A 1,153,433-nucleotide genomic window follows, 5' to 3' on the forward strand; every position below is an offset into this window, starting at 1 on the left:
GCTGCAACAACCAGCTCTAAAGAGTAACATATTAGTAGGATACTTGTGGATGTGTATTCTAAGTATCTCTGTGTAAGAAGGGCCTTAAATTCAAAGGAAATTTGAGTTCATTGAACATGAATAATTTCGCTCACGAATAACGCACATCTCAGACAACGACGTCTGTTGACTACATAAATTAGTAATACCTAATATTATTGAATTCCATAACTAACGCATACAAAAATACAAGAACTATTCACAAGCCCTTTAACTTACTGTGTATAGGTACGAGAATTAAAACACTGCAATAAGGTACTGTTAAAAATGCCAGTTTCGAAAATGTCGCATTTAAAATGAATTACCTTAGAAGAATCTGTAGTAGTATAGTAGGAGGGAAAAGTAATAAACGTCAATTTTTAAAATCTGGGCTTGTGAATGGGTCCCCGGGCACCTACTTAAAAGCTAGGGTTGTCATAATTTTTTCAAGTCAAAACCTTAATGAAATTGAACAAAGACAGCATCGCTATTGGTTCCTTACTAACTGTTATGATTAACGATTTTGCTAAAACGCTACGAGCAAAAGTCCGGACAGTTGTAAAGTTCGAAGATTCAGTACTGAATCCAGTTGTATTTAAGACCAATTACTCTTTGAATAGAATCTTACTCATTGCATGAGTACATCCACGTATGTTCGATGGTAAAATTTCCTATTTTTTTCTACCCACGGCCAGCCCTGAGACAAAGGACGCCTGGTCAATTAACTCTTAGGCGCCCTTTGTGAAAACGAGTAGACGCCGGAGGATTTGTATTTTTGTGTAGCGCCGTTCTTAGTAAAATAATCTCAAAGTCGATGTGTTAAGACTATTGGGTTGTTGGAATTTCGCCCGCATAGGCAGGGCCGGCTCTGTATCTACTCCAAAAGCTCAGTATCTCTCCAACTGTGGAAAATACACCAAAGCAGCATTATAAGTGATCAATAACTTGATTCGTTTGATTTCCATTACAGAATTTCGCAACATGACACGGTTGTATCTGTATAACGGGCCGACTTTAAGATGACAATAATACCCGCCAAAGATACTATTTACTTGATCTCCCCAGATCCAAAACTACTGTGTTTTAAGGTAGTTACAGCTATTATATTCCTCATCAAAACTTTGGTATGAAATACCACTGTCTATTCAATTATTGACACAGTTGCAGTGCTTCAAGAAGCTCTGTAGCTAATGGTTGATAACTGCACTTTCAGCCGCAAAACAACACAATTGATAGAATTTCTTTATAAATATGTCTATTGAAAGGGAAACCTGCGTATTTGTGTTAGTGATTTTGTGATTATATTATTAATTTGAATTTTACGAACTCAAAAGCTCAGCCCCACTTAAAATACACAGTGTAAAATGACTCAATTGATCTCAATGATTTACAATTAAATTCCAAGTTTTACAAAAATGAAACCTATGAAGAGATTAAAATACATTTCTTGAATATCAAATAAATTGCCACATGTATCCTGCCGTCATAAACAAAAAGCTGCGTGGAATTTCCAAAAGTCCTTTTCATGTACTTTTTATTATAACAGGTTAATAAAAATGAAAGGACTCGTTTATCATGTTGTAACTTTTTGTAATTTCTAGCTGCTTTTTTGCTTATGACGACAGTATAGCCAAAAGTTCCAAATATTCTATATATTTAATTTGATTTACTGGGCACATCTGTATTTAAATGGGTTTACATATATTTTTTACTGCGCCTGTCTCACTAGAGATATACTGTGTAAAGTTAATTTCAACAGGTACCTACATTGTTTTGACAAGTTGGAATCAAATATATTTGAAAGAATTATGTAATTCAGGTTGGTATTTGGTAACAATAATGGGATTAGAGAATTTGAATTTAGATTTTTGAGTTCTATAATTATTGCACGACCTTTGTCGATAGCCCAATGTTTAGCCAAAATTTTAAATTTGTTCAGATTTTTTAATTTTCTTGTTTTATCAGGTAGATTATTTTATATTTTAGTCACAATCTACTAGAAATTTCTTTTTACAAATGTTGTATTTGTAAAAGTTTTTTGGTTTTAAACAGCGTGCTTCGTGTGTATTTAGGTAAAGTTTTCTTGTTTTAAAGAGATAAGTTTAAATGGTTTTTGTGTATTGGTATTTTGAGGACTTTGAATATAACTTGAATGATTCATTTTTTAGCCTTCGATAATAAATCTATGACTGATAGTGTTGCACCTCCCCATCCGATTATTCCTTATTCCATGATCGATTGGCAAAGAGAAAAGTATAGCAGTACAATTTTTATACATTTCAAGTAGAGTATCTTTCTAATATTTTTAAAGAAATACATATGTTTTCCAAGTTTTTTCTATGTAAGAATTGCTCCAAATGCTCCGAACTCCCGTTTTTACACCATTTAAATTCAAAAAGTAGTATTAATGTAGTGGTAGCAAACAATGTGCGCTATTCACGTGGGGTTATGTTTGCCATGGATGTTTACTGTGAGCCAATCGCGATTATTGATTATTTCGGGGCACGCCGCGAGGTGTCGGCCTCTGATCTTGATAAGGCCAGGCGCACGGCTTGTAGGCCGCTCTAAACATGACCTCCTATTACCCCGATAGCACACACTTCAAATAAACGGTCTGCAGGTCCGAAGACATGGCCACCGCTAAACCATTCAGAAGCTGAACAGCTTAATCAATCTATCTACTAATATATTCATCATGCAACGACTTGAGTTATCATCAATTGTTGTGTCTGAAACATTGCTTAAATCCATTCTAGATTTTAAAAACTTAAGATAGGTCGATTTGAGTGATTATTTCACCGTTTTTACTCGACCGTTTAGCATTTTATCTGTCTATAAATTTGTTTGTGTGTTCCGTTTCTGTTTTCGAAAATGCACATGCTGAAAAATTGGTACATCCATTTTATTATTTATGCAACCCTTACATTGACTACATGACTAACTTTGAGTAGATGGCTAACATTGATTGAGATTCAAAAAGATTATTTTCCCAAATGTGAAATCGTCGTGTTTATTTGGACTTTTATGATACCTTCCTGCCTGAAGAATGTTTGATAAAGGAATTGTCATTGAGTGCCATTTCTTTGGACAAATTGTGTAATTCCTCAAGCTTAAAGAAAAAATCTAACGTCATATGTATTATAGTGTATAATTGACAGATGCAGGTATGTAAGTACCTATTTACAATTCTTAGATTATAATTTCAGAGAAAATTTTGGTTTTGATTTATTAAATAAGAGAAAATTAGAAACGTATTTTTTTGGACGCGATATTTACTGTTCACAGAACACAGGACTACTAGTTGTAACGTGTTTTATTACTTTCTGCATCTTATTTAGTCAATTGAGTTACCATGCTCCGTTGGTTTGTCCACTGTAGTAATGTTGGTATGTACCTACCATTATTATTAGTAACTCTGAAATTATTTATTGGTTTTGAACCATTAACTTAAAAAGCCCTGAACTTAAACCGTTAAAATTGCATTAACAGCACAAAAAAATAAAATTATAATTGTTCATTATTTACCACTTCAAAAGTTTGTCATACAAGATGGCTGCCAGGCAATTTCCCCAAAGCGCACCAATGCTCTGTCCGGGCTTTTTAGGTTAACGTTTTTGAACAGTATCTTACACTTTCGTTGTTTTGGTAGACTGGCTTTAAATCTTTCGAGTTTTCATTTTGGGATAAGAATTTAAATAACCCTTTTGTATTTTTTGGGAATTCGATAAATTTTAAATTACTGTCCAATAATTATTATTTTCAGGCCGTTCGCGCGGTTTCATGCTAAATCAACCTAGTGAAAATTGAACACACTTTTAAAAAGTGATATAAAGTCATTAAAAACGATGACATTTTTTTAACCTAACCTACTTAACGCAGTAAATAAAGGTTTTGTTTCATCACTTTCCATGACTTTATATAACTTTTTAAAGATGCGATGAGTTATCATTTTGATGATTTATCCGGTCACCCGTTCGCACACATACATATGGGTATGTATCACATACACGAAGCTAAGTACATAATATGATAGGCACTGAATTGACTAATATTCTGAGACTGCATAATGCCTGCGTGGCTTTTAGTGCACTCCGTGGATAAATATATGTCTTGTAAATATGATATACATTTGCTAAGTGTGTCGTTGGAACCTACTTAATATTCGTAACGGTAATAAATATTTACTAGCGCGCTTTTCCTCTCAGCTTTCAGCTTCCCTTACCTGCAACTACTTACATACTTACTGTGTACGTACCCGTGTTACTTAGATTCCCCCTGTCTTATGTATTTTGTTCCCATTTTGGTACATTTTATATTGACTACAACATAAAGTCTACTTATCACAATGATTAGGTACATATTGATTTTATAGGGGCCTATGGTACAATTTGTCACTTTGGGAATGCATTACCAACAAAAGCTAAAGTGTACAACTTTCATTTAAGCCCCCGCATTCCGAATTTACAACATATTTCTATTGAACATTTTAAGTTTTTAAGTTCCTTAAAACATATGTGTTATTTTGAAGAACATGTATATACATTCGTAGAACCAAAAAGGTAATTATATGAAATTATTATTATGGAAAAAAATCACAAAGTAAACTCCGAAAATTATTAAAAACTTGTTTTGTTCTGTTATTTAATATGTTATAGGTTTGAAAAAATTCGCAGCGTATGTTTAAATGCAACTTAAGCAATTGTCGAGAGGTTTTTGTTCTATTTCAAACGTATTTTATTAAATATTTTCACCTTTTTCGCTTTAATATTTGCGCACTCTCTCTTTCTACATTCGTATTTATATATATATATATCCCGTTCAAACGATCTTTGAACGCTTACTACGGAGTTATATGTATATATATTTTTTCTTAAAATTGCATTATCAAACCAACATTTTAAAAAGTTTGTACTCAAAAATACACAAAGCATTTTTTTTTAAATCTTCTGCAAAGTCATAGAATTAGTTGAGAAGATTATCTTAAAATTTGAATTACTGCGGTGTTTGTTTGTTTCGTTTCGTTTACTTCCATATTTCATTTTTGTCGAGAATCCACCGTTTCAAAAGGAGCCTAGAGGCGTCCCAGGGCAGGCCCTGTCCTTTTTTTAGTTTTGTTAAATTCTTAAATTTTCATGATGCCGAAACTACACAGGCATTTTGACTTCTGTTGGTAATGATTTCACATAGCGATAATATAATATTAATTGATTCAAAATTATCATAATAATATATTATTTACATCTCAGTTATTTTGTCGCTGATGTTATCTTGCACCACTTCATTGTTAGTCACAATACAGAAAAAAATAATATTCCTACTTGATTAGTGAGTACACGAATATACCACTAAATTAAATAATTATAAAAGGAAACCTCAAGCTTTCTTTGTTTCACACGAATTAATAAATCACGAGCACCGACTGTACGTGCCAAGTAATTTCTTAGATAAATAATAAAAGGCTGTGCGTATCTTTTCAGTTGAATAAGTTGGATGGTTGGTTGGCTTAGAGCGAGTAAGAGCTTCGCAGCCAATTACCAGCAGGAGGAAGGAAGCACCGTTTCCTCTTCTTTTTAAATCTCTGCTTCAATACGTTACAAAGAAGAAAGTCATTTAAAGAGCTTACTTTTCAAAATTTTTAGGATGAAAGAAAACTCGCAACATTAAAAATGTGCGGAAATTGTTACAGATTCAGAAAAAAATTGTTCTCGAAATATACGAGTAAATCAAACGATTTTTTAGAGGCCCATTGAATTTGTAAAATAAGATTTTTTTGATTGTATCGATATAGATTGCGCCTCAATGGCTTGTTTATCATTTATCCGCGTGTTTGATTTATGACTGGTATTATCTTTTACTGTCTTTTACGTATTCTGATGTTATCTGAAAGTAGTCATAGGTACTACACAAATTAGTTTATTTTAATATTTAAACATATTAGTTTCTGCTTTAGTATTACAATTAAAATCATTTTCAAATCTTAATCCCCCATATAACAGTTTTTCACTGTAGGCAGCACCCTTTGTATCAGGTTCAAATGCTATTTTAGGCAAAATGCTCGTGTGCACGGTTCTTTATGAATAAATTGAACTATTAATTATTATTATAATTTTATTAATATTAATGATACTCCCTATTAATATGAAATATGTCCGCAAGGCAGATTGCCGCTGGCTCTCGTAAATGGAATAGAAGTACCTACCTATGTCGTCCCTATACACTATAGACGGGACAAGGCACGGGGAACAAGGCACAGGGTTGGTAGAAGGCACAAGGTACACGGGTGTCAAACAAGAAACAAAGCCTTTGTAAATAATGTGTTTAGTATGTAAATGAGGTATCCCATTCCTCGGCACTTTATTCTTGGCGACGATGTTTGTTGGCCCACGTCAACTAACTTTAATTGTGGTCCTTATTCTATTAGCTTCGGGCCTTTACCTTAACCTGATCATTGTGGGGACTCTAAAAGGCTCAGGAATAAAGAACGCTCTCGGCATCTCAATAGTTATTTATTAAATTCCTATCTTTTATCACGACATTTTGTCAGGCCTAAAATGGGTTTATTAAATTCTGAAAAACAATCCATTTATGTCCAATTGTTTTGCTTTGATACATACCCAAAAAGCAAACACGTATTCCTGTGACATACTTCTTACAGAACTCTCTTCCTGGCTTTATTATAAAAATCTAAATCCTTGTGCCACTGTCACAGGTAACACGACAGGTGGCACGCAGAACTGCGAATGTGCCAAATAATTGGGTCAACATCTCGCAATCCCGCGGGATTTCAGCGATATTAGATCCCACGGATTTGCAGCATTTCCATGTGCGGGATTAAAAAAATACTAAATTTAACTAAAAGCATACTGTTTTGTCTGTGACAGGACCATCCGTGGTCATATTTTGTTAATCAAAGTATTCTTAAAATTCTTATAATGTTACGTTTTAAAATGTTTATTTTTTTGTAATGTCACTAGTAATAAAAATGATTGATCTCAAATGACTGGAGAGTTCTATCTAAATGTTATTAAAAATATTTTATGACGATTTATTTTTTTTCATAGCCTTCTTAAAATACTTATTATGTCTTATAATATTTTAGAAGGTACAAAAGATGATTAGTCGATGCTTTTTTATAATATTCTAGTATCAAAGATAAGTGATACTAAATAATAAAAAAAATGTAAGCTTATTTAAATTTAACACCCCTTAATAAAAATCACGCCAATTCACGGAATTTTTAAAGTCTATCCTGTAATCCCGCGGGATAAAAAAAGGTGCGGGATTTGCAACACCCTAAATGTGAAGCTATATCCTAGATGTATGCATACTGCAAAACATTAAATGCTTCTACTGTGCTTCTTCGTAGTTGAATAAATCTCTTGTCGGGTTCGATAGGGAGACAGATGGACTCCAACCTCTGAAAGTGCATTATATAAGCTGTTCTTTATGTAGATTTATTCGATGACGCCACACTGCTGGAATTTGGCAGCAACGAACCCCAAGCAAAACCTTTAAGAAATTAACTTTTACTTTCATTAATTCATTTTGTAAATATTTTTTCTCATTTCGATAATTTAGTTCAATTCAAAAATATATACCTTACAAAATTACAAATTAATAGAGAATTAGTTGTATATATCACATTAATGTCAAAAAAGAAACTATCAGAGCTACATAACTAATAATGTCGTATCAAAAAATCGCAATCAGAAATATGATTTTCAAGAAATGTAATTTTGTTTTTATTTTATGGGTCGGATAACTTCCTAACTTAATTAACAATTGAACTAATCTTTATGAGGAAAATGTTACAAATTGATTTTCGATAAGATTTTTGATAAACGTAATCATCAATAACTATTTGTGATGAACGCATATTTTTTATCGATGTGTGATGAATATATTTTTTTAAATGTATCATTTTCTAATAAAAAGAATGTGTTGGTAACCCTAGATTTCTGTTAAAAGTCATATTTAGTACTACCCATTTGTCATAAAAATAAATGCTATGTTTAGTGTAACTATCGATTTGTAACTATTAATAATTCAACTGACCCGAGCTTTATTTACACCGTAAAGTGATTTGACATGGTATGCGTACTACAATCTACCTACGAACTGGGAGGATTTATATTTTGTACACGAGTTAATGTTTCGTTTTAGCTTTTCAATAGACTGAAGGTTTTTGGGTTAATCGAAAGAAAATAAATTAAGCATGTCCAAAATTATTATTGTGAAACACAAAAATCTTTTACTTTTTCAAACATATTATTTTAATTGGTTTTACGGATATCGATTCAATGTAGAATACACTTTAAGTATTCAAATTATCTACACGTACCTGCACGTAGAATTGAAGTAGAATGATGGCTGCAGAAATGAGAATCCTGAGGCGTATGTGTTGTAAAAAAATATATGATCGTGTGAGAAATGTGGAGATTCGCAAGAATTCGAGGCTGATGTAATCGTAATGGCTGATGTAATCGTAATGTAATCGTAATGGTAATGGGAATGTAGAGCGAATGAACGAAGAAATGAGTGTAAGGATAATATATATAATATAATAGGAAGACATGGCACGATCAAGTGAACCAAATACTTGAGTCGAGTCATGAGTCTGAATAAGAAAAGAGTACGTATGAGACGATGTATTAATTGAATGAGGCAAGGGGTGTGTGCCAAGAACGAACTGTTTTGCGGTATGTACTTCTGCCTACACCTGCGGAGAAACTAAGCGTGATGGTAAGTTAGTTAGTTAGACAAGTACCTAACAAAGAATATACTGCCTTCGAAGATATAGTTTTTTATTTTTTTTACATTTGTTGAAAAGAATGTGACCTTACTGGGGTATCCCGTTCTAAGGTCAAATTGTACCTCTTGTCAATGTAACCTCTTGCGGGTTGTCACAGAAAAACAACTACGTAGCGAGTTAGATATCTCCATGCCTTATAAAATTTTCAAACAAATTCTTAACAAAGTTTATCCTTTTCAAAGCCAACTCCTTCCTTCTCCTTTCCTTCAACCTCACAGGATATTCGAGATTGGGAAGACATAGTCCACTGTATCCGGGCAGTTGGTCATCTTGTGCGGTAATGGCATAAAACACGTCGATGAGTCGGTCTAACCTAAAAATTAGGATTTCGTAGAAAACAATCATAAGAAGAATATAAAAACAAAAGTTTTGTTAATGTTTATTAATGTATATACTTATTACATGTTTATAGAATATAATATTTTACTCCGATTTTAAATTAATCAAAGATGACCAATATAAGACCTTACGGATTATGTTATATAAAAAATATTTACAAATATTACAATCTTAACCGAGTCTTAAAATTATGATGGTGCTCTTTATCTGGAAACCTGTCTATTATACTTACGTAATCAAAATAATTGTTTTTGTGAAATAACAAAGTACACTTAAGAGAATGTGCGAACTCCAGGGAAGCAAAACCACGCTGGAAGCCGACCCTCGAACTGAAAAAGAAAAACAAACAGTTCACAGTGTATTCAAAGAAAATATTTTTCTCTGAAAACGAAATTGAAAATTAATGATTAAGAGGAAGCTACAAGCCAAATATGTATATATTCTTGGTATATCTTATATTGTAGGTAACAGGCATAAAATCGCTTGACAAACGGAGTCTAGAAATGTTCGATTTCAAGCACAAAACTAGTTTTTACTTATTTTATAAATAATTTTATAAGAAAGCAAAAAAGTTAATCAAGTGAAACTGTCACAGATAATCTTAGCTATAAAACTGTATTTTTTAAAGTTGTTTTCTTTACGCGTTCATACATTTCTACTGAAAAAATATATTTTTTAGTATTAACATTTATATTTTTTATTCAGTTATTTATTTTTTATTTGTATTCTATTCAAGCGAAACGATAGTAAAACCTTCAATTTATCTAAAACATATTTTTTTGATATTCATAATGTATATCAATTCGTTATAAAGATTAATCAAAATAGTGATTTGACATTAAGCTACGCCTTAACGATGACCACCCAGTGACTGAGTTGGCATCGCGTCGAATTCCCATTCCCTGGCGTCGTGAGTTCGATTACCTGGATAGCTAATAGTTATCCATCACGACACAAGCAACATTTTCAGCTTAGTGTGATGGTAGTTGGAAATTTTCACAAAAATTGTCAGGTTATTCATAACCTGGGAGTGTCTTTCTTTTAAAAAAATAAAATGTTTCGGACCATTTACATACATATTCACGAACTTCTCTAGCGATAGAGTAGATACATTAATCCTCACTAACTTCTCTAGCAATAGAGTAGATTCATTAATCTTCACTAACTTCTCTAACGATAGAGTAGATAGATTAATCTTCACTAACTTCTCTAGCGATAGAGTAGATACATTAATCTTAACTAACTTCTCTAGCGATAGAGAATGTAGATACATTAATATTTTAAATCTTTTCTTCTTATCTTTCTTTTATAAAAAATGACCTTTGATAGCTTTGCATATTTTTGTTAAATCAATATGATAATTCACGTCAATATATATGATTATTTTAGTATCACATATTATTATCGTGCTGTTATTGTTAATCTATAAATTCAAATTCAAAAAATATTTATTGCACAAAAAGAGTACAAAGGGTATAACTTATAGGTTACATCCTATTTCTTCCAGCTAACCCGACAAATACACATTATATCACATAACACAACAATTTCATGTTAACAAATAAATAAAAAATAAATAACAGTAAATAAAAAAATAAAAAAAACAGAGGTATATAATTCATGTAAGGTATTTATTCAAGGTGTAGTGACATTTGTTTAAAAGAAATGTATTTAGTGTTGATTTAAATTTAAGTGTGTCGGTTATTTGTATGATGCTACGTGAAAGGTTGTTATATACTTTAATGGCCATGTAGTGTGATCCTTTTTGAAAAATAGTTTTGTTTGCTTTTGGGATTAATAGGTTTTCTGTGAACCTTGTAGCGTGTTTATGTGTTGAGTTTTTTTGTGGAACTTTTCTGGAGATGATCGAACTAACAGGCATAACTCCATTATATATATGTCCGTCACTGTCAGAAGTTTAAGATTTTTAAAAATTGGTCTACATGAATCCCGGTGATCAGAGTTTGTTATTTTTCGTAGGCACCTCTTTTGGATGATAAAAACATCTTTGGCGTTTACTGAGTTTCCTCAAAAAACTATTCCGTATTTTATCATTGAGTATACGTATCCATAGTATGCGGTGATTACTGACTCGATGTTTAAGATATTTTTAAGGGTGCCTAGAACAAAAGAAAAGCTACTGATTTTTGCAACAACTTTAGATGCGTGTTCTTTCCAGTTTATATTTGCATCTAGTTGTATTCCCAGCAGTGAGATACGTTAGCTTGTTATAGTGAGAGTATTTATTTGGAGTAGGTATCGATTAGTTTTTATGAAGGTTTCATATTTTTTTATAAATTTTCTTATCTCTTTGAACAATTTCATGGCGTCAGAGCACAAAAAGTATGCTGCTTCACACCTATGTATTTTTTTGCCTTACAGTTGTTTGGAAAATGTAGGTATGTCAAAGTAAAATCACTAATCTCCCCTTTATAATAATCGTTAAAAAAACACTGAAAAACAAAGATTTTTCTCAAAACTAATTATCTACATTTCACATATGATTGTGAACCTCGACTTAATATTAGCAGTGTTCAACTTAAATTAGAATTTATTAAATGGCACAAAGGCCTGAACGGCAGATAAACGCAACATTCACGCAATATAATAAATTTTCATCCATATTATATGTGCCAAGTTCCAATTTGTTCGGCATTTAAATAATTTTTCTCCTTTGCATACAATTCAGGGGGCTCCCCCGGGATAGATTTCCTCACACGGTGTGCTGAAAATTTGTAGTACGAAGTTAAGTTACTACACGATAGAAGGCCAGTGAATAAAATTCCCGTACATAAATCCACGGGGAAGCTTTGAATAATTGAAACGTGTTCCCCCTCCCTCCACCCTATCGCTGGCCGACAAAGAAATGAATAAATAAATTAGAATGTATTGGATGCGGAAAATGTATTGTTAATCCGGATCGGATACAAGGAAAACATGAGACGTGGCTCATGTGTTCTTTTTGTGGCGTTCTTACCGCCTTATATGGTAGAGCTTCACACTAATACGGCTACACACACACACTTTATCTAGGTATCTCTCGGCTTTGCTAAAACATTAATTAACCCGTCGCGTCGCGTGCAACTACCGGCAGTCCACGAACAAAATGTTTTAGTAAAATTACTTGATTTGGGAAGTGAGGTGTTTTATAGATGAATGATACGCAGTTGCACACGACGCGACGGGTTAATTAATGTTTTAGCAAAGCCGAGAGATACCTGGATATAGTGTGTGTGTAGCCGTATTAGTGGGAAGCTCTATATATAGGGCGGTAAGAACGCCACAAAACATTAATTAACCCGTCGCGTCATGTGCAACTACCGGCAGTCCACGAACTAAATGTTTTAGTAAGATTACTTGATTTGGGAAATGAGGTGTTTTATAGATGAATGATACGCACTGAAAGTGAACCAAGTAGAATTAAATAAAATACGTTTCTCGTAGTTACTTACTTGAACTATACAGGGGCCGACAGATTGCGCTATACTCTCATGGCTTGGCCTATTTCAGCACCTCGCTCACTATAAAATCCCAATAGGAATGTATGGCGAGCGATATGCTGAAATAGGCCAAACCACTAGAATATAGCGCGCGTCTCAACAAACACCTTAATAATTTATTTTTATTAATTTTTATTATTTTTATTTCTTGCTAGAGCAATTCCGATGAATTACAACTCGTTGTACGACGAGAGGAACTTACAATACATAGATGGGAATTAATAGGTACAATTTTACATTGGTATTTTGATGTCAAAATTATAAGTTTCACGTATGAAACACTACAAAAATAATCAAAATTATAAGTTTCACATGCAGTTCACAGCAAAAAAAATCTACAGCTTAGTCTGCGAGAAAGGGTTTTAGGTGGGATATTTTCTGATTATATTTATATAATATTCAAAGGTAAAAATAAAAGATAAAAAATCGAATCTAAAAATTATTTCTTACTTATTAAGTGATCATTTTTTAATGATAAGAACGTTTCTATTGAGACACCAAGTGGGAATTTACCAAATAGGTATTTATGAGATAAGTATTATAACAACAATTAATAGGTTGATATGCTGGTGAGTGGGGTTGTACCTACTTTGTGAGGCTAATACCTAATTATAATTGTTATGTTTCTAAATATTTTCATAACAAGGTATTTATGATATAATTATTTTATCAACAATTAATAGGTATTTATGTAATAAGTATTGTATGAATAATTAATAGGTATTGTATGAACAATTAATAGTTAATGAAAAATTAACAATTAATTACGGTAAAATTATTTTATAATTGTATGAACAATTAACAATTAATTATGATACTAGTATTGTATGAATAATTTAAACGTATTTATGATGAAAGTATTGTATGAACAATTAATAGTTATTCATGATAAAATTATTTTAAGAACAATTAATAGGTATTCATGATAAAAGTATTATATGAACAATTAATAGGTATTTATGATAAAAGTATTGTAAGAATAATTAATAGGTATTTATGAACGAATTCTCAATTTACGAAAATCATCATGTTGTATTGTAGCAAATGCGTTGAAAAATTGGTTAGTAAATCAAGATTGCTTTCGGAATGAAATTCGTTACGCGGTCTTTGTTGGAATAAAAACCATCCAATACGCCTGAGTCCTTTTTCAATAGGTAAACAAGGGGACGATAGTTTCCTCCCGACTGATTTATCAGGGGACTAACAACTTGATAAGAGTTCTCGGAAAATAGTTATTTATAAATAATATCGGTATAGAATTGTTTCTAAATCAAATATTAGCTCATGAAAAGGGCAGACAAACTGGCACTGTACGGCCACGCCATTTTATTTGTAAAGAATTCTATTTCAAATTCACAAATAATCGAAAAAAAAATGGTGAGGAAGGGAGTTACTTTTATTTCTTTATTGATTTTTACTGTTAGACATTTAAGAACAATTTACTGACATTGGTTGATTTGATTGAAAGCTACTTAAATCTTCCAGAAAATTTGATAATTTATTGAAATCTTTAAGCTGCCGGTAATCTTCTATTTTATTGTTTTTATCTAGTTTTATTTAGTATTATCCCGTTAAACTACTCGTACAATTAAGCAGTTTGTAAACATGTTCAATTATGTTGTAAATAAGTATACATAATATTATTATAAATTGTAAATAAACACAATATTGTTACTACTTATAAGATATTCAGATTATTATTATTAGCACCAACTATCTAAACTGCCAATAAATAACAACTATTGATTCGTAGTAATGATTAGTATAAAGTATTTTTACTTATGAGCCATGTTTTCAGCATATATCTAAATCTATTTGGGAATTTACAAAGTTTTTTTCTTTTGACAACATGATTGACATTCATGGATGTCTTATGAAAACCACAGGTCTTCGATGTTCATAGAAATAGGGGTGAAAATCAATATAAATTCACTCTTCGCTACATAAGATATGATTTTTCATTTTTTTTATATATTATCACAATATCCACTTTGTTATGCACACCACGAAACTTAATGAAAGTCTATGATTTTTTCTTTCATTTTTCACATAAGCGCCCTAGATGCAACCTTTCACAAAAAGGGCACTACATTCAGTTTAATTTTCTAGCGCAGAACGAAATGAAAAATCACGAACACATGCTAATAAATATTTCCAGATATTATGCGAACACATGCTAATAATTAGTTCCAGATGTGTATGATTTGAAACGGGCGGTCTGTTTGATAGATTCCCCAATCTTAACAGACGGACTGCAATCTTTAGAGCACAGGCGTCAGGTAGGTATGCTGTCCTTGTTCTATCGGTATTAAAATGGAAGATGCTCTGAGGAACTAGCGTCATTGATCCCTTCGGCACCGGTGCGTAGTCGGGATACACGCCAAACGCGCGCCCAACATTTGTAAACAGTTGACATTTGTCACATGAGAACGGGTCGCTTCTACGATTCGTTCTTAAGTTCAACAGCTCGGCTGTGGAACGAACTGCCGGCCTCTGTGTTTCCTCCCTCCTACAACATGGGACTCTTCAAGACCCATGTTCACTCCTTCCTCTCCACAAAAAGACCCTCCACACAGCATCCCCAAAGATGACATAGGCCCTGAGGGAAATTATTTTCTTCAGGGCCTCCTGTGTGGAGTTAATATAAAAAAAAATTCGGAACACATGCTAGTATTTCCAGGTGTTATGCGAACACATGCTTATAATTAGTTTCAGATGTTATGCTAACACATGTTAATTAATATTTATAGATGTTATGCGAACACATGGTTATAATTAGTTCCAGATATTAGGCAAACACACGCTAATAAGTATTTCCAGATGTTGTGCGAACACATGCTCATTCAATTGACACAAATATTGTAATGATGAAATTTTTTTTCCTAAAAATAAGGGTAGTTTGAATTGCTTCTTTACTTCTATTATTTTTTTAAACATATATTTTTATGCATCATTTGGTTATCTGTTTAAAAAACGTTGTTAAAATTTTGTTCTTAATCTCTCATGTAATAGAATACTGACCTAAAATGAGCGCTTCTCTCATATCCCCCAGGGGCGGATTCCCCACCGTGCTGAGGCACCGCACCGCCAGCAGCCCCCGCGGGAAGTGATGTTGCGACAGGCGGAGCCGCAGCCCCGAAGACGCCCCCCGCTCACCGCCCCCCAGGGAGTCGAACCACGAGGGCACCTGTTGATTAAAAATGTTGCACTCAAAGTCATGAAAGTGGTGTTACACATTTTTTGTAGAAAGTAATTTAATATTTACACTACCATTTTCGCTTACACTAAAGATTAACCATTAATCAGTATATTGCGAAATAAGTAGGGATGTTATTGTAAGTGCTACTACAACTAATAGTTCTGGGAATAGTAGACCTAGATTTGTAGGTAAGTACTTAGATACCTAGAAACTTATTTATAAATCACATATTTTGTGTTACTTTATTATTTTAAAATTTCAAATAAGAAATTCCAATGAAATTACGCCATCTCAATGACAATTAGTTTTTATACTTTCTTCAGGCCGGTAAGTACCATTATAATACTGATTCCATTGTACTAGAAAATAGATGAAGGTAGGAACCTTGATCGTGCGAACTCTGACAGGATAAAAAGGTAATATTCAATAAGGCCACAATCTTGAACCGTAACCGGAACGTCACAAACAAATTTACTGACAGATGAAATGACAACGGTCCAGTTAAAACAGGACTTACTACGTTCAGTCAACGAAGTTCATGATGACACATCTTAAATTTGAATATAAGCTTCTCAATTCAATTCAGTTCAGTGTATTCATTTTAAAAACATTACAAAATTGTTAATTTTAATGCGTTTTTAAAATACATTTGGTAATAAAAATTCTTACATTAATATAAACAGTGTGTTTATGAACTATACCAGTAATAATAGAGCTTGCATTTTAAAGGAAGTTTCATTGATGCTAAAAATGTTGATATCCGAATTGATTCTGTTAAACAGTAAGATTGTTCTCCCCATAGGAGACCATTGGCAAATTAGTCCTGCAGGCTGAGAGATAGAATAGTCTATGTTGTCGGTGACGGAGATAACCATCGGGAAATGAATACTCTCCATGGTGACCGAATTTTCAAAACATCCACGAATCAGTCTAAAGAAATGTGTAGCGATGCGCACATCGCTCCTGACCAGTAGATAGTTCTTTCCGGGCATACCAAAAAGAAAGTCAGTAGGATAGAGCCACCGGTAGTATCATACTCCCTCATATAGAGAAATCTCAAGAATTTCTTCTGAACTCTCTCTAACATGAGAGCATACTTGGTATGGACTCCAAATCACCGACCCACCTTCAAGTCTACTCCTTACTAAGGAATCAAATAAAACTATAGGCACCCGGGTATCTCTAAAATTCCTCGTAGTACGTAGAACAAAGCCCAGAATTCTCAGTGAAGTGCTATATGCCCTCTCAATATGAGCATGAAATGTCAGCCTACTATCAAACATGATTCCGAGATCCTTCATTGTCGAGACACGTTTTAAACTTCGGACGTCCATTCTATACCGGTAACACCAGGTATGATTCGCCCAAGTGAATGACAAAATGAAACATTTAGAAATATTAAACTCAATCCGATTTATTTTACTCCAGTCAACAATTCTATCAATGTCTGACTGGAGTTGATTGCAGTCTTCTAATAGTATTTCTAAGAAAAGTTTTACGTCATCAGCAAAGAGAAGAAATAGGTTGAAATAGGGTACAGACATACTTCTGAAATATCGTTAAAGAATATGGACAAAAGGAATGGGCCTAAATTACTGCCTTGTGGTACCCCCGATCGTACAAAGAAATGTATAGATTGGAATAGTCCGTGAGACACAAACTGCTTCCTGTCTGCAAGACAGCTAGCAAAAAATATAGCTGTGTCGTAGAGCCTCTACTAAGCTTCATATTATATGTACCTGCAGGGTATGGGCATCAATATTATATTCGACACAATATACGACAGTAGGTACACGTGCAAAGGGTTTTTTCTGGTGGTTTCTTATCTATCGTCACATTGGTCTGTTACTGCAAGGATTTTCTTCGAGATGCTTTTAGCAGGCATTCTTTTATCTAAATTTAAAATCCTTGGAAAAACCAATCTACATGTGAAAAATGCACTGGGATTTTTGGCGTATTAGGTGAAAGTTGTATCGCTTAAATAGGCATGTAAATATCTTAATTTGTTTTATTATATGCTAGATACCATAAGAATTTTCGTTTCTTATATAATCACGCATTAATGTAACATGTGCTTCATACAAACTTTCTATTTTATGGGCGAATTATATTTTCGAGTTAAAATATCTATTGTAAATCTTTTATTTTGACGAAAAAAATATAATGGTAAAAAAAATAATTAATCTTAATCTTAATAATACATAAAAATTCAGCCTGCGTATTTTTGCTCGAAAAGTAGCCGACCGATATCGCTGAAAATTTCAAGTTTGTTCTTATTAGTGCTAGGAGTGTGGCTTATTTATTTATTTATTTTGTAAGAAACAAACAGCTTTATATAATATGCAGTGATAGATATAAATATACAAGTTAATTGAAGCGAAGCCACAGAAGTTTCTTATGTTAAAGTGCATTAGAAATGAAGTTTTAGTTTCTTAAAATTAATTTGGTGTTAAAGGAAGGGGAGAGGAAGAGGAAAATAGGAAGAGGATAGGAAGAGGAAAATAGGAAGAGGATAGGAGATGCTGCCGATGCATTCCATACTCTCATATCTAATCGATCGTACGCATTACTTCATATCGATATTTCTTTAGGTTATTACCAAAAATGTCAATACTGTAAATTTTTTTATTATATTGTGCACATATACGAGGAATCGGGGAATTTATTCGAATGTTTGTTTTACACGAGGGTAGATAAAATAAATCAGATTGTCGGGTTGATCTAGACGGAATATGAAAATTTATTAAATTGGTATGTTCTGGTGAGTCCAGACCATTATTTAGGATTTTAAATAATAGGATTTGATCAAAAATTAGACGTCGTGTTTGGATTTTGTTTATTGTTTATGTTGTAGAAGAAGTCAGGGATGCCCAAGTAATACTATAGGAATGAGATACAGAGTAGAAATAAAATCATTGTAATGTAGTTTCTTAACAGTAACATTGTGACATATACAGTAGTGCATAATGGAAGAAGTCGGAGATGCCCGAGAATGACATTAGCAAAAGCGAAGCATTGTGGGTCTAATAGTATTTATATAATGTTATATGAACAGTATTAAATTAACAAGATAAAAAAGTGACTATAACATATTTGAGTTGTGTGTTGACTATCTGCTTTCTGTGTAGCCATCTAAAATTTATCGTTTAAAATTAATTCACAAACAGTGTATTGTGAAGTTGCATGCAATTCCGTTTACTTATATGATGTGGCGTGATATTTATACTATGCTACACCCCAACAAAGATCGTAAATTCAGTCACACATGCGACTAATTAGTTAACTTTATCGTGATTTCGTTTGACCTCATGACTATACAATTTAAAACAAGGATTTTAAGGTAGATATTCTACCGTTATTCTTTTTGTTAATATATATAATATATGGGAAATAATTTCCCATATTTCATCGTTTGAGATGCTGTCTGGAGGGTCTTTTTTAAGAAAAGGAAGGTGAGTAAGTTCTGGGATGGTAAACGGTATGAGGGTGGGTGGGTGTCCAGGAGTAACGGACATATAAATATATCCCTCCCATTGCGGCGCAAAGCGATTGGTCGAGAGACAAGTTGGAGAAGTCAAACAGTCTCCCCAAACCAGCCTCTCTCGATCTGGCACGGCACGAACCTGGTGGGCAGGTGCATGCTGAACACACTTCACCCGATGAACCCGGGCACCCCAGCTAAATTATCAAATATAGCAAACCATTTGGGGTGACTTGCGGCAGAGGTGTTGGTTATTAAAAAAATGGTTGCCAGGGCAGCGGTACCCAAACTCGCCTCCCAAATTTAGTTGGGAGTTGAGCTTAATACAGAGCGCATTAATGATTAAATCTCTTCAACGTTAATGGGTACCGTAATCCGATTAAACAGATCTAATTATTTTTAAATAAAAGTTTTTCCAAGACACAACAGGACAATTTTTTTTAAAGTAGATACTATCTAATTGATCTAATTGGGAAGATTAACGAATGCTTTCTAAAGAAATACATTTTTAATGTGTTCCTTACGAAGATTTCCCATTTCCCAGGCCTACTCTGTTTGATAGTATTCACTGCCCGTGGCATTTTACAAACACAAAAAGGATCTTAAAATGTTCACTGAAATTTTCAATTGTTGAACAAAAATGGGATAATGGCATTTGCACTTCAGAGATATAACTTTCATATCAATATCTCTAATACCTAGGTACTGGTTTTTTTACTAAGAATTTTTGAATACACACAAGTTAAATCTTACACAAATGCTTATCACTTATCAAAACAAAAACTACTTTAACAAAAAATGTTTATAAATAATCTTTAGCTGCTTTTATTTCATTTAACGCGAGACTTTGCTAAATCAGTATTTTGATTAATCTTTATAACAAATCGGTGAACATTATGAATACCAAAAAATATGCATCAGACAAATTGAAGGTTTTCCTATCGTTTCTCTTGTGTAGAATAGAAATAATAAAAATAAATTACTTAATAAAAATATAAATTTAAACTACTATAAAAAATATTTTTCAATAGAAATGTATGAACGCGTAAAGGAAACAACTTAAAAAATAAGTTTTATAGCTAAGATTATCTTTCAGACAGTTTCACTTGATTAAATTTTTTGCTTTCTTATAAAATTATTTACAAAATAAATAAAAACCAGTTTTGTGCTTGAAATCGAACGTTTCTAGACTCCGTTTGTCAAGCGATTTTAATACCCATCACCTACAATATAAGGTATACAAAGAATATACACATTTGTCGCTTGTAGTTTCGTCTTAATTAATTTTGTAGGTTTGCTGTAAAAAATCAGAAACCCTTTAGAAAAATCTTTACACTTTGACACTTTAAAATGTTTTTTATATAATAGATAGTATTCACTCAAAAATATTTATAACTCTTAATAAAATGTAAGCCTACGTAAATTATTATTATTAGTATTTTAACTGGATGTTGATCAAAACCCCCATTTTGCTTGTATTGTAAGCCTTAGCGTGAATTGTGATATTTTCAGAAAAAACGCTAACAAGATCCCTTTTTTCCTTTGTTCAATTATGTCTCCACTTTTGTGTTTGAGCTTTACTAATATAATAAAATAAACAAAAAAATATCAAAACATTTTCAGGTCTCCACCATTTCACATATCACCATGATTAGATATTTTATTCCGAAGGGATAATCCTTTTAAGGATTTTAACTGTTCCATCTCATCAGAATCTAGAGGAATTCTAGGCAAACCAATAATGTGACAGTATATGATAATATAATGCTGATGAGACCGACTCTTGACAACATGATGATTGGATTCTGAATTATGATATAATATTACGGCTATTTATTTTTCTCGAGTCAGTCAAATATCGTGAGATTGTGAATCTTATCAAGATCTGAAACTCATTTGAATGAAAACAAATTCTCATAATATTTTACTGGTCTCTCTCGGGATCTACGTGGGCAAAATTCAGCTGTTAGTATATAAGGATACTGATAATATCTTTGGAATTAAATAATGGAAAATTTAAGCTAGGGTAGGGCGGGGCTAGTTGAACATGATTTTGCTAATTTGACCCCAGACTCGAAACTCTTATAGTTATTTTTGTTTTTTCAATTTATTAAGATAGCTTCATTATCTGGCTTTATAATGTTATTCGTGAAATCATATAATACGTTGACTTTATGCAAGATATTTTAATTTTCACGCAGAAGGAGAAATGGTTCAACTTGCCTCATAGGTGGGGTTAGTTGAACCACCCCACGGGGCTTGTTGAACAATACAGTGTCATAAATTTATTATCATTCACACTCATTGTTTAATAAAACAAATTAAGATATTAAAGTAAATTTATTGAAATAATGACAGAATACAGAATTAGGTAATAGAACGATTATTTTATCTAAAAAAAACAAGTACAATAAAACAGGTAAGTTTACTTAGAATTATTTAATCGATAAAATCGTCAAATGTACATTGGAATAGTTCCAGATGTGTACTTTTGGTGTGCCCACTTTAGACCGGCGTGACAACGAACCCACTCTTCTCCTGGAAAGCTCTCTGAATAAATCTCATCACAAATTAGGCAAGCATATTCTTCACAATTGTCGGATGATGAGTCTGACAATATGAAGAGTTTTTTCTTAGTTGCCTTCTTTTTTGCCTTATCTGTTCCTGTCTTTTGCTTCTTAGATTGCTCTTGGGCAAGAGAATCCTTTTCAGGAGTGTCTGTTAAAATAGCAGCTCTTCTTTTCTTCCTCGATGTTTGCTGCTGTTTTTAGGCCCTGCCTTTGGAAATGGTCTAAGGGTTTCAGGTGAAAAGTAAACGCCACTTCTAGATGTAGATGCTACAGTATTGTTGTTGATATTGGGAGAAACATTCTCTTTGCCTGTTGTCGGTATACCGTGTACGCATCTAGAAAGTTTAAAAAAATCGGTATTATTGATGTGTTGATGAGTGAAATAAATGCACTACGTATAAAATTACATTAAGGAATCTGAATGGGGCAAGTTGAACCATTTGGTTCAATTAGCCCCACCCATGTTTTGTTACAAATTTCATCGGATAACTCATATACCACTAAATGTATTACAATTTTACAATTGACAAGATATAGTTAAGTAAACACCAATTTCAAATTGACTTACCTTGACTTGGTATCTTTTTCCTTGGTATCTATTTTCAAAAAAGCAGTCGATCGTCTTTTTTTACTTTTAGAGCAAAAATCACATAAAATCCCCGTACACACGCTACGGATGCCATGTGCCCACTGAATGCTTGGTGGCGCGGTCGCCACACTTCTAGCTTGCTAGAACATGTTCAGCATTCTTCGTAAGTCTTTCGGCTCCGAAGATATTGGCGTGGCCCAACTAGCCCCTTGGTTCAACTAGCCCCGCCCAACCCTACCTATTGAATGATTTTTTAAATATACTTAATATCTTAATATTGAGTTTTAATATAATCAGTAGACGATTTAGTTTAACTAAATTTATTATATTAGTAGCTGAACCCCGCTACGCGTTGCTGTGGCTCTGTCTGTGAAGATAGCGCGTGTTGCTTTTACGTTCAACAGATGGCGAAAAAAAAACTACTTTATTCTGTATAATTATACAACCTGGGGCAAAACTAACGTCATAATGTAAATGTGCCATAATTTTTGCTAATTCATTCAACATGTTTGTTATAGACACATAAAGAATTAGTTGACAACAAGCAAGCGATACGCACTTGAAGAATGCGAAATTATTATTACTGCTTATTTGACCAATTTCCGGTCTTTTTTTAACGCAGGTAAAATATCATAATGTGATTTGGCTGCCATTTTGTTAGAAATGATAAAAATGTGCTCTGTTTACACGGAATGTTTATTTGAAGGTTTGCACGAGGCGTTCAGCCAAAGGCTTGATTGTTCGCGCACATGGTGCAGGACGATGAGGAAAACGGCGACGAAATTCACGCTGCGTTAAAACAACAGATCGGAAATTGGTCAAATAAGCAGTAACAATAGTTCTTCCGGCGTGTATCTCTCCATTCCATGTTGTCGACTAATTTTCTATTTGTAACTTAAACGTCAAAGCACAATGACATTTATCGCCATTTGCAAAAATTATGGCACATTCAAATTATGTTATTACTTTTGCCCTACCTTGTAGTATAAGTCGCTTAAATACGTGATGTGTGTGTTTAATATTTCTATTAGATATTTTAGATGGAATTGGATTAAACAAAAGTATGATCCACTCTTTACTTGTTTTGGTAGAAGTTGAGCCATTCTACCAAATACACTTTTCGATCGATTCTAAATAGTGGTCTCTATACAAGTACCTGACTTTCCACTCTGGATAGAAATGCAAATATAATTATTTATTATGAATATAAATTATCGGTTTTGATTTATTATATGAAGTAACAAATACGAAATTAAAAATGCAGTATTTCGAACCAGGAACCTATAAGTCTAGAGCCAAGGAGCTTACCGCTTCACTATGGAGGTCGTCAGTCGGCAGTTGCGAGCATTGCTACTAGGCCAAGAGGAGGCTGTAGCTTTTCAGGTGTTGATTATTAATATTCATCATACAATAGTATATGAAGGATTATGCGCCCTAGGCAGATTTCAACAACAAAAGTATAAATTTATCAAGCAGAAACATTTTTTTATGATAGAAAAATGATGAAAAAAAAATCAAAATTTTGTAAAGAAGTACTTATTTTTCAGAAAAAAAATGTAGGCACAGATTTTCCATCTTTATGTGATGCACGCCACTGTCAGTCGGCCATGGCTCACGTATTATAAAGTCTGCATTACGAGTACTTTTGTGAATTTCCTCATACAGGTCATGTTATAGCATCCAGGTGTTATCTATAAATAACATGTCGATGTGTCATTTCTAGGAATTTCATTCTACAGGTAGGTAATTTAAATAAACACATATGAACATTAGAGTCCCCTATCCATTGAACTAAATTCAGTTTTGCTGTAATCCGTAATTATTATTCAATGATCCTAATTGGTATCCTTAATGCGGGTCGGATCAGAGGTTTTTTCGCTTATCGTTCAGTCCATCTAAGGACTGCGTGTACTCGATCTAATTCCATTCAATCCATTTTTAGTCTATGTTAAACTAAAATCGAATAACATGTGAGCACCTAGTGACTGAATTTTCAAATGTTAGGTGTGTGTCGAAATATTAAATGCTGATCCTAAAAAAATTCTCGCACTTTTTAATTTATTATTATATTGTATCACTTCGAACTTAGATTATATTGCACTTTGAACTTAAATTGCAATTAGAACCTAATCAATCTAAAGAATCTATTCTATAAAAATACATTTATTCAAACGATCAGAGCACCCGTTCAAACCGCCATCTTCAATTATCTCACGTCTGCGTGTGCGCCAGCCTTTCACCCGTCCCTCGTCCATACACCATGAATTTTAATGTAACAAGGTAGAACTTCTTCATATCGTTTGGTGGTTGCATCTAAAGCTGACAGTACACGTTGGGCGACGCATTGGGCAAAGGTTGGCGCCAACGTGTGAACCCTATTGGTGGGTTGGCGCCAAGATCATTAGATGTGTACACGAAAAACCGACAGTAATCGGGTTGGCCTGCCAACGGTCCTGTACATGTTGGGCCAGTGCATTGCCCAACGCGAACTGGCAGCTTAAGAAACATTATAGTGGCCGGGAGGCTGTTAGAATATCAGTTTCCCCGAGGGGTGGCATTTTACTGAATGTAACATTAGCTAGTCATTTATCCCGTATTATGAAACAATTTTATATTAAACTACTCTAATTTTCCAATGCATGACGTAAACCTACCAATACATGTCAGGAAACTGTGTAAACTACACATGAGTTAGAGTGCGGTTAAAGCAGAGCTCTACGTCTAAGGAAGTAAGAAAGAGCTTCACCCCAAACACGTTCCCGGCAGTGTTGCATGGTGCTGTAATGACAATGTAGTAATTACTGCCATTATTGTCATGATTGTTAGTATTGTTCGCATTGCCATTAATGAGTATTTGGCAGAAGTAAAGTAAGGTAACAATAGATTTTGAGGAAATTCTGCATCTTGTGGTTCATATATTGTTCATTCTTCCAGTCATATGCCACATACTTTTCTTTCTTTACGAAAATGATTGATGAATTTTATAACAATTTTCCAATCCCGAGGCAATGATGACTTTGTACAACTGCATTATAGAGTCTAAAATTGAATACGCCTCTGCTGTATGCCCCATACCAACAAAAATACATTGGAAAATTAGAACAGATTCAAAAAAAGTATTTGAGAATGCACGGAGAGTACCCGCGATTCATGCATCACGAAGATTTGCTTGCCGAAACGCGCTACCAAATTCTCCACTCGAGTAGGAGTGGGGCCCTTGCAGTAACGGCGTACAAAATTCTTAATAATTTAATAGAGAGCCCATACCTTCTGGAATGGTTTAAGTTGTTCCAACCGTATAACTACAGCCCCGTCCCTGGCACCATGATCTGTTATGTATCCCACGTGGCAGAACGGACGTACTGGCGCGGCAAAGCATGACACGAGGTATGGCGCTGTTAAACAACGCCTCCAAGACGGCTATTTTTATGGTTTATTCTTGTAGATCATGTAAATATAAATCGCCCAGGTGTGACATATTCAGTACATTTAATGAACTATGTTTAGCGATCAGATTACCAGATAATTACCGTCCTTACATACCGCCTTGCCGTCTAACGCTTTCTATGGCCTCACTAAATTCCATAAATTGAGAAAGTCATCGTTTTGCTGACTCTTAGCAGTCGAAAAAAGTCAACCATACCTTTGACAACATTCTTCTTCTTTACTTTGATTTTGCTAGACCTCATTCACGGTCTGTCCCCACACTATAGTCGCTAGATCAAGAATCAAGTGAATTTGTGGGTGTGACGTGTTACTTCTATGAGAAAGCAAAATCATAATAGTAAATAATAATGATAATCACTATTTTGTCACGTGCCTATGATTATGTTGTTTGTTTCTGACCTGTCTGTCGTTGACCATCCACCGCAGTCGGGCTGGGGGATGCGAGGACCCCGCCGTGCAGTTCAGGGACAGCACATCCCCCTCCCGGTAATCGCGCGGGTACACGTCCCCAGTGATCTGCGGCGGGTCAGCGGGCAGGGCTGCGACAGAAAAAAGGGAATTAATGAGAAATAGAATTTATATAGAGACATCACTTTTATTACATTATGTGAAATAATATTGAATTTTACCTTGGATTGTGCAAAAAAATATAGTACAATTTTCTTTGGTGGTTTATTAATTGAAACTGGGTTTTGGCGTCATCAGACGACTATGTGGGTGTGTTTAAAAAAGGGAGTTCGTCATAAAGTGATGTGAAACTCCTGTTTCTGAATAACAATCAATTTTCCACCAGTCAATACTGCGGATGGATACGCCATGTATAATCTACTAGGACTAGAAATGCTTTTATTAAATTATAAATTTAATCATTTTTTAGTAATTTGAATTAACATGTATGGTTTTACTAGATGGGTACGTTAAGTATTAGGTATTTTCGAAAGTATACAGAATTTTTAATGCCAACTATGAATGTATCACTTTTTGTGGCTGGTTTTCAATCAGCTTTTCAAGTGAATTCAACAATTATATATCGTTTATTTTTTGGAATAACTTTATTAAGTAAAACCTCAAATTGTAATATTTAATTATTGAAGACAATATTAGCGATTTCCAAACAAAAATAAGAAAGAGAAAAATCAGAAAAGGATACGGTCATATCTAGGACTCGAACCCATGACCCTTGCCTTGCCGGGGCACCGCTCTACCACTGAGCTAACGGGACCGTAACTAGCTAATGAACCTAATGGGACCAGGGTCCAGGGTCCCGGCAAGGCAAGGGTTCTGGATTGGAGTCCTAGATGTGACCGTATCCTTTTCTGATTTTTCTGTTTGATTTTTCTGTTTCAAGTTTTCGTTTTGGAAATCGCTTATATTGTCTTCAACAATTAAAAATTACATATCGTTTGATTTTAACAGACCAAGAAAAGATATTTTCTACCTTGTATGGAAAGCCTACATGAAAACTTATTTATGAAGTAAATTATTTTTATGTGTTTTATTATAAATTATTATTTGTATGCCCAGAACTCCAACAGTCACTAATGTTGGTTATTGTCATAAAGTATTACAGTGTTTTATATTTTGCATTTATATTTTAGGGCGGACCGTATAAGCTAATTAAATAGGATGTTGTCTCGAGGCCGTATATCGACTGGCCGATCTGGCATGCATAATTACTATGTCATCATTTTACCCTATTTGAAATACACACCACAATTAATTGTAATTACGTTAATAGGCTTAATTTACCCACTGAGCAGCGGTGATTCATAATTAATGGTTTGACTACGGCCACGACCAACGTATTATTTATTTTTAGAATTCACATTGCGTTACAACCCTTGGGCCAAGACCAGTGGCGGCTCGTGACTTTTTTTATGCACAAGAGTGCCATTCTTACAAAAATGGCATTATTGATGTTGTGGTAATTGAAAACGATTTTAAATTTTTTTTCGAAAATTCAATTTGTTGTATGAAGATTTTCAGGAAATTTCAGATTGGCCGCACGGAATTCCTGAAATTCTTCATACAAAAAATCGAATTTTTCGAAAAAAAAAAAAATTGTTTTCAGCTACCACAACATCAATAATGCCATTTTTTGTAATATTAGCACTCTTGTACACCAGAAAGTCACGAGCCGCCACTGGCCAAGACATGTATTTACAAATTTGGCGACAACAAAAGCGTTTCATCACTAACTATGGCGGGACCTCAGTATGGGAGTCTTTTTAAAACGTTTTCGGGTTAATATAATATAATATTCTATACTTACAAACGACATCCATCCGGCCCTCTCCGTTGACGGAGGTAAAGGAAGGCGCTTCAGCCGACACCTCGCACCGGTAGACCCCGCTGGCAGCCGGATTGGCCCCGCGCAAGATTACCGTCTGGGCATCAGACCGCTGCTGCTGTAAATAATTACGCTGTCATCATCGCCCTTAAACTTTAAAACGTAAAGTAGGATAAAAACACACTCGTAACATAGACACAACAATGGGGTATTTTCACTAATTGGAGATACCGTCAAAAATTCCAGGAATATTTAAATTTTATTTTGATCAGATCATGATTGGAATTACTTATTATAATATCTTTTGAAGGTTACACTTATCAATGTAATACGTTATCGAAGAAGATGATAATTCTAATAGATCTAAACTTTGACAAGGCTGCCCAACCTTTTTAACAGTTGGGAGAAATTGACGATTTAAAAAATCACTGGCGGGCCACTGAATACTGAAGGTTTCTATTTTTGTTACCTAAGCTTTTTAAACTCTTGTTTTATACAAAAAAAACAAGTTAACATATTGCAATTTTATTGCCATTATCAAAATAATAAAATAAATAACATCTACTGCCAAATAACGAAACAACATTTTATGTAACAAAAATCTAAATCCAAGTAATTGGTACAAACGATGTGACTTCTGAAATTGTTTGTTTTTTTTTTTTTTTTTTTAATAATTCTCCCATGTTAAGAGTCAGTTCAGATGTTGTCAGTAGCAACAACTCAGACATAGGTATGTTGCTCAGTTAGAGATGTGCGATATTTATTTTTTACAAAATTAAGATTAGAAAAAAACTTTTCACAAACATACGTTGATCCAAAACTACTTAAGCAGTCCGATTCGAGCCGCGGTCAACAGTGGTTGTGTGTACCTTACTATTGTTAAGTGCCGTTCGCCCGTTCCTGCGCTGCGTACAGATAAGAGATTATTGTTACATTTTATTTAATATTGTTTATCGTTTACCTATTTGTTTGCATTCCTGCTTACGGCTAATCCGTTTTTGTTTGTACAGTCAATGAAATAGACTGCGTATTATTTTTTTAGTTTAATTTTTAAAAGTTAAGTTTTTTTATATAATGGAGGAAGATGAAGATAGACCTCCCGACCCAGGGTTGATATTGGATTTTTCTGATTCGGAATCTAATACGAGCCAGGTTTCTATTACGCTCCCATCTCGTAAACGACGACCATCGCATAGCCTTCACATTCCATCGAAAGTTAAATCTATACCGCCGATTCAACAAACCTCGACCCCTAACGACCTTAACACCAATAGTAACATCCAGCCAAGTACTTTAACTAGCGATAATGCAAAAAGTACTGAATTACTTTATCCTGCTTCACCTTCCGGTCCATTTACCGTTAATGTTCAGAGAACTGAACAAGGAAAACTTATTCATCCCTTAGATTTTGGAAAATTCGTATTTGATTCAAAAAATAATAACCTTGGTATTGTTAACGGTTCAATTAAACCGGAAGGGCGATATAAATTATCTATCGAGTTTAACACTGCCGCTTCCGCAAATGCATTTGTAAAAAAAATTGACTCGCTCTCAAATCATAAATATAAATCGTTCATCCCTACATTTAACCTTTCGAGAATGGGTCTTGTGCGAGGAATTCCCGCGGAGATCCCAGAGGCTGAAATTGTTGATGCTTTGAATAATTCTCACGGAACCCCGAAAGTATTAAAAGTACGTCGACTGAACTACAAGGATTCTACTGACGGAAACACGATCTGGAAACCTTCCCAGTCTGTTGTTGTTACATTTGAGGGACAATCCCTACCGTCTCGTGTGTTAATTTATTATACCTCGCTTCCCGTCGAAGTTTATAAATTTCCAACAATTCAATGTTTCAACTGCTGCCGGTTCGGACATTCGAAATCCGTATGCCGCTCCCCCCCACGTTGTTACTATTGCGGAGAAGGTCACCCATTTGATCAATGTCCGAAATCTTCCAATGATCCCATTTGCATTAACTGTTCGGGTGCACATACTGCGGTCAGTCTAGCCTGTCCGGAATTGACAAGACAGAAGAACATAAAACATAAAATGGCTACCGACAACATTTCGTACTTCCAGGCCTCAAAGTTAATCTCTCCTGCGAAAAAATCATTCGCAGAGATGACATCGTCCTCAGCTCCTTTCCAAACAACCACCTTTTTAAATTCAACGTCATCTTCTCACAGAGAAACCATTCTCAAGCCAGTCAAACCCAACCCAAAATATACACCTTACCTTGATAAAAAACAATTGAATAATATTTTGGCCAGCCCGAATGGGAATGCCAAATCCCAGACGCCCAATAGGTGTGCCATTAATGGTAATTCTTCCCCTCCTGCTCTCCCCGAAATAATGAATAATAATTCTTTTATACACACTTTAATTACGCTTTTAATTTCTATCATTACAAACAACAATACTGTACCGTCCAACGCTGCCGATTACATTAAATCTTTATTATCTTGCCTCCCCAATGGCTTCGAAACTGAACAAAATCCTTCAGTGGAACAGTAGAAGCCTCTTCGCTAACAAATCTGACCTAATTCAATTACTCGACGAACACGACGTTTCAGTAGCCGCCATTTCTGAAACGTGGTTAAAACCCTCCTTTCACTTAAGAATTCCAGGTTATTATTGTCTCAGACACGACAGACCAGATGGTAAAGGCGGCTCGGCTCTGATAATCCATAATTCTATCCCTTTTAAAGAAATTAATATTCATACTCCCTCCGACGATATCCAGATAATAGCAGCTGTCTTATCTGATATCACAATATTGTCAATATATATTCCTCCCTCTACGACTTTTATTGAAAATGAATGGGCACCAATCTTAACCCAGATTTGTTTCCCTTATATGATCCTTGGAGATTTTAATGCACATTCCCCTTCTTGGGGTAGCGAAATAACAAATTGTTCTGGCCGCAATCTTTTAGATTTTATTGATACCCATAATCTATGTTTTTTAAATGACGGATCTCCAACCAGATTCACCCCCCCTCATCAACGGAAAAGTGCTGTTGATATATCTCTTTGTTCGTATTCGTTAGCATCTAAATGCTCTTGGGACATCCTAAACGATCCCCTCTCTAGTGATCATTTCCCAATTATAATCCGCTTCCACCATCAATTTAACACTTATTCCCCCCCAGTTAAAAATAATCTCAAATTTAGAACGAAAGATGCGAATTGGAGCACTTTCTCTTCTGAACTAGATAACCTTATTAATTTAACAAAATCGTCCCCGGGAGACATCAGAATGCAATGTGAGACGTTTCCTTCTATGGTTATAAATGCAGCAGAAAAATCCATCCCGAAACGCAATGCGAACATTAAAATAAAACACTCTACTCCGTGGTGGGACGAGGAATGCACTCGCTCCGTCAACTCTCGAAAAATAGCAATTTCCTCTTTTCGTAAGTGTATGTCACTAGAAAATTTTTTATCAGTTAAAAAAGCCCAGGCAGAAACCAAACGAATTTTGAAAAATAAGAAGCGCGCTGGATGGCGGAAGTTCTGTGAGAACCTGTCTCCGGAAACTCCCCAGTCTTCAGTTTGGTCTAGCTTAAAAAAATTTGGATTATCGTATTCTCCGCCAAGAATCAAACATATATCAGAAGAAATTCTTATAGGATTTGCGGATAAAATAGCCCCCCCATCAGTTGCCGGATGTGAAGAAATGCCTTCTATCAAGCCGTATCCATCTCACTCTAACTGGCTAGATGCTCCTTTCTCCATTGATGAGATGAAACGAGTGATAAGAGCCCTTTCTGACTCTGCTCCGGGTCCCGATGGAATATTTTATAGTTTCATTAAATCATTTTCTGATATGGCGGTTGAATATTTCTTATCTCTTATTAATAATATGTTTGAAACAGGACTAATTCCGGATGTTTGGAAAACTCAAAAAATCATTCCCATTTTAAAACCTGGAAAAAATCCATCTGAAATTTCGTCTTATCGACCTATTGCCCTTTCATCATGTTTGATGAAAGTAGCGGAGCGTTTGATAAAAAACAGACTAGAGTGGTTTGTTGAAAGTCAGGATATTATCTCACCAAATCAGTATGGTTTTCGGAAAAAGAAATCTACAATGGATAATTTAAGTTTGTTCACAACTGATATCCGAGTTTCTCAATCCCTAAATTCTTAAACATTGGCCACATTCCTTGACCTTTCATCAGCTTACGATGATGTTTTACTGAATGTTTTGAAAGAAAAGCTAATTAAAAAACAAATCCCCCCGAAATTAGTCCAATTTATTATTAATTTGCTCACAGATAGGTCTATTATTATTGAGTCTTCCTCTAAATGCTTAAGGCGCAAACTATGGAGAGGTTTACCCCAGGGTTCTGTTATCAGTCCTCTGTTGTTTAATATTTATATAAGCGACCTAGACTCAGTAATTCATTTTTCTATCAAGCGACTTTACTTTGCGGATGATATCCTTATATATTTGTTACATAAAAATATCATTCTGGCAGCTAAGGAAATGAATTTGGCTTTACAATATTAAAAGCTGGTTGTCAATAAATGGGTTGAATCTGGCGGCATCTAAAACAAGGGTCGTGGCTTTCACGCGCAAAAGAAAAATTCCCCACTTCTCAATCTCTTTTGATAATGTGCCTCTACAAACCGCTACTCAAATCAAATTCCTTGGTCTTCTTTTGAACCATAAACTTTCTTGGCTTCCACACATTCAGATAATTTCTACAAAGTGTGAAAAGGGACTTAATATGATGCGAGCAGTTTCCAGAGTGTGGTGGGGATCTCATCCTACCACTCTTAAATTAATGTATAATTCCCTAGTTCGGAGCCACTTGGATTACGGCACATTCCTTTTTGACCCCCTCCCTAAATATTTAGATAAGAAAATGGAAAGAATTCAATCAAAAGCCCTCAGAATGATTATTGGAGCTATGAAGTCTTCTCCAATTAATGCGCTTCAGGTGGAATGTGGAGAGCCTCCATTATATTTCAGAAGGCAATTTCTTGCCAATAAATATATTTTCAAGGCTTTATCGTTATCACATCATCCTATTAAACAAAGTCTTAATCTGTTAATTGTTAATTTGAAGTCTAACAAAAGATTGAGTGAAAAAAAATGTTTTCCTCTCCTAATTAAAAGTTTTCATCTCTATAATTCTCTGTCATCTTCCCTCCAATATCTTCAAGAAGTTCCCAATCTCCCTATATACAATATTCCATTTAAGGCAATCACTTTTATGCCGAACACAATAACATCAGACTTTCGGAAGAATATTTTATCTTCCCCAAATAAATTTCATAATGTGGATGACTGTTTTAAAAGCATTGTGGCTTCAAAATTCCCTGGATTTTCCATCCTTTACACTGATGGTTCCAAATTTGAAAATAAAAGATGTGGAGCATCGATATATAGTCCAGAATTCAACATCAATCTCACTTATAAATTACCGAAAGAAGTTTCCATATTTACAGCTGAATGCTTTGCAATTGAACAAGCGCTAAATCAAATCCAGGTTCTCAACATTCATCGAGCCTTACTATGTACTGATTCGCTAAGTGCTCTAACTAAAATTATGTCAAATATTCTATGTTATCCGGAAGACAATATTATATGTAAAATAAAAAATCTTCTCAATTCTCTAAGTGAATCTGGGTTTGAGACGATATTGGCCTGGGTCCCTGCCCATTTGGGTATAGAGGGTAATGAGATGGCCGATTCTCTCACCAAATCTGGTTCAGATTCCGGAACTATCCCACTAAATTTTAGAATCTCTATCTCCGATGTCTTCCCGATTCTTAAATCCAACATGACTCGTGCCTGGGAAGAAAATTGGGCAGTCTCCAAAATAAGAACTGGATCTTTCTATGCTGGAATTCAAAACCATATCCCTGCTAAGCCATGGTTTCACGGTAAAAAACTGTCAAAACGATTCATTTCATGTATTTCGAGAATGAGAATTGGTCACTGTTCAATTGCATCCCACTTGGCTAGAATTAGAGTTTTGGATGATCCGGTCTGCCAGTGCGGCGTGGAAGAGGAAACCCTCGACCACGTTTTCTTTAACTGTAAAAATCATTCATCTTTCAAGAACATATACCGCCGTCTTATTAAAATCACACACCAGTCCCCCCTTAACATTTCATACCTTTTATCTCTTAACAATTCTCGTGTTCATACAGCTTTATGTAAGTTTATTAACCTGAATGAATTCAACATTTGATTTGTTTTAGCGATCTAAATGAGTCCAATGTTTAATTTGTTTTATTATTCTCCCAATAGATTAACCGATTTTTTTTATCCACTTTAACTGTTACCGGCACAAAGCACTCTTTTCAGGGTGAAATGCCTAAAACCAAAAAAAAAAAAAAAACTACTTAAAAATTGAAAGGCCAGGTCAGTTATAGCGGGAAAGTCTTCCTTTGGCACCAATTTCCAAGAAATCTCCCAATTCTTCTGAAGAACTTTTGTGACTTTGAAAATATTTTTTCTGCGAAAAGGTTTTTTAGTGCAGAATGATTTTGCAGTTCAGTGTGTTCCAACTGGATATTGGCAAGATAACTAATTATTTCAGTCAAACTAATTGTGAAAGAATTAACAAAAAAAATTAAATTTTGTTTTGTACTTTCAAAGTCCTGGAATCTGCTTTCAAACAACTGTAATAAGCATCTAATTTTAGTCTCTCTCTGTCTGTCATATAATATGTTCTGATTTCTGATATCCATGGTCTGTCACATTCCGAGCGGAAAAACTAAACAAGTACCGCGGACGCGACACTTTTTCACTTTCACTTATAATTGGTTTACGGGCCACATGTGGCCCGCGGGCCTGTGGTTGGGCAGCCTTGATCTAAACGAAACAGGAAACAGAACAACACATAGAAACATAAAAAAGTAACGGTCTCAACTAGGAATCGAACCCAAGACCTCTGTCTTACCGCGACAACGTCTCTAACCACTAATATTTGGGACCTAATTATTTGACGTCATTATCGATCTCATTTTTATTTTTTTTTAGATTTATCAGTATTATCTTCTTCTTATTGTATGTAATATCTGTTTTACTTTCTATATAAATATAATTTTTTTCATTATTGTATTTAACTTATAAACTATTTATTTAGCAAACTATGAAATACATCTTTAAAAACAAAAAGAAATTCGAAATAGATGAAAACAGAATCAACATTAGAAATAATAATGTATTTTATACTCCCCAAACGCAAAACACAAAACAAATGCTAACGCACTGCAGTTTCATTGGACCTCGTACTTTCGACCTCGTACCTCGATACAGCGGTTGAAACTTTTTTATTTAATTTATATCAATTTATGTTTCTCATAAAATATTCATCATATATTACACTAAACACTAATAACTTCACTATACACTATCGTAAACACTTTTTATAGAAACCGCTTAGACAAAATGTAATCTTGTTTTTGTTTTATATGCCCACAGTTTGTTTATTTCTAGGTACAATAATATAATAACTAAAATATATTACCCACGCACAGGCTGCGCCTTAGTGGGTTCCTACACACTTTTTGCCGGATGACGTCACTAACGCCCTCATCACGAAAAAATCGTTTTGGCAGAAAAAAAAACGAAATTTTAAATTCTTATAAAAAAATTAATTGAAAATTTTTTTCGAGGAAAACACAAATTATAAAAAAGTATAAAACAAATCACCTTCATAGATTGGAATAGATCTCATATAATCACTGATAGTGTGGTTGACCCTCACTGTTGTGCTGTAAAAAATGTTTTTGTCACGGATCGATGATAATTTCCACAAATTTTCATGTCTTCTGGTATGAAATGGCACAGTTGATATTTGTATGCATACCTATACATTATTTGTATGTAAGTATATTATTTGTATGTACACTATACACCGTTGTATCAGAATAGATTAACCTTTATGGAAATGCATTCAGGGATCAAATCCACAGCTGTAAATTTATGTCAATGTGTATTTTGTAATGCCAAACAATTTTATCGAATTCCTTATATGCATAAAGATGTCTGAAAGGTAGTTTTGTTTTTAACCTTGAGTCAATAAGTATCAGCTAGTCTCTAAAAAAATTAATATATCATTAGGAGTACCACAAGGGTCTGTTCTCAGACTTATTCTTTTACAAAATATATTCACGATGTAGTAAAAGAATTGTGGTATTTTAAGATATAACATAAGGAGAAGATTATTATTTCCCATAATAAATCAATTAAGTGATGAACTAAAAAATATATCAATCTGGTTGAAAAAAAAACTAAAGACGAACATCAATAACACGTACAAGATTATTGAAACGAAAACATAAATAGTGATGAAGCTTTCTTATAAGTTATATACAGGGTGTCCGGGGGTAAAGTACACAAACTACGGGAGGTGATTCTACATGATCGTACAAGTAAAACAGATAAATAATTTTTTTTCGAAATTACGTTGTTTTTTTTCCATATATAAGTATTTTTCCATGGAAGAATATTATTTTCTCCATAGAAACAATTCAACTTTTGTAACTTAAATGAAAACTTAAGACGTTGAAATTTTGAAAAAAGTAAGGATCCTTTTTTACTTGTACTATCATGTAGAATCACCTCCCGAAGTTTGTGCGCTTAACCCCAGAACACCCTGTAAAGCAATTTCAACTTATTCAATAAAATTATGGTGTGGGTACTTTGGTGCTCGTAAAACAATCCACTCTAGTCGGGAGTATAAAATAATAGATAACTTACGTCAACTTTAGCCCCGTCCAGCCTGTAGGTGTGTTGCCTCGGGTTGGCCTTGGGCACGTATCTATAGAACTCTTCATGGTCCTTATACCAGGACACGGAGTAGAGACTGTCGTGGTCCAGTCGGAACAGGCAGCGTAGCTCGGCCGGATCACCCTGCAGCACGAGGGGCGGGATCATGACACCTTCCATGGTGAGGCAGGTTACTCCTGAAAATTATGTGCTCCTGATTCTTTCGCTAGTTTTTTTTGTACAAAATATTTGAATTAAATTAAAACGCAGTTCTGCTCGGATTAAGTTTATCCAATCGATTACTCCTGCAAATTATAACTGTATAAATTTATATATATATTAAGCCGTAGCGGTTGTAATAATTATTGCACGGTGCGAAATCACAATTCTCTCCATGGTCAAGTAGGCTTCTTTTTTTTGGTGGAAAGTTTTTTTTTAGTTATTTTTTCAATGAATTCACTTTTTTCATGGAGGACTCAGAGGTGACGTGTAAAAAGGAGCGACTGTGTGACTTTTTTCATACGAAACATAAAGGTTTTAAATTATAAAACAAAGGCCATTACATCATTAAATTTTTCATGGTGTTGAAGGTAAGTTTGGCTTTGTTTTTGAGTTTATTTGTAGTAATTTCTAAAAAAGTAAGCTTGCACAACCTACTATTTCAATATAATGTTTTTTTTTGTTTCTTTCTTTTTAATTTACATACGACAAATTTGTGTTCCTAAGAAAATCGATAATTTGTAAGATAAATTTAAGCACATCAAAATAATTTTTTAAATTATTTATATTTTTAATTATATATTTCATTATATTTGTGAAGAATCTAGGGAAAAATTATTATCATTAACAATTATTATTATTATTATTATGAAACAAAAGTGAAAAAACTGGAACATATCCGTCTAAAATATTTTCTACACCTTTTGATTAAAAAAATATTGGTCAGTTTGGTTGAGTATGTAAATATTCTATAAGTATCCATATACGTCTGTCTCGACACAGGTGTACCCTAGTGAGACAGATGTCGATAAATACAAGTAAAAACCTTTATATTGATAGATAAATAAGTAAAAAAAATAAAAAAAGTATTTTGGCCTCAAATACAAATTTTAGTTTTTTATGAAAAATTTTTATACTTTCCGAATTTTAATTATTTATTCTTCAAAATAGGTATGCCATGTTTCCACTGCCTACTGGCAATTTAAATTCGTGTCGTAAGTATATATGTTAAGATTTTTTTTAAACCCTAATACAACGAATCTGTTTACTAAAAAAAATATTATTGATTCCGTCTGGAAACTTCAATGGTATCCAAAATAGATACGACTAACTGGCAACCGAATTATCTACCTAGTTAAATAATATATGGTTGGAATTTTTAAATTTTTTAATAACAATGAAATACTTCCGACACAAAATATTTGCTTTAAAATGCCCTTTTGAACCACCCTTTCATCCCCCTTATCAATTTTTATTTTTCAAAAACCTCAATTTTTGAGGTGTGTGTAATTGAATCATGTGGTTTAAAAGCCACCGACTTGAACATAAAAAATAAATTATGATGAGCCACAAAGTGAATGCTTTTTACAATTACGTAAAAAATAAAACTTTAATTATTTTTGATGACAAACCAATGTTTAGTAAACAAGGTTTATAACGTATAGCACAGAAGAGAACTAATTATTATAAAATACACCCCCCGCCTTGCACCACAGTGGGAGTGATGGATTAATTTGTCCATCACCTCTGGACACATTGACCCCCCAGGTTCCTACCCACCTCTCATACATTTTTAATTCCCAGAACTACCTCTCCTTCCTTTCCCTTAAAATACCCTTCATACAGCATCCCCAAAGACATAGGCCGTGAGGGTATTAAATAAGTTATTTCCTCGGGGTATCCTGTGTGGAGCTAATGTAAAAAAGCAATAATTTATCGCCTGAAATACCCATACAAATTGAAAAAAACCTCCCAGGTAAGAATAAATTTCGCCGACGGGAATTGAGCGCACAGCCATCCGATTGCCGAGCTGCTGGTTCAATTCCCGTCGCCGGCATTTATTTTTACTCTGGAGGTTTTTTCGATTTGTATGGGTATTAATTATAACCAATAATCCACAAAAAATAGATAAATTTTGCTAGAGTTAGTAATCTAATATACTTAACGTTACATGAGGTTTTTAAATTATCATGTGTCTCAGAAAACAAAACTTTCGATTCAATCATAGTTTAGCCTCAAGAAAACGCCAAAAGCCTTTTGTACGGAGTTTGTATTTACAAAAAAATCTATTTATTTACCCCAACATTCAATCCCCTCTCAATGAGATTTATTTCTGTAAATAATTTCACATATGTTCTTTAATCAACTTAAAACAGATTGTGAAACAATCCAGGAAAAGTTTATCACTTTCCATACTCGTTATTACACATTACAATGGTTAAATACCACTATTAGCGATTAGCCAGCACGCTGTGGAACAAAATTATTTCCGTGGAGATTGGATTAAAGCTCACAGTATGATAAACACGCGTATTCGAGTGTAATATAATATTTCAACATCACGACTTTCATGAAATAGCTCCTAGCATTCGTAAGTCTAGCTTTATATTTCACGGTTGTTTAATATCGCTTTATGAAAGCTGCAAAGCAGAACTAAGTTGTAATCGTGATCTTAAATATAAAGCAGCAAATCTGTTGGTGCATATTATATACATATATGTCTAATTTAGAAATAAATAAAAATGTTTCAAATTTATCATCAGTATTAAGTGTTAATTAAGTTGACAACGTGATTTACATCATGAGCTCTGGAGCTTTAAAATATGCTTTTAATTGTCAAAGGGCCAATTTGTTTATTGAATATTTTTCAAATGTTCATTGAAAATGAATTCCAAAAACTGATTATTTAAAAATGAGTCTATATTTATTTATTTATTCATTTTCGGGAAATCGACAGTTTACATTTAATCAGTTTGTACATGAGTATTTTATGGTAAAATAAAACCAATGATGGATTTCCTCCTTGTGACTTTACCTTTACTAAGACAGCATAATATGGAATAAGTAAATTAAATTTGTGAGAAAGGAATATGAATTAAAAAAAAATTATACAAAACAAAAGATTATATAAAACGAAAAATTTACAAAACAATACATTTATAGCCATGGAGAGAGGTTGTAGATATAAATCAAATCATAATAGAGATATAAACAATAGAGACATAAACATTATTCACAAACTATCAGAGAAATATTATTTTATGGACCTCTTGTATTTGGTAAGTTGGCAACTGAAAATATCAACCTCGGATAATACGCTATTGTAATTATTGCATAGTCTGTTCAGGCAAGAATTTTGCTTAGAATATTAAAATCATGTGATGACATGTTAAATCTATAACATATTATTATGTTTTGGTTTATGAACAAAGGAAAATAATTGTGCTGGTTGTTACGTAATTGCTAAACCAACTGATTAAGTTAATCGATGAACTGTATGTACATAAATTACTTGAAATAGAACATCGTTAAAGGTGATTTGCTCACCTCGGTAGAGAACCGATTAACGTGTGCTCAAAAAAATCAACACGGTTAGTTATGATTGCGTAGATTGACTGAACTAACTCACGGTAAGTAATATAATATTTCCAGAAATATTGTATTCTGCGAACGATGTGTGAAGTTCACAAATTGGTAAGGCCCCTAAGACCCGGTTCTGGCACATTTTAAAATATACTAAATCACACTAAACCAGTTTTATGATTAGATTTTATTTGAAAAAAAATAGGAATACATTGCTCATGTTTTCATTTAAACGTTTAACCACGGTTTAAAAATATATATATTTTATAATTTATTGTGCCATTTACATACATGAAAGTTACTGATTGCCATAATATGGAAAGAAAGTAAAAATATAAGATTATATTAATCTTATTAAATTATAAGTTAACAGGAAAAAAATAATACAGATTAGTACAAAGTTATTATAAGAAATAAAGAAGAAACAAAAATAGAATCCTGTTTTGCACATAGAGCTACAAATAGAGGCGCTACTGCGTTCTGATTTCTTGTCAAAACTTGTAAACCGGATCCGGTAGTGTTAGTTAGAGCTTTGGGAGAGTTGGAGGTCAGTTGGAGGTTGTTGTGTTCCCACAAACAGTTCTACAACTCGTCGTGGAAGGAGATTATGAAGAATAAGTTCTTTGTGTTAAATCAGGGATTTATTATATACTTCGCATATTACAATGGTGACTCGATAGTCGACCTAAATAGCAGCTGGCTAAATGAGATCTGAAAACACCATGTTTGTCTGGGAGCATTCTAACTGGCCCTGGCGACTACTGGCTACTAGATGCCATCTTGCGGACTTCCAAGCAAGCTCTTTGCACTTGTGAGTACCCTCTATGAGTGCATCTGTGAAGCTCTTAGCTAACTTACTTCCCGACAGAGGTAAAAAAGCAAAATTTAGTAAATACAGGATTATATTTCGATAGAGGCATGTTAAAAACATCCCCTAACATAGCATACAAGTCACGATTGTTATAATTTTTACCATAATACATACTATGGAACCTTAATGTAATGGTAGGAACATGAAACTGAATTAACATTGATATATCAGGGCTATCCAACTGATAATTTACAATTTTATATATAAAAATAAAGGGTCAAAGAGTTGTCTTAATTTCAGTAATTTCAATTTGAAAAACTCGTAATCTATTGATTCTAAAGGAATTGGAAGTATAAAATTTGACACACCTCAAAATTTTGCGTTAGACTTTTTCAATGCTATTTATTAATACGATTATTAAAGACAGGTGAATAATATTAAAAAAAAACTATTCTAGTCAGATTTGATTATTCATTTTAAAAGGAAATATGTTGATTACAAATTTAATCAAAAGCATTAAGCCCTTGGGCAATTTTGGGATATACTCTACACCAGGGGTGCTCAAACTTGAACTGCTGGCGATCTACCTCAATATTATTATATTCCGATCGATCGACTCTGAGAGGCTGCAAGTATGTGTGATGGAGGATTGTTGTCTATGTAGGTAGAGTGTATCGTGGCGCAGGTGTATATATAGGGAAGTTGCACAATTGCATGGCCACGAATCCACATAGAATTTGGAGGAACGACAGAAATTAGTTCGCAATATGCATTTTTTTTAGTCAAGGTAGGTGGAGGTCTGCACTAAAAAGTCAATAAAAAAACTTATATTTATTCAAAATTGCAAGTTTATTGGTTCTTACAAAAAACAAACGAGTTCTAGTTTCTAAACTTAACTAAATAATGACTTTGGATGTTGAAGCGTGGCACTGCATGTCCTCAGCATACTTTTCATACGATGGCACGTAATTACCAAGTGCTAATCGCAAGCACGATGACATTTGTTCGTCAGTTAGTCGATTGCGATATTTTGACATAATTATCTTCATTTCAGAAAATGCAGACTCGCACAAGTAAGTTGACCCAAACATTGTCGTCAACTGAAGGGCGATTTGCCTTAGATTCGGATATTTATCTTCAGATATAAAATACCAGAATTTTGTGTCAGATGCTGTGGCTATGAGATGTATATCTGATATTATCTGCAATGTTCCAGAACACTCCGTTCAGTAACTCAGTTCGCTACAAGCTACAAATAAATAATAAAAAAGAAGGCATGAAAAATGGGAAATTTTTCTCGAGATCGACTCAAAAAGCACTCGCGATCGACCGGTCGATCGCGATCGACCGTTTGAGCACCCCTGCTCTACACAGACAAGAAAAAACCGTATACTATTTTTGGGAGATATATCCCAGTCTGACGCGGTCTCATAAAAGTTATGCTATCTCATTTTATATTATGGTGAGATATATGATTTAAACAGTTTTAGAAAGAGAAAGGGTAAGGCTCTCGACCAGCAAGCCAAAGTTCGAAAGTTCAAATCCCAGCGTGCGCAAATAAACTTTATTTGATTAATTTGAATTTCATTTGCCCAGGTGTAAGACCAACATTGAGAATTGAAATGTTGCATGAAATGACTTTAGCCGTTTCTGGAAGATCTGAATATCCTGGTACTTCCTCATTTCCTCTTCTCATCTCCTTCCCCTCCCCACTACCTTCAGCCTCACAACATAGCCCAATAAGGAATGCCATAGTATCATTGGCTCCAGACAGTTGGGAGCAGTTGTGCGGAATTCACATAGAATAAAAAACATTGTTTAATTCACAATCTTACCAAAAGCCAGATTAGAGTATTTGACAACAAGATTATCAATATATCACTCAAACGAATCTTTCTCAATGAAAGTTGTCAATTAATATATTTATCAGGATGAGCAAGCTCATTTATCGTCAATTGCATGGTTAGAAAAATGTTCCCAACAACCATTTAGTCGATTTGACAGCTAGTGTACTTGAAGATATGAGAACAATAAATACTGATAGAAATTTATGACTTAATTAAGAATGTGAGTATTTTTGACGAAAATAACGCTCTTGGCTTTACTTAATATAACATCAAAGCAGTAATTAAAATGCCTTTTGATGATAATAAACGTTTAGTGTTTATTAAGTATCATATCTTACGCTTAGCCAATTAACCCAATTTCTTCACTAATATTAAGAGGAACGGCTTTGCGGCATTTTCCATACGAAACTTAAATTTCGTTTTGAAACCAAAATACTTGACAAAACTGAATAATTATTTTTTTAATCAAATATCTACTACAAATTATAAAATACAGGCCATTTTACAGGCAAATTAGACATTTTTGTGAAGTAATAATGAATAGTATAATTACTATTAAAAAATGTCTGAGCTAACCTGCTTTTAAAATATAATTAAAAATAAAGCATTGAAAACAAATTTGTGTTCCAACGTAAATTGATCATTTGCAATTTAAATTTCAGATAATCAAAATACTTTTTAGATTTTATTTTTTATATGTTATTATATATTTACAGTATTGTATTATAATTATCATTAACTCACAAATAATTACAAAAGTTACGTGAAAAATCGATTTTCTTGGTCGCCAAACCTTTTTTATTATTATACAATAATTATTCAATTTTGTTAAGCATTTTGGCCTGAAATTAATATTTAAGTTTTGTAAGAAAACGACCGTGTAGTTGTCTTCTTAAGACGAATAGTTGATCCCAAGTGTGAAGTAAAACGTTTCTTAATATGGTTGATAAAATTCTATGATTATTAATAAATAGATCAGTCCCAGTCCCAGGCGTAGCCCGGGAATTACGAAGAGTTTTTCGAAATTCAATGTTTTTAGTCATCTTTCTATTGTTTTGAAGGTCAAGTGTGCAAAATTTCATCATTCAAAAAAATTGCAGACTTGTATAAAATCGAAGACAATCATGCACGCCACAGACGCTCTTTTTTATATAGGTAAATAGATTGGAACAAATCAAACCATGAAGGAAGGAATTGTCAAAAACGAGAATGATTGGCGTTGGTAAGTAAGTAGTAGATATAAGAACGTGTGCCAGTACAGTATTAGCGAACGTCTCGTTTAGTCTAAATTTTCTCTTCATGCCTCTACGGGGACACGGCGTGGCATATGAGATTGAAAATATAGCCTTTTCTCCGGGGACTAAGCAGGAAACTCAAGATTTCCCTACACGCCCCTATTCCAAAACCTTCTTTCGAGTCCTTTTTTCCGAAACCTTTGTGCGCTTTATACCCATTATTTATACGACCACAACAAATATAGAATCATCCACCGGAATTTTATTTGTTCTTTAAACATTATCGAAATGTACATTTTTATAAAATGTAAGGTGGAAAGAAATGAAAAATAGTAGAGGAGGAAATGGAGGTTGGGAAGTTCTCGGTTGTTCTGATCTAGTTACCTTAACATTACTCATCAACTCACACCCGTTTATCTAGTAGGTGAACCCAGTAGCTTATACAACACTTCTACATAATTTACTTTGATTAAATCTAACCCCCTTTACCCATCACACCCTTACATGGTACATTCTAGGTTACTTTGGAATAAATACCTAAAAGGAAACCATTGTTTTGCTGTAAATTTATGGTTTCTTTCGTGCTTTTTAGTGTAAACCGGTCTTCAAATAAAATAACAATAAAAATAGAATAAAGACAAGTATTGTTCGCCGGGTTAAAGGATATTACCACCATCCCATGGGGCTCATTATGCCCCCGCATTCCGAAATTCTACCGATTTCTAACATAATTCTCTTTAACATATTTAAGTTTTTAGGTAAATGTTGTTATTGAAGATAATATCTGTGCATGAAATTGAATATATGTAACAACATCAGGACAATAGCTTCGACAAAGAAAAAACTAAATTTGAACAATTAAATGTTAAAAGTAATTTCAATTTGTGGTCTTAAGAAATTAACAAAAAAGTTTATTAAAAAATGAATTAAGTTAAAAAAATAAAAGCATCCTGTAAGTCACCTTTATTGATAATGTTTCCCTGTTTTGTTTACACATCCCACCTTTTTCGCCCCCTTCTCCCACCCCAAATCAACTCACCCACCTAATAAAATCTAATCTCTCTTTACTTGTATAATTTTTTTGTTAGTTTTAAGATTGCTAGTTAATGACACGGTTGTGTTGAAACCGGTAGCAAAATAAACAAGATTTAAGTAACAAATGTACATTGGAAAATAAAACAAAAATAATAATATTAAATCACACTCTTATAAATCCGATTAGAAATAAAAATCAAAAGGCTTAAATTACCTATAAAAAAATAAGGTTTAAATTTTACATTGATTTAACAAAATTGCTTCTATTTTTTTAAACTTAAGCCTGCTTTTAGCAGTTTTTAATGAGATAGCGTAAAGTTAAGGAAAAAGGTTAAGCGAAGGATTTGTCAATTTCCAGTATGGACATTTGAATGCCTAACCACTCGCTCAGTACTGATGTAGGTACGTCATTCGTTTGTTACAGCATAATAAATTTCACTACAAAAAGAAAAAAAAAACAATAAACAACTCATTTTCCAGCACACCTTGCGTAGAAAAAATCATGAACAAAATTTTTATACCATTTTTATTGCCGAAAATTTCTTGGAATGCTCCGTCCATCGAAGGCGCGGTCTGTCATTATTATAATTAGGGAGAAGCCTGTATACTGTATAGGCGAAGGTATATAGTTAGTGTGGAGTGTGTATACTAGGTGTTTGGTGTTCGGGGTGTAGGTACTCCAGTAAAGGAGTATTGTAATATATGGTGTCGGAAAACGCACGATTTAGATCTCAGATAACACAAATCTTTTGAACGACTTCATTGGAATGATGAAATAACCGTTACAATGGGTCATTGGATAATTGGTTATTATGAATCAACAGAAAACGTGTGTGGGTAATTTTGGAGAATGATTTCATAATATTTAAAAAAATCAGGTTACGAAAGAAATCATATATTTTTTGATTAACCTGTCGCAAGACTTCAAAATAAAAAGGTTACATTTCATTGTCAAAGAAGATTATGTTCCTTTTAAAAAAGTGTAGGTATCAGTTTTTCTTCCAAATTTACCTTCTAGAGTTAGACACGCTGTAAATTTTTTCTTTCAGCCTTTCTCATAAAATAAAGAAAATCCAGGAAGTGCCTTGTGGGCGTGTTTCGTGATCCAATTTGGGCCAATATTTCTATACAAACTGTGTTTCATCTTGATTACGAAATTCAAATGAGATGGCGATATACAATTTCAAGCAAGTGTAAGGGAGATAGACCGTGTGATAAATGGAACCAAATGAAACTAAAAGGTACTAAGTCAGTGGCACATTTATTTAAAAAAAAAATACAGTGTGTGGCAAGCCTACGCACGACGGAAGTGAAACTTTTATTATTCTTCTCTCTCTCTTTTCATTTCATTCTCTCTTTTTTTCTGTCTATTGACATATTTATAAGAAGCATATGATAAAAAAAATTAAAAGTTATAAAAATATGGGATTCGAACCCGGGTCCTGCATAACGAGTGTCGAACGCTCTGCCTCTAGACCGCGGTTATTACGTATTCGACCAAAATATCATATAGTCAAAATATCTAAAAGTCGCAGCACGAGAGCATTTTATCACTTTAAAAAAATTATTATTAAAAAAATCACAAAGGAAAAAAAAAATAGTTAAAGCGGGGATCGAACCTCGGTTCTTCACGACGACAATCGGGCGCTCTGCCTCTAGACCGCGAAGCTGAGTTTGGAGAGTGACCTAAAGTAGGTATATAATATTGGCTAGGCTCCTATAGCGAAATGATCACGGTTTTTCAAGACGGTCATGAGTTGGTTTTACTCCGGTTCTCGAAATTGCATAACGCGCGTAAAGAAGTTTCACTTCAAAAAATTGAAAGGAATGCATTTTTGTTTTCTTCTTTATTCCATGGCCCTATCACAACTACTTAATGATATTTTTAAATGGATGGAGAATTGTGTTTGGATAATTATTAATATTAATAAACTTTTCTCCAGAAATTGAAGAAAAACTATCTTAAATCAAGACTTCATTACTCCCATAAAATTATAATGAACGTATGTAACAAAAATATAGAAATAATATCGCCAAAACATTAAATCAGTGAACTATACTGTGAAAATGAACAAATAAATGTCCACCATCTTGGTTTCCCAAATAAGGGCCATAAAAAATTTGTGAAGAAATACAGATGCACTAAAAACCAACCTCTGGATTAATAGTCAACCGCTCGACCACATAAGATGAATGAACATATATCATGTATTCACGCGAATAAGGTCAGGTACAAAAATACAAATAACACGAACTAGGCATTAAATATTTTGTATCATATATTACAGTTGAAATAAGGTTTTGATAGTGAAAATGACAAAAATAAATGTCCGCCATCTTGGTTTCAAATTATTTTAACTCTCAATGTATAACGGTATCCTCTCTAGAGCTATAATCGTCGCTTTAAAGCCTTCGTTAAAGACGCAAATAATGCACCCCTGTTATCGTGGCCAGTGGCCATTATGAGCGTGTTTGGTCCGCCACTGTATTTAATAATACTAATGTAGGAATTTATTTATCTTCAGGTGGATTAATATGGGTCCTGACTCCTGATGATACTTTATTACTACATATAACCACAGCTTTATTTATATAGGTATATTTGATAACTTTATTTTTGATAAATAACTCAAATTAAGTGAAATTTGTTCAAAATTTAACGTATATAAATTTTTAATGATTTATTGTGTGGAATTAAAAGCTGAGTCATTATAACCAGTTATATGTAAATAGTTACGTGTAACAAAGATGTACCGTAAAATGCACGTCGAAAACTGGTATGAATTTTTTTTTTAAACAAAGACAAATATTCACGAGTTACGAGTAACTTGACAATATTTTAAAATCTCCTACTACCACCACGGTAAGCTGAAAATGTCGCTTGTGTTGTGATGGAGGACTTAGCCAGCCGAGTAATTGAACACACTACGCCAGAGTGGGACCTAAGCGCGATACAACTCGGCCACCGACCGGTCAATTATTAGTTAATGTATTAAAAATTTAGTCAAATTATTCGTTTTCATGTTAAAAACGGGACTGGAGGTGTATAATGCATGATTTGACAAATTTCACAACAAACTCATCAGTAAAGCACGAATATGTTATGAGGAAGTCGGAACACATGTTCTTCAAAATAATAATATTTTCACATCTCGTCCATTATATTTATTCGGACAAGGCCACCTGTGTGAGCACGTGTTCAGATATATTCTGAATTACTAATTTTTTATCAGGAAATGGTCATGAAGTCACATTTTCAACAGTTTATTGATAAAAAAAGTCGTACTCATTTTTCACCGTGTGCTGACGAATCGTGATATATTTTTACTATTTGTTTTTGGGGTGTTATGCCGTGTTGCGCAAACTCCTTCTACAGCCAACGTTTCGGACAACGTTACAGTGTCCATCATCAGGGCAGATGTGTAGTTGTAGATGATGGACACTGTAACGTTGTCCGAAACGTTGGCTAAAGAAGGAGTTAGCGCAACACGGCATAACATCCCATAAACAAATACTTTTGGCAATGAAAATCTTAAATCATATGTGATATTTTCTTATAAATAAATAAGAATTAAATTGTCAACATAATATATGTGGGTAATGGTTATGGTTTCCATCGTCAGTTATGGAGCTGTGAAATATCCATTTAATATTCAAGATTAGATCACTCAGCGTTTGTTCCATATTTTAAATTATAAGAACAAATATATTGCCGAAATATTTTTGCCAAAACTCGAACGAAGCCGGGAAGTACTTGAACGAGGTAAATTTAAAAACAAGCTATTATCGTAATGGTACAACCATTTAATTAGAATGAATAAAAAACTGACTGTAATAATTGAAACAAAAATGAAAGCATTTTGAATCACAGAATATATTCAGCGCTCTTAACTACAAAATATTCTTGTACATAAAATACCATCTTCTCGATTTCACAATGAACCGTTTTAGGGTTAACTCCGCTAAGCGTTTTCGCAACTTGGCAATGGAGACTGGGCGGTACTCTATTTAGTTAGAAAGTCTATCCATGTCCTATATATAGCCACATACATCTTGTGTATGTTTTGCCCTTATAGAATATCTGGATGGGGTACACAACAACGGTGTAACCCACATCAAGAAAATGTCAGTATATACCCAAGTATATTGTGTGTAGATAAAATATAATAATTTGATGGTGGTAATTCTAAAAAAATATTTAACATATGTTTGCAAAGTTAAAAAAAAAAAAAATGGAAATTAGATACACTAAAGGATCATGTTCATCATATGTATGATTAAACTTTGGATTATTTCACCACTTTTATAGATTTTCGGCAAATCAAAGAAACTTTAACAATATATAATTGAAAGAAATGAAGAACTTTAGTGATGTTACGAAAAAAATATTATAAAAGATAAACAAAAAAACGTCTTTTGTTCGTCTCTGGGCATAATTTATGCTTGATAACGTGAGCGCAGTAACAAGCAATGGACAGTGGTTTATTTTTAGAATTTACACGCCGCTTGGCTCCACAACCCTTGGGCCACGAAATATATTAAAATATTTGGCGACAATTCTTTCCAGGAACTTAATATCGGAGCCATCTTAAAAACTTTTCACATAAAAATATTATGACATAAGTGAATTGATTTTTTATAAAAGTGGAGTGCTTTATGAAAAGTATAATCACTAAATAAAAACTGTGCAAACATTGGTATCCGGACATCTCAGAACAGTGGCAATTCAACACACATTTGAAATGTGATATAAGGTCATGAAAAGTGCAGAAAAAAACTGGGTTCATCAGATTATGTTAATTGAGCTTCTAGGCCAGGTTTTTTCATCACTTTTAATGACTTTTTAAAAGATGTGTTTGAATTGCCAATGTCCTGAGTTGTCATGAAACCGAAAAAAAGTGTGTTATGGTGACTGTAATGATCTCAATACCTTTGAATTAACGAAATTATTACTCAAAAATATTAACTGAACGATTTCATTAATATTTATTTTTCGGAATAACTTTATTGAGTAAAACCTCAAATTGTAATATTTAAATATTGAAGACAATATTAGTGATTTCTAAACGAAAATCTGAAACAGAAAAATCAGAAAAGGAAAAGGTCCCAGATGTGACCGTTTCCTTTTCTGATTTTTCTGTTTCAGATTTTCGTTTAGAAATCACTAATATTGTCTTCAATATTTTTGATTTCATTAATGTTCGTAGCGAATTTATAGATTATTGTATTGCAAAGTGTGGAATAATAAATAGAAAGCGAAATAATTGAAAATTGTTGGTTGTTAAGTTTATCTATTATAGCATATATTCCCAATGAATAAATAGAATGAATGGATTAATGCCAATATTCTTATTTAAAAAAAAAAAACTAGCTGATATATACCCGGCATTGCTCGGAGACTTTTCTCTAATTTCTATAAATGTAATACGCATGTACGATATATATACAAGCCTTCAAGAAGAAATTCTCTAAATGCTAGTGAAAACTCTATCAGAATCCGTTAAATGGTTTAGAAGAACTAAGCGTATAAACAGACAGACATTTAGAGAAGATAAAATAAAGGATTATGTATAGGTTGGCTGACTTTTGCATACCGCTCTCAGCGTTTAGTTCAGGGAGAGGCACAACGCAACCCTTGCAGGACTCCATTACAGTATTGACGACATTGTATAGACCGCTCCATTGTACAGTCTCCCATACGCTCTGTACCCACCGGGGATCCGTTTATACTTAATCTTCTTAATGTAAGTATCCTGTATACTGTATTCGTATACCCACAACACAACACACTTAGGCTTTCGTATGCCATACGCTTCTCGGGGAAATCTAACGAAGAGCACATCTCAAAGATATTTCTAAGTTAAATATTTCACAGAATGAACAATTAATTTGAATTCTGTCCTGCTTACTTATTTTTTAAGTTTTTTGTGAAAACCATGACTAAGTCATAATAGCTCATCGCCTTGCTTGGACCTTGCTAGGAGGGTACATCAATTTTTCGAGAAAAGGATGAAAATATTTCATACAAGACATAAGACTCTTATTTACTATTTCCAGCAAAAAATATATTTTAACCGATACTTACGGATGTAAGTTATTTATATTTAAGATTAATAAAACAGTACCTTACCATTAAAATATTTTATGTAAAAAAAAATTGAAAATTTCATAAAACCCTTTTCAACTATAAAATTTGCGGTATGTACCAGATTTCATTTTACTAGATACCTTTCAAGGTAACATATGAGATTTTAGTAATACTTCATCAGAAATAATTAAAATAAACCCCATGGAATGATCAATTGTATTAGTATGTTAGGGAAAATTCGACCGTAGGTCTGTCCATTACGCCAGGCAGCACGCCAAATATTTTTTGACGCGACTTCATTAGTTATGTCATAACGGTTCCCACTTTATTTTAGAGAAAAGGAAAATTGGACCATATTTTTAGGCGTGGCTTCTTCACTTTCTTCGTTAAGATTCCGACTCTATTTTAGGGTATCGTCTCAAGTGAAAATGGCTATTCATATCTGGTCTGAGGGTGGACATATACACTAGATATCATACAATGTGGAGTATCACACAATTTTGTCGGAGCATATACTATTTGTTTTATTAACATTGATTGATAAATTGACTCCACTGTCTCCGGTTTTCCATTTTTTTATATGATTTGATCGAATTATTTAGGGAAATAATAGCTCATTGCCCCAATATTGGGGATTTTTTTCAGCGGAAAGGGATTTATTTATTATATTTTTTAATTAATTATACCCTGGTGGCCTTTTCATGATTTTTATAATTTAAATGATTTAGTGAATGACACAGAGAAAAAAGAAAGTTTTAAAAGTTTGGGTAACAATATAAAATATAAACTTAATACAACTAAATACACCTCTATACATATAAAGAGGTGTATTTAAGTGCACATAATATAATATGTATCTGAAAAGCGTGAGAAATACCTAGCTACCCATATGTTGTCTAAATACATACGTCACCAAACCCTCCAATTTTCAGTATCTTGAAATAACTATACCCTTTTGTCTCAATCACATCACATTAATGATAGTATAATATCTCATTGGTTCTAGTTCTTCCACCCATATCAAGCAACGCCACAATTTTGAAAATTTGTTACCAGGCTCATATTAAAATCTTGAAACCAAATAAAAATGCAAGTATAAGTTAGTTAATAAGTTAGTCTGGGGAAAATCTAAGAGAAAACTGTTTTAAGCAGCCCTTTTCCCAGCTCCGACTTCTATGGGTTCATGAAGTTAACACTTATATTAAGGTGAGCATATTGTAGTATCGTTTATCGAACTGCGTTTTTCTATATTTATAAATTGATAATTAAAGGTATTCCTAAATCTTTGGGTATTCCAATACAATTTACACTTTCCTTAAAAATTCTACGTAAACCAAAGTTAATGTTTATAATATTGTGCAAATTTTGGCAACCACTTTACGTCACCTGTCAATTAACAGGAAACTGTCTGACAGTTTAAAATAATTTTTTCAACATTTTGCAAAATACTGGTGCAAGTCAAAACAAAGTATGTGAATTTTATAAACGGAGAGGGGTTCAGCAGCAGCTTACCCGTAAAAATAAAATAGGCCAGGAAAATATTAGCTCGTCTTCCGGGAATGTTAAAAATATGTGAATAAATGACGAGGCTAACCGTCGAGTAAGGCTGAATCAAAATGGGAATTTCACTTGCTGTCAGTTTGAAACGTTAAGGATGCCTCCAAGATGTGCCACATTATAAGCAACATAGAAACACAACTTATGTGAGTGCATTTGCCAGTCTCTCTGATATTGTAGCGCACTCCCTACCGAAAATGAAAATTATTTAAGACAGTACTTCTCAACTGTTTCGCGAATCTTGCCTAGAAATAATACATTGTTTTTATATTCAACTACTAGCCGTACTACCGGCTCCATGCAAACATTTATAGAACAAGCAATACTCGTACTTTTGTGAACAATGGAACTCCCGTCAAAAACTTTCGTTTCTAATTGTCTCTTATTTAATGATTCAAAAACAAAATTTTATCTAAAATCATCAGATTTGTAAATAGGTTCTTGAATACCTACCTTCTTAATTATATTTTTGTAATTTCAAATAAAGTGAAACGATTTTTCCAAATAAATGTCTCCAGCTCAATGACAATTTAAAAAAAATCATTCTTGTGGCATAGCATTGAAAAGCTCATTCAAATGTATTTACCTAGTCAAAGTTGGCCATCTAGTAAAATTGAGGCTTGCTTAAATAATAAAGTGGATGCAACATATTTTAGAAAACGCAAATCAGTCAAATATCTAGTCAAAGTTAGCCACATAGTCAAAGATAACCACCTAGTCAAAGGCGAATTGGTAACTCATTGCTGACGCTAATGACCGGAATCGATTTCAGACACTGCATAAAATTACCAAATTATTAGCAACAAATATACTTTCCCCATTTAGGCAAACGACGTGATTTGCATCTCACTTTGACGAAAATGTTTATAGAATCAATAATTGCTCTTAGTCGAAACGAACAAATGTTGCTGTATTTTCTCACAAAGTAATGAAATGATGTGTAGGTGTAATTTGAAGGAAAGGTTTGTAGTATCAATAGTTGCTCTTAGTCGAAAGGTACAAATCTTGCTGTATTTTCTCACAGAGTAAAGAAATCACGTGTAATTATTGTACGAGTACCTTGAACACTTCCAAATTACTAGCAACAAATACATTTTCCCCATTTAGGCTAACGACATGATTTGCATCTCACCTTGACGAAAATGTTTATAGTATCAATAATAGTTGCTCTTAGTCAAAATGCACAGATGTTGCTGTATTTTCTCACAAAAAAATGATGTCGTATCTTGAACACTTCCATTATTGATATGTTTATTTTTAGTGGGAAGGTAAGACAATTCGTTTACGTCAGTCTGTACCCACGGGGAGAATGTACTTGTTGCAAATATGGGAATTTTATGCACTGTCTGAAAACGATTCGGGTCCACATGGTTTAGCAATTCGCCTTCCTGTTCCTGGCACTTATCGCAGGCACCATACTTTCCCCGCAGAGCGACCTTTTATTAGATTTATATAATTCCATTGGTTACCTTTTCCATGTAAGTAATGCAATTTGTCAGTAACTCGGGAGTGGTATCGCACGGCACAATGTGTTCATTCCAAACAGTTGAAGAAGAAGTGATGCATAGAACGGAAGCAAATGTGAACTCTCGCAGGCGCGAATTTCGAGGAACTCCGCATCCGTCGCTGTCAAAAGGAGACAGGAATCATAAACATCAAAGAAGCCCAACCCTGTCTTATCTGCCCTATCTACCCCGCAGCCCGCAGTTCTGATTCGTCTGCGTACACAACTCCAAACCGTTTTTCTGAACCTCGGAAACTTCAAACCGACCGCTGAATCTGGAGGGATTTTGCTTTTATGACTTTGTGTTTCGCGTCTCAGTTGCGATAAGCGGTGTGATTTTGTTTATCCCGTGCAGTTGATATATACAAATGTATACATAGAAAGTTGGACATGAAAAAATTTCAACCCTTTTTTCCTATTGAATAATTCAAAGATATGAAGCAAACAAAAAACTAGTTATTGACAGTACAGTGACAATATTTTTTAAAACTATTTATATCGTATGTATCATAGTTAATTTTTTTTTTCAGGAGGCAAAACAATTTATTTTTCAAAATTTTTATATATTTATTTATCACAAGAAAATACATTAAAAAGTGATAACAAATTAATAATGTATTATTCCCAGTGAGTTTACTAAACTCATTTCGGGAAAGACAACATTAGATTAAAGACAAGCCAACATTGGTACATATATTAAAATAAATAAACGCAAAAGTTATTTTGGAGTTCCAAAGTAAGAATGTGTCGGTCATTAATAAAACTGCTGAGGAAATAGCTTTTAAGAGCTTTTGCCAATGTTTTTTTGTTCGTTGCCGGAATTTTTAGATTACTAGGTAATGCGTTGTATTGCTTCTGTGCAATGTATTTTAAGGAGTTAATTCCAAATTTAGTCGTGTAAGTAGATGACAATAAGTACATTTGATTTTGTGATCGTGTGTTGTGCCGTGTGTGTGTCGGAATCAAAGACTGGTTTAGTTTTAGTGTGTGAGGGGTGTTGAATGATTTGTAGAATGGCAGTTGTGATGTTATACTTTGGCAGAATCGTAAAAGTATTTGTGTCTGTGAGTATATATATTTGACATGTGTATCCCATGGTAGATTATATATATTCTCTACGGCTCCATAATATAATACTTTCATTGTTCCTTCATTCTTCGGACATTCAAGCATTTCATCATATATTTTTAGTCCTTGTAGTTATGTGACTCTATTTTTCTGATATGTGGTGATCTAATTCTGTTGACGTTTCTGATTTCATAATTATGTTTTTAGAATCCACCTTAGCTCTTCTCTCATTTGATTAATTTCTGCATATTTGCCACTCCTCAGTGTTATAGCTCTGTTTTTATAAGTTTGTTCAAGTTTTCTTATTGGCTTATATCTAGGAGTAGTAATCTAAATGTGGAGCAAGTATAGTTTAAAACATTAACTCTGTTTTAATTTACTATTCTATTTTTTCATGATTGGTCGACAAAAAAATTTAACCGTATTTTGTGCGTTTTAATGCATATTTCCATAGATTTAGTTTTATTTACGTTCGGTTTCTACTTTTTTTAAAAGTAATTTTTCAATATCTTATAGGTTTTCATTATTTTATTTATTGCGTTTATGCACTCTTCACAAGACACATAGATTAACTCATCAAGTTCTACGGCTCACAATGAAGTTGAATTGCATACAGTGGCTCCGATCTTTCAGGGAGAAAATAACATTAATGTTCTCAGTTGAACACCATAATATTAACTAATAAATCAAAAAGCATGTTCATATTTTATTAAATGACTCTTATAATTAAATATTTATAAAATCATGTAAAACATAACTTAAGTAACGAATAATAGCTTTAAAATAAATAAATAGAAAATTATAAAAAAAAACTGTATAATAATTACGTTTCCATCAAGTATAACTAAAAAAATAGTATAAATTACATTCATTAGCTATGGCGTTTGAAACGTATAATAATTAAAGAGTAAATGGACACACTTTTTATTTAGTTCCCCCAAATATACGCACTGAACTTCGAGATTGTATTTTAATGATAATTACACAATTACAGTCGCGCTACACAGGTGGCGTGTGAGTCGGTCGGCTAAACTGATCGACACGCGATTTTATTCCACAAATTAATGGTCCGAATACTTGTGTAATAAGCCAATAGCTGCTAGCTGCCTACATTGATTTACTTAAAAAAATAGCTTTACAAAATTTAAAAAAAAAAATCTCAGGAACAGGAACTAATGGTTTTAGGTTCTAGATATAACATATAGCCCCCGAATTTTGATAATTATTAATAATTTTGATGTCTTAAGTCAGGAGACACGTGAAAACTGTGACCATATTTTTTACATGTTGATGTTTCCCGCAGGAAAATGGGTCGTTTTTATAACTTGTCACGTAATAAATCAACACTTTATTAATCATTTGTGTAACTGCAATGTATTTGTGCTTGTGAATATACTTTCCTATACTCCCATTTGCGTTTCATTTTGACGAATATGGAGTAGTCTACTTGGCATTGTTCCCCGTGTAAAAGCCTGATGGCTGACCCAAACCTGAAGGATTTGGATTCTCTATTCTCTACGTCTGAGCTATCGCCGAAATCTACGCAGGGCACAATTCATGGAACCTGACGATACACAACAAACTCTACAGTCCGTTTTTTATTTTTATTTTTTATTTATTTATGATTTTGTAAAACACTTTTCTATCTTTGCTTCATGAGTCTCTTCGAGTAAAATAAACTCCTTCCACTCCTTAAAATATCCCGCACAGTACACCGCAAGGCACAGGCCCAGAGAGAAACGTCAGGAAAAGATAGAGAGTATAAAGAAAGGTAGGAGAATTGAATGTCCTGGGTATTCAAATCTAGTCACGACACAACAATAGAAACCCATTATCCGGTGCTTGTATGATTATGGTACACTCACAGGTGTTTAATTGTTATATGTAGGAAGGAAACGATACTTTTAAATGCGTTTTTCTAGCAACATTACACCTCTGAATAGGGCAATACTAAAAGCATGATTATTTTTTTTAATGATTTTCTTCATAAAATTGAAAAAAGATACATAAATAATTAATCTGTTGTAAATGAATACATTATAACAAAAACTACTTTAATAACAACGTACAATTAATAATGGTGAAATAACAGAATACATAAGAATAGATTCATATTTGGGGAATAATTATATGGCAAAGTGATATATAGAGACGTAATAAAATGGATCTGTTATTGTCTGACAAAATAACATAGATATAAGGTTTCCATATAAATATATACCTTGTCCATTCCACTCCCTCAGTAATACTTACCATATAACAGGATGGGGAATATAAACATGTTCCACTTAAAATAGATTCCTAGTTTCACACACATTTTTATTATCACTTCAACACTTTAAAGATTAAAATTATTGATTTTTTTTCTGTCTGTGTAAATAGAAAAACCGAAATATCCATGCATTGTTATCATTGTTGGTTGTAATAAATGTTTTCGATCCCTGCAATAAAATGGCACTGATTTTTAAAACTGAATAAAAAATTCTGACTGCAGTTCTTTCGTAGATTTTATTTCATATTATTTTTGATGACTTCATTGTTATATTAATGTTATTTACGGGTTTTATGTAATATTTTTAAAGTCTGTAATGGCTTGATAATTTTGCATTATATTATAAGTATTTAAAAAAATGTTTTTTCTTGAAAATACCTGCAGGTATTATATATTTTCAAAATTGAATACATTTTACCACGGATACAGTTATATCTCCCAAGTATAAAAAAATAATCTTTCGTAGATATTATAAATAATCTAAGAAACTACCTAATGTACGACAAATTTCATGTGAAAAGGCATTTAGAATATTATATCAACTCCCGGGCTATTGCAGCGCTTCCAACACATTTCTCGAAGGCCGAATCCAAAGGTCAGCCTTCCTTCTTAAACCCCCGAATTCCGAATTTCTACCGATTTATAACATAAGTTTTTTTACTCTTTAAACTTTAAGTTCCTAAAAAAATATGTTATTTTTGAAGAAAATATCTATACCGAAAGCCAAAATTGTAATTACACGAAATTCCGTCGATAGAAAAAAATTGCAAAAATTATTTAAAACACACTGAATATTAAAATTCAACAAACGCATTTGTGGAGAGTTTTTTACTCTATTTCAAACGAGTCGTGTTTTATTAAAGATTTTCACAATTTTCGCTTTATTATTATCGTTTTTTAATAATAGCGCGCTCCCTCTAATATTCGTATATAAATATCTCCCGTTCAAACCATCTTTGAATGCTTACAACAGAGCTTTAAGAAAAGACTCAACAAGTGCATTAAATCAATGGTTCGAGTATTATTAACCATAAAACTATACATTTAACTCACCGTTTTGAGCATCATTTACTACGAACCTATACATTTAACTCAACGGTCGAGTATCATTTATTATTAACCTATATATTTAACTCAACGGTCGAGTATCATTTAGTATTAAACTATACATTTAACTCAACGGTTTGAGTATCATTTACTATGAACATATAGGTACATTTAACTCAAAGGTTCGAGTATCATTTACTATGGAACTATACATTTAACTCAACGGTTTGAGTATCATTTACTATGAACATATAGGTACATTTAACTCAAAGGTTCGAGTATCATTTACTATGAAACTATACATTTAACTCAACGGTTTGAGTATCATTTACTATGAACATATAGGTACATTTAACTCAAAGGTTCGAGTATCATTTACTATGAACCTATACATTTAACTCAACGGTTTGAGTATCATTTACTATCAACCTACACATTTTCGACGAAGGGCTGCGTTTGCATTAAAGATAACGTAAGTAGGTATGCAAAAAATAAAATACGAACCAATTCAATTAAGAATATTTTACTTATATCATAGTGGTAAGATTACGTATCGATTGTGTATAATTATACTCAATGTATTTATGACTGATTCTGGTTTGCGTACCTAACTGATTCGGGATATTTTCCCACACGAAAATGGGTCGTTTTTACAAATCAACAGCTCGGATTTTTGTAGTATTTAAAAAAATTCTCCCATTACTCCTTCAACTCCTTCCCCTCCTTAAAAAGCTCCATCAATGTCATAAAAAGTCAATGTAATACATTTTTTTAACATTGTAGAATACAGTAGTGAATGGTGGAAAAAGTCAGAGCTCATAAATGACGTACATACAAAAAAACTCTCTATGATTGTATGAAATAGCCAATGGATCATATTTTAAAAATAGTCTGTCTTTTCTGACGGTAGGTAAACCTATGTCTTAAGTTTTGATTTTATTATTGTTTTTTTCTAATCCCAATGACAATAACAAGCAGTTTATTTCAAACTATCCTATTTATATAGGATTGTTGTGAAAAAGGTTGTTGGTGGAATAATGAAATCATTATTGATCCAATCTTTTCGAATGACGTAGAAAATAAAAACACGCAAAATAAACGTACTTTTAGTACTACTGACAACAATGAACGGTTTACCGTAAGATTGATTGATTGGAACCATAAACGAGTGATACAGGGTGGTGCAAAATGCACAGTTGTTTCATAAAACGCGATAAAAATAATACTTAACAATTTTACTAATTAAAATTGATGGAAATACCAAGTCTCAAAGGTTAAAAACATGCGAAAAGAGAGACAAAAAACGGAATTGCGATTTTTGTTGAAAGATCGTGAAATTACGATAACGACAAAATATGATTCTGGCGCCAGAAATTCAACATAGACATATTTGAATATCATGCTTTTAAATCGGCAGGCAGGTACCATTTATTGGATAACCAACACCTCTGCCAGGTCACTCTAAGTGGTTCCGGATTCATGGGGTGAGGTTTGTCCGGGTCTTGGTGACAGATGCGTCTGCCCACCAGGTCCGATCGGGAGAGACTGGTTGAAAGAGACCTTATGAGCTCTCCAACAGGACTCTCAGAATATCACCCTGTACCGCAGTAGAAGGGATGGATTCATACTGGATCATCTGTCACTCCTGCACACACTGACCCCCAGATTCCTACCCAACCATCATACATCTTTCCTTCCCAGAATCCTCCCCTTCCTTTCCTTAAAATACCCCCACACAGCATCCCCAAATATGACATAGACTCTGAAGGGATTTTTTTCCTCAAGGCCTCCTGTGGGAAGCTAATGTAAAAAAAACTCTCGGTGAGCTTTGGCGTCAAGAAATTTGCAAATTTATGTTCAGATTTTTTATAAAATCGCCACTCTTCTCGCTCCGTCATTTCCATAACGAGTTATAGATACCTATTTAACCATTAATAAAATAGACAACGCCATTTATCTATTTTCTCCAATTAACAAAAAAAATCGATAATAGTGATTAAGATCTCGAGCTTAATTTTAAACTTTTTCGATTAATGTTTTTTTTAAATGTCTTGTTATGTCATATCTATTGAAAACGATATTTAACGTAGTTTCCTTTGTTCTGATATTTCAAGTGAGTTTCTGCAAGAGACAATAAAAGACTAGCTGCTACCTGAGAAATGTCAACTATGGCTGAGCCAGTCCTTTAAAATGTCAGATTAGCTACGAGCCTCTGCACGCTAACGGTAGGTACAACTAACTTCTTAACATTGGAGAATGCTTCATACAATGACTGTTTATGTACTAAACATTAGAATGGTAATGTTAAAAAAAAATGACTTCATCAAAGCTTTCACAGGGAAGTGCATTGCCTCTAAACTTAATTTAATTTTGTGTAATGGACAAATAAAGTTATTTATATACATACAAGCAATTATGTGTAACTACACAAGTACACACCTGAACGATCGTGTTTCACGAAACACGTGAAAAGTTTGTATTTATCAGTGGCGTGCAGGGACTTTTGACATGTTTCGTCATTTTGCTATTATTTTTTTAAACTTAATTTGTATAAATGGTTTTGCAATAATTTTTATCCTTGCACGTAAAAAGATACCAAGCTTATACTTTTGGTTTCTTTAAATTATTATATGTATAATAGTCAAATTATTATATGTATAGCAGTCAAATTATTATATGTATAACAATGTAAAATATCTTGCTAAACGAGGGGTTGAAAGATGAATTTTATAATATCTGCACATATATTGATTCCATAAAAATGCTTTGTTGAAAATGTGTTTTTTTAAATTTATTTATTTATTGGAAACTGTGTGGCTTTCATAAATCAACTTTCGACAATAAAAAAACTAATCTAAAAATGCTTTATTTCTTAATTAAGGTTGTTAAAACATGTGTTAAGCATCCCCGTAGTTAATATCTTATTTCTTTAACATTAAAAAAATGTTACGAATTTGAACTATTTCTTGCTTTTTGAATTATGAAGTGGAAAGTTATTCAGGTACAAATATTTAAAGCATTATATTGTAACGTAAAAAAAAGTGTGCTGTAAATGTTTGCCATTTTTATTACGGAATTAACGATTTATTAATTTATTATGATGATGGTTTTATTACAAATGTTTTTTAAGTTAATATATTTGGAATTCGCTATCGAAGACTATTATATATTATAAAAATATTTTTAACTGGAGATTCAAATAAATTAATTAAATTATCGAATTGAATTTTGAATTTACCACTAGTAATAAATTGAATACATTAACTTGCACGGTTAACCAGCACCGTAAGCAAGTGCACGAATCCGGCGGTCAGTTGCGATACACGAAACGATACGCTCGGCACAGAGCCGAACACGCGCACAACAGCAGTGAGCTAACAGACCTTGCGTGCTCGCGCCCCGCAATTCGGCGGATGACTGAAGGCAACTGAAACTTTACAACAAGACTGTTGCTTCTTAACTCGGTCCCCACTAAAACTAAATGCACGCAAAGCAAGAAAACTCCACGCAAAAATTAACTAACATTTTTGGATACTGTTTTTCACGCTGCCGTAGTAAAGTATCCCCTTTCACGTCAGCGCTTGTTTTAGTTCACTCGGAAAAGTCAAGGGAAATCTTTTGGGGGTGAAAATGATGATGGTTGAGAAGTAGGCATGGTGTAAAGGGGTTATGAGGTATTAGGTATATTAAAACTCTGCAAAATGAAAAAAAAGGACACGCGTTTGACGCCTTTGATAATAATCACACTTATTCGACAGTTCTTATTCAATAAAACTTAACCGTATTTTGGGGGTAAATTCTAATAGTGATAAATATGTGAATTATTATGGAAATTAGATTATTTTTTGATTTCTTTGTGTAAAATATACATTTTTTTTAACATATTCGTTACGATTTGACGGCCATTCTATTAATCTTGAGCGGCAGACGAAGGCATTTGTAGCTATAAAAGAAGGTACCATTAGAGAATTCTCCGATACCTAACTCAAATTACTAATATTTGAGGTTATGGTAACCTTCAGAATTATGTAGTAAATACTTCTAGAACATGTTATGTTCATTTTATGCAAATTGCGTATATTCCGTAGTTGATTCATTCTAACCTACTTTTAATTTGCAGTTTGTGAAAGATCTTTCCAGATCGAAGATCGAGTATAATAACAATAAACTAAATATCCTCCAGTTGTATAAAAATTCCATACGAAATTTCTCTTTGATTTATATTAATATTATGTAAATTTGTTTAAATTTATCTTGGATATGTAAATCAGTTATGTCAGCCTACCCTATACCAATATACATCTTTTCATTTTATAGTTTTTAAACGAGCTTCTAAAATAACAAACGGCCTCCCGGTGTTAATAAAGTCTCGTTTAAATAACATTTCAGAATCCAGCGCGACGGCGGAGGTGATTCGGGCGTTTGGCGTTACAGCGGGACTTAAAAACAATTTATTAAAAATTTAATCAAGTGCCCTTCCTCGGTAATGTCATTATTACGCCCGAGGAATCCGCCGCCAGGTGAAATAGGAAATTTTATGTCCCCTGGATGGGCTGAGTGTGAACGAATTATTAAGTCGAAAGCGAATGCCGGATCATTTGGCGGAATTTCATTAAAAATCGCATCGAATTTAACAACGCGAATAAGTGATCGGCTCTACTCGAGTGGCGGCGCGGCTGGCGTGGCTATTGGGAACATGATACCATTTAATAACGCGAATAAGCGATCGGCTCTCTCGAGTGGCGGCGCAGCTGGCGTGGCTATTGGGAACATGATACCATTTAATAACGCGAATAAGCGATCGGCTCTCTCGAGTGGCGGCGCAGCTGGCGTGGCTATTGGGAACATGATACCATTTAATAACGTGAATAAGCGATCGGCTCTCTCGAGTGGCGGCGCAGCTGGCGTGGCTATTGGGAACATGATACCATTTAATAACGCGAATAAGCGATCGGCTCTCTCGAGTGGCGGCGCAGCTGGCGTGGCTATTGGGAACATGATACCATTTAATAACGCGAATAAGCGATCGGCTCTCTCGAGTGGCGGCGCAGCTGGCGTGGCTATTGGGAACATGATACCATTTAATAACGCGAATAAGCGATCGGCTCTCTCGAGTGGCGGCGCAGCTGGCGTGGCTATTGGGAACATGATACCATTTAAGTGATCGGATCTACTCGAGACTCATTAATTTAATTTATGGTGTACCAGTAGTTCTAATAATTTATTTATTTATTTATTTATTTATTGTTTGAAACATTTACAGAGTGTTAACAATTATAACATTTATATTATTTCGGTGGGAATGTGCACATATATTAACACCCCAATTAAAAATGTTCACAGCATGCGTAAACAAGGTTTAGTTGATATTAGGCGGAGATGCTAGTGGTGAAAGAAAAAAAAAATACAAATATAATAATAATTAAAAAGAAATATAAAACATGAATATTAAGTATGAAATATAAAATATAGTAAATGTACAGAGAAAGGATAAGGAAGAAAAGTAAAGAAAATAATAAAGCAAATATATCTCTTAACTGTTCTCCATAACATATCATGGTAGAAGATGGTTAATTTGTTTTTTAAAATATGCGAGACTGTTTGCGAATATATCTATAAGGTCGCATTCAACTGTATTGTACAGACGACACATTCTAGATAGTGGATTGAAATATGCAATATTATTATTAAATATATCAATATGGAATATATTTTGGCTCCTTAAATTATGTCTATTAGGGACTTTAATATGAATATTGCTCAGACAATTAGTGGTAAGAAGTTTATCATGAATAATTTTATATAAACATATTAAGTCTGCAAATTGTCTTCTTTTTTCCAATGTCGTAAATTTGAAGTTTAGTAGACGTTCTTCATAAGATTTGAGTGAGGCATTTAATCCAAGTTTATATGATAACAGTCTTAGGAATTTTTTTTGCACAGATTCAATACTTTTAGAATATTTTATATAATGTGGGTTCCAGATAACACTCCCATATTCCAATTTGCTTCTGACCAACGAGTTGTATAATGTTATAATGGATTGGGGGTATTTAAATGGTTTCGATATTCTATGAATGAATCCAATCATTTTCATTGATTTACTTATAATATCATTTATGTGTACATCAAACATAAACTTTGAATCAAGAGTGATTCCTAGATCTCTTATAGTGGTGACTGCATTTAATCGTACATTATTAATGGAATATGCAAAATCCTTTCGTTTTCTGTTACGAGTAAAAGTAATAATGTAACATTTTTCAATATTTAAAAACATATCGTTTTGAATGCACCAGCTATTTAGTGTGCAAAGGTCTTCTTGAAGCTTAACATGATCACAATCAGTGGAAATTTTGCGGTAGATCTTGAGATCATCGGCAAATAGAACAAAATCACAGCGTAACATGGGGCCAAGGTCGTTAATAAAGATTAAGAAAAGCAGTGGGCCAAGATTGGACCCCTGGGGTACGCCTGATGTTACAATTATGGGAGGTGATTCGTACCCATTAATAAGTACTAATTGTGTTCTATTTTCTAAGTAAGACTTAAGCCATCTAAAAAGATCACCGTGAATACCTATTCGATCAAGCTTCTGTAGTAGAATAGAATGGTTAACTTTATCAAATGCCTTTTGAAAATCTGTGTAAATGGCATCTACTTGAGTTCTTTCATTGAAAGCATTACAAACATAATCACAAAAGTCAAGAAGATTTGAATTTATAGATCTGCTGGGAACAAACCCATGTTGATTGATGCATAATTGCGGTTTAAAGTGTGAAAATACAGAAATATATATTATAGATTCAAAGACTTTCGCAAAACAAGATAAAATGCTGATTGGTCGGTAATTTTTCACAAAAGATTTATCACCAGATTTATGTATTGGAACAATATGTGCATTTTTCCACAAGTCTGGGAAAGTTCCTGAAGATAATGATTCATTATATATTAAAAGAAGTGGGTTAATCAGCGAGCTGGAACAACATCTTACAAACAAGGGAGGTATTTTATCAGGTCCTGGGCCTTTGGATGTATCGATTTTTTCTAAACAAGATTTAATGGTTTCCTTGCTAACATTAATTTTTCCAAGATTAAATTGGTTGTTTTGTGAAACTTTTGGCATGGCAGTATATAACAAGGGATTAGATTGAGTATAAACGGATGCGAAATAATTAGAGAAAAGATTGGCAATGTGTTGTCCATTATCTGCAGATATAGAATCCAGGTGCATTAATTTAGGAATGCAATTGGTAGTACGCAACGATTTTGAGTATGCCCAGAAAGCTTTTACATTTACTTTTATGCCTTGTTCAACAGAATTTATATATGATAAATAGCATTCTTTTTGCATTTTTTTCGATCTTTTTCTTAGAATACCAAACTCAGCATAGTCTAGCGGGTTTTTATATTTATTGGCCCGCAGTCTTACTTTATTTTTCTCTTTGAGGAGCTTAATAAGAGACTGACTAAACCATTTGGGGTAGTGATTTCTTATTTGTGTTTTTTTTTTCGGGATATGTTTATCAATAATATCCCACAAAGTATCGTAGAATAATTGTACCTTATTGTTGACATTCGAGTTACTGAAAAGTGAGATCCAATTAACATTTGACAGATCTAGACGACAAGCTTCATAATTTCCTTTCTTAAAATTGTATTTAATAGGGCAATGATTATCTTTTAAGTATTTCAGTTTTTCAAATTTTAAAATCATTTCGAAAGGGGGATGATGATTGTCGACTTTTGATAACCCTGTTGTTCTAGACAGATTAATATTAGTTTCATCACAAAAAAGTAGGTCAAGAATATTAGAATTTCCATTAAGAATATAATTGAATTGGTGAAGGTTACACATTGAGGCCAAGTTGACAACACAGTGAGCTTTATGACTAGTGTAGTTGGACGGAGCTAGTGTTTTGTTGTTATATGCTATGTCTGGTGTCCATTTAATCTCAGGTAAATTAAAGTCGCCGATAATTATAAATTTAGATTTCGGATTACTATGTTGTAGATAAATATCCTGAATATTCTTAATTCTATTACAGTAATCATCAACAGATAAATTGGGAGGAATATATAATACACAAATGTAGATAAGTGAGTTAGAATATTCGTGCGGTTTTATTGATAACCATAAATCTTCTCCATCACTTTCCCAAGATGATTTGCGTGTTGTTATTAATTTTTTATCGACTGCTGCTAAAACTCCACCGCCTTCTCTGGATGCTGAACTAGTGGATTCGCGATCTCTTCGAAAAACTAGGTAACGCTCGTCAAACAATTCATTACTAAATATTGATGAATTTAACCATGTTTCAGTGAAGCAGATTATATCGTAATTGTTGATTGAAATTTCATTTTTTATATCATTTGTTTTAGTTTTGACTCCTCTAACGTTTTGATAAAAAAAATTCAGTTCCATTTTGTTTTGTTAAGATTTTGATAGATTATACATTCTACAGATAAATTAAATTGGGAAATTTAGGTGAGAGAATCCAAGGAGTCATGATCGCGGATCAACAGTACGTGAGCAGAGTTTTCATTTTTTCGTACAAAGATCCGTCCATTTCGGATCCATACGAATTTATGATGTGTTTCTTTGGCTTTCATCCTAGTAGCTGCATACAGGGCCTTATTTGCGGGAGAGAGATGTTCACTGACGTAAATTGGTGATTTCGTGCCATCGATGCCTATGTGTGTAGAATTTAGTTTGTTCGTCTTGTTTTTTTTATTGAAGTTGGCAACTGCAGCCAGCACTTCATTCTTTACCCTCACGCTTGGAAGCTTCACTATTATTGACTTGGGTCGGCTGGATTCAGGATGGACCTTGGGGACCCGATGTAAGTGAAGTATTTCAGATTCAGCAATGGGACGGGAAATTACGCTTCCAAGTTGTTTGATGATGGATACTAAGTTCTCAGATCTATTTTCAGGAACACACTGAATCTCTACATTGGTTTCTCTGGCCATCTGTTCAATTTGGGATACGCGCGTGTTAAGATTACGCATTTCTGTGTGAAGCCTCGTATTTTCGGTCTGTAAGCTTTTGATGGTGGCTAGTGATTCCGAGAACATTTTTTTTAGGTCCTCGTATTCAGCGGAGATGAAGTTTACGGACTTTTTTAACTCCGGTAGAATGTTGAGTTTGTCGTGAAAAGATTCGAACTCTGATGCAATACATCGTCGAACTATAAGCATTATCTGCTCGACATCCGGGTTCTGAGGCGACTTCATACCGCACGCAGGAGAAGCAGTAGACACTCTGTTCCCGCTCGAAGATTGGTTGACTTTCAGATCATCTTTGCAGTCAATACAGATCCAGGTATCACGCTTAACACCCATCTTCCTAAAGTTAGTTTCTTTCATGTTCACACAGAAGAAATGGTAGTTAAGCAGACATGTAGAGCATTTAATGCCATCACCGGAGAGTATTTCACTCTTACAGTGTTTACAAGACATATTTATATAAAATAATTTATTGATACGGGATGTTTAATTTTTAGCGCCTGTTGGTTGGCAAACTCCGCAGCTCCTTTGATAACTGATACCGACGCCTGTTGGCGGGCAAGCTGGTGGTAAGTTTATTTAAAAAAAAAAGATTCGCCGGTGTAAGGATCGAACCACGGGCGCTGGCAAGTACAGTATCGGATATGGTGCATTAACCCACGTTGCTATGGGCCTCTTATACGGAGTGGCGAATTTTGCTCTTATATTCTTCGGTGTTGGTTTTAGCGAACTTGTAATTATTACGCTATTTCAAATTAATTATTGTGGCATTTGTAAATATATATTTTTATAACACAATATTTCACTTAAATAATGTTATTTATACACCGTTAAACGGTAAGAGCGGATAGGATGGTTTAGTTCTTTTACACTGCACAAAATAGTGGTTTTTTTTAAAATATAATAGTGTACAAGATCGCGTTTGACGTTTGACGTGCGTGTTTCACTTGTGAGACTTGTTTTTTAAATTGTTTTTTTTTATATCTTGTCGGTAGAGAATCGGAAAAAAAATATTATAGGGCGGAAGCCCTCGCAAAACACTATCCGCGAACTTAACTTTTCGTACTTAACTTGTAATAAAAATGTATAAACAAACTGAAATATGCAGAGTGAGAAATAACGCAGCCTATGTATCAACTGACGAACAACACTGATGTGAATCAGTGTAATATTATGTTATATAATATTATGTTAAAACATATATACATATATATTTCCTTTTGACAGCCTATTGCTTTTCATTATTTGTAATACCACGATGTAATGTAGTTTTTATGATAAGCAATTGTCCTCGCTTAAGGCTTTGGTAAAGTTTTGGTTATTAAGGTGCAATGGCGTCGCCATATAATTTCCCTAGGGTGCTCGGGGTCAGCCTTTAATAGGAAACATATTATACTGAACCCTCAAAGCGTACTATGGGACGTCATTGTCAACTTAAACCAAATTTTCAAGAAAAAAAACATACTCACTTTACAAACGGGTCAAATTTTAAATTATTTTACATTCTTTCTTCTATGCTTACATTCTGAAGAAATATTTTGTCGTTTTCCAAGAAATCACCCCAAAGGCTTTTAACTCTATAAACTTAACACATGACTTAAAATAATGTTTCGCATAGGTTTTTTCATATTTATGCTCAGTTTGCAATGTTTTCGATGTATTTTAAATGTGTAAATTTATTTACAAAAAAATGTCTTTCAGGTGTTTGTATTTAAAATAATAATTGCTATTTCTACATAATAAAATTTTGATATCAAATATGAAAAATCTTATTGAAATGCTTCCACATTTTTACTTCATTTTTTACTCCAAAGTAGAAAATTTGTCAGAAAATTATTTTCACAATACATTCCTCTTGATTAGGGAATTTGTAAGCAAATTTTTCATTTCAGTTTTTGTGTTGTTCATACAATAAAACATGTTTTTAAAAGATAAACCGGATGTTATGATATTGGCTTGAATAAGGAACTCTTCGCTCTTGCTATTTTTAGGAGTAGATTATATTCATGGTACCCGGTGCATATTTGAGACAAACTAAGAACAATAACAGTCAATAATTTTATGAAGATAAGCTTGAACTAAAATATCGTTTTGTAATTTCGCATTATAGCCGTGAACTCGCTATTGCCGTGATGGTTATAACAAAGTTCGACTGTATTTATTTTTAAAACGCCAAAAATAAAACGTATTTCAGCAAAAAAAAAAATTTGTATGATCACTGGATTATATTTTTCCACAAGAGGCTCGGGGAGAATCATATTTATTTACTTACACCATTTATAGGATCTTTTACAAATGATTAGTAAAAATTAAAAACTTTTGTTAAACATAATTTTATATTTTGTATTTGTTAAGTGATACATTGAAGATGTATCTTACTAAGTATAATTATTTCCCTGCTTATGCTAATGTATTCTGGGCAATGAGGAATACACATGGCAGTGAGTCCCAGAATTTTTGCACTGAAATAAATCCCGACTTCTAGTATATATTAAATGCATTATGACATTGTAAAACACTATTTTATTAGCATTGTAAATAATCAAGCAGGTCGTGATTTTTAATGACAATGAACTTCTTGGGTCAGGGCATCCCGTTTTAATTTCTAAAAACGGCCTTGTTTCACGCATGAAGAAAGATATGACATGAACTAATTGGAGTTATGCCATATAAAGCCCCGTAAATTAAGATATCGAAAACTGACATATCTGATCTCATCAAACACTATATAATATTAAAAAATGTATTTCATCACTGTGTCGCGCGTTGGACCTGGGGTGCCCTGACTTTCCCTCGGCCAGCTCAGAGCGGGGCATGAGACGTCTCTCTCATAGTCAGGGTTCGGGGTCAGCGCGAGGCTCAAGAATCCATATCCCACCGTCTACACAAAACACTCCCATACGACTGCTATCCCCAAATGAAAGAGGTTAGGTTTTTTATGAATCAACATTGTATTTGAGCGGCAAAATGGACATTACATGGGTGAATAACAATAGAATACAGGTTGTTACATCCTAACTGGAATTATCATCAAAGGGTTCCCTAATCTCTCTCTGGGGAGTAATTAACAGCTCTCTCTCTAGACCGACAGGCAGCGTGGACGAATTTAGGTTATTAGCGGACACATTCAAGGGGTAATAGGAAGCGTAAGAAACTCACAGCGTGGCGTGGTCGGGGCATGGGAGTCCTCGGGGCATCCTGTTGATTGTAGGGCTGAGCGCCGTGTTCCAACCAAGCGGTGCCAGCCTGTCGATGTTCAAAGCGCGCCATTCTCGTACATTATGCTTTTCGACCGTGCGGTGCGAATTTGGGAACGCGGGGCCGGAACGCGCACACGTCCAGCTAGGTCAGAGGTCGGGGCGTAAGAAGGAACGAGGCGCTTGGTCGCCGGGGGTGGGGGGAACTCTAGCGGATCTTTTGTGCGTTTTCAACTCCGTTTGGTCCAGCAACCAACCTGATAGTTCCCGCTACTCAGGCTAGCAACTGTAGGATCTTCGCGCCTAAAATCTGTTATATGACAACTGAAAACAAATTAACCGAAAATACTCATGATATTGAGATTATGTGGCATTTAAAAAGATATTTATGTTATTTGATTGTAGTGAATTGTGCATATAAGATACGTGTTTATAGAAAAGTTTCGTATTTAAGGTTTTTGACAGCCTTCGTAGTCGAGAGGTTAGACTCTCCGACTAGCAATCAGAAGGTCGCGGGCTTAAATCCCGGAGTGCGAAAGTAAATTACAGTTCAATAATTTGTGTTATTTCACATTTACATCATTAATAATTATTCGTCGATATAGTATATTTGCAGATGGCTGAATTCTCTCAGCCTCGTCATGGTGGATCACAGTGGCGGCTCGTAACTTTTGAGTGGGATAAAGTGCTGAGTTTGAAAAATTCGACATCATTGAGGTTGTTTAGTCCAAAACGATTTTTCATTTGAAGATTTTAAGGATATTTCAGTTTGGCCGTGCGTCGTACGGATTTCCTGAAAATCTTCATACAATAAACGAATTTAAAAAAAGAAGTTTTCAGCTACAACAACATCAATAATGCTATTTTTGTAATATTAGAAATATAGTACACACAAAAGTCACGAGCCGCCACTGGTGGATCACCGTCCAGAATACGTCGTGTTAAAATATTATCGTATTTTAATATTATAATGTTATTTTGATCGTAAATTTTGCTGGTCCTGATTAAAAAAGTCCTTGCCTTGTCGATAAAAAAATTGTTTAAGTAGTTACAAAAAATTGTTTAAGTAGTTACGAAAAATTGTTTAAGTAGTTACAAAAAATTATATTGGCTTTTATTCATTTGCAATCGTCTGTAATTTAACTTGAATTATTTATTTAGAAATCTATCAGTGAGATAATCAATACACTTGTAAAGAATTATTTACCTGTGTTCGGAGCATTTTGATTTGAACACGGGGTGTTTATAAAGAAGTGCTTTCATCTAAGAAGTCGTTTGTTAGGCGAGACGGGGCTGTAAATAAGACGGTTCGCAGAGACATCAAGTCTGCATCACTGTCTATATCCAGGCTTTCCAAAATGTGTAATCTAAATTGAATTGAAGGATACTCGTTTATTTATTATCGAAAACATTTAGAGAAGAACTGGGAATTCTTTATATACTTACGGGATTATAGTTGTTCAAATGTGGGCTTTTTGTCTTATAACTGACCAAGCTTACAGTGGAAACTAAGTGCCTACCTACAAAGGTGGGCTTTGTGTCTTTTAATTAACCAAGCTTACAGTGGAAACTAAGTGCCTACCTACAAAGGTGGGCTTTGTGTCTTTTAATTAACCAAGCTTACAGTGGAAACTAAGTGCCTACCTACAAAGGTGGGCTTTGTGTCTTTTAATTAACCAAGCTTACAGTGGAAACTAAGTGCCTACCTACAAAGGTGGGCTTTGTGTCTTTTAATTAACCAAGCTTACAGTGGAAACTAAGTGCCTACCTACAAAGGTGGGCTTTGTGTCTTTTAATTAACCAAGCTTACAGTGGAAACTAAGTGCCTACCTACAAAGGTGGGCTTTGTGTCTTTTAATTAACCAAGCTTACAGTGGAAACTAAGTGCCTACCTACAAAGGTGGGCTTTGTGTCTTTTAATTAACCAAGCTTACAGTGGAAACTAAGTGCCTACCTACAAAGGTGGGCTTTGTGTCTTTTAATTAACCAAGCTTACAGTGGAAACTAAGTGCCTACCTACAAAGGTGGGCTTTGTGTCTTTTAATTAACCAAGCTTACAGTGGAAACTAAGTGCCTACATACAAAGGTGGGCTTTGTGTCTTTTAATTAAACAACCAAACTGCAGAAACTGTTGCACTCAAAATGAAAAATATAAAATGACATTTCCAGTTAATCATAGGGCAAATGACAAAAACAACTGTAAGGTATATAAAAAAATGCTCGCAATTGCTGAACAAAATATTGAATATTAATTTTTACTTACCAAAAAAAATGCAACAATATATTTTAAATAAGAATCTTTTGTTATATTGTAGTATTTTGATAATTAATGAAGATAATCAATTTTATTTACATGCGTATGTGATATGTAAGTTTTCTTCTTTTAAGATGCTTGTTAATATTAAATTAACACATCAAAAGTTACACACTTTTCTTTACCAGATCCAGAATATTAAAATACATTTTATAATCATTGTTTATAGGCCTACACTATTTAAATACGTTCTATACACCTACTCTACATATACTATTATGTCCATTGCCTTGCATCTAAATTATCTATTAATAAATACTGTATTTCAACTTTTTACTTTTATACGGAATGTTATAAGTGTAATATTTTATTATATTTTAAATAAAGAGTATAATAGTTTATATACACCGCAATACCAATATTCCCATTTAAATCTGCACTACTGTTTCAATACTTGTTTTAGCGGCGTAAACTCACGCACACTATCTTACTTACAAATCGTTACCAAATGGAGAATGAAACAAATAAATTATTGTTATCCATTAATTATCATGTTATCAATTAATTATCAATTATCAATTAGTTATCAATTAAAATACAATGAACGAAACAAATATATTTCATGTAGAAAATGTACAGTATGTATTTACTGGTGCAAATTATTAAACCTACCTTATACTGAACAATACTATAATCTAACCATGAATGTTTTGGAAATATTTTATTTAAATCATTATGTCTTTTAGTTTCATAGATGATGACAATGATATTAATTTTTGTAAAGTAAATAACCTGCGTGAATGGTTTCAAAAGCAAGATTCAAGGAAATGTGATACAAGTAAACTTAATTTTGTTCAACTAAACATTAGGTCAATATGTAAATATTTCGACCTATTTCATGTTTATTTTAAAGACTGTTTAAATCACGTTGACGTACTCATGCTTTGCGAAACGGCAATTCGTTCGGAACTTGTTAATCTTTATGATATTCCCGGATACAATTCGTATCACTATTGTAGAAAACAAAAATCCGGTGGAGGCATCTTGTTATATATAAAGAATAACCTTTCCTTTTCGCAAATATTTCTGGACACCAAATTTTTTGAGAACGTTTTTGGAATATTGACACTTCCAAATAAGAGCACTTTAAATGTCTTAGCAATATACCGACCTCCGAATCTAAATAAGCTATCATTTTTGTCAGAAATATCCTCTGTGTTTGAAAACAATATTAAATCAAATGAAAGTGTAATATTTTTCGGCGACATAAATTTAAATTTATTAAACAAAAATGATCCTATCATAATAAATTATGAAAATATTCTTACAAATAACTATTTGAAAAAATGTATAGATGGCGTCACTAGGGAAGTAATTGTTAAACAGAAAATAAATAGTTCATGTATCGATCATTTCTACGTGCGAATAAGCGGTAAACTGCCCGCTGGATTAACCAGTACAATCTTCGCATGTGTATGTGACTATAACATTGCCGATCACAACACAACAGCTATAAGTATACGCTATAACTCGGTAGATAATTTAAACTCAAATGATTATAATAAAGTTAAAATTCTTTCGCAAAAACTGGTTGATAAACATATTTGTAATTATGATTGGAAATCGCTTCTAAAGGAAACCGAATGTTCTGTTATTTATTTGAAAATTAAAAATTATTTTGATGACTTGTATAAAAAAAGCACAATTGAAATAAGCAAAAAATCAAAAAACCGACCGCATGCCATAAATGAATGGATATCTACTGATGCACTTTATAAAATTAAAAAAAGAGATTTTTTATACAAACGTTGGAGAAATGCTCCAACGAACAAATACTATGAAAAAGAATATAAGTGTTTTCGAAATATTTTAAATAAATTGTTAATAAAATTAAAAACCTCATACTATAATGATAAATTCAAAAATATATTTCAAGACTCAAAAAAAACATGGGACGAATGTAATCAAATTTTAGGAAAGAAATGTAAAAATGATTGTGACCAAGTTGCATCCAAATATTTGATGAAAGATCGGACCGAAGAAAGCGTAACAAATGACTTTGTTGATTATTTCTCTGACAATGTTTGCAATATGTTACATAAATGTAATCACAGGACAACTGGGTTTGAACCAGAGGAGATGCCTCAAAGCATGTACCTACCTAGGGCTAAAATTGCTGATATAGAAAACATTGTGAAGCAACTTAAAAGCTCTTCTCCTGGAATCGATAATATCAGAATGAGCGATATTAAAAAACATATATTAACATTAGGTCCAATTATAACCCATTTTGTAAACAGAATCTTATTTGAAGCAAAAATTCCAGATGATTTAAAATGTAGTATTATCAGACCCATTTATAAAGGAGGTGATCACACCATTTTGGGTAATTATAGACCAATCAGTATTTTGCCATCACTCGAAAAAATTCTTGAAAAATACATTCAAATTAAATTAATAAAATATTTGGAAGATTTTTCTATTATTGATACTAACCAATATGGATTCCAAAAAAAAAAGGGCACTGAAGTGCTACTTCAAAAGTTTGCCAGCTTGATAAATAATAATTTAAATAATAAACATCATGTATTAGTCTTATTTATAGATTATTCCAAGGCACTTGACACTATTAACCATAAAAAATTGTTGAAAATACTAGAAATCATAGGAATAAGAGGGAAACTTCTAAAACTATTTGAAAATTATTTGAACAACAGGTGCATGCAAATAAAGCTTTTGAACACATTAAGTAAAAAAAGAAAAATCTTAGCAGGTGTTCCTCAAGGTTCCATATTAGGTCCTATTTTATATATAATTTATGTATCTTTTATTAAATTTATTTTTAAACATGTAAAACACTTTGTGTACGCGGATGATACTGCATTGGTGTTTTCTTGCAGTGATTTGCAATTATGTATTGAACTTTTACAAAAAGATTACATTGAACTTTTAAAATGGTCTCACGACTCTGGCCTAATCATAAATGCAAAAAAAACTAAATTGATACACATTAGATCACCCAATGCCAAGGTAAATACTATTATACCCGAAATTAAAACACACAATTCAGATTGCCTACATGTTGGTATCCCTGCCTTGTGTACATGTGAAAATATTGAACTGGTTAAAAAATATGTTTATTTAGGTGTTATTATTGATTGTTTTTTCAAATGGGATTTACAGATAAATAAAGTCTGTGAACGACTGAGATCTATTGTTAGTAGATTATATAAATTAAAATTTTATGTTCCAATATGCACACTTCGAATAATTTATTTATCACTAGCTGAATCTATCATAAGGTATGGAATTACAGCTTGGGGATTTTCCTCTAAAACAAAGATAAATCATGTTCAAGCAGTTCAAAATTCTCTTGTTAAATTATTAGCTCATAAAAGTTTATATGAACAAAGGCATAATGTTCCACACCTTTATCAAAATCTGAAAATCCTCTCGGTAAGAGCAATTATGTGGTATAAAATAATTTTTCAGCACATAAATAGCCCTATGTACATAAATAGACTGGAACACACTTACAATACTCGATTTACATTAAATGAAGGACTAATCGTACCAAAGCATGTAAACAAATATGGAAAAAGAACGCTAGACTACATGATACCAAATTGTTTAAATATGTTACCTGCAGAAATCAAAAAATGTACAAATATAAAAAGAAATTTTTTGTTGAAAAATTGGCTAGCTGAAAGAAATAGTTTGTACTAGACTCTAATACAAACTATTTCTAACTGCATACGCTTTAATTGTTTTTTGTTTTTATTTTTATTGTATTACACCTCTCATGATATGAATGTATACATTTGATATAATCTGTTTAAGTTAAAAGCACCCAATGACAAACTACTTTAAAGTAGTTTATTGGGACTTTTTGATTTTTGTATATTATTTTGATATTAAATAAATAAAAAAAAAAAAAAAAAAAAAAATTAACCAAGCTTACAGTTGAAACTAAGTGGTTACCTATAATTTTTCAATGTTTTCCACAAGGTTGAATGTTTAAAAAAATATTAAATTAACGTTATTTGTCCAGTGAGGGGAGAAGTAAGTTAATTCAAATTGAGTGTAACTAACTAACTAACTAACTAACCATCACGCCGTTACCCGCAGGGGTAGGCAGAGAGGACGGACCGCCAAACAACTTGGTCTTGGCACACACTCCTTGCCTCATTCACATTCATACATCGTCTCATACATACTCTTCTATTGTTCTGACTCTTGACATGCCCCAACTCAAGTATCTGATTCACTTGGTTGTGCCATGTCTTCCTCGGGCGTCCCCGACTTCTGCTACCATTCACATTTGCATCGTATATTCTCCTTACACTCCTTTCTTCGCTCATTCGCTATTCGCTCTGAATTGAGTGTAAGTACATGAAAAATAATTATTTAACCAAATGGTCAACATGATTGACATATTTATTTTTATTTTTTTATATGTTCTTTATTCAGTAAAGTTTATACATTACAGTAAACGGGTAAATTTTTGGCCACCACACTAGGCACATGCCCGTGTTGTAGTGGTCAATTTTATGTTAAGTATAATAATACAAATTAAAAATAAGTTGAATGAAAACAAAATAATATAAAAATAAAATAAAATAATTTATACATCTAAAACAAGTATGAAGTATAAAGGAATTAAAAATAATGCAAAATATCTACATAAGTTTAAGATATATGAATATAAAAAATAGGTGTGGAAAACAGAAAAATTAAAAATAATATAAAAAGTATATCAAAGAAAATACGTATTATTGAATTAAAAATAATACAAGGAGCATGTATTAAAAAAAAAAGAAAAAATACAAGTACATTTGTGTAATTAAAATAGAATTAAAAGTGTATTAGATATACTATACATAAAAACACTACTAAACTACATTTTTGACCAAAAAATATATATGAAGTTATCATTAATAGACCCGTTAGACAAAAAAAACGTAAAAACTCGGACGGTAAACACAATCTTTGGACAGAAACATCACAAATATTAGGCAATAAAGCATTCAACAATCTTTCACGCTATAATAAAATGAGGAGAACAAAAAACATTTCAGATACAAAATTAAAAGATGGCAGGGGTGCCCGGGTTTACGAAGTGAGGTTTGAGGACCTACTACGTGGCGGGTCGGATCGGTAGAGACTGGTTGACAAAAAACAAGAAGAGACAAGAAGAGGTAAGAAAATACAAGAAGAGATAAGAAAAGGAAAGAAGAGACAAGAAGACACAAGAAGAGACAAGTGAAGACAAGAAGAGACAAAAAAAGACAAGAAGAGATAAAAAAGACAAGAAGAGACAAAAAGAGACAAGAAGGGACAAGGAGAGACAAGAAAATACAAGAAGAGATAAGAAAAGATAAGAAGAGACAAGAAAAGACAATAGAGACAATAAGAGTCAGGAGGAGACAAGAAGAGACAACAAAACAAGTGAAAAGAATCTTGAAGAGACAAAATGAACCAGGAAGATCCAAAATGAAACAAGGAAATGCAGGAAGAAGCAAAAAGACGAAAGTCATGAAAAAAACTCTCAATCAATTCCTTTATTCCTGACCATCCTAAATTTTAATAATAGATTATTAGGTTGCCATGTATAGTATACCTGTCGATTTAACTCCAACCTTTTCCAACCTTCCGAGTAAGTTTTTCAAGTCCTAATAAAAGAGTGCCTCCTGGTGTAGTCAAATCGGGATAGAATCAATCAATCAATGAGATCAAGACAGGAGAGCTATGTCGTTATCCGGTTTGGCAGTGTAAAGAGCAGTCATTTTAAAATAATAACGAATGCACTAACTAACGCGTAATTTTTCAACGCGCCCGCCAACTCACAGAATGTATAGTTCGTTGAATGTTTCTTCGGTGTTTACTTTATGTTGTATATTCAGATTTATGGGAAATATTATAAAACTTCAAGAATATTTTCGTATTTCTTTAAAATATTTTTAAAATACAAGAAAAAAAATCTCTCCGAATATAAGTAGGTACCTATCTATTCTGGGGAAACCACTTATGGTAGCCTAAATACTACTTTTAAAATTACATAAATACATTATCTGGTAAAACGGTACAAAAACGTCAATTTGCAAAACACTGCTATTGAATTCCTCGCAATTTGCTTTGTTCCCCTTTCCATGATTGGCTGGTCTATCAGTTATAATGTCCATCCATTATTATCGTGATTTATTTTTGGGGTTTTATGCTGAGTTATGCTACATCCTTCTATAGCCAAAGTTTCGGACAAAAATGCAGAGTCCATCATCGGGGCAGATGTTTCTTTTTTAAAATTTTGTTTTTACTTTTTTTCATTAGGTCCGCACAGGAGGCCTTGAACATAAAATTTCCTCTGGGCCTGTGTTATTTTTGGGGATGCTGTGGGAAGTTAATTTAGGGAAAGGAAAGAGACGAAGTACTGGGAAGGGAAAAATATGAGGAGTGGGTAAGAATCTGGGGGTCAAGGTGTCCAGGAGTGACGTCCGTCACAGCGGTGCAAGGTGATGGTGCGAGGGAGTCCGGATGGAGAGGTCAAAGGGTCTACCTAAACCAGTCTCTCTCGATCCGGCCCACCACGCAGTAGGTGACCGAACGCTTTAGACGCCAAGACCTAAACAAACCTCACAGCATGAAACCGGTTATATTTGCTCACCCTGGTCAACATAAATGATTCCTAAGACATCAAAAGTTGCAAATCACTTGGGGTGACCTATGGCAGGGGTGTTGGTTATGTTGTAAATGGTTCCAGGGTCGGAGGTACCCAAACAAAAATGAAAATAAATATGTTTTATCACGATAAACAACTGAAAAAAATGGTTGTAAGGTTGTAGAATTTGTGAAGCTGAAAGTATTTATAAAATATTTGCCACAGGATCATTGTCTTTCAAAAATAAAAATATTTTCATTTAATTTATAAAATAATTATATTTTTTTGTTGACAAATTAGAGAGATCTAATAAAAATGTAACATCTGTAGTAATGGAGGATAAAATAGCGTGATGTATTTTTTATATGTGTCTTTTGCATGCAAGGTGTTATCGTCTCCAAGCCTAAAATTTTTAAATTAAAATAATTATTAAATTATTAATTACTTTTTGAAAGTGTGAACGTCAAAAATTCGTTCCACGAAAATCATTTAAATTCAAAGTTCCTAATACTTTGGGGTCGGTGGTGAGACACGTAAATGAAAGATGAGGTGTTGTATCACAGCGTTTATCGAGTCAGTGTCGTTGATGTTGCGATGGACTCCAGGTTGACGTGCTCAACGCAGTTGGTGGACATTATCGGCGGTAATTTTTCAGGCCGGTGTTCAACGTAGTATTAGCGTAAATGGACGATGGTAGAGTGAACTGAATTTGTAGGGATAACTCCAGACCGATGCTTGACGCAGTTGGCGGACATTGTCGGTGGTGAATTTCTCAGGCCGATGGTCAACACAGTATTAGCGGCGATGGACAGTGGTGGAGTGAAGTGAAGTCGATGGCTCGACAGCGTGTTGATGGAGACCGGAGTTGTAGGTTATGTTCAGCACTGGTGGATACCATGGGTCTTCCTGGTTCTTCAGTATGAAGTAAGAGCCGAAGATGCTGTAAATCTAGACGGTGGATGATGCGGGGCAATGGCGGGAACGTACCCATGGCCCTATGGAGCGTCGGTGCAGCGCGGAGCGGAGGGCGGTCGCCCCTCCGTAGTTTGTACGGTGGTTTAGCTAGCGACTAATTCAGTAGTGATGCGGGCTCTCTTAAATATGATTCCCCATAGACATATGAATATTAGTAGACCTGCCCTAAGTGATTAAAAGCGTATTATTCCCCACTCCCCATACCGGTTCCATTGGAGCCGGCTGGGCTCGCGTATGGCCTCAAGTGAATTTAGAAAACGTGACGTCATCGTGCGAACTATGGTCGAGGCATCATCGGTTCATTTTACGAAATAACACGGCAAAATGGTGACTTGTGTTATGAAAACTTGTAAAAATAGATGTGAAAAAGAGAATAAACCCAACTGTCGTATTAAATTCCATATATAAGCATTATTTTACTTTATTTTAAGCATATTCACATCGTATAATATGGATCAGTTGTAGAAACATATACTATCACATCGAGATACATCTGAACACAAAGCTGGTTGGTTGCTGGGAAGTAAATTGTGAACATTTATAAAAGTATCTTAACTAAATACGTAAACGAAATATTCGACTCTGAAAATAGAAGAAATTTATTTTGCCGAATTTGGACTTCGCAAATTTGTTCATAACGTGGCGAGTAATTTGCGCTCCCATGTAAAAATGTCTATTCATTCAATAGCAGATTTTACTTTTAAGAACTAAATGGTGATATTATAATACGAGATGCCTATTTACTGTCAGATTGATTTGTTGACGAATCACAGTCAGCTCTCCTCTCTGCGTCCCGCAACTCTTGTTTTAACCCCTCGTCCTTAACTTCTCGTCTATTATATTCATATGTCTGTGGATTCCCCGTTAACGACAACCGGGAATATTCTGACGGCCTGCATAGTGCTTTTTCGAGCGGTTGAAGTAGCTCGATATATGTTCTCGAAAGGTCTCTAGCGTTCTATTAGCTCATGGATACGCCACAATACATAATAATCATTTAGAGAATTTCTTCCGGAAGGTTTATATTATTACAGAAAGCAAAGAAAATTCGATGTTTATCCATTATCCATGAATTCACAACCTTAAAACTTTATTCCATATCATGCACAACCCGGGTACATGTCAGCTAGTGGTAAATATAAACGTACATGTACCAAGAAAATTAATATTATAATTATTTCGCGGTACGTCACATACGGCTTTTGGTCCAGTGGTGAAAACGCCTGTCAAATCTGCGCTATGCATTGAGATTCGGAGAACCCCGGTTCAAATCCACTGATTGGAATTTATCAAAGATATTAGAAGAACGAGATGTGCTATGCGCAGTTCGTACTGAGTGGAATTGTTTTGCCGAGTGTCGCCGGTTTTGTTCACCAATACTACTGCACACCTTCGCTTGCGCTAAGGTATCCGCACTAATACATATAACAGATTTCTGTGCGTACACGTCCCGATACCGTTCAAAGTACCCTAATTAGGTAGTACTCCGGCTACGGTCCGGCGGCCAACATAGCATATCTCGTTCTTCTAATATCTTTGGAATTTATAAATAAATACGCAAAATGCAAGTGTTAAGACATTTTTATCATAATTATTTCACGGAAGGATAGAAGCTGCTTGTGGCCCAGTGGCGAGTTTCGGAGCCTCAGTTCAAATCCTAATGGTTATAAATACACATCTCTTTTTATTTTCATAAATATTATGATTCTAATAAGAAATGTAGAATTTTTCAAGATTAGCACTCCTCCATACTCAAAAGTGACGAGCCTCCACTGATGGGGATACTAGCATGAACAAACATCTTGCCCAGTATGACTGGAAATCTCTCTTTTTGAATATCAATATTAATGAAGCCGTATATAAATTTAATGGATGTTTATCCCATGCTACGTATGAATTTGTTCATTGCCAGGGGAATTTACTCCCAACCGAAGTTTCCTACATGGTTCAGCATTAAACTGAAACAGTTGATATTTGTAAAAAAAAGAAAATCCATTAGCTATTTAAAGTGACTGGCAACTCAATGTTTATAAAAAATTTTCTTAACTTAGAGAATTGTCTAAAATTGAATCTGCCAGTTGCTAAAAATCCTTTAGTCACAGAGACAAAGTTAAACATCAACCCTACACAATTTTGAAAAGTACATGCGGACTACCAATGTGTATTAAAGTTATTGTATGAATTCGAAATTGTCAATGTATTAGTATTTTTTACTGTCTGTCGTCAATTGATTTACCAGCTGCCAGTATTGCCAGCGTATATCGATTTGCATTAAGATATCGTTTGACGTACCAATAGTTCGACCATGCTAGCTTAATCGCTACAAATTCGTCGGTAGTTCCGTCTATCGATCCGATACTGTAAAGTTATATAATACAATAAGGCAATATTCATATAATAAGGCAAAACTAGATTAATTTGACATTCCGAATAGTCAAACGTCATATATTTTCGCAAAAATATTAATAAAATTGGAATTTTTAATTGAAATACTAACCTAAATATGCAAAGAAGGAGTATTTTTTATTTTAAGTTTTTATTAGACATAAAAGAAAAATAAATTTTCACTCATTAAACTAGAAAATACTAATACTTTACACATAAACACATTACATAACGATATTATTCACTTTCATTGTTTTGTTGATTGAGCATAAAAGTGAACAATTTTTTTTTAAATGTACCTACGCTTTTTCATTTTTAATTTTGTCTGGATTGTGGATTAATTAGTTAATGAGGTCTTAATTCAAGTTAGTCAATTGGTCAATGAGATTTTTAGCCATATTACATAATATATGAAACAAGTGTGTGAATCTCGTCTCTCCAAGTTCGAACGGATTTAATTGATCGCCTAAATGACGTATTTCAATCCAAGGAGCTTCGTTAATCTGTCTCCGTTCATTCATAAACCAGTGATTTTGCATAAAAACGAAATTATCAAAAGAAGTATATTGCGTATATCAACCGTCACCCAAATTTAACAGACAGCCAAGTAGATTTGGTGGGCTTTTTTTGTCGGAATTTCTTATCAATCGTTGACTGTGCTAGGGAATGTTGCTAACTAATCACGAATTTAGTCAACATCGTATTGACATAATACTGCTTTGTCGATCGTACGTGCTAGAGATCTAGTTAACAGAAAAAAGGCGGAAGACCGTTCTATAATAACTCAACACAATGACAATTCAACACACCTTTAAAAAGTGAAATAAAGTCATTAAAGTGATGAAAAAACTTATACTTTAAAATTAACCTCCGTAACCTATTTAACGTAGTTTTATTTCATCATTTTACATCGCTTTTTAAAGGTGTGTTGAATTGTCATTTTGACGAGTTATCCGGCCACCTAAAAGTTAACACCTGATTTCATGACGCATGTTCTCATGGTTCATATTTATTTTTTAATATAACTTCTAAATATTTAGCTTTATCGTTAATGTGTAGGTACCTACACAACCTCACTCAACAGAGCTTTCTTCAGGGCAGATATTAATATTTAAAAAATGTTAATGCATTTTATAATAAAAATGACATTTCATTTATCAAGCGTAATTTTGTGATATTTTATCCTGAGTAGATACATAATTCTCAAACCCCTAAACCTGTAAATTTAATACTGTACACTTTCTAGGATACTCTTTTCAGGGGTAAGTACTATTCTTACATTAAATCACTCCAACAGTGGTGTTAACATAGAGAAATAACCCCATTAGCAGCCACCTATGTATTATATTATTTTCATAAATACGACCGCTAATCAGAATATAAATTATAATATTATATTTAGGATTTAAATATAAATATTTATTAATCACACAACTGATGGTCGTCGACATTAGCTTAGTGGTAAACGCATCTGATTCGGTCGCGCAAGGTGAAAATGAATTAATAGGCATTGCTCATTAATTTAATACACGGCTGTGAAAATTATTGATAATAAATTGAATAGAAAAAGTAGGTACAAAGCAATTATAACTTCTACTTATGTCAACGTAATTTGAAGTAGTCGAATGGCGCCATGAAATTTGCGCGGAGATTTCTGCCTCGAATTGATAAGTTAGAGCAACTGTTGTTGTCTCACAAAGTCCTCGGTAGTGAGTTATGAGATTTTTGAAATAATTTTTATTTTATGAAGAAAAGACGCCATGTTTAATTTGTCAATAGGAATAACGACTTCGAAAATCGGGACTAAAATCTCAAGCGAAGTCAGATAATTACAAGAAGATGCATTAATTTTGGAAATTTTTCTTCTTTGTTTCTGTCAATTGTTTTCATTCCGGCATATTCTCCGCATCAAACTGTCGGAAGAATTGCTTCCCACATTATTAAACTGAATTTAGTTTTATTGAGATCTCTCTCCTTTCGTGGCGTTCCTTTATTTAGGGAAAGTAATGTGATTTTTATGCCCTCCGCCTGTATTCAGGCGGCGCTTATCTCTGTGCTGGAAGTGAAAATCACAAACAAACACTTCCCGGCCCCTTTCCCGGGCATCTTCCCCGCGTAATTTGGGCGCCCGCCATTTTTCTGATGAAAAATCTTTCTGTCTCGGCGGCAACCGACGGCGCTATCTACATCAAATGACACTTAAGCCTGTCTCTGGCTAACAGGTACTTAAATGGCAGACCATTTTCCTGGGGCGAGAGAAGAAGAAGACATTCTTCACCGCTGAAAGGAGCAAAAGTTATGTAGCGTGGTTAATCGGAACCAGATAGACGAGTGCGTGCTAATTAGCAGAATGCCATTAGACGCGAAAGCGGAAAGATATCTTTGACTGGCCAGGTATTTTCGCGATATTTAAAACAAGTACCAAAGCAAAAGGGGCTTTCAAAGAATAATTACATTATTTCGACAGTGGTTCACGTTTGCCATTTGGGAAAAGTTGGGCGGGTGTTTTGTCGTGTTTAAAACGAATGTGTTCACAGAGGGATTCTCTATGTAAAATTACATTATTTCGACAATGTTTGAAATTATAATTTAATTTATAATGCTAATGTTAACAACGACGGGTACCGAAATAATAAAAAATAACCGAAATTTGCCTAAAATCAGAGTAGCGTACACTTAAGCTCTTAAAAAAATATCGCTTTTGGTGGCAATATTTTTTATTCTTGACACGCCATCTCTGCAAATTGTCAAGTTCTTCCACCAAGTGCCTGGCTACCGGAGTCCGCTAGCTCCCCCTCGACGTGTGGATGAGTTGGATGGTGGGTGGTGGGGTGGTTGCTTGGGGTTTAAAAAGGTGAACATTTTGATGGCGGGTCCCGGTGCCTTTACGCGGACAATATGGCGAGTGGCAGACATCGCGGCTCTCCAACACCCACACTCGTGAATTATAAATCACATAATAGATTGCACACCGGTCTTCAGCGTTTTACATGCCTGCCTCTTCAACCCGTTGCTTCAGCGCTCACCAACCCGTTCACCCCAGTCGAGTCTTTCATCGTAAATCTACAATATTTCGGCGTTTCTCAGCGCCGCGCCGTACAATATACATTATACACTGCACAGCGGACGTGCTAGAGTTATATTACCCTGTCCCCGTCTCCCTTAAGTTAACAGGATCTTGGCCTAAGCTTTCACCCTTCACGCATGAATTGCGCGATAAGTTTATTATCATTTAACAATGGTTTGATGAAGGTATGATTTATGGATATTTAATGCCTTGTAATTTCAGGTAAGCGCTTGTTAACAAATGGCCGAGCAACGGGGAAGAGCAAAAAACGATTTATTGATGTCTGTAGGGATGTATAAATCTGCGATGCTTAAGCGAATTTCGTAGAATGATCTTAAGTTGGTTTTGCCTCGGTTAACTGGAATGCTAATATGATAATTTATGCTTGGAATGATTTATTTAAATTAACATGCAACAGATCAGAGACATGGGGCGTAATGAAGGCAACTAACATTTAGCTACGTAAATATTATCTCGTAGGTTTGGGGAAGGTTTAATAAAACATAGATTTTGTTGAATTTGCTCAAAAATGAATCATCGTTTTATTTCACATATAATTTTATAACAACCAAAATAAATACGCCATTACTAATCAACATAACGTTATAATAATGAAGGATGTTTAAATAAACGATTTACTAATCTAGTGATTAAATTATATCATCTCATTACCGTTTTACTTTGCCAGGTCTCATAACATATAAATAGTTTGGTCAAGTCGTAAAAATGTTTAGATTTGCTTTATCAATGCAAAAGAACTTGGTCCGCTTGAACAATAGTCTTGTAGAGGAGTACTACAACAAACTCGCTTCACGAAAAACGGTTACATAGAAGCAATGCAAGATGAAAGCCTTCTAGGAATTGTGGAAAGCAAATTATGTTTTTTTCGATTAAAATTACAAGATTCTTGTAAGCTTGATGTGTAACCTAAGTGTCGAAGAGACTCCACTGCAGGTGTAGAAGTTTGTTAGTTTTATGTGTCAGCCACGGGAGCTGGTCCAGTAGTTCCGGTGGTGGTGGAGACGGTGTCCATATCCGGTTCCCGGACACCCAGCCACGGCACTCGCTTCTCGAGCTCTTGGCTGGAAAAATTACAAACACTTTTTACTGAAAGCTTTATCACTTTGCTGCAACTTTCACAGAGGTGAAGCTTCACACGAATGAATTCGGAAGTCGTGAACTTTATTGCTTGGTTCATTAGCCAAAAAGACACAACTAGACACCACCCACTGAAATTTCTATTAAACTGCTAAAATATATAAGTTTTGATACACACTTAGATTACTATTTAATTAATATTATCGAGCAAAATTACTAACTTCGTTGTTGGAGTATTACGACAAGTGATACAGTAGGTTCCTAACGACAATCAGAAACTGATAAAATTTTAATTTATGACGAATTTCGTGATCTATCAAGTTTATTTACGGTGTTCATTCGAAAGGTTAATTTCTGATCATCTTTAATAATACTAATAATAATTGGATAACTAATAGAGCGCCGTTTTTGTGAAAAATCACCTCAAAGGTCCAGTACAAATATGACTTCCTAGACTCTATTTAATTATTTACAGATACATAAAAAATACCTTCGTGGCAGGTAACTTAAGACGAAATAATACTCTAAAATAAAGTAGGAATCTGTACGGCGTAAGTGAAGAAACCATATCACACAAATATATGATGCGTGGCCCTAGTCCTTTGGACAGACCTGCGGTTGAATTTGCCCTAACACATCTTTAAAATAAAGTGAGAATCTTTCACATAAGATGTTGTGTCGGCAAAAACATTCGGCGCGCGTCCAGGCGTAATGGATGTAGGTCCGTCCGAAATCCGGGTCGAATTTGCCCTATCAGGCATAGAAAATTGATCTTTCCGTGGGATTTATTTGAATTATTTCTGATGAACGTATTACTAAAATCTCAGATATTTCTAGAGGAATCCCCCGGGAAGATAAAACATTTTTTAATAAAATTTTCAAACCGTTTTACATAAAATATTTTAAGGTAAGTACTGTTTTTATTAATTTTAAATATGAATAACTTGCATCCGTAGGGATCGCTCTAAAAATATATATTATCGTTACGAATTCGTCAGAATTAATTAAAATGTGAACCCCGGTTGTTAGAAACCTTGAGAAAAACATACTGTTATTCAAAAGTTAGACACGTTTTTCCACTATTTAAATCTATTGTTACTTTGAGTTAGTCCACTACAGAGTTGTTTTAGTAATATTATAATTTATATAAAAACTTATTCATTAGGTATATTTTGAAGCTGAAGATAAATGTAATGCAATCCGATATTTCGGATTATTACAAGCATCATTAACATAGGATAATTACATAATTACCAATATATCTAGTTCTCAAACTGTTCATTTTGGGAGGAATATCTCTAGAACGATGTATAATTTTTTCAACATCTCGTTACAAGTGGAACAAGGTTATGAATGATTAATGTTTATAGTGATTTTAGTCATATTATTATTATTAACTAGCTGACGGGTACCCGGCGTTGGTCGACTTTTCTCTCTTTTCTTTCTTCTCTCTACTTTCAATAAATATAATGTGCATGTATTATATATATGAATCTTCCGGAAGAAATTCTCTAAATGATAGTGAAAAACCTCTGTTGTATATTTTAGAAGAGCTAAGTGCACAAACCGACTGACGCGGATGGTGACTTTATTTAATTATTTAGAAATTTGTCGAGAACACATGATATTTTTTTTCACTTATTTCATTTTTTGACCGTTATCAGTTTCAGGTTATTATAGACATCTTAAAACTGGCACCATTATTTCTTAAACTATGGTTTGTAGACAATTGGGTGAAGAGGGTGAACAAGGATGGTATACAATGATTTTACTACAATTTTATAGATTTTTACCATCTTCGTTGCTACGTGGTGTTTCACAGCTGAATTTCCAATTATTTGGTTACTACCAGCAGACATATTTATTGTTTTTACACATTAATTTACCATTTATTTTTTGAAGATACATTAAGGAAAAATTGTGCCAGATGGCCATAATAAGCTGAAACCGGTAACGGTGAAAAATAAATTGGGTGTAAAAAAGTTTAAAATTGTTTCAATATATCATTAATTTGTCTAGGTTTTGTCATTGTCTTGTTTTTATTTATTTACATGTGTTCTTCATAAAACGGTTATGCATCAATATACTGCAGAAAAGATTTGAGGTATATTTGAAGTATAAGAGGTAAGATTTGAATTATAAAATATTATGGGACAGTTTTACTATTTTGTGAAATAAGTCAAAAGATAGTTGCCGAACTGTCTGTAAGTCAATGGCCTAAGTAATGTCAACATAATTAATTATTTGTAAGTTAGATGCTATACTAACCGGTATCTTGGATGGTTGATGGCATAAATCCACGGGTCGACGCAGGAAACTATTTTGGCGCACAAGGCCGGAAGCATGGTAGTAACTGGTGTCAACATTGCTCTGGAATAATCATCTCAGGGTTGTAAATACAGACACGTTACTATTACAGAGTTTTCCAATAAGAGGTATTATTTTGAATAGCCCGCTATTTCGGTAGATGTTACTTTTGAAGCTGTCATTTTTGACATTTGACAATAAGAAACCACGCCATTAATACAAATGGAACAATACAAGCTTCAAAAACGCATTGAAGTTATTAAAATTCACTTGAGTGAATCAAATGCAAATCATCTTGAGTGATGAGGCCTATTTCCACCTCGGTGGCTTCGTCAACAAGCAAAATTGTCGCATCTGGGGCTCGGAAAATCCAAGAGTTATTGTTGAAAAGCCTCTTTATCTTCAACGTGTAACTGTTTGGTGCGGGTTATGGTCCAGCAAAGTCATTGGACCTTACTTTTTCGAAAATGAGGCTGGAGCAACAGTTACGGTGAATGGATTGCGCTATCGAGAGATGATTCATGATTTTTTATGGCCGAAATTGGATGGTATTGATCTGGACAACGTTTACTTTCAACAAGACGGCGCTATGTGCCACACAAGCAACAAAACCATTGATCTTTTACGATTAAATATCAAAAAAACACCTCTTATTGGAAAATCCTGTAGTTATTCTACCGCTGAGGGCTCCGTTGTAACCTCTCTTTCTGTTACAAGAGTGGTTTATTAGAAAGATGAAGAGGATGTCGTAACGGAGCCGCCAGCGTATATATTATTAATTCATAAATAGGTAATCCATAAAAGTCAGTCAACAGATCAAAGCTTTCTGGAGTTCGATCCTTAGATGTGTCGGATGTTTTTGTTATGAAATAAATAAGCGAAAGTTTTACTGCTTCCCGTATTACTGTTTTTGTATAGCGGCACTCACGTGTTGTTTATTCAGTTAAGTATTCATTTTGATGTATTTGAAATGACTGAACGTTTTTAGCACATTTGAATAAATATTACAAAAACACACTATCTCACTACCAAATTTAATATTGAAAATTAGATTTTAAATTATAGTCACGATTCTAAAACAATTTATTTTTCACTTTGGAAATTTCTTGGACAGTAATGCAGTGCGTTAAAAAGTTAATCCTAGCACACTGCATACTGTAGTGCACCTCAAGGTAGCCATAATTTCACTGTATTAAATGTTTTTGTGTTTAATTCGTAGAACTCCATTTAATTTTTTAATATTTTTATTTATTGTAAAATTACAATTTGGAAGGCGGGTATGGGTAACGCCGACCCGGAAACTATATATTGCATAACATATGTTTGGTGACTTAGCAGGCGTGCCCGGGAACATGGGGTGAGGTTTATCTAGGCCTTGGCGGCGGATGAGTTTTCCCACCTACTACGTGGGCCGGATCAGGAGATACTGGTTGTGATGAAAGGCTTTAAATCACAGTGAGAGAAAAACAGATAAACCATAGCTGCAAGAAAATATGCAAATTATTTATGAAAACGGACATGCTAACGACATCTGGCGGAGAAAGAATTGATCCAGCTTGCTTGCGGTAGGCTCCTGTAATAGTTGAAATTATATCGAGGTTCTAAGACGAAAGCAGAGAGGTCGTAAAATCGTCTAGGACTAGACAGGGCTTCCCCTTTTCTAGGCCTAAAAATAAACAATGAAGGTTGTCAACCAATAGATCTAAACAAAGAGCTATAAAAATTTTGAGTAACCAATCAGTGAACGAAGGGGGGTGTGTCTACGAAAGACAAAGGATTGAACCTTGGACCCGACATTAAAAAAGATAATTAATTGCATTTCCGTTCCCACAAAAATTAGAGGTGAACGCACTATGGCATAAACACTGACGTTCAAGGCGACAAACTCCTGGAAATGTTTACAATAACCGAGACATTTAGGTGATGGCGAACCGTTGAAATCGAGTGCTTTGAAGATTTTACAAATTGAAAAACACACGCACGAAAATGCAATGGAAAATTTATAAACGTGATAGTATAAAAAGGGACGGGAAAAGCGAAGGAAAGTTACTGGCGGAATTTCAACTGTAGTGCAATTATTTATGATAGAAGGAGGGTGTCATGTTCGATAAAATTCGTACTAAAGAGAGGAGTGAGTGTTGGAAACAATGGAAATTAATCGTTATCAATTTAAGATGAAACGGACATATTGGTAAATCAATTTTGAATGAAAAATCTCGCAAAAAAAATACACTTTTAGAAAAGTGCGGCGATCGAATGGAAGGATAGTACAGGGATTTTGGACTGCTACGAAGGTTCTAGGAAAATGAAAATTGAGTATTAGAAGAAGACAGTAAAATTAAACATATATCGATAGATTAGATTCAGGAAAAGTAGACATTTTCATGATTATTAGGTTAGATATATATTAGAGTTACCCAATATTACGGAGGGATCGAAACAAGACAAAAGGTTGGCGGTCTCATGTATATTTTGAAGGGTAAACAATCGAAATCCGAACATGATTTTTATTTACGTTAAGGTAATAAACGATTAGAAAAGCGATTAACTTTAACGTGGACCTTATGGAAGTATTTAGATTAGTCAAAAGAGATAAAAATTAATAGGTTTGAAATTAAACTAAATTTACGAGTCTGGTACCAAAATTTTAAACGTAAACAGGTGTCCAGACATATAATTTATGTGAAATCTTGTAAGTGAGGGATGGAGGATGGGGCGGAGATTGGATCAGGCAATAAAAGTGACAGATATCCCAGAGTCAAATTAGGTATATCTCCCATAGAAGTGTGGAAAACTATATATTAATTTATAATAAATGAAGTATGAAATTTCCCAGCAGACCACACACATCGGGAAAAATGGAGAAAAGATAAAAGGAAGGTAAAGAACGGAGATAAAGAATAATCCAAGTGGAGAAAAGCGATACAATTCGAATTTATCCGTGAAATTAATAAATACGACTTGGAAAATGAGTAATTATAAGAGTTATGAGAAATGACATAAGAATCAAGAAGAAATTGTGCAAGAAAACGTCGCGGATAAAAGAAAATCCAAGAAGATAAGGAAAAATTCAAATCTGCGGCATTAAGAGAGAAAGTACTGGTGAAAATGGAAAAGCCCATATAAGGAACAATAAAATTAAGTAGAATTTAAACAAATCGAAATTCAAAAATGCGTAGTAAAGATTTCGACATGGATTTAAACAATTTTCGCACGAGATGCATAAAATTGAGATCTGTATATATTTTATTGAGGACGGACCTATCGCGAATTGAGAAAAAAAAGGAACGCAAAATCATGAGATTCTAACTACATTTTTGTATGAACAGAGGACAAAGGGAGCTTGGGCGATTAACACAGACTTACCCGATTCGGACCCTATCGACTTAGATTTGTGAGATAAAAACTAACTACCGCCCAGAGCCGGAAAGCAGAACATCTTATGGGAGCACATTCGATATTGATGGAAGGGGTGTTTGGATTTACGAGTTGATAGGAGATAGAATTAAGCATCAAGAGACATTCAGATACGTCTTTTGGAACCTGAGAGGGGTATAAAAGATGGAACTCATCACTCAGGAGGACAGTCAGTCGAGATTTTGAAAACGGAGTTTACGTCGCAGTACTACGTCTTTGGTAGGATTAACAGTGAAAAATATTTAAGTGTTAAATTCTGAACAAGTCCCTGGACTTAGGAAAATTTTGTGGAAAGTGCAAGTGCTAGAGTCAGTGAAATTTAATAAATCAGTTTAATTTGGTTAAACAGTGAAAATAAATATAATTTAAACTCAGTGCTTAAAAGTGTTAAGTGAAGTGCAAAAAGTGAATTGTGAATTAATTAAAAATTTAAAAATAATTATTTCATTCAAAGTGAAAACATTCAAATTAAATTTAAGAGTTTGTTATCGTTAATCTAAAGTGAACGTGATCGCGTATTGATATTTAAAAATAGATTATAATTTAACGTCAATTTGGTTAAAAAATAATAATAATAGTAATAAATACTTCATCTTAGGTTAAAAGAAACACAAAAACAAAAAAAAAAGGATTCGATAATAATAAACGTTTAAACCTTTGTTCTAAAATTAACAGTTAGAAAAAATTTAATTTATTAATAGTCGAGTAAATTAAAAGTTTGCCCAATTTGGAATAAATTTTCTTATCAATTTAGATAAAAAGAAATTTAGAATTAATAAATTGTTCAATTAAAATCCATCGTGCGTATAGCGACAGAGTTAAAAGTGTTTGTCGTTTTAACCGGAATTTTAATCATCAGTCTATCATTTCGAAAAAGAATTTGAAACAGCTATCATTCAAAAGCCTAAACTAGAAAGGTGTTATTAAATCAACGGGTTTTCTGAATTAGAATTTCGTTCGGAAGAAAAATTAAATATCAGCTAATTTATACGATTCAAGCGAGAATAAAATATTAAATAGGAATAAATAGTCGAAAAGATTTATTTTGAAATTAGTTGAAAAATACAATTAATTAGGTAGGATTTCTTCATCAAGGTTGTTGTGTACTACCCGACCGGAAATACCTTGACGTGGGTGAGTTTTCCTTTTATAAATAATTTTCAGGTCCCAGGAGACACAGAAGGGCTGTGAAGTGGAAGTATATCAATTGAATATTAAATTAAAACAACAAAACAAAGAATTACACATTAATATATGTATATTGTATATTTGTATATATATTTATAAATATAAAATAAAATATTGTATATAAAGAATATATATATGAGTAATGTAATTATATATATGTATTTTATTTATTAATCGAAACATCGAAATGGTAGCGATTTTTAATACCTACCCGAGGACATATCTATATTATTGGAAAAGAAAATATGTATTTATTAATATTCCAGACTATGTAGAATCATATATTTTATATTTATTTATTAATATATGTACTCTTTTTTAACATATTTTGACAATAGAGATCTGTGTACTTAAATATATATTTATATTTATTCTTCAATTAAACCTAGTAAGTTTACTAAATTCGAAAAATGAAATAAATAGTTTAACTTCAATAAAAGATTTAAAAATATTTTAATAAATAGTGCGCAATAAAAGTAAAGAGGCACAAATGACTTCTAAGGAATTTTAAAATAAACAAATCTCACATTTAGGTTAGTGTGTCAGGAGATGTTTATATTATTTGTTTACAAAACAAAGGATCACTGGAGAATTGGGTCAACCGCATAGTTTGGAAACGACTTTGGCCATAATTAGTTAGTCACAAAGGATTTTATTAATTACCCGAAACAGCTGGAAGATGCGTGTTCTCAAATACTTATCAATCACAAACGACAATTGAAAAATCACGGGTTAGCCAGATTTACATCAAAAAATTACATAAAACATTTAAATATCATTGATTAGATAGTCGCATAGATTTTTATTAGTTATCTGAACCAGCTGGAAGCTGCGTGCGCTCAAATACCTATCAATCACAAACGACAATTGAAAAATCACGGGTTAGGAAGATTTATATCGAATAATTATACGAAACATTTGAATATTATTGATTGGGTGCTCATACAAAACCCCATCAGTTGCCTGAGATATTTGAGGGTCGAGTACTCTCTAATGTGGCAATCAACTACTTGAAACAATTGGAAAATCACGGGATAGGATGAACAAAAATTAATGTTGAACCCTGGAGGTAAAATTTAAAACAAATACAGTGCATCAATAGGAGGCAGTGGTCGCTCCTATAACAAGACCATTAACCAAATCCAATAGAGATGGCGATTCTCTTAAATAAAAACGTCAAAACCAAACAAACAAAAGCCTGGAGTTCGATAGCTCTCCAAAACAAACTATCAAATATGATCTTATTTTACTAGTATTTATTAGTATAACCTTATTCTTACGTATATATTCGGTTACCAGACCTAGAGCTTCGCAGAGTTCTTGGCGCGAGATCCGAGCTCGGGATGCGAGGTAGATAGCCTCGTATTGCGAGTTATAAACCTTTCCCAAACTGTATGTATACATATATTTATTCGTATGTACTGTCTATTGGAGGATGCGGACCTGCATACAGCTTGCATTTTAGGTCCTATGGACTACTCTCGCATCTTCTCTTAGACGTGGAATGAGGATTCACGACCCGTAAGTCCACACCAACCGTGAGTATATGATTGTATATAGGACGAAACCGGTTCGCCCTAAGTAAATTGTAGTCCAAGGAGGTGTCGGAATTTGGGGGTATCGGGACCCGGGGGGAAACTTGAATGCAGTACATGATGACGTGGAAGGCTTCTTGGGACACGATAACTTAGGTATCAATCAAGGAGCCGTGTCAAAGGATTGTGCAAATTTCTAGTCCACTCCCGATCATCTCGTTTACTTGATGGAGGATTGGAGCCAAATTATGCCAGCAAATGGGCTATTCCGAGTTCGTCAAATATGCAATTAACTAATTACATTAACCTACTAAATCAATCTTTACATGTACCTTATAGCAGCAGAATCATAAAGGAGTGGTGCCACACGGACACAAAAGTTCACCAAAATCAAATTTACTAACAATTAACCATTTGAGTTATATTTAATTACCTGTCCAAATAAACATGTATAATATCTTTTATCAGCGTTTAACTACGACTTTGTTAGGGTGCAGGGAATCAGAATAATTACATTAGGAAAGTTAGCTCATTCAGGGAATTCATTTAAGTCTAGGTTTGCAATGGAAAGACCAATTAAATTGTTTAACTCAACACCTCGATCAGAACCAAGGGGGTTACCACAAAAATGAAAGTAATTAAAATCCTATATCATAAATCAAAAAAATTACACAACGTTTGATGGAATTTAATTACAATATAAATACGGGTATATTTGCGTTCAAGATCGTAAATAACGTATTAATTAGTTAAGTACATATGTCTATAAAGATATATAGTACAAGAGAGCTTTAAGTAGCTTTCTGTAGATATCAAAGAAGAGGGTCCAATTTTCATGGAGGCTTATGTGTTGTAGGGGAGGAATTTTCCATCCCAGCGAACACATATGCAAAGCCTTAGAAAAAAAAAAAAAATTAAACATCGGTCATAGCCAAGAGAGAAGAAAATTCTATATTGTTTGAAACAAAAAGGAATTATATAAAATTACTCTCACACCCAAAAAGGTGAGACATTACAACTGAATAGCCGTGACCAGGAGGTCAGAGGTCATATAAGTCTTTGAGAGAAAAAAAACAAAGTTATTGGTCAACCTATTGCAAAAACGGAGAAAATAATAATAATAAATAGGACGAAATTAATTAAGGAGTTAACAAAACAAAAAAATTTATCAGAAAAGTGCGACATTACATAAATATACAGTAAAATTTAAAAATAATAATAGATTAACGTAAACAAACAATAATCCAAAAAGAAAGTGTTAACGAATAAATCTTATAATACAAAAAGTGTCCTTATAAATAAAAATGTGTTAATTCAAATGACCGTGAACTTTAGAGTCAATAAAAATACCTTTCATACGATAATATAAACAATAAGAAATGATATGTAGGTTAATGATGTCATTCACTCGAGAGGAATGCGTTCCGTAAACAAAAACATTGTTTATGTTTTGGGTTCACCGAACGAATTGGAATGTTGATATGAAGCAAGTTTAATAAACACACAAACCCGAAAAACATCGAACTTATTGGGACAACAAAGAACATCTAAAAATTGATAAGATAAACATCGAGATTTTAAAAGTCGGAAACATCGTTGAATAATACGTATCACTCCGAGGAACAAAAAATTAAATAACAAACGTCGAGATTAAATAAACAATGACACAAAACGAGATAGCTGGAACAAATATAACATGAACATTGCATTTGGATATCGTGAAGTATTAACGTAAACAATTATTGTTTATCTATATCCGAAAATACAGATCAGCGGCGGGCCGTGGTACTTAACAAATTATTCACAAAGTCAGGAAAAGAAATTATTATTTCATCGTTAGACATTCGACAGAATTATTAGAAGGATAGAAAGGTTTAGAGAAATTAAATTGATTAATGTTTTGCAACACCCAATGTACCTTACTAGATATCATTGGTTTTGCAAAAATAATAATTACGAAAAATATAAAATTGATTAATATCAATTGATTAAAAAAAAAAAAAAATTTTTTTTTTTTTGATTAACATCAATATCATTATAAAACAAAAGAAAAATAATTATTTTGAGATGTTGGGGTGTAATATATTAGGATCATGTTATAACATAATAAATGGCGGAAATATTACACCCATATCATGTGATAGATAGATCTATAATAACAATAATATCAAAATAGAAAAGTGTAATTGTATTACATCATAGTTAATCATTAGGACCACGTGTTAGATTCAAATGGTCGCGCTACGTGCCGCCAATGTAGATACTTGTTGTCAGGATCACAAATCTCGATAATCGGCAGAGACATTAATGAGGGTGAAACATTTGATGTTTTGTTTTGTGAGGTAAGATTAATCTTACATAATATAATTTACCATCTAAACGGGTAAGTTGAAATAACGTAAGATTTACTCATGATAATTTTGTTGACATTCGGATCAGGTTGTTGACTATTAAAACATATTTTAAGACACAGAGAACTCAGTCAATGGATTCGATAAAGAATTCAAGTATAGGCCAAACAAATAAACGTTGTTTTGAAAAGACAAAGTGTTAGTTGAGAATTCGACCTTCAATCTCAAAGAAAAAAATACAATTCAGAGTCGGCTCGAGATTTTAATGTCGTTGACGAATGCTTATGATGGGATATATATATGTGTATATATATACCTATTTAGAGGAAACATCGTGATAGTTATTGGAAAAAAAAAATCATGTTAGGTATTTCAAAATCATAATAGAATTTACAAATTTTGCAAATTGAATATAGATTTGAACTCAACGATAAATAAATATGGCAGAGAAAAGAAAACTCGATGACGAGAAGGTAAGACCCGAAACAGTTCCTTTAGGTGATGAACTCTTCAAACGATCGCGAAAAAGTTCGTTACAAGTCGAGAATTTGAAGGCACGTGAAAATATGGGTCAGTCAGAGGGGGAGGCTAGAACATATTCGGAGATCAAACAAGACGAGGGTATACAAGAGAGTGATGTGAAAGTCATAAACGAACTTGAAATTTTACAGGAACAGCCAGGTGACAAAACACAGAAAAAAATCTAGAAAAAAAAAAAAAACAAAAAAAAAATAGAAAAACGAGAAGAGAAATATTGTTACCAGAGAACGGAAAAATAGAGTAGTGATATTAAAAATATAATTGATCAATAAATAAAATATAAATAAAAGTGAAAAAGTGCTCGCATGCAACAGACTGCGTTACGTAAACAAACGAAAGCAATTAAACACGATTCATTATGACGGGACAGTGAACCCACAAAATAGGACTCATATTGTTTATAAAACTAACCCTCGCGCCTTTGAGAATATAAACAAAGTAAGAAATTTACGACTTGGATTCAACGCGAAGGAATTTTAAACGTAAACCAACTTGGTCCTTTATGAACGAACGGGTGACACATTAAGATAAACAAAGCGAAAAAGGATAAGATAAAAGTGATATTCAGATGAAACGAAGGATAACGTAAATAATCCTTATAGATAAGGATAAACATTGGATAAAGATAAAAGATAAATTATGATTTATCTAACGGGATAAAAGTGTTAGGATTTGCGGACACTTATTATGAAATACAAACATCGGAGCTTAAATCAAGTATAGATCAAACAAATAAGTGTTGTTTTGAAACAACAAGAGTGTTAGTTGTGATTTCAACTTTCAATTTCAAAGAAAAATTACAATTCAGACGGCACCGAGATAAGCCACTTGACAGTGAATGAAAATAAATAAAATGGTCTAGACAAATAATAAACGGAAGCGCGTAGAATTGGAATTTGCAGCAACTGATAACACGGAGCAGGGGTACTCAACAGTTTGGAATTTGAAAAAAAAAAAATTTTTCATTAAAGAAAAAAAAAAAGATTGAAGAATAAAACGTCAAGAAACGCTTGTTGTGAAGAGGGAGGTCTTAGTCCAACCAGGTTGAGGACCACCTAAACACGCGAGTCGAGGGGCGTGTTTTTCCCAGAAAAAAAAAGAGATTAATTTTGAGTTTATCAAAATCAGAGAAAATTCCATAAAATAATATCTACGCGAAAAGAAAATAGAAAATACAATGTGATTCAAAGTCAAGGTTGTTAACAATCCAAACAGAATGAGGGGGGGGGAGAAAGGGAATAACAGAATGGGAAGAGAGATAGGGAATAACAGAATGAGGGGGGGGGAGAAAGGAAATAACAGAATGGAAAGAGAGATAGGGAATAACAGAATGAGGGGGGGGGAGAAAGGAAATAACAGAATGGAGAGAGAGATAGGGAAGGATAGAGTGAGGTAGAGAAAGGAAATAACAGGAAGTGATGTAGGAAAAGGAATAACTGAACGAGGGGGGGAGAAAAGCTAGACTACATTTTGAACACAATTTCGATGTCTAAAGTAGTATACAACGTTAGCCACAGCAAATTGAGTTCAGAGGGGGGAACTGTGATGAAAGGCTTTAAATCACAGTGAGAGAAAAACAGATAAACCATAGCTGCAAGAAAATATGCAAATTATTTATGAAAACGGACATGCTAACGACATCTGGCGGAGAAAGAATTGATCCAGCTTGCTTGCGGTAGGCTCCTGTAATAGTTGAAATTATATCGAGGTTCTAAGACGAAAGCAGAGAGGTCGTAAAATCGTCTAGGACTAGACAGGGCTTCCCCTTTTCTAGGCCTAAAAATAAACAATGAAGGTTGTCAACCAATAGATCTAAACAAAGAGCTATAAAAATTTTGAGTAACCAATCAGTGAACGAAGGGGGGTGTGTCTACGAAAGACAAAGGATTGAACCTTGGACCCGACATTAAAAAAGATAATTAATTGCATTTCCGTTCCCACAAAAATTAGAGGTGAACGCACTATGGCATAAACACTGACGTTCAAGGCGACAAACTCCTGGAAATGTTTACAATAACCGAGACATTTAGGTGATGGCGAACCGTTGAAATCGAGTGCTTTGAAGATTTTACAAATTGAAAAACACACGCACGAAAATGCAATGGAAAATTTATAAACGTGATAGTATAAAAAGGGACGGGAAAAGCGAAGGAAAGTTACTGGCGGAATTTCAACTGTAGTGCAATTATTTATGATAGAAGGAGGGTGTCATGTTCGATAAAATTCGTACTAAAGAGAGGAGTGAGTGTTGGAAACAATGGAAATTAATCGTTATCAATTTAAGATGAAACGGACATATTGGTAAATCAATTTTGAATGAAAAATCTCGCAAAAAAAATACACTTTTAGAAAAGTGCGGCGATCGAATGGAAGGATAGTACAGGGATTTTGGACTGCTACGAAGGTTCTAGGAAAATGAAAATTGAGTATTAGAAGAAGACAGTAAAATTAAACATATATCGATAGATTAGATTCAGGAAAAGTAGACATTTTCATGATTATTAGGTTAGATATATATTAGAGTTACCCAATATTACGGAGGGATCGAAACAAGACAAAAGGTTGGCGGTCTCATGTATATTTTGAAGGGTAAACAATCGAAATCCGAACATGATTTTTATTTACGTTAAGGTAATAAACGATTAGAAAAGCGATTAACTTTAACGTGGACCTTATGGAAGTATTTAGATTAGTCAAAAGAGATAAAAATTAATAGGTTTGAAATTAAACTAAATTTACGAGTCTGGTACCAAAATTTTAAACGTAAACAGGTGTCCAGACATATAATTTATGTGAAATCTTGTAAGTGAGGGATGGAGGATGGGGCGGAGATTGGATCAGGCAATAAAAGTGACAGATATCCCAGAGTCAAATTAGGTATATCTCCCATAGAAGTGTGGAAAACTATATATTAATTTATAATAAATGAAGTATGAAATTTCCCAGCAGACCACACACATCGGGAAAAATGGAGAAAAGATAAAAGGAAGGTAAAGAACGGAGATAAAGAATAATCCAAGTGGAGAAAAGCGATACAATTCGAATTTATCCGTGAAATTAATAAATACGACTTGGAAAATGAGTAATTATAAGAGTTATGAGAAATGACATAAGAATCAAGAAGAAATTGTGCAAGAAAACGTCGCGGATAAAAGAAAATCCAAGAAGATAAGGAAAAATTCAAATCTGCGGCATTAAGAGAGAAAGTACTGGTGAAAATGGAAAAGCCCATATAAGGAACAATAAAATTAAGTAGAATTTAAACAAATCGAAATTCAAAAATGCGTAGTAAAGATTTCGACATGGATTTAAACAATTTTCGCACGAGATGCATAAAATTGAGATCTGTATATATTTTATTGAGGACGGACCTATCGCGAATTGAGAAAAAAAAGGAACGCAAAATCATGAGATTCTAACTACATTTTTGTATGAACAGAGGACAAAGGGAGCTTGGGCGATTAACACAGACTTACCCGATTCGGACCCTATCGACTTAGATTTGTGAGATAAAAACTAACTACCGCCCAGAGCCGGAAAGCAGAACATCTTATGGGAGCACATTCGATATTGATGGAAGGGGTGTTTGGATTTACGAGTTGATAGGAGATAGAATTAAGCATCAAGAGACATTCAGATACGTCTTTTGGAACCTGAGAGGGGTATAAAAGATGGAACTCATCACTCAGGAGGACAGTCAGTCGAGATTTTGAAAACGGAGTTTACGTCGCAGTACTACGTCTTTGGTAGGATTAACAGTGAAAAATATTTAAGTGTTAAATTCTGAACAAGTCCCTGGACTTAGGAAAATTTTGTGGAAAGTGCAAGTGCTAGAGTCAGTGAAATTTAATAAATCAGTTTAATTTGGTTAAACAGTGAAAATAAATATAATTTAAACTCAGTGCTTAAAAGTGTTAAGTGAAGTGCAAAAAGTGAATTGTGAATTAATTAAAAATTTAAAAATAATTATTTCATTCAAAGTGAAAACATTCAAATTAAATTTAAGAGTTTGTTATCGTTAATCTAAAGTGAACGTGATCGCGTATTGATATTTAAAAATAGATTATAATTTAACGTCAATTTGGTTAAAAAATAATAATAATAGTAATAAATACTTCATCTTAGGTTAAAAGAAACACAAAAACAAAAAAAAAAGGATTCGATAATAATAAACGTTTAAACCTTTGTTCTAAAATTAACAGTTAGAAAAAATTTAATTTATTAATAGTCGAGTAAATTAAAAGTTTGCCCAATTTGGAATAAATTTTCTTATCAATTTAGATAAAAAGAAATTTAGAATTAATAAATTGTTCAATTAAAATCCATCGTGCGTATAGCGACAGAGTTAAAAGTGTTTGTCGTTTTAACCGGAATTTTAATCATCAGTCTATCATTTCGAAAAAGAATTTGAAACAGCTATCATTCAAAAGCCTAAACTAGAAAGGTGTTATTAAATCAACGGGTTTTCTGAATTAGAATTTCGTTCGGAAGAAAAATTAAATATCAGCTAATTTATACGATTCAAGCGAGAATAAAATATTAAATAGGAATAAATAGTCGAAAAGATTTATTTTGAAATTAGTTGAAAAATACAATTAATTAGGTAGGATTTCTTCATCAAGGTTGTTGTGTACTACCCGACCGGAAATACCTTGACGTGGGTGAGTTTTCCTTTTATAAATAATTTTCAGGTCCCAGGAGACACAGAAGGGCTGTGAAGTGGAAGTATATCAATTGAATATTAAATTAAAACAACAAAACAAAGAATTACACATTAATATATGTATATTGTATATTTGTATATATATTTATAAATATAAAATAAAATATTGTATATAAAGAATATATATATGAGTAATGTAATTATATATATGTATTTTATTTATTAATCGAAACATCGAAATGGTAGCGATTTTTAATACCTACCCGAGGACATATCTATATTATTGGAAAAGAAAATATGTATTTATTAATATTCCAGACTATGTAGAATCATATATTTTATATTTATTTATTAATATATGTACTCTTTTTTAACATATTTTGACAATAGAGATCTGTGTACTTAAATATATATTTATATTTATTCTTCAATTAAACCTAGTAAGTTTACTAAATTCGAAAAATGAAATAAATAGTTTAACTTCAATAAAAGATTTAAAAATATTTTAATAAATAGTGCGCAATAAAAGTAAAGAGGCACAAATGACTTCTAAGGAATTTTAAAATAAACAAATCTCACATTTAGGTTAGTGTGTCAGGAGATGTTTATATTATTTGTTTACAAAACAAAGGATCACTGGAGAATTGGGTCAACCGCATAGTTTGGAAACGACTTTGGCCATAATTAGTTAGTCACAAAGGATTTTATTAATTACCCGAAACAGCTGGAAGATGCGTGTTCTCAAATACTTATCAATCACAAACGACAATTGAAAAATCACGGGTTAGCCAGATTTACATCAAAAAATTACATAAAACATTTAAATATCATTGATTAGATAGTCGCATAGATTTTTATTAGTTATCTGAACCAGCTGGAAGCTGCGTGCGCTCAAATACCTATCAATCACAAACGACAATTGAAAAATCACGGGTTAGGAAGATTTATATCGAATAATTATACGAAACATTTGAATATTATTGATTGGGTGCTCATACAAAACCCCATCAGTTGCCTGAGATATTTGAGGGTCGAGTACTCTCTAATGTGGCAATCAACTACTTGAAACAATTGGAAAATCACGGGATAGGATGAACAAAAATTAATGTTGAACCCTGGAGGTAAAATTTAAAACAAATACAGTGCATCAATAGGAGGCAGTGGTCGCTCCTATAACAAGACCATTAACCAAATCCAATAGAGATGGCGATTCTCTTAAATAAAAACGTCAAAACCAAACAAACAAAAGCCTGGAGTTCGATAGCTCTCCAAAACAAACTATCAAATATGATCTTATTTTACTAGTATTTATTAGTATAACCTTATTCTTACGTATATATTCGGTTACCAGACCTAGAGCTTCGCAGAGTTCTTGGCGCGAGATCCGAGCTCGGGATGCGAGGTAGATAGCCTCGTATTGCGAGTTATAAACCTTTCCCAAACTGTATGTATACATATATTTATTCGTATGTACTGTCTATTGGAGGATGCGGACCTGCATACAGCTTGCATTTTAGGTCCTATGGACTACTCTCGCATCTTCTCTTAGACGTGGAATGAGGATTCACGACCCGTAAGTCCACACCAACCGTGAGTATATGATTGTATATAGGACGAAACCGGTTCGCCCTAAGTAAATTGTAGTCCAAGGAGGTGTCGGAATTTGGGGGTATCGGGACCCGGGGGGAAACTTGAATGCAGTACATGATGACGTGGAAGGCTTCTTGGGACACGATAACTTAGGTATCAATCAAGGAGCCGTGTCAAAGGATTGTGCAAATTTCTAGTCCACTCCCGATCATCTCGTTTACTTGATGGAGGATTGGAGCCAAATTATGCCAGCAAATGGGCTATTCCGAGTTCGTCAAATATGCAATTAACTAATTACATTAACCTACTAAATCAATCTTTACATGTACCTTATAGCAGCAGAATCATAAAGGAGTGGTGCCACACGGACACAAAAGTTCACCAAAATCAAATTTACTAACAATTAACCATTTGAGTTATATTTAATTACCTGTCCAAATAAACATGTATAATATCTTTTATCAGCGTTTAACTACGACTTTGTTAGGGTGCAGGGAATCAGAATAATTACATTAGGAAAGTTAGCTCATTCAGGGAATTCATTTAAGTCTAGGTTTGCAATGGAAAGACCAATTAAATTGTTTAACTCAACACCTCGATCAGAACCAAGGGGGTTACCACAAAAATGAAAGTAATTAAAATCCTATATCATAAATCAAAAAAATTACACAACGTTTGATGGAATTTAATTACAATATAAATACGGGTATATTTGCGTTCAAGATCGTAAATAACGTATTAATTAGTTAAGTACATATGTCTATAAAGATATATAGTACAAGAGAGCTTTAAGTAGCTTTCTGTAGATATCAAAGAAGAGGGTCCAATTTTCATGGAGGCTTATGTGTTGTAGGGGAGGAATTTTCCATCCCAGCGAACACATATGCAAAGCCTTAGAAAAAAAAAAAAATTAAACATCGGTCATAGCCAAGAGAGAAGAAAATTCTATATTGTTTGAAACAAAAAGGAATTATATAAAATTACTCTCACACCCAAAAAGGTGAGACATTACATGGTTAAGGGAGATCTTTTGAACTCTCCCGCCCGAGAGGGATATTTTTATACTTCCATTACTTCTGGACACATTGACCCCAGATTCTTACCCACCCCTCATATCACTTCCTCTCCTTCCTTTCCTTAAAAAACCATCCAAAAAGACAATATGACATAGGCCTTGAGGGATATTTTTCCTCAGGGCCTTCTGTGTGGAGCTAATAATACTTTTCCCCGTGAAAATCTGAAATCATAATCAAATGGATAAGATATTTTTGTACCTATCTCCGAAAGCTCCAATCATAGCCACGATAGCGTAGGGTGTCCATGCGCAGATAAAGAGAAAAAATATAGTAAAGGCCACTTTAGCAATCCTTATCTCAACACTCTTCTGGTTGTCCTGGTTAGCCACCAAGGACTTCACGTTCATCTTCTTGGCTTGATCCTTGAGCATTTTTTCATGGGCACGAACCTTAAAACACAAGAAATATTTCACTTATTAACCTGATAAACATCGCTGCATCATGTGTGAAATTTTGGTAACCGGGCAACAAAGGACATTGGTAATTCAACACACCTCGATACACTCTTGAAAAGTGTTATGAAGTCATGAATATTGATGAAAAAACTAGGTTAAATAGGTTTCACAGGGTTAGGTTTACAGGAATTTTTTTCATAACTTTTATTGATTTGATATCACTTTTCAAAGGTGTGTTAAATTGCCACTGCCCCGAGTTGCAATGGAACCGAGATTTTGACAGCGTGTCACATACTCGATTGATTATGTCTTTTAAGTTTCCTATTCGAAAAAGTCGAAATGTTATCGTCAATAGTTAGTTATTTTGGCATTCTGTTTTTCATTATAATACCGACCTCTTCAAGATTGTATCAATAAAAATTTGTTTGTGTACGAAAATTATGCCTTTGAAGAAAAAAAACTTGGTATATCCATATTACGTAGATGAAATTCAATAAAATGGATTATTCAGCACTATTCACTGATTAAGTGGCATTACATTGTAACATGTACGTTAGAATGGTTTCAACCACATGACATAATACGTTTTGATTTTAATATTGTTACGGCTATGTCGCAAGAAGGGACAATGATCGATAGTACCAATTAACTCACCAGCGAAAAATAATGAAAAACCAGTCAAAGAAGGACTCAGATGGCAGACTTTCAAAAAGGGTTTTTGTGGGGTGCAAATATTATAATTCACATAACTCTTATCAATCAATAATATTCGATTATTTTACAAGCAATAATTATTCGCCTGAAACACTTATCCACATTGAAAAATCTCCTGATAAAAGATACATGACGCCAACGGGACTCGAACCCGTGTCCCTTAGATTTCTGGTCGACAGCTCTGACCACTGAGCTATGGCGGCTTATCTCTTATCCGCGAAATAATTCAATATATACTAGTGTTTCATTCAACAATTAAATGTAACAAGCAGTAATTGTTGAATGAAACACTAGTATATATTGAATTATTTCGCGGATAAGAGATAAGCCGCCATAGCTCAGTGGTCAGAGCTGTCGACCGGAAATCTAAGGGACACGGGTTCGAGTCCCGTTGGCGTCATGTATCTTTTATCAGGAGATTTTTCAATGTGAATGAGTGTTTCAGGCGAATAATTATTGCTTGTAAAATAATTGTTACCCTTTGTGCTATGCATAAAAAATCTTGTCTTAAACATTAGTTTACCAAAAAAATAATAATTAATAATATTCGAGCTTACGAGAATCATATAATATTAATCAAAATGTATGAATTGAATTATGGGTCCCATATTAGTAATATTAGAACAAACACACGTAGAAAAAAGTGATGAAATTAAAAATCTCTTAAAATTATTGGTTTCCTGATAAAATTTTAGTACGTTCGTAAAAGGTTCCATAATAACTCAACACAGTGACAATTCAAACACTTTTAAAAAGTGATATAAAATCATTAGAAATGATGAAAAATTTATTTTTTCAACCTAACCTAACCTAACCTACATAACCCAGTTAATAAAGTTTTTGTTTCATCACTGTCCATCACTTTATATAACTTTTTAAAGATGTGATGAATTATCATTGTGATGATTTATCCGGTTACATTCGTAAAAATATCGGAACACGTGTTCATTCACCTGCGGTTTATCTTGATAATGTATAATGACGAAATGCGAAATTTTTTGGATTTTTATGAACACATGTTACAGTGTTAACACGAAATCGTGATAATAAATCGGTATTTTACTAAAAGTTTTTCAGGAAACCTATCGATTCATTCGTTAAGGGCCTGCAATCCTGTTTTTAACTGGATTACGAATAATTTGAGAAATTATTAATAAATTAGAAATATTTTTCATCAGTAATTTTTCTCCGTCTACAGTGACCGTAAAATTTGAGACAGGTGTGATAATTACATCATGTCAGAAGGTCAGACCTCAACATTAGGCAGCTTTTACTTCTTCAGCAAACTGATTTCTGGCATAAGGTCAAAATTCATTTAGTAATGTTCAAACTGTATTCATATTATGAATACGTAGAGGGTAGGTACATATGTTGAAATTTGTGCTGCTCTAGTAGGTAACAGAAGGTTACATTTTGAATAATAATTGAAATAACATTAGATGTATAATAATACGAAAATTTACTTAATATTACATTATTATCGTCAAAAGACCAAGAATATCTTAAACTTTTTTGTAGGTTTGTGAATATTTGACTTATTATTAATATTACTCGGATATTCTATCTTGATTTTATCGGTTGAAAAAAACCTGTTTGTGGAAAAGTAATTGAAGCGTTCATACTCTCAATTAATGGCAATTATAACTTTCCTCTTGAGAGGAAGGCGGGCGGATTGCGAGAGAATTAACATGTGAGCAATTATCTGATAAAACGTGATCCCTGAAAAAATTTTTTACCTTGTATTCTTCGTTATTATCTAATGATTAAGAAGTTCTTGATTGTAAATTTCAACATATTATTTTATTATTAAGATCTTTAATTTAAAAAAATAATGAAAGTCAACGATACTTTTACACGGAATAGTCGCTGATATGGGGTTGATTATTTTATTTTGTCTGTTAACGTAATCACAAATATTAACACTTTAAATCAAATTAATTACATTTATTCAAAAAAGGTCTCTACAATAAAGGAGAATATTTACATGTTACTGAGGCACTAAAAAGCGCTGCCTAATGAAAACTTGTGTGCCAATTGTTAAAAAACAAATAAATAATGTAGCTAGCCACCTTTCTAATCCAAGAGTGTATTTTAAAACATTTTATAACTTCCTGATAATGAAAATGATGTTCAATATGTCACATAAAATTTCTTACTGTTATTTATTTGGAAAGAAAAATTATACTTACGAATGTCAAAAATTGCTTATTTGAATTTGCATTAAAATTGTGCCGTCTCAAAGTAACAAAAAATGGTCAGGAGTTCTGGTTTACCGACCTATTTTAATGTAGTATATACGAAAATACGGCTTAATCATTGACTTCCATATGTCGTTGGCGCTTTTGGTTGCTTTTGGTCTCTTTCACAAGTCAGTGCCATGAAACCTATTACACAAGCTCTTGTGGAAGTATTCCCCGTTTTAAGTTCGATACAAAGTTAATATTTTCTTTTTTTCTTGCAAATACTTTTAGTCATAAAGAGTTCAATCCCTATATTCGAAAATGATAAAACATGGAATCCTGTTAAACGTCGTGTTTCAATGAATTTCAAAGCATGACAGGTTGATTAATAATTTAAGTTGAAGACTAGTGCTAGTTAAGTTAAACGGTCTATGAAAAAGGGGGAGTAAAGGGTTCTTGTAAAATCCATATGAATAATGTAATAATGTATGTAAACTATAATTATACCTGATTGAAGAGTTGTGAGTAGAAGTAGCAGATGAGTGACATGGGCAGGGCGTAACTCCAAGTGAAAATACACGCCACAAACACTTTGGTATCTTGATCTTCGGATAAGAAATCAAAGGAACACGTTGTCAGAAAGCCCTCTGAAATATTTAAAAGCAATTAGTACACACATTAGAAACGACGTGAGTTTGAAAATGAAAAATAACTCGGAGTTTCAAAAGCTATTAGTATAATATTAGTATTTCGGGTATGTTTCAGTTTATTTGGAATGTAGCTCAGATCTTCCCTAGATTTTATTCAGCGGTTATTGTGCACGTTTTCGCATCGAAATTAGAAAAATAGATAGTATATTGCATGTTCGTAAGTTAGAAGGATATAAAATGGTTAGGTTTAAAAGCAAAAGTAAGGAGACCAAAAACTTCAGGGGTAATACTGCGATAGGAAATATCGGTATCGCATTGAAATAAGAAACATAATCTATATGATAACGTTAGAAATAACTCGGATTAAAAAAAACCACTATGAATTATGAAGATTCAGTGCATAATACGGTATATTTCTTAATTTACGCCGAAAAAAATAATAAAGAAATTTTAATCAGTGGTATTATTCTGAAAACATCAAATTATTATCTTGAAAATTTAGCTGGTCGATAGTCCGAGGATAGGACGATCAACTCACAATCGGGCGGACACAGATCCTTTCAGCGGGTACCGATTACCGACACGTTCTTCTTTCAGAATAGGTTATGCTTAAAAACAAGGTCTTCAGTACCTAAGTGTAAGGGTTTAAGGCTAAAGGGACTAACTATGTATTTGGAATATATGTATTTCCGTTTGAGTTTACCTGGTACGAATCTTCCCCAGACTTTAATCAGCGGTAATATGGTGAAAGGCATCGCCCACACCCACGTGAAGGCACATAGGATAATTGCCTGGGTTCTGCTTAGCCTTCCGTCGAGAGGACAAGAGATAGTCCTAATTAAAGTCAATTAGTATCATGAATTATCAAAAGTAGATGCTGAAAATATACTAATGACATTATTACGTGAATTATGTACATTTATTCATCACAAATTAAATTGACGTCAACTGATTGTCTTGAAGATAATGAAGATTTAAATAAAAAAAAATAATAATACAAATTTCGTTTGTAGGTCTGTCTGTCATTGTAACTCTGGTTCAGTGAACTCAGTTGAATTGTTTTGAATTTAAGTGTCATGATTAACTACAATATGCGCACTTGAAGTGAAATGGCACGAATATTATTATTATTATACAATATTTAAAATAAAATATTGTAATTGTCACTTTCAAAATTAGAACCGATTGTGTGAATAATTCAGACAAGCAATTAAAGTAACTACCTACATATATTATAATCTTAATATATAAAAATCATGTGTCACTGTGTTCGTACATGCTAATATCCGAAAAGCCCAACCGATATCAATGAAGTTTAGTAAATGTGTGTGGTTGGTTCCAGCTTAAAATATAGGATATATAGTTTCGGACCCGATAGGTGGCGCTGTTGTCGAGATCAAAATTTTTAAATTCCGAATTTTCATTCTAAAATACACACAACCACGAATTTTAACTTGCCTACACCCTCACCCCAATATTTTTGAATGCAATTATAAGGATTTTCAGTGCTGATTTTAACGCTTCCCTGAAGAAGCAACGATGTTTTAGTGGTATTTTCTCAATATGCGTAATACAGTAGCTAAAACATCCCTAGAAACTCTCTGACGTACTGCTTCTACACAAAATTATATATGCATCAGTTGATACACCAAACATTTTATCTCAATTTAACATCAATATACCATCAAGAAAATCAACAAGGAGGATGAAAGACATTTTCTATATTAAAGCCTACCTCACAAATACAGGATATTTTTCCCCTGTACCGCAAACATTAAAAAATTATAACATTATACATGGCTCTAAGAATGAAATAGAAATTGTTAATGACCAATTTGAACACTTAAAAAAAACGTATTACCTTTAATCATACTAAGCTGATATTGTGATGAAGCCCTTTATTTAAAGAGAAGCAACATTGTACCTACCTAATCAGTGTCTCACCAGTACAGGTGTGACAATAACAAATCGTTTATGAACATATTTGTTTTCCTTTTATCCATTCTTATTTGTTATTTACTTCTGCATATTTAGCTTATTCATTTTGTTACTATTTTGGTTATTATCATTTTGTTATTATTATGTATTTAAACATCCATGTATGTAAATTTTTGGGCACCATGCCTGTTTTATGCACTTAAATAAAAATAAATAAATAAATACTAAATAGAAGGCGGTCTGTGGAAGGACAACGTCTGCCCGGGCCCACTAGTATATACTATACTTTTAGCAAAATTCTCTACTTGAAATATGGTTTATTTTGTTTAAATTTATAAGTTTGCTCTTTTTTTTATCTAATATGCAATAACACTTCCAACCTAACAATTAGAAGAGGTACCCCGTAATTTTTAACGGGTCTGCGTTGGTAAACAAATGAAATCATAGTTGTAAATAAATGTAGGTACCTACTTTTGTAATTCAAAATTTGTAGTGAGTGTGCACTTTTAGGGTAATTGAGTAAGTCATTGCTTTATCTGATACATGATTACAAATCGGTATTTAGTTTTTTTTTTATAAAATACAATCTTATTTTACTAAAACGACTTCTAATTGGAAATAAGTCTCAAGAATGGAAACGATAAATAAATTATCGCCATTGAACCAAAATAAAAATACATATATTTTTGTTGCATTTTTTTTCACAATGGGCATAACGCGTGTTTGCTTTTTCAATGAACTAAAGGTTTTTTTAAAATTATTTAGTTTACTCGTATCTTTTTGTATAATTGTTTTGAATTCCACAAATATCTGCCAAACATGAATAAGTGCCATTAATAACTGCCAATAAAAATTCGATGAAATAGGTTTTTATAGATAATTTTTATGAGCAAGATTTTTTTCTAAGATATTTAAAATAATGCCTTGCAAATTAATATATGTATATATATATTTTTTTTAACAAAAGCAACGTCTTTAAATCACTTTTCTATGTGGGCAGTAAATTGATAGTTTAATGATAAAAATGCTTTTGTTCTGGTGCTGTATACATGGTGTATTTTAAGGTAGTTTTCAGGTACAAAAATTGAATTGTTTGCATGGAGAAAATAATATTCTTCTATGGAAAAGCATTATTGTATGGAAAAAAATATCGGAATTTCAAAAAAACATTTGGAATCACCTCCCAAAGTGTGTGCACTTTACCCTATGTAATAAAACTAGCTGAATTATGATCGTATAATAAATACGTAGGTTGTTCTGCTTCCATTGAAATATGACATGTATAAAGTGACGTAAGAAAATTACGATTTAAATTAATCACAAGGCAATATTAACCGCTCTCGGAAGAAAAAAATATGAAACAGAAAAGACAGAGGAAGATTTCAATTTATCTAAGACACTATATAGATTGTAATTTAATTCGGATAGAATCTTGCAACCACTCATAAAGATAGCAGCCAAAATATGCGTTAATGAAGATAATATTGGTAGCTAAAATGACCGAAGTATGGTCGAATTAGCTTAGTGGTCAGAGCACTACCTTGGTTCAATTCGAAGATGCGACCGAATCATTTCGGGTCTTTCGTTTTCTTTTGAGAGTGCTTAATATTGTTTTCAATTATTAAATATTAAATATTACAATTTTAGGTTTAACTCAATAAGTTAGTTCACTATAAAAGCATACTTGTATCTATCAAAAGCGATGACCGCATTCGTGATTGCGCCCCCAATGCCAGAAAGGGCACCCAACACGGCGTAGATATTGCATCCCGTTTCGTAGCCCACCAGGCGCTGCGAGAAGGAGTTGACAATGAACATGGGAATCTCCAGCATCATCAGCAGGTCGAACAGCGCCAGGTTGATGACGAACATGTTGCTGGCTGTCCGTAATGATTTGGACCTGAAAAGTCAATAATTCCTTGGTCGATTGTGAACCACCCGATCTTTCAAATTATTCGTTTTCCTGTGAAAAACGGGACTGGAGGCATATAACAAATATCATAACAAACAGTAAAACACGAATATGTTATGAGGAAGTCGGAACATCTGTTCTTAAAAATAATAATATGGTCGCATCTCGTCCATTATATTTATCCGGACAAACTCACCTGCGTGGAACACGGGTTCAGATATGTTCTGAATGACTAATATGTATTATTAGGAAATGGTCATACAGTCACATTTTTTACAGTATTTTGATAAAGAAGACGTACTCATTTTTCTCCGTAGGATCATTGTAACCCAAACACGAATCACCAATGAGCGATTGGGTTACTTTTCCAGAAAAAAATGATCGTTAGAACTGGTGTGACGAGCGGCCATAGGAGGTTCTGCGAAGGAAAGGGTATGAATGGCCGGAATGAATCTGAGGATCATTGTGTCCAGATGAATCCACGGAGAGAATGAAGAGGTAAAAGGGTTTCACTCAACCGGCCTCTTCCAATCCAGCCCGCCACGCAGTTGGTAAGCAGACATATCCGCCACCAAGACCTAGACACACCTCACCAAACGTAGTGAACCACATGATGACCTATGGTGGAGGTATTTTTTATCCAATGAATGGTTCTCGGGGTGGCGGTACCCATACCCGCCTCCCTAAATCATATGGAAATTTAGGCTATCAAAAGTAGATCGGGTGACGGGTACTCGTGTTTCGGGAACGACGGGTACTTTGGACTTCACATCAATCTCTCGTGTCTATTCTAATGCATGTTTTCCATGTGTAAAAATACCCGATCAAAGAGCAGGTACTCTCCAACCGATCACTTCGCCAGAGATTGTGTAAAATTATCGATCGACCCAGCTTTAATAAATAATGTATTTTATGCAGTGACAATATAAGATAGAGTCTAAAATGATAAATTTTAATGGAGGAAATTGAATTCTACAAACAAACCTTTCGGTAATTTATCCAAAGTTTCATACATTTAGGGTACTTTTCATATATTGTGTGTAATTTAAAATAAGAACTGCATTCCTATTTTCAATAATTTATGATGGTGCTCACACTGTTAATGAATGTATGCATAATAAATAGTGGTGGGTGCATCACTTGCTTGAAAGGAAAACCCGTATTCAAAGAGAGAGAGAGAGATAGTTGTGTTGGTAGATATTGGATTTCACTGCCCTTAACAGACGCAAGTCGCATGGATATATCACACTCAGTCACGTCAAATTTGACATTTCCGATAATTTTGATGGTGAGTATCTACGTAGTTTGAAGTAAGCTACACATTGCACATATGAAAAATAAATCAACTTAGCATTAAGCTTTGAACAGTTGTACTTCAATCGATTATTGCAAACTATATTTTTTTTTATAAATGCTGAAACTGTTTCAAACAAATTTTTATCAGTCTAAATTTAACGACCACCAATAACTGATACAAACGAGTAATAGGTACGTGGTGCAGTAATGATATTGATAATTCAATAGCGAGACAGGAACAATAAATAAATATATGTAAACTTACATGTATAGATGAACCGATTTTTTAAAATGTTTTATTATTTCGGTATTTTACTGCGCAAAGTACTCAACTGGTTTTCATTAACAATGTAAAAATTGCCAAACCAAAAAATTGCGAGAATCTGGTCTTTATACTTTCTAGATATTTTGTAGTTCTATGAACACAATACCTAGCGACCAAAACCATAAGATTTGTAAGCAATTATTTAAATACTTTCCTACTTAAATTACAAATCTACGTTTTATGTAACATTTTATTTTAACTAAGGAATTATACAATTTTTCCAAAGAAACGTGACTATATCCAAAAAACGTTTTTTTTTCAAAATATCTTCAGACAGATAGGTACCATAGTACAAAAAATATGCTAATAAGTAAGTACAAATAAACACGACGATATCACATTTAAAAAAAGAACATTTAATGAACTATTAAAACGGCTACCATCTTGAATCGGAGACGGATGGTACAACCGAATTTACAGACAGCCGAAATGAAAAACGGTTAAAACAGAACTTCCCTAAGCTCAGTCACTGAGATTTTTTTGGGTGATATATACATGTATTTTGTTCTCTAAAGCTTCAAGTAAATGTGTTTTACTGAATGATACGTGGTTTTCCGACTCAGCCCTTGCGAGTATATTGTACTAGTTGGTAGCATGATGTCGCTTTTTAGATTTCCACCACTAAATCAAAATGAATTATTAGCTTTGGGTAAAAGCATGAAACCGATGACTTGTTGCTGATTATGCACGGCTGCAAGCTGCTTTAACACGCGGTGCTTTTGTAAAAGTAATGTATTAAATTACAATGTAAGTAAGCAGTTATTTTTTCAAGATTTTTTTTGGGCGAAGAAAAATTAACTCTTTGGATCTGACACTAAGCTGCAGCCGATTTTAAAAATGTTCACGGAGAAAACTTTCTGATATAATATATAGGGTGCGGCAAAACAGACAGTGCAGTTTTGAAATTGTGCAACACAAATGGGGTTTTATTTTATTTAGCACATCTTGCCGTTTTATGCATCAAGTCCCGAAGATGATATCAGAAATATGATAGCCCCGACCAGCAATATATTGATGAAGGAGATTTCTGAAGTTTTCGTCCGCATATTTCGACGGATATAGCGAGGATTTCACCCGAATTCGATCCTTGAGTTCTCCAAAGGAGTGAAGCAATGTGCGCACGGCGCAGCCCCTGTGTTTGCCGAATCAAACCATGGTAACGACTGAAAACGGAACGACCCTGAGACAATGAGACCCCTCCCAGGTTCATACCTCCACCATACGGGATGTAACGGCCCTTCAAAACTGCACTGTTTGTTTGCATCCTGTATTATTAATTTATTCAAAATTGGTCAAATTATTCGTATTTCTGTTAAAAACGGGGATGCAGGCCTTTAAAAAATAAATTGGCAGATTTCCTAACAAATAATCAGTAAAACGCGAATGTGTTATGAGGACGGCGGAACACGTGTTCCTAAAAAATTCAATAATTTTGCAAATCATCATTATTTTTTTCAGGAAAAGCATAGCTGCATTAACACGTGTTCCGATAAATTCTAAATGGACTAATATTTTATCAGGAAATTAATTGTCAGTACGTTTTCAACAGGATTTCAATAAATCAGCCATACTCATTTTTATCCGAGTATTATTTGAAATATTATCATTTGATTATGAGCAACATGTACTAGGGCTAGAGAATGCTTGAACTTTTTGGAAATCTCCGATTAGTGCTAGGATTTAACAAATACCGTAATATTTTTTTATCTCTGATATACTCCATAATGGGGCTGACAGATCACGCTATATGCATCATAGCTTGGCCTATTTCAGTATATCGCTCGTCATTCAATCCCAATGGGAATGTATGGAGAGCGATAAGCTGAAATAGGCCAAGCCACAAGAATAAAGCGCGCTTATAGCGTGGTCTGTCACAGGCTTAAAGCAATTACACAGACAGTTGTAATTGCATATCCATACCCCATTATTCCGTTCCTCAACTGCGACACGGTAATAAATAACTAGAAGTTCTGTAAACGTAGACATCGCGTCCAAAATAGTAAGTTTCCAGTTTTCTCTAATTTAATAAAACAAAACCAAAATCTCTTTTCAATTTAGAAGATTTTTAAGTCCTACCTACTTAATTATAAACCATCAATATTTTATGTAAAATTCTTAAAAATTTCTAATAAGGAGTTGTATAATTTTTTCACAGGATTGTCACCATCTCAATGAAAATACTGTTTTGGAACATTTTTCAGGTCGGTAGGTATTATAATATATAATATAATAATATAATATTATTCAGATTTTACGGCCCGTATTAGAAAATACGATTATGCGAACTCTGGCGGCATAAAAAGCTAATATTTAATACGGTCACCATCTTGAACCGAAATCGGAACGGAATGGTCAAGTTATAACAGTTTTACATAGTTCATTATGTACCTGCTGTAGCTTTTTAGAAATTAATGTAATTTTGGAAATTACCTAAAAATACGTAGTGTTAGTAGATGAATGTCAGCCTGAGGTGCGTACATTTTAGTTCTTGACTTTATAACATCAACATTAAATTCATTAAATTTAAATATATTAAATTATATAACGGTTATACACCAAAATATTACAGAGCTTACGTTATTTGAAGATCATCACTAAGTTTCTTTCTGTAACAACAAATATGCTGCAGTAAATATTTCTGATTTCCGATCGATTCCAACTTAACACATTCATATCGGAAACACTGCAAAGATCCAGAGCTAGATTGAAGTTCCCAACTCTATCCAACACAATATTACAAAAAGAATCTGCCTTTATCCAACATAATATTAAAACACAATTCTGCCTTTATCCAACATAATATTACAAAACAATTCTGCCTTTATCCAACATAATATTACAAAAAAATTCTGCCTTTATCAAACATAATATTACAAAACAGTTCTGCCTTTATCCAACATAAATAATAACGATGATGGTTACTTACGTAGAGAATATCCACACGACAATCCCGTTCCCCAGCAGCGACATGGTCATGAGCATCATGTAGATGAGAGCCAGTCCGAGATGCCAGTACTTGGAGGGGGCTGCGAAGTTTCTCCAGTGGGGGTGCACGAGGTCCTGATACTCCGGAGGGTAGTTGTAACCAAGCACCAGCTCCGGGGGCATCTCCTGGGGGCTGGGAAATAAGGTAAATATTTAAATGTAATATATCTTGGTAGCTGGGAACTAAGGTACATATTTGTATGTAATATATCTTGGTAGCTGGGAACTAAGGTACATATTTGTATGTAATATATCTTGGTAGCTGGGAAGTAAGATACATATTTAAATGTAATATATCTTGGTAGCTGATAAATAAGGTAAATATTTGAATGTAATATATCTTGGTAGCTGAGAAATAAGGTACATATTCGTATGCAGTATATCTTAGTGGCTGGGAAATACGATACATATTTGTATGTAATATATCTTGGAAGCTCGGAAATAAGATTCAAACTACCTATTTATTATATCTGAATAGTAAAGAATAAAGTCGTTATCCGCCTAATTCTATTTGTACACTTAGTTCTTCTAAACTACTCAAGGGATTTTGATAGGGTTTCATTTAGAGAATTTCTTCCAAAAGGATTATATAAATAATCCATGCATATAAGTCGATGTTTTCAATCATGTCGTATTTCAATCATTTAAAAAAAATTAAAACGCCGGATAAACCTTATGAAATTCAACAAAATAATGTATTACGGAATTGTATATCTCAAAAAGGTCTTACGACCTCAAAACTTTACCCCAACCTAACCTTACCCAACCTAAGCTAAGTGACTGAGAAATAAGACACGTAATGAAATATTGTACTTATAGAATAGATCTTAAGGACTGGTAAATAAGATTTTTTGTGACTCTTTATTTAAATTCGACTTTTCATTTTTAATGAAGGCACCGTAGTTAAAAAGCCTTTAGAATGATAGGCACTTGAAGTGTTTTCGGTATTTAACAAGGGATTCTTTTTGCATAATTTATGTTCCTTTCAGCTTACTGGTGATCACAAGAAAATATAGAAAAAAAGTTTGTAAAAAAACAGGATTTAAATTAAAATGCTGGATGATTAGATAGAATAAATCATTACTTTAGAGTGTAAAAAATTACTTTAATCAGAATTAAATTGAATATTTGTCCGTTAATATAAATGTGTAGAGACATTTAGCCAGTTTTATAAAAAAACTTTGAAAGTTATTGTTTTCACTCGTATCTACCAACAAACAACTACTAGAGTCATATTTTGATTTAATAACGCACTTCAATATTCAAATAAAAAATAATTCTGTATCCATTAAAAACAGTGCTTTAAAAATTTAAAAAAGTTCTTTATGGTTTGTAATATAAATTTTAAGAAAACATTTTAATAAATTGTTTAAAATGTACTCACCCTCTGAAGGCTTGCGCCATCGGCCCATATTCAGTTAAATTCATAAACATAATTAAAAATTTATTTATCACAATAATGTGCAAATGGCTGAGAAAACAAATTAGATATAAACTGGATGAAAAAAGGTTTTTAAATATTATTTTTCCATTAATTTCTGCAGAAAATATTTATGCAACTAAACAGACTGAAGTGAGTTCAGTCCGACTTGAAAAGTCGCTTCTCACTTAATTACTGAAAGTTTTCAGGCGTCTTTTATAGGACTCGAGGCTTTGTAGCTTCATAGGTACTGGACATTCGTGCCTGATAAGTACTTAATGCAATAAATAGAGGAATCAGAGAATTTATTTACAGACACATGTACACTGCTAATAGTTGTTCGATAAGAGATTTATAGAAAGTGTGTTAGGAAGGTAGAGGGATTTTAATTACGAAGGTTTCTTACCAATTACATTCTTTCTACTGGTATTAATGAGATGTGAACGAACAATATTCAAAGTAACTGCTGATTTGCCAGTAATAATAATCATTACTGCAGTTAATGAAATAGACAACTGTTGCGTCTATAATGCAGTAATTTTGAATATGAGAAAAAATGTCTGTAATTTACATAATGCTGCGTATAGATGCGAGAAAATGCACAAACCGAAGCCATGAATTACGGGAAAGGAAAGAATCATTTTTTGCGATTGCTTCATTTCTTTCCCATAAGTTGAAGTTCAACTCTCAACTCGCGTGTTTATGCTCATCCTGTATATCACATCCATCATACGTCGTCTTTGATTAAAAAGTATTCGTTGGTTCTTACATTTTATAATTGCAAGTGTATTTTTATTATTGAGGGTACTTATGTACATCAAATGGAAATTTAATAAATTCAAATAAATTTACGGTGATAATAATAAAAAATATTTTAATTTTTTATTTTAGCCATTAGAGCATTAGCATGAGAAAGACGAGGAAATTTTATTATGAATGTGCTAGAAAATTACACGACTGCTTATACTATTAATCTATTGCGAAATCCTTCACACTTGTTGTGATCTGCCAATAAAAAGAAATGTTTTTCGTTAAGCCCGTTATAAATTAAGCAAAGAAACTCATACTTGTACTTGTGGAATGTAAAACAAGCCCGGAAAACAATGGAAAATGAAATCTACAAATAATAAGATTAACAAAACAAGAAATCCATTTAATGGGGTGATTTCTCGAACTATTATTCTTCCGTGATTATCTATTGTGTAGCTTCATTATTTCAAAGTCTGCGGCTCAAAGACACGAATTGTGAAAATTCCTGCAATTTATAAGCGATATAGTTTATGGTAGTGATTTGATAAGATTAAATCAAAAAGATTAAATATTCTCTTCCTATAACAAAGTAAATTGAGGTTTTCTATTAGTATTTTTTTTCAGAAGGCGCCGCGACGCCATTTGACTATCCCAAGTTTATATCCAGCAAAATTGAAAAACGATTTGTTTATGACAAGGAGCAACTAAATACACAATCTTCTAGAATATTTATAAATTGAACGGGGTTTAACACAGTGCTATATAATTTAAAAATTAATTAACTTAAACGTAAAATGTATCTACATATGAATGTATAAATACTGAAACAAATTATCTAACCTCATCATAAAAATGTTAACTAAACTTTCACAAAGAGTCACGAAGAGATATCTTGTTCAGTAAATTTTTTTTATAGCTATAAAGATGTCTGTAGGTACAATCTTTTGAAATTAATTTATATTAAAGCTAAGCTTGTGCATGATTATGACTTAAGTGATAATGACGAGGAGACGAATGATCGTGTTAAAAAAGTGATAGCATGGTAATTTTCTGACAAAATATTATTCACTGAGAATATATGGAGAACACGTGTTATTTTACTAATAAAAATCGTGATGGAATGCGACAATATCAGTATGTTAATTATATTATATTAATTATCTCACCCAGTGAGGCCAACATTACTGGAAAACTTTGAAATGTAAAAAAATATTGTAACAAATAAAAAAAAAAATAAATAATAATAATACCTCTCAGTATTTGTATGTTCCGCCATCCTCACAAAACACTGGCTTTTAACTGATACTTTGTTAGGAACTCTGTCAATTCATTCGTTCATATTAGCTCTTCATTTTTAAATAAACTTTTATTGACACTCAATTATAATTAGTGAGAACGTGTAAGTGCACGAAGAAAACTTACTGATAGAAAATACTGTTAACAAATTTAATAAAAATCTGGTATTTTTTTTCGGTACCTAATCTGGTAATTAATAAACGGGACTGCAGGCCTTAAACGAATAAATTGAAAGGTTTCCTAACAAACTTTTAATAAAACACGAATATGTTATTATGATGTCGGATTAAATCAGGTTAAAATTCTAATATTGTCGCTTTTCATCATTATATATAGTAATGCATGAACACGTGTTCCGATATTTTCTGAATGGACTAATATTTTATTAGGAAATGGTTTGCAATCACGTTTTTAATAAATGAGCCATATTCATTTGTCTTTGTGCTCCTTGAAAATAATAAAAATGAAAAATAATTGGTTTTATTTTATTACATATTATGCTTTGATAAATCAAGCTTAAAAATATTTATTTAAATGGTTATTAAAAAAATACTGTTTTTATTTTCCAAAACTCAGGTTTGGTTATGTTTCTAAATTGATATCAGAAAATATATTTTTAAGTTGTGTACCTACATATTTCTAAAGGTAGGGTTTTTTCCTACCTTAGGGTAGGAAAAAACCAGGGTACCTACCCGCCTAATCTGATCTAATCTAACCTCACCTAACCCAAACTAACCCAACCTAATAAAAGGCATGCTATTTAAAAGAGCAAATATACAAATCATCCAATAAATAAATAAATAAGCAATTCTCTTTTTAATATATTTATTTGTGTACCGTATACTCACATAACATATTTTTACTGGTTTAATTTGTACATATTTTTTATGAAGCACATATTGTCGACTATCGAAAAGCTTACCCAAACCTGTTAGTTATGTTTCCGGATTGTACATAAACAACAACATTTTTGAAACCGATATTTTTATAATTAGATTGAACTACATTTAGGGCGACCTTTAATGTCTTAATCGTTAAAGCGTGTATTTTGAATCCAACCTACGTAATAATCTACTAAGACATTGACTTAGTTCATGTGGATAAAAGGGCTTCTGGGCCTTACCAAAATTCTAAAGATGATGTACGAGAAGCTAAAGTAGCTTTCTAATCCCTTTTATAAAGCGTCTTAACAAATTATACAGCTTTGGATTATAGGCGTATCCACGTAACGTCCGTAATACGTTTCATAAAACAACTGTCGTATGTTAAATGGACGTATCTTGAAAATCCATCTTCCATTCAAATTAAAACAATTTTTTTCCATTTCTAAAATCAAACAGTTTTTTTTACAATTGCTACGTGTTACATGCGAAGTTTCAGTCGGAATAGGGGCTTCATCTCACTTTACGCGCTTAATGCGTCCCATCAAAAAGCTGTCTCATTTTGTATGGTTAATGGTAATGGTTGTATAATTAAAATCCGTTTCCCATTCATAACCAAATTTTTTTTTTCAATTCCAAAATCAAACAGTTTGTTTTTTTTTGTAAATGCCACATTATTATTTTTTTTTTAAGATGGTGAATTTGTAGTCGGAAAGCTGTCAATTTATAACTAAGCAAGTTGACCTTTTTCTATCGACTAAACCAAATAATCTCTCCAATACGTTTTACGCCTTTTAGTTTTTTAATAGTAGATGATTCGAGCAACAATAAATTTGCTGCTGAACATCAAGATGTTTTTGCGTTTCTATGACCAGCATCAATAATTTTTTCAAATTCAGTTTCAGTGCCGGCAACCCGGGCGTTTATTTTAATTTAGTTAATTTAAAAAAAAACTATTAAAACTAATAATTTGTGTTATTAAACTTTCTGTGAGACTTTTTTCTGCAAAATATGGGTGTTTTATTCGGCGGAGAACCGACAACTGGTTGGCGGGAAAGCTTGTCGTATCACGAACACGGGGAATGTACAGGTCGGTCGTATCTGCGGATTGTTTCACCATGTGGTGGTTGTAACTCCTGTTCATGACAATATCTAAAACTTGTTGAAGTTATTAGTTATTACAAACAGTATCACGGAAGCCGTTAGTAGTTTTACTGAAGGGAATATTTTTTCCTGGACCGGATAAAGATCAAAAATGTCAATTTTCAGCTTAAGATACCTAAAATATGCAAGCTTTGCTTGGCTTAGCAAAACTAGTAAACTGTCCGTGAAATATTAGGAATCCAATATTTCCAATACATACGAGGGCTGTTCGGAAAGTAATCACCGGTTGCTTAATTTTTCAACATAATCACATTTAAACAATTTGCGAATTCCTTCTGCATGACGGCCTGGGAATGCAGGCAACCTGTCACAAAATTCGGAAGATGTTCATTGCTATGGAAGCGGTGGGCCCTGAACCATTTTTTCGTATGAGTAAACATACGGAAATCATTGACCGTCCCCCGCGCTTGTCGGACTTGGCTCCATCTGATTTCCTGTTCACTCACAGGAAGGGCCCAGCACTTCGATAAAGGTTAATTCGTGCAAAGGCATTAAGTAAATCAATATTACTTAGAGAGGAGACGAATCCTGAAAATAGTAATTCAAAAAGGAGCCCTTATATGCTAAAATACACAGGCAAATATTCGAAGAAAAGGTTACTATCAGAATAATAGACAAAAGAAGGTGTCGGGGACACCTCTGAAAGATGACACGATAATTTGAATGAATTACTTGAGGCGGCTGATGATAAAAGTAGGATATTTTTTCCATCATCGCATTGTTAAAAAAAGCTTATGGAAGTACTAATGGTTTTACAAGAACTCTGAGATTTATTAGCCACTTCAAAGCGCTAGGATAATTGGAGATCTTTAACTCTTCAGGCTAATTTGTTTGCTTTTAGGAAGAACTCATATGGCTTCATAGAACTCATTGTATATCCCTTACTGTAATTCAATTTTTTTTTGATTTTTTTTTCAGGTACACATATAATTATACAAAATATAAGACAGTAACAAAAAAAAACCCACAAAGGTGAAGCCTGTAGGGAGGCATTGTAAATTATGTATAAAAAACAATGGTGATTAAATAAAGAAAAAAATAAAGTACCTATATATTTTATACGAGTTTAAGTTTTGGCACAGGTTGATGGAATTCGGCAAGGAATTAAACAATTTTGGGCCACTAAAGTTAATGTGTCTTTGGGCCAACCTGGTTTTGCAGTGGGGCACTGTGTACACGCATATATTGTGTCTCTGGCTAGAAAGATTTGGGTTTTTACAGAAATTATAAGGACAAGTGTATATAAATTTAAGACATTGGACACAGTAGATCCGCCTTAGTTCCATTGTGTCAGTTTTCGGAAACAATTTATCAGTGTGATATGTCTTGGTCTTCTGGTGCATTATCTTAATGATAGACATCTGAACAATTTGTAGAGGTTTCACATGGTTATTGAATGTTCCTCCCGAGGCAATTATTCCATAGGAAATGGATGAAAGTACCAATGCATTATAAACAAACCTCATGGTTTTTTTGTTAACAATATTGCTCATGCGTTTGAATATGTGTGCCTCAGTTTATTGACAGTTTTTTCTATGTGATAAGTCCATTTGAGTTGAAAGTTAATAGTTACACCTAGGTACATTTTCCTAATTTTACATCTTCGAAGTTTGAGCATGTCGCAAGGTTACAATTAACATTATGGAACTTAAGGTTAATATTATTTTTAGGAGATGACTTTTGGGTATTATAGAAGCGAATAAAAATAGTTTTATCATAATTTGGACTAAGAAAGTTTTCTATCTACCCAATCTTTGACTGTTGCAATGCATTTGTTGGCTTTACTAATTGTATCTTTCCATGTTTTACCTTGTACTGTTATTGAAGTATCATCGTCATGGTGAGAAATATGATCTTAACGGTGTTAGAAAGAGAAAACACCATGGTTTATATTCAAATACAGAAGTAAACCACGGAGAAATTAAAATGCGTACCTTTGTGAAACTAAAGGTTCCGACCGCAATTTGGAAAAAAATTATGAAAGTTCGTGAATTTTGTATTATTTATTTTTATATGAAACGACAATAGTGAGGTGACAGTAAAGTTTAATATAATATGTTATATTTTTCTTTTTAAATCAGTGTACGTTTATACGTTATCAGTAATGTTAGTTACAAAAAAGTGAGGTGAGCCATTTTTAATTTTAATTAAGTTTGCATTCAAAATTTTAAGGGATCAAAAATTATATTTATAATTGTATTAGTAAAATTTGAAAGCGTCTTTAATCACCTTTCAAAAGAAGTTTTTAGTTTTCGGGTACGTTCAGAAATATTCCATAATACAAGGCGGAAATAATCTGTCAAAATATGGCGAGACCTGGGGAATTAAAAAGTCTACTGTACTTTTCTTCAGAAAAATATTTGTAGTTTGCAGTTTCTTCATCCATAGTTTGAGATGCAGAAATCGGAATAGTAAACAATGGTTAATAAAAAATTGTAAATAAACAAGACATTTCTTGAACATGTATAAATAAAACTACAGCTTCCAATTCAGGGGCTTAGCATCACAGAGGCCTAACTTCAAAAAGTGGTGTTTTTAGTTTGGTAAGTTAAGGTTTAAGCTTGGTTTCGGTAATGCCATTATCATATTTATTAGTGACACGGAGCTCCAACTCGTACATACAGCCGTTTAACCCTTTAAAGGACAACTTTTTTTAACATTACGCCCTTAGTGGTTTTATTTATGTATTCTATATTCATTTTGATGAACAGAAAAAACTTTTTTTTTGTTTGGTCTTTTTGAAATTTTTGATTTTCCAGACTGGTGTCCATTTAGGTAAAAAAAATGATCTAAAATTTTTGTTTTCATTACAAAAAGACAGGTTGGTAAAGAAAAATGTACTTTTTATTTATTTGCGTTACAGGAGAATAACTACTTTGATAAATTTACAGAGAGACTGACCAGGACGCCATTTTCATAAATTTATTCAACATGTGCGAACTTCGGGGCGGTTGGTTCGATTTAAGACCTCTGTGGGTTACCTCAGAATGATTACAACCCATAAGGGTGATTATAACTTGTAAACATAAATAAATATAGACGTTAATGTTGCAGGTCTCAAAACTATCCGTTTTTAGCTTATGACCTATAAAGGGTTAAGAGATGCAGTTGGGCATATCATACAGGTGGGCATACGAGCATTTCCATCTTTATCTGCGTTTATCTTAAAACTATGTTTTTGTAGATAGGCCTCTGTGATCCTAAGCCACAGATTTTAGGTTCTCAAAACAGTGAGATTCTTGGTTTTGACTTCAGATATCGTGCGTAGTGCTGGTTAATTGCTTGCTTTTATTTTCAGTTCAATAATATGATTTACGCTTCGTTACGCATTAGAATATCGCTTACCGAAGTCCTGGTAAGAAACCATCATTTGGAATCCCAATATTTATACTTGAAATGGTTTAAAATAACAATTTTAAATAAGTATAACATTATACTGTGTTAAGTCACTTTATCTGATTAGACACCTCATTTTTTCTTCCTTATACATAATTATAAATTAACTAAAAAACTTTGTTATAGAACTGCTTCATGTAAAAAAGTATTTATATAGGTTTGAAAATATATGGTGTGATGAAAAGTGTAGGAGTAATGTGTGTATTTAAAAATAAATGTAAGTTGACCGTTAAAATTTAACATTTTATTTTAATTATTTTTTTATGAAACAAAGGCGCCCTTTATGCACAGTGAAAAGACAGGGAAACTATATCGCTACCCGGTTGAGCAGCGTCGTGAAGCGGGTTAAGATAGGGGTTTTATGAAGTGATTTATTAAAGCGGTCCTTAAAGAGACCCGGATTATATGAAGGAGGGAAAGCAGATTCTGGTAGCTCGTTCCACATGCGAGCTGACCAACACAAATACGAGACGAAGAACGACCTATTCACATGAAGCCAACATCAACTGTGAACGGGTGTTCCGCTCGAGATTCACGTATATTCACGGGTAACCGGTACACTTGAGATCAATGCTGAAATTCGATGAAAGGCCCTCTTTTCCGCATATGAAATAAAAATAAAATGAATCTTTCTTTATTATAGACTCAAAACTACAAGACTGATTTTGCTGAAAACTCCAAAGTTTGTTCTTATTAGTGCCAGGAGTATGTAGAGAGAGGTTAGTGGTTGGTAGAAGAAGATAAGGACGCCTAAAGAAAATTTAACAATAAAATTCAACATAATATAGTTTTAAATAGTGATAATGTGGTATACATTAATGCATGGTGGGTACACTCGAGGAAGAAATGGCACGATCAAATGAATCAAATACTCAAGCCTGGAACAATTTGGTGCATGTAATGAAAAAAGAAAGGGCTGTAAGGAAAATGTATAACGTGAAAGTGAATGTTAGAAGTAATCGATTACCTCCATGGCAGAAATGACACGATCAAGTGAAACAAATTATTTAAAAGTAAGCTTTTTCAAATGTTATGATAAAATTATTGCGACCTTAAAAAGGCACTCCGTTTACAGTACATTAGAGTAAATAACCTCAAAAATTTGCTCCAAAATACTCATAATATTATGAATATTGCAATATGAGAAAAGTCGAGTACACATGAGCTAGTTTAAAAAAAATAAAAAAAATTGAGGAACAATATTAAAATATTTTGAATTCGCTGCTGTGCACTCTTCAAAACTGATTCATTTTTCACCCAGAATCAACTTGAAGTAGGTACCTACAACCTATTATCTACTGTTGTCACCACGTGAAATAAATCCTTATAATTCGATTGAAAACATACTAATAGCTGACACTTCTTTATATTATTGCGAGGATTATTGAAATAAAATTCACGCGTGAAATATTTCGACATATCAGCAGTTAGACCCGCTTTAACGCGTCGGATTACAGTTTGATTGGCGTTTATTGGCATATTGTATCACTTTGGGACTTCTCCACAAACATGTAAGTGTACCTTTGCTATATAAAAACATACACCCTCATTTTAATACACGTTCTCCGTTCTGTAAGAAGTAATATCCGTAGTTTATTTTTCAAACCATTGCGAGGTAGGTATATATTTTTAATATTAGAAAAAAATTGGAACGCTTTCACAATTGGTTTCAATCTTCGAACATTATTTGATTTTTCTCCTTCTACCATCATAATAAGGGGAAAATGTTATTTGCGCAATGATGGGGTTCTTAGTTAGCAGAGGATTGAGCTTAAGACGCGCGGTGTTTTAATTCCATAGAACCGACGGGACGTCGTGAATTTTGACGATATAATGAAATGAATACTTTTATGAATGAAAATAATTTTTGAAGATTATCTTTCATGTGATTTGAATTTTATTTTTATTCAACCTGTGTGGACATAGTCAGGGGTCTAACTTGACTCTATTTGACGTATTTATATGTTTTTCAATGACCTCTTCGAAGACCCGTATTATTATTTTTTTTTTTTTTTTTGTATTAGGCAATTCACCCTAAAAAGAGTGCTATGTGCCGTTAAAGTTAGGGGAGATGGTTATAATTTTATGGGAAATCTATACGGGAATAGGAAATCTCAAATATTGAAGTCATTCAAGTCTATGAACTTGTATAGAACTGAGAAAATGCGAGAATTGTTAAGAGAAAGTAAATAAGGAATACTAAGGGGAGATTGGTGGGTGATTTTTATAAGTAAACGATAAATGCCTTTGAAAGATGAATGATTTTTACAATTAAAGAAAACATGATCAAGAGTCTCATTTTCCATGCCGCACTGGCAGAGTGGACTATCTAGGACCCGGATTTTAAACAAATGGGATGCAATGGAGCAATGACCAATTCTCATTCTCGAGATACAGGAAATAAATCTTTTGGTTTTTTTCTTGCCGTGGAACCAAGGTTTACTTGGTATATGATTTTGTATTCCAGCATAAAAAGCACCAGTTCGGGTTTTCGTATTAGACCAATTTTCTTCCCAGGAGCGAATCATATTGGATTTAAGAATTGGGATGACGTCAGAGATAGGAATTCTAAAATCTAAAGGTTTAGAGCCAGAAATTGTTCCAAGTTTAGCTAGAGAATCGGCTTTCTCGTTACCCTCAATTCCCAAATGGCCAGGGACCCAAACCAATATTGTCTCGAAATTTAATTCATTTAAAGATTTAAGGGTGTTTCTGATATTATAAATAATATAGTCTTCTGGTTTATGGATACTTGAGGAAATTTTCAACACTGCGCTTAGTGAGTCAGTGCACAGTAAGGCTCGTCGAATATTGAAAAGCTGGATTTGGCTCAAAGCTTGTTCAATTGCGAAGCATTCTGCAGTAAATATAGAAATTTCTTTAGGCAATTTATAAGACAAATCTAAATCGAATTCGGGAATGTGTACCGCAGCTCCACAATCTTTGTTATCAGACTTAGAACCATCTGTGTAAATGAGTGAAAATTCTGGAAACTTAGAAGATGTAATGTTTTTAAATTTTTCCTCAACATTTTGATTAGATGAGGTTAAAATATCAGTTCGGAAGTCTGAAGGTATAACATTGGGGATATAATTGATAGAATCAAATGGGATAGTGAAAATAGGAAGGATAGGATCTTTTTGTAGATTTTGGAGGGAAGAGGACAGAGATTTGAATGAAAGAAAACTTTTTAGAAGGAGAGGAAGTCGATTTTTATCTGTCGATCTTTTTTCGTTATTTAAGTTATTGAACAAATAATCAAGGCTTTGTTCTAAAGGGTGACGCGATACAGAAAAAGATTTAAAAATATATTTATCAGCCAGGAATTGTCTCCTCAAAATTAAGGGGGGATCAACACATTCTACCTGGAGAGAATTAATTGGAGAAGATTTCATCGCTCCAATAATTATTCTGAGCGCTTTCGACTGAATTCTTTCAAGTTTTTTGTCCAAATATTTAGGAAGAGGATCGAAAAGAAATGTTCCATAATCCAAATGGCTTCGCACTAGAGCACCATACATTAATTTAAGAGTAGTAGGATGAGATCCCCACCACACTCTGGAAACAGCTCGCATAATATTTAGCCCCTTTTCACACTTAGCCGAAATGTTCTGAATATGCGGGAGCCAGGAAAGTTTATGATCCAAAAGTAGTCCAAGAAATTTAATTTGCTTAACGATTTGAAGAGGGACATTATCAAAGCAGACAGAAAAGGGGGGTATTTTTCTTTTGCGCGTAAAAGCCACTACTTTGGTTTTAGACGTAGCTAAATTCATCCCATTTGTCAACAACCAAACTTTAATATTATGTAAAGCCAAATTCAATTCCTTCGCAGCGCGCGATAGATTTTTGTGTGATAAATATATAAGGAAATCATCAGCTAAATAAAGTCGCTTGATAGATGAAGGAATTACATTGTCTAAATCACTTATATATATATTAAATAATAATGGACTGATTACGGACCCCTGAGGTAACCCCTTCCATAGTTTGCGATTTATCGTTTTTGAGGAAAAGTGGATAATAATGGATCTGTCTGTTAGTAAATTAATAATAAATTGAACTAGTTTTAAGGGAATTTTTATTTTAATTAATTTTTCTTTCAAAATGTTAATTAATACATCGTCGTAAGCTGACGAAAGATCAAGAAATGTGGCCAGAGTGCAAGAATTAAGGGACTGAGATATACGGATGTCTGTTGTTAATACACTTAAATTATCCATGGTTGATTTCTTTTTCCGGAAGCCATATTGATTAGGAGAGATAATTCTGTTATTTTCAACAAACCATTCCAATCTGTTCTTTATCAAGTGTTCTGCTACTTTCATTAAACACGACGAAAGAGCAATAGGACGATAGGATGAGATTTCAGATGGATTTTTGCCAGGTTTTAAAATCGGAAGAATTTTTTGAACTTTCCAGACTTCGGGAATAAATCCCGTTTCGAACATGTAATTAATTAGGGATAAAAAATATTCAACCGACATGTCCGAGAATGCTTTAATGAAACTATATAAGATTCCATCAGGGCCAGGAGAAGAGTCTGGAAGGGAATTGATTACTCGATTTAATTCACTTACTGAGAAAGGAGAGTCCAGCAAGCTAGAGTGAGATGGATAAGAAATAAAGGAAGGCATTTCCTCACATCTGGCAACTGACGGAGGAGCTATCTTATCAGCAAAACCTATAATAATTTCTTCTGGAATATGTTTGGAACGCTGGGGAGTATATGACGAACCGAATTTTTTTAAATTGGACCATACGGATGACTGGGGAGATTCAGGAGACAAGCGTTCACAGAATTTACGTCATCCAGACCGCTTTTTGTTTTTCAAAACGCGTTTTGCTTCTGCCTGGGCGCGTTTCACAGAAAGGTAATTTTCGAAAGACATACATTTACGGAAAATGGAAATTGCTTCTCTTCTGGATTTAACGACACTAGTGCATTCTTCATCCCACCATGGGGTGGAATGTTTTATCTTAATGTTTACATTACGTTTTTTAAGTGTTTCTTCTGCAGCTTTTATTATCATGTTAGGAAATAATTCACATTGTAAACTAGTGTTGACAAGGGAAGACTTAGATGCTTGAACAATGGAGTCTAATTCTGAAGAAAAATTTCTCCAATTCGCGTCTTTCGTTTTAAATTTAAAACTATTGTTTATCGAAAAGGAATGCGTGGAAGATAGATGGTGGAAGGTAATTATTATAGGAAAATGGTCACTGGAAAGTGGATCTTTAAGAATGTTCCAAGAACATATGGGAATCACCGAAGATGAGCAAAGAGATAAATCGACTGCACTTTTCCGATGTTGAGGGGCAGTGAAACGAGTTGGAGATCCATCATTTAGAATACATAAATTATAGGTATCCATAAATTCTAATAGATTATGGCCAGAACGGTTTGTTAAGTCACTGCCCCAAGAAGGAGAATGAGCATTGAAGTCCCCAAGTATCATATACGGGGGACGAATCTGGGATATAAATGTTGACCATTCGTTTTCAACAAAAATTGTAGAGGGAGGGATATATATTGATAGTAATGTAATATCAGATACAACAGCTGCTACTATCTGAAAATTATTGGGGAGAGTGTTGAAAATAATTTGTTTAAAAGGGATAGAATTATGTATAATAAGAGCAGTGCCACCTTTGCCATCCAGTCTATCATGTCTTAGACAATGATATCCAGGAATCTTAAATTGGTATGAGGGTTTTAACCACGTTTCGGAGATGGCAGCAACTGAAATATTATGTTCATCAAGTAACTGTACAAGATCAATTTTGTTGGCGAATAGACTTCTACTATTCCATTGAAGTATTTTGCTCAGTTGCGGATACATCGGGAAGGCTAGAGAGTAAAGATTTCATATAATCGGCAGCGTTGGATGGTACTTTATTGTTATTTGAAAGGATCGTAATTAATAGGGTAATTAAAGTTTGAATAAAAGAAGAATTTTCAATCATGACTTTAGGTAAGATATCGGAAGTGGTACAGTTTTTTAAGGCAGTCCCATTGGGAGCCTGGGATTTATTATTCCCATTCGGGTTAAGTAAAAGATCATTATGTAGTTTTTTATCGAAAGAAGGAATAAATTTTGGATAAGATTTTATCGGTTTGAAAATTGTTTCTTTGTGGGAAGATGATAGAGGGGATTTAGGGGAAGAAAAATGAAAGATAAAAGCGTTAGACGTTATCTCTGCAAAAGATTTTTTCGTAGGAGAGAATAATTTAGAAGCCTGAAAGTAGGAAATGTTGTCTGCAGCCATTGACTGTTTGATATTTCTCTGTCTAGATAACTCTGGACAGGCCACACTAACAGCAGTATGGTTGCCCTTACAATTAATACAAATAGGGTTATTCGTTGTATTTTGACACTGTTCAAAGAGATGATCCTCTCCGCAATGGAAACAACGAGGAGGGGAACGACAAATAGGTTTTGAATGGCCAAAACGGCAACAGTTGAAACATTGGATCGTCGGGAATCTGTATACTTCAACGGGAAGAGCGTTATAATAAATAAATACACGGGATGGTAATGTTTGACCTTCAAAAGTGATAAAAACGGATTGGGAAGGTTTCCATATAGTGGTGCCGGTGGAAGTATCCTTGAAATTCAAACGACGTGCTTTTAAAACTTTTGGAGTTAATTGAGAGTCATTAAGAGCTTCTACTATTTCTGTTTCTGATAGATCGGTTGGGATACCTCTTACTCTGCCCATTCTGGTTAAATTGAAAGTAGGTATGAAAGATTTAAATTTATTATTTGAAAGAGAACCTATTTTTTTAACAAAATCATTAGCTAATGTGGCGGATTTAAATTCTATGGATAGTTTGTATCGACCTTCCGGTTTTATTGATCCATTTATAATACCGAGGTTATTGAGTTTTGAGCTAAAAATAAATTTACCGAAATCCAGGGGATGAATTATTTTCCCCTGTTCAGTCCTTTGGACATTAACAATAAATGGAGCTGAAGACGAAATAGAATACATAAGCTCAATGGCTTTTGCTTCTGTAGGAATGGTATCATTATAACTTCCATGAGAGATTGGGGATTCGTTTGTTTGTGAAAGAGATTTAATTTTAGGAGGTACATTAAGGCAAAACGGAGGTCGTCGTTTTCGGGAAGGAATGGTTACAGAAGCTTGGGAATCATCAGAATCGTAAACGTCTGCAATATTAGAAATGGACTCAGGGTCAGGAGGTCGATTTTCATCCTCCTCCATTTCAACAAATTAAAAAAAAATGACACAATAAATACTATTTAAGAAATAATAAATGATAGAAATAATACACGCAACTGCGTCGCAAACCAATAATAGAAACAAAAATAATGAATACGAAAATGTAACAATAAATAAATCTTATCTGTACGCCGCGCCGCCGTCAGTCAGCCGTAAAACACAGAGCACTGGAAGTAAACACGACTGCACACTACCGAGGTTCGGTGACTACTCATCACCCGTATTGTTAATATCGTTTATTTTATATTCAATACATTTTTGTATTTGATTATATATTTTCAACATTTTATATGTTTTCTATATTTCTATGTTTTTAAAATTTTTACATTTAAAAACGGATTGCTAAATTCGAACTGTGAACTACTCTATTTGGAGATATCATTTTTACTATTTATTAATTTAATTTTTGGGGACTTCAGATACCTGTGAGGTGAATGTAGATTATTATTATTCATGTCTACTAATTTTTATTATTTAAATATTTTCCTATATATAGTCTATTTCAAAAAAGAATTTTAGTAGGTATTAAAGATTTATTTTTTAGTATGAAAATGAAAATAAAAATGTCTGAAGAATTTTTTTTTTTTAATTTGAACGTAGCGCTTGGCTTTAGATGGTGCAGGAAATGAACATATTATACAAAAAATGTGTTATACAAAAAAGAAAGTAACAAAATAAGCCGACGTAGCGTAGTAGTTAACACAGCTGACCGACAATCAGAGTTCAATTCCCATCGACGGCATTTATTTTTCGATTTGTATGGGTGTTTCAGTCTAATAATTATTGCTTATAATAATAAATTATATTTCATTATACTGCACTTACACAAAATCCCAGTAAGGATATTTTTTTCGTACCGTTATAAAACCTTTCGAAGAATTAAATAAATATTGGAAACGAAACATTAAATAAGATTTCAACTGAACCAATTTTCAATTTCTCAAGTTTTGTTTTTATTATCTAGGTACCTACACACCTGAAGATTATTTTGACTCTTCAAATTTTTTCCATTGAGAGAGCATAACAAAAAAAACATTTCAATGGATAAAACATACCTATGGTAAAATAGTTTCAGTTTCAATTTATTAACTTATTTGTATGCACTTATCCTACTCAATCCAGAACATAATGTGAAAAAAAACTTAAAATTAAAAAAATTACCAATTTCAGTTGTCAGGATTTTATTCGGTATTCAAACCTTAACTTGAAAAACCTTTATTTTTTTGTGCCACAATAATTACAGACGTTCATAAAAATTATATAAAACCTATAAAATAAATAATGAACTTAATGGTACACCTACTGATTCAACTTCAGGAATTCAATTTCGTTTTTCTTAATGCTATATTTATATAGAAGGACTGTAAAAAAAATCATACAAAAATACAAAACAGTTTTCTCAAAAACAGGCCATGTCACTCGGTAAGTAACTGGTAGATTAAAACTTAAGATTTATAGTACAGATCTTCTCACTTAGCAGTAAGCATATATAACTTGTGAAGCTGACTCACACAACAGAGCCAACAATTCAAATACAAAATAAATTTTGGAAATTATATAAAATTATCCTTCAGATATTTGAATTAGAAATAATCATTTATATTTCAAAATAATAAATTTTAATATCAAAAGTGAAAATATTAACAAAAAAGCTTCTTGAAAAAATTTCGTCCATACTTTTTATTTAATTACGTTATTTAGAAAACACTTTCCTTTTGTGTGGGGAATTAGCAATAAAACTATTACATGAATAAAAATATCTCTCCCATTTGTAATCGCATACTTTGACAATTTTTTAGGTTTTTATCCATGCAATGAGGATGAGTATTTGAGACAAACTGGGAAGAATAATATTTTTTTTCCAACAATGCACAAATCAAATATCTCCGAATTATAGAAAAAAAATATAGCCAGCATTTTATATATATATATATATATATATAAAAATATCCCCGAAAGGATGCCTCGGTCAGATCTGTCCTTCAAAAGCTCTAATTTGGAAGGCGGGTTTGTGTACCGCCGCCACGGGATCTATTTATTATATAATCAACACCTCTGCCATAGGCTACGTTTGATCATTTAGCAGGGGTGCCCGGGTTTATCGGTCTTCAGGATACGCCTGACCACAAGCTGCGTTGCGTGCCAGATCGAGAGAGGCTGGTTTGGGGAGACCCTTTGACCTCTCTAACTGTTATCTCGCCCCATCGCAGCGGGAGGGATATATTTATACCTCACTCCTGAACACACTGATCCCTAGATTCCTTCCCACCCCTCATACCTTTTTCTTTCCAAGACATTAAAAAGACCATCCATGCAGCATCCGCAAAGATGACAAAGGAAAATAATTTTCCTCAGGGCCTCCCGTGTGGGGTTATTGAAAAAAAATGGAATTACATGTTTTAGTCTAGTAATGTCCCTCCGAGACTTGAAGACTTAAATATTTGTAAAAAATAACTATTTTACATCTACCATTTTTTACAACTTCAATTTAAATGAACCTTTGCCAAATAAAAAAACATTTTATTGACTCTCTATATCTTTTTTTAATAGTTAACTTTAAAATAAAATTTGTCTAGTAAAAAATAAAAAATAAACTATTTTATTTATCTATATTAATGTTCCATTTCTATTTTAAATAAACCTTTGTTATATAAATTTTAAAGAATTTATATATCCATTTATGATTACTATTCATATGTTCGATTAGTACACTTAATGCACAGTGGACCGTCTAGAACAAGCCAGTTTGACAAAATATTTTTTAAGTTTTTATTTTTTTTATTTTTTACTCCAGATCTCAGGGAGGGTGGCGCAATCCCACGAGCTCCATATTATACATAGAATATTAAGTAAATATAAAAAAATATTGAAGGATAATACAGTAAACGAAAACAAAATAGAATAAAAGAATAATAATACAAAAACATAATGGGACTAAAGTTTTTTAAAAAGAAAAGATATATATATATATATATACGTATAATTTTTTTTTTACTATGACTTCAGGATTTGGCTCCATCGCTTGTAAATAGGTCCCTGCCAAAAGTGCAGTGCTGCCATCACAAGACCGTTTTCGCTCGTGGGTCGCGTTCGGAAGCTGGTGATCCGTTTTTTCATTAGTGCTCTGAATCCGGGAGCACGCCCTTCTACAAACATCTCAGTGGCACTGCAGTACCAGGACAGCCCAAAAAGTATTCAGTAGGAATTGTTGTACTGTACTTCTATTCTTTTTAGAGATGCTTTGTTGAAGTTGGTCCACAGCTCCGAGGTATTTAGGTTCGTGCAGTATGTGTTAAAAGTTGCCTTTTTGCTTTTGGGCTACACTTATTAAATCGTCGAGAAATCTTTTATATGATATTATATAGTAATTTATAAAGTGTCATCATTAAAAATTTAAACGAAATTTTTTGATAAATTTTAGCATTATTTATGATTTTCGTAGACATTGAAATATCTGTTATTGTTAAATGCATTTTCTAGGTGCATTTTGAATTGGGATATCTTATTATTAAGTAATTGAAACGATTCCAAGCTGTGAATTTATCATCTATAACTTTAGGTGACCGGATAACTCATCAAAATGACAATTCAACACACGTATAAATAGTGTTAAACAGTTATAAAAAATGATGAAACAAAAAGTAGGTTAAATTTGTTACATGTGTTTACAATTCATTGACATTTTGAGAAGTTATCATGGAACCTAAAAGGCAGAGATTGATAATGAAAAAAAGTTGAAATAAATGCATAATGTTTTATTTTATTTTATCCCAACTTTAAACGTTTTCGCTAATAATTTATTAAATGAAATAAAGGTATATAGAAGTAACATTCATACGCACTATTCTTCATTTGTACTGATATTTAACTGAAATATTCAATATTAATTTATTTTATTTGCACTTATGTATACAAAGACCAATAATAGATTTCCAGATTTAATATTGAACATTATTTGAAAGTACTTAAAACATAAAAGCACGGGACAATTTTTTTCAAATAGTAATAACCTCATAAAAACTCTTCTCTAAAAAAAGGAAAAAAATTATACCGGGGTGCATATAATTATAGTGGTGACCGGATAGCTAAAGTCATAAATAAAGTCATGAAAATTGATGAAAAAATCTGGATTTAATAGGTTAGGTTTATACGTTACTTATTTTTCATCGCTTTTAATGACTTTGTATCACTTTTTGAAGGTGTGTTGAATTGTCATTGTGTTGAGTTGTCATGGAACCTAAATATCGGTCCTATCCGATCGACACTAGGCAAGGTTGTTAGTCTTTAGACTCCAGTCCTTGGGAAGAAAGGTACAATCCTCAGTAAAACCAAAAAGAGAAATTTTAATTTTTAAAATACATTTTAAAAATTCACAGCAGTTTATGAGCCAGTGACTGGGAAGGAAGGTTCAATCCGCAGTCACACCAATTGACCAAAAAAAAAATGGCTGCTAGCCGGCCTACTAGCCGGCCCACTAGCCGGCAACTAGGTCGAAAATTGAAAATAGATGTATTATAGTAAAAAAACTTTAAAATTAATGTTTCAGCTTATTTTTTAGCTAAATTTATTACTCCGAGAAAAAGTTGTTAAAAATGCTGCTCTAGCGGAAATTTTGAAAAGCTCATCGCAGTAAAATTATTTTTTTGCTCTTGATTTCCCACGGAAAACCGAAAGATGGCGGGAGACAACCCGAGCTTCGAACCACTTTCTTAACCCTTAAAATAGTGTTCATTCTAGACAAAAGATGTCACTCTATTTTGTCGCAAAAAGTTCATTATCATTAATATTTTCATCATGGTTAAAACATGTTTTATGCGAGTCAGAAAAGTTTTGTTTTCTAAAAAAATGAGAGTTTTTTTTAAAGCTTACAAACTTTTCGTTGAATTCCTTCGGGAAAGTCCACAGTATTTATTATATCGTGGGTATCAGGAGACGGTGGTAAAATATTGGGGGTGAGATAAAAGTAATCGGCGGTTTCCCACGTGTTCGGACAGAAAATAAAATAAAGCAATTATCCTCTTATCTTACTCTGATAGAGCATGCTAGGTCGTTTCAAACAAAACCGCAGTCTAGCAGTTTCACCGAAATTTCACTACAACTCGTTTAAACTGGAAGCTGGGGAAAAAGGGATGCTTCACACCCTAAATAAATAGATTCAGCCTAGAAAATGGTTTGATTTTTTTATTTCGCGATGTTAGTAAGTTGAATGTTCTAGATTGGGTCAGAGGCCCAGCTGGTGCTTGTAATGTAAAACGGAACAATCCAGCGAGTGAGGTTTTCAGATTTCACCCAAACCTCGGAATATCTGATGTAGCAATGTGCTTTGAGAATTAATTAGCCATTGCTCCTCTTGAGGAGTATATTAAACCGCAGTATATTGATCAATCAAAACCCAATATTTATTAATAAATAACTCTCGCAACTCGGCATCCTACGTGTTTATTTCCTATTGAGTCGTCGACTTGCAAAACCCTCTCTGGAAATTTCTGCTGCTTCTGAAACATTTACAAAAACTTCTCAAAGTAAATTGAAAATTAATAAATTATTAACGTTTTTCGCTAACTATCAGAATAATAATGTATAATAATATTGACGTTACGTCGTGTAATATATTAAATTGAGCCGCTTTCAATAACAACCCTTACGTAGATGGCGATAAGGTTTATATTCCCGCTTAACACCATCCGCCTGTTTTGATTTATGCAAGAAAAAACATGGCAAAAACGTGCCTTTTATTTTATTTTGTGGATGTTCAGGCATAAATATTTAATTTTTTCCGATCATTTTATAAATAACTTAATTTGCCAAATTATGCAGTAAAATCATAATGAAATGGGTTCGTAAGTAGGAGATTTCGAACTTTAAAGCAGTTTTCATAGAAACTATACATTTTTTTTTTCTGGGCTTATAAAAAGACTTACATAAAAAATACTCGACTATTTTAAAGGCCAAGATGTATTCTACTCGCAGTATTTAATTAAAGCATCTGAAACATTTCTAGGCGACCAAATTTTCAAACCAAAAACACATGATTTTGCATTACTAAGTATGGCATCGCCTTAAAGGTTTATTCTTTTTATATTGAAAGTGGAGAAAAATGAGTGTGGCTGATTTATTTAAATCCTGTTAAAAAAGTGATTGCAATCCACTTTCTAAAATAACATTAGTCTATATAATACATTGGAATACGTGTTCATGCAGGTGTCCTTTTCCTAATAAATATAACGACGAAATGTTACCATATTAGAATTTTTATGAACAAGTGTTCTGACATATCAATAACATCGTTTTTTTACCGAGAGTTTGTTAGGAAACCTGTCAATTCATTCGTTAAAGGCCTGCAGTCCCGTTTTTAATGGGAATACAAAAAATTAGACCAGATTTTTAATAAATTAGCAATAATATTAGTATGATAAGTAAGTATAAGAAAAAAGTTTTCTCGTTATAGCAGTTTTCGTGACATCTACAGATTACTGAAAAATTCAACAGCATTTCTTGAAAGTCGACGACTCAATTTATATTATAAAAATAATATTCATTTTTCACATATATCAAACACTTTGTGCATATACATACTATAATATAATAAAATAAAATTGTTTTTCACACTTGAGCAATTTTGAACACTGAGGTACATAAATAGTGTAGGTTTTTCAGAATTAGCAACATACCTAATAGATAAAGATAACTCTTGTTTTTAACATTCTAGAAAAATAAAAATAAACTATTGTACTTGTCAAATTTTAAATATATTCTCATCCCCTCCACCTAATTTTACCCCTACCTCCCCCTCGCCACCTCACCAAAGTTGATGTTATCACTCCCTCTTCTATCTTATCTTTAAATACACTGAAACCCTGTTATTGATTTAACTAACTAACTAACTAGCCATCACGCCGATTCCCCGCAGGGGTAGGCAGAGAGGACGGACCGCCAAACAACTCGGTCTTGGCACACACTCCTTGCCTCATTCACATTCATACATACTCTTCTAATATTCTGACTCTTGACATAGCCCGTCTCAAGTATCTGATTCACTTGGTCTTGCCATGTCTTCCTTGGGCGTCCCCGATTTCTGCTACCATTCACATTTGCATCGTATATTCTCCTTACACTCCTTTTTTCGCTCATTCGCTCTACATTCCCAAACAATCTAAACTTCCCTTTCTTGATCTTACTCATTACACTTACATTAGCCTTGCACTCTTTGCGGATCTCCACATTCCTCACACGACCATACATGGTTTTACCACATATACGCCTCAGGGATCTCTTTTCTACAGCATTCAGTCTACTTTCATCCTTTGTCTGCCGATTCCATGCCTCACTTCCGTACATCAGGGTAGGTACCAGTACTCCATTGTGAACTGCTAGTTTCGCTTCTTTGGACAATTTTTTGTTAGCGCCAACTGCGTTCAGTCCTCCATTAATGGAGTTACCTGCATTTACCCTTCGTTCAATATCTCTGTCTGCCTTTCCATCTCTCGTAAACATACTCCCTAAATACACAAACTCATCCACCTGCTCCAAGTATTCCTCATCCACAACTATATTGCACACTGTTTTCGTACTCTCTCTTTCAAACATCATGACTTTAGACTTACTTACATTCATCATTTACTCATTCTTCATATATATACTTCGCTCATCCAAGACACGAGAGACTGTAGATCTGCTTTTCTGTTAGCAATAATATGTTTATATAACCGAAGATTCAGGGTGAACTGCAACCAGTTGGTTTTATATATTAAAAATATAAATACAATAAAGTGAATAAGAACACTTAAAAGCTCTTGATTTTGGAGGCTACACTTTGTTGTAAAATTGCTTTATAAACTTGACCACGAGAACAACAGCCCCTTTAAAATTGAGCAACTGTTTTCATGGCTTATTCAATTGTCAGAAGATTGAAAATTTTCATTCTTTTAACTGCGATGTATATTTTTCACACCAACAAAACTGTAATTTGACATGTTGTCCTAATTTTAAAAATTAGATTTTAATGAAGAAAGCCAACTAATTCTGTTTTGTCGATAATTTAGAATAAACGTGTTTTTCTTACAGGTCAACGTCCATTATAATTCAACAAAATGACGATTTTAATTTCTCTTTAATGACTTTATATTACTTTTTAAAGGTGCGTTGAATTCTCATTGTATTGAGTTGTCCAGTAACCAGGACATAATATATTGAATCCTCCAGAACCATATCTATATCAAACTTTTCCATTATTTTTTTTGAAATAATTAAATTGTTTTTCTTTTTTATCTCACTTTTCAGAAATGTTTTTTATACCCAAAGCAAAATGAAATCTCAGTCATCGAGTTTGGGAAGGCATCCATGGCGTGGGTATATAGGCTCGAAATCGTAAAGCTCCGTTGAAAATCGGAAAGTTTTCGTTGTACAAAGCAGTTTATATTTAGTGGGCCCTCGTTGCGTGTAAAATATCCGGCCGTGTAAACCGGGTCTAATCGCGCGCTCGCCCATTCCCCCAGATAATGCACTGCTAGCCGCTGCATAGTGCACCGTGTGGTGTGGCTTTTAGTTTCAGTTGAGGGCCTCAAATTATGGGCATGTGGTGACGTCATATAGACCTAAAAACTGAAGATATCCGCTTATCATCTTTATTCTTTTCATTTTGATGTCAACACCACATGAGGACCTAACTTTATTGAGAGAGCGGCCCGATATATCATACCAACATCTGTTTTATAAGCCAGCGCTTTAGAGGGGAAAAGGGACAGGCTATTGTTTACGACTACACTAAATCATTAAACTAAGAAAGTAAATAGGTATAATACTTAGAATCCGTTTAAGGCGACGAACCACGTTGTGTAATACTTGGAATCGTGCCGCTAACAATAACACTCCTTATGTAGATGAACGCCTGTTTTGATTTCTGTAAAATGTTTTTTAAATTTTATTTTGCCAAGTTTAAATACAAATATTTAAATATACTACGATCATTTTCTAAAAAACTTAATTTCCCACATTATACAATAAAAACCAAAACCGAAAATGGGTTCTTAAGTAAAAGATTTGAACTTTAAAGCAGTTTTTATATGCCTAATTCTTTTTTTTTTCTCATAAAAATTTTCAAAGGCTAAATATGTGTTCTAATCGCAGTATTTAATTAAAGCATTTGAAATATTTCTAAGCGATCAAATTTCAAACCAGAAACACACGATTTTGCATTACTTCGTAGTGCTTCGCGTACAGTGCAAACATACTAGTCCCAAAGATACATCTCTAATATTCTTTTATTTAACGAAACATAATAAATCCTTTATGCAACATTTTTAAAATTAGATGTAGTAAATTTTTTACATATTTTCTTTTCATTTTACAATTTGTACAAACGAACGTCACTTTCTTTTGTCAAACTTTCTTCAGGCAGATGAAAAGATGCGAATAAGAAAGTCCAAATATAAACAACGATATCAATTTTGAAAAAGAATCTTTAATGAACCATTAAAACCACCGCCATCTTGTAGCGAACTAATTGAGATTTATTTTATTATTTTTCCGTCTCAAAGGGTTATTTCTAATTAGTAAGAAAAATACTATCGCACAAACAATTGAATAATTTGAAAAAATATTGTTTTACAGTAAATGTAAAGATAACATAAAAAAAATAATAATGGATCCCAGCCCAAGCAAAATAGTCAATCTGGGATTTTGTTTACAGTATTTGTCGCTGGAATAAAAGTTGCAATCAAGAACACAAAAATAGGCGCGATGAGGAATATACGAGTACCTCACAAGCGATATGCTAAATACGGGGCGATATGTTTGACAAAATCAAGAGTATTATTTTTTTGTTCATGTTCCTGAGGAGGAACTCTATTATTGGAAGGATTAAGACTAGCCTTTATCTTTATTTATTTATTTATTAATGATAAGACATAATTTTATTAAGGGTTTTTCCTTATAATTTAAGTAAAACATTTAATTAGTACATTTTTTTTTCAAAAAAGCCATTTAAACTAGTAGCTCTGTGAACTACTAGACCTAGCATCCGAAAAAGAGTGTCTATTTTTCTCAAAAAATTAAAAGAAAGACATTTCTGGATTACGAATAACATGACAATATTTGAAAAACTCCTACTACCACCACAGTAAGCGGAAAATGTTACTTGTATTGTGATGGAGGACATAACCAGCCGAAGAATTAAACACACTACGCCTAGGTGGGAACGCAATGCCAAATCAGCCACTGCTGTCAGTGGCTGACTATTAAGACTTGTGGCTAAACTAATTAATTCTTTTAATTCTTTTAGGACGGGCTGTTTTGGAGAATTTGAACAATTCATCAAATTTCAACGTACATTTTCAGGTTCTGTGAAAGTCCTATTCAAGTTCTGTTATTATGTCATTATAGGCTAGTTGCTTGACAGAACTGAAATAATAACATAACTTAAAAAATCTTTCATAGAACTTTAAAATTAACTTTAAAATTTGAAGAATTATTGAAATTCTCCGAAACAACCCGTCCTCATCTATACTTGGGTCGGGCCGTGAATACCAAAATTTCCTCTGAAATCGGGAGATTTATAAGCAGGAACTTAATACCTACCTACTTAATTATAAACAATTAATATTTTATGAACCCAAATTTTTTTTTTTTTTAAATATTAAGGTATTATATAATTGTCCAAGGAAATGTCAAAAACTCAATGATAATACTGTTTTTAAAAAAAGCCGATAATAATAGCAACCGCTACTGCTTGCCAACCGGAACAGTCGAGTTCCTCTACGATGTTTTTTTTAAAATATTGTTTAGCTTTCGTAAGCCATGTTTTTTTATATTTTATAGTTATCATCAACTTTATTATATTTATTTATTTATTCATTCACGCCATTAAGGCTTTTACATGAATACATTGTTAAAGATAAGTTATTTTAACATAATAATACGAGCATGAACAATATAAGCAGGTATAACACAAGTTAACAAAAGAGAGTTCCGTTTTACAAAGGAATTCAAGAGTTATTAACTTTGTTGATATTAGTAAAAATAACACGAAATGTTTGTTGTAAAGCATGTTTGTATTTAGCAAACCTTTATAACGCCAGATTGGGTATTTTACAGAACATAGCTAAATTTTAATAACTGTATTATATTAATATTAAGTTGGTAACATATTAATAAAAATAAACGTGATAGTTTGTTGTAACGTACGTTTGTAATTAACAAATATTTATTACGCACGATAGGGTGTTTTACAGAATAATACATATAAAGATAAAGTGTGCATGCAAATGTAAATCTGTTACAAATATTCTAATAGATTGCATTTTAGGTTGGACACTAAGTGGTGTCGGTAAACATCAATAAACTATACTTATTACCTAATCTGTGTAGCCGCTGAATTGGAAAATCTTCGAAATAATTATTGGCACATATTGGAACATTATACAGAGCAGTCAGTCGTGTCTTACGCTTAGGTACACGAAATGAATTAAACTAGTTAAATCCATGGCGTCCAATCTGCCATTCGCTATTTTGAAAAGACAGACTAAATCGGTCACTGTGCACCTTTGATGATAAGTCGGTCAAGTTTAGTACGTCCATTAAAAAAGGTTTAATTAAAATCTTCGATTGGAATTCCTAATTTATTTGTAATAAATCTCAGAAATGCTGCACTCTCTCGATTCTCAATTGGTGAATCTTATAAAATAGAGCCCAGATTGTCAAATTATATTCTAGATTGCTTCTCACCAACCCAATGAATAGTAATTTGAAGGAATTCATTAATTTAAAATCTTTCACCGTCCTCAAAATAAACCCCGAACATTTCTTGGCCTTGTTAGGTATTTCATTTGTATGAGCAAAAATAAATTTAGGAAAAAAAACTGCTATTGTTGAAAATATGTTGCACTGATTATATTATGTATTACTTGCGTCTCTTTCTTTTCTGTAATATTTGTGTTTCATAAATATTTTAAATTTGAATTTGAATTTTTTTATATTTTAATCTTCATTAAGGTATATGAAAATTAATGTGTTCTATGGCTGAGTAGATTTTCGTAATTGTTGTACCTATTTGTATATTAAGTAAGCCTTTTATGGCGTTTAGTAAATAAATAAACTGAGTTTTTATTACTGGATTGTTCTCACGTAAGTGAAATCGTCTGTAAAAACCAAGTATAAATAAATAAAAAATAATATCAAGGTACTTAATTTGATCAACTATTTAAAAAAAATGCTATATTGATGCATAATGTTATATTTTATTTGGGCAAAAGTTATCGTTTGATATTTTTGTTTACTTAATTGTAATACGTGTCAGTCATTGCAATTAGTAATAGTTTTTTTTAATTTTAAGATCATCCTCAAATAGGAGTATTACAACTCCACCAAAACCGTAGTTATGTCGTTGATAAACAATACTGGTCCTAAATGAGATCCCTGTAAAAAGTCGGTGAAGATTTTGAGCTGGTGCGATAAGTTTGAATTGACTTTAACTGATATTTTTCTTTTGTGCAGATAACTTTCAAACCATCTCAAAATATTCGCCGTTATTCCTAGAGCTCTTAATTTATGTGTTCTAATTTTAAGTTTGTCAAAAACGGTACTAATTTAACTTTAAGTTGGTAGTTTCCCATCATAAACAAAGGGTTAGGAATTTCATCAATTTCAGTATAAAACGGTAGATTTGTACAAATCAAAATCGGCGGACGCTTCAGACACTCTCACATTTATTTAAATATATTATGTTGCAATGTTGCAGGGTTAAAATTTGAAAATCACTATCGTTTTTTACCTTACCATATTTTTCCGACAAAATCGTACATATTTTATTAAGACTCGCGTGCAAACGGAAAACAAGAGTGACTTTCACACTCCCCGTCTGTCATTCAAACAGCATTAAAATGTGCAAATGTGATCACTTACGAGGGGAATTTAAATAATTCATTCCAGAGTTCTTCAGTACAAATTGAAAAACATTGATATTTCTTCAGGGCAATAGATTTTAAGAAGTTTTTTTTTATTGGAATTCTCTAAATTAACGTAACAGACAAAAAATACCCTTTTGAATAAACTACACTATCTATGTAAATAAAAGACAATGTCCGTATGCGTAAGACCTATGCGCCCGCGCGGTTAGTTCTGAAAGTGGCCGCCAGGACCCCGATAGCGTGTGGTAGGATTAATTATTATTCTTACTTACGATTCAAACGGCTACACAACAGTACTAAAAAACAACTAGACCGGTTTCGCTGAAAACAATGTTTTCCTTATAAGTGCCAGGAGTGTTGAGAGGGTAGTACGAATGGTAAAAGAGTTCAAGGACACCCAAAGAAGACTTAAAGCATTATCTCTGCACTGGATTGAGATACCTAGACGAATTAAAGTTGATATAATGTAGTTTTTAACGGTAAAAATATGGTATACAGTATTGATTGGTAGAAAAAATGAGCGGACGCCCGAGGAAGACGTGTCACAATCAAATTAAACAAATAATTATGTGATAAAATGTAGAGTGTATATGATGAACGAAGAAAGGGTGAAAGTAGAATATATGATGTTAATGTGAATGACAGAAGAAGTTGAGGACGCCGGAGGAAGACAAAGTAATTCACAAACCATTTTTTTACTCCATGAGCCCGAGCAAAGCCTGGTAAACGTCGGCTAGTAAGAATAATTAACGAGGATAAAACTATTTTTATACCAGGTTGGTAGGTAAGAACTCATTTTTTCTTTCAGATTATTGTAGTATTCAAATTATTTTTGAGAAAAGATTATGTCCAAAAAAAATTATGTCATGTTAAAAAAATTTGAGTATATTAATAGCGAACGAAACAAGGCTAAAGTTAGAAATTCCAAAAACATTAGTGATTTTCCGGGTTTATACACTCTTCAGAAAGATGGACAAATTAAAAGAATAGAGGTGGTGGTGCGGTAGTTATTATTTGTTTTCGTTATTTTTCAATTTGTTCGTCTTTGCTGAAGAGCGTCTAAACCGGGAAAATCACTAATGTTTTTGGAATTTCTACCTTTAGTCTTGTTTCGTTCGCTATTAATATACTAAAATATTTTTTTCCGTAAACTAGTGTGGCGATATAATCGCTTCTCAAGAATAATTTGCATACAAAAATTATTATAAAGAAACATTGAAATATATATGTCATCTCATAACTATTACCCACAAATTGACGCTTTATTAATTGACATGCAAATAGGCCATCTTATAACTATTACCCAAAAATTAACACTTAATTCATTGATATGCAAAAAGGTCATCTCATAACTATTACCCACAAATTGACGCTTTATTAATTGACATGCAAATAGGTCATCTCCTAACTATTACCCATACATCGACGCTTTATTCATTGACATGCAAAAAGGTCATCTCATAACTATTACCCACAAATTGACGCTTTATTAATTGACATGCAAATAGGCCATCTTATAACTATTACCCAAAAATTAACACTTAATTCATTGACATGCAAAAAGGTCATCTCATAACTATTACCCACAAATTGACGCTTTATTAATTGACATGCAAATAGGTCATCTCCTAACTATTACCCATACATCGACGCTTTATTCATTGACATGCAAAAAGGTCATCTCATAACTATTACCCACAAATTGACGCTTTATTAATTGACATGCAAATAGGCCATCTTATAACTATTACCCAAAAATTAACACTTAATTCATTGACATGCAAAAAGGTCATCTCATAACTATTACCCACAAATTGACGCTTTATTAATTGACATGCAAATAGGCCATCTTATAACTATTACCCAAAAATTAACACTTAATTCATTGACATGCAAAAAGGTCATCTCATAACTATTACCCACAAATTGACGCTTTATTAATTGACATGCAAATAGGCCATCTTATAACTATTACCCAAAAATTAACACTTAATTCATTGACATGCAAAAAGGTCATCTCATAACTATTACCCACAAATTGACGCTTTATTAATTGACATGCAAATAGGTCATCTCCTAACTATTACCCATACATCGCCGCTTTATTCATTGACATGCAAAAAGGTCATCTCATAACTATTACCCACAAATTGATGCTTTATTAATTGACATGCAAATAGGCCATCTTATAACTATTACCCAAAAATTAACACTTAATTCATTGACATGCAAAAAGGTCATCTCATAACTATTACCCACAAATTGACGCCTTATTAATTGACATGCAAATAGGCCATCTTATAACTATTACCCAAAAATTAACACTTAATTCATTGACATGCAAAAAGGTCATCTCATAACTATTACCCACAAATTGACGCTTTATTAATTGACATGCAAATAGGTCATCTCCTAACTATTACCCATACATCGACGCTTTATTCATTGACATGCAAAAAGGTCATCTCATAACTATTACCCACAAATTGACGCTTTATTAATTGACATGCAAATAGGTCATCTCCTAACTATTACCCATACATCGCCGCTTTATTCATTGACATGCAAAAAGGTCATCTCATAACTATTACCCACAAATTGATGCTTTATTAATTGACATGCAAATAGGCCATCTTATAACTATTACCCAAAAATTAACACTTAATTCATTGACATGCAAAAAGGTCATCTCATAACTATTACCCACAAATTGACGCTTTATTAATTGACATGCAAATAGGCCATCTTATAACTATTACCCAAAAATTAACACTTAATTCATTGACATGCAAAAAGGTCATCTCATAACTATTACCCACAAATTGACGCTTTATTAATTGACATGCAAATAGGCCATCTTATAACTATTACCCAAAAATTAACACTTAATTCATTGACATGCAAAAAGGTCATCTCATAACTATTACCCACAAATTGACGCTTTATTAATTGACATGCAAATAGGTCATCTCCTAACTATTACCCATACATCGCCGCTTTATTCATTGACATGCAAAAAGGTCATCTCATAACTATTACCCACAAATTGATGCTTTATTAATTGACATGCAAATAGGCCATCTTATAACTATTACCCAAAAATTAACACTTAATTCATTGACATGCAAAAAGGTCATCTCATAACTATTACCCACAAATTGACGCTTTATTAATTGACATGCAAATAGGTCATCTCCTAACTATTACCCATACATCGACGCTTTATTCATTGACATGCAAAAAGGTCATCTCATAACTATTACCCACAAATTGACGCTTTATTCATTGACATGCAAATAGGTCATCTCCTAACTATTACCCATACATCGACGCTTTATTCATTGACATGCAAATAGGCCATCTTATAACTATTACCCACAAATTAATGTTTTATTCATTGACATGCAAATGCGCCATCTCACCTGGTGTCTACTACCCACCAAATGTATCTTACGAAAACGATCAAAAACTTTTACCTCAAATAAAAATAGGAGCTCATTTGAAAAATGTAATAATCCTTCAACTCTTCAATTATTCCAAACTGGTACAGCCCTGAGGGTTTATTTGAAGATATGTACCTGAACAGTAACTATTGGCAACTGGTAGATAAACCTAAAAAATGTAGGAACAATAATATCCCATCTCTTTTGAATTTAGTTCTGAGCAACTATGAACATCTCATTACTTTTATATAGTACCTAGTATCTAACGTAATGTACTGTTTCCTTTCGGACTTGACTACACGGAAGGGTAGACACAAAGCTGGTTTTAATTTATGCAATACTGATATCATCTTCCTTCAGTTATTATTTCAAAACAACATTATGAAGACGTTTCACTCTATACTATTTATATATATATAATTCACTCCAACGAAATGAAATGTTTCCGTGAATAATATATCTATGGTTAACACTTCCGAGCCTATTTCACAACATTTATTTCGTAGTAATGCTGGTTTTAAACATAATTATATTTTTAAATTTAATAATAATTAGATCTGTCAAAGAATTTATACATGAAAATTAAAAAAATCAGCCATTTATATACATGTAGGATTACGAAAGATTTTTTAAATATTTATATTGAGGGATTAGTAGGATATATAGGTCCAATTAGAAGTTCTACCGAGCCGAACCCTTTGATATGAAAATATCTGGAATCGGTGAATTATTTTCCTATTTCATCTCTGGTGATTTGATGTGTTGTTCTTGTATTGCTTTGTATTTATTATGCTTGTATAATGCAGTTGCGTAATGTGGATTGACTAGATGCTCATTTGTAGAAAACAGTGTGGAAGGGTTAAGTTTTTCCTGTGGGGAAGATTTAACCCGGACCTAAAGTCGGAAAAAAATATATACGAGAGTATATTTAGAAATTTCCAAATTACTAGTATGAAAAGGGATGAGGTTTATAAATATTTAGGACACCCACAATCAAATAGATTAGACCAATTAAAAATGATTTTAGGATTAAATTTCAAACAATTATCAGGAAAATTTATCCATCTGCTAAAAATTAGGAAAAGCAATAAATACTTGGGCAATACCTCTATTAACGTACTCATTTGGCATAATTAAATGGTCCAATACAGATTTATATAACTTAGAACGATTAATTAGAACTACGCTAACTAAGTTTAATTGCCATCATCTAAATTCAGCTATAGAACGAATTAATTTACCTAGAAATTTAAGAGGTAGAGATATTTATAGAGGTAGAGGTCAAAATAACTTCTTTGAAACATAATCCGGTAGAAATGCTAAGAAGTGTTTTCCATAGGAAAGCTAATAGCTCAGAAATTCACAATATAATTTGCAAGGCAGATAGAAACATTACACCTTCAAATTTATACGACGAGAATGCCAACATTTTTATAAATCTCAACAAGAAATTATTAGATTCCTGGTCAAATAAAATTTTGAACCCTCTGATATGAAAATATCTGGAGTCTGGTGAATTATTTTCCCATTTGATCTCTGGTGATTTGACGTGTTGTTCTTGTATTGCTTTGTATTTCTAATGCTTATATAATGCACTGCATAATGTGGTTTGAATAAATGATCATTTGTGTAAAAGTGCGTGGAAGGGTTTAGTTTTTCCTGTGGGGAAGATTTAACCAGAACATAAAGTATAAAAAAAAAAGTGTTAATAAGTGGGGAAATTAGTGCGGTCCCACACATTCCATATAAAGATACAAAAAATATGATCAAATATACAAAACAAAAATAACAACAACAAAAAAACAGATGAATTTGTATAAAACAGAATAAAATGATAAAAATAATAGAAATATTTAAGATTAATAAAAACAGGACCTTACCATTAAAATATTTTATGTATGACGGTGTGAAAAATTTATAAATCGTTTTTCAACTATAAAATTAGCGGTAAGCACCCGATTTTTTTAGACGGTTAATTAGTAACTTCGCGAGGGATCCCTCTCGAAACATTTGAGATTTTAGTAATTCATTCATCAGAAATAATTAAAATAAACCACACGGAATGATAGATTTTTTAGGCGTGCTAGGGCAGAGTCGACCGTAGGTCCGTCCATTAGCCGGGCCGCGCGTCGAATATTGTTTTTAAACAACTACATCACTTATGTCATTAAGATTCCCACTTTTTTTAGAGATTTGATAGGGCAAATTCAACCACAGGTCTGTCTAATACACTTGGTTAAGATTTTGGCTTTATTTTTAGGGTTTTGTCTCGTCTTAAAATTAAAACGTTGCTTACTTATTATTAAAACATTATTCAGAATAAACACATTTTTACATGTTGTTTTTAAATCATGTTAAAATCATTGTTTCTATAATGATCTCATTAAAATAAACAGTATTAATCTTCCGCACAATAATACTTTGTTCACAAAAATCTATTTGCGTAACTCAGAGAGTTGGTTTATTAAAATAATGACCAAAGAAATTATACCGAGAACCATTTCTTTGACCAAAAAAAGCTTTGGCTTTCCACAAAAGTATTCTCTATGCGAGTATTCATAAATATATATATATATATTTATATGATAAATATATATATATCAAAAATTATTATTATATATATATATATATATATATATATAATAATAATAATAATTTTTGATATATATATATATATATCAAAACCTCACAGAATTTTTGATATATATATATATCAAAAATTCTGTGAGGTTACTACTAACTTCCTTGCCCTGGTCTGGAATTAATAGATAGATTTTGTAGTTGGAACCTACACAGGCAAACAAATTTTATGTCTGAAAAATATTCTTGATTCTGTTAAAAATTGTCAGCACCGTTAATATATTTTCCAGGGGACAGACAGATTACATACTTCAGAGCGTATTGATGTGTTTTTCAGGTGGTACTGTTGTGTTTGTTCTACTGGTATTTTCACAGAAGGTACCCATACATAATAATAAACGTCGTTGATACCCGCGGCATCGGTACAGGCTCATTGATACGCTATTTATTAGATAACCAACACGCCTGCCATAGGTTTATTGCGTACGTTTGGTGAATTAGCAGGGGTGCCAGGCTTCATAGGGTGAGGTTTGCCTAGGTTAGGCGGCGGATGCATTTACTCACCTACCGCGTTAGTGGGTTGGATCGGGAGAGACTTATTGAGGGACTGATTTTCTTCACTATACAACACACAACATGGGTCTCTTCAAGACTCTCTATGTTTAAAATGAACATATCATCTCTGAAGAAGTGATAGGTCCCGAGAGAAACATCAAGACATCTGTAAAAATACGAGTATATTACAATGTTTGTTTCAAGCAACGATAAATACCCCAGCGCTTATACAAACCCGGGCACGACACTGCTTTAGTCGTGAAACTGTTTATTTCTTTATTGTCTCGTTTTTATGAGAAACAGACTGAATGTTTTAAAATGAAAATTTTGGGTTAAATATTTTTCTAACTGAAAATTCTTTTTGAGGCTGTGGTTTTTCTAAGAATCATGTAAGACTGAATCTGTTTCTGATGAAAACCATACCAGATTTTGTAAGAAAATATCAAATCTAATTTCAATGTTAAATTATTTTCGTTCCGTCCTACACAAGTTGCTACGAATAATACTTAGTCACTTTAACTGTTATCATATTAAATGAGTTTATGTTTTCTTTAATTTTCTTGAATATTTAGAAAATTCTATTATTATGAGAAGCTTGAAAAACATTTCAAATGTGAACAATGCAAACTAAAATAAATAAAACAACCTTAGTTTGAACTTAGTTTTACTAAAAGCAAACGATATATCGGTTTCTCATTAAATAATCCAAAAAAAACATTTAATCCTTCAAACTACCGTCACGGGACTCTTACTGTACCGGCAATATCTTGGTCAAAATTTCTCGCATTCAATTATATATTTGGGCAAAATGGTTTACTGTACGCAACATGTTGTTTTTCTCATTTTATAATTGTTGATAGTGTTGTCAAAAACTATAGGTTTGTAGGTACAAAAATTTTTTTTTTTAAAGAATTTCAAAAAACTATATTCCGTTTAGTTGGTGAAAAAGTGCATTTTGAAACAGAAACTATTACTGCATTTCTTCAAATCTAACCTCCCCGAGTCTATGGCCTATTAAAATCTTCGGCCCCTTCGATAAGGGGTCAGGGAATCATGGTTAATGACCCAAAATGGGGTAACATTAAAAAAAACCTCCGGAATGAGGAAACATTACTCTCATATATGATTCTTTTCCAATGCTTTTGTGATTGTTTGACTGGATTTTACAAATAATTAGATTCAATACACTGTTTCGAATTTGAATGCTGTTCGTATTTTCCTAAGATTAGAAGAACAATTTTCAATAAACTACAAAATAGTAATTTTTTTCCCTACTTTCAAGTCTAGCAAAGTAATATCATGACTGTAAAAGTTCTCTGACGGATATATTAGTCAGGAGTTCACCGTATTATGTACAACAAAACATAACGTACATTAATATATTCAAGTAACCGTACTACTCTTGAAACACTTCAAAGGTAGCCTGAATTCCATATTATGCACTTGACTTTTATTCAATAACACAAGATTAAAATAAGAAATGATAGTAGAAGAATTGCACATTCATAAGAACAAAGCAGTGACTAAATTGGGCAGATAAAGATTATGTCGATTCATAGCCGGAGGAGGTTTTTAAGAATTCTATGGTGTAAGCATTGATGTATTATATTAAGATGAGACATGAAGTGAAAAAACAGGTTCCACTTTTTGACCTCCAACTCTCCAAACGCTCTAGCTAAAACTACCGATTCCGGTCTACGCGCTCCGCTTATAGCGTTCTAATAGTGGAACAAGTTTGGACGAGATACTAGAACGCAGTAGCATATCTGATTTATTCTGCGTTTAAATCACATCAATAAAAAATATTACAACAAAAAGTGTAAATTTTTTGCAGACGCTTAAACATTTAAACACTTAAGCGCTTAAAAATTTAAACATCTGATTTTAACCAAAGTATCCACGCCTAATATAGGTTCATCGCTCTAATATCACCCCGTCTTTTTAATGTAAGTGTCTAACATAAAAGTTTATAATATTATTCAGTTCGTGCCTGTATAATAAATTAGACATTAAAATATTTTCATTGAGAGATTGCACATCTCGCTTACATAAAATAACTGTCCAATCCTTGTACCGTTTTCTAGACCAGGGTATCTATCACGGATGATCGATAAAGAATTAATCGATAATATCGATAACTTGTCATCGTTCCCGTCCACACCTGCAAATCGCTAACATACAAACAATAGTTCATGTTGAATACATTAAGAACATGTATTCGTTGTGAACCATTGTTTGTTCATTGGCGATCTGCAGTCGTGCTTTGGAACGATGACAAGTTACCTACATTATAGATAAAACCTTTATCAATCGACCGAGCTAGATACCCTGATAGCGTGTGACAGCTGTCTGACAGCTGGGGCTAAAAATTACAAGAGCCATACTAATATAGCTCGGCAACACTGGCTTCAAAAATAAAGCAGTGAATAATTTGTACCCGCAAAAAAAAATAGATTCACTTTACATGTATAACTTCAAACCAGTTCCAGTGTTAAATTGTAATCACTTTCCTGCTCATTACCCCCCATCTTGTGATCTAGCAAGTAGTTTATCTACCTACCCCCCTTCCTCCCTCTATTCCTCCCCCTACCCAACCCAGTCACACTGTCTACTTGTCTACAGTCCCTGGTAGACTGTCTATGTGTATTAGACGGGGCGCTCCCAATTAACGTACTAGTAGAAATGAAATCAAGCCAGAGCACGTATGTACATGTAACATGTACATGTACGTACGTGCCTACGACTTGCTTGTCTGCTTATCGATAGAATTTTACAGACTAGACTTCTTTACTCTGCGACAGAAAAAGTTTTTGTCAACAACGATTGTTGTGGTTCTTGGAATTGAATTGATAATGTGAAAACAATATTTATTACTTTCTTAATCTATGGAAATCTGACAATTTTTCCATGCCGCAAAATTTAGGGGGACCTTTTTGTAAGCACATCCCAATATTTTTTTATTTATGAAAATATCAATAACAAAGTTTATTTGTTTTATTTCATACATTAAATTTATAGAACAAATTCTATTAATTACCTTATTCAGACTCATTTACCATTTACCTAAGGATCATAGATCTTCATATTGTACTATATTCTATTAGTGTGCATGTAATGTAAGAGAAGAGTAAGAAAACTGTTCATTGAATCAGTGAACCACTAACTGTAAGTTAAAGCTGTGGACGATTAACTCCATAATATGTTGTAACTGGCGTCGTTCTCCGAAAAAATAATTCTTCTAAAAGAATTATGTGGATTTGAATATCATGAACATTTAACAATAAAATTCTTGAAAAAGAATTGTGTGGATTTGAATATCATGAACATTTAACAATAGAATTCTTCCAAAAGAATTTTGTGGATTTGAATATCATGAACAGTTTAAGCGCGTTCCTTTGATTTTATTTTTAAAACCTTAGGGGAAGGAAGACGCAGCCTTCACGCAGTTTGTCCCCTTATTGGCACCCTCTTTTTACCTGATACCCAGATGTAGCACGCTCCCCCAAGCGCCCCAAATATGCAATCGAATGAATAGATGATAAATATGTTCTTGATTGTTCTCCTACAGTAAAATTTTAAAGTTTTATCAAGTACACTAATTCACCTCAACAGTCTTCTTTCATATTTGCACGTCTCGTCTTTCTCAACTTTTATTTATTAAATAATTTGAACTAAATTAAATAATTTGAACTCAGCCGGGTTTTGACCTCTCGACTTCTGTGCCCATTACCAATACTCTTACAGCTCAGCAATAAAGCTCGAGTGAAATTAATTCTACTATTTAATAATGGACCAAAATACTATCAACATAAAAAGGTAACGGTCGGACCTAGAAATCGAACCCAGCCAGTCCCGGTGGGACTAGAGGACCTGGGTTTGAGTTATACACGGAGAAAAATGAGTATTGCTCATTTATTAAAAATCTGTTAAAAACTGGATTACAGGCCGTTTTCTGATAAAATTTTAGTAAATACCTAATATACCGGAACACGCGTTCACGCACCTGTAGTGTTTTGCAAAAAAGTTTTGAGAGACCGCTCATTATAATGTGCCATATTTATAGAACCTAAAACTATGGGAAAACTACGAATTCTAAATGGATTCATTGGCTTTACGTCGCAGTAAGCAGTTTCATATTAATGTTTTGAGGAATAGTATTAATTAAATAATATGGTAAATGTATATATAAGAAGCCAATCACTCCAGTGGATAATTACAATGACGAAATGCAAAAAAAAATTCTGACCACGTTTTCAGACATCGTGATAATATATTCGTATTTATAAACCCATTTATTCATTATTTAAGGGTCTGCAATCCCGTTTTTAACCAGATTACCAATAAATTGGAAAGGTTCTGAATTACCAATTCATTTTTTATTTTCTGTTTCTGTCTGCTTCATATTTGAATAGATAATCCTTGATATTATCTTCGTGAAGAGAGTGACAGATTACGCTATAAGTTCAAAGCTTTTTATATGACTACATATTGCTCGCCATACAATCCCATACAGACCTGTCACACCTGAAAGATTATGTGTTGTAATATATGTGCCGTGATCTGCTAGCCAGGCCATATTTTAAAATTATGCAACCCGTCAGAACAATTTACGGATCACCGTAATTACGAGGCTGTCATCTGTGAAAGTGACAGATCCCATACAAAAAAAAACAAAATTCCGCGGCAGTTCCCCAATTGATCGGACCCCCTCTCCCGAGTCATGTATAGGTAGACTACCAGTCCCAATAAGACTGGAGGATCTAGGTTAATAATTTTCAATAAGTTATTCATAGTAAAATAGAATTATTTCTACGACCATTCGAAAATTTACTCCATACTAATTTTCAATCGAGAGCTGGATTTCTAGAAAATGATAATACGTAGGATTCATGAGGAGCTGCACCCGAAGCGAATAAACCCTCGGGCTTGGAGACCACATGCAATATTGCATTCATTAAGCACAGCTCCTACTCCTAGGGTCCGAGCATTCTATTTTATATAATATTATGCAGGTATCAAACTAATTAATTTATTCAACGTGAATTAAAAGTTGACCTGCCAAGTGTAAAAGCGTGTTGTAATATTAATATGGAATACAACATTTTTTCTTTACCTTTTTTCAAAGAAAGAAAATTCCCATGCTAGGAATAACCTGCTATAACAAGCTGAAAATATTGCTTGTGTTGTGATGGAGGAATTTAACGTTCGACGCCTGGGTGGGATCCAAACGCGAATCCAACTCAGCTACTGACAGGCCAAACACATTACATCAACTTTTATAGTTAATTTGTTGGGTTGAAAGTCATATGTTGTTAATGGTGACCGAATAACTCATCAAAATGATAATTCATCAAATCTTTAAAAAGTTATATAAAGTCATGGAAAGTGATGAAACAAAAACTTTATTAACTGCGTTAAGTAGGTTAGGTTAGGTTGGGTTAGGTTGGGTTTAATTTTTTTTTATCGTTTCTAATGACTTTGTATCACTTTTTAAAAGTGTGTTGAATTATCACTGTGTTGAGTTATCATGGAACCGTTGTTAATTACATTTTGTTTTTTAATTGGTTATAGATTTTAAATAAGCATAGGCAGGAATTGAACGGACAAAATAATTTTTATATTCATTTTATTTATGTGTATATATATTATCCATTTTATTTTTGGTAATTTTTGTAAAGCACACTTGAGGCAACTTTCCATTTGAGGTAAGGATCCAAGTTATACAACTATTGCAGTCTGAATCCTCATTTTTAAACCTTCTTTTCCTCTACTCTTTCCGATTTCTTTCAGTCTAATAGCATTCCATTAAATTTAATGGAATCCCTTAGTTCTAGTGGGTCCTAATAGTTGGAATTCTTGTGCGGTATCACATACAAAAATACTTCCACATGAAACTTCAAAATAAGCAAAACTTGGGGGTTAGCTAAAATTATAATTAATAGTGCTATTAACCCTTCCAGGCCAAATTTATATGTCTTTAAATCTTTCAACGTGCCTGTAAATAAACTGAACACAGAGTTCGTATTTTAGTTGATCTTCAGCAATACATTTGTGCATTAGAGAAGAATATGTAAGTATCTAACGCAACAGAAGTAAATGTTTTGTCTAAGAATCGGGAATTTAAAAAAAATATATTTGAATTTCTTGGTGCTTTGATTGCCTAGTGGTGAAATAATAGGTCAGAGGGGTACGGAGTTTTGTTCACTGGGCCACAACGTACGGTTGTAGGTAGTCTTACAGTAGTATCGTCATTATCAGGTAACATAAACTATTCATTTTAATCGAAATTAAAAATGGCAAAATTCAAACATCTATAATGTATTTATCATATATAAGATATATGTGTATTTGTATATTGCTTATACAGCCAAGTAGGATGGTGTATCTGTTGTATAAACCTAAAATAATTCTCATCGAATTTCGGATTATTTCCAATGTATTTTAAATGTTCTATATATTTTGAAGATCGTAAAAACAAATACCATTTTAGAAACGAGATGAAATTTCCATTGAGATTTTTGTATTTACTACTTTTCTAAATATACTTTAATGTTTAAAAATTGGAATAGTTTAATTTCAAACACGAAAAAAGTTTAAAAAAAGCTTACCAAAGTATAACTCAAACGGTCAAAGCTCCGAAAAATTTCACAGAATTCAAAATTCATAATACACTGCTCTTTTGTTTCAAGAATTCGGAAGAAAAATATCACTTCACTTTTTACCTCGTACATACAATAAAATAATGTTGAAATGGCTTTCCAGTAAACAACAACGAAAAACAGAAATGTTTAACGCATTGTTTGCACAATTTAAAATGCTTGTTTCTTCAATACATTTTTTTTTTTAAAATTTTTTATTAATATCAATAGCAAAATTTGTACATTATGTAGGTTTAAAGTATAATATAAGTATATTTTTTGTATTTTTTTTTCACAGTCCTCCTCACTAGGGTTTCCTGTTCTGAGGCGGCCTGTAGTTTTTCTTAAATTTTTGTATTTAGTTTTGAATTGTCTTTATATTGTCTTCATAATGTTTGTAAGTTGATTATTACTTTGATCTCTAAGCCATGTTTTGACTTTTGTTTTAAATATACTCATTTCGTTTATTTTTTTGGTTTCATTTGGTAGAGCATTGAACAATTTTATAGCATGGAATTTATTATTTCTCTGTCCAAAGGATGTGTTCAAACTGGGAGTAATCAGGATATTTTCGCTTTTTGCCCTGGTTGTGTATTTATGTTGGGCAGTGGAGTATTCGGATATGTTTTTTTTCAGTTTAAATAAAATATTTTTTGAATATAGTTTCTGTACATTGTAAACATTGAAGTTTTTGAATATTTCTTCTGTCGGAGTTCTAAGCGGAACTTTCAGTATAGTCTTTAATACTCCTTTTTGTGCTATATTGAGCCGCTCTGTGTGAGTGCTCAAGGCAGACCCCCATCCAGTTATTCCGTACTCTATTTGTGATTGACACAAAGCATAGTATACTTTTTTAATATCGTTTATATTGAGGATATTGCGAATGTTTCTAAAGAAGTATATGTACCTGGTTAGTTTTTTTGTAATTACATCTATATGTGAGTTCCAACGGAGATTATCATCAATTTCAATTCCAAGATATTTGATGCTTTTGGAGTGTGCTATAGTGGGACAGAGACATGGTTAACAACAAGTGCATTAGACATTAAGGTTATGAAAACAACACTTTTTGAGGTTCTTATCAAATCTGTATTATTACACTTGCGTCTGGACGATCTAGGCCCTCTGATTTGTCGAATTCAAATCGTGTGTTTCGGGAAAATTCCGAATGGGGGTCTGCAGGCAAAATTCGACCACTCTGCTCCTCTGGCGGTATAAAAACGAACCAAATGACTGGCGCGAATATTTAAATATGCAGCTAACAATACCCAAAATTACTTGACCATTAGCAAGCGTTTAGTAAGAAGATTTCTTCTGGAAGCTTATCACATTGTGATGGCATTATTTATTTTATTAAAACATAAATAACTTTGTTTACATCACTTAATTACATACAACCTCTACATGTTACATGAACGAAGTTCATCTCATCAAGAGTAAGTATACATTGAAGTCAAAAATTAAATATAGATTACAATTGGAAAGAAAAAGTGGAAGTAGGGGGGAGGGGTAAGAGTGGGCGGAGTTTATCAGAATTAGGAATTATAATATCGTTAGACGGGAAAGAACTGTTGAGTAGGAAAATAGTTAAATATATTACCAGTTGAGTGGGAAAATATTCAAATATCTGTCTTTCCCGTCTAACGATATTGTAATTCCTAATTCTGATAAACCCCGCCCACTCTAACCCCTCCTCCCTCCTTCTTTTTTGTGGAATGGTACCAACCTGTGCGGCTGAAGTGAATGTGTTGAACACCTTGCAAAAAGCTTTTGCAAGTGAAACATTGCGCTAACAATGCAACTGTTTATAAATGACAAAAAACCTCATGTGTCTTTGTTTTAACATTTAAACACTTCCCTTACTCTTGTTCCGGTGCTGTGTACTTAGTACACAGGGTATATACACATATAGCCCTACTAAAAAACATTCACATAATTTAAACGGTGTTTTTGTAACACATTGTATAAATACTGTAAAAGTTAGATTCGAGTTGGAACTAATAAAAATAATTTAGTTTTTTTTTTTAAATCTGGCAACATATATTTTTTGCATCTAACAATGACTCCACGCATGCGCGTTAAAAATTCTTTACAATTCTTTGTGAGAAGCCTCACGTGGTGACAGCTATTTCTCTCTTCTTGTAGTATCATATTGTTCATAAAATGGTCAATTCACTATTATATTCGTCTAATTCAATATATTTAAAACTTAATTGTGTTATTTTTGTCAGTTTTATTCACATTTGATAAGATAATTATACAACACTAGCACTTAAAAACCCGCCCCGCGGGTTTTTTTCTGCTAGGTCCTGCGGGAGGCACTTGGTTGGGCTTCGCCCAGTTTAAGTGATACTAACAACAGTTGCATTTAATATGTACATTGTCACGTAACGAATCGGACACGTTCAAAACTCCCGCGAATTCAAATTAGTCAGCGGTGAGTTGTTACCATTGTCGCTGTGCGCGCGCGCCTGCCTTGTGCACGGCCAAGTTGGTAAAACTGCTCTACGCTCGACACGCCGGCCATTCAAATCACCAACGGCCGCCCTCACTCACAATCTAGCCTTGGCCCTGTCAACATGTCTGTTTTGCTATCAACCAGGACGCCATGATTGCGCGCCTAAATTAACGGCCGCTTTGTACAAGTATTTTCGAAGCCTGTGCCTAATTGCTGTGCCTACTCACCATGGAGAAATGTACGCGTAATAGCGCGTACAGTACGGAAGATAACCCTCCTTTTGTGGTTCAACATGTACGCGAAACCTACTACAAATTCATGTAAGCGGATTAACTATCTTTACCTTTTATGTGCCTTTTGTGACTTGAATTATGCCTACACACACGCTTGCCAGCCAGAACCTAAATCATCAAGAGAGATTGTTCCTAACGAAACGCTAAGAATATTTAGGATGTAAATGACCCATCTCATTTGTGTATCTGTTTGTAATTGTTCTTTGTGAATATACTATCATACCCCATTAATGCGTTTCCTTTGACGAATTCGAAGTGGTTTGTTTGGCAATCAGTTCCCCGTGTAAAAGCCGTAGCTGACCTGACGCCTGATGATCATGATCTCAACCTCTACCACCTGAGCTAACGCCGATATGTACTAAGGCACCCTTTTTGCAATGGACCTCTCACAGGGAAATTGCGCCCTTTACACTGTCGCCTAACATGGGGCAAATTTTTTTTGTCATCCCTTCATAAGCCAACAATAGACAACCTCGTGTTCGTCAATTGAAATTCTATTCATGTACATTATTCTTGTAACAACATGTGATTTCCTTAGCAAATGTCCACAAACCGTTTTTTTGGCGCGCTCGCAAAAAACTGGGTTCACAAAATGGTGGCCACGCGTGCTCACACCTTGGCGCGTATCGTGAACACTCACGACAACTACAAACAAACACAACAGAGTTGTTTTTGTTTCTCAACAAGCAATAAACATCACGAATTCGTGTTTGTTTATTTTTTTTTTCAACGCCCATTTCAAAACCGTAATGTCTCCTTTCACATAGCGAACATTACCAACAAATCACCTTCCTTCAACTAGTGTAAATAAAAACACGGGTTTGTCTCAACACTAATTATTCATTTATTCCTAATAAATTATAGGTACAACTGTTTTTTCCTCTAGTGTGCAAATACGAGTGTTAACCTTCCAAGTGCCTTCGACGAGTGTTAACCTTCCAAGTGCCTTCGACAAGTTTTAACCTTACAACAAGTGACGTGAAAAGTGAAATTAAATTCATTCCTTTTCTTCAACATCCTCAATTTCAAATCAGTAAATCTGTGGTCAATTTTTTCTCAACAAGTGAAAGTGACTAGTGAAACTAAAAAACACAGTTTTACAAAGCAAAGTCCTGGCCAATTTTTCTTCTCAACAAGTGAAAGTGACTAGTGAAACTAAAAAACACAGTTTTACAAAGCAAAGTCCTGGCCAAATTTTCAAAAATTTCAAAACACTTCAAAAATTCCGGAACACAATCATCTTCCTTTTTCAAACATCAAGCAAACCTTCAAAATGGACTCACCCACTGTACCTACAGAAATTACATTTGGTGTAATCACCAACATTTTCCAATCAAAAAGAGAAATATTACTACAAGCTCTTCGTAAAAGGGACCTGTCGCCAACTGACAAATCAAGGAAGTCGCTTATAAATTACGCCTTGTACTTCAACAAGAAATACATCAGGAATTTACGTTTTAATTGCCCCGAACCAGAGGAAGCAAAAATAATTACACCAGTACCACCTGAGTCAAAAAACATACCAGCACCGGTCATTCCACAAAATAAAAGTTACGACCTATCATCCTGGAAAATTAAATTCAACGGTCGCACCGATGTGGAAAATTTTATTGACAGAATAGAAGAAACTGCCCAAGTCAGAGGAATTCCCATAGAGATCCTACATCGCAACTTTATCGATCTCATTGCACCCGAATTACTCTCGTGGCATAAATCACAGAAAAAAAGGGCAGATTCTTGGCCCAAACTAAAATCAGCCCTCATCAGCAGTTTTGGAAAAAAAGGAAGCCCAACACAAAATAAAACTATCGCTGTTTGCAATCAAGCAACTTTCAAATGAATCAGCTGCCAACTACATACAAAGAGCTGAATTCATAAACGCCAGGCTCTCTTCACCTGTTTCGGACAACGAACTGCTGCCGATTATAATTGATGGTCTCCTCCATAAATATGAGAACATCATTACTTCACAAAAAATCCTCAGCATAAACCAACTTAACGACGTTTGCCTTCTATTGGAAACATACCAAAACAGAAGAAAAGACTCTAACGATGCAAACGAAATCACCAAACCAAGCAGATCCTCTGGTATCAAACCAGAATATAATGAAAGAAAAATCTGCTCATTCTGCAAGAAAACCGGTCATTCTCAAACTACTTGTTTTAAGCAAGCTAACCTCCAAGAACCCCGAGACACCAGAGCACCTAAGAGGCATTCTTCCCAAAACCGCTCTCCACCTCGTGACAATCTACGAGAAATTTTCAAAAAATCAAGACACAATTACGAGAGATTACACGCTCCCAATAAAGTTGTCAAACCTCCACCGGACTTTTCGAAACCCTCTCCAAATTGGGTAAACAAGAAGCAAAAAAACTAATACCCAACCTCTCGGGAATCCATTTCACTCCAAGGCCTAAGGAATGGATAGAGTGGTTGAGACACGTAAAATACTTCAACCAGGCCTTACATCTTTCAACTGTTAGTTGCAAAGAAGCTCAAGACGGAAGACCCTATGCTCAATTCTCCGTCAATAATGTCACCTTTTCGGGACTTATGGATAGTGGCGCATCTATTAGTTGCCTCGGCAATAATGCACACATACCTTTCGTCAATTGCGGATTTAGAATCAAGATGCATTCTACACACGTCACAACCGCAGACAACACAGCACAAACTGTCACAGGTTCTCTAGCACTACCTGTCAGTTGCGGAAACAAAACAATCACGATCAACTTCTTAGTGATTCCTTCAATAACCCAGAACTTTATCCTCGGTGTAGACTTCTGGAAGGCCTTTAATGTCGCCCCCCAGGTATTAAACACTTGCAACAACACCTCTCACTCCACACAAGTCAGTGAAATTCGTACAGTAATACCTTACGAAAATCTAAGTTCTGCTCAGTCACAACAATTAAAAAGGATGATCAACAAATTCGAATCAATATCCTTCGAAAAATGCGGTTTAGGACTAACTAACCTAGTCGAACACCACATCAAAACCAACGGACCACCCATCAAACAAAGGTACTATAACCTAGCTCCCCAGAAACTTAAACAATTGGAAAAAGAGTTAGACGAAATGTTGAGTTTAGGCGTTGTAGTTCCTAGTAGAAGCGCCTGGACCAACCCAACTCTACTTGTATCAAAAAAGGACGGCTCGGCACGATTCTGCATCGACAGTAGAAGGCTTAATGCTTGCACTGAGGCTGACGCCTATCCACTTCCATTTGTTCACGCCATCCTCGACAAACTACGAAACGCCAAGTTTATATCCTCAGTTGATCTAAGCAAAGCTTTTTGGCAAATACCATTAGATGCTGCATCTTGTGAAAAAACTGCGTTTGTCATACCAGGTAGAGGTATGTTCCACTTCAAAAGGTTACCATTCGGCCTCAAAAACAGCCCTGCCGAACTACAAAGGTTAATGGACAAGTTATTCGGCCCAGAATCGGATAATAACTTATTCTGTTACCTAGACGATCTCATCATCATAACTGACACTTTCGAAAAACACATTGAAATGCTGGAAAAAGTCTTCCAACAACTCAAGCTCGCCGGTCTCACCATCAACTTGAAGAAATCAGAATTCTGCAAGTCCCACTTGCGTTATTTAGGCTTTATTATCGACGAAAAAGGTCTGAGAACGGACCCAGCTAAAGTCGAAGCCATGGCAAATTTCCCCAGACCCAAAAACGCAAAAGAAGTCAAAGGTTTTCTAGGACTGGCCGGTTATTATAGAAGGTTCATCAAAGACTTCTCCAACATTGCAGCACCCCTCAACAAAATCACTGGTACACGCAAAGGCATCAGTAATTTCTTATGGTCTCCTGAAACCGAAAAAGCCTTCATCACTTTGAAATCTGCTCTACAAACAGCACCTGTGCTGAACTGCCCTGATTTCACACTTCCTTTCACGCTCCATACTGACGCTTCTAATGTTGGAATCGGCGGAGTACTAACTCAGGAATTTCCCGATGGTGAACACCCTGTAGCTAACTTTTCCCGAAGCTTAAACAAACACGAAAAGAACTACGGAATAACGGAAAAAGAGTTACTGGCAGTAATGGATTCTATTCACCACTTTCGAGGATACATAGACGGTAGCAAATTCACTGTAATTACTGACCACAGCAGCCTAAAATGGCTAATCTCCTTGAACAATCCATCCGGTAGACTCGCTCGTTGGTCATCACGCTTGTCTCAATACACTTTCGATGTCATACACCGCAAAGGCACCGACAACATTGTACCTGATGCACTCTCAAGAATCGAGCTTGCTCTCCTAAACACCGAACCAACTGCTCCCATTTCTTCCACTAAGGACACCTGGTATCTAAAGATATTCAACGGTTGCATTAACTCTCCTCAACAGTTTCCCAATTTTATCATAAAAGAAGGACAATTGTACCGTAATTGCAAACCTCCTTTGTCTATTCTCGAAGACCATGCCTGGAAACTGGTTGTTCCTCCTGAAGAAAGAGAACAAATAATATTCAACAACCACAGTGCCCCGGAATCCATACACCCCGGAACCTTCAAGACATATAAGAAAATATCCTTGAAATATTATTGGCCCGGTCTTTTCAAACAAGTGCGAAATTATATTTCTAAATGCGACACTTGCAAAGCTTATAAACACAGCACTGCACCCCCTGCTGGTCTTATGGGTAAACCCAAACGCGCCGATAGACCACTGCAATCACTGTCAATGGATCTTATTGGACCTTTCCCCAGAAGTTATGCTGGACACATGCATATACTCAGTGTAGTGGACATTTTCACCAAATATTGTTGGATTTTCCCTTTAAAAAGAGCCACCGCATCTGCAGTCGTAAGCCTTTTGGAAAAACACATATTTATACCTTACGGAACCCCCCGTACAATTATTGTGGATAACGGAAAACAGTTCATCGCAACTGAATTTAAGGAGTTCCTGTCCAAATACGGCATAAAGGACATTTTTTATAATACTCTCTACACACCACAGAACAACACTGTAGAGCGTTATAACCAAAACATCAATACTGCCCTGGCTATCCTAGTTGATAAAGACCAACGCACTTGGTGTAAAAACTTGGAAAAAATTCAAGCAGCTATAAATAACACGGTAAATCTTACAACCGGTTACACCCCATTCTTCCTCAAACACGGCATGGAACAAATTGTTCACGGCTCTCTACATCGGAATATTGATTTCCCATCATCGGTCCCCTCATCTGAAGACCCTGTAGAAACATATGCTCACCGTTTAGAAGAACTCTCTGCTATCTACAGCGAAGTAACAGACGCTTTATTACTGGCCCACCAAAAAAGTGCGGACAGATACAACTTACGCAGGAAACATGTCACTTTTAATAAAGAGGATATTGTCTGGAGAAGAAATAACACATTGTCACAAGGTGCCATGTACTTCTCTGCCAAATTGGCACCCCGCTTTATCAAGGCTAAAGTACTGAGAAAAATCTCAGATTTGGTGTACACCCTGTCCGACATTTCTGGTAAACACATAGGCAACTACCACATAAAGGACATTGTCAAGGCTGGACATATGGAAACAATAGAAACCATCACTCCTGTCCCTACGTTTGTACCTCATTGGCAGAAACAACCACTGCCATACACTACAAACTTTGCTTAAACAACTATCTATGGCTTCTACTATTGATCTCACAAGCCGTCTACCATAGTGTTATTCGTTTTTTGTTGAAATCATTAGCCTTTTTTAACCATAATGTTCTTGATTTTCATAAGTTAATCATCCATTATGGTTTGTTGTAAGTAAATCTTACACGACAAGGTACAATAAGTGTCAATTGTAACCTTGACCTCGGTACACTATTTCTTTGTATATAAACTTTTGTTACTATTCTTTTTCTCACGTTTCACTTTTTCTCATGTACACACCTTTTTCGAAACTGATCATTTCAGAAAAGAGACACCTCCTCAATGTCGGTTTGTATTTTTGGGTACGCGCGATACTCGAAAATGTTCTTCATTCCCTGTTCCCAACACACCAAGTTTTCTTGACATATCATTTTATTTTTTGCTCTTGTTCTTCCTATTGTCCTTCATATTTGTTCTAATGGGTTCCATCGTATAAAACAATGACCCTTTTGCAACATACACCCAATTGAGGTGAATGTTCTACCCCTGTAATTTGTAATCAAAATGCGTGTGTAATTCCAGTTCGGTATCGTCATTTGATTCAAGTTACACAGGTGTAACAAATATAAGTTACAATTACCATGTTAAAGTTTTTTCAGTTTTCCCAAAATTGAATGGCGCTCAACTATCCCATTTGCTCTTGTCTTTTTTCAGAATTTGATATTGACACGTCATTTCTGAAAATAGTTGTTGTAAAGAAAAACAAATTGCAATTTGTCTTCCTAATCAATAACATTGTACCATGCATAACACCTTTCGGTCACATTGAGTATGTAAAATCATAGGATCTCAACTTCCTGACCCAAATCTGTTATTTTGTCACACCTTATTTTGTCTTGAATGACATTAATTTGCCTCGTTAAAATACACCAAGCCAGGTCACTCATATTTAGTTATCCTGTGTCTCAAGGTGCCCTCCCTTTTGCATATAAAAATGTATAACATGTAAAGTTCACAACATTCGTGTTTGTGGCAATTGGTAACACCAAGCGTGTTTCCTTACTCATTTTGTTTGGTCATTTTAAGTAGGTAAAACCCAATCAGGTCTTAAATAAACCACTACAAACCTTTATATTATAAGCAAAGAATATGTAAAGCCAAATAGGCCTCCTTTGCTATATATATATTATTTTTTTTTTGTCTTGTATAAAAAATTCTTGTTGACATATGTCTTGTATTATGTCATCACTTACCGTGTAAACTCAACTTTTGGTTGTGTCATCACAGTATATTGTAAGCAAAGAGTAAGTAAAACCAATAGGTCTCTTTCGCTATATTTGTGCGCTGTGTAAGTAATTACTACCATCACACCACATGTCTTGTACAATTGTATCTGCTTGTCATGTTACTTTTGTATTATGCTGGTACCAATAACTATCGACATCACCGAGTATGTTTATTGTGTATTTTGTTCATATGCCGTCTGTATTGAAATGGAAACTTATTTATCAACTTAAACATAAATTTGTCTTCCACCATGATACGAGAGATCGTTATAAAATCCACCATGATACGAGAGATCGTTATAAAATCCACCATGATACGAGAGATCGTTATAAAATCCACCATGATACGAGAGATCGTTATAAAATCCACCATGATACGTGCGAACGTTATAAAATCCAACGCCTTACGAGAAGCTCGTCATAATCACGTAATTTTTTCGCCAATGCAGCGAATAGGTAATTTGTCTCAATGTTTTGATATGAATACCTACTGTCTTACACCCTTGCAATACTAGGCTCGTCCTTTTTTTCAAAATCGTTCAAATTTTTACATGATACGTGAAGACGTCATAATACTCACCGTGATTCGTGTGAACGATATAATATCAATTGGCCTTTCTTAATTAAGATTGCCACCTGTTTATACTTGAACTACCTGACGTAGATCATTTTACCCGGATATGTCTTGTCATTTTAAAAACATTTGACACTTTTGTTAAACTTGCCAAACAGCAGGAAATTTCCCTCTTGGAGGAAATTTAAAAAAAAAAAAATAACATTGAAGCTGTGCATTCAGCAAATTTTGGTTGAACTGATGCCTGTAGACTTCTTGTAACTAAACCCAAGAACTATCTACTATCCATTGACCATGGACTAATCATCGGCTTCACTTTTGATTATGAGGTATCGTGTCGTAGGAGGTCAATCGGGACATGACACAAAAACACCTAACTCGTCGGCTGGGAAACGAATAAGAAAACTCCCAGGTTTGTGAAATTTGAACAAGGGTCTGTCATTTTCTCACAAATTTGTAGAAGATTCAATCGACCCCTAGTCTTTCATCCAATACACATGAAAGACTAGAATTGTATTATGTTGTATGTTATGTTTCATCACACCTTCTTGTAAATGTAATGAGGCGGGAAACCTGCTGTCAAATATATTTCGCTCTCTCCTGAAGATCGAATCCGGACTTTAGCCAGTTTTCAGCAGATTTCTGTACTCAAACATCTTCTTTCGTCATCACTTTCACCATGTACATATTGTTAAAAATTATTCACGGATTTGGAAATAGTACGATAAGCATTGGCTTATCGTCTGTCAAATAGGACAAACCTCATCCACGAATCTTTTTTTCTCACCCCTTCTTCCATCATCCCTTCACCCTTCAATGACATATATTCATTATGTTTTCTTCCTTGAAAGCCTTACGTTGTTACCGCTTTAGCGATGACATTGACCATGAAAGGTCAATTGCTTTCAAAGAAGTTATTTTTTGTCTCACTGCACAAACATGTTCTTGTATCAGTGGATTTGTATTCAGTACTATTGCACTGAATGGACTATACAGAGTCACCTCTTGATACGAAAACATTTTTTTTTTCACATTTGTAAAATATCAACTAGTTAGGAACATCTCTATCTTTCTCTTTCTCTGGTTTCTGGCAAGCAAATCTCTTTCTTCTACCCAAGGCACATTTGTTTCTCTCCAACCATTTTTGCATCATTGGTCTACCAGGCAGGTAAACTTCAAGAATTTTGTTCTAATAATAATTCACCCCTGGACTAAAAAGAAGCCCAGCAGCCTCCCTCATCACCAGCTGAGCCCTCTTCATAGCCGCCTTCACTACCGTCACGGAGGTCCCCTCTCTTCAGCCTCGTTATATAAAAAGCACCCGACCACACTCAACTCAATCAAGTGTGAGCCGTTTGTGCAGTTGCGAACAAGTTGTCTCACAATATAATGACACTTTCCAAACAACAACCTCCGAGCATGTCAGCTCCAGGTTAGTTGTCCGTTCCTGCCAAATCAACAGTTGTCTTTTGCTCCATCAAGCACTGACACAAGCACTGTCTTGCAAATACTAAAACACGCAGACCAACCAGTCGCCGTTCATGCAGACTCACCAAATGCCGTTTGTGCATACTCACCACCAACCTCCATTTGGCACCAACCCATGTTACTCGCAGCCCTGCACGCTTTAATAACCAGTACAACCTTGCTTACTACCAGCATGGATCCACTCTGGCATCTCTACAAACTTGAAGCACCTATTTTGACCTCTGTGATAGTAGAACCCCTCCGCAACAACAAAGTTCCACACCGTGTTCTTTTCCAAGACCCTAGTGTTCATTTGAGTGTAATCTCAAAGGGTCATGTGTTAGTGAAAATAACAAGTGCTACGCAAACTCCGACCCACTACGCAAACAAACTACGCTTCGCAAATCTTAGCTTCCCGGACCAATGATAAACTTAGAGTCATTTTTTTTTTCTCTCTTTCAAAATGTTACTATGTTCTGTCTTGTCTTGTCATGTCATATGTTTCTATGTTTTGTCTTGTCTTGTCATGTCATATGTCACTATGTTCTGTCTTGTCTTGTCATGTCATATGTCACTGTGTTTTGTCTTGTCTTGTCATGTCATATGTTACTGTGTTCTGTCTTGTCTTGTCATGTCACTGTATTTTGTCTTGTCTTGTCATGTCACTATGTGTTTTATGTTTGTCATCAATTAGCTAGCACACCCAACAATCTCTCTCTCTCTCTCTCTCGCAAGCCATCTCTCTGAGAAGCCAGTGGCATGTTTTAAGTAAAAGAGGATTCTTAAGCCTATTGCTTCATTGCCACGTCGCTTTTTCTCGGGCGGGCGGGGATGTGTCACGTAACGAATCGGACACGTTCAAAACTCCCGCGAATTCAAATTAGTCAGCGGTGAGTTGTTACCATTGTCGCTGTGCGCGCGCGCCTGCCTTGTGCACGGCCAAGTTGGTAAAACTGCTCTACGCTCGACACGCCGGCCATTCAAATCACCAACGGCCGCCCTCACTCACAATCTAGCCTTGGCCCTGTCAACATGTCTGTTTTGCTATCAACCAGGACGCCATGATTGCGCGCCTAAATTAACGGCCGCTTTGTACAAGTATTTTCGAAGCCTGTGCCTAATTGCTGTGCCTACTCACCATGGAGAAATGTACGCGTAATAGCGCGTACAGTACGGAAGATAACCCTCCTTTTGTGGTTCAACATGTACGCGAAACCTACTACAAATTCATGTAAGCGGATTAACTATCTTTACCTTTTATGTGCCTTTTGTGACTTGAATTATGCCTACACACACGCTTGCCAGCCAGAACCTAAATCATCAAGAGAGATTGTTCCTAACGAAACGCTAAAAATATTTAGGATGTAAATGACCCATCTCATTTGTGTATCTGTTTTTAATTGTGCTTTGTGAATATACTATCATACCCCATTAATGCGTTTCCTTTGACGAATTCGAAGTGGTTTGTTTGGCAATCAGTTCCCCGTGTAAAAGCCGTAGCTGACCTGACGCCTGATGATCATGATCTCAACCTCTACCACCTGAGCTAACGCCGATATGTACTAAGGCACCCTTTTTGCAATGGACCTCTCACAGGGAAATTGCGCCCTTTACAACATATTAGGTCATTCACAGAGAGAGGGTGAGTATATATGGTTAATAGATTATTACAATATAGCGCCCCTGAGATGATATCTCACAAAAGCGGCGCTATACAAATTGTCCAATAAATAAATAAATATAATGTCTACATTTTATTGCGTACATATGCATTGATATACAACGGAAATAGATAAAATAATGTAATCTTATTAAACTTTATTTCAAACACAAATAACTTTGTTTGCATCACTTTATTATATACAAACACTACATGCTTCGTGAACGAAGTTCACCTCATCAGGAGTAAGTATACTCCGAGGTCAAAAATTAAATATAGATTACAGTTGGATAGAAGAAGTGGAAGGAGGGAGGAGGGGTTAGAGTGGGCGGGGTTTATCAGAATTAGGAATTACAATATCGTTAGACGGGAAAATAGTAATAATCTATTAACCATATATACCAAGGCTGCCCAACCTTTTTAACAGTTGGGCCAAATTGACGATTTTGAATCACTGGCGGGCCACTGAATACCTGACGGTTCCTATTTCCATGGGGGGGGGTTGTTAGAGAATTTCTATAAATCATAATTCCTCACAAAAAAAATTCCGCGCACCCAAAAACATGGTTCACGCGGGCCACTTATAATTCGTTCGCGGGCCACGTTATGGCCCGCGGGCCTGGGGTTGGGCAGCCTTGATATATATCCACCCTCTCTCTGTGAATGACCTAATATGTACATATTAAATGCAACTGTTGTTAGTATCACTTAAACTGGGCGAAGCCCAACCAAGTGCCTCCCGCAGGACCTAGCAGAAAAAAACCCGCGGAGCGGGTTTTTAAGTGCTAGTGTTGTATAATTATCTTATCAAATGTGAATAAAACTGACAAAAATAACACAATTAAGTTTTAAATATATTGAATTAGACGAATATAATAGTGAATTGACCATTTTATGAACAATATGATACTACAAGAAGAGAGAAATAGCTGTCACCACGTGAGGCTACTCACAAAGAATTGTAAAGAATTTTTAACGCGCATGCGTGGAGTCATTGTTAGATGCAAAAAATATATGTTGCCAGATTTAAAAAAAAAACGAAATTATTTTTATTAGTTCCAACTCGAATCTAACTTTTACAGTCTTTATACAATGTGTTATAAAAACACCGTTTAAGTTATGTGAATGTTTTTTAGTAGGGCTATATGTGTATATACCAAAGATATTAGAATAACGAGATGTGCTATGAGCAGTTCGTACTGAGTGAAATTGTTTTGCCGAGTGTCGCCGGTTTTGTTCACCAATACTACTGCACACCTTCGCTTGCGCTAAGGTATCCGCACTAATACATAGAACAGATTTCTGTGCGTACACGTCCCGATACCGTTCAAAGTACCCTAATTAGGTAGTACTCCAGCTACGGTCCGGCGGCCAACATAGCATATCTCGTTCTTCTAATATCTTTGGTATATACCCTGTGTACTAAGTACACAGCACCGGAACAAGAGTAAGGGAAGTGTTTAAATGTTAAAACAAAGACACATGAGGTTTTTTGTCATTTATAAACAGTTGCATTGTTAGCGCAATGTTTCACTTGAAAAAGCTTTTTGCAAGGTGTTCAACACATTCACTTCAGCCGCACAGGTTGGTACCATTCCACAAAAAAGTTCATTACGCGATGCTTTCGCTGAAATATGAAAGTGCGGCCATAAAAATGTTTTTTCAAAGGCGAATTACGAAAAGCATAAAGTTGAGAATTTTGCATGTGAAAGGGATTTACGAGATAAAAGAAACGACTCATTAAAATAGGGAAAAACCATAGATATCCAATTTAATAGACAAGCCCACCAGGGAAAAGGAAACAAACAAAGTTTCGAGTTACCGTCTCCTTTTATGTAAATTGTCAAATGAATCTGACAGTATATAGGCAACTCGCAGTGTTAATACCACAAATTAACTAGATAAATTAAATCTGCTCACAAACTACCAGTCCTTTTCATAATAGCGCATAAATTGCTGGCTGGGTAAAAAACTTAACAACCAATCTCAAATCGGGTGATCAAATCGGGTTTGCCTCCAGTTCATTGAAATGATACCCGGATTTCATGTCAGGGAACGTCTATTAATTTGGATGTCTATGTGAAAAACTAGCTTAACGCGCGTTCTAGCATGAACTGTTAACACCACAAGGAGGGGGAGAAAGATTCGTATTTTCACAGTCTAATCCCAAGAGAAGTAAAAGATATTAATAAAAAGAGATTTTCCATTATTCTGACCGATAAATTATTTTCAAACGTGACGACACTTCCTTTTTGCATTTACGATGTTTTCATTCGTTTTGTATTTTGAAAACGTGGGCTTACCCATTAAACTCGATTAATTTTGTATTATTATCCTTTTTCTAGACCAAATAGACAGAAAAAACCCCATTAGGCTTACTATAACAATAAATAATTATGAAATTACTTTATTAAATTAAAATTATTTAAGATTTTGATAAATCACGGGAAAATGAAAAATTGAAGAAATAAGTAAATTGACTTAAAATAAAATGGATTCATTGTTGTGTGATTTTTAACAACAACATACTGCCACTGAGCAATAAAAAAAATAGTAAATACAAATGAAAATACTCAATCATATTATGTATTTAGTCCTGGTATTTCACTGCAGGTTCACGTTTTGGCGTTTGTTATTATTTTGTATATTTAATATAATTGTGACGTTAACGCCACTGCGGAAATTAACACAAAATACCACATGGAATTTCTGTGCTCCTGGTATTTTGTTCCTGCCGACAGGTTAACGATTTGACGTTCATTATTTTTTATACCTAACGCAGACCTGTGAAATATTATAGTCTGAATTCTCGACAAGTTAGTTCCAATTTTGTAATTTCGAGTAAAATAATTTTCCGTTAAACATATTATATTATAGGTAAATAGGTTATTTATTGTTTGTCTGAATTCTATAAACAAACACTTCGAATTTCGAAAATGATTATAGTAAAATTCAAAGCAAATCCGAGAACGTTCATGAATTTTCATGAACAGATAAACGAGTTACAGACAGATAGACAAAGCTACAACTGAAAGGAGTATTTTCAATATTTTTCAGAATGACTACAATTTTATTATTCTTATATTCAGTCTTCCAAATAGTGGATGTCCATGTTTATATATATAAATATTTAAACATACTATGTCAATAAATATATTTTAAAACTTTTTCTTATGTCATTGTGAAAACATTTGAAATCGATATCAAATAAAGCCATGAAGATGATTTTTATCTCGAAGGAAGCAAAAATTTTGGGGTGTGCCATTATGTATTACATAAAAAAACACAATTTTTAATACACAATTTTTAATACACAACTTTTAATGAATTAATAAATGACAGCCAACCAGGTTTCGCTTATCTAAGGCTTCATCAGGGCTTATCAATGAAGTAATCATAATTACATACATACACAATAATAATACGAGAGAAAGAAATAAAAATAGGAAGTAAGAAGACATCTTATTAATGACAGAGAGAGAGACACAATAAGAAAAGAGGGAGACTAATTATCGTAGGAAAGGTACGTGAGGGGAGGAGGAAACAGTTTCAGCGGAGTTAACGGAACAAATTAAATATAGGACTATCGGTAAAATTAATTTGATTATTAATTATGTTGGAGTTATTGAAGGCTTCCTTAATTTCATGGGCTTTTAAGTAAATGATAACGTCCAGATCTCCCATAATATTGTGGAGTTATGTTTATACTGCCATTGATTTATTGATACATTAAATATATAGGCATATCCACAATCTTTTTTACAGATTTCCTAAATTTTGCATTCAACACGGTATGGAAGTAACAAAAGTCAAATGATTCTTATCGATTTGAATAATGTGATGTATGGTAATAAGTTGAGTATTTAAGCGATATATGGCGCTAGTCATAAAGCTTACTCCAGAGTCTGACAGATGTCGCTAGAGTGTAACAATTACTTTTGAGATGAGATTGACAGGGAACAAGCTTCTCCAACCAGAGAATTACTAACTCTCGGGTAATGAACTGTGTAGCTAAATCCAGACCTATTATTTGTAACGTAAATAAACATTATTATAAGTAGAACCTTTTACTTTTTACAAAGAGTTCCCAACACTTAAATCTACAAAGTAAGGCAGATATAACAAATAATGAACAATATAAAAATAACTACGCCTACACAATCATAATGAAATGTATTAAGGTATTTATTGTCAGCAACAGTTTTTTTTCTTGATTTTCTTGTGCAGAGAAAAAATATTCTCTGCTATATGACCAAACCAGTCTACCCACATTTAATGTAATAATTTAATTCAATAAATTATTATTCAATACTGATTACACAAAAATAAAAAATATCTATATTTTCTTTGCCTCTTGTGTCAATAGCTTCGAAGTTGAAGGTCTGTAAAGTTTTTATGTAGTTTTAGTTTTTCTTTCCCCTTTCAACAATTTCTCTTCTGTTTTTTAGAAAGGGATCAAAATCCGCCAGAAAGAAAGATTAAATCTCTGCCACCGTTTTGGCAGGAGCTTGGTTATTTTATTAATGCCAATTTACACAGGAGGAACAAAGTGCCTACATCAAAGCACTCTTTTCAGGGTGAAATGCCTAAAACCAAAAAAAAAAAATATCATCTCTACTTTTTCTGATAAAAAATGTTCTTAAATGTATGAGTATCGTTTTATACATTATTTTGGATTATAGATTTCAAGAACTATATAGCTTGAAGCTTCGAGGGATAATCGTTGATAATGGAGATTGATAAACTAATCGGATTAGTATAATTTAATCTTTCTTCATAATCACGTACTATAAAAACTTCCTTCTTGAAAATAATAGCAATACTTGATAGTTGAACAGTGTGAAAATGATTATATCGAAAAGATAATTAAATGCATAAAATAAAATTTTAAAAAACAATTCACAATTTCATAGGATTTATGTACAAATAGACGACCACTCAGGGCGCAAATAGAAATTATTAAATTAATTAAAAAAAATTAATTCAATAACGTCTCTCCCGTTTGTTTCCTTCGATAACAATATTATTGATTCCAACCCCTAAAAATTTTATACAAGAGCCTTTTGGTCTCTAATGTTAAATTACACGATTTGAAATAAAATCTCGAATGACTACCGATTGCAGATAACCATTTTTCCTGAAAAATATTGATTTAAATAACATTTCGAGTTCTCATTTTATAAACAATCAATGGGAAAAATTTAATTCTTTCATCGACAATTTCGTTTTCTCAGTCAGAAAAAAACTAATTAAAATGCTTATTTTTAGCCCTATCGAGCTGTCGATATTTTCCATTAAATAAGGAATGACAAAAATGAAATAAAGCAATTCTTGTAATTAAATACTGTTTACGGGTGAGGAAAGACCAGCCACGTGGAATGAGTTTAGATTAAAAATGCCCCGGGCAATGCCTCCCCCGGCCCACGCGGCGTATCCTGCGAGGTATGGTGGCCCGCGTGGTATGGCCCGCATGGTGTGGCCCGCGTGGTGTGGCCCGAGCCGTGTGAAATGCACCGCACGCGGACAGAAATTACCGTGACGATAAGCATATAGCCCATAATATAATATTTTGTTTTGTTTTGTTTATTTTCCCCATTAGGGGTTGGATAACGGGCCTCGTCCCCGCATGCACGACTGGAGCTTCTTATTATTCTTTCTTACTGGGGACTCCGCCAATCACCTGCGCCACCCCTGATGAGCGTTGGTGGTCAGAGGGGTGACTGTGCGGGCTGGGGTAACCTCCACCCTGCCTCCGACCTCCTGACGCTTCTTTCCCCTAGGTTCTTTAGGGTTTTATCCCTCTTTTTCCAATACTTATCTTCAGGGCACCACCGGGTGGTCGGCTAAGGGGTGTGGAAGTCCTGACCTGCACCAGTCGCCCCAACCACCACCAATTTCTCAACAGGACAGCCAGTCGTGGTTCGGCGAAACTCCCCCGTCACTCTATTGTTTTCTTTACTTTTATGTGTTTACAGGTACTGGAGTGTGGGTCCCCTCCACTAACTATCTGCCTGACACTTGAACTTGATTGTTTTGTTGTTTATTTTTCTGTGTTGTCCTTAGTTTAGTACTTGTAAGCGCTTGCATACCGCTTCATAACACCGTATGCGGGGACATTGAAGGCCTAGCTTCATTTATATAAATTGTAGAGCCGTTTATTCAAAAAAATTAGATTCATGCGAGAGCTCCGAAGGGGTGACCATAAGTCACCTATACCGGGGTGGGACAGGGTGGGTGTACCTTCAAAGCCCATAATATAATAATTAACGGTGGCGCAAACTCACTACAGCAATTTTAATTATGACTTCTTTCCCTTTTTATTGTTTATTTGGCCATTCCAAAAATATATAACCCCTTTGAAACCTGAATTCATACTTTCCTCAGAGAATCATTGTCTTTTTTGGCGGTATAAGAAAATAAATTTTAAATATTTTAAGACAATTACAATTAGTTATATTTATTAGAAGTAGTTGAGCAATGTTACTTTTTATTAGGTCTGAAAGGATTAATAATTATAAAAAAGTCATAGTCTACGTCCAAGGTGACATGCGAGTGGTCCCTGTGTTGCTTCAACATCTAAATTCTACTAAATAACCTTTGAAAAAATTTGAAAAATAGGTCAATATTTTATCAAAGGGTGCTTTTACTGTAGACGAGTTTAATGAATTTTATTGAAATTTACATTAAACAGTGTCCGATTTCAGACCCAAGCGATTTTTTAGAATAAGGTTTGTGTTAACAATATTAACCAATACCTCTGCCATAGCTTAACAAATGTGGTTCATTATGTTTAGTGATTTAACAGGAGTGACCGTGTTCATCGGGTGAGGTGTATTCAGAATGCGCCTGGATCGAGAGAGGCTGGTTTGGGAAGATCCCTTGACCTCTCCAACTGGTCTCTTAACCCATCGCCTTGCGCCGCAGTGGGAAGATACGTTCATATATCCGTCACTCATGGACATACTGATCCCTAGATTCCTACCCAACCCTCATACCTTTTACCTTTCCAGAACATCCTCTCCTTTCTTTCCTTAAAAAAGACCATCCACACGGCATCCCAAAAGGAAAATAATTTCCCTCCGGGCCTCCCGTGTGGGGTTAGTGTAAATATAATTGTAAAAAGAATACTTCAATTAATGGACCAAGGAGGCAAGAAGATTATTAATATCCTTGGTTAAGAATCGGGACATCAGTCTATTTTTATAACTAATTATTATTTCCCCTTTGTTGTTCTATTCTTAAGTTTAATTATTTTATACAACACCAACCAAGACTACATTGGATTGTATAATGCAATGGGCTACATAATATCAAATTATTGCCTTGTTGTGCGTCGTTTCATCCATAGAAGGGATTTGTAAATGTGTCTTGAAGAGGTCCGAATTAAGTGAATTAGTTTAGACTTATAACGGCAGATCGGTCAACATAGCATCTTATAAGAGAACAATCGTTGTCATCAAAGATATTAGAAGAACGAGATATGCTATGTTGGCCGCCGGACCGTAGCCGGAGTACTACCTAATTAGGGTACTTTGAACGGTATCGGGACGTGTACGCACAGAAATCTGTTCTATGTATTAGTGCGGATACCTTAGCGCAAGCGAAGGTGTGCAGTAGTATTGGTGAACAAAACCGGCGACACTCGGCAAAACAATTCCACTCAGAACTGCGCATAGCACATCTCGTTCTTCTAATATCTTTGGTTGTCATGCTGCCGCCATCAGCTGTCTCATAGGAATATTCCATTCTAGTCCAACGACTTTTCCGCTTCTTGAAAATGTGAAATGTTAAAAAAACTTAGCATTCTCCGATCTGGGGCCAGCGGGACTATTGCATCCTCAATTGGGGTATGTTGTGAAGCAAAATGCAGTGGTGGGGATGGGAAGAAGAAGAGAAAGAAAAAGGTGGGGAAGTTCCTGATAAAGGTGGATTACTGAGGCCGTTATAACCGATTGTTTGACCAAAGAATCGCCCTCTTCTATATAAAATTACTACTTCTATATTCGGGGCTGTAGTTCAGAGGTAGGTAAATTTGTAATTTTCTAGTACCCCATTATAACGTAACTTTTTATGACTTGACATTATTGACCTAAAAAGCCCCTAACGGAGCAATTCGAGAATAATTAAAAGTTGTGGGGTGAGGAGGAAGATGTAGGAAAATGTCAAAACCTACATAATTTTTTTGGTGATGAATCCCATTCCTTGTCTCATCAAATACACCAAACTGCGTTAACAAAACAAAAATAAAATGATAATAGTTAATTTCGCAACACTTTGCATTCAAATTAGTTCAAAAGTAGTCACACAAGAATACTGCCAGGCAATTTTTTCCTCACCCTAGATATAGCTTAAAGTCACACTAATGCTCTGTCAAGGGTTTTTTAGATCCATGCTTGTTGAGCCCATCGACTTCTGATGATTCTACCAGCATCTCCTAGCTAATGTCTCCCCGTTAGTCAGCAAATTTTATATGGTTTTCTTAAAGCCTTCATTAAGGATGACTTGGCTTGTGAGATCGTGCTACTTTATCCTTTATTCTAACACCCTTCTGTTGGGTGCTAGTCGTTTGACTTCCATGCTGCTGCTTATAAAGGGTTAGTGAGTCAAAGATATTCTTGTATTCACGGTCCTATTACAAAAGCTTTTGACTGGCCTAGGGCCATCAAGGACGATTACTTATTATTATATAGATAAGATCGCAAGTTTTAGAGGAAATAATACTTCTTTTAACAATTTTTTATCAGTCACGATACAAAGGCAATATGTAATTTCATGTCTTAGAGCCTTTGGAAACTATCTCGGGAAAACTATTCCCAAGTAATGCTCGATATTATGCCGTGCGGTGGCCCGGAGATATATGTTTGGGCCACGCAAAACAAATATCGCATTTGTCAACAAACTTCTGAAATATCAGGATTTTTATAAGAACTTGGCAAACACAGGAAATACAATACGAATATCGTGAATATTACATACATAATAAAATTCAGTTTACGTTTCAGGTTTGTTTGTTCCTTTGAAATGTAGATGCTAAAATACCCGAATTCAGTTACGAATGCGAATAAAGGTATTCGCAATATTGTGATATAGGTAGCAACACTATACCTTTACATAGGTACCTACACCACTTTATTTCAGTTTCAAACTAAATGGTTTCGAAAACAGCCATCCCTTCTTCAAGTCAGTTTATCAACCAAATAATATAATTTGGTGATATTATTTGTTTTGTAAATTTCTGCAATACATAAATTTAATTAAATAACTTGAAAAATTCATAATTATTCCGAAGGTAGGGGAGGAACACTTGTGTTTACAAGGAACATGTTGCGCAGCGGGCTATTTACACTAGTCAATATTTGACCCCAAAAATAAATCACTTTAATATTTTTGAATATCTAATAGCATCATGTAAATAGTTGATTCGACAAAATAGTTGACCGAAAACGCAATCGCCAAAGTAGACTAGCTTCCGAATTTTACGGTTCGGCGACGGGTCGCACACGGCGAGTGACAAACATCGACAGTGAAAACCGTCAGTTACACGTCTGTTACGCTAAACATTATAAAATGGAACTATTTTACTGAGCCCATCACTATCCCGATCTGGCTCTTATAATAACTTTTTTTAAATGAAGCTACACATAATTTAACTAAACTAGACCCCCGTTGTCCCTGCACAGCGGGGATGGAACTAATCGCATGCCATATTAATCGACTATGAAAATCGAGTGGCAGTTCGGCGAGTCACTTCGACACGACACTACTAGTCATACAGAAAATTCCGCAGAAAGGGCTATCCCCTAGATTATCGAATATCGAAGATGTCCTAATTTAAAGTGCTTCGGAATTTTATTTTATCTACCCTCACTCAGTAACTCATTTTATACAAAATGTGTAAAGTTTGGTCTGGTATGTTTATTGAATTGACTATCTACTTATGTTATGATATATGTCGTTATAAGATGTAGAATTAAATCACGTTTAAAAACGTGAAAGTATTAAGCGCATTTATAAGCATGTGTTATAAGCAGGGAGTAAAGTGCACTAACTTCGGGAGGTGATTCTACATGATGGTAGGAGTAAAAGGGAAAAATAACTTTTTCCCATACATAAAAAAACATACCTACTAAAAATCTTTAGTGTGAGGATAGTAAAAATTGATAATTTAATGTATCTAGCAGTGTTTAACTTTAAAAACTTGATTGTTTTAATCAAAACTTGTTAATGTAGTATGTGTAATCTTAGTGTACATTTATCAAGACTTACTTGAAATAACATCTTTATTCTCCAAAGACTTACATTTAACATTATTTTTATTTGGAAGTAATTTTAATGACATAATTAGTAAGTGATTAATACATAAATAATTTTATCGTTGCTACATTTTGTTAATTTTAGTACACTTCTCATTTGAATTAGGTTTAAAACATACGAATTGTAAACTTCAAACACTTGGCCTAATGTTATTGTTCACTTGCGGTTTCAATGAATACGGGCCGATCACAACGCTGCCACCTTGTTCTAGGCAAGCTAACAGAGAATTTATCGGATTAGTTTGTCCACACACTAAGGATTTTTAGTAGGTATGTATTTTTGTATGGGAAAAAGGTAGAATTACGGAAAAAATATTTATCTTTTTTACTACTACCGTCATGTAGAATCACCTTCGGAAGTAAGTGAACTTTACTCCCGGATACCCTGTATGGCGTCAAAAGATAATAATATTTTTATAACAGAATAAGAAAAGAAAAATTGGATAATCATAATCATTCATTCATTACTTATAAGGGTGTAGCGCAATTATGTTACTTGGTATCGAAAACAGTTTAAATAGCTCGAACCCACATACATAGTCCCAAATTGGGTTTGGCAGATAACAAATAAATAATCGTTAGACAAGCTTTCTGTGTATTGTTTGCTAAGTGAAGGGCCGCGGGGCAGAAACTAGGAAATTATACAACTGTGACCTGAGGGCACAGAATCATGATCAAGGTTGTCACCAAATGAGCTTTTTAAAATTTTTTTAGTAAGTAATTTAAATCAGTAATATAGTTATAATAGACCCGATATAGTTCTACATGACAAAATTAAATAAAACTTATATCGTTGATGTCGCTATTCCAAATTCCTGTAATATTCAAAAATCTGTTTCTCAGAAAATAAGAAAATACACAGATTTAGGAAATGAGATTAAAAGAATTTGGCATTCTCAGACTATAAAAATATTACCATTTGTTATTTCGGCTACTGGCATTATACCTATAGCTATCTCATTCAAAATTTAGGCGTATTAGATCTGTCAAAGACTTTATGTATAAAAATGCAAAAATCAGTCATTTTAAATAATGTAGGTTTACGAAAGATTTTTTTAATATTTATATTGAGAGATCAGTAGGATTTATAGTTCCAGTTAGGAGTTCTACCGAGCCGAACCCTCTGATATGAAAATATCTGGAGTCGGTGAATTATTTTCCCATTTGATCTCTGATGAGTTGACGTGTTGTTCTTGTATTATTTTCTATTTATTATGCTTATATAATGTACTCGCATGATGTGGATCGACTAGATGATCATTTATGGAAAAGTGTGTGGAAGGGTTTAGTTTTTCCCGTGGGGAAGATTTAACCAGGACATAAAGTCGAAAAAAAATAATTTATTAGGTCTTACCGCTTTTACCGTGGTTCCATTTTTTCCCCTGTTTTACAGTTTTCAACTCACTTGCCTTTTTGTGTTTCTACTATCTCTTTTCCCTTATGCAACATTTATTTAAACATACACTAAATTTGTAGGAAGAGCAGGACAACCTTTACTTCCTAGAGGGAGGTTTAAGATGACCGCGTACGATGAACTAGTTATTTGAAATACACATATATGTATGTACAAAGTATTTATAGAGGTCTTGTTGGTTGGGTTTTTTTAAGGTCGTTGCAATGAACATTTGACCTCCCTAGATAATATATTTTTTTAACGAATTCAATCTTCCTTAACAACAAAATGAATTTATTAGAAAGTTATATTTTTTCTTTGATATTTCTCGTGAGTGTTTCACAATCTATGGTGATAGTAATGGCTACACACGCATTGTAAATTTTCTAGAGGTTGACATACAACTTCCTAACATGTAAGAATTTGGGGAGTAGAAGATAGGTATAATGCAAATACCTTTTTTTCCTGTCCAGATTTGTTTAAGTTTAATGTATTTCGCGTACAGCGTTACTGTGTGAAGCATATATATTTTGAAGAACTACCTCCTTAATGGAAAAAATGCACAAATGATAACGGCCTCACATGAAATTAAATGTTGAATTTCGCTACACATTAGCACTGAAACACAGCCTCTGTGATTACAACTGCTAACGTGAATCTCCTCTTACAAATATTCCGCAGAGCCCGAACATGCTGGGTTAAGTTCTGGGACACAAAAAACCTTCACTTAGCATGGGGCTTCGCGTAATCCTCTGGTTTTGGGTTATTGTCCCGCGCGGGCTTATGTGTGATGATAACTAATTCAGGGGATTACGGGATAACCCTGAATTGGGAGCAAATTGGTGCCAAAGTCAGGTGAGAGTGATTGATTAGCCAATTTCCATTTTATAATTGCCAGAGGGGTAGTTGTTTTCGATTTAAAAACACTGCTCTTACGTGATTACGTTTTAATTGGTTTTGACGAAGAAGCAATTTTTTGTATACACTGGGATAATTTTTAATCTATATTGATACTTTTTAAGTTTCCTAGAAAATTGTTAATGGGGTGCGACTTAATTTCTGCCCCCTTTACCCGAGTTTTTAAATACGCAAACAGTTTTTTTTTCGTAACAAGGAACATATTAAATACTTTTATAATTTTTTTTATGAAATCGATATTTAGACGGGTGTCTGTACAGTGTAAACGGTATATATTTGGTGATTTTTGGAAACTAAACGCGAATGGCATAAAATGGAAACTATTTATATTGCGGAATCTGATAAATGAAATGGTAGGAATTTTTTTTATGTTAATAGACTACGATATTTCAGTTCGAAATGTTGTATTGGACGACAAGGCATCTTATATTTGGCTATCACAAAACAAAAAATCGATTTTTAGGGAAGCAAGGACTTGAATATTACAGCACAATATTTTGATCAAGTACACGGAGAAAACTTACTGATATAAATTTTTCTAAATTATTAAATTTATTTGTATTCCTGTTTCCTTTAACCTCTGGAAAACTGTTTGTGCAACAGTGACAAGATTTTTTTCTAGCCTACCAACCGTTTGTGCGCTGCTGACATTTCGAATTTCACCCTAGCTGTAATTTTGTGATAGCCGATTTAAACCTGTATGCCATGAAAAAGTAAATTTTTTTAACAGAACCGCTTGCGCCTGAAAAAGCGTCTGGTGAAAAAAAGGTTAACGATGAATTGACAGATTTCTTAATAAATTGAAAACACGAATGTGTTATGGCGATGTCGAAACACGTGTTCATGAAAATTCTTAGAATTTTGTCAATGTATTATAACAAGATAAAAGCAGCTACATGTAAATGTAAATAATAGTTTATTAACAAATGGCCTGCTATCACCTTTTTAACAGGATTTAATAAAACTAGTAATTCTCATTTGTCATGGTGGCAACAGGAAAATATTTAATTATTTTAATATGATTCTTGGCGATCTGACATTACAATTTAAAGAAAAGTCAAATAAACCAAATAAAGTTATAAAGTTAAAGTTATCAAATAAAGTTATTGAAAACCATACGGTTATATCACAAAGTAGCTGCTTCATATGAAACATATTATCAGGAAGTACAGTTACTATAAAAACAAAAATGATGTATGGGATGTAAACAAAGTTGTTTTTATTATAAATATTTTTTTATTTTATTTTTATTTTTATTTATTATATTTATTATATAAGTACATTTTTGTTTATTTGTTACAATATATGATCAAATATTTCAAGACCCCTCTTCCATAGAAGCATTAGCTTGTGGCTGGAAGAGGAGTGTACATTGTTTTATTACAATAAGTAAGTAATTAAAAATAAAATGATTTTAAGCTTATTTGAAGTGAGTTATTCTTAAGATTAATTCAATTGGAAACATTTTTATTTTTTGTAAGTTTGTCTTTAAAATATTTTTTCACAGTGTTTATTATTTGGATGTTATCATTAATGTTTCTAATTTCTTCAGGTAGTCGATTGAAAAAAATTCTTGCCCGGTAAGTTTAATAATTTTGTGCAAAGGAAGTGTTTAATTTTGGGCATGGAAAAATATATTTAAGTCGAGTACGGTTTTCAGTTAGAAATTGATACTTGTCTTTTTCTTTTATGATTTGAATTAATGCATTTTTAGCATAAAGATCTTTAAATGAAGGCACTTTGTAAGAAAGGTTTTTGGTGGTACGCCTGCTTGTTGAATGCGTAAGAGCGAGATGACTGATAGGGGTATAAAAGATGACGGATGCATCTGCTCGCTCTCCTTTACCAAACCGACAGCTCAGAGATAAGACGTAGACAATCCGCACTTAATTGTTAATAAATCATTATATTGGAACACGCGTTATAATTATTGTGTTCCCACCAAGTCTGTAAATAACAGTATAACAGTTATTTAACAGTGGCGCAGCCTACGGAAATCATTAAAACAGTGATTAAAAGAATCAACGTGCGAGATTTCGCTCAAAAAAAAATACGCGATATTTTCAAAAAGTTCGGATTGCAACATATTGTTCGGGTCGGTAAAAAAAGGCCGGACCGAAAATATTGTTTTCTTCACTGAAAGGAGTGAAGAAGAAGAAGAAGCCACTGGAGCCAACCAGCTTCTCGAAAGGGGGAAGCACGGAAGGGTCCAGGGCGTCAAGCGGCAGCATCTCCAAGGGTCAAAGGATCGGAGGGGTCCGGGCCACAAGAGTGGTCTGGGGGCAGCCATCAGCAGCACCAGGGTCAAGGATCGGTGTTGTCAGGTCTCAGAGCGGTCTGGGAAGAGCCATCCAGCAACAAGGGTCAAGGAGCGGTTTCCTGAGAGGGTCCAAGGAGCAGATTGGAGAGCGGAGAAATCTTTGGGAAGTTTTTTTTCTGTTTTTCTTTTCTTGTCTTGTGGGTACCTTCTGGGTAGAGGAAGCATGGAGTCAGGATTGGGGTCCTTCAGTTTGCGTGACGGTAACTGGGAGAACTTCAAGGTCCGTCTCGAGCAGTACCTCCTTGTGAATGATGAAAAGTACGCATCGGATGTTAAAAAAAGAGCTATTTTCCTAAATGCTTTGCAAGATGATTGTTTTTCTTTACTGGTAAATTTGTGTATTCCAAAAAAAGTAACAGAGGTTGATTTAAAAGATTTAATAACTAAGCTCAATGAATATTGTTGTACGACAAAATGTTTCTTTGAAGAAAGGTCACAGTTCTATTCAGCTAAACAAAGGAATGACGAATCAGTTCGCGATTTTGCTGTTCGTTTAAAATCTCTTTCTAGCAATTGCAAATTCGGGAATAGTTTATCAGAGAAATTAAGAGATTTCTTTGTATTAGGTTGTAAACCCGGTAAGATTAGAGAAAAATTATTTCTCGATAGTGAATCATATACTTTCGAAAAATGTGTGCAAGTAGCAGAGTGTATTGAACTTGTAGCATCAACCCAATCTCAATCAGCTGATAACAGAGTTTTAGCTAATTTAACAGTCGGCGAAGGTCGTGTCTCACCTAATACGCATGTGAAAAAGAGAGATGAATATAGTTTCAAGCGAAGCAGTAGCTGTAATCGGGCTCGTTCGCCGATTCATCATGTTACAAAGCGTAATTGTACGGTTTGTGGTTATAATAATCACACGGCGGTAGAATGTAGATTCAAAAATTATGTATGTAAAATTTGTGGTACTAAAGGTCATTTAGCAAAACGGTGTAAACAGGTGACAACACGTAAAAACGTGAATATTTTGTTATCGGATGGAATGGTTGGTGATGTACTAAGTATTGAGCCATATTATATAGAAGTTTCACTCGACGGAATAAATAATAAATTCATGGTAGATTCTGGAGCATCTTGTAGCGTAATTCCGGAAGAATGTTATCTCAATAAATTCAGCAGTATTGAGTTATTGCACGAAAACGTGAGCTTACGGAGTTTTGACAATACGCTCATTGGTGTGGTAGGTACTTTCACACCGATACTAGAGTATAATGGTCTACAACACCGACTAAAAATTATTGTCGTGCGTAGTTCGTCACTTTCGATTTTAGGACGTGATTTCATGAATCTCTTTAACGTGGAAATAACTGGGATCGTTAATTGTGTAAAACAAAATACATTGAAAGAGCGATTAGTGAAAAAATTTCCAGAAGTTTTTACGGATAAAATAGGAAAGTTTAACAAGTACGAAGTGAATTTAACCTTAAAAGATTGTGCTGTACCGATATTTCGTAATCACAGAATAATGCCGTTTGCTTTGAAGGATAAAGTTGAAAAAGAATTAAGTAATTTACTTTCTAACGGTATTATAGAACAAGTTCAGTATAGTGATTTCGCGAGTCCAATCGTACCTGTGATTAAGAAAGATGGTAGCATTAGATTATGTGGTGATTATAAATCTACAGTGAATAATCAGTTATTGATTGACAAGTATCCGTTACCTAGAATTGAGGAATTATTAACCAAAGTGAATGGAGGCAAGGTTTTTGCTAAAATTGATTTAAAATCCGCATATAATCAGTTTGTTTTGAAAAAGGAGTGTAGACGTTTCACAACAATAAATACCCACTTGGGATTGTTTCAATATAAACGTTTAGTGTTTGGGTTAGCACCAGCGCCAGCAGTTTTTGCTAAAGCAATGGCAAATTGTTTATCAGGATTACGGAACATGACGTTCTACTTGGATGATATTATTGTTATAGGAAAAGATGAAGTCGACTTAGAAAAAAACGTGTGTCTCGTTTTAGATAGGTTAAAAAGTTGTAATTTAACGGTGAATAGTGAAAAGTGTGAATTCAATTTAAAAGTTATTGAATTTTTAGGTTATAAAATAAGTGAGCAAGGGATTCAACCGTGTCAGCGGAATAAAGAAGCCATGTTAAACGCGTCAGCGCCTAGTGATTTAAATAAATTAAGGAGTTCATTAGCAGTATGGCCTTATGAACCTGAAGTATGGTTCAGGGTGCATATTGATCATGGTAGCTTACATAATAAAAACTTTTTAATTGTGATAGACTCTTCTTCGAAGTGGATCGAGTGTCTGGAAGTGAACAGTCTGTCTTCAAAAGAAAATGTTGAAGTACTTCATAGATTATTTTCACAATTTGGTTTTCCAGCAACTTTAGTTAGTGATAATGGTACGTGTTTTTGTTCTGAGGATTTTGAAAATTTTTGTAAGAAAAATGGTATGAAACATATTACTAGTCCAGTTAACCACCCGAGTAGCAATGGGCAAGCTGAGAATGCTGTTAAAACCTGTAAAAATTTTCTTAAAAAAATTTGTAAAAATAATAGATTTCCTTCAGATTATAAAGAAAAGTTAGGTAACTTTTTAACTGACTATAGAAATACCGTTCATGCAACAACAGGGTGTGAACCATCTGTATTATTAATGGGAAGAAAAATTAGAACAGTATTTGACTCTCTGATTCCTAGGAAGGTTGAGGAAAGAACGAATACTTCAAGTTCTACTCGTCAACAAAAAGTAATAAGAAAGGTTATTCAGAGTCAAGTCAATCAGAAAAGACAATATAAGGGTAGAAATAAGTCAGATTTGAATATAGGTCAGAAAGTGATGACTAGAGATTTCAGAGCTCAGGGTAATAGGTTATGGGTCCCTGGGGTTATTGTTGAAAAAAAAGGTAGAAAAATATATATCATAAAAATTAACAAGTCTAATATGGTGTGGAAAAGACATTTAGACCAGATAAAGAAATTACATGTTTCATGGCAGGAGGGAGATAAGCCGGAAGTCGGTACGTCTGACACTAGGGAACTGTCGACGGATGAAGTTAATCTCTCAGGTATGTTACGTAATAGAAGTGACTCTAATACTGTTTCTCCATGTTTCAGGTCTAACCCATGGCAGGGAAGACTTCGGCCAAGATGAGGACCTCGCAGTCCAGGAGGAGGAGTGGACGGGCGACGAGACAAGAGAAGGGAAGCAGAAAGAAACGCGGCATATGATAGTTAATTTTATAAAAAAAAAAATGTTGTGTTAATTGTTTAGTAAATGAAATATATAAAATAAAATTGTAAATGAAATATGTAGTAATAGGGTATGATATATATAGATAGGGGCATTCAATTTTAGTAGGGGAGGATGTAAGAAAGGTTTTTGGTGGTACGCCTGCTTGTTGAATGCGTAAGAGCGAGATGACTGATAGGGGTATAAAAGATGACGGATGCATCTGCTCGCTCTCCTTTACCGACAGCTCAGAGATAAGACGTAGACAATCCGCACTTAATTGTTAATAAATCATTATATTGGAACACGCGTTATAATTATTGTGTTCCCACCAAGTCTGTAAATAACAGTATAACAGTTATTTAACACACTTGAAATTCTTCTAATAATCGATCCGTTGTGTAATCGGAAGGTTTTCGTAATATTATTTTAATTATTAACCTTTCCCCAATCTATCCCAATCCCGGATCCCCGGGAATTGGGCAATCGAATCGGATCCCCAACTAATGATACCATGTTGTAGAGTTGATTGGACCAAGGCATAATATATTAAATATAGGTTTTTTAAAGACAAAAAATTTCTGATTCTTAAAAATACATATATCAGGTATATATTTATGTACCTTTCAAAACGGCTCTATTTGGTGCTCGGTTAAATATATTTTTTTATACATTCTAAATCTTTACGAGATGGTTAAATCAAACACTCTCATACATAATTATCCTCGGGGCCTATGTCATCTTTTGTGATGCTGTGTGGAGGTATTTTTAAGGAAATTAAAGAAAGGAAGATCTGGGAAGGTGAAAGGTATGAGGGTTGGACAGGAATCTAGGGATAAATGTGTCCAGTAGTGACTAACATATGAACATATCCCTTCAATTTTAGTGCAAGGCGATGGGTCGAGAGACCAGTAGGAGAGGACAAAGGGTCTCCCCAAACCATCCTATCCCAATCTGGCACGCCACGCAGCTGGTAGGCAGGGACAACCTGAACACACCTCCCCGATGAACCCGGGCATCCCTGCTAAATCACCAAACGTAGTGATCCACTTGGGTCGAGGTGTTAGTTATCCCGTTAAATGGTTCCCGCCTTCCTAATTGTATTGAACTGCCTAACTCTCTCGATCTGGTACGCCACGCAGCTGATAGACAGACACGTCCTGAACACACCTAACCCGATGAATTTAGCAGGGGTAAATCACAAAACGAAGCGAACCACTTGGGGTGACCTATTGCAGAGGTGTTGGTTATCCAATAAATGGTTCCCGGGACGGCGGTACCCAGACCCGAAATTGGATGGACTGGATGTGCAATACAATACCTGCTAAAATGAAAACTTTTCCTCACTTGTAACATTAGACTAAGACAATTGCCCAATCCCACACAAGGTTCCGAGTACAAACCGTTTCAATTGTGAGGTGCTCGCTGAGATAGAGGAACGCAAGACCCGCTCGAAGAACATAATTTTACTCAACGTCCCCGAGTGTAATTCGAACTCAACTACAGTGAGCGTCTTGGAGGATGGAAAAAAGGTATTAGCAGCTATTAGTGAAATTAATAGCGAGTTCAATCTAGAAGATGTGAAAATTTACAGGCTCGGAAGTAAAATTCCAAACAAAACCAGGCCAATTAAATTAGAATTTGATGAAGTCAAACAGGCGAAACTAATACTCTTTAACAAAACTACTCTGTCCAATGGAATTATAATCAAACCTGACAGGACACTACAACAAAGAAATCACTTAACTGACCTCTGGAAGGAATTAGAAGAGAGGAAAGAAAAGGGCGAAGTCGATTTACGAATCAAACATTTCAACGGAATTCCCAAAATCATCAAAACCCAAGCAAAAAACTAAAAAACAAACAGAACAGATTTTCTAGACTTACAGGATATTATCAAAATGTACGGGGAATGCGTACAAAATTGCACCAACTTAAAACTAACTCCCCAATCTTCTCACACGATATTCTGTTTTTAACTGAAACATGGTTAAATGCTGATATCAGCTCGTCAGAATTAGGCCTACATCAATATACCACATATCGTTCTGATCGAAATTCTATTACGAGCAAAAAGTCTAACGGAGGAGGTGTGATGCTGTGCGTATCCAAGAATATATCATCTACTAAATTACCGGTAAAACACAAAAGTGTTGAACAAATTTTTGTATTGCTCAATATACCTAATGGAAAAATTATTATTGGCTGTGTCTATATCCCACCTGCATCGGATTTGCAAACGTATAAAAATCACAATGAGGACATAGAAGTACTCAAATTCAAATATCCTAAAGCAAAATTCATTATTGCTGGTGATTATAACCTTCCTAACTGGACCAGCCAAGATGACAACGGACCTGCTACAAACCAAGCCGATTTACAGTGTGCTAAATGTAGTGAAATTCGTGATATGTCTTTATTTTTGGGACTAACTCAATCAAACAAGATTTTCAACTTTAACAATCGAATGTTGGATTTAGTGTTTTCAAGTGATTCGAAAATAGTGGTTGAGCTATCCGACGAATTATTATTACCATTAGATCAACACCACCCACCGTTGGACATTATCATAACAAATAGGCCTTTAACATCTTCAAAAAAAACAAGTGTCCCATCGTATAACTTTTCCAAAGCTGAATACCATCATATTACGGAGTACCTTGCCCAAACAGATTGGTCCTTTTTAGATGAGGAAAATAATATAAATGATCAATTAGAATACTTTTACTCGATTTTAAATACCTCTATAGAACAATTTGTTCCCAAGGTTAGCTTTACATCATCTAATTATCCGAAATGGTTTACAAGGGAACTAACTAATTTAATTAATAAAAAAAATGTATCCACAGAAAATATAAACATACCAGAAATTCTAACGATTATATAGCATTTACTAAACTACGAAAACAATGTAAAGAATTATCAATAAAGTGCTATAGTGACTATGTTAACGTAATTGAAAATGAGGTACATCATCACAATGTGAAAAAATTCTGGAATTTTACTAAATCTCAACGAAAAGACAACTGTGGATATCCTAATAGCATGTTCTTTAAAGAAAAATGTGCCGACAGTATTGAGGGTATAGTTAATCTTTTTGCTGACTCATTTAAAAGTGTCTACGACAAAGATATTCCCATCAAAGCAGTCTCCAGTACGTCAGTGGAAGAGTCATTAAACCTAAGTCAATGTTTCATAAAATTAGATTCCATAGAAAGAAGCATAAAAGCACTAGATAGTAATAAATCTGCTGGACCGGATGGTATTCCTCCCATATTTTTAATAACTTGCATTGATAGTTTGATATATCCCTTACATAAACTTTTTAACAAATCCTTAGCGTCTGGCTGTTTTCCGGCTCTGTGGAAAAAGAGTTATTTAACGCCCATTCATAAAAAAGGCGATAAAAGCGATATATCTAACTACAGACCTATTTGTATTATGTCTGCTTTACCCAAACTTTTCGAGTCATTAGTATTAGATACCATTGTAAAACCTATCAACAATATTATTGTTCCTAACCAACATGGCTTTATCAGAGGTCGATCTACCTTAAGTAATTTAACTATCTACAATAATTACATATCTGAATCGCTCAGTCTGAAACAACAAGTGGATTCTATATACACCGATTTCAGTAAAGCATTTGATAAGGTTCGACATCATATTCTTATATCCAAACTCCGACTGTTAGGCATCAAAGGTAGTTTATTGACATGGATTATTAGTTACCTCAGTAATAGAGTTCTTTGTGTCAGGATTAATTTTATAGAATCCTATGTATTCGAGGCCACAAGTGGTGTCCCGCAAGGGTCCCACCTTGGCCCAATATTATTCTTAATATTCATTAATGACATTGTAAACACATTTAAAGATGTACAAGTCCTACTTTTTGCAGATGATCTAAAATTGTTTAAAAGAATACGAAATATATATGATTGCCTAATTTTACAAGCTAATTTAGATAAATTTTTTAAATGGTGCGAACAAAATATGTTATTTTTGAACATTGAGAAATGTCAAGTAATACGATTTTCCAGAACTCATTCTCATATCTTACATGAATATAATTTAAATAATGTTAAATTAACACCAGTATCACAAATTCGTGACTTGGGAGTTATATTCGAATCAAACTTAACATTCACAGCGCATATAGATGATATAACTAATAAGGCTTTAAAGATTCTTGGCTTCCTTTGTAGAACCCTAACTGATTTTAAGTCATTGGATTGCATGAAAACACTCTACATTTCACTAGTTAGAAGCCAAGTGGAATATAATTCACCTATTTGGTCTCCTTTCTATAAAGTACACTCTAACAAATTAGAACGGGTTCAACACAAATTTCTTAGGTACTTAAATTTCAAGCTTAAAATTCCAATAGAAAACATTAATTATGTAAATTTGATGAATGGACTTAATTTAATTACGCTGTCTGACAGAAGAACCATTTCAGACCTAATTTTATTATACAGAGTCATGAACAACCTTATTGACAGCCCTGCCATCGTTGCTGCTATTAAACTCTATGTACCGACAAGAAATACTAGACAAAATACAACATTCTTTTGCGACACATATAAAACCAACTATCAGTCAAACTCACTTACCAATAGGATGCATGATTTGGGCAACAAGTTTGGTGGTATTATAGATATATTCCATGATTCCCTTTATAATCTTAAATTCAAATTAAACCAACACTTTGTGGAATCATACAAATTATTGTAATAGATTTAACGATTAGATATGTTATTGTAATGTTTTATATTATATTTTGTTCTTTGTTATTGTTAAATATTATGTTGTTTAAAATGTTTCTTTACGCCATATTCTTCAAAAACTACTTGTATATTTTTTTAAAATTCTTCACTTTTATAACTCTTAGTATAAATTCTAACTCGATAACTTATGTAAAACTTATTTATAATCTATGTAAAAGCCCCTATGGGCGTATAACAACAACAATAAACAATAAACAATAAACAATCTGTGCCTGAAATAAATATTTGAACAGTGCACACTAAAATAGGCCACGACGGGAGCGGAATGCAAAACGTTTCCCTCTCCAATATTCCCGATTTCATTAGAAAATATGTCGGTCACACTGCCATGCTGTTCCGGGCTTTTATTGGAATGTACTCTTTTTCGCCTTGTTTTTGCGAGATTGCTTTTATTGAGCGAGAACTATATATGTGGAAAATATACATTATTGAGGAGATTTTCATCATGATGGAGTTATAAGTCCGTTCTGTTTTATCTTCGAGTAGTCATCAATTCTGCAAAGGTCAAATGAAGATATGGTGTTAGTTTTAATGCTGAATCTTTTGTTATAAATTATCCAAGTTCTATGTCTCATAAGTGTCTGTAAACTAAATATTATGTTATTATTGAAGACAATATTAGCGATTTCTAAACGAAAATCTGAAACAGAAAAATCAGAAAAGGATACGGTCACATCTAGGACTCGAACCCAGGACCCTTGTCTTTCCGGGACACCCCTCTACCACTGAGCTAATTTGACCCTATCCCCCTCGGTAACTTTTAACTGTATCATACGTCGAATAAGAACTACCAACATTGTCTTCATTTTTTCATCGCACATTTTTATTGGCAACTATCTTTATATATGATCGCGTCCCGGAAAGACAAGGGTCCTAGGTTCGAGTCCTAGATGTGACCGTATCCTTTTCTGATTTTTCTGTTTCAGATTTTCGTTTAGAAATCGCTAATATTGTCTTCAATAATTGAATATTACAATTTGAGGTTTTACTCAATAAAGTTATTCCGAAAAATAAATAAATATTATGTGTTATCAAAGAGATATTCATTACACTGTTTATATAAAAATAGACGATACATTCATGAAGAGGAGAAACGGTGCTTGAAATGACTTTAGCTGTGTTTGATGAGTAGATTAGATTAGCCAAGTTCAACCAACCTTACTATTTTTCATATCTTTCCTCGACTCACAACATTCCAGAAAATTAGGGTGTCAATAATTTCAGATGAAAATGTTTATTGTTTTTTCAGCAGTCATCAATTCTGTTTAGATTTACAATTTGGGAGCTGAGTATGGGTACCGCCTCCCCGGAAACCATTTATTGGATAAAAAAACCCCTGCCATAAGTCACTCCAATTGGTTCGCTATGTTTGGTGACTTAGTATATGGGGTGAGGTTTGTCTTGGTCTTGGCGGCGGAAACATTTGCCCAGCGGTTGCGTGGTTGGAGAGACCAGTTTAGAGAGACCTTTTGACCCCTTTAACAGGACTCTCTCGCATCGCCTTGCACCGCAGTGCGCCCTTGCTCGCATACGTGTGTCGCTCCTGGATACATTGACCCCCAGATTTGTACACACCCCTCATACATTTTTACTTCCCAGACCTTTCTCTCCTTCCTTTCCCTAAAAAACCTTCCACAAAGATGAGATAGGCCGTAGGGGATCTTTTTTACTAAGTACCTCCTGTGTGGAGCTAACGTAAAAAAAGTTCTCTTCTGAAAAAAGGCCAATGTCATAAAAGAGAATGGCCAATATCACCATTGACTATTTCAACAATGTAAAGGATTATTAAGTTCTATATTATAGACTCGTACATTCACATTCACATTAATAAGGTCTATATTATAGACTCGTACATTCACATTCACATTAATAAGGTCTATATTATAGACTCGTACATTCACATTCACATTAATAAGGTCTATATTATAGACACGTACATTCACATTCACATTAATAAGGTCTATATTATAGACTCATACATTCACATTCACATTATTAAGGTCTATATTATAGACTCGTACATTCACATTTAAATTACTTTATTGAAATCTGGGGAAATGCATATGAAACATATATAAATTAACTACAGGTAACATTAAAAAAGTAATCTAAAAGCTTTTTCACTTCAAACCTAGAACATCCACAAAAAAATTATACATCGAAACAAAACTATTAACATTAAGATGAATATAAAAATGAATATAAAAAATGTCTCCTTATATAAAAAAAAATAAATAATAAACTCATACAGAAAAATACAGAACTCATTAAAACGTCCCAAATACACACACACTTTACACGGCAACACGATAAAATACATTTAAAGACCATAAATACTCATGATGGCAAGCAATCCATTGGTTACGAGGGGGGAAACATATATAATTGCCTCCCAGACAAAATAAAAAAGTGTAGGTACATTTAAAAAATAATTGTTCACTTTTATGCTTAATCAACAAACCAATGAAAGTGAATAATATCATTAGGTACATTTAAAAAAAATTGTTCACTTTTATGCTTAATCAACAAAACAATGAAAGTGAATAATATCATGAGGTACATTTAAAAAAAAATTGTTCACTTTTATGCTCAATCAACAAAACAATGAAAGTGAATAATATCATTAGGTAAATTTAAAAAAAATTGTTTACTTTTATGCTCAATCAACAAAACAATAAAAGTGAATAATATCATTAGGTACATTTAAAAAAAATTGTTCACTTTTATGCTGAATCAACAAAACAATGAAAGTTAATAATATCATTAGGTACATTTAAAAAAAATTGTTCACTTTTATGCTCAATCAACAACAATGAAAGTGAATAATATCATTAGGTACATTTAAAAAAAAATTTGTTCACTTCTATGCTCAATCAACAAAACAATGAAAGTGAATAATATCGTTATGTAACAAATAATATATTTTACACCCCCCAAACCAATACTAAATTAATGCAGACACATAGCAGTTTCATTGGTCCTCGTACATTTAACCTTCTACCACTACAAACTCAAATGATAAATAAAAAGATAGAATATATTAAAGAGGTAAAATTATGGCTAAATGAGGCAGATATTGAAACGCTTTTACTATAAATTTATTGATCCTTTCTACAACTCACTTGCTGAAACTTTATAAACTATTGTACATAATGTTTTCTCTTTACTTTTTATAATAACTATAAACAAAAAAAAAACTTTTTCTACTAATGTATATTATACTTTAGGTACTTGAAATATAGTAATCGTTTTATATTACCCACACTCAGGCAGTGCCTTAGTGGGTTTTCATTTCTTGTGAATGCTATTTGGTATTATATATTGTGTTATTATATACTATCTATTAATATGTATAATATGTGTAAAGAAATGAAAATAAATAAAGTAATAAAAAATAAAAATAAAACGTATTTATGTGTAATGTATTAGTTATTTCTAGTTAAATAAGTGAAAATGTAATTTTCTTTTATCTAGAATATTTTTTTTAAATATTGAATATTCGTATTATCGTCTTGTATATCTTTCATTCCTGTTATTTTAGATGTTTGGTTCTTTTATTAATAGTTTAAGTTCATGTTTCAAACAAAGTTTGTATCCTGCGACAATATCTGCTGGAATAAACGTAGACTTTGGCGGTAGGCCATAGGATTGAATAACATAGATTCAATTGCGATGTGCAATATTTTCTGTCAATGTTCAATGTAGAATTTTCGTGACATGTAGTGTAGTTCTATCGGAAGCTCAACGATGTGTAGAACAATGAAAGAATAAAGATTCTCTCGATATCGCCCCATTGAGAGATCACTATTGAGAAAATAAAAGTTGTTGAAATGGCTTTAGCTATTTATTTCAATTCTCAGATTATTTGCATTAAGCCTCTTTCTCTTTTCATGAAAAGCGATGAAAAAATAAATAAACATTATGTACGTAAACTATTTATTGTTTCATCACTTATTAAAAGTTTTTATGACTTTTTGAAGGTTTTTTGAATTGTCATTTTGATGAGTTATACTGTCACTCAATACTAGCTGTAAAAATGTGCGTAATCAAACGAGCTAGATATTGCTTTTTTATTTAATATTTTTTCCGTTTACCATAAAATCGTAAGAAATTTAGGTATTTGTGTAGAGCTTTTCCTTCTGCACAATAACTTTTTATTTTAATAATTTAAATACAAATCAAAATTTCCATGAAAACCACTTTTACGATGGAAGCTGTTTACGACATTCTGATACAATTTGTAAAAAAAACCTTCTTCTAAATCTATATTTACCCTCGCAGTGTCGCCTACACTATAGATTTTTTATACTTTGTATTGGAAATTCTTAAAAAAAAACTTTTCTGCTTTAGAAATTTTATATACAATTAAATAAATTCAATACCCCCTCAAAAATATTATGCGTAGATAAGATATAATAAAGATAATAATATAATAAATATAATAAGATAAATAAAGATAATAATATTTCCAAGTGACCCGCATCTGATAAGGGCAACCCTTCTGTCACAGATAATATGATTATAATATCGTTAACTTTTGCCCACGAAAATTCGTACAAATAGAAAAGGATTGAATAATTTATGTAACCGTGAATAATTGAATGCTTCATTGTATCATGCTTTACTTTCTACTATCAAAGTCACCTCCAATCTGCTTTGCAAAACTACGCAATACAACTAAAAAGTGGTTAATTGAAGTCTAGACTGAGCGACGCAACCATTTATAAAACATGGCCTTAGGTACCTCTCACAAAACGTACTGAGTTGCTTTGGTGCTATAATGAACTCGATAAAGAACTTAGTTTCCAAATAAAGTTTATTTTTTCTATATTTATTTATTTATGTCTATTCTTGAATACACATTTTACAAATGATTACAGTGGTTTATATTGTAGTACAGAGAAAAAAGTACAGAAAAAAAGTATAAAAAATAAAGAACATAGGTTGATATAGGTAAAACCGTGTGTGGGTGATATTGTATGTTACGTGAACACCTCACTAGGAGAACCTGTGCTGAGGTGTTAACGCTGAAGTTTGTCTCATACTATTCATATGTCGAATACCAAAGTATAAATTTCTTGCAAGCTGTACGGTTATTTATAATATTTACGCCCAAAGTGCTTTTATATAGAAATTATATAACGTACATAATTTAGTAAAATTTTAAGGATTTTAGTCTATTTGGCTATAATAATATAAATGTATTTATTTTAATATCTATAAACGCCTAACTGGGCTTTTGCAATATTTAATATGTTATAAGATTTACTGCTTCATACAGAGACAACAAGAGTTTTTGATGTTTAAATATAAAAAACTTAAATGAAGATCTTTTTCAAAATGAACATAATACTAGTTGTAAAGAGAAGTTGTAGAAATTATTGTTGTATAATAATATAATTTGCCAAGTTGCTCGATTTGGTGTTATAATAAAGTTCATAACCCATTGCAAAATCAGATTAGCAATTCAATACTGACAACCTTTGAAGAGGCCATGTTGCGTCGAAATAACAAAAATATTCCATATCTTGGCTCACCGCAATAATAATAAATCAAATTAAAAATTCCTCTGAAATCGTTAGACTTGTGGGTAGCTATTTAAATACCTACTTAATTATAAATTTTTAACGATTTTTTTTTGATTCAAATAATGAAATATAATCCCGTATTTCATAAAATTTTGGATATATTTCATATAGGTAAATTAATTATATGCGTAATAGGGAATGTCGAAATTACTAACCATTATTTATTCCCATGTTTATAATTATTTACATAATATATCCTTATTACCTAGCAAACAACACACAAGATGATAAACAAATTTTCCAGAGCAAATTCTAAGCTCAATTTATGTATGTACATTGTACATACTTGCGGAATTAAAGACACAAATAATAATGCGGAGAAATTGTTTGAGACGCAATAATAATTTATCTTCAAGAGAATAATATTTGTTTTGAGTTAAATAATTAATATCGTGCTTCATGAGAAACCAAATGTTTGGTATATATTTTGCGTGGGTGTGGTACATTCCTTGGATATGAGGTGGATAATGATATCCACTCATATCCACTCATATCCAAGAGATGATCCTTGTATATGAGGTGGAGAATGATCTCCACTCATATCCAAGGAATGATCCTTGTATATGAGGTGGAGTTCATTCCCTTTATATAAGGTGGAGTTTATTCCTTGGATATGAGGTGGAGAATGATCTTCACTCATATCCGAGGAATGATCCTTGTATATGAGGTGGAGTTCATTCCTTGTATATAAGGTGGAGTTTATTCCTTGGATATGAGGTGTAAATCATTAACTGGATATGAGTTGGAGTTCATTCCTTGGATATGAGGTGTAGTTAATTCCATGGATTTGAGGTGGAGTTCATTCCTTGGATATGAGGTGGAGTTCATTCCTTGGATATGAGGTGGAGTTCATTCCTTGGATATGAGGTGGAGTTCATTCCTTGGATATCAGGCCGAGTGCATTCCTTGGATGTGAAGTGAATTTCATTCCTTGGATATATTGGTATTTGAATACTCTTTGTATACCCATCACATAATGGATTAAGATAAAGATTCAAGAATTTAACGATAGTGATAATCTGATAAAACAGGGGCGTGCGGACACAACATTTATTTCAACAATTATTTATAAGCAATAATTATTAGCCTGAAACACTCATCCACATTGAAAAATCTCCCGATAAAAGATACATGACGCCAACGGGACTTGAACCCGTGTCCTTTCGATCTCCGGTCGATAGCTCTGACCACTGAGCTATGGCGGCTTATCTCTTATCCGCGAAATAATTCAATATAACTAGTGTTTCATTCAACAATTACTGCTTGTTACATTTTTTCACCTGAAAACAACCAACTTTATTTTATATGAGAAAGGCATTGTAAGTGCTAACTCTCTCACTAGATAAAAAAATAATAATTAATATTTGACAAGTTCTAGTATTCTCACCAAAAAATGTAGACAATTTGTCTCGACGCCATCTAAGACGTCGACCTAAGCTTACCTCACCTATAATAATCCAACCTAACCTAACCTATATCCTAACCTAACCTATAATAATCCAATCTAGCCTAACCTAACCTAACCTAACCGAACCAATCCTAACCTAACCTATCCTAACCTAACCTATACAAATCCAACCTAACCTATAATAACCCAACCTAACCTAACCCATAATAACCCAAACTAGCGTTACCTAATCTAACATAACCTGACTTATCCTAACCTATAATAATCCAACTTAATCTAACCTTACCTATAAACTAACTTGAACTATACTAATCCAACCTAATCTAACCTAACCTAGCATAACCCAACCTAACCTATCCTAACCTATAATAACCTTTTTTTAAATATTTCCTTACTTGTAAAAGAAACCAAAATACCAAAATAATATTTGCATAGAGTAAATTATGGTAAAAATTCTAGACACTCCTATCAGGTATACCAAAAAAAGAAAATGTCATCAATAGAAATTATTCCGGCTGTCATCCAATAAAACGAAAGCAAATTTCAATTTTACGTAATTAAAAATTAAAATGCTAAAATTCAAAAATTCCCGAATGCATTCAGATTCCTTCTATATTAATTAAGGTAAATCCGAAGGTTTTACTTTAAAATATTTCGTATTATCCTTGTCCAGCGTTTCCGAATTTATATAAATATTTATACCTGGCAAAATGATTGTTTTATTACACATATAAGTACATGTCAGATTAGAGATTTGTTGGCTAATTTTACAATCAACGAAGCGTTTCTATCTTCCGATTGTCTTTCATGTTATTTTATTGGGTTGGCAGTGCCTATACTTTCGCGTATATCATATCGGTGTTCTGTCAAAATAATGCGAAATTATTATTTACGTAAATAATATTAAATATCAATATTTTTCAAAATCGTACATGCAAAGAGTTGTTGTTTATTGTCATTAAGTTGAATCAAATGTTTGTTTTATTTGTAAATGCGTATTAAAACGGTAGTTTCACGTAAATAATTACCGTTGTTTCAATAAATGAAGTTGTACGTATTTGTATATCGCTCTTATGCGCTCTGTCGGCCAATAGAGAAACTACCCCAGCGGCCGGTAAATGAGGGATTGACACTTTTAAGGAACCTTGGAATGTTTGATTCTTCAAATATATAAAATGTAAATGTGGATAATTTTTACTGTGACGTAATTAATCCAATGGATTGTGAACTTTCTAAAACATATTTTCTTCGATATTATCCAAAAATTATATGAGCAGAAACGATGTTTTTGAAGAAATCTGGTGATCCTATTTTAGTATGAAATTGGGTCTTAATTTTCAAGTTAGCGGAATTTAACCAAAACAAATTATTTGAATTCGACCAATCAGAGGGCTCAGACCGTCCAGACGATCGCATAATAATATTATAGATGCCATTGCAAAGTTTAAATAAACTTCCAGAAGAAATCTTTTTATTTTGCATATTTAAATATTCGCGCCAGCCCCTTGGTTCGTTCTTTCACCGCCAGAGGAGCGCTCTATCGGCTATCTATTGACGCGGTGCGTATCGGCCATGTTGAATGAACGCGTGCTTTTTTCGTCAAACGTCAAACGTAATCACGTAATTGTGGATAATTTTCACTGTAATGTAATTAATCCAATGGATCATGAACTTTCTAAAAAATATTTTCTTCGATATTATCCAAAAATTGTATGAGCAGAAACGATATTTTTGAAGAAATATCGTATTACATGTGGCGATTCTATTTCAGTATGAAATCGTGTCTTAATCTTTAAAGTCTTATTTAAACACAATTTGAAAATGACCAATCACAGGGCCTACATCGTCCAGACGCTGGAGTATTAATACTATCAGATCAGATGATTTTTTTCTCGTAAATATGTTCATATAGATGTCCGTAAGAAATTGCCTTAAACAATACTAAACAAATATCACCACTCGAGGTAGATGATGGCGCTGGTGTCAAAAACTTAACATTTAATCATTTAAATTATTGATTATTGTAGAATTTTATTTTATGATTAAGATACTGTGAAAATTTATTACATATTAAAAATGATAAACTCAAAGTGACATCAAATTTCAGAGCTGAAATATCGTGTATCTAATGAATAAATATGAATTGTATTACGTACAGTTTTTAACATTTTAGTATAAGGCACAATGGATGGCACACCACTGTAACAAACATAAAAGATTTGACGACCCGAAGTAATGTGAAATGGAGCATTTTCCAATCAGACATTAAAGGATGAAATCTCAGTAGTATCTTTCTATAGAATAAGATGGGCTATTCGATTAGGATGCTAATAAAGTAATTACGAGTATTTACTAAAAGGGAGACATGCAAACAAGGCCAAGGGTATCGCGTTACGTTATCTTAACCAATGGCGTATGTAATTATCCCTGGTAATGGAGGTAGATCTCGGCTTATTCGCTTAGTGAGGGAAACGGTAGGAGACCATAATCAACAAAGGTAACAAAATACCAATTATTTTGACGCAACTTTTGATAAATTATTTTCTGTCTATTTTAATAGTAAAATATTTTAGGATTTGATATTTTATTTTCTTGCCATCTGAATAAACTTGGAATAAACTCTGTTTAGTTATAATATAAGAAGTTAAATTTTACCTCGATTCTTTTTTATCGTATCGTATAATATGTGTAGCGTTATGAAATTTTGCGCCGATTTTTTGTCGGAAATTTCACGACCAATGCAGTTAAAGAGCTTTGGAGTACTATTTATTAATTTGACTCTAAGAAAGTAAGCCAAATCGCTTAATATACTCTTGTGATCCGACGATACCGGTTATTCCAAAAATATTTTTTTTTTTAATGATTTTTCAAGGTTATTTATAAAATCTTCTAGGAGAAAATATAAATTCCTACACGAAACCTGCTCGTAGAACTAAGAAAATGAATAGGAAATACAGAATTTACCTAGGTACGTTTTACAAAGACTTTAATAAACCACCAAGCGTTAATATTAGAAAATAAAATTAATGTTTATATAACTTTAAAAACAGGATAAGAATTTTCTGAAAAGAAGTAAAGAAGCCAACGTCGTGGGAAGTATAAATAATAAAAACTTCTTTTCAATACCTTTTCTTACCCCTTACTTTTGAGTGTATCCAGTATTTGAGATATTCCAGTGTGGGGGCACCGGGGGTACCCGCCCTTGACACGCCGAGGGCGGGGCCCACCCGGAATTACATTTCTTTATCAGATCCCCTCCTCCCCCGCCCCGCGAGGGGGCCCATTTGGAAAGACATTTTGTTTAGCCCTTCGGCAATCTGTTCACCTTTTCTTGCTTGTAAGTTAGTAATGCTTCAATGATATTTAGGGAACTGCGGCATACCTGCCATGTATTGTGAACGTGGAATCCGAAAAATGAGGAAACGGTTCTAAACCTTCTTGTCTACCTATTTTACAGCGAATGTTTAACACCTAATTTCACATTACTATGTTACATAATTTATTTATTCTATATGACATGAAACTTAAAAAGAAAGAGCTACCTGCCGGATTTATATTAATGTATATTTATTATTGCTAATTTCTTGCCGAAGTATCGTAACAAACTTTTAAGCGTATGCCAAGCTAATGACCATAACACGGTGTTTACATTACCTTTGCACTAATGCTGGATTCCTTGATAAATACTTCGTTACAAGGAATCATAAGCCATGACCATATCTAGCATTCCACTTTCCGGTAAACGATTTGGTGAAATAATATAATTCTCAATGGCAAAGATAAATTAATCATAATAACTCAACTTAAACCCTGTTTTTGCAGTTTGCTTATGTTTTTGCAAACACCAGACTAATTCTCTCATTTATCATTGCTGTCGGCCCAAACCTGGTTATTTGCGAAACATTTTCAATATAATAGTCATATAATTAGTCGGAATGTAAAGTACAAATAGATTATCACAGTTCAGAAGGGACTGTACCGCATTTTAATAAAAACCGGTGTCGTTGAACTAAAAAAGACGTTTTTTCTTCAATTTTACCCTGATCATAATATTTATATAACACTTGAAGTGAAATGACACTAAACTGTGCCATATAAATGTCACGTTGTTATAATTATTTTTTTAAATGTTGGTAGGTGTTACTTCTAATGTATAAATACTGATACACAAATAAACCTGTAAGCAGGAAAGTCAAATAAACCGAACGAGAATTGCTTTGATGCAAATTAATTAGTCGTAAGGAGTTTGCAGACATGTTACATTTGAAAGGTATCTTAGGTTTCAGTAATGAGAAAACCGTAAAGTTCCAATAATTGAAACGCAGGCCATGGAAAATTATTTCAAGTAAAGCCTTTTGTTGATTAAATACGTGCGAAACCATAATATTATTTCACACATATTATATATGAGGTTATTGATGATACTATTGAAGATTCGCACGGGCGCGGGCGTACTGAATATTGATTTTTATTTCGTTCATAATAATAACATAAATTATGGGTATAAAATGGGATCTCGTGAGGTCAAGTTATAAAAATGGCTTCCGGAAATGTCCTTCCATCAGGAATGTATTAAGTGCTTCGATTATTATATTGTAAAAGATACAGATTATTGGTGAAACTATGATCACGGCCTTAGTGGTGTACTTCATACTTATGATATGGAATGCTATTAATTTATTAAAAATCTGGTAAAATTTTTCGTTTTCCTGTTAAACCTGGGACTGCGGGCCCATAGAGAATGAATTGAAAGATTTTCTAAAAAAGTGTTAGTTAAAAGCAAATGTTTTGTAAAGACGGCGGAACACACGTGCACACAAATACTAATATTATTCTTTTTTCAGTTTCAATGATGAAGCTTGTACATTATGAAGATGTAAAATATAATTTAAAATTGATACTTACATACTTATACCGTAGCATCCTGTCGTGATATCTGTTAGGAAAAGATCACGTGCTCTCGATATATTCTGAATGACTAATATTTTATCAGGAATATCGTCATTTTAAAAATTGGTACTGATTGTGCGCCGAAATCAGAAAAGCCATAAAGTTCCTACCCATACTATTTTCAAAATTAAGTTGATTGACAAAATAGAATTGAGACAAGCAATAAAGTACCTACCGATAGATTAGTTTATTTTCCTGATTATTTTTTATTTTTAATTCTGCAGCAATAATAAGGTTTTCTATTGAAAAATATAATAGCTTTAAAATATACTCATAAATAATTGTAGATAAACAAATGCAGATTCTGAATGGACAAGTTTTATTACATATACTCACAAAATTTATATACGATTTGAAAAAAATATTTTTATTTATCAATAAGGAAAGTTTATACAATAACAATATACAAATAATATTTTAGTTCTTACTAATAAAAATTTACTTCACAACCGTTAAACGGTATTTTCGTTACACATTGTACAAAGACTGTATACTTTTTATTTACAATTATTACTTATTAAATATGTTTTGCAACTTGGCATTTTTCAGACTTATGCGCATGCGCTATTTTTACGCATGCGCGCCATGCACATCAGTTTTTCGCCGAATGACGGTGTCGATTTAGCATTTGTGATTAAAATCATTTGTTTAATAATTATTTCTATTCTAACTACCAATTCACTATCATATTATTATTATAGTTTAACATATTTACTATTATTTGTGTTTTTTTTGGTTAGTATAAATCCATTAAGTCATATTGTGGATAATATCGTTTGATTTTATCGAAAAAGCGAGGTTTATTCGGACTTTTCATTTTTTAATTGACTTTTACGCGTGAATTTAACAAAACTTTCCGTGAAAGTGATCTATTTAAATAACATAAATGCCTAACGCATGTGGAAATAAATACAAAGTAAAAAAATCTACATTTATATTGATGATGTGCTGGCGGTGGCTTTTTGCGAAACTGAAACAGGATTTGCCTTGAATATCGATGCAGTTTAAATAGAGTGTGTTATTTCTACATAGTACATGTAATTAGAGAAGTTTTAAACAAGTTCGTCAATCCTCCCATCGGCGTGATCTCCTGGGTTCGTTTTCTACCAAAATTATGAAAATGGCTGCCATGTTTGGTGTGGGCGTCTTCCTTGTTTAATGCGCGATCGGAGTTGAAAACCTGGAAGTCCTGGAAAATATGCCAAGAACCACGCTATCATCATCAAGTTCATATGTACGGAGATGGCTGAAAAAAGATTAGAAACAGATTGCCGTTTGATTCCAGGACAAGATTCGAGAGAAGCCCAAACGTGGAGGGTTGGACCTCGTTACCTTCAACCAGAAGAACAACCCTGGAAGAAAATGCTACCTTCAACCAGAAGAACACGCGTTTCTAAATTAATTTATGTTTTTCTCTCCCTGGTTTGATTTGCCAAATATATTGTGATAGACTCGCCCTGGGATAAATTTTTGTTATTGTTGATTTATTATGGTTAGAAAGAATTTTTCAGTTGATTTCACGAAGTAGGAGTTTACCAGATGTTGGCCTTAAAGCTGCTTTAGAAACAAGTGTTTAGATTTATTAGGGTAGAGAAAAAAAAAATAGGAACATGACTGTATCGTCAGAGACCTCCGTGATGGTGGTTAATAATAGTAAGCCGAGCTAAAATGCTGGTGGGCCAACACGCCACTGGACTGGGGGTAGTCAAGTTTCATCCTTTGAACAAAGAGTTAGACATTTCACTGGAGGAGTAACAATTTATTGGTTTTGAGACGATTTAAAATTAATGTGACAGGTTCTAGGGCCATAATTGATGTGTTCCTTTAGTGCATTTCTGTCTTTTGAAAACAAAAAGCATTCAGAATTCAAAAGAACATAAATTAGAAATCGCATATGGTGATTTGGGGGGTTGGTTTGAGAAGGGGGAGTCTGGATTTGAAAGCGCGGGGAGACGGTCGGGACAGTCAGCGTTGAAGGTCGGAAGAAGCAAGTCGATAGTCGTGGTTAAGGAGCGCGGGCGGGTAGTCTGTTTTTGGGAGTCTGGATTTGAAAGCGCGGGGAGACGGTCAAGACAGTTAGCGTTGAAGGTCGCAAGAAGCAAGTCGATAGTCGTGGTTAATGAGCCCGGGCGGGGAGACGGTCAGCGTTGAAGAACGGGGGAAGGAAGTCGATAGTCGGTGGTTAGAAAAAGCGGTTCAAGATAGTCAGTTTGAAAACGTTGGGAGGCGGGAAATAAAGTCAAGGGGGTCAGAGTTTCAAGGTCTGGAAGGCGGTCAGGAATAATCAGGATCGGTCAGCGTTTTAAGATAGTCGAGTTAGTAAAAAACTAGGAAGCGCGTCAACAAGAATTAATCGTCGGGACGCGAACACGGCTAAAATCATTTAGTGTAGAAGGTGCGGTTTTCTAACAGCATGAGTTTTCTGCATGTGACTGTGTTTGTTTTTTTATAATTATTTGGATTGTTGACACTAAGATGTATCGGTAAGTCTATTATAATCTAATTATTAACACTTATTTCCTTAATGTAAACCAAATAATCCAATTGTATTTTGAAGTAAGGGTATTCAACTTGAGCACTATAGGTACCCGTTAGCGAAGGAGGTCATAAATTACGAGGCCTGGCCATTAAAAAAAAGGGACGAAGAACGGTTACCCTGAAACCGCTTTAGATCATCCAACAATAGACATTGTTTATGAGTTTAAAATGATTTAATAATTCTCTAGTAGTTATATTTAGCGCCAAAATTTAAAGAACACAAACCATTGTATTTATGCAGTGTTTTTATAGTAACGGATAGAACGGTAAATTAAATGCTTCAATGCCTGTTATTTGAAAATGAGTTGTCGTATCCTCCTTGGGAATTCAACTTATTCTATACGGAATTCATAAAATATATTTAATTAAATATAATTTATTCAAACATCGCTCTTTTAATTCATTTTTGAATCGGAATAACGCAGCGGATCGAGGCTAGTCGCCGAGAGAGTGCATCTGTCTGGCATTCCTATTCTATCAAGCGAGATTTTAATTTTTCATGGGTTTGACGGGGACGAAGTATACGAATTTTCCGTAGGCTGTCCTATCTTACCAAAGCGACAAAAGCGAAGGGAACGAAATTTGTAATTTGGCTTGCCTAATAGGGACTCTTGTGTTAGCAAAGTCGATAACCCTGGATACCGATATAACGTCTATTTTAGTATAGCAGCGCCGGCTTTTTCCCCTGCTATTGGTGTGGTTGAGTTATTCCCGTAAAAGCACCGGTTTCTGTCGAAGGTGTTGGCGGACCAGCCTTAGATAGTCACCCGGAATAGACCTCTGTTTCGAGTATTTTCAGCTGGTGAGAGGACGCTTTCACTGAGTTCAGATCGAAGGGAACGAAAATTGCTAGTGGGCTTTCCTACTTGAGTTAGCTGGTAGACGAAGGAACAAAGCGGATAAGGGCTATGCTATTCTTGTCTGGCGTATGGTGAGGATTTTCTCGCTGACAGAACGAAGGGATCGTGACGAATATGAAGTTGTCTCGGCGATTTCTGACGTCCTTCCTGTCAAATTCAATAAGTACTTACCCCACTATAGGAGGAGAAGTCATCCAGAATTAGGTTGGAAATTGACTCCGACTGAAACCGTTTGAGCTGACGGAGATCGGATGATTTCAGATTCACGACCTGATGATTCCAGTATCCCTGATCCTTAGCGCCGGAAGTCGAGGATATCAATTTCTACCATTCTTTGATATTTGAAGCGAACGGAGGGTAACAAACGATAGAGCGAATGACCATGACTTTGAAGTGGGGTAAAATCTCCCGTCTAGGAAACATTCGTTATGTCGGATGGACGCCCCGTTCAAATTAAATATTGACATGACTATTTTGAGTGTGGACGAAAGACTTGAAGTATGTTCTGTATTGTACATATGATAAATATGTGTCATTACCTCTACTGGAACGAGAAGCTGTATAGACTGGAGCCAGGAGCTATTTGGAGTAGCGTGACTGCAGAGGCGAAGTCGAACAAACTGAAGCTGAATTCATCATTATCCTTACGAGCGTAAACCAGAGGGGTGTTCACGGGACTCCCGAACTCCTGACGTTGCTGATGCAAACCACTTCAGTATATGTTTATGTTTGAGGTTAGTAGAGTGGACTCCTAATTTTCGGCATGCTGGCGAAGCTCAACTCATCATCGATTTGGGGGAGGTTGACGCGACCTAAACCTCGCGCTACCCACGTGGCCCAAATGGTTCCTGACACCAGGCTATCATGCCACCGGACCAGAGCAGCTCCTTGTACCTAACGGTATAAGATGAATCTTCATCATTCATCATCAACATCAACATCAACAGCTACCACCAAGGACCCACATTCCACCTTCATCACCCTCCGGCAGGAGGCAAAACATGTCATTATCTCATCTGTCGCTGAGCGATATTCAATTCATTTCTGGAGGTGTTGGGATTGGACCATCAACTTGGCTGCTCTCGAGCTGGTCACGTTGATGGGTGGGATTTGGACGGAGACCAATCGAAAGCAACACATGTTTTGTCTCTAGCTATTCCCGAAAATACCTACTCATAGAAATAACTCACAAAACTAACAATCCATAGTCAAATCATTAACTTAGAATCTTGTGCATCTTGAATTGAATTGTCTATAGTGAATTTTATGTACTTAATTTGTAATTAATTGTCTCATTATATTAGCACATTATCAACTGCAGCAACCGGAAACGTTTGGGCGAGCAAACAAGGTAGGAAAAGGTAGTTAAAATCAGGGTAGTCGGTCATTGTCTTATTTTCAAACCATTCAGAATGTAACACGCCTCATCTAAAAAGAACCAAAGTTACCACAACCAATTAACAGGATCCTTCAATGAATTAATCCCTGTCGAAACAAAAAATTGACACAACGTGACATATTAATTCGTTAAGATTGAAGGGTTGATAAACCGCGGGAAGTTGTAAATAAAACCAAACGAACAAAATATTAATCCGTTAACGAGAACATAGGGGAGACGGGAGAACCATTACAGTGATGCCGTTGGACCAGGAGGTGAGGTATTAAAATGTTTTACATTCTGTTTGGTTCAAGACAATGAAAAAAAAATATAAAAAGCCAGGGCTAACAGTTCAGTGTTTTAAATACAAAACTGCGAAAAGTAGTGAATTTCTACAATAATAGTTGAGATATACGTGAATTTATCAGTAGGGTAAAAATTAATTTATTTAAATTCCAAATAAAAATATACGAACGAAATTTTATGATGTTATCCAACCTCCGATAGGACACAGTGAGTAAAGGTATTACATTGTGGAGGGAGAAAATAGTTCCTTCAGTAGTAGACCAAACACCAGCGCATTAGTTTATTTGCTTTAAATGCTAAATATCCGTAATAAAAATATCCGTGAATTTATCAGTAGGGAATAAATTAGATTATTTAAATTTTAAATAAAATTGTAAAACAAAATTTTGTATTGTCATCCAACCTCCGATAAGACATAGCTATTAAAGGTATTACATTGTGGAGGGAGAAAATAGTTTCTTCAAGTAGTAGACACAAACCCAGTTCATTCTAGAGGCTGATGTCCAACCTCCGATAAGGACTGAAATAACAGATAAAACTTTTTTTATGTTTCCTTATTCATTGAAATTATTTATTACATGCATTTAGGATTTTTTCGACCGCCATGCTAGGCACATGCCGTGTTACTTTGAAGGGAGACGAAAAGGGAAAGTGCAATTTAAACAAACATTTTAAAGTCAATAATAGACGTACGGTGAGAAAGACCCTAGGGCCAAGACGGTTGTAAAATCATAACAAAGATGTATTGTACTACTAGACCGGAGCCTCTCTCCGGGGACAAAAATAAATAATAGCTTATTACGACACTTATTACGAACTTGACCGTTATAAGTGGGTCAACGGACAGGATGCTGGTATTTGAATGTTAACAATGTTTTAAAATAAGTCAGTTTCAGAATCCCAATTACGGAAGTAGAATCGATTAAATAAAATAAAAAATATATAAAAATAAATTGAAAGTGAAAAAAAAAAATAATAATAATAAGAAAAAAATATAATATCCCAAAATAGAAATCTAACATAGTGTGTTCTTTGTGGATTTAAAGTGTCAACTAGTGTCAGTAACAGTTAAAGATGGAAGGGTCAGCACGTAAGACCAAAGGACGTGGGCGGCCTTCAGCGAGGGAGGAAGTCGCTGCCGCAGTGGAGACGGTTGGAGAGATGCCGATACCGGTGAATTTGAGCCAGGTGACGAGGATTATCCAGGACGCGCTAGGGCCGTTAGTAGAAAAGGTGCAAACTATTGAAAGACAACTAGAAATACGGGTGATAAGACGGGAAGAGAGCGAGGCGGAAGTGCTCCTAGGATCCGGGAACATGCGACAGGTTGTGGAATTACTTCCTGCGCAGGAGAAGCCATCCTTTAAAGGGGGGAGCCAGAACCCTATCTCTTTCCTGGAGGACCTGCGGGAATACATTCGGAAGACTAAGAGGACGGATAAAGTGATGGTGGCAAAGGAAAGCCTAAAGGGAGACGCTAAGAGCTGGATGAAGATTTATAGTGGCAGATGGAAGACGATCGAAGATTTTGAGAGAGATTTCCTCGCCAATTATTGGGGAGAAGTGTGCCAGAATAAACTCAAACGGAAGTTGTCAGATGCGGCTTGGGACCCAAACGGTGACAAGACGATGCTTACGCACTTTGCCGGATACTGGGAGCTGGCGAAGGCCTTAAAAATAACTGATTCCCCGGCCGGGGTAATCAATGAAATTATGAGGCATTACCCGAAGGAAACGCAAGCGTTGTGGTTCTCTCGAGAACAGGGAGATGAACTTGACGCTGCCGAGTTCCTGAGGAAGATGGACAATATGGTTAGTCCGCCCATCGCCTGCAACATCCAGAAGGGAGGACGGAGAGAGGAACCGAGGGAAAAGGAGCGAGTACACGAAAGGCGCCGATTCCAGAGGGGGAATATAAACACTTTCGTAAGGGAAAGTTCAAAACGCCGGGCGGCTGGAATGAACGCCAATAGCAGGACATCTGAGGGCCCCAACGCAGAGCAGGAGCCAATAGAAGCTGAGCACGCGGGAAACGCCGTCGAGTCGGATCCGATGCCCTGAGGACATCGACTCAACCAGCAGAGAGCGGGGCACCGGAGGCGAGAACAAACATAGCTTTAAGGATAATGTTACGACAAAATTGGAATTTAGGAAAAGGGTTAGGGAAGGGAGAGAATGGAAGGGTTGAGCCTGTAAAAGCGAGGAGAGTAAAAGAAGGCGAGACATTGAGAGGCAGAGGATGGAAAAGGGAGTATGTGGGTATGGACGTCGGCTCATGTGTGAAAAGACTACAACATGTGAGTGACATTTGGAACGAATGTGAGGTAGGAGAGCGTGAGAAAGGAAAGAGATACGCGGGTTTTAACACGATTTTTGAGGAAGGGGTGTACGATGAAGTAGAAAGGGGTAGTACCTTGTCCCAACTACCCGAAGTGGAAGCCGACGTTGACGGGATTAAGGTGTGGTGCCTAATAGATAGCGGTAGTCAGATAACGTGCGTGGCGGAAGAATTGTGGCAATGTAAACTGCGCGACCATAGACGATATCCCGTAATACCGGTGACGGCTATGCAGCTACGGGGTGCCGTAGGTCAGAAGAGTCAACGCATATCTAGCTTAGTACTAATTCCTTTACGTTTCGGTGACGCATTGTTTAATACCCCTTGTCTTATAGTTCCGAAGCTAATAAAATCTATAATTTTAGGAATTAATTGGCTTGACGATTATAGCGCAGAATTAAAGTGTGGACGGAAACGTAGTTTGGTACTGTCATCGGAATTAGGCACATTTGAAGTGGAATTAAGGTTATCAGGAATAATCCGTACTGAGCCGCAAGCAGATAATATCAATCAATATCCCGGCAGGGGCGAGCACAGGTGCCATGTGCACACCATCGATGTTGACAACGAAGCAGATATAATACAGGGAGTGTCGGCTAAGATCAACGACTTTGTAGGTGAACTGGAACTAGAGGTAGCTATTAAGGATAAACTTGCGGAAGTATTGTTAAAAAATCGGGAAGTGTTTGTTGAAAACCCGGGCCTTACGAATGCATACACCCATGTAATTAGAATGATAGATGAGACGCCGTTCGTGAAACGTTCTTATCCAGTGCCATTCGCGTATAGGGATAAGGTAGATGCTAAGATTGCTGAGTTGGAGAGCCTGAATATAATTAGCCGAGAAGCGACACAGTTTTCGAGCCCACTCACATTTACATTAAAAAAGGACGGTACCGTTAGAATTTTGCTAGATGCGAGGGAGCTTAATACGCGAATGCAGTCCGAAGTGGAGAAGCCGCCTTTAACTTCAGAGATCATACAGAGATTTCACGGCGTAAAGCATATAACAACGCTAGATTTAAATAATGCTTATTTTCAAATCCCCCTCAGTAAAGAAAGTCGCAAGTTCACAGGGTTTGTTTACAATGGTAAATCATTCGTGTACAGAGTACTGCCACAAGGGTTGAAAACATCTGTCGGTAGTTTTAGCCGAGCGATGGACCTTATTTTGGGCCCGGGCGTCCGCGAATTTTGCGCGAATTATTTAGACGACCTAGTAGTATTTACCTGCGGTGGACTTGACGAACATTTAGGGCACATAGACGCGGTTTTGAAGAGGCTGAAGGATGCTAACATGACATGTCGACTGATGAAATGCCAGTTTTTATACACGGAAATCCATATGTTAGGTCACATTATTACTCCCTTTGGTATCCAGATGGATCCGGAAAAGGTGGAGGCGATACAAAAATTTCCTGTGCCGAAAAAAGTTAAACAAGTTCGGGCATTTTTAGGCTTGTGCAACTACTATCGGCGATTCGTGAAAATGTACGGGGAGGCGACCAAGGGATTATGCAGTTTATTACAAAAAAATCAACCATGGCGTTGGACGGACAAGGAACAGCGGGTGTTCGACAATGTAAAAGAGTTATTTTTATCTTCGGTTATTTTACACCATCATAATCCGCAGAATACCTACTATTTGCAAACAGACAGCTCTGGATACGCAATTGGCGGAGAGCTCTACCAATTAGATGAAGATAGCAACCACCACGTTATAGGGTTCGTTAGTAAGGGGTTAACGGGGCCAGAACTGAGGTGGACCGTTTCCGAACAAGAATTATTTGCCATCATATACTGTTTACATAAGTTTGAAACGTACCTGCGCGGCGTCAGGTTGATCATTAGAACGGATCACCAGGCTTTGTCATTCCTGAAAAGTTGGAAAATGTATAGCGGTAGGATAACTAGGTGGATTCTGTACCTAAACCAGTTCGATTTCAAAGTAGAATACGTAAAAGGGAAGGATAACATAGGCCCGGACATATTATCTCGATATTCGCACGATGCTTTGGAAGTGCAAGAGGATAGAACGGAGTGCCCAGATATAGCGGCATTTATCGTCAGAGACAAAGGAAAGCTTAAAGAGGGGTTGCGTAACATAGGTGTGCTACAGGGAAGAGATGAATTTTTGATAAAGGTGCGAGAGTTTGTAGACAAGGGGCTACAGGGAACACCGAGTAGGAGCCTGAGTAAATACGGCAAGAATTATAATTTGAAGAACGGAGTATTGTACTATCTCAGCGGAGAACAGCGGAGTGTACTTGCAGTCCCACAAGAGATGGCGAGTGAGCTAATTAGATACGTACACCTGGAAATCGGCCACGGAGGCGGATATAAAACCATAGCTGCTTTAAAAGACAGGTACTTCTGGCCAGGAATGAGTAAGCAGGCGAAAATATTAGTGCGGGAGTGTGAACTCTGTCAGCTGTCGAAACAAGAGATAAGGCCGACAGTGGGACCGGGAAAGTCGATCATCACCCGAGAAGTAGGCGAGCTGATAATGGCAGACCTCTACGGGCCACTACCTCGAAGTTTACTTGGAGTTAAGTATATATTCGTCATTCAAGACTCTTTCAGCAGATATATAAATTTGTTTAGTTTAAGGGTTGCGAACACAACAACAGTTTTAAGGTGTCTGGAAAAGTTCCTGCAGGTTATTAAGGCAACGGCCATCTTGACGGATAACGGTACACAGTTTACTTCAAAAAAGTGGAACCTTTGTTTAAGTAGGTTAGGTATTAGAATACTGCATTCCTCGGTGCATAACCCGGGGCCCAACATAACCGAACGCGTCAACAAAGAATTAGGGCGTATATTTAGAATCTATTGTCACGACAAACACACCAGATGGACGACGCTGTTGCCCAATATTGAAGATACTTATAATAACAGCATACATTGTAGCACAGGGTTTTCTCCGAATGAGATAGTATTTGGAAATGGGCCTAGGTACAGTCTGGATAAGTATTTGGACAATAGTGTGGTACCTATCGTAGATTTAGCAAAAGTAAAAGCGAAGGCCTACGAGAATCTGCAAGCTAATGCTACGAAAAGGCAACATTACTTTAACATGAAGAAGAGACTAGCCGTTTATGAGATCGGTGCAATAGTAAAGCTGAGGCGTTTCACACAGTCGGACCTTTTGAAAAAGAAGACAAAAAAATTCTCATTGTTATTTGAGGGGCCTTACGTCATCGGGGCCACCCCCTATAGCAATACTTATACACTGGTAGACCCAAAAACTAGGAAGATTAGGGGTAATTACAGTGCCATACATCTAGCGAGGTATTACGTTAACAAAGGCGAGACACAGACTAGCGGGGACAAGTGCGACTAAGAGAAAGAAAGGGGAGAGCGTATGAATGGATCAGTTAGGAGTCAAAAGGGCAGAGTAATGGCTTTGATAGTTTATGACAGTAGGACGGTAGTAGTATTAATAATTGTGTTTCCTTTAAGAGAAAAATTGGATTTAACAAAGTAAGGGCAGTTTACACAAGGTTAAGATTTTATTGTGCAAGGTTATATAAGGCAGGATGTTCCGTTAGAACAAATAGGCGAGACTCTTTATTGAAAGCCTTTCATAAATGCACTTGAGAATAAATATTGTTGTAATTATGATTATCTTAAGAAATGCTGATAAGCAGTAATTATTTGGAAAAGATGCTAGAGAAAAATAAAATACTTTGTTTTGTAGGCACTAGTTTGTCATTAAAGAAAAAAAAAACATTAATTTTAAGTCTTTCTTAAGTCAACGATAAATGAATGTTAACAGTTTCAATGTGTTAGTTAAGCAACAGATATTTCAATTGTCTTATTTTTTTTTTTGCCAAGTTGTACACCGGTCGTTAGAGAACAGCGAATTCAAACTAATATTGACAGAGAAAAAAATATGAAAATAATAATAACGGAAAAAAAAACACACAAGGGTTACCAATAGCCATGAGGGCACGCGTGACTGGCGACCGCTGAACACTAAATTATACTCGCGAGATTGTGGCACGATCTTTGTTAAAACATTGTACGAGAGGCTTTGGTCAAAAGGTAGAAAGCCATCGGGTTAGCGCGGGCGGGTGCGCACCCAAAAAGAAAAAAAAAAATTTATATACATTCTTGCACATATTGTAATTACCCAGGTGTGGCCTTGTGTTCCATTGGGAGTATGTGCAAACATGCACTCCAGACGCGATAGTTATTGTGATTACAATGTTTTGCAAAGATCGAGCACGGTCAGCAAAAAAAAAAAAAAAAAACGAAAAGAATTAATAGAAAAAAAAAAATCTAAACAAAATACCCAACGCTTAAAAATGCGAAATAACTCTCAAGATTTCGGTTACTGTATGCTCAGTCATAAAACAATTAAGAACGTCAAGTGAGACAGGGGGGGATTGGGAAATCTTTCGTAGAAAAAAAAAATAAATATATATAAAAAAAAAATAACATAAAAGGTAAAAGGGATTAGGAGTTTTAACAATTTTAGCGACAAGAACAGGGCAGTGGGGAGCGAGTGAAACCTAGGAAGGGTTGAGAAAAAAAAAATATTATTGGCGAGTTCAAACGTGTTCTGCTGCTAAGGGTGATGGAACAATAATAGCTGACAATAGCTTATCTCTGTATCTACTCCCACTATTATTTTTCCAGAAGGGAGCTGTGATAGACTCGCCCTGGGATAAATTTTTGTTATTGTTGATTTATTATGGTTAGAAAGAATTTTTCAGTTGATTTCACGAAGTAGGAGTTTACCAGATGTTGGCCTTAAAGCTGCTTTAGAAACAAGTGTTTAGATTTATTAGGGTAGAGAAAAAAAAAATAGGAACATGACTGTATCGTCAGAGACCTCCGTGATGGTGGTTAATAATAGTAAGCCGAGCTAAAATGCTGGTGGGCCAACACGCCACTGGACTGGGGGTAGTCAAGTTTCATCCTTTGAACAAAGAGTTAGACATTTCACTGGAGGAGTAACAATTTATTGGTTTTGAGACGATTTAAAATTAATGTGACAGGTTCTAGGGCCATAATTGATGTGTTCCTTTAGTGCATTTCTGTCTTTTGAAAACAAAAAGCATTCAGAATTCAAAAGAACATAAATTAGAAATCGCATATGGTGATTTGGGGGGTTGGTTTGAGAAGGGGGAGTCTGGATTTGAAAGCGCGGGGAGACGGTCGGGACAGTCAGCGTTGAAGGTCGGAAGAAGCAAGTCGATAGTCGTGGTTAAGGAGCGCGGGCGGGTAGTCTGTTTTTGGGAGTCTGGATTTGAAAGCGCGGGGAGACGGTCAAGACAGTTAGCGTTGAAGGTCGCAAGAAGCAAGTCGATAGTCGTGGTTAATGAGCCCGGGCGGGGAGACGGTCAGCGTTGAAGAACGGGGGAAGGAAGTCGATAGTCGGTGGTTAGAAAAAGCGGTTCAAGATAGTCAGTTTGAAAACGTTGGGAGGCGGGAAATAAAGTCAAGGGGGTCAGAGTTTCAAGGTCTGGAAGGCGGTCAGGAATAATCAGGATCGGTCAGCGTTTTAAGATAGTCGAGTTAGTAAAAAACTAGGAAGCGCGTCAACAAGAATTAATCGTCGGGACGCGAACACGGCTAAAATCATTTAGTGTAGAAGGTGCGGTTTTCTAACAGCATGAGTTTTCTGCATGTGATTGTGTTTGTTTTTTTATAATTATTTGGATTGTTGACACTAAGATGTATCGGTAAGTCTATTATAATCTAATTATTAACACTTATTTCCTTAATGTAAACCAAATAATCCAATTGTATTTTGAAGTAAGGGTATTCAACTTGAGCACTATAGGTACCCGTTAGCGAAGGAGGTCATAAATTACGAGGCCTGGCCATTAAAAAAAAGGGACGAAGAACGGTTACCCTGAAACCGCTTTAGATCATCCAACAATAGACATTGTTTATGAGTTTAAAATGATTTAATAATTCTCTAGTAGTTATATTTAGCGCCAAAATTTAAAGAACACAAACCATTGTATTTATGCAGTGTTTTTATAGTAACGGATAGAACGGTAAATTAAATGCTTCAATGCCTGTTATTTGAAAATGAGTTGTCGTATCCTCCTTGGGAATTCAACTTATTCTATACGGAATTCATAAAATATATTTAATTAAATATAATTTATTCAAACATCGCTCTTTTAATTCATTTTTGAATCGGAATAACGCAGCGGATCGAGGCTAGTCGCCGAGAGAGTGCATCTGTCTGGCATTCCTATTCTATCAAGCGAGATTTTAATTTTTCATGGGTTTGACGGGGACGAAGTATACGAATTTTCCGTAGGCTGTCCTATCTTACCAAAGCGACAAAAGCGAAGGGAACGAAATTTGTAATTTGGCTTGCCTAATAGGGACTCTTGTGTTAGCAAAGTCGATAACCCTGGATACCGATATAACGTCTATTTTAGTATAGCAGCGCCGGCTTTTTCCCCTGCTATTGGTGTGGTTGAGTTATTCCCGTAAAAGCACCGGTTTCTGTCGAAGGTGTTGGCGGACCAGCCTTAGATAGTCACCCGGAATAGACCTCTGTTTCGAGTATTTTCAGCTGGTGAGAGGACGCTTTCACTGAGTTCAGATCGAAGGGAACGAAAATTGCTAGTGGGCTTTCCTACTTGAGTTAGCTGGTAGACGAAGGAACAAAGCGGATAAGGGCTATGCTATTCTTGTCTGGCGTATGGTGAGGATTTTCTCGCTGACAGAACGAAGGGATCGTGACGAATATGAAGTTGTCTCGGCGATTTCTGACGTCCTTCCTGTCAAATTCAATAAGTACTTACCCCACTATAGGAGGAGAAGTCATCCAGAATTAGGTTGGAAATTGACTCCGACTGAAACCGTTTGAGCTGACGGAGATCGGATGATTTCAGATTCACGACCTGATGATTCCAGTATCCCTGATCCTTAGCGCCGGAAGTCGAGGATATCAATTTCTACCATTCTTTGATATTTGAAGCGAACGGAGGGTAACAAACGATAGAGCGAATGACCATGACTTTGAAGTGGGGTAAAATCTCCCGTCTAGGAAACATTCGTTATGTCGGATGGACGCCCCGTTCAAATTAAATATTGACATGACTATTTTGAGTGTGGACGAAAGACTTGAAGTATGTTCTGTATTGTACATATGATAAATATGTGTCATTACCTCTACTGGAACGAGAAGCTGTATAGACTGGAGCCAGGAGCTATTTGGAGTAGCGTGACTGCAGAGGCGAAGTCGAACAAACTGAAGCTGAATTCATCATTATCCTTACGAGCGTAAACCAGAGGGGTGTTCACGGGACTCCCGAACTCCTGACGTTGCTGATGCAAACCACTTCAGTATATGTTTATGTTTGAGGTTAGTAGAGTGGACTCCTAATTTTCGGCATGCTGGCGAAGCTCAACTCATCATCGATTTGGGGGAGGTTGACGCGACCTAAACCTCGCGCTACCCACGTGGCCCAAATGGTTCCTGACACCAGGCTATCATGCCACCGGACCAGAGCAGCTCCTTGTACCTAACGGTATAAGATGAATCTTCATCATTCATCATCAACATCAACATCAACAGCTACCACCAAGGACCCACATTCCACCTTCATCACCCTCCGGCAGGAGGCAAAACATGTCATTATCTCATCTGTCGCTGAGCGATATTCAATTCATTTCTGGAGGTGTTGGGATTGGACCATCAACTTGGCTGCTCTCGAGCTGGTCACGTTGATGGGTGGGATTTGGACGGAGACCAATCGAAAGCAACACATGTTTTGTCTCTAGCTATTCCCGAAAATACCTACTCATAGAAATAACTCACAAAACTAACAATCCATAGTCAAATCATTAACTTAGAATCTTGTGCATCTTGAATTGAATTGTCTATAGTGAATTTTATGTACTTAATTTGTAATTAATTGTCTCATTATATTAGCACATTATCAACTGCAGCAACCGGAAACGTTTGGGCGAGCAAACAAGGTAGGAAAAGGTAGTTAAAATCAGGGTAGTCGGTCATTGTCTTATTTTCAAACCATTCAGAATGTAACACGCCTCATCTAAAAAGAACCAAAGTTACCACAACCAATTAACAGGATCCTTCAATGAATTAATCCCTGTCGAAACAAAAAATTGACACAACGTGACATATTAATTCGTTAAGATTGAAGGGTTGATAAACCGCGGGAAGTTGTAAATAAAACCAAACGAACAAAATATTAATCCGTTAACGAGAACATAGGGGAGACGGGAGAACCATTACAATATTGATAGTCGTTAGAATCATTGGTTCTTATTTTTATACTTTCATTAATCAAGAAGATGAAATCCTTGCTCCTTCGACTGAAAACAGAATCGGCTTAATGAACGAACGCTAAGTATAATCTGCTTCATTCCCTCGTTATATTTATCATGCATAAAAAGGTGAGTGACATTTTTCTACGTCACAAAAATATACGTGATACTATTTACAATATTGGTAATAGGAGTTTTCCACTTAAGGTTACTAAAGTTAAGATTAAGGTATCTATTACTACACCTAAAAATTTAATTTAATTTTTACTTGTTAAGCATAAACAGTTATTATTTTGGCATGTTAATATTTTTGTTTTATATTTTTTTCATGAATTTTAATAATTAAGGTAATGGGAGGTATTTTTTTTGTTAATACTAAAAGGTATAAGTATATTTCTATGTTACATGTTCGTAAATTTTTCTCAAATCATTTCACATTTTAACGTATTGATATCATGGTCAGCAGTTGTTTCGAGTTCATTCTATGAAGTTGTTTGAAATATAATAGCAGTGTTAAATGAGAAAAGTTTTCCTGTCATTGTTAATTTAAAAATATTATTAACGTAAGATAAATAGGAGAGGGCCCAATATGGTGCCATGAATTTAATTTTTATTTCATTCATGTCACGAATTAAATTTCATCCTGTTTTTGTATTTTGAATTTAGGTCCATTTATAAGATTTCATTGTTGTTTTTTCACAGTATTGACGGAATTGAAACGTATTTAGGCGCCTATAATAAATAATATTTTAGAAAATTAATTATTTTTAAAGGTGTATTTTTTTATAAAGTCAATTTAAAGGCTAGCGTCAAAACTAGTTGAGCGGCACTGTAACACAATAATTTTTATATAGCTATCTGCTTACACAATATGCAAATTATATTTTAATTGTTGATTATAATAATTGTAACATTAACTCTTATGGGTAATACAAAGGAAAAATTCTGTAACTATCAATACATTCTAAAAGAACATATTAAACAGTCGAATTACAAAGGTGTAATCAAACTTTGATGTACAATATAGGTTCAATTTGGAGCAAAAATTAGATCACCTAAATTAAACCTAGTTCTTGTATCAAAAATTAATTGACCTTGTCATATCCAACAGATTAGATTTGAATGTAAAAGTTCTAGATGAGCCAAAAATAACCGACCATAACCTTATCCACATTACAGATAACACAAAAAGAAATAATACGAAAACCAGCAAAGTAATAAAATACAGAAATTATAAAAAATATAACAGTGAAAGGTTAATTGAACTTCTGGGTGATATGAATGAACTTCATCAAATGGAATTTAATGAAAAGGCTAAATCATTAATAAATAACCTTCAAGAAGTAATCGACCAGTTAATACCAATCCAAACTACTAAAATAAGAGGAACAAATAAATGGTATAACATAGAACTACAATCAATACAATATGAAAGAGATAGACTGTACAAAATTGCAAAAATCTCAAGAAACTCACAAGACTGGAAAGCATTCAAAAATGCAAGAAATAAATACTCAAAACAACTGAAAGTTTGTAAGAACGATTACTTCAAAAATAAAATTATCTGTGAAAAAGGAGACACTAAAAAAATGTGGAAAACCATAAAAGGATTAATGCAAACTGAAGATAAAGGGATGAAACATGACATTGAATTTCCACATCAGATACAGGGTAGCATACAGAACTGCTTCAACAAATATTTTGTAAACAGCATAACGGAATTACATCAGAGTATACCAATACTGAAGGAAGACAACCGCGTGAGAAATGTTCCCCTAAACCGAGAAAAACTTGTGTTTAAAGAGATTGATGAAACATATCTTTTACAGATTCTAAACAGCACCAAATCAAAAGAGAGTCCAGATGGAATAAGCTTTACAGTTTTAAGGGATGCAATGCCAGTGATAGGACCTCATCTACTGAACATAATAAATGAATCGTTAAGAAGTGGAAAATTTCCAAACACATGGAAAACATCTATTGTGATCCCGATTCCGAAAGTTGTTAATACCAGAAAATGCGAAGAATTTAGACCTATAAATATGTTACCAAAATACGAACAGGTACTAGAAATTGTAATAAAGAAACAACTCGTTGAGTATTTGGAAAAACATCATATATTATGTGACGAACAATCAGGATTCCGTAATAATAATTCTTGTGAAGCTGCAATAAACATTGTGATTAATACATGGAAGAAAGAAACAGATAATAAAAAAATCACCATTGCAACATTTTTAGATTTTAAAAGAGCATTTGAAACGATAGAAAGGAAAAAACTTTTGGAAAAATTAGAAGATATAGGTCTTTCTGAAGTAGCTCTAAATCTTTTCAAAGAATATCTCCATGAAAGAAAACAGGTAACAAAAGTGGAAAGCTCAGAATCAGAACCGATAGAAAACAACCTCGGTGTTCCACAAGGGTCGGTATTAGGCCCAATTCTATTCATTATTTACATTAATGATATAATTAAAACCATAAAACATTGCAAAATTAGATTATTTGCAGACGATACATTAATCTATATTTCATGTGAAGAATACATAGATGCAATCAATAAATTAAATGAAGACCTACAAAATATAGCGAAATGGCTGAAATTAAACAAATTAAAACTGAATGTCAACAAAACAAAATATATGGAAATAGGCAACAAAACACATAACACAGAGTTAAAATTGACAATTAATGGCGAAAAAATTGAAAAAGTAAATGAAATTAAGTACCTGGGTGTGATACTAGATTCAAAACTAACTTTCGCAGCAAATTTTGAATATGTGCTAAAAAAGGTATCTAAAAAAGTCAATTTTCTTAGAAGATTAAGAAATAAACTAAATGGAAACACTACAGAGCTGATTTATAAAACTATAGTTGCTCCACATTTAGATTATTGCTCTACTGTGTTGTATTTGGCCAATGAAGGAAACTTGAACAAGCTAGATGTTATACAGAATAGAGCTATGAGATGTATACTAGGAAAAGGAAAATACGCAAGCATAGATCAAATGAGAGAACAGCTAAATTGGATTTCTATAAAAAAGAGACTATTATTTAATGTGTTAATTTTTGTACATAAAATCATGAACAACCAAATGCCAAAATATTTTAAGGATGAAATTGTTTTTAATAGAGATGTTCATAATTACGAAACCAGAAATGTAAATAGGATTAGATTGCCACATATGAAAAAAACAAAATCACAGAACTGCCTAATGTACAAAGGACTAAAAATGTATGATGAAATGCCTGAAAGTCTGAAGAATGAAGGAAGAATGAATGTATTTAAAAAGAAATGTTATATTTATTGTAAAAATATGTAAAATTACAAAATGAAATATGATCTTGTTTATATTAGTTTATATTCAAATGTATAAACTAACTCAATAAATAATAAAAAAAAAAAAAAAAAAAAATGATCTCCATAACAATATGCTGTTGATTTACGTGATACAGGGGCATTTTTCCAATTGGTTTGTTTTATTGCGTTACACAATTTTATTCGTAGTAATGCAGGTTTTTGAACACTGATACATGGCTACAGATGTATTTTGCACTTTAAAGAACACAATAACAGTAGTGAATATGCTGACATTTTACATACTGTTCTTCAATATTAAAGTGCCTGTTGAAACACACAGACGAACCACAGATTTAGCGAATTTTAAATATTATTTTTAATTAAGAATTAAAAACTTATTCTTGATTTAAATAAGAAGATCATTATTGTTAAAAAAATTAGTGGAGTTCCTTATTGTCCTTGTCAATTAATGTATTCTTTACTAAAATTTCAGCATCATAAATCCCCTGACTTTTGAAGGTTCTGCGCTAGTCTATTTAATAATTGTCAATATCTGTACTCATAAACGCTGAACTAAATTTTTTATTACCATAGAAATAGCTTTTGCTTGCCTTTTCGTCTCATATTTTATTAATACGATTTTTGTAAAAGGTAGCGATGTTAAACAACATCATAAAAAGTAGGGCAACAAAGGTGACGAAGTGATCTACTTCCAAAACTAATTCAAACCTGACGCTAATCTCGGAATAGTTATTTCATCGTGGATAGATTCGGGGGGGAGAGAATTTTCCTCCTGCCCTGTGTGCGTATAGCCTCTCCCATTAAATTACTATTCCTCAGGCGTTTCAAATGGTGCAAGATGTATTACGAGTGTTCATGGCGGGACATTATATACGAAGGAAATGAAAAAAAAACTAAAACTTTCCCCAAGGACGATCACACACAAATACATGTTATTTTCGTGTGATTGTATTGTTATCACAAGTACATAAAATAATATCAAGATAATAATGTTCAAAGATGATAAATGACAAGAACATGACAACGTGTTCTGAAACCGTTTGAAAGTGAATAGATTTTTTTAGCTGGGAATTGTAAGAAAAATAAAATTGTGTTTTTATTTTCAACAGAATTTCGATCTTTAATTTATAACTATTTTATCGAGTCTTTAGTAAAAATGTAATAAACGTTTAAAATAGATATTTTACAAAGAAAAAGGGAAATCAGTTTTTTCAGGTAAAAATCTTTTTATTGGTTATTCAGAAAAAACATTTTTTTAAAGTGAGGCAATGGTTCCTGGAATGAGCTGCCAGGAGATTGCCTTCGTGTTTTTTGAAATTTAAAAAAAAAAGTGTTTTCAATTGTAACAAAACGCAATGGGGTTCATGGATACCGTTAAAAATGTGAGAAGGTTTCAAGTTAATTTTTCTGATTCTGATGATCGTAGTAGAAATGTGAATAATTATTGATTTTAAAATTTGATCTAAAACTGAACTTTTCAACGGTTCCAACTGGCCACAGTATGACGTAGAGCAGTGTTCCGCAAACTTTTTATGTTCACGGTACACCTAACTAATCAAGAAATTTTAACGGTACACCAAAGAAAAAAAAACAAGGTAAATTTTGGATAGGATTGGCTAGGCTTATTACAAATAACGGCGAACTTTGAGGTTAAACTACGGAAGCTGCATGTCATCATAATTTAAAAAAACATCCCAGGTTTTGAATGGTTTGTTTGGCAAAGCAGGGTTTGTCTAGCCGGGTTTGTGTAATTATGATTGATATTTATCACATAACAGTGACAGAATGACCGCGAACTGTCACCGAATCGGTTCGAGAAGTGAATTTTAATTTTACGCAATTGATAATTAAAATGCACATTTTTCCGCCGCCACCAAGCCAAAAAGTTTCATTTTATAGTAATTACGGCATATCTAAAGTTTTTTTCTAAAAATTATTCGTAATAAGCGTGGCCACTCCGAACCAAAATTTACCAAAAACAATATTTATTATTAAAATCAATATAACATGAAAAGATGTTTTATGCGAAATGTGAGCCTGTTTAACTGAACACAGACGATCAAAATTTGGAACAATCGTTGATAACGCTGCTCGCATCTCTTCGTCGATCGTCCTCAGGCGTTCTCTTTTTTTTTACTTTATCGTTGTGAGAGTTGAAAACCCCAATTCGCATAAATAGGTCGTGGCAAATGGTAATAGAATTGCATTAGCTCGCTTTGACAGCAGTGGATACTCATTTTTTACGTGGAGCAAAAAATGTGCTAACTCTGTTTCAGAAAATTTTAATTTTAGTGTCCGATCAGTTTTAAGCTCCATGAATTCTTCCTGCTCGTTTATTGGTAAATGTCCAAGGAAAATGCTTTCCGAAAATGGATTTCTTACCCAGTCCATAGGTTGCAGGTCACACTTAGGAAAATATGAGTTAATTTTTGCTGCTAACAGCTCCAAGTGTTTCACTATCAAAGCCTGCACTTTTTTTTCTGAATCGGCAGCCATGACATTTGGAAACATTTCGTTACTACCATTGGTAGCGTGGCTGATCCATAGCACCAACTTAGCGCGAAAGCTTTCAATCTTGTCCGAAGACGTTAAAATGTTACAATTTCTTCCTTGCATTTTTTTGTTCAGCTCATTTAATTGAGCGAATATGTCCGCCAGATATGCAAGTTTTGCTACCCATTCTTTTTTAAATTTTATGTTGAAATCTTTTAAAATCTTTTTTAATGTTATGTTGTCACGCGCATGCACCCCGATAGCTCGTGCGCAATCACGTGATAATTTAGCAATAGCACCCCACTTATGTAGTGTAGCACACGTGATAATGTAGCGTAGCGGCGTAGCACACGGCCACTTCGCAGCGATCGAGTCCCACCCACGCCACCTCCGGCCGCCGCGCCGCATAGAAAAGTAAAGAGCGATTTACAGAGCACTTTGTGAGAAGTGACGCGGGACTCGCGGCACACTTACAAATGGCCACGGCACACCAGTGTGCCGCGGAGCACACTTTGCGGAACACTGACGTAGAGAACGCTATTGCCTGGTAAGAGTAGTGACTAGCTCAGGCACGGGGACTCCATTGAAGCCAGAGTCAAGTTAGTCTCTCAGAAGCGGGCGTACTGCACACTCCTGTACAAATTATAAGTATTTTTTTATTTTTTTTTTATTGTTGATACATTTTTTTTACAATATTTCATATTTCAATTTAGTAATGTTGGCCTCACTGGGTTGTTTACCCGTGCTGAGGCCCCCATTTTATAATTTAAGAATTTATACATTTAAAAAAAATAAAAGAAAAACAACATTAAAATAAAGATAAATTTAAAATAAAAAATAAAGATTAAAAATTAAAATATAATTATAACACTAAAAGAAAAATATCAAAAGAGAATGTAAATCGGCATTTATAATGATATATGTGTTTGTGCGTGTTGCGTGTTTTATATATTTTTTTTTGTGTTGCGTGTATAAATTATGTTTTATTCTTTTATGTTATAGTATTTTGGTAATATTGTCTTTTTGTTCTTTAATCCATTTTTTTATTTTGTGTTTGAATTTATTTTTATTTTCCTCAATTTTTGTTTCAAGTGGAAGACTGTTGAATGCTTTAATAGCGTGGTATTTATGGTGTCTTTGTCCAAAGGTAGTGTTTACCGTCGGAGTTTTTATGTTTTCTTTGTACGCTTGTCTGACCGGTCTATTAGTGATATTTTGTGTTTGTTGGGGTTTGTTTTTTTGGTCGAAAATGTAGTTTAGTAGTGTTTTAACATATAATTGGCGTATATCAAGTACGTCATAGCTTTTAAAGATTTGGTCTGTGTCGGTTAGTTTATGTTTTTTGAGTATTACTTTTAATATCGTTTTCTGTGCGATTTCTATTTGAGCGATAGCTGCGTTTGTTGCTCCTCCCCAAGCAATTATTCCATATTCTATTATTGATTGGCATAGTGCATAATATATTGTTTTCAATTGTTTTATTTTATATATGTTTCTTATGTTTAGGAAAATGTGTATTGTTCTGAGGAGTCTATTTGTGATTTGTTTGATGTGATGTGTCCATCTAAGATTATGGTCGATTAGGATTCCTAGATACTTTATTTGTTCTGTTTTTTCTAGAGGGGGGCTATCGCAGATGTTGGTGTTTATGCATTCGTGTATTTTTATGGTGTTTGTATTGTTTTTTGGCTGTCCTGTGTTAGTTATGCTGTACGTTGTGAATTTTGTTTTCGATATGTTTAGTGTGAGTGTATTTGAGTCCAACCATTTTTTCACTTGCGTGATTCCTAGATTCGCTATGTTATAAACCTTATTCCAATCCTCAGATTTAAATAATAAAACTGTGTCGTCTGCGTAACTAATTATTTCTCCATCTATTTCCATGCTGCAAAGTTCATTTATGTAAATTATGAAAAGAACGGGCCCTAGTATGCTTCCTTGTGGAACTCCGTGTGTAATCGGCAGTGGTTTGCTAGTATAGTTATTAATTTTGACTTGTTGTGTTCTGTCGCTCATGTAGCTTTTTAATAGGTGTAGTTCTTTGTCTTTGATACCCATATTTTATAATTTTTTAAAAAGTGTTTTGTGGCATATTGAATCAAAGGCTTTAGCCAAATCTAAATATATCGCTATGCATTTAAACCCTTGATCTAAGTTGCTATGTATATAATCTATTGTACTTGCTAAAGCTTCTTTTGTGCTTCTTTTTTCTTTAAATCCATATTGTTTGTCCGAGATTAATTTGTTTTCTTCCAGGTATTTTATTATTTGGTTTTTTAATAGTCTTTCGAAAATCTTTGATAGAGAGTTTAACAAAGTAATTGGTCTATAGTTAGTTATTTCCATTTTATCTCCGGATTTATACATAGGGATTACCAGTCCTTTTTTAAGAGTATTAGGAAAGCAGGCATGTGTTATGCTAAGGTTGATTAGGTGTGTTATAGGTTTTATTATTTTAATGCAATCCGTTGTTATCTCATCTAATCCAGGAGCAATCTGGTTTTTTAATGTATTTATTATTTTGTTAATTTCCATTTTCGAACTTGTTTTTAATATAAATCTGTGTTGTGTTGGTTGGGTATCGATGTTTGATCTGTTTGTTTGTGTTAGTGTGTTTGTGCTGTGTTTTTTACGATTCGCTAAAACTTTCCCTATAGTTGCAAAAAAGTTATTTGCGTGGTTTGCCATCATTTCTATATTTGTTTTGGCATCTATTTTTTTCGAGTTAATATTTAGATGTTCGATAGTATTTTTTTGTTTGTATTTTTGTGTGTATGTAACTTCCTTTAATATTTTCCATATTTCCTTTGGGTAATTGTTTGCTTTTTTAAGTTTTTCTTTGTAGTACATCTCCTTAGCTACTCTAATAATTTTCGTGCATATGTTTCTATATCTTTTATAGTAATTAAGTTGTTCCATGTCATACGGTGTTTGTTTAATTTGTTTGTGAATTTTGTCTCGTTTACGAATACAGTTTAATATTCCTTGTGTTATCCATAGTTTAATTTTTTTTGCTTTGTGTGTAAGTTTTATATGTTTTATTGTAGTGTAATTATTTATTTCTTGCGTTAGCGTATTTGTAAATGTATTCCAGGCTTCCTCGACATTATCTATTTGGTATAATGTATTCCAGTTTATTTTTTGGAGTTTTTCTTTTAAGTTTGAGTAGTCAATTATTTTTTTTGTAAATATTTTATGTTGTTTCGAAGTAGTGTTTTCGGTGTCTATTGCTATCATATTCATGTAGTGATCAGTGATTGTGCTTTCAAGTACTACTGTTTTGGTTTTTAGTTTTGTCTTGATCATTATATGGTCTATGCAGCTTTTAGTGTTTTGTGTGACCCGTGTTGGGACCTTTATTATTGGCTCCAGTCCGTGTTGTGCTAGTATTGCTAGGTATTCTATGTTTTGTGGGTGTCCGTTTTGTAGAATGTTTATATTAAGATCTCCTATGATGATGATATTTTTGTATTTGTTGAGATCATTTAATGTATTGTTAAGATCAGTTAAGAAATTTGTGATGTTGTTTTTGGATGGAGATCTGTACATAGCTAGGATACATGTTTCTTTTCTATATGTAATTTGTATGCAGTTGGAGTCGATTATGTTTATTTCTTGAATGGTTGTGTTATTTTTATCACTGACGTATATAACTATACCATCATTTTGGTTTTTGTGTATTTTTGTATGGTGTGTATTATAGTTTTTGATTGTTTTTGGTATGTAGTTGTTATTCAACCAGCATTCTGTCAGTACAATGATATCAAAATTATTTTCAAGCTGTTGGAGGTATATAAAAAATTCATCAAATTTTTTATTGATCGATCTAATGTTTTGGTGTAATATATTGATTCTATGTTTTTCTTTTGTGAATTTGGTCCAGAGGTTAATATCATTTGTACTTTCACAGTAGTGTTGATTGTCCGAATCTATATATTCCATGTAATCTGCCATGTTGGTGTGTATTTGTGTAAGTATGTGATGTGAGGTTGTGTTAGATGTACAGTCGTGTTTATGTCAGTTTATTAGATATATCGTTTAGGTGTTTTATTTCCATAACCTTTGAGTCTTTGGATTTTCTGACGAGAATTTTTCCTGATTTTACCCAAACATATTTGTAGTCTTTTTCTTGGGCTCTTTTTCTGGTGTTCCAGTGCAGATTTTTGTAATATTGGGTTAATGCCGCATTAAGATAAACATATTTGGCTCCTTCTCCGTTGAATTTTTTTATCGGGTCATTGTGTTTGGATGCTAACATGGTTTGTGCTTTTGTGGTATCCTTAAAATTAATTGTTATTTTTGTTTGATCATTTGTTTTGTTTGTTGTGACTTTGTATGTATCCTCTGGGGACATCGTAACGCCTGCGAGTTCAGCGATCCGTGTAACAGCGTGGACTGGGGATATGTTGTCCTGTAATTTTAGGCCGTTTATCTCTATGGAGTTCAGCAGGGCTGCTTGTTCTATATCCGCCAGGTGGATTTCTACCGTAGATAATCTGATTTCTTTATCCGCTAGTTCCTCCTTGATTTTGTTGACGGTGTTTGGAATGTCCATGATTTGTTGAAGTTTTTGTAAAATGTCATCATATTTGTCATTGATGAAGTTCGTGAAGTTTTTTATTTCTTGCAGCTCTGTTTCAATTTTATTGAGCATTACTGTCTTCATTTCCTCGAATTTCGTATTGATGAATTCAAATATTGATTCACTGTCTATATTAATCATAGATTGATGTGTCGCCGACGGTGAGTCCATAGTGCTAGTTTGTGGTGAAGATGTGGTTTTCTTCGCGCTGGAGAATTTACTGCGAGATTTAGACATGTTGTGTTGTCCTTTTTTTTTTTAGGATTGCTCCTGTTGGTGGGCAAAAACAATGGCACTCTCTAGCGCCTAAAGGCAGGCAAAATCAATTACACCGGTTATGTATTTTGAGGGTTGCGCCTGGTCGGTCGGGTCAGTATGCCTCCATTGTTGAATTTGGCAGCCACCTCTGATCTGGAGCCGGAAAAAAAACCTGAAAAAACCTTTGGCTTTGTGCACAAATGGGCGTGCGTTTGATAGATTCCCTTCTGTTAACAATCGGATTGCAATCTTTAGAGCAGAGGCATGAGGTAGATATGCTGTTCCTGTTCTACCGGTATAACAATGAAAGATGCTCCGAGGAGCTAGCGTCATTGATCCCTTGGCAGCGCTGCATAGTCGGGAAATATGCCAAACGCGCGCCCAACATACACGGTTGTTATATTTTTCACGTGAAAAGGGGCGCTTCTACGACTCATTGAGTTCATTGACTCATCTTGCGTTCAACAGCTCGGCTGTGGAAAGTTTTGCCGGCCTCTGTGTTTCCTCCCTCCTACAACATGGGTCTCTTCAAGGCCCATGTTTACTACTTCCTCTCCTCATAAAGACCCTCCGCACAGCATCCCCAAAGACGACATAGGCCCCGAGGGAAATTATTTTCCCCTTGTGGAGTTAATGTACAAAGAAAAAAAAAATAAAAAGGACATTTTAAATCGGTGTAGATATTTTTTTCCTCAACATAAATATAAAATACAAATGCTTTCATCATTGATTTTTTTGAGAGTAAAAAACATCAGTGAACTTCCCCTATTATTACGATTATTTTTAGGTATGTTTTTATCTAATTATAAAAAATTGTACTGTACTTGTAATTGTAAATCTATTTTTGGAATTGTTGGAAAAAAAAATGCCGGCCTGTTCTTTTCATTTCCACAACACACTAACACACTAGGCCTTAGGGTCTTACTCATAAACGTGTTTTAAATTTTACACAGTTGACAAACAACCGTTATTTTACGTTACATGTTTGAGTTTGTGCAAACTTTAAACTTTAAAACTGCCTTAATTTAAAAAAAATCATTTCATCCATTTTATACATTGGTGTATTTTGAACAGTTGAAACTATGAAAAATTAACTCCACGGTGGTGATCGTTTTACTTCTGTTTTTTTTTTTTTTTCTGTACCGCTATAAAATATAATACTTTCGTTATTTTTAAAAATAAGCTCAAGATTGCTGCTCGTTTTCATAGCGGCAAAATATAATATAATATCTGCGGCTAAGCTGCTAATGGTCGAATTTTCCACTAAAGTCTTCTTTTACAAATTGTTAAGGCACTCCGTAAAAAAGGATCGAGTTTTTCAAACATTAAAATTTACGAGCAGAACCAACTTGGCTCATTTTAATAAATGCCACAAATGGGTGTAGGATATACCACAAATAAGAATACACGTAGAACCTTACCACTTAGTCGAAAGGATAAAAACATTCAAGGTTAACTACTTCAGAGATGAGTTTATGATAATAATTTGTTACTCTAGACTTAGTGCTATTCAGAATTTGTGTAAAAGCTAAACGGGGTTCCTCGTTAGTGTGATGGTATTGTTGTATTTTGTAGAGCAGAATCGACAAAGCCGATCACCTTTAATGACTTATCTAAATCCTCAAGATGTTTGCAAAAACGACTTTTAGAAATCGAAATCCTTATTATTCAGGCTGTTTCTTTTTCTAAAGCTGGCCTGAACGCCTTTCGTTTAAAATCACAATACCGACGGTTTGAACACAATTATTGGTTTAAGAAATCTTTTGTACAATTTTTTATGAGATTAGAAAGATTAATTAACCATCACTTTGAATAAAGGTGTTTTTCGATATTCTTTAATCCGATTTATCCCATGTTAGGTTATTATACATTACTTATAGTTCTAACTCGTAGTAATAGAATTAATCATAAAATATCCAGATGTATACATATATACCTATATATGTATTTTACTGTAGGCATTTACTTACTACATATACTTTATTATTTTTATTTTTATTTTAGATTTAACGTTTTATATATAATATATATTAGATATAATATTATTTATTTTAAATTTTTTTTTATTAACTTCCGATTTAGTTGTCCGGGTTAAATCTTCCCCAAAGGAAAAACTTAACCCTTCCACTCACTTTTCCACAAATGATCATCTAGTCAATAAACATTATGTAAGTGCATTATATAAGCAAAATAAATACAAAACAATACAAGAACAACACGTCAACTCACCAGAGATCAAATGGGAAAATAATTCACCGACTCCAGGTATTTTCATATCAGAGGGTTCGGCTCGGTAGAACTTCTAACAGGGCCTATAAATCCTACTGATCCCTCAACATAAATATTTAAAAAATCTTTTGTTATCCTACATGTATTCAAAATGACCGACTTTTGCATCTTCATATATAATTTTTTTGATAGATCTAATACGCCTTAATTTTTAATTAGAGAGCTAGGTATAATACCAGTAGCCGAAATAACGAATGGTAATATTTTTATAGTCTGAGAATGCCAAAATCTTTTTATTTCATTTCCTAATTTTATCATTATTATTCTTTTTTTTATTTTTATTATAATTTCATAATATTTTTAATTTTTTTTTTATATTTTTTAAATATTTATTTATTTTTACAATAAGATACGGTTGACGTAAGGTGCCTGTGAGCACTTAGGCCAAAGGCCAATTACGCTATTTATCACTATACCTCATTCCTTTAACATTCTAAAACATTAGTAGGTACCATATATTTTTTATATATTTTTTTATCTTGGTTCTTTTTATCTTTTTTTTCTTGGTTTTTTTTTTGTTTAAATTTCACATATAGTATCATTTTTGAAAACTTTTTAAGCTTCATAAGAAATGTACACTATGTATTATGCTTTATATTTAAACCATCCAAATATTATAATCTACTATAATACCTACGCACCGGCTTTGCCTTTGCGGGGGGTTTCTGCTATGTACTGCAATATATTTTTATTCGTATAACTATTCCAATTCTGTGTCAAAAACTCTCAATAAAAAAAGTATTTTCATGTGCTTCGGGTGTCCTGGCCGAACATACAGATGTGTGCAGATTATCAGACCTAAACGATTTATTTGTAAATTTCAAACTTTAATGACATAATTACTTTGATTTCTGAGATTCCTCTACCTGAGGGAGTATGGATACTACCCGTAGCTATATCCTACTGACTTTATCTTGGGCATGCTCGGTATGAACCATGTACGGGTCATAAGAGATGTGCATATTGTATCACACTTCTTCAAACTGATCCGTGGATGGTTTGAAAATACGACTATCATGGAGAGTATTAGTCTCTATGTTCTTGATGGTTATCTCCGTCACCGACAGCATAGACTGTTTTATCTCCCGGCCTGCAAGACTAACTTGCCAATGGTCATGCCGTTGGAGAGAGCAGTCTTTCTGTTGAACAGAATCAATTCGGATATGGACATATTTAGCATCGGTGAAGCTGCCTTTAAAAGGCAAGCTCTTTTGATGCTGGTACAGTTGATACACCGCTTATTTATTATGTACCTAATACTATTTTACAAATGCACTTAAAAACTAATTAAAATGTAATTTTTTTAAAGTAATAAAGAAATTGAATTGAAAATTACATGAATAGCTTATATTTTGTATACGGTGAAAATACCAGTTTTTTAAACTGTCTTTGGGGATGCTGTGCGGATGATATTTTTAGGAGGAAAAGCAGAGGACGTTCTAGGAAGGAAAATGAACCTTCCTCCTGACACGATCCTGAACTTGTGTGCATACATATGGAAATTTTTACTGGATATTTCATAGAAAAAAAAAGCTTTAGGATATAATGGAAATATAAGTAGGAATCAGGGTATGTCCAGGGTGGCAGGAGTGGTATAAATTCACTCTCCATTGCCATACGAGGCTTTGGGTTCAGGAAGTCCGCCTGAAGAGGTCAATGGGTATTCTTCGGTGACAGGATAAATCATCAAAATTATAATTCATCACATCTTTAAAAAGTTATATAAAGTCATGGAAAGTGATGAAACAAAAACTTTATTAACTGGGTTAAGTAGGTTAGGTTAGGTTAGGATAGGTTAATTTTTTTTTCATCGTTTCTTATGACTTTATATCACTTTTTAAAGGTGTGTTGAATTGTCACTGTGTTGAGTTATCATGGAACCGTCTTCTTCATACTGCCTCATCGCATGATCGCTAGGATTAAATGCATTTGCAACTTGGGAGGCGGATACTGCCGCCCGGGAATTATTCATTCGATAACTGACAACTCTGCCCACCAACTGTAGCGGGCCGGATCGGAAGCACCAATTTTTGCAACTGTTTTAAAAAAAACAAAAAATTGTTGTGGTGCCTTACTTGAATGAGATTTTGGTTGGTGGTTTTAATTCTTTCTTCACAAATGACCATAGGTGTTCGACAGAGTTCATATCGAGGCTATGTCCAAACATTGCAATTTGCGTGGTTTAAGGATATTTCTGCCGTCGTAAATAAAAAAAAACACAGTGTCTTTGTTGAGACTCTCTAGGAATACACCTTTATTTACCGCGGCACATTTGTGGACAACTTTGGAATTGTGGTAGGAGCCTTATCTCGCATCCGTTCCATCACCAGATTAATAGTTTTTGTAATGTTCGTTATGTTAGTTTCATAATTTATTCACCAATTAGATGTAAAAATTACCTCTAAAGATGAAAAAATGTAAAATTTATTTTTGAGTCTAATAATCTGCGCATTTCTGTAGATGAGAAAAAATTACTTTGATCTTTATTCACATTGATAAACACAGGCAGAAACATCAACCGTAAGTAACCTACTTCTTCCATGACCATGATTTTTTAATGTATTTATAATGTATGGTTGCACAAATAGTTTTATTTATTAAAATTTTGGAAATCTACATTTCAGTTTTATCATTTTATACACTATACAAAAATTTAACCAATTATAGATTTCCTTCTTGTGGTAAGAAATGAACAGAATTAACAAAACATAATTATATAAGACAAAAATACATACCATAAGATTTTGATATAAGAGGGTAAGATGTTCAACATATTAAATTCATAACCGAATTACATAAACAGCAACTGAAAAGTAATTATGGACTTTGTATACTTATTTAGCTCGCAATTGAAGATGTCATCTTTTGATACCATATTATTCTAATATTAGATAGTCTGTTCAAGCAAGAATTTTATAAACAGCTTTTTTTTTTACATTGATCCACTTTCAGAGGAAGCTACAAGCCAAAAATGTGTATATTCTTAGAATATCTTATATTGTAGGTAACAGGCAGTAAAATCGCTTGACAAACGGAGTCTAGAAACGCTGGATTTCAAGCACAAAACTGGTTTTTATTTATTTTGTAAATAATTTTATAAGAAAGCAAAAAAGGTAATCAAGTGAAACTGTCACAGATAATCTTAGCTATAATACTGTATTTTTTCAAAGTTGTTTCCTTTACGCGTTCATAGATTTCTATTGAAAAAAAATATTTTTTAGTAGTTTACATTTATATTTTTTATTGAGTAATTTTTTTATTTATTTGTATTCTACTCAATACTTAATAATAATAATTTTGTGAATCTAACAATTATTATTGTTAAGGAAGATGAAGAGGATGGGAAAGATTGGGAATCACTTGTCTTTTCAGATGTGGTTACTGAACATTGATTGTATTTCGGCATTTTTGTCAAAAATTGTACATGTTTTTTTATTATTTTTATTCTTCCCATTTCGTTATTTTTATGTTTTATTTACACCAGTACTAGATTAATGGAAGTTGTTTTTTTCTTTTTGCAGTGTATAAACTCTGGGACTAACTGTTTGGTCCAAATTAATGTATAAGATGTATATTTAAAAAATATATACTATGCGAGTTACTTCAGACACCACAGAATTATTCTTATATACCTAATACTAAATACGAACTCAGAGTTTGTTTAATTGGGTTATGGTAAAAAAACACTTCCTTTTGATCTAAAATGGATTTAAAAAAATGTTGTGACTTAAATAATAAAGGTCCATATTAAAAACATTCTACACTTGGTAACTACGAAAAAAACAATCAAAATCGTTGAACATTGCAAAAACGCAATATGCAAACTTTGGCCAACATGCCCATTTGTAAAAAGCATTTAGTTTGTGGATTTCCATTATTACAATGCAAACGAATAACATTGGTTAGATTATATGCCAATCAATTTTGAACTTCGTTTCTATCCCGAATGGTAATTTGTTTATCAGGGCTTTTTTGAAAGAAAGTCTAGAACGAGGTATCTATGATAACATAAATAAATTACAAACAACTTGATTTGAGTACAGATGAGGTGAGGTGCGATGATTTAGTTATACACTTATACTCAACTACCTAAAGTTTACCCGCCGTTTTTTTTATATTTTATTTGGTCATCCCTAGCTTCTACCATTCGTTCCCACGTAGTACATTCTCCTCACACCTCATTCTTTGTTTGTCACGTATGTATTTCTCGGGCATCCCCAACTTTTCTACCATCCCTTTTTTATTTATTTAGAAAAAAAGCATTTCATATCAGACATCACTTTTTTTTTGTTTACCCAATTAGTAGAGAAATATTCTCGGGTCAAACTGGGGAGCTAGTCTATGTGCATATATATATATATATATAGATAATAATATGTATAGTTACAAAAATGGAAAAAGAATATTTTCAAAAATACTGTAAAATACTACAAAATATTGTACAATAAGAAAATAACATATAATTATAGAAACAGAATATCAACAAAAATCAACGAAAAATCAACAAAAATATAAGCAACAGAATGTATCTGAAAATCATCGATAAAAGTAAGTCAATCTTCTCTGTAAAAATAAAACGAAAGTTTTTTTTTAAATTTAAAATAATTTTTCTCACTTTTTATTGTATCCGGTAAATCGTTAAATATTTTTGGGCCTATATATTCATGATGGTGTTGTGCAGCTGTCGTGTTGCGTCTAGGTACATACATGTTCCCAGATGTTCTAGGTCTTATACTTCGCGTTGAGGACCTTTCAGAATCTTTAAAAACTTTTAAAATAGCATTTCTTTGAAATAGTTTTGAAATCGGTAGGACCTTAAATTTTTCAAAAAGTTCTTTGGTCGGAAAAATTCTTATTTATTGTTATTAAGTTTAATTTGTAGAACTCCATTTTATTTTTTTATTTTTTTATATATACAATAATATTATTATTGGGTTTATAAAAACAGTTTATTTTTAAACAAGTTCTGCTGTGTAATTATTCATTCAACAATACTCTATACCTGTGAATAGTTCATATTAACTTGCTCCGTAGTAAAGTGTATTTTAAAAACTATAACGCTCAAATTAAAAGTTACTCGGAGTGTTACGTGTTCGTACTACAAAGTTCTATAATTATTTTTTATAATATCCGAGTTATTTAAAGTTCCTTCCGAATTAAATCAGCAAAACTATAAACAATACAATTTGCTTTACGCGGGTAGTACGAAAAAAAACATTAATTCAAGATGCATTGCCGAGTGTGCTCAGAAACTCTACGTACTGACGAGTTAAAATTCACGTGTGCCGCATGCAAAGGCGCATTTCATTTGGCTTGCGGAGGTATTATTGAGAACACATATCGTCGACTTAATCAAGAACGGCGATCTCAACAAGTTTGCAAGCATTGCAATTCAGCCAAGCCCGGCGCTGCTAGCCCGTTGCAGACAATCAGTGATACTGAACCTTTGGAGCAGATTAAAAAAGTTACGGATATTAGTTCAGCGCTCGCCGCTCAGACACCGACAAATCTTAAAGATATTCAAGATCTAGTCATGAACAAGACGTCCAATCTGGAAAAAACACAAAATGATATTCTAGATCAGAATAACAAAATACTTGAAAGTATTCAATTTATGAGTTCTCAATATGAGGATTTCATGGCTAGAATCCGTGACATCGAACTAAAAAATGATGAACTCACTAAAAAGAACTCAACCCTGGAAGCTAGGATTTATGTCTTGGAAAAATGTGTGGACATGCAGGAAAGGGAACTCAAAGCGAACAACATAGAAATAAGAGGCATCCCAGAAATCAAAGGAGAAAATCTGCAAGACGTTTTTTTCAATATCTGCAAAACAACAAAGTCCTCCACTGATACAAAGGACATTGATGCCATTCATCGCGCAGCAAAAAAAAACAACAAGAGTCATCCGAGAGAAATCATTGTTAAATTCAAAACGAACATAGCAAGAGAAAACCTGTTAACAGACGTAAAAACTTTCAACAAAAACAAACAGAATCCAGAAGACAAATTGAACACCTCAAACATCGGTATAGCTGGTTCCTGCTCGCCGATCTTCATTTCAGAACAACTAACATTTCGCGGTAAACAGCTGTGGTACAAGACACGAACAGCGGCGAAGGAGAAACAATATCGCTTTTTTTGGATTAAACGGGGGCAAATTTATCTTCGTAAAAACGAGGGAACTAATGCCATTGTTATCTCAGACGAAAGCAAATTGGCTGCGCTTTGATAATTTTGAATTAATGCCTATTCTTTCGAGGTATGTCTTGACCCGTGCATTTATGTCTCGCTCTATATTTCTCCATATTTGTTTCATTTCCTACCCTTCTGGAATTCATTTGTTATGTATGTTATGCAGTTCCTGCTACCTTATTTTTATTATTATTATTTTTTTGTCTTCTTGCTATCTCTTTCATAGTACTATATCTAATTACATTATTTACACTATATTATTATATATTACTCATATTTGTATAATTTACTACCGTTTTCTAATTCATTTGATATCAAGCAATTCTTGCTACCATTTTGTTTTTACTTCTTGCTATCTCATTAATAGTACTACATCTAACTACAACATTTATACTATATTATTTATACTAAGCACATTTACCATTTTAACTACATTTGGAATCGCATTTAATTATATATTACTCGGGAACCAACTTCTATACAACACACAACCAACACATACTTATGATTCAATTAAATTATGATACCGGAAATGATTCCGGCATAGATCTTAACATGAATGTCATTGATGATATGAACAATCTAAATAACTATAAATGGTGTGCTTACGGCGTTAAAATTATACACCAAAATATAAGAAGCATTTCTAATATTGACGATTTTTTAATTTTTCTGGATCAATTCAATTACCAATTCGACGTTATTATTTTATCGGAATGCTGGCTTAGTAAAGATTACACCTCAAAAGTTATTCACAATTACTCTGAACACCACACAAACATATATCTTAATAAGTCTAGCGGGATCGTTGTATACATCAGAGACGGACTTCAATCTCAAGTTGATGAAATTTTCTTATCACAAGCCAACTGCCTGAAAATTGTATTGAATAATAATCTATGTATTTTTGCAATATACAGATCACCCTCTTTTCAAAATATTGACACTTTTCTGAATTCACTCCAATCAATTATCAACAGCTCAAAAAATATAGAACGGCAAATAATTATAGGCGACCTCAACATCAATACAATTACCGTATACCACCGCCAATCCAACGATTACCTATGTTTGCTAACTGAAAATGGGTTCATTCAGACAATTATTAGCCCTACTCGTGAGCAGGGCATGAGTAAATCTTGTCTTGACCACATCAACGTCAAAAAAATTAACCATGTTGACTCATTTGTCATTCACTCTACAATCTCAGATCACTATACAACAGCACTCTGCCTTAAAAACAAACCTCCTAATCCTGCTAAAATTAAACATGTTGCAAGAATAAACTATAATAACTTAATTGAAGACTTGAGCTCAGAAAACTGGCAAAATGTTCTAGACCAAACTGATGCCGACTCATCGATGAATGAATTTATCACTAAATTACATTCATATATTTCAAAACATACAAGCAATAAACTCATACCACATAAACAAATAAAACTTACGCCATGGATCACCCCTGGCCTTATCAAATCAATTAACATTAGGAACCAACTTCATAAAAAGGCAAATAGGTGCCCTGAAAATATTTTAGTACAAGCTCATTACAAAAATTATAGGAACTTTTGCAAAAAACTAATAAAATCGGCCAAAGAAAATTATTATAAAAAAATAATTTACGATAATAAATGTACTCCAAAACGTTTATGGGAAGCATTTCGCAATATAACTAAAACAAAAATAAATAAATCTTCCGATATTAAATCACTGAACATCAATAACGCGAACACCTCAGACCCAAAAACCATTGCGAATTTTGCCAATAATTATTTCACGTCAGTGGGAGTCACACTTGCGGAAAAAATTCTCAACAATCTTAATACAACAGAATCCGATCTCGCTAAGTTAAAAATCTCTAATTTCGGTCATAAATTAGACAAAATCCAAACAACTTCAAACGAAGTCATAAATATAATTGACGAACTCAAGTCATCGAATGCTTGTGGTCCTGACAACGTTTCATCAATTCTGCTAAAAATTACTAAATCCTTCATAGCAACTCCAATCGCGTATATTTCCAATCTAAGCTTCAATTCAGGAAAATTTCCAAATCATTTAAAACACTCTATTGTTATACTGCTTCGCAAAAATGGAGATAAATCGCAGATACACAATTACCGGCCAATTTCTTTGCTCAATTCAATCTCGAAAATTATTGAGAAAATTGTAAAGAATCGTCTAAGTCATTACCTTGAAAAAAAACAATATCCTTTCCAATAGACAGTATGGCTTCAGACCAGGATTGAGCACTGAAAATGCCATTACAAACCTGACGAAAATCATCTCCAACAATATAGATAGAGGAAGAAAATGCATTGCGCTCTTCTTGGATCTAGCCAAAGCGTTCGATACTATCTCACACAAAATTCTCTTGAAAAAACTACAGCGCATCGGCATTCAGGGTCAGCTACTTAAGTGGTTAGGTAGTTATATAGAAAATAGGAGCCAAAGAGTGAATATTAACGATACTCTAAGCGATCCGGCTGATATAAACTTTGGTGTACCTCAAGGAAGCACTCTAGGACCACTTTTATTCAATATCTATATAAATGAATTATGTAACAGTTCATTTGCCGATCATATTATCACCTTTGCCGATGACACAGTATTATTATTTGAAGGCAAAAATTGGAATGAAGTTCATAGTAATGCAGAAATTGGTATTAACAAGGTAAAACAATGGCTAGATAATAATCTTCTCACTCTCAATACTGACAAAACTAAATTCATTTGCTTCAGTGCAACTCAAGCGGGACAACCAAGAGAAACTCAAAGAATTATTATACACCATTGCAATGACCCAAACACTTGCAATTGCAATACCTTAGAGTATGTGGATAGCATAAAATATCTAGGAATTATTGTAGACAAGAATCTGAGATGGAATGAACATATCTATTCAATCTCCACAAAGGTCAGAAAACTCACGCATCTTTTCATGGCGATTAGAAATATTCTATGCGCAAAAGATCTAAAACTAATGTACTATGCCATGTGCAACTCTTTACTTGAATATGCATCTTTAGGATGGGGAGGATGTACCAAATCAATTCTGGACCCCTTAGCCAAAGCACAGAAATCACTACTAAGGGTCATACTTAAAAAACCATTTAGATACCCCAGTAATGATTTATTCAAAGAGATAGGAGTTCTGGATGTGAGGCAACTATTTATAAGAAAAGTTATATTATACACACAAAAATATCGTCACCTCTTCCCCTCCGTAGAACATTATCACAACACCCGACATGCAGGGAGGAATCCAATAGTTCCACTTGCTACTATGACATCCCTTGCTCAAAGACAATATTCTTACCTAGGTCCAAAAATGTTCAACCTTATACCCGGTTCTTGGAAATTGAAAAGTGGAAGCGTCCTGCGTAAATTAGTCAATGATTGGATTCTAAACTTAGGGAGAGTCGAAAGTGAACGTATGCTGTATAACTGTTAAACAAAATCACCAAATCAACTGTTAAACAAAATCACCAAACTTCTGATGTTTTTCAACCTAAGATTTATGGTTATGCGCCCCTGAAGCCTGTCTGCTCATTAGGTACATCACTACTGTAAAGCGTATCACATTTGTACGTCGCACACTAACTCTGTGTGAAACTTGGTACCTACTACGGTAATGATTTATAATAAATACATAACACAATATGGCGTACGAAGTAATGCACCAATTTCACCAAAGTAGCACTAAATCAGGTACTATGTATTTATATTCATAGTTTATGTTTCATAGTTTATATTTCTATCTATATAATATATAGTTATTGTTTTTACATTTTAGCAGTAGTTCAAGAAATGAGCGCGGTATATATTCGTATTGCTGTATAATATAATTTGTTCTGAATTCATGTTTTAATTCAGTGAAAACAATCATGCACATAATTTATTACACATTCTAGTTACAACGCTTACCTCATACTCTGTAAATTTTAATATTTTATGTTACCAGGTTAATTCGGTAAATCCGATTATAATATATGCTACCAGATTAATTTTATCTACTTCTCACAAAACAATGTATGTGTAATTATATTTATTATATACATTTTCTTTATTACACAACTTAGTTTCAGAGAAAAATGAAACTTTTTTTTTTTGGTTTTTGTTATGTAATTATGTACATTTCAGTAATAATATGAACTAAACATGTCAATTTGTCTGTCCTAGAACGGGAAACTTTCCTAGTTGGACAGGCAAAGCATCCAATATGTAATATGTACTTTCTTTTGATAAATAAATAAATAAATAAATAAAATTATTATTACGCGTGACAGCTGTTTCGCCCTCTAAAGGCATCAGTTTGATAATGCATTTAGAGGGCGAAACAGCTGTCACGCGTAATAATAATTACACAGCAGAACTTGTTTAAAAATAAACTGTTTTTATAAACCCAATAATAATATTATTGTATATATAAAAAAAAAAAAAAAAAAAAAAAAAAAAAAAAAAAAAAAAAAAAAAAAAAAAAAAAGGAAAAATTCTTGTTTTATTAATAATACCTTTGATTATCTTTGTGTTTTTTGTGTTGTTACTATCGAATACAGATTATTCTTATAGATACCTCCTCATGCGATTATTCCGTACTGCAACATTGACTGTAGAGGAGCAAAGTAAACCATTTTAATATTTGAAAGATTTAGGATATTTTTTAATTGTATAAAAATGTAAGTAAGTTTTCTAATTCTCTTTACACAGTTTTCGATATGTTTCTTAAATTTCATGTTACTTTCTATGGTGATCCCTAGATATTTGACATCTGGGGTTTTCTTCAGGATTTTACAATTATTATCGTTACATTCTCCTCCTTTACACGACTGCGCACTATCACGCTAATATTGGAATCTGTGACAGGATCATATAAGATAAAAGATTATTATATTAAGATAAAATATCATATTAAGATAAAAAGGTATGCATGATGTTTTTTCAACATTGAGACTAAGTAAGTTATCATCAATATACTAATAATAATAATAATAATAATAATTGGATAATTTGTATAGCGCCGTTTTTGTGAAAAATCACCTCAATACCCTTGTTTAATTGTAAGATACCCTTCGTGTGGTATCATGAAATCCAATACTTATGGACATTGCTTTTTATTTATATAGATTTGCTCTGTTAAAAAAAATTAACCGACTTTTTTGCAAGCCGAAGAGAAGTGCGAATGATTTTCACCATACTAATTTTCAAGTATTTTTAATGTTTCAAAATGCAAAGATAAATCAATCGAATAAAAATAACAAGAAATTTATGATAATAAGACAAATGCGAACATGTAAATAATAGTAAAGGTAAAAAGTACATGAATAATTAAAATTTATGAAATTATAACACTCAGCAAGATGTAAAAAATGAGGTCCCGAAGAAAACCTTCATTGTTCTTCAAACAATTATTCAATGAGTAAAAATAAATGGATAGAGGTTTGGCAGAGCGAGAGAGGGAGAGACAAACCGATGACTCGGCGGCATTGTCATAACAACAATGGACCTCGGAGGCAATTATTCTTTAACAAACTAGTCGAGTAGCCGGGCGCAGAAGTAGTCGCTTGGAAATATAGTCACGCGCGGAGTAATATCTCACTTTACGAATCAATAAAGCGGAGAGTTTTCCTCTACACAGGAAGCCTTCCCATTGCAATTCAGCGGTGTGTCCTTACAATCGTTAGATTTACTCGCCAAGTGGGAACGTGCCCTAGCTCGCATCCTCCTTCTCAGATCTCAGTTCTCATTCGCTCTGTGTTCTATGTCTGTGTTTCTCACACCCTATCGCTTCTGTGCTCTGTGCTCCTGGTAGCCGCGGCACAATATTCTCTCTGACAGCGCGGGGTGGGACTGTATTATGTGTTCTCTTGAACCGTATAGACTTCTGCTATTTCATGCTCCCCCGCGACTTTTCTTTTAAGTGATATATCGCCAATTAGATATTTTTTATGCTAATCAAGTAGCTACCCCAACTCTTGCTAGTTTTCGAAAATTTTAGAAATTTGACTATTTTATTGTATGCTGCCTACTCCGAGGATCAGAAAAAATTCCATTAGTAGTTCAATTCCAGAGTAAAAAAATATTTTTATTAATTTAAAATAGGAATTCCATTAAGACACTCATTTAAAAGTTTAAGTCACATCCGCTCACGGGGCGATTGAAAAACGTTGGCAATCGAGCTTCTCTCATGGCGCAACTCAAGTTTACGATTTCACAAATTATCAAAACATGTGATGATAAAGCCACCATTTTATTTCTTCTTTTCTTGCCTAAAATCGTAAAATACAAATTTAATGTTTTCCTGCTCGGACATATCGTAATTTGACAGTTTTGGTGGCACGGACAAATCAGAAATTTCTTGAAAACTAACTTATTTATGTGCAACTGCAGACGAAATTACGTCGTGTGCGGACAGTCATTGAAATACACAAGTTAGCAACTTGAGTTTCCAACTGTTTGTTTTTCAGTTGCCCCATGTGCGGATGGAAAATGTTAATAAAGTACCTACCCGAATTCAATCCAGTTTTGAAGAAGTAATAAATATAATTTATTTATTTTTCGTATGGTTAACAGGCGGTAGTAATAATCTTGAGATAGTGACGAATACCTGTTCTAATTACTTACTTAACTTTATCACATTCTAAGCTAACCTAATAACTAATTTTGCAGAGTAAAAAAAATCTACTGTTTAGTTAGCAGCGATATTAATATTTAGATGAACTTTAATTTGCAATTTAATTACACGTTTCTTTGAATAAAGTAAGATGTGGGAGATTGATGATTAATAATACATTAATATTTTGAGAGAATTAAGAACACACAAATTCCTGAAAAATATTTAAATTTACCAATCGAACAGCATTTTACTTTTATGAACTAAAACGGTCAAAAATGTGCCTGGAAAAAAAATCGGTAGCACAAAAAAGTAATCAATAATAGTCCCAAGGTCAAGACATCCCCTTTAAAAAACTTGTTTGGCTTCATTCCTGCAGAAAGGGAAAGCGTTCTTTAAACTTGTATCCTATTTGAAGGGACACTGCAAAAACAAGCATATCGACAGAACAGTTTATGTATTGATTTTTAATTTTTTCAAAAGTGGAAAAAATAGCAAAAACATGTCCAACTATTAAAAAAAATTTAACACCAAATACCTGTGATGAATGGCATTATCTAAAGATGTGGAACCCAAGATTCTGGCCTTACCGGGGCGCCGCGGTAGAACGGCGCCCTGGCAAGATAATTTGAGGTTTCACTCATTAAGTTATTCCAAAAAATAAATAAATAAGATTTCGGTTTACTCCAAGATTGATAATCGTTAGAATTCTGAGCAAGCAAAGACGACACATAAAATCACAAAGGAAATGGGTAACTGAGAGTTCAACTGTCGTATTGCAGATGTTTATTTACGTAAAAAATGTTTAAATCAAATAGTGATGAAATTGTAATCGGTTCCATTTTGTTTAGTTTATGATTGAGTCACAATGAGCTGATTTTTGCCTTTTTATTTATTTATTTAATACATGTTACATTATTTTGAAATTTACATAAAGTAGATATAATGAATCACTATATTAGGCGGCTGCCTGTTTCATGGTGACCAATTGAGTGTAATTACTTTGTATGAAATATGAAATCTAGTGTAAACATATGAAATTAGTCACTATAGATGAAGCTAAAATTTTGGAAAAATTGTTATAAAAAGTAGAAGATAGAAATTAGAAAGCAGATAGAAGTAAATTAGCATTAGATTGTAAAAATGTACACAATTATATATATAATTTTTAATATGTGTGCATGCAAGCACACGTGTGTATATAGCAGCAGACATACCTATATACATACATATAACAACACATGTATACATACACCCATATGACGCATCCTCACGCATATAAACAATATATACATCTCTATCTGAGTACTTGGAATAGGCTACTAACACTATAACAATCACACATCAAAAAATCCCCGAGCGCTTTCCTGAAACTGTCGTATTTGGCTATTGATTTTATTTCTAATGTTAAATTATTGAATATTTTTGGAGCAAGAAAGTTAAATTGTCTTTGTGCCATTGAGGTTTTTATTGGGGGAATAGTATAATTGGATTTGTTGGAATATCTTGTATTATGGTTCGATTCAAAAATATATTTTTTCGTATGTTTGAATTTATAGTAGGAGGATATGTTTTTGACGTATAAGGATTTTATGTTGAGTACTTTGAAGTCGTTAAATAAGTCCTTCGTGGGGTGAATATAGTGTACTTTGTAAATAGTCCGCATTATCAATTTTTGAGCTTTAATTAATGGATCTAATATCGTGTTAGAGCATCCTCCCCAGACTACTATACCGTAAGATATAATTGATTGGCATAAAGAAAAGTATACCGTTTTTAGTGTATTTTTATTTAGAATATTTCGTAATGACCTGAAGATATATGCCAGTTTCCGTATACGGTTTGTAACATTTATTACGTGATCTTCCCATCGTAGTTTATTGTCAATTATTACACCCGAATATTTAATGGAATCTACTCGTTCTAGTGGATTGCACAGACAACTAGAGTTATCTCTACAAGAATGTATTTTTAGTGTATGATTGATTGAAGGCTGACTCGGAATATTAAGACTAAACGTTATATATTTCGTTTTATTTATGTTTATTATGCCTTGAATAATGAATTGTTCTTCTCCCTTCATTTATATGGCAATTAAATTAATTTTGCTACTTTAATGAAACCATTCTTCAGCACGTTCTGTAAAACAAAGTGGCATATAAATAACAAAAATGAAAAAAAAAACGGTACGTGCCTGTTTTTGCCATGCACCTTTCAATTCTTTTCTCCCCTATTCGTTCCCGTATCCTTACTATATTTCTCCTCGTCCCAGCGCCCTTTCTATTACTTCGCTCGCGTGTAGTCACGATATGTGTAATGGAATAACAAAGTTTCGTAGCGGGATTATCCGAATTTGTTTTGATCGCATTCCACCTGTGATTTCTTATTGATGGCGTGCGTTAAGCTCAATCTACAGAACTTAAATTTTATCAAAAATACGACCACCACGCAAAAAAAAAATTCTATCAACTGTCGCAATAACTGATAAGATTTTTAATTTAATGGCAATACCGTACATGAGTCCCAACTGATTCCAACCATCTAGATACAGTGAGTCCATGACATCCCCAGTTGGGGTATGTTGTGAAGCTGAAGGTAGTAGGGGGTGAAAGGAGATAGGTAAGAGGAAGGTGGAGAAGATAAGATCTGGTCACGAAACACGGCTAAACACATTTCAAGCAACGTTTCGATTCAGAATGGTCGTATTACACCTGGGCAATATTAAAAGGTCTTCCACTCTGGAACGTGAAATAAAACAAATTAATAACATAAAATTTACTTGCGCATGCAGAGATTTCCCGCGAACTCCGAATTGCTAGTCGAGATCCTTTCCCCTCAATCACGAAGGCCGTCAGATCTAGCAAACTAGAAATGATTGCTTCCCTCTTACAAAACTTCGTATTGTTTAGAACGCAATTCGGAAAACCTTCGAGGCCAAGTTCCGTAAGGCGGTCGGAGAGTGAATATTTTTTTTGTCGCCGTATACATGTACGTAAAAAATATCCGATTCATATAAATCACGTGAGTTTGCGACCAAGTAAATTTTATTTACGTCATTTCATGTTTCGGCTTATTTACTTGCTGTATTAAAACCACACCTTATGACATATTACGATTTTTTTACAATCTGGGGCAATAACCGGCGTAAAATGGCCTTTTGAACAATTTATTGCCATATTTGGCGGAAGAAATTTTTAAGCCTGGGTAAATTAGAATTTTAAAATAATTTATGATAAATACTTAATTTTGTGAAGCCTGAGTTAAGATCGAACATAAATTTCCTTTCCTTGAATTAGATGCATTGTGTTTTTTTCTTTATGAAAAGAATATCAAAATAAACTTCTGCAGTATTTTATCATTATTAGAATGTACAAGACAAATGAGGAAACCTTCCAAAGGGAATTTATTTAAAATACATAAAAGCTCCGAGTGGCGATAAAATAAAATAAAACAATATGATATAAAGGAAAATAAACACTGACATAAATTCTCGTTGTTTGAAAATACCCCGATCTCTCTGAAAAAAAACAAAATCTCTCTTTCGCGGTTTTGTGGTAAATTTTTGGTCCACCTTTTATATTTAACTAAGCAGAAATTTACCTGGGTTTTGTATAACTTTCATTCCTTAATTTCAAAATAAGCTTTGTGTTCATTTGAGATCATTTTTAAAGTCATGTAAAATGTGTTTATTGTATTTAACCGACCCTTAAATTATTTACACTATAAATGTTTTATTTCTTTATGGTATTTAAACCTATATTTTTAATTTGTATTTAAATTAATGTCATTTGTTGAAAAACAACTTTGTTGTATACAGACACGTGAAGAGATAGAGATTTATTAATTAAATCGTACAGTAAAGCATTGTTCATATTAACTCCAGTATATTTATTAAAAAAAATTGTTTTAGAACAATGATTTTGCAAACCTAAAAACTATTATGTTTCTGAAAAAATGTAGGTTTAGTTGGGTTACAGTTTTAAAATACTTTCTTCTAATAATAACAAGTATTTTTTCATGAAATTATTATTTTTTTGCATTATATGACCGGTGGTGGTGTAATTTCCGGAATTTTTTTATATTTGGTTTGAGTTAGAATGTTTAAGTATTTTCGATTGTTATGAATTTACCTAAATCAATAATAATATTGCACAAGAAAAACTTTGGGCAGCGATTTGGTACGTTAGTCTCGAAAAACGGATATAGGTTGGTTAGGAGGTACATCCAGAGATTGCTAGAAAATACCGCCTCTTTCGCTGCAATTTAGCCTATGAGATGGTGTGAATATCTATTAAGATTACACAGTGCTCCCCAAAGTGTTCTACCCCCCGGTTTAAGTGTTCTATTTAAATATGGGTAGATACAATATCAATGAACTAATAAAACGAATGGGTTCCGAGACATTATTTTATTAAATAATAAACAAGTGTTATGAATAAAAAGAAGTTTAATGAGAAAAATTACACTTTTTGGTTTGGAATAAAGTTTGTGCAGGCTATTGTCATTAAATCTTGGAGATGTTCATTGGTAAGTCTGCTCCAGAATTTATTTTTAATGAACTTCATCTTGAAAAATGCTGCTTCACAAACATACGTTGAACCAAACAAAGTGAGAAATTTCAAGGCTATTTCTTTTAATTAATTAATTCTGGGTATTTATTACCACAAACAAATTTTATCCAAAACTCTTGACAAGAAACTTCCTCTTTTGGTGTATTAACTGCATTTTCTTGGAAATCCATCATTTCCATCTGGAGAGCAGCTTTTTTACTGTCGAAAATATTTGCAGCTTCATTGTTCCATTCATCACCGGGATGCAGTAGGTGAATGTTACTGAGGATTTCGACGACATTCTCAATTTTCTTAAAATCTGTAAATCTATTTTGTGCGGACCTATTAACACAAGGTCCGCACAAAATAGATCGGCGGTCCGTTATTAGGTAACCCCTGGTCTAGACATTCTAGACTAGGTGTGGAGGGTTTTCAGCAAGTTGTTTCCGGTCCGGCTCTTAAGAGGTAGATTGATGCAACTGTCGCCAGGACCCCCAACGATGAACCCCCCATGAACCCGGTAACCCCTGCTAAAACACCGAACTTGGCGGCGAGCCTCTTGGGATGACCTATGGCGGGGTGTTGATTGTCCAATAAATAGTTCTTAGTCCTTTCCCTTCCAAAACCAATTAACTAAACAACAAAACTTATTACTTGACAAGTATCATATCACTTCTAATATTTTGTCTGAAAATAATTTGATACAATTTTATTAAGAGACCAACAAAAACAACAAAGTTTTGTAGAATATATAAGTTCATTTTATATTTAGTCAATCTATTTAAATAAGTATAAGAGTTTAAATCATAGTTCTATTTGAAGAAGCTCTTTAAAGTTATCTAAAGACTTTTAAACAATAAGGTAAAAGCTGTTCACTTGACGTGAGTAATAATTAATGCCTTGTACCAATTAAACTTTTTTGTGAAACTTTTAACAACCTAAACTTATTCAATTTGTTATTTTCCAAACGGTTAAATTGTTACGAATAATGGCAGGAATAAATATATAAGTTTCAAGAGTTGCTGAAAAACATCCGTATCGAGTCCTCTGAATTATTTAATTTATTTGAACAATAATATTCAACGTAGTTGTGAGTTCGCTTTGTGGAAAAAAGGTTCGTGTTTGAAGTTTAAACTGTATTCGGCTGTTTGATTTTCGATGTTGTAAATTAGCGTTTGAATGAAAGAAAAACAATGCGAATAAAAAATAATAATATAAAATGACATCTTCCCAGAAGGGAGATTGGACAATAAGCATGTCTATTTGTGCTATTTTTGCCGAAAGGATTTTCATTTGTAAATAGATATTTATGTTTATCTCCCTTCTCCCCTCTCCTCTTTTCTGATAAGGTATACATGACCAATTATGAACCTTAATATTATATTTTGCATAATATGTATGTATTAATGTAACCCATATGATGTATATTAAAATAATTAAAAAAAAAAAAAAAAAAAAATGTTAGTGAAAATTAAAATGGTCCAACATCAGAATTGTGTAATATTGTGGTCGAGTGGATATGTTTTTTTTTAAATAACACTTTTATTCAAATTAATTACTGTAAAAATAAACTATTTACATACGAGAAATGGAAAATACTGCATTTAAAATTTAAAAAATGTGAAACGAAAATTTTGTTTTGTATAGTATATCAGGAATACCAAAATACTAAAATCCGGTCAGTGGGTGAGTTGGTAGCGCGTCCGGGTTCCACCTAGACGTCGTTAGTTCAATTACTCGGCTGGCTAAGTCTTCTATTACGATACAAGCAACATTTTCCGCTTACTGTGGTGGTAGCAGGAGATTTTTTAAATATTGTCAGGTTATTCGTAATCCGGGAATGTTTGAAAAAAGTCATAGCATGGACAGAAATTATTGTAAAAAATCAATATGGCGGTCGTCCCAGAAGAAATAAAATTTTCATTTAACGTAAATGTTATTTTAAAGGCAATATTTTCCATTCCCCGGGATATAAATGATTGGCTTTTATGGTAATTAAGTTGAATAAAAAGGCGTGGCCAACAATTCTAGAGGTTTTCTATCATTAGTTATTTTTTTAAATTGGATCTATGAGCTGCAATTTGCTTTGGTTAAAATTAAAAACTGTAAATTATTAATAGCAACTTTCGCAATTATACGTGGCTGATAATCATATTTCTAGTCATGAGTTCCACAATACTTGAACAGCAACTAGTTTTTGTGGAAAAGAGCCGCCAAATAACTACTCAAGTTTTCATTTATTTTTAGATTAAACTAACATTTTCAATAAAGTGAGTAAGTAAGGACGCGTTGTTTCGGAGAATTTGAACAATTCATCAAATTTCATCGTTAATTTTCGAGTTGTGTGAAAGTCCTATTCAAGTTCTGTTATTATGTCATTATAGGCTAGTTGCTTGAAAGAACTGAAATAATAACAGAAGTTGATTTTTTTTCACAAACTTGAAAATCCACAATCAAATTCTCCGAAACAACCCATCATAAGAGTCTATTTCTTTAACAAACCATTTGACTGTGTAGAGGAGGCAGTTTGTCTGATCAAAATCCATAAAGCACATTCGATATTTTAAATGTTTAGCTACCTTTTAAAACAAAGGATTTAGGCACTCTTGTGTTCAGTGGTATACATAAATTGCGGTGGATCCTGTCCAAAAAGGGGAAAATTGACCATAATATGTTTAGATTCTGGTTTTTGTTTTGTACTTTTTATGGAGTTGTAAAGGTCTTAATCAAAGATAATAAAATACAAGGTCTTAATACTTTAAATAATAACTGGAAATTATTTTTGCTTCATATTGTTCTAGCACTGCACGTTGAAAATGTTGTCCCACTTTCCTAGTGAAGGTGCTAGTAGAATTCTCACTTATCATTTGTCTTCCCAGCACTGCTGCCGAATTTGTCCGGCTGCCCTCGAGCCCCGAACCCGGCGAGGGACAGCGCGGATTTATTTGCGGTTTGTCAAACGCGGGATTTGCAGTAAGTTTCCCGGACCACTAAAAATAATTCCTTCACGGCGGATTGGCATCCTCGCTCGGTCCGAGAAAGGAACGTGGCTTCGTATCCCGCTCGCACATCACATCTCCCTTGGAAATCAATTACTGTCGCAAGAATCAATGCGGCTCTGTAGGCGATGTGCGATGTATTATCAACTTCACGATCCAGGGGACAAGTAACCCAATTCGCCCATTTTATATTATTTCAACTATTGCAAGGATTTCTTGGGCGAGAAGATTTATAAAGTTTATTATTAAGCATATAGCCCGCTATTTCGGTAGATGTTACTTTTGAAGCTGTCATTTTTAATTTATATACATAATAAAATAAAAGAAGTGATAAGTGATTTGAAGTGATGTGTAGTTTGTGGCAAGTGTGTGTTTATGTATATAAAATAAATAAAAATTTAATTTATGTATATAATAAAATAACAACTCTTATTGGAAAACCCTATATTTGCGCAGGAATACGTAAAATACTAACATGATATGTCAAGTTTTTAAGCTAATATAAGGAGGACAGTAATTTTGGGTACTACCTACTCCCCAACTTGGCTGCAGGATAGTTGAACTACATACCTACAAAAAAAAAAATTTTAGAATCTCAAATCGTTTTTAAGTGATGTTATATCCAACGATAACTTGTAGTTTATAATGACAGAAGAAGATATTTTTTTTTGTGAGAAGTTGTTAAGTAGGTACGTTATTTGTTTTATTGTTATCATTTTATCCAAGTCTGTGTTTTTTGTTTGTGTTTAAGAAACATTATTTACTATATTATCTAATACAAATAATTTCATAAAATCAAATCTAATAAAAACAGCATTTCATTTCATTTGAATGAATTATTCGAGCAGAATGATGCGGTTCTAGGAACTTTTCTTCGGGCAATAAGCTCCCGAAGGACAGACAAAAGCGTGACGGAAAAACGGAATAATAGAAGTAAATGGGTCAAATCTACTCGGGAACAGAACGAAACGGAGGTTGCAGTAATGGCCTTCCCAATATATACGTAATATCAATTTTCATTCTGCGAAGTGGGCGCTCTCGTATTTACTTCATTACATTTCAAAAGTTTGCATTCATTAAATTATATCAAATTTTAATGGTTTTCAATGAAATTGTAAATCGCTGTTTTCAGTATTTAATAGAATCGACGCGGACAAGTGGAACTTTGAATTGAAATCCGAACTTCAGCATGTATTTAATTTTTTTTACCAGATAACTAGTTAAATGTATCATTTGCAGGTTTACAATAATACAGAGACATGATTACGAATAACATGGTACATTTTATATTAGCATGACATAATAGTTTTGTAACTAACTAACCAGTCGCTGTTTCCCCGCAGGGGTAGGCAGAGAGGACGGACCGCCAAACGACTCTATCTTGGCACATTCTTGCTTCATTCACGTAAATATACTTATGTTATTGTGACTCTTGATATGAGCCGACCCAGTATTTATTTCAGTTGATCGTGCTTTGCTTAGTCGGGGGTCCCCAACTTTTTCCACTACATAAAATCGCTTCATATATTCATTGAACTAATGAAAAGACAGTTTTTCGTAATATTTCATTTAGGAATTAGAACCCACGTCCAGTGCTTCCAGAGCCAAGGAACTTACCGATTTTTTCATAAATTTTATATTATTATTTTTATATTTGATCTTTGACGAAAGTTATCAAAATAGTATCGGTGTGTTCTAAAATTAGATGTTTTACGTTGAGGCTTACCATTTTCTAAGGCGGCATTATTAGAAGTGACACCATTATCAAAGTGAAACACGTGGATAAATTTTTTCTACAATTCTTTTTTTTATTATGTCTAAATACTTATAATGAATTTCAATGATTGAAAGGGCGCGGCGTATCTAGTTAAACCAAACTTATTGCTCATTTAAATTACTCATTATTTTTAACTTGCGAAAATCAAACCTTTTAATTTATGAAGAGCAAACGTTTGTGATAGGTTTCACATATATGTTTCACAAAATGAAAACTATCATATTTTTCTTATCCATTGAGAGAACCTCGTTTTTTTATACGTGAAATCACACAAGAGTCTCAACTGCTCAACTGAGGGAGTGGCAAGGGAAGGAGATGGGGAAGTACCTGACTATTCAGATCTGGTCACCAAACACGATGAAAGCCATTTCAAGCAACGTTTCGATTTTGAATGGTGGTCTTACATCAGGGCAATTCAAAAGAGTATCTTAGACTATGATTATTTTAAAAGAGTAATTTGTGAAATAACATAATAAATTTACTTTCGCAAGCTTAGATTTGAACCCGTGACAAGCTTGCTAGTCGAGTGTTAATTAACCTTAGTTAGATTAAATAAGTATAATATCATAATGCTATTGCTATAATCCAGTTGGTTATTTAGGCAATGTTTTGATCGTGGTAGGCAAAAGAGAAAACGATGAATTCATTGAAAAAACTTACCACAGACGAATACAAGATTTTTCTAAGAATGGGTAAGCTGCAGGCTGTAGCCGATTTGAATGGGATTTCATAAGCCAAGTCATGCATAGGAGAATGAAGCTTATTACTGGATAGGTACATAAAGACAATCTTCTTCAAGAAAGCCAACATATAATATTATTTATTACTGACGTTGTACTAATTAATAGGGGCACCGACAGATGGCACTGATTGCTGTATTTGGTGGGTGTCACGATTTGTTCTGAAACAAATGAGTCATCTCCTTAATACGTAAACAGCACACATGTACACATTATTTGTAGTATAAAGTAAACATTGAATACCCTGACTTGAGCGATATTTGGCATACTTAGTATCTGCTTTTGACTCGTTAAGTATGCTGCGCGTGACGCTGCAATTCGTGGCCGGAACCTCGCGCGTACTTTTGAAAAAAATAGAAGGGTTTCTTACAATAAGTTTATGAATTTTAATATTCCTGTGCTAGCAAGGCAGAGTAGCATAGTAGTCTATCATTAAGAAGAAAGGCGAGTTTGGAATTAGTAAATGGTTATCTCTTCGAATCCATAAGGCATGTCATTAAATCAAGTTTCTACTCGTCTAAACTAGAATTATTAATCAATCATGATAATCTAAGCTGGAGTGGTTCTAAAAGATAAATACTTTTAATAACACTACTCCGGTGAGAGACAAACATTCAGAACTTTTTTTTAAGCTGTCGTACCCTTAAATTAAATATCCAATCCTAAGAGAAAGTCCAGTTATATTCAATTTTTCAATTAAGTCCTAAATCCTGTATCTAAATTTCGCCAATAAACAATTAGATAATGTTTATCAAGTGTTAATCTACCTACCAGGTAAGTATTGTACTGTATATTTTGTCCATAAATAGTTAAGTAATAACATAGATCACTGTAGACATGTATTATAAGTTTGTACAGCGCCCTTGAGGTGTTTTTGCACAAAAACGGCGCTATACAAGTCATCCAAGTATTATTATTATTATTAACAGAAACGTTGAATGAATCGCCTCATCTCTGTTCAATAACTCACTATGTACCTATCTGAACATCTAGATTATTTCCAACCTAAATCTTTACATTCGGATGCCCCATTCATGGCTGCCGTAGTCCAACTTGCTCTAGGCAGTTGCACTCTTAAGTGGAAATCTTTTTTTTAAATAATAAAGGTTCTTCTACTGATTATTGTTGAAGAAAAGATTTGTGAAGATTTAAAGGAGCAAACGGTGCCGTCATTGATCCGATCTTTAAAGCTCAGAAACTAATTATAAAGATTATTCTAAATCTACAGATCACGAGCAGTTCGGATGAAATCTTAAGGAGAATCTGTGTTCTGGACATTGGGTAACTTTAGGCCAAAAATATACTAGCATACCTGTTCAAACACGCAAATATTTTTGACAATGTGCAATTAGCGAGATAGTCAGTAGATAGTAGTAGTGTATTTCAAATGAGCAAAATATGTCTTATTTTTTTAATTTTCCGTAAGTAAAAACATTATTTTAGAAAAAAATATAAAATTATCTTTCCGGTGAGAATAAACATTACAATTTCTAAATAATAAAATTTTAAAATATAACGTGAAAAATGTTGTCAAAAACGCTAACCACACATACTTTTTACTCCAATCATAGAAAAGTTAGGGCGATGCCATATGTAGTAATGCAAAATCATGTGTTTTTTGTTTTAAAATTTGGTCGCCTAAAAATATTTCAGATGCTTTAATTAAATACTGCGAGTAGAATACATCTTGGCCTTTGAAATAATCGAGTATTTTTTAGATAAGTCTTTTTATAAGCCCAGAAAAAAATAATGTATAAGGCCTATGAAAACTGCTTTAAAGTTCAACATCTCCTACTGACGAACCCATTTTCGGTTATGATTTTATTGTATAATGTGGCAAATTAAGTTATTTATAAAATGATCGAAAAAAAAAATTTATGCCTGAACATCCACAAAATAAAATAAAAGGCACTTATTGGCCATGTTTTTTTCTTACATAAATCAAAACAGGTGGATGGTGTTAGGCGGGAATTTAAACCTTATCGCCATCTACGTAAGGGTTGTTACTGGTAGCGGCTCAATTGAAAATATTACACGACGTAGTGCTTCGCCTTAAGAGAAATCGATATTTCGAAAACACATTCGTATTGCTTAGGGAATTCGTAAGAAAACTGTACCTTCTTTTTTATCTCGTTCATATATAACAAAAAATAATAAATATATTTTTTAACTAAACCGATTAGCGGCGCGAAATATGTATTTTTCATTTTGGCTATTTTTAGGTTTTTATTAATGGATGCCAGTATAAATATTTGAAGTAAACTGGAATGAATTATTATTTCCTTGTATTTCCGCATGATAGAAAAAAAGATAAAAATAATTCTATAAAATATGGACGCCCGGTCATACATAACACTCAAACGCTAGAGGAGTTAACAAGGTGTTAATCAATCACCAATATCAATAACTGGATTACAGATGATAACCGATCTTTTTATAATTGGGTTGAGTTTCCATTTTATTGTTGAGTTGGTTGAGCTGCCAGTAAACTGTAATGGTAAACTTGAAAAATCATAGACATGACGGATGATTAATTAGGAATACTTTCCATTAAGACTTTACTTTATATTGTGTTTATTAACACAAATTAAAATGATAATTCTTTGACCGGTTGCTTGGGTCGTCGGCCCGGACGGCTACCCTGGACTAAGTGACTCAACGGAAATACTTTCAGTATTGTCAACTACACTTTGGGTGGTTCAAAAATACTATTTACCAACCAGATTAATTATACTTAAATATACGATTAATGGGACTAGTAGTAAAAAAATACTGAATTACAATATGATACAGTTCGTAATTAAAAATATTGTTAATTATTTTGATAACATGCGTTCAGAAACATGACATCAATAGTCACTAATTTACCTCAATTGAGTCCATTTCGCTAGGTGCTGTATATGAAAATAGGAAATTGTTTTTTTTTTTTAATTTTATTTTTATTTATTAAACTTAACTCTTCAGGCTAATTTGTTCGATTTTTTGAACAAACAGCTTTTATCTGTAAAGTGAATTGGTTCGCTTTTCGGAACAACTCATATGGTCTAATATAAATAGTCGAGTCTCCTTTACTGTCATAGTTAGAAATATTAACTAAATTAGAATAAAACAATACCAAGCTTTACATTAAAATGTAGATGTTAACCAAAAACAAATTAAAACGTACACCTCTACGAAATTTAAGACTCCGACCGTAATTTGATTTAAAAAATTATGAAACTTTATGAATTTTTATATGAAACAACAGTAAAGTCAGGTAGCAGTAATATTTATAATTTTTTTTTCTTCTAACACAGCAAACTTATTTTGCGGCACCATTTTAATTAAAATTAATAAAATACTTAGTTTTTACCACTTTTATTGTTTCGAGAAACTTTGAAATAAGGATTAAAGAACATATGAAATCTTTAAACAATAACAGTTTCTCGGAGTTTGCCAACCATTTGTTGGAAACTAGTCATACCTTTAACTTCAACAGTGGAATAGAATTAATACATTTTAATGTCAATGGCATTCAGTTGGATAAACTAGAAATTTTAGAGATTAGAAAGAGTATGAATGCAAAATTGAATATTATTAACAGTCAAAATTATTTTTAAATGACCCAATATTAAACCTATTCGCTTTGTAAATTGTTCCAGATTGCCTCTCTTTCCCCTATCCATTCTCATCTTTTCATTGTTGCCATTGTCTATGTTTATTATATTTTTTAATGACACAATTGTCTATGTCTATTATTTCTCTATTGACACCATTGCCTATGTCTATTATTTCTCTATTGACACCACTGTCTAAGTCTATTATTTATAATTAGTATTATTAAAACCCTGAAGAAGTGAGCGTTGCTCATGAAACATGTTGGTATTTATAAACAATAAAAGTGGTAAAAACTAAGTATTTTATTAATTTCAATTTATAATTTTCTAAAAAAAATTGTGTTTTTTTCTTTATCAGTAATTTCAGTTCCTTCGTTTAGACGAAAAAACGTAAAGTGAGCCGTTTTGAAAACTTTCATATGTTTGATTTCAAAATTATAACAATTGATTTTTTTTTATTTCTAATAATAAAATTCGAAGGCGTATTTCATCACCTTTCAAAACAGTTATTATTTTTCAGATACGTTCAGAAATAACCCATTTTTTGGATTTTATTGAGAAGCAGAAATGCACACAAATTCTCCAACTTTCTGACAGCACCTTTAAGAAATTTAACGGTCAATATGCCAGAGGCCTGAAGGATCAAAATAGATCCATTTCACGTCGTCTAATCAATACATTTTAACTTAAACTAGGCACATTCTTAATTTCACTAGGAACTTAAGTTGTACATTTAGATTCCCTTAGTTGTACATTTAGATTTCCAGAAAACAATTCTGTGTTTTTCTTTTATAATTTTATTTAAACATGTTTTATTTCTGTCTTGTATGTTGTGTGTGGAATTCTCAATTGTATTGTAGATTCTCTCTAAAGTAAGGTGGAAAGTAAATTGTAAAAAACTTTGTAGATTTAAAATAAAATGTCATAGAAAATGATTTGTTTAACATTCACTTTATAATTCCGTAAGCATTTTCTGTATTAGTTTATATTTATTACGCTACAAAATTTGTTTCATTGCTCTATTATACGTGTGTTTATATTTTACTTCCTCTAGTTAGTGAAAGTTTACCCCATTCCAACAAATATTGTACTTGTAAATAATGTTTCCTTATCGGAGAACAAATGGGTCACGGACAAAATACGAATCAAACTAATTCTGAGGGAACGACTTAACTTCTTTTATTTTGCATAATCGTTCAATGTTTTGAAGTTAATCTAAGTCACACGGTGGACCCTGACTAATGACGAGCAGATTTCTTGTTCGAAATGAGATAGGAAGGTTTTAAAATCCGTTCTAAATTGCTTTTCTGAAATTGATTTATGCTCGCGCTGATCTTATCTAACTTCCTTCGGGAGAGTACCTACCCTATTACATTAAAGCTCCTTTATTAGGGGGACTCCGCCACCGCCGCTTCCTTATATCAACCCTGCTAATTTCATTTCATTGAAAATTTCTTCATTTAAAGGAGAATTTTCCGCTGATGCCAACGTCCTAATTGTATAATTTCTGTTTTGTTACAAATATAATGCTTTTATGAAGAAAAATCTTTCAGAACGGATTCCCGAGCCTTTTCTTATTTTAAAGAAAAATATTTAAATAATGGAATCGTAATATTTTCATGCTTGTTTGACGACAAAGCGCTAATGAAAATTCAAAGGATTTCGGACAAAGCAAAAATTCAAAGACTTATCTTAGGTTATCTTGTCTCTTAAAGTTTTTTCTCCACTCAAAGCTCCACTCATTAGCAAAATGTTAATCTGATTAAAAATATTTTCTTAATCAATTCAAGGTGTTTCTTTAAAACTAGTCTGCGAAACGACACAAAATAAAAAGCTTTTGAGAGATGGAAAAAAGTACCATTTGATATTAATTTGAAATATCCAATGACATTACAATATGTAGACGAGCTGTAGAAATCTCGAAGTGGCATGCAAAAAGTGCGTTAATTGTAGTGCTTTCAATTTCGTAGTTTTAGTACTAAACTGTCACGCGTCGCATAAGGTCGTGTGCTATCTCTAAGTAAATTGCCTTAATAAAGTGCCAAAATGCCCTCGTGTGTGATGAGAAATATACTCGGCAAATACTGGTAAAAGCCAAGGAATTACATTTTATTTTTAAATACACGCAAATTACTTATTATTATCAATTATCATAAATAGTACAATTGTTTCTCGTCGCTTTGTTAGAGAAAATTCAAGCCTTACTAAAGTACAGGTCTGGACGCGCAACTGCCAAATTACGAAGTCAAAGTTGTAGCTAAGTAAACTTCACTGTTTAAAATAGTTTATACACTCAGTTTATGTATATATGCTTGCGGTAAATCAACATAAAAGTCAGCAGTAGCAATGAGTATCAACAATTGTCGCCATTTGTAAAATGTGGTTGCTCTATTATCACTTGACACCTCAAAATCCATTAGGCGCCAAGCTCTATAGGCTAGTCGGCCTCAATTTTTGAATACAAAATCGCCGCCCGTTCCTATCGTTTATTTCGTTCATACACATTTATTTTACGAATGTTTATCTATGTCATACACGAATATCGTTTGAAATAAGAATTTAATGGAAACATAAGAGAGTTTTTTACTTGGCACATTTTATATTAATTTTGTGAGACAATGACAAGTCTAGAGGAATTGTAACGTCATTGGAAATATCTAGAATACTTTTTTTTAATTTGTCGAATTATAAGTTCACAAGCAAGAAGAAACGATATATGACAAGGAATATGAAATTGTGGAAATGGGCACATCTATTTTCTAAATCAATTCGATGTTTGCTTAGTGGTAAATTAAAGAATTCATAGTCTGCTTTTTCATAGATGGCACTAATGTAATTATTTAACATAAATACACGTTTTGCAAGATATGCTTTAAAATATTAAGAACAATTATTTGTTTGCGCCCGTACGTACGCAATATGAAGAAGGATAAATAGTTTTGTCCGTATAAAAGCTCAATTCTTTCAAGAGAGGCATACACATATAATATTGGATTGAAAATTCATCAGCAAGTCGCCACAAAAGAATATGGTTTTGAGAGATTTTAAAAACTGTGCCTATGGACAGTGGCGGCTAGCGCTAAGGAGCGTTGGAGCAACGCACTCACGAAATTTCGGTCAATTAAATTATCAACTAATATAATACCATTAAAAATCAAACACATAACAGTAATAAATGTAGTACTCTAAAAAATATTAAGTTAAAATGAATAGGAAAATGTTTCATAAGTCACGTGGTGAGAACGGATGTTGACCATTGAAATTTTTCCGAAATATGAACGGCGCACACCAATGCCTCTCAAACTTTTCGGAGAGATGGCGCCACTTTAGTTTACAATTCTAATATCGATAATTCCAACAGATAATATCGATATAAGCTTCATAATTGCTAGTTGATAGATGGTTGATAGTATCCTCTACCCTTTACTTGATCAGACGCAGGAGTAGGAACTAGCGATATACAGGCAATATTTTTAGCATACATCTCATTTATGTGAGTATAACCATCACTGCCTTATATATGTGTATCTTATACATAAATTTTCGTAATTAATTTCTATGAATTTTGTCAGTAAGGTGATACAAAAGAACGTGATTATGAGAGATAGAAAAACGGTGCCTATAGCACACCTTAATGAAAAGAAAGTCTTAATTCAGCAGACGTGTGGTGGTTGCTGTAAACAGCATTATTACGGCTACATTAGGAGCTCATTCAAGTCCTTAAGACGTTATCTGACCAGTTGATCGAATATACTGGAGCGAGCTTTATGCCAACCAAGTGCTTTCATTCACTTTGGCCCTAGAATATGTTCATAACGTGTATTAATTAATCTTCCTAATTGTACACACTGTGCTGATGTGTGAATGTGTAAATTTCTCGGAAATGGTGTTTTCATTCGGCTGAATTTATGAGTCTTCATTTTATATTGAAATTCTGTAATAATTTTTATATTTCGCATGTTAAAAAATAGTATAAAATAACGTCACTCCTAAGCTATAGAGAAACTGTTCGGAACGAAAGCTCATCACTGCATTATCTAACTTATCCTTGAAAAGTATTTACGTCAACTTTTAACGCCCCCTTTGAAAAGCAGAAAGGTCCAGAGGCCACGAATTTGAAAATAAGCGTTGGTAAATAAATTTCTTTTCACTTTATGCGTGTTATTTATTTAAAATTAAAAAATATATGTTTTTCAGGGTAGAAGTTATGAGTAATTCCGTGTCGCTCTAATTAGAGACTACCACTTTACAGAATCTAAATGCTTCATGAAATGACTTGGCCAGGTCTGAATAATTAGGTATGGGCCAACACTCCACTTTCCCTACTCCTTCCTCACTTTCTTCAGTCTCACAAAGTTCGCCATAGTTTCGCTAGCTTCGGGCAGTGAAACTCTAGCGCGGTATTAAGTAGTATTTCTGTTATGTCACCCCCGATTGGGTTGGTTAAAAACTTTCCACGAAAACGCAATCAGAGTATCTTAGTACTGATTCCTTCAGGTGAACTAACGTCAAAGATAAGACCATCGCGATTAATTACTTAAGTAAATTAAATAATAAAATATACCAATTTTATTTGTGGGTTTATCTGAGATTATAGGTAACTCTGGTTCAAAAACTCGGAAGAGTAATTTTCAAATTTTTACAGAAAAAATATTTTAATTGTCATTTTCAAAATTAGAACTGATGTGTCAAGAATTTAGATAGGCGCCAAAGTACCTAAAATATCAATTTTTTCACTACATAACAATTTTAATTATGTATTTGAAATGTGTATTTCCATTGCTTAAATTTCTTATGGTTAATCTTGACAAATAAAGAGTCAGTTAGTGATTTTTCTGGGGTCTGCACTTTTTACCCAATATGTCAATTATCATTATCAATATTAAAATAATTATAATAAGTATCTCATGATTTTCCCGGGTATGCGCTAGACTTAAATAATTGTGGTAGGTACATCTGCTGAAGCTACTGGGACAGAGGATTGCCTGCAGCTGCCTAAAACTTGTGCCAAATGTGCCTTTGTGAACCACTTATTCTCACAACAACCTTTATTTTGATCATTTACAAAAACATTTACGGAATACAGATTATCGACCATTATCCTCATAATAACTCAAAGTGTCACCGTAGAACATTCGACTGTCGATGTGCTATCAAATCAATTTAATCTTTCATCGTCCCCTCTGATATACAAAGCTTAGCGGAGACGATTTCCGCTTTATCGTTATCTTAAAAACCATTCATCTTCACTAGGAGAGATGCGCCTTGGGAAGCTGTAACATTTTGCGATTTCCTAAATGACATTGGGCTTAGCGTAAGTTTTTTGTGTTTTAACGATATTTATGTTTTTCGTACATTGTCAAAATAAATTGCAAATAACGAAAATGAAAACCCATTGAGTGAACTAATGACTGAAGTGAACGAAGAAAATTATTATTACTTTTTCGAAAACATGGGTTTCTAAAATGAACACAGCCAGAGTTTTCTCGGTGTAAAACTACAACATTACACAATATAAAAAAATTATTCACATTTTAAATTTTCTTGAAAATATGCCTGTGCTAAAGAGACATAAAATATTTTTTAAAGAATTATCTATAACTAAAGCATACATTCGATTGTTGGATCCATTTTTTTTCTATCATGCATACTTGTATGCTAAAGTTCAGCTTTCTACGGTTACTACACATAATGAAATATATTTTTGTAGAATGACTACTCACTTGATCAAATAATGAGTTTCCAACCCGTTTAAACACCCGAAGAAAGATTAAAAATGATATGAAAGGGTAGAAATGCCGAAGTAAAATAAAGCGGGTAGGAAAACTTGCCTTGGGCAATTTCCGAAAGGTATAATTCAACCTTGTTTGAAACAATATTGAGTTCTTGTCGGGAAACACACACAAACATAGTTATGGGGTGGGAATAACGCAATATCAAAACCACTTCAAACACAATCCTCTTGGGGTTTTCTTATGTGGTAACAAAATAGCCTCGAGGGTGTTTCAGTTTATAGGAACAAAATGGTTTTATTTTAACAAATTCTTAACAACTTTGTATTGATGTGAATCTTTTGAAATAAATTGAAAACCGAACAAATTATTATACAGACCCGACCAGAGTCAAACAAAGCCACCTTTTACACAATTAACGAATATTTTATCTAATTTCACTTCAAGAACCATCGTTTTTGAAGCAAATTGACCAAAATTCGTAAATTCCACTCTTTACACAAAAGGCCAAAATGAAATAATATTTCCAACAAAATTATTTATTATGTAGTACTCAGCGTTTGCTGATATTTTAATTAATTTCGCTGGCAGACAATAATCGCCCACCCTCGAGCTCCCAATTTCAAAACACATTATTATATACCGAAGCCTTTGTTGAACATGAGCACACTCCACATTGTTCCCTCAGGTGTAGTAATGTGGGCACAATTGACAGTTTGACGGACGGAAAATCAGATTTGATGAAACAAGTAAACGCGCCCCACGCGGCGAATCACACCGCGGCCACCCGACACCCGATACCCATTCGCTTCATTCGCTGTGGCATTTTCTATAAATTTATTGAAATTTTACAAAGCCGCGTTCTTTTTCTAAATTTGGACAGAGAGATAAATAATAGCGATGAATAAAACATGGCACTATTTAAATATTTTATTCATAAAACAGATAGTATTAAAAAACACAAAATTTCGAAAAGTAAATTCGACATTGAAAGAATTGAGTGAATGCGATAAATTTTTAATGAATGGAGGGGTGAATAATGTTAGTAGTCACCAATTAGATTAATATTGTGATGGGGTTCCGACAACCTTGATGGCAGTGACGCAATACACATGGGAGGCCCTTAGCAAATGCTTTTTCTCACGGTCTGTGTCATATTTGGGGATGCTGTGTAGGTGGTCTTTTTAATTAAAGGAAGGAGATTAAGTTCTGGGAAAGAAAAAAAATATGAGGGGAGTGTAGGAATCTGCGGAGTCATTTTGTCTAGGAGTGACGGACGTAAAAATCTATCTCTCGCGCTGCGTGCAAGGCGATGGGTTGAGAGAGCCCGGCTGTAGAGGTCAAAGGGTCTCCTTCATCTTGCCTCTCCTGATCCGGCACATCTCTCACTGGTAGGCAGACGCACCCGTCACCAAGACCTGGACATATATCTCCCCTTGAAGCCGGGAACCAAACGAAGTGAACCTCTTGGTGTGACCTATGGCGGAGGTTTTGGTTATTTAATAAATACCCTGCTTTCAAAGTAAGGAGTACATATTGTAGAAATAAGATGCCTAAGGCGTCGTAAAAAAAGACGACGTATTAAAAATGAATATATTCGAAAAGGTTACCAGATATAAGCGTAATGTATCCAGTGAGGAAGGATAAAATTGGAGGAAGAACGATGCGTGGATTTCTCTGAAATAACTCTATGTCATAATCACGTGTATAAAATGCTTGTTTCTAGACTTACCAAGAGCTTTCAGAATGAAGTGTGAGCCAAAGGGGAATTTAAGGGGGTCTATTCTCTTTAACTACCCCTGCCGAGATATGACTTTGTTATTAGAGAGTACTCAAGTAAATTCGCTTCAAAGTTGTCAAACATTCTATTTTTACACAATATTTAGTTCGTACTGCTTCCACTTCGAACATATGAGTAGAAGACAAGTACCTAAACAAGAAGAACTAACCAACCAGCAAACAGTTTGTTTCTCCAACATCGATTGTGGATACGAGCACTCCACACAAACCATTATTGGCGACCAATTCTTCCATAACTTTCTTCCTAGATAGATTATCAACAGACGAAGGTAAATATTCGGGATCGCTGGCCACGGCTAATACGAAAAATATTTTAACAAAACTTTTGGATTCACCTTAATTACAATAAAAGAAAACTGACTTAGAATTAAACTTAAATTTAGCAACATAATTTTTTAATTACGTAAAATGAAAATTTGCTTACATTGTATGGGATGACAGCCTTTTCAAATATTTTTTGTCAATTGGTATTACTCAATTAACAATGGCTCGTAATTTTGTTTACAATATTAGCGACATGAAACAAAGATTTTTTTTACTTTAATAGACAGTATAAAGAACACAATTGAAACGAAAAATGTGAAATAATTAACAATATAATGTAAAGAAACCTAAACTAAAAAAAACAATAAACCAAAAGAACAACAATTACACGACATAATAATATTTTTTGCACGTCTCGCCAAGTCCCACCGATAAGTTAATTATTTTTGTTGATTTATTTGTAAACGGAATAATGAAAGACTAGAGACAATTGAATAACATAAAATTTAAAAAAAAATAATGTTAATTAATATTCCGGCAAAAGGGTGAATACTTAAAAATCGTAAATTATTTATTTTGGTATTATTATTTTATATAACCTAACCTAACTTATAATAACCTAACCTGACCTTTAGTAACCTAACCTAATCTAACCTAACCTAACCCAACCTAACCTAACCTATAATAACCTAACGTAACCTAATCTCACCTAACCTATAATAATCTAATCCACAATAACTCAACCTAAACTAACCATTCTTTTAAATATTTCTTTATTTATAAAACATGCCTAAATACCTTTATTTTATTTTTTGAGTTCGGCCAAAATAGTACCTACCTAGAATTCGTGTAGAGTAAATGGTAAAAATTCTAGCCACTCATATGGTATCAGAAAAACAAACATAAGAAAATGACATCAACAGAAATTATTCCGACTGTCATCCCACACAACGAAAGCGAATTTTCATTTTACGTAATTAAAAATTAAAATGCAAAAAATAAAAAATTTCCCAAATGTAGTCAGTTTCCTTTTATAGTAATTAAGGGAAATCAAAAGGTTTTATTAAAAAATATTTCGTATTATTCGTGGCCAGCGATCCCGAATAATTACCCAAACATATATCCTTTCTAAAATCAACTAAACCATGTGTTGCTTCCGAATCTGCTTCCGAATTACTGCTTCAGATAACATGAATCACAATTGAATGAACTGTAAATGAATTAAAACTACACGAAATTAAATGGTATTTGTTGTCATTGGGTGATAAAATGTGTAGGAATGAAACAGGGTGTGGAAGGAGGGAAAAAATCTAATCACTTACCACTACACCACTATATAGTGCGTTCATGCACAACACAATCTCAATATAAAGATTTCCACCGCGGTACCCCGAGGTAATTATCGCCAGAACACAAAGAACAAATACTTAAACGGTATTGAACACATTCAATGTAGTCAACTTTCTTCTTTTCAAAGATTTTGTACACAATAAAACACAAACCACTTGCTTCCAGTAGTTTAATCCTTTTTACGTTTTTTCTAAACAAATGCACTCGAATTTGCATTGTGTTCTTGCCATTTTTCCATATTTCAAACACTTTCCCAAAAAGGTGATGGTTAGGAAAAGGTAGGAACTGGATAAATAAAATTCCGGTAGGAACTATGCATATTATAATTTCAAAATCAAACACCATGGATGCCAATTATCTCAAATGAAAGAAAAGGGAGCAGACATCTTAAGCAGAAAAAATCAGGAATCGTGAACTGCGGCACAACTACATGCGTTTCCCTCTGAAATTTCGACATCGAAACAATTTTCAATTCGCTAATTCACTTCCTTTACGAGTCACAAAGCTTTAAACATTGAAAAAATAAGAAAGAACGCCACATTTTTGTTCCATATTCAATTATAATTGTTCAATGAGCGTTGAAACAAGGAACTGGGTATTAACTACAAGAATATTAAAAGTTCATTGTTAGACAGTTTCACGAATATATTTTTCCCACATTAATCAACCACATAATTCTAATTTACCTTACAAAGTTTTATATTGCGCGAATAGTTTCGTTTACATATTATTACGTACTTTTGAATAAATGACGATTCGCTATATCGACGAAAACAGCTAAATGTTAAAATACAATTTACATAATTTTATCTTACAAATTATTCCTTGTACTAAATTCTCTAACTGGCGATACTTTTAATACCTACTCCCTAAGGAAATATTCAATTAAGTTGGTAAAATTTTTAATCGATACAAACAGGAAATGATTCAAGTAAAAAGTTTGTTAAAAACACATATCTTTCTTTTGTGAATTGTTGATAGGTTTTTACTTTAACATTAGTTTATTTTTCAGTAGCATAATGCTAGAGGTATACTAAAAGTTATGATTTGATAGCACGTGTAATCGTTCTACGTTTTTGGGCTGGTTTATGCTTTTCGTAATTTAAGATTTAAGCCATAAAACCCTAATAAAAAATGAAGTAATCAGTTTAATGTCCGTGTACGTAAAAAGTGATGAAAAACGTTTTTCAAGGGTGTAAATCTAGGCGCCGCGCGCTGAAGCGTTTACATTTTGTTAATTTTGCACGTACAAAATTACGTAAGGAAATGAATTTTACTGCGAGAGGCATTACGTTATATTCACAACCAGTATTTCATTTCAGACCATTAAATTCTCAATGCAAAGTTTATTGTATTTTACCAGAATTATATTATTACATCCTTTATAATATGTATCTAATGCCCACATTATAAGAAAGCCAAGACTATTGTTTTTTTAGCAAAAAAAAAAATAAATGTTTTTACAGAAGTTGCTTCAATATTTATCCTAAATAATACAAACGAAAACAATAATTGAATTTGTTTTAACTCTTTTAGCACCGCACTTTTATTTCCACATACAGACCATATTTTAAGCATAATAAATTAAACCTTTAACAATTATTTGAAAATTTTTGGTGTAAAAATATTTTTTTGTTAGCTGTTTAGTTAAGATTTTTTTTCTGATTTGATTATTATTATTTTTGGGTAACAAAGGGTTTTTTTGTTTGTAAGGAAAAACAACATATCCAAAAAACAATAGTTTAATTAAAAAATAATTATTAACAATGTAGTAAACGATATTTCAGGGATTACATTTGGATTACAAAGATTTTCCTAGCAAGTGCCCATTTTTTCGTCAAAATCTATTTTAAGCCACTGCTGACCACGGCGTACATTTTTTCATAAGTCACAGCGCTTCTAGAATTGTGTGACCACTGCCTGGTGATGACATCTATATTAATCTGTAAAACTCCATAGAAGTTACATTTAGTATAACAGCGTGGCACTATCGACCGACGGATTGGTTGCATTTATGGGGGCACATTTTACGGAGCGTTTCCCGATGTTCACATCCTACTAATTTAATATTTTAAAAGATTCAGATGTTCCCAGGAAGCCGAAGTAGTCATCAGAGTCACAATATATGACCTTATTTAGTCAGCAATAATTTTTCCTAGATTTCTTCAGACACCGTTCAGTTGACAATATCCTAAAGCAGTTTAGTGGAAAATACATATTTATTGCAAAAAATATTCTGATAAACATCCAATAATAATGATCTGATAATTAATGAAGGGTTTTTTGTACTTACTTGGTATAGTTGTCATGGAAATACGGGAGTTGCTTGATCATTTTGTGTATATGAACTTTTATTCGCTTTGACAAGAGAAAATTGGTGGTACTAATAACTCAGTCGCATTTTCAGAAGCACCATTTGTGATCTTATATACTTTTTTAACGGTTAATAGAATACATTAGAACCCAAGTGATTTATTGAGTTGGGTAGGGTTGCAATCCTACTTTTTTATTTTTTTTTATTTAATAAATTTTTTAAATAATTAGGTACATTTTTGTATGGCACATGAAATAAAATATATATATAAAATTAAAACAGATCATTGAAGTCCTCCTCACTAGGAGATCCTGTGCTGAGGGGGACTATATATGTTAGTATACGTTTTCAGCGACTAAGATGATGTTTTAAATATATTAGCTAGTTCTTCTTCCGATATTTCCTTGAGCCAAGATTTGATGTCCTTAATGTAGTTATTTTTCGTTTTCCTTTGTTTGATGTTGAGAGGGAGTTTATTATATAATTTTATTGCTAAAAATTCAGAGTTTCTTTGTCCAAAGGTAGAATTACATTTAGGAATATTTAGCATGTCTGTTTGATTGGCTCTGGTTTTATGATCGTGAGAGGGGTTTGCCTCTGGTTTATTTTTTAAGTGATGAACTAGAATATTTTTAGCATAGATTTTTTGTAAACTTGGAACATCAAACAGATTAAAAATATCAGTAGTTGGCGTCCTTACGGGGAGCTTTAATATGGTCTTTATAATCCAATTTTGAGTTTTCTTTAGTTGTTTAAGATGGTTAGATGATGCTGAGCCCCATCCTATTATTCCATATTCCAGTAGAGAGTGGCATAGAGCATAATATACTCTCTTTAGATCTGTAGTTGACAAGATATTAGTAATTTTTTGAAGAAATAGATGAGTTTTGTTAGCTTTTTTGAGGTTCCTTCGATGTGTGCATCCCAATGAAGTTTGTCGTCAGTCACGATCCCAAGATATTTAATTGTTTTAGTTTGGACTATATGCGGGCAAGAACATTGCGGATATTTGTTTAGACATTCATGTAATTTGAGTGTATGCTCATTCGTTGGTTGACCTCTTTTGGTTTTTAGAGAAAGTTAGATATTTAGTTTTACTCACATTTAATGTAAGTGAGTTTGCTTTTAACCAGTTTTGGAGTACAGTCAGACCTTGCTCCGCTTTTTTATGTGTGATTGTCCAATTTTGTTCATAGAATATAATGAAAGTGTCATCTGAAAAGCTCATTATGTCTCCTTCAATGGAAAGACTCATAAGGTCATTAATATAAATGAAAAATAGTATTGGACCCAATACGCTTCCTGGAGGGACACCGTACTTGATTGATAGAGTTTTGCTACTTTTTTTACCAATTTGTACATACTGCTCTCTTCCAGTTAAGTAACTTTTAATTAGATTTAGAGTTGTTTGTGTTATTCCATTTTTTTTTTAATTTAAAAAATAGTATTTCATGGTCAATTGTATCAAAAGCTTTTTGAAGGTCAATAAAAACTGCCAAGCATTTTTTACCTTCATCCAGTTTTTTTATAATTGTATTTGTTACTTTAGCTATAGCATCACCAATACCCAGGTTTTCCCTAAAATCGTATTGCGTCGTTGATAATATTTTATTTTCATCCAAAAATTTAACCATTTGTTTTTTTATTACTTTTTCCAATATTTTCGATAGTGTAGGTAATAGACTAATTGGTCGATAGTTAGATATATCATTTTTGGGACCGCTTTTGTATATTGGAATAATCGTAGCAATTTTAAGACGTGTGGAAAAAATACCTTTTCTTATTGAAAGATTTACAAGGTACGTCAGTGGGTAGATTAGCTCATTTAGTAGATATTTAATTGCTCTGTTTGATATCAGTTCATTTCCCGATGAGGTATTTGTGTTTAGGGAGGCTATGGTATTTTTTATATCTTCAGTTGTTATCTTGACTATGTTAAGGGAGTTTTCTTGATTGACATTTTCATTCCACACTGTTTTTTCGGCAGTAAATGAAGATTGTTTGATTTTATTCGCTAAGTTCGAGCCTATATTGCAAAAATAGTTGTTTGCAAAGTCGAGAATTTTTTCTGGATGTTCTGCAAAAGATGTTGGTATCCTGTCAATGTTTAATTCTTTAATGTTTTTAACATTGTGCGAGGCTTTAGCGTTTGTAATTTCGTTCATAATCTGCCAGAATTTCCGGGAATCATTATAACATTCCTCGATTTTCTTTTTATAGAATGCTTCTTTAGCATAACGGATTACATTTTTACAAATGTTACGATATCTTTTGTAGAAGCGATGTAAATGGATATCATAGGGGTAGTTTCTTACTTTTCTGTGGAGTTCGTCTCTTTTCCTGATTGAGTTGATAATGTTCTGACTAATCCAGGGTTCAATGTGAATATTTTTATGAGATATATTTTTTCTGTCGTTATGGTGTTTGATAGAATAATGTTCTGAGTAAAGTCAATAAAATAATTCCAAGCAGCATCAGTATCATCATTGCCAAGAAGGTTTGACCAGTCAGCAATTTGTAGCTCGATTTTAACGTTTTCCCAATTTGTTTCAGACTTTGCTATGACAGATTTCTTTTTTTGAGTTATAGATGTATTTTTATTATTAATAGATAGAAGTTTTGTGTAGTGATCAGTCAGTGTAGAAGGGTAAATATTGGTTTGAGTTAATTTATCAGTTTTACTAAAAATATGATCAATGAATGATTTGCTTTCATTGCATACTCGTGCAGGTTCATCAACCAGGCTTTTAAAACCATGGTGAGCTAGTGTATGTATGTAATCATATTTTTTTGGATTTCCATTTTCCAGGATATCAATATTTATATCTTCAATAATAAAAACATTCTTAGTATTTTTGAGTAAGTTAAGCTCAAAATGTAAGGAGTTTAAGAATGGCTCCAGATTTTTTGTAGAAGGTGATCTATATATTGCGAGAACTGTTATATCCTTACCAATTGATATCCTTAGACAGTTTGCGTTATTAAAATTGATCTCTCTGACTTCAACTTCAGTGTCTTCTTGTAGAGGGTAGTGTTTATCAGTTAACCAACATTCAGTAAGGATAATTATGTCCCAGGTTAAATTTAAACTTTTAATTAATATTTGTAGCTCGTCAAAGTTTTTGTTTATGCTTCTAATATTTTGATGCAGTATGTTAAAATTTTTGTTCATTGTTGATAGGTTAGGTAAATTTGCTCTTTTTGCTCTAGGTTCCGTGGTTAATGTAGTGTCAGCCATTTTTTATTTTTGTAATAGTTGTTATTTTGAGCCATTTTATTTATATGATGTTTTTCAAATCGTCTATATGTTTAACGTAAATTATTTTTTCGTTTGCATTTCTTCTTGCCATTATTTTTCCCTCTTTGTGCCAGACGTATGCATAGTTTTTTTCTTTTGAGATTTGTTTGGTTTTCCAAAGAAGTTCCTTATGGTAAGGGCTCAGTTCTTCAGCTATGTATATTGTTTCAGTTGAAATATCTTTGATCGCAGCATAATTGATGTTTTTTCTATTTGCAATAAGCTTGTCTCTGGTCAATTTATCTGAAAATTGCACTAGTATTTTAGGTGGTGCATTGATCAGGTATCCTTTTTACTTCTATAATTTCGCCGTATTTTAGGTCCAATCCTGCCGCCGCTGCCACTTTTTTAACCACTTCAATTAGCTGTTCCCCATTTTTTTGTGGAATGCCTGCTCTTTCAATATAATTAGAGCGGGTTTTGTACTCCATATCTGAAATTTTTATTTCTAATTGTTTAATTATAGTATTTTTCTCCTGATGCTCTTTTTTCAGGTTTATAAATTCATTTTCATTTTTTCTGTTTTGTAGGATTGTTATCTCTAGTTTTTTAATCAATTCATCGTATTGAGTACTCATAAATTCCATGCTTTTTTGGGTGTCCTGTTGTTGCTTCTCAATTTTTGAAATAATTTCTTTTTTCATAGCATCTAATTTTTTTTCGAAAATCAGAGTAATTTTTTCTATGCTGAATTTTTCTTCATGTTCAATGTTGGCACCCTTTCTTCTAGTGTTAGCCATTATTTACTGTTAAATGTAACAACCTGCCCCGGTTTTAGATATTGAAGTAGAGGTACAGTGAATTAAATTGAATTAAATTGCTTTACAGTGCACTTATTCGAAGCCATCTCGACTATGTCTGCCCACTTTTTAGTACTGCATCAAACATGTACTCAGAAAATTGAACAATATTTAATCTATATCTTCGCTAATAAAAACTGGAGCGATGCAATCGTTTCTTTCAATTCACTTCGAGTAAAGTGTACTGATTCCCTTATTTATTTAAGGCGGCAACTATTTGCTGACAATTTTTTTCTTAAATGTTTAAATTCTATATTTTATTAAGTTATCCGCAGAGTCGCATTGTTCAACGACTTAGCATATTCACGTACTAATCAGAACTCGAACTAAACCTCTTCCTGTCATCTGCAAAAAAATTCAGTCCCTCGTAGATCTTCAAATTATCTATAATCTTATATGATCTCACCGTCACCCTATCATCAAATTTTTTTAGAAGTAATCGGCATCCTTAAAAGGCATTCCAATCTCTCGGCCCGTACTGTCAAAAATATGTTCAATGACATTATTTCATCTAGATGGCCCAACTCCTCTCTTTTATTTACTGATGGTACTAAATCTCTAGACTCCTATCTATGGTATATGTATTAACGTTTACCATAATAATTCTTATGACAGAATATTTCACTCATCTTCAAACCGTTTTTCAATATTTTCCGCCGACAGCATTGCAATACAAATTGAGATCCTTAATAATCTCTCAAATAAACAAAAATAATTTTGAACATTCCCGAGTTCTGTCTGATTCTCTCAGTTCCCTCCGAAAACTTAAATCCTTTTTCATCCCGATGATCATTTTGAATGCCTTATTCTAGTGCTGATAGCCTCCATTCAAAACTCTGGTAAAATCGTTACTCTGATTTGGATTCCTGGACATGTTGGCATGGTGGGCAATGATATTGCGTATTCCTTGACAAAACAAGGAGCATCTAACCCTATTGTTACCCCTGTAAACCACATTCCCCGATCTGACATTTTTTTCTTCCTAAAATATAGATTCCAGATGTGGTCAGAGTATTGGCACATTGTTAGTCGATCCAAGGGAGCTCGCTATGCCTCAATACAATGGACTATTCCATCAAAACCGTGGTTTCAACAATTCCCCATCATCTCAAAAAAATAATTTTCCTCACTTATTAGAATGAAGGTTGGACATTGTTTCGTCTTTTCTCACTTTTTTGCACCAAGTGCACGTGCTTATACATTCTGTATTCTAGAAGTGAACAACAGTGGTACTTTGTCATCTTACCTGAGATGATCCAGTGAGCAATACGCAACAACATTGCTCGCCTCTCTCTTGACTGCCATGATTGGGCTTGGACACATTCATTACATTTATTAAGCAGTTTGTCAACAGGATGTACACGTTCAATTATAATGTAAATATGTATACATAATATTATAAGTAATTATAAATAAACGTAATTTTGTCAATTGTTACTAATTATAAAATATTCAGATTATCACTAATCTAAATGCTAATTAATAACAACTATTGATTGTTAGTATAAAGTATCTCTACAAACGAACCATGTTTTCAGCATATATCTGAATCTATTTGGGAATTTGCGATGTTTTATATTACTTTGTTATATGTTGAACATTTTGGATACATTATATTGTAGGTTTTGCTGTCCGGTTTTATGACTATATTTTGAAACAAGCAAGCCTTTATTCTTTGTGAACCTAGTGTTCTGTTCATGTGCCAATTACCTCTTATATTCAGAGTCAGATATATGCTGAATTAATATTTTGTCCCATATCAAGGCCTGCACAGGCAAGATATTAAAGTTTCGATACTATAATGAAATGTCGTCTCTGTGAAAAAATATTTTTTGAAACTAGTAATTTAACCACAGAATTATGTACTAAAATGTTATTCCATATTGTAAAGTTGATTCTGCGATTGATAAACAAATATTTTTTTAAAATATTTACAGGAACGGAACAATTCAGTTTATACAGTCTACCCCACAGACATATTAATATTAATAGACTAGAACCTAAAGGTGAGGGGATAAACCATCAGTTGCGGGACGGAGAGGGGAAAGCTGACTGTGATTCGTCAATAAATCAATCTGACAGTGTATAGGCATCTCGCATTATAATATCACCATTTAGTTCTTAAAAGTAAAATCTGCTTTTGAATGAATAGACATTTTTACATGGGAGCGCAAATTACTCGCTACGTTATGAACAAATTTGCGAAGTCCAAATTTGCCAAAGTAAATTTCTTCTATTTTCAGAGTCGTAGTTAGTTTCAGAGTATTTAGTTAAGACACTTTTATAAATGTTTCATAATTTACTTCCCAGTAAAAACGATTAGCACACTTGAGAATCACTACATTCGACCAATGGAGGGTTGTCACAACCGCTCTGTTCCTATTAATAGTAAAATAATGAAATCTTTAAGAAAATATATAACATTTCACTTTTAAAAATATATTTTTTTTTTTATTTTTTTTTTATTGTGAGTACCTCACAAGAGTCCCAACTGCTCCCGTCTGGAGCCAGTGAGACTATGTCATCCCCAATTGGAGGATGTTGTGAGGCTGAAGGTAAGTGGGGAAGGGAAAGAGGAAGGTGGGGAAGTACCTGGCTATTCAGATCTAGTCACCAAACACGGCTAAAGCCATTTGGAGCAACGTTTCAATTCTGAATGGTGGTCTTACACCAGGGCGATACTGGTAGTATCTTCCACTCTGGAACGTGCCGCAAAATATACTATATATTATTTTAATTAATTAATTGTGAAATAACACAAATTAATCAAATAAAATTTATTTGCGCACGCCGGGTTCGAACCCGCGACCTTCGGAATGGCAGTCCAATGCGTTACCACTGGACTATGCCGGCCGTCAGAAATATAATAGAAATGTAAAACAACTAAAAAAACAAATGAAATTATATACACACAGCTTTTACCAGCGATTCTTAAGAGTATTTGGAGTAAAAAATTGGACATCATTTTGCCGTCCGATGACACTTTTTCAATTAAAAACAAAAACATGTTTTTCTATCACACATCGCCACTCGGTATAACCTAGCGCATTACGTGATATGCACTCCTTCTCGTTCCAGCAGTACCGTACATACGAAACAAGCGCGTACCTAACACGTGGTCCTTTGCGACGTGAGATAGTATAATCCAAAGATAATATATGATCGGTGGTGACGTGCGATAGAAAAATATAATATTTTAAATTTTAATAGATAAAAAAATATCATCGGACAGCAAAATGGCACAAACATTTTTCATTCCAAACGTGCTCACTATATCTACATTTTACTTCCAAAAATACCAATTTTTCACAATTGATAACCAACCATTTATCCTATATTAAGTGTTGTTTATGAGTTGTGTTAAATTCAAAACTCGTTTAGTAATAACGCCATTAAAGTGGAATAAATTTAAAAATGAATGGTTTATTATCCTTTATTAATACGACGGAGTTCCAAATGATACTATTGTGTATTTTATCAAAGCACAAAAGGCGAAGGCACATCCCTGATTCTTGTGCACGGCTTTGTGTTTCGCGTCCATCGCGTGAAAGTATATGTTTCTAAAGCTGATCCTTATTATACGATGTGAATAAGCTTAAAACAAAGTAAAATAATGCTTACCTATGGAATGTAATACGACAATTGGGTTTATTCTCTTTTTCACTTCTATTTTTACAAGTTTTCATAGCGCAAGCCACCATTTTGCCGTGTTATTTCGTAAAATGAACTCGACCATAGCTTAACGCTAGTTCGCACAAGAATGATGACGTCACATTCTCAAGATTCACGGGAAGCCATACGCGAGCCCAGCCGGCTCCAATGGAACCGGTATGGGGAGTGGGGAATAATACGCTTTTAATCACCTAGGGCAGGTCTACTAATATTCATATGTCTATGGTCTACCCACTATCACTCTCAGTATTTTACGAATTTTGTTTATTTGAAAGTCCCATTAAATGTTGCCATCAACAGTCACTCCCAAATTAACATATTCATTTACCATTTCAATTTTATTGCATATTGAACTTTAAACTAATTAAACTAAACTATTATCGCATGATATTGCTGCGTCAGATAGAGCCTTGTTACTAGAGGAAATCTACGACACGAAAATAATTATCTGACTCGGCAATGTTATGCAATATTGAACCCAATCGTCGTATTCTGTATAGTTTATTATCGTATGACACCGCTGTGTCACACGGAACCTTGTTCCAAATACAGCAATCCACCTGCTAACTTGTGAATGCTGCCAACTTTAGGCTAGTTTTTTATGTCATGCAAGTATTTTTTTGAAACCCCCTACTCACCATCCGATGTGCAGGACTGCTTTCAGGACTGCTTGCAGGACAGCATGTTGAACGACCAACCGAAATATTATTATTCCAGCTGCCAGACAAAGGTAATACTAACCCCAGCATGCTGTCCTGCAAATTGTCCTGCAAATTGGAACGTGAGTAGAGGCTATTATTAGGTTCAGCTTTAATTCATAATTCATATTATTTCTACCAATCTTCTAATTACGAGCTAAATCACGAAAATGCTATCTATTTGGCTTAAGTAATAACTGAATTTTTTAAATTTACCTTCTCCTAAAAGCCGACGTTAAGCTAAAAGTCACAATTTCAAATTATTCATTTATGAAATAAAAATATTCCAATACATAAATAATATTAAATTATAATTAAAATATAAAAATCTAAAAGATCATTTTATTTAATTTCTTACATGGTATTCTTGGTATAAGTTTTTACTATATTGTTAAATATAATGAATATGTAGTGGTACGCCACTACTTGACTCGAACGTTATTCTAGAAGTTTCCAAACAAGCTTCTTGAATTTGCTTTTATTTTTTCAATATTTTTTTAATGTTTTATTTTCCAACTAGATAAGCGACAACGTGAACGAAATGGTCAGTACAGTACCAGCAACCGCGACATCGAGATAGAATTATTTTGCCTACATGACGCGCTTTGAAACATTCTCGAACCTTCCTTTCGTAAATCATTTTGTTGTATTTTCTACGTTTATTTATTGTTTTCGGATGTATTATTAAAAACAGCTTCAGCCAAATTTCGTATTTATTTATTATAAAAAAGAATACCGAACATAAATACAAATATATAGTAAATATATAATCCGTTAGAGTATACAATGTTTCATGTTTATACGAATCTCTTAACTGGAGGTCAAGCATGGAGGATCGATAAAGCCATACGTATGTATGTATGTATACTTATAAGATATCGAAGAAATACGTCGTCAATGCTCAGTTAGCGGTATGTGCGAGTACGGTGAGAATATGATTCCGAGAGTCGTTTGACAAAAGCCGCTACTTTTAACGCGTGTCGGATAAGCTGTCAATATGCAAAAAAATAGGAATAGTGGCGTTCGTTATCCAAAATCTAGCTTATTAATGAATGGGGATGAACTAACTAAGCACTAAAAGACGTTGTATACATGATCCATAGACTTAATTAATTCACCCAAGACGCGATCAATTGATTCCGTTCCAGCTTCGAGAAAAAAAAGTTCTTAGTTCTAATTGCTTTTTATCTCATGAAAAAATTAACTCCTTTTTTAGTTTCAAAAAGTGCATGCGGATTGTCAATGTAAATTAAAGTTAATATTTCAATTCAGCATTGTCAATTTATAAGTATTTTTAACTTTTAAGTAGCCGTCTGATGTTCAAAGAATGTCAATTCACAGATAGATGTGCCAGTGCTGCCAGTGTATATCGATTCTGTTTATTGCGTTACGAACATCGGTCTAAATATCACTCATCGTAACTATGCTCTAGAAACTGGTATAAAATCATAATAATGATTATGATCAATCCTATTGATCTGATATTGTAAAGTTATAGATTTCACTGGGCTAGACCCCCTGAACCACTTATTTCACTTATTCTTAAAAATCACACTTAAGTCAGCTGTAGTTACACCAATACTAAAAATGCTACAACTAGACGCCGACAACTTAATTATTGACCGGTTTGAAACCTATCTTTCATACCGAAAATCCCGGACAAAATTGCTGCTACAAAAATAACCAGTCACTTAAATTCAAATAAATTATTCGTAAATCGTTAATTTGAGTACAGAGGGTCCAAACAACAGAATCCGAACTACTTTGTATGCTGTCAGACTATAACTCTTGCCATAGAGTCTGGTAAGTTAGCACTTATCTCACTCCTGGACACACCTTACATATCTAAACTATACGTCCCGGAAAACACTGGTCTGAGGCAGTCCACTTTTAGATCAGAAACATCATCAGCTATAGGCAGACTGATGGAACCAAAGTGAAAGTCCTAGGTTTGAAATCACGCATTCGGACTATCAGGGCCCAAGTATCAAAACTAAAAACTAAATACTAAACTAAAAACTTACATTTTTTAAGACCTCATAACCTTAAATTAAATATACCTGCCCGAGAGTAGCACTCTTGTATAGCCTAATCACACTTTTCTTATTGGATTTACATTATTCGAAGCCTCACTTCTCAATCTGTCTCATACCTAGGGACTACTCACCTTAAGATAAATTCTAATAAAATCCTTGCACCTTTGTCCGCCCAACAAACTTCTCTTTTCTCTCGTAAACACGCTCATTAAAGAAAAATAATTTTTTTCAAATATTTCCTCTGAGTGCGATCTGTAACTATTTTTTCCCAATAAATAATATACATTATTGATCTCAAGTGACCTCCCAGGTAAGTATGGTCCTTTATATCATCTGTATATAATAAAAATGAATAATAATATACGTACATTCTAACGCAGCATCAAGTTCATTGGTAAAAGCACTGTGTATATAATATTGTTTTGTATTAGCGATCGACGAACCGATGGATACAATCTGTTAGCCATAAGATGATAATATTTATTTATTTATATATATATACGCCTGAAAGGCTTTTACATAAAAAATAATACATGGTGCAGTGTACATAGGAGAATATCTGTATAATACAAGAGATACTGACAGTAAATAGATGTAATCCATTGTAAAGTAGGTACAAAATTCACAATTGTAAAATTGTGATTACAAGTATAATGAGAAAATATTAAGAAATAATTAAAAAAAACAACTTAATGTGAAGCAATAGAGTAACATAAAGTAAAAAAGGAATTACAACAACATGCGGGTTACTTTCATGTTTTTAATATTGATCATGTTATTACAATAAACGCCCGGGTTGCCGGCAATTAAAAAAAAAAAAAAACAACACTACATATAAGACAAAACATTAAACTAATTTACCAACGCTACTCTTTTGTAGGATTCGACAAAGTGTTGGTATAGATTATGCTTAGTTCTATAAATGGAGTCAATAAATAAATCAATAGCACCCCCATACTTGTTGCCCAGATCATGTTTCCTATTGGTCAGTGAGTGTGTCTGATAGTTCACATATGATAGGTCGTGTATGTATTGCAGAAGAATATTATATTTTGTATTCCTAGTCGGCACATGGAATTTAATAGAGGTAACGATGGCAGGACTATCAATTAAGTTGTTAATGACTCTGTGTAACATAACCAGGTCTGAAAGAATTCTCCTGTCAGAGAGTGTTATTAGATGCAATAGTTTGTCTAGTCAGGTAAGATGAAGCATTATATAAATATATAATATATTTATACAGCGCCCTTTAGAGCATTTTTCACAAAAAACGGCGCTATACAAATCATCCTTTAAGATTATTATTAATAAACACTCTTTGAGTGTTTAAACAATGTACGTGATATCTTTCGTGAACTATGTTATAGCCTTTATGTGTTGTGAGTTTATATTGGTAAGGTTTTAACATACACGGTTGTTTATCAAGTGTATAAATTTTATACTACGTTTATTAGTGAGACTACTAAAATGGAACGAAAATATTTTAATTTAGACTCTCAAAATGTTACTTTTGGGAGAAGAAGAAAGTCAAGAAAACTGTTCTGATTTTGGTAATGTAACGTATGTTAACTCTACATACTCAATAATAACAATGCTTGTATTATAATATTTATTTGTAAGAAGACTATCACGGTTCTGGACTGAGAGACTCATTCCCGCTCATACGATCTCTTATATACGTCTCGTACTCGCTGTCTCGCTCTCATGCTGTCCCCCTTACACACATACACCACACCCCCACACTTAAATCATAATTACATCTTTTTATTTTTACAAATTTATATAAGCCAAATATATTTAATTATTTCCATTATGTATTTAATTTCCAATTTATATGTAATTATGTATGTTCTTGACTCTTCATTCGGTGTAGCATGGGCGTTGTCCTCGAGGGCGTAACCTCCCCTCCCATGGTGTAGGTGACCTGCAAAAATCAGAGGAATTAGGAAACTTGGTCATGTCCACGTCCGAGAGTGGACCCAGGTCCAGCAAATCATCAGACCCGTCACTCTCCCCCCACCTAACCTTCCTCTCTGAAATTTGATCATGGTGGCGTTTCCACACTTGTCCTGTAGACATAATTTTTACTAAATAAACCCTATTCCCCAATCTTTTATAAATTTCTCCTAATATCCATTTGTTTTTATCACTTCTCAAATCCCTGGTTAAAACTTTAGATCCAACATCAAAGTGCTTTTTAATTTTTTTTCCTCTATAATACTTTTTTTGTTTTTGCTGACTCAATAACATCTTATCTTTAATCGTGTTATCAATCCCTTTAAAACCTTGACCTTCAACATTATCTAATATTGGAATGATTGTATTAAAAATTGATCTAATTTTCCTTCCCAAAATTAATTTACTAGGTTCAATCCCCGTAGACATAGAAGGCGTATTCCTAATATCAACCAAAAATGTTAAAAGTTTATCCTCAAAATCAGCAGGCAATTTATTATTTATCATAATTTTTTTTAAAAAATTCTTTACCGTTTTAACCCCATTTTCGGCAAGTCCGTTAGAAGCTGGATGGTTGACAGGAGATGTCAACGATTTAATATTAAAATTATGACAAAATTCCTTAAAAACTGTTGAAGTGAACGCTGTACCATTGTCACTTACTATCTGCTCCGGAATTCCGAAATTAGAAAATAATCTTTTCAAAACTTTTATTGTACAAAACGAATCTACTTTATTTACGATGTGACAGTCTATCCATTTTGTAGTTGCATCAACGATTATCAAAAAATTGTAACCACCAAAAGGTCCCATGAAATCAATATGCAATCTATTCCATATTAATCCACTGATTGGCCACGGCTGTAACTCAACTTTACATGGAGTGGGTAAACACTCCAAGCATCGAACGCACTGCTTCACAGTTGCTTCTACCTCTGAGTTCATCCCTAACCAAAAAAAATAATTTCGAGCAAGATTTTTAGATTTAACAATACCTAAATGCGATTGATGTATGAAATTCAATATGATTTCCCTTAATTCCCTCGGAACCACAAATTTATTATTATAAAATAAACACGAGTCATAAGTCGATAATTTATTTCTAAAATACCAGAATTTTAACAAGTCATCCTTTAAAAACTTTTTATCCGGCCAACCATTGATTACGAACCCAATAATGGTTGCTATGTTTACATCTTTAATCGAAAACTGCTTCATCGTTTCTTTTGAAATTGTCGTTTCCGCCTCAATTATATTTAAAAAATCCGATTCAATCTTATCAACGTTCAGACTACCAATATAATTTAAGAAATATTCGCTACCGTCGACCTCGTCGATACAATCACTTAAATTATTATTACTATTGACCGGCAACCTAGATAAGAAATCCGCTTTGTTCTCACCCGACTTGACATATTCTATATTATAGTCAAATGTTTGTAAAATCAGCGCATAGCGCTGTAGCCTATTTGCCGCTAGTATTGGCACTTGTTTTTCAGTGTTCAAAATATGTACCAAAGCTTTATTATCACAAGTTAGAACGAATTTATTACCATATAAATATTGAAAGAATTTTTTTAATCCAAATATTATTGCACACGCTTCCTTATCTAGAATGGAATACCTCAATTCCGTTTTTGACAATAAACGGCTAGCGAATGCAATCGGTCTTTCCATGCCATTCTCATATACGTGACATATAATAGCAGATATACCTATATCACTCGCGTCTGTAATTAGCTTGATAGGTAATTGTGGGTCAAAATGCACCAAAATATTGTCTGACGTCAGCAGTTTCTTAACTTGCTCAAACGCAATATTGCATTCCTGAGACCATACAAATTTTATCCCTTTTTTCAACAATTGGTATAAAGGAGACAAAATACCTGACACATTCTGTATAAAAGACCTATAGTAGGAAATAACTCCCAGCAAACTTCTAAGTTCCGAAACATTTTTCGGTACACTCATTTGGGTAATAGCATATATTTTATTTTCTAAAGGCATAACTCCTTTCTGCGAAATTCTATAACCTAAATATTCTATCTCTGTTTCTAGAAAAGAACACTTATTTTCATTAATAGTTAATCCGCAATCACTTAGCTTGCTAAGTACTGCTTCACAAATAGAAAATAATTCCTCTTTAGAATTCCCAAATAAAAGTAGATCATCTAAAAATACACGAACGTTCCTAAGTCCACCAACTATCGCCGTAATGACTTGCATAAAGATGGCCGGACTCGTGCTTAAGCCAAAAGGCAATACTTTATAAGCAAATAAACCTATATGCGTACTAATCACACATAATTTTCTAGACTTTTCGTTCAATGAAATTTGTCCAAATGCATTTCGTAAGTCTATCTTAGCAAAATATTTTGCACCATTCAGAGATGAAATTAAATCGTCAATACGAGGTAGTGGGTATTTCAACTTCGCTAACATAGGATTCAATGTTGTTTTGAAATCAGTACAAATCCTAATTGAAGCGTCTTTCTTTTTTACAACAACAATCGGGCTTGCAATATCGCTTATTTCTACCTTTTCAATAATGTCTTCATGCAACATTCTCTGTAACTCTATCTCTACTTTCTCACGTAAACTAAAAGGTAATGGCCTCGGATTTACAAACTTTGGCCTAAAGTCCGAATTAACTTCAATGTTTGCCTCATAATTTTTAAGCCTACCCGATTTTTCTGAAAAAACATGAGCATATTTCTTCTTTAAACTTTCACGAAAAACAAGATGATTATCACAATTAATCTCACTGAATTTTACAGAATTTATTCCACTTAATCCGATACCGAAAACTTGTAAAAAATCTCTACCAACTATTGTAGAATTACCATTTTTAATTATTACGAACTGTATTTTCGCACTTTTACCTAAAAATGACACCTCTAAATTCACTTTACCTAAAACATTTAACTGCGTTCCGTCATACCCTGACAAATGAACATTATACTTTTCTAAATCGTAAGAAACAAAATATCTTAAATACACTTCATATGGTATCGCGTTAATCGCAGCCCCCGTATCTACCAACGCCGGCAATATTATGTTACCAATTAACAAATCTATATATGTGGGTTCCGGCCCCACATTATTATTAACCACGAACACCGAATTCAACCGTTTATTTTTAGTACCTACATAATTTTTATTGTATTTACACAAATTACTAGGATGACCCGATTTGTTACAATGATTACACAAAATTTTTTTCCAGCAATCTCTTTGCAAATGATTTTTTTTTCCACACAAAAAACAAGTTTTTAACGTACCATTAACCGGTGATTTACTCCGCATTGAATTTTTATTCCTGGAAGGACTATCTTTCCTGGATTTATGGAAATACTCGCTTTCCTTATGAACAACATTTAAATTCGGATTTACTTTTTTAAAAGCCACAACATGTTCCCACGTCGCCGCTAGATTAATGCAATCCGTAAAAGAAGTATCGATTGCCTCTACGAATAGCTTGTGTTTCAATTTTTCATTAAAAATCCCAATAACGAATATGTCCTTTAAACATGGTTCCAATCTCAGCTCAAAATTACAAGATAAACTTAACCCTCTCAATCTAGCCGCGTAATCTTTAACGGATTCGCTAGGAAACTGTTTACATTTATAAAATAATTCACGAGACTCAAAAATATTTTTAACTGGTTTGCAATGTGAATCAAATAATTTACATAAATCTTCAAAAGAACAAACAGAAACCTTTTTTGGAAAACATAAATCACATAATAGAGAGAAAGTTTCTTCCGTGAGGCAACTCAGCAAAAATGCTCTTTTGCGTTCTGGTGACAACAACTTATCATCATTTAAAATGAGGGCCTGATCCAATCGTTCCCTGAACAATGACCAGTCTCCCGTTCTGTAACAGAACGTCCCCAAATTCTTACAAATCGCCTCCATTGGGAGAAGAACTGAAACAAGTTGAATAAAATATACGTATCTCAGCCCTTCCAGAGGTTATGCTCCGAGCCCCTGCCCTGAGCCTGTGAATCACCAACGTCTCAGCACCCTTTTCTGGCTCCGTCTCCCTTCAGCTGCGGACACGATCACCTTCCAAGGTCTTCCTTCCCGCTGTAGCGACAGAACCCCGGTCCCGGATTCCGGCCAATTCACCCTTGATGCCGATCTTGATCCTGGATCTTCTGCGTACCCCGTGTAACGGTGTACTCTCGACAAAATGTTGCAATGTCGGCTCCCACACACGTGTAAAATTGCGTTTTTACCGCGCAATTTGCCCGGCCCGATCTGCGTGCTCGCCTCGGCTGCGTGTGAATTCTCCAATTTGATAGCCTTTTATTATTCTTCTTCTTCCTTCAAAATTTAGCGATCCAACGCCCAAAAGCGCCAGACTATACTGTGATCACCAAAAATTCGAATAATCTTCTTGAATCATCTGATTCTCCGTAAACTTTTAATAATTTACGAACTACCGTGCTGCGCCACTGTAACGTATGTTAACTCTACATACTCAATAATAACAATGCTTGTATTATAATATTTATTTGTAAGAAGACTATCACGGTTCTGGACTGAGAGACTCATTCCCGCTCATACGATCTCTTATATACGTCTCGTACTCGCTGTCTCGCTCTCATGCTGTCCCCCTTACACACATACACCACAGGTAATTAGATTTTTTAATTATTTTTTTCGTTCACACAGGAGGCACTGAGACAAAATAATTTCCCTTAGGGCCAATGTCATCTCACGGGATACAGTGCGGAGGGTCTTTTTAAGGAAAAGATAATCACACTATGTTCTCAAAAGTTCTTGCAGGTAGTATTTAGATTTAAAAAAGTAATAAAAAAGCACAATACATTATCAGAAAATGAAATACACATATCGTCATTTACTCACACGACTAAATCTGCAATTAATTCCTTAAAATGAATCGCATATACCTAATACAATGCATTACCTTGTAAACTAAAATTTACATTAACGAACAAAAAACATCGGCAAAACACATCGCATCTTATCAACTCATATGGTCTCACAGAAATGGTTGTGTCTGCCTTACTATTGGGGTTAAAAATATGATCTAAACAGTATTATTTTTTTTAATTTTTAAAAGAAAGTCAAATATTTCGGGGTTAGGAATGACACGACAAAATATGAAAATCTCCTACTACCATCACAGAAAGCGAAAAATGTTGCTTGTTTTGACATGTAGGACTTAGCCAGCCGAGGAATTGAACACACTACGCCTGGTGGGACCTAAACGCCATGCCAACTCAGCCAGTGACCGGTTTCTGGAAAAAGAAAACACAACGCTTTATATAGATTTAAATGTAGAATTAGGAATAGAATAATTAAAATATGCACCTTTGCAAAGGTACCAACCGCGATTTAAAAAAAAAAACCTATGAGATCACGTGATTTTTTTCGTTAATTATTTTTAAATGAAATTAAAAATAGTGAGGTTACGGTAACGTTTGTAATACATTTGTTGAATAAAATAAGTGTGTTTTTATATATTTTTTCACTATCAGAAATTTAATTACAAAAAACTTAAAATGAGCCATTTAATTTTTTTAAATATACAGTTGGTTGCCATATTAATAGGGACACCTATGGAAAATGTGTTTTTTACACTTTGTGTTCATAAAACACAGATGTTTATGATTTTAGGTGCGGTTATTATTATTTATTTACAAGGAAATTTAATTTTGAAAAATTAAACACCGTATTTGTCCTTAATATACCATTATTTTATTTTTTTTATTATTTTTAAACAATATCGAACAAAAAATCAATATTTCGTAATTTCGCCTTTAGCCGCAATAACAGCTTGTACACGCCGTGGTATACTCTCAATGTACAATTTTGCAGTAATCTTTAGGTCAGGAGAATGATGCCACACCCGGATGAGGGTTTCGATGAGCTGCTGCTTCGTTGTGATCACCTCCTTGGCAATCTCCCTCTTGGTGAGCTCCTACAGGTTTTTAATAGGGTTCATGTTAGGGGAAGTCCCCGGCCAAGGTAAAACCTGCACATTTTTTCAGCCAGGAATGCAGTGACAGTCCTGCCTTTATGACAGGGTGCGGAGTTGTGCATAAAGACGTATTCCTGGCCACCAGGGAACCATTCTCAGACTTGAGGCAGAAATCGATTTTCCAGTATTTGTCTGTACTGATCCTGCCTCATAGTTCCTTGCACGATGTGGAGGCGCCCCATCCCTTTGGAAGAGATGACTGACCACATCATGATACTGGTAGGGTGTTTGATAATCTCTACAAGGCAGTCCGGATGAAATTTCTCTCCTGGGCGTCGTCGGACGAACGATGATTAATTCAACAAAATTTGGAATATGGACTCGTCAGAGAAGCACTCCTTAAAAAAGGGCCATAATCAAACTAATGGAATTTTTCGAAAGCTTGAAAACCACAAAAATGTTAATTACCATATTCCAGTTCTCTATAGTCATGTTTTGGTGCGCGTTGGCCCATTCCAGTAGTTTTTTTCCTCATATCTACTGTGAGGCGAGGTTTTTTAGCTGGCCGATGACCAATGAGGTTCTCCTCAGCCAATATCCTCTGGACTCTCCTTTGGGAGACTTCGATATCTTCTTCGTTGATCATCAAGGTCAGACGAGCCCCACTTTTTTTGTGGTTTTGGAGACAGACGTCTTTGATTTCGCGGCCAGTAAGAGGTGTAGTGATTCGTTTTCTTCCACATTTCCCAATGTAATCCAATTCAAGGGGCAGGTTTTGATTGATTTTCTAATTTATCCTGTTAACCACAGACTTTAAAATACATGTAATAGCTGCTATTTCCCTTTGGGAATGTTGAGTGTTTAACAATAGTGTCTTCACTTCCGGAAATTTTCTAGGGACGTGTCTGAAGACCTAGCCATACTGAAAAAACAAAACATTGGACTCAATATGGAAAAAAACTATTCACTGAAATAAGATATGAAAAAAAAAATTACAAAATTAAGAGATAATTAATAATTACTTACATTTTTGTACAGCTAAACGGTTAAAACTCGTAAATATAATTATTATGCATATTTATTTACCAGAACTTCAATCACGCATTTTCACAAAAATGCTGGCCACGTAGAAAAAACCTTAAATTTTCGAGGGATGTGGCACTTTGCAAGTGTTGCCACTTCTTTAAAATGTCAGTGGTGATACCAGCAACCAAAATAACGAAGGAATGGCCATCATATCCAAGTTATTTAGAAGTAGAGACAACGTAAACATAAAAATCAGGAAATATTGAAACTGTCCCTATTAATATGGCAACCCACTGTATATACTCAAAATTTTTATATTTGTAAAAATTAATGTTTATTTCTAATGGAATAAATGAGAGCCTATTTTATCACCTTTCGAAAAAAGTTTTTAGTTTTCTGAAATGTTCAGAAACATTCCATTTATTTTGATTTAATTGAAAAGCTGAACTACTCCCACCATCTGACAGAATATGGCAGAGGCCTGAATAGTTAAAGCGAATTTTCTTAGCAGCTTATTAGCCAATTAACTGTGTTAAGTCTGTTTTAAAATCTATGGACATTCTTAATTAATCTACTTTTTAAATTCGTATTCTAAAGTAAAAATAATTTCCTTCTAATTGCATAATGTTGTCATTCCCTCAATGAATTTTATTAAACTCACTGGGGATAATGTATTATTATGATTTTGTAATACATCAAAATATATTTATAAATAATATTTAAAAAATACTTCAATGATGAAAGTGCCACACGAAACCGTAAACGTAATATTTGTAAAAGGATTCACATATGTTGGTAAAAATCCTTTAAGTAACAAACATTTTTACTATTTAATTATCACCTTACTAATAAACGTGTTTTAAATTTCATACATATCTAATTATATGTAAGTCAATGGTGGTTTATCAGGGGGCCTAACTGTATCTTTCGGGTTAACAAATCAGTAAGTTTGTGGTTTAACCTTTTCTTGCCGGTCCTATCAACTGAGTGAACATCGTCTCTAATTAATAAAATATCTCTCTAAATATACTGAACACAGAGTTCAAATATTAAGTATTCCTCAGCAATACATTTACAATATTTAAATATTTACCAATTTTATAGCACGGGCGGACAAGAAATTTTTGAACACCGTAAGGAAAGGGTTAATACGGGTTTGTGACGTTTCTAAACCGGCGGCAGGAAAGTTTCGAAAGATACAGAGTAGGCCCCCACTTGTATAAAAATTTAAAAAAAATTATTAGTAGGACCCTTAGTGACGAAGCAATGGATTATAAATAATATTAACTATCAAATATACATCGTAAAAACGCTCCTAACTAAATTACAGGACCTCGAATGAAACTACCTCGGATCATGAATCTTGTGACTTAACTGACACATGGCTGAATGACAACATAAAAACTACAGATTTGGTTTTCTTTGAACATACGGTGTATAGAAATTAATGAAATCAAGCTGGAGGTGGCGGTTTATTAGTATCGATTAATAATAAATGAAATTCGAGAAAACTAAAATGCATCCACACACATCTTGAACCACTATTCATCATTGTGTCTTCAAAAAAGGAAAAAAAATATAGTCGGCTGCACCTACATTCCCCCATCTTCTGACACCCAAAAATATATAGACCACTACCGCGAAGAGGAAACTATGCGAAAAAAATGTCCTGGTGCCACCATGATTTTGTTGGACATAGATAACAACAAAACTAATTGCAAGGACAACTCCAAACACGGTTGTCACGAATAATTGCGATGTCAATTTTTTTCAAAATTTTAACAAAATTTCTCGCAGTTAAACTATGTATACAATGTTAATTATCGATCTAGTATTTACCAATTCTTCTACTGTAAAAGTATCTGCATATGCCGTTATTATTCTTCCAATCGATAAGTATCGTCCCCCATAAAAAATTGAATGTTACAGTTCAATAACAATAAAAAATCCATCAGCATCAACAAAATTAAATTTTTCAAAGTAGATTTTAATCAAAGTACTAATCTTTTATCTTCTGCTTATTTGAGCTTTTTGGATCTTGGGGAAAACATCAATGAAAGGGTAGATACATTTGATTTAATTCTTAACAATGATATTGAGATGTTTTTACCCGTTTCTAAAATCACAGAGCATAATTACCCAACAAGGTTTAGCAAAATAATAAGAAACGAAAAATTGCTCATAAAGAGTACAAATCATCACGATATCCTAAAGATTACGCAAAATTTCGTGAACTAAGAACGACTACTAAAAAAGATGTCCAAGTTATGTTACCTAAAGTTCATTGATAACTGCGAAGAAAAGGTGGCTGCCAATCCTCAGAACATTTATAAATTTTCAAAAACGCTTAATAATAATGAATCTGGCATTACCTTTAATATGTATTAAGATAATACAATGGCCGATAATCCCCAAGAAGTCTTTGACCTTTTTACCGAATTCTTCATTAAAGTCTATGAAACTGCAAACGATTTTCCATTGTTCTACACTCCGTCAACTAATAATGATAACAAGATCGACTTTAATCAATTCATATTCGAAAAAAGTGATATTAGAACTAAATCAAAATCTTTTGATCTTAACAAATCTGCTGGTCGTGATAACATTCCTCTAATCGTCTTATCAAAATGTTTATCAGTCTTGACTTATCCTCTTAAATAACTTTTTAACTCTAAAAATCTGCATATTTCCGAAAAAATGGTATGAAAACTTCTTGTCTCCAATCTTGTAAAAATATTATTGAAAGGTAATGAATTGGATATATCTAACTATAGACCTATATGTAAGCAGTCGTCAATCCCGAAATTATTTGAATCTGCTCTGCTCTCTAAATTTTCGCTTGAGATCGATCGAAATAATTTCGCACCATCAACATGGTTTCATGGCAAATAGATCTACTCTAGTAAACTTTATGATTTATCAGGAATATTAATTTAATAAAGGATTTTGACAAAGTCTCACAAAAATATTTTATTAAAAAAAAATAAAGATGGTTTATCAAATATCAGTTATGGCGATGCCATACGTAGTAATGCAAAATCATGTCAATCAAATCAAAACCTCCTACTTACGAACCCATTTTCGGTTATTATTTTATTGAATAATGTGGAAAATTAACTTATTTATAAAATGATCGAAAAAATTAAAAAAAAATTTCTTGAACATCCACAAAATAAAATAAAAGGCACTTTTTGGCCTTGTTTTTTTCTTGCATAAATCAAAACAGGCGGATGGTGTTAATTTTTAATTTTTTTTTTTTTTTTTTTAAAAGAAAGACAAACATTCCCAGGTTACGAATAACCCAACAATGTTTGAAAATCTCCTACTACCACCACAAAAAGCCGAAAATGTTGCTTGTGTTGTGATGGAGGACTTAGCCAGCCGAGGAATCGAACACGCGACGCTCGGGTGAGACCCAAGCGCTATGCCCACTCAACCACTGACCGTTGTTAAGCGAGAATTTAAACCTTATCGCCATCTACGTTATCATCATCATCACTTTTGGCTCTACAACCCCTGGTGGGTCTTGGCCTCCTCAAGAGTCTTCCTCCACTCATCTCGGTCCCGCGCCAGCTCTCTCCAGTTTCGAAGCTCCAAGGCAGACAAATCTTTGAGGACGTTGTCGCTCCATCTTAACCTTGGCCTTCCCAGGCTCCTTCTCCCTATCGGTCTTGAGCTCAGCAGGGACTTTGGTTCTTGATGCTCGGTCATTCTCTCCACATGACCTAGCCACCGAAGTCTTCCCAGTTTTATGAATTTTGTGACGTTTAGCTCCTTAAACAGAGTATAGACCTTTATACGCCATCTACGTAAGGGTTATTATTGATAGCGGCTCAATTTAAAATATTACACGACGTAGTGCACCGCCTTAAACTCAATTAACACTTTTCACGTCAGTTTGAAGTATTCGCCGGCGTTCCACAGCGGTCTAATTTGGGATCAATATTGTTTTCCTTGTTTATAAACGACGTAACTACCGTTTTTGATAAGATTATGATAGTCCTATTTGCTGATAATTTTAATATTTATAAAACTATTACTGATCTCAATTACTGTAATATGTTATAATTAAATTTTGCCAGGTCACAAGAGTGAAGCACAAGTAATAAAATATTCCAGAATATTGAATAATGTCAAACGTTAACTTTTGCCCGTATCAAAAATCTTATCATGCATCAATATACCGTCAATAGCATTATTCTAAAAAGAATCGAGAAAATTAAGGTCCTTGGTATTATTTTTAATAGTAAATTAACTTTTGCTCCTCATTTAAATGAAATAATAAACAAAACCACTAAATCCTTGGGGTTTATTTTGAGAACGGTAAAAAATCAAATTTAGATTTTTATTTAAATAACCAATCACTGGGTTGGTGAGTAGCAATCTAGAGTATAATTCGACAATCTGGGCTCCATTTTATAAGATTCACTAACTAAAAATCGAGAGAGGGCAGAAAAAATTTCTCAGATTTATTAATTATAAATTAGGAATTCCAGACGTACATTTTAACTAGACATTTTTAAAGGACTTATTAAGACATACGGAATTATCATCAAAACTCACAATAACTGATTTAGTTTGTCTTTTCTAATTAGCGAATGGCAGATTAAACGCCATGGATTTAACGAACCTTATTATACCTTATTATTGTATATACCCTCGTAGACAAGACAGACTGCTCTATATAATATTCCAAATTCGTCTAGTAATTATTTCGAAAATTCGCCAATTCAGAGGCTACGCAGACTAAGTAATAAGTATAGTAAAAGTGATGTTTACCGCCACCACACAGTGATCAAAATCAATATACTAGAATATTTGTAACAGTTCTACAATTATTTTTTCCAACTTTCACACTTTATCTTTAAATAAATTTTTCTATGTTTCATAAAACACCCAATTGGGCATAATAAATATTTTTTGATTACAGATTTGCTTTACAACATACCGTTCTTGTTTGTTTTCAGATATGAAACTGTTTACATCAGTAAACAGTTTCATATCTATTTTTCATATTAATATTTTAAGGAATTGTAATGGTTAAACATTCCACTGTAATGGTGAGATATTCAGGATCAAGTAGAGGGATTAATACGGCAGAGCAGAGATCTTAAACTCATGATTGTGGGATTAGTCTTCTGTCAAGTAGGTAGGAAATCAAAAATAAAAAGAGGATGAACTTTAACAAAACTATAATGTAACCATCAAAAGAACACAACATGGGAGTTCAAAGTATATCAATGTAACATAAAGAATATAAAGTATACACATACCAGATGGACTCCTGAACAAACTATGCTAACTTAACGTGGCCGAGAATCATAGGAAAAACAACGGATGGCGAACGATAACTTGATTCTGGTAGAGGGGAACAGACCCGTGACGGGACCTCGGATCTACCGGGGACGGCGTGGAATCCAGGAAAGCCAGGACATCCTTCACTTAAGGGAGACAGGGCGCAACACCTTCAAAGCGCTTCTGTAGAATCTTCATCCGAGAAGCACGTGGTCCAACCAGACTCCAAGTCTTACGGACTTCGGAAGAACCAACAGCAATCCGTGACTTCGCGACGCGGGGTTAAACAGGCATAATATTCTAGCCACAGCTAGGACCAATCTCTTTACAATTTCAAGTCCAAAACACAAAATCCACAAAACTGAGCACCGGCCATCACCGAAAAAAGCAGGGTTCCATAACCTCCACTAAAAATAAAAACCTACACGAACTATTCGTGTTAGGAAAAACACCCCGCGCCCTTTTTATAAGATAAAACAACTTCTAATCATATGATTAACTCAGATTAAAACACCTTAAATGGTGAGTGACTAATTCACGCGCATCTAGCCCAAGCTAACGGGGAGGAAGTGACCATAAACAAAAACTCATTTTCTTCTCCAAAAATAAATTGCCACTCTTCAAAAAAAATACCATAGACAAAATAACCCAAATAGGCAAGAACTGCACTTGTCACATAATATTTATGTGACAGAATGGTAAAATGTATAAATTACAAATGACACAAAACGCTCCAAATTAATTCTGTTTGATAGCGTATTTTGGCGTCAGCACTAGTCAGTTGCTACTAATCAAAGTGTAAATTGGCCTTAATTAACAATAACGTGAACGTGTTATAAAATGGGGAAAAAACGCCCTTTATCATATTCATAAAAATTTATCTTGATTTTTCTATTAAAATTTGTTCTACTTGAGGTGGAATCCCTTTACTCATCCATCACTCGACTCGAAGAGATAAAACACATTATCGGGGCGTCAAACACAATATTATTGTCGCACTGGGATGAGCGATCGTCCGTGTGATGATGGTCAGTATATATATTGTTATCATGAAATAATTAAATATGGCTGTGGAAATACACCTATCATGCAAATAAAATTACTTTATTTAACACGGTTTAGACGAAGGTAAAAAGAGGTGAATGATCAGACACAAAAGTGGACAAAACATTAAGACATTCAAAAAACTAACTAACTAATTATCCATTTCTTCTCTCCACAGGGGTAGGCGATAGGGTAGACCACCACACGACTCAGTTTTGGCACACACCTTGCTGCAATTACTTTTATACATCGTATCGTACATACTCTTCTGTTATTCTATCTTATTTTAATTTTTAACTTTTTTTCTCTTTAGATAGAAATTATTTCAAATTGTTTTTTTTTATTGAATGTAAATATGTATATGAATATATGCAGGGACACTTCACCAAAAAAACTTTCTTATAAAAAATATTGCTAATTTATTAAGAATCTCTTCAAATTATTCCTGTTAAAAATGGGATTGTAGGCCATTAAAGAATGAGTTGATAGTATCCTGATAAACTTTTAGTAAAATACCAATGTTTTGGCACGATGTCCGAACACGTGTTCATAAAAATCCTATTATTTTTACATTTCGTCTGTATGGTTTCAATTTCATTATAAATTTAATAACGCTTTATCAGGAAGCGGCTTGCAGTCCCGTTTACAACAGGATTATCAATAATTTAAACTGATTTTTTAAAAATTAGCATTACTAATTCTCTCTGTGTGGACTATCTAGAGTCGTTTATAATAATTAAATGTAACATAGTTTTATTTTAAAAAATAGAGTCTTGATGCGTACGACGAAGGAGGCAAAAAATCAGTTTCCTTATTGTTGGGAAAGTGGTGGAGCCCCTCCAATGTAATTCCGACTCTTGACGTAGTCGGACTCGAGCATTTGATTCACTTGATCGTGTCATGTCTTCCTCGGGCGTCTCTGACTTCTCCTGCCATTCACTTACACGTCATGTATTCTTCTTACACCTCCCTCTATATATTCAAACCATCATGCGCCCTTTTCTTGATATTATCCATTACGCTTATATCATTCCTGTGTTCATTCCGGATCTGTACCTTTTTTAACGCGGTCGACATGGTTTTAAACATTTCGTCTATTTTCACCCTCTCTGCCACTTCCAGACTCTCTGCCATACATCAGGTTGATATTAGAATTCCAGTTGACTAGGCATAGATTTTTATCTCTATTAGAAAAGCTATGAATCACGTCTACATGGGTAATGAGAATGGATGGTGGGATTAATGAAAAAAAAACACTTTTGAGTGATGAGAATGCTGAAATACTGAATCCAACTTACTGACTTCCGATTGCCATAAAGCGATTGTGTATTTTTGCTTCCGAGTACACTTCCGATGGTTCATTGCATTTAGCACCCAGCAATACTTCTTTCCCAATCTTTGCAACCCGTCAGCATATGGACCATAAAGCGACACGCCCTCCTGGTCTGGCCAGAGGATTATATTATAATTAGAGATGCAACGAATAGTGATTTGGTCGAATACCGAATATTCAGCAGCGCTCTCGGTCGAAGCACTGAATACGCAGCCACCGAATATTAATATAATTTGTCAGATATTGCAGAAATACCTGGTAAAGGAAGATACTGAAGTAAACAAAAGAGCAAGACAAAAAATATTTTAGAAGCTCTGAAAATTAGTTATGATAGTCCAGAAGTACTGAATCCACTTAGTAAGGAAAGAAATACCAATGGGAATGATGCAACATTTGAACAAAAACGCGAAAGTTTCTGGAACTGTTTCAATCAAGTTGCTACTGCCAATATGCAAACTAAGGGGATGGAGAAAAGTGCAATTGCAAATGAGATAGATTTTTGTTTGAAAAGTTTTAATATTGCTAGTGAATGACACGGATGTGTCGAAACCGCTAGCAAATTAATAAAAATCAAGTAACAAATGTACATGTGAAATAAAACTCTTTAACACGAAATGAAAAGTAATAGTCTCAATCGTAAGGCAAACCTTTACGACTTGTGGTCTGCAAACGCAAAACAATATTCTAATGAAGTTTGTTCAAATTTATCTTTCATCACCTTGCAATATACTATGGTGAAAACTATTTTCGGAAGCTTGTGTAGTCTACGAAAAAAAATGCAATCGTCTGCTACCAGAAAATGCAGAAAAACTGGTTTTTATTCACCACAATTTGCCTCTGGTTGATTTTAAATACTAAATAACATAATACTCTTTCATTAAATAGAAACTTTTTGATTAAAATACGTTTTCATATACCGAATAAGCCGAATATCGAATAGTGGCTGAATAGTCTTTGCTTCTCTCATATCAATAATTCCAGAGGACTTGACTTTGGACACCGCCTTGATGATTATAGCACCACCCCGCCTAGCATACCTGCATGATTAATCCATGCTAGTTGACTGGGTCGCCCTGTAACAGATTGAGGTTTTACTATCCCACTCCTCTCTGGTATTGGTTCACAATCTGGTTTATAAAAATTATCTCGTACATACGAGTAAGAATATCTCTATAAAATTTAAAAATATATTTTCTTTATCAGCCCCCGCCTTGAAATGGCAAGCATGTAGAAAAAATCCGTTACACCGCTATCGGAGATATGTTTTCAAAGTAAATTTTCATGCCGTACCGTTGGAAGAGGGGTTGGTTTCGTTTGACAAGTTCAAAACCGTGGGAAGGGGAATAAAGTGCGAGGAAGGGGTAGAGGGGGGGGGGGGATTGTGGGGATCTAGGGGCTCGGTGGAGCGGGGGGGATGCTGATACTTCAAAAGGAACCCACGTCACTGGCAAGCGCGGGCGCTTTGAGGGCCCCGGAGCACTCGCGTAATAATTATCGGCCAGGGGCGGAACACAGCTGTAATGGGGGGCTCATTTGTTTGGAAAATGTTCACATCGAATGGATACTGATAAAAAATGGCAGGGTTAAAAAACCGTACGTTAGAGGTTTTTGTGATATTCTATGCATCTTGACGTTCAAATTCATGATTACCCTGTTTTAACGTTAGAATATTTTTTATAGTTGATAAAAATTGCTTGCGAGTGATATTAAAATATGACAATTGAGTATATTTATTTCACTTATTTAGACCAGCCCAAAAAAGTATACACTTTTTTTAAAGTAGCTATATATTAAATAAAAGGAAATAAATATGTTTTATATTGATAGCCGGTGAGCTTGGATGAGAATTTCGATGAGATTTTCTCATCCAAGCTCATTATCTAAAGCTTTATTTTATTTCAATCGTTAACGATGCGTAAAGCCCTTCTAAAAACCAAAATAAAATTGTACATGCTTTTATTAAAATTCAACACGTATTTACACTGAAAACACAATACTGCGACCCGAGGGTTAGTACCTATAATGCCCCTCCTGTTAATAAATAAGTACGAATAAAAGAGTATTAACATTAGTTTTTACAACCATCAGGGCTTTCAACGAAGCTAAACATAGAGTTTAATTAAAACTACGTAAAGTAAATAAATTATGTGCATTTAACATATTTGAAAAGTTTTGCTGCAAATGTCCTTACGAGCCCCTACCGTTTTAATCGACACATTGTCAGAAATGTCAATTTTCATATGCTATTGAAGGTAAACAAGATATGTTTATTTAAAAAAAATTATAGCAGAAATCATATAGTTTTTCAGAAATTTAGACCCGAAATCTAATGTCTGCTGAAAAGGGAAGTAAACTTAAGTTTTAGGTAATAGAATTACGGTCCGAAAACAGAACATCGTAAACAAAAAAATGTGTAATGAAAATCAATTTTCACGATAGAACTATGTGGATGGGTTCTTACGTAGGTTCGGTTAAATATCGAATTTAAAATACAAATCGACAAATCATATGGAGAGACTGAATGGACATCATCTGGTTACATACCTACACTTATATGTTTTCAAATTTAATGTTGAAAAACGACCGAAAAAATTAAACCATATTATTGAAAAACATTCTAACAATCTAACAAGTTACAGGGAGAGCCTTCATGGAACAAGAGTAGGCCGGACAGTGAGTCGCTAGGACAGCCTTCATGGAACAGGAGTAGGCCAACAACGAGTTGCAAGGACAGCCTTCATGGAACAGGAGTATGCCAACAGTGAGTTGCTAGGACAGCCTACATGGAACAGGAATAGCCCAACAACGAGTCGCAAGGACAGCCTTCATGGAACATTAGTAGTCCAACGACGAGTCGCAAGGACAGGCTTCATGGAACAGGAGTAAGTTAACAATGAAGCCCAAGGACAGCCTTCATGGAACAGGAGTAGGCCAACAATGAATCGCAAGGACAGCCTTCATGGAACATTAGTAGTCCAACGACGAGTTGCAAGGACAAGCTTCATGGAACAGGAGTAGGTTAACAATGAAGCGCAAGGACAGCCTCCAACAATAATGATTTTACTGGCTTAAAAATTTCCATCTAATAGATTTTTTCATAAAAAGGTTACATCGAAAAAAAAGGGCTAGTTGTTTCACAGAATTTGAATAAATCCGAACTTGAATTAAATCATTGAAATTTTGACGAATATGTATTTCACGTTTTGTGAAACAACTGGCCCTACGCTTTGTAAATACAAAATAAAATACAACGTATTTAATATCTCATAACGTCACTACTTTTCTTCCTTTTCCAGAAAATTTTTGACTTGCATAAAATATTGTCATTATCACATCAGCCGATGCACATAGTTTTATTATTGTTTATAAAAAAAATATTTTTTGGTCATTTCCACATTTATACTTTTATTTTTTCTCTCTCTTCTTTCTTTCCTTATATATATATTTTATTTTGCGTGAAATTTTATTCGACTTTCCGGATTACGCAGAAAAAAAGAACATGACCATAAAAATCTATTAAATCGTTTAAAAGCTTTCAGATGCATTTATAACATCTTTTTAAGTAGGTCACATTCGACACATTCTTCAAATTTTAAAGTTTTTTACATGATTCCAAGCTTTTTAGTGGTCAATTTTATGTTACAATGTGAAGAACAAAGTGCCTTTCCATGGAAATAATTCATCATAAAATATTGTGTATGGTGAAGTGTTGACAGCTACAATATAACTTGGAACAAAACGCGGAGAAGTCGGAAACGACAGAGAGTAAAATATAAAAGAAGGCAGAACATTAAAAAATAAACGAATAACTTTATTTACATGTTTACAGATGCCGCGGAAGATCAATTGTGACACAGATTTGTGGCACAGAATGTCAGGAATGATATAATTAAATTGTAGGGGTGAAGGGTTTATAATAACTGCGTTCGTGGTCCTCTTATGTAGAAGTTTCTCAAAATTATTTGAATGACCGCCCTTTGCGCGGAAATTTTTATTCAGCGCCCTTCTGTCTTTTTGTCTTCTTTTGGTTATGGCGCCATCTCCTATCTGAAGTTGACTATTATTATGGCAATCTCTGCACATAATGATAACTATGAAGTATAATGCACTCACTTCACGTCGCTTCAACATCGCTTCCGAATATTTCAATAATTCTATATTTTTTAAAGTGAGGAAAACGACGAATTGTTATGTTAAATAAGACAAAAATTCGGGCGCATCTGGGAATTGAACCCAGGAGTTCAATTGCGGGTTTCGAAGAATAAATCGAATTTTACGTCCATCTTGTTCAGATAGCGGATCGCTCTTCTCGCAGGCAAATTCTGGTACAGATTTGTTCGACTCGCTCGACAATACAATACGTTGTGGCGTACCCAATTGTGAGATTCTGGCATCATGACATCTGACTCCTGTGTACTATGTAGTATAGTGTGAAATTGTTGTTTTAGCAGACAAAATTTATTTAGCACCTTCTTATTGCCCTCCAATGCCCCTGTGGCCCCTGAGGTCACCGAAAAACCCAGACTCTTTCAAACAACCCCGAGGCCGGTGATGTTGCCCCATTTTTGAAATAAATGTGTTCAATCTCAAATTTTGAGGCCATTTTAACGTCCAACAATTTTTTCCTCAATTTTGCAGAGAAAAATAATTTGATTTCGCATAGTGAAATTCAAAGGATGACGGTATGGAACACACTAGGCATGTACGATACTCAAGCATATTTACAAAACAGAGTTCTCAACTACTTTTCGGTTTTTGAGGCTTCATTAAACACAATAACTTTGGCGGTACGTACGAATCAGACTTCTTTCCTGTAATTTTTCAATCTACCCTACCGATGAACACTATTTTTTCAATGTCATATAATTCTTTAAGTTACACATTTGAAGAAAACATTTGATTGGCGGCTTGTTATAATTAGAACATAAAATATGACATCCCACTCCATTACATAAATATTTAATTTGCGGCTTGTTATAATTAGAACATAAACAATGACTTCCCACTCCATTACATAAATATTGAATTTGTGGCTTGTTATACTTACAGCATAAACAATGACTTCCCACTCCATTACATAAATATTGAATTTGTGGCTTGTTATACTCACAGCATAAACAATGATATCACACTCCATTACATACATATTTCATTTGTGGCTTGTTATTATTACAAAATAAACAATGATATCCCACTCCATTACATAAATATTTATGTATGTCCCTCAGTATTTTGTATTTTAAGATAGTTTTATTGCTCTCCCGATGAAAGAAAGTCTCTTTAGAAACCGGTATACCAATAGTTATCAAAATAAAGGTCAAACCAATATTAGTGCTTATATTTTACTTTTAGTTATTTCGTAAAAAAATGTAAATTAAAGTATTCGTTAGTTTTTACAAACTTACTTTTCACAGATTTAAGACTCTTAGGGAGGATTGTTTAGTAAAAATTTGAAATATTCTTGAAATTTCAAAGTTGAAATTCAAGTTCTGTGAAAGTCCTTTTTAAGTTCTGTTATTATCCAAATACTGTAAAACAACCGGCTGATAATGATATAGAAGGGTTTCAAACCGAATACAACACTATGCAAAGACGCTGATGGATCAATTATATCAGATAAGGAACGAATAAAAACAGTGTGGAAAAACTACTTCTATAAACTTCTCAACCCTAATAGCGACCTGAGAAGTCACCCTACCAACATCCCCACTGAATCAAGTAATGAAGAATCGGCGAATCCACCAACAATGCAAGAAATAAATGCTGCACTAAAGAAACTTAAAAACAACAAATCACCTGGGAAAGACAACCTCCCGGCAGAGTTGTTCAAATATGGAAATGAGCATCTGAGAAATCTGCTACTCAATTTAATAACTAAAATATGGACACTGGAAAAAATCCCAGAGGAATGGCAAATAAGCATAATATGCCCAATTCACAAGAAAGGTGACAAATTAAAATGCGAAAATCATAGAGGAATATCACTTCTATGCACAGCATATAAAATCTACACCATGATACTGAAACAAAGAATTGATAAATATGCAGAAAACCTACTGGGAGAGTATCAGGCAGGCTTCCGCACCGGTAGATCCACAACAGACCAACTGTTCACCGTCAGACAGATCTTGGCAAAGTGCTGGGAATTTGACATAGACATACACCAACTATTCATTGATTTCAAGCAAGCATATGATAGCATAGATCGGGAGTGTCTATATGACATACTACTACAATTCCAGATTCCACCTAAATTGGTTAGGCTCATAAAAGCCACAATGTCAGACTCAAGATGTCAGGTCAAAATAGACGGAGAATTGTCGGAAGAATTTACAGTATCACAGGGACTTAAACAGGGGGACAGTCTGGCTCCCACTCTCTTCAACATTGTGCTCGAACATGTAATACGAAAAACACTAATAGACACTGGCTCCAATATTTGTTTCAAGAGCAGTCAAGTTGTCGGATATGCGGATGACATCAACATTGTCGGAAGATCAATTTCAGCCATTAAGGAGGTCTTCGACCCTTTAGAAACAGCGGCGCGGGAAGTAGGACTGCGAGTTAATGGTGACAAAACAAAAATGATGGTACAGAGCAGGAACCCCTCACACAGAAGAAGAAGTAGTGCACTATTTAAAGACAACTACTCATATGAAGTGGTCGATCAATTCACCTACCTGGGCTCCAGCCTGACAGAGAACAATGAGGATCCAGCAGAAATCAGAAGGAGAATCACAGCAGCCAACAAAACATACTTCTCTTTGCTGCCAGTGTTTAAGTCACGTAGTGTCCACAGAAAAACCAAAATAACCATATATAAGACCATTGTAAGAACTGTATTGGCATATGGATGTGAGGCGCTGACACTGACGGTAAAGATGGCTGAAATGCTGGATACTTTTGAAAGAAAGGTGCTGAGAAGAATATGTGGACCCGTGAAAGAGGGCGTATCCGGCACAATATAGAATTGTACGATATATATAAGGCCCCTAGCATCTCTGCACACATGAGACTCCTCAGGCTGAGATGGGCTGGGCATGTACAGAGAATGCCGGATACACGCGTCCCAAAAAGAATTCTGACTGGTCACCCAGGTGGAAAGAGAAAAGTGGGAAGACCCAGACTGAGGTGGGAAGATGAGGTAAGAGGGGATGCAGCACAGTTTCTCCAGGTGACAAACTGGAAGTCAGCCGCTGAGGACAGGAGGAGTTGGAGGCGACTGTTGCAGGAGGCCAAAGCTCAATATGGGCTGTAGCGCCATCGAAGAAGAAGATAATGATATCATAACAACTTTCTTAGAATTTAAAATTTAATGAACTTTATCTTCCAAATTTGATGAATTGTTCAAATTCTTTGGAACAACCCATCCCAAGGCCACGTTGTTTCACAGAATTAAAAATTTGATGAATTGTTTAAACTCTGTGAAACAACTCGCACTTAAAATACCCGATGTATCATATCTAGTTCATTAATACGGTTAAAGCCATTACAGTAAAAGATAATTTTCGAATCGTGGACTCACACCGAGACGAGGATGAAGTATCTGAACAGAAATTAGATTCAATTATTTTATTATTATTCAATTGGGTTTCACAGAATGCCTAATTAAACGCATGACATCTGACCGAGAACCAGCGATCTTACCGTTTTGCAAATCAATTCGTTATCTTGAACTTCTTTCGATACTGAATATTTTTTTCTAATTTGTATTTTATTCTTCGTGCGCCATACCTTCGATAAAATAAACATTTTTACTCAATACACTAAAAACATGCAGAACGGACCATTTTCAATATGGGTGAGAATTAAATCCGCAATCAATAAATAAATTAATTCTATTATCAACAAAAGTAAGGTTTTCCGTGATATTCGTGCTGTTTGATAGTTTGATGTAAAAAAATAATCCTGTTAACACTTCTCCGTGAACTTAAGCCATTTACCATATTAAATAAAACAAATTGATTTTAGAATATCACATAAACGTGTTTTTATTGATATGTACCAGAAAATTAATAAGTGAACCAGATTGAAATTATAATTATTCCATCGAACGATCGCATAAATGACATTATGAACAAATTGGGCTTTGGGATGATGGCAAGTAGCCAAATTGTTACCTAAAGTAGATGAAAGCGGAACTGATTGTGTTGGAGAATATATTGATTTTATGATTCTTAATTATTCAAAAAGGTATAATTTCTAAGAGTATTAATGTTATTGCTCTGCCAAAGAATTCAAATTTTCTCGCGGGGCATTATTTCAGAGAAAAGGAAATTGTTTTATCAATAAACGATTTTTTTCTTGCGAAGCGGGGCTGATAGTAACAAAATTCAGAGGAAATTCAAAAAAATATATCTCAGTCACTTTGTGAAATGTTTTGTACGAACCACAACACAATTCTTTTGTTGGTAAAATAAATTTTGAATTCATTTTAAAGACCGCGTAAAATGATTGTTATTCGAGTACAAAATTACCAAAATTTGTATAAAATTAAAATGCTGCTTTCCAGGTGTAACTAATTTCGAATAAAATTCAAAAAATTATAACTCAATTATAAGTTCAGGCTGTACATTTTTATTCTTACAGCCTCCGTGGTCGAGGGATAAGGCTCAAGACCAGCAAACCGAAGGTCGCGGGTTCGAACACCGGTGCGCGCAAGTAATTTTTATGTGATGAATTTGTGTTTATTCACAATTTATTAACTTAAAAAAATATATAGTATACTTGCGGAATGTTTGTGAAGTGGAAGATACTCTCAGTACCGCCCTGGTTCAGAATTGAAATATTGCTTGAAATGGCTTTTGGTGACCAGATCTGAATATGAATGAATGCCAAGTACTCCCCATCTTTCCTCTTCCCCATCTCCTTCCCCTCATCACCAACTTCAGCCTCACTAAGTACCCCACTTGGGGATATCATAGTCTCACTGGCTCTAGACGGTTGGGAGCAGTTGCACATAAAAAATTAGGATATTTCATTTTATTTTATTTCCATACAAAGGCACCATTACATTTCACTAACTAGATTTATTAGATTTATTAAGTGTAATAGTGCCTTTTTATGGAAATAATAGAAAAAAAAAGTTTTTTATTACAACGAAATTCAGTAAACTGTTCTAACTAATGCAGTTTTTTGTACACATGCTCGCAGTTCTATTCCGCAGCAAATAATATGTGGGTAATACGAATATTATCAAAGGAATAACAAGCTGTACTGTGTGACAGCTTGTCAGCTGAAATATGAAATTATTATACCTTTCACCATATTATAAATTTCGAAATGCAACAGAAATATTCTAGTCTAACTTGCGCCGGTAGAACCAACGTAGATGAGCTCATTAAATGCCAATTTTGACAAGCGTGTCCCAGTTTCAGTTTGAGCGCAAACTCCGTCAGAACCCAGAACCCACTACTACAGTTGACTATCAACCGAGCACTAGTCGTTGAAGTGACTGCACGCTCAACGTGAAAATAATTTCACCACCCTATCCGTCGCCTCCACGGCTGCTGCAAATTGGTGAAGATTCGGTGGCAATCTCCATCGACTGTGAGACGAACGCCAAGCTTTATATCATTTTACAATTATGTATAACTCTTAAAATAGTGTGGTATATATCAATGGCGGTCGGTGACTTTGTAGAACGGATGCTGGACATAAAATGTTTATACTCGTACTTACTACGTACTTGATATCAAATATGCACATCTACGCTAGCCCACGAACAAGATATAATTAGGTACCGTTTAAAATTATCTCCATAAATCCATTAAGCTCCATAACTCAATAATTCCAGTATCAAGAATAAGTTTTTTTTCGAAAATGGCCGAGACGCAAAACTTTTTCACATTAATGATTCAATTATACAACCACACAGTTCACTATTATCATTTAGAACACGTTGGCGAAGTATCCATCTTATTTTGGGTATTCATTTTTATTTATTTAAGTTATGAATAATATTCAATAAGAATTCGACTTCAGTATTCGAGCTCAGAGCAAACTGTCAAAGCAGCGCGCGCATACAATCCAATGGATTAGTAATAGAGAATACGATTCTGTGCATTATACATATGAGCATTAAATACGGTTTTTGTACGTTGGATGCTGTCATTCATATCGTATAAAGTTGACGAAAATATTGGCTTGCGGGTCTCAGTGCGCATGCGTGGAAAGAACGTACGTTCTAGCATTCTTGGATACGGTAGACAGATCGCTTCCACACCACAGTGTGTTTTACGCGTTTCACAGTATTTGAGAATGTATGTCTATTTAAACTCGCCGTATCGTGTCGTTCGTTGTGCGTACTACACAGAAACGGAACGATAACATGCACATGTCTTATAATAATAATATTTGTTTGATTTTTTACAGCGCCGTTTTTGTAAAAAAAAAATCACATTAAGGTCGCTGTAGAAATATTAAAATATTTAAATTGCAGTATTGCTGTTTACGGCTAGAAGTCCAAACCTTTTTACTCCAAAATGCAAGGGATGCGTAGCATCAACAGCATGTATGGATCGCGCCTGGTATAAGTGGAGAATACGATTTTTCGCAAACTAATTTTTCATTTTAAACTTGGAGTGTTAAATAACATTAAATTTTACACAACGTTTCAAACGGGCTTCTAAGTTACTGTAGCGCTTAAGAAATGTTAATCATGGTACGAGTGTACCCTTTTACTGCGCTTTTCCACAACCGCGTTGAAAGCCTGCGTCGCATAATTAACCAATTTCATTACCACTGTCGACAATACCATGGCTGCCTCGACGGGATACCCTATGGACATGAGAAAAAATCAAATATTTATTTATTTTTTAACGCCCTACTGGTCTTTTACATAAAGATCACAAATAATAAATTATCAAACAGACCTTAAAAAAGTTTTGCGATTTATTTATTTACAAACGGACCATGTCCGATTACAGAACGTTTCATATTGTACGAAGTTAATTCAAGGAGAAATTTTACAATACAGGATAATTAAAGAAATACTACAGAAATAGGGCACATATACAATAAAGATAATGTCAAGTAAAGACAGGAACAAGGTTTTGATGGAGTTCACGACTTCTGCCACCTCAATATAAAATATTACTAGAGTGATGACTGACAAAAATAATTTAGGCTTGCACCAAAAAATTCAAGGTCCTGACTTGAGTTGACAAGTCTTGCCATTCTGGACAGTGGTTAATGGTATCCATGATTTGTGATTGAGTGATGATTGCGGAAAAGCAAATCATTATTTCTGAGTCTACGGGAAGGGATATTGAAAGGGATGAGTTGCAACAAAGTATGTGAGTCAATCATACTGTTAATAATTTTGAAAATGCAGATGAGATCAATGTCTTTCCTACTTTTTTTCTAAAAAAGAAAGTATTAATTTTACTTCGAGTTCATCATAATAGTAATTGCTTCTTTCAAGCCCTTATATACATTTAATAAAAAATATTCAAAAGATATTGTGAACAATTAAACATATTATGCCTTAATTATAATTACTCGTTATTTACATGAATTAAAAAGTGCTTAGCTAATTTGGCTTTTAATGTGACTAGATACAAAATGAAAATATCAGCGACATCTATAAAATCTTTGCCCAGCCTATGTACCATCATCATCATCAGTTATTGTTATAAAGTAATATATTCCATCTATATAACCAATATTTTTTTTGTGTATTATTATATAGATAATACGAAACAATGAAAGAAAAAAAGAATAGAAATAACAAGTTATAAATAGTGGTTTTTGGCATTGACATGCCTCTTGAATTCTTCAAGGCTACTATTAAAAATATCGATAGTCTTGGAGGCGTTGTTTAACAGCGCCATACCTCGTGTCATGCTATGCCGAGCCAGTACGTCCGTTCTGCCACGTGGGATACATAGCAGATCATGGTGCTGTCCCTGGCTGTAGTTGTTCGGTACGAACTATATTTATTAAGAATTTTGTACGCCGTTACTGCAAGGGCCCCACTCCTCCTCGAGTGGAGACTTTTGTAGCGCGTTTCGGCAAGCAAATCTTCGTGATGCATGAATCGCTGGTACTCTCCGTGCATTCTCAAATACATGTATCTCAAAAACTTTTTTTGAATTTTTTCTAATTTTTCAATGTATTTTTGTTGGTATGGGGCCCATACAGCAGAGGCGTATTCAATTTTAGACCTTATAATGCAGTTACAACTTACAAAGTCATCATTGCCTCGGGATTGGAAAATTGTTTGCAGTCTTATGACAAATCCGAGAAACTTGTAGCATGATGTCGTCAACTGTAATATATGGTCCGAAAACGTAAGTTTGGGATCAAAGACTACCCCAAGGTCCTTGAAGGATTTTACTTTTGACAATATATCATTTTTGATGCAATAATCGAATTTGATAGGGTTTCTCGAACGTGTATACGACATAGCGACACATTTTTTGTATAAAAAAATAATTTATTTTTATCAGCCCATGATGAAATTGAATCTAAATCAGTTTGCAATTTGACACAATCTTGACCATCACAAATTTTCTAAAATAGTTTTAGATCGTCAGCAAAAAGCAGGCAAGTGGAATGTGTGATGCATTCTTGAATGTCATCAATTAAGATTATAAATAGTAGAGGCATTAGGTTTGACCCCTGTGGTACTCCAGAGAATGCAGAGAATTCTCTAGACCTGTATCCGTCGATGCAAACATATTGTTTCATATTCCTTAAATACGTGACAAAAAAATTTAGGAGGGGTTTGTCGAAACCAATTCTATGTATTTTTCGTAGCAGTACGTCATGATCTACTCGGTCGAACGCCTTGGCGAAATCCGTGTAGATCACATCAGTTTGATGTTGAGCATCTAATCCTCTTGCTACTCTCTGTGAGAGTTCTAGAAGATTAGAGACGGTGGACTTATTTGATAGAAATCCGTGTTGGTTTCCCCAAAGAAACGGTTTAATTTGTTTGTTTAGCTTTTCGCAAATTATTTTCAAATTAGTTTCTGAGGGTTCCATGATAACTCAACACAGTGAAAATTCAACACACTTTTAAAAAGTGATATAAAATCATTAGAAACGATGAAAAAAAATTAACCTTACCTAACCTACTTAACCCAGTTAATAAAGTTTTTGTTTCATCACTTTCCATGACTTTATATAACTTTTTAAAGATGTGATGAATTATCATGGTGATGATTTATCCGGTGACCGTTTCTGAGGTACATGTAGTGACAGCAAACTTATGGCCATATGGCCAGGGCAGTAAAACCTTAAATTAATAATTTTATACAATGGAGATCAAATATTTTTCATGTAAAAATTTTTTTTATGTTTTTTTCTTCTTTGTGTCTCTTCCATTTTAGTATTGAACGTCAATTTAAATTTGAATTTGATTAATTTCAAGGACCTACTGTAATAATATTCTGGAAAGAAGCAGGTGAAATATATAATATCGATAAAAAATTATAAGCGCCAAGTCGCCAGATAAAATTTCATGAATTTTATCTTTTTACCTGCGGCAATAAATACTTTTAAAGTTTAGTGAACCATGTTATTGGGAGGAATTAACTCCTTTGTAATAATCGGTTTTCAAATCATTTCGTTACATTTCACAGGACCCTATTCTGAATATTTACAGCATTCAAAACCGACCTACTTTGCTCGGGACGTAAACACATAAAATCACTTCTGTAATAGCGACTCGTGGATGACGTGTCATAATGTTGTTTGTGCTTCACCCTGCGTATTAAAGCGATGACGGCAAATATTCGATAAGTCACGATCGGGTATTAAAAACGTCCCGCCGTATCATATCGTGGTTGATGACAATACGTATTGATTAGGGGCACAATTTATATACTTCAAGGGGTATGATACGGTTAGGTGTTGGAAAAACGTTGCACGTGGAACACGCATGCTTTTAATTAAAAATATTCTACTTTCCCAAGCCTACGAGCTATACAATAAATTTTCAATATGTATCTGGATCATGGAACGAGGTAGATTTTAAAGAATTGCGTTCGGTATGAAAATTAGTTAGTAAGTTAGTTATTTTGCTCTCCAGCTCTTTGGGTCTTTTAACTTATGTTTTTTTACAGTGCAGGAGAACGGGCAAAATCACATGATACAAAACTACCTCCAAGATGGTGTAGTTTATTGTCTACGGCGACGCCACGAGGTTTTACACACTTATGCTCAAAAGATTATAATTAGCTGGCAATTTCACCACACGAGAAAAAATGTACACATCTGCTTACAACATTATCTTGCGAAGAACGAGCCTTGTTATACGAAAGCGTAAAACTGTAAGTTTTTTGTTATTTTTATGGATTGCACGATCTATGCCGGGGTAGGTTGAACGCACTCACGAGTTTTTATGTTGGCACATTTACACTGAAGTGACTTTATAGTATGATTGGATCTTTTCTCTTCTTGCAATGTATTATCTTTTATATGAAGAAAGAGGATTTATGTTTTTTTAATTAAAAAAACACAGTTTTGAGCTTTATTTCAATGTTTTACATCAAACTTACCTTTCTATGCTTACATGACTTCAGAAATAGTTAAGCGGTATTTGTATCCAAGGTGACATTTACCCTTATTTTAAAAAATCTTAGAAACTTAATTAATTAAGAAACTTAATACTTTTTTCTCGTCCATTTTTTTTGTGATTACGTTATCAAGAATAATTTTGAACGAATATTTTTATGATTGATATTTTATGTGATATTTAATATTGTTTAGTGGAAAATAACTTTTGTTCAGTGGTTGTATAAACGCTTGAAAAATAGTTAATACTTATGTAATAACTAGGTAATTTAAACTCGGTTAGAAAACTTGATTAAAATTTAGGTAAATGTTGGAATAGAACTTTAGCTGTTTGTCTCCGTCAGTGTAAAGCGAGATAGAAATGTGGTATAGTACTAAATGAGTGTATTCGCTGCATCCCAGTCTCCCAGATCACTTATCCGTACACATTTTAAGGGTTTATTTAATAAACTAAACTTATCTCAAATCGGACTCTCATTATTTTAATTCATTACCAGATATTAATGTAACAGAAAACATCCACGAAAACCTTTTGGCACCCCGTACAAGGGTTTATTGCATGGACTGTTACTAATTACATGGGTATAAAAAATAATAAATTAATAATAATTATTGGAAACTATTGCTACAAAAATATGCTAAGAAAATTTGAAATTCACCAAAACACACACCCGTCAAACGTATTATATTTTTATGCCCCGGCTCAGCGTTAGTATAGTATAATCAGCCTCAAGCCCTGTTTAAGGTCGTTTTAACCATACTTATTTCGTTGTAATAAGTCAAGTTTTTCACTATTCTGATCCCACTATCTTTAATTTCACATATTATGATTACCTACATACTTACGAATATTGCAAGTGTGTGAGGTTTGATAATTTTGAAGATTGACAAATTAATTTGAATATAATAAACAATTATCAAGGATGCGAGTTTTGTGAATAGCACTTAACAAGAGCCGAAACAAGAGTCAGAATTACACAACCACGTCAGCGCAAATTAATTAACGAAATTTATGAATCGTTTCTAAATGACGCAAGATGTAAAGTATCTCGACATTATTTCGTGTACTCGACAGTTTGTAGGGACCACAACAATGGAGGCTCAGAAGAACAATTCCTGTACCTGAACGTCGAGGAGTGCTTTTCTGTTTCAAATAACATCAAAGTCAACTTCGGGTGAGATTTGCATTGCGATATCTGGAGATGTTGAAACTTAATTAACTATTTCATTATTCCTCTAAATGTCTTAACTAAACAATTTCACGCTTCACATCTCTTGTGGGACGCTCGGCTGAGGGTTTCAAATTATTTTTGCAGAAACCATTTTACATCGAATAATTAAAATTACTTAAAAAAACTGTTGAGAGAGGATTGCTAGAGATTGGCAATATGATAAAGATTGTTTATCTATGCCCTAGAAATGGTAGATTTAATCAATTTTCACGTTGGTTTTTTTCGTTTAAACCTGAACAGATCAATAGTGAAATTTATAAAACAATGGCAAAAAAGGATTGCCAAAGTTAAATATAAAAGCAAAATGATAAGTGAATAAATTAACCCGAATTGAATGTAAGCGACAACTCGATGTAAGTTAAATATGCGCGATATCAACAGCCCCAAGAAAAATTCGTCAACTTCCAACATTGAATATTAATAGACTTGTGTCTCTGGCAAATGGTTGACTTGCTTAATCTTCCGGATGCCCCCGCAGACGTGCGTCTGACTGCACTGCAATCGCATCACCCCACTACACTGCGTGCTGTGTAGTGTGCAGGGTACATGGTACACTGTGTGTACACACAGAAACTTTACTGTTCCTATAGCGGGAGGCTCACTACCACAAAACTTTTCCAGATTTGGCAACGCCGCGTGAATATCAACCCTCGCGTAGTATGAAGCTTTCCCCTTGCCGCGCCCCCTCCCCGCCCCCCGCCAATAGCCACGTAAGGGTAGTACGGAGCGACGCCAGCGCCCCTAGCGGGAAATCTACTGCTCGGCGTTTTCCTTCAAAACGGCATAACGTGTGCGAACACCGACGGAGAATCGGGCTACGCCGCATTTTCGCCGAACTTGCGTTTCGCTGACGTTTAAAACTATTACAACTAATAAAGTGTCAATTATTGCGAGTAATTTTACGCAATTAATTACTGTCGAAATACTCCAGAACGTTTAGAGAAGTGGAAGTTGTGTGTTTTCGTGGTTGTGACAGCAAGCAAAACGTGACCGCGGTGAATACTATATAACATGATCAGCTGGCCAAAGTTCACGCTTGTTGTGTAAGAACTATACAATTCCATAGGTATCTATAGCGTTTATTATCTAAGTTTGCTTTTTAAATATTAAGAGTACCTTTAACGTATGTATTTCACTTAGTGTGTATATTTAAATGTCGGTATTTAAGTGGTTGATAGAAACTTTGAACAAGAATTATAATCTTGTTGGTTAGAAAAGGCTGCCAAGACATTAATACAAGTGTGTAACAGGATACATACTCCCTACCCACCCGCCATCCAGCTGCAAGTCGCCTGCCTCTGCAAGAGCTGTACCATACAATGATAATTCTGCTGTCAAGGGGTGAGACTATTACTATTTACTAAGCCTTCAAGTAAAACTCTTTCTTTTAATTATCAAGAGTTGTTGTAGCTCTCAACTAAAACTTTAGAATATTATCTTTGTATTGTATTTATTAGATGATGTACGAGTATAACCAGATCTAAGAAATTATCGTATTTTAGAAACAGCTCTCAAACTACGGAATATGCTAATTTACTTGAACAATATAAACAAAGTTGTATTTTCAAGGTGCTAATTCAAACATCGTGGATTGAATATCAATTTCTGCGAAATACTTAATACTTATTTAAAAGTTGTATTTTTGGTAGTTATTAATTGATCTTTCCAGAGACTTTTACTGGTGTAAAATAAGCCACTTATCTGAAAAGCTTCAAGTCCTCTTTTTGTTTTAATATTTGTTGGTGTTTTTTTACGGAAACCCTCTGTCCAAATTACCAGATTACCGTAATAAAGGAGAATTTTATTACTGGCGGCACTTAAAACCTTGATTTTATGTCCCATTAATAACGATAAATTTGTTATTACATCACAGCTCTAAAGGTCTTCTATATTAAACTCAAAATTTATGTAAGAATTTTATAAGTGTTTTTAAATTAGGTTGAAATCTTAATTTCTTCTTATTATATTGTACGTGTACTTGGAAGTATAATATTAATATCTACCTTTAAAAAGGTCAGGATCAAGTATTAACACCGGGAATATATTTTTTCACTAGATTTTAAGTTTTTACCAGGTTTTACAAACGATATGAGAGTTTCACTTCACAATTTCCTATGAACCCAAACGGTCATTAATTTCACATGGTTACAAATGGTTCATAGTCAAAGCTCGTTTTTGAAGTTTTTGCATGCTAACATTGATTGATATATCGATGCTTTCAATAGCCCTGATGAAAATGAATGATTCGTAACTCGACCTCGAAATTTTGTGCTTTATATGAATGTAAGTAAATAAATTAATAATGAGGGGTCATGATCCCGACTGTCTTAAATCACTTAAACAGGTTGTAGTGAGTGATGACTTATCAAGTAAGTAGTAATTTGTAAGCGCACATCCTGGAAATGCTCGTTTTAGGTATTAGAGAAAACCTTAACCTCGCACACAAATTAAGGAAGCCGCTACGTTCATGTTCCATGCAAGCTTGGGTTCCCTAGTGCTCAACGAATATTAAATTATGTCACAAGTTCAAACACGGAGGAAAAATGTCGAAGCTCCCTCGAGCATTCTGGCTGAAAATGTCATATTATACGTTGTGATATAATCTGGATATTTTCCGCAAACAGTCTTGATTGAATAACAAGTCGGCGTACAGGCTAGATGAAAAGTTATCGGCTCATTAGAGCCATTTAAGTGAGAGTAAATATTTTACTAGCGAACGCAGAAAACGGACACAGTAATTGAGGTCTAATCAACTGTTTTTGAACCATACAACAAGCTGCAAAACCCAGAAAGAAAAGCTGACAAATTTGACTGAGCGTATCGACGTCCTGTTTTAACATTAGTTTTTTGCGTTTCGTCTGTCCATAAAATTTTTGTTCGTTCCGTTTCCGGTGACCGTTTTGATGGTTCAGTAAAGATTATTTTTTTCAAACGTAAAATGTCGTGCTTTTTCGAATTTTTTTACAGAGCTTAGCGATGTCCTGTTTTAACATTAGTTTTTTTTTACATTTCATCTGTCCGTAAATTTGTTTGTTCGTTCCGTTTCCGGTGACCGTCTTGATGGTTCAGTAAAGATTATTTTTTTCAAATGCAAAATCGTCGTGCTTATTTGAACTTTTTTATTCGCATTTTTTTTCAATATTATGGTACCTGTAGCAAGTTTGTAAAAATAAATGTCACTGATATAGTGAGGTTTTTTGGACAAATTATATAATTTATTTTTTGAAATAAAAAAAAAATTACACCATATTTGGTTTGTAATTAAGTAGGTATTTATTTAAGTTCCTACTTACAAATCTTATAAGTTCAAATGAAATTTCTTTTGATTTATTAAGTAAGAGAAAATTAGAATCATATTTTATGACGTGAGGTCTACTGTTCACAGAACTACTTGCCGAATTAACGAATGAATTTATAGGTATTCCGAAAAACTTTAAGTTAAATACGAATGTTTTGTCACGATGTACGAACACGTAATAAAAATCCTAACATTTTTGCATTTCGTTATGATATATTCTTAAGACAAACGCAGATGAATGAACACGTGTTAGGATTTCATTATGAATTAACTAACAATTTATCAGGAAGCGAATTTCAGTCCCGTTTTTAACAAGATTACCAATAACTCAAACAATGATAATATACGAAAAGAAGACATATTTGCCTTTACAGCACTTACAGCACAGCACTTACATTCTATCCGAAGGTCCGCATTAATAAACATAAATAAATTTTGTTTTTGATAATTTGTTTAAGTGATTGTGTTAAGGTTTATTTCTTGAGCAGTTTTCAGATGGCTGGATCACTTAATTAGGAGAGTAAGGCACTTACCTATTTTGATCCTCAAGTCAAGTAACGACTTTTGGCTTTATTTTTAATAATAGGATTTGTTTAGGCGTATTAAATTGTATACAGAGGCTTAGTTTAAACCTAAATTCTTAGAATAATATTCATAGTTTGATGAAAACCGTGCGTGGGATGGGGTTTTGAAGAGACGCTTGTTATTTTTTGACTGAGAATATACAACAAATAGAAGATTATTCCATAACCACCCTGTTAATTTAGAACAAAAAATTATTTAAAAACCACTAAAAACAAAAGTTTTAATGAATAGACTAACTGACGTGTACCCAGCGTTGCTGGGGGTTGTACATAGGAGATATAGACATATACCTCTGTAGATTTTTCTGTAGACCTTTTTAAGATAAACAATTCTGTAATACATTATTTTAAAGTATCTCATAAGGTTTAGCTAGCATTAGAAATGAAAGCGTTCGAAAATATATTTTTTATGAATTGATTACAAAGCATTGACTTTTCAATACTTTACATAAATATAATATTCATGGATTATATATATATGAAATAAAAAAATATATATAAAATGAAAAAATATATATATATAAAATATAACATGAAATATATAAAACCTTCCGGAAAAATTCTCTACTTAATGGAAAAACCCCCATCAAATTAGAAGAACTAAGCGCACAAACAGATAGACATGGATAGCTACTTTATTTTATGCTATTTGGTGATGTATTTAAAAATACATTTTTTGGTTTGATTGAGAAATTAACTTTCCTTCCCTGGGACTAACTCTTAAACAGCTTTTAAAATGTCTTTTTTTAAATTTATTTTTTATTTTGGTTTGAAATTTCTTCCACAGGAACTGTAGTCAACACCGCTAACACCTAAGCCAAATCCTAATTGGATAGTACCAACATTTATTTCGTGTATTGAATAGTGCATGCAGAAAAATGCGTTTTTGTGTATGAAAGGCACCTACAGTTCCAAATGCTTTTCATCGACATCGCGTCTATCTACCTAGTTACATCTCGATCATTCGAAGTCACTTCCAAGATTTAATTTCATTAAACTTTCTCGGCTTTCAACACCTGAAAATGATTTATTTTGCAGTCTGCCAATCTATTATTGAGTATGGTATCATAGCATGGGGAGGCGGCACTTCATCTGCACTAGATCCAATCATAAAGGCTCAGAAAACAATTTTAAAAATAATTCTAAAGCTATCTATAATTACAGACTCGAATCTAATTTTTAATATTATGAATGTGTTTGATGTTCGGCAGCTTTATGCAAAAACTATCCCAACTCATCTATACTCAAATATACATATATTACTATCAAAAAAGTTCAAATACACGATGTACTCGAAGCAACAACAATAACTTACTACAAATACCGATAACACATACTACGTTTGGTCAACGAAACTTTAAATACTTTGCGACAAGACTCTACAACATTCTTCCAGACAGCATAAAACAATGTGATTCACAAAAAAATTCAAAGATAATGTAAAAATTTGGATAAAAAATAAGAATAGGGCCTTTACCGGTGCATTCACCCAAATTCGCAGTTATTGAAGTCACCACATTATTGAGCGAATACATCTTAATACAAGTATAGGTATATTCAAAGGTATTAGGAACTAACACGAAAAATTCTGCCTCAACACAGGCTAGCCTAGTGAGGCGGTATTTGAGAAACCTCAACTATACTTTTATTTTCTTTTTACCTTCACAATATTATGTTTGTATTTTTCTGTTAATTTTATAACCTTAAATATAAAAGTTACAAATCAATGTACACCATAATATGTATGTATAGTTGTAATGTGTAAACTTTCCTAAATAAAGATATTATTATATTATTATTCGTTAATTCATTCATTTTTCAATATTTCATTCATGAAAACAAAGTCGAAATTCAAATACATAGATGTATTTAAAAAAACAAAAAATGATTAATTAATAGTAAGAATAAATAAATTCCACCTTCAATATTTCGTACAGGTGGTGAAAGAGTTAAACAAGGTTACTTAAATGGAACAATATTATCGAATTTTATTCCATTTGTTTCATATCAGATTGGAGAGTAAAATCATTTGAATTTTCGATTTTGAAGTCTAGTGAGTCATCAGTGACCTGTGCTCGAACAGGATCCTTCAGAAACCGGAGATGTCCCCTTGTCATTATTTGGTTCTCCTTATCTCAGGGGTATAGGTACATTACGCTTTATACTTTACCAATTTATTCAGACATTGAAATGAGAAATGATTCGCTTTCTCGAATACCTCAAACCAACCTCCGTGAAATCTTGAAGAAGGTTGTTTCCAATATCTCTTATCTATCGTTTCCAAAATAATGAGTCACTTCGAATAAAGATGAATCAACAAACAAGTAAAGGGATTGTGAAAGGATAAAAACTCATACAATAAAACATCCCCAGCCTCCATTAGTATTATCCCCGTTACATGACTCAGCTATAAAGGCGGCCGTAGGCGTGGAGTGTGAAAGTTTTCTAATATCTGAAAGCATTATGATATGCATCATATTTTAGTTTGTTCGGATATTCTTGTACATGAAAAGCTATTTGAGCAGTTTCCATACAAAGGCTGCATATTAATACGAGCCCCTTGAGCATTGCATCACCCAAGTAATGTTGCAACGTCGCGTCGCGTCGCATCGCCCGTCGAACCACCCCCGCCCGGCGTTGCCATTGGTACAAAAACCATAGAGACTTGGTTTGATTGTGACACCGAAGTTTTATTCATAGAGTTTCCATTAAGGAGCTTCTTTTCATTTTAATTCGTACTATTTTAAAGATCACCGTACATTTGACACATTTAACTGATTATTTGTGTACGAATAATTTGGGTCCGCAATGTCCATTTAATTGTGTACCGTGAGTTAATATTCTATCTTCATCTAACAAAAGTAATCCATGGAACTTTAATTGGAGTACTTCTCAGGGCAATTCATATATTTTTCATCGAGGCATCGACGTATTAAATTCCCCGATAGACGTCAAAAAATATGTCCCCACTGCGACGCTAACTGGATATATGTATACGAGTAGATAAATATTGAGCGTTAGTATAGAATGGCCACCGCAATAAAACTGAGAGGTGTCGGCATGCAATGTTTGACATAAAAAATTCTAAATAAATACAAAAATTTGACGGAGTCCAATGCTTCTATGTTAACCTACATACAAAAAAACTAACCACAAAAACCACGTTATACGTAAATGTTTTTGCGGGTAATTTGCAGAAATCCGTTAGATTTTTATAGTTCTTCATTTGTATAATGTATTTTGTCTATCATATATATTTACAAAGTATAATTTTGTTTGCTCTAGAGAGTTTAATATATTTTTCTATGGGCGGAACTGCTTTCAATCATAATAATAAGCCAAGTAGAAGAACTATGTTCGAAAATTGGTATACCTAATATAAAAATAATAAATATATGTTAAGTGCAATTTGAAAATTTAATTTTTAAGAATACTCCAGGTTAATTTGAGGAAAAGCAACAATACTTATGTGAATATCCGCTTTTTATCCATTCTAGATTAAATAAGCAATGTAAATTTCCTAAAAATGCTTTACAAAACATGTAATTGTTTTTACTCAAAACTGAATATAACACATGTTTGCGTTAGGCAATCGATTTGTGCGTTGGTGTTATGCGCGGGCTAAAGGGTTTCTGATCTCATTTGACCGTCATTTCTCCTTTATTTACTCCTTTGCTCTCTGCTGCCCCGGCTGCTGCTAAGTCAATTCCCCGCGGAGACGACGCGACACTCCCGAATTGAATACGTCATATAACTGCTTTCAATTAATAAGTGATTTTAATTAGTGAAATCAGGGGGAGAGGGTATGAATATTAAATGTGTTATTCGAGTTTATGGAGTCGAATTCACTCTCGGCTAGGGTTTATTGTTACACTAGCTAAGTACCGAGCACTAACACTGAGTTTTTAGAAATCAGAAATCAGTGCCATTGGTTAAAAGATATTTGCTGAACTGTCTGTAAGTGACGGTTGTGTAATTAGATGGATTCGTTAATATCTGAATTAGGTTTAATTTTAATACTTGTTTTCTCTAAAATTATTTTAATTCTAATTCTGTTTAGACGTCTGTAAAAAAGAGGTTTTTGCACACAATTTACAGAGACTGATAAAAAAAACAGCCTTGAGTATTGCCTGTAATTTTTTTCCTTTCTCTTATGTGATAATTTGGTGAATGCTTGAGAAATGACATATTAAAATAATGGATTTTTTAGAAACTACATGACTATTTTTCTTTATAAATGTTTTTTTTGAAAACGACATCTTACAGCTAAACCACTTTAGAAGGCTGACCTAAGGAGTTACAATGTATTTTAGGAGTAAGGCATTTAAACCGCAAAAAAGGTTCATTCTAAATGGACTGCGACCTACTTCCCTTAGCCAGGATTTGTATTTTACAGCAGCTATAAGACCATTTTAAAAAGTGAGAGTTTAATTTAATTGTGAGGTACATTAAGTTTTTAAGGCTTTTCTAACGTGTTTTAAACTTTACATAATTGTCAAACAATAATGACGTACTTTAAATGGTTGTTTATCAGCTATGCAAATTTTAAATCACTTTATAAGTAAGGGGTAGTGATAATGAAACTTGTGAGTGGACCAGTTTCACCCTCGCTGCATCTTCAGACAGGTAAATTTTTTATTGAAGGTTTAACATGCATACATTGTTATAGATAAGTTGTCCAGGAGTACGATAGTATGTGTATGGGACATAACATAATAAACCGAGCTCAGGGAGAAAAATCGGTATTGTTGATTTATTAAAATCCTTTTATGAACGGGAAAGCATGTCGTGTCCTAATAAACTTTCAGTACATGAATGATATATAGAAAAACGTGTTCATGCATCTGCGTTTGTCCTGATTGTAGACAATGACGAAATGCGAAAATATTAAAATTTTTATGAACACGTTTTCCGACATCAATGAGAGTTTATTAAGAAACCTGTCAATTCATTCGTTAAAGGCCTGCAGTCCCGTTTAAACCGGAATACGAATAATATTAATTCATTTTAAATAAATTAGCAATACTTTACTTCGGTAAGTTTTTTCTGTGTATGAACGATATATGCAGGCACAATACAAGTTATCATAGCTTCTGTTGTTCAAAGGAGTTCAATAATTGTATATAATAACAAGAGTACAAAATAGGTACTGAGTAAGTAGTTCAGGGTATCAAACACGGTCCATCGATAAAGGTTTTTATCGATAATATCGGTAACATGCCATCGTTCTCGAGTAGGACTGCAGATCGCCAACGAACAAACAACAGTTCACCCCGACTAAGTGTTTTTAATTTATTAGACCTAAACTGTTATTTGTACGTTAACAATCTGCAGTCGTGACAAGTTATCGACTTTATCGATCGACCGTGCTAGACATCAAGAGCAATGTGTAGTAATTTAGTTGATATTTATAAAAATAAACATTGGCAGCTTGTGTTTTACAGAACACCATTTTAAAGTAGTGTTAGTATAATAGTGATTTATTTTAGGGGTATTATGCCGTGTTGTGATACCTCCTTCTTTAGACAACGTTTTGAACAACATTACAGTGTCCATCATCGGGGCAAAGATCCATCACGATGGCCACTTTAATGCTATCCGATACTTTACCCAAAGAAGGAGGTAGCGCAACACGGCATAATACCCCAAAAATAAATAAAAATAATACTCTTGGCCGTGAAAATTTCAAATTATATCTATTGTTAGTATGTTTGCATTTTTATTAACGTAACATTCAAAGATGTCCTTTTCAGAGCGAAATCGATCGAAACTAAATTATTGAGTCGAACTCTAAGTACTGTAGATGATTTTAATCAACATGTTATTTTAATTCACCACGAATTATTATTTTAAAATGGGCATTTCTAGAGAAAACCTAAATTACGATAACGTACTTTGTTCATTAAATTTAATAAAATTATCTGATCGCAGAAGTATTTCCGATTTAACCTGTTTGTACAAAATTATTAATTCAATGTTTGATACCCCTGATTTATTATATGTAATCTCTTTTCATACTCCAAGCAGGTCGGTTACAAGACAGTACCTACCATATTATTGTAGCAATTCTATATCAACTTCCCAATATCACACTCCTATGCGACGGATTCAACAGCTAGGAAACAAATACTACGATGTTATTGATATATTTAATACATCAATTTAAATATATAAGCATACCCTATTGAAGTTTTTTTCATCAAGTAGTGGATTATTTTAATAAAGGTATTTAATTTGATTTGACTAACGCATAATAATTTTGTCAACTGAAACAGAAAAAAATATTTTGGGATTTTTATGTTTTGTGCCTGCTTGCTGTGTGACCAAGTTCAGTGATATTTTGACTTTACATTTATTTTTCTGCAATAGTTTTAAATAGTAGTTTCCTGCACTATTTTCGTGTATAATTTTGTAAATATTTTTTATATATATATGTATGTAAAAGCCTTAATAGGCGTGAAATAAAAAAAATAACTTTTGATTCGTATTAAGGTATTAAACTTCAAACCTCATTGAGATATTATCTAAACATGGAAAAACATTTCACAATACTCTCAATGAAATACGAAAAAAGAACAAGACACCAAAATGAAAAGATAACTGTAGCAACTGGAACTCTATTATTCTTCGTAATAGAAGTTTAAATTTGGTGAAACTTCAAGTGAATTTTCTAGAATACTAGATAGGAACTTCTTCCATTGGTTTCTGTCGCTAAGCGTTTTCCGGTCCAGTTTAGTGTAAAGGAGAATGCTCCGCTCGTGCTGAGTTCGCCAGTCGTGCTAAGCTCGCTGCTCGGTGTTCGGTGCTCGCTCAGCGGCCAGCCCGGGGCTGTGGTGGCTATGCGAGGAGACTGTTATCTGCGATGCCTTAGGGGAAACGAGATAAGCACGGATAATCCATTAAATGTTTGTGAAGAATGTTGCTCCATACATTTTATTTGTGTCACACGCAGGCCCATGTTTCTCATTTGTAAGTGACGCTATGAGGGCTCAAGCAAATTCCCTTTTAAGTGTACGAACTCGCATTTGCAGAGAATATTATTTGTCATTTTGTTTTGCTAACTTTCGTTTCTGCAAATTTAAGCAGATATTTTATGAAAAGTATTTTTACAAAAAGATTAAAGGATAATAAATGAGTACCTATGTTATGGGTAGGTAACTAGCCATTACTCATCCAATTGACCCTAACCTAGATCCTAACACACCCTAAAACGCTTTCATCTTTCTGCTTCAAGATGATGGTTTATTGGAGTATTTTATAAAATTCATGGAATTATTCTCGAAAACAAATTAAATGAAAAAATACACTTTCTAATACACCACGTTTTTTTTATTGAATTAATAACTGACGACCAACTAAGTTTCGTTTATATCAAGCTTCTTCAGGGCTAAATATATTTTAACAGAATCTTTTCGACAGCAGAACTTCGAAAACATTGTTTTCATTTCTGTAATTAATGTACCTTATTATTTTTGGTTTGAAATTTTAAATGAAACTTGATAAAAATAGGGCAGCATTAAATTTATTCCTTTATTTTGAAAGCATTTTTTACCTTAATAAACTACATTCCTCGGAAAATAGAGGTAGAAAATAGAAAATAAGACCTCGAGATAAAATTGGCCTCATAAGAGAGAGGCAGTAACAGGGATCACGCTGCGGCCAAGTTACAGAACACTTCAAGCTGCTTTTTCCCACATGTAAATTTATATGTTAAGACAACAAACTGGGGGTTGTAGGAAGGAAAACCCGAAAAACAGGCCTAACTGAAAAGGTTCATGAAATATCCCGTTTACCTGCGTGCCGGACTGAAATCGAACTTAAGGTTTTTTGAAGTCGTAAGTTTTCCTGTTTTAACGGATTACAAAAAAGTTTGTAATGAAAGAAGTTGGTAATCTGCGGGCCCGTACACTGGGAAAATAATGTGGAGCTGATTGCGAGAGTTATGGCTCGTCGGTTAGGATTGTTAGAAGTAACTCTCCCATGTTCAACAGCTGTTCCTCTGCACGCGATTTCCCAACCCTCGCCACTATATGCGTAGTAAGTAGAACGTTGCCACTCTTGCCACTTCAGAACTGGGAACCGGCTAAGAACTTGGCTACATCGATCTACGATGCTGTGAAGAAAAACTTCAGTAATTCCAATTCCTGGGATTTTGTAAATACTGGATTGTATAAAATGGGGTTATTTGAGTTACATACGTACTAATATTCATTTTTTTACATTTGTTTGTGTGGTCATTTTGTAGTAGGTTCGGCACTGTCTGTTTAAAAAATAAACTGTTATTGAAATCAAACACGGTATTTTTTATTTATGTTTTACCCGAACTTTGACTGTGACTCATAGATAATCCATATAAAACGACAAATCTTTGATAACATTTGAAAAATGATGCCCCCCAGCAGCGATACATTGATGTAGGCGATTTCTAAAGTTTTTGGCCTATTTTGTCACATTGGCGATTTCGTCCCGAATTCGATCCTTGAGTTTCAATTCCAAAGTGTGAGGCCGGCGTTTAAAAACATTTTCTTTCAGGTAGCCCCACAGGAAAAGTTGCAAATTGCAACCGGAATGCCTGCTGGCTGGCGACGAAAGAACGGCAATTTTCAAGAAACTTGCGGATGGCGAAACCCCGAACCAAACCTGTAATGACTGAAAACGGCACGACCCTTCCATTTCAATGAGACCAGGTTCCTACCCCCTCACCACGGGATGTACCGGCCCTTCAATTCACTGTCTGTTTTGGTGCACCGTGTACTTAAGTATCTACTAAGAAAGGAAGAGCTTCAAGTTTGTTTTCATTTTAAAAAATACCTAAAATCATATCATACACATTGTCAATCCACAATTGCTGACACGAGTTAACATAAAATTACCTGCCAGACTTGAATAGTGTTCAAAAGAATGTATTTTTTCATAAAAATAAAACCTTTGAGCGCAAAGCTTCGTAAGAACACGTTTTTATGCTTGTTATTCAAAAGGACTACCCAAAACAAGCATTATGAAAAATACAAATGTAATAATAATTAAAAAATAAAATTTTCTTTTACCAAAAAAACAAAACTGTTTTTATAAATAATTTCCTACAGTATGTTTCTTTTGCTTTTTTTCCAACCGGCTTTAATATATTCACATTTATTAACTTTCTTCTCATAAATTTTCTTTAAACAAGTTAATTTATTCGCTGCCTACTCTTGCATAAACGCTTTTACGATTTGCATGGTTCCTCGGCCCGCCACCCAAACACACCTTGTCTCGTTTTACTTGAAATGAATTATACCGAGAAATTTCTGATTGCTTTTTAAAATAATGATTTAAAAACCCTAATCAATTTGATTTTAAGTCCGTTTTTGTTTTCTGGTAAATAAATGGAAACTGTGATATATTTTAAAATTAAATGTAATTCAAATATTGTGAGTACGATGTACAGTTTATGATGTTTTAGCTTATCTGCTTGACCGTGCGGGTGAAATGGTGGAATACATAATTTATGATACCCTAGTGTAAACAAACTCGAATTTGGTGTAAAAAAGTTAGTGTTTGTTATTTGCTTTCACGGCTATCCTCCACGGCATCAGATATTTTAACAAAATGCGCGTAATCTCTAACTCGTTATAAAATTTATTTGTTATAATACCTAAATATATAAGTCTTTACTGCGGGTATCCAGTGGGACTATGGCATATCCTTTTTTTGGGTTTTTCTTAAGGAAATAGAGGAAAGAGGAAGGTTAGAAAATAGTTACAAAATGTTCAAGGTTGGTCATTGCTATGACTACAGATATTTTGAATGTATTAGTTTTTATTTCATATGCACATACATTTTTTTAACGTAAGTAGGTAGGTACACGTGTATGTACACTCTTTTAGATAGATAATATACTTAACCAAAGAGGTTTCATTTATATTTTTGTACATTATATAATAGGTGTATTTATTTACGTATTTTTATTTTAATTTGGTAAAAAAAATATATCATTTTTTCTACAAAATATGTTTTTTTTCATCTCACGCCACTATGTGTTCAATTATATTTTATCTTGATTTTACATATTTTGTTTCTAAATATTATGGGTATTGAAATACATAACTGATTTTCAACTGTCATGATACGGACGTGATCCTAGTACTCGTATGGTAGTCGAGAGAATTCAAATAAAATGTAACATGAAAAATTTCAATAAGTAGAAGTTTAAAAATTATATAGTGAAAAATAAATTATACAGCTCTACTTCGAGACTACTAGAGAGTTGGTCTGTCATCTGTATATATATCTTCGGATGGGTTGTTTCACAGAATTTGAACAATTCATCAACATTTCAACGTTAATTTGCGAGTTTTATGAATGTCCTATTCAATTTCTGTTATTATATAATTACATGCCAGTTACTTGACAGAAATGGAATAATAACAGAACTTGAAAAGAACTTTCACAGAACTTGAATATTAACTTTGGATTTTGAAGAATTATTCAATTTCTACGAAACAACCCGTCCTTTTTCAAATTCTTTTATTTTATCATTATAGGTTAGTTGCTTGACAGAACTGAAATACTCGTAATAGCAGATCTTGAAAAAATCTTTCACAGATTATAAAAATTAACTTTGAAATTTGAAGAATTTTTCAAATTCTCTGAAACAACCCGTCATTAGAAATAGTACAAATATAATATACCTATTGTGAAAACCCATATAAAAAAATAAATTAAGTTTTATATCTGTTCATTCCCAGATTTACCAGCGTCCTATGGGTCCTGAGTCCAAGGAGAAAACCAATTGGAATTAATCAAACGTTAAATTATAAATTACTTCCATTTTACTGTATCATATAAAGTAGACCTATTTAGGTAACTAATTATGAAATACCCTTTAGATTATCAATATACGGCCGACGGAATATCTAAATAGGATAAAGACCTCACACGGGTCTGGAACTTATTATTTCGATTCACTCTAATTTAAAAAGGTCAAGTGTCATGTTTTAAGCCTTTACTTCTTTGATTCTGGCGGATGAGACGACCTCCTATTTGTATCTTTCTTTGATCCTTGTAAATAACATCGCATTAAGCCTCCCACGGTGAGGCCACATATTTATAAAGACGATCAATATCTACATTATGCGATGATTAAATTCTTGGGAAAGGCTTGAATTGGAGTGGGTAGTGATATAACTTACAGATCCGTAGGTACGGACACCCCGGGCAGGTAACCTAATAAACACTAATTCAATAATAATTTTCTAATTTATAATTAGGTTGTTCACCTAAACCATAATCATAAATTTATTGTCATATTTTAAAGAGAATCTTTAGAAACTTACAGTACGAGTAGATTGGAGGAAATAATGCAAGGCTGATGTAAGCGTAATGGTCAAGACTTAGAAATGGATGTCGAGATGGTTTGGGCATTTAGAGCATGTTAACGAAGAAATGAGTGTAAGGAGTATACGTGATGATAAAGCGAATGGTAGAATAAGTCGGGGACACCCGAGGAAGACGTGGCACGATCAAGTTAATCAAATACTTGAGACGGGTAATATCAAGAATCAAAACAACAGAATAGTATGTATGAGACGATATGTATGAATGTGAATGAAGCAAGGAGTGTGTGTGCCAAAACAGAGTTTTGTAGTGGTTCTTCTCTGCCTATCAAGTGTTAGTTAATTTCATTTTAATTCCACCTTGATACTCGTACAACAGATGGAGAAAACTTACTAATACAAAATATTCTGATCTTTGGTACAGCCTCTCTTTTGTGTTAAAAGGCAATTTTCTCCCACAGTCTTATTTTCTATTTTCTTCCTCTATTTTCAGAGGAATGTAGTTTATATATTGCTAAATTATTGAAAATCTCTCCAAATTATTCGTATTCCTATTGAAAACGGAACTGCAGCCCTTAACGAATGAATTGATAGATTTATTAATAAAATATCAGTGAAACACGAATGTATTTTGGGGACGTCGAAACACGGGTTCGTAAAAAATACTAATAACAGGATAAGCGCAATGTGTGAATACGTGTTCCGATATATGAGTTGTTTGGTATCAAAACTGGTCAGATCCAAAATTAAAAAAAAATAAACTAAGTATTGAACTGTGTTCATTATTAACAAAAGAACAGTTCTTATTTTTCAAAAGCAGTCATATCCGCATATTTTGTAAGAGAAACCGGTTTAAAAAGCGGCTGTGGTATGAAAAATAGTCAAATCCAGCACTTGTTTTGGTGTTTCCTGAAAATTCACCTAAAGTGGAGTTGACCAGTTTTGATACCAATGGTCACATATTATTAAAGTACCGATAGTTTATTGAGAAATGACATGCTGTCACCTTTTTAACTGGATTTTAATAAATAAGCATAAGGTACTCATTTTTCCCCGTGGCATTGGCGACTAGTGGAAATGCTTCCAACCAACCTAGTTTTTCAGTAGGAATAAAAATTGGTTTATTGTTTACAGCTTAGTCTGAAAATGATACTAAAATTCAGACATATTGGGAGAGGGGAGCGAATGAGAATAAATGACGCGCAAATAACTGGAAGAAGTAGTTAGGGATCTGGCACGTCAAGAGTAGCTACAGCAGAAGAGTAATGTATGGATGCAAATGAAGCAAATAGTGTGTGACAAGACGGTTCTGTGACTTCTGACCCTGTGGAGAAATGGTTGGTTAATGAATTATTTCAATTAATAAACAATCGTATTTTGGCTGGTTAAAATAACCCCTTCAAATTCACTCAAGTTCTTCAAGTTACTTTAACTTACTTCTAATCACACATTCCCGAGTTCATGTATCGAACGAAAGATTTAGCTTTAGGGATATCAACTACTTTATATCGGAACAAAATTTGGCAATCTTTTCATGTCATTGACAAACATTATCCCTTCTGTGTATGTATCGTGCAGTATCAGGATATTCGAAGCTTGGAAAAATCTCAAGAATATATTGAGAACTCATATTATCTTGTTTGTTTTTCCGGACTTAGAAAATGCTGGACGTCAAGTGTGTTTTTAATACTCAATTCTCACTGTCCCCTGATAAGCATATTTTATTTCAGATACTTACTCGAGTCGTAAATCCATTGTTTTGTTTTTAAAGAACCAAATTAAAACAGGCACAATCTTCAGTTGTTCTCCTAAAAAAGTTGTTTAATGCGCTCCGAGGAAATAAAACGTTCCCATTATAAAGTCATCATTCAACCCTTGTGGAATTTGAGGAGTGCGAACTCGTTTCAAGAATATTTCCAACCCCACTTTGGACTGACAGAGTAATAAAAACAACGTTATATTTGTTAAAAAAAAAACTTTACAACCATATTTCTTTGAAATTGATGTTATATATTGACGATCTTGTAGAAGAGCAGTTATGTATATATATATACTTTCATATTAAATATATATTTAAGCTCATTTCAGAGTGAAAGACATTTGCAGTATCACCCTTGTTAGAGATTACTTTTCAAAATTGAAATATTACTTACAATGGCTTTGAGTCATAAATAGCCATGAAGTAATAGAAACCACCTTCTTTCCCTAGTACCCCCCTTCAAACCCACACAATTCTCAAAATGGGTAACCATAGTTCCTATCGCCTCGGGCAGTTGAGACTATTGTGCTGAACTAATGCAAATAAGGCTTGTTTACAATTTCTAGGAAGCAGATTTTAGCAGGTTTGTTTATCCCACTAAAGGCACGAGAACTATGAACTCTGTCGCCATAAAATTGGAACAGGTTTGGCTGTCTGGAATTTCTAGATAAACTTTTTTCAGCTTGAAAAATATTTTCTATCCTGAGTCATAGAGCACTGAAATATTCATTTAACAAAGTATTAATCGAAACATCGTTAAAAATGTACAGAGTAAATATGTTTTTAAAAATATGTATGTTCACGTAAAGATCTCTAAAGACCTCGTTTATTTCCTCATATGATACATTTTCCCAAGCTGAAACAATCGCTTTGTTATAACGAACAGAATGAGGTGGATGTTCACTATAAAGGTTAGCAACTAGAAGCTAGAATCAACCCCCGCTTAAGCAGATGATCCCTGACCGATTTGAGTATTGCTCTCGGTGATCTCCGGAAATGGGATTTATTTAGCTGTATATTTTGTCTGCGGTTCCATCGTTATCACTATTGATATAGCCTCCGCAGCGTCGGCCGATCTGGGTCAGCGTCAGGTCCGGACTGGCTATCGGAGAATTAACCCGATCGATTCATCGCTATCAAACTCAATATTGACACTAATGATTAATCATTAGGTTGTTGGTCGAACTGGATAATCCGTTGCTCGTGTTGACGCTCATAAGACGAAATCACAACAATCTCTCTTAACATACAAATTTATTATAATTTGATATTCGCTTATGAAATGTGAAAACCTTATTTTATGTATTAGACAGGTATACATTAAATAATATGCATGTACCACTAGATCCAATTTTAAATCTTAAAATAATAGGACCGTTCGATTCACATTGTCATTGGCGTTAAATGTAAGTAACTTAAAAAAAACTAAATTTTAAGGCGATGCACTACGTCGTGTAATATTTTAAATCGAGCCGCTATCAATAACAGCCCTTACGTAGGCCTGTTTTGATTTATGCAAGAAAAAAACATGGCCAAAAAGTGCCTTTTATTTTATTTTGTGGATGTTCAGGGATAAATATTTAAGTTTTTTCCAATCATTTTATAAATAACTTAATTTGCCACATTATACAATAAAATAGGAGATTTTAATTTTTAAAACAGTTTTTATAGGCCTTATACATTATTTTTTTCTGGGCTTATAAAAAGACTTATCTAAAAAATACTGGATTATTTCAAAGGCCAAGATGTATTCTCTTCGCAGTATTTAATTAAAGCATCTGAAACATTTCTAGGCAACCAAATTTTAAAACCAAAAACACATGATTTTGCATTACTACGTAGAACTCGCCTTAACTTTAAATTTTGATTTAAATTGAAATTGAGAAGCTCGACACTCTCAGAATGGACTAAACATACATGTTCAAATAAATAATCACAACGCCTACTTATTTAACTAAGTGTCAAGATTTTTGGCTCAAGTTCGATGTTCCTAGGTTCGTATGGACACAATTTATTTATTTTATATTATTTAATGCTTAAAAAACAAACTTAAAAAATTCAGAGAAAAACTTCAACGACTGTACCACATGGTCTGGACAGGCCATCGCATATATGTTATCAAGGTAGAGATCAAATTTCCAGATGCTGATCGTGCGAACGAATCGAGGTGCTGGAGTTGTGTTGGAGTGGTTGTTGTCGCGTTATATACACCTATACAACATATCTGTACCTCAGAAGTCAAAGGTCGGTTGTCACATTTTTTAAATTGTTCAGGAGAGAGGAAATAGTATTTTTTCCTTTAAACATTGTATGGATACCAGAACTTTTATGTTGACCTAACTTAGTTTAACATTGTCTTAGGACAACAGCCTTTATTCCTCTGTATAGAAACTGAAAAAACAAAAAAGTACAAACTAATATACAATATATTGCCACTTTCATACACACTATTTGTGCACCTGCCTTTATCTAAAACTAGTTTGCAGCGCACACGTCTTATGTGGCCTGACAAGGCCATATTGCCCATCCAAATGGGTAAAAATACATTGCCCATCGGAGGGTTAAAACCAAACCTAGGCGAGGAAGGTGAAATAACGTAAGGTACGCGTATCATTAGATGCAGTAATGCGCCTCAAGTTTCTGTAAACGTACTACTTAACGAGTAATTCGATACGTCGTTTGTGTATCATATGAACCGCATCTTAAATTGGTTCATTATTATTTGACGAGAGAATATACGTTTTAACAGTAACCCTTGTCCCAAATGATATTTTTATAATTAAAATTATAATACCATTTTCATCTTCATCTCTCTTTACTTAAACTTTTCCCCATTTCCCAATATACTTTGTACGCTTTAGCCGTTCATTGGAAGTGATATCATTTTGAACACCCATATGTGGCAAAAATTGTGAATTAAAATGTTTCACCGCTGAAGTGAAAATATGAATCCACAAAATAAAAATAAAAAAGTACACTCCCGATTGTCTTTCATCGACTTGGTATGTCATCTTTCTGGTGTTTTCTGCACTTAGAAATTTTCTTTCCGAAAATTATTTTAATACCTCACTTCGAATTTTCCTTTGAAGGTGTCCGAAAATACAGATTTACACCTGACGATCGAATTACCTCCCGTGTGCATTTGCCTAGTTCATTATCTAATTATTCACATATTAATTCTCGTTGATCACGTAGCGTTACCATTTTTTTGTGTTTACGTGCTCTTATTTATGAAGCAGAAAACTAGTCACTTACTACTTTTTTTCTGAAGTTGTTCAGCCATCGCAGCGATGTTTAACTCATAGCAAATACTAATGAACTTTGAGTGCTATACTAATTGACTCATTTTTTTGTTTTCACCGAGAAAAAAAAATACACATTGCGAAAATCTGGCAAAGCTGACAACTTAACTACTTACAGGCTAAAAGTTTGAATATTTTGGGAGCTAAAAATTTAGAGCTTTTCTAAAAATTTGGTTTAATAATTGACTGTTCTGGAAACTGTGCTTTATAATGCAGAACTTCGGGGCAAAATTTGTATAATGTCAATAATGACGAAGCCCGCCCCTGTCACACATTCTTCCGTGCGGTGCCCCCAGGCCGCTCGAGTTTATGAGATGTCGGCCCGCCATATTGGAATTCCTCTTATCGAACGCATTATTATTTCAAGACGTCTATATTTCCTCTGAATACTGCTGTTAGTACTTTCCTCCCGCTGTATATTCTCTCCGCCATCGACCCGGATTCTCCACAGCCAGTCGTGTCGGCGGCTTTGCAAGAAGACACTGCTGATTCGCTTTCATTGTGTTTTATTATGTTGAGCGATTGGATAAAAAGTTTAAAAACTTGGAAAATATTGTGGGATGTTACAGAAAAATTTCCCCTTGGAGACACGTCACTGACGTTTGTATTAGGGGGGGGAGGTAAAATGTTAAAATCAATTGTTTGCACAGATAAATGGTTTTCTGCCGCCTCACCTTTAACATCAGTGTCTTAAAGTAACGAACGGCTGACCTGTTTTTCAAATCAATAGATTTTTTGTATTTACACAAAACATTATTGACGCCAGCGACTTCAAAGTTAAGAATGTCAATCTGTAACAAAGGCATTTTTTACCCACCTATACCAGATATTTTTTATTTTTATTTATTTAGATTAATTCTGTTTTTTAATTTCCATCAATTATACAAAAAATGAGAAAGTCGTGATATTTTTTACGTGCATGTTTAATACACAGTTTAAATAGTATTGACGATCGTTATTATTGCTTTTACAGTGTTTTTCTATAATTAAACTGGAAATGTGAAATCATCCGTAAATAAACAATACGTACCTTAATTAAAAACTCTTTTATCAGAATTAGTTTATCAAAATATATTAAAAAAACCTGCCAAACTAAAGTCTTTTGTTGTGTTCATTTTATTATTCGTCACCATAGACATATGAATATTAGTAGACCTGCCCTAAGTGATTAAAAGCGTATTATCCCCACTCCCCATACCGGTTCCATTGGAGCCGGCTGGGCTCGCGTATGGCCTCAAGTGAAATTTGAAAACGTGACGTCATCACTCTTGTGCGAACTATGGTCGAGGCATCATCGGTTCATTTTACGAAATAACACGGCAAAATGTTGACTTGTGATATGAAAACTTGTAAAAATAGATGTGAAAAAGAGAATAAACCCAATTGTCGTATTACATTCCATAAGTAAGCATTATTTTACTTTATTTTAAGCTTATTCACACCGTATTATATGGATCAGTTTTAGAAACATATACTATCACATCACAATGTAGCGATTCTCAAGTGTGCTCATCGTTGTTTACTGGGGTAAGTAAATTATGAAACATTTGTAAAAGTGTCTTAACTAAATACTCTGAAACTAACTACGACTCTACAAACAGAAGAAATTTACTTTGCCGAATTTGGACTTCGCAAATTAGTTCATAACGTGGCGAGTAATTTGCGCTCCCATGTAAAAATGTCTATTCATTCAAAAGCAGATTTTACTTTTAAGAAGTAAATGGTGATATTATAATGCGAGATGCCTATTTCCTGTCAGATTGATTTATTGACGAATCACAGTCAGCTTAACCCCCTTCGTTCTTCAACAGTTGATTTTACCCCTCGCCATTATCTTCTCGTCTATTAATTCCTATGTCTGTGTTCGTCACAGTTTTTCACTAAATTTGAACCTATCCCAGCCCGCCATATCTGTAAATAGCATATTTAATTTTTTTCAGACATTTAAATAAATATTGATTGACTTGAAGTGATTCAGAAAAATACTGGCGCTGTAAAAATTAACTAAGGATGGGTTGTTTCGGAGAATTTGAACAATTATTCAAATTTCAACGTTAATTTGCGAGTTCTGTGAAAGATATTTTCTAGTTCTCTTATTATTTCAGTTCTGTCAAGCAACTAGCCTATAATGATATATAATCAGAACTTGAATAGGACTTTCACAGAACTCGCAAATTAACGTTGAAATTTGATGAATTGTTCAAATTTTCCGAAACAACCGGTCCTAAGTATATTTGTTATTATTATAATGCCCATCCTGTAGCTGAAGTATACTTATAAGTTATAAGTAACTATAAAATACGTCAAAACTTTATAATGAATATTCAATTTTATTAGAATAACTCTTTGAAGGATAAAGTCATGACAGTAATATTAACCACTGAAGAAGATAAACATACAAATCAAGAAGATAAACATACAAATCAAGAAGATAAACATACAACATACAAGACACTGAAAATAAAAAATAGACGGTTGCAACTGGAAACTGTTGATTTAGGTGTTGTCCAGGTAAGACAGATGTCTTGGGTTCGATTCCCAGTTGCCTTTAGCTTTTGTTATTTTCTTTGTCTTGTTCTGTTTCATGTCAATACTTCGATATCAATAATTTAATTGATTGTTTCTCAATTTATTTCTGCTAACACGACTTTTTCGAATGATAATCTTAAAATCCGCCAAAATTTGGTGACAAACTGGTGAATTAAGTATTATTACGTAACTGCAAATAAAAAGCCAGGGATTATCTATGGAATCATTGATCAGGGCGATTATACTTCGGCAGACAAAAGATACCGGGAAGAGAGAAAGAGAGAGAGAGAGTGGTTGAGAGGGCGTCATAAACCAATCATATTGACTCGTTTGTCGGCGTTTCTAAGGGGTTTTCGCATACTCGTAAGTCGCCGTCACAAACGAACCTTCTACTTTGGAGAGCCAAAAGAAGCAATTCTCACACTAAAATAATATGACTTGTGTACTCAATACTTACACGCCTAACATGATACCTTTTGTGGGTTTTTTTTTTTTAAATTGATAATAACTATTTCCATCTGAATTTGTACGTGCTAGTATTGATGTATACATTATACATTATTCTCTTATGTGGTAAAAAGAAGAAAAGAGACGAAAATTTTATCATCACTGAATATGTGCTCAATAGACACTAGGGCCTTAAAAATGTGTTTATAATTTTCCACAACTGATAAACAACCGTTTACCATACATCAGTTGTGTATAATTTAAAACAGTCTATTAGTACAGGGGCCAGGATTCGACAGAGCTTATACACTCTTCATTTCAACATCAGCGATATAAAATTTCGTCAAAATCTTAACGACGTAAGTGAAGAAACCATGCACAAAAATACGCAACTCGTGTCCATGGTATATTTGACAGACATGCTGTTGAATTTGCTCTGGCAAATCTCTAAAATAAAGTGAGAATATGATGTCGTGTAAAAAAAATATTCGGCGCGCGGCCCGGCGAAATGGACCGACCTACTTGGCCTAGCGGGCCTAGAAAATTATCTTTCCGTTGGGTATATTTTAATTATTTCTGAGGAATGCATTACTTAAATCTCAGATGTTTCTAGAGTAATCATTTGGGAAGTTGCTAATTAACCGTCTAGAAAAATAAAATTTGGTGCTTATTGCTAATTTTATAGTGAAATGCAATGAAAAACTTTTGGTCAAATTCAAACCGTTTAATCATAAAGTACTGCTTTTTTCAATCCTAAATATAAATAACTTACATACGTAGGGATCGCTCTGAAAAATACATACTATCGTTACGAATTCGACGAAATTAATTAAAATGTAAGCCTCGAGCAAACCCCCGTTGTTAGACTCTTGTGTCGCCTTAAGGTATTTTGACTTATTTGAATAATATAATCATATAACCTAATATAACACATATATATGGACTGAATGATACAGACCAAATATTCAACAGCTGTGACGTACTAGATATACGCCAATTATACGTTAAAACACTACTAAACTACATTTTTGACAAAAAAAAATAAATTTCAACATGCACTAGCACTAACAGACCAGTTAGACAAGCGTACAAAGAAAACATAAAAACTCCGACAGTAAATTCAAGCTTTGGACAAAGACACTACCAATACCATGCTATAAAAGCTTTCAACAGTCTAAAAATTGAAATTAAAATTGAGGAAAATAAAAATAAATTCAAACACAAAATTAAAAAATGGATTAAAGAACAAAAAAGACAATATTACCAAAATTTCATGGCATAAAATAAAAATATAACCAAAATAAACAAACATCACTCACAAACACACATGATTATAATTATATTAAATGTATTATTTTATCTTATATTGTAGATTGTATTTAGATTATATTTTCATATTATAAAATGAATGCCTCAGCACGGGCAAGCCACCCAGTGAGGCCAACATTACTGGAAAACTTTGAAATGTAAAAAAATATTGTACCAAATAAAAAAAATAAAAAAATAACCTCAACAATATAATAATAATATAACCTCCATCTCGTGACGAAAATTATATTGCGAACACAAAATAATTGCAATTTAAAAGATTTCACGCACTTATTCTCAAAAACCCATTTTTTGCATCTAACATAAGTTAGATAAGTCTGTGATATGCTTTAGTTAGTCCTGCCTGAAAACTGGTTCACAAATTTGCTTTAAATTTAAGTGTCATTTTCAAAATTGAAATCAGTTTCCTGAAGAATTCAGACAAGCAATAAATTACCTGTCTATAGTATAAAGTTTTATAATTTAAAAAATTGAAACATTATATTATGATTTTTTATCTGTCTGGAACCAGTGGAACAATGCCGTCCCCAATTGTGGTGTATTTTGAGGCTGTGATGGTATTGGGGAAGGGAAGACGAAGGTAGGGAAGTACCTGGCTATTCAGATCTGGTCACCAATTACGGCCAAAGCTATTTCAAGCAAAGTTTTAATTATGAATGGTGGTCAGAAACAAGGGTGATACTGAGAGTATGTTCAACTATGGAACTTGCCGGAAATACAATACATATTATTTTTGATTTATGAATTGTGAAATAATAAAATTAATCATATAAATGATTTGTTTTTTTCTTGTTTTTTTTTTCTTTATTGAGTGTTGTTATTGGTTTTTACAGTTTTAAGGTGTGTTTAGAATCAAAAACTCAGAATGTCTCATGATTTTCCACTGGTCCGCGATGGTATTATATATGTTCCATTTATTTTCCTCTAATATCGTTTCTGATATTCCAAACTGAGTTTAAAACTTTTTAATAATAACATAGAGAATTTGTTCAGTTAAAATCGCAGAATGCGGGCGATAGGTATCTACTTAAGAAAATAAAATGAAAGCGAAACATTGGAAATGGTTTTTTACATATTTTTTTAATATAATAAGATGCGCAAAACAACTAAACTCCCAAGCCCTGATTTATGTGGTCATAATTCATGGTTTTTCTCCCGCATTGATTCGTCCGTTTTTAGATAAATAACGATTATCGTGTTTGTTTCACATTCCCCACTTTTTAACGGCTTTGTTCTTTATGCCGTATTTTAAGCTTTCGGATATTAGAATGAGACGTTGGCAAACACGCACAGTAAAAAAAATCTTCCGTGATCAATTGCCGAGGTAAATAGTTGTTTAAATAACTGGTCAATAGAAAATGCGAAATTTTTATAAATTCAATTTTAACAAAACTTACTTGAGATAAATTAATGTACACGTAATCCATTTCAATTTGTTTTTATTTACTATAACCTATTTCTGATTGGCTGATATTTTCGACACATTAAAAAAACACGTGCCAAGCTATCACAAATCTGAGCAAGATTCTTGAAGAAGTAAGCGCTTGGATAAGCGATCGATTAAGTAAGAATATATGTTTAGATTAGTGTTATCAGATTTAGTTGCATACTTTTATTGAAAATATTGATGTACGTATTATCTTTTATGAAAAATACCATAGCGACGACGCCGCATAAAGTGAACACTTGAGTTTGGTAGCCACCTCTGTTTTAGATCTTACGTCTGATTGGAGTGCTGTGCTTTATTGAAATATTTGACACCATCGGTCAAGCGTAGCGATATTTGTATTTCCTTTCTGGCAATTAATTTATTATGCTCATGACACATATTTAACAAATCGCTCAGCATCCCTAAATGAAATGGTAATGAGACCAACGTGTGGTGTTTAAAACGCGACTATCATGAGTAATCGGTTATTTCAATTAGCTTCTACCCATTTTTCTTTACGTGTACAATTTTTTTCATCTCGTAACATTAGTTCTGAAAATTGGAACTATTTTGTAATCATTACGAAATAAAGAATGTGTTGAAATTAATGCTAGTTTTTATTATACTTTGACGACGAAAAATTTGGCTATAGTTGACCTTTGCGTTAGTATAAAATTACCAAAGCTTTTGTGAAAATGCCAAGAAAATGTCATGCTTCACTTCGAGATTCAAATAGTGTTATCAAAATGACGTAAAAATTCACATTGGAAAGTTCAAAATATCTTTGTGGAATAACAAAGGATTGATTATAAAATAACACTTTAAAGAAATATTACAATATTTATTTAATCTTCAGTTTTCACGCATTTTGTTGAAGATCAACGCTTTAACGATGCTAAAAAACATGTTGAGATGGAAAATTGAATTTAATAATTTTGATATTTTCGTTGCAAAATTATTTACAAGTCTTAATCTTTTAATAAAATCACTCACGCCGAAGTAAACGGAACCATATTTCACGGATCGCACCCACAAAAAGGAGCACAGACCGTTTCGTATGGCCGATCCCACTAGGTGTGCATTTTTTTGCGTGAACGTTCCCTTTTCCACTACATTGACTCATGATTTCCTGGTCGAAGTAATACGCTTAGTCCCTTTCCTTTTTTAATCTACTAGTAAACGTAACTCTTCAGTGCTCCGTAAAGGGCCTTTTATTTTACCAACCTAATCTTTTTTTAGATTACCCAGTACATCCATTAGTATTGTTAACGTTTTGTCAACATACTTTCCAATTTGTGTTCATAAAAATATACTTACATTTATGTGGCGTTATTTTGAGTATAATAAGTCTATCTAAGTGCACTTTACTCTTAACCTATTAATTTACTAAATAAACATTTTGATTTCGGTTGCTGGCGTATGCGTAAGTAACTAATGCAAAATATTCGTGCGTAATGCGAAGCATTATTCAAGTTCAACGAAGTTTTAAATTTACACATTGGAACTACTCATATCAGACAAGCGATAAAGTTGGTACCAAAATTATTTGACGATTGAATTATTTTTTTTATTTTTTTTTTGTTCAAATGCTTGACAGATACTTAGATAAACTAATATAGTGAAGATACGTTACTGAGACGACGAGCGTGGTTTCACTCAACTAGATCCAGTGGATGTAATCATTCTTTGAATTGCTATCCATTTCATAAGCTGTTCCACAATTATGTTCGATTATTATGAATTCTTGTATTTTTATTATATTGTCGGATAGACGTCAAATTTAATAACATTAAATTAGGTAAATTTCTTCCTTTAAAAGGCAATATATTTTTAGTAAATACTTTAATCTATAATATTCTGTTATTATTTTACAGGTCTGCGCTAGCCTTGTATAAAATCTATTCGTCTTTAAAATTGAAATATTTACTTTATTAACAACTCGTGTAACAGCTGTATTATAAATATTATTGTTAGTATAATATTCTCAATAGAGATATTTTATAATTAATTGCGTGTATGATATGTACAAGTAAAACAAATATTTAATAAGTTCTAAGCACTTTTAGGTTGTCAGGAAGTGTTTGTTTTTCGAGTACTCAAAAATCTTACAAAATAACAAGACGTGAACAACAATAATACCTCATTAAATGTTTTTGAGAAGGCGATAACTATGTTAATACATTTGGATGATTACATAAATTTTGGAAAATGAGGATATCTAATCGAAAAATCACCGACTCTTCAAAAATATTGATAATTATAAAATAACTTTTAAATTTATTTATTTAATATTATAGAAACAAACAGTACATTGGTTATAGTTATGACATAATTTAAAGATATTAAATATGTCAAGGTGGGTACATATGATACGTTTCCTTGTAATGTCTTATTTGTGGTAGGTATGTATATTTAGTGATTACTGGGTGACGTGTGTACTCTATAGGTGTGTGTTTGTATATGTGAGTTTATTTGTATATGTATGCGCATTGAACAGTTTATAATTATCATTGAAATGATGTGAAAAAATGCGATGCGATGTGAAAAACCATACTAACGTACTTATCCATATCTTATTTTCCTTTCAAAAGAAATTCGAGATTAAACTTGATTGCGTGCGTGTCCATTGTTAGACGATTAATAATTACCTATTATAAGTCAATCTGCACGGATAAAAATGAGAATTTCTAATTTGTAAAGAATCTCTTCGAATTCCTGATAATTCGGTTAAAAGTGGAATTTCAGGACTATAACCAATGAATTAAGAGGTTTCCTGATAAAAATTTATTAAATTTTGAATACATTGTCACGATGTTGAAACACGTGTTCGAACACTTCAGAACCTATTTTATAAACAGAATTTAATAAAAAATATACTCCAATTCATTCACATAAATTTTTCAGTTAAATTCAAGAGAAAAAATTGCTTCTGGATCGATAAACCATACCAGTGGTTGATACAAAAAGACACTAGTAAGTCTTTACGAGTCTGTGAGATGGAACAAGGTTCGGTTTATTTGGCATGTCTGTGGTACCCCTTGGACCAGAGGGTTAAAAATTATTACACTCTCTTAAGAAAGGAAGAAGTGCTTTCTTTCACCGGCAGACTTCGAAAGTGTTAACTTAAGCCATCTATTTTCATGAATTAGCCCTCCACGAAGCGTTGAACCGTAAAATTGACGATCGCGTGGTATTTGTGGGTCGGCCGCAATAATACCCTTTCGTTTTAAATTTCCGTTAAAAAAACGAGGTGACATTGGTTTTCGCATCCCAGGATTAACGGTTGATTAACTCATCATTGTTTTCCTTTCGAATGTCGTAGATATATTTTTTATATCGTTCGTTAAACTTAACAACTAATCATACTAATTATGGCTGTCTATGATAATGAACTATGTCAATGAACTCTTATTTAAGGACGGGTTGTTTCGGAGAATCTGAACAATTCATCAAATTTCAACGATCATTTTCAAGTTCTGTGAAAGATTTTTTCAAGTTCTGGTTTTTTATTAGAGAAACGATCAAGTAGGTATGATTTAATATTAAAAAAAACGGAACAGATTTATAAAGACTTCCGAGAATCCCGTGATGTTTAACGGGTCTGCGCTCTTTATAAAAGTGTTTGTGTGGCAGCTACTAGAATAATACCGTGTACTTCCACGAAAGATCTAAAATATCGATAGATGCAATCCTCATCGAATTGGAACTTACAGGGGGGCTAGGGTTTTAAAATTATTTATTTTTATTTATTTTTTAAAATAAATGTTTAATATGTTAAGAATATTGTGTTCAAATTTCAAGTTGATTGGAGCAAAATTAACGAAGTTACGAGTATTTTTATATCTGTCGGATTTTAACCCCTTCCCGACCATACGTATAAGCCGAGCAGAGCAGGAAACTGAGAGACAAACTAAAGAAGGCAGGATTCGTCGTAGACAGGAGCAAAAAGGTGCTTTAGACATCATGGATGATAGCAACATCCTTTATGGACCTGGCATTGATGATTCAGTGTGAAGTGTGAGGTAAGCCGATAAAATTTGCTTATAAACGTTTAATACCAGATTTTTTAGTGTTCAAAACTTTAAAGCGTTTTTCCCACAACTCACGTTTTCAAAGTCGGTGCCCGTCATAACTTCAAAACTACTGCACCGATCTTTTTGAAATTTTGAAAACTATTTCTGTACATAATTTACGAGGTAACGCTGGAGAGTTTTTTTCAAATTTGTTAATAATTATTATTTTACAATAACAAATTAGCCGATTTTTTTCACTAAAAATAGCGTTTTTCCCTTCAAAGTGTTCCAAAAAAGTGAAAAATTAAAATTTCGAAAAACCCTCCGAGCGTTACCTGAGAAAAACTATTATCTAACGAATGAACTTTAATTTTTTGATTTCAGATGACCCAGCACCGAGTTATGAGGGGCACCGCCATTCTCCTTTTTTTGAGACACGTCCGAATAATTGCTGCCATTGCTGTATTTTTTAATATTTCTCCGTGAAAATTTTATACAACATTCAAAATGTCATACTTTACTGTACTATTAGATTTAATAAAGAGATTTTAACTGTGTTGTCACAAAAATTCACAAAAAAATGCCCTTTTTCGTACGAATTAACCCTAGCCCCCCCTTAACAGACACTTGGCGCAAGCATATCGAGCGCCCGAGATCTTAGAGAGCTGCGTACGACCTATCTAAAATAATAGGGAAATCGTCAGCTTACCTACTTACGGCCTGAAAGGTTCTAGACTTTACTAGGCGCGTTTAATTACTATATAAATACCACATCGCGGGAACTAGAAGGCAGTCAGTGATAAGCAGCTACAGAGCAGTAAGTCCTTAGTAGTCAGTCGATCAGTCTCGTTTAAGTATCCAGCTGCATCTGACGACGGGCAGCCGCTCCGCCCCCGCCCCAAACCAGCGCACAGTGCACGCCAACCATGCCGCGCTCCCCGCTCCCGCAATGGTCCGCAGGTATCTACAAGTGTATCCGGCTTCACCCGCGGTTCGAACTTACAATCATCAGCCAACCAGGTATACCGTACCTTTGGCTTACTTCACATTGGAGTACCAGGAAGACGCATGGTCTTCACCAGTGATAAACACCACCTGCAAGTCCGGTCTCTACCGACGCGGTATCGAGATATCGCCGTGATCATGAAACACGGATTAACATCCAACCGTGATGTGAACTACATGCATCCCATCGTGATGCACGTCAACTACCATGACCACATCGTCAGCAACAACTACTCTGGCTACTATATCTGGGCTCTGTAAATCGTCTACCTCGATAAAGCCGCCGCTAGAATACCACACACATATTTCACACGTCTCCTTACCAAATCCCCAAAGAATTAAATATTACAGTATTGTAGTTTAGTTTAGGATAACATTTATACAAATTTTTAATAATTTATTTAATTAATTAATTTTGTCACTAGGCAATTGTTTTTTCAATCAATTTGTTTTGGTTATTTGGAAATGCGCAATGATTTGGAAAATCCTCCGTTAAGAACATACTTGCGGTATAAACAGTGTTCATTGGTAAAATTGGCAAGAGTAAAAATTACAAAAAGATGTCTAAATTATTAAGGTAGTAAAATATGACTTCTTTTGTATCAATTAAATTATTACACATTTAATATGAATAATATGTTAGTTATTTCAAGCGAATACGATTTTTTTCTAAATTCACCAAAATCATTAACAGTATACACGCATCTCATAACTTTTTGATAAAATTAAGCATTAATTTCCTACGAAATTCGATGAATTGCGGATGAAATTTATCCTGACATTGTTGTTTCCAAGAACATTGGCAAACAATGAACAGATTTCGGCTTTCAGCCATTTCTATGCTTGTCAGGCCTTCGGTGATCAGTCTTGCCTTATTTCAGTCTCAAAATCACGGATAAGCTTTCATTGAATAATTTTCTTTTCTTCAATTTGTTCAAATAAATAATATAGGTACGAAGACTACCTGAATGCGCACTAGGTGGAAGCATTTTCTTACTCATTTCAATTCTATAAAATATCTAGCGGCCGTAAAAAATTCCGGGAAACTTTTACTCACCGAAAGTTGAATACCCAATTATTTTATATTTGATAATATTTGGATACGTAGGTACATTTTCCCCTACAAAGTGTCAGTTTGAATTATTGTTTGTACCAATACAAAATTACGTTACCAACCCTTCCTTATCATTATAAAGGGAAAATATGTGTTATTAAAGTAACAAAAATTTCTAGGCTAACTCATAATTTTTATTGCATCACGTCAACATGAGTTATGGAGAAATGAAATATTTATTTCACTTGAAAAATTAAACCACTTTTTTGATTGCATATTTTTCTTTTCTTTCATCAGACACAAGTTTTTTTTAGTAAAATAATGCTAAAGCCGGACAGTAACTAGGTACCTGCTATTTTTTTAATTTTATAGACGCTGTCCGTTTTCTGTAGATACGTGTTTTTTTCTTGTTATATCAAACTCTCAGTCGCGAATTATAAATGAAACAACTTAGGTTGATATTCTTTGTATTTTTATTCAAGAGACGCTATAGAGATGATGACTCAGAACTAGTACGTACATAAGAGATATGTATGGTATTTTATTGATAGAGCACCGGAATAGGCGCAATTACCAAAGGGGAGACAGAGAGCACACGGTTTATGAAGTTTTTAATAACAAAGAGGCTTTTATGTTCGTAAAGATTCGTAATCGCGAGACAATTGTTATACCCCGTGAAATATGTAACCCGCCATTACCACTGTTCATACTTGTAGTCAGCCAATACCACTGTTCATAATTGTAGTCTGCTTGTAGTCAACCACTAACACTGTTCATACTTGTAGTCTGCCACTAACACTGTTCATGCTTGTATTCTATCCACTTAGTGCAGATAAATAATAATAATAATATTTGGATAATTTGCATGGCGCCATTTTGTGAAATATCACCTCAAGGGCACTCTACAATTTATTACGGCCTAATTTTATTATTTACAAACAGAAACATAAAAATATACTCACTCACATGGCAGGTCAATTCAAATAAACACACTTTATTTAAAAGTGTACGACTTTGCACGCAGAAGACACTGTAGTAAAAATACTGGACATTGATTTTAAATTTTCTATTTTACCATCCATTACTATTGACTTTTATTAGAAGATTAGTGGCAAAAATCGAGTTTTTATTAAATGACCTGAAAATGCTTACAAAATCTTAGATGCTTACATTTTTTACGCATTTACTTATTTATAATGTCGCAGACTATGAAGATGCAAGATTTCAGACTGTATGGATATGACTTAGGTCATACACTCATCTTGGCAGTATAAGAGAAGATCTGCAGAGTCCACCCAAAATAAAGTGGAGGAACATCCTTCTATGGGGAGAGGGAGGGAGAGGGGGAGATTTTTTGAAATATACATGTTTACAAACACGGTCGAGTGAAGTATCCTTTATTATATTTTTATTAAAATTGAATCGAATGTGACCACTCATAAGATAATAGTATCAATATTTGGTGAGATATTTAGTGAAGAAATATGAAAATAACAGGCGTTAACCACCCATGGGTGACGTTTCATCATTTTATTTTCTGCAGTTCTTCATTTCTACTGCCAAGATGTTATACCAAATTTTCATTGCACAAATTTTGTCATTTATAAAACCCTAGTAAATTTTACCGGCACTAACTGACTGGCCCTGTACCACTACCTACACAGTCTGCGTTCTACATACGTTCTGTCGAGGCGCGGAGGCAATCTCCGTACTTGATGAGTATATGCCGCAGGTTTGTGTTAATTCTTATAGGGTTTCAGACTGCTTCAAATAATCCTACGTTCAACTTGAGAAATAAACTTTCTACGGGAATATCCGCTTCAATTACAATTACTGTCAGCTTTGAACAATTGACTTCTTACTTAACACGAGCTAACAAAAATAGCTAAGCAGGATTACTATAACACAATGTATCTTCATTATAAGTTTCGCGAAATTTTATTGATGAAGAGGTTGTAGCAATTTAAATTTTTAAAACGAAGATTTACCGAATTCAAAGTAACAGGAAGGGAGATAAATTGTTTGAAAGTCAAGTTTGATAAATTGACTGTTCCAATATTAAATAAAAAGTTTCACAGAAATTAGTATTTGAGGACCATGCTGCAAATGGGCTTTTTTCTGTAAATGTCTGAAAAGGCACTAGCTTCAAAGTTTTGAAGTAATAAAAATACTTTCAAACCACGAAACAATTTAAGCATATAATTTGTTTTTGGTTATAACTATGAATATGATATAATTTTCTTATCTTTATTGTAATTTTGTGGTAAATCGAAGATTTTAAAATAAAATAACTTCTTTTCAGAATTTTTTTAAACATTAAATCTTGTAAAAAGTACTCTTAAAAGGACCAGATCCTAGACTAACCAAGAAACTACTCGATATGGAAAGAACTCGCTGAGGGAACTGGTAGGACTACTAACGGGAAACTGCCATCTCAGGAGACACATGCAGATATTGAGAGTGGAAAACACCAATAGATGCAGGAAATGTGAAGAGGATGAAGAGAATCCAATTCACATTTGGTGCCAATTTCCTGCTCTGGTGGGAACTAGGCTAAGATATCTGATAAGACATACAGTAGAATCAGAAGACATAAAACGTCTACACACGTAAATTATAAATCATAATGTTAAACGTGAACATTCTATTTGTAACATAAATACCTACCGGTATTTTTAGAAAAAACTTTGTTTCATAGATGAAAAAATTATCACTTTGAATTTTTTAAACCAAATAAACGATTGAAATTTGGCGATGTACGCTTGACATCACATGTATGTCAGTTTTGTCAGTTAACAGTTAGTCCATTCCTACACGGGTCGGTGGGAAAACAGCAAATCCTATCAAAATAAATCACAAAAAATATTTGTCGATTATTTAAATAGTTTTTATTGTGAATTTGATCACATGTAAAAGTAAGTCACCAGCAATCTGGACTACTTGCGACATTCATCGCTTCTGAAAAAATTCAAAACTTTTAAATGGTCCACTCCTCGATTTCATCTGTCCAATTTTTAAGTGTTCTCTTGGTAGTTTATTTTATACGTTGGCATTTTCCCACCAGGATCATTCCGGGTACAAAAACACAAAAACAAACACTACACAAAAACGAGTCGTAAAAACGGCCCGTTCTCATGAAGCCAACGTCAACCGTGAACGAGTGTTCAGTTCGTGTCCGTCGAGTTTCGCGCACGTGCACCGGTGCATCAGGGATCAATGCTGCTAGCTCCTTGGAGCAGGCTCCATTGAAATACCTGTAGAACAGACACAGCATGCCTATATTGCGTCTATGCATTAGAGAAGGCAATCGGTCTGTTAACAACGTATTGTCAATCAGACGGATCGCTCTCCTTTGCACAGACTCAAGCAGGTTTATCAAGTATTTTGGGGCACCAGCCCAAAGGTGGCTCCCAAATTCAATAGTTGGGCGGACTTGAGACTTGTACAGGGTCAGCAGCTGGTCACTGTTGAAGAATCTCCTAGCCCTGTACAAGACGCCCAACTTTTTGGAGGCCTGATTTACTCGGGCTTCTATGGATCCCCGATACTTGAGCTGGTCTGATATAGTTACTCCAAGCATTTCAATGGAGTCTTTATTGGGGAGAGTGCTCCCATCAAATTGCACCAGACAGTCATTGATCTCCCTCTTTGCCGAAATCAGACACGCTTGGGTTTTTGAGACGTTAAAACTGACCAAGCCTTACCCCAGGCACGAACCATCTCTAGGTGGTGGTCAATTTTTCGCTTCAAAACTTCCCGAGCTGTTCGGACATCATAGGTGGAAGGGGGCCTGTCAAAAAGATAACCCTCGTGAACGGTGCTGTCATCAGCGTAGCAGTGAATTGGTGCACATTTGACGAGATCGTTGATGTGCAATAAAAACAGCGTCGGAGACAGCACAGATCCTTGTGGCACCCCCGCATTGATTTGGTGCGGTGAGGAAGAAGAGCCGTCAACCACGGTTTGAATTGTTCTTCCCCTCAGAAAGTTCGCAATCCAACTATGCAGGGTTGGGTGGATCCCATACGATGGTAACTTCCCGATAAGCGCCCGGTGCCAGACTCTGTCAAAGGCTTTGGAGATATCCAACCCTACGGTTTGGGTTTCACCAAAACGTTCCATGTACCGCCCCCAAATATGCGTTACATATCCGAGTAGATCGCCACACGATCGATTTCGACGAAATCTATATTGCCGATCGCTTAGGATATTGTTATTCTCGAGATATGTGAGCAATTTGTTGTTAACCACCCTTTCTAATACCTTCGAGAGTATGGAAGTGATGGCTATGGGGCGGTAGTTAGAAGGGTCGGAGCGGTCCCCCTTTTTTAGGATTGGGTGAACGATTGCCTTTTTCCAAAGATCTGGCACCTTTCTACCTTTGAGAGAGAGCCTAAATAATTTCGCGAGCACTGGAGTCATTTCTGCAGAACACCTCTTGAGGACCAAGGCAGGTATTCCGTCCGGCCCACAGGCTTTGTCGACTTTCAGCTCGTTCAAGACTCGGAGAACCTCTCTGTTCCGGATCTTCGGTTCCTCCATTTGAAAACCGCAGTGCGGAATGGAAGGGGGAGTCTATAATACACGCATCATTATATACAACCGTACCTCATAGAAGATACTAAAATGAACTTATTTTTTTTCATTACTGCCTTTATTGTATTTTATTTCAACATTTATATTGTATTTTTATGTAATGTTATTTAAATGTAAACTGGTAAAGCACCGAGTGAGCTCCACATTATGAAATTATGTTAAAAAAAGTTCTTACATCAAATACAAAAATGTATTGGAGTTATTGTCTCCGTTTATATGACAAAGAAAAGATATTTCTATTGACTTTTAAGACTAAGAAACTGTTAATCTTTCTTGGCTTATATTTTATTTTTATTAACCTGCGTTTTTTTCAATAAAATATTGTAATTCAGAAAACCTGAACCCTCGTCATCACCAACGCTTAATGTTGACATGTTTGAATAATATATTTCTGTATTTCTAACAATGAGTATGTCAAATCATATGTAATCAATCGATTTAACCATGTGACATGTCATAACCTTTTTCAAAACGGACGGATTTATTGATTCGTACATCTTGCAGAAAATGTAGCTCGTCCGGAAAAATAAATACCGATGGGATCCTTAAACATTTCACAAGTTCTTGATTTTTACAATTATAAAAAAGGAAAGGAAATATTGATACCTGGAAAAGGGAGCTATTTGACATTCTTGGCTCTTTCGTTTGATAAAGTTTCCCGTTCATTATCATGAGCATTATTGACATAAATTAAATATTTACAATAGTTGTGTAATGGAAAAGGACTGTCTTAAACAAAATAATCTGTCTGTTTTCCAAATGGTAGCTAAAAATGATTTTAAATTTTTTATAAATGATTTAAAAGGTGGATCTTCAACTGCAAAATGACATTAACCTACCGTCATTGATTACACAGATAGTGAATACGCTCCACATTAAAACTTCCAAAACATTAGAAAATTGCAAGTAAACACAACATAAAGTGTCGAAGTAGTTAAATCACTTCATCTTCGAAATATTCAATCAGTTAGATTTTTAAATTATCGTGTGTGCTGTGCAGTGCTGTGTTTTAAAAATATTAAAATAACAATTTTCAACTGGTAAACATACCAAACGCGCAGGCGCATTATCAGTCCGTCATTACTATCGCCATTGGTCGAAAGTGTCGTCACTTTTGAATAGTGCTAAACAGTTTGCGGGAAACAGGCGTTTGTGTATAAACTAATTACGAATAAAGTTAACATATTTTTAACTCTTTTTAAATAAATTTTAATATGGATTTAAACGAGAACTCTCTTAACTATATGACCAAGGCCAAGGATCTACTCTGTTCGCTGATAAAAATTATTAATAACCCCGGCAACAAATTTACGAAGGAGCAAATGGGTAAAATTACCCCGATAACAACGGATCTGTTAGGAACCACAGGATTGATGGCTGTTCGTATGGGAATGTTGGAAGGAGAATTGTCAACATTAAAAAGTGTAACGGATACTCAGTCTATTGTTACTAACCCGACAAATACTTCATCTTCAATAAATGATTTGCTCGCAGAGGCCGAGGAAAGAAAAACCCGGTCAAAGAACATTATTTTATTTAATGTTCCCGAAAGTATTTCAGAATCAACAACAACAATTATTAAAATGGACAGCGATAAAGTAGTTTCAGCGATTAGTGATATAAATAATGATTTAATACCGAGTGTGGTTAAGTCGTACAGACTTGGTGTAAAAAAGTCCAACAAAATTAGACCGATTAAGGTCGAATTCAATGACTCTGTCTCGGCTCGCGAGGTTTTGACCAGGAACGCAAAACTGAAAAACGGTATAAAGGCCAGTAACGACCAAACACCATTGCAGAGGATTCAACTTCTAGATTTACGCCAACAACTCGAGACGAGGAAGAACAACGGTGAAACCAATATAACTATCAAATATGTGAACTCTGTACCTAAAATTATTGAATGTGCGCCAAAAAACTGAAACAACAAAAAATAAAATGCTACTACCAAAATGTGAGAGGGATCCGCACTAAACTTCCCATGTTGCTGACTTCGGCGGCAACTATCAGCAGTGATATCTTCATTTTAACCGAAACATGGCTCGACTCAGGAATCAATTCTGCCGAATTAGGCTTCCCAAATTTCAACATCTACCGTATGGATAGGAATTCTAAAACAAGTGCCAAAACGAGAGGAGGTGGTGTAGCCATTGCTATCTCTAAAAATCTCAGTTCTTCAAAAATATCCACAAAAAACACATCCATCGAGCAACTATTTGTCAATGTGAACACTTCTAGAGGTAAAATAATAGTGGGATGTGCATATTTACCTCCGAATTCTGATGTCCAAAGCTACAGCAATCACTGCGACGAGGTTGAATCAATTTGTGCTAAATATCCTAATACTAAACTACTTCTAGTTGGTGATTACAATCTGCCACATTATGATTGGTGTAATATGAATTCTGTCAATTCTTGTTCTAATGTTAATATTCGTGTTATTAGAGATATGGCACTGTTCTTAGGTCTAACACAGTGTAATAATGTTCATAATATAGGAGGTCGTACGTTGGATTTGGCACTGTCAAATGTGTCTGACATCTGTGTTGTGAGAAGTACCGAAATTCTATTACCTGTCGATGTTTACCATCCACCACTAGAAATATGCATGTCTAATCTTAAACCAATTCCTATCGTAAAAAAGGTAGTAGAAACTCGAAATTTCAAAAAAGCTGACTATGTTAAAATTTCAAATTTCCTTAAACAGACTGACTGGTCATTCTTTGATAGCGACGATGATATTAATGTACACCTTAAAAAATTTTACTTCATCGTTAATTCTGCAATTGAACAATTTGTTCCTTTAACGACTTACAGAGAAACTCTATACCCAAAATGGTTCTCAAAAGACCTGATAGACTTAATTTACCTTAAAAAATTATCTCATAAGAGATTCAAACAAAGTCGCCTGGCCATCGATTATACTGCGTTTCAAAAATTGAGGGCAGAGTGCAATAAGCTCTCCGCAAAATGTTACAAAAATTACATTAGTGATGTCGAAGGCTCTATCATGGACGACTCAAATTTCTTTTGGAAATATGTTAAATCCCAAAAAGAAAATGGTACTTACATACCTAGTAGTGTGTCATTCGATTCTAAATTATCCCAAAATCTTCAGGAAACTGTTAATCTTTTTGCTGATTTTTTTAGCGGCGTTTACATTAATGCAAGTGAAGACAGCAATATTTCGTGCTTTGATTTGGTTGAAACTCTTGATATATCTGTCTGTAATGTAACCATAGACGATATTATATCTAAGCTGAAGAGTCTTGATTCCCGAAAATCCGCAGGACCTGATAATGTTCCGCCCAGGTTTTTAGTAAATTGTATGCATACATTGTCATATCCTATTCATAAGTTATTTACAAAGTCACTCTCATCAGGTGTATTCCCGGACCTTTGGAAGTTTAGTCTTTTAACGCCCATTTTCAAAAAAGGTAATAAGAGCGAAGTAACAAATTATAGGCCAATATGTATAATGTCTACTTTACCCAAACTTTTTGAAAGCCTAGTACTAGATAAGTTGATATCCCGAATCAATCGAACCATCTCTCCCCTTCAACATGGATTCATTAAAGGTAGATCTACTCTTACCAATTTGATATTGTACACGAATGATATTGTTAATGCCCTTAATGCATCACATCAAACTGATTCCATATATACTGACTTCAGTAAGGCATTTGATAAAGTAAACCACAAAATATTATTACGTAAACTAAAATTGTTGGGAATAAGAGGGAGTATGTTGGAATGGTTTAAGAGTTATCTATTAGGAAGGTACTTAGCAGTCAAGATAGATTCGTTTACTTCTTATACATTTGCTGCCTCGAGCGGAGTACCACAGGGATCTCACTTGGGCCCAATATTATTTTGTTTGTTTATCAATGATATTGTTAATATTTTTACTAATGTTAAAGTCCTGTTATTTGCCGACGATCTGAAGATATACAGAATAATCAAAGACGATGACGATCGCGCAATTTTGCAGTTGAACCTTAATAAACTATGTGCGTGGTGTTCTGTCAATGATTTGCAACTAAATTTAGGTAAATGCCAGATTATCAGTTTTTACAAAGGCAAAAATCCACTTAATTTTTCCTACTTTATGAATGGTGCTAATCTTCTTCGTGTATCACAGATTCGTGATCTTGGTGTTATATTCCACGAGAGTCTACAGTTTAACGAACACATCGATGAAATAACAAGCGATGCGATGAGAATACTAGGTTTTATTTTGAGAATGGGAGCAAATTTTAAAAGTATGTCAACATTAAAACATCTGTATTGCTCGTTAGTACGAAGCAAATTAGAATACAATTCCACCGTATGGTCACCGTACTACAAGGTCCATTCTCAATCATTAGAAAAGGTACAAAATAAATTCCTTCGGTACATTAATTTTAAAATGAAAATTCCAATCGAATTTATAAATTACAATAACTTGCTTGCTGAAACTAAACTTCTTAAATTATCTGATAGAAGAGTGTTAATTGATTTGCTATTTTTATTCAAAATTATTAAATCTTTAATTGACAGCCCTAATTTGTTGGAACTTATTTGCATTAATGTTCCTGCTAGGCAAACTCGCAGTAAAGATACTTTTAAATTTAACAAGAACCTCAACACTAATTATTCTATTTTTTCACCAATTCCTAGAATTCACAACCTTGCGAATAAATACTGTGAACTTATAGATATATTTGGTTTTGACAATTTTGTGAGCTTTAAAAGGCAACTTTTTTCGATTCTATCGGCTAATAATTAACTTTTATAGCTTTAATAATTTTATTACATCTTCTCCCATTCGAAACCTTTCAAGTAAATTATATCCATATTTGTTTGTTTTTTATTTGCTCTACTATACACTTATAATTGTATGCATATACCTACTAACTACTTTTTATACATAACACTATGTTCCATCTCAGATCTTATTATTTCTTATTCATGTCGATATTGCTAAATTCTATTAGTTTTTGCTTTTTACAGGTGCAACTCTTATTTTGTTATTTTTTTTTTTTTTAAATCTCTGTTATAATGTTCTTTACCTCACGAGTAAGTTACACTCTAATTTATATTGGTTTATCGATTTGTTAAACACACAATTAATACTGGGTTTAAACACACCCACTTACTTACTTTTTATGTTGATCTTTCTTTTACTTACTATTTCATGCTTGGGTATATTTTATATTGAATCCATCTTATTAGTGTTTTGCTAATTTGCACAAAATTTTATTATATGTGTTGCTTTCTTACAATTAACTCCATTTATCTTCTTATGTTCAATTATTGTAATCAATGTAAATGTATATTTTCATGTAAAAGCCCATTAGGGCGTAAATAAAATAATAAATAAATAAATAAATAAAAACTAACTTCTACCATATACCATGCATTGGTAACAAAAAAAATTGTCCTGGATTTTTCATACATTTATGTTACATATTTTATAGTATCGCACTTACAAAACGCATTATTAAATTAAATTATATTATTGGCAAGGTTAGTTATTGGTTACAAAGCTATCGAACTCGGAGATGTCAAATGGTAAAATTAAATAACACACTACAACAAGTTAAGATGAAATTTTGGAATTTAGAATTCCTCAGGGGACTGTTATTGGGCCAATTTTGTTTATAATTTATGTTAATCAAATTTTTAGTCAATTTGGATTTAGAGAAAAATTAGGTACTCGTGATGCCATTGCAAAACTAACTTCTACCATATACCATGCATTGGTAACAAAAAAAATTGTCCTGGATTTTTCATACATTTATGTTACATATTTTATAGTATCGCACATACAAAACGCATTATTAAATTAAATTATATTATTGGCAAGGTTAGTTATTGGTTACAAAGCTATCGAACTCAGAGATGTCAAATGGTAAAATTAAATAACGCACTACAACAAGTTAAGATGAAATTTTGGAATTTAGAATACCTCAGGGGACTGTCATTGGGCCAATTTTGTTTATAATTTATGTTAATCAAATTTTAAACTATCACTTCATGGTAAACTCATATCTTTTGCTGATGACACTGCAATAATGATGCAGTCAATCAAGACATGAAGGTTATCAAAAAATGTTCGATCTATTATCACTCAACACAGATAAAACTTATTAAATTCTCGGGAAACCAAAAACTTTGTGGCTTGACATTATATAAATGATTTTTTTTAAACCGCTTTATTTGAGTTATAAAGGTTTCGGTTGCACTCAACCTTCCTCAGGATAATTGAAGTATAATCCATTGTCCTGAAAAAGGTTGAGTGCAACCGAAACCGGTCGACCTATATAACTAAGTAAAGTGGATTAAAACAAAATTTAAAAAATACATTTATTAAATTCTCTTTTCTCTTCAAGAAGATTTGCTCAAAATTTTAATTGACTTAACCATTCATTTAAAAAGCTTAACCAAGTTCAGATAAGACCAACTTCCTTCCAAAACCTTACGAAATAAGATTGAGTAAATATTTTTTTTTTTTCTACCCATACCTAATCGAATCTGATTCCAACGTTTGACCAATTTATAAGTTCTACCAAAATATAAACCCTAAGAAGCAATGTGGCTTTATAATCTCCGATAATCCCAACAAGGACACGTAACTTTTGATAGCGCTGTATATTTTAGTGTTATCAAACGACATTCTCTTTTCCACTTTATTTATTCTCCAGTCCGAAAGCCTGAACCACGCTATATACAATTTATAAAATGCTAAACGCCTCGTAGAATCCTATCGATACACGACTTCCTGTATTTCTTTGGCCGTAAATAACGGACGAATCGCGGAGTAATCTAAGATAGGAATGCCATTGACCTCCTGTAGGGTTACCGTTCCAATCAGCCCCCTGCTCCAGCGATGGGGCGGTTGTGGAACCCGCCACCCCCACCTAACACCCATCACCCCCGGTGGCTGGTGGCGCGGGTGATGCTAACCGACCCTGCATTTCCTCTAGCTCTAGAACAGCTACTCACACCATGAAATTGATGGTCGCACCCACTCGATCTATCGACAATTTTTTAAACTGTGTTGAAGAGAATCTAATAATTTGGTGGATTTACCAACAATATCATACTTTCGTTTTTTAATCTTTGATGTAGGTATTTAAATCGATGTTATTATCATTTTAATAATGGTAACATTTTAAAGGATTTAAATAGTAATTTTAATGATACAAATGGAGTTTTATAAAATAAACACAGAACTGGAAGTTATTGGAATTTATTCAAAGGATTTCTTCTCGGGGTAAAACAAAACAAAAATAATTTATGCTCGTTTACCGAAAAAATGTTGTATCACAATAGATATATAAAACCCATAGGTTTCTACTTGTTATTTGAAAATAATAAAAAATCATTTATTATTACTTCTTAGTTTAAATACGGCAAAATATTTGGAATGGTTCCATGTTCCAAAATATAGGGTGCGCCTGTTCTCACATTGCTGGAGGATTGGGGGCGGAGCTACGAAGTTTGCCGAGTGAACACGAAGGCTCAAAGCGGCTCGGAACTACGAAGTTTGCCGAGTGTACACGAAGGCTGGCAACAATCAACTTGATTTTGAATAATTTGTTTGAAGTCTTGAAGTTTGACTGTGGTTTGACGTTCTAAAATCTCTCAAGTATGAGGGAGATTTTGAGTTGAAAGAAACGAAACATGGAGGTCGTTATTAGTAAACATTTACAAGACATAATCAACCCTACGGACATTTTTTTTTTAACCTAACCTAACCTAACTTAACCTAACCTAACCTAACCTAACCTAACCTAACATAACCTAACCTAACCTAACCTAACCTAACCTAACCTAACCTAACCTAACCTAACCTAACCTAACCTAACCTAACCTAACCTAACCTAACCTAACCTAACCTAACCTAACCTAACCTTCTACTTCCTGGTTACGAAACCATTACTAGGATAGGTTATTGTACTTTTTATTACTAACCTCCAACTTACCTAGCTCTGGTAGTTTGTATTGATATTTGAAGCTTATGTTTGTATTATTTAAGCTTTCTGCCAGAAGCCTGACCTCACAATTGTTATTTAATTTTATATATTCTAGGTTTTCCGAATAAAATCACAAAGTAGAAGAAATTTGTGTTTAATCCGTGACCCATCCTGATATTCCTTTACGATAGGCCTACTTCACTAGTAACTCTTAAGATCATTTAAACTTGAATGCACTACTTGTATTTTTATGACAAAGTGCCTTCTTCGATGTAATTGTTATGCAGTCTTATGGAGAAATAACAACCAACCAAGAAAGCCAAGTTCTCATTGTCACAGGTTTAAATTTGCCGGGCAGATATGAAGTGAAGTTCGGATTTCGTAGCTCCGCCCCCAATCCTCCAGCAATGTGAGAACAGGCGCACCCCAAAATATAACTCAAGAATTTTGTTTTGAATTAACTCTCTGGCTTTAGTGCTTGACAGAAAGAATTCCTAGACGTAAATCAATATCGCTAAAAGTAAAGTGTACTAAAGAAGGCAAATAAAGGTTCAATTCTCTATGGATTTTATCAGTGGGTAGCAGTCGGGTAGGATGCTCTGATTGGTATTCAAAAAGGCTTGTGGATGTGATGAAGCATTGTAGTACATTCAGATCAAAGTCTAGCCATGTTTTCAAATCAATTGAGCGCAGACTGGCCTATAGCCTGTAGCATGTAGCCTGTAGCTAGTAGCGAGTAGATCAAACAGCGAGCATCAGTCAAGCAACTCTTCGAATCACCGCCCCGTGCTTTAATTGACTACTCCAAGTTCATGAAACCTTTGTAAGGTTGTAAGACTTTTTTTATTAGATACATTCATCAGTTCTATTGAAATAAAGTGCCTTAAAATGTTTTCTCTACTGAAAGTAAATACTTTCAATGACAGCAGAAATGTTAATGCATGATGGTTCGTAGAAAAGGGGTTTTCGTGGGTCCATAATAATCTTCCAAGTAATGATTATTTGAATAATGATGTAATTATAGTACGGGTTATCGCATACACGGAGGAAAACGAGTATTGCTAATGTATTAAAAATCTCTTCAAATTATTGGTAATCCCGTTATAATCCCGTTAAAACGGGATTGCAGGTCTTTAACAAATGAATTCACAGGTTTCCTGATAAACTTTTACTAAAATTCGATAACATTATCACGATATCTGAACACATGTTAATTCATTCGGTAAAGGCTTGCATTTTGAATATATTCTTAATATTATGTTTTATATTTTATAAACATTTATATATTTTTTAAATAAACTTATGTTTACAAGGCAAGGTATATGCAAAACACTAAAATAAAAATAATAATTTGAGATTCTTAATAAATTAGCAATATCCATTCTTCTCCGTGTAGATAAAGAGAAAATTTAAGAAAAAAACATGGTTTCTTTTTTTAACCAAAGGCAAATCCTTTAAATTATTTACTTCACAACATTTACATGGAGAAATAATGAAAAATGACCGTAAACATGATACGATCTAAATTAAACATGTGTATTGTCACACACTTATAAAAATTTTATGTGGTTTTTACGCAGTTTACTTTGTCACCGAGTGGCTGCAATCTGCAAGTTCATTAAAATAGCTAGACAAGGGGCCTGATTTAAATGGGCAACAAGATGGCATAAGAATATTGCAAAATGCACCATAATTTCTGGAGCGAACATTTCAAAATAATAAAAAATCGATTTTTAAAGGTAGCTTTCAAAGGAAACGATTTTTCAAAAACAGGTGGAATATTTAAGTTAAATATTAATACAATATAAGTAACACACATGGCTAAAAAGTTAAAAGAAGAAAGGATTTGAAATCTGTTATCGTAAAACGATTCGCTGAATCAGGATTCTTATTGACTGGGCGCTACTTCAACGATCCTTCCGTTAGCAGAGAGTTCGAGTCAAGATCCTTCAGCAGGATTCATAGATCGCGGCGCAAAGTTCATACACTTCAATGACAGCCTTTTCCATTCTAGAGAAATATCCTAAAGGATCTCGGACATATCCGGCAGACATCATTGTGAAGCACAATATAGAAAGAATTTTAGAAAAGGAATAATCTTTACCCTTCTAGCTTGTAAGAAGGAATTCGACTGCATCCTTATTTCTTCCCCCCTGAGGAGTGATTTCGATATAATTATGAGTACTTATAATGACGAGTGCAATGTCAATTATAATTACAAGTATAATTTCGAGTATGTAATGTGAAGTATAATTACGAGTATACTGTGAAGTATAATAATTATTATAATTACGAGTATACTATGACGATTATAATTTGAAGTATAATTATACTATGAAGTATGACGAGTATGGTTTGGAGTAAGATTACGAGTATAATGGTAAAATTACGAATATAATGTGAAGTATAATGACGAGTGTAATGTGAAGTATGAAAACAAGAATACCTAATGTCAAATATAATGTGAAGTAGAATTACGAGTATACTGTGGAGTATAATGAGTATAATTTGAAGTATAATATAAAGTATAATGTATAGTATTATGCGAAGTGTAAGAGTTGACGTACTTAAAATATATTTTTAGCATTGTAATTAATTTTTAAAGGGAATAAGAAATATCTACGTTCCATTTCAGCTATCGAATACGAAATACCATGAACTCCAAAAAACTTTCAACAATAGATCAAATTAACGCATTAGTTCAATCAATCTCTCTCAGGAGCAGAATGGAGATTCCTCGTGAAATATCACCTTTCAGAACAGACAGTCATCTATCTAATAATGGCTCGGTCGAAATCAATGACATTCGAAACGTCTCATTTTTTTTATCTGCAGCGAAAAAATATCAAGTGATTTTATATCCCATAATACTATGTAAATGTGTTTATATTGAAAAGAAAAATCAATCTTGCGTATGAATATGAGATAAAATATTCATGTATTATCAATTTTCACGTGTGTGGATTTAAAGTGGGCCACGACGTGTATCATGAAGAATCAAGGTTTCACGTGAGCTGGTTTCACGCGTATTGTCTTTATTTTTACAAGAATTTCCTTGTAGGAATTGGGTGAGGCTTTTTTCCAATTTCATCAGCGCCGCTACGTCAATTTCCGTTCAAATAATACGACACATATACTAGTATATGCTCGTGTGAAGAAATATTTGCGCATATTTTATATCAAAAGTTTAGATTTCTAATGAAGAATCATTTTTTCAGCCGCTATTCGGAAAATGATATTCAAATAAGTTGGAGATTCGAAATATGTATTTTTATTTGAATACCGTAAGGTTTTTGAATTCCACGCAAATTAAGATTATTTTTATAATTCGTTTTTGAATGTCTCACTGACGAGATTATTTACTCAATTCACCGGAATTAAATTAAAAATCGGAATGAAACTGAAACCTTTTTTCGTTTCACGATACGAAAACAATCATTCTAATAAATTAATTTAAAAAATCAAGGTTTTTAAAACATTTATAAATTATCCTGAATGAGAATTTCATTATTATATGTAATGTAACATTTAACAACAGTATTATAACCAATCAGCATGTACAAAATGTAATATTCAGTAAATAAAGACAAAGAGAAAACAAACCTGTTCGTAATCAAAATAATTTAGTATGAGAATGTTTTTGAAAAAGTTGAACACTCTCAAAGGCTTCTGCGTTTATGACGCAGCTTTGAGTGGTAAGTGGAGATTTTAATACAATATTCATATAATTCATTTCAAAGGTAGAATTGCGGTTCTCATTTATTTCCCACGTTGTTTACTGGTGAAGAGGAATAAATTCTATCACCAAAGAGATGCTTTCACGTTACAGATATTATCACAAAGGCTCCGAAGAGTTGTTTAGCTTTGTGGAGTTAATCCAATACTACTTCCATGTCTTTAAGTCGGGGTTTATTACTATAAAGGTCTTCGCTAAGTTTTCACTTTTAATAATATAAGCTTTTGGCTACAGGCTAACGAGAAAATAATACTACTTTACCCTCATTTACGAATTCATTCAATTATCGTGTCACCTTGCCCGTTTAAATAAAACTTGCGATCAAATTTGGTATCGTACTTCTAAAAACTGTTTTTTGCCATAAATTAATTTTATTATTCATTGATCAAACAGGAGGTAATTCACGTTTATAAAATAATAATCATTGAACACGTTGAGTTTGTTTATTTATTTTAAATGTAGTTGTATACCTATTCTTCCGTCTTAATCGCCTCATTAAAGCCCGCATTAATAACATCTTTCCTACAGCCCCTATCTTAACCCGCCTCACAACGCTGCCCAATAGGGTGGCGACATAATTCCCCTGCCTCCTGGGGCGCTACTGTGAGGCATTACATAAAAAATACATGCTGGCATAAAATATTCACGTTAATATTTTTTTAAATGTTATTTTTGAATAAATTCAATTTGGTCCTATTTGTAGGTTGACATAATGGGAAGGTAATAACTTCTCATAAGAAATATTAAAAGTTATTTGCTAGATATTTAAGTAGGAACATATTCTAAATAAACCGCAATGGCTAATAAACCCCAAATATATGCGTGTTTTGCGTCGAATAATCAAATGGGTATTTACATTGATAACAATGGATATCCATCTATTTTACGAATGTAATCGACACTGTTTTCCAAAGCACATTACCCTTCCAAAAATCACATTGTGAAATATTAAGCAACGTAATGAACGGCACCGACAGATTGGTATTGGGAGCAGGTATGACAAAATAAATTTAAAAAAAAAAAACAAATCAATATTTGATTACGGGTAGCAATCTTTTTGCGATGGAACGGGTATACGTCCACAAACCCGGATAGCAAAGGCTCGATTAGTTAATAAAACATTCGAGGGTGGAAAGACAAAAAAACACTGCTCATAAAAAGTTCTTTGTGAGCTAATAAAGATTTTTTGCTAACCAGGCTTCAACAACTCCCACAATACTGATTTCGGCTAAAAAGTAATGATGAAAGAACTGCCGAGGACATGGTGTTGTGGAATTGATACAATATATAATATTCATGAAACTTCATTTAATAAAACCCATTACTCATTTGAAAAACTTTTTTTTTGTATTAGGCAATTCACCCTAAAGAGATTTGAAAAACTTCCTAAAGAAGTTCCTAAAGGGAATATTTAAAACAAACTAAAAAAAACACAAAAATGTTATCAATTTACCAATCTGGAGATCCACAACAAGTAATTAAATATCGCCAATCTGTCCTATTTCAAAAATACGAGAGATTTTTTTAAATAATTGTGAAAAAAACAATAGGTCAATTTCCCAGAAAGTAATAAAACTCTACACAAAAACCAGTTCATAAAATCACTCAACACACAAGATTCAATTGCTAAAGTATTCATAAATTTACGAATCATTAGATAAGGGTAAAAAATGTTCAGGTATATTTATTGACCTAAGAAAGGCTTTTGAAAGCATATCCCATGAGATTCTACTGAGAAATTGAATAATATTGTTATAAAAGACAACGATATTAAATGGATTTCGAAATACTCAAAAAATTGCTCACAAGTAATAAAAATCAGTCAGGTTAATAAATAAATATCAGATTTTGGAATTCCACAAGATACAGTGCTTGGACCACTTCTTTTCACCATATACGTTAACGATATTTTCTTTCAATGATTACATGGACAAATTACTTCATAGGCCGACGAAACAGAATTAATAATAATTGAAAAAACTTGTAAACTGTAACTTTAAAAGCCACTAAAGATATAAACACACCAAAGACTTTCTTTGGCATTAACTTACTGTCTCTAAACAATGAAAAAACATTTGTAGTTCCATTTATAATACACACAAACGATACACCTAAAAACTTTGGCATTATCATAACATAAAAATTCCAAAGCTAACAATAAAAATGATTGCATATCAAACTGCACAATATTAAAAACATAATCGAATATCTAGGAGTAATTAGAAAAGCATGTAAAAAACTGTACACAAATATATTTAACAAATAAAGGAAAGAATAAAATATATAAAAATTATTGATTAAATCTGAAATGGAAGAACCAAATATGCCAAGTTGTAAAAAAATTGAAAATTTTATACACATTTCAAAGAATCAGAAATTTTTTGTTGGTAAAAAAACCTATATTTAATATACAACAACAAAGTTTAATTAACTTTACACTACGCTATCATTAGTAGGGGTATAAAAAAATAACCTTCTCCCAATAGAAGTCGTACAGAGGATAACAATTAAAATCATATTAAAAAACCCATCGACTACCCAACAAAAAGCATAATTGAAAAATTTCAAGTACCTTCACTAAAGATCTGTACATTAAAAATTTAACAATTCAAATCACATAAGAAAAAGACAAGTATCGGTTTTAACTGAAAATCGAACTCGACTTAAATATATTTTCTATGCCCAAAAGGCTGCTATGAAAGAGTAGTATTCAAATCTCTTAATATGTAAAAACACAATGTTAATAGGATTTTATATATAATTATTTTATTTATTTATAAAATATTTCGTAGGCTTGCGGTCGAAAGTTCTTAACATCTAACTGTATGAAAATTATTGATAAACCGAGGTATTTTACAAAAAAAAAATTTTTTTTGGTTTCGAAATAACAAGAACCAGAAAAAAATATTTTTATTGACAATGTAGGTACTTGTTTTACTCTCAGGTTTTTCGGCTGACTAAAGATTTTTCTTGTAGAAAGAATTTTATGGTGTTAATTAATTAATTTTACAATGTTAAGCCGAAAAAATTTGATATTTTTTTGTTGAAAACGACTGTATTGACAGATAAATTATAACCAGAAAAATCTGTGCAAATTTCATGACTCCAGATCTCACTGTTATATTTTTTACTTCCATTAAATTTTTTTTAAATGTGCATACCGCACAAGAGTCCTAACTGCTCCCAACCGTCTGGAGCCAGTGAGACTATGGCATCCTCAATTGGGGTATATTGTGAGGCTGAAAGTAGTGGGGAGATTGGGGATGGGAAGGAGATAGGGAGAGGAAGGTGAGGGAGTACCTGATTATAAGGATCTGGTCACCAAACATGGCTAAAGTCATTTCAAGCAATGTTTCAATTCTGAATGGTGGTCTTACACCAGGGCGATACTGAGAGTATTTTCGATTCTGCTTCAGAGAAACAGATTTTCAGCTCTTTAATTAAAATTATAAAATGGCAATTTGGACCTCAGCATAAAAATGCCGATAGTGAGACTTTTTAATGTTGCAACTCAAAACTCTCAAATACTAGCACATATTTAAGCAAGGTGTTTACATGAATATTATCCCTTTTACATTTTTTTTTCATCGCCGGTCCTAATGCTTTTTCCGCGGCTATACAATCTAGGGAATGAAAATGAAATTTTGCCCGCCCACGTAATCAACAGTAAAATATCTTTCCGATTCTCCTGGGGATATGTTTTGTTGGCCTAGCTCCGTCAAATAATACAGTTAAAACATTTGCATTTTATCATTCCATCAATTTTGCGTTCGCATTAAAAGTGAAACTCCTTAACTGAAAAAAATCATTAAAATGACAGTATGAAACTAAATAATATTTTTCTTGATTAGTAAGTAAGGGAACTACGAATTCTCCTTAAGATTTACGAAAAATTCGCACTCGAAACAAACATGATATACAAGGCGAAAAAAACAGCACTGTTGGTCATTAAACACGGAGAAGTACCAAAAAATATTCCCCCAGCCTTTTTGAACAGTGAGCCGTTCAAAAAATGTTATTGTTCAAAACCTTTTTGAACAATAGTGGAAGCTACAAAATATTTAGGGCACATCATCACCAATAATTTGACGGATGATGACGACGTCGACAGGCATAGGCGAGCACTGAGCATAAAAGGTAATATGCTTAGCAGAAGATTTTGACTATGCAGTCCGCAGGTGAAAACAACGCTCCTTTCAGCTTTTTGTACTACATTGTAAACTTGCGAGTTGTGTGCCAACTTCAAAAAGATAACCATGGAAAGGCTTCTGGTGCAATACGATAATGCATACCGTATGATATTCGGACTTCCTAGGCAGTGCAGTGCCTCTTCAATGTTCACGGAAGGGCAAGTTCCCGGATTCGCAGCTCTATTAAGAACCAAGGTGGTAGGACTAAGGGGAAGGATCAACAACTCCTGAAATGTCCTTATCATTGAATCCCGTATGACTCCAGGATCGAGCATCGAGGAGCGCTGGAGAAAGATGTTGCCCCCCCATAATTGAAACCCCCTTGAACCGCTCTAATAAAAAGCAAGGTTTAAGAGAGAGGACGAACAACCCTTAAAATGCCCTTATCTTGGAATCTCGACTCTAGCATCGCAGGGCACTGGAGAATGTTGTTGGCCCCGTCAATCTAATGCTTAAAGTCTTTTCCTGGTGTTGTTCTTATTATTGTATATCATTGAAATATTATTGTATATATTTTATGGGATGTGTGGGATTGCACAAACCTCCCCACATTCCGGAATAAACTCGTTATTATTATTATTATTAAATCCAAAACAGCTATTTATCACTTACCTACCAAGAAGGTTAACAATTTGGGTAACCGGGCAATTCAGGACAGTTTCAATTCAATACACTTCATCACACTTTTGAAAGTCATGATAAAAAAAACTAGATTAAATAGATTAGTCTAGGTTAGCTGTACTTGCTTGTAGCGGAAAGCTACTAGAATAATTCTCTATGACTACATTGCCGTGACCACACTCCACCACCGTTTGTCTCCACCTCTACGATGTTGAGCATCGGCCTGGTGAATTCGCCATGCATTATCTCAACCGCCACGGTATCGAATAGTCGGCCTGGAGGATTTGCCACCGATCATCTCCACTACAACGTCGTACATCGGTCTGGAGCAATTCATCACCAGCAATTAACAACAACTACACTGTCTACTTAATAAAGACTCTGTGATACAACCACATCTTTCAATCGTCTCCACCGACTTTCAACCACAGGCCCCTTTCTCATCACTTTCAATAGCCACCGCCCTGAATTGCTAAGGAATCACTATTTGGTACCTAACTTTTACCTTATAATTTTTACCTTTGCAAATTTAGAAAAGTGGACCTATGCACGTCATGTTAAATCACTAGACTTTTACGGATAACATTGTGTTAATAAAATTGTTACTCACCTATATGTTTGTTTTTCATTTACTCATTTTTTCACCCCTCATTGGTCGTTAAATAGTTTGTTTGCATTTGGATTTTCGGGCCGATATTTATTTGGTGTAATTTACTGGAATAAAATCTTTTGAATCGTTTGCTTTACGTAATTAATTTGTGGATTGAATGATTTTAAATACCATTGGGTTTTATCATACACACCAATCAACTGTTGAAAAGTGTATCTGTTAATGACCAATATCTGTAAAAAAGGCAAATCAAGCAACAAAGAAAATCAATGTCATGAAACAGAGGATTTAGTCAAAATCGATATTGGTATTGTACAGTAACATTAAATTTAAATACTTTTTAACTATTCATGTTTTATTATTTTTTTTGATAAATTAATGTTTTTAAGACAAGATTTTATTTATGCATAGCACAAAGGATAACAATTATTTTTATAAGCAATAATTGTTCGCCTGAAACACTCATCATCTTTGTGCTATGCATAAATAAAATCTTGTCTTAAAAACATTAATTTATCAAAAAAAAATAATAATTAATATTTGACAAGTCCAAGTATTTCACCTAAAAATGTAGACAATTTGTCTCAATGCCATCTAGTGAGAGAGTTAGCACTTACAATGCCTTTCTCATATAAAATAAAGTTGGTTGTTCTCAGGTGAAAAAAATGTAACAAGCAGTAATTGTTGAATGAAACACTAGCATATATTGAATAATTTCGCGGGTAAGAGATAAGCCTCCATAGCTCAGTGGTCAGAGCTTTCGACCGGAAATCGAATGGACACGGGTTCGAGTCCCGTTGGCGTCATGTATTTTTTATCAGGAGATTTTTTCAATGTGGATGAGTGTTTCAGGCGAACAATTATTGCTTATAAAAATAATTATTCATGTTTTGTTAAAATGACACAAATAAACAAACTTACTCACCTTTTTTCATCCAGAAATATTATGAACCAATTTTTTAAAGTTAAGTCTTTCAATGTACCCCTGTAACTCCAAAAAATTAAAATAATGTTTAGTTGTTCTTCTATGCATTTTACTGTTTGACTTTTTAGCATTTGTGATTTTGCATCGAATTTCCTTATATCAACTTGTTAGTTTATAATAAAAACGATATTTTGCAAATATTCCTTCTTTATGAGGTAATTAAATATAAATAAGTAGAAGCTTCAAAGTGCTTTATCCCACATAATTCTTTAGGTGTACAACAGAGGTAGAAAGACTCTTGCTAAAATTATCATGTAAAATGTTCTTTAATAAGCTAGCAGGGTTGATCAAATGACATCACCTTTCACAGGCAGCCGCGATTGTATTAAAACCCATTTCCCGTCAGCTTATTCGAGCATCGCCGAGGCATTACAACGCCATTTTACACATAGTCATATAGCGAACTCTTAATACATTTTGATGGGAAACTTTGTTCATCCGCATGTACGGCTACATTCCACATGTTAGGTGCGGTCTAACGTGTCATATGGGAAGGAAAATTACGTATTTAGAAATAAGCAATCCTTTATGAGGATTGTTTGAAGTTGTCAAAGGAAGTGAGGCTAAACAGTTCACAACGGAGTTCTGATGTTTTTTCTAATGTTTTGAAGTGAGGCATGGCATTCGAAAAGGAATGACAAAATTAGATTGAAGCAGTATTATTAAGATTTTGGAGGTATGTGCTTGTGAAATTGATGTACATATTACCGAATCACTATTAAGGCACGGAATGAAAATCCGAAGGATGGATGAAGCTATGTGTTGCTGGAGAGTATATTATACGAATTATAACACACGTAGAGGGATGAAGAAGCAAGGCACTTGCCCAAGAATCCATGGCACATATAAGTGCATAAATAAAATACGTAATTTGCGCTATGTATGACGATGATCCAAAGCACGTGTACTTGACCACAGCTGTACGCGCTGCGGGGTGTTCAATCGTTTTTTCTGCTTGCCTCGGTGTTATGACGTAAGATAATGATAAGATAGTTCGAATTCGTTAAATGAACCTTATAATTTTAATGAGCTTACACTGCTAAATGTAAATATATTTATTTTTTGTTTCATATATGATTCATCATTAACTAAGTGTGTTCGGAAGCTTTCATAGCGGTAAGTGGTATTATACAAGGCTCTCACCTTGGACCATTATTGTTTACTCTCTACATTAATAATGAAATACATTTTGAGGGGGTTTCAATTTAACCCGTTGAAATTATCTAAATTTATCAACGAATTATTGAATGAAATGTACCTACTTCGAATAATCTGACTGAGAAAAATATGACATAAATTTCATTGGAGTGTTTTTAAATATCAAACAAATAGATTCTTAGTTCCTACCAATTTTGGTATGGATGCTTTTTAAGATATTTTATATCTCATTAATATAATCAAAAAAATCCAGCACAACCCACATATCAGAAATTTATTATATATTTTCACCAGAAAGATGTCCTCTTTTCTGAACCGTTTTTTTTCGTATGTAGTCAACAAGCTTGTTAAAGCTTATTTTTTATCAATTGTTTAAATAATTTGTCGCGTCTTTTTTTATTCGATTAAAGCTTATTTATTTTCAGCAATATTCATTTTTTCAAATCAACTGTCTATTACAATTTATTAATCTTAGGAACAATTTAATACCTACATTTATATTAGAAACGAGCCCTAGACATGTGCCTATTTATGATGGTCAATTCACCGTCAATACGTACATTCGATTAGTAAATAACTATAAAATTCTACTTCAGTTTAGAAAGACAAGATTTTTCCGTTTAATTCATACAGGCTTATTGTTTTGTACAAACTCTAGGAAAACATTTTCGAAATATTCCCCAAAGATAAAACTGTACCGTAAATACACAGCTATTTGAATAATTGATTATTAATGTAAAGTGTTCGATGCATCATTTAGTATCTCAGTGGTTTTCATAAAGTCTTTATGTCTACCACCGGCGATTTATTGAATTATTATTGGAAAGCTCTCCAGAAAATTATTTTGTAGTGTTTTCATTTTGCTGTTATCTTTCTTGTTCAGATTCAGGTCACGCTATAGTTCGTGGAAGTTTATTATCTAGGGCTATTATTCTAACTAATATAGAGCACTAGAATTTTTACAAAGCGTACAAGAAAACTTGTGGCTAATTTCAAATAAAATAAAAATCAATACGGAATATTGAACGTTAGTCTGCGAGTAACTCAAACATTCATTACACAGAAAACCAATAGCAATTTAACTAATGATACCTTGTTTTAAAATGTGAACGGCGATATAAGAATATATTTGCTTGTGAGTGAATTATTATGATATGAAAAATAAAAATACGCTTTTTTAAATAGCATTATTGAATTTTCAAAGGCGTAGGATTAATGATACCTTATAATTACATTAAAAAATCACTAGACCAACATGAAAAAAAAAACTTAATTACAGCTCAACGTGAACTTCGATACAATGGGGTAGAGTACTTGACAAAGTATTGATACTTAATTATTCCAAATGAGGAAGTTTATATTTGGTTCGAACGACAGGTATATATTATTATATATTAAATGCGTATTTAATAACGAAGCGAGGTAGAGTCATTATTTAAGAAGTGATAGGTAACATTTTTAATAATGATACTGTAAATAATACTACAGAGATTGATTTATGTACTGGTTGTTGGGTAATAAGTTAATGTGTAAAAACTTGAACAGTAATTCCCTATAGTTTCAAACACAATAACTTATTCCTTTCATACACAAATTACCTTCAAAACGAGTTTTCGCGTGACGAGTACCTATCTACCCACGAAAATAGCTTTTAGCGTGGCAAGGAATTCTTCAATTGTATTATAATGTGTAAGTTTATCGAATTAACTCAGTGGTCGGAACACTTCCCCGGAAAAGAAGAGACCCTGGGTTCAATTCCAAGATACGACTGAATCTTTTCTGTTTCTCAGCATAAAATATTACAATTTGAGGTTTTACTCGTTAAATTATTCCACCAAAAAAGGTTATTTTAATGTTAAACTTTAAAGAAACTTTGAACCGAAAATAGTTAAGTTTATTTAACATGACCTATCTTACCGTTCGAGGGTATTTGCTTCTTCAGTGAACATATTTATATTCAAGGTAATTACATACATAAACATGTATGTAGATAAAATCATAATAAAAATTATATTTGGCTGATTTATATAGCGCTGTTTTCGTGGAAAAAAAACCTCGAGGGCGCTGTCCAAATGTGTAAATCGCAGAATAAATATTACTGGCATAAAAAATATATTTACATTGTAATATTTTGAAGTATATCTTTATTTACGCAACAATAATAAGGAAATATTTACGCAACAATAATATGGAAATATTTACGCAACAATAATAAGGAAATATTTACGCCACAAGAATAAGAAAATATTTACGCAACAAGATAAGGAAATATTCGATTACTTTAAATCAAGTCCTGTATAAAACGCTAAATTTCACTTTTCCAAGAGCGCTGTAAAAGTATGTCTTTGAAATGATTTACTCTGCATGTTATTTTACCCAATCCCGTATCAGAAAAAGGGAAGAGCAGCAAAAAGGTCCCAGGAAAAGGTCCGGGAAAAATGAATTTGCTTTGCCTCATTTTTTGACATGTGCTTTGCACTTGATCTTCTTTACAATGATATAAATGTTTACCAGAAAACATCGCGCGTTGTGAAACACGAAACTGAATATTTTTCCAAACGCGTTTCACCTCGTTCAATATCGTCGATCGTCAACCCATCAATTCACAACTTGTACACGGAGTAAACGTACTGATAAAAAATGTGTTAATTTATTAAAAAAATATTTTTAATTTATTCGTTTTCTTGTTAAAAACGACAATACAGGTCTTTAACGAATTGATTGACAGTTTTCATAACAAACTATCAGTAAAGCACGAATATGTTAAGTAGGAACACATGTTCTTACAAATTATAATGTTTTCCATGTTTTTTATTATATTTATTAGAACAAGGCCACCCACGTGAACACCTGTTCAGATATATTCTGAATGCTAATATTTTGTAAGGAAATGGTCATGCAGTCACTTCTTTAACAATATTTTTTTAAATCATCCGTGCTCGTTTTTCTCCGTGTGGTAGGTAAGTATTTTTTGATAATTACAAACAATGAGAGTGGAATAAAGAAGAACGAGAATTCGGTGAGTTCCATCAATTTAATGTATGACGATTGTCTACTTCTGTGGATTTGCTAACATTAACATTCTGTGGGTTGGGCCAGGTTAACATAGAAAGTAGATGAGATTTTATAGCTACGTGACTTCACTATATCTGATTTACGTAATAAATTAAAGCTGCCGTGTAACTTTAAAGCTGTGATCAGGTTTTTATGTTTTGAATTAGCATAGTCTACAAAGATATGAATTAATGCGAATAAAGTAGAATTTATGCATGTTTGTTGAAAAATTGCTAGGTTTTTTAATATAATACATTAATACATATATCCTACTAAAAAGTACGTGGCATATGTCTGCAAACTAGTGCAAACAGACTGATCAAAATTAGTGTAATTTGTTGATTATAAATTAAAGTATTACTTTGGATTTGTAACATTGATATGTATGTTTATATTAATTGCATTGTTGAGGCGGGCAGGTTTCGTGACTTAGCAGGAGTACCCCGGTTCATGGGGTGAGGTTTATCTAGGTCTGGCTAAACAAAAATCTAGAGTGAGAACTTTTGACATCTACAGCAGAACTATCTCGACCCATAGCCTTACACTGCAGTGAGAGGGATGGATTCATACGGCCTTCACTCCTGAACACATTTACCCCCAGATTCCTACACACCCCTCTAACATTTTTCCTTCCCAGAACTTCATCTTCTTTATTTCGAGGAAAAAGCTCTACACACAGAATCCCCAAAGATGACATGGGCCCTGACGGATTTTTTCCTTAGGGCCTCTTGTATGGAGTAAACGTAAAAAAAACTAGGTCTTCAGTACACGTCAACTATTTTTTTCGTGGCTATTTATTTAATTTATTACGGTTATTATATAAATTTGAAAAATATTTTGTCTGTCCAACTAAGAGAAAATCTCTTAAATATTTATATATAAATCGAAAGCATTTTCATATTATCTTCGTAACGCAATTCACAATTAAACTACTGCATACAGAAATCGTATAATGCAGCTATATGTATAGAACGGTTCCATGCTAACTCAACACAGTTAGTATTCAACACAACTTTAAAAAGTGATATAAAGTCATTAAAAACGATGAAAAAAAATATTAACCTAACCTAACCTAACTTACTTAACCCAGTAATAAAGTTTTTGTTTCATCACTTTCCATGACTTTATATAAATTTTTAAAGATGCGATGAATTATCGTTTTGATGATTTATCCGGTCACCGTATAGAACATAATATGTTCTATATAATATATTATTTCAACATTATATCCTTCAATGTTTTTTCATGCGTAATAAATGCTGGTAGGTAGGTACCACAAGGTTTTGCTACCTTTGAATACTTTCATATACGTGTTACTTATCACATGAAAAAACAAGGGGAGTTTTTTTATTGTTGGCTATCCTAAAACTTCAAATTTGATATTTTGTTAGACTAAAAATGTTCCTAAGTTACAAAAATAACAAAAGATTTGATCTCACGTTATACAAAATAATCTCTGGTAAAATCTAGTTCTAAACAAGTTAATTTCAAACATGTTCATCTGTCATAAAAATGTTACTCGACTACAATAATGGTATATCGTTTGCGCCCTTGAGGTGATTTTCTCACGAAAACGGCGTTATACAAATTTTAGAGGATTGTGATTATCGCCAATTTAAATGATTTATGGCTAAACCGGCGGCTAGACCGCTGGAGAGAGAATGAATTATTATCTCGCGCAGGTTCACAGTGATACCAGCCTCACATGAATGTGGGTAAAAGTAATGTTGTCATTATTTTCGGGAGATGTAAACTCCCTATAATTTACCCTACAAAATAATCCAATCATTGTTATTATTGCATACATTTTTTGCGGCTAAAATCACCAAAATACTTAACCAGGGTAGTAATCCAAAATATATTGGTTATTCCCAGTTTGAATAAGTACATCTTTCGGGCAGATAAACATTACATTTCTGGCTACGAAACTATGTAATGCCCTACCAAATTAAACAAAATAAATAAAAAAATTCATACGTCTAAAATCAAAGTAAAAACATGGCCGAGAAAACAGAGTGATAATCAACATATAAACGTTATGAAGACAATGTAACGATAACTATAAACTAAATACAAACATATAAAGAATTTAGACCGCCTCAGAACAGGAATGCCAAGTGAGGCGAACTGTGAACACTTTGAAATCATTCTTATGCTTCTAGTCAATGATGGTGCCAACTCCCCAACGTGTGAACGCCGTCACCAACGTTGGCCCATGCTCTTGGCTAATTCACGAATAAAATCGATCATTTCGTTTAGGCAGCGAATTGAAAATCGCACATTTAAAATCGTTGTAGAAAATTTATTCTTCATCATAAAAATAAAATAACTATACTTTCACCATCGTATTTTTTCCGAGAATACAAAAAAACCCTTTGCTGCGTTGGCCATTTGATATTTTTTTTATGTGAATAGCGCGCAAGAGTCCTAACTGCTCCCAACCGTCTGGAGCCAGTAATATTATGGCATCCCCAATTAGGGTATGTTGTGAGGCTGAAGGTAGTGGGGAGGGGAAGGAGATGGGGGAGAGAAAGGTGGGGGATTACAAGGCTAGATCTTCAGATCTAGTCACCAAACACGGCTAAAGCCATTTCAAGCAACTTTTAAATTTTGAATGATGGTCTTACACCAGGGCGATACTGAGAGTATTTTAATCTCCGGAACGTATCGCAAGTTTACTATATATTATTTTTAAACGAACGAATTGTGAAATAACATATATACATAAAATAAAATTTACTTTCTCACGCCGGGATTTGATCCCGCGACCTTTTGATTGCTAGTCGAGAGCCATACCCTTCGGCTACAGAAGCCGTCAAATCTAATTAATTTCCACGGCAATTTATTTCTACAGAATGTTTAATTATTAACAATCGTAATTTGTTAACGTTAATAATCACTCTCGCAATAATCAACACTACCGTTTCCGTTGAACTCATATTAAGAACTGAAGACCGGACCAACGTGTGAACGCCGTTGACGAGTTAGCGCCAAGATCCTTAGATGGGTGTACGAAAACCCACAATAATCCGGCCAACGTTGGCCACCGCATACAACTGCCAAGTGCTGGACTAGTTGGGCCAGCGATTTGGCCCAATGCATTGGGTGAACGTGTACTAGGCCCATTACATTATGTTTTATGCTTACATGGTGTACTAACTTTACCATTGAAACTACTAAATACATATACGTATATTTATGTATGATATAGTAAGTCTTCAATAATTTGGATAATTATATTGAATAACAATTTTATCACTGTATTATTTGATCATCATTCAAATTTCAAAACTTTTAAAATATAAACGTAGACTTATCTTTGATTCTGTTAGGAGGTACACAAATGTACGCTTACCAACCTTAATCTTCCCTGTCTCCTTTCCTACTTCAGCCACACAGCATAACCCATTTAGGGAATTCCATAGTCCCATGGTTCCTGAGGGTTGGGATTTTTATACGGAATGCACACTTTCTTAAATGTTGGTACTTTACTAAACTTAAATACAATACCGTGCATTATTAAAGAAATGTGTAATATTTTCTTCCAACTTGTATGCTAGTTTCACGAAGTAAATTTATTTATTCGAGTTATTACTCACTCGAATGTAAGAAAGAACAAAACTGTTTCTCTAAGACATATTTTTCCTTTGTTAATGAAAGAAAATATTCTTATCCCTCGCACCTTCCCTTTATTGATTACTTGATTTAATCTTCGACGCCTTGACGCAACTGCAGCCTCTCCTTAACCTGTCGGGAGGCCGCCAGCAGTGGCACTCAGTAGAATTGGACATCGAGTATTAAATTATTCTCACAAACGTTCATAAAAGGCCCCATTCTTCCTGATAAAGTGGCCTTAAATTGCCCGCGGGCCGTTGTATGGCGCGTAGGTGATTTAGGGCCGGCAAGACGAGCGGGACAAAGTTTCTTGGATAATTACAGCGTTACGTGAAACTGGAGTAATTGGGAAATCTATGGCTGGAGTGAAGCAGGATGACTAGTGATGCGCAGAATCGTAACATCCGTTTAAGATACATTTTTGCATTCGAATAATGTTTCGAGTTAATCGTCTGGACTAATATGATAACAGCTATTTTGACATTCCCCTAAAAACTGACTAAAACACTAACGACGTTGTCTATTTGGATTTGAAATAATACAGAAAATTTTCGCCCACATTTATTTATAGTAATTTAAACCTTCTGCCTATTTCATTCATTTTTTGAAATGTGTCTATTTTTCCATCTTACAAATTAAGTGTTGTTTTATCCAGTGGCGACATGCGGCAGATTTTTTTGTGTTTGTTTTATTATTGAAAAAAAGTCCCAAGACAGCAAAACTACATTTTTTACTACAAATAAGCTTAGGAATCGCTGGTTAAAGTCTGTCGGGTAATAACGTTTTTATGCTGATTTGAAGTGTTTTCAGTACTTTTTGCGTAAGCATGGCGTTGGTAAAATGATGGAATCTAATTAGAAAATAGTTTTCCCTTTGAAAATGTTGCTGGATTTCAGTTGAAATCAAACATTCTTATAAGAAAATGTCTAGACTCTTTTTGCAAAATAAAACTTTCGTAAAATGTTTTTACAGGGAACGCGACAGATAGCTTTTTAAGTGATGAAGAATTATTCTGAAATCTAGGGTCTTTCATAAATTTAAGAATTACATTATTTTTTGATCAAAAATAGTAATTGATCTGAATATGAATTTGATAGAATTTATTAGTGCAACGGTGCTTTTTTTTCTTTATGGATTCAGTGATGTATATATTAATGAAGACCAATAATTTAAGGCAAAAAAAATATGAATAAATTTATTCGACACATAAATTTGAATTAATACATTTCAGACGGATTTATGAATTTGATTACATATATACCTAAATATAAAACGTTTTGAATGTCGTAAAAACATTCGGCAGAACTATACTTATTTTCAATAATTAATAATATTGCGTTATACGTACCTTCAATTTTTTTTCGTTCTTTTTTCGATTATGAGTTTGAAAATTTAGATTGGAACTATCAATCATTTCGAAATATTTCCATAATTATTCTATATTATTTCGATAATTCCCTTCGCCAAGTGAAACTCCGCCGTCAGCTACCTGCTAACTAATGGCGGCCCAAGTACACGATCCTAATATTATGCCTCAGCGGTAATCACATGAAATGCTGATGCCAATTTTGAATGCTAATAGCTGCGTTAATCGGGATTTGCTACAAGTAGTATTAATTATTTCACAGATCCTGAGTGATTATTCGAGAAAGATCTTCCAGCTTCATGAGTTATTCGTATTGTGGTGCAAATTTTGATGATACATATTATTTGTCAAAATACACTTTCAACAAGAATAACCTCATGTCTCTCTAGTAATGTTGCATTTTTTCTCGTTTTGAACCAATATTTCAGACAATCTTGGATCTTCTTAATTTATATGGGTTTAAAAATATATATTTTAAATACATTTGGTAGATAGTAAATATGATAATAACAACTAGGTGTCCTGTGAAATGTGGAAATAATAATGCCAATTCTTCATTACCTAATAAAATTTTATAAAAAAAATACTTATGCAGGTATCATTTAAAAAAAAAGAGTTTTATTTTTCATTTAGGTCTGTTCCAAAACAGATTAAAAAAATTGTAACCTTAACTAAATTATATGTTCACACAAATAGAATACACATGTTGTCTTTGAAAAACTACTTCGGTTGTTCTATAAACTTAAAAATAACACTCCTTTTAAGATTGCTATAAGACTATTTCCCAGATCTTTTTGATTCACCTACAGTTTTGTTGGTTCGGAAATTATAATATTTTATTTGAATTTTGTCTCGCTCCCTGAAAAGTGAACAAAGCTCCAGGGTGTATATTTCTTTAATTATTATGATTTAGCGTTTTTTAAATACAGGTTTATATCAAATTTGATTTCGTTCACATGAATAAAATAGCTGCCAGTTGTAGTTCATTCGTGATAAACTACATAATGTCGAAAGAAACATTAATTCCTTTATAGAATTATATTCCTATTACCAATACCTTCCTAATACCCTTTCTTCATTAAAAATGGTCATTATCCTCGTTACGAAGTTCGTGTCTTAAGAGGATTCCTTTCTCATTAAGATTAACCGATGGATCTTTTCGGTTGGTTATTTTATTTTAGCGTGACGTGCGTCTTGACTAATGCTGGTGAGAATTCAAACTTTAGAATTGCCGCGGCAAGTAGAAGAACGAAGAACGGTTTAGTTTTGTTCTGAAGAATTCCTCTCGTCCAGTAACGCCGCCAGATGTGGAGTTCCCCATACTGATAATGCGCAATGCAAGTAGAGGAACAAATCTATAGCAGACCGCATACAGCGGAGCGGGGAGCGAGTCCGCACAGTTTCCCCTACATTCCTACGCCTTTATTCTGCTTTTCTGCTCTTATTTCTCCGCCGTGGAAAATATATCCGAGTCCTTATTCCGGCTGTTTTTGTCCGCTATCCATTCTTATTTGTGCACTTCCCGTTCTTTTTAAAACCTTCGGAGAATCGATCGCCACACGGTCGGCTAACGGAAACGGCCGAATCAACCGAGACGCGCAATTACTTTACGGAGATTTATTTAAAGGTAAACAACACGCCAATTTATGGGGAAACTTATACCACATTTTACTACGCGCTTTTTTAAATGAAATTATTATTTATTTTTTAAATGCCCACAGATGATAAATGGAGGTAGTTTGTGTTTGGTAGTTTTTGAAGGAACACGTTTTGTTTATTTTATTTGTTTAATCAGTTGGTAGGCAGGCATTTAATAGGGATCACTGGAATTGGCTATAGATGCTTTTAAAACTGTTAAATTAGATGATTATAAAAACATTTGAAAATCATAAGAAATTACAAAATTTCGACCAAGAAAATATTTAGCTAATAAGAAGCCACTGAGTTATCGAGTTATTATCAGTCGTGAATCATTGCTAATATAAGTGTAATTTATTTATTTTTATCATTAATATTGTTTCAAGTTTTTACCTCCAGGGAACGCCATCTTTATTTATCGTAAACGAACATGTTATTAATCTAAATCGTAACTTGATGGTGGTTGGAGGGTTAAAGAGAAATTTATTCCCTGAGGAAATCAAATCCCGGTCGCGGCAATAACCCTTTCCCGTATGATTCTCGTATACGTTTAATTGGATACATTCATATTATTTAAATACCACCGCGGTACGCTTTTATTTGAAAATCTTTCCCACAAACATTCAAAACGGTTTTAAGAAAAACAATTTATTTTCATTACTATGAAACGAAACTCTCTGTTTTTATAGATGGTGGATTACGTTTTTTTATTAGATTTTGTGGAAGATTTTGCGAAGAAGTTTATGTTTGTGTGCTACTCCATAAGACTAATTTATATCCCATATAACAATGCTTCTCGAACTTTTACGAATTTATGTATTAATAAATAAATTTTGACAGTGGTCAAATATTTAGGATCATTGCCTTTCAAAAAAACAAAAATTTTTAATTTAGAGATGATCAGAATTATACTTTTTGAATGCACACCATTAGTAAGCTTGAAAAAATACAACATCTGACAAAATTTATAACTAAAGAAGTACTAGTTACAATATAGAACTAATTAATCAAAATAAAATTATTTTCCCGCTTTATTGTTGGTATGAAATGTTTTATTGTATTTTTCTTTATTTGGGTGACAAGTTTAATATACGTATTTTATTAATATGTACATATTTGCTGTGTTGCATAAACCATTGAAATTTCCGCATAAGATACTTAATATACACAAAAAAACATAAATAATTAAAGAAAAATATAATTAGTCACAATGGAATTCAGAGAAAAAAAAACAAATCAAAAATATGTAAAGATATGTAGCGGTAGCTACTAGAATAATTCATGCTAACGCTCGAGATTATTACCAGCGGCGCTCAGTACATATCAAAGATATTAGAAGAACGAGATGTGCTATGAGCAGTTCCTACTGTGCGGAATTGTTTTGCCCAGTGTCGCCGGTTTTGTTCATCAATACTACTGCACACCTTCGCTTACGCTAAGGTATCAGCACTAATACATAGAACAGATTTCTGTGCGTACACGTCCCGATAGTATTCAAAGTACCCTAATTAGGTAGTACTCCGCCTATGGTCCGGCGGCCAACATAGCATATCTCGTTCTTCTAATATCTTTGGTACATATTGTACCTTCTCCCGTCTGCCGGTTTGTTCTCGAACGCATGTAGCCTATATAAAACGGCTACGTCTAGGTACCCAAGTCAGTCAGTCTTATAAATCAGTACCATACGAACAGCAAGCGACAACTGAGACGGGCGGTCGCCCTGCACCGCGTCCCGCTCTTACCTCACCGAGCCGCCATGGGCCTCGGACCTACTACTCCCGGCGTTGCACGACCTTAAAAGGAGAGGCTTCAAATTATCAACAGCGCTTTGTTGTGTTTTTACCTTGTGACATATTTCCTGGCCTGCCCCTCCACACGTCTAGGCCCTGTGATATCTTCGCTGGGGGGCGTCTTAGCCCGGCGACATCTTCGCCGAAATGCATCTCCCACGTAGCGAGCCCATCTGCCGACCAGGTCAATCACACCTTCGGCTCATTTACTTCACATTGGAGTACAAGGAAGACTCGAGGTCCTCCTCAGTGCTGAACACCATCTACAAGTAAGGTCTCCACCAACGCGGTGTCCAGCCACCGACTTCATCGCCTTGACCATTGCACTACAGTTCATCTCCACTTACATCTGGTGGCAACCATCGACCAGGGGAATTCGTCGCTGACTTCATCCACCGACGTGGTGTCGACCAAATGCGTGAGGATCGGTCCGGAGTTATCTCGCTACTACACTGACTCAATAAACGCTGTGACGTCACAACCTCTTTTTTGTCTTCTTACCACATCCCCATAGATATATTGCTTCCACAATAAGCTCTAATATACAAAAATGATACCTAACTTCTGAGCAAATCGAAGTGTTAGAGTTTAATAAACCGGAGTTACAGACATAATCACAACATAAATTTACTCACACTACCATCACTATGCACATTTCATGAAATACAACCGTATCTCAATTTTTTTATTCAGTCCGCCTTTATTGTTGTATTTTGTTTTGTTTCATATCAATTTTATTTAAATTTATTAGTTTTTAATTGAATTTTATTAAATTAAAATGGGGACCTCAGCACGGGGACAAAGTACAGAGAGATGTCAATATTATCTTATAATGTTTGAAAATTCATAATACTATTGTATCAATAAAAAATGTTGTTTTAGCGATATGTAGATATTCTTGCCGACGAATTTAAAATTTTTTTTGACACATTTTCTTTCCCAGGGGATTATCTGTAATTAATTTGAAACGAAGAAAGTTGAAAGAAATGGGGGTGGTAGGGTTGAGAGGCAGACTGGACGTGGACATTCACCTCGTAGAACGCCCTTATCGGGGGATTCAAACATAGAAGAATACTTCAGTCAGATCACCTAATTAATATTTTACTGACTTCATAATGACATCTATTACCTATTTAAATTTGATGTTTTGGTTCACAATAGATTTCATCAATTTACAGTGTACTACGCGGTTTAGATGCCGTTACTACGCGGTTCGGCAGGGTTTCTACTAATTTTTTTTACTCAAAAGAAAATAACAGTGCAGAAAAAATGTCGGATAACCTAGAAAATGTCGAGCAAAGACAGAAAATTTTGTGAAAATTTCACGATGTCATAGTTTGCTTTTAAGATTTTTGCTGATTCAGCACTGATAATTTCTGTGTGCTGTTATTTAAAAAAAAGTATTATTAATATTGACTGAATTATTTAGCGTCATCATGGTAGAAGCTACAGGACCCTGGAGGTTCGTGAATCCTACTTTGAGAAGCACTGCTTTACGTAATAGACAGCCTACAGAGGGGAAATTAATCATAGGGAATAGTTTTTCAGGATATCCCGCAAGAGGGAGCGCGTTTTTGTTTAGAAAAAAACACTTTGTCACCGAGACGGCCACAAACCTTCCGGGAAAGAAAAGAATAAGCTTAATGGAATTAGTCTTTTGTTTAAGGCTTTGAAGGAAAAGGTGGAATAAAATAATGGCTTCTTCTGTGTGAAACTGGAGGGAGATGGAATTTGGGATTCAAAGAAGAGGGCACTTTTAAATCATCGAAAAACCATGAATGATCTTTAAAAATATTTTAAATGCTCGCGTACCATGTCTTATTAAATTACAGAGTGATCGTAATTTTTTTCATAGTATCTTGTAAATTTTATTTATATTTACAGTAGAATTTGGTTTAGGTTAGGTTAGTTACTCACTCTTGTTTTCCCGTGAGCAATACACCTACACTATTAATGGCCGTTTTCATCAATTACACTGAGTAACCGCGAACTTAAGAAATTTAAGAAATGTGTATCAATTTTTGAAATGCGGTACACTTATTGGAGAGATTTATTTTCCTGAAATAATCTTTCCTATGCATTGAGTTTTTTTAGAGGCCATAGAACATTTACATTCAAGTAAGAACAATACATTTTAAATAAATACAAAATAACTTTGTGGTGTCATTTAAATAAAGTTGGTTACTTTCATATAATAATTATTAATACTATAAACCAATGCTTGTTAATTTTTTTAATGCGTATGTTCTAAATGAAATCATACAAAGGACGTATTTGATTGACTTTAATCAGGGATTTCTGACATTATTTGGAGTAAAAAATGTAAATGAAATTTTGGTCTCCGGTGATATTTTTAGTATTTTTTTTAACAATAAGATAGAAAATTAGTTGGAATTTAACAGCAAGGGTCGATGTGAGGGGTTGACCGGTTACTTGGCTGAGTTACCAGTTACTACATGTGAAGGAATTAATTATTATTATTTTTTATTTATTTTAATTTTGAAAAAAAAAACATCGAGAAAGTCACCGGAGATCAAAATGATTTATATGATAATGTATGTGCTCAGATCATGGAGGAAAGAAGGGACAGGAGGTTGTCGTAAGAACATATCCTTCGTGACATTTGTCGCCAGCTTGTGGTAACGAAGTACAAAATGGGGATATGTTGGGCATATTTAAAATTGACAAGAACAACCATCTAGCGGTATACCGGCGAAACATTAAACTATATTACTACATAGATTTTTTTTTTTGATGATAAACTAATGTTTTTAAGGCAAAGTTTTTTTATGCATAGCACAAAAAATAACAAATTATTATAAGCAATAATTAGTCGCCTGAAATATCCATACAAATTGAAAATGTCTCCCGAGTAAAAACAAATGCTGCATAAATGCCGTCGGCGGCATTTATTTTTACTCGGGAGATATTTTCAATTTGTATGGATATTTCATGCGACTAATTATTGCTTAAAATAATTTATTATCAGATAGATGGCTAGATGTATAGATGACGAGAATTAAAAATACTATAAAATTTCAACTTTGAATGAACATAATTTTGTTTAAATAATAATACTTTTAAGAGTGGCGAACTACATTAGATAGTAAAAATTTGTGTAGTATCTAACAAAACAATGACTGCACCAATTGCGTCTTTGATGCTACGTAATTGTGTGCTCTTTCGTCAAAGCCCATTATCGCACAACATTTTTGTGTAATGTATGAAGAAGTTGGCCATCACAAAACATGTTCTGGAAGCACATGGCGGAAATGAACGATAAAATTAATGATAAACTAATGTTTATAAGACAAGGCTTTATGCATAGCATAAAGGATAACGAATAATTATAAGCAATAATTAGTCTCCTGAAATATTAATACAAATTGAAAATATCTCCCGAGTAAAATTAAATGCCGCCAACGGGAATTGAAGCCGACATTGCTCAGTGGTTACAGAGCACCTGACCGTACATCAGAAGGCACGGGTTCAATTCCCGTTGGCGGAATTTATTTTTACTCGGGAGATATTTTCAATTTGTATTAATATTTCAGGAGACTAATTATTGCTCATAATTATTTCATAAAAAAATACTTACTCGTGAAAGGTGATGCCTCCCTAGTTTTTAACTTTCGTCTCGTATGGTTTATATTGACACAATTTCACACTTCACTGATCAGTGAAATCATACTGACCTAGTAAGCCACGTCCAATTGTGCCCATTTGAACTTTTTTGACGTGATGTACCCAGTTGCCCTAGTGCAACGGTTTAGAAAGATCTGAATAATCTCTTTCTCTTCTCTTCTTTTCTCTCGCTGACAATATTCACACAGATCAAGTATACCATAGTTCCATTAGGTCCGAAGAGATCTTATGCAATAACAGGTAAATAAAACAAAAGGCCTAAACTTTTTTCTTGGTTCGATGAAAAATGAATATCGTTGAAAAAATATACTGACTGAGAATTTGAAATATTATGCTTTATAGAATAAATGACATCGTCATAAATAAATAAATATATGGTCATACATAAAATAAAAGGCATAGTTTTGTTGCCATTCATATTTTGAAGTTTTCATACTTTTACAATCAATTTTGTGAATAACGATGTTATTGTTCCTATTTCGAATATCATGAATGATAAAATCAACAAATAATAAAAATGCCAATGACGTTACAATATATATAGACGCGCTGTAGAAACATCAAAGTTGTAGGCAAAAAGTAGGTCAACTGTAGTACTTTTGATTTCGGAGTTTTAGTACGTAACTATCACCCGTCCGGTAGGTTCATGTAAGTAAGTTGTAAATAGTTTTAAAAAGTGTCCAATACCATCGTATGAAAAGAAAAAGTATTTTAATTGGCAACCACTACAACAAGCCAAGAAATAACATTTCATTTGTAAATAGAAGCAAATTATTTAATTTTTTCAATTATTTTTAATAAAACAGTGGTCTCCAGTCTTAGGATTTTATGCATCATAGAGAAAATGCAAGGCCGACTGGAGTAGAGGCCTGGGCGCGCAGCAGCCAAATTATGAAGTCAGTGCTCAATATAACATTATTAGATTATTTATTTCTAATTTCACGCCCGACTGGGCTTTAACACGTTATTTTTTTACAAAAAATCTAAATAAACACAACAAAATCAAAAAAACATAACAAAAAGAAAAAATAAAACACAACCTCTAAAACAAAAACGATGTCAAAAACGAAATAAAGTGGAAACTAGACATTCCAACATAAAATGAACGAAAAATATAATACTAGGAAAATTAAAAAAAACATTGGTAAGATAAACAGATTCTATTATATTAAAATTGATGTTCTTCATTCATTCTTTCAAATTATAATAGATACTAGCGGATACAACCGAAAGTCACTAGATAATTGTAGAAGCTGAAGGTATTTATAAAAAAATATTTGTGTCAGGATCATTGCCTTCCAAACACAAATATTTGTGTTAGGATCATTGCCTTCCAAACACAAATATTTGTGTCAGAATTATTGCCTTCCAAACACAAATATTTGTGTCAGAATCATTGCCTTCCAAATACAAATATTTGTGTCAGGATCATTGCCTTCCAAACACAAATATTTGTGTCAGAATCATTGCCTTCCAAATACAAATATTCGCGTCAGGATCATTGCCTTCCAAACACAAATATTTGTGTCAGGATCATTGCCTTCCAAACACAAATATTGTCAATTTTAGAGACCATCAGACATTTACCTTTCGAATGAACACCTTGAGGAAAACACATGTCAGAAAGATAATAATTAGTTCATTAATTCAAATAAATATAATATATCAAATAATTTATCGATTTTCTGAATTGTTCCCATAATCAGTTCCAATTTTGAAATAATTTGAAAGCAAATCCAAGTTCTATAGTTCATTGAATCGGAGTTGAAGACACATAGCATTCAGAGTAATTTTAATAATTAAAATATTTACGCTTGTTAATTGAGTATTAACAGTTAAATGCATAACTTCAAAGTTAAGTTTTTTGGTTGCCAAAATATCTGAGCAACGAAATACATGGTTGTTGCAGGTGTGATAAAAAAACCTCTTTTTAACAAAATTTGTTATTAATTTTGAGAAAATCAACCAACTTTCATTTTATTTTTGTTTAGAAATTTGTCGAAGGGACTGAGAGGTGGTTGGTGGTGAGTGGGAGATGGTGGTGTGTTGGCGTCGTGGGAGGGGAGGGTGGGAGGGGAGGGGGGAGGGTGGGCTCTTGTGAAGTAATTCGGGGAAACGTCCTGCCTTCTGCCACAAGCCGCAGAAAAGAGCCCACTTCCGGTGTCTCCGCTCAAATGTCCCATTTACTGATGCGTTGAGATGTCACCCCTGAGATATAATTTTGGGCAACTAAATTCAACAGAACAGAAAATAGCTATGAATTGTAAAGTTTTTGTCCTCAGATGGTCCAAAATTATTGGTGTTACAATTTCCAGGTATTATTAACAAACACAATAAGTACAGAAGAATCATTTTAAAGAGATTTACTGAGGGGTAAGAGGGGGTTGCGCGTGGGTGTTCCAAACTGTTTCGAACAAATTTCGGTAACAAGAAATCACAATCGGTGTGCACAAATACATTCAAACGTGCGCTCTCTAATAATGTTCCTTTGATTTTTAACTCAAGTGAATTTTGGCACCTATATTTTAATTCTGATCACGAAACATACAAATAAAAATTATCCGGATTAAGGGAGGTTCATGTTACCCTACTTTTGAAAGCGATTGTTCCCGTATTCAATTTAATACATTTCTAGGTTGGCGTGGTAGCTGATATTTACGATTAAAACATTTTTGATTTCTATCTTAGCAATAAGAACGAAATAACGATTATTTACATTATGTTAGTTATTTCGCGCTTTAAATTGAAACCAGATATATTTTGATTCTCGTTCCAGATTGCACAAACTCTTTATGTCACCCTGGTGAAAGAGCGCCATTCTTAATCGAACACTACCAATATTGGGGATGTCAGAGTCAAAAAGACTGAGGGTTATTTACGTGAGATCACATACAAAATATAGCAAAGAGAACCCATATTCTTTTGCTGAATATTATCCTATTTTATGAAAGCTTATTATTTTAGCATATGATATATTTCTGATAATAATTCATGTGTAATTTCTTTTAATCATGGTGTATTCAAGTCTCAAAGTATTAATTACGCTTCACAGTGTACGAACATTCACAACCTAATTTTCTGTTTTAAATAATAAAATATTTACATGAAAAAAAAACTTTGACAAAATGTTAAAATGAGAGGTGATTAACTAGTAATTATTATTAAAAAAAATATGTATAGTAAATAAAATATCATTACACAGTTAGAAAATAAATTTAATAACATTTTCTTGTCGATTTTTTTTGGATTAATTTGTGGTATTTATTCAAAATTATTTTATTTTCATATAATGAAAATGACGCCACAAAGTAATTTAGCAATTTTATTATATATAAAATATATATTTGGGTACCCACCCGTAAAATTAATCAAGTTTAGTTTAACCGTCGGTAGGTGGAAAAGCTCTCTGAGGAAGACAGACAATAATAATTCCAGCAATTTATAACTGTGGCGATGGTTCGTTAATTAGAATATATGTAATCTCCAGGGTAATTTAACATTGTTATTATATTCCAGTCCTTTTGAAATTCAAAAAGCGCTTAGCTGGAACACCGTCTCGTGAATGAAGTATATCGCTTCATAAATTGTGAAAACTCATTACAGAAGTTCAGTTAACTGTTCTGTTTTTATTGCGGCCATTAAGCGGGTGCATCACCTGGAATTATGCTTAATTCGGAATTTTGTTCTGAACTACAATTAGTCTGAAATTAATTGGGGAGGCTCTAATGAAACCTTTGATACAATTTTACAAAGGAAAACAAAGCCAAGTTGCAAAATGTTTTTAGTCATAACAAACTGTTTTTGGTTAAGTTCAGGATCAAATTTGTAAGGTAGAATTTAAGTTTTTTGATTACAATTATAAATATTTATGAGAATTATACCAGCTTTATGTTCTTCGCAGGTGAATTAGAAAAGAAAATGATTTATTACAAGCGCTAATTTCCTTCGAAGTAGGAATTACGATGACATGCACCCCTTGGGTTTTAAAACCCCTATTAAGATAAATTCAACTAAGGTTATAAATATATACAATAAAGTGGTATTCAAACAAAGTTATTTTATTTTAATTATTTTAATCATGTATACCCACAAAGTGTATTCTACAAGTGAAAAATTAATTCAACTATTCAAACCCAAATTCGTATCCAACACCCAATTTTATTTGCTTGTTTTATATGAATTCATAAAAAATATTAAGAAGGCTTCATAAAATTTATTTATTAAAAAATATTTAATACAATTTTCTTGTTCCCCATCTTATCAGAGGATGACTATCATCAATGTTATATTCATAAAACAACTCGGTGGAACTGTACTCGTACCATTCGCCCAAGTTTCAAAGCCAAGAGATACCCACTTCTTATACTTTACTACGATTTAAAAAATTATCCGGATTTGTAAGATGGCTTATTTCGGTTCCATGGCAAATCAGGACAGTGGCAATTCAACACACGTTAAGTGATAAAAAGGTCTTTACACTTTATCTAATGTAATCTAGTTTTTTCATCACTTTTTATGATTTAATATCAATTTTCAAGAGCGCGTTGAAGTATGTTGAATTGCTGGTGTTCTAAGTTGCCTATTTTCCCTAAATTTCATATTTGTTGCTTTTCACAATGTGACTGGGGTATTGAAGTTTTCTAAACTTTTGCCACGTTTTTTTAATGTGATATTCTCTGAAAGTCTTTTCTTGAGGAAATAAAATAGTTATAAACTAAGGGCTTCGTGAAAATGGGTTTCCATTCGCTATTTATTTTAATCAGCTAAAATAATGTAAGGCTTTGTCCGGTGGAACCACACAAACAGCGTAATCACGAGAACCTACAACGTGAGAACATTTAATTAGTGATTGCCCTGCCTCGAGGCGCGGCATAATATCTCTTACCGTAGGACAAGCAAAACAAGAACATTTAATTCTGCCGTGTACTGTGGACCCTCTATACAGGGTGTGACACTTCACTAAACATTAAAACAAAAATTTTAACATAATGACAGATTATCAAACTCCCACAATTATAAAATGCACTATTTTTCTACACTTGAACTCTTATTGAAAGGCAATATATTATTTACATACGGTCTTTAGTTTCAACATTAGAGTTCTTCAGATTCAGTTCAAGACATAAAATTTTGAAAATACTATTTACAAATAATCGGTGCAAAAGCGTAATAATATAAATTGAAATTAATTTTAAAGAGTCCCTAAAATGCTTTGTAAAGTACAGTGCAATATGAAATCCTTAAAAAACTTATGACAATAATCTTTTAGGGTTTCAATGTTGTCAGTTGGCGGAAGGTTGAAGGTTTGATGATCCAACATGAAATAATACATTCTCAAATTCTAATTTCTTTTTTAATAACTTTAAAAAATCAGTTTTGTTTATTTCTTTTATTGTTAACAATTTCATTTAGTGCAACGGAAACATCTGCGATAATTCGCAACACAATTTAATTTTTCTCACTAGGTGTACCCTTTTCTGCTGTACTTACATTTACAATAAATTTATTTTGTTGTTACATTTTATTATATTTCCTTACTTGCTACTCTAGCTTACGTCGTGTTGTAGCAAGTAGTGTACGTCTTCATTTTGAGTATGATGAAAATGAAAATAAATTATCATGTCCATTATCAAAAATTGCAGTTGAATAATTTATTTCTGAATTCACCTGTAATACCATAATTACGTAAGACAATGTTTTTCTTTACGCACTATTTATTTTAGGAAAATTGATATTTTTAGTTTTTGACAGTTCTTCATACGAATCTGAAAGCTTTCACAGTTCTTCCATACGCGACATCGGTAAATATTTATGTAAATACCAGTTTTGGTTTGTATGAAGTTTAAATTATGTGGCTAGCTAAGTATTTTAAAATGTCAAAATTAATGTATTATAATTGTAGTTATTTTATAGTTTTGTACAGCTCGTTTAAGATTAAATTTCGCAATATACTCTATGAAAAATAGATTTTAAGAATTAATAATTTGTTATTAAAATTCTTTGATATAAAAATAATGTTTAAACAGTCGGGATATATCACAGTTTTACATACAAACTAGTCTTGATTTAAAAAAAAAACATATTTTAATAGTCAGGATATATCACAGTTTTACATACATACTCGTCTCGATTTAAGATACAAAACAATGCTTAAATAGTCGGGATATATCACAGTTTTACATACGATCTGGTCTCGATTTAAAATACAAAACCATGTTTTAATAGTCGGGATATATCACAGTTTTACATACGATCTGGTCTCGATTTAAAAAACAACCCCATATTTAAATAGTCGGGATATATCACAGTTTTACATACAGACTGATTTCAATTTAAGATACAACACCATGTTTGAACAGTCGGGATATATCACAGCTTTACATACGATCTGGTCTCGTTTTAAAATACAAAACCATGTTTAAATAGTCGGGATATATCACAGTTCTACATACAAACTGGTCTCGATTTAAAAGGGTGGAGATTTTGTAAGCCCCTGATAAGGAGACAATTCCTCACTTCGTTTCCAACGAATTCGATGCACAGTACCTACACACACGTCCCACGTCCTGTCAGCTGTCATTGTCAACAGCGCATCTACTTGTTGTATTAAATGTACACTACTTGCTGCACGGTAACTGACTAGTCTTCGTCTATTATGAAATGTCACCACTTCAAAATATGAAACTAGAAGCGTTGCACAGCAAACAGTCGACATCAAGGTATCGCAGAACTGGCTTTCTGTTCAGTAGACACCAGTAAAAAGTTTTCTCGCTTACAATAGAATAAAAACACAATCATTTTATATTGTTATTTGTCAATTCATTGTCAAAAACATTTTTGAACATATTATTATAAAAGATAATATTTATTCAATCATTTTAAAATCACTTTGTTGAATCATTTTAAATATTTCTTTTGATATTATTGATAATGCGTATTTAAAAAAAATTAAATATATAAAAAATGTACTTCATCGTCCGCTAAAATGCATGACTTTTGTAGTGTTGAACCCTGATAATACTTTATTCTGAGGGGTTCTTTTGATTAACGTTCACACTTTTAATTTTCCTTCTTCGCCCGTTTCCATTTCAAGAGTTTCAAGCCTTTTCCGTTTCGCGAATTGAAAGGGAACAGCGTCTCTGGAAACTCGCGCTCGAAGGAAAGCCTTCATTATCCGAATTTTTATTTGAAGTCTAGCAACCACCATGAATATCGATTGTGGTTGACCCGATTCACTCTAGTTTGCAAGATGAAAGAGAGTTTATGTAAGATCTGCGAAAATTAAAATACGATTGAAAAAGTGCTTTCATTGCACATGTCGTTAGTAGATACAAGGTAATTTGGTTTATTTAACGATTCAAATTGAATAACTAGCGAAACGAAGGAAGAAGTGCTTGTTCGCTTTGAAAAAAATGGTTGTAGCTACAACAAAGGAGTTTTTGTTCGGAGCATTTTGCCTGTATTCTTAAGTTTAAAGCGAAATATTCACACCGATATGTCTACAAAGAAAAGAAATCTGAAAGGATTTTTAGAACTCTTTTCCCTAAATGACCCTCCCCCATCACTCAGCCGAGCTTTCACAGCGGATAGCGGGACACTAAACCTCATAATTCTCTTAAAACGTTTGCTTTATGATTAAAGATTAAAAAATCTTTTTCCATTAAAATACAAACAAAAACAAAGAAACCTCAGATTGTGTATTATGCTTCAAAGAGCAATATTTTTCTGAAAATTTCTTATTTCAACATTTTTCTGCTGAAAGCATGGATCAAGTCGTTGGAACCAGCTCGGTTTATTATCAACCTACCCATTTCAAGTCGAAATGTTGTAATTCAGGAAAACTGTCGTCTTCCTTACAGGCAATATGATACTTCCAACCTCGTTTCCACTCGATGCTCCCAAATTCAATCCATTTAAATACGAGGTATTATCCGACTTGGTTGTTACTTTCGAATCAACGTTGACTTTGGTTAGGGGTTGTCTGTTTTTCATCCGTGAATTCATTACAACGTTTCAATTAACTGAAACATACGATACAATTACTCTCAGTCTTGTGGAATTAGATTATATTTCCTTAATATAGAACCTTAACCTTTTGATCCAAAAATTTAACTACCACTTGAGCCAATTTGTGAAGTGAAAAATTAAAATAAAAAAATTGAGCTGCTCAAAAAAGTCTGTTTTTTTGTTCATAAAAGCAATCGAAGATAGTGTTCGAGCAAGAGCCATCTTAGAAAATAGTCTAAAAAATGATAACTGAATACCGGTGTAAACTATTTCAAAGGTTTTCTATCTATAGATACTAAATAACAAAGACTAGACACTTCTTGAATAAATATTTATACGTTTATGATTTACTGTCAACTCACTTGTGTGAAGACTAACACGATAGATTGTCACCTTGCGCGTCGGATGTTCCAGAATAGCTCTGTTGTATAAACAATTCTAGGAGGTTGTCATATTACATTCATTTATGGAAATATACAAGGTGGTTTAGCGAAGATACAAAAAGAAAATGAAATATTTTGTATGCATGAATAACGATTCTGAATTTTGTTCTGTCATCTTAATCCAACCTCCTCCAAGTCCCACTCGTTCCTTTTTCTAAAGATAGCGTAATGAAGTTTTGCAATAAAATTAGACCAGCGGAAGAATGAAGCACGGTATTCAAAAAGTTTTATTCAGACTGTAGAGAATAGATGAATTTCATCAGCCATTCCAGTTATTTGGGATCTTTATTTATAAACATGAGTTGGATTCCGACTCTTAAAAATCTTTCCAGGATATTTACATAACTTCTGAAAATATTTCTTTCATTATGATTTATTTTTGGAATAACTTAATGAGTAAAACCTCAAATGTTAATATTTATTACTGAAGTCAATATTAGCGATTAGTCTTATAATGATTACTAACATTAGTTCTAGATGCAAACGTATGTTTTTCTGATTGTTCTGGTTCAAATTTTCGTGCAACAATCGCTAATATTGTGTTCAATAATTAAATATTGTTTCCCGTTTGAACATCATAAAATTACACGTTATAAAAATAATTGAATTCTATAGAATCAATTTACAAATAATTTTCCTCGATTTAATTATTTTTTTGTAATTTAGTTTAAAAAAAAATAGAACCGTGCTTTCTGCTAAATACATATTTACCTACCTACTCTTGAGTTCCATGACAAAATGCATACTTTGTCATTTTAATTCTAAAGTTAATTTATTCTTTTCAACTTCGGGCCACCCTATTGTTCATTGCTCATAATAAACTATACAATTGTTTGCTAAAGAAGAACAACAACTAACAATATCCAATGGCAACTTTAATTTTAATGGAGTTCCGCTTTGAAATGGAACGAGCCTAGCGGAAATTCTGTAAATATCTCTATTCCAGTTTGTGGTCCCTTTGGGAAATAAATTACGGGATGTGATCTCTGCCGACTGCCGGATGCCAAATGCCGAATGTCGACTGTCGACTGTCGACTGACGAATGCCGAACTGCCGATAGCTTGTTTCTAACCACGACATAAGGTCGGATATACTCTTGATAAGGTTTCATAATAAATTAGCAATATAATAGATAAAAAGATTCGTTAAACACAAAATCGATCCTTACTAAAATATTATATTACAAAAATTTAATTACATAATTATTTTAGTCGTCTTTTTCACTTCTGACAAAAAACACGTCATTTATTATTTTATTAAAAATTATTATATTACACTTTTTGATTTTGACATCTTCTGATGCAATTTAGATTTTATTGTATTGTATAGGAAAGAAACTATTTTTTATTACGTATAAATTATTGGCGCTAACAAATAATTCGTCATTATAAATAAAATATTTGAAAACACGACTTGTAAAAAGTCTATTTTCATAAAATAATTAAATTAATGCCATCACTGAACGCATAGTTTATAACTTACGGTGCATTAAGAGAACGGCTGTGCCGAATTCTTCTTGAAAAAAAAATTTGATTTGAGGCCAAAATACTTTTTTTTATTAAAAGGTATAGCAAATATCTAACAGAGATAAATACTGTTTTATTTATATTTGTTTTAAATTAGAAAATATAGGCCATTAAAGAATCAATTTTTCACGAATTTAGATTTAACTTTTAACATTTTTTTTGTGTGTTAAGAGTAATTATTAAAAAAATAATTTTTCCCGACCTACCCTATAAATACAATGAAATATAAATTTGAAAACACAAAAAAACGGTTCCATGATAACTCAACCCAGTGACAATTCGACACACTTTTAAAAAGTGATATAAAGTCATTAAAAAAAAATTTAAAACTCACCTAACCTACTTAACCCAATTAATAAAGTTTTTTTTTCTTCACTTTCCATGACTTTATATAACTTTTTATAGGATAAATTATCAATTTAATGATTTATCCGGTCACCAAAAAAAACATTTGAAAAAGACGTTCTTGTGTCGAAATTCAAATTTTATAAATGTCAAATTTTGCGTTCAAATGTAAATCGGTCTTTTAAAAATATAATTTAAACCAATAAAAACAGTTTTTTTTGATAATTAATATTTTTTATTTTATATTTCATTATATTACCATACTACAAAAGGCAAGATTATTTTTTTAGTAAATACCAAATAATTGCCAAATTTGCCTCTAAAATCGATTTGAAACACAAATAAATCAATTAAAAACACATATCCGTACTAAATTTTTGCTGAACCCATTGATTAAAAGATAATTATTCAGTTTCGTTGGGTATTTTTGCCTGAAATCCATATTTAATTTTTGTATGAAAAAGGCTGTGCAACCGCACCCTTAATGATAAATGTATAGTTATAATAATTGACCTACTACCAGTGTTACAATTTATTTTTCGTTTGGTGAATATTAAGTTAGTTAAGTACCTACATAATAACTGAAAGTAAATTAGAAAATTATCTAATTTTAAAAAATGGGTAATTTTAATACGTAATGATAATTGTAATCGGCTTAAACTTTAACTTTCCTTAAATATTAATAAGAATAAGATATTTCTTAGAGTTTTGTATTTATGATTCGAAAGAAATAAAATAATACTTAATATAGTCGAAAGTATATAATTTTCATAATATTATACGATTGTAATGTTTTCCAAAGAAATTTAATAGCTAAGCGATTCATATATGAGATAGATTCACGTATGTGAAACAAACATCTATTCTATTTTAGCAAAAGTGGCGTACCCACCTCGTGCCATAGTACGCAGAAATAGTCAAATAAATGGGGAAAACGAATAAATAAACGATGGCAAAGGAATACACCCACATGGCTGGCACATTAAGTGAAGCCTTAACAGATACACGACCTTAGACGAATGTACCTAGAACCGATGGCAAAATAAACAAGTGGTGTGAAATTTGTCTTGGAAAAATAATTAGAATGAATAAGGTTTTAAAACATCTGTATTTTGCGTCATTACAATTTGCAAAAAATACATGTTTAATTTGGGAGGAAAAATAGTCGAGACAATAAATATTAATAACGAAAAATGTGACATAATGATAATATAATACAAATAGGAATAATATTATAACAATCATTCATACTAAAAAAAAACTTAAATACAAGAAAAAAAAATAATTAATATTTTTTTCCTAGACGCTATCTTTGTTACAAATTCTTTAGAACTGTGTAATCATTCAAAAAGATAACAGCCAAAATAGGTGAAAAATTAGTTGAGGTTAATATTGTTAGTTCTGAATTTGAAATATGAGATTGACAAAAATGACGTAAAATAATTAGGTTCCAATAGCCGAGTGGTTGGAGGCGTTGTCCCAGATAAAACAGAGATCCTGGGTTCGATTCCCCGTCGAGACTGTTACCTTTCTATTTTTTTTTCTGTGTGTTTTTCTGTTTCATGTTTCGCTTAGATTTATTAAAATTATCTTTTTCTTATGATACAATAATATTTATTTTTCGATAATAATAGTTATGATTATTGTATTACGGTGTATTGATACAATAATCTTAGGGATCGAATAAAAATATGTTATATTTTTTGTGGCTCGTCTGTGAGATGTTGATGTGCATCACTACCAGATCGATACTTATGGTAACGGCTATTCAAGGCGTCTGTTATGAACCAGAAGCCTGTTTAACCAATAGTTAACCTAAGTTGAACAGGATTATTAACTATTTGCCGACTTTTTGTTTATCTTCAAACAAACCGTAAGCGGATGTAGATCCATCCCACTCCTGCATCCTGCGAAGTTGTATAATACAATGAAGAACACAACATTTGTAGTGCGGTGCGCGCTAGAACTAACAAGTGTGAGGTTTTAAATTATTTCAAAGGTACAGCTACAAATGGTTTCCCCTTTTCAAAAAGCGACGGTGATAAATATTTACTTAGCGACAGGATTATTTATTAAGGAAAGTAAGTGGCACCACTACAGGTTTCGTAACTAAGAGACTGTTTCAGGACCCGTGTATGTCACATGTGAGAATTTGTTATATGGTTTCCTGTTTGCTCAATCCTTCCCGCTAGATATTATTCATTAATTTCCCTATAGGGCTTGTGTTGGTCGCAATAATTACTTAAATGTTCACCTTCACGTCTCAATAATTCGACCATTCCTTCCGTTATGTCAATCACACAACTGCGTCAAATTTTATATAATTCTACTCATAATTCTTGAAAGGAACATTTTTTTAAGAAGTTTTCTGCTGTAATCGTAGGTCGCAGTTGTAGGAATAAGTTTTAGAACATCTGCGCAGAATATTTTTTCCTTAATAGTACCCGCACAATACTCGTGACATTTCAACTACAAGTCTGGGGTCTACTAGCACAGTAAAATCGATAACTTTACAATGTCGGATAGATAGGCATACCTACCGATGATTTTATACCGATCGATAGAGCCCCATATCAATACGATATTGTCAAAATCGATTATCTATGGTCAGTTTGCAATGTTTGCAAGCACGGTCAAAATATGATTCCGAACTTTGGTGGACAAAAGACGCTGCTTTTAGCGAGGCGCTGTCACTTCTTATTTAATAATGTCATTCGTTATACAAAATAACTGGCTAATTTATGAACGGAGGTGAATTAACTAAGACCTTAAGTAAAAATAAATCGTATACACAATCCATGGACGATTGAATTGCGTTCAATTGATTCCGTTCCAATTTGAAATAACAAAAGTTGTTAATCATAACTAAAGACCTCGTTAACTATTTAACTATCTTTTTACTGTCAAGAAGTACATGCGGAATGCCAAATTATGTTAAAGTTATTATTTAAATGGGACATTATTAATTTACTAGTATTTTTTTAACTTTTACTTAGCCGTCTGACGGTAATTCATTTGCCAGCTGCCAGTATTGCCAGCGTACATCGATTTGCATTACCAATATCGGTTGGCATATCAATAGTTCGACCATGCTAGCTAAATCGCTACAAAATAGTTGGTAGTTCCACCAATAGATCCGATATTGTAATGTTATTGACTGGCAACAATAAATGAATTTGGCTTTCCGAATCATCAAACGTCATACATTTACTTAAAAATATTGATTAATTAAGTATTTTGAATTGAAATACTAACCTAAATGTGCATTGGCAGTCAGTATTTCCTCTACCGAGTTAATTGTTGAGATGTATGGTAATAAGGTTGAGTATTTAAGCGATAGATGGCGCTAGTCATAAAGCTTACTCCAGAGTCCGTCAGATGTCGCTAGAGTGTAACAAGTACTTGTGAGATGATATTGACAGGGAACAAGCTTCTCGAACCAGAGAATTACCAACCCTCGGGTAATGAACAGTGTAGCTAAATCCAGTCCTATTAATTGTAACGTAAATAAATACAATTTAAATAAAGAACCTTTTACTTTTTACAAAGAGTTCCCAACACCGAAATCTGCATAGTAACGCAGATATAACAATTAATTAATGAGGTTCTTATTCACAAACTGAGTTAATTGGTCAATGAGATCTTTAGCCATAATACGAGTGTGGTTTCAAACAAATTTCGTCTCTCCAAGTTCGAACGGACGTTTAATGATGTCTATCAATCCTACGAGCTTCGTTAATCTGTTAAAGAACGACATTATTAAAAAAGATCCATATATTATGTCACCCAAATTTAACTGACAGTCAAGGAGATTTGGAGAGCTTTCGTTGTTAGAATTTCTTATGAATCGTTGACCGTGCTAGGGAATTTTGCTAACTGACCATAGATCTCGAATTTAGTCAATATCGTATTGATATAGTGCTTTATCGATCGTTCGGTCTAGATCTCCTGATCCTACCAAAATCGGATTCCTACTGATTTTCATCGTTATAATTATATAGGAATTGTATTAGGGTGGTGGTTGAATTTCGTAACATCACATTAAAAATACATTAACTATGTCCCTACACGGAGAAAAATGAGCATGGATGATTTAAGAAAATACTCATAAAAATGAGTCTACATGCCCATTTCCTAGTAAAATATTAGTCATTCAGAATAAATGTGAACACGTGTTCATGCGGGTGGCCTTGCCCTAGTAAATATAATGGACGAGGTACGAAAATATTATAATTTTTAAGAACACGTGTTCCGACTTCCATATAACATTTTCGTAATTTACTGATAGTTTGTTATGAAATTTTTTGATTCATTGGTAATAGGCCTGCAGTCCCGTTTTTAACAGGGAAAAAAATAATTCGACCAGTTTTTTTAATATTAAAAATATTTTATATCAGTTTTTATGAAAATAACTTTAGTTGATATAATAAGCCCTGATGAAGCTTGAGCTAAGCGAAACCTGGTTGGCTGTTAATATTAATTCAAAATAAAAGTGGTGTTTTACATAGTGTATTTTTTCATTTAATATATAATGTCACATCACAAAGTGTTTGCTTCCTTCGATAAAAATATTAATTAGTATCAGAATATTAAGCAGAATGGTGGAAGCGCCTTGTCTAGAGGTATCTCAGACAGAGAAAAGCAAGTGTCTATTAGCAACCTTGTGTCATTTGATGTACAAGTAGGAATGTAAACCATAAAAGCGAGTACGCCACTTGTCATGTGACATGTAGTATTTAGAGTTTAAAAGCTTACACTTGTAGATCGTATGGGAGGACGTATATTTATTTATTACAAACGAATGCGGAGAATGTTTCATGTTAGGGCATTATTCCCATCCTATAAAACCAGCTCCGCAATCATATTCGCAGCAGGAGTGTATCTAGGAATAATATTAAATACTTCATTTTGCAAGACGTAAAGGTTACACGCCACATAGTTCGTGCATAAATTATTATTCTACTGCTGTAAAATCAAGGTCTTATCACTCAAGCGACATTACCAACATTCGTTCTCCAAGCTTGTGGTGTAGGTAGGTACTAGTCTGTGAGAATTGTTTCAGATATCGAAATCATATTAATTCTACCAATTCCTTAGTTAATAAAGATGTTTATATTGACAGACGATTGTCTTAATATTTTTTCATCGTTGCCTTTTATTAAATAATAAGATTTTATATAGGTCCCATTTGCTAAAAACTGAATGTCACCCTAGCTGTCTTCATTATGTGCTTGTTTCTTCTTGGGAATAGTGATTATTAATTAGTTATCGTTCAAATATTGTTACAATATACTGTCAAATTACAAATGAAATACATTTTTTTTCTTTTTTTTTGAAATATTTTGTGTTTGTTTGTTGTATTACTTTATGTTTGCTTCACTCAAATGTAAAATCTTAACCTCGATATAGGCTTATTCCTAGTGAGGTTGATTTTTATGTGAAAAAACGTGATTTATGTATAGTTAGATGCAATAAATAAATAAAAGTATATATTCGATGGTACAGTAGATAATAGTACGACTTGAGAATTTAACTTGAAAGTTTTCTTCGGAAATACGTTAAATCGCGAAAATTGTATTTATTTTAAATTGCTCTTTCAATTACGTTTACTTCCACCTACATTTTTGGATTGTTTACAAAAACGGCGTTATATAAACGATTATAATATCATTACACCAAATTATGTAAGTTACAAGACTTGATAAGATGACGTTTAAAAAATAAATTCTTCGGCGTATTGGTGAATTTTAAGTTCTCGTCTAATATTGAAAAGGAATTTCAGCGACGAACATTATTTAAATCCATAAGCCATAAATAATTCAATAAAATTTATGAAAGCCTTACAAAAAGGTATTGTAACATTTAGCCAATGTCTAATAAATCCAGAAAAAGTCTAGAAAAAAGGCATTTCTCTTAAAATATTCTTGAGGGTAGAAATAATTTGTAGTCAACTACGACCCTGTTGGGTCGTGTGCGCCCCAATTTTCACAGATGGTAACACCTCCCCTAACAAGCCTGTTGTAAAGTTTAAAACTGCGACCCCGTCGCTATTTCCCGCGTCGCGCTCTTGTTTTCCACCAGAAGGGGATTCAAAAACCCAACTCATTACAGCTCTAACCCAGAGTATACAGCCCCGAGTAAAAAGTTATCCCCCACCTGTATTAACCACTATAACTTACAGCCTACAAATTCCCCTTTACACAAATAATTTTAGGAAGAACTCTTACAAAGTACAAATAAGTACCAATGCACCCGAGAAACCTATCTTTGTAAAATTGCTTCATAAATTTACATCTCAAGTTTAGCTACTGAAAAAAGATGCAGGCACTGAACCCAGAGGGTTCATGAATTTTCACCAGTTTACGTATAAATTTCAGGACCTTTTTAACGGTGCGTTAAATTTGCATGACAATTTGGGAAATGTTTATGTGCTTCGATATGGCCAGAGATAGTATGGGTAGGACTTTATATCGTCACATTTTAAGCAAATGGTTCGCGATAATGGGATTTCCTGATGAACTCAATTTGCCGGAGGGTTGCTACGGAACGACAGTGGAGCAATATATTACAAGACCAAACGCAGAGCGTTGATGCTGCTGAAGATTACATCTCTGATTGTATGAAGCATAAACACAGGCCCATTATTTACTTGAGAAAGATTGGTATTCGTTATAAAATCAACCAACTTACGTTTCTTAGCCTAGTGCATTACGCTTCACCCTAAATAGACAATGTGACATTTTTTTGGCATGTAAAATTAAACAAATTTCACCGCGCGTTTAATGTGTTGTATTTAGTGAATATTTTTGCTACATTAATATCAAACTATATGTGTATATATATTTAGCCATAGCCATTATTGTTAAAAAAAAAAAGTGGTTTTACTAATTTTAAAATCCATCGTGATTTTCACGTCAATCCTATCGAACACCAACACTACGAATCTTTAGATTTTCACAGGGTCAAAACACTCTTATGAAGGTATTTTTTAGTAATTTTATCAAATTTTTTTGTTGAATTCAATGAAAGCTTGATACGTCGACAAGTACGAAGTTCCGGTTTTGCGACGGGCGACTGGCGACGGGCGACAGTGCGACTTGTAAAACTCTGTGGAATGTAAGAATTTCAATTATGTAAAGCACCCCCGCTTCGGAAATGTAAAGGGCGACATGGCGAAGTAAAACCGACCCAGTTGTGTAAATAAACAGAAATAAAAATTCCCGAATAATGGCGGAGGGTTGCTCTAAATTATGGAACCTAAATCCCTTTACCCTTCGAAATGAGTCACTAAAATTGTACGGAAATTGGATTTTAATTATTGTATTTAATCGAGGAAAAGAAATGAATATAACTTTTACACAGTAATCAAAATTCTCTAAGCAGTTAAACTTGTTTTAAACTATGGAGTTATGTAGAGAACTCGACCTGAAATTTTGCTAGGGATTTGGATCGCACAGGCCGCGGCCGGCCACTGAAGGGGTGACGTCAAACTGACCTTTCAAATAAATTTGAGATATATTGGAAAATATTTAACATTTACATGTTTGTTCTTGTCTTAAGTAATGTTGAATGTTAATGAGCAGGCAACGTTAATAAGTTATATTAGTGAAAATATAACATACCTACTACAAAAGTCATTTACTTTGGAAAAATACTGAAAATGTAGTGCTACACCATGAACAACCACAAAGGATGAGCTGCATGTAATATAAAATAAAACTGAAATATAATTTAAAGTATAACGAAAACTGATTTCTTCCTAAACCCAAAATAAATAAAAAAATATTACAAAATTGATGAATCACTAAATGAACCACCCTTCCTCCGTGAACTGAACGGTCCTGTTCTAAATCAATCGATGGGCATTCCATCCGTCGGTAAATTTGTTTCCTCACACTCAATAAATGCTGGCGACCCACGGGGATGGTTCCGTCTCCGACTTTTTGTTGCAAGATCTTTTGTCGTGTGCGCCATTTTATTGTTATGCGGATGACAGTACAGTCCATGATAGCTTTTTGTTTGTCAAGCCCACAAAGGATACACAAACTCCAACAGCTCGAAGAGCTTTGAAGCAGAGAATGGACGGTTACCTCTAGAGAGGGTTTCCTCTTGGGGTAAGAATCACCTAGTTGAATTTAATGTTTCAAAGACACAATCATGCTTGATTACGTCTAAAAGGGATTGAAATTTACTCTCCTTCAACGGAAGCTTTCCATTGATATGCTTGGTCTAACTCTAAGTGATCAGCTCAGGCATGGTAAATCTATCGAAGCCGGAGTCAAGTTACCCTCACAGAAGCTGGGTGTACGCTACAGGGCTTGCAGATACTTTAATAGTACACAACTAATGACCCTGCACAAATCGCAAGTGCGCTACTTTGTTGAATTTGGCAGCCACTTCTGGACTGAAGCCCCAAAATACCTGAAAAAATCCTTGACTCTGTGCAGTAAAGGGCCGTGCGTTTGGAAGATTCATCTATCTTAACATGCGGATTGCAATCTTTAGAGCACATGCATCAGGTAGGTATGCTGTCCTTGTTCTACCGGTATTACAATGGAAGATGCTCCAAGGAACTAGCGTCATTGATCCCCTCGGCACCGATACATAATCTGAAAACACGCCAAACACGCACCCAACTAATTATAAATAGGTGCACGGTTGAAATTTGTCACATGAGAATGGGTCGCTTCTACGACTTGTTTTTTATTTCAACAGCTCAGCTGTTGAAAGATTTGCCGGCCTCTGCGATTCCTCCCTCCTACAACATGGTTCTTTTCAAGACCCATCTTCACCCCCTTCCTTTTCTCAAAAAGAGCCACCAAACTGTATCCCTAGAGATGACTCCTGTATGGAGTTAATCTAAAAAAAATACATAAAAACGTTGATTTTTCAAAAGTTTGTATTTACCTAAACATGCGGCATGAAAATGTTAACAAAAAACTTACAGGGACAAAAAAACTTGAATCGGAACGTCCATAATTTTGAAAAAATTCGATTTGTACATAGACATATGAATATTAGTAGACCTGCCCTAAGTGATTAAAAGCGTATTATCCCCACTCCCCATACCGGTTCCATTGAGCCGGCTGGGCTCGCATATGGCCTCAAGTGAAATTTGCAAACGTGACGTCATCATTCTTGTGCGAACTATGGTCGAGGCATCACCGGTTCATTTTACGAAATAACACGGCAAAATGTTGACTTGTACTATGAAAACTTGTAAAAATAGATGTGAAAAAGAGAATAAACCCAATTGTCGTATTACATTCCATAAGTAAGCATTATTTTACTTTATTTTAAGCTTATTCACAACGTATTATATGGATCAGTTTTAGAAACATATACTATCACATCACAATGTAGCGATTCTCAAGTGTGCTCATCGTTGTTTACTGGGGTAAGTAAATAATGAGACATTTGTAAAAGTGTCTTAACTAAATACTCTGAAACTAACTACGACTCTGAAAATAGAAGCTGCCTTACTTTGCCGAATTTGGACTTCGCAAATTAGTTCATAACGTGGCGAGTAATTTGCGCTCCCATGTGGAAATGTCTATTCATTCAAAAGCAGATTTTACTTTTAAGAACTAAATGGTGATATTATAATGCGAGATGCCTATTTACTGTCAGATTGATTTATTGACGAATCACAGTCAGCCTTACTCCCTTCGTTCTTCAACAGTTGATTTTACCCCTCGCCATTATCTTCTCGTCTATTAATTCCTATGTCTGTGGATTTGTATAAAACACATACCTTTATGTAGGTAATTAGTAAGAAAACTGTCAACATGGTGATTTGTCCGCAAAAATATTGACGGACAAATCACCATGTTCTTTTCAGAGATATTATTTATATTATTATTAGTCGCAGTAACAAAATAAAACAAGACAATTCTTTCAAAAGCACATCAATGCCTTAGTATTATTTAAATTATGCGAGGCCGGCTAAAGACCGAGTGGTCCAAAGCATTGAGTTGCTACACGAACGTCCAGAGGTTTACGAGTAAGGTTACTTATTTAAAAGAGCTGATATCACAAATCTATTTGAATTTCACTTTTATTTTTGGCAATGAATGAATGCAAATGGAAGTGAAAATTAACTCACTTCCCGACATCCAATCGAGCTGAATCTTGGGTGATAGACTTGCTGTCAATTAAATTGCATTCTATTTAATATTAACTTTTTGTGGTATCACGTACTCACGCGTGGACATGTACGTACTCACGCGTGGACATGTATGTACTCACGCGTGGACATGTACGTACTCACGCGTGGACATGTACGTACTCACGCGTGGACATGTACGTACTCACGTGTGGACATGTACGTACTCACGCGTGGACATGTACGTACTCAAGCGTGGACATGTACGCGTTTCTCTAAAATCGGATGACATTACAGTAGTTAATATAGGAAATAAATGTCAGTCGTACTCGATCGGCCTTCGGCCAGAGTTGTCGACTCCACTTCATGGGTAGGAAGATTCAGTCATCAGACAAACGATTTTTTTGTGTGTAAAAGACATTTTAAAATCGTGTATTACAGTAAAGAAACTTTGTTTTTAACGGGTTAATTTTTTGTTTAATTAAAATTAAGTTTAAAAAACATTGTTCTTCATGTTCTGTTATTATTTCAGTTATGTGAAGCAACTGGCCCATGGGGATATAATAACAGAACTTCAATAGGACTTTCACAGAAATTGACAATGAACTTTTATTTCAAATTTGATGAATTGTTCAAATTCTCTGAAAGAACCCGTACTCAGTTGTTACCACTTTTATTGTTACAACCGTTGAGGTACAACCGACATGTTTCGTTAGCAATGCTCACATCCTTGTTTTTGTTTACTTTAGCAAGTGCTTTCATTTGCAGAATTTTTTAGATCGGTTGTCAGAAATAATCCCATCAACTAAATTTTTTTTATATCATGATCAATTTTTTTACGCACTAGGTAAAGAATTTCGAAATTGACTATAACTTTAAACATCAAATACCTACCTACGATTTTATCTCATTCTTATATCGTTTCATTTCATAAAAGTCAGGGACACGGTTCAAATATCTCAGCACTTAGTACTTACATTGTGCGAAATGCGAGTGTAAGTCACAAAGTGAGATTTTATATGCCAATATAATTTTTATAAGCCGCTGAAAAGAGTCTGACCTAAGGGTTGAATTACTTTTGATATCTTCTGGAACATTCGTATTGGAATATAATATTCAGAGATTTCTCATCCCCTTAGCCATTTGGAGAAGATCTTCGGCTCTCTGCTCTAGCACGGTTATGGAAGTTATTTTAAGCAATCCTTCCACCCGAACGAATACGATTTCCCCGACTATCTTTGATCACACAAAGGTATCAAGAGGATCCCGCCAATGTAAAGCAATTTCTTAGGAATAACTTTTCTCCTGCGGAGCGGAAATTAAATCATGAACAGCGTTTAGCCACTGAACACGGAGATAGGAGTGATGAGATAGAAATGTAAGTTATTCTGTATCTATTGTTGGGAAATTACTGTCTTTTGACATCGTCATGTTTAGAGGAATTTGAGATGAATGGAAAGAATTTCCAAAAGGGGCCTTCTTTGTTTTACTAACTGCATACCGGAATGTTTGCAAGGTAAAGCAGAGACAACTCTTAAACAGTGAGTTCTGACGTCATGAAATTTGTTCCTTTTTTGCTGGTCAAAAAAAATCAACTAAACTATTATGTATTTTTACATTAACTCTATACAGAAGGCATTGAGGAAAATATTTTCCTTCAAGACCTATGTCATCTTTGGATATGCTGTGTGGAGGGTTTTTTAGGAAAGGGAAGGAGAGGATGTTCTGGGAAAGAAAAAGGTATGAGGGTGAGTAGGAATCTAGGAATCAGTTTGTACAGGATTGACGGATGTATTAATCTATCCTTCCCGCTGTGGCGCTAGGCAATGGGTCAAGAGAGAACAGTTGGATAGGTCTAAGGGTCTTCCCAGACCAGCCTCTTTCGATCTGGCACCCCACGCAGCTGGTAGGCAGGCACGTCCTGAACACACCTCCCCGATGAACCCGGGCACCCCTGCTAAATCACCAAACGTAGTGATCCACTTGAGTGACCAATGGCCGAAGTGTTAGTAATCCCGTTAAATGGTTCCCAGAGCGGCAATACCCAAACCCGCCTCCCTAATTATATTGAATTAAGAAACCTAACTTTACCGATTTAAAAAAAGAACACCAAATATTCTGATTGATACTTTTCATTAAAAAAAGGATTTGGTAAAAAAATGCTTCGAAGATATGCAGATACCATCATGACTTGATATTTTATTTATTTTTTGTTAGAATTCATTTTTAAATATCTTTTTTCAGAGAATTATAAATGAATAACGTACTGTGACCTTGCACTGATTTATTTTTGGGGTATTATGCCGTGTTGCGCTACCTCCATCTTTAACTAATGTTTTAGACATCATTACAGTGTCCACAATCAGGGCAGATGTGCACTTATAATTCGAAAACTTTTGCTAAAGAAGTAGGTAGCGTAACACTGCGTAATACCCCAAAAATCCATCACTGTAATACTTTTGGCCGTGAAAATCTCAAATCATACTATATAATTTTTCAAATAGCGGATCAAACGAATGGATATAAAAAAATTACATTAATAATATCAGTTTCATGTGTTAGAAAACTCTATCGATGTACATAACTAATTCACAATGTTTACCGTTTAGTTCGGTAATCTTCTTTCCCAGTCTGCTGTTTGTCGTATTGTATTAGTACAAAGAACAAGTCATGGAGTACAGGACGAGTACAGGTATACACGTGAATTCTGTACACACTACTAGAAGGTAGTGTCTAGCGAGCTCGAGCGGTGAAAAGTGGCCATTATGTGATAAGACCGGCGCGGCTCCGCTTTATCCGTCTTATTATCTGCTTTCTCATTTCAAATATTCTTTTAACGCCCTCTGAATGAGTTAAATTGTCAGAAAACCGGCTCAAACAGATACGATCTTGACTTGATAAATGAGATGAAGCATTACGGAGAGACGCTCTCGAGGGTTTGGGGAAGAAATCACCTGAAAAAGAATCAAGAGAAAATGAAAGCGACTCGTGATTTTTTAAAGGTTTTGGACCGAGTGGAATTCCTTTAATACGTATTTTTAATATAACAATAAAAAAATGAACCATTCGGAAGAAATCGTTTTTAGTTATTCTGTAAAGATTTAATATAAAACAGGGATCGATTAAAAGGTTTGGTCTTAATTTGATATTTAAGTAGTCGGTATTTAATTTCACATGACTAGGTGATAAAGTATCTAGGTGTTCCATTTTATTCGTTTTTAAGGCTGGTATTTTATCCCCACGCAGATACTTGGTGCCTTTGTTCGGCTTCTATTGTGTGCCATAATTACCTGTTTTCTTTTTGTTTTCCAGCTTTGAGAAAATAAAGTGAGAAAAAGAGTGGTGTTTCTTGCTAGGAGCTCACTCCAAGATGTATTAAGCCATTAACATAGACGCCTCACCACCATCTATCGCTTGAAATTATATTTTTCCTCGGCCCTGTGGAAACATCGTTACTTTAACGTGTCGACTTTTGTTCCTTCCCTTGTTGAGAGCTTTCTCCGGTTGTTTCGGGTTTCCGTGTTAAACAACAGAGCAAATGAACGTAATAAAAAGTGTATACCCTCACTCTAAGTAATTTTTATAATTTAAACGTAGAACTGATAAAAGTATCAAATGCGTAGTAGCATTAAATGAAAGGCGAGCTACTTATTTCAAAGAATGGCCTGCTTCTTTCATGGAAATACTTAAAATAATATAGAGTCGTTCACAATATTTCAAATGAATTTACCAGGAACATGTTTTTGATATGCAACATACTTATTGCAATTTATTTTCAGCTTTTTATTTTTCTCGTTATTATCGGAAGGTATCGAAATATGTTTTCAATATCTTTCTTTCGGGTTAACTAAAGTTGTGGGTGGGTAGTTACTATTTTATTCAAACCTTAACTTTAAACTGTTTTAACGTGTAATATACCTCTAAACACGGCGATTATATTATTTTTGTTTTGGGGAAGTGCGGGTGTTATCGGGGTTTAACTAAGGGTAATTACGCAATAAATTACGAACATTCCCATATTGTTTAAATGTTCAATGTTCCCGTTCTGTGTTTACCCAGCGACGTTCTAAGCGCCGGAATAAGGCCGATTAAATTCGCTGACAAACACGCAATTGATTTAGGGGCGGCACAATCCGAACCGAAAATGTAATTCAAGCCTTTCTCAAAGGCGGCGATTGTACCTCAATAATAGAAACGTCACGGGCTAAAGCGATCGCGGAGGGACGCCCCGCTACGTCATGCCGCCCTGCGACCAACGCCGGGCGCCAAGGCGGAGAATCAGACAAATTGGTGGAGACGATCGATCCCGATATAATGTTGTGTTAGTAGCTTGCTGTGTAAATATCATATCGGGTCCGTCAAGATACCTACCCTGAACGACACTGGCATGATAAATGTATGTGACAAGCGCAACTCGTGCTAAAACATGCTACGCTTCCAAAAGGCATGTGATACTTGAGGTAACGTCGTCACAGCACTACCGGAATGCTATGCCGGAGGCATCTTGCATAATATGTTGCGGGCATGACACGATAGAACCACATAGCAAAAAGGCCACGAGGAATAAAAATAAACCGTGGTAGCAAAATTGGCGTATAATGCAATTCATCACATGCCTAGAAATTGGCGAAGCACTGAAGAAACGAAGAGATAAGACTGGAAAAAAGTCTACCTAAATCACTACTTAAGGGTAGGTCATGTTTTCAAATTTGGGCTTTACAAGGCTTGTTTTTGAAACATCATAACTCGACGTGTGTGTGAGATGAAAGATAGATAGATGAGACATCTGGGGTACGCCATCAATCACAATAAAATGGGTTTTGTATAAAGCCGACCGTAATTTATTTTATATTGTCTTGACGTATTGTTTCACAAAAAACCACGCAATAAAAATACTATTTGCCAACCCATAAACGAATTACCATACTCACATTTTATTTTCATCGCATTTCATATCGAAAATCGTAAAAAACGGATTTATTTTATTATTTTTGCGATGTTGTTGAAGACGGAGAGAATTTATAAATAAAAGAAAATCGTTACGATTTCCAATTTTTCAATGCAGTTTATATTTTAGTTATTTTTACATGGTTTTTAGAATAATGTTTATTTTATGCGTCGCGACTAACAATTGGCGTCAGCAGACTTCTTTCCTGTCGAGCATTGGAGTTTCAAAATACGTTTGAAATCGGTGCCAAAAAGAATTTATAAACATAGAATATTTAGGAGAAAGTTTCAATAAAGGTTCCTCTTAACATAAAAGCGTAGACTGCGGGCAAACCTTTAAAAGAAATAATTCTTACTCAGTTATTAAGTTAATAGGGCTATAAGAAATATTCAGAATAAAAAGGAAATAATAATTTTAATATTCTCTTGCAGTTGTCAATTGACACAACTTGACACGGCAGCTTGAAAATAACGAAGTTAGTGCATAATTAGTCATCCCGACTTGCCAGGCCGCAAGCTCACATCATGTGTATTATTATTTCGGTAATAACCCGGAACAGGCACAGCCTCGGCTGCTGGCTGGGGCGGGGGGTGGTTGCTTCCTCCCTCGCAAGAAGGCATTTGCATTCCGCGCGCGGTAGACCGTCGCGACGCTGCGGAAAAACGCCTCCATACATTATTATCATGCTGATCCCCGCTTGTCGAGAAATGTCGTTATTCTTTATTTGCCTAATATCAACTGTCACCCCTGTTATTAGAATGACAATGTAGACTTATTTGAGATTTTTCAACGTAAATTGCCCCGCTTTGTGAACCAGCATCTCCTTGTTGGGAAATCATTTTAGCGCAAAGGTCAACGGAAGTTTAAAAAAACTTTTAGAAATACTTAATTTTTTAAAGTTTATCATTTTTAGTGATAACATTAAAGTTCCAACTCCTGGAATCAGTTGGACTATGACCTAACAAAATTGCAGAGAATTGTGTTGCAAAAGGAATAGACGGAGCTGAATGAGAAATGATAGATGAACGTTTAGTTTAGAAGATCCTTTGAGATAGTTGGTGTAATTAAGATAGATACAGCGTATCATTTCTGAATACAAGAGCGATATTGAAAGTCATCAGTCACTATAACCCCTGAAGATTCCGGACCGTCTCTAGAAAATGTCTCAGTCTCCCGCTGTATCCCTCCAGTTCCTTACGCCAATTTTATTGAAATAAAATAATATTCTAAGAAGTGAAGTTCCAACTGGTCCTCACTTCTAGAGCCAGTAGGACTAAAATATTCAAACCTGGTCACCAAAATCGGCTAAAGCCATTTCAAGCAACGTTTCTGAATTTCAAAAATTTACTATGGCGATGTCGGAACACGTGTTACAAATTTTTTTAATATATTCGCATTTTGCCGTTGTGTATTATCAGGACAAATAGAGGCACATGAACACGCGTTTTAAAATCCCGTTTTTAAATATTTTAATAAATAATAAATATTTTTTTTCCGTGTGGCACTGCTCAATAACTGTAATGCTTAAAAAATAATTATAAAAATACTGGTCTATCCGCCGCTAGACACTCTGACCTTATAAAAGAGTAAAGGTCTTGGGATTAAATTGTGTCATAAAGATACATTACGTTTTATGAAGACTTTTAAGTTTCGTAGCGTAATTATCATGACCTTAGTAATTCCGCTTGTATTCACGGTAATCTGAACTTCACTAATCACAACCCTTCTTCAAAGTTTTTCCGAATAAAATGGGTATTACCCATCCAGGCTCGACCTTCCAACCGCAGATCATAAAAATATCCTATTTTAATCCCGCCACAAGAATTACAAACCATGAAAGCTTTATTATTATCACATGCTAAGGGTAAAAAAGAACGTGAAATGTTAAAAAAAACGTGTTAATTACGACAAATTGTAATGAAATTATTAACAACACATTAGTTTAACAAACCTCAACTTTTTTTTTGTATACACATTAGTTATACATACCTAAACTTATGTTTGGAATACACATTAGTTATACATATTTGGGGAAATCGTAAGGAGACAATGAAAGATAATAGTAGTTGTGTTACAGCGTTTATTCTGAGTCAGTTGAGTTGCGCAGTTTGAAGATGACTCTGGACCGATGAGGATGGCACCAGGTGTAGACGGCGATGACGGCGTTGGAGTGGTCGACGCGGTAATCAGTGACTCGTGGATGTGTTCAGCATTGGTGAAGACATGGAGTCTTCCGGGTACTCCAGTGTGAACAAGGTAGCCGAAAGTGCGATGGACCTGGTCGGCAGATGTACGGGAGATGCAGGCCGGCGACGATGACACGGGGCCGAGGCGCAGACCGGCGATGGTATCGCAGGGTCTAGACGCGTGAGGTCAGCGCTGGCCACGAATGATAGCCGAGGCCAGGGCGCTGATGTGATCCCGAGGAGTCCATATTGATTCGTAGACCGTGCAGAGCCGGGTGTAGGTAAATAGCGGGGTGCGACGCAGGGGAACCGGCCATAGCGGCTGCTTCAATATGCAGCAAGCAGTCGCAGCGCTCGGATGTTGGTCACTCGTAAAACTGCTAATTAATGACTGATTGAGTACATCTCGATGCGCCGCATTATATAGCCGCCCGTTGCGTCGAGAACATTCAGACCTTGTAGGTAGGAACGCCGAACGCTCGCATTGCGTCTAGAGTGTTCCCGCTACAATACGTTTTGCATTGGCGATCGTTCCAGAATATTCTCGTAGCATCGCTAGACATATTTAAACTTATGTTTAGTATACACATTAGTTATAAAAACCTAAACTTATGTTTGGTATACACATTAGTTATACATACCTAAACTTATGTTTGGTATACAAATTAGTAATACATACCTCAACTTATGTTCGATATACTCATTAGTTATACAAACCCAAACTTATGTTTGGTATTCAAATTAGTTATACATACCTTAAATTATGTTTTTTATACACATTAGTTATACAAACCCAAACTTATGTTTGGTATACTCATTAGTTATACAAACCTAAACTTATGTTTGGATAGGCTGTATCAAAAATTGAATAACTTCTGCCTTTGCCTACTTTAATTCATATACAAGACCGTTCTTCTATAAAGCGAAGGCCTCAGCTATGTGAAGGTAACGGTATTCAAATTGCATTCCGTCAAAGAAATGTTGTGTAAAGGTTGTGCCCGGTTTTACTTTCCGGTTTGCCCAAGAAATGTAAAGAAGAAATGTGTAGATTTATTATTTCTGTCAGTTATCTTGTTAGTTTAAAACTCCATGGCTCATGATGGAAATGACTGTGCAAATTGAAAATATATGGGTTGACCTAGAAATTCCCCAAAGAAAATGTTTTACTTCTTCGTACAACCATATTTCCTCAATTATTTTGCCTTAGAATATAGACTAATCTTTACTTACCTATTTCTTTAAAAAGTAATTTGTTGTCTTAACTCGACCGTTTTACATTTCGTCTTTCTGTAAAGTTGCTTGTACATTCCGTTTCTGTTTCAAGATGGTGGTCATTTTAGTGTTACAGTAAGGATTGTGTTTTCAAATGAGAAATCATTGTCTAGTCAGTCAGAGTTGGCATCGCGTTTGGATCCCACCCAGGAATAGTGTGTTCAATTCCTCGGTTGGCAAAGTCCTCCATCATAACACAAGCAGTATTTTCCGCTTACTGTGGTTGTAGTAGTACATTTTCATTACATTATCGGGTTATTCGTTACCCCGGAAAGTATGTTTTTCTTTAAAAAAAAGTACTTATTTGGACTTGCTCGCAATTTTTCAATATGTTTGTACATACCTGCCTTAAAAATGTTTTTTTTAAATGTTTTTATTAGATTTGAAAAAATGTTATATACAATATATATATATTGTTTGTAATTAAGTACGTAGGTATTTATGTACCTTCTCACAAATCTTTTGATTTCAGAGAAAATTTTGATTTAGATTTATTAAACTATACTACTTCTATTTTAATAGTATTTAAAGGTAACTACGTAATTTTATTTGAATGTGAAACACATTCATCGAATTCAATTCATTCGATTGTATATTTTTGTTCAACGTCTTGTAAGTGGTAAAAATAATAATAATAATTTGTATATATTTATAAATAGAAATAGGTTTATGAATTTTCACATTCATTCAGAGCGGTGGTGCTTTTTAGTTGATTTGCAAGGAACTTTTGAAAATTCGTTTCTTTCATCTAGAAATTCATGCTTTCATGTCTCTTCACGTTAAGGTTGCCTATTTTCCGTAAAGAATGGTAATAAATGATTGCTGAATTTAAAATGGAACGAAAATGCCACAACAAGCTTTATCTTCCCATACATCTGAGTTACTGACATGTCAATTGTTCGTGTTTAACAGTTTTATATGCGACTGGCGTTGAGAAATGTACCAGGTTAATTAAACCGAGGAAAACATTAGACGCGAGGAACTTTCATTTTTTATACCCGACCTGAAACAATGGAATTTTTAAAACGAAAATAAGTGATGCTACATGATTTTATTTACTTGTAACATTAACATTACAAGATAATCATAGAATTTTTGGGAAAATATCGCTTGGAATAGTAATAATAACTAAGCGGGTTTCTGCTTCTAGGCCCTGCGGGCGGCACTTGGTTGGCCTTCGCCCAGTTTAAGTGATACTAACAAGAGTTACATTTAAAAGATATATATTAGGTAATTCACAGAGAGAGAATGAGTATATATTGTTAAAACACGGGAAGGAGTTAATGAATAATAACATGCTCAATTTAGGCATAATAAGAATGACAGTTGTTTGAATAAATTAAATTTTACATATTCGTTATGGGTTATTTCAAATAAAACACTATTATTGAGTACATGTCTACAACTGATATTAACTGTTATCGTACCTAATATAATTTGATCATAGGAGACTTGCAGTGCTTAAATATGTGTTACAACCGTCAATGTCTATAATTTTAATCAATATCCTATAGTTTGTCACAACAATTAAAGATAGTTATAACAAAGTTGACTGAAATAATAGATTATTACATATTGATTAATTGTACCCGTGTTTATGAATAAAAGGAGGGTAATTGTGCGATGAGATTAGCAGTCAGTTTAATTAAGAGGTGTTAATTTTACTCCAACTGGTGGTAATTCTTTACCTACAACTGTTACTGTATCTAATAAAGTTAGATTATATATACACCTTCATCAGGAGGGTAAAAATCTATACATAAAGGTAGATTATTACAATATAGCGCCCCTGAGGTGATATCTCACGAAAGCGGCGCTATGCAAATTGTCCAATTAATAAATAAATATAATGTTTACATTTTATTGTGTACATATGCATTGATATACAACGGAAACAGATAAAATAATGTTATCCGATTAAACTTTATTTTATTAAAAAACAAATAACTTTGTTAACATCACTTTATTATATACAACCAATACATGTTTTATGAACGAAATTCACCTCATCAGGAGTAAGTATACACCGAAGTCAAAAATTAAATATAGATTACAATTGGAAAGAAGAAGTGGAAGGAGAGGGGAGGGGGTAATAGTAGGCTGGTTTTATAAGAATTAGGAATTACAATATCGTTAGAAGGGAAAGACCGGTTAAGTGGGAAAATATTTAAAAATGAGTTTATAAAAAAAAATCTTTAATTATATCTGATTTTATATTAACATGTTTTCTAATTTCTAAAATTTCTAAATTATTTATTTGTGATGCTTTATATCCTGTGTGAAGTACTTTAAGACCTGAAAAAAAAACAAATAGCATATAACCATAAAACAATATATTCATAAGACAAATAGCATTTAATAACGGTTATTCTAATAAATTGATAGTTGAAATACTAAATAAAAAAAATTAAACATATTTCCTTCAAACGGTATTTTTACCCTATTTATAATGATAGAAATAAACAATGGCGTAGAATTCTGTTTGTGGATAATGATACTTCAAAAATTATATATAAAAACATTCCTGGTACTATTCAACCGGCGTTTTACACTAATAACAAAATGAAGAAATATATTCTTAATAATAAAGATGGCGAAAATCAAACAAAAAAATCAGGAGTTTGTAAACTCAATTGGGATGATTGTAATTTCTTTTACAAAGGTAGAACCAATAGAAACTTTGAAGTCAGAACTAAAAAAACATCTCAGGGCTCTAAATGGAGATAGTGAATTTGAGTTTGCAAATCATCTTTTGAATAATGATCACACTTTCGATAAAAATTCAGGTCTTAAAATACTTCACTCAGGATTAAAGTATCGCAAATAAATAACTTTGAAATTTTAGAAATTAGAAAACATGTCAATTAAAATCAGATATAATTAATAAACAAAAAAATATATAAATGATGATGAAAAATGCCATTGCAAAGTGATAAGCTTCCAGAAGAAATCTTCTTATTAAAAGCTTGTTAATGGTCAAGTAATTTTGCATAACTATGTGTATTGTTGCATATTCAAATATTCGCGCTAGTCATTTGGTTCGTTCTTATACTGCCAGAGGTGCGCTCTGTCGGCCATCTATCGCCGCCGTACGTATCGGCCATATTGAAGAAACGCGTGATTTTTTATAAACGTCAAACATAATCACGTAATTGTGGATAATTTTCATTGTAATTGTATCCGACGTAATCGTGAAACACAAGACTGTAGATAGGGCCGGTGATCCCAATCTGTGGAGGCGTAAGATGTCTTCCTTCAGTGGCGTGGAGGGGTAGAACGGGGCCGTCTCTGATGCCGTTGTAGCTGGTCCGAATGCTGTTTTCGCGTCCTTGATGCTGATTCCGGGTCTGGTCCGAAGGGGTAGGCAAGTCCGTGGTCCAGGGTGAAGCGGGGGTCAGAGTGAAAGAAGGCGAGTAGAAGCAGAAGCCGGAGCGAGGTAGAAGGCAGAGCAGAGAGAGAGGTGTTGAGCTGGTGGTGGTTTCTGGTTATCTGACGTTTTGAGGGCATGTTGCACGTTTTATAGGCCACCGGCGGGCGCGCGGACGCTCACACGGGCCCACTTTCTCTTTGATTCCTAGAATCCGTGAGCCGTGTAGCGACGCTATCGCGGCGCCCCCCGGGCCGTCTACCGCCGCTCGGCCGGTAGTTTCGGTTTCGGTAGTTTCTTTGTTTGGGCACGATCCTCAGAACCGTGACCGTGGGACGTAATGACGGCGTACCACCGGTCATTTGTGACGCTATGACGGCGCATGGCGCACGGCACGGCTTTCCACTACGTTTTGGCACGGTTCTAACAATCGTGCCTGAATTAAATTATGATTTTACCAGCTCTCACAATACTTCTCTGCCCGTATACCTCCAGCCAAGCTCCGACGTTCATTTATTGTAACAATTTTACATTTACATAACAATTTTACAAATTTCTACATTATTTAGGGTTTACAGGTTAATTTTACATACATTTACAGGCAGTTTATTCAATTTAAAGACAGGCAAAGTTAAGGCAAATGGCAGATTTTAATATGGGGCGACCGCGTCCGATACCGGAGCAGTACGTCCGTTACACTCCCCCCGTGGAGCTCGGCTACACTCTTTGCAAGCGGCGTGCTGCGACATGGTCCCCGGCGGCATTTCCGGTGGCATGGTCCCCGGTGGCATGGTCCCCGGCGGTATGGTTCCCGGCGTTATGGTCCCCGGCGGCATGGTCCCCGGTGGCATGGTCCCCGGCGGCATGGTCCAGGGCGTTGGCAGCGAGGCTGGTGGGGCGGTGTCCGGACAAACCATCCTCAGTGTTGTCCCGAGCTGGCGGGCGGCCCGCTGATGTTCGACCGAGCTGCTCGGCCGCGCTGCTCGGCTTTTTTCGGTGAGGCCCGACCGCGGCACCGCGTTGGTCAGCCGCTTCAGGAACGCGGCAGGCTGCACCACGGTGGCCGCGTGCGTCTGGTCGGCCACCTTACCCAACCACAAGAGGCGTAGGGCTAACGGCATCTTCGAGACGATCTCGCTGAGGAGGGCCGGGTTAGAGAGGTAATCACCCCGCAGGTTCCCCAGCGAAGCCACGATGTTCTGCACCGTGCCCGAGAACTCCACCAGAAGCTCGGTCGATGCGTCCTCTTGTAGTCGGGTCAGCCGCTTTATCCTATCGAACATGACAGCCGCGACAGAGTGCGCGCCCCCAAAGCGGTGCTCCAGGACATCCATAATTTCCGGCACCTGCGCCGGGTCCAGGAGGAGAGGGCTGACGGCTTCTCGTGCCTTTCCCTTCAGGGCACGCTGCAGCCGCATCAGATTCTCGGCCGCCGTCATCCCGCAGGTGGCTGTCGACTGGAGGAATTACGCCTTCCAGGCTTGCCACTCTATGGCGTCGCCAGCGTAGGCCGGCAAGTCCTTTGCGCTGGACTGCTGGGCGATGAGGGATGCCATCCGCTCATCTTTGGGATGGTAGCGAGGTGTGCCACCGGCCTGGGACTGCCGGAGGGCGTCGGCGAACATGGCCGTCACCTGGACGAGAGGGACACTCCCTTGATGCACCCAGTCTCGTGTCTGCCTCGCTGCCTCATCCGCTCGGTTGCAGGCCCCATATCCGTCAGCGGGGGGCTGCGATGGCGAGTTTCCGCTCGGGGCAAATGCTGGAAACTGTGTAGTGGCTTGCGGAACAGTGGGCTCTCCCCCCACTGTGTAGGCAAGGCTGTGACTGGGGCCGCTAGAGGGCGCCGCAGTCTGTGGCAGGCCAGTGGTTTGCGCCTCCGCTGCGTAGCTCTGAGTAGGTACGCCCGGGGGCACCGGCGTCGGTCTGTAATCCAGCCGCGGCGCAGTGGTTCGCGCCTCCGCTGCATACCCGAAGCCGTGGGTGAAGCCGCTAGATGGCGCCGCCGTCAGTTGGTAGTCCGCTCGTGGTTCTGTAGCTTGCGGAACAGTGGGCTCTCCCCCCACTGTGTAGGCAAGGCTGTGACTGGGGCCGCTAGAGGGCGCTGCAGTCTGTAGCAGGCCCACCCGTGGGCCAGTGGTTTGCGCCTCCGCTGCGTACCCCTGACTAGGTACGCCCGGGGGCACCGGCTTCGTCTGGTATTCCACCCGTGGAGCTGTAGCTTGCGGAACAGTGGGCTCTCCCCCCACTGTGTAGGCAAGGCTGTGACTGGGGCCGCTCGGGGGCGCCGCAGTCTGTGGAAGGCCCACCCATGGGCCAGTGGTTTGCGCCTCCGCTGCGTACCCCTGACTAGGTACGCCCGGAGGCGCCGGCGTCGGCGTCGGTAGGTATTCCACCCGTGGTTCTGTAGCTTGCAAAACAGTGGGCTCTCCCCCCACTGTGTAGGCAAGGCTGTGACTGGGGCCGCTCGGGGGCGCCGCAGTCTGTGGAAGACCGACCCGTGGAGCTGTAGCTTGCGGAACAGTGGGCTCTCCCCCCACTGTGTAGGCAAGGCTGTGACTGGGGCCGCTCGGGGGCGCCGCAGTCTGTAGAAGGCCCACCCATGGGCCAGTGGTTTGCGCCTCCGCTGCGTACCCCTGACTAGGTACGCCCGGAGGCGCCGGCGTCGGCGTCGGTAGGTATTCCATCCGTGGTTCTGTAGCTTGCAAAACAGTGGGCTCTCCCCCCACTGTGTAGGCAAGGCTGTGACTGGGGCCGCTCGGGGGCGCCGCAGTCTGTGGAAGACCCACCCGTGGTGCTGTAGCTTGCGAAACAGTGGGCTCTCTCCCCATTGTGTAGGCAAAGCTGTGACTGGGGCCGCTAGAGGGCGCCGCAGTCTGTGGCAGGCCCACCCGTGGGCCAGTGGTGTGCGCCTCGGGTGCATAGCCCCAGCTTTGCCCGGGGCCGCTAGATGGCTGGCTTCCGGGATAGGCTCCGTCGGGTTGCCAGGCTGCAGGTGAAGCGGTCCGCGTGAGGCCCTTCAGCATGGCGACAAGTTCTGCCATCTGTCGGGCGTGGTCGTCCTGCAGCTTTTGGGTGCGCCGCCTCTCAGCTCTCAGCTCGAGCTGCGCCTGCCGGAGCGTGTCCTCGCTAGAAGCCTCGCTTCTTGACGAGACGTCAACCGCGGCAGGGGGCGTCTGTGGTGGTGATGCGCCAGAGGGACCAGGCAGTAGGTCCGCTCGGGGATCAGAGGGGGCCAGGGGGGCGGTAGGCCGGAGTCCGGGGGGCGCGGCTGTGGCCGCCCCGATCGGTGTGGGATCATCGCTTCCCTGCGATGAATCCCCGTCAGCGCTGTTCTTCCCAGAGCGCAGTGAAGGTGACATCTTATCCACAGAAAGATCCGGCGTCAAAGGACCACTTATGTATCCGACGTAATCGTGACACACAAGACTGTAGATAGGGCCGGTGATCCCAATCTGTGGAGGCGTAAGATGTCTTCCTTCAGTGGCGTGGAGGGGTAGAACGGGGCCGTCTCTGATGCCGCTGTAGCTGGTCCGAATGCTGTTTTCGCGTCCTTGATGCTGATTCCGGGTCTGGTCCGAAGGGGTAGGCAAGTCCGTGGTCCAGGGTGAAGCGGGGGTCAGAGTGAAAGAAGGCGAGTAGAAGCAGAAGTCGGAGCGAGGTAGAAGGCAGAGCAGAGAGAGAGGTGTTGAGCTGGTGGTGGTTTCTGGTTATCTGACGTTTTGAGGGCATGTTGCACGTTTTATAGGCCACCGGCGGGCGCGCGGACGCTCACACGGGCCCACTTTCTCTTTGATTCCTGGAATCCGTGAGCCGTGTAGCGACGCTATCGCGGCGCCCCCCGGGCCGTCTACCGCCGCTCGGCCGGTAGTTTCGGTTTCGGTAGTTTCTTTGTTTGGGCACGATCCTCAGAACCGTGACCGTAGGACGTAATGACGGCGTACCACCGGTCATTTGTGACGCTATGACGGCGCATGGCGCACGGCACGGCTTTCCACTACGTTTTGGCACGGTTCTAACAATCGTGCCTGAATTAAATTATGATTTTACCAGCTCTCACAATACTTCTCTGCCCGTATACCTCCAGCCAAGCTCCGACGTTCATTTATTGTAACAATTTTACATTTACATAACAATTTTACAAATTTCTACATTATTTAGGGTTTACAGGTTAATTTTACATACATTTACAGGCAGTTTATTCAATTTAAAGACAGGCAAAGTTAAGGCAAATGGCAGATTTTAATATGGGGCGACCGCGTCCGATACCGGAGCAGTACGTCCGTTACAGTAATGTAATTAATCCAATGGATTATGAACTATCTAAAACATATTTTCTTCGACATTATCCAAAAATTATATGAACAGAAACGATATTTTTGAAGAAATATCGTATTACATGTGGCGATTCTATTTTAGTATGAAATCGGGTCTTAATTTTAATGTCTTATTTTTTTGGATCCGGTCGCCTACAAACCGAAATGAACCTTACGGTTGCTTAAAATTGAGGGGCAGAGTGGTATTTTTTTGCGTGCAGACCCCCCATGCGGAATTTACCCGAAGCACACAATTTGAATTTGACCAATCAAAGGGCCTACATCGTCCAGACGCTAGGGTAATAATACTATCAGATAATTAATATTTTATTCGGGGCTATAGGCAGGGGTTGTGATGTTCCCTTCCATTATTGGTATAATTATTGTATACAATATATTTTAAAAAATAAGAAAAGGGTGAAATAAATTGACATAATACACAAAATAAAATAAAAAAAGGGAAAAAGTACCTACCTGTGGGAACAATAAACGGAAAAAAATCAATGTTATAAGGAAAAGTAAAGTATATAATAAAAATCAAGATAAAAAGAAAAAGTAAAGTAAAGGGAAAAAAACAATATAAAAAGAAAAAGTAAGGTAAAGGGTAAAAAGCAACATCAAAAGAAAAAGTAAAGTAAAGGGTAAAAATAAACATAAAAAGGAAAAGTAAAGTAAAGGGTAAACATCAAAATAAAAAGAAAAAATAAGGTCTTTACCCTTTGGTAAAAAACAACATAAAAAGAAAACGTAAAGTAAAGGGTAAAAATCAACATAAAAAGATAAAGTACAGTTAAGGGCAAAAATCAACACAATAAGGAAAGGTAAAATAAATGGTTAATATCAAATGTCAGTAAAAATAAAACAAAATACAATAAAAGTTTTATTGTAAGAGAATTCATATCGTAGTGCTCATTTTTGATTATCACACCTGAATTTATTATGTCTGTAAATGGTTGCATGAACTTCATAACTATATCTGGAATAAGATAAATGATAAATGTGTTATATATACAGCACATTGTATTTAGCTTGGTTGAATAGTTGTTCTCAAATGATTGTAATTCAATTAAAATTGTAAGTGAAAGATATTTATTCACCTTGACTAAACTACCGTACCAAATTTGAATACCCACAGTATTACACCATAACTGTCATTTGGTGCATAAGATTCACATTTCAAAATAGAAATGTTTCTATAATGGGCAATACGATATGAATACAATACGAAAAATACACTTTTTTACAGCGGGTATTACAGTGGAGTGAATTGAATTAGAAAGGACGGCTTAAGTGGGTGGCCAGAGTTTTTCAACCAATGGGGTGGAAAACAGGGTGAAACCAAACTGCATGCTGTATCATCTTCATTTAGGAAAATTTGACGTGCTTTATTTCTGTGTACTTTTGCACTTTTTACATTACTTTAAAAGTTCTTAATTGCAGAGATTTTGTAATTATTATCCAGGGTATCCGGGGGTAAAGTGCACCAACTTCGGAAGGTAATTAGTTTTTCCGAATTCCCTTTTTTTCTTCCCGTATAAAAATATTTTTCCATGGAAGGGTGTTATTTTTCCGATAGAAACAATTGAACTTCTTTACCTAAAAACTACCCTAAAACGTTGAATTTCTACAATCTTTTTTACTTGTACCATCATGTAGGATCACCTGTTGAAGTTTGTGCACTTTACTTTAGTGGATATTTGACGGTTTACAAAAATAATGGAGCTGAGATATTCCGCTATACTCATCATGGCTTGCCCTATTTCAGCACATCGCTCGCCATACAATCCCAATGGTAAGCTGAAATAGGCCAAGACACGAGAATATGGCGTGGTCTGTCACATTTTTGACACATTTATTTAAAATAAATGAATCATTTCATATTGAAGAAATCTCTAATTTATACACTATCGAGAATACTAACATTTTAATATTTCAAATTAATACTTGAAGGTCAGTTTTACTAACCTTTGTGTATAAAATTGTAACCTTGTGTAAAAGTACTATTGGCGTTGACAAGAGTAGTAAATAACTGAATAATAAAATGCACCTACGTGTATCTGTATTTGTGTTTATAACAATGTAATGAGAATACATTTTAAAATCATTTTATCGTCGCCGGTTTCATAGTTTTTAAATCTTGTCCATAAACTAAGACATAAAATTCAACTGGCCGCCATTGCGAGTAGTTAAAACACCAAACAGAATGATGCTTCGAAATAAAACACGTAATGACTATTTTATCTCAAAATCAATACAAAGTCACTTTCAAAAAAAGTATTAATTTCCAATTCCCGCTTCAGCAATAACTTTTAATGTTTATTTTTCAAACAAATTTATAATGTTTGTAACTATTATTTGTGAGAACATTAAATTTTTTTTAAAGTATCCAAATTATGCGATAAATAAATTGTTGAATTCCCTGAAAGGGTTGAATAAATAGAAGTAATTTACGAAGGTCTTTTCAAAGCTACAAGTTTTTTGTAGAGTCTAGAAGTCTAGACGCAAGTTCTGATTATAATTGTTCTTCGTTTCTTTTTCGTTCACGTCCTAACCGCAATTCGCTGTTAAAACTTCTGAAAATCTCATAGTTTAAAGAGTTATGTTGAAATACACCCGGAAAATTCCACAATTTATTTTTCCACTGATGTTATAATAATAAGTTGACTTTTACTTTGTAGTTTGATTTTTTAAACAAACATTTAAAACAATGTAGCTGTAAATTAATACGGGGCCATTCGAGCTAATGGTTTAATCATTCAAATTTTATGAGTGCAATTTATGTCCGCGGGGTTTTATCGAACAATTTCCTTACTTTCAGGCAATTATCAAGAGCTGCCTAGTCAATATTAGTATTTCCATACCAAGCCTATTCAACTTGCCGCATTTGCATGGCGGGGATTTCAAAACAGTTTCACAAACAAGACTAGAAGTTACCACGACCTACGTCATGAATCATATCAGATATTTTATAGATATAACTATACATTTTTTTAATTTTCAGATTCGAGTATTCGAGTGTTCGAGTATTCGAGGTCTTGAGATTTTAATCAAAAAATCTGTGTACTGAAGCAGAAAAACTTTCGATTTTCATGTTTTCTCTCTTCTACAACATCTCTTCAAGACCCATGTACACAACCATATCTACTCAAAAAGAATCTCCAACTAGGAGAAAATTAATGTAAACATCACAATACACACAACATTTTTGAAAACATGAAGTAACACTACACTATACAAAATAATAAACTATATACAAATTCAATAAAGACTGTAAGTGGTAAAAGAAACAACAACCATGAGGGTGTGCAAACATACAATGTCCTTCCCGATAGCTTGACAACAGTAAATAGAATGAATATATTTTAGAAAAAACTATATCCAGTTAAGATTTAAAAAAAGAATTGACATATTTCCTAACAAACTTTCGGTAAAACACAAATATGTTATAGAGACGTTCATACACATTTTAATATTGTCCCATTTCGTCTTTAATTTTATTAAGATAAGAACACATGTTCAGGTATATTCTGAATGTACAGATAGTTTATTGAGAAATGGCGTGTCATTACGTTTTTAACAGGATTTTAATAAATCAGCCTCATTTTTCTCTATGCGGCTGTGTTAAGGCGATGCACTACGTAGTAATGCAAAATCATGTGTTTTTGGTTTGAAAATTTTGTCGCCTAGAAATGTTTCAGATGCTTTAACTAAATACTGCGAGTAGAATACATCTTGGCCTTTGAAATAATCGAGTATTTTTTAGATAAGTTTTCTTATAAGCCAAGAAAAAAATAATGTATAAGGCCTATGAAAACTGTTTTAAAGTTCAAAATCTCCTATTTTATTGTATAATGTGGCAAATTAAGTTATTTATAAAATGATTGGAAAAAAATTAAATATTTATGCCTGAACATCCACAAAACAAAATAAAAGGCACTTTTTGACCATGTTTTTTTCTTTCATAAATCAAAACAGGCGGATGGTGTTAAGCTAGAATTTAAAGCTTATCGCCATCTATCGAATTTTAAAATAATAATTTTAACAATATCAACAATGTATTTTAAATAAATTATATGTAAATGCATTCACTTGACTCTACTTGTATTGCAGTAAATTCAAATCTCCCGGTGGAAAACGAACTGCAAGCATAACGACTTTCTAACCAAACACCGCCCTACGAGCCAACTTTACTGGGTATATATTTTCTACTAACCTTTTTGTCAAATTATCTTTTTAAAACTCTTATCAATAACTAAATGGTGGTTCCATGTACATTTTCCAGTAAGAACATATATTATTTCAATGCTTATGTATTATAATACTACATCAGTAGTTATAAAACGAAGATTTATTTTTCTTAATTGGTTTCTATTGAATTTTGGCAAAGAACTTAAGTTGAGGTGTTCTTCGACTTAAGTTCTTTGCCAAGGGAGATAAATAAGCTCTTAAAGCTTCTACCATCAATAAACTTTCAATGATTGCGATTTTAGATATAACATCCGCGTTGTCATTGGCTAGTAAAAGTGTGTTGATATAAAACAGACTTAAAAAGAAAAGATTTGTCAGAAAGAGATTCAAAATCAAAGAAAATATCTTTGTAACTACATTATGTCGAGCATAAATGGATTTCAAAATAATGTCACTTGACTTACCTATTACTTGACATTCCTGTACTAACCGTTTTATCCTGAACTTTCTAACTAGATTTCATCTAACTTGTCTATCACTAAAACTTTAAAACTACGATATTTTTTTAACCCACCAAAAGCGATATTACAAATTTGAAAAATATATGTCATTACCAAAATAAAATATGAGCGGAATGCCACCAATTTTAATTGCTGTTTTAACAGCGTTGGAACCAATCAGTTTTTCGGCATAAATAAAAAAGACATCGGATGTAATCGAGTCATTTGAGTAAACCATCATGCAAAATATTTCGGCCTTTTTAAATTTAAATAAAATCATTTTATTTTTATTTTTGGGAAAGCTAGGAAAAACGAACTGATGAATTTCTTTGATTGGATTCTAATGAAATTAATGGTTATTTTGTTTCTAACAACTTCATAATGATTTATAAATTGTTTCAACTAGTTTGGGTTCCATCTTCTTATTGTTAACTAGCCGAAACTGGTTGTCGCAATGTACAATAAAATAGATAACAATGATTATGAAATGGTTAAAAAAAAACTTATTTATAATTTCGAGCGACAAGTGATTGCTTTCTTCGATGATTAGATTGTATTCCCGCCGGCAGAGAAGTGAATGCACGCAGAGTTTGTTTAACCTTTGAGTAGGAAGTGCAGAAATTGAGATGTTGGGTTACATAAGATTAGGTGAGATAATTTAAATTGTATTTATATTTTTCATTCAAAATATCCATCGCAGTACAGGCCTACTCCTAGCTTGGAAAACATTTTTTAATTCTTATAATTATTAATTGTTTTTTTCCTTGTTCTCATAAATTGAAATTAATTAATTAAAATGCTTTTGTAAATTTATATTTACCTTTGTGTCTATAATTTAATGTATGCCAATGTATTGTAAAGGCTGGAGTATTATTGTAGCGGGTGAAGGTAATACACAATAATGATACGTGATCTAGTAGTGATATTTATTGGGGAGCTGCTATTAACAAAAGAGGGACAATCCTAGCACGCATCGCCTTTTATAGCATCTCGCAAACATGCTATCTCGCTTGCACTTACACACATTCATACAAACACCACAAATATTATATGTTAAACTTTTGATATATTATTTATGTATTAAGGTTAAACGCAACGCTCGTTGTATTCTACGTGTTCACAGATGGCGTTAATTAATTAATTTTGTTTAAATACGCTTTTGCAAGGTATTGCTATACAATATTAAGACAAATCATTTGTTTGCGCCCGTATATACGCAATATGAATATGAATCAATAGTTTTGTTCGTTTAAAGACTTAATTCTTTCGAGAAAGGCACACAAATACGATATTTTACCGATGATTCAATCCAATATTGTATTTGTATGCCTTTCTCGATAGAATTGAGTTTTTATATGGACAAAACTATTTATTCATATTCATATTGCGTATATGAGGGCGCAAACAAATAATTTGTCTTAATACTGTAAAGCAATACCTTGCAAAAGCGTATTTAAACAAAATTAATTAATTAACGCCATCTGTGAACACGTAGAATACAACGAGCGTTGCGTTTAACCTTAAACACGTGTACATGGATATTGTATAAATATATTTTTATAAGCTTTTAAGGTTAAACGCAACGCTCGTTATATTCTACGTGTTCACAGATGGCGTTAATTAATTAATTTTGTTTAAATACGCTTTTGCAAGGTATTGCTTTACAATATTAAGACAAATCATTTGTTTGCGCCCGTATATACGCAATATGAATATGAATCAATAGTTTTGTTCGTTTTTAAAGACTTAATTCTTTCGAGAAAGGCACACAAATACAATATTTTACCGATGATTCAATCCAATATTGTATTTGTATGCCTTTCTCGATAGAATTGAGTTTTTATATGGACAAAACTATTTATTCATATTCATATTGCGTATATGAGGGCGCAAACAAATAATTTGTCTTAATACTGCAAATACCTTGCAAAAGCGTATTTAAACCAAATTAATTAATTAACGCCATCTGTGAACACGTAGAATACAACGAGCGTTGCGTTTAACCTTAAACGTTTTTTTCGGTTTGTGTTTATACGTATGTATTCTATATTATTATAGGTTTTTCTTTGCTTATTATTTATTTCTAACAAAATTTGTATATCTTCTTTATAATATTTTTTTTTCTTTTTGTATTGCATTGTGCATTGCATTTATAAATTGATTTCTAGTAGAATATGTCAAATTATTTTTTCACTTCTGTAAATACGTCTCAAGATCTGGTTCAAAACTAATCGGAATTCGGGATACAAATTTAAAAAAAAAATAATTGAAAAGATATAAATAACTTATTCGTATTAAAAATAATTAGTTTATTTAATCATCCATTTAGTACAGGTGCGGACTTATTTTGTTTACTAACTCTATGTGTTAATTTGAAGTCAACTTTTTTCTAAACGCTCATTTCTATCACATCAAGAACGATTATCGAAGAATCTCCCGCATGCAAAAAGTCAAAGTTTGTGGCCCAACAACTCTGGAATCTATTAGGCACCCATATTCAAATATATAATACGTTCGTTCCGCCACAAGTGAAAGGATGAAAGATATAAGGCGTTTCATGGAAAAACCTCCTTCCTCGTGTAGAACAGGAAGTAAACAGTGTACATGAGAATTCCCTTGAGCGAGTCCAACATAAATTTTTACGTTATATTAACTTTAAATTGGGAATATTCATCGAAAACATTAATTACCCCTCTCTGTTACAATTATTGGGACTCGATACATTAAAAGAAAGAAGAATTTTTTTTGACCTATTTTATTTATTTAAAATCGTTACCAACCTGTTGAACTCCCTGAACTTCTTTCGTTAATATTTTTCCATGTACCTAGTCGATCAGTTCGTTTCAAATTACCCTATCATTGCAACAATACAGGATCTAACGCTGAACTCAATTCCATAATGAATCGCCTACATGTACTTGGAAATAAATATGTTTTGGATGAACCTATAAACATTGCTAGTTTAACCGCATACAAACACTACTTTTAAAACTGTCTGTCAGCGCTTCTCAGATTGACTATAATCAAATACAGTTTTAAAGTATTAATTTCTTAACACTCATTAAATAATATTCGGGATCTATAATATGTTGTATTGTATTTATAATAACCTACTCATTGTACTTTTTATGTTGATAGGTACTACTATTTCTATTGTTCTCTTTTATGTATTTTATATTTATATATTTTTTTATCTATGTATATTCTGTATTCACATGTAAACAATTGTTATTCTTTTGTAAAAGCCGCTATAATCGGCGTTAATAAATAAATAAATAAAAAAAGATTTTATGGTTTCAGAGTACAGTCTGTAAAAATCTTTAAAATGCTTAAAAATATTGTAGACAAATGTTTATTTAGTCTTTTTTCTTACAACCGTCTAGTTAATAGGTATTCAAGTTCTGTGAAGCAACTGGCCCATAATGGAATAATAGCAGAACTTGAATATCACCTTTGAAATTTGATGAATTGTTCAAGTGCCACGGAACATCTGGCTAAAGAGTTGTATGATACACGTATTGTTTTTTATTTATATTTAATCTTTTTGCAAATTTATATCATGGTTTTGTTCACACTTTTGTGCTTGTCTTTAACCACGTTGCTTTCGAATTATCATAATAAATATTGGAGATTTCATTAAAAAAATAGTGTTTGTTTTTTCACAAATGGATTGTGAACAGTGTTGAAAGATTTGTAAAGTGTTTGTTTTTGTGAAATTACTGTTACAATTCAGATTTCGGGGCGGGCAAATCAATTTTTCTTTGGCAATACGACAAAATTATCTTTGGGTCAAAAACTATAGTTAAACACCCAAGGTGATGCTTATCACTAAATTAGATTGACAAAGTAATTGAACGAGAATGATATATATCTCATTTTAATGATAATAAATTACCCTGTTAAAAGAAATTTATTTTCATTCAATTATGGCAAACAAAGTTATTTTACAATATTTAAGAGTAAATAAATCTTCGTCCTTTTTATATAGTTGCCAAGTTTCCCTGTAAACGAGAATATTTTATTAGGTAGGAACCTAACATTAAAAATTTAATTTTTTTTTCATGAAAATACTTCACTTTTAGCTTTCAGTGAAAATTGTTTCACAAAAAACTACTAGCGTTCTATGAGCAGACAAAATATTCAATCAACTTTCTTTAAAAATGAAAATTTCGTCTGAGTAACCAATTAAAATTCATGAAAAAATGGAGGTAGGTAGGTGAGTTTCTCATCATTTTTGACGAGCTTTCATAACAGGGGTAGCGGCGGGCTGATAGTTATAACGGTAATGGGGTGGAAATAGGGGTCTCGGCGGTACTGTGAGTATAATTTAATACACCCATTATACCTGAGGTAAGAATGGTCGGGATAAAGACACCGCTTCCACCTCTCTGCCTAGCTGACTGTAACTATAGGGGAAGATTGAACCAGCCCTTATACTTTCATGGCGTTCCTAGTAGAATGGACCCTCCAAACGAGTGGGAATAGTATTAGTAAACCTATTTATAATGTGTACGCACACATATTATATTAATTTTGTGTTTGGGTTGGCAAGTTTTCACGGTGTTGCTTTGTTGTTATGTGTTGGGTCTGCCACGTTTTCAGGTTTAATCTTTGCGATTCTAAAGAATAAATAAAGGTGGGCGTACTGTACAGAGCTCTTAGTACTAAAATAAAATTATAACTGCTGAACCTGTACAAATTACAAGTCACACTGTTGAGTCGCCACCTTTGAACAATTCAAAAAATCAAACCTCTCATCCGTCAAAATAATTTTCTATATGTAATTCGCCGAAAAGGTTTGAAATTCATATTATGTAAGGAAAATTGATAATAATGTTACTTCAATAAATTCAAAATTTTCAATATTTTACAGTTTAATAGCCGTAGTGGATACTTTACAGTGTGATGTATATTATGATTTATTCGTGATAAATGTCACCTTAGTTTTACGGGATGGATTTAGCATTGTCCGGCACATTGAACTAGTTTCCGGCTTCCTCTTTGAAGATCATGTTCTGTTCTGTGAGGTTTTACTAAGAAAGCAGTTGACTTGTTGTTCCGCGTGGCAGCTAAATATAAAATGCACAAATAGTAATGTTATTGCTTTTAGAAATGTGTAAAATCAATATAATCTTTACAACGGCTATGGTCATTGTAAGATTCCAATTTACGTGAGTTTATAGATATTTTATAGTGTTATAGTCAGCAATCTGTTCAGTCAATCAAACATACTAGTACTTATTTCGTTTGTAATTACGTGATGTAAAATATTCCTGCGTGTTGTAATGATTTAAAGTACAGGGTTTACCAATAAGAGGTGTAATTTTGAATAGCCCGCTATTTCGGTAGATGTTACTTGTAAAGCTGTCATTTTTTGACATTTGACAAGTAGAAACTACGCCATTAATAGAAATGGAACGATACACGCTTCAACAACGCATTGAAATTATTAAAATTCACTTGAGTGAATCAAATGCAAATCATCTTGAGTGGTGAGGCCGATTTTCACCTCGGTGGCTTCGTCAACAAGCAAAATTGTCGCATCTGGGGCTCGGAAAACCCAAGAATTATTGTTGAAAAGCCTCTCTATCCTCAACGTGTGACTGTTTGGTGCGGTTTATGGTCCGGCGGAGTCATTGGACCTTACTTTTTCGAAAATGAGGCTGGAGCAACAGTTACGGTGAATGGACAGCTATCGAGAGATGATTAATGATTTTTTATGGCCGGAATTAGATGGTATTGATCTGGACAACGTTTAATTTCAACAAGACGGCGCTACGTGCCACACAAGCAACGAAACCATTGATCTTTTACGATTGAATATCAAAATAACACATCTTATTGGAAAACCCTGTAGATAAAAACATTATTGTATTTCATCAAAAATTCTGTGTTAATGTTTTTGTAAAATTTGTACTTCTTTCGTTAAAATTGTTCACAGATCTGAATCACTAGTGATTTTTAAAGTTTACTAAAGGTGTTCATTTAAATGTAATTCTGGTCGTCTCGCTAATTATTTCCCATCAAAAAATATAATTCTATTTGATAGAAAAGTGACACTATCGGTTTTTGATAGTCGATGATCCAGAGCCAAATGTTTTATCAATTTTACAAATCATATAATTATAACGAGCCGTGATTTTTCACAGGATTGCGTCAGTCTTCTCGTAAAATCTGTCAACATTGTCTTAAAAAGTAATTAGCTTCAATCGTTTAGAACTATTATTAAGCTGAGTGTACTCCACCGGGGGGTGTCTGCTGACTACCGCTCCTTTGCCCGTGTCCAGTGTCAGTGTCCAGTCTAAAGCTTCCAGCCCACGTATCGACAATTTTGCCATAACCCATCCACGACCCATTTAACAAGTGCGTGATTATAAGGACGTCCGGGCCATCTGTTCCTCGCAGACCAGCCAAACCGACAGCAAACTCGCTCCTAGGCTCGCCAGATAAAATACACACACGTGACAGTTAATGAAAATAGATTCGCCAGGAAAACTAACGGATTATAAAATCCATCCATCTATGTGTTTTTGTCATCCGGCTGAAAGGATTGGGTCAATACAATCAAACATTTAATTTCTTCTTCAAATTTTGCAAATTCACTTTGTGGCACCATTTTATTAATAACACTACTTCCTTTTCTACCCACACCTGTCTCTATATACATGAACATTTAGTTTTTAGTACATTCATTGTCCTGATGAAGAGAACATCGTTCTTGAAACATGTTGACTTTATATAAAAAATAAAGATTATCGTGGTTAAAACAAAGTGTTTTAATTATTTTATTAAACATTTAATTGTTTGAACTGTTTTATGTATTTGCATTCGCTTTAAAAACTTTTCTTAATTTAGGAGGCGGTGTTAGGTACCGCCGCCCCGGTAACTATTTATTGGATAACCAACACCTCTGCTATAGGTCGCCCCAAGTGGTTCGCTACGTTTGGTGATTTGGCAGGGGTGCCCGAGTTCAACGGCATATCCACTAGCTGCGTGATCGAGAGACACTGGTTTGGGGAAACCCTTTGACCTCTCCAACTGGTCTCTTGACCCATCATCTTGCGCAGCAGCGGCAGGGATAGATTCATAAATCCGTCCCACCCGAACACTATGATTCCTAGATTCCTAATCATCCCTCAAACCTTTTCCCTTCACAGAACTTCTCCTGAAAATCTCTCGCCTTTCTCTCCACGAAAGACTCTCCACACAGCGTCCTCTAAGATGGTATTTATGACATGATAGGCCCTAAGGGAAATTATTTTTCGCAGGGCCTCCTGAGTGGAGTAAAGTAAAAAAAAATATATATATATATTAAGTACGTTGTGCAAAAGTTATGGTAGAGTAAAGACTAATATATTTTTAACTTTTTTGTCTTTGGTCATCATTAATTACGATTTTTATATTTACCAGTTCGATGGACATAATACAATACAACTTGATATTTAGGAAAACATAAAAAAAATTAAACAGAAAAACTTGTTAATAATAAGAACATTGTATTTTTGTATTGCGGAATTTAGTCATTGTTTAACCTTTCAACAAGACCAAAAAAAAATAGAATGATATATTAAGATTTGAATTAAATAAAATTAATAATTTTTATCCGTTTCAAAAGCGTTTTTGTAAACAATCGTGCAATACAAAAAGAAACTAAGTAACAATGAATAAATATCATGACAACAAGAATGTTTACGTAAACTATTATGGAATTTAATAAGCGCAGTGACTAAATGTGACCAATTATTTACTTCATTATTCAATAAGCTACAGGTGCAGTAAAACAGACAGTTCACTTTTGAATAACTGTTACATCCCGTGCGGTGGAAGTAGGAACCTAGGAGGGTTCTCATTATATTGGGAGGGTCGTGCCGTTTTCAGACGTTACCATGGTTTGATGCGGACAACACCGGGGCTTCAACGTCCTCAAATTTCTTGAAAATTACCGTTCTTTCGTCGCCAGCTGTAGTTTTCGACTTCTTTCTGTGGGATCCCGAAGAAAAATGTTTTTAAACATCGGCCTCACACCTTAAAAAGAACTAAAGGAATCTAAGTATCGCTGTTGCGGGACGTCATATTTCTGATGTCATAAAAAATGGCATGTTGAATTGAATAAAATAAAATTAAAACTGTTTCCGTAAGTTGGGCCATTTTTTCAAAAAGCCAATCAAAACTGCACTGCCTATTTTTGCACTGTCTGTTTTGCCGCACCCTGTACATTCCCAACGATTAATAAATAAATATTTTTTTTAGATCTGAGTGAACACCGCTTAAATCTCGATATTAGCCAGAGGTCAGTGGTATTTATTCCATTTGACCGGGCAAGTCACTCGAAAATCACGACCATAGCAGACGGCTCTATTTAACCGAGACGGTCCGAATAATCGATTAGCACCATCAAGATCAGATGACCTCAAAGTAAGCTTTCGCCTGTCATCGATACTTACATTTAACTAGATATTCGTTTCTATATTTCCAAGAATCCCAAACTAGAATATTCAGCTATTTTATAATGTTAACTAGGCACAGGGGGTACTCAACTTGCTTTCCTGGTAAATGTTCTTAAAACTTAAGTTTGAATGTTCGAGTTAAACTTTGAAGTGTCTTCTGGAAGGCAGAAGTTGAAATAGGCACTTCGGATACGTTTCGTAGGATTGCATTGACATATAACAAGTCAGACCTAGTTTCCTTCAAACGGCATTCGCAATTTTGTAACTTCTTAAGCAAACAAGCCCGAACTATTATATATTTGAAAAATATTTAATAAGTGTTTACTACCAATTTCTTACGAAAGATTTTTATAATAGTTTCCTCTTGGTGAAATGTTTTATAAAAATTCTCAGTCTAGGAATGTAAAGAAACATTTTCTACGGTATTGTGAATTTAGTAGCTATAGGAAAATATAATACATGTAGTAATTTATCTCTGTTCTTTCTGCTCTTTTTATCAAAAATCACCTCAAGGGCGCTGATTATATGCTATGTATTAGACTTAAACATACTTTTATACCGAACGTGTGTTAAGTTCACTTTTAATATATATATTTTTTCTAAACATTTTGAACTTTTAAGTCTCTGTATCATGTACAAGAGTATGTAAAATGTAATAATCATCAAGTATATGTATGACAATTAATGAATATTAAAAAAAAAATCTATTTCATTTTCAAAAGCATTCATTTAGCTAAAGCTTTGTGTTTAGCGCAGATAATTGAAGTAAGGCTAATAAACGCTTTTCTCTTCCCGATAACCTTCCCTCCAAATCTCTGCTTCATAACTTTGAGTACGATTGGGGCTATAACTTTATACGATTTCAGAAAATCGTAGTACAAGCGGGAAACAGACGAATTTGAGTCGATTTTGCTGTAATTTTGCTTTTTTTAATTTGAGCTTTCGTTTTGAGTGAATTTTTTTGTCGAATTTGAGAAATATCAGTCACAAGGGGGTTAATATCATCATTATTTTTAAGTCAAATTTGAAAATATCGGTCACATGGGGATTAATATCAGCACTATTTTTAAGTCGAATTTGAGAAATATCAGTATATTATTTTTTTATAAATATTATATTTTTTTATATATTGATTTCTATTATTGTAGCATTCTATGCCTTAAGAAAATTTCAGCTGTATCACATTCAATGTCGTTTTATATACATATTGTTGTGTTCTTAAATGTAATACTAATATTCGCCTATGTACCACTGTGTACTTATAATCTAATGTATCACATTACTGTAAAAGCCTTCTATGGCGTTTAACAAATAAATCAGTCACTAGGGGGTTAATATGAGCATTATTTTTCCGATTATTTTTATCGACCCAGCTTTTTATCGTTTTAATTTCCGAAAATAATGGATAAAAATAAAAGAAAATCAGAATAGTCAGATAGAAATAAAAAGGTTTTTTTGGGTACCACGCTCTTCTGAACATTGTATATTGTATAGGTAACTATACTAAGATACCTATATGCAATAGATCATCGAATTAACAATGGTAATCGATCTAACAGCCCCTGGGAAGGATCCCTTCCATTGTAACCTACATTGACGGCATTAATCTCTGGTAACGGCGACCACAGCATCCAAAACTGTTCCATTCGGTCCAAAACCCTCATTATTGCAGCCAGTTCGACCTTTTTTCAAATTTCTGATGGCATGTTTCGGCACCTTAATCGCCCGAGACTCTTGGGGCGCCTGTCCAAAAATGATTTATTTTGGTAATGTATTCGGTGCCGACGTAACACCCATTTTCACTTACACACTTTTCGGTTGAAAGCGTCATTGATGACGTGTCGCCGCTTTCTTCCTAAATCTAACTCGAAGGCTCTATTTATCAAGATACACCTTAGCGACCGCTTAGAGCCTTTAAATACAATCATATAATTACCGTTGAGGTTAACTGTTAGAAAAATATAATATTTCAATAATTACTTATATTACCGAAAAAATTAAATGTATGTACTCTTTCAATAACTATACCTATTATTACAGTAATTAAATGCATAAGTACGAGTTAAAATCTTAAATTTTAAACGAAATTTAAACTAAAAAACATTAACAGTAATCTTAATAACTAAATAAATAACACCCCTCCCCACCACCATTCATAAAAGCATAGCTTTTTATGGAATACAATTAAAAATAACATAAATTTCAAAATATATATTTAGATACTTAATAATGAAAATGAAATGATCGGTCGGTGGCCGAGTTGACATCGCGTTTGGGTCTCACCCAGGCGTAGTGTGTTCAATTCCTCGGCTGGCTAAGTCCTCCATCACAACACAAGCAACATTTTCAGCTTACTGTGGTGGTAGTAGGAGATTATCAAATATTGTCAGGTTATTCGTAACCCGGGAATTTTGTCTTTCTTTTAAAAAAAAATAATAAAAATTAAATGTTACTATAAATCAAATATAAGCTTCAATTACTCGCCTGAAATTTCCATGCAAAGTGAAAAATCTCCCGAGTAAAAATAAATGCCACCGACGGGAATTGAACCAGCACCTTCTGATGTCTGGTCAGGTTCTCTGGACCACTGAGCTACGTCGGCTTATTCCCAACCCGCCAAATAATTCAACTTGTACAAGTACTTCAACCGACAATTACTGCTTATATATTTTTTCACCTGAAACAACAAAATATATTTTTGTAGAAAAGGCTTTGTTAGTGTTGAATTTCCCACTAGATGGCGTCGAGATATATTATATCTACATTTGTTGTTGAAATATTTTGACATGTCAAATATTATTTTTTTTTTAATGATAAACTAATGTTTATAAGACAAGGTTTTTATGCATAGCACAAAGGATAACAAATTATTATAAGCGTCAATTACTCGCCTGAAATATCCCTACAAATTGTAAAAATCTTCCGAGTAAAAAAAAAAAAAATAACAATATATTGTACAGGTAAAGACTGTTATCAATTATTATAGTGATTAATTTTTGAGGTATGATGCCGTATTACGCTTCCTCCTTCTTTAGCAAACGTTTCGGACAGCATCCATCCATATATTCAGTCTCTATCATCAGAGCAGATGTGTAATGATGATGGACACTGTTATGCTTTACGAAACGTTGGCCAAAGAATAAAAATGCGCAACACGGCATAATACCCCAAATATAAATCACTATAATACTTTTGGCGGTGAAAACCAAATCATATCTGTTATCAATTATGTTCATATTTTTTATAAAATAAAATTATTGAAAAAAAGGATTATTACAGCAAGAACAAGACAAATTAATTTAAAAATGGGTTTTCCGCTACTTTTTTTCCCCGTTTCTTTAACTTTCTCTTCCGTTCGGCTTTGCCGGATTCTACAAATTAGGTTGTCGCATTTCCACTGACTACATCAAATTGGAACTCTAACATGGTATCACATAACAAAAGATAAACACATTATAAATAAACGAGGGTTAAAGCTCGTTGCTCGAAGCTAGTTCTTCTGTGGTGGTCTTTCCACCACATCTCAGGGAATGCCCGTTCTGCGCGATTCCATTGACAGTTCCTGGTGCCGCTCTCCTATTATTCGGGAATACCTTGTATGTTAAATTTTGTTGTTGTTTCAAAGAACATTGTTTCAACGTGCCTACATAAAATAATATTTATTTTATATAAATTGATATTATCTCACGTCAGGCGGTAAAGGAAAAATACCGTGTGAGAAATAAAATAGTCGTTGTCTTTGAGGAAACGTTCTGTTTATTGTGTACACAAAACACACTATACAGGCGTATTTAAATTAGTGTGTATACTTGACAGTAGTAAATAAACGAATTTATTATTTTACTGTAAATATTGGTATACCTGTGCCCTGTGCCCTTGTATTAATTATCTGTTTTTGCTGACAGAACACATTAACAGTCAACATAAATAAATAAAAAAAAATTATTGCCAATGGATGGTTACATATTCATGAATGATATTTTAAAAATTATATTGATTCTATTGACAAATGGGTCACTGCTCAGTGCTCAGCTGTATATTCCGGATATCTCCCGGAATGCAGGCGATGCATTTCAGCAAATAAACTTACGGTCTTACTAAAAAATGTGTTGGAAATTTTATTCAATTAATAAACGAACGTGTATGTGAAAAAGTTACTCAAACAGAAACTCACATAAAATAGTTCATGGAAAGATAAATACATTGTTTACACAGCCAAAAAAGTTATTTATCTGTTGTATAAACCTGAAGTTTTTCATCCAATTTCGGAATATTTCCAAGGTATTTTAAATGTTCAATATGTTTATTCTTTTTGAAGATATCGCAAAACATTTTTGTATTTGAAATATACTTTTTGGGGCTTAGATCACAGGGGCCTAGCTACAAAAACTGGTGTTTTGAGTTAAGCCTGGTTTCGGTAATGCCATAATCATATTTACTAGTGACACGAAGCTCTGTCTCGTACATACAGCCATTTAAGATATACAGTTGGGCATATCAGTTGGGAATAAAGTCGGGCTTACGGACGTTCCAATCTTTATTTGCGTTTATTTCAAACCCATATTTTTTAGAAAGGCCACTATGACCCTAAACTCCCGCTTTGATATTTATAAATCGGAATATTTTAATTTCAAACCTGAAAAAATGTTAAAAAAAAACAAACGTATAATTTAATTTAAAAGTCGAAAAATTGTAGAGAATGCGAAATTTTGATAGTAGGTACATTCCATTTATTCTCCTTACTTTTTTATCTCCTTTTCACAATAATAAATTATGTTTTAATGATTTCCAAAAAACAACAAAAAAATGAGAAATTGAATTCATTTTTATCGCAATATATTTTTTAATTTATATTTACTTACACGTACATAAAACATTTATCTTTTTAAATAACATTGCTTTCATAGAATTCTTAATAAACTCAGACGGTAACAGTTAATTAAAAAACAACATATTTATTGTTTTTGTGTTTAATACGTAGAAAACCAATTATTATTTTTTTTAAATTTTAATAACATAATTATTTTGTTCTGCAAGTATTTTTTGGTTTGTTTTATTGTTACAGCTGTTTCGGCTTTCAGTGCCATTTTCAAACTTTTAAATTTTTAATTTCCATATTTTCAAACAGTTTGAAAATGTCCTTAAAAGCCGAAACAGCTGTAAAAATAACAAAAATCATAAAACAATATATATGAAGTATTTTTTTTATTAGTACTAATTCGAATTCAAACTTTAACAGTCATTATACAATGTCTAATAAAAAATCATTGACAGTTGTGAATTGGTTTTTTTAGTAAGGATGTTATATTTCTAATTTAAATGTTACCTAAGAAGTCATTATTTCACAGAACTTAAAAATTATGTTTTATTTTGGAAAAAATTAGTGAGTAAAACCTCAAATTGTAATATTTAGTTATTGAAAACAATATTAGCGATTCCAAACGAAAATTTGATCTGGGCATGAACCCAGGAGCCATGCCTTGGCAGGGCACCACTCTACCAACTGAACTAATGGGACCCTATCTCCTTCGGACATATTTATCTGTATCATACTTCGAACCTGATATCTGATCTATCTTTTTCTGATTTTTCTGTTTCAAATTATCTCTTATGTTGTTTTCACTAATCAAAAACAATTATTTTCATTTCTTGTATTATTTAATTATTGTTAAAATATCGGCGAAGAAACCTGAAAACTTTTGTCTCGAAGTCAAATGCGTAACCCTGTTAGGTAGTCGATAATATGGTATCCGTCTTCGTGTATTTTTTCCGTCTGCTTTTATGGAATATGTTCAATGAAATCAAACGGAACGCTGTTCCGGTTTGTGAAATCAATTTTCTCAGGCTGCGTGTAAACAGGAGAAAATTGTCGAACCACAAATTATTGGGAAGGAACTAAGCAACAAAGTTGCTTCAGTTTATACGCACCTTTACCATTCCTCGTAGTGAAATCTATCATTTCGGTGAGAGGTTTCAGAAAAAAAATGTCATGATTTAGAGGTAGAATTATTAAAATTACCTTTGTACCTACCTACCTACAATTAAATAAACAAAAAACTTACGGAAATGTATAATGGGAAATACGGCTGGGAAAATAACGTGAAAATATGAATCACTTAATCATTATTCCGAACAAATTTAATTACTTTAAAAAAAACAACCACTGTTCACTTATTTGGTATATTTTCATTAAAGTGGCACCTGATATTCCCTCAATCATTTACAACATTTAAATATTCGATTCGACTCGATTTAAATATTCGACGAATTCATCAGCCACCGACCGGTCTTAACGTTTGCCAGTTTGACAGTCTGCGAGTTTTTAAATGGTAGTCTGTTTACGCACGGAAAGGGATTTGATGCATATCAATTCATCTGTGGGAACGGAGCAGCCGCTCCTCCATGAATTTGATTAATTATTTTCAACTTGGATTTATGCCGGACAAATGAATCAATTCCTGCTTCCGCTGCGGTGCATGAGATCGGTTTAATCGCTTAAGCGGAATTGATATCAGATAACGTGTACGGCCCGAACAATAGCAGTCTACAATGAATTTCATTCGGTTTTACAATGTTCTAATTGCACGAAGTTCAATACTTAATGGGACTTCCAACATAACAATACGCATTATGTAAAAATATTAGTAAAATTAAAATCGTAAATTTTCAATGAATCACAAATTACAACACAAGCAAATAAGTAAATACACTTGTTTTGATCCATTTTATTTTGAAACATTTAATTTTAAGTACAATATCGAGCAACCAGACAAAATTCATTTTTATGCAACAATAATTCCGAGACTAACTACCACTTTTTCGCCTTCATACACTTCAAATCTCTTTTAAATATTTTCCCACTCAACTGGTCTTTCCTTTGTAACGATATTTTAATTCCTAATTCTGATAAACCCCGCCCACTCTAACCCCTCCCCCCTCCTTCCACTTCTTCTTTCCAATTGTAATCGATATTTAATTTTTGACTTCGGAGTATACTTACTCCTGATGAGGTGAACTTCGTTCATGAAACATGTAGTGGTTGTATATAATAAAGTGATGTAAACAAAGTTATTTGTATTTTTATGAAATAAAGTTTACTAAGATTACATTATTTTATCTATTTCCGTTGTATATCAATACATATGTACTCAATAAAATGTAAACATAATATTTATTTATTCAATGGACAATTTTTATAGCGCCGCTTTTGTGAGATATCACCTCAGGAGCGCTACATTGTAATAATCTATTTACAATATATACTCACCCTCTCTCTGTGAATGACCTAATATCTACCTATTAAATGTAACTGTTGTTAGTATCACTTAAACTGGGCGAAGCTAAAGCAAATGCCGCCCACAGGGCCTAGCAGAAAAGGTTTTTAACTGCTAGTTCTAATGAATTTCCATTAATATATTTAGGTGTTCGAGTGGGAAGTCAATAAAAAGGTAGGGATAATTAAGAAAGCGGCTTACTGGAACTATCTTTAGGTTAGGGCTGAAAATTAAATTTACTTATTATTGTATAATAAAGTAAATTGTACTTGACATATTTATTTATCAAAGTAACCATATTGATACTAGACTAATTATCATTACGGTGAAAAATGTCTACCCCTGTATTTTCAAATCATGATTGGTGGAAATGAAATTGTTGGCTAACTCTGAAAACTTACTGTTATTTAATTTGGGAAGCAGGTGTGGGTACCGCCGCCACTGGTGCCATTTATATGATAACAAACACCTCTGCCATAGGTCACCTCAAGTGTTTCGCTACGTTTGGTGATTAAACAGGGGTGCCCGGGTTCATCTGTGTGTTCAGTAGTGCCCACCAGTTGCGTGGTGTGCTAGATCGGAAGAGGCTGGTTTGTGGAGACCCTTTGATCTCTTGAACTGGTATCTCGATCGATCGTCTTGCACCGCAGTGGGAGGGATATATTCATATGTCCTTCACTCCTAGACACACTGATCCTTAGATTCCCAACCATCGCTCATACCCTTTACTTTCAAATAACTTCCTTTCCACAAGAAAGACCCACCACACAGTACTGAGGGAAATTATTCTCCTCCGGAAGGCCCTCAGTATGGGGTTAGTGTAAAAAATATTAAACATCTTTTTTGTTCCATGATTCTAATATTAAAAAAAAACACTTTATCTGAAGGATCTCCCAGTAGGATAAAACTATGCAGCCCCAATAAATAAATGGATTGAAGTTTTTTTGATTAAATTTAGTTACAAAGCTCAAATATGAATAGTCGATTTGTTCCGCATTTGGGGCATAAAATCATGACACAGTTCCCCAGCTAACAAGCCTGCATCTCATTAAACTATTTACTAAGATCTGACCTAAATATGCCAACTATGTATCCGTGGAACTTCAAGGAGGTTTGCGATTTAACATGGGAGGGGCCTTGCCTTATGGAAGCTTGCCCAAATATTATAATATTTAAACCCTTTCAAACCTGAATTAAAACTAGCAGAGGTAAAAAAAATATTTTATGTTGAATGTAGACGGCCTTTGTAGTTGAGGAGTAAGGTTTTCGACTGCCAATTCGAAGTTTGCGGGTTCAAATCCCAGCGTGCGAAAATATTTTTTATTCGATGAATTTGTGCTCTTTCTCAAATTACTCATTTTAAATAACATATAGTATATTTGCGGCACTTTCAAGAGTGCAAGATAGTCTCAGTATCGCCCTGGTGTAAGACTACTATTAAAAATTGAAACGTTGCATGAAAATGCTTGCTAACCATCAAGCCGTTTCTCGGTAGGGGTAGGGACAGAAAAACAACCACACAACTCTGTCTCGGCACATACACTCCTTGCTTTGTTTACGTTCATATGAATATTTGAGATTATGTATGTATGAGGCGATATCTATCAAGTATTTGATTGACTTAATCGTGCCACGTCTTCATCGGGTGTCTCTGACTTATTCTACCATACGCTTTAGCCTCAGTGGTCTAGGGTTAAGGCTCTTGACTAGCAAGCTGGAGCTGGTCCATATTTGTGTGTATATTATTCAGAGTGAAAGATATTCTCAGTATCGCCCTGGTGTAGGGCCAACACTCAGAATTGAAAGTTCCTTGAAGTGGCTTTGGCCGTGTTTGGTAACCAGATCTCAAAAGCCGCGTACTTCCCCATCTTTCTCTTCCCCATATTGTTGCCCTTTCTTCAGCCTCTAATGGCTTACTTTACCTCAGAATTAATTTCCAAGTTCATTTGAAAGTATATTAGGTCTTGTACGAGGCTGTTTCACTTAATTTGGCAAACCATACACTCTTGGTACGTTGTACATTCAGAGGCATTTCATATCTAGTGAGATGGACAACACGTCAACACCAAATGCTTAAGACAAATTACTTGGCTCAATAGGGTGGAGCTGTGTGGCTGCTAGATAATGTGACCAATTATTTGCACTAGACTCTAGGGTGATTGTTTTATGTAAGAATGGAAATCTGCGCTCACAGACAAGATATTTTAACATAATGTGTTTTCTGATTGTCTTCAACCTCACGTAATTTTTACTATTTTTATTTATATTTGAAATAAATAAAAATAAAATAAATACACATACAAATTATATTCATTATTTTAATTTACGTACAAATGAAACTAAATGCATTTTAGACCGGAATAACTTAACGAGTAAAACCTATAATAATATTTAATTATTAAAGACAATATCTCTTCAAAACTAAAAACAAAAAACTCTCAAACTAAGAAAAGACAGAAAAACATTCTGTCATATCTAGGGATTGAACCTACGACCTCTTTCTTGCTCTGACCAAGTAAAGTGCTCTGACCACTGATCTAATCCGACCATGTTAATTTATGTCATTTTAAGAATATCATATTTCAACTGAGAGCGACTAACGTTATCTTTATTACATTAATGCGTATTTTTGGCTGCTAACTTTACGTTTGATTGCAAGATACTACCTGAAACTATATCCAATCTAGATTCTAGATAGTGTATTGCCTAAATATGTCAATTTTTATCTTAATGTGCGCACTGATTGACTAGAATGGCGGAATAAATTAACCAGGATTCAATTGAATCCTTTTCTGTCTTTTCTGTACATGCACTTTAACATGTCTAAATATAGACATGGCTACTACTATAACGAGGAGGTGCCTCAAATACAACGAAAAGCCAGTGTTTCCAACAATTTGAAGATGATAACAGAAGAATTTTTATTCGCACCAGATACGGAGGAAATTTTTTTAAATCTATGTTTTTTTAAATGCACACGGTCAGGAGAGTGTTAACGCCGTTTTATTTGCGGGTCATACCATAATACTATGCTAATTATTCAGCTAAATATTTAACACTTCCTAATAATTTACCAAAGCTTGAAATTAATCTTGTGTTTATTTTGCTCATGTTTTTTGTTGCTTGGAAAGCGCTTTTCGACAGTGTTGTTTTGATTCAAATTTGTTAACAAATTAATTTCGGTATTAATTCTTGGAAAGTTTACTAAATTAATTTAGTTTTCACTTTATATTTATGTTAAATATACTCGTATTATTGAAAGCAGATAAATTTATTATTTTTATTAACTTACAAGCTCGTGTCCGAACGTAAGATGATTAACTCCCGATTAACTTGAAATAAATAAAATGAATTAAACTCAAATTTTTCGAACTCAAATATAATTTTAAATATTTTCGTGAAAAACTTTGGTATTTAAAATAAATATGTTTATATAGTTCTGTTAGGTTTAGTTATTTTTTATGTGCAGCCGCTATTGAGTCTACCGAAGGAAATGTTAAACTATCTAAAGCAACAAGTATAATTTATAAGATCGATGTTGGCTTCATAAGAAAGGGCCGCTTCTTCCAATCGTTTTAAGACGGCTCGTATGTGGGACGTGTTACCGGCATCTGTTTTCCTTCTTGATGTAATCTGGGCCTTTTCACCATCATTAATAAATCCCTTCCTACAGCCTCTACCTTAACCCGTCTCACAGCCCTGCCCAACCTGGTAGCGACAAAGCTCCCCTGCCTTTATACTCTACAGTCAGAGGCACTCGGTGTCACATAAAAAATAAAATGTAGATATCTACCAACCAAGAAAATATCTGTTTTCATTTCCGTTAATCACTTTCCCAGAGAAATAGTCAATTAATTTTAATGGTAATACCCTACAAAGTTTCCCCATTTAAGTGTTTACTGATAAACTGTTCACGTATTCTATTGTTTAAATTGTTATTATTCCCAATAATGACGAGGAGTCATTATCATTAGGGGGTATTTGTAGTTTCTCTGTTTATGTTATTGGTTGAATCTGTTTACTGTTTTGTTTAGGAAGGGGAGGTTTTCATCTTGTATTATAGTACTTAGGTGATAATAATACCAGCTTAGATTTGTAAATCTTGGAATGGCTGCATAATCCAATTAGGAATCCTTAAAATGTAGAACACTAATTAAGAATCCAAAGGGGTGAATCCGATTCTCAGGACAGTAAATTGTTATTAACCTAAATATTAACAATTTTTTATACATCGTCAGAGAAAACTGGAATCTCAGCTAGCGAAAAATTCGTTAATTTTAAGGTTAAGAACAATTCCTTATACTTAGGCAGAACCGGAATCGCCCCTCGACGAAACGATTAAGACAACCACAGAGAGGTGGCTAACGTCTGCCCTTGGTCCACATTAATTTACTCTTTTTAGGCTTCTATTATTTGCATCACGTTGCCTACTCTAGCTTACAGGCTTATCCAGGCCATATCTTATGCACGCACTCTTGGAATACATTGCTTCGGATAATGCGATGCTGAGGTGCTGTATTGATGAAGCCATCTTCTTACTAACCCATCTACTGCCTCAGCGCCCGTTTACACATTCCACAAATAAAATTATAACATCCAATGCTCATTTTGTTGTGTTGTACTTACGGACATTGAACTTGCTACCTCTCGACGTCATGAAATGTGTAGACCACAACGCTTTGTTGGTACAGAATATACAGCAAAATATATAATATTTTATTTTAAAATATAGGTAATCTGTTCCGGGTGCCATGTGGCTTGAGTCTGAGGCCGCGTCCAATACAATTCATTTCCCCCGGCAGAGCTTATCTGTTGCACCAGTTTCAAGGCGTCACAAATGTAAGTTCTAGAGCGGAATACTTTTCGAAAGTCGAATGTTTCAAGCATTTCTTTTGACGTCAGTGTGAAATTTTGCCCTGAGTGTGTTGATAGTACAGTGCATCAGTGTCGGCCACTAAGTAATATGAATTGAAGTGCCCGGGGAAAAATTATTAATGCTGATTTATTGAAAATATCTTCAAATTATTAGTAATCTTGAATAACGGGACTGTAAACTGCTTCCTCATAGAGTGTTGGAAAATTCATAATAATTTCAGAACACATGTATATGAACATATAATGTCGTGTTCATCCACCTGCGTTTGTCTTAATAATATATCAGGACGCATTGCAATTTTTTTTTGACATCTTAACAAAACATTGGTATTTTACTTAAAGTTATTTAGGATGCCTTTCAATTCATTCTTAATTCATTAATGTCTTACAATAACGTTTTTAACAGGAATACGAATAAATTAAATAGTTTTTTTTAAATAATCAGGTGGTTTTCTCCCTGTGATCTCTGGAATTTTTATATACATTTCTATCGGTATATTTTCTGAGGGAAAACGTCTATTACTAATTTCGGAAAAATGCCTATAATTAGTGACATATAAGTGCATTATTTTTCATTCTAATTTTATTAAATATCATCTATAGATCTTGATTACTTTTACCTCACCACTTAGCGATTGGTATTTATTTTCAATTAAAATAATTTTTTTAGGTCTAAACAAATTTCAGGCTGATGAGAATTGGTTAAATGCGGGTGTATTATGTTTGTGACATTCCATTAAAAATCATTAAAAAGTTTTTAATTATTTCACAAAATTCTTAAAATACACCTCTCTACGTTCTATTTTAAATGTACCCTGTATACTTTTGTAGTTAATTGCCTTCAATGTATACAGTTACATATTTTATCTATGTATGCATATAAGTTGTATATAACGAAATGTACAACGTTACCGTATGTGGAGTAATGACAGTACGTACGCCCCCAAATGCTACGACCAATAATTGCGTACACTATAAATACATTAGAGTTCCCATGTACCTACAATGTACAGTGATGTAGGTTTATAAATGGTACGGAAATAATGTTTGTAAAATAACCCGTATTTAAACCTCGTTGCTAGTTTGCTGCCAGTGTGTTGGTATGTGATCATGTTGCGTTGCCTGGTACATTTATTTGCGGTTGTTCGTAGCTAAACTGAAGAATGTTCCAAACTATTTGGGATGTCACGTTTTATATCGTTTAGCGGTTCCGCCGAATTTATGAGCAAGTTAACAATGTTCTACGATTGTTTATTTAATGGGACGTTCATTATTTATGGGTTCGGCACTGGTAAATATGGGAGATCTTCATTTCTCTTTGTATTACTGTTACAAACATATTATTAGGTGTACCTAAATCGAGACAAATAATGTTGAGTTATACACAAAAACCACCGCGGCGCAACCCATCTCAATTATTCTGGGTATTAAATACGTCTCTCACATATTCCAAATTCATTCAACTAATAACCTGCATTAGTAAGCGTGAACTGAGCATCAAAAGGAAGCATTTAAGCATTTAGTTGCCAAGTCATTTTCGTAAAAACCAATTAGTATGACAATCAATTTTAGATAACCAAGTTATGAAAATTCTTCAATCATCAAAAATACTAATTTTGGTTGTGTGTTTTTCTGTAACTATGGTTCGGTGAACTATATAACTCAGATTTGCTTTGAATTTAAGTCTAATTTAAAAATTTATCAATATTTGAAAAAACTCAGACAATCCTTAAAGTAGGTACTTGCCAATGATATACTTTATAATTTAACAGAAAATTAGTCTGTTTCAAGATTGGAATTATTAAATACCATGATTTTTCACGTTCCTGCACTAGTATTTGAAATAAAAAACTCAATGGTTATATATTTTTCAAATCACACTAATCAAATCTGTAGCCCCCATACCCGAAGTTTAATTCTTACACTAAAACGCTACGGGGTCATATCGTCGTAATATACATTATACTCAAGGCGTAAATTAAAGCATAATTTATTGCCGGTTGTACAATTACTTAGACGTTGCCCTACGATTTAATACTGTTTTGAAATTTTTTTTTTTTTAAATTGAGCACCTGGATACTCCTTAATTGCTAAACAATTTTATAACAGATGTACTTATACAGATATAATTACTACAACTTTAGTGAAAAGTACTGTATCTGTATCCTACGAGGGTGAGATTGTAAACCCGGCTAAGTGATTATACTGGCATACGAATTATTCATCGTTAGGATTAGATATCGAGTATTAGATTTCGCGACGATTCCCCCGAGTGTGATTATAGCCAATATAAAGTAGTATAAAGTAGGTCTATGCGATTACAGTTTCTACACGGTTCGGGAAAGTAGAGCTTCGTGAAAGCTCGCCATTGCGGGGTTATAAAAAGCCTTTCTCGGAAATTTATTTTATTATCTTCCAGCTAATAAAGTTTGTATTTAGCTTTACACAGGTCAACATGTTGGATGCTTTGGATGCAAGTGGTTGATGTCAGACATGGTATAAATCATTGAACAAACGTTATATATTTGAATTTGAACATTAAGTGTATTTTATTATTATTTTAATGGAAACAATTCAATATACGTCTTTTAAAAGAACGTGTGAGTGACGTTTCCACATAAGATAACTACATAGTATTGCATTAAAAAAACATAAATGCTTTAAAGAAAATTATATTTTTTATAGTGGTATTGAGAGGAAAATAAAATCTATTTAACAACAGATCAACAATGTTCATGTAAGTAGACATGGTTAAATTAAACTACATAAATATAATAGTTACTTACATCACAAAATAATTTTAGCAAAACGATCAAAAATAAACAAAAACGAAAAACAATATAGCTAGAGAATTCGTAATTAACGAGGACGCTGTAATCTACCAGGAGCACTGAAGTCTGGGAAAGTAAATTAATATTAAAAACTGATCATTAAATTGTTTTTTTTTTAATATAATTTTTCAAATAAAAGTTTTAACATTTTGCGTGTTTATAGAGCAATGTTTTTTTCCAAAATAAAACTCGCTGGACTTTTGAAGAGTGTCGGTGACAAAAACCGTACATACGATATGGGTATCAAATTACGCGTCTCAACCTACACAACCCTAAAGGCTTGGTGAAAAAATGATCAGTAAGCTCCTTGGAACATTTTTTTCTCAAAATATCCATTTATCTTTAATTTTGTAGCCCCACACTCTTCGTCTCATCTACACTCAAACATCCAATGGCTTAGCACATTTACCCATTAGTTGCCTGCAACGGGCAAAAAGCTAGTTCGTAATTAATCTTCTGATTTATTTTTTAGTAGTATGCATCCAGTAAATCGACCAGAGGTATATGGATAATATCGGCGAATGAAAACTTGCTGCTGTATTTTCTGCGTGTCCTTCTGAAAAATTTGTAATGTCTGTAGTTGGTTTTTTAATGTAGGATGGATAGGTACGTAAAAATAATAAAATAAAGTATATTCTTTGAAAAGTTCGATATATATCTATTTTACGTAAAAACACAGAAGGGTCACAATTTCCCAGAGCTAGTGAGACCTGACACTCCTAGTATTATTGTAAGGGGTGGAAAGTGCGAGGGGGGTTGCATGAAGTTATTCTGTAGAGTTGTGCATTACTCTATCATCAATTATAAGCTGTGATTTATCAAATACGGCGACGAATTAATCATGCAGATATTGCATACAATGTTATTTTAACAGCTTTATTACCCTTTTTGTTTATTGCGGCTAGGTGAATAAATTATTCGTTTGTTTTAGATAATTTTGTTTTTGAAATTAATGCATCTCATCTTCACTGTTATTGAGTTTTGGTAGATTAATATAACTAAAATCATCTTAGGAAGGTCGATACTGACAAAAAAAATAAAATATTTTATATTCTGTGACATTCGAAATAAAATAGTTATAATCAATTATACAATGAAGATTCCTAAAAAGTGATCTATGAATAATAGTTTATAACTGTTTCGAGTTAGCAAAAATAAAATTATTGCGTTTTATCTGGCATAATACCTTTTTCAGTCGGTGCGATTCGGTGTTACTGATGTCTAAATTTATTGGCAACATACGTAAGTGTAATTTTAACATAATGGTACAAAAGTTTAGCAATCAGTAAAATTTTACTATCTGGAGATTGTGAATGTTTGCAAAAAGCTTTTTTAAATGTGGATCACGCACCTAAAGAATATTTCCTAAAAGTAAAATAAATTATATATATCTTACGGCCATATAAATGTGACCGTATAATTTTTTTATTATTATTTTCTTATTCATTATCTCATATTCTTTCCTTTTACTGCTTCTATTTTAATGTTTATTTTCCGAAATAAATAATACGTTAAACAAAATGAAAATGAACACGGCAACAAGACCATGATTTGCTTGATTAGATATAGCTTTTAACTCTGAATAACATCTTGCCTGCTCTAGACGATAATGAAAATAGTAAATTGAGTCGGAAAGTTCTGGCGTAGCCTGAAAGCGGCACAAAACATTTTCTTGATCTCACCGAAGCGATTACAAAGTTGACAACAACTTTTCATTAACTTTTGCCCAACTTTTGAGATGCCTTGTCAATTTGGTCAAAGGGGTAATTAAGTTAATCCATACCTTGCTATAAAATTGTTGCCCACCTCAACCAACATTCGACTCTTCTCAGTTTCAAACTTTCCGATCACAGAGCGGAGCTGTGGCAACTTTGACAACGGCCGTGGCGCGCGGGTGGATCGCTTTTCCAGATGTCGAATTCGGTTGAAATTATAGCGAGTGTGGAATATGTTGACAATACCCCTCATTCCTATTGGAACTAAATGGCGTAGTGCACAAATGTGTCGAGAGCGACGCGTGACGGGAGATTCAAATCGAAAGTTTACGTCATATTTGATGGTATGGATTTTAGTAACATGATGAATATATACATTAATATTCTGGATTCTGGATAATCTATTAAATTATAATGAAATAAATACAAAACATTTATTTGTTTCCCATTTAAATAATCTTGGGGGATGCTTTAAAAATGATGAAATTCGTACTTAACGCATTTGCGTGATGCATAAACATTTATATTCACGGTACGAAAGTAAGGTAATTTAAAATAATTGTTTTCGTGTACACCTACAAGAGCAATGTTTTGACAAACTCAATTAGAAAACACAATGCCTGGAACACTGTCAAAGAGTGTCAGAGAGTTTTTTCTGCTAGAATAATTAAACCGGTGAAACCATTAACAGAATTAACCTGTTCATCTCTCTATCATGCGGGCTCGTAGTGAAATCTCCACAGTGAAAAATTTTCGGCACAACACAGGCTACAAAATAAATTAGCTCCATTGTTTATGTGAAGTAACTTTAATCATTTCATAGTTCAGATATAGTCCCTTTAACTTCTGGGGTGAAACATTTTCTCAAATCGTATTAAACATTTCATAAATCCGCTGTGAGTACATCGCTCTAAATATAGGGTTCCATTTACACTCTGGAGAAATATCCGTACATAATGGAGCTCGCATACTTGTATTACGAGACGTGTTTGATCCAGAAGTTGTATTGTGAACCGTGAACTGTGAACTGTGAACTGTGAACCGTGCAGGCTGTGGGCTATAGGCCCATAAGACCATAGAACTTTAGGTACTTTGGGTGGCACCGGAGATTTGTAGGCCGCGACATCTGTCCCCCGATCGGACCAGTAATATGACGGCCTTGTTCCGCGCGAATCACAGTTCGTGTTCCCAATACAAACACGTCCCCAATACTACACCACTAGTTCTAGCCTTGTCACGGGCTTGTCGCAGCTGTGGAAACGGGTCGACAAGCACTTACTTCAGTTTACATAATATTGTAATATTTTGATCGAATAGACTTTTGGCTTCTGAAACATAATTGATCCAAAGAAATTGGAGTTTTAGAATAGAAATTCACGCCAAAATAGATTGGTAATGTTGAAAACTTGTTCCAACCTTTGGCTAAGTAAATATGACTTTGAATTAGAGAATTTCTTAAATTTACGTACGTAATAATTAGAGCTCAATGAATAAAATAAACAACACTCAAAAGAAAACTTTTAAGGAATTGTGCCCATTGAACAAGGCAGCACGCTTCTACAGAAACGTTTCGTAGCGATACGTTAAAACTTCATGTAATTATCCTTATGCGTAACGTTTTCCAACACTGAAATTATTAATTAAGTTTTGGCTCTACTGAGATTACTCGACCATAAAATACATTTGTGAAAAGCTCCGCACGTGTTTTTGTGCGTAGTCAAAAAGCTCCAAGTAATCTCAACAAGACCAGGATTTGTTAAAATTTGGATCAAGGATTTGGAGAGCTTTAACTCACCATAGCCCAAAATGGCGACCGCGGTACAGACGTGAGTCGGTACTTAGTCGTGTCGTCTCTCTTCTTTGCCTCTTGTTATTTACTACTTGTGCGTCTCTTTTAGATTCGTAGAACTAAACCGTTGCTCAGATGAATTAAATTACTTTTGAATATCGAACTTTAAAAAATTCAATTTATGAGATCTAATTTTTTATTATTTTTTTTATTTATTAATAAAAAAGGATACACGAATTACATTACATAATATAAAACAGTTTTTATTACATGTTATAATATAAGTATTTGATGTACCCCCATAAATAAGCAAGGCAGTAGTAGTTGTGTATGGGTGGTAAAAAAAAATATTTAAAGTTGTTTAAAAAATATTTTAAACACACATTTTAATTTACTCTTTGCTTATTTCTACATACATATTTTTAACATTTTTATTTAAATACACGAAAAAAATTAGTATTGCCAATTTATTAATAATTTCTTCAAAATTGTGATTATGTGTTAGAAATGTACTAAAATTTAATCGGGAAACATGTTAATTCATAATTTTATGCTTGCAATCCCGTTTTTAACCAGGCTATCAAAAATCATTAGAAGGGTTTATCAAATAATAGATTACCATTACCCATTTTTCTCCGTGTATACTTAATTTAGATCATTTTTTAAATTCACTGGGAACTAAGTTACATATAGTTGAACACTTTTATGCAGTGATTTATTCATTCTTTTTAGTCTAATGTTATATTTCTGTCTTATATGTTCTGCGTGAAAGTTATTATTGTGATATAATTAATTAATTTATACATTAATTTTAATTATAAGATCTAAACTTGAAGTTTTTATCTAAAAAACGTTTTTCATTACTCACGCAAGCATTCAAAATTTAAAAATTTTGAACTGTATTTGCCAACATTGTCTTTATGAATATACAGGGGTTATACTGCAAGAAGTATTTTCCATAGAAGAATATTTATTTCATTAAAAAAATTCAACTTTTTCACCTAAAACATCCCTAAAACGTTGGAATTTATAAATAAGTCTTTATTTTTTTTACTTGTACATCATATAGAATCATATAAAATCACCTCCGAAGTTAGAGCACTTTACCCCCGGACACCCTGTATGAAATAATGTTCAAGCAGATTACCTATACAATAAACGATGTTCCATATTGGTTTTTGAATATTGGTTGTTAGATGCCATTGATAAATATACATACATACAATGTCGTAAACGACACAGCGTGAATATTGAACTTCAAAATTACCACAAAGCATCATGAGCAATCACGAACTTTGCATCATGAGCAGAGATGTGCAAAATGGGTACCCAAAACCATTTGAAATTCAAAATGGAAATGGGTCAAAACTTTTCCATTTGAAAATGTAAAATGCAAAATACCTATTTTCAAAATGCATTGAAAATGCAAAATGGTTTCTCAGGTCAAAAAATTAAAATAATTATAGAATTTTTAAACAATTTTGTCATTTAATAATGGACATCAATGTAGAACAAACATATTACTTGATGTTAAATTCAAAAACACCACGACTACAGATTGTGAAACCACAAAAAATTTGCGCGGGACTAATATTGCAAACGTAAAAACATAGAAACTGCTATCTAACATTTAATATTACAGCGTCATGGCCCCATATTCAGTATTTGAATCAGTATTTTTTGTAATGGTATCACTCAATTGCCAGGGCTCCTACCAGGGAGCAGCTTGACAAATGGAAATTATCTCTGATAGCGAGGTTGAGGACCGACTGATATTTGGGGCTTATGAAAAAAAAGTTGACTGGAGATAGTAGGAAGAATGTTGCAAAAAGCATTTAAAATGGAAAATGCATTGAGAAAAGCATTTAAAATGCAAAATGCAAAATGGTTTTTAGAAAAGCATTTAAAATGCAAAATGGAAAATACCCATTTTGCATTTCCATTTGAAATGGATTTATTTGAAATAAAGCACATCTCTGATCATGAGCCATCACGAACACCAAGTTAGTAAAACGGGTTCTCATTTTATACATTTAGCTAAGAAACATTATTTCTCAATCACGTCCCGTATTTTCCGTTCGATTGCGGAATTGAAGGAACAAGACCCTACACGAAGGAAAGGGGTAGGGCAATCGATCAATCATGGAAGTTTTGCTTAAAGTTTTTACGAATAATGACACGCTGTGTCATTTCCTAGACGTTTGCACAGCGTTTGAAATTAGAATCAAGGCTCGTTCTCGATATCAACACCCATCTTGAAGCCTGTTCGAGAAGTAATATAAATTATATGAATAATTTGAGCGCACTGTCATCCATATTAATACAAATTACTTGGCTCAATACGGTGGAGCTGGGTGGCTGCTAGATAATGTGACCAATTATTTGCACTAGACTCTAGGGTGATTCTTGTTTTCTTTATGCAAGGAAGTCTGCGCTCACAGACAAGGTAATTTTACAAAATGCGTATTTTGAGTATCTTAAAACTCACGTAGTTTTTATTAACAGGACCGAACAGACCGAACATACAACGTTTAGTTTTTTGTTCACTGAAAGTAATAATGGGACCCTCCATCCAATGATAACTCATTTCAAAGGTTTTATATTTTTTGTCTATAAATGCAAACTTTTTGATTCTCTGAATATAAATTTAAATAAAATAAAAATATCAAATCAAATAATGTTTAGCGACAATAAAAAATCAATACATTCGTAGATGTTTGCCAAAGATAATGACACAATCAATTATTGTAGAACCGCTGTTCAAATAAAGTCTACGGTGTAGAATATAAACACTTGAGTTTTCATCAAATAAAGTCTACGGTTTTGAATATTAACACTTGAGTTTATATCAAATAAAGTCTACGGTATCGAATATTTACACTTGAGTTTACATCAAATAAAGTCTACGGTACCGAATATTAACACTTTAGTTTACATAAAAAGCATGAAATAGGTTAATATTTCCTTTCGTATTTGAATTGTCGTTTTGTATTTATTTACACTTTTTTCACAGACTCACAGCATTAATTTTTCTCTGCATACGCCTTCGCAAGGCAAGAGGTTAATTTATAAAGTAAGCTGTCGTTTACGAAATTGTATATATGTATATTTATCAATGGCATCTAACAACCAATATTCAAGAACCAACTTTAATTTGTAAATTTGCTACTAGTGTATTGCCAACATTGTCTTCACAGGCATGTTAACTAACTAACTTACCATTTCCCCGCGGGTGTAGGCAGAGAGGTTGGACCACCAAACATCAGTCTTGGTACACACTCCTTGCCTCATTCACAGTCTTACATCGTCGTATACATACTTTATTTTTCTGACTCTTGACATGGCCCGACTTAAGTATCTGATTCACTTGATCGTGCCATGTCTTACTCGGGCGTCCCCGACTTTTTCTACTGACTCCTTTATTCGTTATGATTCAAACAGTTTACACATTAGAAATTTCGATGCATGCAAATAAAACATTTGATATTATATTCTGAATTGACACTTGTGTAAGTAGATGTAAATAATCGATTATTTATTTATGAACATTTTCCTACTGCTTTTTAAAATGTTCCGCACTTATATTCTACAGCTGCACATGCATTATTGTAGATATTTCAATATTAGTCCCTTTATTCTCCTTCTTGGAAGGGAATTTGAAAAGAAATATCAGTTTCCTAGTTATGCCAACATTAAAAATTGTTCTGGAAAGATCATATAAAAAAATCAATCTTCAGCCATTCTCTGCTGAAAACTCAAGCATTTAATTTATTTGATATTCAAAAAGATTTTCTCCAGGCGTTTGTGTTTGTGGGCTGCTGCAGTCGACACATTTCAAACTTACATTTCTTTAAGTAAAATATGTTTTTCTTTATCAAATTAAACATTAGGTTTTTAGTGGGGTGAAAACAACATTAAAGCAGATATGATATATTTCTTAGACCGGTGCCAACTATGTCCCACATTGGTACTAATCCAAAGGTAAACGACGTAATGTGTTACGAGTTTCGGTATTACAGTTTCTAACAGTAATTTAAGGCGAATTACAAAAAAAAATGATTAGTAAGTTGGAAGTAATTATGTGTATTTACAAATGACTAAAGAAAATACACTAAGAGAGGACTTGGCATTCTAAAAAAGTCTGTCTAAACGGTAGCACAAAATGGCTGCCCAGATGGCGGCAACGCCAGACCTTTTCCATTGTTATTATTCAGTGGCTTGACATTTGGGGGAAACAAAAATTATTCTTACTTATTAGTTTTTGTTTATAAAATACTGTATTTAAGTATAATATTTGTTCTGGCATTCCTAGAACTCTGTCTAGGAAATCATAATAATAATTAATTTTTCAAAAGTGGATACCTACATAATTTTTCATAATATTTTAGTTTTTTTAACTCCATGACTTAATAAATATAATTATACCGAAATATAATGTTGTGGGTTCTACTTCACCCATGACAGAACATTTCGTCAATGTTCAGTTGACGAAACGTTCTTCAAAATGTTTTGAACACAGAAGCTGATAGCTTTGAAGCACCTTTTTTTCGCTGCTACGGCACCGCTTGGAAACATTAAAAGTGCACTTATATCATTAACATGTTATACAATATACATATATCTATGATAATGGAAGGTGCTAAACAAAACAAATTGTAATTCAACTTGGGTTGGCACTTTCACCAACAGTTGGAATAGTGATTTCCTAATATTCCATTCTGAAAGTGTAACAAAGAAAAGAAAATAATTTCTTTCGTTAGCTAAGGTCTTGAATATAAATGTCCTGTATATAATTTATCATTGAATGGGGCATAAATAATATTTCTATGAAGATAAATATCAATGTGTAATAATAAATATTATCATTGATATAATTAAATATAAATTGTTATACCTAAACACATTAGCCCCGAGTCGCGCAGCATTTTTGCTGCGCCTTTGTATTTTTTTTTGTTCAAGGCAAACATTATTTCAACGGCTAGTTGGTTAAATATAAAATTTTTCCAGTTTTATTGTCATAAAGAATTACCTTCTCGGTGATTACATTATTAAATAACAACATACTTAAATATCGTACGCCAAAAGATGTCTAAACGATGAAATAAATTGATAAAATGCTTTCCCAATCTTCCACTTATCTTTGAAATGTTACTCCTGCCGTTTTTTTATTAAAGAAACACTTTATACGCATTGGTTAAACACTTTGCGGCATCTTAAATGTCTATTTATTGAAGTTTTTATTGTTTTTAAGTTAATATTTTATAAATATCCAACTGACAGTTCGAAAGAAACTGACGTCACCACTTAATACTGGACAAACGGTAACTGGATAAATCATCACAATGATTATTCATCACATCTTTAAAAAGTTATATAAAGTCATGGAAAGTGATGAAATTTTTTTTTATTAACTGGGTTATGTAGGTTATGTTAGGTTAAAAAAAATTTCATCGTTTATAATGACTTTATATCGCTTTTTAAAAGTGTGTTGAATTGTCACTGTGTTGAGTTATCATGGAACCTGGACAAACATTTGAAATTTGGCAATGTAGTTTAAAAAAAGAACATAGGCGATGAAACTATTCTAGTCTCTGTCTAAGAAGGGATGCGCAATGGCAAGAGAAGAGTGCAACTATGCGATGCTAATGAGTAATTTATATTCTCTATACAATGGTCATTTCACATTATTTGTTTTAGATTATTATCTCTATTCGGTGGTTTAGTAAAATACCTTCCAAGAACTGGGTTTAGTTAGCAGGTTTTTTTGATACCAAGAGGCTATCAAAGTTTCTCGTAAAGGCTGTAGGTAAAATATTCATTTAGGATAACCACAATGGCTAAGCAATATTGCTTTAATCGGTGAGCTTTGTGGCATTTAAAGTAGGAACTCCTTGTAATCTTTCAACCGCATAAATGTTGATCTCTGAAGTTCTGGAGTAAAGCGTTGAAATATTTCATGGGAATATACACAATAATATTATACAGACATGTGCGTGAGGGTAACGCTTCTTCCACAATACATACGAGTGAGTATTCAATTTAATATGACAAATGTGAAGCGTGTTTCTTTCTCTGGGTTGTCTAGTAAAAATAAAATTTACGATAAACTGAGCTTTTAACCTTAGACTAAACAAATTACGGCACGTATGGGATATGGGAAAATATATAATACTCTGGCAAATGGGAAAATAATGTATTTTACCATTAAGTTATACTATTTTAGAATAATATTTTTCAAATCAAATATTGCTTTGTAGCAATCTTTGTAGAGGTTAGCGCCTTATCCCTTCTTATCGGGAGGCCGCGGGTTCAACTGTACCTAAATCTGTAAGATTCTCTTACGGCCGTTGTTCCCAATCCTAATGATCAACTGTTGAGCCGAAATTTTGGCTAAATACTGCTCAAATGCACAACTACGCTATTTCCAACGGAAAGGTGATGACTGGTTACGACACTGACGACTGAGCGATCGATCAGTTTCAGGAAGCCAAACTACTGGATTAACCTTGTTTCAGTAAATGACTAGTTATAAAAAGTGTCGAAAGAGTGAAAAATATTCCCGAAGCCAAGACACGGTGGCATTAAAGTCAAGCTAAGACTTTATTTTTAACATATTACATACGTTTGTTTAAAAAATATCGGTTTAGGCATTAGGTACAGTATTTAAAAAATATATGCGTTAGTAATAAATTTAACATTGAAAGTTTTTACGTTGATGTCATTTTATTGTCCATGAAACATAGTCACTTAAGATAGTCAACGGTAAAGATGTTTGGAAACAGGCGAATCGAATGTTACTGAACAAATCACTTGACTGATCGGCGCCAAAGATCGATCGTTCCAAAAGTTGGGAACAACGGCCGTTAGTGTCCCCATGACAAGAGTGACAAGACCCCACCATTCAGAAACAAAAAGTTGCTTGCATGAACATATATCACAAGTTTTCTCTTTCAGGGCAAGATTTGATTTAATTTGACAACTAAGAAGAAATTCAGTGTCTGATTATATATTTATGTACACCTTTTATACGTCCCATGGGGCTTTTACATTGGGTGTAATGAAACGTTTACAATTTTATACATGTGGATTAAATAAACAATTATTATTATGATGAAGCAGCTAAAACTCTAAAACATCAAGAAATTTGCGTAGCTTTCTGTCTTGTATGTAGGTCTTGATCAATTCCACCGTCAGCTGTGAAGTGTAGAAATATCCGTACACCTGATTAAAAATAAGACGTTTATAGTTGGTTCCACGTGTTTCAATAGCTTAAGACGTTTATAATTGGTTCCACATCTTTCAATAGTTTAAATAGAAACATAAAATTTTGAAACGAAAGTTAGCCTAGGAATAAAAAAAAAGCTTTTCTTGCATTTAACAAATGTACTTATAGCAATACTCAGGTCATATTTTTCTTATTTCAGCAACATTCTCAAAAATGACTTATTCAAGTCAGACATTTAAGTGTGCCGTGGTTCAATATTAGATACTTGCAATACTGTGAAAGTAAACTGAATTAATGGGAGCAGTATTTGGATTATTGTCGTCCCAAAGTTCGAGGGATTGTAGATAATGATAGTGATATCAAAGGGTGGGTTCTCAGGTTCAGCGTGATATTTCCATGAAATTTGTTCGTTTATAAATTCTACAGAAGCACAATTTAAAGTTGATGCACAATGGTCTGGCAAATCCACTTAGATATGCCAGATTTCTTGGAAATGCAACGAAGCTTTTGCTTGGTACTTTTGCTGTACGGGTCTTTTCATGTTAACTGGCACGACATGAAATGGTATTTCTTCATATATAATGATGATAATACTCTGTATATCTTTAGATAGTGTCGTTGTTTTGATATAAGTGGGTTTGATATAATCCAGATGCTGGTCGACATGTTAGATGAAAAAGCCACAGAGTTCATTATGCGCAGTCATTCATTAGGCATTTAGGCATAATGTAAACAAATTCAATATTAAAATAACATACCAAAAGATCAAACTCGCTCTTTATTTATTTAAATCTCGGTTAGTGGTAGAGACTTGTGTAGAACAAACCCATTTCTTTTTAGTGGTGACATTAGCCAAAATGTCACGTTTCCATCTCTTTCTTGATTTTATATTAACTTTATTAAATTCATCAATTTACAGTTTCCATTGCTCCTTAATATTTACACAAGTAGGTACCTGATGCAGTTGTTTGTAAAAAAATATTTTTGAAAGGAAAATCTGGCTTTGGGAGAGAAAACCAACGGAGTCTGATAATTGTGATCTCTTTAAAAAATTGTGAATAATCTTCTTATTAAGACTGTGTAAATAGATAAGTATCGAGTGGTTAAAACAAAGTAATTATAAATAAATATAATATTAAAGTAAATACATAATGGTCTCATATTTATTAGCGGTCAGAATGTAGTGTATTTCAAGAATGATAAACCGAAAAGGAAGAGAAAACGAACAATCTAAAAATTTTAAAAGAAAAAGGTTTTGAGTTCAACGTGTACCTACAACAGTATTGAAAGTTGAAATACCGACTACGAAGCTAACTTCGATACCGATGTGGATATCCTTAAAGTAGTACCTGAAGTAGGAATACGTCATCCTAAATATTCTTCTTATAGGACCCTCTCCTCTCGTCGGGGGTTGATTATTATCAGGGTAATCTTCACAAGTGTTGTGAACATTATAAAAGGGTTATTTTAATGGATCGCTGGCGCTGCATCACTCGCACTTTTTTCATCACAGGCCGGCGCGACGCAGACAAGCGGCGGTCATTTATCATCTGCGTGGATTGCTTATTGTGTTTACTCATCGCGCAACCAACCCACCCTGGCTGGAAGCTCTTTGCTCTGTAGCCCGTACCCTGCACTGTACCCTCCCCTATACTAACTGTACCCTATACTGTACCCTGTGCCTGTTCGCTGGTGTGAACATTGCATCGTGCACTACCCAGCCCCAGAGGCTCGCGCTAATAGCCATCTATATCGCCGAACGGCGCGGCGTCTTTATCTGGAACTGCCGGTACAATGGCGCAATGAACAATAACTTCCTTTAAATTGGGATGAGTTTGTGAATGAATAAACTCACTACCGGTTACGATTATGGTTATGCGCAGTTAGATAACGTCTGTGGGGGCTCTTGACTGTTTTAATAATAGAGCACCGAAAAAATGTATATTTTAGAGAAGTTTATTTTTATACGAAGGTTTTTTATAGCCGCTGAAAATTTTCAGCGGCTATAAAAAATCTACAGTAAAAAATGTTATTATAGTTATTGTTAATTAGAGAAATCAAAATTTAATTTCCATTTCCAATAATAGCAAATTTACTTTGTGGCGTCATTTTAAATTGATGAAAATGAAATACTTTATATATTTATGTCAACCGCACTGCACTCAACTGCTTCCAACCGTCTGGAGTAGCGATGAGTCGTTCATGAATGAGCTGAACTATTGAGCAGACTCCTTTTGATAAGCCGAAATCGTATGACTCCCCTTAAGCCGTACTACGGCTCATTTTAACGGTTACTCTTTTTTATCAGAAGATATCTTATAAAATCATCCAAGGATTAATTGTTATTACATACTCAGAGACGTGAACGGCGTCTGAATGTCCTACATTTCGACTTGAACATATGTATCAGGAGTCGTACGATCATTCATACGCTTACGCTGGAAGCGGTATCCGGGGAGCCGTACCGGTGGAGCCGTATCGGGCGTAGTCGTACGCAGTAATCTCATTGCTCAACCGCTCTCGTTCAATTGAGTCGTCGTTCAAATGAGTCGACTCTTTGAGCCGTACGAAAATATTGAGCTGGTACCGTAGCTACCGCTTTTTTTTAAATGTTGCATGACCCACCGCTAATCAGCAGCCAATGAAACTATGGCACCCCCATTTGGGTAATGTTGTGAGGCTGAAGGTAATGGTGAGGGAAATGAGATGGGGAAGAGGAAGGTGTGGAAGTACCTAAACACGGCCAAAGCCATTTCAAGATACTTTTCAATTGTGAATGGTGGTCTTACACCAGGGCGGTACTGAGAGTATCTTCCACATAACCGAAATAATTGACATGTTAAAATGTCGTTTAGTTTCTTCGTCAGGATGAAAGTATACCTACTGAAAATTAACAAACAATATTAATTGAAGTTAATAATATTTATTTATTCATTTTCAGTAGGTATACGTTTGTTCTGGCAATGAAAAAATAAGAAAATGCACAGATTTAGGAAATGAAATAAAAAGAATTTGGCATTCTCAGACTATAAAAATATTACCATTCGTTATTTCGGCTACTGGCATTACACCTAGCTCTCTAATTAAAAATTTAGGCGTATTAGATCTATCAAAAATTTTATATATAAAGATACAAAAGTCGGTCATTTTGAATACATGTAGGATAACGAAAGATTTTTTAAATATTTATGTTGAGGGATCAGTAGGATGTATAGGCCCTGTTAGAAGTTCTACCGAGCCGAACCCTCTGATATGAAAATATCTGGAGTCGGTGAATTATTTTCCCATTTGATCTCTGGTGAGTTGACGTGTTGTTCTTGTATTGTTTTGTGTTTATTTTGCTTATATAATGCACTTGCATTGTGTTGATTGACTAGATGATCATTTGTGGAAAAGTGAATGGAAGGGCTTAGTTTTTTCTATGAGGAAGATTTAACCCGGACATAAAATCGGAAGTAAAAATAAAAAAAATTCAGTAGGTATACGTTTGTTCTGACGAAAAAACCATTGGTTTCGAAACATGTCGATTATTTTGATTAAATTGTTGTGTAAACAAAGCATTATTTTTTCACTGCATTGTCGGTTTAGAGGGTGCATTTAATGAATAATAGAAATAAAATATGTAAAATAGTTTGAAAATTTAAAAAAAACCTTTTCAACTATAAAATTAGCGGTAAGCACCAGATTTTATTTTTATTTATTCATTTATATTTTATTAATAATTAATTTCCCAGGAGATTATTCTAAAAACAAATATTTTTATAACACGTTCAACAGAAATAATAAATATTAACCACACGGAACGATCAACTTTCGAGGCCCGCCAGGGCAAATTCGTCTGTCCATTAGGCCGGGCCGCGCACCGAATATTGTTTTCACACGACTTCATTATACACTTATGTCATTGAAATTCCCACTCTATTTTATAGATTTGGTAGGGCAAATTCAACCTTTCGTCTGTCTGATACACCAGGGTCGCACGACGCATATTTGTGAGCATGGCTTCTTCACTTACGTCGTTAAGATTACGATTTTATTTTAGGGTAGGATCAGTGAAACTAGTATCGTAATTGTGTAGTATTGTTAAACGTTGATTCCATTATTCCCACCTTTATTCGAATGCAAGCGACAAAATCATTTGGATGAATATGCTTCTGCTCTACGTTCACCGATTGCAATCAGTCGGTATTTTAGAATTCCCAAAACTCATTTATTGGAAGCAAAGGTATTCAATAGAGATGCTCTGCTGCTGTTCAAAATTCCGTCTACCGTGTCAAAATGCAGATATTTCGAGAATCTTATGATAATTATGTAGACAGAATAATATGGTTGACAATTTTATTTTGTTAATTTGAAGGTTATGAATTAAATTTATTTTTAAATTAATCTCCCAAGTACTTTCTATGTTTACAATCCTATTTAAGTACATATTTATTATTTAAAAAATAACGTTCACCTCTTTGTGTGTTTTTATGTTCAGGTTCTCGTATGGCAAACATGTTTTTTCTAGTAAATATATTTTTTTGCGTTAAAATTATTTAAGCATAATTTTTAATGCATTATAAATTGAAAAAATTGTTTCCAACGAAATAAAACCTTTTATACACATTTATCGAAGCAATTATTTTTCTTATCTGCGGAGAAAATAAGAGGATAAAAGTATAAGACCTTCAAATTATAAATAAAAAATTACGTTGTGTTCGCTCTCTCGGATATTTCTAAGATCTTTGCGTATTTACCTATGTACATTAAAATTCTCAGAAGGAATAGAAAATACTTTATCGTTCAAGCACGAATAAAGATTTTCACCTTTGTAAATTTAGTGGACAAACCAGTATCCATAAGAGACCTATGCATAACGTAATAAAAATGTTAAATGGAAATTTATTGCATCGGAAGGCCAGATATTATCATTATATGCTAAACCTAGTGTCCTGATAAAATAAAATAAAAACATTTCACAAAAATTCTAAGTTCGCCCTGAAAAATAATGCTCTTCCAACAAATAAAACGGTAAAGGTAAATTTTTAAATAAAACCTTCTGATTTACCTTAATTACTATAAAAGTAATAAATAAATAATTACCGTTGTTCGAATAAATAAAATTGTACGTATTTGTATATCGCTCTTATGCGCTCTCTCGGCCAATATGGAAACTACTCTAGCGGCCGGTAAAGGAGGGATTGACATTTTCAAGGAACCTTAGAATGTTTGATTCTTGACAGACAGCAAATATATAAAACGTAATTGTGGATAATTTTTACTGTTACGTAATTAATCCAACGGATTTAACTTTCTAACACATATTTTCTTCGATATTATCCAAAAATTAAATGAGCAGAAACGATGCTTGTGTAGAAATCTTAATTTTCAAGTTGCGGAATTTACCCAAAACATACGATTTGTATTCGACCAATCAGAGGGCCTAGACCGTCTAGACGCTAGCGTAATAATACTATCAGATGCGTTCAAAAATCTATTCATTTTTCTATCCAAATAATAACCATTTTTGAACGTTTAACTAATATGGCTCCATGATAACTCAACACAGTGACTATTCAACATACCTTTTAAAAGTGATATAAAGCCATTAAAAACGATGAAAAAAAAATTTAAACCTAACCTAACCTAACCTAACCTACTTAACCCAGTTAATATAGTTTTTGTTTCATCACTTTCCATGACTTTATATAACTTTTTAAAGATGTGATGAATTATCATTTTGATGATTTATCCGGTCACCATTTTTTGTTCATAGGCACAGTCTAAATTTTCAAATAGTAAAAAGTCAAAAGGTACCAATTCCAAAAATAGCCGGTTTCTAAGAAAAATAATATCCGGCGATCCACTGGCAGCAGTCATCGGAAAAAAACCCCGACAGTTTGCTAGATATTTATCTTTTTAGTATTGTAAGTTTGTAAATATTTCATGTTGAAAAATTTGTGGTTGAAATTTTCTTTTTTTTTTTTTTTTTTCTGATAAAATTGGTCGGAAAATAGGTTAGGAATTTATTTATCTTTTCGATAATATTTGAATTTTTTTCCCTGTCGGAAATTTTTATTATTCTAAAAAAATCTTCTGGGATAATTGGACAGTCGGAAATTTTTATTTGGAAAAGTAGTCGGAAAAAGGGTGGATTTATTTGTTTGATTTTGTTAAAAAAAAGTTTGTTATTTTATTGAAAACATTTTTCTGAAAATTGGAAAAAATGGTCGGAAAATTATGTAAAAGTTTTTTGAAATTGAGAATTTCCAAGTTTTGTAAATTTTCTCATTCAATATTTTTGCGGGTTCAAACTTCAATGGTTATTTTTTTAAATGAGAGAGGGTGCCACTTTCGTTTACAACAATTATATACTGTACATTAAGAATAACAGATAATAATACTATCAGAAGATGCATTATGCTTTCTAAAACTCCCAAGCAAGAATCAGATATGAAAAATGCTCGCTTCTAGAACTTTAAAATTTCTTTTTCTTTTTTACAACGTTGCATATGGAGCGTGTTTTTAAAGTTTTAATTAAATTAAAGCTAGTAGTTGGCATTAACAGTAGTTATAGGTTTAAACCCGTTGCAAAATTGTTCATTTAGACAAACAAAAAATTCAACGGAAGTTTACTCTCTCTTTTCCGTTAACGGGTTTATGCAAATGCGTATAAAGATTTACTCTGGAGTTGTTAGTTGTTGTTAGGAGTTAGCGCTGCGGAATACGGAATGTATAAAATATGTTAAGTGAATGCGCTTTTCACCGGTCGATCACCGCGGTCACCATTTACCAGACGGAATATGAGACGGGTCAATATTTCCCAGCGAGATTTTCTGTTCAAATAAAGCTAGTTCAGTGACTTATTCATACTTGCATTCCCCTTGACGTGACTCAAATCCCTTGTTTGGAAACCTGTATGTTCATGTCTATGTGTATATATACAGAACAAATCCCTTGTTTGGAAACCTGTATGTTCATATCTATGTGTATATATACAGAACAAATCCCTTGTTTCGAAACCTGTATGTTTATGTCTTTGTGTATATATATACAGAACATATTCAGACCAATAGAAAAACATTTAACAGTGTTCAGCAAGTTTGTATTTAAATAAATACAAACATGAATATATTTATTTATTCACTTCTAGAAGGCATTGTTCAGGAGTAAGTGCATAGTACATAACATAATAAGCCGAGTATGAACGACATAAGCAGGTACAATACATTTTTTCATAGTGAGTTTTTTTTGTTCAAAATATAAATTTTGTATATAATAAATAGTTAGGGTACCACGAAAGTATTTATAGAGCAATCTGTAGTAACTTTGTTCATACTGAAAGTTGTAAAATAGAGATTGATAAGTGTATTATATTAATATAATAACGTAGTTGAAGTAAATGTATCAATTTAATTTAAAAAAATAAACATAAACAGTTTGTTGTACAGCACGTTTGTAATTAATAATCCTTTATTACTCTCGAATGGAGATTTTACAGAACAAAGAAAAATTAATGCAAAGATAAAATCTGCACTTGAAAAAAATTTTGAGATATTATTTATATGTGGGTAAATATACCTGTTAACCATGTTTACATCTATGCAACCGCTAGCCGCGCCGGACTCGTGCGAAGGCTAACGTTTGCATATCGTCGTCGGAAATGTATTTTTTATATAAATGAACTAGTCTGAAATGTTTGGTATAATGTGGGTAACTAACTCTGCAATTAATAATAATAATAATATCTTTATTTAGGAAAGTTTACACATTACAACTATAAATACATATTATGGTGTAGATTGATTTGTAACATTTATTTTTAAGGTTATAAAATTAACAGAAAAATACAAACATAATATTATGAAGGTAAAAAGAAAATAAAAGTGTAGTTAGTTCAGGTTTCTCAAATACCTCCTCACTAGGCTCGCCTGTGTTGAGGCAGAATTTTTCGTGTTAGTTCCTAATACCCTTGAACATACCTACCTATACTTGTATTAAGGTGTATTCACTCAATAATGTGGTGACTTCAATAACTGCGAATTTGGGTGAATGCACCTATTCTTATTTTTGATCCAAGTTTTTACATTATCTTTGAAATTTTTTTGTCATTGAATCACATTGTTTTATGCTGTCTGGAAGAATGTTGAAGAGTCTTGTCGTAAAGTATTTAAAGTTTCGTTGACGAAAATAAAAGGAACAAATTGAAAGAAAAATGTTAAAAAACGCTTGTGAAATATCAGACCAATATTGAGATGTCTATATAAAAAGCAAAAAAAAATTGCATAAAATATTTTAGAGGTGTAAAAAAAGTCACTGCGGATATTTTTCGCGTGGAAGACGTTTGAAATAGCGCAAAGATTTTACACGAACAAACGAAAAAGAAGAAATAATATTATCGAATCCCTGGAGCAAATAATTGGCTTCAAACTCTCCCAGCTATAACTAAAGTTTTGACAAGTGGTATTTGAGAATTAAGAAAGTTCGATTATTCGAAAAAATCGAGGGAAGGGGATTGTTTGAATGAGCCGAATAAAAGTTCTTAGCGGAGTTAAGCTCCACTTCGATTGCTTGCTGCAGTAACCTCCGTAGGAAGCAGCTATCAAATCGTATTATTATAATATACCAACACGTTTCTATCTTTCTTTTATTTTATCTGGGAATCAAATTAAAATTAAAAAAGTTGTGTTTGTAAAATGAGTCATTAGATTAAACGGTGAAACAAAAAATAATGTTGTTTGAAAAACAAAGTAAGATTTCAATAATTGACAATAAAGAATCGACGGAAGTAGGTAGCACACAACGAGGAATTTAATAAATCACATGAATTAAAAAGATTTTTTTACACAATCTTTCTTTATTAATTTATGGAGCATTTAAAAAACGATGTAATTGTTTACAATGATATAATATATTTTGTTATATATTCCCATGGCTTGCTAAGTTTAAGAGTCTTAAATCTCGGTAAAGATAACCACACCTTTGCGACAAATGTGCAAAGAAAACTTATGAAAAAAACATACATTTCATTCAATATGTCACACCCCAAAGTATTTGCTTCCTTCGAAAAAAAAAACTTATTGTAATACCTGCAGGTTTAGTTTAGTCTGTTACCTTTTAGTATAATGGTGCTTCTTCATGTTATTGTGGGTACGTCCTTTCACTGACAGCGACAAAACTTGTGAGGAAAGAAAATCATTAAATTAAAAATGTATGAAGTCTACATAAAATGCGATATGACGGATCGCGGAATTGGCCGAAATCTTATTTAAGGGCTGATTTATGGCGCCCCTTTAGCGCGCAAAGTATCGTTATCATTTGATATATAGCGTTGTTGTACAATAATTATTTAACGATGCCACATACTGTTTTATAAATAAGTGTTGAGGTTCAGTGACGCCGTAAAAGCGTTTTGATATGTTAGTTAATCTCACGCAAGTGTGATTTACGGATATTTACTACGTCTCGTCGTCAATAAAATAAGAAAATATTCGAAAATTTATAAAGGAATTGGATCGGAAAGGGTCGCTTAAATGCTTTATAGTTTGTTTTATGCAAGAAGATAAGTGTAACTAATTTATTGGAGATTCTTACGTTGTAGTTTAACTTCTAGATATACTCGCACATCTCGAACCGCAGGCTGGACGCAATAGTTTCTTTAAATGGTTAAACATTAATAAAAGATTCGTCTCTTCAAATTAATGTAGATAACAATGCGTTTGCTTATGGGTAGGTAATTGAAACATTTATTGACAAAACGAATGTTTTATGAGGATGGCAGAGCACGTATTCATACAAATACTGATATTATCGCGTTCCGTCATCATATTTATTAGGAAAAGAACACATGTTCTCGATATATTCTGAATGACTCATATTAGGAAAAATAAAACTAGAAATTTGGCATGCTATCGCTTTTTTAACGGGATCGTTCTTCTGCGTGTAGGATTCATGAATAAAATTCCGTTTGATTTAAAGCGCTGAAATAATATAGAGTGTGCTCTAAACATTTCAAAGGTAGATATTCTGTACATTATTCTATGAAGCCATCAAGGAGACAGGAGGCTGTCATTCAGTCGTTTATTCAAATCGATTGTAAAAATATGCAATCAATCATGGAAATTAAAAAAATAAATGATAGCAGCTTTATACCATGAAAAATATGGTATCTAAGGAAAAAATAGAAACTCACAATGCAAGAACATAAATCATCATTCACATTCTTGCAAAATAGTTTAGTGTTTATATTTTCAGTTTGTTTTCTATCAATGCAGGGATGATATTAATGCGATTGAAATTTTCTTTTAATTTTTTGTTCCTTTGTTACCTTTCTTGCATGAAAATGTGAAGAAAATGTAGTATTCATCGCCTAATGAAAAAGTCTTTTTAGTATAATACATTTTATTTTTATTTAAATGAAGAATAAACTTTCCTTCCCAGGTACTGGCTCTTAACCACTGTGAACCTTTAAAATGTCTTTTTTTTGGTTCGATTGGGGATAAAACCTTCCACCCCGGGGATTGGAGTCAACCGTGCTAACAGCTGTGTTAAATCCAAATGGGTACGACTGATGTTTATTTCGTATATTAACTGCCATAATGACATCCAATTTGAGAGAAATGCGTATTTATTAACGTGTGATTACCACAAATATGATAGAATGCATTGTCATCGACCGAGTTTCAGCTCGACCGTATGTCGGAAAGTGTAATAATGTCCATTTCCTAGATTCCACCCCATTCATAAATTCATACTGGAAAACATAAGAGAAATTCAAATATTTGAAGATATTTAATAAAAAAGATCCGTTTGCCTCGATATTCCATAATTTATTGTGATTTTATGTTCAATTTCTGTCTGTAACTCCAGTTCAATGAACTCTAGAACATTGCTTTAAATGTATGTGTAATTATTTTCAAAATTGTAAGTGTATGTTCTTACAGAATTCAGGCAAGCGATAAAGTAGGTAACTATCTATAATATCATATTTTTAACAGAAAAATATTTTGATTGCCATTTATAAAAATTTGGAACTGATTTGTCAAGAATTCAGAATATTCATGATTTTTCACGGGTATAAATAATAAAATAATATATATATTTTTTAATTTTCTTGTGATTTTTATAAGTATATAAAAACTACTTACAAGCGAAGTTTACGAATTGCAGATAAAAAAAATAATGCAATAAAATTTTAAAAAGTTCAATGGAAAAAAAAATTGTGAGAATTACTTGTTAATTTTGCATTTTGTAGTTCCCATCATAAGAAGGATGTAATTTTTCTTAATCTCGAAAACAGTAGTTGTCTTATTTTCGTTAGAATCGTTTATTTTGTTAAACGCATTGTACCCAAGTTATTATCATAATCTCTTCGACTTCAAGGGTAAAGTAAAGAAAAAAACAATGTTACTATTCAGTAGAATCTTTAAGTTGTTATCCTTAATCTCGTTGCACCCTGTCGCTAATAATCTCGACTAGACGGTTAAAGTTGTGGAGCGTTTTTCTTCAATTTCGTTAGCAGGTCCCATTTTCCGTGTCATCCGCAGAATGCACTGAAAGTTAATTATTGCACCTGATGAGTTCTTGCAATAATTCCGGGCGCGGGGAAGGTGCGGACCCATGGCGCGGGCCCGCCCCGTAATTTATTGGCCAATAATGCTTTCACAACGACAATAGGGGCTGGCCGTCATAAACAACAAACAAGTCAAGCGGTGGTGGGACCTTTTGTCGGTCCCGGGGACCTGGGGGGACCCGGGGGGACCTGGGAGACCCGGGGGTCCCTGCGACCCCCTACCCCTATATCCTTAACCCTCCGCCGTTCACAGGAATGGGGTGGGCACGGGACAATTTGTGCCGCCGCTATGTAATAACGATTTATGACACCACATTGTGAGAAACATGACATTATTCACAACGATTATGTGTCTCTGATCGTAAAGGGTTGAAATATTACAACATGCTGTCTGGGCGGCGCTTAACCGGTATCGACATTTTTGTATGAAATTTTTCAGGATAAATGTCGTATTTGACCGCCTGAGTAATTTTTAGTTTCACAACTTTAACAAAAATGTAAATACAAAAGACACAAGTAACAAGAACCTACACTGATACATAGGTACTTTACGGTCTTAATTGTGTGAAAAACCACTTTTATACACAACTAGATGATATTTTAAAACGTTAGTTAAATTTTATTCAAAATACTAAATGGGTTTAAAACTTAAACCATTATTAGAGACGTTCATTTTGGCATACGCTGTTTTTAAATATTTTTATTTGATTCACTCGATCGTGCCAGGTCTTTCTAGGACGTTCCGATTTCTTCAACTTTATTTCTCATTTATTCTCCAGACGCTTCTTTGTCCCTTTTTTAATGCTCTTTGATATTGCACCAAAGTGCTTTTTACTCTATTGTGATTTCACTCTACCTACTACCAAAATGTACAAAAAACTATCTTCCACAAACAATTATTCAAAAATCTAATAACCTCTTCTATAAAAGAATTAAAAAAACAGCATATTTTGAACAAAACATCAACATTAACATAGATGACTAAAAAAATTCTGGAAATCTTTAAAAAATTGCCTTCATGTTAAAGATAAAGGCTGAGATATACCTGACAGATTTGAAAGACCAAGATGCCATAAATAAACATTTTATCAAACACAGTCAAAATCTAGAACACGGTCCAATTTTACTCAATCATATATTTCACAAAATCACTCTGCGATAGCATAAGTATCACAATTATTAAACTTATCCTTCCGATTGTACTCAGCACCATAACAATCATTATTAACCATTATTAACAATCATTAATGACAGGCATAGTTCCAGCACTGTGGAAGAGTGGTTTAGTAACACGAATTAAAAATAAAAAAAACAATTTCTAGTCTTAGCGATCTCAGACCGACTAGCATATTACCAGCATTTTCCAAGATCCTCGAAAAAATTGTGTTACTGACCAAACAGTAAGCTACCTCTCAAACATTTGGGGTTATAACTCGTCATCAATCGGGGGGTTTCATAAAGGCCACAGCACTAAACAGTTCTACAGTGCATTACAGATGATATTCTTGTCTCCACCGATGTATGCAAAGCCTCGATATTACTTCTTCTGGGTTTCTCAAAGCATTTAACCTACTGAGCATTCCATTGCTTATTTCACAATTCGTTACTTTGGTTATAACGGTGATCCAATAAAATGGTTTCAGAGTTACTTAAAAGACAGAACCCGACGCATAGTTTGCAGGAATTGGGGCTCTAAAATATTCATAAGATGTTAGGTGCAGGGATCGATGCTAGGGCCATTTCTTTTTGCTTTATATATAACTGACATGATGCATGACCTATTGAACACCGTAGATTGTATATTTATGCTGATGACATAATTATATTTATCGTTCAAGGCAAGTAACGCCTAAGTAGCAGTGGATATAGTAAATAGTGACCTATGTAGAGTTTGCACATGGGCACAAGAGGACGCGTTACTTTTCAATCCTCTAAAAACTGTTGCTTTATTAATGGGAATTAAGCAAAAATATCATGCTTAAGGAATGGAGGACATGTTGTAGAAATACATGAAACCGCTGTTCCCTCTATTGATTCTGCGCACAACCTTCGATTAATGATGGACTGTAAATTGAGGTATAAGGAACACGTTAAAAACATGTCACAGTGGTGCTATTCGAGGCTCCGTCTGTTGTATAATATAAGAGATTATATATCAGATAAATTAGGTAAGATTATTATTGACAGTCTTTTTCTTTGAATATTGGACTATGGACACACAAAAAAAAAAACAAACTATTTTCATCAAATGTTCAAATATGCAGTTTGATGAATTCAAAGGTTCCTGCCTAACAGACTGCAGTGGTCCAGTGACTATCTTTACTTGTTCTCCCCAAACATAAAACTGCTGTATTTGAAGATTATATTCCTCAATAAAAACTTTTGTACGAAATACCACTGTCTATTAGAATATTGGCATCGATGTCGTGCTATAAAATTGGTTGAATTTATATATAAACGCATATTGAAAGGGATATCTACCTATTTGTGTTTAAGTTTTTGTGGTTGAGTTTTTAATTTGAATTTTATTAGATTTAATGTGAACTTTTTAAAATATTATTTGAATTATTTGTTATGTTCATATGTGTGTATTATATGTTATAGACACTGCCGATAACCAGTTGCATACCGGGTCCAGAATGTATAGCTGAGCAGAGACCTCTTTGTTAAGCATGATGCAGAAATTTATAATAATCTGTTGCAAATAATTTTATTTAATATTATTATTATTAACGAGCGAAAAACAATTTTTTCGGCAACTTTTCACCACCCTATATCTAAAGTAGCGAAGAATGACCGACTGTACAGAAAAGTGATATTTTTTTAGCTCTAAGCTTTTTATACTAAATGTGTTGACTTAACGGACCTACTTGCAGAGTTTTAATTAAAAGATCTTAATTTTTTGGCTCAGTCATCTCGAAAATTGGAGTTTTGAGTTAGCGCACATCTCGGGGCCTCCGATCCCGTTATTCATTTCCCCGTAGTGGCTGTCTTTCTTCCATGCAAATATTTTTCTGTATTCCATCCCCCAAAAGAAGAAAAGTTTTAATCAAGATGTTTGCCGAAGGCGGACGGAATAAAACTAATCCCCGATGTTATAGAATCACTTTTTCAAGGTTGATCCTTCTGGATCTAGATTATACCGAGCTAATCCGAACCCCATACCCAGATGCTTTAAATATATAGCTACATTATATGATAAAGAGATTCAAATTTACAAAATCGCTAGATTGTTTTCTCATCTTTTTTTTTATTTTTTTTTATTGTTTTTTAAAGTATTATCCCGTTAAACAGCAATTAAGAAGTTTTTCAAAAGGATGTACATGAGCAATTACAGTGTAAACAGATATAAATAATATATTACTAATTATAAATATACATAATATTGTTAATTATAAATAAACATAATACTAACAATATTATGTACATCTATAATTAATATATAAATGTACAAAATATTGTTACATTATAAAATATTCAGATTATTATTATTGCCACACGTAATCTAAAATAGCACTAAATCTACATATTATTGAATAAAACCGATTAATTGATAGTGATGAATAGTATAAATTATTTCTACTTATAAGCAATATTTTTAGCATATATCTGAATCTATTTGGGAATTTGCAATTTTTGATATAACTTGGAAATATGTTAAACATTTTGGGCATTTCATCTTAATTTAAGAAAGTGGATATTTTTGCGTTGCTGTGCGAAAATATTATTTGAATGTTTTACGATGTGTTGCTACCTTGCAGTAAATACTTGAAGCAATTGATGCTGTATTGAAGGAGTCCATTAGGCAAAAAAATCGGATATAAGCTATAATTAATTAGTAATTTGTAAGCTTTGATGTAAAAATTGCAAAAAAAACAAATAATTTTGATTCTTTATCTGATCGAAAACGAAGAATGTACAGTACATAGGTAGTTCATACATATTATAATGTACCAGTTACTACTTGGCTTTGCTTGAGTTTTAGCACTCTTGTAGAAATCTTACTGAACAAGTGAAAAATATGAAACTAAGATGAGACAATACCTTAAAATATAGCTAGAATATTAACGTCGTAAGTGAAGCAGCCGTGCACAAAAATATGCGACGCGCGGCCCTGGTGTATTGGACAGAACTGAGGTTGAATTTGCCTTATCAAATCTCTAAAATAAAGTGTGAATCTTAACAACATAAGTGATGAAGTCGTATAAAACAATATTCGGAGCAACCTACGGTCGACTTTGCCCTACCAGGCCTAGAAAATCGATCTTTTCACGGGGTTTTGTTTCTAGAAACATTTGAGATTTTAGTAATACGTTCATCAGAAAAAAAATGTGAGCGTCGAGCAAACCCCTGTCACTAGTCTATGTCGCTTAAATAGTTAAATGTATATTATTTCAAGGCTTCATAATTCATGATTGGAATAACCTTTAAGGTTAAAATAATTTCGTTGATTTGGGTAATTCAGACTGTCATGAAGTGAGTATGTTTTCTGTATCTTTTTGGATGTAACAAAATTAAATAGAATAAAACCTAGGAACCTAAAATCATAGTATATCGGTGGCGAGTATTCAGCGTAAAATAAGAGAGTTTTGCAATTAAAAAGGTGGGTGCCAAAAATATGGGAAAAATTAGTTGCAAGATGAAATTGTTAATTCTGAATATGAAATTCGAGATCGACAAATGACGTTTAATAAATAGGTCCCAATGGTCGAGTGGTTTAAGACGCCTGTCCCAGTAAGACAATAGATCCTGGGTTCGATTCCTGGTTGTGACCGTTATCTGTTTTATTTTTCTGTGAATTGTTCTGTTTCATATTTCGTTTATATTTATTATTTGATAATTTTTAATTTTAATTATTTGATAATTTTTTTATTTGATAATTTATTATATCTATTGTACAAAAAAAAATGTATATCTATATGGGACGTGTGGGATTGCACAAACCTCCCCACATCCTGGAATAAAATATTATTATTATTATTATTATTATTATTAGTATTATATTTTTCTTCAATAATGTTTTGCAATTAGTTCATATATATTTCCTACTTGCTGCGCTAGCTTGGGCCGTGTTGTAGCAAGTAGTCAACTTTATTTTGTATAAGATAAAAATTAAAAGTAACCATCCTTTTAGCAGATATGATTTGAAATTTTAAGTTGGCTTTAGAAGAAAGAAGCGCAACAGCGCATAATAAGATTAATCATGATACTCCTTTTACCAGTTCTTGTTGATACAACTTTACGGAAGTAAAATTAATCTAAAAGAATTCTCGGAAGCTTATAGAATGATGTTTTATTTAATTTATTTTAAGTACCGTATACAATATGTGAACTACATCAAAGGAAAAAATACACAAAAAATCGTCTCCGACCCAAATAATCTCCCAACATCGAATTTATTTCTCGAGAAAGCTTTTGGTATATTTCAAAGATATTTACGTACCTACCCATACATTGGTTACCGACTGCGCAAGAAATACATTAAATATATTATGTTATGTTAAGTTTTTCCTGGAAGTGAGCAACAGACATAATTTTGTGTACATCTATTCATATAATTCCAGGTTTAAGTAATGGTTTTCCTCACCATTAAATCCGGATCGGCAGAAAGTAGGACTAAGGACTGGAGGTGGTTGGTTTGGGGAAGGCTGGGAAGGTTGCTGATGGAGTTCAGGGATGCGGGTGTTACAAAACATGAGGGGGGAAACTTAAAAGGGCCTGCGGGTGTCGAGGCGTGTTACTAGAACTATTCAATTAAAAAGTGAGGAGTTTGGAGAACCTTCATTATACGTGGCCTTAACAATCTATTTAGCCCGTTTCCCTCGGGGCGAGCACAGAGATTATCAATATTCTGTAAAGGGTTTTGTAAAGTGGTCATTAAACGTCGGCTTAATGGACTCTATACAAAACAGAAGTGACTTTCTTGTTATTATACCCGGATATGTGTGTTGACATTAATTCATTCAGCATATCTGATAATTTTTAAAGAATTGCATAACATAGAGGTAAAAGGATGAAATATGATATTGAATTTCCCAAACAGATACAGGGTAGGGTACAGAACTGATTCAAAAAATATTTTGCAAATAGCATAATAGAGTTATATCAGAGTATACCAATACTGAAAAAAGACAGTCACGTGAGAAATATTCGGCTTAACCGAGAAAAAAAACTTGTGTTTAAAGAGATTGAAGAAAGGTATCTTTTAACAGCACCAAATCAAGAGAGAGTCCAGATGGAATGAGTATTAATGTGTTGATATGACCTCATCTACTGAATATTATAAATGAATCATTAAGAAGTGGTCAATTTCCAAACACATGGAAAGCATCTATTTTGATCCCAATTCTGAAAGTTGTTAAGTTAATACCAAAAATATATTTTTATGAATGACGAAATGTAACCATGTACATATTAGTTTATATACGTAAAATTTTAAATGAACTAACTCAATATGCAATTCTTTTTTTTTCAAAATTAAAATTAGGTCCGTCATATTCATGGATATGTTTGCGTATTTACGGTATACCTTTACGGTTTTTGAATGGAAATATATTTGTTTGATAACAGTTTTTCATGCTCTCTTGTTTATTCAGTGTCAATGCCGGCAACCCGGGCGCTTGTTTCATTTGGATTTTTTTTATTACATATTTTTGTTTACCTACCTACGAAGTCTGTTCCATTTTTAACGCCTTTATTGGATTAATTTCTGAAATTACAATCACCTAACACAACTAAAATACCCCACTGCCATCCATACTTATAAATCAGTTTCCCTTCCCACACAACCTCGTTTTTGTTCCAATAATCCATCCACCTAATACTTTTTTTTGACAAATTCAAATATTGAAAAAATCTACAACAGTATTATCTTCCTCATTAAAAAATATTTTACCTAAAATTCAATTGGGTACTATATCTGTAAAATTGGATTTAATTTATCGTTTGTATAAATTAAAATAACTTACGATGTAGATTTTTGTCTGAATTTGGACTGTGTCGGCCGCCATCATTTAATTCCCAAAGTATCAGCAAGTGCCAGGTGCTTTGTATGTTAATCAAATATATTGTTTTCATAATGTTCCTGCTCTTTGCAAAAAGCTGTTTGTAATGTTCGTTTTTCCCACAAAGGTACATTTTTCAAAAGTGTCATCAAATTTAAAAATAAACCGTCCCGTCCAAATGGCCCGATCGTTCCGCTAATGTGTTTTCGCCGCGGGTCAACAGCCCTCGGCGCTTTGTGTCCACTTCTCATTTCATCAAACACTCGTCCTGCGGGAATGGAGGATGCTGCGGTTAAACAGAGGAAGTTATTATTTAAGGCTCCGCAGTAAAATGCGGTTGCTGAGCGCCGTTAAAGTTCCGGAATGCATCCGAATCAAACGCTTCTACAATTTCAACATCCTCTTTACGGCACATAAAGATCAGGAATAAAACACCACCACCCAACGAGGATTTATTCCATCCTTCAATCCAAATCCCTTTCCCAATGAATTTCTCAGAATATAAGAAGTAGTAAAGCTCGGAGGAAAGTTTGCACTTCTATCGACGCCGGTCTTAAAAGAAAACCTGAACTTCTCCCAAAACGTAACTTTTTTCGAAGGCAGTAGGTACTAGGAACCCGCTCGACTAGCTAAAATTTAAATATTTTCTCATTCGTGTTGAAGTATTTAAGTAAGTTATTTTGAAAACTATAATATCATCAAATAACACTTCAAAACATGTGTGTTAATAGTTATAATATTTCGATGATTTGTATTGCACCGTTTTTATTTGCGCTTTGTTCTTGCAATATTTTAAAGCCATATTACTAAAAATACATTTATCATTGTTTAAAAAATAACCTAAATAAGTCCTGATATGATTTGAGATTAACACTTCCAAAATTATCATAGTGATTTATTTTTGGTGTAATATGCCGTGTTTGCACTATCTCCTTCTTTAGGCAACATTTCAAATTGCCCTCCAGTGTTCACATCTACCCTGATGATGGATAGTGTAATGCTGTCTAAAACGTTGGCTGAAGAAGGAGGTAACGCAAAACGGCATAACACCACAAAAATAAATCATTATAAATAAGACCTTTTTATAATTAAGATGTATAAGATGATCTTTCTTTATCAACAACGTCTTTATTTTTTTGGAAAATCAAAACATTTTTTTACATCTATAAAATTATAACGAAAAACTAAGGGTATTAGATTAAAACTAGGGCATCCCGTGGGATAAACTATTTTAAAAAAATATATACAAAAGTATAAATATTAAATAAAAAATTATATAAAAACACAAAATTAATACAGAAATATATTAAAATAATCCTCGCTACACTAACAACCGCAATAATACTACAACTAAACTGAACAAATGTTTATAAATTGAATGCCATGCAACTGGCAGGATTCATAGCAACAACATGATAACTTGCAGTGAGTTATCAAAAATAATTTAATGCTAGCTAAAGTATATTTCTTAAGAGTTCTAAAAGTATATGAAAATATCTACATATCATTACAACTCTTATTAAATAAGTTACACACTCTGAATATGAACGCGTTTTGTCTGAGATTAGAGAACATTTATAAAGATGAAAATATGATGTTTTTCTAGTTCTGAAGCTCGGGACTATAAAATTAACCGACCAAAGAGGTGAACAATCAATAAAGCCATTCTTAATTTTATGGAGATATATTATATATGCGGAGTCTCTTATAGTTTTGAATGGCTTTAGCACATAATAGTCCATCAAACTGCTCATGGTTACCAATATTTATCTAAAAAATTAAATGATAGACTAATTACCTTTGGATGGTTTTAATGTGCTTAATGTGAATATTATATTGAGTAATACGTAAGTGTGAAAAAAATTTAAGATGACAGCGAAAATAAGAAAAATATATTTTTTTAGTGATTGTATATTAATGATTTATTTTCCTATCCTAACATTTTAAGGGCTTTCTTCACAACCATATAACAGAATAGGTATTATACACGATATATTTGTAACAATACTATAAATTAAGTAGGTATTCATGTTGAGATGATCGATAATACAGTAGGCATTAAGTTTTAAAAGATCTTCTTTTAATTTGTAGCAGTCATTAATAGAATTAATAGGAAGAAATATTTTCATATCTTTTGCGAAGAGTAGAACATTCGCATAAATAAAGCATTTTATAAGGTCGTTGATCAAAATTGTAAACAGCATCGGTCCCAGATGAGTTCTTTAGGCCACACCTTAAGGTATATTTATAATCTCAGAAGTGAAGCCATTAATTGTTACTCCTTGAGATAGGAGACTAACCATCGATACAAATCCCAGTGAATTCCCAGAGATATGTAGTTTGGATAAAAGAACACTGTGATCAATTTTATCAAACGCTTTTTAGAAGTCTGTACTATAGATTACGTCAACTTGCATTTGATCATGCAGTTATTTAGAAATATATTTGCAATTATAACGGCAAAATTATAAACAACTGATCTTTTGAGAGAGACAAGAGTTGCTAAATAGCAATATTAGTTGATAGGTTTAAAAATTTTGCTGTTCTGTGTACATAACAAAAAGTGCTACTTACTTAATATTTAAACATTAAAAAATAATAAAATTATTAAAGAGAATACTATTTATAAGTTAGACATATAACATCCATGTTTACAACCAACAATAAATTAATTACTTTTGTAGCCAGCTTCCTCATTCAATTGAAAATCTTCACTAAGGAAAGGAATGGTTTTCCGAACACGTATTGGATATCTCATCAAAACTCAGTACACATTTTATTCTTCTGGCAATCTTTATCAATTATTTTTTTCCTTATGGAAAGAAAAAATTCAAGATTGTGCCGGTCCTCGGACAAGATAAATAACCTCGTACATAAAATGCGACGGAATTCCGTAATAACTCGCATAACCGATCCAGTTAAAATCAATCATCTGAATCGGGACCTATATCTACTATTTATATGCGCAGCGTGTTCTCTTAGTGCTGTGAAGGGATAAAACCAGAAATCGACTTAATAAAATATAACTATATTGAGTAATAAATGTGACACTTCGACTCCTTGAAGGAACGCCATGGAAAAATCCTCTCAAGGAATTCAATAAAAAACGAAGTTAATTTGGCAAGTTACTGTGGAATTCGGCGTTTATAAAGTAGGTGGACAAATTCCCAGTAATAAATTCTACTTATTAAATGAATTCTACTGACTTTTGCGAACTCCCACCGGTCTCTCCCGAGGGAAAGGAAGTAAAGTAAAGGGCGAGGGGTGACGTCACACGTCGGCCGTAAGACATCGGATTAAAGTCAAACTTTTATCGTAGTAAAAAATGGTTTTCATCCACGTTAATTGGAATTCCAGATTTAGCTTGATTGAAGCTTGGAATCATTATTTAAATCGATTTCCATATTTAATAAAAATGCCTTGAATATTTTTCTCACACTCGCTCAAATTTGTCTGGGTATGTTTTGCGATGTCACCTTCCTACTTGATTTTATTTTTTTTTATTTTTACGTGACACCTCATAATAGAGCCCCTATCTGTATAGTGTAAATACAGAGTTGGCTTTGTTAGGCGGGTTAAGGTAGGGGCTAAAGGAAGGGATTTATTAATGCGGGTCTGGAAGAGGCCTGAATTAAATGAAGTAGGAAAAACAGATGCCCGTTGCTCCTTCCACATACTAATCAACTTGTACAAACAACGAGGTGAAGAAACGACACGTTCCCATTAGTATAACATCAACTGTGAGTCGGTGTTCGGCGCGTGTCCGTCGAGTTTCACCTGTGCACCGGGATCAATGCTGCTAGCTCCTTAAAGCAGACTGCATTAAAATACCTGTGGAACATACTCAGCATGCCTACTTAGCGTTTGTGCATTAGAGATGGCAATCGGCCTGTTAAAAATTGAGAGCAGGCCGTCTGATTGACAATTAATGTTGACGATTAATGTAATTAAAAACATACAGGTAATGATATTAAAGAAGATACCGTTTATACAGTAATCATTAATCATTACTTAGATTCTTTAAAGTCAATTTTTTGTATATCTTTGGCATTCACTATGTAACAATTTCTAGACATTTTTGTTTTTAATGAGTTTTATTATTCCAATGTACATTTGTTACGTATAAATTTTATTAATTAGCGACCGGTTTTGACACGTCCGTGTCATTAACTAGCTATTTTAAAACATAATATTTAAAAACAAAAAAAATCTTTAAAGTCAACCTACAGTAACATTATTTGTATTGCAGGAAGCCATGAGCATAATGAGGAACACAAAAACAAGTCGTAAAAACGACCCGTTCTCACCTGAAAATGTTTTTATTTACAAGTGATCTAGCGGTTGGCTTGCCTCTCGACTATACAACGGTACCAAAGGAATCAATGACGCTAATTGTTCAGATAACCTTGCATTATATACCCATAGAATAAGGACGTCATTTCTACCTAAGCCGTTCGTTATTAAGTGAGGGAAATCTCAAACGGACTTGGATGTGGATTGATGGAGCACCCGTGCCGTCACTATGAGTTGCACCGAGCATGTCAACGGAAGACTTGTTGGGAAGATTATCGTAAGGAGAATAGATAATCGTTTCGATCCTCTTTAGTCGTAATCAGACATGATTGGATCTTTGAAACGTTAAATTCAACGAGGTTATACTAACCCCAAGAGAATTTTCTCTCGAGGAAAGGACTGATTCTCTGCTTGAAAGCCCTCAGAGCCATTGTTGTTTTGTTATGATTATGCTTTGAAGAAATTATTCAAGAATGTAGACTTTGAATGGAAACTCTTGATTTCTAAGGGTAGAAAATAATATTATGCCTATACCCTTTATCGAGGACTTGTATGCGTGCGTGTGAATACACGTTAATAGATCATTATTATGTGTAAAGGGTATTATCCCCGCTGCGAGAAAAAAAATCTTTTAATTTGTAAACATCCCTTTGAATCGTTTATGTAGAATATACGTTTCACAATTACATTTGAATAAGATCACTCAATGGATGCAGTTTATCAAATCATCATGTTTACCAAATTAAATTGAAACTTACTTGGATTGAATTGAAAGATAATGTAATTAAAATGTTATTAATTAATGGCACAGTCACAGTTTAATTCTCTTGCTCCTAAAATATTTAATATTTTTTCAATTGATAAAGTCAATAGCCAAATATCACACTTTCAGAAAGAAGCTTGCCGACTTTTTGATGAGTGAATATGATAGTGTTAGTAGCTGTTTCTTATACTCAGATAATGTTATAAACGTCGGTAAAATTTTTGTGTGAATAAATAAGTATGTACATATACGTAAGTATGTATATATGCGTATGAATATGTATGCGTCTATGTATATTAATATGTGTGTGCGTGGATGCATGTGTGTATACTTGTATTTACGCGCTTATACATTATACATGCATGCACACATACACAACTAAAAAAAAGAGTTATGTATATGATCCAATCCTGCATAATAGTATGTCTTATTCTTCTTTATTATTTTTTTTCGTTTTTCTCTTTTCTATTTTATAATAGCATTTGTTTTTCTTCTTTATTATTTTTTATTTTTTGTTTTCTGTTTTATATTTTCTGTTTCCGCTATAAAATTTCTACTGTAATCCTTCCTATTTTCAACACGTTTATTTATTTAGTTGATATGTTCACACTAGATCTCACATAACTATATTCCATTTGTCACCATGAAACAGACAGTCGCCTAGTATGGTGGTTTAATAAATAAAAATTATGTTTTATCATGAATTTTAAAAATAAATAAAATAAAAATAAAAATTAATGGACATTTTTTTATTTTAACGACAGTTAGCCATATTATGATTAGGTACATTATGAAAATAAAGCAGAAGTGATTATTTATTTCTTTTAAATAATTATTTGAAAATAGCTTGTGCTTACCATAGTAAAAATGTAGAATTCACATTTTTTTTAAATATATTGAGTAGGTAAGTATAGGTCATGATTTGTCCCTTTGGAATGTAAAAAACCCGAAGTAAATACCTAAGCCTTAACCGTGTACTGGTATTAGGGTACAAAAGGAGAGTTATTCGCCGGCATATATAATCCGTATTGCTGCTACCAGCTTACGGATTTCTTTACAAAATGGTTAATATAAGCGTGCGTCGCAAAAAATATCCATTCATAATCAAAGCAATAAATTGCGCTTGGCATTTGTTCGGATCGGATAAAATTTACGGCAAACTTCTGCGGGCAAAGTAAATATTAATTTTCTTCACGTAATTTACCCCAAACGCGAGCGAGTTTACATAAACTTGGCAAACTACCCGGGGGTGGCGCCACCCCACTACCGCGCCGCTACCAACCTACCCCTTGCCCACTCGGCTAGCAATGCAATCGCGGCCCCCCTCTGGCTCTGTGCTCTCCAACAGCTAATTAGAGCCCCCGCTTTGCCTCACTATCGCGACTAAAAGTCTTGCAAGTATTTTTCCATGGAGCATCTGCAAAAATTCAAATGTGAATGCTTAATACACCCTTTTAATTTTAAACTTGTTTTCCTGTGAATAGAAGGAGTTTCCTTTACAAGATGTTCACAAACTTGCAAATGAATGCCTGCTTGCACACAAACACATTCAACGTTTTTAAAATACGACTGAAATCTCTACGAAATACGAGCCTTTTAAACTTTTGCAAGGAGGGATGTAAAATGAAAAGACACCTACACAGGCTACACTCACAACGACTGAGAATGGAGAATATAGTCGAGACAGCAAATGATCACAAACTTTCACAGGAACCTAGTGGTCTTAACGATGTCATCAACTATGTGCTTCACTTGTATCCACACCTTAAAGGGTTGAGATTTATCATTTGGGTTTGAAATTAAATAATACTGTGCGTTGTCTAACGCGTTATTCTTGTCTTTATGAATAGCCTTAACTCACTTTACTGTTACCATTTTTCTTTTAAACTTTTGTATAAACGTATTATCTTTTATCTATCTTTGACTTTTTGATTACATTAAAACAACTTAAAATTAAATTATAATTTAGTGAATGTTTTTAAGGACTGATAAATTATTCAGGTTCACTAATTACTACGGAAATCAGCAACTTACCCTCGTGTTCCTTTCGATACGTAGTTACGCTTTTGGTTACTTTCTCCAAATATCATACATCAAGTTACAATACCATTCTAAGTAAACCGGTTGATTCACATTAAAATTATTGAAAACAAATACAAATACAAATCAAGTTTTTAGCGATTATAAAGTATATTCACTATCATTTTTAGGTGTCAAGATTTGGAATGGTGATCGCTTTAAAAATGTGCATTTACAAATTACTACCATACTAAGTGTACGTACTCACAAAATTACCGTAAAGTGGGGATGCCATAATTCCGACTCTTTCGTGCTTTTAGAAAAGCTTTTGTTGTATCGCAAAAAGAAACATATTTTTACATTCAATATACACCACAATAGTTCCCGAGTGCAAATTGCGTGCTTACAGCAACGTTCCATCATCCCCTGTAAGAGTAGCCTAACTAGAGAGAGGTTGATAGAAGAAACCCCAAAGAGAAAATTAGCCCGGAACACCTCGCAAGCTCATAACTCACCCCCGTAACCCACGCCGCCTTTTATACTCTGTCACAGTAAGAACTTTCGTGCTTTATTTTTCACGTTACTTTCTCGTACCTACAGCAAGTGGATATGGAAATATCGTTTTCATTATAACAGCATAATTAATGGCGGTGTAGCGTTTTGTAAATGATTTATGCTTCCGCTATGAAGGGACTGTCTAGACTCGGAGTTGTTTATGATTTTTTTTATGTTCCCTCGCAGATAATTCAGCCGACTTAATGGCCAAATCAAGTTACTGAAAACGGACGTAAATTACCTCTTTTCAATAATTACAAAAATATGATTCATTTGTTAGCAGTTTTCACGAAAAAGGATCAGTACTCCCACTATCACCTGTCAACGTAGCAATATTTCAATCCAATAATAAATACAAAGGTCAAATAGAATAGCTGTGAAACAGATTACTTTAATAAGAATGGATATCTACAATCTTACTATATAATACATCTAGTTTTGACTAGCATCCCGACTGCTCCGAACCATCTGGAGCCATACTACGGCATCCCCATCAGCAACTAGGGTAGGTTGTGAGGCTGAAGTTAGTAAGGAGGGGAAGGAGATGGGGGAGAAGAAGGTTGGAGAAAGCCTGGCTTTTCAGATCTGGTTTCCAAACACGAACAAAGCTATTTTAAGCAACGTATCAAATCTGAATGGTGGTCTTACATAAGTGCCGCAAATATACTTTATATTATTTTTAATGAGAAATTTGTGAAATATCACAAATAAATCAAATAAAATTTAATTGCGCACGCCAAGATTTGAACTACGACCTCCGGTTTGCTATCGAGAGATAACCCTTCGATCACAAACATGAACATGTGATTAAATTAACATTTGGAACAAACCGAATTTATTTCTTATTTTTTTCCTGCTGTGGCTGAAAAAACTGTAAACGTTTTGTTATGGAAGAGCTCACCGTCCCAGATTTTTTTTTCTTCTTACGGCAAGTGGATTACTGTTATATTCTAGAATAAGAACCCTTTTCTTTACATGAGTTCCATACAGGTAGTCCTGAAAAAAAATCCCTCAATGTCATCTTTCGGGATGGAGGAGAGTAAAACCATTGGTTGATTAAATCAATGTTTAAGAACTAAAATTTGAGGTTCTACTCTAAAAGTTATTCCACTATAAAAATTTGAAAAATTTATCCTACACTTGTAAAAAAATCAATAAAGGTCGTATACCAAAAATATAAATGGATATATTTATCCAAGACACTATCTAGAATGCAATTAAATTTGGATAGATTGTTGCAATCACGTATAAAGATAATGACGCAAAAATATGCGTTATAAGATAGTTTTAGCTGTCGTCAGTCGAAGTATGATACAGTTTCGATTTGGGAGGCGGATATGGGTACCGCTGCCCCGGGAACCATTTATTGCCAACGCCCATGCAATAGGTCACACCAAGGGGTGACTTTAGTAACTTAACAGGGGTGCCCGGGTTCATGGGGTGAGGTTTGTCTAGGTATTGTCGGCAGATGCGTTTGCCCACGTACTGCGTGGCGGGTCGGATCGGAAGAGACTAGTGGAGGGAGACCTTTTGACCTATCCAGCCGGACTCTCTCTCGACCCATCGCCTAGCACCGCATTGGGAGATGGATTCATACCTTCGTAACTCCTGTACACATTGACATACAGATTCCTAACAATCTCTCACATAATATTTTTCCTACATATAACGTTTTCTCATTCCTTCACCTTAAAAGACCCTCTACACAGCATCCATAAAGATGATATAGGCCCTGAGAGGATATGGTCCGATTAGCACAGTTGTAGAGTAAAGCCCTGGCAAGGCTTAGATTCTGGGTTCAATTCCTAGTTGCGACTGAATCTTTTTCTGATTTTTCTGTTTCACAATTCTGTTGCAATTCAACATACTTTTAAAAAGTGATATAAAGTCATTAGAAACGATGAAAAAAATTTAACCTAACCTAACCTAACCTACTTAACCCAGTTAATAATTTTTTTGTTTCATCACTTTCCATGACTGTATATAACTTTTTAAAGATGTGATGAATTATCATTGTGATGATTTATTCGGTCACCGTTAATATATGTAATAAGAGTTCGATGATTAAATATCGCTTGCTTGACGATCAAATTAAAAATGTAAAGTACGAAAACAAAGTAAAAATTAAAAGTAAAGCTAGATTTTCAAATGTAACGCAATTAGAAGAGAATACTGTCACCGCGAATATATATTTTTTAAATGCATACGTGGCGAAAATTTGGCTTAAACCACGAACGCATACAATTTTTAAGCTTACCGCGTAAATTAAATTCAATTTGCTAACCTCAACTCAGCTGCATTCGCACGCAAACGATATTACATTTAACAAGTTACTGTTCCTATGAAAATGTTCCCTTGTGTAATATTTTAGGTGTGTACCGAATTAATGCCAAGCATTTCCGCGCACCCATTTTTTGTCTAATTAAATGTGGTCAGTGTACGATCTACGTCATAATAATGGCCGCATTGCGAATAAGGCATATTTAAATGTAGATATTTTATTAAATGTGACATCTTGAATAGTTAAACTTTATTATTTGCCATGTATTCAAATAGAAGTTAAAAAGGCATTCATCGCAAATAAGCTAATGAGAATAAAGCGACCCTGTTTTAATTTCAATTTTTCTTTTCTTAATTTTTTTTTATTCGAATACCGCACACGGAGAAAACTTGCTAAATACCATTAATTTATTAAAAATCTGGTCAAATTATTTGTTTTCCTCTTGAAAATGGGATTGCAGGCCGTTAACGAATAAATTGACAGAGTTCCTAACAAAGTATCAGTCAAAAGCGAATGTTTTATGAGGACGGCGGAACATGTTTGCATACAAATATTGATATTGTTATTGACATACTGATATTGTCGCTTTCCGTCGTGATATCTATTAGGAAAAGAATACGTGTTCTCTATATATTCTGAATAACTAATATTTTAACAGGAATTTGGCATGCTGTCAATGTTTTAACTGAGTCATTTTTCTCTATGCACAAGAGTCTAAACTGCTCCCAACAGTCTGTAAGACAGTGGCATCCCCAACTGGGGAATATTGTTGAGGCTGAAGGGTAGTGGGGAGAGGAAGGAGATGTGAAGAGAAAGATGGGGGGGTACCTGGCTATTCAGACCTGGTCACAAAATACGGGTGAAACCATGGACGGTGTTCTTATGTTGGTCATGCTGAGAGTATATTCCACTCTGGTTAAATGAACATCAAATTAATATTAAAGTGTGGTGAAATAAGTTTTTTCCAGTTTCATCAGCTATATTGAGGGCGGGTGGGAAGGGTGAAGGGAACGCAGGATTAGGATAAATGAGACGGTTGACTAAAGTAGACGGGAAAGTCGTTTCAGTGCAGTTGGGATATGATTTTCGTTCAATAGTTGAGTTGAACACGTTGATGTGGTAATTTATTTATTAATCTTTGGGAAATCAACATTTGAATTATATCATATTTAACACTGTACAAAATATACAACCAATTATAGATATCCTCTTATTGATAAGAAATAAACAGAATTTTATTATTAATAGAGGGGAATAGGGTCCCATTAGCTCAGTTGGTAGAGCACTGTCCCGGAAAGACAAAGGTCCTGGGTTCGAGTCCTAGATGTGACCGTTTCCTTTTCTGATTTTTCTGTTTCAGATTTTCGTTTAGAAATCACTAATATTGTCTTCAATATTTAAGAAGTATTTTTTTTGTTTTGTTTTGTATTATGTATTAAATATTATAAAAAATACTTATAAGATATTTCCTGAAAAAACTAATTTTTAAAAAACACCCTGGTTAGTTCTTTATTTTGTTAATTTGTTTAACTTTCGTTTAATTTACAAAATCAATAATACGAAATAAAAATCAAATTGTAAATTATAAGTAAGGGATGGTACATAAAAGTAAAGACAGATTGCAGAGATAAACATATACGAAGTACGTATAGGGCACTATCTTGGAATGTAGCTCCATTATTTGGGCCCCTTGAGAGCGGGTCGCTTCTGCGACTCGTTCTTGAGTCAACCGCTCGGCTGTGGAACAATTTTCCGGCCTCTGTATTTTTTCCCTCCTACAAGACCCACATTCACTCCTTCCTCTCCTCAAAAAGACCTTCCACACAGTATCCCCAGAAATGACGTTAATTAAGTTAGTAACGTTGTGTTTATTTATCTTTTAGCTTTGTTAAGCATCCTTAATGAGTTCACAAAAAGGCTAGAGGTATTCAATTTACGCAAGCGTTATTATTAACACTAGTATATTTGTATTATGCATGAATCAATCCTGAACTTTCCCGGCTGAGACTAACAATAGAGCTCCAAGTAAGCTGTAAAAGCTAATCTGAAGGCCTCCGTGGTCGAGGGGTAAGGCTCTCGACTAGCAAGCTGAAGATTGCGGGTTCAAATCCCGGAGTGCGCAAAAAAATTTATTTGATTTTTTTTCCATTTTTATTTAGTTATAAAAAATTACATTTTTATATCTAGTATAAACCTTTTGAAAACTTATTTCTATGACATTAAGGACACTTTACAATAAATATAAAACTTATTCTTTATAGTATTTATGCATAACCTACGAAAAGCAGCAAGGCTTTTAGCTTCTTTAACATCAATCTGTTACATAGATAGTTCATTAAAAATCTTAAATCCTTTAAAATAGAGATTATTTTGGGTTCCTGAAAAATTTGTTTTTGGAAGTACAAACAAAAATTTCCCAGTTTCTCGTGGGGTAGCCATGAATTTTTTAAATTAAAATTTACATTCTTAAACGTGTATTTCGGGAGCATCTTATTTTTTAGCTTAAATATAAATATTAGGGTATTGTAAATTATTATTCTCCGTCTCGAACTTAACATTCCAAGTTTTATCTGAATAATAATTATCTTAGAATACCTACTTCAATTCGATACTGCTCGCATACCTCTTTTCTTGTGCGGTATTAATATTAAACAAATAATCTTATTAATTTAATCTTAAAAGCTGTATGTATTTGATGCACTTTTCCGTTATACCTAATTAATATCTAATAATTAATTCCCACATAAAAACCAAAATAAAATACTACCAACAAGGGAAAGATGAATTAAAATGTCTGAATTAAATCTCTAACTGAGTAAGGTAGGTACTGTCCGCACAGCATCTTCAGTGATTGTAGGCCCTGAGAACAACCTTAAGGCTCGAACCAAATACTCCGATGTTGTTGATATATTTAGTACATCAATTTCTTTATATAAGCATACCTTATTGAAGTTTTTTTCATCAAGTAGGGGAGTATTTTGATAAAGCTATTTAAATTGACAGTATTATTTGGAAGCTGGTCCGAGATCCCATCGAGTATGCCAATTGTCAGGTGCATGATCCTTGTGGTTCCTGGGTTTTTCATGATGCTCACTAATAGTTACGCCAATCCAAGGGGCAACTGTTTAGTGATTGATCCTTAAGAGAACTTATTTAAATTGCCTCTGTCTGCACGCATGTTTTCCCGTATTCTGTTGGCAGAATACCGTCCATTGTATTCGGCTTTAGGAGTGTCAAATAAATAACTCACCAAAATGACATTAATCAGAAAGCATAGATTTATTTATTAACACACACCCACAACATATGTAAAAATAATGATAGGTACGTCTGTACCGTTTTAAAGTTAACTAAGACTAAGAGCAAAGGTAAGTCGTTAGTACTGCATTTATATTAATAGATTGGGAATATTAGGGTGCTGGGTGTAGGAATGTGGAGCGGTGTCATTACGCATGGACCAGAATACAGATACAGTAGGTACATTAGGGTTTTACAAACAAAGTGATTAATCAAAATAAATAATTATCAACATCTTGTTTTTAACTATAAACACATGGATTAGTTTTTGTAGCTACTGGGCATGTATGGTAGTGGTTACAAGTGGGTATCGTTTTATAACAGTACGACCTTTACGATACTTAGGTTCTCGTACTCGTGTGGGATGAATGACAAGTTAAGCAAATTAACGGTTTCGTATCCAAGTCCGTTTAAACTAACACCAGAAAATTAAAGCGAATTTGTTTGCTTAAATAAAAGATTTTGTTTGTTTACCCACATTTACAGGCATATGAAACTAGAGTTTTGAAACGGGATGCCGCGCACCTTTCATTAGTCGCTAGTAGAATCTTTTCGATTGGCTAAATTTTTAAATGTTAAAATATTTATAATATAAGTTTAAGTTCAAGTTTGCTATTCCGCCTGTGTTTAAGACTAGTTCCCATTTTGTTTCATCGCTCCTTGAGCAAATATCCCCATATACCCACCTTCTATAACTCCAATTTATTAATTCATTCTAAAATCTTCTCAATAAATTGATCGATTCACTGGTCAGGGGTAATTTGCATTAATCTTATTTAATTATATAGAATTAACAGCCCGAATGCCATTTACATACATGATAGTAATTATGATTTAAGATTTTTAGGCTAAAGAAGGAGTTAGCGCAACACGGCATAATACCCCAAAAACAAATAACAAATGATAGTAATTGTTAGTTATAGTACATACAAGATGAAAAGGAGAAAAGAAGGAAAATTATATGATTGTATAAGTAAACAAGAAAAAAATACATTAGTACAAAGTTAGTGAACGAAATTGATAAGAAACAAAAACAAAAAACCTGCTATGCAGTGACCTCGTTAAAATATCCATATTTCAACAGAAGCATAATAAAAACATAAGTTCACATAGCATACGAGTTACCAATGGTATTTAATCTATTTATAACAGTATTTTAGCCTGAAACTATAGTATAATTGTTTCAATAATACATACATTCTTCTGGCACTTTTAAAATTAGTAAGTTTTAAGTTTCTACATGATATGTAAATATATATTTTATTAAGACAGTAGTTATAGGCATAGGCCTTAGTCGTAAGTCACTAGATATTAGTTTTAGATGTAAGTCACTAGTTTTAAGTCAGTAGTTATAAACTTTAGTCGTAAGTCACTAAAAATAAATCTTAGATGTAAGTAATTAGTTATATGAATACTAGTTGTAAACCAGCTGTATTTATTATTTAGTAAATATATTTTTACGTCACGCTTAAACGAAAACTGAAAACGGCGCTATATAAATTAGCCAAATATTATCATTATTATACTTGGGAACCCCTATCAGGGCTCTCCAATAATAATAATACATCATCTGAATAATTTTAGCATTATATATTGGTATTTGAAAAATGGGGTGCATTATAATGAGTTGAATGAATCAGCGATTTTGTACAACATAATATTTTGTCACCATGATTTCGAGGGATTTTTCTTATTATTACAGCTGTTCCCGTCTGTGTTGCCTTGTTGCAATCCCTAACCACTGACTGTTTATAATAAAATCTGGTATCTGGCACCGTCGATCGATAAAGGATTTATCGACAATGTCGATTTCTTGGCATCGTTCCTGAGCACGACGGCAAATGGTTAAAGTACAAACAACAGATTTAATAAATTAATAACACTTAGTCGTTGTGAACTCTTGTTTGTTCATTGGCGATCTGCAGTTCAGGAATGATGACAAGTTACCGACATTATCGATAAAACTTTTACCGGCGTTTTGTCAAGGTTCATAGAAAATATTCATAAATAAGTGCTTTTATTCCTGTAAGCAAGAATTAAATAAATAAATAAAAACCGATAATAACAGTTAAGTCGTCAACTTTGAAAGGGGTTATTTCATATATTATAAAAACAGATTTTCGACTCAATGGAATGCATAACCTTAATGAACTGGTCACCACAATCAAAATTCAAAGTAATCATTCATTACGATATATTTTTCCGTTTTGGTGATTCTTTCTGTATCAGGCGCATAAAGTTGTAATACTAGCAGCACAAAACCGTGAAAAATTACGGGATGTCGAGATAGTAGGATTTGTGAAGCTGAAAGTATTTGTAAAATATTTGCCACGAGATCATGACCATAAAAAACAGACATTTTTCATCATTTTTCTTAACAAAATAATAATATTATTTTTTTGTTGACGAATACTTAGAGAAACCACAAGAATTACCTTACGTAAAATTTAAAAATCATCAATGATTCAGATTAAGTCCTCTCAATTTCTAACATATATGTAGAACTGAATAAAAAAAGCAAAAGAAATAGACATTTCAAATATTAAAAACAAAAATTAACTAAACATTTTTGGCACCTAATTTATATCTTGTCTGATATGATTTACACTTATCAGTATCAATTTTGAAAACTTAACGTTATTCAAACTTTATTAATTTTAATTATTAGCATGAATACAATTTGAATTCATGCACGAATTTAGGCACCGAAAATCGTAGTGTCAAAACAACTATATGCATCTACTTTTAACATATATGAACATAACCCCGCCTCCAAAACCGGAAAATTTTAACCAGGTGGGTTGCGAAAGTTTGTCATTTTACAAAGTAACTAACGTTTCAGTAATACCTACGAACCCCGCTCAGTAAAATAAACATTGCATGTGTATGCATACCTAAATGCTGTGTATACGCTGCAAACAAAACTTTGTAGGTATACCATCAATTTCTCATTAGACTCCGTATGGTTCATCATTATATTTCGATACTGTATCTCGTTAGGAGCGCTCAGCCATTTTGATTTATGAGTCGTCATGTTCCCGCTCAAAAACTATACGTGAGCTTTTAATTGAAATGTTCGCTTTGTTGATATACAACTTGTTAAAAAGAGTTTTATGGTTGTTCACTGCATGTGACGGAGAGTCGATTGAACAGAGAAGTGATTTCGCAAAATGAAAGCGCCGTAAATTAGTTTTGGTAGGTTCATTTATGTGATGACCACCCGAAAGTTCTAGTTACATGAAGCAAGCCAGATTATGGAATACCATAATATAATTTTGGGTTCTTATAAAATAAACTATATAAAATCTAATCAATGTTAAATTATTCGTTTTTTTGTTTACTCCTAATATTCCGGTAGCATTTTAATTGTGCTCATGGAAAAATTCTGTTGGCGTGAACATTTATTTATTTATTGGTAAGAGACAAACAGCTTATACATAAAATATAAATATATACATGTTAAATACAGTCAAGCCAAAAAAGTCTCCTATATTAAAATTGATTGGAGATGGAGTGACATGAAAAAGTCATAAAGTGAATATTGAAGAGCAGTGTCTTATGTACAGAGATTGTAGGTTATATCGTACATATATTTACAAGAAGCCTTCTAATGAACATGGTGTCTGAAAATTTATAATACAACCTGGAAACCGGTGAATCTATATCTCAAAGAAAAATCCAAACAACCTCTTTTTTTAGATGTAAGTAAGCAGTGTGATTTGTTTTTGTTTTTTTTTTTAATTTTTCCGTTTTTTTCGGCAACTAAAAGGTTTAAAAAACCTTTGGTGCCGTATTACGCTTCGACGCATTTAAAGACATTTTCAGCTGAAACTGAACCCACAATATAAAGGAGATCTTAAATTTTTTGATTTAAATTATTGTACGTTATTAGTATATTTATATTTGTTGTTGTTTAACCTTTAGTGAATGTCCTATTACTTGATGACTAACGATGTAGGCTCATATTATCTCAAATATCAACACTTTTGTGATTTAGAACTTTTGAAATTTTTCGAAGCTTCGCTGTTCAACATTAAATAATATAATGAAGTGAAAATTGTTTCTATAAAATGTGTCCGGACAAAGTGAGAAATTATATCCACCCTATGGCATGTAGGCAAGGGGGGCATATTATAGATTTCGTTATATGATACTTGTCGTGTGAGCTAAATTCGTTCACAGAAAAGTTGATTATATTTTACAGGCCCTGGACAATAAACATTGTGTATATTAAGTGACGTATCCATATTGCACGAAGCAGTGTGGACAAGATGTTTTTCAGTAAGCCCCAAATAAATATTCTGAAACAAATTTACTGCCCGCAAACAAGAAAAAATGTTTCCAGAGAAACCATTCAAAAAATTGGATTTATGTGATCGAGGTAGAGTTCGCGGAAGAATTTAAACAGAAAAAGCGAACCCAAGGAAATGGGGATTTTTTTTATTAAATGAGAATTTCAGAATTTCCGTTTGGAAAAAGAATTAGGTGTTAAAACATTTAACTAGTTGTTCTGCGGGCACTTAGTAGATCTTGCGTCCAAAAAAGTACCTATGTTTCTGATTTTCTCTTCGTCATTAAATGAAACCAAAATATCCTCTGAAATCAAAAGACTTGTGAGAAAATAGGTACTTAAATACATCATAACTGCTTATTTATAAACATACATATTTTAAAAAATTAAGTGGTGTATGCAATGTCTCTTCATTTTCATTAATATATATATATATTTTATTTTTTTTCAAAAAAGGAATTATACAATTTATTTTTATACATGATATGTAAATATATATTTCATTAAGACGGTAGTTATAGGCCTTAGTTGTAAGTCACTAGATATTAGTTTTAGATGAAAGTCACTAGTTCTAAGTCAGTAGTTATGAACTTTAGTCGTAAGTCACTAGAAATAAATCTTAGATGTAAGTCATTAAGACTTTTTTTAGTGGAAATATCGCTCAAGAATCCCAACTGCTACCAACCACCTAGAACCAGTGAGACTACGGCAACCCCAATTGGGATATCTCATGAGGCTGAAGGTAGTGAGGAGGGGAAGGAGATGAGAAAGAGAAAGGGAGGGGGGAAAGTATGGCTATTCAGATCTGGTTTCAAGTAAAGTTTAAATTCTATGGTGGTCTTACTCCAGGGCGATACTGAGATTAACTTCTACTCTGAAACTAAAATTAATAAAATGTGAAATAACACAACTTAATCAAATAAAATTACTTGCGCACGCCGGAATTAGAACCCGCGCCCTACGGATTGCTAGTCGAGAGGAATACCTCTCAACATACGGAGACTGCCACTAACTCAACGACAACACCTTTTTCAAACTTTCATCAGGCACGTACGTACCATAATATTGAAAACCTATATCAAAGTTAACCTAGTAAAATTTTGCCATCTAGTCAAAGAAAGGCTTGCTTGAATAATAAAGTGAATGGAGCAGATTTTTGCAGAAAACCAATCTACAGTTTTTTACAAGAAATTTCGCTCACTTGGCCTTTAAAACAGGAGGAAGGTGACTGTCCCAAAAAACCACCCCAACTCTTTTTCTCACCCCTTAAAATACAAATTTGATACTTCTTGATGAAAATTTAAAAAACACCTGACATTCAAAATAAGATGATAATGTACGTCTGATTTCTAAAAACTCTGTGTAAAGCCTGAGAACGCCGGGACTTCATTTAGCTTAATATAAATATTGTGAAACAACTTGTGTCCTTATAGTAGGTTTAATGTATATTGTTTTACATTAAATCTACACAGGACGCCCTGACAAAAATAATTTTCCTCAGGCTCTATGTCATCTTTGGGAATGCTGAAAATCGTTCCACAGCCGAGTTGTTAAACGTCGTAGAAACGACCCGTTCTCATATGAAAATAATGCGCGTTTGGCGAGTTTTCAGTCTACGCACCGGTGCCGAAGGGATCAATGACGCTAGTTTCTCGAGCATCGTCAATTGAAATATAGGTAGAAATGCATTCCTAGTTGACTCCTTTGCTCTATAAATTTTATTTTTTTTGGTTAAGGTAGGGGAATATATCAAACGGGCAGACCGGATGGTCAGCAGTTGTGTATTATTGTTTACATCGTAGAAACTTTTTTTGATGTCGCTCACCAAGATAATAAACAAAAGTTTCTGGCAGTTTTTAGTTAGGAAAAGCAAGATATGGGGTATTTTCAAACCCCAAAAAATCAAACCAGTCCCTGAAAAGACCCAGCGATAACAGATTGTCGGTTAAAGAGCTATGCACGTTACTGCCGCTGACAACACCTTATTTTTTACGCGTAGCCCATTACCCAAAATCCATTACCCTAGGAACTATCACCTTAATGCGTCAAATTCCCTTTTAAATGAAGCGAGTCAGAATACGCAGGCGATGAAAAATGCGGAAAATGCTCTCCGAGGTAAAGTTACGTAATTTGTGGATGGGATAAGATCGTCGGAGATAGATGAGTGTGGAAAAAAATATTGAAAGAAGATTGTCGGCCTCGTTATGAAACTTCCAGGTGAAGTCTTATATCGATCAAACCCTCCCCCACCTCCCACTTCCCACCCCTCCCCTAACAAACCTAACATCGCAGCCGGCTGTGGGTGCCGGCTTGCCCGGCCTTGTCTTTTTGTATCATATAAATAGCCACAATCAAAGTTCATACTTCCATTATATCGATGCCTGAATTCTAAAGTGTAAGAGGTTTGAATATACTAACAATGAATATTCATATACTTTCGATTGATTAACAGTATCGTGTTACCTTCGTCATTTATTCTGAAAGAGTGGACACATAAACGAGAGTGTTTATTTTTATTATTTAACCGCCATAGGACCAATGAAATTTAGTAAATATCTTAAAGCCAATATTGAAACACACTTCTACAATATTAACCTTTTTACATTGGAATTTTCATGGACAATAACAAAATGAGTTCAAAACATCTCAAACTTGGTTAGTAGTCATCATTTCACTGGACTGGAAATGTAGCTAACGCACAATATAGTAACACCACTTTAAAGCAAATTATCCACCGCAAACGAAGCTAAGCTAGTACTAACTTACTTTTTTTCATACTTTTCGTTTCCACCACGAGCGAGCATGAAAGTATAAAAATGACTCGTTACGACGCGACGCGAGCTAAGCTAAACCAAGTTAGTACTTGCTTAGCTTCATTCGCCGTGGATATTGATATTTTAATATTTTTTTGAAATAATTGTCTTTTTTTCTTCAATAATCGCAAAATTATTTTGTCACACCTTTTTATACAGATTCTCGTAATAATTGAACACTTTGTTTTGACGACTGTATGATTAACTCGGCATGTTTGTCGAAATGTTTTGTCGTTTGTTTTTGTTTTGAAACTGGATATAATTTTATATTATTAACGGTACAAACGTTTTTAAATTATAGAATAAATAAATATAAATTAAACATACGTAGCACTGACTTAGTGCCTTTTACACCGGTCTGTCTCTTTTACATTTGCCTAAAAGTATAAATCACTATTCTATTTGAATTTCGTAATAATGTGAAACACAGTTTTGTATGGAATACGGGTTCAAATTTGGCTTATATATGGATCACGAAACACGCCCACAAGGCACTTATTGTGTTATTCTTTATTCTATGTTTTAAATATACCAAATACTAACAGGTGTATTTAAAATTTACTTTAGTTTAATCAATTGAATGTACTACTTAAACCTTACAAATTCGTATCGATGTCATTAATACCATATTATTATGGGGAAATAGTCCATTTTTTATTATCATTTGAAAACCCCTTTGTTTTTATTAGGCGTGTAAAAGTGTTCCTACAATGTTTCTAAGAAAAAAAATTATGAGAATCAACAACACAATCTTGATATGAGAATACATGGTGATTTGCTCTCTCAAACGCGCTACAAAATTAAAAATAGGGGCCTTTACTTACAACTTGGTGTTTACAAAGTATTTCATTTTTGTATGATTAAAATAACGTGCTTACATGATATGATGCAATTACAAAGTTACCTATTTCACGGCCAAAAGTATAACAGTGATTTATTTTTGCAGTTTTATGCTGTATTACGGTAACCTTCTTTAGCCAACGTTTCTTACAGCATTACAGTGTCCATCATCAGGGCAGATATCTGTAGATAGGTCCTGATGATAGACACTGTAATGCTGTCCGAAGTGTTGCTAAAAAAGTAGATAACAACACGGCATAACACCCCAAAAATAAATCACCATAATTACCTATTATACTTTTGTTCGGTTGGTGGAATTCAAAGTTAGAAGTGGCAAAGTTTTCCCATTCCCCTATTGTTCGTCTGACCAACTAATAAATTTTATTTGTGACAATATTGAAAGAAGAAGAAGAATAATTCGTCGAAGGAGTTCTGCCGGAAAATTCAATTTTCAGGGACCCTGAAACATTTGTAGAAATATATCTAGGGCGCTTATAACTTTCACGGCCTGCGGGAAATACGAGACATCAAAGAAAGAATAATATCATTTTAAAACAAAATTATTCATCCCTAAATATTGAAATACAAAATATAAAGCATTGCTTTTACTTAAAAAAACCTTAATTGAATAATCATTTTTTAATGTTTTCTCTACTCTTTCTTACAGTTCTTGTAAATACACATATTAAGCAACATAATCTCCCTGTTCATAAGACATTTAAAAAAATCTACCCGTGAAAAATAAAGTTTTTTTACTATAATATAACTATTTTATATTTTCAACCAAGTTGGGACGTGTCTTGAGACGGCTAGTAGCCAATTTCATAGATTTTTTGTTTGTTTGTTTTAACTGAGGATTGAACCTTGTAGCCCAGGGATTAGATTCCAAAGCACTAACAACTTTTTTGAAGAAATTCGGTAGGACCGATATTTATTTCGTACATTAACTGCTGTATGTCAAACATTTTCAGAGAAATGCGTATAAATCCGCGTGCCACAAAAAGTTAATAGAAAGCATTGTCATCGAAAACGAGTTCATCTGCCGAGTGTCAGGTCGATCAATGGACGGGAAGTGCGTTATTTTACACAGATTCTATTTCATTCATACATTCATTCGCGAAAACATAATCGAAATATCAAAAAAATAAAAAAATAGAACGGTAGATATGTGATAAGAAAATTATACCAAATCTTTTCAAATCCATTTACCTAAATGTTAAATATATTTTAAAATTCAAGTGTTTTTATTCTATTTGAAAAGTTTCTATTATTCTATTTAAAAAGTGTATACTTTTTGATTTCGTGGAAAAAAAATTATCTGTTTTCATCTTGGAAAGTAAAGTTATACACCATGATTCTTCACGCGTTGCAATACAACTAGTATAGTTACGTGGTGAAAAAGAATTGTTAACATTTGACAAATCTTGATTTTTTCCATAGACATTTGGTAATGTAATACCGTAATGGTACCTACAGCGTGTACAGGTAGGTATGTGCTTACTTTAGAAAAATCAAAAATCGTAAATACAAATTTATATTGAGTTCATAGCTTTGTTTTGCTATTGAAATTGTAATTTAATACCGTAATGGTAATGTTTTTCGTAAATATTGGATTAGTTCATGATTTTAAGCCGTGTTACATGAAATAATGTGAAGGTATAATTCAGAACGGTTTATGCGGAAATTTTACGCAACCAAAATTGAAATTTCTTTATGTAAGGAAAGCGGTGATTTATGCCCACGAATAAAAAGCAATGGCAACATTACAAAGCGAAATTCTCCAATACCGAAACTATTAACCTTTTTTCAGTAACAAGTAATCAAGAACGAATGAAAACAACCAAGTCCAACTTCCGCATCGCGTCGGCTGGGAATGCTTAATAAAGGGAATATGCGAGAGATTACCCTTCGGAAGGGAAATTAATTGGGGATACAACGCAAAGCATGTTATTCTAATTGCCAAGAAAAATGGAGAACATTAAAATCAATAGGCAGATATTAATGGTAATTTTTGTATTATGGACATTCTCTTTCTAAAAAGCACGCGAATTGTTGTATTGCAAATAACAGAAACATAAAAATCTTGTCACACATATATCCCAACAAAAATTATCCTGAACAAGATGTATACTAAATTTATTTTTTCATTTATTTATTATTGTTCATTTGATCCAGAAAATTTATAAGAAACAAATTAGGCCATATAATGTAAAAGGATATTGGATATGAGCACAAGACCTAAAATATAAAAAAAACGTACGTGCAATATAGGCATAAATACAAATAGAAAGAAGTCAAAAGTATGAAAAATCTACTACTTATAATCTTTGAAGAGACCACGTTGCGTAAAATATTAACTTTTTCTTTAAATTGAAACATTTGGTTTTTAAACTCTGCAAGCAAATAACGCGAAACGCATAGGAAAAGAATAGCCACAACGAATATGTATGAAAGAATGAAATAGCTACAAATAACATCCTTCATCACTAAATGGAACGGAACGCATTAGAATGGGATAGTCATTTAAAGAATATGTGTACCGGTGAAACAGTCATATTGTTATGAACGCCCCTCGAGTGCTTGAGGCACCAGTTGTACGCGGAAAGCATGACGTCGCATGCGAGCGACGAGCATTTTTGTATGGAAGTGCTCGGACTGCTCAACGCGAACATGCTCACCTGTTAGTGGGCCGCTTTAAGCCCCCTTTAAATTCATCGAGAAGTTTCATATAATCGAACAAAAGAGCGAGCAGAGTCGTAAAATATGATGTACTTGTCTTTAATACACTTATGTGTTTCTGCGTTCGCTGTCTCACTTTAATTTATTTATAGTGATTTTTGAGTACATACGAATAGAAAGAAACTCCATTAGATTTGGTTTTTGCTCGATAATGGTTTGTGCGCCTCTCAAAAGCACAGTAAGATATTTTTTTCACAAACAGAGCATAGAGCGACTTTTAAACTGATAGAAATATGTTTCCAATTATTATAATACCCACCCACAGGTTATGCCTTTGTGGGTAGGTGGGTAGGTTGTGGGTAGGTATTACCTAGTATTTTTATATTTTTTTAAATTTTACCAAAAAAGTGCCATCTTTCAAATTTTCTCTTCGTCAATAAATCAAAACTAAAATATCCTCTGAAATCACACGATTTAAACGAAATTTTTTTTTATATATATAGGTAAATTATAGAATAACACAAATAAAAATTCCTCGTAGACGCTGAGATTTGAATTTATTTTTTATTTGAACGGCTTGCTAACTGTTCCAATGTATCAAAAACTTTCTATAAATACACGGTCGGACCGTGACAGCCAGAATAACTAGAGAATATATGAGACGATGTGTGAATGTTAATGAAGCAGGGAGTATGTGCCAAGGCAGAGTAATGTGGCGGTCCAACCTTTCTGGATACCCCTGCGGAGAAACGGCGTAAAAGTTAGGTAAGTAGATAGAAATATATACTATTTCTATCTACTCTATCTTTTATAGAAGGTTCAACTTGAACACACGAATCGAAATCGACAAATTAAACTTCAAAATATTTAGGCCAGACGCCTAAGAGTCGCCAGCAGGGCCCAGAAGTACAACCGGCCCGAGTCGTTAGTCAACCGCTAACATTAGATATTATTATTCAAATAAGCTAAAATTAATGACATATATGTTGACGAGACCAATTATAATTGTGAGCACAAATATCCTTTTGGTATATCTCACAAGTCATGACACTACCCAGAGGAAGTAGGTATATTGCATGCAGTGGGGAATTTTAGAAGGAAGAACGTCGACAGAATGATAGAAAGTTCCTACCTGGCTTTTCAGATATGCTTATGGTACTAAACATGTAATTTCTAGCACGTTTGACCAAGCGCGTGACGAAAATGCGAACATTTCAAGGGAAGTAGAAAATATTTCATTTTGCGCCCTGGGAATCAATATTTCTGACAACAACAATGAAATATATATTTTACACATTCTTCCACACCAGTTTGAAATAAAGGTAAGAAATGAAAAGGGTGATTTTCGTGTTCGTTCACCATAAATGGAGGGGACCATCGGCTTTGTAGGTCCCTCGAGATCCCTTGCCACTAGTTGCAGGTACCTATGTTACTGTTGAATACACAATTACACCGTTCCCTGCTGTTCTACCACCAATTACACAACTTTAAAAAAAAAATTAATATCTATTTTAAGATCATTGTGGAAAAAAAGAAACATATGAAATGGTGATTTAGTTTATTGTTATCAAGTTTAATTTGTAGAACTCCATTATGATTTAAAGGTTTTATTTATTTTTAATTAAAAAAACTGGAGTATTAGTAAACGAGTTCTGCCGTGTAATTATTACTACGCGTGACAGCTGTTTCGCTATCTGTAAGTATTATCAAGCTCTCAAATATCAACTATCAAACTGTTATTATAAACTTAAAAACAGTTTGACAATGCCATCAGACAATGAAACAGTTGTTACGCGTAGTAATAATTACACAGCAAAACTTTTTACTGTAAATCAACTGTTTTTTTTAAAGGATTTCAGTTACCAAGTAAGACTTTTCTCTCGGGTTTTTGTTCAAACACCATGATCTTAAAATGGCTTGGAACACAGGAAGATATGGCATAGTAAAATACTTCTTGTGAAAAGTCGTAATAAAAAAAGAATAGCTGCCACGGGACGCCTAGCAGGTGTGAAACATCGAAATTTATTTTTATTGAAGGATTTGAAAAGGAAAATAAACAATTCTTTATATTTTTTTATTATAAAAAAATCCTAAAATTATTATTAAAATATAAAATTACAAATAAAAAACTAACCATCATTAAAATGGATCCATTTTTATTTTTTTACATTAGCTCCACACAGGAGGCCCTGAGAAAAATAATTCCCCTCAGGGCCTATGTCTCTATATATTTAGGGATGCTGTGGGTCCTTTAAGGAAAGGAAGGGGAGAAGGTTCTGGGGGCCGTCATAAGACCCGTTCAAACCTCTTCCCATGAACCCGGGCACCCCTGCTAAGTCACTAAACGTAGCGAACCCATTGGGGTGACCTATGGCAGAGGTGTTGGTTATCCAATAAATTATTCCTGAGCGGCGGTACCCATACCCACCTCCCAAATACTCCAAACTTCATTATTAAAATAAACACAAATAAATATTTTATAAATTAAAAATTCATCATATATAAAAAATATCTATTGCCAATTTTTTTTGAGAGTAGAAGCAAATATACCACACAGAGTTTTGGCGGTCGGGTGGAAAGAGCCGACGAGTCACGAGGCTGGTCGAATGGAAGAGCGTTCCCTGCAAGAGCGTCGTCCCGTCTTGCCACGCTTGCTCCGAACAAGAAGTATATAATGCTCAGCAGAGTTGTGTAGGGTTCCATCCCTTCTGCCTACCCCTGCCGAAAAGCAACATAATAGTTATTTAGTTCATCATCTATGTGTTAACAACTAGTACCCTGGAACAACAAGTTTTTTTCTGACATTTGAATAAAACTGAGATACTGAGGATGAAAGTTTGAATCCCAAATAAATAAATTACTGCACTTAAAATTGATGAAAAAGTCAAAATAAACAACTTATTGCAAGTGAAAATTTGTTTATGTTTAAGAACATTCTATGGAGAAAAAAACAACGTCATTTAGCTAAACAACCAAACAAAAAAAGATAAAACCTTGTTGCTCTGAAAATCAGCTAAAAGCAACAAGGTTCAATCTGATGACTTTGACGAGTTTTTTTTAGTTAAATGACTTGCTTTTGCATTTTGGATGTTCTTAGAAGCAACGATAAATTAATTGTAATATATTCAGCATATTAACTTTTCCATTTATTTCTCAGTTTCAGACTATTGGCAGATGTCCTAGTTAAATAAACTCAAAGTACAATGTCGCATATTTTTTGCAAATGTCCTCAAATGTCATTGTGCTTTGACATTTATATTGTAGATAGATTGAGAATTAGTTGAGAATAAGCAATGGAGTGAAACACACCTAAAGAACGCGGAATTATTTGACAAATTTACGGTATGCTGTTTTAACGCAGCGTGAATTTCGTGGTCGTTTTTCTCGTCGTCCTGCACTATGTGGGCGAGCAATTAATCGTTTGACTGAGTGTCAAATAGTAACCAAATACCAGCCAATTTACATTATGACATTATTTTTGCCCCCCCCCCCCCCTGCGTTAAAACAACAGACGGAAAATTGGTCAAATAATCTGTAACAATAATTCCACGTTCTTCAGGTGGTTCAATTCTCTATTTGTCCTCTATCAAAGCACAATTATATTTGACGCACTTTCGCAAAAATTATAGCAAATTCCTAAGTTGTCCATAAAATTTGTAAATGAATCTTTGTTGTTCTAAAAATAAAAGGAGAGTTTAACTAAAATAAAGCTTAACTAAATTAACGAAATTAAATGAAGTTGCATATATTTATGATAAGGAAATTATGGAAAAAAGTTAATTGTTGCCAAAACGTCTGCGTTCAATTTCAAGAATTTAGCTTATATAATCGTAGAATCACTCTATTCTGATTTCTCTGTAGCTAACTAACCGCACGTATGTTTCTGTTGGGTCGTTTTAACTATGTTTGGATACGTACATAATTAACATAAATAACTTTTTGATAATATAATTAACAGCCACAATTATGGTAATAATTTTCCAGCGAAAGCGGTCTTGCACCCTTTTTAAGCGAGCGTTCTACCAAAATGTTTCTGGAATCTATTAATTCACAATTAGGTGGGAATAAGGTTAACCATAAAATGTAAAAACACGACGCCAGCTTTTAATAACTCTTTATTTTATGGGGAAATAATCTTCTTAAAAGCAACACGAGCATTATGTCCCTATAACAATTTTCGCCAACAAAGGTAGTATCATGCCTACAAGAATTTGGAAATTCAAATTCCTCGTGCGTTCACCAAAACTTTAAACATAAACAGGGCCTCGGCAGAATCTACTTAGTGGGTTTTGTAGTTTGGTCTTGATGGGATTTACACCGCACCCGAAGGATTATTATAAACAAGCGGCGCGGCGTTTCAAATAGATGGTAGGTAATCAGTAATCACTATATTCTAAGTCGGCAGAGCCAAGCCAGAAGCAGCGTGGAACTATCTCACCGCTTTCACCTTCTGTCGAAACGGTCGAATATGCCAATGCGATTAGCGATCAAAGCTAACTATCTGAACATACGTAAATACCTTAACCACGACTAACACCAATTTTAAGTACCTAGTGTTTCGAGAGATTTAATTTTTAAGGTCTGTTCTAAAAGTTTTCGACCCGAATTTAACAGGCAGAAACAAATAAAGCACGGGAGGTGTACCTAGAATACCGAGGTAAAGAGTAGAACAGAGAGTACCTTGATGTGTGTGAATTTTTACACCTAAAGAGCATCAATGTGTATATAACAGCACGGGAGGTGTTCTTCGTTGGGGAGTAGAGGATACCTTGATTTGTTTGATTTTTTCTGCCCAAAGAGCATCAATGTATATATGACAGCAATTACAGGTGAGCGAAATATTTTACTGAATGCTAGAAAGGCGACTCTGAGATAGTATAAGGAAAAATAAAATGATATTTTTTCACACTAAATGATTAATATTTGTTAACCTAAAATCAGAATTTTTCCAATTATAATTATTAACACTTATTCTATCTGTAGTTTCGCGTTATTTAATTAATAATTTTTCTGTGCACTATATTCATTCATTCAGGATTATACGTAGAACACGGTCAATAGAAGGTATTTTAACTCCTAGGCCACCAGAAAAGTGACTCAACAAATTGGTTACAATTTATATCAAAACTTTCTAGAACGAATAAAATTGCCGTAATAATTTCTTCTTATTTGAAAAGCTGTATTTTTTGCTTTCTAAAATTACAGGTAAACTTGGAAATTATTTTAATGCTTTTTCAGCTATATTGTTTGTTATTTTAATTGTTTATCGGCCGTGTTATGGTGTCTGTGCTATTGCCCGACTTACCGTAAACTTATACCGGCTCTGCCGGATGATAATGCTGTATAAAAACGTATAAATGCTGAACTTAAAGATGATTAAGGAATAATATAGCCGCTGTACATTTCCTAGGTGCAACGTAGCCTCATTAAAGAAACTGGGTTGCCTTGTACGTTAATGCACGGAATAAAGAAGGACTATTCCAGAATGGTACCTACTTTATTTAGGGAACATAATCGTAGGTGTATTAAGCAAACGGAATATGTTAGAATTGAGTTCAGCTGTAATTCCCATAAAATAACAATAGAGGTTATGTTATCAGAGAATGTTTTGCGGCAAGTATTAGGGCGACTGATACGTCAATGCTAGTATGGCAGCATGTAAGTGGGAGTTTTTATTAAGTTTAAATTTGGCATCTATTTATTCCATTGTCTATGATTTATCCAATAAAGCTCTACAATTACGAGATTTGATGTATGAAGTTAAGGATTAATAAATAATACGAAAAGTTACAAACTTTAAAAGGAAAATATTTTGTAAAGTTTAAAATTAAAGGAATGAATAAGACCTTGTCTATGTAGTCATAAGTTCATCGCAACTTTGAAGAGCTCAAAACACAACTACACTGAAATACCCACTGAAAACTAAAACCAACAGATTTTTTTTTTCATTTAAAAATTCAATAATCACAACGACAATAATTTTAAAAAACTTCTAATTTATTTTATTTAATAATTTTTGGGAAATCGACAGTTTACATTTATTTCAGTTAGTACATAAATATTATAAAGCCAAAATAAAACCAATTATGGATTTCCTCCTTGTGACTTTACTTCTACTGACACTGCATAATAAGGAATAAGTAAGTAATAAGTAAATTAAATTTGTAGGAAAGGTATATGAATTCAAAAATTTTTACAAAACAAAAGATTATATGAGACGAAAAATTTCCAAACAAAAGATTTATCAATACATTTATAGCCATGGAGAGAGGTTGTAGATATACTCCTAATTCTTGATAAATTAATAAATAAAAACCCTCATATACTTTTGTGTATGAGGGTTACGGGATGTATTCGGTGTACGAAGCTTTTTATGGGGGGTACATCTTTAAATTAAAATATAGTTACATAATTATGAGAATTAAATGCTACTATCCTAATATATAAAAATCACCTGTCACTGTGTTCGTACACGCTAATCTCCGAAACCGCCCAGCCGATTTCAATGAAATTTTGTGAATGTGTAGGGTTGTTTCTAGCTTGAAATAAAGGATGGTTTGTGAGACGTGGCGATATTGTCGAGAAGAAAAAAAAATGTGAAAAAAATATTTTTTTTCATGTTTCTCATCAAATACAAAATTAAAACACAAAATTTAACTTCCCTACGTAGAAGGTGGTCTGTGACAGGATAACGTCTGCCCGGGCCAACTAGTATCTTATAGAAGTTAAAAAAATCTCTGTTTTCTATTATGTTAATATTTTTTAGAGTAAATAGATTACTTACTGTTTCTCTGGCTTATAAATTCTTTCAACGATCAGACCGGTTTGACAATTACTTTTCGTGTACATCTAATAATATCAATGCTCAATGTTGCACAGTTAAATAACTCAATCTAATGTGAAAACTTATTCTGTCTTATATAAAAGATGTATACTAGCACTATGTTTAAAAAAATGCTTCATGTTTTTTTTTATTTTTCAAAAAAATATAAATAATACATTTTTTATATCAAATTTACCTTTTTAACTTAAGGCATATACCTATATTATGTATCTCCTGTGTTGAGAGCAGGCACAGTATATTACGTAAGTAATTTACAACAAAAATTTAAATGAAAGACAGTCAGCATCGTACCCTTAAAAATACACAGATAACAATAAATACAGAGTGCAGCAAAATAGACAGTGCTGTTTTGAAGGGCCGGTACATCCCATGTGGTGGGGGTAGGAACCTGGGAGGGGTCTAATTGTCTAACTGTGTTGGCAACTTAGCTCCTTCAGGGCTAGATTTTGCTCTAAATTGAGACTGTCGGCTCCAAAAAACCTGTTTTAGCTCGTTTTTGCAGATGATCTAGCTCTTTTTTGATACAAAATAGGTTTGAACAATATATTTATAGGGAAATTGGTAAATCACAAAAATCTATGGAAATTCGGTTTTAACTGAAATTCTCTAGCACCCCCCCCCCTGGGATTGGAAACAATACTATGTGGAATATCCAGTACTGAAAAAATGGAGAATGCCCCATAAAATTCCATTCTGAAATAATAAGGATATTTCGATTTGAAATTGAGGGATATTAAAATTTTGGACGTAGCAACACTGTTTCGGTCCCAACTTAAGTGTACAAGATTTTAGTTCTCTTAAGCTGCTTTTCAGGAGACGTACGGCTTTATTTTGAAAATCGAGTTGGCAACACTGGTCGTTTTCAGTCGTTACCATGGTTTGGTCCGGACAACACCGAGGCTTCGCCGTCGGCACATTTTGAAATTTGCCGTTGGTTCGTCGCCACCCAGCGCCTTCCGGCCGCAATTTGCGGCTTCTTCCTGTAATGCTGAAGGAAAATATTTTAAACATCGGCCTCACACCGAGAGCACAAGGATCGAATTCGGGAGGAAATCACCGCTTTATCCGTCGAGATGTGCCAAAAAGGGCACGAAAACTTCAGAAATCGCCTTCATCAATGTATCGCTGCTGGGTGGCATCATCATTGTCATATTCAAGACTTAATGCATAAATCTGGATGATGCACAAAATGAAATATACCCCATTTCTGCAATTTGCGCAGTTTCTTTAATAGTCCTTCAAAACAGTAACTGTCCATTTTTGCACTGTCTGTTTTGCCGCACCCTGGTGGTTTAAATAAAATCTTTGATTTTTGCTTTTTCTTGGCTGATGATCCAATACTTGGTGTCTGAAGTGCATTGTTAAGATTTCCAAATAAATTTTAATTTACGTATTATTATGGCAACACTTTATATATATGAAGCCCTTTCTTTTTTTTGACACTGTGAGCAAACATAATTATTTATTTTATTATAATTACGCCATTGGTGCTTTTACATAAAACTGGTCTTAATTACATTAATGCATTAAAACTAATAATATAATGTATAATAATGATGAAAATAATTAATTTTATTGATTTTATTGCTAGGTAAATGGATGGGATATGCAATTCAATTTACTCATATTGTCACTGGTGACCGGATAAATCATCAAAATGATAATTCATCACATCTTTAAAAATTTATATAAAGTCATGGAAAGTGATGAAACAACAACTTTATTAACTGGGTTATTTAGGTTAGGTTAGGTTAGGTTTAAACTAATTTTTTTATCGTTTCTAATGACTTTATATCACTTTTAAAAAGTGTATTGTCAGTGTGTTGATTTATCATGGAACTATTGTCACTATAGCAATCAATAAATATAAAAAAAATATTAAAGAAAAATATATAAATCAACGTTTAACTAGTAGGTAAAACAAATAAATAGAATAAAATATTATAGATGCGAATATTTCGGAATTACAAACAGGAAAAAAACTGTGCAACTCGCTAGAGCTCACCGTTCAAGAGGTTTTAGTACAACACACAAATGGAATTTCTGACTTTGGTTATCTCTTTCATTATGGGCATTTTGTATATAAAAAATATAGTTTAAGATAAAAAGCAAAAATCTTGAGTTAACATTCTATCGTCACATAATCCAGTCAGGAATAATAAAAAAATGTGACAATACGGGTTGTGTCTGTTCTCCGTCATAATCTAAACGGGTCGCACAAAAACCTTTTTATATATCTAGAAAAAGGTTCAACGTCAATACGTCACAGCGTGTTCCACTAATGGTCCATCTTTTCAATCAATACGCCTCGGGAAAGCCAAACACAAAATGTAGATATACAGAGTAAACTATTCAATCTTGAGTGGTTATTTTAAAAGAAATATCGATGTTTGGTAAGCAACATTGCAAATCTACAAATAAACGGTTTTTAATGTTTTTTATTAAGTCACATTAAAAATACGAACCTGGTTTTAAAATTATTGACTTCTGGGCTATTTTTGTGAAAAAATGTCACCTCATCGGTGATCTATTATCGAATGTCATGTAGACGGATTTGAAAGGCAATATAACTTTAAATTTTGCAGTGACCTACAGCAATCTATTTCATGCACTCGTTCTTTTCGAAGGCAAAACGTTGTCGGCTGAAATTTTTAATTACAGCGAAAATGTGATATTTCACACAACAACTTTTAATTCAATTACAAACTTAAACACTTTCATTCTCAATCTGAAAGCATATTTTTCTTTGTCGGTGATGAAATAAAAACTTTTCTCTGAAAAGTCACGAAAATCGATATAAAGTTCATTGCAAACCATTTCAGTAGTTGAAATACGTGAATACAATATAGAATCACGTGATGTACCTGTTATACCTTTTAGATTTTGTTATTTTTTATTTTATTTTTCTGAATATATTAGGAATCGATTATCTTTGCGATTACGCTGTAAAAGGACTTGTTTATGTTTATCCAGAAATTTCTTCTTCTTTCTCTTCGCGTAACTTTATTTACTTAGGTAATGTTGGTGACGTTCGATTCTTGCTATCTCTGGTTTTACAATTTTTTGTAATTTTAATTAATACTACTAGTGGGCCGGGGCAGACGTTGTCCTGCCACAGACCGCCTTCTATGTAGACCACATTTTATACAGACCTCATTTTAAAAATAATAATAATAATATTTAGGCGATGCACTACGTCGTGTAATATTTAAATTGAGTCGCTATCAATAACAACCCTAACGTAGATGGCGATAAGGTTTAAATTCCTGCTTAACACCATCCGCCTGTTTTGATTTACGCAAGAAAAACACATGGCCAAAAAGTGCCTTTTATTTTATTTTGTGGATGTTCAGGCATAAATATTAATTTTTTTTTCGGTCATTTTATAAATTACTTAATTTTCCACATTATACAATAAAATCATAACCGAAAATGGGTTCGTAAGTATGAGATTTTGAACTTTAAAGCAGTTTTCAAAGGCCTTTACATTATTTTTTCTGGGCTTATAAAAAGATTAATCTAAAAAATACTCGATTATTTTAAAGGCCAAGATGTATTCTACTAGCAGTATTTAATTAAAGCATCTGAAACATTTCTAGGCGATCAAAATTTCAAACCAAAAACACACGTTTTGCATTACTACGTATGCCATCGCCTCAATAAAAATTTATTCCAGAATGTATGCAAGGGTAGAAGTATATTTTGAAATAATAATATATTTGATTAGAATAAAAAAATAATAATACATAATACTTAGATGTAGACTGCCTTTTATCTGGTGTTGTCGGATATTTTATGCATTTGACATACATAAAATACATGCACAAGTCTCATGCATCTTATATATTATATCGTAGATATTTTTTCAACGTGTCAATTCAGCAGATTGTGATTATTGTTCAGTACGATAGAAAATAAGTAAAAATGCGACGGGCACCGTTCTATATATTTAAAAAAAATCCTAATGTCTTTGACAGTGTGACAGATTTCCGTACGAATACGATCTATAGAAAACACTTTCGATCACAGACATAGGAATTAATAGACGAGAAGATAATGGCGAGGGGTAAAATCAACTGTTGAAGAACGAAGGGGGTGAAGCTGACTGTGATTCGTCAATAAATCAATCTGACAGTAAATAGGCATCTCGCATTATAATATCACCATTTACTTCTTAAAAGTAAAATCTGCTTTTGAATGAATAGACATTTTTACATGGGAGCGCAAATTACTCGCCACGTTATGAACAAATTTGCGAAGTCCAAATTCGGCAAAAAAATTCGGTTCTATTTTCAGAGTCGAATATTTCGTTTAAGTATTTAGTTAAGACACTTTTATAAATGTTCATTATTTACTTCCCAGCAACCAACCAGCTTTGTGTTTCGCGTCCAGACGTTTCTCGATGTGATAGTAACAACTGATTCATATTATACGATGTGAATATGCTTAAAATAAAGTAAAATAATGCTTATATATGGAATGTAATACGACAATTGGGTTTATTCTCTTTTTCACATCTATTTTTACAAGTTTTCATAGCACAAGTCAACATTGTGCCGTGTTATTTCGTAAAATGAACCGATGATGCCTCGACCATAGTTCGCACAAGAATGATGACGTCACGTTTTCAAATTTCATTTGAGGCCATACGCGAGCACAGCCGGCTCCAATGGAACCGGTATGGGGAGTGGGGATAATACGCTTTTAATCACTTAGGGCAGGTCTACTAATATTCATATGTCTATGCTTTCGATTTAAATTTGTCTTATTTATTTTTTTATTCATCATACTCAAGTTTAATAAATAAAATGAAAAAACTTAATTGATAAATAATTGATAAAAGAATTATAAACAAGGTAAATAAAGGTTGATTCTTAAGTCTAAACAATATTGTTGTTTTAAATTATAGTATTGAATTTAAATGTAATGTAGTGTGATTTGGTGAACAATATTTTTTGTAAATCCGTCTATTGTCAATATGAATAGATTCGATGGTTTACCCACACGTGAGCATTGCCCGTTGGAGAAACACGGATTCCGTGAAGTCCGAGCCACAAATGGATATTGTCTGCCCTTGTGATTTATTGATTGTCATTGCGAATGACACACGAATCGGAAATCGAATTTAAATAAAATTTTAGTCTTGGACGGTACCATTGGGATACTTTGCAACAGTAGGATAAGTTGTCATTTCTCATTTGTGTTGACACTCTTTTTTAAAAAAATTAGTAAGTTTGTTTCGATACTCCAAACAAAATTAGAACATGCCCACAATTGCTCGTTCGGCCGTTCGATGAAATTGTACTGGCACCGGATTGTAACGCGTTCTTCATCAAAATTTATTTAGAGAAACTTAGGGTCCTCGTTAGGTATCGGATGTGTGATCGTGAATTTTAGTTGCTTCAAACGATGTCATTTGGAACGAAAAATGAAATTTGCGTAACTTAAACAGTTTTGAATCGTCTGAAAAGGTTCCAGCAGATTGGTAAGAGGTGGCAATACAATTTTCCCGATGCGCAACAGATGCCAGGTGTTTCATTGCGGGATTTTATTAAGTTGATTAATTTTAACTTTGTCCATTGCACTGTTGGCAATTTTAGAATGCGCTGATTAAACCATCTCTGATGCATATTCGAACGCAAGACGAACAAATGATGTACGTGTTATTTCGCGGCTCGTTTACTGTGTTCGTCGTTCTTGCGCTCTGAATGTACGAGTATACCTATATATTTTTTTGATGCGCCGCTCTCGCTCTTAAATGTATTTTGCCCTAAACTTTCGTTGCGATGTGCTTGAGATTCTTGCGTACGTCTCTCTATTGCGTTATTCTATGTATCTTCATAATTTATTTGCGCAGATTTTGCGTGCGTTCTATTTTCTCTTGCATTTCGTTGGCGTCGTGCTCCTATGCTGCTTATTAAGATTTTACTAAATATAAAAACAATACACAACACAATTAAAATTTTAAAAAATATAAACACATGATAAACAAGATAAAGCTGAAATCACACGATGTTCATGTTCGTATATCCGTGGAACACTTCAGAAAAAGTGTAGCGTCAAGGAAACTGAAAATGAAACGAAGTTTAAGTGCGATGAATACTCATTTTACTAAAAATAATAATAATTATACACAAAATGATACACAGCACAATTAAATTATAATCATAATAAAAAAAAGATAAACAAAAAAGCTAAACTCACACCTTGTTTATGTTCATATATCCGTGAAACATCAGCGCTGAATATGAAACGATGTTTGAGTTGACATTTTCTCTAAATGCGTAGTATAGATTTTTTAAATTTGTATTTCGATGCCCGCTCCATTCGTTCCCCGGCGGGATTGATGAGGTTCACATGGCGATGCCTGTAGCCCTAGACTGTCTCGCAGACCTAGATGTCCCCCTCTGACCCCCTTACCATACGAAAGAAGAAAAATAAATTTGTTGTCACTGCCATCAATTGAAAGCTTACACAACTTAAAAATGAATTACAACCCTTTTTTGGATGAGATCTCTTAAAAAAAATTTCGACAACAACGCCACCTATCGGGTCCAAAACTATCTTATCTTTCCAACAACCAAACATACAAATTTAGAAAATTTCATTGAAATCAGTTGGACGGTTTCGGAGATTAGCGTGTACGAACAAAGTGACACGCGATTTTTATACATTAAGATGAGGAAAAAATATGATAACCATCCTGTAAAAAGAACCGAAAAAACGAATATTTGTATTAAATAATTTGGTGAAGTGTTTTAGTTTTGTGTTGCATATACAGTTAAACACTCCAGTGGTATTCGCAAGAGCTCAGGTGCTTTGGCGCATGATGCAGTGGAAAATCTTCTCGGCTGCAGCAAACATTAAATCCTTTACAAATAATTACAAGAATATAGTTCGTTAGCGCTTCGGGGATTAGAGAGCACAATAACTGGCACACTGTTCTAGAATCATCTCTTTGTTCTGTCTACTGCTCTGTGCACTGTGCAGCTTCCATATAAAGCGCTTGTGTTTCTGTTTTTTGCAGCGTGATTTTTGCACGTTAATATCCCTGCTAAATATCAAAAGAGGTTAATTTCTCGACCCAGTGATTTAACTGTGTGACTCCCGTTTAAGGATGTTGTGAGACCGAATGGAATGAGGAAAGAGAAAGGGAATGGTAAGTAGGTACAAAGCTATTCAGACCTTGTCATTTAGGCAATTAATAGCATTATTTCCATTCGCGAACGAAGTGCAAATTTTGTTAAGAATTTTAAGAGAACTAAAGATTTTCCCCCTCGAACGTATTATAATACCACATAAAAAAAAATACAGTGTGCGGCAAACCTACGCACGACGGAAGTGAAACTTTTAGTATTCTTCTCTCTCTCTTTTCATTTCATATTATTATTATTCAGAATGCTGTACATTATAGTTTTAAAAAGCATACATTTATTTATAGGCGTGTTGTTAACAAATGAACGTTTAACTAGATTCCTAATATTGACATATTTATAAGTAGCATGTGATAAAAAAAATTAAAAGTTATAAAAATATGGGATTCGAACCCGGGTCCTGCATAACGAGTGTCGAACGCTCTGCCTCTAGACTGCGAGGAGAGGTATCTCGTGCGACGAGAACCGCGTATACAACGTGTACTCCTCAATTGTCTTGTCCCGCGCTTATTTTTATAACGGAGTTTGTATATGATATTATATTACGATACAAAATTCGCTTCCTTCAATCGATCGTTTCAAACAGAATTAGAAGGTTCGATCGCAAAAATTCTAAAAATAAATTACTCAATAAAAAAATATAAATGTGCATTTTTGACAACAATCATGTAGATATCTTCTTATATGTATGCCTGACAAAGTCGCAGCACGAGAGCATTTTATCACTTTTCCTCGTATTAAAAAAATCACAAAAAGAAAAAAAAAATAGTTAAAGCGGGGATCGAACCTCAGTTCTTCACGACGAGAGTCGGGCGCTCTGCCTCTAGACCGCGAAGCTTGTTTGGAGAGTGACCTAAACTAGGTATATAATATTAGCTAGGCTCCTATAGCGAAATGATCACGGTTTTTCGTGACGGTCATGAGTCGGTTTTACTCCGGTCCTCGAAAATGCATAACGCGCGTAAAGAAGTTTCACTTCAAAAATCGATCTGTTCAAACGTCCAGTAGATGGGCATTTAAGCATTTTAACCAAAGTTTGTACATGTTGTCCTTTCTGTTACTTAAGTTTCTAATGCTACGTACACTTCCGCGAGCCTAACTGCCGAACTGAATATCAACTTTTGGGAAAGAAACGAAGCAACCGCAAATGGCGCGAAACGCCGCTTGCAGTTTATTCGTTCTTTTCCCGTAGTTCATGGTACGGCTCGCGTTTCGGTTCGCAAATGTATACGTATCCAACGATACCAGATAACTAAGTACCATAATATGTACTTGTCAATGCCCAGTATACTAATTTAAGGTTATAATTTAGATTAATAATAAATTCAAAACATTGTTGCCGGTTACTGGGGCAGTTCAGTTATGAGCAAAAAATAAGAAAAAAACTGTGCGAGATTATGTGATATTAATTTTTTTTTGAATTTTTAAACTATTCCTGAATATAGTCACCGAATAGAACTGAGGTAATCTATACCAGAAATGTTAAACGTATTTTTAAATTAACCAAATTAATTTTACACGCCTAAAATTAATACAAAATCAAAATATTCATTGGACATTTGATCTAAATAATTAATTAAAAATATACCTACACATATTCGACTGTTGTATTTAACTAAATAAAGTTAGTGTTAGTAAGTTTTTTTTTTTCGAAAATTCGATTTTTTGTATGAAAATGTCAGTTTGACCATGGGCAGCACGGATTTCCTGAAAATCTTCATAGAAAAAATCGAATTTTCGAAAAAAAATAAAAAATCGCTTTCAGCTACAACAATATAGAGAGTGCCATTTTTGTAATACTCTGGTACACCCAAAAGTCACGAACCGCCACTGGCGAGAGGGATGGATCAATTTACAGTATGTTCTACAAGTAATACAATATACGAGTATTATTTTATGGTCCGAAAGCTTTTATTCTTGTTCAAAACGTTTTTATACAAAATACTGTCTATGGACAAAAAAAGATATCTAATAATCCTACCTTGTAAAATGTTTTTCTTTCCATCCAAAAAATGTAGAAAAATACCAACAATTTGTTCAGGACTTTTGGACAAAAAATGTAACAGCATGTCACCCGTGTCCCGTGAGAAAGTTCTTACCCGTACCCATCTATTATTATATTTTATTTTTTATATACCTATATCAAATTTCGCTAAAAACTGAGTGGAGTTGCTAAGTGCGAGTCAAATTAATTTATCTCTAATATTTTTTTCAGTAATTAATCGGACCAAATGGCACTTGGCCTTTTGAAGCTTTAATTACCTCACCGCCTTCCATTGGCCGGGGATTGCTAACATCTGGTGATAGAGCGGTCTCTCAACAAATGCGATGAACATTAAAGTGTGTAAATTCGTGTTACCCCTCGATGAATTCACATCATAGTAATTAATGAAGCTGGCCAGCAAAACGAATAAAATTTTATTTATTGTACTATTTTCCTCATTTGATGTGTAAAATATCTGTCTATATGTATTACGCCTTAAATTGTAATTAATAAAAAAAATCTAAAAAGTACCACGAACCGAAAAGCAATTTACAAATTCATAATTTTATTTTAAGTATTCGTTTTCCTGTTAAAAATGGGATTGGAGGCCTATCACGAATGATTTGACAAATTTCATAACAAACTATCAGTAAAGCACAAATAAGTTATGAGGAAGTCGGAATACGTTTTCTTCAAAATAATAATATATCCCCATTTCATCCATTATATTTATTCGGACAAGGCCACCTGCGTGAACACGTGTTCTGATATATTCTGAGTGACTAAACTTTTATTAGGAAATAGACATGCAGTCAAAATTTAACAGTATCTTGGTACTCATTTTTCTCCTTGTAGACTTCGCGTCCAAAAAAATAGGTATAATAATAAAAATCAAAACCAAAATTTAATCTGAATAAGATTTGTAGGTAGGTACTTAAATACCTATCAACTTAATTAAAACCATATATTTTAAGGTTTCGTGATAACTCAACACATAGACAATTCAAAAAACCTTTGATGAGAGCGATGGAAAAAACTAACATATAAACCTAATCTATGTAACCTATTTAATCTAGTTTTACTTATTTTTATGAGTTATCCGGTCACCATAACATTTCTAATAAGGGATTTTATTTTTTTTTCAAAGAAACGTCACTATCACAAATCTGTAGGACCAGTGGGTAGTACGAACGACGAACATGCCTACACGGAAAAAAATCAGTTGATTTATTGAAATCCTATTAAAAACGTGAAAGCAATCCAATTCCTGATAAAATATGAGTCCATTCAGAATATTTCGGGAAACGTGTTCACGCAGGTGTCCTTTTTCCGATAAATATTACGACGAAATGCGATAAGAATAGTATTTTTATGAACAAGTGTTCCGCCGTCCTCATAACACATTCGAGTTTTACTGATACTTTGTTGGGAAATCTGTCAATTTATTCGGTAAAGGCCTGCAGTCACGTTTTTAACAGGAATACTATAATAATTTAATAAAATTGCAATATTTTGTATCAGTAAGTTTTCTCCGTGTATGTACCATAATATCTAAAAAATGCGAATAAGAAAGTTCAAATAAACATGACAGTTTACATTTGAAAAATATAATCTTTATATGAACCGTAAGCAAAGTTAAAACTTCAGCAGTTCTTTTTGAAAATAGCAGAGGGCGCCACTCCCTTTTACAAAAATCCTAAACTGTACAGTCAATAATATAATAAAACTTTCAGATGCAGCAGATTTTAGAAAACGGAAAACATACAAATTTATAGACAGTTGAAATTTAAAACGCTTTCGCTACGCTCTTTCAATCATAAGCGGAAGATGCTGCTTGTGCGATGACGGCGGACGGGAGGACAGTTCATCTCTTCAGTACAGTAAATCAAATGTTTTTATTTGACTTACAGACCTTCAAGAATTACTTGTCCTGAAAAGGAAGCAAGTCGGAACCAGCTGTTGTACGTATCGAAATCCTTCCGAAAGATTGCTAATTCAAAAATATTTTTATAATTTTCATTACCGTGCTTAATGAAATGCACAGCAAAACTTAACATCTTGACTAATACTATTTGTTATTATTTACTACAAAAAACGATATTTTATTTAATTTTTTCTGCCAGATAAATATTAATCCTTTAAAAATGTGTGGTTTTTTGAGGTCTATTTTTTATTTTCAAATTAATATTGCCCACAAGCGACGAAATTTGTTATGCTTAAAATTACTTGAATACCGTAATGGCCATTACGGCAAAGCGACCACATCTAAGCAAGCTGCTTCAAACAAATAAAAATAACAAACCTCTTGGAATATTAAAATTTTAAATACCTATGTACCTATCTACTGAGGGCAAACCACAAAGTTTCAAGAGTATATTTTTTATCGTTTGGTTGTTGTTTGTTGGCTAAAACTTTGTAAAGTAACTTTTAAAGAAAGCAAATATGTAATGTAATGTTATTGTCGTTTCTGCATTCCAACTGCGTACCTACTAACCTAAGTAGTACGCACTTGTTTGACTCTTGATGGTGTATGGTTGATTCCCCTGTAGCGATAAAACATATCTTTCAAAAAACTTTTTTTAGAAGCTGGTATTTTTAATATCGGCGATGCCGTATCTGGGTTTTGCGTTGTTTATTGTAAATTTTGTTGGACCTCAAATGATTATTGATGTGGTTAGAAACTTCATAAATAAGAAAATAATCAAAAAATTCTCGAGTATTTGCGATGAAAAAAAAGTTGTACTTCTACTGTTGTAATTCTTAGATTTTTTACTACCGGTATCGGTACCTACCTACTTGTTATTAGATACCTACAAAATGTTATTGAAATTCCTTACCAGATACCTTGCTTCGGCTCCAATAAGTGAAAAAAAAAATCCGTGTTGCGCTTCTTCCTTCTTTAGCTTTGTAAAAACTTCGCCCATCGCCTATAAATAAGCCTGAAAGTTCATTTTTGTAACTGTATTATTCCAGTAAGTTATGAAAATTAAAATAAATAATAATTTAACCTCCACTGTAAATTAGGCTTTTGTTCGTTAGTTCCTAGTGAACTTTTTAATTTACAGAAATATTTAATTGTAAAGCTACGTTCTCAGTTTATTTTTTTAATGGTATGTCAGTGAGAAAAATAATAGCATCAACGGTTTAACAATTAAAACATGCAGTTTATAAAGAAAATGTTAACATTTTTAAAAGGTCAATATTCTTACGACAGATATGATACATCAAACAATATATTCATTTATATTGCCATTATTTGCAAGCTCCCTCAAAGTACCTTAATCCAATAGTCAATTTTTTTTTATTGTTTTTTTTTAATTCGTTCTCCATTTCAGGAACTCCATTTAATTTTTAATTAAATTTAATAATGCTATCAAAGTTCTGCAAGAATTTTTCTTTTTTTTTAACATAACTCCACAGGAGGCCCTGAAAAAACAATTTCCATCAGGGTCGATGTCATATTTGGGGATGATGGGCGGAGGGTCTCTTTAGGAAAGGAAGGAGAAGAAGTTCTGGGAAAGAAAAAGGCATGAATGGTGGGTAAGAATTTGGGGATCAGTGTGTCAAGGAAGGACGGAAGAATGAATCCATTCCTCCCACTGCGGTGCAAGGCGATGTTCCGAGAGAGTCCTGGTGGAAAGGTCAAAAGGTCTACCTCATCTAATATCTCCCGATCTGGGTTGGTGGGATATAATTAACTCACATATTTTTTACATGCTATTCATTGGTAATGTGAGCCTCACTGGGTGCTTTACCCGTGCTGAGGCCCCAATTTTACAATTTTATGTGACAAATTGTGTACGTAAATAAAATTGACTTCAATGTATTGAAATTATGTTACATTAAACAAATTTAGATTAAATATTTAGAAATAATTTTATAATATATTTATATTAAATGAAAAAGTAAAGTATATTTATGAAAATAAACTAATTAAGGTAGTTTTAAAAACTAAGCAGTATGAATGTAATGATAATTTTTGTTGTTGTAAAATATCATTTTTTGGTCTTCGTTTGAGTCGAATAAAATTAGATGTAATGTAGTTTTTTTAATAGTAACATTGTGGTATACAGTAGTGAATGGTTGGATGTCGGGGACACCGAGGAAGATATGGCACGATCAAGTGAAACAAAAACTTTAAAAACGTAAACTTTTCATTCTTTAAAATTATATTTTTTCCACCAAAAGAGACACAGTTTTCAGGTACACTAGAATTCACATCCTCCAAACTGTACTCAGAACATTTCTCAGTAAGTCACTCAGTAGTCAGCTAGTAATATTATAAAGGTCACAAAATGATTTTCAATAAATTTTTTAAATACAGCGGAAAATGAAATTCCGAATCCTCGTCCCCAAAATCAAATTAATATGCGTTGATTATTTCATGACCCCTCATGCCATCAATTAAAATTAGTACAACTAATGATTGTATTCAATTTATTACAATATCTACTTTTAACATTTGGGTGCCAAGTGTTAGTTTAATTTAGAACAATATTGTGGTTTTATGGCAAATAAGTTTATTATTAAAACACAATTAGGTAAATATTCATATGGCTCACAATAGTGCTATTCCAACAAACTGCCAATACCTATATAAAAATAAATAGTCCTGTTCGATATATTCAACACATCTCCGCACTACATCAAAGCAAAAATAATCAGTGAATTTATCTGATAGGCTTACGTATTACATTTTGTTTGTATTTGAAGTATTTATTATAGATAGTGATATTGAGTGAGGATGTGCATTATAAAATTAATGAACGTAGGTAGTGATTGTATTTCTGAATAATACTTATAAACTTTCGACGTGTGTTTAATGTTTGTAAAAGCCCTATGTACGTTCGTTCAATAAATAAATACACATTATGTGGCTAGGAACCTGATAATTATTGGATTGAACGATGCTCATCCGCACGGCCATCGCACGGCTATTCGAAATTCGAATTCGAAACTCAAACGACTTAATGCTTCTTTTGGGGTGAAAAGCCATTAAATTTATAAAAAAAATTCTTATAATAAGTAGTTTCTAAATAGGGACGTACCACAAAACAAAATAGTATTCTTCTTTATTACATGATAAGCATAATAATTTATTGTTATTGTTCCATAATAAGTGTATAATACTGAACGTTTTACTGAATTTTATTTCAAAAGCTCTTTCGTAAACTGTTATGTCGACGAGCATTGATTCCTTTTTGTGCCGCTGAGCAGCGTGCGCAGATTTCTGTTTTACCGACTCACTGGGACCAGCAGCAGATTGCATATGGCCGCCTGGTTTGTGTTTATGTCAATAAATATTTGTGATTAGTATTTCACTGTTTCGGGATTCGTGTAAAATAAGACTGAAAACTGTAATTTAGAGTGTTTTTAATAGTTAAGTGTTTCGATCTGCTCCAAAATGTTTAATGTGCTTTCAAAACAATGATTTCTCGTGTTTTTCATACATTTGTACGATAAGTACAGACTCAAATACTTAAACATTTTTGTATTTCATTGCTCTGGAAAGCATGTGTTCTGGTATGCGTATGTTTTCTTATATGCATGGTCTTTTTATCGATTTAACAGTATATAAATGTATCTCTATTTTCACTGTTTTGTCATAGTTTATTTGTAAACATAGTAGTAAAACATCATTTCGTAAAACGAGCTTATATTGATGTTTTTTCTTGTCACGCTATTGAATTATTACATTGCTTCAAAATAATACATCACTGGTTATTGTATAGTATTTGAAGCAAAATCTGTAGCTAATTTATTTGATTTAACCACCAATAATTTCTGTATTGCATTATAAATAACCTAATCTCGCAGTACCTGTATATCAATTTAATTTCTTGAACAACAGAGTTATAATTTCAAATATTTATCACTGAAATGAAGTTACTAGAATAGTGTATAAATTAATTATTTGTTTTGTTTAAAATGATAACAGTATCTAACCTGTCAGATACCCATTGAAACAGTTCTGAAGAACTAAATATTCGGTATGACTACATTTGTATCTCATAAATTTTACATACTAAGTTCCTACCCGAGAAGTATTGTATTGTTATTAAATAGGACGGTGACTAAAAGCACAAACATATTTTCTATTATTGTTTATTAACTAACTAATAACTCTTTTTGCCATGCTATTGTGCAATGTGATGGATCAGTTTTCGATTCCTATGCTGCTGAAGCTTTAAAAAAGGCAACAATTTAAGCCAACAATCTATGAATGTATTCTAGAAGTTCCTTTGACTTTATCGAACCGGATTTTTTCAGCTTCATCACGCCCACCAAGCAGCATTTTTTTAACCAATGCTTTAGTTATAATGACTATTATGAGTTTGATGATCACATGTGAATAAGTATTGTATAACCCTGATCTGTTATGATTATGGCCGCTTAGAGAAAGTTAATGTAAAGCTAACTAATCTTGCTATAGTATCTTTCTTTCTGCTAATCATTGTTTCTGTGCATTTTTCAACTGTTATTTTCAATGCCTAGCCCGTCGTCCCACTGGCTCGGTAAGGGTTAGGAATCGACAAATCCGGTGACCCTGCGCTTTAAGAAAGCCCCACAATGGCTGTACTGCAAACCATAGTGAACTTTACTTTTCTGCGCAGGGTTTTTGTCGATTCCCTACCGTTACTGAGCCAGTGGGAAGTAAGTCCGTCCGTCAGTGTAAGTCTGTCGTCCAACTGGCTCGGTAAGAGTAAGGAATCGACAAAATCCAGTGGACCTGCACAGAAAAGCCCCACAGTGGCTGTACTGCAAACCGAAGTGAACTTTACTTTTTTGCGCAGGGTTTTTGTCAATTCGCTACCGTTACCGAGCCAGTGGGACGACAGACTTACGCTCCATTTCTTTTTTTTGTCCGTAAGGTAGGTAAAAAAACAACATCAAAAGCCCAGTGTGGACACTAATAGTTGTGTCCATGCACACCTAGTGACCTTAGGGTACAAATAAAAACAGATAGTGTGAGGGTTTCTATGGAGACTTTCACTAGTTATACATGACTGCAACTGATATTGTTTGTGAAATATTGATGTTGTGTGTATGAATACTTTTATCCGATAACTTAAATCGCTTTATCTCATTATTATTTCACCTCCTATACATTTACCTTTATCAGCTGTGTAGATTAAATGTTTAAATAGATACAACATGTTACTATCATTTCCTCTGTTCTAGAGAATGTCTATGTTTCGTATGAGGAATCTGTATAAGTAATCCTGCCAGCACATTGTTGCCAAAATAAACAATTTGGTGAATATTGTACTGAGGTATTAATAAATCGTGTGCAATCTTACACGTATGAAGCAGCTTAATACTTTAAAAATAGAATCAACAAATATAAAGATCATTACTCTGATTAGAGCTGATCCTCTTTTTGCAGCCTTTAAAATACAAGCATTTCAAATAAATATACAGAAGCTTACGTTTGAGTGGTCCAATGCATTAGGTTGTCACTCAGGTGTCTCAAGTTCATTCTTCTGATATGTAAGTCCTCTATATTATCTTATACCTTTTTAAATAGGTTAATGAGCTCTACAGACAGTTCAATTTGGTTGAGCGGTTGTATCAATCTGGTTGATTTGTACGTAAAGTAGAACTGTGTGGAGATGCATTGTATACGATAAGGGGGCGTGTCTATCAAGTTGAATGGTTGTACTGCCAGAGCATGCAACCACCATCCAACTGCCAACCAAGTTGAATTGTTTGTAGAGTGATTGAGGAGTTGTTTTAGGGACTTTAAGAAAAGAATACATTTTAAGTCTCATGGAAACGTTGTACGCGGGAATTCCCGAGATGTAAACTTGTCTATCAATTGCCTCACAACGTACGACATAAACGTACATACCACTTATAAAAAACCCAAACAACTCCTATGTAAAAAAAATCTCCCCGTATTGCAGCCATGTTCCTGCAAATAATTTTTAACAAAAACCTAAAAAATCTCATCCAAGAACCATTAGATAAACTTATTATGAAAGAGAAAGGGGCCTTTCTGGCCCGGAGCTCTGTAGGCCATTATATAAAATCTATTAAAACTTCACGACCAGTAGACATACCTATTTAATTTATTTTTATTTGTTATCTGTATGCAACCCTCAACAATTGACACACAACGGTTGAACCAACCAAATTGAGTGGTCTGTAGGGGGTTTATTAGCAATCAAATTATGCATAGTACCGAAATATGGGTGTGCTTATTCATCCTTGCTTGTGGTCAACTTGCAATTATATGTCTATACAACTTGATATTATATTGCCATTTTAGAGTCCGCTTCAGTTGCTGTCGTTTTATATCCTTCTCTACTCTTGGTTCCACAACATAACTATCCAACCCAGGTATCTCAGTCTTCTTCCTATCAAGGCTATCCTATCATTGGTATCATGTATTAATCTGCTTTTCTTTATTCTCATTATTATTAGCGCTATAAACTCCCAATACAAGTATTATTTTATAACCTTCTCTACTCTTGGTTCCACAACATAACTATCCAACCCAGGTATCTCAGTCTTCTTCCTATCAAGGCTATCCTATCATTGGTATCATATGTTAATCTGCTTTTCTTTATTCTCATTATTATTAGTGATATAAACTCCCAATAAAAGTATTATTTTCAAAAAAAGTATTAGTTTCCTGAATTGGTTGTCTTGTTATTAATAGTATCATTAGTTCCCTCCATGAGTAATTATTCACTTATTTTATTCAGATAAACAAACATTACTTCTTATCATCAAAGTTCTTGCTGCACTTCATCTTTTTCGCATTAAAATATTGTAGCTCGAAATATTTATTAAAACACTAGCTGGACGCCACCACGCGCTGGCGTCTGTTTCTACAGACAGATAAACAATATCGCGTATTGCTTTTATGTCCAACAGATGGTGCACGTTTGTCCAACAGATTGCACAGTTTTTTAAAAAAAGCAGGTGACATCTATATAATATAGGTATTAAAAAAACACATGTGTATCGAACGCAAAATTACGTCAAAATTTCAAAGCAATCATTGAAAAACTTTCGGAGATTTAAGATTTTGAACAAAAATTTAAATTTTTATTTATATAGATTTTTTATTTATTTTTTTATTATTTTAATATAGATCACATGGGTTACATTAATACATACATATTTTGCAAAATATAATATTTAGGTTCATAATTGGTCATGTATACCTTATCAGAGAAGAGAAGCTCTTGTGCCTGGTAAGGGAGCCACGATTCTTACTTAGATTCTTAAATGTAAACTATATATAATAATATATATACATATATATATATTATTTTACTATACATTTTTTACTATAAAATGAATGGTAAAAAGTCGTAAAACGGATATTCCACATACATGGATAGTGAAAAAATTTTAAGTAACTAACTAACCATCGCGCCGTTTCTCCGCAGGGGTAGGCAGAGAGGACTGACCGCCAAGCTACTCGGTCTTGGCGCACACTTCTTGCCTCATTCACTTTCATACATCGTCTCATACATACTCCTCTATTATTCTGACTCTTGACATGGCCCTACTCGAGTATCTGATTCACTCGATCGTGCCATGTCTTCCTCTGGCGTCCACGACTTCTGCTACCATTCGCATTCGCATCCTTTTTTCGCTCATTCGCTCTACATGCCCAAACCATCTAAGCTTCCCTTTCTTAATCTCACTTATTACGCTTACATCAGATGTATATTCTATACTAAATAAATAAATAAAATTCAATGTAAATTTTAAGGATATCACATTGCTGGTAGACAACATAAATCGTAAGATTAATGTATAAAGAAACACAATACATTCTCTTATAATTAATATTAAATTATTTAGTTCGTTTTACTATTATGTTATCTCTGTGAGCCATTATAATTATTGTTATTCATCAGAGATGCTTCATTATTACTCCTATGTTGATCTTTGCCATATTACAAATCGAAAGTTCAGTGTACCCCTGTAACCTATTTAACTTCACTATCTATAATAAATGTTCTTTGTTTCTATTCAATAATTAATTTGCCCGCCCTTAAAAATGTTCAATATTTACTATTTTTTAATAAATATCTACAAAATGGCGACTTTTTGGTGTGGTACTCTTTGGCATGTTTTTATAAAACTTACCTTTGTTTTTTTACAGATGGTTAATCTTTTCCATCCGGTTCTACTTAACATAATTTTTTTAAACGTTGAAGTTGTCTGCTATTTATTTAATATTTAAATCCATACTTTTCTTCATGAGATATACTAAACCATGTGTTGTCAAAAGAGTTGCTTAATATACAAAATAATATTATGGTGGCATAGCGCACCTCTCTCAAACTTGTTCAAACTTTCGAAACATTTCCAATACTTTCTTGATCACATCCACATAGGTTTAACCCAACGCAACCTACAAAAATCCAACGATATGAACTGTAAAACGGGGCCTCAGTTCATAGAGTATCCCAGTGAGGCTCACATCACAATTATTATAAAAATGTGTATTTAAATAATAGAATTTATTAAAATATTCTGAGGGCAATTTGAAAATTCAATTTTAAAGAATACTCGTGGTTTATTTATTTATTTTTTAATGTGAATACTGCACAAAAGTTCCAACTGCTCTCGGCCATCTGAGCCATTGAGACTATGGGATCCCCAATTGGTGTATGTCGTGAAGTTTAAGGTAGTGGGGAGGGAAGGAGAGGGAAGGTGGGAATGTACCTGGCTATTCAGTCACCAATCACAGCCAAACTCATTTCAAGTAATATTTCAATTCTGATTGGTGGTCCGTGGTCCTATACTAAGGCGATACTGAGAGTATCTTCCACTCTGAAATGTGCAGCAAATATATGTATTATTTTAAATGTGTAAATAAATTGTGAAATATCACAGACCATTAAAATAAAATTTACTGTGCATGCCGGTATTTGAACCCGCAACCTCCGGATTGCTATTCCAGAGCCTTACCCATGACCTTGGAGGCCGTCGTTATTATACAATTTAAAATATTAAGTTGAGTAGGTAGATACTCCCGGCTTATTGGTAGATTGGAATGAGACACACTCGTATGTGAGCGGTCTCGATATACTTTCGTCGAGCATGCTTTCAGTACATACGTAAAGTATGTTAAAGTAGTTAAATATGTTTGTAGTAAAAAGGTCAAAAGATACACACTCGTATAAATGTTCAAATATTACTCAGCGCTAGGCTATTATGTTATTATTATTATTAAAAAAATTCATATATCGAGCTAGGTAATTACTCAGATTTCTGTCTTCCATTTTGTTCGTTCATTCATCGTTCGAACTCGAAGCGATTACAAGTAATCAATAATAATTTTGCACAGTGCATTTATTCTAAAATAATGACTTGGGGTGACCTATGGCAGAGGTGTTGGATATCCAATAAATGGTTTCCGGGGTGACAATTCTCACAAGTATTGTAAATATGTATTATGATTTTCAATATGGTTGTATAATCCAGAAATTACCATTTTCCCCACAAAAAGGTTCTCTCTGCAAAAACCCCAATACTTGATAAATCTTAGATATTGTTGACCAAAAATATATAACTCACGTAGACTGGTTGTTATGAATCAACAGTTCATTCATACAAACCGTGTGTTTTAATGGGATTCATTATTTTTTTATTCTTTTTTGCATTTGTATTTGTTTATTATTTGTGTTTTTTACAATAAATATACAATGTTTATAAGTCATACTTTTTTTAATTTATACTACACTTCCATTAAAAGCATTTGCTTGTGGATGGAAGAGGAGTGTACATTTGCGAAAAAATAATATAACTAGGTAGGTTACAAAGTAAAAAAATTACAAAATATTTGAATCTGGTTCGATTTTCAGCTATGAATGAGTATTTATCTTATTCTTTTATAATTTGAATAATTGAATTTTTCATAAATAAGCATTTAAATGTAGGAATTTTGAATTCTTCGAATACGCCAATTATTATTTTATTAGTTGCCGATGGGTCTCCTGAGAATATGCGTGCATTTTAAAATTATCGTTGTAAGAATAATTTGCGATGTGATTTTGACCATAATGCTTTGAAAACTGTATGAAAAACAAAATCAACGGGCTCATAAAACTTTAGATTCCACTTTTAATTTTATTAATGGCACCTCTCTGAAGCCTTAAAAATTGTTTTTCCATTATATCCGGCAAACAAAAAGTTAAAAGATGATTTATAAATTCTAAATATAAATAATATTTAATAAAACTTATATATTCAGAATCAGAGTTTATTGATCTGAAGGAATATGTATATATTTTTAAGCCATAATTTTTTTCACTTTATTTGGAGAGATTTAATATCAGTTTTGTACAGATGGCAGCTCTGGGGGCTTTCTTTGTATCTTTCGAAACTTTCCTGCTGCCGCTTTAGCCACGTCACAAACCCTTATTAACCCTTCCCTTACGGTGTTCAAAAATTCCCCGTCCTCCGGTGCTGTACACTCGGTAAATATTTATATATTGTATTTACTTAATGCAATACACAAATGTATTGCGGAGCATTAACTAAAATTTGAACTCTGTGTTTAGTATATTTACAGAGATATTTTATTAATTGGAGACAATATTCACTCAGTTGACAGCACCGGCAAGGAGAGGTTAAACTACGAACTTACTGATTTGTTAAGGCGGTTTAACCTGCGGACCAGAATTCAAATTTCGTTAAAAGACGGTCTCGCGATCGGACGTTTTTTTAGACCGAGACAGAAATACCGAATTCATTCCGCTGCGAGCCGTACACTCGCGCGGCTGTGAAAACTACAGCATGGTTCCGATGAAATAACAATTATTGTTGTTAAATTCTTGGTTGTAGCTTTCTTCCTAATAAGTAGTTACATACATATTTGTAAATTATACGTCGGAGTGAGTAAACATAAATAAATACAAATGCAGTTTGTTGACATGGTAGATATAAAATATGTAGGTATATGAATATACATTTAAAAAAATTTCAAATATTTGTTTAATTTGTTTTTTTTAAATATTTTACACGAGTTTTCCAAAGGTGAGTAAAAATCTTTTGTTTTACTTATTTATTCGTTTGTCCGAAAGGTATTACCGGTAAGTTTTATTTCTAATACTTATCTTTAAAGTATTACTTGATTTGATATGTATGACATTGAAAATAGGGTTTATTCCTTACAACTGAAGTAGTATATATATTAAAACTAGGTTTTATTTCCAACTATTTTCTACGGTACCTACCTACATATGTAGTTATGCGATTGCATAATATTGTATCGCTTTCATGTATTTGTTTTCATGATTAACGGAGCGACCTGACTCGTCTAATTTTCGAAATGTTATTAAGTTCACGAGTAAATTTCGATTGAAAAATCATAGGTTAGTATGTCAAAAATAACCTTGTTTTTTTTCCTAAAACAAGAAGCTCAATTCACAATATGACATTATGAAACTGACAAAAAGTAACACAAAAAATATTAAATATGTTTTTTTTTTTTTTTTAAAAAGAAAGACAAACATTTCCAGGTTACGAATAACCCAACAATGTTTGAAAATCTCCTACTACCACCACAGAAAGCCGAAAATGTTGCTTGTGTTGTGATGGAGGACTTAGCCAGCCGAGGAATCGAACACGCGACGCTCGGGTGAGACCCAAGCGCTATGCCCACTCAACTATTGAATTATACCAATGTAATAGTGAATTGGACAATAAAATATAAATTATGAACAAAAAAATGATTTGAATCGCACATCACGAATCGAAATTCATTTGGTTCGTGGCACTTTTTGACTACCAATCACAAACAGTTCCACGTACTTTGGCATAAGTTTTAACATTTATACATGAAAAAACGATGACAGACATAAACTCCTGTCCATAGTTGATTCTTTTCCCTGGAAATTAAACAACACAAAAATTATCGCCAAATGTTATAAAAAATATGTGCTTATTCTGACTGATTCTTTCGAACGACTCTGTAGCATATAAGTACGTACAATGTACACGGATAATTAAATATCACTAACCTTTGTTTTTTCTGAAAATATATCTCCCACGTACGTTTTTGATGTCGTAATTTGTGCTATCTAATAAAACTTTTTTCCAAGGGTATTTTCCTCCTCATTTTTAAGCGAGGAATTTCTTTAAAATGTTATCAAGTAGACTGGCGTGGAATAGACGTCCGCTCGCCGCCCTGTCGCAGCGGAGAGTGATAAAATTTCGGCTTGCGCCGGGATAATCATAAACAATGAACAAACAACAAACGCGAATCGAAATTAATTACTATTATATACTGAATATATTTTTTGGTCATAAATTATTTTTAATGTTTCAATAATGTCTTGGTAAATTATTTTTCTAAAAAAATTTGAACTATACCAATTTGTAAGACCATAAATAAATAGTCCAATTGAGGGATTTTCGTCACAAAACGCGTGCTCGGATTTATTTATTAGTAATTTTATTTGAAATAAAAACAAAATTCTTATACATACATATGATAGATAATTTATTGATTGTTTATACTGTATTATTATATGATTTGAAATATTTGTTGTATAATACAACTTCACCTTTGAAAATGCAACAAATCTGCGCATCGTCCAACGGTAACACTTTATTATGATATGAAAATAATATTATTTTTCAAAATTTTACATCTTACTTTACAAGATAAAATAACGATCTTTCGAAATCAATTTGTGTTTTTTTCTAGAAAAGTGTCCATACGTCTAAAAGTGGCCTCAAAAATTCCAAATTGCAGGTCAAGTCTACCTATTTCGCCTTAACCCGAAAGATACAGAGTAGTCCCCCTGTTTTCAGATCATTCAGTCATGTCATCAAGAGTGACAACTGGACAATATTGTACTTTATTTTTCATTTTTATATTTATTTATTGAGTGTAGCGGAGACCTGTTTTACTCTACCATTTGGCATTTCATTTGTCTGTTAATTTGTTTATTACGTTCCGGTACCGATACTACCTTTTTAACCTGCGAGTGGCTCCCCTACTTGTTGAGTTGTCAATTTGTCACATCGGAACAATCAATGTAATGTTACCTACCGGTATGAAGAAAGTTTGAAAGAATAATAATTTTGTGTCATTGAGATAGTGATGTTTTTTCGGACAAATTGAATAATTCCTTGAAATAAAAAATGTTACATAAATAGTTTATGATTTATAATTTGGTGGGTTTATTTAAGTACCTACTTGTGAATTTTACAAGGCCTACTGTTACAGAACTAGCAGTTTTAAGTTATTGTATATTTTGGGCATTATCAATAAAATTCAGTTATCAGTTTAACACAAACCGTGTGACCGAAAATTAATTCTTATCATATAACTGCCACAAAATCGACTTGAATTGACAAATGCAAACATTACTTGATTTTTGCTACTGATAATTTACAATGTAGGTTAAATGGTAATCTTTGCGATTTTGTGACAGATAACAGGTTAAAAAAACAAAACCAATACACTCATCTATCTATTCTACATATAAATAAAAATGTTTGTTTGTTCAAAATCTTAAATCTCCGAAAGTTCTTCACCTATTGCTTTGAAATTTTGACACAACGTTACATTCGAATACGCTTGTGTTTTTATATACCTATAGTGTATAGAAGTGACCTGTGACAAGTAAAACCATGCTTTTATGTCACTTGTGACAGGTAAAAACATTATTTTTTTGAAAAACAGCACCATCTGTTGGACGAACATGCTTTTTTTAAAAATCAGCACATTCTGTTGGATGTAAAAGCAACACGCGCTACTGCTTCTCTATCTGCACAGACAGACTGAGCCACAGCAACGCTTGGCGGGGTACAGCTAGTAATATTGTAAAAACTAATATTTGAGATATCAACAACTCAAATATTTTTATGGCATATGAAAATATAAGTCTGTTTCTATGTGGTTAAACCTGTATTATAACCATCCTCAAAAAGCCTGAATTTTTATCAATATGGGTTATTTAAAAAAATGTTAGTTTATAAATAAATCGAAAGTTAGTTTACTTTTAAATATTGAAGCGAAATGTGGTTGGCATTAAAACTATAAGTAGTAGAAACATGGTTACAGTGTTTTTCCTTCAATTTATAATGTCATATACTCATCATAAATTATGTTTTGACTTTCATCAATAATATTGTTATTTAAACTCTCTGGAATTACATCAGGCCATCAATTTACCACAAATAAAGACTGATAACCTTTAAATTTGCAAATGCATTAGTGTATTTTGTGATAGCTGTGCCCACAATAATATATACAGATTATTATTTTTTTTTAATGATAAACTAATGTGTATAAGGCCTAGCGCGCACCACGATTATATTTTTTGCGACACGATTTTAAAATCGTGCTACAATAAATCGCAAAAATAATACTGCGCGCATCGCGATTTAAAATTGCGATAATTGTTCATTCTCAACATGGATTTCGAACAAATTGCTTGTATTGTTTTGCTTCTTCGGAAGAGGAGGAATAAAAGAAAACATAAATACTGGACTCATCCTTTTACAGCAGAAAGATATGTTAAAGGTTTCTTTTATCTGAAATACAATGATCTTCGACAGTATCCAAAAAAATTCTTTGGCTATTATAGAATGACGATTCAGACATTTGACAAACTATTAAGAATTGTTGGACCTCAAATTGCATACAATAATACTAAATGGCGGAATGCAATCTCAGCTGAAGAAAGGTTGTCAGGTAGCGATTTTAAATCGCAGTGCGCGCGTGTCCATATAACTTCAAATGCTATAATTTTATTTTGCGACAATCGCGTCGCGCGCTGTCGCGGAAAAATGTGACAAATCACAATTTTAAAATCGCAACTATTTATTTGTCGTATATGCGCGCACATACTTACTAACTAATATGTTGCATTTCTGCGACAAAATTATCGTGATACAGAAAATCGTGGTGCGCGCAAGGCCTAAGACAAGGTTTTTTATGCATGGCACAAAGGATAACATATTGTTATGTGCAATAATTACTTGTGACGTAGCTTAGTGGTTCAGAACACCTCACTGGCAATCAGAAGGTGCGGGGTTCAATTCCTGTCGGCGGTATTTATTTTTACTCGGGAGATATTTTCAATGTAAGGATATTTCAGGTGAGTTGGAAATAGGTGGATATTTAGATCTGGTTACGTTTCCATTCTGATTGGTGGTCTTTCCGAGACTATCGTCCACTATGGATCATGCCGCAAAAATACTACGTATTGTTTTTAGTTAAATATTTTACTACATAAAACATAAATAAATTAAACAAACTTTATATGCACATACCGGTATTTGAACCCGCGTCCTCAGAATTCGAAGTACAGAACATTACCCCTCGACCACGGAAGCCGCACTGTTGCAATCATAATGTTACTATACTAAACTAGCTGTACCCCGCCACGTGTTGCTGTGGCGCAGTCTGTCTGTGCAGATAGAGAAACAACAGCATGTGTTGCTTTTACGTCCAACAGATGGCGCTGTTCTAGAAGAAAGCATGTTTGTCCAACAGATGATGCTGTTTTTTAAAAAAAGCCTGTTTGTTCAACAGATGACGTTGTTTTTAAAGAAAAACGTGTTTTTACCTGTCACAGGTAACATCTATATAATATAGGTATAAAAACACATGCGTATTTGAAAGCAACTTTGTGTCAAAATTTGGAAGCAATGGAACAAACAAATATTTAAATAGAAGATTTCATCGTCCTATTTCAGAAGTCTTCATCCTATTCTGCCATCGTAAGCATTAAACCAGCTGGGAATTTGCAAGTCACACATCAGAATGAGACTTGCAAATTCTTAGCTATCCTTTTGCTTATGATGCCATTATTCAACGAAACACACATAATCTTTATAGAAGATCATTGTAGAAATATATTATATATTTGTACAGCGTCCCTGAGGTAATTTTTCTCAAAAAAGGCTCTGTACAAATCATCCAAATATTATTATTATTAATGACGGCCTCCTTGGTCGAGTGGTAAGGCTTTCTATGGAAAAATATTTCTGACGGAAAAATGAACATTCAAAAAGAATTTCGAAAAGAAGTTACTTATCTCTTTTACATCACCCCCCGAAGTTAGCGCATTTTACCCCCGGACACCGTGTATGGTATATTTGCGGCACTTTCCAGACTGGAAGATACTCTCAGTATCGCCCTGGTGTAAGACCACCAATCATTATTGAAACATTGCTTGAAATGGCTTTGGCCATGTTTGGTGACCAGATCTGAATAGCCTTGTACTTCCCCACCTTCCTCTTCCCCATCTCCTTCTTCTCCAACCTTCCTTCAGCCTCACAACATACCCCAATTCGGGATGCCATTGTCTTACTGGCTTCAGACGGATGGGAACAGTTGGGACTCTTGAGAAAAAGAGATTTTTATTTGGGGTTATTATATGTTGCGATACCTCCTTCTTTAGTCAACGTTTCGGACAGAATTACAGTATAGATCATTAGGGCAACACCAAAAATAAATTTTGACAGTGAAAATTTCACATTAAACATAATTTTATTGAAAGTAAATTGAGTTTTAAGATTTCAGTCATTGAAGTAAGTGCACCCTCTATTGCGTTTGTGGAGTTTAGCTGTAAAATTAATATAACTAACATTGTGCAAGAAAATTTAAAATGTACCAATTTTCCATCACTGCTTCGTACCTATTTACCTAATCCTATAGTGTTCCGTTTCCTTTTTGTCTATTTTATCACACTGTTTAGTTATTATTTGTATCTGTAAATATTTGTATTTGCCTGTAATTAGTTAGATAATATTAAACATACTGTCTTGATGCAGCTGATAAATCTAATTTGTTTCTAAAATATTCGTAAGTGATGACAACATAGTAGCTATATGAAAAAATATATTTTTAAATAACATTGTTAATCTTATATTTTTCCTTCTTTTTGCAGACTGAATCCTTATCGGGCGTTCCTGTACCTCACCATCGAGGGCAGCCGGTCGGCATCTTTAAACGTAAGTTCATTCTACAATAATTCTACCACATAAAATGTAATACAATTTAAAAACAATTCTTTAGGACGAAAGTTTATTGTTATCACAGCACACTTTAATTTTCCAGACATTGTTTAACGCCATCTGTTGGAATAAACATGAAATACTTTGTTTTATGAGGTGTGAGTCTCCGCTATCACAATTCGGTTTGCGTTTCGGCTTAAAGTTTGAATAAGTTTACACTACTTTTACATAGATGGCGGTACTGTATGCCGAAATATTTCAACAAAATATCCACAGATGGGGCTAATTATAAGCTTCTACGGCTCTACGGAAAACAACCCTTGGCTACGACGGTTTTTTAAAAACACGGAAATATTTCGAAAGATGGCGCTAGTCTCATGAAATTTCTCTTAGATTTTGCCATGCAAAAATAATTTATATATTTTTATTTTAAAAGTATTGGTGTATTCCCAAGAGTTAAGAAACAAAAAATCACTGTGGGATTACAATGTGCAGTACAGTACATTACATTGTTAAAAGTAAACCTTCATAAATTACGTACACACTTTTTCTGTTATTTTCTTCAATTTTGGCAAATGTGTCAATTGGTATCAAAACTGGTCAACTCCACTTTAGGTGAATTTTCAGGAAACACCAAAACAAGTGCTGGATTTGACTATTTTTCATACAACAGCAGCTTTTGATCAATACTTGGTTTATTTTTTTTTTAATTTTGGATCTGACCAGTTTTGATACCAAACAACTCAAATGCCTAATATAGTTTTGAATAATAATGTAATGAATATTCGAAAACAAATTCATGGTACGTTTAAATTCTTATCGACGCTTTCGCATTAATTTGTGGATTTCTGAAAATCTACAGTATTTCTCGATTCTTCAAGAGTAGTTAACCGTATTGTACGGCTGGCTACATTAGCACTACAGTAAAATTAGCACTACCTTCAGTTGCACTTCAATGTCCAACGTGTTAAGCTAGGTTTTAGTAGTTTTTAACGCATTTCGTTACTGTCCATGAAAATTCCAAATTAAAAAAAATATTAAATGGCTCCGAGATATTAATAAAATTCAACCCTTCTCTTGAGGGTTAAGGGCAAAAGCAAAATACATATAATATAATATACGCGTTCGTAGACGGCGCAAATTTCATTATATTATGAAAAAACACGTTTTGCAAGTTATGCTTTTAAACATTACGATCAAATGGTTTTTTGCGCATGTACTTATGTAATACAAATAAATAGTTTTATCCATGTAAATAGCTCAATTCTTTCAAAAAAGACATATAAATACAATAATATATTGTTGATTCAATCCCGTATTATATTTGTACCTCTCTTGAAAGAATTGAGTTTTTGTATGGACAATTTATTTATATTCATACAAGCTGTACCCCGCCACGTTTATGTGGCTCATTCTGTCTGTGCAGATAGAGAGATAATATCGCGTGTTGCTTTTATGTTCAACAGATTGCGCTGTTTTTTAAGAAAAGCATTTTTTTTAGTTGTCACAGGCGACATCCATATAAAATATGTATATAAAAACACGCATATTTGAATGTAGTGTTATGTCAAAATTTTAACGCAATTGGTTTTGAACAAACCAACATTTACATTTTTATTTGTATAGATTGTGTATGTACAAGCTTCTTTAAGAAATATAACGTTCAATATACCAGAGGCCTGAAGGTTAAAGGTTTAACGCGACGATCGTTATAATCTACGTGTTCATAGACGGCGTTGATATAATTATTTTATTTTATTTTAATAAAATAATTAAATCAACGCCATTTATTTGGTGGAAACTTCTGACTGTTAACAATTATAAAAAGCAACTCATTTTTTTAATAAATTGTATTTTTATTAATTAAACTTTTACTGTTTTTTTTTTTTTAAGTTGATCTTTATTGACTGAAAATTATTACATTTTTTTATTTTTTTAGACAATGTGTAGATAGTCCCACGAAGCTGCCACATTGCTGCTTGTCTGCAGGTTCTATCTCAATATACAATTATAATACAATATTTATATCTTAAATTCAATATCTCCCGTTATATAAAATAAGTAACAGACTCTTAAGCTGCTGCCACACGCAAAGCTCACATCAAAAGTTAATGTACAGCGCATCATCTTTTTTACCGACACACGACGCTATCAAATATTTCTTCCTATGGTAGGAGAGGGGGTCAGTTGAATTCGAGAGGGGCCGAGGAACATAATTTCATCTGTCAAAGTGACAACTTTACTTACTGACAGCTTGAGCACGTTTTCGAAATGGATGATACTTGTCGCCTATTGCTGGATCTGTTGGACAGCTCATCCTCAGATGATGATGCCGCCAACTATATAATTATAAATGCTATTTATAAACGTTTTAGATTTTAAAGAATCTGCGCGTAAATAGCGCATTTTCACATAACCTGACATAACCTCTCCGTCGAATCAGGAAATTCGCAGTTCGCACGCCGATCGACGAAAGCGACATATAATAAATTATTGTAAAATAAGCTCACGTCGATTTCCAAAAATGTCGAAGGCAAAGGCGGCAAGGACCAACACCAGGGCAGGGAACGAGAAGAGAGCACGAGAGCTGACGAGAGCAAACCAGATTACCCAGGAAAACAATTGAAAACAATCAACAAACGAACAAACTAGAAGCTTCTCTATGTAGTTATCAGGCCCTCCAACTTTATCAAAAAACCGAATGATATTACCATATAAACATACTGAGATTAAAAATATGATTAATTTTGAAAGGGCGAAAATTTGTTTACTTCAAATTCAAATATTGATTATATTCATATTTTAAATATATGTTAAGTATGTTTGCCAAATAAAGTTTTTTTTATGTTTCTAAATTTACTAGCACACATGACGATATGAGCTAACATAATAAATAAGAAATGCATTATTAGGCTGCTTATGTCATGGCTGTCAAAGGGAACACGGAACTTAGTTGGTAGCTCCGTAATTAAAATGACCCCCTCTCCTTTTTACGGCGGAGAGGGGGACGCATAACTTTTCAAATATCGCGTCGGGAGCGGTTACGTAAAATAAATTCGGTTAGCGAAGTTCAGAACCACACTTATAGCGCGTTATCTTTTTACGTGTGTCGGGTCTGTATGGGATTGTATGGCGAGCGCTATTGTGCTTTATATTATCTGTTGATGTGAGCTTTGCGTGTGGCAGCACCATTACACATACAATCATAGAACTCACTAAAGCGTCCCAAGTACACAAACACTTTGAATGACAATACGATAATGTACATTCAAAAGTACAAGACAATATAGCACACAGATAACACACATTCAAAAGTAATACATATTATACGATAACACACATTGAAAGTGAATAACATCGTACTGTAGCACAATGCAATAGAATTAAAATTATAGTTAACTTAGTGAAAAATGTTATTTTTTTTTTTTTTCTGGAAATACAAAGCTTGTTAGTGAAAGGAAAAAAAATAAATACATTCATTTATATTAGAATTAAAAATTTTCAAATAATGTCTTTCCTTATCTTCTTTGTTTGCTCTATTTTTTTATAGATATACAGATTTTTCATTTATAAGCCACATCTTTACAGTTTTCATGTTTAAACTCTTATTTTCTGAAAAAACAAATTTATTTTTGAGCTTATTAAAAATTACTGGTACACAGTACTCCAGCGTTCGGCTTCCATACTTATTTGTTATTTTGGGTATTTTCAGCCCTTTTTTTTTAAATTTACCCTTTTTTTTACTTACAAAATAGTTTTTACATTACAGTTATTTCACATCTCAGATTATATGCACTACGCTTTCATTATAAGTTATAAGCATAATTATTTGACTGGGCTGGAACCGGCTGATTTTAACGAGGAAGCACACTGCACCCTGCTGCCGGGTGGTTTTCGGCATAGATAAAATATATATCACGTCTCCGCGGCCACAATACAAGTCGGTTGTGCACGAGACCACGTACAATAATATGGAATATTTAATGTTATTTTATTTTTTTATTTTATTTATTTAATATTTGTATGTTTTTTACAATAAATATACAATTATACATATTATACAGTGTTATCAAGGTAAATAATAATAGCTTTTCCTCACCATAAAGAGACGAGGCTCTTGTGTTTGGTGAGTGAATCCTAGCTCAATTATATGGAATCATGTAAGTAAGTAAATAATATATTTGCAAAACCAAAGGGATAAGTAAGAAATAGGCAAGATTTATCAATAATACAGTTTCAAGATTTGAAGGAAATAATAATAAGAGTAAGATATGGACTTTTATAGTAGTTTTAGGTAATTTTTTAATTTTATTTTAAATTCCTGAATATCTTCAATATTTTTTAGATATAATGGAAGGATGTTAAAATATGTTATACCTAGATAGAGATAGGTATTTTGTGTGTGCTTTGTATTAAGTTTTGGGATTTTGATAGTTTTTTGATATCTGACTGATGAATTGAATTGTAAGTTATTTAACTGTATTTCTTTATAAATTTGTAGAATTGAATATTTTTTATATATATTGTCTATTGTGGGTACATTGAATATTGAAAAGAGAATCTCAGTAAATATTTACTATTTTTATTTCTATTTACAGAACAAGGAACTACAGTCCATTTTTTTAATCAATATTGACCTTCTAAATTTAATACCGGTATATTGGTCGAAACTTCGCCGGCAACCAAATACCCTATAATATTGATACCTCCAACTTCTGACATTTCCCATACATTCTGATGGCATCGTGCTAACTAGTGCCTCCTAGCGGCATGAGTGGTGTGCCTTGGTTTTCTTTCATACATTTTACTCGATTTTATGTGAAATATTTTACGATAAGAAATCGATAAAAAATAGGTAACCTACATACATCCTTATTGCTGTTTTTGCTCATTCATAAAATGTTAACGGCTATTAAGTCTGTCTTTGATTTAGAAAGGCAAACAAATGTTACATATATATATATAAATATAACAATTATTATCACTAATTCTATGTATGTAATCTATAATGAAGGCCGAATAATATTATAGGGAATTTATTATTTATTGTATTTAATTATTTATTATCAATTCAACCCCCACAATTATAACTAATCGGTCAACGTTTTTGCATCCTGAAAAACGACTTGGGAGTTTTTTTGTTGTTTGTAATTATTACATCCGAAAACTGCACACACAGAATCTACTTTTTTGGACATTTTTAAATATGTTTTTTTTTTTAATTTTGATCAAAATAAAAATAAATAACGAAGCGCTAAACACATTTAAGTCAAGTAGTACAAAATAAATTTAATTTGCCGCCATTTAAAGGTATGTCAGCGTCAATGTGCTACACTAGCGCCTCTAGCGGCCAGAGTTGTTGATATTACCAATATTTTATTGGAGTTACGTCAGAATTAATTAAGATGTAAGCCTCGAGCAAACCGAACGCCACCGTCTACAAACGCGTTAGATTATAACGTATTTTCTGTTTACCCTTAAATAGTTTTGGATTGATTTACTTGGCTGTAACATAATTTAAAAAAAATCTAAATTTAATTCAAAATAGAGTGTTTCTGCCGCTGAGAGATTCCTACTACCCCGACTTCTTCTCATCCCCATCCATCTGCGGTAAGAAGATCTCTGTGACCGCTTATCTTCCAAAATGGCTTCCGTCACGCCATCTCTCGCTTAAACCTGACTTTGGAACAACGAACCTTACCCAATTTCAAAACACTTTGTATCACCGACCTCGTCGAAAAGGTCCACCTATTTCCGATACCCCCATAAAACTCCGAACATTTAATACGACCCTCTTGTTGTAGTGCTACCAAACTTGATCTAAATTTAGAATGGAATCATTTGGAGTGTACATTATGAGAGAAATCGAGAAAGACACGAACAACACCTACTGACATGGTTTCTCTTGTAAACACGTCTCTGTTATTTTGTCATGTTGAGTTTATTATAGTTTTGTTTTTAGTCAACATTTCAGCTTCACGAGGAGGAAACCTTGTTTCTCGAGTTTGTGTAAAATTATATTTATACCTTTCTTAAAATAAAAAGTACCATTCTGATCAGAGATCAGTTAGCCTCGTTTCTTCACCTCAGGCAATAGTAAGCTAGCCTTCCGTCAAATGGAAAGAAAAACATTTCAATCCGTCCTTCAGTATAATTATAATTGAATTTCTAGTTACTTTATATTTAAAAACCAACCCCCAGACGAAAAATTAAATTGGAGAAGAAGAAGACTTTTTATATGATACCACAGTAGTTAAGTAGGTATCGCTGCCAGGAGCATAAGGGATTGTAATTCTACAATTATTATAAGACAGGCGGAAATGAGATGAGGCAGAAAAAGGTTTGGAAGTAAAGGATATTTTTCTTTATCATGGCGCTTTTCCACATGTTTTCTTAAGGCGATGCACTACGTCGTGTAATATTTTAAATCGAGCCGCTATCAATAACACCCCTTACGTAGATGGCGATAAGGTTTAAATTCCCGTTTAACACCATCCGCCTGTTTTGATTTATGCAAGAAAAAACATGGTCAAAAAGTGCCTTATATTTTATTTTGTGGTTGTTCAGGAATAAATATTAATTTTTTTTCCGATCATTTTATAAATAACTTAATTTGCAACATTATACAATAAAATCATAACCGAAAATGGGTTCGTAAGTAGGAGATTTTGAACTTTAAAGCAGTTTTCATAGGCCTTATGCATTATTTTTTTCTGGGCTTATAAAAAGACTTATCTAAAAAATACTCGATTATTTTAAAGGCCAAGATGTATTCTACTCACAGTATTTAATTAAAGCATCTGAAACATTTCTAGGCGACCAAATTTTCAAACCAAAAACACATGATTTTGCATTACTACGTATTGCATCGCCTTAAAGAATTTATTCCATTCCGGCTTCAGTCGTCTTATACAGCTCTATTCTAACTATCATTTTATTTTATCTATCTATGTGCATAAAAATGTTTGTTTGTTAGTCCCCTATAAACTCTAACACTACTGAACCGATTTCGCAGAAAATTTCAAAGTTTGTTCTTGCCAGGAGAGATTCGTTTTGAATGGTAGGAGAAGTCGGGGACGCCCGGGGTAGACTTCGCATTATCTCTGCACTGGAATAGAGTCGATATTATGTAGTTTTTTATAACTACCAATTCGGTATACAGTAGTGAATGGTGGAAGTCGGGCACGCCCGAGAAGGACGTGGCACGATCAAGTAAAACAAAAACTTTTAAAAAGTAAACTTTTCAATTCTTTGGAATAATATCATCTCCACCTTAAAAATAGACCCTCGGATACTACCACAACACTTTACTCCAAACCATTCATAACCCCGAGCAAAGCTGTGTACACCTCAGCTAGTAATCACTAATAATTAAGAGACATCAGCGAAGTAATATTATTGGTTCAATTATGATGCATATTTTACGTAACCTTGTGAATTATGGCAAACTGTTCGTTTTCACAATAAAATTAATTTAAATAGCTAACGCTATTTAAAACAACATTTACATTCTGGATCGTGTATTGATTAATATATCTCGTGACGAGTCAAGGTTGATTGTCATTGTCTGTGGATTCGTTTTCATCGTTCTGTTTAATGAATTTAATTTATTTACACCGTGGGGTTGTCAGGGGTGGGTAGGGTATATAGTATATAGACGGTTCCCTAGCTTTCCGCTTGAGTTATTTATTAAAGTGCAGCACTCAATTCCATTAGAATCACTTATCGGCCGATTTACTTATCGATCAAGTAAAACAAAACGTCAAACATTGCTTCCCCCCGGTAAACCATTACAAAGCTTCTGTGGGGAATTGGTAGAATAAACAAAAGAAAAGAAAACACCGCTCGTGTCATCTGTTCCCGGGGTAAACTTTTACTTTTTGATTCCGCCTTTGTGAGTCTAGGCTCAAACTTTTGATACTGTTTTATTCCGTCTTTTTATTCATTCGGCGTGGGAGGAGCGATCAAAAAGAATGTGCTCATGTTGGAGGAGCTATTACGCGGGCTCGTGTCGGGAATGCTTGAAATTATCTTTCATAAACAATAAGCCGATTCGATGCTTGCTTTTTCGACGGCAAATCGCCACGTTGTACTGCTTACTACTAACTTAGTCCGATATTTATATAGCTTTTTTTTACTGTCCAACTAGGAGGAATTCACGTTTTATGGCAATTAATGAATTAGTTAGCAGACATATTTTGTACAAAAAAAGAAAGAAAAACAGAGTAGAAGGGAATAAATAAAAATAAAAAAAATATTACAACATGAATTTAACTGATGTTTGTTTAGCATTCTTATTAACATATTGATAATTAAATTATAGGTATATATATATATACTTAAGAATAAATGATTAAAACTTAAACACAGGTAACTGGTGTTTTCATTACATATTATAGTCCTACATATATATTTTGCAATAAAAAGAACAAAAAGAGAAGAGAAAAATTAATATAATGGATTAAAACATAAAGTTAACTACTTTTTTTAGCATACTTATTAAAATAATAGGTAGGTGTATATACTTGGTAGGTGTATATACTTAATTAAAAAAGATTAAAACATAAAGGTAGTTGGGTGGTGTTATCGAATTAATTAATTAATTGGTTCTACATACAAATTTTGTAAAAGGAAAAAAAAACGAATTGGTATACATTATAAATACCAAAAAAATATTCTTTAGACATTGAAGATTTTCCTATCGTTTCGCTTGAGTAGAATACAAATTAAAAAATAAATTACTCAATAAAAAATATAAATGTTAACTACTAAAAAAAATATTTTTTCATAGAAATGTATGAACTCATAAAGGAAACAACTTTTAAAAATACAGTATTATAGCTAAGATTATCTCTGACAGTTTCATTTGATTAACTTTTTTGCTTTCTTATAAAATTATTTACAAAATAAATAAAAACCAGTATTGTGCTTGAAATCGAACGTTTCTAGATTACGTTTGTCAAGCGATTTTAATTCCCATTATATAATATAAGGTATACCAAGAATATACACATTTTTGGCTTGTAGCAATAAATTTTCATAAATTATGAATATATTTGCAAATCAAGTAAATATTTTTAAACATTATAAAAAAAGTATGATGGACATTTTGTTTGTTTCAAGTTAAAACTTTAGATTTGAACAATTTATTAAAAGCTTTTCGGGTTTATTAAAAACGTAAATACGCCTATGGGGAACATATAAATTGTAATTCTTTAATAGCCTGTATTTTATAATTTAAAAAACAAACAAATAAAGTAGCCCATATCCGTACTATACTTTTGCATTTAAATAATTTATTTTCACTTTTGGTGGGTATTTTGGCCTCAAATCCAAATTTATGTTTTGTGTGAAGGCCGCGCAGCCGTTCATCTTATGTATCTTATTTTGGTTTACCGTTCATAAACTCAGTATTGTAGCAGATGTTTCTTAACTAAATTGATTAACTTATGTAATATATTGTGTTTATTTTTTTTTTGCTATGCGTAAAATTTTATATTTTTCTACATAATATTTTGACGATGAAAAAATATTTTCAAAAGAATTTTTGCTAGAATTACATAATATTTTTTGTTCCTAGTTCTGATATAAATAAGGCCATGAATATTAGGTAGTAATCGTAGTTATATATTTCTCGTATCTTATAAAATCACGAGGCTATTGTTTGTAATCAATTTATTGCTCGGCGGTTTGTCTTCTATTTTGTTTTACATCGCATTCATGGAATAGTAGTATTGAACTATCGTCTCCATCTACTATCTACTATTTTTTCTCTGTATTTTTATTTTTTTCTGTAAATATCTTTCTTACGATTGTGATTAAAATAATTTTATAATTAGTACCGATCCTAAATTTTGAAAAGATTATGGATTGTTTTTTAGAACTATTGACAAACTGCTTTCTGGTAGTTTATTTATTTATTTATTTATTTATTTATTTATTTCACGCCTATTAAGGCTTTTACATACATATATATAAAAAATATTTACGAAATTATACATGAAAATAGTGCAGGAAACGACTATTAAAACAATTGCAGAAAAATAAATATAAAGTCAAAATATCACTCAACTTGATTTGATCTACACAGAATGCAGGCACAACATATAAAAAATCCAAAATATTTTTTTCTATTTCAGTTGACAAAATTATTATATGTTAGTCAAATCAAATTAAATACCTTTATTCAAATATTCCACTACTCGATGAAAAAAAAAACTTCAATAGGGTATGCTTATATATTGAAATTGATGTACTAAATATATCAACAACATCTGAGTATTTGTTTCCTAGCTGTTGAATCCGTCGCATAGGAGTATGATATTGGGACGTTGACATAGAATTGCTACAATAATATGGTAGGTACTGTCTTGAAACCGACCTGCTTGGAGTATGAAAAGAGATTACATATAATAAATCAGGGGTATCAAACATTGAATTAATGATTTTATACAAACAGGTTAAATCGGAAATAATTCTGCGATCAGATAATTTTATTAAATTTAATGAACAAAGTAAGTTATCGTAATTTAGGTTTTCTCTAGGAATGCCCATTTTGAAATTTACATATCTTAAAAATTTATTTTGGATTCTTTCAATCGCATGTGAATGAACCTCATAATTTGGGGACCAAACCGTGGAATTGTATTCTACATGACTCCTTACTAGTGACATATATAATGTTTTTACAGTATTTACATTATTGAAATCACTAGATACCCTTAAAATAAATCCCAACATTTTCAAAGCTTTATTGGTTATTATTTCAATATGCTTGATAAAGTTAAGTTTCGTGTCAAACCAAATACCTAAGTCATTAATTTCCGAGACAGATACTAACGACATGTTGTTAATGGAATAATCAAAAAATATTGGATACTTTATTCGATGAAACCTCATAATTTGACATTTGCTTATGTTAAGTTTCAAGCGGTTATCACGACACCATATAATTAATCTTGACAAGTTATTTGACAATATATGGCAATCGTTAATGTTTCTGATTGCTTTGAATAATTTCAGGTCGTCTGCAAACATTAACACTTGAACATCATTGAAAATATACAATACATCATTGACAAATAATAAAAACAGGATTGGTCCTAAGTGTGATCCCTGGGGAACACCACTCGTAGCAGTGAATTTGTATGAAAATGTGCCATCAATTTTAACAGCCAGTAATCTGTCGGTCAAGTAACTATTAAACCACTTATATAGTGAACCACCTATACCGAATTTATGGAGTTTATTCAGCAATAACTCATGATTGACTTTATCGAACGGTAACGGTAATTACGTAAAATTTAAACAAAATAAATGGGATATAGATTTTTTTAAATTGCCGTCACGGGACGCTTGGCGGATGTGAAACATCGACATTGATTTTAATTGGAGGAAGTCAAATTGTAAGTAAACAAGTCGCTTTATTTTTTAATTTATTAATTATTAAAATAAAATAAATTAAAGAAAATATAGATGATTATTTTATTATTATTACAAAAATGCACAAAGAAATATATTACAAATTACAAATGCATTATTGTTTTGAAAAGATTTATTGTCAATTTTAGTTGTGGCTTCCCTCAAAAAATGTTTTGCATAAAAAAACCCTATGTTTAGAATTAAATCTTGTACTATTTTAACTTCTCCCACATGTCAGGTGATTAGACTGATTAGGTAGGTATTAGGCACACTATGTCTTAAATAAACAATAATATATTCTTATTTTTGGGATTTTTCTTAGTGAGAATCTTTCGGGTATTCCACAAAATGTAATGGTAATGATAACCCTTAGCAGTATTCCCGTTGTTCTGGAATCTGAGACTCCCTCAGCTTTAGCTCATATTAAAGAAATAGCCCGCCAAACATACTGTATCAAAGCGAACCTGTAATTTGTAACTGTCCTTTAATTTGATCAGTGTGTCCGGCCATTGCTATTGCCATTCCCGAGCCCGTTTATCTGCGCCCATTTGACAATCATATTATTGGATGAGGGTACGGGCGAGGCAGACAATTAGCCCCTAGTTGTGTTGTGCCTTTCTTTCTTTTTCTTTCCCTTTCGAGATCTTTTTCAAATGAAAGTGGAGCCGTTCTCATTAGTTAATCCATTTGCCTTTACTAAGTTCATCACGCCATTCCAACGTTAAAAACTAACGATAATTACTGTAATGGATGATTTCAGGTATCTACCGACGGAGAACTTTAGAGCTTGAATCCATTTAACCTTAATAGTCATATTATGGTATAATGTTATAAAACTTTCGCTTTTCTGAAAAGGTAGAGATATATATCAAATATTAGATTAACTTCCCTAACTGTGTCATTTGTAACGTTGTGTTATGCAGTTTGGTTACCTACGAAGACTATTCAACATATTTATTTTAATTTTATAAATTTTCTACTTTTGATTGTTCTTGTTTAATAAGAACGCATTTCTGATTGTCTTGACCCAATTTCGTTTATTTTGTTTTGTTTGAACTCTTGTCGGATAGTTTTGTTGTTGTTGTTTGTCGTGCAAGGAATTCTCAGATTGCGTTAGTTAGACATCTTGTAACGCTTGTAAAATTCTTTAAAGACATTAAATGCCGGTATCTGCGGAAACTCTCTCGTAGTGCCTATTGCTGCCTTAATAAATAATTTAAACAATTTTGAAGTTTGTCGCTGTAGCAATGGCTAATTAAAAAATTCCCAAGTAGGATTGGTATAACTATTTGTATAAAATTCCCCAGCTGACAATGGAGACTAATTTTAGAGCTTCGTCTCCCGGTTGGTGTGCTTGAATTGGCCGGAACTGTTTTCCACAGTTAATTAGCTAATTAATTGAAAAAACTCTCCTTTCCCTTCAAACCCTCCCCCCTGCTGCTCCGCGGCTCTTCTGTTCCTGTGCTCTGCGGGGCGCTCTCCGCTCTCGGCTCTCAGCTCCCAGCTCACCGCCCCCCTGTCCGCCCCCTGTTCGGCACCGGTCCGCAGGGGAGCGGGCATTAATACCGTTAAGACAGGATTCTAAATTGTTTCATATCTGCTATGAATGTATAATTATATCTTAAAGAACGAAGATTATTTGCTTCTTTTACTTTCATTTTTCAACGAGGAATCATCTCATTTAGATGAGTACATCTCAGAAATGGAGCATTAAATTATTATGTAGGTATCAGAATTTGGAATTATTTAGGTACATAATACGGTTTATAAGCAGAACTAAGTAATCAATAATTGAATACCACGCGGAATATCGGAATCGGAATAAAGGATGCTAATTAAGCAAAAAAATATTTAATCACATGGCAAAGCCATTCGTGGTAAAAAGTCGTTTCACCCCGTGGGTGCTGCTTTAAGCTGTTTTTTCCCCTTACGACTTTACCAGTATGACAGCACTTTGCCAGTTTTCACTTAGGCGGAGCTAATTTCTGGAAAGGGTTACAGGAGTTGTCATTTATCCCGCCACCGAGACTACCACCCCCACTAAGATGCGAGCTTTCTTTGCAACCTTTTACTGTTCAGAATATGTCAAGCTATGTTGGATAAGACAGTCGAGAGATCTCACCAAAAAGGTGTCATATTTACCCGCTCACAAACAAAGTACCATGTAATTGCTTTGCTCTGTGTACTCTGCGCGTAAAAAAAATGTACCGCGGTATTTTTCTTTGCGCTGTTTTTTTGTAAGTGGGAGATGGAAAAAAAATAATTAAAGCGAAATGTTTTTAGGGCGGCGGGCTAGTGATTTTAATTAGCCCATTCGTATCTCCTGGCTGAGTGCCCGGGGTCACGTGGATTGTCCTGGGAGGAGGAGGGGGAGGGGTGGGCATTAAAGCTCGCGGGGATGCTTTGTTGAAACATAATTTGAACATAAATTTTATTCCAAAAAGCTACTCAAGGTTTCTCTGATGTATTTGTGTTTGATGTTCTTTAAAGTATTTACTTTGGTATGCTTAAATATGAATTGTTTCAATTATTGGTGATTTCTTCTACGGATATAGAAAGGAATACGGAATTCAGTTCTCATTCAACCCTTTGTTTCGAATAATCCTCCAGCGGGGAGGCAATAAAAACGGCCGTTCGTACGAGTGAGCCCGGATATCTATCAGAAACTATTACTCGGCTGTCCCGCGGCGGAGAGCAGCAAGGGGAAGGGCGGAGAGAGCGGTGGGGAGGATGATTGGCGGAAAATAAGGAAGAGGAAACATACGATCGGAAAAGTTACAAGTATTGATTGCTCGGGTAAATAACAGTTGTCTGTTGGCGAAATCCCAACGTGAGATTATTATTTACATGGTAACCTGTTGTAACATTTTACCGTGAAGACAAATACATTAAACATTACATAGAAACTTTTTTTCCGAACTCTTATATTTTATTTTACATATTTTTAAATGATATATTCGACATTAAAAGAAAGAAGAAAGAGCGGTGACTTATTTGAGACTTTCAAAATTTTATCTGGACATTATAGTTGCCCTGGCATTCAAGAAATTTTCACGACCAACAATTTTTTTTACATAACACCTTTTGCATCTAATTCTAGGAAAAACTTTCTTGAAAATAATAGATTAGTGGATGCATAGAACAAACTTACACAATATGTCATCTATGATACTAAGATAAACAAATTTAAAGCTTGATTGGATTCTTATTCGGACACAAGAAAGGATAAATTTGTTTTAAAATTTAAAACAACTCAATTACTGTTAAACTTATTGTGAAATCAGATATTAACGCATCATAAGAATGCCGCTTGCTCATTAAGTAATATTAATAATTTATTAAGTGTACCTAAACCTTATATGTTTACAAATGTACTTATATTAATGAATTATAATAGTGCTAATGCGTGCTAGAATTCCATTTTTAAATTCTGATTAAAATTTGGTCATTGTAATCATTGATCCACTTAGTAATTTTGCGACCAGACCGGTTTCTCCTTGCTACGAATGCCTTTAGTCTGAAGTGCAATTGGGTGAAACTGATTCGGCCCTATATAACTAAGAACGAAGAGCAATAAATTTAAAAAGAAATTAAATTGATTTGAACTTCGCTATGTTTACGTCTAGGTAAGATTAAAAGTCTGTAGTATAATGGGCCAGCCAGATCAGAACAATTTCATTAAATAACAAATTTACTCGTTTTTTCACTGGCTTATATAAATGTTTTCGAAATGAACGTCTTTACACGTTGTAATAAAACGCGTAGGTGATATTTTGACCGCTGCTAATTGTTTTTGCTATCCTTTTTCGGAAGGCTGAAAGTTGTTTCCCTCGCTTTATGTGGACCTGGAAAATAATGTAAGTCGCCGGATTAAGGTGAAGCGAAGACTTTTTATTTATGGCTAGTAAATTGTTAGGGTCTCGTGCGTGTAGCGTGTATGACGAGAATATGGAACACTCCGCACTCCGGGCATAGTGTTGTGCGTTGTGTGCTCTGCGCTGTGCCGCCCGACAAACTACACACTTGGAGAGAACTTTTTAAAAGTTCCCTCCTCGCACGAACACAGATACTGATACTTGTTGTTAGTTTGAAAGCTGTAGTTTTATTTGAAGGTTTTTGCTAGTTAAAGTTCGCCGCGTGCCCTTTAGCGTTGTTTATTAAAACACACAAGTTTTTAGTATTATCGCCGAACGCTTGTCGCCAATATTTAAACGCTCACGTCGTAAATGTCCCCTTTTAAATAATCGAAACACTTGTTTCTACATCGAGTTTGTTTATATTTAAACATTTAATTTGATTACTGAACTGAACGTTAGAGTTATGGTTAAGCATGGTTAACTTTTAGTAATAAATAATGCACGCTTCTATTTACTTATAACCCTTCTATGCATGTCAATGCTCATTACATACTGGCTGGCAATTTATTCCAACCAAATTAATATTTTAGCAAGAACGAAAATATATTTTTTAAATATGTTTTTTGCTGTTTGGTAAGAACAGTAATCTTATTTTTTATGCGGTAGTTAAAATTTCAACGAAAAAGAAAATGATACTTTTTTTACGTACAGCCTATGGGAATGATTTTCCAAAGCCAATATTAAATTAGGAATTTTACGAGTGTATCATGTGTCTTCTTTCCTCATTGTCGCTCGAGCGGAGTCATTTGTTAAAAGCATTCTCAGGGCGTGTTTGTGTCTGAGGCAAAAGGCATTATCGTTTGTTTTATGATGCCGCGATGTAGGGACATATTAAAAATTTCTTGGGGAATTTTGAGTTGTCACCTGCGCCGCACGCCACTACATTACCACACACAATGCGGCCCTAATGCGACCTACAACAAGCCCAAGGCAATTCGCGTCGCGGTTATACATTTATGTCATAATATTAAGGCTTCGTTATTAGGATATGGAATGTTTTAGTTGATTATTTTATATGTAACGACATGCATGGACTTTTTCTCATTTGGAAATGGCACGTTTGCTTTGTCGAAAAAGTTTTGTATAGGAATATACGGCTGTGTTTTCGGTGAACGAATCTTATATAATATTTTCATACATACAGGGCCAGGAAACGTAAAAGCTTCCAATGGATTGTTTAAGGCTTTGTTATTATGATGTGGAATTTTTCGTTGATTATTTTATACGGAACGGCATAGTCGGCAGGTCTAGGAAACATAATAGCTTGCAATGGGTTGTTTATGGATACGTTATTAGAATATGGAACGTTTTCGCTGATTATTTAATATTGAACGGCATGCATGGACCTTTTCTCATTAGAAAATGGCACGTTCGGTTTTACCGAAAAGGTTTTTGGGATGTTTTGTATTAGGTTAATACTACAGTGTTTTCTGTGAATGAATCTTTTCTACATACAGGTCTAGGAAACATAATAGCTTCCAATGGGGTGTTTATGGATACATTATTAGGATATGGAATGTTTTCGTTGATTATTTAATATGGAACGGCACGCATGGACCTTTTCTCATTAGAAAATGGCACCTTCGAAAAGGTTTTTGGGATGTTTTGTGTTAGGTTAATACCACAGTGTTTTCTATGAATGGATCTTACTTCCAGTGGGTTGTGGGTTAATTTGGAATGTTTTAGTTGATTATTTTATGGACGGCATGCATATGAAGTGTTTTCCAAGTTCGTTTGCCGAAGGTTTAGTCAGTTTAATAAGTAGTGGAAAGGGAGTATGACAGCAATCATTTTGAACATCGTACTTAAGAGATATTAAACGACGAACGTATCGTAATGATGAATCCGTCAAGTAAATAATGCTTAATAAATTATTACAAGCAATAATTAGTCGCCTGTAATATCAATACAAATTGAAAATATCTCCCGAGTAAAAATAAATGCCTCCGACGGGAATTGAACCCGCGCCTTCTGATGTCCGGTCAGACGCTCTGGACCACTGAGCCACGTTGGCTTATTTCCAACCCGCCAAATAATTCAATATGTACTAGTACTTCAATCAACAATTACTGCTTATTATATTTTTTCCACCTGTAAAAAACCAACTTTATTTTTGTAGGAAAGGCTTTGTTAGTGCTAAATTTCCCACTAGATGGCGTCGAGTTACATTTTAACACATTCACTGCGACGTATTTTCTAAAACATTCACTGGATGCTGCAAATTTAAATAAAGAATAAAACTGATACAAATTCATCTTTTCCTAACTAACTAACGATGCTCATGAAGTTTTCTTATCTGCGACGTATTTTCTAAAACATTCACTGGATGCTGCAAATTACAACAAATTTAAATAAAGAATAAAACTGATACAAATTCATCTTTTCCTAACTAACTAACGATGCTCATGAAGTTTTCTTATCTGCGATGTATTTTCTAAAACATTCACTGGATGCTGCAAATTTCACCAAATTTAAATAAAGAATAAAACTCATACAAATTCATCTTTTCCTAACTAACTAACGATGCTCATGAAGTTTTCTTATCATTTACCGTAATACATAATCCGTACGCGCTAGGCGCGTTCTCAGCACCACGCGAAATTACGTAATACGCGCTAGGCGCGTTTTCAGCACCCAACGTGTTAAGTGCTTCCCCCTCCCTTACCCTCCCCACCACCTTCAGTCTTACAACATTCCCCGATTGGGGAGGCCATAATAATATGAAAAAAGTTCACTACAAAACTACAAAAAAAGAGAGAATCAAGAAAAAGTATTAATATCTACCTAGAGTAAATAACAAAAATCAACATTAAAAAAAGTTGATTACAAATTGTATAATATAATAATGTTAGAAAAGTTCTGATTTAAATTTTAGAATAGAATAAATAAAAATATAAACAAGCTCTTCTGTGTGATTATTAGTACGCGTGACAGCTGTTTTGCCTTCTGAAGGCATTACCAAACTGTGATTATATCTCCGTGTGTTGGAATAGTTGGGATTCTTGTGCCTTACCCACGTAAAAATATAGAAACAAAATGTCTTTAACATTTTCAGTTTAGATATCGATGAGCAACCACAAAACTTGCAAGGTGTAGAGGCCCCTTAACTTCAGATGCTATTGTCACATTACCTATAATCTATAATATAAAGGAATGAATTTGTCATGCCTCCAATGTGACAATAGCTACAGCATTATGTGCTCGCCCGCTAGCATGTGAGCGCTGAGCGTGTGGGACCCTGTGCCAAGAAGAGCCGAGGAAAATATAATATTAATGCGATACTCACATGAATTATACACAAGAGGGATGCTGGGCGAGATGATTGTGCATACTGTAAGTTAACGCGTATAAAATTGCATCTCGCACACTAACGCCATCTGTTACGTTCCACTGAAGCGTTTAACGGCCAACGTCTTGCGGAAAACGCGGTACATTATTGTCAAACCCCCATTTCCGCTGCCACTGGGATATTAAATTCAAGTGTTTTTAGATGGGTATATAATGTGTGCCTTATTTGGCACCCGTGCTTTGAATATCTACGTATCTTAGATACAATAATAACTGAAAACTGAGCATCGCTGTTCAATTAAAATCGGTTGGTCAGTTTGGTCAGGTGATCGGTTAAGGTCAGGGCAAACCTGCCTGAATTCTGTCGGAGGTAGCACAAAACGGCATGGTACCCCAAAAATAAATCACTTTATAACCTTGTTTGTTTTTATTGTTAATTTATTCAATGGTTGTAATTTATCATTTTGAGTTTGATAAGGATTGATACCTACAACGTTGTAACGTACGTTTTTTGTTTTTCAATGAAAATATTTCTGAGAAACTCCAAGAAAACAGCATTTTAAATTGTTTATGTACTTTGGTTATATGCTACCTCGGTTAAACAAATAATATTTATTTGCCTTTGTTTAGTCAGGTGAAATTATATTTTTCCATTATCATATTTAACTTTTAGACATTATGCTTATTTGGAGTAGGGCTTTTATGAACAGGTTATCTTTGGACGACCCCGTAGTAGAGCGGTAAGCTCCTTGGTATCACTGCCGTGAACATATATTATATTACATGAATTATTTTGTTATGAAATTGAACCGCGTTCCAGTTATGGAGATATGCTCTTATCTGCTTTCTTCATTCCCACAATATTCCAGAAATGGGAATGTCATAGCTTCACTGACTCCGGGCAATAAAAGGTAAATGCGAGAAAGTATTTTTTTACGTGAGCGTTTTCCTTTATTGTCATTACATTTTCGTTTTAGCTTCGTTAGACGTACTGCCGCGTAATTATTAACCTAGCACCCTTTTAATAATGAAACTTGACATTTCAAACCTTTTCCGTCCGCGACGAAGGGAGGGCGAATCCTTAAAAAAACACAAAGACGAGATTATAAGATCCAAGTCCCGGTAACGAATTCGATTTTGCTTTTAAAATCTTGTCGCTTTAAAGGAGTGGCTGACACCAAATCCCGAAAGACAACAGGGGGACAGAAGTGGTGGAAGGGTGGCAAAGCCTTTGATTGTATTACATCACCCTGCCGGCATCCCCGCACCTTTCCTCACGACGTCTTGGGAATTGCCTAATATGGTACAGAGCTTAAGAGCCGGTTGTTAGCTAACGGTTTCATCAGTACCCATGTAAAAATGTACCTACGCCTGTGTATCAAACAAAACTACCTTACTCCCCTTTGAGTGCCTTTCTCACTGTCTAAAATGTCACGCGTGTCAATTCCTGCCTATTTTCCAGTTCATTCCTTTTCCATTTGTCCAGCCATTTTCTCCTCTGTTTGCTTCTTGCCCTTCTTCCTTCAAAATTCGCTGTACCAGTCGACTATTCGATGTGCTTCTCGATGTGAACAACTTAGTTGGACAACTTATTTGGTCAACTTATTTGAACAACTTATTTGGAGTCGCAAGTATGTGTTTTCTTAGATTTAAGTCGATTTTTTAAGATTTTATAATTACCGGTCGGTGGCTGAGTTGTCATCGCGTTTGGGTCCCACCCAGGCGTAGTGTATTCAATTCCTAGGCTGGCTAAGTCCTCCGTCACAACACAAGCAACATTTTCTGCTTACATCATAAGAACAATAAATACATGTCTAGTATTGGAGTGAGAAGTAGAACAAGGAGAAAGGATAGTTGCCTAGTCTGCCAAGGGTATGGAGAGGGTAGAGCGAATGAATCTCCCGAAACCCTTTGAAAATGGAGAGTAATTTAGTGGTTTGAATCGTTATGAAAGTATATATTTAATCAAATTTTGTAGCCTTTTTCAACACGCCGTACTAAAATATTAACTTTATTAATGTGTTGCTTAATATTCAAATATGACGTCTCTAGTATTCAATATTTTTAAGCAGAGCTTCACATTACCTCAGTAATATTTCCCACAATTATTAGCAAGCACCTAAAACTTGAGACGACCTTCGTTGAACAAATTAAATACAATTTTCCGAAACCGTCAAGTTGTAGGCATCCCGCCGCTAGATGGCGTATCGCAAACAGAGAAACCCGAGAACACCCTTTCGTCTTCCACCACCCCCTCCGGAGTAATTCGATTTCCTCCTTTTCGTCGTGAAGTTGCCACTGCGTAGCGATGTATCGGGTGACAGGTGGTACTGTATACCGGGGCTCCTGATAGGGTCGGGAAATCAAAGAAAATGCGCAAAAACAATGGAGTCGATATCAAAGGTGTTGTAACACTAAACTCTGCGTCATATAAAGCCACCACGTGACTGAAAAAAACCTACCTCGTGATGTCTTTCAAATTATCATTTGAGGTTTTTGATTCTATTGTGTTTGTTCCACCTACGTACTTCCGTCGGAAATCTAATTAAATTTGTAATGGAATATTGAAACAAACAAGTGTTGTAAGAATGCCTATTTGAAATTATAAAGCGAGTCACACTGTTAGATTTCATTTGGATTATAAATATACGCTGAAATGTTTAAAACTATGTGTAAAAAATTGTCACGATATTGCTTATGGCCGTCGATATACACTTGTTTATTTGAACAACATAATCAAGCTCTTGGAGAGTAATGATTAAAATAATGTGATTCGCGTGGCGTTTTTTGAGGTAAGGAAATAATAACTTATTTTTTTAATCACCAGGGGCCGAAGTCGTTGCCGAAAAGCGCATTGTCGAGACCATTGTCATTTAAACTTTGCTTGGTAATTAAAAAAAACACATTGATCAAATAATTAATCATCTTCGTATATGGGTAGGTACTGAAAATTTTTTCGTATTCGGGTAATTAATTGATTAGACAACATTTACATCATGATTAAGATTTTTAGAAGTCATAATCTTTGCTCAGTTATTGGAATATAATATTTTCGGCATTCTTTTTCAACAAGTTAGTCGTACGAAATTTGAAATTTCTGTATTCATATGTAAAAAAAGCTACAATGCAATTTTCATGTATTATTTTCCTGCAAATTAAAGAAATAAATAACTTTACACGGATCAAGGTGGGAAGGTGTAGAGGAGGTATTGCTATGAATATTTCTGCCCTTTTCTGTGCACTGCGAACCACAAATCTTATTAAGGTTTCCTCCATTTTGTCCCCCGTGAAAGGTGATGTATCCCATTTTTCAAATGCATTTCACCCGACTCTTGTTTGGAACATAAATGGTTCCATGATAACTCAACACAATGACAATTCAAAACACATTAAACGCGATGTAAAAAAACTAACATATAAACCTTACCTACATAAACTATTTTACCTAATTTTTGTTTCGTCACTTTTCATGACTATCACTTTTTAAAGATGTGTTGAATTGTCATTTAGACGAGTTATCTATTAACCTGAGAGATATTCAATTATTCACTGATTTTTAAGTATAGTAAACAAGTTGGTTCTCTGCAACATTATTGCAGCTCCATAGAAGCTTGAGTCAAGTTAGCCTCTAGAAGCTGGGTTCCGTGGAACTAGCGTCATAGATCCCTTCGGCACCGGTGCATAGTCTGGAAACACGCATATGCACGCCATACTAGAAGTCGGGATTTATTTCAGAGCAGAAATTCTTAACTAAGACTCTTTTGACTAAGAACAGAGATATACTCCTCATTGCGGAGAATACTATTGGGGGGGAAATGATAATGCCGAGTCAGACGGCATCTTTAATTTTCCACTCAATAAATACAAAATATTGTTTCTGTGGCAGTTCAGTTGTTCATGTAAAAAACGGTATAATTTTCCTATTCCCATGTAAAAGCTCCTAAAAAGGGCGTTAATAATTAAATATATACTATCAACAAATTTGGAGCCTTTGATTAAGCGACAGTCTATAGTGGAACCTTTCGTTTTATAAACCTGTCGTTTTACCTAAATATAACCTTTCTTTGATAAATTTATTCCTATCTGCTCTTCCAGTGTTTTATGTTTTGAACTATAGTCTTCCACTTACCTATTATGTAGGTACATTTGTAAAATACCGCCATCTTCGAGAAACGCTTTAACTTCATTCCTCCTCCGTTCCACGCCGCATCCCCCTCTAGTGCTAGCCAGCTAGCCAAGGCCTCCTTGCAAAACAGACCTCGCCCGTAGTTCAACAATAAGGAAAGTAATTTAACATGCGATGGTTTTGCAATTAGCCGAATGGTTGGCCCATTCTAGCGCCCGCCGTTCTGTGGATATTAGCTGCCCGTGTGCAATGTGCATGGGTCTGTAGGGTTCACCAATGTAAGAACCAGCGTAGATGCCAGCAACACCTAACTATGTATATGTCTAGTCACAGACAAGATGGCCGCCAATATTTTTCAGACATATTTTCGTGGATGCTGAATGCATTATGGCGCGAATACATTTGCGAGCCGGAACGTGAGCCGAGGCTCGAATTACGGGAAAGGAACGAAGCAACAGAAAATGGTGCGAAACCGCTTTCGGTTGCTTCGTTCCGTTCCAATAATTCGAGGTTCGGCTCGCCAAGGTATATGCAGCATTTGATTTTCAGTTTCAATTATAACGGTTTCTCTGAATTTGCCAATCATCTGATTAGTAAAGATCATACTTTCTGTCATAACACAGGCGCTAATATTTTACATTCAAACGGGCATGGTAACAGACTCAATAATCTAGAAGCACTGGAAATAAAAAAAAGCTGTAAAAACCAAAAGTCCTATTCTTAATAATCAATTAGATATATCAAGTACTCCAATATTAAGTTTGTTTCCAATAAACCCTTAAAAAATATCCAAGTTCTTCTTATCACCATGTCAGTTGGTGCATTGTTTCTCCATATATATTATTATAATTCATTAGTCTACATCTTTCGGTTTTTCCCATGCTTTTGTACATGTGTAAATGTATTTTATGATTTCGCTGTGTTTGTTATACTTATATCATTTTGTCTCCCTCAAAATTTTTTTTATATATTTTTTTATTTTTATTTTATATTTATGTCTATTCTTGAATACACATTTTACAAATTTTTACAGTGGTTTATATTGTAGTACAGAGAAAAAAGTACAGAAAAAGGGTATAAAAAATAAAGAACATAGGTTGATATAGGTAAAACTGTGTGTGGGTGATATTGTATGTTACGTGAACACCTCACTAGGAGAACCTGTGCTGAGGTGTTAACTTGTTTTTGCATGACTGTAAACAAACATCATCCTATTGCCATCATATAAGCTCACCCTTTGTAGTTCTTGTCTAGCAATAATTTGTACCCTGAAGATGCTTGAGTAAAGCGAAACCGGTCGGTTCTAAAAAATATTAAAAACTCGTGGTTTTAAAACAAAAAGTATTTTATTTTATTAAATATGTCAAACCACAAAGTGATTGCTTTCTACAATAATATAAAAATCGTAATTTTAATATTTTTTTAAATATTTAAATTGAAATAAATCTTAACTTTAAAAATGTTGGAGTTGCGCAGAAGTTATGTTTCGGCTATGATAATACTTATAAATTACGATTTACGAAAGTCACCAACCGGCATAGAATGTAAGGGACATTGTTAAGTAATATTGATTACGCTAATGGTTTTCAGAGGTTTCAAAACAAGCGACCTCCGTGGTTTCCGTGTCCCTTGGATGCATGCAATATTTTATTATCGCGGTTTATTTGCAAGCGTGCCGACTATTCACGGAATAGCGTTCTACTGTAAAATTTCTTAATATTTAGCGAGCGAAAATTAAAATTTCATACAAAGGCGCACAGTGTTATGCATGTTCAAAAGCGCGGCTTTTAAGATCTTGCACTTAGAGCAAATGTTGGTTGGATAATAATCATATTCTTTGAGATGAATACTTCTTCCTAACTAGTTCACAACCCAGTTTCTTGAATAACGTCTTAAGCGCCCGCACCTTAGTCAAAACTATTTTTCACTTTCATAATAAAGTACTTACTTACCCAACTTCATTATTTTTGGTATGATACTGGCCATTGAAAACTGTAGTATTAACATTTAACGGATGTGAGGGACGGGGATGGGGAATGGCGTGTTGGGAAGTACTTGGCTATTCAGATCGGGTCACCAAACACAACTAAAGCCATATCAAGCAACGTTTATATTATACCTCATTACCAGGGTAGTGCTGGATCTAGTATCTTCCATCCTAGAAAATGGTGCAACAATATCTCTAAATTGTATAAAACAAAGCCGTTATCGGCATCTGTCTGTTTGTGCGCTTAGTTCTTCTAAACTACGCAAAGGATTTTGATAGGGTTTTCACAATGGTTTAGAGAATTTCCTTTGGAAGGTATTATATATAATACATGCATATTATTTATTTATTTATTTATTTATTATTGGATAATTTGTATAGCGCCGCTTTTGTGAGATATCACCTCAGGGGCGCTTTACAGTTGATGCAGGTATTACAGAAAATATAAATATTACAAAAATAGAGTGAAGTTAAGTTAAGTAAAATGAAGTAAAGGAACAGGTGACACGAAGATAGAAGATGGAGACTCTGCAGCAAGAATCCCAGGTGGTGAAGAAACTGGTCCAGCTGCTGCAGCGAAAGAGTCCACCGCGTCCACCAACAGTGCCAGCACGAGGTTCGTCATCCGTCCAGGTATGTGTCTGCTGCTAATAAAGCGCTGACACACTATCCTCTCACAGATACCAGACCTTGGCAGCACCGCTGTGACGTTCTACGAAGATAGAAGATGGAGACTCTGCAGCAAGAATCCTAAGTGGTGAAGGAACTGGACCAGCTGCTGCAGTAAGAGAGTCCACCGCGTCCAACAACAGCGTCCAGGTATGTATCTGCAGCTAATAAAGCGCTGACACCTCACATAGATAAGAGACCCTGGCAGCACCGCTGTGACGTTTGTCAAGTCCATCATTTATCTCCATGTAATCCTGTTCCTGGTAATTGTTGAAGTGGTGCATTCTGTCCGCAATAAACGGTTGGGTAATAAATTGCCCTGGGCTTAGTAAAAAACTTGCCAGTGTCCAAGCTTGCCCAGTTTCCGAGAATTTTGTTGTAAACATCTGGAGTGCATTTACCGGTCGCCGTTCGTTTCGAAAGTCCGATATTTTTGAGCAAATTTCAGAATATTCACTTTAAAACACTGCACTCAAATCACATATTATAAAGTTCTAATAATTATTAAGTTTATTTTTATTTAAGTTCAAATGTTGATGGATTGATTTTAAAAATAATTTCAAAGGGATGTTGCCTCATTTCCCTTGAAAATACTAAAAAAACACAAAGCGGTTGGAGGAAGCGTTAGGACGCGTCCTGCTGCCACGAAGGGCGCTACATTATAGATATTAGAGAAAAGTCGAGAAACGCCGTGTACACGTCAGCTAGTGTACCCGTCGTTGTAAAGTTATTTGTGTAAATAACTTTAACAGACAAGAATCAATACAAATTTAAAAGCTAAAACGTTGCCGTGATTTTTTTTTAGTGAAAACTCTGTTAAATTGAGTTTCTTTCAACGAATCCCGATCGAATGTCATCTATTTATATTCTATAGTTTCCCTAAAAACATTTGATTTACATTCCAAACCCCATAAGAGGTCATAAAATAAAAGCAAGAAATCTGCCGTCGTAAAGCGGAATAATAACATGAAAAAAAAAATACTTTCCCGTAAACCCAATCGTTCCATTTTATTACGGAATTAACATTGTAAAGGTTTACGGAAAAGGAAGCGGTGTAAATTTCGCGTCCAAAATGTGTTTAATTCAATCGCTGGATTTCCAAGCCGAAAAATAATAATTTGACGGGTGCCTCGCATTCGGAATCACTAATTCTCACCGTTTGGGATATTCTCGTATCACCTGTTTTCGCTAAGTATTGTTAATTACGGGGCTGGGCTGGGCGTTCGGTCTTGCCCCCACTGTGAATGGATATTGCCCCGGCACACGGCAACCAACACACCAACACACGCTGCCTTAGGCTACGGCATTCGAACATAACGTTATCATTCGGCCATCCGCTTCTACTTCAACTCGGCGACAATTCAATAAGGGTACGTGATACCTCCACTTTAATCTCAGCTGTTCGTTTTCTAAATATACTTGACAAGATATAATATCACACATCATTCTAACATCGACACTTCAACACTGAACACCTCAGCACAGGTTCTCCTAGTGAGGTGGCCACTATAACGATATTTATCGATATCACTAAGCAACTCTACTTTGCCTATGTAAGAAGTCATTTGGATTTGGCATCAGTTGTTTGGTCTCCATTTTACAAAATTCAAGCAATTCAAAACAAATTCCTAAAATATCTTTGTTTCAAGTCTGTAAGATTTAATAATTATGCAGAGGTAGCTTCTTCATACTTTAAAATTGATTCACTGAGTGTACTGAGGCATCATAAGGATGCACTATTTCTGTTTAAAGTAGTTAAAATAATATTCTATGCCCAGAGTTGCTAAACAAGATTCCATTCAATGTACCTGCGCGTTCTACACGCTCTTGTGTCCTGTTCAGGGTTGATCAAAGCAACGTGAACAGACTATGCAATAATTACAATAGCGTATTATCCAAGGTTGATATTTTCAGTTGCGAACTTAACAAATACAAGAGGTCCATAAAAGAATATTTCTCTGATGGTTTGTGAATAATGTTTATGTCTCTATTGTTTATACCTCTATTATGATTTGATTTATACCTACAACCTCTCTCCATGTCTATAAATGTATTGTTTTGTAAATTTTTCGTTTTATATAATCTTTTGTTTTGTATAATTTTTTTAATTCATATTCCTTTCTCACGAATTTAAATAAATAACTTAATCCATAATATGCTGTCTCAGTTAAAGTCACAATGAGGAAATCCATATTTGGTTTTATTTTACGATATAATACTTACGTACAAACTGATTCAATGTAAACTGTCGATTTCCCGAAAATGAATAAATAAATAAAAAATGAATAAACAAATAAGTAAATAACAATATAATCAATAATGTTTTCGCAGCAAATTCATCCGTACGCTAACCGTACACTCTACAACAGTAGATATTACGGAGTGAAACTCAAACTTAACCATCTTCCGTATAAACGAATAACAGACATCAGCTATCACACACAATTCTAAGCAACAGGACCATAGTATTAAAAATGTGACATCTCCCGGCCATCGTTAGGCATACATGACACATCTGACATGGTTTGTACGGAGATCTATTTAATTCTGCTTTGCAGCATTTTCTTCAAATCTAATACAGGTCTCAAGTACCTACGTCCTATACATGAGAACCACATCTTTGCTTGAGATCCAAAATACTTCACTAACCTACTTTAGTCTGTGCAAAGGAGGGCAATTTGTCCGATTATCTATCTATCCATTGTTCAGTAATTGATTGTCACGTCTAGCGTCTAACGTCCAGACAGAAGGACACATGAAGTAATTTGTGGATATGTTTCGCGATCTAAATATTTAGCAAAATTAAATTTCCAAAACTATTTCACCATGATTACGAAATTCAAATGAGGTAGAGATCTACGGTGACAAGTGAGAGAGCGAGCGCGTGCTAAATGTTTTAGAACCAAAAGGTACAAAGTCAATGACGACGTTTCCGTTCAAATTTGTGTGGAAAGCACTTCTAGTTTTCTTTTTTTTCTATGGTACAGACGAAGCGTAGGTATATCTCTTCGGAGGAACTAGCAGCGTTGATACCCTAATAATCGCTGTATATGTGCTGTAACCGCAAAATACTTGATTAACCTGCTGCCTTGCGTATAACATACGCAGGGGAGGGTGGTTCGTCACATTACACCTTGTGCGCCGTGCTACATATCGGAAAATACAATAACGCCTAAGTGCCTCGGATAAAGTGATAATTCTTAGAGAGCCATTACAATTGCCGTAAAATGCTGTGAGAAACGACCCCCGACTTATACTGTAATTCCCGGGGGAGCAAACGGTCGGCCCTCCCCGTCTAGGCCCGATAAATCATCACCGTCGAAGAGACCCGCGATACGGAATCGATAGCATCCTTTTAACTACTACAAGGCGGAGGATAATGTGGATCCGGAGGTTGCGAGGAACACGGCGCTGAAACTTTGCCAAGACCCGGACGTATTTTTAGATATAATCTTGCACCGTTTATTCCCACTAATAAATCCCACTGGGGCTGTGGACGCATCTTGACTTTAAAAAATGCCTTTCATGTTTCTAAACACTTTTCTTCTTTGTACCTACAAAAATTGATCAAACAAACTTACGCACAAAATTTGCACAGCGTTTTAGTGGTAAACGAAACTATTTTTATCTAGCAAAATAAATAATTGAACGATCGCCATTTTATTCCGTAAGTTTCAATTATACGTGAAAAATAGTTTTTTTTTTTTTTTTTAATTTAGCAGTTTTACTTACATAGGTACTTTTGCGTAGTGTCTAAAGATCCAACAATGTGAAAAATATCGCTCATTAAAATGCTACGTGTATTATGAATAGAAAACAAATTATGCTTATTAATTCCTTAAGACGAGACAATACCTTAAAATAAAGTCGGAATCTTAAAGACGTTAGTGAAGAAGAAGTCATGCACGAAAATAAGCAACGCGCGGCCGCAGGTCTGTGAATTTGCGAATTAAAGTGGGAATCTTAACCACGTCTACCAACAATATTCGGCGCGCGGTCAGGCGGAATGATCGGACCTACGGCCAAATTTTCCCTAGAGGCCTAGAAAATTGATTTTTCCGTGGGGTTTATTTAAATTATTTTTTATGAACGTATTACTAAAATCTCAGATGTTTCTAGAGGAATTTCTCGGGAAGATACTAATTCATCGTCAAGAAAATTAAAATGTGGTGCTTAACGCTAATTTTATAGTACAAAAACGTTTAAAATTTTCAAACCGTTTTACATAAACTATTTGAATGTTATTGTTCTGTTTTTACTAATCTTAACTGTAAATTACTTATGTCCGTACATGGAGAAAAATGAGAACGGCTATTTTATGTCAAGATACAGTTAAAAATGTGACTGCCGGACCATTTCCTAGTAATATATTAGTCAATCAGAATAAATCTGATCACGTGTTCAACGTAGGTCGCTTGTCCGAATAAATATCATGGACGAGATGTGAAAGTATTATTAATTTTCAGAACACGTGTTCCGACTTCCTAATCGTTGCTTTACTTTACTTCCACTTCGTGGTTTACTGAATAATTTGACGAAATTTTTTATAAATTAACAATATTTCATATCAGTAAGTTTTCTCCGTGCAGCTCTAAAAAAATATTTATATTATCGTTACAAATTTGTCGGAATTAATTCAAATGTGAGCCTCGAGCAAACACCCGTTATTACAGTGTTGTGTCGCCTTAAATAGCTAATCTTAATTAATTCCGACAAATTTGTAACGATAATATGATCATTTTTATATTATCGTTACAAATTTTAAATATTTATAATATCGTTACACATTTCTCGGAATTCATTAAAATGTGAGCCTCGAGCAAACACCCGTTATTACAGTGTTGTGTCGCCTTAAATAGCTAATCTTAATTAATTCCGACAAATTCGTAACGATAATATGAATATTTTTATATTATCGTTACAAATTTAAAATATTTATAATATCGTTACAAATTTCTCGGAATTAATTAAAATGTGAGCCTCGAGCAAACACCCGTTATTAGTGTTGTGTCGCCTTAAATAGCTAATCTTAATTAATTCCGACAAATTTGTAACGATAATATAAATATTTTTATATTATCCTTAAAAATTTTAAATATTTATATTATCGTTACAAATTTGTCGGAATTAATTAAAATGTGAGCCTCGAGGAAATACCCGTTATTACAGTGTTGTGTCGCCATAGCTAATCTTAATTGATTCCGACAAATTTGTAACGATAATATAAATATTTTTATATTATCGTTACAAATTTGTCGGAATCAATTAAAATGTTAGCCTCGAGCAAACACCCGTTATTACAGTGTTGTGTCGCCTTAAATAGCTAATCTATCTCGGTCGCAGCCGGGGAGTAAAATTAGTAGATATTCTTATTTATAATGAAGGGGAAATTTTGATTATAAATTAAAGATTTCTATAGCATTCCTTATTCACTTACCCCATTTCAGCGCCGAGCATAATTAACTGCGTGATGCCATTCTTAATTTTCCTCAAGGATAATCTAATTTTTTATGTTTCCTGCCGACGCCCTTGTATCTCTCCTGGAAATCTACATTTCATATCTGACTCCCCGCGGCGGCCGGGGGAAGAAATAAAATGTGCTCTTGTTAATATTCGTATCACGCGAGGGTCCTTTTTATTGTTCTTTCCCGAACCTTCTGGTCGACCTTCCCCGGGCTGCGGGAGGGTACGAGGCCCTTTGATTACGCCGGCCAGTAAAATAAGTGAACGTATGTAGCCGGCAATTCCCTTTTCATTGCGCCATTGGGCGGCACGGCAAGCGGGGCGGCTCGATACTGTGGGACGGAATATTGTTAACCGGCCGGAGGGACGTTGCGGCTGATGGGGATTATTAAATGAAGTACACAGAGTTATCCAACCAAACCTATTGTCTCTGACTATGTAGAAGCAATGGATATCTAAGACCTCGACATTAGCAAACTTTTTAAGTATATTAAATACAGTGGCGTGCAGTCCACGAAGGCTGAAATGTTGTGCCTACCTTCAGTAAAACGAACCATGAATTTTTCATCAATTTTTTTTTTTTTCTTTTATTTTTGGATATTTTTCATGACAATTTATAGTTAGTTCTGCATTGATGATGATCTACGTTTCAATATGACAACTTTACGCTTTTGAGTAAGATATGGTCTTTTTCAAATAATCAATGCACAAATCTTTACCCTTAACCCGAACTTTAAAACTGCACATAACCTATCTTTGGTTATGTGTCAATGCATCACTGAAGTACTACAACCCCATTAGTTACTTGAACAACTATTTTATTTTTAATAATATCAGTAAATATTTCTAAGATATTTGGTAAAAATATTATAGTTACAAATGTAAAATTTCTCAGAAAAAAACTATTTAAAGCTTTCACTTGATTTCTTTGGTTTAGTTTCCCGTTTGTGTAAAGTTATTGTGGTGTGGTTATATCAAACGAAAAAGTTCACTGTTCAATGTTAATTAAATGACATGCTTAATATGATTATCGCAAAGTTAACAAATCTGCACTTATACATTGACCAAATACCCCAGTTATATTCGTATCTGTAAAACTTCGGAACAGACAAATGTATTATAAATTGCAATAATAAGTATTTTTAGGAGTTTTAATATCTTCGCTTTTATTTTAATAGTTTGAAAGCTCCCCTAATTTTAATACAACCAAGTTGATTAAGGCACTAAAAGGCTCTCGAATGCTCGCAATCGTGTTTCAATTAAAATCTTTCTGAAAGGTATTGTTTTATTATACCGAGATAGATGATTGTAGTCGAAATTCTATAAATGCAATTCAAACTCTCGTGTACCTCAAAAAGTATGTTAAGTAATTTGAGGGCTATTATTGATTGTCAAACAGTGTCGATTGTCGACAGTCCGCCACTTGGAGTCTTCCTGGTTCGTGCCGTGTTTATTTTAATTGACCTACAAAAGGGGCCGCCGATACTGTGGCTCCGTTATGATTCGTGACTCGCCGCCAGCAGCCGCGCGCCGCCTGCATCGCTGAAACGGAGTTAATTAAGGGATGATTTATTGCAATACAACCTACCAACCAGCAAGCGACCAGCCAGCCAACCGGCCTGCCTGCTTTACGGGCGCTCTCCGCCTTCCGTGAAACTGGACGACTCACCTTTCTCAATCACGTTATACCTACTTACTTGATTTCGTTATTGCCTATTCATTTTGTTATTAACATACCTTAAAAGTTCTTCACTTTGCTGCTGAAGGGGTAAAGTTGCCCCTTTGTAAAAGTTTTTTTGGTTTTAAAATATCTTCAGTATCGTAACTCTATCCAAATAGAAGTAATTAAAACTTATGGATGCGTACCTTTAGCTTGTAGCAAATATTATTTACATTACGACAGCTATTTTAACGTTCTTTGTTTTAAAGAGAGCTTCCTTTGGATACAGCTTAAAGTGAGAAAAGTCTGATTTTAAAATTCTACTTTCACGTATAAATAAACATTGGCATTGGTGGTGTATTCCGCCCTTTTAGTGAGATACGCCTCACGTTTCATGATACGACGATGTAAATGACGTTCTTTATTTTTTGTTCGTTTTTTTTCTCAGTCCCTCTGATTTTCTTTTATGTATTAAAGGTGCAATAAAACGAAACTGACACGTCCTATTGAGTAACTTTTTGTCTTCATTGTTTCTGCCGGTTTTATTTTCCCCGAAGGGTATCTCGTTCCGTTTTCCGAGGAACCTGTTATTGTCGCGCGCTTTTCTTGAAATATCGTAGGAAACATGTGTCTCCTTAAAATTTGTGGAATTATTCTTTATATTTCCTAATAATTACTGAGCTCTTTTACCTAAAGCATTTAATGGTTATATAGTTTTATCATTATTATTAGACGTACCGACATAATAACACAAGTTTGTGGAATAAATTTAGTTATTATAAATTACGTTTCATCAACACAAGCCCCTTTTGTATTATTTGAAATATTGACGTTGAACGGTGTAATATTTTAAAAACTCTATCTCTAAAGAAATAGAGTTTAAAATAGGTAAACTAGGTTTAGAATAACAGCACAGAATTGACGGTGAGCGATATGCCAACCCTTGGTATACGACGAAGAATTGGCAGTGAAATATTCATATAAAATTTGTTGATTAATTATAAAATATAACAATATCTTTTGTAAACTAGCGAATTTACGGTGAAAGATGTGTCAGTTGTTAATTCATTAAAAACAATCTTTTAGTATCAGTCAGAATATTGACGGTGAAAGTTAGAACACTTGCTATCATTAAAACAATAACAACATCGTAGAATAAGTCATAACTTCGACGATGAAGGACGTACATTTATTGAGCATGTAATTTGATAATGCAAATGGTTGTACTTAAATAGGAGCAAACGGTTCAGCTGCTGTGCTGGCTATTTAGCCTGGTCTCTCTTCCCCGGGTTGCCGTCACAGGTGTTGTTTATTCCTTGGGAGACAGGAGAGGAGACAAGCCACTCTGTCCCTCGTGGGACGTGTTTATTTTTTAATTGACCATTCCCTTATACCCCGCGTCCCATTTCGTTTTGTTCCTACTCCTCTGAAGGCGTAAAGGAGACAGCTTCTCCAATGGGATAGTCACACACCCCACAGTAAAGACAAACTGTCACGCTTTCCCTTGTTTATTTTGGACGTCTATTTTTTTACGTCTTTTAAACTTTATAAGAATGTTTAAACTTTTATTTGTGTTGTCCATGTTGACTTACTAATCCGTGTTATCCATTAATTTTAAATTAAAATAATATAAATTTTATCATCTACATCATTAAGATTTTTTTTCTTTTAAGTTCTCAAACATTAGCCATTTGTCAACACACTTGTGGTCACATACAATCACATTTTCAATTAAGAAGAAGTTTTAGTGGGGCGTCGTTAGGGTTTCCCGATAAGTTAACTTTGCACTCTTTTGTGACATCGGACAAATGGAGTACACATGCTATCGGATTCAGTTCGTTTGCTCAGCTTTTCGTGTCCGATCACGTTATATTTTATCTTCTATCAAGTTGTCGATAGTGGCTGATCCCGTGGCTGATGGGCGTGTAGCCACAGTCAATCAGAATTAGCTCATTCATTCGTCCCTTTGTCACCTTATCGCCTCCGTCAATCGGTGCGACGGTATCATCAAATATTTCTCCTTAAGAAATGACAATGAGGTATTACCGCTGCTAAACTGAAAGCGGGGAAAAGACTTTCATGTCATTATGACGGAGTTAATCAACCTTTCAGAAAGTGCTTTTTGTTCGTTTTCCGCTATTGTTTAGGGGAATTTTCTCAATTCCATGTCAGCCTTGTTTATACAACGATCTGTAAATTAAATTCATCTAAAATGAAACGTTTTATTCAGAGTTTCCTTCACGTAATATTTTATTCAGTTTTATTTTACGAACAAAAGTATGCTTGAATTGACATCGGTAGGTTAGTATGAGAAACGCATTCGAAGCCATTCTACAATATTAGTCCGTGGCGCCGAGCCAGGAAGATACCTAGTTGGAATTTTGTAACTAAAAAAGGATGTTGAAAGGGAAATATACCAGCCTACTGTTGGAGGTTTCTGACGGTACAGTTCTGAAACCGTTCTATGATCTTTTCAGAATATTTTTTTAAATCAATGAAAGGGTGAACTTTAAAATTTAACAAAAAGTTGATGTAGGTCATGTACACAGATTTTCTGTCTGAATTTCAAAGTCAACTAAAACGTAACTTTTCCACTTATGTTCATGTCCATTGTGCACCATGGATCTTTGAAATGCCCATTTAAATGTAAAAAAAATAACAGACAAGACGCAATATTGTGTTTTTTTAATTGATTTTCTCGTGATTTATTTGTGGGTATTATGTGGTGTATTATGACAGCGTTACACTCAATTATCAGAGAAGACGTGTAATCATTTCTCTAATTGTTTAATAGGTAAGTAAGTTGTATTTAATAATTAAATATTATTCCATGCATTGCACAACACTGTCTAAACTAAACACAATTTACCAAAAAAATAATCACAAAAACACCCATAAATCGTAATCAAACCTATGTATTATTATTATCAAAAGGTAAATTTGAGCTACTACAACAGCTACCACTGTTAAATCATCCTATTTCAGTTATTATATATATTTCATCCCGTCCCCGCACTTTTGGTTTCAAAAGATAAACAAGGCTGGAGTAATGCGGAGATACAGACCGGCGGGGTATAACACACAAAGGATGACTTGGGCACAGGTTTGACATCGTAGATCATCTATTCTCTTCTTTACAACTTTGTCCTACCAATTTATCCACGCTATCGGCGATCAAACTCCACACTTTTCTTACCACCCTTTCTGTTATCATGCTGAGTTTTCTTGTCGATTCAAATATTTTATTTATACCTTTAGGTATATTTTTGCTATTTTGGTGAAGGTGTTTCATGCGGTAACACTAATAGTTACTACCCGAGTTTCAACACGCTTTTTTAAAAATCTCCTGTTTTCTACGTAAGCTGTTTTTATATATTTTTCTGTAACATTTGGTTTAACAAGTTGTTCATTTTACCTATATAAATTAGATAATTAAATTGTTGAAGACAATATTAGCGATTCCTAAACGAAAATCTGAAACAGAAAAAGATACGTGGCAAGGCAAGGGTCCTGGGTTCTAGTCCTAGATGTGACCGGATCTTTTTCTGATTTTTCTGATTCAGATTTTCGTTTAGGAATCGCTCATAGTGTCTTCAATAATTAAATAATACAATTTGAGGTTTTAATCATAAAGTTATTCGAAAAAAAAAATAATTAAAGCTTTTTTTCACAATTAAAAAACAATGGAACAAACTGATGTCTTGTCTTCTTTTTTACTCTTAAATATAAACGGTTATTGATACTTCAAAGCTCCATAGCCCGTGACATGATGTTATGAAACTGCAAAGATTTGCGTTTACCTTTTTATTTATTTATTGGACAATTTGTATAGCGCCGATTTTGTGAGATATCACCTCAGGACCTACACATAACCCACACAAAATTTGCTGCCATTGCCTACCGTTTCAGTGTTTATGTCGCGTCAGAAAACAGATTTCTGCTTTTGTTGCTAAGATTATAATGAAGTATTTTTAATATTATTTGTGTGGTATTATGCTACTCGCCGTTGCAAAAAATTGAACTAAAGCGTAAATTTTATATATCTAACTTTTTTTTTGATTACCCATAGCCGCCACGTCTGAGGTTTTATGTTGCTTCTTTACGGCCAATATTTCCTGACTTTGTTTTTTCGCACTTAATTCGCCTTTCCAGGTAACACGGAAGAGCTTTTCGGGCGGAATAACTTGCTCGGCAAAGTATAACTACCTTGTGTATGTTCGTAAATTTATTTCTTGCTTCCCAACTTAAGTGCTGAGAGCTAAAGTGTTTGGAGAGACAACACGATTTCCAACATGGGAGAAATAACAACACATGTAGGTATGTGTTATTCTCTACCGCAATGATGATGATAATATACTACCTAAGGTTTTCGTCAACAATAAATAAATAAACAAAACATTATTGTACGAAAAAATACCTGCCTATTTCTGTAATGCTTTGTGGCGATATTCTCAAAATACAAAATGAATATCAATTATTATAATTAATTAGGAGTTAAAATATTATGTCAACAATTTTTTTGAAAATGATTACTGAAATGTACTAAAAGTAGCCTATTTTTATTTTTGGTTTAAATAAACCAAAATTCCTAAACCTACCGAGAGCACGGATATTGACACTGCCACCGGTCTATATAGTTGCATTCTTATTTAGTTTGATCTGTGTTTATAGACCGTTGTGATAAGTGCAAAAGTATGTGAAAACAGAAATAAGCGGAAATATTTTTTAATCAATTAACTATTTTGCTAGCATTCAAAGAACCATGAGTTTAAATTTATCTTTGACTTTTCTGCCTTCACACACGACGACATAAAAATTTTGGTCTTATAATTTTTTGTATCTTTTTTTTCTTTCTTTCAATTGAGATTTTGAAATACAGATAAGATATGAACTAAGTTGTTGTTTTTATTGTTGGTGTAAAAGTCCACACCTTATATATCGTTTTTATTTTACACCTTAGTATTATTTTGCGCATGATCGTTTTCGTTTTGCAGATGGTATTTTCGATTTGCTCAACAGCTTCATAATGTTTACCTCTAAGGGCTCGGGCTCGGGTCGGCAGCCTTCGCCCGGCGAGACACGTCCAACTTTTATTTCATAACCCCTTTCTTATGAAACTAAACATGTAATGAACACGGCGTGCTCTGCGGCCATCTCTGTGTGCGTGCCCCAACTTATCAGCTCCTGAACATTTTATATGGCTTTATAATTGCGCCGGTGCACGGGGGGAGGGGAGAATAAAAAGCCTGTTTGGTCGGGCTAGGGAAGGGGAGGGGGTGTGCTCACAATACCTTCTTCCCCATTTCCCCGTTTTTCCCATTCTGCCAGCCCATAATGCCGTAAACTTTAGGCCGCGCCGCTCGTAAGCTTAGATTACCTTATTTACCAAAGGATTCTTTAAAAAAAGTGACACGTTAAATTTACGGCAGTTGGTCTGGTGTATTTAAAACACTAGATTATGTATTCTGGAGCAAAATATTGCGCACGATTGTCCATTTACAACCTGAGGCTTAACACACGTTGGAATGTCTAGTTTCTCTAGCAATTGTAGCTTTATGAAAAATAAACTTCAGGTGCTTTTACACTTTATTTTATCTCAGCCAGTCCCGCGGGAGAATTTTTATGCATTTCATAAATAACCATTTCCGTAAAAAAAAACAATCCTTGGTTATCATTGGCCACAGCTTAATAGTACATTACTTTGAATTTAACAATGGAAAACTAACGAATTTAATTCCGATTCGCGTGCATTACTGTCAGTTTAACCTCATCAACTCAACGCCAACTTCACCCCCTTAAAATATGGTAGGTAAACACGACAGCTTTTCGTATTTTTCTCTGTAAATAAACATTTAGCTTTGTTTGGATTTTTTCCTTGATCTCCCCTCCCAACATAACTTTTTGTTGTTGTTATTTTTTATTTACGATCGCAATATTATATTTATTACGATAGTTTATTTAGTTAAGTTATTCATATTTGTTTAATTTACATACTATTTTATTTATCCGAATAATATGACTTACTTCGATTCCTTGTTTTTGCAATCAATTTTGACTTAAGTGTCTAATAAAAGTAACCATACACCGAAATTCAATTTAATTTGAATGTTATAATGCACGTGTAAGTAACGGTGAAATAATACCTTTATAAGTAGGTATCGGGCATTAAATATGCCCTTTTTATGATCTTGCATATAAAGCCAAGACGCCTTTAATGCTCAGCGGCGGCATCGTTACTGCGTGCACGGTAATTGCCAATAAAATACAAACGAGTTCAGGTAAAGTAATGATATAACTTTTGTATTTTCATTATTATTTTCCGTGAAGTTTTCAGCCAGCAAGAAAGTGCAAAGTGGCCATGTTCTTGGCTCCCAGGGTGGCAGATGAGGGATGGCGTTGTATGAAGAACGGTGAGGTGGGGCTTATGTAGGCCGCTTATGCAAATGATTCCACTTCACTGACGCCCGGAATTGGTGGAAGAATGGACTCGTTATTGCTGCATCAGGAGGTGGATGGCCATAAATTTGAAAGGGGTTTGGGTCAATTAATGGCGCATACTTGTGGAATTCCGAACGGCTCGGACCACATGGATTGTATTCATTGCATACATTATAATGCCCACACATACGTAACATAAGGGGGCATTTCGTGCGAAATATTCATTTCTGCTACTGTGAATTTGGCGGTAGTATACTAATGGAGTCGTGGTACAATCCTACCGGCTGCGCCACTTTGTAGAAATTGGGGAAGGACAGCCTGGAGTCCAATGTCCCGTGTCAAGTAATCTTAAAATCTCTGTCCGCTTCACAGGCAGGTATCTCAATTTAATGACTAGGGAGAGTATGCCCACACTGGAGACATCTACCGGCATCTCTTTATTAACTATTACTGCTATGGCAGTCTGTGACAGAGTGACTGAATTATCACACTACTCAATTTGAGAATTTACTGTGTAGAACTAAACATACATACATACATGCCATGCATAATTGGCGATACAACCCTTGGAGAATTTTGGTCGCCTCTGGGAAACAACTCTAATCCTCCGGGACTCCCGTTGTCCAGAATGTGGTGTGCACCGTTCAACCTAACCTAAGTTTAGGCTTTCCAATTCTTTGTAGATTTACATTTTGTATTCATAATATATAATGTTCATTAGAGAAGCTTCGTTGATTGGTTTCTTTTTGGAACTAAACAGATTGTGTAAGGTGACATAAGACTCTAATAACGGGGGTTTGCTCAACGCTCACATTTTTTATTATTTCTGACAAACGTATTACTAAAATCACAAATGTTTCTAGAGGGATCCCTGCGGATGCAAGATATTTATATTTAATATTAATAAAAACTGGACCTTACCATTAAAATAATTTTATGTAAAACAGTTTGAAAATTTTATAAAACATTTTTCAACGATAAAATTAGCGGTAATCAAAAGATTTTATTTTTCTAGACGGTGAATAACTAACTCCCTGGGGGATCCCTCTAGAAACAGTTGACATTTTGGTAATACGTTCATCAGAAATAATTGAAATAAACCCCACGCAAAGGTTGATTTTCTATGTCTGTTAGGGCAAAGAGTTCATCACTTATGTCGTTGATTCAAACTTTATTTTCTACCGCAGGTCTGTCCAATACACAGGGCCACGCATCGTATATTTTTCTGCTTCACTTCGTTAAGATTCTAGGTTTATTTTAGGGTATTGTCTCGTCTTAAGAAAAACCCGTTATTACTTGCTCACATTACTATATTAAGCTCGCGGCCAGATGCGTCATAATCCAAAGAACAGATGAGCAAGTTTTCATGGGCGCGTGGTTATTTACAATATCATCGCCTCCCGCCGGACCAGCGGCGGGGCGTTGTTAGCCCGGCTAATAGTATGTATCATAGACTACAACGGGGTCGGTAGTTGGTGTTACTAATAATGAAAATATACGTCCGCACTAAGGGACGGGGCGGGTCGGGGAAGGTGGGGGGGTGAGATCGGGTCATAAGGGCGGGCCCCCCGGGGCTCTGAAAGCACGAGTAACAGCCACACTTCGCCTCCATAAATCCAAAAGTCCCATCCTCGCGGATAATTATTGCGGCCCGGCCGGCGTTTACAATTCGGTCGGTGAGTCGCAATCCAATGGACCGCACGCTACCTATGTAACGTACCTCCACACTTTTAAGCCCATTGTGGTTTTCCTTTATTGTATTTTATGCAGCTAGTCCTGGTACGCCCTAATCCTTTGCCCGAGTTAATTAATTTAATCGAAAGAGTTTGAAGATATGAATGAAAATTTAATTATTTGATTTCTACCTTATGTTTATTCATTTGTTTTATGTACAATATTGTATTTTACACAATTCTTACAAAACTGAACAGTATTCATATTCATTCATTCATATTCATTCGTTCACAGTAAAATACTTAACACTTAACTTAATATTATAATATATTAAGTAGTCGTTTCCTGCACTATTTTCGTGTATAATTTCGTAAATATTTCTTTGTATAAATGTATGTAAAAGCCTTAATAGGCGTGAAATAAATAAATATTTAACATTAACACTAATATTATTCTACATGTTTTGTTAGTTTTTTTTATATAATAAAGAAAGACAAACATTCCCGGGTTACGAATAACCTGACAATATTTGAAAATCTCCTACTACCACCACAGTAAGCTGAAAATGTTGCTTGTGTTGTGATGGAGGACTTAGCCAGCCGAGGAATTGAACACACTACGCCCGAGTGGGACCCAAGCGCGATGTCAACTCGGCCACCAACCGGTGGTCAGTTTGGTCGTAATATTTTTCCACAGCAAACCTTAAATTACATTTATATAAAAATTACATTTAATTACGTTTACTTACACATTTGCTGTAATATCTTTTCGTTCACCGTGTAGGTCACTAAGCTTATGGGGTGACCACATTATTATTTTTTGAAAATAAATGGATGGCGCACGTACCTCGGGCGCAGTATCTACATACAAGGTGTCCTGGGGGTAAAGTGCACTAACTTCGGGAGGTGATTCTACATGATAAAGTTTTTTTTTTTCAATTTTTCAGGTCAAAATAGAAAAAATCCTACGTATGGTTAGTTCTACAAAGAATTAAAAACCTCAAAATCATTAATTTTTTTTTTATTACGTGCTCTCAGTTACCTGGAAGTTAGACTCCATTCAGTGATTGAAAGGACCAACATAAAAACTCCCCAATTTAAAATATTTTTACCCTCGGACTGGCAACAGCTCATCAGATGCTGCAAAACTGATAATCAGTACATTGTGCAATCAATGAACCTTGTATCTCAAATGAAGAGTATTAATGGTGAGGATTTCCTAATATACGGTATTCTAGCTACGAGCTGACGTCAATGTGCCGGGTATTCTACTATGTAATAGTGATTTTCAGTAAGCTGGCTTCATAGGATTAGCTGGTAGGATAAAAGGCAGAGGTTTGCCTCAAGTAAATATAAATGCTATCTCATAAGTACACCAAAATTTGATAATCTACGAAAAATGTTGCAGTGGCGGCCAGAACCAGTGCACTTTTTTTTTACAAAAAATAAGTTAGAAGGCCAGTAAGCAAGACTATTATTTATTTATTTTTTCTATAATTTATTAACGTAAAAAATATATAATTTCTCATAAAATCCATTAAAATGTATGAGAGAACACCAAGGCGCACAACTCATTCCGCTAAGAGGCGCGTAGCATGTTGCCATTATGTCGTTATATTTTGTGAAAAAAACCTGTAGGTATCAAGGGTAACCGGATAAATCATCACAATAACACGGGCATTAGCCTAGTATGGTAGTTAAAAAATGTCAAAAAATGTAACATGTAAACATTTATTAAATAATAAAAAATAAAAAAAATGATAATTCATCACCCGGACAACTAAATCGGAAGTTTAAAAAAAAAATTTAAAAAGTTATATTATTAGTAATGGAAAGTGATAAAACAAAATTACCTTTATTAACTGGGTTATGTATGTTAGGTTAAAAAAATAAATTTTTATCATTTCCGATGACTTTATATCACTTTTTAAAAGTGTGTTGAATTGTCACTGTATTGAGTTATCATGGAACCGGTATCAAGTGTTCCATAATTTTGTTCAATGGCAATAAAAATAATTATTACAAATTAATTATGTTCGTTATTCCAGAAGTAGGTAATGATAATTTGAAACCAAGAGAAATATTTTACAGGTAAATCAAACGCTCTTCTTTTACGACATTCGAAGGGAATCAAATAATGATTAAAATATTGAATGGCTGGAATGGAGGTGTGAATTTCCTCTCCGTCGCTTCGGTTTAAGATACCAATTTACGATAATGGCACCACCACCACCCGCCCTTATCGGCCTCCCGCCCATTCCATATTAATTAGAAAGTGTATTACCTTAAGACGGAGTATTAACCCATTGATTGACGCTCATCCACGCGAGATGAGATTACAGTCATTAAATGAATCCCCAAATTTACCCGCGGTTTATAATAATAGTTAACGTAAGTAACTTCTTGACTGTTCCGAGTACCGGCCTAGGTGTACGGGGTGGGGTATAAGGTATACGGGAGCCCGCTACCAGCTACCAGTTACCAGATACCCGCTAGACCTAGACTCGGGACGGAGTCTAGGGATGGGGCAAGTGCTATCGTTATTGGCTTCTTGACTGTTACCTCCGCCATAATCTAGATTTATGTAAGTAATCTCGTGAAGGATTATGTTATCAATGAACGCCGCCTTATAGTTTGATGGAATTAATTAAATATGGTTATGTAAATCTACGCCATGCGTTAGCATGGTTAAAAAATCTTAACTATAAAGCAGAAATGCAGTGGTACTACCAAACATTTTAATCGTTAGTTTTAAAATGAAATAATAAACATGATTCTTATTTTTTCTTTCTCGGAATAAAGAGTTCATGTCAGAAAACTACATTTCAGTTTGCATCATTATTCCAATCTCAAAATCTTTGCACCTATATTGCAGTGATGATAATTCTGAAAAATATTTTTCATGCAAAAGGGCTCATTTTAAAATATATACCTATATTTTTTATTTTATATTTTATTTAGCTATGATTTTTTTCAATTCTATATATAGTGTATATATATATTCTAAAACTACTATAATAATCTAATACGTATGTACTAGAATTAGAACTTCACAACATTAAGCCGTCACCCACGATACACTCCCGATACAAGGCCTTTAGTCCATAAAATTTATTATTCTTTTTGATTTATTTGACTTATCTCTTTTTACCTATCTTAGTACCTATATCCACAACTTGACCACAAAATCAACGTTTTGAAATTTTTTTATTTAATTATTTCTTTAAACCAGATAAATGTTTGCCATAGTTATAAAATGTTCAAGGACACACAATTAAACTTTGCTTGAAACCGCACTGAAAAATTTGAAACAAAGAAAAGTAATGTCCGAAAGTAAGGTAAGATTTATCTGCGCTGCGGCCTTGAGCTGCGCGTGGTACCGCCGCTCCGAAGTGTACGTGTGGCAGAGCCTAATGTTAGTCGTATCCCCTTGCTAGACTGGAAAACTAATAACCCAATACGAAACGAGACAAAGTTGTGCTACATTGCTGTCACAATCTCCACACTCAAATGAAACGCGGCTGACTGATGACGGTGGATTTCAAATATCAGCCAATAGCCTCTTTCGTTGGGAGAAGAAGCAGATGTCGCCCGCAGATGAGATGAACTGACTACCTGAAGAGAACCACCTGCTTCAGATGGGTGAGAGCCGCCAAGAATTAGCCAAACTTTAGATATTTGAAGAGGGTTTAAAGGTTCAAAGCTCAACGCCAGAATGTCGAAGTATTTGACGATAAATAATAATAATTCTTTGACATAAAACTTCCGTGTATTTTTCTAGTGAGGCTTGCGGACTTTTATAAAATACTTTTGACGTATTTGAGTGAGGTGCCCTTATGATATTAACTCAAATATCGAGTGCTTAATTCACAGTTTTTCGCCTTTTTTGTTGTCTTCGCAAAACCCTTTACATGTAACTCACGAATAAGTAACTTAGTGACAGAATTTCGACAAAATTGTCACAGTTTGGACTGACATAATATGACAGGCAGAATTAGGTTGGGTTTGGTTTACTCTTTTGTGCCAAAGTCAATTCACATTCCTTAACGTTTCTGTGGACAAAAGCTTTTGAATACCCAACAATGTAAGTACGTCGTATATTAATGCTTAGAAACAATAACCACAAACCCCAAAACAAGGTAAAACATATGTACATCCATTGGTACTTACATTGGTGCCTACTCCCTTTCAAGCTTGTTTCTATGTTGCCAAACAAGTTTCCACCGTAAAAACCCTTTCGAGCCTTTAATTGCCTGAAAGGGACCAATTCTCGGTGTTGCGGTTCGCCGCCACCGCTTGACCGCGGTTCCATAAAGCTGTTGAACTTCCGCATGAATCGAACGCTTTTTCCTCCAACTCGAGCTTTTATTCAATCTTTTATGGGGTTTTTGGTTCACGACTATATAAATAATCTTGTGATTTTTTTGTTCACATGTCGTCTTAACGGGGTTATTATAATAGATAGTTAAAGCAATCAAAACGAAAAATGTATTTATTTTATTATTACGTCCTGCGTTTCTGAAAATATGTTGTTGATAATTTGGAAGGAGATATTGCCGTCTTATTAAGGTTAAATGCAACGCTCGTTGTATTCTACGTGTTCACAGATGGCGTTAATTAATTAATTTTGTTTAAATACGCTTTTGCAAGGTATTGCTTTACAATATTAAGACAAATCATTTGTTTGCGCCCGTATATACGCAATATGAATATGAATCAATAGTTTTGTTCGTTTAAAGACTTAATTCTTTCGAGAAAGGCACACAATTACAATATTTTACCGATGATTCAATCCAATATTGTATTTGTATGCCTTTCTCGATAGAATTGAGTTTTTATATGGACAAAACTATTTATTCATATTCATATTGCGTATATGAGGGCGCAAACAAATAATTTGTCTTAATACTGCAAATACCTTGCAAAAGCGTATTTAAACAAAATTAACTAATTAACGCCATCTGTGAACACGTAGAATACAACGAGCGTTGCGTTTAACCTTAATTATAAATCATAAAATGACAGGGCTTAATATCTACGAAATAAGTTAAGGGTCTTCGAATCATCGGTACACTTTTCCCGATTAATTTGTTTTACCTCACGACTTTTTACGGGGCAGACCCCAGATTCGACTTTTCTTCTCATTTCGAATTATTTCGAAGAAGTGGTTTTCTCACCATCGAGGTTTGTTTCGCTTAGGCGTATTTTAAATATAGGTAGATAAATAACTAAACCCTTTTTTGCTACTTCTTTAGAGTGTCCGCAGCTGGATTCTGCTCTAATTTCAGGATTGTTACTTCCGAAGTTTTCTCCTTTCTGGTTGATTTCGTAGATTGATTCTCCACAGGCGAAGTTTATTTGCAGTTCTGTTTTTATCCTCGTGAACTCCGGTTGCACTAAATATAGAAATAGCATCATGCACTGAGACTTTAATTTTAAATTTTTCTGCAATCATTCGCACAGAATATCCTTAACGATGTATTGTAACGTTTTTATCTGTCCATTTCAAAAACAAAATCTGCGATTTTCGATGTAATTTTATGCTATGCAGAGGCGCTTTTCCAAGTTGATATTTACTAGGAACAATAAATCATTTCACGCATTTGGAATTCCCATAGCCATGGGTATTTATTCAGTAGATACCATAATAAAATTATTTGCAATTATTAATAATAATAATAATTGGATAATTTGTAGAGCGCCGTTTTTGTGAAAAATCACCGATTAATTTCCCACCACTCAAATTCTTCTGAACAAGACTAAGATGGCGGCGCTATTATATAATAAAGTTATTATTGTAGAAAATATATTGACTGTATTTTTTAATGTTTAATTTAAACGGATTACCCTTTAAATCGGGTATAATAAATAATCCACGCGTTCATTAGTGGTGTTATTTTGATTATTTTACATTATTTGGTATTACGTCCACCCGGACTTTTACATGGATTTTAAGAACAGAATATACCTAGTGAGCTATGGAAAATTATACACATAGTTTTTAAAGCATGAAATAAAGTTAAACTGAATATTAAACAATATTAGTAAAACATGACCAACGGTAACATAAAGTAATATAGAAACTAGAGCAATACTACATACAAGACAAATTACTAAAACTAAATTACCAACGCCACTGTAATATGTAGGATTCAACAAAGTGCTGGTATAGGTGACGCTTAATTCTAGAAATGTAGTCAGTAAATATATCAATAGTACCCCCAACCTTCTTGCCCAGATCATGCATCCTATTGGTTAGTGAGTGTGTATGTATTGCAGAAGAATCTTACATTTTGTCTCTTGTTCCTAGTCGGCACATGGAATTTAATAGTGGCAACGATGACAGGGATGTCAATTAAGTTGTTAATGACTCTGTGCAACACAACCAGGTCTGACATAATTCTCCTGTCAGACAGCGTGATTAGATGCAATTAATTCATCAAACTGACATAATTAATGTATTCAATTGGAATTTTGAGCTTAAAATTTACGTATCTAAGAAATTTGTGCTGAACTCTTTCTATATTGTGAATTAACTGAATAATGTTCCACTTGACTTCTAACTAATGAAGTATAGAGGTTTCTCAAACAATTTAAGGACTTGAAATCAGTTATGCAAGGTAGCCAATCATCTTTAAAGCCTTATTAGTTAAATATCGTTAATGTGTGCAATAATTGTCAAGTTTTCATAGAATCATACCAATATGTGACACTGGTATTAATTTCATATTATTTAATGTATATTCATGTAAGATATTATAATGTGTTTTGGAAAATCGTATTACATGACATTTCTGAATGTTCAAAAATAAAGCATTTTGTTCACACTATTGGTGAAGCTAGTTTAAATTTGGCAATCGTATACATTTCGTATTCTTTTATATATTTTTAAGTCGTCAGCAATTAGTAGGACTTCTACAGCTTAACATTAATATTAAAATACACCATTTGCAAGTTATGCTTTAAAATACTAAAACTAATTATTATTTGTTTGCGCCCGTACGCAATATTAATAAATAATTTTGTCCGTGTAAAAACTCAATTCTTTCAAGATAGACTTACAAATTTAATTTGCACCAATCCAATTTATTTGGATTCAAACTCTTTCTATATTGTGATCCATATTGTATTTGTAAGCCTTTCTTGAAAGAATTGAATTTTTATACGAACGAAGCTATTTATTCATTTTCATTTGCGCATGTACGTACTGGCGCAAACATGGTAATCATCTTAAAATTTTAAAGCATAACTTGTAAAAAGTTTATTTTCATAAAATAATTAAATTAACGCCATCTATGAACGCGTGTATTATAACGTAAGTTACGTTTTCCCTTAATCAATGGAGGTACAGGCGAGAACTAAATGTACAGTTTATTTATTCGTTTTAAAACTCATCGATTTCTTTTGGCTAGGAGAATTTCAAATATCGTTACCAAATATATTTAGCTTCTACATAAGTTAATCCACTCTTGATGTTATGTTCACTCGATGGGCTGAAGTAATTTATTTCAGAGTTCTACGAAATAAGAAATCACGAAGAAGAATGTGTTTTGTCAAACTAGAATCTGAGGGATAAATCTTGTTTACTCCGTTTCTTACTTACCGAATATAAACCACTCGGACTTACAGCGAAATACGTAGGTAGTATAAACATTTTAACGATCTTTACTATTAAGAACGGTTTTTTACGGAATAAACTTAGAAGGACAAGATTTATATCCGAGTATATTTAGGTGAGGTATAAAGTTTTTTTTCTCTGCAGATGTCTGAGAATCTTGGCCGGACCTAAGCTCGGCTTAACCTTTCCCTCTGGACCGAGTTCATTCTACACCCTTCTACCTTCCATCTATACCAAGTTGCATATTTCCACACCATCACATTGTGATTGCCTTGATAACCTTTATGGAACTAATCTATGTTATTCAACAATATAATATGATATCTATTTTTATTCTTATTGTGACATAATATTGTGTCCGTTGTATTAGAAGCTTTTGGTAATATATTTTTACTAACGCGTTTACACCTGTATAGTAATATCACATTATACATAGTCAATACTTATACTTGATTGATAATTTATATAGTATTGTCCATAACTGAACTGCCTCAGTAACAACATTTTGTGTTTATTTAGTGATGTCCACTGACTCGGTATAATTGTTTCCCTCCATTAGTATTCTGGACAGAGAGGAATATATATTGTAGTTAGTCCCAAAATTTCTGCACTGTAATAAATCCTGACTTCTAGTATTACGTAGTAGAATCCGAAAGCTTATCAATGCAGGCAAATGTGGGCTATTTAATGCATCATTTAAAATTTTATGTAGAAATACCAAGTCAGTGAAAATCCTTTTGTCTAACAATTTAATTATTTTCAAATCACTTAAAAGACTGTTAGTTCATTAAATTTGCTGGAATATCTATTTTAAAACTTATACATTAGCGAACCGAAACGCGAGCCGAGCCTCGAATTATGGGAGAAGAACCGAAGCCGCGTTTCGCACCATTTTCTGTTGCTCCGTTCCTTTCCCATAATTCGAGGCTCGGCTCGCGTTTCGGTTCGCAAATGTATCCGTACCTTAAGAATTTATTTTGTTTTTCAAACAGTCATGTTGAGGATAGAGAGGCTTTTCAACAATAACTCTTGGGTTTTCCGAGCCCCACATGCGACAATTTTGCTTGTTGACGAAGCCACCGAGGTGGAAATGGGCCTCATCACTCAAGATGATTTGCATTTGATTCACTCAATTGAATTTTAATAATTTCAATGCGTTGTTGAAGCGTGTATCGTTCCATTTTTATTAATGGTATAGTTTCTACTTGTCAAATGTCATAAAATGACACCTCAAAAGTAACATCTAGCGAAATAGCGGGCTATTCAAAATAACACCTCTTATTGGAAAACCCTGTATTATATTTAGGTGTAATAAAAAGCCGAAACAAAATTACACTTCTTTACCTCCAATGTGACCTCCAACGCTCCAATGCCAAACGACCGGAATAATCCGGTCCCCGCTCACTGCTACTCTCGTGAGAGTTAATGTGGAACACGTTCCGACGAGATATCAGTACGCGATAGCGCCTCTATGACCCCGGGTCTGCACTAGTATAACATAATACGTAAAAAAACTATAATTAGTTAAATGTAGCTTGGAGTTATATTTTTAATTGCATATTTAAATAATGTATTCACAGTTTTGAATTTTAGCTCACGATAAAGTTTCGAATTAGGTATGTAAGATGATTATTGTATAGGAATATATTTGGTATTTCCATGTTGAATTATCGTATTATTCCGGAACTTCTCTTCCGAGTAAAATAGTTTTGAAAAGTTCAAACTGAACTTCAATTTTAAGGCAGCGAATTTATAAAATGGTAATTATTTTTAGACCTAAATAAGGGCACCCAGAGGGCGAAATTGAAACATCATCTCGAAAGATTTTGTCTGGATTTCTCATTTCTTTAAATATTTTGTAATAATCTGATCTATCAAAAGGATAGCTGGGGGTATACTTCCTTCCATGAATTTCGAGCTTGTATTAATTTCTGCAGGCTTTTCAAGTTATAAACTCTGTGATACCGCGAATTTCACAGGTAATGTATCCGGTTAGATACCGAATTATTATCAATATCCCGAATAGTCTACAAACACAGCAAGGATGAACTAATGCAATTAAATTTAGTGTTCATGTGTGTACAAGGAAATTGTATTTCTACGTAATTTTCCTATTAATTATAATATTACATGAAATTTCATGTGCCTCATTCTCACAAGACATTGAATTTAACATTAGATTCGCTGACAATGCAATAATGTATCTACCGCTGTTTGAATTTGCAAATTTACTTCATTATCTTTGAGTGGTGTTCTTCATGATTTAGGGTTTTGATATCCAGAACTCTCCACTACTATGACCACATACCGACAGGCCTCAATGAGGTTGTCTTCTACAACAAATAAGGGCACGCTGAAGACAAACTTTTTGATTTTCAGGAAGATACTTACTAGATAAATATAAGTCATCAACATATATATATTGAATCATGAAACATACATGTTTATGAAAAATAGTAGACAACCTCGTTAAATTAATTTTGTGGTTAGTTTTGATTTAATTCCGGTTAATTATGATGAACCACTATGTGATTTCTTTTTACGAGCATGCATATTATTATCATCTCACATCTTCATCAAATATCATATTTTCCCGTTAGGAAGCTGAAAGTCGTCAAGTAGGTATTTTAATATTATGCACTTTGCCTTAATTACACAGCAGCAGGTCTAGCCCGGTCTGCAGTTCGCTTCTGGCTACAGTATTTCGCGAAAACTTATGACTTTCTCGGTTTATTAGTTACAGACTCGGTGTAATACCTCTCTTATAACATTCCCTCACCCCCGTGTCTCTTCACGCCCCAAGCGCGCAAACTACCCCCATAGCCTGTGTATTAAACGTGCAAGTTTCGCTAGATAGTTGTTATCACCATATATCCAACGCAGGACTATATTATAACTTTTGCTGCTTGGATTTATGTTCTCCTGTTACGTCTACTTAATTTGATTAGTTTGCTTCTTTCTCAAATATGCATTAATTCTCTCTACACATTTAAGATTTGCGAAATAAAATACAAATATATTAGGACAGATATAATCTTCGGCGGTTTCATTTATACGAATCAATAATACATTATCGATATACTCTATCTTTTATCTTGCGATTAAGTGCATAGGTAATTTTTAAAAATTGTATGTTATTCTCTGATTTTTATTTTAGACTACGTTAAGTAATGATAAAAATTCTTTAAGAACAAGTCGACTGAATGCGGCCAAAATATGGTTTCATAATAAAAAAAAAATTAGATAAACTTAAATTATAAGAAAAATTTATTCATTTTCGTAAACTTATTTAAAAATATTCTTATTGGTACTGCGAATGAAATATTTTCGTCAACATCCCAATGTTCCCTGTAAGAATGATCCGCATGGGACGAGTGCCAGAAATTCTGACTGTCTGCAGTATTGCAGGTTGCAGTCCTCGTGATAATATAAGATCCCATGATAGATTCACATGCAGGAATACATGCATAGACGGCTAGGTTTGATTTCAAATAAATATGTATGCTCATTTTCTTAACCTTTCCATATTTGCAAAAAAGGTTGTATTGTTGCTGCTCTCTTTTATCCGCTAATGTTAGGTTTGAAAACACCCTTACTTCGGCAGGAAAAAGTTAAACTAACAAAACATTTACAGAAATACATATTAAATGTAAGTTATTGTGTTGGAGCAGGAAATAACAACGAGAAGAGAGAGAAGGTACGAGGTATGCCGGAGAAACAGCGGTTTACCGAGAACACATTGTCATTAACTCTTAGATGGTATGCACGCACAAAATTATTTAACAGTTATGATGACGTCTTCCGGATATATGTTAAAATGTTAACATAATTGTCTTGCACTGTTGTTTTGAATACTTACAAATACATGCATAGAATCGCGTAAATTTATTTTGTTATTTTGTCATGCCTCAAGTATCCGTCCACTGATTGCCTTCTTTCCTTGGTCCGAGTCCCGGAGACCCCTGATCTCTTGTCATAGGGGGCGCATTATATTTTCCCTGGTAATAATGGTCGGATGGCGGCCGTGAGCGATTTATTTGACGCTAATACCGGAGCGGTGCCGGCCATCTGGAGTGCCATCGATCGGTACTAACTCACGTGCCCTGTTCTCCATGCATCCTCACCCCACTGCGCCCGATGCACTCCCCCCATGCACTCCCAGTTGCATCGACTGCACTCTAACCAACCCTTCACTCGCCGGTCACGTTTTATACTGCATGTCATTATTATTCTAGCAGTTTCGTGATCTATAGATACATTCTCAAATGTTCAAAACTTAAGGTCGGAATGCAAATCAAGCTCGTATTTGGATCTTGAATAATTGTATTTGCATTCTGATTTTCATATCTGAGTTATTAGCTCTACATAATATACTTTCTAGGAGGTTATTTTACCAGATTTGAATAAGATCAACAACAGATTCCTCTAATCTAAGATAAGTTCTTTTACGATGCGTGCATGCATGTTGAATGTTTTTGACAAGTAATAATATACAATGTAACACCCATTTATTAGGTTTTTTATGTGAATACAGCACAACAGTCTCAACTAAGTCTAATTACCAGAACATCGGTTTCAGCTCGTCAAAGCCATCTTCAGACTGGTACACAAAATTCTTAGTCTACGGTTTATATACACAACATATGGGGGAGGGGGAGAGGGGTAGTTTATAGGGTTTTAATCAATTTTATTTGTTACTAAGTCGTTTAAGATTGTGGAATTTCTAAATATTTGGTAATTCCAGTAAGCTAATTACCTTGGGTTTGTAGCTCATTTCAATATTTATTAGGGAAAAAACCTCACAGGTAATATGCATTATTAATGACCTAATTTTTGAATAAAACCGTAGACTAAGAATTTTGTGTACCAGTCTGAAGATGGCTTTGACGAGCTGAAACCGGTTACGGTCAAAATAAAATTAAGTGGAATAAAGTTTTTTATTTGTTTTATTATAATATATTATAATGGAATTCCACCACGAATTATCGGTCTCAAAAATAGAAATATTACCAGAACATCATTTAGAAAAAGGAGTTTTTCTTATAAAACTCCGTTGCTTTATATAATGCTCAGTGAAAATGCAAAACAAACTATAGGTTCGTTAAATCTATTAAAGAAAATTCCATACTAGCTGAGAGTGGTGATTTTGGATTAAACATATGGCATTTGTCATATATTACCTTAGAAACCTCATCTTGGATATACTTCATCTATGTATGTATTTTTTCCTTTAATTATTTTATTAAATATAATTGTAAAGCTGCTCATCTCGATACCGGAATTCCCTAGCGTGATGAGCAGCGAAAAAAATTAAATAAATAAAATTATACCGAAAACCGTATGTCTTTTAGTAAACATGTTATTCAATTTTCGGAACGCCCCTTGGATCCCCCATCCACAGTTGAAAGGTTATCCACCATTTACTGGACAACCTGTATGTATTGGTGTTGTACGCAGTTCGGTAAGGTTTTTGGTAGTAGACCTATCTGCTATGCATATCACGTCACACAATATACTCCCTCTCTCTCTTCAACTCCTACTGCATAGCTAGAATATAGGGTAGCGGATCTGGTAGCGAAGTGCAGTAAAGCCCCTTTTACAAGGGAGCTAAATGTTCGGCTCTGATACTGGTCGACCTATGCTTCGTGGTACACACGAACGCTCGCCTTATTTATTACTTAAAGCGTGCTGTATTTCAAGATCCTCATTACTTTTATAATAAAACATTGTGTAGGTGATGAGTACGAGTAAAGATGTATTCAATTTAGGTACTTCGTACAAAAAATACTACTTATTGACCGTCTGAGGTTTCGCTTACGGTTTCGGCCAGTTTCATTCGGATTTAAACAGTAATGTAGTTACGATTATAGGTACTTTTGGTTATGGTTTATTATAGCACTCAACGTGTTTTTAAAGATATCAACCGATGATCACATTATACTCTGAATAATAAAACTTGTTCTTAAAACGGTAACCGGGAAACTTAGGATAGTGGCAATTCAACACACTCTTTAACAATGCACTCATGAAAAGTGATGAAAAAACTATGTTAATCAGGTTACGTTTGGGTTAGGTTTAGAGGTCATTTCTTTCATCGCTTTTAACCTTTCCCCTACTGTGCTAAAAAAATACATGCGTCCGGTGCTGTGTAGTCAATACACATCTCAAAATAAGCGATTTAATATCGGAAAAGTATGAATATTCAGAGCTAATCGATTATGTTTATTATATTTTATATAAAAAGTGAGAATAATTGTAATTTAATTGCTGAAAACATGAAAAAACCATCGGCAGATGCTAAAGAAACGTGCGAGGGGTCCACATCTAAAGACGGTTCGCGGCCAACTGGCTAGCGGCGCGGCTGGCGCCTGGCACAAACACAGCTGTGCGGTCGTAGGTATCGATGGTCTAAATCAAAAACTACAACTGCAGAAGTTTGGATGTCTCATGTTCCCGCATAGCGAATTAAAGCGGGACATCAATAGCGTGTCATTTCCTCGCACACTCTTCGCGTATTAGTATCACACGGTTGATTGTATTGGTGTATTTGTTCCCGATTTTTAACAAAAAACTCTGATTTTTAATTGAATTTGAAAACTATGTAATATATTATTTTTTAATTTAGTGTGTAAATGTATAACGGAGGAATACCTAAAATCTGAACCCAGAATTTATTATTTTTATAGAGTTATTAAAGTTATTAGAAGCAATGTGTAGTAAATACACACCACAGATAAGGAAAGGTTAATGACCATTATATTACTTTTCAAATGTGTTGAATGGACACAGAATTGTTAAACGGTATGTAGTTTATTTTCTGCCTGAAATCTCTACGACTCCGATGTCTCCCTATTGTCAGACTGCGGTTAGAATTGCATCGCGCCAAAAAAACTCCCTTTGTGAATGCGGCTTATCGGGACGGAAGCGTCACGCTGTGAGGTAATGCCAGACGGTAGACATCACAGCAGCACAGCACGCGCCCCGTGAAATGTACCCCTCCACACCTGATCTGATATTGTAGTAGGTATGTGGAGAGCGTGAATTACTGTGGGAGATAGTAGATACATGCTGTGTCAACTGAAGATATTTCACCACAAAGTTAAACTGTCGCTTTCAAAAGAGTATGTTTCTAATTTTCTCTTATTTTAACTCGAAACCAAAATTTCCTTCGATTTATATTACCTACTTGTAAAAAGGTACTTAAATACATACTTACTTAATTAATACACACGACTGTGACATTTGAACGAAGCATCTTTACTGGGCCATTAATCCGTCATGCGAAATATAATATATCACAATCTATCAATTATTTTCCCCAGAATAGCTTATTATTTTCAAATAAATGATTTTTTCATCTTTCCTATCGGCTACAGCGGCTCACGACAGATTAAAACGGCCACCATCTTGAACCGCAACCGGAACGTATCAAGATTACGCTACGCTCAGTCAATTTTACGCTTCCTAAGACAAATTTATCGGCAACACAAAACAATATTTATTATAAAAGTTTCAAAATGTTTAATGAACTCCTTTTATATGTTAAAGGAAGCCAAAAGTCTTGCAGTGGGTTATGTCTTAATGTTGTGAAGTCCAAATATTAGTACGTAGGTAATAGAATATTTTCATAGTAGTTTTAGAATAAATGTACACTAGATATAAAATATAAAATTTTATAACTAAATAAAATATAAATTAAAAAAATATTAAAATAGTTAACAATAGTAACAGATTTTTTATGCTGTTAAATGTTTATATATTTTCTGAAGCAACAAAAACTCTAGAACGGTGTGCTCTGGCGTCATGCAATTTGCTCATTTTTCCCTCTCCCTCTGGTTTTTTAGGTCAACGTATATATTATATTATAACAACTAATGACTCAAAGTATGACCTGAAACCTTGTCACGATCTCTTTAACATTATATTTAATTCGTTTCGCAGACTGTCCAAAACAAAGTATTGGTATAGGGAGCAAAGGCATAATTAGTATGAGTGTATTTCGATACAATCACTCTATTTAGAAGTGCAGATTGTTTATGAGTTTCACACCCGTCGCGCATTGTGTTTTATTTCCCTTGGGAATGGACACTTATTACCATTTTATACCGTGCTCCATGTTAATTTCCCCATTTTCCGACGAATACAGACCGTAGGAGGGGTGTCGGCGCATTAAATAGTACAAGAGATCCCGGTGACGCGATAACAATCGAGTAATGGCGTGATGAAACCGCGTTGAGACAGTGCCGCCCCATTTAATTGACCGCCTTTACGTGAGAACGAAAAAAATAAGAAATAACGCACGTGGATGATAATGGCCCCACGAGCCGCTACTCTGTTTTATTTTATTTGTATGGCTTTATTGCCTCCTGAATGCATGCGTTACAGATACCCTACAAAATTGATGGTGCCTCTTTGCAAGTGTTAGTAATGTTGAATGTATGCATGGTATACGTGTACTCTTTTAATCTGGTCACTCCTTTTGTAACGAAACACGAAAAAACTCTGTTCGATTTATTTCCATCATTAAGGCGATGCACTACGTCGTGTAATATTTTAAATTGAGCCGCTATCAATAACAACCCTTACGTAGATGGCGATAAGGTTTAAATTCCCGCTTAACACCATCCAGCTGTTTTGATTTATGCAAGAAAAAAACATGGCCAAAAAGTGCCTTTTATTTTATTTTGTGGATGTTCAGGCATAAATATTTAATTTTTTTTCGATAATTTTATAAATAACTTAATTTGCCACATTATACAATAAAATCATAATATAAAATGGGTTCGTAAATAGGAGATTTTGAACTTTAAAGCAGTTTTCATAGGCCTTTACATAATTTTTTTCTGGACTTATAAAAAGACATATATAAAAAATACTCGATTATTTAAAAGGCCAAGATGTATTCTACTCGCAGTATTTAATTAAAGCATCTGAGACAATTCCAGGCGACCAAATTTTCAAACCAAAAACACATGATTTTGCATTACTACGTATGGCATCGCCTTTACATTAATTATTTGAAATATTTCGGTGTACGTATGATTTATTTTTTTGTTTAATAGTTTGGATTTTTATAATTTGATTTTAATTATTTTTATGCCTGAAAGGGTTATTGTTTATCAGTAACGAAATCAACCTAAATAAACACAACACTTGATTTTTTTTAAAGTTGTTTACGGTGTTAATGTGAATAAATCCATTCGAGCATTTGGTTGTATATGTTGTATATATAGATAAACGGCGAAATCTATGTGGATTACCATATTCATATTTTGAGTAATGATATTATTTAAATAATATAGTGAATGTAGTATATATATATATATATATATATATATATATATATATATATATATACTACATTCACCATATTATTTAAATAATATCATTACTCAAAATATGAATATGGTAATCCACATAGATTTCGCCGTTTATCTCATATTTTTAGCTTTTATAAATTTGGCACATTGCGACAAGCGATCGTTCAAAACTATTTTACAAACTTTCCATAATATGCCAAAAATCGCCCATAACATTAAACAAATTAAATTTATAATGGATAAAAGACATAGAAACGCGAGCTTTAATTATATTTGCGGTATTTAACGCAGGAATAAGGATTGCACCTTACATATCACACACCATAGAGAAGATTCCCAACTATTAGAAAACGATAACTTCAACATTAAAATCTTTATAGTTATGAGAAAAAAGAATCACGAAGTTGGTGTTAATTTAAATAACTCCGGGGCTCAAAGGGTTAAGATTTTGATCTGACATTGGAATGGCGGAATTAAAGTCAAGATACTGTAGCTATTAACACAATGTCTTCTCTTCTTTTCCCGTGTAACTACTTATTACTTTTAATACATGTTAAAACTGCCTCTTTTGAAACTTTTTAAGCTGTTTGTTTCTTACAAATAAATATAAACAAATCTCTGGTAAAAGGTGATGACGAAGAGATACTGGTTTTTCTATTTTATGTGTATATTTTATCTTGGGTATAGTTAATAAACGAGGCTGAAGCACAAATCACAATACGTCTTTTTCCACAAGTCGACAACATAAATTGTAAAAATATTTAAATATTTTTCTAATGTGAGGTTACTTTTCTTCTCGGTTACTCACTCACTCATCATCTGTCCGGTATTACTGTACTGTGATGTGTATAGTTCCCGCCCACCTTCCCATTTATATTTGAAGAAATATAAAAACGGTCGCATGGGCACTTGGCTTATAATAAAATGTTCTCCAGTAGCTCTAGAAGAGTCTTTTCCCGAGTTAGTATTCCCCGGGTACTACTGTTTTATTGAAATCCGTTATGATATATTATTATTATGAGGAAGTTTTCGGCGTCGTTATATTCTATGCTCTCGTTTTATTATGTCATATTATGGATATTTTTTCAACGAAATCGCGACATATATGAGCCCTTTAACATTTCGGCTGTCTGTAGTCTGCAGCAGTTATTTATGTATTATTTCGCATAGATTTTCCTTTTCTCGAGGAAAATTTTCACACATAAGAGAATCGGGCTTAAGTATTTTATTTGTTCAAGTCTTCTCACAGCGTTTTTTTTTTCAAATTAAACAGTAAATTAATGAAATCCACCCACCCGTAGTAGATTCTTCAGGCCTTTGTAAATATTTTTTATTTGAGACCGCTCAAGGGTTTCAACGACCAAAGCCATTTGATCTAAGGTGTAGCTAGTAGATGTTTGTGGCATATCTCTCTAACTATATGCAGTCACACAAATAATATTCAGTAATTGCAATAGCAAATAAAAATTGATCCTTTTTTTTTCAAAAGTCTAGTCTCGATCTCTCCACCGCTGGCGCTGGGTCCAGATACTCCAGACCAATTGCCACTAATACTAGTTGGACAATTTGTGTAGAACCTTTTTTATGAAAAATCACCCTAAGGGCTCTCTACAAACGTGGCTTCCTAGAGGCTCTAGCTAATTATGTACAAACAGAGGTTGTCAAAACTACGTGTATTATGGAAAAGTTCGTAGGGATATCAGATCGAGGGCAAAACACGGCAGATAAATCACTTTTCCCTAAAATTTCCATTGTTATTTGCTAATGTTTTTCATCTCCCAACGCCGCAATCCCCGCGTAATAGGCCCATTCCACCACTGAATATAATTTTGCATAGCTTGATTTACTTCCCTCCGAATGGCTCAGCAGTAAATGCTCCAGTCCCTTTATGCCAGCGCTCCAAACGGGCCGTGACTAAGGAAATGATACATGGCAGTACATTTACTTGTCACGAGTAGTCAACATTTGTTATACCGGCTACGCTACATGGTGACGCTGCTGGTTGTGGCGCATACCGCCCCCGAAAAACCGGGATCGGACTGTAAATGTAAAGACACCACTCCACCCGTTACAGACCAGGGCTGGCAAAAATCTAAAAAGGAAGGAAAAATATTCATATTATGTTAAGATAGCGCGAGGGGTACCTCAGGGATCGATATTGAGGACATTGCTTTTTGCTGCATGATGCAATCTATTGAACACTGTAGGTCGCACATGTATGCTGATTATGTTTAACGTATGAATTAAGTTCCGATCATCTAGCAGTCTATATGGTAATTAGTTACCTACGTAGAGTTTGCACTTGGGTACAAACGCACGCGTTCCATCTAAATTCTCAAAAACCTGTTGCTTAACTAATGGAAATTAAGAAAAGAATGTCATGCGTAAGGAATGGAGGACATGTTGTAGAAATACATGAAACTCCTATTCTTTTGATAGTAAAAAAACAAATGCGATGAGTCCAAAATGCATGTGTCTGAAAATTGATATAAAACGCCAGCATATCTCGCCTAAACTCTATCGGCATAGGATAATACTTTGTCGAACAAAAGGAAGTTACAACAAATGTTTCAAATGTACAGTTTAATGAATTCGAATGTTCCTGCTTATCTTTTTGACGGACTTGAAAATATTATGGTTTCTAGATATTATTTATAGATACAGTGTACATGTGCACCTTATAAAGGATAAGTCATTTTTTAGAAAAAAGTGACCACGTCAAGGTCAAGGACATTATGATATCTACAACTTAACCAATCAAGAATGATTTTTTCCAAGTTCTGCTAGATTGTGGTATAATCCACCCGTACCTCTGCGGAAACTGTAGTCGGTTGAGGATTTCAGTATACCTACACACAAGTTCTTAATGAAACTGATGTCGGTCGCGGACTTTATGTGAAACCGCTCATGTTAATGTCTCAACTGCTCCCAACCGTCTGGAGTCAGTGAAACTGGCATCACCAATTGGGGTATTTTGTGAGCCTGAAAATGGTAGGGAGGGGAAGAGGAACGTAGGAAAGTACCTGGCTATTCATATCTGGTCACCAAACACGGCCAAAGCCATTTCAAGCAACGTTTCAATTTGAATGGTGGTCTCACAACAGGGCGATACTGAGAGTATCTTCCACACTGGAACATATAGAAAAATGTTGTCGAATATCCATAATAGACAGTTGTGGAGGTCATTTGGCATTGTGCAGGTCATTTGCGTAGAGGACTGTGTACAGTAAATATTTATCAATTTTTGCTTAAAGCTATAGAGATAATCAATGAAAATAGTATTGTATTCATTGCAAAATAAGTAGAAACGTGATATGTGGCAAAGGCCCGTTTATAATAAGTGGATTTTGAGACGTGTTCCTACGAAGCATTTAAAAAAATACAATTTAAAATACCGGTAACATTAAAGAACGACCTACCCTCAAAACACTTTTAACCACAAATCTCGTTAAACCAAGTCGTCAACCCTACCTGCCCCGGTGTCCTTTTTTGCTACTGCCTCCATCCTAAATGTCACCATGGCCCGGGCCAAGGGCGGGCGGGGGGGCGGCGGTCACGTTCGGCAGTCATTGAGTCACGCTCCGCCCGCGGGCCACGCGCTGGTCCCCCTGCTTCGGGTGCTGGGTGGTGGCCTGCACGGAGTACGCCGACCGCCGAGGGTTAAATCTGCAACCGGATGCAAAGCCGACCTAGCAAATCTTAAGATTTTGTGATACTCTAACTAATAATTTATCTGTCGTGAACAAGAACAATTTTGCAAATTATAACTTTCTCCTAATCGACACGTAAATTTATCACATTTTTATTTTACTATCCCTCGTCATGTATTTGTTTCCCAACTGTATTTTTATTAAATTACTAGCGCAGACCTGTCAAAATTAGCCGGATACAATATTTAAAAATAAATGTATGAACATTTACCAACTACAAATTTCCACGACGAGAATCCAACCCCGATCAACTGTTTGGAAGGCTTTTATTTATTGTTTTTTATTTGTAGAAATCCATTTTTTTTTTAAATTTTATAATATAATTATCACACAAGTCTAAAAGTGGTTATAAACACAGTTTGAAAATGAGTTTAAAAGCCGAAACAGCTGTAACAATAATAAAAACCAAAAAAATACTTGCTGAACTTTATTAAATTTTATTTTAATTAAATTTAAAAAAACGTTTGGAAGGCAAAATCGTGCTCATCATTACACCACAAACTATTGTAAGAACGGCGGCATAAAATCATAATATGTGCTACAAAAAAGTTACTCACAACCGAAATTTTACTGTTTATTAATAACTTTTTCATTCTATTTATTTTTGCTTATTCGTTATGGTGACTTGTGTATATTCTTTCTTTTTTGTAGCTGTGCCTCGATTTGTGTCTAAATACGTATTCTTAATATTACTTCCTATTGTCTAACAATTCCTTGACACCACCTACTGACGTTTACTGCTGGAAACCACGTTCTCTTGCAATAAATAATTGTGTATGCCTCAAGCGGGCGCAGCTTGAAACAATGTTAATATTTACACATTCAAATACCATTGGAAGATCGCGACTGGTTTAATGGTTGTCGCAACAGTTCAGTGGTTAGAGCATTCTTCTTGAAAACCGACCGGGTTGGTCGCAGCGATAACCGTTTTTCACATATGTTCTATTTTTTTTTTAATCAGTTTGTACATAAGCATTATGTTGCCAAAATAAACCATTTATGGATTTCCTCCTTATGACTTTACCTCCACTGAGATTGCCTAATATGGAATAAGTAAATTACATTTTAAGAAAGGAATATGAATTAAAAAATTTATACAAAACAAAAGATTATGTAAAACGAAAAATTTACAAAACAATACATTTATAGCCATGGAGAGAGGTTGTAGATATAAATCAAATCATATTAGAGATATAAACAATAGAGACATAAACATTATTCACAAACCATCGGAGAAATATTCTATTATTATATAATGTATAAAACTCAAAGGTATGTTATGACCGGTTGGTGGCTGAGTTGACAAATACGGCTTCTTTGGTCGAGGGGTAAGGCTCTCGACTAGCAAGCCGGAGGTCGCGGGTTCAAATCCCGGCGTGCGCAAGTAAATTTTATTTTAAACTTACATTCATTAATTGTCAATTTCCCCTGTAAAAGCCCGATAGGGCGTTAATGAATAATAGATAAATAAATTAAGTCGTCCATCACTGTACAAGCAATATCTTCATCTTTTGATAATTAATTGTTTCCTGGGAATGTTTGTCTCTCTTTAAAAAATAAAATCAAAAAGTGTTTAACTCAAGCCTCTGCCATATTTTGACAGAAGGTCGAGATATTTCCAATTTGCTATCAAATCCAAATAAATGGAATATTTCTGAACGTATCTGAAACAAAAAACTGCTTTTGAAAGGTGATAAAATCAGCTTTAAATTTTATTATTATAAATAAAAATATAATGTTTGAAATATTAACATTTTGAATGCGAAAATAAAAAATATTGAAAATGGCTTTTTAATACATTTTTTTTATTAGATAAATGTTTTAAAACGTTACCGTAACTTCACTTTTTTGTAGTTTTTTACAAAAATAATGAAATAATTTCATAATTTTTTTCAAATTGCTTTCGGATTTTTGGTTTCATAAAGGTGTACATTTTAATTCTTCTGTGGTTAACTTCGGTATTTAGGTATAAAGCATGATGTTTTCTCTTTCTAACACCGTTTATACCATATAACTCACCTTAACAGTAAGGGAGATAGATACGACGATTTCTATGAGACCATATAAGTTATGGTGAACAAATTAGCCTGAAGGGTTAAATATTATAATAATAAAAACATTTGGATGATCAGTATAGCACCGTTTTTGTGCAAATTCCCCTCAAAGGCGCCGTATAATTTAGTAGGTAGGTACTAACATTTTATTTTATTTTTATTCTGCTATTTAATACTCGCATGCGTGTACCATCCATCCATTATTTACACCGACGTATTATTCTGTTGATATCATTTTTCGCACAATGTTTTGAATAGGTACATTATTCACAAACGTGATCGGTAAAGCATCCAAAAATAATGTGCCTCAGGGGCAGGGGCGGCCGCAGTCGATCCGTAGTTAAATGTGCCCGTATATCATCCGCATACTGCCGACCCCAATATGTGATCCTATTTGTTTCCCGTTGCCCCCTGCCCAATGCCCACGGCCCTGCATTGCGATTTGAAAATAACGTAAGGAAGATCGGAATAACTTGTAATTCTGTGAACAGTAGGCCTCGCATCCAAGAAGGTATGTTTCTAATATTATATTAATCAAAACTAAAATGTCTTCTGAAATCATCAGATTTGTAAGTAGGTACTTAAATACCTACCCGCTTAATAGTAAAACATATTTTATATATGATTTTTTTTAAATTTCACTTAAGGAATTTTTTTATTTTTTATTTTTTATTTAGTTACTATTTTAAATAATTAGGTACATTTTATATCATTTATATCATTTGTCCAAAAAAAGTGACTATCTCAACGCCCATTCTTTTTCAATCTTTCTTCAGGCAGGTGGTACCATGATATTAAAAAAAATGCAAATAAGAAAATACAAATAAATACGACCACTATACGTTTTAGAATCTTTACTGAATCATAAAACGGCCACCATATTGAACGCAAACGAAGCATACAAACAAATTTACAGATAGACGAATTGTAAAACGGCCGAGAAAACATGTTTTGGAATTCAAAAACCCCTTTCAAACGACTTATTTATGGACTTGTAATTAATTACCTCTACCATATTATTAATTAATATGAATATTAAAATAATACATTAATATATTTGGTTAAAAACCGACATAATTAGAAAATCAATGACTACAATTAAAAATCTTATTTTGTGAGGCACTTACCATTAAAATCTGTTTTCTCCAATTTAATGATTATCTAACGATGGAAGACTTGTCTAAATTTTTTTATAATGCTGTGAATATTATTGTAAATTACCATTCGCTATATTACCGGCATTACGAAAATGAATTTTTAAATGTTTGATAAGTGGAAACAAGATCATTTTTCTTTAATTTGAATCAAATCCTTTGTATTTTCAAGAAACCTAAACGGTATAATTCTTTAAAATAATTAACTATTAAGAGGCGGTTTCCCAAACACTTTATAAAAAAAAACACCATAATATTCGTAAGCAAGGTAGCTTAAAACTTAGCGAAGTATAAGAATGTATCGATCAATTTTATTTATAGTCTGATTTGATTCTGAGGCCATCCAGTGTCTGAGCTTATTTCCCGTGACTTATTACTAAAATTACGATCATGTCAGCCAACTTTTCGATACGGTTCGATTAATCGATTAGGATTCAAGCTCTGCTGACCTTTGAAAGTATGCTGTATATGTCTGTTAAGTTTCGTCGGTCACATACTTCAAATATATCGACTGTTGTCATTCCCTGCAGTTGGTGTATGCATATGTCTATGCTAAACTCGATTAATTCATGGTCTCGAAGTCAATGAAGTTGACCCATTAGAGTTGTGGTAATATTATTAATTTCTACTCTCTATAGTTGATAACAGTATGTGTGGTTAAGGAACGTTGCTTCACTAACGCGTATCGATAGCGTAATAAAACAAAAAGGGCGCAGCTGCACAAAGTGTAAACCGATGAGGAAACACCAGGACACACCGATGTTTTATGGTCCTATTGAGAGCGCAATAAATAATTTAGCTCTCCAGTACGCGGCGAGAGCTCTAATGCGCCGCCACCTAACAACCTTAAGCCGGCCCTGGGCTATCATTTTTAATGAAATCTTTATATGTTTTACGCCACCGTTAACGCTTTATTACTCTTCTTAATGTTCAATTTGCGCTTTTATCTTTAAGACGTCTTAATCATATCTTACCGCGAAGCAGATCGATTAATATTTGGGCTCACAAATTATTAACTAAATTCACGTGAGATATCATGCGGGTGATTCTCGATCGAGCTTATAACGCGGAAATGTATTATGTTTAACTAGCGCGTATGTTTTCTTCGATGAAACCACTTGATCTTGTTTCTCGATTATCAATTGTACATATTCGAATTTCACCTCAAAAACATACGTAAAATATGACATAAAATATTAATATGAAATGTGTTCGTTGAATTACAGAAAATTATAAATACCTACGCGTTTCAACATGAAAGTAAATGTTCTTCATAACAAAGTTGACCGTAACTCAACTGCATGTTTTAGTAAATCTCCGAGTAATCTTTTAAAGCTTTAGCGATGTAACTTCCACCAAGTCCCTAAAGTCCTCCCCGAGAGAATTTGTCCGTTAAGTTTTCTAGCCAGATTGGCTCGAGATAACTTAAACATCCCCAATATGAACAAGGGTGAAAAATCGGAATTAAATTCTCGACAAATTAAGGTTTCGGCGGGTAAATTTAAGAGATACGTTTAAAAAAATATTATTTTTTTAACAGTCGATATTGCTTGAATAAAGCTTAAGATTATTTTTTTACACCGAAGTGTTTCTCAGAAATAAGATTTTCTTATTTTTATTCTTTATTTTATCTCCTGCCTAGTTTATTCAAAATGTTTTCGCAATGTTTCAGAACGTCCCACGCCTCGTTGTAAGACGTGGCGCCTGTTACCGTGGATTGTTGTTCTGTGGTTAGGTTTTGTTTCCGCAGCACAGATTGTTCGCGAGTGCTCACGTGAAACTTTGATACGATCGAACACCGCGAGTCGGAGTCTATATAATATAAAGGTATCAACGGAGATAAATACAGTACTGTGTAGTCTGTATTCTTACGTAACATTTCTGAGAAACAAACAGGCTTCTGGGCATCATGCAGGTATCAAAGCTGTGTACACAAAATTGATAGATTCTGCAGAATATGTGAGTCTTATTTATCCGGTAATCAGATTTTCCCCCGTTTGCGATACCTGCCTGTGTGTGGGTTATATTATGTACCTTGACACAAAGTAACCTGCTTCCGCCAAGAATGTCCGTCCCCCGGATTAGAGTAAGAAAAATACGCCATCCAGTAACTGGAGAAGTATGAGTTGCTTGCGGCCAGCCATGGTTGTGTTGACTCTAATAAAATCTCCCGAGAAACAGGATTATCCGGGATGAAATTTTCCAGATAGAGAGAAAATCTCAACAAATACGTATCCATCCTCCGTTGGTTTATCGAGTTTTTTTTACGTCGTTCAGAATCTACCTACCCGTGAATGAAGGTTAAGATTCGCTTTCTTAACTTTTTCTTTTTGCCGTTCTTTCTTTGCGTTGGAAATTTAAAAGTATTGATTTAATAAAATCAGTTACGAAATGCGCTGATAGTTAAGTATCTAACCGTTCGGATATCAATATTCAATTTTAATGAATGTTATTTCTTTCACTTTTATTATTTGAATTTAGCCTCACAGAAGCTGGGTGTACTGAAAACTTTAATATTTTAATAGTACACAACTGCTGACCCTGCATAAATCGCAAGTGCGCTCCATTGTCGAATTTGGCAGCCACCTCTGGTCTGGAGCCCCAAAATAACTCTTGACTGCAGAAATGGGCGGTCCGTTTGATAGATTCCACTATCTTAACAAGCGGATGGCAATCTTTAGAGCACAGGCGTCAGGTAGGTATTCTGTCCTTATGCCACCGGTATTACAATGGAAGATGCTCCCAGGAAGTAGCGCCATTGATCGCTTCGGCTCCGGTGTATAATCGGAAAACACGCCAAACGCGCGCCCAACATATGTACGCGGTTGACATTTGTCACATGAGAACGGTTCGCTTCTACTACTCTTTCTTGAGTTCAACAGCTCGGCTGTGGAACGCTTTGCTGTCCTCTGGGTTTAGTGTTTTAATCTAGCAGTAACTGCTATCCGGCTTCTTTGAACAAACAATATTTGGAAAATATGGAGCAATAAATTTAACGGCTTTTTATTTTTGCCAGCCAAATGACTATAATAGGAAGTCATTATCCACAGTTTACCTTGAAATGCGATACCATTCAGTATAAGCCTTCAGCTTCCGATACGGGTCTGGCGTTTCGTCCCCGCCCTGCAGGATAGAGAAGCGTCGCGGCGCGCCATCGATCGCTGCTGCAGCTGCGGCCTAGAAATAGTTTGAACTCCTGAACTGGAGTCCATATCACTGAAATAGACATAATGTCGGTTTTGCCACCTACCCTAACAATAGCCAGGGTACTCCACCGAACAGTATATTGTGCTGCCCTGTCTTTCATTATTTGTTTACGTGATTTTGGACCGCGATTGTAAAAGTGAAATTGCATCACTGCATCTGAATCGATCATCTGAAACTGATTACCTAATTTTATAGTATTATAACGGCTGGGTTTTGTCATTCGTAATTTTTCGTTAATTCCAGAACCCACTAACATTACTTTACAACTCAATTGAGCTAAATGTATTGGAGTCGAATTGTATTATCTGGGCCCCGCATGAAGCATCTTACACAATAAATCTGACAATAATAACACCTAAAATTGACGTATTGTTGGTTTATTGAATATTTCGTATAATTTACCATTATTATATATCTCATAATGACGATGATAATAGTTTACCTGGAAATTCCAGACAGAAAAGTCGTGTAATTTTCATAATGTCGGAAATCACTATTTGAAAATTTTTGATGATTTAGATTCCATCAAAGTTTTATAATTAATATGGAGCTACTTTTTCTACAAAATTACTATTTGAGAATTTTTGACGATTTAGATTTTATCAGAGTTTATAATGAATATGGTGTTACTTTTTCTACAAAATTACTGTTTGAGAATTTTGATGATTTAGATTCTATCAGTTTTATAATGAATATGGTGCTACTTTTTCTACAAAATTACTGTTTTGAGAATTTTGATGATTTAGATTCTATCAGAGTTTTATAATGAATATAGTGTAACTTTTTCTACAAAATTATTATTTGAGAATTTTGATGATTTAGATTCTATCAGAGTTTTATAATGAATATAGTGTAACTTTTTCTACAAAATTATTATTTGAGAATTTTGATGATTTAGATTCCATCAAAGTTTTATAATTAATATGGAGCTACTTTTTCTACAAAATTACTATTTGAGAATTTTTGACGATTTAGATTTTATCAGAGTTTATAATGAATATGGTGTTACTTTTTCTACAAAATTACTGTTTGAGAATTTTGATGATTTAGATTCTATCAGTTTTATAATGAATATGGTGCTACTTTTTCTACAAAATTACTGTTTTGAGAATTTTGATGATTTAGATTCTATCAGAGTTTTATAATGAATATAGTGTAACTTTTTCTACAAAATTATTATTTGAGAATTTTGATGATTTAGATTCTATCAGAGTTTTATAATGAATATAGTGTAACTTTTTCTACAAAATTATTATTTGAGAATTTTGATGATTTAGATTCCATCAAAGTTTTATAATTAATATGGAGCTACTTTTTCTACAAAATTACTATTTGAGAATTTTTGACGATTTAGATTTTATCAGAGTTTATAATGAATATGGTGTTACTTTTTCTACAAAATTACTGTTTGAGAATTTTGATGATTTAGATTCTATCAGTTTTATAATGAATATGGTGCTACTTTTTCTACAAAATTACTGTTTTGAGAATTTTGATGATTTAGATTCTATCAGAGTTTTATAATGAATATAGTGTAACTTTTTCTACAAAATTATTATTTGAGAATTTTGATGATTTAGATTCTATCAGAGTTTTATAATGAATATAGTGTAACTTTTTCTACAAAATTATTATTTGAGAATTTTGATGATTTAGATTCCATCAAAGTTTTATAATTAATATGGAGCTACTTTTTCTACAAAATTACTATTTGAGAATTTTTGACGATTTAGATTTTATCAGAGTTTATAATGAATATGGTGTTACATTTTCTACAAAATTACTGTTTGAGAATTTTGATGATTTAGATTCTATCAGTTTTATAATGAATATGGTGCTACTTTTTCTACAAAATTACTGTTTTGAGAATTTTGATGATTTAGATTCTATCAGAGTTTTATAATGAATATAGTGTAACTTTTTCTACAAAATTATTATTTGAGAATTTTGATGATTTAGATTCTATCAGAGTTTTATAATGAATATAGTGTAACTTTTTCTACAAAATTATTATTTGAGAATTTTGATGATTTAGATTCTATCACAGTTTTAAAATGAATATGGTGCTACTTTTTCTACAAAATTTTGGTTAAAAGCGAAGTTTTGTTCTGAAATAGGAATCGGAAATTGAAAACAGCCAACATTTTTTCATAATAATGTGTAAAAGGAAGAAAGCTCTCTTGGTCCATTGCCGCTGCCTTTTTGGGAACTAATATTTGAATATTTTCATAAATTCTATAGCAGGGAACTGTCTACATTTCAATATTTAATTCTGATAAAAATATATTACAATACATCCAAAATAAAGTACAATTATATAATTTGATAATTATATAACTTTGCCATTAATTTACTATAATTTCTTATTTTTTTGAAAAGCTACGTATAATATAATTTTCAGTTTGTTTCATTTAAAAAACCCGGAGTTACTATCAATTATAATAGAGCCTTATTTTTATTATATTTCACAATATAACCAAGCAAATACTAACCTCAAACCAAAGAGGCAAACTTTCTCTTATTTCTTTCATAGTAATGTTGCTTATAAATTGTGTAATATTCTTATCCTGTAAGGCCGAGTCAATTCTGAGAAATCTTCCTTTATTTTTCGTTGGTTTTTCATCTAACAAAAAATTTATTATTTTCAGTTGGAAAATATTTATATTTATATAAATTTATCAGCATATTTTTTATTCTCTTATCTTGGTACCTTAGGGGCATGTTTATCATATTCTGTGTATTATAATATTATTTAGATGTTATGAGTTATTAAATGATCCGTTCAAAATTATGCACTCAATTCTTTTTTATGTCTGTAGACTTACATTAGAAACGGGTTGTTAAATCGCCGAGAATAAAGAGTGTTTGTAATTTACAATCACTAATGGGCACTGCTGCTTTAAGCCGTTCGCTGCGAAATATATCTCCTGCAAACTCATAGTTTCCCGGAAGTTAGAAAAGGATATGGACTGGATTGTTTCAGATCATTTCCTCCCATTACCCTCGGGCCTGTATCCAATGTGATATTGTGGATTATTGCACTAAAGGCGGTACTTCTTAATGCCCATCTAATAACTGGCATTGATATGGGTCGGGATTACGCGGGACTGATTAAAATAGAACAGTAATATCCTCCGAACATTTCACGACTGGAGATATAAGTTTGTGTGAAACATTTCTACTGACATCCCACCAGTGTTAATTATTTACATGTGGTGGAGTTGGAATGTTGCTAACATCGCGGCGTTTCGGACGTACATCGGAATTTCCAATAAAATCAGTACGCCGAAAATAATTTTACCGAATCTATACATTCAAATAGACTTTTTTCCCCACCTGCTTGATAAGTATGTTCACATTTTTAACGTCTGTTTTCAGCTGTAAGTATCCCTTGTTTGATTCTTCATATTTTTTAAGTAAATGTTTTACATTAATTTAATGTGGCGATAAAAGCGAAATAGTTTGCAGTCGTAAAGTTTTTACGTTTAATGTTCCTACATTCGTAGCGTTTATATTATGCTTGATCTGCTTTTCAATATATGGCTACTGAGTGTTTCGCGAACGTTTACATAAATATGGGGTACCTACCTATCTGGTTTCACATCCTCGCCAATAAAAGCTTTTATGTGCACTTCCAAAGTATCCTCCCGCCTCCCCCCTGCGACGGGGATGGGGGGCCAACCCTTCGTGTGTGTCGGCTTCCTTACCTGAGATGTTTATTGTGACCACTTTTTGCCAATCGTCTGATAATGGGCTTAGAATTATGGATTATAAAGAGAATTTCCCCTTCCGTGCATACAATAAAAGCCGCAATTTCATTGTGAAACAACACATTTCTTTGCACGGTGATATTTACATTTCATTGTGTCTCACGTGTTTGAAATTAACTTGTATTAGGATAAGGCAACATATTTTTTATTAATTCAGGATTTTTGTTATTGGTACTAATCTTTCGTCGGTAATGGCTAACTGACATTTTTACCAAATTGAGTTTTTAATGAGAGTGTTCTTTACAGTGACCTATATCATAACCAACTCAAATCATACGACATACGTCTTGAATACTTGATAAATACATTTATAAATAGAAGGGAATTGACTGATCTAATATGTTTCTGCATTGTGGGTGTTTAATTATTTTGATGGCATGATTTTTGTTCTTGAATTATCTTAACGCCCTATTTCTTTTGCACGGTAAAGTGACTTTCCTGTGTGCCAGAGCTTACGAACATCTTTTGAAGTATGAAATATTTATCATACGCATATTTTGATGATTCTCGGAAGCGTTGCTTCTCGTGCCGCATAAATCAAGGCGGGCCCGCAGCTTATTCTGTTTTCATAGCTGTTCGGCGTACCGTACGTATGAGCCCATATACCGGAACCAATTATAACCCTCCTGATCCTGATAACTCAAGTGCTACGTTACCTACGTATAATGTACACAATATTACCAACCGCGGGGTGTAGAGCTACGGGTGATGATGCGGTCGGTATTAACCCTTTCAATACCAGAGTTCCTCCTGAGGAACATGAAGAAAAAATATTATTCCTTGATATTATCAAAAAAATCGCCCGTAACATGCATATCGCTTCTGAAGGATATTTCTCAAGCGCGTATATTTTTTATGCTAGGTTGCAACCTTTATTCCAGCATCAAATAATGTAAATATAATGACAGATTCTGTTTTGCGTGGACTGGGATCCATTATTGTGTTTATGTTTTTTTATGTTATCTTCAATTTATGCATGTTGCACTGTAAATCAATATATTTTTTAAATGTTTGTGCGATATAATGTTTTTCCTTACTAATAAAAAATAACCCTGTGAGAACTAAAAATAATAAAAAACAAATTTAAAAAAAAAGTCAGCAAGAATTTTTTTTATAAAACCACAATTTTCAAATAATTGTTTAAGGGGTTATCAAGCTTAAAATATGGTCTATGTGTAAAATAAAGTGCGGTGCTGAAAGGTTTAACTGCCGTGGGGAGAAGATTGAGATGGTTGCTTGATTGAAAAATACCAATTGTAATATTTACAATTTTACCAAATTACCAGTTTTCGTTGCGAAATAATTGTAATTATTGGGTTATTAGATATTGTATACGATTCCCTAATAATACTTTAGTGGAGTATTTGAATAACAAAGAACCGGCGAAACTAATTACCGAGCATTGGTATTTTTTATGTGTTATAGGTACACCTCTTTCAAACCCTTTGGCTTCAGGTTATGATCATTCACCATGATCGAAGAAATGTATCATTGTGAAGTTTTCCCGATAGGAATTCTAATTGAAAAAAATATTACATTGTTTTCTTTTTAATTATTCCGATTACACACGTCAATGACATCGGAAAAGTTGAAATCTCTAATATGTACCTAATAAGAAATAATAATGAACACAATTATTTTACAAGCAATAATTATTCGCCTGAAACACTCATCCACATTGAAAAATCTCCTGATAAAAGATACATGACGCCGACGGGACTCGTGTGAAACACTAGTATATATTGAATTATTTCGCGGATAAGAGATAAGCCGCCATAGCTCAGTGGTCAGAGCTGTCGACCAGAAATCGAAGGGACATGGGTTCGAGTCCCGTCGGCGTCATGTATCTTTTATCAGGAGATTTTTCAATGTGGATGAGTGTTTCAGGCGAATAATTATTGCTTGTACAATAATTGTTACCCTTTGTGCTATGCATAAAAAATCTTGTCTTAAACATTAGTTTACCAAAAAAATAATAATAATGAACACGTTTATTTTTTTAGGGAAGATCATTCGGACTCTTTCTATTTATGCAAATAAAAGGACTATTATCAATATGCTTTTTGTTGGTGGTTCTAAAAAATATACATTCACACATTTTCACATGATTCCTTGAAGTTTCTAGGAATAAGCTGTGTTGTGTATTTAAAGAACTTCTAAATGAAATTCTTTGTAGATTCGAATCTGGTAAAGCACCTGCAATTCCTTAAACCGTTATTATCTAGTTCACGTGTCATCTAACAAGACAAGCTATATGGATATGTAGCCATTCTTTCCCCGCTTCAGTGCCGTGGATATCCCCTTGTATTTAATAGTCCGGTTCTACTACGTATGCAAAATTTCTTCATTCTTACATCTTTAGTTCCTGTATGAAGAGTCGTTTGGAAAATTGCTTGCATTGAATACACAGAAGGCTCGCATCGTCTTGTTTCAAATCTGTACAAGTGCAAAGCTAAATTTTAAATATACATTTTCCATGCGAGGGAAGGAATTTTTCTGTTTATTTTTTCCCTGTATGTCTTTTTTGTCAGTTTAAACAAATTCATCATTTTGCACTACAATATATTCAGTACTCTAATATTATCATAAATTTTTGAATTTCGTTTTAAATTATTATTCATCGTAAAATTACAAAATTATTATTCTTTTTACTATCCGCAGTCATTGGAACGGTGGCACATCCGATTTGAGAGGCTGGTTGAAGTTGTCAGGGGAGGGAGATGGAGACGAGGAAAGTTGGGAAGTACCTGGCTATTCAAATCTGGTCACTACACAACTCAAATAATTGATATTTTTAAATAATATGTTTTAAAAAAATACATTTTTCATATAAAAAAAAACACTTCACAGGGCTGAGCCGCTTTCGGGGTTGTAGAAATCAAATTGTATTTTAATATTGACGCAAAAAGTATCTACAGCTCTCAAAGAAAATAAAAAAGGTTAACGGTCGCAACTGGGACTCCCAGGTTCTCTAGTTTTACTGCGGTCTGAGTTAAAGTCCCAATTTCGATCGTCACCATTTCTATTTCCTTTGTCTGTTTGTTTAATATTTTCAATAATTAAATATTACAATCTATGTATGTAGTTTATGAGCTTCAATAGGTTATCCATAATAAAATTGAATTTAAAATCCCGAAATATAGGAAAATGAAATCAAATATTTCCTTTTTAATATAATGCTTTTGTTGCTTGCAAACGTGGACGAATGGCGAGCCTGTTTGGGCTTCTAAAATACCCATGTCCTCGTAAATGCATTATGCATGATAATCGGATTTCACCGGAAAACTGCGCCCGCTCCACACCCGCCCCAGTCGCAACCACTGCCGCCATAACCGGAAGTAGCGCGCGTATGTTGTCACGGGTCCACCGGAAGTTAGTCAAGGTAAGCGATATTGGCACCAACTCGATTGATGAGTTCCCCAAATTGATTAGTGCCGAGTCGAGTTATGAAGTGCCTACCGGTAAAGCGAGTTCCGGCACTATTCAACTTGCTGGATTCTTAAAAGCTTTTGAACTTTCCGTAAGCAATGAGATGTTGTATCTATTTAACCTGGTTAATGATCACATTTCCTCCCCTGTCATAGAATTCAATTTACTGAATAGCTTTTAGGCCCCTAACCATCTACGTTGTGTGTCTACATTGGTTTGATATAAAATGGTTACTATACTGTCATCATATTGATGGATTTGAACATCAACGAAAAAAACTGTTCGTTATAGTAAAAATTCATTTACACACAATTTTCTAACTTGAAATTATTCTGAAAGAGAAAAGCACACACACTTTTTGTATGAATATATATATATATATTGGAAAAGGAATAAAGCTTTAACATGAAAATATTATTCGTGGCTTCGACAATTATGCGAGATAAATTGGGATATTTGCCTAAACAACTCAAATATATATATTTTTAAGCATGCGTCGCTTAACCCAAAAAAGATTATTATCACAATATAAATATATGTTTTCACATTTCCTACGAACTATTAAAATCGTATGTTAAGGCCCTGAATATATTTTAAAGTATCTACATATTTTATGGAAGATTCGGGAACGAGATCTTTAATTTTTATTCAAACTGAAATAATCCGCGGTACTAATTCACAAGATCAATATGAATCATCGTTGGTTAAACTTGTTGCTCCAAATATATTCGCTGCTTCCGATAAGCCAATTAATAAATCGAAACTCAAGCATTTCTAAGATAGAATTCTTCGTACGCGAATCCATCATCTAGGATTTCAATCTTTCTCGACATTTTAGACTATGATGTAAAATCTAAACAATGTAGATATCAGTTTCCAAATATCAAAATATATGCCGAACATGGCTCTCGCTAATTAACGGAAAAGCGCAAAATCATATCTGTTTTCCGCTTGTCGGGTTATTTTTTCCCTCAAAAATGTATAACTATATATACTTACTTATTTTTATTTATTTTTCCTTAAATATGTTTTATTATTTGTTTCTACAAAATATTATAGAATAAGTCAAATTATGAATGTTTTAGTTTTGAAAAAGGTTAAATGACTAAATAGTTCTGTTAGAAGAAAAGTACTTTATTTATAAAATAGGTCGGCAAGGCCGTGAGAAAACTTGTAATAGATTTTTTTGTTTAGAAATTAGAAAAAAAAACAATAATTTTTTCTTTGCAACTCTCAAACTACCTGTTACGTGAACCGTACTTCATTGACAAATAATATAATTTGTTTTATATCCGGAATTGCTCGGAATTATGCACTCAAGTAGAACTACACGAAGTTAAAACCAAAATTGTGAAACTCGCAGTATTTATTTTTCTTTCAGGCTTCAAAACACTTTTTCATTTAAATTCCGCCACCAAGGGGATAAGTTGTTAGCTGTGGAATGAGTCTCATACAATATTAATATACAAACTTTTAGGCCATATCGTCTAAATTACGGCGTTGTATTTTATTTTGTGCCGAGCAAATCCTGAGAATATAAGTGGCAACAATTCTGGGGATCATTAAAAAGGTTTATTTAAAACGTAGGACATATTTCTCTCATACTCAATCAAGGTTTTTTATGTTATTAATGTTGTTCAAAAGTTAACGTAATGTTTTTATTGTAGTACTTATTCGTTTGTATGTAACGACGTGGGGGTAAGTATAATATGTGTATGTGCTTACTAACACTGTTACCAATGCGTTATTTGATTAACGACCATGTGTACTTGCGTAATTCTAGAACAATCCGGCCGCCCTGCCTAGTTGTTGTAGGTACTGCCGCACTATGGTTTATTTCTACAACTTCCTGACCACTTAATTATTTATTGTTTCGCATTCAGAAAAAAAGCATTAATCGTCATCCTAAAGAATTTCACTACTTTGAAATTCTAATTACCCGTACTAAGGTCTACTTTTAGTGAGATTTGTTACATTTCAAAGTGAACACCCGTGAAAGCAAACAAATAGCCGATCGTAATTTCAGTTTTTTTTCTATATTATTTGTTTGGTTTTAGTCTTATATCTAACAGGATTATTCAATCTTCTGCTTTGAATAAAAAATGTAATTTGAAGAATTGTAAATCCACTCTTGTAGAGCTTTGAATTTTCGAGTCAGTGAATAAAAGTTGCTCATTGTGTTGTTGTCATTCATACATACATTCATTCGTTTTTGATTTTGTGTACCTGTGGAGAATATTTAATTTTCTGTTTTTGCTGAAATTATTTTACTATCTGCTTTCATCACAGGATTTCAATAAACCTACGTAAATCTAACCGGAATTAATACAAGACAATACTCGATGGGTATTGTCTCGTCGTTTCGATTAAAGCTTTTCAAAAGTGGACGAGGAATATCTACGACTAATTATGATGGAAATAACGAACAATATTCTTTTTGAGTTGACGGAAATCAACCGCCGCGCCGTAAACTTTCCTTGGAAATGGCCCTGGCTTCTGGAAGCAGGAGTATTCCCTTATTTAAGATCAAATGTTATATACAATTAACTCAATAAGTTTTCCCGTCCTTATCGCCTACCTTCCCTTTGGTTTGAAGGTAAAATGAAAGCTTACTCTTATTTGGTATTACATCTATTTTATTAAGATATCAATATTTAAAGTAAATTAAACTAGGATGAAATAAGTGATATATTAAAGTATTGATGAGGAAGCACTTATGATGTATTTTAATAAAAATAAAACTTTTTTCGGTTTTTTTTTCAACCAAGAACGCCATCCGATGATACCGGGATTCCAGCGGTTAGTCGAGCTACATGTCCAACAGAGTTCGTGTTTACTCAATCTTTTAAAATGAATATATAATGGTGTGAAATGAGTTAAAACCTCATTTAAACCACTTTGTATTTTAACCAGGAATTGAATAGAATAAAAGCACTGTCTCCTGTATTATTGGATAGTCCCTACGTAGGCGTAGGTCGGCGGCTGTTTGTTTACCATTCGGCTGGAGATAAGGCGGTTCAGACCCACAAGCACATTCTCCCACGATAGTGGCCTGTATTGATACGGGAAGGATTGCAATATGAATCTGCATACAAATGGAACCAATTATGACCATAGTCCGCTGCATCGTGCAGATGTTATTGACTGCGGCTCTCAGAAACTGTTCTGTGCTTTGGCTGTGCTGTGGGCCGCGCATTCATTCCGTGGATCCCATTCACACAGTTCCAATTAATTATTCTTCAGCCGTTTGCATTGATGGCTGTGTTGGACCTGGGATGCTGGCGCGATTTTTTATGCAATATGCTAAGGTCTTTTTTGTCATGACTCTGTATGGTTTTTTATTACACTTTACAGTAGATACATAATAACTAATATACATAATTATCCAAAAATATTTTTTCTATACCGAAAAACGCAATTAACAAGATTAAGAAAGAACATTCAGATAGTTAAGGTATATCGAGCTAATTAACGGTGAAAAGAGTGTAAGGAGACAATAAGGAGGAGTAATTGTGAAATGTACGAGAATGACTCGCAAGTGGATAGACGATGGATTCGTGGACGTCTCGGGAAGACTTGGGGCAAAATTCAAGAGTTGGAATAATGGAAACGTTTTTATGAAAGCGATGGAAACAATTAGTATGGTATGTCAAGACAGAGCTGTGGCGTTCCATCCTATATGCCTACAGTGCCTTACCATTCGTTAGTGACATTGTTTCAAATTTCTTGCATTGATTTTAGCTAAACACGTTAAAATAAAACATGACAAACATGTAACCACCCATCTTCGCAAATTCGTGGATTGCTTTGGTTGTTTATATAAACCATTTAAATCCTTGAAGATTCTCTTAACTATCCGATTTAAATACATTTTTCTCTTTCCCTAACGATTAAATTAGTTTTGTATCCCATTCCCCTGTCAGTCCGAGTGATTGACGCCAAAATATCTGCAGTTTTTATTCTCCTTCGTTTTCTCAACTAAGTCCCCTCTTCGCAAAAGAGACGGAAGAATTCCTCGCGAAAGAAAGATCTAGTATGGCGAAGCTCGAGAGAAATTCAATATCAGAATGTACAATTGCCAACTCCGGGCAAGTACTTCGGGTTTGAGCCGAGAATATAATATGTTCCCGGAATTGATTTTAGGCTCCATCCCTTGTTACCGAAACTACAACTGGATACGCGAATATTATGTGAAATTGGATATTATCCATCATTTTTTGATAAATTAGGATCATCATTCAACAGTAGATCGCACGTTCGTATTTCATTTTTTTTTCTGTAAATCGTATTTTCCGTACACATTTACAACTCGCCGATTTTGTTAACGATTTGCCCATTGTTATAATATAAAGTAATTACTACAAAACTTCGTTTAAGTTTCAACAATTTGTTTTCGAAATCTTATTTCTCCTTCAAACAAACATAAATTCAATGATTTTATGTTTGTACCTTTATGAAACAAAGAATAAAATTTTATTTTATTTTTTAAAGTTTAATTGGTATTTGAATGCTCATGTTGGAAATTATTTTATAAACACATTTGTTAATTGAGCTTTTAGACGGATAAAGCTTTGTAAATTTTACATCACCGATTCTCACAATTCGACAGTTTTTGTTATTTCAGAAAACTAATATCTCACTTTATAAGCAGTCAATTTAAGGGGAATTAATAATATATTAAAGCAACGCATCTCCAACGTGTATTTGAGTATGAAAATAAATCACAGTATTGAATTTTACAGTTTCAAAAATTTAATTAAAAAAATAACGCAGTATTAAGTAAATTTAATTATGTTTTTCGAGTGGTAAATATTTTCAGTACCGTCCTTGTGACAGACAACCAGTGTCTGTGACAACAAAACTTGGTGACAAGATCTGAATAGCCAGGTACTTTCCAGCCTCTCCTTCCCATGCCCACTCACTCATATCTCACAACATTTTTTTTTTTTTTTTAATATAATATATAAGAACATAAAAAATATATTTACATTACAAAATATATTTATGTTCGCAATCTCACTAATGAAGAAACTGGTTCTTGTGCTTGGTGAGAGAGTTACACTAATTATAAGAAAAATAGAATATCATTATGCTATAAGTAAGTATATATATGGTAGGAACAATATATAAAGAGACAAAATCTAAATACAGTGGAGATGAGTATAGACTGATAAATAATAATATCAATGAAGGGAAAAACAAGCAATTATTTCTGAAAGATTAACTTTAGTTTTAATTTAAGTATTATAATATCCTTTAATTTCTTTATTTCAATCGGAAGGTTGTTGAAATACTTTATTCCTAAATATTTATAGTTATTTTGCATTTGTTTGGTATTACATTTTGGAATTTTGATATTGTATTGATATCTTTTAGATAAGTGGGTTTCAAATTTTTTGATTATATTATTTTTATAAATTTGGATAATTGCATTTTTCTTGAATATATCTTCTACTCGGGTAACATACCTAAATTAGGGATACCATTGTCCCAATGGATTCGAAGAGTTGGGGACTATTGGGAATTTTGTGCGGTAGTCACACGAAAATAAATAATTCATTTGAAATTTTTTTTAAAACAATTTTGTATTCAATTTGGACTGAAATCCACTTCCCTTGCAGGGTGACCGTGTGATTGCGCTGATTCTTGTATGTCCATTTATCGGACGGTATAAAAAAGCGATTACAAACTTGTGATGTGACGGAGCGGTCCAACAGCCGCGAGGGTGAATATGAAATAAATATTATTTTTGCCGACAGACCGATTTGTAATGAAATTTGAAATCCATTTTTGTGCGCAATTGTCCGCAACTGTAAAATGTGTAGTTTTGTGAAATCAACTAAATATACATTTCCTTAAATAAAACGATAACTACCGTTTTATTTTATGTGAGATTAAAAAAGTTGGTTTGAGTTTTTATTAGAACTCTTTGAATATGCACGAGTTTATATTTAAACTGTGTTTAATTTTTGTTTTATATTATGAAATGGAAATGGCGAAGAATGTGTTTTACGAATGAATAGAATAACAGTTACTTCGGCGCTTAAGTAAATTCTGCGCTCCATATAAGGGTTAATTTTTTATCATTCAATGTTTATCTTCCGTTTTAGTGCAGTTCAGTTAAATATTAGTGCATAAATCTTTTCTAAATTCTTTGTTACAACAAAATTATAACTTTTTTCTAAGAAACACTAAGAAAATAATCATCGGAAAAGGTTATCGGGAATACCGTCGGCACATTTTTTTTAGAAACTGCTACCTCATGACTAATGCGCGTCTTTTACCCAAAAATAATGAAACAAATCTTAAATTTTTATATGAAACAATTTATTTATTTAGTAAACCCTAATTTTATTTTTTATACTTAATGCCGAACGGGTTTCGCAACAACCGTAGTTTCTTCAGGGCAGCTTAAAAGTATTGTTTACTAAGTTTTTGTTTTATTTTAAATTATATTATCACCTCACTAAGTGATTCATATGAACACATTTTTTTGTATTTATTGGTTATGAGAACACCGTCATAAATTTGTTAAAAAAATCTGGCCGATTGCTTTGTCTCTATGGAAAAGAAAATGGATGTTAAAGTAAAACTCGTCAAATTATATATCATTCTGTTTTTGTATAAATCGGTGTCATGAACGCCGCGGACTTCCTAAATTTATTTTTCACCTGTAACCGAAATTAGAAGCCAGGAGGCCCAGAAGTATTTCATTATCGCAGAGAATATCCATTAACAGCTTCCCAAAATAAATTCGATTTCCGCAAAATTCTCCGTTTGATGTCAGTATGTTAAGTCGATCCTCCTATTCTCATTTAGCCGAACAATGCTTCTGGAATCGCTCCGGTGTCGTCTATAATTTGCTCCCCTTATTACACGAGTACGGATGCTTATTAATCATAAACCTCTTTACACATCTTCTGTGAGAGTCGCGGTAACAAAGCGTTTTGTTCAGCGGCTCACATAATGTGATAGTGAAAACTGGTAATTGGCCAGTTGAGTCATGGCTGACGCAGATGTGACAATTATCTGTCTCGATCGCTTTGTTCCAACTTACTGGTAGTTAGTAAAACCGAAAGTCGTCTGCCGGCGTGTTATCTCTATTTTTTAGGGCCCGAGACACACTAATGTTTAGTATTTCTTTCAGTTGTGTTTTTCCAAATACCTAGTCCTCTTTCAAGAAGAGTTTCCTAGTAATACTACCGTCGTTTTTACAAATCAAAATAGTGGAACCTTAAATAATGTGTAAAATGAATTTTTTTTTGACAAACATTTTGGATTGATATAATTGAAAAATATATTTTGTTTAAGGCGATGCACTACGTCGTGTAATATTTTAAATTGAGCCGCTATCAATAATAACCCGTACGTAGATGGCGATAAGGTTTAAATTCCCGCTTAACACCATCCGCCTGTTTTGATTTATGCAAGAAAAAAACATGGCAAAAAGTGCCTTTTATTTTATTTTGTGGATGTTCAGGCATAAATTTATATATTTTATAAATAACTCTATTTGCCACATTATACAATAAAATCATAACCGAAAATGGGTTCGTAAGTAGGAGATTTTGAACTTTAAAGCAGTTTTCATAGGCCTTTAAATTATTTTTTTCTGGGCTTATAAAAATACTTATCTAAAAAATACTCGATTATTTCAAAGGCCAAGATGTATTCTACTCGCAGTATTTAATTAAAGCATCTGAAACATTTCTAGGCGACCAAATTTTCAAACCAAAAACACACGATTTTGCATTACTACGTACGGCATCGCCTTAACATTAATATACAGGTGTGTAATAATAAAATGACTGCATAATTTTGGTAATAGATTTGATAATGTTGTAGGCAAATTTAGAGATTACTTATACTTATTCGTGATGAAACGAAATCTTCATAATTTCTTTTCTGAAATGTACCAATTTACCACCCCATAGTGAATACTGTTTTTTTATACGTCTCTAAATATATATTTTATTAATGTTTTTAATTTTTCATTTTACACTGGCTGCTATTTAATATTTTTATTTTTTGCTAGAGCAACCCCGATGACTTACAAAACTCATTGTAGGACGAGAGGAACTTACAAAACATAGGTGGGAGTTAATAGGGTTCATTTTTACATTGGTATTTTGATGTCAAAATTATATGTTTGACTTACGAAACAGTACAAAAGTAGAAAAATGGAGGTTAAGTAGAACAAACAAGAAGAAACAAAAAAGGAAACAAACAGGGATATACACATAATCACAAAGCCAAGGTAGGAATTTCCAAGAAGGTACTTCTTACCCACTAATATATTGGTATAAATAGATTTTGCTCGATTACAAATACAGATAGGTAATTCGAGAGGAATTTAATTTAATAATCTTATTTATACTGCGGTTTTCTATATTATTTCACACTAGGACAATATAAAAATATAACTAGCTAAAAATATAACGTGATAGAAAATAAATCGCGTCAATAGTTGAACTTTAATACCTACGTATGAATATTTTTCAACGCAATCAACGATTCAACTGACTATTTACCTATCGCTGTTAGCAGTAGCTTAGATGGTTTGGGCATGTAGAGCGAATGAGCGAAGAAAGGAGTGTAAGGAGGATATATGATGCAAATGCGAATGGTAGCAAAAGTCGGGGACGCCCGAGGAAGACATGGCATGATCAAGTGAAGCAGATACTCGAGTCGTGCCATGTCAAGGATCAGAATAATAGAAGAGTATGTATGAGACGATGTATGAATGTGAATGAGGCAAGAAGTGTGTGCCAAGACCGAGTTGTTTGGCAATCCGTCCTTTCTGCCTACCCCTTCGGGGAAACGGAGTGATGGTTAGTTAGTTAAAAGTATACACTTCGTGAACGATCTTACGCGATTTTTTATGTTCCTACTCACTTATGCCCAACTCATTCGTTATTTATTTATTGTCGTACATTTTATACATAAAATTGTGGGTTAGAATATTAGACAAATACTGCATAGATAGATATTGGATATGTGCCCAATGATAAACATAATAATATGAAAAGTATAATGTACGTCCAGGATAAGTTGCAATACAAGCGTGTAATATATTATGTCACAGTCAACATCAGTTTCTCACTAGGAAGTGCCTGTTATAAGAAACTAATAATGTCATCAATTTTTGTTGTTTGATACGTAATATCAAATTATAAAGTTGAAAAAAAATTATATCATGTAAATTTATTTGTATATGTAATACATTAAAGGCGAACAGAGAAAAATTAACATTTTGAGAGAACAGAAATAAAAGCGAAAATACAACTAAGCGCTCACAATAAATTATCAGATGACATATTTAATAATGTTTCCAAATCTGTCCTGCCTAAATCTAATAACAATTTTGCTATTTTTGGAACGAGGTACGAGAATACCTTTTGATACGTTGCTATGTTGCTCGTTGGAACAGAAAAGTCATTTCTACCCTTTCTTAGGGTCTGACGTTTGTCTTCGACTATTTTCCTTTTTTATGAACATGATCATTATCTTCAGTATACGAGTATTAAAAACTGTCGAACATCAAGTACATAAAATATTTATGCTTTATAACTTAATTTAAAAAAATCAATACTATTTTCTTGTTTTATCATTGTTACTATGTACAACAAATAGTTAACACAACTGTGTTACAATTATTTCACCCGAAAGTCCACTAGGGCCTAAATCTATCTACATAAATACAAATTTATTGTTCAACGTTGCATTCGAATACGCGTGTTTTTTTATATAGATGTCACCTGTGACAGGTAAGGTTTTTTTTTAAAACAGCACCATCTATTGGATGTAAAAGCAAAACACAGCTCAGGCAGAATGAGCCATAGCAATGCGTGGTGGTATACAGCTAGTAAATAAATTACATCGATATTTGATAGAACACTCATTATGTATAATACCTGTGGGATCATTTCTTTTTTATTCCTTACATGATCCAATAATGCATAACTCATTTTATTCCTTACATGATCCAATAATGCATAACTCATTTTATTCCTTACATGATCCAATAATGCATAACTCATTTTATTCCTTACATGATCCAATAATGCATAACTCATTTTATTCCTTACATGATCCAATAATGCATAACTCATTTTATTCCTTACATGATCGAATAATGCATAACTTATTTTATTCCTTACATGATCCAATAATGCATAACTTATTTTATTCCTTACATGATCCAATAATGCATAACTCATTTTATTCCTTACATGATCCAATAATGCATAACTTATTTTATTCCTTACATGATCCAATAATGCATAACTTATTTTATTCCTTACATGATCCAATAATGCATAACTTATTTTATTCCTTACATGATCCAATAATGCATAACTCATTTTATTCCTTACATGATCCAATAATGCATAACTCATTTTATTCCTTACATGATCGAATAATGCATAACTTATTTTATTCCTTACATGATCCAATAATGCATAACTTATTTTATTCCTTACATGATCCAATAATGCATAACTCATTTTATTCCTTACATGATCCAATAATGCATAACTTATTTTATTCCTTACATGATCCAATAATGCATAACTTATTTTATTCCTTACATGATCCAATAATGCATAACTTATTTTATTCCTTACATGATCCAATAATGCATAACTCATTTTATTCCTTACATGATCGAATAATGCATAACTTATTTTATTCCTTACATGATCCAATAATGCATAACTTATTTTATTCCTTACATGATCCAATAATGCATAACTCATTTTATTCCTTACATGATCCAATAATGCATAACTTATTTTATTCCTTACATGATCCAATAATGCATAACTTATTTTATTCCTTACATGATCCAATAATGCATAACTTATTTTATTCCTTACATGATCCAATAATGCATAACTCATTTTATTCCTTACATGATCGAATAATGCATAACTTATTTTATTCCTTACATGATCCAATAATGCATAACTTATTTTATTCCTTACATGATCCAATAATGCATAACTTATTTTATTCCTTACAAGATCCAATAATGCATAACTTATTTTATTCCTTACAAGATCCAATAATGCATAACTTATTTTATTCCTTACATGATCCAATAATGCATAACTTATTTTATTCCTTACATGATCCAATAATGCATAACTTATTTTATTCCTTACATGATCCAATAATGTATAACTTATTTTTTGTCGTCAGTTTGTTAACAACTTTGTGATTTTCACTCCTTTACGTCATTTAACGCTTCTCATTATCCATATAAACAGTTGACGTCCTCAAAGGTTCGCAGATGTGAATGGTAGCAAGGAGTGTGTGCCAAAACCAAGTTGTTTAGGCAATCCGTCCTCTCTGCCTATCCCTGCGGGGAAACCGCGTGATGGTTAGTTAGTTCAGTTGACGTCCTCTTTATTGTGTTATTTTATGTGAAATTACGTTCAGCCACCACACGGAGATTTTGTTTAGCATAATTTTTTTTCTACTTAACGGCTCAGCTTTATATGTGAAAACGACCGTTATTAATCTGTGGGTTACGCATACGCGCAGTGTGTTCTACTGACATAAATAGGGTTTCGGGCCGGACTCCGATATTAAGCAAGAGAGCAATGGTAGGGCTCGCTCTCAGTTTTCAAACTATCGGGTCGGTCCGGTCGGCCCTAGCATAAGTCAGACTGGCTGGTTGTCGGTAATTGTGGCATCTCAGCTGAGGCGCTCGTGTGGGAATAATCGCACACCGCATACAGCCTGTAATTAATGTCGCCATGACCTTGGTACGGCCACAATGATGTTGGCCTGTTGATTGGATAGCTGAATACCGCAATCACCGATGATCCTCGCCACATTGTTTACATTCTGATGTATATGATTAGATTCTGTGCCTATATAATTAGATATTAATTCAGTCGGTTTAAAGATGGTTAAAAAAACTAGCTCGTTGAAGAAATCTATTCTAAATGTGTCTGATTTAAGGACATTGGGGGATATCAGTCCATAATATTGCCTAAATTTGGTAATTTATTTAAAATTTTCTACAACAATATTATTTAAAGTAATTAGTAAAATCAGATATTAATAACTGTCGCCACGGTTGTTCTTCGTATTGTCTACCGCGCTTCTACGCTGGCTCTACGAAAACTCTGAAATAACATAACAATGTTTCTTGCACATTAGTAAGTTTGACTATAATAATGGTGATACCTAAAACTTATGCACTAAAGAGTAAGAGTAGATTTGTGAAGCCTTGTGCGGTCTACTCCGGCTAGGTCTACGCCGCTTCTACGCCGGCTCTACGGCCGTTGTACGCGGCTCTAGCCGCCCCGCCCGCCCGCGCGGCCAGTCGGCATCGCGCCCGCCGGCGGAGCGACGTGTGTGCCGCGCGGAATACCCCGATAGAGAGCGTAGAGCAATCGTAGCACCCGATATACGATGCGTACTCCGCGAGTGCTTGTTTAATCTGGCCTGAAAAAGTTGCGACGAGTTAGTGAAGTGCAACGTTTTCGAAAAAATAATTAATAGTGAAATTCTATGAAGTTTTTCTTAGTTGTTGAATTTCTGTGCTAAAATTGCGGTGCAATCCTAATAATAGTATTGTGATTAAAACGAGTTTAAGTGCATGGTTAATTGAATGGATTTGAACCACTGTCCCGCCAGTGGCGGGGCTAACACAGTGTTCCTTTCGTTGCAAGGTTTTTAATCAGCTTTTATCATGAGTCGAATCGATTATTACTTTTACCGTTAGTTAGTGCTGAATTATAGATTGAACCATAAATATATGATAGAAATCATTTTTTTTCCATTTTACAAACCTTCATTTTTAATTTGTTTTTTTTTTCTGGAATTTTAATGTTTCGCCATTTAGAGTAGCGGTCGCTGTCACCAATTAAGAGTCGTGGTCACTCTCACCGATTAAGAGTCGCGGTCACTCTCACTTAAGCCCAATGTAAAAAATCTTCGTTCTATCTGACAACAGAATATTCCTTAGAATAGATTTTTTATTACAAATTATATCGTAATGATTAATGATTCTGAAGTAAGTATTGGCTATAAATGAATTAATCAACGTGCCCGCTCTACTCAGCGACGTCAAATCGATCGTGCAGCATTTTTCTCTGTCAATGTTTTTGTGTGTTGCATGTTAATAAAATATAAATCTTCGACCATAAGGCTGTAACTCAGGCATCATTTAATATCCAAGATAGCTGTTGTGCCGACGATTAATCTTCCTTACGCGGATTATTTTCTCCCTGGAGTCTTACCAAAAATATTTTATCCACTTACAATCTCCCTTTCCACGAATATACTTACTTGTCTTTGGTTTCTTTAAGTATCAGAACTTTTTATTCAGTCGCCCTTTTCTCGCCTTGAGACTAACTCAATTGGATAGAGTGGAGAAAAATCTAGAATTCCTGACGATGTATTAAATTCAATACATTTTTAATTAAGTATTTTCCTATCTCTTTTATAGAATCGAACCATCCTCTTTAATCTTCACTTTAGAAGTAATTTGATCCGCGAATCATTATGAGCCTGTTAAAATTATACCCACTTATTTGTTGTTATTTTCATTATTCAGGTATTCGATGCCTAAGTTCAAAATCCACGAAAGATCGGACAAAGGTTAGGTCATAGAATACTGAGAAAACGATGTAACTCAATATTTTTTTTGATGTCGAAATAAATTAAGCATTTTCTTCCGTAATAATTTGGTATGAAGTTAAAATTAACTTCGAATCTCTTAAAATCCTTCCACAAACAAGTTCAAAGATATACGAAAAGAGAAGGAAAAACATGACATTATGTGAAAACATTTTTTTACTTATTCTCTCCTGTACTGAATCACATAAAAGCGTTTTGGAATCCCAAAATTACTTCCGTAAATCAACTTCTTTCTGAAAATGAAAACCTGGAATTTATCATTAAATAATTAATTTTCACCATTTTTCGGATTACGGAAAAACTTTTAGGTAGGTACTTACCTGACACTTGAATCTCTACAAAGCTTAACTTAATGTACGTTACAATATATACGTAAATTTAATTATTTTATGAAAATTCACATTTGGAAGTTACGCTTCAAAATATTGAGACGAATTAGTTGTTTGCGCCCGTTCATACGCAATACGAATAAATAGTTTTTTTATCCGTATAAAAAAATCAGCTCTTTCTAGAAAGGTAAACAAATACAATGTTGGATGGAATCACCGATACATTATTGTATTTGTATGCCTTTTTTGAAAGAATTTTGTTTTTCTACGGACAGAACTATTTATTCATATTCATACGCGCATGCACGGGCGCAAACCAATAATTCGTCTTACATTTTAAAACATGACTTGAAAAAAGTGTATTTTCATAAAATAATTAAAACTACGCCATCTACGAATGCATAGATAATAACGTACGTTACGTTACAATTGAATCACATTATATATGTATATATATATTTCAAAGCTTTTCACTTTGAAATGAGGGTACTTAAGAAAATAGCTTCGCTCATTTAGATAATCTGCCATAAAAACCTTTGCAAATTTATAAATCGTGGAGCTAGAGCTCTCTCGAGTCTTCTCTGTCTGAGAGTTTTTGCGCACACAAACAAATAAGAATAGTGTTCTGCCTTATAGTTTAAGAATGTTTGGTTCTATGAAGTAATAGATTAGTAAATTATTTTACGTGCGGTACCTCAAAGGGATAATTAAGGGTGGAAGATGTCTGAAATACTCTCCTAAGGTTTATAGTTACATCGGCTTCGTTTGATTTAGCTAAAACCGCTGACCCCTAGCCCGGCCCGGAGCTATGGATTTGTTTTCTGTTAACTGTCACATTGGACAGTCATTATCCTGTAACATAAAAAAAAACTCAGAACAAGGCTTTTTGGAAGCAATAAATTACCTCGCGAACGCTAACAACAAATTTATATGTTTGTAGCACTTTTTTACATTTACACCAATTACATTACCTTCTTAATTTAGTCATTCCTTCAGCAGACGAAACAGCTGTCAAGCATTGAAATCACTTAACATCGGAAAACTTTATAAAATCATTATTGCACACTGTTGTTGTGCAATAATTTATTTTCTGCATTGGAGAATAAGTCCGAGAGTTGCCACTAACGCAACCAGCAACACCTAGAATATCAAACAATGCCATTACATTAGTGTGTGCCTGCTACAAAGCGGTAACTTTTTATTTGTTTTTGTTAGTTTTGTTTAAGGTGTGAGAATGGTAATAAAATGTATTGGTCCGGTGGACCGGGGAGCGCGGGGCTGGCGGGAACGGAGCCACTAGGGGTTGCGGGACTATTGTTTTTTTTTATAGTTCTGAAAAACCTCCATCCTTCTTTATCATGCTTTACTTTGAATTCTATTTACCCTTTCCTGGTTTTACCTATATTATATATTCCTTCGGTAGCAGAGTTATGTGAATTTTTATGACGGTATTTCATCAATATCATTGCCCAGAAAGCTTTACGGAGGTAAAGGGATCAACATGTTTGATGTTTTGGAGATCTTTAATAAAATGAAAACACTAAAGTGAGTCGTGAAATCGAAACGTTCGTTGACCGATTTTATAATGTATTTCTTTTCGTAGGCTTATTTACGACCTATTTACACATCGCCTTATGTGCATATGGCCTAAGGCTTAGCACGCACTGCGATTAAACGCAGCAGTATTTCGAATAGATGAAAATGCCAAACCGCGTACAAACACACACTGCAGCTGGCGTTTTTACTTAACTTTTACTTTTTGTTTCTATTTAACTATGGTACTGAATTAGAATTAAGTAAAAACGCCAGCCGCAGTGTGTGTTTGTATGCGGTTTGGCGTTTTCAGCTATTCCAAATCCGCCGCGTTTAATCGCAGTGCGTGCACCCACTTCTTTGAATTAGAGAGCGTAAATAGATTTCTCAGAAGAAAGTTTAAACCTTTCAAGAAGTACCGGTTTATTTTGTTTTGGTGGTCAATTCTATATCATCATTCTATGTCATCACAATTATATCCAACAAAAGAGGGCCCAAGTTTTTTGCACTTATCATACACCCAAAAGCTGATATCTTGATAATCAAGGTACTGATAAATTCTAGCAAAAATCTTCTATCTATTAGTTCTATCATAAATGATAAAATTGTTTCTTAGCTGAAATGTCAACATTCTATCTGTAATGCTGGAAAGAAACAAAGGGAAAGTTTAGTTTTATCGTTCGCTGTGCAGGTGCTATGCGGTGCGAGGTGGTGAGAGGTGGTGAGCCTTTCAGTCTGAGGTAGCCGTCCTCCCACGTCCTGGTAGATAAACGCGGACGCTTTTTATTACCGATTTGCAGCGGTAAATGAACCTACCCGTTCAGCGGAGGTGCAGAGTCGCCCGCCCCCCCTAATGAGGCCGATTTCGATTCGGCCGGCGTAAATTTCACCGCACTGCTTTAAACAATTCGGTCCGTTTACTTATCCGTGCGACACCGCCTGCCCTGGCCCCGGCTTCCCGCAGCTCGCGATGCCGACCGCGAGCTCCTCTTTTATTCGGTGGAAATCACATGCGGAACAATGGCCACACAACAATTGAATAGCTAAATTGGAGAAAAGGTCTTCTATTTTACAGGAACAAGTTAACCTACACGTGCCCATATACGTGCCATATCACCGGGCCAAATAAGTTAACACGGTTTTATTTTAAGCCTTGATTGTTTTCGTTTCTGGGATTAAAGTATTTTTGTGTAGACGGAAACACAATTTCCCAGTCGTGAGGATTGTGTCGAGCGAATTTCATTCGTTCGTCTTTCGTAAAATGTTCATGATTGTATCCAAGATTGCATAAACTTTTCTTCGTAAATTTCATCTAGAATAACGAAGAGTATTCCTAAGACAAATTCTTACATGGCTCGAGATGACTTTCAACCTTTTTATTAGCTCGTTTAATAACCACCTTATTTACAGTTCGCGTCGTGTATTTCTTCTCTCTGAAATTCCCAACAGCTGTAGCATGAATCGTTGATCTGGAAATAAACAATCTCATAAGTACCTAACCGTGTTTTTCACCACCCGTGTACAAATTGGTAAGAGTTAATAATTGTATGAGATATGGACCTGGCTACTTCCTACTGCTTCCAGCCTACACGTTAAATTGGAACCCGATTTGGCTCGAACGCTCAGTAAATCCAGTTGGGGACGCGTTCATTGAAAATTGATACGAAAACTCCGCACAGACTGAGAGGTTCATTGGATAAACATTTATACATTACAACTGCTTCTGTTGTCGTCAACCGACGACTTGTGAACGCATAAATGTATATTTTTTGCATATTATAGCAGTAAAACTTTATTCAATAATAGGAAGCTCATGAAACTGGAAGTTCTTCTTCCGTAAATTTGCGATAAAAGCATTTTTTATCTCAGAAATTGAGTTTTATTACAAGCATTTTTTCTTCCCTCTGGTTCGTATGCCAGCAAATTTTGGTTATATTCAGAATTTGTCTCTGCTGTATTACAACTTGTAAAATTTTATTCAAAATCACACGTTAGACCATTTAATTATTGTATTTATTTTTATTAACAACGATCATAATATACTCATAAATACTAAAACGGTGTGACTGATGATAGCATAATGGAGACGGTGTTTTTAGAGACAGTCAATTTAATTACTTTCAATTGGAGGAACGTGTAAAACGCATTAGTTGATTAACACAATATTTTTACGGGCATTATTAAATTGGAGGTTTTGCAAGCCTTAATCAAGAATACTCAATTATTTAGTACGACAAGTTCGATAGCACACACGCTTCACGTGGTCCGCCGGCGTGTTCATTATGCGAAAAGTTCTGTAAAGTACCTGTCGCGTCGCGTGTCTTTGTCATTAAAAAATATTCAGCCAATGGCAATGAAAACTTAGTCATGAATATCTAAATTTGACTAATATATTTATATCAGATAAAACGAGTACATTATTACAACCGTTATAAATGTTTGCCCCGGTATAATCTGACTCAATCAAAAAATGAAATTAATATTTAAATTATTAATATTAGAATATATTTTTTTTATAATACAACCTAAGTTTGAAGTTGATTACGACAGTTTCGTAATGAAAATAGAAAAAAATAAACTTTCAAAGTTAAAATGTGCTTAGTTTTTCTTATTTAATCATAATAGTATTTTAGCATCGTAAACCCAAATTTGATTAGCTAGGCTTCTGTATTTCACTTACAAATTAATTTTCTCTTAATTTTGTAATGCAATAATTCAATGCAATAATAATAATGCAATGGTTTCGCAGCTCTATCTCAATGATGGCGTTTGGTTAAATCCAGCTGTTTACGTGCCAGCCATCTGATAAATAAACCTCTGGTTCGTAAGCCCACCGCATCCTCGGGAAATCGGTCACATCGAAATGGAATTTAAATTCCTCTATTAAGATACTATGAGCGTTGTGGGGTAAGTTCCCCCCCACTCCCTCCGCCCGACCAGAACATCTGCACTTAATGACTATCTGCAGAAGATCCGAGCCAGCAGTCTTGTATTTTGTTGCAATTTATTTTCAATTATGTTGGCGCTTGATCAAATAATTACCGGTAATCGATTTATTGCCAGTATTTTCACATAAACGAACCACCTTTAGAGGTTTTATCGAACTTTTTGTCATTAAAGCAGCGGAAAAATACCCGCATCGAATATCGCCCTTTTTTATAGATTTTCCACAGGAAGGTACTCGTAATTTTAAAATAATAATTAGCTAGATGTTTTCCACAATTGCGTAGTTATAAAATTGATATTTTTAGGATTTTTTTTTAATACTATTAAATTTTATAAAACATTAAAATTTAAAAGCCATTTAGATGAAATAAACCATTCCGGAAGTACATAGAACGGAGTCCATTATGTTATAATGCTTTGTAACACATTATCCTTTCAGGTACACTTCCTCTTTAGGGCAGCAGAATTTTTTCCCTCAATTCACTTAAAGTAATTACACGAAAATGTAATAACCTGTCCGGTAGTTCTTTGTACTTTGTCTGTTAAGAAAAGCATAAAATCAGAATTATTACTCAGGATTGATTACTTTCAGAGTTAGTCTTTATGTTTTGTGTATTACCGACAATAACAACAACGATTTAATTGTAGTGCCTCTAAAGCTGTTTTTTTTTTTAAATTTTTTGTCTTGCTAGTTTCTTGTTAAATTTATTTGAATTTCGACAGTGGTGTCGAGATCAGTTTTCTCCCGAAAGTGAACAAAATAGTAATATGAAACTGGATTTACTCAGTTACGGATTATTAATGATGCTCGTGGTCTCAATATGGTTCTTAATTCATTATTAGAATCATATTATTGTTTAGAATTAGTAACATGTTTATGCTCAGAATCATACCATATTTAGTCTTAAAGTTAAATTTGTTAATTTATTTTCGTTTTTTTCTTGGTTTACAGAAACATTTGTTGTTAAAATAGTCCTCAAGATGAAAGGCCTAAAAAGAAAACAGTGTAGGTTGTGAATTGATTCCTATAACGAAAAATGATAAAAACATTTCTTTGGGATCCTGTACTGGAAGAACATAAATCGGATAGCCGAAAATCATGGACTTCGGATGAAAATCTTGTAAACATTTCTAGTGATTTCAACAATGTTATGAAAATTCGTAAACGTTTAAAGGCCTAAAACAACATGGCCGCAACCGAATTTTGACATCGAATCTAATAAAACAAATTAATAATCGATAGAAAAAATAAAATTACGTCAGTTTTTTTGATAATATTGTAAAAAGACACATGACCTAAAACTGTGTAAATAACAATTTAAAAAAGCACTTTAATAAAAAAAGTTATCTTTTTATAAACTAGTGATTTTCTTGCATTATTCAGTCGATTTGTAAGACTTCGATAATACCCGTTTAGTGTGTTGTGATAACAATTTTCTGAAACATTCCCGATTAGTGAATAACCAATCAATTTTTCAATCTTTCTAAGTGTAAAATTTTCGATGTTTTCTTCCTTCGTATAAATAAATAATAATAAGTAGATGTGTTTAAAATTTAAATGTTGAATTCTTATTCCATATCTGTGATATTACCGTGTCTGTGTTTGATGTAATTTTACAAACCATTTCACCTCATAACGAGAATAGTGTAAATTGCACTCCATATTAACTGCAACCAGTGATATATAGAATAAGAATTAACTGATTGATTATAAAACTATTGACAATATTATAAACAATTGACATTTAAATAAATCCTTATCCTTAAAATTCCAATTCCGAAATTCAAATTGTTCAATGTTATACATTGACATTTTCTGAAATTAGTCCTTTCATTCGAGTTGTGATTGAGCCAACTTGAATAAGTTCTAACCTCCCGATCAGTGGCTGTCCCAGTCACTGCAGCACGTAAGTACCCAGGTGGCTAGCGAACCTCCTCTTCGTAGACCAGTGTCCCGCTCACCCCAGCCCTGTCCAGTGTCCACCCTGCCCGCCTGGTAGTCTAGGTAATATATATGTCTCTCCTGGAGATTGTATGTTATTATCACTGTCCATTTTTGTCCACTTGGAACAGGCGGCGGAGGGCGCGGGGCGACCGGTCACCTGAGGCCGCGCCGGTAAAATGATACAGCGGTACAGCAGCTGTGGTGGACGGACCACAGCGGGCCTGCTACTGACGCCTAGCCGTCTCAGTACCGCTGTACTCATACTATGGCTTGCCTTGTTCAGCGCTGCGGCCCACGCAAATGGTGAGTAACACTATTTTTTATTATTATTGTGTTGTTTTCAGACTTATTCATGAACACTTTTACTACCCCTTAGTTCGTAATTTAAGCTTCACTTTTGTCGTCATCGTGATTTTTTAAATGTCTAATTCAACAATGTATGGTACTTCTGATAACTTGTGGGTTGAAAAATCCAACCTGAACGATAACCTTGGCATTTACATTGACGGAATGAAATGTTGCGCTTAGATTTAAAATGGATAAGCGTTTACGTACAAACCATTTTGGGGGTTCATAAAAAAATAGTGCTTTAGCATGTAATAACGACAATGTGTTCTTTTGTTGTTGCGTTAATGTTAAAAGATACAAAATCCCCCACACAGACAAAGCGTCATGCTAAGCATATTTCGCTTACTATTGAGGTACAACACATATAAACAAATGGAGACGGTAAACAGTAAGACATAAACAGAGTTCGCGCGAACGGTGGTGGTAGTTATTGCAGTTCAAAGGCTGTTTTTAATTGTTTGCTCCTCGGCGTAAATAAAGCGGCTTCCGCTCGGATGCAATTACAATCTGCGCGACATATTCTTTTCATTTTAAATGTCCCTTTTAACCCCCGCCCTCTTCTGACCCGAAGCAGACTCCTTTCATCTCTCTGCCGACTGTACCATTTAAACTTTGCTCATTAGTGAACAAACCTAACTACGTTTTGGGTGAAAGTTTTTTTATTTGCAAAATAATTCGCGTTATTTCGATCGTCTGCAGCTATTTGGAATTAAAAAGGCTACTTTAATTTTTAATTGATAAAACATTCATTAGCAATAACCAATCTTGGAGAATTCATTCGCCTTTCTCATTTTGTCTACAAAATTCAAAAAAATATTATTGCACAAAAATACAAAGGGTATAGCTTATAGGTTAATCCTATTTCTTCCAGCTAACCCAACAAATACACATAGTTCTTCGTTCCGGAAATTTGTAGCATTTGCAATATCATCCATCTCTACGGATTTGATTATCCGAATGTTATTTACCCAATGCGATGCATTACTTATCAATTCTATACTCGTAGTTAAAAAAGTAAATTGTTTGTCATGGCCTCTGTACAGTTCACAAAACATTACAAACATTTTCAATGTGCAAATTGTGTAAAACTATAAGGATACACTATAATTTCATTATCACAATATATTGATTTGTGTTGCACTTTGAATTTGAAAGCTTATCTTATTTTACATGGTTATTTGTATCGCGGAAATATATATATATATATAAAATATATATTTTATCAAAGAAAGACAAACATTCCCGCGATACGAATAACCAGGCAATATTTTAAAATCTCTTACTACCATCACAGTAAGCGGAAGATGTTGCTTGTATCGTGATGGATGACTTAGCCAGCTGAGGAATTAAACTCCTGACTCAGACGCGATGCCAACTCAGCCACTGTCTGGCCAAGCTACTAATTGCGAAATAGTGTACTTCGTTTTAGTCAACTGACGTATCGTACAAAACTATAGTTGAATCTGGAGCTTAAAAGAATTAAAATTTGCTTTATCTCATTCTAAATATATTTATTTACCTTAAATTTTTCACAAATTCCGAATTGGCGTAAAACAGAATTTTATGGTTTATGCCTTTATACACAATATATAACATCACCGTTGATAGATCACTACCTGTCTTGATGTTCGCTCCATCACAACTTCAAGGACTTGAAATATCGGAGGCATCACATTGCTTAGGTGAATTTTCCATTTATTTTATCTCGTGTATTTCATCATTTGTCATAACTCAAACACAGTCTGGGCGGCGCAATCTGCTGTGGGCAGGCAGACGAGATATTTTAAGGTTTTATCTTAATGAAGTTGTCTACCACGTACACAAAACTCGCTGGAAACAATGGAAGACGGAATTTTATTTATGAACTCTATTGAAAACTGCGGAAGAAGGACGAGATATCTTGAATAATCGCTTTCTTTCTTTGAAAGTTGCCGCGATAGCAATCTAGTGAAGTCTGTCGAAAATATAAAGCGAAGCGCAGGCCTCTATTTGAATTCAGACTAGTTCATCCGCAGTATCTTTCAATATCCACTGTAAAGATTAACGATTAAATTATCTCGCCGTATCAGCAAAAAAATCCTGCCATATATACCAGTTAAATGTTCCACAAGGTAGTATGCTTGGACCAATATTGTTTTTAATCTACATTGATGATTTGTGTAATTTAGATATTCCAGGTAACATTTTCAATTACGCACACGACACTACTTCAATATATGAGGGTAAAACCTATAGACATGCTTTTGGCGATTGTGATTCAGGATTAAGGAGTCGACTGAATAACATTTTTAATTTGAAAATAACAAAAACTAAATTAGTGGCTTCTAGTACCTATATCATCAAAAAGTGACACTTCCGACGCTGGTAATCATATATCTGCAAAATTGCTATCCCTGAAAAAGTGTAGACTGTATCAAGAACCTAGGTGTAAAGAATGATATTTTTTTAAAGATGGAACGACCGAATTAAGGCGATGCCATACGTAGTAATGCAAAATCATGTGTATTTGGTTTGAAAATTTGGTCGCCTAGAAATGTTTCAGATGCTCTCATTAAATACTGCGAGTAGAATACATCTTGGCCTGAAATAATCGAGTATTATTTTATAAAGTCTTTTTATAAGCCCAGAAAAAAATAATGTAAAGGCCTATGAAAACTGCTTTAAAGTTCAAAATCTCCTACTTACGAACCCATTTTCGGTTATGATTTTATTGTATAATGTGGCCAATTAAGTTATTTATAAAATGATCGAAAAAAAAAAAATATTTGTGCCTGAACATTTACAACATAAAATAAAAGGCACTTTTTGGCCATGTTTTTTTCTTGCATAAATCAAAACAGGCGGATGGTGTTAAGCGGGAATTTAAACCTTATCGCAATCTACGTAAGGGTTATTATTGATAGCGGCTCAATTAAAAATATTACACGACATAGTGCATCGCCTTAAATATGTTAACAAAGAATATCAGAAGGTTTACATATATTTTTTAAATATATCTATTTGAATTTCGATTATGTTTTCTTGAAAGAATTAAGAATGAATAAAATGGAATCTATCCACTTCCCGACATCCGATCGAGCTGAAACTCGGCGGATAGAATCGTTGCCAATGAAAATTCATTCTATCAACTGCACTCACGCGAACACACGTGCATTTCTCTGGAATTGGATGACATTATAAAAAAATATATTGTTAATACACGAAATAAATCTCGGTACCATCCAATTAGGATTCGGCTTAAGTGGTAGCACGGCTCACTCATTTTAGTCAGTCCCTGGGAGGAAGGCTCAATCCTCAGTCAAACCATTTTTTTTTTAAATTTTAAAATAAAATTTAATAGTTCACAGTAGTTAAGAGCCAGTCTCTATTGATGAAGGTCCAATCGTCAGTCAACTTAGACAATATTGGATAAAGAGAAATTAAAAACTGTCTATTTTTTCTTTGTCCAATCTCGAAATTAACTAACCATCACACGTTTCTCCGAATTGGTAGGCAGAGATGACGGACCGCCAAACATCTCGGCCTTGACACACACACCTTACCTCATTCACATTCATACATCCAATCTCGGATTTCTTACAATATAGAATGCTGACAGTCTAAATATTAGCCATAAATTGATTGTTAAAGTTATGTTGGTACAAAAAAACGAAATATAATGTTATGTGTATAAAACAGCTGGATATAAAATAAATGCTTTGTATATTTTTTATCAACATTATATTTGCAGAAAGATCACAACCGATTTTTTTAAATAAATATAAACACCCGCTAAACTGCCAAAGCAATTTGTCAGCAATCATGTTCATAATATTAATTATAAAACGAAAGCACACATATAACGATAAGCCAGATATATATAGAAATGATATAAAATAAATACTGAAGGATAACATACAATGACTACAATACAAACACATAAAATAGATATAACACAGTCAACGTACTCATAGGCATACACACACTCAAAGGAGCACAATAAACACTATCATAGGCATTATTATACAATTACATGCATTTAATCAACGAATACTAATGTATTTATGAACAATATCAATACAGAAAATATTGGTCCGTTAACCTTTTTTTAGCTTTTTTAATTTTTTTTCTTTATTCAGTGTTTTTTTTTTGGCTATTACAATTATTGGGTATGTTAAAACCACCAAGCTAGGCACATGCCCGTGTTGTGATGATTGTGCAGGTTGATTCGTTTTTTTACATCCATTGGCTTCTTATTAAATATAGAATACACAAGATAAGTAAATGGTCGTTGGCCGTATTTATCAGTATTTTTTTGAATGGACATAGATTCATTTTGACTAAATCTTGTTTTGTGTGTGTGATCTACTTTTCCTTCATCCGACAAAAGGTTTTCGCATACAATTTTAAATCATAATATCCCTCGAAAAGGTATCAGGAACAAAAAATCAACTGAATCGTATAGTAATTTTATATCTCTTCTTTGTGCATAAAATGCTTTTGCTTACCAAAAGCTTAGTCGTAGAGTTTGGGATTGTTTGAATGTAACCTATATTCGTCTTGCACGAGTTTCCCCAAGACGTTATTTATTCCATGTCTGATATTTTTAACGTACTTGTAGGCATGAACTTCTTAATTTTGTAAATTCGCCCCGTAATAGCTCGTAGACTTTTACAAATATTACTTATGTGAGTATCCCATTGCATGTGCGTGTCTATAGTTATCCCCAAATATACATACGATTGTACCAGTTCAATGGTTCCACATTGGGCTGTGTAAAATTGTGTATACACTCAAATGTATGCTACTTTATTATAAGCGTCATGGTATATTGAGATTGTATATGCATTAATTTAATTTATTTATTTATTATAAGACCCGCACCATGTGACCATTTCTATAAAGAAAAGAAGCCGTGCTTCATGAGTTTTATTGCAATGGAAAATTCTTCATGCGATATGACTAGCTCCGTATCATCAGTATTGTTCCATGATAACTCAACACAGTGACAATTCAACACACTTAAAGTGATATAAAGTCATTAGATACGATGAAATATTTTAACCTAACCTAACCTACTTAACCCAGTTAATAAACTTTTTGTTTCATCACTTTTTATGACTTTATATAACTTTTTAAAGATGTGATGAATTATCATTTTGATGATATATCCGGTCACCCATCAGTACCTATATACATAATGTTTTAATATACAAAGGTGAATATTTTATTCATGAGTGAAAAAGATATTATGTATAATGTTGGGCCGAGAATTGACCCCTGTGGAACTCCTGTTGAGTCATTGGTTTCAATTTTTTCAATTTGGCTCCACGCTTCGTGGAACTTCGTGGCGGCACATAGTAAAACCTCTTTTGGTCAAATAAACTTTCTGTATCTGGCTATGTTTTTCCAGATTATAAGAAAATAAAATAAAATAATAATAAAACTATCTGTATCAGGCTATGTTCTTACAGATTAGATCTATATTATATATCCAGACTGTATAATATGGATAGATATATATCCATATTATACAGTCTATATAATATGGATAGATATATATCCATATAATACAGTCTTTCACTTCCTTGGTCAAATTTAAAAAGCGTGTTAAGATTTTTGTGTTGACAGACGATTGTCGTAATATTTTTTCATCCTTGCCCTTCCTTAAATAATACGATTTTGTATAAGGTCTATGCGCTAAAAAAGTGTCGCCCTAATTGTTTTCATGTTTTCTTTGTTTATTCTTGAGAATAGTGATTTATTTATGGTTCAAATATTTTTACAATGCATTCGCAAAGTACCCGTCGCAAAGTACTCTTATAACTTTTTTTGTTTTCTTCTGTCTGTGCTTATGTGTGTAGTTTATATTGCCTACGTCAATTTGTAAAGTGTTATCCTTGATAAAGGCTATTAGTCCCAGTGAGGTTAATTATTATGCGAAAAACTAGGATTTGTTTTTTGCGAGAAGCAATAAATAATGTATTGAGAAGTAGGAAATCTCTGTGTACATGTCCCACTTAAAACTCTCGAACAGAGATGTTAACTAATTATAATTGATAGTATTCCTACTGTAATATGCACAGTGTGATATGAAATTTATTTTAAACTATATCTTTCTAATACCTACTTTTGTTATGATTTAATTCATGATACAGGTTTGTGGAATTCCATTGATTCAAATCAAATCCAGAGGCGGCTGTAAGGTCAACGCTTTTAGCTTAACCAAACCAATTTAACTTTAAACTGTGATTGTCTTTAGAACTGATTGCATTGATTTAAATGCTTTTTACATTTTTTATCCTTCAGACTTCGTTTGATTTTATATTTGTGGATTTATTCCGTTCTCAAAGAAAAGTGTATGAATGCGAAGTGATATCGCCCTGTCTCCGTGGGGGAACTGGGGAACTCCCCCAGGGGGGTCTCGGGTCGGGTGTCGAGTGTCCCGCGCTTTGAGCAGCTTTTTGCACTGTTAACAAACTTGGAAGTCCTCAGACTCAGACCCTTGTGTTGTACCGTGAAACCTTATGCGCCCTGGTCGCAGGTTGCAGGTCCTCGGCTCTTGACTCCTGGTCCTTGCTTTGCACTCGCTGCCTTTACTCTCTGAGGCCATAACTTGAACCTTCTGCACTTTTAATGTTTATTATTTAATAATACCATTGGTAATTAATTTGCATTTAAAAAAAATATTTTATGATGTTTGATAAATTGTTGTGGTAATTTTCCTTGTAAAAATAGAAATTCTTAGAATGTGGAGCGAATGCACGGAGAATATTTGACGCACGAGTAAATGGAGTCTGGAATGTTCCTGGAAGTCTAGTTAATAGATCAAAGTCGGACCATGTTCAAGAGTCATTGTGGGCATTTTCAATAAAGTTTTTACATTGCGTTTTGTTTCTTGTTCCACTATTTTGATTAGCTTTTACGAAGATAACGTATTACGGAATATTTAAGAATTATATTAATTAATATGCAAATTCAAAAATTTACTATTAGTTACTAAATACAACTGTCGAACCCATACATTTTTAATTAATTATTTAGACTAAAATGTAAGTAGTGCGTTTCCACTATATTCTATGAAACAAAGTCCGGTTTCGTAATTAATTTTAGGTGTGTGCGATTAATTTGGTGGTTTTTTAAATGGCTTTCATTTTTAGAAAATATGTAGTTTTTACGTATATTTCGACCAGCATTAAACAAATCACGTTTAACCTTTTTAGTTTAGAATTCGTTAGTTCTATTCCGTGTCCATATATTTTTTAACCACCCTCGTTAAGGCTTTTACGTAGGAATAGTTTATAAATTTATAAACAATTATAATAGATATATTCGTTTGCTATTTATTTTGCTATTCTGTTGCTATTTTGTATTTTCACCGATTTTATTATCAAATATTTTAGATAGTTACTACATTTTTTTTTGCAATTATATTGTACAAATACATAATATGTATTTATTTAAATATTTGTATAAGTAAATAGACTGGCTCCCCAGCCAGACCCGATAATATTTCTTTACCGACTGACTAACTAACTAACTAACTAACTAACTAACCATCACGCCGTTTCCCCGCAGGGGTAGGCAGAGAGGATGGACCGCCAAACAACTCGGTCTTGGCACACACTCCTTGCCTCATTCACATTCATACATCGTCTCATACATACTCTTCTATTGTTCTGACTCTTGAGATGGCCCGACTCAAGTATCTGATTCACTTGGTCGTGCCATGTCTTCCTCGGGCGTCCCTGACTTCTGCTACCATTGACATTTGCATCTGACTGGGTCACTAAATTAGTTAATAATATGTACCTTTACTTTATAATTCCAATAAAATGTTACTATTGTATTTTTTTAATATTTTTTTGCACACCAAGAATATTTTGTATTCAATATGTGGTAAATTGCAAAAAATCACTAAATAATCCACCTTATAACCTTCCATTAGCATTCTGAGGGAAGTACTTATTATTGTAGTACATCACAGAATTTCTGCAATTCTAGTAATCTGGTGTTGTCGGAAACATATAAATAAAAAGTAACTGGATGGGAAGAATAAAAAATGATAAAAATACGTAGGTAAAAACTTTGACTAAAATGCCCTAATACCAGATAGGTTTGATAAGATGGTAAGACATACTTGACATGCTGAATTGTGTAACCTTTCTATTCTGCCTATTGGTTAATTTTAATTTGAAAGGAAAAAATCGTCTCTTGTTCTGTCACTAATGCGACCTTTCAATATGGAATTTTGTCTCCTAAAAAGTCTCTTCCAAAGTACCCACTTGTCTTTGTAACAAAATTATAGTCGACTTAGTCTTACAATCTACGGCAAGTTTTGTCGGAATTGAAAAAGTTATTCCATAAGTATTTCAAGTGGCAAGAGCCGTTAACTGTGGAGATTCGCCAAGTTGTGCGGAGCCGCGGCTTCGCATGATGAATGGGCACAGTGGCACTAGTACAGTAGCACACATCACGACTCGAGTATCACTGAAAGCCTTATTATGACATAATGGTGTGTATAGAACACGTGCACGTAAGCAAGCCTGTCTTTAATATCCGCGTACAAGTACAACCGTAAATCGGTTCAAATGCCGCACATACCCTAGTGTTGGAGTAGCTGGCCTGAATGCGAACTTATAGGAATGTGCTGTGAAATGTGTTCTTATAACTAATGCCACCTCAGATAATGGCCTTTATGTGCGAACGTAGACATAACACATTTAGTAAATTGATTGCGAATATGGATCCTATTACTGCTAACCACGAAGTATCGCACTTCTCCAACTATCTCCGTTATAACGTATCTACTTGGTATGTTGGTATGCTGGTCCCACGGACATAAATATTATATTACGACTTTGGAATCAAAAATAATGCCTTCCACTCTGTGTAAGGGTCTCTGAGTAACTAACTTTGCCATGTTCAAGCTTTATCACGATAGCCTTATTAAAAACCAGATATTTTTTAAATTGACTTTTTAATCAAGGGAAATGGTGAAGTCGGTTTGACTATAATCATGCTATACTGCTTCCATAGAATTTTCGAAAACTACGCCCAAGGTTGGCTTTTATGAAAGTTCTTTGACCTGCGGGTAAATATGCCCAGCTTTTTAATAAATTCTCGGAATATCGACGTGTGAATACAGGCTTCAAGCTTTTAAATAAATGAATTGGCATGCTTAAAATTAACGTTTGATCGTTCCTTGGTTCATGTTTTCGGCCATTTATGGATATAAGCAAAAACATCTTATATTATTTACTCCATTTTAATCAAGACGGGCAAATATGTATTTTATTTCAAAATAATTATTATATTTATTGATTCTATTTATTATCCGAGTAATACTTTAACGGCGTTTTTCTAATACCGAACAGACGTAGGTAGATAATTATTTGCTTGTTTTATCCGTTTTCAATAACATACAATGAAACTGTGGGTATCCTTCGAACAATGAGAAGCTTATCATCCATTATAATATGAGATAGTGACGGAGAATTTTTCTTGGAAAATTTGATCAATAACTGCGAAGATCCAAATTTTCAATTTAACCTCGAGAAATTAATAATTCATAGCTGGAAGGTACCAATTTTCCGTAACAAAGAATACTCCTTCATTTTACGGGGCGATTTTTCACTTGAATGACACGACAATAACTAATCTACTTTGGGCCTTTGTTCGTTTCGTTTCTCGATTTGTCACGAATACCAATGGAATTACCGTGCCGCGCACAGATTCCTCTCGGGGAGGTATTTGTCGTGGCTCGGTTTTGGTTTTTAGAGTGTTCCGAGCACCCTCGACGGGCTAAGGGCCCCTCCAACCACGGGCCTTATAATTTCGGCTTCTTGACCCAATTAGGTTGGAGCGACCCCTTGTATAAATCACTTTCAGCCTTGATATTGCGTGACAAGTCTGTTTAAAAAATATCTACATGTTACTTGATACTCCGTCTTATACGAAGATATTTTTAAGCCGTGATTAAGAGTATCGTAATACAGCGTTTTGGGCATTTGCACAGTTTATTTGATCAAAACACGAGCGATAACACATTCAGTATGCGATATTCGGCTTGCACGAAACTGGGGGTGGAACAATTGGGGGTGGCTGCCAATTTAATACTTCAACTATTACGGTTGTTGATACTACCAACAAATGCAAGGAGAATGGTTGTCCTTTGAGGATTATCAGTTTGCAATGTTTGCATCCTTTTTTCTCCTAGACTTAGTTCAACATGGCGGCTGCTCGAATCCCCCCCATTCCGAGTGAGGCTTTGTTTCGAATACGTACTTTAGGAAATTGAATAACTCACTTGGCACATCAGATTATGTATTTATTTAACGCCCAGAGGGCTTTTATATGTAGGTGGTACAATTTTTATGACAGACAATTTTGAAACATAAGAAAGAAATAATCAAAAAAGGATAAGAACACATATATTAAAAAAATACAGCGTTTTTAATGGTTTCCAAAAATACAACTTCTATTTAGGAATAGTGTTGGAATAAATCTTTTACGTGATCCACAAAATTCGCAAAGTTAATATTAAATATATCGACATCACCTACGTATTGGTTTCCCATAATGTGAAACCGTTGTATTAGGGAGTCCGCACTGTAGTTTCGCTTATGTGTGCTGCAGTGGAATAATGTATTTTGTCGTGTTGTTATTGCAGATATTCGTAAGTTTATGAGTTGCAGAAGTTCGCAACAGTCGAATTTAGAGTTTAGAATTTTGTATAAAAAAGTAAAGTCGTTTATTTTACGCCTGTCTTCCAATGTGTTTATTTTTAGAGTGCTTAAAATAAACACATTTTTTATAATAAAAAATGATATTGTAAGTCTTCTAGTGGGATATTTAATTTTAAATTTATAAAACGTAGACATTTTTTTGTATACGCTCAATGTTATTAATGTGAATTTTGTAAGAGGGAGACCAAACTACCGAGTTGTATTCAATTATGCTTCTAACTAGAGATGATATATATTGTACTATTTACGAATGTTAAATTGAAACGTATGTCTTATTTTATTGAATAAATGATTGATTCATCATAATCAAGTGATACTATAAAATATTTATGGGATCACTTTATGATGAATCAGCCATCAAAGAATTGACTAATGAGGTTAACGTTTCCATATCCCAAATTAGAGACGATTTTCGGTGTTTGTTTCCTAAGATAAACGACACATTCTAAAAGCTTTACCCTTTATTAATTTTCCCTAATTCTTACACAGTCATCGGCAGTTTTCATTAATAAATTCAAAATTCAACCCCGATTTTTTTATTTCCATTTTTTGGGTCTTTTTTTTTTAGCGTGCTAGACAAATTACGCTTCCCTCTAATAATCCGATAAAGCAAAAATGGTTCACGAATTGCCAACCTAAGTAAACAAAAACGCCAAAGAAAAGACACATCAAATATATTTTTTTTATTAAAAATCACTATCCACCGATATATTTACCTAAAATTTGTTAGTGATCCAAATGCATACGACCAAGTGGTATTTGCATGGTATATTTTTCGTATTGTGCTCTCTAATATTAGTAGAGAAATCAATAGATGATGGCTTGTTTATTGTGATTAATTTTTGGGTTACTATGCCGTGTTGAGCTTCCTTTTTATTTTGCCAACGTTTCGGACACTTCCAGTATCTATCATCAGGGCAGATGAATAGAATGTGGTGAAGTGTGTATTTGTGTGAAAGTGGTTCCGTGTTACGCGCGTTAAATCCGTTAAGGGCCGGTATTTCAGTATAATGGTAAGTTAAATTTATGTAGTTTCAGCGTTTAGTTTTGGTGTAGCCGTCAATTACCGAATACCAAGTACTATTAAGCTTAGCTTCTCTCGTCGTCTCCATTAATATTATTTTTATTTATTTCAATTGCCTCCGTAATTTAGCGTGCTCGATGCGTTTCGGGTCTTCCCAGGACTTCAGGAACAAATGCAAAGTAATGGCCGGTTTCAATACGTATATATGCGTGATAACCCAAAAAGTAATCACGATAAATCTTTTGGCCGTGACTATCTTAAAGGTTCTCGCTCTGCTGAATTCCTGGTTTTTTCTGGATCCCGCAAGGATCAATTCTTGGACCGCTATTTTTGTTGTTCATCAACGATATTGGCTCAATCATCACTCATTCCTCTTATTTATTATTTGCTGATGACCTAAAACTCTACCGCATAATAAAAAATCTCGCTGACTGTGTCCTCCTACAAATCGATGTGAACTGTGTCGCAAACTGGGCAAAAATTAACTGCTTAAGCTTCAGTGCACCTAAATTCAATGTAGTCTCTTTCTCAAGAGCAAAACAGACGATCATATTTGAATATTCAATTATCGATAACATTTTTCATCGCTTTAGTCAAATAAAAGATCTAGGGGTTACTTTTGACAGCAAAATGACATTCCACCAGCACACAAATGACTTATGCAACAGAGCATATAAACTGCTAGGCTTTGTCATTCGCAATTCACGCTCATTTCAAAACCACTAACAATTAGGCTACTTTACAACTCACTGGTGCTAAGTGTACTGGAGTCGAATTGTATTATCTGGGCCCCATTTGAAGCATCCTATATTTTAAACATTGAAAGAGTTCATAAAAAATTCCTTCGTTTTTTTTATTATTTTTACGCCTCTATGGAACATATCCATATTTATATCCATCGAGATTTATTCTAGGTATGACTTACTACCATTCTCTAGAAACTCGTAGATATTTTGCGCTGCTAATATATTTCTTTCAATTAATCAATGGCCTCGTCTCTAACGGTGAGATTCTGGCGCAAATCAATTTATTTGTCCCAGAGTCTCACTCTCGGGCACGTCACCATAACATATTATATTGCCGATTGAGTCGTACAAATCTGTACCCGAATTCGCCCGTGGGAAGAGCGATACGCTATTTAAATATATTAGATAAAAATTTCGACATATTCTTCGGAAAATTCAATGAGTTTGTAAGGTTTTTGGCGCTACATTCTCACTGTGAAAATGGTACTTTTACAATTAGTTAGATAAAATATCTGTAATGTTGTAAAAATTTTTTGTACACAAATAAAAAAATAAAAAATCTCATAAATCACAGACGGCTTATTTGTTTTGGCGCCAACGCACCTCCAGGGAGCGACCTTCCGAGTATAGTGAACTTGAAAATGTATTGGAAAGTAAGATTGTGTGTTGTGTTGGCACCTCCAGGGAAGTGGCGCTGTAGTGGTGGTGATCCTGAGTATATTCACCAAGTTTCCCTGTAATTAACAGGGTGCGGTACTTTCCGCCGTTTCTCTAACTACTACCCTTACTTGCCACGCATGCCAGCCGCCGCTTTTTACTGGACTTGCGTAATGTTTTATGACTGGGGAAATTTGTTTCATTTGGGTGCGTTTTACAACTTATAATAAAGTTTTTTATCTTTAAATTAAGCTATTTACATCTCGTAATTGCCATTAGGGTAATTGAGAAGCCTATCGCGCGATCTTGTATTTACTTATTTATAACATTTTCATCTTTTGTCAGAACACGCCTGTAATATACTTATACCCTTCCAAATTCATACGCACTGCAGATTGATACATATTATTATATCCACACTATCTTCAGACATCGCTCTGATTCATCGTTCCTGGTGTGGGGAACATTACTTCTTTTGAGTACCTACTGATAGTAGTCAACGCTAGTCAAAATATGAAGTTTTGTAATAATTGACTTGGTGAATTTTTTCGCTATTGATATACGTTTAGTTGATTTGATATCACAATGAAAGGCCCAATAAAGCTAACCTTATTTCAGTTGCAAATGCATGCACACAGCGTTATAATCTCCCTTATTATTGAAATTTAAATTTAAATTATAATTCTAAACCTGTCATAAAATAATAATAATAGTTAGATAACAAATTATTATAAGCAATAATTAGTCGCTTGAAATATCCATACAAATTGAAAATGTTTCCTGAGTAAAAATTAATGCCGCCGACGGGAATTGAACCCGCACCTTCTGATGTACTTGATTGAAGTACTAGTACATATTGAATTATTTGGCGTGTTGGAAATAAGCCGAAGTAGCTCAGTAGTCTCAGAGCACCTGACCGGACGTCAGAAGGTACGGGTTCAATTCCCGTCAGCGGCATTTATTTTTACTCGGGAGATATTTTCAATTTGTATGGATATTTCAAGCGACTAATTATTCTTTATAATAATTTGTTATCCTTTGTGCTATGCATTAAAAACCTTGTATTATAAACATTTGTTTATCATAAAAAAATATAATAGTTTGATAATTTTTATAGCGCAGTTTTTGTGAAAAATCGCCTTAAGGCTAAGAAAACGTACTTACCCGGCAGGTCACTTCAGATAAACACCCTTTTTACTATGATATAATTTAAGCTTGGAAAAGATACGACCATACAAACTGAACATGCGTAATTTTACAGTTTCCCTTTTATCCTCCATTACTATTGGTATTACATTTTTATTAGAACATAAGTGACAAAATTAGAGTTGATATTTATTTCAAAATTTAATATTTTAATATTACGGATTGGAGATTTTTTTAATACCCATAAAAGCTTAAAAAATCTGGCTAGGTTTAAATACGAAATTCAGGAATTATATTATCCCATTGATCATCTTTTGAGTCCTATAGCCATTATCTGACAAAATAACGTTTGTGGGGTGCACCTCCTCGTAGGGTGAAATGGCTCATTCCGCTCTTTCCATCTTTCTTCCACCGACATCGATATCAAAATCTGCATAGTTCGCGTCTTTTCTCCTCTCCCCGCGTTGCGCGTTGGTTGGCCCGCGGCGCGTGGTTCGCTCCGATAACCCGCTGATCGGTTGCCTCCCATTTTTTCCCCCAGACATAGGCAATTTGTAAAATCGACACCGCGAGGCAATTTGTTGGATGGCAGCCGCTAACAGGTGTTTGCGGAAGCTGCTTCTAATGTTTGTGAATAATTTCTCGTGTACGCCGGCTATCTATAATCTAATTTGGTTTTTAGGCGGCTTCCTCCATGTGATTTATTCCGCCTTTCTTTGTGGGTCCCTGCAGCATGGAGGTACCCATTCCATTTTCAATTTAAACCAGAATCTACCATGTTTGGTCGCATAATAAATCTATCATTTTTAGTGCTGTTCATTTTTATTCTGTTGGTTCCTATTCAATGTTGGCATGTTCTCGTGTGAGGGTCTGTTGTTTTCCATAGTGTAGCTAAGGCGCTGGTTATAATCTAAGGCACCTACTTCAGAAGACTTGTTTGTTCAAGAGTTACAACCTTCCTAAGATTAAAAACTTCTAACGAAATTTTTCATGAAATTTACCGATGTTTATACTGGAACGGAGTTAAAATATATTGTAGTTTTAGCAACTATACTAAAGTAACATAGCGTTTAACCAAACAACAACACATAAATACTTGTCACACCTATACACAACCACGTAAAAACCTCAGCACAGGTTCTCCTAGTGAGGTGTTCACGAAACATATAAACAATATTACTCACATACAGTTTCACCTTCTCAAACCTACCTTACACACAACATATTATAGTTATAAGTTTGAAATATATCATGTACAAATATAAATAATTATGTGAACACTGTAAATATTATATAGAAATAAATAAAAAAACCATATGTGGAAACATCGGCCCTAAGCAATGCATCAGTTTGATTTGCTGGCACATGGATAATGAGTATTGCTAACAAATGTTAAGAATCTCTCAAATTATTGGAAATCCCCGTAAAAAACGGGATTGCAGACCTTTATCGAGTGAATTAACAGGTTTCCTGATAAACTTTTAGTAAATTACGAATATATTATCACGGTCCGACATCGTGAGGCCTGCAATCACGTTTTTAACGGGATCACCAATAATTTCAAGATATTCTTAATAAATTAGCAATACTCATTTTTCTCCGTCTAAGCTTATTAACACTCTGTGAACAACACAGTAACCAACATTCGTCGAACCCAACCCAACGGGTCGGTAAGCAATTGGAAAGCTCCACATTGAACTGCGCTGCAGACCGTTATCTTACTATAGCGAACTTAATTTTCTGCGCAGGGTCTTCATTCGGTTTATGTCGATTGCTTACCGACCCGTGGGACGACGGGCTTAATCTAAATCAGGGTTAGAATAATTCAGTCGTGGATATTTGATGTCCGTGATTTTTCAGACTGACCAGGCCTGTAACGATATTTATTATTGGTTGGCGGTAGCAGTAGTAAGGTAGCAATTTATTTACTTCTTAGGAAGTAATTTAATAGTGGCAAGGTGGTATCCCGCTAACCTATCATTTATGAGCCTTCTCACCCGACCTCCCTCTTCGCCCCGCCTATGATGAATAATCAATACACGGTTGGACTCGTAAATTCGCCCACAATTGGAATAATTTTCAATAAATTTAAATATGAAAATAAATTACACGCTTTCGATCGAATGAATTATAACACCGTTTCACGTGTTTTATTTTTATTGCCGGCTTATGTGTGAACAAAATTGCTGTTCATTATAATGTGCCGTACTAATTTGTCAGCTGATTGTAGTAGTCGCCTCGAAAAGGTAACTTGATAAATAGTTATTGACACGTACTTTGTAGTGAAATCAATATAATACCTCTGTGGGAAAACAACGATATGTTTATACAGGATCGACTTGCTGTGTTAAAGAATGGTGTCTTTTAACAACCGACTTATTTCTACGACGAACAATATAGAAAACTGAATATTTACAGAATAGAGTAGAAAGGAGAAAATAACTCCCCCTTAAGGGTAGGTTCGATAATATCCCGAATAATCGCGTACTATTTGTTTCCGTCAAACAGCCGGAACTCATTGATCTAAGGGGCTTCCGTATATTGACGTTATTATTCAATCGGTGACGCGGCATTTTTCATCTACGTTTGATGTTCATAAATAAGGTTACTTTACTACTATCATCTTCGGGAGCCGTCTTCGTGTTGAACTTGGGTGACCACGTGACCAGCGATCCGAATGTGATACCACCTTTAAACTTCCTACTTATTATTTCTGATATGCTTTATTTATTTAAGCCCTATTGGGCTTTTACCATAAGTTTATAATTTAAAAAAAGAAATAGCACTAAATAAAAAATTAAAAAATATATATCATAAATAATATTAATATTAATAATAATACTCATCCTAATTTGACTGTCCTAAAACGGGAATCCTCCTAGTTGGGCAGTCAAAACATTTCTTAAATAATGTATATATATATATATATTTTTTTTTTAAACATACAACAAACGATGTTGTATTCCCATGAGTTATTAAACTCATTAAGCATTAAGGGATATAATATAATCTTCATATAATTGTATAATCTTTTACTAAATAAAATAAAAATAAATAAATAACAAAATTTAAAAAAAAATGTTTGAAGTAGGTACATTATACTACAAAAAAATAATAAAATATATTTTTTTATTTACAGTTTACATAAATTTGGTTAACACCTCATCTAAGAGAACCTGTGCTGAGGTGTTCGCATGTATTGGGAAAGTGTTATTAAAAAGCATATGCGTAGATTATGATATGTGGTTTTCTAAAAAGTGATGAATGAATTTGGTTCTAAATGTAAAAAAAAATAAAACGAAACTATTAGCGACATCTATTATCTATTAATTCATTGCCAAATCTGTGAATTCTCTCCATGACAGAATTTAACACAAGGTTATTGTGAAAGAATATGTTCCATCTAATATGCTTCGGAGGTACATGTAATGACAACAAATTGATAGCGTCAGGGCAGTCCAATTTAGAATTAACAATTTTATACAGTGTAACATTTCACTTGAGCCCTTTAGGTGATTTCAGCGACCTTGAGTTATTTTCCACAAAATGGAGGTATGCAAATCATCGGAAGATTATTATTAACAATGAGTCGGCGTATGTAGAAATATTTTCTCTTGCTGAACAATTTGAAAATTTTTGTTGGACGGTTAATATTTTAGAGCGTTAATTAATATTTTATTTTTGTGTGAAACCGTACAAGAGCCAACTGTTCCCAACCGTCTGGAGTCAGTGAGACTATGGCATCCCCGACTGGAATATGTTGTGATGATGAAGGGAGCGGGGAGGGGAAGGTGGGGAAGTACCTGGCTATTCAGATCTGCTCACAAAACACGACCAAAGCCATTTGCAGCAACGTTTTAAATCTAAATTATGGTCTTAAACCAGGGCGATACTGAGAGTATCTTCGACTCTGATGGAAATGATGTTGAACTGTGAGTTTATTTAATGCAATTCATAGAATCTTTTGTATTTTATCGACAGTGCTAAAAAAATAATAAGAATTCTTTCGCTTGTGAGCCTTATCCATTATACTGGAAATAATTCTGTTCTTGTTGATGTTTTTGTAAAATGTTATTAACCCTCGCGTTTCTTCATTGATTCGTTTTGTTAATTAAGTGCGTATTTTTTGGTTGTAAATAGTTGGCGTGCTGCACGCGAATTTCAGCGCTCGTCTAACAATAAAATAGGTTCCAATTTCGTATAATGTTTTTCCTTTTAAAACCCAATAACAAAAATCATTTATTGGTAAATCAATGTGCGCTATGACGAGTTATAATTATTTGTTTTAATTATGACTTTGACAAGTTCCAAACAAGTTGAAAATGGATTTCCACTGTAAACTTGAATATAATACACAAACTTAATTATACAGTTAACTTCGTGTGACGTGGCAAAATTTTTTGGTTGGGGATTAGATCCAAGTCCAAGGTACCGGTATTTTGGATTATGTTGTAAGACATAATATATATTTTTGCAGTAAAAACATATAACAAATATATTTATTGATTCATGTTTCATGTTCGGTACAGAGATGTGCTTTATTTCAAATAAATCCATTTCAAATGGAAATGCAAAATGCAAAATGGGTATTTTCCATTTTGCATTTTAAATGCTTTTCTAAAAACCATTTTGCATTTAAAATGCTTTTCTCAATGCATTTTCCATTTTAAATGCTTTTTTGCAACATTCTTCCTACTATCTCCACTCATTTTTTTCATAAGCCCCAAATATCAGTCTGCCCTCAACCTCGCTATGAGAGATAATTTACATTTGTCAAGTTGCTCCCTGGTAGGAGTCCTGGTAATTGAGTGATACCATTACAAAAAAAACTGAACATGGAGCCATGACGCTGTAATATTAAATGTTAGATAGCAGTTTCTATGTTTTTACGTTGGCAACAGTTTTTGTGGTTTCATAATCTGTAGTCGTGGTGTTTTTGGATTTACCATCATGTAATATGTTTGTTCTACATTGATGTCCATTATTAAATGACAAAATTGTTTAAAAAATCTATAATTATTTTAATTGTTTAACCTGAGAAACCATTTTGCATTTTCAATGCATTTTGAAAATAGGTATTTTGCATTTTGCATTTGAAATGCTTTTCTAAAAACCATTTTGCATTTGAAATGCTTTTCTAAAAACCATTTTGCATTTTGCATTTTGCATTTTCAAATGGAAAAGTTTTGACCCATTTCCATTTTGCATTTCAAATGGTTTTGGGTACCCATTTTGCACATCTCTGGTTCGGTAGTCGTAATTTCCTTGCGTTTCCTTGTTAACTGACTGAGATTAGCGCATGGAGAAAAATGAGTATTGCTGATTTATTAAATTCCGGTTAAAACGGGATTGCAGGCCCTTACCTGTTAAACTTTTACTACATTCCTAATGTATCGGATCATGCCCTTGCATCCAATGACGAAATGCGAATACATAATAACTTTTATGAACACGTGTTCCGACATCGCGATAATACATGCCTTTTTTTACTATTTTTTTACAGGAAACCTATCAATTCATTCGTTAAGGGCCTGCAATCCCGTTTTTAACTTGATTACGAATAATTTGAAGAGGTTCTCAATTAAATTGCAATACTTATATCAGTAAGTTTTCTTCGTGTAATTCCTATTTTAACTCTACCATTTGGCATTTCGTCTGTCTGTGTACATCTGTTTATTGCTTTCCGGTTCCGACTCTAGATGGTGGACGTATTGGATACTTCATTTTTATCCCACCAGAGTTGGCATATTCATTGTTTCTATTGCGAGCTGTCAAATCGGAATAATCTATCTAATATGGTACCTACTGGCCTGAAGAAAGTTTGAAAAAAGAATTTTCATTGAGGTGGTCACATATTTCTTTGGACCAATTGTATAATTCCTTATTTGGAATAAACCAAAAAAAGGTCTATAGTTAAGTTAGTTGGTATTTAAGTACTTACATACAATTCTTGATTTAATAATGATTTCAGTGGAAATTTTAGTTTTGATTGATAAAATAAGAGAAAATTAGAAAAAGACTTTTTGGTTCACAGAACTTCTAATATAGAGCCTTTCATGCTGAATTGTGCTTAAAGCTTGAACTGGGTAATTGTTGTAATTGTTGAGACGTACTGTGTGTCTCAACTAATCTTAAATATCTTAAGCTTTTTGAAAACTGTGTCTCCAGATGAAGCCTAATCTCCATTCAACTTCTCAGCATTGGTCGTACGGGTCGGAGCTTGCGTGCCTCTACGGCATCATACACTTTCCCGGACGAGACCGTCTATAAAGCTACCATTTTTTAAGGCTTTATCTAGCCGTGTTTTCCTTTGCATATTTTATAACGGCATGAAGGTAATTTCTCCCTTTTGGTTTTCGACCTTTCCCCCGAGATCTCCTTGTTTTACATGGTCGTCGTTTTTTGCCGTTTTTGTTTTCTAAATGTAAACGAAGGAATGATTTTATCGAAGGGTTCACCACAACCTACAATGTAGATCTAACTCTACGCATTCGTAGTACTTTGTATTAGTGGTTATCTTTATTTCATATCTGAGATGAACTCATTTTTTTCTCATATGTAATTTTATGTAAACATGCTATATAATTTTCTTTATTCGAGCTTTATTTCTTTGAGTCTATGTTTGAATCTAAGGTTTCTTTATGTGACCTTACGTGTAATTTAACATGTGGATCTAGATTTTTTGCTTTAATATTTTCTCCGTAAGAAAAATAGCTCAATCAGTTTTTTTGTAATTTCGTAACATAGTGGTGTCAAAACAATTAAAGGTTGTTGTTTAAAAAAAAATCATTAAGTTTTATTCAGCATAGAAAGTTTATTAAGTCTCGTAAAGTTTTGTATCCGAAACGACATTATATCTGTAAAAGTTGAAATGATTACTTCATGTTCTCATCAAATCTCTTGTAATTTGGCCGGATCTTTCTGTATTTGTTAGAGTTGGTACTTCCCCCACAATGTTGTGACCTTTTAGTTTACCCATTTCACCAAGAATTTGCTCAGCTAATGTGAGTGGACACTGAAACTTAAATAAACTTTCTTCGATCATGTTCTGAACCTACCCTAGACATTAATTTGTATGGACATTCAATTTTCTCGCATGTTTTCTGCTTTTAAACAAAATCTCAGATTTAACATTACGCTACTGTCATTATTTTGTCTGATATCGTGAATTGTTCATATATCATCTCGATTAAAACACCTTTGAACAGTATGTGTTGTGTATATAGTTCGTATATAGGTTCGTCTTTGCAGTTCTTATTTATTACTATATGGAAGATCAGATCAGTCTGTCGTGTCTTGGGTGAACGAAACGACTATTCAGAATGTTATTGATTTATTGCAGAAAACTCCAAAATAAATGGTTTTACAGATATTTAAATACTGTTTCGTCTGATTTACCTCCCAGTGTGCCAAGAAATCCACCGTAGATTTGCTAGTACCTGACCACACTGGCCTCTATTTTGTGGTATTTTAATCACTAAAAAATGCTTCGAGCATATTAAAATCTGTTTTATTAGCTTAGCAAGGAATTTATGTTCCTTGATATTATTCTAGCTTGTCGTTTCGCCACTTGCTAATGAATATGTTAGCAAGTGGCGATTTACAATTTTCGTGACTTTCTCAACTACCACACTAGGCTCATGTCCGTATTGTAGCAGTCGAACGTGATTCATGAAGAATAAGAATAATAAAACATAACGGAAAAGGAAATTGTTATGCTATAACAAAAACTAAAAAAATGCACATCATTATAGAAACCATATTGGAAATACAAAACTAAATAAATGATAGAGTTAAAACTTTTTTCTTTTAATCCCCTTTCAACACGGATAGTAAAAAGGGATATAGAATTAATTGACTTTATATCGGTGTTTAAAGCATTGTATATATTAGGAGCGATGAACCGGAATTGTCGTTGAGCGAATGTGGTTTTAGTTTTAGGAACAACGCATCACAGGTTTGATGAAAATCGGGTGTGTGCTTGATTGTGAAGAACGCGTACTTCATTACATTATTTTTTTTATAAGATCAGAGAGAATTTTTTTTATGAGAAACCCGTAAGTAGCGATCCCGGAGAAACTACACCGGATAGATACATAAAAAAATATAAATATATAAACGCATTATCTGGTAAGACAGAACACTTTACAAAAACATCTTTTTACAAAATACAAGTAAGTTATTACGAAAATAGTGTCAGCCGGCATTCCGAGGGTTAATTCATACTTATAATCGGTATTTTATTCAGCACGTTTTTTGTGAAATTTAATCTCAAGGGCCGTTAGTGTATGCTTTAATGGTCGTGACGTGATGTGATTGTTCGCTGGCAATAAATCCAAATCGTTAGTACTACGTTTTACTCTGCGGATACTGGTAAGCAACACTATAGTTATTCTGTTTGAAAAACGTTTTCCTAAAATCGGTGCGCCGCGGTGTGCACAATGAAGCTTCACGTTACTGAATGCATGTTTCACGTCTCGATAAATATGGTGTTAACGCTTATACAGCCGGTGGTGCACTGGCAGCGTGTATTTTTGCTGATGGAAGTAGAATGCCTCAGTAAAGCAGGAAAACTCTGTGTAGTTTGTAATCCGTCGGTATTCGTTTGATGCACCCAATATTCCACTTGACGTGACGTGCAGCGTGCGCTCCTGATCCTCATTGTATACAATTGCGATTTTACCAAGAGTTCTGTTCCGTTTCCTGGGAGCGTTTAGGTAATACGGACTACAAAGTTGACTACAAATGTTGTATTATTAATTTTATGTTGCTTTTTACTTTATTTTATGTTTATTTTATTTTATTTGGGATACCAACAGTTTACATTAATAAAAGCATAATAATAATTGAGTTACAATAATTAAACCATTTACAGGTTTCCACATAGGTATTGTATACAAGTGTAGTGATTCCGAGATATTTACTAAGGAAAATTACATTTCAAGAGACAAGTTATTTAGGGGGGAATCGGGAGGGGGTAGGATGGGGGGGATCGGTTAGGTTTAGGTATAGTAATAAAAATTAATAGAGTTAATGGAGTGGTGGTTGTATTAGATGGTATCTGTAGTTATTGTTATTGTAAGGTATCGAGAGAGTGTCTGTGGGATTTTAAGGAGTGTGGTGCAGAGTTAATATGTCAAATTGTGAATAGTGTTTGTTAAAAGTGTCGGACGCACGATAGATGAAAGAATTCTGCTTAGAATTAGTGTTGCATCGAGGGATGCTAAAAATCATGTTTGATCTGGTTCGTCTGTTAGGAACTCGTATCTGTATTCGTTCTAGGAGTTCTGGGCAATCAACAACGGACCTGGCTATTTTTCGAAGAAAGAGTACATCGGCTGAGCTTCTTCGAACTTCTAATGATAGTATATTGAAGTACGCTGCTGAATCTTGGTGACTTAGATGTGGGCGGGAGCTTTAGGAACGTTAACTTCACACAGGAGGGCCTATGTCATCTTTTAGTATGTTGTGTGGAGGGATGTTTGAGGAGAGGAAGGAGTGAACATGGATCTTGAAGAAAACCGTGTTGTAGTAAGGAGGAAACACTGAAGCCGGAAAATAGTTCCACAGTCGAGCTGTAGAACGAGTCGTAGAAACCATATTATTCGATATTATACTATTGAAGTATTATTTCACATTATTTATATATTGATCAATATATACGGTAGGAATAAAGTTTTTAAATGTTATATTCTCTTTATTTTTTTTTTATGCCCATGTGACTTAAATTACATGTGTTTATCATTTTAAAGTACTAAGTACAAATCTTTAACTAAAGTGACTTATGTACCTACTTGTTTAAATTGAAAACAAATTTATCGGAAACCCAAAAGTAATCTCTATTTTGAAAGATGTAAGATTTTCAATGAACTACCGACAGATGTTAAAGAAGCTAAAAGCCTTGCAGCTTTTCGTGGGCTATGTGGGTGTGCACAAATGTCGTAGAAATAAGTTGTTAGTAGTTAATAAAGGTTTAACTAAATAAAAACATACAAAAAATATATTAATGCTAACATATACAAGAAATGGAAGTTACCTGTTTTAATACCTGTGTTGTTTTTTCTACAAGAGGCATTTTCATTGTAATCGCCAGTTTTGCTTACATCTTGACTTCCCCAGGGCAGTAATAATATTTTCTTTCGAAAATAACAATCGATCAGTCATTGTTTCATTCATGACAACATGGATAACCTACGAGTATCAAATCAAGTACTTACTCACCGTTATTATAACCACAATTGATAACTCCACAACACCCCTCGGTACGTGGTTGAAAAGAAAATGTACTATTTTGTTCGGTTCGCCGCGCTCGATCAAAGAAGGGAACGAACATCATGCGACACTTGTAACTACCCCTTCTGGTAGCCGTTAGCACATGCTTTATTATTGTTATCGCCCTATTCGGTGAGTTATTTCTTCCGCTCGCTAATTAAATCCGACTAACATCCATTAAGAACACTCATTACACGTTATCTTCTCCCCGTAACCGCTCCTTACGTGTTTCCTTGTTTCGGAAACATGATTGCATTCTGATTTCAGAAGCTTTTCTTTTCATTTCATTGGCCTACCTTCTGAGCTTGGTTTTTTTATGCTCATTTTAAATTAGGTAATATTAATATATAATTAGTTAATATTTTCACTGTATTTTTTAAATTTATTTTTATGTTGAATAAATTTTCAATAACGATTTAAAGTGTGCCATTTTAGTTTTGCCGCCATAACGACATGTTCATATTCGTGAATTTGGCGGCGTTGTCGTCACGTCAGGCAACGTTGGTGACAGCCGTCTTACCAGACATTGGCGGTTTCTATGACATAATGACGGTCACAATGATAACCAGCTAGAGGTTTATGGAATGTGCTGTTTTAGATTCCACTGTGTTGAAGTTTTAAGCATTGGACGTATAATAATATAGCGCCGTTTTTGTGAGAAAATCACCTCAAGGGCATATTACAACTTAGGACGGGTTGTTTTACACAACCAATTTGAACAATTCTTTAGATTTCAAAGCTAAAATTAAGCCACTCCGGCATTTACAAACCACGTTGCAATGACTGGCCTTCGTTATACATAGTTAAGACAACTATAAATGTACATGTCAGAATCATGGAACACTCGACCATTTCCACAGATCATACTTTTAATGACGTATTGGTTCAAATTCTTCACCGAATAATAAAATAAAATAAGGGAAAAAATAGCTAACTTAGAAGCATTTGGAATCAGAGAATCCCTAAATAATAATTCTATTATATTGAATGACCGACAAATTTTTACTTTTAGTCCTATTTTAAGCATATTTCCAGTAAAACGCTCTGTTATCCCCGTTATTCCCCTAATTATCCCTTCCCCTTTGTTCACCTCCCACTTCAACACCTAAATATATATATGTATATCTGTCAGCATTTTGTATTCTATGTTCGTTTTAATATTCTCCGAATCTGATGACAGAAGGTAGAGCGATAATTATTAAAATAAAGTAGTATCAAACAAATGTTACATGTCGAATATACAGGGTGGGGCAAAAACCAGTTCAAAAACAGAGTCCAGTTTTTATATTTACTTCTTCCTTTTTTTTCCGCCTCACATCGTTTCCCAATATTAGGGGGTGAGCAAAGATTTGTTTTAATACATGAATATTTAGCGATTTAATGCCGCTGAGATTCGCGAACACGTGACAAACTTTTACTTTCGTCCGACAAGATTATTTCAAATTTCAATAAGATAATGCGCTAAAATAAAATATCACAAAAGCTAGCACCCAATGTCTTTGATAAATAATTTCTGCAGAATTGTTTTGAACTAAATCTTTGAAATTGTAGTTTTTCTGTTGCTGGGGAATTGTATTAAACCCGAGTAACTTTGAAAGATGGATCTTTGCCAAGTTAATACCTAGCGATATTCCGAAGTTTTAGACGAAGCTATTTCATGCTTTTTCGTTAAGGCTTTTTTTATTTCCTGTACGTAATGAAACCTTTCCCATTCGGAACTAATTATACGTCGAACCCAAAAACCCGTGAGAACTCTATCGTATTAAAGTATATTTTTATCTTGTGCGTGAGGTTTTTGTTTCCTCTACATGTAAAACGGAAGTTTTCTTTTCCGTTTTAGACGCCTTTACAATTCGGAATATTCCCATTTACTTCACCTTGTAGAAAAATGAATGCAAAGATTTAATTTAATATTTTAAGTAAATATTTTTAAAACTCTTTTTCCACGCTTCCCCTACCCTTGTGTTAGATTTTTGAATAATATATTAATGTAATATTACTCTATATACCCAACACAAACAAAAGATTGCAAGAGTGAAAAAAAAACCGAAATAAATCAAGGCTCAGTATATTTCAATACAATTTCAACTTGCAAAAAGTGGAATACAAGAAGACCTACACATGGTTTCTTACCTTATTTTTACACTTACATGAATTTTTCAAAGCTCCTTTCAGATCTGAATTAAAACTGGCAGTTGTAGGACATATTTGATAACAATTGGTATAGGTAGATATTTGAAAAATTTTGGCTTTTTTTTTTCAATACGTAGAAGTTATTCCTTGTTTCATTTGAAATGACAGGAGGGTCTCAAAGGGCATGTTTTACTCAAAATGACAAATTGTACACTGTGTGTATACCAAAACTATAACATTTTATTAAATTTTTAAAAATAAATCGTAATTCTTTTATTAAAAACCGCCAACTTTTATTCGCTCTAGAATGGTGAGGAATAACATCTTAATTCTGTGTATTTTCAAATACACGCGGTCTGAAAGGAAAATCTATGCCGCTTATGGTCAAAATAACGTTGTTGGCTGAAATTGAGACACCCCATACATGAAACTCTGTGCAAATACATTACTATTCATTACTACAGAATTTTAATTGCGATTTGGAAACCGATTTTCAATTATTATTATTATTTTAAAAATGTGTAGATAACGTTTAATATTAACACATTAAAACTCAGTTATTTTTCCGTGCGTACAACATTTCTAATTGAGATCTGTTATGTTGCGAGACGGGGGAACTTTATGGATATGGCTACCCGATTGAGCAATGGGCAGAGCTGTAGGCTGCCGTCTACATGGTCTGAAATGAAAAATTATTTGAACGTCCATAAATGAAAAATAAAGCCTTTTCAGGTTCCCTCAATAACATCTCACCGGTCCATATTGGCGTTTAAAATTGAAGCTAGCCGATTTATCATCAGGAACATTTTTATTTATGAGCAAATTGTTCACGCATTCCGTACCTCTCCGGGCTTTGGAATATATGTTAAAATACACATTTCTATCATGTAGGTCTGTAGGTGTGGAACTTCTATGGACGTCGCGTGTTATTTATTTTAGAGGGGTGATTTATTTTCACATTTTGTACAAAACAAAGCGCAACGCCCGCCCTGGGTGAACACATGAATGTCAGACTAAAAGAAAAATAACGTTTCACTTCAAAGTTACAAGCTTTATTTATTAATTGGCGTTTGCTTAGGGTTTTATTAAATCTGGCACCCAAGTAATTTAACAAATTGATTGTCGTTGGTAGTTGGAAGAAATCTGGCATTTTTTAGTAGTTTAATTTATTTAGACAGTTTAAAGTTCCCCGAACGAGATGTGACGCAGTCAACGAGTTAATAATTACCTATACAATGCCTAATAATTAATAATTTATGTAATATACCAGTGTTAGAATTTACAAAAATCCCAAGCCTTGGTTATTGGATGTTTCAAGTAGAATATTTATGTGTAAAATTTTAATTAGCTCTACTCATTTTTTTATTCTAATTTTGACTTTTTGTACGAATTTACGTCGCATGTAATTCGGAATGTAACTGTACTGGGTTTTTGTCATTAGATTAAGTTTTCTTCGTAAATTATAGGTAGTAGGTTATTTGAATTGGCTGTTTGTATGTATTTTTACTTTGTTAATTTCTTTGGTTCGTTTAGTAAACTGTTGAATGCTTTCGTGTTAAAACACCTCAGCCTACGAGGTTATTTTTCACGAAAACGGCTCTAAAAAATATTTTTATTTATTCTTACCTGCGTATAAGTCGCACTTGTTTTTCATTTTGTTTTCACAGCGATATTAATTTCCGCTTTTATATAAGACCTTTTCAGTCTACGAGCGAATTGGAATGTCAACATTTTCGTAACGTCATGAATACCTATGCGCCTTTTATGTTAACAACGGTAAACAAGAATACGTAGGTACTAGGTATAATATAATGTTTTTTTGTTTACCTTTGACACATTTTGATTCTTGACAAATTCCCGGGTCCTCATCTAGAGCTTGTCTCTACGGACCTCATTTTGGATATGAGATGTCAATTTATGATATATTGCTGATAGTTTAATTGACTGGATGGAACCGACCACGTATTTTCCAAATAAGGCCGTACTTTACTGCCTGCCCGTGTTGTGACTGATGTTGTGATGTTGCTGGTCGCTGGTTTGGCTGGCGTGTTCACGTGCTCACGTGTCCGAACAGTGAACACACATGAGAGATGCGTGCGTGTGGAATGACCACCGTACTTATGTGTATGTTACACGGGTAGACTATGTTAATTTAATATAATTCAGCTCGTGTTTGCCGCTTATAACTTCTCCGATCCAATTTACTGAGAAAATTGTTAAAGTGTGCTTATTAATCTGATTAGTTCTCATCCATTTTCGTGCCGAACCCTGGGTTAATTGGGTAAACATTATTTCTACAATGTTATATTATGTATTCGTTTCCCCGAAATGGATACATTTCGGCTGATAAGCCGCTTCGAAAATAAAGTACCCTCGGGCAAACAATTTTTCCCACCTAACTTTCAATTGAATCCGACCCGATGTTCAATACTGTGAACTATCACAATAATTAGTTATTCATCGTTACTAGTGTCATTTAAAATTATACGAGCTTCCCGATTGTCGCCAGTTTATTAGCTATGAAGGCATTGAAAGTTTTAATTTGTTCGTACAAAGCGTCCCATCCAACACGTGAAATGAAATAGGATTTATGTCGTTTCATAACGTTACAGTCTGTGGAGCGGATAAATCACCATAGCCCTTAAAATCCCTTTAATATTCATTTTGTCGGAGAAGAAAATGAGATGTGAAATTTGAGAACGGCAGTATTTTCAACGAAATTTCGCGGAAAAGAGCAAAAAATACATGGTAATTTCGTCTCATGTAAGTTAATAAGTTATTCGAATAAAAAAACTAACGCTGAGAATATCCGTTTTTATCGCAGAATTTGAAATATTGGTAGAAAAATAATTCAACATATATTTTGAAACGGCTTAAATTACCCACTTAAATATAACTACCTCCCACGGCGCGATAGATCTGGTTACTCGTATCTCCATTATTATTTTTTATAAAATGATTGTGGTTTGATTCCCGTCGATGATAATTCGTGTTTGTGCTTTTCCCGTCGGATTATATGACGCGAGTAGAAGGAGGATAAGGTGGCGGAATAACAGAAGGTTAGGTACCTACGTACGTTTTATGTACCCGGTTAAAACTTACTGATGTAAAACATTGCTAATTTATTAAGAATCTCTTCAAATTATTCATTATCCGGTTAAAAACTTAACTCTCAGTGAAACTCGAATGGTGTCGCGAAACTGCGACTCCACTGTGTTAGTTGTTGTTAAGAGGTGCTGCTGGAATAAGCCCTACGCAACACACCCGAAGGACCAGTCCCAGAACTAGGTTAATTACAATTTTATATGGGACAATTAACCTTTTATGCATCCGCTTAACCTGATGGACAATATTCCTCGATGTTCTAAATCTAGGCTTCGGAACATAAGATAAGCCCAGATTGGAGAATAGGAAAAAGGAGGAACTCATCCGTTGCAGTTGGGGCCCACTAATTCTGCCACATTATGCACTCGGAATATGAATGTTAAAATAAATTCACAATATTTATTATTCCGTGGTTGTAGTTATGTTATACGTCAATCCTCACTGTCTGAGGTATTATTTTACACTGAGCTCTGCAGTACTCCAAGTGAGGACAATGTCACTTTATTGACATCTTGCAATAATTAAACCGGTCTTGGTGACATTTTGCGATGGGTACATTGGGTAGATAGGTCAATGGGATGATTTGATACTGAGGTTTTCTATCCACCAAGTATTTGCTAATGCACACCTACCAATCCCACACATATTGCGTGAATAACGAATGTGTTCTCTCGTGAATGCGTGTAAAGCTCTTTTTTCTATTACATAGGTAATTAAGTCTTTCTGGCACATAATAATAACAACTCCATAATACGTACTCTTTTCGAACTTTTGGTTTGTGTATAGTAAAAGGGCTGTCCCTGCTCTGTGTAAGAGTAGCGCAACTTGAAAACGGAATGTACAATAAATTTACTGTACAAAATAAGAATTCCTTGTCTCATTCCATATTCAGTCTAGATTCTAGATGCATTCACTTTATTTTGTGTCTCTTGAGGAATGTCTATTCTATTATTACGAAAATAATACGACGACAATTGTGGAATAAAGAACAAAATTGGTATCTATATATTCCACGAATGCTTTAATATTTAGCATTTAAACTATCTTAGCTTAAGACTTTTTGGTTGCGGTGTTGGTTGTTTTTACTCGATATCGCGTTGAGAGCTTTTCTAAAACTGTGTTATTACTTTCTTGAGTTCCAATACGTTTGGTCATGATCGACGCATTTGATAGGAACATCTTGAGTTTGAATGTATGAAATTCAGCCAGTGTATTGTCAGTGTGGATCTTAGATTTGGCATTTCCCTGTTTCCCCATTTCCTGTTCATCAAGCCACGTGTTTCCCCCTGCTTCCGTTTCCAGTCAAGTGAAACTTCTGGTTGACTTCGTTAGGTTTTCCGCTCGTCAAGGTTTCTACTCGAAATCAATTTCCCTGGATTTTTTTCTTGGCTTTAAAATACTTGGAATCCTTAAATATATTATCTTGATTTTCAAGTATTTTACCCGTCAAGCAGAAATCTGTTTTCTTTATCATCAACAACTCGATCGGTGAACTCTGGAATCATGAAATTTTTTACCATTTTTCTCCTAAATTTGTTATTTCCTATATCAAAGTTTTTATCTTTTGCTTACAGTGTTTGCATCACGATTTGTGAAGTGTGGAGCTTTAAAATATCATTTTAACAGAACCATGTCAATTTAAGAACCCTGTATTGTTTTACCGAAACCGGGTAGTAAACCAAGTTAATTCTTGAAAAAGGGTATTTATTAGATGTTTTAACGGCCAAAAGTGATTTATTTTTGGGGTATTATGCCGTGATGCCCTACCTCATTCTTGCAGATAGGGCAGATGTGTACACATCTGCCGTGATTATGAACACTATAATGCAGTCTTTTACGTTGGCTAAACAATGAGGTCGCGCAACACGGCATAATTCACCAAAAAATAAATAACTTTAAGGTTATTTATTGTTTTATAAATAAACACGTCGTTAATTAACCGTCTAAATATCATGATTCGTATAATTTTTCAAGGGTTGATGATGTTTATTGTTTTTCTTAGACATTCATTACTAATATTGTTGACATGGAAAATAGGTATTATGTGAATTACCCGCAGTATTTAACAACCGAAAACAAACCGTCGGTATTTGTTTTAATTGTTGTTTATATTTGACAATCGGTGGGTCCGGATTCAGACGCGGCGGTAATTTCCCAGCGGGCGGGGTGCGAGTCCCGAGCTTGGATTACGTATTCAAAAGTGCGGACCGACCCGTGGGCTACCCAAAATGAATTTTGTGTTTGTCCTTCCCCCGACCCACGGTTCTCGGGCCCCGGACCCCGGTCATCAGTCCCCGGATGGACCCCACCCGACACAGGGCCCGCGGCGTCCCTAGGTCGGGTTCAATCGGCTGAAAATTATATTTTATACTTTGCTTGGATTATCCTAACATTTCAGGAAGATTTTTTTTTTTTTTTTTTTATTTTTTTTTTTTATTTATTATAAATTTTTAAAGATACAGGTATATGCAGTCCCACAAAGCTGTCACACATGACGGCTTGTCTGTAGGTTCTACAAATAATATATATAAAACATTTTTAATTTTTAATACATGTATGACACAAAATTATACAATAAACAATATCACAAAATAATATATATCAAAGTACCTACCTATATACAAATTATTTAGGCAGGTACGTTGAGATGTTCAGGAATACATCAATAATAATGTTCAGAGATACATTGATTCGTCGCTTATTAGCCAACGCTTAGTGTTTTTGGGGCAGGGTCTCTCATTATTCTGAGGTTTAAAATAATTATTAAATTTATTGAAAATCTCTGGTATTAAATATTTAAGCGTTCGGCTTCCATACTTATTTGTTACTCTTGGAATAATGAGGCCCTTATTTTCAGTGAATCTTGTTGTGTGATTATGCACCGGTTGCTTTTTATATTTGCTATCTCCCTCATTATCCATTATAATAATGTACCAAAGAAGACCCTTTATTGGAAGTAGGCCCTCAGAACCATACAGTAGTTTTAGATTACTTCTTTGTCTGTAGATATTCGGTGGTACAATTTTTTTTATTATAGCAATTTGTAAGTTTTGTATATATTTAATATAAATATTGCTTGAGTGCCCCCAAGTTCGTATGCCATATCTGAGTATGGATTCGACCATAGAAAAATAAATTATTTTAAGAGTACAATGAGGCAAAACATATTTCAGTTTATAAAAATTACTTGCAAAAGATCGGAGCTGGTTACAGATTTTAGCCACTTGTTTATCCCATTTAAATTTATTGTCTACTATTAGTCCCAGATAAGTATATTCGTTAGTAAAGTCAATTGTTTCACAGTGGCAAATATTTTCATTTTTTCTATGAATACATTCAGAATTATGAGCAATTATTTTGGGTATATTCCATATTCCCAGGCTTGGTGATTTTACATACATACATTTTGTTTTTTTAACATTAATAATTAAACCAACATCATGAGCCCATTTAAGTAGCTCGTTAAAGTCACTTTGCAATTGTTGAATAGCTATGATAGGATTTTCATTGGATACTACAAGTGCAGTATCGTCAGCAAAAATGAATCTAAAGGCCTTTTTAAAGAGTTTTGACATAACAATAACATATATAATGTACAATTTTGGACCTAAAATTGATCCTTGCGGTACTCCTGATTTAATATGTCTTCCTTTACTCATATCATTTAAAATCTTTACGTTCATTTTTCTATTAGTTAAGTAGTTTTTAAAGAATGAGAGGAGTTTACCCCGGATTCCAATGTTTTCAAGAACCTTAATTAATTGTATATGGCTGAGAGTGTCAAAAGCTTTTGAGTAGTCAATAAAAAGCACCAGTACATGTTTTTTAGAATTAAGTTGAGAATTTATAAAATCAGAAAATTTTTCCAGCAATTTATCACAACTTTTTTTTTTCTGGAACCCGTACTGGCATTCATCTATAATATTCAAATTATTCAAATATTTATCTAAATTTATCGAAATATATTTTTCTAAAATTTTTTCTAGTGCCGGGAGAATAGAAATTGGCCTGTAATTGTTAATTTCGGAGTGATCTCCATTTTTGAAAATAGGTCTTACAATGCTATTTTTTAATTCATCGGGGATGAGGCTGGTATCGATTATTCTGTTGATAAAGTGAGCAATAACAGGGCTAAGTAATTTGACATGTTTTTTTAAATCAAACATACGAATTAGATCTATGCCCGGTGACTTTGAATTTTTCATACCTCCGATAATATATTCAATTTGCTTAGCATTAGCTCTAGGTAAGTACATTGAATGCGGTAGGGATTCTTGCAAGTGATTAGACGCTCGGAAATCACATTCATGTAACAACTTATTAACTCCTTCATCAAAAAAGTTAGCAAAATTTTCTGCCACTGCATCAGAAGATTGTGACTTTAGGAAATATTTAGATAAGACTTCATCGCAACCAGATTTATTTTTCCTACCCAAAATTGTATTAATTTCATTCCATGTTTTTTTAATGTTCTTGAAACAGTGATTAAATTTGTTATTATAGTATGCCTTTTTTGTGTTTAATATTTGTTTATTAAGTTTATTTCTATATTTTTTGAAAGAGATTTCATATTTTTTATTATTAGGCGTGTTTTTCCACTTTTTCCACATGGCATCTCGTATTAGAATACTTTCAGCGAGACTGTCATTCATCCAAGTTTTTTGGTTATTTCGAAATTTTTTTGTTTTTAATTTTGTAAAGGTACTTTTTTCATAAATATTTTTAAAAATCGATTTTAATTCTGCATAAATAATGTTTGGTTCAGACAATTTTAACATTGCATTCCAATCGGTGATTTCGATCAATAAATCAATCCTTTTGTCCGATAGTGCAGTGTAATACTCTTGGTGCGATTTGTCGACGGTACATTTATCATAGTAACAGAAGTTAATACTAGCTGCAGTTAGGTAGTGGTCAGCTATTATTGAATCGCATACGCATGAACTGATTTCGGTCGTCTCCTTCACTCTTACATAAATATGGTCTAAACATGAAGCCGTTACATAGTTAGTCAATATCGCTTCTCTAGTCACATCATTTATACATCTGGTCATTCCAAAATGAGACATGAGGTTTTCATATTGCATAGTTATGGGTTCGTGTACATTTAATAAGTTAATATTCGTATCACCTAGAACCAATATGGATTCTTTTATATCAATATTTCCCAATATTGTCTCCAGCTCATCAAGAAATAATTTTTTTTTTGTATTTAAACGGACAAGTGTTGAATTCAATCAAATTAAACACTAGCGTGGTTCTAAAACATTTCGGATGAAATTGCGGAAGGGATGTTTGCATTTCATTCAGATCGATGAGGTAGTCTCCTGTACCGAAATTATTTTTTTTTAATTTATCATTTTAATTAGAGCTTGCTGAGGATATTACTATTGAATTTTTGGAAAATATAATTAAAATATAAATAATCGAATAATAATTAACAAATTAAACCAAACATCACGGTATTTGTCCGGTGGTACTGCAGCAGTGTCATTGGAATTATCAATTGTACTTAATTCGCGGGACTCCTTTGCATACGTTTAACCCAAGCTCAAATTGAAAGTTAATAATTTTTTAAGATATCTGAATACTAATTTTACCGTCATTAATCTTTTAATATAATAAATTATCATAAAAAAATAGACTACGACCTCATTTGATCTCATCTCATCATGATGTCAATAAACGCCCGGGTTACCGGCAATAAAAAAAAAAAAATTTACGAATAATTTACCTCTCATAATAAAACTAATTAATTTTAATATTTCTGGTAAAAAGTTGTAATTTCTGGGTGTTAAGCCTTCTACCTATTCATATCCCTCTTGATCCGAGGTTTACTTTCATACCGTCCGACTTGAGAAAAAATGACACGCTAAGATAATTTATTCCAAAGTCGTCAGAAAAGCTGCATACATCAAATAAAAAATATTTTTTTCTTTTGGTGCCCTTTTTTACTCATTTAAAGTACGCTCTAGCGTGTTTAAATCGCACTTTATGGAACGCGCGTTTTTTAAAGTTACCATGGCAACATCAACAAATCAACAAAATGTGAAGTCTAAGGTAAGCAAGCAGAACTCGTTCATCTACATCTACTACGTTTTGCTCCTCCATCCATGTTATGAACCTTTCATATTCTTTTTTATAAACGTCTTTGGATTTTTCAGGTATTAACCGCGATTCTGCTTTGGTATTTAAATTATGAATGTTAGAACTCATTTTACAACACACAATAACTAGTAAAAACTGTGATGTCAACTATTAATCTTATGTGACAGATTGCAAATTAATGTTTGTGTTTTTCATTTCCATGACAACAAGATATTGTGATGTCACATCGCGAGTTCATTAATAGTTCTTATTTCCAAATTTTTAATAATAATATCAATATTTATGTTTTCAAAGTGTACCAATAAAAAAAAATAGCGTCAAGTATTCGTGGATAACTTGTCTTTAAAACACTTGCTTTATTTCGAGCACTCGGCTACGCCGTCATGCTCGAAAAATCGCGCGTGTTTTAAAGACCTGTTTATCCACTTATACTTTAATATACTATTCTAAAACAATATTTAACACAAGCGATCTGATCTTATTCTTCATACAGTTTTTTTTGTAGATAAGGTTTAAAATCGCTTAAGAAAATTTCATCGATTTTTGTATTGATGACACCGGTGTCCCATCCACAGTTGACAGGTTAAGTAGGTATCCATAACATGCAGCCAGCTAACAAAATTCAACATTAGCGAATTCTTAAAATGCCACCCTGCACTGCAAGGTGACCGTAGCCGTGGCACAAGGGGGACGACTTTGTATAAACATTTGCTGGATCGGTTGACATAAAAAGACCGCCAGTGTTTGTTTGGCCTATCCTATTCATGTGCTCGGTGCCTGTTTGGTTTGTGTTGTCCCCGCCGCGATGCTGAGTACCTACGGGGCGCATGTACAATGCAGGACGGGTACTCACTGGAGTATTAGTAAAAAAGGTTTCTCAAGCACACATGGAAAACTGAGAAGTTTAGGGCGGCGTAATCTGATATAAAATTTAACAAATATATTTTTTATTAGTTTCAATTGCAAAGTTTGTACATGATTTTTTTGTGTATTAAAATAACATGTTCTAAGCTGTTGATTTAATTAACACCTCCCTAATTCAGAATTACTCGTATTTTTCTGACTGCTATTGCCAATTGCTACTGTTTGGTATGTTTTAATAGGCATCACCAAATGTTGTTTAAACCGTGAGAGATGCTGCAGAAACTAGTGTAAATAATATTTTTTTTCACATTTTACTCTTTACATTCGTGTAAAGTTATAAATAAGCCTGCTTGTTACGTCTAACTGAGTTTGACTGCACCTGCGACTGCAAGTTTGTTAGAATAAAATTATTATTTTTTATTTAAGTTTTAATCCAGCAGGACTGGGAGGATAGTGCAATCCCAGTCTGCCATATAACATGAAATGCAGTAAAACAGGGAAACAATAAAATAAAGTAAAAAAATTATAAAAATGGAAATAACATAAAACAAAGAGAAAAAAATTAGGCAGGTACCTAAACATAAAATTAAAATATAAATCAAAAATAAAATAGTCATATATATAGGTCATACAATAAAAACAATTAGATTAAATTAAATGAAACCGTCCATCAGGGAGGTCGCCGCATCATCTGCATCCATCGCTCATTGAGTGGGGAACTGAGCCACTTGGATGCAGCCACAACGACGATGTTGGTTGACTTCCGAGTCCTACCCCAGAAGCTTATAATTGCAGCCAAAACATCATCTATTTACTTACATAAAGAAGAATGTCTGTAGCGGGCGGGCGGCTTGGATTTGATTTTTATACAAATCTACAGTTTTATGCCGAGATTGATGAAATTTTGCAACTTGCCCTTCCAAAACAAGAAGAAGGTCGCTGTCTATATCTGGTATCGAAAAACTCTGCGCAAAGGTCCGGGCAACACCGGGGACTTCAGCTAGTCAATAATCCGGGTCATAAATTTTGATGTAGGAAGGAACACAACGAAGGGTGGACGGTGTAGGTACGGAAGAAGAAATCGATTATTGTGCATTTTTTTTAAATAATAAAGGCAATCCACAATCTAACAGATTTACACGAACACATTTTTCAGCTGTACGTTCTGGATTGTTTATATTTCAACTCGACCACATAACACTAATCGTCTCCTCTTTCCCTCGTAACCGAGGACTTTTTCTTTTTTGGTTCCGTGATTTCCGACCAATTACCCTTTGTTCAATTCTGACAAAACATAGGTACTTTGTATGAAAAATTACCGTTTTATTTAAAATTTCACAATCATTATCTGTGATTCTTTCCAGTTAACAGCTAAAATTGTGTGTTATCACAACCTATAGATACTTGTAACTTACACCAATTAGAGAAAGTGCAAAGAAAGTTTCTTAGGTTCAATACAAGTTGAAGAGTCAACCTGTAATTAATATCTGCTACAAAATATTAATGTCTTATCTTTGACTACCGCTACTTTCTACTACGATATTCTTATACTTTTTAAATTATTGAAAAATTTCATGGACTGCCCTCAAACGTTAAGTGCTGTAAATATCAGTCCCCTGTTAAATCTACTCGACTCCACCATCATTTTCACTGTGACAACCATGATAATAATATTTGAATGATTTTTATGACGCCGTTTTTTGTACAAACTAACCTCAAAGGCGCTGTACAAATATATAATAAATTTATACAATGATCTATCTTATTACTAACTATAGACTAGTCAAACTATTATCAATTTATGGCTAACCGATGCATCCACCGGTTCGTCGATCACTAATACAAAGCTTCATGTAGAATGCATTTAGTCGCTGAACTTGATGCTAGAACTTACATTATGTTATTATTTTTATTTTGTACGGTACGATACTTAACATAGCACTAACTCTTCATATCCCTCCTCACTGCGCGATTTTACTGAACTGCCAATACATGTAGGTATATACCCTTTCGATGTATTTAAAACTTCTCCGTCCCACATATTTTTGAATATGAAATACCTTTGAATGGGAAACCGTTTTTAGCTCATAATCCAAAATAATTTTGTTTGCTCCTGCTGAGTATTAACGAAGTTAGTAATGGGCCAAAGTTCTAACGTCAGACACTTTAAATTTTCATTTACATTGACAAGGTTCTAACGTTCCTTTGAACCTTGTTCAGCTAATATTTTGTTTCTAACTGACAGTTCGAAACAAAATTTATTTGGATTTTAAAGGTGCGTTGTCTTTTTGTTTTGTTCTCGATAAAATCCAAATAAATGGGACATTTCGGATCGTATCCTAAAATTAAAAACCGTTTTTAAAAAACATATAAAATATAAACTTTGAAATTTTATTATTAGAAATAAACATACAATTTTTGACATATTATTATTTTAGAATAAAACATAAAAAAAGTTTAAAAAATAGCTCATTTATGTTTTTTTTTGTCTCTTAACACTGAACTAAGATTACTGATAACGAAATAAAAAGAACATATTTTATTAGACAATTGTACTATAAACATTACAGCCACTTTTTTTGTTGTTTGATATAAAAATAATTAATACAAAATTCACAAAGTTTCAAATTTTTTTTTGTCAAATTTTTGTCGTAACTTTTGGTTTCGTAGAGGTGTACATTTTAATTATTCTGTGGTTAACTTCTGCATTTAAAAGCTTGGTATTTTCTCTTTCTAACGCCGTTTAGTTCGTATTTCTACCTATGATGATAAAGGAGAAAACAATTTCCAAGAGACCATATGAGCTGTTGGAAATGGCAAACAAATTGACAGGGAATAGGTATCAATTTGGAGGTTAGGTATTTTATTATTTTGGATAAATAACTTTTTTTATACTTTTGTAAATTCGTTAACAGTAGGTATTATGAAAGTAAATAGGTATTATGAAAATAAATCTTTAGGTAATCGCGCTTTCAATTCAAGTATATTACACCAATAATGTGTACTTTTACTTCAATTCATACTATAGAGCAACAAAAACTTTCCAAACTTGTTGAACAAGGTTCCAAGTAACTAGTAGGTTCCAAGTAGTTAGAATATTGTCAAGTGAAATCTTGTGTCCTTGTTGGTCGAACAAGGTTCTAAATTCACAAGTACCAAGGTAAGTTCTAGAATCAAAAATTTTATTTGTTTTTTTTTTTAAATTTTTTATTTAATATATATAAGTGGGTTCAGTGGTGTTATATAAATACATATGGGTACAAAATATGTTTATGTTCGCAATCTCACCAATGAAGAAACTGGTTCTTGTTCTTGGTGAGCGAGTTACACTAATTATATAAGAAAAATAGAATACCATTATGCTATAGATAATATATATATATATATATATGTAATAGGAAAAATTGAAACTTCTGGATTATCTATATATGTAGTTGTACATATATAGTATTCTGTTACATACTAATTATTGAGTTATTAGGAACATATAAATACAGTAGAGATGAGTATACTGATAATAAATATATATAAAGGGAAAAACAGGCAATTATTTAGTTAATTATTTCTGAAAGTGTAACTTCAGTTTTAGTTTAAGTATGTTGATATATATGTACTCTCTAAATCATGTATCAATAAAATAAATAAATATCCTTTAATTTCTTCATTTCAATCAGAAGGTTGTTGAAATACTTTAATATATATCCAATTTAAAATTTTCCTCGTTTATAATGAAGATCTAAAATACTATACATTAGATGAAACCATAAATTCAGAAGTTGTGAGAAATTGACATTGTAATGTTTGGAACTCCATAACTCAAAATATGGTAATGTTCAGTTAGAACCTCGTCAAACCAAATTAATGATTTGTCTAATTTTATTTTTTATTTATTTGGTTTTACGCCCAGCCGGGATTTTACATGGATTTTAAAATATACAAAAAATAATTGAAAGCATGATATAACAGTAAACTGACAAACTGAATATAAAACAATATTACTAAAACATGTAATAGTAACATAAAATAAAATAACCGTGTTTTTATATTTTTTTCTTCAGTAATTTTAGTTATAAAAATCGCAAAGTAAACCATTTAAGTTTTAAAATTTCAAAAAAACATCTTTTTTTATAATAATAAACTTTGAAACCATATTTCTTCATCTTTCAAAAACAGTTTATTCCATTTATCTAGATTTTATTGCAAAGCGAAAATACTCCTACCTTCTGGCAGAGTAGGCCTGAGAAGCAAGGTAATGGTTTGTGTGATTGGTTCTACTATTGCTTGGCTGTGCATCTTGTGCACTAGCGAGGAGGTCGTAGCTCAGTGGGTAAGATACTCGGTTGGCAGTTGCAGTGTTCGAGTTAGCTTTACCGCAATGGGTAGATAGGTCAGTAAATAGCTTCATAGTCACTCCCCTTTCAAAATGAGTTTAGCTTTGTGAAATTGTATGAACAGGTACATACTATAAATGTAACTGTTAATAATATATACTCTAATACCTCACATCTAAAATAATTTCGTAAAAAAATGTTTACTGCCCAAAACATACCTTTTTATATCCTTCGAACAGTACCCACAATTTGCACGTATTTTCATATTAACATCGTCAAAGCTTTTACTGTTTGATTATAATTCTTACTCACGAACATAATTTACAATTTACCCACAAACGATTTTATTGCATGAACAATGTATGCCATGTCTCGCTCGTGAAACCTTAACTTTTTACATTCTCTCCCAGGTCAGACCACTGTTCACTGTTCACGGCGGCATGATGCATAAACAATACACACACACAGGGCGGGGTGTGGGTGTGGGTGTACCTGAATTCACGTCGGCCGTTTATTACGTGAACATAACTTGACGCCTTTTCCTTTGTGCCAAGATAGTAGCCATCTTACCCGTGTGCTTATATGGCTGATGTATCGATCTGACCGTTACATCTGCGAACTTTTGTAAAACATTTTGTAATTTATTGTCCTCCGGCTGTTAACTTTGTGCTCATATTACTGAAGAGATTCCTTACCGCTGCGTGAAAATGTCTTCCTTTCCAAACTGGAATATTGATTCTATGTTGAATGTAATTTCCATGAAGGTAGTTCTGACAAGTCAACTAATTTGACGTCTAGATTGTTATTTTGTACGTGTTCGATAGTGCATCGAATTAAAAGCATCCCCGTTACGATAAGGATGATTTAGCAAGACAGGTGGGCGTGTTGGCTCCCCGCCGCCCGCCGCCCACCGCCGCTACCTCCGCCCTCGGGCCGTGTTGCCTTTTGACGCCCAAAAGGTCTATAACTCTATATGAAACGTAAATATCGGAACCTGGGAAAGCACTTTGCCTTATTGGCAAAATATTATAGGCTATCCCTCGGCGGGAGTGAGTAAGGTATGGAACGTTTTGGGATTTTCCACCTCCTGACGTTTTATGATATTTGATTCCTAGTAGATTACTTGGAAGGGTGTAATTGAATGATACAAGATGAGAAAATTTTATAAATAATTTCACTCAAACATTCCGTTCACTCCACGCAGACATGATCATTTTCTGGAATGCTCTGGAACAAGCTTTGAACGGAACAAGCTTTACCGCCAACTTTTTCCTTTATACAATTTTCCTTGAACTAAAAAACCACTTAACTCTTCTTATGTAACCTTTTTCTTGTAACTGTTCAATTTCTTTTGTAAACGAAGCATGGAATATATTCCGAGAAACTGTTCCATTCTTAAAACCTTCTAACACTTGATAACCTACTCAAAAACTCTCAAAATTAAGCATTTTAACATAAAATTATTCTCACTTCTTGAAACTTGTTTGCCGTTATGCTCTTGTAATCGCGCGATTTCTAAGTTGTATTTAACATTCAGTTCATTCAACTTATTCATATTATTCAACAATCTCGCATAAAATCTGTTAATCAACGAAACTATGCTGATTAATGGGCTGGTGGTTAAAATTTGTTAACTAGGTTTTGGTCATTAGTTATAAGTCACTAGTTATATGTATGTTCTTAGTAATATGCGTAATATGTAATATAAATTAACTTAGTTTTAATTTAATTTCTTTCTTCAAATTAGTTTGGATTATATTTCTCAGTTTCTTCGGGTCGTTTGACTAATTGAAAAGCGTCCTTCAACTATTTCTCAACGGAAACAGTGCTTTATATTTCGAAAACGTCTTACGATTACCGTATAGGTATGTATAATTCTCAGAATAAATTAATCAAAAATAATCGCCCAACGACCTGTTAGTCGTGTAAGTGCCAAGTTAACAAGGTACGTTATTGTATTTCTTACATTTTACTACTTTTCTGCTTTACCTCTAGACTCTAGACCAAAAAAAGATAAATAACACTTCCGTGTCGTAGTTATGGCATGATTATTTTTTTGTAAATAATTTTGATTTGAAAGTGTGTGTGAATCATGTGCTTAAAAATATTTATTAACATCCATAGTATTATTGTGGCTATTTTTTCGCGCTTAGCGTGACTATTGCTAATCTCACTTGCTACATGTTATTACCATATTTAAATTTCTTTACATCGATGGCTGGTTTTTATTCATTGTACTTTTGCGTCCCATCGCAATATTAATAATTTCTACGAAATTCTTCGCCAACAATATTCGCAGTTTCTACTTATTGATTAGTGTCGACTCTATTCGTATTAATTTTTATAAGATTTAAACAATAATATTTATGATATGAGGTTCATATTAGGTCGGACCGACACATTTATCTAGCTGATAAATGTATCGGACGTATGTTGGCGTTTGTATTTAAATAGCACCGTTCAGATTAGGGTGTCCGATAAAATTGTCGACGACGACGTATTTACCGGACATTTTGTCACGATTTTACTATCGGTCGGATATTATTGGCCTAAAAATTTGTATTAAGCGTTCATGACACGATTAGTGTGAACAGTTAGAACCGACAACCGACCAACGACAAAAGTATAATGTGAACACAAACCTGACTAAAAATTTATTTATTGTTTAATTCGTCGAACTCTATTCAATAAAAAAAATTAAAATTAAATTTAATAATATAATTATTAAGTTCTCTATTTAATTAAGTTTTTATTGTTTTTGTTATTGTTACAGCTGTTTCGGCTTTCAAGGCCATTTTCAAACTGTCCATTTTCCGACAATTTTCAAGCAGTTAATATAGATTATATTATTAAATTTGATTTTAATTAAATTAAAAAAAAACTGAATAAAAACATTTATACGCATTTCTTACAACTTATCAGATGTTTGTATTATTATTTTAAAAGTTTTAAAAAAATCAGCGATAAATCTTTGAAACACATTATAATATAACATTTATTTAATACAGTTTTGGGAGATTTCACGTCTCTGTGGAGTAGCTTAAATACTATACATTTGCATACTTAAATAATTTATTCTGGGGGTGATCTTCTTACTTAAAATTATTCCCGCAACAATGTCTTTACGTGATGTAAACAACCTCACTACTTACAACCATGTTATTCAAATACATTTTAATCAAACGATTTAACGTATCACTCAGTAAATTAATAATAACTGCTCTTATTTTTTAGTTACAAATCCTACCTACTTAATTATCTCTAAAAAGGACCCATAAAATAATGCATTCAGTGAATTTTGAGTTTTAATTTTATTATTAACTAGCGTAGAACCTTGATAAATCATAGGATATTATAACTAAAAAATTTAAGACAATTGAAATATTATTCTACCATAATATTAATATTGGAGCTTATTTGAATTTGTTCAAACAAACCCTTCGAATTTTGTAAAGAACACTTCGATTAAAAAAAAATCCGAGTTCTACCTAGAGTTCATCGAACCGGAGTTACAGACACACAATCGGAACTAGTAGTTTTAATAATATTTTATGTGGTTCCATTCACATTACATATAAAATTGATATTTTTTTAACGATTTAGGTAATTGTGAGTATGAAGTGAATTATAAAAAAAAAATTTCGCAGTCGAGGGTTAATGTAATTGAATATATAATGTTTTGTTAATTAACTCATCGAAATTAATGAATTGGTATCTTTTAGTTGGGAATTGGCATTTACAGAGAAGTACCTACCCAAATATTACAGTTTTGTTGTTTTAACTGTTTGCTAGATGGGTTTCATTGAAAGTTCGAAGTGAATGAGTCTATGATTTCATATTGTAAGTTTAAAAAAAAATGAATGTCTGCAAAACATTCCTCATTGAAAGTGCAGACCGCGTCCGTATATTATGTTATTATAATTTCCATCTTAGCAAACAATGTGTGATCAGCAGAGGTGACGATTCGTGATGTTGGTAATGGATAATTTCTAATACTGAATAATTAATTAAGTGTGATCGGAGGATTGCATCGGATTGATTGGCAGGCGTAAAGAGACTGGGATCGATACTACTGGCCACGTCTGCTACCTGCTGTCACCGCTGTCATCGCCTCGCTCTGCTTCCTAGTACCTGGCACAGTGGTACCCAAAGATATTAGAAGAACGAGATGTGCTATGAGCAGTTCGTACTGAGTGGAATTGTTTTGCCGAGTGTCGCCGGTTTTGTTCACCAATACTACTGCACACCTTCGCTTGCGCTAAGGTATCCGCACTAATACATAGAACAGATTTCTGTGCGTACACGTCCCGATACCGTTCAAAGTACCCTAATTAGGTAGTACTCCGGCTACGGTCCGGCGGCCAACATAGCATATCTCGTTCTTCTAATATCTTTGGTGGTACCTGACCAAGCTCATTCATCTAATTAGTCAGCAATACTTTTAAAAATTCATCTAATGAAATTTCTGGGCCAATTCTTGATGGTAGAATTTATTTTATAAAGTAGGGAAATTACGCAGAAGATTGTTTAAATTAATCAGTGATGAAAAATGATTTATTTTTGATATTTAAAAAAATATAGTTTAGAAATATAAAGGGTATAGGCTATTCCTACATGTTTTTTTATGATATTCATTACATTATATGCAAAGAAGCTTTTGACTGTCCAACTAGGAAGGTTTCCCGTTTTAGGACAGTCAAATTAACAAGTTTCAAATTATCCTAGAGGAATACAGGACTTAAGAATAGAGAAAATAATAATAATAATTATTATTTTTACATTATTACACTATTCAACAAAGAAAATATATTTTAGAAATTCCTACATTATGATACTATTCAACAAACATAATATTGATATGTAAAAATCTCGCAAAAAATCGATTAATCTTTTCATCTTGTAAACTTTAGAAATACCACTTTATACGAAATATATATTTTTTTTATTTCGCAAACGTATTTTCAAGGTTGTTGTCACTTCACTTCATTTTAGCCTTTAGGAAAGCCTTTAAAAATAATTAATAAAAAATTCACTAACTTTCACAAACATGCAAAATTTTACTTTTTACAATGTAGGTATTACAGTTATTTGAAAGTGTATGGTAAACTTTTATATGTAAATACAAAGCGTGTTGACTTATTCTAACATTACTTAAATCATACATATTTCAACCGTTATACGAAGATAGAACGAGTCTTATGAGTTCGTCTCAGTTTGTACCGTAAAGTACCAAAACAAAAAAATATCCGAGGGGTTAATGGAATTGAAATGAAAGTAGGTAGGTAGATTTTTTTTTACATTAACCCCACACATAAGGCTCCGAGGAAAATATTTTCCCTCAGGGCTCACGTCATCTTTTGGGATGCTGTGTGGAGGGTCTTTTCTTGTCGAAAGAGAGTTAGAGAATGTTCTGGGAAGGTAAGGCAATGAGGGTTGGGTAGGAATCTAGGAATCAGCGTGTCCAGGAGTGTCGGATATATGTATGTAACCCTCCCACTGCGGCTCAAGGCGATGGGTCGAGAGACCAGTTGGAGAGGTCGAAGGGTCTCCCCAAACTATCCTCTTCCGATCTGGCATGCCACGCAGCTGGTTGGCAGGCGAATCCTGAACACACCTCACCCGATGAACCCAGGTACCCCTGCTAAATCCAAATATTTAATTAACCAGTTATCCAATAAATGGTACCCGGAACGGCGGTTCACAAACCCGCCTCCCAAATTGATGGATTGAGGATTAAAAAATGTTAAACTTTATTTAAAATGGATTCTGATAATAACACGTCTGCTTACAGTTATTATTTCAATTTCTTGGTTCCACATCACTTACGTCCGTGAGACGCATCCATTCCTAATATTGTTGTCACATCATGTAAAAATGTAATTACTCGTTTGAAGCTGGACTTGGATGCAAAAAAAGACATCCTATACAAAATGTGATTACTGTGATTTAAACGTCTCTGAAATAGAAAAGTGTCCAACTTCAATTAAACAGACTGGAGTATTCCAAGGACAGAATTATATTTTCCTCGCAATGTGAAAGAGTTCTTCGGCGCTTCATATAAAGCAATAAACCAGCTATAATTTTCAATTTGGTGTGCTTAAAGTTTCTCAGCAGCCGGAAGCTTTCTGATGATGGAAGGTTGCCAAAGTTTATATTTATCGTGCAATTAAACTTGTCGACCGCCAAGGTACCTACTGACTTGCCTTCAATATTCACTCTTCGATAAAAGCTTTGCTAAGTTCCAATTTTAATTTCATGGCTTTATATCAGCGATGACAGCTTTTGAAAAAATTGATATAACGCATCCTATCATTTTGTTATGCGTCATTGACATTGGAAAATGGTTCATCGGATAGCCTTTTTTATTATAAATATTAATTCTTCTTCTTTTTATTTCTTTCTCTATTAGTAGGTACATTACTTCCTCACATCATCGAATCCCGCCAGACCTCAGGATCGAGCATCGAAAAACATTGGAGAAAAATATTGGACCCCATAATTATCGCTCCGATATACCAATAAGGTTACAAGAAATGTAAATGTTTTATGATATCACTCTCCATTCTATATATTTCCTTTTACTTTTTCTTATGTTTTATTTGCTTTATCAAACTTACATTTTATATTTTATTTTATTTGTACTTACTTGAATCTCTGTATATAACATTGTATGTAATTATATTTTATGGAATGTGTGGGATTGCACTCACCTCCCCACATTCTGGAATAAACCATTATTATTATTATTATTACTAATACCTGATCAGAAAATATATCACCTCATTTTGTATACCTTTCTAACCAAATAATCGACATTTTACTGATATTACTTTTTATAAAAACAAAAATTCTGATTCTGCTTATTCCACTTACTTTCTTGGCATATTTTAATAATGTGTTGTTTATTACCTTTCGGCAAACAAACAAATAGATTTTACGAAAATCAAATTCTTTGTATCCACCACTTATAATCAATAATAATCTACATGTTTCAAAGCCAATGGCTTCTTCGCCAGTATAATGAAAATAATAATGAATTAATTTATTTAAAAAAATCCAATAGATTTTGATCGAACCGCTTGTATATTATGTTGTTCAATGATTGTCCTTCCTGGAATGAATTAATTCCAACTCACTGGGAATTAATTATGCTATGATTTGTTTAATACTATTTAATTACTTTCATATAAATCATTAATCAATTTTTTTCAACAGATCTTTAAATTAGAGATTCTCAATGATTAATTTTTATCTTTGAAATAAACAGATTTGTGATCAACTGTTTTATTTCACCCTGCGAACTTTCACCCTCGGTAATCAGGCCCGCTCGATGGTGCACAGGAAATTAGGTTCGGCCGTAGGGCGGGCGGTTGGGGGTGGCCGTCTCCGCTTCCCCATAAGTTCTTTTTATGACTTTAAATTATATACTGTTTTGAAATATTTAGGCGGAGGTGATCAAATATTTGGTAACGTTTAGACCACCAAGTGTACTTAATAGGATTAAAAACAAATTGACATCATGTCATTTCCCCGCTGGTAAAGAGAGTAGTTCTCCTTCCACCCACTTTGTGGGTCATATATTCTCTTTTCTCCGTCCATCGGCTCTACCTACAGAATGCATCTAGGTTTATTCGCCTTGCATTAGTTTTGTAATCCCTAATTCGTAATACGGCTGTACACATGTACTTACATCGTTTTGCCGCTCTCGTGTTAATGATAAAACCAAAAACATGTAAGTCTAATACCGTTGTAAATGGTTCTTATTTGTAATCTATATTCGTCTTTCCTCTGCCAGTTTTATTGCTCTCTGCTATACAATATGCCTGGTATCAGAATTTACACCGTCATAAGTAACAAATCTTGTTTGGTATCGATAAATAGTCACATTTGAGGGTAAAAACATGTTAAAAGGTAAGGAATTCCCGCGAACTGGTGGCGGATTCCCAAAAGCATGGCCATTGTTTTTAATGCGGCCACCAAGCCTGGATTTCCTTGCTGCGTTATTATATTCAACGCCCGAGCAGTGCTCCGCAGTGATTATGTGAAACAATACATTTATTCAAGAAACCCGTTTCTCTCAGCCTCTAGACAATTTACATTGTAATACGTATAAATAAAGCTGACTTCACACGGAACCTCGCCTATTAAACAATCCGTAGAAGAGATAAGGAGTTTATCGCACACCTTCTCTCATGTCGTAGTGTTGTACTGCTGTACTATTGTACTGTTTTGAAAACTCCCGACCTCTGAGATGCCGAGAGTTCTCAAACCAACCTAACACCGGGCCTCCCGCTATTTACTCTGCGAATATTTCCATTTCTATCCTTAAAGGTGGGTCTTTGCTCTTTCGCCCGTGTTTTCTTCTTTAATTACATTCATTCTGTTAAAATTCAATGAGTCCCAACATTTTCTTTAAACACGGACGCCGTGATGAGAATTTGTAAGGCACATTTCGGATCGCACTCCCGGCTTTCATTCTCGTTTATATTAGAATCATCCGCCCGGTGTAATTAAGATTTCGTCCCATTCTATGTTTTATTAATTTGTTTTTAAAACAGACGCGAGTTAAAGTTTTATCTTTTGGGATTGTCTACTTGATATTCCGAGCATTATTCTCTCATCTTTTCCGTCTTGTTTATTTTGCGTGGGTGAGTTTGTATCGCAATTACAACACGCAAAACGTTAAAAAAAATCATACTTCCATTGAAAATTCTCATTAAAACAATATGCTACGTCTGAAATGTATTGAAACGTTCTATCAAGATGTTATGCCACATTGAGTACGCTTTTTGCGTTTCATCAATAGGACAGCGGTATTGGAGCCGCTCATCCTCGTAGTTAGTTATTTATTTGTGTTTTGCTTTACGGCCGGTGACGTTTCCACGCCAATCGACCTATTTGATAACAATTTATCACGTGACGTTGAGCCGTGATTTTACGTGGCTCCCTAATAGTAATTACTATGTGTGGGTGGCTTCATGGCGTGCCCGAGCCCATCGGACAGAACCTTTCAATTGGCGTTTATTCTAATTCACTTTTCATTCGAATATAAATAAATTACCTAACAGGAAATTCTATCGTGTTGAGTTATCGTGATTGTTTAATTGTAACTGATGTACGTCGGACATAGTGTGACACCGAAAAGCTTCTAAGGTAAATGTTATTTCAGTATTTTTGAGCTTTTCGTTGTTGTTTCCTTTATTGCTCAAGTCAATAAAATGAAACAAAGAAAAAATTGAAAATAAAAGTAATTGGGCAACTCAAACCATCTTGTATACAATTCGACATCATTCATTCTTATACCAACCTACCCTGTGTGCTTAGTTGCAGCTTTATTATAATATCAATCTTTTCCTTTTCCTGTACTACTTCCTTTAACCCTATTTAAAATAAAATCTTTATTTCAATTGTTAAATTAAAAATAACGAAATGCCGTCTTTTGGAAAAATGCCCATATTGAGTGATATTTTGATTTTGAAAAGTACCTAACATTAATATTTTTTAATAATTCTAGTTCCAGCAGTAGCCATACATTTGGCGAATGTGTAGTTAAAGTTTCGTAATGATCGGTTAAGTAGTTCCGGAGAAAAAATCAACGATGCAAGAAAAAAGTGGTCTCTTGAAAAAAGGTTTATAGTTTTTTTTACTGAAAATCTATCAGCTAATCAGCAATGCCAGCTCCATACAGAATGCCTTCCGCTTGTTCAAACAGTTCATTTTCTCCAAATCTGGCAAGTCGTCGGCTTGTTCTGACTGTTTGTTTATTTATATTCGAGAGTCTTAAGAAGGGGCAGAGCAGCTAGGCTAATGTATACCTGCTCGTTCAAATAAAAGCACGCCGGAGAGCGCCCTTAAATTAACTCAAAAAATAACACTAAGGACTAGTTGTTTCGGAGAATTTGAACAATTCATCAAATTTCAACGTTAATTTGCGAGTTCTGTGATAGATATTTTCTAGTTCTGTTATTATTTCAGTTCTGTCAAGCAACTAGCCTATAAAGATATAATATCAGAACTTGAATAGGACTTTCACAGAACTCGCAAATTAACGTTGAAATTTGATGAATTGTTCAAATTCTCCGAAACAACCCGTCCTTAGGACGCTTTGATCTTAATGAAATTTTTACACAATATTTTTGAAGTGGTCTATTTTCGAAATTCACAAAAAAATCTATTTCTTAAAGTTGAGTAAGTGGGATTTTTTAAGAACCTGCAGTCCGAATTGCTACCGAAACATAACATACTTCCTTTAAACACTTTTCTGAATACGTCTTTAAGTTCAAAATATATATGTTTTTTTTATATATATATCTGCTATTCACCAGCCGAGTTGAAAATGTAATTATATGAAAACTCCTCCATATAAAAAAAAAATCGCAAAATATGCCCCGAAAATTATAAAAAACACATATGGTTCTCAAATTATTATAAGCATTAATTACTCGTCTGAAATATCCATACAAATTGAAAATATCTCCCGAGTAAAAATAAATGCCGCCGACGGGAATTGAACCCGCACCTTCTGATGTCCGGTCAGGTGCTCTTGACCACTGAGCTACTGTTATCCTTTGGGCTATGTATAAAAACCTTGTCTTATAAACATTAGTTTATCATTAAAAAATAACATATTATGGTTGTGTTAATTAAAATGTTATAGGTATGAAAAAAATTTTAGGGCGCATTAACAAGTTATTATTTAACAGCCCACTTTTTTGTTTATCACATTATGGAATGAGACATTTATTACAACATAACCATTTTTACTTAATCCTTGTCGATTTTGAAAAATGCTGCTATAAATATCATTGCAAAGTACAACAAGTTGGTGCACACGTGAAACGTACACACATGGTATCTCGTTGTTAAACCACTTACAACCCATATCGGAATATTTATGTGATTGGTTGTACGAGGCGCCATATTTACGAGCGAGTTCTAATGTCTTTCCGCTTTTTGGGGTTCTTATTTGGAGTTTTAGTACTATTATTTATCACTATTTAATTTGTACATATTATCATTTGAGGAATTCATCCATATTTCGCAAGTTATTTTATTTATCACTTTACTTTCAGGTAAATGTTTGTTTTTAATGTTTATCTGGATGTTAAAATTTCAATTAATCATCATGGCGATTTTATTAAATTGGTAGCACTAGTTTGTCGGCCTTTTGAACAGAGCGGCGTTCACTTCCTTCGCACTGGACTAAGAGGTTGTGGGTTATTAATCTAATTAATAGTGTTTTTATTTTACTTCAATGTTATTGTTATTTTACAGACACGTTCATTCAGAATTTAGGTACTCGTATATTTAGTTTTATGTACATCTCGTTTCATAGTGCAAGACAATTTTAGATGGTCCACCTTCAAGAATCGAAACGTCGCTTTAGCTACGTTTGATGACCCTTTTCTCTCCCCATACTTATTTTTTTAAATGTGAATACCGCACAAGAATCGCAACTGCTCCCAACCGTCTGGAGCCAGTAAGACTGTGGCATCCCCAATTTGGGTATGTTGTGATGTTAAAGGTAGTGGGGAGGGGAAGGATATGGGAGGTGGAATCTGGTCACCAAACACGGCTAAAGACATTTCAAGCAACGTTTTAATTCTTAATGGTGGTGTTAAACCAGGGCGATATTGAGAGTATCTTCCACTCTGTAACGCGCCGCAAATATACTTTATATTATTTTAAATAAATAAATTGTGAAATAACACAAATTCATAAAATAAAATTCATCACACCGGGATTTTACCCGCGACCTTCGGCTTGCTAGTCCTGAGCCTTACCCCTCGACCACGGAGCCCGTCAAAACTTACTTCAGTCTCACAAATGTCTTCTAAATCGGTCTGGTGTACGAGGGCTTAGGACCACATGGATCTGTTGTAAATGCAGCGGTATCCTAAAAAAATCCAATAACTCATTCTTGCAATAATGCAACTGGACTCGAGGGTATATATATCACCCTGTCAGAATAACAGCTCCGTTCACGCTGCTGCTATTATTTATCGCGCAGATCTTATTTGAAAGGTTGCAGTCCTGGGTGTAACTGAAGTAAAACCCCCGCCTCTTTGGTCGTTCAAGTAAAATTAAGGAATTACACTGTACTCGTAGTCGTCTCAATTTATATTGAAAGTGAGGAAGGATTCTTATTCTTAAAAATCTTTTCACACCAGTATATCACACCTGAACATATCAGAAATCGATATTTTTATAACGCCCACGGCTTACTTACAATTTGTTTTCGTCTTGTGTTCGTCCTTGTTAAACAGTTTCTCTTGCCCTTTGTAAATATTACCCTAAGCGAATAACATTTTATTTCCATGAGCGAAGGTAATGAAACTCATTGTTTTAAAGTGCGCGCAAGTAACAACAGCTGAAGAGTGTCAAAACTTAATAATATTATTCGTTGTCTTATTCAAATTCCGTTTTATCCGCTCTCCGACCTTCCCTTACGACGCATTGTAGCCTCCTCCAGACCGAAGATTCTCGCTGCTTTAATAGAGGGAGTTGTCGCATATAGTCTCGCATCACTTGATTTATTATAAGGGAATATTATGTGTCGCACTAAACTCGCTACTGTTTTTCTCTTCCATTCTTCATGCCGGGCGTTTAATATATTTTCCCTCTGATCTGAGTGAGTAATAGCGGAGCTCGGCGATTTTTTTATTTCGAAATTTAATTTGTCCGTCTTTAATCGCTGTATTGGATGTCGCCGGAGCCAGTTACTCGCCCTTTGATCTGGCCCGATTGTCTCGTCTGTTTGAATAAGTAATCTGCTCGGAGCTGGGACGGGGCGCGCGCGCCAACGAACAAGTGACAGAGCAGCCTGAGCGGAGTGGCTCAACCTGATAATGATTGTTTTTAATTGAAACTTGATTTATGGGTGGGGAGATGCCCTTCAACATGTTTTATAATTAGCTATTATAGGATAACCGAGTTGCTACGAGTTTTCCCACTTATCAACGTAATATTTGGGCATTGGTACTAATAAAAATCTAAATAAAAAGTTACTATTAAATTTTCTTAGAAAGCTCACAAACACTTTGTGGCGTGAAATTAATTAAGTCAAACGCTGTAACTTTGACATTTAACTATTTAACTTTAAATTTTGACATTTTTTGTAGATCGTATGTTCCGCTTTGACACAAGCTTCAAGGTAATTTTAAGCCCTGCTGAAGGTTGAGTCTAAAGGAAACCTGGTTGACATGAAAAATATATTTTTAAATGGTGATAAAAAACTGTACAAAACGTCTTTTTTAAATATTTTTACACTCGCTTTTCTACGTAGGTGCGTGACATTGTATTTTACGAAAAGCAGCTTTAATGGAATAGAAAAGATCCTTGCCCTACTGCCACGCTGTGGCAACGAAAAATATAATGGCAAACCAATTTTTGTCATTAACCAGAAGATGATGAAGGATTTGCTTCGGAATAAAAATGAATTGATGTGAGATTTTCTCTGAACAAAATAAGCAAAAAGCTAAGTATATCTTCATACTTAGAGCCTTAGCTCGTTTGTCGTAACTGTTGTAAAAACGGTACGTGTTTTGCATGAGCCCGTTTGCTTTGCCGTAGAATTCTGATTACGACTTCATTCAAGTAAAGTCCCTGGCACCGTGGAAAAATTACCACGCCTAAACGTGAGTATCCAAAATGATGTGAAACAAACAGTTGGCTAGTTTTCCGTCGTGCCCATATCGCGCAGTCCCCGGCCAAGTGACGCGGATCCATCTGCAATGTTCGCCGGGAAACAGCGAAAGGCTCATAAATAAGGCGAGGCCTTCCGCCGTCTAGATTAGAATTTGATTTTTTGTTTGAGAAATGCGTCACATTTGCCGGCGAGGCTGACGGTGTAAGTATAATGGTCTCCTCGGTCATTACATTCGCATCGAGCCGACGTAGAACTTGGAACATGTCACTAAAATGTGTTCACCTGCAATATTTTGTGTTCGTGGAGAAACGGCATTGAATATAAATGTTGGGGTATTTTTTACCGTGCGTGAAATACAATATTTTCCCAACCCGACATTGAGAGTGTTTTTCCATGACTGAGACTGTTTGGCATTGGGACACAGATTTAGTCCAGCTGGCATCATTTATTCATGTTCAGTCGCTGTTTGTATTTATATTAGTCTCAAATGCTTACACGAGCTTACGATATTGACGACAGAAAATGTCCGAATATTCATTTTAGTATGTACCTTTAAACTGTTCCACGGCTTTTTTCCGCAACGTTTTGTTTTTCCCCCAAAGCCTAAATACTTTCATCCCTGGTCCCTGGTACGTGCGTCCGTCACTCCGCTCGTTTGGTACAGCGATTATTTTTTTGTTGGACGATAGGTAAATAAAAAATAAGCTCTAAACGAGATCCACGCGTGAAAGCTCTCCGCTTCGCTTTGGCCGTAAAGCTTCGGATGGTCGAAACAGTACTTCCGAACATCTCTGTCATAGTCAAAGGGAAGCGAAATCACTTCTCTGCGACTGTAAACAAATTTGTTATTTACAGGTGGAATGTATTTTTAAATTCATCTATTCTAATTAGGATTTTATTTATTGGAATTAATTAATGCATAAATTAATTAACGAATGGATGAAGTGAATTAATTTAAAATTAAAACAATATTTATATCTATGTACTCCTCTGCCCAACATAAATATTCAACCAACTCCCGGTAATTGTTAAGGAAGCTAAAAGTCTTAAGCAGTTTTTCGTGGATTATGTCTCAATGTTGTGAAATCTAAATTTTAGTATGTAAGTTGTAAGTAATATTGTAGTAGTCATAGAAAATAATATATTAGGTATAAGATGTAAAATTTTATAACTAAATAAAATATACATTAAAAAAAAGAGCAATAAGCCAAAATATACTGGTTACTCCCAGTTTGAACACATCTTTTAGACAGAAGAAATATTAAATTTTATGCTAAGAAATTATATAATGCTCTACCAAATCAAACAAAAAAATAATGGAAATTAATATATTTAAAACAAAAGTAAAAACATGGCCGAGAGAACAAAGTGATATTCAACTTACAGACATTATGAAGACGATGTAAAGACAACATGGAACTAAATACAAAAGTTTAAAAACTACAGGCCGCCTCAGAACTGGAAACCCTAGTGAGAAGGCTGTGAAAAAAAAAAGAATTTATACTTATACTATACTTTATACCTACATCATGTACAAACTTTGCATTTTTCCAACATCAGATCGAGTTGAAACTCGACAGATAGACTCGTTGTCGATGACAGTGCATTCTATAAACTTGACACACTATGCATTTCTCTGGCTTGTTATTAAAAAGCGGGTATACGAGAGGCGACATAATTTAAAAAAAATATATATATGTATATACATATATATTCTGAAAATCTATTACATAAATTTAACTTGATTTAAAAATGCCCGTCTTTTCTTAATTTGAAGTGTAATTTGTCTTTGACGATTTGCCGAATAGCGCTAATTTGCAGAAAAGACATTAAAAAGCTCTACACAGTGTGCAAATAGTTTTGTGAATGCAATGTTCTACGTTTTCGTCCCTCGCGGTTTCTATGTACCTAGGTATGTATGTTGGCTTTCGCGGACTGATAGTTGGTTTGAATGTGTCTTCAGCTCCGAGCTCTTTGCATCCATTTCCTGGCGGATGCAACCAACATCAGACATCTATTTACTTTAATTCCTGGAGAGAATAAAGTCTCGAAGAATATAAGTTTCTTTTTTCCCGGCTTGACTTTCTAATCCCGAGCTTCTTCATTGCCCAACGACCTGAATAATATATTCATATTACTTTTCCTGTCTGTCTCGGAATTAATTTCAACATTCTCTTCCTTTACACCCAATCTGTTAAAGTTTATTCGGATTAATCTTTGCAAAAGCTTTTTGTGACTTTTCTCGAAATGAATTAATAACATTTTTACATTAGTTCAAATTAATTGCTCATTGGCCCTGTGGTGAAAAACACTTTTAATGTTTTGTATTGATTTCCTTAAATCAACTATATGGTATTTTAACACCTTCCCTGTGATATCCTTCCAATGAAGAGCCTCGCCCGGCTGCAAACGGAGCAGATAGGTAAATTTGAGATCACCCTACCGGTAGATTAAACATTCTGGAAAGTAAACTTCAGTGCCGCCCTGAATTTTTAACCATCTTCTGTAATTTAAAATTCTCGTTACATGCTCGTCTCAGCTCTGGTTTTTTGGGTAGGTATAGTGTTTCTTTGAAATAGTACTTTCATATAACGGCTACATTACTTAGGTAGGTAGGTAGCTAACTCCATCGTGAACGAGAAATTAGATCATTTGTTCCCCGTGTATTGGACTCTCTAAGCCGCCAGGTCTAATCTGCACGCTGATGGAAAGGATTAAATCTTGCATACGTTTGGAAGCTCCTTTTCTTGATAAATCGTTTATTCCATTTGACGACTATGTCCTTCGGATTTCTTTTAACGAATATGATCTAATCTACTTAATCTTAGTCATGCTATTGTTTTCTCCTGCTACTCTGACTTGGTAACAATTTAGTTGCTCAGGGATGTGATTTATTCAACAAATTATTTTTTGTTAATATAGTTAAGTCAATAATGAAATAAAATATGTGCATCATATTTATTTGTCAAACTCGCCAATGTAACGTTAAGATAAAGTCATTTCCTTTAGAATTGGTAACACGGTGAGTCAGGCTCCAAGTGCAACCCTCTTGCGAAGCGCAACTTTAACAAAGTGCATTATAAATAATAAGGATTTATTGACCCCCTTTTATTTTAGAGTCATATTATTACTCTCCCTCGAAAGTCAACAGGAAACGGAAGTAGGAACCTGCCTGAAAGCTATTACCTAACCACTCTCCAGTGGTGCCTTCAGCGAGCATAATGCAATAAAATTATCTAGAATTATTTGTAAAGTTAGCCTCCCCGTAGCTGGCGGGGCCCATGATCGGTATGCGGAGCCTTATTTTCCCCAGGAACGTAAGACTAACTTTTAAGCAAATTACGACCTTACTCCGCCATACTAATTTTAAATCAACAATGAAAAAAGGAGGCAGACGATTGGCCATGTACTCTCGGCTACCTATGGAGTATGGAGCCTACTGATGTCGTTATTCTCGTAGCTTCTTCCGCCGTGCGATTTCCCTAAAGAGCCAATCTTGCATCGAGGCGGTTCCTAACAGTATCTATCCCTACCTACTATCTTATATTTACAGCAAGCTACGCTTATTTCAAGAATGGCACAGCGAGAACATGAGACAGGCGTTTTTGGATTTATTTTTAAAATTTTTGCTACTGCATTATTTCTCCAAGTTAAGTTTTTGAGACTTTATGGGAATTTTCGGATAAAGTATCCCCAAAAAAATGAGGGCATGAATATTCTAGAATGTTAAACATTAGACAACTTCCGCAGGAATGTGAAAATACACTGTGATAAAATACAATTTTGTAAATAAATAAACATCGTGTAAATTATTTAATACGTTAAGCTTTGTTTTCCTTTTATTAATAAAATTTCCTTTGGGGTACTACCATTTCAAATCTCATGTTAAAAAAAAATCCGTTTTGTAAATGACGTTTTATTTAATTGTTGAAAACTTAACCTTCCCTTCCCAAATTTGCGGTGAGAGATACCTACAAACAGATTTTCGCTTTGCAGTAGAGATGTGGCAACAAAAATAAACACAAGTCTCGAGATTTGTTCCCTTCAAAAGCTTAAAATGAAGCTTTATTATTTGTGTTAGAAGGTCCCATCTTATAACCCATAGCGCTTCATCCCGCTGCAGATGGCTTAGGGGCCCAATCGTCGGGCTGTTAAGGGGATTTGAAAACTACCCTATCAGCGAGCATCTAATCTCCGAATTGTGTGTTGCTCACGAGATCTGGCTTATACTTGTACCTACCCGGCGTCGCATCAGAACTCCTGAAACTTAAATCCTTTACGTACAATGAACGTCCTTTCAGGAAACTATACCCTGTATATACCCACCCCCCTTCGAGAGACCAGTTTTAATGTGTTCACGGTTTTAGCGGTATTCAGGATAGAGACAAGCTAATACTGGTGTTTGTTGGGTTCTATTGGCTGTGTTCGTGATGAGTTGAGATTTTAACTTCCCGAGTATTTATTGTACCGTTCTCACTAACCACAACGCTTTACTATGCCGTAATTATTTATGAACGTGTAGGTTTTCGTTATGCTTCGAAAAATCATGGTGGGGCCCACGATTGCTTCAAAATTATTCAAAGATTATCTGTTAAGTACGAGCTTAAACCTAAGTCCAAAAATAATATATTCCTTTCAATAAAAGCACCTAAGTATTTAATAAATGTGGATGTAATTTTTGTAGTTACCACCACGACGTGCGGCACCCCTAACTAAAATGGTGGAGTAAGGTTTATAGTTGAAATGTTAAAAGATGTATGACTGTCCGTACGTTTCTTAACTTACCCCCGTAAGTCGGACTTTAACTAAGTGACCGGGGGAAGCTAATAAAGCTGTTTGAGTCTGATAGCGAACGTAGCTACCGATGGAATAAAATAGCCCTGATAGGGTGAATTGCCATTCAAACGGACCGGTTAATGGCGGTGTAACGGATTATTGGGATATTATACTGATTGTGCTTTTTACGGAGGAGTGTTGCCGTAGGGCTTCTTTTCCACGCAATGAAGGACGGCAGCCAAGTTCAATCCGCTTAAGAACTATGTTTATTTTACCTAATTTAATGTGAATACCGCACAAGAGTCCCGACTGCTATCCGGAGCTAGTGGAACAATGACTACCCAAATTGGGGTATTTTGTGAGGCTAAAGCGATTGGGGAAGGAAGGAGATGTGGTAGAGGAAGGTTGTAAAATGAACCTGTAAACATGTGTAACGCTTTTTAAAATAAATACATTTAAACCATTTCGGTTCGCATATGTTTCAGACAGTATTATTCTTAATTTATTTACAAATATTAGTATGATCGTTATTTTATTTATATTTATTACGTATAGGCGTATGTTTATTTATTTATAATATATATTAGTTATTGCAGTAAAGATCCATTATAAGCGTTTAAAACAGCAAAGGATAGTAATTATAAGTTTAAAAAATAATGTGTAAATATAAAAATAATAATTATGCATGCTAAATCAATTCTTTCAACTAAGAAAGTAGGTTAGGTACACCTAGGTACCAAATATTATCATGTGAAAGCAATGAAAATAGTTTTAAATGTCGACATCTTTCCTTTTCACCTTTTTCTACTAGCTGAAATATTTTATACCTATCACCGTAAATTTTAAATATATTTTTCATTTATTAGCATACATTGGTTTGATCAAACGCACTTAAATTTATAAAGCCTCACCGAGCTGAATTCTTATCGTTGTTACATAATAAATGACAAAGTTTAATACATCACAATGCTTTGGCGAGAGTTGATATTACATCTCTCGCGTCTTTTTCCTTTTCTTCCGTACAATATTGTAGAGTATTATCTTCCGACCCACGTCAGATTTGCCGATACCGGCCCGAACCCTCTCCTCGCGCAATTGCCGAGAATTTATGAATGTATGGGAACACATTTCTTCCGAGCGCCGCCCGGAGATTTAAACATTATAACGCCATTACGAAACGGAGATACTTTTTTCCCCGCTGAAAGGAGTTCCGCCAGAAAAGATCTCCTCTTAGTTTTTTCCACTAGCTGCCTACACTGACCGAGTTTCATACTGCTAATGGAAATGCTAATACGAGTTTGGGTACTTTATTCGGCTTCCTTTTTCTCCGGGGCTTTTTAAAGGTTTCTTTTTCAATCTGCGGATCATTATTTCAAGTAAAACGTTCACTTTGTTTAATTGTTTATCATTTCTATGGAGGTTAGGAGGCCATTCTTCAGAATTGGATTTAAATTCCCCTCTGAGGACGAAGGGTACCCTTTGGTCTCATGCCATCACAACCAAGGCTAGCTCCAAACGTAATCAAAAGCTTTGACTTTAATTAGCACATCTAACGGCTGCTTTTTCTCCCCTATTCAATTTAATGTGCCCTATCTTAATTATCTTATGGTATTACTACGCCATCTGCTGCGAAATAACGGAAAAGCCGGATTTTACTGTGTTACTCGATGAATCTAAACACATTGCGCTTTCTCTTACTACTACACTTACTATTTCACTTAGTTTAGCGGACTATTGACAGTTATTGTTAACTAATTGACTAACTAACTAACCATCACGCCGTGTGCAGAGAGCAAAGCAAAGCTTGTAGGTACATGATGTAAGTATAAATCATAATAAAATAATAAATTCAAAGTTTTCTCAAAGAGTCCTCACTAGGGTTTCCTGTTCTGAGGCAGCCTGTAGCTTTTTTAATTGTGTGTAGTTTCTTTACATTGTCTTCATAATATTTGCAAGTTGATTATCACTTGGTTTTCTCAGTCATGTTTTAACTTTTGTTTTAAATATGTTCATTTCTATTATTTTTGTTTTTGTTTGATTTTGTAGAGTATTATATAGTTTCGTGGCATAAAACTTAATATTTCTTTGTCCAAAAGATGTATTTTTTATGTGAAACCGCACAAGAGTTCCAACTACTCTCAACCGTCTGGAGCCAGTGAGACTATGGCATCCCCAATTGGGTTATGTTGTAAGGCTGAAGGTAGTGGATATAGAAAGGAGATGGGAGGGAGGAAGGTGGAGAGGGCCTGGCTATTAAGTTCTGGTCACCAAACACGGCCAACGCCATTTCAATCAACGTTTTAATTCTGAATGTTGGTCTTATACCAGGTCGAAACTGAGAGTATCTTTTACTCTAAAACGTGCAGCAAATATTATACTGTTTATTATTTTTAATTGGGTGACGTGTATCCGGCGTTGCTTGGCGACTTATAAATGGTTTAGGTAAAGTTTTGAGGCATTTTTAAAATATACAATTCCGCAACGTAGTACAATATTTTGATGTATCTCGGAAGGTTTAGCTAGCGTTAGCAATGTAAGCTCCAGAAATTATTTTTTTGACGACTTGATTGCAAAACATCGACTTTTCTCTGCTTTCTGTTAATATAAGATGCATGTACGAGTATTATATATACAGGGTGTCCGGAAACTCGTAGTACAAGCCGGAAACTGGTGAATCTACATCACATTTGGAGTCGATTTTGTAGCATATTTTTATTTATTTGAGCTTTCGTTATCGAGTAAATCGAGTTAGAAGTTGATTTTTTTTTTTTAATCAAATTCTTATAAATTATTACTGAAGATCAAAGTACCCAACTAATTAAAACTATTTGAAAGTAAAACAAATGAAGAAACTCGGATTTGGAGCATTATTTTGAAATCACCCTTCATTTATAATCATAAAATCATAAAATATTTCTGCTCTGCAGGGTTAAAACATCTGTTGTTCAACCCTAAACACCAGAAAAAACTTTAACCCTAAAATAGCCGAAAAATATTTTTTTTTGGTTTTTTTTTTTTTTTTGAAAATGCTCAAATCAAAAAACTTTATGTTTATTTGGGTTCCCCATGTGGTGTAGATTCTCCAGTTTCCCGCTTGTACTACGAGTTTCCGGACACCGTGTATAAATGATAGTGAAAATCCTAGCAAAATCCGTTTCATAGTTTAGCAGAACTTAGCGCATAGCGCATAACAGACAGACGCCGATAGCGACTTTTTAGAAGATAATAATAAAATACTGCACAGAAAAATGATTGTGTATTTCAATTTCGATATCATTATAAACATTTATCGTTCAGTGAAATACTTTAAAAAAATTCCATACCGAGGAAACCATTTTTATATTTGCCGTGAATTAATACTCGTATACCTTTTTTTTTATATGAATAAATTGTGAAATATCACAAATGAATCAAGTAAAATTGGCTTGCGCACGCTGGGATTTGACCCCGCGACCTCCGGCTTGCTGGTCGATAGTCCTACCCCTCGACCACGGAGACCGTCAGTGGTTATTCAGATCTGGCCACCAAACAAGAATAAAACCATTTCCAGTAACTTTTCTATTCAAAATCAAACTGGCAGTAATTTGGCTTATTGTCCTGCTTGAGTATTTATGATGGGCAGCGAAGTATTCATTTTTTGTATTTCGGCTGTCGGAGTTCTAACCGAAACATTCGGAATTGTCTTTAGAACTCAGGCGTTGTTATCGGTGTTCGTCATTTCATCCGTGAATCCATTTTCATGCAGTCAGTAATACATATTTCAACACATAAGACTGTGGACAAAAGTGAAGAAACTACTGAATTTTATTTATATATTTATATACCAAGAATGACCGTTGTTTCGCAGAATTTGAGTAATTCATCAAATTTCAAAGTTGATTTTCAAGCTCTGTGAAGGTTCTATTCAAGTTATGCTATTACATCATTATTAGCCGGTTGTTTCTCAAAACAGAAATGATGAAAAAAACTTTGAAATTTAATGAATTGTTCAAATTCTCTGAAACAACCTGTCCTAAGTACTACGTAAGATTTTCAGAATTCGAATAAGCGAACCGTTAATTAATTTCTCCTTCACTCGAGAAAGGCTATTCTCGTAAAAAGTCGACACCAGCCAAACAGGTCACATTATTCAAATTTGTACTAATAATATGCTCGTAAAAAGGCTACAAATAATAATCGTAACAGAATTCCTCGTATACATATTACTACTTTGACCTATTTGTTTCTTAGTTCTTACATGTATCAACACATTCCCCGTGTTATTGCAATGTAAGCAATAAGTCACCTTGGTGCCGCCTTGTTATTCGTCACATATTATCGGATGGGGTAGTGCAAACGACAATATCCTAAAGTCACTCGTTAAAACCCAAAAGGCCATACAGCAATTTATTCCGAAAGTCCTTGTAAGAACTACGAGTAGCACTGACGAAATCTCCAACAATCTTAACATGTCAATTAAACAACTCTATTCTAAATTTCTTTGTGGTGGTGGCATTATTTTAAATAATGTTTTGGCACTGTTTTAATCTCGAGTTGATTCGCAATTTTTCAGGTTCGTTCTTATGTGTGTTTGTGCAACGTAACAACATTTACAATTGCAAAATTTCCATTCTGGTATATTTTAATAATATGTTTATGAAATCTTCAGCATGCGAGATACTAGTGAAGATAACATTAACTCTATTTGTTAAAAAAGGGAAGATAATAAAGCACCTATTATTTTTATTACATTTAAAATATGTACATAATATATTTATTTTTATTTATAAATACATGATATCTACTATAGATATTTACAGAGTATAGACATATTAAATCACCACACTAGCGGCCGTCTATTTCATGGTGGCAAATGAACATAGATTTGTTTTGTATGAAGTCTAGTGTGAACAAATTAATTAAATATATAAACTTGCTGAAAATTGGAAAACTTATAGTTAAAAGAAGAAAATAGAAAAATACATGCGTTAGGATTAGATTACATACATACGTAATATATATATATACATACACACTCGAACACACACAACGCACACTTATACGTATGTACACCCATATTTATTTTTTCTTTATAATTTTTTTTACAAAATATGCATACACTCATGCTGATGCATGTACTCGGTTGTAATTTTCAAAACGAAGTTTAAAGTTAAAAATGAAATGTTTAGTGAAACTTAAAAGTGAAAGGTTACATAGTGAAGTTAAGGGAAAATTAGACATGGAGGCTCATAAATATTAACATAAGTAATGATTATTAATTTACAATGTGAATTTCTAGATTAGAATTAATTAGACAATCAATATAATTATTTAACCAGTTTCGATGATAATAGAGGAGCCAACATAAGAGTTCATACTGCCCTCAATCGCCTGGAACCATTGATACTATGGCATCCCCACGTGCTGATTACTTTCACTTATCGTATTGATTAATAGGGTTGTATACAGTTACAACAATACGAGCAATAGTCATTATAATACATTGCGTGCGCTGCCGGCGAATGCTTCCCTCGCGACGCGGCGGCCGTTAATCCCGCCCCATCAACCAGGCGACGAACATGCCATTTCACCGGGCTTCACCTGTGTTGAATGGATTATTGGCAAATTATTGACATTATTCTGTCAGGAGTCAGTGAATGCAATATTGAAACATGTCGGGATTTTTGAGCTGTGTTCCTCAAACTATGCTAAAGCCCGGCGCTTACTGAACATTTAATTTGGTTTTTGTTATTTCATTTAATAAAATGCATTTTTTCGAATTCAAATTTGTCGTTGATTTGTTAGGGTTTTATTTTGTACATCTTGATTATAGAATAAAGAATAACACAAGGAATGCTTAGACGTGTTTCGTTGTAGTTTTTTGCTTAGGTGTCTTTCAAATATAAGCCCAATTTGCGCCTATATTTCCGTACACATAAAACGTATGTATTATTTGATTAAACGGGATAAAAGTGAAGGTACAGTTTTCTTACAAATTTCCCAAACTAAACGAAAATATCGAGTTCTCTCAATTTTCTATGATTGGATTGAAAAATTAAGTAAAAATGTTGTTGTTGTTGAGTTTTTGACAACATTTTTCACGTTTGATATTAAAATGTTACTATTTAGAAATAGTAATGTTTATTTTATCGGTTTATGTTTTTACGGAACAAATAAATAAATTAAGATTATATAGCGCATTTGAAATACACTGAAAATATTGCAAACTGAACAATTGTGATGAAAGTATTGAAGGGTCAAGTGTTACGTCATGCGTTTTACGTTAACCTGTCATTATCGCCTATAAAATGAAAGAAAAACATCATCATACTAGTCCTTTCAATTATCCTTCTTGTTGGGACGTCCTTTCTGATTTTACTTTTAAGCCCTTTTGATCAGAGGAATCTAAGCTTTATGTAGAAGTGCGTTGCATCATATAATATCAGCGCCACAAAAACGTACATAAAAAAAAATAACGGCCATACTCGTATTACCTACATACGATGCAATAAATTGAAATAAATAAACTGTGTAATTTAAATATAATAAATTCTTTGGTTTAAGACTAACTTTTTTATTTGAACAATATGTTATTATTCTTACCTATGCAGTTTTGTTTGTTAGTTTTCTTGGTTGTAAACGATGGTACCCCTTTTGGATATATGGAATTTTCCTACGGTACTTGACCCTGTCTTGTTGCGGAAGTTGATTAGTGTAACTTCAAAGTATAGTCTATGAAACACAACTGCATTGTTACCGAAGCCTGCAAATTGTATTAAGTAAAGTAATTTTCCACTCGCATATAAAACGTACTAGAACATCGCGTGACCAACGTTGCAATATTGTCGCGTGAACCTTTCCACAGTTATATGACGCTAGTTGCAGCTTTATCCGTGACCCCTTGTGATTCTCGAAATAAATAATTATTTGAGCGTTTTCTTTGTTTAGTAAAATTACGAAGGGTTCGATTTGGCAGCGTGTTAAGCTTTTTTTTAAATTCAGTTGTTAAGAATGCTGTAGTCATTAAATAAAATTCCGGGAGCGTACGTAAATATTTGATAAGAATATAGTGATTAGTAACATTTTTAGTTACATATCACACACCTCGTTACGAAATTATTAAGTACAAATGTTGAAATTTATTTTATTTGTGAAATACTTTGCGCAGACCCGTGAAAATTCACGGTTTGTCTGAATTCTCGAAAATCAGTTCCAATTTTTTAATTGGCCATATAAATATATCATATACTAGTATGTAGGTACTCCATCGCTTGTTCAAATTCTCCAAGCATTTCCAATTTTCACGCTTAAATTTAAACCAAAGCTTTAGAGTTCATTGACAGACAGAGTCATAACCGAAATTAGTATTTTTAATATTTAAAAAAAAGTTTTAGAATTGTTTATTCGGTGGTTCATGTAAGCTCCTCGTTAGGCGTTGCTGCATTCTCAAGTATGCGCGCCGGTGTACGTGTGTACATAGTAAGTAAGCATGTTTGCTGAAACTTAGACCAAAACTCTAGTTTATATATGAAACCGAAGCGGCGCGGCGTGCAGTATCCCATTATTTTCCTTCGGGGCCTCAGCGCTTCCGCCTCGCTGTTGGGAGCTTCACATATGACGTGGCTCCCCGCAAACGCCTTTGCCTCGTTTCGCAGTACGTGATGTGTAAATAATACTTTTGTTTCGTCTTCAAAGGAATTTGCACTCCATCGAGATATGGCCGCGGGGCGTTTGGGACGATTCAAAGGAACCCCGGGGAGCGATTCATCAGCGGCCAGAACACGGTGAAAAGATGAATCGCCTTTTGTGGCAAGTTGCGAAATACTCGCAAATCGCAGCCGTCTCCTCTGCGCATCTGTCCTCTTGCTCAGTTTTATGGCCGTTCAGTGCAGCCATGAGACAGTATGCGCGTGATGATGATCTTTCTTTCTACGCGTGAATTGAGATCAAGATTTAAAAATCATTTCAACAGGGATGTTTTGCATAACTCTTCACACATTAATTATCCTATAACTGCTTTACAAGTAGGTGTAATGCGCTGTTCTATAGAAGACTGCCGATCGGTTGTAGGTAGTTGATTCCGCTTCATTGGGACACATGGGTTCAAACATTTCGTCCCAAATAAGTGGCTGTCCCAAATAAGCGGAAGTTTAAGATAGGTAAATTTTATTTTATTTATGTACATTATTTTTATAAATTCACATTCATATTACATTGCTTCGAGTTCTCTCGGAAGTGTTTTTAAACTTTTTAATTTTTTTTTTTAAATTGCATTACTTAAAAATAATGAAGTTCCTACTAAATATAGGAATATGAATAAACAAAATAATCAAAGATTGATACTCATGAATTTAAAAAAAAACTCATAAAAAAAATACTCATGAATTTAAAAAAAAACTCATAAAAAAAAACAAATCTAAAATTACACTAACCCGACTTCTTATGGTACGTATATACATTTGCGAACCGAAACGCGAACTGAGCCACGAATTACGTAAAAGGAACAAAAGCTATTGCAAGCGGCGTTTCGCGCCATTTGCGGTTGCTTTTTTCCTTTCCCATAAGTTGAGGTTCAGTTCGGCAGTTCGGCTCAAGTATGTATACGTAGCATTACACGCTGGGTAGTATTCTGAGAACTGAACACCTTTACCGTTATCTGAATACCTTTTACTTTACCTTTACCGTTGACCAATGTCGGCGGACCGCGAACAGCCGGTGTGGGCGCAGTATAGCGATACCGAATTACTGCCGTATGAACTCGCAACTCCCGTAGCGCGGCGCATACCATCCCCTCACCCACCCGCTCTTCTCAACTAAAATTCCTTTTCTGAGACACATTTTGCATCGACTTCAGATTGGAAATTGTCTCAATTAAACGGAATGATGTCTCAGATAACCCAAAAACGGGTTATTTTTTAAAATTTAAAAAAATTATCAAATTTCAGTGTTAATTTTCAAGTTCTGTGAAGGTTCTATTCAAGTTCTGTTATTATATCATTACTGGGAGCCTACTCTGTATCTTTTGGGTTAACCAGTAAGTTTGTGGTTTAACCTTTCCTTGCCGATGCTGTCAACTGAGTGAACATCGTCTCTAATTAGTAAAATATCTCTTTAAATATACTAAACACAGAACTCAAATTTTCGGTATTCCTCCGCAATATATTTATGTATTGCATTAAGTAATTACAATATATAAATATTTACCAGTGTTTAGCACCGGAGGACGAGGCATTTTTGAACACCGTAAGGGAGGGGTTAATACGCGTTTGTGTCGTGGCTAAACCGGCGGCAGGAAAGTTTCGAAAGATACAGAGTAGGCCCCCTGGTCGGTTGTTTCACAAAACTGTAATTTTCAAGTTCTTTGAATAGAATCTTAAAACATATGAAACAACCCTTCCTGAGCAAAATAGTGTTAGTTGATTTTTTCTGTTCCTGGTTTCGGCTCAAATATCCAGCTCTTCCGATAAATGGATGTACCATTTAAGCGGAAGGACTGTATACAGCACAAAACACGATCACAAAATCAAATACATTTATCATCATCTACTTACACGACCAAATTTGGAATTAACTCCTTACAATATATTGCACATAAACAATATAACGCATTACCTAGTAATTTAAAACTTCCGGCAACTAACAAAAAAACATTGACAAAAGCTCTTAAAAGATATTTCCTTAGCAGTTTCATTAATGACTAACACAATCTTTCTCTGGTACTCCATAATAACATCTGCGTTTATTTATTTTAATGTATTTATTTTAATGTATTTTATTTAATTGCCTTGTCCTTTCTAATGTTGTCTTTCCCGAAATGAGTTTTATAAACTCATTGGGAATAATACATTATTACTTTGTTATCATTTTGTAATGTATTATCTTGTAATAAATTAAAAAAATTAAAATTAAAATATATATTTTTTTCTAATTGTCTTGGAAAATGAAGTACCTGTGCCGGAACATGTATGAACGCTTTATTGATGGTTTTCTGAGAAGTCTGTTTGAAAAAATATATTTAAAAACATTACCTTCCAATTTTTATTATCGTCGTATATCGTCACGCTTTTCGTCTTACGCTATCGCACCCTTACCATCAATGCTCCACCGTTGCCCAGGCCAGATCTTTCTGGCGTCCGTTTTGGGAATCACTGAGCCATCCCATAAAAAAACCGTTTGAATCCAATAGGTGCGTGTATTTTCTCTAAATTGGCGTTTGCTACCTCTGTATAGGTGGAAAATATGTTCCACTAAAATCGCATCACGTAATACATTTAATTTTACTCAATCTCTCGATTTATTGCATGTATTTCATTCCTACGAAAAAATTCACTGGGGGACTGTATTAAAAATTTTTACGACACAATGGGGAAAATTAATTTCGCCTTGGCTAGTATTATTTGTCCCTTGACGCGCACCTTCACTTTCACCGCCGTAATAGGTGCCTGCATTATTTATCGGCGCTAATTAAAAGTGTCACCCACCCATGCATCACGGGGGACGCGAACCCCCATCTTAGGCCGGCCCTACCGGTGCCCGGGCGCTGTACAAAATAAGCCTAATGGAAGGGACAGATTGTTTTGGCATCGACGGATTTCTTAACATAAATGAGGGAGCGAGTCGAAATGTTTTTACAAATTCATTAATACAGCCGGATTACCCCGTTTATTACTCATCTCCACTCATTAGGTTTTGTTGTATTTAGATACTGCTTTACTTCAGTCAATTGTTATATTAATGAAGAACATGCTTTACTACCCAGCGTTACACGGAATTTAGATGATTGTTTGTTTTAAATGTTGTTACAGTATATTGTCAATAAACAATTGAACAGTTTAAAAACAAACAATGTTCAATTTTATCGGGAAAATTATATCCCCACAGTAATATTTAATCATTGAAGATGATGTCAACGCCTTAATTAAAATTCGAAACAGACAAAGACACAAAAAATAAAATGAAAACGGCCGCAACTTTGATACCATGTTATACCCCAGACAACATCTAGATTTTAAATATATTCTCGTAGAACTTTGCAATCACACCAAAAATATGGCAACCAAAATCTTCGAAATACTTGAAAAGGATAATATTAGCATGTAATAATGAAAAATTACGGAATGTAATAATGAGGTGGCATCAACTCAATTAGGAGAGACTCCAGTCCCGGTAAGACTTTTTTTAGAGGTTTTGGGTTCGTGTCCCAGTTGCGACAGTTACCTTTTTATGTGTTGTGTCCCATGTCTGTTTCATATTTTAATTAATAGTAGAAATTATCTTCTTCGATGATTAAATATAAAAAAGTAATAAATACTAAATAATGTTGTATTGTACATTTTTGGACTTAAATATAAGTTGCCATTTAAAAGTTTATTTGCTTATGGTTGATGTGACGTTGCGTGGTGAATTAGGTTACGGGAAGATGATCATTACAGGTATGTCTGTGCAAATTTTATTAAGATCTCACAGCTCTAGTTTTTTCTGCTTCAGACAAAAAGATTTCAGAGGTACGGTTAAGAAATACATACTGAATACTTTCCAATTTTAACAACGTCAGAGCTCAGCACAAGTTTTTAATGCTTCCAACCAACGGCCTCCGTGGTCGAGGGCTAAGGCTATCAACTAGCTCCGAAGGTTGCGGGTTCGAATACCGGCGTGCGTAAGTAAATTTTATTTAAAATTAAACAGTAACTTTTATTTGATTATTTTGTATTATTTCACAATTTGTTAATTTTAAATAATATAAAGTATACTTGTGGCAACTGTTTCAGAGTGGAAGATACAATCAGTATCGCCCTGGTGTAAGACCACCATTCAGAATTGAAACGTAGCATGAAATGGCTTTAGTTGTGTTTGGTGACCAGATTTGAATAGGCCAGGTACTCCCCCACTTTCCTCTTCTCCATCTCCTTTCTCACAACATACCGCAATTGGGGATGCCATAGTCTCAACGCTCCTGGCGCTATTGGGACTCTTGTGCGGTAATTGCATAAAACAGCGAGTATTCTGCTTTGAATGAAAGATTTAGAAATTTCATCCTCTACAATGTTTGTTTTCCCTTGGCCTCAGCATTTGCAATTGTTACACATATTTTCCTGTCGCGGGCGTGTCGTTGTCTTGTCATATGGCGGACGTGGAAAAGATTGCTCAAGTCTATTGCTTATGGGATTTGAGGACGGCGCAGTGGCACGGCCGCCGCACGATAAAAAAGCTCAAAAATTCTGACGTGGCAAAGCTCCCCAAGAGTCTTAACATAACTTTGTCCCATTTGATGAATTATAGGGAACATTCCGAATTGTTGTTTCTATTAGCTTCCTTGTTTACTAGAAGGTTTGGGAGAGGGGGTGGGGATGAAGCGGTTAGGTACCTACTCTTGTGCAATGGTCCACCCAACCCAAAAAGCCTGCCCTTATTTAAAGTACCCCTTACATAAGTGCTCGCGGTTGTCTCGTTAAAAGGCTCACTCAAGTATTTTTTTCAAATCTTAATGAGCAGTATCAATGCGACAAATTTTCTCTAACTTTGGTGTATAAATAATTATTTAACTAGCAAGTTTTTGTCAAGCGACTACTGATAAAGTTAAATTAGTTTCAGATAAAGTTTATGTTACTCGCTTTGTAGAAACTTTACATTTTCATTTTCTATCTACATACTCTACATTTGTATTTTTGTTAAGTTTCGTATTTGTGAAAAATCATCTCTGGAGACGAAAAATCATCTTTATCTTATGACATGAGTTGATTTATATTTGTACCTACCTAATATATGTAACAATCGTCGGACACCACAATATTGGCTACACCTATTTTGTGACCGAAAAAAACATAAAATTATCAATAAATAAGGAACAAAAAAACAATTACAAATAAAATTAGTTTCGAAAAGGGACCATAGTTCAATTCACAAGATATTTAGTACTTAATTAGTACATGATTCACTAATTTAAATAAATATTAAATAGCTTTTAATTTTTCTGTACGAGTTCGGTAAGAGGTGGGATTGGGCGAGTAATTGAGTAATCTTAAGGTATGTTGCCTGTTGTATGCTGATGGATGCGATGCCGATTTCTAAAAGTATAGACGATTTAAATTCTCTCGTATCAAGTATGTAAGTATGTCACTAACTAACTAACTGACTAACCATCACGCCGTTTCCCCGCAGGGGTAAGCACAGAGGACGGACCGCCAAACTCGGTCTCGGCACACACTTCTTGCCTCATTATAGGCGGAATGGTTATTTTTTTTTTTCTTTTTAATAAATTGACGTCCATTTTATCAAAATGCTTATACATACACTTCCACTAGTCTTCTTAGTAGAATTTTAACACCATAACATTCCTTTTCTGATTAATGAAGTTTATTTTTACCATTTCAATGTCATAAAAGTTTCACCTTGCATGTTTATTTCACATTCATATATTTCGAGTGTATTTGGTATTTTTGTTTTCCTAGGGTAGGTGATTTTGTTTGGTAGTAGGGAAGCCCTTGGCATGCTTTGGCGATCGGATCTTTTAAAAATTCTTGAATAGATGACCACTATTAAAACCCCTAATCCCGGAGAAAAGTTTTTCTTTTCGTGCTAGTTCATGAATTAACAATACTTCATGAATTAACAATACTTCATGAATTAACAATAGTTCATGAATTAACAATAGTTCATAAATTAACAATACGATCATTCCTTATTGTAACACTTCATTAAGAGTATTATTGAAACTTTACCTTGCTAGAAGTTCTGTGAACAGTATTGATTATTCCGATTTGGTTACAAAAGGTAGTATCCAACTCGGCCACCATCTTGAATCGGAAAAGGAACACGCAAGCAAATTTGAGGCCTCGTAAGGCTTTAATTAAATAATGTTAAATGTTAAACAAAAATCATGAACTTCGTTTTTAACTTCCCTTAATATATTTATAACCTTCCTATTTTTATTTCGACAAATGATATAACTTGTAAGGTTAATTTATTTGTTGTTCACTGAAAACATTCATGTATGTTGTCTGAAGGAGTGATGATTAATTTATTTAACATTTTTCACGTACATTCAATACAATTGTTTTGATTTATAAAATTAGTTTTTCACTTATAATATGCGCGGTACGAATACAATTTGTAAAAATAACTTTTAAAGTAAGTAAGTAATAGAGTTAACTTATTTATCCAAATAAATTTATTTATTTAACCGATTTTAGTAGTTTGAACTTGGTTGTGGAGACACACCGAGAGCGTGCACAAAGCGCGGAATGGTTTCCGCGACGTGAGGAACTTGTAGGCTAAATACTGAGATTTCGACAATATTGTACCGTACCTATATTATAACGTAGGCTATTCGATTATTGATAGTTTTTGTTTAGATTCAATTATGCGTCCTTAATTTAGTGATTCTTATGAACTCGTCATATAAGATTAATAGTAGATAGTTGAAAATCATATTTGGACTCTAGCTTTCCAGTTAGGTAATTATTGTTGACAAGTTTGATTTCTAGAACTCCATTTTAATTTAAAGTTTTTCTTTTATTTATTCATTCAATTAGTTTATTATTAAAAAAGTTTATTTATAAACAAGTTCTGCTGTGTAATTATTATTACACGTGACAGCTTTTTCGCCTTCTGAAGGCATTATCAAACTGTACTTCAAATTGACTTATAAAAGAAAAACAGAAAAGTAATGATCTTGCTCTCCAGAAATGGAGTAAAATAATGGCGAATTCATTCAAATTATAAACGTTGCTGTACGTACCTGTTGGCTGACTAGCTAATCTGTGTTTTTGCGGGCAACATTTAACCAGTATAAAGTTTGCGTAATGTGTCAAATAATACAGCTGCGTGACCCCTCAACCTTTAAGACCTCTATTTTCACTGGCTTTTGTCAGGTGTATTATGCCGCGGTTCATTGTTAGCCAGCCAAATCGCTCTAATTCCCGGAATCATATTAACTTCATAATACCTACGCTTTGCATACTTTTTTACGATTATTCGGTTAATGTATGTTGTTGTCATCGTGATTATTGTTAAGAGCCACTCGTATATTAGGACGGCCCCTATTATGCTTCCTACCCACGTGCATTTGAGGACGCTTGACAAAATTATTCTATATTTTTTACCACTTAAATTATGAACTTGAAAGTAATTTTTATACGGCTTGTTATACCCCGCAAAAGAGCTGTGCTGAGTTTCAGTGTGGCTAAGAGCACCTATTTTCGCCATACTTTTTACGATCGAGACTTATAATATATAATAATGTTTTTCTGTTCAAATTTTTCACACCAAATCTTCAATAACTATAAATAAATAAATACAATTTTAGATATACCTAACGGTAAGATCCTTTGCGACGTGTTCGAAAGGGATTCGAGAAAACGAGTGCAGTAAACCTACTTTTGTTCCACTATTGTGTAGTTTTCAACTATGAAGTAACACGCCACACGATAATAATCTATGATTAGGTAGGGCTGTTGGTATGTCTGCCACATCGTTTTTTTCTTTCTTTTGAAGTAATTGAAAAACGGCTCCGGCTCAAGTCCTATCAGCGTTTTGCTAAATACGCCAAATTCCTCATAAACTTGGCAAAGCACAATAATGTAATTTGCTATGGTTTTAATTGCTCTGATAATTATGAGGCAAAGTTTTTGTTGATGTGAACAGATAAAGATATCAGACCTATAAGCGCTGTGTTGGAATAATCGTATGAAACCTTTTAAAATTCTCACTCATATTTTTGTCGAGTTTTAATAAAATTGAACCGTTTTCGTGATTAATTTAAGCCTTCATGGTCTTGTTAATATGTTTTGCCTCTAGTATATTTTAAGGTAATTTTTTATGAAACTACTAAATAAAAAAATAAAAAAAACAATTTCTACGGATGACCTCAATGGGCAAGCGCAAAACTCCTTGACTCGTGACCCAGAGGTCCGTGAACTTTACGGAATAAAGCCCTTTGGGCAGATTAGTTTTTTGTTCGTTTCATATTATAAATAATTTGAAATCATATAATTTTGCATCTCGCTCCATCACTCTGAAAGGATTTAAAAAAAAAATTAATTTATAAAGAAAGGGTACAAATTATTAATAATATATTACATAACTTTCTTATTTATTAATTTATTTGCCCATTTAGTAGTGAAATATCCTCGGATCTAACTATGTAGCTAGTCTATTATACTTATAAATAGTAAAGTTGAGTTGAGTAGCGCCCTTTGTGGCAGCTGGACGCGTCATGCCGTCTCCAACCGCTTTGTGTTTTTTTAGTATTTTCAAGGGAAACGAGGCAACATCCCTTTGAAGTTATTTAAAAAATCAGTGAATCAACATTTTAAATTAACTTACCAATTATAATCAGAACTTAATAGTAATGTGACTAGAGTGCAGTGTTTCAAAAATGAATAATCGAAAATTGTGCTAAAAACATTCTAAATTCGCTGAAGTTGATGTTGAACTTGGGACGAGAATCGGTAACTGTTGTACGCCAGATGTTTTCAATGTTATTCTTGGAAACAGTGAAAGCCCTAACAAGTGCCCAAGGTGATTTATTATTCCGTCCGCCGCCTTTTATTTCGGAACAATGCACCACTAACATAATCACCAGAAACAAGTGTACAAGGAGATGGACTTTCCGAGCGTCACAAGGTTTGTTATCTATGTGAGGATACTGTGTCAGCGCTTAATTAGCAGCAGACACATACCTGGACGGATGACGAACCTCGTGCTGGCACTGTTGGTGGCGCGGTGCACTCTTTCGCTGCAGTAGCTGGTCCAGTTTCCTCACCACCTGGGATTCTTGCTGCAGAGTCTCCATCCTCTACCTTCGTCGAATGTCACAGCGGTGCTGCCAAGGTCTGGAATCCATGAGAGGACATTGTGTCAGCGCTCTATTAGCAGCAGACACATACCTGGAAGGATGACGAACCTCGTGCTGGCACTGTTGGTGGACGCGGTGGACTCTCTCGCTGCAGCAGCCGGTCCAGTTTCCTCACCACCTAGGATTCTTGCAGCAGACTCTCCATCTCCGTGTCACCTGTTTCTGTACTTCATTTTATTTAACTTAATTTCAATTTGTAATATTTATATATTTTTTTTTTGTAATATCTGCATTAACTGTACAGCGCCCCTGAGGTGATATTTCGCAAAAGCGGCGCTATAAAAATCATCCAATAAATAAATAAATAAAGGTGTTTGTACAAAAAATAGATAGGTATATCAGGTTACAAAAATTTTACACATATTGGACAATACAATACAATACAAGTATATAAATTCGTCACCTAAAATAGTCAACATCCATCCAAAAAACCGAGTATAACTAAACTGAAAATATACTACCAAAACATCCGTGGACTACGAACAAAACTAGACGATCTACACGCAGCTCTTCCGTCCCATCATCATGACGTATATGCACTTACGGAAACCTGGCTTGACTCTGCAATAAAATCATCTGAACTTGGACTTGCTAACTACAAAATTTTTCGTTGTGACAGAAATGCCAGATCAAGTTCAAAGTCAAGAGGTGGAGGTGTTTTAATAGCAATTAAACGAAAGTACTCATCTAGGAAGTTACCGACGAAAAACAACAACATTGAACATTTATTTGTGCAAATCTCTACTGGAATGGAAAAAAATATTATTGGAACCACCTACCTACCACCACTCTCCGATATTCAAACATACAGAAACCATTGTGAAGACGTTGAACATCTGTTGTCAAAATATCCAAACTCAAAACTTGTTATTCTTGGAGACTACAACCTTCCAAATCTAAAATGGGAATCCAACGACAGCGGCTACATCACAAACGAAAGCGAAAATGACAGGGCACGAGAAATCTTGGACACAGCAAATTTTTTAAACCTGTACCAGCACAATTTCATCTATAATAATAACGATCGCTTACTAGACTTGGTACTATCAAACATCCCTAAAATATCTGTAGAACTGTCTAATGATCCGCTCCTACCTGCCGACAATCACCATCCTCCCCTATACACGAAATTAAACATACCCCGTGATAACGATGCCAAACCTGAACAAAAAACTCTGAACTTTAAACGAGCAGACTTTGACTCAATTAACTGCCATCTCTCAAATATAGACTGGTCTTTTTTGTGTGATGAAAATATTGATAAATCTTTAGACATACTTTATTTTACATTTTCTAACACTATTAAATCCTATGTACCTTTTTACACGCCGAAAAAGTATACTTACCCAGTTTGGTTCTCATCGGAGCTAACTGCCTCTCTTCAGCAAAAAAAAAGACAACACAAAAAATTCAAACAAAGCAAATCCATAGCTGATTATACAAACTTTAGGGAAACTAGGAAAAAATGTAAAGATCTTTCTAAACATTGCTACAAAATGTACATAACTACCATCGAGAATAATGTTTTTAAATCCAAAAATCTCTGGAAATTTCTAAAAAAAATAAACAATGAAAACACGGATTACCCACCAATAATGCAAATGAATGGAATCAGTGCAAACAATACACAAGACATTGTAAACCTTTTTTCAGATTTCTTCAAAAACGTATACGATGACGAAACCCCCGATGATAAAATACCCGAATACAAATTTAGTAATACTACACACTTAACAAATTGCCATATCACACAAAAATCTTGCGAACAGAAATTACTTTCCTTAGACACTGAAAAATCTGCTGGCCCAGACAACATTCCACCAATATTCCTTAAAAAATGCTCCAATGCATTATCTAAACCGCTTACAGTACTATTCAACCGCCTCTTGTTCCTTGGATATTTTCCAAGCCGCTGGAAATCGAGCTTCATTACACCTATCCTCAAAAAAGGAGACGACACTGACATAACCAATTATCGCCCCATTTGTATACAGGCAGTACTTTCTAAGCTTTTTGAATCAATGGTCCTTGATGAAATCTATCCCAAATTAATAAAACTAATCGACCAAAAACAACACGGTTTTATCAAAGGTAGATCAACCGCAACTAACGTAACAATATTTCAAAACTTTATATTAGAATCTTTTGCAAAAAATAAACAAGTCGACTGCATATATACAGACTTTTCAAAAGCATTCGACAAAGTATCCCATAAACTACTAACCCGAAAACTATTTGCCCTAGGAGTAAGAGACAACATGCTAAAATGGTTCACTAGCTATTTAACTAATCGTAAACTATTTGTTAAAATAAAATCTTTGCTATCGAAAGCTTTCTGTGCGACCAGTGGCCTACCGCAAGGTAGTCACCTTGGTCCCGTTTTGTTTCTCATTTTCATTAACGATATAACAAATTGCTTCGACGATGTCGAGGTATTGCTCTTTGCTGATGACATCAAGCTATACAAAAAAATAACTGATGTAAATCATTGCCAAATACTACAATCAAATATTGATAAGTTTAAAGATTGGTGCGTACAAAATAATCTGTTTTTAAATGTAGACAAATGCAAAACCCTGACTTTCTGCAGAAATAAAAATCCTGTTTTATTTGAATATTCCATTAACAATACAGCTTTAGAAAGAGTCACGGAAATGAGAGATCTCGGAATTATTTTGGATGAAAAACTAAGTTTCGCCAATCATATCCACCAAATTGTAAACAAAGGCATGAAAACACTAGGCTTCGTATTAAGAACAACTAAAAACTTTAACTCCATACAAGCCATTAAACTGTTATACATATCTCTAGTTAGAAGCATAATCGAATACAACTCAGTAGTTTGGTCTCCCTCTTACAAAATTCACATTAATAACATTGAGCGAATACAAAAAAAATTTCTGCGTTTTATAAATTTTAAATTAAATATCCCACTAGAAGACTTACAATATCATTTCTTATTAAACACTCTAAAAATACACACACTGGAAGACAGGCGTAAAATAAACGATTTAACTTTTTTATTCAAGATTCTAAACTCTAAATTCGACTGTTGCGAACTTCTGCAACTCATAAACTTACGAATACCTACAATAACAACACGACAAAATACACTATTCTACTGCAACACACATAAGCGAAATTACATTGCGAACTCCCCAATACAACGGTTTCACACTATGGGAAACCAATACTTAGGTGATGTCGATATATTTAACATTAACTTTGCGAATTTTGTGGATTATGTAAAAGACCTATTTCAATACTATTCCTAAATGGAAGTTATATTTTTGTAAACCAGTCAAATCGCTGTATTTTTTAATTTATGTTCTTGATATTTTTAATTTTGTTTCTCGCATATACTTATGTAATTTTATTTTTATTATTTCTTTCTTTTCTTTCTTATGTTTCAATACTGTCATTAAATTTGTACCACCCACATGTAAAAGCCCTCTGGGCGTTAAATAAATAAATAAATAAATAAAAATAAAATAAATACAAGAATCAGTAATAATACACACAAAATAGCAATAGCAATAGAATATATCTGAAAATCATCGGCAAAATCTCCATCAGGTTTTAGATAAAAATGAACCATTAGTTGGTTTTTAAATTATCTTTGCTCTTCTCAGTTTGTATTGTATTCGTTAATTCGTTAAATAGCTTTGGGCCTATGTATTCGTAGTGGTGTTGTGAAGCTGTCATGAATATTCTGAGTACATATATATTCCCTGATGTTCTGGGTACACTTCGCATTGAGGACAGTTCAGATTCTTCAAAACCTTTTTTTAAAGTTTTGTTACTGGTAGGACCTTATATTTATCAAAAAGTTAACTGGTTGGAAAATCTCTTGCTTTTTTTAAAGAACAACTTTAATAATGAATTCTGTCGGATACATGTCAGTCTTATAAATGCGTCCCCATGCAATTAATTAACCATACTGCAACACCGACTGTACCAGAGCAAAATAAACCATTTTAGTATTTGAAGGTTTTAAAATATTTCTTAACCGTATTGCATTGAAAAACAAATTTTAAATCAAACCGGATTACATTGAAAAACAAAATTTAAATCCATATTCATGGATTACATTGAAAAACAAATTTTAAATTCAATCTTTAGCAAACACATCATTTACTATGTTCGTTATGTTGACGACATTTTGGTCTGTTGGAAAGGCACCAACAGACAATTAGATCTTTTTGTCACATTTGCTAACTCCATCAACCGTAAAATCTGCTTTACGGTTGAAAGAGAGTGTAATAAGAAAATTAATTTTTTAGACCTAACAATCGGTAGAGAAAATAATAAACATACGTTCGAAATTTTCCGTAAGCCTACGTTTACAGATACGACCATTAATTATAAATCTTTACATCCATGGTCACATAAATTATCTGCCTACCACTCAATGGTGCATAGGCTTACTAACATCCCACTCGACAAGAAAGCATACGAGAAGGAAAAAAATACAATCCTAACTATTGCTAAAAATAATGGCTTCAAGGGTAGAGACATTGAAAAAATAATTAATAATAATAAACACAAAAATAACCTTAAATTAATTTACCCAACGACTAATAATAAGACGAATAATAAATTCGGGTGTTTAGAATTCATCGGACAGACATCTAATAAAATTGCCAAAGTCCTCAAAAAATGTGGCTTAGATATTGCCTTCCGCACAAAAAACAACTTAGGATCATCTCTTAAAAACTCAAAAAGTAAGGCACTCAAATTACAAAATAGTGGCATTTATAAACTCCAGTGTGACGTATGCAACGCTGTTTATGTTGGACAAACGGGCCGGTCCTTTAACACTAGGTTCAAAGAACATATAAGATCTTTTAAAAATAATAATAAAATACAATCTCAATTTGCCAAACATCTCCTAGATGAAAATCACTCACTTAATGATAATAATAAACCAACTCCGTTACACGTACAAAATAAAGGCCGTAAACTTAATCTTTTAGAGCAGTTAGAAATTAACAAGAATTCTAATAATCCGAAAGCTATTCTAATTAATGAACAAACCAATATAATTCGTTCACCCCTACTAGATATCTTCAAACCTAGTGCAAATACGAGTGCACATTGAAGTTCTTAATTATACTATTAAAATAACCCTATGAGTCATCGTTTGGGAATAACTAACATTAAGACATTCAGTCAAATTTAAACATTACACTAATTGGGGAAACTTTACTAGGGTAATAACCATCAATAATTTCTAACATTTTTACACAGAAATCAATTAAGAAATCAGTAATTGAAATTAAAATACCTACCTAGAAATAATATAAATGTATCGTCTGTAAGTGGACTACCCACAGTTTGATAATGCCTTTAGAGGGCGAAACAGCTGTCACGCGTAATAATAATTACACAGCAGAACTTGTTTAAAAATAAACTGTTTTTATAAACCCAATAATAATATTATTGTATATATAAAAAAAATAAAATGGAGTTCTACAAATTAAACTTAATAACAATAAAAAAAAAGTTACTTATCATGTTTGGTGATCAAATGTTCCTTCTCCTTAAAGCTTTTTATCTTCCTACATTGGGTACGCTGTATTTTCACTGGCTCTAGGTAGTTGACACTCTTTGTTTATATTAGTTTAGTATATTATTGATGTAAGTTAGATCAGGCACGTACTTCACAACATAACTTTTGTCTCTTCCTAGAAAAAACATTAATGATTAACCAGCGTTTTCACCAATTACATTGCCATAGTAATAATAATTGTAATGGGAATGCTATACGTAAGTAGATATGAATCTGTATTTTCATAACATAAACTAGTTTTCCCATCAAGTCGTTAGTCGTCAGCAAAATGATTTAGGCGATTTGAATACTATGCTGATTGCAACAGACGAAGGTGCGATACGGTATCAGTTACATCGGGCTAAACTGGACACACCACGAACACAGCACACCACGGTACAGAAGGTACCGATCGTGATACGTCGGCACAATATGATGAGGTGTGGGTATTGAAGGTATATCAGCCGGTGGTGGTGGCACCCCTCACCCCTGGTTCCGGCGGCGTGAGTGGGGCTTTACTAACAATCCCAATGATGGGGGTGGCTATCAAAACATGAGAAGTTCCCACCTCTGCCGGCTTGCGGTCAGGCTTAATCCATGTTTGGTTAGTTCCCCGCTACACCCGGCCGCGAAATGGAGCGCGGGGACTCATTCTGAATTATTGTCAATATGGCGGTTTGGTTTAAAAGTGTCATGGACTTATATTAAAGTTATTATTGATAAATTGTTCTCCTTCGTTGCGTTTAGGTGTCCGGCTTTGGAAACTCAAAATGTTTTTTTCTCCCATCTCATCTGACGACTTCTATTTTTCAACCTATGCATGGTCCCACTTGAGTGTCGAGCTTCGAATAGGGTTGATAACCTTTGTCTTTATTATATTAGACTTTGTTTCCTTAGAACCTATTGCCAGAATAATTTAACGAAGAGCGACAATAACACTAAGCTAAGCTTTATCTCTCCTGGCACGCTTCTTTTACGTCCGTATACTTTTCGAACTTGATCTACGCATTTCCCAAATTCAATTTGTATTACTATAAATTTTAATAGTTCACCTTTTTGAAAATAACGTTTTTAGGTAAGACTTCCTCGGTTCAGATTTATACTGTTTAATAATTCAGTTCAGAATTCACCACGCACGAACCCAAAATGGAAAATTGTGATAAATGTTGCTGGAACGAAATTCACAGAGTTGTGTATGATTAAAAAAAGCCACGAAATATTGCGGTGCTGTAATTCGACGGATATTTCATAAAAGTGATTTTAAACGCTCGCCATTCTGTGAAGCGGCCAAACGCCGTTGAAGTGTCCCATTATATCCGTATTCTACACATTAAATAATAAAATATTCTAACAGGAAGTCTGAAACGTAAAAAAAACATCGCGCTGTGTAAATCATGCCTATAATTACTTCGTACGGCGTGTATTAATTACTAGGGGCTTTAATTAACATCGAGTAAAAGCGTTGGTATTTTGTGTCCGACGGCACACTACCCCATCTTGCTGCCAAATATAATATACACATTATACTCCTACACTATTCATTCAGGACACATTTCTTAGAGACATAAAACCATGTATGAAAATTCATCCTCACATTAATTGCGTATAATTTGATGTAATGAATAGGCTGTGTGTTGCTAGATATAAATTAGTTTCTAAGTACATCTTCACCGCGCTTTCATAAATTATGAATTTCCCCTTTTTCACAACCCTCTGCCGCCCTCGCGAGACTCCTTCAGTAATTTTATTAAAACGCACTTCACCCTTCACCCGCGGAGCCGCAAGGAAACGTTTCATAGTAATTAAATGTACTTTTTCCTGTACAGTTAATGGAAATTGAGCGGCCACACGTGATGAACGTTTTACACCGTCGCAGCATGAACATGAAAGTTGAACATATCATTTGGAAGTTCTCAACTTAAGTGCTTTTGGATTGTTTTCTGGGATACATTTATTATTTTTCTACACATAGATTAAACGTTTTAGATACTAACTGATCACTGGCTCATCTAAACTTTAAACTGTATCTATGAATTTCTCGAATATGCTTCGATTTTTTTTTCTTATTACACCATCACATTAATACGACGGTACATTGCTTGCGACCTTTCATGTTTAAGGGGAAATTTATTTTATTTCAGTAATGCGTTGTCCGCTTTCCCGCTATACACAATTCCTCGGAACGTATTTTTGCATCAAATAATTGATACAATGTAACGTATCTAGTATCTGATGGCATAGGTTAATCAAGAAGGAACAACTGTAAAAGTTATGAAGTGATTCAACCCAACTCTCGGTTCAGGGTACAAGGTAGGTACGCGATTCCATGTGGGGTTTTGTTTGGGAAACCATACCCGACCACGGATTCACATGTGCTCACAGTGTATCCGAAATGTTGAACATTATTACACCAGTGGCGGTCAACCCGCCCACCGCCTCTCGACCGAGCTTCCCGGCGATAAAAACTTCCTACATTCTCGGGCGTGAATAATTTTCCACTTCTTAGTATTCAACTTTTTGATTATTTCCCTTTACTAACTTGTTTATAACTTTATTAAATGCTTACCTTTTTTACGTTTCTCAAAGTGTTTTATGGTATGTACCTCGGTGCAATAAAGGTTTAAACACAACCCTTAAATGTTTATACCAACGAAATATTCCGCTGTAACTAGAGGTTTGGGGTTATCTTAAATTATTAAATAAAAGGCCAAAGTAAGGTGGCGGCATTCGTCATATGTTTTGTATTAGTTCGCACTTAAAAGTCCGACCAGCATTTTGCCCCTTTTACTTGTACTTTGTTGTCTTTTGGGAACCTAAATCACTGAACTTTGTAATTTTGATAGTAGGTTCCATTGAACATATATTATACGTACTTATTCATCTAAATATTGACGGAATCGTCTCTCTGCAATAAATCCGTTGGCGGTGGGGAAGATTCTCGTATTGACAAGGGTTGGTTGGTTGGCTATGAACTGTAAAGGTAGGTTCGCATATGAGTTATCCATTTGTGATGCGCATTCAGACGATCCGGCGGCAATATGTATGCAAATGTCTACCTAAGGATATCGTAGAGGAGGGTCGGCCCGCTTATGTCGTGCCGCAAAACACGCCCCGCACATTACCATTCTTTCCGTCAATAATGCCTCGAGCCATCAAATATTTCGTTAAATACATTGGCGTTTCCAAATAGGGTACTTAATTGATTTTTATAGGCGACTTCTAAACGCTCGAATGGGTCTCCCCCTCCGATGACAAAGATTCCTTATTACGACGATTTCTGGACCATTGTCAACAACCGGGGTTGCTATATTTGACAATTTTGTTTCAGTCAACAAAGATGGGAACCGATTTAGCGATCAGTAAAGCCGAAAGCGATGCTTGCGCGTTACATTATTTTTTATGGATACGCCGTTCTCAAATCGTACAAGGTATTAAGATTTCCATACGTTGTCAGATTTTTAAAATATCACGGAATGATCCTGTAAGTTTTTTTTCATTTGTTGTAAACTGAATTCCTTTATCATAAAAATTTTATAAATTCGTTATCAGTTTTTAATCAATCAACTTCTCTAAGTTTGGTTTAGTTCAAAAGTAAGATGAAATCAGGGTAATTTTTTTTGTGTTATCGAAACTAAAACCAGGATAAGCTAATGCGAAGCAGACAAACGTTTATCTACAATGATGTGTTATTTGTCTGCCATGTGTTGATCTCCGCCCGGACTCGGAAGCGCCCGGGAGGACGGTGACGGCAGACCTGCCCTCGACCAACGGGGGCGGGAACTACTCTGACTTCTCATACATCCAATACCTGACACGTAAGTTGGATCGAGAATAGATCCGAGTGGAGTATACGGGAGAATTAAATACACCTGGTTCTTAATACATGCAGCGAGTCACGTACGGCTCTACATGAATGATCGACACTCAACAACAACAAAAAACTGTAATAGCGATAAAATGCCCCCACCCTTTCGTGGCACCTAATTAGTGAATTTTCTGGTAGTATCGAACGCCAACAGTAAAGAATGTTCTTAAGTGGTTTACAATTTGTCGAAAATCTAAAGTGAACCCAATTTTTAATAATTGAAACATGGTGATGTTGTAGTCGCTGTTCTTGTGGTACCATGCGTCGCTCGACTGTTATTAAATTACAAAGTGCCAAATCACCTTTGTAATTAAGCTTTCAAAGTAAAGAAACTTCCGAGGTACATGTGCTATATGTTTAAAGGTGTTCTTTTTCTAAGACTCCGATGGTAAAGTGCAGGTCACTATTTTATGTACTCCCTTTTTTACAAATGACGAAGTATGTTTAGAAATTATGTAAAATGGATTGTTTATTTGTGAATCAATCTAAAGTGAACGATTACAATGTTAAAGATTTATCCCTTTTCAAATTGTTGGTCGCTCAATTTTATTCGTAAAATGTGAGTTAAAACAAACCAATATCAAGTGAGTCAATATTATTTCATTCGCTAATTTCTGTTGAAAATGTTTTGTTTGTATCGCAAAATAAATAGTGCCTATACACTACGAATCAACGATTATATTTGTATCTATTTAGTCAAATACATCAGTAAAGTTCACGAATATTTATTTAGCTTGTCAATGCCACAGCATTAAACGCGTGGTAAATTTGATGTTAAATAAACGAGTCTCATGAAACTATCAACCGCCCGAGGGCTTTGAAGCTTTTAAAGGTTAATATTCTGTATAATTTACATAGTCGTCGCTTTAATTAGTTTATTAATATCGCTTATAAACATGGCTTTTTACTGAAATACTAAGTTTTTCTAAAAATGGTTTTTTAATACAACAGTTTTAATCAGATTGAGAACTACAAAAAAAATGCTTAACCTAACCTAACCTAACCAGTGACACTGACAAAATGTATAATTTATGTCTAACGGAAGATTTTTGCTTAAAATGGTAAACCGCTGGTGACTTTTTCGTACCAGAGAGCTTATTTTTAAGAAAAAATAAACACATTATATATAATACATTTTTTATAAAAATTATTCATAATTTTAATAGCAATGCCTAAAAATACAAGAATCTTGTATAAAAATCTACGCAACCTCAATGTCGGTAAAATTTTGGCATTTTTTTAGCTTTGCTGAACTTCTTGCCGCGTCTGTTATTTTTATTCGTTATCTGTACGGATAAGTCCCTGTACATTAAGCGAGTCATATCACACAAAATGATTTTTGTCACACTATATAATACTATGAATTTTCGTAAATTTAGCATTTGTAATTTGAAATAAACACAGAATAATACTTTTTCTCCTGAACAAAAAACATACTACACAATAAAGAAACGCGTAATTTTTTTTACGTAATTTACAGAATTTTTGTATTTTTATTTGACATTAATACGCCAAAGTCTGTCGTACGGAATCGCTCCACGTGCTAGCTACAAAGAAAGTGCTGCCATCTATAATTTTCAAAGAGAACTGTCAAAGTTTTCATATTATAATACACGTGCTGTGTATGGTTTTCATTGACATTTTGCTTTTATTTATAATTGTTATGTATTGGATTTTAAGTATATTCCTTGTTGCAGATCCGCCCGAGATAACGACAAAGCCGCGCAATCAGCAAGTGCGGGCGGGAGGTATCGCTTCGTTCTACTGCAGCGCGCGTGGAGACCCGCCGCCGGTCATACAGTGGAAGAAAAACGGGAAACGTGTCACAGGTAAGGGTTTATTATGTCTATTCAATGGTTTTACCCCATTTTATGAAAATTAATCATTTTTCGATCATATTTTATATATTTTTAAGATGTTTTGTAGTGGTTTGCTTTTAATTGAGATTTATTTTATCTTAAAAAATAAAAAATATATCTATATTTTTCCTCTATTTTCGATAAGTGCTTCGGAATCGAGTATGTTTGATTAATTCTATAGTGGAGTTGGTGGTTTTTCATAACGTTTTCACCCTTGCCATTAATTTTACCTTAAACATGTTTTAATTGAAAAAGTACGTAGGTGTTCATTTCAATTTTCTTTAGATTTATTATATTATTAATTTTAATTAAAAATCAGATGTTATTATGTGAAGTAACAAAACAGTTAAACTTTAAGGTTTTCCTGTTTTCATTTTCTTGATCAAGACAAATGTTTTCAATTCGCGTCATTTTTATTCCGAAGTATGAAGCTTCGAAATGGCGATGCAATTTTCAATGAATAACACACGACATATTTTTTCGATATATAATTGTATAGTGAGGAAACAAATGTCGGATAGTAAAGCTTTTTCTTATTTAACATTTCGATTTTTTATTTATTTAAACGTTGATATTAGAATTCTTTAATTCAGTAAGATTTTATGAACGTTTTGGTTACAATTGATTAATGTAAAGATTGTTACGTAGATGTAACAAATATACATCGAATGGTAGTAAAATCATGAAACCTGCAGAGTACCTGAATAAGCTTTCAGAGTCCGTGCTTTTCTTATTTCTGAACCTATTCTCCTTCTGAGCGGGAGGAGTACGTGGGTTTTTCCTCTTTCTTTGGGGATCCACCGTCGAAATTATTAAAGTTTAATACCTCGCCGCCCTCACCAGGCAGGTCAAAGCTGTCACCTCCCTTCTCCCCTGGTGCTCTTAATTGAAAATTTCCCAGAAATATAACTAAGCTTTGATGTTTTCCTTGGCCCAATATGCCCAATGGCCATATAATCATTTCTCATTTTTTTATAATTAGATTCCCATTGCGAAATCTTATACATGCCACACCGATGTGAAATATTTTGGAAATGTTCTTACACGGCGATTATTTATTGAAAAAAATACTCTACTTTATTGACGTGTCTAACTATAGCGTTTTTATGTTCTATATAATTATCTTTTATAATGGAATTAGTATTGTTTTATTTTTTGGTTGGTTTAAACTAACACAGTATTACATACAAAGTTAATATATCAATATCTGTAAAAAAAACAATTAAATTTAAAAAATGTGGTTTAAATGTAGTTTTTAGAACCAATAATAATATAGAATATTAACCAATAATAATATAAAACTTAAAAAGTAGAAATCCTAAACTTAATAAAAGTAATATAGAAATTAAAATTTGACCACGCCGACTTCTTATATCGGACAGACGAGAAACGCTTTCTCAAAAATATTCAAAGAATATAAAAGATGCTATCATAATAAAAACACCTTTTCAAAATTCGCAGAACATCTTAATAAGTGAATAATCACGTCCTGCTTGACAACAATTAACCTAACTCCTTACATATAGAAAGAATCGGTCTCAGATTAAATTTACTTAAAGCAATTGGAAATCAATAAACGAACGAATGATCCTAATATGACATTAATTAATAAAGGAAGGAAAAATATTTATTCCCCGCTTCTCAGTATGTTCGTTCATAACACTTAAACAATTTTAAGTAAGCTAATAGCAGTCACGACATTATTAAGAAAATAAGAAAACATAACCATTTAATGGGGGGAAAACGGATTTCAAAGTACCCAAATTATTTTCCCAATTAATCGTTTTAACCGGTAATAAATTATTTTAGACATCATAAAAATTTTAATTAGGCAGGGTAAATAAAATCATAAAATTAAGTCGTCTCAACGTGTCCTAACCACAGTTTGAAAATGGCCTTGAACGCTGAAACTGCCGTCATGATAAAAAAAACTAAAATACTTGAACTTAATAATAACATCAGAAAATTTGTTTTAAAAATATATATACAAAGTTTATGATCTTGTTGATGTTTTAGATGCAATTTACGGCGGCAAAAATATTTTTATTTGATATTCTGATCAGAAATGCTTGTGAGGAGAGTTCCTAAGAAAATCTTAGGATTAGTCGGAGTCAGGTGCTTGTCTTATTCCATTTTTTTTTGTTTTAAGGCGAATTTTAATGCCCAATCACTATTTTGATTAATCTTTATAACGAATTGGTGTACATTGTGAATACCAAAAAATATGCTTTAGATAAATTGAAGGTTTTCCTATCGTTTCGCTTGAGTAGAAAACAAATAAAAAAATACATTACTCAATAAAAAATATAAATGTAAACTACTAAAAAATTTTTTTTTCAATAGAAATGTATGAACGCATAAAGGAAACAACTTTAAAAAATACAGTATTATGACTAAGATTATTTGTGACAGTTTCACTTGGTTAACTTTTTTGCTTTCTTATAAAATTATTTACAAAATAAATAAAAACCAGTTTTGTGCTTGAAATCGAACGTTTCTAGACTCCGTTTGTCAAGCGATTATAATACCTATTACCTACAATATAAGGTATACCAAGAATATACACATTTTTGGCTTTTAGCTTCCTCGTAATATGAAATATCAAATTAATTCTATATTTTGAATTGATGCGATAGGTAAATACGACATCTAATTGTGATTAAACTATAAAATAACGATAAATTGTAATACTGATAATTTTTTGATATTGTAAATATGTGATTCTTTTCTCCTAATTTTAGTTACCTTTAGAGAGTGGTTGCCAAGACTTGAAAAGAAAAGACTCGATTTAAAAAAGGGGTACATGCACCTTTTTATATTAATTATACGATGTGTTTTCGAACTAGTAAGAAAATGTCGTGGAACTCACTGGAACTTTTTTGATATTTATTTTATTAATACAAGATTTAGAGGGTACATATGGTTTTTGTGATATTTCACCCTCCATGCTAGGGATGACCCTTTGTTATGGCGGGTATTTCATGAAACGTTTATTATATCCATCTTACGTTAATATTATTATGTTGAAAATATTTGTAAATCAAAGCACATACATGACGCTTCAATATTAATTTTGAAAACTTTCTGATTTTAAAATAGGGAAAATAAGATAAGCGTTGTTAACTAACTCCAACAAGAATCAAAATAGAAAAACTACAAAACGATAATGAGAGAAATAAGTATGTGAATTGTGCAGAGATGAGATTGAATGAGAAGAAAATGGACGGTCTAAGCATAGACGAAACATGGAACCATATAAAAGTGAGTCTTTGTGAATCTGCTAGAGAGGTTTGTGGAATAAGTACGCAAGATAGGAAGAAAGGTGATGCATGGTGGGATGATGAGATTAAAGCACTGGTCTCAGAGAAGAAGAAAGCATGGTTATGTCTGATTGCGGCTGGCAGTGCTTCCAGCGAAGAGAAGGATCGAGCGAAAGAAGTATATAAGGAATGTAAGAAAAAAGTAAAAGTTGGAGTGAAGGAACGAAAGAAACGCCTGGAAGAGGAAGAAGGAATGAAAATGACAAACCATTTCCAAGAAAACATTAAGTTGTTTTGGAAGGAAGTCAAAAGGTCCCGGTGTGGCCCTGAAACCGGAAGCATGAAAGTGATAAAATCTAAAGATGGAAAAATGTTGACGAATGAGGAAAAAATAAAAGAGAGATGGATGGAGTATTTCGAGGAAGTCTTCGAAAGCGAAGTGAGTGACAGTGATTGTAGCGGCGAATCAGATATGAATGATGATGGACTGAATGTTACCGAAATTAGCATGGATGAGATAGAAAGATCAATTAAAGCTTTTATGAGTGGAAGGGGGTGCATGGACCAGATCTTCTCATTGCGTATGCTCACCGAGAAGTTTCTGGCAAAAAACCAGAAACTTTTCTGTGCCTTTGTAGATCTACAAAAAGCAATACGACCGAGTCGACAGGAAAAAGTTATGGAAGGTGTTGTCCAAGTATGGAGTGAATGCGAATCTGACTCAGGCAATTGCGTCTCTATATGAGGGAAGCGTTGCATGTGTTAGGGTGAACGGTGGTTTTACGGGGTGGTTTGATATCACAAAAGGTGTTAAACAAGGCTGCGTAATGTCACCGTGGTTATTCAATCTATACATGGATAATTGTATGCAAGAATTGAAAGAGGTGGGATTGGGCGCGAATTTGAGTAATCTGAAAGTATGTTGTCTGTTGTATGCTGATGATGCAGTGCTGATTGCTAATAGTATGGATGATCTGCAGTCTCTCGTGTCTAGGATGAACGAAGTATGCGTGAAGAATGAGTTAATGATGAATGTAAGTAAGTCTAAAGTAATGGTGTTTGAAAGAGAAATTACGAAAACAGTGTGCAATATAGCTGTGAATGAGGAATACTTGGAGCAGGTGGATGAATTTGTGTATTTAGGAAGCATGTTTACGAGAGATGGGAAGGCTGACAGAGATATTGAAAGAAGGGTAAATGCAGGTAACTCCATTAATGGAGGACTGAACGCAGTTGGCGCTAACAAAAAATTGTCCAAAGAAGCGAAGTTAGCAGTCCACAATGGAGTGCTGGTACCTACCCTGATGTATGGAAGTGAGGCATGGAACTGGCAAAGAAAGGATGAAAGTAGATTGAATGCTGTTGAAATGAGATCCCTGAGGCGTATGTGTGGTAAAACCATGTATGATCGTGTGAGGAATGTGGATATCCGCAAAGAGTGCAAGGCTGATGTAAGCGTAATGAGTAAGATCAAGAAAGGGACGCTTAGATGGTTTGGGCATGTAGAGCGAATGAGCGAAGAAAGGAGTGTAAGGAGAATATACGATGCAAATGTGAATGGTAGCAGAAGTCGGGGACGCCCGAGGAAGACATGGCACGACCAAGTGAATCAGATACTTGAGTCGTCCATGTCAAGAGTCAGAACAATAGAAGAGTATGTATGAGACGATGTATGAATGTGAATGAGGCAAGGAGTGTGTGCCAGGACCGAGTTGTTTGGCGGTCCGTCCACTCTGCCTACCCCTGCGGGGAAACGGCGTGATGGTTAGTTAGTTAGTTAGTTAGTTAGTTATCCCGACACGAATCGGAATCAGCTAAGCAATATTAGCCTCGCGAAAAATAACTCAACTGTGCAGACTATTGGATTGCGTTCAGTAAATAAATTCTTGCGGTTCTATTTGAACTATTTTGTAGAGAACTTTTCAAAGGTATTTATAATTGGTTTGAGGACAATGCCTATTTACCCATTTTTGGTCCCGTAATTTTCTTTGGCCGTCCTTGTGTGAGCCGGTGAGAAACAAACGGATATTTCTGCAAATAATTCCGAAAAAAAACGATTTTAAATTCTAGTCTATGTAAAGTATTTGTCGTGAATTAATTTCAAAGATTTTTGAAAAGATGGCGATATGGTGATGCAATTCCTCCAAAAATAGCTAATTGCATCTCCCTTCACACGCACCGGGTGAAATTAATTCATTTTGCGGCGCCAACTTGGGCCGTATACATTAAAACTTTGTCTTTCTCAGGAATCCACCTTAATGGGTCGTTTAATTCATCCCTCCCGGTGGCTCGCTTTCCTACCTATTGTGCACTGTATGTATCCTTATGTTCCTGAACATTTAAACTAACATTTTGATGAGTTCACTTCCATCCCCATAATGTAATACTACTTAAATATTTTTAGATGATACTCAGTTGGTATTGTTTTTCCAAAGCAAAACAATTCGAACGCTATGTAGTAAACATGAATATGGGTAGGTTACAATTTGAGAGGCGGGTTTGGATACAGCCGCTCTGGGAACTACTTATTGGATAACCAACACCTCTGCCATAGGTCACCCGAAGTGGTTCGCTACATTTGGTGATTTAGCAGGGGTACCCGTGTTCATCAGGTGCCCACCAGCTGCCTTGCGTGCCAGATCGGGAGAAGCTTGTTTGGGGAGACCCTTTGACCTCTCCAACTGGTATCTCGACCCATCACCTTGCGCCGCATTGGGATGGAGATTTATTCTTATGTCCGTCACTTCTGGACACAATGATCCCTAGATTCATACTTTTTACCTTCCCAGAACTTTATTTACTTATAAAAGATGGTCCTGAGTGGGTTAATGTTAAAAAGGTACCCACAAAGCAAGATTTTACTAAAATTTATTCCCAAAAAATGAACAAAAAAAACAGCTGACACGGGACGCCTGACGGATTGTAAAACATCGTAATTGATTTGTATTGAAGGAAGTGAAAATGAAAGAAAACCAGTCTTTATATTTTTGTTAATCATTGAAATATACGCAATGAAATATATTACAAATTAAAAAATCAGATTCATTTTAAATAGATTCACTGCCAATTTCGGTTAGAATAGAACCAAATATACCCCACAGAGTTTTGGCTGCCGGGCGGAAAAAGCTGACGAGTCACGAGTCTGGCCGAATGGAGCGTCGTTCCGTGCAAGAGCGTCGTCCCGTCTTGCCACGCGTGCTACACAAGTGTCGGTTTAACCCCCTAGACCCGCCAAAAGATGTTTTACAAAAAAAAATTAAAAACACATTTATATTGGGGTTATACCCAGCTCTCTTACATCTGTTCTTTTGGTGGTTTTTGAAATGATGGTCGTTCTCCTGCCTCACTTTATTCAAAATACTTGCTTAGTTTTCACTTCGTCTCCATGAAAAATAATAAAGCTAATGGTTATCAGCCCAACTCTTCCTACAATTTTCTGTAATATTAATGTGCGATGTTTGAACTGTGCCAAGTTACAAGAACTGTGCAATGACTTCCATCGTGATACCTTAGTAATAATATTAACAACAACCGCTGATTTGTATAGCGCATTTTTGTATTAGTTCACCTTAAATGCGCAGTCGAGTTTATTTTTGAAAAAAAAAATTTTTTTCTCCAATTTTTGGCGTTCTCATTTTTCTAGGTACAATATAATATATTACTTTGTAAAATGCATTTTTCGTCAGTTTAAGTTGTTAGTTTATCGTAAAAGCTTTTGCCACTAAATTAATCTGTAATTCGATGTTACTCTAAATTACCGGTGCAGCCCATGCAGAGGCTGAAAAGTTGTATCCTAAGAAATATTAACAATAAGAAAATATTAGAATCATTAAAAATTTCTGAATTAATTTCATGAAATCAGTAATGAATTCGTACCCTTATTAATTAACTGGACCATAATAATCAGCGGAAGAATATAATAAAATATCCGTATTAAAATATTCAATGTATAATTTTATTCATACTCAAATTTTATAAATTACACACAGCCCACACCTTTGGTCGTAGAGGAATTCACGCCACTGCTAGAGGCAGGTAGCGGGTGGACAAATAGCATTGAGTAACAACATAACATTTTTTCCTTTATGTAGATACATATCGTAGAAAAAATAATGTAAGTATTTTAATTTCACAGTAGGTACCTACATTTAAACCAGGTTTTACTATCTCAGTCGGAAAAAGAGTGGAATTGCAAAATATAATGAATCTTGTCACAATAGGAGGAACGATGACAATTTTCCATTAACCTTGTCAGCCATCAGCAACAATTATTTGCATTTCCCAGCGGGCGGCAGAGTGACTAAAGCCCGCACCGGCAGCTTTATGATCTCCTTTAGAAGTTTTGCAATAAACGTTATTCATCGCTCCGCCGAGACTTGGCACTCAGACATGGTCGCTAGTTGCTTGTTGCTAGATAACAACACACTTATAAAAATAAGGTGTTGTAGAAAGATATATTCTGTTAGAGGTCGCCGTTAGGGCGATCGATTATTTCTAAAACATCAAAGTCTTGATTAATATATTTTTTTTAAAATTAATTTGTTTAGGTTGGTTTAATGTTCTCTTTTTTGCTTTATTTCCACTTTACATTACCTAAACCAGCAACAATTCCCACGTTTTTCTTTTCTCTGCCGTGGTGTATCCAAAAAATAATTCTCTTAAAAATACCTCCCTACTTATGTTTGGCTGCATAGCTATACAAATTGTACTTATTTCAATAATGAGGAAATACGCACAAGGAAATTTATTTTATTTTATACATAATTTGTACATTTGTTTATAACAATTACAGGTAATATAGCTTAAGACTTTATAATTGTACCATTTTTATGCAGTGTATATGCAATGCCAAAAATCTCGCAAATGCGCTATAGGACACAAAAAATAAATCTATCTTTTTATCTACCGCATTCAAAAAGCACGTAGCTCTCCCCACAGGTGAGTTCATAAATAAATTAGTGCTGCTTGCTCTACTATATAGAAGATTGTGATAACGTCCTCGAGAGTGAGACTTTACCCATTCCGAAAGTGTTATGTAATTAACGTTATATATTTTCACTTGAGATCGCCCTAAATGTTTTCAGTATTCATAACGCGACGATTTCCTTAAATTCTTTCTGTTGGAGTCCTAACCATATTAAAAATTCTTCCGATATGTGGCTTGTGTATGAACATAGTCGATAAGTCATGTATGCAGCACGTGGTCACTTTGTGCTGACATTGTCTGCTAGATAAAAGAAGCCATCTTGCCATTCGTGTTGCCAGGATTTATGGCAACTGGCAACCCTGTCGCTGGTGGAGTGTTGCCATATGCTCCCGGCAATTACCGACTGCCTTGGCTAGGAGAGCGCCATCTGCTTCTGATTTTATTTTTCTTCATTTTATATCTCCGCCGTTCGAAGTGTACAACTCCATAAAGATATTTGCCGTCTTCTGTTTTTATTTTTTTAAACAAAATCTTATTTCGCTTATTGAGTCTGCTGTATTGGCTGTAGTTTTCTGCTCTTGATGGGAGCAATAGCAGCACCAGATGCATTATATTGTTTCTTTAATGTCCAAATGTTATTTCAGTACTTTCCTTCATACTTACTGCTACATTATGCCAATGAATATTTTCTACATTTAGACCCACGATCTTTGTGAACAAATATAGTTCAAATATTCGTAAAGAGCATCCACCTTTTGGCTTGTTATAGATATAATTAAACGACATTTAACAAACACTTAAAGTATGTAATAAAAAACTATTAACAATATCAGCAATTTAAACTTTCGTTTTAACGAATGAAAGCATCTTTTAAAACTGCTCGACCCTGAAATGCTTAAAATCAAATTATTGGTTTAATACAATCTAAATAACACACGTAGATGCCTAATTATCATTTTAACCAGTTGTACAATAACAAATACCAATATAACAAATCATTAGGTACTTGCTCAAAGGTTCGTGGTTTCATTGGGTGGCATCACGTTTGTGACTGCATTTAATAACATTACACTATTTTCCACAGATATATTGTAATATTTGATTATTTCCACTATTTAATCATATTTCAGTACTGCTAATGGCCTTTGCATAGAAAATAAATGATTCGTTAATAATTAGTTTATTTTCCTATTAGTATTTCAAACAAACGTAAACCTCCTGATAAACCCTCGTGCCATTTTGAATGCTTATAATTATTGCCTTGTTGTTGCGTTATCGTGGTGCATCTTTTATAGATGATGACCTATATATTACGGTTCCATGATAACTCCTCAAAATGACAATTCAACACACCTTAAAAAGGTGATATAATGTCATTAAAAATGATGAAACAAAAACTAGGTTAAATAGTTTCATATGTAACCTATTTAACCTAGTTTTGGTTTCATCACTTTTCATAATTTTATAACACTTTTTATAAGAATGTTGAATTGTCATTTTAATGAGTTATCCGATCACCATTTATTACATAGACGTTATGCAATATATTCGATTTGTCATTGATTGTCAACTCAAAACGTGGCAGTTTAAAATCAACATCACTATCATCACCAATAGTATATGATGGTTGAGTGAGTGGTAGAATTACTTTTATATGACGTTTTTCTTGCTAATTTCATAAATTTGGCCTTGTTTATTGATATTTCTCATTGAATGCCCAAAAAACAGAGGAATAAATACTTTCAATTTAATGTATTAAGATAATCTATTCGAGGTGCTCTTCTTTCATAACAATGGTGGTGTTTATATAGTAGCGTATAATGAGGTTAGAACCACCGTTAGTTGCCACCCAGGGTGAGAATTTGTTACTATTATTTCAATAATTTAAATTTGGCTATTTTCTTCGTGCGTCATTCAACTGGGCACCAGAGTTGACCAGATCTTAATAGCCAGATACTTCCCCTTCTTCCTTTTCCCCATCTCCTTCTCCTCCCAATACTTTTGCCAACATACCCCTATCGGAGATGCCATAGTCTCACTGGCTCCATACGGTTGGGAGTAGTTGTGATACTAAATTTGTGCGGTTTCTCAGTTAAATGGTGTTTACAAACTTCACTTTTAAATCCTATGTTTTGTTCTTCTGGTTCCATTTTCTTAATCTTTTCACAAAAGAAACATTAATTTCTTTTCTGAATTATTAAATTTGTTTTTTTTTAATAAAAACACACAGACCGGAGATATTCTCAGTCTTTCCCTCCTTGGACATTTTTTTTATTCGGAAACTCGTAGTACAACCGGGAAACTGATTAAACTACATCACATGAAAAACCCAAAAGAACGTATTTTTTGATGACCTTGAAAAACTGATTAATCCCCTGGCGACAGATTTTTTTTATATTTGTCATAAAAAATTTCAACTTTGTACTAGATTTATTTAGAAACGAAAACTCGAATCAAAAAAGTTATACTAAAGAAATAATTGTACGCTTTTTTTGAGTTTTGGTTTTTGAGTTTCCGGACACCGTGTATATTTGATATTTTTATTTTATACTCCTTTTATTTCTATTTAGTTTTGAACATGCTCGCGTATTTTATCGTAAGCGGTGAATTTTGTAATGTACGATATGATATTGTACTCTTCATTGATGTTTTGCTTGACCAAAAATCTAAAGCACAAATCATACGATAAAATGAAAAATGCTTATGTTGCTGCATTTCATGCTATCTTTTGCCAGTCTGTGCGGACATATGTTTTAATCATAGAACAATATGGTGAGAATATTTTTTCACTATGGTATTATTAGCCGGAGTTCAAACTACATTTTTTACAAAAAATGCTGAAGAATAATGTATCTTCCCATGTCGCTGTGGCTCGCATATATAAAATATATTTTTTTAAATATATATATATATTTTTTTTTTTTATTTAAAAAGAAAGACAAACATTCCCTGGTTACGAATAACCTGAAAATATCTGAAAATCTCCTACTACCACCACAGTAAGCGGAAAATGTTGCTTGTGTTGTGATGGAGGACTTGGCCGGCCGAGGAATTGAACACACTACGCCTGGGTGAGACCCAAGCGCGATGTCAACCCGTATATATTCATTACATGATTTATTCCTGATTTCATACTTGATATATTCATTTAAATTATTTTAATGTCTTTTATATAAACACTGTATTTCGCACGTATAAGATGTCATCAGTTTATCATTTTTTTCTTATTTTCTTTGATTATGTATATTTTTTCATACTTAATATATTCTTTTAAATTATTTTAATGTACTTTATATATAATCGATCACCACAACACGTGTCTGTGCCTGGCATAGTGGTAGAAAATCTTAATTACTGCAATGAACAATGCACTGTAAAAATAAAAATAAATAATAAACATCATCGAATTGCCGCTGACGATCAAAGGCTACATATATCTATCTTAAATTTTGCATTTTTGATGTTATTGAAACTTCGTATATCTGAGTGGGAATTATTTTTAGTAACCAGAACTCTCCATTAATTGATTTGACATATTGTTAGTTAAGTGTTTATTTTGTTCAGAATAATGAATAGTTTGTTCTTGTTTGCAGGCTCGCAGTCGCGGTACCACATACAGGAGTACACCGGCGGCGCACTGCTGCGCATAGACCCAGTGAGGGCTGGCAGAGACGACGCCACGTATGAGTGTGCTGCTGAGAATGGCGTCGGTGATGCAGTTACCGCGGAGGCCATCTTGGCCGTCTTTGAAAGTGAGTACTTGTGTGATTATTTAGTCATAAATCTGTACTACGGTCGAATGCCATACTTCTTGTAGGAGATGAAGATTGTTAGGCACCTAAAAGGGATGGCTTGGAAGTTTCTCTATGGCTAATTAATGTCTCGATTAAAATCGATGTTCAGAATACTGATATCATTTTCAGATGGAAATATACCTACTTAGATATGCAATTAAAACGTCACTTCGATAAAATCATTTGGGTCTTCCATGCAAGTATTTCAGATTCGTCTTGCACTCTCGTTTTCTGATTATTTAAAACTGTTAGTTCCATCAGGTGTTTATCTTTAGAATGGGGGGCAGAAGGGGCGGGCGGGCAGAGTCTACGCCAGGTGGGAATGGTGTCCTTGTTCTACTTGTGCTTCAACGGAAGATACTCCGAGGCACTAGCATCATCGATCCCTTCGGCACCGGTGCGTTGCCAACATTTGCAGACGGTTAGCATTTGTCACATGAGAACGACTTTCTACGACTCGTTCTCGAGTTCAACACCTTGTTGTGGAACAGTTTCCTCCCTCCTATAACATCAAGAAAGACGTTCCATACACAGCCACAGTCTTCCCAAATATAACGTTGGCCCTTAGGGAAATAATTTTCCTCAGGGCCTCCTGTGTGGATTTAGTCTATATAAATAAAAAAATTAAATGTTCGTTTGTTCAAAATACGTTTACCTATACTATGTAGATATCACCTATGGCAGTTAAAAACATGTTTTTTTTAAACCACTGCAATATGTTGGACGTAAAAGCAACACGCGTTATTGTTTCTCTATTTGCACAAACAGACTGAGCCACAGCAACGCGTTGCGGGGAGCAGCTAGTGTTAAATAAATAAACAACCGGTTTAAAATATTCCGAGGCCGAAATCGCCTGATGTAAACTGATAATGACCGGTCGGCGGCTGAGTTGACATCGCGTTTGGGTCCCAAGCAGGCGTAGTATCAATTCCTCGGCTAGCCAAGTCCTCCATCACAACACAATGTGATGGAGGACTAAGTGTTAGTAGGAGATTTTCAAATATTGTCAGGTTATTCGTAACCCGGGAATGTTTGTCTTTTTTCAAAAAACTTTTTCGTATCAAACTTTTAAATTGAATATCGTTTTTGTGGTTTCAAGGCTTGAAGTTTTGAAAATAAGGGGCATCAGTTTGTACAGGGTCTAGTGCCTGGTCGTCTTTGGGTTATCCGCCTGTACCGTACTTACTCGCATATAAAGGCGCCAACAGAAGCCATCGCTTCTCCATTTAGCATTGTGTACCGGCGCCGTCTGCCCATTGTGCGGGCCTAAACCCGTTTCCGTATACATGCACATAGCGAAACTTTCCGGACAATACTTGGGAATTGTTCGCATCTAACAAAAGGTCGAGAGAGCGATCTATTGATTATATCTTCTCAGGGGATCGTTATTGGCTTTGTGCTGAGGGATATCCGAATCATTCGGGCGGGGGATCCCACGTAAAAAAGCGGGTTTTCTCTGCGAGCGCAATGGGCGCGAGGCGAGCCCGCCGAAATTGTATTTCTTTATGGGATGTTATCCTGACCCACAAATTGGCCTTCTATTAGACGGAAAGTTTGGCTAGCTGAAACGGTCTTTGCTATCGGAATTTCTGCTCTGGGTATGGGCATTTATCTGTAGGATATATTTTTAGAACACATCACATCACAATGTTTATCTTTTCATTCACAAAAACCTTCACGCTACCTAAAGGAAAATGCTATATTTTTTATTTTATTTTCTCTGTATTGAAACTTCTTGAAACGATGTCTGCAACCGGGCAATCAGCCCATTATAATATATATATATTTTTTGATGATTACGTATCATGCGCGTTCTGGCTTCCAGCTTTAGACGTAGGCCTTCCAAATAAGTTCAGTTTTTCAATTCTTGATAGCCCTCATCTATCTGAAGCCGGTAGTTATTCTTAGATGGTCGGCCCTTATAATCTGTTGACGACCTCTGTTTCTCTACTCTATACCCCCGGTCTGTTGAATTCTCAATTGATTTCTGTTAGCCATGCTACGTTCACAAATATCTATATTATCCATATCCTTTAAAGTATTCTGGTTTGATACATGGTTTTCAATTTATGCATGTCCTATTGATTTAAAGTTTCAACACGTTCGCAACTTAAAATATATCACATTCCTAGTTCTCGGTATGCCAATAATTCTTCTGCAATATTAAACCTGCGCCATAAATTTGACACCTTCGCAAATATTCTTCTTTTTTCTTTCTTTTCTCCCCGGGGTTCAGAAAGTTCCAGATGAACCCACTTGACGTACCCAGTCGCAGTCACAAGTCTACGGCAATGAGGTAGCCGAGGGGTGTGCGGGGGGGTAGATGGGATATGTGGCGCCTCGATAGAGCGGATGGATATCCTCCCCGACCACGAGGGAATGCCTCGTACATGCGCCTTTAAAAGCTTACTGGGGTGGTGTTCCCTTTCGCGAATGCTAGATATGCGTCGCGAAACAATCATCCAATATTCAAATAAAACGGGTGGCGATACACGTTTTGTTGTGTCCCGATAAATAACACCAACATTACTCTTCCACGGGCGGGAATATGAAGAATAGAGTTTCGCGAGAGGCTTCGGGGATTATAAGCACTCTCTTATTTTGAAGTCGTATTCTGAATATTTTAAAGCACAAGGTAAGTGGAAATATGTACATAAAAAATGCTTATCGTTCTACAGATTTAATCATGTATCTTTGTATATATATGCCTATGCATTTTGACGGGTAACTGGATAAATCATCACAATGATAATTCATCACATCTTCAAAAAGTTATATAAAGTCATGGAAAGTGATGAAACAAAAACTTTATTAACTGGGTTATGTAGGTTAGGTTAGGTTAAAAAAAAAAATTTCATCGATTCTAATGACTTTATATCACTTTTTAAAAGTGTGTTGAGTTATCATGGAACCCTTTTGACGATAACCTTCTTACAACAAAGAATAAACACACGTTACAAATCCTTAAAAATCTACAATTTCAAAGGTGTACTGCTTTAGTTGTTCTTCTGCACTTTTGGTTTTTAGGCATGGTCTCACACATCAAGAGTGTCACTATGTTTGTTTTACTCCCGAAACTCATAAAATATTTGAACATAGATTACGACTTTCGGTGTACGCTTCTCCACTCTGTGTAAAATTTCAATAAACGCCTTGCAGACGTTAGATAGAAAACCGGCAATAAAACGGCGGTATTTAGGAACGTGCCGTGCTTGGTGTAAATAAACGGTAAAGGCGGGGCATGAAAGTTCTCCCAGAAATATCAAGGGGATAGCCTGTCGGATATTTAACTTAGAAAGGGTTCGATGTAAATGATTGGAAATATGATTTTATCCAGTGTGAAATGTTCGCCATAATACTAATACAGAATGTATACAACTACTGATTTTGAATTGGCAAATGCGTCGGTTTGGGAACCCAGATATTGTAAGTTCAATGCCTGCTCAAATTCGGCTAGTTAAGTACTCCATCACTACACAAGACTACATTTCCGCTTGGCATGATGGTAGTGGGAGATTTACAAATATTGTCGGGTTATTTGGGAACAGACAATGCTATTGCTAATTACTGATATTTTTAAAAATAATATTGACCGGGCAGATAATTCCATCGCTGTTTTCAGAGATCTTGACAAAACCTTCGATACCATATCCCTTAAAATACTTTTAAAAAAACTACAGGTCATAGGTTTTCAGGGACAACTCTACAAATGGATGGGTAGTTACTTAGCCAACAGGAACCAAAAAAATAATGACACTGCTTATCGATCCTGCCCTTATAGAACTTGGTGTACCACAAGGGAGTACCTTAGGACCTTTTCAGTATTTATATAAATTATAAATGATCTGTGTAACAGCAATTTTTCCAATTACGTTATATATAACCTTTGCAAATGATACTGTCCATTTATTTATTTATTTATTAATTTACGGACAATATGTCCATTAAAACCATAATATTCACACGAATAAGAAAACATAGATGACAGTGAATGGAGAGTACATGAATGTGAAGGGCAAAGACAATGTAAAATAGAAAATGTACATATAGAAAATAACTACAAGTCAGAGCATCAATAACGATTAAGTTGTGAAAAATATGAAGAATTGAAATTATTTGAAAGAAGAACCTGGAATGACGTACTGGAGTGACGGCTGGAGTGACACTGTAAGCATCGAAAATCACTATTATAATAGCAAAAAAAACGTCTTTTTTATGTATATTATCGTAAAAATTCTCTATATGTCTTTATAAGGCAGCCTGTGGATTTATGAAGGCGAAAATCATAAATTTCGCCCTTTTTTCACTAAATCCGTCAAAAAGTGTCAAAAATCTAGATTTAATTTGTACGTCTTATGAAAAACTTTTTTTATTGATTGGCTTGCATAATATTGGATTAAACGAGAATTTCTGAGCACAGTGGAGGCAAACCGGCTGACATCGTGCGATTGCTTTTTCATCACTATTTTTGCTAAAGCTTCCACCGAGAGCAAAGCTGTGTGATTATTTGTTTTTATAAGTGAAAGTTTCATAATTTATTTTACATATTTTTATGAGTGATATATTATGTTGAGTAAAAATTACACGGAAGGTTTTTTTATCAATTTTTGGGACTCCTTCCGAAATATATTGGATTATTTAGCGAAATTACGATTTTATTAGGTTTTTTGGTCCAATAAGTTGCGTGATCATTATCCTCATGATTTTGCAAAACATTAACCCAAAAGACAAAACTTTCGTTTTTGTGGAAGGTTAAATGGAAAAAAATTATAGCAAAAAGTTTGCTGAAATTAATAAAAATAATTATGAAACCGAAAAAGTCGTGACATTTCAATAATAATTAATAAATTTTTGATTTGTAATTTGTTAATTTGACGTTCCTTTAAGGACATCCTGTATTAATAGGCATAAACAAAAAAATGTAATTCTCAGTAAAATTCATTTGATGTCTATCTTTATCTACATGATATTTGTTTAAGTTTTTCTTTCATTTTCAACCCTTTCAGCAGGCGTATCATTTCGTAAAAGTAGGTTATGCTAAAATTCATTAGCCCTTCGAAAAGCCTCGGCGATATTTTTTCAATAGGTATGTCAGCGTCAACATAACGTAATGAAAATTCGGAATTATAAGCTTCGCAAGTTACGCTATCCCATGTTGGAAGCATCCGCCGTAGAAAGAGCTAGAAATCGCCCACTTTACTTTTGATTTTCGAAGGTTTCACTTAAACGTCGATCAACTACACATTGTTCAAACTGTAATTGAAAACTAGGAAACATCCTGCACATAACAGGATTTCTAGTAGAAGCAATGGAGATGTTAAAGTTTTGAATAAATTACCCACTGGGTCTTGTATGAGCGCTGAAAATGGCTGTTGTGGTGTGCTTTGTAACTGCATTGCATATTTCTATACTTGTCTCAATACTTTATATTTCGCTAAAAATCTTTCAAGTTTTTTTTTTACTTTCTAAATTGAAACTGTTATTGGATTGACATCAAACTAATCAGCAATATTCATATCACTACAAACAAACAACTATTTTCAAGTTACAACAAATAAAATAGTAAAACGTCATTGCGGCGCTACCAAATTGCGGTTTAAAAAAATTGTTATCCAATTATTTTGTTTATTATTCTGGAGTCTGTATTAATCTATCGTGTACATATAAATGTTCAAAATGTGCCTGCTAACATACTACCAATACACTGATGATTAATAATCTGTCACAAGATGTCTAGGACCTCCGTCATTATCGGACGTTCACCCGCTTGTAATATCAAATATCTTACAAAAACAGTGTTAAATATGTTCGTAAAATATTTTATAATATTCACGACTGCCTGCTTATCGATTCTCCCAAATAAATTTACTTGTTATATTTTGTATCTCACTTTAGAATATTAGTAACCGTTAAATTACTAACAGGTATTTTCTTCGTACGCCCACAAAAATAACGGAAATAATTCATTGGAAGGAGATCAAAAAATTCTTTGGAATAATTTCAATGTGATATGCCTTATTCCTTGACTGTGTCTGACACTATCTCTAAGACGATGTTACAAGCTGATATGATGATATTAGAAATATTATAATCCATTATAAAGCTGTCTGTCATATTCAAGGCAAATCCTGTGTTGTACAGTGTACTGTGTACACCCCTAGGTGGGTTTTTTGTTAAGACATACCAGAATTGCCAAAACAAGTCAAGTGCTTGGAATGAGACGTGAGTGATATTACCCGGGTCGTATAATATATTTCTGTAATACATAAAAGACTTTTCTGATATACGTAGGTAGGTTGTTATTACGGCTTAGTGAACCCCCGTTGTAATATTATATTATCATCATATCCTCTGATTGCTTATCAGTTTTATCAAACGGGCCCTTTACTGTAAATTTACGGAGCTTGAATTAAATAACAACCGGTTTGAAGTTATTATTTTGTTTAATTCCTACAAGATGTGTCATTGCACGCTTTCCATTTACAATCTCTGTATACCAAGTAATGAACAGAATACATTTGTTAGTTTTAGGTATTTCCGCAATGGTCAGTACAAATCAGAGGTAGCACGCGTCTTGCAATCTGCTCAGTCTTACGTTTAAATCATTAGGAAGAATAATATTTTGAATACCTCTCCGGCGAACAACGGCCATTTTATGAAACGGAACCTATAAAGAGGTTGGTAGTTTTTAATGGTTCCGGAAATTCCCTTGTTTTTTCTAAAGTTGAATGTTTGAAATCTATTTTTTTATTACGATCTTTAAAAATTATTGCAAGAGACATCTCTCGATGGCAGAAGAGAAAAGCCGAGACAACTCTGATTTCAATTTAAAATATGATTTTTGACGGTTATATCTTACCCGTAGCGATATAAAGACTACGCATACCGTACCCTATAGAACCAACCAGAAAACTTCCAAGTCTCTGAAACAAGTGCATTTCTTATCATGTCACTGGCGCAACGATTCGTACGAATTCTGCGATGTCGTTCGCATAAATGCATCGAACATGATGCATATCCGCCCCAGCCCTCTACATGTTCTGGTTAGGCAATCCTCACTTTTCCGTGCTCCATTGCGGGAAGGAACCGTCAACCGAACAATGCGAACAATGCGAACATTTTCATATTATATTCAATCCGTAACCATATTGAGAAGAGTCTCGTGGATTTATTTGTTTAGTATTTGTTTCTATGTGACTTATTTCATATCGAATGCATTCGAGATAGGTACTGAATGAACTTGATAATCGTACAGACCGGAACCAATACAAGCGTTTCTGTTTCGAAACCATTACGACGTTCAATGTGTTTACGTTTGCTCAAATTGTATTTACGTGGTCTCGGTGAACGACCAAATTGGTGAAATTACTCATTGATTCGAAATTTGGTTGCATGTATTTTTTGTGTTTAATGTAATATGTAACTCAATTTTCTACGATTTTTTATGTTCCTCTAGTACCCAGTACCAACCGAAACATTTATCAACAATAAATTTTCTGTTTTATATACATAAATAATTATATAAATTATGTTCATTTTACCGCAGTATCACGCTCGTTAGTCAAATGCATTGTAGATTGTATAGTTTTGTATTAGTGATCGACGAACCGCTGGATGCTATCTGTTAGCCATAAGTTGATGATAGTTTGTCTGGTCTACTGGTAATAAGATAGCGTTGTAGAAATATATAATGTGTTTGTAGGGCCCCCTTGAGATGATATGTCACAAAAACGGCGGTATACAAAAAATCCAAATAATATGTCACAAAAACGGCGGTATACAAAAAATCCAAATATTATTATTATTATACCCAGCAGGTCTTAATTTCATTGCGATTTTTTTGCACTCGTTTAAAATCGCAACCTTTAATAATAATTAAAAATTGGTAAAGTACGTACTTTAGGAAATATAAATTAACAGGATCCTTATACGAACCTTAGCCATTACTCTTAGATCAGCAACATCATCAGCTGTAGGCATACTGATAGAACCTAAGCGAAAGCCAAATACTAAGTTTGGTGATCTATCTATCTATGTGAGTATCTGGGCCGAAGGCTTGGAATAAACTTCCTCCGGAACTAAGATCCATAACAAGTCCAACAGAATTCAGGTCTAAACTAAAAACTTACCTGTTTAAGCTGTCATACCCTTAAATTAATATACCATTCCTAAGAGAAAGTCCAGTTATATTCAATTTTCTAATTATGTCCTAAATCCTTTTATCTAAATTTTACTAATAAACAATTAGATAATTTTAATTAAGTGTTAATCTCAAGTGACCTACCAGGTAAGTATTGTACTGTATATTATCTCCATAAATAGTTAGTAATAACATAGATAACTGTAGAAATGCATTATAAATATGTACAGCCCCCTTGAGGTGATTTTGCACAAAAACGGCGCTATACAAGTCATCAAATTATTATTATTTATTATTATTATTAAAGGCCAAATGTTATTAACATTTTTCGCTGACCTACCAAACTATGGTGTCTGTCACAATATTGCTGAAACTGAGAAAAATATGACATAATTTTAATACAGTCTTGTGTCAGATAAAGTTAATCGGATTTGCCTTATTCGCCGGTAGTCGCAGTCTGCTGCAAAACTTCGTTAGAACTACAAAGAATATTGAATAAACTTCCAGGAAATTGCCGTTTCTTTCCAATTCTGCCAAGTAACCTATTTGATAGCTGCTGTACTTTTTTGTACGGACCTTATTTTTTTTTAGTTTTTCTAACCTATGAATATCTATATAATCACTAAACAATTTAGTTTATTTATTTATTAGATACTGAAAATACAATCACAGTATATCGAATCTTTGACTTGTCATACTGGGAAGGTTTTCCGTTTCAGGACAATCAAATTGATAGGTTTAGTTCGGTTCCATGATGACTCATTCCATAACACAGTGACAATTCAAAACACCTTTAAAAAGTTATATAAAGTCTCTAGAAACGATGAAAAAAATAAATTTAAACCTAACCTAACCTAACCTACTTAATCCAGTTAATAAAGTTTTTGTTTCATTACTTTCCATGACTTTATATAAATTTTTAAAGATGTGATGAATTATCATTGTGATGATTTATCCGGTCACCGTTTAGTTCATATGAAGTAGGTAAAAACTGTTCAACTGAATCCGAAATACTGGCTATTATAAAATCCCTAAAATCAAACACGAGTGCTGGACATGACCAATTAAAATGTGTAACAGTACAAAAATTTCCCCCCTATTAACACCTATACTAACTAAACTGATAAACCTGAACCTAAAAGAAGGTCAATTTTCGAACAGTTGTAAAATCGCAAGGGTTATCCCAATATATAAAGGGAGCTTGAAAACTCAAACATCAAACTACAGGCCCATTTTTGTCCTACCAATTCTATCAAAAATATACGAAAGAGTAATATACGATAGGCTAAACAACTTTCTGAAAAAAAAATCATTTCTATATGCCAAACAATACGGTTTCAGAAAAAAGTCTAACACTGATCTTATAAATAAACTTAGAACTAGCATGGATAATAGAAACTATGTCATAGCAATTCTTGTAGACCTTCAAAAAGCCTTTGACACTTTGACACAAAATACTGATTAAAAAAAATAGAAAAAACAGGCGTAACCGGTCCAGCTATAAAATTAATTAAATCATATCTATCAAACAGAAAACAATATGTTAGCATAGGATATAATAACAGTCAGCAAGAGAGTATAAACTATGGAGGTCCGCAAGGATCCATACTGGGGCCCCTTCTATTCCAAATATATATAAATGACATCTGCCAGTTGAAACTACATGGTGAAATATTTCTATACGCAGATGACACTGCAATATTTTACTTCGGAAAAAAACTTAGAAACTCTATTAGAACAATCTCAAAAGGATCTTAATATACTATACAAAAAATATATTAACAATAAATATTAATAAAACCGGCTACATGATCCTAAGCTCACCTAAAATAATAATACCGTCGCATAAACCTTTACAAATAGAAGAAAGGGACCTGCTTATTCTAGACAGCGAAAAATACCTTGGCTTACATATTGATAAACATCTGACATTTAAACAACACGTAGAAAAATTAAAAGCAAAAATCATCCCACTAATTGGTGTATTTTGTAGAATTGCCCATATCCTACCAAGAGATGTAAAGAGGGGCTTATACTTTAGATTAATCCAGTCCCATTTAAATTATTTAATAGAAATATGGGGAAACACATACATTACATACCTAAATGAATTACAAACAATACAGAACAAAGTTATTAAAAAACTCTTCAATTATAACCCGGACACTCCCACAAAAAAACTATATCAGGAAATAAAACTCTTGAAAATAAGAAAATTGTACGAATACAACATATGCCTCCTAATCTACAAAATCCAAAATGGATTTATACACACAAACACAACATTTAAACAAACCTCACAAGTACACGAACATTATACTAGGCAACATAACAAATTGTACACAAATACGGTAAGGACTGAAAGTGGCAAAAGAGGCATTGGCCACGAGGGTGTACAAATATACAATCTCCTTCCAGATAACCTTAAAACGGAGAGTATAAATGTATTTAAAAAAAACTTTTTAATCTTAAGTTATCAGAAAAAAATTAGAAAACTACTTTTATGTACTTATTTAATTTAAGAAAGTGAAATGTAAATTTTCTTTTAACTTAATAAATAAATAAAATTTTAAAAAAAATGTAACACAAATACACAACAATAAATTCATATCATTGGAGAAATTACTTTTTACATAACATTGTAGAAATAACGTTCATGTTTACAATATAAGTGATAAGTTAGGTATGCATCTCAATTTTTTCCTTTGTTTCTATGATGTGTAATAAATAATAAATGTGTGAGAATTATCATTTTAACTGATTATAGTACATATTATTTGAGTTTGTGAAGTGTGGAGGGAATTTTAGTCTAGAGGCCAAAAATATTAAATAATTATATGAACGTACTAAACATTTGTTGTTATCTGTAAGTTAGCATATATGTTCGCTCTCAACTCTCCTTAAGGCGATGCACTACGTCGTGTAATATTTTAAATTTAGCCGCTCTCAATAACAACCCTTACGTAGATGGCGATAAGGTTTAAATTCACGCTTATCACCATCCGCCTGTTTCGATTTAAGCAAGAAAAAAACATGGCCAAAAAGTACCTTTTATTTTATTTTGTGGATGTTCAGGCATAATTATTAAATTTTTTTTCGATCATTTTATAAATAATTTAATTTGCCACATTATACAATAAAATCATAACCGAAAATGGGTTCGTAAGTAGGAGATTTTGAACTTTAAAGCAGTTTTCATAGGCCTATACATTATTTTTTTTCTGGGCTTATAAAATGACTTATCTAAAAAGTACTCGATTGTTTCAAAGGCGAAGATGTATTCTACTTGCAGTATTTAATTAAAGCATCTTAAACATTTCTAGGCGACCAAATTTTCAAACCAAAAACACATGATTTTGCATTACTACGTATGGCATTACCTTAAGTCCAGAAGCCAATTGTTAAGAGGAAGCTACAAGCCAAAAATGTGTATATTATTGGTATAGCTTATATCGTAGGTAATAGGCGTTAAAATCGCTTGACAAACGGAGTCTAGAAACGTTCGATTTTTTCGTTCGAAACTATCACAGATAATCTTACCTATAATACTGTATTTTTTAAAGTTGTTTCCTTTATGCGTACATACATTTCTATTGAAAAAATAATTTTTTAGCAGTTTGCATTTATATTTTTTATTTTTTTTTTAAATTTATTTTTTTCATCAAAAAATTACAGAATATATATAATATATCATTAGTAAGTTGTATAATTATATGTCAGTTAGAAACAATGAAATTGTTTAAAGAATAATGTTACAATAATACGGCAGTTTCTAATATAAGAAAAAATATATATGAATGTAAGAGTGTTATATAGAAATGGCATAATATACTATATTTTAGGTTGTGCATAACCTGCCTCACTAGGCGAACCTGTATTGAGGCAGAATTTTTAGTTAATTATTTCTCCATTTTGTCTATGGTTTGCGAATATGTAAATGTTTAATATGGGTTCCCATACAGAAATCCATTATTTTAGGTTACATATTGAAGATACAGATAGAATAAGTTTAAACACAATACATACTATAATAACTCACTGTGACAAGGCATTTGGTTACTTTTCATTATTGTTTGCATTTACACAATACGTATATAGTAAGTTTTAGCACCGTACATACTGCAATAACTGTCAATGACAAGGCGTTTGGGTGAGGGCACCAGTGTAGGCTCGATCATTTGAATAAATCCAAATTTTAACATTTTTTTTAAACTCTTTCCGTGTTTGACTCTCTTTAATATTTTCCGGGAGCATGTTGAAGATCTTTGTGGCAAAGTAGCCAAAGCTACGTTGACCAAAGGTGGAAGAAAGTGCTGCAACATGTCTTTGTTCGAATTACGCGTAAATCTAAAGTTAGTTTTTTTTTCTTAAAGCACGTGTCTGTTTTTAAAGAGATGCATGAGGATAGTTTTTACATAGATCTGTCGAAAATCAAATACTCTCATTATGTTGAAAATTAAGTTACTGTTTGCAGTTTGAGGAAGTTTGAGAATAATTTTCATAATTGTTTTCTGCGCCTTTTCAACAGGATCTAGAGCTGATGAAGTACCCCCTCCCCATGCAATGATACCATACTCAATGATAGATTGGGTTAATGCAAAATAAATCGTTTTTAGAATTTGTAAGTTAAGGAAGTTCCTTACTGATCTGAAGAAATGTATTGTTTTCCTAATTTTATTCTCAATGATCTGAGCAGAGATGTGCTTTATTTCAAATAAATCCATTTCAAATGGAAATGCAAAATGGGTATTTTCCATTTTGCATTTTAAATGCTTTTCTAAAAACCATTTTGCATTTTGCATTTTAAATGCTTTTTTGCAACTATCTCCACTCATCTTTTTTCATAAGCTGCAAATATCAGTCGGTCCTCAACCTCGCCATGAGAGATAATTTCCATTTGTCAAGTTGCTCCCTGGTAGGAGCCCTGGCAATTGAGTGATACCATTACAAAAAATACTGAACATTGGGCCATGACGCTGTAATATTAAATGTTAGACAGCAGTTTCTATGTTTTTACGTTGGCAACATTAGTCCTGTGCAATTTTTTTGTGGTTTCATAATCTGTAGTCGTAGTGTTTTTGGATTTACCATCATGTAATATGTTTGTTCTACATTGATGTCCATTATTAAATGACAAAATTGTTTAAAAATTCTATAATTATTTTAATTGTTTGACCTGAGAAACCATTTTGCATTTTCAATGCATTTTGAAAATAGGTATTTTGCATTTTGCATTTGAAATGCTTTTCTAAAAACCATTTTGCATTTTGCATTTTCAAATGGAAAAGTTTTGACCCATTTCCATTTTGCATTTCAAATGGTTTTGGGTACCCATTTTGCTCATCTCTGGATCTGAGTATGTATATTCCATTTGAGGTATGGGTCAATGGTGAGGCCGAGGTACTTCATCTGTGGAGTTCGCTCTATACAGGGGCACTCATTGCATACATTGGAATTCGTACAGTTATGTATTTTTATGGAGTAATCATCATTAGGTTGGCCTGCAGTATTGATGCTTGAAGTGATATATTTTGTTTTTTTCGTGTAAAGGGTAAGCGTGTTTATATCTAACCATTTTTTAACTAAGTTAATATTTTTTTCAGCTTTTTTAAATACAGCTGACCAATTGTTGCCTTCAAACAGTAAGACAGTATCGTCGGCAAAGCTAACAATGCTTCCCTCAATTTCAAGGTTGCAAAAGTTGTTTATATACAGTAAGAACAGAGTTGGTCCCAATACGCTTCCTTGTGGAATTCCATAGTCAGTTGAGCGCTGGTTACTGAGGGTATTATGTATTTTAATTGAGTTTATTTTATTTTTATTGAGTAATTTATATTTTTCTTTGTATACTACTCAAGCGAAGCGATAGGAAAACCTTCAATTAATATAAAGTATATTTTTTTGGTATTCATAATGTACACCAATTCGTTATAAAGATTAATCAAAATAGTGATTTGGCATTAAGCTTCGCCTTAACCGATTTACGCAGAATGCGTGAGGTTAAACATGTTTCTCCCTAAGTAAGACTATTATCTGTGAGTAAGGGATTTCTTAGTAGTAGGTGAAACTACTGGATTCCTCCCTGCATGACGGGTGTCGTGAAGATGGTCGATGGAAGGGTAGTAGTTATGATGTTTTTGTGTATGTAATATAATTACTCATGTATTGTTAGTTGCCTTACATCAAGAACAACATCGTTTGGGCTACGTAGCAGAGGTCGTGTTACTAATAAATAACCATCACGCCTTTTACTGCAGAGAGGTAAGCAGAAAAGATGGAATGCCGCATAACTTTGTCGACTCAATCACTTCTTGTAAAGTTTCGCCGTTTATAACGGTATTTTTGTGATTTGTATCTGAAAAACATTGTAGTGGGGTCCGACTCGAGTATCTGATTAAGTGAATCAGATACTCGATTCGGGCTATGTCAAGAGTCAGAATAATAGTAGAGTATGTATGAATGTGAATGAGGCAAGAAGTGTGTGCCTTGACCGAGTGGTTTTGCACTGCAATGTTTTTCAAATAATTAAAACAGATACAAAGAAATGGGTTAGGTTTTGACTTAAGCTAAAGCAAGCCGCTTTCCCGGGTCAGTTATCGCAAGAATATCGTTTTAACGTTATTTTTATTGCGGTTTTAGCTTCCGGGCGAGCACGGAGGTATTTCACCAAGATGTTTATGTGCGCCGCGCCTCCTCGTACATGTTTCGGTTCGGCTTACTCTACACTGTATAACTGTATACCTATCCCACACACCACACGGCACTATAATACACTAACTCTGTACCGGGGGTGCAATGAATTACTCTAAACTGACCCTTTAACTATTACCTACATTTTTTACAAAACTTTTTACCATGTCCACCAATCCAAGTTCATCATCATCACAGGGTGGATTTTGTCCTCCATTAATGTCCTCCACCGGTTGAGCTCCTTCCCGTCCTGTTCCAATCCACGCATTCTAACTACCCCGTCTTCCGTTTGGTTCACTTCCACTGTCAGTCATAAATAAGTTAACAGTTAAATATTTTTCAATTTCGATACTCACGATAAATTGAGTCTAAAATAGTTCTTCAAAATAAACACGGTAAATGTTTCCGTTTCGTTTTTATAACGATCGGCACTTGTGTTGTACATTAATACTAAGGTATTAGTTTATTATATTTATCTACTGTGTAGTTTTGATGATTAAGACCTCCAGAAAGCGTGTCTTTTCACCATTCTCAGTTACGTTGCCATTCTGAGTCTAGTTTTGAACGAGCGGTACGTGTGTGCAGAAAAGGAATTTATTCAACACTTTAACCTCTTTTCGACCCGAGAATTAATGGAACCCAAAAAGGGCCCGGGGCACCGAAAACCCCTGGATTTTTTTCATTAGCCCTACGAGGAAAAAAAATCCCTGTCATCTTTGGGGATGCAGTGCGGAGGGCTCCTGGAGAGGTCAAAAGGTCTCCCTTACCCAGTCTCTCCCAAATCAGCCAGCCACGCAGTAGGTGGGCAAACGCATCCGCCGCCAAGACCTAGTTCTAGACAAAACTCACCCCCATGAACCCAGGCACCTCTGCTAAATCACCAAACGTTTCGAACCACTTGCGGTGACCTACGGCAGGACTGTTGATTATCCAATAAATGATTTCACATCAAGATGTATTATGGGCCTCCAGTAGTGCCAGAAGAAAATAGCGGTGACAATTATTTGCACCATGAATTCCACAAATCGATATATTGCTTTGCGTTCCACCGGTGACTCGCTAATCGCATTTTCTTACCCCTGCTCAATACGTGCAGCACTTTGGCGATATATGTAATATGTGCAACCAATACAGTAGGTACATTCTCCGGCGGGCAAATACTCTCCCCCGCGACCGATACATCGACCCAGCCCCGGCGTTTAGCGCTACATTCCTGCGGTGATCCATCCCTCTCGCTTGCCGGTGCAATCTGCATGCATCGAGGGATGATTGTGAGGTGCTGGGGTTATCGGGGAATTTATTTTTCATACCCGCCACGCCGATATGCACTTTGAGCGCCGACTCTCTATTAACATCGCGGTTTACCCCTGAGTGCTGGAAAATTTATTTTCACGCACTTACTAATCACTTTATTTTGAAAGTAGTTCAATTTAGTTCAGTCGAGTCTCTAGAATGGCGACTACTTGATTCCTAATTAATCAGATTCCTGCAACCCTTTCCCCTCCTCATATCAATTCCGCGACCCGGCTACATCCGATCCCGAACAAACATTCGCCCGCCGATCGTATAGCATCACGCGGAGCGGAAAACAAGTTTTCAATTTAGGTGCACTATATTTAGTTTAATCGCGTTCTATTGAGTGGTCTGACTCGGTGGCAGTACTTGGCTACCTCAACTGGTTGCGGATGGAGCCTTTTATGCCAATTCCTGTTCAATGTGTCAAATAATTAGTTTTTCAACCATTTGCTTGGTCAATGGTAGTAATTAAAATTACGTAAGAAGCAAGCTGTTCGGCTGGCGAAGAGATTATGTATTGAAAATATTACTAATATGTGTGACCTCTTTAAGAATTAAGTAACAAAAGGTTTGTCTGTAAACTCGCTCATGCTAAAATGATTTTTGAAGAAAACATCACGAGACAATTTCATTTTGAACAAGCTTAAGGGTTGTATCCATCTAGCTTATATGTTCGCCGTCCACACGTTAACATATATTATTGCATATATTTCATCAGTACCCCAATATCCGATATCCAGTCGGACTGGTCCTCTGTGTCCGGTGTCTTGACCGGCGCGGCGCTCTGCGTGTCTCGTCCGTCGCGGCGCGTCTCGTCGTCACGTGACCGGCGTTCAGAATTGACCACGATCTCGACTAAATTTTCATTGTCTCCGGTAAATGGTGGCCGCTACTGAAGAGATAAGTCGATAGAAGTGTGTGTTGGGCGTGTTCAGGTGCCCGAAGGAAGCTCAATTTTTCCTTACTTATCAAAAATGTTCACACAGCTGTCACGCGTATTAATAAATACACAGCAGAACTTGTTTTTAAATTAAATAATACTAGTATGTACACATATTACAGAAAAGGAGATAAATTAAAATGGAGTTCCTAAAATTAGATTTGATAAAAATAAATCAATATTATGACAAATAATGAACGAGGGATATTATTTTTTAATACACTATCCCTTGAAAGTTTAATATTCCATTATGTTCTTAGTTACCAATAATTTTACCCAAACTGTAAGTATTAGAAACAGAAATTAAAAATTGATTTGGTTTCTGGCAGGATAATAATAACGCTAATAATCATAGGTCAAACTAAATATTTAAAAAAAAAATGTGTTGTTTTTTATGCTCGGTTACTGTTTGAATTTTCCAAATAATATTTCAATGTTTGAGGTAAACATTCTTCGTTTAGATAACTTGTCATCTTTTTAGGGTCCTTGCGTGTTCCCTTTATGACATTGACTGTAAAATCAAATGAATTTTGGAAGCAGTCTGACTTAAAAGGAACGGCTGCGAAGCCTTTTTCATTAAAAGTTAAATTTGTATTTATTATTTTCATTAAATATCTTGTACGGATATGTTGTATTGTATTTTTTATGTTTTAAATTGTAATACTTAATTCAGTTTTTACACCTTTTTAGATGTAACATTGGCATTTTTTTAACAAATAATCATTCCCTATCTACTGTGTTATTATAACGAAAAAAGCGATTTTTCGTTACAAATTTTAATTTATGTACAATTTTTTTTGTTCTAACGTAAACCGATCGTTTGTAATTTAAATTCACGTCCGTCAAAATGCTATTTTTATGCATTTTATTTTATTTCATATTTGAGTAGTAGATAGATCAAAATATATTTAATAAAATAATTATAATTAACTCGCAAATATTGGCCGTAGTTGCCTATATCATCCTAAAAAATTTAATTCTTTGATAGCTTATATTTTATAAGTTAAAATACAAATAAACAAAGTATTTCTCATCCGTACTAGATACTTACTTATAAATTTTGCCGGGTTCAAGTCCTAGATGTGACCGTATCTTTTTCTGATTTTTCTGTTTCAAATTTTCGTCAAGAATCGCTAATATTGTATTCCAAAATTACATATTACAATTAAAGGTTTTACTCATTAAGTCATTCAAAAATGAATAAAATATACATCCTAGACATGCAGAAAAAGTCAATAGATGTCGCACATTAAAATAAAAATAAGACATTGTCTAGATTGCATTTAGTTCGAGTTGAATCTTGCGATCATACATAAAGATAGCATCCAATAAAAATGTGCGGTGAGAAAATAAAGACAATGTTGGTAGATCTTACTCGAAGTAAGATACAGTCAAATATGACCGAAGGAGATTGGGTCCCATTAGCTCAGTTGTTAGAGCGGTGCTCCGGTAAGGTAAGGGTCCTGGGTTCGATTCCTCGATGTGACCGTATATTTTTCTGTTTCAAATTTTCGTTTAGGAATCGCTAATATTGTCTTCAATAATTAAAAATTCGATTTGAGGTTTTACTCGTTAAGTTATTCTAAAAATAAATTAAAAATACATAAAAAAAAAACAAGTTATAAATGTACATTGGAATAAACTCGTTAACACAAAATGTCAAGAAATGGTTTCATAATAAATGCCCAAGAAATCCAAAAAAAATATTGTTTTTATTCATGTGAGGTTGTGTAATTCAATTTTGAAATTGACGTAGAATTTTAACTATGTACTAATATTTAGTGAATAACTGTAATAATTGATGTGTTTTATTCAATTTAATTAAATTATTTAAATACATACGAGTGTATTATTATAGGTACTAGTAATTTACGATAATCGTGCGAAATTTCGTATATTGGAAGCTTATCGTTTCATCAAAAACTTAATACCTTGCCATTTTAATTAAATCAATTCCATTGCCGCCCTTTGCTGTTTCACAAATAATTGATAGTTTATTTTATCTTGTTATTGGCAATAGTTTATTATGGAATTTAATAATGATATGAGATAAGTTGACCAGATTATTTTAACAAAATGCTAATTAATGTGGCTAATTTGCAATTCAAACGCGACTCATTTGAAGCGGTGTGACCAAATAAACGAATAGCCAAATTTTGTTTGCCATGTAAACTGCGCGTGCTTAAATATTCGTATTTCGTTTAAAATATTTATTCGACCTATGTATTTTCCCATGGCACCAACTGCAACTTTCTGGTATTGCATAATTATTTTCCTATCGTTCTTTGTGATCGGGGATGATTTCTATCATTTCGAATATTTTAATATCTCTGCGATGTAAATTTTGAAGTACATAATTACTGTATTACATATAACGTATATTTCGATAAATATCTCTTTTAGAATCTAGTGGATTTAGTGCCAAGTACCTTTGATTCGTTGGTATGATCTATACCTGAATCATCAGTATATTTGAGCTGCATTTCGCGATTCTTCCCCGGATCCCGGTATTGGAGATATTTCGGCGGAAGCTCGATATATGCATCAGCTAAAGTGCTCGCTGGAAGCTCCTTTATGGTATCTACAACTTGCCAGACGAAACTAAACTTTTCCTAAAAACAATTTGTATAATTCATATAGACAGGTAAGTAGGGGTGGCATGCCGGGCTAAGAAATATCTCTAGAGATTCCACCCCTCGTATTTCTATTTTTAAAGTAATTTTGAAAAAAAATTACCTGCTCCTTCTACATTCGATTTTTTGTTCTATTTCTAGCGACTTTAACTCAATCCGCTTATAAGCAGTCTGTTATGGAATGAAACTTAAAATAAACACCGGCACAAGTTAGTTAGACTCTAAGGGTGAAGGAAGGAAGGACGAGATCCGCTGAATAATAGATGCTCCGGCCTCCGATACTCTTTCGGCTTTCATGCTTGATGTACATCAGAAATGATTACTCGGCGCTCGCTCTTTTCCTAATTTATATTTTCAATGTGATTAAAATAGACGGCAGTGATTCCGACACGTTTGGGTTATAAAGGCTTTGCAGGATAAATATGGAATACCTTATTGAAACAACAGAAAATCTAATATTAAGTTTCCTGTCAATAGAAATGGGGTACTGTATTGTTTATACACGTAGCAACTACCTCGATTTCAATATTCAATTATTCTGTTACTTTATATAATTATTGAAGCCTGTAATGTAAATTGATCTACATAAACATTTGTCCAAACTACTATACGTGTTTATTTGTGAATATTGATTGTTTTGTATTAATTGGTTTCTCTAACCCGTTAGTTATCCTGCTTATTTCGACGAATGTCAAATAGGAGTTGTTTTTGACGAAATGATACCCCACCCAATTGACGGTAACAATTACGCAAACGGCTTTCAATTTGTGATGTGTTCTCGGTCAATATTGTTTATTTAGTCATTCAACCACTTAACTCAATTACCCCTCGCTCATTTCCGAATGCAGCCAATTTGACGATTTCAATTAGCTCCATCCACTAGACAAATTACACATCGCACAATAAACGTACCTTCCCTGGCCATGTTTTCAAGCCCACCAACAGAAAAATATTTTTGCTATTGTCTTTTTTTACCGATCGATAGACTGTTATCTCTCAAAATCGAAGTATTAAAATGCAAGTTAATTCGCGAGTAATTTTTAATTTTATATTAGAATATATTTTATCAATTTGGAATAATTATTTGACTGTGACAAACATGCCGGCACTAACGATGTTTACTTTCATTTCATGGAAGGATGGCGGATTCCTCGAGTGTTCTTTTCTCAACTGATTCGAATAACGTCTTTTAAAATATACTCATTTATTATGTTTGCCTACTCCTTGATCTCAAACAGAAATCTTCATCATATTCCCAGGAAGTGAATACGTTGATACTTATTTAAGAACTAAAAGGAGTGTGTTTCCATTTTAATATATCATATTACGACCTTCTAGAGATCTTGCGCCCTTGGAACAACAAGGTTCCTTCTGACATTTAAGTCAAAATTCTTATGTATTTTTTATTATTTTCATACCTTTATCTAAAATAAATCAAGTTCACGGATGATTACGCGTCTATGTTCTATTTAAAACCTCCTATATATTTATTAGAACCACAATGTTTAATTTGAAATTTACTAACAACTTGGTTCTATTTTAAAAAAAACTTTATTTTTATTCTTCAGAACATTGTTTCATTTGCAAATTTTACGGACGCACTGTTCTGTCTTCTATGAAATATTTTTGGAGCAACATGGTTTCATTTGCATTGTACTTCGACCACATTCCATTGGGACAACAATGTTCCATCTGCGAATTGCGTGAAACTAAGAAAAATGAAAAAACATGACATGTTTGAAATAGTAAATCGTACGCAGAACAAATTGTAATTGAGTTATCTTTACGCTTAATAACATTCTGTCAAAAACATGACAAATATCCAAAAAAATTATAATATTCAGATACAACTCTGTTGCTTTGAGTTTAGTTGATTTTAAAAGCAACCAGGTTCTATCTTAGTTATTTATTTATTAATTTAAACGCCCCGATGGGCTTTTACATGACACATATTTACATCATTTACTGCATAATACAGTGACAACAGAAGGATTTTATTTTAAAAACATCAACAAAAAAATAACGATTTTGTTTAAGTTCACAACATATCTACATAGTTATCATAGTTTTTGGATAAATGCCATACGTTTTTTTTGTTGATAGAATGACCTTACATAAAGAAAACTCAATTACTATACGTTTTTTCGAACAAGCTTTCATTAGAAAAAAATAACAGGCATCCCAGTACTTTTCCGGTAGTTATTGAATAGTTGTCTATGGTTATGTTAAAGCTTACGGATAGTATTCAACTAAACTATACAAATTGCTTTTGAAAACCTCCTGGGGCCACGCTATTTTCCTTTACGATATTTATAGAACATCTGAATTTTAGATATCAAATAAACATCAACAGGGTCTATTCGGAACTGAGATTCTTTCACAAGAAACACAGCCCCCTAGACGAAATCTTAAATGATCAGTTTTACTTCGTTTGCATACGCTTTCACGGCGATGAATATGCTCCTCGTCATATTACTCCAGGCTTTATGGGAGTCAAATTTTTATTCGGTGTTTATTTTCATTCGCCACAGCTGTTGTGTTTGTTTTTAATATTACGTATGTACATCCATAATATCTTCAACCTGCAAAACTTTAAATAAATAAATATTATGTTAAATGTTTGATTTGGAGGTTTAAATGTTGGTATTTTTTGTGAATGTTTACTTGATAGTATTTAATTACCAACATTCAATAGATTAGTGCTCTTTCAAAAATGGTTTTCTATTTTATATTTATAACTAGCGCAGGATTGTCTGAATTCTTAACAAATCAGTTCCATCATTGAAAATGACACATTCAATATAATTGTCTGTTCAAATATTATTTTAACAGTTTGGTAGGTACTTTATCGCTTTTCTGAATTCTTCACACACGGACAAACGAAATTTGTATTTCTATTTTTTTTTACATATTTTACACCGACCATTATTTTCACTTCTCACATAAATCTAGTACATTAACACTTGTACACTTTTAAATATATCACTATTTGGGTATCTATGTATCTCGAAAGTTACTCGATCTGCTCACAAATTCTACTCTGCCAACTTTCACAGGTCTAAAACTTGCAAGCTTGAATTTTTTGTAGGAACGCAGCATCGCAATTTTCCCATAGCCCACAATTCAGCGGTTTTTGATAAATTGATTTAATATCAAAGTAGGAAATTTCTCATTTCATTGATATATCTTAGTTCTTGCGAGACATGGGTAGAGATGTACGGCGATTTTATTATATTAATATCTAAAATGATTTGTGGGTTTTGAATTGTAAAAGTAGAGGCGCGGGAAGGTAACGAATTTGAGCTTAACCTTTTTTTTTACATTTAAAATTATTTATTATTTAAGAACATTTACAGACTATAACACGATTTCAGTTATAAAATTAGAAGTGCGTAAGTGTTAATTACATGACCCAGTTAAAATCAAGCTACTTTACAATCAATCCAAAATACTCGTAATAACAATAAAATCCGCATCTCTAACACACAATACAAAATATGGGATAAAATATCTTAACTATATTGCCTACACACTCTATAACTCTTTTCCAGAGTATTCAGTATATAAAAAAAATCAATGTAATGCTTTAAAAGAAAATTTTTAAATACATATAAACTTCCATTTCCCACTTTACAAATTGGTTTGCAAAATGTTTTATACGTGTAATGTATGTGTATAGATATATAGATACAATTAATACATCCAAGATATAAATAATTTAACATGTTAGTACCTTTTTTTAGAGCAACGCTCGTGTAAAAAAGGCGGAGAAACGTATGAAAACAAAGTTTTAGTAATAAAATTTTCAGAAATTAATTAACTTATTCATAGCAGAGCAAGAGAATACAAAAATAACAAATTAACAAGAAATGCCATGTGAACGATTTTCGTTGTCTAAATTTTCAGTTCGAATCGGTGCTTCACCATGATTACGAAATTCAAATGGGATGGAGATCTACGATGTCAGACGAGTGTAAGTGGGACAGAGCGCGTGCTAAATGGAACATTTGTTTCCATTCAAATTTGTATTGAAGGCACCTCTAGTTTTCTTCATTATTCTATGCAAATAAAAGTACAAAATAATATGAAAGGGAAAAGAAAAATAATTCGCTCTTTATATCTTATATTATTATTGATAAATATTATCGTTTATTATATTATGAATCGAAAAATACTATTGATTTTAATTTTAATAGTAGTTTTCAATTTTGAATCATTTTTTTCTAGTCTAGTGATTACAGACAATACATTGGTTAAACTCCAATATACCTATTTATAAAATTGTTGGGCTTCTGTAGTGTTACAGCACCTGATAGTTATTGAGCCAAGAAAATTTGGCTTCTTTGGTCGAAATTGTTTTCATTATTGAAACAATCTTGTAAAATAGCAAATGTTTATAGATAATTTGTATTGAAAGGACGGCTTTTTAGAATTATTTTGTTATTGTGTCAGAAACTACGTAAATCTTTATACTCATGATTGTAGCACTTCTATGATGGCATTATGTGACCGTGTGATGTAAAAATTCCGATCGATCGACTGTCGTTAAAGTAGAGTCGAACGTGCATTTCAATATTATCTTCGTTCATATTATTTGCATTTTAGTAGGTACGATCCCATTATCAGCCAGAAGCGGGCGCCAGGCGTCAGGCGTCAGGCGATCTGCTACCGCTATCCTCGCCTTCAATAGACCACACGTGCTTTATATCTATAGACGGGTTCTTCCACCGCCCGCTCCTGCCTAAGTTCCCTCAGTAAGAATAACAGTTTTACATTATAATGCCCCATTTCCAATTACCCGCCCGCTTGTGTTCGGTAATTTTCAATCCCCGCTGCTGCAACATTCCCGGCCAAGACAAAGCAAATGAAAGCTTATTTTAAAATGATTCCATTACGTCCGAATTGTTCGAAAACAACCGTGTTTCGGTTGTCGCCGTAAGGGATGCAGCTATATACTACATACCCTATATGCTTTTATTGTTTTATCATCCCTGAACTCTTCTCAGTGCGCACCTGGAATTGAATCTTCATTGCTTTATTGCTCGATTTCCTAGTTTTTCTCTTTTATTTACTCGTTCCTTGCCTTTATTTCCTTTCTTTGCTATTTTATCTATTTTTTTAATCCTGCAGCTCTCTATTTTTCTATACATTTTTAGTTTTCGATGTATGTGCGGCAATGCAGTCGCCGGATTGATAGGGCACGTTGAAGGATTTTATCGCCCAAATCTATTCTTCTCCTTGAAATAGCCACTAAACTAAGTGCAATTCTATGTCCGAAAACGGCTACGCGTATTGCCTTACCCATTTTATACATTTTCCCAATTTGAATAATCAATTTTAGAAAACGTTTTGATATATATATTCATTGCGAAACGTTTAATGTAGTGCTTAAAATGTATTACTTTTGTTAAAAATCGTACGTCATGTGAACTCGTATTGTTAGATTAATACGTAAACTCCCTTTCACAAAATGAAACCATTACCAAAACGAAAATTGAAATATGGCTTGAATACAGTGAACTCCTTTTCATTAGCCTAGAATAATTCTTTAGGACAGAATGTAGGTTTCGCTGAAATTTTCACTCGATAAAAGTAATCTGCCAAAGTGCACCATAAATCCAGTCGTCATTATAATATGATGGGATATGTAGTAAGCAATCTCATGAAACACAGCCCATATTGTGTGTACTAGTTTTATGTAGGTATTTGCATATTCGGTGGTTTAACAAACGGTGCTAGTATTTGTACTGGGTTTAGCTTAGATATGTAGTAATGTTTTATTCCCGTTACCATGCGGTTGGGATTGACTACTTAACTCAGTCCTGTTGGGTTTTGTTTGGCCCACACAGACAGCGTCTCTCAATCATGCGGAAGAAGGGCAGCTGGGGCAGCTGGCGCTCGCGTTAAAGTATTTTACGGGCCTCTACGCTGAATTTCAATATTTTGTCAGTGTCGCAGCTCAGCCTGCATTTTCACACCCGCCCATGAGATCTGTAGGAATTTATTTTCCACAATTCTACTCATGTCCCTTTTTTAATTTATGGGCAATTAAACTTCATTCTGTGGACGAATTTATTGAGGCACATTTATCACGCTGGATAATCCGGGAACACATTTCACCTGAAATATTTTTTGCATGGCATGCCCTACCATGAAATCTGTCGATCACCAATAATTATTATTGCTGCATTTAAAAATAATATTTTTGTGACTCTTAGTTGAATATAATTCTGATAATACTGTGTAATTAAATATAGTTGTGATATTACTGTGTAATTGAATAAAGTTGCGATAATACTGTGTAATTGAGTATAGTTGTAATAATACTGTATAATTGAATATAGTATCGATAATACTGTATACTTGAATATAGTCGTTATAATACTGTGTAATTGAATATATTATCTATATACTGTGTAATTGAATATAGTTGTGATAACACTTTGTAATTGATTTTTAATGATTTCGCCAAATGGGTAGAAATAATATCAACCCCCCAACATTGATCAATTTGAGTTCCATTACGATTCCCAATCTTTGCCATTGATACGATCGTTCGGAGATTAAATTCGTTAGTGGATATTATAAGTCCTGATATATTTGCGAGATTGGATTAGATAATGCACGTATTTATGAGGGTATTAATGGTTCGACTAATCCCACGAATGGTTTGGCCCATTGCCACGTAGGAACCGTAATCGTAAATGATCGGCACTCTTGGCCAACCTGAATGTTTTGTCCTGAATTATGTGACATTTTGGCGTTTACTTTGTTTCGTTAGCGCCAAATTCTTATAGGTAGAAAACTTATATCATGGAAAATAACTATTATATTTATTCATACGTAAGCATCGTAACTCACTAACAAAATATCAACATATAAAGACTTATTGTAAGTCATTCACATGCTAACTGCACACTCCACAATGAAGCAAACCATTCATAATTATTTTGTAGTAAGCAGTGTTAAATGCATTTATTTTTCGATTTAAGTCTCGGATTTGGGCACGCCGGGATTTGAACCCGCGACCTCCCGATTGCTAGTCGAGAGCCCTACCCTTCAACCGCGGAGGCCGTCAAAAGCCGTTGACAACAAACCAGATGTGTTTTTTTATAATTTTCGGAGCGTGTTATGCGATTCTTTTAACATGTAATTACTTTTCCAACTGGCAAATTTATAGATATTAATCATGTTATAAATCCGCAGAAATTCTGTGTCTCGGAATCCGACATATCTTTGTCCGGACGAATTTTTGAATCAAACTTTAAATATTTTTTGCTAAGCATATCTTTTTATTTTATTTTGGTACAATATTTAACATTTCTTAGTATAATTTAGTAATGTTGGCCTCACTGGGTGGCTTACCCGTGCTGAGGCCTGCATTTTATATTAAAAAAATATTCAAAATACATTTAAAGAAAATATTTATAATGTTGGTGAAGAAAAAAAACACAAGATTAAGATAATTTTAAACTAAAAATATAGATTTAAAATTAAAGTTAAATAAAATTTAAACAAAATAAAATAAAATAAAATAAAGTAAAAAAATCGGTATATTTATATTATATGATGTGTGTTTGTGAGTGATGTGTGTTTTATATTAGTTTTGTGTGTTACGTGTGGGTTATATTATTTTATGTTATGAAATTTTGGTAAATTGTCTTTTTTGTTCTTTAATCTATTTTGTAATTTTGTGTCTGAATTTATTTTTGTTTTCCTCAATTTTATTTTCAAGTGTAAGACTGTAACCATATACCAATACCATGCTATAGAAAGCTTTTATAGCATGGTATTGTTTCTTAAAAAGGAAATTCATCGCTCGATTTAACGCCCGAAAGATAGATTTGTATCTTTTTCTCTTTCTCGACTCGCAGCTATCTCGTTTCCTATTCCCTGTTCCTGTTCCTTGCCAAATGTGATTTAATTTGAACACATAGTATAAGTGCATGAATCGGCACCTAAGAGAAATAAATTGAATTGTGCTCGCTTTTGGAAAATTGGACGGACGGTGATTGATTCGTACGATGAACGATCATACTGGATAATGGCTTTCTGTATCTAATTTGTCAACTCCTTCGTTCCCCCGGCAATATATCACCCTAGAGTTTAATACTACTGACAATTTCGTTGCGTCTCTTTTCCTTATTACATTTTGCTTTTGGTCTTTGAACTTTGTGCCTTTATACGTTTAATGTTATCATAGGACACTATTAGTTGTTGTGGAATTAAATTAGCCGACGTAGCGCAATTGGTAGAGCACCTGACCGGCAATCAGAAGGCTGCGGGTTCACTTCCCGTTGGCGGCATGTATTTTTACTCAAGAAGATTTTTTCATTTTGCATAGGTGTTTCAGGCTAACAATTATTTAAATATTAATTAATTAATAATAATAAATTTAATTTTAATTAATTAATTCTAGTTAATTTTCAATATCCTGACTAAGAAGCCATTGGTTATGAAACATTTAGATTATTATTGGTTAAAAGTGGTGTAAACAAAGTATTTCATTTATATACTTAGTATCAAAATGACACTTTGAACAATGACACTCAAATTGACAATGAACTATTTAAGAATTAATAATTATTGATTAAAAATAATATGTTTTCCTTTGTGCTGTGCCTAAAAACCTTGTCTCGTAAACATTAGTTTATCATTAAAAATATTAATTTATTATTCGTTCCATTTAATTTCTCAGAGGCATAAAATAAAATATTTCTTTGGACGTGCAAATATTTATTTTTAACATTGACGCATGTTTAGTTGAAAAATAAAATCATTGGACGTTGTAAATATTTATACATGCCCTCATTATTTTTCCCTACCCCGACGTTTCGTTTTGTCCATGGCAATACGTTCTACGTTCACGTACGTTTAATCACAAAGCAAAAATCTCGTTTATACAGAGGATGGCGAAAGTTATTCCGTTTCCTCCTTTCAACTCCGTGCGGTTTAGTCTGGTATCATTGACACGTAGGGTACTAGGGACTAGGGTAGCTCGGGGACTCGGAGCAATTAAGTGTTCAAAAATGTTATTTCCGTGATTCTGGGTGTCATTTCATTTTATATCGTTTTAAAAAGCTCCCGTCGCCTACTACGACGGTTTGTCTTTGTAATGGATTTTTCATTTGCTGAACATCGCGCGCATATAGCATATTATGCTGATGCTTCGGAGTGTAAACTAACTTTTATTGACAGTACCGTCTGTGGGCGGCCGGATTGATTTCCCCGCGAGTCTTTCAAAGGATTTTCCTAAATTTTCATTCCATTTTCACCCAGTGGCAGGAGTTCTGGTGTATGTGAAATGCGAAGCCTTTTTGAATGATTCCCCCCTTTATAACAGGGGTTTAATTGAACATATAATCGAATATTAATAGAACTATTGGAAATTTCCGCTGCAGATGGAAGTTCATATTTCATACCGTAGTAGGAATTTGTAAGTATAATACGTCGTTTTCTTCGGTCCTGATAAAGCGCTGCGCCATAATACGGTATTGCTATAAACTGTTTGCCGGTGACGATAATATATTTGTTTGTCGCTGCTGGTGACAAGCATTGTAACGGCCCCCCGTCTCTTGTGACTATTGTTATTGTTTCTTCCCGCTGCTCTGGGTACCTAGGCCTGCTCCGAGCTGAGTTTCATCGGCCCCAGGCCCCAGACCCCCGGTCCTCTGCGATACTATCCCTCCTCTAATAATGGAGCGATAAAGTGGAAGCGCCTGTGAACAAAAGGGGGAACTTTTGTTTACGTATTATTTCATATCGTTTTAAGAGGCCTTGCCAGCTTTAGATTGAGGCTTTTAGACAAGTGTTTGAACAGTAAAAAAGCTTTTAGTCTACCTCCGAATTAATGTTTCTATTTTACCCTTGGCACTGTATCCTTTCGCAGTTTATGTCCACTGCGCAGTTTGACTTGATTTAATAATGATTTTATCTGCGCTTAAAAATACTTAACTATTTAACCACTACGCCCTTTTCCGCAAGGGTAAGCAGAGAGTACCGCCAAACAACCCGGTCTTGCCACATATTCCTTCCTTCAGTTAAATTCTTACATCGTTTTATACATACTCCTCTTTTATTTTGATTGAAATGACTCGACTTAAGTATTTGGTTCACTTGAACGTACTATGTCTTCCTCGGGCATCCCCGAGGAACCCCGATTTTCTACCATACACATTCGAATCATATAATTATTCTGCTTACACTACTTTCTTAGTTTCACCTTTTGTACATGCCAAAACCAAATCAGCGTCGCTTTAGTAATCTTAATCATTATTTGCGAATCTTTATCACACGGTCATAAAAAGTTTTAACCCACGTTCGCTTCAAGGATCTAATTTCTACAGCATTCAGTTCACTTTCATCCTTCATCTGCCGTACTGACTGCTAGCTTCGCCTCTTCGGGCATTTTTTTGTTAGCGCTAACACCGTACACTCTTTCTAATATCTAATCTGCGTTCAGTAATATCTAATGTTATGATAATTAAATCAAGAATCCTACTTACGTTACCAAATTTAATAAAAATATATTGTTTAAACGTGTATCTATGACATCAGAAGTCAAGTTTTAAAGAAGCCAACCAGCCTTTGTGCCTTGTTCATAAATGAATGCGAGTTGTGCATTCATCGTCGATTTTCACCTTCTTTTATTTCTAGCAGGCCTTTTGCAGTACCTTTGAATTTACGAAAACGTAAAAAAGGAGAAAAAAAATCGTTTGAATTTTCCTGTTGTACTCGCTCCTTCCTGTAGCAATGCGATGACATGCGGCCTCCACACCTGCACAGCGCTGTAAGTAATGCCCGATACGGCGACGCGAGAGTACGAGTACGTGTGTTTAGTGTTACTGCCATCAATACCTACGCCCGCCGCGCCCGTAATGCATCGCCGGCTCTGACCAAACAAACGAACCGCACTAACTGGTCGCACATAGGCACACAACACACAGAACTCAGCGCCCAGCGTCCAGCGCTCAGCGCCGGGTGCGGTATTGGCGAGGCCCGCAAAGAGAAACGAAACTCGCCCGGCCAAGACACCTACCAAAAACCCGAAACAAAGAGATTTGCGGATGACCATTGACCAAAAATGTCATGAAACTGTGTTGTTTTAATCACTTTGTACTTTTATTCTAGTGCTATTTTTTACTGTCAATATTTCATTTGTATTCTGTCCGCATTTAATTTTCAGATTAGACTTAATTTAATTTTGTATTCTAACTAGCTGAATTACCCGGCGTTGCCCGGACTTATCAGTTTATCACGTGTAGACAGTGAGCTTCCCCTTGTTTTTTTTATTTATTTAGAATGAATGGCACAAGTGCCATTTAATGTTGTATAGTTAATTACAGTCATAGTACAAGTATTTATTTTATTTTATTTTATTTAGGAAACAAACAGTCATATATTTAGCATACACAGCTATTATTTACAATATTAGACCAATGTTCCATTAATTCTAGTCGTTGATTCCATATTTGCACCTATACAATATATTTGTAAATGACAAAGAAATATAAAGAATAAACATTATAAGGAATTACAAAATGTTTTAAACACAATTAAAGACAGTTAGTAGTAATACAGTTTTCGCATGATTATAATAAAAACAATAAAATAAACTAAGATGATAGGATTATTTCACAAAATAAAAAAATTAAGTTATCATTTTAGTAAGTTGCATTTTATATGTTTTCAAGTTACAGTTGAAAATGTCTACATCTCTAGAAGCATTGTGAGTTTTACAGATACGTCATATTAAAGAGTTTTGCGCATATTTGGCTTTACAGTTTACTTTACTTTATTATTGTAGAAAGACAGAAAAAAGATTGTTTTTTTTAAATATACAAAATAATATTAAATATATACATTAGTGCAAAGTAAATTAAACTATCGAAGAAGAAAAACAAATAACCTATTATGCAGTTGCTTACGTACTGCTAAAGTGTTTAATAATATAGTTTTATACTTCAATAGAGTCATATTAAAAACATCAGCTACATTAGCAATATAGTTGAAGGTCAACTGTGCAAAATTTCATCATTCTCGGAATAAAACTGTAGATTTGTCGGGAAAGGGTGGGTCCCCTCCAATGTTAAAAATTTCATCATTCTCGGAATAAAACTGTAGATTTGTATAAAAATCAAATCCACGCTGCCCGCTCGTTGTCCACCACAGACACTCACATAAATGTATAGGCAGACTTGACTAGGAAACTTTTTTTAAATTGCGTTATTATTTTAACTGAGTAGCAATCTGCTTTTACATACATCTCCTTGTGATCTTTAAAATTCTGACCAAATAATTTATTTTGTTTAAGTAGACTTCAATACTAGTTTTTTTAAAATTAATACACTCTTATAACTTTATAGCTTATCTTATTTATGGCAAGTTTCAAAGTTCAATAGCTAATAATGGAAATGACGTTGCAATCTGACTACAATTATTTGAAATGTTCAAGCTGCCAGGCCTCACCGTTTGGGATCCTTTACTGCTTCATACACTCAGATTTTTCATTAACATTTAAATTTTTTCAGTATTAAAATGTGTTCACTTCAAAATAATAATTGAAAATACTTATTTTGGCATGTGTCTGTAACTCCAGTTCAATGAACTCTAGAACTAGGATTTGCTTTGAATTTGTGTAATTTTCAAAAGTGGAAATATTTGTTTGCACAAATTTGGAGAAGCAATACAGTATGTACCTAAATTTATTACGTAAAATTATTTTAATTTAATTTTTAAAATATTGCATTATGATATCCCGTGTTTTAACGGGTATGCGCTTGTAAAACGACTAATTTCGGTTGTGACTCCGTCTGTCTGTAACTCCAGTTCAATGAGGTCTAAAAATAAATGAAAATATTAAAATTAAAATTGAACTGATTTGTCGAGGAATACTATCCATGAAATTTTCATGGGTGTGCGCTATGTATCGTAATAGTGTTATGAACTGTAAAATGTAATTTGTGCTTTCGTTTGTGATTTTAAAGTTCGAGTGCAAAATTTTCCTAGTGAATATTGTGCTTCGCCCTCATATTTTCCATTCACTAATCCGAGTACACGCTTGATTTAATTTAGTTATCAGAATCGCTTGGTTCTGTGAAGTGTTTATGTTAGTTCTTATTTCCAGCTATTCTACCTTTTTATTCGGGTTAGCTTTTCAAGCACGCTTTTAATTATTATTCAGTTTATTTTAAGAGCGTTAATTTTATTATACAAAGATCTATTCCCACCGGCAAAATTTAGCGACTCATAACTCGTTGGAAAATTTTATTTCAACTTCAAATAATTGAATTTGCATATCATTTTTCATGGGAACTCGTGCTCTGCTCGGCTAAGGGCGCTGTATAAAAGGTTGGCTTCTCGAATGTAGGGGAAGGGGGTGCAGTATAATAGCTTCCCCTATTGGTGTACTATGTGGAAAATATTTACAGATTTTGTTTATACAGAATGAGGGATCAATATATATATATATATATATATATATATATATATATATATATATTTTTTTTTTTTAAATATTTTAATTTTCCGCTTTTACAAAAACGGTATCTTCGGTCTGGTAACTGGTATAGTAAAATCTTAAAAAATCTTTTTCATACAAAACGTTTAGCAAATATCTAGTACCGGTGTGATCTATTTTATTTATTTATTTGTGTTTGAATTTTATAATATAGGCCATTAAAAGATTCGATTTATCATTACTTTAGATACAATTATGACATAATTTTCTAAATTAATTGTAATTGTAAAAAAATGACCTTATCCAACCCACTACGCTATTGAATAAATAAAAAAATCTTATAAAACATCGTAAAAATGGGGTTTTTTATGTCGAAATTTTAATTTATATTCGGCAAACTTGTACGCGTTTCAAAGAAAATCGGTCGTTTGCAATTTACATTAAATTCCTTCAAAATACTTTGTTTTCAATCTTTGTATTTTTGTTTTTTTAACGTTTCGGTAGTGGGTAAGTTAAGGCAAAAATATTTTTTAAATAATTTCCAAAGTTGCCTTTAAAATCATGCAAAAATGAATTCTTTAATGGCCTATATTTTAAAACAAAATATCCTTTGATTTAAAAAAATATACATATAAAATAATTTTATTTAATTTAATATAAAACAGTTAAGTATTGTTTTATTAAATTATAATGTCATATCACAAAGTATCGCCTCCAAAATGAACAAATGAAGACCCCAAGGCAAGAAGTTGTTAACTTACATTTTCGTAAAAAATGAGTTAGAATGCTCTCTAAACTAATTCGCATACGCTCTTTCCAATGAACACCATGCCAGAGCTTAAAAACGGCAAGAACATGCTTAAATCAATGTGATGAACATGTTAACTACGTGTTTCTGTGACATTAAGTTGATAAAATCAGGGCAAGAACTTGTTAACTACTAAGTTAGCTAGTTCTTGCCGTAATTCTGTTATTAACAACTTCTTCCCATCTACATTGGTTTAGATTTCTATGGTTAACATGTTATTCACTCACTTTAACGCTTACCTTGGTGGTTTTAAAAAGTTTTGCAGTGCGTGTTTTTTATTTAAAAATCATCGAAAATGAGTTCCATAGGTGAAAAAATGGTGAAGATATGTCAAAAATTGATCAGGGAATCAGGTAAGCTGTATAAAACATTATCGTTCATCTTAATTTATCCAAAGTAGTTTGAAAATTTGTGAATCATTTTTGTTTTGGTGTTTTTCTGTCTAAAAGTCAACAATTTTTTATTGTAATGCTTATTAATTTGTTTCAGGAAGTGTTCAAGAGTCCACTAATTTAGTACAACCTGAGAAGCATTTAGAAATACCTCAAAAGAATGTAATTTTAATGGATGGTAAATGCAAAAAAAATGTTTTACTCTGTGACTCTGAATATTCTTTTATGTTTTCTTATGTTTTGAATTCCTTCATTAATGCTTTACAATATTTCGTTTCAGAAAGTGTTCAAGACTCTTTGACTGGTGTTGAGTTTGGGATATTATTAGGAATATCTCAACATGATGGTAATGGTAGGTAAACTTAAAAATACTTTATTGTGACAATAAATTTAACATTATTTAACAATTTAACATTTTAGCATTTGAATTATTGTACATGATAAGAAAAAGGCATCTGAATGTGATGAAACTTGTTTCATCACATTTGATTTGGAAAAGACGTTACCTCTCCCAAAGATATCCACAAACGTGGCTTTCTATTTAAGAAAACTGTGGCTCTATAATTTGCGAGTACATTGTGTGACAAAGGAGTTAAATAGGGCATATTTCCATGTTTGGAGTGAAAACGAAGGGGGCAGAGGGAGCGAGGAAATTGCCAGTTGTTTAATGGCCTTTGTCAACACCATGCAACTTCAGAGCAACAAGTCTCACCTTATTGCTTGGAGTGACTCTTGTGCCGGTCAAAACTAAAATATATATTTGATTATGTTCTGGCAATATTTATTTCTAGCAAAAAATTCAAAATAATTGACCATAAATTTCCTGAGGTTGGTCACTCATATATGGACTATGATAGAGATTTTGCATTGGTAGAAAAAAGAATTAATAGATGCCAGTCCATTCAATCAGTGGACCAATATGTAAATTTAATGATGTCGGCTAACACAAAAAATATACCCATCGTGACAATGATGACTGATAAGTTTGTTAATATTAAAGAATTAGGGCAGCAATTGAACTATATACACAATACAAAAAACACTATCGGAAAAAAGGTTAACTTTCAAAAAGGAATTCACTGGATAAGAGTGGAGGAATTCGGGATTTATAAATATCGCGAATCACTCTCCGAAGAAGAGCCTTGGAAAGATCCCTTTATCCTTATCTTCCCCGCCAATGCTGTCATCAAAAGTGAGAGATAACAAAGAAATCGATGCGGCCAAATGGAATGATATCCAAAAATTGTTACCATACCTGGATGAGGTTTTTCGTGGATTTTTTAAAAGTCTCAAAAAAATTGACACATGCTCTGCTACCTTTTCTTTTCAATAATAATTATTATTTAGTTACTTTATATTAAAAAAATGTTTAATTTGTTTGATTAAATAAAAAAAAACAAGAATATAACATGTTCTTGCCTTTCAATTATTTATCTTCCTCACCTATCCCTGAAGATGGCATTAACATGTTAACTACACTTTTTTGTAGAAAACATGTTTATTTTAACTTTTAGACTGCAAAACTACTTAATATTACTAGATGTAATGTAAATTTGGTTTGTTTACTACACCATGAAGGATCAGTACATTGTATATGACATTCAAATAAAAAAATATAAGGCAAAACGCATAAGTCTAAATATCTCAGAATGCCTTCAATGTAAGTTAACAACTTCTTGCCTTGGGGTCTTCAAATAATCTAATTTAGTTTAGTTGAGTATTTTGACCTTAAATCCAAAATGAAGTTTGTATGAAAAAGGTTCCGCGGCCGTTCCTATGAAATAACATTTGATTACTTATAGCTTCAGCTGGTTTATTATAATTAAATTATTTTAATTACAATTATTCTATAATCGCAAATGCACTTTGCGGCGTCATTTTAATTTAATGAAAATAAATCACTATGCAGATTGTGATTTGATTTACAACAGTTTGTATTGTGATGGTGATTTATTTTCATTAAATTATTATAATAACTCAAGTTACGTTTAAAACGTTTCTTACGTTTAAAAAACATTATTAAGGCGATGCCATACGTATTAATGCAAAATCATGTGTTTTTGGTTTGAAAATTTGGTCGCTTAGAAATGTTTCAGATGCTTTAATTAAATACTGCGAGTAGAATACATCTTGGCCTTTGAAATAATCGAGTATTTTTTTAAATAAGTCTTTTTATAAGCCCAGAAATAAAATAATGTATAAGGCTTATGAAAACTGCTTTAAAGTTCAAAATCTCCTACTTACGAACCCATTTTCGGTTATGATTTGATCATCGAAGTGATCACTCATTTTTCGGTTAAAATGGTTTATTCTTTGTAGAGTTTAATTGTTTTTAAGGCGATGCCATGTGTAGTAATGCAAAATCATGTGTTTTTGGTTTGAAAATTTGGTCGTCTAGAAATGTTTCAGATGCTTTAATTAAATACTGCGAGTAGAATACATTATGGCCTTTGAAATAATCGAGTATTTTTTAGATAAGTCTTTGAGATCAGAAAAAAATAATGTATAAGGCCTATGAAAACTGCTTTAAAGTTCAAAATCTCCTACTTACGAACCCATTTTCGGTTATGATTTGATCATCGAAGTGATCACTCATTTTTCGGTTAAAATGGTTTATTCTTTGTAGAGTTTAATTGTTTTTAAGGCGATGCCATGTGTAGTAATGCAAAATCATGTGTTTTTGGTTTGAAAATTTGGTCGTCTAGAAATGTTTCAGATGCTTTAATTAAATACTGCGAGTAGAATACATCTTGGCCTTTGAAATAATCGAGTATTTTTTTAAATAAGTCTTTTTATAAGCCCAGAAATAAAATAATGTATAAGGCTTATGAAAACTGCTTTAAAGTTCAAAATCTCCTACTTACGAACCCATTTTCGGTTATGATTTGATCATCGAAGTGATCTCTCATTTTTCGGTTAAAATGGTTTATTCTTTGTAGAGTTTAATTGTTTTTAAGGCGATGCCATGTGTAGTAATGCAAAATCATGTGTTTTTGGTTTGAAAATTTGGTCGTCTAGAAATGTTTCAGATGCTTTAATTAAATACTGCGAGTAGAATACATTATGGCCTTTGAAATAATCGAGTATTTTTTAGATAAGTCTTTGAGATCAGAAAAAAATAATGTATAAGGCCTATGAAAACTGCTTTAAAGTTCAAAATCTCCTACTTACGAACCCATTTTCGGTTATGATTTTATTGTATAATGTGGCAAATAAAGTTATTTATAAAATGATCGAAAAAAATCAAATATTTATGCCTGAACATCCACAAAATAAAATAAAAGGCACTTTTTGGCTATGTTTTTTTCTTGCATAAATCAAAACAGGCGGATGATGTTAAGCGGGAATTTAAACCTTATCGCCATCTACGTAAGGGTTGTTATTGATAGCGGCTCAATTTAAAATATTACACGACGTAGTTTATCGCCTTAAAGGTTTATGATGTATTATTTTGGATAATTCAATGCTCGAGTTTCCCGCCTTATTTGTTTTATGCCTATTTGCGGCTTATTTCCTTTTACAACAGGGAAGTGTTTATATTTTTACTTACTCGTAAGCATCACTGACGCAATCCTTTATCGATTTACTTTAAGGTAGAGGTCTTGGAACACATTCACGCAAGTCAATAAATCTCATTCTTTTTCAGACGATTATATACGTAAATAATAATTACATAGTATAGATTATACAAGCCATGTTAAATAAATCTCGTAACGATTATATTATCCTTAAAACTTATATAAATTCGCTTCCTGTGTAAGGACCAACTTTTCAACTCGTGAGTATTCCTTTGGGCCATTATTTAAGACGGAGATTATTATTACATCTAATACTGGCTTTGAATTGTCTCTTTACTGAGACGAGCCTCATTAGCCAGTCTGTTTGAGTCGGGATCATGCGCCTGCGATTTGAGTATTCACGTATCGGCTTGTCAGAACTTTGAAGGATGCACAGCGAGAATTTCGGTAACTAGTTAGGCTGAGTTATTTTCATGAGGTTACAAATTTCACAAAATCATTGTAATTAACTAACTAACCATGTCACATTTCTGTCCTAGAATACTTTCCTTGCTTAATTTACATTCGACTTATTTTGTTGTTTCATCTTTTGATATGATCTTGTGACGTTTCCTACTTCCCTTTCATCCACTTAGAGTCATAAGTATTTTCCTAACACTCGTTGCTCCCTTCATCTAAGCGCCCCTTTCTTAATATTGTTAATTATGCTTACATCGATCTTTTCTGGTATCCTCATTCGTATTGCGGTCTGAGGAATTTTATTTTATTTTTTCATTATTTCTTTGCCTGTTACACGGGTCACTACCATGCATCGGGGTTGATATCTGAAATCCATTTTATCCTCTATTCCAATAATGTATATTTATTTGTGGCTGCCGCATTCAGTCATCCATTAATAGAATTTCCAAGCATTTACCCTTTCGTCAATATCCTTATCAGCTCTCCCGTTTCTTGCAAACATACTTCTTAAGTACACAAACTCATCTTCTTGCTCCAAGAATTCACAGTTTGCCACCATAATATATAGTTTTTTTTTCTTATCCTCTGTTCTGAACCTAATTTAATCATTGTAAAAAACATACTTGACATACTGCATTCAGTTCATAATAGGTACGAGATATTTTATTTCAATAAAAGTGTACCGCTGAACTAGCGTCATTAATCTCTTCAGCACTGGTGCACAGCCGGGAGACACTTCAAATACATGCCGAATATTTGCACACGGTTAACATTTTCCCGCATGAAACAGGCTTTTAGTTCAATAACTCATCTGTGTAATCAAATTACGCCTTTTGTGATTTCTCCCTACTAGATGGTTCTCTTGAATACCCAGGTTCACTTCTAAGGCTGGACTGCCGACGATGTAGCACTGACGAGCTGGACCGCTGATCCTCGTACGCAGCGCGTCACGAATCGCGTGACTCTGTAGCTCTTCACTCATTCGCCTACCTACATATTACCGGAAGTAACTGACGTACGCGTCGCACTATTTCCATCCTTATCGTTCTCTCCCTAAACCCCTCTCACGGCACCTCCAAAGATAGCACAGGCCCTTCAACGTACATTCTTCGTACGTGGAGTTAATAAATATTCCTTCTTCTTAAAGCTTTCAGACACAATTTGCCGTGATTATTATTTTACCAAACACTCCCCCAACTTCACTGCTATAAGTCCAAACTATGTCTAACTGGGATTATATGTACTTAGAAGTCGTTTTAATTTTTTTTATTGAATAATTCTGCTTAACTGTGACCAGTTATTTAGAGCTCAAAGATTACTAATGTTAAGACAAAGGGGGGACTTGATTGAGACTAAATTTTATCTGGACATTATAGTTGCCGGCATCCAAGAAATCCTCACCAGCAACAAAACTATAAATCTCTGCGAACACTAAAAAGGAAATTAAACACCTTTTGCATCCAAACCAAGGAAACACTTCCTTGCAAATGTAGTAGTGGATGCATCGAACAAACTTCCACAACATGTCATCGATTCTACTAGTATGAACCAATTTAAAGCTCAATTGGATTCTTATTTGGAGAAAAGAAAGGATAAACTTCTATTAAATTTAAAATAAAACTCAATTAATGTTAAATTTACCATTAAATCAGATAAGACAGGATACTGCCTGTAATAATGATAAGAATAAAAACTAAATTAATATTTTTTTTTTGGAATAATTTAACTAGTAAAACCTCCAATTGTAATATTTAATTATTGGAGACAATATTAGAGTTTTTTTCTAGATTGTATGCAGGGGTAGTGCAATGCAATACATTCCATATTTTAAAATAACAGACAAATTATAATAATAATGGTAAGAATACACAGATAGGCAATGCGGGATAGAAGTGAAAAGTGTGTGCAAGCAACCGTATTCACTTCTATCCCGCATTGCCTATCTGTGTATTCTCACAAATAATACACAGATAGGCAATGCGGGATAGAAGTGAAAAGTGTGTGCAAGCAACCGTATTCACTTCTATCCCGCATTGCCAATCTGTGTATTCTCACAAATAATAATAATAATAATGGTGAGAGTACACAGATAGGCAATGCGGGATAGAAGTGAAAAGTGTGCAAGCAACCGTATGTATTAGACCATATACAACTGGAGATATTGATTAACTTCGAGACTTTGGAGTTATGTTTGATTTAAAACTAGTATTTGTACACCACATAAAACATTAGGATTTTTGCTAAGAACCATTAAAAACTTTATTTCACTTCATGAAAATTTTATTTTTCTCATTATTTTGTTACCAATTAGACTATAATTTCGTTATTTGGTCACCTCACCATAAAATTAACATTAATAATGTTAAAAGAATTCATCGATTATTCTTACGATTTATTCATTTTATGTTACACATCCCTCAAAACACTGTTTTACTAACTCAAAAATACATTCTCTTCAGGTTTGGCGTGGGATAAGCGACCTATGTTTTTTTTTCAAAATTGTAAATTCAGAACTCTACTGTTGGGAACGTCTGAGTCTGGTCAATTTAAGAGTTAGGCACTGTACTCGACGCACTAGACATAAACAAATTATGTAGCGAATTCGCCAATTCCTTGCCTACATGGCATAGCAAATGAACATACCAATGATATCGAAATTTGTAATGCAATGAATTCGGTGTTTAAAACATACTTAAACAATTTTTTTCAGATAAGATATTATTTCTGATAATTTATGTAATATTTTTCCAATTGTAATCTCGCAAGGGAGGAAAACTCGGCTAACTTTTCCGATATATAGCCACACAGTAGTTTCGTAGTTTCATTTCAAATCTGACTTTATAAATTGTAAATCGTAAATCGAAAATTTACGTTATTCTATGGATAAGCTATCAATAGGATGGTGAAATACCTCCGTAGTCTATTATCCCAGTTTTTATATTATTTTGACTCGTGTGTAATTGAAGGGTGTGCGAAATATCTACCATGAATATTTAAAGTGTCCCTCTTTGTTTGTGACACATCTGATCATTTTCAACTGGCAGTTGTTATCCGGAAGAAACAGAGTGGAGGTGAAGCGTGGTAGGAGCGCAAAGTGAAATACGAAGGACCGTAGTCCGGGGACTAATTCACCTCATTAAGCAGTCTGTTTGTCGCGAGATCACGTTCCGTGTCCATCGCCGGCTAAACGATACACAACAAGGAGTCTCCTATCCGCGTGCCGCCCCTAAATCATTCGCGCGGTGAGTAATGGCCGCACGCCGCCCGCTCGTATATCAATTACCTGCCGCCCGCGGTGCCGCCCAGACTATTTCGCTTACCTGCATTCGCATTCTACAACCCTGAAGTCCCTCTCTATTTTTGGGAATCAACGACCCGAATGTGTTGCAATGTTTGCATGCCACTTCTATAACTGAGTTCGGGTTTAATGGTGTTTCCCAGTTAACAGATTTCATGTAACTTCATATATTATATTATTTGGGTTTTCCGAACTGCAGTTTACAGAGTGAAGTTTTCTCTGGTGGTGCTTACCTTCGATAGGAACTTTCTACTAACCACTGAGGTCATGAAAATCTTAAAAATCCGATAAAAATTTTTCAGTAAATTATTTTTATTTTTGTTTGTTTTATAGTATCAAAAATTTTGTGCGAGCCTAGCTTTACTTTTTACGTAATCGCGTCAATCGTAACTGTCCGTCTTTTGCATAACAATGGAAAGGTGGAATTATATATGTCAGGAGTCGATATCCTTTTATTGATCCCTTATTAAAAATATATTAACGCGTAGGTTAAGAGCGACAGGTGGTTAACTAACATTTTTCTTAATTGAGTTTTTACTAATCAAGAGTTCTGTACAATATTCTTTATCATGAATTCATTTCAATTTCATGGCCAAATAATAAATTAAATATTCAAATTTTCATTTCGCCTTTTTTTCAAGGCTACTTGATTAATATAGGATTCCATTATAATGATATTACATTGAAACAAATTAAAACCTTTTTTCACACTTGTTTTTGTTTAGTTTTATTATTGACCGGTTTTTAGCATATTCGGCCATCTTCAGAAGTGTCTTTAAAAATACTAGCCTGAAGAACAGTCGGAAATTTAAAAAAGTGGAATAAAACCTTTTTTCCCATTCTTTACCGTCGATATTTTAAAAATCTCACTGGTAAACAAAACTGAAGAGTGGCGGTGTTACTATGAAACTGAGTGTATATTTAGTATTTCAATTCGTGGATCAAATAATTATTAGTGCACCTCTCGTCACTGAAACTAGACTTTCCTGGAAAATTAGTGTTTTCTTAGAGTTGCTAAATAAACACCCCCCACCGGTCCTTTCCATCCATCAACCCATGGTAATTTTTTCCATTGTTCATTCATAAAACTTTCATGAGCATGTTATGATAGTGATTCACTGGAATTCATCTCAGACCTTTGAAGTTGAAACTATGTATCGTATTATTCTGAAAGAAAAGTTCTAAAATGGTTTAAATTACTTAGAATTTTCATCATTCTTATGGGTTTGCATTTGACAATTCGATTAAAGAATTGACTTTTCAATAATCGGATCATAACGAAGTTCTACAAACACGTAAACAATAAATACATCTTTTACATTCCAGCGTTTTGTCTGCTTACTTCCTCATTCAGAGTGCGGGGCTAAATATGAATTAGTGACGTCGTGCGTAGAATGCTAACACCCCCTCCCTCTCTACGACACATGTGGGGTGGCTTTTCAACAGTTGATAAATAATATTTTTCGTCACAATAAAGCACCTCGTGACGTTAAGTACCATGTCTTTCTGTCCCGACTTTTTTATAAAAATCCACCCCTCCCTTGCCGCTCAGGACCTTCGGAAATACCGTCCAGTTCCCCGAAAAGCCGCCTAGACAGCGCGTGCTTCCGATTGTGAATTTATTCATTTTTAATTACAGGGCAACATTGTAGTTGTCTGACTCGCCCCTCGATACCTTGACAGTGAAGCAAAGGTCAATTTCCTTGTTTTTTAGACCTCCCGCTGTATTCCGGGTAACGTAAATTATTTTTATTCCCCTTTTTCCGTCCATTTTTTAAGATTGTACATTTTGTGATTGATTAATGGATATCCGATTTCGGACTGTTTAGATTTTCAAGTGTAACTACAATGAATTCATTTAATGTGTTTATTCTCCGTCAGTCCAGTTAGTTTGCATTTGGTGAAAGCTTTTAAAATAATTAGATTGAATACGAAAGGGAGAACAAATAATTGATAAAGCCAACCTAAAATAAACAATCGTAACATTTTTATGATACCACCTAATATTAAAATGTTACGAAAATACTACAATTATTATTATAACTCTATCCTATCACATCGTATCCGAGTAGGTACTTATTTCGGAACATTATTTCGATTATTACCAATTTATTCGAATACATTTTGATAGTTTCGAAATAGATTCCTATCTTCGTTATGACCATCGCTAGGCAATGGAACGTGCTATCGACCGAAGAAGTTATAAAAGTAGGGAATGCCGGTAGGAATGAATGACAGTTTGCAGGTGTAAAGCCCAGCCCACTAGCGTGGCAAATCTCACTCGGCTGCTAGCATTAAGCGATTCATGTTTCCTATAAGATCTAGCAGATGTGCCCGGTTCTTATTATCTTCAGCTTCCATTCCCCGTTGTCTCGCTTCATTACAGCGGAATTGGTCCATTACATTCTACTTTCCTTTTATTTTTTGGACTTACCTCTCTAGGAAGCAATTTAGCCGTAATTAATTTGGAGAGCAGTATTCTGCGGGAGGCGATTTTTCAGATGTTGGAGGGATTTTTACATGCATCGTTAAACGTAATGATATTGAGATGGTGAAGTGTTCTTATCGCCTCGCCGTACGGGCGTTTTTTGTCAACTTTCTTAATCTGTTACGAATCGAATATATATCTACCTACGCGGCCCTTAACTATTTTCTGTGAAGTAAAAACCTTTCCTATCCCTTTTCGTTAGTGGAAAAAAGTTAAGTGGTCTTGATGTAGAAACCCTTTTCTAAAGTGGTTAAATAACTATCAATTCGGTAACTATCGGGAAACGTTGATAACCCATTTGTTAAAAGTTTTGTGTGGTTCATTTGAATCATTTGTGAACAGTTCTTTTTCTGAAATGTTTAATTCGCGGCGTGCGTGCAGCTCCCATTCTCCGTGGTATTTAACATTTTCACTACTGCGGAATTTTCCTTTGAAATATTTTTGCCACCGTAGTTTTGGATTCCGGGAACATGGCATTTACCGCTGCGTTTTTTCTGTCTCCCTCCGCTGCTATTCATGTCCAGCGGTGGGAGGGGGAGGTCCGTCGCCCGCTGCCCAGTCACCGGGCACAGGCCAGAGCCACCCAGCCACAGAGGTGATATTTCTCTATTACCGAACCACTCTGCTTTTATTCCGTTTGGCCGGCTCCTCTGCTTTGGCGAATTGGACGAAATATCGCTGCAGTTTTATTACTTAGCGCGTTACGTGGCGGCCAGCGACTAGCTACTGGTTAGTGGCTCCACTGGCTATTCATGTCGTCGCATGGGTGAGATTTAATAATACTCTCTCTACCTTACCATTCACTTTTGTGTTTACCTTAATTTTTTTTAAATTCACCCTATTTTGTTGCTGTAAATATTTCGTTCAAATTTAGTAAACATCAGATCAGTTTATATTTGCTATTCACATTGATTGTTTCAATTTCAACTTTTTTACTCTAGTGCATTTTTTCTGTTTCCATTTCTATTATCAGGTTTTTAACATGTTATAGCATTTTATTGATATCTTTCTGATTTGGCATACCTACCAATAGTAGGGTGAAAGGTTTTTTCTGCTTCGCGCAGTTAACGTCGCTATTTTTAAAATAGTATAAATGTTGCTTCTTCCTTTAATTTCTATTACGTTTATCACGATAACTTAAGGCTTTTAATAACAAGTAAGGTCTAAAATCACTTTCATGAACGTTCTTCTTTTTAACGAGCAACCGTTTCCTCTTCATTTATACGAATATAAATGTTATCCATTTGTTATAAAGGGTCGGCAATAAATACATACATCTTCGAATTTCGACCTCTTTCGACCGTAGTATATCCATCGCTCGTCGCTGCTGGCTCTCGGTTCTCGGCTACCGCGCCGCGCTACGGCCGACCAAATACATCCTCGGGACCTAAGCCACTCCTTATATATCTCTATCTGGAGGCGGTTACTGCTACGTGTTCATAAAGGGGAATTTGGGGAGGTGTTTTACATTTGCCAATATACACTGGTATATAAGGAAGATGCTCTAGGTATTCCAGTTATTAAAATATAATATATAAGACTATTAGTTATTAAATAATACTTTTTTGATAATTTCTTAGCGCCGCTTTCGTGGAAAATGACCTTATTCCTATTTATAACATGTTTCCCTTGAACACTTAAAATTTTTAAGCTCTTAAAAATATATGATATTTTTAAAGATAATATCTTTACATATGCCGAGCTGAAAAAGTAATTACATGAAATTACCTATAAAGAAAAAAAAATCGCAAAGTTTGCTCCGAAAATTGTAATAAACGCATCTGATTCTGTTTCTTTAAATTCTTCTGAAGACATTTGTCGAAAGATATTTGCTCTGTTTAAATTTTTGAATGCATGTGTTTTACAAAATGTAATGAATGATGCCCCTTCTCATATTTTTTTGTGGTTAAATAAAATTGATATTGCGAGGTCAAAATATTTATTATAGCTGACAAAAGCATTATATATCCATTTATGGCAGTACTTTCTATGCCTTGCACCGCGTAAGTCCTCAAATAAATTATTATTTTTAAAACAAGAAATTAACTATGAGTCTCTCTCCTCAGCAAAACGATGTTAACTTCTGAGGCTAATTTTTCGGGTTTTGGAAACAAACCGCTATTTATTATCACCCGTAGAGTAAATTTGTTCGCTTTTAGGAATAACTCGTATGATCTCATTGAAATCGTTGTGCCTCCCTTACTGTCATAGTGAGAAATATGAACTAAACGGTGTTAGAAAGAGAAAATACCAAGCTTTATTTATAAATATAGAAATTAACCACAGAAGAATTAAATTGTACATTTCTATCAAATCAAAGGTTCCGAACGTAATTTGAGAAAAATTAATGAAACTTTGTGAATTTTTAAAATTATTTTTATATTGAACAACAAAAAAAATCCTTATATGCTTGACCGCTGACCGCTTTGACATGATTTTTCAAAATGTTTTTATTTAATTACTAAAAAAATACATTTTTTATCTACAGGGTATTCCAATAAGAGCTATTATTTTGATATTCAATCGTAAAAGATCAATGGTTTCATTGCTTGTGTGGCACGTAGCGCCGTCTTGTTGAAATTAAACGTTGTCCAGATCAATACCATCAAATTCCGGCCATAGAAAAATCATTAATCATCTCTCGATAGCGCAATCCATTCACCGTAACTGTTGCTCCAGCCTCATTTTCGAAAAAGTAAGGTCCAGTTACTCTGCCGGACCATAAACCGCACCAAACAGTCACACGTTGAGGAAAGAGAGGCTTTTCAACAATAACTCTTGGGTTTTCCGAGCCACAGATGCGACAATTTCGCTTGTTGACGAAGCCACCGAGGTGGAAATGGGCCTCATCACTCAAGATGATTTGCATTTGATTCACTCAAGTGAATTTTAATAATTTCAATGCGTTTTTAAAGCGTGTGTCGTTCCATTTTTATTAATGGCGTAGTTTCTACTTGTCAAATATCAAAAAATGACAGCCTCAAAAGTAACATCTACCGAAATAGCGGGTTATTCAAAATAACACCTCTTATTGGAAAAACCTGTAGTATAAAACTTTAGAGTTTATCGAACATCTAATTTCTATGACATTTAGGCACACTTTACACTATATTTTGAAGAATTAAAATTTCTAGATGAGTGAGCGAAGCCAGATTGGGTAATGTGTCGTTTGCAGATCCTCATCGTTGTAATGAATCCTTCCCAGGCGTAATATCGAGGAGCCCATCACGAGTTACCTGTCCAGTGTACGTATTGGGGATATTAATGCACTGCCTGTCATTGATGAACCTTTTCCCGATCTCTGCTACTGAAAGTAAGCCACCCGCATAATCTCGCTCGTAACCACCCCTGATTTATAACATCCGTCGTCACATAGTTTGGGCTACTTCTTATCTTATATTGTGCTTTTTACCGTCCGTTTCTTGTGATTAGTAATTACTCCTTCAAGATTATTAACGATGCCCTTAAAGAGGAACCATTTTCATACAAACTTCATTTCGGATTTGAGGCCAAATCTTAAAAAAAAAAAAAATCAAAAGACATTGCAAATATCTAGTACGAATCTTAGCTATTTTTTTATTTTATTTTTTGTAAAAATTTAAAGGATTGATAAAATAATTTTGATTGATCTAAATTTAAATAACAAACGGCTGATTTATGTTGGAACACAAATTTGTCGTATACAAATTAATATTTCGACTAAGTAGACGCCTTTTTACGATATTAATTTCTCATTATATTATCACCTTTCAAGATTATGTTAAATAATTGCTACTAAATCACAAAAAATTCCAAAGCTTCCTCTAATATCATGGAAATCGAATTCTTTACTATAGTATATTTTACAATTTAAAACACAATTCCATAAAATAGCTCATATCCATACTAGATATTTGCTATACATTTGTTTTTCAATTCAGTTTGGTTAGATATTTTGGCACGAAATTCATAAGATCCTCTCTTGAAAGTCTGAAAGTAAATTGACTATTCAACACAATGCATAATGCGGAAATTTTAAGAAATAAACAAGGTTCACTACTACCTCTTTTTAAATAATGTTCCCCCGATAATTACTATGAAAGGTTGTGATTTTCGCTTTACAAGTTGCCGACCACAATCCATTAACATTCTCTCTTGATTTAGGTTGCTATTTTGTATCAAATTTCATTATTTTATCATTTACGTAACACTTGGGAATTATTTTCCTAGTCCTGTGGGTTGAATCATAGATTTTATTATTAGCCGAACAAACGACCCTAATGCCTCCTGTCATCTCATTATTTAATGGCTACTTAGCGGCGCTCGGGTTTTCTCAACAGTTCGGCCGTTCTATCTCCACGCTCCAAGAACGCTAAACCCGGACACCCACTCGAGTTCCTGCTTTCCTGGTAGCCCAAAGTAAAGCTTAGAATGAGAAAGAGAGACTGAAATATATATAAACCAATTTAGTCGCCGAGAGTAGCCGTTGTATAATTGTATGGTTATTTTGCGTTTACCTGTTCTCGTCCTGAGAACATTCTTAAGGATAATGGGGTCTCCACTTATTCTAAATTAAGGAACATATTCCAGACCTGGACTTTTCCTTACCACTATGTTACCCGAATATCCGCATGAGACTCACATGAGTACACGATTTAGGAATTTTGTGTTCAAAACTAAATCATCTGTAGATATATTTAACAGTGGTCTCACAGAAGTGAAGTTGGTTTGGAATCAAAGATAAATAACGCGTTAGACAACACATTGATATGTAGAGATACTTGAAAATAAAACCCCTGTTTCCCCGAGATACACGTATTAACAACTACATATTGCCTATGTACTACTTACTTTCAGATATAATTAAATGAATTATGTTTAAATATAAAGTATGTTTACATTAAAAATTAATGTAAACGTGCTTTCACCTATTAATTACTATCTTTATCGCGTAGATACGCCAAGGTTAGGTTGCTAGTAAGCTATTGTTCTCCTTAAAACTAATAACTTAGATAGATAAGCACCGCAGTGAAAGCATACAAAAATACACGTGAATTTAGTTTTTCTATTAAAACATCTTCCTTCTATAAATTATTGAAAGCGGTATTAACATCAATACGACACGAATAAACAAGTTTTGAATGCAAAGTGATAGTGGATTTTTTCGTTATTTGCACTATCTCTTTTCCCAACACACTTGAGATTCTTTCAGCGGGCCTCACAAATCGACACGGAATAAAATAGAACCCTTTTTCCTTTGGATTTATTTTATGCGAAACCTCCTTCTCTTTTCAGAGTTTAAGGAGTTATCCTGTATTATCCCAAAACCTAAGAGATTGGGCGTGTCTTCCGGAGCCCTTTAGGAACATACACTTCTGAGCTGGAAAACTATACGCGACTTATAATGTCGAACAAAATACTACATCCATTCTTAGTATTTTATAAAGCTATTTATTGTATTGTGTTATTTTAAAACTTTTTGTTAAAAACGAAACACAACGTTATTAAAGTATTAGAAATAGTGTTACACAAAGTGTATTGTTCCTATTTAAACAATAAATCTTCCATTTGCTTAAAAAATATATATAATTTAAAGTTTATCGACATGACTCCAACTGATTTAATTTCTTTTATTACAGACATTTTCATTGTTTGTTTCCTACGTTATATTATAATTACGCAAGGAAAATATCCTATTCCTATCCTAAATATCCTATTTATATCCTAACCCATCCTTCTTTCTACTAAAAAAATATGTTCACAGATGACAGTATTAATTGTCTATTTTCCTTATTTTAGTTTATTCTAACGCAATTATGTTTTAATTTAATTCATTCTTAACTTTGTGATGCATTGATAAAATAAAAAGAAGAATTGCTTTAAACCGCTTTAAGACGAGAAAAAAACATGATTTTGTAGATATGAGGTTGAGTTAGAACTCCGATTTGTTAATAAAACTATAATTTTTCAACGTTGTAAACACATTGCTACCGTAGTTTTCTTGGAAGCATTCGTTTTGTTTATTATATACACATGTTCTATGCTCTTATTTTCTTCTCTGTTACATTATACACTTTGCAGTAATTTAACGATGTTCCAATTTTCTACAAGTCTTTGATTTGCCATCTTACTAAAAGCACAAATAATTTTATGTTAAAATTTAGTTAAAATTTTCACAACTCTTGATAGAAAATCAAAAACCAACCCGTTGCCCGATTTGGCAGAAACATAACAAAATAATTTCGGTCTCAAAATAATATCGGTCTCAAAAATAGAAATATTAAAATAATTTCTTTTTTCCCGTTAGTCAAGAATCCCCTTGGAGAAGAATTTTGGTGTTGGAATCGTAAGTAATTTATTCCATGAATTTTATCTAATACAGCATCACTAGTAGGTAAGTCTTTTTACGCTTTCATCTATTACTACCGTAGATAACATGTTGATAATTTCGTTTTAGTTTTTTCGAGTATATTTAAGATAATTTGTAAAGCGCCCCTTGGCTGATTATATTTTTTTATGTTTTATTGAAAAAAATTCCCGGATTACGAACGACCTGACAATATTTTCAACTCTAAATAATATTTGTCTTAACTCTAACATTGACATTTTTTCGGAGTCACTGCCCAAATTCAAACATGTCAATAATTTAAACTCTTCAATGCGCATACATACAAACACGCACACACACACAAACACACCCTCACACACACCCTGAGACACACCCACACACACACCCTGACACACCCTCACACACACATACAAACACTCACACATACATTACACACACACCTATATTCTACACACGTCACCTGGTAATTAAGAAATTATCATACCACCTAGCAGACACTACAAGGAAACATATCATAGGTACCAAACATGAAGTATCTTATTCCTGTATATTGTTTCATCTCTGTAGATCATGTACTGTTTGTTTCTATAAAATAAAATAAACTAAAATCTCCTACTACCATCACATAAAGGGGAAAATGTTGCTCCTGCCGTGAGTACTTGGCCATCCGAGTAATAAAAAGAAAATAAAAAAACGACGCTCTAAAATTCGCTCTATTATCATATTTTTGTTACAGTAGTTATTCTAACATAAAAGCAGGAAATATTTTCCTTCATCTCGCTTAAAACTCAAAAAAACGTTGAGTTTTAAAAATGCACTCTTTTATCTGGAATTTCTTGATTAACACAACTATTTTAAGCTCGCATTGTCACGAGGTACGGCGCTTTGCGATATTTATTTTTTTTGTTTTACGTAATTATAATGAAATCTCGTTACACTGCTAGATAGCAGTTTGTCAACGGGATATATGATTTTAAATAGCAAAACTATATACATACAAAAAGGGCACCATATTTTAAAAGAATATTGAAATCAAGTCAAGGTAGCAACGTTATAATCCATATAAATATTTAAATTCACTTTCCTCCTCCATAAGCCCCCGAATTCCGAATTTCTATCGATATATAACATATTTCTCTTATTTATTTATTTTATTTTATATTATAGAAACAAACAGTACCTGATTTACAAACAATATAAGGGAATAAGATACTTCATGTTGTGTACCTGTGATATGTTTCCTTGTAATGTCTACTAAGTGGTATGTTTGTTCCTTAATTACCAGGTGACTTGTGTAGTTTATAGGTGTGTGTGTGTGACGTGTGTTATGCATGTGTGAGTGTTTGTGTGTGTGTGTGTCTGTATGTATGCGCATTGAATACTTAAAATTATTGACATGATGACACGTTTGAATTTAGGCAGTGAATCCGAAAAAATGTCAATGTTCTAACTCTAGTTAAGACAAATATTATTTAGAGTATGAAAAGCTCGGTTAATTGTCGAATTATATGCTGCATTTGTTTTATAATTCTCTTGATTACTTTAAGTTTTTATGTTCCTATAAAAATATATAAATCAATTATAATATCTATACATTTGTAAATCTGGAACGGTTATTATATGAAATTCCTTCGATAGAAAAAATCGCGAAGTAAGCTTCGAAAATTATTATAAACACGTTTTGTTTGGTTATTTAATATTTTATTGGTATGAAAAAATTCAAAGTGTTACATTAAATACAACTTAAGCATTTGTCGAGAGATTTTTGCTCTGATTAAAACGAGTCGTGTTTTTATTAAATATTTTCACCATTTTCGCTTGATTATTATCGTCTTTTTATTATTCATTGCGCTCCCTCTAACATTCGTATTTGTATATCTCTCTTTCAAATCATCTTTGAACGCTTACTACCGGGGGCTTAAGACTGTTTTGTTCTTTAAACCGTCTTATGAATGTAGTTACATTATGTACCGTAATTATTATTAAACGTGCTTGTGTGTTTCCCATCCTAAGTCAAGATCCCGTGTTTAGAATCGATTCAACAAGACCCGTTTCAAATTACACAAGAACCGATCACAATATCCTCTTAACGCGATATCATGTCGGCTTCGTTTAGCAATTTTAATTAACTACCGTATTATAACATTGATTTCCGTTCGTTTCCTATAATGCAATTTCTCGGATCGCTGCCGATGACGGCAAATCAAGTTACGCGATACTGAAAATGATAGTAATAAAAACAGCTTCATTAAATCGATGATTCAGAAAGCTTTCCATTCTGATGTTTACGCTTGTGTAAAATAATAATGATTTTTTGTAGTTATTTCTTATTTAATGCTTCTTGGAATTCTATAAATTCCCGATTCATTCCTTCATTATTTTCGAATATCATCCCGATTCAATAATGAAGCCCTTCGTGTGTATGTATATAGTATGTTAATGTACAACGAATTTGGGTAATGATTCATCTGTTTAAGATACACTTGACACGTGTATTGAGGACTTTATATTAAGACGAGACAATATCCTAAAATACAGCCAGAATCTTAATGACGTAAGTGAAGCAGCCGTGCCCAATAATATGCGTGGTGTATTGGACAGACCTGCGGTTTGCCCTATCAAATCTCTAAAATAAAATGGAAATCTTAACGACATAAGTAATGAAGTCGTGTAAAAACAAAATTCGGCGCGCGGCCTGGCGTAATGGCCGAACCTACGGTCGACTTTGCCCTAGCAGGCCTGGAAAATCGATCTATCCGTGGGGTTTATTTTAATTATTTCTGATGAACGTATTACTAAATTCTCAAATATTTCTACAGCGATCCCACGGGAAGTTACTAATTTATCGTCTAGAAAGATAAAACCTGGTGCTTACCGCAAATTTTGTAGTTGAAAAATGTTTCATAAAATTTATAAAACCGCTTTACATAAAATATTTCAACAGGGAACCCACGAGAAACATTTTAGATTTTAGTAATACCGTACATCAGAAATCATTAAAATTGTAGCATCGAGCACACTCCCGTTATTGTCTTATGTCGCCTTAAACGCTCATAAGACTCACACCATATAAGCACACTGGGATATAATATCACTATGATATTATCTACACATATTGAGTACCCACTTACTGAGTACATCATCATTCACATTACATGACAATATGCATAATGGATTGGTTCGCTTTAATCAGTTTTGGCACGAACCCCTTTTGTTGAACTCAGTGTTATATACTCAGTACCTAACCATTTCTACTCTTGTTAATTAAGTATCTACTTGGTTCTTCTAAGGACAAAGTGCTCTTAATGCTTTTGTATTTCTAGCGACAAATGGCATTCCTTCACCAGGACCTCCCCCATCACTTACTGCATAAAAATCTATCTTTAGCGTCATCTATCTTTTTTTCTGTTTTATTATTTCCTCGATTCAAGTTTAACTAAAAAATCACCAATGTAAAGCAAAAATCTGTTAACCAGCGAAAATTCTCGAACAATGAGCTATGTCGTCTTGAAATTTGCACGGTTTTATAGGTCGACACTGGTATTATTTTACTGTCTTATTTAGCTGAAAAATGATGCCATGTTGTTTTTCTACATTATCAAGCGCACTTGAGGTGATTTTTGGCAATAACGGTGCTATAAAAAATATCAAACTATTATTACGAGTTTGTTCAACGCAAAAAGATTCAAATGAAGAGAGTTGAAACTCTAGTAAAACCGGATAGTGAAGCTGAATGATACGTACAAATAGGTACCTAATCATTACTGTGCAGTAAGGACAGCAATATTCGCGATACAAGCTTTTATTTCGTGTTCTGTTTAGCTTTGTTTATTTTTCGTTATATCCATACTTTGCGAAGCAAAACAACGGCGCGACTTTTCATTTCTTTTGTAATAAAATTTCTACCCGTTATAACATTCCATCAGTGACGGTTCTCTGTAATGTGAGGGTGTGCAATGAACCCCCAAAGAAAAACTACAGTGAACAAGACTCACTTGTATTATAATATTACTACAATTTGAACAGCGCACCACATAGTAAATAATCCGCCCGTACGAATGAAGCCCTTCACAACATCCCGTCACAACTTCATAGTGAAAAAAACAACCAATGGGAATCCGGCCCAGCGCGGATTCCAGAACGCACAAGGAATCTAAAAAAACCTATGGTATATTTCATAAAACATAAAGTCTGTTTCGGTGAATGGTGTAAACGTTGCTAATAGGTATAGGTGAGCCAAAATTAGTTATTCGTGTGCGCCACGATGGACTCGGAAACTAAACTTTACGATCATCACCGAATGCATAATATGTGTTCTGCATCTGTGGGTTTTGTCAACAATTATTTAGTGTTTGACAGCACTCACAAATCGTCTTGAACGCATCAATTTGAAAAGCGAGTTGTTTCACAGAATTTGAAAAATTCAGTAAATTTTCAATTTCAAAGTTGATTTTCAAGTTTTGAATACGAAGTGAACTTCAAAAAATATGTAAATGGTTATATGTAAATAAATGTTCAGGATGTCTAAGGTTAAAAGTTAACCTGTTAACCGGGGAGTTCAGTTTTGAATTACGCAGCATATAACGGGCGCGAACTCCTTTACTAGGACGTATCAATACGTCACGCCCGGTGGACGTTAATTTTTTATTTTTATTTTTTTTATTTATGCATCAAAAAAAGTGAAAACATCGAATTAAAAAAATAGAATATTTACAAACAATTATAAAGACTACAAAAAAATATAAAAAAGGTTATAATTACAGAACAATAAATAAAAGCACACAGATAAAAGAGAAACATTGAGTTTAAAAAATTAAAATTAGTAAAAATTAAAAACTCAATTTCCGTGTGATATGTTCGGAAATATACGTCCCGCTCGTTCCAGGGCGCAACATATATTTCAAGGACGTATTTATACGTCCTACCCGTACCCGATACCGTTAACGTTTGACGTATTTATACGTCCCGCCCGGTTAAGAGGTTAAGGAAGCCAAAAGTCATTTTTCGTGGGTTATGTCTCAATGTTGTGAAGTCCAAATATTAGTACGTGGGTATTAATATTCTATTATTATAGTAGTTTTTAAATAGATATGCACTGGATTTAAATGTTAATGTTTATCACTAAATAAAATATACAAAAAAAGATTTATACCACCAACCGCCACTGTATGTATCTACTGGATGCTTACTTTCGAGGAGAGAGTTTCGACTAACACGGCAATAGCAAATACACGGATTATTCTGGTGACGAGGATTCCCAGAATAAATATGAAATTAGGTCACTAACCGAAATTTCCATCGTTCCTAGGTAAATTCACCACACATTTCTTAGTATTGGTTAGACGAAACACTCCCTTCACTCTAAATTCGAATGTTTAACCCTCCGCGGCCCTTGCCGTTCGCCAAACACTGGGTTTGAATGAGTTGTCGGTTTCAATGGAAAACAAACATTTTCTCTTATTACACAACTTCTAACACAATATTTCCCAAAATGGTGGCTAACTCTGAAGCTAAAGTTTTGCACTACAGCTTTTTTAAAAGGCTTAAGAGGAACGCTGTGCGGCCTTTTTCATACAAAACTTAAATATGGATTTTAGGCCAAAATACTCGACCCAACTGAATAATGATTTTTTAACCTAAGAGTAGGTAGATATAGCAAATATCTAGTAGGGATACTTGTTATTTTATTTATTTGTATTTTAAATTATGACCACGTACCTCGCTACCAAAACATAAGAGCTTAAATAAACAAAGATTCCAATATCAAATCAACTTTCGTAAAAAACATGAATCTTACCTGGCACCACCCGTATTTGATACTTTTCACCCATAATAATTTGAATTGTCTGTTCAAAGGTTTTTAATGTGGTTGACTGAAAAAAAGGAAAGACATTAGAAATATTCTAAATTATTGACACTACATATTATGTACATTAATAAAATTTCCATTTCTAACGAAATTATATAATGTTACAATGTAATAAAATGTATAGTGTACTGTAAATTACGGAACAGACTGTCTAGTGAGGCAGATAAAGAAACTATGTAAATAAATATTACAATACAATAGTTGCCGGCATTGAAATTAAATTGAATGAAAACATTGATTAGCTAGGTTTAGTTGTTACCAAATCTGTAAATTATTCAGCCACTCTCCAACCTTCCTCTTCCCATCCTAGACTGCCTTCTGCTTCATGTTTTTAAAATTTGAATTCCATCGTTCCACTAGCACTGGGTAGTTGAAACTCTTGTACCGTATCATGTTAATAGGACATAATTCTCAATAAGTGAAGAAGACGGGTATATATACAAATATGCGACGCGCGGCCCCGGTGTATTTGACGGACCTATGGTCGAATTTGCCCTAGCGATACGAGATGTTTTTGAGGACATGGTATGTTTATGAGAGAACTGGTTGGTATTTTTTCATGAATATTTTTACAATTCTCTTGGATAATTATAGCATTAGAAAAACATATGGAATATTTAGATATTTTGAAAAAAAAATAATAAACATTAAAAGATGTTTTATATATAAAATAAACAATATTAACGAATATTAATTATAACCGAAGGCTCGTATGCCTTCGAAATCAACCAAAAGCTATCGAAATTTAAATTACTTCAATTGGAAACAAGTTTGACGCACAACTATATCCACACAGGTTGCATAAAAACAAATTAACATTCAAATCACATCAAGATAATCCTCAAAAAGTATCTTCAATCATAAAAAGTGTTAATTTTATTATATCTTCAAAAATTCACAATTCACACCGTGCGACGTAAGTAAAGAAGGCGTGTACAAATATATATTTTTTTTATATTAACTCCACACAGGAGGCCCTGAAGAAAATAATTTCCCTCAGGGCCTAAGTCATCTTTGGGGATGCTGTGTGGAGGGTCTTTTTGTGGAGAGGAAGGAGTGAACATGGGTCTTGAAGAGTCCCATGTTGTAGGAGGGAGGAAACACAGAGGCCGGCAGTTCGTTCCACAGCCGAGCTGTTGAACTTAAGAACGAATCGTAGAAGCGACCCGTTCTCATGTGACAAGTGTCAACTGTGTACAAATGTTGGGCGCGCGTTTGGCGTGTATCCCGACTACGCACCGGTGCCGAAATGATCAATGACGCTAATTCCTCAGAGCATCTTCTATTGTAATACCGATAGAACAAAGACAGCATACCTACCTGACGCCTGTGCTCTAAAGATTGCAGTCCGTTTGTTAAGATTGGGGAATCTATCAAACGGACCGCCCGTTTTTGCACAGAGTCTAGGGTTTTTTTCAGGTATTTAGGGGCTCCGGACCAGAGATGGCTGCCAAATTCGACAGTAGGGCGCACTAAACTAATATTCTGCACGCGGTCCAGCATATTGGACGCACCCACGGTGAATTCGCGAATTCGCCCTAGCAAGCCTAGAAAATTGATCTTTACGCGGGGTTTATTTAATTTAATTTTAATAAACGTATTACTAAAAACTCAGATGTTTTTAACTGAATACATCTGAGTGTTACTAATTTGTCGTCTAAAAAAATAAAATCTGGTTATAACCGCCAATTTGACAGTAGAAAACATTTTATAAAATTTTCAAATCGTTTTACGTAAAATAAGTGTTTCATTTATCTTAAATTTAAATTACTTATATCTGTTGGTATCAGTCTGAAAAAAAGATATTATAATTATGAATTCGTCGGATTTGATTAAAATGTGAGCCTCGAGCACTCCTCCGTTATTAAAGTCTTGTGTCGCCTTTAGTGTTGTGTTGTAAAGACGTGGAGATAGATTCTATGATATACTGCGCGCATGTCGGATTGACAATGGTTTTTGACTAGATATATTGTGGATGGGAGTAGTCTTAATTGTATTGGAATAAACTCTGTTCAACAAAATTTAAAGGTGTTAATTGCTGAATCGATTCATTTCTTTAAATTACCGGTTAATTTTTTTTTATATATCTTAACTTATGTAGGGTGTCCCAACAAGAGAGATTTTTATTAAATTATAAAGTTTGCCGCTCTAAAAATTTCACTGTGTCATCTGTCAAACGGTGTTATTGTTAAAACTCGTTATAAAAATAGAGAAAGTTTTGTTGAAACTGAAATAATAGTCAACATGAGTCATCATTTCGAAGTTTTATTAAAAACATTGAGGAAACTCTTCGCTATCGTTCATAAGATGATGACGTATTGATGTCCCTGGGGTTACAATTACATTTTCTTTCACTGAAGCTTTTCGGGTGTTCGCCTGCTACGAGGATGTTTAGGTGTCTTATTGTCCAGAATCGAACCAGTTTCCTTATGTTTTTAAATAAATTAATCCTTGAATGATAACTCCTTTGTACCATTATTTCGACCGAAAATTTCAGCAGCATTTCTGTTTCACCAAAACTTTCCCCATTTTTATAATAAGTTTAACAGTAAAAACGTTGTTCTTTCGTGCAGCGTTCCATATTTAGTAATCGTAAGATCGACAGATGGACACATCATAAAAATTTTAGATCTGTCAACCTTAAAAATGGTGCGAAATTTCAATCCGGCGCTGGCCGGGACATCCTGTAAATGCTATAAAATCTATGTAAACACTAGCAGGTAGGTAGGTAAGTACGGGTGTCTTTCCAACCAGAAAAAGTAATTAATTATAGAATGAAGTCTGTTTAAAAGCTGTAAGCTACCTGATGCACAATCTCGGCGCAATTTTACACTTTTGTGTCGTTTTACCGTGCATCATTTGAAAAGATTTTATCCGACTATTCTCTATTCCGCGGAGTACTTTTTGGGGTTTGACTTTATTTTAATGGTAAATTGAAAATTATGCAAACAGTGATTCAGTAATTAATTTATTATTGTCATTTATGTTACCCTTATATCTTGCCTTTTAAAAGTGTAGGTACAACGAACGCCTCTCAGATCATCGAGTTCGTGAATTGGCTTGAATTCGTGTCGCTTTAACATGTTACATATTTGTTATATTTTATTATACCCAAGTCGTTCGTGTTTTTTCATTTCATCTGGTAATAATAATATGATAATTCATTTATTTATTAACGCCCTTTTTGGGTATTTTACTTGGGACTAGATGATATTTTTTAGTAAATCTTTTGTATTAATTTTGGGAAGGATTTGAGAGATGTCCACTGACTTGGCAAAACTATTTCCCAACGCGTAATTTCTGTGCAATTTCTGGGAAATAAGTCAAATAATGCCTTCGTAAATATGGTAAGTAGTCGTTAGTCACAGAATTTATGCACTAAAAGAAATCACAACTTCTACACATCTTTCACGAAACATTTTGACTGTGTATCAAAATAAAGTGATGTGCACAAAGTTATTTGTATGTTAATTAAATAAATAATGCCATCACGAAGTGAAAACCAATGAGAAGAATTTTATTCGAAAAAATTAATAGTAGAGTCACGTGGGGTAACCGTGCGCAATTTTTACATTGGGATTTTTGTATTAAATAGCTTTAGGTATTTTACTCAATTTTTTTGTTTATTAATATGATCGATTACTAAGGCATCTCAAACAACCATAAAAACCTCATATAGTTCATAAATCAAACAGTTATATAAAAAAGTTTACATGCATGTCGATTGCGTACACTTACCCCGTGTGCGGGGTAAATATACGCATACCGTAGGGTAAGTGTTCGCACCGCGAAGAGTTACCCTCCATTGCAATTATCACACTTAAATTGCCCCTTATCGTAGTCTGTGCAGTTCTCATGCCACCATGCTTTACACACAATACATTCTATCCAATCTTCTGTTGGTGGATCTCGATATTTCTCCTTGCATTGTGGGAAAAAATAGTCCTTAGAAGCCTGTTTTTGTGCTCTCTTTAAACAGTTATGCACGCTGGAATCTCCTGCCTTAAGCTTTGTGGTGTGACTTTCTTGAAAAGAGGTGGTCGTCCGATTTCCATGGTCTCTCTGCTTCTGCTGAAGTTTCTTTTTATGAGGACTTGAGGTAATTATTTCAGACCTGCAAGAATTTTTCAGTTTGCGTAAAACCGCCGAACTTGAACAACGTTAAACCCAATAGCTCTCGCAATATTTCAAGAAAAAAAATGACATCTGCAAGATAAATTGAGTACCTATTTATCTAAAAATCTACCTCTTTATCTGGTGTAAATGTCGGACGATATCTCCCCATTGAAATTGCTATTAATTTTAGTTTTAGGCGTTTACGCAGAGTGGCTTCACTGATCCCAACAATATCTGCAGCAGCGCGCTGACTCTTCCCCTCTTTCACAAGCCTTTTTGCAGTTTCAATCTGCTCTTGAGTGCAAATTGACCTCTCTGGGTGCTTTCTCACGTACACACGCGGCATTTTTAACTATAAAAATATAACGACAGTTGAAATATTATGCTATAAAATCAATTTTATCTATCGGGGTAAGTGTTCGCACTCATCCAACTGCGAACGCTTACCCCAGCACACTTACCCCATCACACCAAAATTCAATAAACTTTAAAAATCAGATTAGTGGTTATCTTTATTAGAATTATCTCTTTGCACCCGTCTAACTAACAATATTTCACCAAATATTACCATAGACCACGTCGCTCTGACACAGCTGGTTACACAATAGCACACATCGGTAACGGAGATGAAAAATTTAAGAAAAGCACGAAAAAAAGTAATTTGCCTACCAGTTTTTATTGACAAATCAGCATCCACTGTACACATGTCCCGCTTCGGCGCGATCCAGAACGCTACGGAATTAAGGAACGCGCGGGCGCTTAACAGGCACAATCTTGTCGGAAACATCACTGCGAACACTTACACTCCGCGTACGGTTACCCCACGTGACTCTATGTTTCATACTAACCATCGAACGGTTTCGGAAAACCTTTGTTAGGTCAAATGTAGAATTGTGTGAAGCAACACAAGTTTACAATTTGAGGATTTCCTTATTGTTAACTCTTTCGAGTTTATAATGGTATGCACTTGCAATTGGTGTGCATTATGTCATCTACCTGTGTATATTTATTACAACTTTGGTATGCAATTCAATTTTTATACATGAAAATTGACATTAATATGAAATCAATTTGTTACATCCTAAGTAGAATTGGTTTCCCTTAATTTATTTATGGAAAATATTGTGGAAGATGAGCAAAAATAGATTTCGTTCGCTTACCCCCGTATTCATATTATACATTTTCCACTTCTATGTCTCTGCGCCTCCACATGTGTACATTTCTACGTGCCTCGGTGTCTCGGTCCGCAGTCACACGCTTAAGTCTTGCCATACCTCCTACTCCCGACAGCCGGCGCGGCGTCGCGCGGCGTGTCCGCGGTCCTCGGAGCCCGCCCGCCGCCCGGTCGTTCGGGCAGCTTATTAATATTTAGTGGCCGGCGCGGGCCAAATAGAGAATTATTGCTCCTGTCGGACGAGTTGAATGCTCACACATCGCGTACGTGTGGATAAGCCGTCGGACTGCTGGACCACTGGTCAACGCGAGGCGACAAATCGGCAGATAAACACTGTTTATACTTTACACAGACGTATAATGCGCTAGTACCGCTACTTGTTGGACGCTCTGGACTTGAGAGCTTTATTTTTCTTTATATTGCGGCATTATTTATAAATTATGAACTAACTCGATTCATTTGCAAAGCGACTAATAATAATGATGAAACGAAAACTAATTAAAATACCTCGTGGGTTCTGCTTCAGTTATTTTTAAAGAATACTCGTGTTCCTAACACATATCACTGAATTCAAATGTGTCAATGTGACCATGAACGTGTACTCTTCTAGATAGGTACCTACAAATGTGTCAAGGTGACCATTAACATTTACTCTTCTAGATAGATACCTACAAATGTGTCGATGTTACAATGAACATGTACTCTTCTAGATAGGTACCTACAAATGTGTCAATGTGACCATGAACATGTACTCTTCTAGATAGGTACCTACAAATGTGTCAATGTGACCATGAACATTTACTCTTCTAGATAGATACCTACAAATGTGTCGATGTTACAATGAACATGTAGTTACTCTTCTTGATAGAAACCTACAAATATGTCAATGTGACCATGAACATGTACTCTTCTAGATATATTATTATTTGAAAAGATGTATTTTAATCTTACTTTTATTTTGTTTTAAATTTTTATTTTCTTTAAAATATTGTTTTTAGAATTCATTTCTAACTTTATTTTAATTTCTGTTTTGGTTTACATATGTATTTTTTCCCCTTATTTGTTTCAAGAAAATATTATTTTTGTGGTTCTTACATTATAATTTAAATCATGTTCGACAACCATTGTATGATTATGGTAGTTAAGAAAATCACAAAAAAATGTGATTAATCAAATGTATTAATAAATAAAAAATAAAAATGATATGTGGGTATATCCACTTCGATCCAGAGCAAATGATGATAATGTCGGTATCCATTGTGCCAGATCAGATTCGGTATCGAACCATTTCAAATGACTTTATGGTCTGATGATGAATGACTATGACATTAAACGATTTGTAAGCTTTGTAATCAGATAAAATCAACCAGACGCTTCCTAATCTTCAATCCTATTTTTCCCTCCACCATTACTTTCATATCATTACATCCCCCAATGTGGATTTCCACAGTCCCCCAAAGTCTCAAGACTGTGTTCTGATAATTGACAAAAATATATTATTTTTTAACTTCCGATTTAGTTGTCCGGGTTAAATCTTCCCCAAATGAAAAACTTAACCCTTCCACTCACTTTTCCACAAATGATCATCTAGTCAATCAACATTATGTAAGTGCATTATATAAGCAAAATAAATACAAAACAATACAAGAACAACACGTCAACTCACCAGAGATCAAATGGGAAAATAATTCACCGACTCCAGATATTTTCATATCAGAGGGTTCGGCTCGGTAGAACTTCTAACAGGGCCTATAAATCCTACTGATCCCTCAACATAAATATTTAAAAAATCTTTTGTTATCCTACATGTATTCAAAATGACCGACTTTTGCATCTTTATATATAATTTTTTTGATAGATCTAATACGCCTAAATTTTTAATTAGAGAGCTAGGTATAGGTAATGCCAGTAGCCGAAATAACGAATGGTAATTTTTTATAGTCTGAGAATGCCAAATTCTTTTTATTTCATTTCCTAAATCTGTGTATTTTCTTATTTTTTCACTAACAGATTTTTGAATATTACAGGAATTTGGAATAGCGACATCAATGATATAAGTTATTTTTTTTAATTTTGTCATGTAAAACTATATCGGGTCTATTATGACTAATCGCTCGGTCTGTTAGTATAGTTTTATCATAATATATTTTAAAAATGAATTTGGTTCGTATTCATAATATGGTACTACATTATATAATATATATATATATATATATATATATATATATATATATATATATATATATATATATATATATATATATATATATATATATATATATATATATATATATATATATATTATTATTGCATCAATACCTCATATTTGAATAAGAAAAATTAGTGTTAAAAATGCTTTCTTTCAATTTCTAATAGCTATTATTCATATCTGTTTTAAACTAATGCTCTTAATCATGTGGCCGACAATATTATTTCGCATTATTGGTCGTTTCTGTATTCGGCCCGACGTTCATTGCTCTCAGTGCTTCCAGAGGCTCCCTTATCTCTCCGGAACTCGCCCCTCTGAGGAAAACCGTCACCGTTACTTTCCATCCGCAGTATATAGAAATATATAGCCCGGAAAATAATTCGACCCCAACTGATCGTTCGCGTAAGCCATAAAACGGTATCGGACGCATCTCGAGATATTATGTACGGACATTGTACCGTGAGCGGAATCGAGAAAGCCACGTGACTTCACAGAATTAAACAGAATAGTTTCCTTGCGCGTTCGTACGAATGTGATATTTTCAAAATTGGAATGATATGTTTTAACATTGTAAAATTTTTCTTTTCAAATCCATTCATGAAATTAAGTAACCTACATCTATATAATAATGTCATCTATGTAACAATTTTTGTTTGTTTGTTTGTCCCCTATAGACTCAACTATACTGGTTTGCGTAGAATGGTAGAAGAATTCGGTGATGCTTTATCTCTGCATTGGAATCGGAGTCGAATTAAAGTCAAGTATTTTTTTAACAGTAACATTGTAGATTTCATGATACTACATAAAGTGAATGGTAGAAAATTTCAGGAATGCCCGAGGAAGACATGAATCAAATAATTATTTGTAGTAAAATGAGACGTAAGTAATGAACGAAGAAAGAGGTGTAAAGAGAATGTATAACTTGAAAGTAAATGGTTGAAGAGGTAAACGACGCCCGAGGAAGACATGGCACGATCAAGTGCAACAAATACTTATTACAATACAATAATATTATTTCCACCTTGTTTCACCTTCACGGTTTTTTCACATAGTTGTCAGGTTCTCTCATAATTCTCAACTTCAAAACTTTACCTCAAACTATTTATAAGTCCCGTGGTACGTTGGAATTTCAAAAAAGTTGTTTATCTTTTTTACTTATACATAAACCCTTGACTCTGTGCAAAAACGGGCGGTCCGTTTGATAGATTCCCCAATCTTAACAAACGGACTGCAATCTTTAGAGCACAGGCGTCAGGTAGGTATGCTGTCCTTGTTCTATCGGTATTACAATGGAAGATGCTCTGAGGAACTAGCGTCATTGATCCCTTCGGCACCGGTGCGTAGTCGGGATACACGCCAAACGCGCGCCCAACATTTGTACACGGTTGACACTTGTCACATGAGAACGGGTCGCTTCTACGATTCGTTCTTAAGTTCAACAGCTCGGCTGTGGAACGAACTGCCGGCCTCTGTGTTTCCTCCCTCCTACAACATGGGACTCTTCAAGACCCATGTTCACTCCTTCCTCTCCACAAAAAGACCCTCCACACAGCATCCCCAAAGACGACATAGGCCCTGAGGGAAATTATTTTCTTCAGGGCCTCCTGTGTGGAGTTAATATATAAAAATAAAATAAAAACTTGCCCCCGGACACCCTGTATATATGAATGTTTTTTTCTTTGTCCCGTACAGACTCAAATCTACTGGACCGATTTCGCTGCAAATTTCAAAGTTTGTTGTTATTAGTGTCAAGAGTGTTTAGAGAGTGGTTCGAATGGTAGGAGAAGTCGGGGACGCCCGAGGAAGACTTAACGCATGATTTCTTCACTTGAATGAGATACGGAGTTGAATAAAAGTCGTCATAGTGTAGTTTTTAATAGTAATAATGTGGTATACAGTAGTGAATAGGTGAAAGTCACGGACGCTCGAGGGAGACATGGCACGATCAAGCGAAACAAAAACTATCTCGCTGTTCTATTATTATAATGTTTTGTCTCACTCTATGATATGTATACAGGGTGTCCGGGGCGAAAGTGCAGTAACTTCGGGAGGTGATTCTACATGATGGTAGAAGTAAAAAAGATAAATAACTTTTTTTGAAATGTCAACTTTTAGATGTACTTTTCAGCCACAAACGAAAATTTGCGCCGGCGTGTGCGTACTGCATTATTATTGCTAAATCGACGGGCCGATCCTAGAACTCACACCCGCCAAAACTTTATTCCAAATCATTCATAACCCCTAGAAACGCCGGGTACACGTCAGCTAGTATATAATACTTTTCAAGGCGATTAGTTTTTTTCCGTATTTGAAATGTGTAGTATTTTGAGTATTTTATGATTCTCAAGAAATAAAAAAAATCGCACTCATCATCCTAGCATACGAAGTCAAATTCCGTGACTTTACACGAATAACAACCGGTATAACACACATAATTTATATCTGAGACACCAACCAGACATTTATAGCATGTGAACTCAAATTCCGTGACTTTTCACGGATAACAACCGGTATAACACAAATAATTTATATCTGAGACACCAAGCAGACATTTATAGCATGTGAAGTCAAATTCCGTGACTTTCCACGGATAAAAACCTGTGTAACACACACAATTTATTTCTGAAAGACACCAACAAGACATTTCAAAAATTACATTTCGAAAGATCCATAAAATAGGCTTTGACCAACCTCTAATACAATTTCTTGCAACGTATTTAAAAAAAACAGAACACAATATGTATGCATAGGTGGCCATGAGTCAAGGGAATTCCATTTTCAGGTATACCACAGGGGTCAAACTTGGGACCTCTACTGTTCTTAATATTAATAGATGATATTCAAGAATGCGTCCAAAGTAGGTACCACTTGCTTGCTTTTTGCTGACGATCTTAAACTGCTCAGGATGATATGTGACATTCAAGATTGTTTTAAATTACAACTTGATTTAGACGCAATATCTTCATGGGCAGATGAGAACAAACTTTCCTTTAATGTAAAAAAATATGTCACTATGACGTATACACGTTCCAAAAACCCGATCAAATTTGATTATAAACTAAATGATGAAATATTGTCATCAGTAAAATCCATAAGGGGACCTCGGGGTTACATTTGATCCCAAACTTACTTTTTCAGATCTTATAGTGGGATTGGTATCATCTTGTTATAAACTCTTGGATTTGTGATAAGAATAAGCAAACAATTCTTCAAGCCCGAAGCAATGACATCGATGCTCAACTCCCTTATACGATCTAAATTAGAATACGCTTCTGCTGTCTGGGCCCCATACCAGCAAAAATACATAGAATAATTATAACAAATTAAAAAAAAATCTAAGATATCTTTATATGAGAACGCATGGTGAATACCCACGATGTATGCATCACATAGATTTGTTCTCCAATCTAGGAGAAATGGGACCCTTCAAGTAACAGCTTTTAAAATCATGAACTATTGCATTGACAGCCCCATACCTCTTGTAATTCTATAAATTGTTTGTACTGAACAACTACTGTCAGGGTCGACGCCAAGACTCGCTCTGTATTCCACGCGGAAGCACGGATGTAATGGCCCAGCATAGCATGACAAAAGGTATGGTGCTGCTAAATGATACCTCTAGGTCTCTCGACATTTTCAGCATTGGCCTTGAAGATTTCAAAAGTCATTTTAGGCAAGAACTCAAAAATATCGGTTATTGTTTTGTATATTTTTGTTATTTTGACGTGTATTGTAATAGGATTGCATCAATCTGTAATGCACAAAAAAAACTCTCGGAACAGTGAGCTATGCTAAGCTCATTACATTTTCACATGTTTTTCTGTCTGGAAACACCACTATATTCAACTCTCAACTCAATCATTAGAGGTTTGAATTATCCATTTAGTTGACCGGTCGGTGTCTGAGTTGATATCGCGTTTGAGTGCCACCCAGGCGTAGTGTGTTCAATTCCTCGTCAAAAAGTTCCAAGTCCGCCATCACAAGCAACATTTTCCGCTTACTGTGGTGGTAGTAGGAGATCTTCAAATATTGGCAGATTATTCGTAACCCGGGAATGTTTGTCTTTCTTTTTGAAAAAAAAAAGTTTAAAAAAAAAAATAGATAAGACGTCAATAAAAATAATATTTGGATAATTTATCCAGCACCCTTTTTGTGAAAAATCACCTCATGGGCGCTGTACAATTGATTACGATTTCCTGGGCTCTATCTAATTTTATTATTTTCAAACGGATACAGAAAAACATGTCACTTGGCAGGTCATTTTAAATAAACACCCTTTAGTTGAAAAATTGACAACTTTGCACTCGGAAGACACTATAGTAAAAACACGGGACATTGATTTTACTTTTGCTATTTTTCAAGGTATTATTAATCGCTTACCTACTTGTTCAATTGGTGTTTATAATTTGAAAGGATTGCTGTTACTTTGGTGCAACCGTTAGTATGTTATATTTCTTAAATGATAGGAGAGCTTGTTTTCATTTTGTTTTTCCCTTGATGCCTTCGTTAATCGTAATAAATTGAATGATTTCTTATAACGTTTCGACGCTGTCAATGAAATCAATCTTTTGAATGTTTGCATACTTAACCTAAGGAATTTTAATAAAAAGATTTCCTCTGTTTTTCTCTCATGAATACGTTCTGTAGGGCATAAAAAGTGGGAAACCAGCCTTTCTATTCATGCAGAAAGATCAAAGTGAGGATATCCGATGTTTCTCGTCCGATATTATGCTTTGGAAATCGAAGAGTCTTGTATTTATAAAAATGATTTTATTAAAGAATATATTTAGCCTCCGTCGCATATACCATCCCCTCTTCCGTTCCTTATTATTCAAATTATAAGTTTCACGATGTTTATTTTCTTTTAGATAAATTGTTTACCTATTCAAGGCTTTATAAAGCTTATTTTGTATTCAATTATGTTTTATCGTGAAAAACTTGTTATATTAAGTTTATTTAAAAAGATCCTATATATTATTTTGCAATTCAAAAATAATGTCGCGAAATTCGAAAAAGGAACGCGCGTAAAAACACTTCCTAGTTCTCAAAATGGCGCGTAAGTCCTATATCCTTCAGCCTTTCAAGTGTTGCAACAACGTTGTTTTATTTAAGTTAGTACTTACTACCGCAAGTACCTACCCAGCTTTAGAATATTGAGCATGATTTCAACAGAGATGTTGGCTCGATAATATCCAAAGATGTAGCTTATCCGTTTAAAAAGCTGCCTCTCCGTAATATTAATCCACCCACGTCTGACTTATTGACCAAGCAGTACCAAGTGCCAAGTTCTTCGGGAGTTATGAAATTATATACAGGTGAATTACTTTCTAACTTTTACCCTTATCCGAGTTATGGCGCACAGTTTCAAATTCCGGCCGTCTTTCAGTGCCGAATCTGTTGAATTATGCAAAAAATGAGGGCCCTGCGCGTGCGTAACTCACTCTCAGAACCAAATTTCTTGGCAACATTCGAATAGGTTCCGTATTTGATCATTTGATGCGTAGCAGCCTTTATATCGTGTATGGCCATAAAACTCAAACACAATGTCGGCCTTCACTGTTCAAAGGTAATTTTTCTACCTGGACGGGTATTTTGTATTACCTTTATGCTCCGCCCGCTGCCGCCCGCACGGAATTCGGACGTTTACTGTTTGTCGTTAATTTTTTTTCAAATTTATTAGACCTCCCCCGACGAACGGTCGACACAATTGTTTTTGGAGGTCATGTGTTGGAAAATGGGGTCGTTTTAAAGAGTTTCCTGTGCCGTTGATTGACATGCCGTGATAGCGTAAGATTATATTATACAGCCTAGCAAATTGCTTTCAGCTGTTTTAGGGTGGGCTGTTTCTGTAGTTAGATGAACCAACCTTATCCCCATTCTAAGATAGTTAGCTAAGTACTCGCACATCTGCTGAATACACTATACTGAATCGCTTTCAGTTATTCAGGAATTTTTTTGTTGAAACTAATTTATGTTTACTGTCTCAAATTCTTAGTTTATTTGTTACTTCACTACATTCATTTATGTTAGTCGGAAAATTGGACACTTTCTCGATTATGAATAGTTATATTTTCTTGTATTGTGAATCGTTTTCATAAAGAGTTCAATGTTATAGTTATCACATCTGAAACGCTTTACTTCTTACAGTAATTAACTTCTAGTAGGTGTTTTATACAGACTGGGTGGCGAACTGGATACAAAAGAACTGAAGTCGAGAGCTGCACGCCTCGAAGTTTGTCATTCCCCGGATGGGACTTTTTCAATCTTTGGTCCATTGTAGCTTTTAATCAAGATTAAAAGATATCAAGATAAACGATTCGGCTCCTGCCATATTGCGAACGATACTTCATTGCACTAGGGTAAAAAAACGACACTGTGTATGTAAGTAATCCCGAGTAGAATATACTCTCAGTACCGCCCTGACAAGAGACATTTAAATTCAGAATGTAAGTAACTTGAAATGGCTGTACAATGTACATGTGTCGATTTCTAGCTATACAGTCAATAACTATGGACTTTGCAACCTTCCCATTCGCTTCTCCATTGGCTGTAGAAAGCCTCGTCTTTAATCTCTATGTTTGCAATAATCGGGAGTTAAAGATACTCACTCCCATTACTGCCCTCGTGGGTGACAAGATTTGAGTGGTGAGGTATTTCTCAAAATTCCTCTTTTACTCATTTATCCCCCCTACTTCTTGACAACAGTTCCCAAAAAGTGAAAAAGTGGCCCACTTGTGAGGTACCAAATATATCAATTCGATGTGCAACTATTATATTTATTCATATTATAACTTTGTTTTATTCACATTTAATTTTTTTTTAAATAGATTCCTAAATGTATATTTTAATTAAAATTATGTGGATACCTTCTAAGAACCCAGCAACTGATGTTTTTAATGGTAGGTGGAAATCTCAGAACCCATTAACTTATGTTTATTTTCTTTGACAGTAGGTGCAAACGGTCTCAGATCGCTGTAACTAAAGTATAATTTCCACTAGGGTGGGCGGAAACCTTAACCAGTGTATATTTTCCTTGACGGTAGGTGGATACCATCCCAGAATCGATTTTGTAGTCTTTTTTCGTTGGCAGTGGGTGGAAACCTTCTCAGAAACCAGTAACTGACATATTTAATCTGTTTCAGCCGACAAGACGCCCGGCGGGTTCCCGTCCATCGCGACCCCGCTCAGCACGCAGGTGGTGGAGATCGGGCACGCTACAGTTCTGCAGTGCGCGGCCAGCGGCAACCCGCCGCCACGCGTGCGCTGGCTCAGGGACGCCATGCCGCTGGACATTCGGGCCAACGCGAGATACACGCAGCTGGATGGAAATATGCCTGGTCAGTAAACAAATACACAACGCGGCATAACCAAACCCATTGTCTTAGGGCAGGTTGTTTCATTCTGGCTGCTGTTTAGGCCAATTTAAGTTTTCTCAAAACTTCATATTTTTATATTCATTTCTCCCACATTTTAAACAAAGTATAAACTAAACGTTTCAAAGAATTACTTTTCAATGACAGAAAGGAGTTAAACGTTCGGCTAAATATAATTTGACAAAACCGTGTCTTTAGAATGAAACAACCCGGAGAATCAACTCGTTTGTACTCGGAGGAAATGTGCATATATTTCCTCCAAGTGTTTGCATTATAAAAACCGCAGAAAAAATGTATTTGAACTCGGGACGTTCTGATATCCCGGCTTCTAACCTAACCACTAAGTTATCACGTCACAATTTCACACACCACTGTTTTTTTCCAATAAACATAGAAAATTTAAATTACGTATTTGCGAGGTGCGATATCAGTAACATAAAATGTCGTCTATGTACTCGTATCTACCCTTTTATGACTAGCGTTGCAAACATCAATTTCATAGATGCTTTTAAATATGTCTGAAGATTAAATATTTAGCTTGATTTTGAACACACGCTTCCGGAATACCTTTCTGGAAATTGAAATCGTTAGTTCTTTGCTACCGAATTCAATAGCCCCTAAATCACTCTGCCTATAGTAGGTCACATATGCTAACGTGGATACAATAACTGTTCCATTTGGATAAAAATAAGTTTTTTTAATGGGATCACCTTTTTGTTTATTTTTCTTGGAAACAAGATAATCACTTTAGTTCCCGGGATGAAGATAGGTGTTTGTGCACTTTTACCGGACTATTTATGTTTTCTAACCTACACCCGTCTCCCCGGAATGCCCCGTTCTAATTTAAAGTTTTCAAATTCAATTCACGGCAAACTAGCTCACAAACATAATACTTGTCCAAGCTGCTTTGTTGTTTAAGTGAACAAAAGCTACCTTGTTCAGTAGCTTTGTATTTTTGCTTTCGTTCCGGTGATTTGGACAATCGGACGTGTTCAATTTGATTGTACCTACTAACTGAAACAATATTTATAGCGACTTTTATGATAGGCTTTGTGATTTTTTTTTCTTTTATCTCCTTTTGTTTTCAATGAAACGCTTCACGATACTTTATTGATACGTTAGATCAGCGACGTCATAAATAATTATCTGAAGTTTTATGAAACGATTGTGCAATTCAGATGTGGAGATCGCTCTTCCGAAATGTCAGTCCTTATAAATTATAATAGACTCCCTTTTAGGACCCAGAACGATAATCAAAGGTCATTTCTTAACAATGTCATATTCATGTAGTATAGAGAAAGTTGTTGAAATCCTTTTTTCAGTAGTAGCCCGCAACTTTTAACTATGAATATATTTCCCTTTAGCTAAATTGGATTTTTCTGTGGCTTATATTTTTTTTTTCATTATTACAGATTGTTCTTTCACAGTCCACGAGTTGTTTTTTGTTCTAAAACATCGCTTCTAATAGGTAAACATTTGGTAATTTTTTTATCTGGATTTATAGCACCCCTGGGGGGATATGATTCACAAGAATGGCATTATTGTTTAAATAATGGCGTAGGAAAGGGTTTCTCCGCAAACCTTACATATAAATACAGCTTGACTGTCCTTCCCCAGTAATTGCACTTTCTCCGACACGAGGCCGTTGTTTCAAGTCTGAGTCCGAGGAGAGCTGTGAAAGTTTCTGAATAAAAATAAGTCGACTAACTTGCGCCGTTAAAGCTTTGACAATCGTTTTCCTTGCTAGGACACTTTTGTTTTATTTCCCAGAATATCGTTTTTCGCTCTGAGAAAGTTGTTTTTCATCGCTCCTGGGGGACGCGATCTTCCGCGAGACCTCTGAATAAATGGGAATTGGGTACTGTTGCGATAACTGATTTTACGTATCGCTATATTTCCACGAAGAATCGACGATAATCGGTTGGTAAACGACATACAGCTTTTTATGGTCATTCAGTGAGAAATAGAAAACACAAATCGCGTGGTTATTGTGCAGTCGGCAATGGTGTGTGATTATGTTCGCCTTATTGGTGCTCTCATTGTGTTTGATTTTCCTTGAAGTTAATGTGTTGTGTGTATTCAAAAATTGCTTGTTTAAACTCGAGTTTTAGTCACGTAAGTTGAATTATTATTTCGCCATTTTATAACATTGTAAACTCGTTCGTTTTATGCAAACGGTCCAATGCAACATGAAAGGAATATTTCAGTCGTAAGTTGAACACTGGACGCTATAATATGTGATTATTATATTCTGTTCCGGTTTCTTAAAACCTTTGCAATACTACCCAAAATTTCAATTAAAGCATGTTCGTGTTGATCAGACTTTATAGTAACGCGAAACAAACATTCTTAATTATTAATCTTCAAATCGCATCAGAAATCTTGTAAAAAAATGATTTAATGCCTTAATTTCTATTTTTATGTGTTCGTGAGTCCCAGTAGCCTGTCAAAATTATACGTCGTTCGGCCATAATTGGACTGAAAATTCGCACTTTGTCACCCTCCTACCAAAATAAGTATGAATATGTTTTTATTAATTTTGAATTTATGGAAAACTATTATTTTGTTTTAAATATATAAATTAAATATTAAATTAAAATCTTCTAAACGTGAATAATATATAGGTATATATGGTTAAGGTTTTGTATATGTATATTATATACAGATCTAACTCACTAACTAAACCATCACGCCGTTTCCCCGCAGGGGTAGGCAGAGAGGACGGACCGCCAAACAACTCGGTCTTGGCACACACTCCTTGCCTCATTCACATTCATACATCGTCTAATACATACTCTTATATTGTTCTGACTCTTGACATGGCCCGACTCAAGTATCTGATTCACTTGGTCGTGCCATGTCTTCCTCGGGCGTCCCCGACTTCTGCTACCATTCACATTTGCATCGTATATTCTCCTTACACTCCTTTCTGCGCTCATTCGCTCTACATGCCCAAACCATCTAAGCGTCCCTTTCTTAATCTTACACATTACGCTTACATCAGCCTTGCACTCTTTGCGGATCTCCACATTCCTCACACAATCATAATGGTTTTACCACACATACGCCTCAGAGATCTCATTTCAACAGCATTCAATCTACTTTCATCCTTTCTTTGCCAGTTCCATGCCTCACTTCCATACATCAGGGTAGGTACCAGCACTCCATTGTGGACTGCTATCTTCGCTTCTTTGGACAATTTTTTGTTAGCGCCAACTGCGTTCAGTCCTCCATTAATGGAGTTACCTGCATTTACTCTTCTTTCAATATCTCTCTCAGCCTTCCCATCTCTCGTAAACATGCTTCCTAAATACACAAACTCATCCACCTGCTCCACGTATTCCTTATTCACAGCTATATTGCACACTGTTTTCGTACTCTCTCTTTCAAACACCATTACTTTAGACTTATTAATATTTCTATTTTTGAGACCGATAATTCGTGGTGGAATTCCATTATAATATATTATAATAAAACAAATAAAAAACTTTATTCCACTTAATTTTATTTTGACCGTAACCGGTTTCAGCTCGTCAAGCCATGTCCCAGCCCAGTCTGAAGATGGCTTTGACGAGCTGAAACCGGTTACGGTCAAAATAAAATTAAGTGGAATAAAGTTTTTTATTTGTTTTATTATAATATACTTTAGACTTACTTACATTCATCATTAACTCATTCTTCATGCATACTTCGTTCATCCTAGACACGAGAGCCTGCAGATCATCCATACTATTAGCAATCAGCACCGCATCATCAGCATACAGGAGGCAACATACTTTCAAATTACTCAAATTCACGCCCAATCCCACCTCTTTCAATATTTGCATACAATTATCCATGTATATATTGAATAACCATGGTGACATTACGCAGCCTCGTAAAAGTTCGCATAAAAGTTCGTTGTTAAATACAAAATGTTTGTTTTATTTTTAAATAACTGACTAAACCACAAAGTAAGTGCTTCTAACGATAAAATTTTATTGATTTATTTAGTTGAAAAAAGTTTTCCGTGCTCAAGCTTTTATACTTACATATCTACAACTACTACTACTACTTTTATTTACAGTTTCAAAATATTTCTAACTTATCACTGCGTACTCACGCAGACAAAGCGAGTCTCAAAACATTCAAATGAATTTGTTTTCCTGTTTTCTATAAATTTTTATCGAACAATTATGTTTCGACATTATTTTTTTTTTCGTTTTGAATCTTTTTTTCGGGTAAGTGGATATTTTAAAGCTGCATACCTCATAATCGATTTTACTATTCCCTTGCGTTGACCTACAAATTTAAGACAGAAAAAAAAACACGTGTGTTCTTAACTAGTTCTTACTGCTTTGAAAAATAGATTTTCTGATTTATAATTGCGTGTCTGGTGACCTTTTCACATCCACTTGAGAAGAGACTAACGTTAACACCGAATGACTTTACTTTTTAATCTGTTCCGTGAAACGGAAAGTTTGCCAGGCTACAATGCAATACCTAATATATGATTTGCCCCTAATGGAAAATTCATTGGTCTCCCGCCCCCGTATCTCACCGGGCCAGGATGATCGCATTTCGCGACGGATTCTCCTCCGAATGAAACTTTTGTCGTAGGTCATCTTTTTAATTTCTTTCTTATTGGATTGCGCATCCAGTCCCCACTCTAATTCGGCCACCCGCTGTATTCTTCTGCGCTCTGTGGCAATATCATATTTTTCATTATAACAATTTTCTGTTTTCATTACTTTGCGCCCTGCCATTGGTTTATATTACCTCGTGTTCTTTTTTAACATGATTCCGCACTTTTGATTCTTGAAAATTGTTTGCTAACAACGTAAATAATTGCCCCACATTTGGGATTGTGTATAATAATTTTATTGTTACAAGATTATGATAGATATTTAATATGCAAATGTGTCACTTGACAAAATAGTGGTGTTGTTCCAGTTATCGGTTCTTTGGTTATAGAAAACCGGGTCTTATGAAATGTAACCAAACTCTATTTTTATAACGAACTAGCTTGTGTCCTCGGCGTTGCCAAGGCTTTACGTAGAGGTTTTTTTTTTAAATCAGATGTAGACTGTAATATCCCTCTTATTTTGAATTTCAAGTGAGCAAAACTTCGTAAAGAGGTTTCGAAGTTCTGCTTTAAGAGGTGGAAAATGGGGATGAATCACAGGAATTACATTAACGTGCAAATATAATTGATTTCCCTCTTAAATTAGCACACCGCTAGGTTTTATTCAATGTCTTATGTTAAGGTTTTATTAAATATTTGTGATGTTTTCACAATTATTACTTCTCGAAATGAGTTCTATAATTCCAAGTCTGACCACTTTACATTTTGTTTCTAGTTAATGTTAGTAAGTATGCGCACTCCGTACCGTTGGCCTTTACATGAGGTTCGCTACGAAAGCGGTGTAAGTCGTCGACTTGTTAATCGAGTAATTGTGTGTTGTTCATTGTTTGGTCTTGTTTGGTGTCCCCAGGTTCCCTGCAGATCATCAAGAGCGAGGAAGAGGATAAGGGGAAGTACGAGTGTGTGGCGGAGAACTCCATCGGCACGGAGTACTCCAAGCCGACCATCCTCTACGTCAAGGGTAAGTGCAAACATTCTCTATTTATGCCCGAGCTACACGAGGCTAGTATTTCAAGCCAGGATTGCAACGTATTCCTAGTAACCTACTAAGTCTAGCTACATGTAAACAGAATTATCAGCTTTGTTTTTAACCTAGTAAGCTAGTGAGGAATCTATTAAACAAGCGTCTCAATCCAGGATAGTTTAATACGATTGGGTTGTATTATTTACGATAATAGCGCCCCCACCACCGAAGTTACTATCCTGGCTTTGTGATTAGCTTAACATGGTCGGCTAGTGTACGTTGACGACGCGCTGTTTTTTTCTGACAGGATACGCTTTTCTGCAAAAATGCCAAAACTAAGGGTTTAATTTAAAGTATGTACAATTGTATCGTTATGAAGAATGTCTGAGACATGGTTTCCGAAACAACTGTTTCAGTTTGGTGTTTCTTCTACGTCTGTTCATTTTTCCCTACGTATGTTTGGTTACCCTAGTAATAACACTGGCTTAAATTTCCCAGCATTGTGGTGTAAACCCTTTTAAACCCAGGATAGGATGCCGGAATAGTAGCTTGCTATCCTGGCTTGAAATACTAGCCTCCTGTGGCTGAGGCATTGTGCGTGGTTTCTAACCCGCTCGGCTGGGTCTATTTAGCCGGGTTTGCTTTTGCAGAGAGGTAAGACTCGACACTAAGCGAGATGGCAAGACGTAAGCGTAAGCCACGTAATGCCGGAACCAGATGCACAATTTTTTGTTTAAGACTATATTGATTGGAGTTGGATTAATATTAATCTACCTAGTAAATTTAATGGACAATGAGTTTTGTGGCTTAGTCGTCTTGTAAAGTTAGATTTACCTGCCTGTGCTCTCAAAGTTGTATTAATTATTGCCCATGTAAAAATATTAATAGCTACTTATAAAAATATGCAAACTTTGTATATTGTGTTAACTTCTCAGGCCTCAGGTATGTTCTGTCAGAAGGTCGTTGTATTTCCGCTTTGCAATAAAATCCAAATAAAGGGAATATTTATGAACGTATCCGAAAACTGAAAACTGTTAGAGGTGATGAAATACGCTTTCAAATTTTATTATTAGAAATAATATATATTTTTTTGAAACATTAAAATTTTGAATGCAAACAAATTAAAATGGCTCACCTTATAATATATATACAAATACATTTATCTTATTATAAACAAATGTGTTACAAACGTTAAGGTCACCTCAATTTTTAGTCGTTTCATATAAAAATAATTACTAAAAAATAAGTTTCAAATTGCGGTTGGAACCTTTGGTTTCATAAAGGTGCACATTTTAATTTTTCTGTGGTTATCTTCTAGATTTGAATATAAAGCTTTGTGTTTTGTCTTTCGGAGACCGTTTATATTATATTTCTCATCACAACAGCAAGGGAGACGCAACGATTTCTGTGAGATCATATAAATTGTACCCAAAAGTGAATAGATTTGCCCGAAGGGTTAATGTTTTTAAATTGTTTTTAGGTACATCTATAATATAAGTATGGTTTAGGTACACATATTTATTACGGCGCCTGTCTGTAGAGATCCTTTGTCGTGGTGGCATGATAATTACCAATATTTTATTTTAACAAGAGGTACAATTTTATTTATTAATTTATCAAAAAATATTATTTCGCTTTATAATTCTCATCTTGTTATATTTAGGCACGCTTACAAAACATTACTTGACCAAATTTATAATTCACACAAATAACCAAAAGAATGGTGTACGGTACGGTAACGTCACTTTCTTTCCATTAGTTGTAAAAAAAAATTCAAAATATATTTTTAAGATAAGTAAGTTAATTTGTAAATATTCGACCAAATTAAATCGGATATTATTTTTTTGGTATTATATTATATTGGCGTCATGTATCTTTTATCAGTAGATTTTTCAATGTGGATGAGTGTTTCAGGCTAATAATTATTGCTTTTAAAATAAATTAAATCGGGTTGGCATTAGTAACAATGATTGGATTGGAATAATGGAATTAGAAAAGTTTTGATTTAGATTTGTGTGAGTTATCCAATTATTGCACGACCTTTGTTGATGATCGCATTGCTGTATCAACGATGTTCAAAGTTTGGCGGTTTGATAAAGGCCACTGATTAATTCGTGTTTGCCTCTTCACTGTAAAATAATAATTGGCGATACATTAAAGTCGTTCAAACAGAGTCAAGTTTCGCTATTATTTCTGCAAATATTGAACGTTTGCATGCACTCACCGAGGCAATTCCTCGTGTTAATATTTGATCCCTTTTCATCGTCAATCGGCCGTAATTGTACGCCTGTGCCGATGTAATTGTTTAATTTATTCATCAGCGATGATGCCGAAATATAAACCACGATATATCAATCAATTAAGTGGCGGCGTTGTCTATGACTCTTGTGTTCATAAAATAAATAATAAACTCTTGTCACTTCGATCAAAGCTCCTGTGTTGTAAAAGGCCTCGTTTCATTTATTTTCTTTCTTTTAGTGTTTCCCTATTCACCCCTTGGAAACATTAATCATAGTATCAAACTCACAAAGCTTGTTTGATATTTGAATGACGGCGAAGGCCAAATAAGAAATTTACAAAAGCCTTAATTGTCGCCAAGGAGAACATAACAAGAAAAAAACAGTTGAAAGTGTCCTGGTAGAATTTTTAACGAGCTCGTGTGCAACGTGTTTCATGCTTAGATTATTAACAATCCATATAAAACTTCTCTTATTTTAATCTGGTTTAATCTATTTTTGTGTTAAGAGTATACTTTTTCATATTTAGAACACGACTTCCATGTTAAAATAATTACTAAAATAATTTTATTACGTGACCTACCCCAACTTCCAGATATTATACAAAAAGTTCTCAAAACGATCGACGCCCGTAGCCTTACGAAGTTCAAAGCTAGGCTCATACTTAATATTTTGAACAATCATTTTTGTAAGTAAATCATTAATAATATACCTCTGAAGCTTCGCTAAAAACCTGTGTGTTTTGTACCTAAGTTGAATTGAGTATCAAATGCAAAAACACCTTTCAGTATCTTATTCAGATAATGTTCGTTGGATTACTCTGAGCGTTTGTATCGCTCCACGTATCAAACATTTGTAAGTACAGTGAATTACAAGTACATATAAATACAGTCAAGAGTACCGGGCTGGTTTAACACGTGGTTGGTAACCGCTAACAGCTAACGATCGCTGGCTTATAATAAGTGCGCACGTGGCTATCAGGCCGAAACATCTAACTCGTTATTTTCCAAGCACACGTTTACTATTCCGGCGCGCAATCTAATCGATGGAAAATATTGCGTGAGAACAAGACGTTACTTTTTTTTCTCTTTGGGAAAATTTCACAAGTGCCTCGACTTAAAAATGTGTCCGAAAGTATCGATCAATTCCAAGCTGTGTTCTTACACCACCGCCGGCATAGCGTGCCTCGAATTCAATTAAAACGAAATGTTACTTAACATATTGTAAAATTCCTTTTTTTAGGAATGGTGGATTATAATGTTTTTCTTCTGTTCTTGGAAACCTTACATTATTCTTAAATCAATATTTTGTATCAAATTAATTTGCCTCGCTTTTTTTCATGGTGTAAACCTAAAGTTGTAATACATCGATTATTCCACGTTACTCGCACGCTAACCATTTTCAGTTCTAGACAGATAATTTGAATTCAAGAGTTTGTCACACATATTTATTTTTTGTGTAATGGGCATTATTAGAATAACCGTGATAAGGTTAGCGTTTAGCGTGTATCGGGAGTAGGCAATCAGCATGACGGTTCCTGTCATAGATATCCTCATAGATGAAAAAAAGGTTCTTGGTTTTTCTATATTGTGATATTGGATTAAATGGCGTTAACTTTTTAAGGCCTGCTAAAGTGTGAAAACAGTAAGGATCAATGTGAAAAAAATCATAATATTATTAAAGCTTCCCTATGAGTACAAAAAATTAAGGCGATGCACTACGCCATGTAATATTTTAAATTGAGCCGCTATCAATAATAACCCTTACGTAGATGGCGTTAAGGTTTAAATTCCCGCTTAACACCATCCGCCTGTTTTGATTTATGCAAGAAAAAAACATGGCCAAAAAGTGCCTTTTATTTTATTTTGTGGATGTTCAGGCATAAATATAATTTTTTTTTTCAATTATTTTATAAATAATTTAATTTGCCACATTATACTATAAAATCATAACCGAAAATGGGTTCGTAAGTAGGAGATTTTGAACTTTAAAGCAGTTTTCATAGGCCTTATACATTATTTTTTTCTGATCTTTTAAAAAGACTTTAAAAAATACTCGACTATTTCAAAGGCCATAATGTATTCTACTCGTAGTATTTAATTAAAGCATCTGAAACATTTCTAGGCGACCAAATTTTCAAACCAAAAACACATGATTTTGCGTTACTACACATGGCATCGCCTTAAAAACAATTAAACTCTACAAAGAATAAACCATTTTAACCGAAAAATGAGTGATCACTTCGATGGATATGTTTTTACATGGTTACAAGTCAAAAATACCAAAATTTACTTTGGAAGCAATTTCGCTATGGATTGTGCTCTTATCTTATAAGGTTATAAGAATAAATCAACGGTGATAGAAATAAAACAATATTTCTACTTATCAAATTGCCACAACAGAGGTCCTAAGATCGTAACATAATAAATTATAGAGAATCAGCTGAAATTGTGTCTATTTTGGCAGTAAGGACATAAAACTTCCTATTGAAATTTTTTTTTTTTTTCAGTTTTATAAAGGGGAATTTAAATTTTGTAGGAATCTGTGGATTTATAAATACAGGGTGCGGCAAAATAGACTGCAAAAACAGGTGCAGTTTTATGCATCACATCTTGAATATGAAGAACATCAGAAAGATGATGTGCCGCAGCAGCGATACATTGATGAATGCGATTTCTGGAGTTTTTGGCCGCGTCTTTGCACATCTCGACGGGTAGAGCGGCGACTTCCTCCCGAATTCAATTTTTGACTTCTTCCAAGGTGTGAGGCGGATGTTCAAAAACATTTTCCTACGGAATCCGGAAGGCCCGCTCGGTGGCGTTTTCAAGAAACGTGCCAACAGCGATGCCCCGGTGTTGTCCGAACCAAACCATGGTAACGACTAAAAACGGCACTACCCTCCGACACTATGAAACCCCTCCCAGGGTCCTCCTACATCTACCACATGGGATTTACCGGCCCACAGTGGGCTGAAATTCGCCTTTCATAGAGGTGTTGGCGGGAAACTACTTCGAGGAAGGCATCAAAAAGTTGATCCCCCGCTTCACCACCTGCATTGAGAGGAATGGCGACTATGTCGAAAAATAGCTTGCATATGTACTACGGTAACCATGTAACTTTTTTGTTTCAATAAAAAGATTTGTAACCTACAAAAATTCAGTACACTTACTTTCTGGATACGCCTCGTATATCTGTGTGTAAGGATAGAATGGCCAACCTTATGATTCCAGAGATAGCCACATTTTTAATGTCAGTGCCATACAAATTTTTCTCAAAAAAATGATAACTCCTTCATTTGCACAGGCAATAGCTTCGTACGAAATTTTATAGCATAGTAATGATCAGCAGAATCCATTTCTAGCCAAAAAAAATACCCTTGAAAATTCAAGTCTCCATGTCTATGAAAGGCGAATTTCAGCCCACTGTGCGGTCCTTCAAAACTGCATTGTTGGTTTTGCTGCACCCTGTATCTCACTAAAGAAGTAAACCATCGATTTATAAATTTCAGACAGTACTATTTTCAAACAGTCATGAACCTACCAACAAAGTTCCCAAAGGCAAATTGAAGAATATTTCGTAACCAGAATCCCAATATCATTAATCAGAGTCTGTAATTCTATCCTTTGAAAATAACTTTTAAATGAGACCAGTAATACTGGGCCAAAATGCTAGCAGCGTGGGTCAAAACCGAACAAGAACAGCTATCGCTCTCAATGTTTGGTTCACAATACAAATAACTAGGTGGAGAGCCAAATCCAGTTAATGGTTGTGATAATCATAACTCCCTCAGTATTGCCTTATTCTTGTTGACATTAAAAGTAACCAGCTGAATAATTATTTTAAAAAAATAACATTAATTTCATAAAGAATTTTCCCATAAGATTTTTACATACAGTAGAATCCTTGCTATTTGGCCAACTTTCTTAATAATAATTTTTAAATTTTGCAAATTTTAATGTTATTTTAAAGCTCTAGACAAAGTATATTTAATGTATATATCTTTACTTCGAACATGTACAACATTAATCATAAGATTGAAGTGATAACATCATGCGTTGAAATCTAGCATGAACATTATGCAAAGGTTTTTTTTTTTAAATAAATAAACTAATGTTTTGTGATCAGTTTGTATTGTCGCTCTGTTACCATAAACATATTAATCGAACTTATTACCATAAAATTTTATGGCAAATAATTCTTTCTCAATATGAGCATAATTTTCTTGCGACTGTGTCATTGTTTTTTTTTTAACTATATGGACTATTATTTTGCCTAATTACTGCACCTATAGCTGATTTTGATGTATCTAGGAAGACATGGCACGATCGAGTGAATCGGATACTCGAGTCGGGCCATGTCAGGAGCAGAATAATAGAAGACTATGTATGAGACGATGTATGAATGTGAATGAGGCAAGAAGTGTGTGCCAAACCCGAGTCATTTGGCGGTCCGTCCTCTCTGCCTACCCCTGCGGGGAAACGGCGTGATGGTTAGTTAGTTAGACAAAGTTAATTGTATTTTTGGATCATTGTGAATTAAAATAGTTTTAAATCATTTGAAATAGCTTATTTCAAGATGTTTAAACATATCTTACAATTCTCGTCCCCTGACCATACAACATTATTTTTCAATCGAATTCTCTAAATTTGTGATTTTTCTGACAGATTTTCTGCGGAACTCAATAATTTACCATTCATTTCAAAATCGACTTCTCTAGCTCTTTCCATGACTTTTCTTAATCTAATAATTTCGCCATAAATCACAGAGTTAAAGTACCTTCTAGATTTCCCAATAAATCTTCCTTAATTCGATTAAAAAAATCTGTATGTGCATTTATTCCAAACGGTAGTCTTAAATACCTTCCAAAAGGTTCATAGATCACTGCTTTCGTCATCTAATTTCAATGACCAAAATCCTGAATAAGCATCTAAACAAAACAAAATAAGCAGCGAATATAAGTTTTAATTTTTTGATTTCACCATTATTTTTTAATTGAAATATACTCTCATTATGTGCAATTATTCATTTTTCTCGAATCAAGACAAATTCTCAATAGACCTGATTGTTTGACTCTTATGACCACAGAATTTACCAGAGATTGTAAGTTTATAAACCTTTTCAATGAGCTTCATCTTGTCCATGCTGTCTAATTCCTCCCGAAGACTGTCTTTTAAAGCAAATGCGACTTTCCTTAGAGGATCAACGCACGAGACAGCATCCTGGCAAAGTTTGAAATGAACGACATGTGGTAGATATCCGAGATCATGAAATACATCGTTACATTCAGTTAATATAAGGTACAACACTCTTTTTATAACACAAAGTTTTTTCAATCGTTGCAAGACTTAAGACAGCTTGACGTTCTATTTTAGTGACAAAAAAAAACGTATTCATGATATTTTCATTGATTTGGCAAATAAGACCACAGTGATCAATAATCGGTATATTATTACCCCCAAACCTGAAACTTTCCGCTCCTGTATCCAAAATACAGTCTACAATATTTTATTATTGATTACAATATCTATGTTCCTTATTTATTATTATTTTTTTTTTATTTAATATTTGAAAAAAATATTTTTTTACATAGATAAATACAGGATATTAACAAGATATAAAACAATAGAAATTAAAGTAGCCTTTCCTCACAAAAAGAGACAATGCTCTTGTGTTTGGTGAGGGAATTCTAGTTCAATTATGTACATGTTAGTATTGCATATAAATTATTAAGAAACAACAAAAGATTTAAACAATATTACTTCTAGATGCTTGTCTTGAATCATTTTTATTAGTTATACTTATTGTCTTACTTATTATTGAGTTTTGATGCCTCTAAGTTTAAATTTCTGACATTACCGTGACAATAATTTATATTTTATCTAAGTACTGTGAAAAAACCAGCCCATGGTGAAATAATGAAAGATCTTGAATAGAACTTTCACCAAATTTGAATTTGAATTTTGAAATTTGGTGAATTGATCAATTTCTATGAAACAATCCGTCCTTAAAGATTTCATTTCACCAGTACAGCTAGATACATTTTTGTAGCTCAGTATTTCATTGTTGTAATTGGTGTTTTACTTGACTATGCAAATTGGGTTGGTATTGGCTCGACAAGTCATGTATAATAATTACCATTTAATCTAACATATGTATCGCCATGAATACAGAATGCTATCAGCTCGGTAAACTAATTTCCACCGGTATCGTTCTCATCATCCTGAAGGTGTGGCGCTATTGTCAAACATTACATAAATATCATTTGCCAACTTACGCACCTACACCATAATACATAACCTTCAATGAATGGATTAGAGCTCGTTATTTATTTACAATTATTATAAGTTTGTTGTTTGCATTCTACATCCGTGCCTTTATTGTTGGGTTATAAGGTTTGACCTACAACGTAAAGTATCCAACGTTCTCCTAATAATTTCGACGTAAATACAAACGTGCTGAATCTGGTATTTGCTCACGCTTTTTTGTAGCGTATTGTAATGGCAGATTTTAACCGTAACAGCACATTAATTAATAAATGAACTGCGAATGGCGCATACGATACGTTTTCGTATTTGCTTTGTATTTGCCTGACTTGAAATGCTTTGTCTGCTGCCGCACAGATGATAACGCAATTGGGGAAATATGAACGTGTCCTTTAACGCTCGGTGTTTAACTAAGAGCGTTGATCCGTCCAATTGTTTATTGTCCCGCTCTTGAACTCTAGATTATGCACCCCCGGTAGGGCATACTGCCACTGCCAGGAGGGGGTCAAATAATAAATCTCGGCGGTTAATACGTAAACGGCTGTGTAAAAATAGGCCGCATTTTTATTTTACTATAATTAAACTGGAACAATAGCGGATCCCTTAATGCTTGGCATCATAATTTCCGCGCATGCGTGCCTCGCGATTAATTAAGTCGGATTGCCTCGAATCTTTGTCTCCTGCCTGTTATTGTTTACCGCCGATGGAAATGTTAACTTTCAAACGTCGAAAAAAAATTTTGGAGGACTTTTGGAGGCCTCGCTGAAGTTATTACGGTATCATTACGCATTTTTTCCTGTTCTTTTCAAATTGCAAACAACTAAAAAACATGTAAAATTCAAATATTTCTCACAACCAAACTGAATGTAGATACTCAATAACAATTAAGAAAAAAAAAAGAAGTAAACAAATCAAAGAAAATGTTGAAAAAATTCTTGTAGCCAGATAAATTTTAGGATTTTTCTGAATTGATATACATTACAATACTATAAATATGATGACGAAATGTTATGTTTCAGTTAACTTGAAGCCTTCCAAAAACATTTTGTTTTTATCAAAATTGTGAGATGTAAGATTTTGACTGGGCTTGAAAGTTTTGGATTTTTTGTCTTAATCAATTTCGCAATATTTTTCACAGTTTCCTTTATTCTACAATTTAAAAAGACGACGTTCCAAACAACACAACAACGAGCTTCTCGTATGAACTTGATGTTACCAAAGTAATATCGTTATTTTCAAAACTTCTTTATACCTCTGTCTTTTGTTCTCTGGCTTTGTAATCCACGTGTCGGTGTAGTAATGCGACGTCGTCTTTCATTTTAAATTCTTTTCTAAATTATTAAACCGTTTCCCATTAGCCTGATGATGAAATAAAGTAAACGATAACAATCATGGTGTATTGTACATTGTTCCACTCCTAAGTATTAATAATTTCCCATTGAAATAAATTCGATTAACTGGCTTTAAACGAAACATTTCCGCCACGATAAAGTGATTTTTTGTTGTTGCTTTGTTTTAGCTTCAACACACAATTTACTTTTAAATATTGGATGAGTCCATCTAGAATTCAGACCGCTTCCACGTATTGTTCCCATCGGTCGTATCAACGGAGCGCGCTGGAACAACTTCGCCTATTTGGGGTAAAGTGGAACGCGGATTTACTTTCAGGAGGCACAGATTTGCAAATGTATCGGCGCCGCCTTCTGCCGTCCCGGGATAAATGGCACAGTTTCATTTGCACAGGTCTGATGGCTGCAGCATTCTCATAACAAACCTAAAATTTTATTTCTACATAATTGGTGTCATAATTTTCACCCAAATCCTTCATGGCTTAACGAATGTTTAGTCAATCATATAATAATAATTTTATTAACTAAGTAACATTTTTTCATGTTGGTAGGTAGTGGAAGATACTCTCGGTATCGCCCTGGTGTAAGACCATCATTCAGAATTGAAACGTTGCTTGAAATGGCTTTGGCCTTGTTTGATGTCCTGTTCTGAATATCCAGGTACTTCCCCACCTTCCCATTACTCTTAATCTTCTTCCCCTCCCTACTACCTTCAGCCTCACAGCACACCCCAATTCACATAAAAAACGTAGTCCGCAATGCGAAATCAAATATTGTTTTTAAAAGTTGTGATTGAATCATCTATATTTAAAATATTTGATATTATGATTAAAAGGTATTTTCACGCTGTTACAATTGATTGAATGAATTGATAATGTAACACTTATTGTAGGTAGCATGTTCGCCAGAACCTAAATAAATAATTTGCTGTTTTGATTACGTTTTTATGTTTTCGATTTGACTGATTTCCTCCTGCAAGGGATATTTTTAAAACGGTACATTTACACTCCTGCAAAGGGATACAAAAACGTTGTATCGATTTGTTTTTATAATATAGCGAATTACTAGAGGCAAGTTTATGCATAATTTACAATTTTATGCGTAAATATCACAATGATAATAATTTGTGAATATTACAGTTGGATTTTTTATTCGAAGAATTCTTGTCTGGTCCAATTTAAAAATCGTTTTTAAAACGAGGTTATAATAACACTGGTCAACACATTTTTTGTCCCTTTAACGAAAGTAGCCAAATCTGACAGGAAATTTCACGCTGATTTCAGATATGTGATTAGTTTTTTTATATCACGTCAGGTTTTTATGGGTTTTAAGTTTTACTAAAATGTGTATTAATTCATTTTTATTCGTGAGTTATCATTGATTTTTTGATTTTTGACCATCCATTCCACTTGGTCATGCTGCAAACATGAAAGAAAACTATGACAACATGAAGCTGCTGTTAACAAAAAATAAATTTGTAAAATACGAATGGAAAATATGTGGTGATCTAAAAATAATAGGGCTCCTACTAGGACTGCAAGCGGGATACACAAAGTATTGTTGTTTTCTGTGCAAGTGGGACAGCAGAGACAGGAAAGACCAAGGACTGGCCTACTAGAAAGCACCTTAAACCTGGCACGAAGAATGTTCAACATGCTCCCTTAGTAAAATCTAAAGATATCTTACTTACACCCTTACACGTTAAATTGGGTTAGATGAATTTTTTTCAAAAGGCTTCTCTAAGGATGGAAATGGCATGATTTACTTAAAGCAAAAGTTTCCTAAGGTCAGTGACGCAAAAATTAAAGAAGGAATATTTGTGGGACCACAAATAAGGGAGGTCTTGACTGATCCGAATTTTATAACAGTGTTGAGACCAGTCGAGCTAACCGCTTGGTCAGCCTTCAAGAATGTTGTCGAGAACTTTATTGGAAGTCATTAAAGTGAAGACTATATCAGCATTGTGTCTGAAATGCTCATAGTCTATAAAAATATGGGATGTAACATGTCACTAAAAATACACCTTCACTCTCATTTGAATTTTTTCCCCGAAAATATGGGAGATGTCAGTGACGAGCACGGCGAACGATTTTACCAGGACATTGCGGATATGGAAAAGTGATACCAAGGAAAGTGGAGTCCATCTATGATAGCAGACTATTGCTGGACCCTGCAGAGAGACTCTCAAAATACTCACAAGCGCAAATCAGGAGCAAAAAAAATTAAATTGAATTAGTTTTGAAATTTTGTTAAGTAAGTACCCGTCATACTATGGAAGAATTATGTAAAAAAACTTTGTTAAATTATAAAAAAAACTGACCTATTTAAAAAAAAAATTGTTTCATTTCGTGTTTATGGATACTAAATACATATAAAAACATTAGCTATGCTTAAGGGACAGCACTTAAAAAAATAAATGTCGACCAGTGTAATTCATCGAGGTTTCCGTCACCCTCCCCAACATCTAAATGTCTCCCGACGGCGAAAAGGTTCCCCACCCCTTCAATAAGGTATAGTTTTTTATATCGCCCCAATCTATTGTGTGTATGTTGTCCTAATAGTGTTATTTTAATAGTTTTGTTTTGTTTGCCCGTACAGTGCGCCGTGTCTCCCCGCAGTTTTCCATCCCGCCCCCGGCCCTGAGTGAAGTCATGCTGGGCGGCAACCTGACCCTCCAGTGCGTGGCCGTGGGCTCGCCCATGCCGCACGTCAAGTGGAGAAAAGGTAAGGATATCAATCTGGCTAGTGAATAGTGCGCTCCTGCCACTGAGAGTTCTGCTTTATCGTATTTTTCTGTTGTGCCTTTATTTTACACTTCTACCGGATCTGTGGCATGCCTATGCGGATACCGGATCAAACAGAACAGTGACAATTTTGGAAAGCCACGAAAATGATGGGAACAAAAACTAGGTTACGTTAAGTTTTTAAGCCAGTTTTTTTTCATAACTTTAATTGACTATATTACTTTTCAAAGTTCTTCTGTTTTGTCATTCTTTTATTCATGGAACGGCCTATACATTAGGTTGGAACGAAACCGTAAACTTGGAAAAAAGCTTCAAGTTATGCCGAAAAGAAGCCACTTAGAGAGGTGATTAAACGATTGTTTTACTTCCTGACACACGCCACAGAGAGGCTTTAATTTTATTCAAAAAAAGATTAACCAATTTATGTAGGTACACGGAGAAAAATGAGTATTACGAATTTATTAAGAATCTCTTCAAATTATTGGTAATCCAATAAACTGATTTGCGGGCCGTTTCCTGATAAACTTTTAGTAAATTCTTAATATATCGGAATACGTGTTCATGCACATGCATTTGCCTTGATAATATATAATGACGAAGTGTGAAAATATTATGAATTTTATGAACACGTGTTCCGACGTGATAATACATTGTATTTTACTAAAAGCTTATCACGACACCTATCAATTCATTCATTAAGACCTTGCATTCCTTTTTTAACTGGATTACGAGATTTTTGATAAATTAGCAATTCTTTCAATTTGGGAAGCGGGTTGGGTACCGCCGCATCGGGAACCATTTATTTAAAACCAACACCTCTGCCATAGGTCACCCCAAGTGGTTCGCCACGTTTGGTGACTAAGCAGGGGTGCTCGGGTTCATCGGGTCTGTTGTGTTCAGGACCAGCCGCGTAGCGTGTCATATCGGGAGAGGCTGGTTTGGGGAGACCCTTTGACCTCTCCAACTGGTCTTACGACCCGTCACCTTACGCCGCAGTGGGATATATATGTTCATATGTCCGTCACTCCTGGACACACTGATTCCTATATTCCTACACAACCCTCATACATTTTACCTTCCCAGAACTTCCTCTCCTTCCTTTTCTTAAAAAAATATCCTCCACACAGCATCCCAAAATATGACATAAGCCTTCAAAGAAATTATTTTCCTCAGAGCCTCCTGTGTAGAGGTGACTGTAAGAAAACTCATTTTTCTGCGTGTAATTGTGATATTAACAGTTAGATTTAAAAAAATAATATTTAGTGAGTACCTTTTACTAAGGGGTTTGCGTCAATTATTTTATTTTCAGTCGCCCGGTGCAATAACGGCTTCAGAAATATCTCACCAGTTAAATTAAGGGTTTTAAGCGTTATACCGCCTTTTATAATAATACATAGAAGGGTGTATTGGAAAATCGACAATCTATAATTTAATTTGTGAAACGTTGGACTTGCGAACATCCTCCACTAAAGTTAATAACTGAACCTGTGTTTTTCTCTAATATCGCTCAAAATCATTATTTTTCATTTTGTCTCAATTTTCATTACAGCCGAAATGGCCCCATGAAATTGAGATTAAATCTTAGAATTAAATCGAGTATCATATCGCCGGGAAGAGGTTTATCTTTTGATAAATTTCGTTAAACGAATAAGGTCTATTTCAACAAAACTTCTGAGCATTGTGATAGGAGGTTCGGGGATTTTTCAAACAAGGTCAAACTTGGAAATTTCTCCGGAACATTTCAAAGAAATTTTTCATAGAATTTGTAATGAAGCGTGCCTTGTATTTTTCATTTGGCATGGGTTAAGATGTAAGTCGTTAAGTTCAACATAAATATTATCTATACCACTTGCGCAATACAATATTCGGTTACGATTATTTAGTATTCGCGAATAACGCTTGTTGGATAAATACAAATTAGTTATTATTTTTTTGTATATACGGGGTTTTCCAATAAGAGGTGTTATTTTGATATTCAATCGTAAAAAATCTATGGTTTCGTTGTTCGTGTGGCACGTTGCGCCGTCTTTTTTAAAGTAAACGTTGTCCAGATCAATACCATCCAATTCCGGCCATAAAAAATCATTAATCATCTCTCGATAGCGCAATCCATTTACCGTAACTGTTGTTCCAGCCTCATTTTCGAAAAATTAAGGTCCAATGACTCCGCCGGACCATAAACCGCACCAAACAGTCACACGTTGAGGATAGAGAGGCTTTTCAACAATAACCCTTGGGTTTTCCGAGCCCCAGATGCGACAATTTTGCTTGTTGACGAAGCCACCGAGGTGTAAATGGGCCTCATCACTCAAGATGATTTGCATTTGATTCACTCAAGTGAATTTTAAAAATTTCAATGCGTTGTTGAAGCGTGTATCGTTCCATTTTTATTAATGGCGTAGTTTCTACTTGTCAAATGTCAAAAATGACAGCTTCAAAAGCAACATCTAACGAAATAGCGGGCTATTCAAAATAACACCTCTTATTGGAAAACCCTGTAGTAAAATTAATTTCGACACATTTGATAAACATACTGAGTACGGCTTCCTTTTTACATTTTTTTTTATTAAATGGAAACATGGGTTGTATAGGAATTCACGTTGCGAGCTGAATATAATTGCGTTAAGGGTGTTCTTGAAATAATTTATAATCTGCTCTTTTATAGATGGCGCTAATTTAATTATTTTAGGAAAAACGCTTTTTAGAAGTTATGCTTTAAAATATTATAACCTATAACTTTCATATGGAAGGAGCTGTGCAATTTTCACGAAACTAGAGTTAACCGTTAGTTTTTAGTGAGGCTCGCAAATGCATGTTCTTCCTTTTATGGGTACTATCGTTTTGTAAAATTCGTATATAGTGCCGGGAAACATTTCTTCCCTTGCCTGTGTCAAATGTGGGAAGGTAAAGGTGCATAAATGTAAAGATAAACGTCTCTTTAAATCCGATGAGAGGGCTGCCTATTTCTACGTGTAGAGTTAAGATAGATGTTTCGATTGAAGACAAGCAACGTTACTTGAGGATATCATTTAATTTTCAAATGTTTTTTTTTATTTCTCCCAGGCCTTGCGCAAGATTTAACCCCCGAAGACAAACTACCAATTGGAAAGAATGTTCTAGAATTGTCCGACATTCGCGAATCAGCTAACTACACTTGCGTAGCGGCCAGCGTTTTGGGCGTCATACAGGAGACATCGGTCGTCAAAGTTCAATGTAAGTACTACACCAAACATTAAATATTATATTCAAAATATTTTCATTTATCGAATTCTATTTTACGACTCGTTGAATTCTATATTTATAATGATTTTTTACAGCTCTGCCGGGTCCACCCAGTAATGTAAGGGCCTCCGAGATAACGGCCACTTCAGTAAGATTGACATGGTCCTTCAATGGACCAGAAGATCCCCAGTATTACGTCATTCAGTTTAAGCCTAAATACGCCAATCAAGTAAGTCAGAATTGTTTTCCAAATGACCACGCAGATAAGTCACATCATCGCGAAGCGTTTCGAATCATCTCCGCTTGCTATTTGCGTACTCGATTATTTATTTTTTGTGTTATTTTATATAAGATTAATAACGGTTTATGATTAAATTATATCTTTATTCCTTCAGAATGAGATGGTTTGGGTCCGATATGACTAATTTTTCAAATAATCTAAGGAAATCTGCAATATTTCTTTTTAAAAATTAAATACGCTACCTAATTAGTTGATAATGTTCATATAATCATTCCTGAGGTAAATTTAGTGTTGCTTATTACGGTAAAAACACCAACTCTGCTAAGAACATTTAAAGGGCTTCTGATGATGCTCATATTAGGTTCGATTCCGAATAAATTAGTGGAACAAAGTTATGAAGTGTCTTTATAACAGTTAAAAATATAAAATGTTATATAGTTGTTGTTAACGACTCTATTGTGTTGATAGCAATTTTCTCTGTTTATTTACTTGAGTTAAATACATTTCAAGTAAATTATTTATAAAAGCATTTAGTCATAATCGATGTGTAACAAAAACACCCTCATGTTCCGTCGATTGTCTGTGAAGATTTGAAATTATCGCCACAAACTTCCGGTTGCGAACAAAATCATCGTTCTTTTGCCGAAACCTGATCGGGTCAACGTATCAATACAGGCATACAGCGAAATCTCCGGAATCATCACGATGTACTATGCCGTGAGGAACCTCTCCCCGTACACGGAGTACGAGCTGTACGTCATCGCAGTCAACAACATAGGCCGGGGGCCGCCCAGCGCGCCCGCCATCGTCACCACCGGCGAAACCGGTAAGTCTCAACATTTCCAATATCATTTCTGTGACCATTTTTCTCTTTCAAGCATTTCCACTGGATATTGACAATACTGTGTTTAATAACAAATTAACCTTATAATATAACCCAAGAAAAGTTACCATTACAATCGCTTTTGAGTGATTTTCTGATTTGGTTGTACATACAAGTTGTATTTTTGAAGCCACCATAACAATAGGGCGGGTGAAACAGAGGAAATAATGATAAAACGTTTGTGATAAATTGGAACTTTTTGGAAATTTCTGTTGTCACGAAAATGTCGTTCAATCTTGTAAATATTTTACGATTCATCACTCTTTCGTTTATACATACGAGTATAATATGTACCCACATCAAACCATAACCGACATTCATGTTTGGGAGTTAAAACATGTTTTTTTCTGTATACTTTTACATTATATTAATAATTCATTGTATAAAAATCATTGAACTTCACAACTGGTAAGTATATATGAGATATTGGTTCAATATTCACGTGTAAATATTTAAATATTGAACAATAGGTACAATTCACTGGTAAAGGGTATTGGACAATAAATTGGTAACCCATTATCTTATCAAAGAAATTCAACTCTTTAGATTGGTTACAGCACCACGTTGTTAATAGTTTTTTTGTGCATACGTGACGTTATTTAAAAAAAAATCTAGTGCATATTCTTCATTTGAAAATACCTTCTACTTCGTAACATGTACCTACATTATAATATTATTTGCAAAACTTTATTTCAAAACGTTTTTTTTACCTCAACAATTCTAGAAATCTTGTTAATATTCCTCCATTCAAATTCAATTTGGTATTTAAATCTGACAACGCATTACAATTTATCAAACGATTCCTGTTAATAAATACTATGATATTATTTATTTAATTAAAATGGAAGGCTAACAGATGTTGCCTAGCGAGCTATTTATTTACCTTAGACTTGTTCATTTGACTTTGTAATTCAAAGGGCCTTTGGGCTTGTCTTCTTTATTGTTTCGGGCCCTACTAAATGAGACCTTTCAACAAATAACATTTTATTACTTCCAGGAGAATCCTTACTTCATTGATTATTATTATTTAATACTGTTGAAGTAATGAAAATGTCAAGATCAACTGTTTTTTTGGTAAAAAGTCTAATGTTCCTTACCCATTTCATTTTGGCCTTTTTGGAGGAGGTATCTCGCACGGGGTCTCGTATTTTTCTGTGCATAAAGTTTGGGCCATTCGCGGACCATTTCCTTCCCCGGTTGAAAGTTCGGGTGTGTAGTGTTGCCAAGTTGCTAACACATTATCCCCGCCGGGGGAACTGTGAAATCCCATTGTAAGCAGAATATTGTTGCTTCCACGTGTGATCTCTCGCCTCTGTGCAATCCTTTGTCCCCTTCTCTCTCTGCGTTGGTAGCTGGTACTCTATATACAATATACCCACTTCTACAGAATCAGCTCATCTCATTCATAGAATTATTTGTCTGATCCCTTTATTTGTTAGGAAAGGTTGTACATACTGAATATGAATAAGCATCTATGATATCCTGTACATAACATTATCATCTCTGTGTCTCGTCTAATACTAACTTTTACTTTCAGTAATATTGAAGGGTTGTTATATATCTTATATGTTATCTAACCATGTGACTGCTTATACATAATATGCTTTGTTCTCTTCAAAGTCGTTGCTTTATTCCTCTTCGTACGATGCATCAGATAATAATCGTTTGGCTATAAAACTTTGAGTTTATTTTAACAGTGTTGAATGCAGAACTTGAGAATCGTTTGAAATGCATGTTGGCAGAAAGATTACTTAAATATGAGACAATATTGTTGTCTGCTTTAAATATTATTCCAAGTGCTCTGTAGGTACATACTACATTATGTTTGTTTTAACGATATCTATTTTTAATTTGAAGCATGGTAACTTAACTATATCTCTTGGTGCTTGGAAAAATATTTTTGTGTGCCACGCATATAGCGTGGATTGTAAATATTCCAGTTTTGTCCAAAAGTATATTTCGGGTGATGTCTTTTTGCTAAAATTATGCATTCGCCAATGTCGATGCATCGCTTACTTACTGGTCTTTGCCTGTGTATTTTACAACCAGGGCTGGGAAACTTAAGATGAATTTAAAGAAATGTAACCGTTCCTCAATACCTTAAACTGATAACGATCACATGTCAAGTCAAGTTCGATGCTCTTGTGGAAGTTGTAAATATAGTTGTGCGGGGGTGTTGAGTTTAGTTGGTAGTTTCCCAGCTCTGTGTGTTACCTGACCATGAAGTGGAATGTTTTTGAGATGAGATATCGTTCTTTTCCATGCAACTCAATCGTGATCATGATTGATTGTTTTGTCACGGGCTGTCGCCATCGTCTCCTCGCTTGATGTAAGTTTTTACTATATGTGGGTTTGGCCGTATTGTTTATTTTGGTTTTGCACATGTTCTTGTTCTTTGTGTACATAAAGTCTTTCAAATGCAACTTTTCAAACGCCTCTGTACGCTTTCCTTTAATTAAATTCTCCTAGTTCCATTTCCAGGATTTCTATGAATATCTAATGGCTTAAGCACTATGCGTTGCCAATGAACTATTCCTTTCATCTCTCCCAAGTAATAATGGTATAGCTTTATAGCTCGGTTTATACCAATTTTAAATTACGTACAGTGGTGTTTGTATATTATTTTATTATGATTGAAATGCACTATTTTATTTGAATTTTAATTACATGTTATATTAGCCTTTGAATTGTATATAAAGCTACTACTTTATTAACAGGTGCCTAACACTTGAAATGAATTTAATATAATACTAGAGTAATAGAAATATAATCCATGCTATTTCACTAACACCTATTGTCTTCTTCCATTTTCCCCGTGCAGTGGATACGTCTTATGGAGGCGCCAGTAAGTTATTTGACTTTTAAAGTAGGAATTTAGACATCGATTTATTTGTGCATTAAATATATTCAAAATATATTGAATTCGTTATTTTAACTCCTCTCTTTGTTACGACCAATTTATATCACCATTTTCTATTTATTAAACAACTACAATCCGTCGATGAAGGATATATTTGCTATTTGGAGATATAAGCGTCCTTGAGTTTTTTAACTGCTTCATAAAGCACCCACTTGAAAACTTCCTTATTAATGATTCACAGTCAAATTCACATAACTGTATAATAGTTGTATGTTATCTTCTTGTGGAATATTTGTCTTTAATCAAACTGTGTTCATCCGATCTAATTAAATCCTCAATGTGTTTATCGTGTGTTGTTTGGCATTTACATTTGCATGTCAAATAACTTCATTTACCGTATGAGGCATAGCTTAATGTACGTAATTGTGTTATACTTGACAATATCGATAGTTGGTTTAATTGTTTTGTTTATCCGTGCGTTACTCCTGGCTGCCGCAAAGTCGCTAGAACGCTGTTTTTGGTGAATAATGTAAACATTGTCTCCCCTGTAGAACCCGGAACGGCTCCTAGGAACGTTCAAGTCAGGCCACTGAGCTCCAGCACTATGGTCATTCAATGGGACGAACCCGAAACCCCGAACGGACAAGTCATGGTAAGATATTTTACCCTTCCAAATTACTAGCCCTGTTTAAATTCTAGGTTGTAACTCAATTGACAATCCGAGTTAATTTGATTATTTTAAACTTGATACATTGTTTTTAATCACGTATTTTTTCTAACATTTATTATTCTCAATAGTCTGCTAATCGTAGGTGTAACTTACTAGCGTAAAAGCTTACCTTCCCCCGGATTATTTTACTTCACACGTGCAATTTCAATATTCCTAGGTAGATAGGTACATTATATTCGTTCAACCGAGCGTTTTTCTAAGCTCATCTCATTCCGTTATGTCTATAGTAACTTCTTCATCCGTCTCGCTTTGTCAGTCAGTCTGGGATCGATTCTGTCGCTGATTTATTTATATCAATTACAGCATCAGACGGGTGGGTGTAATGCGGAATACGTACCTACCGCGCTAGCTACACCCGGCTCTGTATTAGTAATGGAAATTCTCTCGGCATGATTAACCATTTGATTAACCCCAATCCATCATTTCGAATCACCCTTGCTTGAACATCTGTCAATCGTAGTTCGTAGATCCATTCTCGAGTAAATACCTTATATGCTTTGCGAATCGTGAATAATACACGAGACTTTCCTATCAATTAAGGTCTTACGGAGATTTACAGCGGAACACAAAAATAGTTAAATAATCGCAAAAGTTGCCAAACACTGAAAAAAATAATTAAAAAAAAACATGTTTAGAGTACGCTTTTATCCCTGCATGTAACGCGTTACAATTTCCCCATTCGAATGATTTACGTGTTGTAAAGCCATATTCTGCGGTAAACTAAAACTGTTACAGCTGCGCATATTTCATTCCTGATTTTTTTCAGGGCTATAAAGTTTTCTACACAACAAACCCAACACTGGTAATGCAATCCTGGAACTCGCAAATGGTACGTTTAACCATTAAAATTCAATTATATATTGATACCATTACCTTCATCATGCTGAATACTAATTGATTTCAACATTTTAGGTGGACAATAATCAATTAACAACCATTAGCGAACTTACTCCTTTGACCGTGTATACGATACGAGTTCAAGCTTTTACATCTGTAGGTCCAGGACCTTTGTCCGCACCTGTACAGGTCAAAACACAACAAGGTAACAATCACAACATCACAGGCTTTAGGATGACAAAGGCCTATCTCTGTCTATGGTACATATTAGATAGGCCCCTGTGATCCCATGCCCCCAAATAACTGCTAATGTTTATGTTTTTGTACTTTATTGCTAAACATATATTATTTTCAGGCGTTCCTTCGCAACCGTCGAACCTCCGAGCGACTGATATTGGTGAAACTTCTGTTACCTTGCAATGGAGTAAACCAACTCACTCTGGTGAGAATATAGTCAGTTACGAGCTCTACTGGAATGATACGTATGCCAAAGAAAAGCACCACAGGTTAGTTGCATCATTTACAAAATTGGAAAAAAGTATATTTAGTAAAAAAAAATTGTGCTTGTTTTTAGGTGATTGTCGAAACGAAATTATATTCGCTACTCTCTACTAACACGCGGATTAAATTAATGTGAGATTGGTAAAATTATTAGGTATCCGTTCACACTTCACGGGAATTCCTCCAAATATTCATGACATGAAGAATTATCTAGTATTACTCTGCGAAATGCACCCCGCTTTGAAATCAGTGTCAGGAAGAAATCACACAGGCGTGAACTTTGCATACCAGTATTATGTACTGCGAGAATTACACACAGCGAAATCACATAGACGTAACTTCCACGTACCATTATTATACTATGCGAGAATTACACACGGACCAAATTACACATACCAGTATTATACACTGCGAGAATTACACACGGACCAAATTACACATACCAGTATTATACACTGCGAGAATTACACACGGACCAAATTACACATACCAGTATTATACACTGCGAGAATTACACACGGGCCAAATTACACATACCAGTATTATACACTGCGAGAATTACACACGGACCAAATTACACATACCAGTATTATACACTGCGAGAATTACACACGGGCCAAATTACACATACCAGTATTATACACTGCGAGAATTACACACGGACCAAATTACACATACCAGTATTATACACTGCGAGAATTACACTCGGACCAAATTACACATACCAGTATTATACACTGCGAGAATTACACACGGACCAAATTACACATACCAGTATTATACACTGCGAGAATTACACCCGGACCAAATTACACATACCAGTATTATACACTGCTAGAATTACACACGGACCAAATTACACATACCAGTATTATACACTGCGAGAATTACACACGGACCAAATTACACATACAAGTATTATACACTGCGAGAATTACACACGGACCAAATTACACATACCAGTATTATACACTGCGAGAATTACACACGGACCAAATTACACATACCAGTATTATACACTGCGAGAATTACACACGGACCAAATTACACATACCAGTATTATACACTGCGAGAATTACACACGGACCAAATTACACATACCAGTATTATACACTGCGAGAATTACACACGGACCAAATTACACATACCAGTATTATACACTGCGAGAATTACACACGGACCAAATTACACATACCAGTATTATACACTGCGAGAATTACACACGGACCAAATTACACATACCAGTATTATACACTGCGAGAATTACACACGGACCAAATTACACATACCAGTATTATACACTGCGAGAATTACACACGGACCAAATTACACATACCAGTATTATACACTGCGAGAATTACACACGGACCAAATTACACATACCAGTATTATACACTGCGAGAATTACACACGGACCAAATTACACATACCAGTATTATACACTGCTAGAATTACACACGGACCAAATTACACATACCAGTATTATACACTGCGAGAATTACACACGGACCAAATTACACATACAAGTATTATACACTGCGAGAATTACACACGGACCAAATTACACATACCAGTATTATACACTGCGAGAATTACACACGGACCAAATTACACATACCAGTATTATACACTGCGAGAATTACACACGGACCAAATTACACATACCAGTATTATACACTGCGAGAATTACACACGGACCAAATTACACATACCAGTATTATACACTGCGAGAATTACACACGGACCAAATTACACATACCAGTATTATACACTGCGAGAATTACACACGGACCAAATTACACATACCAGTATTATACACTGCGAGAATTACACACGGACCAAATTACACATACCAGTATTATACACTGCGAGAATTACACACGGACCAAATTACACATACCAGTATTATACACTGCGAGAATTACACACGGACCAAATTCCACATACCAGTATTATACACTGCGAGAATTACACACGGACCAAATTACACATACCAGTATTATACACTGCGAGAATTACACACGGACCAAATTACACATACCAGTATTATACACTGCGAGAATTACACACGGACCAAATTACACATACCAGTATTATACACTGCGAGAATTACACACGGACCAAATTACACATACCAGTATTATACACTGCGAGAATTACACACGGACCAAATTACACATACCAGTATTATACACTGCGAGAATTACACACGGACCAAATTACACATACCAGTATTATACACTGCGAGAATTACACACGGACCAAATTACACATACCAGTATTATACACTGCGAGAATTACACACGGACCAAATTACACATACCAGTATTATACACTGCGAGAATTACACACGGACCAAATTACACATACCAGTATTATACACTGCGAGAATTACACACGGACCAAATTACACATACCAGTATTATACACTGCGAGAATTACACACGGACCAAATTACACATACCAGTATTATACACTGCGAGAATTACACACGGACCAAATTACACATACCAGTATTATACACTGCGAGAATTACACACGGACCAAATTACACATACCAGTATTATACACTGCGAGAATTACACACGGACCAAATTACACATACCAGTATTATACACTGCGAGAATTACACACGGACCAAATTACACATACCAGTATTATACACTGCGAGAATTACACACGGACCAAATTACACATACCAGTATTATACACTGCGAGAATTACACACGGACCAAATTACACATACCAGTATTATACACTGCGAGAATTACACACGGACCAAATTACACATACCAGTATTATACACTGCGAGAATTACACACGGACCAAATTACACATACCAGTATTATACACTGCGAGAATTACACACGGACCAAATTACACATACCAGTATTATACACTGCGAGAATTACACACGGACCAAATTACACATACCAGTATTATACACTGCGAGAATTACACACGGACGAAACTACATAGGCTTGAACTTGACACACCAGTATTATTACATACAGTACACTGCGAGAATTAGGTAGGCGACCCATTACGCTATACGCATCATGGCTTGGCCTATTTCAGCATATATATATATTTTATATACATGCCCATTGCTAGAGACTTACACCTACTGGAACTACACTCGTTCGGAACTCTCGTTTACATTTTTGAGTTTTTAGGTGTGCTAAATGAATTTCGTGTTTCCAATTTTTTTTTAAATAGGTTAGGTTGTTTTGACGTGTTTAATTTTATTAGGTGTAATTCTCGCCATGGTTTACGCCAGTCTTGTAACCTCGTCGTGTCGTATTTCGTCGCGTAACCTTTAAAAATCATCGTCTATTCGCCGGTGGGTATTTGTATCCCTGTTATTTTCTTTTGTTACATCATTCCCTCTTCCGAACGTTCAAGTTGATGGTGTTATATATGTAGGGGACGCCCGAGAAAGACATAATCAGATACTTGAGTCGGGCCATGTTTATGAGTCAGAATAATAGAAGAGTGTATGAATGTGAATGAGACAAGGAGTGTGTGCCAAGACCGACTTGTTTGGCGGTCCGTCCTCTATGACTACCCCTGCGAGGAAACGGCGTGATGGTTAGTTAGTTCCTTGCCGCAGGCTCTACATAATAAGTCAACTTTGAACTTTCCTGCGAACTTCTTGTTTGTCATTTCCAGTGAAATCCAAATAATGGTTTTAATAATATATAATATTTGCGCGAGGAACACGTTTCTTCGTCAAGGGATTTTGTAACATATTTCCGTTTTTTTTCACTACGCTTTTCAACTGATTCTCCTAATAGATTTGAGGAGCTATCCTTCGTACCAACGCATTTCCACATTGTTTTCGTGCTTTATTTATTGTAACCAGGAATTGGAATCTTTTTAGGTATTTTTGAAGATTTGCTCGTCTTTCATTGTTTACTGGGCCATTTATATCAAATTTAGTGCACAAAATACTTGATCGGCGTTCGCTCATATTTATGTACATTTGCTGTAAATAAATATTTAAACTTGTTACGAATTTGATGGCGGATACAGAAATTTAAATTAATCCATAGTAGACAATATGGCAGTGGTCCAGTTTCAGACAATAGCACATTGTGCCACTTTCCATGTTCTGATTTAAAGCCCTTTGTCAGTGAGTTGATATTCGAGATCGTCCGATTAGCATACGAGTATTCTGCTCATAATGTTTGTAACTTTGAGATTCTACCTATTGACAGCATTATATGATATATATTATGTGTTTTTGATACTCTTGAGTGTGTTATCTGCATTATTGACAAAATTTTCGTTACACAGATTGGCTTGGCCCTTCTATTTATTATTTTTACTGTTTTCCTTTCTTTAGACGTATTCCCATCTCCGAAAGCTACACCCTGAGTGGCTTGTATCCCAATACCCTATACTACGTGTGGCTCGCCGCCAGGTCGCAGCGGGGCGAGGGGGCAAACACACCCCCGGTGCCTGTCCGCACCAAGCAGTACGGTAAGGATCATCACAACTTGCACTGCCGTCTAAGGAGCGGGCCTTCAAACACAATCTATACTCAAAAAACATGCATACATCATGACACTATTGAAAACACAATAGAATTTTCAACCCTTTTAGGAATCGATATTATCACAGTAAGGAGAAGTAAACGAATTCATGACTGTTTTTGATAAATAAATTGACAGTAGTTATATTTTCTTTGTTTTGTCTTGTCAACATTTTCGGTTCATAAAGGGTTGATATTTTGAAAATTTTCGGTTTTCGATAATATTGCAGCGCTACTTTGGTGTCTGTATTATTGTTTAACAGAAAAAAAGTCTCGTATCGATTTCAATGTACCGTGGGGACGAATTCGGGTTTGCTTTGATCTGGCCAAATCACTTATCACAGAACAGAATTTGTATTATCAGCCGATTTTCTCGATTTTTTAACTGTGAAGCTCTGTTTTTCACGTTTTTCTTTTGTACCCCTACGGACGCTGCTTGTCCACTAACATAATATATTATCACCGATATACGTGCTCCGTGCTGTGTGCCCCAATGCAAAGCAAACCCGCGCCCGCATACGTTCGGGAATTCCGTACGCAGGGCCCGACTGTCCCGACCCCGCATTGAATTGACATACGGGGCTAGATCTGCCATTCTCTCTGTGTCACGCAAATACACATATACACACACAACCGCAGAGCCAATACTCTAAGCTTCAGTCTAATCTGTGAGGCGGCATTCCGCCACCGCGCGAGGGACGACTCTGCTCAAATATCGAACATTTATCTAAATTAATTATTTGTCACACTTCTAGGAAATTTATGGTTTATATTGCTCTTGTGAAATCACTGTCTTGTCAATAACATCCTAATTTTGAAGGCTATGTTACTTAATTAATTACCCCTTTGAGTAGTGAGTCCTTTTCGTATTGGTGAAATGTCCTCGAAGAACACACTTCCTCTAAAGCGATATCCTGATCAGTACATTCTTATCCTCCTTCTATCGATGTGACTAACTTCTGTAACTTCTATGTTGTCTTAAGTCGTTGTATGTTTTCGTGATAATCGTTGTCGAATATTTATAAAGCTTTTTGTGCCATCGCAATGTAACATTGCTTTAATTATTAAACGTTCGTATCCAAAAAAAATATATCCCACTCGCAGAAATTCCTAAAACCTGAAAAGGTTGTGCTTTTTCTGGGGTTTCAATCGTTACTGAAATGTAAACTTTTTTTAGTAATGGGTTTATCGGAAAAATGCGTTTTTCAATTAAACTTTTATGTTATACTTTCTTTCCTTTTTAAAGTCGTTCTTATGTAAAATGTCAAAATCAAACGTCAAACGGCCTTAAAGGCTGTTCAATATTAGGACATTGACAAGGAAATTTATAATGAGAATCGAGGTAGGTAAAAGTTACTGGCTTCAAATATTTAGCTATTATGTTTTGAGAAATCGGGGAAGGGACTGACGGGTCGTCCATCTGCATTTTGAATATTATAAAGGTTTCACGTCCACGGAACAAGCCAGTAATAAAATATGTTTGATGAGAAAATTCATTTGTATTTCAGCTTGTATAATAATAATAAGTATAGAAAGTTTGTTGTAAAATTGTATTCTGCTATAGTGTGATCACCTGTGGTAGAATTGCGTGAGATCCATCATGATGTAAATTGCCCCAAGTCGACCAGAAAGGGGATAAAAGCCTGATCGATCAGCGCTTCATCTGTCTTCCACACTCGTTACGTTTTTTTCTGGCATAATATTTCCCACTCTATACATAATTCAGTGAAATTTCAAAACTCAAATATCTCACGTATTCCAAAGTGTTTACCGCCAACATTGTTCTTTGCTTATTTATTTTGTAGGTATTCTTTCACGAAAAGCAGAAATCGTCGGAGGAAATAATACGGAAAGCCGCATTGCTATTCCATATTCTTTTCTATTCCATTCGATCTATTCAATTTTCGAGATGGCATCCGAAACGTCCGAATCCGACCGTCTTCCCTATCTCTTCTTCCCTCTTGCATTATAAGTGGGCAACGGCAAGAAGGAGACATACGACGCGCGGCACGTCCCGATTCCGGATCGTCAGATCACGAGCCAATGACATGATGACAGTTTCAGGAATGAGAAAACTCTTCAGTGTCGACTCGTCGATGAGAAAATTTACTACTCGAATTGTAACTGACGTACCGAGAGTTTTTTAATCACTTATTCATTGGACTTGATTTGTCCAAATTCCTGGAATTTCAATTTTCAAAATAAATCAATGATGAAGTCTGTGAAAATCGACATTAATTCAGTGCATGTTAGATATGTGTTTTTAATAACTGAAACTTCGAAGACTTTCCAGTCCTTAATTTACTTTGATGCGGTAAATGTCGCGTTATTCCACAGACCATCAATAAATATTTTGAAATGGATGTAGGTTTGCTTTTTGGAAATGAAATCGTTTTTGCTATACGCCCGTCTTCGTAGACTCCGCCAATGATCAGGGAAATGTATTTTTTCCTATGTCAAGCGTGGAAAATTCACTTACAAGTGTTTAAATTTCTTATCGAGATTCCGCCAGATTTATTCGATCGTGGCAATTTTATCACGGTACAAATCGTATCACCGTTTGCATTTTTTTGCTGGAGCCTTTTCGTTAATTAATACTGAAGTAATACCATTTTACCAATTTGCCATTCCTTAACCAATGCTGAATTGTAATATTCATGCTTTCTGGGTAATCTTGTATCCTTTCTCGTCTTACGAATTCCTAGGAAAACTTATATTTGGTTTTCGTTATCATTATATCCATGCCACCGTATGACGCACATGACATTTTTACTTTTTAAATATTGCGGAATGTCACATAAAATAACCTTCTTAAAATTCTTTTGGCTATGAATAACAAGTTAACCGTTTGAAGCCTTTGTTTTGCAAGTTTTTGTTTTAACTTTGCTCTTTTCACGATCGAAGTTTTTGTCACGTTTTTGTTTTTCGCTACCTACGGGTATCATTATTTTCGGAGAGGGTTTTTTCTTGTTTAGTTAATTAAAGTTTTTTCTCATTCACACGGACATGAATATCATCGACTTAGGGTAACATGTTGTGTTCCTGAAAGTTCGGGGCGTCACGGCCTGTGCCTGTAGACACTTTTGATAATTGAATCGCTCGGGGAAGTAGTGCCAATACGGATAAACAGACTTAATCGAGTGGTAGGTAACAATACTCTTTGTTTAATTATTGTGATCGTCCAGCACCAGCACCGAGTAAACATAGTTCTGCACTACCTTCCAAACACACACATTGTCTCAATGTTCACTCGTCAAACTATGTACTGAAGGACAAGTCCGCAAGTTGTTCAAACTAATTACTTATTCTAATTAAGTTTTATATTATTCTAATACTTTCACTCCAGATATTTCGTTTGAAACTTGATGATTTTTCCTTTTAAACTAAAGTCCTTTTGATGATAAACTGTGTTTGATATAATGTACGAAGACGTTTGCAGTAATCGTGGTGTTTTAACATCAGCTTCTTATCACGGATGGTTCTGCCAACGTTTTCGGAAATTGTTTTTTTTTATCACACTTGCTAGTTTTGTAATTTGTTTTTTTTTTAAATATTATTGATATTAAGTCACCACTCTGTAAGCTACAAGCCTATTGCTAACCACCGAGCTACAGCGCTGGCGCTATATCCGTAGATTTGACTTTAAAGAGGTAACCGCGAGGCCATGATTAATGCTCCCTAATTTTAGAGAGAGACTAGAAAACGTTCTGAAGTCATTAGGGCAACAAATTGGTTTCCACAGATAGCGATACATCAGGTGATCTCCTGCGTCTAAATAAAAGTTCACACTCGGTGACAGGTTTCTACGCATTTTAGAGTCGTTAAGGGATCTATTCCTGTTTCAGGAAGAAATTTATACGATTGCTGTTCGGAACTGGTATCCCATAAAAGCAAAGTTTTTCCCCTTGTTTGTTAACACACACTACATTTTACAACATTAGGTGCTGGATGTGAGATGATGGAGTGAAATATTGTTACTGAAGTTATTATTACATGTGCATGCTTTATTTTTTTTAATAATATAGGTAATTTTTTGATATACATAGGAATGTGTAATTTTTGTGTAATTTAAATTGTAATTCTTAATGGCAAATGACTGATTTCTGTTTAAAGCACCGCACCTTTTATTTGGTTTTCGTTTACTGCACAATATTTTATTTTGTGCATTCAGTGACTGCACTAATTGCAGATTCATTTACAAAGTTCTCTTACAGGATAACAGTTTTAAATGTGCATACCGTGAGGGTTGTCCTTCTTGTTCTAATATTCATGCTGCAAACATTGCCAAGGATTTGTGTCAAAGGGTATTTTGTGTTCCATCATTTGATTGTCGGTCCATTGAGTGGCCGCTGTTGAATACCTGGTTTTTCCCCAACTCCCTCTTCGCCTCGCTCGATATTACCAAGAAGAAGATAATTAATGGTGTTAGTTTGCAAACAGAGATCAATGGGGTTTTGACAAGTTTGAGTTTATTGTTTATGTAATATCACATTGATATCTAGATTGAATGAGTAAATTCAGTGTTAAGATGGTGAATGGACGTTATTTTGAGGGTTGGAAATTATTGACTTTGTCAGTTTAAGTTTCTATTTTGTTTCTGAACAGTACTTGGGAAATGATAGCTTCTCATCCATTTTAAGACAAACGCAAATACGTGCTCTTTGGAATTTTGTAACCGATTAGTTTATCATTGTTAAATAACTATACCACGCGGATTTGCTTTTGAATATGATGAGAAATATTTATATCACATAGGTAGATATATATTTGACCTATTTTCTATTAAATAAATGCTTAGTAGGCTCGAGTTGTATCCTTTGATAAACTCGTTATCCTCCTATGAGTATTCCCACTCTAAATAAAAAAAAGTCCGAAGACGGTTCTCCGTACGGATTGATTCATGCGGCCTCTCCGCATTTAACTCTATTATATTTCTTACTATTTTTCAAGGAAATTTTAAATTTCAAGATCGCAATAAAGCGCCAATGTTAGGTGATCTCTCGTGGTATTTGGGTTAGGTAGAATGTATAGCCAGATTGAGCTTGGCGGGGATGAGGTGGGGATAGGACCTCGCTAACAGCGTGCTTATGAGCAGTGCCCGGCGCGCCCCCGCGCAATGTGACCGGTGAGTCGCTGTCCCCGACCACGATGCGAGTGTCGTGGCTGCCTCCGCCCGCAGAGCGCAGCAACGGCCGCATCGTGTACTACAAGCTGCACTTCGTGGAGGGCGGCCGCAGCGACTCGGAGGCGGCTACCGTCAAGCTCAATGACACCACCTTCGTGCTCGATGAACTGAAGCGCTGGACCGAGTACCGCGTGTGGGTGCTCGCGGGGACCAGCGTGGGCGACGGCCCGCCCAGCTACCCCATCACCGTGCGCACGCACGAAGACGGTAAGTCACTCCGAACAGAACTTCTCCTCGGTTCTTCCGCCATCGGTTGGTCATCCCTGCCTTGTTCTATTGTTGACGGTCATCTATCGAATTCATTTCATTACATTTGATTATATTATATTATATCACTATTCTAGAAAAGTGCAACTTGTTCAAAATTCAACCCTAAGAATCATTGTTGATGAGTTTTCCTCTCTCAACTCCACGATTGGATTCCTTTATTTGATTTTCTCCAATCATTTTCCCAGTCTTTCTTCTTCATAACCACAGATTTGGTGAAGTCATTTGAAATATTAATTAAAATATCGATTTACGTATTACTTTTTTATGGCAGTTTCATTCTGACAGAGATCAATTATACAACATTGCAGTTTGCAAAAGTATCAACCGATGGCGTTTTTTTCTTTTTGATAACCTAACTGTTCATCAGATGATTCTATATTCCCGCAGAACCAATTGACTTTTCGTTGCACTTTGATAACAGTGTGTACATTTTAATTGAATTTTTTCATCCTAACTGGTTTGATAACTAACTCTCTAATTTTTCAAATAACATTTTTTCATTTAACAAACTACATTTGCTTAAATTATTAACACTGAACTTACCCTTTACCTTTTCTCCTATTCTGCAAACTAATTGGATTAAAGTGTCTTCCAAAATAATTGTACTCTGCTTAGGTGATGGGCTTTTTCTTATAAAGTAATGTTTATCACGTGGATGCAGGGATATCTCACTTATTTATCTTATATAATATGAAATACTTAAATTCACCTTAATTTTCTCAAGTGATTTGTTGATAAGAATGATAATGGATTTTGGAAAAATACGACGCCTAGATGTTGCGGTCTCGACTGTTGGTCTCTCGATCATTCAGGACTTATGTACGAACTACCACCTTCCCCACCTATTTACTTTATAACTACAATTGTTTATTTTATATAATAAAAGTCAACAATCGTCTACGAGGATCGGCAATAACTTTTGTACTAATCTACAAATGTTTTTCTTCTGTTCACACGAAGCTTTAGCAGGAAATGTTTAAGAGGAGAGGTTTTTTACTAAAATAATATTTTCTTGTAAGTTGCACTAGTAACAAAGCGGGCACTCCGCTTTCTACCATGAAAGTACATTCCTTTATGTTTTGATTGCAATAATCAATATGTTTCATTTCCTTTCATGTTGATTTCGATCATGTCTGTGTTTAGTTTAAATCCACTCACGATCACATGTAATGATTTATTTGGAGTCAATTGACTCAAATTGAATACATTTTGTATTGGCACTCACTGAAATGCAATTTATATGCACCGTATTATTGAATTGTCGACGGCACCGTTTTTCTTGAGTTGACGCACCGTTTTATCAGTATTTAGCCTTCGGATGTTTGCATGCTTTGGGTTATTTCCCACCGTATCAGTTGTCCCTCCTCCACAGCACCCTGGCACTTGTAGGGTATTGCCGCACTTGTTGGTTAATCTAGCACCTACATTCTGCACAAGGAGATGGATGAAGCGTAAAATGAGAAGACGAATGCATGGGTATGAGAAGAAAGCGAGCGAGCGCGGGCAAGTAAGCAAGCCCACACCACACACCTCACCAATACGGCTACGGCGGTCTTACAGAAAACACGACTCGTGTAGAACGGTTGGAACCACATTTGAATACCAATACCCGCTATAGGAACACTGCCGCTCTGGCAGGACCGATGGACTGGTGATAGTCCAGACGTACGTAGGTACCACTTACTCTTTTGTACATATCAGTCAATTCATAACTGAGCACAACACACCGAACTGACTAGACCCACACGCACTCGTCTAGTGGAACTCCGCACAAGTGCAGTACTGTGCACAGTGCAGTGCTGTCGCTTCGCTCGCGACTTACACACCTCAGTTGTGAACTGGCTCGGCTCGATGTATTCACTCTTACTCTCTTCTATTCTAGTTCTTATATTTTACATTATACTCTCTTCCACCTGTCTGTGTACATTTACTTTTATTTGTCGACTGTCACTTTCGAACTATCGCTCTTTCGACCTATCGCCTTCTTCCCACTTTCTTGTTATCTTTTGGTCCTGTTAAGTGCATGTCCTTAGTATAATAATGTACATACAAAGTCACCGTTGTAAATAAGCTCCACACGGAGGGCGGAAGGACCGCCCCACCACACCCGCAACTCACACCACTCGGCCGCCGTAAGATACCCCACACACTACAGCACAGCCTACAGATGTTCGGTCCACTTTTGTTTTGTAGAACCGTCGATGGTCTGTTCCTGTTGCAGTCAGGCAGCAGACAGACCATCTCCTTGCGTCTGCGCTCTCTAACTCTGATAACGGTTCCTCGGGCTTCTGCCAGAATCAATACATGTGTGAGTGATGTCCCCAATTGGCTCTGTAGGCTAGGCGCCCGTGAGATCCATATCACTCCGAAACCGTTGTCGCCAATTACTTCAATGCGATTTTTTCTTTTTTCTCTCTCTCGACTTTATTTGGCTCGCTGGGTAACCACGGTACAGCCGTCAAGAGTAAGTATACATTCCAATTACCTATACGTGTTGCTTGTAGTCTGGTGTAGTCGCTCATAGATATTAAGTTATTTAACATGTGTTCTCCTTTGTACTTGTCTCCGCCTGAAGCCTAACATTTAGTTGAACTAATTATTGCAATGATGAAACGATGCCCTTACCGTCTGCCTTGTTGTCTATGTAACCTGCACTTTGTTCACTTTGGAAGCAGTCGTGACGGTTTTTGGGCATTGTTTTGTTCAAAATAAAAATGTAAAGTTATCTTTTCACTCTATGAATAGATTTTTCATTTGATTATTGTTATGTATTGTGTCATAATAATGTTTCGTTAATGATGTAAATAAGCGATTTTCTGTACATTTGTCATTCCCATGGGACCTACCAGGTAACTATGTTAATAGCTGTTGGTAAACTGATGTCCACTGGAGACCTCCGCTAGGGAGGTTTCATTACACAGTAAATTAACTTGTCGATGTGTTGGTATTCAAATGTCAAATTTTATAAATTCGTGTTGTGACGGGACATTACCGAGCATCTTCAAGAGGTGACTTGTTTGTGTAGTAAGTCGTACGTACGTGTGTATGCAGCGAGTGCGTGTGTTAGTGTGCACTCGTGCGTGAATGTGCGCATGTCATTTCCTCCTTCTGTGTGATCTCGCTAATCCGCCTCTGTCTTACAGTGCCCGGGGAGCCTCAAGAAGTCAGGGTTAACCCTATCAATTCCACCGCCCTCCATGTCAGCTGGAAACCACCTACAGAAAAAGACAGGAACGGTATCATCAGGGGATATCACGTCCATGTTCAGGAGACGAAAGAAGAGGTTGGTTTTCATTAATATCAATGTTGAACTCTTACCTCAATAATATCCCTGGAATACCTACTTCAAGATTAGTTATAATACCGTACCTTTTTTTAGAGTAAAAGCCTTTTGAATGAACCAATGCGCTTCGACGTTGTTGACATGTCCCTCGAGATAAATGTAACAGGACTTCAGCCCGATACGAGGTACAACATACAAGTAGCTGCACTCACCCGCAAAGGAGATGGAGACCGCAGCGCACCCGTCCCCGCCCGCACCCCTGGGGGTGTTCCCAACAGACCTACCGTCAACCTCAAGTTAGTGACTTTTATTTATTATTTTTCGTTTTCTTTCTTATTGCAGTTAACTAATTGGATGGATTTAATTATTTCCTTATTTTTCCATAATTTTAGGGTTCTTGAACGAGAGCCAATTGTCTCCATCGAACTGGAATGGGCTCGGCCAACACAAACGTATGGTGAATTACAAGGCTATCGATTACGGTACGGTGTCAAGGATCAGCCTCTCAAGGAAGAAAATCTACCTGGCATCAAGATAACATCCCATAGAATCAATGATCTAGAACGGGGAGTTGAATACGAATTTCGAGTTGCCGGAAAAAATAACATTGGAATAGGCCAGGAAACCATCAAATATTGGTTAACTCCGGAAGGCCCACCTACTGGACCACCGACTAATATCTCTCACAATTTCCAAGCTCCAGATATTGTGTGCATAACTTGGGCTTCTCCGATAAGAGAACATCGAAACGGTCAAATAACTAAATACGATATTCAATTTATGAAAAGAAACGACCAATCGACAATGGTAGAACGAAACACAAATACAACAAAATCTGTATTCACCAATTTGGAAGAAAACACGGATTATGTTTACCAAGTTAAGGCTTTTACAAACCAAGGCGCGGGACCGTTCAGTGAAAAGCAATCTGTTCACACTGAACGAGATATCGGCAGAGCTCCGATGGCTGTGCGCGCTGTCGCTACGTCTGACTCTAGTGTTGAAGTCTGGTGGGAACCTGTTCCATCCAGAATAAAGATTATCGGATACGTTATATTTTACACAATGATGCCTGTCGAAGACCTCGATGAATGGCAACAGAAATTAGTATCAGTGACGGAATCCGCAGATCTTGTCAATTTAGAGAAGTTTGCGCAGTATGCTGTTGCCGTGGCGAGTAGGACAGCATCAGGCTTCGGACGCCTGTCTGAAAAAGTTACTGTTAAAGTTAAACCGGAAGACGTTCCCTTAGACTTACGCGCTCATGATGTTTCCACCCACTCAATGACACTATCTTGGTCTCCTCCCATAAGACTCAATCCTATCAATTATAAAATATCCTTCGATGCCGTGAAAGAATTCGTCGATTCCCAGGGAATGACACAAATGCAGTCTATCTCTAGAAGAGAAATCGTTCTCAAACAAAACATCAAGTCGCATACAATTAATGAACTATCTCCTTTTACTACATATTCAGTCAATGTTAGCGCTGTTCCTAGCGATCATCAATATCGCCCTCCTACCAAAATCACCGTTACTACGCAAATGGCTGCTCCTCAGCCTATGGTTAAACCTGATTTCTATGGTGTGGTTAATGGTGAAGAAATACAAGTTATCCTACCCCAAGCCTCGGAAGAATATGGGCCGATATCGCATTACTTTTTAATCATCGTCCCCGAAGATAAGGCAAATGTTAACAAAAATCCTGATCAGTTTCTTACGGACGATATGGTTAATGGGAACGGGAAAACTGAAAAGGAAAATTCTCCCTATATAGCCGCAAAGTTTCCGCAGAGGAATATTCCTTACACGTTTCACCTAGGAAGCGGAGATATTTACGAAGGTTTCACAAATAGAAAATTGGACCCCATCAAGAGGTATAGAATATTTGTAAGAGCGGTGGTCGATACCCCTCAAAAACATCTTTATACATCCAGTCCCTTCTCTGAATATTTATCACTAGACATGCGAGAGGTTCCTCCTGGCGATCCCCCACGAAGGCCTAATCCCAACGTACCAATTGATCCTGATGTGTCCGTCAATAGGAATACCGAGGAAGCCGGTATGGTTTGGGTTGTTGGCCCAATTATTGCTGCACTCTTCCTGTGTGTATTTTTTGTATTTGTATTCATCATCAAAAGGCGAAGGCAACCTTGCAAAGCCCCGGACCAAGCTGCTGTTACTAGACCACTGATGGCGGCAGATATTGGAATGAGCTCTGCGCCAACAGATCCAGTTGAAATGCGCCGCCTCAATTTCCAGACACCGGGAATGATCTCCCATCCTCCTATTTCGATAACTGAACTGGCTAACCATATTGAAAGACTGAAAGCGAACGACAATCTTAAATTCTCTCAAGAATACGAAAGTATCGAACCGGGGCAACAATTTACTTGGGACCATTCAAACATGGAGGTGAACAAACCGAAAAATCGATACGCCAATGTAATTGCGTACGACCATAGCAGGGTTATCCTGCAACCACAAGATGGCATCCTTGGCGGTGATTATATCAACGCAAATTACTGCGATGGTTATCGCAAGCACAACGCGTATGTGGCTACCCAGGGTCCTTTACAAGACACATTCGCCGACTTTTGGAGAATGTGCTGGGAATTACGCACAGCGACTATTGTCATGATGACTAAATTAGAAGAACGAACTCGAATAAAATGCGACCAATACTGGCCCACAAGGGGGACAGATACTTACGGACAAATGACTGTCACTATCTCTGAAGTTCAGGAGCTGGCTACCTACTGCATCAGGACCTTCCAAGTATCTCGCGCGGGTAACCTCGAGAGGAGGGAAGTAAAGCAGCTCCAGTTTACCGCCTGGCCCGACCATGGAGTACCCGACCACCCCGCGCCTTTCTTGCAGTTTTTGCGTCGCGTGCGCAATCTCAATCCCTCGGAGGCTGGACCTATGGTTGTTCACTGCTCGGCAGGAGTGGGTAGAACTGGATGCTTTATAGTGATCGATTCCATGCTGGAGCGAATGAAGCACGAAAAAATGATTGATATTTATGGGCACGTCACATGTTTGCGCGCTCAGCGTAACTACATGGTGCAAACCGAGGACCAATACATTTTCATTCACGATGCCCTTTTAGAAGCTGTAATTTGCGGAAGTACTGAAGTCGGAGCGAGAAATTTGCATTCTCATATTCAGAAATTGATGCAGAATGAACCTGGAGAAAACATCACGGGCATGGAGTTAGAATTCAAAAAGCTTTCCAACATAAAAGCTGATTCTACACGCTTTATGTCAGCCAACATGCCTTGTAATAAACATAAAAACCGTCTCGTTCATATTCTACCATTCGAGTCCTCTCGGGTGTGTCTGGCACCCGTAAGAAATATCGATGGATCTGATTATATCAATGCCAGCTTTGTTGATGGTTATCGATACCGAAATGCCTACATCGCCACTCAGGGACCCCTTGTCGATACCACAGACGACTTCTGGAGAATGCTATGGGAACACAATTCTACCATTGTTGTTATGCTGACGAAGCTGAAGGAAATGGGCCGTGTATGTATTTGTTCAAACTTTAAATGATTGTGCTTATTGTGTTGGCGCTCATTATTTTCAGTCATTTGATTGATGTTATTTTATTTTAGGAAAAATGTCATCAATATTGGCCTTCTGATAGATCGGTTCGTTACCAATGCTTTGTTGTTGATCCAATCGCAGAATATAATATGCCACAATACATCCTCCGGGAGTTCAAGGTTTGTTATTTTGAATAAGTATCATCTTGGAATATTCAGAGTGTGAATTATTTCTAAACTTTATAATTAACTTGTTAGGTAACCGATGCTAGAGATGGTTCTTCGAGAACCGTCCGCCAGTTCCAATTCACGGACTGGCCGGAACAAGGAGTTCCCAAGAGTGGAGAAGGCTTCATCGACTTCTTAGGGCAGGTGCATAAAACAAAGGAACAATTCGGTCAAGACGGACCCATCACAGTACACTGCAGGTAAGATATTATCTGTCCCAATGTAAGCACGACACGAATAGTGCACTTTGTGATGTACTTACGATGGTTCCTTTGTTATATAGTGCTGGTGTCGGGCGCACGGGTGTGTTCATCACCTTGTCCCTCGTATTGGAGAGGATGCAGTACGAAGGAGTTGTGGACGTATTCCAGGCTGTCAGAGTTCTTCGCACGCAGCGGCCTGCCATGGTGCAGACCGAGGTAAAGTGGATATCCAACATACCGATGTACAGCTGGATAATGTCCTGGACGGCAGTACTAATGTATTATTTGTCTCTTTCTGTGTATAGGATCAATACCAGTTCTGCTACCGCGCCGCCCTCGAATACTTGGGCTCCTTCGACCACTACACCAACTGACAACACCCTTGAGACAGGCTGGTCTAATCCGACTGCCACTGACCCATCATCACCCATCCTCCATAATATCTCCTCCCCACTGCGGCTGAGATGCTCATCTTTGTCTTCGCCTCCGACATTTCATCCGTTAAGTTTATCCGTGATGAGATTATTGTCTTAAAACGTCGCATTTATCATTTTAAAATAATTTTGCACTCTTTGTTTCCGGTCTCATTCCTTAATAATGGTATAACAACTTACATTGTCGCTATTAATTTAATACTATAAGTTGTAATGCCTTTCGCCGTGACAAGAATATTATGTAAATGCGATGTTCGTTTATCTATTTAATTGTGATTATTTTTAAGTCAACACAGATTTTGGTCGTGTTGGAAACTTGCCTGTAGCTTGCTTATCTCTTGCGGGTCCGCAGCCTGCAGCCCGCAGCTTGCGACTATGCAAACTTTTGACTAAAGATCTCCCGATTGCCTTCCGCACTTTCTATCTCCGTGGTTGATACGATAGAAGCCTTGCGCCATGTGATGAAAAGGGTGTTTGTTTGTTTGACTCGACTAAGAACTGATCTTGCCTTTGTACTTACTTGTGGCAGTATTTAATGGCCCCGAGCCTAGACCCTGCCACGAGGACTACTGTCTGAGTCTGGTCTGGAACAGTCTTGCCAGTGCATTCGGAAGCAGCTGTTGCTTAATGGTATCATGTTTGTGTGCTCCACAAAGGACTGAACATTAAAGTGAAGTGTGGCGAAAACAATTATTAAAGTAGTGCCTATGATTCATTTAATAGCGTCACATTGCTTGTATAATATTGAACATATTACTATGTACTGTCTGACTTATAGGAAATATTATAATTTTAACTTGTTAAAGTATACATTTATTAGAGTCATTCTTGTTGATTGCAAGTAGCTTTACTTCGATAATAAGGTACGAAGGAATGCATGACGTATGATTCTTATTTGCCATATTATATTTTTTAAATGTCGTCTAGAGCTTATTCTTCGTTTATATAGTACTTTATTGTGGGTAGATCGTGCTGTGTATCAAATAGATTCCTATATATTTTATGGAAAATATTTTTAGCGTGAAGGTACTCTGCGTTTTTTAAAGATTTTATTTTTGTATCCTTTACGTTATATTATTATATCGTCGAATCACCGAAGCATTATTGACGGATTCGAAATGCTAGCACCTAGCACATTTGAATATCTGAAGGGACGACTGAAGTCGTATTTCTTATATTAAACTCATTCAATAAAAAAGTAAAGTTGAAAATAATATTCGTCAAATTGAATGTTTTTAAGTAATAAGCGTTACTAACGACTTAACCATCTAGATTGAGATTAAAACTTATATTTTAGTATTAATATTTTTAACGTCTTTATTTTGTCCTTATTTAACCGAATGAACCGTTCATCGTCCATTTCAATATATATTTACACATTTTGAGCAATTTGGTAGTGCAATATGTCCGTTATCGTTTAAGAATATGTTGTTTTTTTTATTGCGTATGGTATGTAAATATTATTTTATCGGAAAAATCGGTGATTTTATTTCTACGACACATGACTTTGGCAATAATTTCTCGGAATACATTACGTTAAGCAATGCCATTAAGCTATAAGCTAGTCTGCCTTTATAATGAGCGGACATTCAGCAATACCAATTAGTATACAATATTGGTCCGCCGAGTCAGTTGTCTGGTGCCATGAATGCAGTGTATTATTTTTGCGTTCAATTGATAACAAAGCGGGCATTATTCCACCATTCCCTATTATTTGTTTGTTATCTGCATGTCTCCCTCCCGCCAACAGTTCCCCGCCAGATACACGCTAACTTCGGATGAGCATTGAACGCAATTTTTTAAGAGTAATAATTACCTGTGTACCTATTTAGCCAACAAATATCGTATCGGCGCGGGCTTGGTCAATTTATCGCGCGTACGTTTTCGACTGCTATTTACCCATTAATGTATACATATGTAATTATCCCGATTGGAACGTTGCGTGTTATATTTTTCGTTGCTTTTAGTTAGATCAAATGTTTTTTATCGTTTTGTACGTTTTTACTAGATACGACGAACGCGTTTTGGTGTCGGTATTCGAATGAAACATACGAGTATGCAGCCAGTAGTTTGCATTTGCATCCAATATAGTCGGTATCGTGAGTTTCTTTGGCGTCTCGGGTAAAGTCGTACACATAAATAATATATCCTCGACTCATAATTAGGTATGGTTGAAATACAAATTATAATACTTGAACATTTCTCAGGCATGACGAAACTAATTCCATAAGCATTTCTATATTTTTCGGTATTCCGGTTATTTTTTGATACCGGTTACACGATTGTTAGAAGAATTTTACATGTTATTAGAAAATCGAAATAAAATTGAATTCAATGATTAAATGAGTAAATTTATTTGAAGCATCCTTCGGCAATATGCAATTCAATTGCGTCGAACGCCGTCTCGGGTAGGTTAATTATTATAATTGAAAAGTTGTTTTGGTGGATTATTAGGTCGCTGATGTATGAAATTAATGTAAATATGTATTTTCGAATGGAGCAAATCAATATTGGTCGGGACGTCCGCCGCGGACTACTGTAGCAGTTACTGCCGTAACAGCTATTAACTGCTGCAGTAGCCCGCGCAAGTCGCGGTCAAAGGGAGTACTCTGTATTTTAATGTAATATCATTTTAACGATATAACAATATATTTAAAGCGAGATCATTATTGTAAGAAGTATAATTGTGATTATTTGTAATGTCTTGTAATGTTGTATAGGAGAAATTATACGCGGGTCGATAGGTAGAAACGAGCAAGTTATCAATAATAATTAAAATCATTTTATTTAAATAAAACTTTTTTTATTAAAAAAAGGGGTACCGCGCGCCCGTTATTGTGGAATGTTTGGTAAGTACTTGACTGTTATTGGAAGAAGAAATTTTGGTCATCAATTTTGTTTGCATATCGGAAAATCAAATATATCATAAGTGATCGATCAATGAATGTGAAAAAACTAGTGGGTATGTAAAATTACATTTATGTCATATTTTTTACAGTAGAACGTTTATGAAGGTATAAATTCCCGGAAAATATTCAGTTTATCTCTTCAAGCTCTTCTCGTATCATATTAAGCTCATTCTATTTATTGGACGGACGTGTTTTTGAACGTTACAATTTAATATCTTGAAATCGATTCTGGAGTATTAGGGGAAACCAATGTACCTGAGGACACTTTTACCTTTGACTACACCCGTATCTTTGGTAATATGAATAGCCAAAATTCTTAGAATTTGTTTTTGTCAGCTTGTAATACCATTAATGGCCTGTTTACACGATGGCAACATTTAGGACAGTGACTTAGTGGCAACTAAGTCACTGTCCGCGTGTGCGTGCGGTAAGTAGTAAGTTATCGTTTAGTAACAGTAGCAGCCTGTCCTAAACACTGCCTTCATGTAAATGGACCCTTTTATGTCAAAACTGCTATTTCGTTTACAGTATTTGAGATTTTGTTAAAAGTAAACTTATCATTTATTTACTGGTAAAAATATGTATTATAATACTTGTTCACATTCAAACATGTGCATTAACGTGCTTATCCAAAGTTTCAAGTCTTTTATCATCATGAAATAAAAATTGTAACAATCTTTTTATGCGTATCGAAACACGATATACAGCACCAAATTATACCAAACCAAATTATTAAATGGTTTGTAGAAAAACTTTTTTTTTAACACTTAAAAAACATTTTGTTCTAAGGTACACAGGTTTCCTCTTCGTGTCTTGCAATATAAACGCAATAATATCAAACGGGATTTTTTTACCTTCGAATGTGAAAAAGTATTGGTCGCGGTATGCGATGCTTGCCAATACGGAGCCACGCTCCATTTCTCATCAATTATTTTAATATGGAACTGTTGATTAAAAGGAATGAAAAGGAATCTGTAGTAGAACAGGTTAATGTATTGACATAAGATGTATTCGAATTTATAATGTAAAAATGTGTTTTGTTTTTGTATGAAATGCAGAGAGCAGCTTTGGAGGTGTTTTGAATCGTGCAATGTGACATAAATTTTATACAAATAATTTGAAAATAAATATTAATATTAATATTAATATTTGAAAATAAATATTAATAAATATTAATATTAATATTGCTGTTGATATTCTTGCCTCGAGGGTCGCACGTATTTGGCGTGCTCATTCATTCTTTAGTTTACATTCATGCTAAAATCATTTTGCATGGGACACTCCCGTGGTGCTCTGATGAACCGTTGTGGTAAAAATACTCAGAAACTCGCAAACAAAACTAATAATATATCATTGCCGTCGAATATCTTTTGCAACATTGTTTCGTATTGTATTTTTACTATATTTCTTATATTAAATTAACTATAAAGCAGCCTACGATAGTATAATTTTATTTGACTTACTATATACTTACACGATAGATAATTATGTGATTTTTTGTAGAACTAGATTTATTTTGTACATTTTCATCGTGGTCTTTGCGTATTTTTCTGAAGTTTTATGAATCTCAAAAAATTACGAAAATTTTTCAGACATAAAAAATTAAATGCATTTTCAGAGATCAATTTTTATATTTATTAATAAATTATGAAAAGTTTTTTTGTGAAATAATTTTGACTTAAGTTATTAAATGTTGTGATCCTAAGGCACATAAAGAGGCTTCTTGAAGTTAAGACTATGCCAAATGAAATAAATAAATACATATTCCCATCAGTAGAGTTACGTTCTTGTCTCACTCGACCTAGCGAGCTGTAGGTCATTTCTAATCAACTTTCTATAATCTAGCTCTTATTTAAATTATGTGTAATTCTTACGATTAACTTAATTAATCATTTTATACCTTTTTACAATAAATGAAACAGGTCATTATTTTGTAATAACCCTGTAAAATTAGTTATTTTATGAATTTTAATGACAATTTTTAATTTTATCAGCGCGCAAATAAATGTAATGAATTTAAGTTTATTTTCCAATTTGTTGGTATTTTATTAATCGGTTTTGATTTGCTCTCCATGATACAAAAAAGACCATCAAAATCAGATATAAATACATTCATACCTACAGTGTGTTAAATGTCTCTAAAAAAATGTAATTTTTTTTAAATTAAAAAAATATAAATGATGTACGTAATAAGTCTCCGATATGTTGATGTGCACTGTTACCTACCTATATCAGAGAATGATGAAATATAGTTTTTATGCAATTTTTTTGCATAAGAGAAAAATACAAACTTGTTTTTATTTCAAATATTTTTATTACCTGCCTTTGTCCTACAAATGTAACATACTACCCAACAGATGCCACATACTTAACTATAACCTAAACAATGTACATTTGTACATATATTTATATACGTTCATGTATACGAAACTTAACTAACACCCACCCATTCAGCCGATGCGCGATGGTTCATCACTGCTGGTAAGTATTTATTATTAATTATTGATTAGTGTAATATTTATTATTTGCAGCCTAAAGCAGAAACTAGAAGGGCTCCAGACCTATCCTTACATGCTTAACTTTTAAGAACCCGTGCAAGGGGTCTTACATGCAGTACTACTTTTTAAATTACAAACCAAACATCTAAATTGACATCACTAGAAAGGAAATCTTTCTGGAAAGAGCGAATTGTTTGGTCCGTGAACAGTGAACGTGCTTTCAGCACTCTCCTCGTATAGCTTATTTTACTTCTTTACCTGTCTCTCTTGTCCATTAACAATAATATAACATAACACCAAAGGAAAAGAAAACAGATGACAGCGTAACAAGAGCACATTATTACAAACTCTAGAATAGGGCAATGTCAAAAATGTACATAAGTAAGATAATGTCAAGTCAAAGCCTGAGGAAGGTTCAAAAGGAGAATTGAGTTTTATTTACAGAATATTATATTTCTTTGTGAAACGACTCTAACAAAAATCAGACTTACACCAAAAAATTCAATGCTTTGACTTCTCCACATTCGCAATTTGGACATAGAACAATGGTATCCATAAATTAGTGGATTGTTGATTGAGAAAAAGTTATTCATTATTTTACAGTTTACGAGAAAAGAGGTTGACAATCGTAATAACCGAATAAGTTGTAACCACAGACATAGGAATTAATAGACGAGAAGATAATGGCGAGGGGTAAAATCAACTGTTGAAGAACGAAGGGGGTTAAGCTGACTGTGATTCGTCAATAAATCAATCTGACAGTAAATAGGCATCTCGCATTATAATATCACCATTTAGTTCTTAAAAGTAAAATCTGCTTTTGAATTTTTTTTTTTTTTTTGCTTTTGAACAGTCAACCATAGTACTCTCTTAAATAAAATATCCAACATTGGAATTAAAAATAAATGTCTCATGCTTTACAAAATTACATTTCGAATCGACAACAATGTACAAAAATTGGAATGTGTTTGAGCAATTTTGATACAGTAAAACACCGTGTTCCACAAGGGACTGTATTAGGGCCGCTACTCTTTTTAATCTATATAAATGATTTATGTAACATTGTTATACCTGGTAATATTTTCTCATTTGCTGACGATACTGCAATAACAGTCCAAGGAAATACATGGGAAGACACAACTAATAAGGCTAACAAATGTATTACTATTGTCAAAGAGTGGCTAGATAGAAACCTTCTTACTTTAAATTATGAAAAAACTCTCTGTATTCCTTTCTATAACACACTGAAGTCAGCTCCCAAAACTAATCTTAATTTAAGATTTCATAATGTAAATTGTAACCCTACCGCATGCTCAAACTGTAAAGAGATGAAATCAGGAAAAAATATTAAGTACTTAGGTGTAACCATAGATTCTCAACTAAAATGGACCAGCCATATAGAAAAAACTGTTAACAAACTGAGATATTTAAATTATATTTTTAAAAGAATGTGTAATATAGTTAATATAAAAACCATAAAATTAGTTTATGATGCACTAGTTCATTCATCTATTTCCTATGGAATAATTGGTTGGGGAGAAAGTTACAATAATCATCTCAAACCATTAGAAATTGCCCAAAAATCAATAATTAAGATTATGTACCAGAAAAGTAAATCTTATCCCTCCAAACAATTGTTTAGGGAAACCGATATTTTGGACCTTAGACAAACCTATAGTTTTCAATGTCTTAAATTTATCTACAAGCACCCAAACAATTTTATTAAAAACTCTAATCGTTCTAGTCGAAGATGTGGCGCCTGTGAGTATGTTGTACCCCACTGTAAAACTAGACAGGCCCAGAGACACATTAGTTTTATTGCTCCAAAAATCTATAATTCAGTATGTTCAACCCTTAAAGAGACCACTCGTCAAAATCTTCATTCATATAAAAAATATATCAAAACTTGGCTCAAAACAGCCAAAATAGATATTTTTTTCTTATAAGTTATTAACAAAGCCATTAATTATACTTACAATTAATTAGCTTTAAGAGTAGATATATAATAAAGTCTGCTATGTGTTTGTTGTATCAATTAATACTTGTTGTACCAATTAATATTCATTGAGCACTTAAATATTTTTGGAATTTTAGTAAAAAGTAACTGAAATTACGGTAAAATCAATCACCATGTACAATATTTTATTTTTATTTAAACCACTGTTTTAAATATCCACATACAAATAATAATGCCCACGCACAGGCCTCGCCTTTGTGGGATTTTTTTGTTACTCTCTTTTATTTTTTGTTATTATGTATGTACCTGTATATATATGTATCAAAAAAATTTTCAATAAAAAAAATGAATAGACATTTTTACATGGGAGCGCAAATTACTCGCCACGTTATGAACTAATTTGCGAAGTCCAAATTCGGCAAAGTAAATTTCTTCTGTTTGCAGAGTCGTAGTTAGTTTCAGAGTAATTAGTTAAGACACTTTTACAAATGTTTCATAATTTACTTACCCCAGTAAACAACGATGAGCACACTTGAGAATCGCTACATTGTGATGTGATAGTATATGTTTCTAAAACTGATCCATATAATACGGTGTGAATAAGCTTAAAATAAAGTAAAATAATGCTTACTTATGGAATGTAATACGACAATTGGGTTTATTCTCTTTTTCACATCTATTTTTACAAGTTTTCATATCACAAGTCAACATTTTGCCGTGTTATTTCATAAAATGAACCGATGATGCCTCGACCATAGTTCGCACAAGAATGATGACGTCACGTTTTCAAATTTCACTTGAGGCCATACGCGAGCCCAGCCGGCTCCAATGGAACCGGTATGGGGGGTGGGGATAATACGCTTTTAATCACTTAGGGCAGGTCTACTAATATTCATATGTCTATGGTTGTAACAAAGTATCGAGTAGATGTATATCCTCTGAAATTCTCATATCATCCTATTCGGGTCGGTGATCCATCCATCCAAAGCGTCTATTGGAGCACCTGGGGCCTACCCTATATCTTTCGGGTTAACAAACCAGTAAGTTCGTGTTTTAACCTTTCCTTGCCGGTGCCATCAATTGAGTGGAAATCGTCCCTAATTACTAAAATATACTAACCTGTGATGTCTGTATGAATGTGTGTAAGTGCAAGCGAGGTAGCATGCTTGCGAGATGCTATCAAATGCGATGCATACTAGGATTGTCCCTCTTTTGCTACAAGCACCTCCCTAATAAATATCAGTACCTACAAGATCAAGTATCATTATTGTGTACGACCTTCACCCGCCACAATACTCCATACATTACATAAACACATTTTATCCAGTCCATATTTTAGTTATTCCTCCGCAATGCATTTATGTATTGGATGAAATAATTACAATGCATAAATATTAATCGAGTGTACAGCACCGATGCATAAGGATTTTTTCAACACCATTTGTGGTTTGTGACGTGGCTAAACCGACGGCACGGGCATTTTGAAAGATGCAGCATCTTCTCGCTTAGCCTCTAGAGTTGCTTTCTCCATTTCTATCTGTAGCGGTCTACTCGACGTCTTCGCTCTGAAATTTTTCTGTCATTCTGTCATTCATCTGTCATTCCGAGACACCTTATGAATTACCCCAGGTCTCTAAAATTGCCTGTGGAATTTCTTCGTTCTGCTGGTATCCTGGATGTATGGTAAAGCCACCTCACCTAAGAAGGTTTCGATCCTGATAAATCAGGTCCTTAGTGTGATTCGCTACGTCTCCCAAGAATCTCATTTTGAGAACCTCTAGCTAAATCACCGGCAAAACTATATAAATAAGATAATTATGAACGCTGAGTTGAGCATCTCCGGTAGGTTCGGTCATCCGTACAATTTCCCCCGGGCCAGATGGTAAATGCTATGGCAGCATTAGGTGCCACTAATGAGGATACTCGGCAGGATTTCGCTGCCTTTTACCCAATTTCCCTCTGGAGTCCTAACGCTATTTACTCGATGTTTCACGAAAAACAGAACCTTGTATCGTAAAATATTGATTTTCATGTAGCGGTCGCTCGAGAAAAACATCACAGAACGTCTATAAATGGAATACTCGTACTTACATCAGGGGATCTAGCATAGTGAAATGCATAACTTTACAATGTCGGATGGATAGGCGTAACTACCGATGATTTTATACCGATCCATAAAGCTCACGTCAATACAATATTGACGAAATCCGTCATCTATTGTCATTTGGCGATCGGACAGTCGGTAGACGAATGCCGCTGCTTTTAGCGAAGCCTCCAAGTTGTCAGATATGGTGTCAATATGCTAAAATTTTGGATAGTGTCGTTCATTATGCAAAATAACTGGCTAATTAATGAATGGAGGTGAACTAACTAAGCTTATAGATTAGAGTTGAAAGAAATCGTATACACGATCCATGGACGATCGAGACGCGATCAGTTGATTCCGTTCCGACTTGGAGGAACAAAAGTTGTGAGTCGTAACTAAAGACCTCATGAACTAATTAACCCCCCTTTTTAGAGTCAAAAAGTACATGCGGATTGCCAATGTATATTAATTATTAATATTCCAATTCGACATTGTCAATTTATTAGTATTTTTAACTTCTACGTAGCCGTCTGACGTTAATTCAGAGGCAGGTGCGCCAGTATTGCCAACGTATGTCGATTTGCATTGCCAAAATCGGTCTGTGTATCAATAGTGCGACCGTGCTAGGTCACAGGATAACATTTTTATCTATTAAGATCCCAAGATATTTTATATTAGATTTATGATTTAGTTTCGCGCAGTCCGTATAACATGTACCGTCATTTACACAATTTTTAGAATGAATTGTTATGTTAATTAGGTTATTTGGCACATATTGTAGAGTGAAAGGAATACAATATGTTTCTTCTGTGTTGAGTGATAATAAATTGCCATCGAACCAATTTTTTACAACCTTTATGTCTTAATTGGCTGCATTGGTAATTTCGTTCCATGTCTTTTTTTCGATAATTATGCAGTGTCGAGAGCAAAAGAATATTATTTAAACATATTGGAAGAGGGGTCTTGAAATATTTGATCATATATTGTAACAAATAAACAAAAATGTACTTATATAATAAAAAAAATATGGTTAACGTAAATTATAAATAAAATTGGTTCAATAACAGTCCCTTGGGGAATTCAAAATTCTAAAGTTTCATCCACACTTATTGAGTTATTTAATTTACCTTTTGGCTTATTTGAGTTATATAGCATTGTAGCCAATCCCTAACCTTACCAATAATACCGATATCATTTAATTTATTAATTAGTTTGTATGGGAGATACCTACTATCAAATGCCTTGCGTAAATCAATGAAAATGCCAAGGTATTTGTTTTTTTTTAATCTAATGCACGGTATATTGTTGAAGTTAGTTCTACAATGGCATAATGAGTGCCTAGCTTCTTTCTTAATCCAAATTGGCTAGGACTAATTATTTTATTATTTTAAATATAGTACAAGAGTTGCTTTTTAACGATCTTTTCGAAAAAATTTGCAATGATTTTAGATTATAATAAAGAGACAAAACTTTTTAAGAAAAGCATTGCAAGATATATTGAAATGGCATTTAAGGGCAAGCAACTTTAGAGAAAGGACAAAAAATTCGATTTGAGCAAATCCAAATTCACAGATTTCGTGACTTAATGGTTCTCGTTGTGTTTTCCTTCCCACAAAATGTGAAAAAAATGACCACATTAAACGGCCCTATGGTTTTCTTCGAACCGATGCACGTGTGGTTAGTTTGTGTCTGATAATTTCTTGACTTATCAGTGTACATAGCACATTTCCTCCCATGCTTAGGAAATATAGCTGGTCCATAAAATAGCACATTAAATGGCCTTATGGTTTTCTTCGAACCCACGCACCTGTGGTTAGTTTGTGTCTGATAATTTCGTGATTTCTCAGTGTACATAGCACATTTCCTCCCATGCTTAGGCAATATAGACTGGTACATAAAATAGCACATTAAATGGCCCTATGGTTTTCTTCGAACCCATGCACGTGTGGTTAGTTTGTGTCTGATAATTTCGCGATTTCTCAATGAATATAGCACATTTCCCCCCACACTTAGGCCCAGGCTACACGAGCGGTTCTCCCGCCGCGGGAGAACCGCTGTAAACCGCTCCAGACACAATTTACTATGAACGTTGTATGGCCCAGGCTACACGAGCGGTTCTCCCGCCGCGGCCGCTCGCGGTTCACGGGCGGGAGAAATTCGACCGCCGCATGCAGCGGTTCTCCCGCAGCGGATAACCGCCACGTTCATACTACACGAGCGGTTTCCCCGCTTTTGCTCATTCCCTGCGAGAGAGCGTTGTTGGTCGGTCGTGCGCGTGAAGGATTCATGTTACAACATGTTTGATACGGAGCGATTCATAATAGAAATACAAGATCGGCCTGCTTTATATGGTGTAAAGTTAAATGATTACGCCAATCGAGAATTAAAAGCAAAGTTATGGATGGAGATAGGACAACAAATGATGGATCATTGGGATGATTTAGGACCAGAAGATAAAAACAGATCTAGTGAGTATACTTTTTATTCTTATACAGGGTGATCTCAAAAATGTTAGAGAAACTTTATAGGATGGTTTTGTATCGATAATTAACATTCTAGATCAGTTCCTATTAATTGAAATATGCTTGAAATTGTTTGGTTTTGCGATGCAGTAAACGTGAGTATGAATAAATGTACGCGAATTTGACGATTATAATGAACGCTTCTCCATCTTGAAAAGTTTCACCAATATTTTTGGGATCACAGGGTAACCATATGGCATTTACGAATATACAGTTTTTTTAAATCATAAACGCTAAATAATAATGTTATAATAATTGAAATTTAATGTTAGTAACCAGCGTCTTAATGAATCATCCTGTTTTGCCAAGGAACGGCACCAGGACCATTGAAGTATCGAATAAACGAATCTCTTACTGTAATGCCAGTAGATCGGCCTGCAACTGCCTGAACTACATCGTATTCTTCGAAATCACATTCAATCGTGTCTTCAAATCGATACCCATCTCTGCGTCTTACAAAGTTGTGTAGCACACAAGCTGCTTTTATAATGGGTATGGCACTCGGTGGATTGATCATGATGCTTGAATGAAAAATTCTCCACTTTGCGCTGAGAATACCAAACGCACATTCGACAAAACGGCGAGCTCTTGATAATCGATAGTTATAAATTTTCTTGGGCAATGTTATGTTTCGTAAAGAAAATAGTCTCATAACATTTTTGTTTAGACCAAACGCATCGTCACCTACAAATACAAAAGGCACAGGTGGTTGTCCTATATTGTCAGGAAGATAAGCGGGCTCTGGTAGATCTAACTGAGAATTTATTAACTTTTGCCCAAAATTTGAACTTTTGAAGATTGATGAGTCAGCTTCTCGACCTGGAGCACCAATATCAATGGATGTAAAACAGTAGTCTGCGTCCACCACTCCAAATAAAATAAGAGAATGGTATTTTTTGTAATTAAAATATTTAGATCCACCTTTCGGAGGGCAAATAATTCTAATATGTTTGCCGTCCATGGCGCCAACGCAATTAGAGAAGTTCGCTTCTTTGTAAAATTTCTCAGCAATATTGATCCATTTTTCTTTATTTGGTTTTGGCATTTCTAAAGGTGCCAGTTCTTCCCAAATAGCTTGACATGTTTCTTTTACAATAAATGGTATGGTTTTTCGTGAAATTTGAAAATCGTATTCCAAATCTGTGAATGTTCCTCCTGAAGCCAAATATCTGAAAAAATAAATCATTGTCATCATCAGCCAATATTGTCTACTGCTGAACATTGCCGGTCTCAGAGCTCGCCACAACGTAAAAAATAATAGATGCATTATAAATATAATATATTTCTTTTTTTTACAGTAAAAGATCTCATGAAGAAGTGGAAGAACATCAAAGACAGTTATATGAAAGAAGTAAAGTCAGAAACCAACACAGTGTCGGGACAATCAGCACAAAAAAAAAAGATTTATTTATTTTGACCTCTTGTCCTTTTTACGCCCTACTGCTGCCAGTACTTCAGACGAACGTGAGTCTAATATCTCTCCTGTGGTTTTAACACAAAATCAGGAGATAGAAGCAGATGTTCTAATGAGACCACCTCAAGAAAGACAAGTTTCTATGAAGAAAAACCAAAAAGAAAAAAATGCAATTCCTCAAATAACCAAAATTTTGAACGAAAGTTTGCAATTGCAAAAAGATAACAAGGATAAGGATGAAAAGGGAAATCGTGCATTTCTTATGTCGTTTGTACCCATTATGAATTCGATGACACCAGATTTGGCTATGGAAACCAGATATCAAATCACCAGTTTATTCAGAAATATACAAAGAAAGCAAACAACCTACGCAAATAATGAAAATACAAATCCCGATATTCCCAGCAACTTGTCTGAATTTATTTACCGCAGAAACCAGGATGGGAGCTCAGGCTCAAGAACATATTCTGAAGCATTTTCTCCAATAAGCAGAGTAGCATCGCCACAAAATGAGACTGCTTCTGACACATCACAAGAAAATGATGATTATTATAATATTATATCTTACCTACCTCTTCAATAAATTACTCTGGTCTACTTTTTATTAATATTTTTTTTTAAATAAAATAATAAATAATATTATGTGATTTTATTTACCTGAGTGTGATAGCCAAGCGTTCTGCAGGTTTGATGGATCGTCGCATGTTTGTATCTTGTTTGTTAATACTATGGCTCACAATTGATAGAAGTTCATCAAACGAGTTCACAGACATTCTGTAGTATGTGAAGAACTTTTGAGGATTATCTCGGTGTACACTAAACATTAAATGAAATATTCCGGAATTTAAACGATTACTTAATATTGGTGCCACCCAAACACTTCGTCGTTTTTTTTTTTAATAACTCTATTAAAATAAGCGCTGCAAGAGCAGTGATCATTGGCGGATCCATTTTGAAGAATGAACCAAATAATGTCCGCGGTCGCTTTCTCGAGCGGTTTCCCGCGGCGGGAGAACCGCTCGTGTAGCCTGGGCCCGTCTGTAGCGGTTTACAAGCGGTTCTCCCGCGGCGGGAGAACCGCTCGTGTAGCCTGGGCCTTAGGCAATATAGCTGGTCCATAAAATAGCACATTAAATGGCCCTATGGTTTTCTTCGAACCCAAGCACGTGTGGTTAGTTTGTGTCTTTTAATTTCGCGATTTCTCAATGAATATAGCACATTTTCCCTCACACTTAGGCAATATAGCTGGTCCATAAAATCGTGCAATTTTTCTTAGATTCACTAATCTTTCATTAACTGATCAGGAATGTAGTTCGAGTAGCTTCGAAAGTTATGTCCAGAAGTAAATGTTCTGCGTAACCGGAAGAAAAATAAATCAAAACTATTTTTCACTGCGGTTTACCAAAATGTACTTACGCAAATTTAAATTTTAGTCATATAGATAATGTACGGGCCGTAATAATACCATAATACTGGCATGAGCCTAGTATGGTGGTTGTAGGCAACAACAAAAAATTGCAATCATTTAAATTTTTACGTATAAAGAAACATAAAAAAAAAGATTTTTATAGAAAAACTGATTGCTCTTTTCACCATGACTTTGCACACATTCTAAAACAAAAAATATTTTTATTATATTTATTATCCTATAATAATAATAATTGGATGATTTTTATAGCACCGTTTTTGTGCAAAATCACCTCAAGGGCGCTGTACAAATTTATAATACATTTCTACAATGATCTATGTTATTACTAACTATACATGAAGATAATATACAATACTTACCTGGTAGGTGACTTGAGATTAACACTTAATTAACATTAACTAATTAGCGAAATTTAGATGCAGGATTTAGGACATAATTGGAAAATTGGATGTAATTGAACTTTCTCTCAGGAATGGTATATTTAATTTGAGGGTATGACAGCTTGAAAGGGTAAGTTTTTAGTTTAGACCTGAATTCTATTGGACTTGTTATGGATCTTAGTTGCGGAGGAAGTTTATTCCAAGCCTTCGGCCCAGACGCTCAGAAAGCGCGATCACCAAACTTAGTATTTGTCATAAGTCTGTCTACAGCTGATAATGTTGCTGATCTAAGAGTTGACTGCCTCTGACCAGTGTTTTCCGGGACGCATAGTTCAGAGATTACCGTGTAGTCATTGTGTAGTCAAAAAGCATGTAAAAAACTGTATACATATATATTTTACGAATAAAGGAAAGAAATAAATAAAAATAAAATGAGATGTAGGGTGGGGCCATTTCATTGATGGATTTAAACACCATCAAGCACAATTTATACTGGATTCTTTCAGGGCACATGAGCCAGTGAAGGTTACGAAGGTGTTCTGAAATGTACGAATATTTTGAAACCCCGGTTATGAGCCGCGCTGCTGCATTAAACACTGATTGAAGTTTGTCAATTTGATATGTACTATATTATATATGGCTAAATAAGTTAATTTAAATGGGGTTTCTAAAGGATGGTAGTTAGTTTAAAAAGCTGAGCCAAATACTTCCGTCGAGAAAACTTGGTCCAGTGCAGTTTTTAATTTAAGTTTCTTAGTGGTATAAAGTAAAGTATCTCTGATCTCTGGTCACTTGCATCTCTTCGTCATTAATAAGTCTGCTCGTCATAAATAAAGCCAAGCAGCCATCCATCGCGAACCTCCGCTTGACACGTTTTAATCTCGATTTCCTTTTTTTCTCTTCTCGAGACCGGGCTCTGTTTTAAAACTTATTATTTCTATTCTCGCTTTTCTGAAGTTTAAAATTGTGTCTATACTTACGTAATATTATATTCATTTTTAAATGAAACATGGATTATGAATGGCGAACCATGAACAGAAACGATTATTTTATAAATAATTTAAAGCTTAAACATAACCAAAAAATAATTATCAATACTCGTCGAAAGAATATTGGAGATTTTTTTATATTAGCTTTAATAATTAAGGCCATTATTTTGGCCTTGATTTCAGCTGTTACTGCGCATGAAATCATTGCGCGTATTGCTATGAGGTTGAAATTGCTTCGTCGATTTGACCATTTAACATGAATTGTGACATATGACAATTATACAATATGTTTAGAAACAAAACGATGTTCATATTATTGTTTTTTTGTGGTATGTATCAGTAGCGGCTCGTGACTTCTGAGTGTGATTGAGGCTAAGCTCGAAAAATTCGACAATATTGATGATGTTTAACAAAGAAAGATTTTTTTTTGTAATTTGGTTTTTTGAATAATACCATGAATGGAATGGAATGGAATCGTACTAAGAATCACTGTCTGAAGCAAAATCAATATCGAAATCTGCATTAAATAGCATTTTCGATCTTTAAAAGTCCCTTTTTCCGGTTCTATGGCGCTGAACGGATTGAAATTTTGGAATCGTACTAAGAATCATGGCCTAAAGATGATATAAATAATACCAAACTGAAATTTCCTGAAAATCTTCATACGTTTTCGGCTACAGCGACATCATTATGCCATTTTTTAATATTAAATCTCAAAACACACCCAAGAGTCACGAGCCGCCACTGTTATTTACTTATCCGCGTGTAGACGTTAAGGCGATGCCATACGTAGTAATGCAAGATTATGTGTTTTGGTTTGAAAATTTGGTTGCCTAGAAATGTTTCATACGCTTTAATTAAATACTGCGAGTAGAATGCATCTTGGCCTTTGAAATAATCGAGTATTTTTTAGTCTTTTATAAGCCCAGAAAAAAATAATGTAAAGGCCTATGAAAACTGCTTTAAAGTTCAAAATCTCCTTCTTACGAACCCATTCTCGGTTATGATTTTATTTTATAATGTGGAAAATTAAGTTATATATAAAATGATCGAAAAAAAAATTTATGCCTGAACATCCACAAAATAAAATAAAAGGCACTTTTTGGCCATGTTTTTTTCTTGCATAAATCAAAACAGGCGGATGGTTTTAAGCGGGAATTTAAACCTTATCACCATCTACGTAAGGGTTATTATTGATAGCGGCTCAATTTAAAATATTGCACGTTGAAGTGCATCGCCTTAAACAAGATCAGTCAGATATCATTTTCCGTGATAATAACGTGAGATTTTTTCCTTTATTTTAGTAATAAATTGTGTGTCGCACAATTTCAGACTTTCAATCAGTTTTTTTATACATTGAAAGTTAAGACTAATCGTAGCTTAAAATAAATTAAAACAATTATTGAATAAATTGTAAAACATGTGTAATAATTACATCCTAAGATGAAAATTTGTGTTTGAGTCTATCTGCACACCCTTATATGTATATATATTTTATAAGAATTTGGAAAAGAAAGCCGGGTACGCTATATAATTTTACAAGCAACAACTAGTTAAAAATGCCTCTATTTTAGTGCTTCAATACACATAATAAATGCAGAGTTCATATAGATTCCGGAAGCATAATTAGGATCGAAAAGCGACTTAATCCATTCACCGGATGGTGGAGATGGAAAATGGAAAAAGGATACAATAAAATGATTGAAATGAAATTTTCAGAACCGCTTGCTAAACATCTGCCGCTTTCAGAGTATTTTCACCAGAAGATAATTTAAGTACCCTCCGGCCGCATTCCAGCCATTTATCTTCTTAATAAATTCTTACTCTCAGTTAGACTTTTCATATAAATGGATGATTATATCGGTATGAGAATTAGAAACCTTTTCAGTTAAACGAGTTTTTTTATCGTTTATTCAAATCTTGAGATTTCGATCATGCTGCGATTATTCACGCCGCCTTTAGTGGAAGATCGATCTGAAGCCGCGGCTGGAAAACTGCGCAAAACAACCGTGCGCCTAAACTGAATATTATAAAAGAGGTTCTATTATGATTAGTGAAACTTTTTCGACTAATTTTCATTTCAAAGGACCTATTTCGCAATAATCTAGCAATCAATAATAATAATATAAACATAATTTTTTTCACTGAATTGGTTCCATATTTTTTTTCTTTAAATTTACGCTAAATAGTGGATAGATTGATGTAGAGATCGTTACTCCATTATGCTTAATATAAATATTTTCAATGTCGATAACGTTCCCTCAATGTTCAATATCTTCGGCGTCTTGTATATGGCTATCAGATTCTTCATTAACCAGCTGCTAACCTTATACAAATCTTAACTACGCCCAGCAATTGAATTTGGGAGCCACCTCTGGGCTGGAGCCTCACAATACTTGATAAACCTACATGATTTTTGTGTAAAGGAGGGCAGACCGTCTGATTGACAATCCATTGTTAACAGACCGATTGCCATCTCTAATGCACAGACGCAATGTGGGCATGCTGAGTCTGTTCTACAGGTATTAATATATAGTATAATACAGTTAATGGAGCCTGCTCTAAAGTATACACCATCGAAACACCCGTTCACAGTTGATGTAGGTTACATGAGAACGGGCCGCTTCTTCGACTCATTTTTGTGTAAGACGGCTCGCATATGGAATAAATTAGTATCTGTTTTTCCTCCTTCATGTAATCCAGGCCTCTTTAAGACGCGCATTAATAAATCCCCTCCTACAGCCCCTATCATAAGCCGCCTCACAACGCTGCCCAACCGGGTGGCGACATAGTTACCTTACAGACACAGTAGTACAGACGCTTTGGTAAGATGTAACTTTAAAAAAATTACATCAGTAAAAAATACATTACATGAGTAACTAAAAAAAGAAGATCCTGACTTTGTAATTGACAAAAATTTCCCCTCTGTAATATTATCACATCCTCTAAAAACATGTTTTCCTCGAGTCTATTAAAATATTATTTCATACTCCAATGAAAAATAATATGTATTCCCTTAAAGTTTAATATGGCAAATATCAAGTATCAAATACCACGTTACCAAGAAAATAATAATATTAGCAATAGACCGACACCTGCCTGACAACTATAATTAGGTGAAAACAATTCAATTTAGTTATTCCCTAAATAAATAGCAAATGAATCTCTATAACCGAGGTAATTAGGCGTGCTGGTAGTAACCAAATAATTGGAATTTCAATTGAGAAACACCACATAGCAACTAGCAACGAAGATGGGAAATCCATAAAATTACAAGTAAATCATAGTACAGGATTGGTGTTAATCTTCACTCCTTCCTCAAATGTTATGTATTTAAATTATTATCAATGCACAAAAGCTTTATTCAAAATATATTTTATTTGATTTTTTTTAAACATATTGCTAAATACTCGCCTGCCCATCATAAATATTCAACAAGAGCAACAAGCCAAAATATACTGGTTACTTCCAGTTTGAACACATCTTTTGGACAGAGAAATATTAAATTCTATGCTACGAAATTATACAATGCTCTACCAAATCAATAAAAAAATAGCGGAAATGAATATATTTAAAACAAAATTAAAAACATGGCTGAGACAACAAAGTGATAACAACTTAAAAAAGATTATGAAGACGATGTAAAGACAAAGTCCTCAGCAAGGGTATGCCAGCCAGTGAGGCCAACATCACTGGATAACTCTGAAATGTAAAAAATATTGTAACAAAATGAAAACAAAAAATTTAAAAACTTGAAACTAAATACAAACGTTTAAAAACTACAGGCCGCCTCAGAACAGGAAACCCTAATAAGGAGGACTGTGATTTAAAAAAAAATATATATATGTATTCTTATAATTGCAATTGCAACTTATAAAAAAAAGATAGTTTATGGAAAAATTTTACCAGAATAATAAAACAAGTGAAAAAAAGTTTTATATTTGTTTCAATATATCATTCCACCACGAATTGTCAGTATCAAAAATAGAAATGTTACTTGAAGAGGTTAGTAGATGAATAATAATAGAAATATTCATTGAAGAGGTTAGTAGATGAATAATAAACAGTATCAAAAATAGAAATGTTACTTGAAGAGGTTAGTAGATGAATAATAATAGAAATATTCGTTGAAGAGGTTAGTAGATGAATAATAAACAGAAATATTACTTAAAGAGATAAGTAGATGAATAATAATAGAAATATTACTTGAAGAGGTTTGTAGATGAATAATAAATAGAAATATTACTTGAAGAGGTCAGTAGATGAATAATAAATAGAAACTAGCAGTTAAAAACCCGCTCCGCTCCTGCGGGCGGCACTTGGTTGGGCTTCGCCCGGTTTAAGTAATACTAACAACAGTTACATTTAATAAGTAGATGTTGGGTCATTCACAGAGGAAGGGTGAGTATATATTGTAAATTAGATTATTACAATATAGCGCCCCTGAGGTGATATCTCACAAAAGCGGCGCTATACAAATTGTCCAATAAATAAATAAATATAATGTTTACATTTTATTGCGTACATATGCATTGATATACAACGGAAATAGATAAAATAATTTAATCTTATTAAACTTTATTTCATTAAAACACAAATAACTTTGTTTACATCACTTTATTATATTCAACCACTACATATTTCATGAACGAAGTTTACCTCATCAGGAGTAAGTATACATCGAAGTCAAAAATTAAATATAGATTACAATTGGAAAGAAGAAGTGGAAGGAGGGGGGAGGGGTTAGAGTGGGCGGGGTTTATCAGAATCAGGAATTACAATATCGTTAGACGGGAAAGACCAGTTGAGTGGGAAAATATTTAAAAGAGGGTTTATAATTTTTTTTGTTTATTAATTATATCTGATTTTATATTGACATGTTTTCTTATTTCTAAAATTTCTAAATTATTTATTTGCGATGCTTTATATCCTGTGTGAAGTTTTTTAAGACCTGAAAAAACAAATAGCATATAACCATAAAACAATATATTTATAAAACAAATAGCATTTAATAACGGTTATTCTAATAAATTGATAGTTGAAATACTGATTTCAATGGTATATTTACCTGATTTCTAAAGACAGAAATAAACAATGGCTTGGTATTCTATTTGTGGATAACGATACTTCCAAAATTATAAATAAAAACATTCCTGGTACTATTCAACCGGCGTTTTACACTAATAACAAAATGAAGAAATGTATTCTTAATAATAAAGATAGCGATAATCCAACAAAAAAATCGGGAGTTTATAAACTCATTTGGAATGATTGCAATTTCTTTTACAAAGGTAGAACCAATAGAAACTCAGAAAAGTCAGAAATAAAGAACATCTCGGAGCTCTAAATGGAAATAGTGAATCTGAGTTTGATCATCTTTTGAATAATGATCACACTTTCGATAAAATTCAGGTCTTAAAATACTTCATACAGGATATAAAATATAGCAAATAAATAATTTTGAAATTATAAAAATAAGAAAACATGTCAATATAAAATAAAAAATATAAAACGACCGGTCGGTGGCCGAGTTGACATCGCGCTTGGGTCCCACTCAGGCGTAGTGTGTTCAATTCCTCGGCCGGCTAAGTCCTCCATCACAACACAAGCAACATTTTCAGCTTTCTGTGGTGGTAGTAGGAGATTTTCAAATATTGTCAGGTTATTCGTAACCCGGGAATGTTTGTCTTTCTTTAAAAAAAAAAAAAAATCAGACATAATTAATAAGTAAACAAATATATTTGTATTCCCCCCTCCTTCCACTTCTTCTTTCCAATTGTAATCTATATTTTTGACTTCAATGTATACTTACTCCTGATAAGGTGAACTTCGTTCGTGAAACATGTAGAGGTTGTATTTAATTAACTGATTTAAACAAAGTTATTTATATTTTAATAAAATAAATAATGCCATCACAAAGTGATAAGCTTCCAGAAGAAATCTTCTTATTAAACGCTTGTTATGGCCAAGTTATTTTGCGTAACTATGCGTATTGCTAGCTGCATATTTAAATATTCGCGCCAGTCATTTGGTTCGTTCTTATACCTCCAGAGGGGTAGAGTGGTCGAATTTTGCCTGCAGACCCCCTATTCGGGTTTTCCCCGAAACATACGATTTGATTCCGCCAATCAGAGGGCCTAGATCGTCCAGACGCTAGCGTAATAATACTATCAGATATTACTTGAAGAGGTTAGCAGATGAATAATTTTCATACGCTATTGTCATGGCCAGGTCCAGTAATCTGAAAAAAAATATTTTTACTATGATATCTTCAAAGATGTCGTATTTTTTATCTGCATAAAAAATTTGAATACACATTTTTTTATGTGAATGCTGCACAAGAGTCCCAACTACTCCGAACTGTCTGGAGCCAATGAGACTACGACATTCCCAAATGGGATATGTTGTGAGGCTAAAGGTAGTGGGGAGTGGAAGAAGACGCTGAAGAGGAAGGTAAAATCCTGGCTATTCATATCTAGTCACTAAACACGGCTAAACTCATTCAAGCAAGGTTTCATTTCTGAATGGTGGTCTTAAACCGGGCGATGCCGAGAATATTTTCCACTCTAGAATGTGAAATAACGCAACTTAATCAAATATAGTTTACTTGCGCACACCGGATTGCTATTCGAGAGCCTTACGCCTTGAGCACATAATTTTCTTGTCGTGTATTGTTTTAATAATAATGGTTTATTCCAGAACGTATGTAGGGGTAATGCAATGCAATACATTTCATATTTTGAAATAACAAAAAAATCAAAAAAATAACGAGAATTAGACTTGTAGACTTATAGACGGCCGGCATAGTCCAGTGGTAACGCATTGGACTGCCATTCCGAAGGTCGCGGGTTCGAACCCGGCGTGCGCAAATAAATTTTATGTGATTAATTTGTGTTATTTCACAATTAATTAATTAAAATAATATATAGTATATTTGCCGCACGTTCCAGAGTGGAAGATACTACCAGTATCGCCCTGGTGTAAGACCACCATTCAGAATTGAAACGTTGCCCCAAATGGCTTTAGCCGTGTTTAGTGACTAGATCTGAATAGCCAGGTACTTCCCCACCTTCCTCTTTCCCTTCCCCACTTACTTTCAGCCTCACAACATCCCCCAATTGGGGATGCCATAGTCTCACTGGCTCCAGACGGGAGCAGTTGGGACTCTTGTGAGGTATTCACTATAAAAAAAAATGAAAAGACAAAATAACAATAAATATATTTATTAGACACATAAAATATAAATAAAACAGAAAACCAAGGAAATAGTATATTATATTATATTCTATAATATAATATAATATACTATATTGAAATACTATATTCTCAAGTTTTGTCTTGATTCCTTTTTTTTCTTTCCTTTTATTTTCTCTATATTTGTAATCATCCATAATTTATTTTTACCCCAAAACATCAAATCCACGCCGCCCGCCCGCCACAGAATCTTTTATAATTAGATAGAGGATAGATTTATATTTTTTGTTGTCGATTTTTATCTCTGAAAAAGCATAAAATCCACGTTCCATTGTGCTATATTGGTCGCACTGTATCCTAAAGATTATTTCGAAGCTAGTTATTAATAATCCTAATCCCAGAGAATTCGCGGGTAAATAAAATATTGATTTAAATATTTTCTGTGTCGCCTCGCTGAAAGCATCCATTCCTTTTATGATTAGATGGAGGATATATATACAAATTTATTATTTTATTTTTCTATTAATTTCTTTCTCAGACATCAATCTCATTAGGGAAGCATCTTGGGCTCTTGTTGCCCAAATCCCCGAGCGCATGGCATACTTTTTATTACGACATCCATCAACTTTCGCGGATCATTTTGAGTAACATTTTTTCCACTTATAACATAATATACCACTCACAACTCTTGGAAAACTATTAGCTTAAGTGTCGACAATCTGATATTTTTTTCTTAAGCTTACTATAATTATTTTCACTACAACTATTACCACTGTGAGTCTGTGATAAACAATTAAAGTCAAAATCTAGATCAGCACAATTGTCATCAGAGTTATGATCGAGTGCTATTTTGGGTATTGAGTGTTCTATAGAAGAAATATGTTTGAGTGCGTTCACATTTTGCCCTCTGGATCCATCTGTGATTGACTTTTGACACATGATAAAGAAGAAATCAATAATTATATATGTGCTGTGATTGCAATAGGCGAATCAAGAGTCGACTGTAAAATATTAATTGTGAACTTTGATGTTGACACAATTATTGTTGGAGATGGTAAACATGGAGTAAGGAAGGAATCTGACTTACCCCTTTGATGTTCTTCATAGATGTTGATGATTGGTTTCACTCACCGAAGATATGATTTATTTCACGCACAAGCTTCCATTACTTCTAGGTTGGCTACGAAACACACTGAGGGAACCGAATATGTTCACTGCACAGGCCTTCTACCCTGAGTTGATATGACTAACAGCACTGATAACAAATAGATGTTTATCTAACAGGCTCCATCAATAAACTGCTTTCAAAGTCTATTGTAAAATGTCACACAAACACGTGTGTAAAGTCAAATAATGATAGGTACTTGTAGGTAAATATGATGGGTAATGCAAGGAAAATGTTAAAGGAAGGTTAATAGTTGCGTCAACATGTGCTGTTGTCAAAGAATGCCCTAAAATCACTTCCGCCCCTATCCGCTCTTTATCTTGCTTAAAAAAAATATCCTACTTGGTGAAATTTTGCCCACTTGAAGTTAAAAAATAAGAGAGAAATTACTGTGTACCGGATTTCGAAAAACTCAACTAAATAAAGCCCGGTCAACGCCGGGAACTCCAGCTAGTATTTTATAAAGTTAATTTGTGTTTAGGTACCTATAACAACTGCGCTCAATTCCAATTCATTTCAGCAGTTGAATGAATGTGAAATATCGACGCCGGAGTCCTTTCGATGGCGCGCAGTAATAAGCAATATCCCCTCGAATAAATTCACATTAAACCTTATGGGCTGGGGTCGGGTAGGCCGGCCCTCCGTCATTATAAGCAGGGGGCCACTGAAAGTAAAGTTGATGGATTGAAAGGATTATCCACTGCCACTGAAGAGATATACTGATAGAAGTGTGTTGAGGGAGTGTTCGTGTGCCAAAATTAAGTAAGTTTTTCATTATTGCTGAAATTAATCAAACATTTTCAAGTATCGAAATTCTTTCTTGAGCTGATAATCACTTTCATTTGCCTAGAAAAATTTAATGTAAACATACGATGGAAAAATTAAAAGGAAATAAATAATATATTAAGCAGGTGTCTGGGGGTAAAGTGCACTTACTACAGGAGGTGATTCTACATAATTTTACAAGTAGAAAAAATATACAAATTTTTCGAAATTCCAATGAAAAATATTTTAGTATTGGAAAAAAAAGGAGAAATTCGAAAAAAATTATATACACTTTTTACTTCTACCATCGTGTAGAATCACCTCCTGAAGTTATTCCACTTTACCCACGGATAACCTGTATCAAGTTTAAAAAAATTAACTCACCAGAGAAACAGCATCACTGCTTGTTTTTACTTTTTGGTGCAAACTGCTAGCGTAGCGGACACGTTCACGCTGTAAAAGTTGGAAGGCAAATGACGCGATTGGTATCGAATTTCGCAGACAGCAGTCGTACCAACTTTAAGAACGCATGCGCAGAAGGCAGAATGGAAACTTTTAAGGTGTATTTTGGTAAAAGTGTGGATAAGTTTTGACTCACCCTGATACATTGTGAAAATGAAGTTAATGTTAAAAAAATCTGCATAAAAAGTAAATTGCGAGTACCTAAAAACAAGTTAATGGAAGGGTAAAAAACAAGTCAGGTAAAAAGTAAAATCACCCGAAGTAAAGTAAATGAAAAAAACGTCAATTTTTTTTTGTTGGTTTTTTAAATGCATATGAGCTTGAATTAAACCTCTTCGTGCCATCTGTAAAAAATTTCAGTCTCTCAGATTTTCAAATTATCCAAAAATATCTTCTTTTCTCATACAAATTAAAATATATTAACATCACTCTATCTCTAACTATATAAGAAGGTAACGGCGTCCTTAAAAGCCATTCCAATCTCCCGACCCGTACTTTTAATAAAATGTTCAATCACATTATTTCATCGAAATGGATCAACTCCTCTCTTATTAACTTATTTACTGATGGCTGCAAATCTCCAGACTCTCCTAACTGTGGTATAGGTATTAACGTTTAACATTATAATTCTAATGACAGAATATTTCATTCAATTTGTTTTTTAAATTTCACACAATAATTTAATTTCTGAAATATATAATTAAAAATAATTCTTTGTTCTCTCTTGTAATGATCTGTCCTCTTCAAACTTTTCCTTCTCTTCTTTCTACGATAAATTTTCTTTAAGTCCCATAGGTAACTTTTCCATAAGGCTTTGGTTATGTATATATCCGGGGTAGGAATGTCCTCCCTGCCGTCTTTACAAGCTCTTGCACCTCTCTTTATTACACACCCCTTCAAGTGTGTGCACCCTAGTTTGTCTACGTGGTTTACGATCTTGAACGTAATCATTTCACGTGACGGTTCAGTATAAAAAGGCTTCACCGAACGTTGTGTTGGTTTTTTGTTTCTCGGTATAGAAACCTAGTTATCTATGTATGTGTGGTATCCCTCGGTTCTTTTGAGATAGAGTGAGTTGAATCCATTACCGCTGTGTTTTAAAGCTATTTCATAAGCCTTATTTTCTAAGTCGCCTGCTCCCCAACTAGCTACGTGACTCTATCTATCGTAGGGTAATGTGAGTATAACAAGGTGTTAGATTTTATATGTGTGATAAACATACGATAAATTTATGGTGTTAGTTGTCGGCGCCATCCATGTATATATTTTGGGAGGGGAAGGAGAGGAATGGAAACGATTTTTTTTCAAATTAAAGTTGGCTCCTCCTCTTTACCAAACAAAACCGATGGATGATAATTTGAACAAGGCGATCGATATCTGCGTGTCTGGATATCACAACCGGCCGGGTCTCCCCTTGTTCCAAATCGGCAACCGTCACGCCAGAATAAAGAAAACCGGATCTCATCACCAATTTCAGAATTGCCCCAACCTCATGCACCTCCAGGAAAATCTACTTTACTGAGTGTAGAAGGGGAAAACCATGACATCCCTTGTCACGAATCTAGTCGCGAAAATGTGACACGTAAGGTCCTAAGTTACGCGCCACCTCCAGAAAACGTTGTAACTTCCTCGTCGTCGGGAATTTACATCCCTTTCTAGGTCAATAACATAGATAACACACGACGATCTTGTCGACATTTAGCCTGCTTCTATCGATAGGTTGTGTGCCTACCCATTCAGCCAATTATCATGTGAGATATATGTAAGGTTTACTCGAAATGCCAAATTTAGGATGAGGACTGTCTGTATTTTAATATTTGGTTCCAGTAATTATTTTATGAGGTTATTATTTTATGAAAAATTTTTTGGAGTACATTCATTTCGTTTATTTATGTGATTGTTCAAACCATCACACTCTGTTCCCTCCAAAATCTTAAAACTAGTCCTCTTTTTCATCCTAAATCCAGATTATGACTTTGTGTTTTATAATTGTATTATTTGTTCGAGTGCTGATAGCCTCCATTCAAAACTCTGGTAAAACCGTCACTCTGATTAGGATTTTTGGACAGGTTGGTGTTGTTGGTAATGATATTGCGGATTCCTCGTCAAAACAAGGAGAATCCAACCCTAATGTTACCCTCGTAAACCACATTCCCCTATCCGACATTTTTTCCATCCTCAAAGATAGATCCCTCTATGTTTGGAGAATCGGCATATTGCTAGTCAATCCAAGGGAGCCTGCTATGTCTCAATTCAAAGGACTATCCCATCAAAACCGTTGTTTCAACAATTCCCCCGTTTCACAAAAAAAAAACTTTCCTCACTTATTCGAATGAGGATTGGACATTGTTCCGTTCCTTCTCATATTTTTAAAATTCACGTGCTCGACTCCCCCTGTGGTCTAGAAGTAGGAACTTAAGACCACTTTTTTGTTGTCCGTCTCTAAACAAATATCCTCTCTTTTATCAAGCCTTATCTAAAATTGCTTCCTCTCCATTCAACATCTTATCTCTTCTATGCCTGAATTCCATTTCCACATCATTTAGAAAATGCCAATTTTAACAAAATTGATATATAAATTCACCTTGCTTCTCTCCGTATTTTGAAATGTTGTCCTAGAACAATTGAAAGCCAGAATCAATTGAAAAAAATGCATATGCGGGATATTTTTTTATTTTATTTATACCATATCGTAACTTTCTCCATTTAAAAGGAGATTACACTTCTAGGAATATTCTATTTGGTGGATTGAAAGGATTATTTGTTGGCAAGTAGAGTAGAGGGTAGCTGCGATTGGTAACCACCTGAACACTGAGCGCTGAACTGTCTGAACACCCAAACCTCAAGCGGTAGGTATTATAAGATGAGGGAACATTCGTTTTTTCAAGATTGAGTGGAGCAGTGGTGGGTTAATCGTTATCGAAAGATTTTAATAATCGAATGACGTATCGAATGGATCGCTTGTAGATGCATGTACGAATATATTCAATGCTAAATGTCGATTTTGATCTCTAAAAAAACATAAAATCCAAAATTATGGTATATCCGTCGCATTGTATCCTAAAGATTATTTCTAAACATGTTATTAAGACGACCTCCTCGGAAGATGAGTTTTTTTTCGAATCTGGACTTGCGAGTAATTGAAATATTGAAAAATTTCGACCGATGGAAGCGCCTTTAGTAAATGTTTTTCATTTTATCATGCAGAACAGTACAAAAATGATTATTAGTCGGATACAAAACCAATATTTGGGTTTCATAAAATAATGTTCGTGTTTGCTTGTGCCGAATTAATATTACTACAAGAACAATTGCACTTATAATAGCAATAAAATTTATAATGACTAAGAAATAATGACAATTTTTTTTGGCTTTTATGAAATATATTATATGTTCGTATTACATTATGCCGACGTTCAGGATGCGACATTATAATTCGGTTGCGAGTAGTAATATCGCGGTAATGGGTCATGTAAAAGGTTAAATCACAGTTTCGATAGAGCTAATTCGGAATCTATTAGAAACGGTGGTTTATAAATATGTATTAAAAAATTTTTGTCTGTTTTATAATATTTTAAATATTCATTAACGACGAGTAATTTATATGCTCTAAAGGGATGTTAAGTTTAAAATTGTAGAGGAATAGAAGTTTTCTTTGAGATATTTCTACATTACTTAAATGATTTTTTAGAAGGCTTCTAACTAGGGACATATGTAGGTACAACAGTTTTATAATTCGTAACGATTCAAAATTTTTGATTGTTCTTAATGTAAATCCTAAAATTCTCATTCCCTTGTTCATTTTTTAATGTGGGCCTTGAAATTTAGTTAAATTGATTAACAGAGTGCTTTCCCGTTCTCCTTTCCATCCGTAATTTATTTAATTATCCCCACAACAAAATACGGTCCAAAATAAGGATTCCGTTATTACGGAGACTCCGTTCCACAGAAAACAATTTTTAATCAGGTACGAGGAAAATACAGAAATATATTGAAAATATGCATTTATCTACTTATTGCTTATAATAATGTGTTATCCTTTGTGCTTTGCATAAAAAACCTTATCTTATAAACATCAGTTTATCATTGAAAATAATCATTTATCTACTAATATTGTCTCGATTACTATTATGTCGATTTTCAAAATAATTCGTCGAGTGTGCCCATCGCTCGTAAGACTGCAAGATCCATAGATAAACTAGGCATGTATAGTAGAGTGAGCAGTCTATAAGATTAGTCTACTCTGGGTAAGAGCTGATTTAATCTGAAGTGAGGTAGAAGAATATCTTCAAAAGAACTGTCTATCTATGATTGAGTCGAAGTAACTAACACCACTCCCTTTACGTTTTATACGGGTCGTTTGTGACTGAGACATCGGCTATTGAAGCGGGTAGCCATTGAAGTCTTTTTAGTTTTTCTTTATTATTAAAACTCTGAATAAGATAATATTTTAGTATTTAATTACCCATTAAATTATCTAAGCCGAGAAGAATTTATTTTTCGAGGCATTAATCTGAGAAGGTAATTTATGTCTGGGAAAGCATCGAGGAGGAAAAATCATCATGGGCCAAGTGTAAAAAAAGCTTTTTTAATCTAAGACGTTTGATTTATTTCCTATTTTTACTGCGGAATCCTGGAGATTGTAATTAATATATTTTCTTCCTGTAGGAAGTCCCTCTTTATTACAATTTACAATATAAACCAAAAAATTGAGTTCTTTTTAAAGGAAACTGCTTATTTATTGTTATTAAGTTTAATTTGTAGAACTCCATTTTAATTTTTATTTTTTATAAATTCAATAATATTGTTATTGGGTTTATAAAAACAGTTTATTTTTAAACAAGTTCTGCTGTGTAGTTATTATTACGCGTGACAGCCGTTTCGCCCTCTGAAGGCATTATCAAACTGTGGGTAGCCCACTTACAGACGATACATTTATATTATTTCTAGGTAGGTATTTTAATTTCAATTACTGATTTCTTAATTGATTTTTGAGTAAAATATTAGAAATTATTAATGGTTATTACCCCAGCAAAGTTTCCCCAATTAGTGTAATGTTTAAATTTGACTGAATGTCTTAATGTTAGTTATTCCCAAACGATGACTCATAGGGTTATTTTAATAGCATAATTAAGTACTTCATAGTGTACTCATATTTGCCCTAGGTTTGAAGATATCTAGTAGGGGTGAACGAATTATATTTGTTTGTTCATTAATTAGAATAGCTTTCGGATTATTAGAGTTTTTGTTAATTTCTAACTGTTCTAAAAGATTCAGTTTACGGCCTTTATTTTGTACGTGTAACGGAGTTGGTTTATTATTATCATTAAGTGAGTGATTTTCATCTAGGAGATGTTTGGCAAATTGAGATTGCATTTTATTATTATTTTTAAAAGATCTTATATGTTCTTTGAACCTAGTGTTAAAGGACCGGCCCGTTTGTCCAACATAAACAGCGTTGCATTCGTCACACTGGAGTTTATAAATGCCACTATTTTGTAATTTGAGTACCTTACTTTTTGAGTTTTTAAGAGATGATCCTAAGTTATTATTTGTGCGGAAGGCAATATCTAAGCCACACTTTTTGAGGACTTTGGCAATTTTATTAGATGTCTGTCCGATGAATTCTAAACACCCGAATTTATTATTCGTCTTATTATTAGTCGCTGGGTAAATTAATTTAAGGTTATTTTTGTGTTTGTTATTATTAATTATTTTTTCAATGTCTCTACCCTTGAAGCCATTATTTTTAGCAATAGTTAGGATTGTATTTTTTTCCTTCTCGTATGCTTTCTTGTCGAGTGGGATGTTATTAAGCCTATGTACCATTGAGTGGTAGGCAGATAATTTATGTGACCATGGGTGTAAAGATTTATAATTAATGGTTGAAAGAGAGTGTAATAATAAAATCAATTTTTTAGACCTAACAATCGGTAGAGAAAATAATAAACATACGTTTGAAATTTTCCGTAAGCCTACGTTTACAGATACGACCATTAATTATAAATCTTTACACCCATGGTCACATAAATTATCTGCCTACCACTCAATGGTACATAGGCTTAATAACATCCCACTCGACAAGAAAGCATACGAGAAGGAAAAAAATACAATCCTAACTATTGCTAAAAATAATGGCTTCAAGGGTAGAGACATTGAAAAAATAATTAATAATAACAAACACAAAAATAACCTTAAATTAATTTACCCAGCGACTAATAATAAGACGAATAATAAATTCGGGTGTTTAGAATTCATCGGACAGACATCTAATAAAATTGCCAAAGTCCTCAAAAAGTGTGGCTTAGATATTGCCTTCCGCACAAATAATAACTTAGGATCATCTCTTAAAAACTCAAAAAGTAAGGTACTCAAATTACAAAATAGTGGCATTTATAAACTCCAGTGTGACGAATGCAACGCTGTTTATGTTGGACAAACGGGCTGGTCCTTTAACACTAGGTTCAAAGAACATATAAGATCTTTTAAAAATAATAATAAAATGCAATCTCAATTTGCCAAACATCTCCTAGATGAAAATCACTCACTTAATGATAATAATAAACCAACTCCGTTACACGTACAAAATAAAGGCCGTAAACTGAATCTTTTAGAACAGTTAGAAATTAACAAAAACTCTAATAATCCGAAAGCTATTCTAATTAATGAACAAACAAATATAATTCGTTCACCCCTACTAGATATCTTCAAACCTAGGGCAAATATGAGTACACTATGAAGTACTTAATTATGCTATTAAAATAACCCTATGAGTCATCGTTTGGGAATAACTAACATTAAGACATTCAGTCAAATTTAAACATTACACTAATTGGGGAAACTTTGCTGGGGTAATAACCATTAATAATTTCTAATATTTTACTCAAAAATCAATTAAGAAATCAGTAATTGAAATTAAAATACCTACCTAGAAATAATATAAATGTATCGTCTGTAAGTGGGCTACCCACAGTTTGATAATGCCTTCAGAGGGCGAAACGGCTGTCACGCGTAATAATAACTACACAGCAGAACTTGTTTAGAAACTGCTTAATTGAAAAACCGAACTCAAGGATCGTTTTTCGTTAGAAGAAGTAAAAGACTTTCAGTGCAAGAAGAAAACCACTTTTAAGAAAACTCATTTTATCTCTGAGCTCCGAACTATTATTTCACTAAAGTATTTTAATATAAAATTTCCAGGGTAAAGCCAGCAATAGACAGAAGTGATACCACTACATAAAGCAGGGAAGGCAAGTACCGCCATATATTTATTAGGAACCCAGGTGTGTGGGAGACCTCACATGTTACTCTTTTCGTTAAAAATGAGTTCAGTGCTTTATAACAAATTACATTTTACGGAGGATGAAAACTAGGTCTAACTTGCGCCATTTATTCACTGAACCGGGGAGTAAATTTGCAATTAATCATCGTTTAAATACAATTTCCTTGCATGGGAGCATGACACATTTAAAGTTCGTATTTGAAAAAAGTGTTTTACTTGCATAATATAACGCAAGGGTAAAAGCATGTTCACAAATATTTATGAAATATTAGTCACATTATAATTCTTAGCGTTTTTTTAATATTTTTTTTTAGAATACGAAAACAATATATAAAAAATATGCATGCAGAAAAATGATCACAAAAGAAAGAATTCTTTCGGGGGGAACAAAATTAATAATCTCAATATAAATCATGAACCCACTACGAACAATTTAGACGAAGACCAGAACCAATCAGTTCCCTGTAAGAGAGAAAAGATTTTTTTATCATTTTAATCTGCGGATCTCTCATTACCGAATGTCACGAAATTCTTGCGGCAGATGTCAGGGGACAGAGCGCGGCTAAAGCGGAAGTCTCCATGGAAGTAATTTGAACTTCGGTTCCATTCAAGTGACATCTTTGGTCGATAGTAATCTCTACAAACATCATTACCACCCGTCACGTGAATGCAGAACGGAGAAATAACAAGCAAAGTCTTTCTTTGCTGTATTTTGCTTATCGCTCGACCGTGGAAGGCTTTACAAATACATAGCTTTGAAGTATATGGCGCATGTCAACTGTATGGCCGACTTCTTTGAAATACGGAACGGAATTCCTGTAAATCTTTTCACAATTTATCTAAATATCAAAATAAATCAGTATTACGGAGACATAAATTTCAAGTTTTCTTTTATTACAACTCGATTTTTTAAATTATCTCAAGTTTTAATTACATATTTAAGAGGAACGGCTGCGCGTCCTTCTTCATGCAAAACTCAATTTTGATTTGAGACTAAAATAATTTACCAAACTAAATTATTATTTTTTAATCAAAAGGTAAAGCAAATATCTAATACGGATATGTGCTGCTTTATTTTTTTGTTTTTAAATTATAAAATATTTTCGTATATCTTTCCCAACCTACTATGTAAATACAATAAAACACAAATTAAAAAAAAACATCCTTAACAAGGCATTTTTTCTATCGGAATTCAAAATTTGTGTTCCAATGTTTTGAAAATTAAATTTAATTTAAACCCATCAAGATAGTTTTTTTTAATAATTCATATTTTTAAAATTAAATACCCATTGATTAAAACAATAATTATTCAGTTTGACACTATCCCTTACACTTTATGTTTACTTTACACCCTAAACTAAACAGTGTGTAATCAGTGTGTATTATTGTCCTAGCGTCTGGACGATGCAGGCCCTCTGATTGGTCAAATTAAAATTGTGTTTAAATAAGACATTAAAAATTAAGACACGATTTCATAATGAAATAGAATGGCCACATGTAATACGATATTTCTTCAAAAATATCGTTTCTGCTCATATAATTTTTGGATAATATCGAAGAATATATGTTTTAGAAAGTTCATAATCCATTGGATTAATTACATTACAATGAAAATTATCCACAATTACGTGATTATGTTTGACGTTTATAAAAAATCACGCGTTCATTCAATATGACCGATACGCACGGCTGTAGATGGCCGACAGAGCGCACATCTGGCGGTATACGAACGAACCAAATGGCGCGAATATTTAAATATGCAAAATTACTTGACCACGTTTAAGAAGATTTCTTCTGAAAGCTTTTCACTTTGCAATGGCATTTTTCATTATTATTTATAATTTTTTTTTTGCTTAATAATTATATCTGATTTTATATTGACATGTTTTCTAATTTCTAAAATTTCAAAATTATTTATTTGCGATGCTTTAATCCTGAGTGAAGTATTTTAAGACCTGAATTTTTATCTAAAGTGGGATCATTATTCAAAAGTTTCCTACTATACTTCAAAGTTTCTATTGGTTCTACCTTTGTAAAAGAAATTACAATCATCCCAATTGAGTTTATAAACTCCCGATTTTTTTGTTGGATTATCGCTATCTTTATTATTAAGAATATATTTCTTCATTTTGTTATTAGTGTAAAACGCCGGTTGAATAGTACCAGAAATGTTTTTTTTTTATAATTTTATAAGTATCGATATCCAAAAACAGAATTCTACGCCATTGTTTATTTCTATCTTCAGAAATAGGGTAAAAATACCGTTTGAAGAGAATATGTTTAATTTTTTTATTTAGTCTTTCAACTATCAATTTATTTGAATAACCGTTATTAAATGCTATTTGTCATATGAATATTATTGTTTTATGGTTATATGCTATTTGTTTTTTTTTCAGTTCTCAAAATACTTCACACAGGATATAAAGCATTGCAAATAAATAATTTGGAAATTTTAGAAATTAGAAAACATGTTAATATAAAAGCAGATATAATTAACAAGATTTTTTTTTATTAACTCTCTTTTAAATATTTTCCCACTTAACTGGTTTTTCATATTGTAATTCTTAATTCTTATAAACCCAGCCTACTCTTACCCCTCCCCCCTCCTTTCATTTCTTCTTTCCAATTGTAATCTACATTTAATTTTTGACTTCGGTGTATACTTCGTTCATGAAACATGTATTGGTTGGATATAATAAAGTGATGTTAACAAAGTTATTTGTTTTTTAATAAAATAAAGTTTAATCGGATAACATAATTTTATCTATTTCCGTTGTATATCAATGCATACGTACACAATAAAACGTAAACATTATATTTATTTATTAATTGGACAATTTGCATAGCGCTGCTTTTGTGAAATATCACCTCAGGGGCGCTATATTGTAATAATCTACCTTTATATATATAGATTTTTACTCTCCTGATGAACTTGTATATATATAATCTAACTTTCAACTTTATAAGATACAGTCACAGTTGTACGTAAAAAAATTACCACCAGTTGGAGTAAAATGAACACCTTTTAATTAAACCGACTGCTAATCTCATCGCACAATCACCCTCCTTATATTCATAAACACGGGTACAATTAATCAATATGTAATAATCTATTATTTCAGTCAACTTTGTTATAACTATCTTTAATTGTTGTGACAAACTATACGATATTGATTCAATTTATAGACATTGACGATTGTAACACATATTTAAGCACTGCAAGTCTCCCATGAGCAAATTATATTAGGTACGATAACAGTTAATATCAGTTGTAGACATGTAGTCAATAAAAGTGTTTCATTTGAAATAATCCATCACAAATACGTAAAATTTCATTTATTCAAACAACTGTCATTCTTATTATGCCTAAATTGAGCATGTTATTATTCATTAACTCCTTCCTGTTCCATATTTTAACAATATATACTCACCCTCTCTCTGTGAATGACCTAATATCTATCTATTAAATGTAACTGTTGTTAGTATCACTCAAACTGGGCGAAGCCCAATGAAGTGCCGCCCGCAGGGCCTAGCAGAAAAAAACCCGCGGAGCGGGTTTTTAACTGCTAGTTATTGTATTATTACGGCCCGTACATTATCTATATGACTAAAATTTAAATTTGCGTAAGTACATTTTGGTAAACCGCAGTCCTGCTAGTGTTATTATTATTACTTGATAAGTTGTAATATAATAATATAAACTAAAAACTGCTAGTTATTATTATTACTTGATAAGTTTGTTTTCAAATTGTTATATGATGGCTAAATAGGTGCTCGTACCTGCCGGAAATATATATTTGTCCTGAAGATGACGTTCAAGAAGTCCAACCTACGATACTAAAATTTTTGAATCTTAAATTAACAAATTTATCATTCGCAGATGTTATTTTGACAAGCATTCAATCAGACCTGATTCGCCATCTGATATTCCATCACTCCAAAAATGAGTCCATTTTTTCAATTAAGTTTTCCACAAATTCACATAAATCGTGAGGGATTAGTCCTAGATATTGGAAATGGATATTTCAATATCCACTTGGCGCGGCGGTCACCAGGCCTGTCTTTCCGGTGTCAGCTGTTACCTCCACACTCTACACTTCCACACTCCTACTGTTCCACAGTTCCGCAATTCTACAGACTTTAGACCGTTAAATAGATCCTCCAACTTATTGAAAGAATGTACTTGGAGGATAAAACTGAGCTAGCTCACTTTCGCGTAAATTACTATTGCGTGTTTAGGATCAACATTTCTACATTTATCGAAAGCATCAATAATTTGACGCACTTTTTAAAGCCTTTGACAATTTGTAATGTTCAATTCTTTTACTGGTACATTTCACTTATGAATTTATCCGCACACTCGAGTAGGTATCATATTTTGTGTAATAATCCAACCTGTGATGTAATCGCTTTATATGAGTATGCCTATGGATATTTATGCATATATATGCCTATGTTATCTATTTATCTTCATAAATATGATATATTTAAAAGTATTACTCTTCGACCTCTACTTATGTATCTTAGATATTAGTTATACCTATGTATGCTTCAGTGATGTTTTTTTTTTAATCTATCTGCTAAAAAATTCTCTGGCAGCTTACCTGTTTTATAATGAAGAATGGAAAAATAAAATTTACTGTCCTGAAGCTGAGAACATAATATCTATAAAATAATTTATATCCTTAATTTGTAAAACACGTGAAAAAGAACTTTGTGGAATGTAGATTACCTACGTAATATTATGACCGCAGGGGAAACCAAAAGAACCTACGTGTTCTGATTGATTTATGTATTATTTCGTTTTATTTCGAAATTTCTTTATATCATCGTATTTCAATATTTTTGTTTTATTGGAATGTATGCTAAGGCCTGCTTTAATGCTTTCCCCTAGCCGCGAATAAATCAAATGAAAACGTGCGAATTGTTATAGTGTCTCATAAACAAAAAGAAAAGTGTACAAATATCATTGACATTCTTTAGGAGTCATACACTGGTAAAGGCAACGGGAGGTATTTTGAGACGTTATTTTGTCTTATTTCTACGTTATTACGAAAGCTCCTCGAATAAAATACAAAATATTCCATCTTATGTTTATAGTGCTTTCTTTTCCGTACCATTACTGTTATTATTTTACAACCTCATGCTGAACGTGACAAAAAATATTATTTTTCTAACAGAACGACTAAATTTCCTTTTATAGGTAAATACCTATTTACAGTTTTTCTCGTGAGCTATCAAACGAAGTGGGGTGTCAGAGGAGATTATATATTATTAATCAAAATTACCCAACACACGGTGATCGAAGTCTTAACCCTTTCAGTGCTATACAAATTTCTATTTTTTTAAATACCCACTATACCATCTAAAAAAATAAATATTAGTAGTATTTTTTTTATTGAGCAATTAAATGATATTATAAATATTTCTTTTAAATAAAACCTTATCACCCCTAAAAAATTCTACAGTTTGGTTGATTCTAACAAAGCAAGACTAATGTAAGCCTAATGAGTTAGATTAAGAAAGGGACGCTGCAATGGTTTGGGTATGTGGAGTGTGAGAAGAATGTGTGAATAGTAAATTTTATAATTTAATAAAAAATCATAATAATATACCTACGACTTATACGAGTACCCACCCAGATAATGCTAAAATAAGGTAAAATGGTTGCACTGCTGTTTGAGGGTATGTTGGAATTTATTGTTAATTCATTCAGGGGTTTTGGCTTCAACAATTAAAATAAAAGTAAAAATAAATAAAAATCGCACAGATTTCAAACAACTTCAAGATTCTCAGAATAAATATCAAAAAACCTTTTAAAAAAATTATTCCATTAGGGTTTTCTGTTGGGTCACCGCCCGAAACATTCACAAATATATACAAAAGTAGCAATAGTATCACACACCGTTACATAGTTTAAAAGAACTAAGCACACAAACAGACAGACGGGGATAGTGACTTTGTTTTATACCTACTATTTAGAGATTGAAAAGTCTATTTTCGATATGTTTGCTTTACACCTACAAATAACATTAAACTAAAAAAAAAATTTTGGTAAGTTATAAATTTAGCATTTGGGTCGCGGTTACTTGGCATTTGTAAAATGCGGTCGCGACCAGAAAGAAGTTGGAAACCCCTGGTGTAATCTATGTTTCCTTACGTTAAACATACGTGCTTAAAGTTATTTAAATACGAGAACAATTATTACCCTCCTACTTCTATAAACGCACCTAACTTCATTCCGTAGTGTAATACATTAATGTCCATTCGATTTGTGCTTCGTATATCGCTTGTGTTATCTTTCATTTGCTCTGTAAAATCAACAGTTACCTAGAAAGGACGTTTCATTTCACTGCTTCCTTTTAGCTTTACAGAGCCAATGTGCTTTCAAAAATATATAATGTTATCACGTCGTGAAGTTTGCCTCTTTTTCTTCCGATAACGTGCGCAGCCCCACTGCGAGGCCAGCGGGGAAATACAAAAAAAATATCGTAAGCTTGTAGCGCAGCTGTCACATGTACCATTACCTTCATCGCTTTTGCTTGTTACTTACTGCGTTTTCAGTTTCCACCGAGGCGAGCAAATGAACAGTACTGTTTATATGAAATGTGCAATATGTGAATTTACTGTGTGCTTTGCCGCTAGCGGGCTTAACTGAATGGAGCGAAACGGGTTTCAGCAGTAGGTTTTTATGGTTTCCCGGTGTTCCACATCATGAAATCATCATTGTTATTTGGCATAAAATTACAATGAAGACTAGTATATATATTATGATTCTTTTAAAATTACGTCGGTATTTATACTTATTTCTTGGGCAAGCACCATTGATAAAAATGTGTGATACTTATGTATTTAAATTATTCATCTTCGCCTGTCTCCAACCACAATACAAATTAAAATATAGCCTAAATTATGTATTCAAGGGTTAAAGCATCTCTAAAAGTATTATTTTTTGTTTTTTTTTTTATCGATCACTCCGGTTTCTCCCTGCTCTAGGAATCGATAAACCGGCTTAGGCTTGATTGTTTAAACCTCCGTCAAATTTGAAGTCGTCAAATAACCGGCATTTGAATTTTAGACATTTGAAAGGTCCCCAAAAGCTTTAGATATTTGACTTGTTAGGGATTGGTTAAACCACCTTGAGATTTTCTAAAATTGTTTTTTTTTTTACTAGATAATTGTTTATACTTTAAAAATATTTTAAACATTTAACCATATACAAAATTCATACTATTTCCAAAGTTATAGCAAATAGAAGTGAGCGCTACAGAGTCGGCCCGAAACTAAGGTAGCGATCGTTTTATTTTGCGTTTCATTCGAAACTGCTTTTTATAAACTGGTGTTTAAGATATCTCAAGATTTTGAATTTGTTAACACATATTCTTTATAATATTATCTGAGAAGCTGCATTGGATTTTTTCAATTGGATGCCACGTTCATAAGTTACAAATTTTTTAAACTCAAAATTACGATTAAAATCAATCAAAGTTTTTTATTCTAACAGCTGTCATTTCAACTAAAAAAAATATTAGAATAATTTCCCCACCTAACATCTTAGCTATTTAAAAAAAATATATGACAATGCCTGACAGAGAAAATAAGTATTTTTAAAAAATTAATTCGTTTTTTTTTCGAATTTTTCATAAAACCACTATTTTTTTTAGGTCAAATTGCTGACAGCTCAAAATGGTGGTTAAACGAGGACTATTCAAATAACAGTTTTTTTTAGCAGTGAATGCTGATTTATGAAAATTTTTAATCTGTACCTTTACAAAACTACCAAAGTCACCAAAATCGTAGAATGTAATTCTTCTAATAAAAAAATATTTCTGATAAATTCTCAAACCAAGCATTTATCCTCCAAATCACTATAAACTCTTCCTATGACTAGATGAACCTTTTCTACACAAAATTCTCCACAAAAATGAACACTTCGTTCTCGGTCTATCCGCTCAACACGTCCAAATCTCAGCGACTTTTTTATTTTGTTCATCACGCTTACCTTAACCTAGCCATCGTACTTTGATCAATACCACTGCTTAAGATTGTTACAGTTTGCAGCATTCTCTTATCTACATAAGCTGTTATTAGAGAACTACGTATTCCACTAGTAGGTAGTGCATGCTTCGACGATTTCACAAAACTACCGTTTTTCATCTTTCAAACATGAGAAAATAATCGATCAATCGATAATACCTCCTTGAATGGCTGATACTTTACACATTGCTTATATTTCCTTGGTCGTGTCAATACCGATCTATCTTCGGGGCTAAAATTTTGCAGCTGCTTCCAGCGTCATCTTTAATGGATTACATTCCAGGTGATGCACACTTCTTTCAGCTTACTTGGGGAAAAGGACGATTGAAACCTATATACTATAAACACACCCGTGGTTGATCAAATATTCGATTTTCCCTTTATGGTACCAAGTCCCCGGGTAGTGCCTCAAACTGTTTATTTTTCCGTTTATCTTTGAAAGAAAATTTAAAAAATTAACCAGTTTGGGGGAGGGGGGTTTAGTAGATAGGTATATACGTATGTATATTAGGTACCTAAAAAAAGTCATTTTCTCTTCATATAAAACTCGAGTAACTGCCAGTGTGCGTATATATGTAATAAACCAATGGTGAAATTATACGTATTCCTGTTAAAATCGGGACTGCAGGCCTTTAGCTTAACTGTCGATTAAAAACGAATATGCTATTAAGATATCGGAAATAGATAAGTGTTCATAAAAATTTTAATATTGTGGCATTTCGTCACCACATTTATCAGTAAAAGCACAGCTGCACGAACACGTGCTCAGATATAATTATTAATGGACTAATATTTTACCAGGAAATGGATTGCAATCACGTTTTTAACTGTATTTTAATAAATCAGCCATACTCATTTTTCGCCATGTACTGAATATGAAATATGGAGACAACAACAACAACCAATAATAAACAAACTTCGATTAAATCCAACTTAATGATAACAAATTGACGGGAATTAAAACGTTTATTCCAACAGCCTATGTGACACATACATATGAGCAGTAGGCACACACCACACAAGTGTAAGTTCGGGGATGAAGGGGTAGATGAGGTGTTAGGGCGATGTCGCAATAACGTTATAATACGTCCCGAAAGCTTATGTTTTCATTTTCCCCGCTGACAGCACTAACTGTCAGTCGACACACCAAACTGGGATTAGAGCTCACGCAAATAATTGCCACCGGGGAGACTCTGACGTTAGTGGAAAAGTTAATTTCGTAGACAATCACGTCGCGCGGTATGTTAGAAGTACGTCGGAACTTTTCACGCAGATCCTTTAATGTTCAATATATATGAAAACGTGCCGGCTATTTTTTTCTCTTTGGGTCTTAAGGATGATATGAAGAAACGTTTATAATTGTATTCCTTGTGTACATTGTCGTTGAGATTCTTGTGTGGACGTAGCTTACTGATTCCAGGGAAGATAACCACACCAAGCTGTTTAGTAAAAAATCGCATTGAAATATCCGTTCCACAATTACCAATTTAAGGCGATGCACTACGTCGTGTAATATTTTAAATTGAGCCGCAATCAATAACAACCCTTACGTAGATGGCTATAAGGTTTAAATTCCCGCTTAACACCATCCGCCTGTTTTGATTTATGCAAGAAAAAAACAGGGCCAAAAATTGCATTAATTTTATTTTATTTCGTGGATGTTCAGGTACAAATATTTAAATGTTTTTCGATCATTTTATAAATAACTTAATTTGCCACATTATACAATAAAATCATAACCGAAAATGGGTTCGTAAGTAGGAAATTTTGAACTTTAAAGCAGTTTTCATAGGCCCTTACATTATTTTTTTTCTGGGCTTATAAAAAGACTTTATAAAAATTACTCGATTATTTCAAAGGCCAAGATGTATTCTACTCGCAGTATTTAATTAAAGCATCTGAAACATTTCAAGGCGACCAAATTTTCAAACCAAAAACACATTAATACGTATGGCATCGCCTTAAGCGATTCAATTGGTATGAAGGCTGTGTAACAAAAAACGGAAAATATTATTGGTATTTGAAATCCATTAACTTCCTTGCTTTATGACAGCATTTCCCATTTATGGGGTCTCCACCTTTATGAAAACAGCGGATATGTTTTTATTCGCTGTCTTCTACAATTCCACTATATCTCCAGTAATGTAATGACATACGACGACATCCGTGGCAAAGCGGTAAGTTCCAGACCATACAAATATTAGTGACCGGCCGAAGTTTCGGTTTCGGCCAGTTTCGGCCGCGGTTTCGGACTCAAGATGCGTCTGATCACTTTCGGCTTTACTCAGACGCATGTATATAGTGTACACTGTGTATGTCTCTGAATAACTTGAATATATTTTTAAAGAAGCTGATAAAGTATGAATGTTATTAGTTCAATGTTTAAAGATTTTGTAATTTTTGTATGTTATTATTTATATTTGTCAAAGTTTATCTTTAATAATTAATTGCTATTGTTTAACTTAAATACTATTAAACACTTGACTAATTTGTCTACTATAGTAAGTAGTTCTTTACATTTTTATGTTTGTAATTCCTTTTAACTTAAATGACTATACACGGAGGATAATAAGTATGGCTGATTTATTAAAATCCTTTTAAAAACGTGTTGATAGAGCCATTTCTTAGTAAAATATTAGTCCATTGATATATCGGAACGCGTGTTAATGCAACCGCGCTTTTCCTGGTAAATAGAATGACGAAATGCGACAATATTAGAATTTTTATGAACACGTGTTCCGTCATCCTCATAAAACATTCGTGTTTTACTGATAGTTTGTTAGGAAAATATTTCAATTCATTCGTTAAAGGCCTGCACTCCCGTATTTAACAGGAATACGAATAATTGGCAATATTATACATCAGTATGTTTTCTCCTTGTACATTGAAGAGTTACATAACAACGAACCAAAAAGTATTAACAGTTAACTAATTTACATATTAAATTGATGTCTTTTATTTATTTGTGCATTTTATTTAACACTAACTTCAACGAACTCTTACGATAACTCAGGGACTCCTAATATGGCGGGTGATATAATACTGAAAATGTATTTATTTGTAATTTTTTTTTTATGAAAAAAAAAAAATAATAATAATCTTACTCGACTGCTTAAAGCTGTTGATGGGAATACAAGAACAGCTTCCCCAGTACATAACAACGACTCGAACTTTAAACAAATCAGAGTTTGAAATGATTGATTATAAATAGATATAAAAATATATAATAGTAAACCATCTGTAGTAGTTTTGCACCATGCTTGACCGCTCTCCTGGTACATTCAACAAATTGGCGAGCTTCCCAAACCATTTGACAGGCAACTGTGCCGCGTCACCAGTCACCACCCCTGCCTCCTGCGTCCGCGACAAGTGATCGGAGCCGCCCCGAGCGTGCTTACGTGACCATACTCCGCCACCCTGCCCCCGCCAATACCACCCCGTTTCCCAGAAGCTCCAAACGTGACACAGTGGACGTGGCATTTCGTCTCATAATTTAAGTAAAAATATATATATTGAAATTATACCCAAAACAAATCGATTAATTTCGAAGATTGGGGTATTATTATTAGTTTTCTTTTTGAGATTAGAAATTTGGTTTACTTTGTTTTGCCTTTCGAACAATACTTTATTGATCTAATCTTTGTTCTTTTTTTGAAACTTACGTTTTTTTATATATTGCAATAGTTGTTGTTGGACTGAAAGAAGTTATATGAGTGGAAAGATGTGAGAAAGAGGAAGATTTACCTAGGAAGTACCCGGATATTCAGATCAGATCACCAAACAAGTAATTCAATAATTGCAGTTAATAATATTATTGAGCAGCATTTTGTAACACTTCACAGTATATTAGAGATATACATATCACATAAGTGATAACTAGTGTCATTGAAAGATCACATTGGCTTACCCAACAACCAGCATTCGCGTCGGAGGATTCGCAGAAAATCAAGCTCTTACTAAATGATACATTCCTCCACAACACAGGTGAACTCCTAGCGTGGAGGACAATATACTATACTTTTGTAATACAAATATATTTTAAGAATAAATAAAAATATTCAATAATTTTCTAAATAATAATTGTCATCCCAAAGCCTAAGCCACTTTTTTGTCATTTAAACATTCTTAGGTATAATAACACGGCTCATGTATCGCAAAGGGGGAGTTACCTTGCAGCAAATGGGGTAGTTATGATTTTTTGGTATGTTGTGCATGGTGGATAGCTAATGAAAAAAAAAGTTTTCTACTTCGGTAGACTAAAATCAAAAAAAAAACATTTTTGACTTTTTTCAGTTTAACCATTTTTTATTAATTATTTTGCAGTGTCACTTTCAAGTGAAGGGCTCTGTTTTCATTCGCGCCACTCTCATAGAATCTAAAGAGAAAAAAACAAAAGTTCATAAAAAAACGTCACTGAGGTACTTGGTTTTCTCGGCTATTTTTGATATCCACTCTCTTTCGTAACAATAATTAGAACCTCTTTCTTCTTCCTCTCTCTGTTTACCTGGTACCCGTAAGTCAACAGTGACGCGAGCTTCCTTCTGTAATTAAACTTTTATAGAGCTTTTTTACTCCTTTGCTTCAGGGACATCCCAATTATTTTATAACATGACGGAAAATTACACTTTTTAAATGTTGTGTTTTACCATATGAACAGATGAAATATAATCATGTTTAGGCTTATTAATACTAATGGGATAAAAAAGAAGAGTTGTAGTACCTAAAATTATTATTAAAAAAACGAATTCGTACATCTTCAGTTCTGTCTCAAGTTAGTTCTAAACAATGTTCTTTTCAAATATTGTACTGCCTGGGGGTTGGTGATTTGATTTAAATTTCTAGGAAATGTAAACATAATAGTTATGACATAACCTGTAAATTCGAACCCTTATCGAAGGGATTGGTCAACAACCGTTAAGTTCAAGAGTAAACCTATTTAGTACCTAGCTCATTTTATACAACAATTATATCGCTTGTTTTGTTTCACGACCTGTTCGCCAAATGTATTCATCTACGCAACTACTAAAAGATAATTTGTTGCTGGTTAATTGATTTATTTGCAATCGCACTGAAGTGGATATTTGTTTTTAAGTTCTTCTGGGATTTCCGCCGCGGTTTATTTGCAGTGGAAACGGTTATGTATCTTTTGTTTAATTTTATCTCTATAATATCTACCTTCTTCTTATTGGTTGAAATTTTATGGTGTTAGGTCATTCTGTTTGAGCATATTCACTGAATGGAGAAAATTCATTTGACAACTTTACTTAACATAGTTAGGCTATACACTTACAGCCTTACTGATAAACATGATTTAAATTTTATGCAATTGATGATAAACTTAAAATAGAAGCTGCAATTAAATATCCATAAAATAGTTCGTGGAAAGATATTCATTGTTTACACATTCAATGAGGGTTGTTATTATGTGGTTTAAACTGTTGAAGTTACAGCAAAAATTTAAATTCGCATCGATTTTCTGAAGATTTCAAAGGTATTTTACACGTGCTATAAATATTAATTTTTTTCATAGTTGCCATAAAACAAATACCATTTTAGAAATAAGATAAAACTGTTTTTAGATTTTTGATGTATACATTGACATTTATAAAATTGGAATATTTTAATTTGAAAAACGAAAAAATTTGAAAAAATCTCGCCATACACATTTTTACTCCATACGTCGAAAAATTTTACGGAATTAGAATTTTAGAAAACACAATTATATTAATTAGAGAATCTGCAAGAAAACTGTTTCCATAGTCGCCATAAAACTAATACCATTTTAGAAAAAAGATAAAATTGTTTTTTAATTTTTGAAGTACCTATACATTGACATTTATAAAATTGGAATATTTCAATTTGAAAAACGTAAAAATTTGAAAAAAGCTTGCCATACACATTTTTACTCCATGCGTCGAAAAATTTTACGGAATTAGAATTTTAGAAAACACAATTCTTTTACTTAGAGAATCTGCAAGAAAACTGTAACTTCACTGTTATCTCGCTCATAAAATGAAATAAAAAAAAACATTATACATTTTTAAGTTACTTTGTTGTCCCACATAAAATTTAAAAAAATTAAAAAATTGGCATTCATTCTTTCCACATTTTATATCTTGGATACATATATACCTACACATGCTTAAGTTATTTATTTTATATAAAAACACCACGTTCTAGGAATTCTAATAAAAACCACAATGTAAAATTCAAATCACGTAAATACGATGTCGGGAGTAACCTCATTTTTTAAAATGTAAAATGAAACTAAATATACAATATCATGTATAATTAAAATAATATTACTGCATAGTTACGATAAAATATATAATTCAATATATTTACTAGTAAGTTAATTAATTATACTGTCCGGCATAAATAGCCTCGCCGATAAAAGGAAAATTGCTTTGCTGATAACAGTACATAATCTTTTGAACGGTCATATCTGTATTTCTGATAGAATCGAGTTTTATGTTCACAAAATCGCGCAGTCACGGGACTTTTTTTGTTCCGAGATGCAGAACTAACCACCATCGGTAATGCCACACAGAAAAATGATTATGCTACTGAATAAGTTGTCCTCTGATGAAAATAATTTTCAAATGAAATTAAGAAAATATAAAAATATATATTTTTTAATTAACTTATTATAATGTATATCTATTAATAACTGTAATTTTACATTTAAAATAAAATAAAAAGGTTTATATTAATATGTTAAATGGCCATTATATGAAAAAAAGCACGATTTATGAAGAGATTACAAAGCTGTTTTATAATAAATAATCAAATACCGAAAGCACCTGCGTCGGAACGTCAAAATCTAAGTTGCCAGTGCAGAGTTAGAGAATTTGTTTCATTAGTACGATTTTAAAACACAGTTTGTGTATTATTTTTTCAATGTGTAACTAAAAATACATTTGACGGTTGGGAAGTGTTTTTTTTATTAGTAAGGCTGTAGACCTTATAAGAAAGAGACAGAGAAATGAAAACATTATTTAAAATAAACCTATAGTAAACACATATATATGTATCAAGACAGTGTTGCAGCCAAATACGAGTGAAAAGTGTTTTCTTAAAAAATTCTAAATTCTATTTCACGTCTATGACAGATTCCGCATAAAATTTCTGTAGGTCATGGCAAATATGATAAAATATTGTCATTTACCTCAATACTCATCAATGAGCCTTAAAGTGTTATTCTTAATATCCTTTCATTGTCCTTTTGGTTTCTAAAAATGAGCTTTAAAATTCGTTAGCTGGATAGCCAGTTATCATATATATATAATATACAATTACTTTATTGCATTAGCATTTGTTTCAATTTAAACATTTTTTTTATAATATTCTTAACATTCATCAAATCTCCCGGCAACTGACAACTGTTATAAACGTTATGTCGGGCCAACGGATTTTTCGACTTTATCCGTCAATTCAGTGGAAAACAAGTGGGCTTTTACGCTACCATAACCATATCAATTTTTAGCATGCAAAATTTAAATATTGTTTTCCGTCGATGCAGTTGGTAATCAAGTTAAAACCAGAGCATTAAAACGTGAGTGTTTGAATTTGTGGAGTAGGTAATTTAATAAAGTTTGAAACAATCAAGGTCGAATGAGTTGGTTCCTATTATTTTAGAATTAGCGCAAGCCCGTAAAACATAAAGGTTGGATTTGTGAAACTGAAAGTGGTTATAAAATTTAAAATAATAATTTTACAATTTGAGGTTTTACTGACTAGGTAATTTCAATATAAAACAGATATAGATATAAAAGGATGTCTGTCAAAAACAATATTGTCAATTTTCTTTTTAATCTAATTATATTTTTTGTTCACAAATAATTAGGAAAATCGTCAGAATTACTTTTCGAATGAACACCGTTAGTAAACTTTAAAAATCATTAGTTTATTCAGATTTCGATAATTTAAACAAAACACTATCCACATTTTCATATTTTAATAATTATTATTCAAATGAGTAATAATTATTAAAATTAAATAATTAAGGTACCTACTTTATAGCTTGTCTGAATTGATCTGTTCCAATTTTTAAAATCACATCGAACAACACGCAAATAATTTTGTAATAGGTGGAAGATAAAAAAAATCCTTGTCAGTGCTATAAGTTCATTGATCCCGAGGTTGCCGGCCCCTTCCCATTTCCCCTCATAATACAAGTGACATTACTTACGATTTCACCCTTTCTCTAAGAAAAAATCTTTTTTGTTATTCTCTAAAGTTTTGTGATTGATGGTCGCAAAGGATTGGAAAATTTTATGATTTCAATTTTAAATAATGCTATTTTGTTTTGCAATTTCAATCAGCAGAAACTGTTATTAAAAGCAGCCCATATTTATTCATAACAATCCGCAAAAATTAACTTGGTTCGAATCTGCGCAGCCATTTTCTGAATTCAATAATATTCCGTATTTCTGTTTCTTTCGATTCATTTGTAAAGCGCCTTTTTATCGAAGTGCAAATATAATTTTAATAATAATCAAATGTAATGTTAATCTGATAATTAATTTTATCAGTTTTATAAGATGGATTTGAACACTTTAAATTAAGACACAAAATAAATCGACAAAAAACTCCTAAAAATAAGGCGTTAATTGAATGAACGAAGTGAGTTTGAATCTTGTTTAACCTTTGTCAAATAGAATCATTTAAATAAAATAATAAAGTTTTACCTTGTCAGTATTCTAAAAAAGTCAGATTTATATTACGCATTACTTCACCGGGTACGAAAATCTATCTGCCAAGGGCACTTCTAAAGTTATAAAACCCTTCGTAAAATGTTATGAAAGAATTCTTTTATTTTCTGATCTATCATTCCGAGAAAGATATCAAATTTACAACGGTCTTTCAGTGTTCATTTCGCATTTAACCGAAAAAGTGACTTGACCTCTGATACGACGCTCTTGTATTTCAATCTGACTCGTCGAAATGGTGCCATTCTGTGGTCCAACGAGTAGCCCGCAGATATACCGACTGAATGTATACATAACCGAGCTTTATGGCATGTATTCTACACAGTATCTTGTAGTCGGTACCGTGGAGACACTTTTTCCCGGACTGGTCAACTTTTTTATAAATAAGAAAAACTACTTGCTGGTAAATAGTTTATTCTTTATTTTCTTTTTGTTCATTACAATTTGTAACAGAATTAGCTAAACTGAAATCTAATCACTATGCCTTCATTTAAAATAAATATTATATCAAAGATATAAACAGCTCAATGCGTACACATATTACTTCTGTAGATCATCACTTTTCACTCCTATAAATACAATCACATTTTTTTATTTTTTTTATTTTTATAGTGAATACCTCACAAGAGTCCCAACTGCTCCCGTCTGGAGCCAGTGAGACTATGGCATCCCCAATTGGAGGATGTTGTGAGGCTGAAGGTAAGTGGGGAAGGGAAAGAGGAAGGTGGGGAAGTACCTGGCTATTCAGATCTAGTCACTAAACAGGGCTAAAGCCTTTTTTTTTGTTATTTGTTTTTGGGGTATTATGCCGTGTTGCGCTAACTCCTTCTTTAGCCAACGTTTCGGACAGCATTGCAGTGTCCATCATCAGGGCAGATGTCTTATTTTAGGGCTAAAGCCATTTGGAGCAACGTTTCAATTCTGAATGGTGGTCTTACACCAGGGCGATACTGGTAGTATCTTCCACTCTGGAACGTGCCGCAAATATACTATATATTATTTTAATTAATTAATTGTGAAATAACACAAATTAATCAAATAAAATTTATTTGCGCACGCCGGGTTCGAACCCGCGACCTTCGGAATGGCAGTCCAATGCGTTACCACTGGACTATGCCGGCCGTCAAAATACACACACTTACATATTACACGCAGGGACTATTCAACGCTCAGTTTACCTGTCTCAAATAAGACATTATAATGAAATATATCTTAAATAGGTACCCATTACGAATAATATTTAATATCTGTAAATTCTCATTCACCCTTGTAATTAATGTCCCTTTTGTTTCTTTAACTAACAAAATTATTTATTCATTGTTTTAACTTCTCAGACCCAATATAGCAATCGATGTTACTTAGCTAATTCAATCTCTAATATATCCGTAAGTTCACAAAATACCAGATTTTAATTTTGATTTTTCCCGAAGAACATGTTTTGACAACTATTGTAAATTTTATAAGAGCTTATAAAATAATTATTTTTGTACACGGCTATGACTAAAAAATAGAAAACTAAGAGAAATACTGCAGGCATGCTGATACATTTAAAAGGAGTCTTATTATTAGAAAATTTAATTAACTTATTAAAAATACAATTAATTTTATTTTGTAATTTTTCTCGGATCGGGAGGAAGTTTATAGACTTGCTAACGGGAAGGTTAACAACACATCTGAAATATCAATTATTTCTTCAAAATTATTTGAAAGCTATTGGTACCCACGTCATCAAGTTTAAATCGATGTTGAAAAGTGGACAACGCTCACATTTTTCAAAAGATCATTTTCGTTTAAATAACTAAAAATAAGACAATAAAACTATTGTAAAACAATCTAATTCACAAAGTCAAGGCAAAGTTAAAAAAGCCAACTTTTCTACTATCGTTAATATTTGATAAATCGGAAAGAGCTAATTTATTTTCCACTGTCAGACTAAAATCGGATCGCGGGCCGAACATTGGTTCCCCCCCCCCCCCTCGCCGGTGGAAGTCAATCTACGCGTCCGGACTTTTATTCAATTTCAGAATAAATTGTTGTTTTCGGACAGTGGAAGTTTTATTAACGAATTTTGATTTTGATATTCTCAGTATAAAACTTTTCAGGGGCTTTTATTATTTCTAGCGCAGCAAAGCGACATGTTTTTTTTCTTATTTCTGTACAGATAGTTTTCTTAGTGTAGGTAAGTATTATTCAAATCGTTTAAAAAACATTATGTAATACAAATTCATTTCGTTTTTAAAGATTCCTAAGGAAAACAAATAAATATGTTAAGGCGATGGCACTACGTCGTGTAATATTTTAAATTGAGCCGCTATCAATAATAATCCTTACGTAGATGGCGATAAGGTTTAAATTCCCGCTTAACACCATCCGCCTGTTTTGATTTATGCAAGAAAAAAACATGGCCAAAAAGTGCCTTTTATTTTATTTTGTGGACATTCAGGCATAATTTTTTTTCGATAATTTTATAAATAACTTAATTTGCCACATTATACAGTAAAATCATAACCGAAAATGGGTTCGTAAGTAGGAAATTTTGAACTTTAAAGCAGTTTTCATAGGCCTTACACATTATTTTTTTCTGGGCTTATAAAAAGACTTATCTAAAAAATACTAGATTATTTCAAAGGCCAAGATGTATTCTACTCGCAGTATTTAATTAAAGCATCTCAAACTAGACGACCAAGTTTTCAAACCAAAAACACATGATTTTGCATTACTACGTATGGCATCGCCTTAAAGCAGATTTTATACAACCAGCAACAAAGCTTGCCGTTTAAACTCTGCACGTTATATTGATGTTAATGATATCAATATCCGAACTGATTCTATTTAACAACAGTATGGCTCTCCCTACTAGCACGACCATTGGCAAGTTAATCATGAAGACCGAGAGTTAAAAGAGTCATTACTTTGTTGCACAATTTTTTTTAAATGTGATACCTCACAAGAGTCCTAATTGCTCCCAATCGCCTGGACTAGAATGGTACAATGGCATCCCCAATTGCGGGATGTTTTGAGGCTGAAGCTAGTGGGGAGGGGAACTAAATATAGAGGAGGAAGGTGGCGAAGTACCTGGCTATTCAGATCTGGTCAACAAACACTGCAAAAGCCATTTCAAGCAACGTTTCGATTCTGAATGGTGATTTTACACCAGGGCGATACTGAGAGTGTCTTCCACTCTGGAAAGTGCCACAAATATACTATATATTATTTTGAATGAGTAATTTGTGAAATAACACAATTTAATCAAATTTACTTGCGCACGCCGGATTTGAACCCGCAACATTCAGCTTACAAGTCGAAAGCCTTACCCCTCGAACACGGAGGCCATCCATGCTTATGGTAAGGCCTTTTTTTAAATTTTGATTCTATCGTATATTCGGTAGATTGGTTTATTATATAAATCAATAATAAAAGTACTACATTGTGTACATACATACGTTGTATGTATATAATGATATTTTCCTTGTGATTTGAACGACACAGTCAGTTAAAACACAATTGAGTTTCTCTGTAAGGAAAGAAGAGGTTTATTTTGTTAATCTCACAAGATTTACATAAAGAAAAGCATTCAGTAGCAAAACATTACCTGTAAGGAAAGAAACGACATTTAATGTTATTTATTGTTATGTCAATTCCTTAATCACAATCACGAGAGCAATTATCAATTATTGAAATTATTCCCATCAATCTGCCTTGTCACAACCCATAGATTATTTTTACTATGTCTTAAACCATAGATTACGAAATATCGAGTCGACTGTGTAGGTACTGTGGCGCACATCCAGCCAGTGACAGTCCACGACACACACAGCTACAATTACGAGACAAGCTCGGCATTGCCTTGAATAAAAGAAAATTATATTTTTCTTTACATGTATATATTTATATTTACCATATTATTTAATAGCCTCGAAATATTAATATTAAAACATATGAACTGTTTACTGCGGTTTAAAACCAATGAATCCACCTGAATTTCGTCGTTTATTCCATTTGTTTAGGTTCGATAAATTTTTACACACTATGACAAGCGATCGCTCAAAACTAGTATTCCAAAAATCACAATCGAGTGGTTAGAATTACGTATCCAATAATTGTCAAGAAGTGAATATTACTAGCATTGGTTTGTTTAATGGTATCTTAGAATACAGTAGACATGCTGTTAATTTTTTTAAATGTTTTCTTTATGCTTCTTAATGGCATGGCTGGACACTGAACCAATTATTGACATGGAAGATATATGTTGAGCTGGGATCAATCTATGAACCCAGAACCTACTCAAAATATATGTGAGAGATAAGGTGTTTTATAAACAGAGATCCCCCTTGGTCAAAATTTGCCAAAAAGATGTAGATGTCAAAAGCAGTCACATTGATATTTTGGTTACATCATAAATACGACAAATAAAATATTAAAAACAAAAATAAGTTTTTGGAGGGTTAATATCATTAAATAATTATTAGTATTAACAAAAAATTCAAAAAACTCTTCAGACATCTTTCATATTCCTTCTTATAGGAAGTAATTTTTTTCCAAACAAATAATATTATTTCTATCATGTTTTGTGAAAAAATGGTCTCTCCTGTCAGCCATAACAAAAGTGTTTAAATTCAAAACATATACGAGAAAAGTCAACCGTTTCATATCCGGTAATAGATAGTGGGAGGTCCGGGTAAAAGTGGGGGGGGGGGGCGGCCAGGCCCCAGGGATCTTCCCAATAAAATGATGGAAAAAGGGTTCAACCCGGGCTTTTATGACATCGCGCTTTGGGCGGCACTTCTGTTCATCAGATTTCTTTACGTCCTTCCATAGTTTTTGACAACGAATTGACAATGAAGTACACTGTCAAAACCGAAATAAATTATCTCTCAGGTTACCCAAGTTCTGTTACTGAAATGTGAAAGATCTTCTGTAATATTCTATGAAACAAACATTTTAATATTGAGATTAAAAACTGAATATTTCTGTATCTCACCCTCAGGCTAATAATATGGGAAAATTTTTTTTACATTTGATCTCTGACATCTTAATCCTTCTCTTTTAGTTACCAAAATTTACCATTTACCGAAAACTGAAAAGAAAACATTTTCATCAAATCTTTTTTTTTTTAAGAAAGACAAACATTCCCGGGTTTCGAATAACCTGACAATATTTGAAAATCGCCCCCTACCACCACAGTAAGCGTAAAATGCGGCTTGTGTTGTGATGCGGAATTCTTGAGGAGCCAGCCGAGGAATTGAACACATTACCCCTGGGTGGGACCCAGACGCAATGCCAACTCAGCCACTGACCACGTGTGCATTAACGAGATACCCTTTTTAATATAAATAAGTGTATATGTTTGTTTGTCTCAGAAAAAAATTCTAGTTAAAGTTGAGTTCTGTCTTCATTACCCGTCACCCGGGTAATTACACATTCGTTGGTTAGTTAGTAGATACTATAACTGTTGTTACAAATGTGAAATTGTGTAGACTGAGCGACTGAAGTCTCATTCTCGCAACGCAGAAGTTGAGATTAATCTGAAACTGAAATTAATTGTCACCGCCGTTTCAGTATTCAGTTGCCGGAGTTACATGCACATGGATTAATATTTATTCATTAATTCAAATATCTTTGTTTGAGGTTGATCAAGCCAAATTTTGACTGCCCTTACCAAAATAGTGTCATCTGCAAATACAACTGAATTACCAGAAAACGACAGCTTACTGAGGTCATTATATATAACATTACCCTGAGGAACACCAAATGCAATTGATTTATTTGAAGTAATGTGATCATTTATCATTATCCTCTGTGATCTATTTCAAAAGACAGCCATTGCTTATTCCAGCATCTAGAGTTTCTAGGACTGAGGTGATCATTTTCAATACTGTTTTACTGGTTCCCATGTTCCAAACTGGTCATATAAGAGAATTTAATATGTTTTTATATAAAATGTTAACCTAATTTTAGCTAATTTCTCTATTATTTTTGATAAGGTGCTAGCAGGGAGATAGTTATTAACATTTAGGTTTTCCTCTCCTTTAAATAAAGGTATAACTTTGGCATTTCTGCAGTGGTTCTGCATGAAAAAAGCCATTCTCAAAGCAAATATTAACAATGTGTGGAATAGGTATAACTAGTTCAGAAGCATCTTGTTTGTAGACCATTGTACTTAAACTTTAATTTCCATTCCAAAATGCTGCACGATAGAGATATATTTTACAAAAGAGCACCACTTACTAAAAGTACTGTAAATTGGGATAAATACAAAAAAGCGAGAAACAAATACTACATATACATAAAAAGAAAGCACGATGAGTACATAAAAAATAAAATAAACTCAGGAGATAGGGATCTCACAATTTTCTTGAAATGTATAAAAGAATTAGTACAAAGCATAAACAAAAATGACATTTGAAATGATAATCTTCCCAACATAAATAAATTAATAAAGATAACTTAGCTAATAACTATAACATATATTTTATTGACAGCATCACTCAAATTACCAAATAATTCCCAACATTTTTGTTAATCCCACAAATTATGATAATGACAAAAAATAATCAGAAGTCTACTGTTATACCAGCGCCGAAAGATAAAAATACCAGAAAATTTTACCGAAATATGAACAGATACTTGAGGTGAAAATAAAACAATATTTTTGTAGTACCTAGATAAATACTCTATTTCATACCAAGACCAATCAGGTTTCAGATCTAATAACTCGTTTGAAACAGTATTAAACGTAATCTTCATAGAATGGAAGGAAGATGTAATAATAATAAATTTGTTTTAGCCATATTTTTGGATTTTCGCAGGGCATTCGAAACTATAGATAGACAAATACTGATAAGAAATAGTTGTCTCAGTTGTATCCATTAAGTTAATAAAAGAGTATTTGAAAAACCGAAAACAGGTAACAAAAGTAAATAACCAATAAGCCAATGGAGAATTCATTAAGAGTACCGCAGGGATCAGTCCTAGGATCTCTTTTATTCATATTAATGACTTGGTAAAAAAAATCAAAATTCAAAGTACGACTGTTTGCCGATTATACACTAATATACATAATCGGAGATAACTCAAATTACACACCGTGTTGTGAAGAGTGTGTGTAATTTGTTTTTAGTCAATATCACATTTAAAGACGTTCGCCCCCAAACTATTCCTTGTGTCGAAGCCCTTAGAGAACTGCTGGAGGAGGAGTAATGTAGGAGTAATGGTGCATACCAGAATATTCTGGAATGTTCGCCCACGCAAAACGCATCGTATTAGAACCTGCTAGCGAAGCATCGTAGGTACGGCGATTCTACCTACTCACTTGATTTTTCTCGATGCACGCGCGCATATAAAAACGGGCAGCATCAAACAGGGCAGCGCGGCACTCGCGCCGCGCCCCGCTTCCTTCCTCACCACGCCGCTACAAGCCACGGACCTACTATGCCTGGCGTTGCTCGGATCTTAAAGGAGATGCTACGGATAATCATCAACTTCGCGGGATTACAACTAGCGCTTTCGCCTTGGATATCATCCCTGGCCTGCGCTTGCCACGCACCTAAACTTCGGCCCTGCAACATCTTCGCCGGCCCGCATCTCCCGCTCATCTGCCAACCAGGTCAACTATACCTTCGGCTATCCTGTTTCACACTGGAGTGCCAGGAAGACTCAACGTCATACCTAGTGTTGAACAGATTCACAAATCCGGTATCCACCACCAACGCGGAGTCCAGCGACCGACTGTATCGCCTCGACCACTCCACCAACGTCATCGCTGCTTACGCCTGGTGTGATTTTTGAGATCGCTGATCTTCGCCCTGAAGAATCCACCATCTACATCTACCAACTACGTCTTCTCACAACTGCGCTACTGACTCAAATAAACGCTTTGACCTCACAACCAACATCTTTCATTGTCTCCTTACCAAATCCTCAAAAATACAATATTATAATACGCTGCCGGATACCACGAAATCCGTACCAATTGATGCATTCAAGCCGGATTGAGATATTTTCAATACTTCGATGTGCCAATGACTAAAATAAAATTAACAAATAAATATTTTTGGGGTCTTAAATATTACCGCTGCAAAATTAGAATCGGTAAATTTGTGGTTGCCGTCCATCTGCAAGTGACAGTTATTTGAATTATGCCTTATTAGCATTTTAAGAATTCACTTTTTTCAACTTTTTTCCAGCTTTTAAGCAAGTAAAGCGAAGGTACACGAAAATTTTTATAACGACATAATTATTTGTAACGTGAACACATACTAAAAAAAAGCGCCGTGTGAGGATAAGGCTTTGAAACCATACACACTTAAAAACCTTTGCGTTCGAAAAGCGAATGGTGAAAAGCTTGAATAGAAACGGTTATTATATTATGTCCAAGGTTAAACATATTTCCGTCGTCGTGGCTTGTTTTTAAAGTATCAGCTTACGCAGAACTTAAATAGTGTACAGTGGTACCTAGTTTTGTAAATCATTTAATACGTACATTAGGTCTGCGTTATTTACTCTTTTCCGAAAACCTGATTTTTATCAGTTAAGCTTTGCTGAGTACTTCGGAGCAACCGATTAGCGGATGCCTATATTTAATCAGAATGCAATTTTATAATAAGTCATTATGTCATTCATAATGACTTATATGAAATGTTTATTTCTTTGTTTAAATTTTGGACAGATTACTTTTCAAATTTACTAACGGTGTTCATTCGAAAGATAAATTTCTAACGTCTCTCTAATTTGTCGATAGAGAAATATAACATAATTAGTAATATTCTTAATGGCATTTTTATCCAGAGGTAAATATTTTTTCTGTACTTCACAAATCCTATAATTCAATTATAATATTGTATTATATTACTGGGTCACATCATACGTTATTATTCTGGTGAAACAAAATTGCTTTCTGGCGAAGTGCTCATCTAGTATTCTTCTCTTTCATTGAACTTTTTCAGAAAAAAGCAACGTTTTTAAAGTTCCTACGCTTTGTATCAAATAAAAATTTACGCAAAAATTCAACACCTGCTTGAAAAGTAGTATTGCTGGATTAAAAAATAATGTGTTTATACCTTTATTTAACGTCAACCTACCGAATTGATGAGTATTCCCGATCGTCATTGTCATCTGCTCAAACTCACATCGATCATGGCTGATTAGGATGACTTTCAAAAGCCTTCGATGTTGGCTACGGGAGGTTTTATTTAATAATCTCAACAAAGAAAACAACGCGCATTCCCGGCCTATGGGAAATGGCTAGGAAGGCGGTAATAATAATAATAATAATTGGATAACATGTAGAGCGCCGTTCTTGAAAAAAAATCACCTCAAGGGCGCTAAAAGAAAATTGTAATATTTATTATGTCCCGCGAATAATTCGCGTGCCGGATTCCAAATTTAAAACCAGATCAAACTGTTTAAAGACCGTTACAGACGAGGGATATAATGTGAAAATATGTCTAGCGATAATGTGAGATATCGTCGCCACGCCCACACGTATATTATGCCGTCACAGATGAATGTAATATACGTGTGGGTGTGGCCTAGATTATATTCCTCGATTTCTAGCCGAGCATTGATGTACTTAGTCAATATAGCCGAGCGATATTTTGTAATTTATCTCCCCCTCCTTACCATACCGTGCTTGGCTATGAGCCGTACAGTGACTCTCTCCATCCTTCAACCTTGTATTAGATCTAGGAGGTTTTGATTAAATCGTATAGCTTCGACATGTGGCGTGAATATTAGAATCTATATTGTACACTCGCAGTTAGATTTACATATTCCTCGTGTGTAACTTCCTTAGGTAATTTTATATTTGGGAGATTAGATGTTTTCAAGCTACCTTTATCATTTGTACCTACTGCGAGTTGATGGTCTATGGGTAAGTGGAAGGAATGTTTTTTTTGTGGGTTTGTTATATCAAGATTATAAAATAACAGTTTTATAATTTTAAAAAAATTGACGGAATCCGACTTATTGAGCTTTCGGTAGCGCGAACGCATTAGGATTCGCGATATGTTTCCGGGTTCAGATCACTTGGAGATCAATGGAAGAAGAATTGGGACGCCCGAGGAAGACATGGCACGATCAAATTAATCAAACACTAGAGTCGGGCCATACCAAGAGTGGACCCAGAAGAAGAGTTTGCAAGATACTACGTATGAATGTGAATGAAGCAAGTAGTGTGTGCCAGGACAGAGTTTTGTGGCGGTCTATCCTACTTTACTATTGTGAGGAATCTGCGTTATGTTGTAGTTAGTTTTCCGGAATCTTAATAATCAAAACTATCTTATTTATTCTATGATAAATATGAAAAATAAAAATATAAATAAATAAAAATATTATTTCTTGGATGTACTGCATATTGGGGCTGCTGCGGGGTAAGAAGAGATTGCCGACGGGTGTTCCAAACTAGTTCAAACCAGTTGACGCTTGCTTGCGATACTATCGGTGTGTACGTTACGGCTTTGGTAAAATTATCCTCGTGGATTTTTGTTTTAATTTTTTTCCGTTTTGTTGTACCTACTGTTGCGCCTAATAAATTTATATTTTCAACGAGTCCATCACTAATGCACTTTCACGTCAACAATAAAAACAATTTATTTTTTTCATTCGCAAAAACCGCTTGAATGTCTCCACCGAGAAGAGCGCTGCGCGCCGGACCAGTGTGAATTTTATTTGCTGTATAAAATAATCTATGGAATTGAACTCTGAACATAACAATAAAGTTGTCCTTAAATTATGTTAAAGTGTTGCTATATTGGTGTTTCAAAATAATCAAGCAATATATCGTTTTAAAAAGAAGTGGTAAATGAATGTATTCAAATAATTGGTTTTTCGTTGTCTTGAGTAAACAAGGTGCAATATATCTTTAAAGTTTACATTAAAAGTTTTGACAGAAGAAAACCACAGAAAAACATTAAAATAGACAGGTGATCTGAGATAAACGGACATAAAACTTGATTTTTGCCGTGAATAGTGAAATAAATAAAGTAACTCAAGATGGATCCTAAAAGTTTTATTGATAAAGCCACAGATGCAGTTCTAATTCTACAAAATTGCATTAATGACAGTTCGACAAAACTAAACAAAGAACAAATTAATAAATTAACCCCGAAAACAATTACAATTTTGGGGTTAATAAGCGAAATGGCAGCAAAAATGGCCGATATTTCTGGAGAAAGTAGAATACTTAAGGAAATTACGGGTAACAATAAGCGATACCAAAATTTGGGGAAAAAAATTATTATCACTCCGAAAGAAGAGCAGACTACGGAGAAAACCGAAGAGGATATTAAAAAACAAATTGATCCAATTGAAACAGGAGTGATGGGAATAAAAAATGCAAAGGATGGTAAAATAATTGTTACATGTAGAAATAGTCAGCATATTGAAAAACTACAGGAAGACATAAAAATAAAGTTCTGTGAAAAATATACAACAAAGATCCCGGATAAAAGATTCCCATCAATAAAAGTCGTTGGAGTAACACATAAAATGGATGAAAAAGAAATCGTTCAGAACATAAAAATTCAGAACGAGTTTCCAGAAGAACCACAAAAAATGGAAGTAACTGTAATAAAAAACAAGAAATTAAAAACAGGAGAAGAATATATAATATATTTGGAAGTAGATACACAAACACATGGAATAATGTTGCAAATGCAAAAAATAAATATTGGATGGGAAAGGGTCAGAGTATTTGATGCATTTGACATTAAGCGCTGCTATAAATGCTACGGGTTCAACCATAAAGGAAGCGAATGTAAAAAAGACTCCTTTGTATGCCCTAAATGTACAGGTGGTCATAAAAGTGAAGAATGCAAGGCTATTAGAGGAACAGAAAAGTGTAATAATTGTATTAATACTAAAAACAAGTTGAAGATAAACCTAGACTCAAATCATCCAGCGTGGAGCTTCGAATGTCCAGTATACAAAAGGAAATTGGAATTGGAGAAGAAGAAGGTAAATTTTTTATAAAAAGCAACCAACTGCAAGGAATTATATACTTAAATATTCAGAGTCTGATATCGAATAATGAAGAAATCCAGATACTAATTGAACGAAATGATCCTGCACTTGTAATGTTAAGCGAGACTCACATAACATGCGATATTGAAGATAGCGAAGTTACTTTTGAAGGATATACAACAATACGCTGTGATTCCTACAGTAGACATACAGGGGGAGCAATAATAATTATCAAAAAAGACATATTATATGAAGTTATTTCTAACACACAATATGAAAAGAACTGCTGGATACTAGCGATCAGGATAACTTCTGGATATAAGAAAGGAGTATACGGAGTAATTTACCATTCTCCAAATGCAAGTACAAAAGACTTTTTATCATTTATAGAGAACTGGTGCACCCAAAACCTAGAAGAGGAAGAAGATAATATCCTAACTGGTGACTTTAATATAAATTTCAAAAATTTGAATGATACATATACTAAAAGACTTAAAAAAATTATCCAAGCATCGGGAATGAAACAACTTGTTAAAAGTGAGACACGAATAACGGATAAATCCAGGACGTTAATTGACCTTGTCATATCCAACAGATTAGATTTGAATGTAAAAGTTCTAGATAAGCCAAAAATAACCGACCATAACCTTATCCACATTACAGATAACACAAAAAGAACTAATACGAAAACCAGCAAAATAATAAAATACAGAAATTATAAAAAATATAACAGTGAAAGGTTAATTGAACTTCTGGGTGATATGAATGAACTTCATCAAATGGAATTTAATGAAAAGTCTAAATCATTAATAAATAACCTTCAAGAAGTAATCGACCAGTTAATACCAATCCAAACTACTAAAATAAGAGGAACAAATAAATGGTATAACATAGAACTACAATCAATACAATATGAAAGAGATAGACTGTACAAAATTGCAAAAATCTCAAGAAACTCACAAGACTGGAAAGCATTCAAAAATGCAAGAAATAAATACTCAAAACAACTGAAAGTTTGTAAGAACGATTACTTCAAAAATAAAATTATCTGTGAAAAAGGAGACACTAAAAAAATGTGGAAAACCATAAAAGGATTAATGCAAACTGAAGATAAAGGGATGAAACATGACATTGAATTTCCACATCAGATACAGGGTAGCATACAGAACTGCTTCAACAAATATTTTGTAAACAGCATAACGGAATTACATCAGAGTATACCAATACTGAAGGAAGACAACCGCGTGAGAAATGTTACCCTAAACCGAGAAAAACTTGGGTTTAAAGAGATTGATGAAACATATCTTTTACAGATTTTAAACAGCACCAAATCAAAAGAGAGTCCAGATGGAATAAGTTTTACAGTTTTAAGGGATGCAATGCCAGTGATAGGACCTCATCTACTGAACATAATAAATGAATCGTTAAGAAGTGGAAAATTTCCAAACACATGGAAAACATCTATTGTGATCCCGATTCCGAAAGTTGTTAATATCAGAAAATGTGAAGAATTTAGACCTATAAATATGTTACCAAAATACGAACAGGTACTAGAAATTGTAATAAAGAAACAACTCGTTGAGTATTTGCAAAAACATCATATATTATGTGACGAACAATCAGGATTCCGTAATAATAACTCTTGTGAAGCTGCAATAATCATTGTGATTGATACATGGAAGAAAGAAACAGATAATAAAAAAATCACCATTGCAGCATTCTTAGATTTTAAAAGAGCATTCGAAACGATAGAAAGGAAAAAACTTTTGGAAAAATTAGAAGATATAGGTCTTTCTGAAGTAGCTCTAAATCTTTTCAAAGAATATCTCCATGAAAGAAAACAGGTAACAAAAGTGGAAAGCTCAGAATCAGAACCGATAGAAAACAACCTCGGTGTTCCACAAGGGTCGGTATTAGGTCCAATTCTATTCATTATTTACATTAATGATATAATTAAAACCATAAAACATTGCAAAATTAGATTATTTGCAGACGATACATTAATCTATATTTCATGTAAAGAGTACATAGATGCAATCAATAAATTAAATGAAGACCTACAAAATATAGCGAAATGGCTGAAATTAAACAAATTAAAACTGAATGTCAACAAAACAAAATATATGGAAATATGCAACAAAACGCATAACACAGAGTTAAAATTGACAATTAATGACGAAAAAATTGAAAAAGTAAATGAAATTAAGTACCTAGGTGTGATACTAGATTCAAAACTAACTTTCGCAGCAAATTTTGAATATGTGCTAAAGAAGGTATCTAAAAAAGTCAATTTTCTTAGAAGATTAAGAAATAAACTAAATGGAAACACTACAGAGCTGATTTATAAAACTATAGTTGCTCCACATTTAGATTATTGCTCTACTATGTTGTATTTGGCCAATGAAGGAAACTTGAACAAGCTAGATGTTATACAGAATAGAGCTATGAGATGTATACTAGGAAAAGGAAAATACGCAAGCATAGATCAAATGAGAGAACAGCTAAATTGGATTTCTATAAAAAAGAGACTATTATATAATGTGTTAATTTTTGTACATAAAATCATGAACAACCAAATGCCAAAATATTTTAAGGATGAAATTGTTTTTAATAGAGATGTTCATAATTACGAAACCAGAAATGTAAATAGGATTAGATTGCCACATATGAAAAAAACAAAATCACAGAACTGCCTAATGTACAAAGGACTAAAAATGTATGATGAAATGCCTGAAAGTCTGAAGAATGAAGGAAGAATGAATGTATTTAAAAATAAATGTTATATTTACTGTAAAAATATGTAAAATTACAAAATGAAATATGATCTTGTTTATATTAGTTTATATTCAAATGTATAAACTAACTCAATAAATAATAAAAAAAAAAAATAAAAAAAATATATACATTTTTAAAACGGAACAATGGCAATTGGAAATTTTACGTTTGTCCATATTGAAAAAGCCTTTACAATGGAAGTCCTATATTACCTGCATATATTATGTGCCTTCTCAAACACTCCACGCTTTTGAAAAAATGATTTTTGTTTAAATGAAATGTTTGCTATTCAATTTAGCGGGTCAAATGGACGTGAAATTGAAATCAAGCTTCCACAGTTCCTCACGTCACTTCAAATTTCATTTCAACTCGGCTTGTCAATCAAACAATAAATACTTCGCAATATGAAAGAATGTCGCTTCAAATATCATTTCAGGCTAGTATTCTTTAAACTCGATGCTATATAAAAGTAGATGCTATATTTTTTGTCAATTTCGGTATTCACTCAACTTTATTCCTTTATTGAGATTTTTTCTTTTAAATAAGGCAAAGATGCCATCGTATCCTTTATTTATTTGAGAAACAGTAACTAAATATTGTCAGTTTGATGATCTGTCTTTACTATTATATATGAATGTTGAAGGTTCGATTTTCGATATGATTTAAAACTCGGTGTATTGTCATCAGACATCATTTCAATATCCTCAGGAGCTGCAGAAGCTGCATGACGTATATACATACTTTTTACTGTTATTAATCATTAATCATCATAAAAAAATACTAATTTCGGCTGTAACTCTGGTTCAATTGGCTCTAGAACTCGGATTTGATTTGAATATAAGTGACATTTTCTTAATTGGATTGTGTGAAAAATTCAGAGAAGCCTAGAGAATAAAGTTACCTATAATATATATATTTTTACAGAATTTTTTTAAATTGTTTGTTTTTTTTAAATTTTAACTATAATATTGGCTCTGAATTGAATTGTGTAACGGTACATACTAAAACTTATTTTGATCAAATAAACCATTTATATCATGCACCACTTCTGTTTAATATTCTTCCAAATTCATATTAAGCCACATCATGTTAAAAAGGTTGATTTTTATGAGAAAATGAAATTAAAAGAATTTGACATTCTCAAATATTACCATTTGTTATTTCAGCTACTGGCATTATACCTAGCCTCATTCAAAATTTAGGCGTATTAGATCTTTCAAAGAATGTATACATAAAAATGCAAAAATCAGTCATTTTAAATACATGTAGGATTACGAAAGATTTTTAAAATATTTATATTGAGGGATCAGTAGGATTTATAGGTCCAATTAGAAATTCTATAGAGCCGAACCCTTTGATATGAAAATATCTGGAGTCGGTGAATTATTTTCCTATTTGATCTCTGGTGATTTGACGCGTTGTTCTTGTTTTATTTTTTATTTATTATGCTTATATATATGTATATATATATATATTTTTTTAAAAAGAAGACACACATTCCCGGGTTACGAATAACCTGACAATATTTAAAAATATTCTACTACCACCACAGTAAACTGAAAATGTTGCTTGTGTTGTGATGTAGGACACACTACGCCTGAGTGAGACCCAAGCGCGATGTCAACTCGGCCACTGACCAGTCAATCATTGCACTTGTATAATGTAGATTGACTAGATGATCATTTGTGGAAAAGTGTGTGGAAGGGTTTAGTTTTTCCTGTGGTGAAGATTTAACCCGGACATAAAGTCGATAAAATAAATCAAAATAACATCTTTCCTGTCTTGACTTGAAATTACACATCTTTATTGTTTTGTGCCTTATTTTTGTCATGGCTATAATTTTATAATCATCCTATATCATAACATTTCTCCTCGTATTAACTTCGTGTAATATGTAATGTGTCGTAATTGGACATGGTCCGTTAGTAAATAAATGAACAAGAGAGAGATCAAACTGAATGTTTTTCCGAACGGCTAAGATTCTTAAGACGTAACCAGGCGACGCGACGAGAAGTCACGTATCTTATAAAAAACTTCGCAACTTATCAAACATATCTTATTACATTTTTCTCTGTTCGAAAAGCGAAACCCGTTCCCATTTGGGGGCACGTATAATTTTGACAATGATAATCCGACACATCACACAGCCCACGACACCACGTAATAACATGTGGTATCATATTGTCTTTACCCACAACTTTACCTCTCGCCTGACTCCCCTTTCACCTGACCCATTTATGTCCCCGGTTGGCTGGGCTCCCTCGGTTACTTCCCCCTTCCAGTTTATATCCTTATCTTAAATGTGTACAAGTCAGAACATTAAGTACATACCTAATAACTATTCCCTCACTATCGATATATGTAAAAATAATTTCATGAACCTGTTATTTATTATCTTAATCCACGTGTGGTTTCTTAATGACATTAATTTGCTTATTTTACATTTTGTAAAAGTAATACTTTAAAATAAAAAAAATTTTACATAATTGTGAAATTTCAAAGGATCGTTCTTATTGGTGGAAGAAAATATAAGTAAATTTAAAAAAATTGCTAAAGTCAACAATCTGATTGATTTTCACATGGCAATTATTCTTTTACATTTCTACAAAAGCCGAAGGACCAAAATGTAGAATTGCTGTTTGTTTCTATCTACTTCAGACTTTACATGTTAAAAAAAATTAAAGAATATTATAACAGGTTACGAGTGGGTTAATCCCATCACATAAGGTTACCATAATGGTAGAAAACCAAAGGAAACACTTCTTTTGGATAAACTGTCATTCAACGTTGCTAAATTTTGTCGACCACGGAAAAAAGTAGAAAACAAACGTTCGACCTAGTGATTTCAGAAAATTGTGTATTTGGATGTTTTTGTATAGTGTCCTTTAACTTAACCCCTTGCTCACTGTTAGCATATTTACCCTGTTCGTTGACTACCATGTATTTCGGTACACGTCTTGTATTACAGTCGCAGACACGTACGGAGTTAACATATCGAAATAAATAACATTTACGGTGGAAATATTCCGTGTTTAACAACATCATACTGTTTTTACCAGGTATTCTTTGTGTTCCGTACATTAGGCCGCACCTTTGTGGAGTCCTTTTTTTAATTATCATAAAGCAAAGTTTGCAAATATTAGGTACTCTATGTATTTTAGAAGTTTACACTAATTTTATTTTAACGCTGTGAAATGATTAAAAAATGCTTTTACGAGGTTAGTAAATATTTTTTTTGGGTTTGAACCTTTGTTTTATAGAACCAAATGGAAAATACATTAATTTTACTACCCTACTACGCCAGATTTTCTAATATTGAATATTTACAAAATGAGGATTCTTGTTGTGTTTGTAGTGGTGATTTAATATCATTATAACTCATGGTGGAAATGATGTTTCGAGATGAAAACCATTGCATTGAAGTCAATGCCATTGACCTAAATGTTCTAGACCTTTTATACCCATTTCAAAACTTTGAAAATGTAAGAATTTATTTTGTTTTTTTCAATTGCTTTTACATGAGTTTTGTAATGCGGGTTCCAGAAGGGAATATTGTACTCAAGTTGACTTCTAACAAAGGAAAAATAGAACAGTTTAATACACCCAATATTGTTAAATAATTTTAATTATATTTTAGGTATTTATTCCGATTGATAATTACCATTTCCTTTAAAATTATCGGTGATTTCTATGAATGAAACATTAAACGATTCATCAATTATTTACAAAATTGTTTTTAAGTTAATTCTTAATTCCTGTGATTATGATTTTTGTGCTTTCAGGGATGATTCTGAGAGAATTTTCTTGCAATTGTGGCAATTCGATACGATTCGTTCGTTACATATAATTTGTATTTGTATTTATACAGGGAAGGTTTATAGTGTAATTGCGTTCAAATAACAGAAGTTGGTGACTTGCTCGTATTAACGCCACCCGAATGAGAGAAACAATAAATGGCTTACGATAATATAACGTTAAACTCTTGTTCGTGGGGATTGCTTCGGATAAAGGCTTAGTGCTAAGCTTGCCATCTTATTGGCACCGACCGTAGGCAATACATTCAACCTGGAAATACTACCATGGTTTCATGTTAATATGTTTGATATTGCTTTAATAGCCGCACAGAGAAATTCGCCTCAAGTAACTTTCTTTATCTAAATTGTGCTACAATAATGTTTGCTTCATTGTTTGTAATTTCAAACACTTGTAGCAAAAAAGCAAGCTTTTAAATTCAGAATATCTCTTATCTTACCTAGCAAACAATAAATGCTTTTTGTATTTATATTTACATCTGTTTCCTTATTTTAATGAGTTTTCTGTGGAAGACAGATTTTTGTCATAAGTGTGCATGGAATACAAATAAAAGAATATGATCGATACTGCAATATAAGTATAGACAGTTAAGCATAATGGTTTTTTAAATATATTTAAAAAAAAGACAACGCCAAAAACATATTTTTATTTTTGTTTTTTGTAAATGCCGCGCAAGAGATCCCAACTGCTCCCAACCATCTGTAGACAGAGAGATTATGGCATCCCCAATTGGGGTATATTTTAGAGGCTGAAAGTAGTGGGAAGAGGAGGGAGATGGGAAGAAAAAGGCGGGGAAGTACAGAAAAATCAGAAAAGGAAACGTTCACATCTGGAAAAAATGAAGACAATGTTAGTAGTTCTTATTCGAAGTATGATACAGTTAAAAGTGACCGAGGGGAATAGGGTCCCATTAGCTCAGTTGGTAGAGCACTGTCCCGGAAAGACAAGGGTCCTGGGTTCGAGTCCCAGATGTGACCGTTTCCTTTTCTGATTTTTCTGTTTCAGATTTTCGTTTAGAAATCACTAATATTGTCTTCAATATTCCAATAAAAAATACTCACGCATGCCGGGATTTTAACCCGCGACCTACTGATTGCTAGTCGAGTGCCTAACCCCTTATGCATGATGTCGAAGGAAAGGGGTTACAATAAAATTATTATGAGACACACGGAAACGAAATTGGAAATGCAAAGTGCATAACATTAAAACATATACCTTTTTCCTTCTTTTGTTCGTTTGCTGCATGTTTTTACATTGAATAATTTAATTATTTACCTTCAAATCCTTCGTAGCTATTTTTAAAATTAGCCAGGCAAGTAACTTTAAAACGCAACGTATTACAAGATTATTTTATAAATGATAAAGTATTTCAGGAAGTGTTTTTTTTTCTTTCGCCTTATTATTTTTACTAAGGGTTTCTCGGAGAAAAGTCAGCAATTAATTAATACAATTAAATAGGCTTTTATATCGACATAACAGCGTATTTAATATTTACACATCGGCTCTTAACGTCGTTATAAATACAATACCAACGAAATTGGCTAAGGGAGCGTTTATATGGAATAGGGGAAACCTTTCCAGCAAATTCGTATTATTTTTTATGGGAAAGAGAGAATTTTTCCACATTATATAAAAAAAAAATAGTGTCAAATCAGTTTTCATTCCAGAGTGTGAACACTAGCCTCCTTAATAATAAACATGTTTAAATTTCATCTAAGTGATAAATAACCATTTACGATACATTAATGGTTGTTTTTCAGATGTCTAAATTTTAAAATATGTTTATATTATGGCAAGACCCCATTCGACAGTTGTTCTCTGAACAAAATTACATTCAAGGTTCAACCTCACACCTTTAAGGCGATGCCATACGTAGTAATGCAAAATCATGTGTTTTTGGTTTGAAAATTTGGTCGCCTAGAAATGTTTCAGATACTTTAATTAAATACTGCGAGTAGATTACATCTTGGCCTTTGAAATGATCGAGTATTTTTTAGATAAGTCTTTTTATAAGCCCAGAAAAAAATAATGTATAAGGCCTATGAAAACTGCTTTTAAGTTCAAAATCTCCTACTTACGAACCCATTTTCGGTTATGATTTTATTGTATACTGTGGAAAATTAAGTTATTTATATAATGATCGAAAAAAAAAATATACTTATGCCTGAACATCCACAAAATAAAATAAAATGCACTTTTTGGCCATGTTTTTTTCTTGCATAAAGCAAAAGAGGCGGTTGGTGTTAAGCGGGAATTTAAACATTATCGCCATGTACGTGTTGTTATTGATAGCGGCTCCATTTAAAATATTACACTACTAATTGCATCACCTTAACCACCACCTCCGTGGCCGAGCGGATGAGATTCTCAGATGGTAGATACTCTCAGTACTGCCCTTGTACACACAAGTGGGAAATTCCCAACCATTCTCTTTTCCATCTCATTCTCCTCCCCTTTAGTCTCACAATACATATTTTCGGGATGCCTGACTCTGGGCAGTTGTAACCTTAAAAAATATTGAAACAGTGTTTTGCACCAATATCTTCATAATTATTTATAGGACTAATGCGTGGACTACAGCGTTATGTAGACTGTTTATACAAATTAGTATTTTTACTAAAAGTGTACACGCCATAAAATTGATATATTCCATACGGAAAGCATAACAGATTTTCACGAAAAACATTCGCAGCGTATTTCTACCCAAAATTGAATTATCTATCAAAAAGAACTCTCGTGTGAAGCCGTAATTTACAAAACAACGCATATCTTCCCACAGAACAAACAATTTACCAAACGCCAACCTGAATTCAACAGGTAACGGCGTCATTTATATATGTTATCCGATGGTTATACGTAGTACGGCCAGCCACGATAAATCATGTTCCAGGGAGTTGGTTGATCAAGCGACACTGTGCTTGTATTATTTACTTCCTAATACGAACAACAAATACGTTCAGAGGGCATGGAACAAGGCAAATGATGAAAAATTGCTCCTGAATGCGGCCAAACACAAGAGAATTGAAAACGGTCATAAATAACAAGTTTGTTGAGTGAACTCCGATGTTTAGTGGTTCTAGGAAAATAAAAGTTAGAGCTACCCATAACTTTGTGTTCTTGTGGAATCGACGGGGGAGGTTTATTCCCTAGACACAGCCAGCTTTTGTCACCGGAATTGTGGAATGTCATAATTAATGTCATTGTCGACGTTTTCTGAAATTATTTTAATATCACGTATTAACAGACTGTACGACATTCCCTTTCTATGATTGTATTTATAATATTTTTGGATGACTTGTACAAACAGCTCTGTGTTTGTATATATATTTGTTTTTTTCCAAAGCTCTATCCTACTACTAATTATTACAGACAATCTATTGTAATAACTTATAACTTAAATCAAACAGATTGCATACATCAGTCTATGGTGGGTTCTCATAGTTTGATTCAATTCCAATAAGATTAGACTTGAAAGTAGGTAGGTAATTTGGAGTCCACAACAGGTAACTTATTCTCTCATGTTGGAGAGAGTTCAGAATTAATTTCTGAGATTTTTTAAATGGGTTAGTATTGCTACTAACCCTGGCTCTATCCTACCAAGTTTCTTTTGGGTATGCTCTGTATGAACCATCTACGGGTCAGAAGGGATGTACACATTTCTTCAAACTGCGATTCATTTCTATGATCTCGATGATTATCTCCGTGTCTGACATCATAAACTATTCTCCCAGCCTGCAGGACTAACATGCCAATGGTCATGCCTGTGGGGAGAGGAATCTTGCTGTTGAACAGAATCAATTCGAATTTCGATGTATTTAGCATCAATGAGGTTGCCTTTAGAAGACAAGCTCCGTTACTAGTATAGTTGGCATACTGTTCATATTTATGTAATTCTTATTTAGACAACACCATTTTTATTTTTTGTACTTAATGCCGACCGGGATTCGCTACAACCGTAGCATTTACAATAACCCCACACAGGAGAACCTCAGGGCCTATGTCATCTTTGGGGATGCTGTGTAGTGGGTCTTTTCTTTTAGGAAAGTAAGGAGAGAAGGTTCTGGGGAGATAAAGGGTATGACGGGTGGATAGGAATCTAGGAATCATTATGTCCAGGAGTGACGGATAAATAATCTATCCCTCCCGCTGCGGCGCAAGGCGATGGGTCAAGAAAGACCAGTTGGAGAGTTCAAAGGTTCTCCCTAAACCAGCCTCTCCCGATCCGGCACGCCACGCAGCATGTGGCAGGTGCATCCTGAATACACCTCACCCGATGAAACCAGGAACACCTGCTAAATTACGAAATGTAGCGAAGCACTTGGGGTGACCTATTTGCAGAGGTGTTGGTTACCCAATAAGTGGTTCCCGGGGCTGCGATACCCAAACCCGCCTCCCAAATTGAAATTTAATTGATTTGAACATAAAAACTAAATTTTGGTAGAAAGCACTTTTGCGGTTTTTACATATTGATTTTACGAAATTTTATTTATTTAATTAAATTAAAATATATATTCTTGAAAAACTTAATTATTTTATTTTCATTAGATGCTGCGTAAAAATATATCTACATATTATTTATATTACGTAAAAGGTGATGGCAATATTACACTTTTGAGCGCATGTGACGTAAAATTGGAAGCATTGCACGTTGCATGTTATTGTTATTTATTTTAATCATGTAATTATGTTCTTTATTGTTCGTCTTAAGGAAAGGAAATCAAATTTTAGAATGGCCATTGCAATACAGAGATTTGTTTAGAATTTATCTTACTGAGTGTGATTCATCGCTCAAATTCAAATGGGTCATATTAATCCAAATATGATAATAGTAGGTATAGTGTCAACTGACAATAGGTTATGTTAGACACAAATGGGTTCCATGATAACTCAACACAGTGACAATTCAATACACCTTTAAAAAGTGGTATAAAGTCATTAGAAACGATGAAAAAAAATTTAAACCTACCTTACCTGTTTTATCACTTTCCATGACTTTATACAACTTTTTAAAGATGTGATGAATTATCATTTTGTTGATTTATCCGGTCACCGATAAAAATATGTGAATACTTTAATATTTTTAATTGGAATTCTGTTACGGTTTGTATGACTAACTACAGCCAATTTCTCCTTATTATACGGAGAGGATGGAACGCCGCACATGCTCCTTTATACTTAACCTAACTACGTATTAGTTGTCATTCTGACTTTCCATCCACTAGCGCGCCAAATAATCAATTTTCACACACCCCTTCTCCGTTGTTCTGCTCCAGTTAGTCAGCTAAGCGTTCGAATCTTAATCTTGTTCATCACGCAAACATCGGCATTGCAATATTCTTTGATCCATTAATTTGATTGGTACCGTAGTTTTATGTGAAACCGTACAGGAGTCTCAACTGCTCCCGACCGTCTGGAGCCAGTAAGACTATGGCATCCCCAATTGTGGTATGTTGGGAGACTGCAGATAGTGGGGAGGGGAAGGAGTTGGAGAAGAGGAAGGTTGGGAAGTATTTCAAGCAAGGTTTCAATTCGGAATGGTGGTCTTACACCGGGGCTATACTGAGAGTATCTTCTACTTGCCGCAAAAATACAATATATAATTTAAGCTTAAATTTAAGCTGTCGTACCCTTAAATTAAATATACCTTTCCTAAGAGAAAGCCCAGTTTTATTCAATTTTTCAATTAAGTCTTAAATCCTGTATCTAAATTTCGCCAATAAACAATTAGATAATGTTAATTAAGTGTTAATCTCAAGTGACCTACCAGGTAAATATTGTACCGTATATTTTCTCCATAAATAGTTAAGTAATAACATAGATCACTGTAGAAATGTATTATAAGTTTGTACAGCGCCCTTGAGGTGATTTTGCACAAAAACGGCGCTATACAAGTCATCCATAAGGTGACCGGATAAATCATCACAATGATAATTCATTACATTTTTAAAAAGTTATATAAAGTCATGGAAAGTTATGAAACAAAAACTTTATCAACTGGGTTAAGAAGGTCAGGTTAGGTTAGATTAGGTTAGGTTAAAAAAAATTTTTTCATCGTTTTAATGACTTTATATCACTTTTTAAAAGTGTGTCGAATTGTCACTGTGTTGAGTTACCATGGAACCAAAATTAAGTGAGTAAATTGTGAAATTAGTCAAATGAAATTTATTTGCGCATGCTGGGAGTTGAACCCGCGACCTTCAGCTTGCCAGTTGAGAGCCCTACCCTTGCATGAAATATTGTTCCGTTTTCTTGAATGCCACAAATACCAGTAATAACTGTAAGTGATATCACAAGCGGAACTCCTTTCCTAACACACTCAAAAATGCGTGTAACTTGCTCTATTGTGCTCTTTTGAAATAGATCATCAAGAAAGTTACTTGCTTCTCAAGAAAATTGAAGTAGCAGGTAGCAAGGAGGAGGTAGCAAGGAGAAGGTAGCAAGGAGCAGGTAGCTACGTGATATGAGTTTGAATAAGAACTGAGATTGTTTGTTTACGAAAGAACAAAAGCTATTAAAAAGTATTTTTGCTGTATCCGATTTAAAATAATAAATTAGCAACCTGTAGAATTAAAAAGTTATCGCCAAGCTTTTATTGTCTGCGAGAATACGGCAGACACAGAACTTTTGTAATAATTAAGACTTTGTGAGTTTTTATTACTTCGTACAAAGAATTTAGCTTGAGCAGAAGTTATCACCTTGTATTTTCTTATTTTCGCCTAAAATACAAATAAAAGCAAAGTTTAAAGCGGAAAGAATTTAAAAGGAATTATATTTGCTTTAAATGATTCTGTCTTGTTTGAGATAATTATGTATTTAAATCCAGCTTTTTGGGCCACGTTTTAAATAATTGTAGTTTTCTGTAGTTTTTTTTTAAAAATTCCTATTATATTAATTAGGTTTACGATGATTGGACAGATTATTTTAGGTAACATGTATTATTAGGCTTGTTGCATTTTGAAGGATTATCAAGTTAAGTGCGTTAGTGCCAATCTTATCCTCATATTTATGTAGGTGGCGTTGGTACCTATGTCTTTGTTACATAAAGGATTTGTCACAAGGTGTATGGTAAAGGTGTATCCTTTCGCGTATTTTATGTCTATGGTTTCGGAGTGTGGCACCTCCAGCATTTACGCATTGACCGAGGTGCATTGGTCAGATTGCCAATCCTGGAATTTTTTGGAACACATCGGTTGCCAAACTTGCGATCCAATCACAAAAACTTGAGAGTTCAATTGGAAGCAAGAGGGCATTCGTTGTTCAACAGCCCAGATCAGTAGGCGCCCTTTTTGCTTGGGTTCGACGAAACCGTTCGATAATTTCATTATCATATATTTTTTTTAAAGTCTGGAGCATTCATCGTCAAGAATCTAAATACATCTACCGATCCTGGACTTTTACTGTTGACCAGTCAGTGGCTGTGTTGGCATCGCGTTTGAGTTCCACTCAGTAATCGTGTGTTCAATTCCTCGGCTGGCTAAGTCCTCCATCATAACACAAGCAACTTTTTCCGCTTTCATTGGTGGTAGTAGGATATTTAAAAATATTGTCAAGTTATTCGTAACCCGGAACTATTTGTTTTTCTTTACAAACAAAAAAACAGAAGGCCAATCAAAGACCATCACGAAAAATATTTGTGGAAATCAAGTTGAGATGATTTGCTGCAGACAATCTGTCTTCAACCACGCTTCAGCCAGTATCACACCATTCTATAACTAATCAAGCTTCTTTTTGTTTAAATTTTTTTGACAGTTTAAATTTAGGATTTAATATTTTCCAATATATATCTCAAATGCGTAACTCATTCTTTCTGTTTTAGAAAAACCCCATCCTTTACAGATCTGACGCTAATCTTTTGCATTTTAGCCTTCATGGCTTTATTTTAGCAAACCGTGACGAAAGACTCATACATATAACATATTGATTTTGTTTAAAAAAAATTTCCACCTAATCCCACGGTAATAACTTGACAAACAGAAAGTTAGAATTAAAAAAAAAAGTTTTTTCAGCTATAAAATTTCAGCATAATAGGGAAAGTAGAGCACGCTGCTAAATGTGTTTGGTGTTGTTGTTTACTAGGCTTATGCATATACTTATGCATATACTTGTTACATTAAACACCAAGATGTATTTTATTTCGACATTTTTTGCTGAAGAAACTAGAATAGTTGATTGCGATCAAATTTTCTATTCGATTTATAAAAAAAATAGGAAAAAATAATTTTATAAATATATTCAGCTAATATACTATACACACAGTATCCGAAGACTCGTAATATAGTGGTAAATTGGTAAATCTACATCAAAGTACATAGAACCTAAAAAAACTTACGTTAGCGAAAACGAACCGATTAACGAAATTAAGTTTTTTTTTTAATTTATTTTTTCCATTTTTTTGGCAATTAAAGGTTTCAAAATAAATTTCGTAGCCGGGTCAATACTTCTTGTTAAATCCCAAGCGTCCAATTTTTTTCTAACTTGACCTGAAAATTTTCAAACTGAAAGAAAAAAATTATATTTTTATTTATTTTTATTGATATTATATCTAAAAAATAGACACCGAATGTGATCTACATACACCAGTTTTCCACTTGTACTACGAGTTTCCGGACGACGTGTATATAATGTTGGTATTTTACTTACATATTTGAAATGTATATATTAGACTTAGGCAAGGGTATGTGGACAATTTGAAAGCAGACCAAATAAAATCTGTGGAACTCTTCCATTCGGACAGAGTGGCGCCTCATGGACACCGAGATTTATGTGGAACAAAACTTGGGAATATTCGCAAGGGAAAAGAACACACCAACAGCGGAGCTTAATTCCACTTTAAATCCATGCTCTGTCGACTTAAAGTTCCACTAAACTCTGAAATTTTAATAATAAGGTTACATCTTGCAACTTTAATACGTAAGCCCGTTAATATTATAGCGTACTGGAGTTCCAAAGATGGAGTTCTTTGAGGCGGTTATGTAGTAAGTACCAGTGCTTGGTATAGTATGAAATGTTGTGATAGAACTCGTTAGCACACCCGACCGGGGATATGTAGTCGGTGGCATGGCTGTGGGCAGGTGGAGAGGGAGGGGGGGGTAATGATTAAAGTAATTTTTTTAATTACTTTAAAACATAAAAACATCACGTTTAGGTAGCGTAGCCCTATTTTGCACGTTCAACAAAACCGTACAAAACAATTGTGGTTTACAGCTTTCAACAGAGGCCCCAAACTCAGTATGCCCATGGGTCTCTTCACAGCTTAAGACGGTCCTGCTCATAACCCCGAGTAACACCAGGTATACCTCAGCTTGTACGTAAATAAAAGCCTTGCGGATTTTCGTGGGTTATGCCTAAATGCTATAAAGAATAAGTTTTAGACATAGTGTAAAATGTGGCTAAATGTCATTGAAAAAAGTTGTTGATTGTTAGTAATTCAAAACGTTTATACTAGATTTATTTTTTTTATAACTAAATAAAAACATACAAAAATTATAAATATATATTTCTAGTCTATTCTGACTACTTCCTTGTAAGTTATATAAAGAATGTATGCTGCCCCCTGGCTTGAAAGCTGGGGACACTCCTGGATGGAGGTTACGGGTTCCATGATAACTCAACACAGTGACAATTCAACACACTTTTAAAAAGTGATATAAAGTCCTTAGAAACGATGAAAATTTTTTTAAACCTAACCTAACCTAACCTACTATACCCAGTTAATAAAGTTTTTGTTTCATCACTTTCCATGACTTTATATAACTTTTTAAAAATGTGATGATTTATCCGGTCACCGAGGTTAAGATATATCGGGAGACAGGTGAAGGACCACAATTCATTATCGAAACGTTACTTAAAATGGCTTTACCCCCGGTTGGTGACAAGATCTGAATAGCCATACAGATTGTTCCCGACCTTTCCCAATCCCATCTCTTTCCTTTCCCCAATCCCTCCAGCACCACAAATACCTTCCTTATTCGGGGATAACATGACAACTCCAATTGTCTAAAAACAGATGGGAGCAGTTGGGACTCTTGTGCAGTATTCACATTAAAAACGGTTTAACGCATTTTCGCTATGGACACATTCCTACTGGTAGAATTTTTGACTACAATTATTTTGCTGGTATACTTTCATAAATCTTTCCATAGAAGTAGTTAATCTAGTAACTAACTAGCTAATAAAAAATATGTCATTTCCTCGTAAATGGTAAGGGTACGTCCCTTATACAGCAGTGGGGTGCATTGCTCCATGACCAAGGGCAATCTTCAGTTTTTTCTATTGTAATTGCATAGCGTAGAATGTTTTCGTGGCATTGAAAAAAGCTATCTTCTGTTAATCGCTGTAAAAATATGATAAAAGTCAATAAAAAGAAGAAAAAAATTAAAATTTGAAGACTTATGTCACATTTTTTTTAAGTTTTGTCAAGGTTTATGTTAACTATGTCGGGACTCACCCTCCCATGCATTAAAACAATGTAATACATAACTCTCAGTGATAATAATAACATAACATTTATATAGCCCAAAAGTGTTATTTAATTTCGTGTGCGCTTTACTATAACAATTTTTAAAACAATAATTTAGTATTCAGTTGTCAGATTCCCTAAATTACTCCTACAGTGCGCCTTACCTATCTCACTATCTCACTAAACACTTAAAATTACTCCAACAGTGCACCTTACCTATCTCACTAAATACTTAAAATTACTCCTACAGTGCACCTTACCTATCTCACTAAATCCTTAAAATTACCCCTACAGTGCGCCTTACCTATCTCACTCTCTTACTCTCTCACCTAGTAGGTATATACTCTTCTCATGAATTTAATATTTTGACAATTTACTAAACACTTCGATTGGTGTGAAAAAATACGATATCGTGGATTCAAGTTGACTGACGCGCTTAAATATTTATAAGGCTTTAAAAGCTACCGATCTGTCCCATTGTTATAACTTAGCCATTTTGATTTTTAGCTCTCGTTTCGCAACGTTACAGATAAAATACATATAATTCTTAACAAAATGGGATGGAAAAGAGAGATTTGAAAAAAAATATATATATCGACAAAATAATACACCTGCGTCAGTTCTGTCAAAGTTTTTTTTTGTTTTTTGCAAACAAACCGACTTAAATAAAGGAAAAAAATAAACAACATGCTTTCCCGGAAATTCAAAACCCGTTTCATGAATTCACAATTTGAACATCAAAATTTTACATTTTTGAATTTTTAATCCTAGAAATTTTGCTTTGTTTGTTTTTATTATATTTATTTATTAGTTGCAATTGCAAAGTTAGTACATGATGTAGGTATAAAGTATAATATAAGTAAAAAAAACAATTTTTTTCACAGTCCTCGCTAGGGTTTCCTGTTCTGAGGCGGCCTGTAGTTTTTAAACTTTTGTATTTAGTTTCAAGTTGTCTTTACATCGTCTTCATAATGTTTGTAAGTTGAATACCGAATTGAATATGGACTGTATGTCTTCAAGTTTACCATTTCATAAAAATATATATACCTTTATCGTGCTTTCTTTTTTGGAGAGTTATCTCCTTCTAAAGAACCAGTTATAACTCAATGTGGCTTAGCCAAAATTAATATTTTTAAGAAAAATTTTCATATTTTTAGCTTTATCAAATGATTATATACTATCATTTTATTTTATTATTTGATTTTTTGGATGTGCTAGGTTTTCAATAGTAAAACATGGTTACCTGTCAATTAAGTTTTTGTCAAATTAAATTTAATTCAATCGTGGCTGTTGGTAAGCAAGCCAATCCACAAATCTTTTTTAAATTCACTATCACTTTTAAATTCACTGTCGAAAGTTCTGGAAAAAGCAATGAAAAAAAGACTATTTATCTACCTTGATAAACATAACTTACTTTCAGATTTTAGAGCTAAAATCAGTACGGAACAGGCCATCTCTGAATTAACTAATTACATTCTTAAAAACGCATATGAAAGATCCAAGGTGATCGGAGTCTTTCTAGATCTTGCTAAGGCTTTTGATACTATCTCTCATGACATTCTATACGAGAAACTAAAAAAAAATGGTATCAATGGACCGCCCCTGAGATTAAAATGGCATCTATCGATTGTAAGATAATCAGTTACGCAGATGATACGGTAATTTTAGTCAAAGGTCCAAGTTGGGAAAAGGCTCTCAAAAATGCGGAAACCGGTATGTCAGAAATAAAAAATTGGCTCGACAAAAACTTACTTACCTTTAACATCTCCAAAAAAAAAAACCTAACTTTTAGCAAAACCATCAAAACCCTTCCGCTTTTATACCTACACCCATATTCTCCCTCAAAATACTCAAACCACCTCTGCGAAAAAATACTGACAAACATACTGACAACATCAAGTATCTAGGCTTAACAGTGGACCATAAATTAAACTGGGAACTTCACATTAACTTCCTCATAAATAAAATCCGTAAACTATCATTTATTTTTAAACGATAAGAAACATCATGTCACAAAAACAAATAAAAAATGTTTACTTCGCGCTATGTCAAAGCCTTAACGTACGGTTTATCAGCCTGGGGGGGAGCCGCTGACAAGTTTTTAAGCCCCTCAACACAACTCGTAAAACATTAATAAGAATTATGTTCAAAAAACCATATATGCATCCAACGGATAATCTCCTTATTACAAATAATATACTAGATATTAGGAAACTATTCATTAAAAAGATCATTCAAATAAACTGCATAAAATCCTCACCATGCCACGTAACTCACCCACATAACACAAGGGCAAAATCACAGAATCAACTTCAAGTGCCAAAAATTAATTCAACCTTTGCCAAAAAGCACGAATCCTTCCTAGCACCTTTCATCTTCAACACATTCCTAAAAGAAACCACTTATTGCAACACTCATAAAAACCCAAAAAGTTTACTTAAACATTTCAACACATGGTTACACAAAAAAGGGCATGCATCAGCAAGTTACTAGCAATCCCTTCTTAGTCTAATTCTCATTCCTTATTTACGTACATATGTTATTCAAATTTATAGAGATTTACTCTTTCTTATTAAAACTGCTTATGTTTTACGCATGTCTAGTTTATCAATACCTTATACTGTTGTATAAATATTTTTGATATGTTATTATTATGAGATTTAGACCCTACCATTTATGTAAATTTTAAGTTCCTACGAAATTCCTGTTTTTATATAACTATATATGGAATGCTCCATGTATATATTGATTTATATCTATATATTTGTATGTGTATGTGTAAGCATATATATGTACCCGCCTCAGAACAGAAATCTTCTAGTGAGGCAGGTTACTTTCATGTTTGTAATTTTGATTATGTTATTGCAATAAACGCCCGGGTTGCCGGCAATTATAAAAAAAAATCATTGGACGCATATACCTACTTTCTTTTCTATCCGGCTACAACCGAGATTTCAACAAATATTTAAGAATTTATTTTGCTTTTTTAAATTTAAAAAGACATTGCGTGCTGAATACATTTATATTGACTTCAAGACCGCATAAGCAGCACAATTTTATTGGCACCAGAGCTTCTCGTTCAAAAGTTTTGTGCTTTAAATGAATGAATTTATCTGTTTCTTCCAAATATATTATAATATTATAATCTTTGGTTTTATCACAAAGAAAATCTTATAAAATACACGAGTTACGAACAGCTTTTATGCATTAATACATTTAATTTATGCTTTTTCTGCCGTACTACGGGCGGTGAATAAAATTTTGTACGGTAAACGGTTGTTTATCATTTGTGTAAAATTTAAGACAAGTTTATGAGTATGTTATATAATGCGTACTTTCCATCTTATTTTACATATTTAAAATTCTACGTTATACGTAGCATCGCAATAAAATTATTTTAAGTTTATTATAAGAGTTTTTTAGGAATTTAATTCCTGGAACGTACATAACAAAATAAAGTGATTACATTAAAGTGGGTGTTAAAATCTACAGTTAAACGACGTATAATATTAAGTGCTGGATAGAGTTTCCACTTAGTATAATTTCAAGAAAATACAAGTTATTTCTTTTGTTTAATTATCATGTCTATAGCCAGGGATTTCTGAATAAATAAGTATAGTTTTATGTGATGTTTTGAGGATATATAAAGGAGAAAAAATACTCAACTTAAAATTGTGTAAGTGTACGTTTAATGCTTACTTATCCGCATAACTAATTAGTAAAAAAGAAAGAAAGGGACAATATTTTTTCAAACAACCAGAAGATGGAGTATTTTTTTCCCTTCATCGCAATAATGAAATCCCTTATCAGTACAGAATTCAATAGTTGAGTGCATTAATTAGCGTATTAGGACAAGGTTTTCATGCAAAGCACAAAGGATAACAAATTATTATAAGCGATAACTATTAGCCTGAAACACAAATATGAATTGAAAAAATCTACCGAGTGAAAATAATTGCCGCCGATGGCGATTGAACTCGCACGCTTTGATTGTCGCCAAATAATAAAATAAATACTTATACTGTATGTTATATGAAAATGTGACTCAATACAAATATGAAAAACATCAAAAAGCAATAATTGGTAAATATGTATTGAATAATTCGGCGGTTAAAAATAAGCCGACGCATTACAGTAGTTCCGTGCACCTGACCGGCAATCGGAAGGTGCGGGTTCCATACCCATCGGCGGCATTTATTTTATCTACGAAGATTTTTTCAATTTATATTTGTGGTTAAGGCTAATAATTATTGTTTATAGAATAATATTGATGGTTAAATTCCATGCATTGTAACAAAAATACCAACACTGGTACAAAAAAATGACGACTCGAAAAGAAATACAGAGTTGTTTAAAGGGACCAAAACTAAACATATTTTGTTTCCTTATTTCTAATTCTTATCACAAAAATGTTTTTTTTTTACACTAACCCCACACACAAGGCCCTCAGGAAAATATTTTTCCTCAGGGCCTATGTCTTCTTTCGGGATGCTGTGTGGAGGGTCTTTTTAAGGAAAGGAAAAAAAGGAAGTTCTGGGAAGGTAAAAGGTATGAGGTTCGGGTAGGAATCTAGGGATCAGTGTTTCCAGGAGTGAGGTTGGAGGGGTCAAAGGGTCTCTCCAAACCTGCCTTTCCCCAAACAGACAAAATGGTGGGCAGGCGTATCCTTAACACACTTCGCCTGATGAACCCGGGTATACTTGCGAACCACTTTAGGTGACCTGTGGCAGAGGTGTTGGTTATCCAATAAATGATTGTCAGGGTGGCGGTGCCCAAACCCGCACCACAAATTGCTTTGCTATAGGTATATAGAAAATATGGTAGCTTTGAAGTAAACGTTTTCTTGAAAAGTGCTCGTCTAGGTGTATTTTTACATTTAAAAATACGCCAACGATTTTTTCCAGGAAGTTTATTGTTTTATACTTTTTGAAGGTTTACTGTACTGACGTGTTGATTGTTTTATACTTTTTGAAGGTTTATGTCTCAACTCAAGATTATGTTCTATTAAAAACAATTATTCTAGTTTTGTTTTGGGTTTATTCTTATTCTTTTCAGGGAAGTGTGTCAAATATATTCTTATGATAGCGACATGAATTCAATTAATATTGCAAAACGACCAATAATGAATATAACATGATATTCACACTAAGTCTTTACCCCTTTAAGTACTTTCAACATTTTGGTTCAGTTTGAAATGTTTTCTGTGTATTTCAAATGCGCTTTATACATTTTTAAAATTAATTTTCTGTAAAAATAAATCCTTTTTCAGAAACTAGATAAATCTTTCCTGTGTACGCATTCAAAATAAATACTAGTATTTCTAAATAATAAAATTGTAATATCAAACGTCAAAAAAATTGTCAAAAACGCCAGCCAGATTTTTACTTAAAATTTAACTAAAATCATAGAAAATTGAGAGAACTCGATATATTGAAAATGTTTGGAAATTCGTAAGAAAACTGCATATTACTACTTTTTTCTCGTTCATATAATAACAAATATTTTTTAAAGTTAAACCGATTGTTATGATAGCGGCGCGAAGTATGAATTTTTCATTTCGGCTATTTTAAGATTTTATTACTGGCATTCAATACAAATATTTGAGGTAAACTGAAAACTTTCTAACGTCAAAAATAAGATACTTTTATAAAATGCCGACGCCCGATATGACTCTAAAACGCAGGAGGTGTTAAAAAATCCAAACTCTAACCATTACGTGAGTCCTTGTCGAATTCTTGTTGAATCCTTGTTTAATCAAACCATTGCATGAATCCTTCTAAAACTATGTTTCCAAGTAACATCATATTATTTGATTTGTTTCATTATACATACTTACAAAAGGAACAGATTTACATTGAAATTCTATCAATTTTATGGAAAGTTGACCAATTACTACACATATACCTTCTGTTCCTCCAACTTTGTAACTTACAAAGATTTTCATGTTTTACTTTTACGGGTAAAATAATAGATAAATGGATAAGATGAGTAGGTACCATACATTTTTTTTATATAGTGTTACGTAATGTGAACTAAGTTCATTAATTTGACTGTATCGAAAAGGGAATTTCCTAGTGGAACAGTCAAAATCAATTGAGTATTGTAAAATAATATCCGTAATTGTAACAAATAAATTAATGAGTATAGGTAGGTACCTACTGTTATTATATAACCCAAACATTTTACAAAATCACATATTATTATGATTTTATCTAAATTTCTCAGATATTTTAACGGATAATTTCCAATTGGATTCACATTGGATCCAATTATTTGAATATGTACTAACTTTCTAATCATCACGCCGTTTCCCCGCAGGGGTAGGAAGACGTAGGTAGGCAGGTATAGAAGACGGACCGCCAAACAACTTGGTCTTGGAAAACATACATTATTCTAACTCTTGACATGGCCCGACTCAAGTATCTGGTTCACCTAACTCGGGCGTCCCCGATTTCTTCTACCTTTCACATTTCTGACTTATATTCTCCTTACACTCCTTTTTTTCATTCATTCGCTCTACATGCCCAAGCCACCTAAGCGTCCCTTTCTTAATCTTACTTTATTGGATTGAGATAAAACTACCCAGGGATGCCAAAAGTTTGCTGTATGACGTAGGTACTACATCCAGTTCGAAAAATTCTTAACGACAATAATTTTATATATTTTCTTTTCCTTATAAGTGCAATTTTTTTATTATTATTGTACGTTTTCCCTAAGAACTTAAGTTATATAGTAATAAAACTTTTAGCTATATTAATATTTCATTCGAAGAATTTCACAAACATGAATGGCAGCTAATAAGAGGTGGAAAGTGTCCTGGGAATTCGGCGGAAACTAAAGAAGTTATTCAAGAACTTGAAGATATATTTAATATCTACTTTAATGTTTCTTTCGTGCAAAATTTTGTTTTATTATATTAACTTGAGCGTGATTACTTTAGTTTCTTTCCTACTTACTCCTTCGAAGTAACAAAAAAAATCTTACTAACTATTTAAATACATTACCAATTGACTATTACGGCTATATTGTCATTATCAATATCTAATCCCATGTTCGGTGTCAAATAATATTTCATAACAGAAACGATTCATACAATAAATTATTGATAATATAATAAGTTGGAATGAACTCATTCCTGGAAGGACAATATCATTAAAGCCTTTTGAATTGAAATAATATAGATACAGTCTAAAAGAAAAAGCATTATTGTATTACAAATTTAAAATGTATACAAACAATCTGAAAAAGTCATTAAATTGATAATTTTCAGGTAATCGAAGAAAAAATTTGCTTTGTGGCTTGTCACAATTACAATATAAAGTATAAATTTGTTTGAAACCTCTTTATTTTAATGATTTTCACCATTCCTGTTTCGGAAAGGACCTTTCTTCATCAGGAGAATATTAAATATCAGTTTTAATAGCCTCCAGGCGAAGGTAGGCTCCTTCCAACAGCGTTAGAGCAATAATTATATTAAAATAAAGTGGTTTCAAACAAATTGGTAAGTTTATGTTGTGGTAACATATAGTTAACTGAAATACAGTTGCCACGAAAGTTGTCTGAAGGATTATTTGCAGAGATTGGTACTTAGATTAAAACTCTAATAATAAGTAATGATATAAAATATGATAATTTAAATAATGATATAAAATGAAAATAATATTTCGTTTTAATACAAATCGTATAAAAAATCGGAACCTGTAGAGAAAATCATGAAACTGATAATTTATACAATATAGTCAACTTAAATACAGTTGCAAGGAAATTTATCTCAAGGATTACCAAATATACTTTTAAAAATAAGGTAATTTTAATAGATTTATTAATATTATCTTTTATATCAATGATTAAATATTACATTGTTGGGGATAATCTTAAAAAATAAGAAATATTCATTCCAGAATTGTAGAAAAAGTCAGTATGTGTCCAGTATATATTGAATGTTGCCCACCACTCTTCCACTGAGTTATAACAGATAGTTTCCTCCTTAAAAAAGCAAGCAACTTGTATAAAAATGACTCTAGACCTCCAATGTCCAGGCATAAGTGTTAGTAGGCAGTACGCGAGTGCGTACATGTTGTTAGTTATATAACTAGATAACATCTCATCTCCGTCAATTGGTGTTGCTGGACAAAAAAATATTAAGTTAAAGAACATTCACAAATTCCTTGCGTACTTTTAAGAATAATCTTCTGATAGTATTATTATGCTATCGTCTGGACGTTTTCGGCCCTCTGATTGGTCGAATTCAAATCGTATGGGTAAATTCCGCATAGCATTCGCGCAAAAAATATATCGGGGGTCTGCAGGCAAAAAACGATATCTCTACCCCTCAATTTTAACCGACCGTAAGGTTAATTTCGGTTTGCAGGTGACCGAACCCAAAGAATTAAGACTTGAAAATTAAGACCCGATTACAAACTGAAATACCGTTATAAAATTTACCCGCGACCCCACGGCGACCAAAACTGGAACCTCTGATAACTCACCGAAGAAATTCCGCCATAGTTATATTTCCAAGCGGCAGGTTCGCCAGTAAAAAAAGTAAGTTTTGATAAGGAAACTTTCGTGCCAAAAACATATTTACTGTTAGTATCACTTAAAATGGGCGAAGCCCAACTAAATGCCACCCGCAGGGCATCGGGAAATTGGGAATGTCCGATGGGATATAAGAAATGTCCTATAGAACAGAGGAAATGTCCAGTCGGATATTGGGAATATTCGATGGGATATAAGAAATATCCTATAGGACAGAGGAAATGTCCAGTCGGACATTGCAAATGTCCTGTCGGCCATTGGGAATATTCGATGGCATATTTGCAGTGAAACGTAGTTGAATTATTGAAGCTCATAGAATTGAAAGAAAACGAGTACGCAATTCATAGACTTAAATAAATCATCTAAGATGCCACCAAATATGACAAAAGTCCTCAAAAACAAATATTTATTAACTTTAAACTCAGTAAATTTAAATGATTCACCACTTCATGACAAATCAGAATCTAAAAAAACAAAAGAAAATTATAGGATTATCCGCAAGCGAGACTCGGCGTCCGCGCCCCTTAGCCAGCTTCCCAGTGAGCCCTCCAAGAATGAAAAAATGTCTCGTATACATAAATATCAGCTAGGTGTGTCTGAGACAAATCTAGGCCAAAAATAAAATCTTGTAGAACCTCGTAATCATAATCAATATACATAGATTGCAGACAAAAATATGGGAATTATTTGAGTATAATATCGATACTTCTAAGATTGAGACTCGACAAAAATGACATAAAATAATCAGGTGTCAATGGCCTGGTGGTTATAGGCGTTGTCCCAGTAAGACAGAGATCCTGGATTCCACTCCCAATTGCGACCGTTACTTTTTTGATTATTTTATGTGTCTTGTTCTGTTTTATGTTTCATCTATATTATGTTTCATCGACCTGATTCAATTATTAAATATTGGTGGTGCGCAAATCCTTCGTTCGCAATTGTGCGGGGTTGGTTGCGGTAAAGTGCGATAAAGACTAAGACAAAATAAAAACGAATTGAATTTGCCTTAGTGTTTGCAAGAGGAAATGAGTGGGAAAGGCCAAAGACTTACCCTGGTCTCGTCCTCCATAGCCGCTGGTTCCTTACACTTATCAGCTTGCATACAATTAAGGGCAATTCCCCTTTAAAATTCGCTCACTCAACACAAAACAAAACAATGACATTCACTGAGGCGGGTAAAAACGTTTCACTGGACGATGTGTGCTCCAAAACAATCACAGCCGAATTCAACCTATGCGGGTATTCACAAGATGACACGAATGTTCGCGGACCAAGATGCAACGATAAAAATGCTCCTTGTCTTTGGTCCCGGGTCAAGGAAAGGGGACAAGGGGCAAAGGGGGGGTGAAGGGTACACATTTTAAGGCTATTCAATTTTAAACCTCACGCGCAACTAAATATTACTAAACTTATATCATTGAAGAAGAATATAGTACTGATAAATCTGAACGAAATATAAAACAGTACATGACCCTGAAAAATAATAAAATAACGGTCAAAACTCAAGAATATCTTACCGTGACAGGCATCTTAACCAACTATCTGAGACACTATCTAGGTTACAAACAAATTTAATTAGGAATTTTGTTTCCATAAAAAAGGTACATGCCAAAATATATGAAAAAGCTGCAAGATGATATTGTTAATTCTGAATTTGAAATATGAGATCGACAAATATGACGTTTAATAAATAGGTCCCAATGGTCAACTTGGCAAGACGCCTGTCCCGGTAAGACTGGAGATTCTGGGTTCGATTCCTAGTTAGGGCCATTATCTTTTTATTTTTCTGTTTCTCGTTCTGTTTCACGTTTCATTTAGATTTATTAGTATTATTCTCTTCTTCAATGATGTAATAAATTAATGATTAAAATTTAAAAAATAAGTTAAAATTTTTTTTTTTTTCCTGAATTACTAAACTTGTTTGCAGAAAAATCTACCTTTTTTAGTTCGATCACATAACTGTAAAACAAATATTTAACACAAACATCGGATATTCAAACTCTCGAACTTATGAAACTCACGAAAAGATTTATTTCATAAATAATCTAATGTAATATTAGATTACTGGGACGGGCAATTGTACAATGGTGCAATTGTGCATATGTAATAGTAGTAGTAAGCATATCTAGAAGAGAAAGTTACTTAATTATATGGTTTTAATTTTACGTTGTCAAAATTCGGAATTCGGAAGAACAACTCAATATGTCCAATTCGAATTTTTGTCAAATGGAAAAAAGTGGTTTTATATGTGTCAAACATCTGCCATTTCTTTTCCAATTATATTACCAATTGTCCTGTCTTTTGTACTGTTCTAGTGTGAACTCGGCACAAGTGTCAAAACCAGTTATAGATACATTGTTGAAATACTGATCTTGTAAACAATAATTGTAACCTGGAGTTGTGTTTTATATGCTCTTGTATGAATGAATTTTGAAATCAGAAAAAAATAAAAAATGAGATGAAAACCTAAGGAGTTCTAACAGGCTGTAAATATATTTTTCGGGTGCGGATACCAAGTAAAAACATATATTTTTGAATTATTTTCGCCTCCGAGATCTCCTGGATACGCGAAGTTAACATTTGTGTCACAAATAAAATAAGTAAAAATGCACTGAATTCGTATTGTCCCACTTATACTTCCCAACAAAAGACACAGTAATTCAAAACTTTGTGTTCAGTAACTTCATACAAGTATTCTTATGAACGTACTACCACCAGACCGGGCACATGTCCGTATTATGTCAGTCGTAATTTGAAAATGATTTATCATTATTGTGTGATGTTGAAATGAGAATATGCTTAGTTCCTACCGGTATGTCATTTATCCAGTTCCTACCTATCCTTAACTATCACCTTTCTGGAAAAGTATTAGAAATTTGAAATAATGTCAAAAACATAGTGCCAATTCGAGTACATTTGTTTCGAGAATAGAAGAAGGATTGGGACTAGCTTGGAGCCAAGTTGTAGATATTTTCGTGTAAAACTTTGAAAAGAAGGAAGTTGACTATCTTGAAAGTGCATCGTTTTAAGTGCTCTTTCGTTTTGTTTTGACGATAATTACCTCGAGGCAATTAGGTATCGCGGTGAAACTCTCTGTATTGTGATTGTGTTGTATGCATCTTCACATAGATACAGTGGTAAGTGATTAGTCTTCATGTGTTCCTTCTTTCCATACCTTGTTCATTCCTACACATACTAATCACCCAATTCCAACAAACACCATTTCACTTTGTCTCTTTAAACTATCAGTCCAAATTCATGTTCATCTTAAGCTGTAATACGTTAGCAGTTTTTTGTTGCAACAATTGTCCTCATAAATTAAGCAAAAAAAATATTGACATGTTCGCAAAAGTTGCTGTATATTTGTAATATTTCCAAACATTAGAGTAATTTTATTGTGCTTTGTGGCGTGAATTATATTTCCAAACAATCAACAAATAAGGGTCTGCCGCAGGAGGGTTAATAAGAGACATATTGATTATTTGAGAACGGAATTCATTTCCAATGGCGGCATTGGATTTCATTAAATAATAAACATCTCACATGGAATCGTGATTTTCGGATTCAAATTTTTGATAGTTTTTGTTGGCTTTGAGAAAATGTTTGCATAATAAACGTTCAATAAAAAAACAATAGGTACTCATTTTCCATAATTAATTATAGGTATTATGTATAAAAATTGGTTCATGACAGAGAAAATGGAATATCTTTTATAATATGATTACATATAATACATTGTTATCTACAGATATTTACAATCCTTAGTCGAAAAGGCGATGTGGTGATTTTCGTAGTTTTCAGAGCTGATTTAGTTTCACACTTTGAAAAACCTTGAAACCTCATTCAGCGTCCTTCCTTTGTGAGAAGTTGATTATTTGTGATTCATTTATAGTTTTATGAATGCAAATATCACGTGGCTTCTAGTTATGTATGTTCTTTGGTGCAATGAATAACATTATCGAATTGACCTGCTGAAAAACTGCTTTGGCAGTTTTGACAGATTGTTTATATTTAAAAAATATCATATTTCCTCTCTTTTCCGTGAAACATCTTAAGATTATTGTAAAATTATTCTTTTTTTATAATATCCTTATGCCTTAGCAGAGCGGTATTATAATATCTATAATAATAATAATACTTTAGTTCAGAATGTATGCAGGGTTAGTGCAATGCAATATATTCCATATTTTGAAATAATATATATAATTAGAATAAGAATACAATAAAATAGAATAAAATACTAATACGTAGAAAAGCACCAAAAATGCAGAATTTAAGTGAAAAAAGATACGAATAATAAGACAAAAAATATGTGTAAGCAGCCGTTTATAGAGGATATTTGGACATCTCCCGTCTCCTGTCGGGCCATCGGAAGGGGGACTCCATCCAGGCAACCATGGCAGTGATGATTGTGTTACCTGATTGGCCTAGTCTGCGCCATAAGCTTCCCATATGGTGGCGGAGAAGCGCTCTGAAAGAGTGCACTTGTCCCTCCATTTCCGTAGCGCTGCAGTATCTCGGTAGGCGGAATAGGTTGGCGATAAGCATTTTAAGCGGCTTTTAGCTTATGCCATTGGGATGCAGTGTAATCCACCCACAGTTCTGACGTGTACAGCGAAGTGCAGAATGCGTTGAAAAGTATCTTTTTCACGTTTGTACTGCGAAAGTGAAAATACCTTGACAGCATACTTGCTCTAACGGATATAGCTGTTCTTTACCTTTCCATATCCTCGATGTCTTTCAGGTCGTCTGTGATAATATGTCCCAGGTATATAATATATAATATCAATAGCAGAGATGTAAGCTTCTTGTATCTGGATCAATAATTCATTATTAACACCCCCGCTTATATATTGAGTTATACTACGGATACTTAAATAGATTAATAAAACAGAGTAATATATACTATCAATGTGCGAGAGACCAAAACATTGCAAAAAAATTGACTATAGTTTACTAACCCTTACCGTCCCATATTCTTCTCCAAACTTCCATCAGCTGCAAATCATCCCATAAATATAAGATAGGATGCCATAGTTCCACTAAATCCAGGCATTAAGGAATCTTGTGGAGCGGGTATACCAAAATAAAACTCTTTCAAGACCTTTTGCGGACATATACCACAACGAGTAATTTCCCCTTAACTAAGAACAAAAGTATAAAATTGAGGTACAAAATGAAGTACGAATACAATATAATTAAAATTTGAAATTTGAACCGGGCCAACCATCCGGAGTTAAATCTTTGGAGACCGAGAGAATATGGACCCAGAGAAGGAGGACCGGTAAGAGAGAGACATCAAGAGAAGAAAGACCAAGAGTAAAGGAGATAAGTTTGAAATTAGTAATTCTGCTTGCTATGCTAATTTATGTATCTCTTAGAGATCTTGCGGACCCGCTTTGGTTAACTGTCTAAATTTTAACAGTTAATAGCCCTGGATTATTTGACTACGTTGTTACATTAGTAGGCTAGAAACTAGGTACCTAATCCCGCTTCTTCAAAGATGATGGACAGAAAAGGTTAGAACTCTCTGTGAGGAATTAATCGGCGTCTTGAAGGAAATTGTTTCATTAACGAAGTTACTCAAATTACAGGTTGGGTATTGGCGAAGAACTCTCTTAGATATTACAATTATTTGAAAAATATAAAATTCATTTAAGTTAAGGTTAGTGCTTTAAAATTGAGCTTATCAAATTAATTGTTGCAAGTAGATGTCGCTTTATGTAATTTGGAATAAAATTTATTGCGGCGAAATAAACATTACAGATGGCCTCCGTGGTCGAGGGTTAAGTCAAATTAAGGTCAAATCCCGGCGTGCGCAAGTAAAATAAAGTCATATCACAAATCATTACTTAAAAATAATATCTAGGATAATTGCGGCACGGTCCAGAGTGAAATATATTCTCAGTATCACCCTGGTGTAAGACCACCATTCAGAAGTGAAACGTTGCTTGACATGGCTTTAGCCGTGTTTGGTACTTCGCCACCTTCCTCTTCCCCAAGTGCTTCCCCTCCCCTCGCTTTTCCCCTATCCACCTCTCCCCTCCACACTACCTTCTGCTTCCAACGTAACCCGATTGGGGATGTCATAGTCTGACTCGGTTGGGAGCAGTTGGAAATCTTGTGCGGTACGTAAAAAAAATTTTTTTTTTCTTCTTACATTTATTAATTAGACAGAGTTTTAAAACCCGTGAAAAATCATGAGATATTATAATTGTAGGATTTAGAAAATGAATGTTTTGAAAAAATATATACTCCCCTCAGGATTATCGCCATACAAAAGAATAAATTTACCTTTCAAACATTAGAAAACAGAAGTATCAAAATCTGTTTAAAATTTAAGTAAAAGAAATACACGTTACAAATAGAAAATAAATTAAAAGCATAACACAATTATTTGTCTAGTTTTTATAAACAAACATAAAAAAACAAGAAACAATACGTAATAAATTCAAGCTATTTTATTTTCTTTTATGCTCAGCCGGGCTTTTACGTGGATTTTAAGATCAGAATATACCTAGTGAGCTATTGAAAATTATACAATTTTGTTTAAAAGCATATAATAACGGTAATCTGATAAACTGAATAATGATCAATATTAGTAAAACATGTAACAGTAACATAAAATAATACAGAAAGTAGAACAATCAAAAATGCAATTAAAAGGTGTAACAAGAAAGATAACTAAATAGGTAAATTTCGAAAGCGGCATGATATAGTGGTAAAGAATTTTTATTTAAACTAGTAAACCCCACAATGCATCGCTATTGCTTATGTCTTTCTCGGGCGTCACCGACTTCTTTCACCTTTTATGACTGTATTTCACAGGGTTACTGTTAAAAAAACCACATTATATCTACTTTAATTCGACTCAGTGTCTCATTCCAGTGCAGAGATATTGCGTTAAGTATTCATCAGGCTTATTCGTCTTTTTCTACCATTAAAATCACACTCTAAGTACTCATGGCACTAATAAGAACAAACTTTGAAATTTTTTAGCGAAATTGGTCGATAATTTTTCGTATTTTGCGAGTACAAACATACGTCGGCTGAATTTTTATATATTATACTAGCTGATCAACTTCAGCAAAATAGTCAAAGTAATAATGTGTTTGCCCTGTGTCTCCACTTTCTTCTGCAATATATGACGATTTGACGATTTGCAAGATTTGACGGCCGGCATAGTCCAGTGGTAACGCATTGGACTGCCATTCCGAAGGTCGCGGGTTCGAACCCGGCGTGCGCAAATAAATTTTATTTGATTAATTTGTGTTATTTCACAATTAATTAATTAAAAATTAATTAAAATAATATATAGTATATTTGCGGCACGTTCCAGAGTGGAAGATACTACCAGTATCGCCCTGGTGTAAGACCACCATTCAGAATTGAAACGTTGCTCCAAATGGCTTTAGCCGTGTTTAGTGACTAGATCTGAATAGCCAGGTACTTCCCCACCTTCCTCTTTCCCTTCCCCACTTACCTTCAGCCTCACAACATCCCCCAATTGGGGATGCCATAGTCTCACTGGCTCCTGACGGGAGCAGTTGGGACTCTTGTGAGGTATTCACTGTAAAAAAAATAAATATATATATATATATTGTCTTGGGCCTAGCGTTATGCTAAGGTATGTTTTGTATTTACAAGCCAATTTCATTTTTGCTATCAAGATTTAATGTTATGCTAAAGTATGTTTTGTATTCAAAAGCCAATTTCATTTTTGCTATTAAGATTTAATGTTATGCTTGGGTATGTTTTGTATTTACAAGCCAATTTCATTGTTGCTAGAGTCAGTGTTCGCGACTGAACTCTACGCAAAATATTACTGATTTGACAACAGTAATGTGTATATCGTAGCAGGTATTTCAAGATACAAAAACAATAGTTTTATGAGTTTGTCGCGCATCGTTGTTTTGAGCCCTTCGGATGATTTTGTTACGAAAATGAAGCTATATAAATAATCCATTCATTATTATTATTGGGAAAAAATCAAGTAATATGTGATATTTGTTTATAGTTTTATTGGACAGCCAAAAAGGTCGCGAGTTACCGAATGCAATTATTTTTATTAGACGCGTCCGGGACTAGCTGACTAGTATACCCGGCGTTGCTAAGGGATTATCCTTAGGAGATAGACATATACCATCATTGATTTTTCTGTAGGCTTTTTTAAGATATACGATTCTGTACTAATTATTTTGATGTATCAAAAATATTTTTTTTACGACTTAATTACAAAACATCGACTTAACTCTACTTTCGATAAATATACTATGCAAGTATATTTATCGAAAGTTCATTCGTTAATCCGTTGTGTAGTTTAGAAGAACAGACATACGCGGATAGCGATTTTATTTTATACTATTTAGAGATAATAATAATAAGAGTTTATTACAGAATGTATGCAGTGGTGGTACAATGCAATACATTCCTTATTTTAAAATAACAGACACAGAAAAAGAATATACAGATAGGCAATGCGGAATGAAAGTGAAAAATGTGTCCAAGCAGCCGTTTTTGGAGGATATTTAAACATCTCCCGTCTCCAGAGGACCATCGGGGGGACTCCATCCAGGCAACCATGTTAAATAAAGTTATTTGTTGTATTGTCGGTGGCTACAGATTATAGACCAACGATAATAGTAATAATAAGTGTTTTATTATCTTTTTTTTTGTGTAACAAATAGATATAATGATATCCTCACTGGGATCTCCCGTGCTGAGGATTTCATTTACATATTATGTATAATTTAATTATAAGAAAATTAATATAACATCAAAGTTACAAATAAATTTAATTATGAACAAATATCATGCAATATAATTTTTTTTATTTTTATAATTTTAAAATAAGTAAGATGTTTTTTGATATATTATATATATATATATATGAAGTGTTTTTTGGTATATTTATATATATGAAATGTTTTTTGGTATAGTTCAGTTGATTCTGTTTTAGTCTGTGTTTAATTTCAGTAAATTTTCTATTTCAGATCTTCCTATGTTAAGTATCCAGCTTTTTATTTCAGATTTAAATGTTAAAGTGTTGAGGTTTTTGAGTGTGAGTGGTATTTTGTTGTGGAGTTTAATACTATGATATAAGAAGCTTTTTTGCCCAAAAGTTGTATTAGTAATTATTTGTTGTATAAGTTTTTGACCGTGAGTTCTAGTGTTTCTATTGTACGTGTTTGTTGTTATTTCTTGTGTTTTGTACTTATGAATGTAAATGGGTATAGTTTTAGAATATAGTTGTTTAATTGACATGATGTTAAGATTGGTGAAGATTTCGTTAGTGCTAGTTCTTACAGGAACTTTCAGTATAATTTTCATTATGGCTTTTTGAAATTTAATAAGTGGATTTAGTATGTTTTTATTTGCACTGCCCCATCCGATAATACCGTATTCTAACAGTGATTGGCAGAGAGCCATGTAGATTTTGATTAAGTCTTTTTTAATGAGCACATTCCTGATAGTTTTGAAAAAATAACTTAGTTTTTTTAATTTTATTATCTAAATAGCTAATGTTAAGCCAAATAATGAATAAAGATCGACAAGTTGACAAACATTTCTTATCTTTTCATTAGATATCTACATTTTAAATTCTTCTTTTTCTTTTTTGAAGATTTTCAAACATATTTTTTCTCTTCAACAAATAAAACATTAGAACACTATTAGCTTGACGCACGTTTGATGATAAAGTATTGAATATTAATAAATAAGTTCTTTCTCCCCATTAATTCTGGAATGTGGGGAGGTTAGTGCAATCCCTCACATTCCTTAAAGTAAATTACTCTATGTTCTACATACATGCAAATAAATATGTAAAAAGTACAAAAGTATTGTAACTGTGAATTAATTAGAACAAATAAAAAGGTTTTGGCTCTTTTATTATTTTATTGTAAATTTTGTATCTACTGTAATAAAAGGATCAATATAAAAGTATATACAGAAATATATTATAATATTTTCGGTTTAAAAATACATTGTCTTGAATTAAAAATTCAACTGAAATTTAAACGATTCTGACTAATGGGCTGATATTCCTCAGAAAATGTTTTGTTTCTTCGATAAGTAGCTATGGGATTTGAATATTAAATTGATTTACCATTAGTATTTTTGTTTTTAAAGGATTTAAAATAAGGAATTATGGGTCTAAAATAACAAGGGCACTAAATAACTACCCGTCACGTCATAGCTATATAGGGGTGGGCGGAGGGGGTGATACGCCTCACAACTTTGTCTTCTCCATTAATTTATTTGTATTATTTGTATGCTCAAATATCCCAATTATGCACCGGCGCCGAAGAGATCAATGAAGCTAGTTCCTCAGAGCATCTTCCATTGTAATACCGGTCGAACGAGGACAGCATTCCTACCTAATGCCTGTGCTCTAAAGATTGCAAACCACCTCTCAGGATAGGGGAATATATCAAACAGACCGCTCGTTTCTGCACAATCAAGGGTTTTCATGTATTTTGGGGCTCTGGACCAGAAGTGGCTGTCAAATTCAACAGTGGGGCGTACTTGCGATTTGTACAGGGTCAGTAGTTGCGTACTATTAAAGTAGCTCCGGGCCCTGTACAGTACACCCAGCATCTGCGAGGCTAGCGTGACTCTGGCTTCAGTTAGGCTTCAGAGCTGGTCACTTAGAGTTACACGAAGTATATCAATGGAAGGCATGTTTAATTGTTTCCGTTGAAGGACACTATATTGTCATTTCAATCCCTTTTAGACGTAATCAGAGATGATTGGGTTTTGAAACATTAAATTCGACTAGGTTATTCTTATTTTTTTTTTTTTTTTTTTTTTTTAAATTTAATTTAGATTAAATTTGATAATATTATTATTAAGTTCTGCAAGTGTTTTAGTTTTTTATTATTGTGACAGCTGTTTCGGCTTACAAGGCCATTTTCAAACTGTCAGACAGTTCACATTTTCACTGACATTTTCAAACTGTCAGTTCAGACAGTTTGAAAATGGCCTTGTAAGCCGAAACAGCTGTCACAATAATAAAAAACTAAAACACTTGCAGAACTTAATAATAATATTATCAAATTTAATCTAAATTAAATTTATAAAAAAATTAAATGGAGTTCTACGAATTAAACACAAAAACAATAAATAAAAAAAAAAAGGTTATTCTTACCCCAATAGGAAACCCTCTCGAGCCGACCGTCCATTCTCTGTTTCAAAGCCCTCTGAGATGTTGGAACTATGTATCTTTTGGGGGCTTGTCAAGCAAAAAGCTATCATGGACTGTACTGTCACCCGCGTAACAGTGAATTAATGCACACGATCAAAGTACTTAATAAAATTAATACTTAAAGTACCAATACTAACACCCACTTCAACCATATTTAAACAATTCCCAGAGTTGAAGATTCAAAAACTATATTCAAAACAAATACTTACTTTCCTTTACAAGAACCTAAACAGTTCACAAACTTCTCGCAATACCAGAACAAGACATGCACACCAACTACTAATACCAAAAACAAACACATCCTTTGGACAAAAACACTACAGATTCCAGGCTATAAAACTATTCAATTCACTTCCAACACAATATAAAACATCTAATCTTACAGAATACAAAAAACACATATGGAACTGGCTACAATCCTGTTAATATTTAATTTTTTATATTTCACTTTTTTTGGAATAACTATGGAAAAACTACTGTTATAACTATGGAAAAATCGATTTTATATTTTAATTTTTAATGTTTCTCTGTGTAACCAACTCCACTGTATTGTTTTAGAATTATATAACTTTACAATTGAAAAAGTCCTCCACAACACAGATGAACTCCTAGCGTGGAGGACAATATACTATACCATTGTTTAACAAATATATTAAAGAATAAATAAAAAAAAAAAGGTCATTGATGTGCAACAAAAACAAAATCGGAGACAGAACCGATCCCCATGGCAGAGTTTGGCTGGAGAGGTCGCCCAATGTGCCCCAACTGCTGGTCCTCTCCAGTCACGAACTGGCACAATAGCAGCGGTGGGGTTCTTACGCGAGCTGATGGGGCAGCCCACCTTCAGTTGTGCGCATGAAGGTCGGGCTCCTGCACTACCGAGCAGCACGGACAGCGGTAACCGGTTGTAGGTTAGCTCGCCACGCAGAAGGTGGGCCGACTCACCCGCCACCAACACCCGTACAAACATTTCCCCATGAACCTGGACTCCCCTGCTAACTTACCAACCTAGCGAACCACTTGGGGTTACCTATGGCAGAGGTGTTGGTCATCCAATAAATGGTTCCCAGGGCGGCGGTACCCATACCCGCCTTTTAAATACACAAACTCTTCCATTTGTTCACTGATCTCAAGTACAATAAATTTAAATACATTCGTTTATATACCAATAATGGTGTTACGAAAACTCTCTTTCAAATGCCACATTTTTGGGACTAATGTTCCTAATCTAAGTCCTTACAGCCATTATTCATTAATTTACTTCAGAAGGCATTGTTTTTTCTTATTATTAATGAAATCAAATGAGTTCAGGGACACAAAATTTATTTTATGTATACAATCTACCTGTTATAATATTTTTTACAATTAAAGATATAAATTTGATTTAGACCACTGGTTGATTAAAGTAGTCTAAAACAAATTTATATCTTTTATTGAAAATTATGACGAGCCACAAAGTCAATGCTTATTACCTACTAATATATAATATTTTTTGTCTGTTTTACTAATAGTTTAGTTTCAATATAATATATATTTTTAATATGGGTCATAATAGATTATATAGTCAATATTCTATGGCCTTTGAGATTTTCACGGCCAAAAGTATTGTGATTATTTTTTGGGGTATTACGCCGTGTTGTGCTACTTCTTTCATAAGCCAATGCTTTAGACAGCGTCACAGTGTCTATAATCAGAGCAATTGTGTAATTCATTACACATCTGTGTAATAATTCCCATCGTCTTATGTGCAAACTGTGTTGAGAAGGCAATTTATAGGAATGGTTGCTAAGCTTGATTCATGACATAATTTTATGAATTAATCAATTAATTCCGAATTCTCTAAAGCTTTTGACAAAGTTAGGCGCCATATTCTTGTGCACAAACTAAGTCAGTTGGGTATTAAGGGTACTTTATTAATTTGGATTAACAGTAACATCAGTAAAAGAAAACTTTGTGTTAAAATAAATTCAGAGGAATCATACTTTATATCATACATATATTTAAAGAAGTAGAAGATTTGAAAATATACACAACCATACTAGGTATAGATGATTGTTAAATTTTACATTTTAATTTAGGTATAACTGTATCGTTGGTGCATCATCAACTGATCAACTCTCTATTTCTCAATATTCAAATGAGCAAAGTCTTTCGTTTTTTTTAAATCCATAGTCATATAATTTATGAATACTCTTTAAATAATGTAAAATTGACACCAGTTGCTCAAATCGGGGATTTGGGTGTCATGTTTAGTGAAAAGCCAACATTTATTCTACACGTAAATGAAAAAACCAATGAAGCTATAAAAATGCTTTGGTTTCATATAGAGAACTACAAGTGAAGTCACTAGAATGCTACAAAAAACTGTACACTTCTTTAGTAAAAAGTTAGGTAGAAATCAGGTAGTCATTCGCCTATTTTGTCTCCATTCCGTAAAATACATTCCAACATAGAAAGGGTACAGAACTAATTATATTATATTTACTAACTTTAAGCTGAATATTCCAATTCAAAACACTGACTATATCCTTCTGATGAAACAACTCAATTTGGTTAGTTGGTAGACAAAGTGCTACTTTATTCTGTTTTACAATTTTAAAACAAATTAACTAGCTCTTACCTATAAATCGACTGCATAATTTTGTTAATAGATTTGGGAATCAATTTTTTATAAGCAATAATTATTCGCCTGAATTACCCATACAAATTGAAAACATCTCTCGAGAAAAAATAAATTCCCCTTCTGATTGCCGGTCAGGTGCTCTAGATCACTAAGCTACGTCGGTTTCTTCCCAATCCGCCAAATAAATCAATATGTACTCGTATTTCATTCAACAATAATTTATAAAAATTATGTCACAAATAAATGTAGATGTAATATGTATCGACGCCATCTAGTGGGAAATTCAGCATTAACAAAACCTTTCCTACAAAATTAAAGCTAGTTGCTTACTGGTGATAAAATGTAATAAGCAATAATAAAATGAACACTAATAATTTATCTCATTTCACCGATGCAAACATTAATAACTTATAATAGTTTCTACACTGTAGACACGGTTAATAATAATAAACCTAATATATATATATATTTCTAACGTTTTTTATATGTAGTGTGTAATTAACTAACTAACCATTAAGAGGACAGACCGCCAAACAACTCAACGGTCGCCGCACACAATTCTTGCCTCATTCAAATTCACACATCGTCTCATTCATACATATTATTCTGACTCTTGACATGCCTCAACTCAAGTATCTGGTTCACTTGATCTTGCCATATCTTCGTCGGCGTTCCCGATTTTTTCTACCATTTGCGCAATATCCTTACACTCCTTTCTTCGTTCATTCGCTCCACATGCCCAAACCATCTGAGCGCTCTATTCTTGATCTTACTCATTACGCTTACTTAATACCTTGCATTGAAATGTCTATTCGCTAAATGCTTTGTAATAAAAATAATAACATTTTTCATCTGCCTCGGTTAATGTCAAGCTAATCTCAAACTGGAAAAATATATTAATTATTATTAAATTCGAGTATATTGAAAGCTCCCTCAGAATATGAAACAAATCCTTTTTCTAAAAGTGTTATAAAAATCCTTTAGAACGTTCCGTTCTATTTTATGGAGTATTAAATAGTTCGCCAATAGAATCCTCGGCTTGAACCGGTGACTCCTGGGATATTACTTACATCAGGGTTGCTCACCATAAATCAACCCCCCCGATCAACCCTCGCAGACAAATGATTATTCGACACACGAGGCCAAGACCCCCGAAGATGTTTCAACAGAGGAACCTCTAAGCCGTTTCGTTCCTGGGACATTAAGCTAAAGGCTTCGTGGTGCAAATCGCTGTCCGCCATTTGTCGGCGTTTCCGCTGGAAACGGAAGTGGTGCAGCATAAAGAGTTCTGTGGGAGATTAATGACGTCACGCCCCCTTTTCCGTTTTCATAAGAGGATATTGTAGGCTAAGCCGCTGCGTTGGTGTTGTACTAGTGGCTAACGGAATACTATGTAAGTAAATTGAAAGTACCTACTTGAAAAAATGCACTCAAAATAATTAATGATTTTTCTATGAGCGTACATTATTTATTTATCTATAAAAATAATGATTATAAGTGTTTATTCGATGCCTCTTTCACTAGGATATCCCTGTGTCAAGGTACACGAAGGACGTACATAAATGCGAACATAGATAAATACATTTTTTAATCTTATAAAAACAAATAAAAAAATGTAAGAGGAACGGTAGGTTAATCTATAAAGAGAATAGTTTTACAAATTAGGAAAGAAAATATGAAATCAAATAGATATTGTAAAATTAAATATGAAAGTGAAGTTTGACAAGATTATATTATTTTGGTTAGGGTAGGTTAGGTTGTTTGCAAATTAATTTTACCATCTATGTGCAATTAATTTTACAGAGTTTGCAATAGTGGACGCCTTTTTTTTCAATCCAATTTTTTTTATGTACAACAGATGAGAAAATAAGAAATTAAATTAGTATTATGTCTATTTGTACGATTCATAGTTAGAGTTGAATTCGTGATTGATAATTTTTTCATTGCAGAAATTCAGCCCTAACTAACATAATATGTACTTTTCATTGCCAAGAATACTAATGGAGGGCAATAATATGGACATCTTAAATTCATCACTTAATAAATACAAATGATTGATGCTAGGGCACTTCAGTTATGCATACAAAATACACGGTTCAATAGTGATATCATTCTTAAACTTTTCCTACGTAAAAGCCTTTGAATAAATAGGCCGTTAAAAATAAGTAAATGTGGTCACGAAATGGAACTATCGGATTTTTTACCAGTAAAGTAACACTTCATTTTTTGAATGTTGGTCCAAATTTATGTAATTTTACAAAAAGTGTTTGCAACAAATTTAAAATACCAAAAAATTAAGCTAACATATATAAAGTCAATATATGAATGTGTAAATAGGGCGTATTAAAACACACTTCCTTTTGATCTGAATAATACATTAAAAATAAATACATATTTGATAGTTGTATTTAACTGACTAAATAAAGTAAGCAATTAATTTTTAAGCTAAAAATATGTAAATTTTCCAATATTCTACAGTATGCAGCTGTCAAGAAATCAAACAAAATCGTCAGACATGACAAAAACGCAATGTACAAACTTTGGCGTAAAAGCCCTATTATGATTTGACGTTTTCTAACATTTACTCTCTTGTAAAGACATTCCAATGAATAGTCAGTAGTCATAATATTATCGAATCATTTTATTAAATAAATAAGGTAACGAATTAATCACTTGAATACTAAATCGATGCGAACAGGATAATTTATTCGTAGTTGTCGAACAACTCCTTGACAGTGGAGAATACGATAAGTGTAATACGATAACGACGAGGTTACATCGCTTTTACTAGAAAATATATCTATTTGTTTTATCAGTCATACAAATTAATAATGCCAGTAGTGAACATGAAAACTGAAAAAATCGTTATTATCAATCAGGATTAATTATCAACTTATTCAATAATGATTAGTCTACCAATGTGTTCAATAGTAATTTGTATTCTAGTACATTCTCGATGCAACGGAAGCAAAATACCTGTCTACACCATTTTCAAGGTTGTTTATGACGAAATAATATTAGGCATAAAATCTTTCTGAAGCAATGTCGCCTTGGAAAACGAAAGGGCTACGAACTTATGTAATCAACCCATTATTTTGTAAACACGGAGTACCGAAAGGCTGTGGATGTCTATTAAAAACCTTCCCTTACAATCAAAGGTCTCGCCGAATCTATAAAGTTGGCCGCGCGTTGGTCGAAGATTAATTGGAAACTCTGAAATGATTTATCTTCCGGAATGGACAAACAAAATGTTTTTAAATTTATAAAGTTTAGCGAATAATGAATTATGAACTTGGCCAATTTATAATTCATTTTCTCCGGCCTGTTTAAGTGGGGGTCCATTAATTTTGAATGCTTTTCCTCTGTTTTCTGCTAAATTCCCCGCTGAGGCGCAAAGCTCCAAGAATTTACCACCATTTTTAAAGATTATTAATATTGCTGATTTGAAGAAGAAAAGCTATTTTATTAATACCTAAATGTTTTTTGATTATTTGAGAAAGTTTGGGAGTTTTTTAGGACTTTTGGTCTAGGCGAAATCTTGGGGTACTTTATCACTAGCACAATGAAAACTTTTTGCAATATTGGATCAATAGGCGTAATTACCGATAATTTTATCCCAATTTTTTGTTCACATAATATCCAGACCGATATTGATGATGCAATAAGTAATAAAACTATATACCTATGCTGGCAACACTGGAGGTATTGTATATGAATAGACATTCCGAAATGTTAAACATCAGACAGCTACGTAAAAACATTAATAAATTGACAACTATGAATTTATATATACGACTTCTTTCAATTCTAAGAGCTTCGTTAGTTCAACTTCGTTCATTTGTAAGGTGGTTCTTTTGCAAAACGTACAACATTATAACAAATATGTGAATATTGATAGTTAAGCTTATCTGATACTATGGAGGCCACGCAAAAGTTTGTCCATCGGACGTCGGAACATTTCTTGCGGTGCTCGCAAATATTGCAAACTGACCATAGATAACGAATTTAGTCAATATTGTTTTGTCATAGGACTTTATCGATCGTCCGTACCAGATCTTCTTATATTTTATTAAATTGTAATTATTCAACTGAGTAGATAAGTACGGGTGAGGCCTAGAAACTTCCCTCCTTTAAGGCGAATAAAAAGACATTTGAAATTAGTCCTGAAGTAACAATGTCAAAGGCAAGCACAAATAAAAAAAATATGGTGGTCTTTGCTGTATTTTAGTTCAACCTTTACTGAAGTGCAGTAGGTACAAAGACGATGTAAGGAAAAACAAGGCACACAAGTTTATCACAAACCCTGTGCCCAATCTGCCTTCAACTACGATGATACGACGTAATAATGTGTGTGTCGAAAGTATCAAAGAGTTATACGTACAGATTCCATTTTGCTTAATACGTACGGGGCATGCAAATCCCACTAAGCTTCGAAGCTTCGTTTTCATATAATGAAATGTTTTGCGAAGGGTCACGCACCAGAAAACCCACAAACAAAAGGATTGCTACGTACATTATTATGGCAATGTCTGTGACATCACGGGATTTGGGATGAATAAATAATCTTATTAAATTAAATGCGTGAAATGGATGCCAGTGATAGAGAGTTGTATCGATACTGTGGCGATCTGGGCTAAAGGCTACGGAAGGGTTCAACGTTCATAAACCAAAACAAAAACCGCCAAAAAAACCATGTATTTTATGCTACAAAATTTTTGCATTATGTCCTTCCAAATGAAATAAAAATGCCATGGAAATAAAAAAGTTTACAGCAACATCAAAATATGGCTACTTTAACATGAAAAAATTATAGCAATTATTTAGACTGGATAAATACGAAAATACCATGGAGTTAAACAATATCTAAATCTATTGCAAAGTAAACATGAAGATGAGGAAATTATAAAAAAATATGAAGACAATATAAGTATAAAAATACCATGGAGATAAAAAAACAACATCTACATGCATGCAAAAGTAAACATGAATATGAAGAAATTATAAAAAATATAATGCAGGATTAGTACAAATTTTAATTAGTTTGTGTAGATGAATAGTAAAAAAACAGCATTTAGATAAACTAATTTAAATGTAGCAAAGTAAACATGAAGATCAAGATATTATAAATTATAAAGACAGGAAAATGGAAAAACAAACAAAGGTTAATTGGTAGATGGAGATGAAAAATAAATAAAAAACATCAAAATATGGCAAAGCAAACAAAAAGAAAAAGTTTTTTTTATGAAGACACAGTAACTCCTTGTTTAAAATAATGAAAAATGAAATAATTTATTTTATATTTATATTATATCCTAATCCGGAGTAATCAGAGTATCTTATAGCCCGACGAGGCGAAATAACCGGATAATCATTTAATAATACACATTTCAACATTTTGTGGATCTTGCAACAATCGGAATTTTGATAATGCCCATGATGCTTTGGACATGTAGCATTCCTGTGAAGTGGCTCGGGCCTGAACAAAGGTCAATTCAGTTCCTTAATCTTGAATCAAGGATCGCAAAGATCGTTTGTCAAAGCCTAGAATAATGACTGTATCATCACCACATGTAACATTTGAGAAGGAACCCGAAGTATCTACCCCGTTTGCTGCTTTGTGTTAATAAATTAAGCCCTGATAGAGCCTTTTTCGGGATTGGTTATTTTTTACACGTTTTTTTATAACTTTTTCGCAATATACCTATTTGTTTGCTGATTACAAATTCACGTTTTAATATGAATCGTAAGTTGCAGTACGTATAGTTACACTGACAAGACAATGCTAAAATAAGAAATTTTCCCAAAATGGAAACATTTTACAAACGTGTTTTAATCTTTTCTATGTGCGCAAATTTAATATGATGTTCATCCTCGTTATTAAACTCCCCTTTAAGCCGCAATACTGTCAGGACGGAGACGATCTCGTAATGTCGCATTAAGAATCATTAAAACAATATTTTATGGCAATAAAATTTACATCATAATGCTCCATGTTCCCAGCGCCTTCCTTCCCGCGGCGGAGACAAACGAGATGCTAATGTCATCTTCCCTGGAAAAGAGCTTTTTTCCGGGGGTCTAAAACAAGCCAAGAGTTATCCTTGGAACAACCGTTTTCTTATAGATTTCAGGGAGAATATTTATGTTTTCACAATAGCTTTAATTTTGTTTTAATTTAAGAGAAAAGGGAAGGATGTAACACCCACATTTTGACAAAAATCACTCCATGCTTTGATAATACACAAAATAAATAAAACAAAAGCACAGCATTATGAGAAAATATCTACATGGCGCATGTTTTTATTGATTATGATTAATTTTTTTTACTTTTACGAAAAGCTTATTATTTTAATGAAGATGATTTTTTATTAATTGTAATTTTTTAAATATGATTCTTCCGGTAGGTACCTACTTATAGTAACTTTTATAATGAAACATTAAATTCAACTTCACTTTGAACCTCTCTTGATGTTGTTTTTAATGTATTGCTTTCCTCTTTCAATATCAGATTTGGGGAAAAGCAATTATTAACAAATATGTGTAGACCTTTTTGTGTTAAAGTGTCGAAGTGTTAAAGTGTAAAATTTTATCGGCAAAATCGATATTAGCTTCTCGTTATTTTAGTTTAGTGTCATTGTTTTATATGAGATACTAAAAGATCAAAAATCTAGTTCATCAAAATAATTACAAATGGCCAATTTTTAAATTCTCTGGAACATCAAGTATTTATCGGTTTTAAATGTAAATATTATTAAACCATACATTTTTTTGTCGCTAATAATATACTTTATTGCAATGAATACATTACTTTTATTTTCACTTAAAATTTTAGTTAATTCATAAGATTGAAGTTTAAAGTAAGATTTTCTAGATTATTTCTAAGATTTTAAACAAATTCTCTATTTATTACACTTACATTGATATGCTTTATCAAAAATATATAAATAAAATATCATACCAATATATGTATCTGCAATTTGTTACTATTTTACTTTTCCATGGTGTCCCTCAGAGTTGTGTCCTTAACGTGATAAAAAAACATATAAAATCGGCAATAAACATGTCAAAGTTATTTTTCAGCGCGTCCTAACTACGAAATTGGACGTTTCACCGCCTACTACCTATAATGAGAACAACAGAATACTTGGTATTACGTTTCAATACAGCATATACAACTGTAGACCACCTAGCAGAATTTATTTATTTATTAATCTTGAGTTGGCTCACCTGGTCATGTGTGCTAATAATCTTAAAAATATATTAATTTTGGCAAACATATCTTTGAATATTTTGAATTTAAACATATTTATATGAAAAAACGCAAGCACAACATCAGTATTTAAGGTAGACTTAATTCACCTTTAAATGAATCATATTTTTAATCTCAATAATGCCATTCGGGATTTTATTGTAAACTTGGGATATTATAAAAGCTTGCTATTAACTGTAGAAGATTTAGAACAATAATGAAGGGATATACAAATGTGCTAATACAAAACAGTATCAAATTCATTATGATTCTAGCGCAGACCCGTAAAAAATTGGAATATTATAATCGTTGCATTTGTGGAGCTGAAAGTATTTATTATAAAAAATATTGGGATAAGGATAATTATTTTTTACATTAGCTCCACACATGAGGCTCAGAGGTAAAATAATCCCTTCCTGTGTCATTTTTTGGGATACTTTGTCTAGGGACTTCTTAGAGAAATGAAGGATAGAAAGGTCTGGAAAGGAAAAAGGTATAACAATGTGTACAGGAGTGACGGACGTTTGAATCCACCCCTCCCACTGAGGTGCAAAGCAATGGGTCGAGAGAGGTCTGGAGATGTCACAAGGTCTCCTACAACCAGTCCCTCTCGATACGACCCGCCACGCAGTAGGTAGGCAAACACGTCCGCCGCCAAAACATTAACAAACCTCACCCCATGAACCTGGACACCCTTGCTAAGTCACCAAACGTAGCGAACCACTTGAGGTGACCTGTTTCAGGGGTGTTGATTATAGTACCCACACGTCCCACACCCCTCTCTTAAATTGAATTGATCATTGCCTTTCAAAAGATATTTTCATTGTCAATTTTAGAGATGATCAGATATTATTTACCCTTCGATGAACACCGTTACTAAACTTGAAAAAAAATCAAATACAGAATTATTAATTGATTAATTAAGATAAATATTTTTTGTATCGACCCACTTTATCGCTTGTCTGAATTGTTTCCAAAATCAAGTTCAAGTTTTGATTATGACACTTAAATTCATAGCAAATCCAAGTTATAGTGTTTATTGAACCGGGGTCACAAACAGAAGCACAATCGAAATGTTTTATTTTACAAAAAGCTTGCTTTTGTGGAAATTAACGCGTAGCTACACAAATACGGAATATACAAGCTTGTTATTGTACAAATGCTTTAGATAATTGGAGTGGCTCCAAAAAAAAATAGTAATTTTTTTATATCAATATCATATTTTAATACTTATTCGTCAATTTAGTAATATTTTAATGTTTATACGTCATTGATTGCAAGTCCAATTTTAATGCTTATACGTCAATAGATGTCATAAATTTATTCATTAAAATCACATATGAAGTTCAATTTAATAATATTTAAATTTAACTTAAAGTCACCTATTTTCCCAAGATATAAGATATGCTTTTTGGCCAAGGAGCCAGTTTATTATTAAAAATCATGAACTTTGGTACTTTTACTTCATTACCATTTTTTTTACAAATAATCGTTCATTGAGAGGAATGGCTGCGGGCCCTTTTTCATTCAAAATTAAATTTGGATTTAAGACCAAAACACCTGACCAAAGTGAATAATTTTGTTTTTGTCAAAGGGGTAAACAATATATATTTGAGTTTTAAATTATGATACACAAGTCATTATTGAAGGCAACTTTCCGATTTTTGCGAGTTAATTGTAATTAATGAAAAATTCTTGCCCTACCTATTGTTTGAATATAATAAAAAAGAAAACATCGTTACAAAAGGCGTTTTTTGGGGTATAAATTTTAATTAGACAAATATGTGTTCCAACGTGAACCGGTCTATTGTAATTTAAATTTATGCCAGTAAGAAGGACTTTTTTAATCAACCTTAATTTTTATTCTTTATTTCATCGTTTTCGTACAGTAATTAAAGCTAAATAATACTCACAAATAATTATTGACAAAGTTGCCTCTGGAATCACGAAAAATTAAATTTTGAATGGGCTGTATTTAAAAATTGAAATAAAAATATATATTTTTAGTTGTATGGGTATTTTGGCCTCAAATCCATATTTAAGTTTAGTATGAAAAGGGCCGCACAGCCATTCCTTTCATTGTCAACACGCTGCACATAAAATAGTTCTTACTAGAGTGAAAAACAAAATTATGATGTTAAGGCGATGCACTACGTCGTGTAATATTTTAAATTGAGTCGCTATCAATAACAACCCTTACGTAGATGGCGAGAAGGTTTAAATTCCCGCTTAACACCATCCGCCTGTTTTGATTTATGCAAGAAAAAAACATGCCAAAAAGTGCCTTTTATTTTATTTTGTGGATGTTCAGGCATAAATATTTAATTTTTTTACAATCATTTTATAAATAACTTAATTTGCTACATTATACAATAAAATCATAACCGAAAATGGGTTCGTAAGTAGGAGATTTTGAACTTTAAAGCAGTTTTCATAGGCCTATACATTATTTTTTTCTGGGCTTATAAAAAGATTTATCTAAAAATTACTCGATTATTTCAAAGGCCAAGATGTATTCTACTCGAAGTATTTAACTAAAGCATCTGAAACATTTCTAGGCGACCAAATTTTCAAACCAAAAACACATGATTTTGCATTATGTATGATATGTATGGCATCGCCTCAATTTATATGACGGATTTTAACACAATTTGGAGAAGTTGAACTTTTCACAAAGGGGTCTACAGCTGTACATAGTTGATTCAACAATATTGGCTGAAAATCGATTAAGGTTATGTATCCGGGAAAACCGTGAAGACACGCGGTAAATTTAAGCTAATAAATTGATTGCAATACATCCTTAACTAAAATCACGAAGATTTTAAACTTCAGTATTTATGTATGTGAACTTCTTAGTTCACCTACATAAATAGCGATCGGGTAATTTAAAATGTTTTGTGTTGTAGATAAACATACAAATTGATTTATGGTTACGGTTGTTCTTTATTTTATTGCCAACGATTCGGATACTGTGACACTGTCCAAATCATTGGTTAAAGAAGGAGGAAGTACAACACGGTATGATAAACCAAAAAATATATCACGATAATACTTTTGCGGTGAAAATCTCCACGTTTTCATCTTCTTCCTTTGTAATTAGGTAAACTATAAAAGACCTTGTAGACATTTCTGACTTATGGATGGTACAATATACAGCTGAAAATTTTATATTTGAGGCCTTGCCGAAAACAATATAATATTATGGATTATCTCCTGTGATTTTTCTCAAAAACGGCGCTTTACAAATATTATAATTTTTTCATTGAATGCCATAATAACGACTCGCAAACAAAAGATGTGAAAGAGAAAATACAAAAAAAAGATTTATATAGGAATTGAACCCAGGACATCTTTCTTGCCGGGTAAGTGCTCTGACTACTGAGCTAATTCGACCACATCAACCGACGTCATTTTAAACTGTATCATACTTCGACTGAGATCTACCAACATTATCTTTATTTTCTTAAAGCATATTTTTGGCTGCTATCTTTATGCAATCTGGGTAGTGTTTTCGATAAATACAACCTTTTTTATTTGTAAATGCTACATCTATCAACTTTTCTACGTCTAAGTAGATAAGTCTAGGGGAGGTATCTTTTGAGAGTCGTTAATATTGTTTTAATCACAGACATATGAATATAATGACTAGAAATTAAAGGTGAGGGGTAAAATCAACTGTTGAAGAACGAAGGGGGTAAAGCTGACTGTGATTCGTCAATAAATAAATCTGACAGTATATAGGCATCTCGCATTATAATATCACCATTTAGCTCTTAAAAGTAAAATCTGCTTTTAAATGAATAGACATTTTTACATGGGAGCGCAAATTACTCGCCACGTTATGAACAAATTTGCGAAGTCCAAATTCGGCAAAAAAAAATTTCTTCCATTTTCAGAGTCTAATATTTTGTTTACGTATTTAATTAATACACTTTTATAAGTGTTCATAATTTACTTCCCAGTAACAACGATGCGCACACTTGAGAATCGCTACATTCGACCAATGTTGGCTCGATGTGATAGTATATGTTTCTACAACTGATTCATATTATACGACGTGAATAAGCTTAAACTGATGCTTACATAAATGGAATGTAATACGACAATTGGGTTTATTCTCTTTTTCACATCTATTTTTACAAGTTTTCATATCACAAGCCACTATTTTGCCGTGTTATTTCATAAAATGCCTCGACCATAGCTCGACGCTAGTTCGAACAAGAATGATGACGTCACATTCTCAAGATTCACGGGAAGCCATACGCGAGTCCAGCCGGCTCCAATGGAACCGGTATGGGGAGTGGGGAATAATACGCTTTTAATCACTTAGGGCAGGTCTACTAATATTCATATGTCTATGGTTTTAATCAATGATTAAATATAACATCTTAAGATTTTACTTGTTAAGTTATTCCACTGTGAAAATATTATTATTATTATGACAAAAGTGAAATTTTCCCCTTTCTTCATACTTCTTTTGCCTTTCGGATATGTATGTACCTACGACCAAAGAATAAGGTTTATCTTGGGATTGTTTCCAACTTTTCTTGCTTATTAATATTTCATAGCGGGACAGTTTTCACAGCCCGGGACAGGTCGACAGTTAGAGACATTTTTACTGGCCAACTTTCTCCGACAGAAAGGTCGGCAAAGTTAGCAGGATAATTGGAGGTAACGTTTTATTTATATTGTTTTTTTTTTTATGGAGGCTAAGTCAATTTCTTTTGAATTGGTCTATTTTAGTTTTATTCCGTTATTGTGCCTATTAGAATTAAATTCATTGTGATTAAAAATTTTATAAGATTATCGTGTATTTCTCACAACGAAAACTACTTAAAGATCTGAGACAAAAGTGAACTAGGGTAATTAGAAATTTGAAACATTTATTTACTTTTTCTTTGGAGATTACCGTGGAAAATGTATTATAATAATTTTCTTATTCTTATAATGTATAATTAAAATTAAAAAAAAACTCTTATCCAAAATATCTTTAATCATTGAAGACAATAACATCAACTTCATTTTCGTTTTTCGTTTGAGAGTCGCTATTATTGTCTTCAATGATAAAATATTACAATTTGAGGTTTTACTCATTAAGTTATTCAGTTAGATATGAATGAAGGGGATAGGGTCTAGATTGCTCAGTGGTAGAGCAAAGCCCCGGCAAAGCTGAGGTCTAGGGTTCAATTCCTATATGCATCAGAATTTTTTTTCTGATTTTTCTGTTACAAATTTTCATTTGTGAGTCGCTAATATTGTATTCAAAGATTGAATATTACAAATTGAGATTTTACTCACAAAGTTATTAAAAATATATATATTTTGTTTTTTAAAAGAAAGACAATCATTCTCAGGTTAAGAACAACCTGACACTTTGAAAATCTCCTACTACCACCACAGTAAGCTGAAAATGTTGCTTGTGTTGTGATGTAGGAATTAGCCAGGCGAGGGATTGAACACACTACGCATGGGTGGGACCCAAACGCGATGTCAACTCGGCCACCGACCGGTCAACCGGTATGTTTACTTAATCTGAAAAAAAATACTTTTAAAGCTGTTGAAGGCGAAACATCTGAAACGCGTTATGATAAACGTATCTAGTGGATATTCAAGAAATGTTTTTTCTCTTGTGCGTATTTTGTTTTGATTAAAACCAGTAAGTAGCCTTAATTTATGCTCAATTTACTATCAAAAAATAAAAACTTAAGCTCGGATTTTCGACAATGATACTGAAAAATTTATTTTGGTAGAGTATCTTCATCAATTGAATAACGTAAATGGTCAAGAACAAAAACACTGAAATAATCATGAAAAAACTACAATATTTAAAATTAATAAGAATTTCATCCATTTTCAGTGTTTTGTTTAATATAATTACAGAGGGAACAATGTCGGTAATTAATACCGGCAATGAATGAATGGTCGGTGTGGGTAGGTATATTATTTCCGGCAAGAGTGATAACGACGTTCATAACAAGGCGTATAAATTTGAACGTGTTAGTCAGCATCCCGGCACCCGGCAACCCGGTCGCATTACCGTGCATTACCACGGCACAAGTTATATCCCGTGCCGGTGCATTAGCTCGCATCGCCGCCGTGACACGGTAATGCGCCGGACGAGTACGTTCTAATGGTAATGGATGTCCACAAATGTCGCTTGTCGTTGCTTGTCGACCTGGCTGCACTCACAACTCGATATGTATTACAATCCAAAATGATATCGACGGCTGTGTAAGTTTTTTAGTAGTTTCTATTCGACTTCATCCAAGTTGTAAAGATATGGCGAGAGTGTCTTAATCTATTTTATGTTCTTTATTTGATATTACTAATATTACGTCTGCATAGACAAAATGACTAATGAATGAAAACAATGTACACACAATTGAAACATATATATAATATATAGGGTTGGTCCTAAAATTGACCCCTGCGGAACACCTGTTGAGTAAAATTTTATTTTGCAAAAGTTTTTTTTCCTCCGATTCCTATTGCCTTCATTGCTTCTAATAGTTTCCTTGTATCAATTGTATAAAATGCTTTACACTTATTAATGAATAAATACATCATACATTTTAAAAAAATATATTTATAATTTATGTGATTTGAAAATTCTTCAAGTAGCATTTGCGTACTTTTATTTTTATTTTGAAATGTTGTCAATCCCTGGTGACTTTGAATTGTTGAGTTCACCAACAATTAATATGGATTTCTTCGCAGGTAGCTCTATGTAGGTAGATACTATGTTGCACTAAAGGCATGGCGGTGGATGCTGAATAATCGCATTTGTCTATCATAGAACTAACACTGTTTGTGAAATAGTAAACAAAGTTTTTTGCTACGAATTCTTCAGTATACGCGTTAAACATATTTTTTTGATTATTTCGTTAAAACTACTTTTAGACTTGCGTCCCAACAGTTATATTAAACACAATTCCATTCATTTTAAATGCATTAAGCCGATGCACTACGCAGTAATTCAAAATAATGTGTTTTTGGTTTGAAAATTTGGTCGCCTAGAAATGTTTCAGATGCTTTAATTAAATACTGCGAGTAGAATACATCTTGGCATTTGAAATAATTGAGTATTTTTTAGATAAGTCTTTTTATAAGCTCAGAAAAAAATAATGTATAAGGCCTATGAAAACCGCTTTAAAGTTCAAAATCTCCTACTTACGAACCCATTTACAGTTATGATTTTGTTGTTTAATGTGGCAAATTAAGTTATTTATAAAATAATTGAAAAAAAATTAAATATTTATGCCTGAAAATCCACAAAATAAAATAAAAGGCACTTTTTGGCCATGTTTTTTTCTTGCATAAATCAAAACAGGCGGATGGTGCTAAGCAGGAATTTAAACCTTATCGCCATCTACGTAAGGGGTGTTATTGATAGCGGCTCGATTTAAAATATTACACTACGTAGTTCATCGCCTTAATCATATTATTTTAGTATTTGAACGTTAATCTTTTTTAAAGTTTTGTTCTATGAAATCCTTTACCATTATTTGGTACAATCGAAGCACAAATGAAACATTTTTTATGTTAACAATTAGATTTTTTATCCGTAATATATTTTTTTAATATAACCCCACCTTATTTTCGGTGTTTGACCTAGTGGCGCCATCTCTTGGGCCGGCTAGTAGCCAATTTAAAAGAAGAAAACAAATTGGTATGACTGAGGATTGAACCTAACTTCCCAGGGACTAACTAATATGTGAACTTTTCTAAAAGCGCTAAAAACCTAAGCTAAATCCCAATTGGATAGGACTAAGATTTAATTCGTATATAATATAAGTGATGTAAATTTTTGTAACTTCCGTGAAATGCGTGCATGTCCACGTGTGTATGCGTGATTGCCACCAACAGTTGATAGAAAGGGTGACTGGATAACTCAAAAATGACAATTCAACACATCTTTAAAAAGTGATAATAAGTGATGAAAAGTTGTGGAACAAAAACAAGGTTAAATAGGCTGAGAAAATTAGGTTCGCAGGATAGTTCTTTTCGTCGCTTTTAATGGTTATAGTTATCATGGAACCCATTCATTCATTCATATATTCAATGAATTTAGTAAAAAAAATATATTTAAAGACATGGACCAGTGGAGTTTTAGATTATGTAGGTATTTTTCTGGGCATTGAGCGTTTTAAAGTGGCGGGAGCGTTGTAATTTTAACCAACGGTATCCACCATACCGATTCACTTTTAACCAACGGTATCCACCGTACAGATACCGATTCAATTTAAGTAACTAGCTAACTAACTATCATGCCGTTTGTTGGCAGGGGTAGGCAGAGAAGGTAGACCACCACAGAAAACTGTGTTGGCATGCACTCCTTGCTCCATTCACATTCTATATTGTCTCATTCATTTTTCGGTTATTCTGACTCTCGACATGACCCGACTTAATTTTTTTCTCTCAGAAATACCTACGAACAATTGCTAGAATCCATTGTCAAAGAGCAGCTTAGTGAATATATTGAAAAAAATGAAATTTTAGTTAGTCAGCAATCTGATTTTAGAAATAAATATTCATGCAAAACAGCCATAAACTATGTTAATTATATTAAATGAATGAATGGAAAATAAGCATGGACAGTGGACATAACAATAGACAGGAACATATTAAAATCCAAACTAAAATATATGGGAATAGTTGGCAAAGAACTAGAACTAGTTTAAGGACAACCTGAAAATTAGAAAACAAAAAACCAAGTTTGGAGACGCCATATCGGAGGAACAGCCAGTGGACCCAGGGGTTCCACAAGGATCTGTATTGGGTCCATTACTATTTATATTACATATAAATAGTAACTGATATATATCAACGATATAGCGCAGTTCTTTAAATACTGTTTTATCAAATGTTTTTTTAACAAGAACAATTTTTGAACATTTATGCTCAAAATACAGTACGACCTGGATCAAATATCTGTGTGGTTAAAGATAAAGAAATTAAAACTAAATTTTACAAAAGAAAATACATGTTAATAGGTAAAACAATTTGCGGACTCAATAAAATTATTATCGACAACGAAAAAATAGAGGAAGTAGAGGAAATCGAATACTTGGGCATTATAATAGACAATCGACTCAAATTTAACTCTAACATTGAATTATTAGCTAAAAAAATGGCAAAAAGGTTATTTTTTAAGAACCATAAGGAATAAATTAGATGTATAATACAAGAAAATTAGTTTATAATAGTAGAGTGGCATCTCATTTAAATTACTGCTCTAGTCTACTTTTCTTGTGCAATCAAACACAAATAAAGACACTACAAATAATTCAATATAGAGGTTATGCGAGCAATATTGAATTGTAGTAGATATTCTAAGATAATTATTATGCAGAACAAAACAAGGAATGTTAAATGTGAGACAGCAAATAATTTACAATACCCAAATATTTATATTTAAGCTAAAAAATAATATACTCCAAAAACACATGTTTAAGAATGTAATTTTAATTTCGGAATATATGGCTACCCCACGAGAAGTTGTGGAGATTTTAGACTTCCAAAATTAATTTTTTCGGGAACACAAATTAATCTCTATTTTAAAGGATTTAAGATTTTTAATGAATTACCGACAGATGTTAAAGAAGCTAAAAGCCTTGCTGCTTTTGGTGGGTTATGCCTAAATACGATGAAGAATACGTTTTAGATGTATTGTAAAGTGTCCATAATGTAATAGAAATAAGTTAAAAGGGTTTATACTAGTTATAAAAATGTAATTTTAAAACTAAATAAAAAACATACAAAAAAAAGAAAAGTATTTGATTCACTTGATTGTGCCATGTCTTCCTCAGGTTTCCCCGACTTCTTGTACCATTGACATTCGTGTCATATTTCTCCATCCACTTCTTACTTCGTTCGTCCGCTTTATATGACCAAATCATCTAAGCAACCTATTCCCATTACGCTCATCAACCATACATTCTTTACGGATCCCATGAATTTTAATACCCTCATACAAAGTTTTACCAAATCTCATTTCTATTTCTAGAGCATTCAATATTTCACCCTTCCTAAGCCAGTTCCATACCTCAATTCCATACATATTGATTTATATTATCATTGTGGATTGCGAGCTTAGCTTCTTTGGCCATTAGTGCCAATCGAGTTCAGTGGTCTATTAATGGATTTTACTACATTTACCATTCTTTCAATATTCCTATCAGCATTTCTATATTTAACATACTTTCCAAATTCCCAAACTCGTCTACCTGCACTTAAGTATTCGTCATTCGTAACCATATTGCATCCTGTATGTCGATTCAATTTTATTACAATATTTATGTAAACCAGGAGAGTTGCATAAAGTTATACAATTAGAGGCGCTATTAGGTACGAATATCACGTCGAAACGCGTTCCACTATTAGAACGTGATAAGCCGTGCGCGTATACCGGATTCTGTAGTTTTATTTAAAAAGTAGCAGTTCAATTGGAGGTAAAAAAGTGGAACCTATTTTTTCGCTTTGTGTCTTGTCTAAATTTTTTTAATTTTATTTGGGAAACAAACAGACATTTATATATTTAACATAAAATGAAAATTATTTACAATACTAGACCAATAATTATAGTCGTTCATTCAATATTTTCACCTATACAATATATTTTTTTAAATGACAAAGAAATATATTAAAAAAAACATTATAAGGAATTAAAAAATGTTATAAAACAATTAAAAACAGTAAGCAGTAATACAGTTTTCGCATGATTATAATAAAAACAATAAAATAAACTAAGATGATAGGATTATTTCACAAAATAAAAAATTAAGTTATCAGTTTAGTAAGTTGCATTTTATATGTTTTCAAGTTACAGTTGAAAATGTCTACATCTCTAGAGGCATTGTGAGTTTTGAAGATACGTCCTATTAAAGAGTTTTGCGCATATTTGGCTTTACAGTGTGGTGTTCTAAATAAGTCGTTCGATCTGGTGTTGTATTCAGGATAACGAAATGCAATCTTTTCTAGCAGATATGATGAATCGACAAGATTGTTCTCGATTTTGTATAATAATAGGGCTTCAGAAAATTTTCTGCGTTTATATAAAGCGGTAGGGTCAAACCGATGATCAATAAAGCGATACGATAGGTGTTTAATAAATTTGATATATGATCAATGTATGTTTGAAATTGACAATTCCAAATGACTGAGGCAAACTCGAGTTGTGACCTTACATATGACATATATAGCAGAATTAGTGTGTGTGCTATAGTGAAAGGCTTTGTAATGCGTATAATAAATCCAAATTGTTTATAAGCTTTTTCTAAAATATGTTCAATATGGTCCTTAAATAACATTTTAGAATCTAGCAGTCTGTATGTATATTACATCAATGGTGAACAGCATGCAATTTATTTTAAAATTTTATTACATAGAAAAGAGAAATTACGCATTTAATAATGTAATAATACATTAATCGTTCGCTTTGGCGCTTGGAATTAACGATTCCGAAATATCGTTACCATTGAATTTCAGGTTTTCATTTTGCGTGTATTATGGTAATCTTGTAAAAGGATGGTTTTGTACAATACAAGCTATTTTTTTAATTGGTTTCCTACTGTAATCTTTTTTTCTATCTTTATAATATACATTTACTTAAAAACCTAAAACCCTGATTCATTAATTGGTTATTGCGGCTACTGATTTATTTTTACATCAAAACTTTTCACAAACTGTGACTCTTTCCCAAGGCTGTGCTTATAACTTATAATGATGTCAATTATTGTCTCTCGCTTAGCGTGATGCGATGGTAACAAAACGCGTTTAGTTACCGCTGAGCGCGCGCGGATGGTGCTGTAATTTACTTGGGAGAAAGTGCATTATGTGTAAGTGAAATGTGCCAGCACTTGGTGCTTTCGAGGGACTGCTTTAGAGAAAATAATTTATATTTAAACAAGAGTTTGTTACTGACGTCACTTTACCGTCTATGGATCGTTAGGTTGTGAAAGCTCAAACTGTGCTCTCGTGACATAAGTCAGATTAATTGTCCATCACGAAAAATTCCATCACTTTATGGGCAGCAGATTATTATCTACCGGCCTGAATTTTGGATCCAGAATACTGTGTATAGCCTAAATTTAATGCTATATGAGAAGAAGACTTGTGACATATTTAGTCATATATATTATCCGTCTTAATTATCTATCTTAATAGATCTGTCACCTGGAACGTGGTTCGGAGAGATAAATGGGAGAGCTTGAAAACCAGCATGACAAACAAATCTTTTGCCTTTTCAAAACAAGAATCAAAACATCAGATTTCGCGAATGAGAAGTACACGGTCACAAGACCATTTTTATCCATTTTTCCTTCGTCTTATTAATGATTTAGGGATTTATGAAATATCTGTGAAGTATGCAATACAAAGACCACCACTAACACATGATGTAATACTACCCTTCCTATCAGCCTGGGTCCTTTATCCTATACTAATTTCAATATTTATATGAAAACCTTTAAGCCTGATAAATGAGGGGATTCTAATGTTATGAAATATTAAAAATAAGTCTATTCCGGGATGTTATCAATAGAGAATCCCAAGAGTAGGTTAGTCGAAAAGTTCCTTCTCATTCTCAGAAGGTAAAGCGATCCTTTCCCAAATTGTATTAGGTATTTCCTCTCAATTTCAGCACAAAAGTAGCGTTGGGCACAGACGATTCTTTATCTCTTCTGGTACGAAATTTGAAGTATCACCTCAGTTTTTTTACGGTCTTTACGATGATCTAATGTCCCGAACTGTATTCTTTATGGAAAGGCCAGATGGCGAAAGTCGTAAATGGTAGACGGGAGATATCTTTTCGATTTATGGAAAATAAGGATGGGACGAGTTTTGATTGATTTTATGATTAAGTGATATTACAAATAATAAACTGTTTCCTATTCCATGAAAACGGTTCTTAAAATTACCACTTTAAAACAAAAGCACTAAAAATCTTACCGTAATGGAATTTTTCAGATCGATAAGATGGTTTCAAATAAATAACCGTCCCGAATGCCACGATATTTTTAGTGTTTTTTTTATGGACTGACTTTTTACTCGGAATTGTAGGCAGAATTCACAGATTTGACGCGATGTACGAATAATAATATTACTTAGTGACTGGTTGACAATAGAATATAGATTTTTTGATGGCCGATTACTAGCTGAGTTTCCATTCTGGACCATAATCGAGCAAGAAATATTTTCCTCTTATTAATATTTGTCTTGTGTTTTGTTGATTTTTGACTTTACAAGACGTGAAAACGAAACTATGCCGGTTTTTCTGCCTATAAAAAACAGTATTTATAGTTATAATTTGAACGGTGAAATACCTTGCACCATATATTAGTCCTGCGTTTCTTCGCGTTGATTTCGTCGTCCGATGTTGTTACATGAACACCTGTTTAAGTCTTACCGATATGTAGTTACATATTACCTGCTTACCTTGCGATAGAGAATATTTGAAATTTAAATTCTGACAGAGGAACGTACTCCTGACGTCTCTTGAAAGTTAACTTTCCGAACTAACCACTCCAGACACTAGCCATTTAGTTTGATATCGAGGCTGACCACTCAATACAGGATACCTTGCTCCCAAATCGATTTCAAGGAGCCATTTTGGTTTGTCGATTCTGCATATTTGATAGACGAAGCTTGTTAAATTATAAAATCAGCTGTGTTGAATAGGAAGTTTTCTCAAACCCCCAAAAGGCTTCTGGGGTTTTTAACCATTTGGCATATTAACCATTATTTTTATTAAGGACACTGTCGTAAGGTGTAATACTAATACTTACAAGGTATTTTATCACATTTCAAAAACAGTTCTTACTTTTCAGATACGTTCAAAAATATTCCATTTATTTGGATTTTATTGCAAAGTGGAAATGCACACAAATTTGTCGGAAAATTTGTATATATTATATATGTATTTTGACATTCGAGATAATAAAGAGGTTACTCATAGAAGGCACCGGTAACTAATAAAGCTGTCGATAATGCAAAGATTGAGACTTATACACATATTATTGCAAACCGAAGGTCGAGGCCCATTTCTACCACCTGCTAATTAAAGCCATCCGAGCTCATTGTAATCCATCACTCAATTAGAGTCCAAAGTATTTAGTTGACCCCGGAGTTTTTTTAAAAGAGAGTTTGTGAGTTACAGCAAGTATTTTACTAATGCGGTCACATTGTTTCTGTCTGTTGTGATATTGATGTTATTAAATTAGTTTATTTTATGATGATAATACATTCAGCTCCTATAGCTCAGATACACTGGAACTATAGCATCCCCAACGTGGAAGAATATTTTAGGGCTTGAGAAATAGGGGGAGGGGAGAAAGGTTGGTTATAAGTTGGTATATAAGTTTGGTCACATTAATTGATTTTTGATGTGCGAGCATAACTTTTTATTATGTTTATGTAAATAAATACTTATTGAACTAAATAAAAAAAAAATAACTACCTAATATAATTCTGCTTGTGATATTTGTAGTTAAATATGAAATAACAATAAAAGTACTCAACATAATTCTGCTTGTGATGTTGGTAGTTAAGTATAAATAACAAAATAAGTACTCAACATATGTAATTCCGCTTGTGATATTGGTAGTTAAATACAAAATAAGTACTCAACATAATTCTGCTTGTGATGTTGGTAGTTAAGTACAAAATAACAAAATAAGTAATCAACATAATTCCGCCTGTGATTATTTATGACTATTTTCTAAAACGAAACTAAAATATTAAAAAAGCCAGTCGCTGGGCCAAATATTATTCGCACCTAAAAACACCCGCATGTGGAACGGTAAACAAGTTGTGGTGATGATATTGACGTCACAAAAACGCTTGTAGGAGAAATTATAAATAGCAAAAAAAAATACAATATTGGGCATTTAAGAATTACCACGAGTGGACCGAACACCTCCAGTTAAAAGGCGATCTGTTATAATTTAAAATTATAAATTCCTGAGTGTCAACTGAAATCTGTAGTCGCTTTTTTTCTTCCACCACGGAATAATCATTTTAAAGATTACAACTATGTGCAACAAGCTGTTTACTGCCGGCACTCTATCAGCTGAGCCAGAGGCATCAGTCATTACAATAATGGGGCGTCTCCGTGTGCCGGCCCTTATAATATAATGAACACGCCGCCGCTGAATTCCTGCAACTGAACCAGCCACAGATGCTGACAACCTAGAGGCTGGCCAATTCTTCCTGGCTACCGACTGAATTAGCCATTGATGCTGACAACCTAGAGGCTGTCCAATTCTTCCTGGCTACCGACTGAACCTGCACTGATGCTGACAACCTAGAGGTTGGCAAATTCTTCCTGGCTACCGACTGAATTAGCCATTGATGCTGACAACCTAGAAGCTGGCCGATTCTTGCTGGCTACCAATTGAACTGGCCACTGCTGCAACAGTCGCCTACGCCATTTGTGCTCACAATGTGCTTCAATCTAAAATAATTCCGATTGTCTCAGTTTTCTATCTGTGCATTAAAACCCAATTGTATTGAAATACATATAACTATTTATTGTGAATTGGGTTGGCTGAAAAAAAATAGGAAGTACCTATAAGCTACACCCCTTTGTACGTTCTGTATACCAGTACAATACTTGTAATTAAAATGTGAATTTTGATTTGAATTGTTTTTATTTTATGATGGTTTGGATAGAACACCTCACGGTGTTTTACTTAAATCATTACCCAGGTTGAGAACTGATGTGTGCCGGTGCTTTTTATTTACAGTCTTTTCTTGTACATGCAAACACGTTCCGTACACGTAGCCTCTCTGCGAATTCTTCAGCAAAGTATGGAGCCACGTCCACAGCCTGATTCTTACACAAATTTATTAGTTATTGGTTGTAGCTTGTTTAAAAATCGACGCAAAAATATCTACAAACACTAGCACGTAGTGAACCCTTTTTTTAATAACTTAGTGAGTAAAACCTCAAATTGTAATATTTTATTATTGAAGCCGATATTAGCGTTTCCTAAACGAAAATTTGAAACAGAAAAATCAGAAAAAGATACGGTCACATCTAGGAATCCACCCAGAAGCCTTGACTTGCCGGGGCACCGCTCTACCAACTGAGCTAATGGGACCATATCTCCTTCGGTCATATTTAACTGTATCATACTTCGAATAAGAACTACCAACATTGTCTTAATTTTCTCACCGAACATTTTTATTGGCTGCTATATTTATGTATGATCGCAAGATTCAACTCGAACTAAACAGTGTCTTAGATAAATATATCTTATTTTTATTTTAATGTGCTATTGAGTTTTTTCTGCCTAGGTTGAATATTTTATTTTTGGAATAACTTAATGAGTAAAACCTCAAATCGTAATATTTAATTATTGACCACAATATTAGCGATTCCTAAGCGCTCGTTTGAAACAGAAAAATCAGAAAAAGACACGGTCACATCTAGGACTTGAACCCAGGACCCTGAGAAAATTAGCTCAGTTGGTAGAGCGGTGCCTCGGCAAGGCAAGAGTCCTGTGTTCAAATCCTAGATGTGACCGTATCTTTTTATGATTTTTTTTGTTTCTAATTTTTGTTTAGGAATCGCTAATATTGCCTTTTTTCTTTTTTAAAACACATACGTTTCTTCATCAGAGTTACAGTTAAATCGTCTCCATAAGCTCCCTTTCCCCAGTTATCTGACGTTAAGCCATTATTAAGTTGTATCATTATTTATGCAATCGTTATTTCAATATAAAACTTCCGCCTTATATTCCGTGCGAGCGATATAACATGATGGTGTAATAATTCGCCAGATGGAGGCGCCCGCCCGGATTTTGTCGCCCATTATAAGTCGAGATCATCAAACGCTACCTTGACTGTGGCAATTTTGATCCACCTCATAAAAAGAATCTCGCCGTGAAGCAGTAATTGTTATCGTCGCCCATTACAAAAAACCTTTTTTATTTATAATTTTACTGAATTTTTAAGAACTTTCTTTATTGTATTTCAATCTATAACATTATACGAGTAGATACTTATAGGATTACATATAAAAATCTAATACCCAATTTAAAGGAGACAGTAAAAACACTTGAAATATTGAAGGTAACTTGTAAAAAAATACATTCCCATGATCCTATTGCTGAAATATCCGACGATGTTACCTGTATTTTTGTTACATACGTCGTTTTTGAGAAAAGGACAGGTTTAAAACGGATCAGCGGTACGACATAAACATTCCAAAGAGTAAATAGGATCAATGTAAAGTTTATGACATAAAATATTGAACAATCACTGTTAATCCTCCATAATTCGATCATTACCATATGCTCCAATTTAAAAAAACGAGATTTTTGTTCAAAAATCCGAAGTACCACTAAGCATTTAAAAAATACCAAGAAAAACATTTTATAACAAAGAAAAGACGTATTTTTTGCTTCCTATCATTATATTTTAAAAATCACTCCATTACAACGAAAACTTTTCATTCGAATATTAAATCATTTACAACAAATGAGCTTTCTTTCTCGTCAGTCAAAAACAAACATCCTTAAAAAAAGTACAAAAATATTTCAAAATCTTTTTGATTTCACGCATATATTTGGTTTATCCTTTTTTGCACAGGTGGTTGTTGCTGCCAGAATTATTTGAATTGGTCGAAGCAGATCTTCACGGGCAGTTAGGCGCTCAGTAGGCAGCAAAGAGTCACCGTACCGGACCGCCATTACTCCAAACATATTCAGTAGGATTTACAATCTGAACTGAATTCCGGAACAATCAAAAGACACATTAGCATTTTATGAAATTGTAAATAGGCACCCGGACTCCGCATTAAGACCAAACGTGGGCAACGCACAGGGGTGGCTCTGGAAAGGGTGTCAACGGAATAAACCCCACTTCAATTCAAAAAGAAACGAAATAACAACACAGGAAAAGAGAGCCAATAATTTTTGTTTGATTTACTTCTGCTTTTGTATGTAAGGCGGGAGATGAAGATACGTTTACTTTTCTATTTACGCCCATAATTTTGGGCTTTAAAATAATATACATGTTTTTTTTTTTGTATTAGGCAATTCACCCTAAAAAGAGTGCTATGTGCCGTTAAAGTTAAGGGAGATGGTTATAATTTTATGGGAAATCTATACGGGAATAGGAAATCTCAAAAAATAATAATAATAATATGGGAAAAGTATAGTATAAGATGCAGGAAAAACTTTTTTTTAAATTTATGTATATTATTTTTTTATCTGTGAAAAAGGACATAAAAATCTTCACTCTCTGGCGAAAGTGATAATTTACAATTTTGTGGTTAAATGTATTTTAAATCATAAATCACCCATGTGGTAATTTTTTAATAAAGCGACGCTGTAAAAAGTGGTTGGCAAAAGGAATATTACTATTTTCAGAACCAAATTTCAAGGTTGGAAATGGCGATGGGATGGTTTTTCAAAATCTCACCTCCCTCTTGTTTCTGTCAGGTGTGCAACATTTAATTAATCTCGGAATAAAACTGTACATTTGTATAAAAACACTTCATATGTACATAGACACACTTGTTTATAACAAGCACAGGGACCGACTTAATTTGCTCTTTATAGCCATTACTCGTTATACCGGAAACAGTTTGTTTTAAACCGTATGAACCTACCTGCCTATGTCTACTTTCGAAATGTTCGCCAATATATAATATATTTTCAAAATATGAGTATATATAGAAAATGGATGCTTTACTGTTAGGTTAAAATCTTCAAATATGCTGGGCGGAAAATAACTTAAATACTACATGTTAACTTTTATAATGTATTTCTGCAAATGTATAGAATAGGTAAATCACAATGTTTGTTGACATTTCGTAAATTCTGCATACGACGCATGAGAGTGTAAATTTGCGATAGCGAACTAGGGTTTCTGTTGACTTACGGTGAACATGGAATGAAATTAAATGTAATAAATTAATGTATAATTAATACATGCATAAAGCACCATGTTTGCTACAAATATATTGCATAGGTATGACATTTGAAGCGTATTCTACATAAATTGTGCAAAATCATATTGTGCGGGATAAAAAACTTATTATCAAATGAGTGTCAAACATGCTACGATATCTTCTTCGTATAGGCCACAAAGAGTGAGTGACTGTTTGAAATCATATTTATCCTAAAAACTTAATAACATAACACCACTTTACATATTTTTTGCAGACGTCGCAAATATTATTGAAGTTATTTTACAAACAATTAATTGTATTTTATTGCAAAAGCATAAAAACAAGGTGTATAGCAATGAATGGAAACCAATGTTGCCATTTTTCGTTGACTTGTTACCTTTAGGTTATAACACGTTTAGCACGCGCTCTATCTCTTATATACATGTCTGACATCGTGTATCGCCACCCTATTTGATCAAAAATAAAAATTCAGATCTCTATTTGAAATATAAGCAAAGAATAGTCTGACTTTTGGATCACGAAATATGCCCACATCGCATTCCTTGTGTTTTTTTCTGTATTCTGTGGTTTGCAGTTAAGATTGGTGAAGTATTACGATTGAATTTCATTAAATGAGCCATTATAAAAGTTAAGGCAATTAGCATTTTTAACACCTCCTTTCAGTAGATAGCAAACAAAAGGGTTGTTTTTTTTGTTTTAACATTTATTATTAAAAAATCAGAAAAAAAAATTAGATTTGCCTTTTTATAATTTATTTTTATAATAATTTTTTTTTCAACAGATTTAAGTTCATTAATTGTGACTGTGGTTCGCAGAATTGAAAAACACAGCTCAATTTTTTTGCAAAATTGAGTAATATTTCTAAAATTTCTCATAAAGTCTCTTTTTGCAATTATTTTTGAATTGTTAAATAAATGTCACCGCATGAGAGAACGAGAAATTAAAGTTTTCCCAGCCACAGAAAGGCTGTAAACTGAATTTTTCAGCTTCACTGTAATAGCTTGGTACTGTACCACGAAAGTAAAAGACATAAGAAAAGTTTCAAGTAAACAATAAAAAATCATACTTCTGCAATAATTAATTCATTGTGCGTAGGTACTCACTAATTATGATTTAACTCGAATAGTTACATTTCCTTATTCGTTTGTGTTAGTTTTTATTCCACGTTGCTATTTTTGCAAATAAAAAGCGTTTATTACTTGTTATTTGAGCTGTAATTTGATTGTAATCCATTCAATTATTGCTATCCTAATAACCATTACAACTTAATAGTCCCTTTCTGCCCTTCGAAGCGTCTGATTCGGCTACCGATGGTCTTTTCCGTTCATTAAATGAAAGACAGATTAATCTTGTGCGAATAATCTCTTGATGGGGTAAATGGAGGCTAGGAAGGGGATGGGTGGGCCACCCTTCTTGGGGGTGTTCACTTAGTTAACCTAAAGATGAAAGAACTGCAATATTGAGAAGCGGGATAGATGATAATGATGCACGTAAATGAAGAAGGTTGATGTGAAATCAATTAAAGCAAATAAGATTGCCCACTAGAAAGAAAACAGGCACCCAAAAATCTATAATGTACTAACTACCAGGCCATCCAACTTACAACAAAATCCCGAATGCAATTATTGAGATTAAAAATATGATTAATTTTAAAAAGGAATTAAGAAGTATGTCCACCTAAAATATTGATAGTTTGTGTGCTATTTAATAAGTTTAAATTTTAAAAAATATTTAAAGACATTTTATGTTTGCCAAATATTATTAATTTTTATATAAATTTGTTTCTAAAATTGTTAGCACACCCAATGATGTGAGCTTACTTTAGATTAATAAATAAATAGTTTTATACAATAATATATTTACATAAAGGTAGTGTTTTTTGAAATAATATAATGTTTATTAACTTGGAAGATTGGAGGACTGTGATCATGCATTTATTCAAAGGTAAAGGGCCACGTATGGAATATGAAAATAACAGTGCTATTAGCCTGCCAAGTTCGGTTGGAAAACTGTATTGTAGAATATTGATTGAAAGGGTAGGAATAGAAACAAGGGATATAATATGGGATGTGCAAAGTGCTTTCACGAGTAGGACGGGGTGCACGGACCCAATTTTCTCACTGGTTGAAAACCAGAAACTTTTCTGTGCCTTTGTTTGTCTACAAAAGGCATAATTTTACCGAGTCAATAGACAAAAATGCTACGAAAAGTTGTCCAAGTATAGAGTGCAAAGAATCTTATAGAATAAGTATGAAGGAAGCGTTGGTTGAACAGTGGTTTCACGGGGAGAATTAACACAACAAAAGGTGTTAAGCAAGGCTACATAATATAACCGTGGTTATTCAATATATCCGTGGATAGTAATAGAAAGAAGTGGGATTGGGCGCAAAAATGAGTAATCGGGAAGTTTGTTGTATACTGATAATGCGGAGTTGAATACGTTCCATTCTCTCCGACAATCCCTGCGAACAAACGGCGTGATGATTAGAGAGTTATTTAGTGATGTTGATCTTTTAAAAAAGAAGCTGCGAATGGTTTAGAACGGTAGGCTGGAATTTTAGTGGTTTTCTTATGACTTGAACGAAGAAAGATAGCAAAAATCATAATACGTTAAGAAGTTTGAATCTATTTCGTGTACGTTGGGAGATCGGTGTTATCATGCTTAAAGTTTGGAGATTTGATTTAATTTGCTAAAATATTAAATATTCTCTACAACACCGCGTATTCATCAGTTTCGTATCCTGTAGGATCTTTAATCTGTTGGGGGTCTTAACTCAGTATAACCATTACGGCTCGCGCTAAGCCTTCGTTTATGATATACCTAGGCACTGAATGGACTGTCATTCAAACCCAGTCAAATAAGTGTTTAAGAAAAAGGAGGGACTAACTGGAGAAAATGCTAAGACAATAGAGTATTATGAACATTTTAAAGCTTAATAAAACAGTGAGATATTGTTTAGACAGCATTTAATTACACCCAACAAGTTATTGTTTATTCCTACTCATTATTTTTTGTTTGGACAACATGACAACCGAGTCAAAAGACAGTGTAGGTATATTCAACAAATTTCTCGCGATTTTAATTTTTTTTTAAATATGAGTACCGCAAAAGGCCCCAACTGCTCCCAACCGTCTGTAGTAGTGCGACTATGGCATCTCACTATGGTATATTGTGAGGCTGAAGGTAGTGGGGAGGAGAAGAAGATGGAGAGGAGAAAATGGGAATGTATCTGGCTATTTAGATCTGGTCACCAAAAACAGCTAACCCATTTCAATCAACGTTTCAATTCTGAATGGTGGTCTTACACCAGGGTGATACTGAGAGTATATTCTACTCTAGAATATGCTGCAAGTATACTTTATACTATTTTAAATTAGTAATTTGTGAAATATCATCAAGTAAAATTATCTCGGATTGCTAGTCCACGGAGGCATATTTCGGTATATGGACTCAATAATTAAAAACTAACTCTTTGAGAAAACTTTATCAGGATGGGGTGATTGGGATTAAGAAAATTAACCGAAATCTTTTTCTCCTGGAAAACCATGAGTTAAAAAATAAAAGTGGACACCTCACAAGAGCGCCCTTGTCTGTATAGTGTTGACCAGGGGAGTTATGTCGCCAGCCTGTTGGGCAGCGTCGTGAACCGCAAAAAGGTAGGTAGGAAGGGTTTTATTGATGCAGGTCTTGAAAAGGCCCAGATTTTATTAAGGAGGAAAAACAGATGCTGGTAGCTCGTTCCTCATACTGACCGTCTTACACAAATACAAGTCAAAGAAGCGGCGCGTTCTCATGAAGCCAACATCAACCGTGAATGGTTGTTCCTCTCGTGTACATTGGGTATCACTCACATGCTCTGATGCTAGTTCTTTGGAGCAGTATCTTTTAAAATACCTGTAGAACAGACTTAGCAGGCCCACTTTGCGTCTGTGCATTAGAGATGACTATGGTCTGTAAACAATGGATTGTCAATCATACGGACCGCTCTCCTTTGCAGAAATCAATAAGAACCAAGTAGGTTTGTCAAGTATAGTGTTGCTCCAGCCCAGAGGTGGCTCCCAAATTCAATTGTTGAGCGTACTTGAGATTTTTATCGGTTTATCAGCCAGTCATTATTGAAGAATCTGTCAGCCTTATACAAGACGCCCCGTTTCTTGGAAGCCAGATTTACTCGGGCTTATAAAGAGCTCCAATACTTGAGCCGGTCTGATATACTTACTCCAAGCCTTTCATTGGAGTCTTGGCAAAAAATTACGTGTTGAACTAGCACCCGCCGCTTTCCCGAAAATTAAGTTACAATTGTTTATTTGAACCTTACTAAAGTTATGCTGTGTTGTCTTCACAAAAGGCGTGTGGTATCCATTGATGTATTATATTTAGATGAGATATGAGGCGAACAAAAGAGGTTCCACTTTTTAACCTCCAATAAAATTGACCTACAACGCTACCAATGCTCTAACTAAAACGCTTATCGTGTTCTAATAGTGGAATAATTTTCGACAAGTTAATAGTATTCAATAGCGCCTCTAATTGGATGGTATATCCAGTAAAAAATAGGTTCCGAAAACTTTGTTTACATTGGGGTATATATCGTTAAAATTATTTCATTGTAGTCATTCTCCAAATGGCCTCAGGACAAAGTTATAATGAGATAGAAACGAATGATAATGTGATCACGAAATTTGGAAAAGGGCCAAAACACAGACAGATACCAGCGAAGTGTCGAATCACCAAACGGTAATGTGAAATCATTATTTATCGATCCAATAGTCATGAATAAACACAATTATTAATGGTCCTCATCATACGTCTACCGAACCTACACAAAACGATAATAGAATAATAGAAAACGTGTCAATCAACAAGCGTTCATAGAACAATACAATTAATTGATAAGAGCCTTACCGCATTACGAATTGGAAGATCCGAAAAGAGATAAATTAACAATATAAGGGAAGAGGCGATGGTTTGGATTAGATCTAGTAGTGTCAGGAGATTATAAATAATATGATTCGCAAATGGATGAAAGTAGAAAACTGGGACGATACAAGGAATCATGTTATCAAAGAGTAATGAATGTGAAGGAAACAAGGATTATACAGAGAAACTGTGCTTCCGCCGCACTGCCAATAACGGAAGAAGCCAGAAGTCGCTAGTCATTATCCTAGAATCTAATTAATGAGTTATCGCAGATTATACAAAAAAATGAAGCGAACAGTAATGACGTACTAATAAACCAAGATAATATGTTTTTAAAAATGGTAACATGAAATAAAATCGGAACTAAAACATACTATAACACTAATCACTAAAAATATACGATATTACCTATGCTACTATAATATAATATAATAACGTAAGATTCTGCAAAGTTTTTTTTTATTTTTTTTTGTGAAACCTCACAAGCGCGCCCCTGACTGTACAATGTTAAAGCAGGGGGGCTATGTCACCACTTGGTTGGGCTTGAGTGGTGAGGCGAGGGATTTATTAATGAGAGCCTTGAAGAGGCCCGGATGAATGAGGAAAAACAAATGTCGGTAACTGCAATACAGGACTGAATACATTATGGCCCAGTTAACAAAGCAATCAACATTAGTTTCTAAATAGGCGGTGCCTGTTCTAGGCAACTAATCATGACCTTAATTTGTGTTGTTTGGTACGTAATATCAAATATTGTAAATTAAATTAAATATATATTATTATTATTATTATTAAACCTTGTAATGATATGCCCTTTCTACTTCAAACTTTTCCTTCTCTTTTTGGTTATGTATATATCCGGGGTAGGAATGTCCTCCCTTCCGTCTTTCAAGCCTTTGCCCCTCTCCTTATTACACACCCCTTCAAGTGTGTACATCCTAGTTTGTCTACGTGACGTACGACCTTGAACGTACTCATTTCACGTGACGGTTCAGTATAAAAAGGCTTCACCGAACGTTGTGTTGGTTTTTTTTTGTTTCTCGGTATAGAAACCTAGTTATCTATGTATGTGTGGTATCCCTCGGTTCTTTTGAGATAGAGTGAGTTGAATCCATTACCGCTGTGTTTTAAAGCTATTTCATAAACCTTATCTTCTAAGTCGCCTGCTCCCCCAACTAAATACGCGATTCTATCTATCGTAGGGTAATGTGAACATAATAAAGTGTTAGATTTTATATATGTGATATACATACGATAAATTTATGGTGTTAGTTGTCGGCGCCATCCATGTATATATTTTGGGAGGGGAAGGAGAGGAAAGGAAATGAATTTTTTTCAAGTTAAGATTGGCTCCTCCTCTTTACCAAACAAAACCGATGGATGATAATTTGAACAAGGCGATCGATATCTGCGTGTCTGGATATCACAACGGGCCGGGTCTCCCCTTGTTCCAAATCGGCAACCGTCACGCCAGAATAAAGAAAACCAGGTCTCATCACCAATTTCAGAATTGCCCCAACCTCATGTACCTCCAGGAAAATCTACTTTACTGAGTGTAGAAGGGGAAAACCATGACATCCCTTGTCACGAATCTAGTCGCGAAAATGTGACACGTAAGGTCCTAAGTTACGTGCCACCTCTAGAAAACGTTGTAACTCCCTCGTCGTCGGGGATTTACACCCCTTTCTAGGTCAATAACATAGATAACACACGACGATCTTGTCGACATTTAGCCTGCTTTTAGCGATAGGTTGTGTGCCTACCCATTCAGCCAATTATCATGTGAGATATATGTAAGGTCTACTCGAAATGCCAAATTTAGGATGAGGACTGTCTGTATTTTAATATTTGGTTCCAGTATTTATTTTATGAGGTTACTAGCACCCTCGTGTATTAGGTATGGGTAACTTCTACTGAATACCTATCCTCTCAGGTAGGTATAAACGGATAATTGGTTTGATTTTTGCATTTAATTTAAAGAGGCTGCCTACCTCTCGAAAGGTACCTGTTGAGAAAAGTTGTTCGGTTGGTAGTTTTATTTCGGAGATTACCATCTCCCTCTTTTGACTCTAGATTTGTTTTTGTGCATCCCAATTCGTAACTTAGAAAGTCAAACAATAGATGGAAAGTATTAAATTAGAAAGTTAAATAACAGAAGAAAAGTATTCATTTTGTTCTGTCTGGTTGCATCCGATCGCTTTCTATTCGGGCGGTCATACGCTAGCAAAACTTCCCCTTTGACTGACTGTACCTGCGTCTTGTCCTATATATGAAAAGGTCATTGGCCCGTCTCCCTTTTTCAGCTGATAGATAGTCTGATTGACACATTCCCTTTCTGAAACATTATTTGGGCTGCAGGGGTTGTAAACTTGGATGCTGTATCCGTCCTTTAAAGGGACTGCTGTTATTTAATAAATAATATAAAAAACTCACCCTGTTAGTCACCTCCAAATCCTAGTGTGAAACTTACCTGGTTACACACTACATAGCTAAATCAGTTTAATTTTCGGTCACCTCCCTATCGGCTTTTTTCCTCCTTTTAGCGAAATCCTTGCAACTTGTTCAAGTTTGGTCCCCTCCCTACGCCTATAAAAGGGTAATTAAATAATTCTGTAAATACAATTGTACCTCCCTAATCTCTGTTGGGATTCGAACCCGAGTTTATGATTTGTTTGATTCTCTGGATTTCGGTCTCCGTGGATAGAATGCCATCTCGTCAAATCAATTCCTCCCTAGCCCGATTAAAAAACTTCCTGCCTTTAAATACGTTCACTCTGTTTTACAACGCAATCATTATTATTATTATTTTCATGTTTTTAAAACAAGTAATTTAGTTTGAACTACATATTTACGAAATCCCGTTTAATTTAACACATTTTATATTATAATCGCGATCGACCAACTCTTAGCACCCCTGGGGTGATTTTTCACAAAACGGCGCTCTACAAATTATCCAATTGTTCCTATCTCCATTGAGTACAACCACTTTCACTTTACACAAACACCGGTTCAATAATATTTCACTTTAATTCAATATACAACAAAGCTTTCTAACACCATTTGAATTCACTAATTAACTCTAATTTCACACAACACTTCTGATTTGTATTCATTTCTCGGAGCTGTCGACGTATCCGCGTTCAATAACAGACTGTCATGCGATCTTTTTCTTCCTTCCCGTGGGAACATGTGCACTTCAAGCCCGCCTGTCAATAAATCTTATCTGTTAGCCCAAACAAAAAAATTTTTGGAGTACATTCATTTCGTTTATTTATGTGATTGTTCAAACCATCACAACCTGTGATGAATTCAGCGATGAAACCTGTGATGAAGCACGCTATGAAATCACTCAGATCATTAGTCATATTAATTGAAGTTTTTCTCGATCGAGATCCAGGACATTGGTTATTGTAATCATTTTGGAGGTATCTGTTTGTCTCAGTCCTGAATTCGACCAAGAGTGTTTGAATTTGTTATCTCTTGCAAATTTTTTTGTTTGAGGTTATAGAAATTTTCCTTTTGGTGTTTAATGTTTGGATACATAAATGAGTCTGTTTCATAGCGGTAGCCCAAGGTCAACTGTGTTTAGTTTATTAGTGTTGATTGTAGTAGATTTCTTGTCATTCTTTATTTTGTTTAAGAATTCATCGCTCACTTGAAAGCTGTTGAACGTCGCTATAATGGACCTGGGAATTTTTTCTGAATTTTTTGGTCTCAATCTGTAGATTTTTGTTATTTCAGACTGTGATGGTGTGGCGTTCACTTTTGTAGTTGATAATTTTGGATATTTTTTTCAGTACTTCCATATTATTTAAACGCTTGATTCAGGAACACCTCTTATATCAATGTTTCATATTTGACTATAGTAATCTAGTCCAGTGTTCCGCAAACTTTTTGTGTTCAAGGTACACCTATCATATTAAGAAATTTTAGAGGTACATTAAAGCTTAGAAGTACATTGAAGCCGTAAGCGGAACATTCACTGAAAAAGAGAAGATGGTAAATTGAAGATACTATATCGACAATAATATCACAAAGTTTTAGTTTAACTTTCCACTGAACAAAGCAAAAGCAAAATCAAAGCAGTCAAATTTTGGATCGCAATCGAAAACGAACTGCTACAAACATAAGCACAAGTCACAGTCGGTCTACAAGTTAAGTGAGCTTAATAAGTAGGTACATTTTTTATGAGATATTATAACCGAACCGAATTTCGTATTGTGATTAACCATGTCGGAAATTTTGGTTGGTTGTTCGGCGGCCGCCACTGGTTCTGCTTGTGTACGTAGAGGTTCACGCATGTGCACCGGTTCACCGGGTATCAATGCTGCCAGCTTCTTCACCAGGTTTCATTAAAATAACAATAGAACAGACTCAGCATGCCCACATTGCGTATGTGTATTAGATATGGCAATCGGTCTGTTAACAATGGATTGTCAATCAGACGAACTGCACCCCTTTGCAAACAATGAAGTGGGTTTATCAAGTTTTGTCGGGCTCCAGCCCAGAGGTGGCTCCACGATTTGTATAGGGTTAGCAGCTGGTTACTATTTAAAAATCTGTTAGCCCTATGCAAGATGCCTAGTTTTTTTGAAGCCATATTTACTCGGGCTTCTATCGAGCCCCGAGACTTGAGCCGGTCTGATATACTTACTTCAAGCATCTCAATAGAGTATTTATTGGGAAGTTTCCATCAAATTTCACCAGACAGTCATTGATCTCTTTCTTTGCCGAAATCATACACGCTTGGATTTTTGAGACGTTGAAACTGACCAGGTTGGCCTTAACCCAGGAACGAACCTTTTCGAAGTGGTGGTCAACTTTGTATCTAGAGTGGAAGGGGGCTTGTCAAAAAGACAACCCTCGTGAGCGGTACTATCGTCAGCGTAGCAGTGAATTGGGGCAAATTTAACGAGATTGTTGATGTGCAACAAAAACAGCGTCGGCGACAGCACAGATCCTTGTGGCATCCCCGCATTGAGTTGGTGCGGAGAGCAAGAAGATTGGTTAACTACGGTTTGAATTATTATTCCTTTGAGAAATTCCGCAATTCAACTATGCAGGATTGAATGGATCCCATACGATGGTAACTTTACAACAGGGGCCCGGTGCCAGATCCTATCTAAGGCTTTGGATATATTCAACCCGACGGTTTGAGGTTCTCCAAAAGTACCACCCTCAAATATAGTTGCATTCCAAGCAGATCATAACAAGATCGGATTTGACGAAATCCATGCTGCCAATCGCTTATTATGTAGTTAATTTTCGAGGTATGTGAGCAACTTGTTAACCCACCCTTTCCAATAACTTTGAGAGTAATAAGAAGGATTGGAGCGGTCCCCCTTTTTAGGGATTGGGTGGACGATCGCCCTTTTCCAAAGATCTGGCAACTTTCCACTTATGAATGAGAGTTTAAATAATTTTGAGAGCACCGGGGTTAATTCTGCAGAAAAAATCTTAATGACCAGGGCAGGTATTCCGTCTGGCCTGCTGGATTTATCTTCAACTCTTTTATTGAGAAACACAGAGAATCTTGAACCTTGTCTTTAGTTCCTTCATTTGGAAACCACATTGCGGAATGGAAGGAGGAGTCTCTCCGTTATATTGAAGAGTCAAGTTTTCCACGAAAATTTGGCATAATACTCAGTTTTCTTGCGGGCCGAGTTGGCCAGCCAGCCATCGGGCTTGGTCAGAGGTGGAAAAGTGATTCTGCAGAAATTTATCGCAATTGAACAAGCCAGCGACCAGAAAGAACGGCTACAGATGAGGTAGCCTGCTAGCTTTTTGGCAATGATTGTGGTCGCTCTTAGTTCTACTAAGAGTTCTCTTGCAATACTTTGCCCTTTTCCTGTATTCAATTGTTCGGAGTGCATTATAAGCCATGTTTTTTAAACTGACCGCTTCAGCACAGTGATGGTCAAACCACGGCTTTGTCCCCGCTCCAGAGGATTCGACGGAGAAGGGAGTGTAGCAATCCATCGGAGATCTTTATTACCTCTCCCACCTCGCGTGCATAGATTGATGGGTCATCTGAGATAAAGAAAACTGAATTCCAAACTTTAGCTCGGAGGACAAAAAAGTGCTGAAGAATGACCGCATGCCGTCCCATTTGTGTTCTGTAGTGCCATACTTTCTTCTATACATCAAATATAACTTTACAATTGAAAAAGTCCTCCACAACACAGGTGAACTCCTAGCGTGGAGGACAATATACTATACCATTGTTTTAACAAATATATTAAAGAATAAAAAAAAAAAAAAATAAAAAAAAAAAAAAATGTCAGGTTGATTGTTTATGGAAAATGGGACAGAGGTGGTTATTGTAGTATTCTAAAGGCGCTGTAACCTGCACTCTGTACCCGAGTGGCTCGTTGGCGAGAAACAGATCACTCAAATTGGCTCGAGGTAATAGGACCTCAGGTTAACTGGCCGGAGTTTCTAAGATTTGGTTTAATCCATGCATAATAGCAATGGATACCGCTGATCTACCGGCCGAGTTTATTGGACCCGAGAACTTCAGCCATTGTTCATTATGAAAATTGAAGTAACTCAGTAATTGAAGTAATCAGAGAAGGCAAGAAATTTTTACGGTGTTGCTCAGATATTTAAACAACTCAATACTCTCAACAGTGTCTGATTCGGCAAAGTTTGGTGAGCGATATATGTACGCATATATTTTCATCATACCGGTGAGATCTTCAAACACTTCGTGATCGGCGCTCTCGACGTTTGAGACACGAGCGCAGCTGATATCAGCATGGCTATAAAGGTAGACACCTACCTTTTGCCTGAAAAGGCTTTTTATCTGATGACCTTCTACCTAGAAAGTTCAGATAGGAGGTGTCTCGGGACTAGGCGATCTGAGTCTCCGTAAGGTAGAGGAGATGGAAATTTTGGGATAAAAGGTAGTGGTCGATGGGAATTAAGTTGGTGTGCAGACCGCGAATATTGGCGAGATTTACCTTTATCCGAGGTCCGCACCGAGGACGCATGCTATTTGTTGTCATAAGGTTGATGTTGTTTTGTTGTGAGTTTATAATTTTTTAGGTTTATTTGTTTGGGGAATTTAAAGAGAGGTTGGGAAGGATCAGGTTAAAAAGAATGGGTAGGGAGCTTGAGAGTAAAGCAAATGGATACACCAAACGTAAATTATGTTCTTCCGACTACCATTCTAGGCAATGGGGCAGAAGATTCCGGCTGTGGAGGTCGCTCAGTGCGCCCCAAACACTGAATGCAGGGTCCTCACCCGGTCACAAACCAGCACAGCATCAGCGGCAGGGCTTTTTTGCTCTTACCCTTGGTCGTGAGCTCAAGGGTCGGGCCCCTGTACCATCCAGCGGCCTGGACAGCGATAACCAGCTTTACTAGCGATAACCAGCTCCCGGCCCGGTTGTTAAATGGGCTGACCCGTTGATCAATGTGTTCCAGGCGCATCACCCCCCCCATGAGCCCGGGTACCCCTACTAAGTCACCAAACGTAGCGAACCACTTAAGGCGACCTGTGGCAGAGGCGTTCGTACCCCAGAGTATGGCGGTACCCGTGAACCGCCTCCCAAAATTAAAAAGTTTGTGAATTCATGCAACATTCACATTTTTATTTGAAATAATATATTTATTTTTCTGATAGTAAACAAAAAGCAACCTTAATATTAGCAACACCTGTCATTTTCCGTTAAAATATTGTTGGTCGCTCTGTTATTTGTTCAGGGCTAGCTTCAAGGGTGGGTCGTTCCTAGTTTTTTCCCACTCTGGTCTTAGTGATCATTGTCATAGAAAAACATGCAGGGTTTCTTTTATGAGTGCCATTTGTTTTAAATTGGTACTTTTCCCTTTGAGATAATTCGAAAAAAAAAAACTTTGTTAAATGTTGTCCTCTAAGGTTTTTAAATCAAATGAGAAACGTGCACACATTTTGTGGAATTAATTCACAGTTAATTTAAAATGAAATGTTGTAACAACAACACATTAAAAATTTATAGAGACAGTTGAAGACTGAAACAATGGTCAACAATATGACTGTTGTTCGCTTTAGAAAATATTGAAATAAATTAAATTGTTGATAATACATACAAAGCACGCTAAATTATTGACTTTAATATTAACGGTTACAATTTTTTTTTTAAACTTTTCTTATATGTGTGTTAGCCATAAAAGTGCCATTTACAATAAAGCCTCATAATTTAATGATAAGACAATGTTTTGTTTAACTATTTTTAACACATTGCTTATTTAAAAATAGCGATGCAATTTATTAACATCAAAACTATAATACATAAATGACTTTCTGTTGATTAATCAATAAGTCTGCAGTATGAAGCTGGTCATTTGAAATATGAAGGGCGTATTTATTATACAAATCAGATCTTACTAAAAAACGTGTTTTGTATTTTACTTAACTGACAAACAACCCTAAATGTAGGATAACTGCAGAGAATAATTCTTTGATTCGAACAAGATAAGTGGTTGTTTGTCAGTTTTGTAAAATATAAAACACATTGATATATAAGAGTATTAGTTTGTATTATTTTTACTGTACATGTTGAAGGTAGACAAATATAAACACCAATAAAATATTCAAGCTTATTAAGTTCGCACGTAAAACTACCTTACCAATGTTTTTAAAGGACTTTGTTCATGCAGAAGACTCTTATCTAGAAATCATAGTTGATTATTTCAAATGAATCTGCCATATTCTATCTCTCTATTGTTAATAACGTTTTTATTACCGTTTTAGAGATAAAGATGCTCAAACCGGAGAATAAGAAAAAAATCTTTAAGAGTAAAACAAATCTTAAGTTTATAATTTCGGAATTTTGAAAACTGGAAACGAAGTAATTTTAATGAACTAATTGGAAATAGAAATATCCATATTCATTGTTCCTATTTGAATTAATTTAGCACAGTTCCTTTGGAGATTTACGTTTAGGGGCAGTAAAACTAAGAATTGTTTGGGGAAGGGGTGATATCATATTTAGTGCCACGTTGTTGTTCAAAGCCCCGGGGAGCATTTCGGTTAATTGAAATGTTGTGACTTCAATGTTTTGATAAAATTTGAATTTTGAACCGAAAGAAAATATAAATTATAATTTGTTTGCTAATATAAACAACAATATTGTTTTCCTATTTCTTGTTAGGATAGAACTAGCGATTTATGGTTTCTGAAAAAACAATGTTGTACCTGGTTAAAATAATCATTATAAATTAATACAAAAAGTATTTATATTATTAAGCGTTCTGTAAACAGATATTCATCGAGGAATTTTGATTATATACATGCGATAAAAATAATGCACGCTTTAACCCACTACGTACTGACCTTCTTTTCTAAAGAAATTTGGAGATTTACGGGTCAAGCTGCAGTGTTAACCGACCAACTGTTGACGACCTCCATCATAGACCAGTAATCTCCTTGGCTCTGACCTTCTATGAAAACCCATAGGTGGCCGTTTTGGTTACCGGCATTGACACATTATTTCTAAAATATAATTTTTACTTATTATTTCATACATTATCAAACATACTATACATATTCAAATAAAATAATACAACGTATTTTTTGTATCGCGCAGGTGAGAGATAGACTTTAGGTAGGAGAGACCCAGGCAAAGCGGATGTGTTAAGGGAGATATTAAATAAAACACACAATGTTTGCATAACACAAAAACATTATTTAGTATAATGTTAAAAAATGTTTGTCTACAAAAGAAAAATAAATGAAAAGGTAATATTAATTAGAATTATAAAAATAATGTAAATTAAAAAACTTCTTCGTATTATTCACTTTGCCCGGGTACCCGGGCAAAGTGAACTTGGGCTCCGGGCAAAGAGAATTAGTAATCACAATCGTAGTAGAAGTAAGAACCATATCCACTATATGAGGTGCATGATTCGTGAGCCCAACTTTTATACTGGCTGCATTGAATCCAATCCTCTGTTAATGGTTCAATATTATTTTAGTCACAAATAAGGCAAATCAAAATTTTCAAACTTTTAGTCCGCTGATGGACCAAGTTTTTTTTTTCTTTATGATTCTATTTTTTTTAATTTTTGAATATTGGCTTCATTTTTGTCTTTTTGTATGTTTTTCATGGGAAATGTAATATGCAATTGCACATAATCAATCAAAAAGTTAATTCACTCGGGCAAAGCGAATAGTACATCCGCTTTGCCCTGTTCGCTTTGCCACTGGCAATATCAAATAACGTTTTAAAAAAAAATACAATTAGGTTGCTGTATTTCTTAACTAAAGTTAGTTTTTTAAATAGGAAACAAATAAACATTGGATGAAATAAACTAATCTTCACATGAAATATAACCAAATAATAATAATCACAAATACCTTACCTTCGTTTATCGTATGAAAATTCTAGAAAAACGATTTTTTATCAAAAGGAGCGTGCGTTCTTGCCAAATGACAAATATACACAGTCATGGCGTCGGTAGTGATGCTGTATACCGATTGTGAGACTATTAGCGCATTGTAGTGATAAATTTCTGAAATATTCAATTCATCCGTTTTACCTGGTACATTCGTTTTGTCTGGGTCTCCCTATGTTTAAAATCAGGCTTTACATATGATGAATGATAAGAGCTGGATAGACAAAAAACTTTCCAACGGTCATCTTCCTTTGCTTCTACCATCCTTCGTTCCGCCACCACTCAAGAGGCCTACACTTATGCGGTATCACACAAAATTAAAATCAAAATGGATTGACTTTAAATTTGCATATTAGTATTATGGATATATTCCTAAAAACATTATAACACAATTTATGCGAATTAAATTAACCGATTAAAAGACCTTCTCACTGGAAGGCCGTTAGAAAAACATTAATGTTTTTATAATAATGCAGGAATTCATCTCAAATCCCACGAAGTATGAAACAACGTCTCATTCAGTGCGCTAAAATTAAATTATTTCTCACAAAAACCAAGCGTTTGCGGTGTGTTTTCTGTCCCACGAAGCATGACCGCAAAATGTACTCCCTTCCCCTCAACGCCAAAACTTCTCCCAACCTTCCGCAATCTTCCCCCAACCTTTCCCAACCTTTTCCACACCCCTCCCCCTCCCCATTTACATCGCTCCTTCTCTTCTCGAGCCATGGAAAGATATTTTAGCACCTAATACAACGGCTTTATTAAATCGCGGTATTTGTTTAATTAAAGCCAGGCGCCGAGAAAGAGAGATAAAAAGAGAGAAGGGGAGGGGAAGTGAGAAATGAGAAGAGAGATCGGTAAAGGAATGGCTCCCGATACAAACTAAAGTCCGGTCTACATGATATCCTTCCTTTGAAATGGATCCCTTTGATTACTCTATTATTATTCTTCTGGATCATAAAATTCCACCTTCTTTTGTAATATTTGAGTTTTCCGTGATTAATTTTAGCAGCAGATATTTTTAATTAAAACCATAACGTTTTGCAAGTAATGAGCATTTTAATTTTGTATTCATGTTTTAGCAGGAAGAGAAATAATTTTTATTTTGTAAAAAATTGCGTAGACTTCTTTTTCTTCTTACAATAAGATAAGACTTTACAGAAAATATTTGTCTACAGAAACTAATCCAGCAAAAAAATGATACTTAACTGAAGCTCTGGTATCGTATAATTTGCACGTTTTTCACAATATTTTTGAATTTTTGGGATTAACCATTAATTTTTAAGTCTGTGAAAGGTTGTGAATTTGAACGATTCTTTATTCGATGCCGACGTGTAGAGTGAGAACATCGCGAAGCCGCGCCATCGCCGACGAATTCCACAACCTGAAGCTGCAAAAAAGGAATACTCACCAGCAAAAACAACCCCGACCACCTCTATTCGAAACTTATCCAGCCAACCTTTACAAGGCAAACAAACCCTTTTAAGGTGTGTTATTCTTTTAGCTGGAGTTTAATTAAAAATAAATGTTGCAAGGGGTTGTATAATGGAATTTTCATGGGGTAATCAATTTAAATCGTAATATAAATTTATACATCCATTTTATACCCCTTAGTACAGGTTCTTCCGAAATTAAATCTTAATTCCGAAAAGCAGTTTGCGTCCTGTGGAAATTGTTACTGATGTGAAGCATAAAAATATGCTAATGTGAAAGGGTTAATTATTTTTGATAATGCCCACGATTTGGTTGATTCGGGTGATCCAACAACCGTCTTAGCTAATTAAGCTACTAATGGTTTTCTGAAAATCTGAATGTTTTTTTTAGTGAGATAGATATATCAGTATTAAACAATGTATTTTAAAATAGATTATTTCTCCCCTTGGACCCAGGATTTTATCTATTGAGTCAAGTGGTAAGTAACATCATACTTTCTCTTTTCAAATACTTATTCTTTTATATAAAAAAAAACTTGCCTTTCGACGTTGCATTTATGGTCGTATTTTCACAAACTAGTTACAGAAAAAAATACTTCAATTCGTCAATTCGCCGTTATATTAATAACCCCACCTTGCTTGGCCATCTGAAATTGGTACTTCGATTGTCAACTATTGTTGGAAATATCCATTTTATGATCTAGATAGAACAAATGCAAGGTTTTATTTTAAGCAGAGGTTTAAATAAAATAAAAAGATATTAGCCTCGAAACCATAACATTTATTAATTTATTATTGTACATTTGATAAGGAAAAAAAGTTACAGTACTAGGCCTAATAATGTACACATGGATATTGGATATTTACACATGATGTGTAATATATAATATTGGATAGTAATATGACAAGTAAAATGTACGTCGAGGCAGTGTCTGTTCTGAGAAATTAATCATGACTTCAATTTTTGCTGTTTGGTAAGTAATATCAAATAGCAAAGATTTAAACATATTTAGATTATTTAAATTTAATTGTATGGGTAATATATTAAATACTATAATAATTTCTTTATTCACAAATGTGTGGAGGTCAGTGTAATCGTACCCATCCCGTAGAGTGTGTAAATAATAATATTTTACAATTAAACAGTAATTGTAAAAAGAGAGGAGTATAATTAATAAGTAATAAATTAATGTAAATAATGGAAAACCATGGATTTAGCATTTTGTCAATATTGATCTATCGGATTGAAGATTATTGTGGCCAATATCTTCATCCAATTTGCTTCAGTAGTCAAACCTGAATTCTAATGGGATTCCATATTGAGGATGTTTGTGGAGTTAGAACCTTTACTTCACTCCTGCTACCCCTGTTCTCATTAAGGTTGTATCTCCAGTAACTCGTCCTTCCGTGGATACAGAGGAGGCACTGCAGTGCCTGGGAGGTCCAAACAGCATGCGGTATGCATTATTATATTACACCCGAACCCTTTCTAAGATTTTCTTTGTATAGTTGGTCCAGAACTGTTTACAGGTTGGAACAGGAGGCTGAGAAAAACGTCTTTTTATCCTATTAGCTGCAGAATCGAAATCTTCTGTTGAGCGTATTTAATTTTACACCCAGTGCTCACCTCTGCCTGTTGACGTCGTCATCATCTGTCAATTTGCTCAAGTATTTTGTTGCTTTTTCCAATTTTAGGAGCCTTTTTTAGCCTTCACAGTACAAAAAGGAAATAATTTTATCAAAAATAATTATTATAAAGATATCTCAAATTGTATGATTCAGTGATTCGTCAGCGAAAAACAATTACTTAGGACGGGTTGTTTCACGAAATTTTAACAATTCATCAAAATCAAAGTTTATTTTCAAATTTATTAATTAAGGATCTTTTCGGTTACATGATAACTCCTCAAAATGACAATTCAATTTTCAAAAGGTGATATAAAGTCATTAAAGTGATAACACAAAAACTAGGTTAAATAGTTACACATGTAACCCAATTACCTAGTTTTTGTTTATAACTTTATAACACTTTTTATAGGTGTGATGAATTGTCATTTTGATGTGTTACCCGGTCACCGTAGAATTTATAACAGAAATAAATAATCACGTGGTTAACAATTACGAATTCCCTACCCGTGCTGTGTGTGTTATAAATAGATCTCTAAGTTATTTTGTAAATATATATATATTTCTCGTTTTCATTCCCATTGTGCTATTTTTTCCTTCTTTTATTTTTTATATGTATCGCCTTCTTAACATTGCCTTTATGATTCGGCTCTCGGGTAAAAGGTGATATGTCAGTAAAAGTGAATTGTTTACGAAATAAAAAAAAACAACAAAGGTTGATATTTTTCAGAGAAAAATGATTCTACATCATTTACTAATGTACTTCGAAAGAATCTTCTGGAAAGAATCTTCTGAAAATCTTCTCTTATGAAAAGTGTGTTGGATGTTAAACCAATTTATATTTTTTTTTAATCACTTAGGGTACTCAGTTATACCCTTTTACTAAATGTTGGCTTAAAATATACCCATTTACCCAAATTTTATTTTATAACATATGTCTTTCACTAACTCATATTTTGATGTTAACAAGTGGATGTAATTATAACTTCAATAATCAATGTGCAGCTGATGTAAGTCAAACGTTAATGTAACCAGAGATTAATCTGACAAGCTATTTAATTTATTGATGGTTTTTGATTTCGGTAGAAAGATATATCTTCAAATATTTCCCTTTACTCAAACATAACATGACATTTTTCTAATAAAACAACTCCCTTTTTGCATAAACACATTCCGCTTTATTTTTTAAAAATGAGAAGCCGCACAAGAGGCCCAACTGTTCCCAACCGTCTGGAGCCAGTGAGACTATGGCATCCTTAATTGAGGAACGTTGTGAGGTTCAAAGTAAGAGTAAGGGTAAAGAGATGAGGAAGAGGAAGGTTGATTTAGCTATTCAGATCTGGTCACCAAACACGGACAAATACATTTCAAGCAACGTTTCAATTCTGAATGGTGGTCTGACTTTTGTTGTTACAAGAGTGATACTATGAGTATTTTCCACTTTGGAACTTGAAATATTTAATATTTACTTTTACCTCTTCCCCTCGAGAGCCTTAACCCTCGTCCACGGAGGTCTTCAAAACTATAGAAAGTAATACATATATCCCCCTTCACATTTAAACGTAGATAAAAAATACCATTCAATCAGAATACTTCATTTGAACAAAAATTCGAGACATTCGCTTTTAACCGAAAGCCACGTAATTTGTTTTATCATGTTGATTTTTCTTCCCTTTATCATTTACATTTTCCATATTTTGTAATAAAATATTATAGGCCGAAACTTCACGGGTCGGTTGGTACTACCAAGTTAACATTCAATATGTCATAATGTGTATGCAAATGCATGTATTCCCAAAAAAAATTACTAACCCAATACCAAAGAAAATAAATATTATAAATTGTACAACAGTAAAAAATACAATAGTGTTTAAAATAAAGTAAAGTCAAGGATAATTAATAAGTTACTCAAGGATAATTAGACCAAGACAAGGGTAGAATGCAAACCACCGAATGTTTTGGGGTAACGCAGGACTTCCACTGCCGCTGCGGCCGGTCCTCGAGGAAGTCCGCAGAAGCCAGGGTAAGTTAGGGGTTGTCTGGCTGGGGCACAGTGGACCAACTAGTTCACGGTAGTTGGACAAAATCATTTTATTATTTTGTTATAGTTTATTATTTTGTCATTTATGAAGTGCCATTATTAAAAAGCATTTACGCTAGTTTTTTTATTCTATAAAGTATTGTTCATGATTTTTGAACATAATTTTATAAATAAAAAAGGCTGTAATTTAAATTATTGCAAAAACATTTTTCTGAGAGCATTTTTAGTAGGAAAATTTTATAATAATGTAATTGAAATGATTTTCATGTTATTTCTAAATGGTTAGGTATTGATATTGAAAAAATGTTTTTTTTATCGAAACAAAGTTTTTTTTAACAAAATATATTTTGGTAATGTTAGTCTAATTGGGTGCTTTACCCGTACTGGGCCGCCATAAATGCATGATGTTAAATTTTCACAATTTTATAAGCTTAATTGAAATATTGGTATAAATGAAATAACATGCATAGCACTAAACACTGAACGTAGATACATAAAATTTACCTTATTTAATTTGTAACGATATCCAACTGAAGTATTGTATAGTATTTTATTACATTATTAATATATATTTTATTAATTGTACTACAAAATAATATTAAAAATGACAGATTTCTATACTTAATATTTGAACTTACAAGAGCTTAAAATGTAAAACAGAGGGAATGTGAAAATTTCAAATACTTAACTAAAAGTAACATAACTTTGCAAAATTTGTCTCTCGAAAATAACAAAAAGATGTGCCCAGGTAGTGGTTTACGAAACATAGTTAATATTAAGATATTATTTCATTTAAGCACAAAAATTCAGCTGGGGTAAATTACTGTAAATATGGTGAATGTCTGGTATGATTTGAAATTTTCACGGTCAAAAGTATTATAGTGATTTTTTTTGGGGGTATCATGCCGTGTTGCGCTACCTCCTTCGTTTTAATTTAATTTAATTTTATTAAATGTCTATTTTTTCAAATTTATTTAAAACTATCTGTTCCCCGGTTTTTAAAACAGTACCTCAGTATGCTTGTGCAGATAGAAAAACAATGGCGTGTGTTGCTTTAACGTCCAACAGATGATGCAGTTTTTTTTTTAAATAGCTTCTTTTTACCGATCACAGGTGACATCTATATAATATATATACATATATAAAGACAGACGCGTATTCGAATGTTTCGTTGTGTCAAAATATTAATGCAATCGGTGAAAATCTTTCGGAAGTTTAAGACTTTGACCAAATGAACGCTTTTTATTTATATATAAGATTATTAATTTACCACGTTTTCATATAAAGATCAATATTTTATTTACTAATAGAATTTTTGTAACAAGTTTGTTCTTAAATAGTAGGTTCAAACCCGTTGTAATTATATTCATAGTGTGGGGTAAATTAAAGGGAGTTTGCATCTCCCGAAAATAAATACAATATTATTTTTACCCACATTCTTGTGAGGCTGGTATCATTGTAAACCTGCTTGCCATACCCCGCACGGTAAATAAGATCATTCTGTCTTCAGCAGTCCTGCCGTCGGGTTGACCCTAAACCTCCTCTAGGGTACGCGATTATTTGTTTCGTAAAATTATCATAAGTGAGTTTTGTTAAAATAAAAAACTAAATTAAAATTATCCAAATTCTCGTTATTTCACACTAAAATAATCACGCAACCTCGTATTCTGCGGATTTGGAGAACCGCAGAATCATTTAGCGATCAATCCATTTAAACTGGAAATGAAAATCAATCCTCCAAAATTGGTGACTACCGACGTAAAAAAATCAATGGTGACCCGTATATAATTCAACAAAACAATCGAGGAAAGGGTATTTTTGTTATTTTTTTCTGGGGTGTTATGCCGTGTTGCGCTCATATGTGACACATCTGCCCTGATGATGGACACTGCAATGCTGTCCGAAACGTTGGCTAAAGAAGGAGTTAGCGCAACAGAGCATAACACCCCGAAAACAAATAACAAAAATACTTTTGGCCGTGAAAATCTTAAATCATATTTGAGGAAAAGGTAATCCGGCGGCAGAACACGACCCTGGAGGCAGAATCCTAGACGAAATTCTTTTTTAAGTTATTTAAATTCCTAATTTTTGCAAATAATTTAAACTCAGTAAGTGTCCAGTACTAAAATTAGAGCCGTTATTTGTTGAGAACCGAACATTATTGTTCCATAATTAACCAAAGCCGATATACACATTATTAATTATTTGAAATATAACTACTAATTTTTATTAAAATCATCATGTCTGCAAACAGTAAAGCGCGAAAAAATGTGAATTACAGAATCCTATGAGGACCGAGCAGCCGCCGACCGAGACACCCTGAACAAGAGATTGCAGCCAGACGAGACAACACGACTGCATCTACCTGGACACCCTGATCCAGACCGCAGAATAATTTAGTCATCAATCCGTTTAAACTGGAAATGAAAACCAATCCTCCAAAATAGCAACATTTTAATTCACAGCACAGCAAAAGATATATTTGTTGTCGATTGAAATATCTCATTAGGTACCTAAACTTTGGTGACTCATCGTTCTTCCTAAGTTATGTATTACTTAAAAATTTTGGTATCCAACTACCCCTGTGTTCCAATAATCGATTAGTTAATATCGTGATACGATTTTTGTCGGGCTGGCTTGTTCTTCACGGTCTTCTGTGCGGAGGTTATGAAGGGCCGGTCCGGGTGACTTTGTGGCATCCCTTTAGCGGACACACTGCTGGACAAACACGCTTTGCTGGTCAATTAACTAATGACGGTCCCATGACTGGTTGAATGGCCGTGGTCAACGCGCGTTCAGACGGAACATTCCGGCCAAAGGAGTGACACATTGATTATGATCACGCTATGACAAGGGTTCCGTTAATTGTTGCAATTAGTCATTATGAATAATTAATAAATGTATAGAATTATTGTGATCAAAAACATAAGTTTTTTTAATTAAATAGTGTTTCACCAAACTCAGAGTTTTCGGGCTAAATATTTTGCAAACTTTTAATTACAATCCATGAAAATGTATTTGATTCGCAAAAAGTTTGTTGCGTACTTACTTGGTAATATAGGAAAATTATTTAGGGCTAAGAATTTGATAGAAAACAAAGGTTAAAATATTATTTTATATTTCAAGCAACGAAAATACTTCATAGATAGCAACCGTGGATCTTAAATTAAATGAATTGGGTGGGTTACTTAAAAGATTTTGAATTCGTTTTTAACCGTAGCAATTCTCTCTTTTCTAGCGTTTAGTAGATTTATTTATAATTTTTTACCACCTGGAGTCATAAGAACAATGATGTACCCATTTTAGGAATGTTGTGATGCTAAATGAAACTTGGGGGAAAGGAAGGAAAGATTAAGAAGAAATAAATGAAAAAATCCTACATCTACTACATATCTACAAATGTACATATCAAAACAATTGAAATTTTCAATCCGAGACTCTCGAAAGCGCAATATCCTCTCAGGGATATTATATTCTACTTAGGACTTATTAGATAATCAGGAAAAAAAATTAAATATATGGTTAAATATATGCAAAAAATAAAATGTCTGTTAATAATATAATTAGAGAGTTAAAAACCATGTATTATCATTCATCACAAATTAATGATTTTCGTATATTGTTTATGTAATCCGTCTAATGAATTAGTTTGATTTAATATCATACATCTGAGAATAATCAGTTTTGATCTTTTTAAACTTTATTTCCTTTATTTTTTTATCTCCAAGCAGATAAATCATATTTTGTTATTATTAACTTACCTATCATCAAAGTTCAAATAAATTGTAATTATTTTATCGTAAAAAATAAAAGAAGAAGATTGTTTTCCTTAAAACCTGGAATAAAAAAAACCATCCTGGGATGATAAAATACAGCCGGATTGTTTTCCTAGAATCCGGCTTTTGACTTCCCCGAACGTTTCACTTCCCCGTGCGTCTCGACTTCTCCCCGCGCCTCCGCATCCTCGTACATCTTAAGTTAAAAGCTCAAATGAAGAAATAATGGCTTAATAAAAATTCGGGCTGAGGTGTAAATAATAGCATGGTACATTGCAGTGGATCACTAATAAAAAATAGGTCTTCTCAAATTAATTAAATTTGTCGATTAATAATGTAATTGGTTACGTGGATCTCTCTAATTTTTGTTACAAGCAACGGCCAGGGTAGTCGATATGAGGGGTGGATAGTATAAGTATCGTCCTGGTAAAATACTACAATTCAGAATCAAAACGTCGCTGGAAATGGCTTCCCCATTTATTTCCTTTCGCCACTCCCTTCAGTCTGACAATATTAGTATCATATTAGTAAGTCTAAAATAAATCTGATTTTTTTTTGCTTACATTATAAGGCGTGACGAATGGACAATTGCATCGGTAAGATCGTTTTGAAGCCAACCTCGGTGTGAAAGGGCACCATGATTGGCATTCATTAACAGTTAGCTTTTATAAATCGTTTGTTAAATTCTATCTTTCCGAGTATTTGATTTACGAGTACTTCTTGTTGTCCCCTGTCTTGTAAATTCTTTTCCAGTATAAGAGGGACGAAAAATAGTTGCTTTTGCATTCACATAAAAAAAAAATGGTTGCATGGAAAGAAGTCGTTTCCAAAATTTCATGATTTTTCGATTTAATGTCATATCTTATACCTCAAATACTAATCTGGTACTCCGTATATCATTGTGGGCGCAGTAAACCTTTTATAGCGACAGCCTCCTTTAGTTCAGATTATATAATGTAAAGAAAGATAACGATACATAGGAGCCTTCCCCCGAATGGTGAACATTATAATAAATAATATCTTATAAACAAAGGACAGAATTATCACGGTGTATATTATCGTTTTCACAAAGGCAAAAGAGTACTTGTTTTAAATTTGCTTTGGGAAAACGCAAAAAATTAATAATTTATTATGTAAATAAATTTATAAAACTGACATTTTCAAATTTAAAAAAATCTGTGTCAAGTCATTTTTACCCTACTTAGTCCCAGAAATCAACACCCTTTTATTTTATCGATTTTTTATTGAACGGTATTACATGTCGCTATTATGATTTTTTAGAAAAAATGTTTTTTCAAAGGCAGCTTAAGACAAAAATATTTGTGTAAGCAAAAAAAAGTTTGATTTTCAGACCAGAAAAGCTATCCGAGTGGTACAGAGGTATTGTATAAAAGAACGTAGTTCCACAGGAAAGAGTTTTTATTACAAAAATTTCATGAGCTGAAAAAAAATTCAAAAGCACAAAGAGATATGATTGCCTGATTTTACAGATTGTGATTTAAAGGTGCTTCTTAAGTACTAAATAACTAAAGCTCTTGCCTCTCACACATAACAAAATATTCAATGAATATTGCTTTAATGGTCAAAGTACCTTTAGATTTTAGAGCATTAACTAGATATATTGTTAATCTTAAGGCGAAGCTTAATGCTAAATCACTATTTTCGATTAATCTTTACAACGAATTGTTTTACATTATCAATAAGAAAAAATGTACTTTAAATTGCTATTTTATTGCCTATTACCTATATTCGTGACGATATTAGGCATACCATGAATAAACACATTTTTGGCTTGTAGCTTTCTCTTAACTGTACCCTCATAATTTTGTATAGAAACATGCTTGAAATGCCTTTAGCAATTAAGTCATTTATTGACTGCCACATTCAATACTTACGTTATATTTATAGATTGTGTAAGAAAGGGTACCCTGGCCGTGCCAGTGAATCTATCGAAAGGAGCAAAGCCTAACTTCATCGAAGGTGCTATAATTTATAAAACACTTGTCAATAAATAATGTTGTTACTTGAATGTAATGGAAATGTTAAAGTCACAACATATAACACACTTCTCTAACTGTGGATTGGGCAATGGCCTTAAGCTATCAAAACGACTACTGAACAAAAGCTCTAGGCATTTCCAGAGGGAGGACGCCCTCTGAAAACTGAAAGCAAAGGCTTTGTCTGTAGTAGACCGGATCCACCAAAGTAACGAATTATAGACTAATTTATTATTGGAGGCGTGTAAATGAAGCAATAATTAATAGGTAGACATAGATAAGTACTTGATTAACCCGGTTGACTCTGCATAAAGGGAGGCAATTAGCGTGATAAACAATCGTTAGTCAACAAATCAATTGCGAGTTCTATATCTAATTCACAGAAGCGATGAGTCATGAACCAGAGCATATCATTTTATTAAGAGAAGGAGAGAATTACGGCTCGAAGAGTCGACTCAACTAAAAGACGGCTCAATTGAACGGGAGCCGTGAGCTCAGAGAGTATAAGCAATGAGAATACTGTCCTCGCCCGATATGACTCACCGATACGGATCCCTCGGTAAGGCTCCCCCGGTACGGCTCCCCCGGTACGGCTCCCAGCTATGAATGATTGTATGACTCTTGGTGTCAGTACGCAGCTCCACCAGAACAATAAGATGCTAGGGAGTTAGTAGGCAAAGGTACATATGTCCAAGTGCAGATTTCGGACTCTCAGACGCCGTTCACGTCTCTGAGTATGTTAAAACAACTAAGGACGGGTTGTTTCAGAGAATTTCAACAATCCTTCAAAATTTAAAGATAATTTTCAAGTTCATTCATTTTGTCAAGCAACTAGCTTATAATGATATAAAAACAGAAATTAAATAGAACTTTCACAGAACCCGAAAACGAACGTTGAACTTTGATGAATTGTTCGAATTCTCTGAAACAACCCGTCCTTATACTCTTTGAACGGCGCTTTTTTTCTAAAATATCTCCTCATAAAAAAAATAACCGTTCAATTGATAAAATGGAAATCGTAGGAATAGAGCTCATAAAATACCTGGCTGAATTGTACGGTTCATTCTTGAACGACTCATCGCTAATTCACAGTGGAATGCTGCGTCATACAAGCAATTCAATGGATAATGGATGGGAAGAATAATTACAAGCATTTATCCCAAGCGCACTTGTGTACCAACGAAAAACTTATCGGATAAGAACAAGGGAGGACACGTCTTTACAGTTGATGTCGTATCATGATAGCGAGTCATTTCTCTGACTTATTCTTATGTTACTAACATTCGAATTCCATCCGTAATCAGAACCCGATGCATTTCCCTTTTTTATTGTGTAGGTCGTAAAAATATGGTAGATTTTGTGAGGGGCTCTTGAAAAAAATAGTCAATACATCCAGGAGTGGATGAAATTTATAATGCTAGTATTTCCGACGTATTGTGAAGACATTTTATTAGAAGATTATTATAAAATATAACTTCTTGTTGATTATGTTGATTACATTGACATTCGATTATGTTGATTACATTGATATTTGATTATGTTGATAACATTGATATTCGATTATGTTGATTACATTAATATTCGCTTATGTTGATTACATTAATATTCAATTATGTTGATAACATTGATATTCGATTATGTTGATTACATTGATATTCAATTATGTTGATAACATTAATATTCGCTTATGTTGATTACATTGATATTCAATTATGTTGATAACATTGATATTCGATTATGTTGATAACATTGATATTCGACTATGTAGATTATATTGATATTCGATTATTTTGATTGCACATTATGTTGATTCTGACGTGATTATATAACGTTTTCGAAAATCATCAAATCATGGAGTTGCTTAAAGATGATTTATGTGCCGCTTCAATAATAATAAAATTACTAAATAACCCACATAACCTAATATCTTCTACTGATATTTAAACATTTTCTTTACCGAGCGTTGCGAGTCTGCTTCAATACGACCATTTTCCATTTCATCTGTCTGTAATTTATTTGTGTGTCCCGGTTCCGGTCAATCCCGTCAATGTGGTACCCTTCAATCATAAACATACTTAACAAAGACAGCGAGGAAATAATTACCAAAACAAAACAAGTAACAAAGATGGTAAGTATGAAGTAGTTTTGTGAACTTGGATAGAACTTTCACAGACTTTATCTTATCTTCAGACATTTTTTAATCTTTAAAATTCGACGAATGTATCAAATTCTGTGAAATACTCCGTCCTTTTAAGATCAACAATGATAGATAAAATTTATATAAAAAACATTCAACTCCACGGGAGGGCCAAGATATTTACAAACAAAACGATGGAAACGCCAGGAATTTCTGTGTTCGGTTAGGGAATTTCCCGCCCTCGTTCCAAAAATCATACCATGAATTCTGCTTACAGTGCTATATAGCCATTTTATTTACCTTTTTTCACATTTCATCCTGTATTTTAAGGATTCATAAAACAAAGGCGTAAATTCTGCAGGTTAGTTACTTTAAAATTTCCCTAAATGGTTTACTTGATTATCATTGATATCAATTTATATTAGAAAATACAATTTTAAAACGTGAACAGGTTTTCATTATTTGTTTGTTTTGTAAGATTTTTTTTAAAATTTTGGTTCGCTGACTGGCAAAATTGAATGTACTGAATTCGGATATATATTTATTTAGTACATTTACCACAAAAAAAACTAGCATTAGTTTAGAAAGATACATTTTTTGTCTACACCTTCAAGAATAATCTTGATTTATGCTTTATATAGTTTATATACCGTGGGATACACATATCAAAGATATATATTTAAAGACAAACATACTTCCTTTTACGGTTCTACCTAAATACAATATCACTTGTACAATATTACAAATCATACATAGATCCTCACACACTAACATCAAACCAGCATTTAATTCAGACATACACCAGCACAAAACACGGTCCCAAAATCTTATACACCTAGCATCGTCTACCCACACAACAAAATTTGGTATTAACTCATTACAATATATTGCATATAGACAATACAATGCATTACCTAATGAAATAAAGCAATCAGTAACTAACAAAAAAATATTAGTTAAAACGCTTAAAGATTATTTCCTGAAAATGTTTTTAAACCAGTGAATTTTCGCTCGCTTTCATATGTTGGTTTACTATGTTTCATGTGTATAGATGTCTCTCAGTATTTCTAAAATCTCTATTCTTAACAATGTATTTTTCTTTTTTTTTCGACAATGCACTTTTCCTTTTTTATTTATTTTTCTTTTACTTTTCAATATGTTGTATTTTTTTAAAAAGTGTAATATCCTTGTAAAATGTATTTTATGTGTCTGTACTTCCCGTAATGAGTATTATCTCAACTCATTGGGAATAATGTGTTACTTACCATGTTTTTTGTAATACATTATAAATAAATAAATAAAATAAAATAAAATAAATATAGTTATTATTTTTCCAATGACATCCTATGTACTTCACAACTAAACAGCGTGCTGCTTTCTAAATATGTGACTTATTACAGGACATTTTTGGATTAAATAAACTAGAAACAAGGTTTTAAATCATACATATGATGTCAATACATTAAATATTATTCTTCTTTTAGAAAATACTACATTTTTTCAATTTAACAAAATTTTTCAATTGTAAAATAAAACGCTTAAAAATAATTCCATAAAATAAAAATAATACCTTTTTCTTCTTTATATTTAATATAAATGAATAATTACACAATAAACTGTACACATGAGGTAATTTTGTGCTATAAATATAAAGAGAGATCAAAAGAACACACGTCGCACTTTAAAACAAGACGCGTGCACTTTTGCGTCAAATACGATTTATTTTTAAATTTCACAACATTAAAATAACTTTAATTAGTGCGAATTCGACCATGAAAACACTGATATATAATATGTAACTTAAAAGACATAAAACAAACACATTTCTACAACAAATTTTTAGTTTCGTAAAATAAGTTAATTCGAAACGAATGAACGTCATCTCTTGAATATTCCACTGTGTCAGCTTGCAACTGACGAACAAAGCAGGCCGCTGGAAGGTTAACATATAAATTCTTATTAATTTTGCCCATATTGTGGACGCTTGACGCTCAAGTGTGAAAGCTTAATAGCCACTTTGTGGGCGCAAAGCGCTCCAAAGGCTAAAAGTGTATATTTTGGGCTTCATGCCTATCTTATAAAGCATAATTAAAAATAATAAAAAAATATCCACACAAACGTAACATAATCGTATGAAATTTTAAAATTAGGGCCTTCACATCAATAAAAAATCATTACCATTAGGTATTAAAAAACTCATATTTCTATGGCAATAATAATAAGTTCATTATGTGTACTGGGTTCCGACCGTATCCGGCGTACGTACCAGTAGCACCACGTACGACCGCTGTATATATTAAGATAACGAAGACATCGTAATTTACAATATTATTGTTTTGCATAAAGTTCCGCCTTGCTCGGAGGCTGGCGGCTAGAGCTGGGCGGCTGGATGCATAGCGGCGGCCACCAAACGTATCACGTACATTAAAATTAACTTACCGCCGTTATTAATGAAACGATACCGCTACAACAATTGGTGTTTGTTTAACGAATATCTAATTTGGTGTGCGCCCTCGCGAGATAAAAGGCAATACGGGGTGCTACGGTTGGGTTTAGGGTGTATGTAAATGTTTTATACGTTATATAATGGTGTGCTAAGTTAAAACTTCCTCGTTTACTGAGGGTATTTTTTGAATTTGTAAATAAAAAAACATCTTTGAAAAAACAATCACAACATAATATAATCTACAATCATGTTCCATGTTCCGATGATTCAAATTGGTTGGAAGTATTTTTATTTTTACTATAATTAGGTCATCTCCTATATCGAAATTTTATGTTTTTTTTAAATGTCTCATTAATTAGAGTATGTTGAGGATAGCACTTTTGAATTTTTGGAAAACATTGTACAGTACCGAATATATAAGCCGTCAGAATGTTGATTAATGCGACTGTCCGTGTTGAAGGAGATGCGCCTCGGTTCTTATGAATTGTACCGCATTTGACTTCGCAGGACATGATTGCGTAAATTTTCCAAAATATCTTAAGATACTAATAATAAGTCCAACTCCAGTAAAATATTGGCAATACCAACAACTCCGGTAGCCAGATTCGCTAGGTAGCATATTGACGTTGACATTCCTTTCAATTGCAAAAAATTGAATTTTTTATTACTTGGTGGCGGTGTTTTGCGCTTTCTAATTTGTATTGTGATCAATTTTGATTTAAAAAATAACTTAAAAAAATTCCGAAGGTGGTTCCATGTGCAATTTAAGGATGTAAAATAACAAGCAAATAAAACACTCCAAGTCGTTTTTCAGGATGCCAAAAAACGTTAACAGTTTATAATTCTGGGATCAGAATTGAATTGAAAATAAATAAGTACCCTGTGATATTAATTAGTCTTTTCAAAGATTACATAATTACAATTAATGATGATAATTGTTCAAATACAGAGTTAATAGTCTAAATATGTGCTCAATCAGCAGTAAGGTTGTGTAGGTTACCTCTACATACGACCTTATATATTTTATTAACGTAAAATAAAGAATATATTTCATAGAAAATCTATTAAAATTCATGAAAGAAAACCAAGGCACACAACTCATGCCACTAGGAGGCGTTAATATAGCATGTTGTGAATCAGAAAGTTTTGGAAATGTCAAAAGTTGGAGGTATTATTAATATTATATAGTGTTTGATTTTACCAACGTCCAATTTGAAAGCTCATAACTTCGTCAATTTCGGAGATATCGAAAAACTAATTCTACTGTAAGACTTGAATGGATTTGCGATCCTCGGAGCTTAACCATTCGGCTATGGAGAATGTCAAATTTAATGATTATCTCATTGTTCCAATAAATAATTTAATTCTTGCCGTTTTAAGCGTTATTACGATCGGAAAAAGAATTTCCGGTATTTCTGGGGTACACACTCAGTTGTCGAGGTATATAAATTATATAAAGAGTTAAAAATCAGATATTATAATTTATTCAATGCCGTTTATTTTTATTTTTTTATAATTACTTCCAATTATGGCATTCACACCACGTGGTTCAATTCATCGGAAGCACAGTAAGGGTATTTATTTACTTTAAAATATAGCATATACTTTATAATGGATATAGCAGCATATCCATTATAATCAGTATGTCACCTATCCTAAATATGTATTTGAATTATATAAAATCAATTAAAGTATTTTTACCTAACCACACAATAGATTCCTAATAGGCATAATTATCGTAGTTCTATAGATAAATTCATTTGATTTTAATAGTTAACAATTAGCTGATAACCTTATGTTGGGTAAATCCTTAAATTGATAGTACAATACTTATTTGGGGAATATCATATTTCACCAAAAACCCCTCATAATTCAAACCAACCTATTATGTTAACCCCTCCCCTCAATGTAATTTGCCTATGTATATAAACCCTAGTTTAAGACAAAAATTGTACCAGTCTGAAGATGACCCTAACAGGCTGAAACCGGTCACGGTCAAATAAAAACAAGTTAAAAATTGTTTTCGTTATATATATTTATAATGGAATTCCACCCCGAAATAACAGTTTCAAATATTAAAATAAATTATTGTTATTTGTTTTTAGAACCATATGTTTTTCTTCTATAAATATGTGTTATGTATGTATTTCAAATTAAATAATAATAATAATTATAGTTTACAGATAGCAAAAGGTAATGAAATATTAAAAAGGTAACATTAATGGGATAATGGGGTACCCTGTTCAAATGCCAAATTGTACATGTCTTTGACATAATCTAAATATCAATTTATTTAGTACATGGTGAATTTAAATATGTTTTCTAGTATTTAGGTAAAAAAATAAATTGTGAAGCAAGAAAACAGTAAAACAGAAAAATGATTGAAACAAAAGGTACAGTACATGATTTAAAAATGATTGACAGAATTTAGAGTTAAACTCAAAACTCACCTTTTCAGACAGTCATATTCATAAAGTTAGAAACCTTTCACTTTAACACCTCTTCACAGTTCGCGACATTGTAAATAACTAATATGTAAAAAATGTAAACAACTCAGAATTTGTAAGCTTTTTAAGGTCATTTCAAAAAAATTCTCCAGTCCTAAAGAGTTATAAATTCCTCAGCCTTTGAAAATAAATATCTTCTGATAAATTTAAATAGTCAATAGTAATGGAAAGTAAAATGGCAAATATAAAATGATGTATTTTCCAGTATAATTTCCAGTATAAGGTGTCGCGAAGCTGCGACTCCACTATATATTTTAGAGGTGGTGTGATATGCCACACGCCCAAAGGACCAGTCCCAAACTACTCCGAATGATAGGTATGGGACGATATATGCATCCGACAAACCCGATGGACAGTGCAATAATCAAAGGTATAAATCTGGGCTTCTGGAGCACAAGATAAGCCCAGATTGGAATGCAGGAAAGATGGACTCACCCGTTGATGACTATCACACGTCTCCAGGAGTATTAGTTGATTTCACTTCACAAATTATATGTATATTCGCCCTGTCTGATATTAATTTTCACTCCGAACTCTGATAAGCAACTGACACCACTTGTCAGATTTTACATGTGTCGCAACAATATTTTTAATATGGTGACATTTTGGGATGGGTAAAAAGGTAGGTAGGACATTTGTAGGATTTGGTATTGACATTACACTTGTCCTTTAAGCCTGTGGATGCATACCTAACAATCCCATATATATTGCGCGAACATTCTCCCGGCGTTGAAAGTACCTTCCGAAATTTTAAGTACTTTCAAATAAAGTAAAAAGTTAAATGTAAAACGAAAGATGAAATATAAATATTCTTATCAATACGCTATTAATATTGCAAAGTTAAAACGAAAATTTATAAAATAATGAAATAAAGAAATAATAATTATTGTGTAGGCAAAGGACACAATTTTACGACTGGTCGTTTAAAGTTCCCGGAAGGGGTCCTTACGCGTGCGACACGAACCACTCCGTCTTTACCAGGGAACACCTCCTCAACAACACCCACCGGCCAATAAAGTGGAGGCGCATCCTCTTGATGCACCAATACTATGGTACCTACTAGAATGTTATTCGCGGGACTATTCCATTTTTTTCTCATCTGCAGAGAGTGAAGATACTCTATATGCCACTTCTTCCAATAAGATTGAACGAGGTGGTCCAAAAGCTCTTTCCTTTTCAGTAGACTAATGCGTTCATTAGTCAAATCATAAGCAGGTAGATGCTGAATCGGGGTAGACATCAGAAAATGAGCCGGAGTAAGAGCTTCTGGATAATGAGAACTGCTTAATAAACATAATGGCCGTGAATTAAGTACAGCCTCTATTTGTGTCAGAACTGTGAGAAGCTCTTCATAACATAAAAGTTGAGTACCCACAACCCTATACAGATGCGATTTAATGCATTTAATATTTGACTCCCATAATCCTCCAAAGTGAGGAGCGCGGGGTGGAATCGTCTTCCATTCAATTCTCCGAATGTTAAATTCATTGCGAAGAACTTCTTTAGTTGAATTTGCCTCTAAAAAATTATATAAGTCATCCAGACAATTCTTTGCGCCTATGAAATTTGTCGCATTGTCACTGTACATACATGAAACCGGTCCGCGTCTGGATAGAAAACGCTTAAATGCGTTTAAAAAATTGTCCGTGCTTAGATCTGATACCACTTCCATATGTATAGCCTTCGTTGCTAAACAAATAAATAGACATATATATGCCTTTTGACTTTTTACCCCACGACGCCTAGAAAGGGTTATATTTATTGGTCCGGCAAAATCTACACCCGTATGTGTAAATGCCTTTGCTTCCTGAACTCTAGCTGTAGGTAAATCTGCCATTAGCGGTATAATATTAGAAGGTGCAGTTTTAAAACAGAAATTACAAGCATGTACTCTTTTGCGTATTAGATTTCTCCCCGATAAGATCCAATAACGCTGTCTAATTATTGACATAAGGAGATGTGCACCAGTATGACAATTCACACGATGGTGAAAGTCTATAATTATATCGACAATATGATCCTGTCTTGGCAAAAGTACTGGATGTTTGTTTTCAAAAGGTATATTCGCGTTTGTTAATCTACCACCTATACGTAACAAGCCATTATGATCTAGGAACGGGTTTAGTTTTCGGATTGAAGGTGAGCATAATTTATCCCTCTGTATTAATTGTATATCGGCACTAAAATACCTATTCTGTAAAGCTTTTAATACATTCATTTCAGCAATGTTTAATTCCGTGGAATTTATAACTGTTGAGCGTGATAACTTTCGCTTAAATCGTAAAATATATACCACAATTCTCAGCAGTTTTGGCCATGAGGAAATTTTTAAAGCGAGATTATATATCGGAGAATTTTCCTCTATTGATGTTATTGTAAATGTATGCGATTTTTTCAATTCCAAAGTATTCTCCTCCTCTCGTGAGGGGGAAAATCTTTCGACAGGCCACTCGGATACTGGATTCGCAGCCCAGGGCGGACCGTGCCACCAAAGAGAATGATCGACCAGCTGAGCAGGCAGTAGTCCTCGTGATAAACAATCACTAGGATTGGTAACGCCATCTATGTGATAAAAATGTTTCGCGGGTAAATTTTCCTGAATTTCACTAACTCGATTAGCTACAAAAGTTTGCCACCGGTGAGGGGACGAGTGAATCCAAGAAAGTGCTATTTTTGAATCTGAAAAAGCAAATATATCGTTTATCGAAACGCGATTTCTATAAGTATCTATAATAGATCTAACGAGTCTAGATAAAATAAGCACAGCGCATAATTCCAATCGAGCGAGCGACACTGTTTTCAGAGGGGCCACCTTGGATTTAGAACATATCAAATTCATTGTAGTGTTGCCACCCTTATTCGTGACATGAAGATATATTACACAACCATATGCTTTCATACTCGCATCTGCGAAGGCGATAATATTTATCGTGCAGTCCTCCTTTACTCCCAAATATCGAGGTAAATATAAATTAGAAAGCATCGGTAATTCTTCCTTGAATTTGACATATCTATTAACAATACTTTGGGGTAGTTCCTCATCCCATCCTACTTTCTCTAACCACAGCTCTTGTAAAAGTAATTTGGCATATAAAATTACCGGAGCAACCAAACCTAATACATCGAATAAACGAGCTATTGTGGAAATAATTGATCTTTTACATATAGTTTTTTCCTCCGTCGGACATATCATAAATCGAAAACAATCAGATATCGGATCCCATTTTAATCCCAAAATGCTACATTTATCCGAAAAATCCATTGTCGCGCGGTACGACTCTGGTAATTGGGCCAGTAAATGAGGAGAATTACTCGACCATTTGACTAATTCAAATCCTCCACACTTGAACATCGCCATTAAATCTGTAGCCAAAGTGATGCCTTCACTTATAGTATTTACAGAATATACAAAATCGTCCATATATAAATCATTAATTGCAACTTCCGCCGCTTTCGGATAACGATTTCTTTCATCGCTCGCTAGCTGCCGTATAGTTCGCATTGCTAGAAATGGTGAACAGTTCAAACCAAACGCGAGTGAATTAAATTGATAAACTCCAATTTGTTCATCTTTGTGAAATCTATAAAGAATTTTTTGATATTTTCGATGGCTTTCCGTTACCATTATACGTAGATACATTTGCTTAACATCTGCGGTTAATGCTACAGCGAATAAGCGAAATTTAATTAAAAGTGTAAATAAATTAGATTGCAAATTTGGACCTGTATACAAAATATCATTAAGTGACAACCCTGAACTGGTCTTTGTACTTGCGTCTAATACAACACGAGTTTTAGTTGTTGATTTATCTTTACGGATTACTGCGTGATGAGGAATGAAATATCCCTCATCAATATTAGATGAAGACGGAACTTCAACCCTCATATATCCCTTTTCCAGATATTCAGAAACTACTTCATTATAACTGCAATGCAATTCTGGCGACGTATTAAATTTCCGTTCTAAATATTCATATCGACGCTGCGCGACACGGCGCGAATCACCTAAATTATTAGGATCTATCTTAAACGGTAAAGATACAATATACCTTCCCGATTCATCCCGTTGGACTGACTCGAGGTACATTTTCTCACATTCTGCATCTTCAGCACTCATCAACGACTTAATAGGCATGTCTTCCATCGTCCAAAACTTGGATAACGCATTATATAAATCTACATTGGTTATGGGGCCGAACGTCCACGAAACCTCCGGCGTACACGTAGGTATTTCACCCATTACAATATACCCGAATACTGTCTGTATAGCCGGTGGTGCATTCGTATTATGTTTAGATAAAACCTTATTCCCCAGCAGAATATATGGAAATAACTGTGCACCTAATAAGATATCAACATCGGATGGAACGTTCCAGGATTCATCCGCTAAGTTTAAACCCACTAAATGCTCACATGACTTTGTGTCAACATGTTGTGTAGGAAGCTTATCAGTTATTTTATCGACAACTAATAGACTAATTTTATAAGTATCTTCTGAAACGCGGGATTTAATTTTTAACGCAACGTGTCCCAATATTGGTGTCTCTACTGAACCAACACTTTTAACTACTGAATTATTTAAAGGAATTATTTTAAGATTTAATTCATTACAAGTGTTTAAACTGATTAAATTTTGTTGCGAGGCGCAATCAATTAAACACCTTACGGTTACTTGATTATTTTTATTGTCATAAGCAAATAACTGCGCGGTTGACAGTAGTACATTCGTAGCTATATTACCCGCAGAAAAATTATTATAATGTTTATTATTACGCGCTATTAATGTAATGGCTTCGTTTTTCGATTGACTTTCAGTATTCACCGTGCTCTCAAAATGCAGAGCGGTGTGATGTCGTTTTTTACAAATTCTACAATCCGATCTAGATGGACATTTCACAGTTTTATGTTTATCGCTTAAGCAGTTTACACATAAATTATTTAATTTCACAAACTGAAAGCGAGCATTTGGTCTTAATTCGTTAAATTGTTCACATTTAAACAATTCAACATGATCAGAATGATTACATTTCCGACACCTGTTACGATTATTATTACTTGACTTCGGTTCGACCACAGCGAATGAATGCGTAACTTTGTTTTTATTATTAACAACTTTATTATCATTTTGCCCAGTTCGTTCTAGGATTTTGACATGCGACCGAATGTATTCTATTAAATCGGTATATGTAGGTATAGCTTTCTCCCGTATAGACATTTCGAAATTTTGCACCAACTGTATATCTAATTTTTTCAGTGCAACATGTAATATTATAAAATCGGTTAGGTCATCAATACCTAATTCCTTGAGTGCAGCTATGGAAGACGCAAACCTTTCGATAAAATTATTTAACTCATTTGGGTTACTAGGTGCCAATAATTTTAAATTCAAAATACTGTTCAGATAAAAGGTACCTAGCACGCGTTTGTCCTGATATTTCTTTTCGAGAGCTTCCCAAATTAAAAAATAATTTTGTTCGTTCGGAAGTATTCCCGCAAAAACTAATAACGCCTTTCCTTGGAGTTTCCCTATCAGATATTGCATCTTTTGCGACGTATTCAAATTTTGATTTGAGTGAATGTTTAATTTAAAAGCTTCATAAAATATCGACCAATTCTCTTGATTACCATCGAACGATGGCATCTCGATCGGTGGGAGTTTAATTAATGGTGAATTATTTAACTTCTGTCGATCACGTGATGAATCTTGCTTTGCTATAATGCTTTCGCGTATAGAAACTACAAAACAGTACTTATTTTCGAATTTACTCCATAAATCGAAATTCATATTGTAATTTGAATCCTTTTTCAACTGAAGTGTATGAAATTCATCACAAAATGTGTTAAATTGTGCATAATATGTAGCTATATTAACCGTTTGTTTAAGAAAATCCTCCGAACTTCTCGTCTCCCTGTCCGCAATACTTTTCGCTTTCTCGTATAATTCATTAACACGATTATGCATCAAATTAATCTTCGATTCTACTAACTTGATTTTAATATCCTGAGTACTATCGCTAGTCGCCATGATTAATTGTATGTAGGAATTTAAACACAACAATAATTACAAATGCAACCTAGTACATACAAATTAACAAAGTATAAAGAGGAAATAATATTTATTTATAACTTTAAATATGTTAATTTTAAATACCCCGTTGGTAATCCGGCTCGAAGGACCAAAAATGGTGTCGCGAAGCTGCGACTCCACTATATATTTTAGAGGTGGTGTGATATGCCACACGCCCAAAGGACCAGTCCCAAACTACTCCGAATGATAGGTATGGGACGATATATGCATCCGACAAACCCGATGGACAGTGCAATAATCAAAGGTATAAATCTGGGCTTCTGGAGCACAAGATAAGCCCAGATTGGAATGCAGGAAAGATGGACTCACCCGTTGATGACTATCACACGTCTCCAGGAGTATTAGTTGATTTCACTTCACAAATTATATGTATATTCGCCCTGTCTGATATTAATTATCACTCCGAACTCTGATAAGCAACTGACACCACTTGTCAGATTTTACATGTGTCGCAACAATATTTTTAATATGGTGACATTTTGGGATGGGTAAAAAGGTAGGTAGGACATTTGCAGGATTTGGTATTGACATTACACTTGTCCTTTAAGCCTGTGGATGCATATCTAACAATCCCATATATATTGCGCGAACAATTATTGTTTCCTCTGCGTGCAATACAAAGACGTATCTTCTCCAAGCTCAAACTTTCTAATAACAGTGTGTTTATCTGAAGTGACCTGCCAGATAAGTATGTTTTTCTAGATCTGTTTTGTAAATAACAAAATTTAATAGAGCCCAATACATTATACTGCGCCCTTGAGGTGATTTTTCACAATAAACGGCGCTATATCAATTATTCAATTATTATCATTTGCAGATTTAAAAAAAGGAAGAGAAATTTAAATCTATTTGGTTTTAGCATGGCTTCAATATTCTTGTCTCAATAATTCATATTTACAAGTATTTTACAAAAAATCCCGGTTACGTTTGAGAGCCGACTAACAAATGTGTAATTATAAATCAATAAAAACAAGAAATTCGCCAGAAATGTGTCGTTTTAAGATGCATTGAGGGTGCATTTTTTGTTAATAGCTAACATTTTTGATTGAATCGGAAATCGCATAAATTTTACAAGAATTCGGTCTTTAATCTGGGATGAGAGAAGAGAGAAAAAATAGGTCCAATAATTAGAGTGATAAAACGTAGTACAATTTTTTAACTCAAAATAATTGAACCCACGATCAATAAATTACGGTCCATTTGTTCACCAAAATTGGATGCAGTTTGATAATATCTTCTACCTTTCTTCCCACAAATAATCTTAATCAATTAACTAAACATCACACCCCCAGGGATGGGCAGAGAGGCTAGATCGCCACACAAATCTATCATGACACACACTCCTTGCTTAATTCACATTCATAAATCGTCAGCGACTGTCTCATACATACACTTTTATTATTGCCATTGATATGATCCAAGTACTCGTATTTGATTCACTTGATCGTGATATATTTCTTCAAACGTCCCAGACTTCTTCTAAGGTTCACTTCCATTTTGTACATTCTGCTTAGATTCTTTCGTTGTGATTCAGTTCTATATACTCAAACCATATTCGCGTTCCTATTTGTCTTTATTTCATTCCTTGCATTATTTCTGGATCTACAAATTTGAATTGCTCATACATGCCTTTACTATAATGTTCCTTAGAAATAGCATTCAGTCAACTTTCATCCTTCCTTTCGGGTTTTACCAGTACTGCACTGCGGACTGCTAGCTACTTATATATCTGCATACAATAATTACACCCTGCCATTTAATTTTCTCTCTGATCTTTGCCGATCTCAAGCTCGCATCAATACCCAAGAATCGCAATTTCATCTGCAGTATTTCATCTAAAGTGTGTAAATAGAGGGTAGATGTAATGTACCGATCGTCCGGGCGAGTTATCCCCGATCACTTTCTGTATTAAGTTTTCAATCAATCAATGCCACGGGGAAGAGTGGTCCCAAGTTACCAGAATAAACGATTTACAAATGGTGCCTCAAAAGAACGAATAGAAATAGGAGCTCCTTTAGGTACAGGCGAGGGAGGTAAAGTCAAGGGGAGGATAAGAGAAGAGAATTAAAGAGAAACACTTGAGATGTCACGGATCGAATCGCTGTGTGTTCGGTGTTTTACGACTGTTTTTACTATTTTTTTTATCAAATTTCGAATATTTAGTTTTATTTTTAATAGCTGACATGTACCCGGCATTGTTCGGGTTTATGAATGGTTTGGAGAAAGTTTTAAGGTTGCGAATTCTAGAACACCTGAACACTGGGTTCATTTTTAAGGTGGAAATAATATTATTGTATAATACGTATTTGTTTGACTTGATGGTGCCATATCTTCCTCGATTTCTTCTACCATTCATTTCATGTCATACATTATTTTTACGCCCCTTTCTTTGTTCATCACATACGCCACATTTGATTCATTTGATCGTGCCATTTCTGCTTCGGGCGTCCTCTACTTCTTCGATCATTCACTACAAAGTTATAAATTCTCCTTATACTTCTTTCTTCGTTCGTCACTTACGCCTCATTGTGAGACAAATAATAATATTTTTTTTTACCACTAAATTCACTTAGTTTCATCTCCATTAAATTCATGTATTTTCCATATTGTTTCTGTTGAAACACTACATTAAATCGTCTTTAATTCGACTACGTATCTCAATCCAGTGCAGAAATAATAAATTGAGTCTTCTTCGGTCTGTCCGACTTTTTCAACAATTCATTGTTATACAGTAATACCATATTAATACTGTTAAATACTATTCAAAACTACATTTCATCGACTATTATTCGACTCCGTATCTGATTTAAACAACAAGCTTGCAATAAAAAACAAACTACCAATCACAAGCAGTTCGGATGAAATCTTTAGGAAAATCTGTGTTATGGACATTAGGCAACTTTATGCCAAAAACATACTAACATACCTCTTCAAACACAAAACTACTTTTGACAATATCCAAACTGCTCGTGATACTAGAACCAAAGGACATAATTTCTTACAAATCCCTTTCGCTAAAACAACTTTTGGCCAGAGAAATTTTAGATATTTTGCAACAAGGCTATATAATGCTCTCCCACTAGCCATTAGACTGAACGATTTTTTTTAAAATATAAAACAGACATCAAGTCTTGGATCATCAGCCAAGACATCCATGATCAAAAATTTTATAAAAATCCCTACATAAGTATGTACTCCAACTAGATGCTGATTAACAAATTTATCATTTATTATTTATTATTTTGTATCTTTTTCACAATGTCATTTAATGTAATGAAATATTTTATGTATCAAAAAATATGTAAACATTAATTCATGTATCAAATACGTCTGTCTCGACACAGGTTTATCCTAGTGAGACAGACATCGAAAAAAAACCTGTAAAAAAACTTTATATTGATAATAAAAAAAATAAAATAAAATCAAACTTTAAAATTTTAAGTGTAATCCGTATTTTGTATAAATTGTGTTATTTCAAAAATTAGTCATTTAAAATAGTGTGTAGTATATTAGCGGCACGTTCCAGAGTGTAAGATACTCTCTGTATCGTCTTGGTGTAAGACTACCATTCAAATATGAAACGTTGAGTGAAATGGCATGAATGGTTTGTTGATCAGATCAGAGAAAAGCCAAATACTTCCTCCTCCACATTTTCCGTCTCCTCTCCACTAACTTCAGCCTCACAACATACCCCAATCGGGGATGCCATAGTTTGACTGGCTCCAGAATTGATAGCAGTTGGGTCTCTTGTGCGGTTTCACATAAATAAATTAAAAATTGAAATTGAGAGACGTCACGATCAGTCAACGAAACATGACCGGCCAGTGACTGAGATCGCATCGCGCTTGGGACTTATGCAAGGCGTTGTGAGTTCAGTTCCACGACTAGATAAGTCCACCATCACGACACAAGCGACACTTTCCGCATACTGTGGTGGTAAATATTTTCACGTTATTCAAAATCCAGAAGTGTTTATCTTTCTTTTTTAAATCAAAATTTACATCAATTTAAATCTACTTTGTTTTAATATGATTTAAGATTTTCACGGCCAAAAGTAATTTTGTTATTTGTTTTTGGGGTGTTATGCCGTGTTGCGCTAACTCCTTCTTTAGCCAACGTTTCGGACAGCATTGCAGTGTCCATCATCAGGGCAGATGTGTTATTTGAGGTTGTGGTGAAATGTGAGCTCATGTATGAGGTTGTGATACCGTGTTGCCAGCTCCAACCCTCTGAGCTAACATTAACGTATCAATTTTTTTATTTAAAGTGGTTTTCTTCGTTTATCTCTGGTGTAGCCGTCAATTACCGGATACCAGGAACTATTGAGCTTAGCTCCATCGTCTCTATTAATGTTTACGGGATTTTTATGGATTTCACATTACCTTATTATTTATCAGGTTTATTTAGGATTTCACATTACGTTATTACGTTATCGTTATTTGTTTACGATTTTTATGGACACTTCAATGCTGTCCGAAACGTTGGCTAAAGAAGGAGTTAGCGCAACACGGCATAACACCCCAAAAACAAATAGCAAAAATACTTTTTTTTACATCACTAATTCCATTTTCACCATCGTCCACGTTGCCAGCATTGGTTTCACTTTATTACGTTGACAGCAAGTAGCTTTTTTATGTGAATACCGCACAAAAGTCTCAATTATTATTCTCAACCGTCGGGAGTCAGTGAGACTATGGCATCCCTAATGTTTTGAGGCTGAAGATAATAGGAAGGGAAAGGTGACGAGGAGAGGAGCTTGGGGAAGTAAGTTCCCTCCCTAAACACGAGTTACTCTCAAAGGGAGGTATTAACAGCTTGGAACATGTACTATACAATTTTTTTTATTTTTTATTTATTATTTTTTTTATTTTTATTTTTTTTTTTTTAAAGAAAGACAAACATTCCCAGGTTACGAATAACCCAACAATGTTTGAAAATCTCCTACTACCACCACAGAAAGCCGAAAATGTTGCTTGTGTTGTGATGGAGGACTTAGCCAGCCGAGGAATCGAACACGCGACGCTCGGGTGAGACCCAAGCGCTATGCCCACTCAACCACTGACCGGTCAGACTATATACCTACATAATATTTTATCAATATTTTTTAAATCTTAAATAATAAAAATATGTTTAAAAATCATGCTATAAAAATATTGCCAAATATATAATAAATTACAAAACACAAATAAAAAATACAAAATTTTTTATTTGTGTTTTTGAATTTATAATTTATAAAAAAAGTAATGTATATATATATATATATATATATATATATATATATTACTTTTGAAGTGAAACTTCTTTATGCGCGTTATGCAATTTCGAGGACCGGAGTAATAATAATAATAATAATAATAATTGGATAATTTGTATAGCGCCGTTTTTGTGAAAAATCACCTCAAGGGAGTAAAACCAACTCATGACCGTCATCAAAAACCGTGATCATTTCGCTATAGGAGCCTAGCCAATATTATATACCTACTTTCGGTCGCTCTCCAAACTCAGCTTCGCGGTCTAGAGGCAAAGCGCCCGATTGTCGTCGTGAAGAACCGAGGTTCGATCCCCGCTTTAACTATTTTTTTTTTCTTTTTGTGATTTTTTTAGTAATATATTTTTTTAAAGTGATAAAATGCTCTCGTGCTGCGACTTTTCTTTTTGTGATTTTTTTAATACGAGGAAAAGTGATAAAATTAATGCTCTCGTGCTGCGACTTTTAGATATTTTGACTATATGATATTTTGGTCGAATACGTAATAACCGCGGTCTAGAGGCAGAGCGTTTGACACTCGTTATGCAGGACCCGGGTTCGAATCCCATATTTTTATAACTTTTAATTTTTTTTTATCAACGATTTGTAATAATGTAGTAAAAAATTACATAAATTTGTTAATTTACCTTTACTTTACTTTACGGTACCTATATGATATTTTGGTCGAAATATAGCTTACAAATCGAGCCGTTAGAGTCACTCGGTATTTTGATTAATTATTTTTATTTATCAACGATTTGTAATAATGTAGTAAAAAATTACATAAATTTGTTAATTTACCTTTACTTTAATTTACGGTAACTATATGATATTTTGGTCGAAATATCATATAGGTACAAATCGAGCCGGTAGAGTCGCTCGGTATTTTGATGAATTATTTTTATTTTGAATCATTAAAATTACTAATCAAGGCCGATAACGCCGCGTCGCGCGAAACATCTCTCCTCGCGGTCTAGAGGCATAGCGTTCGACACTCGTTATGCAGGACCCGGGTTCGAATCCCATATTTTTATAACTTTTAATTTTTTTTATCACATGCTACTTATAAATATGTCAATAGACAGAAAAAAAAGAGAGAATGAAATGAAAAGAGAGAGAGAGAGAGAGAAGAATACTAAAAGTTTCACTTCCGTCGTGCGTACGCTTGCCACACACTCTATTTTTTTATTTGACTTTTTGTAATTTATTTCAAAATACAAAAAAATCTGACTGTTAAGATCTGAAAATAATGCTAAAATCTTTTCAAGCAACCTTTCAATCCTTCCTAATCTCTTAAATAATGTTTACAAGAGCAATGGTATTCACATTGATCATTTATAATACCAACTTCTTTTAAATTCGGTTGTGCCTGTGAAAATGTCAATGTTTGAGTGAGGTATATTGTGATCATATAAATATCTGTTTTGCTAAGTACTTATGTATTGAGAATGTTTTATATATTTGTGCAGGTAACATGTTTACAATGTATTGTGAATGTTTTATTCACTGGGGTGCTGGTAACATGTTTATAATGAACCACATTTATAAAAAATTTAGATTAAGATAGCAGCGATATCATCCCAAAAACAACAGTCAAACTTCTCGGTGTCAATTTAGATTCAGACTTTTCGTTTAAAAGTCAAATAAATGGGACTGTAAGCACCGGTTTTTTTCACCTAAGACAACTCAAGTCTGTCCGAAGAAACCTTCCTACAGAAGCAACAAAACTACTTGTCAACTCTTACGTAGTCTCACGTCTCGATTACTGCAACAACATTTATGCCAAAATATCAAATTGACAAACTTCAATCAGTGTTTAATGCAGCAGCACGGCTCATAACCGGGGTTTCAAAATATTCGCACATTTCAGAACACCTTCGTAACCTTCACTGGCTCAAGTGCCCTGAAAGAATCCAGTACAAACTGTGCTGGATGGTGTTTAAATCCATCAATGAAATGGCCCCACCCTACATCTCTGAACTATGCGTCCCGGAAAACACTGGTCTGAGGCAGTCAACGCTTAGATCAGCAACATCATCAGCTGTAGGCAGAATGATAGAACCTAAGCGCAAGCCAAATACTAAGTTTGGTGATCGCGCTTTCGGAGTATCTGGGCCGAAGGCTTGGAATAAACTCCCTCCGGAACTAAGATCCATAACAAGTCCAACAGAATTCAGGTCTAAACTGAAAACTTACCTTTTTAAGCTGTCGTACCCTTAAATAAAATATTAAATAGGTTTTCAATTACAAAAAGAACTAAGTTTTCTAATGTTTTATTCCTTTATGTATAATTTAAATGAAGCCCTGAAAATGCTTTCATTAAATGTAATAACATTATTAAATCATTCTTCTTATATAAATATTAATATTAATGAGTATCTTTTTCATATTCTACTCGGAAAAACCTTGATGTCTGAAGGCAATGTATTATTTTCGAATTTTTTGGAATCGCTGGATTGCTAAAATAATAGTGGTCCCAACCAAGAGTTGAGTTCGGTAATGGATTGATGGAAGATCGTTCGTGGTCTCAAAATAGATATTATTTCTCATAAAGTTTCATTTCTGATGGATCCCATATTCATATTTATTAATTCATTGGGTATTATGAAAATAAATAAGAGAATTTAAAAAGGATCATTTAGGTACTCGCTAGTAAGACTTGCAGATTTAGTAGATGTATACAGCTGCGAGTAATGTACAGGGTTTTCCAATAAGAGGTGTTATTTTGAATAGCCCGCTATTTCGGTAGATGTTACTTTTGAAGCTGTCATTTTTTGACATTTGACAAGTAAAAACTACGTCATTATTAAAAATGGAACAATACACGCTTCAAAATTTACTTGAGTAAATCAAATGCAAATCATCTTGATTGATGAGGCCCATTTCCACCTCGGTGGCTTCGTCAACAAGCAAAATTGTCGAATTTGGGGCTCGGAAAACCCAAGAATTATTCTTGAAAAGCCTCTCTATCTTCAACGTGTTACTGTTTGGTGCGGTTTATGGTCCGGCGGAGTCATTGGATCTTACTTTTTTGAAAATGAGGCTGGAGCAACAGTTACGGTGATTACGGTGTATATACGGTGATATCGAGAGATGATTAATGATTTTTTATGGCCGGAATTGGATGGTATTGATCTGGACAACGTTTAATTTCAACAAAACGGCGCTACGTGCCACACAAGTAACGAAACCACTGATCTTTTACGATTGAATATCAAAATAACACCTCTTATTGGAAAACCCTGTACTTACATGAGGCTATAACAGAATGCCTCTCCAATATGTAGAATAGAAATTATTCTATTATTTCACCCGTTGGTTCTATTTGTGTGAGCTAATTATTTGGTCCATGATTATTCCTTTATGACTATAATGTTATTTAAAGTGAAATCCCTTTTCTAAGGGTATATAATAAATAAATTAACATTTTTTATAGGTATTATATATTTTATTTATCTTTCACTTTTTGCTGAAAGCGCTACTGTTAGTTATTAATTCTGTTGGAGATTTCATTTAAAAATTGAGCTGTATTTTCAGAATTCTTAAAGATACATTCGATTTCGAGACCGGATATTTCGATTTTCTGGAACCAATGTTTTACAAAAAATCGCTTTTCTTAAAATGAAAATTTCTACAAAATAGTGAATCCTACATAGGTATGCCTCGTAAAATTTTAAAACACTGAAATTCGCCCTTTTAGAAGCAAGCTACAGATATATACACAATTTTTCATCCTATTGAAGTTTTTACAGGCATCCGCTTTAAATTCCGCAAAATGTAATTCCCAAGGCGTGAAAATTTTCAGGTTATAATAAGATCGCCAAAATCTTTCAAGAAATACGCGACATTTTTCATAATACCCAAAACTTTAACCTCCCAGGTAAATTTTATCACACTAACCTGTTTAGCGGGATGGTGATTTAATTTAAGAAAGCGTTCCTGTTAGTACTCGTACTTTAAGGAGTTTGCAATTCGAGAAGTTCAGTAGTGAGAGTGCTATTTATTGATTCATTATATATGTCATTTCTAACCCCCTCATATAACATACAAAAATATCAAGATACAATAACAACCTCAAAATAATTTCTGGTCGGCTGCTCTCAAATTACTTGAATTTTTAGATAAAATATAGGAAGAGTAAGGGAAGGATAATAAGTTAGTTCCCAAGTAACGGTGCCACGTCTGCGATGTCCGTTTAAATATTTTTATTTATTTGTAGATATTTTATATAAATGAGAATTAGATCCTTGAGTTCTTCCAAGGTATGAGGCTGATGTTCAAAAATATTTTCCTTCGGGTGTCCCCGCTGGGTGGCGAAGGTAAAGCCCCGGTGTTGTCCGAATAAAACTATAGCAACGACTAAAAACGGCACGACCCTCCCGACACAATGAGACCCCTCTCAGGTTCCTACCACCATCGGAAGTACCGGCCATTCAAAACTGCACTGTCTGTTTTGCTATACCCTTACGATAAATTGTATATATTTTGTTCTGCTAAATAAGTCCCCGATCATTGCACAAAAACACTTTCCACTCATAATGGTGGTACATAGTAGGAGTTTTTCACGAATTATGATTCGTAATCTGGGACTTCTTGAAATAAAAGTTTTACAAATATGTTGCCATTTAGTTCACAAAATGTAACCACCCTTTTACTTTTAAAGGTTTTACTCTCATTTCCATAACAGTTTACAATAATTACATTTCGTCCACTATCAGCTTTTTAACTCGTTCCCGCGATGAACAATGCTTTATAATTCAGTGTTTAAGTTCACTTTTGGTTTGCTCTATGTTCTGTGATTCCCGGAATGAAACGTAGTTACGGAAGATGTCCATTTAAATATTCCACGTGTCAAGGGAACTTGTAACCGAAATGGCTAACTTTATTTATTGTCTTCCCTCGTCTCGACGTTATAAATTATCATCAGGCGGGAATTTCGCTTGTTCTGTAATTCGACCGTAAAATATCCCAGCAAAAAGTCTTACCGAGGAAATTACCAGTGTACGAAGAGAAAAGGAGGACTACAGACTACTAATAGTGTTGTTTATCTAAATACTGTGAAACTGCTCTTAAAATGCGCTCTATGATGGTCTTAAATTTTTCTTAGCCAGAGCGGAACGCTTATTTATCTTCTATATAAATAAAAAAAATTAATGTTCGTTTGTTCAAAATCTTAAATCTCAGTTCTTAATTGATTGCTTTAAAATTTGGATAAAAAGTTGCATTCGAATAAGCGGTTCCATGATAACTCAACACAGTGACAATTCAACACACTTTTAAAAAGTGATCTAAAGTGATATTAAGTCATTAGGAACGATGAAAAAAAAAAATTTTTAACCCAACTTTTAACCTACAAAACCCAGTTGATAAAGTTTTTTTTTCATCACTTTCCATGACTTTATACAACTTTTTAAAGATGTGTTGAATTATCATTGTGATGATTTATCCGGTTACCGTTTTTGCTGTAGGTGAAATATAAAAACTTATTTTCAATTTTATACTCACTATTTAAATTATAGCACAGTTAATTTGAATGACTTCTCTACAGTTTCATAATCTTTTGCACATTTTCCCTTCCTCTACCGCCTCTCTGGCCTCCACCTTCTCTTGTTTCTACCTTTATATTATATAATTTGCCACAAAATTTTCTCACTTGGCATGTGACGTTTAGTCGACTATTCCTTTGAGACAACTAAATTTTATATGCTTTTATCGAGGGACCTTTTCCTTTGAATTTATTATCTTATAAACAAATATAGAAGGAAAAGTAAATTACTATTTTGCTAACAAATAGAGAATAAACATGTTAATGCCGTTTACGAAAGAAGGAAACTGTAACGCTTTCCAAACGTTGGCTAAAAAAGAAGGAAGCGCAACACGGCATAGTGACCCAAAAAAAATCACGGTAATCGTTGTGGTTTAATTATAAAAAATGTTTTAAATCTTGATTTAGGGTATTGTGAAATTATCGTTGTTCTTCAGCATTAAGATATAAAGGTATTAAAAAAATAAAATCTATGGCTTACTTGGTAAAAAAAAATTCAGCGTCTATGTGATCTGGTGAACCTTTTGCTTTGATGTAAATAACCCTTCGTTAAAATCTGCAGAACCAGGTAGTGTGTCACATCATTACATTGTAAATGACAATATTATGCCGCATACATATAAATGACTTGTCAATGGCTGAGTTGGCATCGCGCTTGGGTCTCATCCAGGCATGCGTGTTCAATTCCTCGGCTGGCTAAGTTCTCATCACAACACAAGCAACATTTTCCGCTTACTGTTGTGGTAATTGTGGAGATTTTTAAAGCAAAAAATTTTAAATTTTTATTTTTATTTAAATATATAAACAAGGTTACAATTTTATGACAATATAAACACCAATATTTCAATCACTCTCCTAATAAAGCAGCTGCTAAATGTTGTCAGGCTATTCGTAACCCAGGAATGTTTATCTTTCTTTAAAAAAAATATAATAATAAATACTTCAAAGTACCTACCCGTGTGAGGCCTGGTTTTCCAAAGGCTTGCATTATCACCCTTGATATATTTTTATTTTAACTTTCATTTCGGAACCATGAAAACTAAAAGCAAATAACTATTTATTACATTATCTTCCCCACCCTTCAATCTAGGCACATTTTGACGGGAGCAGCCAAGCCATCATGTTCCCACATGTACAGGGACAGGTGTGACATGAAATTATGGGGTTTCCTCGTCGTTACTTAGTCCCATGGGAAATAAAGAAAAGCCAAGAAACATTTTTTACCCCTGAATACATATCTCCGCTTAGGGAAATAGAATCGGAGACACTGTTCATCGAGCAGACATCTGTCTATCCGTTTGTTTTACTCTCGCAAACTAGCCAACCTGGAAAGCCTGAAAATAACAAGAGTTTGAACATATCTTGTGATTTTAATGATAGAAAAAGTCAGAGACGCTCGAGGTTTACTTAACGCATTATCTCTGCACCGTAACGAGATACGAAGTCGAATTAAAATCGATGTAATGTAGTTTTTTAACAGTAACATAAGTGAAAAGTAAGAGAAGTCGGGAACGCTCAAGAAAGACATTAGTAATAGCCAAGTATTGCGGGGTCCACTAGCTTCATATATCTGCTATATTTATGATTGAAGCGTAATTGTTCAATTTCAAATAGTTATTTGTATACACTTATGCGTAAACTAATTAATACAATATTTTCTGCCTCATTATAGTATATGATAAAGGGAGTGCAGGAAATATTATTTTTTAGATTGTCTATTTGCGTGTTTCACTTTATTGTCTACGTCGTTCTTACCGCAGTTCGCCACTTGTCAGTTGTCAGAATGCTTCAAGTCAACCAGTACATTATTATTTTTTTTTAATGATAAACTATTAGTGCAAATTTGGCAAACTATTAGTGTAAATAAAGTTGGTTGTTTACAGGTGGAAAAAATAAAATAAGTATTAATTGTTGATTGAAGTACTAGAATATATTGATTTATTTGGCGGGTTGGAAATAAGCCGATGTGGCTCAGTGGTTCAGAGCATCTGACTGGACATCAGAAGGCGCGGGTTCAATTCCCGTCTGCGGCATTTATTTTTAGTCGTGAGTTATTTTCAATTTGTATTGATATTACAGGTAACTAATTATTGCTTATAATAATTTATTATCCTAGAGTATATTTTTCTCCTTGTGAAACTACTGGGGAGATGAAAGTGGGGAAGTACCTTGCTATTCAGATCTTGTCACTAAACGTGGCTAAAGCTTTTAAAAGAATCGCACAAAGTTCTTATTCCGATTGGTGGACTTCATCCAGGGCGATACTGAAAGTATCTACAACCCTAGTCTTACCCTGCCTTATCTCATCTGGTATTATTTATTATTTTTTATTCATTTCGAATACATTTTTAATAAAGTTTTATACTCATTTTTATTCCAATTGAAGATATCTACATCAGAGAGGATTTTAATATATGTTGAACACAGTCTCTTAAGGGAAGCATTTTGATTTGAATTAGTTATACGTTGTTTTTCATTAAAAAAGATTGTACGAGCGTACATGACGTGTAGGTACTTTCAAATCATTTTTTTTAATAAATCCGGACAAATGTAAATAATTAGTAATAATCAAAAAGCTTTGGTCACTAAAATGTTCATATAATTTTATTTACTTATTACTTATTATGCTGTCTTAGTAGAGGTAAAGTCACAAGGAGGAAATCCATAATTGGTTTTATTTTACCATATAATACTCTTGTACAAACTGATTAAATGTAAACTGTCGATTTCCCGAAAATTAATAAATAAATTTTAAAAAATTGATTATCGGGGTTTCTGACTCATATAATAGTATAATTTTTGGCTCATTTCTTTTGAAATTACGCTATTAGAAGGTCTAATATTCTTTTAACGTCACCTGGTCCGTTATGTAAAAACTCACTTTAAAATATTTTACCATTTTCGTGATCTAATAAATTAAATATTTTGGATACGGCATAAAACTGTAGACCTATTAGTAGAATTTAAATGTTGAACTTCCGACGGGTTTGAGGTCAACGGTTATATCATCATTCCTCTTATTTATATTAACAATTAGAATATGATCCAAAACTAATTTCTAAAATAAACATAATGATCTGAACAACCTTGAAGGTTAAGGTGAATCATATCAAGTGTTGCGGAATAACAATTCCGCGAATTTAATACCACAGAGATATTGCTTAGTTCAACGTTTTAGGGAGCTCGTAACCATTGAATAAGAAATATTTTTTTCCATATTAGGTTCCTACTTATGAAATACATTTTTTTTTACTTTTAGTTTTACCACTGTACCTACCTATTGAATACTATTTATTTTTTATTTTACCATACTACTTACATATCGAAGTAAATAATATCGAAAAACGACACTAAGGAAGTCCTAGATAGAGGTCATACATACATACATCATGGACGATCGTCCTTTTCCTTCTCACACGTTTTGTATGAAAACAAAAAATACTGAAATTACCAACACTTACTTGATACTATGTACTTACTCAACCTACTCACACTGGTTGTATGGTGTTGGTAGGCATAAGGACAATGTCATCAATCTTTATTTGCCGTTATTGATGCGCACTCGTGTTATTAACTCCGGGCCAATCTTTTATATTGATATTTGGAAATGTCACAACTGACTGAACAAGATATTGATTTATCACATTATTATATACATTAATTACACGTTATTTGTTACATATGGTGTCAGTATGAATATAGCATAATATACAGTTTTTTTAAGTAATTGTATTTTAGTTTATAAATACTTTGAATTTATTCATTTTATTTAATTTAAACAAAATTTTGAATCATCGATAGCAATATGGAAATGGCATTTAATATTTAAAATTATTATTTTATTTTTTCTGTGTTGTTTTACAATTAGATTGTTTACTACATTTAGAAACGGGATAAATCTTATCATACTTTTTCAAATAAAAGATTTTTACCACGAATTTCAAGACATCGATATATTTTTATACGTTGTGGAAATATAATTTGTGGTTCCATACTAACTCAACACAGTGACTATTCAACAAACCTTTAAAAAGTGATATAAAATCATTAAAAACGATGAAAAAAAATTAACCTAACCTAACCTAACCTACTTAACCCAGTTAATAAAGTTTTTGTTTCATCACTCTCCATGACTTTATATAACTTGTTAAAGATGTGATGAATTATCATTTTGATGATTTATCCGGTCACCATAATTTGTATGTGTAAGTTAATTAAAATATAAATTTTAATCAATAACATCGACTGTACCGAACCCCAATTAATTAAGTTCCTTAATAATTTTCACATAACTATGATAAGTACACGACATTTTGTTTTATTTTTTTATGTACCACCTTTTTATTATTATTGCTGCATTACTGCGATCAGATAGTAATTGTAATTAAGTAGACAATTTAAGGAATACTAACATGCATATAAACTTTAAAATTATGAACATGTGTACAGAATAACAGATACGCTAAATATGACAAATATATATATATATATATATTAAAAGAAAAATCCTGTGTCTACATATTCATATATTTTGAACACAGATTTATTATACAATAATATAACCACATAACAAAATTATTTTCAGGTAAAGTGTATTTTTAGTTTATTCTTAAAAATGTCATAATTTTTTCAGCTTGTATTTCTTTAGGGAGTTTGTTAAAACATTTAATGATTGAGTATTTATAATGGTGTTGTGTCTTTCTTGTATTGATTTTAAGGATTATTATTTGTCCCGTGATTCTCGTTTTGGTGCTCAATGACTCAATTGTTAGTTTATCTTTGTAGATTTGAAGTATTGTGTTTTTTTGATAAATTCTATCTAACTTTCTAACTCGAATAATTTTATTTTATTAACGGTTTTATTAGAATTATTTTAATGAGTCTTCTTTGGACTACTTTCAGTGGGGCTAAGTTATTTTTATATGCTCCCCCGGCCTATTATTCCGTATTGGAAAATTGATTGGGCTAGTGCATAGTAAACCTTCTGTCGCATTGGTTTTTGAAGAATATTTCTCAGTTTAAGGAAAATGTAGTGAAGTTTACGTATGCTTTTAATAGATTGTCCAATATGTTCTGTCCATTTAATGTGTTGATCTAACATTATGCCTAAATATTAAATGAAATTCTTTTTCGTCAGTATTGAGCATTTTGGTGAGTTGAAAATATCAGACTAATATTGATTTATGAAAAATAATGTTAAATTTATTGTTGAAAGGTTTTTGTCAGTGTTAATGTTATGTAGTAAGTTTTGTACAAGTTTAAGGACAAGTAATTGTCATCCAACCATTGTTTTAACCTGTTTATTTGTATATTCCCGCTTCGATATGCTTTTTCTCAGATTTTTTTTGTATGATTGAGACTGTGTCGTCGGTAAAAGATATTATTTTTCCAGTTTTCGGAATCGATAGCATTTCATTTACATAAATAATGAATAATATGGGACCTAGGATTGTTTCTTGAGGAATGCTAAATTCTGAATTCGCTCAATACATTATAATTTTTTCCATGTTGGTGTCGTTCAGATAGATAACTTACGAACCATTCTTATACCTTCCCTTAGATTCCAATATTATGTTCTAATTTTTGGATTAGTTTTCTGTGGCACATACTTAAGCATTATTAAGTCAAGAGTATTATTAATTGTTGAGGATATTGGATCTTGTGAGCCTAATTTTTCTGTGAAGCCTAATTGGTTATCTTCGATTATTTTATTTGATGTGACGTGCTTAGTTAATTGTCATTTTACGACTTTTTCAAATATTTTAGCTATGTTTGATACAATAGATATGGGACGGATACATAGCGCAATTCCACAAACTTAATTACAAAACAAATTGTCGGCTTAGAGTGTAAACCTGCTAACGGCCAAATAGGTAACTTTACAGGAGAGACAAAAAACGTTCTTAAAAAAAAATTATTTAATTTTAAGAAACGGTTCTAATACAGTATTGTGTATTTTTTTATTCTTTAAATATAAATCAAAAGAAGAGTTCGTAAATTCAGTATTTATTTAATAATTAACACATTTGTGATATAACAGGTTTTCGTAGTGCAGTAACATTATTAATAAAGGATTTGGCAGTTTTTCACTCTTAATATTAAACTACTTCATTTTTTTTAAAATTATAAGTAATGTTTCTAAATACAACGTTTTGTTAATATTTAGACCGAAAAAAGATGTTCCTAATCTATTTTTCGGTCTCAATATTATAATTGGAAAATTACCACATAATTTAATTCTAAAACTAAATGCTCTATTATAATAGCTTTTCTTAATAACAAAATTTTTCTCTTATCAAAAAAATATTGGACTCTTAATATTTTACTCTCTAACATATAGTAACAGTTACACGTTAAAAGTTTGTAACCTGAATATTTCTAAAATAAAATCAAAATAAATCGCATTACACACCAGTCAGTCTCAATTATTACTAATACGAGTAGTGACTAGTCATGAAGTAAATTATCATAATAATAACGATAGTCTTCAGGTAAAATGCTTTTTAAATATTGCAAGTCTTCAAACTTCCTTTTTGTAATTTTTATTTTTGTTTAAAAGTGATTTCTAAGGGAATCAAAAGGCTATGCAATTACAGTCGGTGATTTTCTTTGCGGTAGTATTTTCCATACATCATTGAATCTCAATTTAAAAAATACGTCACCGTTTGGAGTGTACTGAAGAGCTCTAATATCAGTAACTTTAACGTCAGCTCTACCACGTCCAGGACAAATGCTTTTTAAAAAAATTACTTCATCAAAGCTTTTGAAAAAAGTATGGTTTAAGTAAGTTACATCATAAGGTCTAGGGTTTTTCCTTGCCGACCTGCAAATAGATATATACTCAGCAGGAACATTGATGTATTTAATTTTTCGAAGAAAACTTCTTCGGAAAGGTTTTCACTTTGTGATGGCATTATTTATTTTAGTAAAAAGACAAATAACTTTGTTTACATCACTTCATTTGTACACAATCAACATGTTTCGTGAACAATGTTCACTTATTCAGGATCAAACGTATACGTATACGTTTTAAGAGGAATGTATGCTGTCCGCTTCCATCGGTGTGTGCCCAACTTCTAGAAACTTTTGTTCTATGATTATGTTGTGGTTTATAGCCGACAATAGCAATGCATTAGACGTTACACAATTCCTGTTTTGATACGTGCAACCATCGCTATAAACAATGATTTTATTTGGTTTTGCTTGTTCATTTTGTCGTAAAACCTTGTTCTCAATTAAACTGACCCATATACTTTCGAGTTTAAACCTCCTTCGGTTTCATTCCATAATTAGCAATAGCCATCTTTGTTCTTCAAATTAAGGCAAGATTGTGTATTTGGAGCTTTGTTCTATAGTATAAACTACTATTTTTTTTTATTTGGGAGCCATCAGAACCGCCTGCAAGTCAACCGCAAACACACTTTCTTCAGCTTTATCTTTTTCTTTTTCTGCTCGAGCTTCTTCTTTTTAAAAGAAATACATACCTTTGCAATATCTCAATCCTCAAATCTCCGTTTGCACAAGTAACACCGAATTATGTCATTATTTGTAAGAGCACGCGTGCTGTCATCGAAAACTCTATACAGAATGGCGGTTAAGATGGACTTAGCAGCAGACTTTTGACACCATGGATTTGGCAGTTTTACTTATCACGCGTTTTTGTCAATTTAAAGCCAAAACTGACACTAGTTGTTTTTCCTATCTTGTGTATTTTTTTTTCTCTTTTGAATGGTATAATAAACGTAAAAACAGTCAAAATGGATTTAGCAGGTTTACACTCTAAGCCGACGAAATGCAGCATCCAATTTTCTAATAAACCGTGCTCTTTATATATGCAATAATATGTGTTTTAACTCTAAAATCGACATTTTTCAGATTATCATTATTCAGCCTAAATTTAAAAGTGGCATCATGTCAATAATATAATAAATTGTTCAATGCGCAAACATATACACATACACTCACACATACCCACACACTAATACACTACACCATATAACACTCTATATTACATTCTTTATAAGATATTACAAGGAAACAGAACGTTTTATTCGACAGAATAATAAAAATAATAATTTTATGAATAGTAATAATATACATCTATTAAAAGTTATTTGGCGTCAATCGAATATTGACAAACTTTAACCAGAGATTCTAGAAGATATTTATGGTGAATAATGTTAATCGCATTATGGTCTCCGTTGTGTTTTTTTTACCTAGAATAAACAAGAAAACTAGAAGTGCCTTCCATTGAAATTTGAATGGAAACAATTGTTTCATTTAGCTCAACAGCCTGGCGCTCTGTTTCACCTACTCTCTCCTGACATCTTAGATCTCCATCCCATTTGAATTTCGTAAACACATTTATTTATTGCAAAATTTCGTCGACTAGATAAATATTTAGATCACGAAATATGCCCACAAGTCATTTCTTGTGTACTTTTTTATTATATGGTTTTAACATACACAATCATTTGGTCTATGACTGTTAGGATCGAGGCAGAGCGTTGGGCGGTTATTTGGTTGAGTGACCAGTGACAACAACTAAAATAATTTTTCGTGGGTTTAATTGAATTGAAAAAAACCAACCTTAAAATTTCACCAAAGACAAACGTAATCCTCATTTCTTACTACAGATAAGCCCAGAAATCGCTAGTTAAAGTTTGTCGGGTACGCGCTGATGTACCCTATATAATATTTTTTACTCCAGTTTAGCCCAGGAATCACTAGTTAAAGTTTGTCTGGTATGCGCTGGTGTACATTGTATATTTTTTACTCCAAATAAGCCCATTCATCACTAGTTAAAGTTTGTCGGGTATGCGCTGATGTACCCTATTTAATATTTTTTACTCCAGATAAGCCCAAGAATCACTAGTTAAAGTTTGTCGTGTACGCGCTTAAGTAAGCTAAATAATAATTTTACTCCAGATAAGCCCAGGAATCACTAGTTAAAGTTTGTCAGGTACGCGCTGATGTGTGTATTTCTGATGGTGATGATGATTTGACAACGATTACCATCGTCTTCGTGAATTTAGAAACTCTAATTTTATTTCCATTTTTTTTTGGTGTTCTGTCTCACTCATTTTATACAACAAAAAAAACATTATTATAAAGTAAGGCAATGGATAAAGTAGAATCCCGCTTGCATGCAATAAATGTAATTAATTTGGTAAAACGTAATTTGACGGACTCCATGTTACGTTCCTTGGCTACAAATCCGTAGGTCGCAGGTTCAAATTCGATTAATTTTAAATAACAAATGGTATATTTTTATTTATTATTTTTATGTTCCAGAGTTGTAGATACTATAAGTGCAGCCCTGGTGAATGACTTCCATTTAGAATCTAAACGTCGCTTGAAATGGCCAGGGACTCCCTCCCTTTCTCTTCCCATCTTCTTCCACTCCCGCATATCTTCAGCCTGATAGCATACTCCAATTGAGGATCCCAGTCTCCCTGGCTCAAGACTGCTGGGAGCAGTCTAAGCAACTGTGAGCAGTCTGCTAATATGTTTCAAAACCAATAGTTTCTTCTTCAAGATAAACGTATAAAAATATTATAACATGTAGAAAATTTTGATTTAATAGTGGTGCCAAAGTTATTTATTTTCATTAAATTAAAACGACGCCACAAAGTGAACTTGAGATTATTGAATAAGTGATTTTTATTTAAATTTGTCCAAAGTTAACTCCACAGTAAAAACATGATGCAATATTTATTTAAAAAAAATGAAAATTGGCTATATAAAAATGGCTAATTTATAAAGCGCCGTTTTCGTTAAAAATCACCTCAAGGGCACTTTATTGCGATTGATTTAAATATGGATCGTCTACCAATGATTCCTTTTCAACAGTGAGGTTGAAATAATAGGACGAAATCATTAACAATCAATTCCATGTGTATAAATACATTCAAATTTGATATTTTCATGAATAACTTCATGAGATACTGGGAATTTTATACACGATAGGAGCATATTGTGTTTGCCTGTATTAAATTATTAATTGTTATTATTCAATTTTATTGGAATAACTTATTTTATTAATTTTTGAAGGTTATCCATAAATATAATATATCAAGAAGAAGAAAATACTAATATATCTAAAAAAAACATGAAGCAGAACAAGACACAGGTAAATAATGATTCACTGCCCAAATTCAAACGTGGCATCTTGTCAATAATATAAACTGTTCAATGCGCACACATACAGACACACATACACAAAGCCTAACACATACATTACACACACACACACACACACATACACACACCTATTTTCTACACACGTCGCCTGGTAATTAAGGAATAAACATACCAATTAGCAGACATTACAAGGAAACATATCATAGGTACCCAACATGAAGTATCTAATTCCTGTATATCGTTTCATCACTGTAAATCATGTACTGTTTGTTTCTATAATATAAAATAAAAATAAATGAGATTAAAAGAATTTGGCATTCTCAGACTGTAAAAATATTACCATTCGTTATTTCGGCCACTGGCATTATACCTACCCAGTGGCCGAAATATTAGAGTAAGTATTAGATCTATCAAAAAAATTATATATAAAAATGCAAAAAACAGTCATTTTAAATACATGTGGAATAACGAAAGATTTTTTAAATATTTATGTTGAGGGATCAGTAGGATTTATAGGCCCTGTTAGGAGTTCTACCAAGCCAAACCCTCTGATATGAAAATATCTGGAGTCGGTGAATTATTTTCCCATTTGATATCTGGTGAGTTGACGTGTTGTTCTTGTATTGTTTTGTATTTATTTTGCTTATATAATGCACTTGCATAATGTGGATTGACTAGATGATCATTTGTGGAAAAGTGTGTGGAAGGGTTTAGTTTTTCCTATGGGGAAGATTTAACCCGGACATGAAATCGGAAAATTTTATGGTCTCAACTGAGAATCGGAACTAGGGTCTCTGCCTTACCGAGACAACCCCTCTAACTACTCGGCCATTGGGACCTAATTACTTTATGTCGTTATTGTCGAACTCAAGCTTCAAATTCAGAATTAACAATATTACTCTAAAAAACAATATATTTTATTTTTAAATGTGTTCAAAATACTAAGTTATATATTATAAAAAATTATTTTAATAAAAAAATAATCATCGTGTTTCAGAACAGATGCTTCCTTCATCGGGATAAAAAGAAAACCGAAATTAATATTTATTTTGGCCGCTGGTTAATCTTTTCGCGATACGTAAGTTTTTTTGCTAAAATCAATGGAATAAAATTTCGCGTACTGTTTACGGACTTTTTAGTTCACCTACCGTACAGTAAAAATATGACAGTCACACTTTTTTTCAACTTTACAGAGTTTAAGAAGTAAAATAACCTTTAAGTTATACCTTTACGAACGACGAAGGAAGAAATTTATTCCGGTCTTCCAATAAAAGAAGGATGCGAAGGACAAACAAATTCGAAAGTTTGAAACAGTACGGCTATGGAAGTATATTGACTAATTCTATTGGGAAAAGGCGATTGTCTCACCAGTTGTTCATAGAAGTTTCTAAGTCCAACCATCTTATTTGAATATATCACAAAAGTCAGTTTACGAAGCTAGTGGGATAATGTTACTGAATAAAATTAGTTCATCCAATCGGGAAATGTTGTGAGACGGGACATAAAAAGGATGTGTGAACTATTGTGGGGTAGTTCAGACTTGGTTTTTCTGTCAATCTCTTAGTTCTGAAGATCCTGACACCCTTGCAAATAGGTCACTTGCATCAAATTGATTCAGGCAAAAAAATCAGAAGCTAAAGAAACGTACGAACTTCATGTCATAATATCTGTCAAAATTCTGACAGGTTACGGACGGAGCGGACTCCGTGATTTGTTTTATTGTTTAAATATGGATTCATTAATACCGTAGGGTGATAGATCGTTTAAAGTAACTAAAAGGTCGAAGGGTAAGGTTCTCAACTAGTAAGCTGGAGGCCGCGGTTTCAAATCCCGGAGCTTTTATTTGATTAAATTGTGTTATTTCACAAATTACTAATTTAAAATAATTTATTTTTTTTGTAATTATTTTTTATTTTTAATAATATGTTTACATGGTACATAATTCATTTTACATCTTGGGTCTTTTTACTACTCTTCCATTGAAAGCATTTGCTTGTGTATGGAAGGGGAGTGTACATAAATGTTGTTGTTAGTTAGTACTTAAATAATTCATTGTACATAAATGTATGTTTGCTGTAGTATTTTTTTGATAGTAGTGAAGGATAATTTATTAATATAATAAATTTTAAAAAAGAAAGGAAGTTATGGAAAACTAAGGATATTTGTGAGATTAAGTAAGTGACAGTAGTTTTTTTTTTTCAGAATATTTTTAAAGTGTCTCTTGACAGAGAGCAGTATTCGGGTTTCATCATTAATGCTTCTGATTTCTTCTGGTAGACGATTGAAAAAAGTTCTTCCCTGGTAAGTATAATGATGTTGTGCAAAAGACGTATTTAGTTTTGGACATAGAAAAACATGTCTAAGTCGCGTTCTGTTTTCATTTAAAAATTGATATTTATCTTTTTCTTTTATAATTTGGATTAATGAGTTTTTAATATATAGGTCTTTAAATGTAGGTACTTGAAATTCTTCAAACAGGCGTTCTGTTGGGTAGTCAAAGGATTTTTTTAAATATAATTTTAATAATTGTTCTTTGTATGATTTCAATTGGAAGAAGGTTACATTTATACGCGGATCCCCAACTAATAATAGCGTATTGTAAAGTGGATTGAACTAAGGCATAGTAAATTAAATATAGATTTTTTATCGACAGAAAGTTTCTAATTCTAATATATATATATATTAATTTTCTAATTTTGTTTACTACTTGACATATTTGTTCCTTCCGTTTCAGATTTTTTATCAATAATTGCTCCTAGATATTTAATTTTATTTGTTGTTTTTAGTACTGTACAGTTTGTTTTGCAATAGTTTTGGCTGTGAATTTTAGTATTATTATGTATGACAATGTTAAAATTTTTAGGAGTATCATTTGTATAGATTGCAAATGGAATTACAAATGTCTTTTCATTATTAAGTGACAGTAAATTAGTGTCGAAAAAATTCTTGAGCGTGTTGATGTCTTCTGTGGCTTTTAATTCTACTTTTTCCCAAGTCTTATCACTTATTATTAATACTGTATCATCGGCGTATGACGTAATTTGACCATGTAAAGGTTGAAAAAAAATATCGTTTACATATATAGTAAATAGAATTGGTCCAAGCACTGTACCTTGGGGGATTCCAAAGCTTGTATTCTCTTGATCACTATTAACACGATTGATTTTTACTACTTGAGGACGGTTTTTTAAGTAGTCGGTAATCCATTTAATCCCGTTGCCTTTTATGCCGATATTATTCAATTTTTTTAATAGCATCTCATGGGATATGCTATCGAATGCCTTTCTAAGGTCAATAAATATACCCGCACATTTTTTACCTTTATCTAATGATTCGTAAATGTATGAAGTCACGTTAGCAATAGCATCTTGTGTGCTGAGTGATTTTATAAAGCCAAACTGGTTTTTGTGTAATATTTTATTATTATCTAGAAAATTTACCAATTGTTTTTTTTACTATTTTTTCAAAGATCTTTCCTATATTAGAAATAAGACATGTTGGGCGATAATTCGTTGCTTGATGTGGATCTCCAGATTTGTAAATAGGTGAGATTATTGTGGTTTTGTAGTTCATTGGAAAAATTCCATTTGTTAAACTTAAGTTTATTAAATGAGTGATAGGTTTTATTAAGTGAGGTTTTAGTTTTTAACATGTGTGTTGTAATAGAATCAAAACCGGGAGACGAACCTCCTTTCATATTTTCAATTATTTTAGAAATTTCACATTCTGTTGTTGTTTAAAACATTGAAAGTATATTACGTTTCTGTATATTTTTATTTTTATGGTTTTCTGGGTTTGAAGGCTTATGAATATTTTTCGCAAGATTTTTCCCAACATTTGCAAAGAAGGAATTAAATATGTTTGCACATTGTTTAGGCTGTATATTGGCATCTATAATTTTTTTTATCATGTTCAATGTACTTAATGTTTTGTGTTTTTTTTGTATTTTCTATGGCGAAATTAACAGTTTTCCACATTTGTTTATGGTTATTTTCTGAAGATAATATTTTATTTTTAAAATACTCTTCTTTACTTTTTTTAATATAAGATGTTAATTTATTTTTATATTTTTTATAGAAAATATATGCTTTTTCATCTTGGGTTTCAAGTTATTTTGTAAAGTTTTTCTTTATTTCTGATAGATATAATAAGTCCTTTGGTAATCCAAGGCTTTAAACATCTTAATTTTGATTTTATGTGTGTTGTTATCTTAGTTGTCAAATTTTTAATGGGTTGTGACATAATATTTTCGAAGTTAGTCGAACAAATTTCAGTATCATCACTGTTTAAAACATTATTCCAATCCTACTTTTTTATTTTTTCAGAGAGAAAAGTCATATCTATTGTTGATTTTTTGGTTATTAAATTATGTTTTTTGTGTTTAATATTATACAGAATTAAGCATTCCAAACAATTGATTTTATTTTGTGAAGATCTTTAATGTTTACATTTGTCCAAATGTGGTCTAAACAAGATGGAGTATGTTCTTTTATTTCCCTAGTATTTTTATTTATGCAAAACATAAAATTTTGTTCAGTCATACAATTGATGTATTCATTTTTGTTATTATTTTCTATTTTTTCATTAATATTAACGTTAAAATCTCCTACGACGAAGCAAAGTTTATTTTTTAATTTTAATAATATGTATTTGAGGTCATTAATAAACGTAATAATACTCGAGCCATGCGTTCTATAGATAGCTATTAGATGGTGTATTGATTTGCGGAGTTTGAAATGTACTTCAATGCAGTTTACCGGGACGGGTTGTTTCGGAGAATTTGAACAATTCATCAAATTTCAGCGTTCATTTTCGGGTTCTGTGAAAGACTTATTCAAGTTCTGTTTTTATATCATTGTAGGCTAGTTGCTTGACAAAACTGAAATAAAAACAGAACTTGAAAAAATCTTTCACAGAACTTGAAAATGAACGTTGAAATTTGGTGAATTGTTCAGATTCCCCGAAACAACCCGTCCTAAGTGTATTGGATGTTCTATTATGTTAACAATACTAAATTTATTGCTTGCAAATATTATTATTCCCGAATTTTTATTGATGTCTACTTTGGTAGAAATATAGTTGTATTCAGGTAAGTGATAAGACGGTGACTCAGCGTTCGTGAATGTTTCGGATAACACTATAAAGTCCGGTTTTTTAATTAAATTATTTATTTTTAGAATTAATTCATCTAAATTTTTTTGAAAGCTACGGATGTTTATGGGCATAGTTATTATATCATTGATGTTTTTAGAAATAATTTTGTTACACGAATCGGTACATATACATTCATATTCTTGAATTTTAATATTTAACTCTAATTCGTTACTTAAGAAATCATCCATTTAATGCATTTTCGGTTGTATTTTACAAAATTATTTATAAGATTTTTATTCAATGTCGTAGTTAATTCTTTCTTTGGCTAATTTAAGCATGTAAGATCGGAACTTACATGTTTTGCTGTTTGTTTGGTGGTCTACTTCATTCATTTTACTGTTCAAGGAGTTTATTTCTTTCTTCTTGTTAGCTGAGTTGCAGTTAGCGCATTTGGGTGGCAGTTCCAGGGATTTACACTCGGAGATGGGATGATCTTCTGAACAGTGCTTGCATGTTGGTTTATTCATTCTATTGTAGCATTTTTGGGCTGTGTGTCCAAATCTTTGACAGTGGAAACATTGGGTAAGAGGACTGCAGTCTTCTACATAGATTCTCATGAATCCTAGATGATTTTTTTTTATTAATAAGATGTAGTCTCATTTCGGGATTTGTTTGTAGTATTAAGTTTTTCCTGTTAGTTTCTTTGTTTGTAATGATGGCCTTAACTTGTAATATTTCTTTGTCTTGGTATTTTTCACGTATCATTTTGATGTCGTTGTTTTGTTCAATAATGTCTTCTAAGAATTCTTTTTCGGTATAGTCTTTGTCAAGACCTTTGAATATTACGCATGGATCCGTTTTCAGAAGTATCTCCGTTATTATGGTTTTGTCGACTTCATTTATCTTATCTTTTAATTTTTTTCCGTCTTCTTTTTCTGGGCATGTTATTATATGTTTTTTTTTTGTTTTTTTTTTTTTAATTTCGCATACCCGAATTCCCAACTGCGATATTTTAATCTTTGGTATTTTCTCTTTTATTTTTTCAGTGTCTTCTTCTTTTAAGCTTTTAATTATTATGGGAAATCGTTTTTCTTGCGTTTGTGATATTAAGTTTTTTACTGCAGAAGAGTATGAAAATGGGTATTTTTGTGCTTGGTTTTTTTCTTGAATATCACACTTTTCTTGTAATTCAGCTAATTCTATTGCCATGTGCGATATCATTTTCATGATGTTATTTATTTCTTTCATCATTTTTGATTTGGTTTCTTTGGTAAGTTTATTTTCTTCTATGATTGTATGTAAGTCACTTATGTTTTGGTTTGCCTTTGTTATGAAGGCATGCGGATCAACCGCTTCCTCCATTTTTCCAGGTTAAAAAATATATATTTTCCGTAAATTTATGTATTTATATAATTTGTCTTGGATTGAAGGTGTTATTTTATTTATTCGCCGCTTACGGCGCTCACTCGCGTCCAACACCGTTTGAGGTTTGGGCGACACCTATAATATAATAAAATATTATATAATAAATATATAATAAATGTAGTATATTTGCGGCACGTTCCAGAGTGGAAATATTTCAGTATGGATATTGAAACTTTGCTTAAAATGGCTTTGGGAGTGTTTGGTGACCAGATCTGAATAGCCATGTACTTCGCCAACTTCATCTTCACTAACTTCTTCCCCTCCCCACTACCATCGGCCTCACAACATACCCCAATTGGGGATGCCATAGTCTTACTGGCTCTAGACGTTTGGGAGCAGTTGAGACTCTTGTGTGGCTTAACATAAAAAATCTATTTTATAGTTTCTTTGTGCAAAAATATATCTTTTATAAACAACTGATTTTTTGTTGTACCGATAAATAAAGCTGTTAGAAATGCAAAACAGTTATGCTAAAAAAATATAGAATTTTATAAAAATAATAACAAGAAAAACAGAATTCTTGCATTGTTTTATGTAGTGACGATAAATCAATGTATCTAACTATGAATTTCAATTTGACCTGTCGGTGGCCGAGTTGATATCGCGTTTGGGTCACACCCAGGCGTTGTGTGTTCAATGCCTCCATCACAACACAGGCAACATTTTCCGTTTACTGTGGCAGTAGTAGGAGATTTTCAAATATTGTTAGGTTATTCGTAACCCTGAAAAATTTGACTTTATATAAAAAAAATACTGTTACAGTTTCGAAATCGTAGTAAAAAGATCTATTTATCCACACGATGTTTTCAATGTCATTATAAAATGCAAACAAGTGGCCTATTGCCCCTAATAAAAAGTATTCTCCACTCCAGGGTAGCGATTCTCGAATCCGCGCCGCAATCGCCATCAAAAGTACATACATTGGTCGATGTTTGTATTCCTGAGTCTCGTTGAAGATGCATACTTAGGACGGGTTGTTTCGGAGAATTTGAACAATTCATCAAATTTCAACGTTCATTTACGGGTTCTGTGAAAGTCCTATTCAAATTCTGTTATTATGTCATTATAGGCTAGTTGCTTGACAGAACTGAAATAAAAACAGAACTTAAAAATATCTTTCACAGAACTTGAAAATTAACTTTGAAATTTGAAGAATTGTTCAAGTTCTCCGAAACAACCCGTCCTTAGATGTCAAACGTCAAAAGTCATTGATTTTTTTTTTAATTTGATTTTCTAGATTCTTATATTCCATGAAGTGGTGAATCATTTAAATTTACTGAATTTGAAGTTAATTTTCTTTATACAAATAGAACGGCGTCATATGCGCCTCACAATTTTTACCTCATATAGGTGTATAAAATGTAACCTGGATATTATAGACTTAGAGGCCTTGTGTTTTCTTGGTAGGGAACAATTTGTTACCTAAAAACCCTTCTAAAATTGCATGTTTTGGAGTATCTCCACTCAAACAAAGAGTGGGTCAAACCAGTCGATACCGTCTTCGACGACTGTCAAAATTAATTCTATTATATCCTAACCTTAGATCGTTTCCCGCGCGCTTTTCGAAGGACAATCATCGTATATCTTTACAAAATTGTTTTAAGGACCCAATTGGCTGATTTACTGGCGGTGTTGGCTGTAATACATAATATAGGAAGAGAGGAAGCTAAAGCAGCCGCTAGTTTGACAGACGAAGACTTCTCCAGGAATTTTAGAACTATCAAAACCATAGTAAGTCGGCTTGTAGTCACTGTTTTAAAAATGAGATTCCAGCGCCTTTCTAAACACAGAGTAATATTAAAAACATGACAATTTTGATCAAATGATCCAGAAAGCAACACAGTTTTCAGTCGCACTATTTCAAAATGTTTGTATTGAAAGCGCAATAATGAATACACTGATAAGCAAGTCTGATATTTTTAGTAAATAACTCCTTTAATAAATAACAACATGATTATAAATTAAAAATATTATATTATCTATACTAAAAATAAAACGATTACATTGGTTTTTACGCTGAACAATATCACATTTTTATCAATGTATCAGTGTGAGAACTAAAAAAATTCTTTAAGCAATATGTTGAATAATATCACAATTCTTATTAAATGATACAAAAAATAATGTTTGCTTATAAAAAAAGGTAACATACATTGATTACGAGCTAAATACTAGGCACGTGTCAACCACCATATTTATTTACCAAAGATACCATACCATGAATACTACATCGGGTATGATGTTGGCATAATATTCTAATATTTGATTGCGTCAAGTAGACATAATCACTACGTAAGTTTGATCAAGCAGACATACCCCTCACCATTGAACTGGAACCTTAGTGGGAATATTATAATATTTAAAAAAATGTGCAAATAATGTTCTGTTTGCTTTAATAACGAGGCTAGTAGACCAAACATTAAATTACTACTTAGATTTGGGTTTTAATTCTTAAAGTGTTATTTTTAAATTAAATCTCTCAATTAAAATTAAATTGTATACTTCAATTGATTATGCTAGCATCGTCATTAAAACCAGAAGCTCGTTATAAAAATTGCTGATTTGAAATGTTCCGATCCCCAAATGTGTTGGATGCGTTTAAGGAATCGACAACTCTACGAGATGCCGTAGTTCATCTCTGAGTCTGCACGGGTAGATGTGAAATGGTGGGGTGTTCTTCCAAGGAATGTGTGTTGCCTTCAAGAGTGGTGGGCCTCCAAGAGCAGTTGTGCCTCAAGTATCTCGGGATACTGCCAGCTGCTGCAGCCAGCAACAGGTTGTGATCCTTCGAGGGAAGAAAAGTCGAAGCTCATCTCTGATTCTGCAACTCCTGTATGGCCCCTTATCAAAACTGACTATTAGAATTACCTCGTCAGTTGCATTAAGATTGACTGCTGGTGCCAGTGGTTCTCATCTAGTCCCAGTCATATGCCGTCTCAAGACAGAGTTCTATAATTTTTATTTTTATTTTAGTACAATATTTTTTACATTTCAGAGTTATCCAGTAATGTTGGCCTCACTGGGTGGCTTACCCGTGCTGGTCCGTAATTTGGCCTTCGACCTTAAATCTTGCAAATTCTGAAAAAATTTTTGAATAATTTTAATTAATTGCAGTAAATACAACAGTAAAGTAGAAGGAAAATAGTAAATTACTATTGAAATGAAGTTTATCCATTTTATGTTAAATAACAAAGAGAAGAGTGTGAGAATGAGCCTGTCCGCAAAAATAATTCACTGGGTAATATTATAATTGTTTGTCCATATTAACCCTTCATGGGTAGTATATATTTTATATATATAATATATATTCTTAGTAGGTAATATTGAGAGAAAAGTAATACAATTCCTTAATTAATATAATTCCAATTCCTTCGATATTGGTGGAGATTAAAATGTACATGTATTAAGACAAGGTAGCGTAACATAACTCCCCCATAAAGATTAAAGATTCCTCAGTACAAACCAGATGGAGAATTAGCTAACAATACCCTGCCTAAGAAAATGGGCACTATTTTAATGCCCATTTAGTGTAGAGGTTGTAAACTCCCTATTTTGTTATGATTGAGTTCCACAACAAAGCAAATTGTTTTCTTTGTCCATTTTAATTTTAAAAATACCCGGTATATTTTAAGCAGGTAACGTAGAAAGACACTTTATAATATCCTAAAATATTTTAAAAGGACAGCGCCAAGACATTTTAAACGTACAATATTCACAAATCAATTAAAATTAAGGGTAAACTTCGGTTTATGGGCGAAATTCCTAAAAAATAAAACTAGTTATTTTTATACTAACTTTGGGCCGGGGAATCCGAATCTGGAAGAATTAGGTTGCGGCAAGAAATATTAACTGAATTACACGACTTTAAAATTTCGACGCACAAACAATTTAACTGGCCATTTTGAACGCTTTCTGACAATAAAACTAGTTATCTTTATACATCTTTATACTAACTTTGGGCCGGGGAATCCGAATCCGAAAGAATTAGGTTGGGGCAAGCAATATAAACTGAAATACACGACTTAAAAATTTTAGATGCAAACAATATACAACGCCATTTTAGATGCGCTTTTGACAATAAATCCATAGAAAAATAACCAAAGATATATCACCATATAAAATTAAGTGTTGCTAGTAAGCAATAATATCAATAACGTAAAATAACATGTTTATAATTTCAGTAATATTTCTTATTCAAACAGTTAGATTTAGGTTTATTATCACGAAAGGTGAGTTTTATGTCGGGGGAGACGAAAAAATATGCATTTTATATTTTAATTTTGCTAACATTAGTTCATTTACGTAAAGTATTCAGATACATTTTATTCACTTTTGTATCACAAACCATGTTACACAAACCTAGCGTAGCCGCTAAACTACTTGAAAACTGGGATGTTTTCTTGCCTTGACGCGAGTAGGCGCTACGAAGGGGGCACTTTCTTTTCTACCACAAACCAAATTTATTGTCAAAAGCGCATCGAAAATGGCGTTGTATATTGTTTGCATCTAAAATTTTTAAGTCGTGTATTTCAGTTTATATTGCTTGCCCCAACCTAATTCTTTCGGATTCGGATTCCTCGGCCCAAAGTTAGTATAAAGATGTATAAAGATAACTAGTTTTATTGTCAGAAAGCGTTCAAAATGGCCAGTTAAATTGTTTGTGCGTCGAAATTTTAAAGTCGTGTAATTCAGTTAATATTGCTTGCCGCAACCTAATTCTTCCAGATTCGGATTCCTCGGCCCAAAGTTAGTATAAAAATAACTAGTTTTATTTTTTAGGAATTTTGCCCATAAACCGAATTTTTTCCAAAATTAATAAATTTCAAACAAAACTAACCTTTCTCCAGTGCTTGAAGTTTTTTCCTGCGAGGGTATTTTGTTTTGACATTTCAAATGATCACCATAGAAACGTCAAAACGTCAGAAACATAGACAATATTCACAGGGCTGCAAATGAGTATAATCATCTCTTCAAACTTTCAACTTTCAAGAATACGTTTAAATGAAACATTCGACAAAGTTTGTCGACGCGACCGGAAATTTTTCGTTCGTAGATGGCGCACAACGAATTATTTTTTATCATTATTTGAGAATAGAGACCCTGAGAAAGCTTACTGCATCTCAGATGCGTTGAGACACTTGTGAACTGAAACGATCCTGAACATAAACAAACTTCCTATACTTCCGCTGCCTTCCAATCTGCCATTTCAAAATAATTTAGTAAGCGTTGAAGGCATAACTGCCTGTTTCGGATGCTTAGCTCTTGCGAAAACATATATTTAGTACTAATTTATTTGTTATTGAACAGTCTTGAGATTAATATAATATATGAAAGAGGATGAAAAAACGGACCATTTAGAAATGTTTACAGATAGGTTGATTTAGTAATATTAAAGTACTTAATGAATGTAAACTAAAATATAAAAAAGTAGTCAAAGTAACAAATATTAAAAAAGATAAAATAAAATGGAACAACGATCTTGTCAAAGATTTGCTATAATTTGTACACGTTTGTCCATGCAGGCAGAAAAGCAATTTAAAAAGATTATGAGATTTGTAGCAAAACAACAGACACAAAATTTGAAAAAAACAAACAGAGCTACCTACAAGGAAGCGATGCTGAAATTTGTTAGTTGAATTCTTTACTACAGGGAATAATTGGTCATTTTTTTTTTTTTTTTTTTTTCTTAGGTTTGTCAACAGTGATTCATATCAAAGCTCTCGAAATTCAATTACACAATTTAAACTTGGTTGATACTATCACTAATTACAGACAAACACAACATTGATGAACACAAAACTATAAGTAAAGAATAATGTACATGTATGCACCTACATGCATACATGTATACACAAATACATACACTTACATATACATTTCATAACAGCAATAGTAATTACTTTATAGATAAACACGATAGGTAGCTTTAAGTCTTGTTTACGTTTGATTTGAAGGTGGCCAGTGATGACATTGACAAATCAATGGGATGACTTTTATATGTCTCGTTAAAATAACGGCACATTCTTGGTAAAGGTGAGTCATACCCCAGCTTAGTTTTATATTTTTTAATATGTAACGGAATATAATGTATGAGTCGGGAACCAATTCTAGGAACGTTGAACATAATTTGATAGAGTAAAAAAGGGCAGTTTATTAGAGCATTAACAATTTTGAAAAGAAAATTTAAATCGATATTTAGTCTTCTCTGTTCAAGGGTGCGTACATTGTAGAAATTTAGTCTATCGGTGTAATGAGGAAGTGATCGAGCTCGCTTATCACAATACGCTAGGTGGTACATAAAATGTTTTTGAACCCGCTCTATTCGCTGAATATGAACTTTGTAGGTTGGACTCCATATAGAACTTGCGTACTCCAACACGTTGCGGGTCAAGGAATTGTATAGCGTTATTTTTGATTTGGGATTCTGAAAATTTTTACTATTTCGTTTGATAAATCCTAGCATTTTTAGGGATCTAGAAATAATGCTGTCGATATGAGGTGTGAAAGTTAGTTTTTTTATCGAATATTACGCCTAGGTCCCGAATGGTTGTGACTTCCTGGAGTTTAGTACCGTCGATAAAATATTGAGTTGAGATTGAGTTGCGTTTACGTGTAAAAGTTATGTGGACACATTTTAAAGAATTCAGAAACATTCTATTGTCAGTGCACCACTTAGAAACTCTGTTGATATCATTTTGAAGGAGTATTGAATCAAGTAATGTGTGGATAATTTTAAAAATCTTTCAATCATCGGCGAACAATAAAATTTTAGAATCCAAAATAACATCGCACAAGTCATTTATAAAAACAAGGAACAAGATCGGGCCCAAATGGGACCCTTGAGGTACTCCAGACGGCACATCTAATCCTCTTGACTCATAACCATCAAATACTACTCTTTGTTCACGGTCAGTTAGATAGGAGTGAAACCAGTTTAGCAAGGTACCATGAACACCCATGCGTTTTAGTTTATGTATTAATAATCTGTGATTTACCTTATCAAAGGCCTTGCTAAAGTCAGTGTAGATGCTGTCTATCTGTTGACCTTTATCGACAGCTTCGGTTAAGGTAGTGACATAGCAAAGTAAATTGGAGGATGTTGATTTCTGGGAGAGAAATCCATGCTGTTTTGGAGTAATAAGATTTTTGAGATGATAATTCAGACTTGGACAAATTATTTTTTCGAAAATTTTAGCAAATGAACAGAGAATGGAGATGGGTCTATAGTTTGTGACGTCGTGAAGGTCGCCACTTTTAGGTATAGGTACAATATTTGCTTGTTTCCATCTTGTTGGGAAAACGGATGAAGACAACGATTTCCTGTAAATGATAGTCAGAGGGAGTGCGAGACTGTGTGCACACTTTTTAATTAGGATAGGTGGAATTTTGTCGGGACCCGGACCTTTGCTCTGGTCGAGGTTAAGCATTGCTATTTTTACATCGTGCACACTAATATTTACTGTGTGCAGAACGCCGTTTGATTGATCAATTGAAACGGGATGAGGTTGAGTCTCTTCGTTGCCTCTTATGTTATCTTTCTCATATACTGATGAAAAGTGTTGGGCAAATAGTTCACTGCTTTCCTCGCCATTGGATGACTTTTTTTCTCCATACGTCATATTTTGGGGGATAGTACTGTTATTTTTTTTCTTTTGTTTGATAAATCTCCAAAAAGTTTTAACGCTATTATGATTAACCAGACACGATTCGATTTGTTGAATATATTTAAAGTAGCAATTACTAATGAGTTTGGAACAACGGGTGCGTAAGAGTTCGTAAGAATTTCTATCACGAGGATTTTTATATTTTTTATAGAGAATTCGAAATTTATTTTTTTCCTTAATAAGTTTAACTAAGTCTGGTGAGTACCAGTGGGGATACTGCTTATTACAATTCACAATTTTGGTTACGCATTTCTCAATTATACGATTCAGATGAGTGTAAAATATAGAAACCATATTGTCTACCGACATGAATTCAGGTAAGAGTAATGCCCGATCTAGTTCTTGTAATTCCCTATTGAATTGAATGTAATCATTTTTATTAAAATCATATTTAAGTAAGGTTTTATTTTTTAGCATTTTTGTTAATTTGAAATCAAAACTATAATCAATCTCTAAGGGTGGATGATGTACATCAATGCGACTTAAGATATCGGTACTTTGCCTGACTTGTAGTGCATGTGAATTGGATAAAACGAGATCTAAGATTCTACCGTTACTGTTCACAATGTCATTGAATTGATTGAGGTTATTTAGGGCAAGAAAGTTCACAAGATGGTTGCCGATGTCATTATTATAATTTTCTGGAGATAAGAAATGAGTCTGGTTAGGCTCATTGCGGGTCCAACGAATACATGCCAGGTTGAAATCTCCTATAATTAACAAATTTGATTCACCAACGCCTTCCATAACATTGCTAATTTTTTTTAAAAGGTATTCAAAATTATCAACAAGCAACGGGGGGGGGTATATAAAGAGCACAGATATAGAGACATCTCGTTAATTTGTTCTGGCTGAATTTGATAGTCACCCATACGTCTTCCAAGGTACTTTCCCAATGCTTGCAGCGGTTAGTTTGGTACTCTTGTAAAACGGCTATCAATACACCCCCTCCGTCACTTTTATGGTTAGAAGAACTGTTACGGTCCCTTCTGAAAACATTATAACGCGAGCCAAAAATTTCTGCATCAGATATAGAGTCGTTCAACCATGTTTCAGTTAGAATAATAATATCAAAATTGTTATTAAGTATTTCTAGATAAACTTCATTAAGTTTAGTTCTTAAACCCCTGCAATTCTGGTAATAAATTCTTAGGTTGTCCATGTCAGTATACATAATTCACAGATAATATACCAATTGAAATTAAACAAAATACGGTAGGAATCAGGCAAGCGAAGCTAACGAGTCCTGGTTGCGAATCACAACTACATGCGCTGAGTTTTCATCTTTACGTACAAATATTTTACCATTACGGATCCACACGAATTTATAATTAAGTTCTTTCGCTTTAATCCTCGTGGCTGCATGCAGGGCCTTGTTTGCTGGTGTGAGGTGTTCGCTGACGTATACCGGTGATTTGATGCCGTCGATGCCTAGATGTGTTGAGTTTAGCTTGGAGTTCATGTTTTTCTTGTTGTAGCTGACGACTGCAGCCAGGACTTCATCCCTTGCCCTCACGCTCGGGAGCTTCACGACGATTGACTTGGGCCTTCTGGAATCTGGTTTGATCTTGGGGACTCGATGAATGTTAAGTATTTCCGACTCGGCAAAGGGGCGAGAAATCACGGTTCCAAGTTGTTTAACGATCGATATCAGGTTCTCAGATTTATGCTCAGGTACGCACTGGATCTCGACGTTGGTTTCCCTGGCTGTCTGTTCAATGTGGGACACGCGTGCGTTAAGATCGCGCACTTCTGAGTTTAGCTTAACATTCTCAGCTTGTAAATTTTTTATTGTGCCCAATGAATCAGATAACATTTTTTTCAGGTCTTCATACTCGGCGGAAATGAAGCTGATGGAGTCTTTTATATCTGGCAGAATATTTAGTTTCGTATTAATTGTTTCGTTCATTTCTCGAAACTTTTTATCGATATAACTAATGATTTTATTGTCATCTTCCTCAGCGTCACTAGATGTCGTTGATTTTTTTTGAGCATTCCTCTGTCGACTCATGTTAAAGGAATTATTTATTTAAATATTTATTTTTAATTTGAATGTAGACACAGTATCGTGACTAATGCACAGAGCGAGAATGATTATGCCTGGTTGTGATTTTGGCTAAAAGTGATGTTGTCAATAATTAGTTCTTATTTCTTCAGATAGATGGTGTAGGATTATTTATTTAAATTTATTTATTTTTAAAAAAAAAGTAAAGTTTTTTATTTTTTTTTGGTCGGTGTGAGGATCGAACTCGATGCGCCGCGGCCGGATAATGTGCAAGCGATAGTGGTGCGTTAACCCGCGCTGCCACGGCTCCCCTCTGTGTGTTGGCGTATTTCACTCCTATATACTGTAAATTGCCTTAGCACAGTATATAATAACAGATGGTTGATTTTTCGGCAACAACACTCTGACACTTCACAGTTAGTTTAAAACACTTGTAAAATATAAATGAGACTTTATAGACTTCACAAAATTCGACAATTCTCTAGAGTGTTCTTCGGGGACACATTTAACGATAAATTATTTGGTTATTAGGAGTTATAATCTACAAATTTTGGATATTTTTGTGGAGCGATTTTTTGACATGCACTCTTTATCACTTGACAAAACTCGTATGATAGACTTTGTTTTCGAATACCACTGAGAAAATGCAAAGCTAGAACATAGGTATATAGTAGTTACTTCACACTTATTTCCCGATTTACGAATAATTTGTGAAATGTGGGCTCTTTTCCATTTTTTTATCGAACAATATTGACAGCGGAAGTGATAAATGATTTGCGGACTACGTAATGAACAGTAGTGGGATACCATCTGGCCGAGCTCACTTGCTAGAATCTAGCCTTATTAAATATTTAGATACAAGGTCAGCATTGATGCAAACTGATCTAACCGCACCAACCTGCTCAACTACGGAGTCGTCGTAAGAAGTCCCCAGAGAGTCGGCCGGTTTGTAGACGGAATAGAAATAATCCGCAAATAAATCACAGACTGCCTGGCCACCTTTCGTCCTTAAGATTTAATACGCTGGGAATAGAGGTTGATAGTTTTTTTGATTTTAAATAAATATAACCAGAATGCCTTGGGATCTTTGGTGATTTTCAAGTAAAGTCTTCGTGACACTTATTTGCCATTTTTTATTTTTAAAGTATTGTGATCGGAGAGGTTTTTAAAGATAATATGTAGGCTGTTAAATTTGTTATATTTACGAATAAGTTTTATTAAATATTATCTATGCCACGGGAAGGTAGGAATGTTTACCAAAATGGCTCAATAGAGCCTTGTCTGAGATCATATTATTGATAATATTGTAAAAATGAAATACCGTAGTATTAACGGAATTGGTTAAGATGAGGATGTTCCAATCTACTTGTGCCAGGGTTTCTCTTATGTCGTAGTAAATAGCCTTGTGAAATGAGGGCTGTTTGATTGGGTTTTCTTTTATAAGCGGAGGTTCACTGAACTCAGCATTGATGGCGATGGATTTATGGTGAGCATCCTCAGGAACCCACTTATTGTTCGTGGAAGTAACGCGTACCGGGAAATTGCTGAGAACAAAATCCAAAATTCATCATGGCGTATTTTGACAACATAATATATTGGTGCAGGTTACACTAATTGATATTATCGATAAATATTGAGCTAACAGCAGAAGTGTAATTGCAAAGAATCAGCTTAACTTCAACCACAGTAAGAGTATAGCTAGAGATGGCAAAATTTAGCATTAATTTTCAGATTTTTTAGCACTAACAATTGGAAATTTAGGGTTTTATAGCATTTTGAGGCATAATTTAGCGTTTTGTAGCAAAATAGAAAAAAATGTATTTCGTGAATGTTTTTAGCGCATATTTTAAGTATTTTTGGTAAAATATATGTTTAATCTTCATTTGCAAGTACATATTTCCATGTGAAAGATTATAAATAATTATTTTTAATATTAAATTAATAAGGAAGGAAACTCTAAGTACGGGTCGAACACAAACACAACAAATGCAGATTGCGATTAACATCAATAGGCGTAATTTATTTCGCACAAATTGTGTATTGTCAAAAAGCTATTTTAGCCTACAGTGTAAAAATATTAAATATTTACACATAAAATAGTAACAAAATTATAAAAAATCGTAGGAAAGGCTTCCAAAAATTAAATAAAGTAGGCAGAAAGTAACATGAAACTACCTTCCTTATGCATTTTTCTCAATTATTCTTTAGTTGTACAGGACTAAATATTACTGTATCAGCTTCTCCAATTTGTATGGTTCTTTGACTTACGAAATACGCTATATTCTCGGAAAGCGTTTAAATTCAGCGTACAGTATAAATTAAAAATATTAAATATTTACACATAAAATAGTAACAAAATTGTAAAAAGAGGTAGGACAGGCTTCCAAAAATGAAATAAAGTAGGCATATTTGAAATACAGGTAAATACAAAAAACAATGGAAAAGGCACTTTACTGATTGAATGATAGCATTGCGCACGTTTCAATAGTGGGCTCCTTAATTCTCGTACGCCTGTCAGTCAATACCCGGTATTTTCGGGAAATTCGCGCCTATTTCGCTAAATAGAATAATTTAGCTGAAATACGGCCAAAATCACGTTTTTCGCGTTAATTCGCGAAATAGAAATCACTGGAAACACTTTCAAATGCCTTGAAACGCAAAGAAAACTTATAAATGCCCCATTTTCGAACCATAAATATTTTTTCGCGTTTTTAGTTAAAACGAAATTTTTCCATCTCTAAGTATAGCTAATAACGAGTAGGTTAAAGTCTCCCAAGATAAAAAAAAACGTATCATCAGGTCGATTCAAAAGCTTTATACCTAGAACATTCAATAAAGTGGTGATTCGAGCATCGAAACTAAAGCTTTTGGACGTGTGAACGCTAGTAAATCTAGTTGCACGTGGTATGCAAAAGAGTCACCCATATGTCTTCATCAGTAGAACACAATGAGTAGTAGTAGAACAAATTCCATTGAGTTTTTTTTCAACAGCCAAGAGCACCCCACCACCCATAGTTATACCATAAATACTAAATATATTGTTCTTATATCCGATGTTATGTTTACTTTATTTAGTATTTTGTATTTTCTGTAAATATTTTTTGCCCACGGGTACTGGAACCATAGTTTGTTATCATAATTATTTTTTTAATTGAAAACCTATCATTAGATATTATTTGTATTTTTTATAAGTTGACTATTTAAGAATGTAAAAAAATCTGTTGGTTTTCCTGAATAAACAAAATAAAAAAATAAATACGTTTGTCGCGTCGGAATACATTGTACTTTCAGTCGAAAAACATGCCATCTAAAATATAATCTATAAGCCATGACTTTGTTATGTCGATCACATTATAATCACTGCTATTAACACCTCAAAGAAAGGTTTTTTGTTCTCAACCCACAACGTTTTGATAAAAAATCTCTCAATAACAAGTATATGCAGGGAATCCGAAATAGTAATGCGAGGCGTTTTATTTTTTACGTTAACCCCGAAAATGAGGCCTCTAGAAAATAATTTCTCTGCTTTCTTGCCTATGTCATCTTTTGGGATGCTGTGTGAAGGATTTTTTTAAGTAAAGAAAGAAGGAGAAGTTCTGGGAAGGTAAAGGGCTTGAGGGTTGGGTAGGAATCTACATAGAGAGCATTGTGTCTAGGAGTATGAATATATTCGTCTTACTACGTCCAGTTATATTATCTGCAGAAAAAATAAGGTAATAGAAATAATATCTGGAGAAATTATTAAATGGAGGAGTGTACGCCCTAGAAAAATATACTTACCTGTAAATGAATATAATAACCTGATTGTGCGCCCGAAAATTAACGTTTATTGCACATTTCGCACGTGGGTATAACAGAATTCCCAATAAAGGTATATTTAAGTGACTTTTGCAATATGATAAGTTGAATACATAAAATAATAATACCTTGCAGTTAACAGGAGTTGAGAACAGCATAATATAATGCGGTATTGTTGTGATTATATTATAAAAAAGTATTCTGAACACTAGAACTGAATAATATCAAATTTAAACCAATATAATAACACCATTTTCAAATTAAAACCAATATAATAACACCCCCCATACACACAAACCCTGCTTATTTATGGGGACACATCAAATGCATATGTATATTCTGTAATTAATAACTGTATTTTATTGTGTAATGTAATTCGTGTATCTTTTTGTTATTAATAAAAAAAAAACATAATAATAATGCGGTGACAACATCGGAAACATAACAGGCAGGGTTGGGCAGTAGGCGGGTGGAGTTTACGGTAATAATCAAATATTATTTAAAAAGATTTTCCTTGTAGGTCTTTCATTGCGGTTCTGAGCACTACATCTCGAGGGCGTCATTTTTAAAACTCTAATTTTCATTAAATTTATTTCCTAGAAAAGTGAAATTCATATTACAAATTATATAAATGTAGTTCACTTAGAATGCTGTATATAGACAAGAAGAAAACTGCGATCATAACCACGAATTATGGGAAAGGAACCAAGCAACCGCAAGCGGCATTTCGCACCATTAGCGGTTGCGTTGTTCCTTTCCCGTAATTCGCGGTTCGGTTCGCTGAACAGTCTTAATATATATATTTTTTTAATATCTCATCTCAAAAATATACACAAATATGTTTTTTAAATAGTTTTCTCGATAATCTTTTAAAACAAAACAAAAAACTGTACCTTATTTCGATAGACTTAAAAGAAGTGAAATTAATTTTAAATTTTAATTTTTATTAGAAAACATTTCTTTAAATTTTGAAGATTTATCCATCAATGTAATATATCATTGAAGAGAAAGATAATACTAACAAATGAAATATAACAAAGATAATACTAACAAATCGAAACGAAACATGAAATACAACAAAGATAATACTAACAAATCTAAACGAAACATGAAATACAACAAGACACTCTGAAAATAAACAGATAACGGTCACAACTAACTTCAGAAAGATAATACTAACAAATCTAAACAAAACATGAAATACAACAAGACACTCTGAAAATAAACAGATAACGGTCACAACTAACTTCAGAAAGATAATACTAACAAATCTAAACAAAACATGAAATACAACAAGACACTCTGAAAATAAACAGATAACGGTCACAACTAACTTCAGAAAGATAATACTAATAAATCTAAACAAAACATGAAATACAACAAGACACTCTGAAAATAAACAGATAACGGTCACAACTAACTTCAGAAAGATAATACTAACAAATCTAAACAAAACATGAAATACAACAAGACACTCTGAAAATAAACAGATAACGGTCACAACTAACTTCACATTTCGTTTAGATTTTTTAGTGTTATCTTCTTTTTCATTGATTTATTTATTTATTGCATCTCACTATGCATAAATCATGTTTTTTCTCATAAAATCAACCTCACTAGGACTAAACATCTATGGTTAACAATTTACGTTTGAGTGAAGCAAACATAGAGTAATCACAACAAAAACAAAATATTAAAAAAGAAAGAAAAAATATGTATTAAATGAGTAACCAGATGGGTAAGTTGGCAGTATTTGTACAATATTTGTACAATAAATAATTATCAATCATTTATTCCCAAGAAGAAACAAAGTAGATAAAAAAAGACAGCTAAAGTGACATTCAGTGTTTAGCAAATGGGTCTAATATAAAATCTTATTATTTAAGAAGAAGGACAAGTATGAAAAAATATAAAGACAATCGTCTTTCAATACAAACTAATTACTTTTAATCCTACAAGTAATGTATGATAATATAATTGAAATTTACGCAAATCGAGTAAAATCCTAAAAATTCGCGAAATAAGCGAGAGTAAAATTGAAAACTGCAATATTTCTGCGTAACTTTAAAATTTGTGTTTCAACAATTTAGCCAAATCTCGCCATAATAAAGCATTCTTTGCTTATCACAACAAATGCTCGTTAAATATAATTTCCATCAGTAATTTTGGTTGATCGCACCGGGACACGAACCCGGAGGCTTTGTGTAGACACAATAAAGACGATTTCTTTTCAGGGGAGGTTTCTTTTATCGCATTTTTCTCCCGGTTCATTTAACATCGCTCTTTTGCATAATTGGAAGGAAAGCAGCAAAATTCCGCCGGAACTTCTCGGGCGATATTTTAGGAAGAATGAGTAGCAGTGCCGGATTAACAATGAATTAATCTTGTAGATTCGACAAACGGTACTAAAAGCAATCGGCGAAGAACCTGACGTCCTGTCTCCCTGTCTTATTCTAAATCAATTCGGTTTCCGTTCATGCTACCCGACTTCGAACTTTTCCACGAAATAGACTTTTTGTGAAAGCTTTGAAAAGCGATAAATTTTTTTTATTTCTGATTATGCTTATTACAATGATGCAATAATAAAAACAACTGTATAAACATTTTAGTCCATTGAGCAAAAATATTGATCTTTTGTTAGGGGTGAAACTGTCAACAGAATTTTGCGTAGCAGTCAGCGCTTTATTACGAAAGTTGTTTGCCTTAGCAAAATGCTTGTCTCAAATAAACAAATCTTAACATATTTTTCAGTTAGTAAACAAATTCTTGAAAATTATTTATTCATTTTTCCAATGATACAAAAATAGCCTTGACAGAGCGGTCAGTTTAATTAGCAAACGAAACTAGCTTGAAGTAAAGTACAGCTTTAAATAACTTTTCCCTCTGACTTCTTCCATCCTCACAACAAATAATTTATTGGATTTGCCATAGTCCCAACGACTACTAGCAGGTGAGTATAATGCGGTAATATTAAGAAAAATCACTTGAGTGGGTTCACATCTCTGCGAAAAAGAAACACAAACAGTTTTCATCATTTGTAAAATGTTAAACTCGTGATAAAATGTATCACGTGGTACAACACGAAGTCTGAGCATGGCTAAGTGATTAATGAGCGTTCCTCTCTCCCGTCCACGGGATAAGAAAACCCTCACTCTGCAGCCGATTCAAAGCAAGAGCCTGACGTCTTAATACACCCCGCACATCCCTAAACTTGCCCACTCTTTCTCCCTTCTCCGCCCAACCCCTCAACCCTTGTTCCTCTCCACAACTCTCACCGCTCAACCAAAGCAAATCCAGGCACAAGTGGCCTGTTTTAAGCACTCATAAAAAGGAAAAGCATTCCTAGTACAAAAGATAGGATTTTCATTACGCCGGTATTAGTATTAGGTACGCCATGAAAATGTGATGTAAGGAATTTACAAACAATTGACGTTACAAAGCGTAAAAGCCACAAAGCTTTGAATTCGACTAACGATTTACAGCTTCGTGGTTACAACATTATATTTCATTAGTTGCTTAAAAATATTACACTTGACGGACTTAATTATAAAGGGTCTTTATGTACGGAATACATTGCGTATTCCACGGAATGATATGAAACGTGTTGCACGCGAAAAAATAATCTGAATTATTTCTGCTAAATGAATATCATTTTTACAGGTATAAATAAGAGTTTAGTTGCATTTTCTCCAATTAGAAAACATGTGCGGTAAATATCGCCATAATAATTAATATCTACTAAAAGGTTTTTATCAGTTGAGAACCAATCAAAAAATCTAGTCGCACAAATAAATCAGAAAATTTTGCGCATAATGTATTCTTTGTGTTTCTACCCATTGCGTTCAGTCTTTTCATTTACTGTTTAATCGAATCTATTCTGCTAAATTGAATTATCTTCAAAATCCAATGAACACCGAGTCACAACGACTTAGATAAACTTTCTGTTTTCTTTTGTTGTCCCGGGGATGAAAAAGAATCCTTCCTCTTGTAAGGCTGTACTCAAAATGGGAAAATCCAAGAACAACCTAAGAGGCTGTGTGGTATAGGTATGTTGAAGGTTGTATAGGAAGTTTACGAGCAAAAAACCTCCCTCCAAAGGTCAGAGCCGGGATGTTAAAGTGGTAAACACTAATATACAACGAGCCGAATCTACGGCAATTCACTATTCCGAATTTGGTATAAAGCAGGAAAGTACTACCCGTGGCGATATCGGCACTAGCAACATTATTTTGTTAGGAGTTTTACCTTAATAATTTGCCAAATTTAAGGATTTATATGTGTACTTACAGCAACAAATCTAGGGCTTTTGTTTGTTTCGCGTTTTAGCACGATATTCATGAAATCAGTAAGTTTTTGGGTATAGTAGAATTTATGTTGGTTTCATTGAAAAATTAGGTTGGAAAAATGCAATAAAAACTAACATTCAAATTATTTACTTATACAATACGGAAATATAGGTTTTAAAAATCATTAACATCATTAGAGAAGTTAAATTTGTTAAAGAAATTATAAAATCGAACATAATATGCAAAATAATAATAATGGCTTAAAATTAGTTTTTATTTATGACGATTGTATAGCCTTCTTGTAACTAATTTCGATGCAGTTGAACATATCTACTATTTCTGAGAAAGTATTGCTAACTACATGCAATTTAGGTACAAGCATAGTATAAGTAGAGTACCTAAATGACCCAGTCCTGAAATTGTTGTTGCGATTATGATTTAACTATTTTTTGTGTATTTGCTATGTAAGAAAACGAAAATGTATAATGCTTTCAAATATTTACAACTTTTTTATAAATAAGATGTCCTGTCAAAATGCAGAGAGAGTTTTTCAAATCATCTTTTGTTTGACTACCACAACACGGGCATTAGCCTAGTGTAATAGTCAAAAAAATGTAATGCATCATCGTGTAAATATTTATTAAATAAAAAAATAAATATTAGTATAAACTGGTGTAGTTTTTTTATAGTAAATACTAATTTATATTCGTGTACTTTTGTTTCGCTATAATATATACCAATAAATACTCGTGTAGTTTTGTTATATTAAATACCAATAAATACTCGTGTAGTTTAATTTTTATTTGTTGGGGTAAAGTTTTTATGTATTTAATGTTTTAAAAAAAGATGCGTTTAAAATAATTTTTACATAATATATGTAATTAAATAGTAACAAAATTATATAAATATGCGTTACTTTCCAGAGTGGTAGATAGAGACAGACCAATTGGGATTCCTGTGCGGCAATCACATAAAAATATAAACAATTTTTATGGGTTGCACAATTACCTTTTTGGGAATACCGCGCAAGAGTCCCAACGACTTGGAGTCAGTGAGAGTCTCGTTACTTTTGAATGTGATGGAATACTGAGTTTTAAAAATTCGTCCAAAACGATTATTTTTCTAAAATTCGATTTTTTTGTGAAAATTTTCAGGAAATTTCACTATGAGCCAACTCGTGCGACCAACATTTGTCACACGAGAACGGGTCGTTTTATAAGTGAGAATATAGATTAATTGTCCTCGGGTGTTTTTACTAAAAATCAGTACATCAGGAAAATATGAATATGCATAAATGTTTTGTAAAACTTCAACCCTTGCTTCTGGAGAATGGCTCTAACGTGAATTACCATGTTTTTATTTACAGCGGCAGTATACTTTAGATAGTGAGGTTAGCTTTTGTTTTAGTCGATATGATGCCTTACAATTTTGAATAAATGCTTGAAATTCTACGCAAACATGCATAAATATGGTGGCGAATTGAGTAATTTTAGACTCTCTAAGGGAATACGTTACTGAAACTACAATTAATTATTTCAGTCTGTAGTCAGAGTAGTGCGGGCTGAAATCTTAAAGCTCATGCGGTAGAACTACCTTCTGAGAGTAGCGAAGTCCTGTTTTGACTCGACCGTTTGGCACTTCGTTTATCTGTAAATTTGTTTTTACGTTCGGTAGTCGCCGTTATAATTGTTCAGTGAAGATATTTTTTTCTTATGTGAAATAGTCGTGTTTATTTTAACTTTCTTTTTCACATAAATTATTTATTTATATGTTCTATATTCAATATTATTTATTTATCTATATGTTCTACGCCCACACGGGGTAATACAAAAATTTGATATGCTTAGTAGTTTAGTGCAACAGTAATCAAGAAATAAAAGTTTGCGTTTAGTTATATAGAAATTTAACGAAGAAGAATAGTATTACACTTAGCTTAGTTATTAACTTTTGACAGTTCAATATGAAAAAAAACCTTTGTAACCAAGTAGGTCTTTCGACGACCCCATGATTTTTCTTTTTTACAGGCTTTTAAACTATGGAAATCCCAATTATTCGGTCAATTATTAATAGTAACTTGTGTATTTGCGCAAGAATACGTAAAATACTAAAATGACACGTCAAGTATTTAAGCTAATATAAGGAGGATAGTAATTTTGGCTACTACCTACTCCCCCACTTGGCTACGGGATAGTTAAAATTATTGAGGTTTATTAATATTGCCTTCTTGTAGCTATATTCCGTGCAGTTGCTTCAATTTTGTGATTTTTATAAAATTTATTCTAATGTGAATACAATCGTCTATAGTTTGTATTAGATTAAATAGCTTTAGATCATCGGCGAAAAGTAACACTTTAACATTATTATCAAATTTGCTAACGATATCATTAATAAATATTTAAAAATAGTGTCGCACCTAAATCAGACCCTTGACGTATACCACTTGTGGACATGAATTTGTGTGACAAGTTAGAATGATTTCTTACTTGTAGAATTCTTTGTAGATAGGTAGCTCTTTATCTATTCTAACAATTTACCCTCCATTACGATTTTGCTTAGTTTATTGAGAAGAATTGTATGGTTTACTTTTGATACAGTTAATTAAAAAAGCAGGATTAACTTTGTCAGGGCCAACCTTTTTCTTTATGTCAAGTGATTTTATTTGGCCTATAAAATCTGCAACATTAATATGAAGAGCAGGAATACGAACTGATTCTTTTGGATAAAAGGATGGAATTTGATCATTTGGGTAGTCCTCTACGTAAATTTTTTTTGAAGAAATTAGCAAAGAAGTTAGAAATGTCATTATGGTCACCTTATGGTACCTGGCTGCTTGGAGAAATTTTGAAAAATAATTGAGATAGTGACGTTTGTTTGGACAAATTGTGTAAATCAAAAATATTAATTTTTTTTTTTTTTACATAAACATAAATGGTTAATAATTAATTGAGTAGGTATTTATGTACAAGTTTTTATGATTTCGGAGGAAATTTTGGTTTTGATTTATTAAATAAGAGAAAATTAGAAAAAAACTTTTAGATTCAAGGTCTACTACTGTTCTAATAGTAGGTATGGTGGTTTGTTTAGTTATGTTAAATAGAAGGGATGACCTATATTGTTTTTCCCCTCACTTTCGTTGAAAGTATTTAAGTGAAACTAAAACTCTTCAAACAAAACAGATTTCTTTATTTTACTTTATCTCTTTATTAGATGCCCTGGGATTTCCCTCGGGTCTATGCCATCTTTGGGGATGCTGATTTCAAATAATGAAAAAAGAGAACCTCGGTGTAACCTTTATGAACATGGGTGTAATACTCGATGAAAACTTTGTTGAATTTCTTTGGATTTATATCCTTTAATTGTGAGGATGTTTTATATTTTATTAGTTAGAAGACAAAAAGAATATTATTCACCTATTTGGTCCTCTTTATATAAAGTTCGAGAACGAGTTCAGCATAAATTAAATGCTCAAAATTCCAATTGAATACATTAATTATGTCAGTTTAGTGGCTCAATTGGATTTAATAACGCTGCTTGACACGAGAATTAAGTCAGACCTAGTTGTATAACATGGATTCATTGACAATTGATAGCCCTACCATCGTTACCACTATTAAATTCTATTTACCGAGTAGGAACACAAGACAAAATGTAACATTCTTCTGCAATGTATTCACATCCTACTATCAGACACACTCACTAATCGAATGTATGCATGATCTAGACAACAAGTTTTGGGGTACGATTTATATATATGATGACACCATTTAAAGAATTAAGCGTAGTCTATAACAGCACCATGAGCAGAGTGTGCAGATTTGAATAGCCAGGTACTTCTTCACCTTCCTCTTCTCCACCTTATTCCACTTTCCTCTACCTTCAGCCTCACAAATTATTATAGTAACGTTGGTGATGTTTTTTTTTTTAAATTATTTATTAATTTTTATTTAAGGTTATTAATAAAATCATGTGTGCTACCCGACTCACTAAACAATATCTGTTCTGAGCCGTGTAGTACTGTAATACTGTTCATATTTTATTTAAAACTTTACTAATATTGTATCAAATATAGTTTATCAGTTAAAAGTTATTATGTGCTTTAAGTACTTTGTGTATAATATTCGAAAGCTCACTAGGTATATTTTGTTCTTATAATCCATGTAAAAGCCCAGTAGGGCATAAAATCAAAACCAAACACCACGGGCTTGAAAATACCAAAGTTTTAGGGGGGGGGGGGAAGAAACGTGTGTGCCCGAAATGTGCAAAATTATTCAGAATTAAAACAGGTTGTAAAAACGATCCGTTCTCATGTTGAATATGAACATATGTGTAGAAATGTTAGTCACGCTTTTGGCAGTACCTACCAAAGGAGTCAATGATGCTAGTTATTCTGAAAACACACCATTGTTACATCAGTATAACAAATACAATCTTTCCTACCGCACGTTGATTTTTCATTACATTTTAATTTAGATTTTGTTTTCTTGATTAAATGAATAAATTAATTAACGCACGGACTAATTTTTCTGAAATTGGTTAACATTAGATTCAGTAAATAAAAATTTACAGCAGTTAATATACAACATAAATGTCGGTACTATCGTATTAAAATTTGGTTAGGTGTTAACGTTATTGACTCTAGTCCCTGGGGGAAAAGGTTCAATCCTCAATCAAACGTTTTTTTTTAATTTTAAAAATACATTTTATAAGTTCGCAGAAGTTAAGAGCCAAACCCGTGAAGAAAGGTTCAATCCTCACTCAAATAATAAATAAATAATTAAATCTCTTAATAAAAATAGATTAAAAAATTTTTTTTTTATAAATTTAATACTGCAATTCGTTCGATAATATTAAATATTGCAATGCCTTCGATAATATTTAATATTGCAATGCGTTTGATAATATTTAATATTGCGATGCGTTTGATAATATTTAATATTGCAATGCGTTTGATAATATTTAATATCGCAATGCGTTCGATAATATTTAATATTGCAATTCGTTCGATAATATTTAATATTGCAATGCGTTCGATAATATTTTTTATTGCAATGCGTTCGATAATATTTTATATTGCAATGCGTTCAATAATATTTAATATTGCAATGCTTTCAATAATATTTTATATTGCAATGAGTTCGATAGTATTTAATATTGCAATGCGTTCGATAATATTTAATATTGCAATGCGTTCGATAATATTTAATATTGCAATGCGTTCGATAGTATTTGCTTATAAAACTGAAGCATAAGAACCAGACGGTGAAAGAATGTTATTAAATCAAAAAGTGTTTGCCAAAATAAGGATGTTTGTCGGTTCATCCTCTCTATCTACTCCTGAGGGGAAACGGCATAATTGTTCATAAGTTAGTTAAGATTTGACGGAAATAAGATGTTATATTAAACCGTTTAAGAACCACTTCAATATCGTTTTACGGCAATTTTAGTAATAATTCTGTAAAAGTTTGAGTAAAGTTTCACGAAACGGTCTTTCAGGTCCCATGTCAACATCCTTTCTGTACCTTACTTTATCAGGGGCGGGATGAAAGGGTTGAAGGTGAAAACTGCCTTCAATATTTATTCCGGTAAAACAACGCTTTGCATAATAATAATTTATTAAAATCTGTCTAATAAGTATCAAAATTGCATAATTATTGTTCCAGAAAGGATCATAATTTAATTTTTTTTCGGGGAAAATTCGAAATCCGGAAAGAAACCCTTTTTTAAATATCAGGTCATACATCAACGAGATTTTAAATCCTAGAAATATCTATTTATTGTTATTTTTTTTTCTCCAGACCCAAAAGACTAAAACGACTTGCTTGACTTAAATGAGGTTGGTTCATCTAATAATTATTATTAGTAATCAAAATATCATGTATGAAACGAAGGTATCCTGGGTCTTTTTTTTATTTTGTACAAGTATTACAGATGAGTTTGCTTAGAAAACCTAGTTTTTAAAAAATGTGCACACAAGGGTTAGTGAGAAACTCCGTGGACAAGAGACTCGTGAAGAATTGGTGGCGGTACTATGGGAACAAAAAGTTTCTCAGTATTCATCCGTTTTTACAACAAAAACAGAAATAATTGTATGTCTATTTGTATTTCGCAAGGTTGTATATTATTTTTTCGTAAATCACTTTTTAAAGACTAACTACTGCTTAATTTTGCAACAAATTATTTTTTCCTTCTCACTGCCTTGATAACTTCATTAAATAGCAATATTTAAATCGTCTCTTCTTCCAGTGTTAATAATAATTTATGGTTGGTGGTGAAATCAGTGTGGTGACGGGAACGTTTCGGTTCAGATTAAAACGAATTGCCCCCCCCCCCCCCCCCCTGCGACTTCCATCCCTTCCCCTTACAGCTTCTCGCCCCCGCCCCACCCCCTGCCACCCTGTGAGCCCTCCCAGCTTTCCTTGGGGATCCAATGAAAATAATGGCGTCATTAACGGCTGCTGAAAACCGCTTGTTTATTTAGCCTTCGCGTACTTATTTGTATGGGGAATACGGTGTTTGATTAAAAACATTACTGACATACGTTGAACGTGCTCTTTGGAGTGTGAAATCATAAACAAAACAAATACAAAATATTCATGAATGTACATTATTATCTTTTAAATAAGCATCCAAGATCAAATGCACAATCCTATTCTGTTTACCGTCTCCCTCAGTCACCAGTAGTGCAATTGCAAATTTGCAAAGTGCAAATTTCAAAGCTGCATTTACTAGTTAGATCTTCAAATATTATTATCTGTTAAATGAGTGTTCCGTAGATTAGAGGCATAACCATCTGTTTAATGCCTGCTTGAAAATCGAAATACCGTTAATTGGTTACAACAGTACTACGCTACCCTCAGTCAAAAATAATTTCTTTCGAAGGGCAAATAATTCTACAGCCACACGGGAGCCCGGGGGGAGGGCGCGAAAATTCGGTCGGCCACGCAAAACAAACCGCTGGCAGCAGATTGGAGGGCTGTTTGTAGATTGCTACCAGTTGGTAGGTGGGTACTAGTACTAGTACTGGTACTGGGTACTTATAATTTAGTTTCACCGCTCGGACATTCAGTGCCTCTCGTTGGCTTCCGAAAGTGTAACATTTTAATTAAAACCACTGTAGTATGTATCCGCGGAATGAATGTCGGTGCTACAGTGCCACTTTCTGGTGTGGTGTGAATTTCAATGCATTGTTGCTAGTTTTAACTTTGAAGATAATATGGGCGATTAAATTATTTTTATCCCCAAGTGAAAATGTTTAAATTAAATCGATCCCCTTTCGCGGTGAATGATTATGTATTTTTTTCATATCCATTTTAAATATGTACCAACATTTAATACATTTCTTCTTCTGGTTCACCCTTTTACCGGAGGTTGGCCATCATCGACACATACAAAAAAAATACAGTGTGTGGCAAGCCTACGCACGACGGAAGTGAAACTTTTAGTATTCTTCTCTCTCTCTTTTCATTTCATATTATTATTATTCAGAATGCTGTACATTAGGTATAGTTTTAAAAAGCATGAATTTATTTATAGGCGTGTTGTTAACAAATGAACGTTTAACTAGATTCCTAATATTGACATATTTATAAGTAGCATGTGATAAAAAAAATTAAATGTTATAAAAATATGGGATTCGAACCCGGGTCCTGCATAACGAGTGTCGAACGCTCTGCCTCTAGACCACGACTAGAGGTATCTCACGCAACGAGAACCGCGTATAGAACGTGTACTCCTATCACATAACGTCTCGTTAACGCTTCATATAGGGTCGAATCGAAGATATATCGGCAGTGTGAAGTCATATCTGTCGTTTTTCAAAATATTTTAGTATATTTATCAGTTTTGGAAAAGATATATCGTGTTTTAACAGTCTCATACCCGTATGGAGTCTGAATTTGAAAAATATTTCTAAATTTTGAAAAACTCACTTACGGCTGTGTTTTTTACTAAAAAAACTTGTCACGCACGTCTGCGAGGGTAATTAGTCGCGTTATCGGCCTTGATTAGTAATTTTAATGATTCAAAATAAAAATATTTAATCAAAATACCGAGCGACTCTACCGGCTCGATTTGTAAGCTATATTTAGACCAAAATATCATATAGTCAAAATATCTAAAAGTCGCAGCACCAGAGCATTTTATCACTTATCCTCGTATTAAAAAAATCACAAAAAGAAAAAAAATAGTTAAAGCGGGAATCGAACCTCGGTTCTTCACGACGAGAGTCGGGCGCTCTGCCTCTAGACCGTGAAGCTGAGTTCGGAGAGTGACCTAAACTAGGTATATAATATTAGCTAGGCTCCTATAGTGAAATGATCACGGTTTTTCGTGACGGTCATGAGTCGGTTTTACTCCGGTCCTCGAAAATGCATAACGCGCGTAAAGAAGTTTCACTTCAAAAACTAATCTTGGATTCATCAGATAAAAATAACTCAATATTTGTATTACATTCTACTAGTTCAATTTTCTAAGCAAAAATTGGTTTTAGGATTTTTCACAGCGTTATCGTGATTTTTTTAGGTTTGAGATAAATTCACTGATTTTTCATACGTGGAAATTTGCGTATAATAAAGGTTCGATTTTATTCAGAAATGCGTTTTTTAAATTATTATTTGACTCCTAAAAAATGACCCTTTATCATATTCGCATTACAAAAAAGTTTGATATTAAAAATTCCGTGAAATCCTAAAAGTAACATCGACCAAATTGATTAATATTGAGTATTTTCGAACAAAAAATTGCACAGTTTCGATTACCTTTTTTTCTGAGCAAATCCGCTCTTCGCGCTGACCGTCTAGATTCTAGAATATTGCAAAAAGGAGAAAACAAATTTGCTCAGTTCATAAATAAAATAATGCGAATTTCCACGGCGGCTCCATGAGGATTAAGTTTTGAATTTTCTGCAACCATAACCACGCTGATTTGTATTTCAATTCTCCTTTCATTACTTTATTTTGTTTCTAGCTTTCTTTCCACTTCGTTCCAGCTCTTCTCTTTGAAATTAATTTACTTTCTTCATTGTTTGCCACCATAACATTTCCCCGACATGCCACTTTCTTTATATCCGGTTTAAAATTGGACGTTTTTTAATCTGATCCTTCTGTTTCGGAATACGATTGTGATGAGTACGTTTTCTCAGTATATAAGTCAGTTTTCATGAAAATATCATACGCGAGCAGGCTGATCGCGAGGAATTTAGCTTATTCTAGAATTGTCAAATAATAATAAACTAGAAGCAAGATTATTCTTCGTCTGCGAATGTCATTACCTTTAAATCTTTTTTCGAATAACTAGACGAAAAACCCCCGAGTGAATTCTTGTCGCAAAAAGACTTTTTTTATCCCAACTAATAATGACAAAAGACTGACCATTACTAATTAATATAATTAAAGCAAAGTTATTTGTTTTATTCACACCCGATGAAACTTTAGCCAAAGTGAAATCTTGCTGAACACAAACATAATATTCTGGTGATAACGTTACTAAAATTTATATTATTCGTAATATCCCACCTAAAATAATCCATATAAAAAGTTTTAAATTTATGAGTCGAATAATAATAATATCAATAATTGGTTAATTTGTATAGCGCCGTTTTTGTGAAAAATCACCTTAGATCGCTGTACAACTTATTATGAGTTTCTAGGCTATATCTTATTTTATTATTTACAAAAGATACAGAAAACATACTTACCTGGCAGGCCATTTAAGATAAACATGATATTATAAAGCTTAAGCTTGGAGAAGATTGCAACTTGAGACTTTGCATGTAGAGGTGGGCACTTTATTAAAAATACTGAATATTACAAGATTTTACATTTGCTCTTTTAGCCTACATTACTATTGATATTTATTTAGTTATTTACGCCCCAATGGGCTTTTACAAAGATATGTAACAAGTAATACAGTTGTGTTAGGTACATAGCTTACAATAAATGATGAATTATGATTAAATTAAAATTAATAGTGTGGATTATGGAAAGCAAAATATTTATAAAGAAATAGAAAAACTAAAAAGTGTATTTACTACGGAGTCGTGAATTCATACAGCTCAGTAAAGTGATTAAAAAGATTTCGTTTTATAACTAATACGGAATCTTTAAACATGTCTACAATATTCCCAAATTTATTGCAAAAATGGTGTAGTCTATTTACAGGTGTATGAGTTTTATAGTTAGTTTTAAAATTGTCACGGAAAAATGTAGCACTTTGCCTCGTATTTCTGGTCGGTACGTAAATTTTAATTTTGGCGAGAATTTCAGGGTTGCCAATGCATTATTAATAGTTTTATTTAATAGTACAAGGTCAGAAATGATCACGTTTAGTAGAAGATTAGTAGCAAAATTAGAATTAATATTTATTTTGAAAGACTGGAGATATTAGGACTGGAGAATTTTTATTAAATAACTTCAAAAAGCTTACAAATTTCTTAGTTGCTAATATTTTTTAAACTTTATTTATTTACAATATCGTGGAAAGGTTTCCTACTTTTTGATATTTTTCAAAAAGGTGAGCTTTATGTTTTGTTCTCAATTCTGTCGAGTTCATTCTTAAATCATATGGCAGTCCATTCCAGACTTTAGGTCCTGAATATTATTACTATCCTGATATTATTGTACTGATATTATTCCTGTTTTCTCAGTTTTATTGAAAAACTAAGAGTAACCGTGCATAAATTAATAAACGACATTTAGTTTTACATACCAGTAACATGTGTCTTGATTGATATAATAATTTAACAACTTAATTTAGTGGCTAAACGAGAGCGTTTGTTTTATTTAACATCAAATACCAGCCATTCGAAAATTGCTAAGCAAATCTGCGTACTTATTACTACACCGACACAGTTAATCTTTGAGATCTCACATCAGACGAAATCGGATTTGTTCAAGGTATATCCTTCTAAAATATTTGCATCATTCCCGTGATGTTCCTTTTCTTCTAGTAAATCCATATTAATTATCTGAACATCTCTGAATGTACTCGTTGGTACGTAGCAGAGGCAAACCCTAAGCAGTATCGGATTCACATATTGTTGAAAAGTTAAACTCTGCTTAGCAATTCTGCGCTCCTGTTCTGGTAAGAGAATTATCTCTTGGTTCAAGATAACAAAGGCTCATGAGTGGGAGTCTGGTTTATGTCAGAGCATTATTGCAAAGCACGCTGAGCATTCTGGCAGCAACCACCAACTTTAGGAAGAAACGTGTTATTCGGTTTTCGTCTTGATGCTTTATTGGGCCAATTATTCCAGTTTATTGGGAAACCTTGAGCATTTTCTCCTACGGTTTATCCCCTTTGAAATGATATATTTGACTTTGGCTGGCCTCGGTTAAAGTTTTCAACCGCTTCGAGTTTCAATCAGGTTTATATTAATAAGTTTGGAAATTTAATACGCATTATTTGATATACATCGATAAATTAACTTTGTTATAAATTATGAGCTCAGATTATTAACTTAATAATAATAATAAATTTATTTCACATAAAAATCATACAATAAAACATGCGGAAACTTTGACTAGCCAACTAGGAATGGATCCTGTTTTAGGCCAGTCAAATTAACAAGTTTAGTTCATATTATAATTTAGCACTTAATGTAAAATAAAACCGGCAAAGTAAATAACAGCCAGATAGTAATAATAAAAAGACAGATCTCCACAGGAGTTGTAAGGTAGAAAAAATGGGAAGGGTAGTTTATAAGTTTATAGTATAGTTGGATGATTAGAAAATAATCGATAGCATTGATAAATAAAGTACAGATTAATACAGAATTGACAATTGTGTTCAGAGGTGATAAATATGTGTTTTTGTATTGTATGGACTAATAACTACACTAATTGAGTTTTAAATCATTAGGGATCGTATAAGTTTTTAGGGAACTGGGGAATGGCATATAATCGGAGTTATGTCAATGGAGGAAATGCTACGAGCTCTGCCAACTGTGTTGCATGTGTTAGGGTGAACGATAGTTTTACGAGTTAGTTTGATATTACAAAAGGTGTTGAACAAGGCTGCATAATGTTACCGTGGGTATTCAATTTATACATGGATAATTATTGTATTCAAGAATTGTAAGTGGTGGGATTTGACGCAAATTTAAGCAATCTGAAAGTGTGTTGCAATTGAAGATCTACAGTCTCTCGTGTCGAGGATGAACGAACTATATAAAGACAAATAGTTAATGATGAATGTAAGTAAGTCAAAAATGAATTTGTTGACCATATTTTTCAAAGATTTGACACTTTATCTTTGTAAAAGCATAGATAAAATGTTACAAAGACAATTTCGATGTATAGAACTGAAGATGAAATGTGACACACACGTGAAATAGTAAAAATTACATAGAAGGCAATTAAGCAAAAATAATTTAAATATAAATGACAGGTAATAATAATAAGTAACATGTACTGATTCCTTAAAAATTTATTTTGGATCTCTGGTTGCAAATCTTCACAAAATTTTGCAGTTCTTAGAAAAATAAATTATTGGATAATGGATTTTATTAATTTTAATCCACACGCAAGAAAATCATGTAAAATTAATGCTTTTGTTTTTTTTTTGGCGATAACTTTATCAATTTTAAATACAAAAAACCGAACCCTCTATTCCAACCTACATACCATATCTCGAAAACTAGATCTGATACACCTAAAATGATTGTATTTTTGGATTACAAAAATAGTTTTATTTTAAATCCCTATTCATGGTGTTTTGTGATTTTTTCAGTAATTTATTTTCACGTTTAAGAAACATCGTTTAGTTTATGAGTGAACACGTTATTATGAACATTTAGATAAATAATGTAATGTAAATTTAAGCCGACGCGGCGTCACGGTTATTATATCAATTGGATAATACAATTAATTTTAAAATACCACTTGATCGAAGCCTACAATAATCCAATAACCCTTCTCAGCCTTTGTTCCCCCAAATTGTAAACTTACATACCATAGTAATTATTATCATCCCAAGTTGGAACAATACGCACAATACGGCTGATGCTTGCTTTATTGTAGTGCCATCGAACGAGTGGCGGATGTGACTTGCACGTTTGTTGCCAGCTTCCCCCAACTTGGCCAAGTAAACAGTCTGAAGTTCCCGGCCGACCAACTAACTTACCCCTCGCTACAATAATCCCGGCTTGGTTAAGTGACACTCAAACTACTTGACACTTGATTGTTACACGCGAGTCGAAGTGTTAGATCAGGGGTACGCAACCAACCAGCAGACAAACCCTTAACTGTTTGACTTAACACACCACTCAATAAATAAAGAACTACAGTATTTTTCAATTTCATTTGATTGATTTATTTATTTTATTTTAGACATTTATTTTAATTTGACTATTTATATTTTTGTTTATAATATAGTTTTATGTGTTTCTTTTTTATTTATATTTACGTTATGATTCATTCATTTATTTATTTGCACATATGCACACACCCACTTGTTTATTTTATGTAGGAGTATGTATTTCTTATTCTTTCATCCATTAATGAATTAATTTATCTACCTGTCTATAGTATCTGTCTATCTATTTTTTTGTTTGTTTTTTTTCAACAATTGCCATATTTCGGCTTTTAAATTGTACAACATTACGTTCATGTTGGATACATAACAAAAAAAAAATTTACATAAAATAAAATATAGGACACATAATAGCAGCGCGATAAAATACGAATGATAGGTATAAAAATAAAGTTGTTAAAAAATAAATATTTACCCTCCTAAATTATATGACAGACATTTTTTTAATCACGTTTAAGTAAAATATTTTTTTGGGTTTCATGTGACAGTTTGGCAGTTAAAAAGTCCGATTTGAAGTAGTGCATAGAGTTATATACGCAAAACATTTTAAATACATAGCATGCAAACAACACAATACATTACCAGCTACGCTTAGACAAATATAAATGATTACTAAATTTAAACATGAAATGAAGAAGTGGATTACTAAACTAGGTTGTCACATCGTTGCGGTCGATAAGTCTTTTCATAATCCCAGAAAAAATGAAGTTTCATACTTTCAAATCAACTTTCAGATATGGTTTACTTGCATAATATGGCAAATTAAGTTCTTATAATAAAACACCTTGATAACACACAAACGTGTTCATAATATGAATGGTAACGTATTATTTATTAACTTTACTACCCGGCTTTATCTGCCTTTCAAACATCTTGTTTTAATTTTTTCTTATTGAATAACTAGCGCACTCCCGTGAAGAATCACCTGATATTATAATTGCAGTATTTGTGAAGCTAAAATTATTTATAAAATATTTTCCTCAGGATCACATCGTCTTTCAAAAATAAATATTGCTTATTTTATTTATAATATACTTTTTTGATGACAAATTCGAGAGACTTCAGTAATTTACCTTTTGAATGAACACAATTGTGTTAACATCAATTAACAAACTTTAAAAATCATAATTTCTAAAATTTTAACAAAAAAATACTCCTTTCAGATGTAGAATGATTAATTTAATAAAAATATAATAATTTTATGATTAGAGACAGGTTTCTAATTTACCGATTGTCTTCACACAATCACCAGTTCTATTTAAATTCACTAGTAAATTTGAGTTCATTACGCGGACACATTCACATCACAGACAACCGAAATTATATCGACCATGTTCAATCTATGCAAAATTCATTGGTTAAATTAGCTGAAAAAAAATTATGCAAAGAAAGGCCTAATCTTCCATACTTCTATCAGAGTCTCAAAATTCTTTCATTGAGTTCATAAATAACCTCTATATATAAACAGGCTAGAACACAATCATAATACTTGTTTTAACTTTAATGAAGGATTTAACCTAAGCATACAAATAAATATGAACAAAGATCGTTAAACTATATGATTCCAGTTGTTTTAGTATGTTACCTGCTGAAATTAAAAACTGTGCCCAAAACAAACAATTGGTGAACTCACAGAAGACTTGGCTTACTGAAAGAATAAATTTGTATTAGCCTACAATGATATTATTCTAAAGACTTTTAAAAGTGTTGTTAACGTTTTTCATAATTTTATTTTGATATATTTCTGTAATTTTTGATTTATACATATAGTTGTTAAAATGTAACTGATTACTAAATTTAAACATGAAATGAAATGAAGTATCAGACAATATAAGATTTATAATGTAAAGAACCCGCTAGACAAACTGCTAAAAAGTAGTTTTTGGGATTGTAAAGTGTATAATATAGACAAAAAAAGTAAGTTTTTAATATAAAACTAAGAATTATACAAATAGCTTAAAGCGGTCATGTCGCGCGTCGCATCGAAACAATTTACTCTTTTTGAATAGATTGTCGATAAATAACGAAGTGTTAACACGAAAAGAGTTTGTCATGTCAACACTGAAATGAAAATATAAAACTCGAAACAAAAAAGCATGTTGCAATTCACGATTCACATTGTTAGAAACCATTACTTTATTTATTTGTTGGTAATATTTAAATAAATTCAAAGTAAATAAAAAGTTGTTGACGACTGTAAATTAATTAAAGTCAACGATTCACCGGTTTCCCAACCCTACAAGAGATCTGAAGCCGTAAAGTGGGGTAACTGGGAACGCTGAGGTATCTTACACCACCGGATTAAAAGGGTCAATTATTCTTACTGTTGAGGACACTTAAAGTGTACTTTAAGTCTAACACAAAGAACCAAATAATACATTTTGGGTCTATTTGTTAAACTTTCCCGGGCAGATGATAATGGCGATGGAATTATAACGGTTTTGTCGGTTTTCGGTTCAATGGGTTGGAGTTTTCCGAGTTTGGTCAGAAAACCACTTGTAAAAGTAGAAAGAGTGGAAGAAATAATTGAGTTATTGTTTACTAGAATTAAATTTTCTCAGCTACACACAAACTTAACAAATATTCCTCCAATATTTTTTTAAAGAAAACGTCGCCTTTTCAGAATCGGTAAAATATTTATTAAACCTTTCCATACATTCTACGTATCAATATATATATTCTTCGATAATTGCAAATACACTTTGTGGCTTCATTTTAATTCAAATAATTTTGTGTGCACCATTTTTGTTATTTGTTATGGGGGTTTTATGCCGTATTGCGCTAACTCTTTCTTTAGCCAACGTTTCGGACAGCATTGCAGTGTCCATCATCATGGTAGATGAGTTATCAGGAGTTAGCGCAACACGGCATAACACCCCAATAACAAATAACAAAAATACTTTTAGCCGTGAAAATCTTAAATCATATTTGTATGCACCACTATTTAAGGAAGTTGTTCAAAATGTTATTAATTTATTTTAATTTACAATAAACATATATCTTTTAAGGCTATGCCAAACGTAGTAATGCAAAATCATGTGTTTTTGGTTTGAAAATTTGGTCGCCTAGAAATGTTTTAGATGCTTATATTAAATACTGTGAGTAGAATACATCTTGGCCTTTGAAATAATTGAATAATTTTTAGATAAGTCATTTTATAAGCCCAGAAAAAAATAAAGTGTACGTCCTATGAAAACTACTTTAAAGTTCAAAATCTCATACTTACGAACCCGTTTTCGGTTATGATTTTATTGTATAATGTGGCAAATTAAGTTATTTATAAAATGATCGAAAAAAAAAAAATTATGCCTGAACATCCACAAAATAAAATAAAAGGCACTTTTTGGCCATATTTTTTTCTTGCATAAATCAAAACAGGCGGATGGTGTTAAGTGGGAATTTAAACCTTATCGCCATCTACGTAAGGGTTGTTATTGATAGCGGCTCAATTTAAAATATTACACGACGTAGTGCATCGCCTTAATATAAAAAAGAATATCGTGGCGGGATGTTAAAAATCTACCGTTTTATTCAGATTGATGAAATTTGGCCCGCTTGACCTTCAAAGCAAGAGAAGCTCTACAAGAGTTTCAGAAAAAACACCCCCTACTTCCGCCCCTTGAAGCGGAATTTTGATTCAATTTTGAAAATAATAGGAACATTCATGTCTACAGTGTCTATACCTATCGGATTTCGAAAAAACCCTGGAAATGCCGGGACTTCAATCTAATGTATAGTTATGAACAACAATTAACATTATTCTATTTACACGTTTATAAGTTCGATCATATGTGAAATATATGTTTTCTGGAGACATTTTCCTTTTTACATGTATTAACTGCTTTCCTTTCAGCTTTCATGCTTCACAAACGTCAGGGTTGGCTTTAGATCTCTACTTTCTACTTTATTATTACTTTCCGTGGTCACTTTGACTAGTCGGAGATTAATCAACTATTGCTACATTTTGCGAGTGTGATTCTTGCAACACCATTTAACCTTTTACGACTGACGCGTGGGTCCCATACACTTCATGAATTCAATAACCATAGTAAATATGCATTGTACTACAGAAAAAAACTTTTTTTATTTAATCAAATAATGTCAATGGATGTTGAGTACCCACCGAATATAAAACAATAATTAATATCTTGTATGATAATATAATGAGAGAAAATAACAATTGATCCCTCAGATTCGAGGTCAGCATTGGCTGCTAAACGTCGCCTGATTTCTTTTGCACCTAAGCTGGAAGGGGATTAACCCTCGGAGACAAACTATACATCTCTCTTAACTTATGGTTATTTAAAAGCTTTTACTAAATGGTAATTTCAACCACCATAATTCTGTGTAAATTCCAACTTTGCTTTGGTATGGTCTCTACGGGTAGGTAGCTTTTAAGAAACTAGCGCTTTGAGTTGATGCGACCGTTCCGAGAACTAACGCGCTTTCCGAGGGGTCCTCTCAAGTTTCAACTAACCGGAATGACATTCCACCTAAGCATTATTACTCATAATTTAACCAGTGGCGTAGAGACCAGCCGTCCACCCGGGCTGACTGGGCAACTGCTACCACCACATGTACGGGACCCGTACAAGAACATGTGAAATTAGCATTATTTTTTTGGAACGAATTCAATTTACTGACAATTCGTAGAAAACACCATATTAATAGAAACATGCCGACCGGTTTTGGTCATTTTTAACTGTGTTATCTCAGATATATGATTGTTATATCTGCCCTTACGAAGCCATGGCTTTGTAAAAACAGATTACCGAGTTCATACAAATAATTTGACGTGAACAGCAGTAAATCATAAAAAAAGCTATAATAATTATTTTCACACATAGAGGATGGTCTGACAAATTTCCGACATAACAATGAAACCAGAATTTTTTTCTAAAGTTTTTTATTTATTTTTCTTCATAGTCTCCTTGTAACTCTACACACTTCTCCCAGCGATGCTCCCATCTCTCTAACCCGTCCAAATAGTAATCGGCGTTTTTCTCTGCAAAATAATTGCTCACAAAGGTGATTGCCTTCTCATTTGACGAAAATTTCTGTCCTCCAAGCGCAGTTTTTAGATTAGGAAACAAGAAGAAGTCGCTTGGGGCTAGATCTGGTGAGTAAGGCGGATGGTCAAGCAGTTCAAACCGTAATTCGTGGATTTTTGCCATGGCAACCGAAGTATGAGACGGCGCGTTGTCTTGGTGAAACAGAATTTTCTTTATCTGCAAATGTGGCCGTTTTTCCGCAATTTCTGCCTTCAGCTTGTCAAATAATGATGCGTAGTATTTTCTTGTAATAGTTTTTCCTTTTTGAAGATAATCAATTAAGATAACTCTATGACTATCCCCAAAAACACCACCATTTCATTCAAAAACAGTCACCATCACTTTCCCAGCCGAGAAAACAGTTTTTTCTTTTTTTGGAGCCATTTCCCCCTTTGCAGTCCACTGTTTTGACTTTATTTTTGTTTTGGCCGTATAATGGTGTATCCATGTTTAATTTACAGTTATTAATCGGCGCCAAAACTCGGATTTATTGCGCCTAACTTGCGCCAACATTGGAAATGTTCATTCGAACACGTTTTTCGTCTAACGTGAGCAAATGTGGCACCCAACGCGCACACAGCCTTCTCATGTCTAAATCTTGATTTAATATGTGACAGACACGTTTTTTGGATATTTTTTCATTACCTCTGCTATCTCTCTCACTTTAATTCGGCGGTCGTCTTACACTATTTTGTGAAGTTTAGCAATGTTATCGTCAGTAGTTGCAGTTTTTGGACATCCCGAACGTTCATATTCTCCCAAGCTCTTACGGCCACGTTTAAATTCAGCTGCCTAAAATTTCACCGTGGTAAATGATGGTGCAGATTCCCCATACAGAGAGTTTACCTCATCTTTGATTTGCGTAGGCGCATTGTCTTTCAAAAACTAAAATTTAATAACAGCTCGATACTCAATTTTTTCCATTTTCACAAAAACAAACACATCGACTCACTCAAACGACTGTCAACTAAAAACTGCCCGTCCAAGATGGCTGAAACTTTGGTGATTAACTATCAAAAGATGCACAATAACATTCACTAGCTTTTATTGACGGGTACCGCCATCTTTGCGTTGATGTCGGAAACTTTTCAGACCACCCTCGTATAAGTATGTAAAACGCTGACTATCATAATATTGAATGGTTGATTTCGATTTAATTATCAGCCATAAAGTTAAACAATAATTAATTTTGTTCGAAAGCTTCTTGAATTCTAATAAAACAATTGAACGAGTCTTGTTTTTAAACTGTCCGAGTCAATGACAATAGCTTCCGTTAATATTTTTTAACAAGAAAAAACTGTAGGATGTTTATTCATAAATAGCCACACATGTTGCACAAAAAATGCACACCTTTTCCACGTTTATAAATTTTGTTAACATGAGTTAACATCAACACAACCGTACTGTTAAAATTTAAAATGAGCACTTGTAAATAAGAGTAGGTATTTTAAATTATGATTTCTGGCAAATATCCTATAATATAAATAATACTTTTTAACGTCTATCATTTCTCATATATTCAGATGGAAATATGCTACACTAGCGACTCTGAGTTGTGCGCCTTAGATTTCCTTAATACATTAATTTAATGTTATAGGATTTTATGTGATATTTGCTCTTTATTTTACCTCAATAAAGTATAGTAAATAAATTAGGAAACCTACATACCACCTTAATGCTTTTTTTGCACATGAATAGGCTATTAACTCTGTCTTTGATGGTTGAAAGATAATAAAATACTCATATAATTGTTAGAAATTTTAGAAAAAATGTAATATATAAAGGATGTTAAGGGACGTACTTGACACACTTTAAACAATAATTCCAGGCATTATTTGGAGTAAACATGTAAAAGAAATTTAGCCTCCGGTGCTTTAGTGTTTTTTTTTTAGTTAAAAAAATTGATAATAAATTTGGAAAAAAATATTCCTAATTTCACCCAGGTATCCACCTAACCCCTTGCATTGGTCCTAGCTGTCCGATTCCTACTGATTTTCTATGTTTTTTGATGGAAAAAAACATAAAAAATTTCATCGGAGAACATCAGAGACATCATTTATATTTTGAACTCCGAATAGTGTCAAGAATCACCGGTAAGTCAAGTACGCCCCTTAACACCCTGTATATTGATGAATATATCAATGTATAAAATTTTCATATACACTTCAATATATTACATCGGCAATGATTTATAACATCAACATGAACAAAATACAACTATCACACCTTTACCGAAAAAAACTTAATTTTTTATAATCATATTTTTTGTGGTACAATCCACTTTTTACGTAATCGAGAACATTTTATTTGCTAAGATTTAACGAATTTATTTTATACTATACAAAACACCGCTACTAAGTAATAAATAAATTCAATTTGCCGCCATTGAAAGGAATGTCAACGTAAATATGCTACACTAGCGCCTCTAGCGGCCACAGTTATTATTAATATTATAGGCAGGATTTGACAGATATATTATTCTCGCGCCATATAATTCAGAACTTTTAATTTCAAGTCCTTCAATGACCAGAGTATTTTGGGAATGCATCTGTACGTCAAAATTTTAACAGCTCGTCTTTTCTCGATACTGAATTCAACTGACTGAGATAGAACGAGGTTCATTAAACTTAACTACACTCTTTGAAATTGTATATTTTTAACTTTAAATTACCCGAAAGGATAAAGCGGTTGGTATATACACAACAATTTTTGTCAACTATCAAAAAGTCCTATTTTTTGTCGGTAGAGGACTGTAATTGTTCATTAATGAACTTGTGAAAATACAACTTCAAATGTGCGTTCATCGTGTCACTACAGCAATGAACATACTCAATCGAAAATCATTAATATTAGGTAAAACAACTTAGTAAAAAAGTATAACTTATTTGCAGAACCTACAATTTTAGTAAAATTTTCAGTTTTGATTATTTAATCTTTTTTGTAAATGTTTCATCATTCACTGGCTGTTGTCAAATCTACTTAGATTTGAACAGCTATTGGCTTTACAAATTGCCCTCGAGGAACATTTCAGATAAAAGGATGTAAAAATTGTGCAACATAACATTACCTATTTGGGAATAAAGTATTTCAACAACCTTCCGATTGAAATAAAGAAATTAAAGAATATCAACAAACTTAAACTAAAACTGAAGTTACACTTTCAGAAATAATTGCCTGTTTTTCCCTTGATTTATATTTATTAACAGTCTATACTCATCTCCACTGTATTTAGATGTTCCTATTAAATATACTTTCCTATTGTATAATGTTATTCTATTTTGCTTATAATTATTGTAACTCGCTCACCAAGCTCAAGAACCAGTTTCTTCATTGGTGAGATTGCTAATATAAATATATTTTATAACCATATTTACTTATATAACATCACTGTACACTTATATAGATTAAATTTAAAAAAAAGGAAAATTATCATACATGATGTTCGGAAACTCGTGTTATTAATAGTAAAACTGGTGATACTACCTCCCATTTGGAGTAAATTTTGGGTTATGATTTTTTTATCTGTACTTGCGTTTTCGAGAAAAGCGAATTTGAATTTTTTTCGGTCAAATTCAAAATTTTCGGTTGCTATGGAATTGTTATCCGCTCTAAATCCGTTTTTTCACTCTAAACTTGTATTTTTTGTACAAATGCTCAAATCCTAAAAAACTTTGTTTATTTAGGCTCTCCATCTGCAGCAGATGATTAGATTTTTTCCGCTGCATCATCTTTTTTCGGATTCCGTGTTTAAGTGTTTTTAACCTTGATAGTAAAATATTTATGTAATATAAATATTATGTAATACGTATAAATAATCATCGTAACACATTAATTTAATTAAAATTCCTATTCTCTGTTTCCCAAACTGTATGTACGGTCAATTTAAAAGAGAAAATAATAAATGAAGAAAACGACATTCAATTTGTGTTTTTTACAAAACCGCATTTCGTTTATAATTTTCACGACTGTTTCCCAAACACCATGTATTCTAACGAAGGTTAGTATTGTCAAGGTGGCGCCATGATATTATTTGGATTCATAGAAATTGGTAAGCGTGGAAAAAGTCTCCGTTTGTATAGCCAATATTAATTTATTTACTGAAGTATTGGTAGATTTTAAAGTATCTTAAATTTTTTCAAAACTCCAGCGAATAAATTAATATTACAGCTAGGAACAATCCAATAGTATTGTAAAAACAAATAATATTGATAATGAAGTAATTTTTAACATATTTTAGGCCGTGTGAAACATTCTAAAGCACAGTGAGTTGTGTGTTGGAATAACTGTCAAAGTACATTATTGTGTCATAACTTTGCGTATTTATAGACGTTTTGTTAAACTTATTATTTTCTAGTCTTGTTAGACGATTGCAAAGAGTTAAGTGGGTCGATATGCTCATTTCTGGATCTATTACCTCGGCTTCACATGGAATCTTACGTTTTTAGAAGCCACAAATCAAACAACGCATAATCCCACTATGTAATCCGCCGGTTTCTATGACGGAATGAAGAAATCGAAGAAATGGCGACAATGGCGAGGCAATTGTTGAAATTTTGTACCGAACAAAGTATTTATTCAATTATTTACAACAAAATATATAATGACATAAAAAATATACTGCAATTTCACCGATATGTGTGTTGTCTATATATTTTAAATAAAAAATATTGTCTGCAACCATAATTACTGTTATAAACCATAGATCGATGTTGTATGTAAATGAGGTTTTTATTTTGTTTCGGTATTTTATTTATTGTGATCGAATTTCTACATTAATTACAAAAAACTTAGCAAAGTGAAAAACAATAGTCCATTATTTGATATTAACAGTATCAAGTCTGGAAATGGCGTATGAAAGATAGTTTTAGACGTGTTTGATAGCTGTTTCCCATCAAATCACTCCAATTGCCTAAAATATTCCTTTAAGGTTACCAAGCAACATCCTAAACTTATCGTCATCTTTCCACAAATACATCACAACATGCAGACTAATTCGATTTATGACCTTAATTTTCCACCAACATTGCTCCCAGGCGGCGTTTGCTTCCTTATGTTCATGGTTAAAAAAATTAATTTAACCCCGTCAAAGCGAAAGTTGCCCCGTCCTTTGGGCTTCAGGAAATTTCAGTATATTTCAGGCAAGTTGCCTCCCTCGCCCGCCGCTGAAAAGTTTGAAGGTTTAGCATATTAAAATAACCCCGGCCGGGCGCTGCACTTGATTCCTGAATCTTAACGAAGGTATTAGAAAGTAGGTAATTAACAACTTTCTGATTCACTTAAAATAAAATGGTGTGTGAATTATAGACGCAAAGTGTTTCAGGTGAAGACCGCTTTGAGACTCGCGAGGTAATTATGTGCATTTTTAGAGCTTAATTAGTTGAAAAAAAAACCAACTGAATATGATTTTAACGTCTTTTAAAACCTCAGGTATGAGTGTGTGCCTAGATAACGCTTCATGTCTATAATATTTCAGGTTCCACGACCAAAAATAAGTGTACAAAAAACAAATCTAACCTAACCTAGCCTATTCTTTTATATTGTTCTGTGTTATGGGTTTTCCATTACTTTGTGGAAGTTTCAGGATGTGGATTGTAGATCGCCATGAATACTTACTTGTGGTAGCAGGGCCATTGACTCGGAGAAGTAAAAATAAATTTCCACGTTTAATTATTTATTCAACGGAAGGTTATGTTTTAACATTTATAAGCGAACGTGATTTTACAAAGGAAACAACGTGTCGGTTCTAAGACGCCCAAAAACAGAGTGGCGCTTGAGTCGCTATTGTGTCCGGTCGGACCGTTGTGACTCGAGCGGCCGGTGTTGCTATTTAATAAGAGTGACCATCTTATAAATAATAATCACAATATTGGGGTGCTTTCTTATATCACGACAACTTTACTGCAAGGCACAATGGATCAAGTCATTTCCAAATAACTCTCAAATTATTAGAAGTTACTGATTTAATATTGTCATTGTCATTGTCATTGCCACCAAAGCGTTCTTCCCTTTAATTGTCGACAGTCAAAAATGTAATACGATATCACACTAAGTACCCACGTTCATGTTTTTGATAAAATTAGTTTCTACCACTATATTATTGTTTTTCGGATTTAGGCAGTGTTGAAAATGTCACATAACTTCGCTGAACGAACTCTGAAACTCTTATTAAACTCCTTAAATACAGTGTCATTTAAAAAAAAAAACATGAACATCGACTTGGAAAAATGATAAATAAACGTAATATATTTTGCTGCATACCAGTCAGTATATTTGAGTTTATAGCCAACTAGTTTTGAATTAAAATGTGCCTTTTTCAGGATCCAATACAAATTAAAATAAAATAAAAATGAGCTTACTTCGGCAAGGCCAAGATCGGGTTCAATTCATAGATGCTACCGAATTTTTATCAGATTTTTCTGAATGCGACCGAATCCTTATTACATTTTTCTGAATGTGACCAAATCCTTATCACATTTTTCTGAATGCGATCGAAAATTTCTCACTTTTTTTTAGTTTGTGCTTCGTTTATAATGTCTCCAATGATTAAATATTAACAATTTGAGGTGAGTTTATTCCAAAAATTTAAATATTCATCCAAGACTTTCAGAAAAGTCAATAAATGATACAATTTAAATAAAAACTTCATATATTTATTCAAGGCACTATCAAGATTGCATTTAGTTCGAGTAGAATCTTGCAATCATACGTAAAGATAAAATAATAATACAAATATGCGTTAAGAAAATGAAGATAATTTTTGTAGCTCTTAGTCGAAGTATGATACAGTTAAAAATTACCGAAAGGGATAGGGTCTCACTAGCTCAGTGGTAGAACAAAAGTCCGGCAAGGCCAAGGTCATGGGTTCATTTCATAGATGCGACTTAATCCTTATCACATTTTTCTGAAATAAAAATTGAAATATTCGTCAAAGACTTTCAGAAAAGTCAATAAATTACATAATTTAAATAAAAAATTCATATATTTATCCAAGACACTATCTAGATTGCATTTAGTTTGGGTAGAATCTTGTAATCATACATAAAGATAACTAAAAATATAAATAAAAAATAATTAAAATAGGCGTTAAGAAAATGAAGATAATTTTTGTAGCTCTTAGTCGAAGTACGATACAGTTAAATATAACCGAAGGGGATAGAGTCTAACTAATTCAGTGGTAGAACAAAACTCTTAGATCTTAAATATAAGATCAAAAATCTTTCAAAACTCAGTTTAAGGTCCTGGGTTCAATTTCTAGATGCGAACGAATCTTTTTTTTATTGCTCTGTTTTCCTTAGAGAAGCGTTAATATTGTATTATTGAAGACAATATTAGCGATTTCTAAACGAAAATCTGAAACAGAAAAATCAGAAAAAGATACCCTGGGTTCGAGTCCTAGATGTGACCGTATTGTAGAACTTATGGTCTTCAATAATTAAATATTACAATTTGAGGTATTACTCAATAAAGTTATTCCGAAAAATAAATAAACGTTAATATTGTGTTCAATGATGTAAAAAAATGATAAATAATTTATTTATTTATTCAAGAATTCTTTATTTAAGTGTTGGTTAATTTTAAAACGTTATATCGGTCTGAGGATTGAACAAACCTCACCCGAGGTACAAAATATAAATTTGATTAAAACGCTTTTCATTGAGATGTAAATTCCGAAATGATATTTGCATAGCTATTACAAAAAGCATAACCGTTCCTCTAAGTACCCGGTTTAATCAGGTTTATCCGCAGAGTTGAGAGGGGAGACGGGTAAAACGGACACTTCTTGCAAGTCATAACATAATATTATAATCTTCTCGGTCTCTATAAATCTGGCCGCTCCGGTCTGTCTGGAACCGCCTCTTTCTATTTGGAGGCCGTAGATAATACAAAATGTCCAGGCCATTCGTTAACTGTTTTGCCTGTTTCATTATTTCAGGGACGGTTAGTTTGGTGTAAATAATTAAGGTTTTGTACTGTGGCCTTGTTTGCTGTATGATGTAACGGTTTTAGTCGAAATATATCTTAAGGCGAAGCTTAATGCCAATTCACCATTTTGATTAATCTTGAACGAATTGGTGTACATTATGAAAACAAAAAAATATGCTTTAGTTAAATTGAAGGTTTTTCTATCGCTTCGCTTGAGTAGAATACAAATAAAAAAGTAAAATACTCAATAAAAAAAAGCAAACTACTACAAAAAATATTCTTTCAATAGAAATGTATGAACGCATAAAGGAAACAACTTTAAAAAAAATCAGTTTTATAGCTAAGATTATCTATGATAGTTTCACTTAATTAATTTCTTATAAAATTATTTACAAAATAAGTAAAATCCAGTTTTTTGCTTGAAATCGAACGTTTTTAGACTCCGTTTGTCAAGCGATTTTAATGCCTATTACCTACGATATAAGGTATACCAAGAGTATACACATTTTTGACTTGTAGCTTCCTCTTAATGCTTTTATGTTTATTTAATGTATTGTGGAATTACTAAAGCACTCACATTGGTTACTTTATTTTAGATTACATGTGAAAACAATGAAAATGATAGTAAAATTACACCTTACTTCTGTGCATATTTAGTATATTATATCATTCGCAATAATTGGTTATAAGTTTTGCATACCCATGTTTATTTATAATATTACACAGATATAAACACTAAGCAAACATAACGAAATTATAATTTTGTTAATTAACTTAAAGTTAACACTTCGGGATAATTTGTTCGCTTTTGGGAACAACTCCTGTGGTCTCGTTGTATCTCCAATACAGCGAGAAATAATATCATACAATATTATCATGGTGAGAAATATGATCTAAACGGCTTTAGAAAGAGAAAACAACATTTTTTATATTCAAATATGGAAGTTAACCACAGAATAATTAAAATGTGCACCTTTATGAAACCAAAGATTCCAACCGGAGTTAAAAAAAAAAAAACTTAATATTTTATTAATTTGTTTTATATGGAACGATAAAAAAATTAGATCACTGTAACGTTTTGATATATTTTTCAAATAAAATGCGTGTTTTGATATATATAAATAAAAAATATGCATTTTATTTTATATATTTTTTCTTTATCAGTATTTTTAGATACAAAAAACGTAAGGTGAGCCATTTTTAATTTTGTTATGCTTGCACACAAAATTTATCGGAAATTATATTTTTATTTACAATAATACAAATTGAAAGCGTATTTTATCACCTTTCAAAAGCTGTTTTTAGTTTTGGGATACTTTCAGAAATATCCCATTTATTAGGAAAATTATACTTATGTCAAAAAATGGCAGAGGTCTTAAAGAGATAAAACATGAAAAAGTGCTGTTATGTTTTTTTTGGTCGATATTAGTTCTTAGTCAGGCAGATTGGCTGTTTTATGGAATTTTAATTTATTTATTCTTTAATGACCTTTAATAAACGTGGTGTAAATATTACGCGGCGCGTAAGGTCAGAATAGTGAAAAACCGGATTTATTACCATGGCGTTTTTTGGTTAAAACGGTCTTAAACCAGACTCGAGGCTGGCCTTACCATACCAAAATTGAACGGGGATGTAAGAATCTAAGTAGCAGCCTTAGATATGTCATGTATAATTTTAAGTGGTGAAATTTAAAAAAAAATCCAAACTTAACTCTACTCAAGACAATTTAATTATTATTGAACCGTTGTTAAAAATAAACGATCATTTATTTTCCGTAAGTGTCAATTTGTTCTAAAAGTATATCCATAAAACATTATGTTTTATTAGTAATTACATTATTTGAGATACGTTGCACGTCCTAGTAGTACACTTATTACATTTACATCGCATTTATCAAAAATGTTATATTTTTTTTAAACTTTCTCACAGCAATGTACTTACCACAGCACATTATACATGTACCTATATTATTATTATTACTACAATGTGTATTGTACACTCCTCTTCCAACCGCAAGTTAACGCTTCGATGGAAGCGTTATTCTAATGCAGGGCTGTCCAAACCACGGCCCGCGGGCCGCATGCGGCCCGCGGTTTAGATTATTGCGGCCCATTGAACCTTTTTTTAACCGACTTCAAAAAAAAGTCCGGTTCGGTTACACCGACTACAAAGAGGTCTGTAGGTGTACCCACTGCATATAATAATACTTTATTAACACGCTTTTATATTAACTTCACTTGTATGTTTGTTTGCTTGCTTGCTTGCTTGTTTGCTTGCTTGTATGTAACTCTCCTGCTGCCTTCCTCGGCCCTAGTGGTAGCCGTTTCTCAGGCTCCCTCTCCGGAATAAAAGTTACCTGTTAGAACCATAGTCGGTAATAAAGAAACTACCATTAAATAAATATAGTTTAAAGAAACTAAAAAAACACGCTTTTGTAGCATACGAAACTAAAAAGTGAAAAATAAATATAGTTTAAAAAAACTAAAAAAACACGCTTTTAAATAATATCGAACTAAAAACTTCAAAATAATTTTTAAAATAAGCTTAAAGCAATAATGAATGAAAAATGATAGTATTATTGTGAAAAAGCGTCGGGCGCACGATATACGAAAAATATGGCACAAAGCGCCCACGCTTTTTAACAATAATACTATCATTTTTCATTCATTATTGCTTTAAGCTTATTTTAAAAATTATTTTGAAGTTTTTAGTTCGATATTATTTAAAAGCGTGTTTTTTAGTTTTTTTAAACTATATTTATTTTAATTAATAATTGCTTTAACTTAGTTACTTTATTTATTTCTTGTCACATTTTGTATGAAAGCAATTATTATTCAGATTTTAGTTCATTATCTTCTTTGTTCGAAGTTTTAAATACATTAATGAGCAAACTATTTTTCTCGCGACGAAATTCAAACGTTTTGGGTATGTTCGATCACGTCGCTCACATCACTATTGACTCGAGAATTCGGGGAATTCCCCGAACTCAAAATAGGTACCTACCGCGCATCGTTCATTGGGCATTTGTTTGTCACTTGTCATTCAACGCAATGAAAGTTTTGATTGCGCAAGGTTACTCTCAGGTTATTAAAGACTTTTACATTATTTTAAAGTTTGGTATTACGTTGTTCGCTTTGTGTTTGAGTATATTGAACTTTTCATCATGTCTACAAAGAAGAGGAAGTTAAGTGAAGAAAATCGTACATTCAATGCGAAATGGGAGTTAGACTACTTTATCTCCAACAATAACAATAAAATTCAGTGTTTGATTTGTATGCAAGTTTTATCTGTAAGTAAAGAATATAATGTTAAGCGACACTATACTTCTTTACATGAAGAAAAGTATAAAAAACATGTCGGTGAAGCAAGAAAAGTTATGGTGGCTGAGTACAAAAAAAAACTAATACAGCAAACAAGTATGTTTTCAAAAGTAAGTACTGAGAATGAACAAAGCTTGGCTGCCTCATATGAAGTTTCAATACAATTAGCCAGAGCAAAAAAACCATTTAGTGGTGGAGTTTTAATAAAAAAATGCGCAGTTGAAATGGCTAAACGCTTTATGCAGCCGAAATTAGCGGAAAAGTTTGAATCTGTTGCATTATCTTATCAAACGGTGGCGCGACGAATAGAGGACATGGGTAATTATATTACAAAAAAAATATGTGATTACTTTGTAGATTGCGAATACTATTCAATATGTTTGGATGAAAGTACCGACCAGACCGATGTCAGTCAATTAATAATCTTTATACGTTGCATTTCCAAAGATTTTACAATCACGGAAGAAATGCTGGATTTAATACCATTTCATGGAACAACTAAAGGCAGTGATATATTTGAAGCGGTTAACAAAACTATAGTAGAATATGGAGGATTTCGTAAGTGTTCTTGTATTGTGACCGATGGGGCAAAAGCTATGACCGGGACAGTGACAGGATTCGCGGGACTTCTAACACAAAATGGCATTGATTGCCCGTTGTTGCATTGTATTATACATCAGGAAGCCTTGTGTGGAAAATCTTTGCGTCAAATGAATGCTATGAAAGTTGTTATAAGGATAACCAATTTGATTAGAGGTGGAAACAGGGCATTGACACATAGAAAATTTAGAGACTTTTTAAGTGAAATCGATGCAAACTATGGAGATTTACTATTGCATTCGGAAATCAGATGGCTAAGTGCTGGCCAGTGCTTGCAACGCTTTTTCGCCTTAAGAAAAGAAATACCTTTATTTCTAAAAAATGAGATATCATCTGACACTTCTGAACTACAAGATAAAATGCGAGATCCTCAGTTTCTGGCTGATCTTGCGTTTTTAACTGATATGACACAACACTTGAATGAATTAAATTTAAAATTGCAAGGTAAAAACCTCAATATAGCCAACATGTACGGAAATGTGAATGGATTCAGAAGTAAACTGAAATTGTTCAAAACGTCTCTACAACAAAATGATTTTTCTTTTTTTTCAAGTTGTAAAGAACATTATTTAGAGATGAAAAATTTTGAAGAATGTAATTTTTTGGACCACCTCAAATACATGGACGAAATAATCGTCGAATTTGAGCGGCGTTTTGCAGATTTAAAAAAAATTGAGAGTGATATAGCTCTCTTTACTCATCCATTAACGATCGCAGTTGCGAGTGTGAAGATTGATTATCAATTGGAACTGTGTGATCTGCAATCAGACCCCTTTTACAAGGGCAGAACAGAAACAGGAATTGATTTTTTTAAGCTCCTCGCTGAACGTTTCCCGAAACTGACGAATTTCGGGCAAAAAATGGGCTCGATGATGGGCAGTACCTACCTTTGTGAAAGTGCATATTCAACAATGAAGTTTATTAAATCGAAATACAGGTCTTCATTGACAGATACTTCACTTAAAAATGCACTGCGCCTAGCTACCACTAGTATTGAGGTTGATGTTGACAGAATTGTAAAAGACAAATTAATGAAAAAGTAGATAATAAAATAACGATATTACGTATTATTACCAGTATTTTATTTTTATAAATATTTTGCGGCCCACCAATGTATTTAGTCTTTTTTATTGGCCCTGGGTCCCATCTAGTTTGGACACCCCTGTTCTAATGTAAATACTAATTTTTATTTTTTAATAAAATTTTAAAAATATTCATAATACGTGGTATTATATTGCTGCGCTTACATTTGCGTGCCATGAGACGTCTTAGCGCCATAAGATAGTATGTACTTGTAGAATAAGGTGAACATTAACGTACTATACAGTGTCCGGGGGTAAAATGCACTAAGTTCGGGAAGTCATTCTACATGAAGGTAAAAGTAAAAGAGATTAATAGTTTTTTACTTCCATTGTATTTTTTCATACAAAAGTATTTTTCTAAGGAAGAATATTTTGTTTTCCATTCAAACAATCCAACGTCTTTTCGAATTTCTGAAATTATTATTCAAATTTATACTTTCATCTAGAATCATCTTCCGAAGTTTTGTGCACTTTACTCCCGTACAACTTATACATCGTCTCCAGATTTAAAAGGCGAGTTTCTGATTTTTAAGCTGATAATTTTTTTATATCTAAAACTTTTAAAGATTTTACGAAGTTTTTAATCAATCAATTGGTTTTATAATTTGCTTAATTTAACGATCACTTGTAAAAACTGTTAACCTCTTACTAACCACTGACTCACAAATAATTATCATCATAACTTTGTAAATACGAAGTTTTAGATTTTCCTTACACTATTTTATACCATGTTCATTTGAGTTAAGGAAAGTAGTGTATATGTTTCCTTACCGACGCCAAAAAAGAATACAATCTGAGAGCATGCGAGTTAACAAAGGCTAAGGAACAATATAATCTTAACGTGGTAAAAACAGCACGCCCGTAAAACGTCCTTTCCGCAAAATGTTAAGAGTTAAAGCGTGCAGCCGCTCTCTCCTTAAAAGGTTCTGGCTGAGAAAAATAAAGTAAATTTAAAGCCTCGAACGGCGTTTTAAAAGACTACAACAGTGTTGTTACAATTAACGGTCATGTGAAATTCTCTCAGTAGGTACTTAAGATAATGTCCCACTTCGCAGTTTACCACCACCCGCGGCCCCTACACATTGTCTTGGTACCGAGCCCAGAACTAATTTGTAAACATTCGAGATTAGATTTCGCGTATGAGGAAGGCTTAAATTCTACAGCGATTTGCATTTAAACCTTCTTGTTCTAACTGATGTTTTTTTTTCTTAAATCTGCTTCAGATGAAAAAAATCATTCGAGGTTATAATGCAATGTATGCGCTATGATATTTTGACACACATTTGTTCTACTTTTAAATAATCACCGAGGCGTATAACAGCGGCTTATGTAAAATATTAAATCTCCATAAATCATAATATTGAGAAAAGTGAAATTGTTAAATTAGATTTTGTGATATAAAAATAAGTTTTTAGTTTCATATTATAATACGCACGGACTTATTTATTTATTTATTTTAAATAATTAAAATGATGTCCCATTAAACTGGTAGACAGCATTTGTTTGTCAACGGTAACAATCTTATTATATTTTATTTTATATAGTAGAAACAAACAGTACATGATTTACAGAGATGAAACAATATACAGAAATTTGATACTTCATGTTGGTTACCTATAATATGTTTCCTTGTAATTTCTGCTAAGTGGTATGTTTATTCCTTAATTACCAGGTGACGTGTTTAGTAAATAGGTGTGTGTATGTAATGTATGTGTAAGTTTTTTTTGTGTGTATCTGAATATATGTGCATTAAACAGTTTATATTATTGACATTATGCCACGTTTGAATTTGGGCAGTGAATTCGAAAAAATTTCAAAGTTTGAGTTTAGATAAATATTATTTAGAGTATGAAGAGCTCGGTCAATTGGCGAATTAGATGCTGAATTTGTTTTATAATTAAGGCAATGCACTACGTAGTATGTGTTTTTTCTTGCATAAATCAAAACAGGCGGATGGTGTTAAGCGGGAATTTAAACCTTATCGCCATCTACGTAAAGGTTGTTATTGATAGCTGCTCGATTTAAAATATTACACTACGTAGTGCATCGCCTTAAGCGCGTGGAATAGCACTGTATGTCTGGTACTTTTCAAAGGCATGTTAAAATTAATAAGGGACAGAAATTCAGTCGATGTTATTGTTTAAAATTCTATGCATAAATATTGAGTCACCTACTACTTGCTTTTGCTGCAAAGTTTCAAAAATACATTCAAAGTTATTGTTGAATTTGAAGGTAATTAATTTAGGATATGTTTAATTTAGGATATGTAAATTTCAATGTCCTAACGGTCACAAGTGCGATTTGAGAAATTAACTTATAAGAACATACCAGATTAATCATACGATGTAAAGCAACAAAATGAATGTGAATATCCACTTTTTATCCATTCTAGATGAAATAAGTAATGTAAATTTCCCACGAAACATGTATTTACTAATAAGTTATACTGATGAATGCTTTTCAGAACACGTAATTATTTTTCCTTAAAACTGCACTCAACACATGTGTGTGCTAGGCCATTGAAATTATATTACGTTATTATTTATAATATATATATATATATAAACATAAAATAAAAAAAGGGAACAAAAAAAAATAAATATGGAATCAAAAAAATTATAAAACTATATTTATATCGAAAATCAGAGTGGAAAAAAAGGTCGGAAAAAAAATCTTTTTTGCATATCCATATTTTCAGGGTGCATTTCTTTGGGAAAATTATTTACAATATTTATTTATTTTGGTAACGCATTGTTTATTTATTTATTTATTTATTTATTATAAGAACTTTTTGAGCATTTATACATATTTTTGATAATTCATCCGCCATGCTAGGGATGTCCCTGTGTTATGGCGGGTGATATTTACAGATTGGATTTATAAAATAAGTTAATTATAAGTTATAAAGTTATGCAATTTAGATTAAAATATAAGTTAATTAGATTATACAATTAAATAATAAGTAAGTAATAAAACTATACAAATTAAATTAAATTAAAAGTTATTAAATTATACAAATTTAATTGCATTCCAAATATTAAAATCATGGTTTCTAAATGTATTTATAGTAATAAAAATAGTATTAAATATTAATAATAATTGATAATTAGTTGATAAAATTATAATATAATTTAATTTATGTACCAATTTTTATATATTGTGGTCTCCAAGTGAACTTATCCATTTTGATATTAGTTTTTTAAATTTATGGGGTTGGGTTTCGGTTTTTAAGTTTTCAGGGAGAAGGTTAAATATTTTGGGAGCTAGGTACATGAAATGTCTTCGAGCTGACGTGGTATGTAGTGTAGGTACGTTGTAGTGTCGGTTTGTTATTGTTCTGGTGGTGTAATTGTGGTGTACGAGGGTTTTTTTCTTATATTTGTACAAAAAATGAATTAGAGTAAATTTTATGTGGAGTTGCCGTATGTTTAAGACATTGTATTCAGTGAAGAGTCGAGTGGAGGAGTATCTTGTCGGTCGGTCGGTCGTTTGAACCGTGATGTTTAGTAGGTTATCGATAGGGTTATTTGGGTCCATTATAAGCGTCTGTGTATGGTAGGGGCTCGAATTCATCAGTAACATTGTGAGTTAAGTGGATGTATAAAGATAAAGGAAAAGGAAAACCATAGAAATTGATAATTAAGATGTGTTTTTGCAGATGTTTAGTTACTCTAGTGCTTAGTAGAATTATATGAATTAACGGAATTAGAACAATAGGAAGAGTGTTAAAACAGATATATATATATATAAATAAAAATGGAACAATTTAAGTTCATCGAAAAGTAAAAGACACTGAGATAATCAAAATAGTTAAAACAGGTATTTATAAAAATAAAAATGGCACAATTTAAATTCATCAAAAAAAAATATGAGGCATTGAGATAATCAAAATGGTTAAAACAGATGTATATAAAAATAAAAATGGAACAATTAAAATTCATCGAAAAATAAAAGACAATGAGATAATGAAAATAGTTAAAACAGATATTTATAAAGATAAAAATGGAACAATTTAAATTCATTGTAAAGTAAGAGACAAATAGATAATCTAAATTGTTAAAACAGATATTTGTAAAAATAAAAATGGGACAATTTAAATTCATCAAAAAATATGAGACATTGAGATAATCAAAATAGTTAAAAGAGATGTATATACAAATTAAGATGGAATAATTTAAGTTCATCGACAAATAAGAGACATTGTAAATCTTAGGGACATTGAATTCTATGGTTTTTTTAACCTATTTAGCCGTTTAGCTAAAGGATAAATACTAATCTTAAGGAGATATAATATCTATGCGAATGTTTGTCTTTCTTTAAAAAAAAATGTTACCTGGAGGATTTACAATATATTTTAATAGTATGTTTATAACTTTGAAACTGTAGGATAAGGAGATGCAATATTTGACCCATAAAAATATAGGCTATCTTTGGTACATCTCATTACAGCTTACATCATTTTCGACAGAAGTTGGGGACACAATATTTTATCTCTAAGCTATATAATAGTTTAGGACATAGATATTTTAGGGATTGGTGTATTCAGGTTGATTCCAATAAAAAGAAGTTCTTACATGATCAAATATGTGTGAATAACTTAATAAATTATTAAGTGAAATGCCTCACCTAACAGAACTAATAATTATATGATTTACTAACAGAACTACATACACTGATTATTACGTAAATAATTACTTGAATACTAAAGCAAGAGAGAGATGTTTAGACATTACTGATCGAGACACGTGAAAATGAATTAATTTTGCAGGAACAATTGGCCTATATACAAGGTGTTAAAAGAAATTCCTGACTTTCTGTAACAGATTATTCGTGGCATCATTTGATGTAAAAAAGATAAAATAAATAGTCTAGCTGGGTAATCTCCCAACTGCCCATCTGGACCCCTTATGTCCAACACCCGAATTTTGAAAAGAAAATCTATTATTATTTTTTTGATAAATTAATGTTTTTTTTCATTTCAGGCGAACAATTATTGCTTATAAAAATAATTAGAAAATCTATGTTTTTACTCCAAATAAGCTAAGGAATCCCTGGTTAAAGTAAGCATGGAGCTTAGATGAGGCAAAACGGAATATAGGTTACTAAAGACGGGTTTTTTCATAGAATTTGAACAATTTATCAAATATCAAAGTTAATTTTCAAGTTCTGTGAAAGTTCTATTCAGGTTCTGTTATTATTTTAGTTATCTGAAGTAAATGGCCCGTAATGACATAATAACATAATTTTAATAGCAGTTTCACAGAACTACAAAATTAAGGTTGATATTTGATTAATTGTTCAAATAATGTGAAACAACCCGTCCTAAGACAAAGCGCGTTGTTTTACTTAACTAGGTTCAGTGGACAAACTTCTGATTTACTGCGTTTAGTATTGCACATAAGTCCGTTGGTCAGACAAACTGTCACCGGCGGCCACAAAAATGTCTCTCTAGGCTCTTTTCGTGAACAAATGCTTTCCTCAGCTTTTGAGATGTGCACAAATCATTATCGCGCTAAAACCAAATCTGATAGAGTTTCTGTCCTAAAAAATCACTTATTATTTAAAAAAATACAATTATTCACAAAGCTTTTCGAATGAAATAAAGTGAGCAGCGAACGCAGAAACACAAGTCGACGAAGGACAACCTAGTGACAGTACGTCGTATTCTACTCTGCTCGCTCATTTGTTAGTCGAGAAGTAGGGGAAAAGCCGCCCACTGATGGGCGAACATGTCCGCGGCGAGCAGTCTGAGTATGACGTCACGTGATTTATCCGGTGGACATCCATACACAAATGCTCGTTGCTCACCAGTGACATAATGCTTGCCGCGGACATGCTCGCCCGTCAGTGGGCCGCGTAAGCCCGCATTTGGTGTTGCGAGGCACGCATACAGAAACGAGGGGCGTTCATAATAATATAGCCGTTTCATATTATTTTATTAATTTTATTTATTAAAAAATAACGAAGGTAATAAATAATATTATAACAATATGAAAAATAATTTATTTTTTTAAATACTAATTATTCTACTGCTCCATAAGGTGAGTTTCATTAGCACGTGTTTATGGGAGGAGTAAGCATATGCAAAAAGAAAATAATGCTCAAAAGGCGATGTGTAAATAAACAATATTCAAAGTGTTATGAAATAACTACAAACGTAATTCAACGCCAAATTAACATTATTAAATATTCAAGTTAACTAAAAACATAATTCAATATACAGAATTTTAGAGAAGTATTATAAAATAACTAAGTTTTTTATTTTTTTAAATGCTAGATAGTACAGATTAAGTAGAGTTCAATTTCAGGGAGTTAATTTGCCTTTTGAATTGTTTATATTTCAAAGTTGGGAAGTCGTATGGTTTCCTAAGGATAATTATAAAATGTATTCTATGAATTGTTATTATGGGCTGTAAGGTAGCTTTAAAGGCCCCTTCCCACCCATTAATGCCATACTACAATAGGGACTGTATTAATGCATAGTAGACAATTTGAACGGCTATCTTTTTCTAATGCGTTCCGATCCATTTAGTTATGAAAGATGTTTTCTTGTAGCAATCTCATTCATTCACACATGTTCGTTGCGGCTATTCTTTTCTTGTACGTTTCGTTATTCGCTTTAAATCTAGAAACAGGCACGGGCTGTATTTTTTGTTCGATCAGTATCATCATAACACGTCTTTGTATTTATGTCAATGACATAATGTACCATATGTGCGTTATTTTATGAATTCATTAAATAAAACAGAGGCTTATTTCTTGCGAAACGCGATGAAGGCATTACTCTGATTGCACTAACAACGCATTTTTTTACTGTAAAATAACATTCCTTGTAAAAAGTAAAGCCGCTTCACCGGATCCTGTCTCAGCATTAGATGGAAATGTCCCATTCGAGATAGTATTCCATTCAATTCACCGCGTGAGGATGAAAAATCACTACGCAAATAAAAAGAGACGCAGGAGATATATCTCGCGGAAATTGTAAAAACAGGCCCCTATGCGTATTGTGTTGCGAGACGCGCGAGAACTAGTTAGCGTCATTTCCATTTTTGTTACAATATAATATATTACTGAATTGTGAAGGTTGCATAAAAAAGAAATTTGCACAGTATAATTTTTGAAACTCAAATTTTATTTTTGCGGTTGTCAGAACAAAAAAATAACATAGCCCTTTTTAAATTATTATGAAAAATTTCAAGAAATGGTTTCTTAAGGATTTTACGACCACCACCAATGTAGGCAAAAATTACCCTCATTTCCATTTATTTAATACTAGATGTACTCCACCAAGCGTTGCTGTGGCTCAGTCTATCTATACAGATAGAGCAACAATAGCGCGTGTTGGTTTTACTTCCAATAGATGGCGCTGTTTAAAAAACCATGTTTTTTTTCCTGTCACAGGTGACATCTATATAGTATAATTATATAAAAACACACGCGTATTTGAATGCAACGTTTTGTCGAAGAACTTTCGGAGATTTAAGATTTTGAATAAACGAAGATTTACATTTTTATTTACATAGATTACCATCTTGGCAAATAATTCCAGTCTATCTTCATACTGATGTACCAAAAATAATTCGTCTCTCAAAGAAATCTCCTACATCAGGCATAGATAATAAGGCATTTTTATTTATTTATATTTATTAAAACATAAATTAACACAATTTCAAAGTATCTGGCTCCGGTGCACAGCCGAGAGCCACCAAACGCCTGCTCAGCATTTGTATTTAGTTTAGATTTTGCCGCATGAGAACCGTTGGTTTTTACGACTCTTTCTTGAATTTCGAAAACTTGGCTGTAGAACGACTTTCCAGGTTTTGTAAATCTGATTCAATTCTTCAGAAACGGCATCCTCAAAGATGACAGTGGCTTTGAGGGCTTCTGCGAGAAGTCATTATAAATTAAACTGAAATCGAATGGGAAAATTTGGATTTTTCATACCATAACACAATTTTTTTGTTAAATTTTCAACTATTACGATTCTACTTTACTTCAATGTTTTCAGCCGAGAGTAGGCGTTAGTATATATTCTTGCGACCAGGCAGGGGGCCGTCACGTTTTATTCACATTTTCCTTTCATCTGAATATTTTTCTTCTGTTCCATCACCCACCCCTTTCCTGACTCTCACACCTACCATCTCGTCTCTCCCCTATCATTCCGGGTCCCGGCAGTGCCACGCAGCCTTCCATAGCCTCCCGCAGCCGGGATGACTATTTACAAACCATTGCAAATGCTATGCTAGTCGCTTTGCGGGTATCGAAGTGAACGAACGTGTTGGTTTTTTGTCACTAGGCGCGAGGCATTTTTGAAGAGAAAAATGGACGAAATATTAATTGCATCTGTTTTTAAAAGAGAACCTCTGTGGAATCCAGCTAATGAACTACATAAAAATGTAGTTGTCTTAAAAAAAATAATAATTATGTCATATTTTTTTTTACAATGCGACGTTAATTATGGTTATGGCGTTGGATTATGTATACTAAGAAGTATATCAAATGATTCTCGGGGCTGGACTGGTAAAATTTTTCGTCAAAATTACGCAATTATTTATACAGAACATTAAACTGCCCATGACTTGACCGTGACTTATTTATGTCATGAACCCAACATGATGGATAAGGCCGTGAAATGGTATATTTTAAAGATGAATTTTCTGTAAGTAGCAGTTTTAGAGCTATTTTTGAAAGTGACATCTCGTCAACTAGACGACAAGCAAATGACCAAGACACCTAGCGACCCACCACGCAAACCACCTTCAGTGCGGACACCGTGTATCCTAGCAAGTAGCCAGAATGCAAGCCACTAGGCTCTAGGCGCTAAGCAAGCCGCCTGCCTGTGCGGACGTGGCCTTACTGTTATTAGTATTATCAGCGCCTTAGTGCCTTTACACTTCGGCGCCCGGATCGGACTGCTCCAATTGCGCCCGACAGCACGTATGTCAATCCATATCAATAATTATTAGCATGACTCTCCTTCTTATTATTTTTACTATAATGATTATTCCACAAAGTGCGAAGAGAGTAAATTTAAATTTTGCTACACGGCATCCATCCACGAAAATGTTCCTCCAAGGATAATGATGGTCAATCAAGTCAACCAAAGTGCTCCAACATACGTTTGCCTCAAAATATGTTCCCAGAATCGACTTCAAGAGACGCCAGAATTATCTCCTCTGTAGTCAAAACCAATAACACCACAAGCATACATCGCTTGTTAAATGATCTATAAACCTGTATTATTCCGCCTCACGCTTAATACGCAAAAAATGTATATAGCACTTGGTTTTAACTTAATTACTACAAGAAACAACTATTTATCTAGGGGGAGGTGGTAAAAGAAGCATTAAAGTTCATTCTTTTTCAAGTTATGTTTGAAGTTTAGAAAATACGTATAAATTTTTAAAATAATCCAAACTAACACCATAAAAACCTATTGTGTGCATGTTTACTTAATCCCCTGACTTAAATAGTTATCTTTATTAGCTATTTAAGTTGAAAACAAGTATTTTTCAAAGAGCATTTGCATGTAGCGGAATTCGACAAATTTACCAAACGATCAATCGCAACTGTGATAGTATAATATATCAATACTCCTTCAACATTCCTAAGCAAATTTCTTCGACATTAAAACCGAAGTAATAATCCAGACATCTCTCTTTATAAAAAAAAAAATCATTCCGACTTCGGACAAAAAAAATAATCACTTAAATTCCGATCAACACGGATTCCAAAAACATAATAGTTTTAAATGAAAATTCAAATGTGTTTTTTTTTAGGAATTCAGTGTATCCCGTGATTTTTAACGGGTCTGCGTAGTAAATTATAATATCTGAATATCTACTGTACTGCTCCATGCTAAGCAAGGGTTTGTTATTGCGCGTTCGGGAGCGTGAACCATTTATCATCCGTGATGAAAAGTAAATGTCTGCGTATAATCCACAAGTCCTCATCTCTTTCTTCTCTCGGTAGTTGGATCAGGACTTTCCTGAATACTAATGTGTCGCATAAATAAAATCTCGAACAGCGACAAGCCGTAATATGATTTTAGGACAGATTGTTATTTTGATATAACAATAATAACATAACATTTGTATAGCGTAGTTTTGTGCTCTTTTACTTCAAGTATGCTAAACTATAATAAACTTAAAAGCAATGATTTATTAACCAATGGTAATCTTCTTAAAAATACACCTAGAGTAATACTTAAATAATATTGATCAAATTACATGATATAAAAATCAATGATAAGAGAACAAATAATTAACAATAACAGTGCTATTATATGTAGCACGAAAAAAAAGAACTTAAATACTAAAATATAATATAAAACAGGAGTTAGTTTATGTTCAGAAACATGAACATTCTGAGGGCCGGCAATTGGAGCAATCCACTCCAGTTGCCGAATTGTTGAGGCGCCAAGGCGCTGATAATACCTAACAGTCCTAACACATCGCGATGTGTTAGGACTGTAAGCCTTTAAGGCAATGCCATACGTCGTGTAATATTTTGAATCGAGCCGCCATCAATAACACTCCTTACGTAGATGGCGATAAGGCTTAAATTCCCGCTTCACACCTGGATGGTGTATTTTGATTTAGGCAAGAATAAAACATGGCCAAAAAGTGACTTTTATTTTATTTTGTGGATGTTCAGTCATAAATATTTAAGTGTTTTCCGATCATTTTGTAAATAACTTAATTAGCCACATTATACAATAAAACCATAACCGAAAATGGGTTCGTAAGTAGGAAATTTTGAACTTTAAAGCAGTTTTCATGGGCCTTATAAATTATTTGTTTCTGGGCTTATAAAAAATACTCGATTATTTCAAAGGCCAAGATGTATTATACTCGCGGTATTTATTTAAAGCATCTGAAACATTTCTAGGCGACCAAATTTTCAAACCAAAAACACATGATTTTGCATTACTACGTATGGCATCGCCTTAAGATTGATTTTCATAAAAACGGCGCCACATAAAAATACCAATCATCCGAATATTATTGAGTTCAGTGTTCGCCCACCTACGATCGTCTACTGGCTTTGACAAGGAGCGTTAAAAGTATACTCGTGCCAGGCGCCGTTTGGCTTAGGAAGTAACGAGGTCCTGTAACGAGGAAGCCGAAACCAAACAATTAGCGGAAGCTTGAAAATATGGCGCATTATAATACATTGAAAAGATGTTAAGAATAATGAATAGTAGGATCTGGTAAATTATTTTGTTTTTAAAGCCTGTTTAAATTCAGCCAAATCCTGTAAGAGCTGAGGAAAGTTTATTTGAAATGAGCAGGTCAGTTACACGAAAAGAGCGATCATAGTAAATTGCTAGATTTGAACAAGAAAGCTCGATTATACAATTATTAATATCTAGATCTGCTGACCTTAAGTACCTACCTATGAAAGAAGCATAGGTTTAATTTTTTGACAACATATATTTCATAGCTCAAATGCAAAAAATACACAGCTTAAGAGTTTTGCTGCTTCAGGTAGATGGATATCTGATTTATATTTAAGACTTTTACAATCGTTGCTATAAATATAAATCAGGATTCCATGATAACTCAACACAGTGACGATCCAACACACCTTTAAAAACTGATATAAAGTCATCAGAAACGATGAAAAATAATAAAATTTAAACCTAACCTAACCTAGCCATTAAGCCACCTAGCCATAACCATTTAAACCTACATAACCCAGTTAATATTTTTTTGTCTCATCACTTTCCATGTCTTTATATAACTTGTTAAAGGTTTATCCGGTCACCGTTGCTATTTGTCTACTTTTGGGTGAAAACTCTTTCGTGGTATAAACTGTTTCTCGTGTTGTTATTTAAACAAAAACTTTAAATATTTTATTGGCACCCAACCAAAACGGAATAAGTAGCTAAAATATGATTTTTAATGTTGCAGATCAATTTAAAATCATGCGATAATTTAAGCATCTTAATTGAAATTATAATATTTTAAAGCATGAAGTTTAAAACGTAAAAAATATTAATAACACAACTTTAACCAAAATTCGTAAGGTTGTGAACAAATTAATAGTAAAACACACTTTCGAAGTTTTGCAATTATTCAAATTTAGTTTCACTGCGCGTCAATATCGTTCGACCATTTTACAAATCAATCTGCCCACCTGCCCCCCTAAAATCGTAAACAATTTGGAAATTGCCAACAACTGTATTAATATTTGGCTAAACCCCAACAGGGGTAGCAACATAAGCCATCTTGCCACCGAAACGGGATTTATTGCATTCAATACATTTACTTGCGGACCCGGTACTTGTAACTTGGGGCTGCGGCTGCGGCTGCGGGCTGTGGTAAATTGTGACCGGCCACAGTTGAAACAATCTACCGAATGTACTTTTGGAAGAAACAAGGTACACTCGTCGAAACGCTGCAGTAGCGCAGGAGACCAAACAGTTTTCTATATTGTAGTGCTCTAGTAATTCGTTTACGTAGATAAACGTCCGAGACTACCTATATTTGAAATATGGTGGTGGATTGAATTTAATAAATAAGTAACATCGTTGTACGTTTTTGTAGCACGCTCTAAATATGTAATATTATATAACATAAATTGATATATGTAAATGTTTGCAGAATCGCTGGGAGAATCTGAAATTTTTTCTTGCATCTAATATATTATTGCTTTCCTACTTTCCGGCATTCTTGGTTAACCATGGTTTAGTCGCGAAATTCCGACTCCACTGTATAAATTGGTGTTTGAAAGTTCTGCTGGGATAAACGCTATGCCACACATTTGAAGGACCAGTCCAAAAACTATGTCAACTGCTATGTTATATGGGGAAAAAATCTAATGCATCCGCTAAACCTGATGGAAAGTATTCCTCAATGTTTTAAATCTGGGCTTACCTTAATATAAGTATAGGAAACAAAGGATCCACCGTCGCAGCTAAGGCCACAAGTCTGCCAAATTTTGGAATCATCACTAGTAATATGAATATTTACAACATATTAAAAAATAAAATTCACAATATTGTATTCTAGTATATTGTACATCAATCCACTCTGTCTTAGGTATTATTTATGTTAAACATCCGAAGTATCAATTTATATCGTATTTAATAATCTGCGGTCTCCAATAATTCAAACATCCGTCCGTTTCGTCCGAGCACTAAGAGATATATTATATCGATAATATTTTTCTTTATTTATTGTTTTTGTGTTTAATTCGTAGAACATGATTTAATTTTTTTTTAAATTTAATAGTATAATTATTAATTCCTGAAAGTATTTTTTGGTTTTTGTTATTGTTACAGCTGTTTCGGCTTTCAAGGCCATTTTCAAACTGTCTTTCAGCCACGTTTAGACGACTTATTAATATGCTTCTATTTTACCCCCTCCCAGTCGTCTAAACGTGGCTAAAACCACAGTTTGAAAATGGCCTTGAAAGTCGAAACAGCTGTAACAATAACAAAAACCAAAAAATACTTGCAGAACTTAATAATGATATTATTAAATTTGATTTTAATTAAATTAAAGATATGTTGGACATTTTGCAACAATTATACCGTTCATGATGACATTTTTGGATGGGTACATTGGGTGGGTAGGACAATTGCAGGATTTGATATTGAGATTTCCTCTCAAAGTCTTTAGAAATCATGCCTACCTACTCCCATATATATTACTTGAACACATTTGAAGATAACGACTTTGAAAAATATGCTAGAAATGGTTCTGTTTTTACTGTCGCTCGATATCTAGGTTATACTATAATTTTCCTACCCAATTCCTTTTAGCAACACATTCTACCAAAGGGCCAATCAAATTTTAAAAAAGGTTTCTGCTAGAATTTAGAGGTTGTCTCAGAAAATATCATTATACAGTCAATTGCCGATTCTAAGAACGTTTTTACGTCGTTTTCTAGGTAGTGCAGAACTAAGTGAAAATCACTTTATATGGAGGTCTTCTTTTTAAATAAAAATAAATTAGTACTAAATCCACTCTTCATTTGAATATCACTACAACAAAATTAATATATTTCACGACCTCTGGCTCGACTCGAGCACATTCGTGACGTTATTTTTGCAACAAGTCCATTAAATCATTATTATTAACGACAATGGCTGTGGTACAACGAATAAACTTGAAGAGTGACGGCTTTATAACTGCCGGGCATGGTGTACCTTGACAGTAGTGTACAGTGCACTGTTGTCGGACATCCACCGGCTTTAATGGGGGGATATTACTTCCTAGCAGATAGTCATTTTGTTTAGGATACTGCACTGATTTCATCGAAATAAAACCGTTTACTATTATTCTTAGTAAGATCAATTAATTTTGCTGACTTCACTTAAGTCCTGTTTTAACTCGACCATTTTGTCTGTAAATTTGTTTGTGCGTACCGTTTCCATTTAAAATATATGGAAAATGTAGAAAGTGAGTATTTTAGTATTTACTTACATTACAGATCTCATGATTTCAGAGGAAAATTTGGTTTTAATATATTAAATGCATGAAAATTAAAAACATTGTTTTGAATGCGAGGTCTGCTTTTCACAGAATTTCGAATATTTTGATTGTTGGTACATCTCCATCATAATCAAAATATATGCCAACAATTTAAAACTATTATGACAGCCTACGTGGTCAAGGGGTAAGGCTCTCAACTAGCAAGTTGTAGGTCGCGGGTTCAAATCCCGGCGCGTGCATGTAAATTTTATTTGATTAATTTGTGTTACTTCACAAATTACTCATTTAAAATAATATATAGTATATTCGCGGCACGTTCTAGAGTGGAAGATACTTCCAATATCGCCCTCTTATTGAAACGTTGTTTGAAATGGCTTTGGCCGTGTTTGGTGACCACTGTGTAAGTATAGTCTAGTTTGAAAAAAAACTTTACTGAACCATTAAATTAGCCACCATATTGGGCCGGAAACGAAACGTACAAACAAAGTTTCATACAGATGAAATGCAAAACAGTCGACTTAATTACACTCAGTCAAAAATGATTTAAATAATTTATATTATGTCTAGTACGATGAATCACTTAATTTCAATTTAACCATAAATTACCCATTCAATTCAAAACATGAACTTCCAAAATCACCATCTCTTTATTACACAGTGAATAGGAATATTTGTACACATGCACATATATACAAATTTCTTGGTCTTAGGTAAAAATGTCTCAAGTGAACATGTTTCAGGCCATCAATAAAATTATTCCTGAAAAAGACAAATAGTTACACAAATTTGTTTGGTAAAATGGACTGCTTCTGTGTATGATTATTTTGTAACTATCTGGGTAATGAAATAGGTTCGAAGACTGTATGAAATGACACACTTATTACAAAATTTCAGTTTATTTACTTTTCACCAAAACATAGAAAATGTTAACAATGTTACATCACTTAAAAACGACGTGTACCGTCCAGTAAAAGGCCCATTCATTGAATACAATGTAAATACTATGTATGTAGAACAGAACTGAATTTTGGCATAACAGTTAGAGGATTAAAACAGAATCGCAGCGCACAAACAAACCCCAAAGCTGGAGCCAAAAAGAGAATATTAACTTAATTATGCACATTTTGTCCAGTTAGGAAAGTTTTTTACAAAAGTGGAATTATATGCAGCTGTCGACCGGTGGGTCAGTTGAACCCAATGAAGAGAAAATCCATAGAAGTTTACCGTGGGCGTGTCTGTGCTTGAAATTATCTCAATCTTACATTCTTGTGAAATTAATCAAATATCGAAGTTCTTTCTCAGATTATCGATTTCATTAACCTCTCTTGGACCTAGAACAAGGTTTCCTATGGAATAAGGATGGCGGAATATTAGTTATTTAGTGCGCGAATGTCATTTAAAAAGGACCTATGTAAATGAAAAAATATTAATCTATTGTGTTATTATCACAATGAAAGGAGAGAGGAAAGAAAGCCTTTACCCGGTGGTGGTGTTGGTTTCTTTTGGAGTCTCGTTGATTTCTTAAGAATTCCATATAACTATAGGTGCACACCTTATACAACCACCATTAACATTATATTTTCACGCCACTACTCTATTTAAAATTCACCAGTCGACGATATTGAGCTTGTGGATAAATGGCATTTTCACGAGATCAAAGATCCGAGCATCAAAAATCAAAAATAAATGACATGTGTGTTAATTACAAATGAACTATGGTCTTACTTCTTCACTTCTTGTTTCTTCCAAGGTAAAACTTTTAGGAAAGAAAAGGAACAAAAGGAAATGACAATTAGAATATGATATTGGGATGTGCAATAATCACAAAACTGTTTCAAAATAAAACAATATTTAACAGAATACAGTGATAAATGTATTGCCTCGGATAACAGCTGATAATGAAGAGAGTCCTTGAGAAAAATAAACATATTTTTTTTAACCCGCGGACTACATTGTTCAGTTTTCAGGTCAGTTTTTTTTCAAATTGTTATATATCACACTTCTAGAGTTTATCTCTTCAGTTACTGTAATATCACTCGGTAGTATAACTCGAGGGTTTGTAATACCCGTAACTTAATTACGGTAGGAGTACGAAATCTCTTTTTAATTCGTGCCATGTTTGTCAAATGGTCGAATGTATGGCCGCAACATGCTAAGCGTACTGTCGAGTGTGGCAACCTTAAAAACCCTCCAACTTTGCTCAAATGGTCCTGAGACCTCTTTTATAATCCCTATTTATGTGACATCCGTCATTTAGGAGATTAAAATAGACCTATGATTGGCACGACTTTAGTAAAAAATATTTTGTTTTGTAGATTTGTTGTTTTTTCTTTGTTCAGTATTTTTTTTTTCATTTAATTTTTTGTGTTTTTTAAATGTTTTTTGTTATTGTATTATACTAAAACTTTGAAAAATTTCACGATATGCACAATTAATTTTATGAGAACTGACCTCCCTCCTTTGTATTTAAATCTATGCTACTGACTTATTAAATGAGACGGGAGGTTGCGGGTATAATTCTCGCCACAGCTCAAAAATTGGTGTTTCAAAAATAAAATTAAACAATTTCTATAATTAATTTATTTTAACGTCATAAAAACGATACAACAAGTATTTCAAATCTTTAATTTTATCATCATCCAACTCAATATGACGCAGAAAAAAATCACACTATGCATTCTACTTTTTTTTAAATCCAAAAATTATTTAATTTTTTGACACCTAATTTTAGTATTGTTTTACGAAAATAAGATATGCCAGTCTCTATGAATTGGGCTTCCTTTAAATCGGAAATAAAAACTTGTTATACAAAATAACATGTAACTGGCAGAACAATAATTCACCGTATCTACGGTGCAATTTCATTAAATGTTTTCGACTCTTAAATTCTTCATAAAACCTTCATTCACATTTAGATTAAAAATCGCAAATTAATGTAATTTAGTGCGTTGAAAATTTTAATCAGCATTACAAACCAAATCTTTTTCAAACATTAAAAAAGTTAGTCTAACTCATTACTCAATGCAGTCCGCGTTTACCCTAGTAACTTTCTAGTCATGCTTCATAATATTAGTTGTGAAGGCTTTCGGCAGAGTCGCTGGCTGCAAACACAGCACAGGTGCCGTATTTAAATACACCATAATCCCGACCAAAGAGGATAATCCTGATAAATTGTTTTATAATTCAACGCAAGAGAGAGTTATTGTAGACGGGAGGGCTGTGCATCACGAGCCGCCACTGAAAAGCCTGAAAACACTGGAAATGCTGAAAATCCTGAAAACCTACCCCTTCCGTATGTGCTATTTTTTTGTCGATTTTTAAAGAGTTTTATAACGGATTTTTGTATTCGCGGGATGGTGATTTATGACCCACGCCTGCCCGCCGCCGGACGATCGCGGTTAATCACAAAAGGTGAGCTGAATATGTTTTATGATGCTCTTTAAACTAAATTGATTGTGTGCTCTGTTTAAATCGATTTTTAATTTAATTTTTAAAACATCGTCAAGGAGCACTATGAAAATCCTTCAATAATTTATTTAATTTACTTAATATCAACGGTATAAATATACCATAAACAGTGATAACATGTTACAGTTAAATTCGTAGAAATATTTAAAAAAAAGAATTACAAATATATGTGGCATTTGATTGTGAAATGACACTAGAGAGTAAGTAAGTAAGTAAACAAGAGATACAAGTACATAAGTTTCTATAGTGCAAATAAGGTAGAATTAGATTAAATTAATATTGATTGAAAAGATTTGATAGCATAGCCCTCTTGTACCTACCTTGCGTGCAGTTAAATAGATCTGCCACATCTGCGTATCTATTACTAACTTCATGCAACCTAGGTACAAGCGAGTGTTTGGAATACTCAGTCCTGATATTGTTGCAATTAAACAAAATTTTAGAACGAGTAGCTCTCGTGGGTATGTGAAATCCAATGAGGTTAATAAAATCAGGACTGTCTATACTACCATTTACAATTTTGAACATAAATATTAAGTCGGATGTAATTCTTCGATCTGAGAGTTTTAATAAATTTAGATTTTTCATCAAGTAATTATAGTTTATATTTTCAATGGGAATACCGAGTTTAAAATTAATGTGTCTTAGGAATTTATGTTGATTTTTTTCGATTGAATCTGAATGTAATTTGTAGTGGGGGGACCAGATCGAGGATGTACCGGACGTACCTCCACCGACTTAGATTAATTTGCATAAATCTGAATTTACGCAGAGGCAGTTCCTTTACAAACTCACCTCTGCGCATATTCGAATTTATGCAACAAAATCATCTCAAAAAAACTTGTATAAAATCTGTAATCTTATCTGCATCTGTATAAAAAATCTGTAATCTTATCTACAAAATTGACTAATAAATAAAATCACGGGGTCAAGTAGTCATCATTATAGACAAAAACAAAGGCTTGACCCCCCAACACCCTCTTATAAATTAAAATACCTATCATAATAAATTTGTACAAAAACATGGAAGATTTGCATGAAACTTGAGATTGTGCAGTTTCCTTTACAAAACTTGCCGTTTGCACAAAATTGAATATTGTGCAAATCTTCCCTTTTAGATACCTTTAATATTTAAATTTGCATGAAATTTGAAATTGTGCAGACGCAGTTTCCTTTACAAAACTTGCCGTTTGCACAAAATTGAATATTGTGCAAAGCTATTTTCTCTCTTTAATATGTAAATTTGCACAGTTTGAATATTGTGCAAAGCTGCCTTTTTTCTCTCTTTAATATGTGCAAACTCACAAAATGTATTTAAATAAAAATGACCCGGGCAAAGTGGATTGAAGAAACAGTCAGGGACCTAGTCAAAATCGTCCCCAACCGAGTTGCGTAACAGCGGCGCTCTTCCCTGTAAAAATTCCGGGAACCCAAAATAAATTCTCGGAATTTCTCGCTAACAAAGGGAGAGCTAAGCCCGTTTGTCCTTTAAAAGGCAGGAAACTTGCGCAATTCGGCAGAGAGCCAGCAACCATCGAACGATCAACATCTCTCCTGGACTGCCCTGACTGCCTTCTTCAAGCCTCTTCTGCCCTGGACCTTCACTTCAACCTGGCCTTCTTCTTTCTCCCGGCTCCCTGGTGTTCATCAAGAAGAAACTTTCACAATAGTCGAAGCGTCCCTAGTCAGGGCGCAGGTTCCCCCCTACCTTCCTCCCCCCTGCCTTATACCTTTCTCCCACATTTTCCCCATTTATCCCTTTCCCTATATTTTTCCCCATTTTTAACCACATTTTTCCCCATTTTTACTTTTCCCCATATTTTTCCCCATTTTTCCATTTTTTCAACTTTTTCCCTACTTTTTCCCGACCTTCTCTTCCAAGGCGTCGAAGCGGCCAGCCGGCCACTCCCGCTATATCGTCTGTGCGGCCGGCGACTACAGTGCCGTCCCGTACAGAGGAGTTATATTCGACTTGACTACGAACCAGGGATGTATACAAAAATTTTAATGTTGAAATATTCTTGAAACCTCTGGAATTTCGAAGAATGAAGCCTAGCAAAATAATACAAATAACTTAATCGTGAGTATTTTTATGAAGGTCACTGGTTAAAAAATATTGTCATAACAGTTGCATGAATTTTTATAATATAATATAACATATTATTATATTAACATTTCAGAAGTTCGGCTCTGACCTTTTATTATATTTTATGGTGGAAGGAAAGTGTATGCTTTTTTGTATGTAAATACTGAGATTGATAGATAGATATATAGAATTTTTACAAACAATTATAAAGATTACAAAAAATATAAAAAAGGGTTATAATTACAGAATAATAAATAAAAACAAACAGATAAAAGAGAAACATTGAATTTAAAATTTTTAAATATTCAAAAATTAAAAACTCAATTTCCGTGTGATATGCTCGGAAATATACGTCCCGCTTGTTCCAGGGCGAAACATATATTTCAAGGACGTATTCATACGTCCTACCCGTACCCGATACTGTTTACGTTTGACGTATTTATACGTCCCGCCCGGTTAACAGGTTAAACACAAACTCGACAATCAGCTTTTTTTATATTCGAACGATACTAATAAACGGCGAATCTCTGCCTCTTTTTGGATTTTGATCATTATGCTTGACAAATCGTTATGTTTGTCACGTAATCAGAAGTTGATCCAAAGATGAAACGGGTCCAGGATAATCGTTTAACGAGGAGCGTTCAAATGCCAAAAAATCTAAGTAGCGTGAGTTGTCGAATTGATAGTCATAATTTGTGTTAAATTTTTCAAAATACACTTAGTAGTTGATACGAAATTTGTACATTGAAGATAAGCTAACATAGTATGTATTTTTTATTTAAGTATTGTGTCCCAAGAAATAACTCTTTACGATTAACTTAAAAATCGGATGTCCCAGAACCCTTACAAAACAAGTCGGGTTCATATAAATCACATTATTTTGAAGAAAGATTCCTCGAGCTATGTTGAGTTCTGGAACCAACCCGTAAACCAACGGTAAAACTTTTATAGCTGATTTATATTTGCATGATGTTCACTGGGTAAGGGCACACTCTCTGAGAATTGTGTGGGGAATACGCGAGTTACGACAAAAATAGGGTTTATTTATTTAAATTTATTATATTTTATTGCTGGAGAGCAGGAATGGTAAGTGGCATATGTACATATATATATAGACGTTGACAAGACTTCGAAAGCTCGTACGATACGTCACAATACAATATGCAATCACCAGACGTAAGACCTTGGATAATATTTTGATATCCGTAATTTAACAATAGATTGAAATTGCACCATTAAAACACACTGAAAATATAAACTGCATTATATAACAGACTTATATGTAAATACACAAATAAGAATAATAAAGTGTAGCTAATGTATTAATGGGTATGTACCTTATTGTAAATTCCTACCTTGGCTTTGTGCCTCGTATTGTGTATGTGCCTTCGATTTCTATATTTCCGTGTCTTTTTCCTTTTTTGTTCTTTCTTGTTTGTTCAACTTAACTTTCCTTTTTTTCTATTTTTGTACTGCTTCGTATGTGAAACTTATAATTTTGGTAGCAAAATACCAATGTAAAATCGTACCTATGAATTCCCACCTATGTATTGTATGTGCCTCTCGTCCTACAATGAGTTTTGTAACTCATCGGGATTGCTCTAGCAAGAAATAAAATAATAAAAAAATAACACAATCCCCATAAAAACAACCTCAGCTCAATAATGGAGGTACGTCTTATCTAATATTAAACGTTATTACAATAGCACAGACTTGTGGAAAATCATGGATAGTCTGAATTTCCAATAAATATGTTACAATTTTAAAAATGGCAAATTTAAATAAATTTCTGTTACAAATATTTATTACCGGCAGGTATTTTAACGCTTGTCTTTTTTTTTACCCGAACGAAAGATATCACTTAAATTCAAAGCAAAAGTTTCCGATTTCATTCAACTGGAATTACAGACTGAGGCGCAATTGAAAATAGTATTTTTTATCAACTAATACTGAAATATATTGTAACTTGTATCATATTTTTTTGTAAATATTCGAACATTTATTGTATAAATAAATGCAACATATTTATCACAATCGTGCTTATCTAACTATGTTACGACTACACTTTAGTGTGGTCGCACCTATAAACAGGATGAAAATTCCAAGCAACGCCGAAACGCAGCTTGCGGTGGCTTTGTCCATTTCCCGTAATTCGTGGCTCGGCTCGCAAATTTTTTTTCCTGTTTATACGCGTCCTTAGATATTTATTTCACTTTTCAAAATAAATTCAAACATCCTGGTTATGTATTTAAAAAAAATTATGTGGGTACATAAGGTTTAGAATATTTTGGAGACAATACATCCGAATACAACTAGCAAATAAATATTTACACATCGAAAGGGCAAAATAAAGTGTATGAAATCAATTGTGACTATAAAAGTGAATTCGGGCTTTCCCATACGTACTATTATAGTCTACTTATATATAACTTACTCGGTATTTGGGAGCGGCTCATTGCGTTTTGCAGGCGTCTTGTGTACCATTTAGTTTTTCTGGTTATTGACAAAATCTTTTTTTTTCTATGGAGTGTGTCAGGTATTTATGTAAAAAAACGTTTTAAATTATTTTCTGTTGTTGCTTTTTTATTTTCTTATTTTCATTTAGATTTTCCAGCGATCTATGAATTTCTAATAAATATAAATAACTAATGGTGTACAATCATTTCGTTGCTATATTAACAAGTCATATTTAAAAGTACATCAAATTTAAAAAATATATAAATATATTTGGCTGTCAGTAATTTAACATGAAATTTCATCAGTTCTCGTTCAAAGCTCTATTGCTTTAAGTATAGAAGTAGGATAGAGATGAAACCAAAAATCTTCTATATTGGATCATTAAAAAAAATCTATTTATTTCTGTAAATTTCCGTGCATATTTGTATGAGGTGTAATACATATGTATAATCAATTATTACTTATTCAGACAACTTGTAATATATTGTGCGACACATGACTTATCGTTAAAAAAACTTTCAATTGTATAATTTCATTAACACGTATTGTACTCTTCCTAAGGAAGAGTACAATTAGAAGTTTTTTCATAGAATTTGAACAATTCATCAAATAGAAACTTTCATTTTTGGGTTCCGTGAAAGTCCTATTAAAGTTCTGTTATTATATCACCAAAGGCAAGTTACTTGAAAAAACTGAAATAATAACAGAACTTGAAAAGAACTTTCACAGAACTTCAAATTTAACTGTGAATTTTGGAGGATTGTTCAAATTCTCTAATACAACCTGTCCTTAATGATATTCAAACGGTCGTGAATGAAAGAAGTGACATAAGGTTTCAACTTTTTTTTTTAAATTTGGATAAATGCAAAAATGATTTTCTTTTTGTTCAATGTAACAATCAAACACGCTGTACCAAAGGCCACCTTGTTGTTATCTACGTACCGAACGTTCATAATATTTTACTTGTCACGTGGTGACCGTAAATCACGTGATGTTATAAAAGAAGGGTGGGGTGAGGAAGTAGCGAGGCTGGAGGGGGGGGGGGTTTACGCCAGTAATTTCAATGTTTTATGCAAAATCGTGTATAATGTAACTGTCGATTGGAAATTTATTACAGAAATAGCGGTGTAGGGCAGATTTTATCTTCCAGAAACTCGGTAAAGAATTATTCTTTACCCAGATATTACGAGATAAATTAAAAAAATAAATTGAATTTTTTACTAGCGTTACGTTCGGGGGTTACCTCGAACAAACAATGGTAAATAATGCTGATGTTTTTAATTTTTAGCTCTTTGTAGATAATTTATTAAGTCAACAAATAAAACCCATGTTTTGATGAAAATCGAATTTTCAGATGTTGTTATTACACATTTATGCTTTGTTTAGTATTATTTACGCAAATATTTATTTGATTTTTTTTAAAGATAAAAACATATGGTTAGTGAAAATTTTTCGATCCGAAAATTTTATGATTAAAATATTATAGTGATTTGTTTTTGGAGTATTGTGCCGCGTTGCGCTACCTCCTTCTTTAGCCAACGTTTCGGACAGCATTGTAGTGTCCATCATCTGCGCAGATGTGTAATCTGAGGTTGTCGTGAAATGTGTGCTTATGATTTACACATCTGCCCTGATAATGGACACTGCAATGCTGTCCGAAACGTTGGCTGAAGAAGGATACCTCCTTACCGCGCAACACGGCATAATACCCCAAAAACATATTACTATAATACTTTTGCCGTGAAAATCTCAAATCGTAAAAATATTAGTTCATTTGGCCGCCCATAAATATAAGTGTGTCAAACAAGACTTATCATGTAAATCATTAGTTAGTTTGTGATGAAAATGAAATTTATGAATTTTTTGATGTTAATTTTTCTTTTTTACACAGAAACAAATTTGCATACATTGGTTGTCCAGCTCGGAAGAATTTCTCGTTTTAGGACTGCCTAATGGCAGTAATGTATAGGTATTTAGCCACTATTTATGCCACAAAAATATTCGATTTTCGCGGTTCAAGAACATAAATGTTCAGGGAAGGTGATTAAAAGGAAAAGGTTTTTTACATATTCCAACTCATTTACAACGAAAATCTTAGCAACCGTAAAGATATTAATCTCTTACCTTACTAAAAATGTCAATAATCAAATAAAATAATAAAAACATTTCTTTGCACACAGATTTTGGGTACCTAATGTTATATTAGAGTAAGAATTAGGTGTACTGTAAATGTTTTAAATGTTTCGTGAACACCTCAAACCCGTCTCCCAAACTGATACGTGTTACTCAATACACTTTTTATGGTTATATTTCTATGTTTCGTTATACATATTTTGCTTTCCATAAACAACACCATTCATTTTAATTTACATTAATTTAATCATAAATCATTACTTATTTTAAACTATGTACCTAACACAACTGTTTTACTTGTTACCTTTTTTTGTAAAAGCCCATTAGGGCGTAAATAAATAAATAGAAAACACTTCAATTAATATGAAAGTAAATTGTACAGATTGAAAGAGAAGGGACTGCCAAGAATTTTTTATCATAACCTAACTCATAAAACTAAATTTTTTTATGAGTTGGATTGTGTTTAGTTTGGTGTTACAATGATTGAATTTATTGGAACGAGTTCGTTTTTTGATCCAGTCCGTGATATATTTTTGCGAATAATTTTTTTTAGTAGTTTTTTCAATGTGGTGGGCATGCAGTTATCTACTTAAGTTGCAGTCATTGGCGGTTCGTTATCACTCTCAATCGTAATCAATTAATTTAAATCTCCGTAACATAAACGCATCAAATATTTGTAAAAATGTATGAAATGTAACAAAAACCCAAAACATTTTGTCAAAACTTAAAATTCAAATAAATTAATGTACTGTGCTTCCAATAATAATTTATTATTTTTCAATATACTTTGCTTTCATCCGAGGCGCATGCAAATATGAAACTATTGGAAAGAGACATCTGGCGATTTTTATAAAAGCTCGGATGTCAGGGTAAATGCTAGTGGAAGGTGCACGGTTACCAAATATTTTGGCTTTGGAGATAGAGAGATCCGTGCCTCTCACTAAACAACACATAAAAAAAATGTTTGTGTGAAATATTCCTTACAAATTATCTATCTATAGGTGCGTTCTTAATTCCGCTCCTTTGAACGGATTTTCGCACGGGCCGGGCAGTCATATTTTGTTCGTAAACAGTTTAGTTGTGCACTGTTCGAAATTTATTGATTTTATATTAAATTCGTGTTTGCCTCCCTCGTCTTTTCTACTCTTTGAGAGTTTACTGCACACTTCGAGAAAACAGCCACTGGTTGCACTACGAAACATTAAAATAAGTAATTCATCAACGTAAAACACTCCCATTAAAATTTATTAGTGATTCTTGGTGTGCCTGCAGAAGCGAAATCATCACAACGAACTTCTTCACACACCCGCCCTCAGAGGAAGAGAAATATTATGTGTGGCACGTATGCGGCCGTTACGCACCGCGGCGTCCTATCTTCCCCTCACCGGGTCTGGCCACGATGCTAACTGCCTACCCATGCGGGAATATACCTAGGAGCAATGAGATGTGGACGCATTTGAGCGTCGAGTTCCGAGGGCCGAATTTGGGAGTTTGGAGATTGCAGAGTTTAAGTGTAACAATTGCCTGGATTCAGTTGGGCTGTTTCATTCCCAATAGTGGGGAAGTTATGATGCAGGAGAAACTAATACCTGACTATTCATAACTAGTCACTAAGCATGGTTTTACAAGTAACCCTTCATTTTTTTATCTACTGGATAACAAGATCAATATTAAATAATGCAAGTTTGCCAGGCACTTCCCAAGCTTCCTCATACCAATCTATTTCCTCTCCCCACTTCTTTCAGCCTCACAAAATACCCCAATTAAGGATGCCATAGTCTCACTTGCTCACATGGTTTTGAGCGGTTGGAACTATTATGGGGTATTTACTTTGAAAAATTTATGAACATGAAAGTAAATAGTAATTTATTGAATTGTTCAAATTTCCGTTTAAGTACGACGTCTGACGCGCAAATACCACCTTCAAATTAGCACGGACCAACAGAATATTACACATAAAGCATTTTGGACAACTTAACATTAAGGCGATTTCCGCTTAACACCAGCCGCCTGATTTTTATTTATGCAAGAAAAAACATTGATTAAATTAAGTTCATGCACGAATATTAAACTTTTTTTACGATCATGTCCTAAAGAACTTAATTTTCTTAAATATACAATAAAACCACAACCGAAAAGGGGTTTATAAGTAGGCGATTTTTAACATCCAAACACTTTTTACGGGCCTTACACTATATGTTTTTTAGGCTTATAAAAAGACTTCAATCAATAAAAATGCTCGATTATTTCAAAGACCAAGGATGTGTTCAACTTGCAGTATTTAATTAAAGCATATAAAATATTTCTGAAGGATCAAATTTTCAAACCAAAAACACGTGATTTGGCATTACTACGTAGTACTTAATAATTTACCTTATTATTATTTCTGGTACTTTCACCACTGCACCACCACTGTGAAATAACCCAAAACCGCCCTGTAGTCCTTCCGTATCTCCATTCTAGTACGGTAGGAAGTGAGTAGAAGTAGGTCTGAGCAGACCCGATACGAAGCGAGCATGGCGTGCCAGCCGGGTATAAATTTTGAAGTTGAGTTGTCTTTACAGGGGAGTGGCTTTCGACCTCTTTGATTGGCTATCGTGGGGCTGCGCTCGCCCTAAAGTTCGGGGTGTTCGGATTCCGGAGGCTTCGGTGGAATGCCTCCTGAATTTGAGGAGACTTCATCGGATTTTGAACGTGTTAAAAGGCGCGAAGCTGAATACGCGGGTATAGCAAAACCACTTAAATCACTGTGGTCTTAGTATTACATAGTTTTCATTTTATTGATGTGTTAAAATTATGTGTTTAGAATAAAAAAAATTATGAACTTTAAAGTTTCATTATTATAAAACTTTTTTTTTAAATAATGCTCAGCCCAATTTTAAAATAATAATTAGTAAATTTCTAACTAATACACCACACATCTAGAAGAAAAGCTCAAATCATCAACATTAATAAATTAAATACATATTCTGGCCAGAAAACCCGTAACTTCAAAGCAACAAAATTATTGAAGCAGCATTAAAAAACGTCGGTATTTTTTATTTATTTTAATTTATTTGTTAAAAAAAGTTTTATAATAATCAAAGTTTAAAATTCATAAAAAATCTTTTAACGCTGTTCTTTTAAGTATTTTTAAGACTATTTTTATTACTCTATGACCGGTCAGAGGCTGAGTTGCCATCGCATCTGGGTTCCACCCAAGCGTTGTAAGTTCAATTCAAATTCTCCATCACAACATAAATAACATCTTCAGCTAAGTAAATATTGTCAGATTATTCGTAACACGGGATTATTTGTCTTTTAATTATGAAAAAATGTGTTTTAAGGCGATGCACTACGTCGTGTAATATTTTAAATTGAGCCGCTATCAATAACAACAGTTACGTAGATGGCGATAAGGTTTAAATTCCCGCGGAACACCATCCGCCTGTTTTTATTTATGCAAGAAAAAAACATGGCCAAAAAGTGCCTTTTATTTTATTTTGTGGATGTTCAGGCATAAATATTTAATTTTTTATCGATTATTTTATAAATAACTTAATTTGCCACATTATACAATAAAATCATAACCGAAAATGTGTTTGTAAGTAGGAGATTTTGAACTTTAAAGCAGTTTTCATAGGCCTTATAGATTTTTTTTTCTGGGCTTATAAAAATATTTATCTGAAAAATACTCCATTATTTTAAAGACCAAGATGTATTCTACTCGCAGTAATTAAATAAAGCACTTGAAACATTTCTAGGCGACCAAATTTTCAAACCAAAAACCCATGATTTTGCATTACTACGTATGGCATCGCCTTAACAAGCTGCTTCATGTGGGTATTTGTGGCAGTTCCCTATCCAATACTATCATATTCTATAAGTGATTGACATATAAAACAATAGTATCGTTAAATCAGAAACTTGAGCAGTATTAAATTCATGATCAAAACAACAAAAAACAACTTATGAGACGATCTATGAATTTGAACGCAAAAACTTTTACGGAGTGAATTCAAGAATAAAATTTTTGTGCTGTAGTAAAGATTATGAAAATTGTTTTGTTTTTTTTTCTTCACTGTGACAATTTAACACAAACAAGTTTTTTAAATGTTGCTTATTCTTGTCGCCTGTTTTCTTTGGGATCGATCTATAAGCGTTTGCCCGATTGCTGGAAAATAATTACACGTGACGTATTTAGATGAATAAAGATTTGTAAGTGACCCATATTTTTTATTGCTCTTTTCTTTGCTAACTATGTTCCTTTGATACAATATGCATGTGATAATTGCCAACTCGTAAATAATTCTTACGATCCTCGAATCTTTTTAAGAATTATTAACTTCATAAAATATCTAATATTAACTTTTGTTGTGTCATAAATGTTTAAGACATACTTTTTAAAGAATGTTTCGTATAAGATGCCTGAAATTCAGACTGAAATATTTCAAATTTCGCTTACATATATGAGAAGCGGTATAAAAGTATCATAAATCACTAACCTTAGGCTTAACGAGTCCTAGAAATTTAAAACAAGTTCATAATATGAAAGTTCACCATAAACGTTAAAAGGATGGTGGATGCTTTTGAACAAACTTTCAGAGCTAAAAAAGCAATAGAGTTAATTTACTTTAAGTGAAATTTTAAACAATTTTTATTAAGCTAGGCATGGATTGAATTTCAGTAAGGTACCGTTCCCTGTAAAATCAAATTGATTTGAACTTTCGCTGGTTTTTACAATTTAACATTGTTTTTTAATGCGGTATTATGCCACCTTTATGCCCAAATACAATTCTAGGACGAGTCGATTAAAATCCATATGAAAAGGGAAGACGAATTCTCATTTTAATTGTATTTAAATGGGTAAATTTCATCATTATATTGAAGATTTGTGAGATATTGATCGTAAGTCAATTAATTTTTATAATTCTTGATAGAAGAAAGTATATTGTTTAGAGAAGGACAACAACAAATTTATTTTTCTGATTTACACAATTGTAGACCACAGGAAACACATTCTAGGGAGTCAAGCACGTAAATTTTAAAAATGAAAGAGGGAACGGAATCCAATTCGCGTTAGAATAAGTGAGGAAATTTGTATTTTGTTTTTAAAATCACCGTCCTGCGGTTAAAATGTATTTCCTTAAAAGAAAACAATTAATACTGAAGATAAAATTATTATTGCTAATAAAAAGTGTCTGGAAAAAATTATGAATCTGGCGTGAAAAAAAGTGCTAGCAAATATTTTATTAAAACATTATATATGTATGGTTTTCAATATTGGTGATATCCATCGCATCGCACCGCTTCGGGGTTCACGCACGCTCGTACAGACCCGCCCCGTGGTAATCATGCCCTATTTCGGGGTCATAATATGAAACAATAAAAAACGAGATATTTCCCTCGAAATTTATTCTCGAGTGAGAAAAGTGATGTATATTTATTTCCGTATTTCCCCTAACAACCAAAACTGCGCGCTTGACACGGATCCCTCCCTCATGACTTTTCTACTAAGTTATGGGTAATAACAGTAATAAGCCACGGAACCTTCTGAGAAAAATGACTAAGTGTTACTTCATAGAGATTGAAAATACTCAACTTTTTGTGATAAAACTAAAGTTAGTATGAAAAACGACTACAAAGCGAAAAGAACTTAAAAATGAGCATATTTGGAATTAAATAATTATTTATTTCTTAATTAATTTTGATTAAACCACTAGTTGAATAAAAATAAATACAAATAATGAATATATACGTATTCTTTGTTTTAAATTTATTTATTCACAATATGTTTAATATTAATAATAATTTGGGAAGCGGGTACGAGTACCTCCACCCCGGTAGCCATTAATGGATAGCATCACCTCTGTCGTATGTTACCCCAAGTGATTAGCTTAATTGCCGACCAAATGCGTGACAGCCCGGATCAAGAACATAACATAGATGAAATAGATAACTAGATGACATAGATAGCATAGATGACATAGATGACATAGATAACATAGATGATATAGATGACATAGATAACATATATGACATAGATAACATAGATGAAATAGATAACATAGATGTCATAGTTCACTTAGATGACATAGATAACATAGATGACATAGATAACATAGATGACATAGACCTCCTGTGTGGAACCAACGTAAAAAAATATTTATTAAAACATTTAATTTTCATAATTATGTGCACATTTTTTTATTTGTGTACCATTAAAAGCTTTGCTTATGTGTATTGGAGAGGTGCTTAATTTATGTAGGTAGTAGATGTTTATTCCCGTTGTTGTTTTTTAATTATAATTTTATTTAAGTTGAGATCTTTTTTTTTAATATTGATATATTTAAATTGTAATAATTTGATATTTTTTATAAAAAAGTGGTTTTAACCAAGTTAAGTATTATCATTTAATCATGTATACCTACCAACTATACTATACATGCAATACAGGTGTAAATAAATTGCCAATGCAATAGAAAGAATCAGTAATAAAATATTAAATGCTTACATTAATATTTATTGAAGAGATGTGTTAGGTAATAATATAGCCTTCTTGTATCCACATTCTCTACTTTTATATTACATCAGCCACCCTTAACATTATCATTATGTATTTATTGAAGACAGCATGTAATCTAGGTACAAGCCTAGAGCTACACAATTAGAGATCCTATTGCGTACTAATAATATATTTTAAATCTTTTAACGGGTTTATTAGTTTCAATTAGAGCGTTGGAGGCCAATTGGAGGTAAAATAGTGGAACCTATTTTTTAACTCCATGTCTAATCTAAATATAATACATCTAAGTGACTTTTTGGCTTGTCATAATTATAATCAACCACATAAATTTCTTTGAAATTACATTATTTTAATAATTGATTTACCGGTTTTGTAAGCACCCCTGAAGGGGAATGGATAAATCAGAAGAATTTTAAAAGCTAACATTATACAAAATACTATCAGACATAAATCTTTAGGTGTTGGACTAGGAGGTCAACAAAGCGGAAGGGATAGTTAGGGGGATTAGGGGACAGAATAGGACAGAGCGGTTTACTGGAAATATGTCTAGATTGGGACTATAAGATAAATTTAATTGGTTATTCAATATACTAGAATTATTATTTAGAGAATTTATGATTTCAAGTACTTCTAAGTTAAAGACGCGCTAAACTTGTTCCACTATTAGAAAGACATAAGCGGTGCGCGTAGACTGGATTCGGTAAGTTTTAGTTTTGGCGTTGGGAGAGTTGGAGGTCAGATGGAGGTAAAACAGCGGAACCTATTTTTTCGCTTCATTCCTTATCTAATTTGTAACGTTTATTATCACGTATAAATACAACTTACCGTATCTCCGGTTATTTGCTCTACTTTAGCTGACAGCAATGAAGGGAATGAAATGAATACAGCAATCTTAATTGTGATAAACAACATGGGGTATATTTGAGATTCAACTTGAATACAAGAGCAATACTTATTATTAAATCATCAGGGATGGTTGACTACTCGACAGCCAACGTAAAATGAATTCGGCTACGATGTTTAACTTGTATGATTATATTAACTATGAAGCTAAAAATAAGACATCACCACTGAGCGCCAGTCTAGAAAACTTATCTAAACGAATTTATATTCATGGTGATATCTAAGAGATGTGTCTAATTCATGTGGATTAATCAAATTTGTCTCACGTGTGCGTATTAATCTCCGACATTCAAGCAGCCCGTTCCCGATGACCTTTCCCCACCTGCCACGAAAACCAACTGCCGGCTTCTCTGGAATTCCACGCTCGGCTCTTGAAATCAACGAGTGGCGGCTTGAAATTCTATGGCAACGCGTGTCTAGAAATCTTGTTAAGTGAGCGGACAGTTCCTACCGCTACAAATTATAATACATCGATGGTGTAGGGGTGCTTCCAAAACCGGCAGAACTATTATTGAAATAAAGCGGTTTCAGAGAAAATTACGAGTTCGTTTGTTTCTAAACGACCGACTGAATTTTTGACCGAGTTTAATTACTGAATTTTCGACCGAGTTTAATTATTTATTTCACATAGCACTCTTTTTAGGGTGAATTGCCTAATACAAAAAAAAATTATTATTTATTTATACTGGGTTTTACAGATGATCACACTTACGTGAGAACAATCCACTTATAAAAACTCAGTTATTGTACAATTACAAAAATCTACAATTAAATAAAGATAGAAAAAATTAAATACAGATACATACAATTAAATTCAGATACACACACAATTAGAAAACAAAAACATCAAAAAATAAAAATAAAATACACAATCATATACAAGCTCGCTCAAGTAACACATTACATTATACATTATTACAAGTGGCAAGAGGCATAAGAAATACGAGAGGTATGCATAGAGAGAAAATTGACACAAAAATTAGCTAATACTTTTTAATAGCGCCAGAACTTTTTTCCTGAATCCATACAAATTATCGACGAAAATATCTATTTCAGCACACTCTATCTTGTTATACAGTCGACACATCTGGGTCAGAGGGCTAAAATAGGCGATATTATTTATAAATGTATTCAGGTGAAAAATATTATGGCGTCTTAAACAATGGGAATTGGGGACATTTATTTTAATATTGCTAAGACATAATGTAGTATCAAGTTGACCGTGAATAATTTTATGTGAACATATGAGATCAGTCAATTGCCTTTTAGTTTTAAGTGTATCAATCTTGAAGTAATCACGACGTACGTCATATGATCTAAGATGGTCATGTAATCCACATTTGAAGGATAACATTCTTAGCATTTTTTTGAACGGATTCTACAATTTTTTCATATTTGCAGTAATGTGGATTCCAAATAGAGATTACATATTCAAGTTTTCTTCTAATTAAGGCATTGTAAAGAGTTAGAATTGATTGAGGATCTTGGAAAGGTTTACATATTCTGTGAATAAATCCCATCATTTTTAATGATTTGCACTTAATGTCGTTAATGTGTACATCAAATATGAATTTAGAATCAAGAGTGATTCCTAGATTTCTTATTGAAGATACTTTTTTGAGAATAATATTATTAATAACATAAGAAAAATCCTTTATAATTCTATTTCTAGTGAAGTTTAAAATGTAACATTTTTCAACATTTAAGTGCATATCATTGACAGTACACCAGTTATTAAGTGTGTCGAGGTCGTTTTGAAGCAGTTGATGATCGGAAACAGACTTAATTTTACGAAAAATTTTAAGATCATCGGCGAAAAAAGCATAATCACAATTTAATTTCGAGCCAAGGTCATTTATGAATATAAGAAAAAGCAGGGGGCCAAGATTTGAACCCTGTGGTACACCGGAAGTTACAATTATAGGGGATGATTTGTATCCATTAATAAGAACTAATTGAGTTCGGTTATACAAATATGATTTCACCCAGCGAAGTAGATCTCCATGTATTCCTATTTGTTCAAGTTTTTTTAATAAGATGGAGTGATTAACTTTATCAAAAGCTTTTTGGAAATCAGTATAAATTGCATCTACTTGTAATCTTTCATTAAAAGAATTACATACATAATTACAAAATTCCAAAAGATTTGAGTTAATAGATCTTTGAGGAACAAACCCATGTTGCCTAGTGCAGAGAAGGGGCTTAAAAAGTTAATAATTAAAAGCTATAATTTTAAAAGCTTTAATTTTTTACTAAAGATTGGTCTCCCGATTTTAATTCTGGTACCACATGTGCTTTTTTCCACAGATCAGGAAAAGTTCCCGTGGTTAGGGATCCATTAAAAATTATAAAAAGCGGTAAACATAAAGAGTCTGCAAAGCAACTGACAAAGAAAGGAGGAATATTATCTGGGCCTGGACCCTTGTTGGAATCTATTTTACTCAAAAAACATTTTATTTCATCTGCACCAATATGTATTTTACCCAAATTGCTTTGATTATGTTCAGTTATGTTTGGCATTGAACCATTAGTGGATGATTCCGAATTGGTATAAACAGATTTTTTTTTTCTAAATATTTTTAATAAATTGAAAAATATTTAGAAAATATGTTTGCTATGTGTTCACCGTCATTTGCGGAAATATCGTCAAGATGCATTACTTTAGGAATACAATTGGTTTTTCGTAATGATTTTGAGTTTGACCAGAACACCTTTATGTTACCTTGCAGACCACTTTCGACAGAGTTGATGTATGATTTATAACATTCGCTTTGTATTTTTTTTGTAACTTTCCTTAAATAAGAAAATTCTCTATAAACTGACTCGTTACCATGTTTTTTTACCTTAAGTCTAATGTTGTTTTTTTTCTTAAGAAGAGCAATCAATTGCTGATTAAATCAGACAGGATATTGATTTTTTGTTTTAGTAATATATTTTTTAAAGTGTTTTTCAATTATTTCCCATAATTTTGCATAGAACAAGATTACCATACTTTTCACATTTTCATTTTTAAAAAGAGTTATCCAATTAACAGATAATAGATCCTGTCGACATTCATGAAAGTTTCCCTTCCTGAAGTTATATTTTGAGTCACTTCTATTGATTTCTAAAAATTGACCTTTATTTTGTTTCACCATTATTTCAAATGAAGGGTGATATTGATCCAATTTGGTTAAGCCTGGTGCTATATGTATATCTATGTTAACTTTATCAGAGAAAACAAGATCCAATAAATTTTCATTTGTATTTAGTACATTATTGAATTGATACAAGTTGCAAATTGATGAAAGGTTGACAAGACTGTGTGCTTTCATGCTTTTATAATTAGAAGGTGAAAGCACATTATTTTTAAATGAATTTTCAGGTAACCATTTTACTTCGGGCAAATTGAAATCACCAATAATAATAAACTGTGAATTGGAAATTGAATACTTTAAGTACAGATCTTGTAATTTTTCAATCTGATTACAATAATTGTCTACAGTTACACTAGGAGGAATATAGAGGATGCAAATAAAGATGAGCGAGTTGGAACGAGACTTAATTACAAGCCACAAATCTTCATTGTCACTCTCCCATTCCGTTTTTCTAGACACAAGAAGTTTTTTAGAAACGGCGGCTAAAACTTCGCCACCTTCTTTAGACGCAGATTTTGTTGACTCACGATCTCTCCTAAATACTATATATCTGTCATCAATCAGTTCTTCACTAAACACTGTTGAGTTAAGCCATGTTTCAGAAAAACAAATAATGTCATAATTATTGATTAAAATTTCACTGCGCACACTTACGGTCTTTGTTCGAATACCCCTCACATTTTGATATAATATATTTAATGCATCAACAACAACTACCTCGCCATCTTTTTCCGTATGATTAAACGCCATAGTCGATGGTGGAGAGATCCTTCAATAAAGCCGTTTTGTACGCCGGGCAGTCCTTATCTCCAGTGGGGTGGGCCCGGGAAGCTGCAGGCTTTCCGAAACGTGCGCATGTAGCGCAACTGGGTGCTGCAGCAGCAGCGGGGCAGGCCTCGCGCGCGTGTCCTTCTACACCGCAGTGAGAGCATCTCTTTGTATCTTTGCTTGTGAGAATGTCCAACCATTTGACAGTTCAGACACACTGTAAGTCCTACAAAGTCACGCACACCGCAAACGGTCCAGTCCACGAATACACGACCTTGTTGCACCAATGCATGACGAATGTTAGCGGGCACCGAGTACACTCTGTGGCAAGACGGTCCGGTTCGAGCTCCAGCCATATGACTAAGTTTGCACTTGGATGCACACTCTTTAAAGTTGTCACCTTCAGAGATTCCAGAGAGGGCATTCTCTAAAAATTTCTCATCCGATAGTTCACGGGGCACGTTAAAAAATATTAACCTTGGCTGCCTCCTAACTGGAAGACGGGCACTCAGTAAGTCAGAGCTGGATATAACAGGATCATTTAAAAGCTTTTCTTGTTCCTGGCTGCTGGCAGTGTGGATAATGACTCCTTTGTTTTTTATGTTTTTTACTCCCGTTATCCTCACAATTGCGATGGCTTAACGATGTCCTTAATAATTTTTTTAGTCCCATCGCTATCATCGACCCCCGGTAGTTTGGGAAAAAAACATACAGATGGTCTTGGTTTCCCTATTTTGATACTGGTACGAGTGAGTGGTGGAGGCACTGGGAGTTTTTCTTTGTAACTTCAGCAAATTAAAGGCTATCCTCTGTTGCATCAGCCACACGGCGCATTACTGGACCCAGATCTGACTCAAGCTGTTGAATTTTGTTCAGCAGCTGTTTTAAATAATTTTCGGCCATTGTTCTCTCGGCCTGCAAGACCTTGATATTAGCTAGGGCCGAATTAAGGTCTCCTCTAAGCTCTTCCTTCTCCAGTAAAAATTGGGCAACGGAACCGAGAACATTTGTCACGTTTCTCGATACTTTGAGCTGCTGCTCTTTAGACACTTTGGATGGCTTTTCAGCCAATGCGTCCTGTAAGGCTTTTAGGGCAATTTGAGTCCCGGATAATATTTTATGATATGAATGAGAGTTGTTCTCTTTGGTATATGAAAGGTCTTAATAATAAAATTTTGTTGAAAACATTACATACATACTTACATTTATTACATTACAAACCTTATGGGAAAAAAAACTCGATCAGGTTTAAATTGGTTTGAGGGGCCTTTTTAAACAAAACTTAGATTTGGATTTGAAGACAAAATACCCAACAAAACTAGTAATTATTTATTTTAATTTACTTTTTCCAACATAACCGGAGCATACCATGACCGTGCTATGAAGGTATCAGTCACGAAAAAAAACATGACACCCACAACTATGCCCACAGCAACGGATCGACAGCGTTCTAGGCCCGTATGCAAGAAGCGTATCGCAACCGGCAAAATATTCTAGCCATGGATTTGTTGACGGTCCGGTCATGGCACGCTGCGGTATTGGTCGGTGACGGAACGGTTTTTTTTTATTTTTTATATTAACTCCACACAGGAGGCCCTGAAGAAAATAATTTCCCTCAGGGCCTATGTCATCTTTGGGGATGCTGTGTGGAGGGTCTTTTTGTGGAGAGGAAGGAGTGAACATGGGTCTTGAAGAGTCCCATATTGTAGGAGGGAGGAAACACAGAGGCCGGCAGTTCGTTCCACAGCCGAGCTGTTGAACTTAAGAACGAATTGTAGAAGCGACCCGTTCTCATGTGACAAATTTCAACCGTGTACAAATGTTAGGCGCGCGTTTGGCGTGTATCCCGACTACGCACCGGTGCCGAAGGGATCAATGACGCTAGTTCCTCAGAGCATCTTCCATTGTAATACCGATAGAACAAGGACAGCATACCTACCTGACGCCTGTGCTCTAAAGATTGCAGTCCGTTTGTTAAGATTGGGGAATCTATCAAACGGACCGCCCGTTTTTGCACAGAGTCAAGGGTTTTTTTCAGGTATTTAGGGGCTCCGGACCAGAGATGGCTGCCAAATTCGACAGTAGGGTGCACTTGCGATTTGTACAGGGTCAGCAGTTGGGTACTATTAAAGTATCTGCGGGCCCTGTACAGTACGCCCAGCTTCTGAGAGGCCAGCTTTACTCTGGCTTCGATGGAGCCCCCATACCTGAGCTGGTCACTTATAGTTACACCAAGCATATCAATGGAAGGCCTGTTTGGAAGATTGCTTCCGTTGAAGGAGACTAGATTATCATTTAGATCCCTTTTAGACGTAATCAGACAGGATTGGATCTTTGAAACATTAAATTCGACGAGATTATTTTTACCCCAGGAGGAAATACTCTCGAGATAACCGTCCATTCTCTGCTTCAAAGCCCTCCGAGCCGTTGGAGTTTGTGTGCCATTTGGGGGCTTGTCAAACAAAAAGCTATCATGAACTGTACTGTCATCCGCGTAGCAATGAATCGGTGCACATGTCAAAAGGTCATTGATGTGCAACAAAAACAAAGTCGGAGAGGGAACCGATCCCTGTGGGACGCCAGCATTTATAGAGTGTGAGGATGAGGTGAAACCGTCAGCAACTGCCTGAATCGACCTATCCCTTAAAAAGTCAGCAATCCACGTACACAGGGATGCGGGAAGTCCGTAAGAAGGCAATTTGTTGACAAGTCCTCGGTGCCAGACCCGGTCAAAGGCCTTGGATATGTCTAGTGCTTTTTAATCTTTGGGTCTCACCGTGACGTTCCAGGCACCGCCCCTAAACATGCGACACATACGCGAGAAGATCATCGCACGAGCGGTTCCGCCGGAATCCGTATTGACGGTCATTGATAATTTTGTTCTTCTCGAGGTATGTGAGCAGTTTTTCGTTGATCACACGTTCCATCACTTTGGACAGAACTGAAGTGATCGCTATGGGGCGGTAGTTGACTGGGTTGGAGCGGTCACCTTTCTTGGGAATAGGGTGAATGAACGCTTTTTTTCCAACCAGAGGGCACAGTGCCACACTTCAGGGACATTTTGAAGAGCTTTGTCAAAACTGGAACTATTTCCGCAGCACACCTCTGCAATACCAGGGCAGGTATTCCATCAGGTCCACTAGCTTTGTTAACATCGAGCCCCCGTATAACGTGGAGTGCATCCCGATGCCGGATTCTCAGCTTTTTCATATAGAAGCCGCAGTGAGGAACCGACGGCGGAACAGCACCTCCGTCATCGAGGGTCGAGTTTTCCGCAAACATTTTCCCTGATAAGTTAGCCTTTTCGGTGGCGGTGTTTGCTAGTGAGCCGTCAGGTCTGGTAAGAGGTGGCAAACTGGGTTTGCAAAAATTCCGACCTATTGAGCCCGCAAGGGACCAGAATGCTCTGCGGGCAGGCAGCCATCTTTTTGCTGATCTGCAGGTCTGTTCGAATTTTGACCTATTAATGATTCTCTTGCATTCCTTTGCCGATTTGTTGTATGCTGATCTGCTTTCGGGCGTTCGAGATGTGTTGTAGGCTCGGTAAGCCGCGTTTTTTCGTCGAACTGCTTCGGAGCATTGTCGACTGAACCACGGCTTTGAGCCAACACCAGTTTCTTTAGTAGTCGATTGTATGAAGCCATCCATCGCCGATTTGATGACTTCACCAATCTCCTGGGCACATCTTGAAGGGTCCGAAGTCCGAAAACAAACAGCTGACCACGGAAAAGCGTTGAAATAGGCCCGCATACCGAACCAATCTGATGACCTATAGTGCCACACTTTTCTCCTCAGCCTCTCATTGGTTGGTCTGAGGCTAACGGGGATTGATGTCGTCACTAGGCAGTGGTCAGATGATTCCAGAGGCGCTGTGACGTCAATCTTATAACCGTGTGGCACAGTAGTTAAGAATAGGTCTAACAGATTGGAACGGTGAGTCTGGACATCAGGAACCCTTGTAGGCTCCTCTTTTGTCCGTTGTTTCACTATCATTCATAGCAATAATATTTTTCTGAATGTAGCATGATTACAGTCATGGTATGATACGCTGTAGTCCTTAAAGGAAAAGCAAACATCTAGTTTTGGTATGTGCTATTTTATTTATGTATGTTAAAAATTATTAACGAAGATAATTGCATTAAAGCATTTAGACAATTAAAGATTTAATTTTTTCGGGCATTTTGACGGGTTTAAATTTTAAATTACAAACAACCGATTTACATTGGAACCCTAATTAGTCGTAATACATATTTTTTTTAATCTACCCAAGAAGCGCTTTTTAGGGTGTTTTATTATTTACTTTTATTATCAATCATATCTGAAACGTGGTTATGGCAAAATTATTTTTTAATAAATACAATTAACTCACAGAAAATGCCAAATTGCTTCTAAAAGTGTGACAGATAGAATTCTGTAATGGCCTATAAATCATCATTTAAAACAAAAATAAATTAAATATTCAAATCCAGATATTTAAAATAAATATTTTTTGGTTTGGTTTGGTATTTTGGCTTCAAATCATAAAAATATTGTAGAAGGCCGTGCATTCCTCTCTACTGCAAAGATCTATTAACTGAATTTCGCAACATTATTTAAAATATAACGTTATTATTTTGTTAGCTTTATCATTTTAACCATTTAAAATAACTGGTTATTCTGACAATCGATAGCTACGCTATTTAAGTCATCCTATAATTTTATAATCATTTATGTTATTTATGCAAATGATCGTCAAATAATTCCACTTTATATTAGATATTCCATTATTCATTATTACCATTATTTTTACATTATATTAGTTTTTTACATTAGCGTCACAAGGAGGCCCTGAAATACTCAGAGCCTATGTTATCTTTAGGGATGCTGTGTGAGGGGAAGGAAAAAGGTGTTAGGTGTGGGTAGGAATCTGGGGGTCGATGTGTCCAGGAGTGACGGACGCATGAATCCAACCCTCTCACTGAGGTGCACGGCTATGGGTCGAGCGAGAGTCCAGCCAGAGAGGTCAAAATGTCTGCCTCAACCGGTCTCTCCCGATCCGACCAATTTTCCACAACTGAACATCTAGTCAATCCACATTATGCAAGTGCATTATATAAGCATAATAAATACAAAATAATACAAAAACAACAAGTCAAATCACCAGAGATCAAATGGGAATATAATTATTTATTGTTTTTTTTAAATTTAATTCAAATAAAATTTAATAATATAATTATTAAGTTGTGCAAGTATTTTTTGGTTTTTGTTATTGTTACAGCTGTTTCTGCTTTCAAGCAGGGCTTTTAGTTTTTAAAACCGAAACAGCTGTAACAATAAAATACTTGCAGAACTTAATAATTATATTATTAATTTTATTTTAATTAAATTAAAAAAAGGGAAAATAATTCACCGACTCCAGATATTTTCATATCAGAGGGTTCGGCTCGGTAGAACTCCTAATTGAACCTAATTAGAACTCGATAAATCCTATTGATCCCTCAATATAAATATTTAAAAAAAATTTCGTCATCTTACCTACATGTATTTAAAATGATTGATTTTTGCATTTTTATATATAAATTCCATGACAGATCTAATACGCCTAAATTTTGAATGAGAGAGCTAGGTATAATGCCAGTACCGAAATAACAAATGGTAATATTTTTATAGTCTGAGAATGCCAAATTCTTTTTATCTCATTTCATAATTTTTTGAATATAACAGGAATTTGGAATAGCGACATCAATGATACAAGTTATTTTTTTTTAAATTTTGTCATGTAAAACTATATCGGTTCTGACATGGAATGGTAAATATTTTTATTTAAATAAATAAATACATTTCTGAAAAAACTTTAATCCGAATATATCTAGACCTACTGACAATGACTGAATATTCTCTAATATTATATAGCTTTACAGTTGTGTGAAGGATGATAAAGACAAATCTTTTATCACCTGTCATGATCTTCAAAGCGCAATCTATCAGCCATATAAGAATGCAAGTGGTAGGTATATTTAATCTCAATATCAGCAAGCCAGCGCTTTGTCAAGACGGATTCAAAGGCAGTTCCACCGTTTGCCTTTTCTAAAGCTTTGTGCATCTGATCCGCTTAAAGCCGATAAGACGCATTCTGAAGTTCATCATATTATTAACTTCCGTAACGTCACCGGGGAGATTCTGCAGTCTTTTAAAATCTCCTCAAACCAGGCCGGGACACTAAATAATTTTGGCCTCTTAATTCTATAAGATCCTTCTGTGTAAAAAAAAATATTTCCCTAGCCGATTATGAAATTGTTTCGTTTGCATTTATTTAGTACAAGAAACAACAAGTATTAACGTCGGGAAAAATAGGTAATAAAGTTCTTAATTTGGGATATTCAAATATTTTTTGTCTATTAAACCAAACTTCATCACGGAGCAAGATTTTTTTCCAAGATGGAAATTTTATGGTACGTAGAAAATATGAGACCGATTAGAATCAGTGTTTGGGCCTGACTTGAAGTAGTTTTGGCTCTATGCGGCTGAAAGCAACCCAAGGTGGCCTACAAAGGAGTAGTGTGTTGGAATGCTCAATGCAATGAAAAGGCTTTTAAACGTCCTCTTTGAAAATGGTCAGAATGAGCAAATTAAACTTAATAGTAGATTATTGACGTAAGACGCAAAAAAACCTCACTCACCTTTTTGTAAATGTAACGAGAGCATGACGCAAATTAAAGTCAGGATTCGTGGATCAAGTCGATACTGTTATCAGTCAGAGGTGCAGGATTTCATCTCCTTGATTATGTTTATTTTTTTTATTTAGGAAACAGTCATTTATATATTTATCATAAACAGCAATTATTTACAATACTAGACCAATAATGTTCCATTAATTCTAGTCGTTGATTCAATATTTGCACCTGTACAATATATTTATAAATGACAAAGAAATATAAAGAATAAACATTAGATATAAGGAATTACAAAATGTTATATAAACAATTAAAGACAGTTAGTAGTAATACAGTTTTCAGATGATTATAATAAAAACAATAAAATAAGCTCATATGATAGGATTATTTCACAAAATAAAAAATTAAGTTATCAGTTTAGTAAGTAGAATTTTATATGTTTTCAAGTTACAGTTGAAAATGTCTACATCTCGTAAGGCATTGTGAGTTTTACAGATACGTCCTATTAAAGAATTTTGCACATATTTGACTTTTCAGTGTGCTGTTCTATATAAGTCGTTCGATCTGATGTTGTGTTCAAGGATGTTCTAGTGTTCAAAGTGTTCTAGCAGATATGATGAATCAACAAAATTATTCACGATTTTGTATCAGAATAGGGCATCAAAATTTTTTTTGCCGATTATTAATGAAAATATATAAGAAGAACAAAGGCTTCTAACATCTATCAATATATTTGGCAAATAAAACCAGGGAGAGAGGAAAACAAAGGAATTTACCAACACGTGTTCTTCTAGTTGAAGGTAGCATTATCTTCCAGGTGTGTTCTTCAGGATTTTTTCTAGAATGAAGGTAATGAGATCCATTCCTCGTGTCCGGTAATCAAGCGGAAATCTGTTTCCGATCTTTTCTCGTCTATGAGCAAGATGACAGCGTGATGAGCGGCACATTTTCCAGAGCTTGTTTTAAACTCCAATCGTGCACTTCACAAAGGAGACGCCCACACCAGCCATGCCAGCCATTTTCATTCTCGTCCAAAGCGAAAGCAGGAGAACATGCTATCAACGCGAAGATCGGCGAACTCGTTTGAAACTCCTTTAATTACACATTACTAGGTGGAAATAACACACTCTTTTTGAACTGCGTCGATATTCAAGGCAACATTAGGTTTCAATGACGCAAAAGGCAACCGCCAGGCCCGACAAACAAATCCACTTCACTCACCATCTTACCTCCCCTACTATCTCCTGCTTCCACTGTCTCCACTTTCACCAGGCTCACCTTACTATTGCACAAAACATTCACAAAAAATCCATCAACATATTCTTGAAGTAACTGCGTTCCTATCCAGTATCGTCCAGGTAAAAGATCCACGTTCAGAATCGACACATTGCGTTGCTTTAAATTGGTTTTAGAAAATTGCGAAAAATTATCACTTATCAAGTTTTTTCACCCTAAATAATTCTTTATGAACAGACGACGTGAACCACAGCTTTCAGGCCCCGTTCTAAGTAACAGTAGTTATTTCTGCTAGTCGCTCTCAAGGACTCGACGAATTTTGTTAAAGGAAGCTACATTCATATTTATTTATTTCTTTATTGACGCCCTATTGGGCTTTTAAGTACATAAAAATTACAAATTACATTTTTAGCAACAGTATAAAACAAACAATAGAAAATCGAAATAAAATATAATGATTTCTTATACATTATTTACATTTAAAAAGTGTTAGACTAATTTGGCTTTAAATGAATTAAAGTTTAAATTAAATATGTCAGCGACATCACTTAGTTCATTGCCCAACCTATGTATTCTTTCTAACACAGAATTCGTGGCGAAGTTATTGTTGTAGAATAAAATATTCCGTCTAGTATATTTTCATATTGCACGAATCTAGATCTTCTAGTGTCCCTGCATGGCAGAAATTAGCAGTATGGAAGATGAATTAGTACAGGATAAACAAATTAATTAAAATAATAGGATTAAGACATAAAAATAAAATACAATTCAGAAATATCAATATATAAAATAAGCAGACAAATTAAATCACCTCATGTAGTGCACATAACAATAAAATCATCTCAGATGGTGCACATAACAATAAAACCACCTCGGGTGGTGCACATAACAATAAAATCACCTCAGGTGGTGCACATAACAATAAAACCACCGCATGTGGTGCACATAACAATAAAACAACCGCATGTGGTGCACATAACAATAAAACCACCTAAGGTGGTGCACATAGCAATTAAATCACCTCAGGTGGTGCGCATAACATTAAAATCACCTCAGGTGGTTCACATAGCAATAAAATAGTTACTGAAGAACTGCCGAATCCTCTAGACTTTCAAATAACAAGAATCGAAATTCAGGTACCTCATTCCCCTCTTTATGAACAGCAAATTACTGTCAGAAAACAAATATTTTTAACACAAACACTGAAAATAAAACCAATATGAAATATAATTAATGTGCTTGCGCCACAATGCAAAAGAAACAAAGCTTGATTTTTTTGTGTAAATAAAAACGTCTACATCAAGTGCGTTCGCAGCGAGTGTACATAAAAAACACGAACAAATAATCTTCATACATAAAAAATAAATGTTTGTGTTACGAGCAAGAATTTTGTCCATTTGTCCCCGTTGGACAGTAGTATTAGGTTTGAGTGCGAGTTTCCCAGATTTAGTACCATTCAGGGGCTGTTTTGCATGCATAGCCCCCACACAACCTCCCTGCAGCCTCTAGTGCAGTGGCGTAACTACTTGGTGTTTGACCCCAGAAAAGGAAAGGCCCATTATTATTATTATTTTATTTAAATTCTTGTCCCACAGCTAAGTCCATACACTAGAATCATTACTGTCCTTTGGAAAGATAAATATGCATAAAAAGTTTTAATATTATTTAAAGAGTAATAAGATATGTATTTACTGTTTTATTTTTATTTCTGTTTCAGAAATTTCATTCAATATCACCATTCCTCTATTCACTCATTTTTTTGTATTAAATTAGCTTCACACAGGGGGCCCTGAGGAAAATAATTTCCCTCAAGGCGTATATCATCTTTGGAGTTGCTGTATGGAGGAGTTTTTCAAGGAAAATAAGGAGAGTAAGATCTGGGAAGGAAAAGGTGTGAGGGGTGGTTAGTTAGTTGTCAAGGATTAACGGACGTTTGAATACATCCCTCCTGTTGCAGTGCAGGGCGATGGGTCGAGACAGTACTGTTGGAGAGGTAAAAATATATCCCTCAACAAATCTCCAAATCCGGCCCGCCACACAGTAGCCGGGCATACGCATTCACCGCCAAGTCCTAGAAAATCCTCACCCCATGAAGCCGGGCACCTCAGCTAAGTCATCAAACGTAGCGAACCACTTGGGGTGACCTATGACAGAGGTGCTGATTATTTAATGAATGATTCCCGGAGCAGAGATACCCATAGCGTCTGCTAAATTTTAAAAAAAATTGCTATGCTGTGGTAAAACGTTTTGCCGTGTGGAATGTTGATCAAGATATTCATAGAAATCTGTTTTTTTTGAGAAATTCTCTAGCCATCCCCAGCTAAAACGGCGCTATATACATAAGCCAAATATTATTTGTTATCCTGTTTCTTTGATAAATTTGCTATTCTCAGTTGAAAGTCTGCCGACCCCTGCATGGAGCTAGACACGCAGAGTCACTGGATTATTTCACGTTAACTTCCACCAACTCTTTTCCACAATTGTATTTTTATTTTTATTCTATTACCAGACAATAGTGTTTACAAAAAAATACAAATTATGAATGTTTTACCGTGCGTTTTGTAATGCTTGTGATAGTAATTAGTTGTCTCAAGTTAATTTTGCTTTCTCCGGCCATAAAGCTGAGTATCATTATTATTTTCACCGGTGGGCCAGACAATTTGATGTTATGCCACTGCTCTACAATACCCAGCAGCCACCGACAACCTCCGACAACCCCCGACAGCCCAAGCCCCTGACATAAATCAAATGGTCGAATTTTAAAATGATGGAACATTGTTGTCTGGGCAGTGATGAATGTTCGGTTATTTAAAATCTTTCTCCGAATGAAATGTGGACCTGAAAGAACGGGTTTGTTACTTATTAAGTAATGGACATATCAGAATTCCAGCTGACAAATGGACGGGTGTTCGGTATTATACTTTTTTAAAGGGAATAATATTGATGACAATATGTTTTTTAAGGGTTTTTACTCAACTGGCACTTGGATAATAATAGCATGGCAGTTGCTATAATAAATGTCCGGCCAATGAAAATTAAAGAGAATTTTTTTAACGCGCTACCCGTGCTAGAAGTATCGATGGTTCTGGGTTGCGCTGCAAACGGCTCGTTTTATTCTAGTAGCGCGTTGCTACAATTATATTATATTATATTATTTTCATATGTTGACAATTCGTACCGGCTAAGCTACTGCAAGAAGCTTGTTACATATTTTATTCAATAGTTTATGCATGTATGTACTAATGTTTTTGCAAAATTGTTATTGAACTGTGGGTAACTGTAGGTAGAAACTATAAGGGATGTAATTTAGTGTCACTCTGTCCTTGTTATGTCGACAGGACTGGTGTATGCAATACGTTGAGATGCATGTCGGCTAGGTCACATCACGTCGGGATGTGTATCTGTGCTCATTGATGTTGTGGTCAGCTGGTGAAGATCACAGATCTTACTGATCCTCCAGTGAGACGTTCTACACGGCCGCGGCGGGTGGTGGAGAGGAATGGTTGAAGAATTCCTCCAGACCGATGCTTGGCACCGTGATGATGGAAATGAACGGTGGCGAATGCCCAAAGCCGATACTCAAGACCGTAGGTGATGCAGACGAATGGTGGCGAATCCCTCCAGGCCGATGCTTGACACCGTGGGTGGTGGAGCCGGGTCTTGACGATTTAGTCAGCTTGTGAGCCACAAATCGGCCTCAAACGGCTGGTGAACAGCGCGACGTAGTCCAGTGACGCAATTGTCGCCAGTTGTATTTGTAGCTGATACTAGACGTGCTGAACTGGTTGGCGCGGCGTGGCGTAGACCGGTGAGTGTGTCACCAGGCGCAAGAGTAGGTGAGTACCACTGCACGGCATGAGATTATATGGGCATGCATCTTAGTGGAGCGGTCCCAACTGCTCTAAGAACTGTGGAAAAGCCGGCGCGTTCTCGTCGCAAATCCAGAAATCCAAACTGAAACGCGCACGGCCGTACTGAAATTAGGATATTGCTACAGAACTCTGATATTTTAGTAAGTTATAATTATTAACCAGTTTCGTTCGAGTTTCCAGTTCTTCTCGATAGTAATAACTATCGCACAATTTAAAGTTTTTCAAAGATCACATATTTCATATGCCAAATTTTTCAGTATTTAAAATCTTTGATTGGAACCAGAGCGAATCCTCGTAACAGTATCGTAACATTGAAAAAAGTCACTTTGAAAACCGCCATCCTTAAAAACTAATTTTATTAATTATCATTTCAAACTTGTGAAAAATACTTTCCGCAAAGTAAAACTTTCAACTTTGCGGGTGGTATGGTCCAAGAGTGAGCGCCCAAGTCTCTTTGCATTTTTAATGTAATTAGCTCGACTCCGGCTTGTTTTTATTAAGTGATACTTTGCACATCTCCTACAATATCTGCGTTACAATACAATCAAATTGATGGAACCCATTCCTCGGAAATACGGGCCAACTTCGGAGCCGTTTCAAGACTGAGCTTTTTGATTATCCCATTCAAAAGTTACCCCGTACTTAAAATAATCGTGTTAATTTAAGTCCCCGGCCAGGCGGGTGTCCCGTTTTCACTGGACAATAATGGCCCCATATTCGCTTCAAACTAGAAATGAGCTAGGGCTAAAACTAAAAATAAAAAATAATGTTTTAGGCTTTTGCTGACTAACAGCGCAAAGGTAGTGAGCAGGTTTTTACGAGTTGAATGCGTTGAATAGGATATATTGATGATCTTTGTAGTAGAGTAATTAGCTTCTCAGCTCTGAGTGAGCATATAGGTTCAAGTACCAACGGGGGCAAATAACATATAATTTTAATTATTGAAGACAATATTAGCGATTCCTAAACAAAAATCTGAAACAGAAAAATCAGAAATAGACACGGTCACATCTAGGACTCGAACCCAGGACCCTTGGCCTGCCGGGGCATCGCTCTAACAACTGAGCTAATTTGACCCTATCTCTTTCGATCATATTTAACTGTATCGTATTTCGAATAAGAACTACAAACTTTGTCTTCATTGGCAACTATCTTTATGTATGATTGCAAGATTCAACCCGAACTAAATGCAATCTAGACAGTGTCTTTAGACAAACATATCTTTTGTTTTATTTTAATGTGCGACATCTATTGACTTTTCTGAAAGTTTTTCAAAAAAATTAAAAATTTTCAAAAAGCACAATTTGAGGATTTACTCACTAAGTTATTCTAAAAAATAAACATATATTTTTATTTAAAAAATAATAATAAATAATACATTTTCACGACGTTTTAGGGTGGAGTGTATAATTAGTGAGACAAAAATTAAAAATTATTGTAACTTAACTATTTTTAAACGGCTAACGTTAAGCCTACGCTTGGTAACAATTTATTAATTAGGAGCCCCCGAGGAAATTAATTTCTTAAATTTTATTTATTTATCGTTTCTTTACATTGTATAATTTTTTTAGGTTAGAATTTTTAACCTCACTAGGGCAAGCCTGTGTTGAGGTTAAGAATTTTACAAAATAATAAAAAAAATAACACAAAGATTATGATGACCATGAAGACCATGATATACTTTGATATTTAATTGCAAGAAAAATTATAAATAACTATTATTTTTAAAAACAGAGATGTAAGAAAAAGAGAAAAAATAATTTACGTTATAAAAAGAAAAGGATGAAAAAATCAAGGACTATGTCATTTTTTAGGATGCCATGTGAAGGGTCTTTTAAAGTTAAGATAGGATAGAGGAAGTTCTGTGAAGAAAAAGGGTGTGAGGGATGGGTAGGAATCTAGGGATTAGTATGTCCAGGAGTGACGTATAAATCCATCCTTCCCACTGTGACGCAAGGCATCAAGACTTGGACTATCCTCACCTCTATGTCACGTCAAACGTAGCGAACCACTTGCGGTGACATATGGCAGAGGTCTATGTTTTCCAATGGATGGTTCCAGTGGCGACAATACCCATACACGTTTCCCATATTGAAACTGGGTTTTAATTACCAGGTGCTTTCTAATTACATTATTTTGTTTTTGCTCGTAAAATTAAGGTGTTCTAGACAAAATAAACTATGATCAACCTTAACAGAAATTCTATGAGCCAATGTTTATTATCCTAGCGGTACTTTTATAATATGCTGATTTGCCTGGGGCTTTGCCAGTAAAAACTACATTGACACACTGTATAAAGCCCAGAAAACCTTAATAAAAGTAATACCAATACTAAAACCCACTTCAACCATATTTAAAAAATTCCCAGTGTTGAAGATTCAAAAATTATATTCAAAAACAAAAAATAACTTTCCTTTACAAGAACCTAAACACATTTAAAACTTCACAATACTAGAACAAGACATGCACACCAACAACCAATACCAAAAATCAACACATCCTCTGGACAAAAACACTACAGATTCCAGGCTATAAAACTATACAATTCACTTCCAACCCAATATAAAACATCGAATCTTACAGAATACAAAAACACACATGGGACTGGCTACAATCCTTTTTATATTTAATTTTGTTATATTTCACATTTGTTGTTGTTAAAACTAAAACTAATAAAAAAATGAAACCTATATAACTAAATACATTTACGCCATGTTTCCTGGTAAACTACATGCTCCGATCATAAAATCTAAAGCAAAGCTTGCAAGTAATTCCTGCAACATGGTTTTTAATTGCATTATCCTTATTCTGGGAGGAGAAGCCGAGGATTGGCATTGTTTCATCCCCCTGCTGTCGATTAGGCCCCGGAATAGCCACAGCCTTCGTGGCACTAAAATTGGTTTAACCCTGCGGGGAAAGGCTCTCAGGGTGTAAACTGTAATGGTATCCACCAGAAATTGGGAGCTCATTAGCCCAAATCTGCATCTCCCTTATGCAAGTGTCATGTTGCACATAATTGGTAGCTACAGGTTCAATTTGTGGACGTTATCTCTAGGTCGTAAAAGCCGAGTATAATGTAAGAAAAATATTAATTTATAACAGTTCATTAGTTAATTTTCTGTTGTTGTTATGTTTTCAGCACAAAATAGAAAATATTTTCACAAAAGACTTATATATTAAATTTGATTTAACACGCTCATATCGCGAAAGTTTTTTTTTTATCATTAGTGCTCAAATGAAAAATGTATAATAAATTCCAATTTTTTGTGCGTTTTGCGAAACGTTCGTGTTAATACACCTTCATAATATTTATTATCTATGCACGCTCGGTCAGCCGTTCAATTTTTTTACACTATACAATGTTTATTCTATACATTATTGTTTATATTCTAAGTGGTTCCTTGATAACTGAACACAACGACAATTCGACCATTCAAAAGCGATATAAAGTCATTAAAAGCGATTCCAAAAATTTCCAAAAATGTGTTGATTTCTTACAGGTTTCCTAATGAATAACCGCTGTTACTAGGCGTATACTTAGCATTATGACTCTCAAAATTAAAACTATGTTTACACTAGACTTACACATTACTAGAAAAAATTTATTACGTTTTTGTTATTAGAACAGCTTAGATTAAAGACAAATGGTTAGAATTTTTTTCTTAGATTATTATAAATAATCACCCTCTTAAGTTTCGCGGTATGAGAGTGAAACATGATTTACATTAAATTAAACAATTCAGTATCTCAGAACACGCGTACATCAAAATCGTAACCTTTTCATTATATATTATTAAGACAAACGCAGGTGGATGAACACGTGTTCTGAAATTATTATGAATTCATTAACATTTTATCAGAAAGCGGCTTGCAGTCCCATTTTTAACAAGAATACCATTAATTTGAAGAGATTTAAACAAAAAAGCATTACTTATTTTTCTCCGGGTAGTCATCAAAAAAACACTTGCAATCTAACTTTATACAGATAGGTAAATACATAACTAAAAGTGACCAAAGTCAAAATATTCAGTAAAATAACAATTTATCTGGTACTTATTTATAAAAACAGGCCCTTTGAGGTGAAGGTTTTTAATAGCTCTAGTATTATTGTGAAAAATAACTGCGCTAATATACTAAGAGTCTTTACAGATCAAAAGTCAGCATAAACAGAAAATACATTTACTACATTAGACATAAAGAGTTATTTTCGTACAAAAGTTCACAGGGATATTATTAAAAATTGCGATTCTCTTTCAAGAAGTGACTTGAATCATTTTTCATATCTGAACGGAGCAGTTTTGAGCTGTTTTCGGTCGACGGGGCATTTTTAATGAGCGCCAACACAAAAGTTTGAGTACTGCCAGCTCATTTATTAGAAATAAACTACTTCTTATTTTTTACATTGTTTGAGGCTTTCACCTAATTAACTTCTTGGCACATTTTGAAAAATAAGAATTCTTTTTACCATGAAATTAACTTCCGGGTAATTTATATGAGAAAAAAAGTTTAAAAAGTAATTCGAAATATTCTTGAGAAGTTAGCCGAACAAATTTAGTATTAATAATATTTTAACTAACTAACCATCACACCGTTTACCCGAAGGGTTAGGCAGAGAGGAGGGACCGCCAAACAACTTGGTCTTGACACACACTTCTCGCCTCATTTACATTCATACACTCTCATACATACTCTTCCATTATGACTCTTGACATGGCCCGACTTAAACATCTAGTTCACTTGATTGGGCCATGTCCTCCTCGGACGCCCCCACTTCCATTCACATCCGCAGCATATATTCTTAATACTCTCCTTTCTTCAATCACTCATTCGCTCTATATTCCCAAACTATTTGAGCGTCCCTTTTAATTTTACGCTTACTTCATCCTTTGCATTATTTGAGGATATCCAAATTTCTCACTCGATCACACATGGTTTTACCAAAAATCTATAATAATTTAATATGTACATTTAAAAGAGCTTGTCATGTTATTTTTTTCAAAGAAAGGCATACATGCCCCCGTTACGAATAATCTGAAAATATTTGAGAACCTCCCACTAGAATGATTATAATCGAATAATGTTGTTGTAGGTATAATCGATTTTTTTAGATCAAATCGAGTCGTATACTATGATCGCTCTTTAAGTGAAACATGCCCGCTCATCTGTAATAGACTTCCCTCAGCTCTTACTAATCTCCAGAATTTGGCTGAATTTAAACGGGCTTTAAAAACAAAATTATTTAAAAAATCTTACCATTCATAAATCTTAAATTCTTTTCGATATTTTATAATAAGCCATATTCTAAAACTTCCGGTAATTGTTTGGTTTCGGTTACCTCCTTATACCGTTTAAAATGTCTGTTTTATATTATATTTTTAGTTTTAATATTATTTTTTGTCCTGTCCTGCTGTTATTGTTATTCTAAATTTTGTATAAACAGTGTATTTAGTGTTATAATATTAGATCTGTATTTGGTAAGGCACCCTGTAGGAATAGTTTTAAGAATATGACCACTAATATTAAATTACCGTTTTTAAGTTTGTTATAGTTAAGCGCACTTGAATTAAAATGACACTAAACTGCGCTATATAAATGCCATGTTATTGTTATTAGGTTGGAGGGCACAGCTTACAACAGAGGAAGTTGAACTCACAGTAACAGAACAGGAAATAACGTTTTTTTTAAATCAGCTATTAACAGGTTCACAGAGTAAGATTTATAAACACACCACCATGATAATAACTATAAAATTTTAACATTTAATACAATTGAGATATTTTTACCTGTGAAAGTATTATAGGGCTCCCCATAGGTGGCAACCATTTTATTCTATTCTTACAAAAAATATTCATGAGTAATGTAAAGTTAGAATAATAATATACTGTAAATAATTAAGTAAATTAATAGTGTAAATAGGCGAAAGTAAAACTTTTCTCAGCCTTAGCGTATACCTTATTCCAGGTGACGGCTTAATAAATTATTACGGGATCATCAGCGAACTCCTTAAAATTATTGATTACATTATTTAAATCACATAACAGATATCTATATATAAATTTTATATAAATATGAAAATTTCAATTAAGAAAGGAGTGCCCCAAGGTGGTGTTCTAGACCCTCTAATGTTCATAATATATATTAAAAGATAGAAGAATATGTTCTGATCTATTTTTTCTATATAAAATTGTTAATAACATGTTTGACTCCCCTGAACTCCTTAGGCTGATTGACTTTCATGTGCCTAGTAGAACGGTTCGTAAGAAGTCACCTTACCATTGTAATATTACAGGTACCAAAGCAGAAATAAATTCAGTAATGAACCGACTGCACAGTGCAGGGAATAAATATCACATGAACACCAACGGTACTGAATGTCTATCAGTCTATAAAAACATTGTTATTAAATCTGTATGTCTATCTTGATAGCTTTGTAATGCTTATAAATTTTATAGGAATGTATCCAAATTTATAGGAATGTGCATCCTATAGTTTACTCTGTTTGTTGCTTTAAGTTAATATTTCTATATTTGGTAGATATTTTATTGTTATATCTCTTTTACTTTATGATTATATCAAATGTATTTTTAATTGTATCATTTGTAAAAGCCCTAATTGGGCGTGTAAAAATAAACAAACAAATAATGTTCATTAAATATATATATTATGAACATTAGAGGATCTAATGTTCCTCTAATCCTCTAATGTTCATAATATATATATTATGAATATTAGAGGATCTAGAACACCACATTAGGGCACTCCTTTCCTAATTGAAATTTTCACTTTTTATTTTGTCGAAAATAACTTTTTGAGTGGTGTTTATCATGATTTTTTTTCAGAAAATCAAGTTAACGTTAGTTTGTTAATGTTAAGTTAGTTTGGATAAATCTAAGTGTTATTCTCATAAAAGTTATTTTAAAGTAAGTTACTAAATAAAAGTTATTTTTAGTAAGTTTTTAAAGTAAGAATCGCTAATATTTTCCTGAAACAGTGACTGTTTTTAATACCATTTTTTAATCCTGATTTGTAGGTCAAAATAACTAGCCCCCTTTTAGGCAATTGGGAAAAATCGTTATTTTGGGATAATATTTTACTATAAGTGTGTAAGTAGTTTAAGATTTTGGACGCTCGGTAATTCAAGTATTTTTTTTGGAATGAGAAAATTTTTTGATTTTACAAATATCAGCCATGTTGCTAGATACGTTGAGATGATTTAATTTTTCCTTAAGTTTAATATATTAGTGAAATTATGGCAACTTATTTTTTTTAGTATAGTAATTAAAGTGTGAAATTTTGTTTAGTCTGCTCATTGGTAATTGAAATGCTCGCTACATTGGACAATGGGCATGGACATGTTTTTACCGTTGTCCACAGTTGAACTGTAGTTGAACCCAGAATACCAATTATGATTGTAAATGTCAGTAACTAATTTTCCTGGTATTGCAAATGGGAGGATCCTCGAAACTTGCGATGGTAAGAACAGCGACAAGAAGTGCAAATGCGCAGGATACGGAGAAGTTAAGCCGGATCAGGATTGGGTGTTGTCTTAATGCTTACAATTTATATACATTTTACAGTACAAAATGCGAGCAGTAAATAATAATTATTATTATTAATATCCTGATTATCATAACAGACAAGACATATTAAATACTACGCTATTAAACTCTACAACCATATGCCCACCTCATTGAAACGACTCGCAAAAAGTACATACAAAATCAAACAAAAGATTTAAGGAGCATTGGAAGCACCCTCCCCAATAAAGACTCCTTTGAAATGCTTGGAGGAAGTATATCAGACCGGCTCAAGTATCGGGGTTCTATAGAAGCCCGAGTAAATCTGGCTACCAAGAAACCGGGCGTCTTGTACAGGGTAAGCAGATTCTTCAATAGTTATCAGTTGCTTACCCTATACAAATTTCTTCAACTCCCGACAGTTGAATTTAGGAGCCGCCTCTGGGCCGGGGTTCCACAATACTTGATAAACTTACTTGATTCTGTGCAAAGGAGGGCAAACGTCTGATTGGCAAGCCGTTGTTAAGATACCGATTACACGCAATATGGGCATGCTGCGTCTTTTTCTGCAAGTTTAATGGAGCATTCTCTAAGGAGCTAGCAACATTGATCGACGACGTTCACAGTTGATGTTGGCGATATAGTTCCCCGTGTCTTTATACTGCACAGACAGGGGCACTCTTGTGAGGTGTCACATAAAATAAAATAATACTTTTTCCCAAATTAATTATAACTGTAGTGGGGTTGTGTTGGTTTATAATCTGAATGTATTGGTGTATAATAACAACACTTTTCTCCATGGTTTGGTTAAAAGGCAATCGCAGGAAACCTAGATTTCCGTATGTAGGTATCTCTAGAAAAATCCATTTGCATTACCCAGAACACATGTCGCAACGTTTCTCGCAACAGTCCGAAGGAATTCGTTCACAATTTCCTTACACACTTTATACCCCGGCGTCCAAGTTCCCAAGACTTTATTCTTCCGGGATGCTGCGAGGAGCGTGGTCTTACATCTGAAATACATTCGGAGGCAAATGTACTCAGCGGCGGCAGTTCCGGCTACTCTCCCGGTACATTCAGACTCCTA

At 33.9% G+C, this 1,153,433-nt stretch overlaps 4 protein-coding genes across 9 annotated transcripts; 1 reads left to right on the forward strand and 3 right to left on the reverse strand.

The window, feature by feature from the left end:
* Positions 1 to 9,370: 9,370 nt before the first annotated feature.
* On the reverse strand, positions 9,371 to 62,408 carry LOC149422413 (uncharacterized). 2 transcript variants are annotated; one of them, XM_089633791.1, is made up of 7 exons: positions 62,270 to 62,408; positions 57,966 to 58,153; positions 36,977 to 37,182; positions 28,228 to 28,360; positions 26,355 to 26,494; positions 15,691 to 15,856; positions 9,371 to 9,498 (listed from the first exon to the last, which is right to left on the reverse strand). In XM_089633791.1, the coding sequence occupies exons 2-7, from the start codon at positions 58,027 to 58,029 to the stop codon at positions 9,398 to 9,400; spliced, it is 810 nt and encodes a 269-aa protein (XP_089489917.1). In that variant the 5' UTR covers positions 58,030 to 58,153; positions 62,270 to 62,408; the 3' UTR covers positions 9,371 to 9,397. The 2 variants fall into 2 exon arrangements, with proteins under 2 accessions (XP_089489917.1, XP_089489916.1); XM_089633790.1 differs by having other exon boundaries at positions 28,228 to 28,363.
* Positions 62,409 to 87,546: 25,138 nt separating this feature from the next.
* On the reverse strand, positions 87,547 to 120,137 carry Rh5 (Rhodopsin 5). The gene is made up of 8 exons (XM_089633574.1): positions 120,118 to 120,137; positions 118,675 to 118,866; positions 113,900 to 114,115; positions 110,981 to 111,111; positions 110,135 to 110,274; positions 106,537 to 106,727; positions 89,940 to 90,041; positions 87,547 to 87,655 (listed from the first exon to the last, which is right to left on the reverse strand). The coding sequence occupies exons 1-8, from the start codon at positions 120,135 to 120,137 to the stop codon at positions 87,547 to 87,549; spliced, it is 1,101 nt and encodes a 366-aa protein (XP_089489700.1).
* A 199,322-nt stretch (positions 120,138 to 319,459) lies between these two features.
* Lar (tyrosine-protein phosphatase Lar) lies at positions 319,460 to 857,612 on the forward strand. 5 transcript variants are annotated; one of them, XM_089633274.1, is made up of 25 exons: positions 319,460 to 319,712; positions 319,860 to 319,987; positions 542,293 to 542,356; positions 637,804 to 637,978; positions 725,508 to 725,639; positions 737,450 to 737,608; positions 808,610 to 808,804; positions 814,315 to 814,425; positions 826,876 to 827,001; positions 830,085 to 830,234; positions 830,339 to 830,472; positions 831,160 to 831,310; positions 834,779 to 834,879; positions 835,724 to 835,786; positions 835,870 to 835,999; positions 836,150 to 836,300; positions 840,644 to 840,780; positions 845,928 to 846,224; positions 849,431 to 849,570; positions 849,667 to 849,866; positions 849,963 to 853,104; positions 853,194 to 853,304; positions 853,383 to 853,552; positions 853,636 to 853,771; positions 853,861 to 857,612. In XM_089633274.1, exons 4-25 carry the CDS (start codon positions 637,852 to 637,854, stop codon positions 853,927 to 853,929), a joined length of 6,132 nt encoding a protein of 2,043 aa, XP_089489400.1. In that variant the 5' UTR covers positions 319,460 to 319,712; positions 319,860 to 319,987; positions 542,293 to 542,356; positions 637,804 to 637,851; the 3' UTR covers positions 853,930 to 857,612. The 5 variants fall into 5 exon arrangements, with proteins under 5 accessions (XP_089489400.1, XP_089489399.1, XP_089489398.1 ...); XM_089633273.1 differs by having other exon boundaries at positions 319,460 to 319,987; XM_089633272.1 differs by lacking the exons at positions 319,460 to 319,712; positions 319,860 to 319,987 and adding an exon at positions 528,683 to 528,928.
* A 198,993-nt stretch (positions 857,613 to 1,056,605) lies between these two features.
* Positions 1,056,606 to 1,057,703, reverse strand: LOC149422416 (uncharacterized). Its single transcript, XM_089633575.1, has one exon. It carries the CDS (start codon positions 1,057,701 to 1,057,703, stop codon positions 1,057,017 to 1,057,019), a length of 687 nt encoding a protein of 228 aa, XP_089489701.1. The 3' UTR covers positions 1,056,606 to 1,057,016.
* Between the last annotated feature and the right edge of the window lie 95,730 nt (positions 1,057,704 to 1,153,433).

The sequence above is a fragment of the Hesperophylax consimilis genome, chromosome 7 (assembly GCF_061612785.1).
Source record: "Hesperophylax consimilis isolate HC1 chromosome 7, BYU_Hcon_1.0, whole genome shotgun sequence".
NCBI lineage: Eukaryota > Metazoa > Arthropoda > Insecta > Trichoptera > Limnephilidae > Hesperophylax > Hesperophylax consimilis.

Bases quoted from the DNA above. Each gene is read 5' to 3' on its own strand.
- LOC149422416 (XM_089633575.1), bottom strand. From the start codon at position 1,057,703: ATGAACGAAACAATTAATACGAAACTAAATATTCTGCCAGATATAAAA.
- Rh5 (XM_089633574.1), bottom strand. From the start codon at position 120,137: ATGGCGCAAGCCTTCAGAGG. The intron at 111,112-113,899 runs GTATGCTTTTAT...GACTTTAATTAG, and splicing joins ATCGCTTTTGATAGATACAA to GACTATCTCTTGTCCTCTCG. The intron at 110,275-110,980 runs GTAAACTCAAAC...TAAATATTTCAG, and splicing joins CTGGGGAAGATTCGTACCAG to AGGGCTTTCTGACAACGTGT.
- LOC149422413 (XM_089633790.1), bottom strand. From the start codon at position 58,029: ATGTGTGTGAAACTAGGAATCTATTTTAAGTGGAACATGTTTATATTC. The intron at 28,364-36,976 runs GTAAGTTATCTA...AATTATTTACAG, and splicing joins TGGACGGGGCTAAAGTTGAC to CAGCAGCGGTCTGATGCCCA. The intron at 15,857-26,354 runs GTCAGAAACAAA...TTTAATCAACAG, and splicing joins GGATGGTCAACGACAGACAG to GTGCCCTCGTGGTTCGACTC.
- Lar (XM_089633273.1), top strand. From the start codon at position 637,852: ATGATACAGCGGTACAGCAGCTGTGGTGGACGGACCACAGCGGGCCTG. The intron at 830,473-831,159 runs GTAAGTCAGAAT...GTATCAATACAG, and splicing joins AGCCTAAATACGCCAATCAA to GCATACAGCGAAATCTCCGG. The intron at 846,225-849,430 runs GTAAGTCACTCC...TCTGTCTTACAG, and splicing joins CGTGCGCACGCACGAAGACG to TGCCCGGGGAGCCTCAAGAA.